The sequence below is a fragment of the Bos indicus x Bos taurus genome, chromosome 27 (assembly GCF_003369695.1).
Source record: "Bos indicus x Bos taurus breed Angus x Brahman F1 hybrid chromosome 27, Bos_hybrid_MaternalHap_v2.0, whole genome shotgun sequence".
Taxonomy (NCBI): domain Eukaryota; kingdom Metazoa; phylum Chordata; class Mammalia; order Artiodactyla; family Bovidae; genus Bos; species Bos indicus x Bos taurus.
The window spans coordinates 39,584,918-40,738,350 of NC_040102.1; the positions used below are offsets into that span (position 1 = coordinate 39,584,918).

At 43.7% G+C, this 1,153,433-nt stretch overlaps 3 protein-coding genes and 1 non-coding gene across 12 annotated transcripts; 3 read left to right on the plus strand and 1 right to left on the minus strand.

The window, feature by feature from the left end:
* The first annotated feature begins 9,305 nt into the window (after window positions 1–9,305).
* TOP2B (DNA topoisomerase II beta) lies at window positions 9,306–71,928 on the plus strand. Of its 4 annotated transcripts, none has more exons than XM_027529799.1 (36): window positions 9,306–9,389; window positions 25,321–25,476; window positions 26,427–26,517; window positions 27,804–27,867; window positions 31,941–32,086; window positions 32,912–33,009; window positions 33,693–33,905; window positions 37,083–37,256; window positions 38,638–38,739; window positions 38,824–38,961; window positions 40,613–40,751; window positions 41,067–41,224; window positions 41,370–41,495; window positions 42,627–42,737; window positions 42,819–42,924; window positions 45,101–45,210; window positions 45,790–45,882; window positions 45,979–46,093; window positions 47,651–47,772; window positions 47,970–48,118; window positions 48,885–49,116; window positions 50,653–50,787; window positions 51,384–51,584; window positions 52,566–52,761; window positions 52,907–52,998; window positions 55,781–55,936; window positions 56,092–56,175; window positions 57,464–57,658; window positions 60,007–60,148; window positions 60,358–60,519; window positions 62,806–63,007; window positions 63,949–64,028; window positions 67,341–67,451; window positions 68,878–68,997; window positions 70,452–70,546; window positions 71,436–71,928. In XM_027529799.1, the coding sequence occupies exons 1-36, from the start codon at window positions 9,324–9,326 to the stop codon at window positions 71,598–71,600; spliced, it is 4,845 nt and encodes a 1,614-aa protein (XP_027385600.1). In that variant the 5' UTR covers window positions 9,306–9,323; the 3' UTR covers window positions 71,601–71,928. The 4 variants fall into 4 exon arrangements, with proteins under 4 accessions (XP_027385600.1, XP_027385599.1, XP_027385601.1 ...); XM_027529798.1 differs by having other exon boundaries at window positions 9,309–9,389; window positions 25,306–25,476; XM_027529800.1 differs by having other exon boundaries at window positions 9,309–9,389; window positions 25,306–25,476; window positions 68,893–68,997; window positions 71,436–71,920.
* Window positions 71,929–71,976: 48 nt separating this feature from the next.
* RARB (retinoic acid receptor beta) lies at window positions 71,977–960,659 on the minus strand. 6 transcript variants are annotated; one of them, XM_027529802.1, is made up of 10 exons: window positions 960,639–960,659; window positions 672,582–672,633; window positions 527,373–527,826; window positions 222,327–222,475; window positions 174,659–174,800; window positions 98,949–99,109; window positions 93,078–93,254; window positions 75,941–76,145; window positions 74,787–74,945; window positions 71,977–73,351 (listed from the first exon to the last, which is right to left on the minus strand). In XM_027529802.1, the coding sequence occupies exons 3-10, from the start codon at window positions 527,548–527,550 to the stop codon at window positions 73,155–73,157; spliced, it is 1,368 nt and encodes a 455-aa protein (XP_027385603.1). In that variant the 5' UTR covers window positions 527,551–527,826; window positions 672,582–672,633; window positions 960,639–960,659; the 3' UTR covers window positions 71,977–73,154. The 6 variants fall into 6 exon arrangements, with proteins under 6 accessions (XP_027385603.1, XP_027385604.1, XP_027385608.1 ...); XM_027529803.1 differs by lacking the exons at window positions 527,373–527,826; window positions 672,582–672,633; window positions 960,639–960,659 and adding an exon at window positions 255,441–256,207; XM_027529807.1 differs by lacking the exons at window positions 527,373–527,826; window positions 672,582–672,633; window positions 960,639–960,659 and adding an exon at window positions 256,135–256,196.
* Window positions 118,439–118,510, plus strand: TRNAG-GCC. The gene has a single exon. It is a non-coding gene; the product is annotated as a tRNA-Gly (tRNA).
* Window positions 960,660–1,063,114: 102,455 nt separating the features above from the next.
* On the plus strand, window positions 1,063,115–1,063,495 carry LOC113884971 (histone H2B type 2-E-like). The gene has a single exon (XM_027530068.1). It carries the CDS (start codon window positions 1,063,115–1,063,117, stop codon window positions 1,063,493–1,063,495), a length of 381 nt encoding a protein of 126 aa, XP_027385869.1.
* The last annotated feature ends 89,938 nt before the right edge of the window (window positions 1,063,496–1,153,433 follow it).

Sequence of the window (1,153,433 nt, forward strand, 5' to 3'; positions counted from 1 at the left end):
TTTATGGCGCATGGCTTCTCATGGCGGTGGGCTTCTCGTTGTGGAGCACGGGCTCAAGTCACTCGGGCTTTGGTAGTTGCGGTACTTGGTCTCGGTAGTTGTGGCTCGTGAGCTTGGTTGCTCCAAGGCATGTGAAATCTTCTGGACCAGGGATCAAACTTGTGCCCCCTGCATTGGCAGGTGGATTCTTATCCACTGGACCACTGGGGAAATCCTATTTGCCTTTTTGTAATTTGTTCTTATCATAGATGGAGTGTCCACAAACAAGTCTTCCCTGGATGACTGAACACTCTTGAGAATTTTTAACACTGCTTAAAGGATCTTTTACTAACTTGGAAGTTCTCCAGCCTGTGAATCCAAGTCCAGCCCCTTGGTACTTCTGTATTTCCCTCCTTACATCTGAAAGTTAACTATTTGAGAGTCTTCTATGATTATAAGACTGGAGTTCTATTATAAGGTTTAAAATCATGTAGATGGAGAGATGTCCCAGGACTCACAGGTCCAAGATCTCAGGTGTTGCTTGATTCTTTGGACTGACTCCAAAAAGCAACTTAGTTTGTAACAAGGTGGGATAAAGCAGAATCAGGCTAGTTTCCAAAAGTGCTCATCAGTCACACAAAGTGTGGATGCTTGTCACCATAGTTCAACAATAAAATGTAACAACTGAAGGGTTTTATCAAGGGCCAGATGTATTCACCAGTATTGCCAGCTTCCTAACACGTTGCCAAATAGGCTCTATTGCCAAGTATGTTAGCCAACTTGGCAGTGTGACCAAAGGGGGTGTGGTTTGAATTTCAGTTCCATCATTTATTCAGCTCTGTGGCTTTCTATGACATTTAATTTCCTCGACCGTGAAATAGGAATGCTAATAATTGCAAGAGTTCCAGAAAAACATCTATTTCTGCTTTAATGACTATGCCAAAGCCTTTGACTGTGTGGATCACAATAAACTGTGGAAAATTCTTCAAGAGATGGGAATACCAGACCACCTGACCTGCCTCTTGCAGGTCAGGAAGCAACAGTTAGAACTGGACATGGAACAACAGACTGGTTCCAAATAGGAAAAGGAGTACGTCAAGGCTGTATATCGTCACCCTGCTTATTTAACTTCTATGCAGAGTACATCATGAGAAACGCTGGGCTGGAAGAAGCACAAGCTGGAATCAAGATTGCTGGGAGAAATATCAATAACCTGAGATACACAGATGACACCACCCTTAAGGCAGAAAGTGAAGAGGAACTAAAAAGCCTCTTGATGAAAGTGAAAGAGGAGAGTGAAAAAGTTGGCTTAAAGCTCAACATTCAGAAAACGAAGATCATGGCATCTGGTCCCATCACTTCATGGGAAATAGATAGGGAAACAGTGTCAGACTTTATTTTTTGGGGCTCCAAAATCACTGCAGATGGTGATTGCAGCCATGAAATTAAAAGATGCTTACTCCTTGGCAGGAAAGTTATGACCAACCTAGATGGCATATTGAAAAGCAGAGACATTACTTTGCCAACAAAGGTTCATCTAGTCAAGGCTATGGTTTTTCCTGTGGTCATGTATGGATGTGAGAGTTGGACTGTGAAGAAGGCTGAGCGCCGAAGAATTGATGCTTTTGAACTGTGGTGTTGGAGAAGACTCTTGAGAGTCCCTTGGACTGCAAGGAGATCCAACCAGTCCATTCTGAAGGAGATCGGCCCTGGGTGTTCTTTGGAAGGAATGATGCTAAAGCTGAAACTCCAGTACTTTGGCCACCTCATGCGAAGAGTTGACTCATTGGAAAAGACTCTGATGCTGGGAGGGATTGGGGGCAGGAGGAGAAGGGGACGACAGAGGATGAGATGGCTGGATGGCATCACTGACTCGATGGACGTGAGTCTGAGTGAACTCCGGGAGTTAGTGATGGACAGGGAGGCCTGGCGTGCTGCGATTCATGGGGTCGCAAAGAGTCGGACACGACTGAGCGACTGAACTGAACTGAATAATTCTTTTTGGGTTGTTGAAAGTTAACTAACGTGTGAAAGTGCTGGCCCAGTACTGTCCTAAACGGATAACAGGGTTCGCCATAGCTGGGGTCTTCCTTCTTCATAAGATGAAGCATGAGCATTGGCTGGGCTGCAGCTGAGCTTCCATAAGCAGAACATACTCACTTTCTCCACTCAGTTTCAGTCAGTCTTCTGCCCCCACCCCCAGCTCTTTTTTCTGGTTCCATAATCTCACTTCTTTCCCTCTTTGACCATCCTGTTTTTCATTCCTAAAGTACAGCAATGCTTTAATCAATATTTTTAGAAAACATTTCTATTTATTTATTTGGCTGCAGTGGGTCTTAGCTGTGGCTCCTGGAATCATCAGTTTTGTTGTGGCATGTGAGATCTCTGGTTGCATCCTGTGAACTCAGAGTTGCTGCATGTGGGGTCTAGTCCCCAGACCAGGGATGGAACCCAGGCCCCCTAACTGATAAAATGTAAGCAACTTTCTCCTCTCTGGTATTCAACCAAGAACACTTAAAGAAACAAGACTTAAGGATCCAGGCCACGTGTCAGCATCATCGTAAGGTGGGTGAGATGTTTTGCTTTGAGGAACTTTTTGATATGCCTCAAATTCATTCCTTGAGAAGTTTTTTATTGAATACCTACCATGTGCCAGGCTTTCTAGGATTGGGTAGCTCTATGTAATGTACCATTTACTGATCAGACTGGTCTTTCAGTTTTTTCGAACAACATTTAACCCAGAAATATATTCCTTAAAGAGTTAGCATTCTTGGGTTTGCTTTGGGATTTTTCCACAGTGAAACAGCACTCTCAAAGTGAAGAAGAAAGCTATTGGACAAAGGTATCAGTTATATAAGATATCTGGGTTAATCTGGGCTTAATTGTTTTAGAAATAGGGAACAGTTGCTTTTTGTTAACTGGTACACTAAACGGTAGAATGTTTTCAAAGTTCTGACTTTTAATTATCACCTTAGGTAACCTATAGGTATCTTTATTGTTCTGTTCCAGAAACCCCTCTAACTTTAGACAATTTTCCATCTTAGATTCTTCTGGTGTAGAAATTTCTTACATTTCCTTGCCCTGACCCCCGGCTGCCCGTGCTACCTCCATTACATTAAAAAAAAATACTATAGGATATTTTAAAATATATCCTATATATTAAAAAATATACTTTAGAACTTGACAACTCCAGCTTTAGAGTTCCTAGCTCTCCTGAAATGCAAATAGTTGATTTGGGAAAGCCACTGCTATCTCATTTCTTTAGATCCAAATCTTAGAAGCTTACTAAGTCACTGAATTTGATTCTCCAGAGGTTTCTAGTGTCAATACAACATAGTGATACACACACTAGGCTCACATCATGCCCTGTGGGTGAAGGTCAGGTGAGTGATGGCTTCCCCAAGATGGAGTGTGGGCTCCCATGGTGGCTCAGTGGTGAAGACTGCCTGCCAAGCAGGAGATGTGGGTTCAGTCCCTGGGTTGGGAAGATCCCCCAGAGAAGGAAGTGGTAACTCACTCCAGTATTCTTGCCTGGGAAATCCTATGGACAGAGGAACCTGGTTGGCTGTAGTCTATGGGGTCGCAAAAGAGTTGGACATGACTTAGCAACTGAATAACAACATAGATGGAGTTTGCTCAGAACAAAATGCTGTTTTGAAAGCCTGAACCTAATGTTATTCCCTTTCAGAGCCCAAGTACAGTCTTTTAAATGATATGCGAATCACATGCTAATTATATTTTTAATATTACACAATTTAGTAGAGTATTTAAGAGGTCTGATCTCTACCATCTAAAATAAGTGAAAATGTCCGTTCTGTCTGTTCAAGTAATTAAAGATGTCTATCACCAGAGGATCAGCATAGCTTGGCTTAGCCAAAACCAATCAAAATAAACTTCTTCAAAGCAAAAGGTCAGACAAAACGAACCTCCCAGAATTATTATAGGTAGAAATCGAAGACCGTTAGCCTTTATCTGTCTTCCCAGTGGTGGTAATACTCAGGAATGTGGTGGTCAGTAATGTCTTCCACCATCTCTAATCACCTGTTATCTTGGGTGCCTAAGTATCTTTTTAAAAATAAAAATATGCTAAGAATGCTTGGAGCAATTAGTCTCAGAATTAATAATCTTATTATAATATTTAGGATAGGAATGCTGAAACACAAATGGCTACACCGCTGGTAGCTTTCTTCCTTAACGTGAGCATATACTTCTCAAGAAATATAACAAAGTAAATTACATTGAAAACAATAGTCATTATCTAGAAAATCATTTATTGAGTATACTGAATTGTTCTTATTCTTTGCCCAGCAACTTTGTATATGCTCTTGGTCTATAAAAGCTAATATGATGAGAGGAAGGGAAGAGGTAAGGTTGCAGACACTGAATTTTGAATTCAAATGTTAACTTCTGTAAATGTCACTGAGTGAAAGATTAGCACCTCTCTCCTCACCTCCCAACTGAACCTCAGTGTTGGAACAAGATATGATTTGAGTGGAAACTCTCTTGAAATTTTGCCACGGATCTCAAAGCATAGTTTTGAGTTACTCTCTTAGTAAAACTATTGTATTTATTGACTAACAAATCTGATGAAAGGTTTGACACATCAGGTAAACTGTTGACAAGCGAATGAATACATATAAATTGTTTTTTTAAAGTTTATCTCAAAATTATCAATATATTACAAAAGGTGTAAACTCAAGGCCAAGACTACATCCTCATAACCTTTTTGAATTACGAGGTACTGAGTAGCTGACATATAATAGGCATTAATTTTTTTTTATTGCTATGATAGGGAAACATAAGATCTAAGACTAAAAATTCTAATCTAGTTAGATTACGGAAGCTACTCAGAAAGCTCGATTAAATAAAGGACTTTATTTTGACAGTTAATGGTTTTGACTTTGATTTGTACAATTTTTCATTTTGTCTAGTGCTAGCTATGAGGTGGAAAGTAAGTCTTTAAATGTAAAACACATGAATAAAAAGTAGTATTACAAATGAGACAAAACTTGACACAGAACCTTTTTAAATTGAAGTGTTGATTTACAATGTTGTTCATTTTTGCCGTACAGCAGTGATATACATATATACATTCTTTTAAATATTCTTTTCCATTATGGTTTATCATAGGATACTGAATATAGTTCTGTGTTATACAGTAGGACCTTGTTTATCCATTCTACATATAACAGCTTATATCTGCTAATCCAACCTCCCATCCCATCACTCGCCAAACCCCCTCCTCCTTGGCCACCACAAGTCTGTTCTCTGTGAGTCTGCTTCTATTTCATAGATAAGCTCATTTGTGTCATTTTAGATTCCACACATAAATGATCCATGATATTTCCCTTTCTCGGTCTGACTTATTTCACTAAATATGACAAGGACCATCAGTGTTGCTGTAAATGGCATTATTTCATTCTTTTTTATGGCTGAGTAATATTCCATTGTATATGTGTACCACATCTTCGGTGGCTCAGATGGTAAAGAATTTGCAGGCAATGTAGGAAACCTGGGTTCAATCTCTGGATTGGGAAGATGCCCTGGAGAATGAAATGACTACCCACTCCTGTATTCTTCCCTGGAGAATTCCATGGACAGAGGAGCCTGGTGGGTTCTGTGACCACAGTCCATGGTGTCACAAACAGAAGGACACAACTGCGCAACTAACACTTTCATTTTTTCACCACGTCTTTATCCTTTCCTTCATCAATGGACATCTAGGGTGTTTCCATGTCTTGGCTACCGTAAATAGTGCTGCTTGAAAATAGGGATGCATGTATCTTTTTGAATTAGTTTTGTCTGGATATATGCCCATGAGTGGACTTCATTGTGGCTCAGCTGGTAAAGAATCTGCCTGCAATGCAGGAGACCTGGGTTCAGTCCCTGGGTTGGGAAAGTCCCCTGGAGAAGGGAAAGTTGTACCACTCCAGTATTCTGGCCTAGAGAATCCCATGGACTGTATAGTCTATGGGGTCACAAAGAGTAAGACTTTCACATTCCCAACAGTGGGATTGCTAAATCATATGGTCATTCTATTTTTAGTTTTTTAAGGAAGCACCATACTGTCCTCCCTAGTGGTTGTACCAATTTACATTCCCACCAACAATGTAAGAGGATTTCCTTTTCTCCACATCCTCTGCAGCATTTGTTGTTTGTAGAGTTTTTTAATGATGGCTATTCTGACCTGTGTGACGTGGTAGCTCGCTGTAGTTTTGATTTGCACTTTTCTAATTATTAGCAATGTCGAGCACTTTTTCATGTGCTTATTGGCCAGTTTTATGTCTTCTTTGGAGAAGTGTCTGCTGAGGTCTTCTGTCCATTTTTAGATTGAGTTTGTTGTTGTTGAGGAATTTGAGCTGTGTTTACCTTTTGGAAATTTAAGCCCTTGTCAGTTTGTTTGCAAATATTTTCTTCCATTTTGTAGGTTGTCTCCAGTTTTGTTCTTGTTTTTCATTGTTTTTATGGTTTCCTTTGCTGTGCAAAAGCTTGTAAGTTTGATTGGGTCTCATTGGCTTATTTTCACTTCTATTGCCTTGGGAGTCTGACCTAAGAAAACATTGGTACCATTTATGTCAGATAATGTTTTGCCTATGATCTCTCATAGAAGCTTTTTAAATATGGCAATTATTGCTCTGATTACTCAGTAAATGGAAGTTATTTGACAAAATCCCAGAAGGGAATGCTGCACTGAAGTTCAGTACAATCACTTTTATCATAAATACATGTTGTTGGCTGCTTGAGTTTAAACAGGTCATTGTGTCTTCAGGAGATGAGAAGCTTGTGATCTAGGTACTTTTTCCCATTTATTGTGAAGATCTGCTTTAAACTGTTGATTTGCATTTCTATTCAACAGCTCCTTTATTTGTCATTTTTAAAGGTAAGTCAGTATTTTCAAGAGAATAATCTTGCTACACTTACTAGAGGGTCTTCATGCTTAGAAGGCTAAAGACCTCAGTACCTCACATATGAAGCAAGTGAAAAGGTGAACATGAATTTCCCTTAACCCATTTGGCTTTTGAATATATGATTTTATTCATTTGAAAATTTGAGATCGAAGAGCTATGAAAACTGACATTTAAGAAAAAGACGGGTATAAATTTTATAGCTTGGCTTCTATTTAATGCATATATCTTTATTTAAAAACCTCAGAGCCCTTAATTATTTACCCCTTTTCAAACCTGTAGAATATATGTGTACTTTGAAGAAGTAAAAACCCAGTAAATACAAGAGCAAAAATCCTCAATTTAAGGAGGTGCAAGCAGAGAGGTCCTTGAAGGTAAAATAACAAGGCAGGGATACTTAGCTGATCAGGTTCAGCCCAGACTAGACCCTGGTCTGATTTACAAGCTGGCACCTCAAGTTCAAGGTAAAGAAAGGCTTCACTGTTCTGGACTAAAGTCCCAGATATGCCAAAATTACATGGTCGCTAGAGAGCTAATTAAGAACAACTATGTTTAAATTATTTCCACCTTTCAGAGTTCTCCACCTCTTTAGATTCTGAAGTCCGTTGAAAGCTGTGACCCGAGACATTTTTGTTTCCCCTCGAGGGGAAACACACAGTTGGAAGTTCACAAACACACCGTTTCGCCACGCAGCAATACGGTTTTCACCTTCTCAAAAAGCTCTCTTGTCCCAGCTATTTGGTGGCACGTCGTGCCCTCAAGTACTCATGTTGGATGATAGTTAGCTCCCTTTTGGCCTGTCTTTCGAGTCAGGTTATAAACGACTTGAAACCAAGGCCCGGGTTTTATCTTGAGCCCGTGGCACAGCCTGGCATGGATTTCTCCCCAAGAGCAGGACCCGAAGTCAAGCCATCTTCGTCGGCCAGGCTGAGGTGCAAGCCATGTGTGGGTGATTTTCTTAGAAAGCTTTAAGGTCAGTGACACGGTTCCTCAGTCGTGTGCTGGGACATTGAAAGGTTAAACGTGCTCCCTCTTAAAGACAGGAGGCGGCTCGGCTGTGGACCGAAGAGGCTCAGAAGTGACAGAGACATGCTCTCATTGTTTGGAGGAGAGGGAAGGTCACCGACGAGGCGAACCCTCACGCCGCCGGGTCTCCTTTCCCTGGAACGTTCTCGGCGCGCCCCTTTATCATCTAAGTTCCTTCAGAGCGGGTTTTTTCCTCCAGACGGACCGGGTCCCTTTTCGGGGGGCGGGGGGGGAGAGAGAGGAGATGGAGGAGGGGCAGGTCTGAGCAGAGGCTCCTCTCACCGCGGCGCTCCCCCGGGGCCTCGGGGCCCCTCCTCGCACCAGCGCTCTGCAACGTCCTGCCGGCGGTCACAAGCGCTCTTTAAAAAATACTTTCCCTCCGGGACGCCCCCGGCTTCTTCCGGCCCCCACCCGCGGTCCCGGGCCGAGGAGCACCCAGCTTCGCCCGCCGGTCTAGAGCAAACAGCTAGCTTGGCGGATTCAAAGCCGAGCCGAGGCCAAGTCGACCCTTATCCTTCGCCGCCCTCAGGTGACCCCTGACAGCAGCCCCTGCGCAGCCTTCAAACGGAAAAACCCCTCAGAGACACCACACCACACACACACACACACACACACATACACACACACACACACACACAACAAAAACCCCAAGTCTTCCCTTCGGTTGCTACCCGCAATGACGTTTCCCCCCCTCGGGTCCCGCCCCTCCGGGGGGGCTTGGAATTTTGGGATAGGCCGAGAGGCTTGGCGACAGGGCCCCGATTGGGCGCCGCGGCGTGAGTGACAGCGGGGCAGGCCGCTCGCCCGCCCTCTCCCCGCCGGCCTTCCCCAGCCCTCCCTGGGTGCGAGTGTGAGTGCGGTGTTATGCCGGACAGGAGGGAGGCGACCGCGGCCGCGGCGGCTCCACTTATTGTCCGTCTCGGCGAGGGGCTGTAAGGAAGTCGGGCTGCTACGCGGCCGACACACGCAGCTTCGGCTTCAGCGGCGACCTCGCTCCAGCTCCCCGAGGGGCGGCCTCCGCGGAGCCCGAGGAGAGACAGGGCGCCGCCGCCGCGTCCGGACGCCCGACTGCCGGCCGCGCTCGCCGCCCGCACTCGGGGCCTCGGCCCAGCGGGGAGGAGGCCGCGCCGCCGCCCACCGCCGGCCTCGGCGCTTCCTGCTCCGGCGCCGCCGCCTCAGGGCCGCGCTAGGCCCGGGCGCCGCGGCCGCGCGCCTCGAGTTTGAGGGCGGCGGGCGGCGCGGCCTCCTCAGCGGGCTCGGCCGGGCGTCCGCCCCGGGCTTGGCGATGGGGCGCGGGGGGCGGCGCCGCTAGGAGCGCGGCGGGCGCGCGGTCGGTGCGGAGCGGAGCGGGGGGCCGGGCGGCCGGCGGGCGGCGGAGCGGCGGCCTCGGGCCCGGAGCGGAGGAGGCGCGCCATGGCCAAGGCGGGCGGCGGCGGCGGCGGCGCGGGAGCTGGCGGCCACGGGGCGCTGACCTGGGTGGTGAGTGGGGCGGCGGGGCGGGCGGGGGTGCGGGTCGCGGCATTGTTCCCCGCCCGCGGCGCCGGGGGCGGCGGGGAGGAGGGTGCCCTCCGGGCCGGAGGAGGGCGGGAGGACAGGAAAACCCGGCCCCCCGGACGCACGCCCCGTCGGGGCGGCTGCCAGCCGAACCCTCCCCCCCGCCCCTTTCTTTCTTCTCTGCCTCGGCGGAGGTTCGAGCGCGCAACGCGCACCTGAAACTTGGGGCGACGAGCCGTCCGTCAGCAGCGCCCGGAGCCCCGTCTCTGCTCCTCCCCGGTGCTGGAGGCCTGGGGGCGAGGGGCGGCAGTGGTGCGTGTGTGTCCGTGTCCTGAGATGTGTCCTGAGAGCCTCCGGAGAGGCTCCCGGCCGCGAGTGTGTGCGCGCGCGCGCGTGTCTGTATTGTAAATGCTGAACCGTGTCTGACGCCCTCCTCTTGGAGGAGAAGGGGTTTGGCCGGGGCACTCGGCTCGGGCCAGTACCTTTCGGTCCCGAGAGGCTCGCCGGGTGGAAAGCGCGTTCGGGATGCCGTCCGCCGCAGTGAATGTTACACTGTAGGGCGTCCATGTGTCACAGCGGGATTATGAAAAGCAGCGCTTACCTGTGTCAGCATCGCAGGCCAGACGGGGTGGGGGCTGCGCGGGGAGTGTTGGAGAGGTGACCCGAGTGGTTCGACCTGGAGTTGAAGGCTTGCGGCGGCGCTCAGTTCCTGCTGGCCAAGTAGTAGAGGAGGGAAGACCTTAGAGGGATCCGATTCCCACGGCGGATCGATAATTCACCCGCATTTCACTTGCTCAGCACCGAGTTCAGACCAGGGTCACTTCCTATACACACACAGCCCAGCTCAGCCAACTGGCTGTGTATCCAGGAGAAAAATAAAAAGCGTTACGTTTTCCCGGGGACTTTTTCGATGGACCTTCCCTTTTCCAAAACACCTAAGGAAATTTTTGTATTGGCGTTTTTTTTTTTTTTTTTTAGAAAGTTCTCCGTTGTTTTTTTTGTTTGTTTGTTTGAGGGTTAGGTGTGGTGAATAGCAGTTTTGCTATATTGACAAGCATTCCTTGTAAAAAGGATGTTACAGGTAACAGGAAACTATATGTTTGCATGCCAACGTGGAGACTGTCATTGCTGGATCTCACCGAATTTTGCATGTTTTACTTCAGTAATGTATAGTATGCATGAGTAGACTAGAGCCAGGAAAGACGAGGTGTTGATAATCAAGTAAGTTAGCCATCCCTGTGAACATGGAAGTTGGGGGCCTTTTACCCTTGTCGCTAAAATCAAACAACTTCTGAAAATAACAAGACTTCTGTGTTGGCCAGATGGTTCTCATTCACTGTTTGGAACTGTTGAGGCCCGATCAGTGTTTCCTCTGAGAACTGCTGATTCTCTGTAATGGTAAATATTTTGTTCCAAGATTGAATTGGTTAGCTTTAACAGTTAAAAGCAGTATTTTGTTTACTGTTAGTTAATTTTGTAGATTATTAAATGACCACTTTTTCTTTCACGCTCAATGGAAAATTTTCATTCGTATAAAAAGTTTGATGAAACTTAGAGGATATCATTCAAAATCAGAAAAATTCATTTGAAACTAAAATTGACTTACTGATTAAATATTTTCTCATTATAAAAACTATTAAGGGAAATAGAGGAAAATTAAAAATCACTCTTTTATTTGTAAATTATATCCTCCTGTTGAATTAGAACTTTATTAAAAAGGTAATCACTCAATAAGTTCACTTTAAGACTTGATGCTTGCTTTAAATTTAAGTTGGGTTATGTGGGCATCTTTATGTCCATAATACACATCACTGACCATAGGCCATAGTTAAATTTTATCAGGGGCAATATAGGGAAGTGGTTGTGAGCATGGACTTTGTCAGATTGAACATGGAGATTTGGATCCCGTCTCTAACAGTCACTGGGACTTTGCAGAAAGGGGTCTAATGTTTCTAAACCTATTTCTTCATCTGTGAAATAAGGTTGCATTGATAATTAAATGAGACAATATATGTAGCACATTGCTGAGCTTAATAAATGTTTGCCTTTGTCAGTGAAGCTCAAGAAGCACACATTAAGAGATGTAAAGTTGCTTTCACACAATATCTTTGAGCCAGAGTGAAAGCATTTTATTCCTTTGCGAGAGTTCAGGGATTTGTTGCAGAGGTCATCTATTTCTGAAGACAGTTAATTGTGCTTGCTTTATTGAAACATGTTATGTTGCTACCTCTTTGTGGGTAATGGGAAGAAATAAAAATGGCGTTAGTCCGTGATACTGTTGTTCTTTTTAGGGAGCTGGGGGTGTGGTAATGCCGAGTGCTGGGATGTGTGCTACCAGGTGGTGTTAACATGGTCACTTCGCCGAAGTTTACGTTCAGTATCTGAAACCACAAAGCACAGTGGTTTAACACTGTTAACTTCTTTTAACAGTGCATTGCGTTTATGTTTGATTTGCAGTATCTTAACAAGATTTTTTTTTAATAAGTGACAAATATAAGTACTATAGTAGAACTATTTTGAGTAAAAATTGACAACAGCTGTGAAGGCTTCTCCGAAGCAAACAGAATTTCTTGAATTAATTTTTAGTTTGTAAAGTTTGATTTGTAGACTAATAATCTATTTCATTCAGTCTTTTATCATGTTTAAATTGTTGCAAAAAATAAATGTATGGAAATATTAGAATACAGTTAATCTCTATATGAATATTCATCTTTTCCAAGTACTACTCTAATTTGGTAGGTTAAAAAAGAACATTATAATGGAAAATATTAGGCCTATACAATTATGATGGCCAGAATGATGCAGAGACTCTATCATCAAGCTTCAGTGGTCATCAGCTCAAGGTCACTCACCTTTCCCTTTCTTATTATTTGCAGCAAAGCAAATCCACTTTATTTGTAAATATTTCAGTATTTCTAAAACGCAAGTTTCTTAAGTATAAAATTACTGTTAACCATGGAGTTTTTTAAAAGTAAAAGTGAATGAAATAGAAAACTTTTTTGACCATGAATATTTCTAGTTTCTAGGAAACAGGACTGTGTATATAAATATTTAAATATTTGTATTAAAAACTTTGCTTTAGTGGCTTATTTTTGCGTCTAAACTCCTCAACCAGACCTTCAAGTCAGTTTTTTATAAACTGTGTTCCAGTTCACATTTATTCCATATTGTCCTCATAGTTAGATTTCCCTCTTCACTTGTCCCCTGGGCATCACGCTTGTTTTTGTCATTTTGTGTTCTTGTCTTCCAACAGGACTGCCTCTTGCTCTTCTTTTTACCAGGCTAAATAACACTTTAAGGCTAGCTCAAAGTCTCACCAAAGTTTTGTTACCCTTATGGATCATAAAACATAAATGTTCTTTTTAATGTAACTTTCACCGTGTGATACCTTTGTTTTAACAATTAGATTATAAGCTCTTAAAGTCAGAGACTATGTATCCTTTATAGAGTTTTAGCAAAAATCTGGATACTTAGTCCAAACTGAGTTATTGTTAACCAATTAGATAGTTGACATACTAACTTCTGAAGTCTTCTGCCCTTAGGAAAAGTGATGAGGTTGCAATGTTCTTTAGATACATTCTCAAGTAACTAATTGCAGTATTTAGAAACAGTTTTTATAGACTGTTTTAACTTTTCTGAATACAAGTGTGTTTACCAGTAGTTTCAGATACATTAAATACTGGTAGCAACAGTTGCATTTTACTAAGTATGTTAAAAAAAAAAGACAAAAACCCTATTCTGTATTTTAAAAAATCTTAATGTAAATAGGACCCAGTTTTAAAGAAGAGGGGAGATCAGTAAAATTATAGCCATTTCCAGAGATGGAAACAGGAGTTTACAGATTAGGTAACAAAATGTGCATTACATGGCTAAGGCAAAAGTGGGATTTAAACCAGCCCTATGGGCTTCAGCTCAGTTGGTAAAGAATCTGCCTGCAATGCAGGAGGCCCTGGTTCAATTCCTGGGTCGGGAATATCTGCTGGAGAAGAGATAGGCTACCCACTCCAGGATTCTTGGGCCTCCCTGGTGGCTCAGCTGATAAAGAATCCGCCCACCATGCAGGAGACCTGGGTTTGATCCCTGGGTTGGGAAGATCCCCTGGAGAAGGGAAAGGCTACCCACTCCAGTATTCTGGCCTGGAGAATTCCATGGACGGAGAAGGCAATGGCACCCCACTCCAGTACTCTTGCCTGGAAAATCCCATGGATGGAGGAGCCTGGTAGGCTGCAGTCCATGGAGTTGCGAAGAGTCAGACATGACTGAGTGACTTCACTTTCACTTTTCACTTTCATGCATTGAAGAAGGAAATGGCAACCCACTCCAGTGTTCTTGCCTGGAGAATCCCAGGGACGGGGGAGCCTGGTGGGCTGCTGTTTCTGGGGTCACACAGAGTCGGACACAACTGAAGCGACTTAGCAGCAGCATACAATCCATGGGGTTGCAAAGAGTCGGACATGACAGCGACTTTCACTTCACTTTCACTTTCACTATGTTCTTAACCATCCTTTACACATTACCCTGCTTAAAAAGTTACAACCAAAGCAATTTGTCTTTGATATGGTGATATCACAAGGTAAAAAGAGAAAAGCCTCCTGAGGAATACGTGTATACTTCTTTCTAATAACCTTTCTTTTACTTTCACATGAAAGACTAGGGAGTATACTTCCTCTTCAAGGTATATGTATTTTGAATAACATTGTAAGATGATGCCTTTTAAGAATATGGGCTACAAAATCATACCACCTGGTTTCATAACTCAGCTTTTTCCATACTAACTTTGTTAGCTTAAATTCTTCAAACCTCAGTTTCCTTGCTATAAAAAGGAAATCATTATTAGTAGTGTCTACTTCCTGGAACTTCTTTGAGGCTTGAGAGTATTCATTTAATTCCTGCAATACTTTGCACACAGTAAACTCTTAGATGAGTGAGTGCCCATGTGTGCGCGTGCACACACATACCCAACACACTTGTATTCCCCTTCTTTATATTAAAAAAAAATCCAGTGATTAGTATTTTCATTTTTGAGTCAGAAAATTTTTGTATTGCAAAATGATCACCACAATGAGTCTAGTTAATATCACCATACATAGTTACATATTGTTTTCCTTGTGATGAAATTTTTAAAACCTACTCTTAACACAGTATTATTAACTGTACAACATGGCACTGATAACTATAGTTGCCTTTCTGTACATTACATCCCAGGACTTCGTTATTTTATAACTGGAAGTTTGTACTTTTTGACCACCTTCACCTATTCCACCCCCCCCCCCCCACCAACTCTGGCAACCACTAATTTGTTCTCTGTATCTATGAATAAACAGATACACATTGGTTTTTTGTTTTGCTTTAGATTCCAAATATAAGTAAGATTGTACAGTATTTTTGTCTTTCTCTCTCTGACTTATTTCACTAAATGCGAATCCACTTTAAATCTACCCATGTTGTTCCAAATGGCAAGATTTCATTCTTTTTTATGACTGAATAATATTCTATTGTATATAAACACCACATTTTCTTTATCCATTCTTTGACTGATGGACATTTATGTTGCTTCCTTGTTTTAGCTTCTGTAAACGATGCTGTAGTGAACCTGGGGGTGCGTATATCTTTTCAGAGTAGTGTTTTCAGTTTCCTCGTGAAATCCCTGGGAGTGGAGTTGCTGGATCATATGGTAATTCTATTTTAAATTTTCTCAGGGACTTTCATACTATTTTAGATAGTGACTACACCAGTGTACAGAATGTACACCAATGTACACAAGGGTTCCTTTTCTCCACATTCTGCCAGCACTTGTTATTTCAATAATAAGCATTCTAACAGGTGTGAAGTGGTATCTCACTGTGCTTTTGATTTGCGTTTCCCTGAGATTAGTGACGCTGAGCACCTTTCATATACCTGTTGGCCATGTGTCGTCTTTGGAAAAATGTCTATTTATGTCTGCTGCCCAGTTTTTAATGAATCTAGTTTTTGCTCTTGAGTTGTATGAATTCTTTATCTATTTTGAATAATGACTTTCTATCAGGTATATGGTTTACAGATATTTTCTCCCATTCGGTAGTTTCCCTTTTAAGTTCGATGGTTTTCCTTTGCTGTGCAGAGCTTTTTAGTTTGTTGTAGTCTTACACGTTTATTTTTGCTTTGGGGGTCAAGTAAAAAAAACCATCGCCAAGACTGATGTCACAGCGTGTACTTCTGGTTTTCTTCTAGGACTTTTATGGTTTCAGGTCTTACATTGAAGTCTTTAATCATCTTGTGTTTTTTTTGTATGGTGTAAGATAGGGGTCCAGTTTCATAGTTTTGCATGTGGCTGTCCTTTTTTTCTCAACACCACTTATTTGCAATTTTATTTTTGGCTGCGCTGGGTCCTCGTTGCTGGGAGCAGGGCCACCTCTCGTTGCTGTGTGGCTTCTCCTTGTGGTGGCCTGTCTTGTGGAGCATGGGCTCTGGGGCGCCTTGGGCTTCAGCAGTTGTGGCTCCCGGGCTCCAGCGCGCAGGCTCAGTAGTTGTGGCTCCCGGGCTTACTTGTTCTGTGGCATGTGGGATCTTCCCAGATCAGGGATCAAACCCTTGTCTCCTGCACTGGCAGGCAGATTCGTTACCACTGAGCCACCAGGGAAGTCCCTCAACACCACTTATTGAAGAGACTGTCCTTTTCCCAGTGTATGTTCTTGCCAACTTTGTCATAAAGTAATTGCCCATATAGGCATGGGTTTATTTCTGGGGTCTGTTCTGTTCCACTGATTTGTCTTTTTTTTTTTTTTTAATGCTATTACCACATTGTTTTTATTACTATATTACTTTGTAAATAGTAATACAGTTAGTTTTTGTTTCTTTTTTTGCCTGCGCCATGGGGTATGTGGGAGTGCAGAGTCATAACCACTGGGCTGCCAGGGAGAAGTGAAAGTTAGTCACTCAGTTCAGTTCAGTTCAGTTCAGTCGCTCAGTCGTGTCCAACTCTTTGCGACCCCATGAATCGCAGCACGCCAGGCCTCCCTGTCCATCACCAACTCCCGGAGTTCACTCAGACTCACGTCCATCAAGTTAGTGATGCCATCCAGCCATCTCCTTCTCTGTCGTCCCCTTCTCTTCCTGCCCCCAATCCCTCCCAGCATCAGAGTCTTTTCCAATGAGTCAACTCTTCGCATGAGGGGGCCAAAGTACTGGAATTTCAGCTTTAGCATCATTCCTTCCAAAGAAATCCCAGGGCTGATCTCCTTCAGAATGGACTGGTTGGATCTCCTTGCAGTCCAAGGGACTCTCAAGAGTCTTCTCCAACACCACAGTTCAAAAGCATCAATTCTTTGGCGCTCAGCCTTCTTCACAGTCCAACTCTCACATCCATACATGACCACAGGAAAAACCATAGCCTTGACTAGACGGACCTTTGTTGGCAAAGTAATGTCTCTGCTTTTGAATATGCTATCTAGGTTGGTCATAACTTTTCTTCCAAGGAGTAAACGTCTTTTAATTTCATGGCTGCAATCACCATCTGCAGTGATTTTGGAGCCCAGAAAAATAAAGTCTGACACTGTTTCCACTGTTTCCCCATCTATTTCCCATGAAGTGATGGGACCGGATGCCATGATCTTCGTTTTCTGAATGTTGAGCTTTAAGCCAACTTTTTCACTCTCCTCTTTCACTTTCATCAAGAGGCTTTTTAGTTCCTTTCACTTTCTGCCATAAGGGTGGTGTCATCTGCATATCTGAGGTTATTGATGTTTCTCCCAGCAATCTTGATTCCAGCTTGTGTTTCTTCCAGTCCAGCGTTTCTCATGATGTATTCTGCATGTAAGTTAAATAAGCAGGGTGACCATATACAGCCTTGACGTACTCCTTTTCCTATTTGGAACCAGTCTGTTGTTCCATGTCCAATTCTAACTGTTGCTTCCTGACCTGCATACAGATTTCTCAAGAGGCAGGTCAGGTGGTCTGGTATTCCCATCTCTTAAAGAATTTTCCACAGTTTATTGTGATCCACACAGTCAAAGGCTTTGGCATAGTCATTAAAGCAGAAATAGATGTTTTTCTGGAACTCTCTTGCTTTTTCCATGATCCAGTGGATGTTGGCAATTTGATCTCTGGTTCCTCTGCCTTTTCTAAAACCAGCTTGAACATCAGGAAGTTCACGGTTCACATATTGCTGAAGCCTGGCTTGGAGAATTTTGAGCATTACTAGCGTGTGAGATGAGTGCAATTGTGAGGTAGTTTAAGCATTCTTTGGCATTGCCTTTCTTCGGAATCAGAATGAAAGCTGACCTTTTCCAGTCCTGTGGCCACTGCTGTTTTCCAAATTTGCTGGCATATTGAGTGCAGCACTTTCACAGCATCATCTTTCAGGATTTGAAATAGGTCAACTGGAATTCCATCAGCTCCACTAGCTTTGTTCGTAGTGATGCTTTCTAAGGCCCACTTGACTTCACATTCCAGGATGTCTGGCTCTAGGTCAGTGATCACACCATCATGATTATCTGGGACGTGAAGATCTTTTTTGTACAGTTCTTCTGTGTATTCTTGCCACCTCTTCTTGATATCTTCTGCTTCTGTTATATCCATATCATTTCTGTCCTTTATCAAGCCCATCATTGCATGAAATGTTCCCTTGGTATCTCTAATTTTCTTGAAGAGATCTCTAGTCTTTCCCATTCTGTTGTTTTCCTGTATTTCTTTGCATTGATTGCTGAGGAAGGCTTTCTTATCTCTTCTTGCTATTCTTTGGAACTCTGCATTCAGATGCTTATATCTTTCCTTTTCCCCTTTGCTTTTCGCTTGTCTTCTTTTCACAGCTATTTGTAAGGCCTCCCCAGACAGCCATTTTGCTTTTTTGCATTTCTTTTCCATGGGGATGGTCTTGATCCCTGTACAATGTAACAAACCTCATTCCATAGTTGATCAGGCATTCTATCTATCAGATCTAGGCCCTTAAATCTATTTCTCACTTCCACTGTATAATCATAAGGGATTTGATTTAGGTCATACCTGAGTGGTCTAGTGGTTTTCCCCACTTTCTTCAATTTAAGTCTGAATTTGGTAATAAGGAGTTCATGATCTGAGCCACAGTCAGGTCCTGGTCTTGTTTTGGTTGACTGTGTAGAGCTTCTCCATCTTTGGCTACAAAGAATATAATCAATCTGATTTCGGTGTTGACCATCTGGTGATGTCCATGTGTAGAGTCTTCTCTTGTGTTGTTGGGAGGGGGTGTTTGCTATGACCAGTGCATTTTCTTGGCAAAACTCTATTAGTCTTTGCCCTGCTTCATCCGTATTCCAAGGCCAAATTTACCTGTTACTCCAGGTGTTTCTTGACTTCCTACTTTTGCATTCAGTCAAGTCCAACTCTTTGCGGCCCCACGGACTGTAGCCCCCCCACCCCGGCTCCTCTGTCCATGGGATTCTCCAGGCAAGAACACTGGAGTGGGTTGCCATTTCCTTCTCCAGGGGATCTTACTGACCCAGGAATCAAACCTGGGTCTCCTACACTGCAGGCAGATTCTTTATCAACGGAGCCACTGGGGAAGCCCCAGGAAGTCCCTATAATAAAGTTTCCAATTTGGGAGTGTGATGCTCCAGCTTTCTCCTTTTTCAAGATTCCTTGGGCGGTTCAGTTATTTGGTTCCATATACATTTTAAGATTGTCTATTCTATTTCTGTGAAAAGTGTTGGAATGTTAATACGAGTTACATTGAATCTGCAAGATTGCCTTGGGAAATTGGACATTTTAGCAATATTAATTCTTCTATTCCATGAACATAGAATTTCTTTCCATTTATTTTTGTCTTTAATTTCTTTAATCAGTGTCTTATAGTTTTCAATATTGAGGTCTTTTACCTCCTTGTTTAAATTTATTCCTAGGTAGGGACTTACCTGGCCATCTAGTGGTTACGACTCCACACTCCCACTGCACGGGGTGTGGGTTCAATCCCTGGTTGGGAAACTAAGATCCTGCATGCTGCACAAAGTATATATGATATATATATATACACACACACTATATTATTATATGTTGTATATTGTATATATTATTATATATTATATATAATATATATATTCCTGGTATTTTAATTTTTGTTGTTGCCATTATAAGTGGGATTGTTTTCTCAATTTCTGACAGTTCACTGTTTACAGAAACACAGTGGATTTTTGATTTTGTATCCAGCAGCTCTCCTAGATTTGTTCATTAGTTCTAATAATTTTATGGTGGAGTCTTTAGGGTTCTCTACATAATATCATTTCCTCTTCAATTAGTGACAGTTTTACTTCTTTCTGACTTGGATTCTTTTTAGAGAAAGTATTTTTTATTTTCACTGTGGACATTTAAGCATTTCTTATGATATTGAAGTATCCCTCATCTTCTGACTTCTCTCCTGTCCCTTGGTTTGGGAGGGCATTTCTGGAGACACATTGTGATTTTTGTTTGTATTAGTGGTGGGTAGATAGCATGGCCCTCTCCGTGGTTATAGGGTGATAAAATGGGTATCACAGCCTGGCAGCCTTGAGGGAGAGGACAGGAGGCAGTGTTGTGAAGCTGTGATGTGGACGCTGAGGGCGTCTGCAGAGGACACAAGAGGCTTGTTGCTACGCTTTTGCTGGTCCGTCTCCTGCTGGCTTGGTGATGGTGAGATTTCTCTGCCTCATGTGAAGGAGTGGCTCAGTTCCTTTTTCGCACCAACTGGCAAACCATCTCCTTTCCCCTCTTTGGCAGCAGTTCTTTCTCCCACAGAAAAACACACTGTGAGTGATTGCCCCAAGTTGCTGTGTATCAGGTGACCACTCTGTAAATGGAAGAATCTTTCTTTTTACAGAATGACCTTGGTACATACTTTCTGAAATTAGGAGTTTATTTTATTGAAAATTTTTCTTTTCTAGTACTTGAGAAATAGTCTTGATAAAGGTTGTATCTTTGATAATTATTAAATCTATATTCTTTTATTAAAAGTCAGCAGTATTACAAAATGCTATAAAATAGATTAATATTTTAAAATAGATTTTTATATATTGACATTTTCATTATAATTTAAAAATTCTCAATGCATTAGTGCATTTCTAACATGGCAGCCAGCTTTTGAACTTTAGAAAAAGTCAGTTATGGCATCCTCATATGTATAAATCACAAATGATTAATCACAAATCAAAATTGTAGATATATGGAGAATGTTTTAACATGGGTTTACTTTGCATTTTCATTGTCTTTAGCTGTATGTGGGAGTGAAAATATTGCCCTCAGTGCTTAGATTCCATTATTTACTGCTATAGTTTGATTTGTCCACACAAAGACAATAAAATTAATTACAGATAAACTTAACTCCTAAGATTTCAATTTTATCAAACCCTAATGAAAGTTTATTCAGAATGCTCTTGGTAGTTGATTATTTTCGAGGGCAACTGTTAATTTTTATTCAGTGTGAAATAGTGCAGTTACTATAGTACAAGATATTATAAAACAAATAATACTTTACATAGTACAAATACTGTGGAGCATACAGGATAAGAAAAGGTTGAATCATTTTTTAATCAGAAGACCCCTTGTTTTCAGTGTTGAAAATAAGCCTAATTGTCTTAGCCTATAGGTATTGAAAGGGCTTCCCAGGTTGCACAGTGATAAAGAACCTGCCTGCCAATGCAGGAAATGTAAGAAACACAGGTTTGATCCCTGGGTCTGGAAGATCCCCTGGAGTAGGAAATGGCAACCCACTCCAGTATTCTTGCCTGGAGAATTCCATGGATAGAGGAGCCCGGTGGGCTACAGTCCATGGGGTTGCAGAGAGTCGGACATGACCGAAGCGACTCTGCATGCATAGGTATCGAATATGTATCATTCTCCTTTTCATGTGTGGGATTGAGAGTAATTTTTATAAACATGTAGATGTGAGCTTGCTGGACTATTTTTGTTGAAGCTAATTTCTTGATCTTTTTTCTGAATATTATCAGCAACAGTGTTTAAACTGAATTTCTACTCAGAGTGACTTTCTTTTTAAGAGCTTGAGATAGTAGTAATAATTACTGTGGGGAAAGTGATCAATGAACTTTTTTCATTTAATTTCTCTGTTCTCAGGCTAAGGATATTGTATTTACATCTGTTTGTTCAAGGGATCAGGTCATCCCATTGAAGGGTATAGAGTTGTCCTCTCTTCCCTTCCCCTCAGATTTTGATTTTTAGTGGCTTGGACAATATTCAAGGGGCAACTTTCTAATAATAAACAGGAGCTGCTAGAGACCATTAATCCAGGCTTCTCTCAGAAAAGCTGATAGACGGCTCAGGGAGAGCCTCCTGGGTTTACTGCCTGGAGTCAGTGAGCAGTGCAGGCTGCTGTTTGTGGAGGGTAGGAAGGTACAGATAGGTCCGACCACAGAGTGGACTCCTGCCAGGACCCCACTGCCGGGACCCCTGGGCTTGCCTGTTCTGGCTTCTCTTACCTTTTTGCCTAGATCCTGGTGAGAAAGTGGGGGCTGCAGAAGCGGTAAGTAGGACAGACAGTGCCTTTAGAAGAAAAAGACACCTTCAGCATTGCTCTCGCTTAACTATGTCTCCATATACATGGATTAATAAGCTTTTAAAGGCTGTAATATATGCTCACTGTAGAAGATTAGAAAATGTGTATCAGGAGAGAAAATGAAAAACTTTTCTACTTCTCATGAGTAATTTTTGTGGATATTCTGTTGGGTGTATTTTATATTTTCCCTAGGCATGTATATATTGTGTGCGATTTTTTTCTGATGAAAATGGACTCACATTTTTTAATATGTTTTTGTAATTTTATTCTCTAAACACTGTAGTTTTATAAAACAATTTCTTTATGGCTGTGAGGGATTTTCTCTAGTTGCTACGAGCGAGGGCTACTCTCTAGCTGTGGTGTGCGAGCTTCTCATGGTGGTAGCTTCTCTGGTTGCAGAGCACAGCCTCTAGGGCGTGAGGGCTCAGGAGTTGTGGCTCGCAGGCTTAGTTGTATTCCGTGGCATGAGGGAGCTTCCCAGACCAGGGATCAAACCCATGTCTCCTGCACTGGCAGGCGAATTCTTAGCCACTGAGCCATCAGGGAAGCCCTAAACAGTATAGTTTTAATAAGCTACTGATTTAAAAAATACTTAATTATGTACAATTTCATATAAAGTTATAGTAAGAGAAATTTATAGGCAATTAAAAGTGTTTACTCAATGAAATAGTCAGGTTTAAAGGTTTACATGAAGTTACGAAATTATTTAAAATCTTCATTGTGAATTGATTTGAAATATCTACAAGCCATCTGTTTTATTGTGATATTCTATAGATACTATGTATTTCTTAAGGCTTTTCACTACTTTAGATAGAATGATACCTTTTTTCCTTTCCTCAGCATCTGTTATTTGATATTAAGGAAGAAATATTTTGGCATAAAATGCTTTAAGTATATCATCACACTTATTTTTTAATATTTATATATTATTCCTCCGGAAAATACAAATAGTAATCTGACAAAGCCGACTGCTTTTTGCATAGTCTCTGACTTTTGAGAGTTTATTCTACCAAAAATGACAACTTTTTGAAATTGATAGGGATCTGGTAGGTGCAGACCAAACATTTGCTATTCTTGTGCACCCACCTGGGAGCAGGAGTGAGGTAGGTTCCCCCTGTCTCCGCACCTGTGCACCCACCTGGGAGCAGGAGTGAGGTAGGTTCCCCCTGTCTCCGCACCTGTGCACCCACCTGGGAGCAGGAGTGAGGTAGGTTCCCCCTGTCTCCACACCTGTGTGCCGCTGTGCGTGCATGCGGAGTTGCTCCAGTCATGTCTGACTCTTGGTGATCCTCTGGGCTGTATCTCAGTGTTATCAGGGCCAAATGCAGAGCCCAGATTAGGTAACTGTGGGCCTTTGTGAGAGTCTAATCTTACAAATGTTTTCTTTGTGGTGGGATTTGTTTTGGAAGAGTAGCCTGAGATAGGAAAGCCTTACTTGCATGGTTATTATGAGTTCCATATAACTTTATGCCAAAATTGCAAACAGTTCTAAGTTAATGGTAAGAGGTTACTGTTATCCACCTTTGAATGCATGGTATTTATTGTTCTTAAGCACTTAAAGAATGTGATCTTAGTAATTATGATATTCTAACTATTCTGAGGATCCATTAATGTAATCAGTTATGTTTTTATTTAACTAATTTCTATGGATTATCTAAAAAAGCGAGGAACATCATTAGAAATTTGGAGACTGACATTTAAAAAATATAGTTCATTTTTCTGGCCCGCTAGTTCATCATCCAACTAACTTGACAGAAACAGAATATGAAGACTAGGAAATAATTATTTTATTATGTCCAAAGCTATTTTTAATTGACTCTGAGCAGTGTTAATGGGTAACTATATAAATCAAAGAATATGTAAGAAAATCTCTTTAATTTTATGTAAAATTTTTGGCAATCAAAGATTATAATTGATGCTTGGATTTCCATAGGTTTTGTTTGTTAAATCCTTGCTAAAGTTTAGTCTACTCAGAGGTCATGTATTTTGATTTTTAAATGTCCATTTGCCGTGCTTTTAAAAGCAATGACTTTGAGGATGGTGGTGTGGATGTGTTCAAGGCTCACAGTGAAGTGGTGTGCTGCTGCTTGCTCGTTGAAATGCACAAACTCTCTCCATCTCCCATTGTCTTCTATTTCATTTCTACTAAAATTCAAAGACCTATGAAAAGATCTCAGTGTGTTTTGTTTGAGTTACTTTGGGACTCAAAAAAAGAAGATAGGCCATCATAATAACTCTCTCTTAGTGAGATATCTAATTTGTCAGCATTAGGGAGTTCCAGAAGTAGAAAGATGTTTTCCTTGCTGCTATTAAAAAAACAGGGAAATGGGCAGCCTGCAGAAATTTTTGTTTGGAATCCTTATCCGCCGTAAGAATTAGAATGACAACTTCTGCCTCCATGGAATTGGCAAAGAGAGTTGCATACACCAACTATATCTGCCCCCTTTACTGTAGTCCTTAGTAGCTTCATGGCGGGAGCTTGTATCTGGGAGCTTTTGGGACCCCTGCTGTCAGTCCGGTTCAGTCCTTGCCAACCTCTAACCTGATAAGAACGGACATTCCTTGGAAAGTTTTTAAAAATTAATTACTTAACTAACTTTGGGCAGTGCTGGGTCGTCACGGTGTGCGTATTGGAGGGCCGGCGCTGCTCTCTAGCGGTACTGCGCGGGCTCCGCACTGCACTGGCTTCTCTTCTGGGGCACTGGGATTAGTTGCTCTGTGGGATGTGGGATCTTCCTGGACCAGGGATTGAACCCGTGTCCCCTGCATTGGCAAGTGAATTCTTAACCACTGGACCACCAGGGAAGTCCTTCTTCCCAGGGAAAGTTTTGACGACAACATTAATCTGGTATCTTATAGAATTGGGAAATATTTATTTCTTGCCTGAATAGTTGTTGGCTGTTCTAGCAGTTCTGGTGTCTGGGTTCAGTCAAAACTGCAGTTTCACACTATATTACAAAAAGAACTAAACTGTCAGTAAATAGACCTGTGTTCTTTCTGTTGTTCAGTCGCTAAGTTACGTGTGACTCTTGGCGACCCCATGGCCTGCAGCGTGCCAGGTCTCCCTGTCCTTCACTGTCCCCCAGAGTTTGCTCACACTCATGTCCATTGAGTCAGTGATTCTGTCCAACCATCTCATTCTTTGTCACCCCCTTCTCCTCCGGCCCTCAATCTTTCCCAGCATCAGCATCTTTTCCAGTGAGTCGACTCTTTGTATCAGATGGCTAAGTATTAGAGCATCACCATCAGTCCTTCTAATGAATATTCAGGGTTGATTTTTTTTTAATAACTTAATAAAAATGAGCCTGAAAGATAGGTTTTCTCTTTAACAACAAAATAATGTCATGTGTCCGTACATTTTAGTTTACCCTTTGGTAGGTTATTTAAATTTGATTTTTTGGTTAATTTTAGACTCTCTTTGATCAGAACAATGCTGCAAAAAAGGAAGAGTCAGAAATTGCAAACAAAAATGATTCTTCAAAGAAGTTGTCCGTCGAGAGAGTGTATCAGAAAAAGACACAACTCGAACATATTCTGCTTCGTCCTGATACGTACATTGGGTCAGTGGAGCCATTGACACAGGTAGTTATTAACTTTTACTGAAATTAGATGTATATCTGTATCTACTGAATAACATTTTTGTGATTATATAAACCATACATGAATACATAACTTCATGTCTGGTAATAACACAAAGTAGGGAGAGCGATCTAAGAGGCAGAAATGTCTCCATTTCCTACTAGAGATTATAAAACTAGGAGATGAAAACTGAGAAGTGTAGAGTGTAGGGAAGTGTATAGTAAAATGGTGCTGTATGAACTTCTTAAAAATTCTTAAGTTCTGGCTGTGGTTTATTTTAATTTATAGAACTTATATGTACACATTGACTATTGTTTAATACTTACTTGGCTTACAGTTAATATCTTATTTGATTCTAGCAGTTTTGGAAAGCAGACACTGTTTTCTCCATTCTAAAAATGAAGATACTGAAGTTTAAATAGATTTCTCTTTTTTTTCAAGTGACTTGCTCAGATCCCTCAACTAGTGAGAGCTGGGATTCATAGCTAGATACCTTTGAGTCTAACATCATGCTGCATTCATGTTGTTTTACTCTGTGCTGCTTATTGATTGGAAAATATAACTCGGGAAGCAAAAGTATAAAGTAAATATGATTTGGTTTTTTTTCCTGTTTTATTGGGTTGGCCAAAAAGTTCGTTTAGGTTTCATAACACCTTGGGTAAAAACCTGAATGAACTTTCTGGCTAGTTCCGTATTTAAATAGTTATTAACAATTTTTGGTGCCTTACATTAGAGCTGACTTTATGAGTAAGAAGACAGACTTAATATAAAACAAACAATTTCTCAATTTATAGGCTTTTAAATTGAATATGGATTCAGTAAGGTTGCTTGTGACTGAAGTAATGTTTTTCTACTTTGAAGACCTAAGTATTTACAGTGTAAATGTCAAATACGGGTTTATGTTTTGTAAAATTTTACTCCATAAATTCTTTTGAATTTTTCTCTCAATCCAGCTCATGTGGGTATATGATGAAGATGTAGGAATGAATTGCAGAGAGGTTACCTTTGTGCCGGGTTTATATAAGATCTTTGATGAAATTTTGGGTGAGTATTTAAGATTTAATGAATTTGTTTCTATTGATATCATTTATAATGTTCCTGTGTATATAAAGCCAAACATAAATTTTAGAGGTATATCTCAGGTTTTTATGTTGAGTATAAATATTCTTCAGAAAATCTATGTTACCTGCTGTAATATGTTCATATTTCTGGACATTATGTCTTTGTGTTTTGGTTTGTTCATCTGTAAAATGCGTGTATTGTATTTGGTCAGTAACCCCAAGGTTAGCGTGTGGTCCTGTGTGTTAGTGTGTGTCCAGGGAGGGCATGTTAAAGTTAGATTCCAGGGCCTCATCCTTGCAGATTCAGTTAGTTTTGGGTGAGACACATAAAATTGTGTTTCTAAACAACACATTAGGTATTTCTGTTGGGCAACCAGGTTTAACAACCCTTGTTCCAAATACCTCTGTGCTTTCCAAATCACATAGTTAATTCAGTCACAATGAAGTGTTGGTGTGTAAGTGACTCCTGGGGAGTACTCAGGCTTTGGGAATGTTTTAGCCACACAGATGCATCAGTGCCGCTGGGTTTCCTGCCAGGGTTGTGTGGGTCTCTCGAAGCTTCTTTCCGTCTATGGGAAAAAGAAAGGAGAGTAAAGCTGGTTACTTAGTTTTGTAAGTTTTGTACTTTTGCTCATCTCACAACTATCTGCCAGTTTTACTTTTAGGTTATACAGTGTTTATCAGGAACATATTCCTTCTGTGATTGAAGTTGAGTTTTACAGCTAGCTTGTGTTCAAATTTTACTGAAGCCATGGTTAATGTATGCAAATATTATCAGTTATAGTTCATAGCATTTAGCATTTTGATTTCTGTGGATGCTAAAGAGTGCCTTTCTAATTCAAAAACAACTGGTTTTAGCTCATTCTGTCTATAAAATCAGTAGTTTATTGAAGGAAATCAAGAGAAAGTAGTTATTTGTTACCAAGATAAAATGTAATTAAACCCGATTTTTAACTTTTAGGCCTGGATAGGGGATTGTAAACTGCAGATGTTTGTTTTTATATATCACAAAATCATTCCCCTACCTACCCCACACCTTGTTTTGTAGAAGACATAATAGTAATTTAGTGTGACATAAAAAAATTTAAGAATATTATTTGGAAAATAAGGTTTTGTAATTGAAGTTACCAGTAGTTATTTTCTTTAACTATTAGCATATGTAAATATTTATATTAAGTAGTGATGCACTTGCAACCATATGTTTGTTTATGTCACGTATGTCTGTTATAACTTTTTATAGATTACTCACCAAAATATTTATTTTTGTAGTTAATGCAGCTGATAATAAACAGAGGGATAAGAACATGACCTGTATTAAAGTTTCTATTGATCCGTAAGTATATTTCAAGTTTAATTTTTTTATGCTAAGCTGTTTTATTCGGATAGTCCCAGCTTACGAACATGTCTCAAATGAATAATTCATACAGTTAGTTTCCTATTGCTCGAGACCCTGTTATTCTTACCTCTTTTAGCCAGAATGCTGTCCTCTTAGTTTCCTCTGTTGTTCAGAGTCTTTTTCTCCAAAGTACTTTCTGATGGGAGCTCTTGGAGACCATTTTTCTCCCTCTCTGGTGCTGTGGATGCTGTTTCAGCTGCTAGAATAATCACTGGGTATTTTTTCCTTTTGCTTTGGTACTCAAGGCCAAGTGCACTATTGGTAGTACTATTCCAGTTATGTTATGGATTAAATGTATTCTTTCATAACGAACATTTAGGCTTTTCCATTATTTATAACGTCATTTGTAAATTGGGAACTGCTGGTAGTATAGAATATGTACCAGGTGTTCAGCTAATCACTGTGGTGATTTTTTTCTTTTTGGAGGACTGAGGGGGGTGTGAAAATAATAAAGTTTTAAGTTCAAAATAGAGTTTTTTACGTTTATGCTATTTTCACCTGTATGCCTTTTATAAGATATTACGTTATATTTATCCCCTGTGATTTCATTAGTAGGTTAGCATGATTTTAAGATTTTTTCCTTAACATGAAAGTTTAATAATTCGGTTACAACTTTATTGTTAATAATCTAATTTCAGAGGGCATGGTTAAGATAAATGATATAAAAATATAATTTATTTTTGGTTATACAATGAAGTTGACTATATCTTATATGAAAATATTACTACATAACTATACCATTGAAGTTCTTGATTTTCTTTTTCTTCCTTATTTTTTACTTGCATCATTTCTATAATGAATACACTACACTGAGAATTTATATGGTAAGATGCATACTTAAAAGTAAGTGGTATGGTATGATGGACACTTAAAGTTACAGCTTACGCAGACATTTAAGGTGGTTTAAGGAGATTTTAGCCGTCAGGATTTCTTTTCTTCCATAGTTAGGAAATTGTCAGTTAAAAATGAGTATGTTTTAGGAGAGTGGTATGGAGTAATAGATGTTGAATGTTTAATATCTTCACGCTTTTTTAAAAATCAAAACTGACTGAAAACTAAGGAAGGCCTTTTTAAAATATACATTCTTGATAAACATGGTTACAGTTATTTGATTCTTTTATCTTAATTGTTTTGGCCAACATTGATCCAGCAATGTGCAGTTAAAAAACAGCTTACATAGAACCCCATTATAGCGAAGTGATTAAGAAGTGAGCTATAAAATAGTTTTGTAGACCAGATAGTGGCTCATAGTGACAAGCTTTATTTATTCCAGATTCTGGATAAAGTAACTCTATGTAACTAGTGCCTTTATTACTGCTCTTCTCTTTTGCATTCTTTTTTAATATCTATATATAGCAGGTTTTATTTTTCTTTGTGCGTGTGTGTTCATGAACTCTTTGTGTAAAAGAGTTGATGGATCAAATGTAGAGTATACGTCGTCTAGCTTAGCTCTTATTATTACTCTTTCAATAGTACTCTGTGATGTGGAGATAAAATTTACGTACAAAGCCATAGTTGTAAAAGACACAGGAATAGGTCAGCAAGGGATGCCGTACAGGATTTGGACAGCAGTTCTAAGAAGCTAGAGAATGTGAAGCAACTTCTTACAGGGGAGTTTAAAACCCATTAAATAGTATAGTGTAATGTTTAGTATTGAAACAGCATACTTGATGGCATCAATTTGATTAAAAACTAACAAATGTGAAAAGTACAATAACCAGAGTTTGAATTATTTCTCTAGCTTAAGTATTCTTATTTATTTAGGGTTGAAATTCTTAAAGCTGTAGCCTTCAAAAAAATGTACACACATATAGAATATACAGTATGTATACATTTAAAAAATTGCTTTCTATATACTATTTTGTACCTTTCTATTTTACATATTGAGGACAGCCTTCCTTATTAACTTAAGTCTACTTAGTTATTTTAACTATCCTTAAGTATTATGTCAATATGCCATAATTAACCTCTTTCCAGGTGATGAATATTGGATATTCAGCTTGTTTTCCAAGTTTCTTTTTAGCTTTAATTATTTTGGAATTTTGTAGCATATTCAAGCACATCATTCTTTTAATACTTCTGTGAAGATTATTGATGGAGCAAAAAATGCAGTTATATAATTCTGAATCATCGTTTAGAGATTATAGAAATAAGTTCCAGACCTCGGAATTGAAATAAACTGAAATTTTTTAATAGAGAGGTGACTTTGATAGAAAGTTTCAGTTTCATACTCATATAGGCTTAAAGAATGTATGAGGTATCTTATTTTTTTGAAACTGTGATGATTATGAATTTACGAAGTGCCTTATTTTAATTATAGCACTATATATACTAAGTAGGATGAAAACATTTTAAGGATTTTTTTCATGAGTATATTGACTTTAGTGTCATTCTGAGATGTTTAAGATCTGTAATTGTCCATCCATTATTTTCTTTGTTTCCTTCAGAATTGTTCTCTATTAGTTTTAAACTCCATGAAGTGTCTTGTGTAAAAAAAAAAAAGATATTTAATAAGTTACAGGTTTTAAACTCAAGCTAGGAACTATTTCAATATTTATAAAATAATGCAATACAGGGCCCCTGTTTTCAAGGCTTCACTCTTGACCTCTGGATATGGGACACGCAAGGTAAAGTACAGTAGCTCATTTGAACTGTTACATACTTAAATATTTAGCTGTATATTCTGTAAAGAGTGTATACCCACACATGAGATAACCTAATTATGTCCTGAGGTCCCTAGTAAATAATTTAGATTTTTTTTTTTTTGGCAAGTTTCAATATAAGGAATGTTGGAAAACATTGTTTTAGGCTGGGAGGACAGAAGTCGTAAATTGATTCTTGAAGTTAAGGTAAAATTTGGCTAGACAGAAGAAAAGGATTTTATAGGCAAAGGAAAGACGATGAAGAAATGAAAGAATTGAGACTGAATATGGACAAGTAATAAAACTGACTTGAAAGAAAATATGATGCATGTTGGAGAATAGTAGTTCAGTTTGACTGCTGGTATGCATAAGGGCCTTGAACATGCAATAGAGGACTGCTAAGCTTGATTTCATAGAAAACATGGAGCTACTGCTGTGTCCTGGTGTAAAAAATAGTGTTATGAAAGCTGTGGTAAGCCCATTATTGTTATGAAGAATATATTTAAAGGGAGTGGCTAGTTCTGTTCTTAGCTGTGTTGCAGTACTCGGTATTTAAGGTGATACTAATTAGACTCATACAGTGGCATTTGGGATGAAGGAAGATTGGATAGTGATGAAGCAAATCTAATAGGACAAACTGAGTTTAAAATATTAAACACATGTCTTAATGATCAGGAGATATGAATAAAAATAACAAAATTTGAGTCCACGTGATTCAGAGAGTTGAACCCATATTGTTAAAAGTGAGGGAAAGAAAAGTTGAGTCTCTGTGATTCGGAGAGTTGAACCTGTATTGTGAAAAGTGAGGGAAAGAAAAGTTGGTTTGCTGATTTGGGGAAAGAAAATGATGTGCTTTTTAGTCTAACAATGATTGCTACAGTATAAATAACCCTCTAACATTTAGATGGAGAGTGGAATATATTTCAGATAGCTTTCCTTTTCTGCCTGCACTCCTCAGCAGTCAGGTGGGAAGTGAAATGGCTATGGCCGCTAGCCCCACAGAGCCTGTGGTTCACAGGGAGACTGGCTCATGGCTCCTATGTATGAAAAGAAAGTGGAATTGATAGCTGGCTTCTTATACAAGCTTCACTGCTTTTACTGTTGAGAAGAGTTTTGTTTTCTTGGGAGATTTTTGCAGTATTACCTGCAGAACTTAGTGACCCTAATTAGAGTTAGGACTCAGGGATGGTAATATGTGTCCTCAGCAAGGGTTTTCTTGAAAGATGAGTGAGTGTCTTCCAATTGATAATGGCTTGCCTTTTGCTTATAATCATTCATGTTTATTCTAGGTCACTTTACTTTTGACGGAAATTAATTGATTTATCTTTAAACTATTTTAAGCTCTAAACTCTGCTTGTTTATTTACAGTGAATCTAACATAATAAGCATTTGGAATAATGGGAAAGGCATTCCAGTAGTAGAACACAAAGTAGAGAAAGTTTATGTTCCTGCATTAATTTTTGGACAGCTTTTAACGTCCAGTAACTATGACGATGATGAGAAAAAAGTAACAGGTAAAGTCTAAATGGCTGATCGGAATTTTTATTGAGAAATACTGGTCTTTTAACATAGAAGTCTATTACTATTTCTATATAAGACATTACAGAAAAGGAAGCTTTTCTAGTTTTGTTGTGAGAAAATCCTTCTTAGAATTAATATCTATAAAAACTATCATGTATTACTGTTGTCTTGATTATAGACACTTAACTTGTAGTACGTTGACTTCTGCTAGAACTCCTGGAACTCTGTCTAACCTGGCTGATAGTTTGGGTTCTGAATTAGAGTACTGATGAAAGTAAGATGCATATGATTTCTGTATGTGTGAATTTGTTTTTACATAAGCACCATGTCTTTTGGTATCAATTACTTTTAAAGTGTTTTCTTTGAGTCAAGGTTGAAAGTCTAGACTCTATAGAGTTGAAAGTGCTTTGACCATAGCCAGTTGTTTTTCTACTTATTTACATTTCCCCAAAGATGATTTTTTTTCCAAAACCAAAGTTCTAGGAAGGTATATAGATTAGAGTTTTGTAATAGAAGTAACTGTGATAGAAAGCTCAGATTCATACTCATATAGACTTACTGGATTGTTTGAAGATACAGTGCTTAATTTTTTAAAAATTGTTATGAAGATAATCTACAAAATATACTATTACTGTATGTGCTAAATCTTAATTGTATGTTTCTTTAAATGAAAAATCTAAATATACTTTGAAATATTCAATCGATTAAAATAATAAGTGGAAACTGTTTTGCAACAGACCTACCCTATGGTAGGTGAGTTAACAAAGTCCCTTTAAAATTGTTTTCATTAAACCTTTCACATTTAATTGTTCTTACAGGTGGTCGCAATGGTTATGGTGCAAAACTTTGTAATATTTTCAGTACAAAGTTTACAGTAGAAACTGCTTGCAAAGAATACAAACATAGTTTTAAGCAGGTATGATAGAAATGTGACGGATTCTTTTTTAAGAGTAATCATGTTTGTGCTTTGCCAAGGTAATACCTCTATAATACCTTAGATACCTATATAAATTATTATTTTAAGCATTAAGCAAGTCATCAGAGTAAAAAGGCTACCGAATGTCTGGGAGATTTTACATAAATCTGTTTTCCTCCTATTCCTTTAAAACAAAATGCTTTATTTGACAGACTTTCCCTTTAGCGTGTGTGAGCAGCAGGGAGGGTCCTGAGCCGTACAGTCTAATTGAAATGCACCCAGTTAGCACGTTTGAAAATTTCCTTGTCGATTGATCATTTATATTTCAAAATTTTATATTTCACTTTTGTAGACCTTTGAAAATTTTGCGTAAGCTAAAATAATTTTGTTAGAAAAGCATTGTACCTTTTTATTTTTGTATAATTCTGTATGGTCATTTGTAGATTTTAAAAGATTTAACGATATATAAAGCTGTTCAGTTGATTTTGCTTATTTTCAGCATGAGGTTGTTATAATAGTTTTATCTAAAATTTCTTCATTTATAGTAATGTTTTAGGGATTGGTTTGTTGTGAAAGTTGGAAAATGGTTCTAGTTGTGGTAAATGAATGTATTTCATTAGCTGAGTCTTTATTATCTAATATAGAAGCACAATATAAATATTTAAATATTTTTTCTCTTAAAGACATGGATGAATAATATGATGAAGACTTCTGAAGCCAAAATTAAACATTTTGATGGTGAAGATTACACATGTATAACATTCCAACCAGATCTGTCCAAATTTAAGATGGAGAAGCTTGACAGGGATATTGTTGCTCTCATGACCAGAAGAGCTTATGATTTGGCTGGTTCCTGCAAGGGAGTCAAGGTCATGTTTAATGGAAAGAAATTGCCCGTAAGTGTCTTCTAAAATAACTCACGCTTTGTTAATTTGTAGACAGCCTGTAGTTAGATCTTGCTTTTTAAATGGTTAATCTCTTTTAACAAGTGTATTTAGATGATTGACATTTAAAGTAATTATTGATACATTTGGATTAAAGCTTACCATCATGTTATATGTTGATTCATTGTGTTTGTTCTTGGTTACTTAGTATCCTTATCTTCCTAGTATCCTGCCTTCTTTGGTTTTAATTCAGCATTTAAAAAAAAAAGATTTCATCTTCTCTATTTACTTATTATGTGTGTGTGCATGTTCTCAGTTGCTCAGCCGTATCTGACTCTTTGAGGCCCCATGGACTGTAGGCCGCCAGGCTCCTCTGTCCATGGGATTTTTCAGGCAAGAATACTGGAGTGGCTTGCCATTTCCTTCTCCAGGGGATCTTCCCAACCCAGGGATTGAATCCACATCTCTTGCATTGATTGGCAGGCAAATTTTTACCACTGTGCCCTCTAAGAATCCTCTTATTATTCTTATTTTTAAAACTTCTTTAGTGATTGCCTTAGGGTTTATAACACCTGTTTGTAAATAATTTGAGTCCACCTTGATTTGTCACTTTGTGTGTAGAGCGAAAACTTTATAACAGTGTATCCCCAGGTCCTCCTTTCTGTCCCTGTGCCCTCTTCATCATACATTTCGCTTTGGCATATTCTCTAAACAACAGAAGAAGAGAGAGAATGAGGAGGAAGAAATATTTGAAAAAGTTGTGGCAGAAATATTCCCACAGTCAAGTTCATTGATTTTTTTTTTTTAACTGTGTCAAGTTTCTGACTTGATGATGTTGCTATTGCTTTAAGCAGTCAGTTATACTTTAGAGCAATAAAAAAATAGAGTTATAGTTTACCTTCTTTTATTCCGTTTCCAGTGCTCTTAATTTCTTGCTGTAGGTCTAAGTTTCTGATCTATTGCATATTCCTTCTGGCTGGAGATTTTTCTTTACCATTTATTTCCTGTGGATACATTTGCTGACAGTAGTTTCCCTCAGTTTATGTTTGTCTGAGAGAATTTTTTCCTTCATTTGAAAGGATACAGAGTTTCACTGAGTATAGAAGTACAGTCAGTAGTTGTTTTTTAGCACTTAAAAATGTTACTTTGTTGTCTTCTTGCTTGCATGGCGTCTGCTGTGACTCATATCCTCCTTCCTCTTTTGGTAAGAGGTTTCTTTTTCCTCTGCCTGCCTTGAAGATTTTCTATTTGTCTTTGTTTTTTGAGTATGAATATATATAGGGTTTTTTGTTGTTGTTGTTGGTTTTTCTTTTTGGTACTTAATTCTGTTTGGTGTCTCCTGAGCTTATTGGATCTGTTGTTTGGTGTCTGTCACTAATTTTGGAAAATTTTTGGCTGTTATTTCTTAACGTGCTGTTCTTCCTTTTCCTTCTGGTAGTCTAATTATGCAGAAATTGTAGGACCCATGCTCTTGGATGTTTTACTCTGCTTTATCCACTCTATTTTCTCTCTTGAGTTTCAGTTTGTTTGATTTCTGTTGCTGTATTTTTAAGTTCATTGACTTTTCCTCTACTGTGTCAAGTTTACTTCTGAGCCTGCCAAAGGCACTCTTTGTATCTTCTGCTTTTCTCAATTTCTAGCATTTGCATTTGATCCATTCTTAAAGGTTCTGTCTCACAAGAGACTTTAACCTGTTAGCCACTGTTGTTGTCGTTCAGGTGCTAAGTTGTGTCTGACTCTTTGTGACTCTATGCACTGCAGCAGCATGCCAGGCTTCCCTGCCCTTCACTGTCTCCCGCACTTTGCTTGACTTGCGTCCATTGAGTCAGATGCCATCCAACCATTTCGTCCTCTGTCCCCTTCCTTCTCCTCTTGCCCTCAGTCTTTCCCCGCATCAGGGTCTTTTCTAATGATTTGGCTCTTTGCATCAGGTAGCCAAAGTCCTATCTGATAGTTAAAACATCTGCGACATATCTAAGTTCTGATGATTCATTTGTCTTTTCAGACTGTTTTCCTCTTGCCTTTTGGCATACCTTGTGAGATTCTGTTGAACACCAGCTATGTTGCATAGCATAGTAAATATGGTGTGAATAGGCTTTAGTATGAGGATTTATGTTAATCTGTACAGGGAATGGGCTGTATTTGCAGGCTGTTGTTCCCGCAGTTACTAGTGTTGAGGTCTGTTGTTGCTGTGGGCACCAGATACTTCAGATTCTTTCTTGTCCTTTCTCTATGCTTTGGGGCTTGCCTTGGACCTGCTGGTCAAGGAGGGTCTCTTGCAGCTCTTCCAGCTGGAAACCACTGTTACAGTTGGAGGCCTGCTAACCTGGGTATAGCTTGTGGGAGACCCCCATGTCTGATTAGTCTCAGGCTTTGGACTGCTCAGGGCCTGTGTCTCGGGGTTTAGCCTTCTCAGGAGTGTCTATGCCTCTGCTTGAGGTGGAGACGTTCCCTTTGTCTTCTGTTTTCCTCTGGTTGCATCAGGTCACACCAGTGCTCTCCTTCTGTGTTCTTCAGGCTCCCTGCCCTGCAGGATAAGCCTTTTTAAGATGTAAATGAGATGGGCATAGGAGGGGTGGGGCGGGCAGAAGTACTTTATCCCAGCTCTGATGGTATTTCACCACTGCTTTCCAGCTGTGTCCTTCCTCCTGTGAAGTAAGCCGTTCTTTTTTTTTCTGATAAGGGTGAAGGGTCTGGGTTGAATTCCTAGTGGCTGCTATTCTCCACCTGGCCCCTTGAGGGTCACTTTTTCTAAATTCTTTCTGATCTACCCTGTGAGGAAAGACCTGCAAAAGACTAGGAACCCCTTCTGACCACAGCCTTCAGGTGCTTCACGCACTCACACTAGTCCACACTTGGCTATAGAAAGAAATTCATCAGAAGCTCTGGTTCCAGGTTCCTATGGGCTTATAGCACACCAAGCAGCTTCTGCCCAGATAAGCAAATGATTTAGGTTCTGTGTCTCCCTACAAACACCTGTCTCTCTTCAGACTTTGGATGTGCAGCTGTCCTGTGATCTCAAGTTTTTGAAGATGCATAGAAAATTTGTTGTTTAACCAGCTGTTTTCTTATAAAGGAGAAGAAAGCTTCTTTGAGCCTTCCCTTCTACATGTCTACACTGGCTGGTGTTCACCTAGCTCAGCTGCCAGTGCCAGAAGAATTGTTCACTGTTTTTTTTCCAAATTTTAGGTAAATGGATTTCGCAGTTATGTAGATCTTTATGTGAAAGACAAATTGGATGAAACGGGAGTGGCTCTAAAAGTTATTCATGAACTTGCAAATGAAAGATGGGACGTTTGTCTCACTTTGAGTGAAAAAGGATTCCAGCAAATCAGCTTTGTAAATAGCATTGCAACAACAAAAGTAAGTACACTAATTCTTTGTTTCCAAGTCAGTTGTAGAACAGTCTTCATTAAAAACAAGATAAAACAACAAATAATACCCCTCCACCCTGCTTTTGTGAAATCAAAATTGACTTATGAAAATAAAAGTATATTTTCTATGAAATCTGTTATAATTTAAGCATCCATTGAGAAATAAATTTACATGATTAGTGCTTATAGTTGAATACATTTGTATTTTATGGAATTTAGAATGATAACAAATTCCTTGTTCTGAGTTTTGAGTGTAAAAGAACAAATAAAAAGAAATGAGTCTGTTTTGGGATCACATCATGAAATACCTTATCTGTGGTTCTAAGGAGTTTGAACCTTTTTTGTAGGCTTTTAAATTTCCAAATCAAATGAAATTCTTCTCATCTATAACCATTTATCCATTGACCATAATGAAATATTGGGCAATATAAGTGTGTATTTTAGAATAAAGCCATGAGCTATCACTTTTGTCAAACTTTGTTCAAGTTTGAACTTACTTTTTATAATCTAGCATCACTTTTTCTAGTCAACAGAAATCCTGTATCAGACTTGATTGCATTTTATTATGTGTAATAGAAACCTAATATGCAGTGGTCTGTAGACATGTGACGGTTTCACTTTCCTCTTCTGGGGACTGATGGCAGGCAGTCTTAGTCTGGTTCTGTGACTTCACAGTGTCAACAGGGACCTGTTCTCTTCCTGGCTTTCTTTCCTGCCTCTCTTAGCATGTGGCTTTCATTTTCATGCCTTTAATACGTCTGCTGCACCCTTCCAAGTCCTAAGGAGAGAATGAAGTGGGACAGATGCATATGTGAAGTGGATCTCTCTGCTTATATCAGGAATGCAGCAGTGTTCCTGGAAACGCGATCCAGTGGACCTCTGCCAGCTTTTCTGGCTAAAACTGGGTCACGTGGCTACCTTTACCTGCAAGGGAGTCTAGATTGGTACATCTTTGTAACTGGACATGTTGCCAGTTAAAAACACAGTTGGATTTGTCCATAATGTGAAGGGGAAGACCACTGTTGATGGCTACCATGGTCCCTGAGTGGCAGTCTTGTGAGTGTCATTGCTACCACCAGGCCAGTGTTCATTCTCACTTCCGTGTCTCATTTTCATTGTTTTCACTTTGTGGGGCATTATATAGAGTTGCTAATTAGCTCTATGGCCAAAAAGACTATGTTTTAAATCTCAACTCTTTCCTTCTGAGACTTATCATATTACCTCTGATATATAGGGTGAGTAATATAGTCATACTAACTTTAAAAAGTTGTGTTGAAGATTAAATGCTCATTCTAGAAAAATATGAATGTTACTGTTTTTGCTGCCTTAATTACAGAAGATTTTGTATTCTTTTGTTCCCCCCTCTTTAGGGTGGACGGCATGTGGATTACGTAGTAGACCAAGTTGTTGGTAAACTGATTGAAGTAGTTAAGAAAAAGAACAAAGCTGGTGTGTCAGTGAAACCATTTCAAGTAAGTGATGTTTTATATATTCTGTTGAATTGTTAAGTAACATCAATTCTGATATTGACCTTTTTTTGGATATGTTTTCAACAGGTAAAAAATCATATATGGGTTTTTATTAACTGCCTTATTGAAAATCCAACTTTTGATTCTCAAACTAAGGAAAACATGACTTTGCAGCCCAAAAGTTTTGGATCCAAATGCCAACTATCAGAAAAATTTTTTAAAGCAGTGAGTAAAACGTATATTACTTTTCAGTGTTTTTTGTTTAATTTAGAGTTGATTAAGTAGTTTTCTTGATTTATTTATTCTAGTTACTTTGATTAGTTTCTTATTTAACTGCAGATACAGGCATACTTATCCTAAAAACTAAAATGCTTGATTCTGAAAACTTCAAAGTTTAGATAGACACTGTTTCATAAAACAGTTGATTATTTTGCCAAACTTTAAAGTAGGGAATCATGTAACTAATTATGTTTTCAGTTTGCATTGGTCTTTAAAAAGCCAGTTTTGCATCTAAAAAATATACAGGTCCTCACAGGACTCCTGTCTTCATCTTTTCCATTCCTTTCAAATTCATCTACTGATTTTGTAGATGTAACTTAAAAAAAAAAATTATGGTAACATATGCCTAACATAAAATTTACCGTATTGTATATATTTTTCTTCATTTTACTTAGCACATATTTATTTAGGCTGCCTTAACCTTTCTGAAACAAGATGATAATATAAATAATAAATCTTAGATTTATAACTGAGCTGTGGCTGCTAATAATTTTTTATAGTCTTTTCTGTATAAGATTTGCCTCAATTCTCCTATTCACCAATGCCACCAAACATATATTAAATGCCTTATGTTTGCCCTGGGAATGTAAAGATGAATAGATTACAGCCCCTCCTCTTTGAAAGTTTATAGTTTTTTGGAGGAATATTATGTAATATTGCAATAGAGATAACATTTATCAAATTTTGGTATTGGAATTTCAAAGGTAGGGTCTAACAAACAAAAACAAAAGTTGATTTTTAGGTTTAGCTAAAGGCCTATAGAATAGTAATTTTGGGTCTGATCATAATGAATTCTGAATACCGATGACCCAATGCTAATCATTTCCCAAATTTCTGCCCTCTTAACAGTTGTTCTTTTTATAAAGTAATTTGATTTTCGTTTTTATACTTTTTCATTTTTGGCAAAGGAAGTTTAGATTTGATAACATAGTTCATTTCTTTTTATATTTGAAACATTCCAGAAAACTCTTTCATACACCTAAAATCAAACTACCCAGGTTGATGAAAAATAAATAACTCAAACTTGGAGATGCTTTACTTTTTCGGGGAGTAAAGTTTGACATCTTATCACCCGTTAACTCACTGCAGAATGACACACAAGTATAATGTTAGAATCCTTATTACCAAGCTCTTTAAAAAATAAGGACTATTCATAAGTTTTTGAGTTTATCCTGATATTCCCTTCATGTTAATATTTTTTTGTCATAGTGAATTCCAGATTCATGTTTTTGTATTGAAGGATATCATAAATGTCAGTGTCTATAATTGCCCAGGTAGTAAATTCATAGGTGGATCAGCCTTTACTGTGTTCATTTTAACAAAACTAACTTGTAACAAAAGCTGTGTATATTTCTTATGGAGTTTATTCTAATAAAATTTTTTTCATATGTGGTAAAGTTGCCTTTTTCTCATGTGTTTACCTTCCAGTCTAATAGGTCATGGTGAATAGCTGCCTGAATTAATTTACTGTAATTAGAATAATTTGACAGCATATATCATTATTATTATCATTTTGCCTTACAACTGCCCAGATTCCAAGTATTACATTAATTTTAGCTAAGTGTGTGAACTTCTTGCTTGCTTCTTTGATTTTTAGGCCTCTAACTGTGGCATTGTAGAAAGTATCCTGAACTGGGTGAAATTTAAGGCTCAGACACAGCTGAACAAGAAGTGTTCATCAGTAAAGTACAGTAAAATCAAAGGTATTCCCAAATTGGATGATGCTAATGATGCTGGTAAGATTCAGTTTTTGTTTGGTTTTTAGATTTTGATTTAAGTTTTTATTCAGTTATAGACGGTTTTAATTTTCCACATATATAGGATTTTATTTTCAGAGGATAAATTTCACTAAAATTGTCACACACATATTACAATTTGGGGGGGATAAAACTTCAATAAAATATACTTCATTTTTACGTTATACTGAGCATAATATAAGATGACTCTTTATAATGTTTTATTATCATTGTGATTGTTAACTTTTTGGTTTCATGTTTTTCATTGGTAAAATTGGGAAATTTGGAGTATATATCATTACTCATTTCTCTTAGGTGGCAAACATTCCCTGGAGTGCACACTGATCCTGACAGAAGGAGACTCTGCCAAGTCCCTGGCCGTGTCTGGATTAGGCGTCATTGGGAGGGACAGATATGGGGTCTTTCCCCTCAGGGGAAAGATTCTTAACGTGCGGGAAGCTTCTCACAAACAGGTGTGTATCTGCATATGTACCCACATGTGTATATGACAGTTTATTACTTTAACTAAAATTGGTGTGTTTTTATGTGTCAATTCTGACTCATCTTTTTTATATTTTGACACTTTAAAATACTTCAATTCTTTTCATTTTTGCACAGATCATGGAAAATGCAGAAATAAACAATATTATTAAAATAGTTGGTCTACAATATAAGAAAAGTTATGATGATGCAGAATCTCTGAAAACTTTACGCTATGGAAAGATTATGATTATGACTGATCAGGTTGGTTAAAAGTTGCCACATAATAAAACATCTCTTTTTCAGAATGTCCTTTGGATATTTGTTTCATGAGATTTGTTCCAAGATAGTAAATTGAAAATGATTATACTTCACAGGGGAAAAATATTGTTTAATGGCAGGGTTTGTGTGAAGTACATTTTACATTATCTAATTTATGGTACCCACCTTTTGGTTAGTTATTTTAAAATGTTTTTAAATTCAGTAAATATGGAAAGAGAACACACGTTGAAGCTTGCCTGTAAACAGGAAGGAAATGGTGAAATTTATAAGCAGGAAAGGTTAATCAATAGGAAAATGGCTGATATTTGTTTATGATAGCATAATTTGGGATGCACAAAAAGCTAGGAGGATTTGAATAGTAAAATGGCAGTAATTAGGCAAGAGCTAGAAAACTGAAGAGTTTCATATGCTTCCCTGGTGGCTCAGATGGTAAAGAATCCACCTGCAGTGTGGGAGACCTGAGTTCAATCCCTGGGTTGGGAATATCCCCTGGGAGACCTTCCAGTATTCCATTCCAGTATTCTTGCCTGGAGAATACCCATGGGCAGAGGAGCCTGGTGGGCTACAGTTCATGGGGTTGCAGAGTTGGACATGACTGAGTGACTAAGCATACACATAAAATTGAAGAGTTTCGTATCCATCCAACTGCTTGTGTCTCATGTACTCTAACTGAAAGCATTTGTAGGTAAATCTTCAACTGAGAAGCTGCTGTGTAATTTTAGGCAGAAATTTATCAGTTTTTATGTTAAGAGAAGACTTGTGAGTACTTGTATTCCATAGATTTCTTCTTTCAGCAAAGTGGCATTATAACTGTGTTTCTTGTATTTCTGTCTTCTAGTGAAATCTGGGAAAACTATAAAAAAAGATAATGGTAGTATGTTTTATAGTGACAGAAAGATTCAGTTTATCACATAGCTATATTCTTTATTTGAATTTTAAGAAAGAAATTCTTTAATCATCCAAAGAATAATGTCTTCTGTTTTATACAGTGCAGTTCTAAAGTTTGAATGGAATTTTGCCTCATTGCTGCATTCATATATTTAAAATTTTGATTATATAAAGTAATTACATTTCATTAAATTATCATGACACTCTTTACTGATACTTATTTAGGATCAAGATGGTTCTCACATAAAAGGCCTGCTTATTAATTTCATCCATCACAATTGGCCATCACTTTTGAAGCATGGTTTTCTTGAAGAGTTCATTACCCCTATTGTAAAGGTACTATTTACATTAATATACTTTTATACAATGGTCTTAAATAGTAGCAGAAAAACTAATTTTTTTTATTATTCATTTAAGGCTAGCAAAAATAAGCAGGAACTTTCCTTCTACAGTATTCCTGAATTTGATGAGTGGAAAAAACATATAGAAAACCAGAAAGCCTGGAAAATAAAATACTACAAAGGTCTGTATTCTAAAACACTTAAATTTTGTGAACTTAACTATTGACATAAATTTCCTGTTAAGAGAGCATTATAAAGTATTTTGAAAGTTTATCTCTTACAGCTTTCAAAAACAACTATCACTGATTTTTAAAGAGTTATTATGGAAAATTTTATGTAAGTAGAGTAGTTTAATGGGTTTCCCATGTACTTAAGTGTCATCATTTCATGAACAATCTTGTTTCATCTGAACTCTTCTCATCACCTCCCCATTAGTTTGAAATATTAGATTGGTGCACAAGTAATTGCAGTTTTCCTTTGCTGAACTTTGTCATTTGATATTGGAATACATTCTTAAATAAATGTGGTTATATTATACATCATTTTACTGTGCATTTCTTGCTATATGTTCTTTTTGTTAATGACTTATTACTTGTTATTATATATTTATTTTGGACTGTGGAAATGTTAGACAAAAAGCAAATTTGAGCAGTTTTCTTATTCAAGTTCAAATGGGTTGTAAAGCAGTGGCGACACCTTGTAACGTCAACAACACATCAGGCCCAGGAACTACTAACAAACATGCAGTGCAGGTGTGGTTCAAGGAGACGAGAGCCTTGACGATGAGGAGCACAGTGGCCGGCCTTCAGAAGGTGACAGTGACCAACTGAGAGTCATCTCTTAAGCTGATTTTCTTACAACTACACAAGAAGTTGCTGAAGAACTCAACATTGACCATTCTATGGTCATTTGGCATTAGAAGCAAATTGGAAAGGTGAACAAAGCTCGATAAGTGCGTGCCTCGTGAGCTGAATAAAAATTTTAAAAATCATCATTTTGAAGTTGTCCTCTCTTGTGCAATGCAATAAGAACTAACCATTTCTTGATCAGGTTGTGACGTGTGATGAAAAGTGGATTTTATATGACAACCAGTGACGATCAGCTCAGCAGTTGGTCTGAGAAGAAGTTTCAAAGCACTTCTCAAAGCCAGACTTGCACCAAAAAAACACATGGTCATTGTTTGGTGGTCTGCTGTCCATTGGATTCATTATAGCTTTCTGAATCCTGGCAAAACCATTACATCTGAGAAGTATGCTCAGCAAATCGATAAGATGCATCAAAAACTGCAATGCCAGCAGCTGGTATTGGTCAACAGAATGGGCCCAGTTCTCCAGGACAGTGCTCAGCCATTGTCACGCAACGAGCGCTTCAAAAGTTGAACAGATTGGGCTATGAAGTTTTACCTCACCCACCACATTCACCCGACTTCTCACCAATTAACCACCACTTTTTCAAGCATCTCGACAACTTTTTGCAGGAAACTGCTTCCACCACAAGCAGGAGGCAGGAAATGCCTCTTCAGAGCTTGTTGATTCCTGAAGCGCCAGTGTTTATGCTACAAGAATAAATGAGCATTTCTTGTTGGCAAAATTGTGTTGATTGTACTGGTTCCTATTTTGATTAATGAAAATGTGTTTGAGCCTAATTATAATGATTTAAAATTCATAGCCTAAAACCTCAATTACTTTTGTACCAACCTAATAACTTCCAGGCATTAATAATATAATTAATTTCTATAATCCTTTAATATGTATTTCTAAAAGGATTTTTTGGTGCCCATCATACCATTATCATACCTTTCTTTAATAACCTTAAATACTCAATCTGTTAAAATTCTCCTGATTATATTAAAAATGTTCATTTATATATGTATATATTTTTGAATCAGGATCCAAACAGAGCCCACACACTGCATTTGGTTGATAGGTCTATTAAATCTTACATTGTTTTTTTGTTTTCCATGTAATTTATTTGTTTAAAAAGTTGGATAGTTTGTCCTGTATCATTTCCTACATTCTGGATTTTGTTAATCATTTCTATAGCTTTTTTTTTTTTTGAGAGAACATTTAATGTCTATTCTAAGTAATTTTCATATATGCAGTATGGTATTATTAACTATAGGCGTTGTGCTGTAATTAGATTCCCCAGAATTTATTCATTTCATAACTGAAAGTTTGTACTTTTGACTGATATCTATTTCCCTTTTCCCCTCAGCCCCTGGTAACCACTATTCTACTCTGTGTTACTATGAGTTTGACTTTTTGTTTTTTTAGATTCCACATATAAGTGAGATCATATAGCATTTGTCTTTTTCTTTCTGTCTGGCTTATTTTTACTTTCATTTTAAAAATTGTGCAGGGTTGGGTACCAGTACAGCTAAGGAAGCCAAGGAATATTTTGCTGATATGGAAAGGCACCGTATCTTATTTAGATATGCTGGTCCTGAAGATGATGCTGCCATTACCTTGGTAACAAAGTTAATTAAGAAATCTCTCTAGACAGAGGGGTGGGGAATGAATTGAGAGTCACATTGACATACATATACTACCATGCGTAAGGTAGCTCACTGCTGTAGAGCACAGGGAGCCCAGTTTGGTGCTCTGTGATGACCAGAGGGGTGGGATGGGGGAGGGAGGGCATATCTGTGTACTTATGGCTGATTCATGCTGTTGTACACCAGAAACCGACAAAGCATTGTAAAGCAATTAAACTCCAATTAAAAATTAAAAAAGAAATCTCTCCCAATGCCCTTTCCCTCTGTCTGCCATCCTTCCCCTCCCAGTCTTGGCTTGCTGTGGGATGTCTCTCTTTAATTCTAAGCCCAGCCTAGTTAATCTTAGTGTCATTCCCCATCACCTCAGATTATGCTCTGCTTTCATAGTTCTTTAATTCAGAGACCTCTATTCAAATGTATTTTTGATAAAAGTGTGTTGGAAAAGACTTTTATAATTTCACAGAAATTAATAATTAGTTATTTGCTTTTATAAATTTTAATTCTATAGTGAAATTAATTTTTTTAATGTATTAAATTATCTGGAATTTTTCAGGCATTCAGTAAGAAGAAGATCGATGACAGAAAAGAATGGTTAACGAACTTTATGGAAGATCGGAGACAGCGTAGGTTACATGGCTTACCAGAGGTTAGTCATAAAGAGCTGTGATCTGGGGGAAGAAAGAGAAAGGCTAAAAATCCATGGAGTAATAATGACATAATTGCTATGTGACTTTTCCCTTAGCAATTCTTATATGGTACAGCAACCAAGCATTTGACTTATAATGATTTTATCAACAAGGAATTGATTCTCTTCTCAAACTCAGACAATGAAAGATCTATACCATCTCTTGTTGATGGTAAGTAGCTTATGTTTAAGACGCTTTTTCATTTTTGAGTGTTATTGAGTGTATTTTAATTTCATGTATTTTAACCCATCCTTATAATAATTTTTAAAATTCTAAAGTTGCTTTTGAGATGTTTTAGAAGTTTTGAAATATTTTATATTCTTTAATTTGAATCTTAAGCCCTTTTTGAGTTTCTAAATATTAATAGCTTGCAAATTTTTAAAGTTTTAGCTCCAAGTTATTGGAGACTTTTTAAAATAAAAAGTAAAATGTGATTTTGATAAGTTCTCCCAGGGACAGAGGAGCCTGTTGGGCTGCCGTCTGTGGGGTCGCACAGAGTTGGACACGACTAACATGACTTAGCAGCAGCAGCAGCAGAGTATTTATCAGACCAAATTTTAAAAGCACCTTTACTCCTCAGTACCCAGAGCCTCCCATCCAAGTACTAACCAGGCCCAACCCTACTTAGTCTTCAAGATCAGACAAGATAAATCTCATTCAAGGTGGTATGGCCCTAGACCTCAGTCCCCAAAATTTAATGCTTTAGCTTATGTAACATGACAAAAAAATTAGACTGCTACTGAGTAGTTGGAGCAGATTTTAGTCTTTTATCTAGAGCGTTTTGATTTTATAACTTTTAAAAATTAGTTCATCTTTATGTCCCTTGGTTTTTCAGCTAAAACAGATGGTTCTATAATCTATCTAGTTCTAGCTTTAGGTCACATCCGGTCTCTGAAGTCTTCGTTAGAAGTTGCAGTCTAATTTGGTCTCAGGTGCTGTCAACTTCTATGCCAGTAGTGTGTGCCTCTTATTTTACTTATGTTAATTTTGCCTGCTCAATTAGGTTATAAAATTCTCAAGAAAAGTGACCATATTTTATTATCCTTTTGCTTTGTGCTCTGGGCCCATGGTAATGATGATAGCTGGTATATACTGAAAAGTTTATTACTGTGCTCCTTGGTCTAGAGCAGGAAAAATGATCAGAAAGCATAGTGCTTTGCTTATATTATCTCATGTAATCCTTATGGTCACCCTGTTAAGGTAATTATTTATGTTACACTGAGAAGACACTGAGACTTTAATGGTTTAGTAAGCTGTAGAAAGTCATGGCTAAGTTGAGAAGAGTATCCAGATTAGTGAGAATCTAAAGCCTGCATTCTTAATTACCAGAACATATCTCTTCTTTATAAGAGCATTCCAGATTTAGGGTATTCTAATAGTTTTTAGGCTATTTGATGACTTGCTGATACTTTCATCACAACCGGCATTTTGGGAATATGAGTGTTTGAAAGCTCCTGTGAAAGGAATTTGGTGCCACCCAGCAGTTCTTTGAGACTAGAAGGGGTCTTTCAATTGGTTCTTCACTTTTAGAATAGCTTCAGATGATATAAAATATGTTAGTAGGTACTCATTTTGTTAGAGTCTCAGCAATTTTAGTGATTTTTAGTAAACAGACTATATCTTTGCCTTTTTCTCTTGAATATATAGAACATTGTTGTCACTAAAAGAAACATTGCAACTCAGTCTTGAGTAATATTTTTAAAAGAGGGTTTTTCTTTTTAAAATCAGGTTTTAAACCAGGTCAACGAAAAGTTTTATTTACCTGTTTCAAGAGGAATGATAAACGTGAAGTGAAAGTTGCGCAGTTGGCTGGATCTGTTGCTGAGATGTCTGCTTATCATCATGGAGAAGTAAGCAAGCATGGAGACTGGAATTAATTGAGAGCTATACTTACTGGCATGAAGAATGATAATAGGATAATTCAGCAAAATCAAGTGTTTTTCCTTTTATGAGGTCTTTGGAAATGTTAAAGAATTGAGGATTTGTGTTTTAATAAAATGAGATTCATGGAGGAACTTTGTGAATGTATTCTGTGTCTGTTGTGCAGCAAGCATTGATGATGACTATTGTGAACTTGGCTCAGAACTTTGTGGGGAGCAACAACATCAACTTGCTTCAGCCTATTGGTCAGTTTGGAACTCGACTTCACGGGGGCAAAGATGCTGCGAGCCCTCGTTATATTTTCACAATGTTGAGGTAATCATTTGAGATATAATGGCATAAGTACTATTGGAAGGTTATTGGAACTAACAAAATGTGTCATAGAAGTGTAGCTATGGAGAGAGAGCCATATTCCCTGGGGGCTCAGATGGTAAAAGCATCTGCCTACAATGTGGGAGACCTGGGTTCAATCCCTGGGTTGGGAAGATCCCCCTGGAGAAGGAAATGGCAACCCACTCCAGTATTCTTGCCTGGAAAATCCCATGGATGGACAGAACAGCCTGATAGGCTACAGTCTATGGGGTTGCAAAGAATCGGACACGACTGAGCGTCTTAACTAACTTAACTATGGAGAGAGAAGCTTGAGTGTTATGTTCAGGGTGAATGTTCCAAAGTATTTGGTCACATCTCGGTTTTTATGAATTATTGGTGAAGCCAGTCCTAATGAATGTAAGGATTTTTCTGATCTAACTATTTAGGCTGAAAGTGGGTTTTGTGGTTTAGTCAGAATAAGAGGAAATCCTTACCAGGTTATATATCAATATGAAGAATTTAGGCAGGTTAGTCAGTAAGTAATCTAAGTAAAACAGGGCTGTTTTATTCTGGCTTTGTGCCTGAGAGAAATACATTTGGTAATACGGTCAAGTAAATTTTATTGTTAAGTTTAAATTAAGTACTTGTAACCAAAAACTTTAAATGCATTATTTTAAAAGATTTCTGACATGTAAAGTAATCACATATAAAGTTTTTTTTTTTTTCAAACTGTGACATTGCTGCACGTTTCTCTTTTTCCTTTCATTAGCACTTTAGCAAGACTGCTTTTTCCTGCTGTGGATGACAACCTGCTTAAATTCCTTTATGATGATAATCAGCGTGTGGAGCCTGAGTGGTATATTCCCATAATTCCAATGGTTTTAATAAATGGTGCTGAGGGCATTGGCACAGGGTGGGCTTGTAAGCTGCCCAACTACGATGCCAGAGAGATTGTGAACAATGTCAGGCGAATGCTCGATGGCCTGGATCCTCATCCCATGGTAATGATGCAGAATTTACTGCTTATATTGGTTTTTTTTTGTATTTAACAAATGATATTGTGTGAACTACAAAGTCAGTAATTTTAGAAAAGTAATGGAACCATTTTCATTTTAGAACGTATTTTAGACAGTAAGGACCTTCTTAGTGTAGAACTTGATGTGTGCTTACAGTAAAAGATAAAGTTTGCAAAAAGCCTGCAGATAAGGCTTATGGGGAGAAACTGTTTATTAAAATTTTAATGTAAAAGTATTTCAGGCTTTTTTCAGACTTTCAAATATCTAAATTATATAAAGAATAAGGCTTATATGATAAAGTTATATGCAACTTTTTATTGTTCTTCAGCAACTAAATCATGTTAGAGAGTCATGAGGATACTTAAAAACACACTGCAGGTATTTTAATATGTCTCCATATTTACTTTTCCCCTTTCCTCACATCATTGATTGTTCAGCTCTTCCCCAACTCCCTCTAAGGAAAACCTCCGACATGCTTTGCCCTCTTCTACATGGTTTAAAATCGTCTAGATTCATAAGCAAAGAGGAAAACATACTCCATGTATATAGAAGCTTAATATTTTTATGTATTTCACTCCAAGTTTTATTTCATTTTTGTATTTAAAAAAATTAGATTGAGTGTGATTTAAAATCTGTTTTTCCTCTAAATAAAGTACTTTAAAATATTTCTAACAGGAGTATCAGATTACTTACAATGATTATTGCATTTTATTTTAATTATTTCAGATATATTGAGTATTAAGTTAATATGTTTCTTACATTTACATATGTGTGTATGTATATATACATGTATATATAATCTTCTATATATGATACTGTGCTAAGTGGTGAGATAAAATATTATGATCCCTGTCTTCAAAAAGTTAATCTTTTGTCGAGGCAGGACGTCTGGGCATGTGGTTCACAGTGACAGAGGACAGTGCTAGTTGCTCAGTGTGCCAGGAGAAATGTGCTCTGCTGTGCACCTGACTGCGTAGTGATAGTAACACATAGGGATCAGAGAAGCGGGGGCGGGGGGGGGGGCGCGGTGCGGGGAGGGCCTTGTCATTTGCCTGAGGGGCTGAGTGAGACTCATATAGTTATATAGGGTGTGAGGGCATGCTGGGTAGAAGACAGTGAGAATATTCAAAATATTCGAGACATATAAGTAGTGATCTGGAAGGCAGATCATTGGCTCTGGACTGCAGAGCTAACATAACATCTGAGGAATCTGAATTTAGAGAATTTTTAATCTACAGGAGAAGGAAGGATTTAGGTAATAGACTGGGGACAAAAAGTAGTATTCTTGGAAGACTAGGAAAGATGACACTAAGGTTTCAAGGTTAGGGAATGCTGGGCCTTTGAGAACAGAAGCTGTGAATTCAAGCCCGAGCGATTGTGTGGAGAGGGCCTGCTGTGGACGAGAGGAATTTGGGTTCATTCGTGTGAACCTGAGCTGGCAAGAGCTCCTGACTGGGGGCCTTCAGAGGTGGCACTCGGTGAGGAGTTGGGCCCATAAGGGATTTTTATTTCTCTCTTCAGCTTCCAAACTACAAAAACTTCAAAGGAACGATCCAAGAACTTGGTCAAAACCAGTATGCAGTCAGTGGTGAGATATTTGTGGTGGATAGAAACACGGTGGAGATTACCGAGCTCCCCGTCAGAACTTGGACACAGGTTGGTACAAGATGCAAGCTGCCTGAGGAGGGCGGTTGCATTAGATAGTGTGTTCTGGTTTGAATGGGATGCCATCTCTGTTTGCCCTGAGTCTATAGAGTGTTTAAACATTCCTGCATGCATTTTTGACACATTCTTATGAATATTCAAATTGTAATTAAAATGTTTTTTAACTTATTTAAATGTAGAATGACTGAAGCTAACTTTTCAAAAGACTGTTATCTTGTTTACACTGAAATGAGTAGAATATGAAATGAGTAAGGAATAATGTTTGGAACCCTTGCAAGTGTGGTCCGTAAATTCACGTCAGTCAGTATAGGCGGGTGTCAAGTCGTCAGTTCTAGCTGATGCCATCCTGTTTGCACTCTCAGCCTCTTTTCACCCTTTGGGCAGATCAGAGCTGTGCCCTTGTCATCTTTCTCCATTAAGATCCCCGCATGTTGCTGACTGCAGTGGCTGGGCCGGAGATGGTGGAGCTGGAGGTTTCCCCTTTTTCTCCCGACTGGAATTGAGAATTTTAAAAGAGTGTGTGACTTGTAGTTTAAGAACATGAATGTGTGTCATGAAAGGATTACTTATTTTTTAATCTTTTGTAGGTATACAAAGAACAGGTTTTAGAACCTATGCTAAATGGAACAGATAAAACACCAGCATTAATTTCTGATTATAAAGAATATCATACTGATACAACTGTGAAATTTGTGGTGAAAATGACTGAAGAGAAGCTAGCACAAGCAGAAGCTGCTGGATTGCACAAAGTTTTTAAACTTCAAACTACTCTTACTTGTAATTCCATGGTACGTGAACTAGATTTACTATGAATTTAACCTTTCTTTTATTTTGTAAGTGGGGTTTTTGCAACCGGCTTCATGACACAAGTGAATGTAGTAAGTCTGAATGCTTCTCCCCTTGTATGTTTGCTAAGGAATCTAGAGATACTTTCCTTTTCCTCTAATATTATCCTCTACTCTTAATCCCAGCTCTGCATTTTGCATCTGGGCTTGAACACACAGGGTACACATACTTAGACACACAGACTTGAAGTTCTGGGTGTGATTATTGCAGGCTTTCTGTGTGCCTTATGTCTGTCTCTATTAGCATTTTAATTATGAAGTACTCATCTTCTTGTAACTATAATCTGCTTTATTAAGCTTATAAATAATTGAGGAAAATAAAAGTGAGTATGTATGATTATTCTCGTTCCATTCCAAATTAGCTTTTAGACTTAAAAAAGAAAAAAAAATCCAGCAATAGCACAATGACTGAGAAAAAGTGCCATGACTGATAGAAAAAGGATAAAAAGGATAGAGAAGTAAGATTTCTCCCTAGGTTGAAGTTTGAGTGAATTATAGCACATTTCAAAAAATCAAAGGAGAGGCAAATGCACATCTGCTGAATATACAGGAAAGAGAGAACTTTAACATTTAAAAACTTACAGATAGAATGTGTTTCTTTTTAGTTTGAAAAAAATATTAGGTGGTTTTATAGCCATAGTTTATATAGTTTTAAATAAGAACCTTATTTTAAGGTCCTATCTTAAAAATTTATTCCAACGTAACATATTTTCATAGTTTTGAGAATTGAAATTTTATCCATTTCTCAAAGTTATCGAAGGAATATTCACAGAAATGTGCTGAATAATTTTGGTTCTGGCTTTTAGGAGTGGTGTGTATTCATGTAAGTGTATTATGGTTATTTTAAATACTGTAGGACATAACACAAGCTAAAAATACCAACACAGATTTATATAATCTTTGAAAATTTTGTATTTTGCATAGGTACTCTTTGATCATATGGGATGTCTGAAGAAGTATGAAACTGTGCAAGATATTTTGAAAGAATTCTTTGATTTACGATTAAGCTATTATGGTTTACGAAAGGAGTGGCTTGTAGGAATGTTGGGAGCAGAATCTACTAAGCTTAATAATCAAGCCCGTTTCATTTTAGAGAAGATACAAGGGAAAATCACTATAGGTAAGATGCAACCTTTAAAAATTTGAACATTAATTAAAATGGAAAAAAAAACTTTATTAATAGAAGACATTTTTATCAGTAGAATATAAACAAATACAAATTGAATCTCTTTTCTTGATCCTAACTTTATTTTTCCCTCACATAGAGAATAGGTCAAAGAAAGATTTGATTCAAATGTTAGTCCAGAGAGGTTATGAATCTGACCCAGTGAAAGCCTGGAAAGAAGCACAAGAAAAGGTAATCATTTGCAGAATGAGACATTCAGAGAAGCTTTTAAAAGCAACTTCCAAAGCGAACCAAAAACCCAACCCCTGAATTTTGAATTTAGTACTGCTAACAGTGCTGAGTGGTGTGTTTGGAGACTGAAGTCTTCTGTTTATCCATGAAACGGATATGGTACAGGAATTGGCAGTGCACACCCACCACAAAGCTCATGGCCAGTGTGGCTCTGCCTGGGCCTCGACTGTGGCTCCAGGTTTGAGGAGGTAGCTCAGTCTCCTCGGCCTTCTTTGTGAGCTGCTGGTAAAGGACGGTGGTGGTGGTGGTGGTGGTGTGTGGTGCAAGTCACTCTGGGAACTGCTCTGGTCGTGCGTAAATGATCCCCCCCGGGCAGTCTGCAGTCACTGTGTGGGGTCACCACTCCCTCGATCTGGCTTTCCTGTACTCTGGGGATATGAGAGATGGAATGGTTAATACTTAGCAGTATTTATCGAGCCCCATGTGTGTGCTCTGATCTTGGCGTAGATCTTTAGCTGGAGATTTTAACCCTGGGACTTCAGATTAAAAGTCTGATGTTTTGTTAATTAAATTATCCATTTTAGATCATAGAGTACTAATACTAATTCAGTGAATGGAATATTGAAACTTTGAGAGTTCTCTCAAAAATTAGCTTCTTGCTGTTGTGGATAATTTAAAGAGGTGATACCACATTGTGATTGAGAACACAAATGTACAAAAAAGAAGAAACTTGGAAATGATTAGTTTTCAGATACTTAATTGAATATTGTATACATATATAATACTGTTTGCATTTTAAATGCAAATGTTTGCATTTTAAAAAATAGTTATGATTATGTGATATAACTTGCACTGAAACATTAAACTTCCCAGCATTTGAGTTCTCAACCATAATGTTTTTCGTATATTTCAAACTACGTAGAAATACTGCTTTCATTTACGTTAAAGTTTTTTCAATTTTGAACTGTCATTAGAATGACATATACTAGAATGAGTAAAACTAAAATGAATTATATATCAATTTACATATTGAGATAATTGAGGGAGGTGGGTAGGACAAAGTGGGAGAGTATTCAAAATTAAGATGCCTTAAGCACTTGCTTTCCTTTCAGTGTGTTTTATTCCATTCTTACACCTCAAGTTATGGTTTATACACTACTTGCCCTTCTGTATCACTGTTGGTTTAAATTATATCTTTAAAAATTTTGCTAGTAAGCTAATGAATTTAATGTTTAGTTTTTAAAAGTGAAAGTGTTTAGGGTTTGAGAATGCCCTTCTGGTGCAAATAGACCTCACGGGTAAAAGCTCATGCTTGGTTTCAGTACTTTCATTGTAACCCTCAAAAATCTCTCAGCATGTTGTTCACTTTGGGGGTTTCAGAAACAGAAGGAGCTGCTCTTACAAGAGTGTCTTGTTACGTAGAGTTGGAGGAGAGAGAATTATAAAGTAGATAATCAGAAGATCAAAAGCATGGTAGAATTGTCACTGGAACTTGAAAAGCGGTGTTTTTTTTTCTTTTTTCCCCTGAAAGTGTCCTTAGTCATCTTCATGTTAACAGTGATACATATACACATTTATGGAGCACTCATTAACAATACTTGGTGTGTCATTAAAACCTAGAGCAAATAGACTTCTGAAGTGTGGGTCTAAATAGGACTTTATGACACCTGACACCCTAATAGTATTTTAATAGTAGTGTAAGAAATTCCATAGCAGCACACTATTTCATGAAGAAATTTTAAAAGCTGTAGATTGTATTAATTTGTCCTAAATTATCTAGATACTTATATAGTCTATCAACTGAACAACAGCATTCCTTACTTGGATAATGTTACTTAGTTGAGTTTATACTTTGAATGCAATGAAGCATCTTTCTTTGTAATTTTTATTTTTATCTCTTCTAAAATAAACTTAAACTTTAATTTTTTTATATATACATTATTTTACTGAAAATTTAAAATTGTAAAACTTTTTTTAAATTGTAAGGCTTTTTTTCTTTTCTTTTTTGATTACTGGAAGTGAACTTTTTGTTTTATGGAGTATCATGGTTAACTCAGTCATTTTTAATGATCTGAGTGCCTTTAACAATTGAGATTCAATTTTATTTTAACAGCTGTTGTTATTTAAAAAATTTTAAAGATGATGTCACTTACAATAAATTCATTGGATTTTGAAATTTAGTATTAGTGTAAGAAGATTGTTTTAATTGTAACTATTTCTGTGAAAAAAAGACCTTATGAATACAAGTTTTGAATAGCCCTTACAATTCTTACTCTAACCTACCAGCTCTTCAACTCTTAAGTGAATTTTTCTTAGTCCTTACTTGAGTGTTCCTGCTTGAGAAAAGAATTCACCCTTAGGGACTGACTATCTTAACATATTTATTATAACCGTAAAACATGTTTTTTTAGGTTTCAAATTGTTTATTCACTCTCCAGTGCAAAGACCTGACAAAGTGCACGATAGAGTGTTACTTCTGCTCTGTCACAGTTAAGATGCGGTGTCTTCTCAAGCTGTTAATTTTTCACCAGATTCCTGAATAGAGGCTGAATATACTATTCCTTTTGATGACATTATTTTGCATTTTTAGAAAATTTAAACTTTTTATAGGAAATATATTTTCATAGATAATCTTGTAGATAATCTAAAATAAACCCACCACCCTGAAGATGTAGCTTTAAGAGTGTAGCATGTGTGGAATTTTAAACTTAGTATTCAGTAAAATTCAACATTGATTTCATATTATACAGGACTTTAATATAAAGTTTATTATTCTTTGCAGGCAGCAGAAGAGGAAGAATCACAAAACCAGCATGATGATAGTTCCTCTGATTCAGGAACTCCTTCAGGCCCTGATTTTAATTATATTTTAAATATGTCTCTATGGTCTCTTACTAAAGAAAAAGTTGAAGAACTGATTAAACAGAGAGATGCAAAAGTATGAACTTCTGTGGGTTAAATAATTTGAAATTATTTCAGTGTTTTCCATATATTTATTTTTCTTTTCCAAAAATAGTTTTATATATCCTTTATCCATTTAAAAATTATACATTTATAACTGAATGTTTAAATCACACTACTTTTTTATTATAGGGGCGAGAGGTCAGTGATCTTAAAAGGAAATCTCCTTCAGATCTTTGGAAAGAAGATTTAGCAGCTTTTGTTGAAGAACTGGATGTAGGTTAAGTCTCCATTAAAATATATTTGAAAGAGTAATGTTTATCAAACAAAATGAAAGTTTTTAAAATTAAATTATCTTAGGATTTCCTTTAACTCTACAAAGGTTAATGTGTTTATAAGCTGCAGAGGATTAAGCTTCTAGCTATATGAAGTCAAAAAACGGTTATGTCTGATGTAGATGAATAAAAGCTATGGAGTGGGATTTTAGAATGAGTTAAATTCTAATACTCTCTACTAATTAAAATTGCTTAACTGACTTCAAATTAGCTTATTGCTTCAATTTTAATGTTTTCCCCCCAAAGAGGTAAGAACAATATATATATGTGATTAAATATAGGTATTTGATTTTTAAAAAGTAGAATGATAGTCTCTTTAGACTTTTAATAGAGAAATTTAAAATTTTTTTAAATTTAGTTTTCTCCAAGTAGAATTCCATTTTTAAAAATAAAAGAAAAAATGTAGAGAAAGATATAAAATACAACTTTTCCTAAAATTGCCTAATTTATTTTTAATTAACTCACTTAAAATCTTAGAATTATATTCAAGTAATATGATAGCAATATGGTAGCAATATGATCATCTAATTTTGAGTAGTACAAGGTAAATTACTATTTATTATTAATCATGATATTACTTATATTTATTGGTTTTAGTTGTTTCATTGATTTATTTTCCACATGCTCTAGTTTTATAACCTAAGTCAGAATTCAAACTCTTAAGAATGAGTGTGGTATATTAGTTGCCTAATACAATTTCTGGAATTTTAATGATCTTTCAAGTATCACAGTATCACGTGTTGCCTTGATTTATACTTTTCTTCTGTTATGAGTTATTTTTTTTTAAATTTGAGACTTTTCCCTGCTGACTTATACATTTAAAAATTAATATCCATTAAGATTGAAGCAAGGTAAAGCAAGAGTAAAGCACGGCGTCATATTTGTTACCAGAATTGCCTTTTTGTACGGTTCGCTAGGCCTCTGATGATACCAGGGCATCAGCGGTCCTGACCCCATCATATGTCATAGGGTTCTAGGGCTGGGCGGGACCACGTAGGCCATTTAGTTACAACCCCTTGTCTTACAAATGAGAAGCTTGTTAGATAGAACTGGGACTATAGCCCAGGCCTTCTGGTTTAGAATTGTTTTTTTCTTAGGTTAGATCACCTGAAAAGAAAGCTCTGTTCCTGACTAAAATGAGCTTTGACTTCTTCTGCAGTCCCAATTATCTTTTCTGATGAGTTGTTTATGCCCCACCTTCCTCCCCATCCTTAATGATTCCTCTCCAGAAAGTGGAAGCGCAGGAACGAGAAGACGTTCTGGCCGGGATGGCCGGAAAAGCAATCAAGGGGAAGGTTGGCAAACCTAAGGTGAAGAAGCTTCAGCTAGAAGAGACGATGCCCTCCCCTTACGGCAGGAGAGTGGTTCCTGAGATCACTGCCATGAAGGCAGATGCCAGCAAGAAGCTGCTGAAGAAGAGAAAGGTAGCACACGGCTCGCGGGTGGGCTCCACCTCAGTAATGATGTTTGTAGGAATCGTAATTTTACTGTTATGAAATCATGCTGTATTTTTTGTTTCAAATGTATTGCTATTTCACTGTGATAGGAAGTCATTTGTTCATGAAAGCAGTTGATCCATACATAGGATGAAGACATTACTCAAGGACCCACATACATGTAAAGAGTGAGACTTGACTTCATCCCATTTCTAAAAAGAAAGAGAAATATTCCACTCAGTATTCTAAATTAAAATCATGGAACAGTAGCAACAACAAGTATAAACCATAAACTTTAGTTCTGTATCATGACCAGTTAAGGAAGTCTTACAGTAGAAAAGGGTCTGTTTGGCTTTTGAAGTAAACTGTCATCTTTTACTATTTGTTTTTACCTTTAGTTAAAAGATCATCAGACACAGCCTCTATCATTGGGTTGATTGATGTTACAGTGGATTTAAAAGCCTCTCGGAGAATGGGGGTCGGTTAGCCAGAGGAAGGAAACATCTCAGAGCTGAGGAAGCAGGAGCCTGATGGTCACAAGGAGAAAGGCTGACTTTTCTGGGCAGGCTGAGTTTAGAAGCAGAGCGTGCCGGGTGAACCTGGGAACTTGGGAGATGAGCCTGGGCACTGGGTGAGGCCGGAGGGCTCTCTGTGCAGAGAGAGAGTGGAGCCCCAGATGGGGCACTGGGCTGCGGGGGAGCCCTCTCCTGCTGTGCTGAGAACCAGGGTCTCACACGCTCACCTGCACACAGAGCTTTCTCTTCTTGGAAATGGCTTCTCTTCTCTCCATTTCACATGGTGTTAGTCAGGATCCGTTCTCAGCACATTTCTCTGCGCCTTTTGTACTCTCCTTGAGTGATTGCATTTGTGCTCAGAGCGTTTATCACTTGATGACTCTTGAATCGATGTCCTGAAGTGGTCATGGTTCCAGGAGAGCTGGACTAACGCAGCCATCAGAATGCACCCAAGCCCCACACACTCAGCATGCCTGACTTAATCCTAGTTTTAAAACTCCCCTCCTGCCTCTGCCTGATCTAGCTTTGGGCATGATCAGCCATCACTAACATAGGCCAGAAGCTGGTGAGTATCTCATTTAATCAGTAACTTAGTCCTACTGACTGACTATAAAAGAGTCCCCAAACCCACGCTTTTATCTTGGTCCCCACTGACACTATCTTGGGATTCAGTATATTTTCTCTGAGGCAGTTTAAGGTGAGCCATGTGGCTCCAGCAATCCTGTCTGTAGTCAGCCAGTCCTGACTCGACCTTCTTCACTTCATTCCTCTGTCTTATCTCTTTCCACCAGGGTGATATTTCCAAAAGACAAGACTGGTTATTCACAGTGACCCCTTGTGTGCAGTGATTCAGCTTCCACCTGGCTGCCCTTACGCTTCCCAGGTGGCACTAGTGGTAAAGAACCCGGCTGCCAATGCAGGGAGACATAAGAGATGCCAGTTCTATCTGTGGGTCAGGAAGCTCCCCTGAAGGAGGGCATAGCGGCCCCCTCCAGTACTCTTGCCTGGAGAATCCCATGGACAGAGGAGCCTGGTGGGCTGCGGTCCATGGGGTCACAGAGAGTCAGACGTGATGGACCTTCCCTCTCAGCTGTCCTTGAGCCAGCAGACCGAGTCACCGTCCTTTCCCTCCTCACTCGCTGGGGGATGTGCCCGAGTCTTCAGTGTCCAGTTCGCTGGTGGATGTGCCCGAGTCTTCAGTATCCAGTTAACTGGTGGATGTGCCCGAGTCTTCAGTGTCCAGTGGAAAGGGCTCCTTTTCCCTATTGTCTGTCCGGCCCTGGGCAGGATTGCTCACGTCTCCTCACAGGTCACTCTGTTCTTTCTCCGTTTCAGGGTCAGGGGACTTTGTCTTATGCTTAGCAGTATATGACATGTCATGTTTTATTCTCATAATAATAATCTAAAGATTATTTTTATTATCTTCAATAATCTGAAGGTTTTTTCCTGGTGGATAGAGGCCTGAGCTCTAGCAATGAATTTTTCAGGTACCTTTTGGTACCTTGTCCTTAACTTTGAGTCTGAAAGTCCCTTGGATAATCAGAAGCTGCCTTCCTATTTCTTACAGTTGGTTTTAAGTAGCTGTCATCTCACAGAATGCACTGATAGATTAGGGTGGTAAGCAGGATCATTTTCCATAGCTGCATAAAAAGCATGGTCTGATCAGTGTCATCTCTTAGGGCCTCAGTAGACCCACGCATTCTTTTTATTCATCTGATACAGAAAAGCTCTCTATTGACTGGAAATGTGCCTCTAAAGTACATATGATATTAATTCGGCTTGTATTTTTACTGATGGTTTGGCTTCCTTTTTAATGTATAGGGCGATCTGGATGCCACAGCAGTCCGAGTGGACTTTGATGAAGAGCTCAGCGGAGCAGCAGTGGAAGGTGGGGAAGAGGCGCCGATCCCGTCAGCTCCTGTACACAGAGGCCCCAAACCCAAAAGGGAGAAAAAAGAGCCTGGTGAGGGATCACTACAGTTTTTTGTTTGTGAGAAAATGTGTATGTTCAGGGCATTAGTAGATTCTTTGTGCTGTTTTTCTGGTAGGTGAAGTAATATCTTCGGTTCTCACAAACATTATAATGAACTTTTCGTTATAATAGTTTTATTTTTACTAATGATATTTAGGTAAGTATTGATACATACCTTATTGTTACTCATTTGTTTTTAGGTACCAGGGTGAGAAAAACACCTACATCATCTGGTAAACCGAGTGCAAAGAAAGTGAAGAAACGGAATCCTTGGTCAGATGATGAATCCAAGTCAGAAAGTGACTTGGAAGAAACAGAACCTGTGGTTATTCCAAGAGACTCTTTACTTAGGAGAGCGGCTGGTATTCTGATATGTTTTATACTTATTTTGTTATTTTTTGTGGTTTGAGAAAGTTAGTATTACTCAGAAGTTGGTACTGTTAGTATCATCAATATTACTGAAGTAGTAAACCATTCGTATTTCAGAAGTTAGTTCACAAAGACCAAAAAGCCTTCTTTATGGAATGATCTTTTCTAGCAAAGTTGGACATACATTTCTCCAAAGTGAAATCTGGAGAAAGTGTTTTCTTACTGACTTTTACGATAAAGTTTGGGTTACATTCTGTCCAGAGTTAGGAGATGTTTGCTAGAAAATGTACCTTGATGTGGGCTCAGCAGTAAAGAATCCACCTGCCAGTGCAAGCAGACACAGGAGACGCGGGCTCGATCCCTGTGTCGGGAAGCTCCCCTGGAGGAGGGCGTGGCATCCCACTCCACTATTCTTGCCTGGAGAATCCCATGGACAGAGGAGCCTGCTGGGTTACAGCCCAAGGGAGTTGCCAAGAGTTGGATGCAGCTGAGTGACAGAGCACACACGTGTGTACCTTGGTGTAGGGCACTAGCAGTGCTGGGTCCACAGGCAGCGTGGGGTCCGTAGGCCGTGCTGCGTTGGTTTCCTTTTGTTGTGTCGTCTGTTTCTTATATCATGAGAAATTTCCCTACTTTATAGTCTGGTTCATATGCACACAGCATTATTTAGATAATTGCAGTGCCAGAGTTTAGGTTGTAGAATCCCATTTTGCTAGTGTATATTAGTATTAAGCATGTGATTTGATCCTTTCTGAATATTTATTAATTTGAAGTCTTCAAATACTTAAAAACTCATGAGTGTCCTATTTTATAGGTTTTTCTCAAATTTTAAGTCCTAATTTACATAAAATGAAAAAACATTCTGATTGTTTTCTTTGGGAGATACTTTTATATCTCAGGCCTTCAATCGCTAAGTAATTGAATTTCTTTTCATAAAGTACATAGGTAGTATAACAGGTAAACATTTTTTTGTTAGACTATAGTTGATTTACAATGTTGCATTAGTTCAGAGGTGAGTTTTAATAGTATATCAAGTTACATGAAAATTAATTTATTAACAGCTTTAAAATTGTATTTAGGCTTTTCCCATACATTTAAAATGAAGTATAAAGTTGCATAGCACCCAAATGACTTTAAACTTTTATTCCGTAGTATATGCTAGAAATTATAGTAAAGCTTATTTGCATTATACCAGTGTGCCCTTCTCCATGAGATCAGATCAGTCACTCAGTTGTGTCCGACTCTTTGCGACCCCATGATCGCAGCACGCCAGGCCTCCCTGTCCATCACCAACTCCCAGAGTTCACTCAGACTCACGTCCATCGAGTCAGTGATGCCATGCAGCCATCTCATCCTCTGTCCATCCCCTTCTCCTCTTGCCCCCAATCCCTCCCAGCATCAGAGTCTTTTCCAATGAGTCAACTCTTCGCATGAGGGGGCCAAAGGATTGGAGTCTCAGCTTTAGCATCATTCCCTCCAAAGAAATCCCAGGGCTGATCTCCTTCAGAATGGACTGGTTGGATCTCCTTGCAGTCCAAGGGACTCTCAAGAGTCTTCTCCAACACCACAGTTCAAAAGCATCAATTCTTCAGCGCTCAGCCTTCTTCACAGTCCGACTCTCACATCCATACATGACCACAGGAAAAACCATAGCCTTGACTAGACGGACCTTTGTTGGCAAAGTAATGTCTCTGCTTTTGAATATGCTATCTAGGTTGGTCATAACTTTCCTGTGGGTGCTTTTTATGTGTTATATTATTTTGCTAATATATTGAGATCTTAACTCTGTTTCTCCTCATTCATCTGAAAAATTACTATTTCTGTTATTTCATGGTAAAACTACTGTGAAGAGAGATGATAGAAGTTTTTATGTAAGAAGTTAAGAGAAGGCACTTTCTAAAGATATACAAGTTGTCCTTTGTAATTGCAGAAATGGGGGAGTCGCATATTAGTAGTCACTTTTACAGTGGCCACGTCTCCTCTCCTCACTGTTTGGAATATCTTTTAAGCATGAAAAGCAGCATCCTGATACGCTCATCAGGGTCATGTTGCATTCTCCGGGCACCTGAGCGTGACCCCAGAGCCTCCTGGGAGTGCAGGCCAGACGTTAGGACCGTCCGCGTAACTGAGGCCAAACTCAGGCACTTTTATTCTCCGATGCTTGTCTTTTTCTCTTGCATGTTTTCGGAGACTGCTAGATTATTTTTCAAGTGTATGGTTTGGAATAATATTTCACTTTGATAAAGCTGGGTTTAAAGTCATTTTTGTTTTTGTCTTAGCTGAACGGCCAAAGTATACATTCGATTTCTCGGAAGAGGAGGAAGATGACGCCGATGATGATGACGACAATAATGACTTAGAGGAGCTGAAGGTCAAAGCATCTCCCATAGCAAATGATGGAGAAGAGGAGTTTGTCCCCTCAGATGGCCTAGATAAAGATGAATACACATTCTCACCAGGCAAATCGAAAGCTGCTCCAGAGTAAGTAACACTGACAAGGTGCAGTCGGGTGTCTTGGCATCTGTCAGATCTCACAGTAAAAGCACCAAGAAACTGTTACAATTCTGGATAAGGCCCTCCCCAGGAAGGAATAAATTGGGTTAATATTGTAGCTGTTTACGTAACTGTTGCTTATAGTTGAGAGCATAGGTTGGCAAATGTTTTCCATAAAAATTTGGAATAGTAAACATTTTAGGCTTTGCAGGCATATGGTCTCTTGAACTACTCAGTGCTGCCACTGTAGCAAAAAAGCAGCCATAAATGGTAGTGAATGGATGCGTGTAGCTGCATTCCAGTAAAATTCCATGTAAAATATTAGGCAGCGGGTGTGGGGGACGTTGCTCTGAACCAAGGGTGTCAAGTTGAGTTATGACGTCGCTAGAATCGGGAGCTTTGCTTTGCCTCCTTCGCTTTGGTCGTGGTTTGGGAGCTTTGCTTTGCTTCCTTTGCTTTGGCCGTGGTTAACTCTTCTTGCGTCTGGTGCGTGGGAGCAGGAACATGTAGGGTATGAAGTTTGTCAACTGCTTCAGATTTTTAAGGAAGTATTTTACCACATGCAGTAAAGTGTGAGAAATCAGATTATTGCCACCTCTGACGGAGACGGACTTTCTTCTTGGATTTTTGCCAATAATTTACTGATGTTAAATTCTGAAGTGGTTCTGTCAACCATAAAACTTAGTGGTATTTTGATTAACTTGGAACTTTTGCTTTTCTGTTAAGTAATTGTTTTGTCTGGAGTCTGTGTATGCACATTAATGCTTATGAGAGAGCAAAAAGGAGCTTGGTTGCCCTGTTTTTACAAAGAGAAACACACGAGAGGGCTAACCTGCTGTGTAATTATAACCCTGTGGTGCGTATTATATGTAAATTCTTAAGGCTGAGATGGTGACTTAAGTGGTGATTGATTTCTTTCTCTTCAATAGAAAGTCTTCCCATGACAAGAAGAGTCAGGATTTTGGGACTCTCTTCTCTTTTCCTTCATACTCTCAGAAGTCAGAAGATGGTATGCTCATTTCATCTTTTCATTGGCTATTTACATATTATTGCTATGGCTTTTTTTATGAGTAGTAAACTTACTTTCTCTTTACATTTTCTTCAGTGTAATAAGGTTTATTTTTTCCTGATGTGATTTCTAACTAAACGGTCAGTATTGGCATTATGGAAGCACTTAGGTGGAGAGGCAGGTGCTGACGTGTTTGTGTGTGTGAGGGGTGAGGAGTGTGAGTGTTTTAAGGAGAAAAAGTATAGACAGAAACGTTGGAAGGCTGAAAATTTTCATGGCAATGAGAGTAGGTTTATGACAGGATTTTTCAAGCTACAAGCCTACCAATATGCCAGTTTTTTACTAAATTCTAGTAGCTATAAGATAAAACCTTTATAGAAGCAAATTTAATCAGTGTGCGTACTTTTTTAAATTGCCTACATTTGTGTGTAGAATTTCTAAGGTCAAAACACATCCAGTTATATTTGAGTTACTATTTTCCATTTTTTGAATACACATCATGTAGCTGGATAAACATGTAGACTGTCATCGTTCAGTTGCTAAGGTGTGTCTGACTCTCTGTGACACCGTGGACTGCAGTGTGCCAGACTTTCCTTCACTATGTCCTGGAGCTTGCTCAAACTCATGTCCATTGAGTCAGTGATGCCATCCAACCATCTCATCCTCTCTTGCCCCCTTCTCCCCCTGCCCTCAGTCTTTCCCAACATCAGGGTCTTTGCCAATGAGTTAGTTCTTCACATCATGTAGCCAAAGTATTGGAGCTTCAGCTTCAGCCCTTCCAATGAATTCCTTTAGGATTGACTGATTTGCTCTCCTTGGTGTCCATGTGACTCTCAAGTCTTCTCCAGCACAACAAGTTGAAAGCATCAATTCTTCCGTGCTCAGCTTTCTTTATGGTCCAAGTCTCACATCCATATGTGACCACTGGAAAAACCATAGTTTGACTATATAGACCTTTGTTGGCAAAGTAATGTCTCTGCTTTTTTATATGCTGCTTAGATTTGTCATAGCTTTCCTTCCAAGGAGCAAGTGCTTTTTTAATTTCATGGCTGCAGTCACCATCCACAGTGATTTCGGAGCCCAAGAAAATAGATGTCTGTTTCCACTTTTCCCCATCTATTTGCCATGAAGTGATGAGACCGGATGCCATGATGTTAATTTTTGGAAAGTTGTTTCATGCCAACTTTTTCCGTCTCCTCTTTCACCCTTACCAAAAGGCTCTTTAGCTCCACTTCACTCTGTCATTAGAGTGGTGTCATCTGCATATCTGAGGTATTGATATTTCTCCCAGCAATCTTGATTCCAGCTTGTGCTTCATCCAGCCCAGCATTTCACATGATATACTCTGCATATAAGTTTAAGCGGGGTAACAATATACAGGATTGACGTACTCATTTCCCAATTTTGAACCAGTTCATTGTTCCATGTCTGGTGCTGACTGTTACTTCTTAACCTGCATACCTGTTTCTCAGGAGACAGGAAAGGTGGTCTGATATTCCCATCTCTTTAAGAATTTTCCAGAGTTTGTTGTGATCCACACAGTCAGAAGGCTTTAGTGTAGTTAATGAAACTGAAGATGTTTTTCTGGAATTCCCTTGCTTTCTCTATGAGCCAACGAACATTGGCAATTTGATCTCTGGTTCCTCTGCCTTTTCTAAATTCAGCTTGTATATCTAGAAGTTCTTGGTTCATATATTGCTGAAGCCTAACTTGACGGACTTTGAGCATAACTTTGTTAGCATGTGAAATGAGTGAAATTGTGTGGTAGTTTGAACTTTCTATGGCACTGCCCTTCTTTGGCATTGAAATGAAAACTGACCTTTTCCAGTTCTGTGGCCACTGCTGAGTTTCCCAAATTTGCTGACATACTGAGTGCAGCACGTTAATGGCATTATCATTTAGGATTTTAAATAGCTCCCCTGGAGTTCCATCACCTCCACTAGCTTTGTTTATAGTAATGCTTCCTAAGGGGCACTTGACTTCACACTCCAGGATGCCTGGTCCTAGGTGAGAGACCACACACCATGGCAGTTATCTGGGTCATTAAGGGTCATTTTTTGTATAGTTCTTCTGTGTATTCTTGCTACCTCTTCTTAGTCTGTTCTGTTAGATCCTTACCGTTTCTGTCCTTTATCATGCCCGTCCTTGTATGGAATGTCCCCTTGATATCTCCAGTTTTCTTGAAGAGATCTCTAGTCTGTTTCACATTCTCTGGTTTTCCTCTCTGTCTTTGCACTGTTCACTTAAGCCTTTCTTAGCTGTCTTTGCTGTTCTCTGGAACTCTTCACTCAGCTGGGTGCCTTTCCCTCTCCCCCTCGCCTTCTGTTTGTGAGGCCTGCTCATCCAGCCACCTGGCTGGATGGTGTTGGTCACTGCCTCCTGTACAGGGCCACAAGCCTCCACGTTCTTCAGGCACTCTACCAGGCCTAAGCCCTTGTGTGTATCTGTCACCTCCTATATAATCGTAAGAGATTAGATTTAGGTCCTACTTGAATGGCCTAGTGGTTTGCCCTGCTTTCTTCAGTTTGAGCCTGAATTTTGCGATAAGGAGCTGATGATCTGAGCCACAGTCAGCTCCAGGTCTTCTTTTTGTGGATGTAGAGCTGCTCCTTCCGTTGCAGAGAGTATCATCAATCTGATTTCAGTACTGACCATCTGGTGATGTCATACATGTAGACAGACATACACAGATCTGGTACATGTTCTAAGGTATGTATAGATAATGCATTTTTGAAAGCCTGTCAGAACAGCCATGTAAAAGCCTCACTCACATCCAAGTTGCCATTTTGAGTACCTTTTTGGTTTGAGGAAAGGAAAGATGGAGGGAAAAACTGACTAAATTGAGTGTAAAAGTAAACTTTTTTTACACTCTTTTTACACTGTAAAAAGAAGGTACCTACTTGCCTTTTAAATTAAACTTTAATGATGTAAAATTGCTGAATGTTGTTATTGATATTCATGACATGATTAGCTGTGTATATACTAAAATAATCACAGTGAGAACTTTTATTAAATACCTCATTTAAAATCAGTATTTTTGAATTGATCAGTTTTAAATGATTAGCATTTGGGAGTATTAAGAATTTTTATTACTCTGTGCATTTCTATGTGGTTTTACAGGGTTAACAGTTTTGAAATACAACACTGTAATATTTTTATTTCCGCTGTTTGTGTATTGTGGACTATATGATCACAAAATAGAAACATATAAAGATTTATTATCTAGCTAGAGATGTCATCAATAAAAATAAAGTTTAACTACTTAGTGTTCCTTATAGAATGTCTTTACTGAAAAAAATAACTAATTTTTAGATTCAGCTAAATTTGACAGTAATGAAGAAGATTCTGCTTCTGTATTTTCACCATCATTTGGTCGGAAGCAAACAGAAAAAGTTCCAAGTAAAACAGTAGCTGCTAAAAAGGGTATGTACTTATTTTTGTTAAGCATCGCATAAACCGTATATAGTTGATTTTAAAGCAAATTTAATACAATTTGAAACTAATTGCACTAGTATTTCAATAGAAATAGCTATAAAGTATAAATGTATATACTGAAAATCCCTCTGGTTTACTTAACTATTGAGGTAATTATTAAAATGTCTGTAAGATCTCATTTTAAAGCTCTTATAAAATAATCCCATGTACTGGTATCAAAAGACAGCTTTCTGGTACAGGTGTCCTGTAGTGAGCTTTTGTCCCTAGCGCAGCTGGTCGTGCTGTGTGGGGCCTGCCTGCACTCATGCCGTGGAGCCTCTGGCCGTTCCTGGGCCCTTTTTTGAGTTGGGTGGCTTCTTTCTTTTCCATAACCTTAGGTTGTTTATCAACCGGCTGATTTGAGTTGAGTCCTGAATCTGTCACTAGCACTAAGGCACACCCCTCGGGGGTCAGTGTTAGTGCTCCGTGTCTACTCACCCAGCAAGTCAGTAAACAGTCTGGAATGCCCCTTTAACATCTGAAAAAGGCGGCACACAGATCACCACTGTAGATACACAGCTATTAGAGGAGCAGAAAAGCAAGGGAAGGCCCTGCTTCCTCTGCATACACGAGGGCCGTGGTGAGAAATCGTTTGGCTAACGGGCCTCTCGCCCACATGCCTTTGTCTGTCTTCACTGGCGGACTCTCCTCCCTGCGGCTGTACCCGCCCCTTCACCAGTGACTGAGGGAAGCTGGTTTGTCTCAGGGCTCTTGCCCTCAGGCTAGCTCACTCTGGTTTCATACCGGCTCTCAGATTTCTCGTGTGGTGAAGCGTTCAGTGATGCCAAGCTCTACACCCGACCCGTTCCCAGCTGCCCTCACACATCGCCTCCCAGACAGCCCTAACTGCAGTGTGCGTGAGGGTCAGGGGGGCTTCTGGGGTGCTCAGACTTCCCTGCAAGCATCTTATCTTGATGGGAACACCTGAGAGCCACCCTGAACACTTGGAGCCATTGCCTCTTCCAGTGATCAGCCGGTTTCCTTCATCAAGCTGTTCACTCCTGTGAAACCTAACAAGTTACGAGTTCAGTGTTAACTTAAGGCCAGCACAGCCAACACCCACCTGCCCCGAGGCTCCGGCTCAGGAGGATCAGGAGTGACCTACTCTCGCCCTCACTCACTCACTTTAATGGCCCTTGTTTAAAACATCACTTGAATTATCAAAAGGCAAGTTACATATAATAAAAAGCATTTTGCCACCTGTGAGCAGTTATTTGCCTTACGCTGGCACCAGATGAGAGAGACCATGGTTACTACGCAGGGCCACTCATTTCCATGTCAGCAGTAAGAAATCCCATCATTATGGGACTCGATTCAGCTTGGGTTGTTGGTAAGTATATTACATTGATCTGTGAAATGGACATTTGCTTAATAGGAAAACCGTCTTTAGATACAGCCTCTAAGCCCAAGAGGGCCCCCAAACAGAAGAAAGTAGAGACTGTGAACTCTGACTCGGATTCTGAATTCGGCGTTCCACAGAAACCAGCTCCGAAAGGTGAGGATCACCTTTGTGTGACGGTCTCGGCACACTCCACGTGCAGAGCCTTCGTTTCTTCTCCTCATGGAGGGTAGAGAGACTGGGTACCTGTTTTAAGTCGCTTTACTCTTCCATAAACAATGTTCTAAGAATCAGTGCTCAATGAGAATCCTCAAATGAGTGGAACTGAACTGAAGGAGGTATATAGCAGTTTGGTCCAGTTTGAGTCTCAATTTCCTGATTTGTGAAACAAAGACCTCTTTTGTAACCAGAGAATGGGTCAAAGACCCCCTGCAGGGGACTCACTGGAAGTCATTCCTTAAAAGGCAGTGAGGGCTCCTCTTAAGGTGTGGGACTCCTTGCAGGAAGCTGGAGCCAGGACTGGCAGGCAGAGCCTCGTCCTCGTCTGGGAGTGGAAACAGCTGCCCTCGGGGCCCCTCCTGGGCACAGCACCAGTTCCTCTCCCCGTGGTCTGCGGGTCTCAGGGGTGCTTTCTATGGAAGACGTGGTTTCTCTAACGGTAGCGGTTCTGTCTTTCACCACCTGATAAGATACTGCCGTCAGCGTGTCTATTTCTTCAAGTGGTGGTTGGGGTAAGGAGATAGAGAGACCTACATGGCCCCAAGGGAGAATGGGGGCAGACGAGAAACAGGGACTTGGGAGGTGGACCTATTCACGTGCATGGCTTCAAACAGTGCCATCTTACTGACTCATATGATCAAATGTGACATCCCAAGGCCACATAGCTATCTTTTCTTACCATACAGTCTAGCCATAGCTCCCGAACTTTAACACATTTAGAGTTGCCATTTAGTTCTATTTTCTATCTCTGGCTTCACTGTAGGAACATTTGATAACCATTCATGTTTTACCTTTTCCCCTTCTTCCTCCAATGAGAATGAGGTAGACAAAAAACCTAGGCTACAGGGGGGTGATTTGAATCTGAGAAGGAATGTGGAGATTTGACAGGTGCTCTCATGACTAATGCTGGGGTGATTTACTTTAGGATTGTGCTGCTTAAAATGGGATATGCACTGGTTGTTACTAGTGTGATAAGTAAAATTTAGAGTAAGCATTTAAACCACATATATTACTTTCCTAGGGATTCATATTATATTTTTAAAAGTACTAGTCTGTGGCAAATTAGGAACTAATTTTTAGTACTACATACCAAGATTTTTGTTTCAGGCCCAGGTACCATGGGATGTGCAGATGTTTTATGTATTAGGGGCTTGGTTATTAAAATCTGTCACTAGGACGTCCCCACTAGTTTAACTGTGTTTGTGAAATACCTTAGGTTCTGGGGTTGGCGTGACTCAAGTGATGCTGACAGACTTTTTCTATGTCAGTCACACTGAGATCAGGGTTGCAGGGCCAGTTGGGCACGCCCAAGAAGGAAAGTGTGTTCTAGTGGTTATCTTTTTATCCTGCACTTAACTTTGGGAGAAATAACTGCTTTGTATCATTTTAAGGTAAAGGCCGAGGGGCAAAGAAAAGGAAAGCATCTGGCTCTGAAAACGAAGGTGATTACAATCCTAGCAGGAAAACCTCCAAACCACCAAGCAAGGTAATAGGAGCATCTTTTAATGTATGGTTTTAAGATGATGTGTAACTGGCTTAGTTTGCTTATTGCTAGAATGTCTCATTACAGCTTTAACCCAGCATCTCTTATCCATAGGGGGCTTGTTTATGGTTAAAAAGTTATCCAGGTATAAAATTTATATAATCAGGACCATCTCTTGGATACAAGTGTTGCATAAAGTAGCCTACTTAAGAGTACTGCACTTCCTCCAGCGGCAGAAGTTACATGCTTCCTTAACTGAAATATTTTCAGATTGAATAAACATTATTTCTTTTTTGCAAATTGATTTGACAAGGACCAATTTGATTTTCTAACTTGAACTCCTTTGTGGATAATTTTCCCAATTAGCCTGATGCTTCTCCAGAAGTACACTATCTCTTTTAGGTAAATTAATAACATCAAATGCCCCCCCTTTTCTGTGTCTTCCTTTTAAAACTTAAAAATACAAACAGATGCTGTTAGCTGTGTGGTGTTCTCTTTACATTGACCCTTTCCACCCAGTCGTCTGCTGGGACTGGGGTCCTTCCTGGTGACCATTCTCTGCATGTTTATAAATACTTACCTTGTGTACAACCTACTGTGAATAGTCTTGTTTTCTTCTCATGAATTGATAGGTACTTAGCAGTAAGTTGAATTTTTACTTTTCTGTGCATAGTTGAGCATAGTTGCTGGGTAACATAAGTTTAGAAAGAAGTAATGGTGTAAGTATTACTATTACAGAGAATTAGGTAATGGGCCTCACACTTCAGTTACTTAGCATTATAGTTCTGATCTTACAAGCACAATTATTTTCAGTATGTCTCAAAATAAGTGAAGGAATAACTAGTCCTTTTCTTTAACTTTGGTGTTTTAACTTTTTTTTTTTAAACCCCAGAAGCCGAAGAAAACCTCTTTTGATGAGGACTCAGATGTGGACCTCTTCCCCTCAGACCTCACCACCGAGCCACCGTCACTGCCGCGGACTGGCCGGGCAAGGAAAGAAGTAAAATATTTTGCAGACTCTGACGAGGAAGATGTCGATTTTGCGATGTTTAATTAAGTGCCCACCGAGCACAGAAACAGTTCTCAGAAGATAACTTGTGTTGTCCTTTTTGTCTTTTCTGTCTCAGACTTTTGTACATCTGGCTTATTTTAATGTGATGATGTAATTGATGGTTTTTTATTATTGTGGTAGGCCTTTTAACATTTTGTTCTTACACATACAGTTTTATGCTCTTTTTTACTCATTGAAATGTCATGTACTGTCTGATTGGCTTGTAGAATTGTTATAGACTTGTGCATTAGCACAGATTTTAATTAATTGTCATGATTGCAGACTACAGACCTGCTTTTTGAAATGAAATTTAAACATTAAAAATGGAACTGTGTTCTCCGTCTCTTTAACTAAAGATGAACGTGCAGTAAAGGCTCCCATACACCTTTAAAATAAATATATTTTATTCTTTGCCAGGAGACTCCATGGAAAAAGGTAAACAGTATATGAACATAGAAAGCACTGTTAAACGATCTCAATGTACAAACAGCCAGTGAGAGCACATCACAGACCTGCTAATATATAAAAAAAAATCCACTAGTGCGTAAATGAGAACTAAGAAGCTGACACTTGTATCTGTTAACCATGCCACCCCACTTCAGAGTGACTGAACCAGGCCCGAGGATGCAGACTCTCTGCCCATGACTTTGGGGGGATCAGCCCCTACCTCTCAGGACACAGAGTTGCCTGGTACAGGTGGCAGACCAGCCCATCGCCATCCCATGAAACCTCCGTAATGGCTCGTGAACAGGTAAACAAAAACCTATTAACACTGGACAGTGCTGCTGCCTTGGAGGCTATCATCACTGTAAAAAATTGTGTAGTTACGTCATTGAACGAGTACTAAACCACTTTTAATTTAAAGTGACATCAACAACTGAACAAATGACGTCTGATAACCGAGCTGGCAGTTACACTGATAGAGAACTCTCTCCTGCTAGTGCAGTGAATCTGTATACATTTACTGGGCGACAGGAAATAAAATACGCGGTTTGAGAGCATCCGAAGAGCAAGGACAAGCGTCTACACTAACCGAATTAGAGCATCTTTAGCCTTATCTCGTCACACTACAATACTCCGCTTCCTTACCTGGATGTCTTGATCTGTGAAAGCAAAACACTTATCCTTTTGACCCTCTCTTAACTGGACACGCATAGTAATCTGCTCCACGACCGCGGGCCTTGGTGACCTGGAGTGTGGGACATGAGAGGAGAGCCGCGGACGCACTGCTGTATGTACAGAGTCTTCGGAAACATGACCCGGGTGAACCGTGTTGACTGGGTCTTTGCCATGCAATCTTGAGTGTTCAAAGAGGAAAATAGAAGCTTTTAACTAGTTTGGGGTTGCATGAAATGGCTGATTTTTAGAATTTAAAAAGTTTGTACTTCTAGGTAAGTTAGACAGTGAGGGGTATATATTGATACATACGAAAACTTATTGGTCCTTCTTGAGTTTTAATATATTTTCAGTCCAAAAACTAAGCAGCAGTAAAAATGTTTCTTGCATTTTAAATCCCAGGAGTGAAGGTTCTGGGGAATGTTGGAGTAGCCAGAACGTGTCTCACTGCAGCAGCGGGGACTGGCCGACGCCGCTGTGCTCCACCGAGCTGGGGGAGACGCTGGGGCTGGGCTCCGCCGTGTGTCCGCCCGAGCTGGGGGTCAAGGGCTCGTGCCCTTCAGAGTTCTCCAGCATTTCCTGAATGAGTGGCGGCATCGAACCAGGGATTTCCATCTTCAAGGTAATTACACGCTCTGCACCTTTTAGAAAGAGAGAACAGAATCCGGTAGACAGGGATACCCGAATCCGCTCTCACCCCCTCATGGTGGGGGAGCTCGGGGCGCCGGGGCCTGCGCTTGGGACGGCGCTGACACCCCTGCTCCCGCCGTGGGCAGCAGCAGAGACGGGAGGACGGGAGATGTGATCGACTCCACCACTCGGCCAGTTCTGGGAAACAGTCCTGGTACGTGTTCACTCAGCATCACTGACAGAGAAGCTCCTGACGCAAGACCAGGAAGTGTCTCTTGAAAAGACCAAAAAGACGGCAGTGCCCCAGGAGAGGCGGAGGACCCGAGGGGCCCCAGGGGACGCCAGTGGCCCCGCCGCTGGCTACCTGCGGCTCCTCAATACTGAAGGGCTTCGCTGGGGGCTCAGGCGACAAAGAATCTGCCTACAACGCAGGAGGCCCGGGTAAAATCCGTCACACTGCCTGCCACTCAGAACACTGCCTCAGTGGCACCGACCACACTGCAAGTGCCCAAGCCCCCCGTGTGGACGACGTGGGTCACAGGACTCCCATCCCGTGAGCACTGCTGGGCGAGCGCAGCAGCGTCACTGCTGTGAGGTCAGAGCCCTCATGACGCCAGTGGTCGGCACTACATGTCCTCCCAGGCCTCTGAGAAGGGGCTCGGGAGCGCAAACTGCCCGTCAAACACGAGTGCTGTGCCTCTAAGCACCTTGAACCGTGACCTGACCCCCTGCTCAGTGGTCCTCGGGGAAGGGGAAGCACCTTGAACCGTGACCTAGCCCCCTGCTCAGCGGTCCTGGGGAAGGGGAAGCCGCGGGTCCGCCCAGGGACGCGGCCCACCTGCCCTCGCGCAGGAGCGCTCTGCTCTGGCCCGCAGCTGGCTTGTGGCTCCACGCACTTCTGTAACTGCCCCAGTGGTCGTGCAAACTGGAAATCACTAGGCAAGAACAGGAACACCTCTCTGGGAAGAAAACTCCCCTTTCTTAGAGGTGCACAAGCAAAGCTGCCTGTGGGGAGAGGGGACACAACGGGCGCCTGGGGCACCGCTGGTTTTCTCTTGAGGTTTGGGTGATCAGGAAAAACTGGCATTAACCGAAGAGTGTGTGGAAAGCTGGAATGACACGTACGCAACGAGAAAATGACAAAGCCAGCCATCCGGGATTCAGTATGTTCTCCTGGAGATGCTTTTTCTAATCTCTTAAGTCGCACGAAACTGTAAAGCTATTCTCATAATCTGCTAAGATCACTGCGTGGGCTAAGGTATGAGGTTTAAGAGGAGGCACCCTACTTCTTTTTGTCAGTGAGAAATGAATTCCAAAATGGTAACAGAAAGGCACCCACTGTCAAACGCCCCGCATTAAAACCCAGGGTTTCTAAAAACGCCACGTGCAGCAGTCAGTCAGGACGGCCAGCCCACCTGGCGGGGGGGTGCGGCGGTGGGGACGCACCTTTCGCGCTGATGCTGCGGAGGTCTGTGATCTTCATCAGGATCTTTGGGAACATGTGAGGCTTGCTGGGCCGTCTCTTTCTGATGTAAATTTTTAGTGCTTCCAGCAGTGGTTCTTGTAGCTTATCTACTTTTGTTGGTTCCTCAAGGTCCTGACGATCTGGATTCCAGAAACAAGGTATTAAATAACTGAGGTCAGGACAGAATGAGCACTGTACTCTGGCGAGTCCTGCCCACGCCCCCGCCTCCTCACATTAATCTTGAGATTCAATCCCATAAACACATTTGAAGGTGTGTGCGGCTGTTCTGGGCTTTCCAGGTCGCTCAGTGGTAAAGCACCCGCCTGCCAATGCAGGAAACACGGGTTCCATCCCTGGGTCGGGAAGATCCCCTGGAGGAGGAATGCAACCCACTCCAGGATTCTTGCCTGGAGAATCCCATGGAGGAGGAGCCTGGCAGGATAGAGTTCAAGGGGTCACAAGAGATGGACGTGACTGAGCACACAGATGCCACTGCTGTGAGCTGTGATACTTGAAAACGACTGCCCTGTTGGTCAAACCACATTTGGAAGGCTGGTGGCTTTTATCCCCAGCAGAGAATTACTTCTCGTGACCAGGAGGTGTCACTACTGAACTGAATTAGAGGAGCCCTGACCCAGATGGTTAAAATGCAGGTAAACCAGCCCCCAGTTAAAGGCAGTAGCTCCTTAACCACCCTGTTTCGGGTTCCTGGGGGGCCAGTGAGGGTGTCACCACCAAACAGAACCTGGCTTCACACCAGCCCTCCAGAGGTGGGGGCCCACGCCGGGACTACAATTCCCAGCCCCCGCCTTGGCAAACAGCACCAGCAGGCTCCCTGACTCATCCTAAGAATGTCCCCAGGCAGTTCACTTTACGATGGTCTGATCCTACCTTTTAAACAGCAGCTGTGGCAATGCAGAAGTAGCATTTTGGTATTTCAGAGCAGGAAAACCCCAAATGCCTTTAACTTATAATACGGAAAAATGCAACGAACTCTAAGCATGCATGCCTGATTTTATCCACATGTCCTTTTCCATGCAAAACAACTCCAAAGTGGAGATGAAGAGTCTCCCATAATTTACAAGTGTGAGCTGCTCTCCACGGACTCTCACGAGGGTGTTCTGGGCGGTGGTACCTCCACAGATCAGGCAGATGGCGCTGAGAAGGCCGGTCTCCGCGTCGTCCATCTCCAGCGGCAGGAGCTGGCCGGCGAAGGTGAACACCAGGTCAGTCAAAGGGCCAAAGCCGGCGTTGTGCATCTGGGTTCGATTCAGGGTCAGGCCGTCCGAAAACGTCATAGTGTCTTGCTCTGGGGTGTACCTGGTGCAGATTCTGAGAATCTGGGAGGAAACCACCACGGCTGGATCATCAACACAGGCCTGGCCTGACAGCCTCCCTGGGGACCCAGGGAGGGAATCCCAGGAAGGTTCCAAGGGCTTTGGGGCGGATGAGCCCCCCACCCCACCCGCCTTGGGTGCCATCGCTGCTCCAGCTCTTCCTCCAAAAGACCACACACGTCAAAACAAGGGCGAAACCTTATTTAGGGAATAATAAATAGGACACAAGAAATTTTGAGAAATATCTGTTTAGGCTAAAAGTGATTCATTTGACTCAAGTAAACATTCACTGAGTACCTACTTATATCCCCGGCACTGCGCCAGGTGCTGGGGATGAAAGAGGAAGAAGAGTCAATTTTTTTTTGAAGAGCTTAGTCTACCAAAAAAAGGCCAAGATTTACACTGTAAGCGCCCAGCGCAAAGCCAGCACTCCACACGCTCTCCGTTTATGCTAGCAGAGGAGCTGGCGGGCTGACGACGCTTCTTACAGACCAGGGGCTCCGGGCTCAGGAAGGCTGGACTGAGCTGGCACCCACCCGGGGGATGCCCCGGGCACCCCCGCCCCGAGACTGTGACCCCAGGCGGCAGGCTGAGCCAGCGAAGGGCTGGGCGCAGCCGGGGGAGCAGGGCAGCCCCACGGTGGGGAGGGGCTCAGCTGGAGGCCTGGCGGGGTCTCCTGGAGAAGCAGCCCTGCTGGCCAAGGTCACTCCACCTCCGGTCAGGGCACCGCGCTGTCTGTGAAGGACTGAACTGCAGTATCTGCCGGAGGCAGGCACCACCGCCACCCCGGCCTGCAGCCACCAGCCAGTCCTGGGGCACGTGGGTCCCGGGCGCTCAGCCTCCGCCCCCAGACCCCCAGCACCCGGTTGCCTCTGGGGAGCTGGCCTCACGCCCCCAGCCGGCGGGGCCCTCTGTGCTGACCGGCTCCCCCGGGAGCGGTGGCCCTGAGTCAGAGCATGGCGCCCCCGTCACACCACCGGAGGGGCTTGCTCAGACGGCGTTCCCACGGAGGCCAGCAGCTGCCCTGCTGTCAGAGCGTGGAGGGGCCCGGACGTCACGAGACGGGCCTTCGCTCCTTAGGAAGCCCCAGGAGACGAGGCGCGGGCTGAGGGCACAAGCCAGGTGGTGCCCGGCAGGAGGGGACCTGCGTCCCTGAGTCCACAGAGGCTCACGGCGTGGGGCCTCTACCCTCGCTTCCGGTGGGACCAACAGGCACCAGATCAGCCTCTGCAGCTTCCTGCACACAAGAGCCCCCCAGGGTCTGCAAGGCGCCCAAGGCTCCCCCGAAACCCACGCTCAGACGCAGCGTCCCGGGCCCGTTCCACCCTGCAGGGCCTCGCTCCTCAGGCCAGACGACAAGCGGTTCTGATGAAGCGATTCCACTCTGTCCTGTGGCCTCTCTCCCCGGAGAGTCCAACACCACTGACCAAGTAGAGCGGGCGTCGGGAGGGGAGAACGCGGGGGCCGGGGGAGGGCGTGGGCCCCGGAGACACAGCCCGGGGCTCCGGCTCGTCCCACGACAGCCCCGGCGGCAGACCCAGCCCTTCTTGGGGTGGGCACCCCTCGTCTGAGAGCCCCTGCGGACCAGTGGCCTGGCGGGGGCGCAGCGCTCACAGGCGGGCGAGGCCGGCCCTCCTCGCGGCAGGGGCTCTGGCCCTCCTCAGGGTGCCAAGCAGGGCCCCGGGCGGGCAGGCGGCCCGTCCGCGCCCCTCCTCCACCCCGCGGGTGGGCAGGGCAGAGCCGCGCGCAGACTCCGGCCGCAGTCGTCCCAGTGCCGCGGGCCCCCAGACCCCGGACTCCACCTTCCCCGGCCCTGCCAGGTGTCCACACCGGCTGTGCCTGGGACCCTCCACGCGGGTCTGCCAGCGGCTGATCCTCTACCTGGGGCTCAACACACCATCGCTGCCTCGGGGAGCAGGGAACACTCGTCCTAAAAACTACCATTTTATACCACTTCACCCCATTGTTTTTGAAACATGAAATAAAACTGTTTAAAAGCTGAGGTGTAACACACGTGGCTGTTTGAATCCACTCTGTGTGGCTCCTCCTCTGGGGAGTGGAACGTGAGCCCGCCTGCAAAGGGGGCGCAGCCCGCGCCCTGCCCCTGAGATGGGGCGCAGGGGACGGCCGGCCTGTGACAAGGCCATGGGAGACGGCTGCCGGGTCCCCAGCAGCCCAGCCCTCTGCTCAGCAGCAGCCGCAGCCTCCGGGCAAGTGTGATGAGCCGGCCTGGAGGTGTCGGCCACCCTGGTCAGGCCTGCAGATGAGGCAGCCCCCCAAGTACCCATGGCCACCCCCCAACCCCTAGAGCCCCGCCATGAGCTCCTGACAGCAGGGGCTGCGCGACGAGACTGTCCTCAGGGGCTCAGTGTGGGCAGCGACACGGGGTCACAGACAACGGACAGCACACACCCAGGGAACACAGTGGGATGCGCCTGCCCCGCGTGAGCGCGCGCGGCCCTCCTGGCCAGACCCCCCAGACCCGGCGGCCTGGACCTGCGCCCCCACAGCTCCCTCCACCCGTCCTGAGCCGCAGGAGGCCTGCCCGGCTTCTCCCTGTGGCGCTGGCTGGCTCGGGGCAGGGGCCATCACTGCCGCGTGACAGTGCGAACCCTTAGATGGGGAATGTCCTGCTGTCCCCTCAGCACCGGGCAACGCAGCCACACAGCAGTGACGAGCGAACATTCACTCACTCATCGAGGAACCTCTCCACCTGCTAACCCCCTGCAAGGGGCGTATGGAATCTGGTGATTTCTAAGTGTTTTGGCAAAGAAAACACCCGTTCCCCATCTCGTTCTCTGCACTGACTGTCTGGCCATCAGGGGCAGGTCCTGACCGGAGCGTCTAACCACGGGGGCTGCGCTGTGACGAGGCTGCCGCGCACAGGAGGGGCCACCCCGGGGGACCTGCTGCGCGGGGCTGCCTGAGAAGGAAACGCAGGGTGGGGAGCCCGGCCCTCCCTGCCCAGCCTGAGGTCAGGCTCAGGAAGCCGCTTTCAGAGCACTCGGGGAGGCACGCCAGGCGAGATTAACAGGCCGCGGCGGGCGCCTGGCGTCGCAGCACCCGGCAGGTACTGAAGGGTCAGCAGGCTGGAGACATGTCCACAGAGCAGAAGGGGCCCGGGCTCACATCCACTCATGAAAGCGCCAGAGTCACAGCTAACTGCGAACAACCAGCAGCTGGAGGACTGGAGCCTCCTGACAGACACACTCCACTTCCAAAGACAAAGCAGCAGCCACAGTGACCAGTGGGAGGGGCGCTTCCACAGAACAAACGAACCCCACACCTTTCTGCGGGAGGGGCACCGACCCACACGCTGGACGACGATGCCACAGAGATTCTCTCACAACAACCAGAGTCCCATGTCCGCTGCCCAGCCCGGGGGTCTGGCGCTGGGAGGAGCCGCCCCCGGAGCATCTGGCTTTGGAGGCCAGCGGGGCTGGATTGCAAGGAGTCCACAGGACTGGGGGGACCAGAGACTCCGCTCGTGGAGGCACACGAGGCGCGCGCGCACTGAGACCCAGCGAAAGCAGACTGCACAGGAGCGGGGCCCAGACCATGGGCTGCTTGAGAGGGTCTCGGGGGCACAAGGACACTGGGGGCAGAGGGACCAGGGACGCCCGTCAGAGCAGACGCCCCCAGAGGCCGCCGTCTGCACTGAGGCCTGGCCTGCCCAGCGGCCGGCGGGTTCCAGTGCGGGGACACCTCAGGCCAAATGATGGGCAAGAGGACAGCCCCACCGGCGGCAGGCTGGTGCTGAGCCCACAGCTGCCTCAAACGCACCCCTTGACATGGTCCTCCCACCACAGGGCCAAGACCCAGCTGTGCCCCCAGCGGGCAGGCTCCAGCCCTTCCCACCAGGAGGGCTGCACAAGTCCCGGAACCAACCTCACCCTCCACGGGGAAGACACCAGAACCCAGAAGAATTACGGTTCTGCCTTGAGGAACGGAGACCACAAACCCAGAAAGTTGGGCAAAAATAAGATGGCAGAGAAATATGTCTCAGACAAAGGAACAAGATGAAACCCCAGAAAAATAACCAAGTGGGGTAGAGAGAGGCAATGTGTCTGAAAAAGAATTCAGAGTAATGGTACTCAAGATGGTCCAAGATCTCAGGAACGGAAGAATAGACCAATAAAATACACAACACGTTTAACAGAGACCTAGAAAATTTAACCAACAAAAAGCTGTACGACACAGTAACTGGAATGAAAAATACACTAGAAGGTCGGACAAAGACAACACAAAGTTACGGGCCAGTACCGATGAACACAGATGCAAAAACCCTCAACAAAATTCTGACAGACAGATTCCAACAACACATTACAAACCTCATACACCATCATCAATTTGGGTTTATCTGAAGGATGCAAGGATTCTATACACAAAATTGATGTGATACACCATAATAACAAATGGAAAGATATGATAATCCCAATAGATGCAGAAAAAGCCTTTGACAAAATTCAGCACACATTTATGATAAAAACTCTTCAAAAAATGGGCACAGAAGGAACCTACCTCAACATAGTAAAGGCCATATATGATAAGCCTACAGCAATCATTATTCTCAATGGTGAAAAACTGAAAGCATTCCCTCTGAGATCAGGAACAACACAAGGTGCACAATCTCACCATTACTTTACATCGTTTTGGGAAGTCCTAGCTTTGGCAGTCAGAGAAGAAAATGAAAGGAATCCAGGTTGGAAAAGAAGAATTAAAGCCTCACTGTTTGCAGAGGACATGACACTGTAGAGAAAACCCTAGAGATGGTATCAGAAAATTACTAGAGCTCATCAGTGAATCTAGCAAAGTTAGAGGATACAAAATCAATACCCAGAAATCACTTGCATTTCTATATACTAACCATGAAAAATCACAGAAATTAAGGAATCAATCCCATTCACCAATGCAACAAAAGGAATTAAATGTCTAGGAATAAACTTACCTAAGGAGACAAAAGAACTGTATACAGAAAGTTATGACACCGATTAAAGAAATCAAAGATGACATACACAGATGGAGAGAGATTCCACATTTCTGGGCTGGAAGAATCAATACTATGAAAATGACTATATTACCAAATGCAATCTACAGATTCAATGTGATGCCTCTCAAATTACCAATGGTATTTTTCAGAGAACCAGAACAAAAATATTTCACAATTTACATGGAAACACAAAAGACCCCGAATAGCCAAACCAATCTTGAGAAAGAAGAATTGAGCTGGAGGAATCAACCTCCCAGAAGTCAGGGACTGACTTCAGACTATACTACAAAGCCACAGTCATCAAGACAGTATGGTACTGGCACAAAAACAGAAATGCAGGCCAATGGAACAAGAGAGAAAACCCAGAAAGGAACCCAGGCACCTATGGGTGCCTTATTTTTGACAAAGGAGGCAAGAATAGACGATATACAAGAGGCAAAGACAGCCTCTTCAATAAGTGGTGGTGGGAAAGCTGGACAGATACACGTAGAAGATGAAACCAGATCACCTCCTAACACCTACAAAAAGACAAACTCAAAATGGATTAAATACCAAATGTAAGAGCAGCAACTACACAACTCTCAGAGCAAAACAGGCAGAACACCTGATGACATAAATCAAGGCAAGGCCCTCTATGACCCACCTCCTAGATTAATAAAAACAAAAGTAAACAAGGGGGGCCTCATTAAGCTTAAAAAGTTTCTGCACAGCAAAGGAAACTATTAACAAGGTGAAAGACAACCCTCAGAAGAGGAAAAATAATAGCAAATGAAGCAACTGACAAAGGATTAATTTCCAAAGTATACAAGCAGCTCATACAACTCAACGCCAGAAAAACAAACAACCCAGTCAAAAAGTGGAAAAAAGACCAAAATACACATTTCTCCAAAGAAGACATCCAGATGGCTAACAAACACGAAAAGTTGCTCAACATCGCTCATTGTTAGAGAAACGCAAATCAAAACTACAATGAGCTATCACCTCACACCAGTCAGAATGGCCCTCATCAAAAAGTCTACAAACAATAAATGCTGAAGAGGGTGTGGAGGAAAGGGAATGCTCTTGCACTGCTGGTGGGAATGTAAATTGATACAGCCACTATGGAAGACGGTATGGAGATTCCTTAAAAAAAACTAAGAATAAAGCCACCATATGACCCAGCAATCCCACTCCCAGGCATATACCCTGAGGAAACCAAAACTGAAAAAGACACATGTGCCCCAATGTTCACCGCAGCTCTATTTACAATACCAAGATCATGGAAACAACCCAGATGTCCATCGACAGGTGAACGGATGAAGACGCTGTGATACGTGTATACAATCAAATGTTACTCAGCCTTAAAAAGGAATGCATTTGAGTCAGTTCTGAGGAGGTGGATGAAAAAGTCAGTTATACAGAATGAAGTCAGTCAGAGAGACAAAAACAAGTATCATATACTAATGCAAATACATGGAATCTACAAAGTTTATACTGATGAAGTTATCTGCAGGACAGCAATGGAAACACAGACACAGAGAAGAGACTTACGGACACGGTAGGGGCAGGAAGGAGAGGGTGGGATGTACGGAGAGAGTAACTGGACACTTACCACATGTAGAACAGCCAGCCAGCGGGGATGTGCTGGATGCCTCAGGGAACGCAAACTGGGGCTCTGTGTCAACCTAGAGGGTGGGATGGGGAGGGATGTGGCAGGGAGGTTTGGTGGGGAGGAGACATATGTACACCTGTGGCTGATTCATGTCGGTGTTTAGCAGAAACCAACACAATTTTATAAAGCAATTAACCTTCAATTAAATAAAACACACTAGAAGGAATAAACAGCAGAATAACTGAGCAGAATGAATAAATAAACTGGAAGACTAAATGTTCAAAATCACTGCCATGGAATAAAGAAAAAGGAATGAGATGAGGACAATCTAAGAGGCCTGGGACAACACTAAATCTGCCAACATTGTCATTATGTGGGGCTCACAAGGAGAGAGGAAAGACCTGAGAAAATATCTGAAGAGGTGATAGCTGAAAAATTTCATAACGCTGGAAAGGAAACAGTCACCCAAGTCCAGGAAGTGCAGCGCCTCAGGCAGGATAAACTCAAGGAGGAACATGCCAAGACACATGGTAATCAAATTGAAAAAACGAAAAGAGAAAATATTAAAAGCAAAAAGGGAAAAGCAATAAAGTAACATACTAGGAAATCTCATAAGGTTATCAGTTTATCTTCAAGGAGAAACTGTGCGGACCAGAAGGGAGTGGATGAGGTATTTAAGGTCACAAAACACAAGAAGCTGCAACCAAAATACTCTACCCAGCAAGACTCTCATTCAGATTTGGCAGAGAAATGAAAAGCTCTGCAGACAAGCAAAACCAGCTTTGTAACAAACGCTAAAGGAACTTCTCTAAGCAGAAAATTAAACACTGCAACTAGAAACATGAAAATTATGAACAGAAAAACTCACCGGCAAAGGCAAGCATACAGGTAGGAAATCACCCCCACACAGAACACGACATCAAAACCAGCAACTGTGAGAGGAGGAGGGAACAAATGCAGGACACTGGAAACGCACCGGAAATTAGAAGACCAGCAACGGAAAACAGCTTGCTTACATACAGACTTCGGTAGCAAAGCATCACGGTAACCACAAACCAGAGCTGTACAATAGATAAACACATACAAAAAAGAAAAAGCAATCCGAACACGACAAGAAAGGCAGTCATCACATCACAAAAGAAGGAACCAAAGAGGTAGGGAAGAAAAAGACATACAAAAACAGATCCGCTCCAGATGGCAGAGTATAAGGACCTGAGCTCATTCCCTTCTCACACCACCACCAAAATCGCAACTGATGAAAAATGATCATCATCAAAAAGCAAAAACCACACTGGAACTATTAAAAAGATACTCCATGCCCAAAGACAAAGAAGCCACAGTGAAAGGGCAGGAGGCAGGAAGCACAATAAAACCAACCCCTTACCCTCCGGGGGGGCAATGCACAGACTGGGAAACAGTCACATTGGAGAAGCTCTCCCCTGGGCATGAGAGGCCCGAGCCCACGCGGGCGTCCCAGCCTGGGGCTCTGGCGATGGGAGGAGGGGCCCCCAGAGAATCCGGCTTTGAGGGAAAGCAGGTGTGACTGCAGGAATTCCACGCAAGTGGGGGAGACAGAGACTCTACTCCTGAAGGGCACATACGAGGACCTGTGTACCCCAGGCCCCGGGGAGAAAGCGGTGGCCTCGTGAGAGGCTGGCACTGCAGGTCTCCTGCGGAGGCTGTGGCGGGTGCAGAGGGCACGTGTCTGAGGCTCACTGCGGAGACAAAGGCAGTGGCAGCAGCAACTCTGGGAAGTGCCCACTGGTGTGATGCCCCCGAAGGCCACTATCAGCCCCATCAAACATCCCGTAGGAGCCCGTGCTGGGTCACCTAAGGCCAAGCAACACGGCATGGGAACACGGCCCGCTCCATCAGCAGACAAGTTTCAGGTCTCCCTGAGCACAGTCCTTCCCGCCAGAGGGATAAGACCGAATTCTGCCTGCCAGTGGAGTCCCATTAGGGAGCCAGGACAAGCCTCCTAGCCTCAGCCACCAGGGAACAGACGACAGAAGCAAGAATGACAATTCTGCAGCCCGTGGAACAGAAAAGACAGTCACAGAAAGCTAAGACAAAATGAGACATCAAAGGAATGTTCCCAAAGGAAGGAAGGAGCTGGAACCCCAGAACAACGACTAACTGAAGCGGTGACAGGCAACCTCCCATAAAAAGAACTCAGAATAATGATAGTGAAGATGACCCACGAGTTCAGAAGAAGAATGGAGGGAATACAGAAAAGGTGCAAGAAGTGTTTAACGAACACCCAGAAGAAATAAAGAGAAAACAAGCAGATAAACAATACCTGGAGCGAAAAATACACTAGAGGGGATCAAACCAGAATAAGCGAGGAGGAAGACCAGATAAAGTGAGCTGGAACACAGAATGCTGGAAATCCCTGCCGTGGAGCAGAATAAGGAAAAGGGAAGGAAGAAAGAGACCTCTGGAACAACACTGAAGGCACCAACATTCGCACGGAGAAGAGAGAATGGACCCGAGAAAGTATCTTAAGATGTGACAGCCGAGAATATCCATAACAGGAGAAAAGAAATACTCAAGTCCACAAAGTACAGAGCGTCCCAGGCAGGATAAACCCAAGGAGAAACATGTCGGGACCCGTAGTAATCAAATTAGCAAAAATCAAAGGCAAAGAAAAAATATTAAAAGCAACAAAGGAACAGTAACAAGTAACACACAAAGGAACTCCCTGAGGGTATCGGCAGATTTCTCAACAGAAACTCTGCAGGCCAGGGGGCGTGGCCAACATTTTCAAAGTGATAAAGGGAAGAACTACAACCAAGAATGACCCACCCAGCAAGGCGCTCATTCACGTCTAAGGGAAAAATCAAGAGTCACAGACAAGTAGAAGCTAAGAGAATTCCGCATTACCAAACCAGCTTTGTAACAAATATGAAGGGAACTTCTCCAAGTGGAAAAGAAAAGGCCAAAACTACAAACAGGGAAATTATGAACGGAAATGCTTACCAGTAAAAGCAAACAGACAGTAAAGGTAGGAAATCACCCCCACACGAAATGACATCAAACCAGGCACCGGGAACCAGGGGAGCAGACACGAGAGACTGCTGACGCATTTGAAATGAAAGGGCCCGTAGCTCAAGAAACACACAAACCTTGTTTCTACAGAAGATGCCACGTCAAACCCTCACAGTGAGGCTTCCCTGGTGGGCCACTGGTTAGGAGTCCATCTCGCAAGGCAGAGGACGCAGTCTGATCCCTGGTGGTGGCCACCCCCCGCAGTGTTCTGGCCTGCAGAATCCCATGGACAGAGGAGCCTGGTGGGCTACAGTCCATGGGGTCGCAGACTGAGTCATGGGGCCATGACTGACTCAGCACAGCACAGGGGAACCAAGATCTCATACGCTGTGGAGCCACTAAGCCCCCGTGATGCAACTACTGAGCACCCGCACCACAAGTACTGAGCCCAAACACCACACGAGTCTGTGGGCCACACGGAGAGAGCCCGCGGGTGCGGCGCACAGCCCCCGTGCTGCAGCTAACCTGTTGCAGCCGAACACGAGAGCCTGCGGGCACAGCGCACAGCCCCCGTGCTGCAGCTAACCCGCTGCAGCCGAACACGAGAGCCCGCGGGCACAGCGCACAGCCCCCGTGCTGCAGCCAACCTGCTGCAGCCGAACACTCAGTTGTCTTTTTTTTTAAAGAGAAACTCGTGGTAATTGCAAACAGAAAAATCTACAACAGATACACGAAAAAGAAAAGGGAATCCAAACACAATGCTAATCATCAATCAAGAGAAGGGGCCTCCCTGCAGGTAGAGTGGTTAAAACCGCCTGCCAAGGCCGGCTCCAGAAGATCCCACACGCTGTGGGCCAACTAAGCCATGCACCACACTGCCAAGTCCACACCCTGGAGCCTGCGAGCCACAACCGCTGACATTGGTGAGCGCCAGTGACCGAAGCCCACCTGCCCGAGAGCCCGTGCTTGGCAGTGAGAGACGCCCGTGCACCGCCACTAGAGAGGGTCCTCGCACGCCTGAACACAGCAGCAGAGACTGAGTGCCGTTCAGCTCGGTCGTTCAGTCGTGTACGACTCTGCGACCCCATGAACCGCAGCATGCCAGGCCTCCCTGTCCATCACCAACTCCCAGAGTTCACCCAAACTCCGGTCCATTGAGTCGGTGATGCCATCCAGCCATCTCATCCTCTGTCGTCCCCTTCTCCTCCTGCCCCCAATCCCTCCCAGCATCAGGGTCTTTTCCAGTGAGTCAGCTCTTAGCATCAGGTGGCCAAAGCACTGGAGCTTCAGCTTCAGCATCAGTCCTTCCAGGGAATATTCAGGACTGATCTCTTTTTGATCCATTTCGGCCAGTCTGTGTCTTTTGGTTGGAGCATTTAATCTACAAGAGACCCACCTCAAATATAGGAAAATGTACTCCATGCAAATAGAAATCAAAAGAAAGCTCAAGGAGCAACACTCCTATCAGACAAACAGACTTTCTTTTCTCAAATGTGCTTCTCGGGCTGCCCCAGCCATCAGCTGTGGCACACGGGCCCGGCAGTTGCGGCCGGCAGGCTCAGGTGCTCTGCAGCACATGGGATCTTAGTTCCCCAACCAGGGAGCGAACCCATGTGCCCTGCACTGCAAGGCGGATTCTTAACCACTGGACTGCCAGGGAAATCCTACAAATAGACTTTAAGATAAAGACTTATAAGAGACAAAAAGAGATACTGTGTAATGATCACAAGGATCAACAAGAAAATATAACTGTAACTATATATCCACCACAGGAGCACATCAATATATTATGCAAATACTAAGAGCCATAAAAGGGAAAACCGACAGTAACTCAGTAATAGTGGGGACTTTAACACCCCAGCTTCATCAACGGACAGATCATCTAACACCAAAATCAACAATGAAACACAGGCTTTAAATGACACATTAAACTAGATGGACTTAATATTCATAGAGCATTTAATCCAGAATCAGCAAACACACATTTTTCCCAAGTGTACAAGGAACATTCTCCAGAACAGATCACACGCTGGGTCACAAAGCAAACCTATGCAAACTCAAGAAAACTGAAAGCATATCAAGCATCTTCTCTGACCACAACTCTATGAGATCAGAAATCAACTACAAGAAAAAAACTGTAAAATGCACAGAAACCTGGAGGCTAAACAATATGTTACTAAACACACAACGGATTGCTGAAGAAATCAAAGAGGAAACCAAAAGATTCCTAGAGATGAGTGAAAATGAAAACATCACAGCCCAGAAAACCTCCGGGATGCAGCAAGAGCAGTTCTAAGAGGAAGTTTACAGCAATACAAACGTACCTCAAGAAACCAACAAAAACCCCCTCAAACAACCCAATCTTATACCTAGAGCAGTTAGACAAAGAACAACAACAAAACCTCAAAGTTTGAAAAAATCATAGAGCAAGAGAGAAAAAATAGAAATGAACAAAAAAACAGCAAAGGTCAATGAAGCCAAAAAGCCATTTCTTTGAGAAGATAAAGAAAACTGATAAACCTTTAGCCACATTCATCCAAAAAAAAGAAGAAATGAAATCAGAAATGAAAAAAGAGAAGGTACAGTGCAGAGAAATACTCGTAAGAGATTATCATCACAAGCAGCTAGACGCCGATAAGACTGACAACCCAGAAGAAACCGACAAACTCCAAGAAGAAAGGAAGACGGAACGAGGTAGGAAGAGAGAGAAAATGTGAACAGACCAATCAGTCAGACGTCCTGAAGCTGAAACTTAACAACTTCCAACAAACAAGAGTCTAGGACCAGATGGCTTCGCAGGCAAATTCTACCAAACATTAGGAGGAAAGTTAATGCCTATCCTTCTGAAGCTCTTCCCCAAAGTTTCAGAGGACAGAACACTGCCCAACTCGCTCCACAAGGCCACCATCACCTTGATACCAAAACCAGGTGTGGTGTCACAGGAAAGGAAAAGCACAGGCTGACAGTCCTGATGAACACAAGATACAAAAATCCTCAACAAAACACCAGCGAACCGAATCCAACAATACATTTAAAGGGTCATACACCATGTCAACGGGGATTTATCAGAGATGTAAGGATTTTTCAATATCTGCAGATGACATGACACTATACACAAAAAGTCCTACGGCAGCTTCCAGAAACCTCCTGGAGCTCATCGATAAACGCAGTGAGGTGCATGTACAAAAGAGATACACAGAAATCTCTTGCGTATTTGCACACTAATACTGAAAGACCGGAAAGAGAAATTAGGGAAACAACCCCATTTAGCCCTGCAACAGAAACAATAAAATGCCTAGGAATAAACCTAGTATCTAAGGAGGCCAAAGACCCATATCCCGATACCCGTAAGACGCTGATGGACAAAAGTGATGATGATACACGGATGGAAAGACATACCACATGCTTGGACTGGAAGAATCAAAACTGTCACAATGAAGCATACTAGTCACGGCAATCCACAGATTCAACACAATCCCTGTGAAATTACCAATAGTATTTTTCACAGAACTAGAATAAAAAAAAATCGCTAAAAATCTGTACAGAAACACACAAAACCCAGAAGCCAAAGCAATCTTGAAAAAGAAAAATGGAGCAGGAAGAATCAGGCCCCTGTCTTCAGACTACACTACAGAACTACAGTCATCAAAAGCAGCATTTTCTGGCACAAAACAGAAATAAAGATGAATGGAACAGAATACAAAGCCCAGACATAAACCACGCCCCGTCACCAATGCATCGATGACAACGGAGACAAGGCTACAGTGCTGGAGAAACAGCCTCTTCAACAAACGGCGCAGAGAAACCTGAACAGTTACATACAAAAAAAAAAAGAAATCAGATCATTCTTTAACACTACACACAAAAATAAGCTCAAAACGGATTAAAGACCTAAATCTGAGACTAGACACTTAAATCTCCTACAGAAAAACACAGACAGAACACTCTCTGATATAAAATGGCAACAGTATCTTTTTTGATCCATCTCCCAGAATAATGGAAATAACAATGAAAATAAACAAATAGCACCTACTCAAAAGCTTCTGCACAGCAAAAGAAACAATAAACAAAATGAAAAGACACCCCACAGGCTGGGAGAAAATATCTGCAAATGATGTGACTGACAAGGGAACAGTCCCTGGAATTTAGCAACAGTTCACGATACTTAACAGTTTCAAAACAAACAACCCACTCAACAAACAGGCAGAAGACCTAAATAGACATCTCTCCAAAGAAGACACACAGATGGCGAGCAGGCACGTGGAATGATGCTTGACACCTGCTAATTATTGAAAAACGCAAAGCAAAGCTACAATGAGATATTAACATCACCTCACACCAACCAGAATGGCTATCATCAAAAAATTCCACAAACAATAAATGCTGGAGAGGGTGCAGAGAGACGGGAACCCTCCTCCACTGTTGGTGGGAATGTAAACTGGTGCACCCACCCTGGAGAACAGTGTGGAAGGTCCTTAAGAAACTAAAAACAGACCTACCATATGATCTAGCAGCCCCATTCCTGAGCGTATATCCAGAGAAAACCATAATTCGAAAAGATACATGCACCCTTATGCTCAAAGCAGCACTGTAACAGCCAAGACATGGGAGCAACCTGTATCCGTTGACAGGTGAATGGATAAAGATGTGGTACATATGTATACAATGGAACACTATTCAGCCATTTAAAAAATAATGCCATTTGCAGGAACATGGATGGACCTAGAGATGATCACACTAAGTGAAATAAGTCAGAGAATGAAAAATGTCACAGGGTATCAGTTAAAAGTGGAATCTAAACTATGATACCAAAGAACTTATTTACAGAACAGAACCAGACTCACAGACTTCGGAGGAAAAAACCTTACAGTTACCATGGGGGGAAGCGGAGGAGAGCGATGAGTGAGGAGTTTGTGTGAACATGTGCACACTACTGTATAGAATCAACAAGGATCTCCTCAGATCCTTGTGTGTAGCAGAGGAAACTCTACTCAGAGTTCTGTAATAACCTATGTGGAAAAAATCTGGGAAAAGAGGAGAGAGACACGTATAGCTGAATCACCTCACTGCGCACCTGAAACGACACAACATTGCAAATCAACTACTGTTGCTCGGTCGCCAAGTCGTGTCCGACTCTGCGACCCCCGGACGGCAGATCCCAGGCTCCTCTGCCCTCAGTGTCTCCTGTCGTTGCTCGAACTCACGTCCATTGAGTTGGTGATGCCATCCAACCATCTATGCTCCATTATAAAATATTTTAAAAGATCTAATAATATGTTTTAGTTAACCCAAGAGACCCAACATACTGTTTTAACATGTTATCAACTTAAAGAATCAGAAAGGAAATATTTCACGTTACTAAGCGCTAAGTCTGAAACCAAGCTTCCTTTATAATCGCAGCTCTCAGACTGGCCGCCTCCATGCAGTCCTGGGAGCACAGCTCGAGACAACGCGTGTGGACGTCTGTGCACACATGCGTCTGAGTGGCTCACAGACACACTGGGCTTACAGGCGACGGTGCTGGTGAGGAGGGCTCGATGGCCAAAGGCAAGGCGCGTACTAAGTGCGGGGACTGAGCCAAGGGTTTGCAGACAAGGACCCTCGGTTCTCTCGACAGCCTCACCGCGGAGGAGTCTCTAAGGACAGAGTTTGAACGGCGCCAGGAGACAGTGGAGGACACAGGGGCCTGGGGTCTGCCATCCAGGGAGTCGCCAGGTCGGACACGACTCAGCGCCTGAGCAACAACAGAGCACAGAGTTCCATCCTCTTCACCCCTCTTCACCGCTTCAAGGCCAGCAGGCTGAGGCCTTTCTCACAGGGAGCCGGGCCTCCGTGCACAGAGCTGCTCCTCGTGGGCTGGGATCCCGTCTCCACCGAGACCCCGCGCAGGAACGCGCCTCCCTGGACGGACCCGTGAGCCCCAAATGGCACCGGGCATCACGGGGGCGGTCCCCGCCAGACGACGCGTGGCCTCAGACCGTGAGCATCCCGTCTGCCCGTCTCCTTTGGCCCTGCTAGAGCTTACCCCCCACCTGCCACACCCCAACACCACGCCGCAACTGAGAGGCCAGGAGAGCGCGATGGAAGACGGCCTGAGTCCGGCCCAGAGCCTGTAGCCGCCAGCAGGCCTCACAGCCTCGTCGCCGCTGGCCGAGCCCCAGGCCAGTCCATGCTCTGCCCAGGACTGCGTGACCCCGTGAAGGCCCTCCCGGGTGACCTCATGCCTGCCTTACACATGGGTAAACTGAGGCCAGGATAGGCCACGGAAAGTGGCTCCCATCCCTCCTGACTCCAAGGAGAAGGGCTGACGCGTGGGCCCCCAGGCAGACAGAGGGAGCGGCACCTGGACAAAAGGGAGGCCTGGAAGCCGGGAGAGCGAAGCCCGGAGGCGCCAGGCCCGCGGGGTCAGGACCCCAGTCCCGGGCTGCCTGGGGGGTTGACGGTCTCCCAGGCCGACACGTTCAGCGCCGGGGTCAGTCCTCCAGACCTGCCCCCAGCACCGGGACCCAGGGGCCCACAGGGCTCCATCCTCGCGTCCACGCCAGAATGCCCCGCTCGTGCCCTAGAGCCTCACCCCGCACTGCCCTCGGAGGCACCAGGAGCTCCCCGGTCCCCTGCCCGGAAGACACTGGTCTCCGCCCACCCGGTCAGGAGAGCTGAGCTTTACCAAGTACAGGCGTGGGCGCGAGACAGGCAGCCCAGCTCAGATGTTTCATTGTCCTGAACGTTTCTAGGGTCATCCAAGACCCTCTGATTTCATAAGAAACATCACACACACTCAAAGGATCCCTGGCCGCCGCAGGTTCCAGAGTAACCATTACCACTCTTGGAGAGATCCGGCTCCCCGAGGAGTCACACACACACTCGTGCATCCTGCACGATTGGACTGAGTCCTCCTCCTCCTGAGAAGGGCTGTGCAGGTGTGTCTAATTACAGTAAGTGGATTTGCTTTGCAGAACTGTTTATACCCGAAGCTAGCCAAGGTGTAACACAAACAAAAATCGATGCTTTCAAAGCACCTTGAAAGCTCATGTCACACTCCCCGCATTCGACTTCCTCCAGAGACCCCGCACACCACGCACCTCCACCGCTTCCCTGCCCAAGGGCGCTGGCCCGGCCAGCGCTGGGCAGAGGATGGGCATGACAGGCCCGCACACCTCCAAGGCCCAGAAGCCACAGTGCGGGGCTGCGGGCCCTTTCCCAGGCCACCCAGAGGGGCCCCCACCCCAGGGGGAGTAGGTGGTGCTGCCCAGCTCTGGGGGAGCCTCTGGCGGTCAGGCAGCGGACCCAGAGCCCCTGGGGGTCCCCTGGGCACCCCAGCCCCTCCTCCCCACTCACCCCGACAGCGGGTGCGGAGCCCACGTACCAGGATGTCGAGGCAGGCGGCCTTCAGCAGGGTGATCTGGTCTGCGATGGTCAGGCCGGTGAAACCTGGCAGGCGTTTGGCAAACTCCACGATCTTAATAATGCACTTGGTGGCCAGCTCACTGAATTTGTCCCAGAGGCCCAGGTCCAGCCGGACTCGATGGTCAGCGCTGGAATTCTAAGGGGGAGAGAAAACGGGTTCAAGGCTAGCTGTGGAAGGCAGGGGGCTGAACCCGGCTTCTTCAGAACATGCGGACGATTCAGTCTTCACCAGGGAGCCTTGGGGCTGGGGGCAGGGGGGTTGTTGGTAGTTGACTTTTTAAAGCTTAGATTCATCTTTTTTAAATGATAACCGAGTAGTGGAAAAGCTCTCTTTAGCAAACACTCCAGCCAGTGAATGAAGGGATGGGAGGCGGCAGCGGCACCGCTTTGTAATCTGATGAACCAACAGCTCCACCTGACCCAGGACAACCGCAGGCACAGGGCCCTTCCTGGGGACACTGAGCCGCTGCATCCAGCCTCGCCTGACCACACCAGGGTTTCATCGTTTAGTCTAAGTGGATTTGCGTTTTGTTTCTATCACCTGCAACAGGAACACGTCTACCTGATGTCGAGTTATGGGTTAAGATGCACTAGGGGTGAGAGTTTCACATTCCCCTCGCAGAGAGGTGTCAGGACCTGGAGAAGGGGTCACGCCCCACGGCCCCCATCACCTCCTGCCTGGACCTCCTCACTCCACCCTGGCCTCCTCACAGCACGTTCTTTAACCAAAGGAATGTGGTTATCCTTTTAAAGCCTAAGTCACAGCGAGTCACGGTGCTGCTCAAAGATGTCTCATCTCACTCAGGCTAGAAGGCAAAGTCTTCCCTGAGGCCTGCAAGGCTGTCTAGCTGACTTGCCTTCCCCAGATCCCTCTGTCCCAGGGAAGACGCACAGTGGGGCCCGGCCTCAGGCTCTCTCCCCAGGCCGCCCCTCCTGCTGGCCTGCACTGCCCTGGGGTGCACCCCTCGCCCCCCAGTTGGGGCACAGCTGGGCTCACCCAGCTGCTCTGTGACAACCCCCGCAGAGGCTGCCTGCGTTTCAGGCCTGCGCTCCCAGCCCTCAGCCCTGACACACCGCCCTGTCCCCAGGGGCCGCACTGCCCGGCGCTCAGCAGGGGCGCTCAAACATCTGAGTGCGTCACTGGGTGAGGAGCTTCCCGAAGTGAGGATGAGGCTGGCCGGGGGGACCTGGCAGGCAGGGAAAGGCAAGGTCGAGGCTGGGGCTTGGGCCCCGGACGCCCTGGGACACACCACCAACCCAGAGTGCTGGCCCCTCAGCTCACCGAGTCTATACACGGGGCTCTGCTTGTGAAGGATGGTTTGGAGCTGCAAGGGAGCCGTGTGTGAGGGGCGCTCAGAGGCCTGATGCAGGCGGAGGCCGCGGTCCCGCTCACCGCCCCCTGTCCCTGCGGATCTGGGGACACAGTGCACACGGGCAATGGGGGCCTCTGCGCCCGTCCCTCGGCGTGCTCGGCGCTCTGTCTGGCCGTGGGAGGGTGACACGGGGGCGGGCCCTCCTCTGGGCTTCCCTGGAGCCAGGCCCCTTCCCAGCGCTGGACGACAAATTCCGTCTAACTCTCAGGAGCTCTCCCCTGGTGGGCAGATCGCCACCCACCTGCAGAGCTAAGGCCCAGCGAGCCTGGACTTTGTCTCCAGGAGCCTGTCTCCTGACTAGAAACCCCGGAGACTGGAAGATGCCAGGCCTCCCCATGGTGAGGGCGTGACGCGCTGTAGCTCCCTGCGGTCCAGAGACTCAGTGAACAAGCAGCCGGCACGTCCGTCCGTAGGAGGACGAGGCTCAGAGACCCCAACGCACATGCTGTGTGGTCCTCAGACCTGGGCGCTTCCGCCAGCCCCGCCACTCTGGGGGGCGGGGGAGAGCCCCCTAGGACGGCTGGCGAGAAGCAAGGGAGATGGGGCAAGATCTCCCTGAAGGCGATGTTTCAGGGGTGCTCCCAGACCCCCTTCTAAGATGCCTGGGCTGGGACAGGAGCCTGGAGGCACCCCTCTGGCCGGCCTGGTGGTTTCAGCAATCAGGGGCCCTGCTGGAGGGCAGGGCATGGCCTCGGGGCACCAGCTGCCGGATGGAGTGTGGCCGCTGCTCCTCCTGGACACCCGAGGTGCTCCGCGGCCCGCGCTCCTTCTCCGAGTGGACTAAGGTCTTCTCACGGAGCCACACTGCTCCCCTCCCCACACCCCCGAGGCCTGGAAGGGCAGCCTGCACTCCTGGGGCCTGCGAGGAGGGAAAAGCCAGGAACAACTGGAGATCACCTCTGTCCGGCGGAGGCCACACACAGTGAGAAAGCCACACAGGTCTGGATGGGGAGCCCTGCGCACCTCGTCTCTGCGCTGCAAAGTCACGAACGCGTCCCTCCTTTAACCTCCTCGGCAGCCCTACGAGGCAGCCCCCACTCTAAGTCCCAAAACACAGCCAAGCGGCTGGGCTCCAGCAGGGCTCCAAGGTCACAGAGCTCCCAAGCAACCCGGGAAAGGCTTGAACCTGGGCCTCAGAGACCCTAAGACCTGGATGCCACGGCGATGCTCAGTAAGGAAGCAGAGTAAACATCCTGGTGCTGGGCTGTTTCCTCTTTGGAGGGCGGGTCATCCACTGCTCTGCCCCCACAAGGACTTCCTCCTCGCTTTGTTTTGGGGGAGGGGTCAGAAGTCTCCCCAAGGAATGCAGCACCAGCCCAGGCCTGGGCGTGGAGAGTGGGGGCCAGCTTCTTGCACTTCCCTCCCATAGCCTCCTGGGCCCTGACTAGGGTCCCAAATCTTCCTGAGTTAGGGAAGAGAAGGAGCCACTTTTTCAGGGATCTGGAGATGGGCAGCTAGCTGCCCTTTTAATTCCTCCCCGCCCACTTCTGCCACAGGCGTCTGACGGGGGTGCCAGCTTGGCAAAGGTGCACGAAGTCCCCTCGCAGTGGGAGCTGTTGCCTGTAGGAAAGTTCTTTATAGAAAGACCTCATCTCAGAACCAAGAAGCTGCAAAGAATGCATCATGCCTGCTGTTATTTACTCCTGCACCTACGTCCAGAAAAGCCTGGAAGTCACTTACAGTAAAAACGGAACTAGATCCTGTGCTCTGGGGCGGCTTCGGCAAGGGATCAGGCCACCCCGAGGTTAGGGCTGCCCCCTGGAGATGGGACTTAACAGCCACATTCCCTGCTGGATCCAAAGAGGCACAAAAAGGGGTGCTGGAGGCTCTCGGGGAAGCCCTGTCTGGGGCCGAGAGCAGACCCTGAGACTAGGAATCAAACACAAGCAGCTCCTTTGAGCAGAAATTCCGGGCAGCATGGGGGAGGGGAGGGCTGTGGGAGGGGGCTCCACCCTGCTGGGGAGCTCGGGGAGCTGGTCATTCTCTGCCATCGGGCGGTAGTTGCTCCCAGGAGTGTCCATCACCTCCCCTCCAACCCCCCGTGTGTACCACACTCACCCCGCAGCCGCACAAAGCCTTGAGGCGGGTGGTGGGCCTGCCGTGTGAGCCACTGTGATGGCGGGTGGGCTGGGCCCGCACAGAGCAGGGCAGCAGCACCCCCCGGCCTGGAAGCAGGTGGATCAGACCTCAGGCCCAAAGAGCATCCCAAAGGAGAGGCTCCCCAGGAGGGAGGTGGGGAAGGGCCCAGAAAGGCCCACCCAAGTCCTGGTGCGCCAACCACAGACAGGACCGTCCTGCGGTGAGGTCTGGTCCCAGGCCACATGCTCTAGAAGGGCAACTGCCATCCGTACTTGTGTGTGCCTTGCCCTCCAGGCCAGAGTGCCGCCACTTTACCTGATGGTCAGGTGAGTCAGGGTCTGCAAGACGGACGAGGCCACCCTAAGACAGCCCTGCCAGCAGAAGAGGGCCGGGGCCCCGACTGTACACAAGGGACCCCTCAACTGTCTCTCACCGCTTGACCTGGCTCAAAAGCTTCCACCTCCAGGAAGCTCTCCCTGCTCTGACTGTCCCTGCTCTGACTGTTCTCTTTTACTCTGTCTTCTGGAGCGAAAGGTCTGATTTAAGAATAACAGCCCCTCTTCCTACAGAGACGCCCAAGGGCTCCTGCCTCCATCCTGCCTGGTCACCTACCCTCCTGAGGTGCAGGGTACTGTCTGGGGTTAAAAGAGCTGCCTTGGAGTCAGACTGCCCGTGTGTAAGGCCACTTGGTATCTATGCGACGTGGGGAAAGAGACTTACTCCTCTGAGACACGGGGCCCTTGTGCCGGCCTCAAGGAGGCCTTGGAAGGAATCAAAGAATTCACAAGGCAGAGACTCGGTATGGCCCTTGGCACAGAGTAAATGCTGAGTATCAGCTATAACAACGATGATGATAACGGTAATAAAGATCCCTAATCACAAACTACGGACTTCTCTGAAACCCAAAATTGAGGCTGAGGGAAGCCAAGTACCGAGCACACAGTCACACTGCTGCCTGGTGGTTAAGCAGGATTTAAACCGTACACACCTGGTTCCCAGTTCAGAGCATCACCCAGGTCTCTGGCCCTGCTTCCCCTCCAGGGCTGACCTCAAACCTCCCAACGCCGCCCATCCTGCATGTGTTCTGGGCCGGATGGTACCCTGAGCTCAAGGGGACTTGTTTACTAGGTCAGCAGTAGGCCAGGCCAGGTCAGTCCCTTCCCAGACGGGCCAGCATCTCTTCTCCCTGACGCCACGGCATGGGGCGCCGGGCCCAGAACGTCATGCTGGGTCTCGCTACTCGAAGTGCATTTGTGGCCTCTGCTCCTCAGGAGTGTGGTCTGCAGCCCAGCGGCACCTGGGAGCCACACCTGCTGAACGAGAACCTGCACTTCAAGGGCCACCAGGTGCTCTGTGAGCTAGCCGCGGGGCAAGCAGGCTCTCGGTTCCTCTTGTTGGCAGGTCCGCCAGGGGACCTGCGTCCAAGTCCAGGGCCAGCTCTTCAGAAGCTGGTGCCACTGACCACACAGCCTGCGGGCGCCTCACTCACTCTTTTTCTGGCTCCGTTATCGCCTCTTATCTCTGTAACCTTTCATGCAATTCTTTTTCTAGAGCATCAGTCATTGAACCAGCAAAACTCTACAACATTTGGAGTTTTTACAAAAGAACCCACATCTTAGGTAGGCAACGTGAACTTAAGAGCCCAGAACGACTTTCTAGTTACACTCACTCGTTTTTGAGGGCTTATTACCTTCTACTCACTAAAATACATTTACACGTCAGTGAACACGACACGTGCAAGCATCAGTTTGAAAATATCCAAATACCTGAAGACATCTCCCCCCGCACATCCAGACCAGCCAACACAGGCCCCTGCCCAGCCTCCCCGCCTCCCCTTCCTCTTGTTTCTGGCCCAGCGAGGTCAATGCACGGGGTGGGGGAGGGGCAGCGGAGGGTCCCTCGGGGCAGCCCCCCTTTGCTTTCCCAGGGACCCTCCACCCTCGTCCTTCGGAGGCCTCGCTCGCCTGGGTGGCCTCTCCCAGCTGGAGAGCCCTGCACTTCATGCCGCTGTCTGCTGAGACGCCCGACTCCTCCTTGGCTCCCCTCGACCCCTCCACCCGGGGGAAGGTCCCCATGAGCAGGAGCCTCGTCTCGGTCACCTGGTGCCGGAGCCGCGCACAGGTCCCACCTGTGCATCATGACTGTAAGGGAGGAAGCACCTACTTGACGCATCCACAGCTGAAACCCCCAGACTAGACTGGGTGGTGAAGAGCCCCCTTACCAAGCTGGGTCCCTCTAGCCCAAGGTCGGCCCGTGGGCGCATGTGTCTGCGCGTCCGTGCTAGTGCGCCTGCGCGGCAGGGCGAGGGCACATGCGTGTATGAGCATATGCGGGAGTCTGTGCGTGCGTGGCGGCGCGGGGTGGGCGGGGCCTCTCACCGTGGTGTACTTGCCCAGCTGGCAGAGCGAGGGGAAGGTTTCCTGGTGAGCCTTGCGGATCTTCTCGGTGAGGTCGTCCAGCTCTGCCGTCATCTCGTAGCTCTCCGTGCACTCCTGCTTCGAAGGCTCCTTCTTCTTCTTGTTTCTGTCATTCCTGACAGCTGCGGACGAGAGAGCAGACAGACAGAGCGGGGTCACCAGAGGCCGGGCTGTGCCGCCGCGTGGTGCCCGGTGTGGGGCCGGGGAAGGCGGTCCGCACAGCACAGCGTCCCCGGAAAACAGGCGGCGGCCGGCGGACAGCGGCGCGCCGGTTCCTGAGGAGAGCTCAGCTCACCCACAAGGGGGGCCTGTTTGTTTGGACGGAACCTCCCGTGTGCACTGGTTCCTCGAAGACTTTCCGGGCACGTTCCCCCCAGTTCGGGAGGGGGTGGCCCGAGGGGCGCGCCAAGAAAACCCCTCTTGCTTGGGACACACATCCCGGAATGGAGCCAGGGATTCCTAGCTAGGCCTTTCGGTTCACTTTTTTTGCTTTTCAGTTTCCTGAATTAACTGGCAGTTTCGAAGAGATTCATCTTCAAGAGGATGGGAGATGGGGTTTTTGTCCCGTCGTGTGTTTCTGCTTCGTTAACTGTCTGTGTTAATCACAGTCCTTTCTGTGACGTTTTTAAAAGTAATAATGCATGTGTCAGGAGCCCTCGGCCTGGGAAGCTGTCCGTTCATTCATCCCTTACCTGCCCTGCAGCCCTTGTCCCCTCGCCTTGTCTGGCAGCGGACCTCATGCAGCACAGCCTTGGCCTCTGCTCTGGGTGGTACCCCTACAGCACAGCCTCTCTGACGGCTCAGAGCCGAGGGCCACTCAGAGCTCTGGCGAGGGTCTCCTGGGGAAGAAAACTGGGACCCAGGGAGGCAGACAGCGGAAACCAGACCATGCAACTCCCCCCATGCTGCCGAGGGACCCAGGGGTGCCAGGCTGGACACCACCTGCTGGATCTGCCGCCACCCTGGCCTGGGAGTCTGTGCTGCAAACGACCCAGGGCATAATCTGATCCCTTCTAAGAGGATTCAGCCTGGACCTCCTTGAAAACCCCCAGGGGATCTGACAGCCAGCAGCTTCCCAAGTTGGCGTCTACACTGTGAGGACCCCAAAGCTGCCTGGGAGCTGAGGGCGGAGTGAAAGCAAGGCACCAGCATAGGGAGAGGAGAAAAGGTGGAAAGAAAGAAATTGGAAGGGCGGCGGGGAGATAGGGAAAAGGGGGGGCGGTGTGGTGGTACTGAAAACCTCAGATCTGTAAGAGCACCTCATGCCTGGAGTTGCGGGAGTACTTCTGAGTGCCTTCAGATCCTACTGGGAGCTGTGTCCACAGTATGCCACTTGATCCCCTGGCCAGGTAGGCAATTTTAAACCCATTTTACAGATGGGGAAACAGAGCCTCAGTGAGTCTAAGGTATGTGCCCATGACTACGCAGCTCGTAAGTCCCTTCTTCTCTATCTGCTTGTTCCTAACAAAATAAACACATTTGAAAAAACTTCTCCAAGCGATTTTCTTTTCCAGGACTCTGAAATGTCACTGTTCTTTGGCTCAGAACGTTTCCAGGTCTAGGACAAGGAAGTGAAGACAATTGGGGTATCTAATCCTCACAGGAAGGCAGACTGTGTGCCCAGACCACTCCCACAGGTGGCAGACACAGGGGAGGAGAGTGTGGTTTAAAGCAGGGAGAGTGCAAAAGTAAAAAACCAATTTGTTTTAAAATTGCATCCCCCTCCCCCCCAAAAAAACAAACCCTTACGAATAAACCTGACCAAGTTGACAAAAGACTTACATGCTAAGAACTATAAAACATTAATAAAGGAAACAGAAGATGATTCAAAGAAATGGAAAGACATCCCATGCTCCTGGATCAGAATTAATATTGTTAAAATGGCTATGCTACCCAAAGCAATCCAGAGACTCAATGTGATCCCCATCAAGTCACCCATGACATTTTTCACAGAATGAAAGCAAATAATCCTAAAATTTATATGGAACCATGGAAGACCCAGAATTGTCAAAGCAATCCTGAGGAAGAACAAAGCAGGAGGCACAGCCCTCCCAGACTGCCGACAGCACTACGAAGCTAGAGCGATCAAAATGGCATGGCACCGGCACAGACAGAGATACAGACCATCAGGACAGGATAGCCAGCACAGAAATAAACACACTCACCTAAACACCACTTGACTCTTCAACAAAGAAGGCAAGAATATACAATGGGGAGAAGACGATCGCTTTTGCAACTCATACTGGAAAAGTTGAGACAGCTGCATGTAAATCAGTGAAGTCAGAACACACCTCACACCACACACAAAAAGAAACTCAACACGGCTTAAAGGCTTAAATGTAAGACATGACACCATAAAGCCAGAAGAGAACATAGCAAAACATTCTCTGACATAAATCACACCTGTGTTTCCTTAGGTCAGTCTCCCAAGGCAATAGAAATAAAAGCAAAAATAAATGGGCTCTAATCAAATTTACAAGCTTTTATACAGCAAAGGAAACCATAAACAAAATGAAAAGACAATCTATGGACTGGGATAAAATATTTGCAAATGATATGACCGACCAACAAGGGCTTCATTTCTAAAATATACAAGCATCTCTAACAATAACAAAAAGGACAGTCTAATCAAAAAATGGGCAGAAGACCTAAATAGACATTTCTTCAAAGAAGAAATACAAATGGCCAACAGGAACAATGAAAAAATGCTCAACATCACGAAGTATTAGAGAAAACGACAATGAGGTGCCCCCTGACACCGGTTAGAATGTCCATTGTCTAAAAGTCTACAAATAACAAATGCTGGAGAGGGTGTGGAGAAAAGGGAACCCCGCTACACTGTTGGTGGGAAAAAAACTGGTGTAGCCACCATGAAAAACAGCATGGAGGTTCTTCAAAAAACAGAATTGCCAAATGATCCAGCAATCCCACTCCTGGGCATATATCTGAAGAAAACTCTACTTCAAAAAGATGAATGCACTCCTGTGTTTGTTGTTGTTTGTTGTTTTAATTGCTAAGTTGTGTTCAACTCTTTTGGGACCCCATGGGCTTGTAGCCTGCCAGGCTCTTCTGTCCATGGGATTTCCCAATCAAGAATACTGGAATGGGTTGCCATTTCCTTCTTTCCTGCTGCTGCTAAGTCGCTTCAGTCATGTCCGACTCTGTGCAACCCCATAGACGGCAGCCCACTAGGCTCCTCTGTCCCTGGGATTCTCCAGGCAAGAATACTGGAGTGGGTTGCCATTTCCTTCTCCAATGCATGAAAATGAAAAGTGAAAGTGAAGTCACTTAGTCGTGCCTGACTCTTGGTGACCCCATGGACTGGAGCCTACCAGGCTCCTCCGTCCATGGGATTTTCCAGGCAAGAGTACTGGAGTGGGGTGCCAATGCCTTCTCCATCCCTTCTTCCCTACCCAGGATCAAACCCACACCTCCTGCATTGGCAGGGGGTTCTTTACCACTGAGACACCCGGGAAGCCCTGCGTTCATACCAGCGCTATTCACAATCGCCAAGACATGGGCTTACCTGGTGACTCAGCTGGTAAAGAATCCACCCGCCATGCGGGAGACCTGGTTTTGATCCCTGGGTTGGAAAGATCCCCTGGAGAAGGGAAAGGCTACCCACTCCAGTATTCTGGCCTGGAGAACTGTACAGTCCATGGGGTCACAAAGAGTTGGACATGACTTAGGGACTTTAACTTTCACTTTTCAAGACATGGAAGCAACCTGAATGACTATCAACAGATGAATGGATAAAGATGTGGTACATACATACAATGGATTACTGCTCAGCCATAAAAAGGAACGAAACCGGGTCATTTGTAGAGAGGTGGATGGACCAAGACATTATCATACTAAGTGAAGGAAGTCAGGTGGAGAAAGACAAACACCGTATGATATCACTTACATGTGGAGTCTAACATATGACACACGAGGCCTTATCTATGCAGCAGAAATGGACCCACAGACATAGAAACAGATCTATGGTTGCTAAGGGGGAAAGGAGGTGGGAGAGGGAAGGATCGGGAGTTTGGGGTTAGTAGATGCAAACTATAATGTATAGGATGGATAAACTCGAGGTCTTACTGTATACACAGGGAACTCTATTCAATATCCTATGATAAAGTATATGGAAAAGAACGTGAAAAAGAAAGTGTATACATACATGTATACCCAAATCAACTTGCTGCACAGCAGAAATTAACACCACCTTATAAATTAACTATACTTCAATAAATTAGAGTAGGGAGAATGCGGAGAAAACAGTCAACACAGGAGAGCCAAGGGTCACCCGGGTTTGAGGGGGAGCCCATGGCCTGAGGTCCTATGTGAACACTGGGCTCCGTGGGCAGGTTGTCGGCATGTGCCCCCTGCCCCCTCCTGGCCCTGCTGAGAACATTCTCCTTCAGCTAACACGAAAGTCCTACCTAAGCAAGATGGTCTTCTGACAGAATGGTCTGGCATGAGAAAAACAGTTTGGTAGGTCCTCAAAAAAAACGCATCCAGCAACTCTACTGCTTGGTGGACATGCCAGAGAACAGAAAATACACGTCTGTGCAAACCTACACCCAAACATTCACAGCAGTGTGATTCTTAACAGCCCAGAAGTGGAAATCACCCACCTGCCCATCCACTGATGAATGGATAAACAAAATTGGTCTGTATACAGTGGAGTATTAACGGGCACAAAAAGGCACAGGATTCAGACACACGTGACAACACGGATGAACGTTGGCAACATGATGCTCAGTGAAAGAAGCGGACCTTCTTTTCTATTCCTGTGGTTCTGATCCTATGGGATGTTTGGAGTAAGCTGATCCATACAAAGCCAGTTGGTGGTTGCCAAAGGCTGGGGTGAGGGTGGGGGGATGGGAAGTGACTGCAGGTGGGCCCAGGGTTTCTTCTGGGGAGATGAAGAAATAGAGGAAAACAACAGAATGGGAAAGACTAGAGATCTCTTCAAGAAAATTAGAGATACCAAGGGAACATTTCATGCAAAGATGGGCTCGATAAAGGACAGAAATGGTATGGACCTAACAGAAGCAGAAGATATTAAGAAGAGGTGGCAAGAATACACAGAAGAACTGTACAAAAAAGATCTTCATGACCCAGATAATCACGATGGTGTGATCACTGACCTACAGCCAGACATCCTTGAATGTGAAGTCAAGTGGGCCTTAGAAAGCATCACTATGAACAGAGCTAGTGGAGGTGATGGAATTCCAGTTGAGCTATTCCAAATCCTGAAAGATGATGCTGTGAAAGTGCTGCACTCAAAATGCCAGCAAATTTGGAAAACTCAGCAGTGGCCACAGGACTGGAAAAGGTCAGTTTTCATTCCAATTCCAAAGAAAGGCAATGCCAAAGAATGCTCAAACTACCGCACAATTGCACTCATCTCACATGCTAGTAAAGTAATGCTCAAACTTCTCCAAGCCAGGCTTCAGCAATACGTGAACTGTGAACTTCCTGATGTTCAAGCTGGTTTTAGAAAAGGCAGAGGAACCAGAGATCAAATTGCCAACATCCACTGGATCATGGAAAAAGAAAGAGAGTTCCAGAAAAACATCTATTTCTGCTTTATTGACTATGCCAAAGCCTTTGACTGTGTGGATCACAATAAACTGTGGAAAATTCTTCAAGAGATGGGAATACCAGACCACCTGATCTGCCTCTTGAGAAATCTGTATTCAGGTCAGGAAGCAACAGTTAGAACTGGACATGGTACAACAGACTGGTTCCAAATAGGAAAAGGAGTTCGTCAAGGCTGTATATGGTCACCCTGCTTATTTGACTTATATGCAGAGTACATCATGAGAAACGCTGGACTGGAAGAAACACAAGCTGGAATCAAGATTGTCAGGAGAAATATCAATAACCTCAGATATGCAGATGACACCACCCTTATGGCAGAAAGTGAAGAGGAACTCAAAAGCCTCTTGATGAAAGTGAAAGTGGAGAGTGAGAAAGTTGGCTTAAAGCTCAACATTCAGAAAACGAAGATCATGGCATCCGGTCCCATCACTTCATGGGAAATAGATAGGGAAACAGTGGAAACAGTGTCAGACTTTATTTTTCTGGGCTCCAAAATCACTGCAGATGGTGACTGCAGCTATGACATTAAAATACGCTTACTCCTTGGAAGGAAAGTTATGTCCAACCTAGATAGCATATTCAAAAGCAGAGAAATTACTTTGCCAACAAAGGTCCATCTAGTCAAGGCTATGGTTTTTCCTGTGGTCATGTATGGATGCGAGAATTGGACTGTGAAGAAGGCTAAGCGCCAAAGAATTGATGCTTTTGAACTGTGGTGTTGGAGAAGACTCTTGAGAGTCCCTTGGACTACAAGGAGATCCAACCAGTCCATTCTGAAGGAGATCAGCTCTGGGATTTCTTTGGAAGGAATGATGCTGAAGCTGAAACTCTAGTCCTTTGGCCACCTGATGCGAAGAACTGACTCATTGGAAAAGACCCTGATGCTGGGAAAGATTGAAGGCGGGAGGAGAAGGGGACGACAGAGGATGAGATGGTTGGATGGCATCACCGATTCAATGGACCTGAGTCTGAGTAAGCTGTGGGAGTTGGTGATGGACAGGGAGGCCTGGCGTGCTGCAGTCCTCGGGGTCACAAAGAGTCGGACACGACTGAGCGACTGAACTGAACTGAAGGCCGTGCAACCACGTGAATGTGTTACAGATCACCGGACTGCACACTTTAAAGCAGGGCCCCCAACCTCCAGATCTAATGCCTGATGATCGAGGCGGAGCTGACGTCACAATAATAGAACAAAGTGCACAATAAACGTAAGGCACGTGAATCCCAAAGCCACCCCAGCCCGCTCTGGTCCGTGAGAAAATCGTCTTCCTCAAAACTGGTCCCTGGTGCCAAAAAGGCTGGGGACTGCTGCTTTAAAATGATGAGTATTACGTGACTTACATCTTAAAACAACAAGAGCCAACAGCAAAAGCCCAAAGCCCACCAGGGCACAGCCGCCCAGCGCTCGGGCCTGCTCTGGCCACGACGGCACCTGGCCCACCTGACTTAGCCACAGCAGCAACACTGCTCACTGACGGCTCAGCGAGAGCCAGACCCTGCCTCAAGGAGCTCAGTAAACTCCACAGCGAACCGGGGTGCTGGGTGTTCTGATTCCGTGTCTACAATCTAGACACTGGAGGCCCCGGGTCACCCTGTATGCAAATCATCAGGATGTGAGCAGAACATACAGAAAAGTAAAGAGGGGCCACGTGCACTGCCCACAGCCCCGAGGCCCAGGCACCATCCACCGTCTCTCCACCCGCGGCCCCCAGAACATGAAGCTCCGAGGAGCAGTCACAGCGCTAGAGGGTCACCTGGGTGGAGGGGGCCAGCCCTGAGCACCTGCTCCCCGCCAGGAAGCAGAGGTGAGGCGGGAAGGGGACCCCGTGAGCTGGGCAGGGAGGCGGTGTTGCTCATTTTGAGGCCAGAGCTCCGCTTGCTGTGCTCAGGGTCCAGGCCTGGGCATGCTCAGTGGCTGGTGGCCAAGGGACCACGGGTTGACCTCCGTTCCCTTCCAGATGGCTTGTGCCCTCCCCAAGCAAAGCCCCCCCCTCCCCATATCGCCATCACCAGAGGACTCCTGGGACTACCGCAGACTTCTCTGCAGCTGCACCACGCAGCCCCCCACCCTGGTGACAATGCCCCTATTACGGAGAGGCTCCTACGGTGATGGACGGGTTTTCTAAACATCGGCTCCAGCAGCTCGCTCTGCTCAATGGTTCTGAAGTGCTGTGGAATGAGACATGGTGTCTGGGCCAGGCGTGCGGATGGCTGCCAAAACCACCAGCAGCGGGGGACGAAGCAGTGCGGAGCTGGGGGCGCTGGCTCCATCCCCCCTCGGGCTCACGTCAGCGGTGGCCGGGCTGCAGCAGAAGCTCTCTCCGCACAGGGCGGCGGTAAGGTCTGGGGTGCTGCAGGGCTGGGATCTGACCGCATCCCCTCCTGGAGTGGCCAGCCCCCCTCACAGCCTCTCTCGTCAGTGGTCACTGGGCGGGAAGGGTGGGTCCCCTAGTCACACAGGAAGAAGGACGGGAGCCCTTCTGTGTGGACACGGTGAACCTGAGCACCCTGGGCCTGTGGGCGGCATCGGGGGTCGGTGGCTACAAGCGGCAGTCAGGCTTTTGAAGGAGCTGGCGGGCAGCGGCACCACATGAGCAGGTGGACCGCTGCTTTGTCCATCCATTCATCCATTTGCCAAATATTATGTGAGTGCCCACCCTGTGCCATCTGCTGGGGGCAGTGAGGTGGGAAGCACACAAGCCCCCTGCTTCCACGGCACTCATTCGTGGTGGGAGACGCACGGTCATCTGGTAACAGCGACAGAGGCAGGGCTGTTGGCATCACTGTCACTACACGTGCTGTCCCTCGAGCGAGAGTTACCACAAGGCTGTGATGTTAGTACAACTTCCACAGCAGCTACGGGCACTCCTGAAGCCCTCTGTTCACATCAGATCACTCAGTTCCACGGCCGCCTGACAGGGAAGTGTCATCATCATGCCCATTTTGCAGATGAGAAAAACGAGGCACAGAAATGTAAATAACCTGCCCCATCCTATACTTGATGTGGAGGGGGTTTGGAATTCAGAAATCCTGGCTCCAGGGCCCTCAGCTGTGTGTGTCACACTCATACGTGATGCTATGATATGGTGAGTGTCATAAAGGAGGCTGCAGGAGCACTGAGTGTTACTGGGTATGTGTGTGTGTGTGTGCATGTGTGTAGGGGGCAGTGTGTGTGTGTGTGTGTGTGTGTGTGTGTGTGTGTGTGTATGGGAGGGAGTGGTGTGTCTGTGTGTGTTTAGGGGGGCAGTGTGTGTACGTGTGCATGTGTGTGTATGAGTGCGTGTATGCGGGGAGTGGTGTGTGTGTATGGGTGTGTATGTGTTTGTGTATGGGAGGGAGTGGTGTGTGTGTATGTGTGTGTTTAGGGGGGCAGTGTGCGTACATGTGCATGTGTGTGTATGAGTGTGTGTATGGGGGGAGTGGTGTGTGTGTATGGGTGTGTATGTGTTTGTGTATGGGAGGGAGTGGTGTGTGTGTATGTGTGTTTAGGGGGGCAGTGTGTGTGTGTGTGCATGTGTGTGTATGCGTGTGTGTGGGGGGGAGTGGTGTGTGTGTGTGTGTGTGTATGGGGGACAGTGTGTGTGTGTGTGTGTGTGTGTGTGTGTGTGTGTGTGTGCATGCATGCACAGGGGGCGGTTGGGGAGGAGGTCCTGGATCAGGCACTGATGCTGGAGAAAGGGGAGAATGAGAGGAGGGAAGGCCGGGCTGGTGGGGGAGACCCATGAGTCTCTGCTCTCCAAGTCTGGGGTGGGGGGCTCAGGCCCACAGGGAGCCTGCGATGTGTGACGTTTGGTCTCTTCTTTCACTCCCACTGCAACTGGCTGGCACATGTGTCAGCCCTGTGACGTGCCAGGGAACAGGCATGGTGCATCCGTCAGAGGGCTGGGGGTGGGGGGCCCCTGCCATCACCTCTGCCTCAGCGCCTCCATCCTGTTGTGGGGGGACAGGCAGTCTCTCGTACGGCCCCCCGCCCCAGGCTGTGAGCCTCTGGAAGGCGAGGGCTGGCGTTTACCTGTCTGTGTGTCTACAGGGCTCGATGCCCGCTCGGTCCACGGTGAAGGGTGAGCGTGGGGTGCATGCGGGCTGTCGGCTGTGAGGACCCAACGGCAGCACACAGAACCTGCCTGAGCCTGCTTCTTCCCCTAATTCAAGGTCTCACCCTTGCCTCCCGGCGCACAGGGCAGTCATGGCCACCCTCGGCCCCAACAGTGCGGCTGATAGAGCAGCGGACGTGCAGAGGGTTGTGAGCGTGATTTACACGCCTGGCAGAGCCTGGCCCCGTGTGGCAAAACGCTTCTTGGACGAAAGGCGCTCCATAAAATATCAAGTATTCTCCTTGTGAGGGCTAAGTGCCACAAATCAGATTCGGTGGCATAAAAGTAACATATTTATGATCCACTATCATATTGCAAATGAAATGAATGTAATAAAAATGTCACTTATACAAATACCTCTGATGTACGGATCTCGACCTATGAATATGAAAACAGACACCCAAGCACTTTTATTTGAATGTCTAATCATGAAAATAAATGAAGTCGTGTTCATTTCAATGTGTGCACTTGTGCATGTATCTGGAATATTGATTCCTAGGCACACAATAAAAATGTAATCCAGGAAACATGCAAAAGGGAAGAGATTTCACTTGGACTCAGGAGAAGATGAAATAACACTTTGCTAGAAATTCTTTGACATCAAAAATAAAATAGGAAAGGAAAATATAATCAACAGTTTCTGTCCATTAAAATCCTCTAGATTCAGTCTAGTGAAGGAGGCATAATGGTCTGTTTATTCTTGTTTGAATATTAAAGTCTGGAGTCCCTTCATCCTGACTCTTAACCTCCTTAACTAACTGCACAAATAACGAGCCTCAGCCGGTGATGACAGCTGTCTGGTGGCCATGAGCAGGGGAGGGTCTGTAACTAACATACCGCTATACTTGACAGAAAACCCCCAAAACATAGTTTCATCTTAGTTTAAAAACCATTTGCTGAACTAATTATGTAGATGAACCACCCATGGACTTGAAGGCAGGTGGATTTGTAACTAACAGGAAATACTCGGAAATACTTCCCCATTATTTCAGGATTTGGGATTCTTTCTCAAGCAATTAACAGAGCAGGTCCCAGTGTGGCCTTGGGCGGGGTTGGGGTGAGAGGAACACATAGCCCCAGGGTCAGGACCCCCTGGGCGGTGGGTACAGCGCCTTTCTCCCAATATTGCAGGCGCCATGGAGGCATGCGTAGAAACTGGAACAAAGACACAGAGAAAGGAGCTTAGAGGATGAGGCTGCGGCTACACTGTCTCGCTGCAAACATGACACGTGCCCTTTGGACCAGTCTGAGGACAGGACGCCCATGAGTGTCTGTTAAATGAATACAGCTCTGGTGGCTTCCCTGGTGGCTCTGTGCTAAGAGCTCAGGCCTGGCATGTGCTTAATCGAGTCTGACTCTCTGCGATCCCAAGGACTGTAGCCCACCAGGCTCCTCTGCCCATGGGATTTTCCAGGCAAAGAAGACTGGAGTGGGTTGCCATTTCCTTCTCCACGGGATCTTCCCGACCCAGGGATTGATTGAACCTGCCTCTCTTGCATCTCCTGCCTTGGCAGGTGGATTCTTTATGGCTGAACCACCAGGAACCTGCGTGTCAATTCAGGAGACACGGGTTCGATCCCTGGGCCGGGAAGATCCCACGTGCCTCAGGGCAACTAACCCTGTGTGTGCAGCGCAACCACGGGGCCTGCACTCTAGAGCCTCTGCTCTGCAACCAGAGAAGGCGCCGCAATTAGACATTCACTCCGCAACTAGGGAGGAGCTCCTGCTCACCGCCAGCTAGAGCAAGCCCGCCCAGCAATGAATACCCTGCACAGCCAGAAGTTACAACAACAACAAACTGAACACAGCCCTGTGCTAGGACCTTGCTTTGAGGGTTTCAAAACGGAGGTCAAAACAGCATCCTCCAGGGGCCGTTCCAGTGAGCCACGAGGCAGCATCCGAGGGCGTTGCAGGCCCTGCACAAGGGCAAAGCCTCAGGAATGGCCGGCGCTCACAGTGACCGGGCATGGAGCATACTTAGAATTTTTGGAGAATATTAAATATGCAGGTCTTGGTGGGGAGGGAGAACAGTCTGGATATAGCATTTGGAGAGTTTAACCGGGATCTACCAGCCTCGCTCAGCTTCTTCAAGTTATCCCAAGGACTTATAGAAAATCCTCGAATAGCTGAATAACAGAAGATCCAAATACTTCTGTTAAAGTGGTACCTTCGCCTAATAAAACTTTCCAAGCGATTTTAAATGCACTTCCCTCTCCCCGGCCGCTTTCAGTCATGCAGCGCTGACGTCTTAAGGGAGCCGTGCTCCTCCCGCCGCACACCCCCAAGCCCTTCCCTGCCGCGTCTGGGCGGGCGGGCGGGCAGCCGGGTGCGGCCGCCTGTCTCTCCGGTGGGCCCAGTGCGGTGGGCACCCTTGCACGCCAGGAGACTGGAGCTTGCTGGCTCTGCTGGAAGGGACAAAGCCTTTCCTCTGGAGAAGAATCTTGGATGAACTACAGCAAATAACCTACATTTAACTCCAGAAACAAACCCTAGTGCTTGACGCATGAAAGACAGCGCTCGGCCAGGAGCAGTGGAGAAAGTGCAGGCGGCCTCTGGGGGGCGCTACCGGGGCCCTCCTCTGCCCCCGCCTCTGGCAGCAAGGGACCTCTCTGCCAGGGTGGCTCCCAAAGCCCTGTCCACTGGAGGCGCTGTTTCCCCTGAGCGCCATCCAGCATCATCAGGGCTGAGATGAAGGATTTTACTGATGCTATTAAATTGGATGCTAGGACTGCCCTGTTGGCGCAGCGGCTGAGGTTCAGTCTCTCTCGGGGAAGATTCCACACGCCGCGGAACCACTAAGACCATGCGCGACACCAACTGAGTTCACGCCCCACAACTACCGAAGCCGTTAGGTCTGGTGCTTTGCAACAAGAGAAGCCGCCGCGCTGAGAAGCATGAGTACTCCAACGAGAGACCAGTCCCCGCTTGCTGCAACTAGGGAAAAACCCACAGTGAAGACCCAGCATGGCCAAAAATAAATAAGTAAAATTATATTTTAAAATGGGATGCTAAAAAATGGACATTGAAGACATTGTGCCTGGCCATCTGCCTTTAAATCAGGAGTAAACTCACACCCACTGCATGATCAACGCACCTCATCTGTTAGAACCTCCAGTTTAGGAAAGGACAGTTCAGCGTCCACTTCCAGGAGCCAGTTTCATGGGCAGGACATGCCTTGCTGTATAAGCAGAAGTTAGCTCTACCGAGCTCAACCTGCCCTCGTCTGTCTGAAAGGCTGCTAAGTGGGTTTTTCTGACTTGGTAAAACTGCAGGGAGTTTGAGAGTCAGGAATCTAGAGTCTTAAAATAAGGACCATGTATCCAGAGTGACAGGACTGAGCAGAAGTGCTGGTACTTCCCTTTAGATTTTTTTTCACGTGAAGACTTTAAGGCAATATCTGATGCTGGGGGGTGGGGGGTGGGGTTAGGAGGCGGGATCTTCAAATAACAAGAAGAAATTTCTCAGCAGACTGTTTCAGAGAAGCCTGTATCCTGCTCTGTGTCCCATACATTCTTCACAGCAAGTTACAGGCTGTCAAATATGAAACGACACTCTCCATGAAGATTTGTATGGAAATAGAAAAGACCTCAAATAGCCAAAGCAATCTTGAGAAAGAAGAATGAAGCTGGAAGAATCAACCTGCCTGACCTCAGGCTGTACTACAAAGCTACAGTAATCAAGGCAGTATGGTACTGGCACAAAAATAGGAATATACATCGGTGGAACAGGGTAGAAAGTTCAGAGGTAAACCCATGAACCCATGGTCACTTATTCTGCGACAAAGGAGGTAAGATTATACAATGGAGAAAAGAAAGTCTCTTCACTAAGTGCTGCTGGGAAAACTGGACAGCTACATATATGAGAATGAAACTAGAGCACTCCCTAACACCATACACAAAAATAAACTCAAAATGGATTAAAGACCTAAATGTAAGCCCACACACTGTAAAATTCTTAGGGGAAAACACAGAACACCGTATGACATAAATCACAGCAAGATCTTTTTTGATGCACCTCCTAGAATATGAAAATAAAAACAAAAATAAACAAATGGGATCTGATTAAACTTAAAAGCTTTTGTACAGCAAAGTAAACCATAAACAAAACAAAAACACAGCCCTCAGAATGGAAGAAAGCACTTATAAATGAAGCAATCAACAAGGGATTAATCTCCAAAATATACAAACAGCTGAGGCAGCTCCATATCAGAAAACACAACTGAATACAAAAAATGGGCATTAGACCTAAACAGATGTTTCTTCAAAGAAAACAAGATGGCCAAAAGGTACACGAAAAGATGGTCAACATCACTAATTACTGAAGAAGTGCAAATCGAAACCACAGTGAGGTACCCCCTCACACCAGTCAGAGTGGCATCATCAAAACGTCTATAAACAATAAATGCTGGAGAGGGTGTGCAGAGAAGGGAACCCTCCTATACTGTTGGTGGGAATATAAATTGCTGCAGCCACTATGGAGAACACCATGGAGGTTCCTTAAAAAACTAAAAATAGAGCTGCCTCATGACCCAGCAATCCCACTCCTGGGCATGTATCCAGAGAAAAGTCTATTTAGAAAAGATACATGCACGCGAATGTTCACTGCAGCACTACTTACAACAGCCAAGACATGAAAGCGACCTGAACTTCCATAGGCAGAGGAATGGATAAAGAAGATGTGGTACATATATAACGGAATACTATTTAGCCCTAAAAAGAACAAAATAATGCCATTTGCAGCAACATGGATGAACCCAGAGATTGTTATACTGAGGTCAGACACAGAAAGATAAATATCATATGACATCGGTCATATATGCCGGAATCTTTTTTTTTTTTTTTTTAAAGTACAAATGAACTTATTTACAAAACAGAAGTAAAGTCATAGTCACAGAAAACAAACTTATGGTTATTTATGTGGATGGAGAGGGGAGGGATAAATTAGGAGACTGGGATTGACATCTACACACTACGATGTATAAAACAGGTAACTAACAAGAATCTGTCGGTTCACACAGGGAACTCTACTGAATGCTCTGTTAGTGGCCTATGTGGAAAAATGTGTATATGCATAGCTGAACCAGGGCTTCCCTGCTGGCTCACTGGTCAACAATCTGCCTGCCAAGTAGGAGACACGAGTTTGACCCCTGCGTCAGGAAGATCCCCTGGAGAAGGAAGTGGCAGCCCACTCCAGGATTCTTGCCTGGGAAATCTCATGGACAGAGGACCTGATGGGCTAGAGTACGTGGAGTCACGAAAGAGTTGGACACGACTGAGAGACTAAACAACAGCAACGGAATCACTCTGCTGTGCACCTGAAATTAACAGAACATTGCAAGTCAACTATACCCCAAGAAATTCTTCTTAAAAAGGATGGTTCTAATGACCAAAAATTTCATTCCTCTGATCCCCTAAACCCAATTCATTTTCAGAAAATAAATTTCCGTTCTTGTTGACATTCTCCTGTTTTCCCTCCTAAAACATTTTATAAAACAGAAACCAGGTCCTTCGCCTGGGGAAAGTGCTGAGATGCAGCCTCAGGGACTGCCCTGCAGGCATGGGACCCCTGACAAGCCCTCAGGGCCAGGGCGGGGGTGCAGCGTGGGAAGGGCAGCGGCCCCACCCTTTGGCTCTCCCCCTGCAGACCCCCTCTGCACCCTGACACCTCAGCGCCTCCATCCAGAGGTGGAGGCTGTTCCCAGCCCCTGCATCTGGGCTGGCCCACAACGCACTCCAACAGAGCCCAGCTGGAGTTGAGCTGCGCCAGCCTCGGCGTGGAGAGCACTGTCACTGCAGGAACAGGCCAGGCCAGCCTGCTTTTGGAGGAGGGACAGCAGCCCAGGCGGGATGTTCCCAGATCAACTGAGAGCCCTGAACCTGGGAGGGTGTTCCAGCAAGACTGGGGGCAGGGGTAAGTTGGGAGACTGGGCTTAACATATACACACTATTATACATAAAATAAATAACGGGTAAGAACCTACTGCATAGCACTGTTTATAATAGCCAGGACATGGAAGCAACCTAGAGGTCCATCCGCAGACAAATGGATAAGAAAGATGTGGTACATATATACAGTGGAGTATTACTCAGCCATTAAAAAGAATACATTTGAATCAGTTCTAATGAGGTGGATGAAACCAGAGCCTATTACACAGAGTAAGTCAGAAAGAAAAACACCAATACAGTATACTAACACATATACATGGAATTTAGAAAGATGGTAACGATGACCCTATATGCGAAACAGCAAAAGAGACACAGATGTATAGAACAGACTTTTGGATTCTGTGGAAGAGGGCAAGGGTGGGATGATTTGGGAGAATGGCAGTGAAACATGTATATTATCATATGTGAAACAGATCGCCAGTCCAGGTTTGATGCATGAGACAGGGTGCTCAGGGCTGGTGCACTGGGATGACTCAGAGGGATGGGATGGGATGGGGAGGGAGGTGGGAGGGGGGTTCAGGACGGGGAACACATGTACATCCATGGAGGATTCGTGTCAATGTATGGCAAAAACCACTACAGTATTGTAAAGCAATTAGCCTTTAAATAAATAAAATAAATTAATTTACAAAACAACAAAAAAAACCCACCACATAGCACAGGGAACTCTACTCAGTCCTCTGTGACAGCCTATATGGGAAAGAATTTAAAAAGAATGGACACGTGTGCACATAATCTGAATCACTTTGCTGTACTAACTATTGTTAGTTTCAACTAACAATGATGAAACACAACATTGTAAATCAACTAGACTCCAACATAAAACAAAAATTAAAAAAACAAACCAAAAAACAAAAAAACCCTTCTTTCCCAAAGGACTTTCTTCCCAAAACACACTGGGGGGATCCGGCCCACGGGGTGAAGTTGGCAGAACCACGCTCTAAAAACATGCCCTTGATTTATAAGAAGTTGTTTGCACGATAAATCCAAATTAGGGAAGAAAGTATTTTTAACAAACAGAAAGGGCTTAACTCCCACTCTCCCACGTTTGTTTTTCCCTTTGATTTCAGTAATCAGGCCACAGGGTGGACATCAACTGCTTTTTCTGCCCTGCACCAAAGCCCCACATCCCCACAGACTCTCTTCTGGAGACCCTCCTTCCCATCTCCCCACCGTCCCTGACTGTGACACACATCCAGGCCCTGGCTGAGAGCTAGAGGTGGACTCTTCCCCTCACCTCACATAGAATAAAAAGCGGGACTTCAGCACAGTGGTAAAGAATCTACCTATCAATGCAGGAGATACGGGTTCAATTCCTGGGTCCAGAAGATCCCCTGGAGGAGGGCAGGGCATGGCTACCCATTCCAGTGTTCTTGCCTGGAAAACCCCATGGACAGAGGAGCCTGGCGTGCTACACTCCATGGGGTCGCAAAGAATCAGACATGACTGAAGCGATGGAGCAGGCACATACACCCCCTCCTCCCCAGACAGCAGCGGGGTCAGTGGAGCAGGAGTGAGGGGCAGGGCAGGGGAAACCCTCCTGGGGAGGGAACACCTGAGCGGAGAGCAGTGAAGTAGGTGGAGAACCTCCCAGGCCTTGGGGAAGGGTGAGCACCCCGGAAGCGGAGAGACTCGGGGGTCTGAAGTCCTCGTGTTCTGGGAGGTGTTCTAGGGATGTGAGGGGGTTCCAACTCTCACAAGGCCTCTGAACAAAGCTTGCAAACCCACCCGGTGCAGTGATGCCCAAGGCCGATGCCTACAAGTGCATCAGGCAGACATGCGCCAAAGGCCTCCAGGCACAGCCCTCGCTGGGGGTGGGAGCCTGGATACACGAGATGCGATTGATCAGTGCAGCACGCTCACTGCTCCACAGTCTCAGGAAGCAACACCTCAGATGATCTTGGAGGCGGGGGTGGGGGGGGTCTCCTCCCAAATCCTTATTCTTCTTTAATTTCTATTCAGAGAGTCTCCAAAGTTGTTGCATTCCCCTCTGCCCTTTTGCAAGATGGCCTATTCAAAAAGGGAGTCTCACAAACAGTGAAACCTAATTCACATGGAGAAGAAGAAGAAAGATGTATCCGGAGATTCTCTAAAGAAAACTGACCTGCACCCTGCCCACCCTTCCTCCAGGGATGCCAAAGAGCACACCTGGGCACCTTCCACAAGGAAGGACGGTGAGACTTGATGGCCAGAAAGGTCGACAGACAGCAGCCAGTAGGGTTCTGTTTTATTTACCCATGTCTTTCCAGAAAAACAAACAAAAAACTGCACAATATGGCCAAAAAATATCCTCTCCCCAGAACTAAAATTTTAAGACATTTAAGCACCATTACTTTTCATCATTGACTCAATGGACACGAATTAGAGCAAACTCTGGGAGACAGTGGAGGACAGAGGAGCCTCCGGTGCTACAGTCCGTGGGGTTGCAGAGTCGGGCCTGACTTAAGAGGCTGAGCAACAACACTTCACATATTTCATAAAATTCACCAAGTAAACGATACTTTGCACATCTTCCTAAGATTTCTGTTTTTCATTTCAAAGCTTCAAAACATAAAATTATACCTCAATGGGCGTGTCATTAATTTCTCCTTTCCTGACAACATGTATTTATATTTAAGTGTATCTATTTTGGAAAGTTTCAAGCATGCTACAAGTAGAGAAAATGGTACCACAAGCCCCCAAGCCACTCAACAGCCGGCTTCAATGATCAACTTCTGGCCAATCTCCTTTCCTCCCGGACTCCTCCCTCCAGAGGATTTTGAAGAAACCCCAAGAGGTCGAGATGTTGCATGCTTTCCTCTGAAAAAGGAAACTCCAACTCCTTTTTTTTTTCATAACTTTTTCCATACCCTTGCTTCATTTTAGCAGAGTGAGGTTTCATCTTTTTCTTACAGATTTTAGAAGGGAGAGAGGTCGAGGGGGAGACTCGACCTGAAACCTGGACCACAAGTGCAAGATGGTGACCTTCCTATACTCAGAGCAGAGCCAGCCATCCTGGAAATGTCCAGAACTCGAGGAGCGGTCACGCTGCCCTCACCAGCCACCGAGACAAGGATGTCCACCACCTCCTCTCCGCGTCCCTTCCGACCAGAGCGAGCAGCATTCCCAGCTCAGCATGCCCCGTGTCTTGAGATGCACACAGCAGAACTCTGCAGGCAGTTAAGGGTGGCCGGACCTTAAGCTGGAGAGGAATGCTGGACTCTATAGTGATATTCTTCTAATTCCACTGGGCCCCCTGTCCGGCCTGTTCCCCCACTTACCCTGGAATCTTCTGACTAAATTTGGGAAACTGCACAATGGTAGGGCCACTCCAGCAAGTGCCATTTTTAATCACACAGATGTTCCATTACCAGGCATCCTGTCCGCAGAGGGGCCTGTGGTCAACCCTGAGGGTCAACCTGACCCTCCTACGCCAGGGCTCTTGGTGATAGCCGTCTTATTTCCAAACTGGGAAAGGCCAGTAAGTTGTGGGACTTCCTTACGATGCATCTGGACTTTTAAAAAAATAGCAAGAATTATGAAACATTAAAAAGTGCCTTGAGCTAACTTCAAAAAGAGCAATGCTGGGACGTCCCTGGGGGTCCAGCGGGTGAGACTCCGAGCTCCAATGCAGGGGACTCAGGTTCCATCCCTGGTCAGGGAACTAGATCCCACGTGTCTCAGCTCAGAGTTCACACACCACAGCTAAAGAACCCACGTGCTGCAATGAAGAACGAAGATTAAATATCCCGTGTGCAGCAGCAAAGACCCAGTGCAGCCAAATACATACATTTATATGTGAAAAGAAGTAAGAGATTTATAATATAAGTAATAGACTTCCCTGCTGGCTCAGACGGTAAAGCGTCTGCCTGCCATGCAGGAGACCCGGGTTCGATCCCTGGGTTGGGAAGATCCCCTGGAGAAGGGAATGGCAACTCACTTAAGTGACTTAGCAGCAGCAACAGCAGCAGCCAGTATTCTAGCCTGGAGAATTCCATGGACAGAGGAGCCTGGTGGGCTACAGTCCATGGGGTCGCAAAGAGTCGGACAAGACTGAGTGGACTTCACGTCACTTCATGTCAATAGATTTATATATAAATATATATATTTAAATATTATAATTTTAAAAATATATATTTATATAATTTAATATATATACTTATATATAATTTAAATATATAATTTAAAAAATATATACTTGTACTTAAATATATATATATATATTTAAAGAGGAATGCTTAAGAATGTGGACTGGACTTCTCCTCTCCGAGAACTCTTGCTGATTCCCATATTTATAATGAGGCGATGGAGGGCCCCTTTGAGAAAGCTAGTAAGAAACACTGCACCTGAGACAGCCGTATGCTGGGACCCCCATAAGGCCTCCCTGCAGCACATTTAAAGGGCTCTCTACCCCGGGAGCATCCCGAGCCCTCCTCTCCCCCTTCATGAGTTCTGAGATCCTGCCCAAGCCATCTAAGCACGTGCACCCGGAAGGCACGAGCCCCACCTCTGCCCCTGACTTCCCACCCCGCGTCAGACGTGCGCCTACCGCCCCCGGACGTCGCTCAGCCCCACCCACCGACCCCCTCCTAAGGGGACCCCTGATGCCCTCACCCGACCCCGCCCTGTGCTGCTGTCAGCTGAGTGACTCCGGACCCTCCGCCTGGCCCGGGCCCCAGTGGGTCCCCCTAATCCCGTGGACCTGCTGAAGTCGGCTCTGTCTGCCTGCATCCTCTCTGTGAGTAACATTTGCAGACAATAGCCCAGCTGTGAACGCTAGGCAAAAATAATAATAAAATAGCAATAAAAGTGTTAGAGCTAAAACAAGCCGTGTCCACAGAGGTGTCCTGACTCATTCTCTCTCGTGGGGCCCCATAAAGCATCCAGGGGAGCGCTCAGGTGACCAAGGTCCTCACTATGGCACTTCATTGGAGGGAGCAACTTGCTGCTCCCAGCACTCTGCTAAGATCCTGTCCCTGCAGGCTTCATGACGATCTTATTTTGCAGGTCATGACCTTCTCAACCCCTTAAGACAGACAAACACACATACACACGCTCACACTCACTTATTCCCTTTCCAGAGGCTCCAGAAAAGTAGAGATGGTGAACTGGCCATTGTCAACCATGCAGACTGCTTTGACTCCCCAGGACCTTAACTGCAAAGGGGCCCCTGGTCTCAACCCACTGTGTTTAAGCGGCACATGTTCTCAGACTAACCTCACCTTGTTTGGGTACTGTGACAGAGGACTCCCTCCCTGTGCCTGGAATGTTTCAAACATGAGGAGGGGACTTTGAACGTGTGTCCTGAATGGAGACCTGGGGGGTGGTTAGAGCTGCCAGGGATCCCCTTACTGATCCCTGGAGTCCCTCTCTGGTGCTCTCCGTCATGACACGGCGGCAAGCGCTGGGTGCGGGAGCTGGTTTACGTCTCGACCCTGGCCCGGGAGCTGAGCGAATCCCAGCAAGGCACCTGGCTTCTCTCCGTGGTAGCTGCTCCGACCAGGAGGGCAAGGTACTAACCCAACACAGGTGCTGAAAAGATCCAGAGCGCGACGAACAGTCACCAACTTTGCGGCTCTCCTTTTCGTGCGTGGCCCCTCATAACAGTTCAGAGCAAGCATCTCCTCCCTGCGGCTGAACCTCCCAGTCCCTGAATTTCCAGTGTGCTCCGTCGTGTCTCCCAGCGGACAGCTGAGTCCCAGGATGTCCTGCTCCAGCTGCCATGGGTGATGTTCTGAGAATGAGGTGCGTAGAGCAAAACCCAACAGCGCTCCAAAACGTGCTCTGCCCAGCCGCAGACAGAGAGCCCCGCGGGCCTCCAGAGTCTGATCCGCCCAAGATCATAGGAGCAGACAGGCTGGCCCGCGGGGAGCCTGTGCCCTCGGTCTCTCGGGCCGGCCGCCCAGCGCATCCCGTGGCGCTGCATCCGGACACCTCGTCTCCGCGAAAGGCGTCTCCGCTGGACCCGCCCGTCGTCGGTCTCTCTCGAGATCTGCAGGAAGCTCCAGCTCTTCCAATGTTCTCAGTCTTCCATGCTCTTCTCCGGGACCAGCTGTAGGTCGGAGGCCTCTCCTTTGAGTCTGTCTGTCTGTCTGTGGGCCTGACAGCCCCACGCGGCCTCCTCTCCCCTGTCCTGGACTCCTTGGCGCCTCAAGGGGGCCCAGCAGGCAGGGGGACCCTCAGAGGGGCCGCTGCTCGCCGGGGGCCCAGGTGACTGCGCAGCACACAGCGGACGGATTCCCCACTCCCAATCTGGACGCCAGTGAGACTTCAACCAGGAGGCCACAGACGGGAAGAGCCCAGCCTCCCTCCTAAAGAGGCGAGCAGGCCTTACCACCAGAGTAAACAGTTAGATGACTACGAGGCTCCAAATGCAGAGTCAAACCTCCTCGAAATGAGATCCCCCGGGGCTCGCCCTGAAATACCCGTAATGTCAGCTGCCGCTTCAGTGGGTATTGGAAAAATATTTAGAACTAAAATATGGTATTTCTCCAGGGGGCGTATATCAAAAACGGGGGGAGAGCAGCAATTACTAGAGGAACTCGATAAATCTCCTGGCTACCTGTCAGTTCTCTCCAGGTGCGCCAATAACATGTACTAGAAGGACTCACATCTTGCTGTTTCCTCCCCCCATTTTTTTTTTTTGTTTGTTTGTTCAAGCCTAGTGAAGCTCCATTCAGATCATGGGCAGGAAAAAAAATACCCTATAAAATGCAGTCAGTGACTTAGAGCGTACACCACATTTAAAGGAATGGGCTTCAGAAATGTAGAAAACAAACTAAGGTTACCAGGTGGAAAGGGGGCAGGATAAAGTGAGGAGATTGAGACTGAGATACACTCACTACTATATATAAAACAGATAACCAATGAGGACCTACTGTACAGCACAGGGAACTCTACTCAATGCCCTAGAATGACCTATATGAAAAGAATCTTAAAAAAAGTGAATATATGCATACATATAATAGATGCACTTTGCTATAGACCTGAAACTAACACAGCATTGTAAATCCACTATATTCCAATAAAAATTAATTTTTAAAAAGTCCATTTACAATTAAGAAATGTTGTCCTACTAAATTAAAAAAATTAACACCAAAAGAATGGACTTAGCTAAGACTTTCCCTCAGTGCTGCTTACAATCCAGGGAATCCGAATGCCAGTCTTCCTGTATTATTCATTCCATAATTGCTGGGTTTTATTAGAAATATGATCTATTATAACCTTGAATAGAGTACATTAAATGACATTGAAAATTAGATTATTCTGATTATTAGAGAAGTGAGAAATGTGCTAAACATTTGTAAGACTGATAATCAATCAGGGTATCCATCTGAGTGTAATAAAAATCAATCTGGAGCCAGTGCGTTTAAATCTAATTTTTTAAGCATGACATTTTCCTCAGAGTTTCTCTCTAAAATGTCACCATCTTCTACAACGGTGATTGATTCTGTCTCTAGGGAGAAGCACTCACTCCAATTACTTCATCCACTGCACACAAACCGCAGTCCACTTACAAAGAGGCCGAATGAATCACAGCAAGAACGATATATTTTGGGGGGCGGGGCACAGATAGATTTATGTCAGTCAGGCTGGAAAATCACCAGTCTTCCTCCGCCAGGTCAGACAGAGAAAATATGCTACTTAGATCTCACGTGGCTCTTTAGTATCTTCCAACAGAAACTAGGAATTTCCATAATGGGTTTTTATTTCAACTGAGATAAAAAAAGAGGAAAACACCGTGGCTTATGTAAAAAACATGATTCTGTTCATGTCTTCTTCAGAGAAAGAAAAAAAGGTATGACTGTTAATTTAGCCTTCCTTCCCCCCAAACTTCCACCCATCTTTTAACCCATTCACCCATCAGCAGACGATTACTGAACTCCAACTGAGGTCACCAGGAGACTGGCCAGCTGGGGACTCTTTCTCTTGAGAATATTTACTTGGTGGAGGAAGGTTAATGATGTGACTTCCAAGGGGGACTTCCTGAGCTGACCCCACATTCTGTACAGGGACCACTAGCCTGGCACCGCCTACCACTAACTCAGCTTGGCCCTCAAGATGGCACATGTGAATACTGACTTTAGAGAATGTTGGTATTTTCCTGGCAATGGGAGGAGAAAGGGGAAGATGACATTTATGGAACCTTTGCCATGAGCAAGAACTTGACATCCATCATTCACTAAATCCTCAGGGGTGGGGCCCCGGGGCTCCTGGCCCTGGGTTTGCTGAGCCGGTGATCGGCAGTGAGCCTTGGCTTTCTCCCTGCCTCCCGTCTCGTCTTCCCAGGAGCGAGGACTTGTCTTAGTGAGTCTGAGGGAAGGCACTGGAAGTTCTCAGCGGCAGCCCTCCCAGGCCTTCTCTGCCTCTGCCCTCCTCCCCCAGAAAAGGGCATCTGGCCTGTTCTCCCTGCTGTGGAAGCTCCCAGGGGTGAGCTTTGTCTGGGGGAGGCCTTTGGGTATCAGTGCTGCCCAGGACAGGGCAAGGAAGCTCACCTAACTCAGGGGTGAAGTCCAGGAAGCCATGAGCCACCAGGGCTGCACATGGCAAGCTGCATCTTCCAATAAGCAAATGACTCCGTAAGTTAATTCACACCCGTTGAAAGGAACATTACACTGCTATCAAAAATCATCTTTTCAAAGGCAATTTAATGACATGGCTAAATATCCACAATGCTGAATTTAGTATCTCCTTAAAAAAAAAAAAAAAAAGAGATCAGAAAAAAATGGAACACACACATATATGCATTGAAAAAAGCAGAATAAAAAAAGTCAAAATATTCATAGGTCTTATATCTGGGACACAAGATTCACTGTGATTTATCTCTCCTATTTTGATAAATTTCAGTACTTTCCAAATCATCTGCAGTGAGCTAATGTTGCTTCAATTATTATTTTTTATGTTCTCATTAATTATCTGTTTTATTCAAAGTATCAGTAGTGTATAGAGGTCCATCCCAACCTTCCAGTTCATCCCAGCTTTCTGCCCTTGGTGTCCATACGTTTGTTCTCTGTGTCTGTGTCTCTATTTCTACCTTGCACATAAGATCATCTGTACCATTTTCCTAGATTCCACATGTAAGTGTTAATATACAATATCTGCTTTTCATTCTGAATGACAGTCCCTAGGTCCATCCATGTCTCCACAAATGACCTAAACAATTTAATTCCTTTTTATGGCTGAGTAATAGTCCATTATATACATGGACCACATCTTCTTTATCCATTCACCTGTCGATGGACATTTAGGCTGCTTCTGTGTCCTGGTTATTGTAAACAGTGCTGCAATGAACGCTGGGGATATATATGTATCTCTTTGAGTCATGGCCATCAACATGGCAAACGACAAATACTGGAGAGGGTGTGGAGAAAAGGGAACCCTCCTACACTGTCAGTGAAAATTGCTCAGTCACATCCACCTCTTTGTGACCCCATGGACTATATAGTCCATGGAATTCTCCAGGCCAGAATACTGGAGTGGGTAGCTGTTCCCTTCTCCAGGGGATCTTCCCAACCCAGGGATTGAACCCAGGTCTCCTACATTGCAGGCAGATTCTTTACCAACTGAGCCACCAGGGAAGCCCAAGAATACTGGAGTGGGTAGTCTATCCCTTCTCCAGCAGATCTTCCTGATCCAAGAAGCAAACGGGGGTCTCTTGCATTGCAGGCAGAGTCTTTACCAGCTGAGCCACAGTGGGCATGTAGATTGGTGCAGCCATCAGGGAGAACAGTATGGAGGTTCCTTAAAAAACTAAAAATAGAGCTACCATATGATCCAGCAATCCCCCTCCTGGGTATACTCTGGAGAAGACCATAATTCAAAAAGACACATGCTTTGAATATTTTTTTTAATGTAGGTTTTTTTTTGGTTTTGTCCTTCAAAGGGAAGTGGCTTTTCTCTAACAGGAAGAAGGTTTTCAGACTGTAAGGTGAGTCTCAGAAACAAGCTGCCGACATGGTGATTTCTGCAGGTACTTTTCAACTGACTCCTGAGGACTCCCACTAACCAGCATCACCTCACTGCTCCCACGTTCCCTTCTGTGGCCCCCTAGGTGCTCCCTGCACCTGCCCTGACCTCTTGATGACATACAGTCTCAATATAACAGCCATCTTGGGCCTACGGAAATCCAACTTCTGCCCTAAACACCCGACACCTTCCCATCAGACCTGCAGTAAGAGCAGGGGCTGGACAGAGTCCCTGGGCCTGTCTCATTCCTTGTCCTGTTTTATGCCTTTTGTTCACAACCGGCTTCCTCCTGGGTCCTCGAACATACTGGGGAATGGTCCACCGCAGGGCCTTTGCACCAGCCCTTCCTTCTGCCTGGAGCCTTTCCTTCCTGCATTCTTTATTCAGATGTCACAGTATAAAGCCTGAAGCCTGCCCTGACTACTTCATTGCAAACTGCAATCCCCTACCCCGTGCCCCCCACAACAGTCCTATTCCATTTCCCTGTTCAGTCTCCTTATTTGTCCTTTTAATTATCTTTCTCCCCCATAAGAAGGAAAATCCCTGGTGGGCAAGGATTTTAGGAATTCTTCACCCCAAACAGCACCCTAAACAAGTCTTTGTTGCTGATGGAGGCTCTGAGAGGGAGGCTGAGTGCTGGGGCGGGCAGGCTCTGCTCCTGGTGGGAGACCTGTGTCAGCGCTGTGCTGGGGTGAGGGGGTGAGGGCACCTGGCCGGCAGGAAGACCCCGGACACGGGGACAAATCGGACAGGGAAGAGGTGCGGTCCCATCAGAGGTTGGGCCTCTCAGGGCCTCTTTAAGAAGACAAAAAGAAGCTCCCTCTGCAGGAAAGTGCAGATGTATGCCCGCCAGGAGACGGAGAACAAGAAAAGTTCCCTAAATGCTCAGACACTAGTTCAGGTGAATTTAATACAACTATGATGGCCGCAGATTCTGCCACAGACTGCTGTTCAGCTTAGGACAAAATCTAAATATTCTAGAGGCCATAAAGGAAAGCGTTTGGCAAGAGAGCAGCTCCTTGGAGACACGCCAAGGAATGTCCATCCTTCACCCAAGCAGCACCTTGGGGATGGTCATGTCAAACAAGCCAGGCAACTTCCTCTGTTTTTTAAGTTCTAGCTACAGTAAAGCAGCTTACAGGAGGGGGAGATGGGAGGGAGGGAAGGGGGGAGGAGGGGAGGGAGGGGGCAGATGTTTTCGTTTTCAACTAGACGTCTTAGGAGTGCAGTGCGACCAACCACGTGAACCAAGTTCCTCCATCTTCCAGGTAACGACTGGGTTTTTGGTTAAACTAGGTTTGGGACAAGAGTCTCCATACAATATGAGAACCTTCACAAAAAGTTACCTTCTTTGGAAAGAAAAGAAAGAGTAGATTTTTGAAAACAGCAACATACGCTCACTGAACACATTTGGAAAGTTATCAAATCTGCAAAGAAGAAAATACAGATTATTATTAATCCATGTCCCAGAGATACACCCTGTTGATGCTTTATTTTTTCCTCTTCCTTTTTATGCATTTATATGTATATTTTTATTACAGATCATAGGCCATCTCAATTTTCCCATCTTGTTTTTCACTTAAACTTAACATTGTGGATATTTCCCCATATCATGAAAAAAATTGCTTTCTCTGTGGCATAATGTTCCTTTCTATAGAACTAAAGAACCTCTTGAAGGTGAGAGAAGAGAGTGGAAGGGCTGGCTTAAAGCTCAACATTCAGAAAACTAAGATCATGGCATCCGGTCCCATCACTTCATAGCAAACAGATGGGGAAACAATGGAAACAGTGACAGACTTTATTTTCTTGGGCTCCAAAATCACTGCAGACAGTGACTGTAGCCATGAAATTAAAAGATGCTTACTCCTTGGAAGAAAAGCCATCACAAACCTAGACAGAGCATTTAGAAACAGAAAAATCACTTTGCCAACAAAGGTCCGTCTAGTCAAAGCTATGGTTTTTCCAGTAGTCATGTATGGGTGTGAAAGTTGGACCATAAAGAAGGCTGAGTGCCAAAGAATTGATGCTTTCCAACTGTGGTGTTGGAGAAGAATCTTGAGAGTCCCTTGGACTGCAACAAGATCCAACCAGTCCATCCTAAAGGAAATCAACCCTGAATATTCACTGGAAGGACTGATGCTGAAGCTGAAGCTCCAATCCTTTGGCCACCTGATGTGAAGAGCTGACTCACTGGAAAAGACCTTGATGCTGGGAAAGATTGAGGGTAGGAGGAGAAGGGGACGACAGAGGACAAGACGGTTGGATGGCATCACTGACTCGATGGTCACGAGTTTGAGAAATCTCCGGGAGATGGTGAAGGACAGGGAAGCGTGGCGTGCTGCAGCCCATGGGGTTGCAAAGAGTTGGACAGGACTGAGCGACTGAACAACAACAACAATTACTCAGCCACAAAAAGGAATGACATTGGATCATTTGTAGAGAGGCATGCATGGACCTAGAGACTTACTTCATAGAGTGAACTAAGTCAGAAAGAGAAAAACAAATATCACATATTAATGCATACATGTGGAATCCAGAAAAAGTGGTACAGATGAACTCATGAGCAGGGCAGGAATAGAGGCGCAGACAGAGACGGGCATGTAGACAGGGAGGGGGTGGAGAGGGTGGGACAAACTCAGAGAGCAGTGACGTATACACTCCCGTGTGGAAACAGACGGCTCGTGGAAGGTGCTGTATGACACCCGGAGCTCAGCTCGCTGCTCCGTGATGGCCGAGAGGGGAGGGCTGGGGCAGGGGGCAGGCCGAGAGGGAGGGGACATATGTACACATACAGCTGACTCACTTGTGTACAGCAGAAACCAACACAACATTGTGAAGCAACTGTACCCCAACACAAATGGAAAGACTGGAGGAGAAACCGCCACCTTCCCCCAAGGACACGGCAGAGACCCTATCTGGTACCCAGCGCTGGACACAGAGGGGCCACGGTGTCTGTGAGGGAAGGGGCCAGACAGCCGTTTGGTGGCCTCCTTGTCTGTTCCCCTCTCTTTCTGTGACCTTACCAGGTCTCCGCCACTGTCCTCGGTGTAGTCCAGGAGACTGGGCCAGACTGGATGAACAGAAGGAAATTTACAGAAGCACCACTACCTTCGATCACTGCAGCCACAATAAGTCGGAATAAGACCAGACTTGGGGCCAATGAAGTGGAAAACACCCGCCTAAGAGGTCCAGGTCTTGGCTGTGTAAGGGGACACGCTCGTGATTCCAGGCGGAGCTCTCCCGTATGACTACCTCTGGGGTCCACCTGTTCACCTGTGAGGTCAAATAGGACTCTCCCGCAAGGTGAGCTCTGGTCGACCCCCAGGCAGAGCTAGACTCGCTCAAATGCCCACCACACATGTGCCAGGCACTGTTCAGGCAGGGGGGAAGATGGCACTGACCCGAATGCCCGAAACCTACACCCCACGCATGTTTCTATTGAAACGAGGTCAGCGTAGAAATGGAAGAAGTGTGGCCAGAGACAGTGGAGAGGACAGTGAGGTTCTCTGCACCACAGGGGTGAGAGAAGGCACGGCTGTGAAGGATGTTCATGAGAGCGGAGGAGCCAGGGCAGGGCTTCGGGGCCACCAGAGGCCAGATTCACGGACCTGTTGACACAGGACAGAGGCCAGCAGGCTGATCTCTGTGGAGAACCGAGAGCAAGTATTTCACGCTTCAGGGGCCACCCAGCCTCTGTCACGGCGACCCATTTCTGTGGTTGATTTTAGAAAATGGCCACAGATCAGCAGCAGAAACGAATGGATGTGGCTTTTCCAATAAAACTTTATTTGTACGTCCAGGTGACCCACTGGGTCTGGCCCACCCGGCTGCAGCTTGCTGACCTCTAAATCAGGTCATTCATCAACCTGAACAAAGTGGTTTTGCTTCCGTCTGCAGGGGGGCTGGGGGAGAGGCTTCCGGAAGTGAGTGGGCCCTGAGTAAGCCAGGCAGCCCCAGGGAGGTGGCTTCCACTAGGCAGGCTGACTGCCTTCTTCCCTCTTTAATCTTCTCTATTATTCCTCTTAATTACAGACGTCAGACTCGCTCATTATCACCTGTGAGACATCGTGGTAATGACTCCCACTCCCTTCCAGCCCGGCCCCCTGAGGCTACTACCCACATATGATGTCTGGCGGGGTTCAAGGATGCGGGGGCCATGCGGTTAGAGGCTGGGGGCTGTCAGATGTCACGAAGGTCACAGCAGAGAGGCCTCCTTGACCGACAGCCCCGAAAGGGAAGGAGGACAAGGGAGGCAGCTAAAACCAATGCACTACCCACCTGGAGATGCCTGGGGACGCTGCCCACCTGGGGAGCTGGCCGAGAAACGCCAGTTCTGGAGTCACAGCTGGCCGGGGCTTTGTTAACAGGCTGACCTTACCCTGAGGAGTGGGCTGGGGAGCTGGGACCCAGACACTGGAGAGATACGACTGCAAACCCAGGAATGGTCTTAGACGGCCTGATGAGAACTACCCTGCATGGTCTGAGAGAGGTGGGCATTTTCCTGTACCCTGGACAGACCACGCAGGGAATGCCAGGGTCGTTTTGGGGGGACTCACCCACTGCAGGGCGGACACTGACTCAACAGAACATGGGGGGTGGGGACCAGCAGGACGGGGAGACTGAGGATGGGGTGTGGAAGGAGATTCAGAAGCAGCACAGAGTCTGGAGCCAAATCCTGGGATGGATTCTCTGTACCCTGGGGAGGCAGAGCTAAGCCCACAGGTGAGCGGCAGACACGTGGGCCTGGCATGAAGAAGGACTTTCTAGCCATCCCTGCTATCCTCCTCCGAGAGGATGCCACCTGCCGTGAGGCGGCCCTCCCACGGAAGACGGGCTGCCCACGGGCAGGTCAACACCAAGGGCGGCCCGGCCCCCAGAGTCTCTCCCAAACCTTGAGCTTCTGTGCAGCTATGATCTTTCAATTGCTTTGGAAAACATAGGAAATGGCCCGTCTGTTGAGGGTCTAAATGACTTTCTGAATGGAGAGAACTCAAACGTTACCAAAGGTTATCTGTTCATAGGTCACCAGGGTTGACGGTCCACAGAGATCCCTCTGTCTCTCAGGCACGGGCATCCCTGGTTGTCCAGTGGTTAGGAGTCCGCCTTGCAGTGCAGGGGACAAGGGTTCGATCCCTGGTTGGGGAAGATCCCCCGTGCCATGGAGCAAGTAAGCCCGTGCACCACAACCACTGAGCCTGCGGCTCTGGAGCCCAGGAACCCCAGATCCTGAGCCCACACGCCCCAGAGCCCATGGTCCACAGCAAGAGAAGCCCCCGCAGCGAGAAGCCTGAGCCACACAACTAGAGAGTGACCCCGCTCTCCGCAACTAGAGACAGTGGACGGGCAGCAAAGAAGAACCGGCACAGCCAGAAATACAGAGAAACCTCAGGCGAGAGCACCTGCAGCTCGGCCGGCTCAGCTGTGTCCGTGATTAGCAGCAGAGGGTTATCTCAGACAGCCGCTGGCTTCAGGTGTGAAGCTAGATGGAGACAGCCCACAGGTGACAGGCTGCTGTCTTTCCCCTCTCCCAGCCTGGGTGTATTTATCTGTAAAAGGCAATCCTGTGTCCCTCACAAAACTGGAAGGAGTACCACATGGGGTGATGGATGCTGTAACAAGTTATTCCTGACCTATCTGCAGGAAAACACCAGCTGTTTGTTTGATTTGCCCGCTTGTAACCCACAAATGACAAATACCGGTATGAAATACAAGACAGATGAGTCGCTAGGAAAATGACACGCCCCTTGGATGTTACGGCAGTATCACACTGCTCAGAGTTTCTCAATTCTGTGCCTCCCTTTTCAAAAAACATTTTATTGAAGGAGAGTCGATTTACAATGTCGCGTGAATTTCCGCAGCACGGCAAAGCGATGCAGTTAACACACGCAGGCCTTGGTTTCCACCTTCTCTTTCCTGTGGTTTATCAGGACATTGAGTGTAGCTTCCTGTGCCACATGGTCCGTTCCTCACTTCTGTACATGCCTATCATTCCCGTCGGGTAACAGCTCATTGCCTGGCTCCGGTCCACGAGCCACATTTTGTGTAATTCTACTCTAAAATCCTGAAAAGTATTATTCTAAAGCAGCATCGCTGTGGTGTGAAGACACTGAAAAAACCACAGTGATGAGACATCTAAAGCCTCGATGGGAAGATACTGGTGTTTAGCGACTGGACGGACCCCGTCCTCTTCTGATAACCAGTCTGGGTTCAGTGATCATTACTGGGTCAGCTGATGGAAATACCAAGGAAACTCTGCAATCACGAGGGGGGTCTGGGCTTCGGTCAGGGGCACACCAGTCTTCCTGGACGTTGGTGCGGCGCCATTGCAATCTCACTTCAAATCCTTTCACAATCAAAGAGCCTGGATAGATTGGGTGTCTGATAAAACAGTTAAAAAGACACCCACATTACCAGGAACCACCATTTTTTAGGAAAAAAAAAGGGGGGGGGGTTTTCCTTGTTGCTTTTCAATCTAAGTGATAACCTAGAAGCCTCTGAAAACTGCCTGAGAACATGCCCAGACACAAGGGACTTTGTTTCTATAAAGCATTGAGGCAGCCGTTTGCAGAGAGTTAACTCGATAAAATAACACTTTCTACTTGGATAAACTGACCTAGATTCTCTGACTTTCATGCAGAAATGAAACCGGCGGGCTGCCATCTCAGGAGCCGCCCGTGACAGCGAAGGGGTGGGAGACCCAGGGCTGGGGGCAAGTCCTGTGCGAAGAACAGCAAGAGGTTTCCTCCTGATGCTGCTTACGACTGTCATCCCCACTTTGTGAGTGGAAGGGATCTGTTGTTCTCAGCTTTGAGGAAGGGCTCTTTAAGTTGAATGCCATCACTGTTGGAGGCTGGGCTGACAGAAGAGGCCTCTTCTTTAAAATGATTTTATTTACTTATTACTTTTGTTTTGGGCTGTGCTGGGCCGTCGTTGCTTTGCCTGGTTTCAGACACTGGGGACTCCTCTCTGGTTGCGGCGTGCAGGTTTCTCCCCGCTGAGACTTCTCTTTTTGTCCAGGAGCTCAAGCTTCAGAGTCGAGGCTACCTGCTCCGGAGCACAGGCTCAGTATTGTGGTGCACGGGCGTGGATGCCCCGTGGCCGGGATCCTCCCGGATCAGGGATCAAACTCACGTCCCCTGCATTGAGAGGCAGAATCTTAACCACTGCCCCATCAGGGAAGTCCAGGAAAGGTCCTCTTGATAAAGGAGCTCAGAAACACACACACACCCCGATGGCCCTCTCGTTCAGGGGCATCTTTGTGCTTTGGCAGCACGAATGAATGAATGAATCAATGAATCAATGAACAAAGAGCACTACAGCCAAACAGCCCCCAAAGAGCCGCGGTGTCTACATCTGTGATACGGGATTATACACCTGCCACATAAAGAACAAACTGACCATCAAATCGGTCCGTGTGCAGTGCTGGGATTGCAGACTCTGACCAAGAGACTCTGGTCGCTCTGCACACTCTCTGCACACTCATGTACACACACACACAGTTCCAGCCCACTCAGAGCCTCATCAAACGCAAGACAAATCCTGACCTGCAGGGGCAGGCGATCTCAGGGGAAGAAGCACACACAGCTGGAATAATTGATGCGAGCCCGCGCTCACATGACTCAGCTTGGCGTTCATGTAAAGCACTCGATGGTGCCTTCCAGATGCTCCTTCCTTTCAGCAGTGCTCTTTCGCAGGCCTCTCTCCTTTCCACCGGGCCAAGCCACACACTCAACGCCCTCTGCCCCTGAGGATTTGGGGTCTCTTCCTAACTGGGGTCCAGGCCACCCCTCCCGGCAGGCTGCAGAGTCAGCGCTTCCCTCTGGGAGCTCCTTGGGGAAGGCTTTGAGGAGTTTTCCCGGGAGTTTGGGAATGCAGTCTCTTTCTCAACTTCTCAAAACTGGATCTGCCATCGTGTTCAGGACAGCGTGGGTTTATTTTCTTTTTCAATCCAACATGTCACTGGAAAACTCCCCAACTTTCTTTCTCTAGGCTCCTAAAGTTCTCGTTTTATGGTAACGCTCTTTCTCTCCCAGCAGCCCCCCAAACACCCACCTCAATGCATCCATGCACCCATCAGTTTCTGAGACATCGTTTCTTCCTGAAACACCCAGCCATATTTGCTCAGAAGAACAACTCATCTGCATTTTATTTTTCACTAAGCGAGGAAGCCTGACAGTTCAGAGGGTAAAGAATCCGCCTGCCATGCAGGGGACACAGGAGATGTGGGTTCGATCCCTGGATCGGGAAGATCCCCTGGAAATGGAGGAAACGGCCACCCACTCCAGTCTTCTGGCCTGAAAACACCCACGGACAGAGAAGCCTGGGGCGCGACAGTGCTTTGGGTCTCCAAAGGGTTGGACATGACTAAACATACGCATCAAGCTGAATTCCCCACACTGGCCAGAGCCCAAAGGTTAAAAAAAAAACCACCACCAAACTTCGACTGTTTTTGTTTTGAAATCTCAAATGTTATTTAGCTTTGCACCCTGCTTTGTGCGGAAGGGCTTGACTTGGAACATTTTTTCGTCCTGTAAATGTCTTGGTTCCATTCTGTCTTTTCCCTGGGCTGTGCAATCAGCCGGTTGTGTGGCTGGAATGAACCGGCGTCACCTCCCATCGGAGCTCTGGGGTGGACGAGGCTGGGTCTGTAAGTGCCCCGGGCATTGACACTGCAGAATTCCTTATTCCAGGAACGCGCACGCGAGCGTCCTGCCAGAGACCCGGCCTCCACAGTCACGGCCGCGGGCCTGCAGAAAAGCCACGGACCCTCTGAAGGGAGAGGGGATGCTTCTCTGCATCTCCGCCCACCCCAACACTCGGGTGAAAGAGCAGGTAGGAAAGAAAGGATGCTTGTGTGTGGTGGGGGGAGGCTGGACGGGGGTCCTGGGCCCCCACCTCCCTCCCCAGGGGCCTCCTGCCTTAAGTGACCCCGGGCCTTCCCCGGTGCCCTCCACGCCTGAAGTGCTTGTACATATGGTGCGTTTCCTTGCCTGGCAACCCAGTGAGAGCAAAACTCCTACCCTCTCCCCTTACAACCAGGACACTGACGCTCGGGAGCTTGCGGGCCCCAGGTCCAGCCACGCTGCCCTCAGCGGACGGGGGACCCCTCTGTCGCCCCAACCGCCCACAGCCAAGCCCACGCTCGGCCATTTCTTCCACGCTCCTGGCCGGCGCACAGAAGAGGTTTAGGCTTCCGACGGACAGCGGGGCCTCCTGAAGGGGGGTCTTTGCAGGACTAACTGGGCACACCCCCCGCCCCCCGGACCCTACCCCAGGGCAGAAGCAGGAACTGCTCCAAGTTTCCGTGCACCAGCTGGCCCTGCGTTCATCTGTCCGTTTAGTTAAAACAACCATCTGTTGGGTGCTAATCCCAAAGCCAACCCGGAAGGACTATACATAAAACACAAATCGAAGCCCAGTAAATGTGTTCGTTTACATTTATTTATTTTTAATATTTTTTGGCCATGCCACACAGCTTGTCGAGCTTTAGTTCCCTGACCAGGGATAGAACCTGGGCCCTCGGCACAGAGACCGCAGAGTCCTAACCACTGGACTGCCAGAGAATTCCCCTGTAATGATTTATTTGAAAAGAAATATGGTCTCTGGGCTTCCCTGGTCGCGCAGTGGTAAAGAATCCGCCTGCCAGTGCAGGAGACGCAGGTTCAATCCCTGGTCCGGGAAGGTCCCACAAGCGGTGGAGTGACAAAGCCCGTGTGGCCACAATTACCGAAGCCTCTGTGCTCTAGAGCCCGTGGTCTGCAACACGAGAAGCCACCACTGTGAGAAGCCCACGCCCCACAGCTAGTCCCTGCTCTCTGCAGCCAGAGAAAAGCCCGCACAATAAAAAAAAAAAAGGCCTCTGGCAAGAAAACGTCATCACCCAAGCCGCTGTGTTCAGCAAACAGTGAGCCACATGGACCCAGGAAAGCCGCCACTGGGGGTTGCTGACACCCACACGCTGAGTGGAAGGGCGAGGGTGGCGTTTCTGCAGGAGCTGTGAAGCAGGGACCTTCTCTGCTTTTACTTCTGGTTTGAATATAAAAGTAAGCTCAGCTCAGTTCAGTTGTGCTGTCGTGTCTGACTCTTTGTGACCCCATGGACTGCAGCACGCCAGGCTTCCCTGTCCATCACCAACTCCCAGAGCTTGCTCAAACTCAGGTCGATCGAGTCACTTAAGTAAGCTTAAGACCCTTAAAAAACAAAAACTAGAGTCACCGAAAGATCCAGCAGTCCCACTTCTGGGCGTGTATCCAGAAGAGACAAAAGCTCTAAGAACAGACACACGCACCGCGGTGTTCACAGAGGCGCTGTTCACGGCAGCCAGAGCGCGAGAGCCACCTGAATGCCCACTGACGGATGAGCGGGTGAAGATGTGGCACACACAGGCGACGGGCTACTCCTCAGCCATTAAAAAGCATGAAATACGGTAGTTCACAGCAACCTGGAGGGACCTCCAGAGTATCGTCCTAAGGGAAGTAGGTCAGATGGAGACAGATACCACGTGATACTGCTTATACGCGGATTCTAAAGAATGATACAAATAAACTTATTTACCAAACAGAAACAGACTCACAGAAACAGAACACAGGCTTACGGTTACCAAAGGAAATGTAGGGAGGGATAAATTGGAAATCTGGCATTAAAATGTACACATTACACTACTATCTATAAATTAGATCTGCAACATGGATCTGCTGTATAACACAGGGAACTATCTGCCATATCTTATAATAACCTGCAATGAAATGAATATATATAAGCATATACATATATAAGTGTATCACTTTTCTGTACCTGAAACACTATAGATCAACTATACTTCAATTTCAAAACGAAGAGAGAAAAACACCCAAGTTTAAGAATCCTGAATCCTCTTCGGATTCAGAAAAGATAACTGAAGACCCAGTATCAATAACAGCACTGCCGATAAAGACTAACAGTTTTGAGTTGTGTACTTATGATGAACCCCGTACACAGAACCAGAGCACTTCATGCAGGTTCCCCCTCACCCTTCTCAATCTTCAAGGTACGTTATTATTTTACTCTAATTTTGCACATGCTCAGATTTCATGGCCAGCAGATAGTGAAGTTGGCTTTCTGCTTCACAGGGACTGAATCTAGCTTTCTGATGACTGGTTCTGAAAGGGTATGCTGAATCATGAATACTGTAAGAAGTTAGAGCTGAGCTGAATGAAACATAATCTGGGGGTTTCTTCAAGTGGCACATGGTGAAAGCATTTTTTCAATTAGGATCAATGGGAGACACAAGGAAGGACCTAACTTTGCTTCCATGGAGGAATTCTGAGAAGCCCCAGAACAGCACTGAAGACTCTGCATCCATGTCAGCACTGGGAGAGAGGAAGCCAGGGTTTAAGATCAATTCAGAAGAGGTAAAGTGCTAGGAAGTAAGGCGTTTCATTTTGCCCAGGAGTTTACATTTCTTTAAATCATGCTCTCAATTACATAACTTAATAAATTTCAAATTAGTTTCTGCTTTTAACTCAAACTTTGTCAATAGTTTTCTTATTCATTTAGAGGTGTCTACTAGAGTCCGACAGGTTACCTTTTGCTCCTTCTATCAGATTATTTTATGATCTCTATCAATGATTGAGCAGAATTGAACCAACAAAGTAGAAACCTAGATATATCATTTGCAAAGGAAGTACTTGCTTTATTTGCTGGCATATAAAATGCAATCACCCCTCTTCTGGCTCACCAATGAAACATATCCAAACACTACCCTGCGTTCCATGTCCTTCTACTTACAGAAAATCAAAAGCACAAGATGTAAAACAAGAAAGTATTCTACCCTCTTGTGAAATCACAAGCCTCAAGCCAGGCAGCACATTAGGGATTGAGTTTGGTCCATTATCTTCATGTTTCAGAGGTACTTTAGTACTATTAAACTCTTTCTGTTATTTCCTGATACCAGTGTAACTATTTAACCTTGAGGGATTTCTTATTTAAGGTTAGTAACCGCAGCCATGAAATTAAAAGACGCTTGCTCCTTGGAAGAAAAGTTATGACCAACCTAGACCGCATATTAAAAAGCAGAGACATTACTTTGCCAACAAAGGTCCATCTAGTCACAGCTATGGTTTTTCCAGTGGTCATGTATGGATGTGAGAGTTGGACTATAAAGAAAGCTGAGCGCCGAAGAATGGATGCTTTTGAACTGTGGTGTTGGAGAAGACTCTTGAGAGTCCCTTGGACTGCAAGGAAATCCAACCAGTCCATCCTAAAGGAAATCAGTCCTGAACGCTCATTGGAAGGACTGATGCTGAAACTGAAACTCCAATACTTTGGCCACCTGATGTGAAGAACTGACTCACTGGAAAAGACCCTGATGCTGGGAAAGATTTAAGCCAGGAGGAGAAGGGGATGACGGAGGATGAGATGGCTGGATGGCATCACCGACTCAATGGACATGAGTTTGAGTGAACTCCGGGAGTTGACGGTGGACAGGGAGGCCTGGCGTGCTGCAGTCCATAGGGTCGCAAAGAATCAGACACGACTGAGCGACTGAACTGAAAACAACTATATATCTAGAACTTGATACATTTGTTGAGTTGTGGTCTACAGCATATTATTTTTACATAAACATAATAATGTTCCCCCTATAAAACAATTATGTTCAATATAAATATATACAGAGCTTTTTGTGAGTGTACATTGACATGGCCTTGACAATCAGTACGTTAGATTTAAAAGTGGAGGTAACCTCGGTAGTACTTTTAGCAAGTGTTATGCTTTAGAAAAGGCAGAGGAACCAGAGATCAAATTCCAGCATCCACTGGATCATGGAAAAAGCAAGAGAGTTCCAGAAAGGCACCTATTTCTGCTTTATTGACTATGCCAAAGCCTTTGACTGTGTGGATCACAAGAAACTGTGGACAATTCTGAAAGAGATGGGAATACCAGACCACCTGATCTGCCTCTTGAGAAATCTGTATGCAGGTCAGGAAGCAACAGTTAGAACTGGACATGGAACAACAGACTGGTTCCAAATAGGAAAAGGAGTTCGTCAAGGCTGTATATTGTCAACCTGTTTATTTAACTTATATGCAGAGTACATCATGAGAAACGCTGGACTGGAAGAAACACAAGCTGGAATCAAGACTGCAGGGAGAAATATCAGTAACCTCAGATATGCAGATGACACCACCCTTATGGCAGAAAGTGAAGAGGAACTCAAAAGCCTCTTGATGAAAGTGAAAGAGGAGAGTGGAAAAGTTGGCTTAAAGCTCAACATTCAGAAAACGAAGATCATGGCATCCGGTCCCATCACTTCATGGGAAATAGATAGGGAAACAGTGGAAACAGTGTCAGACTTTATTTTTCTGGGCTCCAAAATCACTGCAGATGGTGACTGCAGCCATGACATTAAAGGACACTTACTCCTTGGAAGGAAAGTTATGGCCAACCTAGATAGCATATTCAAAAACAGAGACATTACTTTGCCAACAAAGGTTCGTTTAGTCAAGGCTATGGTTTTTCCTGTGGTCATGTATGGATGTGAGAGTTGGACTGTGAAGAAGGCTGAGCACCGAAGAATTGATGCTTTTGAACTGTGGTGTTGGAGAAGACTCCTGAGAGTCCCTTGGACTGCAAGGAGATCCAACCAGTCCATTCTGAAGGAGATCAGTCCTGGGATTGCTTTGGAAGGAATGATGCTAAAGCTGAAACTCCAGTACTTTGGCCACCTCATGCGAAGAGTTGACTCATTGGAAAAGACTCTGATGATGGGAGGGATTGGGGGCAAGAGGAGAAGGGAACGACAGAGGATGAGATGGCTGGATGGCATCACCGACTCGATGGATGTGAGTCTCAGTGAACTCTGGGAGTTGGTGATGGACAGGGAGGCCTGGCGTGCTGCGATTCATGGGATTGCAAAGAGTCGGACACGACTAAACGACTGATCTGATCTGATGCTTTCATACGGAGAAGGCAATGGCACCCCACTCCAGTACTCTTGCCTGGAAAATCCCATGGACAGAGGAGCCTGGTGGGCTGCAGTCCATGGGGTCGCTAAGAGTCAGACACGACTGAGCGACTTCACTTTGACTTTTCACTTTCATGCCTTGGAGAAGGAAATGGCAACCCACTCCAGTGTTCTTGCCTGGAGAATCCCAGGGATGGGAAGCCTGGTGGGCTGCCTTCTATGGGGTTGCACAGAGTCGGACACGACTGAAGCGACTTAGCAGCAGCAGCAGCAGCATGCTTTCATAAAGAATCTCTTTGAATCCTCTAACACTGGTCAACTTAGCGGCACTGATGGGAACGCTGGTCCTATACGATAGGCAGTCGCCGTGACCTCAGTACTGACTGCCACCTAGTGTCAGCATGCCAGAATTGCAAGCATAGACCTCTGGCAGGCCCAGGGCTAGACATGGAGACGCTGGCCTTGAAAGTGAACTCTAAATGTCCTGGAGAGTAAAGCCTCTCTTTGCAAAATACTTAATCACATTCCCCGGGAGGAATTCCCTCATCTTTTGTGGCTCAGTGCCTTGGCCACTTGCCACCAGGAATGAAGGTAAATTCTCACTCTGGAGACAGTTATGGGAAGCCTCTTCGGGCTCCAGCCATTTGGACCATGTTCTTAATTATCTGAGAGCTGGATCTTTAGCTCTTCTTCCTGGATCTTAGCCCAGCAGCATCTACTAACCAAATCAGTTGGTCAAGTGTATTCACATAATATATGGCCGTTTTCAAACATACATTGCTCTTGGGAGGCGAAGTGCTACAAACATAAAATAAACTGTCACCACAGCAACCACCGAAAGCCTCTAAGTACTCCTGCCTCTCTCACTTTAGGGAAACAGTATCATAAATAGAAGAAGCTTCTTTTAAAATAAAAAATACTATTTGTTTTTAAACAGCACCTCTCTCCCCATTACTCACCCCACCTCCCCGCCTCTGCTGTTAACGACATCTGATCTCACATTTAACCAGGAAGAAAATGTAGCCACATGATTTAAAAAGCATGTGTTTATGACTTGCCATGTTTAAGCACTGCTGAATAAATGTATATTGAAAACATATTTCAAACGAGAAGCCATAATAAGGGGTTTGGAGATATTCAATATTACTCTACTAATTCATAGCACACCATAATTATGGAATATGTAGACTTTCTGGATGTAAATTACAATCCACGACTCGGTAAGAGCCCTTTGCTGCTCTCCCCCCCATATGACATTATACTCTCCAGGCAAATTGACACAAAATAGAATAAATTATGTCAAAAAGCTATATAGAACCATTATTTCAGCCTTAAACATTTCATTAAACCTAAACAGCTCAAAATCTCCCCTTCCCCACTCCTACCTCCCAGTCTGTGTTGAATTTAAGCCTAAAGATCTTGAACAACGTAGCTTTTCACATATTTCTGGATGGGAAGATTATTTTTACCAACAGAACTAAATCCGGATTTTTGCTTTGGTCCCTTCGGCAAGACCCTGGGCCGAATGACACCAAGCTCATCTCTGCTTTCCCGAATTGCTACCTGGCAGAAAAGATTCCTCGCATGCAGTTTTTATAATCCATGGGTTAAGAAAGTGGTTTTCTGTTTTTAAACTGTCTGTATCTTTTCCTTTTCTTATAAAAGTCTATAAAAATAGAAAACAGACAGCTGAGTGCCTCTGGTTGAATTAGGGATAGACGGGGGACTTTCCTACAAGGAGCCTTGGGGTTTCTCTGTAAAATCCTCCAGAAAACACGGTGGGAAGTTCCTGAACTTAAAGGGCTCTGTGCAGCGACTCAGGACCATGATGTCATGGCGTTCGGGTTTCCAGATTCCAACGGGAGATGGAGCAGGCAACTGCTGGCCCCCCATGTATATTTCACACACATCCCCTAGGTCTTGACTTCCCCAGTGCATTCCGACCAGAATTCCAGACACCAACACTTGTGTCTCTGCTTCTCAGCTTTCCCTGGGCCTGGAGTGCATGTGTACACAGCTCCAGGGAGTTCAGTTCCCTCGGGGCAGCCCTCGACCACAACCCCACCTTGTTAGGGGCGGCCTCTGAGGCTCAGTTTCCAACCACAGCCCCCAGCCTGGATCCCGCCGGCACATGGGGCCGTGGCCCTGAAGACACACTCGATGCTATTTCCTTCTTCCCCTCCTCCCTCCACTTCCCACCAGTGTTTCCAGGGATTATCTAAGAAAACCAAACAGAAAACCTATAAGCTCTCAAATCAGGGCCTGCCGCTCAAGAGACGCACGTCAGGATCTCTGCACAAACTAAAACTTGAACAAAAGTCCGGTGAGATCCCGAATCCGGGAGGGAGCACTTGCTGTCACTCAAATTTCATCCATCCGTTCTTTCCCATGCGTGGCGGCGTCAGTGACAAGCTGTCACTTGCCGTGGGCACTTGCCACCTACCTCTGCGAGGATTAAATCGTTAGCCGCTGCAGTTGCTGACCTTTGACACCCCTGAAAGGAATTTAGGGTGGACATCAGAAGTGAGCTGGGGTGTCAGGGGGAATGGCAGAACAGGTCTTCAGAGGGTTAGGTATTTTCAGGTGAAGATTTTATGAGCCCATTCTCATATCCCTTCATGTCTACAAAAGCACTAAAGGCCTTCATGGTGACGACAGCTCCTGTGACGACCAAAAATCTGCAAAAACACGTGATTCACTGCACGTCCTCCCCTCTTCACCAAAATCACACGTACCCTGACCTCCCCTCCCCACCCCACGGGTCCCCCGCCTCTGTGGAGCGGCTTCTCAGAGCCATTTGAACGCGGTCTCCTGGGCTGCAGGCCTCGTTTGGGCCCCAAACAAAACTGAACTCACACCTCTCACCATGTGCTTTTTTTTTTTTTAGTTGGTAGTAGGAAGAAGAATGCCCCCACCTCATTTCCCCTAAATGTCTCCAAGCCAATCCCCGCCATGTGTGAAGATGTTGTTATGTGGGTTGGCGTGGGGCGGGGGTGGAAATCAAGGCTGCGCGTCAGTGGACCTTCGAACCCCAAGGCTAGCCTGGGTGGTCCGGGGGCACGGCTGAGAGCCCCAGGGCCCTTAGAAGGAAGGAGACGGGGCAGAAGAGCCAGGACCACAGGGACGACGTGAGAAAGACATGGCCCGCCCTGCTGGCTTTGAAGACGGACAAGGGCCAGGAGTCGGGGTGCAGGCAGCCTCCGGGGCTGGGAGAGACGGGAAAAGGCACTCCCCCCAGACCTGCAGAAGGGGCACGCCCTGACCGCAGCCCAGCAAGACCCTCTCCAGACGTCAGGCCTCAGGACCTTATCTGAGGGGCCTTCCCCCTCCTCTTCCTCCTACGGAACCAGAGAGGATGCCGCATCTCAACAAACTCGCCCCAGTCTTTGTGGAACTTCTTTAGGTGCCAGACCACATGTTGGAACTTAGGCAACTTTCAGTCCAGGGGGAGCCAGAGACAGCCACAGATGCCCAAGATTCTGCAAGGCCAACGCGGGAGGAAGAGGACGGGAGTGGGGACCAGGGCCGAGGACAGGAGAGGCGGGCGGGGCAGGGCCCGAGGGCGCTGCCAGCCACTCCAACAGCCTGACTCTTGTAGCAGTGCCTGCGTGAGCCGTGCGGGCCGACTCTGCGAGCACAGGGGCTGCAGCCCGCCAGGCTCCTCTGTCCACGTGGTTCTCCAGGCAAGAACACGGGAGTGGGTTGCCATGGCCTCCTCCAGGGGACCTTCCTGACCTGAGGATCAAACCCAGGTCTCCTGTGTCTCCTGCACTGCAGGCCTTGAGCCACCTGGAAGCCCAGTTGAGCTCTTATCCAAGGAGAGTGCAAACCACTGAGGGGTTTTAAAAACACTTTTTTTTCAGTAGATGGAGTAATTAAAAAAATAAAACAATTACATATAAAGGATGAAGACATCACAGATTAATAACACACCTGTATGCCTACCACAGCAAGTCCCCTACACGCGAACACAAGAGTGTGTTCCTAAGTCCAATTTTTCTGTAAGTCCACCAAAGTCAGCCTCGGTATGCAACTAACAATTGGCTACACTGTACTGGCTACACCGTGGCTGGTGTACGCTTGCTCCAGGCATCCTGAGCTTGAAATGGAGACACTGCACTGCCGTCCTCTGTACATCACTGTGGGGCACACAGAAGCACAGCCACTCGCAGAGGGTGCTCTCAGTGACGGCGCGCCAGACACGTGAACCATCCTATGTGACTGGACGTGCGAAAGCAGCTTCTCAGCTTTGAAAGCTGGCAGCTCGAAGGTTCGTATGTGGGGGCTTACTATATACATTATGGCAGAAAGTGAAGAGGAACTAAAAAGCCTCTTGATGAAAGTGAAAGTGGAGAGTGAAAAAGTTGGCTTAAAGCTCAACATTCAGAAAACAAAGATCATGGCATCTGGTCCCATCACTTCATGGGAAATAGATGGGTAAACAGTGGAAATAGTGTCAGACTTTATTTTTTGGGCTCCAAAATCACTGCAGATGGTGACTGCAGCCATGACATTAAAAGACACTTACTCCTTGGAAGGAAAGTTATGACCAAGTTAGATAGCATATTCAAAAGCAGAGACATTACTTTGCCAACAAAGGTCCGTCTAGTCAAGGCTGTGGTTTTTCCAGTGGTCACGTATGGATGTGAGAGTTGGACTGTGAAGAAGGCTGAGTGCCGAAGAATTGATGCTTTTGAACTGTGGTGTTGGAGAAGACTCCTGAGAGTCCCTTGGACTGCAAGGAGATCCAACCAGTCCATTCTGAAGGAGATCAGCCCTGGGATTGCTTTGGAAGGAATGATGCTAAAGCTGAAACTCCAGTACTTTGGCCACCTCATGCGAAGAGTTGACTCATTGGAAAAGACTCTGATGATGGGAGGGATTGGGGGCAAGAGGAGAAGGGAACAACAGAGAATGAGATGTCTGGATGGCATCACTGACTCGATGGATGTAAGTCTCAGCGAACTCCAGGAGTTGGTGATAGACAGGGAGGCCTGGTGTGCTTTGATTCATGGGGTCGCAAAGAGTCGGACACGACTGAGCGACTGATCTGATCTGATCTGATATATATATATATACACTCTTCTCTAACAAGCACTTTTACAGTTGAGCTATAATTTACATACTACAGATTTCACCCTTTCACTGTATATAGTTCTATAAGCTTTGACAAACTCGCAGTCATACAAACACCTTCAAGATCATGATACAGAATAGTTATGCCCCCTCCCACAAGTTTCCATCATGTACTTTTAAGTTCAAGGACATCTTGTCTGTCTGGGAGCCTCCGGGGCACCCCTCCCCACCTCCTCATCCTTCAGAAATAACGCTCCTCTAAATTTCATGTTCATCATTTTTCTTGATTTCCTTGCTGTTACTATGTTTCCACCCATATATAAAAGGTGGTTTGTCTTGAATTTTTTGAGATGTATAAAAATGGAAACACTCATATTTTCGGTAAGTGGGGCTAGAACTTGAGAGGCATCCATGTTCTCAGCTAGACAATTTCATCCTCGTGGAGGACTTCAGGGTTTGAATTTCTGCATTCTACTGCTGCTGAAATTTGAATTCTTTGCAGCATTTTGCTATTACTTTTTGATTGAAGAACAACTGACTTATAATATCATGTTAGTTGCAGGTATACTGCAAAACGATCTAGCTATTATATATAAATGCATTTCTTCAGCTTGTCTTCCCTTGTAAGGTATTATAAGATATTGAGGCGAGTTCCTTGGCCTATACAGCAGGATCTTGTTCTTTATCTATTTTATATATAGTAGTGTATGCAGGGTGGCTTCCCTGTTGCTCAGTTGGGAAAGAATCCGCCTGTGATGCAGGAGACCCCAGTTCGATTCCTGGGTTAGGAAGTTCCGCTGGAGAAGGGATAGGTTACCCACTCTAGTATTCTTGGACTTCCCTGGTGGCTCAGATGTGAAGAATCCACCTGCAATGTAGGAGGCCTAGGTTCAACCCCTGGGTTGGGAAGATGCCCTAGAGAAGGGAAAGGATACCCACTCCAGTATTCTGGCCTGGAGAATTCCATGGACTGTATAGTCTGTGGGGTCGCAAAGAGTCGGACACGACTGAGCAATGTTCACTTTCAGTATATACAGGGTGCGTATGTTAACCCCAACCTCTTAAATGATCCCCCCATTTTGCTATTTTGAATACTGTTTTTAAGAATATTCTTGTATACATTTTTGTAGTAGAAAACTATATATATGTGTGTGTGTGTTTTTTCTCTCTCTATACACATACACACTAGGTATTTATAATCACAGAGAGAAAGGGGTAATTGTTGCTCTCAGGTACGCCGTCTGCCATTTAACCAAATATTGCTAAATTCATTTTTAAATGTGTTTACAGCCAATCACTCTCCAATCAGCTGTGAATAATATTCCAATTACCCCACATCGCATTGTCCTGTACAACCATGTTCAGCATAAGAGTCATGATTGACTTTTTTTTGGCTTCAGAAAGACCACGATGACCAAGAGAAGATATGAGGAAAAGGAAAGAACATAAAAGGGACAGAAAACTGCGCCGTGAGGGATCAGATCATTCCTAGTGAGGCAAGCCTTCACTCCAAGAAGAAGGGTGGCCGGCTCCTTAGGGAAGGGTAGGGCCAGGTTATTCCGTGTGGAAAGACCCCTGCCTCCCCTGCAGAGGGGAGAAGAAGGCCCAGGGGTGGAGGGCTCTCCTGGAGGAGGGAGGGGAGATAGGTCTCTGTGATGGACCGGGGTGGCTGGTGTGCGACCACAGGGCAGGGACCAGCCCTCCGCTCCCCTGCTCCCTCTCCAGACAAACCCAGGCTGGAAGGGGCCTGCCCCGCAGGCCATCCACCTGGCTGACTCTGGGCCTGACCCTGGATGGCAATGCACCGGGGCAGAGCGCCCTGACCGGCTCCCTGAGATCCTCGTCCACCAGGCTCCTCCTCCAGGACCTCCCCGTGTGGCTCCAGCCCGTCCCTCTTCCTTGTCCCCATGATCAGCCTCTTCACTTCCTTTCCTCCTGGTGCCAGCTCCCCAGGGAGGACCAGCGAGTCAGACAGTCAGACATCAGTGTTTGGCAAGTACCCTCCTGAGGCTCCTGGCTCAGCCCGTGGGCCCCGCACCTGCAGACCTTGCAGGGAGCGCCTGTCCGCTTCGAGCCGGGAAGATGGAGGGAAGGAAACGACCGCGAGAAATCGGGACAAAGGCTTTCCTTCTGAGGCTCACAGAGCAAGCTGTTTGCTTTTTCTCTTTAGTTCTGTGGAGGCAAAGCTAATGACCTTGCGTTATCTTTGACTCACTCAAGGAGCAATCAATCATCATGTTTTGGTTTGTTCATGGAATGCCAAGAACATCTAGTTACCCTCAAAAAAGCACCCCTTGCCTTGGGACATAAGGGTCTCAAGAGACAGGCTGGGACCCTTTGCTGCAGAGCTGGCACCTGGACAAATGTCTTCTCCAGCGACAAAGCACCGAGAATCTCTAAGGGATCAAAAATAACTGTGAATAAGCAGTCGGGGCAGATTCTGGACAAGATACAGAAAGACCAAAACCCCAGCTGCCACTTCTGAAGAGTCAGGAGCAAAAGCAGGGGACTGCGCCTGCCCCCTGCACTCAGCATCACCAAAGCGGCGGGCAGACCCTAAGACAACCCCCAGCTGGACCCCTGGATCCACCCATATCCTCATCTTCTATAAGGAACCAGCTCGCCCTCTCAGGGAACAAGTGAGCAAGGGAACCTCTTGCTTGTTTTCACTCCAGCAGCGGCCCCAGTAAAGCCTTGTCTGAATTTCTCGCCTGGCCTCTGATCAATTTCAATTGATCCGGGAAGGCCCAGAACCCTGGTAGGTAACAGTACAAGCGTTGTCCTTTGTTCCACTTACCTGTGCTTGGCAGGTGCTGGACTAAATGCTTCCTGTACAGCCTAACCTCTCTCAACACACTACAGAGCTTGCCTGAGCCCCGATATGTACTTGGGGAAACTCCAGTCCATGGATCGCCTGGAGCTGGGGTTGAGCCCACAGATGACCAACTTCAAAGCCCAGCTTCCTTGACCTCCATCCTAAAGGGAGGTGGTTCACCTGTAATACACAGTCATGTTTCACGACCATTTTCAAGGCTTGTCAATGGAAGTCTTCCCAGCAGGTCTTCCTGGGAGGAAATCAAGTTACAGACAAGGGCCTGCCACTGGGTGTGCACGGGCAGGTGCCTCCCGGGGACTCTCCAGAGCCTTTGCCTCACTCAGGGCTGACGCTCGCACAGTCAGGGTTTAGGGCTGAGGTGCAGAACTGTGGCCACAGAGGCCCAGATTTGGGGGGCGGCTAGCTGGTTAGAACAGGCTCCGGACGTTCTTAACTGCACATCTGCGTCTGGGAGGAAATCACTCCTGCTCCACTGATCTGCAGTGACTTCAAGTAAGTGACCTGCCTTCTCTAAGCTTTAGGTCCCCAATCTGTCTATACAAGGGGCTGAGCAGTGTCAGCCTCACAGGGCACTCCTCACGACGAACTGAAATAGCCTATGAGAACATTGCTTCCCAGGTCGCGCTAGCGGTAAAGAATCTGTTTGTCAATGCAGGAGGTGCAAGAGACGTGGGTTCAATCCCTGGGTGGGGAAGATGCCCTGGAGGAGGAAACGGCACCCCACCCAGTCTTCTTGCCTGGAGAATTCCACGGGCAGAGGAGCCTGGCAGGCTACAATCCATGGGGCCGTGAAGAGTCGGACACGACTGAGTGAGCACAGCACATCTGAGAACATCAGCACACGGCCCGGCCCAGGCGAGCCTCCACACCCTGCCTCTGGGGAACCACACACACAGACCACCACCAGTTGTCTGCTTAACCACAACAGGGTTTTCTGCTAAGATCACCGGTAAATGATGTAATTCCTTCACAGCAGTGCTCCATCACTACAGCACAAATGAGGGATCACAGGAGACTGGGGACCCACCTGAGGAAGGAGAGCACTTCTAGGAATCAACTCAGTTATCATCCTGTTAAATGCCGAGACTGGTCTACCAGAACTCTACTGAAGACCAGAGAACCAGCTGCCAACCACCCAGCCCAGACCATCCTTCCATGCACCCGTGTACCTACCTCTCTGCCCATCTGTCCATCCACCCATCTGTCCAGCCCGCCTCCTTCCACCCCACACCCAGCCACCCAGCCACCCAGCCGTGCATCCTCTGAGTCCCTCCAGCACCCCCCACTGCCTTGTAGATGCTGCCAGGTTGGTTCTGTGTGCAATTTACTGATCGAAACCCAAGCCCTTCTCCTTATTTTGCACTGCTGTCTCCACTGCCACCATCTCATTCCAAATCAGCCTCTCACTCCTGTTCATTCCTAACTCTCCATGTTCATTCCTAACTCACTTCTCCACCCACTTCCCCCACAGAAGGCCAAGCAGTCCGTACTTTAAAAAACTGGAAATGTGATCACGCCATTTAATGTTGATCATGTATCAGTGGGAGCTCAGAGCACAGAGAACAAAACCACACTCCCTCGGGGGCACTGCAAGAGCCTGTCAGTCTGTCTCCAGCTTCCTCTCCGATGACCTGCTGGACCACTTCTCCCCTTAATGACTATGCACAGCCCCAGCGGTCATCAGGGCCCCCCCAGCAGACAAATGTATCCCAGCCTAGAGACGATCCCCCATGCTGCTCCCATGGCCTGCACCCCACCCCCCCACCGCCTGCCATATGCAAGGTCACCTCCTTCTCAGACATCACACTTCTCACCGCAGTGTTTTCTCATCAACCGATTCACAATCCCTCACAAGTCCCTTCTCCCATTTATCTTCTATCACAGTTTGATTTTCAACTACGCACGCAGTTTTTGCCACCTAGTTTAAAGTCCACCTGACCTGTAGACGGAAAGCTCAAAGTACACGGACCAGGACTGTCCGTTTCGTCCACCGCTCAACTCTCGGCACGCAGCACAGAGTTTGGCACCTGCCATTCCCCTGCCCGGAACCGTCTCGCCCTGACCCCTCCCTGCCTCACCCTTTACTTCCCTCACATCCCTGCCCAGATGTTCTCTTGCCAGAAGGATGTTTCCAGACCTCCTTTATCAAAGAGCCCCCACCAGCCCTACAACGCTCTGCTGTATGTCTTTTTATTTCAAGTGCTCAGCAGACATCCGTGTCACACAACACAGTCCTGAACAGTGGACCTGCTGATCAATTACATCTGTCTGCCCTCTCCCCCACAAATAATGCTCCATGGTGTTGGGGACCATCTTCAGGGTGGCACTTGGCGCCTGAAACAGCATCTGGCAGATAGCAGGCAGGCAATAAGTATCTGTTGTTGGAAGACCAACTGGTAGGACTTCCCTGGAGGTACGGTGGATAAGAGTCTACCTGTCAACACAGGGGACGCGGGTTCGATCCCTGATCCGAGACGATCCCACGTGCAGCAGGGCAACTGAACCTGCTCACCACCACTGCTGGGCCTGTGCTCTGGAGTCCACGAGCCACAATGACTGAGCCCACGTGCTGCAACTACTGAGGCCCTGCCCCAGGACCCGAGCTCTGCAGGGAGAGCGGCCGCCACGCTGAGAAGTCCACACCCTAGGACCCGAGCTCTGCAGGCAGAGCGGCTGCCACGCCGAGAAGCCCCGGCCCTAGGACCCGAGCTCTGCAGGGAGAGCAGCTGCCACGCTGAGAAGTCCACACCCTAGGACCTGAGCTCTGCAGGCAGAGCGGCCGCCATGCCGAGAAGCCTCTACCCTAGGACCCGAGCTCTGCAGGGAGAGCGGCCACCACGCCAAGAAGTCCACACCCTAGGACTTGAGCTCTGCAGGGAGAGCGGCCGCCACGCCGAGAAGCCCACACCCTAGGACCCGAGCTCTGCAGGGAGAGCGGCCGCCACGCAGAGAAGCCCCTGACCTAGGACCCGAGCTCTGCAGGGAAAGCGGCCGCCACGCGGAGAAGCCCCTGACCTAGGACCCGAGCTCTGCAGGGAAAGCGGCCGCCACGCCGAGAAGCCCCTGACCTAGGACCGGAGCTCTGCAGGGAGAGCGGCCGCCACGCCAAGAAGCCCCTGACCTAGGACCGGAGCTCTGCAGGGAGAGCGGCCACCACGCTGAGAAGCCCATGCACCATAACCAGCAGTGGCCCCTGCTCGCCACCATGAGAGGGAGACAGTGCACAGCAACAAAGACCCAGCACAGCCAAATAAATGAATGAAGAACAGTGTAACACACCAGATCGTAAACACTTGGGAAATACGTGACTATTTCCATGAAGCTGCACTTACTTCACGAGTGACCTCCTGAAGGCATGAATCAGAAACTGCACTTACTGAGGGATCTATGACATCAGTGGGGTAAAATTTCCGACCTCAAGGAGCTTGCTACCGAGGACAGGGGACAGGGCAGCCTGGCTCACCAGTGCTCCAATCTGCACCCTCCTCTCGCCAGTGCCAGCTCTCCACCCCTTCCGTGCTCTGCCCTCCTCTCGCCAGTGCCAGCTCTCCACCCCTTCCGTCCTCTGCCTCTCACCTCAAGATGAAGCCAGACTTCCATTCTGCTGATCTTGCTTTTGCCTTCAAGTGGACATTGGGTGTTTTGCTCCCAGATGAACAGGAGAACTCAGCATCCTGGGAATTTTATCATCAGGATAGAAAGATCTTTAAGTACTATTTTTCCCCCTTTATTTCCCCATCCATTTAGCGCTGCATGTATGTGTGCAAAATGTTGAATAGGTTTGTCAGAACACTTTAGGAAGTTGTGATATAAACTGAAAATTAAAAAAAAAAAAACCTTCCACATCACATATCATTTCTGATTGTATTCCCAGAGTCATAAAAGCAAGTCTTTCCAAAATGGAGAAAGAGACCAAGAGGGAAAAAAAAGCCTTCTTTTGAAGGTGTTTGTTAGCGGGTTTTAATCCTTACTTTTATGAGATGAAAAAGACTTGCACCGCATTCCTTAGGAACCTCCTCTTTATTCCAACCAAGATGAAGACAGTGGTAGAAACTGCAGGCCCGCTGGGTGTTTCAGATCTAACCCTAATTCCAACGGGAACAAGGTTCTAATTATCCTTTGATCTTTTCCTGGCCAACACCTTGACTAAAGAGATCTTAAAAACTACTAATGCACTTTACCTTCTGTGCCATCTGCTTTTTCAAGGAGCTCGTGTAGAATGAGCGTTGATGCTGGGTGCTGTGGTAACGGAAGTAGGTCACCCTGCCTTGGCCATGCATCTGGCTCCAGGAGCACCGTCAGGCGAGCACCCTGGCTCATGCGCCTCTGAAAGCCACGTGCGGGTCAGCTGCACAGAGTGTGGCGGGAAAGGCAGCGGCCGGCTTAGCTGTGACAGCAAGATGCTGCTCAGATGCCTCAAAACACTTCCCTCGACTCTAAGCACTTTCCCTCCTAGCTTCAGTGAGCAACCTCTCCTGTATCGAGGGCACAGCAGCGGAACCCCACAGAAAACTAAATGGGCATCAGCCTCAGGCATTGCCCCTAGGACGGACTGCTAGAACTTTTTAAGAGGCAGTTTTCAAACTGTACTTTATACGGGAATGGGAACGAGAGATTGAGAGATTTCCCCGCTAACTTCTATTGCTACAAATGGCCCATTTTAAAAATTAGGCAATGTCACCAACAGGTCCCAAGGAAGAGAAGAAGAGTTTACAAAAATTGCTGCAGAAGTTTGATGGTTGTTCTTACCCCTTTTAATTCTGAAAGTGTGTGTGAGGGCTGACGCTTCATTCAAACAGGGAAGTGATAGGTAAGCTATTTTCTCATCATTTTCAAAAAGCGCTTGTTACGAGTGTTTTGAGGGAACCGGACAATATGCTGGGGTAGACCCTGACTTCTAGAAGCTCCTAATCTGTCGTTTGTTCAGCTCAGCTGGTGAGAATGCTCTCTAAGGAAACAAGGGCCCTCCGCTCAGAACCAGGATGCCTGAGTGCTATTTCTGACACAACCCTGATTAGCCACCGACACTGGACAAGTCATTTCAGTTCCAGGAATCTTCAATTCCTCAGTCTTTAAACAGGCGCTTTTGGTCTCTCCCCTACTGTTTCACATGAAACTTGCCAAGACCCAACTCCCTGAAGGGGACTGCTCACGTTATACAGGGGTCATTCACTTGACAAAAAACTTACCTAACACCCCATGGACACAGTGATCACCCCACTCTGTATCTGGAAAAAAAGTCTTCTTACGTAGAGGGACTCGACTTATTCTGCAGGAGGCCAGAAACCCAGTAGAAACAAGGGCGGAAATCGTGTCCTGAGGCAGACATCCCCTCAACTTCTCCTATGAAAGAGGCAACACTCTGACAGGTCTGCAGAACCTACCAGAAACCGTCATCAGTACCCGTGTGTTACATGCTGGGAACACTGTCAGCAACTGAAACATTTCCTTGTCTTAGGGATGAGATCTGGTGAACGTGAGAACTTTCCAGACACCACCATGAACATGTAGAACATCGGAACAGAATTCTGATCACATGTTCATGGATCCCTTACTGAACTTTCTGGAAATAAGAAAATAGCTTACCTGTTACTTCCCTGTTTGAATGGACCATCAGCCCTCACACCCGCTTTCAGAATTAAAAGCAAATATGATTTTCAATGACAGGGTCTCACTGGCGCTAATGAAAGGGATGTTGTGACAAGTCTTCTGTCTCAGATCCTGCGATGTCTCGCCATTCACTGCCACCGCCATGCCCTGAATGGGGACTTGGAGGACAGCCAGCCTGGGTCCCTCTGCTCTACAGAGGCTGAGCCAAGAATTCAGGGCCGTACCCCATAACAGTCGACACATCTGAGTCCACTACATGCGTGGCCCCGGGGGCAGTACAGGGCCCCTCAGGATGCAGATGCAGGGGGCGGGCGCTCTGGGAGGACCACAGACCTCCTATGCCCCAGGGCTGAGCTTCCAGATGGGGCGGCGTGGTTGATTCTGGGCCAGAGCTTCCCAGGCCTCTCCACCTCTGCTCCATCCCCCAAAGCGCCCACACTTCCCCGACACCTTCTCCTCCTCTCTTCCCTCTGCCAAGTGATGGGGCCAACCTGCATCACTCTGCAGGATCAGACAGGGATGCAACCTGCCGCCTCTCCCTGGGGACCGCCCTGTGCTCGTGGGTTATAAAGACAAGCTGACTGCGAAGGGAAGAGCCCTTTACATGCGACTGATGTGAAGAGTGGGCGGAGCTTGGGACTCGGGGTGCGGGGATGGGTGTGTCACAGCGACGATCTGCCGGGATCCCTGTGCTCCCCGAATGCTGATTTCTCCCCTGCCACCTACAGCCTGGGGTCGTCGGCCTAGGGGCAGAGCGCACACAAGTCTTCTCGTGGATTTTTACATCTACACACTCCAGGCACCTAGAGACGGAAGAGTTCGTAATTACAACCTCACTTCGCTTGCCTCCCGCGCCAAACAGACAGCTCCTCCCCTCGGCCATGTCTGCTTGGAGTTTTCTGTACATTTGTTTCGGACAAGGCCATTAACCCCCTTTCTGTCTGGGTGTCTCACCTCTCTCACGATGAGACACGTTTCGAGCATGCCGTGATAGGAATGTTCAGAGCATCCCCTGCCAAAAGTAACAGACGAAGCAGAAGCAGAGAGAAAAGTCCATCCCGAAACGGCGTTACATTCCCAAACCACTTTCGCAACTGTTTTCTGTCCGCTCTATCAGGAGCAGAGCGCAGTCCGAATTCAGCTTCACTGTAATCGTGTCCTGGAAGCTAACGTGACCTTCAATGACGGGGGTCTCACTGATGCTAATGAAAGGGATGTTGCGACAAGTCTCCTGTCACAGATCCTGCGATGTCTCGCTACCCATCACCACTGCCATGCCTGTGTGTGGCAGACGTGTGACACCCAGAGAGGGCACATCAGTTGTGCAGGTCACCCCCTGGGAAGGGGCACGGCCAGCCCCCGTCTCACGGTTGGGATTCCGGGTGTGTGAATAGACAGCTACGCTACTCCTCTAGGGAGCCCAGAGGATGCAGACTGCAGGCTCTCTTCTGCACTTGTTCACCATCCAGCAGGGCCAAAGCCCCTGTGGGTCTCATTTCTTGTTTTATCCCTAGACGTCCTAGAAGCCATCAGAGGCACCAGGAATAACAGAGAAGCAGCCATCAGCTCCTTCCAGCAGCGAATAACACAGACCCGCCCCACAGGCAGAAAGCTCTGTGATGAGTTTACCTGGGAGGGTGGTGAGGTTTGGTGCACTCCTCATTTGGTAGAATTGGATTCCAGGAGGAAACGCTAAGAAAGATGGTAGTTATCTTTCAGAGAAGCGAAGTCTGCAAGCTGTTAATAAGTAGGTCAGGGAAGTTCCACTGGGACGGAAATATGCACGCAGGGCATTTCTCCACGGGAGGTGGGCTCTGAACTGTGTGGGTCGGGGAGTGTCCTGGGAGCTGTGATCCTGGAGAACAATAATACCCTGGCCTGGTCTGATGAGGAGAGTCCCAGACAAAGGTTCTTCTGCAGCCTCGGGCTCACGACACTGCTCACAATTATATATATTTTCTCTGTTTCTCCGGCATTGTGATTTGTTAAGTCACTTTCACAGCTTTTTTGTACTCCTGCCATTTTGTTCACAGAAAGGTCAGGAATGAGTATCTTCATGTTCAGTTCAGTCACTCTTCATGTTACAAGATATGAAAACAGCGACACAAAAGTCTTCATGTTACCGGATGAGAAAAATAGAGGCAGCGGTGTTCCTCTGCCTTGAGTGCAGCTGTGAAATGGTCCAGGACACCATGCTGGTTTATTGATGTGTATTTGCTTTAAGTTCCTCTTTGGCAGTTTATAAAAGGTGAAGGAAGGGTGATAAGTTCCTCATGAGTTGAAATAAATGTTAAAGCGTTTCATTCTTTATAATGTATGGGGTTTAATACAACGTGGATGGATGGGGCTTCCCTGGTGGCTCAGTGGTTAAGAATCAGCCTGCCAATGCAGGAGACACCGGTTCGATTCCCGGCCTGGGAGGATCCCACCTGCTGCGGAGCAACTCGGGCCTGTGCGTCACAACTACTCGGCCTGTGCTCCAGAGCTGGCACTCTGCGACAAGAGGAGCCATCACAATGAGAAGCCCACACACCACAACTCGAGCGTGGCCCCCACTCCCCACAGCTAGAGAAAAGCCCACACAGCAACGAAGACCCGGAGTGCCCCAAAATAAATAAATAAAATTATTATTCAGTTCACTTCAGTTCAGTCGCTCAGTCATGTCCGACTCTTTGCGACCCCATGAATCGCAGCACGCTAGGCCTCCCTGTCCATCACCAACTCCTGGACTCACGTTGTTGAGTCAGTGATGCCAACCAGCCATCTCATCCTCTATTATACATATCTAAAACATAAGACCATTCAGACCAAGGGCCATTATCCTGGAACGCTACCCATTCCAACTTTGGTGCCACTGCTTACAACAAATTTCTCTCTCTCCTTCTAGAACTGCTTTCAAAGCCAATTTCTAGCCAAGAAAATCAAGCTACTTTATTATTCACAGTCACTACACTTCCTTTTTATCTAAAAGAGTTGCCAGTTGGATGCTAAAGTTATCTGTGTGTGTTTAAAAAAGTTACATGACTTTAAGGGTTTAGCTGCATTTCAATCCAGAACAAAACACTTTTATTTTTCCTGCACATAACATGAAAGGATTTGAGGGTACTACTGGGGAAGAATCTGTTTATGGATTTTCGATCTGAAGTTGAAATTAGATGTGGTTCTTATTGAACTATCAAGACATGATTGCAAGGCACGTAACTGGTGAGTGGCTTATATGAACTGGGTAGAAATGAAGGTGTGGTCACAAACCGCATGTATGTCTCGCACAGAACTAAGCTCTCGTAACCACTGCTTGAACTACAATAGAAAATTTAAGGAGACGGAATGGATTACGGTAAGGGCTGGCAAACGCCTTCCATAAAGGGCCAGACAGTAAATATTTTAGGCTTCGTGGGCTATACAGTCTCTGTCACAATTACTCAGCTCTGCTGTAGCAGCAAGGGAGCAGCCGTGGGTGATATGTAAATAGATGTGGCCGTGCTCCAATAAAATTTTATTGATAAAAACAGGCAGCGGGCCAGATCTGTCTCACAGGCTTAAGTCTGCTGACCTCTGGACTGTAGCCTATTAAACTGAGGTAAATATGGATGCAGTCCTTAGATATCACGATGTCTAAATACATAGGAATAGATTTGCTTCTCCCTGGGGAAACAGACAAATGCAAAACCGTATTAATATCTATGTTCTCAACCATTTCTATCTATTTACTTAGCCGAAAGTGTTAAGACAATTAGGAAAATGAAAGTTCTACCTTGATCAATTAAGGAATTAACCTTTTTTTTTTTTTTCCAAATCTTTCTTCTTTTATCACACGACTAACAAATGTGTACTGAGGTTAAACAATAAAACTATAGACAAGTTCACACAAGAATATAACAAGAGCTTTTAACATTTTCAGCACTATCTTCCAAACTTTGTTTTTACAAACATGAGACCAAAATGTGCACAGCTTTATTTTATATTTTCTAACTCAACAGATTGAGCTTTTGTTAAATGAAAAAGCAACGTACGCAGCCATAAAAAAGGGGTCATTTGTAGTGGTGTGGATGAACCTAGAGTCTGTCATACAAAATGAAGGAAGTCAGAAAGAGAAAGGAAATATCGTATATTAATGCATGCATGTGGAATCTAGAAAGATGGTACTGATGGGACCTATTTGCAGAGTAAGAATAGAGACAGACGTGGGAGAATGGTGTGGACACAGCGGGGGACAGGGAGGGAGGGCCGAGTCGAGAGAGCCGCGCTGACGTGGGTAACCTCCCAGGCGTGAGCCAGCCGGCCGGCGGGGAGCTGCTCTGCAGCACAGGGAGCTCAGCTGGGCGCTCTGGGCCGCCCTAGGAGGTGGGATGGGGGGTGCGAGGGAGGTTCGAAAGGGAGGGAATGTAAAGACGCAGGGCTGATTCATTTTGTTGTACAACAGAAACTCACACAACATTGTAAAGCAACTATATCCCAGTTAAAAAAAAAAAATGAAGGCCAAAAAATAAAAAAGCAATGTAGTGTCATTAGTGATCATGAAAACACAAACTAAAACCACAGTAAGGTTATCACCTCATACCCAGGAGATGTCTAAAATTAAAAAGACTGAAATAGCTAAGTTCGTTTTCTTTGCTGGGGGGCGAGGTGGGGGGGATAGTTAGGGACTTTGGGGAGGTCATGTCCACACTGCTAGGTTTAAAATGGAAACCCAACAAAAACCTACTGTACAGCACAAGCTGGAGCGACCAGGGAAGCAAAACCGAGGAGATCTCCAGAACTGAAGGAGATTTGAAGGAGAGAGTTTTAAATGATGTAACTTGAAGTGGATCAAGGGGGAGAGTCAACCCTTGTTTGGTGTGAGTCTTTATCGGTGTTCCTTTCAATTTCCGGCCCAGTTATTTCTTCGGGGATCTAGCATCAGAAAGATCCCCTTGCTTTTCTGATGCCTTTTTAATTCCAACTTGGAAAAGAGATGAGATTGAATTACATGAAGGGATGTCCCAAGGAAGAGCAATGAGAAATGTCAAGGACATCCTAAGACGCCTCCCGGGGCTCTCTTTAGAAGGACTCCTGGGAGACGTTCATCTCCAAGTCACTGGAGACTCGGCTGTTTCCATCTCATGGACACCAAGGACCCTGCCCCTGACAGCTTCCTTTTGCACTCCACTAGGGTGACCGGAAGCCTTGTCTAGGCTGCATGAACCTCAGTGTGTTAATCTGACTCTAAGGTTTCTCCTCCTATTTCCCCCTAAGTCAGCTAACCTAGCATTTAAAATATTCTTTCATTTAAAAAACTGGTATATTATTCATTTAACATAAAGTCGACCTTTTAAGGAGTGTGACTTGGTGGTCTCTGAGATATTCACAAAGTTGTCACAGTACCAGCCCTAAGAAGAAACCCGCTGGCTGCCACTCCTGACTCTTCAATCACTTATGCCTCTGGTCACTCCTACCTTCTGTCTCTGTGTTTCCATTTTTAACTAAAAAATGTGTTTTAATTCATATATAGTTGGTTGACAGTGTTGAATTAGTTTCAGGTGGACAGCAAGTGATTCAGTTATACAGATATCTTTTCTTTGCTTCTGTCTCTATGGATTTGCCTATTCTGGACATTTTAAGAGGTGAATTCACACATTATGGAGGCTTTGTGTCTTTCTTCTTTCACTTAACATTTTCAAGGGTCAGCATGCTGTACCATGTATCAATACTTCATTCCTTTTTACGGCTGAATAACATTCCATTGCATGGGGAGACCACTTTTTTTTTGGTCTTGTCTCTTCATCAGTGAGCAGACATTTGTGTTGCTCTCACTTTGGCTCTCTTTAGGAATGCTGCTGCAATGAACAATTCTGTCAAGTTTTTGTGGGGCACGTTTTTCATTTCTCCTGAGTACACATCTGGAATAGAACTGTGACGGGTGATACAGTAACGCTATCTTTAACTTTTCCACAATCGCCAGATTATTTGCCAAAGCAGCTGCCCCACTCTGCAGCCCCACCTGCAGTGTGAGATGGCTCACGTTTTTGCGTAACTTCCCAGCACTTGCTGCCGTGGGTGTGAAATGGGAACTCAGTGACTCTGATGTGCCTTTCCCTGACGACTAATAAACACGCCGAGTGTCATCCTGTGTGCTGACTGGCCATTTATCTGTATGTCCTCTTTGGTGAAATGTCTACTCAAATCCATTGCCTACTTTTTAGAAAGACGTATTTCTTTCTTTGTTTTTGGCTGTGCTGGCTCTCTGTCGCTGGGTGGGCTTTTCTCTGGTTGCAGAGACAGGGGCCGCCCTTCATGGCAGAGCGTGGGCTTCTGTTGGAGCGCAGGCTCAGTAGGCGTGGCTCGTGGGCTCAGCTGCCCCTCAGCACGTGGGGTCTTCCTAGACTAGGGACAGACCTCCTGTCTCCTGCGTGGGCAGGTGGACTCTTTACCACTGAGCCATCAGGGAAGCCCCACTGCTCTCTTTTTAATAGGTTGTCTTTTTACTCTTGAATTGCAATCATTTTTAAAACAATGTTCTTGTAAACTCCCTTGCGTTCTTGAAGATGGCGCTGAGAACTATATCTCTATAAAAAGGGTTGGGGCTTGTTTATATTTGTCTCTTTTGCTGAAATGAAGCTTCATTAGTTTTGATGCTTAAAAGTGATATTCCATATCCTAAATCAAATGCTTAATACACCAACATACCAAATCAAAAATGCTATCTCTTTATAGTTAAATTTCAGAAGCTGAATTAATTGCTCCTATTCTGCTAACTGGTATTAGGAAAGGATTTACCATTTTTAGTATTTCTCCTTTGTCATTAACATATGGTAAACATTTTTTAAAACTAATAAAAAGGACAAAGAAATTAAAATGGACTTTCTGTAAACTCAGAACTTCTTTAAATGTAAACAGCCTCACAAAGAAATGACTCGATAGCTATGGAAAAAAATGCAAGTTGTCTATTCTATCAGCCATATCTTCTTGTTAACTTTTCTAAACCACTCTCAGTGAAAGTCCCATTGGCCTCTAATGGATGATTCAAAATGAAAAGACATCTTTTTTTTTTTTAATTATGGAAAAAAGGGATAGCAGCTTATTATTACACTAGAATATAAACTGGTTCATAAATCCCATTCTGATCACATTACATACCTGAGAGAAATTTACGGACACTATTAGGTGGTAAAGAACCTGCCTACCAACGCAGGAGATGTAAGAGACATGGGTTTGACCACTCAGTCAGGAAGATTTCCTGGAGGAGGAAATGGCAACACATTCCAGTGTTCTTGCCTGGAAAATTTCATGGACAGAGGAGCCTGCTGGGCTATAGGTGTGCACACACACACACACACACACACTGATAATTTACTACTAAAAAATAACAATTCTTCTTGCGCTGTTTATTATTTGATGGCTGAAATAAGTTTTCCAAAACAAGCTGTAAAGGGATCCACGGGCTATTAATCTGCAGTGCGTGGCACCAAAGGGAAAAGCCAGTCAGTTGGGTTGATGAGATTAGAGGTGTGATATAACCATCCTCAGAGAACTCAGAGTAAGTCAGCGTAACACCCCATGTCCGGAGCTCCTGAAGAGTTCAGAGCTGCAACTGAAAAAGGTCCCCAGTTAGAGGAGAAGACAAAAGGCAGAGAGGGCGAAACAGCTCCTGAAGGAATGGTGATGTGTTAAAGGGAGGAGGAGTCATCATCTTCCTTTTTAAAATTGTAGTGGAGGATAACTTATTTCCAGGATTGGCTTTGTGTCCGGTGGACAGCAAAGTGCTTCCGGAAAACGCACACACGTTCATCCTCTTCAGAGTCTCTCCCTGTAGAGGGAATCACGGAACACCGAGCAGTGTCCCTGTGCTGCGCACTGGGTCCTGACTGACTGTCTTGTATACTGTAGTGTGCATACGCTAACCCCAAGCTCCTGCTTGACTCCTCGCACTCACATCTCCCCCCTCGCACTCACGTCTCCCCTTTGGTAACAAGAGTTGGTTTTCAAAATTTGCGAGTCTGTTTCTGTTTTGAAAATAAGTTCACTTCTTTAATTTTTAAAAGTCTAGATTCTACATATGAGTAATATCATATATTACTAGTATGATCATCTCTAGGCCTATCCATGTTGTGGTAAATGGCATTATTTCATTTTAATGGCTGCGTAGTATTCCACTGTATAAATGTACCACATCTTTACCATTCCTCTGTTGAGGGACATACAGGCTGTTTCCACGTCTCAGCTATTGTGAATAATACTTCAGTGAACATTAGGGTATAAGCCTTTCTGGTAAAGGACCACATTTCAATTTGATGGACATAAAATTAAGGAACTCAGAGAGCCACACAAAAGGCACTATTTGCAAAAACAAACTGGGCTTTGTGTTCTGTAGCCCCAGATCCTGTTATCATCCAGGAGACACAGGCATGGTCATCTCCAAGTGTTGGCTCGGCTCCACGAGGTCATGATGTCTCCCTTCCCTGGTCAGGAGCCCACTTGGAGCTGCGTGTTTTCACATCTCTGAGAGCTCCAAGTTCAAGGGGAAGCCACAGCCAAGCTTCCGTTCAAAGTTGCTCAAGGGCTGTGTCCCCACACTTTCAGGACACAATGCGGGAATCCTTCATGCATTATAGTTTGCACTTGATTTTCTGCCTGTCCTCATTAAGTCCCAGAGTGGACAGAGTTTACTCAAAGCAAGTTTTATCTTCTTCTTGGAAGTGCTGTATCATGAGCGCCTCCTAAGTGGGTCCATTTTCAAACACCAGAGAAATCCCTCTGTTCTATTTTAAGATTTAAACAATGTTGCTAAACCAAAACACTGTTTATAAGTCTGACTCAGTGATGCTATCCAACACCACCAGAAGAAACAAGCCAAGACAGGGGGTGGGACTCACATCCTCCAACTTCAGAACGTTTCTGTCCGAAAATCATTTTGAAAACAGGACGATCAGACTTTTTAATCATGGAGGGACATTATATCTGTGAAATGAAGTGTTGAAACAAGTGTGAACTTGGGACAGAAACTTGGGACGCTGTTTCTCTTGAGGAAACAGCGTTCTCTCCTTGGTCTCACCACTAAAAAGACACCTGTCTTCATTAATCGCATTCATCGGCTCAAAGCAACCCTTTGTTTCCCAGTATCAGAGGAAGAAGGATGGGAGGGGATACCCTGACTGTGATAGTTAATGTTCTGCGACGGCAGACTGGTGTGAGTGCGCAGTCCCACTGCAGGAAGGGCAAATTCCAGACTGAGCGGTGTGCGTGGATTTATGGAGCAATTTAGGGAGCCACCCTCCAGAGAACTGCTGCCGCCGAGAAGACACTTAAAGCAGGGCCCCGCTCGGCCGGAACACAGGGGCTGAGCGGGCGAATCTTGGGTTGCTATTTTCAGGGACACATTTGTTTCCAAACAAAGGGCTCTCTGCCAGCTATTTTAGAAGTCCTTGTATATTTACTCAGCCAACGCTCTGCGCTGGGGATTGTCTTTGGGCACTGAGGTTTTATCATCCGTGTCTATTTAAAGCAGGATGAAAAACAGCTCCAGATGAAAACAGAGCATATTTCCAGCCTCGAATGTGAGACGCTTTCTTTTCTTACAGGACTGAGATCTGGCTTCCCTCCCTCTCTCTCTCCGAAACTGCCACCTGTCTTAACCATCTTCGCTGTGTCTTAGTTTAATTGGTGCTGTTTTCTTTTTAGCAGTACATAAAATTATAGTGCACCTTAACAAGTTATAGATTGGATGGAATGTGGTGTCTATGTGTGCGCGGTTCTGAGAGAGAGCAAATCTCCATTAGGACCCACTTACAATCTCTAACTGGTTACACCCACCACGGCACACATCACATCAAGATGTCATGTCATGAAAGGGCCAACAGTCTAGTGTTCATAGGGTGCGAATTAGCGGAGGGAGCGAAACGGAAGGGAGAACAACAGGCTCAATACAGCAATATGTTGATTCCAATCTCTTGGGAAGATCAAAGGTCCTGACTCGGAATCCGCACTTCTGAAGCACCCTCTGCCTGCAACGCATTCCAGAACTCGCTGCTCAGTACAAGGCGCTGGGGACCCAAACAGGAAAGAGATTGCACCTGCCCTCAGGGTGCTCACAGCCCGTGCAGGGAACACCTGCCGCCTGTCTCTCTCACACCCCCCTACCTTCTGAACTCAGAACAAGTCTGACTTTGAAAGTCACTGAACTCAAGTGTCTGTGGCATGTCACACCATGGGGAGGTGAGCGTGCCCACCTGCCTCTGCTGTTGGAGGAGCCTGGGGGCTCACTTAGGGGGGTGGTGGGTTAGGACGAGGGAGAGGAAGGCGGGGGGCAGCTCGGCCTGAGGCAGATCACTCGGGGGTCTTTGGGGAGCAGGATGAGAACCAGAGTGGGCAGGCTGCAGGCCGGGCCGCTGCGTGGACAGTCCCTGATTCACGTGGGGGAGTCCACAGGTGGTGCAGGGTGGTGGTTCCTGGCGTGGGGGCCCCCAGCTCAGTGCCAGCTCTCTGCTTGTGGGGGCTGGGTCTGAGCCCCAAAGACAGATGTCCCACTGAAGGCACCTCTTGTTTTGGGTAAATGGGCTGTTGGACCGGGAGCACCGGCTGTCCTGTAGAGTCACTGAGGACCGTGCTGAGGATCCCATGGGCTGTGCTCCAGGGGCCAGGCAGAGCCTTCATCGTAGCAGGGGCAGCAGGAACAGGGGCTAAGACTTACCAGGAAATGTCTTTAGCCCCTGCCGCAGGTTAATCCATCTGTTCCTCACAGTAGCCGTGAGAGGGAGACACTATGGTTATTTCTCTGTTACAGGCAAAACCGCAGAAGCAGAGGAACCACCTGCCCGAGCGGCGCAGAGCCAAGCAGGAAGGGGCTGAGACCCGAACCCCAGCTGCCTTGGGTCTGCGCCTCCAACCCCACGACACCGCTCTTCGGACGCAGGGACACAGGGCTTCCCCGGTGGTGTGGAGGGTAAGAACCCACCTGCCGATGCAAGGGACGTGGGTTTGGTCCCTGGCATGGGAAGATCCCACGTGTCGAGAAGCAGCTAAGCCCGCGCTCCACAGCTCCTGAAGACCAGGTGCCCGCAAAGCTCTGCTCCACCGCAAGAGAAGCCACCAGCCTGAGACGCCTGCACACCGCACCTGGAGATGGCCCCTGCTCCCGCAAGCAGAGAAAAGCCCACGCAGCAGCAAAGACCCAGCTCAGCCAGAAACAGATAAACAAACATGAGGCAGGGACTCAAGCAAACCGCCCTGGAGGCCTGCCTGGCCTCTCCTGCTCCCGCTGCAGGCAGTCTGGATGTCTGAAAGCCCGCCCCACAGATCCAGGGGTGACCCACCCTTCATGGCACCAGGACAGGACGAACCCAGGAGGCAAGCAAAGCAGGACCCATACCCTCCACATGCGGGCAGCTCGGGGTGGGGAGAGGGCTGGGTGGGGGCAGGCCAGAGGCAGGCCGGGGGGTCCAGACCCCCAGGCGAGGCGCAGGCTCTGGAGAGATGCTGCTCTATTCCTGTCCAGCAACACCTGACCGCTTGGCTCAGAAAACCAGGCTTTTTCCAGCTGCGGTCCTGACTACCTTCAGGTTTTTCACACGCTCACAGGCCAGCAGGCTCTGATGAGTTCCATCCAAACTAATTTTTTGGTGAGACAGATTTTAGAGAATTTTATTTTACTACTGTTAATATAAAGGGGAAAGTAGTAGCAATGGCCATAAATAGGAGATAAGAATAAAAAAATAAGTAAACAGCGTTTTCAGGTCAACTGCCTTTGCTTGTAATCAAGTTTTACTAAATAAAGTTTTACTGGAACAAAGCCAGGCTCCTTCATGAAACTTTCACGGGGCAACAGTAAAGCAGGAGCAACGACACCCAATGGCCTGCAAAGCCTCAAGTAAGTGTTATCTGGCCACCTAAGAAGGTTTGCACACCTCTGAAACAAATACGGTTTCTACCTAAGGACAGGAGTCTGTCCTCTCTGTTAAAAAGAGGGAGCATTGAAGGTTCATGAGGAGTTGATCAAGGAAGTATCAGCATCAACCTGAGACCTTCTCACTGGCAATGAAAAGGCTGAATGAATATTGATGGAAAAGGAAATAACTTTGTCACTGTATGATCTGATTTCCTATATTATGTATTCAGTATTTCCTAAATTATGTCTCACATCACCTTGGGCAGAGTTTACACCAGGGGAAATGCACATTAAACCAGTGCATACGTCAAATCAAATCTTATATGTGAATGACAGAATATGAGACTTGGCAGCAAAGACGGGTGAGGACACGGAAAACCTGGTAACATTAAACTTGCAAGAGAACTTGACTGTCGGCGGCTCAGCTGGTGAAGAATCCGCCTGCAATGCAGGAGATCGAGGTTCGATCCCTGGGTTGGGAAGATGCTCTGGAGGAGGAAGTGGCAACCCACTCCAGTATTCTCACCTGGAGAATCCCAAGGACAAAGAAGCCTGGCGGGCTGTAGTCCATGCGGTCGCAAGAGTCGGACAGGACTGAGCGACTAAGCCACTACCACCGAGCAAAGAGAAGCTTGAGAAGATCTGCGGGACTGGAACGGGACCTGTGGGTTGAAGCCAGCACCATGAGCTGGGCAGGCCTTAGCTTCTCCGCCTCTCAGGACATGGGGGCTGACCCTGTCTTGGGAGGCTCTTGGTAAAGCACTTTGTGCCCGGATCACCCGCATGGCTGATGGCAAAAAGCCGTGCTGATAAACAGCCTGAAGGGTGATAAGGTCTAATTGGGAAAAAGGAGATAATGGGTCCAGGGGAAGGCAGGCACGGAGACCCAAATGAAGGATGCGGAGAGATGGACGGAGCCATGTGGGCGGAAAAGGGGGGATGCCGCGAGGGAGGGGGCCCTGCCTCCCTGGGGACTCGGCTCGGTTCCGCACCACCCGGGCCAGCATCGGCACCCTGAGCTGATGAGCAGGGAGGCCTCCTTTCTAACACTTCAGCTTCCCCCGTGGAGCAGGGCTCCGTGATGCCAGCAGGACCCTGTCTCATTCTCTGCCCTCAGGCATCTCCAGGCAGATGAGCTACCTGCCTCCAAGTTCACAGCAGCCAAGGAAGGCGGACTTTTATTCTAGAAACTTCGTCAGCAAGCTTTTTTCCCTTAACGTGGCGAGGCAACGTGTGGGGCTTCCATCTGCACTGTCCTGCTATACAAACACCTCAACACAGTTCCCCGCCTTCACTTCTGTCCCGAAGGAGGACCAAGGCTGTGCTTATCCAAATCAAAACCAGGGCTTCCCTGGTGGCGCAGGGAAGTGGTTAAGTCATCCAAAGGTTGGTTTTAATGCAGGTTTAACACTAAAGGGGTAATGATGCTAAAGAACCCACCTACCAATGCAGGAGACACGGCTTCGACCTGGTCCGGGAAGATCCCACATGTCACGGAGCAATTAAGCCCGTGCGCCACTACTGCTGAGCCTGCGCTCTAGAGCCCGAGAGCCGCACCTACTGAAGCCGGGACGCCCTAGAGCCCTGCTCCGCCAAGGGGAAGCCACCGCGACGAGAAGCCCGCAGACCACGACTAGAGTAGCCCCTGCCGGCCACAACTGGAGAAAAAGCCCGCGCACGCACGGCATGAAGATGAAGCACAGCCAAAAATAACTAAATAGCATTAAAAAAAAAAAAAACAAAACCAGGTGTGGCAGCAACAGCAGCAGGACAGGACAGAGCCAGTGTCAGCAGCGGAGGGAGACTCCGAGGAACGGGCAGCGCCGACCCGGAACCTGTCGTGCGGCGGGCGGGGTCCCAGGCACGAGACCCACCCCCTGCAAGGCCGCGCACACCGGGGGCCAGCTCGGCCCTGCCCCAGACAGGACGGCTCGCGGGCCCAGCTCAGCCCCCATCGCCGCTCCATGCGCCGAGTGATGGGAGTTTCTTGTTTGTCTAAGGCGAGGCTCTGCGAGGCTGCGGGGAGAGAAGTCTTTCAAGCCCCACGGCGGCACAGACTGCCCGGCCTGCCGGGGCCCAAACGGAATCCCCTGTGGTTTTAGGGTCCTGGGCAGATGCAGGGAAACAGGAGCCTGTGGCCAGTGGAACGGGGCAGCGGGTTTTTACGTCCCAGCTTCCGTGACATTTTTAGATATAAAAAAGTTTCAGTCTTTCCTTAACTTCCCCGGGGAGGTGCTTTGGGGTGATTTGTGTGCGGTGGGGGTGAAGCGAGAAGGCGGGGCTAGAGCTCCATCTCCGCTGAACAGAACAGAACCTCGGAAACGCAGCAACAGGCTAGGGCCCGGCAACACAGGAAGAAATAAACCGTAATTAGAAAGACGTTTGCGTGCCCTGATGATGATTTTTATGTAATTTTCCATGTACATGGGGCAACCTACAATATGAATTTCTTCATAATTAAGCCAGTAAAATTCAGCCGTAGAACCAATGAGCATATCCATATAAATTGTGCACCAAGAAAAGTGATTTTAACCAAGGTTAAGAGCCTTTCATCCAAAAGGTTTGTTTTAACGTAGGTTTAACACTGAAGGGGAAATGATGGAAACAGAAGACAACCAGAGCCTCTCCTGGAAGTGTCTTAAGTGTCCGTACAAAGTCCATTTATTGCATTCAACCCACCCACGGGGACATTCATGTCTAAAGTGTAAATTGGAATTTAGAGACTTTATAAAAAGCTGTTTTTAATCTCAATATGCCCCAAATGAGAAGCTGTCAATGAGTGGTTAGGGACTCTTAAATTCAGAGATTATTCAATCTCTCTATTTTAAAAAAACACTTATGAAACTGTCTTAGGGAAAAAAAGCTGTAAAATAAATACTGAATAGCATTCTCACACAAAATCAAAGATGCGTTTTCCCCACCCCTCAAAGGCATGGACTACATAATATAAGCTCAAAGAAAATGTAAATAGGTTCCTTTGAAAATTACCAGCCAGTGGTTTTAAGAAAGGAAAGAAGAAACAGAAGGGGGCGGTGGCCTCAGGACCTTCCATGACGCTGTTGTGGAGGGCGCCCACCCTAAAGGCCGGAGGCCCACGGAACCTGCCACACAGTGGAGGTACCAGGACCACAAACCCCCCTCATCACAGCTCACGCATCTTCATCCAGGCTCATTCGCATCTTCCATTTGCACCCCCAAGTCCAGCCTGTCCCTGGATCCCCGCCTTTTGTCTGGGAGCAATTTCACCACCAATGAGACAGTTAAAACCCAACATTCAGAAAACTAAGACCATGGCATCCGGTCCCATCACTTCATGGCAAACAGATGGGGAAACAGTGGAAACAGTGTCAGACTTTATTTTATGGGGCTCTAAAATCACTGCAGATGGTGACTGCAGCCATGAAATTAAAAGACACTTATTCCTTGGAAAGAAAGTTATGACCAACCTAGACAGCATATTAAAAAGCAGAGACGTCACTTTGCCAACAAAGGTCCATCTAGTCAAAGGTATGGTTTTTCCAGTAGTCATGTATGAATGTGAGAGTTGGACTATAAAGAAAGCTGAGAGCCGAAGAATGGATGCTTTTGAACTGTGGTGTTGGAGAAGACTCTTGAGAGTCCCTTGCACTGCAAGGAAATCCAACCAGTCCATCCTAAAGGAAATCAGTCCTGAATATTCATTGGAAGGACTGATGTTGAAGCTGAAACTCTAATACTTTGGCCACCTGATGCGAAGAGCTGACTCATTTGCAAAGACCCTGATGCTGGGAAAGACTGAAGGTCAGAGGAGAAGGGGGCGACAGAGGATGGGGTGGTTGGATGGCATCACTGACTCAATGGATATGAGTTTGAGTAAACTCCGGCCGTTTGTGATGGACAGGGAGGTCTGGAGTGCTGTGGTCCACGGGGTCACAAAGAGTCAGACGTGACTGAGTGACTGGACTGAACTGAACTGAGACGGCCTGGGACCTGGGACCCTTTGCTGCTGTGCTTGCCCCTGGACAAACGTCTCTTCCAGCAACAAAATACAAAGAACCCAGCAGGGACTAAAAGCACCTGCATATATGTGAGCGGCTGGGGCAAAGTATGGACAACAAGATATACAGAGAGACCAAAAACCCAACTGCCACTTCTGCGGAGTCGGGAACAGAAGCAGGGAACTGCGCATGCCCCTGCACTCAGCACCACCAAAGGGGCGGGCAGACCCTAAGACAGCCCTCTAGCCTGACCCCTGGACACACACCACCCCCCGCCCCTCTCTAGTTGGTCTTTTGTGTCTGACTCTCTATGACCCCATGGACTGTAGCCCGCCAGGCTCCTCTGTCCATGGGATTCTCCAGGCCAGAATACTGGAGTGGGTTGCCCTGCTCTCCTCCAGGGAATCTTCCCAACTCAGGGACTGAACCCGGGTCTCCTGCACTGCAGGCGGGTTCTTCACAGCTGAGCCACCAGGGAAGCCCAGGACACATCCCCATCCCTCATGTAAGGAACCAGCTGCCCCATCCTGCTCAGGGAGTGAGTGAGCAAGGGAGCCTGTTACTTGTTTTCACTACCCTTTATGAAGCAGGGACCCCAATAAAACCTTGCCTGAATTTCTTGTCTGGCCTCTAATCAATATCTATTGATTGAGGAGGCCAAGAACCCTGGCCAGCATTACCAAGGTTTGGCAAAAGGGAGCCACAGCCTGCCCCCTGCCCATCCATCCCAGTTCCTCCCACCTTCCCTGCGTTTTTCATGCACGGTCACATGCGATGCCTGCTCAGCTCGACGGTCTTCCCCAGTGAACACACTACAAAAACTTTAAATCTGCCAGGGAAGGCGACCAGACAGAGGAAGCTGATGGCAGCAACACCAGTCTCTGAACAGGAGGAAAAGCATCCCTTCTCAGACCATGCCCAGGTGGTCAGTCAGCAGCAAGACTTCGCTCATCTAGGTAGAGAACACAGCCCTGGAGAAGGTGTGTGTCTTGTTCTGGGCCCGGGGCAGAGGGGTGAGTGAGTGACAGTTGAATAGTTTTATCCAGAAAGGCTCTGTGGCTGACAGCTCGCAGAGGCCAGGGCATCTCTCAGTACAGCCACAGTTAAGCCCCTTGACAACCTGACTTCCCTGTGCAAGCATCGTGCTAGCTTCTGGGGCCATAAGGTAAGGAGCACAGGACGCTCGCCTCTCAGGGGTTTATAATCAAGCCGGGAAGCCTCATGGGATAACAAAATAGCCTGTGGTTCCTAGAGGCTTGTACAGAGCCTCCCCCCCCCGGAGCACAGGGGAGAGAACGGAGCGTGCGGGGGGCTTCAGGGAGGAAGCAACATTTCAGCAGGCTTCTGGGGTTCCTCGGATGGGGAAGGGGGTGAAAACCTAACTACAGGGCACAGCCTTTGCAGGAGCTGAGAGCTGTGAGAGGCTTGAGGGCCAGAGGCTCTAGCGCAGCTGGAAGCTAAGTGATTACCCGTCACAGGAGAAAAGCAGGTGGCGGGGAGGGGGCGCGAAGCTGAGGTCGCAGAGCAGCCGGCATGGCTGACCGCTGGGGGAGCCAGGAAGGCAGGAGTACTTCCAGACCAAACCCACCGGACACCTGTTTAGTAAATAAAGCTGCACGGGGACACAACCACACCTTTCTGCTCGTATATTTTCTGTAGCTGTGATTAGGTTTCCCTGGTGGCTCAGCGGCAGAGTCCACCTGCCAATGCCAGAGACAGGGGTTCGATCCCTGGGTCGGGAAGATCCCCTGGAGGAGGAAATGACAACCCATTCCAGTATCCTTGCCTGGGAGATCCCGTGGACAGAGGGGCCTGGCGGGCTACAGTCCACGGGGTTCCAAAGAGTCGGACACGACTGAGTGACTAAATAACAGCAGCAACAGCTGTGTTTGTGCTACAGCGGCAGAGCCGAGGCACTGGGACAGAGATCACACGGCCCACAGAGTCAAAACATTTTCTATTTGACCCTTTTTTCAGTTTTGCTGATCAACGGTTGAAAATGTGAGTTATCACTGGGCTTTCTGTCACTGACCGGAACGCACATTGTCATTTTCCCTTCTGGTCCCTAAGCAGCATGGCTTCAGCCTGCTCCCTCCCCACCACAGAACAAGCTTGTCTGGACCGAATGTCTCATTCTCAGTCCCAAATCTTCTGTCTCCATTTGCTGCTGATCCTTTCCCCCCACCCCTGGTTTTTACTTTAGGGCTTTGCTGCATTGCCTGCCATGGTCACCAGCCTCCCACCCACCTGCAGAAGCTCATCATCACTCAAGCTGGAGTCATGTTACTTCCTTTCCCGCCTCCCCAAGTTCTTCATAAATTTTTGTACTACTTTTCAAATGCGGCTGAAAATCGATTTCTTTTCCCCCTTGCTGTTACTGGTTTCAAATCCTATGCTCTGACAAATAGCCACTCTTCTGCAAAAAAAAAAAAAAAAAAAAAAAAAAAAAACCCAGGTTCCCCTCTTGTACAAAGCTCTTGGAAGATAGAAGGTAAGCCCACCAGCATTCAGGGAACAGGAAAATAAAGAAACAACCTTGCTTTTCTGATGGGACACGCAGAAAAGGCTTTCTCTGTACACCCCCGTATACTTTTAAAACCAAATTTGATCTACAAAAATTAAATTTGCACATGATTTTCCAGGGCGTACATCTCTAATACACAGCAAGGACTGTGACTGCTGTTTTATTAACCACTGGTAATAAAATCCAGAGTTTTCAAAGCTGCTTTTTAGGACACACAGTGTCACTCCCTGGGCCCTAAGCCCAGGGCTGCCTCTTACCCACTGTGTTACGGCGAGTAAATTAACCTCTCTGTGCCTCAACGTCCACATCTTCCTAAAACAGGGGGAGAGAGGAATTGAAACTAACCTATCTTACAGGGTTGCTCTGAGGACCAAATGGGATGACATATTATGAGCAGTTTATGCTGTGCCTGGTACACGGAAAACACCTTGTCTGTGTTAGCGAGCACGATAATGCTGAGGTTTCTCCACCCGCTGCCCCCGATTCAAGAATAAGAACATTCTGGGGACAGTGCCAGAAGACTTGATACTTCATGCTGAACATGAAATCGTTTCTGCCCCCATCTTTCTGGCTCGGGGGGCGGGATCCAGGGATGGACACGGATCCAGAACTAGCCAATCACAGTACTCTGCCCCCGCCCCACCCCCAAGTCCTGCCTTCACCCAGGATCTGGGTCCCTGTGTTTCTGCTGGGTAGGCTATTGGCTGGAGCTGTTGGTTGGCCATCTTTATTAGTCACTTGGAAAAGCTTCCCAGAAACAAAACCAACCCAGTAAAATAACAAAAACAAAACAAAAACCAGCTGGGAGAGATGAAGGGGACAATGAAAATGCCCCTAAAACAAACAGGAGCCTTTGGATCCAGTCATGGTATCCGGAAAGTCCCGTTACATGTGCTGATTTTTGAGCTTATGGCAAGTTTCAGCCGGGTTTTCTGTCCCTTGCATCCAAAGAGTTCTGCAACATCCTGGTGAACTGACAAGACCTACAACTAGACCCGAAGGCCTAGCTCATCTTGGTGCTGCGAAGAAAGCGTGGCAAGGAGAGGTGGCAGCCGTGAACTCTGGGCCTGGCTCTGTCTGCAGCCAGTAGGGGATGGCTGGGAGGACCGTTTCATCTTTCTGGGTCCTGGTATACTTGTGTGTCAAGGGAGAGGGGTGAGTGAAAACCAATCTCTGAGACCCATTTTCAGCTCGACCATCCCAAGAGTCTCTACGATTTCTGGGTTTATTTCAGTTGCGGATACTGTGGTCTAACTGGTTACCGATTCTCTTCTTTTCCTGCTTCCTTCTGTTTCAACTTGTAAAATTTTCTATTAGACTCTCAGTCACTATACTCCAAGTGTTTATTGTCTTCGCCTTCAATTTCCTTCTAAAGAAAATACATTTATTTTTGTATACTCGGGCATAACGACCCCATTTTCTTCCCATTCCTATATTTTTCAAACTAATTAGAGTGATAAGTTCCTTGAGGGTTGAAACTAGAGTTTTCCTGTGGGTGTGAACATTATTATTATTATTTTTTTTAAATTGGCAACTGACCTGCCAGTTTTTACAGAGCAGCAGGATATGGGTTTTAAGTAATGTAAGCAGGAAATGGGTCTCGAGCCCACACAAAATAAAGGCAAAAGTACCGATTTACCCTGAGTCCACAGCTGCCTTACTCATTTATAATTGTAGTCTGAACCAAAATTCCCCCACAGAACTGCAGCGTAACATCCACATCTAAAGAATGTCAGACCAAAAAAGGGAGTTAAGGGGACATCCTGTGGGTCTTGCACACACATAAAAATGATCTGCTTCTTTCAGGGCAATATCACTCTTTTCTCGTCAGTGGTAGGGTTTAGGGCCTGAACTAAGTAAAGATTACTTTCATATCATAACATTCATTGATTTTTCTTTTTTTCATTTGATAGCTCTGAAGTCCAGAGGGGATCAAAGGAACTTGCTGAAATGTGGACTCATCACCTGCAGACGAGCCCCCAGAGGATGCCACCCGCTGGATGCTTCCATCTGGTACCCATGGGGCTGGTGACCCCATGCTTGCTCATCGGGAGCTTAATTATGAATGAGGGCCCAGCCCAAGGGCCTTCATGATGGCCTCTTGGCAGATACCACCAAATGACCTGGAGGCAGAGGTTCCAGGGGCGGTTGGTTCAGCAACTCAGGGATGCCGTCAGGGCCTGAGTTTGTCTGTCTGTCCACTCCTCCATCCACAGAGCCTGCTCTGACCTGTCACTGACCTCCTTCAGGGCTGAGAGGACCTGTGGGCACCTGTCTCCCCGTGCACCTGCGACAGAAGGCAGGACACTTCTAAGCATGAGTCTTTTGTTTTAGTAATTTTATTTTGATAAAATTTCAAATTTGCTGAAAAGTTGCAAGAATGGTACAAGGAGCTCCTTCACGGTGTATCCCTTCACTCAGACTCATAAGGTTTGATATTTTTCACCTCTCTGTTCTTTCTGTCTCATTTCTCTGTCTCACACACATATACCTACATACACACACACACACCCTATCTTTTGAACCATGGAGAGCTAGTTGCAGATACTGAGAGTAAGAACATTCTCTTGTTCATATAACAAAAGCGCAACGATCAAAGTCGGGAAATTTAAAGCGGACTCAATTCTAACCTATGGTCTGTACTCAAATTTCAATAAGCGTCCCAATAATGTCCTTTATGGATAGTTTCCTTCTGCTCCAGCATCTTCAGGATCACTTAGCTGTCGTGTCTCAGTCATTCTGTCTTTCAGAATCTTAGCGTTTTTGAAGAGTACTACTTAGTTTTTTTTTAATTGGGTTATTTGCTTTCTCATCATCGAGTTTTCAAAGGTTTTCTATTTCTACATTTAAGTCCTTATCAGATATGTGATTTGTAAATATTTTCTCCTCACCTGTGGCTTGTCTTGTCATTAGTTTCACAGTGTCTTTGGAACAGCAGACATTTCTGATTTTGATGAAGTCTAATTAACCATTTTTTTTCTTTTATGGATCATGAGCATGAGTCTTGAACTCTTTCTCACTGGGCCAGCCTAGGTTACAAGTTCACCATGAACCAATGATACTGCCTGGAACAGAATATACTGGTGGCTTGAGTCCAGTGAATTGATCCAACCCTGATGTCTTCCCTGAAGTGTAGAAACCCAAGAGGTAGAAAAGCCCATTTAAACCCTGGGCACAGTTAGGAACACGCTGGGCAGGCCACCAAGAAACATCCTCGAGTCACAGCTCCCAGGGGAGAGCTGGGCGGCCAGCTGCACACCCTCAGTGCGGGCCCTCCTGGCTCCAGGGACCTTCTGCACTGGCACTGGGCCGCATGTCCCAGTTCCAAAATCCAAGAGCCTCTGAACAACATGAGTCTTCAAACCCCAATGTCAAACTGTGGCTTTCTGCCCCACACTTGTAGACGGGTGTGTGCGGCTCAGCATCTCCAGAGCCACTTAGACCACCCCACCCAGGGCCCCACGAGATCCCCACGGGATGCAGGGCAGGTGGGCAGATTCCACTGATTGTTCCCCCTGGCACACACCCCTGCCTCTTCCTCACACCCGCCCAAGCCAGGGCATTGGTCTGGCATGTTCCTGCTCTCTTCATTGAAAGCACCAAGGAGAACCCACAAGCAATGATTTTTTGGTGCTGTATTCCCTCTGCCTGCGTTAAAGCACGTCTACTTCAAAGCCCCATAAGTGGATGATTATGGACCACTCATTTTTAATCTATTCACATGTTCTCTTCTGAATTAATCAAGTGTATAATTGGAGGAGGGGGTGGTGGGAAGGAGAAAAGCTGAATCGAGTTTGGAAAAGTGTCAATGTGCCAAATTTCTAAATGTTTCTTCAACAGCAAAAGTTTGGTACTCCCTCCCCTCTGAGAAAGGGTGCATTATTTCTACTGCCTCTGCCTCGTTTTATTCTCATCAGTAGAGGCAGAGCTCTTTATTCCTCCTGTCAAGCCGGAGGAATGGTCTCCATGTGGTTCTAGGACACGCTCGGGTTACCAGCAGAGACACAGAGTCAGTTACGAACTGCTCTGGAATACAAGCACGACACCCAGCTCCTCCCCTTTCACCAAATGCCACTCAAATTTTATCTGAAAACGCCCAGTTTTCTATTTCTATGCCATCTCTGTTGACACCTAACCGTGGCAATAAATCATTAGTGTCATGTCTGAATTCCACATGCTGATGTCCTCCACAACTTGATTTTGGAGGCTGAGTCATCATATTTATAGATAAAGCAAAGAGAAAAAGAATTTTTGAAGCTCCACTTACATTCTTTGGACATCCCCACTTCAAAGCACTTCTGGAGTCGACAGTACTGGCATCGATTCCTGGTGACTTTATTAATAACACAATTCTTATCTCGGTGACAAGTGTAAATCATGTTCTTCTGAATACTTCTGCGGAAAAAGCCCTGCGGGCAAGTGAAAAGAGGAGAAAATTAAGCAAGACTACCGAGCTTCATGAGAAATCAAAGTCAACCTTATCAATGCATTGACTGCTCGTTCTGAGTAATGAAGTGATGGCAGCAGAAAAGTTAACTTATTTAAGCCTTAAAATCCTTGTATCCTTGTGAAATATGATAGTCATATTCATAGTCTCTCCCTCTGCTGCAAAGCAGAAAGTTCCTTTTAATCAAAACTGGACATGACTGTTATTATCTTGCTAAAAGAAAATGAATGCCTTGGGAAGTACAATGCAGAGCTGACGTTCCTCCAGACAGGCTTAACTTCCTAAGTGGTTCCCACGTTGGCCAGAGTGACTTCAGGTGAGTCTACTGTCAAGAAACCCAACAGAAGAAGCATTCAATTTGCAGAAGAAATTATATGCTTCATGAAAGCATTAGGTCTTTTCAAAGGTGTCCTCTCCAATTCCTTTTACATATTTAGCTCATGTAACCATATTTAAAACGTGACTTAACTTACAGCGTGTTTAAGAAAAGTATTAGCCACGGTTGGAAACAAGGCGGAAAAATGACGCTTGGTCATTTAATGGCATATTAGAGTTGTGTTGTCCAAAAAGGTAGCTGTTAATCACGTGTGGTCAATTAAGTCAAAATTGATGAAAATTAAATAAAATTACTATGATAATCTCCACATCCATCCCAGTTCAGTGGCTGAGTAGTATCCCACTGTATACATGGACCATAACTTCTTTATCCGTTCATCTGTCAGCAGACACTTGGGCAGCTTCCATGTCTTGGCTATTGTAATCAGTGCTACAATGAACGTGAGGGGATGTATCCTTTTGAACCATGGTTTTCTCCAGATATACGCCCGGGGTGGGACTGCAGGGTCCTATGGTAGCTCTATTTTTAGTGTAAGGAGCCTCCAGCTGTTCTCCACAGTGGCTGCACCAGTTTGCATTCCCACCAGCACTGGGAGGGCTCCGCCTTTCCTCCACACGGTCTCTGGCATTTCTTGTGTGTAGACTTTTTGATGATGGCCACTATGGCTCTTGTGAGGTGCTACCTCATTGCAGTTTTGGTTTGAATTTCTCTAATAATTAGCGATGTTGAGAGTCTTTATTCACATGCCTCTTGGCCATCGGTATGTTTTCTCTGGAGAAATGTCTACTTAGATCTTTTACCTAGTTTTGATTGGGTTCTTTTTTTCATATTAAGCAGCACAAACTCATTGTCAATTTTGGAGATTAATTCCTTGTGGTTGCTTTGTTTGCAGATATTTTCTCCCATTCTGTGTGTTAAAAATTAAACAAAATTAAAAAATTGACTCCTCACTTGTACTAGCCACATTTCAAACGCTCAGCAGCCACGTATGCGCGGTGCCTACCACGCTGGACAGCGCATGCACAGAATACCGCCGTCCTCGCACAAAGTCTGCATGTGTGGCACTGACTCATAAACTCACCCAGTCATCCAACGGTTTCAGGAAACGTAACTGTAACTTACTGCTTATTATTGACTGCACCCTGACTCTGTAAAGACTGTAGAAGACTGGTAACTTAAGGATCACATTAGTCTGTTACAGATTCCTGTAACAGATTCCAAAGATTCCTGCCCAGCTGAGATATAACCAAAGATGACTGTTGTGTTGCCTTGCAGGCATTGACCAGGTGTGTCTAACCTCGCCATCTTATGCCAGCATTCTTCTTTCCCGTGACTGTATCAGGTACACTGTCTGTCTGTGCAGCTACCTACCGAGGCGTTTGCTCATATCCTTCTTTGAACCAATTTGTCCTCCTCCTCTTTTCCTCATTAATGACAGTAAATCCTCAATATGTGTTTACTGCATATTTGAATAAGTTACTGTTTATTAGGGCTTCCCTGGTGGCTCAGAGGGTAAAGCGTCTGCCTGCAGTGTGGGAGACCCGGGTTCGATCCCTGGGTCGGGAAGATCCCCTGGAGAAGGAAATGGCAACCCACTCCAGTATTCTTGCCTGGAGAATCCCATGGGCAGAGGAGCCTGGCTATAGTCCACAGGGGTCGCAAAGAGTTGGACACGACTGAGCAACTTCACTTTCACTGTTTATTAACTTTTGGGTGTTACAATTTGACCGAAGAAGAAATTTATCTTGATTTTTTGACACTCAGATGAAAAAAATCATACTTTAGGCTCCAGGAGCACAGGGTCCCCGCCTTCCCCTCTCTGCTTACCCATCTTCCCACACAGCTCTGCAGAGAATGGGAAATTGAGTGATGCTTGTTAACACGCAGATGAATGAATAGTGACTGACGAGGAAACCTGCTGTCTTTTTCCTCTTCCAGTCGCCCATCAGTAACCTCTCTGCTGCTAGGGGCAATAAAAGCAAGGAGTTTTACCTTATCAATTGTGATGCAACTTTTACCTACATCAGACACAATTCTCCTGAACCTAAGAAACACGCCACCCAACGTGCTGAACTGCAAATAAGACTCACCATTTGAGTTCACCTTTCCCTGCAGCACACTAACAGCACTCCAGGAGCCAGAACTAAAAACCTTCAAAGCTAAAGCACAGTGGCCAAGAAAGCTCATGTAACACACATCATTTAGGATATGTACGTGGGCACCCTAGGATTTTAATGTCTACATAACATATTTTCACTGGCATGGTTAAACCATAAATGCCTGGAAATCTTGTTTAAGGTTGCAACTCCTGTCACATCCCAGATACACACATTTTTCCAAGAAAACATAGTTTATTTTTGTACCTCTGGAGCTATAAATATGCTCAGAATCTAAAATAACAGGCTATAAATATCCTGCAACTCTAAGAGAATCTGTGCCCTATGGTCACTTCAAATGTATCTTTTCCTGCAGAAAATATTAATACATACAGGACACTTCTGGCTGCCAGATGTACAAACCCTATTTACAAACACTTCTCTGCTCTACTGCCAAGGAACACAGACACTTGGAAGATCCAGTCTCTGCAGGCATGAGGCCAGTGAGGTGTGGACAAAGGTGGCCTCCTCCGTTTATTAAAAACCGAATATTCAGTTCGGCACATTCTTGGCGAGGGAGCATGGAAGAGAGGAAACCAATCTCATGACACCGAGATGGAACAAGAGAGGCTTAAGAACGTTATACATCACTAATTATCCAGGGAGTGAGGTTCAGTGACAGTGATAGCGGTAACTAAATAGGACTTCTTAGTTTTCCAAATCAGAGTTTAGGCTGCATTTCAGAAGGGGAATCTGAGTTTCAGGAAATTATTTCCACCACGACAGGACACTTGCTGGCTAGGACGGATGCTCTCAGGTACTTTTGCACACGGGCTGGGTGAATGGAAATGCCCGTGGCAGCCACAGAGGGGCCTGTCTTGTCCTGATCTCCCTCCCCTGCAGTAGGTACCGTGAGCTGTCCGGTAAACCTCATTTCCACTGCTTGGAGGATCTCATGTGTGCATGCGTGTGGGTGGCACCATAGCCCCGTGCCACCAACATTTTAATCGACCTAATGTTTTTATCTAGGTTGAGACTTCTTTTATTTCTAGCATTATCTAAAATGAAAACCTTTAACCTCTGGCTCAATTCAAAAGCTAGCACTGTCATTAAATAATGAGAGGGATGCTGCTGCTGCTGCTGAGTCACATCAGTCGTGTCCGACTCTGTGCGACCCCATAGATAGCAGCCCACCAGGCTCCCCCGTCCCTGGGATTCTCCAGGCAAGAACACTGGAGTGGGTTGCCATTTCCTTCTCCAATGCATGAAAGTGAAAAGTGAAAGTGAAGTCGCTCAGTTGTGTCCGACCCTCAGTGACCCCATGGACTGCAGCCTTCCAGGCTCCTCCATCCATGGGATTTTCCAGGCAAGAGTGCTGGAGTGGGGTGCCATTAATAAACAGAGTGAAGTCTAGCAGAACAGTAGTCAGGACTTCCCTGGTGGCACAGTGGATAAGATTCCGCCTGCCAGTGCAGGGTACATGGGTTCGATCCCTGCTCTGGGAAGATCCCGCATGCTGCAGAGCAACTATGCCCATGTGCCACAGCTGCTGAGCCTGCGCCGAAAGCCTGTGCTCCTCAACAGCAGCAGCCACTGCAGTGGGAAGCCAGCGCACAGCACTCAAGGGTAGCTCCCTGCTTTCCACAACTAGAGAGAAGCCCACGTAGCAACGAAGACCCAGCACGGCCAAAAATTAAATACATTAATAATAATAAAAAAATAATAATCATAAGTGATTTCACTCTTCCTGGATCCGGGTTGTGCTAAGGACTTGGAGTCCAGCCTCCTCTCTTCTGGCAGAAAAGGGACACAGCAAGACTGAGGACGAGATCAGCCCTACCTTGAGACTTTCCTTCGAGGGACTGAGAGATAATAAACACGTTTCTCACTATGTGACTCAATGAGGTTTAAAGCCAGGAATCTGTCCCACCTAAAATTGAGAGCCTCGTAATTTTGAGAATCAAAAAACTGTAGCCTCTCCCACAAAAAAGCAAAACAAAAAAACTGTAGCCGAAATTTGTCATATGTAAAATGGGCTTTAGAAATATTGAGTTCAAACAGAAACAGACTCATAGACTTTTAAAAGAAACTTATGGTTACCCAAGGGGGAGGGAGGGACAAATGAGGAGTTGGGGATTAACACACACACATGTATAAAATAGATAATCAACAAGGACCTACTCAGAGCACAGAAAACTCTACTCAGTAGTCTGTAGTGACCAGTACGGGAAAAGAATCTGACAAAGAGTGGACACACGTGTGTGTGTAAATTTGTCACTTTGCTATACAGCAGAAACTAACACAACAGTGGGAATCAACTAGATTTCAACATAAAATAAAAGTTAAATTTAAAAATTCTTTAAAAAGTAAAAAGAACAAAACATTTCCATAAAATAGTACCAAATTCAAGTGTGGTAGTTCTTGCAGCCGTAGATGGGTAGACACACACGTCCAGGAGAAGAGGCGGAAAAGCCGAGCAGGTCCAGGTGAAGGACTCCGTCCTCCTCCTCGGAGGTGCGGCCGCAGGGGAGAGGGGAGGCGGGCAGGGCCCTGGAGGGGAAGCTGAGGGGTGGCCTGGGGAGTCCCCGCGGGGAGCTGGGCCCACCCATCCCCTCAGTGAGGGGCTGGTGGCTGAGTCCCGGGACCCTTCCCAGGTGTATGTTTCTGAGATCCCCAGTGGGTCATCACAGCAGGGAGGGGCACGCTGAGACAGCTTGAGGGCGAGGACGAGGGGGCTTCCGGGGGCGCAGCAAACAGTGAGGAGGCGGGGCGTGTGGAGACAAAGGACGGACAGACCTTCCACCTGCAGGGCAACAGCCGCGGCTCCTTCAGACTCACGGACACAGAGGACAGCTCTGTGGCGGCCGAGGTGGAGGAGGGGTAGAGAAGGGATGGCCCCAGAGTCTGGGATTAGCGGCTGCAAACCACTATATGTAAGATGGATGAACAAGAGCCCACAGGATAGCACAGGGAACTATATGGAATACCCTGCGATAAGCCATCACGGAAAAGAGTATGAAAAAGCAAGCAAGTGTGTGTATACCTGGGTCACTGTCGTGCAGAAATTAACACAACATTGTACAGCAAATATACCTCAATAAAATGAATGAGAAAAGCGAAGCCAGAAACAACTACGACTTCTTGGGACTGGCTTTGGGTTTAAAACATATCAACCAGAGGGCTTTCAGATGGCTTCAGCTTTCTCTTGGAGTGGAGACCTCAGCTCACCTCTGTGGGGACCCGGGGCGGGTGTCTGTGGCCAGACTGAGGCTGCAGTGCCAACCCCCGGAACTGGCTCAGTCGCCAGTCACCAGTTAGCCTGAGGACCTGGTTTTCTGCCACGAGGTCAAGAAGGCAGACCTGCATCACAGACTGAGTCAAGTGTTTCCTAATCATGGGTTTTCAGCCTTTCTTACTTCATGCTCTTCTATTCATGCTATCAAAGAACGAGGGTTCAACCAAAAAAAACCCCTCCCAACAATTAGAACTGGACATGGAACAACAGACTGGTTCCAAATAGGAAAAGTACGTCAAGGCTGTATACTGTCACCCTGCTTATTTAACTTATATGCAGAGTACATCATGAGAAACGCTGGACTGGAAGAAGCACAAGCTGGAATCAATATTGCTGGGAGAAATATCAATAGCCTCAGATATGCAGATGATACCACCCTTATGGCAGAAAGTGAAGGAGAACTAAAGAGCCTCTTGATGAAAGTGAAAGAGGAGAGTGAAAAAGTTGGCTTAAAGCTCAACATTCAGAAAACGAAGATCATGGCATCCAGTCCCATCACTTCATAGGAAATAGATGGGGAAACAGTGGAAACAGTGTCAGACTTTATTTTTCTGGGCTCCAAAATCACTGCAGATGGTGACTGCAGCCAGGAAATTAAAAGACGCTTACTCCTTGGAAAGAAAGTTACGACCAACCTAGATAGCATAATCAAAAGCAGAGACATTACTTTGCCAACAAAGGTCCGTCTAATCAAGGCTATGGTTTTTCCAGTGGTCATGTATGGATGTGAGAGTTGGATTGTGAAGAAAGCTGAGCGCCGAAGAATTGATGCTTTTGAACTGTGGTGTTGGAGAAGACTCTTGAGAGTCCCTTGGACTGCAAGGAGATCCAACCAGTCCATTCTGAAGGAGATCAGCCCTGGGTGTTCTTTGGAAGGAATGATGTTAAAGCTGAAACTCCAGTACTTTGGCCACCTCATGCAAAGAGTTGACTCATTGGAAAAGACTCTGATGCTGGGAGGGATTGGGGGCAGGAGGAGAAGGGGACGACAGAGGATGAGATGGCTGGATGGCATCACCAACTCGATGGACCTGAGTTTGAGTGAACTCTGGGAGTTGGTGATGGACAGGGAGGCCTGGCATGCTGCGATTCATGGGTTCGCAAAGAGTTGGACACGACTGAGTGACTGAACTGAACTGATGATAGAGAAGGCCACAGGCCTTGGAGCCATTTGTGAGCCATCTGCTTCATATCTTAGTAATAACCAAGGAACACCCACGTCCTACTCAGATTTCGTTTGTCTTCCTTTGGGGATACAAGGTGCCCTTGTACTAACTGACCTACTATCTACAGGACATAAACAATCATAAATCAGAAGGAAAGGTAACTGTCTCTTGCAAACCTAAATATTTTCCTATACCTAAATACTTAAGATTCCTAATTCCCTTGACGAGCTAGTCAAATGTCCCAAACCTACAAAGGACAAGGAAACAGGAGGCCCATCTCACTCTCTCCTTTATGGTGGTTTAGTTGCTTAGTTGTGTCTGACTCTTGTGACCCTGTGAACTGTGTAGCCCACCAGGCTCCTCTGTCCAGGCAAGAATACTGGAGTGGGTTGCCGTTTCCTCCTCCAGGGGATCTTCCTGACCCAAGAATTGAACCCAGGTCTCCTGCATTACAGGCAGGTTCTTTACCAACTAAGCTACAAAGGAAGTGGCTAAGAATTAGGCTTTACGTACAATTATATATAATGTCTTGTTCCAAAAAACTACTAGAAGTCTTCAATGAATTTGGTAATGTTGCAGGTTACAAAATTAATATACAGAAATCTGCTGCATTTCTATAAACTAACAACAAAAGATCAAAAAGAGAAATTCAAGAAACAATTCTATTTACCATTGCATTAAAAAGAATAAAATACTGAGGAACAAACCTACCTAAGGAAACAAAAGACCTGTACTCTAAAAAGTATAAGATGCTGATGAAAGAAATCAAAGAAGAAACGAGCACATGGAAAGATATACCATGTCTGTGGATTGGAAGAATCAATATTGTTAAAGTGAGTATACTACCCAAGGCAATCTATAGATTCAATGCAATCCCTATTATATTACCAATGACATTTTTCACAGAATTAGAACAAAAAAAAAATCTTAAAATTTATATGGAGTCCCCAAAGACCCAAATAGCCAAAGCAGTCTTGAGAAAGAAAAATGGAGCTGGAGGAATCAGGCTCCCTGACTTCAGACTATACTACAAAGCTGTAGTCATCAAAACAGTATGGTACTGGCACAAAAACAGAAATCAATGGAACAGGATAGAAAACAGAATTAAAACCACGCACCTATGATCAATTAACCTATGACAAAGGAGACAAGACTACACAACGTTCGAAAGAGAGTCTTTTCAAAGAACGGTGCTGGGAATACTGACAGCTACATGTAAAAAAAATGAAATTAGATCATTCTTTAACACCAAACACAAAAGTAAGCTCAAAATGAACTAAAGACCTAAATCTGAGACTGGACACTACAAACTCCTAAAGGAAAACATAGGCAGAACACTCTGACATAAACTGCAGCAATATCTTTTTCATCTCCCAGAATAATGGAAATAAACAAATGGGACCTATTTAAACTCAAAGCTTCTGCACAGCAGAGGATACAATAAACAATAAACCAAAAAGACAACCCACAGATTGGGAAGAAATATTTGCAACTGATGTGACTGACAAGGGATTAGTCTCCAAAATTTACAAACAGCTCATGATGTTTAACAGCACAAAAACCAACAGTTCAATCAACAAGTGGCCAGAAGCCCTAAATAGACATTTCCACAAAGAAGACATACAAATGGCCAAGAGGCATATGAAAAGACGTTCAACCTCACTAATTATAAGAGAAATTCAAGTCAAAACCACAATGAGATATCACCTCATACCAGCCAGAGTGGCTACTATCAAAAAACTCACAAAGAGTAAATGCTGGAGAGGGTGTGGAGAGAGGGGAATCTTCCTACACTGTTGGTGGGAATGTAAATTGGTGTAGCCACAAAGGAGAACATTATGGAAGTCCCTTAAAAAACTAAAAATAGAGTCACCATACGACCCTGCAATCCCACCCCTGGGCATATATCTGGAGAAAATCATGATCCGGAAGGATAAATGCACCCCAATGTTCATCGCAGCACTGTTTATAATAGCCAAGACATGGAAGCAGCCTAGATGTCCATCAACAGAGGAATGGATAAGGACGATGTGGTACATATATACGATGGAATATTACTCAGCCACTAAAAAGAATGAAATATGCCATTTGCAGCAACATGATGGACCTAGAGATAGTCAGACAGAGAAGAAGAAATATTCTATGACGTCCCTTATATGTGGAATCTAAAAATAAATGATACTATGAACTTGCTTACAAAACTGAAGGCGACTCACAGACTTAGAGAACTAACTCACGGCTGCCAGGGGAAGGGACAGCTGGGGAGTCTGGGACGGACGTGTACACACTGCTGTATCTAAAATGGATAACCCTCAGAGACCTACTGTGCAGCACGTGGAACTCACGTGGCAGCCGGGAAGGGAGGGGAGTTTGGAGGAGAATGGATACCTGTATATGGATGTCTGAGTCCCTCCACTGTTCACCTGAAGCTGTCAAAGCACTGTTAATTGGCTAGGCTTCAAAACAAAATAAAAAGGTTTTTTAAAAAAAGAATTAGACTTCACAATATTTTTGCAAAAAACAATGGCCTGTACTTTGTGTAATGAATGATTATATATAATGTCTTATCTTACAGAACGGTTCCCAGTGGGAGCAGGGCTGTGATTTTTGACCCCTAAGCTGAAACTCCAGTACTTTAGCCACCTCATGCGAAGAGCTGACTCATTGGAAAAGACTCTGATGCTGGGAGGGATTGGGGGCAGGAGGAGAAGGGGACGACAGAGGATGAGATGGCTGGATGGCATCACTGACTCGATGGACATGAGTCTGAGTGAACTCTGGGAGTTGGTGATGGACAGGGAGGCCTGGTGTGCTGCAATTCATGGGGTCGCAAAGAGTTGGACACGACTGAGCGACTGAACTGAACTGAAGGGATGTTTTTGTTGTCATAATGTACATGGCTGGCAACTGGTGAATAGACGCTAGAGATGGTGCCACACACCCTATGATGCCCAGGACCCCCTCTGACGATCCTCCCGCTGAAGACTGAATGTATCCCCCAGTAATTCCTTCACTCAAGTCTACCGCTCAGTATGATGGTATCGGGAGGTGGGGCATTTGGGAAGCACTTAGGTCATAAAGGTTTGTTGTTAAGTCACTATGTTGTGTCCAACTTTGTGAACCCAAGGACTGCAGCACACCAGGCTCCTCTGTCCTCTACTATCTTCTGGAGTTTGCTCAAATTCACATCAATTCAGTTGGTGATGCTATCTAACCATCTCATTCTCTGCCGCCCACTTCTCCTTTTGCCTTCAGGCTGAGCACCGAAAAACCGACGCTTTCCAGTAGTGGTGCTGGAGAAGACTCCTGAGAGGCCCTTGGACAGCAAGGAGATCAAACCAGTCAATGCTAAAGGAAATCAACCCTGAACACTGACTGGAAGGCCATAAGGGTAGAACCCTTTAGGAAGACCCCAGAGAGCTAGCCTGCCCTTTCCGCCCCCATGTGAGGGTAAAGGGAAGAGACATTCGTCCCGGAAGCAGGACTTCACAAAACTCTGAATCTGCCAAGAGCCTTGATCTTGGATTTCCCAGCCTCCAGAACTGTGAGAAATAAATGTTTGTTGCTTATAAAACAAAACAAACAAACAAAACTCTGACTTGGTCACTTACTGTCTGTGTGACTCTGCATAAGTTACAGCAAGGCCTCAGTTTCCCCCTCCGTAAAATGGGGATACTGAAAGCGCCTACTTCATAGGCCCACTCGGTGCCTCCGATCAGGAAATGCAAAAAGTCTTGGTACGACGCCCAGCACACAGCAAGGGCCTGATGAATGGCAGCTCTTGTTCCTGGCAAAACCTCTTTTTCCAAAGCTTTCTTCTGGACAGTTTCCAATATATATCTTGTGTTTAAAATAAAGATATCCAAATAGGACAGAATAGCGCTGTGAATTTCTGGACAACACGGGCTACTGTGGGCAGGCAGCCTCGTGACTCCCAAGACCCATTCATAATCCACTCACTCAGGGCCGTTTAACTGGGGTAGAGGTGGTGGGCTCTCCCAGGGCACACCACGATGGCAAACGTGGATACAGACTGCCCTTCTCCAACCTACCAGGAGTGAGAAGTCAAGTGAACCAAGCAGTAGGGAAGCAGAAGAGCCCAGTACAGTGCCTGGCACACAGCGGGCACACACAAATCGAGGGTTTGCGATTGACATCCACACGCTATCGTGTATACAATAGTAACTAGTAAGGCCCTGCTGTACAGCACAGGGGACTCTGCTCAAGACTCTGGAATGGCCTATCTGGGAAAACTCTTTAAAAGAGTGGATCCGTGCATATGTTTAACCGAATCACTTTGCCGGACACCTGCAGCTACCACGACCTTGTAAATCAGCTACAGTCCAATAGAGTTAAAACACTGTGGGTGAGCAGAGGTCGGGGTGAGGAAGGACAGGGAAGGGCCAGCGGTGCAGACTGGCACGGAGGTGAGTGATGGGCGTGTGTGTGCAGCCACAGTGGGGACAGGGAGCTGATGGGCAGACGGGGTCAGGTCAGGAAGGCCAGGCCAGGCACTTGCTGGAAAGGAACTCCCTCTTCTGTGCAGGCGAGGACCAAGGTCAGCAGTGTATTCTGCCAAGCTGGGCACCACTGATTTCATCCTGCATTAATTTAACATATAAAGGAAGCTGAGTGCTGAAGAATTAATGCTTTTGAACTATGGTGTTGGAGAAGACTCTTGAGAGTCCCTTGGACTGCAAGGAGATCCAACCAGTCAATCCTAAAGGAGATCAGTTCTGAATATTCATTGGAAGGACTGATGCTGAAGCTGAAACTCCAATACTTTGGCCACCTGATGTGAAGAGCTGACTCACTGGAAAAGACCCTGATGCTGGGAGAGATTGAGGGCAGGAGGAGAAGGGGACGACAGAGGATGAGGTGGTTGGATAGCATCACCGACTCAACGGACATGAGTTAGAGTGAACTCCAGGAGATGGTGATGGACAGGGAGGCCTGGCTTGCTGCAGTCCCTGGGGTCGCAAAGAGTCGGACATGACTGAGCAACTGAACTGAACTGAAGCAGACCATCGAGCTCTGGGTATCATGGGGCCAGGGGGTGGGAGGGAGCAGGGATGGGGGAGGTGGTTAGTGTTTGGTGGGGGCAGAGTTTCAACCTGGGACAGAAAAATTCAGAAGATGGATGATGGTGAACATTATACAACAGTGTGAATGTACTTAGTGCAGCTGAACTGTACAATCAAATATGGTTAAAATAGTATGTTTTATATTACATGACTTTTACCACAATAAAAAAAAATCATTATTTAAGAATACAAATACCTAAAGCCCTTAGGTTTGAGCAGGAACGTAGGCCAAGAATCTCTGATTTCCTAAATGACAGCACCATCAGCTGACTCCTGCTTAATCCTCAAGATGATTTTAAGAATTCACAATGCAGTGTTTTAGATGGAAGCCGCTTTTTCCGTTTTAGAGCCCCTTTCGTCGGGTTTAACAAGTATAGAAAGTGTCATGATCTCTGGAAGAAAGGCACGAAGTTAAGCCTTTTTTGTTTTTCCGAAAAAAAGGCAACTTGTCCCCAAATTCACCATAAAACACATTGGGCCAGGAGAAGTTCATCCAAAAGATAGCATGGGTGTCACACGTGTTTGCACTGGGCTTCAGCGGAGTTGATTTCTATCCCGTGCAAAGTTCAAAAGGGTGCTTCCTCCTTCCAGAGTGAGGAAAGAGAGAAGTGAGGAGTGTTAGTCATCATTTGTCGCTCTTTAAAAGGAATCGACTGTGATCCCAGCTCGATCCAAGAGTAGCAAGCAGGTGGCTGCCCCAGGTGGGCATCCCCCGGGCCAGTGAGCCTGGCACGGAGACTCGGGCTGGCCAAGCACAGACCTGCAATTCCCATTTCCAGCCAGAAGCAGAGGAGCTGCCAGTGGGAGGTGAGGGTGGAATACTCCCATCGCAGCTACTTTGGGAAACGTGGCTTTCAGACCAGGAAACACGTTGCCTTAAACAAACAAAAAACACCCTCTGGACTGAGTAGAAGTCTATGCGTGACAACGTCTGAGAAGTTATTAATAGCCAGATTTGGGGGGAGAAAGAGAAAAGTGAAGACCTTTTCACCCCACCGAAAGACAATGGTGAGAGGGAGGGAGAAAGTAGAAAAACAGCCCGCTGTTTTGATGACAAACAGAGCGCTTCCTCCCCCGCGGGGAGGCTGGGCACGCAGGGGACTGAGATCACTGGCCGGCCAGGCCGGGGGCCGCTCTGCGCCACCCGAGGAAAACACCGTGGGAGCCACGCTCCACACAAGAACGTCGTGTCATGCCAAGGGGCACGGGCATAGAGCCATTCGTCTTTTTGTTAAAAAATAAAAGCCCCTGCCAGGGCAAGGCACCACTATTGGGAATTCAGCAAAGGTGAACGGGTGTCCACGTGGAGGTGGACAGCCTAGCTCCTAGGAAGCCCCAAGCCCCACGGCGCCACCTGCCTGCTCCTGGGAAAGCGGCCTCTGAGTCCTTCCCCTTGACCACGTCTTTCAGCCCCAACACTCTCCTGCCAACTCCCTCAGACCGGAAGTCTCCTGAACACACTGACTCTTGTCCAGGTTAGAAAGACAAGCCTTTATTTTGGGGGTGAGCACACTGACTCTTGTCCAGGTTAGAAAGACAAGCCTTTATTTTGGGGGTGATGGGCAGACAGGGTCAGGTCAGGAAGGCAGACAGGTAGCCCAAATGGTAAGGAATCTGCCTATAGTGCAGGAGATCTGGGTTCGATCCCTGAGTCAGGAAGATCCCCTGGAGCAGGGCCTGGCAACCCACTCCAGATTCTTGCCTGGAAAATCCCATGGACAGAGGAGCCTGGTGGGCTATACAGTCCATGGAGTTGCAGAGAGTCAGACACAGCTGAGTGACTAACACTTGCTTTATTTGGGAAGATGCCTAGAAAGATGGTTCTTAAGAAGGCAAAGACTACAGATTTAGCAAAAACCTCATCTCTGTGGGAGCCAGTCTTTCCAGAAGAGGGTGATTATGGCCTTTTCCTGGACTTTGTTAGGCGAGCCCCTGAGAGCTCAACCCCTGTTAGACCCAGAGGCCAATGCTCTCAATCCTTCTAATCCCCTGTTAATTAGAACTCCCCAGGAATACCAAGTTTGCAAAGGTGGCCTGGGTTCCTAACTGGAACCTGAACTCACAACACCCAAGATTAAGGTTTCAACTTCTAGAGTCTTCCACATCCCAGGATGGGCACAGAGCCAGTGCATTCAGTCCACAATGCTCTTTATTTTAGAGGAACATGATCTGGGGAAGAAATGCCACTGGGTAAAATGAACTGGTACTAACAAGTAAGAAGAGTTTAATTGATTGGACAAAACGTCTTTCAATTTAGGTGAAAAAAAAGTAGCTTTTTATATTTCCAAAGCATGATCTTGGATAAGAGCTTTTGAAAGTGCTCAGCTGTCATATAGTCTGGTTGATTATTATAAACCCGTGCTACGGGTAGTCAATCTATCAGGTTTGGGGACCAACGATCACAAACAAGATTTGAGGAGGAGAGTTTCCCAAGACAAGTAAACACTACCAGTTAAACCGGCTGTTTTTAGAAGTGTACGCGTGTCCTGGGCGGCCACACAGAGCCCAGCCCTGGAAGGGTCTTGCCTTTGGTTTACTGCTCTGCTGCCACTGTCTGGAACTTCTGGACCATTTTTGAAAGGGAGGTGAGCAGTTTCATTTTGCCTGGGTCCTGCAAACCAAACAGCCAGTCCTGGCCCTAGAATACCATCTCCAGCAAAGGTCTCTGACTTTCTTCCTCTGTGAGGACCTGAAAACCTTCTCCTCTGGATGACCTCAAGGCTAGCTGTAAGACTGCAGATGAGACAGAATTAAGCAGTCCACCACCAGGATGCTTTAGATCTCCTGGGGATGCTTCTGGGCAATTCAATGGCTCCAGAAAGAGCCAGAAGGGAAAACCATTCAGGAGGTATTTGATGTTCTACTTTGGGCTTTATTTCCTGCTTGGATAAGGGACTTTGGGAGGGAGCTGGGAGGGGTAGAAAGAAGACGGAGAACTTTCTCAGAACTGAATAAAAGTTCCTTCCAGATAGCACATATGTTTAGGCGCAGTCTCAGGAGGGAATCTAGAAGCTCATCCATATGCCTCCTGAATGTGCCAACTCCTCCTTGGGAGCCACCAAGAGAAAGAGTGAAGCAGAAAGAAGCTGAAGAATATGAGGCCCTACAGTTACTCTGTTATCCAAAGGATTTCTGTACAGCAGGTTAAGTATTACAAATACAGTATCTTGAGGACCACTTCCCCACTTCGCAAGAATCTGAGTTGAGACAGTAGAAAGAAAAACTGTAAGAGAATAAAAAAAAAAAAAAATTCCTCTAAAATGGATGATTTCACTGGGCTCCACATAGCTTTCTTTAAATCTGGTCTTGAGAATTTACTTTAAACCAACCAAAGACATCTGTTTTCTAGATTACTTGGGTCAGTTATTTTGTGCCCTTCCACCATGAAACCCATAGTTACCGATTTATCATCAGGATTACTCAAAATATAACAGGGCAAGTAGCCAGTGCATTTTAAGTTTTAAAAATCTCAATTCTTTCTCTGAGAAAAACTGCACCAAAATAGGTCCTCGGCCACAGCCCAGGAGTTAGCAGACCCAGCTGCTTTGCACATTAATTACTAAATCTCCTCTGGACCCAAGTTCAAGATCTTCATCTGTCCCGAGGACGGGGGAAAGGTAAGCAGGAGGAGCAGCCAAAATGTGCTTGAAAATACATAAATTCTTCGCAGAGGAGGATGAATTTTTAAATCTCTTTTAGAAGTGTGGTATGCAACAAGCCACCATCAGCAAAGCCAGGACTTGCTCTGTCGTGATATGTGGGCTGGTGACAAGGTACAGCTCCGTGCATCACACCCTTCCAAGGCCTCTCACAGACACCCATAACTAGGAGGTGCCGGTATTGTTTTGTGTCGTGAAGAGGGACCTAAATTAGAACAGAAAAAATAAAAACCTTTGACCAAAATTTCTTGTACTTTTTCCAAGTTGATTTTTGGGGCTAGTCAGGGATCCTCTTGCTGGATTTTTCCACACTTATCATTGTGTGTGTGGTTATGTCCTGAATCTGGCGTGAAAAGGAAGAAGTCATAGAGGATGTGTGGGCAGGAGGGGAAGCAGGCCAGGCCTTCCCATTGAAGTTGGCAAGAGTCTGATGGCTGCAAAATAAGGCATTTACTGGGTGTGACCTTCGGCTTCTCCGCAGCACTGACGCGGCCCTGTCACTGCCACCGTCTCCCAACAGGCAGCTTAAGCCCCAGCTTTCAAAATGGATTCAGTCCTGGTGTGGAACAGCCACGGTGACTCCAGGCTGAGGCCTGCTACGGCACCGTACCCCAAATCCACGCCCTCTGAACATCCAGGTCATCACCGGAATGGTCTAGACCCCTGCCTGTCCCCCAAAGCTGCCCGAGTCCCTTGTCCGGGCCCCCACCCCGAGTGCACGCCTGCTGTCCTCTGAGCCGTCACAGTGCTGTTCCCCGCAACTCAAGATCCCTTCCCTGCCCTTTAGTTCACGACACGGCCCCTCAGAGGGTCAGGCACCAGGGACTCCTCTACGGCCACAGCAGCACACCCTACTGGGACCTCCGCCCCACACTGCAGCGGCGGGTCCTCACGGCATTCCTCAAGTCAGGAAGCCTTTCACGCGGCATCTTAATCATCTCTGTGACGCAGCACGTGCAGCTGCTCGAATCAAAAAGTAACACAGTGCACCCCGTGCTCATAGCAGTCAGACATGGAACAACACGAATGTCCATCGACACAGGAATGTGATACATATACACGGTGGAAGATCACTCAGCCATAAAAAGCATGAAGTAATACCATCTGCAGCCACATCGATGGTCCTGGGGATTATGATACTAACTGAAAAGTCAGACAGAGAAAAACAAATATCATATGATGTCAGGTGTATGTGGAATCTAAAATAGGACACAGATGAACCCGTCCGTGAAACAGACACAGAATCGGGGACACAGAGCAGACCGGTGGCTGCCAAGCGGGATGGGGTGGGGAGCAGTGGAGTGAGAGTTTGGGGTTAGCGGATGTCAACTATTACATACAGGATGGACACTCAGCAAGTCCTGCTGTATAGCACTATATCCAATACCCTGAGATAAACGACATGGCAAAGAATATTAAAAAGAATGCATGTATGTGTATAACTGAATCACTTTGCTGTTCAGCAGAAATTAGCGCAACACTGCAAATCAACTGTACTTCCGCAGAAAGATAGCATGGTGGCAAGTTATTTCGCTTTTTAAATATCATATGGAGATTCCATGTAGAAGCAAATGGAAGGCAAGAAAGCTCAGCATGGAAACTGAAATTCAATAAATATAACCACCAACCAAAATTTTCAAGATTGAGGAAAAAGAGAAAGGAAGTTATATTTTCAGTGTTATTGCTGTTAGTCGCTCAGTGGTGTTCACCTCTTTGCGACCCCGTGGACTGTAGCCCACCAGGCTCCTCTGTCCATGGGATTTCCCAGGCAAGAATACTGGAGTGGGCTGCCGTTTCCTTCTCCAGGGGATCTTCCCAATTCAGGGATCAAACCTGGGTTTCCCACATTGCAGTGAAACTCTAGTATTAGAAATTCAGACAGCAATACCAACTTCGTGATTTATTCCAAACACCTTTTTTCCTTATTCCAAATTAGTAAGAAATCGGCTCAAATTTCACCCTAGCTCCTCTTTCTTGATCTTTAAAATTAAAGTTGTGATATTATGTCAGCACAGTGCCAAGACCTGAGACTGAACAGGTCCCCAGCGCAAAAGGTAAAGTTCTTTGAACAGCATGAACTCGCCTGCAATTAGCACATTACAGCTCCCACCCAAGCACCTCGAGTTATAAAACGCGCTTCTGGAGCTGCAGCTCTTGGAGACCTTGACTTCTGTGCCTTCCATGCCTGTTTTATGAGAGAAGATTTGGCAGAACGCACACAGAGCACGTTCTAAGTGTCACCCTTCTCAGCTTCTCCATTTCATCCTGGCTTTCCGATGATAAAAGGAGGAGCAGCCTTTTGACTACACGGGAGAGGGCGGGAAAACCGGTCCCACCATAAAGGGGGCACCTGCCAGTTCTCAAGTGCTCTCCAGTTTTCAATTAAAGGCAGCTAATGAATGCAGGGAGACACATTTTATTTTTCCTAACAGAGCCCTTATTTTTAAACACGTAGCTTCATTTTCCAAAACTGCTGGCTTTAGACAGAAGAAACACACATCCTGAATGAAAAACTGTTATGTTCTCCTGTTTCCTGTATCAAAGGGACATTTTCCTCCTCTGTGGCTATGTCCCTCTGTGGCTGGGAGGGGGTGTGGCGTCGTCCCTGCAGTCGGAGCCCGCGTTCCCCGCCAGCAGGGCACCCCAGGGGGCTCCAGGGCGCTTCACTCACGTCTGCTCTTTTCAGATGACCATTCCATGGAACTTCCTTTACCCTTCCAGGCTTTTTTTTTTTCCCTTCCCAGGACAAAGTAGATAACTTGGAAGGGTGTGTTTATTTGGAACTCATCTAAAAGAACTTTTCCTTTCTCTTAAGCAGCTGCCTGGACACAGAATTTAGGGAATTATTTTCCTTAGATCAAACAGGACTCAACACTTCCTTGGCCACAGCTGACCTTCTTCTTTGGAACATACACGCTTTCAGGATTGGTATTTTTATCCAGAGTTTTCTCAAATGAATAATTAGGAGATGTCCACAGGCAGGTGTAGGGAAAAAAAAGACCTTGGGCCCCTTAGCCGGTCCAAAAGACCTGGGACCACCACTGAGCGACTTTCCGTGAAAAGTCGAGCAGTTCTGTCTCTCTGGGACCACCCCTGTCACCGGACTTGGGGGATCTGGACTGGGGCGCGGGGTGGGCAGCAGGGGTCAAAGCTGTGGGAGAAATCCACCAGGGCTGGAGAAGCTGCCGTGAGTCACGTGACTCCGGTCAACTGAGATTTAACGTGTCAGTGGAGGCAAGGAGACAAGACAACATGTAGAAATCCCTATTTGTTTTAACGTCATCTTAAGCTTGCTGGGTGCACCCAAAGCCGGACGCATCAGGACTGAGCCTCGCACCTCAGTGGGCATGAGAACAGGACCAGGCAGCAACCTGAAAGAGTCGATGCTGAATTCACCTGTAATTTCAGGTTTCCAAGTGGCTTTTACGAGGTTGCTTATCCCAAGCATCAGAGCGTCAGCTCTTTGAATTTTTAATGTTCATCTGCGCGATGCTCCACCAACACCCCGAACCCAATCATGGCCTCATCTTGTTATCTTAATGGGCTGGGGCGGGAGCGGGAGATAGGGTGTCCTGCCGCCCGTCCGCATTTGGTGGTGTCCTCATTTACAGATCGAGGAAGAAAGTGCCGACCGTGAATTATTTAAAGTCTATTGTATCAGTGTGTGTTCTGTAAGCATTCACTACCGGCAAAGCCGCCCGATTAGTTTTCACTTTTAATTGTGCTGATACCTTATCTGCCTGGTTGAAAGTGGAGAGTGGTACGTGACACCGCCTCGCACGGTGAGCACTGGAGAGGCCACGAGGTCTAGCGTTGAAAGCCACACTCACCCACTCAGTGAAGGTACCTTCAACACGCTGCAAGGATGAGCCATCCGGAGTCACTATTTCCGTCTGTTCTTTAGTCGTAAAGTCATGTCTGACTCTCTGCGACCCCGTGGACGGTAGCCCACCAGACTCCTCTGTCCATGGGATTCTCCAGGCAAGAATACTGGGGTGGGTTTCCATTTCCTTCTCCAGGGGATCTTCCCCAGCCAGGATCAAACCCACCTCTTCTGTTATTGGTTAGGCAGATTCTTTACTGTGGAGCCACAGAGGGAGCCCCATTTTTATCGGTAACATGTGTCTATTACTGTATCAAACACCAATGAGGGCAGGACAGAGCCTGGTTGCTTAAAAAAAGCTCTCAGCTGAGGAAACCAGTGAGGTACCAACCGCAGAAAGGCAGCCGTCCCAGGTAAGCAAGAAGGGGATCACCAGCACCCCCTGCCTCCGCCATCAACCCTCAGGTGTGTCTTAAGACGAGAAGCATCAGAAGACATCACGGCTGGGTATGCTTGCAGACTTTGTCCTAATCCGAAAAAATATTTAGAGCGACGAAAATATATTTAAATGATAAACTTACAAATTGTGACTGGAACTTGAATGAAATAAGACTATTCGTGAGACGCAAGGATTTACGACTCAGAAATTCAAAATTAGAGACTTCCCTGGCGGTCCAGTGGTTAAGACCCTGGGGTGAGGACTCGATCCCTGGTCGGGAGACTAAGATCCCACGTGGCACAGCCAGAAAAAAAAAAAAAAGAAATTCAAAATGAGCCCTAATCCTTCTCCTCAAATGCCCACAGGTACTGGGTATGTCGGTATGTGATCCAAAAGAGTCTCACCGTTATCGAAATGTAAAACATCCCCTCCAGACACAGCAACTCAGGGATTCATGTGGGCGAATCCACAGGTGACCAGAGTAGTTCTGATGCAGTTTACGAAGCCAAAGACTTTTCACAACTCGTTAGCTCTTGTATCCTCAGCACCACATCCAGTGCCCCGGCTGGCTTTTGGGAAGTCTTTGTCCATCTGGATGGGTGGAGGGTCACGTGGGGCAACGACTCAAGTTTGCCAAACTGAGACACGCTGGGGCCTGGGACCCTTGGCTGAAGTGCCTACACCTGGACACACCTCGCCTCCACCCACAAAATACAAAGAAACCATCAGGGCCTAAAAATAACCGCGTGCATGGGCAACTGGGGCAAATCCTGGATAACAGGATACAAAAAAAACAAAAACCCAAATGCCACTTGTGAAGACCTGGGAGCAAAAGCAGGGTATGTCCCCTGCCCCAAAACCACCATGGGGTGAGCAGACCACCTCAGCCACCCCTCCAGTCTGACCCCAGCCACACCCCGACCCTCACCCCGTATAAGGAGCGAGTGGGCAAGGGCACCCGCCACGTGTTCTCACTGCCCCCCTCTGCAACAGGGGCCTCGGTAAAGCTTAGCCCGACTTTCCCATTCTGGCCTGGAGTCAACTTCTACTGATCAAGGAGGACAAGAACGCTGGGCCGTCACAAAACGACTCTGCCGGAGCGGAGGGTTGGCTGAGAGAAAAAGGAGGAAGGCCTTGGGGGGTCTCGGATCTGCCCTGTATGGACGCCAGGAACCCTGGCGGACCGCCGAGCGACTCTTGCAGTTCCGGTGCACACATCTGAAATCACCTCGCCCTGCCCTCCAGCTCTGATGTCTGAGATTTCTGGGAGTCTGAAGGAGAAAACACAGGGTCCCCCCACGTCTCCAGCCTTAAGCTCAGGTTTCTGCCTTTTGTGGGACGGCTCTGCTTTGCTCAGGAGAGAGCTCGAGTCTCCCAAACATGGGTTCTTCCCTTCCCCAAGTCAAAAGCCAGCCAACAAACAACTCCCAGCAAAACAGCCAAGTCCAGAGCAGGATGCAGAGATGAGCTGCGTCACGCGTGGCATCTGTGAGTTTCCTTTGCACACTGTCAAAGGGCATCTGTGGCAACCACTCGGGTGAGAGCCCTAAGTCAGCCCCCCACACAGTCGGTACCCTCCTCGCCTGGCATCCCGACTGGGCATGAGCTTGGGAATGAACTCTTGCCCTTCCCAGCAGCTTCCCGGTCATCACCTCGAGTCAGCCAGCACGCAAGGGGAGCGGCGGGCAGGAATGTTCTGCCTCCGCCCCGAAAGGGAACCGGCAGAGGGAGAGGCTCCTGCCTTCCTTTCCATCTGGTTTCTCCAATAAAATGGAAAAAAAATAAATGGAAATGAAAAGTAGACAATTAAAAAAAATTACACTTAACTTCCTTTTGCTAATGTCTGTAAGATGATTTTTTTTTTTTTTTTTGGCCTGGCAGGAGATTCCAGATGGGCCGTATAATGACTATAATTTAATACAAAAAACCGGAGTTCAAAGCAACACATTTTTCCAAGTCAGAAGGTAGTGGGTTGTCTCACACTGTGTAATGCAAAACACCGGGACGAGTCATAGCGTTTCTGTTCTTATTGCACATTGGCCTTTAAACCTAATCTCGGGGCGGCCAGACCCGAAGCCATCAAACCAGAAGCTGTCGCCCTCCGACATGGGCCGGCACTGGTGCGTGCTTGCCGGAAGGGCCAGAGACCACTCACCACGAAATGTGTTTTCCTCCGGGCTCTCAGGATTTATACCACCAATTAAGGCCATAATGAGTGCCCCAAGTTGACCTCCTAGGAGCAAGAATTAATTAAGCACAGTATTTCTTAGTAAAGAATGACACTTCTCCCAACAAGGAATAGAAGGGAGCCATATTTTCTGATATTACCATGAGTCCATGAACCATCCTTCACAAAAACAGAATAATCCCGAAACATGGCTGAGTTTATGCTTTTAATTTGGTAGTAAAAGAAAACAATCTACTTTTATCCTTATTTGGGGGGGGGGGGCGGGGCAAAAGAATGTTTTGGGCATAGTGTGTGTACGTGAAGCATAAAATTATTTACATTAGTAGTATAAGGTCACTTCTTTTAATTACCAACATCAAGACAAAAGAAGGAAGCCAGGGCTCACATTTCGAATCTCCTTTCCAGCTTTCAAACGTGAAGAGTTGTGTGTTGAAACTATTTGCTCCCTGAAGTTCTTACGCGTCCATAAATTCTGTAATCGAGTTTGTTTTGTTTTTAAAAAAGGTTAAGGCTTTATTTTGGAAACTAACTCTTAGATGGTCTAATCTTGGGGTTGGCAGACTCCTTCCATAAAGGGCCAGATGTAAACCTTTTGGGCTGCGAACCACAGTATCTGTTGTAAAGGCTCAAGCTGGCCGTGGCTGAGTGGAAGCCATGCAGACAATTCATAAATGAGGGAGCATGGCTGTGTTTCGAGAAAACTTACCCATGCACACCGCATCTGAATTTCCTATCATTTTCACGTGTCATGAAGTATTCTTTTATAACTTTTTTTTTTCCAAGCTTTTCAAATGCAAAAACTATTCTTATCTCTGGGCTGTACGAAAAAAGGCAGCCAACCAGATTTAGCCTGTGGGCTGTAGCTTGACAACCTCTGGTCTGAAACGGTCTATTTTTAAGTCATCAGTGAGGCTGGAGAAAACATGATCTCTGTCTCACACACAGACACACATGAACACAGAGTCGCACACAAATCCACCTAACTATCAACATCAGGGTTTTTTAAACCACTGACGTGGTACATGGAAAATGTGATTTCAAGCACGTGTCTTTAGTGCCCTGAACCAGACGCCAAAACAAAAATCTCAGCCTTGAAGAAATATTACGAGGGTGGTAGGAAAAAGAGACCTCCTTCCTCCTATCCTTTCTCATGAAGAAAATCACCACTCTCAACTACGAACCATGCCCTCTACTCCTGTAAGGAGTTAAACGCAGCCCACATGAATCTGGAAATCCCTGAAGCCTACTTGCCAATTAATGTATTTAAAGAGCAGGATTTTTTTTTTTTTTAATTTAGCCCATCCATCACCAACAGAACATTTTGGTTGAAAATATTAGGATTTCCAAATAACTTTATGGCTCTGTAAATTGCCAACATACCATCTGCAATTGAATTAACATTTATAACCAAACTGAAATAATAAATAAAGCAAATTATGCTGCAAATATTCGTGAGTGCCCAATACGCACTCGAGAACGATAATTAGCATTTTATAATCACGCTTCATTTTCTTTATCCAACTCCCTGTCGCATTAATGATAAAATATTTTAAACTGTGCTCTCTCAGCAAATGGCAGCCCAATCTCTAGACTAGCCATTAACTAACGTGGAGAATGAAAACAGTTTGTGCTGCTGACATGATGCATCCAGAGAACTTTTACCATAATCAGTCTCCCTGGCTCTTCTTATCTCTGGGCTTTGCTGTGTCTTTTTCTCCCCATTGCTACCAAAACAAGCCTCAGGAAGGCAATGCTTCCTCTGCACCATCCAAACCTCTGTGAGAGCAGAAGGCACGCTCTTTTGCTAGGAGGAAAGAAAGAAAACAGGATTTAAAAATTTATTCTGCTCTTCTGATCTAGACCACTGAACGGGGTCCAGAGGTCAAGAAGCTCTAAGTCATTCAAACGGAATAACTCTGGTCCTCACATCGCTCTTTCCAAAGTTCTCTCCCTTCAGGATCTGACATCCTCAGCTGTGGTATGGGCAATTTTTTTTTCTAGCTCCAAATAAAAATGAACTTCTTTAAATAAACCAGTAAAGAGAAACTATATACGCATATTTTTTCCCCAAGCAGACTTTCCACCAATTAGTAAAATTTCCCCAAAGTTTCCCATTTTCTTGCTCCAAAATCACTTCTTGAAAATAACTGCGTCCAGATGCCTTCTTGACTCTCTGCTGCCCCGCACCCCTCCGTCCCCCTCAGCAGGCACCTCGGGGATTTCTCGTGGGCTTGCGGCTCTGGGTGCCGCTCCCATGCCTCTCCGGTCCACTGCTGTGCCGGCCACTGCCGGCCACGGGCTGTACATGGCTGTGCAGTCCTTGAAGTGGGGCTGGTCCAAACTGGGGTTGTTTTAAGTGTGACCATAACCTCACGTTCAGAGGACTTCAGTATGAAAACTAATGTAAAGTGTCTCAATGGTTCTATTGAAATATTTTGGATCCAGAATAAGACAGTGTGCATTATTGACATTAACTTTGCTAGATGCTTTTTACTTTTTGAAAACGAGGCTGCCAGTACATGTGAGGTACATGACACATCTAACTCAAGCAGCGGCCAGCACTGTATTCGGATCGAATGGCACTGGTCCAGTCAGTCCTGAATACAACAGTGCCTGGAATCTGCGTACACGCTCTGCTAAGAGCAAAATGATGATTATTAAAATACCTTATCAAATGCTTGTGATCTAAGAAATCCTGCATGAGGCCCAGCAGGCAACTCCAGACATTTCAAAGAGCCGTAAACCTGGTCTCCGCCGTGCAGAATCATATCTATTCTGAGATAAAGGTGTGATGAGCCACATGTCACATGGAGATCTGGGGCAGGTGGAAGTCATTCTGTGGGTTGTAGGCTCAGTGTCCCCACCGGCCCAAGTCCTACAGGGAAGACGAGGGCTTAGCACCCTTAATGGAGAGTCAGTCTAGCGGCTGTGAGCTTGGGTCCTGCTGCAGGCAGGCCTGGGTTCAAGTCCCACCTCTGCCTGTGATTAACTGTGGGGTTGATTCGGGACAAGTAATAACCTTCGTGTACCACGTTTTCCTATCTTACAATGGGGACAGTGACATTTTCCATCTCGTGGGGTTGTTATGAAAAGGAATGAGCTAAGTTATGTTGAAAGTGTAAGTGTTAGTCGCCCAGTCATGTCCCACTCTTTGTGACCCCATCGGCTGTAGCCCGCCAGGCTCCTCTGTCCCCGGGGATTCTCCAGGCCAGAACACTGGAGTGGGTAGCCATTCCCTTCGCCAGGGGATCGTCCCGACCCAGGGATCGAACTCTGGTCTCCTGCATTTCAGGCAGATACTTTACCACCTGAGCCAGACACGGTCACTATGTGGGGAGCTTAAAAGTATGTGTTAAGAGCTTAAACACATTAGGCGCTAGCAGTCCCATCTCACAACACAACTCTAAGCGGCAAGAGGGGCGAGTGAGGCTGAAACAAAAAGTGAGGCGAGGTGAGGGAGAACGCGAGCTGGATGTGGGCAGAGTGGGTGAGAGGAGCCTGAGCAGGACCTCAGGGGTGGCAGGGCCTTTCCCGGCAGCCAGGTCTGCCCCTGGCCACCAAGCCTCAGCAGGGACCACGGCTCACAGGATGCCTCCGCCAGACCCAAGGGCCTATCTGATCCTTTTAACAGCTGATGGATTCCCACTTCTGGTTATAAAAGAAAAGAACATGCTGTGGCTTTCGGACTAGCTTTTCTTTTTTTTTTCCTGCTGTAAAGTTTTTCATGAGACTTTTCATTGCAGAGAAGACATTAAAAAAAAAACTGAATTCGTGTATTCTTGTCCACCCTATCTTCTTAGCATCTAAAGCAGAAGTTGCAAATGACTACTATATACGCTGAACTGAGCCAACAGATATGTTTATTTTGGCTCAGCGGTGGCCAACACAGTCGCTTAAAAACATTTAAATGCACTGGCAACATTTAAAAAGTGGGAGATTTCAATCACAAAAGAGATTGATTTGATGTTTCTACCTAATATTTTCTTGCCTAATCCTCGTCTGATTTGAGCGTGTTTTGTTTTTTTTTTTCTTTCCAGAGCAAAATGTCAGGAGAACCAGAAAAGACCCTGAAAAAGCCACAATCCTCAAGGAATAGAGAGGTTCACTTGAAATACTAGAAAACCTGGCAATGCAAGTCCCACATTCCACTGGGCAGTGACTCAAATGTGGTCCGAGCCCCCTTGCAGGATCCAGGAGTGTGTTGGAAATGCAGAGTCTCAGGGCCACCAAGACCTCCTGAACCTGGGACTTTGGGGCACGACCCTGCAATCTACAGCTTAACAAGCCGTCCTAGTCAGTCGGATCCACACTAAAGCTTGAACACCACTGACAGAGGCTAGCAAGCAATGGGAACATAACCAGTATCTTGATCACACTCCCATCACTCTCTACTGCCCCAAATCAGCCTGCATGACTCACCTGCTTGGCTCTCTGCTACACACCCAGATTCTCAACTCCAGTAGTAAAACTCTAGAAAGAAAAGGTACACACGACTTCTTAACGGGGTTCATTTTTGCAGAAAATGATCTGGCATCCTTTTGCCCTAAAAACTCAAACAGACTGGACTGCGTATTGACTTTTACCTTTAGAATGACGTGCAACATGACCAAAGTGCCTCCTTGCCTTTCAAGGAACAGTGAATCAGAAAATATTAAAGATGAAAGTTAGTGACCTCAATTCCCACCTGAATCTACCCTGGGTCCTGGCACAGGTGGAGAACAAGAGGAAAAGAGAAAGTAAAATCAGCTGGGGTCTCCCCTGCAACTGTGAGCAGTGGTAGCTTCTTTATAAAGCCATGGGAGGGTGGACTGAGTTGAAATGTGTGTTCAGCACAGAGTACGTGCTAGATAAGTGCCTTCCTCCCTAAAGAAACCCTGGGGACACACGACAGTGTATGTTTCCCAAATAACCCTCACACTCAGCGGTTATTATCCTTTTCTAGGAAAGATGAAACTGGGTTTCCGTGGCTCGCCCCAGACAGTGGGCGATGTGACTACCAGGGCCAGAGCAAAGCACCAGCTTAGGCTGAGGGGACGCAGGAGCCACAGGCCTGCCGCCTTCCGTCTCACCAAGACTGAGCTCGCTGGGGAGGGGACAGCTCGCTCTTCTCCAAAGAATACAACCAGCCTTTCGTGCTTCGGGAATATGGTCTGTATGTGGGTCATTAAAGCTCTTTTCCAGCTCCCTGGTCGCTGCACAGCAGATAATGCGTGAAGGGAGATGGAAGAGGAAGCCAGATCAGCCTGTGCCACTTCCATATGGCTTATTAAAAATGTCCGGTAGTGGAGGGCTAGAAACATACAGTGCAATTAACATGGTCTGTGCATTCTGCAGTCGGGGATAGTCCCGCATCCTTTATAGAGACGGCTCAGGTGGTGACCTCAGGAAGCCAAGGAAGGAACCTGAAGACTCCCAGTGCCTCACGACTCTGCTTCACTGAGTCACAGTCAAAGCTACAAAACCACTTCAGCATTCTACATGTTTCCTTAAACCCATGACGTGTGTTAGCTGCTCAGGCATGTCCGACTCTTTGAGATCCCATTGATGGCAGCCTGCCAGGCTCCTCTGTCCATGGGATTCTCCAGGCAAGAATACTGGAGTGGGCAGCCATGCCCTTCACCAAGGGATCTTCCTGACCCCGGGATCGAACCCAGGTCTCCCACATTGCGGGCGGATTCTTCACCAACTGAGCCACCAGGGAAGCCTACGATATCTGAAACTTTAAAAAGTCACTGCAAGTACTCATTTATAAGGACCTGAACAAAATTCAATATCTTTCATGGTTTCGTGTTTCAATTTTAAATAAGGACAAAGTAATACACAGTTTTGGAGGATTTAGTCTAACAGGAAATGTACAAAAGGAAAGTAAGATGTATGGTCAGAGAGGGGTACAGATCACATAGGACTGTGTGCAGCAAAGCTGAGATTTTTAAAAGCAGCCATTTAAAACGCTCATCCCAGAACACGGTGACCACCACCCTAAAACCCGTGAGTGCTCCATGACGGATGCATGAGTAATTTTTAAGTAAATACCCCTGCCTGTTTTCTCACTGCCCTTCCCTTGACACGCTGTACTTTACAAAAATTCATGTCCGAGTTCAAAGAGAAAAAAAAAAAAGACAGCATTTTTTAACCAGCCCAACCTTGGAAATATGTACAGAATTTATGCATGTTTCAAGTGCTCTTTCTCCTTTGCCAGAGGGTGTAATTAAAGGCCCATAGACAACTTCCAAGCTGAGGCCAAGAGATTCTCGGCCGAAGTCAATGGGAGTTCAGCACCCTGACCACGCACGGGAATAGCGTGCCCGAAAAGGAATAAATAACTCTGTTGGCAGGGAGCTCAGGGAAGCACGGGAACATCTCACGTTAGAGCCCTCATTTATAAAAATACAATTCATTCACTGGCCTGGAATCAATAAGACAATCATCGTGCGACCGACAACAGCCTGAGGAGGGCACGGGGCTGAGCGGGCAGCCTTCTTCCAGGAAGCTGGGCTCCCCTGCCTTCTGGTTCACTATTTCCTCTTCTTCTGTCAACAAAGGCATGATCCCCAGCCTCAGTGTGCTTTATTTTCCTCGGTTACCTGTGAAGTGACAGCCCACCCACAGCAGCTTAGAGGCGGGTGGGAGCCGAGTGCCAAGCTGCCCCGGAGCTCAGGAAGTGGGTCCCCTTCAGCGCAAGACCGGCGATGGGGCCCCCGGGGCCCTCCGTCCCTCGCGGCTCCCCGGTGGTCTTCCCAGTCCATGAAGACCCACCCTTTCCTAGGACAGGCTCCCGAGAACACGCCACCTGGCGTCCAACTGGAGACAGAGCTGTGGTTCAAACCAGAGCCCCCGGCAGTGGGCTGCACCGCCCAAGGCCGACCACAGGGTTACCCCCACCCCAGATGCTCTTCTCAGCCGACCTGGCTCTATCCCGACGAGAGGAGGCTCTGCCTTCCCCTGAATCCGGGGCGGGGGTCTGTGACCGTGGTGAGCTGCAGAAATTTGACCGCAGGGACACTCGGGGCTTCCGGACTAGGGAAATAAAAGGCCACACCTCTCGTCTGTAAAGTGGCCTCCCTCATCTTCCGCAGCCCTCGCCTGTGGGCCTCCGAGCCCACGGTGTACTACGTCTGCCGACTCCATGATCAGCATCTTGTGCGGAAGCACAAGCCGCACCAAGTCCCGGTCGGTTCTCTGCCCCCGAGGCCGGCTGAGGCCCTGGTCACCGAGCAGCGCCAACCGCCAGATACAGAACCGAAGCCGCCTCCGAGGGCCGCCACCTCCCAGACCTCAGGCACTGAAGGCGCTGTCTTCTCGGTGGCGGCCCAGACAAACCATCCCAACCACGTCCCGTCTACACTCCTGACCCACGGAACCCAGGAGCAAAGATAAAAAATAAGTAAAATGCTGTTTTACGTCTTTAACACCTGTGACGGTTTGCTACGCAGCACTGGTAACCAGAACACATGGTTTGGACGACTGAGGGTCATTTTAACCCTGTGCAATTTTTTTTTACCACATGCACTTATTTCAGAAACTAAACCCTAAGAAGGAGGGAATCCACTCTCTGCCTCACCTACACACAGTAAATGTGTTATACAAAGCAAGGGCAGCAGTGGGAAAGAACCTGCCCGCCAACACAGGAGACTGAGAGACTCAGGTTCGATCCCTGGGTTGGGAAGATCCTCTGGAGGAGGGCATGACAACCCACTCCAGTATTCTTGCCCGGAGAATCCCAAGGACAGAGGGCCCTGGCAGGCTATGGCCCACGGGGTGGCAAAGAGTCAGACATGACTGCAGTGACTTAGCACACACAACGCAAGGATGGACTGTATCCACTGGAAGTCCTGAATATTCATGGGAAGGACTGAAGCTGAAGCTCCAATACTTTGGCCATCTGATGCGAAGAACTAGCTCATTGGAAAAGACCCTGATGCTGGGAAAGATTGAAGGTGGGAAGAGAAGAGGATGACAGAAGATGAGATGATTGGATGGCATCACTGACTCGATGGACATGAATTTGAGTGAGCTCCAGGAGTTGGTATAGACAGGGAAGCCTGGTGTGCTGCAGTCCATGGGGTTGCAAAGAGTACGACTGAGCGACTGAACTGACTGTATTCATGAATCCTCACTGTGCCCCGTACTCGTTAGTAATCATAGGATTTTTCATAATGAAAGGAAGGCATCTGTTATTTCACTGGTGTATATGATGAATGGGAAATGACCAATATTTGAAATTCAAAACCAGTTCAACGTGAGGCCAAGAAGTGACCTTAATAATTGATAAGAAAACAGTCACCCCCGGCAGACAGCAACTCACCATCTATCTCATCAGGTGGCAAGATGAGCCCAGTGCTGTTCTTACATCATCGGTTCCATGCCAAGAGCAGTGTGGCAGTGAGTGGAGGGGAGAGACAGCGGGACAGTGGGCTGGGCACCCCTGTCGAGTCCTGAGCGCTCAGAGCAGAACACTCCTCCGGAAGATGAAAGCAGAATGGGTCAGGATGCCTGCTGAAGTTGTCCGTCTTCCTCTCCTGTCTGCAGGACACACCCAGCCAATCCTGCCTGAAACATCTTTTCCTCCGTCTGCCCCTTTGGCCCAAGTTATTACACGGCGAGGGGTAACACAACCATAGGGTAAACACTAGCAATTCTCCCAGACTCACAGTAGGACTGCATTTCATTCCCCTGGATGAGGCAGGGCCACACGACCGCTTTGGGCAATGAATCGTGCTATGAGTGGGAGCAGAGAGGTAGGTGGTCTGTGCCCTGCAGAACCTTAGAACCAAGTGGACCCACACTTCTTCCTGACCCCAGGGCCTTAGAACCACATGGACCCACACTTTTTCCTGCCCCCTTCCTTCCCTTCCCTGAAACAGGAGTTACAGAGGTACAAAGTTTCCAAAATGTGTGTAAATCATTTTTTTTCCATCTTATTTACATTACTTTTATATTCCTTTGTAGAACCTTCCGCCTTGATATCCTAAAATAAGTTGCTAAAATCCTTCCAGGTCACTCGTGGTCAGTTTCCCCCTCCGACGCGGGGGTGTGCCTCAAGTCACTGACGCAGCCTACCCCCCTGGGGCGTGACAGCCGCACAGTGAGCTCCTTGGAGGCCACCACTCTCATCTCCCCCCACAGTGCTCTCGTTTCTAACAGTGTGCCTTGCAGACAGCAGCAATATTTCCTTTCTTTTCTCTGTTTAATTTGGTGTACCACGTGGCACGTGGGATCTGAGTTTCCCTGAGCAGCAGCAATGGAACCTGTGACGCTGTGGCGGAGGCTCCGAGTCCTAAGTCCTGGACCGCCAGGGAAGCCCCAGGAACACTATTTCTGAGGCCCAGGGCTGATGAAGAATAGGATGGATGGAAAAGAACCAAGCAGAAAAGAAATACCTGACTAGATTTAATCATTAACTAAAGAACACTCTTTTAGGCTTCTTAAACCACCGGGTCCGTGACGTTAATCCACTGCTAACGTCCCACACACGGGTGCAGGGAGAGCAACGACGTGACTTCATTATTTGGGTTTAAATCCGAATGTATCCAGTGGTGGCGATCTGCCTTTGTAGGCTTTGACATAATTCATAATTCTGTGTAGAACCTACCTGCCACAAATATTTACAGAAATAAATACTGTATCTGCATGTATAATAGATCCATGAGGCTTAAAATTTTGGTCAAGAGAATTAGCACCAAATACTCTTTTAAATAGAACATGGTTCTCACCTAACTCTTATTGAATCAGGGAATAATTTAAGACCAAAAATACCAATGGATGAGGAATTTTACATTTAATTCCATTTCAGGGAAAAATAACCAGAAGCAGTGGGTCAATCTCTCACACCCTTTCCCATAATCTCTGGCATTGCACTCATGCCTGCCACGCTTTTTCTGTTGCCATTCAATGAACAGTACTGAAAGCTGTTCCAGCATTTTAGCATAGTGTTTTTGATGAGAGCGTAAACTTGATATACTTGTATTCAAACGGAAGAGAAGCCATCAAACGCTATCTCGTGGGGTCCTGGGTCCATATGTGGTCTAATTTACGGGACCAACCAGCTGAAGGAGCATCTAATACAGCAGGACATGCCCCTGAAACTGGTAAATATCGCAAATGCCCCCCTCAAAATTCTAAGATTCTGAGACTCATTCTTGACGCTAATCAGGAGTAATGTAAACAAGGACAGCAGCTTTCAAAAGCATTTCTTGGCTGAAAGCGTGTCCGCATTGCCCGAGACCCCAGATACAGCAGACAAATCTGAGGATGAAATACAGAAGCAGGATCCACACTGAAATTCTCATTTCCCTCAGGAGCAGTCAGATGACCCCTGTGGGGTTTGACTAATCAGGATAATTTTCATGATTTGGGGGACTTTCCAGCCCGTATGAATGGCGGTGCTGTGTTACAGAGAATGCTGCTATTTTCAGATTCAAAAGCATGGAGGAGAATTCACGTTGTTTGATCATTCTAGTTTCTCCAAATTTGTTTAACCATGAAAATCCTTTGTAAGACCAAAGTTTTCCCTCCCTCGCTGACCTACCTCAGAGTTTTTCCATCGTTCATTATTTTAAGGCTCACAGACCCTGAGAAGTACATCTAACATGTTCCACTTCAGAGCTGCAGCCAATATAAAGGATTTCCCCCCACCCCCAGGCTTTTTCTGTAAAAAGCCTCCATAGAAACAGAACGGACAGGGTCACTGACGATTTTGCTTTTTCTGATTGGAATATTTACTTTGCAAATCCACTGATCTCTGTTATAAAGGGAGCATTACATGAAATCCTGAGGGAGGAGGGGGGCCCATGATAAAGCCCCGAGGGCTGCCTCGGCAACACTTGAGAACAAGCTAATGAGTTAAATTCACTGTACGCGCCTTCTCGCGTTCTGACACCAGTGAACGGGAAGCAGCCGCCCTGGCAGGCGGGCCACCTTGACCGTGCTGACGAGCCTGTCAACCAGCTCTGCAGAAACAGCTCTACCTTGGACACTCAGGCAGCCAGCACTGTGCTGCTTCTGGAATAAAACAAAACCAACCCAAACAAAAATGCCCCGGGCGATTGTGCCGGCTACAGAACTGGTGCCAGACACCCAGGCAGGCTGCTGCGAGCAGAGGAATGTCATCTTTTCAATGTGGAACAAGGAACAAGGCTCTGATGGGGCCAGGCTGCCAGAACCCAGCCCTCCTCCCCAGACAATGAGAGCCTTGTGCGGGGGAGATGCACGCAGACCTTCATTCCCATTTCTAGATATTTTTCAGGGATGAATTCTAGGGTGCAGAGAACAAACTTCTCCCCATCCTGGCAGAGCTGAGCCATTGGACACAGCTAGCCACCTCTCTGAAGTGGAAAAATACTGAACTAAAGATAAAACAAAGAAAGAAAAAAAAAAGATACAGCTCATGAAAGGCACAGGAGAAATGCCAATTCCAAGGAAACTACTGTCATGAAAGAAACTCAGAGACAAGGAGATATCTAGAAAGATGCGAGATTTTCAGGACATGAGTGTTGTGTTGCACTCGTATAATTCCTGTGCTTAAGGACACGTATTTTTGGTCAACATGAAAACAGAAAACAACTATCTCATCTGTGGCTCTGCGGAAGGGCTAGCGATCTGCTTCCAAAGCTGGAGGAAGAAGTGGCTTTGTCGTCTTAATGGGAGACATATGTCAGTCTCCAGCCGTCTGCCTGCTGGAGGGATTTTTCTGGGGTCGTTCTGGCTACGTGTGATTTCTGTCTTGTGGGCTGATGCTGGGCTAGAGCCCCTGATAAAGGCCTTCCCAGCCTCTCTGTATGTCAAAACAGAAGATACCAGGAAATGAAGATGTTCAGAATTGCAGACTGTGAAAAGACTTTGACACCATCAGGGAAAATTAAGTGAACAACTGTTCAATGTATGCATGCTGGTTTCCACAGTAACCGTGTCAGGAGCAACATCAGATTCTAAATCCGGGACATGCACTGTAGAACCTGGTGCGTTTTCTCACCTGTGAAATGGAAGGAAAAAAAACCTCCTCCACTTACTTCTCTAATTTTTATGAGGAGCAAATAAAACACCTCAGGCGGGGACTCTCAGCTCTCCGCTAAATTCATTATTGCTTTCCTATTGCTGGTGGCTCAGATGGTGAAGAATCTGCCTGCAGTGCAGGAGATCCGGGTTCGATTCCTGGGTCAGAAAGATCCCCTGATGAAGGGAATGGCTACCCACTTGCCTGGAGAACCCCATGGACAGAGGAGCCTGATGGGCTACAGTCCATGGGGTCGCAAAGAGTCAGACGTGACCAAGCGACTAACACTTTCACACCCTCCTATTGCTGACAGCCGGTCGGTCCCCAAGCTCATGGCCAGGCTCCACCTCCCACAGTTGATCTGATGCTAAGACCGGGACCTGGCCTGCTCCGTGCCCCCAGGCCTGGCTTTGCCCACCTCTGCGCTCTCCCTCCAAGTCTCTGGTTAGAACCAGAGGCAGCAAAGGGCCTGGTGGATGCCACACGGGAAGTGGCCTGCCTTCCTAATCTCCGTGCACAAGAGAGCAGGAACCAGCCGGCGACACACGCCCCGAACGGCTACTTGACAAGGAAATTCTGTACCAGAGAGGACACATTTTGGAGGGTTGTTTCTCCCCGCCCCTGCCCGCCTCCCAGCGGCAGCAAAGCTCAGCTGAGTTTAATTGCATAAAGCGAAAGTGCTTCAGAAAAACTTAGAGGCAATACGAATACAAGATAGTTTTCCTGTTTCTGTAATTTAACACAGGTATGCAGGTGAGGGGAAAGGCAACAATCTGGAGAGGGAAGACCAGGGATGCACAGCCCTGCCCTCGGGAAGAGCAGTCCAGGGCTGGCAACACAGACGCGCCCCCGCTACCAAAGGGGAAGTGGGGGCAGAGAAATCAGGAGTTTGGGATTGACACGTACACACTCTTCTCTGTACAAAAGAGTAACCAACAGGGACCTACTGTAGAGCACAGGGACCTCTGCCCGACATTCTAGAATAACCCGTGTGGGAAATGAATCTGAAAAAGAATGGATGTATGCACAAATAGAACCGAATCCCTTCGCTGCACACCGGAAACTAACAGAACACTGTAATTAACCGAACTCCAGTGTAAAATACATTTTAAAAAACGAACCAGGAGTGCCCTTCCAGGTGACGCCATTCCTCATATTCCTTACAGTTCATGCAGGAGAAGGAAATACAGAATTGGAAGCTCCCTATTTAACCTCTCCAGTAAAAGGTCTGGAGAGACGTCTGAACGACTCATCTCCCCAGAGTCACTAACATCATAGCCTCTGATAGTGTAAAAATCTATTTAAACAGAAGTGGTGTTCGGTCATAATTTCTATCACCTCTCAGGAAACCCCAGACGCATGCTTTCATTTCTCTGACAAAAATACAGTCTTCATGTCATTTGGTCAAACTGTAATATATGGTCACAATTCCTTTTACATGATGGTCTCTAGGAATTTTGCATAAGTAACTTAGTTAACCACACACCCCTTCCCCCGGGGTCCCATACTTGCTTTAAGTCAAAAATGGTATTGATTTTTTGCTAATTTTTTTCATTGAAAACTTCCTGAAACACATACACTTGTGGCATCGCTGGGAGCAAGGCATCCCCGAGTCAACAGGTTAATTGCGAACACGGGGGCTTCCTTCTCTGCTGTATGGCAAGGGGGGAAAGCTTTACCAAGAACTAGACTTGAGGCTTATTTAACAAAAACAGCAAATGAGAATGTTCTAGATATTGTTAAACAACAGACAAGCAAAGTAATTTAAACAAGCATTTAATAACTTGTAACCATTAAAAAAATTTACAAACCACTTAAAACTACCAAGTGAAATACACTATTCTCACTCAGCTGACATGACAAAAAAAACAATATAGGATTGCAGGCGAATTCAGAATTCACCCTCCACTTCCTGTTTATTCCTACATCAGACACGGGGAAAAAAAAGACAGGCTTTTCCTGCTCTTTCAATCCAAAATGATTTCTCAATTTAGAACAACATTTGTCCAGCAGAAGAGAAGAAGAAAAGTGTTTTCTCCTGTAGGAACTAAAACTAGCAATAGCCAGATTGTCATTTCATCTGTCGAGATGTTTCTAGATAGAGGCAGATTCTAGACGTCGAGATTTTTATTTTCTTTAAAGCACTAAGAGCTCACAGTGTTTTTAAGTTCTAGTTGCTAATCCTTAAGAGTTTGCTTAAAGATATCAAAAAGAATGTATCTTTTTCAGTGAAGGGTGAACCCTGAAGTGAAAGGCAGAAAGGACTAAGCAAATAAACTGGATTTTAGCCACTCAAGGTTCATCCTGTTAATAAATTTTGTAAAAATGTTTATGAATATATCATCACAAACCCAATATATTCAGATGCAATTCGTTACATAACTAGAATACATATAATGACACCACTTGTGGGCATTACCATGCCATTTAATCTGATTTATTACCTGTCACTTATTACTATATTCATTACTATACAATTAAATATGATTCCTGATTTAAAACACTTCTTCTTTTGGGCCCCACTGTGTGCAGGGCCGCACATGACGCCCTGGTAGTAATGTTCGGATGCAACACCAGCCCTGGCCTTCCTGAGGCTTCTGGTGTGACAGAGGAGGCGGGCAGCAAATACACAAAGTTAATTACATCACTCAGCCACGAAAAGGATGGAAACAATGCCCCATCTGCAGCGACATGGATGGACCTGGAGCTGATCACAGTAAGTGAAGTAGGTCAGACAGAAAAGGACAAATGCCATATGATGCCACTTCTATGTGGAATCTAAACTATGGTACAAGTGAGCTTATTCATAAAACACAGAGATGCAGATCCAGAAAACAGACTTAGGGTAACAAGGGGAAGGGGGAGGGGGAGTCTGGGATCGACATATACAGACCACTACGGAGAAGGCAATGGCACCCACTCCAGTACTCTTGCCTGGAAAATCCCATGGATGGAGGAGCCTGGTGGGCTGCAGTCCATGGGGTCGCTGAGGGTTGGACACAACTGAGCAACTTCACTTTCACTTTTCACTTTCATGCATTGGAGGAGGAAATGGCAACCCACTCCAGTGTTCTTGCCTGGAGAATCCCAGGGACGGGGGAGCCTGGGGGGCTGCCATCTATGGGGTCGCACAGAGTCGGACACGACTGAAGTGACTTAGCAGCAGCACGTGTAAAGCAAGTAAGTAATGAGAAACTACCGTGTAGCGCAGGGAACTGTACCCAACATTCTGTAATAGCCTACATGGGATTGAATCTAAGACAGAGTGGACATTAGTGTACGAACAATGATTCATGCTGCTGCACACCTGAAACTATCACATCATCGTAAACCAACTACACCCAACAAAAAGTAATTAAAAGAAATCAAGTTAGTTACAACTGGGTTAAGGGCTACAAAGGAGAACCACAGAACACGTGACCGAGAAGGGCAGGGCTGTGCTGAGGAGATGGACCGTGGGCCCTTCTGAGCCCCTTTAACGTCTGCTGACCCCAGGATGCCTGCACGCAGCTGTGCAGGACCAACCGGACCCGAAGGGATGTGTGTGCTAAGTCGCTTCACCACGTCTGGCTCTTGTGACGCTATGGACAGTGGTCTACCAGCTCCTCTGTCCATGGGGTTCTCCAGGCAAGAAGACTGCAGTGCGTTGCCAGGCCCTCCTCCAAGGGATCTTCCCGACCCAGGGATCGAACCCGCATCTCTTGCGTCTCCTGCGTGGCAGGCGGGTTCTTTACTGCTAGCACCACGTGGAAGCCCTAACAGAATGGATGCATTTCCACTTTCCCATGTAATTCTCCACGGGCTATTCCAGGTCCTTGCTTTCACATTAGTCTCCAACTTCTGCCTGGGACACCGCTGCCCCTTTCCTCCTCTGGGAAGTGCTCACACAGCCTGTGGTCGCCCCATCTCTTCTCCGAAGCCCTCCTGGGAAGTGCCAGAGGAACGCGGGTCTCCTTCTCTGCACCCAGAGAGCCCCGAGCCCGCACGTGTCACAGCCCGGAAAACACCCAGCTCCCTCCTTGCTGGTGCACTCATCGTCTCGGTCAGGAAATACCTACTCTATGCCTAGTACTGAACTGCCCCGTTCCGGATATGCACTGAACATTGGTAACAAAACCCATTAAACTTTTCACTTCTCTACCTAGAGCCTGTCTCACAGAAGGTGTTTAGTAAATGACTGATCAATGAGAGAATTAGTTCTCCACTCTTGACCAGTTTTATAAAGAAGAGTTCTTTGGATCTATGAGGGGACCTACTTCATGGCTCAAGGACTGAAATAATGAACTTGATGGCAGCTTCATAATGCAGCTTTAGCCGTGACAGTGCAGACATTGTACCGTCTCTCATTGTTCTTGGGACCAGACCCTTACAACAAACCCCTCAGCAGAAGCAACTGTGGAGGACAGGCAAAGCCCGGAACGGTTTCCAAACAGAGCATAATGTTCACGTTTATCGATGTCGATTAAAAACAACAACAACAAACCAATGTCATCTTAAATGGCCCTGGTCAAATAAAATAACTAAGCATGTTTATAATATTTAATAGAAGTTCTAAAATTAAGTGCAGACATCCATCTTCCTGATTGCAAAACTCTGTGTGAAGCACACACTACTTGCTGTCTGCCAGGGGAAAAAACCCAAACCAGTGGAGCGGCCGAAGGCCATTCTGGAGATGAGAGCCTCCTGCTTCAGAGGCGAGGAAAACAAAGGCGGATGAGAAAACGGCTGAAACGAGCCTCGAGGGACCTAGCGGGCTCGCGGAGTTTACCCTCTTCAAGGCTGCTTTAAATAGCAGGCGGCCGGCGTGACCACGATCAGACAGCGCTCTGGGCCTCCTGGAAGCCTCACCCCCGCTCTGCTGGGGCTGGGCGCTGGCCCAGGGATGGGAAGTTTCCACCCATCGAGGGCGAAGCGGAGGGAACACGGACTGAACACCACTTGGGAGGCTGCCCAGGGCGGGGCCCGTCTGTTCACTGCCCCTCCTTGGAGAAGACTGCCTTGTAAGCCCTTTCTTCTTTTACTTCTTAATAAAGTGCCATTTCTTTTATGAGATGACCAAGATGACAGGGTTGTTCTCTTTTGATGTATGCACCCCCCTGTTTTTTTAATTTGTTGCCCCCACGAAACCCCACACTCTGGAACGGAACACAGCACGGCTTCCTATCCTCTGGTTCGATGTGGCTGAGGCAGTCGGGTATTTTCCAAACAGGCGAGGGTTGAGGTCCAGCTGTGTGACCTTGGCCATGTTCCTTAACCTCTCTGAGCCTCAGTTTTCTCCTCTGTTTCCACGGTGGTCATACAGCCCACCTGCCGCAGGGCTCTCATGAGAATTAACCAAAACGGGAGCATAAGATGCTCCCAGGCCTGCTGAAGAGAAGGAGTCCAGCAAACACAGGTTCTTCCCTGCCCTCCACTCACCCTGGACTTGTAGACACCAGGGACCCCCACACCATACAAGCTACGCCTAACAAGAAATCAGTGCACCAACTGGGCTCACTGTCGCAGTATTTGCCCTCTGGCGTAGGATGGGGTTCAAACGTGTGGATTTCACACACCTATTGAAGCCGAGAGAGGTTAAGGGGCACAACAAAGCAAGGAAGAAAGGACCCTAGAGTCCAAGTTCAGTTTCTGACCTAAAATACCATCCCCATTACACAGTTGACTCCTTCTCAACCCCGAGCTCTCACCCGCGTGCATGCTGAGCTGCTTCAGTCGTGTCCAACTCTTTGTGACCCCATGGATTACAGCCTGCCAGGCTCCTCCATCCATGGGATTTTCCAGGCAAGAATACTGGAGTGGATTGCCATTGTCTTCTCCGGGGGATCTTCCCGACCCAGGGATCGAACCCGCGGCTCTCAGGTCTCCTGCGCTGGCAGGCAGATGCTTGACCACTCGGGCCACCTGGGAAGCCCCGATCTTCCGTCGACCCAGGTTCCACTCCACTCATCTTTACCAGACCACGCTTTCTTCCAACTCCAAACTGTCTGCCTGCCTGTGTCCCTGTTCCAGGAGGAACCCGTCTGTCATGCTCACTCTGTATCTGTGGCGCCCAGCACAGCGACTCTGGAATACAGTTTTGGGAGACTAATTCCACACGACACTAGGGCACAATAGAAGGAGGTGTGTGATCACGCATCAGCTCCGGCACCCTCATCTTTTGCTGAGTGAGTGATTTGGCCACTTTTCCCCATAAGGGGTGGTGTCCATCTCTCCATCCGTTGAATGCTGGCATAACCACACTGGGGCAGTGGGAGGGACACTAGCAAATGTGACGTAGCCAGAGGTGTGCACACTGGTGTTGTCTTGTCTTACTGATGGGAGCCTGTCCACACCACATGAAGGAGGGCAGGCTAGGCTCACGGGGGAGGAGCCAGTCAGGCTGTCAAGGTCCTGACCGTGTAGCATCAGCTGGCCCAAGCCAAGCCAGCCTAGACAAGAAGACCTGCAGAGAATCGTAACCAGTTAGAAATGTCTTTTGTTTTAAGGCAAAAGCATTAAGGCTTTTCATTAGGCAGGAGAAGTTAACTGATACAAAAGACCAAGGGACTAGATCTAGTAACAGAATGCCTGCCTGAACAACTACAGGTGGCGGTTCGTAACACTGTACAGGAGGCGGTGACCAAAAGTATCCACGAGAAACGGAAATGCAAGAAGGCAAAGTGGCTGTCTGAGGAGGCCTTACAAATAGCTGAGAAAGAAGAGGAGCGAAAGGCAAAGGAGCAGGGAAAGATCCACCCAAATGAATGCAGAGTTCCAGACAACAGCAAGGAGAGATAAGAAAGCCTTCCTCAGTGAACGATGCAAAAAAATTGAGGAAAACAATAGAATGGGAAAGACTAGAGATCTCTTCAAGAAAACTGGAAATAACAAGGGAAGAGTTCATGCAAAGATGGGCACAATAAAGGACAGGAATGGCAAGGACCTAACAGAAGCAGAAGAAGAGGAGGGAGCAAGAATACACAGAAGAACTACACAAAAAAGGGCCTTAAAGACCCGGATAACCACAGCAGTGTAGTCACTCACCTAGAGTCATACATCCTGGAGTGTGAAGTCAAGTGGGCTTTAGGAAGCACCACTAGGAACAAATCCGGTGGAGGGGATGGAATTCCAGTTGAGCTATGTCAAATCCTAAAAGATGATGCTGTGAAAGTGCTGCACTCGATATGCCAGCAAATTAGGAAAACTCAGCAGTGGCCACAGGACTGGAAAAGGTCAGTTTTCATTCCAATCCCAAAGAAGGGCAGTGCCAATGAATGTTCAAACTACCACACAGTTGCACTCATCTCACACGCTAGCAAAGTAACACTCAAAAACCTTCAAGCTTCACTTCAACACTGTGTGAACTAAGAACTTCCAGATGTACAAGCTGGATTCCGATAAGGCAGAGGAACCAGAGATCAAACTGCCAACAAACGCTGGATCATCAAAAAAGCCAGAGAATTCCAGCAAAACATCTAATTCTGCTTCACTGACTACGCTAAAGCCTTTAACTGTGTAGATCACAACAAACTGTGGAAAATTCTTCAAGAGATGGGAATACCAAACCACCTTACCTGTTTCCTGAGAAACCTGTATGCAGGTTAAGAACCAGTCCTGTTGTTGGACTGGTGCACAACTGGGAAAGGAGTACATCAAGGCTGCATGTTGTCACCCAGCTTATTCAACTTCTCTGCAGAGTACATCACATCATCAGACTGGATGAAGCACAAGCTGGAATCAAGATTGCTGGGAGAAATATCAATATGTAGATGATACCAGTCTAATGGCAGAAAGTGAGAAGGAACTAAAGAGCTTCTTGATAAAGGTGAAAGAGGAGAGTGAAAAGGCTCACTTAAAACTCAGCATTTAATAAATTAGATTATGCCACCTGTCCCTATCCCTTCATGGCAAATAGATAAACAATGGAAACAGTGGCAGACTTTATTTTACTGGGCTCCATAATCACTGTGGATGGTGAGTGCATCCATGAAATCCAGACACTTACTCCTTGAAGAAAAGCTATGACAAACCTAGACAGCATATTAAAAAGCAGAGACATTACTTTGCCGACAAAGGTCTGTATAATCAAAGCTACGGTTTTTCCAGGAGTCATGTACAGATGCTGAGAGTTGGACCATAAAGAAGGCTGAACGCTGAAGAATTGATGCTTTCTAATTGTGGTGCTACAGAAGACTCTTGAGAGTCCCTTGAGACGAGACCAAACCAGTTAATCCCAAAGGAAATCAGCACTGAGTATGCACTGGAAGAACTGATATTGAAGCTGAAGCTCTAATACTTTGATGCACTGATGTGAAGAGCCAACTCATTGGAAAAGACCCTGATGCTGGGAAAGATTGAGGGGAGGAGGAGAAGGGGGCGGCAGAGGATGAGATGGTTGGATGACATCACCGGCTCAATGGACATGACTTTGAGCAAACTCCGAAAGATAGTGAAGGACAGGCAAGCCCACCCTGCTACAGTCCACGGGGTCGTAAAGAGCTGGAGACGACTGAGTGACTGAACAACAACAATAGATTATAAAATATATCCCATAAACGTCTCCAAAGTAAACCAGGTGTTTCTGGAAGTAGCTGACTTATAAGGAAACTGCTCATCTCTGGCTCTGGGTGATAAGGAGGTGGGAGCTGAGTGAGGATGAGGGGTGGAGGAACAGATAGGGAGAGTGGTCCTGAAGCTGTTGCCATGGACACCGGGCAGGCAGGAGAGGGATGCAGCTGTCCTAGCCCCACAGTCCACCAGAGAGAGCTGATGCCACCTATCATGAATGCTTCGGGCCATCAGCTTCTGAGTTTTAGAAACTGGATGGACTTCCCAGGTGGCGCTAGTGGTACAGAACCTGCCTGCCAATGCAGGAGACACAAGAAACAGGGATTCAATCCCTGGGTTGGGAAGATCCCTTGGAGGAGTGCATGGCAACCCACTCCAGTATTCTTGCCTAGAGAATCCCATGGGCAGAGGAGCCTGGTGGGCTGCAGTCCACAGAGTTATAAAGTCAGACACGACTGAGCGACTAAGTACACACACAAGATACGATGTATCACTGTCTACTTTCGCAGAGATCAGAAAACTAGGCCCAAGGGCTAAACATGGTCTGCTGCCTGTTTTTGTAAATAAAGTTTTATTGGAACACAGCCAAGCCTATTCATGTACATACTGTCTGTGGGTCCTTTAACACAACAATGGCCGAGTTGAGTAGCTGTAACAGAAACCATATGGCCTCTGAAGCCTAAAATATTTACTGTCTCCTCTTTACAGAATCAATGTGCCAACCCCTGTCCTAGCATAATCAGTGGAGGTTCCAAGCACTGGCTAGGTCTTAACCTAAGTCTTGAAGGAAAGAGGCAGTGTCTCCTTGTGTACAAGGGAACAGGGAATTTCTGAAAGAACATTACAAGAAAGAATACTAAGATTTTAACCGATGTTACCGTACTGTGTGCAAAAGTCACCGTAATACGTTAACGACAGTACAAAAGAATAACTACGCATATATACCGCTTACGATGTGCCAAGTACATGCTCCATAGTAACTCATTTTACATTCACAACAGTATTACAAGGTGGTGATCTGATTAGCTCTGTTTTTCCAACTGAGAAAAGAGACAGAGAGAATTAAAGATGCTTGCCCAAGGTCAGAAAACTAGAAAACGGCCTAGCTAGGAGTCAAATCCTGGTATTCTCACTGCAGATCCCACACCCTTTGAAAGCTACAAATATGGAAATATAAAATATGATAAAGGTCAAAACTTTACACAAATTCTAGCTATGAGCAACGCAACTGTTTCTTAAAGACAGCTGAAACTCAGCTTTACAACTTTATACTGTTACCCCTTCTCAGCTAACTACGCTGCATGTTCATTTTATGCACCCTTTGTCTCCTGTAAAAATTTGCCAACGCTTAGCTGGAAATCCCCTAAACGGGACATCCCTGTGGGACAGCTAGTGGTTATGTTGCCATGGTGATGCCGCGTCAACCCACAGCTGCTGACCATTCCCAGAGGTAGCCCACGGCCCGCTCATCAGCTTCTGAGACCGATACTGCCACCTGGTCCCTAGGGAGACAGAGGTTCTCTCCCCAAAACAATAGTCAATAAGGTCACCCTGGTCACGTCAGGCAGGAGTCACTGTGGATATTCCTTCTTAAAGATATAAATTGGGTTCTCTTTGGGAATCCTACTTTAGAGCAAGGACTTCCAGTCTAGAGCTGCGATCTTTGATCTCCAGGCAAAGGGTGAGCCCGCTCTTACAGGTCAGCAGGGGGCCAAGGCATCGATCTGCTGGTAGCCCGAAACGGCACCAGGCATGGGGCCCGTTATAAACAACCAGATTGTGGTTTGTTTGAGAAGTTGTTTCTTGACTCATTACCTTATTATTACAAGGGAGAGAGTCCTAATAGTCTTCAATAATATTAACTCTATCAGACTAACAGAGCTTACACCGATAAACGTCTTTTAGAAGGCATTTTAGCAATTTGGTCAAGCCTTAAAAATCTACAGAGCCACTGACCTAGAAATTCCACCTCTACTAATTTATCCTAAGTAAGTTATCAGAGATAAACAAGAGGGCTATTTACCAAAGCATTATTTATAGTAGAGAAACACCAGGAACACCTCAGTTGTACAATAGGGGATTCATTAAATAAATTGTGACGTGCCATAAACCACTACATTAATGGTACAGCCTTATAAACTATGCAGTTGCTTACATTTTGGTCATGAAAGATTATTAAATTTAAAAAGAAAGTCAAAACCAGTGTACAATATAAAATTCTATTCTGGTAAAAATAAATGATAATAATAATGACAATGTGCATATAACTAATAGAAAAACAGGTTTAACAGGGGTTTCTCTCCCAGGGTAGAACACTGGTTATTTTAATGTTTTTTTTTTTTTTTTTTTTTTAAATACAATAAAGTCTGCACTGTACTGGTCATTTTTAAAATGAAAACAAAAGTTATATTTCATTTTTTAGAGATCTATATTTTTTTCTTTGGTGATTACATCATACTTTTGGCTTCTTAAGCTTTTCAGTTCTATGAATTTTGTCACTATATCTTCCCAGCAAGCCAAAATGCAGACCAGTCTTTCTCAGCAACCAGGGGGCAAGGCGGCCCACGCTATCAGAGACCCACCCATAGTCCAAAGCTATGGTGGGCTTAATCCTTAAGCTGGACAACTGGCTGGCCAGCTCACCTGACCTTTTTGGGCTTACTGTTCTTTACTGAAAAGATATACCCCAGCAGGACTCTGAATAGCTTTTCCAAGCTCATCAAAGTTGCTTGTACTGGTCCCGGTCTTGTTTCTGTTGGGGTTTTTCCTAAAAAGAGTCAGAATCCTGTGCAGGAGGTCAGAGAACTAGCTGACTAAGAGCTGATTAAAACAGCTTGTCCTTCAGAGATTGTGAAACAGCTTAACACGTGGGCAGGGCCTGGGATCTGGCAAAAGCAGACACGCTGCTTCATTTATTTTCCCAGGGCAGAAAGGGAGCAGGTGAGTGGAGTTACAACAGCCCTCATGAAGGCTGCTGGACCTAAGATGACAAAGTTTTTTGAAATAAAGGAGTGTCCTTGCATTTAACTTTCAAATGCGCACTAGAAAATGATGTATTTATGCATTGCACAACACACGGACAGAAGGAACTGGGGTTCTGTGAACCTTTCCCAAATCTCAGGGTAAATTTCAGTAGGTTCTGCGAGGGGTTACAGATATTGAGCAGTACTTCGAGGGCACAAAAGCTTCACTTTCCACCCAGCTGCCAGCTGGCCCCCAGGCTCACTGCGTTGCCCACCCTATCTAAGGCTACTGGAGGAAGTGGCCTTACTTTCACGCCAACGTGATCCCAGAGAAAGAGATGTCCCTCAGGCTGTAATGAATTTCCCTAAGTGGGCCTCACCCTGTAAAGAATACATGCTTATTCAAATGACTTGAGAAGGAAGGAAAAGTCACCTAATCTCTTTGCGGGGCTGACGCTTGGGTGTTTGCTCACGCGGCTCTTCTGGCGGCCGGCTGTGGGTGAGTCACAGCTGTGGTGAGGGTCCCGGGTCCCCCTCATCGTGTTCCCAGGCCAGCAGACACACAGCGTGGCAGACGCAACACACAAAGACCCGATCGGTCCTTCCCCTGTGTTCCCACCTCTCATCTTGTCTTCGCCACTCCTTGGGCTGAGAGGTTGAGTTTATGTCCCCACCCCTTGAGTTGATAGGCTGGGCTTCTGACCTGCTCTGGCCAACACCAGAACGTGTCAGGGGCCAGAGCCTGCCACCTCTGGGTCTCTGGAGGCTTTGAACAGCCTGGTGCCCTCTTCTGGAACCCTGCCCGTGGGAATAACTGGGGCCAGCCCATCGGGAAAAGAGGCCCCCATCCCACAATGGACAGCACCCTCAGAAGCAGAGCCAGCCGGCTAACCTGCAGCTGATCCAGTCCACGTGGAGCACGGCCAGGACCACGCGGACCCCCCAGAGGAACTTGGCCGAGAGCACTGGCCCATGAGTTGCAAACCAAAGAAAAGGCTGTGGTCTCAAAGCCACGCCGTTTCAGGATGGTTTGTCACAGACCCCGAGCACACAGTAAGTACCCACCCTCATCAGCCAAAGACAAAATGCCCTGGAACACCCGGGGGGCTGTGGGGTGGGGAGTGGGGGGGGTGGGGGGCTGTAATTTTCCACATTAAACAACACACCTGAACTGCCACCGGCGAGAATAGAAATTAAGCCATGTATCTAGCGAAGGGCTTCAAGACAGACACAAAGCCTTTGAAAGACTGTCTGTGGGTGAGTTGGATCTGCCTATGAAGTCATTCTTTGTTTTTCCTCTCTCTTCAAAAAAAAGTAAGAAGCTCTTTCACTCAATTAAGCCTGTTGGACTCGATTACGACTGTCTAGTTTGATTCAAAGCAGCCATAGAGTCTCTGACACATGTTCAGCCTCCACGACTCCGTAGGCTGGAATTTTAAATCCAGCTCCCCTGAATTTATGACCCACACACAGTAGCGAGTCCCTACAGGCTGAAAATCAAACTGTAATTCAAAGGCCACAGGGCTGAGGAAACAGCCAGAAGATAAATCCCAATTTCAACCTTGGATTCTCTGCAAGTTGATTCAGGGGACTGTCAGTCATATTTAAAAATAAAATAAAACTACAAAGACACCAGACGGCGTGTTCTAAAGAGAAATAGGGTGATGCTTTTCAGGACGCCTTCAAAAGGCTCTTGTTACCTGAAAAGAACTGCTATGGGTTATTTTAAGGGCCCTGGAACATTTGGCTTCCATCAGTCAGCTGGAGAAGTTTCTGCATTTTTAACTAATGAGCTATATAAGGAAGAAATGAAACCATCAAACACAGCCCAGACCACCAGACTGATGGGAGAGGCTGGGATAGATGTCAAGGCGTCCCAGACCTGGAGCTGGCACTCACCTTACACCCCTCGCAGGCGCTGACCCCATAGTGGTACCCGGACGACTTGTCCTGGCAGACGAAACAGGGCTTGTACACGCGGGGCGGCGGAAGCGGAGACGGGGGGCTTGGGACCAGTTCCTCGGAGCTGGTGCTCTGGGTCTCAATCGCTGTGGCAGAGATGCGGAGGGGGAGAAAAGGGAGAAAAGATGTTTCAGTTCATGACTTTCCCCCAGCGGGTTCACAGGCCTCCGTCCCCAGTTCAGCTACAACATTGCCAGGACAGGCCCCCAAGGCCAGCTGTCAGGGTGGGCACTACAGGGGTATCTACCGCTAACGTGGGTCTTTGCAGTTCACAAAGCAATCCTGCGTGTCTCTCTCATTGGCAGAACACTTCCGCACCGGGAGGGAGGTCGTGTTATCACCGATTTAGCCTCAAGAGAAACAGAAACTCAGAGGAGCGCAGTGACTCATTCAAAACCAACAGGGCCGTGGTGGAGCCAGGACACAGTCAGATGTTCACACCGCACACCCAGGGCTCTTTCAACTCTTGTTCCACCAGCTTCCAGTATATTTAACAGTCTCAGGGATGACCTTCTTGACCCTGCAGTAACTTAACCAAAAGTAAGTCTCCTTAGGGCAAAGGAAGAAAATGCCCCAGACAGCCACCCAACAATGGGGAGGGTCTTCAGGGCGGGGCCAGAGCTGAGCATGACGAAGAGCAATGGGGGCGAGATGTTTGCTATTCAGGGTCCCCCTTGGACCAGAAGATCAGCATTGCAACAGAGCTGATTAGAAACTGTGGTCATCAGGGTTCAGCTCAAGCCCATGGGGTCAGTGTGTGCTCAGTCGTGCCCGACTCTTTGCAACCCCCTGGACTGTAGCCCACCAGGCTCCTCTGTCCATGGGGTCTCCCAGGCAAGAATACAGGAGTGGGTCGCCATTTCCTCCTCCAGGGGATCTTCTCAGCCCAGGGATCAAACCTGTATCTCCTGTCTCCTGCACTGGCAGGTGGATTCTTGACCACTGAGCCACCCTGGAGTCAGATTTGCATCTGAACCAAACCGCTGGGTGACTGGACAAGTAATGCTTGAAGAGCACGGCACTGCACTGATAATGGCTCAGACTGATGCTGCTCTTTATTCTAGATTTACCAACAGGGGACCCCCATCTCATTGTCTAACCATCCCAAATCCATGAGAAATACAAACCTGCAGAACTTCAACCCCCAGTATTCTCCCATCCCCACCCCCCAGATTTATGCTCCAAATCAAAGCAAGACGTGGTTCTATTTCTATTACAGGCAAAACTGCTCATAAATGATGATGGAAGTAGGGAAGAGAGTGACTGAAAGTGGTCAAATAACATTCCAGAATCTCCCAAGGTCCAACCACTTTACAACATTCAGTATATTTCTCAGAGTATTAACTCCCAGTCGTTTCACTGTTCGTTATCTCCCAGACCAGCTATTCTACTGACCGGATTGTCTTGTAGCCCAACTTTCAGCAAGTCAAGTCGGCCCTCCTCCCTACAGGTACTGCTCACCCATTCCTGTCCGGGATCCTGGCACCAGGCTAGCCTAGCGATCACGAGCATCTCCCACCTCAGCTGCTGCAGGAGGCTCTGCACTGGCCTCCCGGCCTGCTCTCTTCTAGCCTCGGGTCCATTCTGCAAACACAGTCAGATAGGTGCTCCAGAGTTAAAACCAACCCTCTCCCGAACCTGCCCAAAGCCCTCCAGCAGTCACCGAGGACAGCAAACTCCTTGCTAGGTGTTCAGGAAGGCTACCCCTGATACGGCGCCTTAGTGATGTCATCGGATGCAGTGAGTTTCCTCCTGGACTGACCTCTAAACACTTGGTGTCCGCTCCATCCCTCGAGCAGGCCAAGCTCCGGTGTCAGTTTTACGGGTGTCACACTAAGCATTCTCCATATCTGGAAATTCCGAGACCTTCATATGTCTCATGCCTCTTCTCTCCTACATCTTAGAGCAAATGTCAGCTCCTCACAGATGGCTTTTCTAAATAAGAGGCCCCTTCCCACTCCTGGTCACTGCATCTCATTTTATATTCTATAAAACCCAACTAGTGTCTAAATTTAGAATGTCTGTGCACACCATTTTATATTCTGCCTGTGCTACCCCACAAGCATGGGTCTGGGGAAACCAAGGAACTTAGATGAAATGTTTATAACTCTGCTCCAGGCCCAGAAGAGGTTCTGGCACATCATAGGTGGGTAATCGATAAATATTCAATGAATTAATACAAGAGCTTTCCCAATTTTCCTTCTTTGTCTTCATTCCAAGCCCCAAATGCCCCTCTAAGTTGTTAAATGGTAAAATTAGAAACCAAATAGCTTTCAAATACTCATTTGCTTCCTTTAAAAGTAATTAATTATCCCTTTGGAAGAGAATCAACTATAATTATAGTATTTTCATAATTCAGAAGAATCTTGGAATGAATTCATTAGAGCTGCACAGGCCTAGTAGATAAATCTAGGATAGTCTTTCCTGGGTAGCTTGGCACAATCACAGCACGTGTTGCATAGGAAGGTCCGCATTTAGGATGTCACAAAAGCTCATCAGATCAGCTATCAAGCTACAGATGCAAAAGGATGCCTCACACTAAGCTAATCAGCTTCATTGAAAGCAAATGAGTCAGAACAGCATCAACAAGAAAGCGGTACAAAATGATATACCACTGTTTGCTAAAATCTAGGGAAACAATACAGAATAAGCTGCAAGGATACGAGGAGATTCCCTGGTGGCTCAGTGGCAAAGAATCAACCTGCAACGCAGGAGACGCGGGTCTGATCTCAGGATTAGGAAAGATCCCCTGGAGAAGAAAATGGCAACCCACTCCAGGATTCTTGCCTGGGAAATCCCATGGACAGGGAACTCTGGAGGGGTACAGTCCATGGGGTCACAAAGAATCGCACATGTCTTAGCAACTCAACAACAACAATAAGGATACGACATGGGGAATAGAGGCAATATTTTATAACTATAAATGGAACATAAACTTTAAAAATTGTGAATTACTATAGTGTACATCTGTAACTTATACAATATTGGCCCATGAACTATATTTCAATTTTTAAAAAACCCAAGATGCCGCTACTGCCGTTGTTATTACTGGGTGTCACTGATTCTGAGTTACCCTTGATTATAAAATGCATAGTTATTCTACATTATCATTTAAGAAAGACAGAGTACTGCCAATTAAATTATGATCCAAGAGTGCTTGTGAGAGACAGCCTGATTTCAGAGAAGTTAAAAAATTAAAAGCTTCTGGAGCCCTGGAAAAAAAAAATCTAAGAAAACAAACCCATACAGAATTACCCACAGTCCTTTTACTCGGAGAAAATTATTGTTATCTCGGCATCTGTCCTACAAAACATTTTACCGTGAATGTAAATGTTTTTCATTCATTTTACAAATTTGAATTATACTGTAGATTCTGTTTGCAACTTTGTTTAACTTACTGTGTCATGAGTTTGTTTCCTTGTCAATAAATACTCTTTCCCACAAAACATTCCATCATGATGAGTATCTTTGTAGCTAATCTCAGCACATCTCTGACTATGTCCTTAGGATAAATTCTCAGAAGTAGAATCATTAATTGGAAAGGTATGGTTATTTTGTTATTTCCAGAGGGGCTGTGTCAACTTATACTCCTAGCTATCAATAAACGCCTTCCAGAAGTTTCTGATGGGTTTTATCTGTGTGTCTTTAGTTCCCCTCCAGGGCCCAAGCTGGGTCGTCACAACCACAGTTGGTCCTGAGTTGCCTGCAGGGTGGGGAGAGTGTGTTTTAACGTCCCACTGGCCCGTGTAGAACAGCTAATCTGGCTCAGTTTAGCAAAGTTGTAAATAGAGTCTTGTTAGGGCTGGACTCAGCTGTCAGAGCTGCCTCCTAAATTTTAGAAGTGGGTGTAATTTCCATAAATACGCTGCTTCGAATTCATGTGTTGAGAGCGTCCAGCATCCCTCCCTCCCAAAGAGAGGAAACAACTGCAGGCGATCTAATCCCACGCAACTTTGCCAAAGCACCTGAAAGGGGAGAGGCCTCAAAATCCTGAGACATGTTATAAAACGCCCATAAAAGCCTTTCCAGGGGAGGGGAGTCACTTATAACCAAAGACTGCATCAGAAGACTTTTTCTGAATAGTTGTACAGATGAAAATGTTCTATTTGGAAGCAATCAATAGTGAATGCTGTGGACTTCTAAGGCTGTGGTGATTTCACCCGCAGTGCTATGAACTTTCCCATATTTGTACAACGGATGCTCATGTGCTTAATTGTTTAATTCCCTGAGTGGCTGTAACATGCCAAGCGTATGTTATATGCTACGGACGGTACATGGTGTAATCCCTTAAGTTTGGCCCAATGAAGAGTAAACTAACAATTAGAAATATAATACAGTGGTTCTCAAACTTGGCTGTATATTAGAACTACCTGGGGAGCTTTAAAACTTCCTAATGCTTAGGCTGTATCTATGACCGATTACGCCAGAATGCCTGGGAGTGGGAGCCAGGCATCAGCGCTTTTTAAAAAATATTCCCAGGTGAATCCAAATTGCAGCAGTTTGGGAACCACGGATAAATAACATATCAGAGAGGGCTATATAAGCCTTATTCAGCTCAGAAAAATCATGGGAGTCTTCCAGAGGAGGTGACCAGGCTGTTTGGAAGAAAGAATTGATTTTGTTGTGGTTTGCAATGTGAATCCTACACGTGCCATGCGTGCACCCCACACAAACATAAATAGAAAAGACTTTTATGAAGCAAGAAACAGTGATCTTTGGAAAAAGTTTCCCATCGGTGGTAAAGAATTAATTGACTGTATATAGTCGAACATCCCCTCAAACTGGATAAACGCTGGTCTCTCACTTCTTCCGTGGGAATCTCAGTGGTGCCGTGAGACTGCCAAAGCTGGCTTTAAGCAAACAAGCCATCACGAGCTCCAGAATTACAACGAGGATATGGCATCAATATAAAAGCAGATCTGAACTTCAAGGCACTCTCTGGCTTTTTCGGTAACACAGCAAAAACATAACTTTGGCCAACTTTTATTAGTGCTCCCCTTCCCCGTGATCCCCGTTTATTTCGACCCCAATGAAGACAGTGGGGAACAAGCCAGGTGGGCAGCCCACAGCTCCCTTCAGTTCTGGTGTTTAAGACAGCTACAGAGTGCCTGGCCATTGATCTGCTCCCTGTCATCCTGCTTAAATCAATAATCTATTAGTCCCTTTAAATGAGAGTTAGATTCATCAAATGCCCTTGAGAGGCCTCAAACATTCTGTTCCTTATTCCGAGCAAGCACAATCAGTCTATGGAATGATAAAATTTTTGCTCAAAAACTCTGCAGGCTCAGCAGACAACGTGTCGGGTATTAGCTCATTCAGCGATGTCAGGCAGGCCAAAGAACGCAGTTTTTAGACTTCCCTGGGTGGGGGGGGTGGAGGCTGGTGTCATTCAATAAAACAATGGCACTCCAGCCCTCCTGTGGCAATTTCAGTTTGGGGAAAAGCAGCCTTTGAGGACTCATCCGGACCACTTTTTCTTTATTCCCCTGCTTACCTATTGTCCTGTTCAGTTTTGGCTCAAGGTGGCTGCCTCTCCAACAACAGCAGCCTAACTGCGCGCCAGACCAGCCGTCAGGAAACCGCCAAGCAGGAAGCTCTGTGCTCCGGCGAGTTGGATGTTGGGCTCCACGGGGCCCTGCCCAGAGCAGACTCAGCACCAGAGGTGCTCAGGGGCCTTCTCCAGGCTGCCAAAGGAGACAGCCGATCCATACCTGCACTGACGGAAGCTTCTAGCTCATATGCTAAACCTCTCCGTCCCCGCCACGCAGAGGCGGCTGTCACTCGGGCAAACAAAGCTAGAGGCACCTTCCTTGCAGAAAAGCCATCCAAGTCTTGATTGCCTTCACACTAACTCTCCTCCAGGTGTGTCTGGACCACGATCAGCAGCAGACTTCGCGGGGGGGGGGGCGGGGTGGCGCTGGGGGTGAGGAAGGCTTTTGCTTTAAATGAGTGATTTTCAGACTATCTATGGTAAAGGACTATTTCTTTTTTTTTTTTTTTCATCATAGATTGATAGTAATAAAAGCAAATCTCGAGGGGGAAAAAGATACAAAATGAAATCTCCAGGAAAAAAGGAATTTCAGAAAAGATGCTCAAAACACAAGCTACAAGTTAAAAAGAGGGAAAAAAACGCTTTTCTTCTAGACATAAAATTACTCTGTCAAATTGCTGGACAAATTTCTAAACATCTGCTCTTGCTGCCCCTTTCTTCCAGGACTGGCAAGGGACTGAAGCTGGCACTGTGAGAAGCACAGCTCTGAAGGACTCCAAACTCCGAGGTTGTCTGCAGACAAAACAAAAGCAAACTAAACGAAGTCTCCACCGACCAGATTCTGCACAAAAGCAGAATATCAGCACTCCCAAGTGTCACAGCTTTCTTAAACACTGTCACAACTCTGGAGGTTTAATTTATTCCAAAAAAGGGGGGGGGGGGGGCAAAAAATAAATAAATAAATAATAATGCGATTGCATGTTAAGAGGACTTGGTGCTTATAACTTAACTCACCTGAGAAAACACAGTATAAATGTCCTTGTTGTTACAACACACCTGAGTGTCATTTAAACACACAAAAAGCTTCTAACAATAGCTCCCTTCACAATTCCTAACATGCTTGGCATTCTTCTAAAGGTTAGATTAAGTAGCAGATAACATTTTTAAGAGAAGGCCCAGTATACTGTTTTTCTTTGGTTTTTTTTCTTTGTGAGAATTAATTTACAGCTGGGTAAGCCATGTTGACAGACTTCAGGGTTTTACTTGGGCCTAATTAGACGCGGGCGGGGCAGGCATCCCGCGTCATGAAAGTCTTGCCTTTTTTACTAGAACCTTCGATGATTAAGACAGCATTTTAATGCACTCTCTGGGCAGCCGAGCCTTAAAAGAAAAAGAACGGAGTTGTAAAGCAAAAGGCATTTCCTGCATGGCCCCCGGGGAATTTCGAGCTCCGGGACCCGGTGGGAGGGAGTCGTTTCAGCTAATTAAGGGAGAAGCGCAAAGTGTTGCATTTGGTCAAAACATTCAGTTGGGTTTCATTTTTGTTGGCACCGAAGAGAGCCGGTCTGGATTTTCCCCCCTCCTTTTTCTGTGGATGCACTGCAGGATCGCAAGGCCCACAGCTCACATACATTAGGGAGAAAGTCAAAGGAAACGCCAAAGTTCAACCAAAGTACAAGTAATTAGAACCAGATTCTGCGCTGCGGGCGCGTACGCATGCGCGCGCGCGCACGCGGCCCTTCTATTAAAATAGTCTTTACACGTGAGCGCGGGGGACCTCGCTGCGGCCGCTCATTTAATTTTCCAGTGGGGGTGGGGGCGGGGTCTGCTTTTAATCATCTTTCAGGAAAAGCGGTTTGTTTCCACACTCGGGGGATTTTTCAAATCTGTGAATCGCATTTGAAAATTAGGTGATTGCCAAAGAAAAAAACTCGGGTTTGGAACGGTCTTGCCTCGCTCCTCTGCTGGCTTTGTTATCCCTAAGCAGCTCCGAGATCAGTCCCGGGTCTGGGGAAGGGGAGGGGAGGTCGGGGCGGGGGGGACGCCGGGGCGGGCTCGGGCAGTCTTGACTCAGTAACCTGCCCGTGACCCTGAGGGAGTGTGTGCTTGCCCGGGTCGCCCGGGATGCTAGCCCAGGGCTGGGGCTGGCGCTCTGAGAACCCCTGCTATTCTCACCGCGCGGGCAACAGGTGCTGAGCACAGGCAGGGGACCAGAGCGGCGGGGAGGACTTTGATTTTCAAGCCCTTAAAGGAAGGATGGCCTTCCAAGCTGCGGCCCCTGCCTCGGCACCACCTGGGACCCCGGTGGAAGGCGCGACTCCCGCGCGCCCCGCCAGCCCCGCCCCAGAAGTGCCTGCCGAATCCAAACAGGCATGTTAACAAAAGCCCCAGATAATTCCCAGGCCCAGCAGCAACATCGGAGACACCCGGACATAAAAATGCCTTGTTACTGTCCTAACCTCTCCGGAATCCCAAACAATCTGCTGAGTCAATTTGGCACGGGGACTGTGCCGGCTTCCCCTTTGCTCAGGGCCGCCCCGAACCCTCCCCTCCTTGGGCAGTTAGTACATTATTCAGATCTCCAGGCTGCCAGTGTGTTTATGCTCACCAGAAGCCTGCATCTTCTCCCACGGAATTTTGGCAGTGGGTTTTAGTTGGCGGATGGGGGTCAGAGTTGGAGAGCTGAACTAACAGCACCCACCATTTACTGAGCACATACTAAGCGCCCAGGGCTGCCTCCTAGTCTGAAACTAAGGCAGAACCGCACTGACTCCACCTCCAGCCCCCGGGGAAAGGGAAGGGAGGGCCCCCGAAGTAGGCGCCTTAGCATCTCAGAAATTTAAACACAAAGACTATTAGTTTTACAAGAGATTTAACTGGCTGAATAGATACTCTTTTTTTAAGATTTTTTTTTAAGTGGACCATGTTTAAAGTCTTTATAGAATTTGTTATAATATTGCTTCTGTTTTATGTTTTGGTGTTTTTGAGCAGGAGGCACGTGGGATCTTAGCTCGCGAAGCAGGGATGGAACCCACAGGCCCTGCATTGGAAGGCGAGGTCTTAACCACTGGGCCTCGAGGGAAGTCTCCTTATTACTCTTGTTTCACTCAAACCCACAGCTTTTAAAGGTTTTTAACCCATCTCCTTCCTCTGCTAGGAACATCGCTAGGTGTGATGTGCTAGGGCCTATTTACTGGCATTGGAGAACTGCAGGGTTGGGTACCTCCTTTTCTTTTAATCGATGTTTATAATTTTCCAAACACTGACTTGAATCAAGACATGGTTAAATTTGACAAGATAGTCTAGGCCTTATCGAGAGAGATGGGCGGAGGATCCACTGATGTTCCTGTACTGCAGCTACACCTGCCTGGGCTCTTGGCCAGCAGCAGAAATTATTCCTGGGACTGACTTTTACCATGGGAAGCGCTGTCGTATTTTCCTAAGGGACTATGACACATTCAACACCTACATTTCATTTTTATAATATGCTTTCTTGCTTCAAGGAACATAGTCAAAAATTATCTCCTAGGTTGTTTTAGGTGACGTTTGTAACAGACGATGCTTTAGATCACTATTTTCCAGGACAGACTAAGATAGCTTGTGACAGGTTCAAATAAATTCTCTCTTAAGATCACTTAACGGCCCGACACATCTAACTACTTATTAATGATGTGAGCAGAGAGGCATCAGAAATGGAAGGCGTTAACGCAACAAACGCTAGACCCAGTCTCTGGAGTCCAGTACGGATGAAGCTAATTGCATCGCAAGAGGAAGGTCCCTGAAGAGTTAATCTCCACACCAAATGATTCAGTCTTATATTCTACTTCCAATCAGGATTCCCATAATTCTTAAAAAGCAATTATTACACTAACAAATGACATTCTATTATCTGCTCAAATTTCTTACACCCACAGTGAATTAAAACAAGAGCATTAAAATGTATATCATCTTAGATATACAATTCTTTGCTTATATCCCATAAATATATTTGAAAATCACACTGATACCAGCCTTACAGAAAAGTAATGAGGGGAGGATACTTTAGGGGAATAGTTTTAAAAGAGTACATTTTGTCACATGGAAATTTTTGCCACTCTTCCCAGCTCTGAGTAAGTTCAAGGGTAAAGACACTAGAATGTAGCCAACCCCTCTTTTGCAACAAAGTAATGCTGTACTTACTGGGTCACCATTTGCTGCAAAGAAGTGTCGTTTTGTTATATTTTCTTGTTATTTTACAGGTATACACTCATATTAGTGGCTTCAAAATAACTTAGAAACCAATTCAATCCTCATCATCTGGGTTTTCTTGTTTCCTAAAAAGAACTAAAATGCCCTGAACCTGCTGAAAACCCTTTGAGGAAGTGATGGGAAGGTCATGGGCTTTGCTGCCAGAACCGCCTGGCTGGGATCCCTCTTCTGCCCCTGATTACTTTAGTGGCCAGAGAGTTTTCTTTCCTTCTCTTACCCCAGTGTCCTCTTGGACACTGCAGATAATCCTAAAATTTCTGCTGGTGAAAGAGACAGTATGTTTGCAACTTGCCCAGCACAGTGTTCAGTAAGTGATGGTCAACCCAGACCTCCCCATCCGTCCACTTTTCCCTCCAACTTTTTAAACATTGAACAGTGGATCTTAACTAACACTGATTTTTGCCCCCTAAGAGATAGTTCGGAGAAGGCAATGGCGCCCCAGTCCAGTACTGTTGCCTGGAAAATCCCATGGACAGAGGAGCCTGGTGGGCTGCAGTCCATGGGGTCGCTAAGAGTTGGACACGACTGAGTGACTTCACTTTAACTTTTCACTTTCATGCATTGGAGAAGGAAATGGCAACCCACTCCAGTGTTCTTGCCTGGAGAATCCCAGGGACGGGGGAGCCTGGTGGGCTGCCGTCTATGGGGTCGCACAGAGTCAGACACAACTGAAGCGACTTAGCAGCATCAGCAGCAGCAGCAAGAGATAGTTGGCAAGGTCTGGAGAGATTCTGGCTGCCATAACTGGGGGCAACTACAGGCATTTATTGATCACAGGCCAAGGATGCTACCAAACATCCCACAATGTACCCCAGTGTTCACAGAAGCATTCTTCACGAAAACCAAGAAACGGAAGCAACCTAAATGCCCACAGAGGAATGGATCAAGATGTGGCACATGTATATATATATAATGGAATATTAGTCGGCCATAAAAAATGAAACAGTGCTATTTGCAGCAGGGGGTGCTAGTGGTAAAGAATCCACCTGCCAATGAAGGAGATGTAAGAGATGAGGGTTCAGTCCCAGGGAAAAGTGGACGGATGGGGAGGTCTGGGTTGACCATCACTTACGGAACATTGTGCCAGGCAAGTTGCACACATACTCTCAGGGTTGGGAAGATCCCCCGGAGAAAGGAATGGACACAACTGAAGTGACTTAGTAGGCACACAAGCGGCAATATGATGGAGCTTGGGATTATCATTAGTGAGTGAGGTAAGTCAGAGAAAGACAGGTGCCAGGCAGTGCCGCTTATATGTGGGGCCTAAACGAAGTGGTGCAAGTGACTCTACTTACAAAACAGAGCTAGAATCTCAAACGTGGAAAACAAGACTTAATGGTTACCAAGGAGGAAGGGAGGGAGCTGGGCTACACTGGGAGACTGGGGTGACGTATGCACACCACTATATATAAAATAGATAACCAATAGTTAACACAGGTCACTTCTATGCAAAACTCTGTAATGATCTACATGGGAAAAATCTAAAAAACACATATCCACTTTATATATATATATATATATATATATATATATATATATATATATATATATAAAACTGACTCACTTTGCTGTATACCTGAAACTAACACAAGAGTGTAAATCAACTATACAGGGCTTTCCTGGTGGCCCAGCGGCTGACACTCCAAGCTCCCAATGCAGGGGGCCGGGGTTCGATCCCTGGTCACAGAACTAGATCCCGCATGTGTCAACAAAGATCCTACAGCAGTGCTGCAACTAAGACCCAGAGCAGTCAAATAAATAAGAGCAAATAACAAACATCCCACAGTGCACAGGACACCCCTCCCCCACCCCCCATACAGCGACGAACTGTCTGGTCCAGATTAGAAATAAGCTGAGGTTGAAGAACCCTGCTCAAAGGTAAGGAAACTCCTTGTGGGACGAACTTTAGGACAAAAAAAAAAATAATTTCCTGCAGCCAGGGAGACAGAGGCAGGGGCCCAGTTCCTGACGCTGCCTCTTAGCAGCGTTAACATGTGGAATCTAAAAAAAAAGAAAGAAAGAAAGAAATGGTACAAATGAAGGTCAGGTCAGCTTCCTGGGCCTCAGTTTCCTAATCTGGGAAATGGGGATGACAAGCATGCATAGCACACCGCTGGGCTCACACCAGGTAAACAACAGAACATGACATTTGAGTCTTTGTTGGAGTATCTGGGAGCAGGTAGGCAAGCCATGTCTTAATGTGACCAACACCTTAGACGACAGGAAACTCATCCCGGCAAACAAGTATGATAGGGCGATATTAACAGCGACGCTCACGGAGCACGTACGCAGGGCTAGGCACCACCCCCATCCTGTTGTAAGCGTTTGACATGTATTAATTCATTTGACCCCCATAATGGGTCTATGAGTGAGCTCGTCATTATTTCTAAAAAATACTTCCTGTCAAGACACTGGAGGTGAGGACTAGTGCGGGAACTTGCTCGAGGTCACACAGTAGGGAGCGGATAAGCAGGAATTGGCAGGCACGTGATTTGGGTTCAAGAGAACGGGTGTGACCCCGGTGCGGGGCGAGGACAGGACACTGACATCCTGTCTTGTGATCCTGCAGAGCTTCTTTGGCCGGAGGCTGGCAGAGACCCTGGCAGCAAGTTTGAGACAATACAGACCATGTCAAGCAGACCCACGCCTAAGGACTAAAAGTAAAACTGGAAAACTAAAACAGAAAGAAGCCAAAGGGGGAGCAAGAATGCGCTTGCTCCTTTCCAGTCAAAGCAGTGCGGTAGGAAAGTCCCCTAGAAGCAAACCCTGGGGTCAGGAGGCATGCACAGAGCAGGCGGGAACACCTCCCTCACCTTCCCTGCCGAGAATATACAAGACGAGGCTCCGAGGGCGGGCGACTCTGCGTGCAACTCAGGCCACACGTGGCTCGCCCACCCCCAGCCTGGGGGCTCAGCTGGGGAGGGGAGAGGAGGGATCCCGACCCCTCCCTGGGCGGTTGCTCCCTTTCTTGCCAGTGGACCACTTCCACCTCCTTAGCCAGGATGTATCTGGCACAAGAGGGAAACCAGAGGCTGTGTGATGGCTCTGCTGTCCCTGTCTGCAGGTTCGGGATGCCTTCAGGAGGGGCGGGTCTTCCGGGAAGGCCAGGGCGTAGGGGGCGACCGGAAACACCCACAGAGCTTCTAGTGGAGGAACCCGATGACTGAGCTAGCGAGGGAGATGGTGACACACATCTGCTCCAAGGGACGCATTGGGGGAGATTTCATTTTCAAAGATTCTTATGTTTCTACATGGTGTGTTCAGATTAGAGAGATGCTCTAACATGGCTGATTTTTCTTCTTCCCTAACAGTGATTTCTCACTGCTTCTTCATGTGAGAGGGACAAGGGCGTCAAAGTGCTTTCGTTTGAGTTCTTAAAAAAGAAAATTGCTGGGGCTTCTGCGGTGGTTCAGGGGTTGAGAATCCACCTTGCAACGGAGGCAACATGGGCTCGATCCCTGGTCCAGGAAGATCCCATGTGCAGAGGAGCAAGTAAGCCCACACAGCGCAACTGCTGAGCTGGTGCGCTCTGGAACCCCATGCACCCTGGAACTTCTGCGCTCTGGAAGCCCTTCGCCACGCTCTGGAACCCACGCACTCTGGAACCCCCTCGCCGTGCTCTGGAACCCACGCGCGGCACTCTGGAACCCCTGTGCTCTGGAATCCACTAACCCTAACCCAGCTCTGGAACCCCCGTGCTCTGGAAACCCCGTGCTCTGGAAACCCTGTGCTCTGGAACCCATGTGCCACAGAGAGAGTGCTGTGCTATAAGGAAAGATCCCGCAAAATGTCACGAAGATCCTGACAGCTGAATAAACAAATAAACAGTAAAAAAAAAATAAAAGAAATTGCTAAACAAACTTATGGTCACCAAAGCGGGAAATGTGGTGTGGAGAGATAAATCAGAAGTTTGGGATTAACACACCAACAGTACTGTATGCAGCCCAGGTGGCGCTAGTGGTAAAGAATCCACCTGCCAGTGCAGGAGACAGGAGAGACACGGATTCAGTCCCTGGGCTGGGAAGCTCCCCTGGAGGAGGGCACAGCCACCCACTCCAGTGTTCTTGTCTGGATAATCTCATGGACAGAGGAGCCTGGCGGGCTACAGTCCATAGGAGTGCAAAGAGTCAGACATGACTAAAGTGACTGAGCACACAATTACTGTATATTAAATAGATTACCAACAAGGACCTACTGTAGAGCTCAGGGAACTCTACTCAATATTCTTTAACAACCTATATGGGAAAAGAATCTGAAAAAGAATGGATGTATGTGTAACTGAATCACTTTGCTGTCTATGTGAAACTAACACAACATTGTAAACCAACTATGCTGCGTCTCGTCAGTCGTGTCCGACTCTGTGCGACCCCATGGACGGCAGCCCACCAGGCTCCCCCGTCCCTGGGATTCTCCAGGCAAGAACACTGGAGTGGGTTGCCATTTCCTTCTCCAATGCATGAAAGTAAAAAGTGAAAGTGAAGTTGCTCAGTTGTGTCTGACTCTTAGCGACCCCATGGACTGAAGCCTTCCAGGCTCCTCTGTCCATGGGATTTTCCAGGCAAGAGTACTGGAGTGGGGTGCCAGTGCCTTCTCCGAAATCAACTATACTGCCATATAAAATAAAAAGCAAAGAGAGACCAAAAAAACCCACCTTCACAGAAACACTCAGAATAATGTTTGACCAAGTATCTGGGCACCCCACGGCACCCCAGGCAAGTTGACACATAAAATGAACCACTATGATTTTCTTTTCAAGATGATGAAAGTGTTCTAAAATTAGATAGTGGTGGTAGTTGCACAACTCTGTGAATATATTACAACCCACTAATTGTATACTTTAAAAGCCTGAACTGAATGATATGTAAATTTAATCTCAGTAAAGCTTTTTAAAAAAAGAAGAAGAGATTGCTACGGAAAACTTGAAAAAATAATTCAAAGAAACTTTCACCAGCTGTGAGAAGGCCTCAAGGCTCAGGTCTTTGGGGACATTCCTTTCTTTGGGGAACTTTCCATCTTGACAGACAAGCTGAGGCATGTGGCTAGAAATGTGAACTCTGAAGCCTGCTGGTCTGGGTTCAAGTCCTAATTCTAGCTGTGTGACTTTGGGAAGTTCCTTAATGTCTCTGAGTCTCCACTTGTTGTAAAAACTTCATAGCCCTCACCGGATCACCGTGCACATTCAACGATGAATCACAGTGAAGGACTGGGCCCAGCGCCTGTCCACGGCCCTTCAAGCAGAGTTACCATCGTTCCAGGATCAGGGGCTCGTGCCTGTGCTGATCAACCTCAACAGTCTTCACCTCCCATCACCCTTCTCCACATCACTCGCAAGTCTTGATATGCTAAGAACAAATAGTGCCTGTTAATGCACATCTATGGAATCCAGGAAAATGGTACAGATGAACGTATCCACAGGGCAGGAGAGAGACGCAGACGTCGAGAATGGATGTGTGGATGCAGCGGGGGCAGGAGAGGGTGGGACGGATTCAGAGAGTAGCATCCACATATACACAACCAGGTGTGAAAGAGCTGCGGGAAGCCGCTGTGGAGCAAGGGAGGCTCAGCCCGGTGCGCTGTGACGGCCTGGGGGTGGGATAGGGGAGCAGGCTCCCCGGGGAGGGCATATTTCTTTTATCTATAGAAATATGTATTTGCTGGCCCTGATGCTGGCAAAGATTGAAGGCAAAAGGAGAAGAGGGCGGCAGAGGACGAGATGGCTGGCTGGCATCAGCAACTCCATGGACATGAGTCTGAGCAAGCTCCAGGAGAAAGTGAAGAACAGGGGAGCCTGGAGTGCTGCCATCCACGGGGTGGCAAAGAGTCTGACACGACTGAGCCACTGAACAGCAACAACGATACTTACAGCTGATTTATGCTGTTGTGCAGCTGAAACCAACACAAAGTTGTAAAGCAACTGCTCCAATTAAAACATCAACAGGAGTCTTGATGCTGCCCCTTCCTTCCATCGTCCTGCTCAGAACACTCATCCCTCCTCATGTGGTCCTCCCTAGGCTAAGAGGAGCGGAGCACCGTGCCAGCCTGACCTCCTCACCCTCCCACTCAGGTGTGGCTTCCACCCAGCTCTGCGCATCACCCCAATCCGTGCGCACAGACCCTGGAACAGCTTCCCCAAACGCCTCCTTGCCACGGCGATCTCAATCAGCTTGAGAGCCTTCCACGACTGCTTGAACCGAAAGTTCCAGCACTTTGGATGGGCCACCAGGGGTGGGGGTGTGCAGACGGACGGGACCATGATTACGAGCCAGCAACATCCAAGTGCTGACATGTATTTATTGAGCAACCGGCAAGACCAGACATCGTGCTAAATGCCGGATTAAAAAGAAGTTAGGAGACACTGTTCTTGGCCCACGCAGACGGACAACTAAAAATACCAGACAGCAAAGATGGTCCCCGAGGCTGCCATGGCTGGGCACGTCACCAGCACACAGAGGCTGCAGCTGCCTTGTCTTTGAATGTTCAGTGACTAAAAGTACACAGCAGGTGCCCAATAAAGGTTGGTGGAAAAATGAGCGTAAGAATGAAGTTTGCATAGACATCCTTGCCAAGATATCCTGTGCACTATGGAATACGTGATGGCCATTTCAGCCACTGTCAGCCGCCAGCAGCCCACCTGGTGACACAGGACCCCAGGGGGGTTTTCATCACATTGCCTCCCTTGCTCCCTCGTGGCATAAGTGTACAGAAGAGCAGAGATCAGTATCACTATCAGATTTTTAACCTCCATTATCCACAGAAGGGGGCTTCCCTGAGAGCTCAGTTGGTACAGAATCCACCTGCAATGCAGGAGACCCTGGTGCGATTCCTGGGTCACTAAGATCTGGAAATGGCAGCCCACTGCAGTCTTCTTGCCTGGACAATCCCATGGACAGAGCAGTGTGGTGGGCTACAGTCCATGGGGTCGCACAGAGTCAGATAGGACTGAGTGACTTCACTTCCACTTTCATTCACAGAAGGAAACTGAAGCTTCCAGAAGTTAAATGACTTGGCCAAGATCACAGAGCTGGGGACCAGCTTGGTCCAGAACTGGCTTCCGGAATCCACCTAACATGATTATAACCAAGAAACAAGGCACTCATTTCTAGTCTAACTGTCCCACAATTTTTTTTTTTAATGTTTTAAGACAAGATTAGCAAACTCTTTCTGTAAAGGACTAGACAGTAAGTATCTCAGGCTGTGTGGGACATATGGTCTCTGTCACGGCCACTCAGCTCTGCAGCTTGCTGGGGAGCAGCTGCAGGCAAGTGAGTAAATGAGTGGGGTGGGGCATGTACCAATAAAACTTTATTTACAAAATAGGTTACCGCCCAGATTTGGCTCCTGCTTTAAATAAAATTATTCCTTCCCAGAGTAAATGCACATGTAAATAAAATATATAAAATCCATGCTTTGCTTCTAGAGTAAAGACAGAATATGACAGCCATATGTCACAGAGATGTGGGAAATACTTTAAGGATTCTAGCACTATAGTGTATGCAGTATTTACATACACTATAAATGTGTGAGGTCTGCACATTTCCTTCAAAACTAACCTCATGTATACATTTTTATTAGTTAGGGAGGTCAATATGTCTATCGAAAATACATTTTAAAATTCCTTCCTACATATTCTGTCTATTGGGATTATTTATCATGCCCTGTTCTCTGGCCTAGAGCCAGGCGGAATATGGGAGTTTTAATACCTTTAATCCATTACATGGATTTTTTTTAGAGCTCCATAAGACAAAATAAAACACAGTCTCATGGTCATATATGCAATAAACCTGATATGCCACTTAATATTTCATGGTCCATTTTATATTTCACCTGTGACGGTGTCCAGCTCTGAACGTACAAAATGACATAGTTTCAGCCATCTTTTTGCTCCAGCTTTTTGCTGTTGTTGTTTAGAGAACTGACAATCCATAAACAATAAATTTCACTGTGGACTTTGAGGCGTGATTACTATTTTCCCCCAACACTCTGAATAAGTCCTGACATAAATGGTTGCTGACATATGTCTTCCAGTGCAGGGCACTGTGGATGTATCAGGCCATGTGACTGTGTATTGAAAGAGGTGTGCATTTCTTTCTAGTTAGTACGTAGGTGGTTTCCAAAGAGGGCCTGCCCAGGGACCCACACCTCCAGGGAGCGTCACGTCGCTGGGTGGGCCCTTCCCCTTTAATCTGGGCTGCCACTTTGATTTCTTTTTGATCAAAAGGATATGGCAAGAGTAACACTGTGACACAGGAGGCGAGATCCTGAAAGGCTTCTGTCTGCATCTCCTGGAATGCTCATTCTGGGAGAAGCCACGTGAAGAGCTTAGGGGCCCCACGCTGTGAGGAAGCCCACGTCACAGGAGGCCATGTGAAAAGAGAGGTTCGGACAGCCTCCAGCTGCTCCAGAAGCCTCAGCGGAGGGCCTGGACAGGGCATGGAGAAGCCCACCGCGAGCATCCAGCCTCCTGCGGCCGCAAGAGGGGCCCAGCTCAGCACCACCCGCCTGCAGCCACGGGAAAGCTCCCAAGGGAGACGGAGCCTCGGAAGGGAGTAAGGCGCTGGGTTTTAAGGCACACCTAGCTGAAACTCATTCTACAGTCATCATTAACTAAAGGGGACTTACGTGGAGCCAGGAAGGGCCTGTGGAAAGAGCCCACCTCACTCTTTCAGAATCTGGGAGACAGTAATCTGACATCACGTTCACTGATGCACATCCATTTTCCAGCCAGTTACAACAGCGATGGAGCAATCCATCTAAAAATAAGGAATTAGGGAGTTCCCTGGCGGTCCAGTGGTTAGGACTCCGAGGTCACTGCTGGGGCCCTGGGTTCATTCCTGGCTGGGGAACTGAGACCATACAAGTTATGCGGTGCAGCCAAAATATATATTTTTTAAAAATAAAAATAATTAACTGATAAATTCTGGATAAAAAAGCATGATAATTGCTCAGTTATGAATTCTAAGACTGTGATGATTAAGATAGAATAAGGCTCTTAAAAAGTAAAAAAGAAAAAGTCTACCGTAATGCAATGGGTCTATTCTCCTCCAACCGCTTGTAAAGCTCATTCTTATCCACCTGAGCCCACATGTGAATACCGCCTGCCTGTCACCTGCACACACCCTCTTTTATTTTGAGATGCAGATGTCTGTTTTTTGGGTCGTTATGTTTTTATTTGTTCCTCCAGGGGACAGACCAAATTCTCCTCCCTGCGCTGGACACTGCAATTCAAAATAATAGCAGAAAACTCTGCAGGTGACAGGCCAGAATACTCACTTGATACCCACTAAAGGAGGGTTTAGATCACTTGCTCTCGGTTACCTTTCGTGAAACATCTGTTTCATATGAGCCCGTTAAAAGTGCATACATCTGTAAATGATAAGCCCGTGTGTGCACATAATTTAATGAATTAGGACATAAAAAGGAATTGAACAGTAGGGGCACAGCAATTAGAGTAACTGCCCATTTTGTTAAAAATGTATTGTTTCCAGCTTTCACTTGAAAACCCTTTCATTATCCTGTGGGTTCTGAGACTTGCAACCTCGCTCCGTCCCTCTCCCTGCAAAGACAATGGGGGTTTACTTGGCCGAGTTGGCAGAGGGAAGGAACCCCGACATCACACAATGAGAGAGGGGGGCCGCATCCCGCTCTCTCCTGCCTCATAGATCCAGGTGCCCAAACCCCTCTGTCTGGGGAGTCTCATCTGCAGAATGGAGCCACAACAGAGCCTTTCTCTTCAGGCTGTTGTGAGGATGAGGGGACAGAACTCATTTTACGCTCTTGGCATAATATGCAGGTAACACACACTTCATAAATATTAACTATGATGATGGTGCTTATTTAATAAAAGTCAGTCACAACCTGAAACCATTCGAAGGGGAAAAAAACCTTGGTTCAGAAATTTCTCTTGGCGGGACAGACTTGAGTTACCAAGGGGGAGGGGTGTGGCGAAGGGAAGGATTGGGAGTTTGGAATTAGCAGATGCAAACCACTGTATATATTAATAGAACGGATTAAAAAGCAAGGACCCACTGTTTAGTACAGGGAACTGCATCCAATATCCTGTGATACCGTAAAGGAAGAGAATAGGAAAAAGATACACACACACACACACACACACACACACACACACACACACACACGGCTTCCCAGCCGGCACAGTGGTAAAGAATCCACCTGCCAATGCAGGTAGATTCAGGAGACCCAGGTTTGATCCCTGGGTCAAGAAGATCTCCTGGAGAAGGAAATGGCAGCCCACTCCAGTAGGCTTGCCTGGAGAATCCCATGGACAGAGGAGCCTGGTGGGCTACAGTTCATGGGGTCCCAAAGAGTCAGACATGACTGAGCAACCACACACACACGTCACTCTGCTGTACAGCAGAAATTAATCCAACTGTGTAAATCAACTATATTTCAATAAAAGAAAAATTTTAAACAGCTTTTCTTGATGGTTGACTTGGTCTTCTATTTAATTTCTTCACCCCCTTTCTAGGGATGAACAGAAAAAGGAAGGGAGGCAGGACTGGCAAGGTGAACGGGAAGGACGATCAGAAATTCGGTTCCAGAGACAGCAGAGTGAGTGCCAGAAGCCCACAGAGACACCCCACTCTCATATTTGCAGGCCAGTTTTCCAGCTGACGTGTTTATGAGGGCTTGCCATCACGGCCAACGTGGCTCTCCCAAGTTCTAGACACCCCCTCAAGTTTGCTTCAACCCTCAAATATACAAATAAACGAAAGCAGAGGCCACCTGAGACGTTCTGAGTTTCCAGTTCGTCTTCCCTGAACCGTATTCAGACACCTTCCAAGGACGTCCTGTGCGCCCAGCACCGGGTTACTGAGCAGCGCAGACGCGTGCAGGAGGCGCTCCTGAGAGAGAGCACGCGCTGTCTAGAACACACACCGAGGCTTCCACAGGGCAGAGCACAGTCCACTATTCCTCTCTGCCTCTCTGCAGTTCAACATGCTTAAGCAGAGTTAAAACCGGCTGGAAAAGGCTGGAAGAGACGGTGTCCGTTTGGAACCCACGCCGGCGTGCAGAGCTAGACTAGATTAGAACTCGTCCTCTCCCTCGGCAAGACTGCCGCAAGGAGCAGCACTCAAGCCCAGTCCACAGGGATTCTGGGCAAGTCTTGGTTGAGCTGTGCAAAGTGTGCATTAGCAAAATAAGCGCTAAGTCTTTGGCAAGCCCCAGGAAAAACAGTGCCACCCAGAAGGAAAACAAGTTGAACACTGACTGAAATCACAGCCCTCCAGTATTCTGTTTACATTCTCCTGCAGTCTATTTACGGGCTACATAAAGAGATAATTGGAGCTATTTGAACAGCAATAGAAGAGGTGAATCAAGGCTGAAGGAAAAGGGAAATAAAGAAAAGTACAAATATTGAAAAAATATTAATAGCTGAGTTTATAGGGCTGTGCCATTCAATGCAGCAGCCACTAGCCACATGTGGCTACTGAAAGTTAATTTAACTAAAATTAAATACAATAAAAAATTCAGTTCCTCAGACACACTGGCCACATTTCAGGTGCTCAACAGCCTCACGTGGCCAGTCATCTCTGTGTCAGAAACAGAATTACAGATGGCTCCAATCCTCGCAAAAAATCCTACCGGAGAGACCAGGTAACTGGGACCTTAAGGGGTGATGTGCCTGAACACCTATATCCGCTGACGTAACCATGGTTAACTGAGTGCTGATCAGGCACCACGCTAGCTGTGCTGACAGCCTGCGATGGTACTGGGAAGACAGAGGTAAAGAACACCATATCTGACCTCAAAGACTTCCCAGGTTGCTAAGGGGACACAATCCAGGTGGCTCATTGGTAAAGCATCTGCCTGCCAGTGCAGGAGACCCGGGTTCAATCCTCGGGTCAGGAAGATCCCCTGGAGAAGGAAAGGGGAACCCACTCCAATACTCTTGCCTGGGAAATCCCAGGGACAGAGAAGCCTGGTGGGTTACAGTCCTTAGGGCTGAAAAAAAGAGCTGGGCACGGCTGAGGACTAAACAACAATGACAGAGTTTGCGAGGTAAGCGTCATGGATCCATTGAGCAGACGAAAACGATCGAGGCGACGGCGGAAGCCGTGCAGGAAGAGTGCCCAGCTTCACTGCACCACGGGGGCCACACAGAATGCAGGCAGCATCTACCCACAATGCCCTACATGACCCACGGATAGTCACGTCAACTCACCCGTCTGCCTCCTCAAAATCTGTAATTCAACAATTAGATTTCAAACAAAAGAAACAGGTAGAACACGGTATATAAAAATCCCCAATCAGAACAATATATTGCACTTGAAACATACAGCCACTCCTTCATATCTGTGGGACCCTGGTTCCAGGATCCCTGTGGACACCAAACTCTGTGGATGTTCAAGTCCCTTATAGAAAATGGAATCGAATTTGCATACAACATCCACATCCTCTGTGTACTTTAAATCATCTCTACTTATAGTGCCTAATACAGCATAAGCACAAAGCATATAGTTACAAACATGATGTAAATACTGTGCAAATAGTTGCCAGCTGTGCAGCAAAATCAAGTTTTGCTTTTTGGAACTTTCTGGAATTTTGTGTCCTGAATATTTTCCATCTGAGATTGGCCCAATCAGTCAATGTGGAACCTGCGGATATGAAGAGTGAACTATTTGCAACCACAGAAATAAGGGCATTATGTGAGGCAAACCGCCATAGGGATGATTAATGTAAACTTCATTAAATAGTCACAATTTTCATAGGTTGTTGTTGCTGTTTTGCTAAGTCATGTCTGACTTTTTGTAACCCCATGGACTACAGCACGCCAGGCCTCCCTGTCCTTCGCTATCTCCCAGAGTTTGCTCAAACTCATGTCCATTGAGTGGAAGATGCCATCCAATCATTTCATCCTCTGTCACCCCCTTCTCCTCCTGCCCTTAATCTTTCCCAGCATCAGGGTCGTTTCCAAACTGTCAGTTCTTCACATCAGGTGGCCAAAGTATTGGAGATTTAGCTTCCATAGGTTTGGGACCCTAAAGACAAGCAGATACTGAAAGTAGGTGGCAAAGACCAAAATATAAGTTTTTCAGCATTTCCTAGAAGTTTTTCTTTTCTTTTCAGTAATGGAAGATACAGGAGTGCTGTTTAAGAGGTACCACTGCTGGTGTTCATCTCCAGACGAGGGCTCTGAGCAAGCTAGAAGAACAAGAAAATCTTCTTTCTCATCTCTCACCTCCTTTCAAAGCCTCAGTCCTGACTCAGGCTCCGGTGAGCCACAGAGGGACCAGGTCAGTGCAGACTCCGACAACAGACAGGATGGAAGACAGAAGGATAACGGAGCAAACATCATCCTAGCTTCTTGCACAGTTTAACAGGCTGTGTCTTTTATGAGAGAAATGATGGAATCAGAGGAAATTCTGTGGTCCAGTCCTTCACCTCTCTCCCACCTTTCTCCAAAACCAAAGCACGCCGTGGGCCACACGTGGTGTTATTAGGGCACAAACATTCTGCAGGAACTCCTCACTCCGCTGTCACACTGCTATCAAACTCACTTTCTCTGAGCCTCAATTTTCCTTTCTGTGAAAAGAGGCAAATCATCCCTGCCTCACAAGACTGTCTGTGATAATAACGTAGGGACCATGGTTAGAGGAGGGTCTCGTCAAGTGTTTAACCAGCCTAAAGAAGGAACCAAGAACCTACCGCAGCTCCTCAAGTTCTCTCGGGTTCTAGGGCACGATGTGACGACCGCAGTATAGATTAAATACGGTGGCGTGCTCTCGGACTCCCCCATGGAGAGGTGGCCGCACGGGAGCCGGGCTGGGCCAAGCTGCTCCCCTACCAGCAGGCAGTCCCAGGGACCACGTGCCAGCTTTGCTCCAGCCTTTCCGAGGCCCAGGAGCTTCTAGGCCCCCCTCTCGGGTTATTGCCGACAGCCAGCGTCCACTGCTGGCCCCGGGCACCCAGCCCATGTTAGCCCTGCGGGGTGCAGCCTCAGCGGACATCACCTGGAGCAGAAGATCTGCCCGGCTGAGCCCCGTCCATCCACAAAATATTGAGGTAATATCTGTTAGATCACTAAGTTTAGGGGGGGGCACTTGGTTATACAGCAAGAAAGTCTCAAAAACAATCATAAATAAAAAGTGACACAATAGCCCACACGTGGAAACAGCCTGAACGTCCGTCGACAGATGCATGGATAAAGAAGATGTGGTCCGTATACACAACGGAATCGTCTCAGCCATAAAAAAGAGCGAAACGATGCCATCTGCAGCAACATGCATGGTCCCAGAAATTACCATACCGACTGGAGAAAGACACATATCATATGCTATTACTTATATGTGGAATCTGATTTTTTTAAATGACGTAAATGAACTTATTTACAAAACAGATTCACAGATTTCAAACACAAGACTTAGGGTTACCAAAGGGGAAACTGGGGAGGGGATAAACTCAATAAATTAGGAGTTTGGGATTAACAAACACACGCTATTATAGATGAAATAGATAATCAACAAGGACCCACTGTAGGGCACAGGGAACTCTACTCAATATTCTGTAACAACCTTTATGGGAAAGAGAGTTTGGAAAGGAATGGATACATGCATACGTGTAGCTGATTCACTGTACACCTGATTTTCCGTACACCTGAAGCTATCACAGCCCGGTGAATCAACTACCGTCCAAGAAAACTTTTTTAGAAAGAAGTGATTAAAAAAATATATCTAATCAGACCCAACCCCCTAAAAACATTATTTAACAAACACTCCAGAAACATCCTGTGAGTCTTCAAGAAGCAGGTTCAGAAGGTATGCCCTTATTCCATCGCGGAGTTTAAAACCCTGCTTTGTAAACTGCAGTTAGAACGTACCTACGGTGGCTACACCCAGAAAAACCTCTTGCCTGCCTCTTGTGACAAAAATGTGTAACCTGTGTGATCCCCTCCTTAGGCACGAGCTCTGGTTCTCAGTGGGTTTAGTTCCGTCTGTAATCAAACCCACTTCCAAAGCCCCAAGGAGATCCTGTGTTTGTGTCACCGCGGGGCCGTGTCACCGTGGCGTGTGTACACAAGTCTCTCCCTTACGTGCAGAGTCCAAAGAGCAAGGGAGGCGTGGACTTCACCTTGGGGGTCCCTCCCCTGCCACCGGGACATGTCGGGGGGAGCCTGGCATATGGCAGACACCCAAGAGCTGTTTGTTGAACAGGCCTTTGCAAGATCTAACCCATCCCTGAATGACAGAGCCCTGGGTGAAGTGTACAGTGTCAGCTTCGAGGGTGACCATGCTCAGGGGTAAAAGTCAACTGTCTGCACTCAGTCCCGGGGCTTGGTGAATAGATGCCACTGCATCAAGACCGCAGCGCTGTCCCACTGACATGGCAAGTACTGTCCCCTCGGCAATGGGCCACAGACAGAGGAACCATCTCACGCAGGAAACAGATACCAGCTTGGCTGACACCCTGGCTGTTGGTGAAGGCAGGTGAGTCACAGCCTCGCGCTGAAAGCAGAGGAGGACGACTCAGGGACCTCCGTGTGTCTTCAGGGCAGGGCAGAAGCCTCCTTGACGTTATCTCTAATCTTGCTACAAATCCTGCAATGTCCCATTTCGTGGCTATAGAAATTGATCCTGTGTCCAGACGGGCTATCCCTCAGGCCAGGCGCAGCACAGGGACCGCAGGTGGAGAGATGCTCACGGAGTTATGTATGTGCCGGGCAGGCGGAGAGGCCGCCGTGAAATTCTCGGAGTGAGGACCCCACGGCCCCAGGGCTGAGAGCCAGGAAGTCACTCCGCCCACCTCTCCAGAGCATTCCCCACGCACAGGTGGCAGCGGAACTCCTGGGAGGCTATTTACAACCTGGGCCTTTAGAAACCCCTGGCCCACGCAGCAGAAGACGAGTTTTGCATCCTCCAGCTTTCCCAGCACATCCAAACCCGCTCGCCGCGTCTCCGCTTCCTATTGTTCCCTCTTATAAGCAGGGCCCCAGTGAACAATTAGAGCTTTCAATAAATAATCTCTAAGCACATTCATTTGATTGACTGTTATTTGATACAGCAGTTAGTTTCAATGGGGCAGTTAATATTGATCACATAAAGTACCCCAGACAAACATGAACCAGTTCCAGAACTCCATGGATTATTACCCTTTATCTGCCAGTCATCTGGGTTACTTGTAATGGTCACGGAATTTAAAATCAATAATAACAATTAGTGTTCTGTACACCAAAACGGATGGATCATGGGAAATGGGTTTTCCTAGAAGATCAGAGGTAAAATGGGCCTGTCCCTTGGAAGGCGGCTCTCTGGATTTCCAGTCCACACTTGGCAAGGTACATCCAGCCAAGTCTTCAGCACAGGCAGCAAGCAAGAGAGCACTGGATTTAGGAGATGTGATCATAAAAACGCAGGTGAGACCTCTGACAGTCTTAATCCCAAAGGATGAAGCGTAAAAGATAAAAGTGATCAAAATGAGCACTAACAAACGTAGTAACATTAATGGGACTGGAATATACTTCCTCCGAGAGATGCTTCTAGCTCCTTTTCCCGCTTCTGATTCACAGGCATTAATCATGATTTTTTTTTTTAATAAAATGTCAACAATGGTATTTTAGCTCCACGGCCCCACTACTATAATGTCTGGATAATTAAAATGCAAAGCAACAGAGAAATGTTTCATCGTTAAACTGTAACCAGCACACTATGTGAAATCATCCATCCCAAAGACTTGTTTTTCATCAATTATTTGTTATTTATCTGATGTAAATATAAGAAGGACTAATTAAAATGTATGCCTTTTTATACAGCTTCTTGTCATTAAAGCCAATGAAAGCATTCTGAGGACCATAATGAAATAATTATGTTTGCCTTTAAGAATTCTCTTCAATAACACATGGCAGTACTGAGCTAAATTAAAACATCAGGAACTAAATTTCGCTTGCCTCCATCTCCATTTTAGTTAATTATACCCCCAAGCTTTCCAATAGGCCAGACCCTAACAAATCTTTTGAAGCTGAAACAGCCTTTTTGTAATCACGAACTTAAATGACAAGACAAAGGTACTGTAGCCCCAAAAGCTTTAACATTTTTGAGACAAGGGATTTATTACCCAAGTCTTCATTTGCTCTGAAAATTAGAGAAGTATTAGGATAAATGTGATTCAAATCTTCATTTTCCAGTTAGCTGATGCACTCATCTTATCTGGTCTTATCTGCATCATTTCTACCACAGTATTCCAAATTTAGCTATTTTTTGATAACATTTAATCTGTGACCAATATTAACTGATCAATATCAACAACCACAACAAAAACATTTCACTATATCTGAGTCAAATTAGGAGAATAACTCCTTATTCAATACTAAAACCTAAAAAAAAAAAGAGAGAGCATAATCTTTAACAGTGGACTATGATGGCATGAACTTGAAAAAATCAAATAGGATCCTTTCATTAGAATTTGACCTTCTCCGAACTTCAAACTGCAGACACTAATAAAGGCAAAAAACAGTAAAAAAAAAAAAAAAAAAGGAAAAAAATTTTTTTTCTTTTCTTAAATCGAGTTTAGGAGAAAAGGACGAAGGAAAGAGGAAAGGACAAACTGCCAGGTGGTGTCAGGGCTTTAACCTGCCGTCAGATGCTGCTGATGGGGGTGGGAACTTGGAGTTTAGAAAAGTAAACAGGAGTCCCAGGGATTAACTCTGACAATGTGAATTCCCGCCCATTTGGTTCTACGTGGGGAGTTGGCAGGATTCACGGGGGATAATATTTGGTGCCTGCTGGATAGACCGTCTTAGGAGACATCAGAGGGAGACTGTTCACAGCTGGGAAACAAATATCCAGTACATGACAACCTAAAACTGAGATTATAATCGCAGAGTCTGCTCTTATTAAACCCCCTCCCCAGCAAGCTATTCTTTGTTCTGTTCAGAGAAACCTCCTTTGGGGAAGGAGGGACACTGTCACCCAGGATCAGCCCTGTTCAATTAGCTTCCCGCCCCGCCAAGCTGGCCCTGCTTCACTCCATCAGCCCGGGAGCCTGTGCCCCGACAGAGGAAACGCTCCTCAGGGCGGGGTCACCTCCTGACGTCAGTTCCTGTTATCCCGCCTTATCGTGCTGGGGACCAGGAGTCTTATCTTACTGAAAGGCCCCCCCTCCCGGCTCCCCACCCTGCCAGGCCAGAGAAAAAGCAAGTCAGCGGTTCCATTGCCTGCTGGAATTCCCACCTAAGCAGCTCTGGGAGCTCCAGACAGATAACAGAATACCATACCTGCAAACGCATACTCTACTGCTGCCTGGGTGGAGAGAACTTTTGGCAACTTTTATTTTTTATTCATTAGAACAGGTTGGGATGGGGTGGGAATCATGCTTCTTAATGATGAAGGAAGGAGGCAGGAAGGAAAAGAGGAGCGTCCAGGGCAACATACTGAGTGATGAGGCTGTTATTAGATCTTACAGATGGGCAGGCTATCTCATCTCCTATTTAACAAGAGGTGCTTAGGCCAAGCCACTTACAGACAGGATGCTGATAAATCTGAAACCGGAGTTAACTCTCCTCTCTCCACCGCCTCCAACGTCAACTTTTTAAGAAGAAGCTGGCTAAGAACTGTTACAGCTTTGTACACAGGGATTTAGCGTGTGATTCCACTTCTCCAGCACTCCCAATACACACACGCAGGCACGCACACACACACGAGGCATCAGAACCTCGGTCATAGTACTTAAATCCATATTGCAAGGGACGCCTTCTAGTTACAGATCTATGCTTTGCCACAGAAGGAACTCATGTTCAGAACGACCCAGAAGCACGGGCGATCTGCCGTTATAATGGAGAAATTAAGCTGTGAGTGAAAGCTGCAGTTACACTGACCATAGGATCCAAACAAAGGCTTTCTGTGCCGCTCCTGGGTTCAAGGGGCAGTGTGGGGAGATGTCGTAATGCTGGAATATCTGGCATAGTTCTGTGACTTCTGTGGGAATTGTGGCAAGCGTATTTGAAAGTGGCTTATCCTAGAAAAGCTGAGATGTATGATAGCCATAACTACCCTGTAATTTGAAAGGCAAGATTCCACACTAATATCTTTTAGAAAGATTTTCAGCCAAGATTTTTCTGATTAACTTTCATCAAAAAAACTCCCATTCCTGAAATAACCTATTTAATTGATAGTTAACTGAATTTATATGAGAACATTTAAAGTATAAAACTGTCATTAATGAATAAATTTATTGGCACTTATACGTAACTCAAACCCTATGGAAGATTCTTTTTAAGATGCCCTAAAATGAACACTGAATTGACTATTTCATAAATCCTATTGGACTCGAAGCGTTTTCTGTTTTGCAATGTGCTTTTACATCTTCATCTTCCTCTCAGTAATTTCTTAGTTTAAAAAATCTCCAGCCTTTAAAAAACTGTTTTCATTTTAAAGATTATAAACTCCTTGAGTGCAGAATTTATAATCTTCATCTACAATGTACTTCTCTTCTGAGATCAGCTATTGATTACATTCCACAAGAATGTACAAAGGAGAAAACAGTTAAGATTCTCTTTCCTACTTAGCCATCTCAGGGGCTTAACATGTTGAAGGGAAATTATAAGAACCTGATATCCAGAAGAACTTTCTTTTCTGCTTTAAAGCAAAGTTCATGATGATACTGACTGGTTATACATGGTCAGAGTCAGGCCTCAAAAATGAGGAGAAAAACTTCTGATTCAGGTCACCTAACCTATCAGAAATTGCCATTCTGATCATTTATCTACTAAGAAAAAAAACAAAAAACAGGAAGGCCTGTGTGGGTGTGAGGGCTTCGCATTTGGGCTGCGAAATCCAATGCTGCCTGGCGTTTTCCCATCCATTCCACAGCCCAGGTTTAAGGGACGCGCACGTCTACTTCTGGCATTCCCACCTACTTTTTAGAATCTCCCCTTTTCTGGTAATAACATTTACTTATTCATTTTTCTCCCCAAGTTGCACATCAGTGCCTCCCTACCAGAAGTACCGACTTATCTGGATACTGACAAAATTTTAGTGTTGCTTTCTTCCTACGGGGAAGGAAAACTTAGTGAGTCTTCCAGTTGCTTTCAAACAGACCTAACCTGCACTCTCTGAGATGTAAGCAGAATTCCCTTTTCTTCTCTTTTTTCTGATGGTGTTGGTAACCACTGTCATGTGGCAGAGAAGCAGAAAATTATGTCCTACTTTAGAAAAACAATTAAGCCTTTTCACCGAAATATTTATTCAAAACCCCATTCAATTCATACGGTGGCTGTCAGGCTTTATTTAGTCTCTCTTTCAGAGGGTATCTTTGATTTTGCCACTTTGACCCCAATTTATATCTCACTAGGAGAGGATTTAGATACTGTTTAATACCAAAAATTCAGGTCCGGTAACTTTGGGAAGGGTACTTCTTTCCTTCTTTCATTGTACATTGATAGGTTGTTTTTAAAAACAGGTGATTTCTCCTTGTTGGAAAAAAAAAAATCTTTTTCTCCTTTGTTTTTTGATGTGTTGAGTAGGGAGAAGACAGGGAAAGGGGCCAAGAAGTTGTCACACTCATGATTTCACTGAAAGCAACTGCTATATTTAGACCACAAATATTAGGATTTATCCTATGCCCACTGAGCAATTAATGCTGAAAACATCTGGAGCAGCCTAAACCCAAGATAATCCAGGAGGCATCTGAATAGAAACTTAGTGACTCCCAACACCTCCAGGGGCAGTCTTAAATCGTATTATTCATACCACATGCCCTCAGTAACTCGCTACTCCTGACTTTGAATTTTCAGAAGCAATTCACAGGCCTGAACTCCAACCGACAGCTGGTTGGCATATCACTTTTCCGTCTTTAAAATTAAAAAGGAAAATAAAAAGAATATTCTAACACCTTTTAAGGAATGCTTCTGGTATGGTTTACATTCAAAGGGTTTACTCCAATTACCACACACACACAGACACACACTCACACCATAAAAAAAATAATAATAAAAAGTAGGGATCTCAGAGTAGAAAATAGTTTGGGTTAGAATTTCGTACTATTTTTTCCCCTTCTTGCCCACTGCTTCCTCTCTGTTAAGAGCACAAACAGATCTGCTTCTGGTCAAAACAGTCATTAAGTAAAATGGGAAAGGTTGTGGGGTTTTTTTGTTGTTTGTACTTACACAAACGGAGCCCTAATATGCTTTTACTTCAAAAGCCCTAACTGGCTTTGCCACCCTGAGCCAAACACCGCATGGCAGAGCTTTGTTAGAACTTTTATTTATGCTTAAAAAATGCAATCACTTGAACAACTAAACTGACCCATCAAAAGCCCTCCAACTCTGCAGGGGCATAAGTGATATTTACATTCTATTCATGTAACCTGGAGTGGGGGGTGGGGGGTTGAAACCCTTGTGAAACTGACCACAGCAAGCACTAATTGCCCTGCTTACAAAAATAAAGACACTGAAATTTTTGAAATCCCTTTGTCAGATGCCTTTATTTACTTTTTTGAAGGCAAGTTTCTTTGATTAGCTGAACTTTGCTGTTATCAACACTTCTTGCTTATCGGCTGCCCCTACGTGAATGGCACATTCACCACTCGCTCTCCCCAGATAAGGCAAATCCCTTGTTTAACTTGTTCAAGAACAAACAAAGCTTTTCCCCCAACTCCTGCAACTTAATAGGCACTTTTGGAGGGTTAATTACAAAAGGAAGAATGTCTACTTGTAAAACGTCTATTAGGTCTAATAGCTTGACGCCAGGATCCCAGCATTCTTTTTTCCTTCCTTAAAAAACGTTTCATTAAAACTTTCTCTCACAAGAAGAAGTTTGAGACAGCTCTAGTTCCCTGAGATTCCAAATGAAACTGTTCATACTGTTTTAATTGCTACAGAGGGATCTAAAAGATCCCTTAGTAGGTTGGAAATTTATTTTGTAACAATTTCTTTGAGCTCTTCAGAAAGAAAACAGGAACCAGGAAAGTAAAGCCATTTCAAGAGCAGCTAACTGAGGGCACCTTCGGAAAAAGATATATAGATATATATATATATATTTATTTATTTTACCCTGTTTATGGCTCTACGAAATATTAAGTCAGACAGCCAGACTGTTGGCATCAAATGGTTATTGATTTTTCAGCTAGAAACCTGTTGATTTCCTGGCCCTGGAAGCAAGACTTTATTCTTAAGAAAAAGTTTCAGAAGAGGGCAGTTTAAATCTTGTCATTGTCCTCTCTTCCTCTCCTTTTTCTTCCCTTTCTTTAGATAAGCCATCATGTTATTAGGAAAACTCAATTTCTTCAGTTAAACTTTGACCTCTTTGAAAACAAAGATTTAAAATGTCATTTTCAGGCTAATGCTCCAATGAATTGTCAAATAAAGTACTAAAAACATTTTGATAGATAGCGGAGCCATTTATCTAAATCACTGTCAGGGCAGCAATGCATCCCGCAGGCTCCCACTGCAGACACCCGAAGGTGGGGTTTTCTGGGACTACTGCTCATTTCTCAAGCCTGCAGCCAGGCTACTGTTGACCAGTGCGGGCCTCGGCACCCCGTCAGCATCAGATAACCAAATAGTCAATATTTTTTTAAAAAACTGGGCTACCCCACTTATGTTTCCCTTCCTTTAACCAGCGTCCAGGTTCCCGGCTGAATTGCAAGATATGGAAATAATGGATGGCTCAGCCCAAGGGGTGTTCATTGCCAGTGGTTTTCTAGCAAAACAGCAACTTCTTAGAGCAACAAAGTGACTTGGAAAGGTGGCAGCAGGGTCAATGCTAAGAAATATTGCCTTTCCTCCACAAGGAAAACACTGGAGGCAGCAGCTTTAACTGGTGGTTTGTGAACTTCAGGAGCAGCAGCCACCTCAATTAGGCCAAATTCCTTGCGAGGAAGATGTCATATTTTAATTACTTTGGATTGTTGAAACACGCAAGGGGGGATATATATATATATAGCCACAGTCAATCCAAAGAACAACAAAGTGAAATTTCCCTCTGCATACATCTTAGTAAAAACTGTACAAATGTGTCAAACTGCCTCACTTGAAGAATGTTTCAAAGTCCTGTGGTCACCCTCTACTTTTCCCCTCTCCTCGCGCATTTTTTTTTTTAAACTATTTTCAAGGCACGGTAGGGTTGGAAAGGAGAGGAGCAGGAGTCTGGAGGGGTTGTTTGGGAAGAAAACATCTAACAGGAAATTTTCAGCAGACGGAATCAATATGCACACCAGCATAGCACACCCTTTCAGCATTAAATCATTAAATCCTTTGTCTGGCTAGCAGTGCAGTTTGTTTCCAGTGTCTTTATTGCATGCAAGAGAGACAATTCATTTTTTTTTTTTTCTGGGTAGAAGAAGGGAAAAAATAAACCTACATTGAGCAGTGTGCCGATGCTGCCATTCGGTTTGGGTCAATCCACTGAAGCATGCTTTGAGAGCCTTCTCCTGGAGCATGCAGGAAGACGGGCTCGCAGTGTAGAAATCCAGGATTCGCCCAGGACTCACTGACAGGACATCCATACAGTCAAACATGATCTCCCCTGCACCGAATGTCTGCAAAAGTGCTTATCCTCTAGGTGTGGAGGCAAATGGCATAGAAAAGTCCACCCAACTCCATCAAACTCTGCCCCCTTTTTGGCACGTAGGCTGTTGGTCTTTTTCCCAGCCTCGAATCATGAATTATGACAGACAAGCCAGCTAAAAGCCTGTAATTGATCCAAATGATCATTTACCATTTTCCAGGCTTGCTCGGCCAATCCAGCCGGGGCGGGGGGTTCCCAGAAAGATCCCAAGTTCTCCTTCCAAGCGGACGCCTGCAAAAAGCCTTCGGAATGCGGTGCGGCTCCTACCCGGACGGTGCCCAGACCAGCCCTGCCCGGCTCGCGCGCGTCCTCGGCATCCGCGTCCTCGGGCGGCTCGCGCGGGGACTCTGGTCCCCCCTTTGGCAAAGAATAGACCCTCCTGCCTCTGAACAGCTCACTTCCTACTACTTCTGTCACACAGAATGAAAGATTGAATTGCCTAATATATGCGAGTGAACTTTCGGTGAACCCTTCCCGGGCTGCTAACCTTCAAATGACCCAGCGAGTCTGACATCACCAGCTCCCAGGATTCTCACAGAGCCGAGCACTCCCAGCAGCCCCGCCGCGCGGGCGGCCCGCGGCCCGGGCGCGCGCTCCTCCCGCCCCGCGCCTCCGCTCCGAGCGCGCGGGGCCGGGGCCGGGGGCGCCGGGAGGAGCGCGCGGGGCCCGGGCGGCCACCGGGAGCGCGCGGGGTCGGGGCCCCCGGGAGGAGCGCTCGGAGCCGGAGCCGCGGGGAGGTGCGCGCGCGGAGCGGGAGACACCGGCAGCACGCGGGGCCGCGAGCAGCCGCCGGAACCCGGACGCCGCTCCGGGCCCGCCGCCCGCCGGCTCCCGCCCTTTGCGCCCCGGCTGTCGGGGGCTCCGCTTCGCGCCCCCGCCTCGCCTGCCCCCGGCCCAGCCTTGACATTCCTCGGTGCGCCTGTCTGGTAAACGCCTCGTAACGTGAGTGTTTTTCCACTCCTGCAAAAGCACCGCAAGCCCTAAACTGGAGCACGGAGAGGAGCCGCCCCCTCGGGGAAGCCCGGGTCCAGAAACTTTCCATTTGATAGTCTTTTTCTCTCTATTCCTTGCGGGCCGAAGGGGACTGCATTGGCTCGGAAGTAAAATTCCAGCTTTCTGGATTCATTTCTTAAAAATTATCCTGAGTCTACAGGCAGCATATGAAGGAGTCGAGAAGGAGTTCCTTCCGCCCCAAACACGCGCAATCACGCAGATATGCAGGGTTTCATAAAACACAGTGATCAAGAGTGTGCATGCGGGAGTCAGACTGAACAAGGTTCCAACCCCGCTCAACCTCTGAGCAGCTGTGTGACCTGGGACAAAGATCTCACCTCCCGGGGCCTCAGCTTGCTCATCTGTAAAATGGGAATATAGGACTGCCGATCCCAGTGGGTTGCTGTGAGGCCGAAGAGAAACGGCGCTTGCGCGGCCCACAGCACACATCCCAGGACAGTCAGCTGTGACTCTTCTCAGGGAGGCTCAGGGCTGCCTGAGGCCCACTGCTCAGAATCAGGACTAGAACCAGCTCCCCGGAACCCCAGGCCTGAATGAAAATCACTTTTCTGTTCTGGAATAGCGGGTGGGTGACCCCTCTCACCACACCCGCCACTGCTATACCCCTTCCCCCACTCCCACCACTGCGTAACTCAATGCAGATTTTGAAAACTGATTGTGTCAAAGTTTTCTATTTCCAAGGGCCACCTTTCACCTCTCCTAGCCCCTCCGAACTTGGCTATTTATTAGAAGACAGTCATTTTAAGAAAAAGGATTTTTTTTTTTTTTTTTGACATCTCCCACACCGACCGGAGGAAGGAAAAGCTTTTCAGCCATCACTGAGAAGGACAGACACGGTGTTTACAAATACACCCAAGCAGAGAGCTGTTAAAGGGAGAGCCAGTCCACCCTGCAGCCATTTTGCACAACTTGCTTAAAGGATGCAAGGGGACATCAAAGAAAAGCAGCTCCAGGAGGGATTAAAACACCCTTGGTGATCCAGTGGCCCTCCACTACGGCCTGCGGGTTCGCTCACAAAGCAGGGAGGGCGAGTGGGCGGGCAGGGGGCCGGCTTCCGCGCCCCTCCCAGGGAAGGGCGGCTGCTGTCTCCTTTCTGTGCGCGGGCTGGAATGCGCACTGGCATCCAGGCCTTTAAAAAGCCTGCCGGGTACCCACCCCGTGCTGCTTGGCTAGCACAGTTGTTAAGTGGCACTCATGGCGTAACGTGAAAACTATGCATCGCGCACACTTACCGAGTCAAAGACCCTTTTAGGAAGGTACATTTGAACGGTGTTCAGCCCAGCAAGCTCAGTTCTTGCAACTGAGAAGTCTCGGGTGATAAAAGAGGTACGATTTTGCGCAAACTCCATGCTTGTTATACTCTCTTTTTTATATGGTCATCATTTTGTAACAGAGCTTTATATTTTATTTTATTTTTTATTTTTATTTCTTATATAAGAAATCCTTTAACTACAAAAAAAACACACATTTTAAGCCAGGAGCACAGAGGACTTTACGAAACACTTGGTAACACTCCTGTCATGAAGATAGTTGTAAAGATACACAAAGCACCGCGTCCTGTGCCAGTTGCTAGGTGGTCCACGATTTAGCGACTAAACCACCACCGCCATGAGACTTACAGCTCCAAATGCTGATTTAAGGTCCTTAGAATTCCTTGGAAACTGGACTTATTTTGTACAAGATGGGTGAAAAGTTTTTTCTGGGGCGGGAAGGGGGCGGGGGGGTGCCGGGGACCAGCCCCGGCTGATCCAGGGTATTCGAAGGAGAGACGGCATAGGCGAGGATCAGGATACAATAGCTTCAATTAGATATTAATTAAAGATATAAAGAGTAATAGAATAAGGATAGCTCAGTAGGAAAATTCAGTGGAGAAAAGAGGCTGAGTAGCTTGGTTTACGCGGGGGACCAATAAAACTTCAAGACAAGAAGCTTGCACCACTTACGTAGGCCGCAGGCGTCCTTCCGTTCTCCCGAAGGAGAGGAGACACTGAGGCCTCCCCGGTCGGATCTTAGAAGCCCAGGCATAATTAGTAAGCATGGTGGGTTCCGCGCTCCAGATGGAGACTCAGCCAGAGTGAGAGAGCGACATGGGGAGACCAGTATTTCGAGAAACTGATCCCAATTCTTTATTTTCCATGGTCTACTTTTATACACTGAGATGTTATGCAAAAGTCACGTGGGGTCAGCAGTCCTGACTTTTATCAAAGTCAGGTGCTTCATACAAATGTATACAGAGGTCTTAGGGGTGTTACATCATCTTCTGGCCAGGGGGGCCTGCTGACAATTTACGACCCTCTCCTTGTGACAGCGGTCAGTCAATCAGGACACTTATTTCTCCAGGGCTGATTATTCTCAAAACAGACGCCACCCAAGTAAAGTTACATTCCTACAGGGTGAGGGTGTAGTGGGTTTTAGCTAAGGAAAGAATTTACTTAGCCTAAGGTCTAACGTGATTAATATCAAAGGTTAATACTTATTTCTTCTATATATTCATTAATGTGTGTAAGGGCAGGGGATGTGGAGACTTAGCAACAAACATTGGCTCAACAAATGAAAAACCCTTCACCAATACAATTTCTAATCAGCCCGTTATACTTATACTAATAGTTTTCTAACTTCTCTAAAGAACCCGTTTTTAGAGGGTTTAAAGCATCTTGTGCCTCTCACGGTTGGGAGGCTGTGAGCAATCACATGTGGCCGGACGAGCCTGTCAGGCAGGCTAGAGAACCTTCAGAGGAGTTTGTAGGTTAAAACACTCTTATCACGCCCAGGAATTATTATAAACTGGAGCTCTAAGTTAACTCCTTCTCCAAAAGAGGTGGTGGGGGACAGCCCCCCGTAAAGTCAGAGGTGTAGGTGAGCACAAAGTAGTAAAGTAGGCAGGCTCTGGTTATGGGGGTAGATGCTCGAGGAGTTCCAGGGGGACTCCTGAGGCTCGATCCCGCCTTTGCGTATTTCGAGCCTCCTTCCTCATGACCTTTGTCACGGGCGGAGTACCTCACTCTGGCCCCCAACATCTCCCCCTTTTTTATTTCTTAAAACAACCAGATGCAGCTCAGTCGCGAGCCTCTGAATGCTCTGCCGAAGAATTCTTACAATACAAGGAAGAGTGATTATGAGAAGTAGAATTAGAGACTAGGGATATTAGACAGAATATTTTTTCCAGAAATAAAGTTAGAGAAGGTGTGAAAAAAGTCATTAGCTGCTCCAGTGGCGGTAAAATCCAGTCGAGAGTGTTCCAAGGTCTGTATTTGATTATGAAGTTTCCCTAAGTCCAGGCCAATATCAGAACTGTTCCAAACACCTGAGATATGATTTTCAATCTTTTCCCATTCATAATCTGTCTCGTTTACTTTCAAAGATGTCACGCATATCCACCTGTAATCAGCGTGGCACGTCAAAGCCATCTTCACCTTTAAAGCCTGTAACTCAATCCCAATATGCATAATTGCTTCTTCTAAGGCGTCTACTCTCATCTCTAATTTCCTATCTATAGCTTCCTGAGTTGCTAGAGTTAAAAAGACAATTTTAAACATGGTATCAACATATTGGGCAGTATGCACTTGTTGAGTCAATGATACTGCTGCCACAGTAACAGAAGTAATTGTTGCTATCAAAGCTGATATTCCTAGGATAAGCAAGACCACAAACCGTCGCGATCGCATTAAATCCTGCAGTTGTTGTAACACAGTAAGACCATAGCTATCATATAGGCACCATAAGATAGGATGGGCATTGTAACACCACAAAGGAGCAAACATTACATTGAGGGTTTAAATAAGATGAAAGCATACATTGTTCACAAGTCACTACGTTAGGTCCACCTGAATAATTCATGCCTACATTAAGTTTGTTGGAGTCATTAGTAAAAAGGAAAACATAAGGCGAGTGTGGACAAGCTAAAACAGAATAAGTAGAATTATTTTCTGGTTGGAGTTCACGCTGCAGCAGCCCTGTCAGTCTCGCCGGGATCTCGATGTCTATCTTGTCTCCCCTGCCGGCGGGCTCCTCTTTTGTGATCGAAGCAATGGGGGAACTGGATGTCTGGGGGTCTGCAACATGGCGAATCAACCTGTCCCGGATCTAAATTGGAGAATTTGCATCCTGTGGAAAAATACAAGCACATCCTCGACCGCTAGTTAATAATGGGTCAGGACCCTTCCATTGTCCTGAGAGCAGGTCCTTCCATTTGACCAACGGCTTTGTATTTGTTGTTCCGGGCACCAATGGCGAAGCATTGCAGTAGTTCCGGCCGAATCGGCATTTAAAATATTTATTACAAAAAGAGCAAGTTGCAAGATTTGATGGGGAGAGCTATACTTAAACTCCCCTTCTTTTAATTTTTGAATTTGAAGCTTTAATGTTTGATGTGCTCTTTCCACAATGGCTTGTCCCCGGGGATTATAAGGGATGCCTGTATTGTGTTTAATTTGAAACTGTAAACAAAATTCCTGAAAAGACTTAGAAATGTAAGCAGGAGCATTGTCAGTTTTCAGAGCTTTTGGTAGGCCCAAATATGAAAAACAAGTAAAGAGATGTTGTATAACATCTTTAACTGCCTCTCCGGTATGAGACGTTGCAATAAGGACATGAGAAAAGATATCTATAGTTACATGAACAAAGAAAAGTTTTCCAAATGAAGAGACATGAGTTACATCCATTTACCAGAGTATGTTAGGTTTGAGACCACGAGGGTTAACTCCCGTAGGTAGACTATATTATAAACAGTGGGGCAGTGTAAGCAAGAGCGCACAATCTCCCTAGCAGTTTCTCTGGGAATTTGGAATTGATATCTTAAGGCAGTAGCATATTGATGATGAAGTGAGTGAGAGGCTCTGGCCTCCTCAATCACAGTAGCCACTGCATTTCTGGTTAACAAGTCAGCCAAGTCATTAAAGGCATTTAAAGGGCCAGGCAATCTGGAATGAGCCCGAATGTGTCCAATGAAAAATATTTTATTTCTTTTCCAAATTTGTTGCTGTAAATTACTTAACAAATGAAATATGGTAGTTTTATTTTCAGGCAAAACTGCAGTTTCAATGTGTGGAAACAACCTGACAATATACTGAGAATCAGAATAAAGGTTAAATTCTTCATCTGCAAACATAGCAAAAGCCTCTATGCTGTTTGAAGTTTCCCATGTTTCTAAAACCTTTTGGTGATTTTTAGTAACTATGGAGGCTTTACCGTCTGCTGACCCATCAGTAAAAACTATTTGAGCATTTGGAATAGGAGATTGTCAAACATTAGAAGACCACCAAGTTGTTCCTTATTATATGGAATTACAATTTCTGATGGCTCTTTAACCAAATAATTCAATGCTCCACTTTTTTCCTTTTAATATCAACGTAGCTATCAATCCTGGATAAGAAGCCACTACTTTTTTAGTTTGAGCGGGAAGATGGACCCACTCTAGGGGGCCGTTTTGCTATAAAACCAATTTTTTGTCTGGCTACCCCAATTACACCTATGGGGGTTTTATGGTAAAAGAATTGTCAAGCAGTTGTCAATTTAATTTTTAAAATTTTTAAAATTTACATTTTAACAGCATAAATTTTGGGATATGTTAATTTAGGTCTAATGTTTAGTTTAAGTCTCTATATAAATTTAAATAATAAATGTATAACCTCCTTATCTCATTTTGGTATACAGATATATCTAAATGCAAAATGTATTTATATATGTATTTATACATGGCAACAAGTATAAACTTATTGACATAATATACTTGAATTAATCTTTATAATTAATGTTAATCAATATATATTACAGCAATACAACACGTACACAGCTAATACCAGCCAACACAAACCAATGTACTGTAATAATACATGTCACACATACATAATTATACAGTATATAAAACATATATCATCACAGCACATCAATCCATACCAATTAATATCAGCCACACACATTATATTACCGCAATATATATTTGATTATACAGTACATGTATAATATGCATATATACTATACATATTAATTATATACAAATTAATTAAGTATAGATCTATAAATAGAATTAGGTATACCTCTATTATATTTTATTTATACCCATACCTAATTAGGCGAACTGCAATTAGGCAAATATATTTATATTATGTATTTATAATAATATATATAGTATTATTAATTGTACCGCCTGTTGATAACTAAGAAATTGAGAAAACCCTTCTCTGAGTATCTCCTATTTTAGATAGCACGTCCCTCTCCCATAGGGTAAAGGGGAGCGTAGGAACTACATAGGGTTGGAAAGTTCCACAGGTATCCTCAAACTGCCAATCTAACATTTTTGAACTTTTAACTACTGTGGGGGCTTGAGGGCAAATGAAACAAAATTTGACCCCTGAAATCTATCAGGGCAACTTGCCAATCATCACTATTTTGTAAAAGACTTGCAGTTGATCCTTATTGAATGGAATTACTATATTTGCTACTTCTTTTCTAAAAAGTTCCACACTTCCTTTTTCCTCCTTTTATAATTAATTGTGCCACCAAGCTGGGATAAGATAAAACTATTTTTCTTGGGGTCACTGGTAGATGGAACCAATGGGCCTTTTTGTCACAAGCATCCTGTAGGTGTATGTTTTGTGGCAAGAATAATTTAATCTCATCTTTTGGTAATATTAATCTTAATTAACTGATCTTTTAAAGTCTCATACACTTCAACAAGAGCTAACTCTGTCTCATTAGTCAACTTTCTCTTAGAACTGGAATTAGGATCAATTTTTAAGCAATCAAACAAAGGCTTTAAATCTGTAGTAGTCAGTTTTAAATGTGGGCATATCCAATTAATGTCCCCTAATACTTTTTGGAAATCATTTAAAGTTAGTAAACAATCTCTCCGCAGCTTCAAAGGGGCATTATCAGTTTTTAAAACTTTTGGCACACCTAAATATGAGAAGCAAGTAAAGAGGTGTTGCACAACATCTTTATAAGCTTCTCCAGTTTTTGTTTTGTAACCTAAATCTGGTCTATAGCTTTTTAGATGACAAGTAACCATCTAATCTTTACTTGAATACGTCCAACAACAGGAAACTCACTACTCTTCAAGGTTTTAAACTCTCCCTCATCTTTTTTTTTCTACAGCATTCTCACCCCGCATATCACTTTCTCTAATCCCACCAACTCATTTTTAGTAGTATGTGTGGGCCAGGAACTGGGCCAGTCTTTTCCAGCAATGTTAAGAGACGTCTGTTCTTGTGTCTAATAGCCCTGACATTTTATTTTCTTGAATTAAAAGATCTTTTAAAGGCCTTGGAGCTGTAATTTCCTGCACCCAAAAGGCTAGATCACTAAATCCAAATGTTCTGTGGCTCCTAGCCTGAGAAGTCAAGGTTTTTCTTGTCTGATAATAAGGTAAAAAGCAAAAGCTGTGTTACTCTTTGACCTTTATTAATTTGCACAGTTTTAGTAGGCGGTGAGAACAAAACTTTAATTTCTCAATACAATCAGAATCTACTACACCATGCACCACCGAAATTTTCTTTTTCTTTTTATTCATTTATTTTTTCTTTTTCTTTCTTTCTTTCTTTTTTTTTTTTTTAAGAAAGCGAGCTACGCCCTAGCACAAGTCCTACAATGCCCTCAGGTAGGGGGCCAGCCACTCCCGTTGGAATTGGAGTAACCTCGTCAAGGGTTAATATTGTTGCTAAATCCCCTTACCTTTTGGTTTTTCTCTTAGCCTGGGTGAGACCCCCCTGAGGGGGTTTTCTCCAAGGAGCACGCTCTGCATATTGTGTATGCAGTCTGTTTTAAAAGCTCCAGTGTTTAAAAAACTTTTTATCTTTTTCAGGCTTAGGCAACACTTTGAGAGGCTTTGGGGGCAAAGTGGGGAACTCTTGGGCCCTGGAAGGCGCAAACGGAGGCGGCGGCTATCGCCCCAAATCAGAAAGTGGTGGATAAGTTTTTTTAAAAGTTTGCGCAGAGTGGGAGGTAGCTCGCCAGGGCGTCTGGCCACAGTGTCCTGTAAGTCCTCTCCTCTCCTCTGCTGATTTTTTCTTACTTCTTCTCTTTAAATCTTTCTCAAGTTTTCTTTCCCTCACTCTTTTTTCCTTCCTTTTCTCTTTTCTTTTACTTTCTATCATTTCCTTTTTGTTTCCCTCTTTCATTCTCCCTTCTTCCTTCTTACTACCTTCTCTTTCTTTAGTTTCGTTTCCTTTACCCTCTTTCTCTCTAACTTTTTCTTTCCTCCTCCCTCTCTTTCTCTCTGTATTTCTATTTCTAACTTCCTTTTTTTTTTCTTTTTCTATCTTGCTGCATTCCCTGATTCCTTCCTCCTCCGATCCTCTCTCCTTTTCACTCTTTAGTTCTTTTTCTATCTTTAGATCTTTCTCTATATTCTTTCCTTTTTTCTTTTTCACTTTTTCCTTTTTTCTTTTTATTTTTCTCTCTCTCTTTTTTTTTTTTGCTTGGGTGAAGCCCCCCTGAGGGGGTTTTCTGCAAGGAGTAGGCTCTGTATATTGTGTATTTTTTAAAAGCTCCTTTCTTTAAAAATAAAACTTTTTAATCTTTTTCAACCTTAGGCAATGCTCTGGGAGGCTTTGGATGTAAACTGGGGAATTTTTAGGCCCTGGGAGGTGCAAGCGGAGGTGGAGTAGTCGCCTTAAATCAGAAATTGTTGGATAAATTTTTAAAGGTTTGTATAGAGGGAGAGGGGGCTCGCCAGGGCGCCCGGCCGCAGCGTCCTGTAAGCCCTCTCACTCCTCGGGAGGTAGAGCACAGTGTCCCTCCTCTTCCTTGTCAATGGCAGAAAATATGATCTGCGCAGAAGGTGGAGACCCACTACCATCCACCGCTATAGCCTCTCCCATAGGTCATCCCACAGCCTCATGACGAGGGTCCAGAACATTTTTAATCATATTTATAGGATAAGTGTTCAGTTGTTTTTTTCACCTTCACCCAAGTATCTAAATTAACAGTAGCTTTAACAGTTTCAAGATTACTTGTATAAAGAGTTGCCATTCTTAGTTTCAGTGTTATCCACGTCAGAAAATTAAGTATAGTAAAAGATTTTGCTTTAAGCTATCAAAAGATCAGGCTTTTCTTTGGCCTTTTAACTTCAGAAACCATTTTTTCTCTCTAACTCTAACTCTTTAACACTTTCAACACTTCCCACTCCTACTCGCCCTGTCTATCCTACAGGGGGGTCCGCGGCACCCTGAGTGGGGTCCTATCCGTCCCTAAAATTCAACACTGGGGGAAAGGGTTGGGGACCTACCTTCGAATCGTCCCTGTATCGGGCGCCACCTGCCGGGGACCAGCCCCGGCTGATCCAGGGTATTCGAAGGAGAGACGGCATAGGCGAGGATCAGGATACAATAGCTTCAATTAGATATTAATTAAAGATATAAAGAGTAATAGAATAAGGATAGCTCAGTAGGAAAATTCAGTGGAGAAAAGAGGCTGAGTAGCTTGGTTTACGCGGGGGACCAATAAAACTTCAAGACAAGAAGCTTGCACCACTTACGTAGGCCGCAGGCGTCCTTCCGTTCTCCCGAAGGAGAGGAGACACTGAGGCCTCCCCGGTCGGATCTTAGAAGCCCAGGCATAATTAGTAAGCATGGTGGGTTCCGCGCTCCAGATGGAGACTCAGCCAGAGTGAGAGAGCGACATGGGGAGACCAGTATTTCGAGAAACTGATCCCAATTCTTTATTTTCCATGGTCTACTTTTATACACTGAGATGTTATGCAAAAGTCACGTGGGGTCAGCAGTCCTGACTTTTATCAAAGTCAGGTGCTTCATACAAATGTATACAGAGGTCTTAGGGGTGTTACATCATCTTCTGGCCAGGGGGGCCTGCTGACAATTTACGACCCTCTCCTTGTGACAGCGGTCAGTCAATCAGGACACTTATTTCTCCAGGGCTGATTATTCTCAAAACAGACGCCACCCAAGTAAAGTTACATTCCTACAGGGTGAGGGTGTAGTGGGTTTTAGCTAAGGAAAGAATTTACTTAGCCTAAGGTCTAACGTGATTAATATCAAAGGTTAATACTTATTTCTTCTATATATTCATTAATGTGTGTAAGGGCAGGGGATGTGGAGACTTAGCAACAAACATTGGCTCAACAAATGAAAAACCCTTCACCAATACAATTTCTAATCAGCCCGTTATACTTATACTAATAGTTTTCTAACTTCTCTAAAGAACCCGTTTTTAGAGGGTTTAAAGCATCTTGTGCCTCTCACGGTTGGGAGGCTGTGAGCAATCACATGTGGCCGGACGAGCCTGTCAGGCAGGCTAGAGAACCTTCAGAGGAGTTTGTAGGTTAAAACACTCTTATCACGCCCAGGAATTATTATAAACTGGAGCTCTAAGTTAACTCCTTCTCCAAAAGAGGTGGTGGGGGACAGCCCCCCGTAAAGTCAGAGGTGTAGGTGAGCACAAAGTAGTAAAGTAGGCAGGCTCTGGTTATGGGGGTAGATGCTCGAGGAGTTCCAGGGGGACTCCTGAGGCTCGATCCCGCCTTTGCGTATTTCGAGCCTCCTTCCTCATGACCTTTGTCACGGGCGGAGTACCTCACTCTGGCCCCCAACAGGGGGGGGGGCGGGGCGCGCAGCTATATTTAAAGTCTAGCTGCAAGAGCTAGGTTAGAAGAAATCGCACCACTCCAGGTTTGTGCACAGGTTGCCTATGGCACTTAGCACTTGCTCAGCATCTTTCCAAAGGGTCGGGTGCACGGGTCTCATGTGGTGAACTTGGGGTCAGGGTCCCCCCAGTTCTGTTTATTCTCATTCCTTAAGCTACAGTTTCAGCCTCATCCAGGAAGGGAGGCAACTGTTCCCACATTTCTTTCCTCAATACTCTGTCACGGCACAAAAACAATAGAGATGTGTGTGTGTGTGTGTGTGTGTGTGTGTGTGTGTGTGTGTGTGTTAGGGATTTGGAGATTGGTATTTTCTTTCTTTGTATAAGAAAATTTTATGTTTCTATTCACCTTGGAACCCAGTGTTCTTAACTGTAGAGAAGTAAACTTGAGGCTTGAAATGAATGATCAGTGCTTAAATCTTTGTGCATAGGATATTATGAGTTTTTTGGGTTTTTTTTTAGTGGAACAGTATTCACTAGTCGATCTATCATTTCTCATCCTGAATTGACTAGGTGGATAGAAACTCTTAGAGTTATTATTTAATCCAAGTGTAATTGAAAAAGTAGCCCCTAGATTGAACCATGCATTTCTTATCATTTCTTTGTCAGTAAATATAATTCTTATACTTGTTGAAAATCTGACTTTTCCTTCATATTCTTCTCCTTAAGTAAAATTAAGGAAAGATACACAAATAGCCACAGTTCTTTAAATATATATCTGTGCACCATAAAGATTAATGAACAGGTAGAAGGTGAAAAATGGCCTAGTTAATTTGTGGATAATGAAATTTAAGTTACTGACACCTATTTTAAACATTAACCAAACAGTTACTTGGGAAGAACCCTTTCCCAAACATGCTCTTAGTGAGGCATAAACTCACATTCAGATATGTGTCACAGCCTCTGTGTTCCTTGTGTTTGATCAATGATGAAAGGAACGCTAATAAAAGTATTCCCAACCACAAACAAACACAAAAGCAAAGTTGGAGCCCTAAATTCATTTTGTTTCAGAGTAACTGTGTATTTGTCAGTGTGACACAGCACATTTGAAACCCATAATCATAAAACAAAAATTTATAGCCAGGGTCCAGGGTCTACATCTGTTTCTCTGGTTTCTGTACAGCGATTACCCACTGGACAATCCAGAAAGCAACACCATGAATCATGCCGGGCAAACATGTTCCAACTGGAGAGTCTGGTGAAGAGCGAGGAGGCGTCTCTGCGCACCAGTACTGCAGCCGCCGGGTTCAAAACCGGCCCAGCGCCTCTGATGTCTAAATAGAAGGGTTCCCAGGGGCGCGGGCGTCCGCCCCGCCACCGAGCACGCAGAATGCAGGCGGGCGTGGGGCTGAGCGAGGGCCCGGGACCCATCATTAGAGAGACGCACCTGCCTCCTCCCTGCGTTTCTCTATTGATTTTTACTTTACTTTTTTTTTAACTGTTCATCTCATGTAAACCCCTCTTGCCATAATTCTGCCCCCCAAATAAACGACCAGCACGGAGTGGAGGGGGGGTTTCAGCAGGGCGGCCGGGGCAGGGGGGTGTGTGGCTGGCACAGGGCGTGTGCTGAGCCGGTTCTTGCGGCTCCTGTACCCGCAGCCTTAGCGGCTTTCCGAGCTGGGCGCTGGGGCAGCCCTAACGCCGATCAGCAGAGGAACCCACCCAGGCCTGTCCCTCTGGACCCCGGCTCGGGCACCGGGACTGGCGGTGTCCACGGATCTGAGCCCGGCAGAGGCACGGTACACGCATCCCCAAGATGAACCCCCTCCCCGCAGACACTGGGTCTGCTCAGGGCCCGGGAAACAAGTGTTCTTGCTCAGAAATGTCTCTCCGCCTCCAGGGCTGGCCGCTGCATCCTTCCCTGCATCCTTCCCTGCATTTGGCGCCTCTCTCTGCAGTTTCCGCTTTGTGCAGTTTCCCACCAGTCAGGTACAGACACTGTCCCCCAGGACAGGGGCTCCCCTTCCCTTCCCACACCCGAGGGGCCTGCTCGGCGCTTCCTGCGTTCGCTGTGGTGCTGGTGCCCCCAGTTCCTGCGGTCCCGCCTGGAGACTAAGCTCCCGCCTGGTGAGCCCGCAGGGCCAGCAACGGGCTCAGCCAGTCCTCGGCTCCGGCCACCCTTGCTGGCACTGGCTCATGCCCAGGGGAGCCTACCTGTGGCTATTTCCCCTGGTTTATTGCTTCCCCCCTTTTCATTTGGACCTTTAAAAAAGTAATGCGTTTTCATAAACACTCAGGGTCTAGTCCAGGAGATAAAAAGCGACAATGATGCGTACACCCTCCATGTCTGCATTCACCAAATGCTGAGCCCTGTGCCAGGGGCTGGGCACCTGTCTCTATACCTTCGGGGGCATCGTTTGCTGCTTTTCTGTAACTGTTGATTCAAACAACACACAATGTTCTGTGACATTGTTCTGTTTAGTAATAAGCAGTACACATAGAACTAGCTCATTAAAAACAACAAATAGCTCAATTTTTAAAAAGTCTATTAAAAGAATGGGAAGAAGACCTTAATGGACAGTTTTTTTTTTTTTTCCAAAGAAGACATACAGATGGCAAACAGGCACATGTAAATGTGTTTAACATCACGAATTATTAGAGAAACATAAATCAAAATTACACTATCGCCCACACACCTGTCAGAATGGCTATCATCAAAAAGACTGCAGGTGACCAACGCTGGTGACGATGTGGAGAAAAGGGACCCCTCCTACACTGTTGGTGGGAAACCAGTGTGGAGGGTCCTCGAAAAAGTAAAACCAGAAATACCGTATGATCCAGCGATTTCACACCTGAGTATGTACCCAGAAAAAATGAAAATACTAATTTGAAAAGGAAACATGTGCCCCGGTTTTCATAGCAGCGTTATGATTGCCAAGACATGGAAGTGACCCAAGTGACAGACTAACGGATAAAGAAGATGTGGTACCCAATGAGATAGCATCTCACCAGTCAGAACGGTCGTCATCAAAAAGCCTACAAACGATAAGTGCTGGAGAGGGTGTGGAGAGAAGGGAACCCGCTTGCACTCTTGGTAGGAATGCAAAATGGTACAACCACTATGGAAAGCAGTATGGAGATTCCTTAAAAAACTGGGAACTGCCATATGACCCAGCAATCCTACTGCTGGGCAAACACCCTGAGGAAACCAGAACTGAAAGAGAAACACATGTATCCCAATGGTTATTGCAGCACTGTTTACAATATCTAGGACATGGAAGCAACCTAGATGTCCATCAGCAGATGAATGGATAAGGAAGCTGTGGTACATATATGCAATGGAATATTACTCAGCTATTAAAAAGGAACACATTTGAGTCAGTTCTAATGAGGTGGCTGAACCTGGAGCCTATAATGCAGAGTGAGGTAAGTCAGAGAGAGAAAGTATATATATATGGAATATATATATGAAATTTAGAACGATGGAAATTTAACACATATGGTACCGACATCTTTTAGAAAGATGATCCTACATGCAGGGCAGCAAAGGAGACACAGATGTAAAGAACAGACTTTTGGACTCAGTGGGAGAAGACGAGGCTGGGATGACTTAGAGAACAGCACTGAAACATGTGCATTACCATCTGTGAAATACACGACCAGTGCAAGTTCAATGCAGGAAGCAGGGCACCCAGAGCCGGTGCTCTGGGACAACCCAGAGGGATGGGGTGGGGAGGAAGGTGGGAGGGGGGTTCAGGATGCGGGGGACACATGTATACTGATGGCTGATTCATGTTGATGTATGGAAAAAACCATCACAATATTGTAATTGTCCTCCAATGAAAACAATTAATTAAAAAAAAGATGTCACATATATACACAATGGAATATTACTCAGCCATAAAAAAAGAATTTAATTATGCCATTTGCAACAATTTGGGTGGACCTAGAGAGTATTATGCTTAGTGAAATAAGTCAGAGAAAGATCAATACTCGATGTTACCACTTATTTATGGATTCTAAAAATAAAACAAATGTATACAGCAAAACTGACTCACAAATATAGAGAACAAATTAGTGGTTACAGGGGGCAGGGACAAGCTAGGGGTTGGAGATTAAGAGATATAAACTACTATGTATAAACAGATAAACAACAAGGATATATTGAACAGCGAAGGGATGTGACTTTGTAATAACTTTCGATGGAGAATATCTTCTGAATCACTCTGCTGTACCCTTAAAACTAGCATGATGTCGTGTATTCTTTTACTCGAGCGCACCGCAGCTCATTTCACAGTGCTCAGCGAGCGGCTGTTTGTGTTGTTTCCAGCTTTCCAGTGTTATAAGAAACCCTGTGGGTATGTGAACCAAAACGCCTGCTGAAAAGAGTCTAGTAACAGTGTTGACAGGTTAAATGTGCATTTTAAAATTTGATGGGCACACAAAATAGTACTCCAAAATGGTTATGCCAATATATGCCCCCCCCACCTCATGTTCTAAAACGGAGGGCAGTAAGCCTTCTCTGTATAGGGCCATAGGAAGCGTTCTAGGCTTTGCGGGCTATACAGTGTCGGTTGCAACTGCTCAGTTCTGCCGCTGTAATGTTAAAGGCGCCGTGGACCACACGTAAATGAATCAACATGTGTGTGCTTAATACATTTTATTTACAAAACCCAGCATTCCCCTGGGTTGACCCGTACGCTGCAGTTTGTCTGAAAGTGACAGTGAAAGTCGCTCAGGAGTGTCCGACTCTCTGCTACCCCGTGGAATATACAGTCCATGGAATTCTCCAGGCCAGGATACTGGAGTGGGTAGCCGTTCCCTTCTCCAGGGGATCTTCCAAGCCCAGGATCGAACCCAGGTCTCCTGCTTTGAGGGCGGATTCTTTACCCCCTGAGTCACCGGGGAAGCCCGCAATTTGTCTACTTCTGTTCTAAGCCAATATTCAATTATTTCATCCAATTCTACATTGCTTTGTCTCTATCCCATAAAACTTAACCATATACATTTGAGTTTTCTTAACACTTTAACTTTCCATCTCCTTTAAAAGCTTCACCCAATTTCAACTTGTGTATCATACAAAGAATAATATGGCTCTTTTATTACAGTACTTCATCCAGGGTCATCTTTATTTCTCTCTTGGCTTATCATTTTTCCCCTTTTCTACTTCTTCACCTCCTTCTGTAAAGAGTATGGGATTACATCTCTCCTTCAATGAGCCCAGATGCCACCATACTTCCTTTTTTCCACACTGAATCCTGCTTTAAAGTCAGTGATTTCCATCAACTCCCTCTTCTCCTAACATACGGTGGCAAGTATCCGAAAGATGGAAAAACGTAACAGCGATTCCTGAGAATAAGTGCCCATGGTCCCACCATGCCTCAGCCTGCCTGTATTATTCTTCCCGAATTATCTGTTCTCTCTCTTTTCAACACATCCTCCAAGGAGCGACGGGGAGCTGTCCCACCCAGTTGGCAGAGCACTTAGAAGAATCCAGAGGCTCTTTTGGGGATGGAAAGAATCACAAAGGATTCTCAGAGTGCTTTGGGACTAGAGGATGATGTCAATAGCTGAGATGTCTTTCTTTTGCCTAGTTCAGCACTTAATAATTTTTTTTAGATCACCTGTATGAAAAGAGGCTATCAGTTGGCTCTTAAACCGTGCTGTTTAAAGTAGTGAAAATTCAATACAATGAAAACTTAGTTCCTCAGTCATATTGGCCTCATTTCACGTGGCTAGTGGTTATTATGTCAACCGGACTGCGCAGAGAACAGTTGCGTCATCACAGAAAGTTCTGCTGGACCAGGGTGCTTCAAAAGTGAGCTGAGGGACTTCCCTGGGGGTCCAGTGGCTAAGACTCTGCACTCCCAGTGCAGGGGACCCAGGTTCGATACCTGGCTGGGGAACTGCGTCCTGCATGCCACAAGTAAAAGACCCTGCGAGCTGCAACTAAGACCCGGATCAGCCAAATGAATATATATTTAAAGAGTGATCAGAGAGGCTGTACAGCATGGTGGGTGGGGCTGTGGAGTCCGGACGTGGATTGAGTTTCAACTCCAGCTTCACCTCTTCCCAGCTGTGTGACCCTGACAAGTTACTTCACCCCTGTGTGCCCAGATTACCTCACCTGTAAAATGCAGATATTAACAGCACCTACCTTCAAGAGTTGTGGTAAAGACTGAATGAGGTGATACAAGCAAAAAGCACTTAGAATATGGCCTGAGATATATAATAAATACTTTGAAAAATGTTAGTGGCGTGTCTATAAGGAGAACGCAAGGTCAGGAACACAGAGCTCAAACTCCGTTCAGCTGCCTCTGGTGTCAGGGACACAGCATCTCCTGTCAGCCTGGGAATTTTCAGCCAGGATGCACAGTTCAGGCTGCGGGGTCCAGGCACATGCGATTAGGGCAAATTCCCCAGGGGATTTTGCTACATAGATGCCTGGTTTAAGTTCCTCAGCACTGAAGCATTATTATATACATTACAAAAGGATGCTTTCTTTTCGTCTCCAAAGCAGACACTGAGTCAGGATGGCAATGAAATATTTGACAAGCCCCACCCTGCAGCTCCTTGTGGGAGGCAGAAAATAGATCCCATGGCATGCTGTTTTCTGCAAAGTGGTAGTTAGCCTCAGGAACATAAGGCCAATTATGGTTAATTAAATGGCAAGGATATTGTACAGAATGGAAGATTTGCATTGTCTATCTTATCTTCCCATCCATTCATCCATCCTATCCACCTACTCACTCTTCTGCTGTTCCATCCACCCACCCATCATTACCCATCCACCATCCACCCTCCTTTCTGGTTATCTGTCTCCCACTTGTCCATCTACCCATCTACTCATCCACCTCCCCAACTGTCTCTGAGTCATCCTCTACCCAGGATCCAACTACCAACGGAGATGAAGGGTGTGTGGCTTTTCGGCAGCAAACGTCTAGAGTACAGAGAGGGATAAAAGTAAAGCTTCTCAGATTACGCTTGCATCTTTCTCTAGAATCCCTGAACAAGATTTCACAGTGACACGTGCTGGTAGAAACAGGGCCAAAGCACTGGCCGCTGCTGATTTCCATTAAGGAGGTCTGGTAAATCAGGTTGCTGATGGGGAGCCCTCATCCCTGAGAACGTCGAGGAATTTGAAATGCTAATGAAGCCAAGTTCTATTAGCAACACAAAAGTTTCTGACTCAAAGGCTCCAAAGGAATTTCCATCGGATTCTACAGGGAAAGGGAATGCAAAAGTTGCAAATACATCAGAGAGGCCATTGGGCAGGGAGAGGAGTTTAAATTCATCCTGATGTCTGACCAAGAAAAAGGCAAGTAAAAAGCTCAATGCAATTGACTGGGAATTGAGGTTAACATAAAGCCACAGAGAAACCTCTGGGAAATTAGCTACAGGATATAACGCCACCCCCTCAACCAAGGACTTTGAAAACTCCTGTTTGAGCGGCTATATGTTGGCTTCCAAAATTCACTTTTGACATTTTATCAGTTTGATTTTTTTGTTTTGTTTAGTTTTGAGTTAGAGATGATTCAAAAGAAATTAGCTGGGATTTTTCAGAAGGCAAGAGTTTCAAAATTTAGCATGAACGTATAGGAAGGCCAAAAGGGAAAGAATAGACAGAAATATGAAATATCTCCCCTCTCTGTTTAAGCAAAACACAATAATACAATGTAAGGTCACTACGGTGATTCCAGTAGCATGACCATTCCAGGGCTTCACACCCAAGGCCATGTCAGGCAGACTTCTAGGGCTGGGCTAAGGGAATCGGGCACTTTGCACACTAACGTGTCAGAGCCTCTGCTCTGCTGGGACATTCTACTTCGTCAACACCAAGACCCAGGCCTTCAGAGGATTAGGTATTAAGAGAGATGAGTTTCTAGGAGAGCAAATGGTAAAACAGCCTAGAGTAAGGTCTGGGCTCCGTGTGGAGCAGCTATATGGCTTTGGTAAACTCAGACTTTTCTCTTTTTTTTTTTTTTTAACTTTTTAATTTAGAAAGTTGTTTTAATTGAAGTATAGTGGATTTACAATGTTGTGTTCATTTCTTCTCTACAGCAAAGTGATTCAGTTATGCATGTACGCATTCTTGTTGAAGCTTTCTTTTCCGTGATGGTGTATCATAGGATACTGAACAGAGTTCTCTGTGCTATGCAGAGATAGACCCTGTGGTCTATCCACTCTACACATCTGCCAACCCGACCTCCCACTCCATACCCGTCTCCCTCTCGGCCGCCACCCGTCTACGCTCTACATCCTTCACACGCGCTTTGTTTATTTTGGCTGCGCTGTGTCTGCGCTGGGCTTTTCTCTAGCTGTGAGCGGAGGCTACCCGCTCGTTGCTATCACGGGCTTCTCGTTGCCGTGGCTTCTCTCTTGTCGAAGGGCGTTAGCAGCTGCGGCGTATGGAGTCAGTCGTCGTGCCGCAGGGGCCTATTTGCCTCACAGCCTGTGGAATCCTCCTGGACCAGGGATCGAACGCTGCTTCGATCCTGCATTGGCAGGTGGCTTCTTAACCACTGGGCCACAAGGGAAGTCCTGGTGCACTCCTGAGCATTTTTTAATCTTCAACTACGAGAAGATAATATGTACTTCCAATGGTAGTGCTTATTTCAAGGGAATATAATGTTGAAGAATTAAACTAATGTATGAGAAAGACTTTTCTAAATTTCTGAAGTATTATGCAATGTTGGTCATTGCTGTTCACATATTAGGTACAAACAGACAAAATTTTTTTTTCACCGTCTCTTATAAATTCTGTGGCAAACAGAGGCAAATTAAGAGGCAGCTTAATTCTGGCAAATTAAGAGGCAGCCTCCCTCTTAATTTAAGTTCCCTTTAAAAATCCACGATAATAGATTTTTAGTCAAGCACAGGGCTCCCAGACAGAGAGAACATTTCCTCTCTGCAGCCAGGTGCGGCGATGTGATCATGTTCTCATTGATCAGACGTGCTGTGTGCAACTTCTACGCCACATCCTAAAAAGGTAATTTCTATCTTCTCCCTTTCCTGCCAGCTGAACTGCTCTGGGACCCAGCCTAGTCCACGGGGATTAGGGTAGCAGTCCAGGGAGGGTAAATGCTTATGATGGAGGGACCCCAAGGCCCTGAATGTCCACGGGGAACAGAACTACTCAGACAGCTTGCACCACTTATCTCTAGACAATCACATGAGGGAAATTAATTACATCTTTTGTGTCTGTTTGAAATATGCAGGTAAGACTGCCTAACACCATACTAGCTCAGAGGGTGGCATGGTTCAAGGGCCAAGTCTAGCCTACCAGTGAAACAAAGGCCATCTAAATCCTGCTCATTGAGCAAAATAAAGTTTTATGAGAGCTTAGAATGTTCGCATTTATTTGCTTACATAGTATCTTTGGTGCCTTCAACCAATGACAGAGTTGAGCGATTGCAACAGAAACAGTACGTCCCACTAAGCTGAAAATATTTACCATCTGAACCTTGAGAGAAAAAACTTACTGACGCCTGCTGGAGGCGTTCACCACCAACTCATCTGAATTGGCCTTGAAGATGAAATCTACCTGGAGAAGGAAATGGCAACCCACTCCAGTATTCTTGCCTGGGAAATCCCATGGACAGGGGAGCCTGGCGGGCTACAGTCGCAAAAGGGTCGCAAAAGAGTCGGACACGACTTAGCGGCTAAACTGCCACTGCGTGAAATCTACCAGCAGTCTTGGAACTGCATAATATCGAGAGTTTCTTCAAGACCTAAAATTCTCATTTCAAAGACCTCAAGGATGCTCTGCAGCTATTTTTTTAAGAAACACACTCCTTCAGCATCTTTGAGTTTATTTTGGCTCTGCCAAGATACCCTTTGCTCGGATATTGACAAGACTTATCCCATCCCTTTCTTCACGTCTTTATGAATATATTGCCTTAATGGAGATAGTGATCCTGTTTAAAATAGGACTCTAGGTCATGTCCATCTCTATCTGTTCCTTGAGGCTACCTTTTAAAATCTACAGACACTCACTGCCTGGCATACATTTACTCTTTACTGTGTGTAACCCTGAGGGCAGCGAGGCCACCCAGGTCACTGTGATGACCCCAGTAACCACCGTAAATGACACGCAGCAGTCCGTCAATGAATATCTGTTGAGTAAATTAAAACAGAGCACTTTTGGGGAGATATTGCCATGTACAAACTAGCAGAAATTTAAAATGGGCAGAAAATACAATCCACTGTCTCTAGGCAATTTGAATGGCCTCACTGTACATAAAATAAGAGTAGGACTAGTTATTGAAACACATCATTTTAAAATTGCAATCCATGGCATAAACTTTACGCTTTTAATTCACTGATAAGGGAGTTCAACATATATGCAGACCAGGAGAAACGACAGTCTCTCCAAAAACAGCACAGGGCCAATGAGACATCCACTCCAGAAAGAAGCTAACATCGACCCATACCTGACACCACATACAGAAGCTAACTCAAAACGGGCCAGGGGCCGAAACGTAGAACATAAAAGTATACGCTGTTAGATGGAAAAGAAAAGGAGCTCTCGTGACCTTGCGTTGGGCATGGATTTTTTTAATTGGAATATAATTGCTTTACAATGTGGTGTCAGTTTCTCTATGCAGCAAAGTGACTCAGCCATATGCATACACGTGTCCCCTCCCTCTGGGACCTCCTCCCTGCCCCCATCCCACCCACCCAGGTCATCACCAAGCACAGGCTGGGCCCTCTGTGCATCCCACCCACCCAGGTCATCGCGAGCATGGCTGGGCCCTCTGTGTTGTACAGCAGCTTCCCGCTGGCTGTTTTACACATGATAGGGCACGCGTGTCAATCCCGACCTCCCGCTTTGTCCCCTCCTCTCCTTCCCACCCTGCGTTCATGTCTGTTCTCTACATCTGCATCTCGATTCCTGCTCTGGAAATAGGTCCAGCTGTACCATTTTTCTAGATTCCACATATATGCATTAATATACGATACTTGTTTTTCTCTTTCTGACTTAGATGTGACACCAAAGTATGACACACAAAAATACAAACTGATAAGTTAGGTTTCATCACAACTAAAATCTTCTTTCCTTTGAAAGATCCTACTAAAAGAATGAGAAGATAAACCACACACTAAGGGAAAAAGCATATCACTGAAGATCAATGTGTATCCACCTAAAGAGATGTCAACTTCAAAACCAACAAAGCAAGCACCTGATCCTCACCCCCACTGGGTAAATCACTTGGAAAGAAATGCCACCAAAGGCAAAATATCTTGGCAAACAAACACACGAAAAGATACATAGATACAAAACATGAAAAGAAAATAAGATATCCACAAAAAAAAAAAAAAAAAAGATACACGGCAACATTAGTTATCAGGGAAATGCAAATTAAAGCCACAATGAGAAACCCTGACGCACCACCTACAAGACCCTCTACAATTAAACAAACAAAAACAACAGCAAAGCAAGCGTGTCTGTGGCCAAGGAGAAGCTGGAACTCCACACAACGGCTGGAAGCGCAAGACCATGCAACCTCTTTGAAGAGGGTTTGGAAATTTCTTGAAAAGTTAAGCGTGTACCTACAAAATGGTCTAGCTATTCTACTCATAGGTATTTACTCATTTAATACAAGAAACATTAAAGTATAGTTTTACTCAATAACATGCTTACTCCTTGGAAGGAAAGTTAGGACCAATCTAGATAGCATATTCAAAAGCAGAGACATTACTTTGCCAACAAAGGTCCGTCTAGTCAAGGCTATGGTTTTTCCTGTGGTCATGTATGGATGTGAGAGTTGGACTGTGAAGAAGGCTGAGCGCCAAAGAATTGATGCTTTTGAACTGTGGTGTTGGAGAAGACTCTTGAGAGTCCCTTGGACTGCAAGGAGATCCAACCAGTCCATTCTGAAGGAGATCAGCCCTGGGATTTCTTTGGAAGGAATGATGCTAAAGCTGAAACTCTAGTACTTTGGCCACCTCATGCGAAGAGTTGACTCATTGGAAAAGACTCTGATGCTGGGAGGGACTGGGGGCAGGAGGAGAAGGGGATGACAGAGGATGAGATTGGCTGGATGGCATCACTGACTCGATGGACGTGAGTCTGGGTGAACTCCGGGAATTGGTGATGGACAGGGAGGCCTGGTGTGCTGGGATTCATGGGGTCACAGAGAGTCAGACACGACTGAGCAACTGATCTGATCTGATCTGATGAATGCTCATAGCAGTTTTATTTGTAATAGCCAAAAGTGAAGATAATTCAACCAGTGAACTGATGAACTCGGGTGTATCTATACAATGGAAAGCTCTTGGAAATAAAAAGGAATGAACTACTGGTACATGATATGACAGAAATGAACCTCACAATAACTGTGCTGAGTGAAAGAAGACAAACCCCAGGTGGTATTTAACTTATGGTTCCATTTATGTAAGGAAGTTCTAGGAAATGCAAACTAGCCCCCAGCAGAGGCCGAAGATCCATGGTTGCCCACAGACAAGATCTGGAGGCAGAGGGAGGGGCAAGAAGACAAGATTATAACCGCACATAGAGAAACCCATCTGGGGGCGGTGGGGCTGTGCTATGCTTTGTCACTCAGTCGTGTCCAACTCTTTTCAACCCCATGGACTGTAACCCACCAGGCTCCGTTGTCCCTGGGATTCTCCAGGCAAGAACACTGGAGTGGGTTGCCATTTCCTTCTCCAGGAGATCTTCCCAAACCGGGGATGCAACCCAGGTCTCCTGCACTGCAGGCAGATTTTTTACCATCTGAGCTACCACAGAAGCCCAAGTGTGGTTGTATGTATGTTCATTATTATTCTTCACATTTTGTACTGAGATACACTTGACCTATGTGTGCATGCCTGCTAAGTCGCATCAGTCATATCCGACTCTTTGAGACCCTGTGAACTGTAGCCTGCCAGGCTCCTCTGTCCATGGGATTCTCCAGGCAAGAATACTGGAGTGGGTTGCCATGCCCTCCTCCACGGGATCTTCCCAACCCAGGGATCAAACCCAGTGTCTCATTATGTCTCCTGCATTGGACAGGCAGGTTCTTTACCACTAGGGCCAGCTGAGAAGCCCATAATTGACCTATATTTTATATTAATCTCAGGGATATAACATAATGATTCAGTATTTATATGTATTGCAAAATGATCATTACAATAATAGTTAATAGTCATCATTGGTTACACATTTTTTCTGGTGATGAGAAGTTTTAAATTTTGCCTTTTCATGACCTTCACTCATTTAGTCTGCAGCTCACCACGCCCGCTCTGCCCCGGCCTCTGGCAACCACCAATCTGTTTTCCGTACCTTCGAGTTCGGTGTTGTTTGTTAGATTCCACATGTAAGTGACGTCGTATGATATTTGTCTTTGTCTGCATGACTTGTTTCACTAAGCATAACACCCTCGAGGTCCATCCATGTGGTTGAAAATGGTGGGGTTGCCTTCTTTTTTTGTGGCTAAGTACTAAATATATATCAGTTTAAAAATCAATTCATCTATTGATAGACACTGACTGTTTTCATATCTTAGCTGTTGTATATAAATATGCACTGAACATGGGGATGCAGATATCTTTTCAAGTTAGAGCTTTCATTTTCTTTGAATAATTACCAAGAAGTGGGGTTTCTGGGTCATGCGGTGGTTTTATTTTTAATTCTCTGAGGAACCTCTGCACTGTTTCCCATAGCAGCTGCACCGATTTACATTCCTGTCAACAGTGCCTAAGTGTCCCCTTTGCTCCTCAGCCTCACCAACACTTGCTATTTCCTATCTTTTTGATGACAGCTATTCCAACGGGTGTGAGGTGATGTCATTGCGGTTTTGATTGGTAAGTTCTCTGATGACTAGTGACTTTGAGCTGTTTTTCACGTACCTGTTGGCTATTTATCTGTATGTCATCTTTGGAAAAATATCTATTCAGATCCTCTGTCGACTTTTCAATCAGAATTTTTTTTTTCTGCTGTTGAGTTAAATGTATTTTTAAAATATATTTTGGAATCTAAGCCCTTAGCAGATTTGCAAATATTTTCTCCCCTTCCATAGGTTGCCTTTCCAGGCTGTTGGTGGTTTCCTTCGCTGGGTTCATTGTATTAACCGTGGTGATGCCATCACAGGTGTATACACATGTCAAAACTTAGCCAATTTCACACTCTGTGCAGTTTAATGTATGTCAATTATACCTCAATAGAGCTGTCCTAGAAAACAGTGCTTAATAAAATATTTAACACTCAGTATAGTACAGGCACTGGCCCCTGAGGATAAATCCTGGCCATGCCAGTGTGTTACAGCTGAATACCCAACCAGCCTTGGCTGCAAAGGTGCTCAACCCCATTGGTTTTCTGGGAATGAAATTTAAGACCACAGTGCAATAGCACTTCATGCCTAGCAACATAGCTGAATGAAGCAAACGAGGAATGATACGAAGGGTGTGCAAAGATGTGGAGAAATCTGAATTTTTGTTCACTGCTGGTGGAAACCGACATGTGTACAACTATCTTGGAAAAGTATTTGTCAGTATCTACCGAGGTCTGATATACTTCAACCTCCAGTACAAGGGGATTGTATTCCTATGTACATACTTAATATATGTTCACATAAAAGACATGTGGAAAAAAGGCCATAGCAGCACTAATCATAATAGCCCCATATGAAAAACTAACCAATTATCCATCTGTAGTAGAAGGAATAAATAAAATACGATGCATTCTACCATTGACTACTATTCAGCAGTGAGAATGAATGAACTTTAATCACAGGTAATGGTATGGATGAATACCACAAACCTGATATTGAGGAAAAGAAGCCAGAACCACCCAAAAAAGTACAACTGCATGATGCTGTTTTTATAAAGTTCAAAAATAGACCTAATTAATCTATGCTGTTATGAGTTAGGATACCTGTTACCCTCGGGTCAGGACTAGTGACTAAAAGGAGGCAGTAAGGGCTTTTGATGTTCTGTTTCTTGATCTGCCTGCTGGCAATGTGTGTGCAGTCCATTGCAGGACAATTCCAAACTGTATATTTATGATTTGCATACTTATTTCTATGTATATTTCAATCGTGTTTACTTAAAAATAAAGAATAGATGGATCAGATGGCTGACAGGTTTTTTTAAAACTCCTCTCAGTTGGTCTTTGGGTTGAAAAAGTTTGAGAACAACTACAGCGGTCAACAATCTTGAGAAGGTGAGGTATTCTCAAGCACTGCGGGGAAAGAGGGGTGAGCGTCTGGGAGTCACTGCAGAACCAGCTTTGAATATTTAACTCTAAAATACAAAAAGCATCTTGATGAAACCTCATGTCAGCATCTACATCTCCAGGTCTCTTATTTAACAGCAACATCTGGTGAAGAAACACCAAAGCCTCTAGATATCAGGATATCGTTTTACCTTTTAAATAAATAAGAAACTAAACATAGGAGAAAGAAGAGAATGAGGGACAGAGGACAAAAGAAAAATAAAATAGCCACTTTCCTCTAGATAATAATTCGCTATCAATTCCCAGCAAGAAGCACCTTGACCGCACTGTAGTCGTAGAAGCCAAAGGTGATTAGACAGCTTATAGACTCGTTTCCAGGACCTCCCAGCTCTGTGAGGCCCCATGATGACTGTCCCTCATGCCGCCTACAGTTCCCGGATGACAAGGTTTTAAGCAGGATGGCAATTCACTTGCAGTTGGCCATTTCCCCAAAGCCAGGGGCTTCCACCCTGTCCTCACCCTGGCCCCAGTTCCAGGCCCCCTGCTGCCCTGCCCCTGCTGGCGAGGAGCCTCTCTTGCACTGTCCCTCTTCCCGAGTCACCCGCTGCCTCTCCAGACGTCCCTGCATCTTTTGGACTTGCTAAGGGCTTGGGTTGCTTGGCATTTCCTCTCTGGATGCCAGGGGTTACCATCCTGGTTACCAGTCAATTCTCCTGTTGGGTACTAGCTCATCAGGACACAGGGGTGCGGGCCAGGCTCCGAAGGACATTCCTGGTGTTGATTTAGAGTTCTGGGAGGTACTATTCCTAGGCCGCCTTGTGAGTCTTTAAGACATACTTTGGTTGCCTCTCTGACTGAGGGCACTCCTGGCATTTAGTGGGTGGTGCCAGAGACGTCTGTGGTTCTGTACAATGAAGAACTACTCACGTCTCACGTGACTCTGGAGGGCAGGTAATCCACGTAGGAACGTAACCTGAACCTAGAAACAAATTCCTTCCTGACAAACACACAAACTATTTTTTTTACATGGTTTTAATATGCAAAAAAAATCCTGGGTCTTCCAAGGTGCAGCAGTCCCGTGGATTGAGGGGAGAGGGTGTTTTACACTGTGAGGAATTTTACGGAGAGTTGCTTCAGAACGTCACATTGATCACCAAAGCTCACCTTGATCAGCCTGCATTGTAGCTCCGGCTTTCTCTGTAGTTCTACATAAAGGTATGAACAGTATCTTGTTTTTTCTTCCAGTGAGACACGCCCAAATATTTACATATTAAAATATAGTCATCTATTATAAATAGATTCCATTTTTAAAATATTATTATTGGGATATTATGTTGATTTTTTTAAAAAAGTGTTGCACACATTATACATATATATGCACACATGTGTTTATATGCACATATATACACACACACACACATATGTGCGTGCATGCTGTCACTTCAGTCCTGTCTGACTCTGTGTGACACCATGGACTGTAGCCCGCCAGGCTCCTCTGACCTTGGGATTCTCCGGGCAGGAATATTGGAGTGGGTTGCCATGCTCTCCTCCAGGGGATCTTCCCGACCCAGGGATAGAAACCATGTCTCCCGCTTTGCAGGCGGACTCTTTACTGCTGCATCACCAGCGGGGACACAGGGAGTCGCTTTGCAGTACACTCGAAAGTAACACAATATTGTAAATTAACTATCCTTCCATAAAAAGTAAATATAAGTAAAAAAAATAAAAATAAAAATTTTAAAAAGTGCTGCACAGGTAGACAGTATCTATGGATTTCATTCCAGAATGGAATAGGATGTTTCCTAAACTGTCTAGTATATGATGGAGATACTGAGCCTCAGAAGGCTGGGATCCACTGATTTATAAAAACAGCTCCAGTTTCTCTGAAGATTTTTCAAATGCTTTTTGTAAGATCTCTACTTTTTATGCCAAATATCACTGACCTTTGCCCAGTGTTGCGTTGGTAAATATTTAACAAGTGGGTCTCATGGGGGAGAAGTCCTGGTTCACAGTATTTGCCGATTTCCTTGCTGTAAACACGCTGTGGGCAAGTTCAAGAGTCATCTAACGTGGCATCACTGAGCCTGGAGCTGGGCAGAGATGACAAACGCTAGCCCCTCTAACTCACGCAGGTCAGGGGACCCGAGGTCATCAGTTTTCTGCTTAGACATTGCCCCAACTTTTTCTAGTTTTCTCTACCAGGACTCAGGGGAGCAAAAAGTAAATCAAGCAAAAAATAAATAAAAGAAATAAGTCACAACTTTATATGGGTAACAAAGATACCACAAGGCTCAGGTTCAAAGGAAATGCAGACAAGCATGAATGAGAGAGTTCTGTATACAGTCAGCTGATGTCAATTAAGATTCTAGGCTAAAAAGAACTGCCTTGTTCAGAGGAGAGCCAGAGGATGTGGCAATATGTTTCCAGTCCTTACTCTGCCACCGGTTGGAGAGAAAACTCTAAAGACAGATTTGTGAAACTGTTAAAGGGCAATCCTGGGATAGGACCTTTTGCTTAGCCAGGCTGTGGAACTCCAAGGGCTGCAGACTGGCCCGCCTTGGTGGTATTTTGGCTTAGAGCGTCGGGTAACCCACGGCCAGCTTCTCTGCTGTCAGTCATTTTCAAGACTGGGGGATCCACATGGTGTGTTTGGCCAGAGTACAAAATCTCATCAAGAGGAATGGTGGATGAATTATCAGCTGAGAGGAAGGGTGAAAACAGGAACTGCATTGGTATAAATGACATTGGTCAAACAGGAAAAAGTCATCAAGATCTGTAGCAATGGGAATCTGTCTGATGTAAATACACACATCTGATTTTCAATTTGTCTAGGACCAAAATTAGCCACATTTTCTTTTTCTTCTTTACTTTTTTGACCTCACCGAGTGGCTTGTGGGATCACAGTTCCCCAACCAGGGATCAAACCTGGGCTCTCTGCAAGTGAAATTGCCTAGTCCTAACCACTGGATTGCCAGGGAGGTCCCAAAATTAACCATTTTTTCATTGTTTCTGCAAACCCCCATAAAGAACACTGAAGGACTCCTGGGATATGAATGTAAGGCCCTGCTGTAAAAAAAGGCACGAAAGGACCTGCCATACCCCCAGGGATATTAACAGTGGAATTTCTGGAGAGCAGACAGGAGGGAATTGCTGAGCTGGCTTGGATGGACCCCAGGTTCTGCCGGTCACTTTAAATTTTGCATATGATTAGAGGGGATACCACGAGGGTCCTTTGCAATAAAGAAAGCCAAGTTTGGTACCGCTTACTCTCTGCACCCCGCTTTAGTGTCTTCAGGTCTTCAGAAATGGGAAGTATAGTCCCACACCTGGAGATGCCAGTGACCAGTGTTACTCTGCGACGTTGCAGTCCCTGTGAATCCCTAATATTCCAGTTGTTCAGAGAAGATCCGTCTATCCCATGACACTGCAGAGTTAACACAACATTGAATAAAGTCTTGAGTTTATGATGAATGTGTTCCAGACACACACAAGTTTACGGTGACTGTCAACCAAGAAAATGTGCAACCCCAGCAGATAATGGCATATGGTGTGTGATCTGACGAGGCGGAGCAGGTTCCAAGCAGATGCTTAATGACAAAAGCAAAGTCAGTTGTACGTCTCTTGGGAAAACAACCAGAAAATAAAGGTGAAAGAAGTTTTCTTGGTGTGTCAGTAGAAGAAATTCATGAGCTATACATTTTCTTCCAGCGTCAAGGAACAGGGACAGACAGCTCACAGCGGTGGGCTTAGGCCGCTGCGGTCAGAGGTCACACGTCGTCAGACAGCATCACCAAGGCCCTGCAGCTTTGGGGTCCGTCTGTGCAAACTGGGAGTGTCAAAAATTAAACAGCCCTCAATAAGAGCCAGTGGGAAGTCGGTGGATGAATCCAATTTAAGGGCAGAGTTGCGGTTGCTGCTGTTGTAATGCTTTATATGCTGTGATGGCATTTGCTTTGCTTGCTGCCTGGGGCTGGGCAGATCACCCCCTAACAGTTCTTTAATGGAACCTCTGGCAGCGCTGGAGATACTGCAAGAGCCCTAATGCCAGCTTGCTGTGGCAGGCGTAGGGGGTGTAGGTGCAGGCGTAGGACACCAACTGGGCCCTGCCCAGATGGTCACGTGTTGCCAAGGAGCCAAGGCGTGAGTGATGGAGCGAGTCCTGCGTAGTTGGTGGAAGATGCCACGTGCTGTGCTGGCGTCTTACATTGGGTTCCCACAAAAACAGACGCTGAGAGAAGGTTCTAGACACGTGTGTGTAGGGGGCATCTCAGGAAGCAGTGTGGCAGGTGGGCAGTGAGGAACAGGCTTGGAGGCCCTCACCGAGACAGGCCGCCGCGGGCAGGCGGAGGTCAGTCCTTCCACAGCCCTGGGGCGGGGAGTGCTGAGAGGCCTGAGAGTTACTCATCCTCCCCAAAGCACACGGAGGCTCAGGGATTAATCTCCCAGCTTCCCACTGGCTCTTATTGGGGTCTGTTTAATTTTTTTTTTTTGACACTTCCAGTTTGCAAGGCTTGAGAGCCGAGGATGTTCCCAGGCCAGGAAACAAGCCTCCAGGCAGAGAGCTGCAGGTATTCACACGGCACCTTCAGTTCTTACAGAGCGTGGTGAAGGGTGTGAGTGGGGCTGACAGTCTCCTGTAAGCGTGCGTGTGTGTGTGTGGTGCACATGCACGCAAGCACGGACATAAAATAAGAGGGACCTTGAAGAAAGAGACTAAGATGGGCATAAAGAGGGGCAAGGTCCCAGCTAGCGGGTGGCGGAGCGTCAAAGGCGCAGAAAGAGGAAGGGCAGAGCAGAGTCAGGGATGCTCACGACGACTGTGCCTTTCACCCAGGACATGCCATCCCCACACAGCCCTTTGGACACATTATAAACTGTCTCTCCAGCGACATTCAACTTAAGTATCGTTACTCTCCTATGACAGATTCCGGGAGACCGAACTTCGGTTAACATGTCTCAGAGGCCGGTGAGCAGTTCTTATCCAAATCTGCATCGCAGGCCTAGAGTGTTCCGCACACCTGTGCTGGCCTCATCCTGCTCCGCTCTGGATAAAGGCATTTCTGCACGTGCCTCAGGTCTCTGTCCACACAGGAGGCCAGGCGGGAGCAGGGCTTCTGTCCTAAGCATCTTGTATCCCACATCACCAAGCTGGTGCCTGGTACACAGCCGGTTTTTTTTTTTTAATTGGATTTTAGTTGCTTTGAATGTTGTGCTAGTTTCTGCTGTATAACAATGTGAATCAGCTAATATATAATATGTAAACATTATATTAATATAATGTATATTAATTATTAATATCATCAACATTATTAATAATTAACATAATTAAATATATAAAATTATATATATTATATAATTATATATAAATAATATATATTTTATAATATATGTAATATAATATATAAAATAATATATAATATATTAAATATATAAATAATATATATAATTACATAATATATAAATAATTAATATAATTAATTATATAATATAATTAATAATTCATGCAATCAATAATATTATTATATTGTTAATATAATTAATATTAATAATATATTAATAATAATATGAATGTATAATAATATACAATATAATCAGCCTCCCTCTTGAGCCTCCCTCCCCATCCCGCCCTCTGTCTCACAGCTGCTAGTGTATTTATGTCAGACCTCATCTCCCAGTTCATCCCACCCTCCTCTCTCCTCTGTGTCCACACATCCACCCCCTACATCTGCGTCTCCATTTCCGCCCTGCAAATAGGTTCATCTGTACCGTGTTTATAGATTCCACATACATGCGTTAGTGTATGATATTTGCTCTTCTCTTTCTGACCTACTTCACTCTGAGGTATGACAGACTCTAGGCCTGTTCACATCTCTACACATGACTCCGTTTTGTTCCTTTTAATGACTGAATAATATTCCCTTGTGTGTATGTACCACATCTTATTTATCCATTCCTCTGTTGATGGGCATTGAGGTTGCTTGAACAGTATGGAGGTTCCTTGAAAAACTAAAAATAGAGCTTCCGTAATGACCCAGCAATCCCATCACTGAGCGTATACCCTGAGAAAAACCACAATTCTGAAAGACACAGGTATCCCGATGTTCATGGCAGCACTGTTTACAACAGCCAGGACAGCAATTCTTAGAACACGTTTGTGAGCGTAATGTGGTTGCCATTTCATCTCAGATCACTGATCAAGTAGATTACTGGCCAATCTTGTGGCTCAAAAGGAAAACCTTTAAATGACTTTCGTGAGTTTGACTAGGTGCCAGGTCTCTGCTCCAGCCTCAGGAGCCACGGATGGTTAACGTACAGCCGTGGGCCCTGAGGGCTCAGGGCTCATGGAGAAGGCAGAGAAGCGAATCTAGGCTCACCACTCGGATGAGCAAGTGCCTTTCGGGCAGGTCTGCAGTCTACCTTACGAGATTTAGGATGATGCTTTTTGCACTTTTTTCTCCAGTCCTATAGAATCACTTTTCTTTCCTACAGATGGAAAAAGTGCAATAATGTTGGCAGGGCATGAGACCTGTTGGGATCCCTGACAAACTGTTGGGGGTAAGTTATGTCTCTTTTCAGAAGCAATCACCAGCGGGAGGGGTGAAGTAGACCCAGAGAGGGTGAAGGTCTTCCAGGCCAGAGACACCGAAAACTTCCCTTGTTTCATGTCACTCTCACTGTCACTATGCTCTCATTAGGTCGTGTCCGACTCTTTGTGACCCCGTGGACTGTGGCCCACCAGGCTCCTCTGTCCACGGGATTCTCCAGGCAAGAATACCGGAGTGGGTTGTCGTGCCCTCCTCCAGGGGATATTCCTGACCCAGGGATCGAGCCAGAGTCTCCTACATTGGCAGGTGGACTCTTGACCACTGAGCCACCATGGGAGCCCCAACTATAACAGTGATCTACCATCAAAGAAGGTCTTTCTCTGTAGACAGCGCTGGGAATACAGAGGCCACGCCTAACTGGTCACGTCCACTTCCCCGTCCCATCTCTGACCCCGACTCTGGGGACCTTGTCAACAGTAGGTGCTCAGAAAATGCCTGCTGAGAATGAACGGGAGAGCCTGTGAAGAGTAGTTATGCTTCCTTTCTCTCCACGGGCCAAATCGCCAGTCCTCAGAACCATATCCTTCCAAACACTGGAGGGTATCAAGGCAGTTGCCTGGTCTTTGGTCTCATAGGCAGTAGTAACTCTTGGGAAAAACACAAACTGTGCTCCCGGTTCATATTTTTACTAGAAAGCAATCTTTTTCTTTTTTTCTTTTAAATCTTACTTCTTTTTTTTTTAATTTTTTTTAAATTTTATTTTATTTTTAAACTTTACATAATTGTATTAGTTTTGCCAAATATCAAAATGAATCCGTCACAGGTATACATGTAAATCTTACTTCTTAATGTATCATAATAAGCAAGTGAATTTGGCTGGCATGTGGAGGGGATATTGAAAAGCACTCATTTTTCTTTGATTTTGCAAGACCTGGTTTAATTCATATCTGGGGCGGGTGAGGAGCAGGTTGTGAAAGCACTTCTGCTCAGGAACCTAACCTGTGATAGACAGGTAATGTATTCGTTTACAATATAACGGGATAACCAGGGATTCGAAGGCTCTAGTTGTGTCCCTCAGCGGTGATACAGTTTTACATTTGGCTCAAGCAACTGTTGAATATCAAGTGGTGCTGAGTTCCTCCAAAGCCCTTCATGACCCCTTGGAAGGAGTTTCACCACAGTCTCAGAAGAAATCCAAGTCGTGAAAAGCACTCATTTTTTAAGAGCATGCAAATAAACCAACAGTGAAGAGAGGGAAAAAAACAAACAAACCTCACAGAGCTCCATGAACTTAGAAGGGGATAAGCGTTCACAAGTCAACTTTCTACCGAGGAGCGCAGAAGAAGAAGGACTGCTCGGGAGGGCGGAAAACACCCTAGAATCCAACGACACATGGACAGATATCGCTTCTCGCTGCTTTCCTCAAATCAGAATCAAGCAGTGGAAACATTTTCCAAATCAGGTTTTGACAGTTCAGGACTGGGCTCTTCCCTGTCTTGTCAGCAGTCTCTGACAGGCTCCAGGTGGGCCCTGTCCGGGGTGGGGAAAGAGGAAACTCCTGAAATATTCACTACAAAGTGATTAGGGAGGTTTTGCCCTTCAACCATAAGCTTCTGGGGCAGAACTATTTAAAGGTTTTTTTTTTTTTTAGAAAAAGGAATTCACAGCTTGTAAAACTTGGCATCTTAAAAAAAAAAATGATGGCTAATTTCATAAAAGAAATGGAAACAAATTGCTAAATATCAGCACTCAAATGTCAAGACAGGATTTTCCAGGAAAATATCAGACTGCTCCAAAGGCTGAAAAAGTTATTAGGATGGCAGTCTTGTTTGGGACACAGTCTCTCCTTACTTCAGAGCAAATTTTAAAAAATAATAAAATCACAGAGCCGATGTTTTCATTTTTGTTCTGGTTCTAAAGTTAAGCCAGGGTAACTTGATCTAGCCGGATCTGCCTGGTTTACTCCGGTTTAAAGGCAAAGTTGAGGTCAAGTTGAACAATAGTGCCTCATTCTCCAGCCTCAATCACATGAACTCAATGATGCTTCACATGGTTTTACTTCTAAACCATGAACAAATCAAGTGTTGAATGAAACTGGCTTTGAGCAGTTGGGTTTTAGCCAACTTGGGATCCAAATTATGTTCTTCAAACTGTAGTGATGTCTTCCATCGATTTGGAAAATTCATGGCTTTGTTTTTTTTGTCTTTAAAATTTCTCCTGTTCCGTTCTCTTCTCTCCCACTGGGAGTCCAAATATCTACGTTACAACTTTTCAGTACGTCTCCTATGTCTCTTTCCTATGTTTTCTACCCAATGAAGCCTTTTTCCTGTTTTAGTGTGAATATTTTCCCTGTCCTATCTGATAGCCATTTATCCTTTAGTCATGCCCAGGATGCTATTCAACTTATCTGTTGAGATTTTCATCTTTTTTAAAAAAGTTATTGGTGTATGGTTGATTTACAGTATTGTAGATCTTCATTCCAGCAAGTATATTTTTCATTGCAAAATTTTTATTTGATTCTTTTTGAATAGAGTCGAGTTTTCTGGTGAAATTCTCCTACCATTTATTTCTTGACTACGCTAATGATATTTTTTAAAAGATAAAGATTGTATTTGTCTTTAGAGATAAGCACAGGGACATCACGGGTGGTCCAGTGGCTAAGACTTCATGTTGTCAGTGGAGGGGGCCTAGGTTTGATCCCTGGTCAGGGAACGAGATCCCACATGTTTAAAAGATCCTACGTGCTGCAACTGAGCCCCAGCACAGCCAAAATAAAGAAAGAAATAAAAGTAAATATCAAAACAGAAGGTAAGTCAATATCTGGATCATCTATGGGTCTGTTTCTGTTGTCTGTTTCTTCTTGGTTCTATCTCTTAGTTCTTTATTAAGTGTTGATGGGGTGAAGACCATCGGGTAAGAAAACTTTAGAGGCTCTGGATGGTGTTATCTTCCTTTAGCAAGACAGTCGTCTCTGAAGGTCAATGTAAATCCTGATATCTAGAGCAGGGGGTGTTTCCTCAGTCTAGCCATACGCTCAGCTGAGCTGAGAGCAAGTTGTACCTTTTTCTCAGGTTGGGTCTATTTTGGATTCGCCCACCCCTAGGCGGTTACTTTCTAGAGGCCCCAAGAAGAGCTTGGGATGTTTATAAGAGCGCCTTCCCAGTATTCTCATTTTTGCTTTTCCAGCACCGTGAGGTTCTGAAAACCACACTCTGCTTTTGAGCAGTTTTCCCTGTGCCTGGGGCCTTAACCTCCTGATTTATGCAGCTGTTGTTGTTGTTCAGTCGCTAAGTCACGTCCAACTCTTTGGGATCCCATGGACTACAGGTTTCCCTGTGCTTAACTGTCTCCCGGAGTTTGCTCAAATTCATGTCCATTGAGTTGGTAATGTTATCCAACCATCTCATCCTCTGTTGCTCTCTTCTCCTCCTGCCTTCAGTCTTTCCCAGTATTGGGGTCTTTTCCAATGAGTCGCTCTTTGCATCAGGTGGGCAAAATATTGGAGCTTCAGCTTTAGCATCAGTCTTTCTAGTGAATATTCAGGGTTGATTTCCTTTAGGATGGACTGGTTTGATCTCCAGCAGTCCAAGCAACTCTCAAGAGTCTTCTCTGATACCACAGTTCAGAAATATCAATTCTTTGGTGCTCAGATTTCTTAATGGTTCAACTCTCACATCCATACATGATTACTGGAAAAACCATAGCTTTGACTAGATGGACCTTTGTCGGCAAAGTGATGGCTCTGCTTTTTAATATACTGTCTAGGATGGTCATAGCTTTTCTTTCAAGGAGTCTTTTAATTTCATGGCTGCAGTCACCATCCACAGTGATTTTGGAGCCCAAGAAAATAACATGTCTTGCTGTTTCCACTTTTTCCCCATTTATTTGCCATGAAGTGATGGGACCAGATGCCATGATCTTAGTTTTTGAATGTTGAGCTTTAAGCCAGCTTTTTCACTCTCATCTTTCACCCTCATCAAGAGTCTCTTTAGTCCCTCCTCACTTTCTGCCATTAGAGTGGTATATCTGATGTAGCTTTACCATATAGATGTTATCTGCATATCTGAGTAAGAATGAAAACTTACTGAAGGAGAAAGAGCTTGGGGCCTTCCTTTCACAGACGGCCTGACCCCTCAAGTCTTAGATGCCTTGGCAGCTCTCTGATGCCTTCAGATAAAATTTTAATTTTCTCTGGCCTTTCTACTTGTTCTTCCTGGGATCATTGGTTTGGCTAAAAACTGCTTTGTTAGAGCCAGGAGTAGAAGTAATGAATAGCTATGGTTTTGCAAAAGCAAAATCCCAAACAGAAAGCTATAAAAAACTCAACTGGGAAAATTCATTCCATGTACCAGGAAATATTCCTGGACTGGGCTTTTTAAATGAATGAGACAATATCCTGATCCTGGGGGGCATTCACATCCTATCAGGACTTTTCTAAGGTGAACTTGATTCCATTCTATTTTGTTCTTTTTCACTCGTTATTAGTATTTAACTCAAGGTGTATAATAAATATTGGCTAAAAGACTCAGGCAAATATTAAGATCTTCTTTCTCTGAGACCTTGGGCTACTTACCAGCACCTCTCAGATCCTGAGGTGGTTAATAATGGGGCCCTTTACTCCCTGCCCACACCAGACTGGGAGCTCCCTTGAAGAGAAGAACTAGGTTTGATACTTAGGCTAGAACCTCCATATCACCCAGCATATATTTTTGGCTTTTTTCACTACAATCACTCACTTAATGGGCAAACTGTATTTCCAGTGTGTCTTGGGATTGTGTGTGTGTGTGTGTGTGTGTGTGTGTTTTGACTGTGCCTCTTGGCTTGCAGGGTCTTAGTTCCCAGACCAGGGATTGAATCCAGGCTCCCAGTCCTAACCCTGGACTGCCAGGGAATTCTCACTTCAGTGTATTTTGTATGGGAAAGAATGGGATAAGGCAGTGACTCTCTTTAATGATGGGGGAAGAGTACAGAAGCTGTGCTCTAGTTCTTGTCTATGCAGGATCAGTAATGATTTCAGCCCATCTCCATAATGAGTAGCATTTATTAATGGCTTCCCAGTATGCTTGGCATTATCCTAAGCATGTTATACCTATCATCTCATTCAATCTTCTGGACAATCCTAAGAGTTTTTATTATTATGCCCATTTTGCAAACCAAGAAACAGAGGCAGAGACTGGCCAAGTTACAAACTCAACCCTAAGGATCACTCGTCTGCAAATGGCAGCTGAGACCTTAACTCGAGATCCATTCATGGTGGTGGACCCTTGTCCAAACCTGAGGAATTCCTGGCGAAGGACCCCAGACGGTGGCGGAGAGTCGATGGGGAATTTGCTGATTATATACAACAGTCTGTGCCTGAGACACAAACCTTGCGTTTCCTTGTGGTTCCGTTTACCGTTTTTCTTCATCCCATTTCTAGCTTGTTTTACTCATTCATTTAGAACTGAGTGTCGCTACAGCAGCTACGCTGGCGTAAGCAGCCAGGGGCCTCTGTTTTTCCTGGCACGAGTGGTTGGAGGTGGGCAGTCGCGTTCCACACAGTGGCTCCCTAATGCCCTGAGGGTTCTGGTGCTTTCTGTGTGTCCATTCTGTTAATGAAATATGTAACTTCCATTCTCACGCTGGCAAGCTTGCTACTCCCGCTTCAGCACTGTGTGTATTTCAGACAAGAAGGGGAAGGATAAAGGGATCCGATAAAGAATCAAGCTCACAATTCTGTTCCTAATTAAATAGCTTTCCCAACCCTCCTACACTGCTGGTGGGGATGGATACTGGTTCAGCCCCCTCCTGGGCATATATGCAGACAAAATGCTAATTAAAAAAGATACACACACTCCTGCATCCATAGCAGCACTGTTCACAACAGCCAAAACGAGAAACAGTCTAAACGTCCATCGATAGCTAAATGGATACAGATGTGGCGCATAGACACAGTGCAATACTGCCCAACCCTAAAAGAGAATGGACTAATGCCGTCTGTAGCAACAAGGATGCAACTAGAGATTATCACACCGTGAAGTAAGTCAGACGAAGACAGATACCACATGACATCACTTATATGCGGAACCTAAGATATGATGCAGATGAACTTATCCATGACACAGACACAGACTCAGGGGCAGAGAGGACAGACGGGGTCGCCAAGGGGAGGGGCGGGGGAAGGGATGGAGTGAAGTTGAGGTCAGCAGATTTGAGCTGCTGTATATCAAATGCATAAACAACAAGGACCTACTGTGTAGTACAGGGAACTTATGTTCAATCTCCTGGGATAAACCCTAATGGAAAAGAATATAAAAAGGAATGTATGTATGTGTATAACTGAGTCACTTTTGGGGCTTCCCAGGTGGCGCAGTGGTAAAGAATCCGCCTGCTAATGCAGGAGACGCAAGAGATGTGGGTTCGATCCGTGGGTCAGGAAGATCCCTTGGAGTAGGAAATGGCAACCCATTCCAATATTCTAGCCTGGAAAATTCCACAGACAGAGGAGCCTGGTCGGCTACAGCCCACAGGGTCACAAAGCGTCAGGCACAACTGAGCAACTGAGCACACGCGAGTCACTTTGCTGTACAGCAAAGAAGGGCACAACACTAAATCAACTCTACTTTAATAAAAAAAAAAACACAACCAGCTGTCCCAGAAGCCCCATAAGGGATTCTCTTTTCAACCAGCTGACCAGGACCTGGCCCCACGGCCACCCCTAGTGTAAGGAGTCTGGAAGGTGGGTACATTGTTACAATGAAGAACATCAAGATTCTTTTAGTAAGGAAGAAAAAACAAGAGCAACCTACAATACCTGCGCTAGTTACAAGAGTTTTAACTGAGGGCAGAGGAGAGAGCTCCATCGAGGACCGGCCAGCCCAGGAGGCCAGATTGCTCAGTGAGCATCACAGTGACACGTGGAGCTCAAGAAAGAAATCCACATCCTCCTGGGCCGGACCCCGGAGCTACCTTCTGGTAAGTGATCTGTTGTGCAACCATGATGCTGTGCTGAGACGAGCACTGCATTTAGGCGCAGAGGAACACCCTGACGTTGCCACAAATGACCTGGGGGACCTTGGGCAATGTATTTTCACAGTCCTTATCAGTAAAACGGTCCTACCCACTCCACAGAATTGGGAAGGTCAGAATAACCAACGTGGAAAAGTTTTATCATCTACTGACACACACGTTTCACTTGGATTTAAATGACATTGGTATTTCTAGTAGTCACGTATGGATGTGAGAGCTGGACGATAAAGAAGGCTGAGCACTGAAAAATTGATGCTGTTGAACTGTGGTGTTTGAGAGACTCTTGAGAGTCCCTTGGACTGCATGGAGATTCAACCAGTCCATCCTAAAGGAAATCAGTCTTGAATATTCTTTGGAAGGACTGATGCTGAAGCTGAAGCTCCAATACTTTGGCCACCTGATTTGAAGAACTGACTCATTGGAAAAGACCCTGATGCTGGGAGAGATTGAAGGCAGGAGGAGAAGGAGATGACAGAGGATGAGATGGTTGGATGGTATCACCGACTTAATGGACATGAGTTTGAGCAAGCTCTGGGAGTTGGTGATGGACAGGGAAGCCTGGCATGCTGCAGTCCATGGGGTCGCAGATTTGGACACGACTGAGCGACTGAACAACAACAATAGCAACTTAGGACATTTAAAAATTAGAAATGGAGAAGTATAAAAAGGAACTAGGTAATTATTTTCATAAATGTTTAAGAAAGTGAAAGTGAAGTCACCCAGTTGTGTCTGACTCTTTGAGACCCCATGTACTATAGCCTACCAGGCTCCTCTGTCTATGGGATTTTCCAGGCAAGAGTACTGGAGTGGGGTGCCATTTCCTTCTCCAGGGGATCGGATCTTCCTGACCCAGGGATCAAACCCGGGTCCCCCCACATCGTAGGCAGATGCTTTACCTTCTGAGTCATCAGGGAAGTCGTAAATGTTTAAAAGTCCATCTAAAATTACTTAGGTGTATAAATTTATAACACTTTAACATTTTGTAAATATAAGGAATATACTGATGTAAATAATTCTATAATATTATAACATATACATACACATATGTATGCAGTTGTTTGTTAATGAGATTTTATGATATCCTTGTAATGGAATGTGGCAAATTTACAACATTCAGTCTTAGTACTTAGGCATCTAGAAGCTCCCTGATTGCTTAATCTACTTCTTGCATTTATCCCATATTGGGGAGAAAAGAGGGCTTGGAATTATCAGTGTATCTCAACATTAAAACTGTCATCTCTTCCCCTGGAAATATGGAAACAGTGCTGTGTTTTCCAAGATCTATGCCAGCAATATTTCAAAATATGATTAACAGTGCCAATACCTTGTGAAGTCAGGCACATCTTTTCTTGTTTTGTCGTAGCGGTGCCGTCTATCTCTGTGAAAGCTGATATATTAAATAGCTTTTTAAAAGCCTTATTGTGGCCTTTCTCTCCCCTTGGTATAGGAGTGTAACTTTTATAGATAATAATGGGAGTTATGCTGGAGCATCTGGGGGTTATGTGGCTTCTGTAGTTAATGGTGATGGGCCAGGCTGGAAGCCACGGCTCAGAGTTCCGGATCCCGTCTCATTTATTTAAGCTTTTGGGGGATGGCTGTTTCCTTTCAGCTGGCACCCAAACTTGGAACTTTTCTACCTTTTATTCTGGCAGAAATCCAGTACATGGACACATAAATTAAGTGAGATGGAATGGCATCAAATTTCATAGAAAACTGTATGACATCCAAAATCTAGCATTAGGAGAATTTTCACCCCAAAGATTTACCTTGATAGAAACCTGAATTTCGGTTAACTCAAACCGAGGCTCTGTAACAACCTAGATGGGTGGGAAGGGGTGGGAGGTGGGAGGGAGGCTCAAGAGGGCGGGGACACATGTATACCTGTGGCTGATTCATACTGATATATAGCAGAAACCAATACAATATTGCAAAGCAATTATCCTACAATCAAAAATAATTTTTAAAAAGAGTATATGAAAATTACGACATTCAGTTAAAGGTTATATACATCAGCTGTTGAGAACTAGATAGGAAATAGATTTATCCTAATTTTAAAAAGCCTGCTTAATTTTTTTTATAGGGTATTATTTTATTTTTTAAATTAATTAATTAATTTTAATTGGAGGCTAATTACAATATTGTGGTGGTTTTTGCCATATACTGACATGAATCACCCATGGGTGTACATGTGTCCCCCGGTCCCGAACCCCCCTCCCATCTCCCTCCCCATCCCATCCCTCTGAGTTGTTCCAGTACACCGAAGCCTGCTTGTTTTTAAAAATCACACAACTTTTGAGCTGGAAAAGAGCTATGTAATGGACTCATTTTATAGATGTGAAAAGTGAGGACCAATGAGGTTAGACTGTTCACCCAAAGTCAGTTAATCCTAACCCCTGACCGTGGATATAGAAAATATTAAGATAATGAGACACTTGATTGCTCAACAAATATAAATGCCTCTTTGGGACAGAATGGATATTCAATGGATACTTTTAGAATAAATTTAACTCTGAAGGGTCATTACAAAGAATGGAGTGAACTTAAAACAGTTATTGAAATTATTCATATTGTACTGTACTAGGAAGAGTCAAACTCAGGCAGTCAATAGGGTTGGTGGGCTGTCCACTCAGCACATAATAAGAGTTGAGCAAACATTTGATGACTGAAGGGAGTGTGTTAAACATTTACCATACGTGTCATGAATAAAAAGAACTGAACAAACATTTGTCAGCTGAAGGAGGCGTGTTAAAAGTTTACCATACATGTAATGAAATATCCCCAAACAGTCATTTTTAACCTAGGTCATTTTTCCCTTTGATGCTGACTTTTATTATTCTGGAGCCCAAACCTGATACATATGATATGGTTATTCTGTTTGGAGTAGACTTCCACTCCATATTGAAAACCTGGGCTAGTTTTTGAAGAGGAAAAACGAATGTGTCTGCTAATAGTCACACGGGGACTGCTGGTGTGTTCACACTCCCAGGCTCTTTTCCCCAACACACAAGCCTGGACCATTTGAGGCCATCTCCCCTCCCCAGCCTCGCTTCCCCGCGTCGGACACAAGCAGCGAAGTCCCTCCCGCGTCGCCCCTTCACGTCTGTCCTGGGCTCTCTGGGCGTGCTTTCCTGCCCCCTTCACTCCCCTTCCCACCCAGTTTGCCTTCTTTCAACACTCAGGTGCTGCTGCTCAGCACAGAGAACTATAGTCAGCATCCTATGGTAGAGGCTTCCCTGGCGGGCCAGTGGTTAAGAATCCACCTGCCAGGCCAGGGACCATGGCTCTGATCCCTGGTCCAGGAAGATCCCACATGCCGCAGAGCAACGAAGCTTGTGTGCCACAACTACTCAGCCAGGAGCCTGCGAGCTGCAACCACCGAGCCCATGTGCCTAGAGCCACACTCTGCAACAAGAGGAGCCACCACAATGAGGAGCCTCCAAGGGCAACAAAGAGTAGTCCCTGCTCGCCGCAGCTAGAGGAAGCCCACGCACAGCCACAGAGACCCAGCACCGCCCAAAATGCATAACAGTAAACAGATAAAAAACATTCTGCTAAAACAATGCTCTGTGATACATCACAAGGGAAAATAACATGAAAAAGAATGCATATACATATATATGTGTAACAATGGCTGCTGTGTAGTGGATATTAATACAGCATTGTAAGTCAATAAAAATATATATATTGACGTATGTATACCCAAATATATCCCCCTTTCTATACCTCAATAAAAAAATATATTGATAAAAAATTTAATTGTACACATGATAAAAATTGTACAGTCGATAAAAAATTGTATAATTGTACAATTGATAAAAACTTGTACAATTGATAAAAATTTTAACTGTACAATTTAAATGGGTGAATTCTTTGGCATATGAATTATATATCAATAAAGATTTTATTTTAAGCAAAAAAAAAAGAAAAAGACTCAAATACTTAGCATCTTCTCCTTTAGGTCTTGACAGCCTCCCAAGGCTCCTCTCTGGGCCCCACGCAACCCATGCATAACTACTGTTGATCAAGTTAATGCAGACAGCAGGACCCACAGAATGGGGGCCACCCCTGTGGACTGGCCACGTCACGAGTCTAAACCTAAGTCGGCCTGTGCTCAGGGGAAACGCCTGCCAAACGAGCCCAACACACCCCAGTCACAGCTCAGCATTAGGTGGCTCACCTCATCCTAGAAGACAGGACCCAGCAGCCTGCCGGGGAGAGTCCAACCTACTTGCACGTTGCCTCTCTAAGTCCAGATAAAACTTCTTGCCCCAGATCCCTCGGGAACGATGCTACGCCGCTCATGAGGCCTGAACCTGAACCCCTCTCCCCAGCCCCAATCCACGGACCGTTTTCCTTTTAACAGGTGACATCACATCTGTTCCTAAATCTTACTAATTTTGTCACTAGGCACTATTATTTCAATTATTTCTATAGGGACCATCTTCTCCATTAAACTGTGATTCTGAGAGAGCAGATGCCTTGCATTCTATTTATTCCTTTGCCCACAGCAAGGAAGCCCTACTGAAGACAGAGTGGGTGGACGGTAGACATGTGTGAGAGGAATGACGAGAAACGTCACCTCCTCGCCCTGTGCCCTGGTCCTCCATCTCCGCGCAAGCACAGCAGGGCTGGCAGGCATCACCCTTACGCCCCGGGGCCGGTTCTATCACAGGCACCCTTTTACCAAAGGGGGAACCGACACTTAGGAGATGGTTACTGACTTTCTCCAAGTCACACAGCGAGGTTGGGTGGTTGTGCGGTGGAAACACTCGGGGAAGAAATGTGAAGCAAGTGGCAGAAGCCATGGCGGTTAACAAAAGCAGTCTGAGCCAAGGACATCACTGAAGGAGCCACACGACACAGGATGCAAGCGTGTCACTGTGCAAAACGGGAAGGCAGGGCGGCCGGACTTGAGCCGGCGCCCGGTCAGCTCTGAAAGCTGGGGTTTCATCAGGAGGATGTCTGGATGGAGCACTTCTGCCAGCCCCCAGGGGCCTTTCCAGGGGCGCTCCACAGGCGAGTGGGTCCTTCTGCTAACCCGAGGCTGGCAGGCTGCACCCCACGCGCCAGTGCCTGGCTCCCCACATTCTATGAAGATATTTCACGCCCTTCCCTTCCCTTTCTTGCAACATGTTCCTGTCCCCCAGTTTACTCCGAAGCCTACTGTGTTTCCATTTGCCAAAATACATCAGTGGCATTTTCTACCACTAAATCAAAGATCTTTCTCCTCTTCCACCTTCAAAGAGAAACCTGCTAATATTCAAAACATTCCCCAGATTTTTTTTTAATGTCTAGAAATTCACATGACAAAGGAAGTAGGGAAAAAAAAAAAAACGCTCCCCACCTATCTCCTGCGTTTGTGAATATTTACAACGCCATCATTGTTTATGTTGAGTTCTATTCATTTTCGTCAGCTGGCTTCCTTTGCGCAGTTTAACTACTTTCTCATCTTGCCAAGCTCTCTGAGAATTGTCACAACGGTTAATGGGAAATGCTGTATCAAATACTATTTAATTTTAAGGCATTTCTGCCTGTTAATTTATTACCAACTGCAAATTTCATTTTGCCAGGGCAGAAAAACAATTTGTTTGTTTTATGTTGAAAATGGTTGTTCAAATAAAATCTGATGGTACACTTATCAAGCCCTCTTATCTTTCATTAAACTAATGCTTCTGAGCATAATTAAGAAGGGGCTAGAAAACTAAGTATATTGTAATGCTCTGATATTAAGGAAGACATATCAAAATAAATTTGCAGTCATATCATTACATCAATCTCTACTCTGACTGCAGTAGTATTATAACCATAATTAATTAGCTATGGTACAAATTACCAATAAATCTTTAGAAATTAAATGCCTAATTTTTCAAAACCATATGTCTTTGTAAATTGATTATTTAGAATTTAGAGGCTTTTTAATTAGGAAGAAATTTATGCAATGCTGTATGTAATAATTAGGAATCAGCTTTTCTGCAATACTCTCGAACATCAGCAAAAAATGAAATCTTGGGAAAATAGTCTGGGTTAATTATAGTATTTCACTGTCAAAAATCAACATGGAGGTAAAATTTAGAGGTTAATGTGGCCTTTCCATTTCTTTAACTTCCACCTAGCCTCTGTTCTCAGAGCTGGAATCATTAACGGAATCCAAAAATCAATGAGGTGGGGGGGAATCTCCCCAGTGATTTATGCCTCTAAGAAAGTTTTCATTTTATCCAATAGTTTCAGCAAACCTCATCAATCCAGGTTAAACATTTAACACTCTTTTTCTCTATTCCCTAAGGATAAAGCAGGGCTATTTCTGCGCCTGGCCATCATTTTGGGTAAGTGATTATTTTGACATAAGACACAAAAGCTGCTTTGTCAGGAGGGTGGGGACAGCGTTGGGGTCTAACAAAGGCATTGCTGAAGTGTGACCTCATTAAGTGTGTGGGCAAGAGACCCACGGGCCAGGAGGAAGACCCAGCGCTGAGCCCCTGCCCTCCCTGGGCTGCTGCAGCGGGCGTCAAAGCCACAGCCTTCCTGTGTCCAGGAGGCTGGCTGGGGGGTGCCTGGGGCCACGCCTGGTTCCTGCCACACTGGGCCCTGGTGGGGCAGCGTGTCTAGGAGGTGCCACGACAAGAGGGCAATCCTCCAAACACCAGATGGTTGCCTACACCACCCAGAAACCAATGGTTTTTCCCTTCTGGAGTCACCTCCTGCCTCTGCAGCTCTGGGTGCAGTCCAGCTGATGTGTTTCTCATCTGTGGGTGCCACAGGGATGAGGCCGCCCGGAGCAGGGGGCGATTTTGCTCATCAAAGTGCTTTTCCTTGTGTCTTCCTTTGGAATCCATCTTCCTCAATAAAGAGTTGGACCCTGCGTTCTCCCGAAGCCAGTGTCTCCTCGTCTGCCCAGGAAACAGAATTATCCTTCCCCGCAGGCTCCCAAAGGAGGGAAGCTACAGTTCTCTGCCATGGGGGGTATGGGGGGGTGTTCTGTTGTGTATCCCCAGGCCCCTTCTGCACCAGAAGGTCTCCTGGCAAATCTATCACAGCTCCTGAGCGCGTGACTCCAGGGTGACGGTCACTCACGGCCGCATTTGTGGGAACTGGTCTCTAACGATCGCTCGTTGGAGAAAGGGAGGAGCGACAGCCCCTCTGATCGCTGTTGCTGGCGGATCGAGATGAAGCTTCATGTATGGGGGAAAAACTGCTGACGCCTACAGGACGAAATTTCAGACTCTGACAGCTGCTAGGTAAGTAAATGACAATCATTTTATTCTGGGTAGATGCAACACAGCACATCTTGCACATCTCGCAGAAGGAGTGGGGGGCCCGCGGGCGGTGACATCCCCGGGGCTGTCAGAAGGGTGTTCGGAAGGGTTCCCTGCAAGGAGGAGGCGCGGGCGGCCCCTCAGGGTCCCCTCACCACAGCCCAGCTCCACCTGAGTGCACGCGGAGGGCGCGAGCCCCCTCTAAAGGAGACGGAGAAAAGGGCTCTGCGTTCCCAGTTCAGCAGGAAGATACCACACGTGGACTCTGAGAAAGCCCCACGTGAAAGACCAAGTAAAAGTGAAAGTGCTCGTCGCTCAGTCGTGTCCGACTCTCTGTGACCCCGTGGACTGCAGCCCGCCAGGCTCCTCTGTCCATGGGATTCTCCAGGCAAGAATCCTGGAGTGGGCTGCCATTTCCTCCTCCAGGGGATTCTTCCTGACTCCGGGATTGAACTTGTGTCTCTTTTGTCTCCTGCGTTGGCAGGCGGATTCTTTACCACTAGCGCCACCTGGGAAGCCCAGCCGATGCCCCGTCCAGATCACAGTCGGGCTCTTGGGTGGTGGGAGGAGCAGGCAGAGGACAGGAAGAGGGGAGGGCTGGGCCCAACACATGGGTCCTGTGCTGCCGGGAAACCCATGGGCACGGAACCTCGGTGGGGAGGTTCAAGAAATGTGTATCCTCTGTGTCACGGCGGGTTGGCTGCAGGCTGACCAAGGCAGCTGACGGTCTGCTCTGCACTGCAGGCGGGCTGAGCCTGGCTCCCCGTGGTGGGCGAACTCCAGGCCTGTTCTGCCTCATTCTGGAGTCCAGGCCCAAGGGGCAGCTCTTCCCAGGGCAGTGACAGAGGTTCGAGGGGACGCATGCTGAATTCTAGACTGTTCCACCTGGCTGAGCGTGAAGTCCAGGGCTGGGCAAGGGTCCCTGCCTCTGGTGGGAAGGGTGGCCAACAGGCATGGGTACAGGGCGAGGGGTGAGGACCAGGTCAACGATCCCAACAACGCCCCCAACTTCTGTCCTCTGCCCAAATCTTCCTTCCAGCCCATGACCCCAGCGATTTTTCAGGGAGGGCGAGGTCACTTCCTGAAGAAGGGATAGCGGCTAGGCAGGTAAAACCAGTGATGCCCACCCATTCTCCTGGGTATGCTGTGACGTCCACGTGGGCAGCAGACGGGGCTTGCTGACCCGACTCCAGGGGCCCCGTCTAACACGGCACTGGGCAGGCAGACGGCAGTTGAAAACGATCTGTCGAATCGAATCCAAGTGATCTGGGGGTTGGAGAGAGGGCAGACATCCAAATCACCTCCTCTAGGAACTCGAAATCTCGTTAGGGAGCCCGCGGGTCACGTGAGTAACTGCAGGAAGTGGAAGGGAGTTTGGGCTCCTCTGGTTCAGACCACGTGCTCTGGGCACGATGTGGGGAGGGGAGTCCCAGCGGGGTGTGCTTGGGACGTGTCGCCGAGGCAGGTGGCACGCGGGCAGAGCTGATGGGGTGGGAAGCAGGGTGGTGAGTCTCCTCAGGCCAGCCTGTGTGTGCCCAGGCCGATGGCTGGTGCCCAGTTCCTGCCGTGTCCATCTCAGGGGGAGGCGGCAGCCTGCAGTCCCCAACGTGAGGTTGATGAACCCCCAAAGGTATCCAGCTGGAAGGCAACTGATTCAGATGCAGGAACCTCATCTGCCAGCTTTCCACTGTCTCGCTGAGTGACTGACGCTTCATTCAGCGGCTCCGTGAATGTGAATCTATTAGTACAGAGGTGGAGGAGCCTGGCTCGCTACCTTCACATCTTTGGCAAATGGAGAAGTCGGAACAAGGATTCCGATATAAAGGGACCCGTCTGCACCTGATGACAGAGACGGGATTTCTGTGTTCCCAGGGCAGCATGTGTACGGGGTGCCTGGTGATCCACAAAGCCGAGAAGGGGATACGCATGGGGGCCAGGGAGTGTGTCTTAATCCAAGTCCAAGTATCTGTGAGGGTCACAGGTACCATACATGACCTCCTGTGTTGGTCACTCAGTCGTGTCTGAGTCTTTGCAACCCTATGGACTGCAGCCCACCAGGCTCCCCTGTCCATGGGGCTCTCCAGGGAAGAATACTGCAGTGGGCAGCCCTTCTCTTCTCCAGGCACATGCCCTCCTAGTAAAGGTTTATGACATGTAAGACATCGCGGAGCAGAGATGCTGTGCAGGGTGTCACAATCCGCATCGAGGGCACCTCGCAATATTTATTTATTTATTTTTTACTATCAGCAGATGCAGGGGAGGGGTGCACTTAAGTGGGAAAACAATTTATTTCTTATTACCCCTTCTGAGCTTTCTAAGTGAAAGGAATTTGGCTGGTTGGTCTTCTCCCTTTAAAGGCATAATGGGAGCTTCCTTAGTGGCTTAGTGGTAAAGAATCCACCTGCTGATGCAGGAGACACGGGTTCGACCCCTCATCCAGAAATAGCCCACGTGGCTGTGGAGCGACTATGCCCGAGCCCCACAACTACTGAGCCTGTGCTCTAGGGCCAGGGGGTCTCGACCACGGAAGCCCCTGCGCCTAGAGCCCGTGCTTTGCAATGAGCAGCCCGCTTGCTGCAACTGGAGGAAAGCCCACGCAGCAACGGAGACCCAGCAAAGCCAATACCTCAACAAAAAGGCAAACGAAAGGGGAGAGGACACAGACAGGTGACGTCAGGTGAGACACGCTGGTGTGAGCACCTCACGCACCAGCCCCTCCTGCGGGGTGAGCGCCCGGCAACGAGAGAACCATCTCAGGGGAGGAGGAACGTTAGCCTCGTCCTGGAGAGAGGGGAGCCAGCCCTGTGTGGAGACTGTGATTGCAGGGCCAGGGGTCTGAGGCTTTAAAGAAAAAAAAGCCACCTGCAGAGCAGGTTCCTCCCCCGATCTCTAGCACCTCGTCGCCAGACGACCGTGGAGGACCCTCAGCACCCCTGCCTCCTTGCCCCCACCGACGGGAGTTGAGATTCAGTTTGTAATTCTTCACACAAGGCTCTGCCCACACCGAAGACAAAAACCTTCCATTGCTGGTCCATCCCCCGACTCTCACCCCACCCAGTTGGTTCACAGGAAATAACAACAATAAATAAAGCTTGTGCTTGGAGAGTGAGACCCTGTGCTGACTTTTCAAAACACAATCAGACAATTTAACAATTGCCGGGCGGTGATGGGGGTGTACAAACCCCCAGTCCTTCTAGCTAGACATGGTGCATATTTGGGGGGAAACTGGATTCTGCTTGTTTGTTTTGAGAGGTTGCAGGGATGGAGATTTTGTTGTTGTTTTGCTTTAAATGATTTATGATGTATTTATTTATTATTATTATTTTTTTAGGTTCTCACTAGATATCTGTTTTATATAGTAGTGTCTACATGTCCATCGCAACCTCCCAGTTCATCCACTCTTTTCTTCCCCACTTGGTGGCCGTAAGTTTGTCCTCTCTCTACATCTGTATCTGTATTTCTGCTTTGCCAAAAGTTCATCTGGACCATTAAATGATGTTTTTGGAGAATCTGTCCTAACAGCCAACAAAAAAATGATCTTATAAAACTGTGTGGTCTAATAGGGTAGCAACCACTAGAGACGATTTTAAACATTTATATTAATAAAGATGAAATAAAATTAAACATTTGGTACCTCCTCTACCATATCGGGTAGTACAGACACAAAACGTCTCCATCAGCTCAAGGTGGTTGGAGCCGTGGAACATGCTGCTTTTAGCTAATGGCTGTCACCCTCTCGTGTGGCCGGGCTCCCGGTCCTCCGGAGTTGAGGTCTGGGAAAATCAGTGGAGAAGGGCAGTGGCTATCAGCTCAGGTGCTGTCAAGTCTAGTAATCAAATCACCTTTCCATTTTGTAGGTCCTGTGGAAGTCCCACGTCCTCCCCACGCTGAAGACCCCCTGTCTGTGCCACGTCCGGAGTTGGCCGAGAGGAACCACATGCGGAAGGAGAAAACGCCTGGATGCGATCAGAGGACTTGGGCTCTCATCTCAGCTCGAAGACTAACTTTGTGCCTTTCGTTTTGCTGTTTTCCTCTCTGAACCTCAGTTTCATCATCTATGAGACCAAGACAACCAAACCGACGTGGTTGGTTAGGTGAGTACGAAGACATAACCTCCTCCCTTAACACAGACGTTGGTACTTGCATGGCGACCACGTCGGAGCACGTCTTCAGGAATGACGGCTCTAAGGTCGTCATGTAGACAGTGAGGCTTCTACCTGGGCATTCTCTCTCTCTGGCTCTTCTCTGAGGACTTTTGGAAAATGCCTGTGGGAGAAGGTTCTCGCCTCTGCTGTCTCTGTAGGGTGCCTCCAGTAGCAGTGATCGGAGGTGTTTTCCTTTTGCAATCAACAAGAGGGGTGTGCCCGCCCTCTCCCATATGCAACAGAGAGGCTCACAGGTCCAGGCGGGGCCCCTGGGGCTTGACAGGACCGCGAACACGGGGGTCACACTAGGGGCGTGGCCGTCTGGTCCACATCCCAGCAGTGCTCCTTCGCCAGCCACCAAGGGGCTCCAGAAGGAAAACACGGGACATGCCCTAAGGTAGCAACGTCAGAAGGTCCCAGACACACCCACAGACGACAAGGTAAACATTCAGTGGAGGGCACTGTCTGTGAATTGCCGGGTGACTTGGTTGTTTCAGGAGGCGAAGGGCACTAGTGCTGAAGACTGAGAAAAGAGGCTGGAGCTGCAGCCAGGAAATCTGCCAGACTCAGCAGTCACTAACTACACCCCCAATGAATGGAAGATGTGCGTGTTCTTCATTTCAGTGAAGACCGCCCAAGACCGTTAAAGGAACCAGAGGAACTCATCAGGATTAGGAGACCCCCTAATCCTAATCTCCTAATTAGGAGACAAGAGTACAGGAGTGCAAACCCTGCACACACCCCAATCCTTGCCAGCAGCTCCACCCCTGAACCATTCTATGAATTCACCCGTTCCCCCAGGATGGGACCACGGGCAGGAGCCCGCCGTGTCCCCCCATTTGCCTAGCAAAGCAATAAATCTATCCTTTTCTACTTAAAAAAAAAAATGTCTGGACCAACTAGTCTTGCTTCCCTGTGATGGTGAAGGACTTCTCTTTGTTTTGATCTGTCTTCATCTACTATACAGTCTTGGATTCCTACTCTTTGAACCAAAATAAACAAGCAATTCCCCGCCCTGCCCCTGGGGCCCATGGAAGAGGCGATGCTGATATTCCTCCGGGAGACTATCGCTGCCCTGCAGCCACGGCTTGCTCCCCACTCGGGTTGCTCCAAAGAGCACGACCCTGAACCATACAGAGGTTCACCGTGTTGCTGGTGGGGGTGGCGGCTGGGGTGGGGGCTAAGGAAGAGGCAGCTCTCTTCTGTATTCTGGACACAACCTTCAAGTAGAGAGCGTATCCACCGTAGGGTCATGGCTGTCAAGCTTCAGCATCACCAGTATCTCCTGAAGGGCTTGTCAACACCTGAGTGGCCTGGCCCCACTCGCAGAGACTCTGATGAGTCGGCTGGGGCGGGTCTGAGGTGGGGTGGGTTGGATCTGCAGCCCTAACTGGTTCCTAGATGCTGCTGCTTCTGGTCCAAAGGGCTCAACTCTGATAATCACGACTTCCAAGGCTTCTCAAACTGGAGCACAGAGGGACTCAGGCTAGAGGAGGCGTATTTCCCCAAATGCATGTTTTCTTGTGTCTGATACCAACTCACGTGACAGGCAAACCATAATAGTTAACACTTGGCTAATAGTTAATCCATAGCTTTTCTGTGTTATGGGCACAATTCTAAGTGCTTAACTGTATTGAAAGTGAAAGTTAGTTGCATAGTCGTGTCTGACTCTTTGTGATCCCATGGACTGTAGCCCGCCAGGGTCCTCTGTCCATGGGGATTCTCCAGGCAAGAGTACTGGAGTGGGTTGCCATTCCCTTCTCCAGCGGATCCCGACCCCGGGATTGAACTGAGGTCTCTTGCATTGCAGGCAGATTCTTTACCAACTGAGCTACTAGGGAAGCCCTGTTAAATGAGTTAACTGTATTAACTCACTTAATTCTCATGAAAATTATATAAGAGGGTAGTATATGATCTTACCTCTTTGGCAAATGTAGCCCAGAGAAGTCACTTTCCTAAGATCCCACACCTAAGGGGAGACGTAGAACTGGGGTCTGAACACAGGAATCCCAACTGCGTCTCCCTCCCACCGTCTCCCTTAAATGGCAACGTTCCTTTAAGAGGGGGCTTGGGATGATCCCTGCATACAAAGCGCCCAGCCTCAAGACTGTCAGATGGTAGCCTCCGTAAAGTTTATTTTTATATCTCATAACTGCAGCAGAGCACAGCTTCTCATTTGCTGATACCCTGACATTTTGGGAGCATCCTTGATGTAATAATTAGTTCACAAGTGATGGAGAATGATTTGATGAATAGAAAAATGGAACCTCTGGTGAAGGAAGAGAAGTAATAAACAGGAAAGAGAAAATAATAAAGCAAGAGGAAGAAGGGTACAAATAACCAGATGGAAAAGTTGAGGGACAGCAGACATGGGAAATCGGGATTCTACAGGAGAAGCTGTCTTGTGAATTAAACATGCATGATAGAAAAGCTAAAGGGTGCAGCTGTCACACTGAGCGGAGAGAAGTTTAGAAGCTCAGAGCAAATCCAGTCAGGACAGAACACAGGAAAGAAGGGGGGTGGGGAGGGGACAAGCGAGGCCATAAATTGGGGTTTGGACTCCTGTTATAATTGGGCATTTAAGCTATGTCAACATTCTTCCTCATCCTCTATGTATTTTGCAATCTTTTAAACACAGGAAACGCCATTTGATTTTGTCCCCACGCTGCGCCACTCAAGTCCTGGTTGCTTGCTTATTTTTTCTGTGCAAAAGAAGTTTCACGAAAGGTTGGCATATGGAATAAATCTTTTAGAGGAAAGAGAGGGGAAAATAATTCAACGGGAAGGAAGGATTCATTATGACAGGGTCCAGGTCAGGGAAATGACCACATAGCTGCATTCCTGAGAGCAAAGGCCTGCGAGAAACTAAACCTGCAAGGAGGCTGCTTGCTCTGCCCTGGGATCGAGCTGGGGTCGCTCCAGAGGCCAGTCTCAGAGCCTTAGACTCTGAATGTTCTGTTTTAGATTAGAGCTGGGTTCACCCAAGGGGTACAGCTTGGGGAAGGGTACGGACGAGGTCAGCTCTCGTCTGAGGCCTGCATCCTGCACGGGAACATCCCCACCCCGGAGGCGGTCTAGAAGGTGGCTGTTCCGTTCCGTGGGCAAAGACGGGGGTTGGGAGGGGAGGGGACGAGCGTTGCCTTCTGATTCACCTCTTGCCCATGAGTTGTCAGAGTCTTCTCTCTACGTTTATCTTTTGGAGTAACAGGAAACTCCTGAATTTTAAAATGGAATGCTTGCAAAATTTATCTTTCCTCCAAAACTAGCTCCTATCCAGTTCAAGATTAATTTTCCAGCCCTGCAACTTACAAAGTCACTTTTCCTGTGAAGTCTTTCAGCATCTGCCCTCCGGGGCTCCATGCCCCTTCTCCCCAGCTCCCTCCATCTTGGAGGAGGGTTGTCTGTGAGGCCATAGCACTGTACTTCCTTGAATCCAAGACACGAGCATGAGAACCAGGCATCGTTATCTCATGCGCCACTGAAGGAAAAGAGTGCCGTTCACGCTGCACCGCTGGCTGTGGGATGTCCCTCTAATCCAGAGATGTTACCAAGTTAAATAAACACTCTGGCCATGGGAGTGGCATCGCCTCGGTCGAGGGCAAGCTCTTGGCTAGCAGCCACTGCGCCTTGTTTCCTGCTCTCTTAGGCCACCCTAAGGCAGAGCACAGCTTTGTGTATTTCCCAGGCTAGCTTGCTAACAATTGTGACTGAATTGAGAGGAAGAGAGACAGAGAAGAGAGAGTTTGACCATGTGTCCGCACAGCTAGCATCTTTATGCGTTTCTATAAAATTGCATACCCTTTCCATCCTTAAGTCTTCCCAAGAAATTCAAGAACCAGGCAGGTACTGCATTTTCCCGGTCTTACCACTGACCTGCCTGAAACTCAGGGATGTGATCTTTCAGGCCCCTGGGCACATCATCAGGAAGGGTGGAAACTAGAACCTTGATCTAGGCCTCCTTGGCAATGCTTTCCATGTTCAGGAAACAGTAGAAAGCACAGCGATCCCTCACTTCCCATCCTGGCTCCCGAGGAAAACCCTGTCTTCGCTCAGAGAAGGGGGGAAGCTCTGTGGCCCCGCGGGCTCTGGGGTGAGGAGTCTATTTTATCTCCGTGGCAGCTCCCTGTCAGTGCCTGGTGCTGGCAGCTGCTGGGGGAGTTTGCACACACGGAGGCCATCCAAAGAGACCATTAAATGGGAGTGAAGTAACACGGGAGCGACAGGTCAGTAAGTCCCCAACAACTTGTGCTGCCTTCGAGGGCCAGGCTATGCTGAGCGTTGTGTTTACACAAAATCCATTTTACAAGCCACCTTAAATAATTAGGGAAGACGCCATCATACAGCGGACACTCTGCATTCGCGTAATAACCTCAGCGCTCATCTCATTGATCGCTTTTGTCTGATAGCACACGTGGACCGCTTTCTCCCGAGCAGCTATCTCCTCTGATAGCTTCTTTATGAGATGCTGAAAAGCCACCTTATGAGGAACTAAGATACACATTCTTATCAGGATTGTACAGAGTAAAGACCCTGAAGTTATCTGTTAGCAATTAAGTTACCTATTCTTAGGCTTCCCTGGTGGCTCAGACGGTAACACGTCTGTCTGCAATGCTGGAGACCCGGGTTCGATTCCTGGGTTGGGAAGATCCCCTGGAGAAGGGAATGGCAACCCACTCCAGTATTCTGGCCTGGAGAATTCCATGGACAGAGGAGCCTGTTAGGCTACAGTCCATGTGATTGCAAAGAGTCGGATACGACCGAGCAATTTCTTCCTTTCCTTTAATTCTCTGATCTCAAGAACTTAAAATATTTGGGGGGTGGACACATAAATCAGGGGCAGGTATCATAAACACTAATCATAGAAGTTGGAAGGAAAATAAAAACTGTCTACACTGGGTTCATGACAACAGCAGAGAAAGAATATTTGGATTAATGTGTATTTTCCATTAACCTAGCTTTCCAGGACATAAGCATGTTTCCTCCAAGCAAAATGGATCTTTAGTGAAAGTCACTCAGTGTGTCTGACTCTTTGCCACCCCATGGACTGGTCAGTCCATGGAATTCTCCAGGAAAGAATACTGGAGTGAGTAGCCTATCCCTTCTCCAGTGGATCATCCCGACCCAGGAATTGAACTGGGGTTTCTTGCATTGAAGGTGGATTCTTTACCAATTGTGCTATCAGGGAAGCCCAAGAATACTGGAGTGGGCAGCCTTTCCCTTCTCTAGCAGATATTCTTGACCCAGGAATCAAAACAGGGTCTCCTGTATTGCAGGTGGATTCTTTACCAACTGAGCTATCAGGGAAGCCCAAATGAAAATGAAAAGCCCAAATATAATGGATCTTTGGTTGACGTCAAATACCCATTAATCATGCTTTGCAGGGGTTCATGGGGGACAGGTTTCTTTAGGGACTCAAGTCCAGAGACACTGCATGGCTTCCTGCAGGTAGCAGGGAGCTGCTCTGGCTTGTGATGGAGATGCTGTAAATCTGCATCTGCCCTGGGACGCCGCGGGTCCCATCTGCTCCTGCGAGTGCCTCCATAAACGCAGTCTGGGCCGTTGTGTCCGTAAAGTGCCCCTGTGCGTGCGTGCCGGCACCTCGTGCTAATGCAATGTGGCGGTTTTGCAACTTCCAGTAAGGTTTGTTTTCATTGTCGCTGTTAAGATACCGTTCTTTGCAGCTGTCTCTCTTCTGCAAAGATGAAAAGCATGACTTTGATGGCTGACACGAAAGCTGACACGTTTTTGCTTCTCACCTGAACTGCCACATTTTGCTCCCTATGTCTAGTGTGTTTAACAACAACAGCAAACCTGTGACCATAGAGACGCAGATGGACCTGGAGAGAGCGTCATGAAGAGTGAAGTCACAAAGAGAAAAAGAAATATCGTATTTTAATGCATGTATGTGGGATCTAGAAAAGTGGTACAGATGAACCTATTTGCAAAGTGGAAGTAGAAATAGAGACGTAGCGAACAAATGGATGGATGCTAAGGGGAAGGGGGAGTGGGGGGTATTGGGAGACCGGAATGACCTATGCACACTATTGATTGGTGGTGTTCGATTGCTAAGTCGTATCCGACTCTTTGTGACTGACTGTAGCCCGCCAGGCTCCTCCATGGGGTTTTCCAGGCAGGAACACTGGAGTGGGTTGCCATTTCCTCCTACAGGGGATCTTCTGAATCTAAGGGATAGAACCCACATCTCCCGTGTTTCCTGCATTAGCAGGTGAATTATTTACCACTGAGCCACTATGCATGAAAGAGACAACTAATGAGAACCTCTGAGCCTGGGTCTCCTGCACTGCGGGCGGATTCTTTGCCATCCAAGCTCCCAGGGAAGCCCTTCAGTGAGAACGTGCTGTGCAGCAGAAGGAGCTCTGCCACATGCTCTGTGCTGAACGAAGAAGCAGGAAGCTCAGAAAGGAGGTAGAGGTATATGTGCGGCGGGCTCACTCTGCTGTGCAGCAGAAATCAACACAACAGTGTAAAGCATCTATATTCCAATAAAAGGTAATTAAGAAAACCCCATGCCCAGGAAGAGGTGGCAGGAAAAGACAACAATCTCAGATTAAGGCGTGGGCTCTGGCCGTCACTTGGCTACGGAAGAGCCGTGAGACTGAACCCCTGCGTGGCTCCTCCCCACGTGTAACCCAGGCATGCTGAGAAAGTGAAAAGGTCCCTGCCGGTCCTACGGTGTAGGTTCTAAATTTAGCCACACTCCTCTCACAGGTGATTCTAACCGTGCTTGAATTTTCTTTTCTAGGGAACGTGACCCAATTTGGAAATTCTGTCTCCTCCCTTTCCCTTTACAATCCCAACTAAAACCTTTACAGAAACCAGCCCAGCGAGTTTCAGTTATCATCAATCACCTATTTTAATAAAACTACATACTATATAAAAGATGACTTAATTAACTCTGGCTGGTAATTTTTATCTGCTTAAGGAACCTTATTTCCTATTACCATACTGTAAATAAAAAATAGAAAAGCAATTTCTATTAAGAGATATCTGTCCTACACAAGGCCATCGCATGCCTAGCAGGTAAGAGTGCTTCTGTTCTGTTGGGACTGTTGATCTGACCCCTACACAAGGCCATCTGCACATTTCTCCCCTGTCTGCCTTGCAGAGGATAAAGCAGTGCACCGCTCTGAACACTATTGTGTCCAGTCCCCTTTTCAGTATGGTTGGTATTTAGTCTAATGAGGAAAGCAAAGAAAGGGCCATTAAAGTCCAGGAATACCTGTGCTTTTAGTGCTGATAAGCTCAATTGCATGGGGCATGTCTGAGCGGAATCTTTCCTTCACACAATGTACTATTTGTCCAAACATCTGTAGGTCCCATTATTTCTCTTCAAGCCAGGGAGCGCAAAAGCCAAAGCCAGACGGGTTATTCATCACTTAGGATTTCTCAAGCAACACTGAAAAAAAAAAGAGCTAACATAATGGATTGAAAAAAGATTACACAGAAGAAACACAAGGCATTTTTCGTGATTGTGAAATGAGCCCACCCGGGTACTACAGGGTATGCTGGGTGGGCTCGGGGGGCCACGGGAAGTTGAAAACAGGACCCATGCCTAAGGAACTACACCCTGGTAGCTCTCATTTCCTTTGGAAGGAAATGGAAGTTCAGATGCACAGGTCTTTGATATTTGTGTTGGAGTCGCTTCCACCAGGCATGTGGGAACCCACATGGATACAGTGAGTCCAGCAGTCCTCGGGACAGACTGACATCATCGCACACAGGTAGACCTGGGTCGGGGGTGGGGGAATCCGTGTCTGTTAATGTCGAGTGAAAAGAAAGGTCGTGGTCTGTGGCTGTCCACAGCTGTTGAGGTGAAGGGGGATAGCCCAGGCAGGTGCACCTTCACGCATCTGTCAGCAAAAGCCTGTCCAGAGGAGAGAGCCCACCATTAGGAACAGCAGGTGCACTGCTGAGCCTCCCAGGAGGACTTCTGTTTCAGGGCAAGACGTGGATCACAAGGTGATACAAAGACATGGTTACAGATTCCGCATCTAAAACTATGATACAAATGAAGGTACTTACAAAGCAGAAGCAGGCTCATAGGCTTAGAAAACAAATTTATGGTTACCAAAGTGGAAAGTTGGAGGGGGATAGGATAAACTAGGAGTTTGGGATTAACATATACACATGACTATATATAAAGTAAAGTACATTTTAAAATGGGGCTTCCCTGATGGCTCAGACGGTGGAGTATCCGCCTGCAATGCAGGAGACCCAGGTTCAATCCCTGGGTCAGGAAGATGCCCTGGAGAAGAGAATGGATACCCACTCCAGTATTCTCCAGTATGGCTGGAGAATTCCATACACAGAGGAGCCTCGCGGGCTACACAGTCTGTGGAGTTGCAGAGAGTCAGACACAACTGAGCGACTAACACTTTCACTCATACACAAAATAAATAATCAATAAGGATCTATTGTTTAGCACAGGGAACTCTACTCAATATTCTGCAATAACCTAAATGGGAAAAAAATCTGAAGAAGAAGAGATACGTGCATATGTATAACGGAATCCCTTGGCTGTGCACTTGAAACTCACACAACATTGTAAATCACCTAGACTTCAACAAAAGAAAAGAAAAAGACGGATGTATCTGGGGCCATACGGGTTGGTAATCACTCACAGAGGCAAAATTTCTTGTTCTTCAGTATCTTTGTACACTAACAAAACACAACATTTTGAGACAAATTGGAGTTGTGTCTTGTTGGACTATCCGCAGCCCACAAGCTTTCATGGAACCCCTACCATGATTCTGGGTGGTCAACAGGGAGACACCAACAGGTAAGACCTCCAAAATGAGGTGAGAAAAACGCGATTTGATGTGGTTGATTCTACACAAGTCATAATAGCTTGTCTTGGCAGTTTTCTGAACAATACGTTAGATCTGCTGTAAAATAAAGGTGAGGTTTTAAGGGCTTTGCATGGATTAGCAACCTTGCTCCCCATTCACCCCGGAGAGGCAGAGCTAACACCCGCATTCCACAGGCGAGGAAATGGAACCACGGGGGAGCTCTGTAATGTTCCTCAGGGCCATGTGGCTGGTAAATGGTTGGTGGAAACTGAACCCTGGGAGTCTAACTTGGGAGTCCATTCTTTTAATCAGTCTCACTCCAAAAAATAGCCAACCCTCTACCCCAGCCCTGACGGTATGGCTCAATGATTGAGGCTGATCGCAAATAGGACTTCGATTTTGATCATGGTGCGTGTGTCCCAGTGTATGTGTGTATGTTCATAGAGACTTTAGAGGCAGCTATCGTGTGGCTCAGCAGGAAAGAATCACCCTGCCAGTGCAGGTAACAAGAAGCCTGGGTTCCATCCCTGGGTCGGGAAGACCCCCTGGAGGAGGAAATGACCACCCACTCCAGTATTCTTGCCTGGAAGGCTCTGTGGACAGAGGAACCTGGTGGGCCACAGTCCATGGGGTCGCAAACACACAACTTAGTGACTGAGCGTGCACGCATGCATAAGGAACTGTACAGATTCTCAGATTCGCTCACCCAGTAGGTGGTGATCACCTGTAACTGAAGGGTAACAGAAGGTAGGCCTCCACGGGATCTAAGTTTGCATCCAACAAACGGATTCATCAATAACTCAAAAGTGTAAGATGGTGCTTCTTGAGACCTAAACAATTAGTCATAAGACCCAAAGGACCCAAGTAACTGATCACCTTGCCTGACTCAATAATAAGCATATTTCCAAGTAAGGGGGTCATCATTGGTATTAATACAACAAGAGCCTTTAGGATGGGAAAACTCACATTTAAGGATCAAAGGCTGTGATGTTGCCCACAACATGCATGGTTCTCTAGATGGAAAATAGATCATCATTATGGGGTAATTCGACTCTACTTCATGATTCCTGAGAAGGCGCTGGCTCACCTACTATGCGTGGGACCCTATATTTACTGTTCTGTTTGAAGCTAATGATTTTTTTTCTGAGGTGGAATACGCTGATGGAGGCTCATTTTCCAGGCTTTATTTCCTTTTTGGCAGATACCCTGTAACAGTTTTGGTGCCTAGCACCCTGGAGTAATGATTTTTCATTGTTTTTTTGACAACTTGGTTTATGTCTCTCTTGCTTTAAGTTTTCAGGCAAGTCTATTCTCAGCCTGGAAGAGCAGGTCCTAAATCAAAAGTATGGGTTTCAGGAAAGATACTGGGGGAAAAAAGAAGTAGCATAAAATAATCTTTGAGTCTTCCCTGTGAACCTTTTTCTGGGTGTGGCTCTGTAGTTCTTTCCCAGGCAAATCAAGGTTAGAAGAGCTCCGTGGAGCTAAATTTCTGCTAAAGTCACTGATATCCGAGGCGCAACATCTTGTGCAAACTAAAGAGAGGACGTGTCCTACCGGTTAGGCTGGACCCATTCAGGCCAGAGATGGGGCCGGGGGGTGGGCTCCAGCTGTCCCTGTAGACCTGCTCCCCACTCCTCTACTTGCCCCAGAAGCCTGCCGCGCCCGAACCTCGGGGTCACCGCGCGGTGTTAGGGAGGCCCCGCCTCTGCGGCCTTCTCTGCTTCAGGATGCCTCTGCATCTCTGCCAGAGCTCTCCTTCCCCTGCCCACACCTTGAGAGTCACCACACCTAGACAGGCTCTTCCCTTCTGGGAACTCAGCCCGTGCCCAGTCCTGTCCTGGGAGCCCCGCCCCTGAGACTCGCCCACCTGTTCCCAGGCCTCAGCATTGGCTTCCTGATTCCAGCTGGGCCTTGGGGCTCGGGTGCGCCCAGCACGTGGGGTACTGAGCTCTGCGGGTGCTCCCGGGCCCCCAGCCTTCCTCTGCCCAGGGCTCTGAAGGCTTTAGCAGGATCCCCATGTGAACTGAACTTTGCCCGCGGCTCCAAACTTCAAAACGGTACCTAAGGCCTTAATGTAATCACGAGTGTCCTTTTTTTTGTAATTTAATTTGTCATTTAAGTGATAGGAGCAGAGGAAAGAGCTAGGATCTCTCAGTACTAATGATTGTTTATTCGGGCCTCTGGGAGCTGTTTGCACTCCGTGTGTCTAGCATAACCAGAGCAGGGTCTTTCCTGCCCTTGTGACGTCCTTCGCTGTTTTTCTGGGCCCTCCTTCCTCACTGGGTGCTCTTTCTCCATCTCTTGGGTTGCCTTCTCTTCTGGGAGCCCCCCAGCGTGTGGACCCCTCGCTCGGCCCGGGCCCCCTCCTGCCCTCCGCGCCCCTGTTCCCTCCCCTCTGCTCCTGCTTTCTCCACCCCGCCCCCTCCCCTTCCCTCCTTCAGAAATCTCATCTTGACCGTGGCTCTCAAAACCACCTGCATGCCCACGACTCAAAAGCAGTGCCTCTAGCGTGACCTCTGTCCTGGGCTCCAGACTTGCACCACTGATGGCCTGCCTGCCTTCTTCCCTTCGTGGAGATCTTCGAGAGATTTCAGTGGACACACCACCTCAGAACACACGTTCCCTTCCCCACTCTGCCCCCGACCCACTCCTGCTCCTGCGTCTTTCTCCACATCAGTAAAAGATGCCATGAGTCACCAGTTGTTCAGGCCACAGAGGAGAAGGACATGGCAACCCACTCCAGTATTCTTGCCTGGAGAATCCTGTGGACAGAGGAGCCTGGTGGGCTGCTGTCCATGGGGTCACACAGAGTCGGACATGACTGAAATGACTTAGCATGCATGCATGCATTGGAGAAGGAAATGGCAACCCACTCCAATGTTCTTGCCTGGAGAATCCCAGGGATGGAGGAGCCTGGTGGGCTGCCACCTATGGGGTTGCACAGGGTTGGACACAATTGAAGCGACTTAGCAGCAGCAGCAGCAAGCCACAGACCTTCTCTGATTTTTCTCTTTCCCCTGCACGCTCACTTCTGATGCGTCAGTAACTTCTATGATTCCACCTCCGATACACATTCCAAATTCACTCATCTCTCTCCCTGCTCTTACAGACGGCCGTGTGCTCTGGCCTGGAGCACAGCACAGCCCTCCCACTGGCCTCCTGCCTTCCACTACCAACTCTCCTACCAAATGTTCCCCTCAAAGTAGCCAGAGAGGGATCCGTTGCCATTTAGCCCAGTGCTCCTCATCTGGGGGTGATTTCGTGCCCCAGGGGACAGCTGGCAATGTCTGGAGCCAGTTTTGGGGTCACAACTGAGGAGAGTGAGTGCCAGTCGGGAATGCGGCTAAACCTCTTCCTAAGCACAGGGCAGCCCCCAGACAAGGAAGGGGCAGCCCCAGATGGCAACAGTGCTCGGGCCGAGAAACCCTGATTTAAATGCACAGGGATCAAGCAGGAGCCTGCTTATATTTACAATTCATACTTTAAAATATTTTATTGGAGTGTAGTTGGTTTACAAGGCTGTGTTAGTTTCAGGTGTACTGCAAAGTGATTCAGTTCTACATACATTCATTTTTTTTCAAATTTTTTCCTCAAATAAGTTATCAGAATACCGTGTAGAGTTCTCTGTGCTCAACAAGTAAGTCCTTGTTGGTAATCTATCTTTTTTCCTTTACATTTTTAAATTGACGTAGAGTTGATTTGCAATGTCGTGTTAATTGCTGCTGTATAGCGGTGACTCAGTTACACATATATATCCTTTTTTGCTTTCTCTCTCGTTACAGTTTATCACAGGGTATTGAATGCAGTTCCATGTGCTATCCAGCAGGTCCTCGCTGTCCGTCTATTTCCTATATAACAGCTTGCATCCGCTGAGTCCAGACTCCCAATCCTTCCCTCCCCCACTGCCCTCGCCCTTGACAATCACCACTCTGATCTCTGGGTCTGTGATGCTCTTCCTGTTTTATAGATAGGTTCATTTGGTAATGACACTTGCAACTGATTTCATACGGTATTTGCCTTTCTCTTTCTGCCCTACTTCACCAGTATGACACTCTCTGGGTCCACCCATGTGCTGCAAATGGCATTATTTCCTTCTCCTTGATGGCCGAGTAGTGCTCCGTTGTGTATATGCACCACTTCTTTATCCGTTCGCCTGTCAATGGACACTGAGGCTGCCTCCGTGTCTTGGCTATAATGACTAGTGCTGCCGTGAACTCAGGGGTGATGTGTCCTTTGAATTAGGAGTCTGTCTGGATGTACGCCCAGGAGTGGGACTGCTGGACCGTGCGGGAGCTCTATTTTTAGTTTTTTGAGGAACCTCCATACAGCTCTCTATGGTGGTTGCGCCAGTTTACATTCCCATCAGCACTGCTGCTGCTGCTGCTGCTGCTAAGTCACTTCAGTCATGTCCAACTCTGTGCGACCCCAGAGACGGCAGCCCACCAGGCTCCCCCATCCCTGGGATTCTCCAGGCAAGAACATTGGAGTGGGTTGCCATTTCCTTCTCCAATGCATGAAAGTGAAAAGTGAAAGTGAAGTCGCTCAGTCGTGTCCAACTCTTAGCGACCCCATGGACTGCAGCCTACCAGGCTCCTCAGTCCATGGGATTTTCCAGGCAAGAGTACTGGAGTGGGGTGCCATCGCCTTCTCCCCCACCTGCACTAGGAAGGTTCTTTTTTCTTCACGTGCTCTCTAGCATAAGATCCATACATTTTGCTTCAACCTCTAAGGCCTGAAATGATGGTTCCTCTAAGCTCCTTGGGTATCAGCCATCCCCTTGGTCCCCTTTCTCACCATCCCTCTGACATGCCACGCCTGTTCCTCATGTTACCGACAGTAGCTGTGGGCCCAAGATACCTACCACTCAGCATCTCCCAGGGCTCAGTGTCAAATGCCTTCCTTAGTGAAGGCCTTCCCTGATCACCCAGCTTCAAATACCCCTGGTAGACTTTCTTTCACACCATCATATTTTCTTTTCTTTTTGTATTGTCACCTTGCTATCTTCTGGTTTACATATTGTTTACATACTGATTGTCAGCTCATGAGAGCCAGGAATATTTTCCCCCTTTCTCTGCAAGGCCACAGTAAATGTTCAATAAATAACTGTTGAATGAGTTAGCTTTACAGTAAGGGTTCACTGGCTTTGTTTTTGAGTGACCTAATAAGGAATGCTTTCTTGCAAGAATGATTTTTGTTCTAGGACCAACGTTTGTTCCAAAACCACTTGATAAGCACCTCCCATAGGATAGAACACCTCCCCTCCACCTGCCGTCTTTTCTGTACTGATTTTTTTTAGCAGAGGTATTCATTTGTCCATCATTTCAATAGGCAGCATGTCAGAAACCAAGGATGGAGCCTTGTTGTTAACCATGACCAAGGAACATCTCCAGTCCTTGAGAAACCTTCAGACTTGACTTGTCAGCACCACCTTCCAAGAAACCAAATATGATGACATTCCTTCTCTATGATGTGCCCGTCAGCATTAGGGTGGATTAGATGGTATCCCTCGAACCACAATGCACCTTCCAAAAAAGGATTTGTCCACATCCTAACCCTAAGAGAAGGAAATGGCAACCCACTCCAGTATTCTTGCCTGGAAAATCCCATGGATGGTAGAACCTGGTAGGCTACAGTCCATGGGGTCGCAAAGAGTGGAACACGACTGAGCAACTTCACTTTCACTTTCAACCCTAAGAACCCGTGAATGTGAGCTCACAGTGAGTCCCCTTCATACAAATGAGTTCTGTTCTGAGAGCATGTTTGAAAGTCCAATTTGTTCATAAGTCCAACAAAGTCAGCCTACGTACCCAACTAACAAGATCTATATAGCACTATACTGTAACAGGTTATAATATTTTTCACACAAATAATACATAAGAAGCAAACACAAGACAAAAAGGAAACACTTTTAATCTTATGTACAGTACCTTGAAAAGTACAGTAGCAAGTACAGTAGCCAGCGCTTCTTAGCAATAACAGCGACATTCATCATTGCTTTTATGTTTGCTTCCAGGCATCTGGGCTTGGAATAAACGTACTGTGCTCTATACAGTAAAGTGCACAAAAGCACAGGGGCTCGCAAAGGACGCAGGCACGTGACAATGTATGCCAGACATATAAACTAACTTAGGGAACTCGACACACGTTCGCATCTTTGAAAGATCACCACTTGAAGGTCCATACGTAGGGGACTCGCTGTACTTGGGAAAAGGGGGCTTTATAGGTGCCATTAAGTGAAGGGTGTCCAGGTGTGATCGTCCTGGGCTAGCCAGCTGGGCCCTAATTCCAGGGACTCGGTGTCCTTACGAGAGGCACGCAGGGGAGAGGAGCAGCCGGGGAAGATGGGGCAGAGTGGGAACTGGGTGGCTACAAGCCACGAAGCGCCTGGAGCACCAGCAAATGGAAGAGGCAAGGATGGGTCCTCCCGGGGCTCCCAGAGGGACCTCAGCCCTACTAGCCTTCAGGTCTGCGTGGGAATACACTTCTGCTGCTTCAAGCCATCAAATTGCTGGTAAAATACTGTGGCGGCACAGGAAACCAACTCGAGTGCCCATGCGGTCCACAGCGAGCCCCTCCCTGTGCCAGCCACGCCCTCCTGGCATCAGCCTCGGCCTGCCTTCCCGTCCCGTCTCTGGGATCCGTACCTGCTTTCTGCACGCCACACTTTCCACACAGCCACGCGCGAGTCCAGTGGGATAATTCGTCTTCTCCAAAAGCTCACTCGGCTTTGATGCCTCCACTGCTCCTCCATCCACTTCCCGTCCCAGCGAAGCTGAAACCTCCTGCCTGTCCTTCGAGGCCTGATTTCTAGGTCCCTGGTTTCTCACCCCCACTTATGGCACCTCTGCAGGCACGTCCCCACCTCATGGTGTCAGTCACCCCTATGGAGTCGCTGCAGGTTGCAGTGTGTCTCTTCACCGTTTAACACTGACTGTTGCGCTGCTGTGTTCCGACGATGAGGAGTTTTACCAGTAAAGACTTTATGAATACAGTGCGTTGAAAAGGAACACTGTTGGGCTTCCCTGGTGGCTCAGTGGTAGAGGATCCACCTGCCAATGCAGGGGACGTGGGTTCGATCCCTGGCCTGGAAAGATCCCGCATGCTGTGGAGCAATGAAGCCCGTGCGCCACAGCTGCAGAGTCTGTGCTCTAGAGCCCGGGGGCCTCAGCTACTGAGCCCCCCGGGCTCTAGAGCCCGTGCTCTGCGACAAGACAAGCCCTGCACCTCAACTAGAGAAAGTCCCTGTAGCAGTGAAGACCCAGCATAGCCAGAGACAATAGATACCCAAAAATCATACTAAAAAGAGCACTGTCGACAGCACTAACGTGTCGCTTTCGCCGCTCCTTGCAGCCGCGGTGCAGCAGGACCGCTGGGCCATATTCAATTTCACAGAAACACTGCCAAGGGCTCTCTCACCACAGGGCTCGTTGGCTGTGCCTGCTTTATCCTTTTGAACTGAGTTGTCCATGGAGTGAAAACACCACGAGGACCAGCACCTCTTCTGTTCTGGTTTCAGAACAGCCCAGGCTCCTAGAACAGTGGCTGGTATGCAGTGGGCATTCAACAAACATCTGCAGAACGGATTTCAGTTTCCCCCATTTCATAGAGTGCAAGCTCCTCTGGGCAGAATTGACTAATTCCTTCCTGCATCCCTGATCCCTACAAGGATCTCACACAAATCAGATGCTCAAAAGTTCTTGTTTGTTGTTGAGTTAACGAGAGTGCATTCTCAGCACAATGCCTCCGTGTCCTGCACTTCCCTTCTCGGAGATGACCGTCGGTGTCCTAAGTGTCGATACCTAAAGAGCGGGCACTGTCTTCTCGATCTACTCCCCTGCCCAACTGAAAACGTTACCGTTGGCGATTTCACAACCTAGTCATTGTGTAATCACATGCTTCCTTTAGAGGAGAAAACCAGAGTGTGCTGTGGCCCAGTTTCCCCACCTGTATTTCCACAGCCATGCTGTGGATAGTCACTGGCACAGCGGGGAGTTACGCAAAGAGGTCCGAGCGATCTGCTATAATCTGTAGGTAGGAACAGAGGGCCGAGTGATCTGCTATAATCTGTAGGTAGGAACAGAGGGCCGAGTGATCTGCTATAATCTGTGGGTAGGAACAGAGGGCCGAGCGATCTGCTATAATCTGTGGGTAGGAACAGAGGGCCGAGCGATCTGCTATAATCTGTAGGTAGGAACAGAGGGCCGAGTGATCTGCTATAATCTATAGGTAGGAACAGAGGGCCGAGTGATCTGCTATAATCTGTAGGTAGGAACAGAGGGCCGAGTGATCTGCTATAATCTGTAGGTAGGAACAGAGGGCCGAGTGATCTGCTATAATCTGTAGGTAGGAACAGAGGGCCGAGTGATCTGCTATAATCTGTAGGTAGGAACAGAGGGCCGAGCGATCTGCTATAATCTGTAGGTAGGAACAGAGGTCCACATGATCCGTTATAATCTGTAGGCAGGAACAGAGGCCAGGGCATGGAAATGAACAAGGGGACTCCTGACAGACCCCTGGGCCGGCATCCTCTAACAGTAGGCAGAGTTCATCTAAAATGTCATGAACACACCTTGGGAATCTGCTTGCAATTAGGAGATAATGCACTGTACGTGTCTAGGCCGCTCAGGCAACAGAACCACGAGTGGCTTGTGATGACGAGGATTTTCGATGAAAACACATGCAATTCCTGATAAGCGCATGCCCACCTCTTGCGTTTGTGTGGAGACATTTTTTGTTCTTGAACGATACCAAAGAGAGTGTGTATGTATATTTAAACAATGTATTACCACAAGCATCTTTGATCTTGTCTATGTAAGTGTGTATTATGTATGCATAATTTACATCTTAATAATGCCACGTATGAATGATAAATACTAAATTTAAAATAAGGTGGTAGAACTATTCATTACCAACTTTGTTGCCAAATGCATGGTTTAGAGAATTCTTTAGTTTCTCTAAAAGGCCAGAGGAAATTTCTCAACTGCTAGTCTAGAAGTTCCCAGATCTTCACATTTCAAAGAATGATTAAAAGAGCAAACCTATAAACAAATTTAGGGTCTGCTACAGCTTGCCAACTGTTTTTTTTCTGCCAAGGAAGGCCATTCAGAAAGAAAAACAACTGTTATTTACTGCCATCACGTCATAAAAGGAAAGATCTTTATGGCCTCCACAGCCCCCAAAAGGTCAGAAGATTATTCTCAAGAATCAGGGGAAGTCTTTTAGATTGCAGAAAGTAGATTTATAAAAAAAAAATTTAGGTTTACAAAAAGATTTCCTTATATTTTCTCATTTCACAGAGGAACACCAGAAACTTGATGGCCTATGAACCCTAGTGCAGGAACCCATATTGGGAAACCACCTTCCCAGCTTGGCTTCCTCAAGACTCCCTTGATTCTTCTGGAATTTTCCTATGAAATCCAAGAGAGCCACAGTTCAGCTCCGCATGGAGGGTAACACAATTCTAGCAGCATTTACTGAGAGCCAACTGTGCACTCAGACTTGAGGGAGGTGCTTTGCCAAAGGACACAGAAGGGAGACGCTGTCCTGTGAGTAAATGTGCATTCAGGGGAGGAGTTACAGGCAAAACCCAGAACATGAGAAAGAAATTCTTACGACAACATTGACAGATGCCATTACACCGGGTGTCAAAGGAGACTGCACAAATGCTACCAGGGCTGGAAACTTCTGCACAAATAATGCTCTCTGCCAATGTTGAAAACCCAATTTTCAAGTCAACATTAATACGTATGTCTGTTGCTTGCTTTTCCAGTTGGTTATTCCAGTTTGAGGAAATGTTGGAGAATTCTTAGAGCTTTAGTTTCACATGTTTACAATGGAATACTACTCAGTTATAAGAAGTAACAATGCTGGATCATTTGGAGAGACGTGGATGGACCTAGAGTCTGTCATACAGAGTGATGTAAGTCAGAAAGAGGAAAACAAATGATCGATGTTGTTACTCAGTCACTAAGCCGTGTCCAGCTCTGCGACCCCATAGACTGCAGCACACCAAGCTCCCCTGTCCTTCACTGTCTCCCAGAATTTGCTCAAACTCATGTCCACTGAGTATGTGATACCATCTAACCATCTCATCCTCTGTCGTCCCCTTCTCCTCTTGCCCTCAATCTTTCCCATCATCAGGGTCTTTTCCAATGAATTGGCTCTTCACATCAAGTGGCTAAAGTATTGGAGCCTCAGCTTCAGCATCAGTCCTTCCAATGAGTATTCAGGATTGATTTCCTTTAGGATGGACTGGCTTGATCTTTTTGCTGTCCAAGGGACTCTCAATTCTTCTCTAGAAACATATTTCAGAAGCATCAATTTTTCGGCGCCCAGACTTCTTTATGGTCCAACTCTCACATCTCACTGGGAAAACCATAGCTTTGACTAGACGGACCTTTGTTGGTAAAGTGAAGTCTCTGCTTTTTAATAAGATGTCTAGGTTGGTCATAGTTTTCCCTCCAAGGAGTAAGTGGCTTTTACTTTCATGGCCGCAGTCACCATCTGCAGTGATTTTGGAGCCCAAGGAAAGAAAATTTGCCCCTGTTTCCACCTCATGCATACATGTAGGATCTAGAAATATGGCGCAGATGGACCTGTTTGTAGGACAGGAATGGAGATGCAGACCTAGGATGGATGTGTGGTTGCGGAGGAGGCGGGGAAGAGGTGTGGGATGAAGTGGGAGACTGGGATTACACACATACTCTGCAGGTGTAAAATAGTGAGCTGGAAGCTGCAGTGTAGCACAGGAGCCCAGCCCGGCGTTCTGTGATCCCCTACTGGGGCGGGGGGTGGGAGACCCCAGAAGGAGGAGACATATGTATACATTTAGCTGATTCATCTCATGATACACCAGAAACCAACACAACATTATAAAGCAACTATATTCCAATTAAAAAAAGTAGAAACAACTCCACTCTGGAGATTCAGGCCTACACAACACAGCCCGTAGTCATCCCCCACGAGTCTCCTGCTTTATTATCCACCTAAGATACGTGACTCCCAGGGAGCCTCTGACACAGGCCGCCCACTCCCGCCTCTGAGCCTTCACCTCCGCTCTTCTTTCTGAAGACATGGCTCCTTCAGCTTGGCTTCCTGGATGGGTCTCAGGATGCGTGTGTGCCTCCCAGAAGTGAGGGCAGAACTTTGTGTACATTTGCAGGTGTGTCTCATTCTGGGAAGAGGGTCACAGGATTCAGCAGACTTAGCGAGGGGGCTGTGAGTCAAGGTTGCTTAAAAACCACTCACTCTCCTGTTCCCCCTGGAATAACCCTCGCTTCCCCATGAATCCACTTATCCACTTATTGACACATGTTTACGAAGTGCCCATTGTGTGCCGGGCACTGTTGTGGGCACTTGGGGAACAGCAGGGGCGCCACCCCTCGGAACTCTGGGAACTGGGCCATCCAGCAGCAGGGCAGAGGCGTTAAACCACACAAGAAGCAAAAACTGGCAACGTGAATTACACGGTATGCCAGAAGACCAGTCCTGTGCAAAAACAGCGCCTGTGAGGAGAATCTGAAGCGCTGCAGGGGCAGCACCACCACAACCCTCTCTTTTCGTGAAACTGCCCAACTTTCCTGGGGTGCCTGGTCTACGCCACCACTGTGCCCTCACCATGCTGTCCCCTTATCTGGATTAACTGTTGACCCTTCCTTCACTGAACTGTGAAAGCTGACGGGCTTCCCTGGTGGACTAGTGGTTAAGAATCCACCAGCCAGTGCAGGAGACCAGGGTTTGATCCCTGGTCCAGGAAGACATTGCCCCATGCCTCGGAGCAACATAAGCCCGTACGCACAGCTACTGAGTCTGTGCTCCAGAATCTAGGAGCCGGAACTACTGAGCCCATGCTCTGCAAGTGCTGAAGCCCGAGTACCCCAGAGCCTGTGCTCCTCAACAAGAGAAACCGCTGCAGTGAGAAGCCTGAGCACCGCAACCCAGAGGAGGCCCTGCTTGCTGCAACTAGAGAAATCCCTGTGCAGCAGCAGAGACCCAGGGTGGCCAAAGGAAATGAAACAGAGAGAACTTGACGAAATGTAAGGCGCTTTCTCTGTCTCACTCAGTTCTAGCCACTCTAATTCTTTCTCTCAGTCCTCATCCACCTCACAGTTTCTTATGCGACATGTACTACATTGTCCTGAATAACTTACATAAAGTAATAAACCAACCCTGGAGTTACAAAAAACAAAAGAGCTAGTAGGGAGAAACTCCGTTTAAATTGTTGTTTAGTCGCTAAATTGTGTCCAACCCTTTGTGACCCCATGGGCTGCAGCACGCCAGGCTCCTCTGTCCTCCACTGTCTCCTGGAGTTTTGCTCAAATTCATGTCCACTGAGTCGGTGATGCCATTCAACCATCTCATCCTCTGTCTTCCCCTTCTCCTCCTGCCTTCACTCTTTCTGCATCAGGGTCTTTTCAAATGAGTCAGCTCTTTGCATCAGGTGGCCAAACTATTAGAGTTTCAGCTTCAACATCAGTCCTTCCAAAGAACACCCAGGACTGATATCCTTTAGGAAGGACTGGTTGGATCTCCTTGCAGTCCAAGGGACTCTCAAGAGTCTTCTCTAACACCACAGTTCAAAAGCATCAATTCTTTGGTGCTCAGCTTTCTTTATAGTCCAGCTCTCACACCCATTCATGACTACTGGAAAAACCATAGCCTTGACTAGACAGACCTTTGACAGCAAACTGACTACATGGGATCTTTGTAGGCATTTTTAACTCAAATGGTCAAATAGGCTGTGTTAGGAAGATGACGCCTGAGCCAGTTGTTGAAGATGGTTAAGGAGCGGTCTACATGGATGCCTGGGAGAAAAGCCTTCCAGATTGAGGGAAAGACTGAACAAAGGCCCTGACGTGAGAGTCTGCCCTGTGGAAAAGAGCAACAGCCAGGGGCCGAGGAGCTGAGGCGAAATCATGGAGCGAGAGGAGGAGGCTGGGGGGCTTTGCCCACTGCATGGACTCAGAGACGTGGGCACACAGGAGGATTCTCAGGAGGGCATGGTGGCTCTGGAGCTTGTCCTGGTGGGAACAGTGCATGGTGTGGGGAGGATGGGGCAAGGCCAGCCGTCCAAGCGCACAGCAGTGGCGCGGCTCGAGATGGGGTGCGGAAGCTGTCCCACTCTGGGCGGACCGGAGGCGCTGCTGATAGGCTTCCCTCTCGGAACTGGGGCAGTGTGAGAGAGAAAGACAAGAGGCAGGGACGATACCGCGATCTGTGGCCGGGGCGACTGAAGGGTTGTCCCACCAGGATGGGGAAGGCTGGGGGGCAGAGGCCTTGGGGGCAGGCTGGGAATTCGGCTTTGGCCACGCTGATTTAGATTCCAAGTGGCGCTGTCTAGCTGGCAGCTGCAGGAGTCAGGGGCTCCAGGGGAAAGTTCAGCTGGGGATAAGCGTCTGGGAGCCATCAATTACAGATCCCTGGGAAAGCCGTCCCACCAGCCCTCAGGCCTTCCAGGTCCCCTAAAACATTCAACTCTACTTCCCTAGTGGCAAGTTTTCCACTGCTCATCACACTGTAGTTTTCTACACATTTTCCTCATTCTCTTTACTGGACAATAAAGTTCTCCAGTTGCATCCTATCTAACATTGTATCTCTTGTTTCACCTTGAAAATATATTGGTTTAAGCGCCTCTTCATTAGGTGTTCATATTTCAATAGTCAGGACCTTGCAGATGGATTGGACACAATCATTTTGATTTCTTTTTCTCCCTACTCATCAACATTTGCCACCAAATCCAGGCTCTATTCTCATTTTCTTGTGAATGTAAATTATATCAAACCAGTTTTCTCTTTAGAATGGATTATTTTAAAAAATAGACATAGGAAAAGATGCCCAACATCATGAATCAGGGAAATGAAAATCAACACCACAACGAGACATCACCTCACCCCTGTCAGAAATGGCTATGGTTAAAAAGACAAGAAATATCAAATGCTGGCGAGGAGGAGGAGAAAAGGAAACTCTCGTGCACCAACAGGGCAACGTCCTCTGGTGCAATGGGAGTATAAATTGGTGTAGCCACCGTGGAAAACGGGATGGAGATTTTTCAAAGAAATTAAAACGAGGGCTAGCATATGATCCAGTTTTTCCACTCCTGTGTATTTACCCAAAGAAAATGAGACTACCACTTAAAAAAGACTGACTCCTACGTTCAGCACGTGATTTGTAATGACTACGATACAGAAAGGACCTCAGTGCTTACAGATGGATGAACGGATGAAGGTGACGCGCCATACATGCAGACAATGGAGCATTACTCAGCCGCTGGAGAGAAGGAAACCTTTCACCATTTGTAACAATATGGATGGCACAGTGGTAAAGAATCTACCTGCCAATGCAGGAGACACAGGTTCATCCCTGGGTTGGAAAGATCCCCTGGAGTAGGAAATGGCAACCCGCTCCAGTATTCTTGCCTGCAAAACCCCACGGACAGAGGAGCCTGGGGGCTACAGTCCCTGGGGTCGCAAAGAGTCGGACACGACTGAACACACACACACACACAACATGGATAGTCCTTGAGGGAACTATGCTAAGTGAAATAAGTCAGAAAATGACAAATAGTGTACGATTTTACTTCTATGTGGAATCTGAAAAAACACATCTAAAAAAATGAAAAACTAAACCAAACTAAAACTCATAGATACAAAGAACAGGATGGTGCTTGCCAGAGGGGAAGTGGGGCGGGTGGGCACAATGAGTAAAGGGGATCAAGAGGTAAAAACCTTTGCTTATAAAATGAAAAAGTTTATAGAACAGGGATGGAGCTTACAGCATAAGGACTACAGTAACTAGTACTGCAGCACACACTTGAAAGTTGTCGGGAGAGGAAATCCCAAAGTCACTTCACGCGGTGACAGAGAGTAGCTAGACTTACTGTGGCGATCCCTGCACAACGTTTATCAACATCGAATCATTATGTTGCACCTGAAACCAATATAATATCATCTACGTCAATTAGACCTCAATAAAAAACTCGCTGTGAATATTCACTGGGAACAAAGCAGAAAAAGATGTCAAAAGGCAAAATGCAAACTTAAAAACTTCTCCTCTTGTAGTTTCCCTGAAAATTAGCTTTTGTATTCTGCTTAGCTCAGGAAAGGCAACGGGAACCCACTCCAGTACGCTTGCCTGGAAAATCCCGTGGACGGAGGAACCTGGTGGGCTGCCATCTATGGGGTCGCACAGAGTTGGACACGACTGAAGCGACTTAGCAGCAGCAGCAGCAGCAGCATTCTGCTTAGCTGGGTGCAGTTATTAACAGGAAGCTCTGTGGGTCTCAAGTTTCTCAAGCAAAAGATAAAGAAACTGGGTTAAACAATTCTAAAATTCTTCAAATGCTTCCCTTTGAAAGACTTGGAATGGCTCTGTTTAATCACTAACATTTCTGGAGACCCAGCATCTGTTCTGCTTAAAACTACATGTGATCGGAATAAATATTAAGGAGAAATAAATCTTGCAGTCAGTAATCTTTACTACAACTCCTTTCTATTAAATTGCAAATAGAGAATATATGTATATATTTCAAATTAAAGGACATTTCCAAGAATGATCTTGACCATTTTCTATGTCAGGATTGATTAAAAGGAGTCTTTTTCTGAGTTCCTGCTTATCATTTTTTCCTAATTGACATTAGCTAAGTCTGTTATAGATGCATTTCATAAAAAAGAGACCTAATCACAAGGCAAGCGAAAGCACTCTCTGTGTTCTGGAGTGGGTGTGTTTCATGAGACTCTAGGATACAATCTGCATGACTAAACTGAATCTTGTGATTCCTACATTAGAACTATTTTAGCTATTTATGAGGTTGAAACGTATGGTGTCCACAATATCTTGCTTTCTTTTTTGTTCACGTCTACTGACAGAGACTTATTTTTCACCATGAGCATTAATGGGGACTCATAAGTGGTACCTGTGGAAAGCATGGTAGTTGCAATAAAAAGGTCAGATCAGGCTCAGGGTTTGGAAGTCAACCACAGGTGGAGGGGGATTAAAAAAAAAACAAACAAAACCCTGGCCAGCCAAAGAAACCCCTGTCAACAAGAGGCTAAGTGGCTTTGATTGACTTGACTTGTTGTGTGACTAAGGGATTAAAACACAGAGAGTCCATCAGATTATCTCAGATCTGAAAGCCCTTGGAGCATGAGGAGGCCAGCTAAGGAAAACCTTGCTCCCAGAAGAGATAGATGGCAAAGATAAAAAACTCCAAAACCCGAGAAGCAGAGCAACAAAAGCCCACCACCACCAACTGGTGCAATGGCAGCAATCAGCTGCTCAGGCTCCATCCTGCTTGGATACAACGGTATTAACTCCAATATTACCCTTCTTACACAGATTTGCTTTAAGAATACATATGTAGCAATTTGTCCCTGTCAGGCGGTCTTCTAAAAGCTTTCATGTTCCTGTAAACCCTGTGAGGTAAGCGGTGTTGGTATTTCCAACTCTCCAGGTGAGGACCGTAGACACAGAGGCTCTATAATTTGCCCGAAGTTGAACAGCTTGTGAGTGGCAGAGCTGGGGTTCAAACTCAGACCTTCTGAATCCGGAATGTATGCTCTTGGTCACTGTGCTGTTTTGGAAGGAGATGGAAAAAAAAGGCACTGCAGATGAATTTATGTGATTCAAAACGCCTACTTTTCTCATTTCATGAAACTCTAGGGAGCTCCTTCACCGTGCTATAGCTGGGTAGCAGCAAAGCACAGGCTGTCTTTTTAAGTATTAAAAAGTCTTTTAAGCATCTCCACGTTCCCTAAGTGTGTGCGACTCTGTTACCAAATAAATCACACCCAACAAAGGCAGAACAAAATACCTTGGCCATTTAACTTGGAAAAAGGCAGCTGGGATGGATGGTTGAGTTTACACTCGGTGTCTGAGAGGCAGGCATTGAGGAGAAACCAGCAGGTTTGGTTACCAGGTCTACAGTACCCGGTGAGGACTAATGACCTGGTCCTGCCTGGACCCCGGCAAGGTTTTCCATGGCTTATGATGAGCCCTTTTCTCCTTTGTACAAAATGATATAAAATGAAATAAATTAATAGCTTATACTTCCAGGTCCAAGAGGATGTTGATATAAGTTTTAGAAATGAGAGGCACAGACCACCCCCAAGAGGAAATTCCAGACAGGAAAAACATACTATCAGGGTCCACATGATCATAACCTGATTCAGCATCCTTTAAAACCACAGTCTCCTCCAGGATTTTCCTGATTACTGTCTTCAGAAGCATGAAACAGTTCCACGGGATTTTCCTGATTACTGAATGCCAAAGCACGAGAAAGTTCCGTGAGTCACACGATAGGCTTGTCTAACTTGAAGTCGACTGCCAGGCAGTTGGAGGGTTACATTTTTACGACTGCTACATAGCAGTTCTGGGAAAAGTGAAATATGTTAGTCGTAAGAAGCACATTCTTTAAGTAGGCTAGAATCTTCCTGATGCTGCTCTTAACCTTTTTGGGGGAGGGTAGAAGTGGGAAGGATCATGGATCCTTTAAAAATATTTGGGGAAAGCTGGGGAGCATGAATGCACACCCCAGAAAAATGCATGGGCATATTGCCATAGTATACTGCATTTTATTTCAGAGAGTGTATAAACCTCCTATCTCCCTCTCCTTAGAAACCACGCTATACATTCGGGTCCTAAAGGAATTTCACAGACAGCTTAGGATGCTAGCTTAAGACGCTGCTTGAGGCTAGAATAGAACTGCTTGAAGGCTGGGCTTACTGCTGCAACTGCGTCAAGACCAATGTGCTTAGCTCTGGTGACTCTCTGCTCTCCCCAAAGCCGCCTGGGACAGGAAACAAGGACACACCCGGCTACATGGCTAAGAGTTATCAGATAGGCAAGGGATAATCTGAGTTTTGGTTTCAATCATTCTTTTCCTCGCAAACACCACTGAATCTGCTTGGGGTAAGACAAAAAAAATAAACAAAAATCTCAGCAGTCATTTTTCTTCAGAGACTATGAACCTTACTGTTAAGTTTAATGAGTTAAGGGGAAATCAGTTTCCAGTGAAAACGAACCGGAATCAGATAAAATGGGACAAAAAGAAAAGAAAGGCCTTTTTTTTTTAAAAAAAAGGCAGGCATCCCCATCAATAGAGCCAAGCACAGGAAGCAGATGTAAAGTGTCCAGGGCAACGTTTCACCCTCCGCCCACTCATTCTTGATTTATTCATAAATCAACTGAAGTATGTTCCCACTGAGACTCCGCGGTGTGGCAGAGTCCACGGCATGGGGGTGCTCCGCTGACCCGACAGCCCCTCCCGGCAGGGATGGTGATGAGCTGCAGGAGCTCAGAGTCAGGCGTCCCTGCGGCTGGTATCACCTGCGTCCTTGTGGGTCAGGGAAAGAGGCAAGCAAGCCCAAGAGGTCCACGCTCTCCGGGCCTGTGTGATGATGAGAGCGACGGGGACGGGCCACGCCCAAAAGGCAGGAGGGGCCTCCGCGTTAACATCTGCGTTCTATCGCTGAGTAGGAGAGAGTTCACAGCTGCAGCGAGGTACCACCCCACCCCAATCAGAGTGGCCACCACCTGACAGTCTCCAGGTAACAGATGCTGAAGAAGGTGAGGAGAGGAGGGAGCCCTCCTACACGGCTGGTGGGAATGGAATTTTGTGCACCGGCGATGGAGAACAGTACGGAGGTTCCTCAAAAAGCGAAACGTAGAGCTACCGTGTGAGCCAGGAATCCCACTCCTGGGCATATAGGAAAGTGGGCAGAGACAGAATCCTAACTCAAAAAGATACACGCACCCCTCTGTTCAAAGCAGCACTAGTCATACTAGCCAAGACATGGGAACAATCCAGGTGTCCGTTGACGATGACTGGATAAAGAAGATGTGGTACATACATAGGATGGGACGCTACTCAGCCATAATGAAGAATGAAACAGTGCCATCTGTAGCGACATGGACGGACCTGGAGACTGTCATACCAAGTCGGAAAGAGAAAGACAAATGTCATATGATGTCCCTTCTGTGTGGAATCTAAAAATATGACGCAGATGAGCTTGTCCATGAAACAGAAACAGCCTCCCCCAGACACAGACAGCAGGCTTGCAGTTGCAAAGGGGATGGGTTTGGGGGAGGGAAGGACTGGGGGTCTGGGATTAGATGATGCAAACTGGTGTAAAGAGGATGGATAAACGACACAGTCCCACTGTATAGCACAGGGAACTATATTCAATATCCTGAGATAAACCATGAAGATAAGTATATAAAAAGAATGCATAATATGTGTGTGATAATGGAATCACTTTTCTGTGCAGCAGCAATGAGCACAACACTGTGAGCCAACTGTAGCTCAACAAAACAGATCTGAGCTCCGACTACCTCGTGTGGTATGGCACACGGCGAGTGTGAGGTTAGCTCTGCGCTGGGCAGGGGAAAGCGCTGCTTCTCACTTGGTTGCTCACTGGCTCCATAACAGGCAAGGTGATCGCGATCATTCCTATCATGCAGGTGGAAAAACTCAGTCTCAAAGAAGGTAAGTGAATGTCCAAAGGTAGCGCAGTTCACACCTGCAGATGCTTGTCTAGAATCCAAGACTTTTCAGCCCTCAGTCCAGTTTTCTTCCCGTGACAGGCCATCAGGGAGGTGGGACGTGATGACTGATTTTAATAGATGTCTGAGATGGAGCCAGTGAACCACAGAAGATGAGACTCTGTGAAGCTGGACTTAGTTCTGTTTGAGAGCTGCTTAATAATCTTGTCCTGCTGACATTAAATGAGCAGTAAGCTAAATCGTTACTGAACTGGAACCTGGTGGGAGAGAAAGAAAACGATAGTAAAGGAAAACACTGTTGCTTAGAAACTGGGACAGGTTAAACCTTCGGAGAGGTTAAATTGGGACAGGCTAAATCTGCCTGCAATGCAGGAGACCCCAGTTTGATTCCTGGGTCAAGAAGAGCTGCTGGAGAAGGGATAGGCTACCCACTCCAGCATTCTTGGGCTTCCCTTGTGGCTCAGCTGGTAAAGAATTGATCTGCAATGTGGGAGACCTGGGTTTGAGCCCTGGGTTGGGAAGATCCCGTGGAGAAGGGAAAGGCTTCCCACTCCAGTATTCTGGCCTGGAGAATTCCATGGACTGTATAGTCCATGGGGTCGCAAAGAGTCGGACATGACTGAGAGACTCACTTTCTTGCCTTAGAAAATCAGACGCGATCAATGCTATAGACATATTTGCTCGCCAAAGGTGAGGCGAGAAGATACATAACAGGTGGTTATAATCCAGTAGAGTTCCGTCGTCAAGGCTTCACAGCCGTTGCCAAATTTAGGAGACTCTGGGACTATTCTAGTTTCAGAGAGCCAGGGACATGCTCACATCAGGAGAGACAGAGATTCAGACAGAGAGAGAGAAAGGCAGCTGGTTCCCAAGGGGACAGGGGCTCCCAGTTTCTTACCCTGAGGCCCAGCCACGCCCATGGCCTTGCCTTGGTTTGCTTCTAGGAGCAAGACTGGACCACTGCATTGCCAAACGCCAGCTTTACAAACTCAAGGCTGTTTTTGGATAAGGGTTGGAGGGGTGTTTGCAAACAGGGTGCAGACTCTAGAGGACTCCAATGTTCTCTTAGTTGCATTTAAAACACACACTGCGTTCTAGGAACTCGAGGCCTAGAGTCTGAAAGGCCTCGGAAAACTCTGATCATGCTATAGCAGGTCCAAGGAACTTGGTTAAGGTCATCACACTCAGAAACAACTCTCACAGTGGTGCTTGAAGAACATAAGAACATCTCAGCCAGAGGTCCCCCTTTGCAGCCAGACTGGGCTGAGGCCCCTGTGGAGAAAGGCATCACAGGGGCAGGGTTGGGTGGGGGCCGGAACGAGAGAAAGCAAAAAGATGGGCAAGAAAACCCCCAGGACGCGGCCCAGGAGGAACACGTACAGTGCTTTTTCAAAGAGATTTCTTAACCTTGTTGGAAAGCACACAGGTGCCTCTGGGTTGAGAAAAGGGTTGCAAAGTGTAGTGCTCCCGAGTGCTCCTCCTGCAACACTCCACTCAGGCAGGCACGCAAGGCTGGGAGAAGGGATTCAGGAGAAGATCCTTTGTGGGTGAGAATTAGCTGGGGCATCCCGATGACAGGCCACCAAACGACAGGTCTAGGTGACCTGTAACCAAATCTGATTCAAGCACAGAAAATTCATTAAGGAAATCGGGTTTTCCCCCCGCCTCTGGTCGATAAACAATCCAAAGAGCAGATATACAGGAGGATGAACACCAGTGAGGATTCTAATCTCTAGGACTACGTTTTCAAGGTGATACTTGAGGAAAAAAGCCAAGAAAGGAAAAAATATACAGATCGGTAGAAAGCAGAAATGGAGAGAGAAAAGAAGAAAGAAAGATAAGAAGGAAGACAGCAAGCACTTCTCGACATCCTAGTGAAAGGCAGAACGGAATGAAAAGCTATCTGGTTAAGCCTCTATTTAGGAATGAACAGCTCATGCTCACTAACCAGTTCCAGCAAGGGGGAGAGGATATCTGAGGTTTAATTGGAAATAATCTAGCATTGCACAGAAGCTGGTCCTTAAAACTAAGGCATCCGATAAAGCCGGGTTCACGTTACTCCCACCTCTGTATTTGGAAACAGGAGCACAAAGCCTAATCGGCCAAATAAAGGAGCTGAAGGCTCCACAGAAAACCCTCTAAGCCTGGGATTGATGTCCACTGACACCATGGACAATGACACCATGGGAACCAGCAGAGGAGAAGCAGCAATTATGACAAAGGGGTGCCCAGCCCAGGCCCTGCAGAGGAGACCCCAACACAGCCACAGCCCCGCGTCAGGACGATGTACTTGGGAGTTGCCATGTCTGCCTCGGAGAAACAGTCTCAACATGACATTTCTATTTTCGTCTCCTTCAGTAAGTGTTTTTGCAGAACGTCTCTACGCCAGGCTTTACTGTCAGTGCTGGGCATGCAGCAGAGAGCATGGGGGCTGAGTGACGTTCCCTGCGCGTTTTACACTCGATGAATATCTGCCTTGCGGGGGGACATGCCATAAGCAGGGAAACACTACTTAACACAGTGTCAGGGAGTGGGGAGTGCTCAGAAGGAGGAAAAATTGAGCAGGGTGGGGGAGAGAGTGTGAACAGAGGAATGTTTCAGCAGGAAGGGAAGCAGAGATGCCAGTACGGAGGTTCCTTAAAAAAAATTTAAAAACAGCACTACCATATGATCCAACAATCCCACTACTGGGATCCAGAGAAAACTGCAATTCAAAAAGATACATTCACCCAAATGTTCCTTGTAGCACTACTTACAATAGCCAGGACATGGAAACAATTTAAATTTTGTCCATCGACAGATGAATGACTAAAGAAGATGTGGTGTATATATACAGTGGAATATTCAGTTCAGTTCAGTTCAGTTGCTCATTCGTGTCTGACTCTTTACGACCCCATGAATCACAGCACGCCAGGCCTCCCTGTCCATCACCAACTCCTGGAGTTCATTCAGACTCACGTCCATCGAGTCAGTGATGCCATCCAGCCATCTCATCCTCTGTCGTCCCCTCTCCTCCTGCCCCCAATCCCTCCCAGCATCAGAGTCTTTTCCAATGAGTCAACTCTTCGCATGAGGTGGCCAAAGTACTGGAGTTTCAGCTTTAGCATCATTCCTTCCAAAGAAATCCCAGGGCTGATCTCCTTCAGAATGGACTGGTTGGACCTCCTTGCAGTCCAAGGGACTTTTAAGAGTCTTCTCCAACACCACAGCTCAAAAGCATCGATTCTTCGGCGCTCAGTTCACTCAGCCACAAAAAGGAACGCAACGGTGCCATTTGCAGCAACCTGGGTGGAACTGGAGACGCTCATACTAAGTGATTCAGACAAAGACAAATACCATGTGATATCACTTATATGCAGAATCTAAAAAAATACAAATGAACTCATTTACAAAACAGAAACAGGGTCACCGACATAGAAAACAAACTTACGGTTATTAAAGGGGGGAGGGAGGGGGAGGGAATTTGGGTTGACAGATATACACTGCTACATACAAAAACCCAGAAGGACCTACTGTACGGCACGAGGGACTCCGCCCAATATTCTGTAACAACCTAAAAGTGAAAAGAACCTGAAAAAGAACAGATGCGTGTATGTGTATTACTGGATCACTCTGCCGCACCTGGAGCTAGCACAGCATTGTTAATCATTATCCTCCAGTGTAAAATACAAAGTTAAAAAAAAAAAAAAAACAGGTGCCCTGCAGCAGATATGCATGTTGATGTTCTGAAAATTCTGGGTCAGATACAGTCATAGCCATTGCTGTGTGTCGGGAGGCTCTAAGTCCTTCCTGAGACGGACCCAGTGCCCCAGGGATCAGCCTCTCCGTGGTGCGGGGCTGTGACTGAGGTGGACTCTGGCTTTGGCGGCCCCGCACTTGCTGGGGTTGATGCCCCGTGTAGACGGTATTCTGGAGTGTGGGCTGGGCCTGGGACTCCGTTTAACCTGAGTACTTTGTTAAAAAGATACTTACTCATTTGTCTGCATGAGGTCTTCATTGCACATGAGTGATCTTCGCTCTAGGTGTGGCTTGTGGGCTTTGTGGCACTCACTAGAGGCACATGGGATCTTAGTTCTCCAACCAGGGGTTGAACTCTCATCCCCTGCATTGGAAGGCAGATTCTTAACCTCTGGACCACCAGGGAGGTCCCTAACCTGAACCCTTGAAGGCCTGGGAGTTGCTGGTTTTACACATTTTGGCCCTATATCCTGAGCCAACCTGCTATGAGAAGCTCAATCTAGCCTCATGGGGAGACCCAGAGAGGACAACCCAGACCCCCAAGTACACTTTCCTTCTCCAGCCTGGGAAGCTCAGCTGAGCTCATGCAGAGCAGGGAGAGCCGCTCTGAGGCGGGAGGTAGATGGGCTCCAGGCTGAGCAGCTGGAGTCTGTTCCCTGTGGGCAGACACTCCAAGATGAGACAATTCAGTTCAGTTGCTCAGTCGTGACCGACTCTGTGACCCCATGGACTGCAGCACACCAGGCCTCCCTGTCCATCATCAACTCCCAGAGTCCACCCAAACTCATGTCCATTGAGTTGGTGATGCCTTCGAACCATCTCATCCTCTATCCCCTTCTCCTCCTGCTCTCAATCTTTCCCAGCATCAGGGTCTTTTCAAATGAGTCAGCTCTTCGTATCAGGCGGCCAAAGTATTGGAGTTTCAGCTTCAGCCTCAGTCCTTCCAATGAATAATCAGGACTGATTTCCAGAGGGGGATAATAGGAAGAGCTGAGTCCTGCTTGGATAAAAGATCAAGAGTCCATGGAATTCTCATTCTTGAGGTCAAGGAGACCGCCCCAATTACACATGCGCAGAAAGGCTCCTTGGGGGTCAAAAGGGAGGGGGCACCATCCCATAAAGGGTGCTGTCAACCTTCCCATAGCCCTCTGCACTGGACCCCATCTCGGCTAAAATACGCACATGCCAGTTGGAGAGGGACCTAGAACAGGTGGAAAAAGAAGTGAGACAACTGGCCAAAGGTAAGCAAAGACTAGAAGAACTGTCCTATGTAAGAGATTTAAGTCATCTCTTTACCACCTTCCTCTCCATTAGGGAAGACGCCCACACCGTTTCTCACCGGGTGGGCATCTCTGCCTCCCTTCTGGTCTGAAATAAATGACAGGCTTCCTTCTGTGTGCTCTCCCACATGTGCTGTGTCTCTACTAATAACCTTTGTACCTGTTTTTACAGCAGTAGGAGTGTCTGCCTCTTGGAACATTCTTAATTTTGAACGGAGGTAAGAGCCCATTCTGCTTCTAGCCTCTAGCCCCTGGTGGTCTGGAGGCTAGGACTCCTGGTTTTCATCCAGGCCGCCCAATCCCTAGGCAGGAGCCTAAGATCCTGCTTCAGAACCTCTCCTTTTCACCCATATCAGTTCCACCCAAAGCTGTGCTCGGTGTAGAATTAGGGGCAAAGAAATAAAACAGCTGATGCTTTAAGCCACTGAACTTTGAGGGTGGGTTCGTTATTCAGCAACAGTTAACCGGAACACTGACTTCCAGTTTCAGATCCTAACATGGTAACATCTGAAGCACAATTTTGGTTGGAGAATTTGTGGCGGGGCGACGGTTTTAGATTTTTCTTGGTTTTGCTGTCCGTGCCTTTGATTTTAAAATTCCTCCTCATTTGAGAATATGAATTATTGGATCTCAAACAGGGGAAAAATATGTTCTGACCTAAGGCTTAAAAATAGAGATGTCTGCTATTAGGAAGACAAGAGTACGTTTTTGCTGACCTATTCATCTCACGAGGGCCAAACGTAACGTCCTGCCATAATTCTGTAGGTAGGAAGCTGAACTGGAGTTGACCTCGGTTAGCATTTCCCAACTCGAGGAACAATACCCCGCCCTGGAATTCCTGACAACACTATCAACCTCAGACAGCGGCCAGTTTCTGGCTGTTCGCGGAGAGTGCTGGCAACAAAGTCTTGTCCAAACAGGGGACAAATCTGCCTAGCTTTATGCAAAGGAAAAGGAAAAGCGAGGCCATTAATTCAGCCTGGGGAAACGTGCTGAGGCCGTGCATTTACCGGGTGGCGACTGTCAGCTTCGTCCTGGGGGAGGACGTGCCGTCCTTTCCCCGTTCTCCGGCCCTTTCCGCTGCGGTCGTGGGGGGCCCGCAGGGGCAGACAGGGCGTGGGTGGGTGGAGACTGAGGGCGTGAACGGGCGTTATAAACCAGAGCAGAGCGGGAGCATCACTTCTGGAAGGCACTGACTTTACCCGCATTGGTGTCACATGTATCAAAGGTCATGAGAGGATAGAACCAAGGGGTCACCGGGATGACTGATGGTAGGGGTTCTCAAAGCATGGTCCCCAGACCACAGCATCAGCATCAAGGGCGGGGGGTGTGTTAGAGATGCAGTCTTCGGCTGTGCCCCCGATCGGCTGAATCGGAGCCCCTGGGAGGGGGCCCAGTATGTAGCAAGACTGCTAGCTGATTTTTGATGCTCCCTCAGGTACTGAAATTCTGGAAGAAAATCTAAAACTTCTATTTATTTCTGTTTGTAACTTAAAGAGGAAATACACAAAGTGCTATTAAAATTTACATGTAGTAGAGCCTCCTGATCTCATTTGATTCTGAAGTCTTGTGTCCTACGTGATAAGAGATTTTCCACAACGCAAAGGTTTTGTGATTATTATCTCTGATCCTTCATTAACTGTTAACTTCATTAACAGGTATGTTAACATTCACATAACATAACAGTTATGTTAACTTCATTAACATAACTCCATCAACATTATTCTGATCCTTCAGTTTATTTAAAAATATTACTCTTTACTTATGCCCATTGGTGCATTTACAAATTATATTGCTGCTGTTGTTTAGTCGCTAAGTCTTGTCTCTTTTGGTGACCCCATGGACTGTAGCCTGCCAGGCTCCTCTGTCCATGGGACTTTCCAGGCAAGAAGACTGGAGTGGGTTGCCATTTCCTTCTCCAGGGGATCTTCCCAAACGAGGGATTGAAGCCGGGTCTCCTGTATCTCCTGTGCTGGCAGGCAGATTCTTTACCACTGTGCCCTCCGGGAAGTCCAGCAAGTGCACAGGTATGCACCACAAATTCTGGATATAGTCTAGCCAAGTTATGTTTTTTATCCAAGGTAAGCAGAAAACATCAAGTAGAACAGAAACAGTTTGGGAGTGGTGACACAGGAGTATCACCTTAGCCTTCTCCCAGATGCCAGTGAGCCTTGTGAAGTGAAGTGAAAGTCGCTGGGTCATGTCTGTTTGCGACCCCATGGACTCTACAGTCTATGGGATTCTCCAGGCCAGAATACTGGAGTGGGTAGCTGTTCCCTTCTCCAGGGGATCTTCCCAACCCAGGGACTGAACCCAGGTCTCCCACATTGCAGGCGGAGTCTTTACCAGCTGAGCCACCAGGGAAGCCCTGTAGGGGGCCTCCAACAGCCTTGTCCAAACAGCTGTGCCAAAACTTCCTGTTGCTGGAGCTGCAGCCAGTCACTTCGAGTTTCCTGCCAGGCTGGTGGGGGACAACGGGGGAGAGTCTGCAGTGGCTGTGGAGGTGGGGAGCGGTGTCCACACTGGCCACGGGATGAAGTCTCCAGGGCGAAACTGCCAGAGACTGGTGAGCTTCTCTGAGACATACAGGAAACGGCAAGTAGAGATTAAAGGCAGTAAATTCAATAAAAATGCTAATTCATTTAGCCATCAATTTTTAATCATTTGACCATCTCATTAATGAATCAATTAGTTTTGTTTGGACTGTGGCTCCTTCCTGAAAGCATTTGGGGCTGACGACAACAAAAGACGCAAATAATCCTAAGAGTTATTAAAAATCAGTCAGAAGAAATGTTGGCTTTCTCTCCGCTCCCTGTCTCAAGAGCATCCAGGCAACCCGGAGAGGATGCTGCCCTTAGGAACAGTCTAGTGTGGCACACATTAAACAAATTACAAAAGGAGTTTAGCGACAAGGCCATATTAAAAAATAAATGGAAATGGTATGGAAGTTTCACCCAAGCAGGGAATCAGGCTGAGAGGCCTGGTGGAGCGAGGCCTCCGGTGCCCTTGCTTTGGCCGCCGGGTGACCAGACTGTCCCCGACTGACCTAGCAGCTGACCACCAAGGGATGGGGAAATTCCACTGACATCAGAGGAAACACTCCTCAGAGCCCATCCCAAAGGGCAGGCGCATAGAGTCACAAGCTAGCTGAATGGTGGTTAGCTCTGGAGAAGTTCGTTACACACCAAACGCTAACCGATACATCTTGCCTCTTGAACAGCACAGGTCTGAGCTACACGGGTCCACGTACGCAGATTTCTTTCAATGAACACGTACTCCAGGGCTGCAGGTCTGCAGCTGGTTGAATCCCAAGATGCAGATGGGTGGCTGCAGAGAGCGCTGGCTGTAAAGTTATATGTGGATTTTCAACTATTCAGGGCTTGGCACCCCTAACCCCTGGCGTTGCCCAAACGTCAACTGTACTTCATTTCACACATAATCACCTCTTGAGCAACAAATACTTATTTGCTCCAATCTGTAGCTTGGCCACATGGAAAAATCTTTTTAAGCTTTCCCTGAGTCTGTTTAAATTTCATCCTTGATGAATTTCATGTAGCTTAACACCATCAGCCATTGTACGTAACATCCACGGGGGAAAATAAAATACGACAAATTTCCGCTTAGCCTTCTCAGCTGCTTCTTTTTCACGACAAAACCAAAACCAAAATATACTCCAGAGTCCAGTAAAGTGGGCTCCTACAGCTCTGGACAAAGAGCTTTGGTGAGTTGTATGGTTTTTTTTAATACTTCTGGGGGTATTAATACTATTGAGTTTGGGTTGAGAACATTTTTTTTTTCCTCTCTCTCTTTGGAAGCTTAAGTCAGGGGCAAACATTGCTGATCAACACAGATACTTTTTACAAGGTGGTAAATCAAACAATCCAACTTCAGTGTGTCTGCTCTCCCATACAAAGATGTTTATAAACCGAAAGAACAAGCATAAAGGGAGAAAGAAAGAAACTGCTTAAGAACACAAACGCACATTCTAACCTACAAACACAAGCATGCCAAATATTTTTAAGAGAGCGTTCACGAGAATGACAAGCAATTTAAGCTTAAGCCCTAAAAGCTTTCTCCTCTCTCTGGCTCCCACATGTATATAAAAGGTTTAAATGAGCAAGGAAAACATGTTGGGATTAGGATTTGATTCCAAAGAGCTTTTATAGTCATATAGAATGACCAGGAGTTACACTAGCTTCAAAAGACACACCAAACAAAAACTGATTTTTATCAAATGGCATTAATACTTTACGGACCAAAGTTGTTTTCACAACGTATTTACATAATAAGGCGCTTGCCAAGCTGTGTAAATGTTTATGGCGTTAGGATTCCCATCTTAAAGCTTTCAAATTCAGTCAAAGCGAAAACCGCATGCTTGTTTATTTGAACTGTAAAATCTGTAACTAGATATCACCCCCAAACACTTCTGAAACGCGAATGGTGGGCCCAGTTCTGATTCAGTTCGCTCCTTTGCCGGTCACACGCCCCATGCTGGGTACAGCAGACCCGTTTTGATAAGCTACTTCATCCCTTTGTTAATCGACCCAATCACACGTAAGTCTCGATTGATTCGTTAATGCGAACGCTTGCCTGAGATGCTCAGAGCTTCAGGCTGAAATTAAGAAGCATAACTGCTTTTTTTCCCACAAAGTGCCAAGTCTTTGCATAAATGTTATCTCACTCTTCTTGAAATAAAAGTTCTCTACCAACTTGAGCTTCTAGCTCACTTTGGATGTAATTTTATGAAAGAAAGAAGGAAGGGTTTACTTCTCCCGTTACCTCTGAGGCAATCAGTTTTGAAAAGTGATCCGAGTCGGTCAGAGGAAGTTTCTGGAATATAATACCAGGCTCCTGATTCTTAGCTTTAAGCTGAGAAGTTTTAAACTTTGCCAGCCTGCACTCTTTGGTCTCCATGCTAAGCCACAAGTTTAGAGACTGCTGTGGCGGACGCGAAACCCAAGCTTTCCTCTCATAACTGCTGGCTCTCTCTCTCCGCATGTTTTCCATTTTATGAATCACCTTCTTCTGTCTTTTTAGTCCTTCCTCACTGTGTGTTCCCTTTGAAGCCTTATTACGTGAAGCAGCAGTCCCCAGACTTTGCCATGAGAGAGAAGACAGTTGGGTAAACATCACCGCATGAGTTTTTCCTCCCTGGAACCCGTTTTGGCGTGTGCTGTTCAGTGGAGCTGTGAGGAGCTGCGGACCAGGTACCGCTCAGAAGACACAGCTGCACCAAGCAGCGACCGCTCAGCCCAGGGCCTCCTAAGCTCTTTATGCAAAGAGCTGGGCTCCGGGTGTCTGCCTGAAACTAGGAGAGTGTTGCAATCAACTAGACTTTAAAAAACAGAAAACTGGAGTGGGAACGTTTCTTTTTCAAAGTTCAAAATATTCCTTTCTTGAATACAAGTTTTCTTCAGAATGTTTCCTAACTCACTTTTGTCTTCTATTCAAACTGTAGGAACTGACCCTCGGGATGAAAACGCAGAGATGAGGGGGAACAGGGAATGAATCTCCTCTTCCGGAGTTTCATTACCCGCTCCGACCCCCACCGGCCCCCCGCCCCCGCCCCGACTCTCTGTCTCTTTCACAATTACACGTACTTTAGAGACTGAAGAGGAGAAGGCGGCGCGTGTTCGGTTGGGAAGGTGTTGACTGAGAATGCCCTGCACACAGGGCCCTCTGCCAGGTCAGGGAATCCGACCGCAAGGGGACGTGGGTCTCACCCCCAAGTTGTCACAGCCCAGTAGCGGAAAACTAGGTGGAGAGAAGGAGGTCAGCGCGAACAGTTTGCAGGAGAGTCTTTGCCTTCTCGCAGGACCTTCTAATCTGTATCTGAAATTCTCCCTTTGTAGTCACCCCCTCATTCCAAGAGGCAAACTGTAAATGGGAGGCCGCCAGGCACCCTTGGTACCTTGAAGGTGGGTCTTCCCTCCTCTGAAATCACGAGCCCTCTTCGTTGCCCTCACTGCGACACGGACCGGACTCCCCATCAACCTTTCAGTGCTGCAGTCTCTACCCCCTCAGATTCATTTATTTACTTGGGACTTCAGAGGCCCAGCTGTGGTAGCCAACGTGTCCTTTTCGGCCCTCACTTCATCAGAACAGAGAAGGCTCGCCGCCAGGGCAGAAGGCTGCATCCTCAGGAAGGATGAGGTCGCCAGCAGAGAAGAGAGACCCTGGGTACAGAGACCGGCTCTTCTGCTCATCAGTGAGTCTGCGTGCAGGCGTTCTGCTCGTGTCGGATTCAGCCGGGGGAAGGATGCCTGTGCCTCACTGCCTCTCCCTTTCACGGTGAAAGCAAAGCTCTTCCAGAACCCCCGTCTTAGCAGATCTCACTCTACCCCACTGACAGAGCTGTGCCGAGTGGCTGTGACACAGGCCGAGAAAGCGAGGCCCAGTGGCTCTGGCGGGAGTCCCCGAGGAGTCGCTGCTTCAGCATCACCCCTAGCTCAGCCTCCAGACGTTCTGACATGGCTGAGATCCAAGTTCCTTTGCTGGTAAAGAGCTAAGATGCTGAGGTCCTGCAGGAAGTGTGCACCAGACACGTGCCCACCGCACAGACTCTCAGTCCTCCCTTCCCTCCTCTTCCCACCGCAGCTGATCTCATCGTTTTCTTTTTTCTCTTTGGCTGCACCACGTGGCATGCAGGATCTTAGTTGCCCAATCAGGGATTGGACCTGCGCCCCCTGCCAGGGATGCACCAAGTCCTCACCTCTGGACCATCAGGGAAGTCCCCCTTTTTTCCCCAGGCTTCACTTTCTTGAATTGAACCAGAGAAGCAACCCAAGACCACCTGAAAAACATCTGATGCTTGTGGAAACTACAACTCTACTTGATTATCTACTTTGCTTATTACTTGATAATAGTCGTGGGTTGATTCATTCATTCACTCAGTAGATATTTACTGAGGTTCTACGATGTACCAGGCTTTGTAACAGGTGCTAGGATACAGCGGTGAATGAGACACACACGGTTTCTTTTTCTAGGAGGTTTGGTTTTCAGTGGAAGATGAATATCATGCATTTAGTTGTAATTGTAATAAATACTATGGAGGGAAAACACACAGGGAGACGAGGACGTTAGAAGGTGGCCGTGTGGTGTGAGGAGCGGCGAGGAGCTTCCCCAAGCAACACTGAAACCTCGGCTTCTACTTTGGCTCTACGGCTTCTGGGTTAGAGAGCTCTGCTCTGAGGGTTGCCCTGTGCATTGCAGGGGGCGTTGTGCGGAATCTCCAGCCTCTTCCCACTAAATGCCGAGAGCCCTCCCCTCCCAGCTGTGACAACCGAAAATAGCTCTAGACATTGACAAATATTCCCTGGGGGGCAAAACTGTCCTCGGTTCAGAACCCCTGACTTAAACAAAGACTTGAAAGATGAAGAGGGGATTCCGTCACACCCAAAGGGAGAGGCTCACCTTTTACCAAAGGCCTTGGTAAGGTTTTAAACCCTCTTGTTAATTCAAAAGCCTATAAAAATCACTTCTTCTAGAAGTGTTTGTTGAATAATTGCAAAATAGGTGCTAAATTCCCTCTGGTTAGTACCCTGAATAAATGGTATGCCTCATGCCTTTTTTATCTTTTTTTACAAAAAATTTTACATTGGAGCATAGTTGATTGACAGTGTTGTGTTAGTTTCGGGTATACAGAAAAGTGATTCAGTTATACATATACACATATCCATTCTTTTTCAGCTTCTTTTCCCGTATACATTATCACAGAACACCGAGTAGAGCTCCCTGTGCTAGGTGCTTGCTGCTTATCTACCTTATAAACGCTGTTGTTGTTTAGTCTTAGGTAATGTCTGACTCTTTTGTGACCCCATGGACTGTAGCCCCCCAGGCTCCTCCATCCATGGGATTCTTCACGGCAAGAATACCAGAGCGGGTAGCCATTTCCTTCTCCAGGGGATCTTCCCAGCCCAGGGATGCAACCCGCGTGTCTTTCATCGGCAGGCAGGTTCTTTACCACTGAACCGCTGGAGAGTAGTGTGTATATATCAACCCCAAACTCCCTCACCGTCCCTTCCTCCTATGCTGTCCTCTTGGTAACCACAAGTTTATTATCTCACTTATGGTATTTTCTGGGCTTCCCTCATAGCTCAGTCGGTAAAGAATCTGCCTGCAATGCAGGAGCCCCCGGTTCGATTCCTGAGTCAGGAAGATCTGCTGGAGAAGGGATAGGCTACCCATTCCAGTATTCTTGGGCTTCCCTGATGGCTCAGCTGGTAAAGAATCTGCCTGCAATGTGGGAGACCTGGGTTCGATCCCAGTGTTGGGAAGATCCCCTGGAGAAGGGAAAGATTACCCACTCCAGGGTTCTGGCCTGGAGAATTTCATGGACTCTATAGTCCACGGGGTCACGGGGTCGCCAAGAGTCGGAAACGACTGAGCGACCTTTACTTCACTTTGTGACCTTTTCTACTCGCTGTCTCACCACCTGCAGGGTGCCACGGGGTCTGGAAGCCCAGATGGCAATACTTCACTCTTCTGCAGGTTGAAGGTGGCCTGGGGGACTTCGTGCATGTCCACCTCCACGTCCTGACTGCACGGTGCCCTGTGCATCGCCTCCTTCCTCCTGATGTGTCCATACGCCGGCGTCGGGGGCCTGCTTCATGCGGAGCTCTGTCCTAGAGGCTGCAGTGGAATGCGGATGGAGCTGTGCTCCTCAGGAACTCTCTGCTGCTCAGTCAGGGGCAGCAGCAGCCGAGCTGCAGAGGCAGCCTACCAGTGTGCACGCGGGCACTTTCTGTGAATGAAAGCGGATTGAGGAGCCAGGGCAAGGCCCATCTGGTTTGCGATCCAGTGCCGATGATGGTGCAGATTGGCCGCTGGTCCCTCTGACAGCGAATGATGAAGACAATGACTCCGCACTCACTCGTACAACCTGCAGCTGAAACGGCCACCCCGCTGAGGCTCAGATCTCCCTAATTATTCCCCGAATCCATTGAAACGTGGTTTTCACTTGCTTCAAGCTCTGCTGATGGTTTCCCCAAAGTGAGATCTCTCCTCAAATCCTCTGCTAGGCTGTGACCTACTGCTTCCTTCTTGTCGCTTCTCTGGAAGACAGAGCTTGCCCCTAAAATCCTCTTGTCCATCGTCTGTCTGGCTAAGTCAACTGCCAATGACAGCAAAACTGAAGGGAAGGAAAGCATTTCTTTCCTGCTTTGCGGAGCCAGATACTTTAGGTGGAAAACAGAGTAACCCTGTGCTCACTAAGTCCTGTTTGCTTTGGTCAGAACCACACAATGACTCACATGTCCAGGCTGCATATAAATAAAAGCCAGAGGCATAAAAACTGATAACAACATATATTTCTTTTTTTTTCTCTAAGAGAGAGAGCTTGATGGTGGTGGCTCCTTCCTCATGTGCGGAAAATGAAACTGAGATTTTAAAGAAAATAGGGCTTGGTTATCAACTTAAGTAAATGCTGAATAAATATTTGGCTAAAACCTATTGTTCTTATTCCAAGTTTGTCAGTTGTCCCAATAATACCCTTGATAGCATTACAGAAATTGAAGTGTAATTGACTTGCAATGTTGTGTTGGTTTGGGTGTGCAGAAAGTGACTGAGTTATACATATATATATGTACATATACTTTTTTTTTTTCAGATTCTTTTCCATTATAGGTTATTACAAGATAGTGATCCTTTACAGAATTTTAAAACTTCTGTTGTGGAGTCTAAAAGTCAAAACTATATAAAAAGTCACACTTAGAGGGGCGTCTCTCCCTCGCCTCCGTGGTCCCTGCTTCCTCACCCCTGTAGCTATCCGACTTAGCTGTTTTCTTCTTTATTCTTTTCTTTTTTGTGGGAGGAGAGAGAAATAAGCAGAGGATTGTATGCTTCCTTATTTCCCCTTTTATGTTACATAAAAACTAGCATACTATATATGCTAAAATAAAAAAAATAATAAGAAAACAGGGCTCAGCGTGGAGAGGTGGTTAGCTCTAGAATTTGGTAACCTATGGTCAATGGGCTGAAGGTCGTCTTCTTCACGAGCCGGTGCAGGGCCCTGAAACGCATGCGCAAGCCTTATAAGCTCACGGTCATCGGCACCGTGGGGTGCTGAATAGTTTTATTTCTGAGAAAGTGTCTAAATCACAGTACAGAAACCGCAGCTAGAGTTAGGAGACTCGCGCGGATTGTGCGGAAACTGCCGCGGATGAAGACTAGCAGGCTGCGCGGTGCTGCAGCGCGTCTCCTTAGCTGGACCATCCTGGAAGCCCCTGGAAGAGCACCGCTGTGGAGCCCGGGACTGGAGGACGGCGGACTCACGTCCCAGCTGTCGGCCGTGCAGAGCTGGGTATCCCCCCGCACTTGTGGGTGTGCGCGTTCAAACCAGAACTCCCTTTTTTGGGGGAAAAGCTCTCAGATTAGGCAAAGGGTGTGAGGCTTTTTTCGGCAGGGCAAGACAGTGGAAATAGATCCTGGGGCCTTCTCCTTTAGGAAGCTTCAAGAGAGTGTGATATGTTAACCTTATGTGAGTTCCATTTCAGCTATGAAAGTCTGTGGAAATTTCAAATCAAAGTTTCATTGCTCTTACAGTCTCAGGCAGCCTGCTATTTAAGAATACATCATCTGGAACGTAAGGGCGCTGTTTCTCGGAACAGACCTGTTTTGGAAGACTCCCTGCGGTGTCAGGAAGGACTGTGCAGTGTCGGGATCTTGGGAAGGGCTGGTGAGGGGTTCTGGGGGGACAACCCAGATGACCCTGGGGTGGTGGGGAGGGTTTCGGAATACTGGACTCTTGAAGGACGTGGTTCAGGTCCACTTACACATGGCTTTTTCTCAATAGCAAATAAGACAGAATTATGTGGTCTGCAGTTAGTTGAATCCACAGATGTGGAACCTCTGATACTAAATTAAATGATGATTTTCAACTGCATGGAGTAAAAGGCCCCAAGCTCCCCCATTGTTCCAAGGTCAACTGTATTTCACCATTTTAATAACCAGTATAGCAGTACAGGTACAAACTGCTGAATATCAACTTTACTTTTATGAATAAAATTAAATGAACGAAAAGATGAATGACTTATTCACAACGAAGAATCAGGTTGTCCTGAGTTCTCCAGAAATCCACAAAAGCTTCTTTAGGTGAACCCTGTCTTTTCCTAAGAAGTTTTCTCTGGATAAAAGGTGTCTGAAAAACTCAAAGACCGGCAGCTGCCTTCTGGCCGTATGTCAAAGTAACCGGAGAGGGTAAATGATTCCAGCTGAAGACATCAATAATTGACAGCAGGTAATTCAGGACATTGATTCCCCAACCGCCTGTCTACAAAGGTGGTGAAGAGAATGTCTCTCTGTTTTTCTTCACCCATTCAATTTAGACACGAGCCCACCTCCAAATAGTCCCATACATTCCAATCACGAAAAACAAACAGTGTGACAATAGCCAGGGGCCCTCAGACCAGAGCATCTCTCTGGTAAACAGCCTCCAGCGGCCATCTCCAGCTCTCCCAGGGAGTGCCAGCTGCAAAAAAGGCTGAAATTCAAAGTTGGGTGGGTCTAGAAATTACGGGTTATATCATCTCTGTGACCCAAATGCAGCACCCGGGCCCCATAAAAGAAAACTTTCATATTTTGATACATTGCTTGCTAAGTCGCTTCAGTCATGTCCGACTCTGTGCGACCCCATAGACGGCAGCCCACCAGGCTCCCCTGTCCCTGGGATTCTCCAGGCAAGAACACTGGAGTGGGTTGCCATTTCCTTCTCCAGGAATGTATGTATTTTGATACATACATTCCTTAATTCTGTGTGTATCTGTGTGTGTGTGCACGCTCAGTAATAGCGATTTCACTCTAAGGCCAATGATTCAGTGCAATATATGAATTATTTAATTATTATTAAATAATTATTATTAGAGGCATTAATTATTTTTAGAGGTAACATAATTTTCTGATGTAATTTTCTTGAACTTTCAATTATTATCTCTAGGTAAACCTGATGATGTTAAATTCTTTCATTTATTTATTCAGCCAATATTTACTGAGTCTCCATGCTGCATCATCTACACTTTTAGGCTCTGGGGATGTAGAAGGAAAGAGAGCAAATAAGAAATTTCTACTCATGGAAGTTATCTTCTAGAGGGAAAAAACCAGATAAATAAATAAACATTAAATATTTGTCTTACAATTTCAGGGAATAGTAAGTACTCTAAAGAAAAATTAAGCAGGAAAGTGGTGGGTGGGTGGCCAGGGAATGCCTTTGTAAGGAGATGACCTCCGAACAAGTGAGGGGAGAGATGTGTAAATATTTGACAGAAGACCATTCCAGGCAGAGAGGGCAATCAAAGCAAGAGCCTTGGGGTGGGCACGATCCTGGTGTGTTCCTGGCACATCAAGATGCCCAGGGAGAAAATACTTGCAAATGATGCAGCTGACAAGGAATTAATCTGCAAAGTTTACAAACAGGTCGTGCGGCTCAATATCAAGATAGCAAACAACCCAATTAAAAATGGGCAGAAGACCTAAATAGATATTGCTCCAAAAAAACATACAAATGGCCAACAGGCATATGAAAAGATGCTCATCATCACTAATTGTTCAGTTCAGTTGCTCAGTCGTGTCCGACTCTTTACGACTCCACAGACTGCAGCACGCCAGGCCTCCCTGTCCATCACCAGCTCCCAGGGCTTACTCAAACTCATGTCCATCAAGTCGGTGATGCCATCCAACCATCTCATCCTCTGTTGTCCCTTTCTCCTCCTGCCTTCAATCTTTCCCAGCATCAGGGTCTTTTCCAAGGAGTCAGTTCCTCGAATCATGTGGCCAAAGTATTGGAGTTTCAGCTTCAGCATCAGTCCTTCCAATGAACACCCAGGAATGATTTCCTTTAGGATGGACTGGTTGGATCTCCTTGCAGTCCAAGGGACTCTCAAGAGTCTTCTCCAACACCACAGTTCAAAAGCATCAATTCTTTGGCGCTCAGCTTTCTTTATAGTCCATACATGACTACTGAAAAAACCATAGCTTTGACTAGATGGACCTTTGTTGGCAAAGTAATGTCTCTGCTTTTGAATATGCTGTCTAGGTTGGTCATAGCTTTTCTTCCAAGAAGCAAGCGTCTTTTAATTTCATGGCTGCAGTCACCATCTGCAGTGATTTTGGAGCTCAAGAAAGTAAAGTCTCTCACTGTTTCCACTGTTCTCCCATCTATTTGCCATGAAGTGATGGGACTGGATGCCATGATCTTAGTTTTCTGAATGTTGAGTTTTAAGCCAAAATTTTCACTCTCCTCTTTACTTTCATCAAGAGGCTATTTAGTTCTTTTTTGCTTTTTGCCATAAGGGTGGTGTCATCTGCATATCTGAGGTTATTGATATTTTTCCTGGCAATCTTGATTCCAGCTTGTGCTTCATCCGGCATGGTATTTGGCATGATGTACTCTGCATATAGCTTCCCTGGTGGCTCAGACGATAAAGTGTCTGTCTACAATGTGAGAGACCTGGGTTCGATCCCTGGGTTGGGAAGATTCCCTGGAGAAGGAAATGGCAACCCACTCCAGTACTCTTGCCTTGAAAATCCCATGAATGGAGGAGCTTGGTGCAGGCTACTATCCATGGGGTCGCAAAGAGTTGGGCACGACTGAGCAACTTCACTTTCACTTTAATTCTGCATATAAGTTAAATAAGCAGGGTGACAATATATAGCCTTGACGTACTCCTTTTCCAATTTGGGACCAGTCTGTTGTCCCATGTCCAGTTTTAACTGTTGCTTCTTGAACTGCATACAGATTTCTCAGGAGGAACGTAAGGTGGTCTGGTATTCCCATCTCTTGAAGAATGTTCCACAGTTTGTTGTGATACACACAGTCAAGGCTTTGGCATAGTCAATAAAGCAGAAATAGATGTTTTTCTGGAACTCTCTTGCTTTTTTGATGATCCAGTGGATGTTGGAAATTTGATCTCTGGTTCCTCTGCCTTTTCTAAAACCAGCTTGAACATCTGGAAGTTCACAGTTCATGTACTGTTAAAGCCTGGCTTGGAGAATTTTGAGCATTATTTTGCTAGTGTTTTGAAGTGAGTGCAATTATTCAGTAGTTTGAGCATTCTTTGGCATTGCCTTTCTTTGGGATTGTAATGAAAACTGACCTTTTCCAGTCCTGTGGCCACTGCTGAGTCTTCCAAATTTGCTGACAATATGGAGTGAAGCACTTTCACAGCATCATCTTTTAGGATTTGAAATAGCTGAACTAGAATTTCATCACCTCCACTAACTTTGTTCATAGTGATGCTTCCTAAGGCCCACATTCCCGGATGTCTGGCTCTAGGTGAGTGATCACACCATTGTGGTTATCTGGGTCATGAAGATCTGTTTTGTATCATTCTTTTGTATTCTTGCCCCCTCTTCTTAATATCTTCTGCTTCTGTTAGGTCCATACCACTTCTGTCCTTTATTGTGCCCATTTGGCAACCCACTCCAGTGTTCTTGCCTGGAGAATCCCAGGGATGGGGGAGCCTGGTGGGCTGTCGTCTCTGGGGTCGCACAGAGTTGGACACGACTGAAGCAACTTAGCAGCAGCGTGCATGAAATGTTCCCTTGGTATCTCTCATTTTCTTGAAGAGCTCTCTAGTCTTTCCCATTCTATTGTTTTCTTCTATTTCTTTGCACCGGTCACTGAGGAAGGTTTTCTTGTCTCTCCTTCCTGTTCTTTGGAACTCTAATCATTAGAGAAATGCAAATCAAAACTATTATGAGGTATCATTGCACACCAGTCAGAATGGCCATCACCAAACATGTCTACAGTGCTGGAGAAGATGTGGAGAAAAGGGAACCCTTCTACGCTATTGATAGGAATATAAATTGGTGCAGCCAATCTGGAGAACAGTATGGAGGTCCTTGGAAAACTTAAAAATAGAGCTACCGTATGATCCAGCACTCCCATTCCTGGGTATATATCCAGAGAAAAGCATGGTGTGAAGAGGTGCATGCACCTCAGGGTTCACTGCAGCACCGTTTACAACAGCCAAGACATGGAAGGAACCTAAATGCCCATGGAGAGATGAATGGATAAAGATGTGGTTCATGCATACAATGGGATGTTGCTCAGCCATTAAAAAGGAAGATACAATGCCATTTGCAGGAACATGGATGGACCTGGAGATTATTATACTAAGGGAAATAAGCCAGAGAGAAAGTCAAATACCATATGATATCACTTATATGTGGACTAAAAAAAGACGATACAAATGAACTTATTTGCCAAACAGAAACAGACTCACAGATAATAGAAGATAAACTTATGGTTGCCAAAAGGGAAAGGTGAGAAGGAGGGATAAGTTAGGAGTTTGAGACTATGATACTAGGTATAAGATAGATGACCAACTACATTAAACCCTATAGCACAAGGAACTCTACTCAATATTCTGTAATAATGTAAGTGGGAAAAGAATTAGAAAAAGAATGGATGTATGTATATGTATAATGGAATCACTTTGAGGTACACTTTAACACAACATTGTAAATCAACTATACTTCAATATAAAATAAAAAGCAAAAAATTTAAAGGTGCCACGTGTCTGGAGTGGCCTTAACGAGTGTGTAGTATAGGAGAGGGGGCTAATGTCATTCCCGATAAAGCCTCTCAAGGCTCAGCCTTCTGACAGATGGAAGGAACTTTTCAAATCAATGCTGTAAGTTCTCTCTGAAGAACTGAATGCTTCCTAAAATAGCTACAGTGGTGGTGATGAGGAGACGGAATCAGGCAGTCAGGTTCCAAAAAAAAAATTTTATTGTTGTTGGTACCTGGAATGGTTTCCCTCGTGATTTTACAGCAAACATCTTCTAATTCTTCCCTTTCTTTGTGGGGGAAAGGAGGGACAGGATGGTGGCTTAGTGGCTGACATATCTAGACTGAAGGGAAAGGGGAAGTTGTTCAGTCGTGTCCGACTCTTCGAGACCCCATGGGCTACAGCCTACCAGGCTCCTCCGTCTGTGGGATTTTCCAGGCAAGAGTACTGGAGTGGGGTGCCATCTAGACTAAGGCTAAATACAAAACAGGAGAAAGTGTGCATTTCTAATTTTTAAAATTATTTAGCAAATGGCCCCAGGGCTCTCTCTTCTCACACACTGTCACCACTCAGGGACACCCACTGCAACACCCTGGGGCCTGACAGTTTCTCCAGCAGAATTCAGTTCCCACAAGGGCAGAGGTTTGTTCATGGCATTGATGGTGCTTTGCCAATAGTCCCTGAATACCTGGATACGCTGCATCCGGGTTCCTCTGCTTCCTTGCCCTTTCTGTCTCCTCCCGTAGTCACAGGGCAGGACAGCAGGCAGAGACGAGCACTGCAGCACGCTCTGATCTCCCAGTCCAGCCCCTCATCCTGAACTCAACGTGCTTCGGGCCGTTCCATGGGAAGCCCCCTCCTCCTGGTATTGCTCAGCCCCTCCACCTTTCAGGTCATGACATTAAATTGAAGAGCAGTTCAGGGGAGCTCTAGGGATGAGAGGGGGGCTTGTTTGTCCAAATGGTGCTTGTCACTGTGGAGGATTTGTTCTAAGGGTCCCAAACTGGTGGGAGCATCACTCTTCCTGTCTTCAAAGCTGGGCTGCTCACGAGCACTTAACATCAGAAAAGAGCCGGGCCAGGCGCTAGTGCCGAGACAGGCTGGCTCCTGGAATCCTTTGCCTTGGTGCTTGCACCTGGACTCACCTCTCCTCCAGCAACAAAACGCAAAGAAACCACAAGGGACTAAAGTAACTGCGCATCAGGGGCAGGTTCTGGACGAATCTGCCAGAACTGCCGCTTCTGAAGAGCCAGGAGCAAAAGCAGGCACTGCCCTGCCCCCTGCACTCAGAACCCGCAAAGGGGCGGGCAGGCCGCCTGAGGCCCTCCAGCCCGAGCCCTGGACACACCGCAGCCTCACTCCATATAGGGAACTGAGCCCGCTCCCCTTGGGGAGCGACCAAGTGGACCTGTTGCTCCCCCTACCCCAGTGCTCCACCCTGCCAGCAGAGGCCCCAGTAAAGCCTTGCCTGAGTTTCTTGCCTGGCCTCTGATCAATTTCTATTGATTAAGGAGGTCAAGAACCCTGGTCAGTAACAGTGTTACAGAGAGGTCTAATGGCTGGTTCTTTCCTACAAGAGGTTTAAAATCTACTGAGGAAAATGGTAACAATAGGATACTATTAAACTAAATTCTAAATGAATAAAATAAATTTAATTACCGAAGTGCAGGGCATGTACAATGGTATTGGAAAATAAGTACTCACATGTTTTTGGAATCAAATTTGTGTTATTTATCTTGAGGTTATTACTACTTATGTTTAAATCACATATACTTTTTCTCATGATAAAATAATAGACTTCCTAAAAAAAAAATACAAAGAAGAGAGAAGGACTAAGGAAGGAAATGAAAACTATTCATAATCTTTGAACCCAGAAAGACCTCTGTTAACATTTCGGCTTATTTCCTTCCAGTTGTCTTTTTTCTTTTTTTTTTTCTTCTTACATAGATAAGATCATATGGAATGTGTAATTTTATTTCCTATTTTCCTCTTAAGATCAAAGCATGCTTTGCATGTTTTAAAAGCCTTTGGTGATTGGCTAAATAATAATCAAGCAAATGGCTTATTAATTAGACTGATTATGTGTAGCATATCCCTACACACTGCAACAAGATTTCCATACTTGGATGCTTCCCGGTGTCTGTCATGCCCTGCTTGGGTCTGTTCTCTGGTCTGACAGGTGACAAAGCACCAGCTCAAGGAGAGGACACAGCAGAGAGCGCAGAGGGGGCGCCCCCAGAGGCAGAAGGCCAGATGCGCCTGTTTGCCCTTGCAAGAAGTGCCCGCGCGTGCTCCTGGCTGGCTGGCCGAGTTCTCTGCTGTCCAGCAGGGCTCCCCTCAGGAAGTAAACTCTCAGTGGCCTTTTGCTCGACAGCTGGAAGATGGGTGCCTATGGTCAGCAGTTCCCCTGGAACAGAGACCTCAAGAGGCGATGGCACAGACGGAACCAGTGGGGCCAAGAGAAGGTAATGCAACGCCAAGCCCGGCCTGATGTGCAGAAGGCGGGAAGAAGCCAAGCAGAGACTCGCCACCCGGTGCTCTCGGGGAGTCTGTCAAACGGCGGGCCTCTTTTGCAAAGCTCTTCTGTCCAAAATCAGGGCCCTGTAACTAATTATATTTCACAGTTGTTTCCATTGGGGATTTTTTTTTTTTTTAATCTATGGCTTTGTTTCCTAAGCATTTCGGACACCTCTTTAGCAGGCCCGCTGACTGCTTCATGACGTGTGTATCAGCTGAAATACAGTGGAGGTTGTTTCATCCTCAGTCATGTCCAACTCTGTGACCTCATGGACTGTAGCCCGCCAGGCTCCTCTGTCCATGGGATTCTCCAGGCAAGAACACTGGAGTGGGTTGCCATTCCCTTCTCCAGGGGATCTTTCCGACCCAGGGATTGAACCCATGTCTCTTTGGCAGGTGGATTCTTTACCACTGAACCACGAGGGAAGCCCCCCAATACAGTGGTAACTGCTGCTTATCCAGTATTGAATACGTGCGAGGCATCCACCTGGCTTACTCTCCCAGCACAGCTACCCCGTGTGTGTGTTCTAATGCCATCCCCACGCCATGGCACGAGAGGCTGCCCAGGCCCAGCACTCGCCGGGGTGAAGGGTGCGCCTCCCCACTCTGCTCTCACAGCGCCAGGGCCCTGTCCTGTCCATCACTAAGGACCTCCTCAAGAAACACGGTTGTGTCTTCTCTTCACACCCTCCGCCACTCACACTGATTTGAACAGAGAAGCTGAGCAGCAAGTAACGTTGACTTGAATGGAGTCAACCCGTGTGGGCGACCCTCCTTTCCGTTTCCTTTTAATTCCTTTGCCAAAGTAACACACACCATCAGGAAAAATAAAATAACGACAACAGAACCCTGACAATTAAACACCGCTCCCCAGTGCACGCCCCTAACCTCCACCTCCTTTTGAATCTGCTTTAGCAATTTGTTCTGGACTCCAGTTTCCCAAATTTCCGGTATTTCTCAGTATATTTATTTTCTGTTTTGCATGTGGACATCCTTTATGAGGTATGAGGATCTAGCTTTTACATCATTCTCTTTCTCACTCCATTGAAGAATATATATTTCTAATGATCTATAATTCTTAATAAGATTTTGTTAAATCAACAGTCTTTTAAGTACGGTCTATTATTTACTAAAGAGCCAAATAGTATGCTTTATTTTTCATTTCTTATACAAATGACCTCATAATTGCTTCTTTTATTAAATTTGCTTTGCTTTTCATGTGTCTATCGTTAATTTTCTTTCCACTGCTGCGTTATAAGTTCCAGTAGTCAAATAGAACAGATAATGTATCAGTTCTCCCCTCCAACTCTTGGAGAACTCCTTCTCAGAGCCCTTCATCTCCTTGCTTTAGTTTGAGCTCCTCTCTCTCCAGGCTGGTGGCGTAGTTTGTCATCTGGGACTTCACCTTTCCCATCGTCTGGCTGTTGCTTTACATTTCTGATTTCCTGTGTTGGATCCTCTATTTCACGGGTCCTTTCTACTTCAGAGTAGGATCAGATTAGGAAAGCAAGCAGAAAAAAGAGAAATATTCTGAGACTGTATCTGAAGATGCTTTATTCTGTGTTCATACAGGATTAAAAGTTTAGGCAAGTGTAAAATTCTAGCTTGAAAACCTTTTCCTCTCAGAATTACAAAAATACTGCGTTTATGTTTCTCTCTCTTCTAACTGTGAGTATTAAAAACTCTGACATCGCTTTGATTCCAGTTACTTGAGTATGACTTGCTTTCCTTTTTGGAACGCTTTCTGAGTCTGTTATTTTGAAATATCCCAGTACTGTTCCTTGATGTGGATCTTAACTTACTGATTTTTCAGTAACTGTATTTAAGCGTGTGTTGTGCCCTTTCATTCTGGAACTTTGGGTCCTGCAGATCCTGGAAACTTCTTTTTTGGAATTTTCAAAAGTTCCTCCCATCCATTTTGTCTTTTCTCTCTTTCCAGAATTATGGATAGTCAGATGTTAAACCTTCTGTGTTGATCTAAATCTTTTTTTTTCTTCCTCTCATTTTACAATCCCTTTGCCTTTTTATTCTACATTTTGGGCAAGTTTTTTGATATTCTCATTTAGTTACCTATTAAATATTTTCATTTCTATAAAAAGATGTTGATTGCCACTTTTCAGATTGTCTCAGAGTATCAGGAGAGGCTCAGGGGTTGGCAACGTAAGTTACAGATCTACTAAGGAGATACTGAAAGAAGATTAAGCTCACAAATGAAGCTAGTCTGTTGAAAAATAGTTGGACTTGTCAGGCTGAAGTCAGGAAATCATTTTTTTTAATACCATAGTCTGTCAACCATATTATCTTGAATATTTTCTTCCTCCCCTTGAAAGAAACTTGGACCACTTCCAGGTATTAAAAATAGTCTCATTAGACAATTGTCTCAGGAGACAACTGGGGACATCTTGTCCGTCTGGGGTCCCTTCCAGGATGATGCCATTTCCGGTCCTTTCCATCGTTTCCACGTGCGACCACGCGAAGCACAAGGCTTGTTCAGCCCCCAGTGGGATGCGGCAGGCTCTCACCGCAGCCTTTCCAGCCTGCTCTCCTGCGAGGGGAGTTAGGCACCAATCATGCTGTCCCTTTGAATTTCATGGAGACATACGGCAACATCTTTCAGTGTTTTTTCAAAAGTGAATCTCCTTTCCCTGGGGGAAATGAGCGGTGAAAAAGCACTGCTGCTGCTGCTAAGTCGCTTCAGTCGTGTCCGACTCTGTGTGACCCCATAGACGGCAGCCCACCAGGCTCCCTCGTCCCTGGGATTCTCCAGGCAAGAACACTGGAGTGGGTTGCCATTTCCTTCTCCAATGCATGAAAGTGAAAAGTGAAAGTGAAGTCGCTCAGTCGCGTCCAACCCTCAGCGACCCCATGGACTGCAGCCTACCAGGCTCCTCTGTCCATGGGATTTTCCAGGCAAGAGTACTGGAGTGGGGTGCCATTGCCTTCTCCGAAGCACTGGTACCTCCTTTAAAAGCAGCTCTCAGCATTGCGCTCCCTCCAGAAAGCTCACCTTCTCTCACATATGCTTAAGGTGGGTGATGACAAGGGATGAAAGTCCATCTCGTGTTCTTGCGTGGACCAAACAGGTTATCTGGAATCTGTTCTTGGAACTAGGTCAAAACTGAGACCACAAGAAAATTTGCATTTAACATCTTGTTTCACTTTAGCAATTTTATTATTTCCAAGAGTTCCTTTTGTTTCTTATTTTCAGTTCTATGCCCTTTATTAACATACCATTTCTTCAGATTTATCTGAGACCACGAATTAGTCATTTTCTTCCATTTCCTTTATTATCTCTGTTTTCTTTAGGTTCCTCTTTTCTTTGTTTACTTTTGCTTTGTTCTCTTATTTTACATCGGAAGCATTGCTCCTACGCTTGGTAATTTTTGACAGTGGGCTGACATTTAAGAGTTAGGGACTAGGGTCTGAGCAGTGTTTTAGAACAGAGATAAATGTACAGTTAAATTTATATTTAACTAAAATTTCTCTTGAGCTTTGGGATCATACACTAACTTTAATTTTTAAATCTTATCATCACATTTTTGGTCATATCTTGTGTGTGTGTGTGTGTGTTTTCTATAGTTTTCTTCTTAGTGTGGGCCTGGAGGTCCAGCATCTTTATGTGTGACACTTCATTTTCCAGGACAGTGGGTGTTCTGAAGAGTTTCCAGAATAGAGCTCTCCAGTTTTGGGCAAAAGGTTTTATTTAAAAATGCACAAAATACAATGGATCAGCCAAAGGTACAGCCTCTGCTTGCCCCATATACTCCTTGTAAACACACATGGTCATAGTTCTTATTTGGGGGGATAGTGAATATGTTGGAAAAAATCTTGGGTATTCACAGATTGAATAACTAGCAGAACTGATAGTCACTCCAAGATTGCTTATGCTGAACACGAACGTGAGGACACAAACGGCCTAATTCATCTGTTGGGTCAAGGTGGCGCACCAAGTCACACCGTGACTGACGGCTGTCAAGGAGGCAATCCCCTCCCGTCGCCCCGGTCCTGCGCACCGGAAGTCTGCCTCCCTTCCCCTAGCGCTGGGTCCTGAGCCGTCCTGCCTCCCTTCCCCATGGCGCTGGACTGGCCCTGTGATGCTCTGGTGAGCGGCAGGTGGTGACGGTGGGGCTGGGAGGTCGCCGGGTCCAGGCCTCCAGGGCCCGAGTGTCTGCTGTGCCGCCCGCAGTGGCGGGGAGCCTGTGCGCCCTGCTGGGAGAGGCTGCATACGGCGCCCCAGGGGCCGAGCCCGCAGAGGCGGAGGGGAGGACCCCCTGCAACCCTAGTCACAGCAACGACCGCACCGGACAAGCTGTACCTGCCGAGTTGCCCCTGAAGGTCTGACCCACAGCATGGTGAACAGTATAATGGTTTGCGTTTTAAACCACTGCATTTGGGAGTGGTTCTGTATCTCTGTTGGACTGTGAAGTTGGACTGTGAAGAAGGCTAAGCGCCGAAGAATTGATGGTTTTGAACTGTGGTGTTGGAGAAGACTCTTGAGAGTCCCTTGGACTGCAAGGAGATCCAACCAGTCCATTCTAAAGGAGATCAGTCCTGGGTGTTCATTGGAAGGAATGATGCTAAAGCTGAAACTCCAGTCCTTTGGCCACCTCATGCGAAGAGTTGACTCATTGGAAAAGACTCTGATGCTGGGAGGGATTGGGGGCAGGAGGAAAAGGGGACGACAGAGGATGAGATGGCTGGACGGCATCACTGACTCGATGGACGTGAGTCTGAGTGAACTCTGGGAGTTGGTGATGGACAGGGAAGCCTGGCGTGCTGAGATTCATGGGGTCTCAAAGAGTCGGACACGACTGAGCGACTGATCTAATCTGATCTGATCTGTATCTCTGGATACCTGGGAATCACTCACTTCAGGAGAATGGTTCAGAGCAGGGGTTCTTAACTCATACAGCGTTTTGGTGTTTCCTTCCGTGTGTCAAAGGACAGAGTCCGCAGCTTTCACCTGATTCTTAAAAACGTCTGTCTCCATAATGACCAAGAACCATTGATCTATGAGTTAGACACAGGACCAACACACCTTTTAGTTTTTGTTTATAAAAATAATACACGCTTTTACTATTATAAAAAATAAGATAGAAGATTAAGTAAAAGATTGTCCCGAAGGCACGGGGAGAATCTTGGTGTGTACCTCCCAGGGCACACAAATCTTAAGAATCTATCTGGAGAAAATTTAAATGGTATATGTATGCTTATATATCTTGAGATGTGTATCTTGTGTGTGTGTATCTTGAGGTGTGTGCATATTCATATATGAATCAATTACCTTGCTCAGTTAAAAACTCAGGACTTTGAAATGGGTATTGTTTGTCCTTTGACTTTTGATGAGAGCCTAGTTCTGTTTTGCAGTCAGATGTATCAATATCTTACATTTTCAGATATCCTGCTTTTCATGTCACTCTTAGAAAGGGCCTCCCTTCTTTAGCATACCACACACTCAGGATTTCTCTTACAACTTTGTGGTAGCAACTCCCCACACCTCCCATTGCAATCATTTATTCCTCTATCCTTCTCAGAATTTTCAAAATTTTTGGTGGAAGAAGTAGGAGGAAGCATGCTTTATTTTCTCCCCGACATTTATTAAACGGTACACCTGGATTTCCCTGGTGGTCCAGTGGAGAAGAATCCACCTGCCAATGCAGGGACACAGGTTCCAGCCCTGGTTCAGGAACATTCCATATGCCAGGCAGCACCTGAGCCCCTGTCCCACGAGCACAGAAGCCCCCTGGCCCTACAGCCCACGCTCTGCAAGGAGAGAGGCCACCACGATGAGACGCCCGTGTGCCGAACTAGAGAGCGCCTCTGCTCGTTGCAACTAGAGAGAAGCCCAGCACAGCCAAGAATAAATGAATAACTGAAAAACAAAAAAGCACACCTTTCCACCACTCACGTGAAGGCCACCATATCCGCCCTTCCCTGGGTACGCTGGTTGCCCTCTGGACCAAATGCTGCCCCGCCCGTCTTGCTACTCCTCTCTCTCTGTTTTCACTGCTGTTGCTTATAAAGAATTTTATTATAGGGAAAGGAGGTCTTCTCTTCCTTGTCTCCTTTTTCAAATATCTTTCCCCCTTTTAATTTTTTGGGATGAACTTAAGAATCACTATATTACGTTCGCATCCATCCTCCGACAGCCTGCTTCCAGAAATCCCTCAAACATCTTTTTTACTTCAGAAGTCATCCCACTGAACTCATAGCTCATCCTGTGGGGAAGTTACAACTTCGTAACGCTGCTCTCTCCTACCCTCAAATGAGGTATCTTTGTGGCTGTTCAAGAAGCACAGTGACTGATGGGCACATTTAAATATTTTTCTTGACTTGTCCCTGTTGAGCTTATCTCTGGAGAAGGCAATGGCACCCCACTTCAGCACTCTTGCCTGGAAAATCCCATGGGCGGAGGAGCCTGGTAGGCTGCAGTCCATGGGGTCGCTAAGAGTCGGACAAGACTCAGCGACTTCACTTTCACTTTTCACTTTTCACTTTCTTGCATTGGAGAAGGAAATGGCAACCCACTCCAGTTTTCTTGCCTGGAGAATCCCATGGACGGGGGAGCCTCATGGGCTGCCGTCTATGGGGTCGCACAGAGTCGGACACGACTGAAGCAACTTAGCAGCAACAGCAGCAGTTGAGCCTATCTCTAGATATTATTGCTTTTTTGGTTAAAAAGATAGTATAAAATACAAATAGTTGGTTAACTCTGGCTTGTAGGAAGCAAATACATGACTGCAGTATGCAAGTAAACTCTTGATTTTCCTCAAGATGTTTCAAAGTCACCTTAGTCAAGTTCTCAAGGTCTCCGTGTCACACACACAACTTCAGACCCGTCCTGTCTGGCTCAGGGATAACTGCCCTTGACCACCTTGGTGGTTTCCCAACTCGTCCCAGTTTTGAAGCACCCAGAACAGGAAGGTCTGCCTGCTAAACTGAGGCTGATTTCCACAAAGAGGGCAACACTCAGAAGAACACGGCTCCCAGAGAGAAAGCCTAGGCTCCTTTGAGGGGCTTATACAGCTTATAATTTTACGGAGGATGTAGAGAAAAAATACTTTTAACGTATCAATGCTAGTGAATGCCTCAGAATTTCCCAGGTACAAGTCTCTGTTCCGTGAATCAAAGTGTGTTGAAGGGATTAAGTGATGAATATTGAGGCTTTACCTAGGATTTTACTAGATGCTTCAAGATTGAAAGAAGAAACAGTTGGATGAATTCACTGGGAAAGAAGCCAAATAATATTTCTGGTAAAAATACGTATGTAAATCCTAGGTTTCAGAAAAAGCTTCTTTAAGCACTTTTTTTTTTGAGAGATATGCTAACATCAGCAATCCCACCTGTGGCCCCACATACATGAAAGCCTGGATTCTAAATACTGCTTTGGTGCTAGAAGACCTAAAAATCTGGAATAAATCAGGTAGGTATTTGACATGATGGACAATTAGAGACACAAGGAGAAGGGGGTGCCACAGTATGGGGAGAAGGCAGACGGGGAGCTGTGCTGGGACCCTGGGTAGGGGCTTGAACGGGCGAGGGAGTCAGAGTCAGAACACCCTTCAGTGGCCAAGCTTTAGCCTCTGCGTTTGGGCCCTTGGGAAGCTTCTCTCCTGTCGTCATAACACTGTGGGGATCAGTTTCTAGGGATTCAAACTGAAGCTGCTCTGAGACCATAATGTAAAGAAAACAAAGTCTCATGGGGCAATGGTAAGACCTTATGAACCATCTCTTTTTAAGGTTTGTTTGTTTGTTTGTTTTTGATATGGACCATTTTTAAAGTCTTTGTTGAATTCGTCACTATATTGCTTCTGCTTTATGTTCCGGTTTTTTGGCCACGAGGCAGGTGGGATCTTAGATCCCCAATCAGGGACCGAACCTGCACCCCTTGCGCTGGCAGGCAAAGTCTTAACCATTGGATCACCAGGGAGTCCCCAACTTCAATAATTTACTACAATATTTTGAGGGAAAATAGTGAAGTCATGAAGACAACAGAAGAGACCCTAATATTCTTTATGAAAACATCCTGACCATCTTTGACAGCTGCATAGGATTTATTGTGCAAAGGAATTCTAAATTTTAGGAACTGGAGGGGGGAGCAGGTTATAGAGGTCAGGGAACCTCTGGGGGTCAGCACCCCTTGCCTTGGTCTCTTCCAGATTGATGTATCAAGAGATCCAAAAGCAACATACCCATTAGCAAAAAGTGACGGTCCTTATCACTTTCATTTTCAGTTGCTGATTACAGAGAAAATTTCCACACTGTTCCAGAAATAGTCTGATTTTTTTCAACAAACCTTTGACCTCCCAAATTAAGTTAGGATATGAAGATGTCTCTAGTGACTTTCTGCAGTGAATAATTCCAAGCTATGTCACCTTTTCAAAACAACAATAATTTTTAAAACATGGCCCGAGAGTGTATCCTGCATAAATAAGTGTCTGAAACCCACACAGTGCAGAATCCACAGTAAACATGAGTTTCTGTCCTGGAATGTACGTCTCCTCCCCTCCAACACAGCGTTCACTTGGTGGGCAGATAGCTTTCTCATCACGACCCACGCCTTTCAGGCAGCAGTGAGATCTGCTGTTGAGGAGAAAGAAAACCAAACCGCCACGTACGCACAGAGTGATGTTGAACTGGGTTCTCAGGTCTGTAGGGGCAACGCCTCCAGTCACGGCTTGTGTGCAGCGTGCCCACTCCTCAGTTTTGGACGGCCACTGAGTTTGCCTGGGCTGACAGCTGGGGAACAGGTGTAGAGGCAGATGTGCAGAGGGGATACAGGGTGATGAGTTCATGAGAGTCCCGCACGAATTATGTGATGCATAATTCAGGTCCCTTCTCCCCTAAGGACGGCAGGGCCTCTCCACAGGAGAAAAACCAGTTATCCTCCCTACGAATGGGACGGATGCTACTAAGGTAGTTCCGTGAGGATTTAGTGACGAGGTGGGAATTACTTATGTCATCAAACCATATCCCAGGAGGACCGTGGATCACAGGATTGCAGGCGTGAGAGGGTCAGAAAACACTCATGTCAAGGCTCTATTCCTCGGGGCACCCCACTTTGGAAGACAGGATGGCGGCATTAATATAAACCTGTCAGCTGTCACAGAGGATGCTCCGTTCATCTCCCAGACCTGAAAACTCAAGTATGTTGACCCATTAGATCGTTAGAAACTGTTTCATATTGTAGTTCATAAAAATTAACAGCTAAACCAGACCTTCTTAATTCTGCTTTGTTATTCAGTAATCAACACAGACACAGAAGCAACTACACTCCAATAAAAATTAATAGACAACACACAAACAAAAAAACCCCACAATGATAACATCCAAAGCAGGATTAGGTAAAAAAAAAAAAAATTAGATATTTGTATCACTGCCTGTATAACATAATTGATGTGATTTCTAAGGAGAAATATCAATAACCTCAGATATGCAGATGACATCACCCTTATGGCAGAAAGTAAAGAAGAACTAAAGAGCCTCTTGATGAAAGTGAAAGAGGAGAGTGAAAAAGTTGGCTTAAAGCTCAACATTCAGAAAACTAAGACCATGGCATCTGGTCCCATCACTTCATGGCAGATACATGGGGAAACAGTGGAAACAGTGTCAGACTTTATTTTTCTGGACTCCAAAATCACTGTAGATGGTGACTGCAGCCATGAAATTAAAAGACACTTACTCCTTGGAAGGAAAGTTATGACCAACCTAGACAGCAGATTAAAAAGCAGAGACATTACTTTGCCAACAAAGGTCCGTCTAGTCAAGGGTATGGTTTTTCCAGTGGTCATGTATGGATGTGAGAGTTGGACTATAAAGAAAGCTGAGCACCAAAGAATTGATGCTTTTGAACTGTGGTATTGGAAAAGACTCTTGAGAGTCCCTTGGACTGCAAGGAGATCCAACCAGTCCATCCTAAAGGAGATCAGTCCTGGGTGTTCATTGGAAGGACTGATTTTGAAGCTGAAACTCCAATACTTTGGCCACCTGATGCAAAGAGTTGACTCGTTTGAAAAGATCCTGATGCTGGGAGGGATTGGGGGCAGGAGGAAAAGGGGATGACAGAGGATGAGATGGTTGGATGGCATCACTGACTCATGGACATGGGTTTGGGTGGACTCCGGGAGTTGGTGATGGACAGGGAGGCCTGGCGTGCTGCGGTTCATGGGGTCGCAAAGAGTCAGACACGACTGAACGACTGAACTGAACTAAGCACAATATAGTAATATATATCATAAGTCTAAAAATACCATGTTTTATGATCCAGGAATTTGTACTATAGAGAACTATCTTAAAGAAAAAAAATAAAGATTAGGACAAGTATATATATATAAACAAACACAGAGTTCAGGGCAAAGACACGTCGTGAGTTACTGCAAGCGCTGGGCCCTGAGAGAGTTAAAATATTGCTGGCGAGTGGACACAGAAAGAAAAGGACATCACGGACATTGCCTGAGGATGATGCTGAAAAAAAATCAAAACCTTCCTGAAATTCCCATGTCTAGTAGGTCAAGAGCCTCTCCAGGTGATAATGTTGAAACGTGGGGGCCACTTACAATTCTGCTAAGCGCTGTGAGAATTGCCACGTGCTTGGATGGAAATCACCCTTTCAGGAAGACGGGAGAACTCTACATTTTCTCCTAAAAAGCCCCTTCTTTCATAAGGACTTGAGCAGGCCCCTGTCATCCTTCTAGATAATGGATTACCTATACATACATTTTCAAGTGTAATGACACTTTTGCTTATTAAAGACCTCTCAGCTGAAGGGGCAGAATATTATGAACTGGCCGAGCCATTCATTTTCCTGAATATGTTATTCAGTATTTTATGCTAAACCAGCAATACACCATCCATTTCAGTACAATGATCCTTATGTTCAATAAAACTGAAGTGTCGCATCATAAATCATTAGAGTCATTTATTTTACATTAGACACATTAGCCACTATATTCCATAATCTATTACAATAAGGTGGATTTAAATGTACCCCAAGGAACTGCAATAATAACTCGGGAACCAAATATAGCAATTTATGGATAAAATATGCTTAACCTAAAACTGCACTAGCTATTGTGAAGCCTGTGAACTCGGAATGGAATTGAGCGCTGATGGGGACTGAACCCAGTGGCACATAAAGAGGGAAGAGAGGGGCAAAGAAATGGCAGACTTCGCTCGAATTTTCTGTTCATTAGGTTAAAAAATGTTAAAGACTGATAATGTCATGATCTGGAGAGGGAAACTTTGCTGTGGGAAGGTGTGCGCACGTGAAACCTTTTCTCGGAGATGCGCGTTCCAGACCTCAGGATGGCCATTCAACAGGGCGCCTCCTGCTCCCCACGTGTGGCGCCTGAAAAGCCCCATGGGTTCAGACTTCTTCTAATTACAAAGTTGTGAAAATGCAGACAGAGGTTGGACAGGGCGAAGAAAAAGTGTCACAGAAGTGCCAGAAGAATGTGCTTTGTTTGTTTTACATTTTGGCCTTGTTATGCTGCGTGTGGGATCTTAGTGCCCCGAGCAGGGATTGAACCTGTGCTCCACGCAGTGGAAGCATGGAGTCTTAACCACTAGACCGCCAGGGAAGTGCCAGAATGTCTGTGTATCAGAGAACTGTCTAAAACCATCCTGAAGTTGGCAGGAGGCATCCTCTTACTTACAACTGAGAGGATGATTACACATTCTTATTGATGAATGAAAAGCTCCCCCCACTGATCTCTGTTAGATGAAGTTTTATTGGCCTACTCCATTTTCTGGGAGGCATCTAAAAGCAATACAGCTGTGTTCTGCAGTTCAGATTCTTTGCTCACTTGGTGGCCCTCCATTCAGTCATTGATAGTGGGGTCTTGTTGGTGATTACCGGCGGTCGATTACTAGCCCTGCTGTGGACGCTGCGGGACACTTCTCGTGGCAATCTCAAGTCTACTGACCAAGAAAAGGAGGGGGGGTTTTCATATTCCCTGAAACGAAGTCATTGCTGTGTTCAATCCAAGACAGCATGGCTCAGAATTGCCAAGGTCAGTTGTTCCTCAGGCAGGTAGAGAACAGACCAAGTTTCTCCTGGGAGCTCAGTCACCTCTTTTCGCACCCTACCTCCTTCCCTTCCTGTCAGTCTTCCTCCCCGCTTCCATCATCCAGCTATCCACTCCCCAGCCAGCGACCCAGCATCCCCAAGTCGGACCCGAGGGGAGCCCCAAGGACAAGCCAGAGCAGCTGCCCTTGTAACAAGTTAGGTTCTATGATGACCTTATTCCTTTTACCTAGGCAAACAGCTTGTGATTCGTACATCGTTTCTAATAGTCAAACTGGAGAAGGAAGTGACAACGCACTCCAGTATTCTGCCTGGAAAATCCCCTGGACAGAGGAGCCTGTGGGCTCCAGTCCATGGAGTCACAAAAGAGCTGGACGCCTCTTAGTGAGTAAGCGAACAACAGTCATCAAACACTTATGGTTGGCTTTGTGTTTTCCCTCAGTCAGTATTTATGGAGTTGTAAATGGATACATCAGGAAGATTCTGAGGGGAGAGAGAGGACCTTGTTTACCTAAGTCACTTGATGTGAATTATTTATTCTCTCATTTCTTCATCTGAACAAGGAGCAGGTAAGCAGGCAGTTTTTAGGATCTCTTCTCCGAATCTGGACTTCCCTGGTGGCTCAGACGGTAAAGCGTCTGCCGGCAGTTGCAATGCAGGAGGCCTGGGTTTGATCCCTGGGTCAGGAAGATCCCCTGGAGAAGGCAATGGCACCCCACTCCAGTACTCTCCAGTACTCTTGCCTGGAGAATCCCATGGATGCAGGAGCCTGGTAGGCTACAGTCCATGGGGTTGCAGAGTTGGACACGACTGAGTGACTTCACTTTCACTCCAAATCTAGGATTTGATAATTTTTGCGGTTCCTTAGTGTAACCTGTTTCATTTATGAAAATGTCTCCAATATAAAAATCACCAAAATAAAGCATCATTGTCCTCTTTGTCAGTCCTATTTGCTGTAGCAAATGTCATCATTGTCCTATTCGTTGGTCCTCCGCAATGCCCCTGATACTTCTTGGCCTTTTCTTTTTACCATTTATACTAACACATTTGCTATTCTCCCCTCGACCTGCAGTCCAGTTTATGGTCTTGAAGAGTTACCACCGTCTGACTACGGTGCTGACACCCAGCTTGCTGTCAGCGCTGTGTCAATCCTCTCCCAGTCTCCGTGCCGTCTTGGTTTCCCTCTTCTCTTGGTAGATCTGAATTATACATTCTCTCCCCCAGGCAAGTTATTCCAAATGAAATAAAATTTCACTTCTTGTTCCTAGTTCTAATCCCACTAGATTTTCTGGCATTTTTATAACTATTACATACATTATATAATGTACTTCAAGGGAGTTCGGGATGATGTGCACCCATAATTAAGGCTTTCTCTTAATAGAATGTGTCACCCTTCATGTGTCTGCAATTGTGGAGAAAAAAAATGACACTCTCTAAGTAGACAGGATAGAAATTATGTAAATAAGTAAAAAAGACATATGGATATAATGCCCCTCAAATTAAACTGTGGGCTCAGCCTGGTGCCACGTATAAAAAGTTTACTGAAGACAATAGGGATCTTTGATACATAACCTTCAGGCTAAATTCAGAAACATATAAAAACATCTAAGCATATTTCACAGAGCAGAAAAAGAGATGGTTCAGGGTCCAGTTAGAAAAAACAACCCCATTTTCGGTGATCCAGTAGAATGCATTTAATACAGCAACTAGTCACGAATGTCTTGTAAGAGCTGGAAATTGAAAACGATGCTGTGGGCCTTCCCTGGTGGCCCAGTGGCTCAGACTCTGCACGTCCGATGTGGGCAGTGCAGGCTTGACCCTGCTGGGCGAACTAAGATTCTACCTGCCACTCAGCGTGGCCAAAAAATTGATGAAATTTAAAAATAATGGACAGTAAAAGAAAGAGGCAAGAAAGGGATGCTGATGGAACTTAACACACGCAGGAAGCTGGAGGGATAAAGGGAAGAGATGGGGGGAACAAAGGCTGAGAGGCCCCCCACCCCCACTGCCTTGATAGAACCTCCTTTTGAGCAAACCAGGCTGGAAGGAGCGGGTTGAGAGGGAAGACAGTGAGGCCGAGGCTGAGGGCCTCTCACCATGAAGACCCCTGACAAGGCCCTAGTACCTTGTGTACGACGGTGCTGCGTAAGCAATTTGAAAAACATATGGTTGTGGCTGCTTTCTCCTTGTATTCTCTACGTGTATCTTCTGGGTCACACTTCCTCGGCGGCATTCAGACGGCCGGGGCATATTCAGGGGCTGGCTGGGGGAAGGTGATTTAGCTGGCACCTAGTGGCGGTGCATGTGGGTCACATTTATCCCTGAGATAAATGAAGGAAGAGTCTGCTTGTTGCCATGGGATTGAGGGCTGCCAACACCACTTAGTCTGTAGACTTGCCGCAGACATCAGACTGTCCCACGCCCCTAAGAATTTCCCACACCTGACCTGCATTTCACATGTCCTGTCAGACATCCGGATCGGGGGAAACAGTGCTTCCTGGAGTCAGAAGAGCCCAGCATGACTGCCCACTGCGCCATTTCACCTGGCTTTCACCTCAGATGCCTTAACATGAGGACATGATGCCACACCGTCTTGTTCCAACATAAGAAGTGCAAATTACCTTAAAAATCTCACAACTCTGCTGTGAAAGCAAGTTGCTAGAGGCTGGCCCACAGTTGGCAACGATCCAAAAATTCTACATAAAATTTTTAACATTAACAGTGAGTTGATAATGGAAACTCTTCCATCAATATATTGTCAATGATAAAAAAGTGAATTCCAGTCAGCATCCTGAGGAAAGACTGAATGGTAGTTCTGCTTTTCCCTACAGAAAATTATTGTCATCGGAAGAGGCGATCTGAGAGGATAAACTCAAAAATTCTAGAGAACAGTAGGAGAGACATCTGCCGCAGTCCAATAAAATACCATCTTACGTTTCCAGCTTGTATTTTTTATTTGTCCTTTTATTTTTTCACTCTAGGTAATATTTTTAAGATTTGTAATTTGTTGTGGTTTATCTCATTAAAAATTTCCTTTCACACATAATTTTATATTTGTAATTTGAATTATGTTTTGTAAAAGAGGGCCCCCCACTTGCATGAACGGTAGGCCCTACTACCTTGCTGACACAGGAGCTCGGGAAGGGTGCAGTGTGGAGGCTGCCAGGGGCAGCTCCGGGTAGACAGGGAGAGCTGGTGGGGAGTGGAGGCCCGAGAAGCAAAGGACAAATACTGCAGAATCTAGAGCACGTCACGGTTTTCCTGGGAGGGCCTGAGAACAGGGCTTGCGAGTCAGGCAACCAGTGGCAACGGCTCCCACGTCGCGAGGGGCTGGGAGGGCCCAGACGCTTCCTCTCTGGGCACAGACACCGCCGACATGCTGACTCCTTCCTCTGCCATGGCTGTGCCCACAGATGCAGCACAGCTCTTGCAAGGCAAACCATGCCCACGTGTGCTCCTGTGGGTGACCAGCTGTCAAACCCAAGCCCGCTGCATCCCCCTCTGACTGGAGGAGCCAGGGTCACTCGGTGGTGCCCTAGGTGCTAGGAGGCTTGGAAAACGTGTGAATCCCCGTAAGGTGGGCACTTCCAAAGAAAGAAAGAATGGTGAAAGAAAAAATAAAAGTCACAAATATCCAATGTTCACAGCAGCACTATTTATAATAGCCAGGAAATGGAAACAGCTTAAATGTCCATAGGCAGAGATGAAAGGATAAAGAGGATGTGGTAGATTTATATACAGTGGAATATTACTCAGCCATAAAAAGGATGAGATTGTGCCCTTTACAGTAACATGGATGGACCTAGAGGTTATCAGACTAAGTAAAGCCAGAGAAGGACAAATACCATGTGGTGTGGCCTATACACGGAGTCCAGAAAAATGATACGAATGAACTTATTTACAGAACAGAAACAGACTCACAGACATTGAAGCAAACTTACGGTTACCAAGGGGAAAAGTAGGGGCGGGGAAGGTAAATTAGGAGTTTGGGGCCAGCAGATACATACCACTACGCATAAAAGAAACAGCAAGGACCTACTGTAGAGCACAGGGAGCTATATTCAGTATCTTGTAATAACCCATAATGCAAAAGAATCTGGAAAAGAATACAGAAATACTCTGTATACTAAAAAAAAAAGAATAAAAATAGAAAAAAAAGAAAGAAAGAAAAATGTCTTGAGTAAAGGAAAGAAAACACCCCAAATCCTCACTACAGAGCCACCACTATCATCCCGATTTTAGAGAATGCTACTGGAAATGGAAGCCTCGAGAGTGAAAGTGAAATAGCTTGAAACTGATAGAGCCCAGAGCCCCCCTCCAGACCTTATGGCACAAGTTCAAATGCCTGCAGAATCCAACGGCTGACGCAGATGAGCGGGAAAAAGATAACAGCACAGGTGTGGAAATACCAACTGGTTCCTGGTCTTCAGGGCTGCGGACAGATGGGGGTGGCAAGGACTGCGGCAAACTGGAGAGCTCGTGTCTATCGAGGGGTCACTGCTCCAACGCTCCTGCAGGTTGTAGCCATGTGGGCACACTGGTAAGGGGAACCAGACATGCTGATTTTAAGAGAGACGAGAAATGTAGGTTTCATTGTGAATTGTTTTGATTCTGACTTATCCAAAAATGGATAAAACTTTGCTAGCATTTTTGGGCCACAATTGTGCCAAGTCATCTGCTAGTAGGTTATGATCTTATTTGCCATATTTGTTCTAAAGTGAACCCTTGGCCACTAAACCACATGGCCACACCTGTCATAAGTGGATTGCATTTTATAAACCCGCTGTTAACTCCTAGGCTTTGCTTCTTGACCAGCCCAGAATTCGGACAGAGTTTCTGAAGGCCTGACTTTATTGCTTATTAGCTGTGTAATCTTGAGTGAATCCTCTAACTTCTCATCTGTCAAATGAACATTAAAAAAAGCAAAACAAAACAGCCTGCCGACCTCCCAGGGTTGTTGTGGGAATCAAATAAAATACTGGGTCTGGATATGTTTTGAAAACTATCAAGATCTACAGAAAAGTCAGTGCATTATTTTTAATGATAACCTTAACTTCCCGAAAGGTAATTAGCCCAAATTCCCCCTTTCCATTTATAGAAATAACACACTAATTTTTCTTCCGTCTCTGACTCCCCGCCGCCCTCCTTGGCATTTCAAAATGATTGCCTGGGATTCGGTATGTTCATTAGCCACTTCCCCTCGTACCACAGGAAACGACTCATCTGCCCCCAAATACCTTCCATTTTGAACACAGCATTTATTTTTTTCCTCCCATCTTCATACTTTTTTCTTTTTAACCAAGTACAACATTAAGGGGTTTGCTTTCACATGAATTTTCTGCAGAGACTCACTTGAACAGGAGCGGAGGCACTTAGGAGGTCAGCTGGGAGGCAGAGCAGGGGCAGCCTGAGTGTGCGTCTACATCCCCCAGTGTCAGTCCCTGTGGTTTTCGAGAGTTTATGTCTTGAGCCTGAACTGTCTGTGTACCATATGTGCCCTGGGGTAAGCCATTCTCACTGAAACGCAAAATAAACCCACCACTTAGATGAAGGATGGAGCCCATTTGCCAGTGGTGTTCCTTTCCATACTTTCTTTCTCCAAATGTCTTTTTTTTTCTTCATGGAAAGGCATTTTATTTTACATACAGCAATGTGTACATGTCAATCCCAAACTCCCAATCTGTCCCACCCCTCAACTCTTCCGCTCTTGGTAATCATAGGTTAGTTCTCTAAATTGGTGAGTCTGTTTCTGTTTTTTAAATAAGTATGTTTGTCCCATTTTTCTTTAGTTTCTGTATATAAGTGATATCATATGAGATTTGTCTTTGTCTGACTTACTACACTTAGTATGATAATCACCAGATTCATCCATGTTGTTGCAAATGGCATTATTTCATTCTATTTTAATGGCTAAGTAATATTCCATTGTATGTACTAAATCTTTACACTTTCATCATGGACATTTAGATTGTTTCTATGCCTTGGCTACTGTAAGCAGTGCTGCTATGAACATTGGGGTGCATGCATACTTTGAAACATGATTTTCTCCAGATATATGCCCAAAAGTGGGATTGCTGGATCATATGGCAACTATGGAAAAGGTCAGTTTTCATTCCAATCCCAAAGAAAGGCAACGACAAAGAATGTTCAAGCAGGTGCACTCATTTCACGTGCTAGCAAGATTATGCTCAAAATCCTTCAAGCTAGACTTCAGCAGTACGTGAGCTAAGAATATCCAGATGTACAAGCTGGGTTTAGAAAAGCCAGAGAGAAACTAAAGATCAAATTGCCAACATCTGTTGGATCATAGAAAAAGCAAGAGGACTCCAGAAAAACATCTACCTCTGCTTCACTGACTATTCTAAAGCCTTTGACTGAATCACAACAAATGGTGGAAAATTCTTAAAGAGATGGGAATGCCAGACCACCTTACCTGTCTCCTGAGAAACCTGATGTGAGTCAAGGGGCAACAGTTAGAACCAGACATGGAAAAAATGATTGGTCCAAATCAGGAAGGAGTACAAGGCTGTACATTGTCACCCTGCTAATTTCACTTATATACAGAATACATCATGCAAAATGCCAGGCTGGATGAATCACAAGCTGGAATCAAGATTGCCAGGAGAAATATAAACAACCTCAGTTATGCAGATGATGCCACTCTAACGGCAGAAGGTTCAGAGGAACTAAAGAGCCTCTTGAGGAAGGTGAAAGAGAAGAGTGAAAAAGCTGGCTTAAAACTCAACATTCAAAAAAATTAGATCTTGACATCCAGTATCAACACTTGAAATAGAGAAGTAAAAAGTGAAAGCAATGACAGATTTTACTTTCTTGGGCTCCAAAATCACTGTGGACAGTGACTGCAGCCATGAAATTAAAAGATTCTTGCTCCTTGGATGGAAAACTATGACAAATCTAGACAACATATTAAAAAGCAGAGACATCACTTTGCTGACAAAGATCCATCTAGTCAAAGCTATGGTTTTTCCAGTAGTCATGTATGGATATGAGAGTTGGACCTTAAAGAAGGCTGAGCACCAAAGAATTGATGCTTTCAAACTGTGGTGTTGGAGAAGACTCTTGAAAGTCCCTTGGACAGGAAAGAGATCAAACCAGTCAATCTTAAAGGAAATCAACCCTAAATATTCATTGGGAGGACTGATGCTAAAGCTGAACCTCCAGTACTTTGGCCACCTGCTATGAAGAGCTGACTCACTGGAAAAGACCCTGATGAAAAGACTGAAGGCAAAAGGAGAAAGGGTCAGGAGAGAATGAGATGGCTAGATACCATCACTAACTTAATGGACATGAATTTGAGCGAAGTCTGTGGGACAGTGGAGGACAGAGGAACCTGGCATGTTGCAGTCTATGGGTTTGCAAAGAGTTGAACAAGACTTAGTGACTGAAAAATAACAACAACAACAATGGCAACTATATTTTTAGTTTTTTTTTTTTTAAGGATGCTTCATACTGTTCTCCACAGTGGCTGCACCAAAATACATTCCCACCATGTCTTGTTAGAGTGTGGGGACAGCCTAAAGCCTCCCCGTGTCTCCCTGTGGACGCCTTCAAATGACCCACTTACAGTGATGTGGAATATCTGCCATCAACACAAGGAGTGTCCAGGGAGGAGCACCTACATCTGTAATTTGAAAATTTTGTATCTATTGTTAATTACATGAAAATTAAATGAACGGAATGTCTGTGATAAAAGGAAAAGTCCCTGAGAGGCAAAGCTCTTTTTCTTAGCTATGGAAGACCTTTTTGATTGAAAAGAAAACGAAAAAAATCTTTTACTGCACATCTAGACAGTCTGGATGGCTGGTATTCTGTCTTTCGAAATCCTATCAGTGGAGCTTTCTACGCACGGCCCCCACGGCGCTGGCTGCGATGTGGTCCTCACTCCCGTCCTCTGTTCTCATCCGGTGGGACCCCAGCCTGCCGCCACAGTCCATCATGGCCTCTCTCCTTGCCTTCCGGGAGGTGGGTCTCTCTGAATGACAAGTCTCTCCCTGACACCGTGCACTTACCTGGAATCTACAGTCCTTCTAAGTTGGACGTAGGTTAGTGCCCTCCATGAAGCCCTCCTTGGTTACCCTCAACCCCACCTCGCTTCCCCTGACTCTGACTTACAATTTAGTACAGTAAGTTCGTCACATAGATGCACTGTGTCTAGATGTGGGCCCTCTGCAGACCTGTCCCCTGCCCCGGCCCACCCCTGCCCCTTGTTTTTTGCCCTCATTGTGATAATTTCCTTCAGTGGACTTTTTGTTTTTGTTTTTTAACACAAAAGCCACATAACACATAACCAGCGTTTTTTCCCACTCTGGATTAGTCTCTCAGAACACTGGGGATGTGCCATGGGGCTGACTGCACCCTGACATGAGTCATTCAAACACTTTTGGGGCCTCTCTGACTCTCAGAGTAACAAATTAAATATTAACGCAAAACAAATCAGAGGGGTTTAAAGAGAAAAAGAGGTTAAAAGAAAAATAACATAACATGTACTAGCATTAATGAAAACATTACCTATGTTTATTAAGCATTTATTAACTCTGCTCTGGACATTTTGAACATTTCACTCCCACAACTCTCCAATGAATCAGTCGCTACCATCATGTCCATTTAAAGAATGCCTATCTGCTACTCTTATCTGTCTACCTGAACTTGCAATTCAGGGCCATTTTGTATGCTTCTCCTCTAAGATCCAGAGTGTCTGGTTGAAGGCAGCACTTGGCTCAGAATAGGAACTCAGCAAAAAATTGATTTACCTACAAATTCTTGCCTTGCGGGGTGGGGTTGGGGGGAGTTTCACCACAAAATGTAATTTGCTGCATCGCCAGGCTTCTGGAGCTTTAGAATTCCAGAGGAAAATCTTTCAAGGAGACACAGGTGCTCAGAAATGGAACACTGCCTTGGGAAGTGATGAGGAGTCTGTTTCCTGAAGTTTTCAAGTAGAGAATGGACAACGATTGGTATGAATGGCATGGAATGGAGTTAAGCATGAGTGGAGAGCGGGAAAGTAAATAGAGACACAGACAGAGCGGTCAGCCCCGAGACACGCAGCAGGAAAAGCAGCAAGCCAACACTCGAGTCCTGGCGCTCGCCACCAAGCCCCAAGACACGCAGCAGGAAAAGCAGCAAGCCAACACTCGAGTCCTGGCACCCGCCACCACCTGCATGGTGTCCGATGTTCTCAGTGGTCATCACACATCTCAGGACACTCAGCCTGAAAGTGTAGCCTCTGCCTGCCACAGTGTATTTGGAAGAGTCCAGGCCTGGGGTGGCCGTTACTTTAAACGTCAAAGCCTCTGTTTTCACGAGGGCAGAGACTTTTGTTTTGTTCACTGGGATAGCCCGAGTGCTTTCACATAGTGGTTACTAAACAAAGACCTGACGGAGCCTGAGTGAATAAGCACCTAAAATATGTGACTCGATGGACATGAACTTGGGCAAACGCCGGGAGATGGTGAGGGACAGGGAGGCCTGGTGTGCTGCTGTCCACGGGATCGTGAAGAGTCAGACACGACTTGGCGATTGACCAACAACAAGTCAGACAGGCCAGGCTGCGTGGCAAAAGCAACCCCCAAATCTCAGCCACTTAGAGAAACAAGGACTGTTTCTCACCCAGACTCCATGTCCACCCCAACTTAGTAGGGATCTCCTCCCTGTTCTGGGACCCAGATTCGTACAACAGCCACCAACGTGAATGCTTCTGGTCAGCGTGCCAGAGAGAGAGAGGCCCCAGCATTTTGAGTCGGCAGTTACAAGTGCAGTCTGAAAGTGACACACAGCATTTGTGTGTTCACGATTCATTGGCCAGGTTTCCTCCTATGGTCTGCTTGGTAGGAAGCCACCGAGGTGCGGTGTCTTTGGTACTGGCCACTTTCCTTCCATTAGAAGTAGACAAAGTACTGATAGGTGGGAGAAGAGTAAATAGTTCAGAAGAAGCCATGTTTCACATTGGCTTTATTTTTAATTGGAGAATAATTGCTTTACAATAATGTGTTGGTTTCTGCCATATATCAACATGAATCAGCCATAGGTATAATATGTCCCCTACCTTTTGAATGTCCCTCCTGCCACCCACTCTAATCAGATTCAATGCAATCCCTATCAAACTACCAATTGTACTTTTCATAGAATTGGAACAAAAAATGTCACAATTTGTACGGAAACACAAAAGACCTCAAATAGCCAAAACAATCTTGAGAAAGAGGAATGGAACTGGAGGAATCAACCTTCCTAAGTTTAGAATATACTACAAAGCTACGGCCATCAAGACAGTGTGGAACCGGCACAGAAACAGGAAGATAAACCAATAGAACAAGATAGAAAACCCAGAGATAAACCCAGGCCCCAGTGGGCACCTTATGTTTGACATAGGAGGCAAGAGTATACAATGGAGAAAAGATAATCTCTTCAATAAGTGGTGCTGGGAAAATTGGACAGCTATGTGTAAAAGAAAGAAATTATAATTCTTCCTAATATCATAATCAAAAATAAAATGGATTAAAGACCTAAATATAAGACCAGAAACTATAAAATTCTTAGAGGAAAACATAGGCAGACCACACTTTGCCACAAATCACGGCAAGATCCTCTATGATTCACCACCTAGAGTAACGGAAATAAAAACAAAAATAAACAAATGGGACCTAATTAAACTTGAAAACTTTTTCACAGTGAAGAAAACTACACAGGTGAAAAGACAGCTCTCAGAATGGGAGAAAATAATAGCAAATGAAACAAATGACAAAGGATTAATCTCCAAATTATATAAGGAGTTGGATTTTCACTTAATACAAAGAGGGATTCCTAATAGAACTATCAAAAATACAAAACAGCATGTCTGGGGATTTGAGAGTTTTCCCAACACTGGAAATGGTTTTGAGGGTAATCAAACATCAGTCAGATGGGACGTAGGATGAGGTGATCTCAAAGATCCCACATCATGTAAGAAGCCATGATTTTAAATCCATGATTTAACCTGCTCTTCAGTTCACTGCACAGAGTGCAGGTGTGACGAGCAACTGTACCTAGTCTTGGCCACCCGTGAAGAAGATTTTAGAGAAACACAGTTCCACAGGCCAGGGATTAACAGTGTTTTCTTTTTCCTGGGAAGGACATGATAGAAAATACTTCAAGGCTTTGTTGGCCATGTGGTCTGTATGGCAACTAAACTCTGCTGTTGTAAGAGCCATACTGCTGCTGCTGCTGCTAAGTCGCTTCAGTCGTGTCCGACTCTGTGTGACCCCATGGGCGGCAGCCCACCAGGCTCCCCCATCCTTGGGATTCTCCAGGCAAGAACGCTGGAGTGGGTTGCCATTTCCTTCTCCAATGCAGGAAAGTGAAAAGTGAAAGTGAAGTTGCTCAGTCATGTCCGACTCTTAGCGACCCCATGGACTGCAGCCCACTAGGCTCCTCCATCCCTGGGATTTTCCAGGCAAGAGTACTGGAGTGGGGTGCCATTGCCTTCTCCGTGTAAGAGCCATAGACAGTATGTAAACATATGGACATGGTTGTGTTACAATAAAACTTTATTTAGAAAAGCAGGCGTCAGGTTGGAGTTGGTTTGTGGCACTTGCCAACGCCCTGCTGTGGATGCTAAGCAGGATTCTAGTTAGAGGAGCTGCTTGTCCAAGAAATCTACACTGCGTGATCATCCTCCTCCTAGCAATAAAGACTAAAAAGTTAGAGAATGAGGTTATCTTTGTCCGAAGACAAGGAAACCCAATAGTCCCTTGCTTACTAAGAGGTAGAGAGCTCTGAAGAAGGTACATGTGTTTGTGATAATGGCTTGAAAACACAGAATACAGAAAGAGGAGATGGGTTTTTACATGTTTAAGATGTTTAAATGGGTTTTTAGATGCAAAAAGATGGTTTTGCTTGACTTTGGAACCTGGCTTACAGTGCATCGTAAGAAAACAAAATTGCAACCAGAGATGCTGTGCAGGCTTTGGCGTGTTGGCCCAGAACTTCTGAGATCAGTGGTAACTATGCAAAAAAATTGGGACTGTGCCAGGAACTTTGCTGTTGCTATCTCTAAGTCGTGTCCGACTCTTTTGTGAACCCATGGACTGTAGCCTGCCAGGCTCGTCTGTCCATGGCATTTCCCAGGCAAGAATACTGGGTTGCCATTTCTTTCTCCAGGGCCAGGAATTTATGTAGATATATTTTAATTCTTAACAATCAATAGGTACCATCGGTGTTTTCTAGACCATGATGAGATCAGATGTTGGTCTCTGGCCCTCACAGGACATGAAGGAATGTGTCTTACCGCTGGGCAGCCACCCTGAATGGTTGCACAGTGAAAGTGATCCATCCATGGCCCTCACTCAGGATGAGGCCAAGCCAGGCGGGCAATTAACATAGACACATGGTTTTACATGTGAACTAGCAAAAATGTTCAACCCATCCCACTATCAGCCTGCTTAAGCAGGCATTATTATAATGGTATGCAAATTGAAGAAACGGCAGACATTCTCTCCAACTATGTTTTCATTAAAGATTCAGCTTTTTTTTCCCCCAGCAGAATAATAGTAAATGACATGCGAACTTCATATGAACTATGGGTCATGAAAGGATTTAGTATTGGCATTTTTAATCTAAAAAGTCTGGTGCCAGAAAATCAATATGTTTCAGTTGCAGCATTCGAATGCAATTTTCCTCACGTAACAGGGTTTCTTTCTTCCCTTCTTTCTTTTTCTCAGTCTTTTTTTTTTTTTTAAGAATGAATAATTCCTGGTTTTTCTATGAAACAAGCTGCCGTCTTATAAGGTAATGACATCAATAACACATTACGTGTAAACAGAAAATGAACAAAAAATCATTCAAGGCCCTTTTGAAACTGGAGCGCTTTTCATCAGCACTATTACAGGTTCCATTCACATTATCGGATTGAACCGTCCTGCATAACCGAGGTGCTGACAAGTCCTGATTACCCAATAAGTCCTGGATCCCTTTCAGGCAGGTTCACGCAGAGGACAGGGATACCAGGCCTCGCTGGGGGGCAGCCGCCTCGCCACAGAGACCCGATCGGGAAACCCAACGCCTGCTCGCTCGCTCCCCCCTGTTAAAACCCAGGGGCTGCACCTCCTGGAGTGTTCCAGTGGTTTCAGATAACAACCGAACGACACAGCAGGGAGGGGCCCGGCTGAGCCTAACCCCTTTCCCCAAATGCAGCCACGCTCCAGGCAGGCTACCCAGGTGTCACTCACGTAGCAGGATCAACGGAAGAGCTTGTGCTCTCGGGACAAGACAGGGACTGGGGGTGGGGGGTGGGTGGGTGAGTCACCCGAAACATGGAACTGTTTCAAGAAAACCACCACCAGCCTTCCGTTTCCAACTCTGCGGTGATCCTCCTCCGAAATGCCCGAGACCCTTCCCCGTCCGTGCTGTTACATCCTTGGGGGACACTGTCCTCTTTCTGAGTGAATGCTGGTTGAAGCCCAAGCTGTCTGTGCAGGACTTCTTGCTCCTGATGGGGTAGGGAGCATGTGGACACTTCTGGCTGGCCAGGGCCGTGACGCAAGCCAGCGGCCTGCCAGCCTGCCTGGTGTCTGCGGTCCAGGGCACCCCTTTCCAAAGGCCCAGAGTCACCAGGCGGGCAGGACCCCGGCGCCTCTTCTCCAGATGACTGTTCAACCCTTTCCTAGGAACTGCAGCCCGTGGCTTGGGGTGCAGCTTTGAGAACCCGCCAAGCCAACCTAAAACAGCTTTTACACAAACAAACTACGGCTTTGCCTTCGGGTGGTATATCACCATATATTTGACGTAATCTTCGGCTTGGGAGAGATCATATTTTTAAAACAAATTTCTTGGCTCCCAACTTGGCTCGGGGGCATTGCTGTCTGAAGGATTGGGCTTCTCTAATTAAATCAGGCTCCAGTCTTTTTCTCCTTCCTTAAACCTTTTCCACCTACAGTTAAAGTCACACACTGATGCATGGGAACATAAGGAAACAAGCAGCCCTGGGCTCCTCACTGAGACAGTCGAAATGACAGCACAGGACTGATGGTGCGCCTGCAGCACAGCTCAGCGTGGCCTCTGGCTCGAGTGGGAGCTGTGGTCCAGAGGGAGGGCTGGGTTCAAATCCCAGCTGGTGTTTCAGGGGAGCATCTCCTGACCTCTTTGTGCCTCTGCTTCTTGACGTGTAAACCATGGAAAAGGCTTAGAGCAGTGCCCCAGGTAAACACTGCTACTATTAGCATGAACAGCTGAACTCCACGAAGAAAGTCTGAATCACTCGTGTATCTTGGTAGATCTTGGGGAACTTTGAATTTCACCCTAAGTGTGATGGGAGTCATTGGAGGGCTCTGAATAGGGGAGGAACATGCCTGGCGTTACAGCCTCAAGGGTCGCTCAGGAAACCAGCCTGAAAGGGCAAGAGTGGAAGCAGGAAGACTTATTGTGTGATTATTACAACAGCCGATGGTGTCTTGTGCTTGAGCAGATGGGAAGCCGTGGGGAGACTGTGGAGGACTTCCAAGATGGAGCCCATAGCTGCAAATCAAAACCGCAGTGAGGTATCACCGCTTTCAGAATGGCCACCATAAAAAGTCTACAAATAATAGATGCGAGTGAAAATGTGGAGAAAGGGGGACCCTCATACACTGTTGGGAACGTGAATTGATGCACCCACTGTAGAAAACAGTATGGAGGTCCCCCCCAAAACTAAAAACAGAACCACCACAGGATTCAGTAATCTCACCTCGGATATACATTTAAAGAACACAGAAACGCTGAATCGAAAACATATATGCACCCCAGTGTTCATAATATTATTTACAATAGCCAAGATATGGAAGCAACGTAAGTGTTCATCAACAGATAAAGAAGATGTGCTACATATATGCAATGGAATATTACTCAGCCACAGGGAAGAATGAAGTTCTGCCATTTGCAGTAACAGGATGGACCTAAATATTGTTGTGCTTAATGTGATACATTAGGAAAAAAACAAATACTAGATATTATGACTTACATGTGGGATCTTAAAAGTAAAACAAATGAATATAACAAAACAGAAATAGGCTAACACATATAGAGATCAAACTAGTAATTACTAATGGGGAGAACAAAGTGGGGTGGGGCAAGATAGAAGCATGGGATGAAGAGATATAAACTACTGTGTACAAAATAGATGAGGAACAAGGATATATTGTATAGCACAGGAAAAAGCCAATATTTTATAATAACTTAAAAGGAATATAATCTATACAAATATTGAATCACTGTTATACACGTAAAACTAAATAATATTGTAAATCAACTATACTTCAACTATATATATATATATCTTCTTAGAACAATCAAAACAAACTTAAAGCAATAGATCTCAAACCCTGCTGCATATTAGAATCACCCCAGGAGAGGAGAACACAAAAACTGCAACTAGCTGTCGAACAATCATCCACAGGAAGACACTGGAACCCACCGAAAAAAAGATACCCCTCCAAAGACAAAGAAGAAGTCACGGTGTGATGGTAGGAGGGGCACAATCATGATAAAATCAAACCCCATACCTGCCAGGTGGGCAACCCACAGACCAGAGAACAATAACACCAAAGATGTTCTCCCACTGCTGTGAAGGTTCTGAACCACACGTCAGGCTTCCCAGCCTGGGGATCTGACAAAGGGACTGGGAATCCCCAGGGAATCTGGCCTTGAGGGCCAGTGGGATTTGATTATAGGACTTCCACAGGACTGGGGGAAACAGAGACCCCAGTGTTGAAGGGCACAAACCCCTGCACACGCTAAGACCCAAAGGAAAGGAGCAGTGACCCTACAGGTGACTGAACCAGAACCACCTGCTAGTATTGGAGGGCCTCCTGAGAGGCGCGGGTCGGCAGGGGCTCCCCACAGGGACAGGGCACTGGAAGGCCCCTCTTGGTGTAAACCCTCTTAGAGGTAGCCATCAACCCCACCATAGAGGCCGCAGACCCCAGGGCTGGGTTGCCTCAGGTCAAATGACTAGCAGGGAGGGGGTGCAACCCCACTCATCAGCAGAAAAGTGTATTATAGCTTTACTGAGCAAGGTCCTACTCACCAGAGCAAGACCCAGTTTTTCCCACCACCAGTCCCTCCCACCGGGAAGCTTACTCAAGACTCTTAGCCTCCTCCATCAGAGGGCAGACAGAAGAAGCGAGAAGAATCACAGTGCCACAATAGCTAGAAGAAAAGCCACAGTAATAGAATGCTAATCAGGATGAAAAAGCGAAAGTTATGTCCCAGATGAAGGCACAAGGTAGAACCCCAGAAACACAACGAAATAAAGTGGAGATAGGCAACATTCCAGAAAAGAATTCAGAATAATGATAGTGAATATGATGCAGGATCTCAGAAAAAGAATGGAGAAGATGCAAGAGATGTTTACCAAAGACCTAGAAGAACTAAAGAACAAACAGAGATGAACAATACACTAGAAGGGATCAGTAGCAGGATAACTGAGGTAGAAGAACAGGGAAGTGACCTGGAAGACAGACTGGTGGAAATCATTGCTGCAAAACAGAATATAGAAAAAAGAATGAAAACAAATGAAGACAGCCAAAGAGACCTCCAGGACAACATTAGACGCACCTACATTCACACGATACGGCTCTCAGAAGGAGACGAGAGAGAGAAAGGACCCGAGAAAATATTTGAATAGATAATAGCTGGAAAATTCCCTGACATGGGAAAGGAAATAGTCAATCAAGTCGAGGAGGTGCAGATAGACTGCAGAAAGATGCAGTCTCAGGCAGGATAAACCCAAGGAGGAACACACTGGGACACATGTTAAACAAACTGCCAAGAATTAAAGACAAAGATAAAATACTAAAAGCAACAAGAGAGACAAATAACATACAAGGGAACTCCCATCAGGCTATCAGCTGATTTCTCAACAGAAACTCTACAAGCCAGAAGGAATGGCACAATAAATTTAAAGTAATGAAAGGGAAGAACCTACGACCAAGAGTACTCTACCCAGACTCTACCCAAGACTCTCATGCAGATTTGGCGGAGAAATCAAAAGCTTTCCAGACAAACAAAAGTTAAGAGAATTCAGCACCACCAAACCAGCTTTACAACAAATGCTAAAGGAACTTCTCTAGGCAGGATACACAAGAGAAGGAAAAGACCTATAGACTCACCCCAGGAGAGTTTAATGATCCTGACACCCAAGCCTCATCCCAGATCAATGAAGTCAGGATCTCTGGGGGAAGGATTCAGGCACCACTAGTTTTTAAAGCTTCCTGGTAATTCCAGTGTGCAGCTAAGCCTGTGAACCAGCGCTTAGAGCAGACTTGCATCTTACTCAATGCTTAAATTCTACATGTGAGGCAAAAACTGAACAGGAAAAATTACTCTTGATACATCCTTTAATTGCTCACGAAGTTAAAGTGGCTTTGTGTCTGCATCCCTGAATGGTTGATATCAAGTGTAGATGCTGGTGCACTGAGAAATGTAGAGCATATAGTAAGTGGTACATATGCAATGTAGAGTTTTGCTGTATGAGTTATACAACCAAAAGCACACTCTGAGTTGCAGCCAGATGACCAACATGCACAGAAGATGAGCCCCACCATCTACAGGTGGAGTTAAATCAGTGTTCATATCTTTATATTTTGGATGGTTCAATGCTAATTCTGAGATCTGAGAGTTTTCATAACATATATCTGGTAGTATTTTTACAACTTCCCTGATGTTCACAAAAGGAAGTGGCCTCTTAAGTGATGCCCAGAACGTGGCTGAACCTAAAACCCAGGTGTCCGGACTCTGAGAGTATTATGTGGCAGAAATAAGCGTGGCAGGTTGTCTGGGCCTCCCAAACCCCGGCCACACATGACTTTCCCCCCTCACTTTCACGGCTTCCTAGCAAAGCTGCCTCATCCACTTCCGTTGGTTTCCTCTTCCCTGACATCCAGTGTCTGTTCCATGCTCACACCTTCGTTTAAGCTTTTCCTCGTGCTTGAGTGTCCTTTAAATCCTCTCCACTTGATCCCAAAGCAGTCACCTCTGTGTTCCGTCTGTCGTAACTACAGAGCTCTAGCACTGCCCCTTAGGCCGCCTGCAACCACCTCTTGCTTCCTTGCTCAGCCTAGCTCTCATCTTTGCTCTTCTGGATGTTTTCTTTGAGCTTGATCAATTCCAGCTGATGAGTCCATCTTTGGAATAATCTTAGCCTCTCTCTTTCCTTCTCTCATTCCCAACATCTAATTCTTCCACAAGTCCTATGGGTGCCATCCTTTTTGTTTTTCTTTTAAATTGAAGGATAGGTAATGTTATATTAGTTTCACTAGGGATTCAACATTTTTATAGATTATACTCCATTTAAAGCCATTGTGAAATATTGGCTATATTCCCTGGGCTGTACAATACAGTAAGTGGCTTATTTATTTTCTCCTTAATAGTAGGCACCTCTTAATTTCATACATCTATCTTGCCCCTCCCTGACTCCCTCTCCCTACTAGTAACCGCTAGTTTGTCCTCTGCATCTGTGAGTTTGTTTCTGCTCTGTTATATTCATTCATTTCATTTTTAAGGTTTCACATATAAATAATAACATTCAGTATTTTCCTTTCTCCGTCTGACATATTTTACTAAACATAATACCTTTGAGGTCTACTCATGTTGCTGCAAATGGCACAATTTCATTCTTTCTTACAGCTGAGTAATTGTCCTATATACACACATACACACACACACACACACACACACACAGACACACACACCACATCTTTTGTATCCGTTCCTCTGTTGATGGACACTTAGGTTGCTTCCATGTCTTGGTGATTGTGAACAATGCTGCTGTGAACATTAGGGCACACGTGTCTTTTTGTACCAGTGTTTTTGTGTTCTTCACATGTGTACCCAGGAGAGGGACTGCTGGATATATGGTAGCTCTATTTTTAGTTTTTTTGAGAAACCTCCATCCTGTTCTCCACAGTGGCTGCACCCGTTTCTATTCCCACCAACAGTACAGAAGGGTTCCTTTTTCTCCATTTCCACAACGATATTTGTTATTTGCTGTTTTTTTGACGATAGACAGGTGGGAGGTGATGTGTGACTGTGCGTTTGATTCGCGTTTCTCTGACGATCAGCGACACAGAGGCCTCTTTTCATACGCCTGTTGGCCATCTGCATGTCCTCTTTGGGAAAACGTCCATTCAGGACTTCTGCCCACTGTTTAATTGGGTTGTTTGTTTTTTTAAATATTGAGTTGTATGGACTGTTTATATATTTTGTATGTTAACTAAACCCTTATCGGTCATATCATTCGCAACTATCCTCTCCTGTTCAGTAGGTTGTCTTTTTGGTTCTTTGATGATTTCCTTTGCCGTGCAAAAGCTTTTAAGTTTAACTAGGCCCTATTTGTTTATTTTTGCTTTTATTTCCTTTCCTTTAGGAGACAGGTCCAAAAAATATTGCAAAACAGGGTATTTTGTCTTTAATGTTAGCCAAGGGAAGGTGTGCTTGTACCAATACTATTGCTGTCAGAGGAGTTAAATGTGTCTTCTGTCAGGTCTCCAGGTGCCTGTGGTGGAGGAGAGATGGACGGGGAGGGATCACCATGTCTCTGGTTTTTGTAAACTGTGGAGCTGCTCGGTGTCCTTTTCCATACCAGGTACCCCCGAGCCCCCGGACCGTCTTGGCCATGACCTGGCAGTAGACATAAGTCTTGTTAAACCAGTGGGCCACCCACGGTCACAATTTATCCTTGAATCCTGGACACTGAAGTCTGCAATTAAGGAAAAACCAAGACCAAACAAAACAAAATAAAAACATTCTGCCAGCCTGGCAGTGGCTCTGTAGGGCTCAAACGCAGCTCCACTGAAAGTCTGCCAGTGATTGCGGGAAGTTGTTAGTGTATCTGAGTTCCCCAAAGAGGGAAACCTGAGCGCCCAAACAGCCGCTTACGGGGGGAGAGACGATGAATGCCACCGTCTGTACTTGATGAGGCTTCGGCCATGAGGTGGGAGCCTGTGCTGTCTGCCCAGCCGAGGTCATGGGGGATGAGAGAGAAAACCAGAAGGCAGGACTCTGGCCTTCCTGGGGGCGCCCACTTGTCCGGGGCTTTGGTTTACTTACTATTTGGTTCAGCACAAAAAACTAAGGGAAGTTCAGCTTTGCTATCACTGTCAACGATCATATTTTAGCTCAGTTGTAGTTATTTCTGAACAGAAAGGTCTGTGACAAATTTAGTCTGCAAGGGCTCACTGTAGTTTTTTCATGAAAAATTTTATTGAAGTATAATTGATTTACAGTATTGTGTTAATTTCTTCTGTATAGCAAAGCGACTCGGTTATACATGCATTCTTTTTCATATTCTCTTCCATGATGGTTTATCACAGGTTATTGAATGTAGGTCCCTGTGCTGTACAGCTGGACCCTGTTTATCCATCTCATATATAATGGTTTGGATCTGCTAACCCCAAACTCCCGATCCGTCCCTCTCTGACCTCCACTCCCTGCTGCTGCTGCTGCTAAGTCGCTTCAGTCGTGTCCGACTCTGTGCGACCCCACAGACGGCACCCCACCAGGCTCCCCTGTCCCTGGGATTCTCCAGGCAAGAACACTGGAGTGGGTTGCCATTTCCTCCTCCAATGCATGAAAGTGAAAAGTGAAAGTGAAGTCCCTCAGTCGTGTCCGACTCTTAGTGACCCCATGGACTGCAGCCCACCAGGCTCCTCCATCCATGGGATTTTCCAGGCAACAGTGCTGGAGCGGGGTGCCATCGCCTTCTCTGTCCACTCCCCTAGATAGACACAAATCTGTTCTCTGTCTCTGTGAGTCTGTTTCTGCTTCATAGACACGTTCATTCGTGTCGTATTTTACATTCCACACATAAGTGCTATCATTTGCTGTCTGTCCTTCTCTGTCTGACTTACGTCACTTAGTATGACCAGCTCTAGGTCCGTCCATGTTGCTGCAAATGGGATTATTTCACTCTTTCTAATGCCTGAGTATTGAGAGCACTTTGAAGAAACAGATTGAAGGGGGTCGGCAAACTCTTGAGGATAAAATCCGTGTCAGTGCTTTTGCTTCCTGAGCCAGCATCTCTCTGAGCTCAGTTCTTCTCACGTGCAATAGCTCCCAAGGTTCTTTCGAGTGTACTAGGCTCTGGGGACGGAATGCGGTGTGTGCCAGGGGGCTGCGTGTGGAAGGGACCGAGGGAAAGAACACGTGCTCTGATGGGCGTGGAGGGTGGAGACATCCTAAGGAGGACATCCAGCCTGCTGTTCAGATTATCTTTCAGGCCAGCCTCCTAGAACCTGAGGATGAAGGATGCAGAAAAAAAAAAGCTGAACAAGCTATTAATATTTGTCTCTCTCTCACATACACACGCTTTGTGACTAGAGAACAGTGTCTTAAACCCAAACCCCACAAGTGGGGGATGAGAGGAATTATTCTCACAGGACCTGGTGTGACCTCTGCCCAGCTGTGGTGACAACTCTTTTTTTTTTGTTGTTCTAATAGTTTGAGATACAATTCACATAACATAGAGCTCACCCTTTTAAGGTATACAATTCAGTGCTTGTAAGTATCTCCCAAGGTTGTGCAGCTATCACAATGATCTAATTTTAAACTTTATCCCCACCCCCGAAAGAAAACTCAGATCCATTAACAGTAACTCCCTATTTTGCGCGGTCACAGCCCCTGGCAATCACTCATCTACTTTCTGTCACATCAGCCTATTTTGGGCACGTCATCTAAATGGGATCATACAACATGTGGCCTTCTGGGACTGGCTACTTCCCCTTAATGTTTTTGAGGTTCTTCTGCGGTACCATGTGTCAGTACTTTATTTTGCTATGGGGGAATAATTTTCCATTTTATGTTTATCCATTTGTTCATATTCATTTATCCATCTGCAAGTGATAAACATTTGGGTGGCTTCCACTTTCTGGCGCTCATGAATAAAGCTCTGTGGACTTTCATGTTCAAGCTTTTATGTGAACGTATCTTCAATTCTCTTGACCATGTCTTAGGAGTGGAATTCCTGGTTCCTATGCTTCCTCTAGGCTTAACCTTGTGACAACTGCCAGACTATTTTCCCCAAAACTATTGCAACCATCTAAAATTCCCACTGGAATATGTAAGAGTCTCAGTGTCTCCGCATCTTTGCTCACACGGTTATTGTCTGACTTTCTGGTTTTAGCCATCTTAGTGAGTGTGGAATAGTATTTCATTGTGATTATAACTCACTGCCCTTTATTCAGCTTGGCTTTTCTGTGAACTTCATCTGAGAACCCATGTCCTAAAGAATGCATGGCTACTACTTCTTTTCTTTATCATGCTATTTTCTCTTTTTGTGCCCTATATCAGATGGATGTTGGAAGTTCTGGATCCGTCCTTAGATTAACTTTTTAAAGTTAACTTAAAATAAATTATCATTGTTTATCTTCCAGTTCATGGATTTAGTCTTCTCCTGAGTCCAGTATCCTCTTCAGCTTCTTTGTTGTTTTTAATTTTGGTAATAATACAGTTCATTTCTAAGATCTCTGAGTTTTAAAACTTCTGTTCTTTTTAAAATATAACCTATTCCGGTTTTAGTGATGGGATTTCCTCCTTTGGCTCTCTGAGGTTATTAAGTTTGTTGTTTTAATTTTTAAAATTATTTGAACATTTCTATGTCATCTGGTATTAGTTCCTTCACTTTCTGAGCATGAAGCTTCCTTCCTGTGAAGTTGGTCTTGCTCAGGTACTGGGGGGCCTCCTAGTTTTGTGCTCAACTTCCTCAAGGGGACTCTGCTAGCAGGTCCTGCTCTTAGGATCCGGTGGTCAGGAGGCCTTGCTGGTTTTTAGGAGGTGCTGAGCTACTTCCAGCTTCATGCAGGTGGTGCAAATATGCCTACCTTCTGCTAAAAACATGAGATCTTGTCTGCTTCATCTACTTCTGTTTGGTGGAAAACACACCCTCTTCACATTTTGTTGTGAGCATGGATATGTAGCTGTTATTTACAGCTCTTGTTTCTTCATTTTGAGTAGAAGTGTGTCAGGAGTTGGCATTTGCACGTGTTACGACTACCATCTACAACTGAAATGCAGCAGAGCTTCAGAAACTTCAGGATTCAAAATCTCAGCAGGACTTAAGGCCCTGGTCTTGCTGAGGAGGAAAATGATGCTCAAGCTCCTGTCCCCAGGAGGCTCTTGCAGTGGCCACCGCCATTGTCCCTACTGCCAGTGGCCTCAACCACGGTGGAGGTGGCACCAATACCAGATCAGAGAAGGTATCTTTGGCACAGGTGCTGGCACCATGGGCATCAGCACTGGGATCATGGAGGTGGAGAAAGACTCTGTGCAGGTGGAGCCTCAGAAACAAGAGGCTCAGCCATGACCTAAGGGTTCAGCCAGAAGAGAAGGAAAACGACCCTCACGGGCAAAGTTGGGGAGTGTGACACATCCATGGGAGATACCAGGCAATTGTCATGTGTGTGAAGCTGGGGACTTCTTAAAATAGTTGGCATTAAAGAGGAGGACTAGAATCCTATAAAGGAGATTGACATCAGAGAAATCTTGGTAGGTGGAGCCTGTGGAAATCTGAGGATTAAAAGAGATGCTGTACATAACAATTGCCTAAGGTATATACCAAGGGGAAAGTGGGGGGAGGGGCAAATTAGGAGTTAGGGATTAAGATACACATTACTATACATAAAATAGGTGGGCAACTAAGCCCTGCTGTACAGCACCGGGAGCCCTGCTCAGTATTCTGTGACGTCCTACTGGGTGAAGAATCTGAAGAGGGAGGAATAGATGTATGTGCATCACGGAATCACTTTGCTGCACACCTGAAACTAACACAGCACTGTAAATCAGCTATACACCAGTTAACAAAAGTTGCCGAACACAGAGTCACTCATGTAAAAGACCGTCCTATGGTCCTTGAATACATAAGTGAAAATATGAAGACCAGCTAGCGTGGTCTTCATGCCCAGGTCTCTGTACCCGTCACCAAGGTGACGTCCAGTCACCAAGGGGACGTCATGTCCACCCTCACAGGCCAGGGGCTTCCCCAGCAATCACTGTGTTCCCTCCTTTTTCAAGCCTTTATGACCCTGTTGTAGAAAACTTTGGCTCCCCTGATTCTTCTGAGATCTACCCTCCATCTACAGGATGTTTGTATCACAAGGCTTCCTGAGCGAGCCTGGAAGGACCTCAGACTCAGTAGTCATAGTCCTTCTAGAACCTGGAGCTCTGAGACGCGGGCGGCTCTGCTAATGGTCGACCAGGAGGCCGGGTGGGAGGAGGCGCCTGCCTGCACATGTCGCTTCCGCGGCCCGTGGAAAGCGGCGCGTCTCTCGGCGCACGCGCGCCCTCCTGCCGCCTCAAAAGCAGAGAAGTCCGGGAGTTGGGCCCAGTGGACAGCACCCGAGTCCCTTTTCCACACCGAGGGGCACGTGTTTGTGCTGACCAAATGATCATGCGAGGACATTTCCTAGAAAACATCTGTGGTCACGTGAGAGTGTTTACCAGACGACCCTGCGGCAGTGCTGACGGGAGCTCGGCTTAAATTTGGAGCCACGCTCGACTTCAGGCACCCTCCTTTCCTCCTCAGCCACGTCCCACCAAGGCAGAAGCTCTGACTATGAAGCCTGCTGACGTGAACGGAGTCTGGTGTTGAAATCGAAGCAAATGAACTAAAAATCGATTTGATGTATATGTAATGCCATGCACAGTTGTAATTATGTTGCATGGCAATTAGACACAGAGGCAAACTCTTCAGGGGGATTCGTTCAATTATTATGACTTTCCACAGTCAGTTGGAGCTGGGGGCAAATGATTCTCAAAAAGGAGAGAGAAAGGAATGAATATTTCCTAGTCTTGAGAATGCTAAACAAAGTCTCTTAACATGATTCTTGTGCCATGAGCCCTGCAGTTGGCTTGAAGGCTTGGGAACCACTTCTCAGATTAGGGTTTCATAAGATAAACTACACAGTATTTAAACCACATAGTATTATAATGGAAACCAACTTTATTAAAAGACAGTCAAAATAGACATTTAAAAATTTGATATAATTGTTATATATCACATATAAAATTGTGATATAATCTTCCTCTTTATGAAGTCATTAAATAGCATATTACTAGTAGGGCTTAACAGTTAGCATCACTTTGAAATAGTGATGAGCATGAGTGATATTTTGAGGTACTACAATAATTTAAATGTGATATGAAAAAAATTACAGGTGCTGCTGGTACTATTGTACTTGGCTACCTCCATTAGTAATCCTAAATTTCAGTTAGGAATGAATGATAATGAAGATACCATTTCCCTCCCGCCACCAATGGGTGCTGTGAATCTGTGTTGAGCAGACTTGGGCTTCCCTGGTGGTCCGGTGGTTAACAGTCTGCCTGCCAATGCAGCAGACCTGGGTTTGATTCCTGGTCCAGGAGGATTCCACACGCCATGGAGCAGCCAGGCTGCTGAGCCACAACTATGAGCTCACAGCCTAGGGCCTGTGCTCCGCTCCAAGAGAAGCCACTGGGACGAGAAGCCACTGGGACGAGAAGCCCGCGCACGCACCCTGCAGCTAGAGAAACACCTGCTCAGCAAGGAGGACCCGGCACAGCCAAACGTAAAACTACATGAATAAAAAAGAAGTCCCTCCTGAAGGGAGAGGTCAAAAGCAATTAACCATCATTCTCCAGGAAATGCTCATAAATGTTGTTTGTTATAGAAACGAAAGTTGCAGGAATAATGACAACTGTTTTCATGTCACCTAAAACTGAGATAATACAGTAATTATGTTAGAACAAGTCACTCAATGCCATTCTCCAGGATCCTGTTTTATAACTGCACGAGTCCACGGTGTCCCTGATGTAACTGGCGCTGCACTTGTGCAGACCGGGCAGCCGTGCCGTGAGGCCTCACAGGGCTGCAACATCGGCCATCACTCAGATGCTCGAGCTCCCTCCTGACGTGTGGAATCAGGACTGTTCTCTTTTGTCTGAATAAACCCCTGGCAGTTCTTGGATGATTTGGGGAGGGTTGGAGAGGCCCCTGAATGAGGATGTCCACAGCAGTTACTGGAAAGCCCAATGGAATTCTCCAGTTTTCATCCCTGAGCCCTCCCAGGGAAGCTGGGAAGTTCTGTTCCTCCTTGGAAACTGCAGACCCCAGGCATCCAGCCTCTGGGCCACCCAAGTCCAAGACAGGTGAGGAAGGTTGTGGATATTCCCAGTGTGTGTCATACCTGCGGCAGGAAGTTAGAGACCAGTCTAAACTCACCCCGACCACATCACTGGCTTAAGATATGATTCTCAAACAGACACACAACGAGTTGTTGAGTTAAAAGCTAGGGCTTTATCACTGTGTCTCAGCTGAGTTTATAAGCATCCTCTAGGAAAAGATGTGGTAGCAACTCTTAATAAAATTATATGAATGTTTACATAATCAAATTGTCCTCTTGTAAGCTGGACAAATAAACACTACTGCCCCCTCCATTCAAGCCTCCGCTTTGAAGAAAGAACGCGTGCTTAGCTGTCCTTTGTCCTCTATTACAAAAGAAAAGCCCCTTTCTCTGGAGTATCTGAATCATCCACTGGCAGTTGCTCAAGGTAAACAGAGTAAATTAATGTTTCTCATATGTACATATACACAACACATAAGCAAATGCTTGCCTCACCAGGCATTAAAGCAGCTGAACCCATCCGTCATAATAAAAAGCCACTAAAGAAGTGGAAATGCTAGAACAACATCAAAAAATTCTGAAAACAACCTCCTGGATAAAGATAAATGTTCTTTCAGTGATTCATCTTATCTAATTAATCCCATGCATGAGACTAGACTGAGGGATGAGGGGAAAAAAAAAACTGGATCGACTCTTGCCTTTAAAAGGGACAAAACAAGAAGAAAAAGATAATATAATATTTTATAGTTCTGATATCTTAAAGGAAAGGAAAAAAAAACTCACAAAGATCTTCTTTTTCCTGCACACGATTATCTTCTCCTCATGAATTAGTTTTTCGATAAAAGCTGCTTCAGATTACAAGAAAACAAACACACCATGATTCTTGTGAGTTCATATTGTATTACATCTCTGCAGAGAAGGCAGGAAAGCCTTTGACCAGTCTAAATCCAAAATAAAATTAAAAGTAAACTGCAAGTTGGGAAAAAGAAAGGTGGCTTCTGGATTCTCTGTTTTTTTTCAACTCTGCGATGTCAGGGATAGGAAGGTTTGTGGGGTTACATGAATTGATTATAAACTCCTTTCTTTCTCTAGGATATTATGTTTCAGCTCTTGGTCTCATTATTCTGCTGGTGGGGAACCTAGGCCTTAATTCCCCTACTTTACCCTAAGCTGCTAAGTCGCTTCAGTTGTATCCGACTCTGTGCAACCCCATAGACGGCAGCCCACCAGGCTCCCCCGTCCCTGGGATTCTCCAGGCAAGAACACTGGAGTGGGTTGCCATTTCCTTCTCCAATGCATGAAAGTGAAAAGTCAAAGTGAAGTTGTTCAGTCGTGTCTGACTCTTCACTACCCCATGGACTGCAGCCTATCAGCCTCCTCCGTCCATGGGATTTTCCAGGCAAGAGTACTGGAGGGGTGCCATCGCCTTCTCCAACTTTACCCTAAACCAGTTATCATTTTTAACTATTTGAGAATATGTAGGAAGCAATGGACTCTCTCCTAAGACAGACGCACCCAGACGTGGACCATTGTGCCTGCCATCACAGAGGGCACGGGTGTCTATAGTCTCCACACACAGAACACTTAGAGGTCCAGAGAAGTCAGAGGAAAGGCCTGGCTCTTTAGCCATATACTTTACCATCCACTTAACTCTTTCTGTAGACCATAGACACTTGGGGAAGGAGAGCTTTGCACCAAATGCAAAGTCTCCAAGAATCATCTTGGTCCATGGCCTCAGGGACCTTCCATGATATTGAAGGAACGTCTCCTAGTCCCTGTGAAACATCCTCTCCAGACCAGCTGGGAAGTAAAGCATGCTGTGAAAGCCATACTGAGATGGCTGGTTCATTTGACCAACTCTGGACTGAGGCAAAAAACAAGTCTTAGGACTTCCAAGTTACAACCAGTAATAACGACATGGGGTCAAGCAGGAGATCCACCCAGAGGATCCTTGAATTAAGCAGAAAACAATTTGGACAGAAAGCAGTTTACACCCCAGGTAGAAAAAGCACCCCCCCCAGTGATCCTGATCATTCCTATCATTCTCTTCCTTGAATAATTTACTAAACCTTTACCACCAAATAGTTAAAATAATTGAACGAAGAATTTTGCTTATTCACTACCTGCCAGATAACCATGCTAAGCACTTTCACATTCAAATTCAACTCATTTTAAAAAACATGCCAATGTCAAGTTGTTGTTTAGTCACTAAGTCGTGTCTGACTCTTTTGCAGCCCCGTGGACTGTAGCCCGCCAGGCTCCTCTGTCCATGGGATTTCCCAGGCAAGAATACTGGAGTGGGTTGTCATTTCCTTCTCCAGGGGATCTTCCTGACCCAGGGATTGAACTTGTGTCTCCTGCGTTGGCAGGCAGGTTCTCTACCACTGAGCCAGCAGGGAAGCCCATCAACATCAAGAGGGAGGTACAATTAAAATCAGGATTTTGTAGATGATGACACAGAGACAAAGGGACATAATTTGCCTGAGGTCTCCAAGCCAGAAGATTGTGAAGTTACCTGCTGTCTGCTTTTTTCATGGATATGGTCATCTCAATTTTCCTTGAAGCAGTAGCTTTCAGCAAAACCCTCATTCCCAGCTTCCTTGGGACAGAAAGAGTCTTTCTGGAACATTCCAGGACTGCTTGCCCTTCAGTTTTTCTGCTGTGGGTGAGAGGATTTTTATTTATGGACATTTCCTGATGTGTTTATCTTCTAATATTTTCCTAAGTATCTTCTTTCAAGGTTCGACTTGAGTTTTGCCTCTTCTGGTATCTGACTGTGCCAGCATTTATTATATTATGTTAGATTATACATCCTTGAATGTACTTTTCTCGGACAGTCAATAGTCATGGATTCAGTTCTCCAAAGAAGACAGACAGACGGCCAAAAGGCGCACTAAAAGATGCTCAGTATCATTAATTATTAAGAGATGCAAATCAAAACCACAGTGAGGTATCACTTCACACTGGTCAGAATGGCCATCACCAAAATGTCTACAAACAATAAATGCTGGAGATAAGGGAGCCCTCCTGCACTGTTGTTTAGAATGTAAACTGGTGCAGCCATCATGGAGAACAGTATGGAGGTTCCTTAAAAACTTAAAAAGAGAGTTACCATATGATCCAGCAATCCCACTCCTGGGCATACATCAGATGAAACTCTACTGAGAAAGGATACATTGACCCCAATATTCATTGCGGCTCTATTTACAATAGCCAAGACACGAAATTAACCTAAGTGTCCACTTGCAGAAGAATGAAAAAGGTGTGGTACAAGTGCATAATGGAATATTACACAGTCACCATAGGAGTGAAACAATGCCATTTGCAGCGACATGGGCAGACCTAGAGATTGTCACACCAAGTGAATTAAGTCTGAAAGAGAAAGTAAAATATCATACGATATCGCTTACACGTGGAAGGTAAAATATACAACTGAACTTATTTACAAACCACAAAGCGATTCACAGATGTAGAAACAAACTTATGGTTACCAAAGGGGAAAAGGGAGGGAAGGATAAATGAGGAGGTTAGGCCTGACATATACACACCACGATATATGGCATAGATAACCAGCAAGGACCTATTGTATAGCAGAGGGAACGCTACTCAATATTTTGTAATTATCTTTAATGGAAAAGAATTGGAAAAAGAATATACATATAAACACATATCTATATCTATATCATATATATATCTATGTGCTTGTGTGCATACTCAGTTATGTCTGACTCACTGCGACCCCATGGACTGTGTAGCCCACCAGGCTTCACTGTCTATGGAATTTTCCAGGCAAGAATACTGGAGTTCAGTTCAGTTCAGTCGCTCAGTCATGTCTGACTCTTTGCGACCCCATGAATTGCAGCACGCCAGGCCTCCCTGTCCATCACCAACTCCCAGAGTTCACTCAAATTCACGTCCATTGAGTTGGTGATGCCATCCAGCCATCTCATCCTCTGTCGTCCCCTTCTCTTCCTGCCCCCAATCCCTCCCAGCATCAGAGTCTTTTCCAATGAGTCAACTCTTCGCATGAGGTGGCCAAAGTATTGGAGTTTCAGCTTTAGCATCATTCCTTCCAATGAACACCCGGGACTGATTTCCTTCAGAATGGACTGGTTGGATCTCCTTGCAGTCCAAGGGACTCTCAAGAGTCTTCTCCAACACCACAGTTCAAAAGCATTGATTCTTCAGTGCTCAGCTTTCTTCACAGTCCAACTCTCACATCCATACATGACCACAGGAAAAACCATAGCCATGACTAGATGAACCTTTGTTGGCAAAGTAATGTCTCTGCTTTTGAATATGCTATCTAGTTCGGTCATAACTTTCCTTCCAAGGAGTAAGTGTCTTTTAATTTCATGGCTGCAGTCACCATCTGCAGTGATTTTGGAGCCCCCAAAAATAAAGTCTGACACTGTTTCCACTGTTTCCCCATCTATTTCCCATGAAGTGATGGGACTGGATGCCATGATCTTCATTTTCTGAATGTTGAGCTTTAAGCCAACTTTTTCACTCTCCTCTTTCACTTTCATCAAGAGGCTTTTTAGTTCCTCTTCACTTTCTGTGATAAGGGTGGTGTCATCTGCATATCTGAGGTTATTGATATTTCTCCTGGAAATCTTGATTCCAGCTTGTGCTTCTTCCACAAGCGACCCCAGCCTGAGGTCAGGGGCGGTGGCTGAGAGGAGCAACCCCATGTCCAAGGAGTGGTGGCTGTGTGGGCACAGGAGGGCGGAGAGGAGCTACTCCACATTCAAGGACAGGAGGGGCGGCTGTGAGGAGATACCCCTCATACAAGGTAAGGAGCAGTGGCTGCGCTTTGCTGGAGCAGCCATGAAGAGATACCCCACGTCCAAGGTAAGAGAAACCCAAGTAAGACGGTAGGGGTTGTGAGAGGGCATCAGAGGGCAGACACACTGAAACCATAATCACAGAAAACTAGCCAATCTGATCACACGGACCACAGCCTTGTCTAACTCAATGAAACGAAGCCATGCCCTGTGGGACCACCCAAGACGGGAGGGTCATGGTGGAGAGGGCTGACAGAATGTGGTCCACTGGAGAAGGGAATGGCAAACCACTTCAGTATTCTTGCCTTGAGAACCCCATGAACAGTATGAAAAGGCAAAATGATAGGACACTGAAAGAGAAACTCCCCAGGTCAGTAGGTGCCCAATATGCTACTGGAGATTAGTGGAGAAATAACTCCAGAAAGAATGAAAGGATGGAGCCAAAGCAAAAACAATACCCAGCCATGGATGTGACTGGTGACAGAAGCAAGGTCCGATGCTGTAAAGAACACTGGAGTGGGTTGCCATTTCCTCCTCCAGGGGATCTTCCCAATCCAGGGATTGAACCCATGTCTCTGCATTGGCAGGAGGATTCTCTACCACTGCGCCACCTGGGAAGCCTTGTATATCAATATATCTCTGAGTCATTTTGCTATACACCTGAAACTAACATAAATCAGCTATACTCTAATAAAAAAAGTGTGCTGGGTCAAGAAAAATAAAAACAGCTCTGGACATTTATTGAATTGGCCAACGAGACAGTCTTTTAAGAAGCACCTAAGATATGAGACAAAGTGCCCCTCTCCAGATCCTCCACACACGCCTGCTCTGCCTCCTGATACGTCTGAATCCTCCAGTACTGCTGGGGAGGATGGAAAGCAGAGTCATGGAAGTTGTTCTCAGCGAGCCCCTTCCTGCTTCTGATGATCCTCCTCACAGATACCGTGGATCTGACATCAGCAGTGGTACCTTAGTCAACATGGAGGCAGAAGAAGTCCCATTTTTATAATCCTGCTCTAGCAATACAAGCAGGCCACTGAGATGTCAAAACTTTAGGCAGGGCCCGAGAAAAATTAACCAATTACAACTTAGGAGAACATAGCCCTAAATGGAAATTAAAATGAAAAGTTCTGTAAGATTGGAACTCTCCTCAATCCTACTTCACAATGAGAAGAGTGAGGAATAGAGAGAAGCTAAATTGCCCAACACCACATAGCAAGTATAGCCAGGATTTGAACCCAAGGGTTGCAGAGCTCTGGGTCCTAACCACCACATTGGCCACGCTGCCTCTAGCATAAGGGTTACGTGGTCAGTGGTAACATAGATCTACTGCTTAGGGTTACATATGGTCCTTCAGGGACAATGAGCAGATTAAGAATGTCTTTGGAGGAAAACACATAGCAATGCTTTCCGGTGCCCGTGAGGTTACTGCAGGGGACTGCTGACGCAGCGCTGGGCGGGCTGGGCCTTGGTTACTGACCTCTATGCCCTGGAAGCCTGTGAGAAAGAACAGAGCAGGGTCAGGGTGCAGGATGAATCTGGCAGATACTCTGCAAAGACTGTGAAGTTTTTTTTTTCCCTCTTTTTATAGGTGCAAGAGGGAAAAGACTGGGGAAGGCAGAATACATGGCCAACTGGCTTCCGGAAGTTTCTACCAGCAGGGGCAGGTTTGGGGAGAACCCTCTGCCTTAGGGCCTTCTCCTGGGTGACTGAGCCTCCTTTGGGGTTCGGCTTCCGCCATCTGCCTCAGGCCCAAGGCTTTGCAGTAGCCCCCAATCCCCCCACCCCCAGGTGTTCCTTTAGCTTCCTGTGGAAGCTGACATCTGGGCTGCACCACCTCTGAGATTCCTCTTTCAGCTTTTCCATCAGCTACACAACCAGATCCCTATATTAAATTGCTTCTGTGAGAAATAACTGGATTGGTATGTGTTTGTCTTTACTCGACGCCAACTGATGGATAGATGGAGTGAATTCAAGACTAACACGCGGCTCTTCCCTGCTGGTCCAGGGCTTAAGAAGCCCTGCTCCCAGTGCACGGGGCATGGGTTTGATCTTGATCGCCGGCCAGGGAACTAAGATCTCACATGCTACATGGTACAGCAAAAAAAAAGAAAAAGAAAGAAAAAAAAAAAAAAGACGAGCACTTGCTTAAGGCCACACAGGAAGCACCAGAGTTAAGTTCCTGGGGTCCAAATGTCTCTCTCCGAAACCTAAACCTTTTGCATTAGAAATCTTCCTCCTCAGTGAGGACCCAAAGTTTAAAATTTAACTCTTAACTAATGACAAAATAAGCAAAATATATTTTTAAAAAGATCTCAGTCTTCAGTTTTTTACTTATTTTATTTACATTGAAATAATCTTTATTAGTTTGGCCTTTTAAATATGTTTATTATTGTACATAAGTTTACAATTTTTATGTACTCAAACTTATCAGTATGTGCCTTTATGGCTTCTGTGTCTTATGGCATGCTTACAGTTTTTAAACTCTGCTGATTCTTCCAGCAATCTCCATCCACTCAAGAAACTCTTACAGACGCAGGGCTCTTTCCTGGCAGGCTGGCTGCGTCTTCCATGGTGGATTCTTTGGTCAGTGCCTCGTCTTGCCTCCTCTGAATTAGCTGTCTCTTGACACTTGTGCCAAAGCCGAGGAGACTCACTGCACGGGACAGAGTTCTTTGAACAAATGATGGGCATCAGCATGGAGCCCTGGTTGCCACTCCTGGCTCTGACACCTGTGGAACTGGGCCCCCAGTTCTGGCCCAGATTGCAAAAATTACGCCCAGGCTGTGGTCCTGTGTGACTGGCAAGGGTTGTGGGGGGAACCGGTTCTTCCCTTTGGTAGTGGAGAACAGATTGGAGGACATGTGCGAGCACGTGAGTGCACACGCACACCCACACATACACTTCAGCCACAACTCCCGAGTCTGAGATGTTTTCATCCAATAGGACTGTGAACAGAGGTGAACATACCAGGTGATGATGGCTTTAGGCTAATGGGATGAGTTACTGCCATAGACACAAGTTGCTGTCTCTCTCCGATTTTCTTAATGGAGTAACTGTAGCCTTGGGAAAGTGATGGTCTTTTTATCTGGAGCTCTGCAAAGCGTCATCTAACTTGGAAAATGTGTCACTGTGCGTTGAGTAACATGCATTTCTCCTGCCAACAGTACCCACACAGCGACATGAATCACAGCAGAAATACCAGAAATGTTAGGGCTTACGATAGGGCAGACTCTGTTTCACGTGGTTTATTTTGACATGCTGACCCTCTTAGCAGCGCGATGAGGCGGGTACTCGGCAGCTTAATTTTCCGGTGAGGAAACTGGCAGGAGGAGGGAAGTCACCCGTCTGGAGCGACGGAGCCAGTGAGAGGCAGACGTAGCGTTTGCACCCTGATAGATCACTGCCTTTGCTCACCAGTCTGACTACTGTGCTGGGTCTCCGAGGTTTGTCTCGACTTGGATAGAGGCATGCGGTGGAGAATCACACGTGGCCATCTGACTGCTCAGCGAGGGTCATCAGTACCTTTTGGCTCCATGTGACTCTCAGGCCAAGTCCCTTGACTGACCGTGTAGCATCGTTTTCTGCTCTTGGGGCCCCTCACACGCTGTGCTTACTTTGCCTTACATTGTGGGGGCCTTTCAGGTTCTCGGACCCTGAAGGTATTTTTAGGGCAGTGCTGAGGCTAAAGCTATTTCTCAGTGACCTGCCCTGAGTGCCAGGAGACCACTTCTCACAACCCAGCACTACCACTAAGAAAAAGGCACATGTTCACACACGCACATTTTGAAACCAACCCTTCATCTGCCTCTTGCCCGTGGGGACAGCTGACCATATCAAAGGGAAGTGAGTGTCTGCAGAGAGTCTGGTTTCTGAGGACTTTGGTTTCTCAGGATTTGAGAAAGCTAAGAAGGGAGGGATTAGTCTCAATCTTCTCCTGCCTGACTCCATCTGTGATGCGAAGCTTTTCAGAGCAATGCCAGCTCCCTCTTGTTTAGAAGGACTTTTTCATCTCATAATCTACTATAAAAACTACTATAAAAATCTTTTGGATTTTCCCCATCTCCTCTCCCTCCCTCCCTCCAAGGAAGACAGGGCCTGGAGTTTGGCTGCTCTCTTAAGAGAAAGTGTTCACGGACTTGGTGAAGTGACCTAGTCCTCCGTGGGGAGGGCCTGGCGAGTCCCTACTTTGCCCTTATAATCCATGACACTGGGGGCACTGACCCAGGGTGGACATTCCTGGGATCTACTTCCAAATTCCACTTTGGTGGGATGGAGTGTATGAGGGCTAACTCTCCAGCTGGTGGCCCTTGCCTAACTTCACGAAGAGGGGTGAAGACCATCTCGTTCATTAACCAAATTCTCCTATGAAGGACAAGACGCCAACTTCCCTCATCAGCCATCCCTGAGGCTGAGTATTCCTCAGGCAAAGAGCAGGGAATCTGAGAAGCAATGAATCTCTATCAGGGTTTGGTGAAACAGTGCGAGGATGGCCTGCTCCTGCTTCTCACATATGAGACATGAAGTTGTATCAAATCGGTAAAATTTTAATGAGAGGAACTTCATAAGAGGGGGAAAGTTAAAGTCCCAGGTTAAAGATTAATATTCCAAGTTCAGAACAAAAGGATGCTCTTTTGTGGCTCTGTGCTTACGCCTCTGAATGTAGACATTGTTCTGAGATCCATTTTTCCTTTGCCAGATCTTTAAAGGGTAATAAATTAGCCTGTGGACAGCCATACAAGCTGCTACTAGATGTGAATGTGAATGCGTCTGAAGAAAAGGCTGACTTTCAATCAAAGTCCATTGAAAGAATGGTTGGATTTTCTAAAGAAGCATGTTGTGCCTATTAACCAACTTACAAAAGGGGCCATTTCCTTGATTTATGTTTGGTTGCTATAGCGATCCTGTAGCCCAAACTGGCAGGTGAAGCTCCTCTCCAACCATCTCAGAGGTTTTTCTTAGTCACCCTCGGAGGCCCAACACAGCCCCGTGGGTAAGAGGCAGTGTGCAAACAAGCTGTGTGTGTTAAAAAAAAAAAAATCAAACATCTGGCTCAAGCGTTTTCACACATCTCTCTTAAATGATGACTTCTCTGCAAGACTTTGGGGGCAAGCCTCTTTACAGCCCTTACAAACGTGAGGACAAAGGAAAGTTCATTGTCTTACTGGGGACCCTTGAAGGCTGGTTTCTGTAAGTGCAGCTTAGTGCTTTACAGGATTCACAGCGCTCAGTGTCAACGCTACCTCTTCAAAGGTGGCTGTGCCTTCATGGTGCCATGGCCGAGACACAGGCGCGCCTCCGCGTGTGCAGCTCTTTGCTGACCAGCATCACTGCATGCTCATCCTGGAGGGATCTGAAGGCTAACCTTGCCTCGATTCTGTTTCCCAGCGGGGAAAAGAGGGGTGGTCGAGGGTGGTCTGGGCCACAGCAGAGCTGTCTCAGCCAAGTCTCTCACCATCATCCCTGACCTCATGAGTGAGCAGTAGGAAATCCCTGGGTCAGAGAGGGGAGAGGCCTTGGATACTGATGCCTGGTAATGTCACACGTAATTCTCAAGGAAAACATTATCACTGGGTCAAAGACAGAACAGGAATTATGTCCTGGGGGAGAGAGAGAGAGAAGAGGGCAAGGCAAGGAGAAACAGCACTGAGCGGGAAGCGGGGGACACGCTTCACTGTCGGCGGCTCTTAGAGACGGATCAGCTTCCTAGAGAGAGGTCAGCGCAGCCTGAGAGGCCGGTATCGACTGATAACGCACTGCCTTTTCCAAGGAGGCAGAGCGCACGGGTCGGGCACATCTGACCCTGAACCGAAACCACGTGCCCACTTGCAGCCTCCTGGGTCAGACAGCTCCTTGTGAAGTCTTCCGAGTGTCTGGGGGAGCCCGGGACGGAACCTTCTTCCCTGGTCTCCAGGTGTGTGGCCTGTGTCCTTCAACATAGTGTAAGTCAGCTCAGGCTGCTAACAAAATGCGCAGACTGGGTGGCTCAAACAGCTGGGAGTCCAAGATCGAGGTGCTGGCATGCCATTTCTAAGGCCCATCCCCTTGTTCATCGATGGCCTCTTCTCTGGGTATACTGACGTGGCCTCCTCCGTGAGTGTGTGTGAGTGTGCGTGTGTGTTCTAATCAATCTCATCAAGGACACCAGGCCCACTCCCAGTGACTTCACCTCTCTCTCTTCCTCTCTTTTTAAAAAGATGCATTTATTTTTGGCCATGCTGGGTCTCCGTTGCTGTGCGGGCTTTTTCTCTAGCTGTGGTGAGTGGGGGCTGCTCTCTGGCTGTGGGGCGTGGGCTTCTCACTGCAGGGGCTTCTCCTGGTGTGGAGCACAGGCTCTGGGTGCATGGACTTCACTAGCTGCAGTGCACAGGATCAGTTGCTCTACGGCATGTGGGATCTTCCGGGCCCAGGGATCGAACTGGTGTCCCTCCCATTGCAAGGCGAATTCTTAACCACTGGACCACCAGGGAAGCCCAGCCCTGCTGATCTCTTTAAAGACCCTCTCTCCAAAGACAGTCCCATGTCTAGGGTCTTGGGTATCCGAATACTTGGGTATTCGACTTCGACACCTGAGTCGCGAGCAGACACGATCCAGCACATAAAACTCACAGGTCAGGAGGTTTGTATTGGAACAGTCCAACCCTCCAGCAGCCTGAAAAAGAAGAGCCTGCTCTGCAGAAGGCTCTCTCCAATCCCCCAAACCCAGGCCCTGGAGGGAATTTCCACAGGCCCCACCAGTACCTGCCAGAGCCTTTTCCTGACTTCCAGTAAAGCCAGGATTTCGTCATAGCTCAGAGCTGTGGTGACAGCCTTTCAGCCAGGAATTCCTGGTAGCCTCATTCCCCACAAGGTCTTGGAGTCGTTTGGCTAAGAACTGTTTGCTAGTGGCTGAAAAATGAATCCTCTGGTTCCATTCCAAAAATAATTTATGGCTTATTCCATCGCTCTCTGTACTTCCAAGAAACTGAAGGGAATGGCCCAGAGAGGAAAAAAAAATCCTGTTCCTCTCTCCTACTCCTTTATTATGCTATAAACATTTGTTAATAGAGCAATTATCTTTTGAGCTGTAAAGGCTAAGTAAGTCTGAGGAAGAGGGGGTGAAGGAGAGGTGCAATTCTTCAAGCTTAATGAAGTCAAGTGAGATTATTTCAAGTGGATGTGAGTTATGGTGAACAGAGTCCCTTTTTTTTTTTTTTTTTTGCTGAAGTTCAGTAAATGATGACATACCATCCTGTTGATCTAAACCTCCTTGCAGCTCAGCTTGGTCAGCCTGCACACACAAATACACAGTAAGGACATCTGTGGCCAGCCTTGGGCTTTCACCAAGGTAAGTCTTTGTGGTTGAGAGGTGTCTGTGGCCACAGGGACGTGGATCTGCTGTCTCTGATAATCCGTAGTTCATAGAGCTATCTTCACTGAGCATTTGCCCAAGGTCCTCTGTTGTGTCCAGTACTTTATATGCTTATTTCAACCTCCAGTATCCCTGTGAGAAAAACCTTACTTGTCATTTTTGGTGAATGAAGAAGCAGGCTCAGACATGCAGAGGAACCTCCTAGGATCCCATGGCGAGGGGAAGATGGAGCTGGTATTTGGATTTAGCCTCTGCTCTGGACCTGGGCTCTGACGTACCCGGGCGCGTCTGAGCAGGCTCCCCTGAGGGTTCATGTGCTTGGACACCAGGCAGACGGCCTCAGGGTGGAACTGAGTCAGCAGTTTGGCTCATGAAAGTATTATCCCAGGACTTCAGGCCTCTGAATCTAGGTGAAGCTCCCCTGGTGGCTCAGTGGTGAAGAATCTGCCTGCAATGCAGGAAATGCAGGTTTGATCCCTGGGTTGAGAAGATCCCCTGGAGAAGGAAATGGCAACCCCCTCCAGTATTCTTGCCTGGGAAATCCCATGGACGAGGAGCCTGGCGGGCTACAGTCCACGGGGTTGCAAAAGAGTCAGACACGACTGAGTGCCTAAATATCCACACAAGAACAGAGAATGAAGAATGAGAGAGTCTGGTCCTCTGCCTTCTGAAAAGTGGTCATCACATGGGACCTTGAGTGAAGGGGACAGGTGGGCTAAATTTCAATGGCTCAAATCTCTACAGTGACAGTTGAAAGCAGAAGTTTAATCTTTCGGGAGAAAGCACAGCTCCCAAGCAGGACAAATTCTGTGTAAAGGTGGAGGCTCCGGATGACTGTCTTTCACTGTCTCTGTTGAGGGCTTTCTGCTGACGGTCCAGAATGGAGGTACCTCCAGGCGAGAAGGGCAGCCTGTGGCCCGGTAATCACTGACCGAATGGGTGCCACCTGGGGTGGAGGCCCTCACACACAGACTGGCCCAGTCCTCCCCTAGGCTCCTGTGCTGAATGAACAGAACCGGGACTTGATGTCAAGTGGCTGCAGAAATATTGAGAATATTTTGCACCAAAGATAACAGCATAGCGACTGTATCCTGTCTGCTTCCATTAGCTTAGCGAGTCCTCCGGGAATCCCCAGCACCAGTTCAACGAGCCTAGGCCGGGAAGTAGTGACTGGCTGCTCCAGAGTCTGTTGGAACTCAGATCTGAAGTCTCTCTAGATCATTTGCTTTGCTGCTATTTGTTTTTATATCCCAGAACATCTAAACTGTTTCTCTTCTTCCTCTCCAACTTGGAGCTACAGTAAAAACATAACCGATGGCTAGATATGGTCCCTTGTGGGACTCTTCCCTCTAACTGTGTTAGAGTGTTTGCAGCTTGCATTTCCTTGACAATGTTTTACTATCTTTTGCCACTTACCTTTATCGTTAAATTTGCTACTGTGAGCTGGATAAACACACTATTTAATTTTTATTAAATATGAATCTTATTTTTTAAAAGCCACTAGCTTTGTGGCCAATTTGTGAAAAGTTTCTTCCCCTTTCCCCCTTTCATACACGTTGAGTGTATGAATCTATGAACCTACAGGTGCTGCCTGAATGTTTGGGGTCACAGCTGATCTGCTTTCATTGAGCTCTACGCGAAGATGGGGAAGAACAAACGGAAGGGAAACAGCTTCTCCATGAACTACAGTCATTTTTCACAATGTCTATTTGCATCCTTCCTGAATTTAGTTTTCAAAAGAAACTAATGAGTGAAAACATGAAATCCGGAGGACATTACATACGTGCGGAACACCCTGTTATTTACAAACTGCTTTCCATGTATGTCACCAATTGACAAAGGGGAGGATCCTTTAAAAATTTTGAACTCATGTAGAAGGAGCTGGAATTTGCAAAGTGACTCCTGATGCTGGGGAGGGCTGCTGGCCTGATATTAAGAGAGGCTGAGGGGTCTATCTGTGTGTGCACCAGGATGGATGAAAGCATTTCCCATCCACGCTTCCCTTTTCTGCCCTGCTAATGACCTCAGCCCTGGCCTGAGGGACCAACATCCCTTAGAATGAGAGGTTATTTAGTTTTGATATGAGTGCAACATTGGGCATCTCTGCAGAGAAATTGCTTACTCTAAAAATTTAGCTTCTTTCTTTTTCTTGTAAGTGGAAACATAGGAAGAAATGTGGTTTGGAAAAAAGAGTATATGGAAAAAACGAAGCCGTGCCAGGAATGAGCTTTGGGTGGAGGAAAGAAGATGGATTTTGTGTTGGCTGGAAGAGAAGACGGTCAGGATCTATAGGAGAGAAACTTGGGTGCCCAACTTTGCTCAAGGTGATGTGCGTGAGGCCTGTGTCGCTGGGAGCAGGTGACTGGATTTAGGGGGGACACAGCACAAACGGGAAAAGGGCCACACAGTGGGAAACGGACAGCCTCTCAGTCCAGTGCTCTGAGTCCGGCGGGAAGAAAGTCTTCATTGTCCAAGTGTCTTTACTTCTCTGATCTCTCCTCAACCAAGAAAGCGTCACAAGTGATAGGATTTTTTCCCTGTGTGGCCATTATATATAGTTTCTTATAAATACATTTAAGGAAAGGTGTAGGGGTATTTAAAGAGACGCAGCGGAAGAGTAACATTCCAGGTTCCTTTGAGTCTCGTTCACTCCTCGGTGCAACGTGGAAACACCCTTGTAGGGCTGCCATGAACACGAAGGAGCTCTGTCCATTCTCAGGCGCCACTACAGCCTCCAGTTAGGTGTGAGTGAAGACGAAGCAAACTTGCAGGGAGCTAAGAGTCACAGAGAAAGCTCGTTAGGGAGTTGGGTTTGGAGGGTGAGAGGGACAGAGTGAGGCGGTGGGGCTTGCAGCTCAGGCAGTGGGGGCGCTCGAAGCTTCTGCACGGGGTGAGTCACGGTGAAAGAGATGGTTGCGGAAAATTAGTCCCGCGATGGGGTACAGGACACGCGGGGGAGGAAAGAGGCTGGAGAGGAGAAGCATGAAGCCGTTACTGCGCAAGTGCTGGGCGGCTGGCAGGAGAGAAGCACAGAGAATCCAGTGCTGTGCTCCAGAAAGGTCGCAGGAGCAGAGTCAGGAGTTCACAACGAGTTGAATGGTGATGGGCAGCTGGAGAAGAGCACTTGGTGGAGACAGGGTTAAAGGAACAAACGCAGGGAGGGCAGAAAAAGTGGGTTTTAAACATACTTTTCATCTTGTGTGTGTGGACACCATGTCATGGAGTCTGGCCAAGCATGTGCAGAGATGCTTGTGTGTGGGGATGGGTGATAACACACGGCTGGAGAAGGAAGGAAGGGCAAGACCAGTCTTGAGCTCCACTGTCTAAGACAGAATTTGGAATCTATAATCTGGCTGCTGTCTTTGGCTCTGCCACTGACTCCGGGCAAGTCGTCACCCTCTTTAAGCCTCAAGGCATCATCTGCAAGATGGAGAGAGTCATGATCCCTTTGCATTGCCTCCAAAATTCATCACGTCACCTGAGAAGTCTCTCCCCAAATGCAGCCCGCCGCACCTCCCTGGAGTACAGCACCATCCACACCCCTCTGAGTGATGCAGGGAGCATCTTACGTAGTCTCCTGGGACCAGCTCAGGTTCCCCTCCAGTTTTCTACTCTGTAGTCACAGCAACATTTCCACAGTGCCCATCTGATCCCATTGCCATCAAATGCCCTCCTGAAATGGCTCCTGGCATGTTTCCCACAAACCCCTCCACAGCCTGGTCCCCAGGGCCGTGGCCCACCGATCTTTCCTCCTGGCTCTGGAGGCATCGACAACTGGCCTCCCCAGCACATGCCTCTGTCTACCCTGTTCACTTTGTGGGAACCCTTCTCCCGGCCTCACTTGTTGCTTAGCCCGCCCTTCAGTATTCACCACGCGGCTTCCTCTGGGGAGGCCGCTCTGACCACACCCTGATGCAGGTCAAGTGCCTTTGTCAGGATTACTCACGTCCCTTGGGACACATCTCAGCTTCTAAGCAGAGCTTCATGGCTGTGGTCTCTGGGGCTGCTGTCACCTTTAACCTGGCAGCACAGTCAGTACCTCTGGGATCAGGAGGGGACCGTGATGAAGACAGGACTCTGTGGGCACGGGGCCCCTCTCTCGCAGAGAGGCTCTAAGGACGTCGGTAAATGTAATTTGTGAGTGAAGGTGTGAGTCATCATTCTGAATTTTACTGAAGGCTCCCTACATGGTTTTATTAAGCATATTGAGGGACTTCCCAGGTGGCTCAGTGGAAAAAAAAAAAAATTTGCCTGCCAATGCAGGAGACACAGGAGATGCAGGTTGGATCCCTGGGTCGGAAAGATCCCCTGGAGAAATGGCAACCCCCTCCAGTATTCTGGCCTGGAGAATCCCACGGACAGAGGAGCCTGGTGGGCTACAGTCCGTGGATTGCAAGGAGACTCACGGTGCCAGACACAACTTAGCAACTGAACAACAAGAACAAGAACAGCAAAAAGGACCTTGAGCCCCTCCTCAACTTCCCACCTTCCAGGGGTCGGCAGAGCGCTGAGTGTCCATATTTTAGAATTCTGCCTCTCTTGTTCTATTATCTATTGCTGGGTAAAAAATTCCTCCCAGCTTAATGGCTTAAAGGAACAACATTTATAATCTCCCAGCTTCTTTTGGGCAGGAGTCTGGGCGCCGCTCAGCTGGGTGCTCTACTTCAGGGTCTCTTACCGGCTGCAACCAAGGCACTGGCTGGGCTACAGTCATCTTAGGCCCGGCTGGGCAAGGTCCACTTTCGAGTCCGTGTCTCTTTTCTGCAGAATTCAGTTCCTCCTGAAGTGTTAGAAGGACGGCCTCAGTTCCTAAATGAATACCGGATGAAGGACACCCTCAGTGTGCTGCCACGTAGGCCCTACCCGTGTGGGGGCTTGCTCTGTTGAGACAAGTGTGATGCCAAAGAAGAAGGGAGAGACAGAGGGATGGCCAGGAAGAGAGAGCGAGCCAGGGCCTCCATAACTTTTATCTGGGAAATGACCTCGTGTCCTTTTGGCCATGTGCTGTTTGAAGTCACCGGGACCACTGTGCTCACACAAGAGGAGGAGGTGAAGAAAAGAGCAAAGACCAGGAGGTGGGGGTCATGGAGAGTCATTTAGGGTGCTGGGGCCCCCCTCATATGAATGCCCAGAGCTGTTCCTTTGCAACCAAACGCCATCCTGTCCAACTGGACCTAGTGCACACATTGGAAATGCTTGTGGTTGCTCGATGATGGACTAATCCTGCTCGGAACAGCAGCCAACCCCCCACCCCACCCTGCAGATGACCCTATTGATCCACAGCTTAAAATTTCTCTCTTTCTTCACTAGGTGTGTCAGGGAAAGAAACAGTCATTTTGACCCAGCGGGGTCACACTTAATCCATTTCCATTAAATAAATATTCACAGACTCCAGCAAGCCACCTCAAAGGTGTCAGGTATTACGCTTTAATTTCAGCAATTATGTGGCCTCCTGTCAGACGGATATGACACCAGGGATACAGAGGGGCCTAAGAATTTCTACCTGGGGTCAGGCCCCAAACAGACGGAAGTCACTCAGTGCTGGCCGGGGGCTTGTAACAAAGAACCCGCCATTCTCTGGCTCTGATGGGTTTCAGAAGGCTAGCTCTGTTTCCGGTCTGGAAGGTGGAAGGGACGCAGAGGCTGACCTCGGGTGGCAGGAAGGGTGTCCAAAGACGTGCCCTGTGCGGTGGGTGAGCCTTCCCAGTCCCGCAGCAGCACAGGATCCTGAGCCAGGGGTGCGGCTTCCATGCGGTGCCCCCCTCCCCATCAGGAACCCCTCCAGCTTCCTCTCCACCAGCTCCTCCAGCCGCGCCCCACGCACCCAATTCAGTCACCAAACACCATCCGTATTCCAGGTATGGATGTGGGCCCTGGAGCCCCACAATCAAGAGACTCAGAACCTTGTCCGTGGCTTTGGTGGTGTAGAGGGAATTGGAAATGCTGGAGCTGAGAATTTTAAAGCTGGCAGCTGGGGTAAGCCTCATGGAAAAAGTGACGTTTGAAGAAGTAGCTGAAGGAAGAGGGGGTTGGCCATGTGGGAGCTGTGTGAAGAACATTCTAGACAGAGAGGCTGGTCAGGGCAGAGCCTGTCGGTGGGTGTGTGACTGGGAGCAGGAAGGAGTCCAGAGCAGCTAAAGGCAGCCAAGGACACAGAGGGTCGAGTGAGACGAAGCCCGATCTGGACCCTAATTCCCTGCGTTAAATCCCTTCCCGCTGGAAACCACTGGGATGACCTCTCTCTCCTCTGCTACTTAAGTGATAGATGTGGACCCTTGGCACAATTTTATTCTAACATTTATCCATTCATACTGACATTATATTTGCACCCCCTTCAAAGCTGGGGCCTCATGATCTCTGTACCCTGAACACCTATCCCGGGCCCTTACAGATCAGGCCCTTCACACAGAATGCTGAACACAACACGAACCGGCTATTTCCGAACCACTGCCTCTTCCAGACAGGAGACCCCTCTGTGGGAAGACGTAGCCTCCCACACGGCTGGACATGTGGAGGAATAAAGCTCTTTCTCATGGAAGGGATACATTTAGTATTCTAATGAAGTAATTATAAAAGTAAGTAATTACTGAAATAGCCACATCAACTCCCAGTCATTAAAATCCTCCTAAACAGAGCCGGCGTGATGGCTGAGGCTATTAGAAACCTTGGCAACCACCCAAGGCCGACAATAGCTTCTAATTAATTGATCTCACCTCTAATCTGCTATTGTGAGCCCAGCGCCATCATCTGTTTGGCCTACAGATCCTATTGCTCCTTCCTTTTGATTGTATTTGTTCCTGCACCCCTTCTATCTCTTTCAATTAAGCACAGGTTAAGTGGTTCACCCGCAAGAGAATACGAGATAATGGTACCAATCAAAGTAATCTCTTTAATTTGCTAAATGGATTACAGGGAAACCCCAGCCAAAGTGAAGTCATAGCCAGTGGCCTTCCCTTGAACTACACATGAAGAGTATCTAATCATTAACCCACCATAAGCCAAACTTGATTGAGGAATAAACGTCTGCAAAGGTGGCAGGTAGAAGCAGTTTTCAACAGAAGAGATGGCTCTCCGAGACTAAACTGTTTCCATGGTGAAACATCCCCACTGGCTTGTTCCCCAGATTTCTCGCTCCCCTGACCTTACCGTTGCAATGCACTTCCTCCCCACACTCCAGTCAAGAGACTCGATTTATAATCTCTTTGAGGACTTGCTCTGGCTAGATTTCATTTTTCTTATTTGTACTATAAATGCAAATGCAGTCTCATAGGCGTGAGGACTCTGACTTTTGCTGACTCTGAGAAAAAACATATATTGAAGAGTAAACAAGTTTGTCCCCAAGCTGGTAAGTAATTTTCCCTCTTTTTGTTCTCTCTGTTACAACACACACACACATACACCTCAGAGATCCAGGTGGGAAAGAAGATAGAACGATGCCATACCACTAGGATTCTTGGCATTGCGCATGTCCTTGGCTTGTTAAGCTAGCAAACAAGCAAGAAAAGAATGCTAAATTTGGCCATTTCCCAGAAGAAGAAGAGCAAGAGGTAACAGTAAGAATAAAATGGAAGGTGGAAAAGTACAAGATAAAACTCTCTAAGACTGAAGTACCCAAATTGTGACGTGAAAAGTTCAATCAATATTGATACAGCCTCTATGTCTTCAAGACTTCCAGCTTCCTGGGGTCATCATTTTTTTTCAACATCCAAGTACAATGGCTCAGCCCCCTTAGCCTATGCTCTGCACTAAGTCTCATGGCCTTCCCAACACCTCCATGCATTCCTGAGGAGGCTTATGTCCGGACTACTTCCACTAAGATCTTCTCAACTCATCTCTCAAACTTCTCTTCCTGTCTTGCCTCCTGGGGCATTTGACACCCGCCCCTGCCCCCATCCTTTTCTCCCGTCTTTAGACCAAAGACTGACCTAACTTCTCTTCCTCCACTTCCTACAGGACCTCTGGCACAGCACGTGTAATCTGATCTTAGTGGGCTTCTGGGCAAAATCGTCCTGAGAAGCACTGCAACACAGAGTGGGAGAGGGGTGCCTGGTCGGGAACGCCAGCGATCCCCAGCACTCCAGCACTCCCACCCAGAGAACTGACCACTGGCCGCGTTTCCTCATGGGCTCTGTCCGTCCACCCCTGTTTCAGAGCCACGCTAGTTTCTCCCATCTCCTCCCTCCTGGTCCCAACCTTCCTCTCCAGGTGCTGGGAAGAGAAGCCTCTTCCGTAGGTCAGTGATAGTCTGCCTTTTCTCCAGGTTTGCTCTGGGATCTATCTTGGCGTGGACAAAAGAGTCTTTCACGCCTTGTCTCCATCGGAACGCCCGCCACTGTCCACAAGCAATTCAATTCCTAGAGCGGACTACTAAAACTGTGGCTGGACTGGAAAGGAAGTCCTTTCAGCACCAGTCTGTATAAGATGCAGGGGTGGGTGCAGGAGGGAGCCAGGCCACGGGGTGAGGGACACGCTCTGCTTTCGGGGCATCTGTGGTCAGGCGGGGACATTGAGTGTCCGCGCCCGAGGAGTGCGGGGAGCGGGAGAAAGCCGAACGGCAGGAGGCCCGGGTCTGGCCTCCCTACTTGACAACACAGGACACACAGACAGGACAGACAGCCTCTCTGAGTTTCAGTTTTAAGTCAAACAGGGACACAAACACCCCCTTCCCTGCCTCATTCCCAGAGTGGCTGTGAGGACTGAAGGGAATGATGAGTGTAGGAGAGCTGTGGAAACCATAAAGCCTCACATGAGTGTGCCTTCCCACTGGAGCACAGTCTTTCGGGGTTCAGATGTTAAAAGGTTGGTGTTGTGTTTGGTGGGACTAAAAGAAACTAAATGCTCAGTGAATCAAGGATCATCCCAGTGAAACCCCAGCCACGTCCTGCACACTCCCCCCAACTCTACACAAGCATTCTTAGCCCTCACACACGGTCCCCTTTAGCGTTTCTGATTGAGAACGTCTCTCATGCTCACAAGACCAGGTTCACATATAATCTGCTAAATGCACGCATCTCCTTTGTGACTGGCCTGAAATTTTGCTCCCTCTCTTTCCCCTAATTCTGAGTAAGCTGTATCTTGGTTTCTACCTTGTTTATCTGACCCACTCAGTATCTCTTTGATACAGGGTGTTATGACCTAGTGGGTTTCAGCTGTGTTAGAAATAAAATCTACAGATCAACAGATATTCAGCAGTGCCGCCAGGTAGAGACATTGGTGCACTTGTGTACACTGGCCTGAAAGTTGACAGCTGTTGCTGTGGACCTTACATGAGGGTTTGGAAGGCCTGACAGTGGTGAGAGAATGCTTCAAGAAAGATGCTGGACTTTTGCATGGGTACGGCGTAAACAGTAGATTGAAGTCGCCCTGGAAGCGGCAACTCTCATATTTGCATCACATTTAAAGTTTGCAAAAGATTCTCATACATAATCTCATGTAACTGTTACAATAAACCTGGGAGATTGATACCACTGACTTCACCTCCTGCTGCTAAGTCGCTTCAGTCGTGTCTGACTCTGTGCGACCCCATAGACGGCAGCCCGCCAGGCTCCCCCGTCCCTGGGATTTTCCAGGCAAGAACACTGGAGTGGGTTACCATTTCCTTCTCCAATGCAGGAAAGTGAAAAGTAAAAGTGAAGTCGCTCAGTCGTGTCCGACTCTTAGCAAACCCATGGACTGCAGTCTACCAGCTCCTCCATCCATGGGATTTTCCAGGCAAGAGTACTGGAGTGGGTTGCCATTTCCTTCTCCAACGCATGAAAGTGAAAAGTGAAAGCAAAGTCGCTCAGTCGTGTCTGACCCTCAGCGACCCCATGGACTGCAGCCTTCCAGGCTCCTCCGTCCATGGGATTTTCCAGGCAAGAGTACTGGAGTGGGGTGCCATTTCCTTCTCCAATGCATGAAAGTGAAAAGTGAAAGCAAAGTCGCTCAGTCGTGTCTGACCCTCAGCAACCCCATGGACTGCAGCCTTCCAGGCTCCTCTGTCCATGGGATTTTCCAGACAAGAGTACTTCATCTCCTAGCTCTAATTAAACAGAGACTTGGAAAGGTAACCTCACAGAAATGTGTATACTGCTGCTGCTGCTGCTAAGTCGTTTCAGTCATGTCTGACTCTGTGTGACCCCATAGACGGCAGCCCACCAGGCTCCCCCGTCCCTGGGATTCTCCAGGCAAGAACACTGGAGTGGGTTGCCATTTCCTTCTCCAATGCATGAAAGTGAAAAGTGAAAGTGAAGTCGCTCAGTCGTGGACTCTTCGCGACCCCATGGACTGCAGTCCACCAGGCTCCTCCATCCATGGGATTTTCCAGGCAAGAGTACTGGAGTGGGGTGCCATTGCCTTCTCCAAATGTGTATACACGTGCCCCCAAAGGCATGGACAAGATGGGTAGAGCTACAATGTTCATGATGGCTCTAAAGTGGATACAACCTACATGTCCATCCTCAGGGTGAAGAAACGCATAGGTAACGCTGTATCCACACAGCAATGAGAAGAAACCAACTGCAACCAACTGCACGAAAAAGACGATTCTCTTAAAGATCACAAGTGCGAAAGAGGGCAGACACAAGAGAGGGGTATACTGAGTATCCCACTGGGCTTCCAGTGTGGCGCTAGTGGTAAAGAACACACCTGTCAATGCAGGAGACATAAGAGATGAGGGTTTGATCCCTGGGTTGGGAGGATCCCCTGGAGAAGGAAATGACAATCCACTCCAGTATTCTTGCCTGGAGAATCCCATGGACAGAGGAGCCTGGAGAGCTACAGTCCATAGGGTTGCAAAAGGTTGGACACAATTGAAGTGACTTAGCATGCACGCAAGCATAAAAAGTCGGCTGTCATAAGTCAGACAGTGCATATGCTTGGGGCAGGGTGGGGACAGAAAAGGAGAATGGAGGGGCCTTTGGAGGCATGTGTTCTGTTTCCTGATCCAGTTTCTGGTTACTTTGGAGGCGAACCCTGACTCACAAACTGTTCTTGAGGGCGGCTGCTTTTGGTGATCTGGAGAAAACCCAGCGGTCAGGAACTCTTCTTGTGTGTTTCTGATACAGAGATTCCAAACGCATCTTTTCCCTTTACATCTCCTTTCTCCTGCAAGGGAGAAGCTCTTCCTATTCGTGACACTGGGGCTCTCTGAAGAGTGGAGTAGGGTGGCTTTGGGGTGGCCGGGAATGTCCTGGACCCCATGCCCAGGCTGCTTTGCCACGTGGCCCAACGGCTCCAGTCTGCCCACCCTCCACCTACACCAGCCTCATAGTGCAGTGGGCTGAGTCTTTGGTACCTGCCTGGAATTCTTCCTCACCAGCTCCACCTTGAATTCTGCCTTGTAGGTATTCAGCTAACTTCTGGAAGCTACCTGGGAACACATAGACATAGGCTTTGCTGTTGGTACTATTACTGGCCTTGAATAGAGATACCCTTTATCTACTCTTTCAACTATGCAAATATTTCACTGATTCGGTCATTCATTTTTTCCCTCTCCTTTTTTAAAAGACTTATTTATTTAACGAATTGTATTTTTTGCTGCACTGGGTATTCATTGCTGTGCGTGGGCTTTCTCTAGTTGCAGCAAGTGGGGGGCTACTCTCCATTGCAATGCAAGGCCTTCTTGCTGTGGTGGCTTCTCTCACTGCAGGGCACAGGTTCTAGGCATATGGGCTTCAGTAACTGAGGCTCCCGGGCTTAGTTGCTCTGTGGCATGTGGGATCTTCCTGGATCAGGGATTGAACCTGTGTCCCCTGCATTGGCAGGTGGATTCTTAACCACTAGACCACCAGGGAAGACCTTTCCCTCTCTTCTTTTCTCCTTTCCTGTCCAAATTATTACCAACCAGAAAAGATAACCAGCGCTGGATCTAAGACACAAATGTCCAGTTTATGAAATGTCTATGATACAAACTGCAATTCAGATACAATGTACTGGTCAAGTTCCCTTGACCTTCAGACCTTCAACCAATCACATGGGGAGAGGAGATTAATGTGGTAAAACTGGGTCTTCATGTAGCCACTGGACTGGCTGTCAAGGACCCTGCTCTATTCTAGGTATCTGCAAGTGGGCTTTGAGCTGGCTTTGTTTTCCCTGGGCCTTTTCCACACTGACTGTTCTATCATCATTTCTGTGATCACTCTTTGAAATTAGAGGTGCAATGACACTGTCTCTTTTGCCCCAAACTTTACAGGTGGCAGCAAATGGTCTGGGACTTACTTTGACTAGTTCCATACTTGCTAATACTGGGCTGGATGAAGCACAAGCTGGAATCAGGATTGCCGGGAGAAATACCAATAACCTCTGACATGCAGATGACACTGCCCTTATGGCAGAAAGTGAAGAGGAACTAAAGAGCCTCTTGATGAAAGTCAAAGAGAAGAGTGAAACAGTTGGCTTAAAAATCAACATTCAGAAAACTAAGATCATGGCATCTGGTCCCATCACTTCATGGGAAATAGATGGGGAAACAGTGACAGACTTTATTTTTGGGCTCCAAAATCACTGCAGATGATAACTGCAGCCATGAAATTAAAAGATACTTGCTCCTTGGAAGGAAAGTTATGACCAACCTAGACAGCATATTAAAAAGCAGAGACATTACTTTGTCAACAAAGGTCCATCTGGTCAAAGCTATGGTTTTCCCAGTAGTCATGTATGAATGTGAGAGCTGGACTATAAAGAAAGCTGAGCACTGAAGAATTGATGCTTTTGAACTGTGGTGTTGGAGAAGACTCTTGAGAGTGCCTTGGACTGCAAGGAGATCCAATCAGTCCATCCTAAAAGAAATCAGTCCTGAATATTCATTGGAAGGACTGATGTTGAAGCTGAAACTCCAATAATTTGGTCACCTGATGCAAAGAATTGACTCATTTGAAAAGACCCTGATGCTGGGAAAGATTGAAGGCGGGAGGAGAAGGGGACGACAGAGAATAAGATGGTTGGATGGCATCACTGATTCAATGGACATGAGTTTGAGTAAACTCCAGGAGTTGGTGATGGACAGGGAGGCCTGGCATGCTGCAGTCCATGGGGTCGCAAAGAGTCAGACACGACTGTGTGACTGAACTGAACCGACATCTGCTAATACAGGAAAACTGAGGTGTGGAACGAGTCTGACGACATCCCTCCTGTTGTGTTTCACTTCATCTGGTTTCTTTTACTCCTGTTCCAGGCTTCCCAGGTGGTGCTAGTGGTAAAGAACAAATGTAGGAGACCTAAGAGACGTGGTTTTGATCCCTGGGTCAGGAAGATGCCATGGAGGAAGGCATGGCAATCCACTCCAGTACTTTTGTCTGGAGAATCCCAAGGAGAGAGGAGCCTGGCGGGCTATAGTCCACAGAGTCGCATAGAGTCAGACATGACTGAAGCGACTTAGCATGCACACATGCATGCATGCATGCACTCCCATTCCACAGATTACCAATTTACTTACTGAGTTTTTATGAGGTACCTGTATTTTAAGGCTTTTCCATGAATTATCTCATTTAATCTTTACATCAACCCCATGATGTAAACTTCTCATTATAATCCTCACTTTATAGAAGGGAAGCTGAATGACCCAGGAATGCCCTAGTTTCACGCAAGACCCTCGTGTGTGACTCTGACTTTGTTGCCCAGTTTAGGACAATTTCATTCAATTGGACAAACATGATGATGCTAGAGCTCGGCACTGGGAGATTCAGTCACGAACATGAGCTTCATCATCATCCTCCTGGGGCTTCTAGGTGATAAGGCACAAAACTATTGAACAGACATGATCTTACAAAGTGGGCAGAGCATTGGGTCCTCTTGTGGCTGACATATAAAGGGGGAGCTTCTGGATGTTACAGGCAACAAGTCAGGTGCTAAAGAATCCAAAACTGAATGAGTTAGGACTCTGAACTCTTAAGGGCATGGCATAGAGAGCCTGTGAACGCAAAGGTGCAGTTTTTTAAAAGCCTAAAGACCAGGCCTCTCTATGGATCACTATGACACAGATCTTACTGGGGTCCAGGCTTTTCGTTTAGGTGGGAAAGGTGAGGGGTTGTTCAGCTCTCCATGTGATTCTAGCATGCGTCTGTAGCTGGAGACCACACTGGACCTAGTCACTCAGTTGCCCGCTGCGGGCAGTGAAGGAGCGCGTGAGAGCATGGAGCCACAGAAAGCTTTAGTCCTATTTTAAAAAACACATCTAAACTCCCAAGATAAAGCTGCCCCAGCTAATCATCCTTAGATGAAACATGGGGTTGAACGTTGGCTCTCACCTTCTCCTGCCTTGCCTGCCTGGCACGGTCAGTGTGGTGGCAGGACGCTTCCCCAGCCCTGTACTATGGGGCTGCGTCATGGACCTGCTTTGGCCAGTGGAATGTGGGGAGAAGTGACTGTCCACTCGTCCCCAGGACTCGGCCTTAGGACACCTGTAATGGTCCTTCTTGTCCCTCCTGTACTTCTGCCACCACCGTGGAAAGAGTGTGTAAAGAGGCAACTGCTGGCCCATGAGGAGCAAAGGGGAGCCCAACCTGCACCCAGGGCCCAGCCCTGATCCCACCATGCCCTGACAGGCCCTGCAGAGGCTGGACCGCTGCAGAAAGCATCCTGTTGTTTTACACCACTGAGAAATGAGGGTCGCCAGTTTCACAGCATTATTATAGCAAATACACACCAGGCTTGGCTTAGTTTCCATCTTCAGTCGGTCGGGCCCAGAAATTTGTCCTAATTTCCCCATTGTCATAGCATCCCTGGGAAAGAGAAGCCTTCCTGGGTCACCCTGTGTGAAGGGGCATCCTTCACAAAGTGAGGAAAGTCACTCCTCACTTTTCCTTACCACACAGAGACCCATTTTACACGTGATGTATTTATTTACTCCCTGTCTCTCCCCTGCCTCCCTGAATGTGTTCAGCCAATATTACTTTGTAGGGTGAGTGACTGAGTGACTAGGTCCAGCATGGTCCCCAGCTACAGACACATGCTAGAATCACCTGTAGAGCTGAACAACACCTCACCTTTCCCATCTAAACTAAAAGCCTGGATCCCAGTAAGACCTGGGTCATATTGATCCATAAAGAGGCCTGGTCGTTAGGCTTTTTAAAAAAACTGCCTGGTTAATTTCCACATGTAGCAAAGGTTGAGAACCCCTGAGCCATGGGGTGTGGAGGCTGAACTCAGAGATAGCGTTCTAAAGGCAACACCTGATCAGAATCCTCCAAGGTGAGCTGGATAAGCCTGGTGATGAGGGTGTGAAGCGGTCCGGTAGGGTAGCCTATAGCCATCTGCCACATGTGAGGACTTGAAAGGGGTCTGGCCCAAATGAGGATGTCTTATAAGTGCAAAGTACACACCGGATTTTGAAGACTTAGTCTGAAAAAGGGAATGTAGATGATTTCATTCATGATTTTTATATGGCTATGTGTTGAAATAGTATTTCGAGTATGCTGGGTCAAATAAGATATATTGTTGAAATGATTTTTTCCTGCTTCTAACTTTTTAGCATGGTGATGAGAACATTGAACCATACCTCAGTAGCACAGGGTCTACCAGGCAGCTCTGGGTTGCAGGGTCTTCCAGACCAATGAAACGTGACCAAAGCCGAGACAGAGAAACGTTAGGGTGTGGAGGGTGAGCTGGAACACACAGCTTGCTGGGGCTCGTGGAGAGGGCAGGGAGGGGATTCACCAAGGGTGGCCCAGAGGCAGGAATGCCAGTGCTTAGGCCTGCAGTCACCTCCTGGAAGTGCTTGAGAAAGGTCTTTCTTAAAGCAGGACATTCAGAGGCAGAGTGTAAGGGGAGATGGGCAGATACTAAGGAAGTGAAATATTTGTAATAGGGGAGTGAAGAGCGGCTGGCAACTGCTCTCCTATTCTGAGGTACTTACAGGTTGATTCATGGGCAATTTGAAGCCATGAGCAGTTACGGTGATGAAACATATAGACCGAATGATTGCCCATTCCTTATCTTTGCCGGTGAGCCCGTGCTCCCCTCTGCCTGCCGTCACACACACTGTCACCTTGAGAAGTGCGATCCCATCACTGTCTGTGACGGGATGAGCTGGGAGACGTCACTTCTAACAGCCCATGAGAGATGGGCCCATTCAAAGATGCATTAGGCGGCCTCTAAGAAGCCAGCCTGCTTTGGCAATTGCAAGAAGGAAGAAACTCAAGTCAGAACCAGATCAGAACGTCAAGTAAATAGAACTTTCACCTCAGGGCCCACTGGGTGATGATTTTGAAGGCCAGTTGTGAAAACTGTTGGAGAAGGAAATGAAATGATTGCACAAATGAGGAGCTGGAAAGACTTGGGGTGTAAAAAGTCATGCACAATCATTGAGACCAACCAGAGCCCTTTGCTAGGTACCCAAACATCAGTGATCATTCTGCAATTGATACAAAACATGGATCCACAAAGAAGCCTCAGAAGCCTCTGCTGGATTCTACACAGCAAATGGGACTGCTCCACGGTGGTGGCCTGTCCCCCCAGTAGCTGAGGCCTCAGGGGGTTGTCTGGGTAAGCTCAGGGCTACCTGAGGCTTATATGGCATCAGCTTATAGTGGATATAAAATGCATAGGAACTAATACGGATGCCAACAGAGAAAAGATTTCTTCCCATAGTTTTAATATGAAGAGCTTTATTTGATCAGATTGAATAGAAACTGGTATTTTATAGACTGATAAATCTGGGTGTGAAGTAGATCACCCCTCTTATTGAACAGGGGAAGATCCCGAGGCCCATCCAGGGTCCACAGCCAGTCAGAAGGGGGGCTGGAAGCCGAGCCTGGCCTCCTGTGTCTCTGCTTGGTGATCTGTGAATGACCCAGGGGTTGAGATGTTTAGGACTAAAGGTACTTGAGGTGGTAGGAACAGGTCTCAGGGCCGTGGTTCTTCACCCAGGTTGTGATCTTGAATAGGCGAATCAGAGTCATTGATGCTCTCAGGGGATGGGATGTGCAGATCTAGAAGCTTTCCAGGTGATTCCAACCGTGGTTGAGAATTGCTGCCTGATAGAATATTTGAGTGATCTTAGAGAGAACCCAGTTTTCAAAGGCAGAGCATCACCTGCCAGAGATGACTGCCGTGTCCACCTAGAGGCCTCTCTCATAGAGGAGAAGGAGATTAAATTAGCAACATTATTGTGACCTCAAGACATTTTCATTAATCAGACAGACACCAGTGAGTTGCAAAGTCACCTTACTGCCCAGTGAAGGAGATCACCACACACCTTACCGGTCCTGACCAGCTGATGCCAGCTTTGTTTCAGTTGGTGCAATAGTGGATTCTCCTGCCAACCTCTCCATGGCACACAACCCAAGACGGATAAGTCTTTGAAGCAAGCCTAGAACTGTCCACGGAATTTTCTGCAAAGGTGCAATGTTCCAAGTCTGCACTAACACATCGCCACCAGTCACGTGTGGCTACTGAGTATTCAAAACGTTGCAAATAAAACCAAGAAACTGAATTTTAACTCTTATTTCCCTTTATTTCACATTTTGATTTGTCACACACAGCTAGTGACTACTGGATCCGATAATGAAAAGAAGGTCTCAGGACTGTACCAACCAGGTAGGTGATGGAAAATTTGTAGATGACAAAGGTAAATATTTTAATTTTAAAATGTTTTGTGGCTTATTTGTTCTATACATGTCATTAGTTTGCTTAGCAAGCTAAGATGGGACATTAAAAAAAAAAAAAACCTTAGCAGACAGTGGTTTGTGACAATAAGGCACAGGGAATACTGATTGAAAAAAATGCTTTGTGTATTTGGTATTCCTTTATAAGAAAGATTTACTGAATTGTGTGAGGAAATTCTTGCCTGGGCACGTTGAAATATATGATGAGAAGAGTTTGAGGAAGAACTAGGATCTCAGAGCAACGGTCTTGCTCTCAGTTGCTTGAAAGAATCATATTGTAGGAATGATGGAGCTATTGCTTCATCTAATGACAACCTTTCTGTGGAAACTCTTCCAAAAGCAAGTCACTTGAATGCCAATATCAACTTATTCTCCCAGAGACACAAAAAGCACCAAATTCTCCTAAAACAGAGCGGGCCACTGGCCAAAGAACATGACTAAACTTTTCCAATCACGTCTTTCAATGCAGGAAGCAGACAGTCTCTGAGGCTGTGCATTTGCGATGAGATTCTTGGGATGTTGGTATGCTTATCCTATATGACATTCCAACAGTTAGTTATTTTTGGTTAGCACTTCAATTTTCATGTGAAAAACCATATCATGCCCATAGAAACGCAAACCCCTGCCATCTCTATCATGATATTTTATCTCCTTCCTAGATGCTCGACAGTGTTCCTCAATTTACCCTGATAAAAATGAAAAGATCATAAACTTAAATCAATCCTTCAGCCTTGGTTGCCATATCTCTACTGATTTCACTTTATAAACTGTAGATTAGAGGTTATGAGAGACCCCCTGATTCTTTGCCAGCCCAAGTATGAGCATTACTTTTTTTTTTTTTTACCCTTTCTACCCCATTTATCCTTTTTTAAAAAAATTATTTTTACTTGGAGGATCATTGCTTTACAATACTGTATTGGTTTCTGCCATACACCAACATGATATAAAACAGGTAGCTAGTGGGAATTTGCTGTTTGACACAGGGAGCTCAAACCTAAGGCAGCCTGGAGCGGTGGGATGGGGTGAGAGGTGGGAGGCAGGTTCAAGAATAGTACTTTTATCTTGCTGAAAAGTGGGATCGGGGATTCATTTGTGGAGGGGAAGAAGATCTTGTCAAGGGGTGGATGGATGTAGAGGTCCTGACGCTGAACTTGCCAGTAATGTAGCCTTGGGTACTATGTCACTAACTTTTCTGAGACCCACTTTTCTCAGGAATAAGAGCAATAGTGCCTCAAGCGGGGCCGCGAGGACATCACAAGGGGTACCTGCTCGTAGGCTCTGTAAGCTGAAGTGCCACCCAGGTGTGAAGGACCAGGGAGCGGCAGCACGCTGGCTCCTTCCCAGTGAGACCTGCGTATACTCTCTGACATCACAAGGGGTACCTGCTCGTATGCTCTGTAAACTGGACGTGCACCCAGGTGTGAGGACCAGGGAGGGGCAGCACGCTGGCTCCTTCCCAGTGAGACCTGCGTATACTCTCTGACATCACAAGGGGTACCTGCTCGTATGCTCTGTAAGCTGGACGTGCACCCAGGTGTGAAGGACCAGGGAGGGCAGCACGCTGGCTCCTTCCCAGTGAGACCTGCGTATACTCTCTGTGTTTCAGTGATGGACATTTTGGCTTGTTTCCGCCTTTCGGCTGGCGTGAAGAATGCTGCTATGAACGTGTGTACACATGACTGTCTGTGCCCTGCCTTCAATCCCTTGGCTTTGTGCTCCACAGTGGAGTCGCCGATCCTGCAGTATTTCTATTTTTGATGTTTTGAGGTGCCGTTGCACTGTTTTCCACAGCAGCTGACCACCTAACAGTCCCACTGGCAAGGTGCAAAGACCCCAATTTCTCTACCTCCTTACAAGTGCTGGCTTTCTGTTGTTTGTTTTTGGATAACAGCCATTCTACTGGGTATGAAGGGGTATCTCACTTTGGCTTTGTTCTGCATTTCCCTAATGATCTGCGATGTCGAACACATTTTTATATACTTGTTGCCATTTGTGTATTTTCTTTGCAGAAATTTTTATTCAAGTTCTTTGCCCATTTAAACATGACTTTCTTAATGTCAATAAGAACTTACCTATTTTGCTAACAAATGCTTTAGGATCTAACAACAAAGTCATAATATCCTTAAAAGTAACTGTTAAATGAATCTACATGGTTATCATTATCACTCTCATTTTAATAACTTACCTTTCTTGCTGCTATTTAATTAGAATGATTGAATACTAGCCTTGTTGCAGGCACTGTGCTAATTAATGTGCATTTATTGACTGAGTGAGTCTTCATACCTACCCTGCGAAGCAGGTCTTGTTAGTGTTCATCTTTTACAGCTGGGGAAACTGGGGCTTAATGGTGCTAACTAGCTTGCCCAAGGGCCATGCAATTATTAAGTGGTAGAAGTGCGATTTGAACCCAGGAAGTCAGACCCAAAGTCTCTGTTCTCAGCAACCTGTGTTACTGACTCTCAGTGATGGTGGCTGGTCAACGATCCACTGATGAACCTCACAGGACATCCGTCTTAGAGGAACCGCAGTAAGGGACTATTGCTCACGGGCCTTCATTTCAGAACAGATTCCTGGACTCATCTCTGGGACTATGCTGTGTTCTTCTGAAGTGATCCAGCAATATGACTATGGCGTGCTATTAATAGCCCGAAGATGAGATATATTTTGAATATACCTGAAAAATTATATCCTGTAGCACCATACTGTCTTGGCTTGACAATTTACTTTGAGGGAACAAGATAAGTCATAACCACTTTTGGTGTTCAGCCTCCTTCCATCCTACTGGAGGAGAATATTTGCATCTCACCCATTTACTCCACAAATCTTTACTGAGGGCGTCTCATGTGTGCAGTACTGTTCTAGACTCCAGGTACTATACAAACAGACACAGATTTTCTCTTACTGGTGGTAAGGTGGGTATGATGGGCAGAGAAGGTGCAATTACATAAAGATTTATACATCAAGTGATGGTGGGGACCAGGAAGAAAAATAAAGCAAGTGAGAGGAGAGAGAGGTTCTAAGATCTGAGAGGGTCCAACATTTTAGACAGGGATGTCAGGAAAGGCTTCCACGGTGGGATGATGTTTAAGAGAGACTGGAAGGATGTGAGAAAATGAACAATTGGTAAAGAGCATCTCAGACAAAGGGAACAAGCAGTGCAAAGGCCCTGAGGCAAGATGACATCAACGAGGATGGAGAGGTGAGTGGAACAGAATGAAAGGTGGTTAAAAGTCATTAACTCTGCTGTTCCTTGAATTCTCCATGGTAACACTCCATTGGAATTTATCAAATGGCAATGATCCAGCTGGGGAATATACCATATCTAAGATCCGAGTTAGGAAAATAACACAGAAATGACAGATTTGCTTTTGAAGAGCACATAGTACCTGGATTACTCTTCTCTTTCCTGGGGGATTGTGAATCAGAAGTGTTACGAACAAAAAAGAATGCCCCAGGCTGTAAAGCACTTCCTAGGCATTTGCCTGCACAGGTATATACCCAACAGAACATTAAGATTCATCTCTTTTACACCAAATGATGAACCCTTCAATGTTGGACACATTTGCTTTTTCTAAAAACCATTGATGGTCACCAAATCCTCTCTAATGGAGAAGGGGAAAATAAATCCACAAATGATAAAAGATTAAAAGAGGAGCAGGATTCATGTGTGGGAGCTCACCTGTGTAGACTTTTTTGTTGTAAAATTTTGTTAAAAATTTTTACAGTCCAGTTATATGTTCCAAGAAATCTGACATTAGAATTACAGATAATTTAGGAAAAATTAAACCTTTCTAGAATTTGACAAAAAACTTTTGAGAAATTATTGAAACTAAGAAAAATATATGTTTCAGCATTATATGTATACATTTCAACATATGTATACAAAAAGTCCAATTTTCTGTATTGGATTTCAATAGTTAATTCTGAACATCTCAACCCACAAACACTGGAAAATGAGAGTACTTAATTCTATGCCATTATTATATATAATAGTCTGATTTTTAATGTATATTTAACCAGATGCTGGAGTAACCACAAATTATAGCTTTTCAGTTCCTACAGAATGAACTCCCACCCACACAACTCCCAAATGTGAATCACAGTATTTCAGAATAATACTCAAACATTAAAAATCTCATTTCAAAAGGAGTTTTTCATGTTTTCCACAGAATAAAAATAACCTCAGTCAAGTGTGAAAAAGGTAAGGGTTCTGTCGGAGTCTAGCCTCCAAACTCCACTGTCAAGCATGACATTTTATTCCTCAGAACAAGAGGGAACTGAAGAAGAGGTAGTAAAATGAAGACAGATCAAAGAAGCAGGCAGGAGAGTTAGGAAACAGTTGTGTACACACTGTTAAAGGGCTCCCCTGGTAGCTCAGAGGGTAAAGAGTCTGCCCACGATGCGGGAGACCTGGGTTCGATCCCCAGGTTGGGAAGATCCCCTGGAGAAGGAAATAACAACCCACTCCAATACTCTTGCCTGGAAAAATTCTTACCTGGACTGATGTTGAAGCTGAAACTCTAACACTTTGGCCAACTGATGTGAAGAACTGACTTACTGGAAAAGATCCTGATGCTGGGAAAGACTGAAGGCAGGAAGAGAAGGGGATGACAGAGGATGAGATAGTTGGATGGCAACACTGACTCAATGGACATGAGTTTGAGTAAACTCCCAGAGTTGGTGATGGACAGGGAAGCCTGGCCTGCTGCAGTCCATGGGGTGGCAAAGAGTCGGACATGACTGAGCAACTGAACTGATTATATAAAACAGATAAATAACAGAGACCTACTGTATAGCAGAGGGAACTCTACTGAATACTCTGTAATGACCTATAGGGAAAAGAATCTCAAAAACAGTGGATATGTCACACTGCTCTACAGCGGAAGCTAACACGACATTGTAAATCAGCTACGCTCCAATGAAAACTTTGAAAAATGAAAATTCTCAGATTCTCAAAAAAGAAAAACTAGTAAATAAAAAGTAAAAACAAGCAAATCATCTCCGAAGAGAATGAAGAGCAGCAGTGGAGGTGGCGGAGAGGAATCGTGGAGGCCAGGGTGGGAGGCCCAGCCACTGTATGGCCGCTAAGGAGAGGATTTCGCGCTGACGGGCGAGAAGGCTGGGCTGCCGCTGTCTCCCCGCTGCCTACTGCACCAGAGCCGCCCCGCATGACTGACGCACTGTCAGCTAAGTCAGACGCAGGTGCTTACCAACACTGATCCAGGTCAAACCGGCACTCCGTCTTGACGTGGGGGAAGGGGAGAAGGCCAGTTTCCACCGTAATTACGTGCTTTCTGTGATGCTTAAAATGTCTAAGAATTAATACACATGTCAGCTTCCCATTAGACATTTTTTCCCCTCGGATTGCACTGGAATAAAGCAATATGTAATTCTGGTGAGTTCATCGTCATTAAGTTACTCAGTCGGCTCTCACAGACGGTTTGCGGAGGCCGGGCACGGAAGACCAACATGAAGGCTGAATCCACAAGGCACCGTCCCGGCTTCGGCAAGAAGTCCTGCCTCAGCCACGCTGCCGCGTGAGGAACGGGGGAGGCTCCCGCCCACCACGCCCGCGGGGTGGACGCCAGACGGCTTCCCTCTCCCCGAGGGCTCGCCAGGCCGTCCTGAGGGGACGCTGTTCCCGCCAGGCCCTCCACGCTTTCTCCTCCCCTTCCTCCGAGCACACGAGGTTCCTGTTCAACATGAGCTTTGAGTTAGTGCAGTAAATCGTTAGCTTTCTAAACAAAGTTGTTTGCCACGGTACAGAACCACCGTCTAATACAATCGTACGCAAACCACCAGATCCACGTCGCTGGCGTCGCTGCCGCTACCCGACTGCAGGGGTAAGCAGGAGCTGCCGGGAAACGCGCCGATTCTCTTCTGCCGCAAAACAAGCTCCCGATACCCCTCGCCTCCGAGGGCTTATAGAGAAATGAGCGTGTCAGAGCGAAACGCCTTCCAGGGCTCCCCCTTCAGAAGTGCGGAGAAGACACAGAATGTGCTGACGAGAGGAGGCGACGGCGTGTCCCCCAGAGGCCGCATCAAGAGCGGACGCTGTGAACAACCGCAGATTCAATGTGCGCCTTCTCCCGTCTGTCCTCCCTGCTCTCTGGCCTTCTCCTGGGACAAAACGATCACGCGTGGACTCACGGTTAGGCCCAAGGATTTCCCCAAGGACCAAGGTGACTCTGAAAGATAATACACGGCTGGCTTTTTACACTTGAGGCCCACAGTGCAGAGGTCTGAGAAGTTGCCCGCCTGAAAAATCTCGGATGCAGCCAGCTGATTCATTCAGTGTATTTCTGAAACCCGTGAGGCTAAAGGCTGTTGAGTTTCATGAGAAATAAACAAAATTTCACGTTAACAATAGCGACCTCCCATTCATGTAGACTGACCACAGAAGGGATTGTCTGGGTTGGCAGAATAGAGTGAGTAGCCCAGAGTTACTGTATACCAAGCTGGCTGATAACAGGCAAGTTACTTAATGTCTCATGCCTCAGTTTCCACATTCATGAAATGGGCAATAGAAATTGTACCTGCATCAGAGGATCATTGTAAAAATTAAATGAATCAACAGATGAAAAGCACTAAGAACAATGTCCAATATATAATAAACAGTAAATGTTGGTATAGCAGTAAGAGGAATGTAATTTTTATTAACATTGCATATTGGTTGACCAGTTTTCATAGAAATGGAATTATTAACATGAATAACTCTAATTACTGGACACAGGTTAATCCCTCTTCTGTGCTGATCCTTTAAAGGGAATCTAGGTTATCACTAGGTGCTTGAGTCTTCCAAAATGTTTACTGAGGATCTGTTATTTTTTCTTAATATAGGGATCAAAAATGAACAGATCTTAAAGAAGGTCAAAGTCAGGAAGAATGACAAATATACAAATACAACAACAAGGTATAAATGTATCAAATCAACACATTGTACACCTGAAATTTACACAATGTTACGTGTCAATGACATCTCAGAAACACAAAACCAAAACCAAAATGCTATGATGGTATTTCCTGCACGGAATGATTGAGGTAAGCACAGAGTTCTGCAGGAACATGGAAATGGGCATTGTGGTAGGCAGAATGACAGCCTGTCCAAAGAAGTCCAGGTTCTAACCCTCAGAACCTATAAATAGGCTTTATGTATATATAGAGGAGGAAGTAAAGTTGCTAAACAGCTGACCTTAAAATAAGGGGATTATTTTGAGTCCAAAGTGAACAGAAGGTCCTTAAGCATGGGAGAGGGAAGCTGCAGAGTAGGTCAAAGAGACGTGATGGGAGGAGAAATCAACCAGCCATTGCTGGGTTTGAAGCTGGGGGAAGGGACCACGAGCCAAGGAATGCAGCTGCCCTGCAGTGCCTGAAAAAAGCAAGGAAAGAGATCCGATCTGAAGCCTACAGAAACGGACGAGCTCTCTCGAAGTTTCTGACTTAATCCATGAGACCCATGTCAGACTCCAGACCTACAGAGCCGTAAGAGTGCACTGCTTTACAGCACTAGATTTGTGGTACTTTGTTGAAAAACTGATACAGAGGTAGAATCCAACTTGTAGTTGAAAAGAGAGGGGTGATGGACACAGGAAGCTTCTGAGAGGGGTCACGGCTGGGCCGAGTGTTAGAGGGTGACCAGTGGCTACCTATAGGGAGGGCAGTCTGGGCACCTTGGATGAAGTCTAGTTTCATTGATCCAGTGAGCAAAACCCAAGGAGTGGAATGTTTGAAAATGACACTGGATTGGTAGTTTAGCTTACATAACAGGGAGTCATCCTTAGTTTATGAGAGGGGGACTTACAGGGGCTTCAATCCAGGAAAGGGTGGTGTTAGTTGCTCAGTCCTGTCCAACTCTTTGTGATCCCATGGACAGTAGCCCGCCAGGCTCCTCTGCTCATGGAATTCTCCAGGCAAGACTACTGGAGTCAGTAGCCATTCTCTTCTCCAGGCGATCTTCTTGACCCAGGGATTGAACCAGCGTTTCCTGCACTGAAGGCATATTCTCCACTGTCTGAGCCACCAGGGAAGCTCAATCCAGGAAATAAGAGGGTCATGTTGTGTTTCAGAAACATTGTTGGCATAGCAAGATGGAGGATGAACTTGAAGAGGGCAGGTCAAGTGAAAGGAGACCAGGTAAGAGGTCCAAGTGAGAAGTGATGGAGTCAGAAGTATGGCAGTGGGCGTCAGAAGAGAAAATACAGATTTGGGAAACATTGGCCAGCAGATTTGGCAGGCACTGCTGATGGTTTGTGTTTGAGGCGTTAGGATTAAGATGGAATCCAGAGCTGCCTCTCCATTCCCAGCTTGGGTGATGGGAGAAAAAGGTGCCCTTATGTGGCAGAGGAGCAGAAGGAAGAGGAGCTGATTTAGAGGGAAGATGATGAGATTGTTTTTGAAAGGCCTAGGACCACTAGAAAGCTGAGTGCCGAAGAACTGATGCTTTTGAACTATGGTGTTGGAGAAGACTCTTGAGAGTCCCCTGGACTGCAAGGAGATCCAACCAGTCCATCCTAAAGGAGATCAGTCCTGGGTGTTCATTGGAAGGACTGATGCTGAAGCTGAAACTCCAATCCTTTGGCCACCTAATGTGAAGAACTGACTCATTTGAAAAGACCCTGATGCTGGGAAAGATTGAAGGCGGGAGGAGAAGGGGACGACAAAGGATGAGATGGTTGGATGGCGTCACCGACTCGATGGACATAAGTTTGAGCAAGCTCTGGGAATTGGTGATGGACAGGGAGGCCTGGTGTGCTGCAGTCCATGGGGTCACAAAGAGTCAGATATGACTGAGCAACTGAACTGAACTGAACTGAGGACCACTAGACTGAGACACACAGTGGACAGCCAAATGGGTGTGCCTGAAACCTACATGGGGGCACAGACCACTGAGATGGGCTTGACATCTGGAATGAGGACTTGCCATCAGCATACGGGGGATAATTTGAATAGAATGATTGGATGACATCACTCATGAGAAGAATGAGAAGAACAGTGGGCTGTGGACAAGACCCTGGGGGACCAGAGCATGTAAGAGGTCCATGAAAAAGATGGAGGAGAAATGAGCAGGAAGCAGCCTGGAGAACTAGCACATGTGGTGTCCCAGGAGCGCCAAGGGAATAGAGGGTTTCATGAAGGGAAGGTGGCATAGAGGCAAACGGAGCAGGCTTTAGGAAAGTAACGACTGGATGGTGGTGGTCATGTTCATTAACATCATCAAATTATAAGGACAAGAGCAACCAGCACTTCTTGAGCATTCATTGAGTCCAGTACAATGATTTATTTAACTAATACATATATGACACAAACTTCCTACCAGAAACTTCTCTAAGTGCTTTGTAAGTTTTAACTCATTTAGTTCCTATAACAACCCTATGAGGAAGACACTATTATTAATCCCATTTTATAGATAAAGAATTGATGCTTTTGAACTATGGTGTTGGAGAAGACTCTTGAGAGCCCCTTGGACTGCAAGGAGATCCAACCAGTCCATCCTAAAGGAAATCAACCCTGAATGAAGATTCATTGGAAAGACTGATGCTGAAGCTCTAATACCTTGACCACCTGATTCAAAGAGCCAACTCATTGGAAAAGACCCTGATGCTGGGAAAGATTGAAGGTGGGAGGAGAAGGGGATGACAGAGGATGAGATGGTTGGATGGCATCACTGACTCAATGAACATGAGTTTGAGTAGGCTCCAGGAGTTGGTAATGGACAGGGAGGCCTGGTGTGCTGCAGTCCATGGGGTCGCAAAGAGTCGGACACGACTAAGCGACTGAACTGAACAGATAAAGAAATAGAAACACAGAGAGGTTACTTTGACCTAAAATTACTCACTAAGTGACAGTCAGGACTCTAAAGCTCTGCTGTCTCTTTCTCACTTGATTTTCACTACTCATCAGTCAACGAGTAGGTCCCACCATCATCCTAATTGAATAGATCAAGGAGACAAGGATTAGCAAAGTCAACTAAATTGCTCAAAGTCAGCCAGCCATGGTGGGGCCTGGACAGGTAAGATCAGGCTGAATGATGGACCTACACAGCGAAACCAATCAGCCCCTGTGTGACTGGAAGGAGACGACTCTAGATGATCTCAGAAGACATAAGCTCCCCTTTCTGCTGGGTGGCAGATGAGGTGAGGGTCTGACCCAAGCCAATCTAGGATTAAGCTGGGCTGAGGACAGGTGGCCTTTTTAAAGACTTGGTTCCATTCTGGTTTATTCTTATCCCTTGGATGTGGCCTCCTGGCTTCTGGTTGAGAGCCTAGTGGGGTCTCTGTCTCCTATGGGATTGTGGGAGATTCTGTCCCACCCTTCGGAAGCCTGTTCTCTCTCCTTGTAAAGGAGTGTGAACAAGTCCAAACACAATAAACTTTGTGGTTTAAATGGTACATGGTATAAACAGTAGGCAAATGTCAGGCACACACCTCCTTTATATTAGGATTCCTTATTGGCTTAGAACACACAGGTTCCAAAAACACATATATACGAGACACACCTCTATGTTGATTGTAGCTCTATTCCAATAGCCAAAACACGGAAACAACATACGTGTCCATCAACAGAGGAATGGTAAAGAAGATGCGGTACACATAAACAATACTCAGCAATAACAAAGAACGTATAATGCCATTTTCAGCAACACGAGAGGACCCAGAGATTGTCGTACTAAGCAAGTCAGAAAAAGACAAATGTCATATGACATCAGTTATATGTGGGATTTAAAATATGCCACAAATGAACCCATCTGTGAGACAGAAACAGACCTGCAGACATAGAGGACAGACCGGCAGTTGCCAGAGGGAAGGGGGTCGGGGAGGAATGGAGTGGGAGATTGGGGCTTGCAGATGTGAGTCTTTGTATAAAGAACGGAGAAACAACAAGGTCCTCCTGTGTAGTACAGGAAACTATATTCAATATCCTGTGATAAATGACAATGAAAACAATAGAGAAGAAGAATGTATATATATGCGTGTGTGTATATATACGTATGTATATCTGAATCACATCGTACAGTACTAGTTAACACAACATTGTAAATCAATTATACTTCAATTAAAAAAATTAAAAATACGAAACTACATATCTATGTATTACTTATTCTACACAAAATAATCCTGCAGCTTTCTTCTCTGTGAAACAAGGCTTGAAAAGCCCTGGTGTTCGTGCATTTGCTGTTTTCCATCCAGGCCGGAAAGAACGCAGTTGGGGTCCCCTATCTCAGGGAACTCTGACCACGGACTATCAGAGGCTGATCTCAGTCAGTACAAACAACAAACAAAACCACAGCTCAGCTGGGCCTTGAGCCCAAGAAAACCAGCCACACACGAACTCGCACCATGGGGGAAGGAGAAAGGGGGAAAACGTTCTAAAAACAAACCCAGGAGAGAAAAAGGCAGGCTGAGAAGCTGGCTCCACACGGACTGGCTCCCACATGGGTGTGTGGGAGACAAAGCCTGAGAAAGAAAAGCTTCCCTTGACTTGCCAGGAAAGGAGCCCCAATCTCCTGACTTGACTGGAAAACACTGACAAAGGCCAAGAGCTCTGAGTCTCCTGAGAAGGGAGATGGCTTTAATTCATGCAGCAACACAGGTTTGGTTTGAAAGGAAAAAAAGTCAAAACTGGTTGAACACCCTCTGTGTTCTTTATATGGAGAAGTCATCCTAAGTGAAGCATTTATTAGAAAGTGTATGAGTGAGTTAAGATAACAACAGCTGCTGTAACAAGTAAACCTGAAGCCTCAATTGGCTCCACATGGAGTGGGAGTGTAATACAAATGCAGAACGGACTGAATGAGCTTCAAGAGCAGACCCTTGAATTGTGCTTTGATGGAAAAGGCTGAGTTTTCCAAACTGAGACACTAGGGTGTTAGTTGGGGTGGCATTAGGGTAATTATGGTAATTGTTATTAGCGAATGGGACTGGGAGATAGAGGGAGCTAAGAGATTCAGGAAGGAAAGAGGGGCCTGGGGAAGACAGAAGGAAGAGGGATGGATGAAGAGAAGTGGAAGGGAAGGGAGGGTCTGGGAGGACCCCATGCACGGGGGGAGGAAGCACCTGGGTGAAAGTGGAGGTAATGAGTGCATCCCTGGCACCAGAGCCTTCAGTTTAGGCATCTCTAATGAGCAGAGCTCCTGATGAAGCCAATTTCCTACCTGGGCAACTTGAGAAGTTCTCAAGGTCTTCTCAATATTCAGCCAAACATGCCTCACCTTGGGTCCAGCCCTTCTGCCCTGGTTTCTACTCTCTTAGATACGCAGGTCAAGCATAATCACTTTTCCACAGATCAACCTTTCCAGAACCTCAAGTCAGTTTTTGTGGTGTCTCCTCTTCTCCAGGATGAAGGCCCTCTTCATATGTGTTTTCCTGAGAGGATGGTTTTAACCACTTCTTCACCGTCATCCTATTCCTCGGGCTGGACACATTCCAGTCTGTGAACTTTTCAGTGGAAATGTGGTCCCCAGACAAAACAGGCTATTCCAAGCGTGGTTCCCAGCCCCAACTTTGACAGGCTATTCCAAGCGTGGTTCCCAGCCCCATCTTTGATCTGCACTGGAGCTTCAGATGAAGTTCCCAAGCAGACATACTTCATGGCTGAGTCACGCTCAGCTTCCTGTCAGCCACCACAAGGGCTGCTGCTAAGCTCATTCCCAATTCCTCTTAGGGGCAGATGTTTTTTTTGAACGTGAGTGTATAATTTTTCTTTGATCAATTTATGTTTCCCTTGGTAAGATTTGGTCCATTTTTCCAGGCTGTCAAGAGCCTTTGGAATAGTTTTATGATGTCTTGGACAATTATTACAAGCATGAAGCCAAAGTCCTCCTCCAAGTTCTTGATCATGGTGTACAATGAGACAAAGTTAAGATAGAACTCCATAAATTGCCACACAAGACCTCTCAGGATTAGGCTGTGCCACTATTTACATTCCAGGATATTCTTAGCATTCTCCACATTTTCATATCTTCCATGCCAATATCCAGGTCCATCGGAAAACTCCAGAGGAAGCCAAATTAGTTGAGTTCCCCTTTCTCTTTTCTGCTCCACTGATGATGTATTCAGAATTTTATTTCTGATACACTCCTGTCCTTTTTGAAAAGACTGTCCTTTGTATTGTTGTTGGTAAATTTCAACTAATGTTTGCTCAAATATTTAAAGATTCTGAAGTCGTGGTTCTGTGTCTGATTATGAGCTACTTGGCAGTACGGTGTTTTGTTTTTTTTCTGTGTAAATTTTAAGACAACGTAGATCCCCTTGATGGGGTCCACCAATCAATTTCTTAATTCCTTTCATTCCTCCTTAATGATTAGACAAGTTTTCCTCATTGTTGGTCTTGCATTCAAGGAGACTGTTTCAGTAAGAGTGGAACAACAAAGTGAGATTGATTTTCTTGACTGAGAAAAGATAGATGAGCAAAGTTAACACCACATTTTGTAGACTGTGCATGGATGTATATGTTCCTTCACATTTCCCAACTAGACTGGCATTTCCTTGATGGCAGGAGGGACCATATAGAAAAATTCACCTTTAAGAAATCTCACTGAAAATTCAGTAAATCTTATGAGAGTGAAAGTTAAAGTCACTTGGTCGTCTCTGACTCTTTGTGACTCCATGGACTATACAGTCCATAGAATTCTCTAGGCCAGAGAACTGGAGGGGGTAGCCTTTTCCTTCTCCAGGGGATCTTCCCAACCCAGGGATTGAACCCAGGTCTCCCGCATTGCAGGCGGATTCTTTACCAGCTGAGCCACCAGGGAAGCCCAAGAATATTGGAGTGGATAGCCTATCCCTTGTCCAGCGGATCTTCCCAACCCAAGAATCGAACCAGGGTCTCCTGCTTTGCAGGCAGATTCTTTACCAACTGAGCTATCAAGGAAGCCTTAGATCTTATGAAACAAATGTTATAAACTAATTTACAAACAAATGCACAGTGGCCTTTACTTGCCCAGCACACCAAAGGTATAAAATAATCATTTAAAATTTATTTTTGTCAATAGATATATATTTAAAAGACCAGGTTCTGGTTGTCTTTGGACTTTAGCAGCTCAACTAATGAATAAAATTGTGTTGCATGAACCACTCTAGTATGATATAAAATTTATCTGCAATCAGAATTTGTAATTACATTTTTTCTACCCATATTATCAGCTCTGTGAGAGCCCTAAATGGCAAGCACTGACTCTTGTTCATCAAGATAAAATGTTAGCTTTTAGTTTTTCACTTACAAGGTGCATAATGATTAAGGATTCTGGTTGCCAAGGGTGAGATGCTGCTTTAAACTTGCAGTTCAATTGTTTTGTGAATTTGTAATTGCACCCTTTCTGAGGGATGAGGAAGGCAGAGGAGGAAATTCACAAAAGTGACACAAAGCAGATAATAACAGACCCCATGAAGAATTCATAATGATGTTTAAGGTGTGAGGGAAAGAAGTTGTTTTAGTCACAAAGGATGATCTCTGATCGCGGCTAGCTACCACAGAGATGGCTCCAGATTTCAGGGTGCACACTGCGTTCTGACAACAAGTTAAAGTCCAGGTCCTGATCTCCAGAGTAATTCATATTTTTCTTGATCCACTGTGTCTGCAAAGGTAGGGGTGAAGGTGTTTAAGAAAACTCACCAGGCACTCACTTGATGCCGCGTCTGGTGACAGAAATCAGAGAGTGTTACCTCAAAGTTAGGTCCAAATTTAAGAAGGTCAGCAAACTTGACCTCTTGACCAATATGGACGGCAGCCCCTGGTACGATCAAGAGTGAACGTAAAGGGTGCTAGGTTGAGAATGTTGTTGAGAATGTGCTAGGAATCAAGTACGGTGCTGGATTTTCCTTGAAAGTTCCAGGTTAACCAGTTGAAGTCGTGACTTACAATATGTCAGATTTACAGACGAGAGCGCCAAGCATGATAGAAACATACAGACTGCCCGAGGTCACAAAGTCAGACTAGAATCTCTCTGAACACCATCACACTGTCATACCTCCTCCCATCTCACGTTTTTGTATTTCCCTCCCCTCACCCAGCCATCCAGTGGCCGAGCCACTTGGCCATCCAGGGTCCCCTCCCCCTCCCTCACGTACCCTGCTCCACCGAGGTTTTGCCTTGAAAGTAAGCATTTTAAGCACGTTTTCCACGCCCCTTTTTCAGGCGGTGCATTTCAGGAAAGCTGTCAGAGGAGAAGTCAGTTGGCTGCTAACGTTAGTCCTTAGGATGGCGTTATCCCAGGGTGATGATCCGCGATCACTTTCTCAGCTTTGAAGCCAGAAGTAGGATGTCGTCAGTTCATTCAGACACGATCAGGCTGTGGGTGACTGACTAGTGCTCACCAGACTTCCAGAAAAGCGTTACTAACACAGATGCTGCCTGTGTCCAGAGCTGTTAACCTTGTTCTTCACGGAACTGCTTCTCAGTACAGGGTACCAGAGAAATCAGAGGAGGAGGGAGTACTCCTGAAGTCTATCATCCAGGCTGTAGAAAGCCCTGCAGAAAGTGATGAACTCTCTTCATTCCACAGTAACTGTGTATCTTTAAAAAAAATTAGGTTTGGTGCACAAGGCTGTGCTAGGTTCAGGCGTATAGCACAGTGAATCATATACATGCTTTTTAGACTATTTTCCATTATAGGTTATTACAAGATACTGATATACTGATTATAGTCCCTTGCGCTATAGAGTAGGTCCTTTTAGTTTATTTTATATATAATAGTATATACCTGCTCGGAGAAGGCAAAGGCATCCCACTCCAGTACTCTTGCCTGGAAAATCCCATGGATGGAGGAGCCTGGTGGGCCACAGTCCATGGGGTCGCTAGGAGTTGGACAAGACTCAGCGACTTCACTTTCACTTTTCGCTTTCCTGCATTGGAGAAGGCAATGGCAACCCACTCCAGTGTTCTTGCCTGGAGAATCCCAGGGACGGGGGAGCCTCATGGGCTGCCGTCTGTGGGGTCGCACAGAGTCGGACATGACTGAAGCGACTTAGCTGCAGCGGCAGCAGCAGTATATACCTGCTAATCCTAAACTCCTAATTTATCCCTCCTCCTACTTCACCCTTTTAACCAACAGTTCATTTTCAATGTCCGTGAGTCTATTTTGAAAATAAGTACACTTGTATCATTCTTTAGATTCCACATATAAGTGAATCCACATATTTGTCTTTATCTAATTTACTTCATTTAGTATCATAACCTGTAGGTCCATCCATGTTACTGCAAATGGCATTATTTCTTCTTTATATGGCTGAGCAATATTCCATCGTATACATGTACCACCTCTTCTTCACCCATTCATCAGTCAGTGAACGATTAGGCTGCTTCCATGTCTTGCTACTGTGAACAGTGCTGCTAGAAACACAGGAGTGCGTGTACTTTTCTGAGTCATGGCTTTCTCTGGCTATGTGCCCAGGAGTAGGATTACTGGATCATACAAATGGTTGTCTGAGGAGGCCTTACAAATACCTGAGAAAAGAAGAAAAGCAAAAGGCAAAGGAGAAAAGGAAAGATATACCCATCTGAATGCAGAGTTCCAAAGGACAGCAAGGAGAGATAAGAAAGCCTTCCTCGGTGATCAATGCAAAGAAATAGAGGAAAACAATAGAATGGGAAAGATAGCGATCTCTTCAAGAAAATGAGAGATACCAAGGGACCATTTCATGCAAAGATGGGCTCAATAAAGGACAGAAATGGTATGGACCTAACAGAAGCAGAAGATGTTAAGAAGAGGTGGCAAGAATGCACAGAAGAACTGTACAAAAAAGATCTTCACGACCCAGAGACTCACAATGGTTAGATAACCACTTAGAACCAGGCATCTTGAAGTGGGAAGTCAAGTGGGCCTTAAGAAGCATCACTATGAACAAAGCTAGTGGAGGGGACAGAATTCCAGTTGAGCTATTTCAAATCCTAAAAGATGATGCTGTGAAAGTGCTGCACTCAATATGCTAGCAAATTTGGAAATTTTCAAATTTCCACACTACTGGAAAAAAGTCAGGTTTCATTGCAATATCAAAGAAAGGCAATGCCAAAGAATGTTCAAACTATTGCACAATTGCACTCATTTCACTTGTGAGCAAAGTAATGCTCAAAATTCTTCAAGCTAGGCTTCAACAGTACTTGAACCAAGAACTTCCAGATGTTCAAACTGGATTTAGAAAAGGCAGAGGAACCAGAGATCAAATTGCCAACGTCTATTGGATCACAGAAAAAAAAAACAAGAGAATTCCAGGAATACATCTACTTCTGCTTTATTGACTACACTAAAGCCTTTGACTGTGTGGATCACAACAAACCATGGAAAATTCTTAAAGTGATGGGAATACCAGACCACCTTACCTGCCTCCTGAGAAATCTGTATGCAGGTCAAGAAGCAACAGTTAGAACTGGACATAGAACAACAGACTGGTTCCAAATTGAGAAAGGAGTACGTCAAGGCTGTATATTGCCACCCTGCTTACATAACTTATATGCAAAGTACATCATGAGAAATGCCAGGCTGAATGAAGAACAAGCTGGAATCAAGATTGCCAGAGAAATATCAATAACCTCAGATATGCAGATGACACCACCCTTATGGCAGAAAGTGAAGAGGAACTAAAGAATCTCTTTATGAAGGTGAGAGAGGTGAGTGAAAAAGCTGACTTAAAACTCAATATTCCAAAAACTAAGATCATGGCATCTGGTCCCATTACTTCATGGCAAATAGAAGGGGAAAAGGTGGAAATAGCACAGACTTTATTTTCTTGGCTCCAAAATCATTGCAGATGGTGATTGCAGCCACGAAATTAAAAGACACTTGCTCCTTGGAAGAAAAGCTATGATCAACCTAGACAGGGTATTAAAAAGCAGAGACATTACTTTGCCAACAAGGTCCGTCTAGTCAAAGCTATGATTTGCCAGGAGTCAGTATAGATGTTAGAGTTGGACCATATAGAAAGCTGAGTGTTGAAGAACTGGTACTTTTGAACTGTGGTTTTGGAGAAGACTCTTGAGAATCCTTTGGACTGCAAGGAGATCAAACCAGTCAATCCTAAAGGAAATAAGTCCTAAATATTCATAGGAAGGACTGGTGCACTGGAAGAAGCAGAATACAGAGTGACTGCTAATGGGTACCAAGTTTTTTTGGGGTGATGAAAAATGTCCTGGAACTAGATATTGGTGATGGTTGTGCAAGTCTGTGGATACAATAAAACCCACCATATAGTATACTTAAAAGGTATGTTATGTGAGTTATATCTCAAAAAAGCTGTTATTTTATATTTTTGTTTATCTATTTTTTTTTTTTTTTGGCAGTGCTACATGGCTTGCAGGATCTCAGAATCTTAGTTCCCTGACCAGGGATTGAACCTGTGCCCTTGACAGTCAAAGCACAGAGTTCTAATCCCTGGGCTGTCAGGGAATTCCCAAAGCTGTTTTTTAAAAAGAGTTTATCTGAGTTACTGACCAAAAGATTATACATGACTGTATTTTTGGAATATAATTTTTAAGCAAAGATTGCCAACCTATGTGAAACAACTGTTTAAACACTTTCCTTGACTGTACTATAGGAAAATGCCATGTTGTATCTGAAATGCTGAAGTGGAAAGATGAAAATAACTGACAAAATGGAAATAAACAGAATATTTATTAAGATAATATTCTGGTTACTTTAAAGTCATTTTATAATACTGTTTTTGGAAGCTACCCTGAGAGACTAATAAATTACATCAACTTATTATGAGGTCATTTAAATTCTTTAGTAACCAAATTCTCTAAATGGATTGCCCAAAGTATTGCTGAAGATTGTTCAATTTAGAGTCCTGCTGTTGTGAAGTATTATTTCAGAAAAGCTTTTAACTGTTAAAGGAAATCTTTTCAGATAAAAAGAGAATCTTATTAAATGGAAAGATAGCAATTATGATAATAGCCTAAGATAGTCTCTTTCAAGCAATACCAAAAGTACAGAAAAATATCACATGTGGAAGGAGTCGGATTCGTTCAAGAGTAGAAGCCTAATAGGTTGTGTTTAGAGGAGCGTCAGGTGGAGAAAAAGAAGGATAAGACAGCACACGATTATCAAATAAATGTTATCTCTCAGGTTTTAAATGAAAATTAGAACATTAAAAAGCATATTAACTATAAGGATTGATAGATCTTCCAGATAAATAACAATATGTAAATTAAAAACACTTTTTAAAATTAAAAAATTTAAATTAAATAGCCCTTTTTATTTGATATATTATGTGAAGATGAATTCTGGCCTTTCTTACACCCTCTGCTAAGTCGCTTCAGTTGTGTCTGACTCTGTGCGACCCCATAGACGGCTCCTCTGTCCCTGGGATTCTCCAGGCAAGAATACTGGAGTGGGTTGCCATTTCCTTCTCCAATGCATGAAAGTGAAATGTGAAAGTGAAGTGGCTCAGTCGTGCCCGACTCTTAGCGACCCCATGAACTGTAGCCTACAGGCTCCTCTGTCCATGGGATTTTCCAGGCAAGAGTACTGGAGTGGGGTGCCGTTATACCCTCTACCAAATACTAAATCCCACATGAAATGCCACTTCATGGAAACAGCAGCAAAAAAGTGTTGATGGAAGAGTCAGCATTTACTTTCCCTGTTATACATATTTATTGTTAAGAGTTTGTGGCACTAGCTCTTCTGAGTTAATTACAGTGCACCGTGAAGGGAAGGTTTTCTCTTGTTCTTCCCTCCCTTTTCCTCTTGTTTCTTTCCTTCTTCCTTCCCTCCTTCACTGGCTCTAACACCCCACCCTTTCCTTCCGTTCTCTTTTATTAGGAACATATAGTCATTTAGATAATGTTCGTGTTTTTTGCTTCAAGGGTTCAGTAGCTTTTAGAAGAAGTCAGTGAAACAAATATTTGGCCAGAGACATGTCAAGCAAGCAATTATCCATCTGTTATTTTGAGGTAACAATAAAAAGGATAGCACTGTCTTTGAAATTATCTTGAGCTTAAGCACTGTTGAGTAAAATAAGGAAGGAGCTCACCCAGCCAGCACATTGATTGTTCCTATTTACTGCTGAATTCCACTGTGCCTTGGCACAATTAGTACCTGTTGACTGAGACTAGAGAGCTCTTCAAGAATATTAGAGATACCAAGGGAACATTTCATGCAAAGATGGGCACAATAAAAGACAGAAATGATATGGACCTAACAGAAACACAACATATTAAAAAGAGGTGGCAAGAATACACAGAAGAACTATATTAGAAAGGTCTTAATGACCCAGGTAACCACCATGGTATGATCACTCACCTAGAGCTAGACACCCTGGACTGTGAAGTCAACTGTGCCTTAGGACGCATCACTACAAACAAAGCTAGTGGAGGTGATGGATTTCCAGCTGAGTTATTTAAAATCCTAAAAAATGATCCTATGAAAGTGCTGCACTCAATATGCCAGCAAATTTGGAAAACTCAGCAATGGCCACAGGACTGGAAAAGATTTGTTTTCATTCCAACCCCAAAGAAAGGCAACACCAAAGAATGCTCAATTGCACTCATCTCACACGCTAGCACCATAATGCTCAAAATTCCCCAAGCTAGGCTTCAACAGTATGTGAATCGTGAAATTCCAGATGTTCAAGCTGGATTTAGAAAAGGCAGAGGAACCAGAGATCAAATTGCCAACATCTGCTGGATCACTGAAAAAGCAAGAGAGTTCCAGAAAAACATCTACTTCTGCTTTATTAACTACACCAAAGGCCTTGACTGTGTGGATCACAACAAACTGTGGAAAATTCTTAAAGAGATGGGAATACCAGACCACCTGACCTGCCTTATGTGAAACCTGTATGCAGGTCAAGAGGCAACAGTTAGAACTGGACATGGAAGAACAGACCGGTTCCAAATCAGGAAAGGAGTACAACGAGGCTGTATATTGCCACCCTGCTTATTTAACTTATATGCAGAGTACATCATGCGAAATGCTGGACTGGATGAAGCACAAGCTAGAATTAAGATTGCCGGGAGAAGTATCAATAACCTCAGATATACAGATGACACCACCCTTATGGCAGAAAGTGAAGAAGAACTAAAGAGCCTCTTGATGAAAGTGAAAGAGAAAAGAGTAAAAGTTGGCTTAAAGCTCAACATTCAGAAAACTAAGATCATGGCATCCGGTCCCATCATTTCATGGCAAACAGATGGGGAAACAGTGGAAACAGCAACAGACTTTATTTTGGAGGGCTCCAAAATCACTGCAGATGGTGACTGCAGCCATGAAATTAAAAGATGCTTGCTCCTTGGAAGAAATGTTATGACCAACGTAGACAGCATATTAAAAAGCAGAGACATTATTTTATCAACAAAGGTCCATCTAGTCAAAGCTATGGTTTTTCCAGTGGTCATGCATGCATGTGAGAGTTGGACTATAAAGAAAGCCGAGTATTGAAGAATTGATATTTTTGAACTGTGGTGTTGGAGAAGACTCTTGAGAGTCCCTTGCACAGCAAAGATATCAAACTAATCCATCCTAAAGGAGATCAGTCCTGAATATTCATTGGAAGGACTGATGCTGAAGCTGAAACTCTGATACTCTGGCTACCTGATGTGAAGAACTGACTCATTTGAGAAGACCCCGATGCTGGGAAAGACTGAAGGCAGGAGGAGAAGGGGACGACAGAGGATGAGACGGTTGGATGGCATCACCGACTCAATGGAGATGAGCTTGAGTAAACTCTGGAAGTTGGTGATGGACAAGGAGGCCTGGCATGCTGCAGTCCATGGGGTCGCGAAGAGTCGGACATGACTGAGTGACTGAACTGAACGGGACTGAATGAGTCTAGAGGGGCATATAGCTACATATATAAGGCCAATCCTTTATATAATTAGATAACTACATCATGAAAGAGGTCAGAAATAGAATATTTCTGAAGATTACACAAAGAAGATATCTAGAAAGGCCAAAGAAGATAGAGTAAAAAACCAAGATCCCCTGAAGAGTTCACATGGACTCTTTTCTCAGGCTACTTGAGATTGATGATCTTACAGGTTATCTAGAGATGCTTAATTCGTGACCTCAGAGTTAAACTCACTGTGAAAACCCCAAGTGATGAATGTTTCTTGTATCTGTTGGGGTTTCCCAGGTGGTGCTAGTGGTAAAGAACCCACCTGCCAATGCAGGAGAGCTAAGAGATGCAGGTTCCATCCCTGGGTCAGGAAAGTCCCCTGGAGAAGGACACGGAAACCCACTGCAGTGTTCTTGCCTGGAGAACCCCATGGACAGAGGAGCCTGGTGGGCTGCAGTCTGTGGGGCTGCACAGAGTTGGACACAACTGAAGTGATTTAACACGCGTTCACATTGTGGGGAAAATAATGGAATTTCTATTTCCATCTTGCACAAATAAAAAAGTGCGTAATAGTCAAAGAAGAGCTTTTGTAACCAAACATTTCCAGCGCACATGCATACTGGTGTGTGTGTTTCTTCACTGAGCCCTATGTCTTGTAACCTTACCTGAAAGCTATAATAAGTAACAGGAAAGTGGTTAACTGCACGAAACAACACATTTGCTTATTACATCTACAGAACATTTTGTCTGCGATCTAAGTGAGTAAAAATCACGATGACTATTACAGACACAGAGGAAAAAGGCAGTTGAACTTTAATTGTATTGAAGAATGAATGCTCTTCACCTTTGCTGGGGTTCCGAAGACATACCCAACCTCTTTAGGTGAGGAGAAAGACGCTGCTTTTGGAGCTCAGTGTATAAAATCACTTCAAATGTCTCTAAACTTCTGAATCGACTGTTACGCTAAGCCCAACTTCCAGAACGTTCTCTGGTCTCCTGTATAAAATTTTGCTTGTAATATGTGACAGTGAGATTGCACAGTACTTGCCCTTGGTCTGCCTGAGCCTCTGTTTCTACATTTCACAGTGAGAGAGTCCAGACAGAACACAGTAGCTATCCCGAGGACCTGAAAAGTACACTCTGTCAGCAGAGAGTGAAGACTGAAACCTGAGGAGTGGCCAGCACCACTGCATCTGCTGGTGGGGACTTAATGGCTTAACATTTGCAAAACTAAGCCATAGCATGAGGACCCAATATTGACAGACGCCCTCTTTCTGACCTGAAAAAGGGGCTCATCTGAGCTAGAAGCTGCAGGAAGGATACTTGGGGAGTTTATCTTTCCCTCAGCCAGACCTGCCCTGTGGACAGTCCCAGCCCTGAAGCTGTACTGATGTTGTGGGGGCTTCACAGCAGCCACAGAGGTCTGGGTACACAGGACTTCAAGAAGAAAAACGTTCTCTCTGGCCAGGAGGAACCAGAAAAAGAGGTCACTGTGGTCCAAAGCATGTGGGCAGGATTCCTGTAACTTCTTCCTCCCTCCCTTCTCTTGCGGATTCAGCCCAAGGGCAGATGGAGTCACTCAGAAGTGTGCAAGATTTTAGAGGGAGAAACACATCCTCCTGGTCAGAGGAACCAGAAGAGGAACCTGGTCCTTCTGGAACCAGGAAGGGTCGGAAAATCTCAGGGGAGAGAAGACTGAGAAGGAGATTTAATTCTATATTATAAACAGATGCAAGCCCCAGGCACATCCCTAAGCCAAGCAGACATGGAATTGGGTACAAAGGACAGGTTAAGAGCATGCTCCTTCCAAATATGGCACCTCACCGTGTTGAATATTTTAACCTGAAGGAATTTGAGAATTGGCACATTGAAGAAGGGCACTCTGATTTTCTTTCGTCCCTGAAGAAGGTCATAGAAAGTACTCGAAGGACTCTGACCCCTTCCTCCTCCCCTGAAGCAGATCATAACACCCTGTTATGAGAGGCGTCCTCTCTACATCTGAAGGGAGGGAGCATCCTCATCTCTGGAGATGGAGGGATGCAGAGGACAGTCCAGGTGAGCAGGCCTTGGTAAGCCCCCCCCGTTTACCGTGCTTAGCTCAACCCTGTTGCCCTGTCATGCTTTCCCATGACTTTCCCTGATAGCTCACCTGGTAAAGAATCCGCCTGCAATGCAGGAGATCCTGGTTTGATTCCTAGGTTGGGAAGATCCCCTGGAGAAGGGAAAGGCTACCCACCCGCTCCAGTATTCTGGCCTGGAGAATTCCATGGACTATACAGGGTCGCAAAGAGTCAGACACGAATCACTTCCATTTTTCATCAAACCTAGTACAAAAAGACTCAGATTTAAACATTTATTCAGGGATTACTTTTCTTATGAAGGGCCCTGTGCCATGTAAAACTTAATTCAAAATGAATGTTTATGTTTGTCTCTTGTTAAACTGTCTTTGGTCAGTTTAGTTATCATGGTCCAGCCAGAGAAGCTAGGAGGGTAGGAGGAAAAAGGATTTTTTTCTCCCCCACTACACACAGAAAGAGATAGTAAAGATAAGAGCAGAATAGGATGAAATTCAAAATGAAAATCTTCAGAGGAAATTAATAAAAACAAAAGCAAGTTCTTTGAAAGGATTAATAAAAGAGATAAGTATCCAGTCAGACTAAGCAACAAAAAGAAGAAATATAAATTACCAATTAAGAATGAGAGAGGGGATATTACATTGATCCTATAGACCCACACTCAAAACTGAGAAGAAATGTACCAATTGCTTTAAAGACAAACATCAAAACTTACTCAAGCAGAAATAATTAGGCTAGATAGCCTACAGATATTAAAAAATTGAACTTATAATTTAAAAACTTTCTAACAAAGAAAATTCCAAACCCAGATGGCTTCCCTGGTGAATTCTAACAAATACTTAAGAAAGAAATAATAACAACCTGACAAAATCTCTTCCAGAAAGTTGAAGAGGAAGTAACATTTTCCAACTCATATTATAAAACCAGAATTACCCAGATAGTGAAACCAGACAAAGATATTACAAGAAAACTATAGATGGATATCCCTTATGAACAGGTCTGAAAATCCTCAACAAAATATTAGCACATTTGATATACAAAAATATAAAAAGAATAATACATCACAACAGAGTGGGGTTTATCCTGGGAAACAAGGCTGGCTCAACATTCAAAATCAATCTAATCGTGGTATTAACAGGTTAAAGAAAGAAATGTGATTTTCTTAATATATAAAGAAAAATCATTTGACAAAATTCAGCACCCATTCATAAAAACATTCTCAGCAAATCAGGAATAAAATAATGCCCTTATCCTGATAAAAGGTACCTAAAAAACTTATGTTATATTTTTTATAATATATTTATTTATATATATTTATTTATAATATATTATATTTTAGAATGAAAGACTTAATGCTTTCTTCCTAAAACTGGAACTGGGACAGGTATGTCTGTTTTCACTATTTTCATTCAACATTGTTCTGGAAGTCCTCCTAGTCAATACAATAAAGCAAGTAAAAGAAATACAGGGCATACAGATTAGAAGGGAAGAAATAAAACTGTCTTTGTTCACAGAAGAGATGCCTGTCTACATGAAAAATCTCACAGATTTTATAAACATGCACACATGCACACCCACCTTTTAGAACTGATAAGTGATATTCGTACGATCACAGGATAGAAGGCCAACACACATAAAATAATCAATTGTATTCCTATATTTAGGAATTAAAATTTTACTAAGTACCATATATGTTAGCATCAATAAATACTTAGACATAAATCTAAAAAATACTGGCAGAATGTTTATGCTGAAAATTATGAGATACTGGTCAAAAACTTCAAAGAAAACCTAAATAAATCAAGAGATATACTATGTTCATGAATGAGAAGACTTGATATTGTCAAGATGCCAATACTTCCCATATAGGTTCGATGGAATCACACTGAGAATAATTTTGTACACACCAAGAAGCTGATTCTAATACTTCTTTGGAAATGTCAAAGGCACTAAAACTGCCAAAATGATTTCTGAAAAAGAACAAAATTGGAGCAACCACACTATCAACTTCCCAGATTTATGATAAATCTATAGAAACACACACTGTGGTATTGGTAAAAGGGTAAGATTGGCGGAAAAGAATAGAGTTCAAGAGGAGAGCCACATAATATGGTCAATTAATTTTCAAAGTAGTTAAATGAAGAATTAACAGTCTCTTTGTGATTCTACAGACTGTAGCTTCCAAGGCTCCTCTGTTCATGGAATTCTCCAGGCAAGAATACTGGAGTGGGTAGCCATTCCCTTCTCCAGGGGATCTTCCTGATCCAGGGATCGAACCCAGGTATCCTGCATTGCAAGCAGATTCTTTACCATCTGAGCCACCAGGAAAGCCCATATTTTTTTTTTTTTAACAAAGGTGGTTACCTGAAGAATTGACAGTCTTTACAACAAATCGTTCATGGGAACAAGGTCATCAATATGCAAAAGAAAAATAAATCTTAAACAATAACTCATAGATTTAAGATTTAAGAAAGTTGTTGACTTTTAGAAATTATAGAAGAAAATCTATGGAACCTTTGTTGGGAAATGAGACTTTGGATATGGTACCAAAAAGGAAAAAAATTGGATAAATTGGGCTTCATCAAAATTAAGATTTTTTTCTCTGTGAAAGACAGTGTTAAGAGAAAGAAAAGAACCAAAGACTGGAAGGAAATACTTGCAAATCATATCTCCAACAAAGGCTTTATAAGCAGAATACGCAAAGAACTTCTAAAATTCAACAATAAGAGAGCAAGCAACCCAATTAAAAAGTGCACGAAAAGTTGAAATAATCCTTCAAAGAAGATATACGGATGATAAGTAAATGCATGAAAAGATGCTCAATTTCCCTAGTCATTTGGGAAATGCAAACTTAGACCACAACTGATAATCCTACACGCTGGACAGATAACATATTTTTTTAAGAGCCATTACCAAGTGTTGATAAAAGATAGGGCATACGGAACTCTCACATATTGATAGCTACCGTTATAGCTTTGACTTCTCAGAGGAACACCCCAAAAGGTCTAGGGCACTGATTGCCTTCTAAGTGCTGCTTGGTTGATAGGCAAGATTAAAGATCTACAAGGACTTTTGGGTTTGACCTCAGATGAGCTGGAAGAGAGACTCAGTACTTCAAAAGACTTTGTCGTTGGTGATTCTGAACTGTAAGGATCTATGTGCATGTAAGTCAAACAAGCTAACTTTAAGTCTTCTATTTTCTGACAAAAGGAGCCATTGTTTTGCTCTCCTATATACCCATGAACCGTCTTTCAGTTCAGCACGTGGCAAGTACTGAGCTCTTACTTTCCAATGTCTCCCTGGAATGACCCCTAAAATGTTAACAGCAAAGTGTCAATATTTTCTTGGATACAGGGTGTTAAATATTTGTTCATATGAGTGGGTATTGCTAGGAGCTGAGAGCAGCTTCTGTATTTATATAAGACTTTCTCATTTTAGGGGTTTAGATGCAAGGGTTTTGGAGACAGCATAGTTCCTGTTCAGTGCGGTGATTGCCTGCTGTGGTATAACGAAAAAAACCAGAGAGTCTTATAGAAGTAGCTAGATCGGTATGGTCTAATATGGTAGCTCCATGTTGCCACTTTGGAGAAGGAAATGGCAACCCACTACAGTGTTGTTCCCTGGAGAATTCCATGGGCAGAGGATCTGGCGGGCTACAGCCCATGGGGTTGCAAAGAGTCGGACACGACTGAGCAACTCACACATACAATGTGGCTACTTAAATTTAAGTAAAATTTAAAATTCATTTTCTTATCACATTAATGATAAGATAATCTATAATGATAATTATTGTTAGACGCTAACCACAAGGCAAAAATAACTAAGGAATTTAATTTTTCTTTGAAATAGCCTACTCCAGGGTTGAATAACTATTTATTTTGGTGAAGAGGGCATTATTTTGACTTCTTCCTATCAGCCTATCTCCCTGAGATTTGGGGCTTACTGGGAGGAGGGACAGTGCCACATTTTTATTTATAATTCCATGGAATGGGAAGGAGAACTGGAACACCATTTCTCTTCCTTTCTATGTACTTGTGTGTTCCCAGGGTATGAAAAGGCACGAGGTGTGCTGGGTCTTGGGCAAAATAAAGTGCTATAAGCTTACTGTTTTTGATAATTATAAAATCTTGTTAGGAAGCCAAAGCATTTTAAGGCGAGTGCTTGTATGTAAGAGAAAACGGCAGAGGAAATGTAGAAGAGGGGAGGGGTGTTATCAGGGGTTCCGAGGCTTCAGGATAAGCACACTTTATCCATTATTTGTTTTTATTCCTTTGGTGTCACTAGGCACCATCATTCATAATATATTTACTCAAGACCCTTCCCTACTCCAGAAATACAGTTTACAATGCAAGTCTTTGATGATCTGAAAAACTATAGTCCACTTCATTACAGACCGTACTTAAAGAGAGGATGAACTTCAGCTGGGGTGACCTGTCACACCCAACTCATCCATTACATCTCTTGTCACAACTGTTTACTTTTTCACACTGTGCTGGAGCCATTAAGGAGGAGCACTAAGGTAGGATTGGCTACATGCAGCTCTCCTCTTGACCTGCCAGAGAATTAATCTTGAATGCTCAGTTTAATGCTTTCGAACAATGACTGCTGGATGGGGGTTGGGGAATGTCTGTTGCATTTTTTTTTAATGCACCCATTTAAAACACAGAACTTAATTTCACTGACACATACATCTATCACTTTATCTTTGATAGGAAAATAGTAGCTAAAGGCCCACACATCTCTTTACCATTATACAATATAGCTGGTGACTATTGGGGTAGGAGCTTGTTTACATATTAAGGTGGACACGTTTCAGTAAAAGACATTAATTTGTAGACAGTCATTGCAAATAATGGTAATTTATGGGGAATTATAATTTTCTATGGGTTTGAGATTTGAGAGAGGATTTTAAAACTTTATGACATTTATCAATATCAATTTAGGAGTCTTTGCATTTTGTACACTTTTAAGAAGTCACGTGAAACTCCTATAGAAAAAATGAAGTAAAGATATGCGTATCCTTTTTCCTGAAATTCATGGAAATGAACAAAAGGAGTAAAAACAATAGGGTACAAATTAGAGCTCGTAATTAGAAAATGATTGTGACAACAAACCACAAACTATGAAGATAGTTCACCTAACACAGTGACATTTGTTCCAAATTAAGTAAAAAAAGAAAGCTAACAGATCCTTGCAAACTTCTCTAGCAGGACATTCATTTTTCTGAAGGTGATTTAATGGTAATAGTTCCTTCCCTAGAAGAGTGAGGACTGAGTTAGTAGACAGGGCATCAAGGACCAAGAAACCTTCTTGCAGACTTCTGGATCGTCTGTAATACTCGGATACTTATTGCAGGTGAGACCAACAGAGAAGACAGGAGGAAAAATGGAGAGAAACAGATTGGAACATGGTGAGGAAACATCACTGTGAATCACCCTAATGTCTGCCTCAGTGATTTGCTGTTGTTGAAGAGAAACATTCCTCTAGAGCAGAAGGGCTGTTAATGAGAGAGTGTTCCTGCTACCCTCACTCCCTACATGTGTGCTTTACTTACACTAGTGGTGAGCACACACTCACACACAGATGACAGGTACCCAACAAGCATCCAGCACGTGGCATCTGTATGTGGACACCACGACCCTCTCCCATCTCCCCCACAAAAGGCCAAGAAGGTACATGAGGCGCACGTACAATCCATTTCAGGGCTTTGGCAACAAGGAAGGCTATGAATAGACCTCAATACTCTTTAAAAAAAAAAAAGGAAGGATCCATGGAATCTTCGGCAGGTGGTAAGAATACCAAAGGATCAATATAAGAGATGAAAAAGGAGATAATTAAAGAGATAAAAGGCAATCTGGCCAAGCTTTGAAAGAAATTAAAGAAAGCAATAAACCATTAACAAGTAAAAGGAAACCATCAGAAGAAGCTAGCAGTACTTAGGTGTCTTGTATAAGTAGAATCAAGCTGTATTTGCCTGCACCTAATGTGTACTGGAAAGCAGTTTTAAGGTTAGCTTAGCATGTGTCCCACAAACAGATGTTGCCCTCTTTCTCCACTCCTCACCGTGCTGTGCGACAGGCTCTCATTAGTTATGTGTTTATACTTAGTGTATACACGCCAATCCCAGCCTCCTAACTGATCCCACCCTCTACCCTCTTCCCTCTCGTTCTCTACGTCCATGTCTCTATTTCTGCTTTGCAACTAGGTTAATCTGTACTGTTTTCTAGAGTCCACATACATGCGTTAATATATGTAGAGTCAGAATGTACATTGGTAGGTGCCAGGGGGTTGGGCATTAGTGTTTAACGGGGACAGGGTCTCAGTTGAGGAAGGTGAAAAATTCCAGAGATGGATGATGGTGAGAGTTGCAGGACAAGGTGAAGGTACTTGCTGCTGCTGATGCTGCTAAGTCGCTTCAGTCGTGTCCGACTCTGTGCGACCCCATGGACTGTAGCCCACCAGGCTCCTCCACCCATGGGATTTTCCAGGCAAGAGTACTGGAGTGGGGTGCCACTGCCTTCTCCAGGGCATGAAAGTGAAAAGTGAAAGTGAAGTCGTTCAGTCGTGTCTGACTTCTAGTGACCCCATGGACTGTAGCCTACCAGGCTCCTCCATCCATGGGATTTTCCAGGCAAGAGTACTGGAGTGGTTACCTATGGTTAAAACAGTATGTTGTTACACTATGTGACTTTTACCACAATAGAAAAAAACACACAAATGGCTAGAAGTAGAATGGATACTGCTAAAAAAGAGGCAGTCACCTGGTGGATAGCCATAAGAAAATAACAAATAGGTGCTCTTTGAACGCTGCAGGGCTGAGGACACAGACCCCTGCACAGTGACAAGTTTACATGGAACTTCTGACTCCCTCAAAACCTAGCTACCAATAGCATACTGTTGACTGGAAGCCTTGCCAATAACATAAACAGTTGATTAGCACATATTTTGTATGTTACATGGATTATATACTATATTTTTCTAATAAAGTAAGCCGGAGGAAAGAAAGTATTAAGAAAACTATAAGGAAGAGAAAATACATTCACAGAACTGTACTGTATTTATTGATACCTTAAATTTAAGTCATCTGTTTGCCAGATGAATCATCTGCCTGTTATTATCTATATCAATATTGTCTTACATGATACAAAACACCATAGTGCTATATGTATTACTAACACTAGACACCAAAAATGAAAAGATAATGTGAAACACAGATTCATATTCTTTATGGTAGACTGATTCATGCATTAACAAAGCAGCAGCCATACAGTCTTTGTGGTAGCTTTGGGCAATGGATAAGCTTGCTTCATGACAGCCTACTCTGTACACTATAGATGAACCATTATAAAATTTTTACAGCACACAGTATTGTAGTCATAATACAGCATTGGAAACATTGTTACATTGAAAAAAATCCAGTTCCCTGTGATGAGAAGCTGGTACACAGTTTCTCCAGTTAGAAAAGCGAGCCTCTGTATAGTAACACTGTATGGTAAGGTAATTCTTTGAAAGTAAAGATATAAAACAGTAAGAAAGCAAACACACTGTTACTCTTATATTAAATATCACTCACCATAAGCCTATGTGAAGTGAAAGTGGAAGTCACGCAGTCGTGTCCGACTCTTTGTGACCCCATGGACTCTACAGTCCATGGAATTTTCCAGGCCAGAATACTGGAGTGGGCAGTCTTTCCCTTCTCCAGGGGATCTTCCCAACCCAGGGATCGAACCCAGGTCTCCCGCATTGTGGGCAGATTCTTTACCCACTGAGCCACAAGGACAGGCTATTCACTTCAACAAAAGCCTTGCACATGAAATTCTACGCCTTGAACACTTAGGTGATGACGATGATGGCGCAAGGATGCCTCATCTAGTTCTTGTCCTACAGTTAATAGATTTCACACGAAGATACGCACACACCTACACAACAGGTAAGTTTATTAACTGTAGGGCATGACGACTACTGACAGTTCATTCCATGGAGCTGTTCACCGTCAAGTTCTTCATCCTCGTGTTCACACGGAGTAGGCTGAGGAAGAGGAGAGCTGGTCTTGCTCTCTCGGGAGTGGCAGGCACAGAAAGGGCAAAGAGGGAAGAGAGGAAGAGAGCAGGCACCCTCAGCGGACGTTACAGTTAGAGCCATTTCTCTCGGACTCCTTTTGCTTTTTCATTTCTCTAAAAATGTGTCTGCATGGTGCCCATCCTTCTTCCACCATTTGCTTTAGTTTCACGGCTTGTATCTTAGAAGGGTCCATGTCATAAAGCCAGAAGCAGTCTTGAATAATCATAGCCCTTCTGCCATCTGGCTCTCTGGTACTGCTTCTTCCTTATCGTCTGGCGCTGGGTAGGAAGCACTCATCCCTGCCAGGTCATCTGCTGCTAATTCCTCTCCTGTGGTGTCTGTCGGCTCTTGAATTTCTCCAAGATCCATACCTTGAAACTCTAGCCGTTCCCTCCCCGCCAACCTCCACTCCCACCCGGTCCCACCTTCTTTGCCATATCCACCATCTCTTTCATGATTTCCTTGATGGGCTCTGTCGTAAATCCTGTGAAGTCATGCACAGCATCTGGACACGGTTTTCTCCAGCAGGAATTTACTGTTTGGGGCTTGATGGCGTCACAGCTTTTATGGGAACAACAGTGGCATCTTGGATGATGTAGCTCCCAGACTTTCAAGAGATTCTCTTTGTTGGCTTCTCTTGCGTAGAGTTGACAAGCCTTTCCGTAGAATACAGAGTGTAATGAGTCTGAATGGTCCTTCTGATCCGCTGACCTGGAGGCTGAATTAGAGGTGCTGTGTCTGGGGGCAAGCAGACCACTTTGATGCCTTCAGCGTCGAACTCCCAGTGTTTGGGTGGCCAGAGAGACTGTCCAATATAACAGAACTTTAAAAGGCAGTCGTCTATGGGTAAGGTACTTTCTGACTTCAGGGACAAGGCCTCGGTGGAACTAATCCTGGAAAAGTGTTCTTGTTGTCTAGGCCTTCTTGTTGAGCAGCTCAAAGACCGGCAGACGCGCTTTGTCTTTTCCTTTCATGTCTTGGGTCATTAGAGATGAGGGCAGCACCAGTCATGATCTCAACTGCCTTTCACAACAGAATAGAGCTAGCTGACCCCTCCAGCCTCAAGCCCTGGTGCTCAGTTCTCTTCCTTACTCGTGAATATCCTATGTGGCCTCCCCGCCCCCCTCCAGAATAGCACACTTAGATTTCCATTAAAAACCTGTTTTGACAGCTATCCTTCACCTTAGCGATTTTCCTGCTGGAGACTGGGAACTGCCTCTTCTTGGTGGGCAGAAACTCCTTCTCCTGTTATCTTGACACTTTTACTGCCAAATCTGTTTTGAAAATTATTAAACCATCCTGTGCTGGGCTTCAGTTCTCCAGCTTTAGATCTTTCCTTTTGCTTTAGGTTGCCATATGATCTGATTTTTCTTGAAATCATAGTAGAATCTAAGGTTATGTCTCACTTACAGCAATCCTGTACCCACATACAAGCTGCACTTTCCACATGCGATCAAAAAGTATTTCACAAGAAGTGTGAGGTTTTCGTGCCTGCTGGTGTATCTGTGGTGATGGCTTCACAAATTTCCTTTTTTCTTTTACAGTGGTTCTTATACTGGATTCATTTATCTGGAAATGGTGGCAACCGCAGCTGCAACCCTCAGCTACAGCACGCACCAAACAGTTCAATATTTTCTCATTATGTCATGACTCTTCTCCGCTTCCTGGGAGTACTTCCAGCATCACTCGAGGCACTGTGTGGGCCTTGTGGTGTTATTTATGGCTTACAGTATTGCACTGAAAAAATATGGGAGGACCACGAGAGGTCACTTTTGCTTCAAGAGATACACACTTTCCTGGAGAGATGAGCCTCTCCTGTGGAGAGGATGAATGTTACATGGTCACTGGCAATGCCGAGCTCACCACGATAGCAGCAGGCGGTGGCTCCGAAGCTATTACAGTGGTAGACGATGTACCACGGTTAATTCTATGCAGTTTGCTTTAATAGTGCATCTTTACATTTGTTTACATTTTTCTTGACTGTGAATGGCATCATACATGTGCATAAGTTTTGATATATTTTTTTGTGATAGATTTGTGTATATTCTATGGTAACAGATAATAATAATAAAAAAAAAGATTAGTAATCTAAATAGTGGGTTGGCCAAAAGGTTGTTTGGGTTTTTCTGTAAGATATTGGCCAACCCAATACACTTTATGTATTCATTACATAGCCTAACTTTTTCTTAATTTTTTGGCTAACTAGGCTATGCAGTTGGCTTACAAGTTCTTTTCAAATTGTCATAAGTGTCCAAAAAATATTTAACTGTATTTATTGAAAAAAAATTCATACATAAGTGGACCCATGCAATTCAAACCTGTGCTACCCAAGGGTCAACTCTAAACGCAAAGGAAAATGAAAAATCAACGAGAGTTATCTTAGATATGGAACACTAGAGTATCCTTAAAACTGAGAATGAACTGAACAAATGAGCAATCAAAAAAAACCAAAAAGCAAAAAACAACTCTCAAAGACATAATAGAAGAAAAATTTCCCACGAGAAAGGAAGTTCTAGATCCACAGGCATAGCAGTTTTTTCATACAAACAATTATGGAATTCTCAGTAACATGACATATTCTGGTGAGGTTTTCAAACCTCAAGGATAGAGAAGCAAACCTGGGGGTGTTGAGACAATGTATTAAATCACCTACAAGACATAAAACCAGGCAGCCGCAGACCTGTCCACACAGATGCTCCCAGAGGGCACGGAAGCAGTCTACTGGTGTTTAAAAGAAAAACACAACTAACATGCCTATCCTAGAGCTCAGTCACTTGTGAAGACACAGGAAGTCATTCTAAACAAAAAAGAACTACAGGAGGAGTCCAGTTGGTAAAGGAATGTCGTCCATCAAATAAGGAGTGAAGAGGACGTGCAACTCAGGAAGAGGAAAGAAGAGACCGAGGGGCGGTCTGCCCGAACAGACGGCATGTGAAGTTAGAAGAAGCGTAACGGTACACCGTATGGACATTATGATAACAGAGAGAAGGCAGATGCTGCAAACATTTACCATGCAAATCCAACAATACTGCGAACAAAACGTGGTTGTGATGGGAATGGGAGGAAACACAAGTGAGCCACTTTCTTCACCTTCCGCGCAAGGTTCAAAGATGACTTCCTGAGGGTATCTCTGCATAAGAGCCTGGGGGGCAGAGTTGGACCTCAAACGTAGTTTACAGTCAGCCCTCACACCCACAGCGCCTCTGCAGGCACCGATTCAACCCACTGCAGGCTCTGCCGTACTGTAGTCTTTCTGTTGAAGAACATCCACCTGTAAGTGGACCTTGCAGCCCAAGCCCAGGTTGTTGAAAGGTCAACAGTATTCGCATGTGTGAAGTGAGAGAGACAGTCATAAAGGTGTATGTGTAATATGATCCTAATTGTGAACTTTGGTGGGTGGGGAGTAGGACTGACAAGAAAAGAACTTTTGATTATCCCTTGTGAACACTATGGAATTTCTGCAGTGCTTTTATAATTAGTACCAAATAAAATTCTGCTTTTGAATGGATAAATGTATCTTCCATGCTCAGTGAAACTGTCAAGCTGATGATCTGAGCTATTTTATTGCATAACTTACTCTTCTGAAAACATTTCCTCTCTTTAAATTTCCAGGTGAAACATGCAGACTTGTATTTATTTCTTTCAACTCTTTAATTTTTATAGTTTCAGCACATATATATTCCTGACCAGTGAGCTCATGAACCTAGCAAATGACCATCTTTTTAAAGTCACATACGTGCTGTCTTAGTTCTATGACTCTCTTTAAGCAGTATCTTTACAGTGTGCAAACATCAGCTTCTGGCGTAAAAGCAAACGCTTGAAAAAGTTAAGTAGACTATTTGGACTCATCAAGGAAAGCAAAGCACCAAATCAAATCAATCAGTAATAATCCCCCTAAGGTTGAATAGGGGCTTTCACACACAGGTCTCTTATAGTGTGACAGGTCTGACTCGTGGGAGATAGCGTGGAGTTTAGTCTTCCAGAAGGGCAATTAGGGATAACTGTGGGTCCTTCCGAAACTCCTATGCTCGGTATTCCTGACCCTATCACATCCTTGTCAGTTTCAAATGTGTCCCTTTGTGTTTGACTCACAGAGCAGAGTGACAGGTGGGGGCACGGAGCTCGGGGTAACCTGCCAGAGAAGTGAGGGCAGACGCAGTGTTTGACTGGATACCACCAGCAATCCAGACAGCAGACAACCTGCCTAGAGACAAGCAGAATGAAAAATCAAGTCCGCTTCCCTCAGCAGATGTTGCTGCTGTTCGCCTGTCATATACACAGTCTAGATAATACCGAAACATAAGGATTGGCAGGTGTTCAGGTTTTCTCTCAAGAAAACAAGAACACTTGTGTAGAGAGCTCCATAAATGCTTGGGAAATTCATCATAAAGCTGATTTTATTTCCCTTTCAAAAGAGATTGACCATAGTTTTTTGTTTTTTTTTTTTTTTCCTAAGAGAAATATTGTAATGGGACTATTTGGGGGAAAAACTAAATTATCCTGAGCCCAGAGCAACTTTCCTGCTATTTAAAAGTCATTGTGGTCCAGCTCCATTGTTTAATAAAGGCTCTTGTACTTCCATCACCTAAAGTAAACTTTGATACTGTAGTAGAAGTGCCTAATTTTTACAGAGTAAACATGAAGCTTAACTGAAGATATCTGTACACTGGTTACCTAAGGGAACTGGGAAAACACAACATTAAAAACAAATCTGATGGCAAAACTTTTAGAAAAGTGAACGTCCTTCCCTTGTGCATCGTATAAAACTGATGATCCTATGAGCCATTTCCCCAGAAAGGCTATAGTTGTCTTGATTGATTAAATTATCCTACAGACATTTAAACCACAAGGGAACTGAACAGTACTCTCATTATATATTTCCTGGCTTTATGGCTAATCAGTGAACCTTCTTCTGGAAGATGACCAAAGAAAATCTGCGCCACAAAAATCTGTGTCAGGTGCTGGGTTGTTCAAATCTTTTTTTTTTTTTGAAGTCCAATAAAAAATATCATCACACTATTGAAAAAATTAAGATCATCTACTGATTAGAAATGACAGTTTGGTGTGGTTGTCCTCATGACAAGTGTGTATGTATCTATGCCTATGTCACCTATGTTGAACTGTCCTGTTGCGTGTAAAATTCTTTCTTATGTTTATTTGAACACTATAACATAAAGTTCCAGGTATTTTTTTTTTTTTAAGTACCAATGTCCCATTTTGAGACTTCAATGTTTTTGTTATGGCATATTAGTTACTGGAAATTTAAGGATTCCAGAAAGTATGGCATCTTAAATGATGCTGAGTTCCACCTGTTTGGTGCTGAAATATGACCGAGTCATCTTGGCCTACGGATGTATATCTCCTTTTGGAAGGATTTATGTCCTTCCAAAACGGGCTCACAGAGAAGACACTCTGCTTACTGCCCTTTTCACACAGTTCCTTGGCAGTTTCAGGAATTATTTTCATCCTGCTAACCTACTAACATGCTTCTCCTCACATAAAATCTAACACTCAAGCCTCCTCCTCTTGAAGTCTTAATTCCCTCCCCATACTGAGATCCTCTGTTCTTCCCCTTGCCATACAGAGTATTTACTCATCCCTGTGTTATATAACTTTAGCACTTAGCAAGCACTTGATAAATAATTTTTGCATTAATGGATATGGATAAGCAGAGCAGGCAGAGTTTTATCCAGTTGCAAGCGGACGTCTAAAGCCTTAGGTAACACTTTGCAGGATTTATAAAACCAACACAATTCTGTTGAATCTTAACGGTTCATTAGATCTGTAAAATTCAGGATATTTCAGAGGCCTGCATCTGAACGTTTTTTAATTAGCTGAATCTAAATCCTTTTGAATGTTAAAGTTTCTAGATAAGGTATATGACAAGAGCCAAAATTAATCTATTATAATTTCAGATGAACATTCTACCTGAAAACCAAATTTCTGGAATATTTAGTGATTTGACATGGAGAATAAATCTTAAAGACCAAATAAATGTTTAGTTTAAGGCATATAGTTAATAGATTTTGCTTCCTGCTAAGAGCTCTGGTTAAGTTGAGGTTCAATCTGCTCCAGTACAGAATTTTGCCTTTTGCTTTATTTGCTTTGACGTAAATTCTAATCTAAGCTATGTAGTTTCTCCTTGTGAAAGTTTTTGCCCTTAACATGCTCCAATACCACTCAAAATAATAAAGGCTGCAAACTACCAATTCTCCTGAGTAAAGCTTGAATATGAACAAGTAAGCAAATGGAAAGATCTCTCTATTGCTTTCAGTTCTATTCTGGAAACTAATTGCTTGCTGATTGGAATTAATAGGCTGTTAACACATTTATTTTCGAATGTACAACACTTGCCACCAAACGCTGTGTAAACTGGGGCAGCTCACTTTAGAGAGTCAGTTTTAATGAGGACATTAGACTAAAGCACCTTCAAGTGTTAACATTCCCTGGTGCTCTGTTTACAGGTGTATCATTCCTTGGTTACACTTCTATTTGATTAGGAAAATTCTTGGAACTGAAGACAGTGTGTGCTTCAGAAAATTGCTAAATGTTTAGAAATACTTTAAGGGCAAATAAAAGGACAGGGCAGAGTCAATGCATTCAGTTGATTATCTCAGAGCTGGGAGTTCAGGATAAAATACACAGAATGACAAACGTTTTAAAAATGCACAGGTGATAGGACCAAAAATGAGTTCATAAAGAAATGGAAATACGTCCAGAACACCCAGTTACTTTAAAAGCATTTCTCTGATAGTGAATATAACTTTCTCCTTTGTGTTTGATGGTTCGTGGTCCTGAAGGACTGCTCTCTTCATGTGATATGCTGGGGTTGGATAAGCATCTACTAATGTCTTAATCTTCTTATCTAACAGTGATTTATGAAGCAGCCAGGAAAGCAGGCTTGGGGCTGGATCCTGCAGACAGAGCTGGGGAACATGGTGCTACCACTTGGTTTCCAAGCTCCCCACTGTAAAGTATTAAAGCACATGTTGGAATTGAACACATTTGGCTCTCTCTTCAGTCAAGACAACACATCGCCACCTCTATGCGTCTTATTAAATTCATATGAATATTCTTTCTTGCAACTGCTTTTAATATGCTTCAAATTTTCTTATGAAAACAAATCCTAGTGAAATAGTACTCAGTAGTAAAAATGAAAAAAAAATTATGATACAAACAACAGCACAGAGTGCAATAAAAGAAGTCAAAGACAAAAGACAGTATGTATATTTGATTTGTATGGAATTCTAGCAAAGGGAACTTAATAGTCAAAGAAAGATCAGTGGTTGCCTATGTGGGGTGTTGGGAGAGGGGACCCACTGCACAGGACCATGGGAGGCTTTTCAGCATGAGAAAACTCTTCAGGGACTTGCCTGGTGGTCCAGCGGCTAAGACTCTCTGCTTCCACTGCAGAGAGCGTGGGTTCAATCCCTGGTCGCAGAACTAAGATCCTGGATGCCACGTGTTGTAGCCAATACAAAACCAACTAAAAAAAAAAACCAACAAACCCCAAACCCTTCAATGTCTTGATTGTAGTGGTAGCCACATTGATTATGTACAGATACAAAAATACATCACAATGTATACTTAAAAAGGGTAAATTTTATTGATTGCAAATTTTATCACTCATGAAACTAAAAAAAAATCATAAATTGCTACCCGACCCTTTGAAAAGTGTTCAGAGGAGAGAAGTGATTTTAGAGGAAAATAGAAAGAAATCCTCCCATCCATTCCCATAGGTTTTCTACCTCTATATCCAAAGAAAATTACATACTTGTACCACATTAGCTTTCACAGAAAATGCCTTAAATGGATATATTTTAATTATAATACATCCTGACTTTATCAAAGGATGAGAACAAGAAATCACTATGAAGAATTTTCAGTGATATTGCCATTAAAGGCAAAGTTGATTATGTTCTTTAACATTCTTTAGGTATGTATCCTAAAGAATGTATCAATAACCTCAGATATGCAGATGACACCACCCTTATGGCAGAAAGTGAAGAGGAACTCAAAAGCCTCTTGATGAAACTGAAAGTGGAGAGTGAAAAAGTTGGCTTAAAGCTCAACATTCAGAAAACGAAGATCATGGCATTCGGTCCCATCACTTCACGGGAAATAGATGGGGAAACAGTGGAAACAGTGTCAGACTTTATTTTTTTGGGCTCCAAAATCACTGCAGATGGTGACTGCAGCCATGAAATTAAAAGACGCTTATGCCTTGGAAGGAAAGTTATGACCAAGCTAGATAGCATATTCAAAAGCAGAGACATTACTTTGCCAACAAAGGTTCGTCTAGTCAAGGCTATGGTTTTTCCTGTGGTCATGTATGGATGTGAGAGTTGGACTGTGAAGAAGGCTGAGTGCTGAATTGATGCTTTTGAACTGTGGTGTTGGAGAAGACTCTTGAGAGTCCCTTGGACTGCAAGGAGATCCAACCAGTCCATTCTGAAGAAGATCAGCCCTGGGATTTCTTTGGAAAGAATGATGCTGAAGCTGAAACTCCAGTATTTTGGCCACCTCATGCGAAGAGTTGACTCATTGGAAAAGACTCTGATGCTGGGAGGGATTGGGGGCAGGAGGAGAAGGGGACGGCAGAGGATGAGATGGCTGGATGGCATCACTGACTTGATGGATGTGAGTCTGGGTGAACTCCGGGAGTTGGTGATGGACAGGGAGGCCTGGTGTGCTGCGATTCATGGGGTCGCAGAGTCGGACACGACTGAGTGACTGAACTGAACTGAGGTATGTATCCAAATTAAAAAAATTTTTTTAATTTAATATTACAAAGTTTTGAAACAAAATGTTTTTCATTATTTCAAACCATCATCCCTTTTTGATTTTGTTGCCAGTTTGCACAGAGATAAATATAAAACTCAATTGCACTGGGTATGTTAGCCTTCTCCTTCATGGATCACAGCCTTGTCACGGCGAAAGGGCTTGTGTAACTCAATAAACTTATGAATCAAGCTGTGCAGGGCCACCCAAGATGGATGGGTCATAGTGAAGAGCGCTGACAAAATGTGGTCTACTGGAGGAGGATACAGTAGCCTACCCCTGAATCCTTGCCTTGAGAACCCCATGAACAGTATGAAAAGGCAAAAAGATATGACACCAGAAGATGGGTCCCCCCAGGTCGCTAGGTGTCCAATATGCTACTGTGGGAGGGAGAGGGAAATTACTAACAGCTCCAGAAAGAATAAAGAGGTTAGGTCAAGCAGAAACGGCACTCAGTTGTGGATGTGTCTGATCGTGAAAGTAAAGTCTGATGCTGCAAAGAACAGTATTGCACAGGAACCTGGAATGTTAGGTCCATGAATCAAGGTAAATTGGAAGGGGGTCAAGCAGGAGATGGCAAGAGTGAATATCAACATCTTAGGCATCAGTGAACTAAAATGAACAAGAATGGGTGAATTTAATTCAGATGACAAATATATCTACTACTGTGAGAAAGAATCCCTTAAAAGAAATGGAGTAGCCCTCATAGTCAACAAAAGAGTCAGTAATGCAGTACTTGGGTACAGTCTGAAAAACAATAGAATGATCTTGGTTTGTTTCCAAGGCAAACCACTAAACATCACAGTAATCCAACTCTACACCCCAACCACTGATGCCGAAGAAGCTGAAGTTGACCAGTTCTATGAAGACCTACAAGACCTTCTAGAACTAACTGAAAAAAGATGTCCTTTTCATTATAGGGGACTGGAATGCAAAAGTAGGAAGTCAAGAGATACTTGGAATAACAAGCAAGCTTGGCCTTGGAGTAAAAATGAAGCAGAGAAAAGGCCAACAGAATTTTGTCAAAAGAACAAGCTGGTCATAGCAAACACCCTTTTCCAAAAACACAAGAGATGACTCCACATAAGGACATCACCAGATGGTCAATACAGAAATCAAGTTGATTATATTCTTTGCAGCCAAAGATGGAGAAGCTCTATAGAGCCAGTTAAAACAAGACTGGGAGCTGACTGTGTTCAGATTATGAGCTCATTATTGTAAAATTTGGCCTTAAATTGAAGAAAATGGGGGAAAACCACTAGATCATTCATGTATGACCTAAATCAAATCCCTTACAATTATACAGTGGAGGTGACAGATAGATTAAAGGGATTATGTCTGGTAGACAGAGTGCTGGAAGAACTATGGACAGAGGTTCATAACACTGGACAGGAGGCAGTGACCAAAACCATCCCAAGAAAAAAGAAATGCAAGAAGGCAAAGTCATTGTCTGAGGAGGAATAGCAGGGGAAAGAAGATAAATGAAAGGCAAAGAAATACTCAGTTGAATGCAGAGTTCCAAAGGATAGCAAGGAGAGATAAGAAAGCCTTCTTAAATGAACGGTGCAAAAAAGTAGAGAAAAACAATAGAATGGGAAAGACTAGAGATCTCTTTAAGAAAATTGGAGAGATCAAGGGAAGATTTCATGCAAGGATGAGCATGATAAAGGATAGAAACAGTATAGATCTAACAGAAGCAGAAGAGATTAAGATGAAGTGGCAAGAATACACAGAAGAACTATATAAGAAAATTCTAATGACTCATAACCACAATGGTTTGGTCACTCATCTAGAGGTAGACATCCTGGAGTGTGAAGTCAAGTGGACCTTAGGAAGCGTTACTATGAATAAAGCTAGTGGAAGTGATGAAATTCCAGCTGAGCTATTTCAAATCCTAAAAGACCTATTGAGTGCAGCACTTTCACAGTGCTGCACTCAATAGGTCAGCAAATTTGAAAACTCAGTAGTGGCAACTGTACTGGAAAAGGTCAGTTTTCATTCCAATTCCAAAGAAGGCCAATGCAAAGAATGTTCAAACTAACATACAGTCACACTCATTTCACATGCCAGCAAGGTTATCCTCAAAATCCTAGGTTTCAACAGTATGCGAACTGTGAACTTCCAGATATTCAAGATGGATTTAGAAAAGGCAGAGGAACCAGAGATCAAATTGCCAACACTCATTGGATCATGGACAAAGCATGGGATTTTCACAAAAACATCTACTTCTGCTTCACTGACTATGATGAAGCCTTTGACTGTGTGGATCATAACAAACTGTGGAAAATTCTTAAAGAGATGGGAGTACCAGACCACTTTACATGTCTCCTGAGAAACCTTTATTTGGGTCAAGACACAACAGTTAGAACTAGACATGGAACAATGGACTGGTTCAAAATTGGGAAAGGAGTTCAACAAGGCTGTGTATTGTCACCCTGCTTATTTAAGTTACATGCAGAGTATATCATGTGAAATGCTGGGCTGGATGAATCACAAGCTGGAATCAAGATGTTGGGAGAAACATCAACAGCTTCACATATACAGATAACACCACTCTACTGGCAGAAAGTGAAGAGGAACTAAAGAATCTCTTGATGAGGGTGAAAGAGCAGAGTGAAAAAACTGGCTTGAAATTCAACAATCGTAAAACAAAGTCATGGCATCCAGTCCCATCACTTTATGACAAATAGAAGGGGAAAAACTGGAAGCAGTGGAGATTTTATTTTCTTGGGCTCCAAAATCACTGCAGATGGTGACTGCAGTCATGAAATTAAAAGATGCTTGTGTTTTGGGAGGAAAGCTATGACAAACCTAGACAGTGTATTAAGAAGCAGAGATGTCACTTTGCTGACAAAGGTCCATTTAGTCAAAGCTATCATCTTTCTAGCAGTCATGTATGGATGTGAGAGTTGGACCATAAAAAACGTTGAGCGCCAAAGAACTGATGCTTTCAAATTGTGGTGTTGGGACTCTTGAGAGTCCCTTGGACTGCAAGGAGGTCAAACCTGCCAATCCTAAAGGAAACCAATCCTGAATATTCATCGGAAGGAATGTTGATGAAGTTGAACCTCCAATACTTTGGCCACGGATGTGAAGAGCCAATTCACTGGAAAAGACCATTTCCTGGGAAGGACTGAAGGCAATTGAAGGGGCGGCAGAGGATGAGATGGTTAGATAGCATCATTGACTCAACAGACATGAATTTGTGCAAACTCTGGGAGATGGAGAACAGAGGAGCCTGGAGTGCTGCAGTCCATGGGATCAGAGGGTCAGACACGGCTCATTGACTAGACAACAAGTGTTAGCCTTGATGTGTATTTCTTTTTGGTAGAGAATCTTTTACTTTCTTTACGGAGGTATGATTGGCATTATGTAAGTTTAAGGTGAAAATATACTGATTTGCTAAGATTATATTGCAGTGTGGTTGCCTTATAGCAATAGTTGACACCTTTCATCATATAATTATCATTTCTCCTAGTGCTGAAAACAATTAAGACTTAGTCTCTTAGCAGCTTTAAAGTTTATAGTACATTTTGTTGTCTGTACTTCCTGTGCTGAGTATCAGGTCTTCCTGACTTATTTACCTCCTAGTTGTAAAACCTTGATCTTTAGTATCATTATCTCTTACTTTTTAAAAAAAAACTGAAGTGGCATCATTGAATAAGTCTTTAAAAAAAACGTATCCAGGGCTCCCGTGGCGGCTCAGTGTAAAGAATCCATCTGCTAATGCGGGAAGACACGGATTTGATCCCTGCTCCTGCAGAGCAACTAAGCCTGGAGCCCCAGCTACTGAGCCTGTGCTCTAGAGCCCGGAGCCCCAGCTACTGAGCCTGCGAGCCGTAACACGCAAGCCTGCAGGCCCTAGAGCCCCTCCTCTGCAGCAACAGAGGCCACAGCACTGAGAAACTCTCGCACCGTAACAAGGAGTAGCCCCCACTGGCCACACCTAGAGAGAAGCCCAGGCAGCAAAGCCCCAGCACAGCCTAAAATAAATAAATAAGTAAGTAAATAAAAATACTTTGAAAAGTATCCACTTTACAATTATGTAAGGCATGAATCACATAGAAACTCAGAAGTTTTGACATCAGCTACGGAACTAAAGGTTGTTGAGGGGTTCCTCTTCAGGAAAGAACCAAGTGGGCCAATTATACAGTCAAAGGAATGAAAGTCAGATATCTGTGGGCAGGTAAAGGACTCTGAGTGAGTCAGAGAGGAAAAATCAGAACAGCCTGGGGACAGATGGGCATTGGTTTGGATAACTTAAATGCAGCTCAACTTCAAAGGGGGGGAAAAAAAGGTAGGGAGATCCCATTCCAGAGAACTTTTTGGAGCCTGGACCGCAGTCAGCCTCCATCTGCCCCGGGATGCTTTCTGCATGGGCAGGCCTGCCTGAGGAGTAAGGACACACTAGTGGGATTCACCCTGGTGATGAATGGCACTAATGCATCATCAGGATGACAGGCCACACTGGTGATGTCTTGCCAAGGAGCTTAATGAGAGCAATAGCTCATTCTGATTATTCTCCCATGAAAGGAGGGCTCTGTCTTCAGAAGAACTCATCTACAAGTCGACTCTGTTTAATTACAGGATACAACACACACTAATAGTAATGTTAAGATGTTCTTTGGCACCAAGGTTTTGGCACTGATAAAACTAAAATTTATGACTCTACTCTGTACACTTGGAAACATTCACACAGTGTGCATAGTCTTGAAATGAGAAGCGGGGTACCCTGGAATCCACTTGGTTTCTAGCTAGGCTGGAAAACTGAATTTCTACTGTAGATCTCTCAATAGATGCTTCAAAGATACAGATTTATGTACTTTTGTCAATCAAGCTGTCCTGGAAGTTGCATTTGATTTACAAGGATGAGGGAGGGAGGAGAAGTACTGTGACTTTCCTTGGTGACAGGCAGAAACTGTTTATTATACAAATTGAATCTTCACAATGACATCACTTTCACACGGACTGCACCTAACAATAAACCCACCAACGTCTTCAGCTTGAGTGGAATTTCGATAGCACCACTGTCAGCCTAAGAAAGCAATAAAGCACGACGAAAAAGAAGAAGAGGAGGATTATTAAACTTCTAATAACAACCACTATCATTTTCAACCTGCCTATTTTGTATCAGGTAAGCTATTGGGTGTTTCTCAGGTGTTCCCTCTAATCTTTACAGCAAGGAAGGTCACAGGATCACTTCCACTTTACAGATAAAGAGACTGAGGGTCTGCGAGTTTACATATCTCCCCTAAGGTCTAGTAAAGAGATGGCTCAGAATCTGACTGGGTCTGAACCATCCACTGTACAAAAGCTCAGTCCCTGAGAAGATACTGTTTGGGGCCAGAAAAGAGGAGTTGCTTATACATAGTTGGAAATAGTTTTTAAGACAAAGACCATGATACTTCTGATCCCAGATCACACTTGTTAAGTGGAAAATGGACAAAATAAATGGAAGAGGTATAGAAATGGGTCAGCTAAGGGCTGGCTATAGGAAATGGGTTTGTCTGCTTGCATAAACAATGGCTTCAGAAACAGAACAGCACTGTTCAAATACACAAGAAGCAGCCACCTGGAAGGGCTAGCTGCTTTATCCTCTGTCCTCTCAGCGCTCAGGAACAGGGACAAGTAGGAGAGTGGACAGGGAGGCAGATTTCAGTGTGAGAAGGACTTTATAGTGGTCGGATCTATCAGATGGGAACCCATCTGCGCCCAAGTATCAACCTCCTCCCCAACCCAAAGAGCCCAGGGCAAATCCTGCAGACCCTGGGAGGTTACTGTGAGTATGGGATGCAGTTGATGAGATTTCCCTTTTCAGTCCAGACACCACGGTCCAGATTTCATGGTCTAGACACCACGGAAATTTAAAACCCCAGTGATAGAATAGTCATCAATCCCTTAAATAAAAGCATCGGGGCTGGGGGACGTGTTCGAAAAGTCAGAATTATTCAGAGTTTAGAAAGGCTATTTAGAACATCTGCCATTTGTGATGCAAGATCCCCAATGTTGTTTGGGGCCACACTCCATAACCAAATGCATAAATACTCCTGCCTTTGCTCCAAAATTCCACTGAACAGTCAGAAGACTCTAGCCTCACATTGGTTTGGTCAGGCTATGTTTGAGTTTTAGGTAAGAGTTTGCTGTCAAGTGAATTACGAAAAATGTTTTAGATTCTGGAAATCTGGGGGTTTGGAACTGGTAGATAAGAGGTGGAACTATGATAACTGCTGTGTACTGAGTGCCGCCTAGATGGCAGGTATTGTACCTTTAACAGCACAACAACTCTGCAAGAGGGATTTAGTGGACTTGTATTTTGTAGATGGAGAAACTAAGGATCAGATACACCAAGTGACCTTGCTAAGGTCACCCAATAAATGCAGAGCTTGGAAATAAACTTCTGCCTATGTGACTAGAAAGCAGGGCTGAAGGATGCAGCCTTTAAGACTTCATGGGTCTAGACAGCAAGCTCCTCCTCAACTTGAACCCAAGGATATATTTGAATTTGGTGAAATTCTAATTTATTTTCACATTTTTCCTATCCCTTCTGAGGTCTAAATATCACTAAAGGATCCAAGAAAAAAGTTAAAAAGCTATTAACACATCTGGTCCCATCACTCCATGGTAAATACATGGAGAAAAAATGGAAACAGTGGCAGACTTTATTTTCTTGGGCTCCAAAATCACCGCAGATGGTGACTGCAGCCATGAAATTAAAAGACGCTTGCTCCTTGGAAGAAAAGCTATGGCCAACCTAGACAGTATATTAAAAAGCAGAGACATTACTTTGTTAACAAAGGTCCATCTAGTCAAAGCTATGGTTTTTTCAGTAATCATGTATGGATGTGAGAGTTGGACTATAAAGGAAGCTGAGTGCTGAAGAATTGATGCTTTTGAATTGTGGTGTTGGAGAAAACTCTTGAGAGTGCCTGGACTGCAAGGAGATCCAATCAGTCCATCCTAAAGGAAATCACTCCTGAATATTCATTGGAAGGACTGATCCTGAAGCTGAAGCTCCAATACTTTGGCCACCTGATGTGAAGAACTGACTCATCGGAAAAGACCCTGATGCTGGGAAAGATTGAAGGCAGGAGGAGAAGGAGATGACAGAAGATGAGATGGTTGGATGGCATCACTGACTTGATGGACATGAGTTTGAGCAAACTCTAGGAGATAGTGAAGGACAGGGAGACCTGGCGTGCTGCAGTCCCTGGGGTTGCAGAGAGTTGGACATGACTGAGCGACTGAACTGAACAGGTGGGGTGATTCCTGGATTTACAAGTTATGATGTTATGAAAACACAGGACTTGAACCCTAAGGACATTTCCCATGCATTCAACATGTGGACGGAGCACTAGAAAGGTGCTTTTAACAATATTCTAAAATAGGTTTGAGTGAGACTGATTCACAAAGAATTCATCAGCTTTATATGCAGCATAATGAGCCAGACATGCCTGTAAGCGTGGCAACCCACTCCAGTACTCTTGCCTGGAAAATCCCAAGGACGGAGGAGCCTGGTAGGCTACAGTCCATGGGGTTGCAGAGTTGGACTCGATTGAGCAACTTCACTTCACTTCAATGGAAGTGTGGGTCGACAGTGGCCTCTGAGGGGTCAGGGGCGCTGGCAGCAGCAGTCCTGGGAAGCTCGGCCTGTTGGGTGAGTCAGCTTGGAGGAGTCACCATTAGCCCTACCCTAGAGACTGCAAACTCCAGGCCTGGGCCGCCTGAGGCCAAACACCTACAGGGCGGGAGCACAGCCCTGCCCATCAGCAGAAAATTGGATTAAAGATTTACTGAGCATGGCCCTGCCACCAGAGCAAGACCCAGTTTTCCCCACAGCCAGTCCCTCCCATCAGGAAGCTTGCACAAGCCTCTAAGGTACAGCAACACTTGAAATGTGGCACTTTGATAACAAAGATCCTGGCTTCCTAAAAAAGCATTTGGCAATGATCTCTGAAGGGGCTTCCCAGATGGCTCAGTGGTAAAGAATCCTCCTGCCAAAGCAGGAGACGCGGGTTCAATCTCTGTGTTGGGAGATCCCTTGGAGAAGGGAATGGCAATCCACTCCAGTATTCTTGCCTGAAAACTATCCCATGAGCAGAGGAGCCTGGTGGGCTACAGTCCATGGGGTCACAAAGAGTTGGACAGGACTAAGCATGAGCGCTGAGCGATGCTCTACAAACCCTGTTGGAAGTAAGGTACAGTGTACTGCAAGGACAGAGGGAGTTCCCTCAGTCAGACTGCGAAACCCTGCAAGTCACGTGGCTCCCTTTTGTCCTGACTGCTAGGAAGCTTAGGGGATTTTCATGTTTGCAGTTCCTTCCAATTTTTCTTGCCTTCATTATCTGGTTGCTGTTCATGTGTCCCTGTTTGTTTGATTCTATTATATCTGTGTCTTGTATCAGACACTTCAAAAATTTCTGGGGGCGGGGGTGGGGAGTGGAGTATAAATCACAACAAAAAGAATAGAATTGCAAACCTGTTGAGAGTTTGTGTATTTCTGTGTATATGAAGTGGAAAAACAAAACCTAAAGAATAATAATGTCTCACACTAGTCACTGTTGTGTACTCTTGCAAGGGCTGTTTATTCATCTCACTTGACCTGCATCCATGATCCCATTAGATAGACAAGACTATGAATGACCATCTCCACCTAAGAGATGACTGTCCAACATCACATAAGGAATAAATGGTGGAGTAAGCTTTTGAAACTGGGCCTTTTAACCTCAAGATGAGTTTTCTTTTTTTTTTAACTTTATTTTATTTTTAAACTTTACATAATTGTATTAGTTTTGCCAAATATCAAAATGAATCCATCACAGGTATACATGTGCTCCCCATCCTGAACCCTCCTCCCTCCTCCCTCCCCAGAGTTTTCTTTCTCATATGCAGTGCTTTCTTCAAAAAGAATCACAATAGTGATCAAAAGACTTTTGATAACTGTTACACATTGGTTAGAAATACAGTGGCTCAGCACTGCAAAATGAATTCTTCTATACAGAGAAATTGCTCTGTTTCTCTAAATGGAAGACAACTGTCTATTAGTTGGTGTCTGCTGAACCATGCAGTTAGGGAAACACAGCTGTCAGGCTGACGGGTCGAACCAGAGTTACTGTGCAGGAATCCGAAGGCAGTTTAATTACAATATTTAATCAATGACTGTACATTGAGGGTTTTATGAAACATGCTAAGTGGTGGATTTCTTGTTATGTAAGGTGATATAGATGCCTTTTTAAAGAAAATCCTATATCCCTATTCAAAATTGTTCATAGAAAAACAAAATGAATTCAAATCAATATTTTTTCAAAAGTCTTAACTCTAAGCATAGTAACTATAGTCTTAAGATGAGGTCTATGTGCTACATTATATAGATTTACTTGTATTTTGATCCTAGATTATTTTTTTCCATTTCAAGGCTCACACTCGACTCTCTTTGTATGAATGTAAAAGCCTTGGATGAGCAGGTCGGAGTCTGCATTTCAGAATCACTCAGGAGTACAGCTTTTGACAAGACTTCTTGAATCCTTAAAGTTGTGGGTTATCATCCAACTCAACTGTCCAGATAATACTGTTTTCAAGAACAAAAACATGCTTTATTTAAAGATTCTGATAAGAGGGGTTTTGGGTGTGTGTGAGGCGAGGGCAACATGCCACTGATGGGCAAGTGCGATCCAGCAACCAAGCAGCAAGCCGCTGTAGATCCCTGTCTAGGCACCAAGGGATGCATTAGGTGTTGCAGAGCAAATTGTTGATTTTATATCCCAAGCAACACAGCAGTGTTACTTTGTTAAGACAAAGTGCAAGGACAAAATGGCTCAGGCCCAACAGCCCCGAGCTGTTAAATGCTTCATTCTCCAACTCTGCCTGGACCCTTTCTTCTTCTTATAACAGAAGGTGAATGTGAGAAGGCGGCTTGAGCCCTCAGTCTTTACTACAACGCGATGCATGGAGACACACTGATTTTTTAACCTAGAGGCCATTGTTTTCCCATCTCCTTTCAGGAGAGAGGATCGTCAGAAGTCGATCTTAACAGTAAACATGAGACGTAAACATCACATGTACACGTGTGCGCGCGCGCATAGATGTATAAATTGTTCTTCCGCGTGACTACAAGCACCTTGAGGGCGTTTTGTTTCCTGCAGCCGGGGCGCAGTGCTTAACGCACGGTGGATGCTGACAAAGCGCTGAGACCCATGAGTAGGGTACACGATGGGCTGGCTGGAAGGGAAAAGGGACAGGATGCAAGTGCCTGCGTCAGCTGGGGCCTCCACAAGGGCAGCGAGGTGCATGTGAAGGCAGGGACTCATCGTCCCCGGGCATGAGTGGAGGCCAGGCTGGGGTGGCAGGAGGATCACTGGGTGAGGGGTGAGGCCAGCTGAGTGGTAGTTCTGCCCCAGCAGCTCCGAGAACCTGCGTCACCTCTCTGAGCTCAGGTGTGTGTTTTATCAAATGCGAGTGGAAGTGTGTCCCCAGTCCTCCTTCAGGTCAGAGGCAAGCGTGCACTTGACCGTCTCTGCACAGATGCAGTCAAACCGACCGCGACGTCAGGACTTTGCGGACGACTTCCCGCATCTCCTATGATCAAACATCTAAGTGTTGATGGAGTTTTGCGTCTCTGTGGGAGAACGTCCCAGAATTCTCCTTTCCTGCCGGTGGGCACAGGTCCTCCAGCCTGGCCACACCACTGGTGGATCTACATAGCTGCATCTGGTGTTGGCTACAGCTTTCACAGAGAGAGTTTCTTTCTCTGAAAATGAATGATGATTTTGGAGCTGTCTGAGCTACACAGGTGAAAAGAAACAATTGGGGGGAAATGGAGAATAGCATCCTGGGTGTTTACACAGATCTTGTGGGGGTAACAAAAAAGCAACATGAGAGGTGGTGTGTGTGTGTGTGTGTGTGTGTGTGTGTGTGTGTGTGTGTGTTGGAGCAGTGCAGGCAGGGCTCACAACTGTCACAGCATTTCTGAAATGAAACCAGAGAAAACTGCCCTCCCTAAACGTTGGAGTCCTTCCAGCTATATAAAAGTGGTGGTGTCTGTTTTATTCCTGGGGGGCCCACCATGCTGTAGCTAAGACCATCCTTTTCAAAAGCTGGAGAAGCCGGTTTGTGTGTTAATAAAAAACTTCTAGGAATGACCAGTTAACTTTCCTTAGAAACATAAACGGGACTTCCCTGGCGGCACAGTGGGTAAGAACCCGCCTGCCTATGCAGGAGACGTGGGTTTGCTCCCCGATCTGAGAAGACCCCACGTGCTGCAGGGCAACTAAGCCTGTGCTCCTTAACAAGAGGAGCCACCGCACTGCAAAGCCCGCAGACCGCAACCAGAGAGAAGCCCCCACTCACCACAGTGGGGGGGAGCCCGCAGGCAGCGATGAGGACCCAGAGCAGCCACAAATAAATAATTTTAAAAATTAAAAAAATATGTATATAGGCACTGAGAATCAGTGGCTGTTTCCAAGACGAGAAGAGAGAGGATGAGGTAGGATACGTCTCTTGATGGAGAATGCATCGCCACCTGAGAGGACGTCTGTCTCCAAACAGCCGCATCTGAATGTGATTACGCCTCTGGACCCAACACCCAGCTTGCGGGACACGCAGAGGCCACGCTCAGGATGCGCATGGTGGGGTGCACCAGCGAACACAGCTCGAGGCAAACTCGGTCAGAGGTGACCTGCTTTCTCCAAAGAAGTATCAGTGGCGTAACAGTGAGATGAAGGGACAAAATTATGGAGGAAAAGAGATCTCGGTGATACTAAAGATAAAAACAGACAATGTAATGCTAGTGTTTGGACGAAAAAGCTATAAAGAAAAGTAAAAGTTGGTTACTATAAAAGTCAGGGTGGTGGTTCCTCCTGTGGGTAGGGGGAGAGGGCTGTGTTGGGAAGAGACAGATGGAGGGCTTCCAGGTGCTTAGAAAGTCTGCCTTGTTTTATAGGTGGTGGTTACAAGGGTGTCCACCTTTATTAACTACGCTATACGTTTATGTTATCAAATCTTTCACAGTTACAGGCTTTTATATAACCATATATGAATATGTATGTATATGTGTGTAAGTGTATATATATGTGTAGTGTATATGTGTGTATGTATGTGTGTGTATATGTATGTTTGTTGCACATATGCATTTATATGCATGTGTATGTATATGTCCATACATGTGTATGTGTATCTGTGTGCATGTGTTTATATGTGTGTACCTGTATGCATGTTGTGTACATGTATGTGCACATGTATATGTATGTGAGTATGTATAGATGTATATGTATGTTTGTTGCATGCATGCATTTATATGCACATGTATATATATCCATACTTGTGTGCATGTGTATATATGCGCATGTACGTATGTGTGTGTGTGTTTGAATGCATGTTGTATATATATATATGTGTGCGTGTGTGTGCATGCATGTGTGTGTCTGTGATTGCTCCTCTCCCACTCGCTTCAAGTGCACATTCTCATGTGGTCCATTAGGGCTCTGAGCTCTGAGAGAGGCCCTGTCTCTGAATGTGAAATGCACTTCTGTTGAAGAATTCCTTTAAAAACCTGGCTTATTGAAAACGAAAATTCCAAGGTTCTATCCTCATTATAAACTGAGAATTCCAGTTTGGTTTGATAAATACTAGAGTCTTATACGAAAGTATGTTGGGAATTACTCCCTTAAATTGTGGAATGATTTCATGAGCAGCACAGTCCATAGTCCAGGGCTGGCCTCTCTTCACTCAGAATTTCCTTTCCAGAGCCTGGAAGTCAGAGGTAATGTGATGAACCAGAGACCGGGAAGCGCTGGCTTCAAATCCCAGCCCAAGAAACCGTTCTCCTTAGCACCCTTCGGCATGCTGTCTCCCCCTCCACGCCTGCTGCGGCCCCAGCGGGCCGGGTGTCCGACTACACTACTAAGTTATGTTCTCCTCCATTTCTCTCTTCATTAAAGTGCCGTATGCAGAACGGCTACAGTCTGTCAATCCCTCTCATAGACGTGCTTTCATTTTCATGCTTTCTTTAAAAATTACATTCATGATTTAGATTTAATTGCTTAGTCTACAAAGGCATTTAATCTCAATCTGTGGTTTTCAACCTTGGCTGCAGAACCCTTTCAGATACATTGCAGCTGGGACTCCATCCTAAACCAAACGAAACAGACACGCAGGTGCGCGAGCCTGGGTCTCTACAAGTTCGGGTGAGCGCGGTCGGCCCCACTGGATAGGTTTTCCTTTGCAGATTCCCACTGGGTGTTCACTGCAAGTGTGTTCTGACCACATTCTCGCCCTCCCCACTCACTCCTTTTGTACTTGTGTCTGGTTTACATGCAGTCCAGGGGGAAGCCCCACCAACCTCCCTGAGTGAAGAGCGGGTAAGGAAAGGGAACTGGTGGAAGTCGGAGCTCTACCACGTGCAGCCCACTGCCCGGCACTGGGACAGGTCCTTTAGCCTCTGTGTGGCTCAGCAGGTAAAGAATCCACCTGCAATGCTGGAGACCTGGGTTCGATCCCTGTGTTGGGATGATCCCCTGGAGAAGGGAAAGGCTCCCCACTCCAGGATTCTGGCCTGGAGAATTCCATGGACTGTATAGTCTATGGGGTTGCAAAGAGTCGGACACGACTGAGCGACTTGCACTTTGCATACAGAAAATGAGAAGAGCCATGTGATCCTTTCAAAGTCACTGCGCAGATTCTCGGCACAGAGACTGAGGGGGAACCTGGCCTGCAGTTGGCACACAGAACCTGGGACTCTGACTCCCGCGGCCCCTCTGGAGCAGGTGACCGTGGCCAGACCCTCGGGGGCTCTGCAGGGCTGTCAGGGGCACATTGTGACACTGTCCACGTGCTCAGGAGTCTTCCACCATGCACGTCTTCTGAAGCCACATCGTTCAGAAACGTGCATGGCTTACACAAAGATTTGTATCACCTGAATGCATTTAAATTCACATCTGCTGCTGCTGCTAAGTCGCTTCAGTCGTGTCCGACTCTGTGTGACCCCATAGACGGCAGCCCACCAGGCTCCCCCATCCCTGGGATTCTCCAGGCAAGAACACTGGAGTGGGTTGCCATTTCCTTCTCCAATGCAGGAAAGTGAAAAGTAAAAGTGAAGTCACTCAGTCGTGTCCGACACTTAGCGAACCCATGGACTGCAGCCCACCAGGCTCCTCTGTCCATGGGATCTTCCAGGCAAGAGCACTGGAGTGGGGTGCTATTGTCTTCTCTGAATTCACATCTAGTTACACATTATTTTAAATGGGAAAAGAATAGAAGCCACTGATACCCATCACCTCAGTTACAGTCTCCTTGTGTGTGACTGATGCACATGTCATAAGCGCCCGTCCTCTTTTGAGTTAGCGAGGAGCTCGTGTTAGCAAGGGCCCTTCCTGGCAGGAGATGCTTCAACACAGCCTGTTTGCTCCTCTCCATCAACCCCCCAAGGAGCCCTCCTTTTGCCTGGCCTGGGCTCTGTCCCTGAGGTCAACAAAAGCTCTGCCAGTGCAAAGAGCAAGAAGGCAAAGAAACGAGGCTCGGGCCTCGTCAGAGAGCTTCCCCCCAGGTCATGGCCCGAGCCTTCAGGCCTGAGCTCCAGACTTCTGAACTTCTGCTATCCTGGGAGAACTCACACTTGACATTTAACCTCAAAGTCTTCTATCCTGACATGAAAATTATATCTGAGACATTGCAACTTCGGGCTTCCCTGGTGCCTCACACGGTAAAGAATCTGCCTGCAATGCAGGAGACTGAGTTTGATCTCTGGGTGGAGAAGATCCTCTGGAGAAAGGAATGGCTACCCACTCCAGTATTCTTGCCTGGAGAATCCCATGGACAGAGGAGTCCGGTGCGCTACAGTCCATGTGATCGCTAAGAGTCTGACATGTGGAGTAACTAACACTTTCACTTTTCATTGCAACATCAAAGAAATACACGAAACACCCCATATGCATAGTTTTGGTGAACTGGTGCCTCCGAATTATTCAACAGCCACAATTTTTGCTAGTATTTCTGTGGTCTGATAACCCAACAGTCTTGAAACAGCACACAAGTCATTAATGCATTCACCAAAGAATGAATCATATAGGGCAATGAGGAGTTGGAAAAAGGACTTTCTCTAAAAGAGAAGTTTATCAGTATCGAGGAGGAGACGTGAAAAGTGCTGGTGATGTTATCCAAGGTGTCCTCACTCTCCATTTTAACAGGAGTGATTGACCGTGGTCTGACAGTCTTGGTGAGTCAAGGTCTCAGTATTTAAAGTTCCTCGGCGCTGCTCTGCCCTGTCCGGCATTGCTCACGAGCTGACGAGACTCCGGTCTAACGTTGTGTTCCTAAATGCTATGCCAGCGTTCATGACAGCTGCCATGTGCACGCCTGTCTTTAGCGGGACTGACTTTTAATCTGCTGTTTAAAAACAGCAGTGAGCTTCAGGAAACTGTTTGGTAGAAAATATTGAAGCCGGATGTCCTCAGACCCTGTGACCCAGTGTTTTCACTTGTGGGGCACACTCAGTGGAAATGTGCAAGTAAGGTCCCCAAAACACACACATTAGGGAGTTCACAGCCACCAATGCACAATAGTCCAAAACTGGAGACTTTCCAAAGGCCCATCGACACTGTGCTATGCTTAGTCCATTAGTGGGCGACTCTGGAGATCCCCTGGATTGGAGCCCGCCAGGCTCCTCTGTCCATGGGGATTCTCCAGGCAAGAATACTGGAGCAGATCCATGAAATGTGGTATATATTGACAAACTGAGCTATCAGGGGAGCCCTTGGAATACCATACAGAAATGAAAAAGAGCCGCCAGCAGCTCCATGGGACAATATGGATGGCCCACAAACATACTGAGTCAAGGCAGCCAGACACGAAGAACCCAGACTGCGTGATGAAGCATGCAGAGTGCAAGAACAGCCCCGCAAACCTCCTCCAGGGGAAGTCAGGACGGCGTGACCCTGCAGGGCAGTGATAGAGGTGGGAAGGAGAGAGGGTCGGGGTGCAGGTCACCCTGCTCTCACCTGGGTTCTGGGAATTCACTGAACGTCTACTTAGAGAATAGATAACTTTCTGTTCATGTATCATGCTTCCATAGAAAGTTAGAAATTAAAAGCTGCTGTGTGCAAGGAAAAGCAAAGGATTCAATTTAAAGTAAGATTATGTGAACTGTGGGGAAAGCCTGTGAGGTTCGCTTATGAGCCGAGAACAAGCAGATGAGCTATTATGATGCTTGGGGATCTCCCTTAACTCTTTCCTGTGCTCTAGTCCGGGCTTCTCAGTAAATAATCTCTGGTAATTAAGACTTTACAGAGCTCTGCCTGGAGTTTCCGTAGTTAGATGGTTTTGGTGATTCAGTTCATATGAATATGGACTTCAAGCTAATAATCAGAAGTTCTCAACCTATTTTTTCTTCCATACTCATAAAAAGCGGGAAACAAAATAAGTGGCACATTCACGGAAATAGCACCAGAGAAACAGTGTCAGACTTTATTTTTTGGGGCTCCAAAATCACTGCAGATGGTGACTGCAGCCATGAAACTAAAAGACGCTTACTCCTTGGAAGGAAAGTTATGACCAACCTAGACAGCATATTGAAAAGCAGAGACATTACTTTGCCAACAAAGGTCCGTCTAGTCAAGGCTATGGTTTTTCCAGTGGCCTTGTATGGATGTGAGAGTTGGACTGTGAAGAAGGCTGAGCACTGAAGAATTGATGCTTTTGAACTGTGGTGTTGGAGAAGACTCTTGAGAGTCCTTTGGACTGCAAGGAGATCCAACCAGGCCATTCTGAAGGAGATCAGTCCTGAATATTCACTGGAAGGACTGATGCTGAAGCTGAAGCTCCAATACTTTGGCCACCTGGTGCGAAGAGCTGACTCATTGGAAAAGACTCTGATGCTGGGAGGGATTGGGGGCAAGAGGAGAAGGGGAGGACAGAGGATGAGCTGGTTGGATGGCATCACCTACTCGATGGACATGAGTTTGAATAAGCTCTGGGAGTTGGTGATGGACCGGGAAGCCTGGTGTGCCGCAGTCCATGGGCTCACAGAGTGGGCCATGACTGAGCGACTGAACTGAACTGAACTTGACAAAACAAATTGAAATTTAGAGGCCCTGATGTGCCTCTTTTCCTTCTGATAGACCTCATGTTCCTGGCAAATGAGAGTATTTTATGGGGGAAATAGGCAGTATACTAAAAAATAAGAGAAATAGGGGGAAAAAAAAAGAAAATATAGTTTGTATATACTTTGCAATTGTTTAAATCCCAGATCTGCAAATTATGGCCTCTGGGGCAAATTTGGCCACCACCTGTTTTTATAAATACTTTTATTGGAACACAGCCATGCTCATTCATTTATGGGTTGTTTATGACCACTTTTCTGCTACAATGACAGAGCTGAATAGTTGCAACAGAGCCCGTATGATACCCAAAGCCAAAACTATTTTCTACCTGGCCTTTCACAGAAAAAGTTTGCCAACCTCTGGTTTAAATGACAATATTTACATTTCAAATTTCAAATTTGAGCTATGTGGAAATGAGCCAGGCAGAAATTCTATCCCTGGATGTTTGCACTCATGCTATGGAAAAATACATCTACGTTTCCCTATGTGTTATTGATCGTTATTAATACATGTCCATTAGACCATATGTGTTTCTATAATAGATTGCAAAGCACACTACATGTAGGGCAGCGTGCCTTCCACTGCTTTTGAAATTAATCACCAAGGTGCTGTGATGATATATATTCAGAAATTCCTCTTTGTCATGTTTTCTTAAAAATGGCTCAAATGTATGCTAACCAAGATGAAGGCTTCTCAGAATTCCTCCCCTCTGCTTAGTTCTCACTCTGTTGACAAGGCAGCTGTAGGGTCCTGTCCCATTTCATGTTTCACATTGAAATAAAATAATATAGTCTAGCTCCTTGAACATGTCTTCAGTTCAGTTCAGTTCAGTCGCTCAGTTGTCTCCGACTCTTTGTGATCTCATGGACTGCAGCACGTCGGGCCTCCCCATCCATCACCAACTCCCAGAGCTTGTCTTGGTCCTTGGTCATAGGGCCATATCCTCAGGACCAATAAAATCAATGCTTTGATGAATAAGATGAACATTTGCTGAGAGTTTATTTTCTCCCAGGCCTGGCTCTGATTGCTCTACATTTATTAACTAAATTAATCCTTACAACTGTTTCAGAGGAGTAAGGTTATCTCCACTTTGACAAAATGAGAAAATTGTAGTGCAGAAAGGGAATTTACCCAAAAGCACACATAGGGGTCGGGACCAGAAACTGAATTTACATCAATATTTTTAAATAGTATGTATTGAGTGGCCTTTTATGTGATGGATCTAGAGCAGAGTCTGCAAAACTTTTTAAAATAAAGGGCCAGGCAGTAAATATTTTTGGCTTTGTGAATTAGACAAGGTCTCTTTACAACTTCTGGCCTTGTAGTAAGACAGCATGACTGCTTTTGTGGACAATACATACGCAAATGGGCATGGCTGTACTCCGACAAAATCACATTCACAAAAGCAGGCAACAGACTAGATTTTCCCAGAACTGTAATTTGCCAAGCCTTGGTCTAGACAAAACTACGAACCTGCAAGTGGTATTATGTTGTGTACTTATCCCTGTGTGGGTGTTGGGTGGGAATGAGGAAAGTCGTGAGCATAATTCTCTCTAGAATCAACCAACACACAAATCTTATCTGTCAACTGGGATCTAAGTCTATTATGATCCAGCCCCAACTGATAACCTGGGAGGTTAGAGAGCACATTCTGAAACCTCATCTCTACAAAGCACAACCAGCCCTGGAGGGAAATGTTGGGAAAATACACTCGACAAATGTTGGGTTCATTTCAGAAGCATGAGGACTCTGATATGTCATAAATGGGATTATCCAATTCACCTTATTTATTACCGAGTTTCTACTTTTTAACTTTGAAATCAAAGTGGACTGCAGGAAGATGGCAGATGTGAACTTTGCAGCTGTCTTATTGGTCACAGGACAGGGCGGATGGGTGTATGAGGCCCAAAAGACGTTCTGAAGACAGACAGTCTTCCAACGCAGGGAGAGAGAGAGAGGCTGCTTTCGGTTTTGAATAGGGCTGCATTGTGCATCTGAGAACTCAGTTGTTTTTAGATTTCCAATGGGATGTGATGGGGAATGGGAGAGCCAGGGATGCAGGTGAGAAACAAAACCCCAGGTCTGCTTTGCACAGTTGCTCATGCTCCCTGCAGAAGGGGCCCAGCTGAAGGGGTGAAGAGAGGCAGAATCACACATTCAGAACTGTGCATCCCCGGATCTGCCTGCCTCTGGGGCGTCTGCTTTTCCAATTCTCACCCACACACCCTGTGGTTTATACATGGCCCTGCAAGAAATGGACTTTGGCATATCTCTGGGCTAATTACGACTGCACAGATGTGAAGTATGGTCTCATCTTAGCCCACATGATGATGGATCCTCATTCCATCTATATATGTGCCTGTTAGGGATTGACTTCCAAGTGTCCTCCACACCCACCCACGGCATGACTTTGTAGCCAAGGAAGGCACTGGTTAAAACCAAGAGAGGTTAAATGAAATGATGGTAACGCTCGAAACACCAAAGGGAGGAGTCAACAACCTCCTTTGGTCTCCAGCAACCATCGTGTAACTACCCCAGTCTGCTGCTTGCAGATGGAGCTCTGGCTGACTGACAAGGGGGCAGGAGGAGAAGCTGAGTTTAAACTAAACTGGTCTGTTGACGCACATATATTTGTGGCCACTTGTCACAATGATGATGAGAACAGGTGAAACGTCCTCAGCCTCCTGTTTCCCTTTTAAATTAAAGCCTCTTCTCAACATAGGGAGCTATAGTCACGTCTGTTTTCAAACATTAGACTGAACCCAGGACACTAAGCTGGTTCCGTACTGTGTGTGGAAACACTTTTCCAAGGGAAGAGCTCCTCGATTAGAGGAAGGACCTTTTCATGAACTCCAGGGACAATAACGTACTTGGGGGCTTCGCAGGAGGATGACTGCCCTATGTTCTGGTCACCTTCTCCTGCTCGTTGAGAGAAGGTACAGGTTAAACTGCTTGGGGGGAGGGAGGAGGGAGGAGGGTTCAGGATGGGGAACACATGTATACCTGTGGCGGATTTATTTTGATGTATGGCAAAACCAATTCAATATTGTAAAGTTAAAAAAAAAACAAACAGCTTGGGGAATTGGCAGCCAAATCTGAAGGGCCCAAGGTGATCCCCCAGCTTTGTCTGAGGAAAAGAAGATAAAAGTGTCAGGTCAAAGAGCTTTTGAGGACAAAAGAAGCACAAAACAACTAAAAAGAATGGGAGGGAATAATTGTTTCAAAGACAGAATGGCGCTGTGCATACAGCAAAGGAAGCCAACAAAATGAAAGGCAGCCTAGGAAGGGGGAGAAAGTATTTCATTCATACCTCTGATCAGGGACTAATATCCAAAATGTATAAAGAACTCATGCAACTAAAAGCAGTTCAATTAAACAGTAGGCAGGGGATCTGAACAGACATTTCTTCAAAGAAGACACACAGATGGACAACAGGCATGTGGAAACATGCTCAGCATCACTAACCACCAGAGAAATGCAGATCAGAACCACAGTGAGATAGCACCTCACACCCATCAGCATGGCCAGCACCAAAAGGACAAAAGTCTTGGGAGGATATGGAGAAAAGGGAAACTTGTGCACCGCTGGTGGGAATGTAAATTGGTGCAGCCATGTGGAAAACAGTGTGGAGTATTCCACACCTGGGTATTTATCCAAAGGAAACAAAATCACTTACTTGAAAAGATATCTGCACCCCCGTGTTCACTGAAGCATTACTTACAATAGCCGAGACATGGAAACAATCTGTGTTCATCAATGGATAAGAGATGTGGTACATATACAAAATGGAATAAAATTCAGCACTAGGAAAGAAGGAATTCCTGCCATTTGCAAAAACATAAATAGAATGTGAGGGTATTATGCTACATGAAATAAATCAAATACTGTGTGATTCCACTTGTATGTGAAATCTAAAAAAAAACAAAAATCCAAAACTCATAGAAACAAAGAACAGAATGATAATTGCGAGAGGCAGGAGGTGGGTGAAATGGGTGAAGATGGTCAAAAGATACAAACCTGTGGTTATAAACAATTCCTAGGGATATGTTAGCGTTATTGTTGATGTTTAGTCACTAAATCGTGTCCAACTCTTTTTCAACCCCATGGACTGTAGACCACCGGACTCCTCTGTCCGTGGGATTTCCTAGGTAAGAATACTGGAGTGGGCCATGTCCTTCTCCAGGGGATCTTCCCAACTCAGGGATCGAACTTGTGTCTCCTGCATTGCAGGTGGATTCTTTACTGCTGAGCCACCTGGGAAGCCATGGTGACTATTAAAAAAGGACAAAATAGTGCTGGTATTTAGGATAAGACTACATCATAGATGGGGGAGGCTCATAAGGTGGGCATTATGTGTATAATTTTTAAATATAGGAAAAAAATGCAAAGTGAGAGCAAAAGACTTGCCTGAAGCATCAACAGTAGAGATCTAACTAAATTACTGGAATAAAGCTCAGCAATCAGAATTGGACTGCCAATATGTGAATGAGCCTTCTGATGGCTCCTGATCTCCAAAGGAAATTTATTCTGATACTGTGATAATTCAAAATGTCAGAATAGTAGAGTAGGAGCTTTCTCCTATTCTAGAATTAGCTTCCTCTAATAAGAACACAAATCTTTAGATTCTTAGGATCTAATTCAAAACTATAAAACACCCATGCCCTCCCTGTGAAGGATCTGGATTGCATTCATTCATTTATTCAAGAAATATTGATTGAGCACCTCACAGCTGTTTTAAGGGCTTGGAGTGCCTCTGGGAATAAAACAGATGAAAATCCTTCTCTTTTAGTTTTCATTCCAGCAAAGAAGGAGAGACAAAACAAATAAGTAAATGATTTAGTATATTAAAATGTTTATGTAGTATAGAAAAAATGAAGCAGGAGGAAAGAGGAATATTGCCATTTTTATTTATTTTTGTTAGGTAATTTGACTAGTTATTACTTGTCAAAAATGAATAGTTGCTTTTCTATGTGTTTGATACGTGCTTTTGCCTAGTATTATGCAGAACGTGTAAAAAGAACATCAATTCAGGAAAGAGGAGCAAGGAAAGGTGAATACACGCCCCACACCTGCTGTGTCTCTTTGGGCAAAGCATGTGACCACTACAGTCTCAAGCACCTCATCGGTAGGATAAGGGCACTGAACTTGTTAACTGATTTCCAAAGGCTCCTTCTCATCTTAACCTCACGATTTTGTGATTCTAAAAATGAAACCTTACTGTGTTCTGAGAGGAATCAGCAATCATGAAAAGAAAGGTATTGGGAACGAATCCTTCTCCTGAAATTTACAATCCGCTTTGACTTGCCTGAGACATTTTTAGTGCAGGAACTGACCATGCCACAAGCCTGGGACTGACCACTGCAAAGTCACTAAACGCTGAATCCAACACCCAAGGTTGGCCTGCTGCTGCTGCTGCTGCTAAGTCACTTCAGTCGTGTCCAACTCTGTGCGACCCCATAGACGGCAGCCCACCAGGCTCCCCCGTCCCTGGGATTCTCCAGGCAAGAACACTGGAGTGGGTTGCCATTTCCTTCTCCAATGCATGAAAGTGAAAAGAGAAAGTGAAGTCGCTCAGTCGTGGTGAGTGTAAATGTGGGTGAGGAGAGGCAGAGGGTCTGGGGATGCTCCTGGAAGCTGAGAGACATGACGGAGCATCCACAGCATAGGACCGAGGTGGCGGTACTCAGCCGTGCGTAATGTTTTCAGGAAGAATAATCGAAATCAGCATAGGACCGAGGTGGCGGTACTCAGCCAAGCGTAATGTTTTCAGGAAGAATAATCGAGATCAGCATAGGACCGAGGTGGCGGTACTCAGCCAGCGTAATGTTTTCAGGAAGAATAATTGAGATCAGCATAGGACCGATGTGGCGGTACTCAGCCTAGCATTATGTTTTCAGGAAGAATAATCGAGATCAGCATAGGACCGAGGTGGCAGTACTCAGCCTAGCATTATGTTTTCAGGAAGAATAATCGAGATCAGCATAGGACCGAGGTGGCGGTACTCAGCCTAGCATAATGTTTTCAGGAAGAATAATCGAGATCAGCATAGGACCGAGGTGGCAGTACTCAGCCTAGCGTAATGTTTTCAGGAAGAATAATTGAGATCATTCCAGGGTACTTCCAATCTACAATAAATCCCAGCACAATTTCTACGTGTCTCACTGAGCTATTGTGTGGCATCCAAACAGCACTCACTTGGTCATTTTCTTTCCTTTAAATGGCTTCTTAAGCACACAGGAAGCTTGAAAAGAAAAGTTATCTGCAGTGGGTAGATAACAAACTTTGGAGCTCTAAGCTGGAACTATATCCCCAGGCGAATGACCCCATTATTCTCTGACCAACCAGTGACATCTTCAAGGTAGAGCATCAGCAATTTACATTTTTAATCATCTGAACATTAAAATATGACCTAAATAATTTAGGTGTAAAAATTTGAGGGAGCAATAGAGACTTCCTCTTCAGAATTAGAAGTTTCACATGGAGAAAGCTTAAAATATTAACTTAATAAGGAAATGATGCCAGCTATCTAAACTCTAGAGGGAGGTCTTAATACCAACTGCATGGGCAAACAGACCCAGGGATGGAATATTTCCAGGGCTGCTAAACTGATGTTGCACAAGCATTTAGCTACAGTATTAAGGTCTATAATATAGATATTTGAGCAATGAGATATGCTAGAAAAGGCACCTGAGGGTAAGTAGTATCTATTTTGTTTTAATAGTATTTGTGTTGAGTTGATTTTTCATCTTACAAGGAAATATCACTGTGACATTTCTCTGATGTTTGAAAGGTTAGCTGGCCATGAATTAGTATGTACTGTAGCAGATGCTGTCACTGGGGGAGATGAGCCCGCATTCCCTGGGCACTGATCTTCTCAGAGCATCCTAACTGCCAGTTCTTTCATCTCTTTTCAGGAGGGCTTTCTTTGGGCACCGGAGCCCACTCTCATTGTCGTGTGGCAGCAGAAAGTGCTGAAACTCAGCATCCTTCCTGGAGAACCTCAGTCAGTGGGTTGCTGGATAAACAGCCAAACTCTGTGCACCTTGGGTGGGATAACAGTAGCTCAGTGTGGGTTCCACACTGTCTCCCTTTGGGACCGAGTGTCAGTCGCCCATATGGTTCTTTGTGTGATGCTATATACTTCGCTTTTTTCTCTTACATGTCTTGCTCCACACCTCCTTTTAAAACAATTTGCATTCAACTCTTTGTTGCAGAGTCTATTTCTAAGGAACCCTAACCAAGAAAATGATAGATGCATCTGAAACATTTATCTTTTTTTCTGGTCTGTAATAGGGCCCCTTGAGTGATACAATAACAGGAAGGCATATGAATGTCCCACTTAAATGTCAAGCACAGAATAGAATATTTCATCATTTTATATACAGATACAAGAGATTTTGAACATGAAATTCTATCAGTGGTACACCGGATAGCCTACTCTACAGCTAGAGGCTGACCATGATGAACAGTTTTTAAATGACTTGAAGCAAAGAAGGGAACCATGCAGCATACCCCAACAACCTTGTCTGCATCAGCTCACTAACCAAACAACTGATTTAAAAGAGGCACAAACACCAAGTCTAGGAAATTAACAGATCATATATAATTCAGAGATATTTGGCTTTGGGTATGTTACGGAAGTTGTGTACATTCTGATATTATATCACTATGTTTTATCAAAACACTATTGTTTTTCCTTGAAATATGTGATTATATCCACAAAATTTCCACATTTAATTTACAAAAAATTTTTTCGTTTATTTTTAAAGTTTTTCCCCACCATACAAAGACATCAACAATATTACCATGTGTACAGCTCATCCCAGTGGCTCATTTACTCTGAAACAGGCAGTCTGGACCGCTTGTCTCCCTCACCCTTTCACCTGTTCCCGGATCTCCCTCCCCTCTGGCAGCCCCTGTTGTTCTCTGTATCTATTCACCTGTCCCGGATCTCTGTCCCCCTGGCAGCCCCTGTTGTTCTCCCTCACCCTTTCACCTGTTCCCGCATCTCCGTCCCTCTGGCAGCCCCTGTTGTTCTCTGTATCTATTCACCTGTTCCCGCATCTCTGTCCCCCGGCAGCCCCTGTTGTTCTCTGTATCTATTCACCTGTTCCCGCATCTCCGTCCCCCTGGCAGCCCCTGTTGTTCTCTGTATCTATTCACCTGTTCCCGCATCTCCGTCCCTCTGGCAGCCCCTGTTGTTCTCTGTATCTATTCACCTGTTCCCGCATCTCCGTCCCTCTGGCAGCCCCTGTTGTTCTCTGTATCTATTCACCTGTTCCCGCATCTCCGTCCCCCTGGCAGCCCCTGTTGTTCTCTGTATCTATTCACCTTTTCCCGCATCTCCGTCCCTCTGACAGCCCCTGTTGTTCTCCCTCACCCTTTCACCTGTTCCTGCATCTCCGTCCCCCTGGCAGCCCCTGTTGTTCTCTGTATCTATTCACCTGTTCCCGCATCTCCGTCCCTCTGGCAGCCCCTGTTGTTCTCTGTATGTACAGTCTGTTTCTGTTTTGCCACCGTTGTTCACGTGTTTTGTTTTTTTTAGATTCCACATACATATAAGTGAAATCATACGACGTTTGTATCCTCTGACTTATTTCGTTTGCATAAGGTTCACCCATATTTTCCTTTTTACTGGCTGAGTAATATTCCATCACCAGTTGCTTCTATATCCTGGCTCTTGTAAATAATGCTGCAATGAAAACAGGGGCACATGTATCTTTTCAGACTAGTGTTCTGCATTTCCTTCAGAAAAATACCCAGAAGTGAAATTCCTGGGTAATATGGTAGTTCTATTTTTGGTTTTATAAGGAACTTCCATACAATTCTCCACAGTGGCTGTGCCAATTTACATTTCCAACAACAGCGTAGGAGAGTTCTTTCTTCTCCACATGCTTGCCAGCACTTCTATTTGCCGTCTTTCTGATAATAGCTATTCTCACAGGCGTGATGTGATGTCTCATGTAGCTTTGATTCACATTTCCCTGACGATTAGCAATGTGGAGCATTTTTTATTTTTTATTTTTTTATTTTCTTAAATTCGTTCCAGCCACCCGGCGTCCCCAGCCAGCTCCGCGCACCCGCACCGGCTTCCGCCGCCGCCGCTGCCGCCAAAGAAGCAGCTCCGCGCACGGTTTAATCGCTCCACAGGCTCGGACACAAAATGGCGGCTGCGCGGTGCAGTGCGCCTGCGTCCTGTGGAGCATTTTTTAAACTCCATACAGAAGTTGGCCATCTGTATGACTTCACTGGAAAATGTCTACTCAGGTCGTCTGCCCATGTTTTTAACCAGATTGTTTTTTGATATTGAGTTGTATAAGTTCTTTGAAAATTTTGGATATTAATCTCTTATCAGCTATATCAATTGCAAATATCTTCTCCCATTCAGTTAGGTGGACTTCTCATATTGTTGATGATTTCCTTTGTTGTGTAAAAAGCTTTACAGTTTAAGCTAGCTCCATTTGTTTATTTCTGTTTTTGCTTTCCTCATTTGAGGAAACATACCAAAAAATATATTGCTGAGACCAATGTCAAAAAGTATATAAGTTTTACATATAAAAGTGTATGTTTTTACTTCTACAAGTTTTATGGTTTCAGGCCTTATATTTAAGTCTTTAATCCATTTTTAGATTAATTTTATAAATGGTGTGAGAAAATAGTCCCAACTGATAATTTTGCCTGTAGTTGTCAAGTTTTTCCAACACCGCTTATTGAAGAGACTGTCTTTTCCCCACTCTATATTCTTGCCTCTTTTGTTATAGAATAATTGACAATATGCACACGGGTTTATTTTTGAGCTCTCTATTCTGTTCCATTGATCTATGCGTCTGTTTTCAGTCCAGGACCACACTATTTTGATTATTGCAGCTCTGCTTGTTTGAAATCAGGGAGTGTGATACCTCGAGCTTTGTTCTTTCTCAAGATTGTTTTTGCTATTTGGGGTCTTTGTATTTCCATATACATTTTAGAATTATTTGTTCTGGTTGCATTAAAAATGCCATTCACATTTTGATAAAAGTTACATTGAATCTGTGGATTGCATTAGGTAGTATGATCATTTAAACAATATTAATTCTTCCAATTCATGAACACTGTATATCTTTCCATCTGTTTGTGGTATCTTCAATTTCTTTCATCAGTGTCTAATAGTTTTGAGTACAAGTCTTTTACTTCCTTAGATTTATTCCTGGCTATTTTATTCTTTTTAATGCAATGGTAAATGTGATTGCTTTCTTAATTTCTTTTTCTGATAGTTCATTGTTACTGTATAGAAATGCAACAGATTTCTGTATATTTTGTATCCTACAACTAAAAAAATCCATTGATGAGCTCTAGTAGTTTTTTGGCGGCATTTTAGGAGTTTCTATGTATAGTACTTTGTATCTGCAAATAGTTGGTTTTACTTATTTCTTTCCAATTCAGATGCCTATGTTTTTCTTGTCTTATTTCTATAGATAGAGCTTCCGGTACTACGCTGAATAAAAGTGGTGAGGGTGTACATCCTTCTCTTGTTTCTGATCTTAGATGAAAGGTTTTCAGTTTTTCACCATTGAGGATGATGTTAGCTGTGGGCTTCTCCTATATGTTCTTTATTATGTTGAGATATGTTCCCTCTATACTCACTTCATTGAAAGTTTTATCATAACTTTATTAAGGGATGTTGAATGTTGTCAAAGTTTTTTCTGCATCTTTTGAGACAATCATATGATTTTCATTCCCTGATTTGTTGAAGTGACGTGTCATATTTATTTGTGGATAACGAATCACCCTTTCATCTGCAGGGTAGAGCCCACTTGATTACCACGCACGATTCTTTTAACATGTTGTCAAACTCAGTCGGCTAATATGTTGTCGAGAATCTTTGCATCTATGTTCATTAGGGATATTGGCCTGTAATTTTCCTCTTTTTGTGGTGAATGTGTCTTGTTTTGGTATCAGGATTATGCTAACCTTGTAGAATGAATTTGGAAGCATTTCTTCCTCTTTGGTTTTCTTTGAAAAGTTTGGGAAGGCTAGATGTTAACTCTTCTTTAAATGCTTTGTAGAACTTTACTGTGAAGCTATCTGGTGCTGGATTTGTTGGGAGGTTTTTTTTTTTTTTAACTGATTTAAATTTATTACTAGAAATCACCCATCCTGTTATCTGTTTCTTCCTGATTGAACCTTGAGAGACTATACATTTCTAGGAATTTATCCATTTCTTCTAGGTTGTCCATTTTATTGATATATAATTGTTCATAGTTATCTCTTATGACACTTTGTATTTCTGTGATATTGGTTGTTAACTTTTCTTTTTTCATGTTTGATTTTATTTGGACATTCTTCTCTCATCCATTTTTGCAATGATCCTGCCTGAGGGTTTGTTGATTTTGTTTATCTTTTCAAATAACCAGCTCTTAGTTGATCTTTTAAATTATTTACTTAGTCTGCTGCTGCTGCTGCTAAGTCGCTTCAGTCGTGTCCGACTCTGTGCGACCCCAGAGACAGCAGCCCACCAGGCTCCCCCGTCCCTGGGATTCTCCAGGCAAGAACACTGGAGTGGGCTGCCATTTCCTTCTCCAATGCCTGAAAGTGAAAAGTGAAAGTGAAGTCGCTCAGGTTGTCTACTTGAAAGTTATACAGTCTGACCCCATGGACTGCAGTCTACCAGGCTCCTCGGTCCATGGGATTTTCCAGGCAAGAGAACTGGAGTGGGGTGCCGTTGCCTTCTCCAGTGGGGTGCCATTGCCTTTGTCACTTATTTCTGCTCTGATTTTTACGATTTACTTCCTTCTACTAACTTTGCATTTTGTTCTTTTTTTTCTCCTTTAGGTGTAAGTTTAGGTTGTTCATTTGAGATTTTTCTAGCTTCCTTGAATCACTGTAAACTTCCCACTTAGAACAGCTTTTCTGGGTCCTACGGATTTTGAATCCGTTTGTCTCCAGGTATTTTTTAAAGTTTCTTCTTAATTTCTTCACCGACCCATTGCTTGTTTAGTACCATGCTGTTTACCTTCCCGGTGTTTGTGATTTTAGCAGTTTTTTTTTTTTTTTTTCTTGTAGTTGATTTCTAGTCTCATAGTGTTGTGGTCATAAAAGATGCTTGATGTGATTTTCATTTCAAATTTAATGAGACATCTAGCATGTGATCTATCCAGGAGAATATTCCCATGTGCACTAGAAAAGAATGTGTATTCTGTTGCATTGGGATGGAATGTTCTACATATGTCCGTTAAGTTCATATGGTCTAACATTTTAAGTATAAGCCCCATGTTTCCTTATTGATTTTCTATCTGGATGTCTATTGATGTAAATGGGGTTTTTAAGGTTCCCTACTATTAATGTCTTGCTTCTCCCTTTATATGTTAATATTTGCTTTATATATTCAGGTTGAGTGCATATGTTGAGTGCGTATATATTTATAATTGTTTTATCTTCATCTTGGATTGATCCCTTTATCATTATGCATTGCCTTTGTCTGTTGTTACTTTTGTTTTAAAGTCTATTTTGTCTGATATAAGTATTGTCTTTCCAGCTTTCTTTTGATTTTCATTTGCATGGAGTGTTTTTCCATTACCTCACTTTTACTCTGTGTCTTTGGATCTGAAGTGAGTCTCCTGTAGGAAGTATATATGTGTGTGTGTGTGTGTGTGTGTGTGTGTGTATGGGTCTTGTCTTTTAATCCATTCATCCACTCTGTGTCTTTTGATTGGAGCAATTAGTTTATTTATATTTTAAGTAACCATTGATAGATATGCATTGATTGTCATTTTAGCAATTGTTTTCTTGCTTTTATAGTTCTTTTTTTCCTTTCTTCTTCTTTTGCTCTCTTCCCTTTTGATTTGATGACTACCTTTACTCTTCTTTTAAAATTCTCTTTGGTCTCTGTATGTATTATAGATTTTTGGTTTGCGGTTACCATGATGTTTATATTATATGTACATGGAGAAGGAAATGGCAACCCACTCCAGTGTTCTTGCCTGGAGAATCCCACGGACGGAGAAGCCTGGTAGGCTGCAGTCCATGGGGTCACACAGAGTCGGACACGACTGAAGTGACTTAGCAGCAGCAGCAGCAGCATATATATACAAAAGATTATTTCAAGTTGATAATATCTTAAGCTCAAAAGCATTCTAACAACCATGCATTTTCACACCTTCCTCTAATTTCTATTTTTAACATCATATTTTATATCACTTTGTTTTTGTAACCCTTACTATTTATGGTGAAAATAGATGATTTTTGACTTTTGTCTTTTAAGCTTCCTACTATTTTTATAAGTGTTTGATCTAATAGCTTTATTGTATATTTTCCTTTCCCAATGAGATTTTTTCTTTCATCATTTTGACATTTCTTTTCTGTGTGGAGAAGTTCCATTAACGTTTCTTGTAAAGCAGGTTTAGCAGTGCACACTAAGTTGCTTCAGTTGTGTCCAACTCTTTGCGACACTATGGATGGCAGCCTGCCAGGCTCCTCTGTCCTTGGGAATTTTCAGGCAAGAATACTGGAGTGTGTTGCTTTCTCCTTCTCCAGGGGATCTTCTCGACTCAGGGATCAAACCCCATCTCCTGTGTCTCCGGCATTGCAGGTGGATTCTTTCCAGCTGAGGCAGTTTAGTGGTGCTGACCTCTTAAATTTGTTTGTAAAACTCTTTATCTCACCTTCAAAGCTGAGTCATAGCCTTGTTGGATATTCTTGATGTAGGTTATTTTTAGCACCTCAAATAAAATGCCACTCTCTTCTGGACTGCAAAGTTTCTGCTGAAAAGTCAGCTGATAATCTTAATAACAGAGTTTCCTTGTATAACACTAATTGCTTTTCACTTGCTGCTTTTAATATTCTCTTTTTACCTTTAATTTTTGTCATTTTAATTACAATGTGGAGCCTCCTTGATGACTCAGAGAGTAAAGAATCTGCTTGCAATACGGGAGACCTGGGTTTTATCCCTGGGTCGGGAAGATCCCCTGGAGAAGGGAATGGCTAGACCCTCCAATATTCTTGCCTGGAGAATTTCCAGGACAGAGGAACCTGGCAGGCTACAGTCCATGGGGTCACAAAGAGTTGGATACGACTGAGTGCTTAACACTTTGGTGTGGGCCTCTTTAGGTTGATCCTTATTGAGACTCTGTGCTTCCTGGACCTGGATGTCTGTTTCCTTTCCCACGTTAGGGACGTTTGCAGTTATTATTTCAAGTGAATTCTCTTCCACCTTTTCTCTCTCTTCTCCTGGGATTCCTATAATGTAAAAACTAGTATTCTTGATGTTGTCTCTTTAACTATCCTCATTTAATTTTTTTTTTTCCTGTTCAGTGTGGGTGATTTTCCCTGCTGCCTTCCAGTGCACGGCTGTGTTCCTCTGTGTCTCTAATCTACCATTGCTACCCTCTAGCGTGCTTTTCGGAGAAGGCAATGGCACCCCACTCCAGTACTCTTGCCTGGAAAATCCCATGGACGGAGGAGCCTGATGGGCTGCAGTCCACGGCGTCACTAACAGTCAGACACGACTGAGCCACTTCACTTTCACTTTTCACTTTCACGCATTGGAGAAGGAAATGACAACCCACTCCAGTGTTCTTGCCTGGAGAATCCCAGGGACGGGGAGCCTGGTGGGCTGCTGTCTCTGGGGTCGCGCAGAGTTGGACACGACTGAAGCGACTTAGCAGCAGCAGCAGCGTACTTTTCTTTTCAGTTATCGTGTTCTATAGCTTTGTTTGGTTCGTCTTTATATCTTTCAACTCTTTTATAAACTTCTTACAATGTTCATTCATCCTTCTCCCAAGTTTCTTGAACATTTTTATGATCACTGACTTGGAATCATTATTGGATATAGATTGCTTATCTCTACTTCACTTAGTTCTTCTTCTGGGGTTTTATTTTATTCTTAATTTGGACCATATTCTTTTCTTGCCTCATTTTACCTCTGTGTTTTTCTTTTTTTTTTTTTCATTTCTATGTATTAGGTAGATTGTTACACTTCCCAATGTGAGAGAGGTTGCCTTTTGTTGGGGATGCCCTATGGGCCCCAGAAGTTCAGTCGACTCTCATCACCGAGCCTATATGGTCTAGGAGATGCCCCTGTGCAGGCTGCGTGGATCCTTGTGTTGTGGTGGGGCTGACTACTGTGGGCATGTGGTAGGCAGGTCTGTCCCTTAGCCTGTCTGGTTGCCCAGCTCTGACTTGTACAGAAGCTGTGGCAGGTAGAGCCTTGTCCTGGGTCTGATGCCAACCCACTGGTTACTGGGATCAGTGCTCGGGTGGCTAACTGGGGAACTAGGAGCTTATGGCTGATGCCAGCCCACTGGTGGGTAGGGCTGAGTCACAGTGTGGCTGGCCACTGGGGTGTGAGTGTCCAGAGACTGATGTTGACTGGCTGGTGGGTGGGTAAGTTTGTAAGTTAGAGGAAGGGTCCCAAAATGAAGCTTACCAGCACCAATATCCTTGTATGGTAGAAGGAGCTCCTAAAAATGGCTGCCATCTGTATCTATGTCACCAGCTGGAGTCCCTCCTGCTGTTTGCGTCTCTGGGAAGCTCTCCAAGATCAGCAGTGGGTCTGATCCAGGATCCGTTCAAATTTCTGCCTCTGTGCTGGGATGCAGAGCCCATGAGGCTTTGCATATGCCCTTTTAAGACGGGAATCTGCCTCCCACAGTCCCAGCGCTTTCTTGTACTCAAACCCACTAGCCTTCAAAGCCTTCAAAGCCAGAGCGTCCAAGGATTTGTCTTCCCAGTGCAGACCCCCACACTGGGCCGCCCACCTCGGGGCTCAGACCGCTCGCTCCTTGGAGAGAATCCCTGAAATTATCATTGCCCTCCTTTTCATGGGTTCCCCACCTGAGGTATGAGTCCTGACAGTGCTGTGTCTTTGCTCCCATGTCCAGCTTGTTGTGGTTCTTTCTTTACATCTGTAATTGTTGAAATTTCTTCTCCTGGTCTTCAGGTTGCTCTTATCTGTAGCTGCTCTGTAAACAGTTGTAGTTTTGGTGTGCCTGGGAGGTGAGCTCAGAGTCTTCCTTGCTGCCATCTTGGCTGCTTATACCACATATAATTTTGATTTAGATTTAACACTCCATTTTTTTTTCATCCTGGGGATGAAACTATAATTTCAAATAAGTCAATTTTATAATACACTCTACTAAACTGAAATTCACTGTCAAGTTAAATTTTTAATGCACCTTTGTTCCATAAAATCCATTTTAAATTCACTGATCCTTATAACACGCTAAGAAAATGCTTGGGAATTTAGCAAAGTTGAAGAGAATAGTAATAGAAATGAAATTTGATGGATTTATTTGGGATAAATTCAGAAACTGCATATGATATCAAGACTTACCAAGCTAATACCACAAGTATTCTCTTAAATGTTTTGAATCATATTAAGAAATATTACTTTAGCATGTTACTACTAAAACCCACATAACCAAACCCAATGACATTAATATCTGTTCTCTTAGTTCATGATAACTATAAGAAAGCTTTTTAAATTGAGCATATAAGACGCTATATATTTTTAAGTGATCTGATTTCAATAATAAAGCCTCTGTTGGTGAGGAATCAGTATAATTCAAAGAAATAAATATCTGCAAGTAAAACTATGGAAAAAATTCACATTATCAAGACCTATCGGGAGAATAGTCAAAAGTTTGTATGATATAATTTCCTTGGAGCCATACAGACTTTGTATCAAGAAATACCTCCTGTCTTCCAAATACTGACTGATACCCAAAATACTCTTTTAGAGTCACATTTTAATCTCTTTTATTTAAAACTTTTTCTGTTAAAATAAAATATCCACAGGAAGTATAAGATAGTAAGTTCATTAAGAGATAGTAATTAATGATTAATCATATTAGTATCCTTTTCCACCCTACATTTCCAAACACACCTTAATGAGAAGAAGAGAGTCAGGAGAAAAGACCGTACTAAGTGTTCAAAGAGGCCCAGACCAGCGACCATGGGAACTATTTGATGCTGTTGGTCCGCAGCATCCTGTAGTCTCATCTTAACACACAAATGCTTTCATTTCAGCTGCACAGGCAAACGATCATTTTATGAATTGGTTAATCATAGGGCTTCCCGGTGGCTCAGCTGGTAAAGAACCTGCCTGCCAACGCAGGAGATGTAAGAGACGCAGATTCGATCCCTGGGTTGGGAAGATACCCACGAAAGGAAATGGTAATCCTCTCCAGTATTTTTGCCTGGAAAATTCCATGGACAGAGGAGTCTCGTGGGTTACCATCTGCGGGGCTGCAAAGAGTTAGACACGACTGAGTGTGCATTGGGCTGCATGCATCCACATACACACACACACACATAGATACTTTAAAATACTTTCCCATACATATTTTAATACTGAGTACACTTTCATAGTGGGTAAACATGTCATATATAAAATGTACACTCTGAACATGTTTATATAGTCTCCTCCTTCCCCCCTTTTCCTTTCCCATCTGATCATTTTCTTTCTTACTCTGAAAAGCGATAATATACATATATAACTGAAAGAAAATTAGAAAGGAAACTCTCAAAATATCTCCCTATAAAACATATCACAACAGCTGTTAGCAAAAGAATATATTCCAAAGTAGCAGAAACAGATAAGAGGAACAAACACTAAAATGATGAACAATGAAATTTGATTATTTCTACTCTTTTTTATGACAAATTTATTGCTGAGAATGAAATGCTGACAAGCAATTACAATTGAGTTAATTGAAACATATAAAACAATAAAAAACACAATCAGATCATGGTTTGATGGAAGAGAAAAGTGATTTCTGAACTTTTTAGAGTCTTAATGTTTTAATGTTCCTATCTTTTTACTCCAGAGGAAACAGATTTATTTTTTGCTTTAGAGTTCAATTTTAAAAGACTTCTTTCTATTGGGTTGGCCAAAAAATTTGTATGGATTTTTCTGTAAGAGGTTATGGAAAAACATGGATGAAATTTTTTGCCAGCCCAATACATTGGAACAATCTTTGACGTATCTGAACACTCAAGGGAAGCTGGCTTCCATTCTATGGGAAATTTTCTTTGAATTAGGAAGAATGTAAAATCAAGGGTTTGGGAGAAGTTGGAATGAATGTGGACAATAGAGTCATACAACTAAGCCAAAAGGGTCAAGGTTAAAACGGGGTTACGGAAACAAGCGCTGTAATGTTTTCCCACTGTTTAGAATGTGAGGCCCTGCTCCTGCCATTCAAGGTTTTCTTTTGCATATTTATTCAGGTATATGGTGAATGAAGTTTTCTATATCACCTTTTTCATCTACATGGCCTGAAGCAACATTTATTAAAAGCCTGTTTCTAAAATGGAAGTTTCACAAGATACTGACTCTTTGTTTTATCAAAAATGTATATGCTAAGTACCAAAATCACTGCAGATGGTGATTGCAGCCATGAAATTAAAAGACACTTACTCCTTGGAAGGAAAGTTATGACCAACCTAGATAGCATATTCAAAAGCAGAGACACTACTTTGCCAACAAAGGTCCATCTAGTCAAGGCTATGGTTTTTCCTGTGGTCATGTATGGATGTGAGAGTTGGACTATAATGAAAGCTGAGTGCCGAAGAATTGATGCTTTTGAACTGTGGTGTTGGAGAAGACTCTTGAGAGTCCCTTGGACTGCAAGGAGATCCAACCAGTCCATTCTAAAGGAGATCAGTCCTGGGTGTTCTTTGGAAGGACTGATGCTAAAGCTGAAACTCCAGTCCTTTGGCCACCTCATGCGAAGAGTTGACTCATTGGAAAAGACTCTGATGCTGGGAGGGATTGGGGGCAGGAGGAAAAGGGGACGACAGAAGATGAGATGGCTGCATGGCATCACCAACTCGATGGACGTGAGTCTGAGTGAATTCCGGGAGCTGGTGATGGACAGGGAGGCCTGGCGTGCTGCAATTCATGGGGTCCCAAAGAGTCGGACACGACTGAGTGACTGAACTGAACTGCAGAAGAGTGCCTAACACACAGCAGGTGCTCAGTAAATATCTGTCTACAAAGTGCCCGGCAACCAGTCCATCATCTGCTCTCTACACTCACTAAGATCAGGTCTAGAGACACAGTGGGGGTTACTGGCATTTGGAGCACAAAGATTACGTGTGTGTGTGTTTGTGTATGTGTGTGTGTGTGTGTGCGTGCGTGTGTGTGTGTGTGTGCGTGCGTGTGTGTGTGTGTGTGTGTGCGTGTGTGTGTGTGGTACAGGACTGTCTGGTGCAATATGGATGCTGAACATTCTTGACTGGCAACCATTAGTAGCCAGTGGCAGCCCTCAGTTGTAAACAACAAGCAAAAAAATTCCTACATATTTCCAGATGCTTTCTGGGGAACAGTTAGCTCTACCCACAAGTTGAGAGCCAGTGATAAAAAACAATGGGCAATGCTACATCACTAAAAAGCCTAATAAGTCCATTTTAAAAATTACTAATTCTTACTATAGGCATATGAAAAGTTTACTTTTAGGGTCTATGTAATATTTCATTGAGTAGATACATCTCATTTCCAATAATTTCTCTTTCATTAAGCAAGAACAATATTTATATTGTATTCAGACCTTTGAAGCTCATATTCATTTGGACCTAACTCTGCCTAGAAGTGTTATATTAACTGAGCAGACTAGAATATCAAGTTTCAATTACTTTTGTGAAAAGCAAATTTTCAATTATAATTATATCCTTTAGTCTACCTGTAAATACAGATTAACTATGGATTAATTCTCTTCCTTAACTTCAAAAAAGGAAAAAATTGGATTGAGAATGGTTGTTAGTGCAGTATTTTTGCACATCTCATTTCATTCTTCAAAATTTACCCAAAGAAAGTAATTTTTTTTAATGGGGAAAAATTCCTTGAATGTAAAAGTTGTTTACTGTTTTCTCTACTGGTACAAAATATAGGAACCAGCTGCATGTATTTAATGGTTTACCTCTACTTTTGAAATATTACACAGAAATTAAAATAATTATGAAGAATATATTATAATAGTAAAAGAAAAAAATCTTGTAAAAAGGATGTTAAGTGCTTTATATGAGATAAATAAAGTGAACCAAATAAATATATATGTATATATACACACACACACACATAAATATATATGTATATACAGACACACATAAATATATATGTATATACACAAACATAAATATATATGTATATATTCAGTTCAGTTCAGTTGCTCAGTCATGTCCGACTCTTTGTGATCCCATGAATCGCAGCACCCCAGGCCTCCCTGTCCATCACCAACTCCCGGAGTTCACTGAGACTCACGTCCATCGAGTCAGTGATGCCATCCAGCCATCTCATCCTCTGTCGTCCCCTTCTCCTCCTGCCCCCAATCCGTCCCAGCATCAGAGACTTTTCCAATGATATAAACACACATAAATATATATGTGTATATACACACACACAAATATATATGTATATAAACACACATAAATATATATGTATACACACATATATGTATACACACATAAATATACATACACACATAAATATACATACATATACATAAATATATATGTATACACACATATATGTATACACACATAAATATACATACACACATAAATATACATACATATACATAAATATATATGTATACACACATAAATATACATACACACATAAATATATATGTATACACACATAAATATACATACATATACATAAATATATATGTATACACACATAAATATACATACACACATAAATATATATGTATACACACATAAATATACATACATATACATAAATATATATGTATACACACACATAAATATACATACACACACATAAATATATGTGTACACACACACACACTGGAACGCTACTCAGCCATAAAAGAATGACATAATGCCATTTGCAGCAACATGGATGGATCTAGAGATACCAAGTGAAGCTGGAGAAGGACAGATATCACACAACATCACTCATGAATGGGATCTAAATTATGACACAAATGAGCCTAGCTGTGGGACAGAAACGGAATCGCCGACATAGAGAACAAGACTGGCGCTTGCCCAGGGGGGAGAGGCCTGGGGGAGGGGTGGGTCTGGAGGCTGGGCTCAGTGGGTGTAAGCTGTTATGTACAGAACGGATAAACAACTTTACAGCATAGTTCCTGTGTGTATAGGACAGGAGCTATAGTCAACATCCTGTGATAAGCCATAAGGAGAACAATATTCAAATATATATATATATACACACATACGTATGACTTGAATGACTCTGCTGTACAGCAGTAATTAACACAACAGTGTAAATCAACCATACTTCAATTAAAAAATCCTTTTAGTTTTATGACACAATGATATAAAATTATGTATATATAGCAACCAATACCAAATTAAATGTGAGGAAAATAACTACAGCTAAAGTTTCTAGAATTATGTTTTAGATAAATTAGATTATGATACATACTGAGGTATCAATATTGGGACATTTATGAACTATTTTTATTCTGTAAATGTACTCACTAAAATAAATTGCAGGCTATTGTATCTAGTAATAAACATGAAAAAATAATCTAAGCCATAATAGTTAGTATCTAATTATCTTCATTGTAAAATTAGTCCCTAAAAACACAACTAACTCTACAGTGATTGACCAACAGATTTTTAAAGTTACATTGATTCCTACCAATCAAAACCCTGTAAAAAAAGTTGCAGAAAAATCTGGAGAATAATTAGCTTATACGGATCCCCAAGACACTACAGCACTTCCTTTGTTTGATCTATAAATTATTTAAGTATGAGAGGTTATTCAGTTGTACCTAAAGAATCCTCTTTCTTATCTTCAAAAAAGGGCAAAATTGGATTGAGATTGGTGTTAATGCAGAACTTTTCACATCTCATTTGATTCTTGAAAGGTTATCCAAAGAAAGTTTTTTTTTTTTTTTTTAATGGAAAATATTCCTGGGATGTAAAAGCTGTTTATTACTTTCTGCACTGGTACAAAAATTAGAAACCACCTACATGTATATAATGGCTTACCTCTATCTTTAAAATATTATACAGAAATTAAAATGATAATTGGGGCTTCCCTGGTGGCTCAATAGGTAAAGAATCTGCCTGTAATGCAGGAGACCCAGGTTCGATCCCTGGGTCAGGAAAATCCCCTGGAGAAGGAAATGGCAACCCACTCCAGTATTCTGGCCTGGAGAATCCCATGGACAGAGGAGGATATCCTGTGCTATAGCACAGGATCTTGAGTCAGACGTGACTCAGTGACTAAACCACCACCACCAAAATGATAACTATGAGCATATTATATATATATAATATTATAATAGGAAAAGAAAAAATTCTTGTAAAAAGGATTTTAAGTGCTTTATAATAATGAAAAACTTTTTTGATTCCTGTTCTGATATTTACCAAGTCATTGGGAAAAAATACTGCCTTTATGTTCTGTGAGCATAAAAGAGATGAAAAACAATGTAAATACTAAATTTGGAGCCTTCAAACTTGCTGTCATTGCTACTCTTCTAGAATAACTGCTGTGACTCTGTATTATGTCAACACTCAATCTCTTTCCGTAATAGACTTCACATTCTCCCCCGCCCCACCTTCTTCTCTTCCCCCTTCCTTGCCTGCTTTATATTAAAGGAAAACCTACATGTCAGCAAATTCACGGGATTCCTTGACCATGCAATCAGAGACAACACGGGCAACCTTTCCCCCAAAGAGTTAATTTGTCATCAAAGCACACTACTGTGCCTTGTCACCCTGCATTATAGATATTTTAATCTCCACCGAGAGACTGTAATTTAGGGGCACAGAATTCCTGGTTCAGAAGGTACCCTTTCAAGTCCTTGCATAGACGGCATGAACTGAGTCAAAGTCTCTTCCCAGCCCAAGTTACTTAGTGACTGCCCAGCTTTAGTTACGGTAACACGACCCAGCAAAGTGGGTTAAAAGTTCAATATGTATCTTTTCATTTATTCCCCTCATGTGCTTCAGAATAAAAATTTATAGTCATACGTTTTTGGATTCTTTTTTTATTCAACAAAATTAGTGAGGATCTCCTTGGTGAAAAGCATTAGCATAAGTGAAGTTGTCAGCAATGTAGGACTTAACCTCAACAAGTGGACAGTTTCATGGGAGGGATACTTATTTAAACCACTGACCACATTATAAGGGCGAACAACCAAAATTCTTCATTAGAGACCTACAATTCATGTGGTGAGAGTCCAGAGGAAGTAAAGATGAAATCTGAGCAGAATATTCATTGAAACAGGGGAGTACTATCCCATGAGTAAGATCTGGGTATTTACACCACTCTGGCGTCAGCATGTTGAGTGACAGAGTCTATATGAGAAACAAGATTGGGGCTGTTAAAGCTCTCCCCTTTGACTTCTTCACTGGACTAAAATGTCTGCTTAACATATGAGAGAGAAATAAAAGTTATGCTAGGGTGTCTCATACATGCTCACAACCTCCCAGTAACGTCGCGCTACAGAATTCTCGTCTACTTCCAGCTCAGATATGAGGACTGGAGAGAAGAGAGGAAGATGGATGAGGACTCCAACACAAGTCCATGCAAACCAACCAGTTGTCTCCATGGAATTAATTGACTCTGATTCAATTTATCACGTTTCTGAACCGGATGATTTTTTTTTTTTTTTTGATGGCACATCTGGCAACATCATAAAAACTCCAAGTCCCAAGTGATTAGACAGGAATTACTTTTGCACATTATTTATGACTAGTACTGATGTGAGCTCATTCTGAGTAGCAAGTGACAGAACTAGCCAAGGACAAATTGAAAAAAAAAAAGACCTGGGGGTGGGAAGAAGGTCCTTTCACTTCAAGATCCTTTCAGAAAGGGCCACCATTTATCATTTGAAACTAGAAAACTGCTGTCATTAACAGATTGGAATTAATTAAGCATACCTCAAGGAATCGCCTGGCAGTCTCTTTTTCATCTGCCTGTTAAAGAAACACATTCTTTAGTTAAGAAGTTGAAGCTTTCCATGGAAAAAATGTGACCCACCCCGACCTCAGAGAGAACCTGCCAGTTAAACATCTCCTGCTGTGCTATGTGGGGCTTCCCAGGTGGCTCAGTGTAAAGAATCGCCTGCAACGCAGGAGAAGTGGGTTCCATCGTCGGCTTGGGAAGATCCCCTGGAGAAGAAAATGGCACACCTCTCCAGTATTCTTTCCTGGAGAATCCCCTGGACAGAGGAGCCTGGGGTTGCAAAGAGTCGGACCTGACTGAGCATGCACACACGCTGTGCCATATAATGCAAGAGCCACAAGAAGATTAGGAAACACTTCATATTTCCTGCTCCCAAAAAACCACCACCACTGACATTTTGTCCCAAATATCAGTACCTTGATGACCTCAAGAAAAGAAGGCAACATCATTTGGAAACATAGCGCATCTTCTCCCATTATGTTTTTGTTGGATGTGTGGGTCAGCGGGATGGTACTGGGAGGGGAAAGCAGAAGGGTATAGGAGCATATGTACTAATTATCCCTTCCTTCATCCAAAGCAAATGAATCCAACGGAGGGAAATGCAACCTTGAAGCCATCTGCTTCTGCTGAGGTAGCTTTCCTTCCATGATAAAGAGTCTCTTACATATTATTGAGGGCTTCCCTGGTAGCTCAGCTTTACCAGTAAAGAATCCGCCAGCAATGCAGGAGACCCCAGTTCATTTCATGGGTCAGGAAGATTCCCTGGGGAAGGGATAGGCTACCCACCCAGTATTCATGGGCTTCTCTGGTGGCTCAGAGAGTAAAGAATCCGCCTGCAATGCGGGAGACATCGTTTTGATCCCTGGGTCGGGAAGATTCCTCTGGAGGAATTCATGTATGTCCTATGTATGCAGCCCACTCCAGTATTCTTGCCTGGAGAATCCCCATGGACAGAGGAGCCTGGAGGGCTACGCTGCACGGGGTCGCAAAGAGTCGGCCACAACTGAGCAGCTAAGCACAGCACACGTATTATTTATCATTTCCGCTTTTTCTTCACCTTCTTCATATTCCTCCTCTTCCTCAAACCCCTTGCCCCCTTATCAGTCAACTGACTGAAGCTTTGGGAAAAACTGAGTCTGATCCAGGATCTGGGCAAAGGACCTTCCACGTGGGCTTCGATTCAGTCCACATGCTGGCCATGCTTCCAGGCAGGTAAGATGGGCAGAGCCTCACCAAGAGAAGATGAGAGGAGGTGGTTTTAGCCCGGGGTCACTGGCTGGGTCCCCATGGAGGTTTTTTTCTGGCTCCAAAACCCACACTTTTAAATACGCTGTTCTACACTTTTCCGTAACTTGGTGACTGTTGGAACCGACTCAGAATTGTTCTGTGAGGGAAAGTCCTGCTCCTTTGACTCCGTAGGTCCTTGTCAGGAGAGTATAACCTCAGATTCATGGCTTCTCACGGCTGACAAAAGTCTTTGGCTAAAGAAAACAGTTTTTATGGAGAATTGCCTGAAGGCTATGAAGGCCTTTTTTTTTTTTGGTCTTGACACACTCATATTTATTTTTGGATTAAGTTCAGATTGCAAGAGAGCTATATGTACCTGGAGACTTTGCTTGGGATCCCCACAGGGACCCGCCTTCACGGACTGAACCCTGGAATGATTAATTTGGCCTGCATTGAGAGATGTTATTAAAAACACAAACTCATGAACAGAGTCAGATTTACCGTGTTGTCGGCCTGCCCTTGGCGATACAGTTGTACGTGTTCTCTGGGGGGCTAGATGGTTCTGTGTTATGAAGCCTGTCGTCCACGTGACTCTGTGGACCCTCTTCTTGGGACAGGACTTCACATCATCCGAGCGACACTGAGGACCTACCTTGGGGGATGCCCTTCCTTGCCCTGGCCTCATACTGGTTTCAACCCACTTCCCCGCACTTATTTTCTCTTTCCCCAGCGTTCTTTTGTTGTTTTGCTGTTGTTTTAGTTGCTAACTTGTCTGACTCTTTTGTGGACTGTAGCCCGCCAGGCTCCTCTGTCCATGGGGTTTCCCAGGCAAGAATACTGGCGTGGGTTGCCATTTCCTTCTCCAGGGGATCTTCCTGACCCAGAGATCAAATCCACATCTCCAGAATTGGCAGATAGAATACTTACCACTGAGCCACCTAGGAAGCCCTTCCCCAGATGTCCTCCTTTACAATTCTAAAAAGTTGAATTATGAATTTTTTGTAAGTTATAAAATTTATTTTCCTCAATGACGTAGGACATACATAAATCTGTTAGTTAAAAAATACCTCCATTTGCTATGGAAAAAATAACCAAATCTATACAGTTTCTTACTTAGGCGGTAATTATGATTTTACAGACAGTAAGATTGATAACAATTATTATCTGTCTGGTGTCTATGAAAAGAAAAGTGTTATTAGGAGTGGGGCATGGATGGAGCATGTGGATATAGTACGAAAAAGCTTTGAAGAACCTGATAGAATAACTTTCCTACTCCAAAGTATCTCCTCAGAAATGCTACCACTCACTGTTGAGTCAGGACCTTAAATGAAAAGTTAGCATTTCAAAAGGCAAATGTCCCTGGAAGGGTTAATTCCTTGAAAACAGAATCGGGCCTGAAAACCTTTAATGCAACCCTCAGCTCTGGGAAGACAAGGATGCTAATTTATGCAGGGCATTTGTTTCAGTTGAGCACAACTGAATTAGCTCAGTAGAAGGTCTCCTTTCCTTCGTTTCAATTAATCCCACAAGTTGCCATTTAGCCTCGGTCCCCAACCTTTTCGGCACCACGGACGGGTTTCACAGAAGACAGTTTTTCCGTGGCCCTGGGTGAGAGCTGATGGTTTTGGAATGATTCGAGCACATGACCTTTATCGTACACGTTATTTCTATTATTATTGCATCAGCTCCACCTCAGATCAAGTATTAGATCCCAGAGGTTGGGGGCCCTTGATTGATTTAATGTACTCATTCATACGGTTAAAATTTAGGGAGCGCTTACTATGAATTAAGGACTAAGCAGCAAGGGTAGAACGGTCAGCGAGACAGAAATCACCCAGAATAAAGAATAAAGTTAAAGAAAACGTCACAGATAATCCCATGACCAGCAATAAGTATTATAAATAAGCTCCCCAGGCTTTGTCCTCAACCCACATAGACACCCCTAAACATATATACTTGGTAAAAAGTAGAAGCATATGAAGTATTCTTAATATTTAAAACAAGTCTATTAAGTGTATAACTTGTCTTCCCCACTAAATATTTTCATGTCAATATATTAATTTCTCCATCGACATTTAAGAGTTGCTTATTCATTTCATTCTCTCTATATTTTACTAAATCGCTTTTTATTAGCCAGGAAGATTGTTGCTAGTTTTTTTTTTTTTTTTAATTATAAACAAGTCTATGCTAATATCTGTGTTCTCTCAAGCACACTAAAACATTTATTTCTTATGAATAAATTCATAGCAGCCAAAATGCAAAGCCATTGGTATGAATATTTTAAGGCCTTTGTCATTTACGGCAAAATTATTCCATAGAAAGGATATATCAATTTTCATTCTCACCATCAACGCTATATATATTTCTCTATAGCCTGGGTAACAATGGGAATCTTTCTTTTTAAATCTCTGCCTTCTTATAACAAGAGATATAATTTTAATTTGCATTTCTTTAAAAATTTGCATTTGAACAATTACTTTGAAGGCTGAAAATTTTAAAATGTTATTATTGGCTATTTTTCTTTCTTGGTAACGTGTGAATTTTCTGCTCAAGGCTTTTGCCGTTTTCCTTCACGTTTCCTTTCTCCTGTTTCTAACACATTAAGGATACAGTCATAGTTTTTATCTTTTTAATGTACACTTAATAACCACAAAAAGTAACCCGTATGTGTATGGGATAAAGCATATTAGTAACACGGATATTTAGGGGTTAGAGCTCTATCACTCCCACTGCGTCTAGCACATACACTTTCCCTTCCCATTTAACACCAGGAGATATCTGTAATCTGGAATTTGGTCTTTATTATTCTCCTGACTTTTTAATGCACAGTTTTATTACAAACATATCATTTTTTTCTAAACAATATTTATTTTAGATTTATAAAAATAGCATGCTCTATGTAGCCTTAAAGAATCTGCTCTTCTTGTCAATATTATGACTCTACTGTCTATATGTGCTTTTGCCTATAACTTCATTTTCACTGATGAAAAAAATTGACTTTAGGGAATATGTATTTGTCTGTTCATAGATATTTGGATGGTATTCAATTTTTACAATTTAGGAACAGTGTTACTATGACCATTCTTAAACATGAATCCTGGCATTTCTATTACAGAGCTTCTCCTATGACCTACAGACAAATTGCTTGGTCATAGGAAATCTGAATATTACATTTTATAGGATAGTGCTAAGCTATTTTCTGTATAAGGCTGTATATTGTCACCCTGCTTATTTAACTTCTATGCAGAGTACATCATGAGAAACGCTGGGCTGGAAGAACCACAAGCTGGAATCAAGAGTGCCGGGAGAAATATCAATAACCTCAGATATGCAGATGACACCACCCTTATGGCAGAAAGTGAAGAAGAACTAAAGACTCTCACCAGCCATGTATTTCAGAATATGTTGATCAACATTCTACCCAACACCTGGTACTGTCGCCACACTTCTTAATTTTTCAGCCTAATGGATAAAAAAGGACATTGCAAGATGGTCTTGACTTGCATTTCCTTAATCACCAATGTGTGGTTGATATGGGACATCAGAGTTATTTTTTTAGTAAACTGAAGTCTACTGACTATGTCTGGTTTGGATTATTTGTCTCTTCCTTCTGATGTACAAGGTCTTTCCCTTTCCTCTGTATATTCTGTCTGCCCAGCAACTGGAGTGCAGTTGGACTGATGCTGGTGTCTGCCCAGCAACTGGAGTGCAGTTGGACTGATGCGACCCCAGCAACAAGCCTTGTCTGTTCCTTTCCTCCACAGCACTTCTCTGCTTGCCCATTTCTGGACACACATCTCTTGCTTTCTATTCTCAAAAACTTTGACAAGTACTAAAGAGATGTTAACCTTTGCAGCAATATTTATTTAATGTATATTTACTTAAACCTATCAGGGGATTCAGAATAGAACGAGACAGTATTAATAGTGGCACATGCATATTTTGATTTGTGACTTGGTTTTGGTTTTTCGAATAAAATTTCTTGTGAAGAAGAAATGAAAGACAAATCCTGAAACTGCCTCCAGGGTGTCAAAGCAGGTGGTGGGTGGGGGGCGGGTGGGTGGTCAGGGATGGTGTGAAGTCCCGTCATGCCTCACAGATTGCCATCAGAACCCACGGAAATCCCTGGTTTGCCAAATATTCCATCCAGCCATTCTGATAAAAGAGGTTTACTAAGCATGGGAAGGGCTTCCCACGTGTCTCAGTGATAAAGACCCCTCCCTGCCACTGCAGGAGATGTGGGTTTGATCCCTGGGTTGGGAAGATCCCCTGGAGAAGGAAATGCAACCCACTCCAGTATTCTTGCCCGGAGAATCCCATGGACAGAGGAGCCTGGCGGGCTACAGTCTGTGGGGTCGCAAAGAGTCAGACTGGACTTGGGGACTAAACAACAATGGTCAAGCATGGGGACAGTGACTGTCTTTTCAAGCACGTGGCCATCATCGCGTGCTGCTTGTGTAAACGTCAAGACTAATGTCCTCCTTTAGGTATCATGTTGAGTTGGTGAACTTCATAATCATTAAGCAAGTAACATCAGAGAAATTTGATATTAATAGAAGGAAAACCATCATGGTTGAGAAATGAACGTTATTGCAAACATCACAGAAATTAAATCAAACATTATTAGAGACTGTTTATAGAGACAGAGTGACCTGCAGAGCCTGCAACCCTCGGAGGAGAGGAGGGCTCTGCCTTCGCTTGGGTCCCCTGACTCTGAAGGGAGCGTGTCTGTGATAGACAGTCTCAGATACACGTGTTTCTCAAATGTGGACTCTGTGTGATAAACACACATTACTCTGCAGGCCATTGTTACTCATGAAAAAAGAGTCATTTCTAATACCCAAACTTGAGACCAGGATCTCCTGGAGAATTCTGAAATTTAAAGGAAAATCTTGGCAAGATGTAAACTCTGGGAAGTGAAAACTTCCTTATGCCTAATATAGACTTTAAAGAATATGGAAAATACATGTGCGTCCAAGAACAGCCTTTACACTTAGGAAGCCATGCTCAGAAAACACAGTTGATGGAATGCCGGTCTTGGGGCACCAGAGAGCTTTGCTTATGAGTGGACTGATTCTGCCAGCGGAGGGCAGGTAAGGATGATGATTGTTACTATTTACTGAGTTCCTGCTATTCTAGGACTGTTGTAAGTAGTTTACATGGATCAGAGGATGACAATCTCATCATAGCCCTTTAAAACAACCATTATTAATATGATTTTACAGACCAGGAAGCTGAAACACAGGTTAAAAAAACTTTTTGAGGACACAGATGGGGTCTGGAAATAGCAGACTCTCTTGTCTGCCATCCTGTAGACAAGATGTACCTCTTGTACATCTCCTGTGCCATCTGTACCATCTCCCCCAATGATCTGCACTGATCCATTTTTAATTCAACAAGATGAACTTTCCCTAATCTGTGCTTCTGTCTTGACTCTTGCCCCTACAGGAGAGGGGCAGTCTCTTAAAGGTACTGCTCGCAGTGAGGCATGGGATTCAGCACTACATAACGGCTACATGACTTACCGCTGTCATCAGTACCCACAAGACACAATCCTTGTCCCCAAAATGCCCCCAAACTTTTATTTTATCTAGACAGTTGTCAAGCTTATGGGCACTGGGCAAAATATCTTTACATTAAATTAAAAGATTGCATTCTCACTGGAAAATGGTCATTCCCAGCAAATACTACAATGATTTTTTTTGTTTTTAGATTTTGACAACAAATTGAAACAAAAAAACCCTCTATCTGTACAAGTTTTATACTATTAAATTTGACTCATGATACAAAAGACAGAGACCCAGGTAACCACTTTACTGAAGGCAAAGTTAACCAGGGAAGAGTTTGGTGAGGCTTGGAATCCTTACATGTGATGTAAGTAAAGCTTACATGTGATGTAACTTTCAGATCAGAGATCAGATCAGATCAGTCGCTCAGTCGTGTCCGACTCTTTGTGACCCCATGAATTGCAGCACGCCAGGCCTCCCTGTCCATCACCAACTCCCAGAGTTCACTCAGACTCAAGTCCATCGAGTCAGTGATGCCATCCAGCCATCTCATCCTCTGTCGTCCCCTTCTCCTCCTGCCCCCAATCCCTCCCAGCATCAGAGTCTTTTCCAATGAGTCAACTCTTCGCATGAGGTGGCCAAAGTACTGGAGTTTCCGCTTTAGCATCATTCCTTCCAAAGAAATCCCAGGGCTGATCTCCTTCAGAATGGACTGGTTGGATCTCCTTGCAGTCCAAGGGACTCTCAAGAGTCTTCTCCAACACCACAGTTCAAAAGCATCAATTCTTCAGCGCTCAGCCTTCTTCTGTAGGTTGTCTCAAACAATTTTAAAAGATTTTTGGCATGTATCAGTTGATGAAGCTAAAATAAGATAAGAAGCTGAAAGAATCTCAGATGTGGAGAACAAACAGAGGTAGAAGTATAGAAGACAGAGCTGGGACAAAACCAGCTTTCAGCAAAAAGAATGTGTCATTGAAGGAAGGGTGCCGGGGCTGGAGGGGGAGTTGCTCAGATTTTCCTGTTCGAAGAGGGAGAAGCCACTAAGAATTCTGGAAGGTTAGACAAAGTCACTTAAATTTATAGCTCACAAATCCTGAAGAGAGACTGCCAGGGGCAGCAACGTGATGCTTAAGATACTAAAGAGCCGCTGATGATGAGGAGGATAAGATCACTGCCCCCATACTCTCCCAGTGACTGGACCTGAAATACGGACTTGAAATAAGAATGACTCTTCTGGAGAATCTCACAGGCTCTGACATGACAGTGATGGGGAACCCGGCAGAACTTTGAGGGTAAGCCTTTAAAACTAAGAAGAGCAAGACGGATGTTAAAGAAGGCACATGGAGGTTATAGGAGGGGGTGGGAGTTTAATGTATAAGGAAGAGACCAAGAGAGAGCAAAAGAGGCGTAGAGAAATTCATTCAAAACACGGGAAACACTGTGGCTCCTGGCCGTGGACTTGTAGCTGCCAGAGCCAAGAGAGTCTGGCTACGATGGAAAAAAAACCCTCCCCTAAAATATCACTCATCAGTTCAAGCCAACAGAGTCACATCATGCAGAAGAAGAAAGTCACTGTGAGAACAAAATTATGTGAAAATAGCTGGATTACTAGATTTTTTTGGGGGGGAGATAAAAGGCGTAGTTTTTCCTTCTTCAGTGGTAGGAAGGTACAGTTACAGTAACAACACGCCACAAGCAGTTCTGGAGGCCAGAAGTCCAAAATCAAGGTGCCAGCAGGGTCTCTCCCTCCTGAAGTCTGTGGTGGGGCTCTGCCATGCATTTCCCCTAATTCTGATAGCTTACTGGCAATCTTTTTTTTTTTTTTTTAGTTGAAAAAAAGATAAGTCAACTTTATTGCTTAGTAGTTTGGAGTTCTGGTTTCTTTATATCTTGGGTTTGCAATAAGTGGAAAATATAAAGTTTCCTTGGGGTCCAGAGAGACTTACACAGGTGGTGGGGAAGATCCCCTGGAGAAGAGCATGACAACCCACTCCAATATTCCTGCCTGGAGAATCACATGGACAGAGGAGCCTGGCAGGCTACAGTCCCCAGGGTCATAAGGAGTTGGACATGACTGAAGCAACTCTCACTTAGATAACGTCCAATAAACATTATTTTGCAAAATTCTGAGGGGTAATAGATTTCAGGTTGATAAAATTCAATTGTTGCAAAAAAAAAAAAAAAAGACCATAATGAATTTAAAAATAGGCTTTCACTATGTTTAGTTAGCAATTCTATCTCTCTTTTAGGGCTTCCCTGGTGGTTCAGATGGTAAAGAATCTGCCTGGAATGCAGAAGACCTGGGTTCGATCCCTGGGTTCAGTTCCTGGGTTGGGAAGATTCCCTGGAGAAGAAAATGGCAACCCACTCCAGTATTCTTGCCTGGAGAATCCCATGGACAGAGGAGCCTGGTGGGCTACAGTCCATGGGGTCTCAAAGAGTAATCAATGAAAATTATATGGAATAAAAATCTCTGTAGAGAAATAGGAACAGGACTTCCCTGGTGGCCCAGTGGTTGAGAATCCACCTCCCAATGCAGGTGACGTGGGTTTGATCCCTGGTGCTGGGAAGACTCCACACACAGAGAAGCGAGGAAGCCCATGTGCCACAACGACTGAGCCCACGCTCCAGAGCAAGAAAAGTCACTGCCGTGAGAAGCACGTCCACGGCAGCAATGAGTGGCCCCTGCTCAGCGCAACTAGACAAAGTTCATTCATAGCGACGAAGACCCAATACAGACAAAAAAAAATAACTATTTTAAAGAGAAATAGGACTATATGTTATTTTCTGAGCCTAGAAACAGAGGTTATTTTGCACAAGTTTGTGAGTTGGCTACATGTGGCACACTCAAGTCTCCTATTGTGCTACCTCTCCAGATGGCCCATTTGTCTATTTTAAAAATATTTAGGTGGCTATATTTCAGTCATGTAGTGTGGTAGAAAGAACAAAACACTCTCCTCTACATGTAGAAGTTATAATCCAAAGAGACAGCTAAACCGTTCAAGCAACAGCCACATTTGAACTGCAAAATTAGAAATACGACTGTTTTAAAAAGGAAAGATCCACTGTGTGCTAGGTTACAGCAGGGAAATTTGATTTCTTCATGGAGCTAGAAGAAAGGCAATGGAAGGAATGTGCTCCTTGGGCTGAAATGCAAAGGCACTGATGTCTCTGATGTTCCTTCTCTTGTGGCCGCATGACCCCAAAATTCACAGTCTCCTCCCTGCATCTCTGCCTCTGGGTCCACATTTCCCATCATTACAAGGACGCTGGCGTACTGGACCAGAACCCACCCTAATGACTTCATTTTAACTCGATCATCTGAGAAGATCCTACTTCTCAGTAAAGTTATATCCATTTCATAGATCCTGGAGGTAAGGAGTTCAACATCTCTTGGGGAGACATAATTCAACCTCTAACAGTCTTGTACGTTTTTCCTAGTAAACCCTAGGATGACATCTCATTGGAAGTAGAACCTGACAGGACACATGAATAAGAACCGATCGCTCTGATGGGTTTCCCAGAAAAGCCTCAGACAGACTTAGAGGTGCCAACTGCAGCACTTAACCCACGTGTGTTAAGTAAATACGAGAAGAGTGAACTCGTGCGTAATGATACATTTGGTTCCCTTCTGTACACCTTAGAGAGTCTGATTACATATCAGGACCTGGAGGCAAGGGCTGGATGGGTCCTTGCCAACCCCACGTGCCATCCAAGATGGGAAACTTAAAGCACCTTCCTCCTTTCCCTGGATCTTCTGCCATGGCTTTTCCTAGTGCCGACTCACCGTCCCATGCCCGGCACAGTCACAGGATTTGGTTTTGCAAACCTTTTCCTGTCCATTTCACTTCTAAAGTTTCTTCTGCTCCTCTCAACAGCTAGAGCGTTTATTTTAAGCAGTTTATTTGACACTGTTATTTTTTCACTGAATCATTCCAGCATCCCTTCACCTATCCTTTCATTCCAATAATCTTCAACATTTTAGATGCAATGCTTCTTTTAGTAACATATGTCATAATACCTGCTTTACTATATCAACATGAGAACTATAGATAATATAGCCCACTTGCATATGTAATTTGAAAGAAGATAATATGATGCCCTGACTGCAATATCAAGAGTGAATTAAAAGAAGATCACTTATGATAAAATAATAGTTACTTCAGTGTGTAAAAATGCTCGAGCATAAAGAAATGGTAAGATGCTTGTCCCTCTAGGCAGAGCTGCAATGGATGTTTTAACTCCAAATGCAAGTTGACAGAAATGTGTGGTATTGGTGAACAAAATACCACGAACAACACTGCCATCAGTGACACGATTTCCTGAAAAGGTGAATGACTCTTAGAAACACTCTGAAAAAAAAAAAAACCCTCAAAAAATGAAGATGAACCTCCTCTCGGTTTACACAGCAGCAGGAGACCCCGATTCGATTCCTGGGTCGGGAGGATCTGCTGGAGATGGGATACGCTACCCACTCCAGTATTCTTCTGCTTCCCTGGTGGCTCAGCTGGTAAAGAATTCACCTGCCATGCGGGAGACCTGGGTTTGATCCCTGGGTTGGGCAGATCCCCTGGAGAAGGGACAGGCTACCCACTCCAGGATTCTGGCCTGGAGAATTCCAGGGGCTATACAGTCCATGGGGTGGCAGAGTCAGACACGACCGAATGACTTTCACTTTCACTATAGACACAATAAAAGCATACAATATTTTACCATTATACTTAAAGTAGAATTACAGTTTCGCTTCAGTTAATCATAATTTCTTTGGGGGAGGGCTTTTGGTATGACTAGTGGAGACACTGGGACGCCGTGAGATATCAGGGAATTCTATCACGCGCAGTGCAGCCCTGAGCCCGTGTCCATCAAATGCTCATAGTTCTGCCAATCACTGTGACATCCAGAAGCACATCCACAAATTTCCAAAACCCTCTGCCAGACAGAACCATCGATTCGCTCACTCCATACACTCTGAAAGAGCTTCAGCAGGACCAGGTGTTCAGGTTAACAGACGCAGGGAGGAGGAAAAGCAATGAAATCAACTAGACCGCAGAATAGGACCCTTATGATAAATAAAATGCACACAGTAGGTACACAGGTGAAGGGGGATGTTACAGGCTTTAAAAAATCAAGGTCTTTGAAGGCAAAGAGCAGTCAGAGTTTTAGATCTAAATGAGTCTTGGTGACCATGACTTCCCAATAGGAGTGTAAGACAGTGTTCTAAAAACCTTTGCCCCACCTCAATATCCATTGCCATCAGGAGGTGTGACAACGAGGCTGACTTTGGTCACAGCAGGGGGAGTTCAAACCTGGTCCCACTGTTTTTGGCTGGGGCAACTTTAGGAAAGTTGGTCACCTCAGTCTTTATTTTTTAATTCTTTCCAGGTGGCAGACAGAGGTAACACATGGAGCGCACTGAATAGATGGCAGCTACTTTTAGCATCATTCTTACAGCAAAGTGGAAAACAAGCGAGCGGATGGTACCGCCTGTCTGGCACCGTTGGAGGGTCTGGTGGCCTCAAGCTCTCGGCGGTGGCCTGCAGCTCAGACGGGCTGCCAGAGTCTGTCTCTGTCTTTCCCCCGTCTCTCTCTCTCCTTTCCTCCTTCCTTGCCTCCCTCCCTCCCTCCCTATCTCCCGCCTTTCCTCCCCATCTTTCTTGCTTAAATTTTCAAGAATCATTCTCATGTTAGAGAGAACTGAAGCAGAAAAACTGAGAAGCAAAACAAAACAGGGAATTATGTCAATCCGACGACATGGCGCGAACCCCCAGAGCTGCTGTGGGAGGGCTGAGCTGCACCCTGAAGACAGCTTGGAAGGCAGCCCCTGGTGGCATGCTACTTGCCCTCAAGCCCAGCTACATGGATGCGTATGGAGGCTAACCTCCCACCACTCAAGGTCATCCGAATGGGTTTTTCATCATTAGAAGCAAAATAACCCATCTGAAATGTATAGGAGTTGTAGATCAATGGACTCATCAAGACAGAGATTTGGAACCCATGGGAGCTCTCGTATCTCACGGCCGACTCAGCCAACTCAGAACTGCTGTGGTTCCAGTTTTCAGAGGTTCGATTTTCATGAGTTCAAAAATACTCTTTTTAAATGTCTATTTAGGGAACTTCCCTGGTGGTCGAGGAGCTAAGACTCCGAGCTCCCAATTCAGGGAGCCCAGTTTGATCCCTGGTCAGGGAACTAGACCCCACATGCTGCAAGCAAAGATCCCGCCGTGATGGAGACCAAATTTCCTGTGTGCTGCAACAAAGACCCAGTGCAGCCAAATAAATGCATATTAAAAAAAAGTCTGTTTAATTTATTTGATAAATCTAAAGGAATTCTAATATAAATTCAAAAATACCCCTTTCTTTTCCTCCATTCGTGGCCTCTTTTTGGTCTATTTTTTTTTTTTTTTCTCCAAACATCCTCTTCTTGGAGATAATCAAAGGAATAAGCTTAGAGGAAAATTCATTCCTGCTTTTATGATCACCTCCGTGGACTGAAAGCCTATTTCTATTCAAAAACATACTTCAAGAGTTGAGATTCTCCTTTGGGCATCGTAGTTAATTTGATGAAATTGAACAATAATCTTTTTGTTTCTAATTCATGTTCACATATTCCTGATCCCCCTGGGGTAAAGTTCGACAAACAGCTCCTCGTTAGAACTATTCAGAGGATTCCACGTTCACTCACTCAGAGTCTGGGGAAATGGTACAGACATCGAGGAGATGGCACAAAGATCCCTTTATTATTGGGGAAAAGAGGCATCTCACTGAAGCAATCAATGCCTCCTCCTCTGTAAGGGACGGCCTCTGATATGATATGCACAAGGCCCTAGGCTGGGCCTGATACGAAAACTGTTCAATCATGCCAAAAGCTTAAACTCTATCCAAAACATGCAGGTGAAAGCCTTTGACATCTCTCAGCCTTAGAAATTCAGAGATACACAACCACCATCAGCAGATGAAATGGGCAAAAATTACTACTGTAACAGCTGTAACACTGGTACACCTACTCAAATTCCTCGCAAGTTTTGTTTAAATGTATTTTACTTTATTTTTATTTGGCTTGAAAATCATGAAGGCTACATACCTATGAACCATACTATTACATGCGACATACACACTAAATGCCAGCAATATATTAAGTCCCAGACACATTAAAATTAGATGCGATCCAGTGGGGTCCAGTGGGGTCACTGTGTCTGTTTAAGGACAAATATCACTTGCAGGAGGAAGAAGATAAGACTACAGAGCCAAGGATGATGGATAATACAAGTCAATGAGTTGGTTCTAGTTATCATCAATCTGCATGTATTTGAAACAGGATCAACACCTCCGGGCCCATTGTTCTTCACGTGCAATAAGAAATTCCAATCTGGCCGCACACCCTGCGTTAGACAAGCTGGGTAAACAAGGCTCCTCTGGGTTGCAGACAAGCGATAGAAATAAGACCCATTTTATGTCCCGTCATCGTTAATTCTGAGATTCACGGTCTACCTCTCCAGAGGGTTGGTTTTTTTTTTTTTTAAAGCAAACACCGAATTTTGTGATTTTTGACAGCACTTTCTGATCAGTAAAGAAGCGGGGGAAACAACCCTCATTTTAAGATGCTGGCGTTAAATGGAGATCACTTTGAGAGAGGCTCCGAAGCCAAAACTCTTAATATTTTCCAGCTTACCACAACCTATAAAAAAGCACATGTGCGGCCATAAAACAGAACAAGCAGCCATGAAAGGAACATAAAGAGAGGCAGACGGACAGTGGGCCAGCGCTCACAGAGAGCCCTGGAACATTAAATTCTGAGTGTCCCTGGCACAGTGTATTGGGCTTTCCTCCCGTTGGAAGCCTTGCTTGCTGGGGACGACGCGCTTGCTGCTCACAGCAGAGAGCTGAGTGGAGACATCGCACTGACTCCCTGCCTGTGGGCCCACCCTCAACCCCTCACTGATGAAAAAGGACAGCCCTCCCAGGGAAGTTGCTGAAACTGAAGAGGCTGTGAGGTCCTTCATCCCCAGGGGCTCTGTGAACCGTCCTGGGAAAGAGACACCCACAGTGCAGCAGGGGATAATCCGAGGCCTTCAGCAGCTCTCACTGCCCAGCACATCGGGAAGCACAAGCACTCTGGAGCCTCAAGATCTGGGCTTGGAATTTGGCCCCAACATTAACTAGCTGTGTAAGCGCTTTACTTTCTCTAAGCCTCATAGTCTTCATCTGTAAAATGGGACTGTGGCTCATGGCCTGGCAGCAATATTAGGGATCTATTTTAAAAGTTTAAGAATGACATGCCTTAAATAAACGCTCAGTGGATTATCTAGGAGATGCTCAATACAGGGTAGGTTGTTCTTACTACTTATTTTAACTCTCTCTTTTATGTATTTCCTCATTTCTAAGCTTATAGAGACTCAGTGAAGTAAGAATTAAGTCATAAAGCAAAGACGAGGACATCACATGTGGAAGATGCCTTAAGTTCACTTCTCTCCTGCAAATATATATATATTTTCCTTTTCGTCGGAAGGTTCTGGGGAAGAGAATTTCTGAAAGATGGCCACGAGATTCCCTCTGAGTTGTGCGTGGTCACAAATGGTCATCCCAGTAGCCAGAGGCTCCACCACTGGCACAAACCAAGGACAGACGGGCTGCTCGCCTGAAAACAGTGTGGAGGCCAGGAGAAAATCTGAGCAGTGACACAGAGGGCCATCTCCTCCTGGTGTTGAAAGGGTCCTGGAGAGGCTCTGATTTCACCCCTTTATAGTACAGCTCTCCTTTGTAATTTATACTCCGTCTGTATCCTGAAAAGATCGAATGTGACTTTTATAAAAGACTATCCTTTAAATAAAAATATTTTCTAGTTTATGGAAGAGAAGCTTGGGAAGGCTGAATGACAATAAAGGAGATGTTGGGTCAGGGACTTTCTCATATGTGGGAATGGGAACCTGTGTCCCCTAGGAAGACAGAGATCCAGTTCTGGCCTAGGAACCCCAGGCTGGAGAGTTACGGCGGAGGCAAGAGTGAGGAACAGGGGTAACATCAGTAGCTGCTACGGAAACTGTCCTCACTTGCTCTTGAAGTAGGAAGTTCTCCAGCTATATATAACATGGTGCTGAAAGAAGCTTGTTACAAGGCAGGAGAATTTATGTTCTGCTTGAGCTGCAGAGTCGAGGTGTGTACGGATTATGACAGCAGCGCCAGCAGGGCCCATCATGCAGGGACAGGACCCCGTGATGGAGTCAGCACTACCGCGTTTGCTCCCTGAGTGTCCCATGGCAGCCAGCTTCTCACCAAGCGTGTGTTTTGCTACTTATCAAGACTTTATGAAATGTGCCTACCTAACTGACCTCAGTATATAAATAAAACTTCAAGTTTAATTTTAGCAAGAAACAGTTTGTGTGTAATTTTTTTTTTAACCTGACCCTTGTTTCCTGGTCTTTCTAAACCACAGGCTTTAACAAAGACAACTTCCTCTCAGAGGGCCAACTAACAGACCACATGGTAAGAGTGCCTTCTTTTAATGTTCTTCTTCTGAGCAGCTTTCATGTATTTCATCTACTACAAGAAGTAATTAAATCCGGTATTAGCCAGAGTGTGAAGCAAGCCAGCTTTGGCGTTTCAGGCCTGACCTTTCTGAACCTCGTCCTTTTTCTGCCCCTTCTCCGGACACCATTGAGTGACATCTTCCAAGATGCAATCATTCAGCACCCTCTCACCCATGTCCTCAGAAAAAACTAATTATTCATCCTCTTTTGTTGAACTGCAAACACTCTTCTTCTGAAAGCTGAATTATATGAAATCAATATTGACGAGCTTTGAAGTGGAAAACCAGGAGTTGCCTGATGAGTCAACTTAGTATTGATGGCATCTTGTGCTTTTTCAGTAATTGTGAAATGAAAAGAAGAGCCTTGTGTTTACAGGTGATCTTGGGTACAATCTAGCCCAGCTTGTTCAGGGTCTAAGGAATTAGAGAAGCTAACAGTTCCTGTTAGACACAGAGCATGACTAGATGTGGGATGAGTTGATTCCTATCCCAGTGTTCTTATCTCCATAACAGGGGCCAGCAAACTTCTGTAAAAAGCGAGATAGCGGATATTTTAGGATAAGTGGGCTATATGGCTTCTATCATTGTAACATGAAAGGAACGATAGATAATATGGGGCTTCCCTGGTGGCTCAGAGGGTAAAGAATCTGCCTGCAATGGGAGACCCGAGTTTGATCCCTGGGTAGGGAAATACTCTGAAGAAGGGAATGGCAACCCACTCCAGTGTTCTTGCCTGGAGAATTCCATGGACAGAGGAGCCTGGTGGGTTATAGTCCACGGGGCTGCAGGACACATCTGAGCGACTAACATTTTCACTTTCATAGACAATATGTAAACAGATGAGTGTGGCTGTGTTCCAATAAAACTTTATTTACAAAAACAGGTGGTGGACTGGCTTTGCCCTGCAGGCTGCAGTGTGCCAAGTGCTGCTCTGTAGAATTCTAAAAATATCTGCAAACAGATGGGTGAGGGATTTGTATGTTGAGAGCCTGTTCGAGTGTTCGGGGATGCTCATCCAGCATAAAGATCTCATTGTCCTTCCATTTACTCTGCTCTGCATTCTCCTTACAATCAGCAGCCAAAGAAGGCCAACATTGCTGGCACGTGCTGGTGGGTGTATCGGGGCTGCAGCCGCCCACCTAGGAGTTGTTTTCCACCTGCAAGATTAGATCACCCAGGATGGCACTAAAACTCGTAACTCCAAGGAGTCTTAACTCCTTGGCTACATCTACAAAATATACTTCTGATCTAAGGAAAGGAATGTGTTAGAATGTGTTGTCCATCAGGCTGGCTGTGCTACACAATTAGCTCCTAAGGGAAATTTTAATAGCTTTAACAGTCATTTAGTCAGGCCCCTTCCTGTGTTCATTGAAAGTAACCTCATTATGCCATTTGCATGTTGGTTGAACAGGGTTTGAACTGGCACCTGGGTCAGCTAGATAGTTCGAATATACCTTTTTTTCCCATCTCTCTTGATAGCCAAGAAGGTATTCTGGCTGCATCTACTTTCAATTTCAACTTAAGAAGCATGAGAAAATGCTATTATGCAACTTAAAAGACTTTATTGGTCACATGCTTAGGCCAGAAATCCAAAACACAGAAGAGAATTACCATCAGGTCATGCATTCCAAGAAGGAAAATAGATCAGTAAATATCAGGCACGATAGTAGAGTGATTGCAGCCAACATTCCTGCAGTGAGAGTCTGTTCATCTGTCCATCCATTCATCCATCTACCCATCCATTCAAGCATCCATCCATCCATCTATCCAAATACCCAGGCATCCAGAAATCCCTCTCCTGTGAACTTTGAAGGCACCATACTAAGAGTTGAGGGGTCCCAGTGAGGTGGGGCAACCTTCCTGTTCCCAGTGAGCTCAGGAGGGAGAAACTAAGCAGCAAAGACCACCATGTAGCAGATAAATAGGTAAATAAAAATAAATATTAAAATAATTAAAATAAAACTTGCAGCTATAGGAAATGTAATATAAAAATTAATAGTATCACACACACACAGAAAAATGAAAGGAGTAATTTAAAGGAGATACTTCTAAGAACAAATATTTGGAACAACACCCAAAAAGCAGCAAAATATGAAATAACCAGCAGGCAGAGCTCTGAAGAGCTCCTGCCGAGCTATGAACCTGAAAGAACTTAGAGAAGATGCTGCAGATGCCTGATGCAGCGCTGTTGAACCCATATGCCTTTTACCTCCCGGTGCCAAACCAGGAAAACCGTTTCCAAAAGGTGGAAGAGCTCGCTGGTTACCACAGCCTGCCTTCAAACAGGCAGAACTATTGTTCTTTAAATCACATAATACGGATGCTTTCTATGAATGAGTCACATCAGTTTTTAAGAATTCTAAATTGAACTACTTTTATCTTAAAATACTGTAAACCCAACATTTTAGAGAAGATTGGAGGTAAGAAGTGGCTCAAAGACCCAAAAGTGATCAAGGACATTTAAAAAGCTCATGGGGTATGAACTGGTAGCCAAGATCCCTGGGAAGCTGAAAACAATGACAGGTTTTATCTGTACCCAGGAAATGAGTAAGATTCAAAGGAAGATCTCACGACCCAAATCAATGCTAAAATCAGGATTATCGTCAGTGATTTTTATGGCATCATCTAATTCATTGCTCATGTCGTTTATCAAATGACCAATTTCTTCAGGTATATTGATCACATCTTTGATCAACATTTCTGTTTACAATTTACCCAATAGAACTAAATACCAATGAGGTTTTGAACGGACCAAATTTTAAGATTCACCATTTATCTGGTTTCAAGTCACCTTTCTGCTGATAGAACCAAAGGTACAGTTCTAGATCCAGAGGAACCGGCACCCAACGAAATGAGAACGCAGCCTGGATATGAACCACCCTGCTTTCAATCAACCAAGAGAAAAGAGAGAAGACTGCAGCGGTACTTACTTGCAGGTGAGGGGGTGCTGCACCCGCTCGGAGGCGGCGGGCCGTGGAGGCCGTGGAGCGGGGGCAGGGGAAGTCCGCCGATGACGGGCGGGAAGAGCAGCGGGTAGGGCGCGGCGGGATAGTGAGCCATGTGGCCGCTCACCGCCGGGACGTGGCACGCGGGGCTTCTGGTCGTCATGTTCCGCCTTCACTGGATGAGAGGCGCTCGGAGGCAGGGACGCATCACTCCAGGCCTGGCACCAAAGTGGGGTACGTCAGTTCGGAGCGAGAGTGGAATCTGAGCTGTGATCTGGGCCAAAGTCAAGAAGGTTCAGCAGATGACCTTGCTTCCTTCCAGCACGGTTTCTCTGCCCCTCATTTTGCCGCGCTGATGACAGGAAGGATGGCTCTTCGTTCAGCTTCTCAGCTGAAGGCTGGCAAATGCTATCACTTAAAAAGTCCAGAGCTGCTAATCCTGTAAGGAAAAAAAAAAAAGTATACCACACAGGTCAAAAGTATTTGCTTCTTTATTGTTATTACATGAAAAATCTCTACTATTAATCTGGGACTCCTAATTCCCAGTTGTTCCCCTATACTCACTACCTTAATTTTCTTAAATTCTCAAATTCTAATGTAGAATAAAACTTCTACACAATTTCAAACTAACCCTTACTGTCTGATATTAAATAATCCCCCTCACCTAACCCTATCTTTCCCCATATTCCTCCCCACCCCCACTTCACTTCACTTTTCTCCAGGATACTTAAGCAGCTCCATCCATTATGTGGGGGAGTGTTTGTTTATATCTCCTCCATTAGAATGCATTCACTAGGAGGGCAGAGTTTTTCTCCGTTTTGTTAAAAGCTATGCTTTAAGCTGCCATAAGAGTTACCTAACACGCAATAGACTCTCAAAGAGTATTTGTTGACTGACTGACTGAATGAATTTTGTTTCTTACTTCTTTTAGATAAATTTATTGTTTAATGTTGTTCTGATCTGTGTGCTTTCAAGACCTTCGACTTCCAACTTTGGATTTTACGTAGCCATTTGGAATGACCTACTCAGCAAGATAAATATCATGGCGAGGGAAAATTATAACCTAGCAAAAGTACGGAAGAGACACAACCATTAAAGATCCGTGAAATAGTTTGATATCAGTTCCTCACTGTAAACTTTCCTGTAAGAGCGCCATCCGTCCATTGGTCTGCACAACCATCAAATCCATTTGTCCGCGTTCACTCCTCCATCCATCCATCCAGTCCTCACTTGCCATTTTGTGCCAGTTGCCAGTGGAGGCACTAGAGTGCACAGCATGATCAAGTGCTCCTGCACTTCTAGTTCTCATGAAGTTTCTAATTTTAACAGCTCCTAACTGAGGTCGTAATGCTAAGGGCATTCAATCGCCCTGTTCCCCATGAAGGACCCTCCAAGGACACACAGCACTCAGAATTCCTTGATAGAGAAATAGATTCTAGGGTGGGCTGACAGTGGACTTCATAGGCTCCCTTGGGCCCTAATGACCAGTATTCGCTAAAATTCCCAAACTCCTGTGCCCTGTGAATGGCAAGCCCTGAAGGTCAACCATCTGGCATGAAATAAGAACAGGATCTCAAGGCCAGCACAGAGTGGTGGCGAAGAGCATGATCTCAGAGCAAGACCGCCAAGGCGCCAGTCATGGCTCTGTCCCCTTGGACAATTATCTTGCCCATCAATAGGTCAGTTTTTATTGTAAAATGGGGGTAATAGCAGAATTGGCTTCAGAGGAGTGTTGTGAGGATGAAATGAAGTAATGAGGTAATTCCAAAAGAAAACCAGTTCCTGGTGCAGTGAACACCAGGTAAATGATAAACTTCTGGCAATGTTTGCCTTTCTCGTCTGTGTCACCATCAAATAATACGATTCTGAGAACAAGCTTGCTGGAATGAACTGTGGCTTTGAGGTTAGGGCAGGGAGGAGACCATATCACAATGTTACCCAGGACCCTATGGGCCTTCCCAGGACAGACCTCTCCCCCATATCCTCTGCTACAGCTCCTCTCTAAGGTACCTGGATAATAGTATCTCATGCATATTTCCCGAGTTTTTCAGATACCAAAGTGAAGTGAAAGTTGCTCAGTCATGCCCGTCTTTTTGCAACCCCATGGACTTACGCAGTCCATGAAATTCTCCAGGCCAGAACACTGGAGTGGGTAGCCTTTCTCTTCTCCAGGGCATCTTCCCAACCCAGGGATCAAACCCAGGTCACTGCAGGCGGATTCTTTACCAACTGAGCCATCAGGAAAGCATGGACATCTGAGCTGAGCCATCAGCTATCAAGAAAGCCTAGATGCTAAAACTATCACCAAAGGGAAGAAATGAACTACCTGATGATCATGAGCACGTAGCCCCCAGACCTGCTGACTCCCAAAGACTGATCATCAACCAATCAGGGAATTGTGGTTGAGCTGATCACATACCCTGAGACATCCCTTCCTCTCCTGGCCTTTAAAAATGCTTTGCTGAAATCTTCTGAGGAGTTCAGGGTGTTTGGGGCAAGAGTCATATGTTTTCCTTGCTCAATCCTGCAGTAAACCTGTCTCTGCTCCAAACTTCAGGTTTGCTTGGCTTCACTATGCATCAGACACATGAACTTAGGTTCAGTAACAACATAAGTCCTGAGCAAAGAACATTAGGACTAAAATTTCAGTCATGGAAGTAAGGGAGTAAAGGCGAAATGTGAGGAAAGCTGAGAACAAAGACTCATAAGGCTTACTTACTGACTTCCCAGGTTGGTTTCTGCACACCCTGAAATGTTTTGATCTATAATAACTTCCATTTATCTGTTGACCACATGTCAGGCGCTCCACTTATGAGCTGTAAGTTCTAGCCCATAGAACAGCCCTAGGAGGCAGTTGTTATGACCCATATTTTCCAGATAAGAAAACTAAGTCTCAGCGAGTTCAGATGACTTCGCCCGAAGGTCACAGAACCAGCCTGTGGCTGATAGAGATTCTGCACCCAGATCTGCGGGTTCAACCCTCTCTGCAGTTTCTCCTCAGCCATTCTGTGCTTTCTTATACTGAGTGCCTGCGCTGTGCTAATTGCCCCTACAGAACAAAAAGTCCACGTGCAGCTGCGATGGGAGCGGCTGTCCTCACTCAGATGACCTTCTCTCTGGGGCCTTCATCCCTGGACTGTTAACATGAAACATGAACATCATCCCCAGGGAGACCACGGGGGCCCAGGCTCCCCCGGGGCTCCCCTGAGCCTTGCAAAGGAGATGATATCCCTGGCTGACTTATGCCACACACTAAACTCCAAAAGTGATGTCCCCCCAAATATCGATATCCTCTTCAAACACAAAATGCAGCTTGTCTCTCTGATGAAGAGAAAGTTAATGGACTATGGGAGGTGAAAGTTTTCAGTGCTTTCTCTTCTAAAAATTACAGACCATCTAATACACTGAAGACTTTATTTTGTAGTTTGTAGTAAATTAATTAGAAAACAAACAATGCCATTTAGTATTTGCTGCATTTCCACTCAATTTGACTTTTAAATCACACACACAAAGCCCAGCATTGGTACAAATGGTCTTTTCTATCTGCATTAAACAAACTACATCATTAACTGGTGAAGCTGACAGTTAGCAAACCCACCCATGCAGGGCGCAGTTCTTAGATTTTTAAAGCTATTTGTTTGTTTTTACCAACGGGGGACTATTTCTATTTTTAACAATCCTTCATTTCTCGTTGCTTTCAAACACCGCAGATTTTCAGCTCCCTGTCTCTCTGGTTGAAAGGTCTGTTATTATGCCTCAGATCTTCTAGAAAAAAACCAATGAAAAACAAAAAACTACTTATACTGATACTAGGAAAAAGAAAAAAAAATCAATGTGCCAGGAAAATCCTGTTATGTTGGTGGAAAATTGTCTGAACAGTCACTGGGTCTGTGCTCACATATGTGACTGATTAAGGCTATTCCTGGAAGCAGAGAATTTCCTTTGTTTCAGGGTGTTAGGAAAAAAGATGGTCATTGGTATTAGCAGTGCTTTCTTTCTTCATGCTTGATTTAAGTTTGGGCTCATTGGGTTTTTTTTTCCCCTCACCACCTGAGGCAAAGCAAACAGGAGCTGAGGTGGCAGAGGGGAAGGAAGTGGGGACCGGGTCAGGGGGTCTTGGATCTAAAACCTATGAGAATCTTCGGCTGTCAGTTTCATCATCCGTGAAAGGGGTCAAGAGAAGAGAGGTAGGTTCTATTAATAAAGCTTCCTAAATTGTATTGTCCAGAAAGCAAGTGTTTTACACAAAGATTTTTTAAAAATGAAACAAAAAAGGTGAAAATAACATACTAGAGGAGAAAATTAAAAAGAAAGGACTTTAAAATAACTGCTTGCATTGTCAATGCTGGGATGCAATAATCTACCCCTGATACATAGTGGGATGGGAGGAGGCAGCACCCACCAGCCACTGGGAGGATATATGCCAGGGGGAGGCAGGGGTCTTGGGAACAGTTAACATTTATGTCTGTATCTGTGAGAGATTATTATTAACACAGCACACTGCATTTTCTTCAGTTGAACTTGCCCATGTTTTTGTTCAATAAAAAAGTTTTTTTTAAAAATTACATTTTAATCATGTCTTGTCACACAATTTACTGGAGGTTGCTTTTGTATGCATTTAAACCTAAATTAGTATGGAAGCCTCCAGGTTTGTATTTCTAAACATTTAAATATTAATCTATATAAACATGACACTTACATATGATCTTTTAAAAAAAATCACATAGTTCCTTTAGCATAGTGTAGTTCTCAAAGCAGAGTTCCTGAAGGAGCACATACATAGTATCTGGAAACTTACTGAAAATGTAGCTTTTCCAGGCTCCACCCAAGATCTACAGACTCAGAAAGGCTGAGTGGGCCAAGCAATCTGTATCTTAAGAAACCCTCCAGATGATTCCGAGGCAGCTAAAATGTGAGGACGCTGATCGAGAAAGGAGGTTGGCAAATTTCTTGTGTAAAGAAAGTAAGCATTTAGATGGCAGGCCATATATAGTCTCTGCCACAGTTACTCAACCCTGCTTTTGTACAAACTCTGCACGAAAGCAGCCACAGACAATCCATAAACAGACGGGTGTGGCTTTGTTCCCATAAATTATTATTTACAAAACAGTCTGCTGAATTTGGCCCGTAGACCACGGCTTGCGGACTCCTGCTTCAGATGAACAAAAAACGTGAGCGCTGCCATAATGGACATGCCTTGTGGGACTAGGTCAGATGCCTCCTTTGCCGTTCTTTCAGTCACTAAGTTGTTTCCGACTCTTGCAACCCCCATGGGATTTCCCAGGCAAGACTACTGGAGTGGGCTGACATTTCCTTCTCCAGGGGATCTTCCCGACCCAGGGATCGAACCCGTGTCTCCTGCATTGCAGGCATTTTCTTTATCACTGAGCCATCAATGCCAATGAGCGCAAATGCCTTCTACTAATAAATAAATAAAGAAAGGAATTTGACCTGTCTTAGCCAAGTACCTACAGGCATATTGAATAATTTAAAATGCTAGTTAAGGCATTGATGACTTTGTATGCACTTTTTTGAGGACTCCAAGTTGAAGTCAGAACTCTTAGTAGAGTCCACAGAAGCCAAACACTTTAGCGTGTGGTGAGAGGTGTTAATTTTACGCACTACTGCTTTCAAGGGTAATCTACACAACAAAACAGGCAAGACTTTTGGAGAAAACATATCTATTTCCTCCTACTGAAATTCAAAATATAAAGTTCATACATATAAAATATAAAAAATATAGGCAGAAGTGAACATAAGATAGATTTTTAAATTACTTGTGATAACACAGAACTCTCCTGTATTTCTTCAGCTGATATAGAGTTTCTTGTGGGGGAAATTTTTGCATTCACAGACACAACATGCATATTGCTTCTTTTCTCACTATGTTTTGGCTCAAATCTCCCTATTTATTTAAAACATTGGTTCCAGGTAATGCCACTTAAAATTTCTCAAAGACATTTGGCCAAGTACCTGTTTTCAGCAAAAATGCTAAACTCAGCACAAACACTGTGAGTTGCTTTGCGGCTCGTCTTGATAGAAAAGAAACACGGCTGTAAAGAACTCAGCTTTACATGCCTGGTAGTTTTTCAGTCCTTCTGATGTCTGTCATCTTCAGCAAAAATATTACTGATGAAATTACGTTCAGCTTAACCCAAAGGGAAGCCACAGTGAATAACTTGAATGTGGCCAAAAAAAAAAAAACACAACGTATTTCTTTCATCCTTTTAATTGTGTCTAGGAAGGAAAAATATGGAAGAGAGTCATTCAGAGGGAACAGCGCAGTTGAAGGAGGCCCTGAGAACACCCATTGAGCAGCGAGTGAGATCTGAATCCCTCTTTGCTCCAGGAGGTGCTCATTTGGCACCTCAAAGTCTGTTTTTAAAAGCATATACAAAATGTCCCTGTGTTCCCTTTTAGGGCACGTTTATAAGATTCCATCTGCTAAGGAAATATGACTTTCAGAAAATAATAGGCAGAAATATGTTAGAATGTATAAAACTCTAAGATTTTAATCTCATAAATTACGAGAACAGGAATGTAAATATAAGTTTTGGGGCATCAACACTCTACCCAAAGCTGTTACATACACTTCTGAAGAGACAGCTTTCACCAAAGATTATTTCCACACAGATTCCAAAAACATAAGGTAAAATATGTATAGGCCGAAACGTCTGTGGGATGACTGCTTGTTTTTCAGAAAAGTGGCAGCAAGCTACTCCGTGCACAAAGGTTTCCGTGCTTGGTGTCATGGAATTCTGCCAGACCAAGCCGAACGGCTGGACTCGGGTTTGGTTCTCAAGGGATACTCAGCCACAGATTCTCAAGGGAAGGTAACATATATGTGGTCTGCCTAATGGGACCACAGATTCTCAAGGGAAGGTAACATATATGTGGTCTGCCTAATGGGACCACAGATTGTCAAGGGAAGGTAACATATATGTAGTCTGCCTAATGGGACCACAGATTCTCAAGGGAAGGTAACATATATGTGGTCTGCCTAATGGGAGCCTCTACAGGGGAGGGTGACTCACACGTCCTGTTAGAGGGCTAGCACTGGTTGGTTTTCAATTCTCAGCACACCAAGAACGACGCAGAGAGATGACTGGCACGGAAAGGGGAAGGAAAATCACAGAGAAAAGCAGAAAATGTGATTTCATGTTGGCAGAAACCATGAGGCCAGAGAAGCCACGAGCCAGGAAGAAATGTGAGGCAGAGAGGAACACAGGAGGAAAATACTGGTAACAACAGAGATAAAAGGAAATACAATAGCTATAATTGTACTTCTAAAGTTATCTTTTTAAAAACTGATGACAGTATATTGCTTTCAGATGCACAGTGCAGTCATTTGATATTTTCATATATTATACTCCATACAAAGTCGTTGTAAGATACTGACCACATTCCCTCTACTCTACCTTACAGCCTATAACTTATTTATTTTTATATTTAGTAGTTTGTGCCTATTAGTCCTCTTCCTCTATTTTGCCCCTCTGTGCAACCCGCTCCCTTCCGGTGACCACTGGTCTCTTCTCTGTACCTTTCAGTCTATTTCTGTTTGGTTACACTTGTTCATTGTTATATATTTTAGAGTCCACATAGAAGTGCAAACATACAGCATCTGTTCGCCTTTGTCCACTTTATTTCACCAGATATGATATCCTCCAGGAATATCCACGTTGTTGCAGATGGAAAAATTCCTTTCTTTTTATGATTAATATTCCATTTATATATATGTATATTCCCTTATATATATGCATATGTATATATATGTGTGTGTGTGTGTGTGTGTGTGTATATACGTCACATCTTTATCCATTCATCTGTTGATGGATACTTAGTTGCTTCCTATATCTTGGCTACTGTACACAATGCTGCTGTGAACACCGGGTACATGTGTCCTTCTGAATTACAGTCTTTGTTTTCTTTGAATAAACTGGCATTGCTGGATCATGTGGTGTTTCCAGTTTTAATTTTTGAGGCACTTACACTGTTTGCTGTCGTGTTTATGCCAGTCTACCTTCATACCAACAGAGCATAAAGTTCCCTCTCCTCACAACACTTGTTATTTCTTATCTTTTTAGTAACAGCCGTTCTTGTAGGTGTGAGGTGGTATCTCACTGTGGTTTTGATTTGCATTTCCTGGATGATTAGTGATAGTGAGAATTTTTTCACATGTCTGTTGGCCATTTGTATGTCATCTTTGGGAAAACGCCTATTCAGATATTCTGCCCATTTTAAAATTGGATTGTTTGGCTTTTTGGTACTGAGTTTTTTGAGTTCTTTATATGTTTGGATATGAACCCCTCGTTTGCAAATATTTTCCCCATTCCCTAGGTTGACTTTTCATTTTGTTGATGGTTTCCTTTGCTGTTTGAAGCTTGCTTAGGTTCCATGTGCTCCTGTTTGCTTTTGTTCCCCTTGCCTGAGGAAGACCAGGATCAAAGAGTGTACTGCCTGTGTTTTCTTCTAGGAGTTTAATTGTTTCGGGTATTACATTTAGGTCTTTATTTCATTTTGAATTTACTTCTGTAATATACTGTGTGAGAAAATGTTCTAGTTTTATTCTTTTACATAAGCTGTCCAGTCTTTCCAACACCACTTACTGAAGAGACTGTCTTCTACTTATTGCATATTCTTGCCTTCTTTGCTGTAGGTTAAATGACCATATGCATGGGTTTTGTTCATGGGCTCTGTCTTCTGTCCCATTGATCTGTGTATCTGTGTTTGTGCCAGTACCATGCTGTTTTGATTATGGTAGCTTTGTTTTATAGTCTGAAGTTAGGGAGTATGATACCTTCAGCTATGTTCTTTTCTTCTCAGGATTATTTTGGCTATTCAGTGTCTTTTGTGGTTCCATACAAGTTTTATGTTTATTTGTTCAATATACTTTAATGTAATATATACCATATATTACAAACCCACAGCTAATATACTACTCCATGGTGGAAAGCTGAAAGCCTTTCTTCTAAAATCAGGAATAAGACAAGGACATCAATACTTTTATTCAATATATTATTAAAAAATCCTAGCCACAGAAATTAGATAAGAAAAAGAAAAGGCATACAAATTGGAAGAAAGAAGTAAAATCATTTATAGATGACATGATACTATGTATAGAAAACTCTAAGTGAAAGTAAAACTGGAGGTCCCTCAGTCGTGTCCGACTCTCTGTGACCCCATGGACTCTACAGTCCATGGAATTCTCCAGGCAGGAATACTGGAGTGGGTAGCCTTTCCCTTCTCCAGGGGATCTTCCCAACCCAGGGATTGAACCCAGGTCTCCCACATTGTAGGCAGATTCTTTACCAGTTGAGCCACAAGGTACACCCTTAGAAAACTCTAAACACTGCACCAGAAAACTAGTAGAACTCATAAATGAATTAAGTAAAATTGTACAAGATTAATGTACAGAAATCTGTTGCACTTCTATACACTAACAATGAATTATCAGAAAGAGAAATCAAGACAATAATCTCACTGACAATTGAATCAAGAAGAATAGGATACTTGGGACAGATTTAACCAAGGATGTGAAAGGCCTAATCTCTGAAATCTATAAGACATTGAGGAAGGAAACTAAAAATGATACAAATAAATGGAAAGATATCCTGTGTTCATGCACTGGAAGAAATGATATTGTTAAAATGTCCATACTACCCAAAGCAGTCTACAAATTTAATGAAATTCTTATCAAAAATAGTCATGACATTTTCCATAGAAATAAGGTTACCCCTAGTGCTAAGAACATCATTCCAATGTGAATTATATCTTAATAGTTAAAAAAGAGAAATAGGTACATCAACCAACCAACCAACCAATGCAGACAGACTCGGTCCACACAGGTTCTGCTGACAGATGCCCAAGGTCTGAGCCCACCTGCATGTCTGATTTCCTGGCCTCTGTCCCTGGACACAGGTCTAGCCTCCCCAGGGCACCTTGCAGTCACTTCTCTTGGAAGGGTCTCATCTCTGGGGGCCTCTGTCAGTATCAAGTCTGGGTCCTGAGCACTCCCAGGCTTTGGATTCTTGTCCTCTATTCATATTTAGGAGACTTCTTTCTCTCCTTCTTTGATTCTTATGCATTTTCTTAAAATCTTAATTCAGTAGTTTAAATATTCTTATCTATTTTTATTCCTCCCTGGTAGGGATTTTGTTAATAAATTTACATTTGCTACTTAAAATATTCAACATTTTGAAAAAAAAAAAAGAAGTGACCAAGATATTTATACACACAAAGTTAGCTCTGCAAAGAGGCACGCACAAGACTGTGTACTGGGAAAAGTGGACAGGCAGAGGGATGGAAGAGGCTGACATTTTTGAGCTGGGGGATCGTGAAGAAAGTCTGGAGAAGAGGGAGTGTCTCTGACTTGCAGTCCCGCCGTGAAGAGGAGGATGCCTCCGTCGGTTTCAGAGGTATGCAGAAAGAACATACCATAGTCTGGTAGTGAATAAACAACAGAAATGTGCTTATCACAATTCTGGAGGCTGGAGAGTCAAGGTGCCTACATGGTCCTGTTGTGTGGAGGGCCCTCATCTCCCTGGTGCGTAGCCCGTGCCTCCTTGCTGAGTTGTCACACGGTTGGGGCGGTAAGCTGCATCTCTGGGATCTCTGTTATAATCTCAACCATGAGAGCTCTGCCCTCGCATTCGCATCACCCCCAAAAGACTCCACCTCTGAATGCCATTGCCTCAGGGGTAGGAATTTCAGCATGCAGATTTGAGGGGTACTCAACCATTCAGACCATAGAAGACATGGACTTCTGCTCTGTAGAACAGCTGCCTTGAGCCAGCTATGGGGGGCTGAATAATGGCCCCCAAAGGTATCTGCCCTAACCCTGGAACTTGGGAATATTATCTTACGTGGCAAAAGGGACTTTGCAGATGTAAACTAAAAAAGAAAAAGATCACACACACACACAAAAGAATATGTATATGTTAATTGTGTCACTTTGCTGTACAGGAGAAATTAACACAGCATTGCAAATCAACTATACTTCAATAAAATTAAACAAATAACAATTTTTTTTAAAGTAAGGATCTTGAAATGAGATGATTATTCTAGATTTTCTGGTAGCCCAATGTAATCAGAAGGTTAGGAGGAAGGCAATGGGAGATTTAATGACACAAGAGGCGCAGGGATGACACGATGATACAAGCAGAATTGGAGTGACTTGCTAGAAAAGCAGAAGGAGGGGCCCAAAGCCAAGGAAAACAGGCTGCCACTGGAAGCAGAAAAAGGCAGGAAAACTGATTCTCTTCTCAGATCCTCCAGAGGGACTGTTCATACCTTGATTTTAGCCCAGAGAGACTGATTTCGCATTTGTGACCTGCCGAGGTGTAAGCGGATATTTGAGGGCGGCTTTCAAAACCACTGGGTTTGTGGTCATTTGCTGTAGTGACAATAGGAAATGAACACATCAGCCCGCTCTGAGCCTGAGAATACCTGGTCAGGAACACAAACCGTAAACTCTAACGTCTCCCCACCCTGGAGTCAGAGCCAATCTGTCAGCTGTCTCAGAACAGAATTTCCCCATGGGGGAAAAGCCCAATATCTGGTCTTTGGGAAGTAAACGTGAAGATGCTCACCACTGGCTACTGAAATGTCCTACAACATGGAAGTAGAGAGGATGCCCAGCCATGCCAGTTCTAGAGAAGACGGAGCTTTGGAAGAGGCCAGGGGTCACAGCCAGGTCAAAAGAAGAGGCAAAGGGACTTCCCTGGTGGCCCAGTGGTAAGGGCTCCACACTTTCACTGCAGGGGGTACGGGTTTGATCCCAAAATCCGGCTAGCTGCAGAGCACAGCACAGCCAAAAAGGAAAATGGAAAAGAAAAAAAAAAAAAAAAAACCACCTAGAAAATGCAAGAGTGTGCAGTATCTTTGTTAAGACTGTACAGCCACTCCCAAACACCTGTTTAAAATGTTTATTGACTATTTTGCCTTTCTGCCACGGAAATCACGCATGGTCACTTATTTACCTGCAGCCTCAGAGCACCCGTGAAAGTGACCACAATCTGCACATATGCAATAGAGCTATTCGGCCTGAAATGGACAGAATGGAGACAAATAAAGGAAGGAATAAGACAACTTATGCGTGCATGTGTCTTTAGAGAGTGTCCGGAACAAAAATAGAGAATTTCAGTGTTTTATTTAAAAATTATTTTTGGCTTACTTTTTTTTAACAACAGTTTCCATGATTATCTTAATTACTCTAACTATGGCTCTCAAGAGACTTGGGAATAGAAGAAAGAAAAGGTAGCAACCTATTTCTTACAAATAAAGATGTGTGAAATATCCTTTATTCTTTCTGAGAAAAAAAAAGATACTACCTAGAAAAATAAAATACTTAACCTCATTTGAACACTGAAGTTTGATCTTCCCCATTAGGGAATAGCTTATTTCCTTTGTAAGTCTTCCCAAGGCTTTCTTCTTCCAAACTTTGGCAGTTTTCTTGCACAGCCCCCAGTTCCATGCCCCTCTGACTCTGCCTCTCCACCCCATTTGTCAGAAAAACCCTTAAGAGCTGCTTGGCAGACAAAAAAACAAGTCCTGAAACAGCTTTGCTTATGTCATCTGAATGGAATCATGTATGCAATGTGGATAAAACATAAAGCCAGCATAAGAAAGCTACCAGAGGGTACCAGAGGCACTTTTCCTTTGAGGTAGTTCCAATAAGTGATTCAGCAATTTATTCAGATCATGCTTCTGTTCTATGTCCGTGAGTCCATTTGCATTTTTCTGTACATACAATACACACTGTTATATGTAAAATACATAACCAACAAAGTCCTACTGTATAGCAGAGGGAACTGTCTCAATATTTCGTAATATTCCATTAGGGCAAAGAACAGGAAAACAAGTACTTGCATGTGTATGTGTATATTTATCTATATTTATACACCTATATACCTGGAAAGGCCTGGCATGCTGCAATTCATGGGGTCGCAAAGAGTCGGACACGACTGAGCGACTGAACTGAACTGAACACGATATTGTAAATCAACTATATGTCAATTTAAAAATTTATTCTGTTATTTTCCAAGATATGTTTGGAATACTTTTGGGAGAGAACACCCCTAGAAGCAGGGTGGCAGAGACGCTGCTGTGCCCTTGCCAAATTCCGTTTACTTTTCCTTCTGGTCCCACAAGCAGTCAGTCTTTCCTAACGTCCCCTGCAGTTTCCTGGGGGTGCGACACTGAGCTCTGGCCGGTGACGTGTGGGCAGACGTGACGTGTGCCATCTCTGGGGCTGGTCCCCAAACCTCCTCCTTGCTCTCTCTTCTCTCACTGCTGGCTGGACACAGAAAAAACTCCGACAACCTAGGAGACAGCAGAGCCACGGCATGGCAGGAGCCTGGTCCTGGCCTGTTGATCTCATCGGACTGTGACAATAGTAAGAAATGAAATGGTAGCGTATTAAGGCACAGGCGTTTGGAATGTATGTGATAACTAAACTAACAGTTATTGATTACATGAAAATAATCACTTCATGACTTTATATTTACACTTCCATTATTGATTTCCAAATTTTCCCTCCCCATGTTGACTCGACTTTCTTCTGAAATTATATTTTTAAAGCAATCTCTCCTAAAGGATGAAGAATAGCCACCTTCCTAAATAAACTAATATCCAGACAAAATCACAATTCAAAAAGATACATTCACCCTTACGTTCACAGCATCGCTTTTCACAATAGTCAGAACCTGCAAGCAACCTAAATGTCCATCGACAGAGGAATGGATAAGAAGATATGGCCCATAGATACAATGGAATGTGGTCCACTGGAGAAGGGAATGGCAAACCACTTCAGTATTCTTGCCTTGAGAACCCCATGAACAGTATGAAAAGGCAAAATGATAGGACACTGAAAGAGAAACTCCCCAGGTCAGTAGGTGCCCAGTATGCTACTGGAGATCAGTGGAGAAATAACTCCAGAAAGAATGAAGAGTTGGAGCCAAAGCAAAAAGAATACCCAGCTGTGGATGTGACTGGTGACAGAAGCAAGGTCCGATGCTGTAAAGAGCAATATTGCATAGGAACCTGGGATGTCAGGTCCATGAATCAAGGCAAATTGGAAGTGGTCAAACAAGAGATGGCAAGAGTGAATGTCGACATTCTAGGAATCAGCGAATTCAAATGGACTGGAATGGGTGAATTTAACTCAGATGACCATTATATCTACTACTGTGGGCAGGAATCCCTCAGAAGAAATGGAGTAGCCATCATGGTCAACAAAAGAGTCCGAAATGCAGTCCTTGGATGCAATCTCAAAAGCGACAGAATCATCTCTGTTCGTTTCCAAGGCAAACCATTCAAGTAATGGTAGTAATCCAAGTCTATGCCCCAACCAGTAACGCTGAAGAAGTGAAGTTGAACGGTTCTATGAAGACCTACAAAACCTTTTAGAACTAACACCCAAAAAAGATGTCCTTTTCATTATAGGGGACTGGAATGCAAAAGTAGGAAGTCAAGAAACACCTGGAGTAACAGGCAAATTTGGCCTTGGAATACAGAATGAAGCAGGGCAAAGACTAATAGAGTTTTGCCAAGAAAATGCACTGGTCATAACAAACACCCTCTTCCAACAACACAAGAGAAGATTCTATACATGGACATCACCGGATGGTCAACACTGAAATCAGATTGATTATATTCTTTGCAGCCAAAGATGGAGAAGCTCTATACAGTCAGCAAAAACAAGACCAGGAGCTGACTGTGGCTCAGACCATGAACTCCTTATTGCCAAATTCAGACTTAAATTGAAGAAAGTAGGGAAAACCACTAGACCATTCAGGTATGACCTAAATCAAATCCCTTACGATTACACAGTGGAAGTGAGAGATAGATTTAAGGGCCTAGATCTGATAGATAGAATGCCTGATCAACTATGGAATGAGGTTCGTGACATTGTACAGGAGACAGGGATCAAGACCATTCCCATAGAAAAGAAATGCAAAAAAGCAAAATGGCTGTCTGGGGAGGCCTTACAAATAGCTGTGAAAAGAAGAGAAGCGAAAAGCAAAGGAGAAAAGGAAAGATATAAGCATCTGAATGCAGAGTTCCAAAGAATAGCAAGAAGAGATAAAGCCTTCTTCAGCGATCAATGCAAAGAAATAGAAGGAAACAACAGAATGGGAAAGACTAGGGATCTCTTCAAGAAAATCAGAGATACCAAAGAACATTTCATGCAAAGATGAGCTCAATAAAGGACAGAAACGGTATGGACCTATCAGAAGCAGAAGATATTAAGAAGAGATGGCAAGAATACACAGAAGAACTGTACAAAAAAGATCTTCACGACTCAGATAATCACAATGGTGTGATCACTGACTTAGAGCCAACATCCTGGAATGTGAAGTCAAATGGGCCTTAGAAAGCATCACTACGAACAAAGCTAATGGAGGTGATGGAATTCCAGTTGAGCTGTTCCAAATCCTGAAAGATGATGCTGTGAAAGTGCTGCACCTCAATATGCCAGCAAATTTGGAAAACTCAGCAGTGGCCACAGGACTGGAAAAAGTCAGTTTTCATTACAATCCCAAAGAAAGGCAATGCCAAAGAATGTTCAAACTACTGCACAATTGCACTCATCTCACACGCTAGTAAAGTAATGCTCAAAATTCTCCAAGCCAGGCTTCAGCAGTATGTGAACCATGAACTTCCTGATGTTCAAGCTGGTTTTAGAAGCAGCAGAGGAACCAGAGATCAAATTGCCAACATCCGCTGGATCATGGAAAAAGCAAGAGAGTTCCAGAAAAATATCTATTTCTGCTTTATTGACTATGCCAAAGCAAAGCCTTTGACTGTGTGGATCACAATAAACTGTGGAAAATTCTGAAAGAGATGGGAATACCAGACCACCTGATCTGCCTCTTGAGAAATTTGTATGCAGGTCAGGAAGCAACAGTTAGAACTGGACATGGAACAACAGACTGGTTCCAAATAGGAAAAGGAGTTCATCAAGGCTGTATATTGTCACCCTGCTTATTTAACTTCTATGCAGAGTACATCATGAGAAACGCTGGATTGGAAGAAACACAAGCTGGAATCAAGACTGCTGGGAGAAATATCAATAATCTCAGATATGCAGATGACACCACCCTTATGGCAGAAAGTGAAGAGGAACTCAAAAGCCTGTTGATGAAACTGAAAGTGGAGAGTGAGAAAGTTGGCTTAAAGCTTAACATTCAGAAAACGAAGATCATGGCATCTGGTCCCACCACTTCATGGGAAACAGATGGGGAAACAGTGGAAACAGTGTCAGACTTTATTTTTCTGGGCTCCAAAATCACTACAGATGGTGACTGCAGCCAGGAAATTAAAAGACGCTTACTCCTTGGAAGGAAAGTTATGACCAACCTAGATAGCATATTGAAAAGCAGAAACATTACTTTGCCAACAAAGGTCCGGCTAGTCAAGGCTATGGTTTTTCCTGTGGTCATGTATGGATGTGAGAGTTGAACTGTGAAGAAGGCTGAGTGCTGAAGAATTGCTGGTTTGAACTGTGGTGTTGGAGAAGACTCTTGAGAGTCCCTTGGACTGTAAGGAGATCCTACCAGTCCATTCTGAAGGAGATCAGCCCTGGGATTTCTTTGGAAGGAATGATGCTAAAGCTGAAACTCCAGTACTTTAGCCACCTCATGCGAAGAGTTGACTCATTGGAAAAGACTGATGCTGGGAGGGATTGGGGGCAGGAGGAGAAGGGGACGACAGAGGATGAGATGGCTGGATGGCATCACTGACTCGATGGACTTGAGTCTGAGTGAACTCCGGGAGTTGGTGATGGACAGGGAGGCCTGGCATGCTGCGATTCATGGGGTCGCAAAGAGTCAGACAAGACTGAGCGACTGAACTGATCTGATCTGATCTCTGATCTGATGGGTACTTAGCCATATATAGAGTGAAAGAATGCCATCTGCAGCAAATGCACAGACTTGGAGATGATCATACTGAGTGAAGTAAGTCAGACAGAGAAGACAAGCACCACATGATATCACTTCTGTGTAGAATCTAAAATAGGACACAAATGAACCTGTCTATCAAACAGAAACAGAGTCGTGGTCACAGAGAACAGACTGGGGGTCACCAAGGGGGGCAGAGCTGGAGGGGTCAGGGACTGGGCGCTGGGGTCAGCAGGTGTCAGCTACTGGATGCAGAGCGGATACACAGCAAGGTCCTAGCATAGAGCACAGAGATCTGTATTCAGTATCCCACAAAAAAGCATAATGGAAGGATTACCAAAAAATCAATATATATACATATATATATATGCATAACTGAATCACTTTGGTGTGCAGCAGAAATTAACACAACACTAAATTAACTATACTTCAATAAATAAACTAGGCAGTTACAACAAGAATCCAAAGACACTTTGATCATGAGTAGCACTGTTAGAGTAAAGTCTACATCTTCTCAAAGAAGCATCTTTGAAACCAGTAACACATTTTAATATATAACAGAGTTTATAAGGGATTCTGATATAGTAAGAATTGAGCCATGGCATTGTTATAAAAGGATATTTTTAAACAATTGCCATTTTAATAATCACATCATTCTAATTATGAAGCATGACTTGGTTTTACATATAATACAAAGTGGTGGTGTGATCTCCCAGGTGAAGTTATGGTAGCCCACTCCTCAGGACAGAGTTAGGAGAAGGGGAGTTTGTACGAAAATATAGCAGTATTATCTTGCTAGTTTGGCTGGTAATGCATGAACTGTAACGTTTCTTAGCTGTTTTTCTGTTTGGGGAGGAAACTGTGTATTTAAATATCACATGATGGGGGAAAATGCCATCATGTGATACTAAATCCTGCTAAAAAAATTGTTAAAATTGTTAAATTCTTTTGAAATAAAAAAATCCACATTTTGGAAAATTTTTAATTCAGAATGTGTCTAATTATAGATATTGTAAATCAATGAGAATCTGCGGCCTCAGCTCCAGCATGTGTAATTAAAACCGGAAGGTTCACTGCTTTATGAATTCACACCTTGAAAACAAACAGGTGAGTCTTAATCCAGGAAACAAATGATGATAAAGCTAATGTATTGGGTTGGCCTAAGTGTTCACGTGGCTTCTTCTGTAGGATGGCCCTAGTAGCGCTTAGTCATCTATTAGCTTCATTTGAAATGGCTTTGTTAGATTATACTGTGACAGCTGTCATATCAGCATGCATTAAAAAAAAAATAACATCAAATTTGGTGAAGTTTTGGGTAGCCATTTTGATATTGAAGACGAAAGAAAAAAGCAACCTTTCTGGCATATTATGCTTTATTATTTTAAGAAAGGTAAAAATGCAACTGAAATGCCAAAAAAGATTAGTGCAGTGTATGGAGAAGGTGCTGAGGCTGATCAACATGTCAAAACTGGTTTGCGACGTTTCGTGCTGGAGGTATCTTGCTGGATGATGCTCCATGGTCAGGTAGACCAGCTAAGGTTGACAGTGATCAAATCAAGGTATTGAGACCAATCAGTATTATACCATGTGGGAGATAGCTGACATATTCAAAATATCCAAATTAAGCTTTGAAAGTCATTTGCACCACCTTGGTTATGTTCATTGTTTTGTTGTTTGGATGTCTCATAAGTTAAGCAAAAGAAACCTTCTTGACCTATTTCTGCATGTGATTCTTTACTTAAACACAACGAAAATGTTCCATTTTAAAAACAAATTGTGATGGGAGATGAAGAATGGAGACTGTGCAATAATATAGGATGGAAGAGGTCATGGGGCAAGTGGAATGAACTTCCAACAGCCACACCATGGGCTGGTCTTCATCCAAAGAAGGGGACATTGTATGTGTGGTGAGATTGGAAGGGAGTCCTCTGTTATGAGCTCCTTCCAGGAAGCCAAATGATGAATTCCAACAAGTACAACTCCCAGTTAGGCTAACCCAAAGCAGTCAGGCAGTCCGTTCAGCCTCTCAGTCATGTCCAAAGTTTGTGACCCCACGGACTGCAGCACACCAGGCTTCCCTGCCCATCACTAATGCCTGAGCTTGCTCAGACTCATGTTCATCAAGTCGGTGATGCCATCCAGTCATCCCATCCTCTGTTGTTCCCTTCTCCTCCCACCTTCAATCTTTCCCAGCATCAGGGTCTTTTCAAATGAGTCAGTTCTTCACATCAGGTGGCCAAGGGGTTGAAGCTTCAGCTTCAGCATCAGTCCTTCCAACGAATATTCAGGACTGATCTTTAGGATGGACTGGTTTGATCTCCTTGCAGTCCAAGACATTCTCAAGAGTTTTTTCCAACACCACAGTTCAAAAGCATCAATTCTTCAGCATTCAGCTTTCTTTATGGTCCAGCTCTCACATCCATACATGCCTACTGGAAAAACCATAGCTTTGACTAGAAGGACCTTTGTCGGTAAAGTAATGTCTCTGCTTTTTAATATGCTGTCTAGGTTTGTCATAGCTTTTCTTCCAAGGAGCGTCTTTTAATTCATGGCTGCAGTCACCATCTGCAGTGATTTTGGAGTCCAAGGAAATAAAATCTGTCACTGTTTACATTGTTTCCCATGAAAATATTCGCCATGAAGTGATGGGACTGGATGCCATGATCTTCCTTTTTTGAATGTTGGGTTTTAAGCCAGCTTTTTCACTCTCCTCTTTCACTTTGATCAAAAGGCTCTTTAGTTCCTCTTTGCTTTCTGCCGCAAGGGTGTTAAATCATAAACCCATTAGGATTAGACAGTAGAAGTGACAAATAGATCCAAGGGATTAGATCTGACAGACAGAGTGCCTGAGGAACTATGGACAGAGTTTTATAACACTGGTGCAGGAGGCTGTGATCAAAACCATCCCCAAGAAAAAGAAATGCAAAAAGGCAAAGTGGTTGTCTCAGGTCTGACAAACAGCTCAGAAAAGAAGGGAAACAAAAGGCAAAGGGAAAAAGGAAAGATACACCCATCTGAATGCAGAATTCCAAAGAATAGCAAGGAGAGATATGAAAGACTTCCTCAGTGATCAGGCAAAGAAATAGAGGAAAACAACTGAATGGGCAAGACTGGAGATCTCTTCAAGAAAATTAGAGATACCAAGGGAGCAATCCATGCAAAGATGGGCACAATAAAGGTCAGAAACGGTGTGGACCTAACAGAAGCAGAAGCTATTAAGAAGAGGTGGCAGGAATACACAGAAGAACTGTACAAAAAAGATCTTCATGACCCAGATAACCACGATGCTGTGATCATTTACCTAGAGCCATACATCCTGGAATGAGAAGCCAAATGGGCCTTAGGAAGCATCACTACGAACAAATTTAGTGGAGGTGATGGAATTCCAGCTGAGTTATTTCAAATGCTAAAAGATGATGCTGTGGAAGTGGTGCACTCAATATGCCAGTAAATTTGGAAAACTCAGCAGCGGCCACAGGACTGGAAAAGGTCCATTTTCATTCCAATCCCAAAGAAAGGCAATGCCAAAGAATGCTCAAACTACTGTGCAATTGTACTCATCTCTCACGCTAGCAATGTAATGCTCAAAATTCTCCAAGCCAGGCTCCAACAGTATGTGAATTGAGAACTTCCAGATCTTCAAGCTCCATTTAGAAAAGGCAGAGGAACCAGAGATCAAATTGCCAACACCTGTCGGATCATAGAAAAAGCAAGAGAATTCTAGAAAACCATCTACTTCTGCTTTATTGACTATGCCAAAGCCTTTGACTGTGTGGATCACAACAAACTGTGGGAAATTCTTAAAGAGATGGGAATACCAGACTACTTTACCTGCCTCCTGAGAAATCTGAATGTAGGTCAAGAAGCAATAGTTAGAACTGGACGGTTTGAAATTGGGAAAGGATTACGTCCAGGCTATATGTTGTCACTTTGTTTAACTTATATGCAGAGTACATCATCAGAAACACTGGGCTGGATGGAGCACAAGCTGGGATCAAGATTGCTGGGAGAAGTAGCAATAACCTCAGATATGCTGATGATACCACCCTTATGGCAGAAAGTGAAGAGGATCTAAAGAGCCTCTTGATGAAGGTGAGAGAGGAGAGGGATAAAGGTGAAAGCAGTATTCACTGTAAAGCATCCAGAATTAGTCAGCAAAAAGCACACACGCTTCATGAGGATAATACAAGATTGCATATTTTTTAACGACCAGGCAAAAACTGTTAGTGTTCGGTTGGGAAGTTCTGATTCACCCACTATATCCCCAGATATTGCGCCTTCGGATGTCCATTTATTTTGGCCTTTATAAATTTATCTCAATGGAAAAAATTTCAATTTCCTGGAAGACAGTAAAAGGCACCTGGAACAGCTATTTGCTCAAAAAGATAAAAAGTTTTGGGAAGATGGAAGTATGAAGCTTTTGAAAAAATGGCAGAAGGTAGTGGGACAAAATGGTGATGCATCGTTCAATAAAGTTCTTGGTGAAAGCGAAAAATGTGTCTTTTTATTTTTACTGAATAAACTGAAGGAGCTCTTTGGCCAATCCATTAAAAAGCAAAGAGTGAAGTCTGAATGTCACAGACTCTCAGTTTCCTGATTTACAGCATGGGGACAATAACCAGACTTAATTCACAAATCTGTGACAAGGAATAAATGAGTCGATGTATGTAAAGTTCTTAAAACTGTGTCACCTAGGAAGCATTAATTATTCTTAATACTGTTCAGACCATGAAAGTGCCTGATAGCTTTGAGCATATTCGATCAATTGATTAAGCCAGAACAGAACACCACCTACTGTTTCCTCGTACTTATTTTTAGCAAATCATCTTTTCTTCTATGCTGTTTATCCATCTATCTAAGCGTATCAGATGTATGTTTAAATACATAAATATACATTCTTTTTTAAAAGTTAAATTTCTTAAAAGTCAATTTAGGAAATTTCTTAGGGAAATGACAGATGTATGAAAACGGTCCTTATTTCCTACTCACTGATTTTACAAGCTCCTGCCGCAGTCTATAGACAGGCTGGCTCCAGCTTTTCTGTGGCCCAGCCAGCCAGGGCTTAAGCTGGAAGGCCTGCCACATTCTTAACTATTGTGTCAGTCCAGCAATCTGTGAGAGACAGCACCTCCTTTACCCCTGTTCTCGTTAAGACTCATCCTGTTTTTCTATCGCTTAAACTCTATTTTCAGGAGCAAAAAAAAAAAAAGTCAGCTTAAAAATTCCTCTGGGCCAAAACACAGCCTTGGGCATCTTATGCTAAAAAGGACTGGCAAAATCTGGCCGAGGCAGTTTTTGAATCTGTTGGAGGGATGAGAGCATCTCCATTTAGATTGTGTGCGTTTTTGTAACTGTTTAATTCTCTCTTTGTGGACAAGCACTTAAAAATCAAAATGAAAAATTAATGAAAACTCCAAATGCCTTTTTTTTCCCAGTTGGTGCAAGAATCTGTGTAATTGGAGGGAGTCACTTAAAACGAAGGAAAATGAACAGTGAGAAAGCTCTCACTGGTGATGTGAGTGAACGGCTGCATCTCCATGACATTTTACTGCATCCACTCAAACAGACGGGATTCCAGGGCTAACTGGCCTCCGTTGAGATGAATGAGATTCCACGACTATTAGCACATTGGCATAGAAATGGGCCAGATTCAGTTGCAGAGGCATTCTTACAGGAACAAAGAACATCACAAAGCTATCCTGTCTCCAGCGCCCATCAATACAGATCCATTTGTTACAGAATCCCATTCATTCAAGCTCAGGCTACATTCAATATCATATGACACTCTTCTTTGGGCGCTGCATGGAAATCCCGAGGATCTGATCAGCTATTAACCACTACTGATGCTGATGTGGCGGGTTTGGCTACAGAAGACCAAACAGCAGTCTCACAAGTGGTGATATGAGTCAGAAAAAAAAGAAGCACCAGGCGAAAATCAAACACGCAGAGAAAAAGCCGATTCATGGATAAGCAAATTCACTAAGGCCTCCTGGGTTGGCAAAGGTCACCCAAGACATTGAAATTCAATGAAGGGGGTTTTAAGTTAAGGAAAACAGGCAAGCACCAGGGAACCGGCATGTAAAAAGGCTGGGGACCCAGGCCCTCTTTCCTATAGAAAGGAGCCAGCATGGGGCATTCCTTGCAGATGGACTGGGCTAGCACACAGCCTGCAGAGCACATCTGGCACACAGGTGTATGGCCTGGGATCCTTCAGCCAGACATCAACGGTCCTGTGCGGAGAGCCCTCCTGCTATTTGGGGTGGAAAGCGAGAGAAAATTATAGCCGAAATATGCTTATGTTTTCCAAGAAAAAAAAAGTGTATGGGTTCTTGCCAAAACAGTCTTCCTCTAGCAGATTATATTTTTAATCCACCTACTTAATTAACTAGCTCCTTGGCGGGTCAAATGATGTTAGTGAGTTAGAGTAATATTGCCACTGGAGCGGCCATTTAATTCTGGCAACTCTAAAGCAAATTATTCCATAAATGGAGAGTTTATTCAATTGTGTTCAGTTCCAATTCAATTCTGAGCCCCTTCTATGACCAAAGCACTGAGCTGGGCCTGTTGGGGAACAGAGGGAGGGAGGGACCATCCCTGCCCACAACCTGACAAGGGAATGGTGACTGCTAAGTGAATTATATCAATATGATGCAAATCAAGTGCATGCGTGGGGGCGGTGGGAGTGGAAGGGAAGAAGCCCGTCAAAGGAGGGAGGGGCTGCCCCACGTGTAGGAAAGCCGAGAAGATTCGATGGAGTGGAGACTGTGGAAGGTGAACACTGAAAGACACAAGAAGGAATTCAGCAGATAGAGATGCGGAGAGTAAAGATAGTGTAGATAGGATATAAAATGTATTTTGTAGAAAGAATCCAGTGATAAACATCTAAACTAGAAGATGGCAGTTAGAATGGGTAGAAGGGTAGTGAATGCAAGAACGATATAATTTAACAAGTGACTGGAAGACTTGGGCAATTTCATGAATGACTGGGCTTCCTAGGTGGCGCTAGTGGTAAGAACCCACCTGCCAATGCAGAAGACCTAAGAGATGCGTGTTTGATCCCTGGGTCAGGAAGATCCCCTGGAAGACGGCAAGGCAACCCACTCCAGTATCCTTGCCTGGAGAAGCCCATGGACAGAGAAGCCTGGAGGTTACAGGGCATAGGATTCCCAAGAGGTGGACACGACTAGAGAGACAGCACGCATGCACGCACGTGAATGATTGCTGTGTGATGGGTTTTACGCTGGGGTGCTAGGATATGAAAAGGCACACTCAGGCCACACGTATTCCCAAAGCGGATCACAGCCTAGAGGGGACTATCGCAACCCACTGGAGTCTGTGTCGTCCTCCAACAGAGGCATGTGCCTCACGTCATGGGAACACGGAGGAGGGCACCCAAAGCACCGCAGGGCTGGCGGGGGAAGGGCTACAGCTGAGCTGGAGCAGGCCCCTGCACAGAATAGGGGACTGCAGCGTGTCAGCCAGAGCATCGTGTCATCCGGTCAGATGGGCCTGAAAAGGAGGGAACTCGATGGAGGCCCTGGACACATCGCTATGGAGACTGGACGCTTCTCCCAAGGCAAATGGCCAGCGAGCCTTCAGTAGGTTTGAAGAAGGGGAGAGACATCAGTCTTTGACACTGGTGTCAAAGACTGAAGGCTGGACAACTGGACAAGAGACGATGGCCATGGTCACCCTGAGACATGGTCCATGGCCATGGGAAACCCAAAGGCTATTAATGCAGCAGAACGGATAGAATAAGACCTGGCTTGGACACAGGGCATTAAAGACAGTAAAGAATCAAGGTCAACTCTAGAATTCTGGTTTCAGAAACGAAGGGGCTGATGGTGCCCTTCATCAAGACGGGGACAGAGCAGGAGCAACAGGTTTCAAGGAGGAGGGACGCAGCTTTGGGTGAGTTAATCCAAAGTAGCACATACCAGGTGAGATGTTCGTGAGATGTTTAAACAAGTCAAATGCCATAGAAAATGGAGTAAAATAAGGTATCTCTAATTGTGCACCCCAACATGGCTGGCCCCTTAAAAATCAGTATGAGCATAGAACAGAGTAATTTAGAACGAATGTAATCAAAGGGAAAGGTATACAAAGATAAACCGGCCAATGCAAAAGGCTTTCCTGTAGTGTGGCTTCTCTACATTCTCTTAGCCCTTTACAGACACAGTCCTGGGAAGGCTCACTGAACATCGCAGGTTCTGAGCTCTGATTTGCTGAGCTCTCTGATTGTAAGACCTTAGTGAGTAACTGCGATGCAATTGTAACAGCGTACAATACTGGGAAAGATAAGGGGTCTCAAGGCAGACACAGACTTGTGCCTAACGCCCCAGACGTGATCCACGCGGTCGATGTGACACAGATGCAAGTAACCAGAACGCACGATGGAACCTGCCTGGTGATGAGCAGAGTGCCGTGGCAGTTTAGAGCAAGGTGGGCATGAGAAAGGTCAAAGTGAACAATGCGTGACAATGCTGAGCTGGTCCTATTCGATTTTTGGTATGTTTTTTTCCATTGCGGAGTTTTTGCATTAATTTTGATTTTTTTTTAAGATAAATTCTGCATTAAAAGTATCAGTTTGGTTGCTGAGTTTTCTGGTGCCCCTTTAGACTGTGTGCCTGAGGGGAGCACCCTTCTTGCCCCATTTCAACACTGAGTCACCAATTATCCGTAATTCAGACAAAGGATACAAACAGCCAGGAGTCATCAAGGCCAAATCATGACTTCCCCTTCCTAAAATAACTCCAGTTTTGAAGTATTTTTCATCCCTTTCATGAATAGAGCTGCCTCCTCAAAACAGTTCAACCAACAGCTATAAGCAGGGCTTTCCTTTTGGGCAAATCCTCCACGGCGAATCACCAGGAGAAAGATGACATTAGTAAGTAACCGAGACTTCACGTTTTGCTTCTTCTAAGGGTCATTTCCAATTTAACATAAGTACGTATTTTGATTTCCCTCAAAACTATTTCTTCCCTCCAACCGCTAACAGATCTTTGCATTTCAGAACCCAACAAAAATATTCTGAATAAAGAAACTTGGAGTATGCTGACTCCTCCATGGGACCCAGCTCCCTGGGGAGAGGGATGCTTCCCACAGGTGCTCTGCTCTCTCTGCAGTGCTCAGGTCTGGGTGGTCAGGCCGTAGCTGGTACTTAACACATGCTCACCAAAGGTTCTTAACAAGTACACTTATCAAAGCAAGTTATTTAATAGAAGATATTCACATTGTTTAATTACAGCCATATATGTATTCTCATTACTGTTTTATATCAGCCTGATGCCCAGAGAAATTAAAGGCATGACTTTTCAACCTTAACCGTATTGAATTGTCACCTTCTGACCAGTTAGAACTATGCATGGAACAATAGACTGGTTCCAAATAGGAAAAGGAGGACGTCAAGGCTGTATATTGTCACCCTGCTTACTTAACTTCTATGCAGAGTACATCATGAGAAACGCTGGACTGGAAGAAACACAAGCTGGAATCAAGATTGCTGGGAGAAATACCAATAACCTCAGATATGCAGATGACACCACCCTTATGGCAGAAAGTGAAGAGGAACTCAAAAGCCTCTTGATGAAAGTGAAAGAGGAGAGTGAGAAAGTTGGCTTAAAGCTCAACATTCAGAAAATGAAGATCATGGCATCTGGTCCCATCACTTCATGGGATATAGATGGGGAAACAGTGGAAACAGTGACAGACTTTATTTTTGGGGGCTCCAAAATCACTGCAGATGGTGATTGCAACCATGAAATTAAAAGACGCTTACTCCTGGGAAGGAAAGTTATGACCAACCTAGATAGCATATTGAAAATAGAGACATTACTTTGTCAACAAAGGTCCGGCTAGTCAAGGCTATGGTTTTTCCAGTGGTCATGTATGGATGTGAGTTGGACTGTGAAGAAAGCTGAGTGCCGAAGAATTGATGCTTTTGAACTGTGGTGTTGGAGAAGACTCTTGCAAGTCCCTTGGACTGCAAGGAGATCCAACCAGTCCATTCTGAAGGACATCAGTCCTGAGTGTTCATTGGAAGGAATGATGCTGAAGCTGAAACTCCAATATTTTGGCCACCTCATGAGAAGAGTTGACTCATTGGAAAAGACCCTGATGCTGGGAGGGATTGGGGGCAGGAGGAAAAGGGGACAACAGAGGATGAGATGGCTGGATGGCATTACCGACTTGATAGACGTGAGTTTGGGTGAACTCTGGGAGTTGGTGATGGACAGGGAGGCCTGGCGTGCTGTGATTCATGGGGTTCATGAGCAAAGAGTCGGACATGACTGAGTGACACTTAACTGACCAGTCCTTTGGTGAAAGCAGAAGTTGTACAAATGGATTTGAATTCAGGTTACTTTATACTCAGTGAAGAACTCATCTCTGTGTGCTCTTAGTAGGGACTGAAATTTAGAGCCACATTTTGGAGGACAGACTGGGATATTTCTTTTTTGAACTGATATCTTTTTCTTTATTGGCGTACAGTTGATTTTCAGTGTTTGGTTGGTTTCAGGTGTACAATGAAGTGATTCGGTTATAGCTATACATATATAAGTGTGTGTGTGTACGCATATTCTTTTTCAGATTCTTTTCCCTTACAGGTTATTACAAAATATTGAGCATAGCTCCCTGTGCTATAAAATAGATCTTTGTTGATTATCTATTTTATATATAGTAGTGTGTTTATGTTAGTCCCGGTGTTCGTGGTATTTTGAGGACAAACCTGATTTGGAAACGCCTCGTTAAGAGCCTGGGAACGAGGTGCACAAAGCAAGCCCCTCTCTGTGCCTCTGTGTGTGCAGAATTGCTGAGCACACTTCCTAGCGAAGGGTAACTCAGGATACCTCTCCTCTACTGAATACTCCCATACGTGACCCCCCATGTCTGTCATTTGGATGGTCTGGATTATGAGTGCAGGAATGGAGAATTCCCTGAAAGCAGGAATGATGGCACCCATTCATAGATTAAAAACCCTTCTGTGCTTTTCCCCTGGGGAACGTCAATTCTCCTTTTGCCTCAGATGGTTTGCCCATGTATTTAAAAAGGCTTTAAGATATACTTGGGAAGTGCCATCAAGCTAGTGAACCTATCTGACCTTGTTCGGTTTATGAATTCTTATGAGCACATAGGTCAAAGTGTTACTGCCCTAAGTAACATTTTAAATGATTTTTAATGTACTCTCATAAAAAGTTAGCTGCTAAGACACAAATCTGTGGACTCCATAATATAAGAACTATCTAGAGCCTTTGAATATTACAACTAGTTTTAATGTACTAGACGCGTTGGTATTACTGTGTGTGCAAGTGTGTCTGTGAGCACACATATTATATATTATACACACAGGTACCAAATGAAAAATACATGTAGAGTTTCAGGAAACAGCATATTTGTTTCCTTCCCTAGGTGTAGTAGTTAGTTCTAATAAACTATAGTTTACTTCTTCTCACTTTTACTTCCATTTAAAGAGAAAGCCCATAATTATTTTCCCCTCTGTTCTTTTATCTTCGCAACAGAGTAAAACATCTCTGGACATAAGAGGAACAAAAGGTACCAATTTCTAACCTGCTTCATAGCATAACAGTTTGGACTGGGTCTAGTGCGGAAAAGGGTAAGATCTTTAACTAAATTATCCTAAAGTAAAAAGTCTTTCGCACATAAATATGTTAATCAGGTTTAGTGCAGAGAAGGGTGAGATCTTTAACTGAATTATCCTAAAGTAAAAAAGCATGTGAGTTGAAAGCACGGCGGTTTAAAATCAGAGGGAAAACCAACTCTATAGATATCCACACATCTAGAGAGTATTTAAACTATTTCACTTTATAAAATTCAGTGGGGAATGTGATTTCTGGTGTTCTGGCTTATAGAATCACTTGGGAATGAATAATTCATAGGCTTTTTACCAAGTCTCAAGTGTAAATCAGTCAAATATAGCAACATGATATTCGTGCTGAATTTCTAAGTACTTAAAAACATTTAGATGGAAACTTCTTTTCAAGAGAGAGGGAGGAAGAATGTCACTTTCCCTCTGCTCGTGGGGCTCAGGCATATTCGCGTTACGTCTTCTGAAAAATCTATACAAAGCGATTTAAGGCAACACTAAACCAGTTAGGTTGCAGAAGTGAAGAAAAGGGAAGCAACAGAAAACTTTCTCACTGTTATGTTCTCTCTATTAACATACTGATGTGAAACTAAACAGAAAAAGCAATCTAATAACAAACATTCCTTTGAGACAGGCTCAGGGAGCAAAAGGACATCCACTTATTGTTCCGCCCATCCGATTGGTCCATATATGGAAATAAAGGTACAATAGACGGAAACAGGAAACAGACTGGCACATCTGTAGTATCTTATTAGCTGTTAATGGATATCTGAGAAGAACACGCATATAATGCTGAATCGTCCGGACCAATCTCCGAAGCAATTACTCTTAATTAGCGTGTTCTGTTTATAGATTCAACTTAGTGTACCCTTATGTATCAAAGAGATGAGAGCAGCTGCACAAAAAGAAACGAGGCTCTTAAAGGAAAAGTGTTCCAAGATGTTGGGAGATTTCTTTTTGGTGACATGAAACCATTTCCATTCTCTCTCTGGCAGAAGGGGGTTTTCTCCTCTGTGAATGATTAAAGGTTCAGGATGAGGATCATGTGTATACCTGCGGCAGATTCATGTTGATATATGGCAAAACCAATACAATATTGTAAAGTTGAAAATAAAAAAAAATAAATAAAAGGTAGGAAAGAAACTTCCAAAGCTATTCTTGTCATTTCCTTAGGAAAATGTAAAGAAAACTGGTCAGAACAAAATAACTGTGCAGGACAAAAATGCTCCCTGAAGCTGTAACTTTAAACACTTCCAGGGGGCTCCATCCATCCTCCCCTGGCCAACCCCATGAGTGCTTCAGAGCAGTGGCACCTGCATTTGCTGTCTGCCAAATTGGAAGCAGTGGGGCGAACTCGGTGATGTGACCAGCTGTATCGCCATAAAAGAGAAAACACAAAATGGTCTTTCCAGGCCCATCTAGTCAAAAGAGATCTGAATATATTCACCGAGCTTCTGAGCCAATCACCCACTCTCTGTAAATGCAAAGATCTTGTATAGATCAGTCACCTACCCAAAACATACCATTTACTGGACTTTACAAAAAAAAAATAAATTCCTCTGGGGTAGTGGATGTTAAATTCACACAATCCGACGCCCACGTCAACAGTTCTCGGGATATCTTTCTCAGAGCCACCACGGGGGTACTGCCTCTGTTGTGACTGGAAGGCTTGGCTCTTTAAGCACTGCTGATTATCTCTGCAACATACTGTTCTGCTCTCTTGAAAGTCAGAGAAGTTCTCTCCTGTCTTATGGAGCTCTGTTTTGAAAGATCATTTTGAATGCACACTTGGTACACTCATGTTTAACCTGTGACCATTCTCTCAAATGACTGTGCTCTGTGCAGACATAACAAAACTGGGCTGGATTTCTTCAGAGGGGCAAGAAGGGACTTCTTACTTGTCTGGGATTTACCACTGTTCACGATAGGCATGACTTCTGTGCATCTGCCTTTCTGAGTGCCTAGGAGTTTGCATATAAGCCCCTCCCTACATAAGGCAAGAAAAACGGAAGAACTGGCCATTCCCACTGTTTCCATGCCCAAAGCACAGGGCGAATGGAGCCCTCCCCCAGGGCTCCACTGGAACGCAGTGCTGCAAACAAGGGCTGTTCTCCCCAGGGAGGGGGGTCCTTTGCTTCCAGAAATCTGCTCCAGACACGCTCTTCTGTCTGTTGGTTGAATCAGCCCCTGTTTTATTGTGCCATGCATTAGATTTTTCAGGTTTAAAGTTTAAGATTCTTGGCAAAGAATCTGTTCTGATGTTCATGAATATAGGTAATGTTATTAAAATTTCATTCACTTAAAAAAAAGCATTCTTCTTAATGTATCTTGCTGTTGTTGTTCAGTTGCTAAGTTATATCCAACTCTTTGCAACCCCATGGGCTGCAGTGCACCAGGCTTTCCTGTCCTTCACGATCTTGCGGATTTTGCTCAAACTCATGACCATTGAGCTGGTGATACTATCCAACCATCTCATCCTCTGTCTCATCCAACCATCTCATCCTCTGTCATCCCCTTCTCCCCCTGTCAACTATACTTCAATGTAAAAAATACAGACAATTTTGTGTATCTCTCTATATTTTTAAAATTGCAGTATAGTTGATTTATAATGCTGTGTTAGTTTCAGGTGTACAGCAATGTGATTCAGATATATATTTATATTTGAAATAAAAAAATTCTTAAAAAAATTCTTCTCCATTTATTAGTGTGTATCTATTAATCCCAAACTCCTAATTTATCCTGCCCACCTTCCCCTTTGGTACTATATCTGTTTTCTATGTCTGTGAATCTGTTTCTGTTTCATAACTAAGTTCTTTTGTATCATTTGTTTAGATAGCACATGTAAGTGACATCATATGATATTTGTCTTGCTCTGTTTTACTTCACTTAAAGTGATAATGTCTAGGTCCATCCATGTTGCTTCAAATAACAATACTGCAGTCTTTTTATGGCTGAGTAATATTCCATTATCTATTTATCTATCTGTCTATATATATATGCTGCTGCCGCTAAGTCGCTTCAGTCATGTCCAACTCTGTGCGACCCCGTAGACGGCAGCCCACCAGGCTCCCCCATCCCTGGGATTCTCCAGGCAAGAACACTGGAGTGGGTTGCCATTTCCTTCTCCAATGCATGAAAGTGAAAAGTGAAAGTGAAGTCGCTCAGTTGTGTCCGACTCCTAGCGACCCCATGGACTGCAGCCCACCAGGCTCCTCCGCCCATGGGATTTTCCAGGCAAGAGCACTGGAGTGGGGTGCCATTGCCTTCTCCGATTCTCTATGCTACATCTTCTTTATCCAGTCACCTGTTGATGGACATTTAAGTTACTTCTATGTCTTGGATACTATAAACAGTGCTTTTGGGTGTATACATTTTTTCAAATTAGAGCTTTTGTCTTTTCCAGATATATACCCAGGGATTGCTGGGTCATATGGCAACTCTATCTTCAGTCTGTTAAGAAACCTCTGTACCATTTTCCATAGTGCAGCAATGGTTTTGACCTTATCTTTTGAGGTGTATGACAGAGTCATAGGCAAGGAGTGACCTACACAAATGGAGGCTTTCTTCACTGGAAGGAGAGAGACATGTCGCACGGTACACGCATTCATTCATATGCAGTAAAACTGCATGGTCTGTGGATGTGGGGCAAGTGGGACATGGAGACGATCCACTGAAATACCAGATGGCGATTGCCTCCTCCCTGTCTGAGCTTGCGCTCCAGCAGCAGCATGAAAGGGGCCCTGATATGAGGGTCTTCAGTCAGCCTCTCCCCCACGTAGTTCTCATGCTGTGCACACCACCCACTTAAGCAGGAAACCGAAATGACCCGGAGAAGTTACTTGTCCATAGTCACACTTTCTGATAAAACTGTGATGGGCATGTGTGCTGTTCAGTATTACTGTCTGGGTCATACATCCACATACATGTGTTACTGCATGGGACTGTAGCTACCACATGGACAGTCCTCCGTATGGGTTTTGATGTTCTAGGTTACTTCTGACAGTACTCATATGTCAGTAGAGGCATTTGTCATGGACTTGAGAATCTATTTCCAATGGAAGATTCACCATAAGGCCACAATTTACAATTCTTAAAGACTAAACCATCCTTCCCGCACTCCTGTCTCCCTCCTCCCTTCCAAATGTCAATGGATGCTAATTCATTTTTCTTTCCCACTTAGGGTGAAGTTCAGAGAGAGGCACTGGGATGTCCATGTAACTAGGTGGTTTTCAGTCCATTTCCATAGCATATCAAAATAAAACTAATTCTTTATTCCTATCTTGTGTCTTTCTACTGCTCCGCAGTTGTGAAGACAGCCCAGACACAGGGAGAAATGTTTAAAGCAAGCTGAGATGATGGACATAAAATGCAAAAGGAAACAGCTCCCAGGCCCTTACATTCAGAGGCCGAGCTGTGCAGGGGGAGACATCCAAGCTGTGGCTTTCCAAGGGGAAGGGGATGTTCAGCAACTACTCACCAGGTTAAAGGATCTGTGTTGGCATTCCTTCATGCAGTAACTTAACCCTTTCAGTAACCCTGAGAGCCAGGGAATTGTTATCCATACTTCACACAAGAGGAAACCAGGAGACAGAGACAATTAGGTAATACACTCAAGTCCGCAAAGGCGGAAAGTTTTTAAACTGGGTCTGATTTCGCATGTCCCACTGTACCAGCTACTTCATTAAAGAAGAGCCATAGTTACTGGATAGGAAGTAGTAATCATCTGGTAACAATAGGAATGGTCTTTGTAAGTCAAACTAAAAGAAGATCCAGAAAAATTAGGAGCTCAGAAAATAAGAACAGATGAATGTGGGTATGTTGAATTACAAGGGTAAAAACTAAATGGAGGTTTGGGGAGTTTATATGAAAGACCTAATAAATATTAGTGGTTAAAGCATTATCAGGATGTTTCAAAAATTATCAGGAGTAAGACAGTCGTGTTATATTGAGTAAATACATATGGGTGATACAACAAAAGAAAAAGGCCCAGAACCGAGAGCTATGCGGTCTTGGAAGAGCCATCTCTCCCCACCCAGTCTCACTGGTTCAGTGCGGTCTACTGACTCCATGATTTTGGAACACATCAAGGTTACCATTTGTAAAAGCATTTAAAAACTATTTTCATAAAGTAGCTGCCACATGAGTTGACAATTACATTTTCTTTTAAAACTTCTGCCCATGATTAGTGGAAGGAGTCCTATCTCTGACTAGTGGATAGAACAGCGTGTGCTTTTAAAACTTGTCAGAAAAGGGCCTTTCTGGCTGGCTGGCTCATTCATAAGGCTTACATCACTCTATTAGGGCATTAATGTCTCTGAACCATCACCTCCTCTGTTACAGAGAGAAGTGTAGCTTACATACCGTAGTTAGGAATTCTTTTGCTTGCATGTAACAGAACTGCTGAGTGGTTGAGCAGTAAAAGTATTTGAGTATATCACACAAACCAGCAAGCCAGAAAAGGAGTGTGGTTTAAAGGAACCAACAAGGAACTCTGTTCTCCTGATCTTCTTTCTACCTCCATTAGCATGTTGGCTTTCTGCCTCCTGGTAACAGATGTGCTCCACAGTTAGTGCAGGAAGAAGGGCAAGAGGCTCTGAAAGGGTACATGTACCTCTTGCCAGGACAAATGCTCAGATCTCAACGGCCAGAGACGTCCATGACCAGCTCATGCTGTAGGGTCAGGTAGGAAAGTGAGCAGCTTTCCTAGCTTCTTTAGTGAAGTCAATAGTGGAGAAATCAGTAGGGTTGACACGGCTCTTGGCAGCACCTGCCTCACTGATGTACTGACTGGGAAAAAGGATTTTGACCCAGAAGTAACTCCTTTGTCAGTGACTACCCCAGAAATGGACTTCCCTGGTGGCTCAGACAGTAAAGCGTCTGTCTACAATGCGGGAGACCCGCGTTTGATCCCTGGGTTGGGAAGATCCCTTGGAGAAGGAAATGGCAATCCACTCCAGTACTATTGCCTGGAAAATCCCATGGACAGAGGAGCCTGGTAGGCTGCAGTCCATAAGGTTGTAAAGAGTCAGACACGACTGAGTGACTTCACATTCACATTCACCCCAGAAATGTGGCCACGGCCCATTAGAACAACAGGCTGCCCTGCATCGCATCTCCTGGTCTAGGTTCTGAGAAGAAGCTGAAGATCAAGCATTACTTAATGGAAGAAAAGAAAAGGGAGGGTGAGTTTCCTAAAGTCACCTAAAGATGAGAATCTCTTGGAGTACTTGTTAAAAACACAGATTCCTGGGCTTCAATCCAGAATCAAATCAGAATTTGCAGGCAGAGGTCTGGAAATCTGCTTTCTCTTACTAACAAGTGCTCCAATAAAATTTATCATCAGTGGACCTCACCCTGGCTGTGCAGTAGAACCATCTGGAGAGCCTGTGTAAAACACCAATGGCTGGAGCCTCAGCATCAACCAGAAGAGCAGAGCGTGCAGTCCAGCATTTGTTTTTAAACGTCTCTGGCAATTCTGCTGTAGCAGGTCTGACAAAGTCACGGGCTCTGGCATGGAAGCCGGTGTGGAAGTTGTAGCAGCTTAGAGAATGACTTGATTCAGCCAAAGGCACTCTGGGGCTCAAGCAATACCCTACAGGACAAATTCCATGTTCTGCCTGCTTTGTAAATAAAGTTTTATTAGAACATGCACATGCCAATTCTTTACCGATTCTCTGCAGCTGCCCTCTGCCCCACCTACCACATCAGAGCTGGATAACTGCAATAACAATCACTGTGGTCCACAAGGCCCATATGTTCACTCTCTGTCTCATTACAGAGTTTACCAGTCTGAACTCACCAAACATCTGGATCAAGGATAGTTAACGAATTACAGCCATGGCAGTAAGCCTGGGTTACATGCGGGACACGGTTCTGTGTGCCCTACACCTACTACCATGACTCTCATTTTACCAAAAAGAAAACTGAGGGCCTGAGAGGTAGAGGAACGTATCTACGCTTCCAGCGCCAGCAAAGGATGAGGCCGGGATTTGAACGCAGGCTGTGTGTGACCCCAGGTCCTCAGACGACCATTTTAATCAGTACATCTCTTAGGCATGACTTCTGTGGCAAGATACAGGAAGAGTAATGGTGAGTCAGGGCTTCTCAGGTGGCGCCAGTGATCCGTCCTGCAATGGAGGAGACATAAGAGATGCAGGTTCTATCCCTGGGTTGGGAAGATCCCCTGGAGGAGGGCATGGCATCCCACTCCAGTATTCTTGCCTGGAGAATCCCATGGACAGGGAGCGTGGCGGCCTACAGTCCATGGGGTCGAAAAGAGTCGGTCATGACTGAAGTGACTGCACAGGCACACATGCAGTGATAAGTCAAGAGGACACACAGGCATCTAAGAATCCAAGCCCCTAGTCTGGTCCCTTGAGCCTCATGTCCACGGGAGCAGTCAGACTGGAAAGGATTCATTCTTTTGTCGAACTTAAAAAATGGTGAGTGCTGAACTGTCCAATTCCTTTTTCTTTTTGAAATGCACCCTGTTCAGTATGAGAAACTCTCTAAGCTGGAGTCCTAAGCATTGCTCAAGGCTCCCAGACATATGGCATGATGATCACTTCCTTGGCTGCATTAAGCCTCACACCCTTAATTTGTTCTGTGATATATTCAATATGTTCCTCGTTTCCACAGGGTCAGCAGGATGGACAGTTTGCTGGTAAAGATTGGACATTACTCTGGAATCCCTGTTTGCGGCTGTTTGTCAGAGGATCAGTGGAGCAGGCGGAAGAGAGGAACGCTGTAGCCATTAAATGTGAAGGGACAAAGACAATGCAGTGGCTGGTGAGACAAAAATAGCCATTTTATTGTCAATATTTTGCTTTACAGGGAGCCAATAAAGCAAGGGAAACATATACATTACATGCTGAGATAAGCCAGCCCACACCAAGGCCTCGGGGGGAGCCTGTGGATCACCTGCAGGGACCGCAGACCCACCGCCATCAGAGGCAAGGACCACACCACAGAGGTCTCTGGTCCTCCAATCGCTCTGCGTTCTCGGATGTCACAGCCTTGCTGCTAGGCACGCTGTACACCAAAGTGCTCATCAGACCAGTTACATGCAGGGCAAGAAGCGTGCCGATGGCGCTGCCCTCCCAGGCCCCTCCAGGGACCTCAGTGCCGCTCCCTGACCTGCGCGGCCCTGAGAGGCCTGGGCACACTGGCTGTGCTGGCCGTCTCCTGTTCTGGCGTCACTGTCACCAGTTCTCACCAGGCACCGAGAGGACAAGGCAAGAACTGAAAGAGGCCCATCAATTGTCCCATCCCTTAAAGCAGACTCTTTAGCCTCCGGCAGGATGCCAGATTGCTTGAAGAGTGTTCAGTGTAGTCAATGAAACTTTTTTTATTTGGTCTTGCTATGTAACTTCTATGCAGAGTACATCATGAGAAACGCTGGGCTGGAAGAAGCACGAGCTGGAATCAGGATTTCTGGGAGAAATATCAATAACCTCAGATATGCAGATGACACCAACCTTATGGCAGAAAGTGAAGAGGAACTCAAAAGCCTCTTGATGAAAGTGAAAGTGGAGAGTGAAAAAGTTGGCTTAAAGCTCAATATTCAGAAAACGAAGATCACGGCATCTGGTCCCATCACTTCATGGGATATAGATGGGGAAACAGTGGAAACAGTGTCAGACTTTATTTTTCTGGGCTCCAAAATCACTGCAGATGGTGACTGCAGCCATGAAATTAAAAGACGCTTACTCCTTGGAAGGAAAGTTATGACCAACCTAGATAGCATAATCAAAAGCGGAGACATTACTTTGCCAACAAAGGTCCATCTAGTCAAGGCTATGGTTTTTCCAGTGGTCATATATGGATGTGAGAGTTGGACTGTGAAGAAGGCTGAGTGCCAAAGAAATGATGGTTTTGAACTGTGGTGTTGGAGAAAACTCTTGAGAGTCCCTTGGACTGCAAGGAGATCCAACCAGTCCATTCTGAAGGAGATCAGTCCTGGGTGTTCTTTGGAAGGAATGATGCTAAAGCTGAAAGTCCAGTACTTTGACCACCTGATGCGAAGAGTTGACTCATTGGAAAAGACTCTGGTGCTGGGAGGGATTGGGGGCAGGAGGAGAAGGGGACGACAGAGGATGAGATGGCTGGATGGCATCACCGACTCAATGGACGTGAGTTTGAGTGAACTCTGGGCGTTGGTGATGGACAGGGAGGCCTGGTGTGCTGCGATTCATGGGGTCCCAAAGAATCAGGCATGACTGAGCAACTGAACTGAACTGAACTGATGTCTCATTGCTGCTTTTTATATTAGAATGTTTAATGCTGATTTGATCTGAATTCTCTTGTTGTTTAAATTGGGGTATAGTTTCTTTACAGTGCTGTGTTAGTCTCTGCGGTACAAGGCAGTGAATCAGCTATGTGTATCCACGTACCCCCTCCCTCTTGGACTTCCTCCCGCTGCCCCATCCCACCCCCTAGGCCCTCACAGAGGGTTGCGCTGAGCCCCGTGTGCTATACAGCAGCTTCCCATTCGCTGTCTGTTTTACGTGTGGCAGTGCACATGCCTCCATCCCAGTCTCCCAATTCACCCCCCTTGCCAGGTCCACACATCTGATCCGAATTCTTAGCCAGGAAGTCTGGTCTCAGGTTCACGCTGACCCTCTGCTCCTTGTTCCCCACTCCGTACTTTGGGAATTGCTTTCCTTGTAATGCTCTGCCTTGGCCCCACTTTAGAACCTCCGTCTGCGGGGCTCCTCTCTGTCAAGATTCTAGGAAAAGACTGTCGCCTCTCTTCACCCACACCCTCCCAGGGAGAGGCTGTCACTCACCTGAATGGTTTCCTAGTGACGTCACAAACGCAGATTATAAGCAAGGACCTAAGGTGGTTCAGTGCTGCCAATGCTGGACACATGGCTTCAGTCCCTGGGCTGGGAAGATGCCCTGGAGGAGGAAATGGCAACCCACTCCAGTATTCTTGCCTGGGAGATGTCATGGACAGAGGAGCCTGGGGGGCTACAGTCCTTAGGGTTGCAAAGAGTCGGACATGATTTAGCAGCTAAATAACAACAAAGGCTTTAGAGCCACTGCTGCAATCTAGAAAGTGCAGGTTGGGATGATGGACGCTGGAGAGAAGAGGAGGTGTTTATCGTAGTACCACAGAGCCTCAGAGAGGCAAAGAAACGCATAGAATGCTCCTCTGGGAGAAAATAATAGCAAATGAAGCAACTGACAAACAACTAATCTCAAAAATATACAAGCAACTCCTACAGCTCAACTCCAGAAAAATAAACGACCCAATCAAAAAATGGGCCAAAGAACTAAATAGACATTTCTCCAAAGAAGACATACAGATGGCTAACAAACACATGAAAAGATGCTCAACACCACTCATTATCAGAGAAATGCAAATCAAAACCACTATGAGGTACCATTTCACGCCAGTCAGAATGGCTACGATCCAAAAGTCTACAAGCAATAAATGCTGGAGAGGGTTGTGGAGAAAAGGGAACCCTCTTACACTGTTGGTGGGAATGCAAACTAGTACAGCCACTATGGAGAACAGTGTGGAGATTCCTTAAAAAACTGGAAATAGAACTGCCTTATGATCCAGCAATCCCACTGCTGGGCATACACACCGAGGAAACCAGAAGGGAAAGAGACACGTGTACCCCAATGTTCATCGCAGCACTGTTTATAATAGCCAGGACATGGAAGCAACCTAGATGTCCATCAGCAGATGAGTGGATAAGAAATTGTGGTACATATACACAATGGAGTATTACTCAGCCATTAAAAAGAATACATTTGAATCAGTTCTAACGAGGTGGATGAAACTGGAGCCTATTATACAGAGTGAAGTAAGCCAGAAAGAAAAACACCAATACAGTATACTAACGCATATATATGGAATTTAGAAAGATGGTAACAATAACCCTGTGTACGAGACAGCAAAAGAGACACTGATGTATAGATCAGTCTTATGGACTCTGTGGGAGAGGGAGAGGGTGGGAAGATTTGGGAGAATGGCATTGAAACATGTATAATATCATGTATGAAACGAGTCGCCAGTCCAGGTTCTACGCACGATACTGGATGCTTGGAGTTGGTGCACTGGGACGACCCAGAGGGATGGTATGGGGAGGGAGGAGGGAGGAGGGTTCAGGATGGGGAACACATATATACCTGTGGCGGATTCATTTCGATATTTGGCAAAACTAATACAATATTGTAAAGTTTAAAACTAAAATTTAAAAAAAAAAAAAAAACAAGAAAAAAAAAGAATTCTCCTCTTCAGAGGGTGCGTTCAAATCTTGCTCTATATTTGGCAGACTCCCTTTCCCAGCCAAACGGAACCACCAAACCGGGCTACTAGATGCTTTCCAAACAGCCCCCTCGGCCTTCTTGCCAGCTGACTCCAGCTTGCCTCGTTTCTTCCATCTTAAAACCCTTTCCAATTTCTGTTGGTCGAAATCCTAACACCTCATTCAATTCCAACTTCAAATGGCACTTTCTTTAAGAAACTTTTTACTGATTCAGAACCTATACTCTATTGGGTCTGTACCATTTTTAAGTTCCTTGACATATTTTGCTTTATATTGTGTGCTCCCCCAGATAAGGAAATGGCAACCCAACATATTTTGCTTTACCTTGGCTTTCCAGAAATTTCCATCAAAGTCACCTCTGCAAATTATCTAATCCTTGAGACCAGAATCCTTGCAGAAGTAGTTGTTCAACAAATTTTGCAGAATGCGTAGACTGTGGGTTGTCAGTGACAGGTGATTCCACCTAAGTAGATAGATAAAGAGGAAGAAAAATGTATTTCTTCAATAGAAATGTCCACTTTGGGACCTTCGGCTGCTGTAAGGTTGTGAACATCTTTCACAGCAGGTGAGCTGGTGGACCTCTCCCATTCGGAGCTGGAGGGAAAGGAAAGGGGCGCCCGGCACTGACTGCTGCTCTTAGGCACGGCACCCTTTTACCCTCAGCACCAGACTGTGTGCCCAGCATCTCACGCACATCACCTCAACCCTCACGATAGCCCATTTAACAAGTCAGGAAATTGAGGTCCCGAGGAAGTCGAGCTACACGCGTAAAATCACACAGTTCCAAGGGCCAGGGCAGCTGTCATCCCAGGCAGCCTGCTCCCAAAAACAGAGTGTGCGTGGGCAACCACTGAGTTATCCTGCTTTGGGGCTGAGAGTGGGACAGCTCTGGGTCGCTTGTTTCAGAGTTATAATGGAGAGATGGAAGGGATCCAGCAAGGCTAACAAGGCATTCTGTGGGCAGCCCTGTGCCAAGGAGGAGGGCCAGGGAGCACGATGCCCTGGTGAGGATGGCAGAACAGCTAGGTGACCAGCTCTACCCCGAGCTTCTGTGACACACACACCTTTGGGAGTCTGGCCAAAGGAGGCTGTGTTATGATGGATATGGATTAGATTAGGTGGCCTTGCTCTAAATCCAAAGACATGGGCCAAACAAAGTTACTCAGCTTGCCTAAGTTGCATACTGGAGGGGTTTGTCAACACTAAAGAAGAAAGGGCAGAGAAAGGATAAATCTCGCCGAGATTTACCCAGGAAATCCACCGCACCCCCCCTTCTCTCATCGCCTCTCACCGTCGGAGAAGCCCAGACGCTGTCTCCTTCACTTTGCCTCACTGCGTCAACAGCTGCTAGCTAAATTATAACGTCAAGACACGGCGAGGTGAGAGGAGAGACTGGGTCCAAGTGCAGACTTCAGAAGGGCAAGATGAGCATGGATTCACTGGCAAGAGAATTCACTGCTATCAGTGGATGCTCCAGGCTGACTTCTAGTCAGGACAAACGGCCTCAGCTGAAAGCTCAACTCATCTGCCTGCACCAGCTATCAACTCCTTCTTTCAGAAACTGTCCAGAAGATTTATATCACTGGTATGGCATTTAAAAAACCATGTGTGTTTCATTTGTGTATCATCTCTGAGGTGTACCTGCCTGTGTAGCAAAGACCAAGACGTGGAGAGAGTTGTTGTTCTGTCTACTTCACATCTACAGTTCCGCAGTGGACCCACTTTCTGCCTCCTCTTGACTACTGTTTCGAGTTAGTGCGCAGACCACCAGAGGTGGGCTGCAGCCCTCTGGTGGGCTCTCAGGCTCTACTAGTGGTCCTGGGGGCTTTCTGCGAGGTGGCATTCCCTCTTCGAAAGGCAGATATGGCATCTGTCTGTTAACCCTAAATTACCTTTCTCCACAGCTGATGATGGTGGCAAGTGGCCATGTACTCAGACATGCCATTGATGAGCTTAAAATAAATACCGGCAGTGATATCCTGCATTGGAAGAAACTTCTAATGGGAGAGGGAAGGGCAGAGAGATTGTAGCATCTCCTCAAGTACTACTGTGAAGGATAAGACAGCTGCAGGGCAGGGCTTCTCAACCTGTGTGCATAGTCGCTCAGTCGAGTCCAACTCTTTGCAACCCCATGGACTGTAGCCTCCAGGCTCTTCTGTCCATGGGATTTTCAAGGCAAGAATACTGGAGTGGGTTGCCATTTCCTTCTCCAAACTTGAAGATCTTGCTAAAGTTCAGATTCTGATGCAAGAGCTCTGGAGCCAATGATCCTGCGTTCCCATCAAGCTCCCAGGTGAGGCTAACGCTGCTGGTCTTCAGACGACACTTAGGGTAATAGGGCTAAAAGGAGTCTATATTTGGTCATCATCAGAAGTATTAGCATTCCCAATGCTCAGTCTTACAACCCACAAATCTGTCACACACGCACACACTGCACTCACCTGATTTTCATGGCACTCTGCTAAAAATCTGGATTTATTAAACTGATTTTATAACTCTGAAAACAGAACTCATTTCATGGATGGACCCTAGCTATTATCATACTAAGCTAAGTAAGTCAGACAGAGAAAGACAAATATCATATATCACTTATATGTGGAATCTAATTAAAAATGATACAAATGAACCTATTTACAAAAGAGAAGCAGACAGATAGCAAAAGCAAACTTATGGTTACAAAAGGAGAAATGTGGTGGGGGGGGATAAGTCAGGAGTTTGGATTAACATATACATACACTACTATATATACAGTATGGATTAACATATACATTATTATATATACAGTAGATGACCAACAAGGACCTAGTGTATAGCACAAGAAGCTCTACTCAATATTCTGTAATAACCGACATGAGAAAAGACTCTGGAAAGAATGGGTATACATATACATATGTATATGTGTGTGTGTGTATATATGTTTAACTGAATTATTTTGCTGTACACCCAAAACTAACACAACATTGTAAATCAGCTATACTCCAGTAAAATTAAAAAAAAAAAAAAAAGAATTCACTAGAGGATTCCTAGAAGCAGGGCTCTCCCCTACTAGCAAAAATAATGTTTTTGAAAGCTGTACTTTGCATATAGCAGTACAGGAAACCATTTATGATAAAACTGGTAAACACCTAAATTGGGATATGGGGCAAAGAAGTTAACGCCACAGGACTGAAATGAAAGCCCTTGGACTCTCCATTTGAATGGCTAAATCTGTCACAGTCCTCAGGCTTTTAGCTACTCGCAAAAGATGGGCAGCAGGATTTCAACGGATGCTACCCCTCCAAGGAGTCTCTGAAATTGGCAGATCATTTCACCTATGGGCGGCCACCTGGGAAGTGAATGAATTGGGTCAGTACAAATAGGTCAGATGCTTGTTAGAAAACCACTAGCGATATAATGTTAACCTTAAAAAGAAGCCAGAGAAACTTAGAGTGGATTTTAGTTCTGCCATCCTTACACATTTAGTATATTAAATTCAGATACTGGCAGAATATATATTTGTCAGTGTCAAAAAGTTATCCAGGGAAAGGCAAACATGTTTTGAGAGCTCTCATCAGTTTCCTGGTACTAAAAATTTTATCCCACAATATTTTTGAACCCTCTCTTAAAGAACCATATCTTATAGAGGATTATACGCTAAAAGACAAAATTTTCAAGTGTAGGATTCTCATTAATTAGTAATTCTCATACTAAGTCAAGTTAAGGTTGAAAGTGGCTCCTTTGTTTTGCTTATATATGTGGACTCAGTTAAAAATAGTGATCTATGCAGAAACATCACCATATTGACAATTTTTCAACAGGTAGTAACTATAATAATAATCTTGAACATGTACTTTGATTTTCTTTTCTCTGAAACCAGAACTGTTTTTCAATGTCCTTTCATGCTCAAGTCTATCAAGAATCAGGATTCACATTGCTAATTAGAACATTGGGCTTAACGTTTAAGTAGAAAGAGTTAAGATGTAATGGACATTGAATATTTATCTGTTTTCCTTCATCCTGTTTACCTTGGTTCCACAGCTGATGGACCAGACTGAGTGAGTAGTCTTATTTGAACCAATGATCAGTCTAGAAACTAGAAAAACTTCCGTGTTTTAAAGAAGTTTGTGGGGCTTCCCTGGTGGCTCAGTGGTAAAGACTCTACCTGCCAATGTAGGAGACAGGAGTTTGATCCCTGGCCCGGGAAGATCCCACATGGTGTGGAGCAAGTAAGCCCGTGGGCCACAACTATTGAGCCTGTGCTCTGGAGCCTGGGAATTGCAACTGCTAAAGCCCGTGTGCCCTGGAGACCGTGCTCCGCAACAAGAGAAGCTGAAGCAACGAGAACCTGGGCCCTGCAACTGGAGAATAGGCCCTGCTCCTCATAACTGGAAAAGCCCATGCACAGCAACGAAGATCCGGGGCAGCCAACAATAAAATATATCAAAACAAATCTCAATTACGGTGCTGCTTTCCCAGGGCTGTATCATAGCCTGGGGGCAAGGGAGAAGCAGCTAGCTTTCAGTCATTTCTTCACGGATGTGTCTACTTTCATCTCCCCACCAGTGTAATCTGAGCACACCCCAACAGTCCCCAGTCACCCCTGACTCTGGGCCACACCAGATGTTGCTTGAAAGGCAGGCCTGTAGCCCCCTGAAGACTGGAATTCCCTCTAACCCTAAGGTCTATCATCTGAAGGCAAAACACTGCCTTCTTGACTGATCAGGCAGCCTTTTATCTCTCGATCGCCTGACCACGCGCCTCCTGGATGAGATCTTAGATTTGATCTTAACTGAAAAGGATGTTTTGAGTACCTTTACTCTTATATAGACAATGGCTATTTCTCTAGTCTTTCAAAAGCAGATGCTTCTTTTTAACTCAACTAACCCTTGTCTTGGGGGGTCTTACAAAACGGTTCTGCCTCTCAGTCATGGCTGAGGGCTGAAAAGACGGGTGATTGGGGATTAGAAGGGAAGATTCTTTGGCCAACATGCTTTAAAAAAAGAAATGCCAGTAGGACCTCCACTTGAGGACGTGGCTTCTTATCACATGGTCTTTAAAGGACAATAAACAAAGCTGCAGTTGGCACACACAGGTCTGGTAAATCATACTCTAAGGTATTCATTTCTGCTGGAAACATGCAATCACAGTAAAATTCAACAAGAATATGTTTACAGCCTATAAAGCTCTTCAAACTTCAACATCCACATGCAAAAGAAAAAAAAAGATTTCTACCAAATGTCTTTGTTTCCTTCATATCTGACCAAACTGACTTTGCTTCTTTTTGGCTGTCACAACAAAATATAGATGGAACCAAAACTCAAGCCTTACGGTATGTGTCACCCGTATTTCTGAATTTCAGCATTACCAAGCTTTTTAAAGGCATGGAGAAGGGGACAGAAGTCATACTTCTTTATTGAAATCCTATTTCACTGTTGAAACAGAAAACGTATCTTAAAATATCAAACTTTATCCTATGTGAGAAATGAGAAATTATAAGCATTCCAGTTGCGTTCAAAATTCCTTGAATTTTAAGTTCTTAAAGCTTGTTTTCTTTGGCTGTATAGCCCATTCTTTTAAACACTACTCAGTTACAATGAAGTATTCTTTTAAATAATAGAAATATTTAGTGTCTGGGCTAAATAGGGCTTTCAGTCTATATTAAAAGGCCTGAGACTAATATATGTTCATGCGAAAGCAACGTCTGAGCACCTCAGTGATTACAGAGTTTGACGTCCATCTGCTCTTTCCTGGTTAACACTTTTTCCCTTTTTCAACACCTTGGGTGCAACGAAATTTCTGGCTCTTTTTGTGCTCTTGACAAATCTGCTTGGTATTGAATATCATTAATGATGTCAACCCAAACTAACTCACCCAATGCATATCTCTCTACCTCCAAACTGAACTATGTGCTAAGGATACCACCAATCATTGCCCCAGTATTCCCTGAACCCAAATTCATGCCTATGGAGGCCCTCTCTCTTCATCCTAAATGCTCCCTCCCTGCATCACTGAAATCCTGCCCCATCACATCTATTAAAGTATCATCTTGCCCAGTTCAGGTCACTGCCCATCATATGTGCTATTAACTGGAGGCAGGAGACACATACTACATTCAGCTTTGTGCTACTTCTTCTGCTGTGGCCCTCTGTGGCTATTTCAATCATTGTCACTTAATTAGTCATGCATTATATTTCCATGCAGTAATCTAATAATCTAGAAAGCCAGCTATTTATGAAACAAACCAATCCACCACGTGCTATGGGCTGTGTCTTCCAAAATATAATGTGGATACCCCAGTTGAGGTTAAACACTGAGCACAGTCTTCACAATTAAGTCATAAACTCATTCAAAGAGGGACCACATGTGAATTTTTATACAGCCACCTCTTAACTGAAAACTAAGGAAACTTAATCATTTATAGAAGCATGAATAAAGACAACAGCTTATCAACTTGTGTCTTGGTCCTAGCTTTCCATAAGGATTAATTCTGTAGTTCAATCGGCCCTTGCTGTATTCAATACAGCCTCCAATAAGCCTTTTGGAAAAAGCTTCCTGTCACAACACATACTGTGACGTTCTCTGGAGTCTGTCTTAAATTGAGCTTTTCCCCTTGTAAGTGGCCTGAGATTGATATGTCCTTATAGCTCTCCTGTCTCCTTTTTTTCTGTTTTATTTTATTTTTATTTGTGCTTCATACACTCTCTGTCTCAAAAAAAAAAAAAAAAATGATGTAATGTAGTATTTGCCTTTTAAAAAAGTCTTTGCTCTCTTTTTCCTGTCATTTACCTGTACCATCTCCCTGACATCAGTGTAGTTTGATTTTCCTGACTGTCTTATCTCATGCACAGTTGTCTAGGTGAGAGTTGCAGTGTAGCTCAGCATATCCTCAGTGTTGACATCACTAAGAATCATCTGCAGCTCAGGCTAATATTTGCCATTTTAGGTTTTCCTACTTACTTCTGGTTTCTCAGCTAGTGAATGGAGTTTATTTTTTTCTAAAACTCACATGTCTGGATATGTGGGATTGTGTCTGCAATTCCCAAGGAAACAGAAATGACATGAAGAAGGAGGCTTTAGAACTGTGTTGTCCAATATGGTAGTCACAAACCATAGGTATCTATTTAAATTAAAATTAATTAGAGTTAAAAATTCAGTTCTCCAGTTGCACTGCCTATGCTGTGAGTGCTCAACAACACACCGTATCAGATAGTGCAAAGATAATTTTCATCGTGACAGCTTTGCTAGACAATGCTGCTTTAGAGGATTAGGAAACTCATGCTTCCAGATCCATAAAACTTAGACTATTAATAGGAAAACAATGATGGACTCGGTAGGACATTTCTCATGCCCGCCCTGAATTTTCACTATCTTCTTTTTAAGTCATAGCATCCTGGCGTGCTGCAGTCCTTGGGGTCACAAAGAGTTGGACACAACTGAGCAACTGAACTGAACTTATCCTAAAGTAGAGTTTAATCTTCCTATAATATCTTTAAAGTTCATAGGATGAAAATTCACTTACAGGAGAAAATCTGTGTAACAGCAAGAAAGCTTCAGATGTGAGAATGGTTTTATGATTCAGACTCAGGAAAGGGCAGTGATGATTAAGGCTAAATCCATCCCTAGCTACACTCTGATACTTCTATGATGACTATAATAACTTTTAAAAAAAGCATAAATCCAGTAAAAAGGAATCACTCAATTCGAATCCAATGTGGATCCAAAGCCTTCTTTCCCCTTCAAGTATCAATAGAATGTTCTGTCATTGGGAAGAACAAATAATCAAATTTTCACAGAAATAAAATTTTTCGTGGACAAAGAGTAACCACATGTAGGGTCACATTATCATCCTAGCTAATACCTGTGAGTGCCAGCTGCCTGCACTTTACATGTTATTAGCTCATTTAATTCTTAAACAAAACTTTTAAGAAGGTACTTGGATTTTTCTTGAAGACAAGAGGGACAGAAAAGCCAACTCAGGAAGTAACCCAGGTGACAGCTCATAAATAGTCAAACCCATACTGACACCAGGCAGGCTGACCCAGAATCCGCGTCTTCACCGTGTACCAATGGAGTCTAGGAACCACAAATGAACATTTGCATTTTTGACCAGTTAAAAGATCCACAGTATATGCTTCTAAATTCTATTAAAATGTCATTTAATAATTCTTTATTGGCTCAGAAAAAAGTTCAGATGCTACCAGATCTCCTGATTTTTATTATGAGCAACACTTTTCACTGAACTAATGATTCATACAGTGCTGGTAACCAAAGACGTTCAGTAAATCAATCGTTGGACAACTGGTTTACTCCTCTATTTTTTTTTTTTTTTTTACTCCTCTATTTTTGCAAGTAGACAGAAAATATGAAAATAAAGAGTAAAAAGCAGGATTGACAGGAATCGCTGCAAGGAAGGAATGCTCTCTTAAATTATGGCAAAATGTCTTTTTTTTTTTTCCTTTTAAACAAAAACAGTACTCCCCGGGAAATCTCAGTTTTTGTTTTTGTTCAACTGGGACTGTAATATTTAATTAACTTCACAGCTGGATCAACATATTGATGACATTTTATATTCATTTTTCTTAAATGTTTCAGTGTAAATGATCTCTCCCCCAGCCCCTCCCCTGTTCCTCCCGATTCTCTCTTTCTTTCTCTCTCTCTCTCTCTCACACATTTTTTTTTCATCAGAGCTGATCAGCTTTTTATTTGGAAATGTGTGTGTGCATGTGTATCTTTATCAAAAAATCTCTTTATCACATCTTCATGATATCTTTCTTAAAAGACTTCTGTATATAAAAGAAAAAAAAACTATGAATTATATATAGTTATAGAAAACAAGATCTTTAAAAATGGGCATAATTTTTTTTTAAAAAGGCAAACTTTTAAATGTAGAGCGATTTTTCTGGATAACTTAAGAGACTTATTGGAGACCTGGGATTTATTCTCAGCTCTGCCTTAAACCACAGAGGCTGTAAACTAGGTGTCACTGATACTAAACCACATACTTTTTCCTTTTCCATTATTTCTGCTTGCATTCCTGTCCTCCAAGTGATTCTGTGAGGTGACTATCATTGCCTATATGCACCTCAAAACTTTCAGAGTGAGTGCCAGAAGCCTGGAAAAAATCCTGACATCAGAAGTGTAGCCTCTCTGAGATATGCTCCATTGCTACTGAGTTTTGGTTTGTTTGTTTAATCTCATGGTGGGTAAACCCGGGAACCCTGGTGCTTGTTAGCAGAGGGCATTGTCTAGCTATATGCTGTTAAACTTTTTTTTTTTAAATTACAGGCTAAAATCACTGATTAAGATAGACACAAAATTCTCCACAAAATACTAGTAAACTCAATTCAACAATACATGAAAAGGATTTACATCATGATCAAGTGGGATTTATCTTAAGGATGTAGGAGTTTTCAATATGTGCAAATTAATCAATGTAATATATCACATTAACAAACATATGAATAAAAATCATATGATCATGTCAATCAACATGGTTGAGAAGACTCTTGAGAGTCCCTTGGACTGCAAGGAGATCAAACCAGTCAATCCTGAAGGAAATCAGTCATGAATATTCATTGGAAGGACTGATGCTGAAGCTGACACTTCAATACTTTGGCCACCTGATGTGAAGAGCTAACTCATTTGAAAAGACCCTGATGCTGGGAAAGGTTGAAGGCAGGAGGAGAAGGGGAAGACAGAGGATGAGATGGTTGGATGGCATCACTGACTTTATGGACTTGAGTTTGAGCAAGCTCTGGGAGTTGGTGATGGACATGGAAGCTTGGAGTGCTGCAGTCCATGGGGTTGCAAATAATCAGACATGACTGAGCGACTGAACTGATGTCAATTCAACACCCATTTATGATTTTAAAAAAAGACTCCCCAGAAAATGGGGATACAGGAAACATGCTGTGTGCTAAGTTGCTTCAGTCACGTCTGACTCTTTGTGGCCCTATGGCGCACTAGACCCCTCTGACCATGGGATTCTCCAGGCAAAAATACTGGAATGGGTTGCTATTCCTTTCTTCAGGGGACCTTCCCAACCCAGGGATCTAACCCACATTTCCTGCAGCTCCTACACTGCAGGCAGATTCTATACCACTGAGACACTGGGGAAGCCCCAGAGGAAACATACTTCAACATAATAAAGGGCATATATGACAAACCCACAACTAACAGCATTCTCAGTGGTAGAAAAGCTGAAAGCATGTCCTCTAAGAGCAGGAACAAGACAAGGATGCCCACTCTTGCCACTTTTATTCAACACAACAATCAGAAAAACAGGAAGTACAAATTGGAAAAGAAAAGTAAAATAGTCACTCAGATAACATGATATTATACATAGAAAATCCTAAAGATGCTACCAGTAAGCTACTAGAGCTCATCCATGAACTTGGTAAAGTTGCAGGATACAAAATTAATATAGAGAAATCTGTTGAATTTATTTACACTAAGTAGCAGAAAGAGAAATTAAGGAAACAATCCCATTTACCATTAAATCAAAAGAATAAAGTGCCTCGGAGTAAACCTATCTAAGGAAGCAAAAGACCTGTACTCCAAAACTATAAGACACCGATGAAAGAAACCGGAGACGACACACCAGCAGACAGAAAGATAGACCATGTTCTTAGGTTGGAAGAATCAATACTGTTAACATGAGCACAGCATCCAAGGCAATTTACAGATTTAAGACAATCTGCAGGTTCAGTGCAGTCCCTATCAAAAAACACCAATGGCATTTTTTTTCACAGAACTAGAACAAATAATTTTAAAATTTGTATGGCAACACAAAAGACCTGGTATGGCCAAAACGATACTGAGAAAGAAAAATGGAGCTGGAGGAACCGCATTCCCTCTTTCAGACTATCCTACAAAGCTGTGGAACGGCACTGGCACAAAAACAGGTACACAGATCAGTGGAACAGAAGAGAGAGCCTCCCAAACCCCTCACACTTATATGCAATTAACACACAGCAGAGGAGGCAAGAACATAAAATGGATAAAGACAGTCTCTTCAATAAGTGGTGCTGGGAAAACTGGACAGCTATAAATTAGAAGATTCTCTAACACCATATGTAAAAATAAACTCAAAATGAGTTAAAGACCTAAATGTAAGACTGCAGACTATAAAACTCCTAGAGGAAAACATAGACAGGACAGTCTTTTTACATAAATCACAGCAATTTTTTTCTTTTGAATTTGTCTCCTGAGTAATTGAAATAAAAGCAAAAATAAACAAATGGGACCGTATTAAACTGAAAAGCTTTTGCACAACAGAGGAAACCATGGACAAAACACAAAGATAATCTACTGACTGGAAGAAAATATTTACAAATGACGTGACCAATAAGGGGTTAATATTTGCATTGTTGTTGATGCTCTTGGGGAGACAAATGGTGATTCTGAGTTGAAAAGTGATTGGGAAGTGCTATTCTTAAGTGTGGAGATGTTCAGAAACATTTAGATCAATTTATTCCACTGATTCTTTCCCCTTTACATGTGGTTAAAAGTGATATAAGAATCTATGTCTAAATTAAGTCTAAAAGAACTCTTTCAATAAATTAAAAGTTCTAAATAAGAAAGCATAGCACCATAATTTAATTGCCAGTGTTTTTTCTTAGGTACATAGAACAATGACATGTCTTTCTGTGACATCATCTTAGATTTGATGAAATAACCATAATATAGTGGCTTAGAACACCAGACAAAACTGAAGTAAGTACTCAGCATTCTACTTATTACCAGAGAGTCTTTGGGTGAATTTCTTTACATCCCTGACTTTTAATTTCATCATCTGTCATACGAGAATTATAAAACTCCTGTCAAGTATTTTTGCAAGGATGAAATGGAATAATGTAAGTACAGCGCCTGAGCACACTGCCCAGCACACTATAACTGAAGTGAAGTGAAAGTCCTTCAGTCGTGTCTGACTCTGCGACCCCATGGACTGTCCAAGGAACTCTCCAGGCCAGAATACTGGAGTGGGCAGCCTTTCCCTTCTCCAGGGGACCTTCCCAACCCAGGGGTTGAACCCAGGTCTCCCACATTGCAGGCGGATTCTTTACCAGCTGAGCCACCAGGGAAGCCCATATATAAGGACACTATCAATGCTAGCTTCTATTATTATTATATGTGTTAATATGGGCAAGTCGCGTATTTCTTGAATGATGAGTTTTCTTAATTGTCAAGTTGAGTCTAAAATTTCCCGCCTGATCCCTTAGGACTGCTGTGACGTTCAAATGCAGTAATACGAAAACACGACATGGTGAACTGCTACACAAATGTGCTATTACTGTTTATAATTACAGTAACTGGTGCTATTAAACAACAAGGATACTGTCTCCCACGGTTAAGAGCATCTTGGTACAGAAAGGATTTGTCACCTGGGTTCTAGGAGAGTTTGAAAGAAGAAAGAGACAGACGCCTTTTCTGGAGAGTGAAAGAGGAGAATCTGCATTGGGCCGTCTTTAAGGTTCCTTCCACAGGCAGGGTTTTGTTGTTTTTCCAATTGAGCACCAGTAGGGTTTAATGTGTTGGGACAATGTGATGAGTCAGAATGGAGGGCTGTGTCAAATGGAGGAACACGCACCACAGACATCCCTTGGTGTGCACAGGGGATCTGCTCCAGGACCCTCGGGGACACAGAATCTCTGAAGCTCAAGTCCCTTACGTAAAATGGCATGATGTGTGCTGACAATCGACACATCCTCCATAGAATTGGAATCATCTCTAGATTACTTACAGTACCTAGTACAATGTAAGTGCTGTGTAAATAGTTGCTGGTGCAATGTAAATTCAGGTTTTGCTTTCTGGAACTTTCTGGATTTTTTCCCCAAATATTTTTGATTGAGTTTGGTGGAACCTCCAGATGCAGGACCCAAGATGCTGACTGTACTTGCCTTTTGGTGGGACCCCTCCTTTAGACCCCTTTCTTTTCCCTTTATTGGCTTCAATCCCCCTCTTCTCCAAACTCACCATCTTTTCACCCTAATCCCGCATCCTATTTTTTCTCCTCAAAGTCCACAATTTCCTCTGGCTTTCCTTCTCCCCAGAATATCTAGTGCTGGTAATGGTGAGAAACTTCTCAGCTTGATATTTTGTTTCCTTTAATTTCGGGGAGTGTATGGGAGTTGGGGGGAGAAGAAGTGATGATTTTGGCACCAAACCTCAAATTAGAATTGTTAATGTTTTGGGGCCTCATATTCTCTCCCAACGGCTATCCTGGCAAATGGCTCAACGCTCTGTCCCCCGTGAAATGTTTCTTATGGTGAATAGGATCCATCATAGACTTGTGATTCCTGAAATCTAAAGCCTTTGCAAATATATTTTTTTCTTAGCAGATGAGGAACTTTGAAAAATTATAGCATGCCAGACGGGTTTAAACAATTCATCTGGGATGTTGAAGCTAATTAGACATGCAACATAAACACTGCCATGATAAAAACGTACAGAAAAGGCATTTCACAAACAATATGACTATAAAATCCTACATCTGATCGAAAATGTTTAAAAAGAAACAACTCTGTGCCAAGAGTTTTTTTCCAAGGTCCATTATTTTCAGTGTGATATCTGCAGAAGGAGCCAAGTTACTGAAGAGCTTGATGTTGAAGAGTGAAGGATTCAAGCTAAACACAAAATGATTAGGAACCCAGGAGGAAGGCATGGTTCTTGTTGTCCTTGGAGCTAAGCTTGTGAACTTTTCTCGAAACTTGGCTGTTTCTATAGGCACCTCACCTTGAAGAACTCTGGGGTCTAATTTCTGTGCATGTCCTAAGACCTCAGCTGACTTTCCCTTCAGGCTCCCTTTTCAGAGGACAAAGATGTTGAATTCACATAAATCAGTGGAGATATTTGAAAGAATTAATGATAAATATCTTGAAGTCCATTGGGACACACTGTTTTGGTCTATGAAGTAGAAGAAGGGATGGGAATTTTTTCATTTAAAATTTACAGATCAAGCAGATTCTACACATAAAGATAGCACTGTGAGAGACAAGAACATGGGTGAAATAGGACTTTGGCTTCTTAGAATTACTCCAAGAAAGTCAAGGAATTTATAAGTGGTTACTAAAATAGATGATGACATTCAGCGTTGATATTGTATATATCCATTTTACAGTAAAATCACAGTAAAATGCCCACCCCACTCCAACCCCCACCGCCTACTTACTGTTCGCTTGTTTTTTTTTAAATATATGAAGGCTTAATAGGAGTTGGTGAAGGACAGGGAAGCCTGGCATGCTGCAGTCCATGGAGTCGCAAAGAGTCAAACACGACTGAGCTACTGAACTGAACTGAATAGGAGATATAATACCAGGGCAGCAAGAGTAAGAGAGAAAAAATGTAACGAGGCAAGCAGGAAGGAAAATAAATGCAAGGTGGTCCATTGCTTTTATTAAAAACAAAATCACATCGTGCTCAGTCTTGTTGGAAAAGTCGCTCAGGAACACAGCACCTTAGAACAATTCTTTACCCTCTGGTTGTCAAGATTAGTCACAGAGGTTTTTATTTTACCAAAGACAGCACATTTTCTAGTGGGAGTTTAGTTAAAAGTGTTCTGGGAAAGCTGCCTGTTACAGGCAGTATTTTAGCTGAGCCATAGAAGGTCAGCAGGGCTTTGGCAGGTTCTGCTGGAGGGAGGCATTCCAAGACAGGGCAAGTGCTTGCAAAGACTGAGCTGCTGGGGCAGAGCTGCTTTGCTGACCCCACTACAGGAGGACAGAATGGGCCAGATGGTCAGTGGGCCTGCCCCGGTCTGTTAGTCCTGTGCTGTCTGTTAGTCCTCTGCTGTACTTTCTAGACACAAAGAGCATTTTGCCTACAGATTCCCATAGAACGGTGCTCAAGTCTCAACAAGTTCTTTACCAGAGTCTTCCTGCAGACGTTCTAAGCTGGGTTTTTCAAATCTAAAAGATTTGCTTGTGAGAGTTCTGCAGAGGAAAGGCCACAGAAAAAAGAGCTTCCAAGAAAAAAAACTATGTAAAGATCAATTTTTAATGGGCAGGAAATACTAAAAAACAACTTTTAATCACTTTCTTTCTCTATCACTCTGCACCAGAGTGTGTAGTTAACACCAGAAATGGTGACAAATGATGACTAATCCATTTAAGAAAATAGAAAATTCAAACAAAAGTAAAAAGCTAATTTGATTTCATTTTTTCTTTTAATCAATCTCCTAAAACTTGAAAATAATTTATAATAGTTATTAATTCAGTTATCTATCATGTATGTACTAAATAACAACTATATGCTAAGGGTAAGTCTTAGCTCTGGTCTGTTATTTGCAATTAAATATTTTCTGGCCTATAAGCTGGACAAACTGAAGGGTTAAAGTGAGAGTGATTTTTAAATGCAAAGACCAGGACTATTGAATCTACTTCACCTGCAGCTTGAGATCAGTTCTTTTAATACAAATAGAACTTACATAATCTGATTCTGAATATGCCTATTACATATTCATATTCCAGACTTTGTTTTAAACAAAGATTGGAAATCCTTAAACCATTTCTCCATGAAAAGACACACTCTACTTATGCATTAAAATATATACAGAAGATGATATTTTTATAAACATCTATCTTTGTCCAAAAACTTAAAAATGGAAATCAGAGGTTTTAATATTTACACACAGGAAAAAAATTGATTTAAAATGTAAAATAATCAGTATAATCCTTTTTCACTAAACCTGTCTGCTGTTTTTAATAGTTTGTTACTCACAACCTATAAAAGAGCAAGAAATACATCTAGTACAATACTGAAAGAAGGGAGAAACAGATTCACAAAAAGGCCAGACTTTAATGCACTGGATTTCCACGGTAAATGAAATAGCATCTTTCTGCACATGTTGTCGCATCCGTGTTTTAATCTGCGTTGGCCCTTCTCACCCTCTTCTCTACGTCTTCTACGTTCTCCTTTGTACCCCATCAATCGCTTTGCCTCCTCCGCTTATTTCTTTATATCTGGCTTCTTGCTAACTAATTCTTTCAGCAGATTCTAAACTACAGGTTCTTCTTACTAACATTTTTTCAGCAGATTACCTCATCTGTTGAATTTTCAATTATTAATATTTTTAATCTGACATTTTCCCCATAAATCTCTCTGAAAGTTTCCTCAAGTCCCTTATTCTGTTTTCAGGGACAGACCTAGAAATTCTCCAAGCATATTTAGCTGCTTTCAATGACAGGATTGTTCCAGGTGTTTACTCCACCAGGGCTGCCATTTACAGCCCATTCCATGTAAAATTATACCCTGAATCAGTGCTCCTGGAAACCATTTGCATAGATAAAATGTAAATGGTCATGCCGTTTACATGGACGGCAAAACAAAGGCTGCAAGTGCACAGTCCCCAGAAACTTAAGCCTAGATATTTTACATAGATGATTTGAAAATGTCTTCACAACAGATTCTTATTTTCATCTAACAGGTGAGAGTAAGGAGGCTCAGAAAGGTTCGGGCACTTTCTCAGAGTCATGTCACTAGGAAGCATGGAGCCCATGATTTGAAAGCTGACTCTGTGGATTCCAAAGTGCACTGTCTTTGCACTTCCTACCATGGACTCAAGGGGAGGGATGAAACACCCGCAGGTCCCCTGGCCACCGCAGCCTGGCTGACCATTTAGCAAAGGTTTGCTCTACGACCCCGAACAGCGCACCTAGAGCTCCTCAGCACAAATGCATTATTCAGAATGGAGAGCCCTCATTAGAAGCATTGTTCTTATGTAAATTCCCTCAAACGATGCCTTTTTTCAACTCATTTGAGTTTATGGAAATAAAAGTTAATGATGTCACTAAAACTCAGCACAGAAATTAACTACTCTTTATAAAAAATATTTTAAAGCCGTTAAATTAAATGTGGTCATTTCTGTCACTCCTAGAACATGAGAGAAAGGTAATTTCTAATAGCATCGAGTATTAAATTGAAAAATGGAGAACATTTTAATCAAAGATTTTGAGGTTGTCTTCCTTCCTTCCCTCCTTCCTTCCTTCTAACCCCAACCACCCATTAAATGCCAGGACTTCAAGAAGCTTCTATTCTAGCCTGGTGGCATGAAGCCAAAAAATAAACAAGTGAACAGATGCAAAAACAAACAAAAAAGATGCTTTCAGAGGGTAACAAAAATCAGGCAGGCAGATAATATAGAAGGATGGGGGCACAGCTGATTTAAATAGGGTCTTGAGGTTCTGCCACTCCCAGGAGATGACCTGAAGGATGAGAAGCTACCAGCAGCAGCCAGAGCAAAAGAAGGCAGGTGGGCTGGAGTGAGGCTCCCTGGGGAGAGGGGCCTGAAGGAGGAGGGGAGGGTGCAGGCTCAGATCAGGCTCTTGTTGGCCATGGTCACGGATTGGGAGCAGATGGGAAGCTACTGGAGGATTTAAAGCAGGGCGGCACCTCGTTTGATGTCTACTCTTGGACAATCGCTTGGTGCTGAGGGGCAAGGGGAGAAGCAGGGTGGTGAGTGAGGGCATTCTTAAGAGCTGGGGCGAGTGGCACTAAAGGGTCCGATGGGGCTTGCACGGTGGAGGTGGAGAGCTGGGGTGTATCTGAGGGTGCAGCTGGCAGGATTACGGATGCACTGAAGGACACAGCACTGACCAGGATGCAGGCTTTGCCTTGCCTTCTAAAGTGCCGTCAGGACTAATTCTCTGAAGAAAGAAGCAAGAGCTGAGTAACTCAGCTAAGAGACCTTGACAAGCTATCCAAAAGACGAGAAAGGAAACACAAAGCTATGTTCCAATGACCAATGACAGAGTTTACCTTTCAGGAGAGCTGCTCATCACTTATGGTTACCAAAAGTGCAGTCTGGGGCAGCAGCACTGAGTTACCCAGTTAGAAATGCACAGCCTGCATCCCCGCTCCAGACCCGCTGCATCATCTCTGTAACAGAATCTTCTAGGTAACAAGACCCCCAGGGGGACTGGTTCCTACAAGAAGGCTGCAGATGCAGTGGCGAGACAGGTTCTGGCCTACTGGAGTCTGCAAACAAGCAGGGCCCTCCAAGGCCTCCTCAGGACAGACCCTCCCCAGGGCAGACCCTCCCCCATACACTCTGCTGGAGCTCCTCTCTGAGACATGTGGCCCGCAGTATCGGATGCACAATTCCTGAGTGGTTTTACAGATGCTAAAACCCCACCAAACATTCATTAACTACTTGATGACCTGCAGCACACAGCCCCCTGCAGCCTGAGGACTAATGATGTCGACTCCCATGACATCACTCTGTTACCTCACCATCAACAAATCAGACAACTGTGCTTGAGCTTGTCATATCCCTGTGACACACCTCCCTCACCCGGCCTTTAAAAATGCTTTCCTGGAATCTGTCGGGGAGTTCGGGTATTTTGAGCACGAGCTGCTTGGACGCCTTGTCTGGGGCCCTGATAAAGGCTACACTTTCCTTCACTATGACTGCTGTTCAGTAGATCGTTTTACTGTGCTTCGCTGAGCACATCTAGGTTTGGTCCAGTGAAAAGGTCACTCCTTCATTGTAAGAAATAAACAAAGGTCCCATGCTTATTTAGTATTAGCAACCTTGAAAAATAGAAATTGCCTTCACTGGTATAACAACAAAAAATACCAAATGAAACATAAAACCAGCTTCTGTAAGCTTGCTTCAAATCACCCTAGTTACCAGACTCCCTTCCCTTTGCAATGGTCTTATTTTTTCGTCATTTTAGTGATTGCACACATGAGAATGGAAATCTGCACAAATCTGGTTAGCAGACTTCAGGGCCTTGTGGTCAGGATACTGCTCTCCAGTTATATTTTAAAGGAAACATTACTTTCTTCAATTATAAATAGAGGTCACTGCAATTTTCTGTGCAGACTCCTAAATGTTTTATGATGTTTTTAATGAAAAAAAGGCAAAGAAGCCAATGCTTCAATATATCACACACACAACAGCGGCAAAACATTATAATAAAAATCTATGTACTCAACTACATTTTCAACCAGCAGTGAATCTACCAAGAATGGAACCATTTATATAGAGCTCATTTCTTCCTTGAGTTCAGAGGAGCCACACTCAAATGCACTTCCCTCAAAATCTGGGTTTCCTTCCTGAAGATGTCACCTAAAAACTGAATGCAAAAGCCATCTGTTTAAAAACGAAATCAAGATGTTTTGCAGAAGCGGTGCTGATACCTCTGTACTGACTTGCACAAAAGGTATTAATCAAAGTTTGGAGAGAATCAAAGTTCAACTCAAGTCAGCAAGTATTGCCTGAACGCCAGTAACAATTAGGTGTGCTTGAATTATGTGCGTACAGAGCTACTGAAGATTGCTGATTGAGAAGTTTGATGATTTTAAAGACAAGAGGAGAGATACTCCTTAAAACTTAAAATGCTCACAACTAGGGAGATTTAATCCCTCTCTGGAGTATTAAATTTATTGTGTCTTCTTTCCCCTTTCTTTTTAAATGTCTGAGTCTAGTGATACTGCCAGATACTTCCCCCGCTCAGATGGATCTCTCCTCCAGCCAAGTCAAATGTGAACTTTCCTTTTCACATAACTTGGTCCTTTCCTTTCACTGCACCAGTACATGCTCTCATTTTTGTATGTAGCTTTGTCTTCGCTCTGTCTTTCCATCAGGTCAGTTCTCATGAGAACAGAGAAGTGATCATGAAAAGATGGGCACAATAAAGGACAGGAATGGTATGGACCTAATAGAAGCAGAAAATATTAAGAGATGGCAAGAATACACAGAAGAGCTGTACAAAAAAGATCTTCACGACCAAGATAATCACAGTGTGATCACTCACCTAGAGCCAGACATCCTGGAATCTGAAGTCAAGTGGGCCTTAGAAAGCATCACTACGAACAAAGCTAGTGGAGGTGATGAAATTCCAGTTGAGCTATTTCAAATCCTAAAAGATGATGCTGTGAAAGTGTTGCACTCAATATGTTAGCAAATTTGGAAAACTCAGCAGTGGCCACAGGACTAGAAAAAGTCGGTTTTCATTCCAAACCCAAAGAAAGGCAGTGCCAAAGAATGTTCAAACTAACACACAATTGCACTCATATCACATGCTAGCAAAGTAATGCTCAAAATTCTCCAAGCCAGGCTCCAATAGTACATGAAGCAAAAACTCCCAGATGTTCAAGGTGGATTTAGAAAAGGCTGAGGAACCAGAGATCAAACTGCCAACATCTGTCAGATCATAGAAAAAGCAAGAGAATTCCAGAAAAACATTTACTTCTGCTTCATTGACTATGCTAAAACCTTTGAGTGTGTGGATCACTACAAACTGTGGAAAATTCTTCAAAAGATGAGAATACCAGACCACCTTACCTGCATCCAGAGAAACCCGTATGGAGGTCAAGAAGCAACAGTTAGAACCCGACATGGAACAACGGACTGGTTCAAAACTGGGGAAGGAATATGTCAAGGCTGTATACTGTCACCCTACTTATATAACTTATATGCAAAATACATCATGCGAAATGCCAGGCTAGATGAAGCACAAGATGGAATCAAGATTGCTGGGAGAAATATTGTAACCTCAGATATGAAGATGACATCACCCTTATGGCAGAAAGCAAAGAAGAACTAAAGAGCCTCTTGAGGAAAGTGAAACGGGAAAGTGAAAAAGTTGGCTTAAAATTCAACATTCAAAAAACTAAAGACGGCTTCACAGGAGAATTCTATCAAACACTTAGACAAGAGCTAATGCCTATCCTTTTAAAACTCTTTCAAAAAACTGCAGAGGAAGAAACACTTTCACACTCATTCTATGAGGCCACCGTCACCCTGATACCAAAACCAAAAAAAATAACACAAAAAAATAAAACTACAGGCTGATATCACTGATGAATATAGATGCAAAAATTCTCAACAAAATTTTAGCAAACAGAATTCAGCAATACATAAAAAAGCTCATACACCATGACAAGTTGGGTTTATTCCAGGGATACAAGGATTCTTCAATATATGCACATCAATCAATGTGATATACCATATTAACAAATTGAAAGATATAAACCATTTAATAATCTCAATAGATGCAGAAAAATCCTTTGACAAAATTCAGCACCCATTTATGATTAAAACTCTTCAAAAAATGGGCATAGAAGGAACCTACCTCAACATAGTAAAGGCCATATATGATAAGCAAACATTATTCTCAATGGTGAAAAACAAAAGCATTCCCACTAAGATCAGGAACAAGGCAAGGGTGTCCACTTTCACCACTATTACTCTACATGGTTCTGGAAGTCCTATCTTCAGCAATCAGATAAGGCAAAGAAATAAAAGGAATCCAGATCAGAAAAGAAGAAGTAAAGGTCTCACTGTTTGCAGATGACATGATACTGTACATAGAAAACCCTAAAGATAGCATGGGAAAATTACTAGAGCTAATCAGTGAATTTAACAAAGTTGCAAGATACAAAATCAATACACAGAAATCACTTTCATTTCTATATGGTAACAGTGAAAAATCAGAATGAGAAATTAAGGAATCAATCCCATTCACCATTGGAACAAAAAGAATTCAATATCTAGGAATAACCAGTAACACTGAAGAAGCTGAAGTTGAAAGGTTCTATGAAGACCTACAAGACCTTTTAGAACTAACACCCCAAAAGATGTCCTTTTCATTATAGGGGACTGGAATGCAAAAGTAGGAAGTCAAGAAACACCTGGAGTAAAAGGCAAATTTGGCCTTGGAATATGGAATGAAGCAGGGCAAAGGCTAATAGAGTTTTGCCAAGAGAACGCACTGGTCATAGCAAACACCCTCTTCCAACAACACAAGAAAAGACTCTACACATGGACATCACCAGATGGTCAACACCGAAATCAGATTGATTATATTCTTTGCAGCCAAAGATGGAGAAGCTCTATATAGTCAGCAAAAACAAGACCGGGAGCTGACTGTGGCTCAGATCATGAACTACTTATTGCCAAATTCAGGCTTAAATTGAAGAACGTAGGGAAAACCACTAGACCATTCAGGTATGACCTAAATCAAATCCCTTACGATTATACAGTGGAAGTGAGAAATAGATTTAAGGGACTAGATCTGATAGATAGAGTGCCTGATGAGCTATGGAATGAGGTTCGTGACATTGTACAGGAGACAGGGATCAAGACCATCCCCATAGAAAAGAAAAGCAAAAAAGCAAAATGGCTGTCTGGGGAGGCCTTACAAAAAGCTGTGAAAAGAAGAGAAGTGAAAAGCAAAGGAGAAAAGGAAAGACATAAGCATCTGAATGCAGAGTTCCAAAGAATAGCAAGAAGAGACAAGAAAGCTTTCTTCAGCAATCAATGCAAAGAAATAGAGGAAAACAACAGAATGGGAAAGACTAGAGATCTCTTCAAGAAAATTAGAGATACCAAGGGAACATTTCATGGAAAGATGGGCTCGATAAAGGACAGAAATGGTATGGACCTAACAAGCAGAAGATATTAAGAAGAGATGGCAAGAATACACAGAAGAACTGTACAAAAAAGATCTTCACGACCCAGATAATCACGATGGTGTGATCACTGACCTAGACCCAGACATCCTGGAATGTGAAGTCAAGTGGGCCTTAGAAAGCAACACTATGAACAAAGCTAGTGGAGGTGATGGAATTCCAGTTGAGCTATTTCAAATCCTGAAAGATGATGCTGTGAAAGTGCTGCACTCAATATGCCAGCAAATTTGGAAAACTTAGCAGTGGCCACAGGACTAGAAAAGGTCAATGTTCATTCCAATCCCAAAGAAAGACAATGCCAAAGAATGCTCAAACTACCGCACAATTGCACTCATCTCACATGCTAGTAAAGTAATGCTCAAAATTCTCCAAGCCAGGCTTCAGCAATACGTGAACCGTGAACTTCAGGCTGGTTTTAGAAGTGGCAGAGGAACCAGAGATCAAATTGCCAACATCCGCTGGATCATGGAAAAAGCAAGAGAGTTCCAGAAAAACATCTATTTCTGCTTTATTGACTATGCCAAAGCCTTTGACTGTGTGGATCAAGGTCCATCTATTCAAGGCTATGGTTTTTCCAGTGGTCATGTATGGGTGTGAGAGTTGGACTATGAAGAAAGCTGAGTGCCAAAGAATTGATGCTTTTGAACTGTGGTGCTGGAGAAGACTCTTGAGAGTCCCTTGAACTGCAAGGTGATCCAACCAGTCCATTCTAAAGGAGATCAGTCCTAGGTGTTCTTTGGAAGGAATGATATTAAAGCTGAAATTCCAGTACTTTGGCCACCTCATGCGAAGAGTTGACTCAGATGCTGGGAGGGATTGGGGGCAGGAGGAGAAGGGGATGACAGAGGATGAGATGGCTGGATGGCACCTCTGACTCGATGGATGTGAATTTGAGTGAACTCTGGGAGTTGGTAATGGACAGGGAAGCCTGGCGTGCTGCAATTCATGGGGTTGCAAAGAGTCGAACACGACTGAGTGACTGAACTGAACTGAAGGAGACAAAAGAACTGTACACAGAAAATTATAAGACACTAATGAAAGAAATCAAAGATGACATAAACAGATGGAGAGATATTCCATGTTCCTGCGTAGGAAGAATCAATATTGTGAAAATGACTATATTACCAAATGCAATCTACAGATTCAATGTGATCACTATCAAATTACCATTGGCATTTTCACAGAAATAGAACAAAAAATTTCACGATTCATATGGAACCACAAAAGACACAGAATAGCCAAAGCAGTCTTGCAAAAGAAGACTGGATCTGGAGGAATCAACCTTCCTGTCTGTATTACAAAGACAAGTATGTCATCAAGACAGTATGGTGCTGGCACAAAAACAGAAATACAGACCAATGGAACAAGATAGAAAGCCCAGAAATAAACCCATGCATCTATGGTACCTTATTTTTGACAAAGGAGGTAAGAATATACAATGGAACAAAGATAGCCTCTTCAATAAATGGTGCTGGGGAGACCGGACAACTACATGTAAAAGAATGAAATTAGAACACTTCCTAACACCATACACAAAGATAAACTCAAAATGGATTAAAGACCTAAATTTAAGACCAGAAACTATAAAACTCTTAGAAGAAAACATAGGCAGAACACTTGATGACATAAATCAAAGAAAGATCCTCTATGACCCTCCTACCTCCTAGAGTAATGGAAACAAAAACAAAAGTAAACAAGTGGGACCTGATTAAACTTAAAAGCTTTTGCACAGCAAAGGAAACTATAAGCAAGGTGAAAAGACAACCTCAGAATGGGAGAAAATAATAGGAAATGAAACAACTGAGAGAGGATCAATTTCCAAAATACACAAGCAGCTCATACAACTCAATACCAGAAAAACAAAAAACCCAGTCCAAAAGTGAGAAAAAGACCTGAACAGACATCTCTCCAAAGAAGACATACAGATGGCTAACAAACACATGAAAAGATGCTCAACATCGCTCATTATTAGAGAAATGCAAATCAAAACCACAATGAGATTTCATTTCATACTAGTCAGAATGGCCATCATCAAAAAGTCTACAAACAATAAATGCTGGAGAGGGTATGGAGAAAAGGGAACACTTTTGCACTGTTGGTGGGAATGTAAATTGATACAGCCACTATGAAAGACAGTATGGAGATTCCTTAAAAAAATAGGAATAAAACCACCGTATGACCCAGAAATCCCACTCCTAGGCATATACTGGAGAAGGCAATGACACCCCACTCCAGTGTTCTTGCCTGGAGAATCCCAGGGACGGGGGAGCCTGGTAGGCCGCAGTCCATGGGGTCACGAAGAGTCAGACACGACTGAGTGACTTCACTTTCCCTTTTCACTTTCCTGCATTGGAGAAGGAAATGGCAACCCACTCCAGTGTTCTTGCCTGGAGAATCCCAGGGACGGGGGAGCCTGGTGGGCTGCTGTCTATGGAGTCGCACAGAGTCGGACACGACTGATGCGACTTAGCAGCAGCAGCAGCAGCAGGCATATACCCTGAGGAAACCAAAATTGAAAAGGACACATGTAACCCATTGGTCACTGCAGCACTATTTACAATAGCTAGAACATGGGAGCAACCCAGATGTCCATTGACTGATGAATGGATAAAGATGTTGTATATATACACCATGGAATATTACTCAGCCATAGAAAGGAACACATTTGAGTCAGTTCTGATGAGGTGGATGAATCTAGAACCTATTATAGAGAGTGATAATGCCACTCACTAACTGAAGGTAGAAATTTTTAAAATTCAGTTTATTTAATTTAGTATATGTGAAAAGCAGAACTGAAGGAACATAAAAGGATCTTTTGTGTTTTTGATTTTTGTTTTGCTTTGTTGGAACTCTACTATAAGGAGTACATAGCTGGTGTATCTAAGCTTTCTTTAATGAAAGTTAAAAAAAATTTTTTTATTTCTCTGAACTCTTTAATAGAGCAATTAATTAGAACTAATGCCATTAACAAACCAAGGGAAATAAACTGAATTATTTCATTCCTTTTTTTAAAAAAAGAGAAAGATAAATATCATATTCTAACACAGATATACATAATCTAGAAAAATAGTACTGAAGAATTTATTTACAGGGCAGCAGTGGAGAAACAGTTACATAGAATAGACTTATGGACATGGGGAGAGGGGAGGAGAAGGTGAGATGTATGGAAAGAGTAACATGGAAACTTACATTACCATATGTAAAATAGATAGCCAATGGGGATTTGCTGTATGGCTCAGGAAACCCTATAGGGGCTCTGTATCAACCTGGAGGGGTGAGATGGGGAGGGAGGTTCAAAAGTGAGGGGATATATGGGACCTATGGCTGATTCATGTTGAGGTTTGACAGAAAACAATAAAATTCTAGAAAGCAATTATCCTTCAAAAAAAAAAAAAAAAATCGAAGATCATGGCATCCTGTCCCATCTCTTCATGGAAAATAGATGGGGAAACAATGGAAACAGTGACAGACTTTATTTTCTTGGGCTCCAAAATCACTGCAGATAGTGACTGCAGCCCGAAAATTAAAAGCACTTGCTCTTTGAAAGAAAAGCAATGACAAACCTAGACAGTGTATTAAAAAACAGAGACATTACTTTGCTGGCAAACGTCCATCTAGACAAAGCGATGGTTTTTACAATAGTCATGTATAGGTGTGAGAGTCAGACCATAAAGAAGGCTGAAAACTGAAGAATTGGTGCTTTGAATTGTGGTGTTGGAGAAGACTCTTGAGAGTCCACTGGCCTGCAAGGAGATCAAACCAGTCAATCCTAAAGGAAATCAGTCCTGAATATTTATTAGAAGGCCTGATGCTGAAGCTGAAACTCCAATATTTTCACCACCTGATGCGAAGAACTGACTCATTGGAAAAGACCCTCATGCTGGGAAAGACTGAAGGCAGGAGGAGAAGGGGACGACAGAGGATGAGATGGTTGGTGGCATCACTGACTCAATGGACATGAGTTTGGGCAAACTCCGGGAGATGGTGAAGGACAGGGAAGCCTGGTGTGCTGCGGTTCATGGGGTCACAAAGCGTCAGACACAACTGAAGGACGGAACAACAGCAACATGAGAACAGGGGTTGGTTTGACATGCGCTCCAGTGCATATAAACTGCCCAGTGGAGCAGCTTCAGGCAAACAATAAGTATTTGTTGAATGAATGCATGGGTGCTGACAAACTCAAACTCTCTTCTCTGCTCCACTAATTATCTCCTGCTTGTTTCAGATGCCCTGATTAAAACTCATCTTTCTTTAAGTTTCTAATTCATCTGCCTATGCACTTAAAATGCTATGTTGCTGGGTAGAGTCTAGAAGAGTCTAGACAAAGAGTCTTCTCTGTCTAGAAGAGAACAATACAGCTGTGCTAATCTCCAACAATCCTGGAATATTAGAACGTTTTTATTGGTTTAATTTCTGATTTTTCTCACTTAAATCTACATGTGGAAGCCAGCTGTAAGCAACATTACCTTACTCATCCAAGGATTTTCATCAGGTACTAAAAGCTAAATAATCAAGGCCAACTTGTAAGTCATTAGTACCAAAATTTCTGTTAAAATCATTTGCTGTTGACTATATTATCCAAATGAATGATAAATTTCAAAGAACCAATCCAAAAAGATCAATATACTTACTACATACATAAGGAACACAGACACAAGTGACCCAGTGGGATGTCCCCAGCTTTACCTGGACCACAGGACTGCTGCATCCAGGCTGAACATACACAGGAGGCAGATAAAACTGCTGCTGCTGCTAAGTCACTTCAGTCGTGTCCAACTCTGTGCGACCCCATAGATGGCAGCCCACCAGGCTCCCCCATCCCTGGGATTCTCCAGGCAAGAACACTGGAGTGGGTTGCCATTTCCTTCTCCAATGCATGAAAGTGAAAAGGGAAAGTGAAGTCGCTCAGTTGTGTCCGACTCCTAGCGACCCCATGGACTGCAGCCTACCAGGCTCCTCCATCCATGGGATTTGCCAGGCAAGAGTACTGGAGTGGGGTGCCATTGCCTTCTCCGGAGATAAAACTGAGGGACCTCAAATAAGGAGCATCCATCAAGTGGGAAGAGGAAGTAAATACCTCAACCTAAACTTGTCTCCAGGCCAAAACCTCTGAGCTGCATTTTGGTGCATATGCATGTCAGACTCACAGGGAATAAGACAGGGCACTTAGGAGAAATATTTAGAAAAATTTCTAGAAAAGTCCATTTTGCTTCCGAGAGGAATGTGCATTCCATTCTCAGTAGTCAGGTCAGTTGCTCAGTCATGTCTGACTCTTTGCAACCCCATAGACTGCAGCATACCAGGCTTCCCTATCCATCACCAAATCCTAGAGCTTACTCAAATTTCTGTCCATCTAGTTGGTGATGCCATCCAACCATCTCATTCTCTGTCATCCCCTTCTCCTCCTGCCTTCAGTCTTTCCCAGCATAGGGGTCTTTTCCAGTGAGTCAGTTCTTTGCAGCAGGTTGCCAAAATATTGGAGTTTCAGTGTCAGCCACGGTCCTTCCAATGAATATTCAGGACTGATTTCCTTTAGGATGGACAGGTTGATCTCCTTGCTGTCCAGTGGACTCTCAAGAGTCTTCTCCAACACCACACTTCAAAAGCACCAATTCTTTGGCACTCAGCTTTCTTCATAGTCCAACTCTCATATCCATACATGGGTACTGGAAAAAGCATAGCTTTGACTAGACGGACCTTTGTTGGAAAGTAATGGCCCTGCTTTTTAATACGCTGTCTAGGTTGGCCATAAATTTTTTTTTCCAAGGAGCAAGCATCTTTTAATTTCATGGCTGCAGTCACTATCTGCAGTGATTTTGGAGCCCCCCCCCCCCAAATAACTGTCACTGCTTCCATTGTTTCCCCATCTATTTGCCATGAAGTGACGGGACTGCATGCCATGATCTTAGTTTTCTGAATGTTGATTTTTAAGCCAACTTTTTCACTCTCCTCTTTCACTTTCATCAAGAGGCTTTTTAGTTCTTTGCTTTCTGCCATAAGGGCGGTGTAATCTGCATATCTGAGGCTACTGATATTTCTCCCAGCAATCCTGATTCCAGCTTGTGCTTCATCTAGCCCAGCATTTCTCATGATATACTCTGAATATAAGTTAAATAAGCAGGGTGACGATAAACAGCCTGACGTACTCCTTTCTTGATTTGGAATCAGTCTGTTGTTCCACGTTGGGTTCTAATTGTTGCTTCTTGACCTGCATACAAATTTCTCAGGTAAAGTGGTCTGGTATTTCCATCTCTTTAAGAATTTTCCACAATTTGTCATGATCCACTCAACATTCAGAAAACGAAGATCATGGCATCAGGTCTCATCACTTCATGGGAAATAGATGGGGAAACAGTGGAAACAGTGTCAGACTTTATTTTTCTGGGCTCCAAAATCACTGCAGATGGTGACTGCAGCCATGAAATTAAAAGACGCTTACTCCTTGGAAGGAAAGTTATGATCAACCTAGATAGCATATTCAAAAGCAGAGACATTACTTTGCCAACAAAGGTCCATCTAGTCAAGGCTATGGTTTTTCCTGTGGTCATGTATGGATGTGAGAGTTGGACTGTGAAGAAGGCTGAGCGCCAAAGTGTTGATGCTTTTGAACTGTGGTGTTGGAGAAGACTCTTGCGAGTCCCTTGGAGTGCAAGGAGATCCAATCAGTCCATTCTGAAGGAGATCAGCCCTGGGATTTCTTTGGAAGGAATGATGCTAAAGCTGAAACTCCAGTACTTTGGCCACCGAATGTGAAGAGTTGACTCATTGTAAAAGACTCTGATGCTAGGAGGGATTGGGGCAAGATGAGAGGGGGATGACAGAGGATGAGATGGCTGGATGGCATCACTGAATTGATGGACGTGAGTCTGAGTGAACTCCAGGAGTTGGTGATGGACAGGGAGGCCTGGTGTGCTGTGATTCATGGGGTTGCAAAGAGTCAGACACAACTGAGCAACTGAACTGAACTGAACTGGCACAGTCTAAGGTTTTGGCGTCGTCAATAAAGCAGAAGTAGATGTTCCTCTGGAACTCTCTTGCTTTTTCAATGATCCAGTGGATGTTGGCAATTTGATCTCTTGTTCCATCAGAACAAGACCCAGTTTCCCCCACAGTCAGTCTCTCCCATCAGGAAGCTTCCATAACCCTCCTATCCTTCTCCATCAGAGGGCAGAAAGAATGAAAACCACAATCACAGAAAACTAACCAATTTGATTACATGGACCACAGACTTGTCTAACTCAATCAATGAAACTATGAGCCATGCCACGTAGGGCCACCCAAGATGGACAGATCATGGTGGAGAGTTCTGACAAAATGTGGTCCACTGGAGAAGGGAATGGCAAACCACTTCAGTATTCTTGCCTTGAGAACTCCATGAACAGTATGAAAAGGCAAAGTGATAGGACACTAAAAGGGGAACTCCCTGGGTCAGTAGGTGCCCAATATGCTACTGGAGATCAGTGGAGAAATAACTCCAGAAAGAATGAAGGGATGGAGCCAAAGCAAAAACAATACCCGGTTGTGGATATGACTGGTGGTAGAAGTAAAGTCCGATGATACAAAGAGCAATATTGCATAGGAACCTGGAATGGTAGGTCCATGAATCAAGGCAAATTGGAAGTGGTCAAACAAGAGATGGCAAGAGTGAATGTCGACATTCTAGGAATCAGCGAACTAAAATGGACTGGAATGGGTGAATTTAACTCAGGTGACCATTATATCTACTACTGTGGGCAGGAATCCCTTAGAAGAAATGGAGTAGCCATCATAGTCAACAAAAGAGTCTGAAATGCAGTACTTGGAGGCAATCTCAAAAATGACAGAATGATCTCTGTTCATTTCTAAGGCAAACCATTCAGTATCACAGTAATCCAAGTCTATGCCCCGCAAAGGGATGCTGAAGAAGCTGAAGTTGAATGGTTCTATGAAGACCTATAAGACCTTCTAGAACTAACACCCAAAAAAGATGTCCTTTTCATTATAGGGGATGGGAATGCAAAAGTAGGAAGTCAAGAGATACCTAGAGTAACAAGCAAATGTGGCCTTGGAATACAGAATGAAGCAGGGCAAAGGCTAATAGAGTTTTGCTAAGAGAACCCACTGGTCATATCAAACTCCCTCTTCTAACAACTCAAGAGAAGACTCTACACATGGACATCACCAGATGGTCAATACCAAAATCAGATTGATTATATTCTTTGCAGCCAAAGATGGAGAAGCTCTATACAGTCAGCAAAAAACCAGGAGCTGACTGTGGCTCAGATCATGAACTCCTTATTCTCAGGCTCAGACTTAAATTGAAGAATGCAGGGAAAAGCACTAGACCATTCAGGTATGACCTAAATCAAATCCCTTATGATTATACAGTGGAAGTGAGAAATAGATTTAAGCGACTAGATCTTAAGGCACTAGAGTGCCTGATGAACTATGGACGGAGGTTCATGACATTGTACAGGGTTAGGGTTAAGACTATCCCCAAGAAAAAAAAAAGGCAAAAAGGCAAAATGGTTGTCCAAGGAGGCCTTACAAATAGCTGATAAAAGAAAAGATGCAAATGGCAAAGGAGAAAAGGAAAGATATACCCATTTGAATGCAGAGTTCCAAAGAATAGCAAGGAGAGATAAGAAAGCCTTCCTCAGTTATCAGGCAAAGAAATAGAGGGAAACAATAGAATGGGAAAGACTAGAGATCTCTTCAAGAAAGTTAGAGATACCAAGGGAACATTTCATGCAAAGATGGGCTCGATAAGGGACAGAAATGGTATGTACCTAACAGAAGCAGAAGATATTAAGAAGAGGTGGTAGGAATACACAGAAGAACTATAGCAAAAAGATCTTTATGACCCAGATAACCACAATGGTGTGATCACTTGCCTAGAGCCAGACATCCTGGAATGTGAAGTCAAGTGGGCCTTAGGAAGCATAACTACAAACAAAGCTAGCAGAGGTGATGGAATTTCAGTTGAACTATTTCAAATCCTAAAAAATGATGCTGTGAAAGTGCTACACTCAATATGCCAGCAAATTTGGAAAACTTAGCAGTGGCCACAGGACTGGAAAAGGTCAGTTTTCATTCCAAGCCCAAAGAAAGGCAATGCCAAAGAATGCTCAAACTACTGCACAATTGCACTCATCTCACATGCTAGCAAAGTAATGCTCAAAATTCTCCAAGCCAGGCTTCAACAGTACGTGAACCGTGAACTACCAGATGTTCAAGCTAGATTTTAAAAAGGCAGATGAACCAGAGATCAAATTGCCAACATCAGTTCCCAGTACAGGATGAAATATCTATTAACTTGCTAAATACCTTTTTTCTTTTAAAAGAAATAAAGGTCATTAGAGAAGATTTGGGAAGTAGAGAAATAAAGGGTACCACTCACAGTTGCTAATACCACCAGAATCAAAGATTAACTAATAATGGTAAAATGGGGCAAAAAAGTGTTCGTCTTCATCAGTTTCACACACTTGCCTGCCAAGACTATGGGAAAGAGCTTAGTGTATTGATTTAAAGAGGTGAGGGGGGACTGAATGTGTTTAGGATAACAAGGAAATCTTAATTATCGTTACTTATATTCCTTAGTTTTACATACATTTTACTGCGAGATAGCCTGAAGTCTTGGTGCTGGGGGCTCTTTTGCTCCTTCAAGTGTCATTTCTCAGGGAGATTGTAATGGACTTGCCCCTTAACATTTACTCCACTCCTCCCTGTTTGATTTTTGGTCACCTAGTTTGAGGATTTAACCTCTACTAAATGGTAGTGGGCTTCCCCGGTGGTGCTAGTGGTAAAGAACCTAGCTGCCAGTGCAGGAGACATAGAGATGCCAGTTCCATCTCTGGGTCAGGAAGATCCCCTGGAGGAGGGCGTGGCAACCTGCTCCAGTATTCTTGCCTGGAGAATCCCATGGACAGAGGAGCCTGGCGGGCTACAGTCCACAGCGTCGCACAGAGTTGGACACAACTGATGTGACTTAGCATGCAGGCAAGCACAAAGGGAACGTATATTTGGATTATTCAAGTTATCCTTGGTGCTGATTGGTTCATCCCTGAGATGTCTGGCCAAGAAGACACGAGAAGATGTTTGCTATCAGCTTTTTGGAAAGTTCTGGAGGCAGTCCCAGGAAGCACACGTCACACACAGTCCTGTAAAGAAGCAGACTTAAAACTAAATCACTATCAGCCATGGTAGAGGACAGAGATGTAAAATGAATCCTGGACAACAAGGTTAAATAGGTGGATTTACAAACACCGAGCCTGTGCCTGTTAAGTGAAACTGAAAGTGTCAGTCGCTCAGTCATGTCCGACTGTCTGTGACATCACGGGCTGTAGCCCGCCAGGCTCTTGCCTGGGAATTCTCTAGGCAAGAACACTGGAGTGGGCTGCCATTTCCTTCTCCAGAGGATCTTCCCAACCCAGGGATTGAACCCATGTCTCTTGCATCTCCTGCAATGCAGGCGGATTCTTTACTGTCTGAGCCACTAGGGAAGCCCAAGGAGTTGGCTAACAGATCCAGAACAGTGGTGGGCTTTGGCTCGCTCTTTGCTAGTTTTTATGAGATATTATAAGAAACATGAGCAGAGAGGAAGTGCTGGTTTGCAAGCAGAGACAGGAGAGACTGAAGCTGGTCCAGCAGTGGGGTGCTGGCTGAACTCACATGACCAGGAAGGGGTCCCTCCTCAGCCTGATGTTTCACATGGTCTCAGGAGAGCCACCATTCACATGAAAGAGACACGGCAGAGCAAGGAGACAAAGACAGAAGGACGTCAAGGGGGTGGGCCTGTGTGCCGTCAGGAGCGTGGGAAGTGGCTGGACTTGAACAGATAAGAAGCCTACTGTGATTCCGAGGAAATGATGTCGCCAGAGAAGCCACATCACTAGCCTGCAAAGTACACCTGTGACGATTCAAGCCCTAAGTGGACTCACCAGCCCACCTGCAAGCGATGCTTGCAGAAACTGGACTGTGAAACGGATGTGCCGAAGTGTACCTTAGGTAACGCAACAGAGGATGACAGGGAAGGATGACCTGTCAAAGGATGGAGCTAGAAGACACAGGAGACAGTGTGCAAGAGAGTTTTACCCAGAAAGCAGAAGTAGGCCAATCTAGGAACTCCTCCTGCCAGCCACCCCCTGCCAGACCAAAGGTTACTCCAAAGTGCCCTTGCAGGAGAGTTCCATTACTGCTATGGACCAGTTCTTCCTCTGTCTAAAAGACACTGGGCCATTTGTAGAGAGGTGGATGGACCTCGAGTCTGTTACACAGAGCGAAGACAGAGAAAAACAAACACCGTATACTAACATGTATATGTGGAATCTAGAAAAATGGTACTGATGAAGCTATTCGCAGGGAAGGAATGGAGACGCAGATGGAGAGCATGGACTTGTGGACTCAGTGGGGAAGGGGGAGGAGGGGGACAAATTGAGAGCGTAGTCCTGACATATACACACCACCATGTGTGAAACAGACAGCTAGAGGGAAGCTCTGTACAGCACATGGAGCTCAGCCTGGCGCTCTGTGATGAGCCAGAGGGGAGGGAGGCTCAGGAGGGAGGGGGAGTGTGTATGCAGAGAGCGGATTCACTGCACTGTAGAGCAGGAACACAGCACTGTAAAGCAAATAGACTCCAGTGTTTTGAAAAGGCAATCTTTAAACGCAGCTATATCGTACTTGAGTTCCCATGTGGTGTGTGAAGGTGTCGCGTGTGTGTTTTAGGTGGGGTGGTATACCTGACTTGTCTTTTGTTACATAGCTGTGCAGACCAGGAGGAGCTATTCCATCCCTAATGGAAATAACTGAGGATCCGCAGATGGATCGAACCCTGGAGCAGGAAAGGGTTCGGTGTGTCTTGCTTCTTCCTTGGGGGAAGTTGGGGATGGTCTTTAAGCGGCCAGAGGGTAGACAGTACGGAGACTCAGCTGTCCACCACACTCATCCTCTCCTCCTCTGCAGCTGTCTGCACCATGACTGGCTAGCCACGCTACACTTCCTAGCCACAGTCGCCAGAACTTATGGCCATTTAACTAAGGTCTTGCTGACAGAACATGAGTCAAGTGAGTTAAGAGTACCAGGTAGGGACCTTGGAGAGCAAGGTTTCCCCCTCCCGTCTCTCCTGCCTCCTGCCATAAGCTTGAGCACAGACACACCTGCCTGGCAAGTTAAAGCCAGCAGTTAAAGCCAGCTTTACCTTGAACCAAGCTCCTGCATGCAAGAAGGCCCAGGGCAGGGGTTCCCCAATTTCCTCCTTGTTTCACAGTGCCCATTCCGGGGGGAAAAAAGTATCTAATGATTCCATTTCCAAGTGGTTAGGTTAAAAAAAGTTACAAATGTAGGTCCTGAGAGTAGTCTGGTAGTGCCATTTGAAAAAAATACTACATAAAAAGTTGAGAGAGAAATATTCTTACATAATCATCACTGCTTACTAATGAGATTTGTGCATCTGTTGAGCTTTGCACAACTTCTCAAACGCCCCCAACTTTATTTCCTCTGCAGTGTTGATTTGGGCACAATATTTGCTTTTGAAAATTACAAGTCCTGAAAACCCAGCTTCACACAAAGAAATGACATCACTGAAAGGAAGGTAGTGTAAGATCTAATGTTGAAAGTGATCTATCTCATGTGCGTTTTGGGTTACTTTGTTGCAACAATTAGCACTGCCCTAACGAATACATTAACTAAACTCTTGGATGTCCTTCAAAGAAATGTGAGGAACTATCGTGCTGAGTTAGAATGAGTGGGTTTCCCCTGCTCGCTATTGTTGAGCTGACAAGTATGAGCAGGAGCGTGGAAGAACTGGATCAGTACTCTTGGGATATAACCTTCCAATGAGCAATGAACCTCTCAGAGAGCCTCCGAGCAACTTCAGTGCTATCATCCTTGGTTCCCCTCTCAAAGGACAATTCTGGAATGTTCAATAGAGAAATCTTGAAGAACGAGTAGAAATTGGATAAACACAAATTATTCTGACTAGCTTATTAATTCAGAAAATATGTACCAAGCACTTACTGGGTATGCGTTACTGCTGGATGTTAAATAAAACATATACAGTACCACTCCATGTGGAATATATTCTTTGCAAACTATTCTTAGGAAAAAGAAATCCACATTCCTTATTGCTTTGACAGACTGAATTCTGATACTTTGTTGAGCCAAAAATCCAGTGTCCACTCTGTGTAATGTCACTGCCTGAGAAACAAAAGGTTAGCTTGGTGTGCTCAGGTATTTTTCCCATGGATCACATTCACTGACTACCTCGACTAGCTAGTTTGTACATCACCTAACAGTGTTCTACTTTGAAGTTGAGTCAAAGGAGCTGTTCTTTAAATAAACTTAAATATGAACCTCGTGCTTCTGAGAGCTGAAAGGGCATTAAGCCAAGACCTTCCTTGCCTCCCTGACTTACTCTCAGGAGTTTTCAGCCGCCCTTTGCTTCCTATCTTCTGCAAGCTGAAATGGTTAGCTGTGATCCCAGCATGCCATGGCTAAAAGTTCTCCCTTCTGCACCTGGAGAATCCCATGGATGGAGGAGCCTGGTGGGCTACAGTTCATGGGGTTGCAAAGAGTCGGACACGACTGAGCGACTTCCCTTCCGCACGTGGGGAACTCTGACCTGTCCTTCAAGCCTAAGTTGAACGTTGCCTTTTTGGCCCAGTCTTCCACACTGTCTCCGAGGAGTGAGGATCCCTCCCTCCTCTAAGTTCTCTCAGCACTTTATGAATAAGCCCATGAATTTCTATATGCACACTTCTGTTACAGTACTTCTCAAATTACATACTCCTTTTTGGCTGGTGTATTTATTTGGATTAGGGGTTGGTTTATTTCAATTACGGGGCTTCCCTTGTAGCTCAGTTGGGAAAGAATCTGCCTGTAATGGAGGACACCTGGGTTTGATTCTGCATTGGGAAGATCCCCTGGAGAAGGAAATGGCAACCCACTCCACTGTTCTTGCCTGGAGAATCCCATGGACAGAAGAACCTGGCAGACTACAGTCTACGGGGTTGCAAGAGTCGGGCATGACTGAGTGACTAAGCACACACACAGGGGTTGGTCAGTTTTTTCTGCAAAGGGCCTGATAATAACAATTTTAGACTTCATGACCTATAGGATCTCTGCTGCAACTACTGAACTCTGTCATTGCCAAGGGAAAAATGGCATCCAGAGATTACATGCAAAGGATGGGCATGGCAGGTGTCAGTAAAACTCCTGCTGGAGGGCAGGTATGGTCAAAGGAAGAATCTAAGTCTTCAAGACAGGAAGGCCTATATTGCTTATAAAGTTTCCTAGGTCATTCATCTTCAGTAAATATGCATGGAATATGCTCCATGGCCATTTTCCAAAATCCTGTGGGGCTATCTGAACAATAGGATCCATTTTTGACTGGAAAAGTTTGGCCAGAGCTTTCGCTTACAATATATAGCTCACATCCAATAGAATGTGAGTAAGCCACAATGTTTAAGACATCACACTCAACTGGACACACAGACGCATGGTCTTTGGCCTCTAATATTGAGCCATACAATGTCTTATATTTCAATTGGTTGGTAATCTTCTAAAACAGACATCTGAAAATTTTAAAAAGTCTGTGTTCCCTGCTTTTCTTGCCAAATTGGAAAACATGGTCCTCATCCATCAAACTTCCATCATGGTGACAGTCAGCTGGATGCAAACAGTAGCTGCCTTTAAAGGAGTAAGTAAGCGCCAGTTTTCCCCAGCCACTGCTACTCTCTATCACTCCCCAACTATGTGTCATTACCACTGATCACCTAACATCTGTCCAACCTCTTTCTTTTCTGTCATCCTGTGAGTCTGTAACTCTTCATACAGTTATTAAGAATTCCTGGGTGACCTGAGACCACAAGTTTTCAGTTTTTCTTGCACCCATTAAGTTTTATTCCTTTCCTGTATGCCCAAGGTAAGCACACCAGTTTGTGATAAATCCATTTTGTATCTGCGTGCCTTGATGTTGGGAGGGAGGGACCTGAGATTCTCTACTTATGCTCTTCTCATCAAAACATCACTTCTCCTTTCCTTGTTTCCTCTCCTTTTCACTTCTCCTCTCCTCTAGTCCTTGTTCCACCTTCTGAGTGTCCATCTATCTAATCTTATTTATCTATTTAGATTCTTCTTTTTAAAAATGCAAACACTCACTTTTCAGTGATAAAATACAGGCACCAGCTCGTATGCATCTTGAGCTCTAGTAGAGAGTCCATCTGAATGTTATAGTAGCCACTTGCTAACCTGAATGAATAAGCAATTATCCGAATACGAAGGCAAAACTCGCTTGCTATTGGCAGGGAGGTTTGTGTTCCCGTGAGGGGTGCCTCACTCGTGGAGCTGGGCTGAGTCATACCTGTCTGCTGGTCTGCCTTCAATCATGTAGCCTGAACTGTGACAGGGATGTTCTGGGTTAGAGCATCTAGTTCAACTAAGACTAGTAATACCAGCCAACATTTACTGAGTACTCTCTGTATCCAAGACTCTGCTAAGACCGCTTACAAATACACAATGTTTACTCATAAGACATCCACGGAACATCCACTATTATTACATTCATTTTATGAGGAAACTGTGATATAAACAAGTAGTTTGCCCAGGTCAAACGGAAGATCATGAATCTGAGCCCAGGAAGTGTGATTACAAAGCATGTTCTCTTGACCACTGACCCCTAGGACCCCTCCCTGACTCCTGATAGATGACCACACAGAAGAACCAAGCCTCTATCCAAACAAGTTCAGACCCAAGGCATTGCCAGTGGTCTACTAATTTAGCAATCATACTGCAGTCTAGCTGTAACAATGCTACATTCCAGAACTACCCATATTCTTGTTTAGTAATGAAAAAAATAATGCAGATTTACTGTTCCTAGGCTTAGAGAAGCTGGGATATTGGTAAGAATTTTAATGAAAACTTAAAAAATTGCATTATGTTTTTTTCAGTGTACACTGGGAATGACACTGCTCAAGCTTGATATTCTCTCGATACTCTGTTTGCTGAAATTTTTATTTTTTTATGACCAAAGTGGGCATTTGGTTACAGCTGCTTTAAAATTTTTCTGAGATAAAGATTAAAGTTGTACCTTAAAACAGGGAACTCTGGGACCTCCATTTCCCATCTGTCTGTGTTATAATGGACTTGGAATGACTTTCTGGGGAGGATCTTTCGTTGCCTGGGACTATTCCTATGGCTTATTGCTAAGCAAAACAAGGTACCCTTCTACTGAGGCATAGCTCATTCTTAAAAACCCTGGCTTCACAGGAGGCTATTAATTCCACCTCAAGCTTGGCTGAAAAAGCACATGGCTTTGCACTTCTGGATAAAACGGAGCAGCTGTTCTCTATGTATTTTTTCCAGGAATATAACTTTAAACTCATTATTAATCCAGCAACATCTTTTTAAAAGTTGGCTGAGAGAAGAAGTACGTATGGAGTATTTTCCCAAATCTATGTCTAGAGTTCAGAAACAGTGAAGAAATTAGGTTATTTCCTAGCTGACATCCAAAATATTCAGAATGTGCATATATCCATTCTTTAAAAAAAAAAAAAAAAGCTCAGGGACTTCACAAACACAAAGCAAGAAAAAAACAGTTCACATTCGATCCTGGGGTGGATGGTGGACCATCAGAAACTGACAATTGGCTACAGGAGGTCAAATCTGCTGGAAACACAGCCTCGTTTCAGAGTTGATTTTCAGTGAATTTTGACAGCACAGTATAAATGCCATGGTCTATACTGAGGGATTGTCAGGGAAGAGCTGATGAAGGTTATCACTATGTTCCAATAAGGATGTTGTTCACAACATCACATTGTGTCTTTCTAGAAAGACTCACTGGAGAAATTTCTTGACTTCCGGTTTAAGATGGCCGAGTAGAAGGACGTGTTCTCATCTACCAGAACACCAAAACTGCAACTAGCTGTTGAACAACCATTGACAGGAGGATGCTGTAACTTGCCAGAAAAAGATACCCCGTGTCCAAAGACAAAGAAGAAGCCACAATGAGATGATAGGAGGGGTGAAATCATGATAAAAACAAATCCCATACCTGCTGGGTGGGTGACCCACAAACTGGCGAACAATACCAAAGAGGTTCTCCCACTGTTGTGAAGGTTTTGAGCCCCAAGTCAGGGTTCCCAACCTGGGGATCAGGCAAAGGGACTGGGACTTCACAGGGAATCTGACCTTGAAGGTAAGTGGGATTTGATTACAAGACTTCCACAGAACTATGGGAAACAGAGACTCAACTCTTGGAGGGCACAGACAAAATCTTGTGTGCACCAAGACCGAGGGGAAAGGACAGTGACCCCACAGGAGACTGAACCAGACCTGCCAGCTATTGTTGGAGGGTCTTCTGTGGGGTAGCAGTGGCTCACTGCAGGGATAGGGGCATTGGCAGCAGCAGTCCTGAAAGATGCCCTTTGGAGGTTTGCTTGAAGGTCACTGCTAACTCTATGATAGAGCCTGCAGACCCCAGGGATGGGTTGCCTCAGGCCAAACAACTAACAGAGAGGGAGTGCACCACCATCCATCAGCTGATAATTGCATTAAAGCTTTATCCAGCAAGGCCCTGTCCCCCCAGAGCAAGATCCCATTTTCCCCACCAAGTTCCTCCCATCAGGAAGCTTACACAAGCCTCTTAGCCTCCTCCATCAAAGGGCAGACAGAAGAAGCAAGAAGAACCATAGTCCCACAGCAGCTAGACTAAAACCCACATTACAGAAAACTAATAAGGGTGAAAAAGCAGAGAATTATATCCCAGGTGAAGGGACAAGATAAAATCCCAGAAAAACAACTAAATGAAGTGATGATAGGCAACCTTCCAGAAGAATTCAGAATAATTATAGTGAAGATGATCCAGGATCTTGGAAACAGAATTGAGAAGATGCAAGAAATGTTTACCAAAGATCTAGAAAACTAAAGAACAAACAGAGATGAAAAATACACTGGAAGGAATCAATAGCCGAATAAGTGAGGCAGAAGAACGGATAAGTGACCTGGAAGACAGAATGGTGGAAATGATTGTTACAGAGCAGAATATAGAGAAATTTATCTCTGATCTCAGTATCAGACAGGAAGGGGCTTCTCCAAGAAACTGGCTTCATTTCACTGATGAACCCTACAAATCATGTTTGCCCCTTCTCTTGGATGCTAAAAAGCTCTGCATCAAATGTGTGGGCCTTCTCTCCAAAGGTCAGGCTTCAGTGCTTGTCTTATCCCCAACACTGTCTCAGTCTTCCATGATCATTTGTACTTATCCTCATCTATTTTACTTTCTCTGTTATACTGATCAGAGTTTAGTAACATATAGAAGTAAGACTTTTTTTGACTGAGTAGAAATAAGCAGTTCCTTCTGTTCATGTCTTTTCTCCTGCAGGGACTGGTTCTGTTGATGGCCCTTGTTTCTCAAACTAAGACCCTGATGGTCATCTTTGACTCTTCCTTATCCTTCTCACCCACACTTGATTCTGCTTCAGATTCATCCACTTATAACTCTACTGATGCTACCTCAGTCAAGGCCAACAGCTGTCTTCTGGACCACCATAGTAACTGAACTGGTTTTCCTTCCTTTGTCTAATCCATCCCCTTATCCAACCTATTCTCTGGGCATCAGCTATGCTGGAAAATCTGGCATGGTTTCCCTTTGGAAACCTTATGATATGGTCCAAATTTCCTAGAAGACTTTTCAAGTCCCTGGAAGATCTAGAACGAACACTTTTTGATCTGACCCAAGGAGCATCTTTGGCTTTCTCAAAAGTACAGTCCCTGTCCCTCTGTGTTTTGGACATTTGCCGATGGCTTCCTCTTCCTGGGACACTATTCCATACTCTGGCTCTTTTATTCACCTATTAATTTAAATGGTTTTTCTTTTTGGCAGGCATTCCTCACATCTTAGATTGGTTTACCCACTCCTGTTACATGCCCCCAGAAGCAGTTATTATTTGGCAAGAACAGATTACTGTGTCTGATCAGAGTTACTGATTTGATTGTCTGTTTTCCCTGCCACACAACAGATCAGGGATGCATTTTTGCTCACTTCTCCAGCCCTAGTGCCTGCAACATTATAGAAATGTAACAAACATCAATTGAATGAGATAAATCACCACCACACACTCACTCTAAAACACCAGAAATTAGGAACAGCTGATACAAGATTCAAGGGGAGGACCCACAAATTTAAAGAAATAACCTGCAAAGTGGCTCTCATTTTTGTGTAAAAAAATGTCATTACATTTGCTAACTCTCTTTCTATTTTACAATATTTTCACCTTAAAATAGAGGAGAACTCACATAAGCATATTGTTTCTGGGTTCATTCCTTACTCAGTTGCCAGAAATCACTACATTTAAATCAATAGGTGAATAAAAGAGAGCCAGAGTATGGAATAAGAGTGTCCCAGCAAGAGGAAGCCATGGGCAAATGTCCAAGACACAGAGGGACAGGGACTATACTTTTGAGGAAGCCGAAGATGCCAGAAATGCATCAGTAAAAGACAAAGTTAATCTCCAGGGGTCTTGCCACTTGTCAAGGGATACTTGGTTGGTTAGACATAAAGGGAGGTTTTGGCTGTCTATGTGGGAAAGACAGAGAAGGGGGATGATTGTGATGAGATTTAAAGACTTCATGCACTTGCCAAGATCACTGGTCACCTCACTCCCCTTGTAAGGTCAGTGCAATGCAACCAACTCATGGCATCCGTGGTTTCTACCTTTTTGGTGAAAATAAATTCTGCTGTTACATTTTCTACAAATACTACAAGGCAAGATAGTCAATAAAACATCAGAAACTTCTATGCTTGGGCTGAAAGTATACGAGCAGATCTGGATCTAGGATGGACCAACAGACAGGTTGCTTCACTCCTTTTATTTCCTGTGTCCTTGACTCCTGCTAATTCATAAATTCTAATGAGATGTTCCTATCTAATGTACATGAGGAGCATGAAGGTTATGGCTTTCATGAAATTCAAACAAAATGATTACTCTTACTTCTGCTAAACAAACATTTAAACTAAAAAATGCCTATAGAATATTTCCAACCAATGAAAATTCTCAGTTTCAGTTAAGTCTTGAACAAGGCAGTATTTCAGGCACTGACTCTTGGCACAGTTGAAAATCCTCATATATTTGTAGTTGGCCCTTCATACTCAAGGATCTTCTGTACTTCAGGCTTGACATTTGCAGATTCAACAAACCACACACCACTTAGGATCACAGGATTTACTTCTGAAAAAAAATTCCACATGTGAGTGGACCCATGTATTTCAAACCTGTGTTGTTCAAGGGTCCACTGTACTTGTGAATGGAGAGGGGATTTCTGAATGGTACTGGATTTCTCAGATTCAGCTACATCTCAGGCCCTGGGTTCTATGAGCTGCTCTGTGCTCTTATATAGTGACAACTGTTACCTGCAACCAAGGGAATCTGGAAGAGTAAGGCAAATCAACTCAGTCAAATTCAAACACATGAATGGACTGAGATATGAGGCTGTTACAGAGAAAGGAAAGGGAACCCTTCTTGAAATAATCTCTGTGGGAGAGAAGCAGGTACCCCTTGAAGAGAAATAAAATCTACCTTCCAAAATGAAAAACTGAAGAATACAATCATGATTAGAAATGTTGACTTCCGCACATAGGTTCAGCTCAATTAAGTAATCATCTTTACATATACACATACATACACACTCACCAAGGTTTTCTCTGCCCCTTTCTAACTGCTAAATTTTATGGACTTAAAATGCCATTAATAGTAAAGCACACTTTATATAAACAGTAAATTAAAAAAAAACAGCAAAGAACACTGATAACAAAAACAAAGAAACACTGCCAATTAAACAGTGGTACAAGGCTTTCTTATCATTTTTTTTTATTTTCTACTTCTTGAAATGGCTTCTTTTAGATTTAGGTAGACAGATTTCTAGCACTTATCATTTCATCTGAGCTAAATGCATTGATTTACTTTTTCCTGAAACATCTTAACCCTATACCCGAAGGGCGGTGGCCAAGAGGAGTTACCCCAAGTCCGAGGTCAGGGGCAGCAGCCTAGAGTGCCAGGCTGCGACAGCACAGGAACAGCCAAGAAGAGCTACCCAAGTCTGAGGTCAGGGGCAGTGGCCAGGAGATGCTACCCTAAGCCCCTACACCTGAGCCCAGGGGCAGTGGCTGGGAGGACCAACCCCACGTCCAAGGAGTGGTGGCTGTGTGGGCACAGGAGGGCCTAGAGGAGCTATCCCATGCTGAAGGTCAGGAAGGGTGGCAGTGAGGAGATACCCCTCATCCAAGGTAAGGAGCAGTGGTTGTGCTTTTCTGGAGCAGCCGTGAAGAGATACCCCACGCCCAAGGTAAGACAAACCTAAATGAGATGGTAGATGTTGCAAGAGCGCATCAGAGGGCAGATTCACTGAAACCATACTGACAGAAAACTAGTCAATCTAATCACACTAGGACCACAGCCTTGTCTAACTCAATGAAACTAAGCCATGCCCAAGACGGGCGGGTCATGGTGGAGAGATCTGATAGAATGTGGTCCCCCGGAGAAGGGAATGGCAAACCACTTGAATATTCTTGCCTTGAGAACCCATGAAGAGTATGAAAAGGCAAAATGAGAGGATACTGAAAGAGGAACTCCCCAGGTCAATAGGTGCCCAATATGCTACTGGAGATCAGTAGAGAAATAACTCCATAAAGAAAGAAGGGATGGAGCCAAAGCAAAAACAATACCAAGCTGTGGATGTGACTGGTGATAGAAGCAAGGTCTGATGCTGTAAAGAGCAATATTACATAGGAACCTGGAATGTCAGGTCCATGAATCAAGGCAAATTGGAAGTGGTCAAACAAGAGATGGCAAGAGTGAATGTCGACATTCTAGGAATCAGTGAACTAAAATGGACTGGAATGGGTGAATTTAACGCAGATGACCAAACTCAGCAGTGGCCACAGGACTGGAAAAGGTCAGTTTTCATTCTGATCCCAAAGAAAGGCAATGACAAAGAATGCTCAAACTACCACACAATTGCACTCATCTCACATGCTAGTAAAGTAATGCTCAAAATTCTCCAAGACAGGCTTCAGCAACATGTGAACCGTGAACTTCCTGTTGTTCAAGCTGGTTTTAGAAAAGGCAGAGGAACCAGAGATCAAATTCCCAACATCCACTGGATTGTGGAAAAAGCAAGAGAGTTCCAGAAAAACATCTATTTCTGCTTTATTGACTATGCCAAAGCCTTTGACTGTGTGGATCACAATAAACTGTGGAAAATTCTGAAAGAGATGGGAATACCAGACCACCTGATCTGCCTCTTGAGAAATTTGTATGCAGGTCAGGAAGCAACAGTTAGAACTGGACATGGAACAACAGACTGATTCCAAATAGGAAAAGGAGTACGTCAAGCCTGTATATTGTCACTCTGCTTATTTAACTTATATGCAGAGTACATCATGAGAAACGCTGGACTGCAAGAAACACAAGCTGGAATCAAGATTGCCGGGAGAAATATCAATAATCTCAGATATGCAGATGACACCACCTTATGGCAGAAAGTGAAGAGGAACTAAAAAGCCTGTTGATGAAACTGAAAGTGGAGAGTGAAAAAGTTGGCTTAAAGCTCAACATTTGAAAACAAAGATCATGGCATCCAGTCCCATCACTTCATGGGAAATAGATGGGGAAACAGTGGAAATAGTGTCAGACTTTATTTTTCTGGGCTCCAAAATCACTGCAGATGGTGACTGCAGCCATGAAATTAAAAGACGCTTACTCCTTGGAAGGAAAGTTATGACCAACCTAGATAGCATAATCAAAAGCAGAGACATTACTTTGCCAACAAAGGTCCGTCTAGTCAAGGCTATGGTTTTTCCTGTGGTCATGTATGGATGTGAGAGTTGGACTGTGAAGAAGGCTGAGCGCCAAAGTGTTGATGCTTTTGAACTGTGGTGTTGGAGAAGACTCTTGTGAGTCCCTTGGACTGCAAGGAGATCCAACCAGTCCATTCTGAAGGAGATCAGCCCTGGGATTTCTTTGGAAGGAATGACGCTAAAGCTGAAACTCCAGTACTGTGGCCACCTCATGCGAAGAGTTGACTCATTGGAAAAGACTCTGATGCTGGGAGGGATTGGGGGCAGGAGGAGAAGGGGACGACAGAGGATGAGATGGCTGGATGGCATCACTAACTTGATGGACATGAGTCTGAGTGAACTCTGGGAGTTGGTGATGGACAGGGAGGCCTGGCGTGCTGCAATTCATGGGGTCACAAAGAGTCGGACAGAACTGAGCGACTGAACTGAAGTGAACTGAACTCAGATGACCATTATATCTACTACTGCTGGCAGGAATCCCTCAGAAGAAATGGAGTAGCCATCATGGTCAACAAAAGAGTCCGAAATGCAGTCCTTGGATGCAATCTCAAAAGCGACAGAATCATCTCTGTTCGTTTCCAAGGCAAACCATTCAATATCACAGTAATCCAAGTCTATGCCCCAACCAGTAACGCTGAAGAAGCCAAAGTTGAACAGTTCTATGAAGACCTACAAGACCTTTTAGAACTAACACCCAAAAAAGATGTCTTTTTCATTATAGGGGACTGGAATGCAAAAGTAGGAAGTCAAGAAACACCTGGAGTAACAGGCAAATTTGGTCTTGGAATATGGAACAAAGCAGGGCAAAGACTAATAGAGTTTTGCCAAGAAAATGCACTGGTCATAGCAAACACTCTCTTCCAACAACACCAGAGAAGACTCTACACATGGACATCACCAGATGGTCAACACTGAAATCAGATTGATTATATTCTTTGCAGCCAAAGATGGAGAAGCTCTATACAGTCAGCAAAAACAAGACCAGGAGCTGACTGTGGCTCAGACCATGAACTCCTTATTACCAAATAAAGACTTAAACTGAAGAAAGTAGGGAAAAGCACTAGACCACTCAGGTATGACCTAAATCAAATCCCTTATGATTATACAGTGGAAGTGAGAAATAGATTTAAGGGCCTAGATCTGATAGATAGAGTGCCTGATGAACTATGGAATGAGGTTCGTGACATTGTACAGGAGACAGGGATCAAGACCATCCCCATGGAAAAGAAATGCAAAAAAGCAAAATGGCTGTCTGGGGAGGTCTTACAAAAAGCTGTGAAAAGAAGAGAAGCGAAAAGCAAAAGGAGAAAAGGAAAGACATAAGCATTTGAATGCAGAGTTCCAAAGAATAGCAAGAAGAGATAAGAAAGCCTTCCTCAGCGATCAATGTAAAGAAATATAGGAAAACAACAGAATGGGAAAGACTAGAGATCTCTTCAAGAAAATTAGAGATACCAAGGGAACATTTCATGGAAAGATGGGCTCGATAAAGGACAGAAATGGTATGGACCTAACAGAAGCAGAAGATATTAAGAAGAGGTGGCAAGAATACACAGAAGAACTGTACAAAAAAGATCTTCATGACCCAGATATTCACGATGGTGTGATCACTGACCTAGAGCCAGACATCCTGGAATGTGAAGTCAAGTGGGCCTTAGAAAGCATCACTACGAACAAAGCTAGTGGAGGTGATGAAATTCCAGTGGAGCTATTTCAAATCCTGTAAGATGATGTTGTGAAAGTGCTGCACTCAATATGCCAGTGAATTTGGAAACCTCAGCAGTGGCTACAGGACTGTAAAAGGTCAGTTTTCATTCTGATCCCAAAGAAAGGCAATGACAAAGAATGCTCAAACTACCACACAATTGCACTCATCTCACATGCTAGTAAAGTAATGCTCAAAATTCTCCAAGACAGGCCTTAGCAACATGTGAACCGTGAACTTCCTGTTGTTCAAGCTGGTTTTAGAAAAGGCAGAGGAACCAGAGATCAAATTCCCAACATCCGCTGGATCGTGGAAAAAGCAAGAGAGTTCCAGAAAAACATCTATTTCTGCTTTTTGACTATGCCAAAGCCTTTGACTGTGTGGATCACAATAAACTGTGGAAAATTCTGAAAGAGATGGGAATACCAGACCACCTGACCTGCCTGTTGAGAAACCTGTATGCAGGTCAGGAAGCAACAGTTAGAACTGGACATGGAACAACAGACTGGTTCCAAATAGGAAAAGGAGTACGTCAAGGCTGTTTATTGTCACCCTGCTTATTTAACTTCTATGCAGAGAACATCATGAGAAACGCTGGACTGGAAGAAACACAAGCTGGAATCAAGATTGCCGGGAGAAATATCAATAATCTCAGATATGCAGATGACACCACCCTTATGGCAGAAAGTGAAGAGGAACTAAAAAGCCTGTTGATGAAACTGAAAGTGGAGAGTGAAAAAGTTGGCTTAAAGCTCAACATTCAGAAAACTAAGATCATGGCATCCGGTCCCATTGCTTCATGGGAAATAGATGGGGAAACAGTGGAAACAGTGTCAAACTTTATTTTTCTGGGCTCCAAAATCACTACAGATGGTGACTGAAGCCATGAAATTAAAAGACGCTTACTCCTTGGAAGGAAAGTTGTGACCAACCTAGATAGCATATTCAAAAGCAGAGACATTACTTTGCCAACCAAGGTCCATCTAGTCAAGGCTATGGTTTTTCCTGTGGTCATGCATGGATGTGAGAGTTGGACTGTGAAGAAGGCTGAACGCCAAAGAGTTGATGCTTTTGAACTGTGGTATTGGAGAAGACTCTTGAGAGTCCTTTGGGCTGCAAGGAGATCCAACTAGTCCATTCTGAAGGAGATCAGCCCTGGGATTTCTTTGGAGGGAATGATGTTGAAGCTGAAACTCCAGTACTTTGGCCACCTCATGCGAAGAGTTGACTCAGTGGAAAAGACTCTGATGTTTGGAGGGATTGGGGTCAGGAGGAGAAGGGGACGACAGAGGATGAGATGGCTGGATGGCATCACTGACTCGATGGACGTGAGTCTGGGTAAACTCCGGAAGTTGGTGATGGACAGGGAGGCCTGGTGTGCTGTGATTCATGGGGTCACAAAGAGTTGGACACGACTGAGCAACTGAAGTAAAGTGAAAACATCTTTACAGAGTATAGCCCTTTCACATCACTTTTCTTTCTTTTTCTTTTTTTCACATCACTTTTCAATTCAGTCTTCCATAGGTATGTGTTTAATTAAAAAAGGGAGTGAGAAGTGTTTCTTAAAAGAGTGCTCTACCATCTCTAAGCTGCCAACCATCACTTGTCAAGTTTTCATGCTAAAGCTTTCTTCACCAGAAGGTGTCAACAGAACATGGTCAGACAATAACCTAACCCTCCTTTCTCAAGTGCTCCTTAAATGGTCCTTTAAATGTCAAGAAGTTACGGTTACCCAGTCATGCAACTGGGAATAGCAACCATGTCCACATGTGCAAAGAATGACAATTTATGCCATTGCTGTTGTGCACAGTGGTTCCAAGATAACATAAATCATAAGCAGTGACCTGATTTTAGCGATACAAAAATGTGTGTTGGAAGGAAGTATACTTTAGAATCAGTGAACTACAACTGATGCTCACCCCAGGATACAAAGTGAAATTCCTGCAAGACAGGTTTGACGACTTTTACTTACACAAAAACAAGTGTTTTAACTCAAGAAACTTTATTTTCAAACTAGTTAAAACTCTCCATTACTTGCAATTAGAGTAGTTCAGAGAGAGAATAGTCAATCTAAAGAAACATTATTTCAACCGGCTGGCTTGGGCATGTGGTTCTACTTTACTAAAAGGACTTTTACCACATGCTTCCTGATCCAGAGGAGGTAGGGTTTCGTGAAGGGTAACATCTCCCATTTCTCCTGCTCTGCAGAGATGGAAAGGGTGGTCTGGAATAGATCTGAAACCCAACAGGCTCACACGTATCCTTGCTTCACCTCCCGCCCCACGCCCGCCGACCCTGCCTGGCAAATAATGATGCCACAAGCTGCATTCATGTGAAATAACTAAGAAACAAACTAGTTCAGGAGATGTGCAGGCTGACAAAATATTTTTTATATAACATCTTTAAACCTCGCAAACTTTTGGGGTTAAGCCACCAACCTTTTCACGCTTAAAGTCTGGAATGATCCTGAAAATTTCTCCTGCCTTCCAGGGAAGCTAGGGTGTTGCCAGTGCAACCAAACGACCCTGTTCTCCACTCAATGCCTTTCTTCCTGGCTGGTGGCCGCCCGTTGTTGCTAGGGAAGGTTTGGACCAGCGTTTGACGACGTGTTCAGGCACGTTCAGGGTGGTAAGGCCTAAGACCAGCTTATCATCCTTCAAGATTCTTTCCTAAATCTATTGTCCGCTTCCAAGCTGGGTGGCAAGACTGTCTGTGAAACCCTGCATCAGCCTCTGCTAAAAAGTTTCCAAAGACCTGACTAGCACTGGTGGAGAGCATCAGAATTTGATGAAGTTAATACTCTGGAGAATTAAGTGGCAGCTCAACTACTGACAGGAAGTTGTACAGAAAAGAATAATAATGCAAGTTATTCTCATTCTACCAAATAAAGCAATTCTCTTTTTTTCTTAGGCCTTGACTAAGGAAGAGGACTTTATTCTTCAAATAAGAAAACAAACGAGCCCAAAATATTTCCACTCTGCATTTATTGTTAAATTAAGAAAGGCTTGGTCTTAGGGTTGTCAAAATAAACAGGATATGAAAATTTATAGACTTTTAGGAAATTCACAGTGATGCTGAAATGTACTGTACCCAGTAGTAATTTAATTTCCTTGTCAGTCTTTCCCAAGAGAAACTGGGAACAGAATGTACCCAAGTCCAAGAAGAAACCCTGAAGAGACTGCTGGAAAGAAGCTAGTTGCTCATTGCAACCGATCCAGTTCCGATAATACAAATACAAAGGGGCAAAAGCAACAGAATTCTCTGCGAGAAAGGAACAAGAAGAAAAAGATCAGAACAAAAATAAACCAAACGGCAGATCAACTCACGATGTGATATGTTTTACAATAAATGGCAAATCAGGACAATACCACAAAGGGAAAAAAAATAAAAGACTAAAACTAGCCTTCAGTGATGCTGAAGATCTATCAAGAACAGCACAAAAAAATACATATTTACTGGATAAAAGGAAAACTACCCCAGTAATCAGAAAAAATTGAGGACATACCTAAGAAAGACCACGGAAGACATTACAACCCTTCTGAATCATATACTGTTAGGCTGGCATGACTCTGCATAAAAAATAATATGTTGAATATTAATTTCCTATACACTAGGACTGAGCTTCCCAGGTGGCTCTGTGGTTAAGAATCTGCCTGCCCATGCAGGAGATGTGGTTTGATTCCTAGATCGGGAAGATCCGCTGGAGAAGGAAATGGCAACTGCTCCAGTTGTTTTGCCTGGGAAATTCCCTGGATGGCTACAGTCCACGGGGGTCACAAAAGAGTCAGACACAGCTGAGCAACTGAGCACGCACACCAGGGTTAGAAAAACCATTACTTTTTATAAGAAAATGTTATTTTGAATACTCCATAATATAGTTAGGAAAACTAGTGTATAATGCAAGGAAATGTCTTTTTAAAAATTTTTATATCAAATTTTAAATGAAAGGTCAAGTTATAAGGTTTTGAGAAATTTTCGTTTAGTGTTGTGGCGTAAGTGTTCCAGTAGATTATATTTTAAAATAGGATGGTTAGTTGAAGCTGATGTTGGAAAAGTATAAACATCATTAAAACGCTTTTAGGTCAATATGTCTTCTACGTCAGTGACCCTCAAATCTTTTCATGCATGTGGATCACCTGAGGACCATGTAACGCATAGTGTGACTCAGTAGGTCTAAACCGAGGCCCGAGAATCCTTTAATGAGCTCCCAAGGGCTGCTGCTGCCCTACTGCGTGTGCCTCATGATCTGAGCAGCACGGTTCCCGGTGGCCTCTGTTTCTGGTGGGGTCTTTCACTTTCGATATGTGTGCTGGAAGGATGATCAACTTCTAGCTCAGAACCATGTCTGGTCTCAAATTATGGATTTGGGTTTAAGATGACCTTGTCCAAGTAACTGTTAAAGTCTGTAAGAACCTGCTCTCTCTTTTATTTAAAGTCGTCATTATAATGAAAAAACTATTTTGCTGTAGCTTAGGTTACAAATGAAAATACAGACTTCTGGAAAAACATAAATACAGTATACTAATGCATATATATGGAATTTAGAAAGATGGTAACAATAACCCGGTGTACGAGACAGCAAAAGAGACACTGATGTATAGAACAGTCTTATGGACTCTGTGGGAGAGGGAGAGGGTGGGAAGATTTGGGAGAATGGCATTGAAACATGTAAAATATCATGTAGGAAACGAGCTGCCAGTCCAGGTTCGATGCACGATACTGGATGCTTGGGGCTAGTGCACTGGGACGACCCAGAGGGATGGTATGGGGAGGGAGGAGGGAGGAGGGTTCAGGATGGGGAACACATGTATACCTGTGGCGGATTCATTTTGATATTTGGCAAAACTAACACAATTATGTAAAGTTTAAAAATAAAATAAAATTAAAAAAAAAAAAAAAGAAAATACAGACTTCTGTCCCAAGGAGTTTATATTACTAACGGCTGCTGCTGCTAAGTCGCTTCAGTCGTGTCCGACTCTGTGTGACCCCATAGACAGCAGCCCACCAGGCTCCCCAGTCCCTGGGATTCTCCAGGCAAGAACACTGGAGTGGGTTGCCATTTCCTTCTCCAATGCATGAAAGTGAAAAGTGAAAGTGAAGTTGCTCAGTCGTGTCTGACTCATAGCGACCCCATGGACTGCAGGCTACCAGCTCCTCCGCCCATGGGATTTTCCAGGCAAGAGTACTGGAGTGGGGTGCCATTGCCTTTTCTAATATTTCTAACTGGGTGTGGCTATAAATGGGACATTCCAGGACAGACACCAAAGCAGGGGCATATCTTCAAATCACATCTAAATCAAAGGTTTAATCCATTTTCTAAGCGAAAGAAAAATAAATATCCAATATAAAATTTGATGGAAATTGAGATGACTTAGTCAGGAAATTTAAATGTTAATGTATATTCTATATTGTCAGTTTCCTTTTGGACAATTCTTACGAAAGGGCATGGCAGGTCAGAAATGATGGAAAAGCAGCTTTCAGGTTGCAGGGGAGACAGAACTTCTATGAGCCCAATGACAAACAGGGCTGTCCGTGTCAAGAGCATTCTTGGCTGTTTAAACAGGTGCTGACGAACAGTGGTCAGGGAAATACGAGGAAAAGCTACAAGGAGGTATCATCTCACACCTGTCAGAATGGCAATTATCAAAAAATAAAAGTGTTGGGAAGGATGCGGACTGTTGTGGGAATGTAAGTTGGTGTAGGCATTGTGGAAACCAGTACAGGGGGCCTCAGGGCAGGGAAAACACTAAAAATGAAACCACCATGTGATCCAAGAATCCTCCTGAGTCTATATTTAAAAGAGATGAAACCAGCACCTTGAACAGCCATCTGCATTATCTTCATCAGCATTGTTCCCAACAGTTAAGATAAGGCAACAACTGAAGTGTCCATGAACGATGAGTAGATAAAGAAATCATGAGATGTATGTGTATACATAATAGACTATTATTCAGCCTCTAAAAAGGAGGTCCTGCCTTTAGCAATATCCTGGATGAGCCAGGGGACATTATGCTAAGTGACATCTGCCATATAGAAGGCCCGCCATGGCAAGGTGCTGCTGACGTGCGGAATCTAAACATGTTCAGTGCAGAGAGGCGGAGAGTGGAGCGGAAGTTACCGGGGTGGCTGGTGGGGTGGGGAGATGCAGATAAAAGGGCACCAAGTGAGACTCCCTACAGGACAAATGAGCCAGAGATCTAACCTGCAGCGTGACAGCGAAAGTGAATGACAGGGCATTGATACTGGGAACCTGCCAAGAACAGATTCAGATGCACTCGCCACACTCAACTATGTGAGGAGATGACACAGGTAATCAGCTGGACGGTAACAGTTCACTTTGTATGTGCACATTAAATAATCCTGTTGTACGCCTTAAATATACACAGTTTTTTTAAGTGGTGGAGAACTCAAGAATGACTGTTAGTTAATACCAACTAAAATTAAACATAGACTCAGAAAATAATTGAGGGCACTTCCTAAGATTATGCAACTCTTTCCTCCAAAAGCTTTATAAAAATATATGCCAGTGAATACAATCAAAACAGTGTTAGCATTGATTCCTTGCATCTGCGAAAACAAGATGCATTTGTTAGGAATTCTAGATTTCCTTGCTGCTGAGGCCCTACAAGCATTTAACTGGTAAGAAAATAATCCTGCCAAGCCTTAGAAAGACACAAGAGGCTGGAGAGCCAAGATGTTAGAAATATCCCCATTCCCACTGTTCTCCTTTCTGTCAAACTCATAAAAATGTACATAATCCGTGCACATTCGCAAAAGTACACTGTGTTTATGTCAAAGTAAACCTGAATGTGAAGCTTTTGGTGTCTTTCACACAATGCATTCTATTGTTTCTTGGAGAAAAAAGGATGAGATCTTTTGATACCTGGTGTATGCTGAGATTATTCAACTTGAGTTGGGGAATTAAGAACAGGTTCGTACTACTTAGGCTTGATCAGTTTAAACTGCTACACTATACAAAATACTCCTTCCTGAGATTCTGAAATTTAATATCTTTTAAAATGGGAAAAACCAAAAATGATTTCTCTTCTAGATTAAGATATAATTACAGGGAACATGTGTATATCTGTGGCGGATTCATGTTGATATATGGCAAAACCAATACAATATTGTAAAGTTAAAATAAAAAGATATAATTACAGCCTTCTGAGGCCGCAGCTAAATGACTAAGCCAATTTACTGGCTTATCTTTCCTTTTCACCATGTCATTTCATTCTCTTATTAGAAGAAGTCTTAATATTTAAAACAAAATTTGCTCTACATGAAGCAACTGGTGCTTTTAAAACATTTCCGAAAGGTAGCTGTAGTACAGAGAATTAAAGTATCTGAATCTAAGTCCTTGGCTCTTTCACTAACTCTGTGATTTCAAGTATATGGCAACCCTCTCTAGTATTCTTGCCTGGAAAATCCCATGGACAGAGGACCCTGGTGGGCTACAATCCATGGGGTCACAAAGAGTTGGACATGAGTAAAGTGACTTAGTGGCTTCTCTTTCTTAGTGGTAAAGAACCCACTTGCCAATGCAGGAGATATAAAAGACGTGGGTTTGATCCCTGGTTGGGAAGATCCCCTGGAGTAGGGAATGGCAACCCACTCCAGTATTCCTGCCTGGAGAATCCCCTTGGACAGAGAAGCCTGGTGGGCTACAGTCCAGGGATTTGCAAAGAGCCAGACATGACTGAAATGACTTACTCTCATATACACACAAAGCAACATAAGTTTGAGTTTCTTCTTTTGTAAAGCTTCTCAAAGACATGAAGGAAGGATTAGATAAGATAGCATATACTCATGCCCTTTGAAAACTCTAGAATGCTATGTTAGCTTTATGTTATTTTAGGTAGTGGCAGCAGCAACCATAAAAACAGCCATAAAGTAAAACACGCTGACATATACTCAGCCTAGACGTGCTAATCTGTCAGTTTATGGGCCTAGCCGTCCCCAGACCCCGTTTTTAGGGGGTTGTTTCTGGCACCATTCCTGGCATGAACCTCTGAATTGGTCAGGAGACAGAAACAGTACCAGGCAGGATTTAATCTCAAGAATTATTAACCAGATATTGGAGATCGGAAAAGACAAAAATGGAATACACGTAAGGTAATAAATTGCAGGAAGCAGCTCTTCGCAACAAGTTGGGGAAAAAGAAAGAGAAGAGACTGGAACTTCCACAGCTTAAGGCTCAAAGGAGGGACCAGACGTTGGAGAGGACTCCACCTGGTGTGCGCTAGTGGCTCTGAAACTGGTTCTGGGCCTGTTGGAAGAACTACCATCTGGAATCAACATAACCACTGAAGCTAACTGTCACTGCCTGGGTGCAGGGCGTGGGTACAGGAGTGGGAGTTCCGGCCGTGCAAACCCACTGCTTCTTCCTTGTCCTACTTTTCAAGCACCCTTGAGCATTTCTGTGGGAGGCAAACGGGGATCCAGCTGGATGTGACCGAGTGTGGTTGTATCATCTCAGGGAAGCATCACAGAGCAGAGAGGAGAAGGGTACACTTGACCCCAAGAAACCGTATTTTAATAACCAGTATATCCAGCTTTCAAATACATTTGCTTTCTGGGAGAGTGTTTCAAAAGATGATTCAATTTTAGCATTTTCATACGGGGCATGCGTTCACCAGTTAACCACAGTTCCTACCACTTCCCATTATCACATTTGTGTTTTATTCCTTCAGATCACAATTCTAAGAACCACTGATTCTTCTAAAGATGCTGTGGTACATGCTTCAAATAATATATTCTCCTCAAGAAATAAAGCTGAGAAGCACAAAAACTCATGCTTTGTAAAAGTTAAAGTAGCTCAGCCATGTCCAACTCTTGAGACCCCATGGACTGCAGCCTGCCAGGCTCCTCTGTACATGGGATTCTCCAGGCAAGAATACTGGAGTGGGTAACCATTCCCTTCTCCAGGGGATCCTCCCAACCCAGGAGTAGAACCCAAGTCCCTTGAATTGGAGGCAGATTCCTAACCATCTGAGCTACCAGGGAAGCTCCCATGCTTTAGGAGGTGTTGCAATTCAAAGGATGCAAAAGTTGGGTAGAGTAACATCTTAGTATCCATACTCAGTGGAAATGTCATCAGTATTGTGATATTCCTAATATACTCAAATATGTATTTACATAGTTTAAATTACTATACTACAGTAATAGTATCTTATTATTATTAGGTTACTGCCCCTGAAAAAGGGCATGGCAACCCACTCCAGTATTCTTGCCTGGAGAATCCCATGGACAGAGGAGCCTGGTGGGCTACAGTCCACGGGGTCGCAGAAAGTCAGACATGACTGAGCGACTTTCCTCACACTCACTCACACACTACTGTACCTACCAGCTGAATGCTTATCACACAGCAAACACGGAATAAGGTGATTCACGTATCTTACATTACTGTTCATTTACTATCTTCCAGGTCTATTAGCATGCTCATTTTACAGAAGCAATGCCACTTCAAAAGGTTAAGCCTCGTAGCCAAGATTCTACCATTGGTGTGTCAATGCAGGGCTAGAACTTAGTCTGGAAGACTCCAGAGCACAAGTTGTCAGCTTTACATTTCCCTGTTTCCATATAAAGATTAACTTCGTATGGAGGGGTCCACTTATAAACTTGCAGAGAATATCTGCCAAAGTAAAAAGATACAAAAATACTTGCTAACACAGTGAGGCTAATTTTCAAATGATAGCAGTTTTCTCAAAGTAAGTTTAAAGCTTTATCCGGACTTCCCTGGAGGTCCAGTGGTTAGGACTCCATGCTTTTAAGGCAGGAGTCAAGGGTTAGATTTCTGTTTGGGTGTTTGTGGAACTGGATCTCAAGCTGCACAGTGTGGCCTAAATAAATAAATAAATAAAATGTAGCTTTATTCTAAATAAAATTTAAAGTCAATTCACATATAGTTTTAATTTTAAATTTTTGCACAATTCGAACATTGTAAGAACTACAGAGAAGGAAAAAATGGCTACAGAATTGGCAAAATGAATGTCACAATATTCCTGTACCAAAAAATACTGAGCAGAGACTGGTATCCATCTATTAAAATCCACTCTGTCCCTCTTCCTGGACACTTAATTAGATGACATTACCCAGGCACCCTTGCAGGTAGGTGTGGCCACATGATGAGTCCTAGCCAGTCGGATTGCAAGTGGCTGCTGTGTGGTCCTTTCTGATCTGGCCCATAATAAATAGCCTCCCACCATCATGCCTTCATCTCTTTCCTCTCTCTCCGTGTGGATGCAGATGACACTGGGACTCTAGGAAATGGAAGAAACTCAAGTCAGGATGCCTGGATAGGTAGATCATCTCATGGTGACCTCCACCCCTATTCTGGACTTTTTCTGTGTGTGAGAAAGAAATTTCTGCTATTTTATATTTCATTCTACTGCTTAATTTCTTAATTAACATAGGCATCATTTTAATAACTACATTGATAATATTAAAAATAATGCCGAACCCCGTTAAATGTTCTTACAATTCAGATTAGATTAGAAGGAGAAAACTAGAAAGGAAGATTTATCTGTAAATAAGATCCCTGATAGAAGCAAGAACTGATAGCTGATAGCTTGATGGCAAAGGAAGAGACAGAAAGCACACAGAAACCATTTAAGAAAAAAAGGCAGTTTGGGGCCATCTGGTGCAGGGCCGAATCTCCACGAGTCTGTAAAGCCTTGAGGCCGTCAGCACAATAGTTCCTTTCAGGAGCTGATGCGTATAATGACGACTAACATAGCAAAAAGTTAAGCCACATTCCCTAAGTTCTGTTTATAAAGCAGAAGTGTGTTACAATATGCCTGTATTAGCTGACATGGTCCACATTTTAAAAAATCCTGCTACTTAAGGGATGCGCTTTAGCTAGCTGGAAAATGTACCTATGGAACAGCAAGTTTCTAAATGGTGGTACATTACTGTGCATTTATTTATCTGAGAAAGCATCCTTTGAAATATCACAACTATAAATCCTGGAGGGAACTCAGATGGGGTTAGATCTGATACAAAGCAGACGGTAACAAATAGCCTCCTTTTAAATGCATTCCCAGTTCATGGGCAAGAATCCGTTCTGAGTTGAGTCACTCCCACACCGTGTTGGTTATCTTTCCACTGCTGTCTTCCTGGGGCATCCGGTGTGAACCATGTGTCTGAGCTGTGCGGTTTTCCTGCTGAGATGAGCGAGAGCTGTGCCACCAAGTATTACTGCGCGATGCGCCCGCGGGCTACATTTAGACGACACTGGGTTTCTATACCTGGTAACCCATGGGCTACATTTAGATGACACTGGATTCCTATACTTGGGAAATACATAGTTTAACTTTCCTCTTTTGTTAAAATCCATAATGCATGGAAAAGAAGTTATAGTTCATGATACCGACTTGTACAGTGGGTATTATTTGCTTTATAAGAGCAACGCTTATACCACCAGATATGCATTTAATGAATATCCAGCCTACGAAAAAAAGAGGCTGACAAGTAACAACACTGGGAATGGGAAACAATCCCAGGGGCAAGGCAGATAATAGAAACTTCTTTTTCTACCTACAAAGGAAATTTCAGGAGAGTACAGAAATTCGGTGCTCAAGCGCTTTCAGTCTTCCCCTCCAAGTGCATGGAGGCTTATAAAGAGCTGAATCCATTATTCACAAGATAAAGGCCAAACAAGGAGCGGAGACCATTATATCAGAAGCAGTGCAGTCTTACTTGGCAAAACGTATGACTGATCTCCTTTACGGCACCACAAATCTCTTGTTTTGTTTTGTTTTTTCCACATGGATACACTAAACAGCTGTCATTTCTTTTTATACCTGTTATGAATTTTTAAAAAGTGCTATCAAAGCACTTGTTTTAGTGTCTTTTTACTGTCTTTTCCTTTTTTTTCCCCTTTTACAGTAGGCCTCAGAGAAGCCTGAGGGCATGCCCTAAAGCTCATTAAAGCAGGAGGAATAATGTCCAGCCGCACGTCGGTTCTCTGTGGGGACCTGGGAAGTTTGCTATGTGGAGTAAACTGTAGGGAGCCAAACTAAAAATTCTTTAATGCCGAAGATAATATAATTATGAAAGTATTTTACCTCTAGAATTAAAATGGTCGAATTAGAACGACTTGCCCTTCAACAAGAGTTTTTAAAATATTTAACTTTTTGCTAGACCACAGAGAAGTGCACAAATTCTAAGTGTGCTACTCATTAAATTTTTACCAAACATGTGTGTGACCAGCATTCAGATTAAGAAGCAGAACATGACTCACAAATAGAAGCTGCCTCTGAATCTTTCCCTCCATCCCCCAGGGAAATTCCTCCTGATCTTTGCAGTACTAGAGACGATCTCTGCATCTGACCATCTACACACCGGAAGCTGGACACCCTATAACAGACGTGAGGCTCAGCCGCCGAGCACGCGGTTGTAACCTTGTCCATTCCCACTGATGCATGACATCTAACTGTTGGTACACACCATCCATTCCGATAGGGTTAGACTTCTGGGTATTCTCCATTTGTGAGCTCTTGGGAATAGCATTAGGATCAGCTTGTTGTCCACGTGTTTTGGTGAACATATGCTACTGCTTTTTATCAGGCTTATGCTGAGGCATGGAACCAGTACGTTACAACAGCGTGTTCAGATGTAGCAGATCTAACAGTTTTCCAAAGTGGCTGCACCGTGTTATACTCCACCAGCAGTGTTTTGGGGGGCTGGGTGCTCCGGACAGTCATGGAAATGAGGTGACATCTGTGTTTCACGTTATGTTGAGTTTAGTTTAGTAGTTGTGTGGTATATTCATGCAATGATTTAAATTTGCCTTTTCCTGCAGATTAACTAATGATGTCAAACAGAATGAGACGTTCTGATATATTTTTAAATGAGTATGTATTTCACAGAGTTCTGAGACAGTGGAGGGTCTCAAAGATGACCATCCGGGGAGAGAAGGTGTGTGGCACACCTGCCCACATGGGGCCCCCCACAGCACCCCTGCCTGCACCTCTGGAGGAGAACACTACAAAGTGATCGCGGGACCTGGACTCAGCCTCTGAATCTTTCCCAGTACAATTCACCACGCATCTCCGTGCAAACGGAATAAACTCACCAGAGGCATCCTACTGACCAGACGAAATTTATCAAAAACGGAAAGGCAGAATTGTGGAAAAGGCTACTGAAGACGGCCCTGGGTTTAATTTCAGATCTGCCATTCATCATGGGAGAAGAACAGGGACCCAGTCACGATACTGACTTAATCAGGTAGCTTGATTAGCTTTATAGAGGCAAAGTTTGTAGAGCATCAATATTTGATTCACTGAACTGAGTGACACTGGCAAGTTACTTCACTCTCAGTTGTGTCTGATTCTTTGCAACGCCATGGACTGTAGCCCGCCAGGCTCCTCTGTTCATGGGATTTTCCAGGCAAGAATGCTGGAGTGGGTTGCTACTTCCTTCTCCAGGGATCTTCCCGACCCAGGGATCGAACCTGTGTCTTCTGCATTGCAGGCAGATCCTTTCCCACTGCACCCCCTGGATTAACCAAAAACTATGTGCGTATTTGCAGTTCTATTCTCCTACCTTTGTTTAAGGACAGCTTTCTTTCTCCTGGGGACAGATCTCTCACCACTTCTGCAAATCTATCTGCTCTTGAACTCGTATGCTTCTTAAACACCTGCTGAAGATGGCAGAATTTTAGACCAACTAGGAGCCTGGTGGGCTACAATCCATGGGGTTGCAAAGAGTCAGACACGACTGAGCGACTTCTTGTGTGTGTGTGTGTGTGTGTGAGAGTCATTAGGAGAACAAGGTCTGGACAAAGATGATGTGGTACATATACATAATGGAATATTACTCAGCATGAAAAGAGAACAAAATAATGCCTTTTGCAGCAACATGGATGGACCTGGAGGCCGTCGGACTAAGTGAAGTCAGATAAAGACAAGTGCCATCTGATGTCACTTAAAGTGGAATCTAAAATATGACAAAAACAGACTACAAAACAGAAACAAACTCACAGACATAGAGAACGGACTTGTGACTGTCAAAGGGGCGGGGGGCTAAGGGAGCTGTGGATCGGGAGTTTGGGGTCAGCAGAGGCAAACTATATTATACATAGAGTGGAGAAACAGCAAGTTTCTGCTGTAGAGCACAGGGACCTATACTCAGTATCCTATGATAAGCCATAATGGAAAAGCATACAGAAGGAGACTGTAAGTATATATCTGTATAACTGAATCACTTTGCTGTCCAGTAGGAATTGGCACAACGTTGCATATCAATTGTACTTCAATAAAAGAAGGGGGGTAGCATTGTCTTTCTCAACACCTGCCTAAAGCAAGACACATCTGAGCCATCTAGGTCATCACCTAAAACCTCGGAAAAAGAAGCAGGGTTGTCTAGTGATGGAATTATGAGAAGGAGCGAGGCCATTTCCCCAACATCTGTGATGGCGCGTATCACCTCTGCTGTTTGGGACGCACTCATTCATTTATGCCACGCTTAGCAAATCTCAAAATGTTTCATGAACAACAATGAGGTCAACCGCTGGCCAAGAGGGACAAAGATGCTCCTGCCCAAAGAAAACTACAGAAGCAGTCAGACTCTCGGCAGCTCCTTTTAGCTACCTTTGCATGGTTCCAAAGTCCTCAGCCTGCCCTCAGGGGCAGGTGGAGGATTTTCTCCCTGTTTTCTACTCATCCCCAGATGAAGCTTCTTCCTTCTCTATTCACAAATCAATACTTCACACAAGCTCATGGTGGCTTAATTGCAATTCTGAAATCCAAATGACTCTGAATACCAAAATTCCTCTTCCATAACTCATTTAGCAGCAATACCTTATCTGGTCCAAAATTATTTCAAGGCTGAAAACTTTCCTGAGGTTTTATCATCTTAGCTTAGTTTGTGCAGACATTTACGTGTTTTGTTGCAGAGGTGTCGATGTGTTTGCTTAGGAAGTGCTGGCGCAAACTGAGTTGAGAGTGGTACTAATTCATGGCATCTATGTATGCCCTCTTTCAAAATCTGATGACTTTAAAATATTGACATAACTCTGTCCCCAAGATGTTGCATAAAGGAACTGGACTAGGGTTACAGCAGATCTCGCTCTCAAATTCCAGTCCTCTGAGTATTTACCCTTTAATCTGAATTATTTAAGAGACGCAAATCAAACCAAAGAGACACGGATTTTTACCTAAAAGAGCAGCCAAAATATAAACAGTTGAAAGTACCCACGGTGGAAGAAGATACAGGGAAGAAGGGACCACCATGCACTACTGGTGGGAATGCAAATTGGTATAAATGTCCTTAGAGGCCATGTGCCATTTTCTCAGAGATTTTAAAACCCTTGTGGACTCTGACCCAGCAATCCTCCTGCACAGTATGCTGTGGAAAGAGTCAGAACAGTGTGCCAAGGACATGCCACACTGAGTGGAAAATACAAAATGAAGGTTGATTGACAAGAGACTGACTAAGTAAATTGTGGTATAAGCACACAAAAAAGCACTGTGGTGTTAGAGAAGACTCTTCAGAGTCCCTTGGACAGAAGGAGATCAAACCAGTCAATCCTAAAGGAAATCAACCCTGAATATTCATTGCAAGGACTGATGCGGAAGCTCCAATACTTTGAGTCAGCGAAGAGCTGCCTCATTGGAAAAGACCCTGATGCTGGGAAAGACTGAAGGCAAAAGAAGAGGGCAGCAGAGGATGAGATCGTTAAGTAGCATCACCAACTCAGTGGACATGGATTTGAGCAAGCTGCAGAACACAGTGAAGGACAGGGGAGCCTGGCGTGCTGCAGTCCACGAGGTTGCAAAGAGTCAGACACGACTAAGCGACTGAACACCACCACAAAATAATACAGTGAGGCCTTTGAGAAAGTGGGAATCAGGTAGACCTAGATGTAACAATATAAAAAGATAAGTATTTATGTGAAACAAGTAATTTGCTGAAGAGCATACATATTAGAGATGTACATATGATATTATACATAATACGGTTTTTATAATTTCTAAGGATATACTTATACTCTAGATAAGAACATTTTTTCCCTGACACACACTTTTATGGAAAACAGCCGCTGGTGATGGCTGGGGTTGAGCACGGGGAGTGCGGCTTTCAGGTTTCGCTGTGTGTGTTTAACTTAGTTCTCCTTCCGGTGTGCATGTTCTGCTCTTCTCATTGGCCCCCAGGAAGCTTGTGGAGTCCTTGCAGGGGCAGTTACAGTGCCGGACATTGAGCATCTTTCCTGAGACTAGAAGTGCCATGAAGGGAAGCCTCCAGCCACCAAAGACCCCTACGACTTTCTGGTTAAACTTGACCTCCACTGACTCTTTACAGACCTAATAAAAATAAACTCCTAACGTGACGTCATGGAGTCCGAGAGATGCCTTCTGCCAAGTAAAGCCAATAATCAGCTACAGCTGCCTCTTCAGTGTGTCCTATATGAAATATATTAGGTGTAATTTTTCCTTTCTGATCCGACGGGCATGGTCTCTGCTTCCGGTCTGAGTGTGGTGCTAACAGCCAACAGGAGTCAGTGATGGGTGGACGACACCGCATCTCAACCCGAGGGTAACAATCCCAGGTCCTCCACTTCCCATTCCCCACCCTACCCAGCAGATGAGCTGGCTTACATCACCTGTGGGTTGTCCTCTCCAATACTTCCTGAGTGGTGAGCAGAATCTCCTCATTTTATTACAAACACTAATCACAGGATGAGAATTTCTATGGACACCTTCAGATCCACTCCAAAGATGTAACTCTGCTCTAAACTTATCAGGTATTGTGATGGGATTAGAAAGAAGATAGGAAAGAGCAGAGGCACTTTTCATTGCCAAGACTTACAGACTATGTTTAATCCACTCATTCTGCCTGGTAAAAATATGCAGAAGAATATAAAACAATTTGATTGGCCAAGCTATTAGTGGGTAGGTATATTCTTTAAGAATCAGGTACCTGGTTACCCTACAGCTTTATATTTTGGGTGTAAGTCTTCTTTGCTTTTCCTAAACCATTTATTTTCCAATATGAAAAAAAAAAAACCAAAAACTAAGTACACTCTATCCTTTGCTAAATCTTAATATGTGGGACACTTTGTTTCCTGACCTTTGCTAGGCTGATTCCTTCTTGCTGTTTGGATGATAGATTAAATATTATCCAGATTCACTTTTCCAGTCAAGCACCAGCACATTCAACTTCCCTTTATATCACTTTTCATCATTTATTTCCTTTATTTTTGGTTTATTCCCCATCCCCTAGAATGCAGAAACAGAAATGTTGTCTGCTCAGATAGTCAGTATGTTCTGGCACATGGTGAGTGTCTGGCGACCACTGGATGGAGAATGAGTGAATGAACGAACACTTCAGGTCACCTCTCATCCCCTAGAAGGGTAGCCAGATGCTTTGTTGGTGAAAAAGGCAAAGCAGTTTCGTGTTGTAGGGCAAAGGCCAGTGAAACCAGGAAATGATATTTTAAACTGAATAAAGAGTGAAGGCTAAGGAGCCAAGGAGCTTTCTTCCTATGGAAAAGCACATCCTAACAGCCTCCTTGGAAGGAAAGTTATGACCAACCTAGACAGCATATTCAAAAGCAGAGACATTACTTTGCCAACAAAGGTCCATCTAGTCAAGGCTATGGTTTTTCCAGTGTCATGTATGGATGTGAGAGTTGGACTGTGAAGAAAGCTGAGCGCCGAAGAATTGATGCTTTTGAACTGTGGTGTTGGAGAAGACTCTTGAGAGTCCCTTGGACTGCAAGGAGATCCAACCAGTCCATTCTGAAGGAGATCAGCCCTGGGTGTTCATTGGAAGGACTGATGCTGAAGCTGAAACTCCAATACTTTGGCCACCTCATGCGAAGAGTTGACTCATTGGAAAAGACTCTGATGCTGGGAGGGATTGGGGGCAGGGGGAGAAGGGGACAACAGAGGATGAGATGGCTGGATGGCATCACCGACTCGATGGACATGAGTTTAGGTAAACTCTGGGAGTTGGTGATGGACAGGGAGGCCTGGCATGCTGCGATTCATGGGATTGCAAAGAGTTGGACATGACTGAGCAACTGAACTGAACTGAACAGCCTCCAATGTCTTCCCACACCTTCTCTTCCTCTTGGAGTTGGGAGACTACTCTTGCAAACAGAGGAGAGTTGATGTAAATAAGAGGTATGCCACGGTCTCCAGAAGTACTTCTGGGAAGACACACCATGTTCAAATCTGTCGATGAGCACTGAGTGCTGGAGAACTGAAATAAAGACAGCAAATGCCCAAATGTGGGACTCCAATGTTCTTCCCAGACTAGACTCATCCAAATAAAACCTTTACACAAATGTTTACCCATCATCTACTGGATAATCAAAGTTTTTCTTTTCTTTTTAAATCTGAAACTGCTCATGAGAAAGTTAGAGGAAAATTGACAGTAATGGAAACATGTTGCTGCTGCTGCTGTTGCTGCTGCTAAGTCACTTCAGTCGTGTCCAACTCTGTGCAACCCCAGAGATGGCAGCCCACCAGGCTCCACCATCCCTGGGATTCTCCAGGCAAGAACACTGGGGTGGGTTGCCATTTCCTTCTCCAATGCATGAAAGTGAAAAGTGAAAGTGAAGTCACCCAGTCGTGTCTGGCTCTTTGCGACCCCGTGGACTGAAGCCCACCAGGCTCCTCTGTCCATGGGATTTTCCAGGCAAGAGTACTGGAGCGGGTTGCCATTGCCTTCTCTGGAAACATGTTAACAGCATAGTAATATCTAAGAAGATATAATTTTATTCAATAATACATATGCATCTTAATCTTGGTATTTTTCAGATGAACTGTTTCCCCTGCTAAGTTTTTCTTTTCTTTCTAAGACATTATAAAGGAACACTTCACTCAGCCTGTTCATACCCTGTTAGGTTAATGTATTTCCTTTGAAAGCTTGTCTTTGGCAGTCTAGCCCTCGCTTTTACCCAACATCACAACAAGAAACTTAGTGTCTGCAGTAGGTCGATGTCTTCCCCGAACCAAGGCTGAACAGGTGATAATGACCTTGACCAAGGGTGCAGCAAAGGTGACCGAGGTAGAGGCAATTTCACTTGGTGTCCCTGACAACTGAACCGTTTTTTTTTTTTTTTTTTTTCTTTTTAAGCCAAGGGTCTTGAGGAGTGTCTACCTGTTCTGAGGCTGTCTTTCTTTTTGCACAAGCGGGCTCATGTCACAAGGACCACCTAATCACTGTGCCTGCACAGTCATTCTTGCACAGCTCCCCTCGAGCTGGACACACAGCCAAGCATGGAGGCTGCGGCAGCGAATGGACCTCAGCCACTGCTTACACGGGGGCTGACATTCTAGTAACTCAAAGCAGAGATGCTAACAGGCTTGTAGCTTCTGAAATGTCTTGGAGGAAAAGATTTTTAAAAATTCCTCAAGCAATGAGCCTAATAAAATGAAGGTTTACAACTTAAGTTGGATGCAGGGGTTAGGTCATTGGTGTTGAGGAGGATAAAACTTTTAACAGGAGGCATTAATGGAGTCATTAAAAATTAGATTTATCCAGGCTAACGACAACAACAAAAATAATAAATACATGCTAAATGATCAGCAAACTTTTTCCATCAAGAAAATGATAGTAAATATTTTCAGCTCTGTGGGTCAGACAGTCTCTGTAGCAACTTCCATGTGGCACCAAAATAGCCTTGGCTGTTGTTTAGTTGCTAAGTCATCTCTGACTCTTTTGCGACCCCATGGACTGTAGCCCTCCAGGCTCCTCTGTCCATGGGATTTCCCAGACAAGAACAGTGGAGTGGGCTGCCATTTCCTTCTCCAGGGGATCTTCCCCACCCAGGGATCCAACCGTGTCTCTTGCATTGCAGACAGATTCTTTTCTGCTGAGCTACCTGGGAAGCCCCAGCCACAGACCAAGTGAAAAGACATTCCCAGGACTGTGTCCCGATAAAACTTGACTCAGGAGACCAGTGGGAAGCCCGGGTCTGGCGCACAGCTATTTTGCCAATTCTGACCCAGGTTCATCTTTTCCCAGGAATCCTTTCCAATGAAGAAGCTGAGCCTCTACTGCGTGAGATCTTCTGCCTGAGGTACACAGGTAGGATTATGTAACTCACCCGCATCCTTCAGCTCATCTAGTTGGTGACTAGATGAGATAAACATGAAGAAAAACTAACTTGAGGGAGACTGTGTGTTGGAGGTCTCTGACTTCAAAGGTTAAGTCCTATGGTTTGGGTGACTAGTTGTGAATAAAAGAAGGTGATCAGTGAGAGGTGGAGGAGTTCTGGAAATCTTCCTGGAGAAGGTGGGCTGGAAGGATTTCTGCCCTGGAAGCCCTACTCTCTCTTCCCCTACCTGTCTTACCTGTCTGCAAATACCTGTCACTGCTCAGGTCTCCCCTCCAGCTTCCCCTCCTACAGGAAGCCTCCCCAGATACCTCAGGAACACTCAGGCCCTCCCTCTGGAAGGATCCCATGGACCCTGGTGAAAGCTTTTCTGCATGCACACTGTATACTTTTATGCACGCGTATTATACTTATTATTAAAAGGAGAACCAACAGACAAAAATCAGCCGTACTTCCTTGGTTCCACGGAGTGGTTATTTCCATGTCGAAATCTCCAAAGGGCTATGAGCAACCCAAGAGCAGGGACTACTGTTTCATCCCTGTGGAGTTAACCCAGGCTTGACACGCAGCGAATACTCAAAACTCATGAGTTTATGAGTAGGGGTAAGATTTGGAGGAGCATAAATGTGGGAAAATACACTCCCCAGAAGGGGAAGCATCTACAAGCTGAGCTTGGGTGTGAAGCTGAGCCTAAAAGGGGAGAACCCTGAAGAGGGGGGCACAGAGGGAGTGGAGCTTGGCTGGCGGGGGGGAAGGGGGATGGGGGTTATCCTGGGGGGTTCCCTGGAGGGGCCAGGAGTGAGCCGGCACTGTCCTCCATCAAGTAACTTGCTTTCATGCAGAGTTGAACACTACTTTTGACTGCAGATATTTTCATATAAAACTTTAGTGAAATCGATGCTCCTGTTGAAGTCATTCTACTATCTTACAAAAACATTCAAGTAACACCCTGCATGTTTTCCTGTTACTCTCTTTTTAAAATTTTTTCTAGCTTTACTGAGATATAATTGACATACACCACTGTGTATGTTTAAGGTACACTGAGTGTTGATTTGATACATTCTTATGTTGCAAAATGATTATATCATATTAAACAGTACAGGCTTCCACCTGCATCCCATCACGTAATTATCACTTCTTTTTTGTGTGAGAACATTTAAGGTCTACTCTGTTAGCAGCGTCAAATATTGGATTGGCCAAAAAGTTCCTTCAGGTTTTTAAGTAAAAATAAAAGACACATTTTTCATTTCCACTGAGAATTTTATTGGACCATGCATTCACTGTTTGGCTCCATGACATTCTGCCATTGCTCAGGCAACTTCATACTTCCGCCTTCCCAAAACATTTTATGTTTTTGAGCAAAGAACTGCTCCAGGTGCCTCTTACTGTCTTCCAGGGCGTTGAAACCGTTTCCATTGAGAGAACGTCGTAGAGACCGAAAGGAAAGGACATCTGAAGGTGCAGCGTCTGGTGAACGAGGCGGATGAACCAGAGCTTCGCAGCCGAGTTGCACCGTCGTCAGAGAAACCTGCAGCCTGTGTCGTCCTGACAGGAGGTGATGCGTTTTCTGTCGGCTCCTTCCGGACGCTTTCGTCGAATGCTGCTTTCAGTCGTCTAATTGGGAGCAGTATTTTTGGGAATTAATCATCTGTTTTTCTGGAAGGAGCTCATAATAGAGGACTCCCTTCCAATCCCACCATACACACAACGTCACCTTCTTTGGATGAAGACCGGCCTCTGGTTAGTGGTGGTTCATTTCATTTGCTCCATGATCTCTTCCATCCCACTTTCTTGCACAGTCTCCACTTTTCATCGACCGTCACAATTTGTTTTAAAAATGGAAGGTTTCCCTCATGTTTAAGTAAAGAATTGCATGTGGAAATACAATCAAGGTTTTATTCACTTAACTTATGTGGAATCCAAACATCAAAGCGATTAACGCACCAACTTGGTGGAAATGATTTTCGATACTTGATTTGGACATTTTGAGTATGTTGGCTATCTCCCAAGTGGCGTAATGTTGATTGTTCTCAATTACTGTCTTGATTTGATCACTATCAACTTCAAATTGTCTACCCGACCAGGAAGCATGGTCCAGGGAGAAATCTCCAGCAGAAAACTTTGCAAACTAGTTTTGATATGTTCGATCAGTCACAGCACCTTCGCCATACACTGGAGAAATCTTTTTTTTTTTTTTTTGGTGTTTCAGTTGCGTTTTTACTTTTCTTGAAATAATAGAGCATACTATACCCCAAATGTTGCTTTTACTCTTCCATCTTGAAAATTGAAGTGGCTACACAAAATTCACCAATTTTGATTTTTTTTTTAATGCATGCCTATATGACAGCTGTCACAAAACAATCTAACAAAGTTGTTTCGAATGAAGTTAAAGATGACTAGGCAATATGAGAGCCATCTTACAGAAAAACTGAACAAATGTTTTGGCCAATCCAATATATAACACAGTATTATTAACTATTTACTCTCTTGTTTAGTACCTGGGGATATACTTAGGCTGTATTTCTATTTTATCCTATCTTCTTTTTCTTTCGTCTTGTTCAGTGTCTCTGGTTTAAACTGTGGAGGGTGGTCTTTGACAAATAGAACAAACACGGAAATATGATGTGGACAGAGTCCTCACTGCCTTGTCTCTGGTGGCTTGCTCTTCCTCTATCTTTCAGACCACTTGCACCTGTTCAGTTAAATCACTCCAAAGAACTGGAAGAAACAACTCACACAGCAAGGTCGCTGAAATGTGGTGAGACGGAGCTCTTATTCTCTGCTGCTAGTCATAAAGGCTTGTCTGTGTCTCCTTATTCAGTTCCAGGGGCTAGGGAAGACTTTATCTGAGAGGTTTCAGGTAACGTGAAATAAAACATCGCTTCATATCTCATCTCACTTCTTAGCTGAAACAGTAACCAAGCCGTTTTCCTTCCGAGGGGTCTATTTTCTTTTGCCAACGTCTTCTCTGTGAATAGATTCGTCTTCCCAGGGTCTTCAACTGTTGGATAATCAAGAGGCAGGGTCACCCCTAGATTAATCATCTTGAGATACTAGGAGGTGAAACACCCACCCAGCCCAGGTAAAAACAGTTAAGCTGCCCTTCTCCCCACCCTCTCTGCCTCCTTCCCTCAGCATTTTCGCTACATTTTAGACATAGGTTCTTCATGATGTGTTAGAAACAGAAAAAGGCAAATGAGGTCCAAATCAAAACTCAAAGGCATTGATTGGCTGAAAATAGTACAACTAAAAATAAATAACTAAATAATACACAGGGGAATGTTTTGCACATATTAATATTTTAAAGCATCTTAGGATTGGTAACTAATGACTAATGTCAAACAGCTGGATCTTTTGAATCTGTGCAATAAATTTAGATATGATTTCCTTTAATTCTTCCAAAGGTACCCAGTCTTGCATGAATATGTCCAGCTCTTCCTCCCATCCTGGGGCTACAAAGAGTCCTCATTTTAAACAATTATATCCCATTAACACCTCTCTCACCCCGACATGCCGAACTCTTAATTCTTTCACAAACCATTGTCCAAAGAACCAATAAAACAGAACTCAAGCAGATACTAAGCCAGAGGGAAATACTTGAAAAATATGACAAAAACCAGCCACACTGAATGAACATGCAACAAAGGGCATTAGGGAAATAGGCTAACATACTGAGTTACTTAAAATTATAATGTTGAAGAAAATAATTGCGGAGGCAGGGAAATGACGCCAATTAAGAGGCCCAGTAATGGGCAGGAGGCAGGGGAGAAGTCACTTTGCTGACCGTGACCCAGCCCTACCCTTCTCAGGCAGGCAGGGAGCGCCTGCTTTCTGCCATCAGCACAGAGCTTTGGGGAAGATGTAGATTTCAACTGCTCTGAGATTTTCCCCGTTAAGAATACATCCCCGCTGACTTCAAAGCACAGGAAGGAAGGGCCACAAATGACTGAAGTCAGATGACAGTACTTACTGCTTTCATTTTTTCTCCAGAGGACAATTTCTTCCTTTTCGTTTTTTCACTTTTTGATGGTGCAGTACTCTGGCCACCCCCAGAAAGATTCCAAAATCCTCCCTCGGTTCTTTATTCCTGCGGCTGGCAACCTACACTACCAGGAAATCCATCTTTAATACAAATCTGAATGCCTTGTACTGTCATTTGGGTTTAAATATATTTCCCCTGAGCTCTGGCCTCAGTAAAAATAGCAGACAGCTGGTCAGCATGCTCCACACCATAAACCTGTTGGGAGGAAGTACGGCCAAGGGGGTGGTTGGCTTGCATCAAAAACACTCGGAAAGCTTGTTAAAACACAGATTCTTGGACTCCACCCTCAGAGTTTCTGATATACACGTCTGGTATGGAATCCAAAATTTGCATTTTAATAACTTTCAAGTGGTACTGACGCTGCCGGTGCAAGGACCACACTTTCAGAACCATTGCTGCACACCAATCTCAAACCTGCTGTCGCAAAAGCTATTGACAGGGGTCCCCAAACTCTACTGTATGCCAGAATCACCTAAAGAGCTTCGGAAATTCCAAGCCATTGTATACCAAGTGAAGCAGAATGTCAGCGCAGGCATCCATATTTTTCAAAGCCAGGCATTGGGACTTTTCAGGGAGTTCCAGGCTCCTGCAACACACAGCCACGATTGGGATGAGGCCTGGAGACCTGCGAAGGACCAGAGGCCAGGAGGCGGGGGAAGAGCAGCCCTTGATCTTGGGACGATCCTCCTATTTCCCTAGTCTGTCTTTTCTCATCGGTCCGACAACATGACGAGCCCTTTAGTTTCCTCTCAAGCGTTAGTAGCAAGAGAAGCACACTGAGCAAGTAAGAAGTTTTGGAACTTGGGGTGCAAGGGAGGCAGTGCTGCCAAGGGTAAGATGCAGAGACTCTGCGGTCGGGGAGGCCTTGGTCCGCATCCTGACTCTCACCAGCTCTGTGCCCCGAGCAAGTTCACTAACTGCTCTGTGTTGCTCTTTCCTCCTTTGTAAGGAGAGAATGACATTACCTTGCTCATGGAATTTCTCCAGAGCAATTTTGCCTTTTGCCCAGAATGAAGTGGGAGCTCCGGAAATGACTGTTCTTTGACGGTTATCCAAACAACCTGGGCTTCCCAGGTGGCGCTAGTGGTAAAGAATCCGCCTGCCGACGCAACCTGAGACTCAAGAGATGTGGGTTCCATCCCTGGGTCGGGAAGGTCCCCTGGAGCAGGAAATGGCACCCCACTCCAGTAGTCCTGCCTGGAAAACCCCATGGACAGAGGAACCTGGCGGGCTACAGTCCATGGGATTGCAAAGTGTCAGACACGACTGAGCGCACACAGCAGATACATACTGCACATGCCATTATCCCTAGATATGGAACAGGCAGCCTTTGGGGAAGAATTTCAAACAGAGGTTAGTGAAATGAACAGTGGAAAGGCTGAAAAACAGCACGAAATAGCCCATAAGCAGACAACCGACAGTATGGGTGTGTGAAGATTCAACTGGATTTAAGTCACTCAGTGAGTGGATCTTAAGGCATCAGGTCTTCAGAATTACAGAGTTCCACCTTCTTTCCCTCCTGCTTTCAGACAAGATCATTTACCAGCAGGTATGCTCCTCAGACACTTCATGTACTCAAGGTAAGTCTGAACTTGCAGTACTTTCAGATCCTGTGTCTGGCATATTATTTCATGCATGTAAGTTTTTCTCCTAGACTAGATAGTAAGACCTTGAATTTCATGAATTCATGTTTCCCTAGAGCACCCATGGCCTGAAAATTCTGGGTGCTTAATAGCCGTCAATTTCTCATCTATTTCCACAAGCCCCTTTACATTTATCTTCCATACAGCTTCCAGAATAATCTTTCAAACATCCAAACACCTTCCCTCTACATAGAAGTCTTTCGAGGTTCCCCACTGCTCCGAGGGGCCGGCTCACTCTCCTTAGCCAGTTTATAAGGCTCTTGGTGATCTGGCCTCTGCTGACTTTCCCCAGCTTGGCGGGGGAAACAGACAGGGCTTTGGTGTCGTGGAGATCTGGACTTGAAACCCAGCCCAGCCTGTAACAAGCTGTGCATCTGCCCAGGAGTTCCATAATCTCCCTGAACCACAGTTTCTTTATTTGCAAAATGGGAAAATGCTAACTCCTTTCAGGTTTGTTGTAAAACTAGAATTAATTAGCATGAAATGCCTGGCATATGAGGGACTTTTTTTTTCTTTAAGTAACTGTGAGCTGCATTTGCTGGTCCTCTCACATGTAGTGCCTGCCCCCGGAACCGTGAGCTCCCTCTGACACGATGCTAGGTCATGTCTCCACACCTCTGAACAGGTCCCTTCCTACCTCATCAGTGCGGGAGCCTCTCACCCAGCCCACAGCTGCAAAGCCACTCCCTCCCCTGAGGGCCACTGCCGATTGTTTAAAGCACTCAATCGCGGTCGAGGTTTACATGTCTCTCTCAAGCCAGGTACTGAGTAAAGATCAGGGACCATCTGCGCAGTTGTATGGCCAGGCTTCCCTGTCCTGCTGAAGTCCATGGGGTTGCAAAGAGCTGGACACGACTGAGCGACTGAACTGAACGGCAGAAATTAACACAACACTGTAAAGCAATTATCCTCCAATTAAAAAGAAAAAAATCTGAGAGAATAGCATTGAAACATGTATATTATCATACGTGAACTAGATTGCTGGTCCAGGTTCGATGCATGAGACCGGGTGCTTGCGGCTGGTGCACTGGGATGACCCTGAGGGATGGGGATGGGGAGGGAGGTGGGAGGGGGTTCAGGATGGGGGACACATGTGCACCCATGGCTGATTCATGTCAATGTATGGCAAAACCCACTACAATATTGTAAAGTAATTAGCCTCCAATTAAAATAAATTTAAAAAAAGAAAAATATGTTCTCACACACACTCATGCAAAAGATCAGGGACCTTCCACACTTACTTAGCAGGGCAGGTGACTGGTGTGGAATGGGTAACTGATGTCAGGTAAGGGCCCCTCTCCTCTCGCTCCCGTCCCCGTGTCCTGCGCGGGTTCACAGACAGCCTGCTTGACTGTAGCTCATGGCGGGGGGCGTCCTGCGCCGCTGCTGCCCACAGCCCAGGACACTGACGTCCGGGGGTGCTTTCTTGGAATAAGGACACGCGGGCCCCCCTCAGCCTGCACGCGTCACAGACTGCATGTAAACAAGAGCCTCAGGTGGCGTGGATGCACACTGGAGTTTGAGAAGAACTGCTCTGAACACACCTGCACCCCCACCAGAACCATAGGGCGGGCACTGGGCGAGAAGGAGAGTGAGCGGAATCGCTCATCGCGTGTGAGCAAGCAGGAGGCCTGTGCCCTGAAGACACTTGAGTCCCAGGATAAGGCTGGGCATGGGAAGAGTCCAGGTTCCAGTCTGTCTCTCTAACACCGTGGTGATGAATTACAAGCTCTGTGTTCACAGCAGGTCCTGAGAAGGATCACTCCTGACTTCCGCCAATAAAAATTAAACAACAGCAACAAACAATCCCAACCCAGTTACTTGAGTAGAAGGAGAAAAACCAGAGCTTTAAGTAGCGCCATATCACATAGCTAAAAACAAAACAACTGAAAGCTAATAGAAAAGGAAGCCAAAATCATGTGGAAGAGCCTGTCCACTGCGAGCAAGAGAGTTCTCGTTCAGAGCAGGGTGACATACTTTTTAGACACATATTTTATCATAAATATTAAGACATTCAGAGAATTTCTGCACAATTGTAAACTCTGTTTTGCATTCTTTTCTGAAAAAAAAAAAAAAGTAGGAAGCCCATGATCTGAGTCAAAGATTTCAATTTCCAGGTAACAGCCTGTTCTTACTGGTGAGGGGTAGGCTAGAGAGCTCAGAGGTTGCGTCTCTTCCCCACATACAGGGCAATGTGGTTTTAGAAACAGCATCAAAAGTAAAACGGCAGACAACTAGTCTTCACTTCAACGTTCTCTGAATTCTCAGGGAACGCCTGCTTACAAATTAGCGGCATAGAGACACTTTATTTGGGAACAGAGCCTCTTTTTTTTTTTTTTTTTTAATAGAGGATCTTGGGCAAAGAACTGAACAAACAAAACATCCTACATGAAACAAAAAGAAAATGGCATTTGGAGTATTTGCTTTGCGATCCTGCTCTCAAAAGAGTTCAGACATCACCACAGTTTGCAACCTTTTCGGCTGGATACTTTTTTTCTGGCCACTTAACAGATGGGAAAGATTCTGTGAACTTTTAAAAGCAACAGGCAGGACTGCCTCCTCTCTCTTAAGTGCCTAGTCAGCAGATTCCAGGAGCCTGGCTGTTAAAGCACTTGTTTCCACTTTTCCCCAATCCCAGAAAGATGCCTCTTAAGCTATAGTGAGGCAGGGCATAGCCATTCAATTATCCAAATACTAGAAGTCCGTAAAAGAACATCGGGCTGCAATTGGTTTCTTAATTTGAGTGAAACAGCATGCTCAAACACATCCCCAGATCCTGCAAATAAATCTCCATGCAGCATCTTTTGATTCAACCTCATTGCAGGACGCATTTTTATCAATTTTGACAAAACTTGCAGAATATGCAGACCATACCAATATGATCACAGTATCACAGAGGGAAAAATAAACCCCAAATTAAACCTTTTTCCATGGCTTTTTCCATGCTATTGAGAATAGCAACAACAGATTCTATTTTTTGCCTTTTTTTCTGTACAGATGTTCAGATTTCAATTTCCAGGATGCCTTTAAATGTATTCAACTCTTTTAATGTGACGCATGCCTTTTAGTGCCCGCTTTCCAAATATTCCAGTCCTCCTTTGCTCTGGGCGTTCTGTCTATGACTGCTCAGAGAGTATCTGAGAGAAAAAAAAAAGCCTAACCAAACTAAAACCAACTAAACGATAATTGCAAAGTCTATAAAATTTATATCTACCCTGTGTGAAGCAGATGGTGGATTCTGTAGTAGGCATAAAGCCACGAGCTGTCCAGCTCAAGGTCTGGTTTGGGATCACTTCTGTGCTGGAAAAGAAAGGCTCGTCACAGTTTCTGGACACTTCTCCTGCTCTCCAAAGACTTACCTGTGCTTGGAAAGAGGACTGGAACTTGAGAATTCATTTTCCTAAGGAAACCATAAAATCCGTGGACACACTGAGTTCCGCTTCCAGCCTTTGCCATCAGGAGACTGTGCACGCTCAGAGCTCAGGAAGCATCCAGAAGGCACCCATGTGCCTTCAGTGCTGTATGTCTAGCAAAAAACGGCCTCTCGCTCACTCTCACAGTGCTCTTTATTGCGGTTGGCATGGACTTGCCCAGGGGACTGACTTGTTGTTCCACGAAGGTCCTTAAATGGCATTACCGATGAAGCATGTCATCCAAGCCTCAGGATCAAATGGCAGCTACTGCCAGGGATGGTGGTAGAAAAGCCCATCCCCCAGTTAAACACTGCACGCTGGGCTACGACTGGTCATTACGTCCTTTACCCCGCTTCAGCTTTTCCGGAACACAGCCGATAGGCTTCATATTTTATTTTAATAATATGTATGTAGTATTCTTGAGATCGTGGATTATTTTAGACATTTTTTGAAGGAAATCGTCTCTTTCCCCTACGTGAAAAATGGAGTGTGAGTTTGAACAAGAGATGCGTGCTCTGATACACCATAGAGCAATTACTCTTTTAAGTTCATATTGGCTGTTTCTGAAATTCTTCTCTGCTGATGGCTACAATGTTACACTCTATTTGGGGGCCATTTCTGTTTCCTCAGTACCATGAATGTTTTATTTCGGCCTAATTTAACCTGTTCATACACCAAGCGAGATGAGATTCATTAACTCTGTATTAAGGAGCTATGCTTCCAAAGTCTAAAAAATCTTATCGCCCAGGGACAGAACATCCTCACTCTATGACAACGTTAGACAACAGGAAGGTGGGCGAATGGAAACGTCCAGAATGATATGCTGTCTTAAAATTAGAACACTTGTAAAGACAAATGAACTTATTTACAAAAGAGAAAGGGAGTCACAGATGTAGAAAACCAACTGTGGTTACCCAGGGAGAGGAGGGCTAGGGATGAGCTGGGAGACTGGGCTGACATACGTACGCACTGCTGCGCACAAAGTAGCTTGTTAACAGGACCTACTGTACGGCACACGCAACTCTACGGAGTGCTCTGTGATGGCCTCTGCGGGAAGGTAGTCTAAAAAGGAGTGCACATATGTATATGCATAACTGATTCACTTTGTTGTACACTAGAAATAAATACAACATTTTAAATCAACTATATTTCATTTAAAATTAAAAAAAAATATTGAAAAAAAACCACTTGTACAAAACAAGTAAATTTTGGTTTTGAAATGCAGAGTTGTTAAAACTAAGATCAAATATCAGAAGTTTGGAGAGGTTTAACATCCCCTATTGGAGTCTTTCTTCAGATATTTTTCCCAAGAAAGAACTAAAAACGCTGCAGTGCAGGCTTCTTATCTGTATACGGGTTTTATCTCCAAGTTCTTTGTGTGATAAGCAAAGGTCCCAAGTTGTTTCCGATGATAACCTATTGCATAATTTGTCTCCCATCCCCGTCAAGGAAATAGATTTTTAATTCTTCACAGTTGTCCCATGTCTGTGTTATTTTGTGCTTTCATTCAGATTAACTATGGATTTAAATTACAGCTGTCATTTTGTTAATGAATATTTTTCTGATAAGCCGTATCAGAATGATATGGATTGAAGTCACTGATACAGCTCACGTATGGTCAATGGTACGGGACTGTTCTCCAAGATCCACTGATTCCTGTGTCCCTGCACGGGGCTCTGCGTACCAACATCTGGGGAATGTCTTTCTATTCATTTCAAAGGATTCTGATTTAACAAGGAATACAATCTGTGAAAAGCACTACTTCCATTTTGACTTCACTGTCATTCACATGGGAACTATTTATCAGTTCAGACCCCTTTAAAGAGGAAGAAATGAATTGTTCTTGCCTTTTCTTCCAAGGAGAGAATTAATATTGCTGAATTTCACTGAGATAAAACAATGCAAAACAAAGCAAATTACTTCAAATAATGCCTATATCAATAGGTGCATGAAAAAACACGCTGTGACATGCTTGCTTCGGACCATTTTCAACGCCACTTCAATGTAAGAGCTGTTTACTTAGTAAACATAGTAATTGATATTAAGCAATATTAATATTTCAACACAGCTCTTGTCATAGTTCGGGATGTTTTTGTAGGATATGATCCAGTTCTCCTCAGCTTACAATTCTCTTTGATTTTCTTTGTTACTTCCTTTATTTTTCCTTGATGGATTAACATTCTCAATCATGAAAACACTTTGTGTAAATAAATCACCTAAAATTTACTGCATCTAGTGATGTGCTACTCTAATATTAGAAGTATAATTCGTTGGTAAAAGTGTGTATGTCATTTTTTTCTCAGTAGGCTATTGAAATATCCTGATATATCCTTAGCTGGCAAGGTAATTTTTATGGAGAAAAACCAAAATAAACTGAAAATAAATTACAGAGTCTGATATTTTCACAACGAATATGAAACAATAATGGCTTACTCTCAAGGATTGGTTCTTTCCAATCCTTGAGAAGAATCTCAAATTACTTTCAGAAACTTGGTATCAATTTTTGCATTCTGAAGAAATGTGCAGTTTAGAAAGTTTCACTGACCCTTTTTGAATCAGTAAACCTAAAGGGTGAGGAAGGAACACAGCCTTAAATTCAGCAAGTTCTAGAATGACAGGTCCTGCAAGCTATGAGGCTGTCAAAAACAGAACAGAACAAAAACATCTGTATTTTTTTTCCTTTTCCATTGTTAGAAAAAAGACCGTGCCACTTAAAAGAGCTTCCAAAAACTCTGCAGTCAATGACTAAGCAACTTGTCAGGGGCTCTGAAGAGGCTTCTCAATATTAATAATCTAAGTACTAATATCAAATTTCACTTTTGGAGTAGCAAGTATATCTGGTTCACGAGATAGCTTGGTTTTCTTTATAAATGCCCCACAATGAATACATCAGCTTTAACATTTAGGCTTTTGATAAGCCATCTTGAGGTGGTCTGACTTTTGTTTTCTTTCCTTTCACAAACACACTCCTCACCATGATGAATGGCCTCCCATTGGGTATATGGAAAATTTCCCAGCCCTGTTCCCTTGAGAATGTGCCACTACATGGATTTCTGGGCAAAGGAAGATTAAAAGAGGAGGAGCATGAGCTATGGTCCCCTTACCCCACAGCCATCAATTATTTCCAGTTATAAATCAAAGTTTTCAGCCCAAACAAAGACCTGTGTGGCAAGCAAACAAGGGCGTTCACGGCAAATTGTTTTGAAGCCGAATAAAACTCTTGACGGAAAACAATGGGGTCAGCAAAGCCACTGTCAATATCACTCTAAAGTTTAGCTGATTTATGAAGAATTAGATATGGTGCATCAAGTCTCAGGAGGACTGATTGAGAGAACAGGAAGGAGAAGTGTGAATACACTTCTGTACACTGATATAAAACGAAACAGAGCTCTTCCTTCGTCACAAAAAGTTTAACCCAATGTGTTTATCCTCATGAATGTGACCCCTTGCCTGAGAGCCCTACTCTGAAACCTCTAATTATCAAACATGCCCTCCCTGCTTATTTTTGGTTTCTGCAGAAGCAAAACTATTGGCATTTCCACCACTCATATGAACCATGGCAGCAGGCTCATACCTTCCTTTCTATTTTGATCTTACACTTGGAAGAATGTAATTTAAATAGTTTCACATACTGTTTATATGCCCCACATAAAAATCTATTGTACATGGTGAAACAGGAAAATATTGACTTTTGTGAGAACAAATAGAAATACCATCGGGAGGCAAAGCTAGCTCAGAAGGCATGAAATTAAATAAATAATGCTCTTGTTTTCCAGGTTTTTTTTTTTCTTTTGAGATATAACAATGGCACCCCACTCCAGTATTCTCGCCTGGAGAATCCCATGGACGGAGGAGCCTGGCGGGCTATATCCGCGGGGTCGCAAAGAGTTGGACATGACTGAGCGACAAGAAAAAGGAAAAAAGAAAAAAAAAAAACATTTGTTAAGAGCTTTCTCTTTTAGAGCCAGAAATTGCTCACACCTGGAAAGCAGGTGTGTACATGGGTGAGAGAATGAATAATAATTCTAATAACAATTGGCATTACTATTATAATATTTGGGCTTCCCTGATAGCTCAGTTGGTAAGAATCCACCTGCAATACAGGAGACCCTGGTGTGATTCCTGGGTTGGGAAGATCCAATGGAGAAGGGATAGGCTACCCACTCCAGTGTTCTTGGGCTTCCCTGGTGGCTCAGCTGGTAAAGAATCCACCCGCAATATGGGAGATGTGGGTTTGATCCCTGGGTTGGGAAGATACCCTGGAGAAGGGAAAGGCTACCCACTCTAGTGCTGTGGCCTGGAGAATGCCATGGACTGTATAGTCCATGGGGTCACAAAGAGTTGCACATGACTGAGCGACCTTCAGTTACATTATAATATTTACTGAGTGTTTACTATGTGCCAGGTATTCACAACGTAAAGCAAGGTGTGTGCATTATCTCATTTATTCTCCAAAGCAAACCTATGAAGCATTCACTATTATCCTTTCCATTTATTTGATGGAAGAAGAATCTGATGCATTGAGAAGCCAGCCAGCCCAAGGCTGCATGGTTAGGAAGTCACACAAGTAAGACATCATGGGTCCTGGCTTTGAACCCAGTAAGTATGATTATATGAGTGTGTGATCTTAACTACCACATCTAAATTCATATTTGGCAGAAAAATATGTATCTTCCTTAAATCTCTCAAAAATTGATTCAAAATCTTCATATGGTCCACAATGTCTCATTTGCCCCCCTGATCTTAACCTTAGCAAGTTGTGAAAATCAACCTAAATGACACAGTGTACAAATAGGGGAAGGAACTCTTCTAAAATGCATGGACCATCTAAGGTTATCTGATCCACTGTCACTCTGTTTAATAACAGAACTTCTTGCTGCAGACTGCCCAGTCCATGTTCTTCTGGTAGGAGCTGGACAAGTGATGAGTATATGATTCATGTCTAAGTTGACTCCATCATTCCCACAGCGATGTGGGCCACTTCTGGGTCCAGACCAGTAAGAGGTGAATGGCCCTCTGTTACTTTCTCTTCCACCAAGACCTGAGTATGGTAAACCCATGCTGACCACGCTGCCTCATCAAAGGAGCAGAGGGCGGCAAAGCCTCAGGATGGAAGGAGCCCGTCCCCAAGTCATCATACGGAGGAGAGCAGCCTAAACACCCACAGCAGGTTGTTTTATAAACAAGAAATAAGCCTCTCCTATTTTAAGCACTATAGATTTGGGTCCGTTTGTTACAGCAGTTTAGTTTATCCAAATTCATGCAAAAAAAAAAAAAATACAAATTCAGCTATACTTTCAGTTTACAAGATTTCATTAGACTAGTCAAAATGAAGAGGATGGGAAGGACTCTGGAAGAAATATGGACAATTCTGGAGGCTCTGGGTCAGGAACAAGTAAGACAGAAAGCCGAGTATGAAGCCAAGAATTTCTAATTTCATCATTTGGGAGAAACTGGGCCTTGACCAAGACTAAGAAATTAGATTTTTAAAATTGAGAGTGTTTATCTTCAGTTTTGTGTTCAGGAAAGGATAAAGGAAATGAACTAAATGGGCCAAGTCATTAAAAAAATGTGGGAGAGGGCAGAAAAGAGGCTAGAACAGGAAAACCTATAGGGAAGGAGAAGGGTAGACGGTAGAAATGCGAGAGCAGCAAAACAAACCAGCCAAATCCCCAACGACCTCCCCAAACATACTTCTTGCCAAAATCTAGAACGTTCGCAAAGAACAATTTATTCAGATTCTTCCCATTCTGTGATGTGATGGATAAAAGTACATTCATCATTTTTAAAAAAAGAATAAAATTTGGGAACTTCCCTGGTGCTTTTTGCTCCGGTGTTTAAGACTACGAGCGTCCATTGGAGGGGGCGTGGGTTCAGTCCCTGCTCAGGGAACTAAGATCCCACACGCTGCTGCATGGCACAGCCTAAATGAATATGTAAAATAAAATTTGAAACCAAGTTAACCGGAGAACAATTATCTCATGCTTCTCTGTAGGATGCCTGATCATTCTGTTTTCCATGGCTGTTGCTACATTTTTAAAAGAATTTCTGCTTTACTTTCACACTACAAATAGATGACCTTGTTGCCTGCCAAAGAATAAATTCCAATTGATAAAATAATCTGGTTTGTTTGAACCTCAGGTGGCACATCTATAGTCACATCTATGTTGGTATTCTGCTTTTAGAATAATGCATGACTTACAACATCTTCAAAATAATAGATTCTATTAATTTGTAGCTTATACAACTAAAAGCACTAGAAGGTCTGCCTGGTGATTTTATGTGGAAAGCACAGTACACAAATGATTTCTTGTTTGTGTTGATTCTTACATAAAAATGTACTTTAAGATTCAGTGAAGTGGTGGGGGAAAATGTTAGCATTTAGGAAATTACATTGATTTATGGAGGGATCTATACAAGTTGGCAAATGCTTGTTTTAAAAAAGTACTCAGATTTGACTTCAAAATCTAATTAAAATGCTAGATTAAAATAAATATACATATTAAAAATAGAAATAAAATTAAAAGATCTGGAAATAAAGGTTTAAAAACACCAAACAGATGGAATATAAAAAGGGGGGAATATAAGAGCAATACAATTAAAGCCCGAGGAAATAATATCAAAAATATCCCTTTGCATTTTCTGATGAATCCTAAAAGAACAGCTTACACATCTCTTTTTAAACAGTATTTCATAAACCCATCCCCAAATGCCAATAATTTTCTAGTCATAAAAAAGTCTGAAACAGTTTGTTCTCTATAGGAAGATTAATTATTGAGTCATTAGCCAAATGCTATTTTCATCCAGAGGGTGTAACTCACTGGGCCTGGCAGAGAGTAGCTGCTGACAGTGGGGAGATGAATGGAGCTTCCAAAGGTAACACAGCCCTGGCAGGAATTTCAGCTCCACTCAAAGTGGACAGACTTCGCTGAAGAGCCAGGAAATTCAGGTGAAACTTCATAAACATTAAGCCTTAGAAGTAATGGTAACTCTAGGCCAATAATCAGAGCCATGTTAGGCTCTGATTATAATGAGACTCCAGCTACTTAAAAGCCAACTAGCGCAAAACACAGGCATCTTTAAAGGATGATGATTTAAACCATATCTCAATGGTATAGACTCTCAACAATGCAGAATTTACCGTGTCTAGCATACATGCAGTAATTAATAGACAATAAAGGAAGCAGGAAAAAAGTAAACATGAGAGATAAAGTACAGAAACCCAGACATGACACAGATGTTAGAATGAGCAAATACGGGTTTTTAAATGGATTATAATTAAACTGATTTAAATAAAAGATGGACATAATGAGTGAACAAGAGGCAAATCACAACAGAGAAATGCAAACTATAAAAGAACCAAATAGAAATTCCACAATTTAAGAACTGTGTCTGAGGGGGGAAAATTTCACTGATGACATCAATAGCAAATTGGAAATGGCAAAAGAAAAGACCAGTTAACTTCAAGAAAGATCAATAGAAGGTGTCTAAAAGTGAAGCTCAGAGAAGATTAAAAGATAAAAATGAATAGACAGTGATCTATGGGACAACATAAAATGGTTTTCATACACATAACTAAAGTCCCTAAAAGAAAAAAAAAAGAGATGAATTTTGGCAAAAGAAATATATTTGAACAAAAGTGTCCATATTATTATTCCAAAATATTTTTTTTAACAATCAAAACCCCAGGACCTTAATGAATTTCACACAAAATAATTATAAGAAAAAACAAACATTAAGCAAATCATATTAAAAATGTTGAAAACAGAAGATAAAGAGAAATGTTTTAAAAGCGGCCACAAGGTAAAAGACACGTCACGAACAGAAAAACAATAGTAAGAGTAACCGCTGTGTTTATCAGAACCAATGCCGGTCAGAAAGCAATGGAATCATTGCTGTAAAGCACTGAAGTCAAAAAACAAAATGAGACATCTTGCAAGCTGTAATTCTGCATCCGAAAAAAAAAATATTCTCCAGAAACAAAGGCAGTACAAAACCATTTTCAGATTAACAGAAGTCTCAAGGCTTTAGTACTAGAGGACTTGCATTATAATAAATGTCACAGAAAGTTCTTCAGGTTGAAGTAAAACACTGTGAGGGAGAAATTCAAGTCTGTATTAAGAAATGAAGAGCCCTTGGAAGGATGAATGTGTGGTAAATCTAAATAATCTTTCTTCTTAATTTGTTAAGAGATAAATGATTGTTTAAAGAAAACTAACTTGTGCTTTAGCGTTCACAGAGTATAAAAATATGAGAGAAGCAACACAGAGGACAGGAGGATGAAAGCAGAAAGATACATACAATTTTTAACATTACACTTGAAGAGATCTGACATTAAGTCAAAGAAGACTAGGATGAGTTAAAGACACACATATTTCTAAAACAAATACAAACATAAGAAGAGAAAAGCTATGACCAAAGCATATTAAAAAGCAGAAACATTACTTTGCCAACAAAGGTCCATCTAGTCAAAGCTATGGTTTTTCCAGTAGTCATGTATGGATGTGAGAGTTGGACCATAAAGAAAGCTGAACACTGAAGCATTGATGCTTTTGAACTGTGGTGTTGGAGAAGACTCTTGAGAGTCCCTTGGACTGCGAGGACTTCAAACCAGTCAATCCTCAAGGAAATCAGTCCTGAATATTCACTGGAAGGACTGATGCTGAAGCTGAAACTCCAATACTTTGGCCACCTGATGCGAAGAGCTGACTCATTTGAAAAGACCCTGATGCTGGGAATGATTGAAGGCAGGAGAAGGGACACCAGAGGATGAGACGGTTGGATGGCCTCACTGACTCGATGGACATGAGTTTGAGTAGCTCCGGGTGTTGGTGATGGAATGAAGAAGGCTTCATCAATTAGTCAACATCTCCCATTTTGGGGAGTTGAGTTCTGCAGAAGAGCTCAGATATTATTCTGTGTGTCCCCTCGGGGGGGAAGAAGTAGCCCGCTCCAAGGCTGCACTACTGTCTCTTGACCCCTCCTCTCCTGCCTCCTCATCCCCTCCCTTGCCTGACTAGTAACTGTTTGAACCTTCCTTTTGGGACTCAAGGAAGGACAGGGAGGCTGAAGTCTATTCTCTACGGACAAGAAACAAGGGACACAGGAAGTCTTCCATGCCTGGGAGCCCCACAGGGTCCTGCTCAGTTTCAAAAGCCCCCAGGATGCCGTGCAGAGGCCGCAGACTAAAACACATCCAACCATTCAGCGAAAGAGGCCTATTTATTTCTCTTAAAGCCTTGGGCTGAGGAGAAGGCTCCTAGTTGAATGCGCATCTCGGCACTGACTGTAGTCCTCTCCAGAGACTCCAGAGGCTGGCAGAGGACACCTGGATCTTCACTCTCTGCCTCCCTTCAGAAAGGAACTGGCCCACAGGTCCAGTGCCTTAGCTTTTGCAGCTTCTACTCGTGGGACTCCCTCCTCCCTTATCATCTGGCTCTGGTGCCCTGTGGGGCTTGTGTCTGTGGGTTCTACAAAACTGTAAACAAATGGAGAAAGAATTCCTGACCACCATCCTCTAGGGCGCACTGTAGAGACCTCAGATAGAAAGGCCTGAAAAAAAGGCCTATTTGCTTTTTTAAAAGCAATGTCCTGCTTAAAGCTGTGTCCTGGAGGCACATGTTTCCAATTTAACAAACATCTAGGGGCCGATTTACAATCCTTTTCAGAGATGGGGGATGCCAGCTGGCACCATCTTCTCGTTTACCCTCTGCTGCATTTACTCAGACTGCCATCGTTTCTGAGAAAGGAGCTCCTGCACATATCTGGTGCCCAAGCTTCTGTGGCTGATGCCCAGAGGACGTATCCCTTGAAAGCCTGGCTTTGGTGACCACTGGGCTTGTATTCACAAGTAACAAAGAGATCCAGTTCTTAATTTACTGTGTCCCTAGGCTCAAGCTGCTGATTGACATTCTCTGCTTTGGGACATTGACAGGTGTTGGCGCCTGTCAGTGGCATATCTTCAACTACTAGGAGAGCCAGGAAGAACAAAGACGGCTGCTTGGACAATCACAAAGGTTTCAAACAAAACGAAGAGTTAAGGCAGGGTTGTATGTAAGTCTTATCTCCTACATGAGACTACTCCTTAAAGACCGGGAGAGGTGGCTGGTTTATCTAATACACAGAAATCAACACAAGAGAGTTAAGAAAAATAATGAGACAGATGAATATGTTCCAAACAAAAGAACAAGATCTCAGAAAAGAACCTTAATAAAATGAAGATAAGTGATTTACCTAATAAAGAGTTCAAAACAACAATCATAAAGATTCTCACCAAGGTCAGGAGAACAAGGCATGAACCAAGTGAAAATTTTATCTACCAATATAGAAAATGGAAGAATGCACCAAACAGAAATCACACAACTGGAGAATACAGTAACTGAACTGAAATGTTCAAGAAAGGGGGTCAACAGCAAACCAGATGAGGCGGAAGAAAGGATCGACCAATCAGAGAAGCAAAAAAAAAAAAAGACCCAACAATATATTGTCTGTAAGAGACTCACTTTAGCTTTAAGGAAACACACAGATTGACAGTAACAGGTTAAAAAAAGATACTCCATACAAACGGAAACCAAAAATAGCTGAGGCAGGAATACTTATATCAGATAAAATATACTTTAAGACAAAGATTGTATTAATAATACAAAACAAAGTAATTAGATTATGGTAATAGGGTCAACCCAACAAGAGAACATAACACTTGTAAAAATATTTATGCACTCGATATAGGAACACTTCAACATTAAACAAAGTAAATATTAACAGATCTAAAGGGAAAAATAAATGGTAATACAATAATAGTAAAGAACCTCAGTACCCTACTTTTAATAATGGGTAGATCATATGGAAAAACATAAGGAAACATTAGACTTAAATGACACATTTGGCCAAATGGACTTAACATTTATAGAACGTTCCATCCAAAAGCAATGAATACACATTCTTCTTAAGCATATACAGACTTAAGTCCATATATAGTCTAGGATAGATCATATGTTAGTCCACAAGACAACTCTAAATAAATTTAAGAAGACTGAAATCATATCAAGTGCACTTTCCAACCACAAGGACATGACACTAGAAATCTACTATTAGAAGAAAACTGGAAAATTCACAATATGTAGAGATTAAACAACATATTGATGATACTGAACAATCAGTGGGTCAAAGAAGAAATAAAAATATTTTAAATATCTTGAGACAAATAAAAATGGAAATACAACATATCAAAACTTATGAGTTACAGCAAAATCAGTTCAATGAGGGAAACGCATAGTGATAAATGCCTACAATAAGAAACAACTTCATACCTCACGGAACTAGAAGAGAAGAACAAACTCCAAAGTTAGCCCAAAGATGGAAATAACAAATATTAGAACAGAAATAAATGAAATAGAGATTAGGATGACAATGAAAAATGTCAAACTAAGAGCTAGTTTTCTTAAAATATAAGACAAATCTTTAGCTAGACTCAAACCATGCAAAAAATGAGATAGGACTCAAATATAATCAGAAATGTAAGAAATGTTACAACTGATACCACAGAAATACAAAGGACCATAAGACACTTCTAGGAACAATTATACACCAACAAGGTTTTCTTGAAAATTCTACCCTCCAGACCTCTGTCTCATGAGGAGCACACAAGGAGAAGAAGGTAACTCGATGTTCGTCAAAGTAGATTGAGAATCTCTTGTTCTTCTACATTCAATTGATTTAAGGAAAGACTGTGTTTGGAGAACACTTTGTTTTATTTATTTATTTATTATTATTATTTTTTTATTTTTAAACTTTACAATATTGTATTAGTTTTGCCAAATATCGAAATGAATCCGCCACAGGTATACATGTGTTCCCCATCCTTTATTTAAAATAAGAAAACAACTTTAAAAGTTTTTATGTTTTGCAAGATTTCCTCAAAATTTTTAATACACACAGGTTCAGCATGACCCTTCAGAATGGGACTACAGAGAAAACTTTTTAAACCTACTTGAGCTGGGAGTCATTTATTCAGCCTGAGATTTATTCTGAAAATCTCAGAAATGAGAAGTTCCATGGAACACACACTTTATGCATTCTAGGACTGAATAAAGCCTGGTGATCACTGGACTGCTCAAGGGGAAAAACGACATGTGGGCAAATTCATGTCTAAAATAGTTAGAGACCTCTAGTAATTGCCATTTTATATATTATATATGTATATATAAGCATTATACATATAATTGCCATTATATATAAATAGTAAATAAACATGAATATAAATGTATAAGGCATGTGTAGTATATATATATAATATATAAAGGATACATAATATTCCCAAATTTACAAAAATAACTGCTTTTGTATATACTGCTGAGTGTTGGATTTATGAGCTTGTTAATTTAACTGACTAAACAACTAAAAAATTTAACTGAGGTTTAAATCCTTCAATAGACTGTTGCATCCTAACAAAATTTGTTAAGAAAACAAAGCAAAAAACTATATCTGAATTAAATTTTAAAAACCGAGCTTGATGACCAGATGCTGACTCTGACTCTTCTAGCACCATCTTTCACACATCTAAAGGCACCATCTACTTTGGTTTGTCGGTCTACACACTGAAGTGTTGAGAGGTAATTTATCAATTTGTTGATTGTTCATGGTTATCAGTCAGCAGATGGGCCTGAAATTATCGTTTTACAGACCAATTCTTCAATAGGAAGTTTTCATATCCATACTTTCTCACCCCTGCCAAATCATTCCAAAACAGTACATGGATATATCAGGGGACTCATAACAAATGTCAAAGTCGTTTGTTTTTCCAGTTTTTATCTGAGGACAATTCCATCACTAAATGATCTTCACCCTCTGTTCCCATCCTCTCTATGGATAATAAGAGCGTTCTTAACAATTAGCAGAGTTCCAGTAAAAATATTTTCCCCTAGCTAAACTGTAGTAATGGCCAAGAGAAATCGGGACAAACATTTTTTTACCTGCTTTACTAAGTGCACATCCAAGTACGGACATGCAGGATGCCTGCTCAGGCATGCCCCGGGCTCAGCATCCATCTTCCTGTTCCTTTACCACTTCCAGACTGACAGCTAAATTACTGCACAGAAATCGTTTCTGTGGGCTGTAACCATAATGCTGCCACTGAAACTAGTTTGTTGGCTAAAGGATAAACACAGATTGAAGGACAATTTTCATTAACAGAGAAACATGGCTTATAGGAGAGGAGAGCTGATCTGCATGGGAAAGTAAGCTTTAGCAACTTAGAAGAAAACATGAGAAGACACTCTCTAATTGAGTTGTAATTTTCCTGTCAACTGGCAGGCAGTAGCTGAATTCTTGGGAGAAGCCCGCATCGGTAGCTGAGGCTGTCTAACATGCTTTCTGTTGCCCAGTGGTTAATAACTGAGGAAATTTTTACCTGTAAATAGAACTGAACTTAATGAAAGAGGAAGTCAAAACTATTTCCAAATGAAACGGACGTAATATTTTCAGGAAAATGAACCTTCTTTGCTGAAGCATCATCAAGGATTTAAAACTAGGACTGAGAAATACGGGGAAAAATCAATCCATGTTTAGTGAATTATTTGAAAAATATGTATAAGCAATTGCATTCCATATATATAAGATAGGATTCTGAATTCAATGATTGTAGAGCTTAAATTAAGCAGAGTAAAGACATGCAAATATATAGTAGGTTACAAGTGTCTACTTCATCTCCAACTGTCAGTATACATAATAGGTCTTTAATATATACTGAATAAATTATTGAAGCAATATTTCTTATTTATGAGAAAAGTAGTAAGAACCATAAAAAAGTTCTAGGTATGAGTAGTGGGCTTCAAAGAGTGAGGTTTATTTTGGTTGGAAGAGTCAAAGATCAGTTCAGTTCAGTTCAGTCATTCAGTCGTGTCCAACACTTGGTGACCCCGTGGACTGCAGCATACAAGGCCTTCCTGTCCATCACCAACTCCCAGAGCTTGCTCAAACTCATGTCCATCAAGCCACTGATGCCATCCAACCATCTCATCCTCTGTCATCCCCTTCTCCTCCTGCCTTCAATCTTTCCCAGCATCAAGGTCTTTTCCACTTGAGTCAGTTCTTCACATCAGGTGCCAAAGTATTGGAGTTTCAGCTTCACCGTCAGTCCTTCCAATGAATATTCAGGACTGAGTTCCTTTAGGATGGACTGGTTGGATCTCCTTGCAGTCCAAGGGACTCTCAAGAGTCTCCTCCAGCACCACAGTTCAAAAGCATCAATTCTTCAGCGTTCAGCTTTCTTTATAGTCCAACTCTCACATCCATACATGACCACAGGAAAAACCATAGCCTTGACTAGACGGACCTTTGTTGGCAAAGTAATATCTCTGCTTCTTAATATGCTGTCTAGGTTGGTCATAGATTTTCTTCCAAGGAGCAAGTATCTTTTAATCTCATGGCTGCAGTCACCATCTGCAGTGATTTTGGAGCCCCCCAAAATAAAGTCTGACACTGTTTCCACTGTTTCCCCATCTATTTGCCATGAAATGATGGGACTGGATGCCAAATCTTAGTTTTGTGAATGTTGAGTTTTAAGCCAGCTTTTTCACTCTCCTCTTTCACTTTCATGAAGAGGCTGTTTAGTTCTTCTTCACTTTCTGCCATAAGGGTGGTGTCATCTGTGTATCTGAGGTTATTGATATTTCTCCCATCAATCTTGATTCCAGTTCATGCTTCATCCAGCCCAGTATTTTGCATGATGTACTCTGCATATAAGTTAAATAAGCAGGGTGACAATATACAGCCTTGACGTACTCCTTTTCCTATTTGGAATCAGTCTGTTGTTTTATGTCCAGTTCTGACTGTTGCTTCTTGACCTGCATACAGATTTCTCGGGAGACAGGTAAGGTGGTCTGGTATTCCCATCTCTTTAAGACTTTTCCACAGTTTGCTGTGACCCACACAGTCAGATGCTTTGGTGTTATCAATAAAGCAGAAGTAAATGTTTTTCTGGAACTCTTTTGTTTTTTCGATGATCCAACAGATGTTGGCAATTTGATCTCTGGTTCCTCTGCCTTTTCTAAATCCAGCTTGAACATCTGGAAGTTCACAGTTCATGTACTGTTGAAGCCTGACTTGGAGAATTTTGAGCATTACTTTGTTAGCATGTGAGATGAGTGCAAATGTGTGATATTTAGAACATTCTTTGGCATTGCCTTTCTTTGGGATTAGAATGAAAACTGACCTTTTCTAGTCCTGTGGCCACTGCTGAGTTTTCCAAATTTGCTGACATATTGAGTGAAGCACTTTCAGAGCATCAGCTTTTAGGATTTGAAATAGCTCAACTGGAATTCCATCAACTCCACTAGCTTTGTTTGTAGTGAAGCTTCCTAAGGCCCACTTGACTTCACATTCCAGGATGTCTAGCTCTAGGTGAGTGATCACACCATCGTGATTATCTGGGTTATGAAGATCTTTTTTGTACAGTTCTTCTGTGTATTCTTGCCACCTCTTCTTAATATCTTCTGTTTGTGTTAGGTCCATACCATTTCTGTCCTTTATTGTGCCCATCTTTTCATGAAATGTTCCCTTGGTATCTCTAGTTTTCTTGAAGAGATCTCTAGTCTTTCCCATTCTGTTGTTTTCCTCTATTTCTTTACATTGATCACTGAGGAAGGCTTTCTTATCTCTCCTTGCTGTTCTTTTGAACTCTGCACTCAAATGGGTATATCTTTCCTTTTCTCCTTTGCCTTTAGCTTCTCTTCTTTTCTCAGCTATTTGTAAGGCCTCTTCAGAGTCAAAGATGATATTATAGAAATGCAGCATGAAGAGAGAAGTGGAGAATTCCTAGGGTGAATAGGAAATAGCAGCGGTATTCTTAATTGTCAGTGGCTACAGTCCAGGCTGAAATAAACACACTGTTTGAATTGTTGATTTTCAGTATCTTAATGGAAAGCAAATGTTGTGCACAGCTACCTCTGCAACTGCAAACCAAATCAGGTCACATTGTGACTCAGTAAATGATCATGGACCAAACTCTTTCTTTTCAAAATGTCAGATAAACCTTCAGAGAGAGGACTGTATTAGCAATATTGCAAATTGAAAATAGATATTTTTATTAGATCCCCAGGTTTAGGTCAGAACTGGCATTAGCTAGGACTAATAATTTAATCCTAGACTTGACTCAGTGACTGGCTTATTTCCTGGTACATAGTAGGTATGTAAGATATATTTGTTGAATATATGAATATCAAAAGTCAAGATTTTGTCATGTACTGAGTAATAGATTATTTTATAGAATAGGCTCCCGGTATCATCTCTAGTTTTACTCTCAACTTAAAACTTGAAAATCCAAACACTCCATAAATGATAGGAACATCTAATTCACAATGTAGTTGATGAGGAAAATCACACTTGTTTCCTACTTTTTACTCCATATGTTGAAGGCTTCTAACTTTCCAAGGTCACTCAGAGGCATCCTTATTTTAGCCAGGCTACTTGTCTGTTTTCAGCATCGACTATTCCTCTTGGATTTTCACTTGAATTTTCACTAACATTATTTACTGCAAAGTAAATTGCAGCATGGTCTTCCAAAGTATCTTTGTGAAGCACTCACAGCGAGGGGCTCCAATGGTCAGAGGAGGTCACAAAATTCTTTGTACCCTGAGCTTACTCTTGGAGGTTCACTTTGTAAGTAAAAACACGTAAGCTTCTGAGAAGCGTTGTGGTAAAGAAGCCAAATTAACTGTTTAACTCAGTGTTTTTCAAACTGTTACGGCCATGGAACCCATTCTGAACGGCTCTCACTCTCTTTCAGAACTAGCTAGTGTTGAGGTGCAACGTTGGGACAGGATCCTAAGGTAGATGTTACAAGCTGCTGACTCGTGTGGTCTTTTATCCTTGAGTGATGGCACACACTGAGAGGGGAGAGAGATGTCAGCACATCTGGAAACACCGGGACCACATCCTCTTCGGCGTCCACCCCCCACCCCTGTTCTGTGGGCATCGCTTCTCTGATTCACTGTGGCACTGGCATCCCATCTTCCTCCCAGACCATTTCAGGCATGTACATTACTTGTCTGGTTCTTGTAGCTATTTGACTTTGGAATTCTTGCCCTGGGATATCTTAATCATTCAGTTATTCCTAGGACTCTTAGAGGAGAAAGGAATGTTTGTATTCAAATACAAAAGAAGAGAGAGAGAGAGGAGTTATTATAAGACGATCCCCCTTTAAGCTACTAGCAATAATCTCTACATCTGCTGAACTTCAAGGAAATGATTAGAAGAATCCTGTGTCAGCGTCTTGGCCTCCTAATGGCACTTGCCACAGTTTTTTGCATCTGTAAATCTATGATCCTCAAAGTAATATGGGAATCCTGAGAGGTTACAAAACATCACCATGAAGTGTTTCACCTGTGCTATCCAGAAATGGATCTGTATTTCTGGAGGGAATCAATCCTTATTTCATTTCAGGTCTTTTTAGGCTCATACTCCAATGACTGGCTGCTCTGCTGGTCACATTTCTGGACTGAACTTTCACATTTACCAACAAATAGCCCTGGATCTCGTCTTCCCTGGCGGCTCAGATGGTGAAGAATCTGCCTGCAATGCAGCAGACCCAGGTTTGATCCCTGGGTCAGGAAGATCCCCTGGAGAAGGAAATGGTAACCTACTCCAGTATTCTTTCCTGGAGAATCCCATGAACAGAGGAGCCTGGTGGGCTACAGTCCATGGGGTCACGAAGAGTCAGACATGCCTGAGCGATTACGCACACACATGCACACACACACATACACACACGCACAGCACTGGGTCCAGACAGCAAGCAGATCACTTTCCAAAGGAAGCTCTTGGCTCTCCAGAATGGGCCCTTATTTCCCCTTTCCCAAGCATCATCCTTATTCTCTGGTGGTAATATGCTCAACTTCACAGTGTGTAATTAAAAATGTCTTAGTAACTGAAAATAATTTATTTTTTCTAAATTTTAAAACTTAACATATTTTAGTCTGCAAAATTTTTGAGGCCATGGTGTGGGGATTGGGAAAGATGAGAAAACCCCAAGGGGCATTTGGTGCATAACCATGATACAGCCTTCCAGCGGAGAAAGCCAACACAGAAACAAGACTTTTTCAAGAAGAGAGCATTGGCAGGGCAAAGGCGAGAGCGAGCCTGCTCTGTCTGCCCCACTTGTGTGCTCCAAGTAGCGTGTGCCTCTCGTAGCACGACTGCCTTAAAATCAGGTAGAGTCCAACAGCACTTGAGACATCAAGCTGGGAAGGTGTTTTGTTTTGTTTTGTTTTGTTTTGCTTCGTTTTTACCAAAATGTCCAACATATACTTTCTTTTCCGTCACCTTATGCCAAAGACTATATTTCAGTAATGCCTCTCTTTATACTATAAGATCAGGTTTTCTTTCCTAAATACTTTCCAATTTTCAATTTCTGCGTTTTTAATGGTGTCAGATGTCAGCATCTCATAAATCCTTATTGTCATCCTTCTAAGTGAACTGATTGTATCGTCAACCAACAGTGTTGTAACCTGGGGGTCTGGACCAGAAGTGAAAGAATTAAGGCTGCAGGGATGGAGTTTCCTGTTTCTGTTTTCTTCCCTAAGCAGAAGCAGTTTGGAGCAGGAACACTGCACATACTGCTCACTCGGGACAGGCAGCTATTTGGCTTATGTTTGCCCGGGTGTGGAGAAAAAGGCACATCGCTGGACTTTCTTTCAACAGATTCTCCAATCACCATATCCAAAGTAGTGGGCTATATATTTTTCATTTTATAGCCTAAATATATTGTTTGTGACTATCAAAAGCCAGGAACACCCTGTTTTCCCTGAGTTCATTCAAGCTCTGGGTTTGAAATGCCTGCTGATTGCTCTGAACCATTCATTCTACACATATTTAAGGAGCCTCTCCTAATAGGCTGACGATTCTCTGGGAGTACTACAGAAATAGCAGTGAAAAGATGAAACTCTGGCCTACCTGGAGCTTATTTTCAATTGGTCATAATTCCTACATATTAGTGGCTCCATTTTGTACCTGTTTGTATCAACAGGATGCAAGACTTGGAGGAAACATGGTGGGCCCAGTCTGGAAAATGTCAAGCCTGCAGCCCAGGGCTAGGGAAAACCTTAAGAGAAATTCATTCTCTTACACTCTGACTGCCAGTGGCCCCCGCGGCTTGCACCTTCCCCAAACTACCTCAACGAGGCAGCGGAGACGAGTTCTAGTATACTAGACCTGCTAAAGTAGGAACAGGCTACGGATGGAGCTCCTTGGATCTCCTTCTCCAGCCAAAACAACTCAAGCCCACAGCGGTTAAAAACACAAAACCTTCCTCCCATGCCTGTGAGGATTCAATGAACGTCTAGTACTCAGAATTATGCCTGGCAAACATCTTTGTGCTACTATTATTTACCACTATTCTATCCTCCTGTTCTATAAATGTAAGTCCTACTGGTTTCATTTTTTCATAAATTCCTATTTTAAATACTGATCTTTATTTATGTATTTGGCTGCACCAGGTCTCAGTGGCAGCATGCAGGACCTTCAATCTCCGCTGTTGCACACAGGATCCTTAGTCGCAGCCTGTGACCAAGGATTGAACCCAGATGCCCTGCATTGGGAGCCCAGAGTCTTAGCCACTGGACCACCAGGGAAATACCCTAAAATTTTTATATAATTGCATCTCTATCTAAAAATCAGTAATAATGGCATACTGTTGTATTTAGGTACTTTGAAGTACCTGGAGGTTGGGGGCGGGGGGTGTCTTACTCTGATAATCTCATGTAACTCAAACAGCAACTACCGTCTTGATACCAAGGATTTTCAGTTAAGTGTGTATTGAATTGAATTAGAAATGTGTCTTTAAGTCTATTCAGTGAAGACAAACATCTCTTGTAGTCACTGTTAAGGGTTAAATGTGTCCCTGCCCCTCACCCACACAGAAAAGAAGCTATATTGAAGTCTTAATTCCTGAATGTGACCTTATTTGGAAATAGGGTCACGGCAGATGCAATTAGTGAAGGTCACGGAGGAGTAGGATGGGCCCTAATCCAATATGCCTGGAGTCCGGCAAGAAGCCCTGTGAAGACAGAGACTGGGCAGGAGGCTGGATGCCGGTCAAGGCAGAGGCTGGACTCAGGGAGCTGCAAGCCAGGAATGGCAAAGATTGCCGGCAAAGGGCCGGAAGCCAGGGGGAGGCAGGGGAGAGGTCTTCCCTCCAGGTTTCAGCACAGCCCTGCGGACCTCCTGGTTTAGATGTCTGGCCTCCAGAACGGTGAGGTGACATGTTCCCCTTGTTTGTGAAACTTCATTACAGCAGCTCTAGAAAGAAGACTGAAGTCACACCTCTGCCTCCCTGACACGTTCAGATCAGTAACTGGGCGGCATGAACCTCACCACCACAAAACACACTATGTCTTGTGTAACTCAGTATTCACACGAAGAATGTGTGCGTGTGTACGCGTGTGTGGGCTCAGTGGCTTGAATAGTGTCTGCCTCTTTGCAAACCTATGGACTGTAGCCCGCCAGGCTCCTCTGTCCATGGGATTCTCCAGGCAAGAATACTGGAGTGGGTTTCCATGCCCTCTCCAGGGGATCTTCCCAACCCACAGATAGAACCCGGGTCTCTGGCCGTGCAGTTGGATTCTTTATCCTCTGAGCTACCAGGGAGGCCACAGGAGACTTGGGGAGAGTTTCGAGGAAGACTTTAGAAGGGAGATTAGCCTAAGAAGTTTCCAGGATTCTCTTGATGCCCTAAGAACTCTATTCAATGTGAAACCATTCCTAGCTTGGATGGAAAGATGCAGCCAATAAATCTGGTACAAAATATACCAGTTAATTCAACAAAACGTCAAACTGTCTGAGAAAGCCCTTAGAAAAGCTTTATTTTCTGAGTCACCAGGGAACTGACCGATAGAAGGAAAGCTCATGAAAATGAGATTTTCTCTAACTTCTGCCTACAGTGAATAAATCAATGGTATTTTCAAGTTCCCTCAATACCAATGAGTTTGTCTCATAAGCAGGTAAGTATTTACAGATTCTTAAAAACACAACTCTCCAGTTTTTTTCTTTTTCTTCCCCTTCCGATTTCAGCCTAATTTCTTCTCTCCTGTCTCTCTACCATTTCTTTCCTTTTTCCCTCACCCTCCTTCTGCTATTCTTCGCTAAGCTATAGGAGGAAAAATTTGTCTTACAACTGCTATCTCCTACCTCTTAGCTTCTGAAAGCTTTGATGAGTGTGGGGGGTCTTCACTTTATTTTTTTAAGATTTAGTCTCCCTGCCCTGAACTGGATTTAGGGTAATTGTGTATCTACTTGAGGGCTGAATGCAATCTCTAGCCTTTTTCATAAAGTTTATGGCCCTGGTGCCCCTTTAAAAGTCTCCTGTGGCTGACTGATGGGCTCATTTCTGATACTAACTATAAAGGATTGGCCATCTTGAAGATCAGCCGCTCCTCCCCGGAGCATCTCAGCGGGGAAGGGCAGCCGCCTTACGGACAAGGCCCGTGTTATGGATGGTGCTTCCAGCCTCGAGCAGGTTCATCCTTCAGCAGTCCAGGCTCTGCCCTGCACCGAAGGACTGCTCCACGGGGCACGTGAGCTCAGCCACGTCCTTTAGCTAACAGGCGTCAGAGGACCGAGACATCATCAGCGGTGGGAGGGATAACGTGACAGCTAACACCCCAATTCCCAACTTGTGTTCATTTTCTCTTGGCGTCGTTAGTCTAAAGAGAGGTCGGCACACCCACAGAGCCTTCATCGTTCAAGAATTCGAGCCTTTTGATTTAATCTAATTTTTCTCAGATTTTACCCATTAAGAACGTGTTCTCAGTTTTCATGTCAATCTGCCTTTTCTCCTCAAGCTGTCTTTCAAAAATATCTTCGTGGGACAAACAGTGTGATGAGTGAGTCTCCCCTACTCCTACCACTTGTATGTTCTGGGTCAAAATGGCACTTGAATTCCCAGGGAAGCATAAAAATGGGAGAGGAGATGGCTGGAGGTGGGGAGAGAAGGTGGAAAGGAGAGTGAGTGAGACAGAGAGACAGGGAGGCAGAGAGAAGGAGGCAGGGAGAGGAGAGGGGAGAGAGAGAGCGCGGACTGGAGGCTGAGGAAGGCAGGAGAGGAGGGATTTTAGGAGGGTTACCATTTAAGTTTTAACTGAAGATTTAATTCCCTGCAGGAAGGGGAGTTAATTTGCCCTTGTTAAAAACCAAGATATGAAAGATGCCACCCAAGAGTGGTTGGTGACCACCGGGCAGCCTAGCAGGTATGATGAGCAGCCGAAGGGAGGAGTCAGAGACCAGTGCACACACAGGGGGTGGGGGGGATCACATGTGTGGGGAGAAAGGGTGATCCTCCATTCAAATATTCACTGAAGGTTTTACATGGCGGGCATGACACTGAGACTCGGATTATCAGAGCTCAAAGACAAGCTTTGGCTGTGAGATAGCCAACGCGCATAAGGAACCCACACTTTAAGCAATGGAAACACCAGCAGTATAACCAAACCATTACACCCAAACACTAAAAGTCACAAAAGGCATTTAGAGATGCTGCCAGCACCGCGCACCCACCCCTGCCTGGTTTCCACATCACGAAACAGCAAGAACAGAAAGCCAAGACCAAAAAGTCAGCGTCACCAGTAACCTCCACGCTGCTAAATGCAGGGAGTATCTCTCAGACCTTATTGTAAGCAAATACCACCTGACCCAATGGACTGTTTCCTCCATCTCGGAATGTTCCCTTCTTGGGTTTTACCGCATACCGCATTCTGTGGTTTTCCAACTACTTCTCTGTTTCTTTCACTGTTTTGCAAGGTCATCTCGTCTTGGCAACCGTAAAGTGTGGTGATTTCTCCAAGGTTTGGTCCTGTGCTTACTCTCCTTGGGACTCTCTGAGGCAGCTCTGTCTTCAGCGACCGCCCGTGTACCGATAACTCTCCGATGAGCCTCCAGGCAGACTTCTCCCTCCGTACCTGCTGTGGGATGCTCTCCCAGGTGCTGAGGGTTAGCTGCACCCTTTTCTGGGCACTTCCTTAGTAACCCTGTGCTTTCCTGTATCTGCCAGTTAGAACCTGTGTGATATTCAGCTGTGTGTCTTCAGTGTTTGGCAAGGTGTTTGGCACGTGGTCAGGGCTCGCGGTTTGTTCAGCTGTGGACTGGAATTCGGGGCAGGGCTTGGGGGCAGAAGGCATGGCATCACTGCACATACTGGGGCGCGGCTGGGTGAGTCTGCCTTGGCAGATGAGCCAAGGTAGTTGACTATGAGAACAACTTTTCAGATGATAATGCCTTCATGATTGTAATTATGTAAGCTTATGTAAGAAGACAGAAAGTATACATGGGATTTAACATGGATGATTTCTATTTTGTCTGTTACTTTTGTATTATCAGAGTTGTCTACAATGCATATAAACAATTTTATAGTTTTTTACATTTAATTTTTTCTGACGTCTGCTCTATGTATTGATAGGCTGAAAAAGAAAAGCCTGTGTGTGTTAGACACACAGACAAAGAGTTAGGTAGTGAAATGAAAAAGAGGAATGTGAATTCCTACCAGAAATTCTAGGAGTTGGAATCCCAGGAGTTAGAACTCTTTTTCGTTCAGTAAAAGTATTACCCAAATTCTTCACTAAGTAGCCCAAATTGCCTTTGTTGCTAAGTGACTTTTAGGGAGAAAAAGGGCAAAGAGAAATTATTTACTCAAATGGCCTGTCACTCCTGATTTTCAAGAATTAAACACAAACAAGTATTTTTAGATAATAAATTTGATAGTAACATATGCTCTCTGGAATTATAACTCAGACTACAGTCTTTACTGATGAGATCTAGACACTGACATCCTAGTCAAGCCATCCAAGCCATCAAAATAAGCAGCCCCTTATGAAAATGAAAATTGAATATTACGTTGGAGAAATTGAAAGCATGTTTTATCAAAGGCAATTTGTCTGTTATCTGACAGCCTTGGAAAACAATGGGAAAATTACATCTCTCACATTAAAATGAAAAGGCAGCAGCTTCTTTCAACATTACAGTAATAAAGGATCCTTGGGTCATTTAAAAAAAAACAACAACTGTTTATTCTATATGCAGGCACCATCTGATTTCTTTCTTGTGTTCTCCTGGAAGGTGGGGGGTGGGAAGAGCCTGTTTCTGAACTAGTTAATGGATCAGAGAAGAAAGGACTGCCAATTTCTTCCTTTTAAAAAATTATTCCTTTATTGGTAAAAAAAAAAAAAAAAAGTGATTCTTTTTTTTAAATCAGGGTAGATTTTATTTATTTATTTTAAACTTTTAATTTTGCACTGGAATATAGCTGATCAATAATGTTGTGATAGTTTCTGGTGAACAATAAAGGGACTCAGTCATACGTATACACGTATCCCTTCTCCCCCAAAAAGCCCTCCCATCCAAATTGCCACATAAGAGCTCCCTGTGCTAGACAGTAGGCCCTCATCGGTCATTCATTTCAAATACAGCCGAGCCAGTGGGTCTTGATGCCTCCCCGCCCTGCGTGTTTGGTCCCTGTGAGCTGCATTCCTGCAGGGAGCCCGCATCTTAGGTTCTCAGTGAGGGTGTGTGTGTCAGTCGCTCAGTCGTGCCCGACTCTTTGCAACCCCGTGGACTGTAGCCCGCCAGTCTCCTCTGTCCATGGGATTCTCCAGGCAAGAATACTGGAGTGAGTGGCCGTTTCCTCCTCCAGGGAATCCTCCAGACCCAAGGATCAAGCCCATGTCTCTTACATTTTCTGCACTGCAGGTGGGTTCTTTACCACTAGCGCGACCTGGGAAGCCCAAACTGAGGCTCCTCCAACTCAGAGACGCTGCCAAGTAGTGCCTGATGAACATTCATTTGAGGGACTTTCAGTCTCTGCCCACTGTTCCAAGGACAGCAGCCTTGAGCTCTGTTCATGGTTCGGGCGGAACAATCATGCTCATGTCTTTATCTTGGTTATGCTTTAAGTGATCAGGAGTATAACAGAAACTTTTAACCCAATATGTGCTCATGTAGTAGAAATATTCTATACTGCTCGAGTCAGTTGAATACTACTGACTACTACTTGTAGCCAAGGCCGCTTGCATACTGTGAAGATTTGCTTATTTTAGTGCAGCCGGTTAACATCATTTTCTGAATATTAAAATACATTCAGTTTTCTTTTCAAATGAACCATCTAGAGGAAAAGCATAGTTATTAACCCAATAACTAGTTCTTTAATGTCAATATTTCAGAGAGCTCAAATTTCGCTAAAGCACTCTATGATGTATGACAACCCACTTCAGTATTTTTGCCTGGAAAACCCTGTGTATAGAGGAGCCTGCTGGGCTACAAGTTCATGGGGTTGCAAAGAGTTGGATGCAACTGAGCAACTGAGCAAATGAACAGAGATGAAATTGATGTAAATTGAGTGAATCTTAGATTCCCTGCAAGGGTTTTAGTAACTAAAATAATTCTATAAAGACTTCAAAATAATATAAGCATGACTCTGGAAACTGGAGGAAAAAAAGTAACTCTAAAATGGTGCCTAAAATCAAGTGTTCAGTTCCGTTCAGTCACTCAGTCATGTCCAACTCTTTGTGACCCCATGGACTGCAGCACGCCAGGCCTCCTTGTCCATCACCAACTCCTGGAGTTTATTTAAACTCATGTCCATTGAGTTGGTGATGCCATCCAACCATCTCATCCTCTGTTGCCCCTTTCTCCTTCCACCTTCAGTCTTTCCCAATATCAGGGTCTTTTCAAATGAGTCCAGCTCTTCGCATCAGATGGCCAAAGCACTGGAGTTTCAGCTTCAGCATCACTCCTTCCACTGAATATTCAGGACTGTGTACCTAACCAATTTATGCTTTTCTTACATTCTTCAACTAAATTAACCTTATTGATTGTGATGCTTGACCACTACCTTTAACTCAGAGCTTCAGTGGATGAAACATTTGACTTCTTAGTTCTGGGAAGGCTGATCCATGTATAATGGTTCTGCAATTCAATTTGTGGACCTTCCTTGGGGAAGAAACATGCAGAGCTCTGACACTCTCTAGCTATGTGGTCTCAGAAACTCAGTTTCCTGAAATACAATTTGGGAAAACAATGCTTTCTTCCAGTACAAGAAATCCTAATATTTAACAGTGTTAGTTCCCTTCTTAAAGGAAAGCCCCCATTTTAGGTTTGCACTGGGTAAAGTTACCTTCTTTGATAGATGCTACATTTTCCACCCTCTTGGAACAACCAGCTCCATGAGTCACAAATATACTGTAAGTACATTTCAGTGAACACTAAAAGCAGGACCCCTTTTTTCGGATAGCCTGCAACTGTATGTGGGAAAAAAAAAACTAAAAATAATGCCATTTTTGATTGCTGATGTCATAGACATTGGCAAGAATATTGAAGCTGTACATCAAAAAGATATTTTGGGGATAAGTCAGTGTAAGAATAAAATAGAGCTGTGGAGCTCTCGTGAAATTGAGAGATCTCTTTTGTATCAAAGTATATTTATGAGATAATATTTCAACAGAAATGGAGAAAAAATGGAAATCCATTGCCATTATATTACTATTGTGTTGAAATGGCAATCTTATAATGAAATCTAAAATTCCAGCTCTCATATCCTAAAGTGGATGCCTGCTTGCTTTAATCTTGGTTATCGTTATATTGCTAAAGCAATCACTGAAATTAGCTTTGGCAGTTACAAAAAGGCAAGATAGGTCTCCTCTTCCCTACTCCCTTTTCACAATCCCCACCCTCTAGCTCAAGGGTGCCCTTGACAACAAAAGTTCAAGAACACCCAACTGCAACTGAGCACTTGCTCATCACATTTTTCGCTAACTGGGTCTTGTAAGTCACAGAGGCGTCACTCACTGCGGTCCCGCTCACCCGGAGCACGCTCTCGAGGCCTCTTAGTTGGGTGGATTGAACAGAGTGGCCACTGCTTCTCTTATCTGGAAACCCTGTGCAAGGCTCCAACCTCGCAAGGGTCTTTGATTCTTTACTTGTAGAACTGTGTCTTCAACTAGGGGAGCTACAGATAGCTTTTAGCTCCAATATTTTACAACTATTATTGTCATTAAGTTTTTTCTTAAAATTTTGTTATATTCAGATTCCATGAGCATGAATTTTGCCTTGTTGGCAAGCAACTTGCTTTCTTTATGCATTATTTTTATTTAAGTCAGCACACTTTTTTGTGTATTTGTTTTTTACCTGAATGTGCTTAAGATGGGCAAGTTGGAATACTCCTATAAGCAATAAATCAGCTTCACTTATCTTAAATAGAAGTGTAAACTCCAAAAATAAAAAGGATGGCAACCCCCTCCTCCCCTCCGCCACCAAACCCAGCGTAACTGAGTCCTGGTCAGACGCTATGGCCTAAGGACAGCTCTGAGTCTCAGGACTAAGGTCTTTGCTAAAAAGAGTGAGAGAGATGGAATGCCATTACACAGCCATTCTTCCCAAGAGAATCAGACGTTTTAGAAGAGATGCGAAAGAAGAATACAATGATTTCCTCACTGTGGGATTTACTGAGTAAGGTCACTGTTGGGACCACAACTGGGGTAGACCCCACTGCTGGGAAAACGTCTCCGATTATTAAAAGGGTGTGCTACGTTTCAGACTCAGCTGCCCAACTAGGTTGGGAAAATTCTTCAATTGTCAAAATATCTTGACTATACTCACATACTTATCCTCAAAAATGAACATTGTATCAACATGAATGACATAACTAATTTTTCCCTAAATTGTATGCCATAGTTATTATTAGGAACACTTAATCAGTACAAAATCCTCTGTTCTCCAGAATATAAACTGCAACAATAAATTAACAGAATTATTCCAGTTTACTTCTAAATTTGAAAAAAATGAACTACTTCTGAGTTAAGAAAAAGCAACAACAATACTAAACAGAAGGAAAGTTATATTCAATCTTAAAGTATTCAACTGAATGAAACAATACCAGCAGAGAAAAAAACAAATTTATCAAGTCATAAAAAATACATTAATTCAAAATGAATTAGAAAAAGCAATATAGTTATTTGGAACTGCTATAGAAATTCTGTCTTAAAATAACCAATTCAACTTACCCAATAGGTTCCCTTGAAGATAAATTAAAATATGATTATAATATGAGAAATTTATAGTTAAGTAGCATTACATTAATTCCTTATTTTTCCTAGTACACTCTAATATGTTTTTCTTTCCTATTCTTTGTACATACTTATCTTCCCAATAAAAAATAATGAATAATGAAGGAAATGATGGGCAAATGAAATTTTATTTTCACTATAATTAGATTTCCCCTCTAAAAAATCTTCCATCTCCTTAAATCACTATGAATTAAACTATAGTGTTTCCTTTATTGCAAAATTCCATGCGAAGCATGTTAATCCTTCCTCAGGAAATCTCAGGATCATTCTGGTATAGTCATGTTTACCCAAACTTCGCCAACAGTCTGAGAACACGGTTTCTAAAGGGATCTACATGGGACAAGACTTGGACAGGCTGAGACACCAGTAAATTTGGGCAATTTTTCCTTGCCCAAGTGCTTCACCTACATGAGTACAAAAGTCCTGCATTAATCCCCTCCCTGGGGGGAAGAGAACTTTCTCATGTACTAACCACTGAGTTACATAAATTCATTTAGTTTTCAAAATAACCCTACAATCTCGGCATTAGTAAACCTGCTTTACTCAAGAGGTCAAGGAGCCCACCTGGCTCGTCCGAGATCACATCTAATGGTGAACACTCAGAGTAGTTCCCTCCTCTCTACACGCAGGATATTCATCACGCTTCCTTCTCAACCATCACAGTTTTCTAAAATAACTTTTTTCTTTCTGTAGTGTAGGAGTTACAAAACTATAACCTGTAGCACAAACGTTTCTTGCTTCTTGTCTTTATAAATGAAGTTCTATTGGAACAAAGTCACACACATGTGTTCACGTAATGTCTGTGCCTGCTTTTTCAGCAGAACAGCGAAGCTGGGCAGTTGCGACAGAGGCTTGGGTCTAAAATGCTGAGCATGTGAGCTTTTCCAAAAAAGGTTTGCCAGCCTCTGCTCTACTGCATCTCCATGTTAGCTGAGAGAAAAGAAGACTATCTAGACAAGATATATGTAAACGAACAGTTTGTAGAATAATTTTTATACATAGTATAACACTGTTTTTTGAACAAATGTTAACATTTGCTTCTATGTATATATATAAAAATACTTGCGAAGTTCATATGCCAAATGGTGGTTATATTTGAGGCATCAGATTATTATAAGGAAACTTTCATGATGCTTTAAATATCTAAATTACTTCAATACTTAATAATTTACTAATTGCTTAGTTGAATTTATTTCTTCTTTCTTTACTCACCAGGTGCTGGTCCTCAGACAAGTCTCTTCATCTCTGCTGGACTCTGTTTTATCTGTAAAATGAGGAGCTGGGTTAGACAATCTTTCCAATTCCTTTTAATTCTAACACCCCACCACTGTATGTAGCACAGCCACTCAATTTCTTAGTATCATTTACTTTTAGTAACTACCAACCAGGGAAAGATGTCTACAGGGAGCCTACAAATTAAAATTTCTCCACTTGTCATTTTTATTAGGAATAATCTTCATAGATAACTCACTTTTCTATTGGTTCACTAGAATCTCTTACAGGAGAATAACCAGAGGAATTCTAAGATACCATCATATTTCTATCAGTTCAGTTCAGTTCAGTTCAGTTCAGTCGCTCAGTCGTGTCTGACTCTTTGCGACCCCATGAATTGCAGCACGCCAGGCCTCCCTGTCCATCACCAACTCCCAGAGTTCACCCAGACTCACGTCCATCGAGTCAGTGATGCCATCCAGCCATCTCATCCTCTGTCGTCCCCTTCTCCTCCTGCCCCCAATCCCTCCCAGCATCAGAGTCTTTTCCAATGAGTCAACTCTTCACATGAGGTGGCCAAAGTACTGGAGTTTCAGCTTTAGCATCATTCCTTCCAAAGAAATCCCAGGGCTGAACTCCTTTAGAATGGACTGGTTGGATCTCCTTGCAGTCCAAGGGACTCTCAAGAGTCTTCTCCAACACCACAGTTCAAAAGCATCAATTCTTTGACGCTCAGCCTTCTTCACAGTCCAACTCTCGTATCCATACATGACCACTGGAAAAACTGTAGCCTTGACTAGACGGACCTTTGTTGGCAAAGTAATGTCTCTGCTTTTGAATATGCTATCTAGGTTGGTCATAACTTTCCTTCCAAGGAGTAAGCGTCTTTTAATTTCATGGCTGCAGTCACCATCTGTAGTGATTTTGGAGCCCCAAAAAATAAAGTCTGACACTGTTTCCACTGTTTCCCCATCTGTTTCCCATGAAGTGATGGGACCGGATGCCATGATCTTTGTTTTCTGAATGTTGAGCTTTAAGCCAACTTTTTCACTCTCCACTTTCACTTTCATCAAGAGGCTTTTGAGTTCCTCTTCACTTTCTGCCATAAGGGTGGTATCATCTGCATATCTGAGGTTACTGATATTTCTCCCGGCAATTTTGATTCCAGCTTGTGCTTTTTCCAGTCCAGCGTTTCTCATGATGTACTCTGCATAGAAGTTAAACAAACAGGCTGACAATATACAGCCTTGACGCACTCCTTTTCCTATTTGGAACCAGTCTGTTGTTCCATGTCCAGTTCTAACTGTTGCTTCCTGACCTGCATACAGATTTCTCAAGAGGCAGGTCAGGTGGTCTGGTATTCCCATCTCTTTCAGAATTTTCCACAGTTTATTGTGATCCACACAGTCAAAGGCTTTGGCATAGTCAATAAAGCAGAACTAGATGTTTTTCTGGAACTCTCTTGCTTTTTCCATGATCCAGCGGATGTTGGCAATTTGATCTCTGGTTCCTCTGCCTTTTCTAAATCCAGCTTGAACATCAGGAAGTCCATGGTTCACGTATTGCTGAAGCCTGGCTTGGAGAATTTTGAGCATTACTTTACTAGCATGTGAGATGAGTGCAATTGTGCAGTAGTTTGAGCATTCTTTGGATTGCCTTTCTTTGGGATTGGAATGAAAACTGACCTTTTCAAGTCCTGTGGCCACTGCTGAGTTTTCCAAATTTGCTGGCATATTGAGTGAATCACTTTCACAGCATCATCTTTCAGGATTTGAAATAGCTCAACTGGAATTCCATCAACTCCACTAGCTTTTTTCGTAGTGATGCTTTCTAAGGCCCACTTGACTTCACATTCCAGGATGTCTGGCTCTAGGTGAGTGATCACACCATCGTGATTATCTGGGTTGTGAAGATCTTTTTTGTACAGTTCTTCTGTGTATTCTTGCCACCTCTTCTTAATATCTTCTGCTTGTGTTAGGTCCATACCATTTCTGTCCTTTATCAAGCCCATCTTTGCATGAAATGTTCCCTTGGTATCTTTAATTTTCTTGAAGAGATCTCTAGTCTTTCCCATTCTGTTGTTTTCCTCTATTTCTTTGCATTGATTGCTGAGGAAGGCTTTCTTATCTCTTTCTTGCTATTCTTTGGAACTCTGCAAATTAATTTTTCATTAGAGACTTTAGCCAACTGTGAATCTGGGGAACAAATGCTCTCTAACCCAATTTCAAGTTTGTTTTCTCTAAATGGGATCTTTTTTGGTTCCCACTCTATGACTTATGTTTGCATTTGTAACTTCTTAACTTGCTTTTGTAAGAACATGATATGAACTTTGTCCTCAGAAGTTCCCATTTCCTCTAAATTTGATTTTGTTTTTAGTTTTATTTTGAAAACAACATTACAAATCTGAAAATATTATTAAATATATATTCCAATTTTACATCAAATATAAAGTACCGAATACATTCTCATAGTCATTTTGTGACTGTTGAAATGGTGAAAGTTAAAATCAAAGCAAGTACCCAGTACAAGTGACCTATGGAGACGGTGGACAAGTTCCCACTCGATGGAGGCAGACGTCAGTATGGTCTTCTGGGGGATAGTTTCAATCATTTATCTAAAACTTCAGGAGTTTAACCAGAAACTTCACTTTTAGGGGTGTACCGTAAGCAAATAATGAATAATGAGGAAAAGACAGGCATCCCACTTTTTATAAATTTATAAAAAACTAGAAAACAAATGTAAGTAAGCAGTGACTTGCTTAAACAATGTAATTAAGTACTATGCACCTATTAAAGTTATAACGCAAAAACAATGTAAAAGATCATGGGGAAAGGTTTGCTCTAAAAAGTAGAAAATAGTTGTAAAATAATGCATGTAGTAGGATTCTATTTCTTATAAAAAGGCATAAATGTAAAGATTTGTATGTATATCAGAAAGCAACTGGGAGGCTTCCAGTCAAAGTGTCAATGCTGGCTACCACTTGGTGAAAGAATTATAGTAAATTTTTGCATCTTTCATTAAATTTTCAATTTTTCTGCATTGACTACATATTATATTATCACAAGAATTATTTAGGAGCAGCAAATTATAGTTACAAAAATAACTTTAAAGTCTCTAGATTATGCCTACCCATATGATCAGGCTTTTATGGAATCAATCATGTCAGTGATGCAGGAAGCATATCATTTTAACTGAATCTAAGTAAACAGTTTTTATCTAGTGTACAATCAAGTGCTGATTTTTAAAACTTGTATTGAGGAAAATTAAAATGAGCAATAAAGAAATAAGATAAACAGATCATATATCCCTTCATGCCCCTCTCATTCTCTTTCTTAGGAGAAGTAGGTCTTTAATTTCCAAGCTCTTTTTTAAATAAGCTGTAATAAGAGTACTTACTTGCTTTTTATACTTGGTGTTGATGTGCCTACCCGTTCAATCGCAAGCTCCGTGAGATCAGGTGTCATATCTTTTTGCTTCATTTACCACAGATCTCATTAAAGAGTTCAATGAGACTAGGTAAAAGAGCAAGACTACTAAAGCTTTGTAACAAAACCACAAGCTATCAGACTGGGTAGTTGATTCCTGTAACCTATACTGACCCAAGGCTAGCAAAATGTTCCGAGAGCTTAACCTCTTGGAACTTACAGAACCCAATCACATCAAAGTAGAGTGTGCTGTATCAACCTCCAGTATTTATGGAAGCCAAGGCCATCAATCTTGATGATCTAGGGCAAGTTAATTTTCTCTACCTGCGCTGCCCAGTATTTAATTTTATGCCTTTAAAAGATTACATCTGATAAATCATCCATAATCAAAACTTTGAACTCCAAATATAATTAACCAGATGACACTCCAGTACCGTTTAGGTGAAGTTAAAGTGCAGGAAATTTACATTGTGAATGTTGCAACCTGATCTGAGTGGAAGTGCAAGATTAGACACTGGTCAGCCACATCCAGAGAGGAGGGTCTACTTCAGGAAACGTGTGTGTGTGTACGTGTATGTGTGTGTGTGTGTGTGTGTGTGTGAAAGTCACTCAGTCGTGTCCGACTCTTTGCGACCCCATGAACTATAAAGTCCCTGGAATCCTCCAGGCCAGAATACTGGAGTGGGTAGCCTTTCCCTTCTCCAGGGGATCTTCCCAACCCAGGGATTGAACCCAGGTCTCCTGCACTGCAGGCAGATTCTTTACCAGCTGAGCCACCAGGGAAACATGTGTGTGTGCACGCGTGTGTGCACGCGTGTGTGCACTCGTGTGCACACACACAATGCAGAACTCTGTCTTTACATCACCCATAAAGACAGGCTTCTAAAGCCAATTAATAATATAAGCTACATGTTTTTCCAACAACTCTATATGAATCATTTTTATCTAAGCAATAATTCAAATTCATTGATTTTCTAAAGGACTTTATCAAACTCTGAATATATTGTTGTTATTAAAAATATTCTATTTCTTTAAAAATAATGGATAGTTGAGCTCTCTTCATCATTTGGACTCATCTTCATCCAGTAAGTCAGAATGAATAAAAGTTGATCATCTTCTTAAAATATAAAAGTAACCACAAATGCAGTTTAAAAGCCAAGAAACTGAAACAAAAGAAATTCTTCTCATTTTCTTCTTTGAAGCTGTTCTCAATACCATAGGATCCTTGAATGAGGAAGCGTTTCTTTTGCCAAGTCTTCAGAGCAAAAATTAAAATGGAAAGTTACTCGACTATCTGGTAAATTTCAGTCAATAAGGAAAGCCAACCTAGGTTAATTGAGGCTTGATTTTAAGTACCAATTTTTGCTTATGGGTTTTCTAAGAGGTTAGGGATTTAAAATTCAGTCTCTAGAGTAGGCATTTCTGTTTTAAATTAGAGGTGGGGAAAGTAACTAGGGTATCAAAACCCGACTCCCATTCACAAATGTAATTTGAAAAATTTTGGAGATAACTCTGAGTCCCCTAACAATGGAGTATCTTACTTTAAGTCATAATCGGTACACAGGAGTGCATATTGTGAAAGATCCCTTAAATACCTATTCCCCACTGGTTTATAACTGCCAGTGGGGCTGGTTTGCATGTTGAATGCAACAAGCATGGACGTTTCTGGCAGAAAGTCTTATAAAGTTAAATGTAGCAGTGGGACCGTTCCGACTCAGCCCATAAACCGCAAGGTTAGAAGCTAACATCTCAATGATCCGCCTGATCATCGATGGTGAATCACTGTGGAAACTGCAGAGATGTCCTGCTACTGGGGCTAAACGCTGGGGAGTGCCACCATGAAATACTGCTTTGTGGACATGTGACAATGAAGGCTCATATACTTGCTCCACATTCAATCCATTTACATGGAATTTAGCAGGTTACTGCTCATTAAGGAGATGTTCCCCTTAGGATTCTGAGAGTGGGGCACAAGAAGAATTGCACTGACACAGTATTTTATTTTATATTTAAAAAAGTGTATTTTTTTTAGTCACTAAAGAATTCTATCCTGCCAAAATGCTCGTGGTAAAGCCCTGAGCCAAGAGAAGGGATGAATTTATGTTCCCTGAGATGCACACAAGTATTTAAAAAGTCATCAGGTGGTAGACAGATACTAAAAATTTCATTACAATATAACCTGTTACTACAAATAGCATTATTTCTCTCTTTTTTATGGCTGAATAAACAACACGGATGGATCTACAGACTGTCATAGTGATGTAAGTTTGACAGAGAAGGACAGACATCATATGGTATCACTTATATGTGGAATCGAAAAAGAAATCTGTACAAATGAACTTATTTACAAAACAGAAATAGAATCACAGATGTAGAAAGCAATATTATTGGTACTGGGGGAAAGAGGAGAGGGATAAATTTGGAGATCTGGATTAACATATACACCCTACCATATATAGATAATCAGTAACTAATAAGGACTACTGTACAGCACAGAGAACTCTCCTCAATACTCTGTAATGGCTTGTATAGGAAAAGAATTTTAAAAAGAGGGGATACGTGTATATGTATAACTGATTCACTTTGCTATACACCCAAAACTAATATAACATTGTAAGTCAACTGTGCTCCAATAAAAATTAAAAAAAACAACAAATAACTTGCTACTAAGAGCATCTATTGTTCTGAGAGTCTCAACTCTTTTAATTTTAAAGTTGTTTATTATTTTAACTGAAGGATAATTGCTTTAAAGAATTGTGTTGGTTTCTACCATCCATCAACATGAATCAGCCATAGGTACACATCTGTCCCCTCATGAACCTCCCTGCCACCTTCCTCCCCATCCCACCCCTCTAGGCTGTTACAGAGACCCGTTTGAGTTCCCTGAGTCAAACAGCAATTCCCAGAGCCCCAACTTTTAGAGAGGGGGTAAAAGTCTTGTGGGTTCAACATCGTTCTCCCTTTATCCCTGCTTTCTAGTAATATATTTTGGAAAGTTTTCTATCAATGTGCATATTTGTGCACATATTAAGGTCCTTTGTTTTAGACATTCAGTACTACAAACTGATGAGCTACGGGTCAGACTGTTTCCACAGATACGTGTGTGTATATATACACATACAACTTTTTATTTTGTATTGGTTGCTTTAGTTGCTAAGTTGTGTCTGACTCTTGTGATCCCATGGACTGTAGCCCGCCAGGCTCCTCTGTCCATGGGATTTTCCAGGCAAGAATACTGGAGTGGATTGCCATTTCCATCTCCAGGGGATCTTCCCAACCCAGGAATCGAACCCAGGTCTCCTGCATTGCAGGCAGAATCTCTACCGACTGAGCCATGAGGGAAGCCCTGATGGGGTACAGCCAGTTAACAACACTGTGTTAGCTCCAGGTGGACATCAAAGGGATTGAGCCATACATATACATGTATCCATTCTCTGCCAAACACCCCTTCCATCCAGGGTACACATGACTATATTTAAAATGGATAACCTGCAAGGGCCTGCCATACAGCACAGGGAACTCCGCTCAGTGTTACGTACACAGGTATGTTTTTGAGCCACTTCTCTTTAAGGCTGAATTTCAGTGCTTTTAGATGGGTCTATTTCTTTGGCTTTTGAGGGACCCCCCGCCGCCCCGCCCCACTGTCTACACCAGCCTGTGGAAGCCTTGTCCCTCTGACATTGTCTTCCCCGTCTCCCGAGGTTTCTTTTCCTTACTCAGGAACGAGCCTGGCTTGTGTCAGTCTTCTGCCACCAGCCTGTTGCCAGCAGGAAATGAATCTCTTGGCCCCTTTGAAACCTCTTTCTGCACTTTGGGCTCTGAATCAAGAGAACTGCCACCAGCTGGGCCTGTTTCCCAGGATGGTGATGGTGAATTATTTACTGTCATCTTGGACTGATGCTATTAAACCTTCTTCCCACAGCACTCTGAATACTGGACATTGCACTGCCCACAACGCTCCCGAGGTCCCTTTCCTAGCTTTGCACACACCAGCTCCCCAGGTGTGTTTATTCCAAACAGTTGGCACCTGCAACTCTCAGTGGGCGGATCATCAGATCCAGGAGCGATGAGCATGCTGCAGTGACGCTGAGGGGAGTCCTGTTAGTCCCACAACTCCCCAGCAGGCTAGGGCCCCGGTGATTCTCCCGTGCATCTGTCTTGATCCCACCCCTCTGTCAGTCTCCTCTTTCCAGTCCCACCTCTCCGCATCTCTTCCTCTGACTTTCCCCTAATCCTCACTGTAAGCTCTGCTTCCAGGAAATCGACTTAAGAACTCACTTCCCAAATGGGAAATGACTCTTCTAGAGACCCTGTTATGGAGAAGGCAATGGCACCCCACTCCAGTACTCTTGCCTGGAAAATCCCATGGATGGAGGAGCCTGGTGGGCTGCACTCCATGGGGTCGCTAAGAGTTGGACATGACTGAGCGACTTCCCTTTCACTTTTCACTTTCCTGCATTGGAGAAGGAAATGGCAACCCACTCCAGTGTTCTTGCCTGGAGAATCCCAGGGATGAGGGAGCCTGGTGGGCTTCTGTCTATGGGGTCGCACAGAGTCAGACATGACTGAAGCGACTTAGCAGCAGCAGCAGCAGCAGAGATTCTGTTGGTGTTGGGTGTTGTCCATCACCTGAGTTGGTGATGGACAGGGAAGCCTGGCGTGCTGCAGTCCATGGGGTCTCAAAGAGTCGGGCACGAATGAGCACCTGAACTGAGAGATTCTGCAGCATTTCCATAAAACAAAGGCGCTCAAGTTGGAACTTGCATGAGTTATAATCTATGTACTATCTCTGTACATACAATGCACTTTCCATTCTGAAGGGCCCTCAGTACATAAATCAGTTTCCACAGAGATGCTTGAGGCTGACAGCAGAATCATTCATCAGACGCACACCTAGCACTTGGCGACAGGTAGTCCATGGTGGTGTCAAGTTTGCAATAATGGGCAAAAATTCCTGCTGCTGTCAAGGAACTATGGGACACCTTACCGGTTCTTTTTTTTTTAAATTTACCAAAGGACAGCATTAATTTACAAACTGAGATCTCAAGTCTCAATATGGCTGTGAATTTTAAATTCGGAATCCTATTTCTGAAACTTTGACTTTTAATCTGTTACTCTTGAGAACTGCTTTTTGGCAAAAGCAGAATGAATAAGCACAAACGATGCAGAGGAGCAGGTTCAGAGACTGGTGCTATGATTTTCTAATACATGAAGTAGTTAAAGACTGATGAGACGGTACATTATATCTGCATGGTAATTTAGTTCAGAAGTTCACAATTATTTTATTTTCAATATTAATTGCTTTTGTCTCTCAATAAATGACTCTGTAGGAAGTGGAATTCAATTTCATTCATTTTCAATAATCGAGATTGCTTTGAACCAGCTCAATAACTCTCACTCTTGGCCTCCGATGTATTGCTGGTCGTAGCACATAAATAATCTTAGTTTTCTTTTTAGATTCCTAAGCAGAGCTGGCCTTTGGCAAAAGAGCTAAGGAGATACAATTTTCTGTCCAAGGCCCTCCAGCATTCACACACCCCCTGATTTTCGCTTTCTCATCTCGTGGTCACCCCTGCCTGCTGTCTCCCACCAAGGGCAAGTGGTAGGAGACAGTGGGATCTCAAGCCCCTCTCCTCTGCTGACCCGGCGCCTCTGTCTGAGGTGCTCTGTGCCCACAACCCAAATACACCGGGAAGTGAGCCGGCGGGGCAGGTCAAAGTCCCTCATCTCCTGCTGCTCTGCCCAGGGTGGAAAGGAGCCCATGGGAGCTCCTCTGAGCCTCCTCATCTCCTGCAGCCCTTCCCGCAGGCTCAGAGGTTTTCACAGGCCTGTCTCCTCCACTAGACAACTGCTTCCTGGGGTTATAAAGCACAGGCCATTTATCTACATCAACCATGTAATGCTTAGCTACGATCCTTGTCAAAAATAGTCTGAATTCAGAGGAAGACAAATATCATATGATACCACTTACATGTGGTATCTTTAAAAAAATGATACATATGGACTTATTTACAAAAGAGAAACAGACCCACGGAGACCAAATCTGTGGTCACCAGAGGGGAATGGTGGAGTCGGGGGTCAGACTGGGTGTTTGGGATTGACAGGTGCACATAACTGTACATAAAGCAGATAATCAGCAAGGACCTGCTGTAGAGCACAGGGGACTCAGTACTCTATACTAACCTAAATGCAAAAAGAATCTGAAAACAAGAGACACATGTATAACTGAATCACTTTGCTGTACACCTGAAGCTAACACAACTTTGCTAATCAACCATATTCCGTATATAAAATACAAGTTTAGAAAGGAATGTACATATAACTGAGTCACTTTGCACCACAGGAGAATTGAACACATTAAATCAGTCACACTTCAATTAAAAAATTAAAATTGGAAAAAACAAAGCTTTAACTTGTGCTAAAAAAAGAATAAATAAACTAATGGATGGGTTAAGGGGTGCTGGTCTGTATTTTACCCCCATGAAGCTGCTTTTGCTTCTCCAGCACAGGCTTCACTCACTCACCGCAGAGTCTTTGTTTACCCACAGACCCCAGCCTCGCTCAGGCCGTGCTGGTTCCGCATCCTAGTGGACTCCCGCCCAGTCCCTATTAGACTGAGGGCCCTTCTGAGGCAAGGAGCTCAAGTGTTTCTGTGGGATTAATGGGGTCAATGTGTCCTGTGACTCTATCAGCTCTCGTTTTCAAAATGTGTATCCCAAAAGATGATTCCAGGCAGGGTGCTTCACGGACAAGAGCAGAACAAAAACACAGGAAAAGCAACACCACTTTTACACTTGATAGTGTTCTAAGTGCTTTACAAAAGTTGACTCACCGAGTTCCCACAACCCTTTGCCGTGGGCAGGATCACTAACTCACTTTATCCATGACAAGACAGGCACCAGGAAATTAAGTGGCTTACCTCGATTAACTGACGATCTCCCTTATAAAAGCATGGCAATGGTGTTGGAGCTACTAAAAGGGATAGCTCACGATGAGAGGGACCATCAGCCCAGTGTAAACTAAACTAACATATCACTATTGCACTTGATTCATCTTATTTTTAATTGGACTATAATGGCTTTCCAACGTTGTGTTAGTTTCTGCCATACAACAATGTGAATCAGCAACAATTATACATGGCATCCAGTCCCAACCCTTCGGGGTAAATAGATGGGGAAACCAAGGAAACAGTGACAGGCTTTATTTTTTTTGGCTCCAAAATCACTGCAGATGGTAACTACAGCCATGAAATTAAAAGACACTCCTTGGAAGAAGATATGAGCAACCTGGACAGCATATTAAAAAGCAGAGACATTACTTTCCTGACAAAGGTCTGTCTAGTCAAAGCTATGGTTTTTCCAATAGTCATGTACGGATGTGAGAGTCGGACTATAAAGAAAACTGAGCACTGAAGAACAGATGCTTTTGAACTGTGGTGTTGGAGAAGACTCCTGAGAGTCCCTTGGACTGCAAGGAGATCCAACCAGTCCATCCTAAAGGAAATCAGTCATGAATATTCATTGGAAGGACTGATGCCGAAGCTCCAATACTTTGGCCATCTGATGTGAAGAACTGCCTTCTTGGAAAAGACCCTGATGCTGGGATAGATTGAGGGCAGGAGAAGGGGACAACAGAGGATAAGACGGTTGGATGGCATCACCAACTCCATGGAGATGAGTGTGACCAAGTTCCAGGAGTTGGTGATGGACAGGGAGGCCTGGCGTGCTGCAGTCCTGCAGTGGGGTCGCAAATAGTAAGACATGACTGAGTGACTGAACTCAACTGAATATATGCATATGTGTGTATATATATATATATATATATGTACGTGTGTGTGTGTATATATATATATATTGGCTTCCAGCTGGTAAAGAATCCACCTGCAATGCAGGAGGCCCTGGTTTGATTCCTGGTTCTGGAAGTTCCTCTGAAGAAGGGTTAGGCTACCCACTCCAGTATTCTTGGGCTTCCCCGGTGGCTCAGGTGGTGAAGAATGTGCCTGCAATGTGAGAGACCTGGGTTAGGAAGATCCCCTGGAGGAGGGAAGGCAACCCACTCCAGTATTCTTGCCTGGAGTATCCCATGGACAGAGGAGCCTGATGGGCCTCAGTCAGTGGGGTTGCAGAGTCAGACATGATTGAGTGACTAAGCGCACGTGCGCATGCGCGCACACACACACACACACACACACACACACACACACACACATCTCTGTACCCTCTTGAATATCACTTCTTTTGTTGTAAAGTTTTAAACTTGAGGGGAGGGGTCAGTTGTGTTAAACAGAGGATTTAGTGACTCCCTAATTCTCATTGCAGGCTGTCTCTTCTGGACCTGATGTTCATTTCTTCCATTATATCCACATTTCCAGTGTTCTCTTGGACATCTCCAGGGTTTGATAACTCAGACTCATTATGTCCACAAACAACTCACTGCTGACCAGTTTTTGCATCTAATCACTTTGCCAGTTGTGTGAGTGGAATGTTAATCTGGTTATCTGGATTTGAATCACTGACCCAGTCATCCTGGAGTGTGTTTTGCATCCCTTTCCTCACATTTGTTCCATCTGTCCACATTCAGTGTTCATAAGCCAGTTTTAGATTTTTTCCTTCCTCTTATTCCTGCAATCATAGCATCCCATCTTCATCAGTTCAGTTCAGTCGCTCAGTCATGTCCAATTCTCTGTGACCCCATGGACTGCAGCACGCCAGGCTTCCCTGTCTATCACCAACTCCCCGAGCTTGCTCAAATTCATGTCCATTGAGTCGGTGATGCCATCCAACCATCTCATCCTCTGTTGCTCCCTTCTCCTCCTGCCTCCAGTCTTTCCCAGCATCCGGGTCTTTCCCAATGAGTCAGTTCTTTGCATCAGGTAGCCAAAGTATTGGAGTTTCAGCCCATCTTCATGCCCTACCTTTATGTCCATTCTGTCCTGAAATGTTTTGCCTATGGTTGCCTGGTTTTCTTCCCAAAGAGCAGCTCTACTGTAGCATCTCACTCCAAGGTTTGTAGCAGCTCTCCATGCTCTACCAAAGCCCACACAGCTTCTCCCACCTGCAGTCAAGGCTGTTGCTGGTTGGTGGAGACACGTAACACTCATTCTCCACATCAGATTTCCATAGAAGGGATGTTCCTTCCAGTCTGGTCCTTCTTTTTCAAGAGAGTGTAACATTAAAGAGAACATTCATTTCTGCCAAGTCTGGTAAGACTAAGGTTCAGATCGTTGTCCACCTGGGATACAGGTGAGCTTTGGTTAATTTCTTTTATGAGAGGCCCCTGGTGCCCTGTCTTCCACCGCTTCCACCCCGTCATCTAGAGGCTCGTGGTTGTCTGCATGCTCTGTAGACAAATATATGCAAAATTTAGGAAACCTGACTAGCTTCCTATTCCAAACTATATCCCAAGTGCCAGCTTTACTGGCAATTCTGCTTGTAATTTAATCTGTGTCTGATTCCTGCTTCTTTATTTCAAAATGCTTGAAACTCATAGGTGGAAGAATGTGGATAATGTGCTTCAAAAACTCTAATAAAGGCCCTCTGTAACTTGGCATCAATGTATCTCAGCTCTCTTAACCAACTCTCAAAACACTGACCTGAAGGTTCTCACCTAAGTTCATTCACTATTTGGTGTCCTCGAAGGGTATCAAGTCTTCCCCATGCCCTTATGTCACTGTGCTTCCTGCCTCTTCAGAGAACACACTTCTCACCATTTTTTTTTTTGCCCCCAAAATCCTATGTTTCAGGATCTTTTTAAGATGTTACTTCCTTCAAGCATAAGAGTAGTTTCTCATCTGCATGAATTCTTAGCTCACTCATGTTCTCTTTCATGAGTTAGTTCACCTTATTTGTACTTTTGTCTCACTGTCTTTTTCTTAACTACAATCTCTTTGACGTATCTGTTGTCTGATGATGCAAAGTTCCTAGTGAATTAATAGTAGTATCCTCAAAAATATCAATTGAATTGAGTATGTGGTCTCATTTTTAAATAGATAAGTGACAAAACAAAGCTCTAATAGCAGGAGATTTTCTTCCTGTACTAATTCAAACATTTACGACCTGATATTTTGCAAATACTCTTCTCCTCTCCGGAGAAGGCAATGGCACCCCACTCCAGTACTCTTGCCTGGAAAATCCCATGGACAGAGGAGCATGGTAGGCTGTGGTCCATGGGATCGCTAGGAGTCAGACATGACTGAGAGACTTCACTTTCACTTTTCACTTTCATGCATTGGAGAAGGAAATGGCAGCCCACTCCAGTGTTCTCGCTTGGAGAATCCCAGGGATGGGGGAGCCTGGTTGGCTGCGGTCTCTGGGGTCGCACAGAGTCGGACACGACTGAAGTGACTTAGCAGCAGCAGCAGCAGCAGCAGCAGCTTCTCCTCTCATGCTTCTCACTTTTTCATGCACTTAAGATTTAAAGAGGCTGAGAACTACTTTGTTTTCTAGGTACAAAGCATCTTTAGACAGTTCTTCAAAAGTATTTGTAAGCTCCCTTTTTTCTTTCTTTATCGCCCTCAGGCTAAGACCTGTCTTATTGCTGCAAAAACTCCCTCTCTCCTACACTTACAAATAGAATGTTCACAAGCACAATTATACCTTTCTATTCCTCCTCTCTACATGTACTTTATCTTATTTCTTAATATCTGTGACAAGTAGTTTAAACTCTGCTCTATCTCAACACCTGCTTTTCCTTTGCAATGATTAAACATTTTCACTTAAAATTCTACCTCTGCCTTTTCTGTGGCCCCATCTAGAAAGCCCTATTCTACCTTTTTTTAAACACAGCATATCAAAGATACACATTTATCTCCACTTCCTCCCTAAAGGCATAAATCCACAAAGTTAAAGAGAAAGGGAGAGGAGACGACAGCAGATGAAAGACATCAAGGAAATTTTAGTAGCTGGAAAGCATACGGGAAATTTCACAGAGCAGAGAGATTTAAAACATTAAACTGTAGCTTGAGTCAAAGAGGAGTGGATGGTCACAAGAACCAAGTCAGTTTATATGACAGAAGGAAACATCAACATAAAATATGGCATTTTTGTCTAAGAGCAATGTTCATACAATTATATGTGCAATATTGAATATTCATTGAATTAAAATTGTTAGAACGTTATTGGAAAATGTGGGTGGGATCCAAGCACATGAGTGTAATATCCAGTGTATCCAGTGTTAGCCACTCAGTTGTGTCTGACTCTTTGCGACCCCATGGACTATAGCCCACCAGGCTCCTCTGTCCATGGAATTCTCCAGGCCATCCTTCTTCAGGGGATCTTCCCAACCCAGGAATCAAACCCAGGTCTCCTGCATAGGAGGCAGATTCTTTACTGTCTGAGCCACTGGGGAAGACCTAGTGAGTATAATATGAAAGAATTAAATTTTGATCTTCTGTAATTGGATGAGAGTAAATCGTTTCTACAGTATAATAATCACAGACAGTATGAACAACAGGTAGATTAGAAATGTTAGAGAGAGTCAAAGACAATTGCTGAAAAGTTGAAAACAGTTGCCGCAAGTCAGCAGGAATCACTGCTGGAAAACGGTGGAGCAGGGCACTGCTGTTTTGTTGGAAAGACACAGAACTACATGGCTTCTTAAACTGAATGCATGTAATACTTTCTGTCTAAAAAGAAACCTCTTCACCCAAGTGTCACAGGACATCTTTTTAATATTTCTGAAAACATAAGTCTTTTGAGAAGTAAAGCTTCATTTGAAAAGCATCAGCTTAAAGGACAAAAAACAAATGCTGGAGAGGCTATGGAGAAAAGGGAACCCTCTTACACTCTTGGTGGGAATGTAAATTTGTGCGGCTACTATGGATAACAGTATTTAGGTTACTCAAAAAAAGTAAAAGTAGAGCTGCATATGATCCAACAATCCGTCTCTTGAGCATCAGTCAGTTCAGTCACTCAGTCATGTCCGACTTTTTGCGACCCCATGAATCACAGCACGCCAGCCTCCCTGTCCATCACCAACTCCTGGAGTTTACCCAAACTCATGTCCATCGAGTCGGTGATGCCATCCAGCCATCTCATCCTCTGTCGTCCCCTTCTCCTCCTGCCCCCAATCCCTTTCAGCATCAGAGTCTTTTCCAGTGAGTCAACTCTTCGCATGAGGTGGCCAAAGTACTGGAGTTTCAGCTTCAGCATCAGTCCTTCCAATGAACACCCAGGACTGATCTCCTTTAGGATGGACTGGTTGGATCTCCTTGCAGTCTAGGGGACTCTCAAGAGTCTCCTTTAACACCATAGTTCAAAAGCATCAATTCTTTGGGGCTCAGGTTTCTTTATAGTCCAACTCTCACATCCATACATGACCACTGGAAAAACTATAGCCTTGACTAGATGGACCTTTGTTGGCAAAGTAATGTCTCTGCTTTTGAATATGCTATGTAGGTTGGTCATAACTTTCCTTCCAAGGAGTAAGCGTCTTTTAATTTCATGGCTGCAATCACCATCTGCAGTGATTTTGGAGCCCCCCAAAATGAAGTCTGATACTGTTTCCACTGTTTCCCCATCTTTCCCATGAAGTGATGGGACTAGATGTCATGATTTTAGTTTTCTGATTGTTGAGCTTTAAGCCAACTTTTTCACTCTCTTCTTTCACTTTCATCTAGAGGCTTTTTATTTCCTCTTCACTTTCTGCCATAAGGGTGGTGTCATCTGCATATCTGAGGTTATTGATATTTCTCCCGGCAATCTTGATTCCAGCTTGTGCTTCTTCCAGCCTAGTATTTCTCATGATGTACTCTGCATAGAAGTTAAATAAGCAGGGTGACAATATACAGCCTTGATGTACTCCTTTTCCTATTTGGAACCAGTCTGTTGTTCCATGTCCAGTTCTAACTGTTGCTTCCTGACCTGCATATAGGTTTCTCAAGAGGCAGGTCAGGTGGTCTGGTATTCCCATCTCTTTCAGAATTTTCCACAGTTTATTGTGATCCACACAGTCAAAGGCTTTGGCATAGTAAATAAATCTTGAGCATATACCTAGACAAAACTATATATAATTTAAAAAGACACACCCATCCCTATGTTCATAGAAGCACTATTTACAATAGCCAGGACATGGAAGCAACTTAAATATCAATTAACAGATGAATAGATAAAGATGCAGTACATACATGCAATAGAATATCACTCAGCTATAAAAAAGAATGAAATAATGCCCTTTGCAGCAGCATGGAGAGACCTAGAGATTATCATACTAAGCAAAGTCAGAAAAAGAAAGACAAATACCTTGTGACATCACTTATCACGTGGAATCTAAAATACAAATGGACTTATCTATGGAACAGAAGCAGACTCCCAGACATAAAGAACATAGAGACTTGTGGTTGCCAAGGGGGTGGGGGATGACAGAAGAATGGATTGGGAGTTTGGGATAAGTAGATTAAACTATTATATTCAGTTCAGTTGGTCAGTCGTGTCCGACTTTTTGCGACCCCATGAACCACAGCACACCAGGCCTCCCTGTCCATCACCAACTCCCCGAGGTTACTCAAACTCATATCCATTGAGTCGGTGATGCCATCCAACCATCTCATCCTCCATCGTCCCCTTCTCTTCCTGCCCTAAATCTTTCCCAGCATCAGGGTCTTTTCAAATGTGTCAGCTCTTCACATCAGGTGGCCAAAGTATTGGAGTTTCAGCTTCAGCATCAGTCCTTCCAAAGAAATCCCAGGGTTGATCTCCTTCAGAATGGACTGGTTGGATCTCCTTGCAGTCCAAGGGACTCTCAAGAGTCTTCCCCAACACCACAGTTCAAAAGCATCAATTCTTTGGTGCTCAGCTTTCTTTATAGTCCAACTCTCACATCCATACATGACCACTGGAAAAACCATAGCCTTGACTAGACAGAGAGTAGATAAACAACAAAGTCCTGCTGTTTAGCACAGGGAACTCTATTCAACATCATCTGATAAACCATAGTGGAAAAGAATATGAAAAAGAATGTATTATATATATTACTGAATCACTTTGCTGAACACCAGAAACTAACACAACATCACAAATCAACTATACTTCCAAAAAGATTTAAAAAAAAATTAGCTCAAGGGTCTTATATTTGGGATTGATCCTTCTGTTAAATAGTGACCATTTTAGATGACTTTGGTAGTCAAGGTCATGAAATGTGTCTCAGGTGCCCAAAGAAGTCTAGCCCTGCAGTGGTGAGCATGCTACTCGCTGGCCGCTTTCCCCAGCCACCGTCTGGAGGGAGCGGGGCAGAGCTTTCCAGGTTTGATTCTTGCACAGCCAGCCCGTCATTCCATCTGAGTGTTGTCACATGGAACCCCACGAGTCTAGGAACTTGACACACTTACGGCCTAAAACACGCGTTTCCACCTTTCTGAAATTCCCTCCGTCCCCTCCTTTGGGCTTCGCAGATGGCACAGTGGTAAAGAATCTGTCTGCCAATGAAGGCAAGAGACGCGGGTTCAATCCCTGGGTCAGGAAGATCCCCTGGAGGAGGAACTGACAACCCACTCCACTATTCTTGCCTGGAAAATCCCATGGACAGAGGAGCCTGGCGGGTTGCAGTTCATGGCGTCTCAAGGAGTTGGACATGACTGAGCAACTGAGCACAACAGCACAATGCACTTTTCTACCTTTCTGAGATTCCTGTCCTCACCTGCTTAGAAGGCTCGTAGTTATCTTTGAAAATTCAGAGTAAATATTTTCTCCTCCATGAAGCTTTCCTTCCCCAAATAGTTACTGGTGTCTTCTTCCTGTTTGCTTGATTCTGTTACTCACATGGCACTCACAATCAGTTACCTCAATTCATGTCTTCCCTTTACCAGACTTTGAGCTCTTTGAGAGAGAACTGTATCTTATTTATTCACAGTGGTAAAAAAATATTTATCAAATGAATAGATTCAGGAAACTAGGCAGCTCCTATCAAATACCTGAAATGTTTGTTAATTCTACAGGAAATCACCCGGAGCCCACCATCTGCTTATGTCTCCAAGTCCAATCCTTGTGAAGATGCTGAGCTAAAATCACATCCGTAACTCTCAGCACTACATTAAAGCACAGATAGATGTCACAGAGCTAAGTGTTCAGATATGCCCTCTTGCTTTTAGGAACCTCACAGCCTGTCCCAGAAAGTCTGCCGACTTTTCCACGACGAGCATCTCAATCAGAAAATGAGTGGCCAGAATGATGGAAATTAGCAAGTAGAAAATTGCTAGTCTGGATTGTACATATTCCAAAGTCAATGCTGAAATTTTTGAAACTCTAAATCAATATTTGGTGGATCTCTAACAATTCACCAACTCAATGGACATGAGTTTGAGCAAACTCCAGGAGACAGTGAATGACAAGGAAGCCTGGCCTGCTGTAGTCCATGTGGTCACAAAGAGACGGACGTGACTGAGCAACTGAATGGAACTGACAATTCTTGGTCAAATCACATGAATGCTCAGTCAGTAGTGGAAGCAGACAAAATATGTCTAGAACTGGCAGAGAAATCTGTCTCTGATGAGCCTCAGCCTGCCCTTCCAAACCTGGTTCCTTCCTTCCAGTTCCTGGGATGTCAGTCCTCTACAGGCACCTGTAAAGAGCCCCACTACTTATTTTGAGCTACTTCACCGAGGCGTGACCCAGAGGACTTCTCCAAATCAGCTGGTTTTATTTCTGTACCATGGACACTTATATCACTGCTGAACTAAAGAGAGAAGTGAATGTAATTTCTTTCTCTGCTGATAAATCTTTTTCATCCCCTGAAACTATAGGAGCATCACTGGATAAAGCAAAACCATCAGATAAAGGGTAAAGAAATCTAAGAGTTAGTGTTTTGCACCAGAGCATCCACTAGTTTTCTACCACCAAAAAGATTAATCAACACACGCAGAATGTCTCAGAAAAAAGAAGTCTAAAAATTGTAGATACAACTATAAGCATTTTTTTAAACCTTAGTGAACATGCACAAGCAAACCTTGGACAGTGAAATAAGTCCTTGGGTATCATAATACATTGCTCCAAAATGGCAGCATTGTCTTTTTACTAAATGCATTAACAGGGGAAACTTGGCTGCCTTTAAATGGTGTATCCTATATAGGGGGTCATGGTGCTGCTTTGTACAAAGTCCTCTGCAAGGCAGATTTATTCAGATGAACCATGTGGGAAACACAGCCTGGTAATTTAGATGCCAAGATTACCAAGTTAGTGCGTTTTAATCCAGTGGTTTTCACTGTGTGGACAAGATTCACACAAAGTGAAGAGATGAAATGAACAATAATACTGCTAATCTATGCAATCAGGACAACCTGCGCGATTCAGTTCAGAAATGCTGGTAGGCCGCAGCATAGTACAGTGGGAGGGCAGGGGCTGGAGCCCAAAGGGCCTCAGTTCTTCGAGCCTTTCAGTTTATTTATCTGTAGAAACAGGGAAAACACAAGGCCCGCTGGAAGAGAGCCCCCAGCACAAGCTTAATAAACGCTTGGGACTGCTCCCGGACACGACCCTTCATCCTATTCTATCCACGCACACATGGCCTCCACTTACGAAACACGATTTCCCTTAATGTTTATGGCGTCCTGTCTAGTAGGTGTGGAGCCTGTGTGAATCTTTTAAACACTCCCTTTTCTTCTTCCACAAGGTTCTTTTACATAAACATTTTTTCAATGAACCCTCCCCCCGTCAAGCCTTTCCTTGTGGATTGTGCCCCCGACCTAATTACATAAGTACCTGATGGGCTGGAACGCTTCCAAAAGTGCCTCTTAGGAAAAACAATCTGAAGGGTTTTCTTCCCCTTCTTCTGTAATTACATAATTGCTCAGCTGACTAATGTGAGTCACCCTGTGCCATTCGAATCTCCCAGGCACAAAATAGTTTTATTATTTTCCTTGGAACTACCTAATTACCCAATGGGTAGCAATAACTCCAGGGCTCTTTTCAGTACGTAATCGGTAAAACTCAAGGCTGAAATTCCCCTAGAAGTCTTTAAAAAGGGAGAAGAGTATAGGATGATGCTATCATTCGCCACACATGGCATTGGGGTGCTGGGGACCAGGGTGGTCTGATGATGTACCACAAATAATCCTGGGGCAGGGGGAAACTCTTCAGACTCTGGGCATGGAATAAGTTAATGAGGCAGATTCTTCCTGCTGGGTTTGAGGGAATATGTGTTCCTGACACAGAACAGCAATGGCTGGGAACACATCTCATCATTAAAAAAGAATTTAGCATGCATTCCTGATACGTATGTATTTACTTATAAATTATATGGATTTCCCTGGCGGCTCAGATGGTAAAGCGTCTGCCTACAATGCGGGAGACCCAGGTTCAATCCCTGGGTTGGGAAGATCTCCTGGAGAAGGAAATGGCAACCCACTCCACTATGCCTACCTGGAAAATCCCATGGATGGAGGAGCCTTGGAGGCCACAGTCCATGGGGTTGCAAAGAGTCGGACACAACAGAGCGACTTCAATTTCACTAATAAATTATATGCATCTGCTCTTGTTGACCCATGTGCTAACTATTATTGAAGCTTAATATTTTGATACAACCTAAATGATAATACAAATTGTGATATTTTTCCACATCCCAGTGGAGGGTTAGTGTACCCTGCAGTGGAGGGTTGGAAAATACTGCCTTCCTGAATACCAAAGTCTTCAATATGTTCTAGAATTGGCTTATGATTGGTGTGTAGTTAGTCTCTATTCACTTAAGGAATAGATTAGCAGACTGCCTACATTGATTCTTTCCTCCTGTTTCATAAGGGATGTGAAAAAAACTCAGACAAGCCCGTGAGAACATCAGGCTGCCCCTGGATATTTCCTAGGAGATGCCTGGAAACCAGCAAATGTCGGTCTTCTCTCCATGCTGTGTCCAATCCTCTTCCCCTAACTTCCCACCCACCCCCAGGAGCGGTGGATTTATGACAGCCTTTTTCTGGTCTGGGGTCCAAACGGCTGGGCAGCCTACATGATTTACAGACCTAACATGTTGGCCTATGCCTCGGATATGATAGATTTCTAACAAAAAGAAACACATATTTATCCAAGCTATTGAACTGCTGGGTCTAATCAATATTAATGTTGATCAAGCCATTTTCCAATGTATCATAAAATACTAGGGCATGTTCATAATTCAACCATATTTAGAATTTTGTCCTCTATAGTTCATATTTGGAGGTCATTTTAAGAAAAAGTCTTCATCAAATGTTATTTTAGGACTAATAATACAAATACAGACCCTAGAAATCTTCTGAAGCTCCAGGAATATAGCTGAACATGGTAATGTGCTTGTAATTTACTTTAGTAATCATGGATGCAAGTCTATGGCAATGAATTTTATATTCCAGAGATTCACAGTTTCCATTTTTTAGAAACAGTTTTGCAGGTTTTGGAAAAAATAAATTAAAAAACTGTTCAGTCAAGTCTTATTCTTCTGGTAGATAAACCAAATCATACAGTGTAGTAGAAGTAGCTTCACTGAAGTCGTTTTGACAGCTGAACACAAGCAGAGGCCCCAAACAATGAACACACAGAAACAGTACACTTCCCTGAGGGAGGCAGCTCCGGCTGTGAGGATCTGGAAGGAAGCCAGCAGGCTCGTGTACGAACTTAAACCACTTAGATTACACAGTTACCACACCTTCTCCTTTGGAAACGCCTCCTGATCTATACCTCCCGGTCCATCGTGGACACTCATCTCCCTTCACTCTGTTAACTAGATGAGAGAATAAAAGAGGGTTTCCTGGCATATCTATAAATGTACATTTCACTCTCTTTTCCCAGCTTGGAGGTGGTTTAAAAATGTGCTTTTCTCAGCCACCATCAGGAAACCTGCTTTGGTAAGGAGGCTCACTCTGGGCTTATCCTGGCTTTTGGACCAATCATTTTCTAGAAACACACATGACATGCTTCCGCCTCTCTTCTCAGACCTCTCGGTACCACCAGACTAGACTTCACCAACTTCTGAACTTTGTCACTGGGTATAGTAAGTTCTCCAACTAGAACAAAAATGCTGGAAGGATGTTGATTATAAAGTTGGCGACTCCCCTTCAAGCTGTGAACTGTCAGCTGCAAATAGGGCACTCACTGAGAATAATGGAGATGAATAAAGAAAGCGAGGGCAGCCCAAGTGTTCACCAACAGATGGACAGATAAGGAAGACATGATACGTAAACACAATGGAATATTACTCAGCCATGAAAAGGAAAAGCAGTGCCATTTGCAGCAACATGGACGGACCAAGAAATTACCACACTAAGTGCAGTAAGTCAGAGAGAGAAGCACAAATATCATACAATATCACTTACGTGAGTGAAAGTCCTCAGTCATGTCCAGCTCTTTGTGACCCCAGGGACTATACAGTCCATGGAATTCTCCAGGCTAGAGAGAATACTGGAGTGGGTAGCATTTCCCTACCTTGTTAAACATTTGTTAATCACTGCAGATGGTGACTGCAGCCATGAAATTAAAAGACGCTTACTCCTTGGAAGGAAAGTTAATGACCAACCTAGATAGCATATTCAAAAGCAGAGACATTACTTTGCCAACAAAGGTCTGTCTAGTCAAGGCTATGGTTTTTCCTGTGGTCATGTATGGATGTGAGAGTTGGACTATGAAGAAGGCTGAGCGCCAAAGAATTGATGCTTTTGAACTGTGGTGTTGGAGAAGACTCTTGAGAGTCCCTTGGACTGCAAGGAGATCCAACCAGTCCATTCTGAAGGAGATCAGTCCTGGGATTTCTTTGGAAGGAATGATGCTAAAGCTCAAACTCCAGTGCTTTGGCCACCTCATGTGAAGAGTTGACTCATTGGAAAAGTCTCTGATGCTGGGAGGGATTGGGGGCAGGAGGATCTCTGGGTCAGAAAGAATCCCCTGGAGCAGGAAATGGCAACCCACTCCAGTGTTCCTGCCTGGAGAATTCCATGGGCAGTGAACCTTGGTGAGCTACAGTCCATGGGGCTGCAAAGAGCTGGACACATCTGAGTGCACACACACACACACACACACACACACACACAAGGATCATGTGGAGCCCTAGAGTCTACGAAAAGAGGCTTTCTTCCTTCTTCCTCTCTACCCGCCCACCATCATTCTAATATATGCTAATGACGGGTCTCTATACATGTGGTAGAAAACCAGCACTGAAGATGCTGCAGTGGGCAGATGTAACATAGCTCCTGCCTGACGCAAAGCTTCACACAAGTCCAGTTTTCCAAGTTTTGCCCAACTGTGGGATAAGATATTCATGTAAGAATCACACAGGCGTTGAAACTGCAACTGTCATTCATCCTTAGTCTATCTTTCTCCCCTCCCAGGTTTATTGAAACATAAACTTGCATTTATTTAGGTTGCACATTGTGAACTTTAATGTGTATAAAATGATTTAATATACATACATAGTGGAACCAAAGAGCCTTTAGATGAGGGTGAAGGTGGAGAGTGAAAAAAAGCTGGCTTAAAACTGAACATTCAAAAAAACTAAGATCATGGCATCCATCCCATCACTTCGTGTAACATACAAGGGGGAAGGTGGAAACAGTGACATACTTTACCTCTTAGGGCTCTAAAACCACTGCGGACAGTGACTGAGTCGTGAAATGAAAAGATGCTTGCTCCTTGGAAGGAAAGCTATGACAAACCTAGACAGCATATGAAAAAGCAGAGACATCACTTTGCCCACAAAGGTCCATATAGTCAAAGCTCTGTTTTTTTCCAGTAGTCATGTATGGATGTGAGAGTTGGATCATAAAGAAAGCTGAGTGCCACAGAATTGATGCTTTTGAGCTGTGTATTTAGAGAAGACTCTTGAGGGTCCCTTGGACTGCAAGGAGATCAAATCAGTCTATCCTAAAGGAAATCAGTCCTGAATGTTCATTGGAAGGACTGATGTTGAAACTGAAGCTTCAATACTTTGGCCACCTGATGCAAAGAGCCAACTCATTGGAAAAGACCCTGATGCTGGGAAAGATTGAAGGCAGGAGGAGAAGGGGATGACAGAGGATGAGATGGTGTTAACAACTCAATGGACATAAATTTGAGTAAGCTCCAGGAGATAGGGAAGGATGGTGAAGCCTGGCAGGCTACAGTCCATGGGATGGCAAAGTGTTGGACATGACTTAGCAATTAAACAACAAACAACAACATACAGTGTGAAATGATGACCACCTTTAAGGGACTTCATCACTTCACATAGCTATTGTGTGTGTGTGTGTATAGAACATTAAGATTTGCCCTCTCAGCAAACCTCGAGTGTCGGTTTGGTGTTCACTATAGTCATCACGCTCTGCATTAGATCTATAGTCACCATGCTCTACATTAGATCTATAGTCACCACGCTCTACGTTAGATCCCAGAACTTACTCGTGATAGGAAGTTTGGGCCATTTGACCAGCATGTCCCCATTCCCTGCCCCTCATCCCCAGGCAATGACGGATCTATGCTCGGCTTCTGTAAGTTCAACTCTTCTGGATTCCACATCTAAGTGAGATTGTAACTGTCACGCGTCCTTGAAGGGGAGGTGGAGAGGGCTGTAGGCATTAAACAGAAGACTCTGGGTCCAAGAAAAAGGAAGGGCCCATTAAAAGTTAACTGAAAGAGCTTTGCTGCTTAAAATTCTTCCCTGAACTCCTTTACTTTTTGTTGATTCATTTTCATTTACTTTAGAGGACTTCACTGGACAGAAAATTTTTTAAAAGATGTGGGAAAGCCTGAGAGGTCTGCAGAGCCTCAGGCCCTGGTTGGGATGAATTTTGCTCCAAATCCTGACACACACACATGGTTTCTATTAAAACCACCAAGAAGTACTTCTGAACAGCATCAAGAACACGTTTCCTCAGCGAGCCACAAAAGAAAGCACTATTAATTCTCACCAATATTCACAAAATGATTGCCTTTTATTGCATATGTCTAACCTTTTGCCACAGTCTTGAGGTTTCCTATACTTTTCTGACCTGTGGGCGAACCTCTTTGCATCTTATGAAGCAGGCTGAGTGGTCATAAAAACATTCAAGGCTGCCTTAGTTATAAAGTCTAATCTGTTATGCAGAGAGAAATCATATTGATGCAATTATAAGTAGTTTTTTTTTTCTTTTTTTTTTTTAGAAAAGGAAAGATCAGCAGTGCCTACTTTTCCTTCCCTCTCTCTGAACTTCATGGTAGGAATAAACTTTCTTTCTGGGCAAAGGCATTCCTTCTGAATCTATTAATACATCACTAAAAAGTTTCTTGTTTTTCCTCCTTTCTCCCTTTGCTTCTCTGTTTCTCCCTCCTCCCTTCCTTCCTGTCTTCTTTCTCTCCCTCCTCTCTTTCTTCCTTTCCACTTCCAAGTTCTGATGGAAGTTTTTTTTTTTTTTCCTAGTTATTTGAAAAAAAAAAAAAAAAACAACAACTCATTGCATTTTACATCTACTCTGACCATTCTCAAGTTACAAGCCTCTGAAGTGTGCTTGGCCTGCTGCTGGGTGTATTTATTACTGATAATAAATGAGTTGCTGGTGTGAGAATGCAAATTTTATGTGGTCCATGTATAAATGAGCCCGTTATGAATGAGCAGATACACGTCTTATGTGACTGCTAAATAACGATGCCGTAGAAATACAGCTTGTGAATTCAACATTAAAGAAAGAAATGGATCCGGATAATGTTAGAACAAGTATTAGTCAGAACATGGTTTTAGTGAGTTAAGGTCATAAAAAGAGGACAAAGAAAACGTCTGGTGTCTGGGTCTTAGAAAGAGACCGGGAAGCTTAGGCTGACCAGGACCGCTCTACCCTCACCTCATTACAGTAGGAAGACACATCTCATTCACAAAATTGCTCTTATGTTTTCAACATCTCCATCTGTGCGGATGGTATTCGATGAGGACGTCTGAAGTTGTGTCTACAGATAGCCACAAAACATGACGTCAGAGCTGAGAAAGTGGCGTCAGGGGACAGCGGCATGCCAGAGGAGGAGCCTGACGTAACCGTGCGGCTCACGTCTGGTGGGGGAACGGGGCAGTAAAGACAGCACCCGCAGCGTGACAATCCTGGCAGGGCGCACTCGGTGGCCGCCAAGGGGCACAACCAGAGTTCTCTAAAGTGACGCCTCCCTACCAAGCTGTCTCAGCCAATCAGAAATCTGGATGTCAACCTAAAGTCATTTCTCTAGTCTGAGCACCGAGAGCAGCTTCAGATGATACAAGGGCGGGCTCAGAGCAACTGGCAGAGGGGAGAGTCCAGGGCAGACAGACACTGAGGCACCCGGCAAAGCAAAGGATGGCGGGGTCAGAAACTCCCGAGTGTCAGAACGCTGGTCCAGTCTAGAGTGGACAGGAACTACTTAATTTTGATCTGAACACAGTTTCAGAATTTCATCTAAATCCCTAATGCCTTCACTAAATATCATAGTATCATCTTTCTCTAATCCGCAGATCTGTTAGTAAAGAGGTTGGGCGTGGGAGAGTTTCTTTAGCCATGCAATGCTTTTAAAATATCAGAAACCACTGCCAAAGCTTAAAATTCAGATTGTGCCTAAACAGCTACATATCTGAGTTCCTGCTTTTTGAAAAATGGTAAGGTCTGGAAACGTTCCCATATTAGCATCACTCAGCAGGAACACAGCAGCGTTCAGCCTCCCTCCAAAACGGAGCCGTATCATCCACTTCACCATAGTCTCTTCCATTCCTGAGGTCATCACACCTTGGGGATGGGGAAGTGGCCTCACAGACTTTAGACACCTTACCTTTGGAGGCAGCTGCTGTGTAAATTTCAGGCTTTACTAGCACCACGAATTCAGACAGTCCAGGCCTCCCAGTGTCTCGTCTCCTTTGTTCCCTGGAGGCTTCATTATTTCCTCTACGGTACTCCACTCCTTATTGGCAGTTCCAACACCATCCTCAGCTATTTATACATTTATTAATTTAACTGATATTCACCTATTCTTTTATACTGATTGGGAGTTCTTTTATACTGACTAATGATATATAAGGTGCAATCACTGTTCTCAAGAGCCCATAATCTAAAAGAGGGGTTCAGAGTTGAGAGTGGCAGAGATTTAAATAACTCTTAGCTGTACACTGTTGGTGGGAGTGTAAGTGTGCACAGACAGTGTGGAAAACAGCACGGAGATTCTGCAAAAGCTAAAAACGGAACTACCATATGATACAGTAATCCCACTCCTGGGCATGGATCTGGAGAAAACTATAATTTGAAAAGATACATGCACCCTTATGTTCATAACAGCACAATTTGCAATAGCTAAGACATAGAGACAACCAAAATGAGTCAATGAATGGATAAAGCAGATGCGGTATATAACACACACACGAGCACACACAATAGAATATTATTCAGCCATCAAAAAATGAAGTATCTAGAGATTATCATACTAAGTGGAGTAAATCAGCCAGAAAAAGACAAATATCACATGATGTCACTTACATGTCGAATCTAAAATATGACACAAATAAACTGATCTATGAAACTAAAACAGTCTCACAAATACGGAGAACAGAATTTCAGTTGTCAGTGGCCGGTGGGGGAAGGAAGGATTGGGAGTTTGGGCTTAGCAGACGCAACTACTAACATACAGGATGGATAAGCAACAAGGTCCTGCTATATAGCACAGAACTATTTTCAATACTCTGTGGCAAACCATAATAGAAAATAATATTAAAAAGAAGAATATATATATGTACACACACACATTCTTTTTACTTTGCCATACAGAAGAAATTAACACAATGTTGTAAATTAACTATGCTTCAATAACAAAAAAAATTCTCAGCTGGAGGGCGATGTGTAAGACCATATGTCTTGATCTTCTGCATTTTGTAGGACAAGGTTGAGAGCTTTTATTTGCCCTGTGTCCTCTCTGTCAATCACGTTCTGTTTCTTTTTTCCCTCTTTAGGGATATAGGGCAGGGTATCTGAGCTGGGCAGGGTATCTGAGCTGAGCAGGGGAGTGGAGAACAGAATATGTGTTTGAGAGTCAGACTCACGGACTTTTCTCTGTGTTAATACACACTCTTAAGGATGGTATAAAAGGATTTAAATATTTAAATGCTAAATGTCAATCTTGGAAAAATCTTGTGGAGGAAAAGTTTCAGTAGAAAAATTAATCCAGTGGGTAGTTTTGGACTGGCTTCCTTGGTGGCTCAGCGGTAAAGAACCTGCCTGCCAGTGCAGGAAATGCAGGTCCAATCCCCAGGAAGATCCCCTGCAGAAGGGAATGGCAACCCACTCCAGTATTCTTGCCTGGAAAATCCCATGGACAGAGGAGCCTGGTGGGCTACAGTCCATGGGGTCGCAAAAGAATCAGACGCAATTTAGCAACTAAATAGCAACCCAGCAACAACAAATGGCATTTCTCAGGCCTTCAAGATTAGCAACAGCCAGATCTCAATCTCAGATTTAAATATCCCCAGGTAGTTTTTTGTCTTTAATTCTCTGATAGAAATATACACTATTTAATAATCCCATTGCCCCACCTCATCCTCTAACTCCTTTTATTAAATGAATTCAGCACATTTGAGCTCATTCCCTATGCCAAGCACTGCTCTGGATGCTGGAGACACAACACGACCTGAACAGGGGAACTAGCATTTCAGTCTTGAGTAACCTCTGAACCCCGTCCAGGCTCACAGCGCACTAGGCAGGCCTGGGACCCTCAGCCCGTTTACCTCCCAGGAATAACGGAGCTATCAAGTGAGACAGCAACCAGGAAAAATGCTGTGTGACATCAAAGGGTCTTATAAATTTGGTTGCAAATTCTAACATGTCAATGATGGATTCAGCTCATCATGTAAAAGAAACCAGAGTAATTGATTCCATCCTGCGGTGAACCACACGGCACTGACACTGGCTTCATCTGAACCCAAACCTGGGGAAAATCTGTTGAAGGAATGGTGACAATATTTAAAAAGTCACGCAGAGAACTGAAGATGTCTCAACTGCATCCCCCAGAACATTCAAATGGAATTGTTTGCTTTCCCAGAGTTTCACTTCTTTGGTACTTCCATTTTGTCTCCTTTGACAGAATTCTTTTCCCTGCTTCCGCAACATTTCAGACCAGAAAATAAACCTGTACCTGCAGCCCACATTTCCATAAATGCCCCTGGCCTGGCCAGCAGGGCTCACTTTCAGGACATCAAGGGAAGTCACCATTAAGTGAACTTTCTCCAGTTAACATCTTTCTCCTTTCTGAGCCAAGTAAAAACGTTCTGCGAGCAGCTGTCTCTCTTTCGCTTTCTATCAAAATCTGCAAGGCTGACTTCCATCCGCTAAAAGTGATGTATAACTGAGCTGCCGAGTGGCCACTTCTCATTTTCTGCAAGAAGTCTGCAATGCTTCTCCACTTCCGGGCTTCTCCAAAGACATCCTTATGTCCACACGTGACACTTTCATGACACTTTCTTTCAGACTGAGGGACTCCCGACAGGAACAGGACTTGAGGAGCCAGTCACCTATGGCCCAAAGGGACTCCCGACAGGAACAAGACTTGAGAAGCCAGTCACCTATGGCCCAAAGTTCTGCCTCCAGATTAACCATAAGGACAGAAGTCAAACAATCAGCTTCTTATCCTTAGGTCTCAGTTTTCACCCCTCAACGGTCTCCTAGCTTTCAATAGCATTCAGTATTTAAAAACTTTGTAACAGTATCATCCACAGTTATTTAATGTCCATGTCCACCTAAAATATAAGCTCCAAAATCATATTTGTCTCTTTATGACTATCCTCATCGCCTGATATAATAATTTCCACATTGGAGGCACTTATATATATTTGCTGAATTAAAAAAATATATAAAATAGAGACAATTAATAACAGCTGAATCTCAGATTTAAATATCCCCAGTAGCTTTTGTTTGTTTTTAAATAGCAATAATCCCACTGCCCACCACCTCATTCTCTAACCTCTTTTATTAAATAAACTCAACAGGTATGTATTGGGTTCATTGTCCATGCAAAGCAATGAACTGCCCTGAATGTCATTTGGACTGCACTCCCTCTGGACAGGCTTACACGGGACAAAATATTTTTCATCAACAGCATCAAAAGGCTTCGCTGACTTCCCCACCACTGTCTTACTGAACTTACAGCCCACGTGCCACTGAGGTTTGGTCTCGTCTCCAGCCATCGGTGCTGCAACAGGACTCCACAGTCCCGGGTCTCCCTCCACCCTGCCTCCCAGCTCGGTCTCGCGGTGCACCCTTTCCACTGAGTGCAGAGAGCATGCAATCTGATAGGTGAGCGCATAAGCTTCCCTGAGATGTATCGCTGTCAAGCCTCTACAGACAAGAGGAAAGAGAAGCGAAACAGAAACTAGGAATCACGGCCCCAAATGATGTCAGCAGATAACTTCAGAGTTTACCTTCCTATTAGTTCTGAACCTGGCAGGCAAAGTAGCCGCTCTTTGTCTTACAGGTCAAATCGCAAACCTGAAATCAGGGAAAAAAGGCGAAGCAAGTCTCTAATAGAACATTTTTCATCCTATGGTCTCAGAGATTAGATTTTTTTTCCTATTTTTACGTAAAACAACAGAGGTTTATGCCTCCCTGTCTTTCCAAATCATACCTAGAGGCTGGCAATATGGCTCCAGTCGGTAGTTAATAAATCTCAAGTAATGTATCGATCACTCTTCATGCTTTTTTCTATTGTTCTTAAAACATAGGAACTGTCTCATTATGTTAAGAATAAAAGGACAAGTTTCCACACTTAAATGCCAAGCAAGGAAAGAAATCCCTGGGAAGCTAATAATGAAACAAAGGTGGTTTTCTTCAGCAGAACTGTGTGCACTAAATTGCACTTTTATGTGATTTTTAAGGCAATTTGCCACTTTCCTGGCACCACTTCATCACTTTCCTTCAGCAACAAAAAGAAAAAGGAGGGCCACAACGACCTATATATTACAGCTCTAACAATGCCCAGGGCTGGTCGCTCCCAGTGCGTGTCTCATTTAATAATGGACATTTCATTTTCTTATCCAAGTTGGAGAAACTGGAAGGTACATTCTCACTACCCTAAGGATTTTCACTCTTCCTCCCAGTTTGTCCATCAGAGAATCTTCATCTTTGCACGTAGTGAACAGCTGTATTCCATTGCTTCATTGCCTATGATGGTGTATACATTATACACAACTCCATTTGATACAGAACATGGATCAAATTCCCTCATTACAAAAATGGGGAAACTGGGGCCCGGTGACTTGCCTTCAACCATGCAGACTATTAGCACTACAAGATTCAACAGCTCTTAAAGTGGATTATACAGTTAGTAGCTGAGTGAAACTAGAGAGGTTTATACCCAATCTGAGCCTGGTTTTTCCCATATCTAAATGGGACAACGCCTACCTGACTGGCTTGTGGCTTCCCAGCTCCAGGGCCTTGCGATGGAAAGCCCTCCATGCCCACCCTGGAGGCCCCTCCTCACCTCCCCTTGGACTTCGCTGCCTCGTGTTAATTTCACATCTCCCCAGCATGCCTTAGCTGCTCCTCCCCGCTCCCTTCGGTCCACAGGCACTCAGGACACCCCGTACTTGCTTCCATTGTAATTTAGTCACCACAGCAAGTAAACGGTAATTAAACAGCATGTGGGAAATTTGCTATGCAATGTTTTTCTACTCCACTCGATTATATGCTGTATGAAGGTAGTGAGTCATGAGTCAGTCTCCACCTCTGGCCACGCTCATGCTATCAGCTAGCCCACAGCAAGTGCACTGGAAGTATTTGTGAAATGAACATCAAAATACAAATCCCATAAATTAAAGTCAGTGTTCATGCTTCGTCTCAGGCCCTCTGGTTGTTGAGCCAAGTGACACATACATAGCTCTTTGCACTTCTCCCAGGCCAGTCCAATCCTCTCTTTAAAAATGACTTACTTCACGGTTTCTGTGTATTGATAGCAGCTTCCTGGTGTCTGACATTTTCTCTCTCATTTCGGTGAGTAAAACAATTGAGGAAAAGTCAGTTCTGTGTTTAGCTCTTTTGGCAAAACAAACGTCCCTCTTCCCTTCTCCCCCCACCCAGCATTTGCCCTGAATTTGACTTCACCACAGTCTACATTAAGAACAACAGCTAAACCCTCTTTGAAACTTTATTCACCATGGCCAACAGGAAAAAAAAAAAAAAAAAAGAGCTGGTGAAATTCCTTTAAAACGCGCCTTAATCTAGCTGGAATGCCATAAATTGCTTCCAGATGTGCACGATACAAAAGTCAATCAAAGCTATTTATACTGACACTCTACAGTCCAAACAATCTGAAGCCAAATGCCATGTCTCCGATTCAACAAAGCTATAAATGTCAGTTTTGTTGAATTTGGAGAGGTGTTGAAGAGTTCATGCAAGTTTGAGTTCTTGACTCATAGAGCCAGCAGTAATTTTGAAAGGGGATGGGGGGAACAAAGCCATGACACGCACAAACTTTTGTAAATCCCCGTCTTCACGGAGTGTACCTGACACTTCTCATATATGACCTTGAAAGTCCCACCGGTCTGAAGACAATACTCGGTTTTATAAAACAGAAAAATGTAGCTCTTGGATGAGATGCCAAGAAACCTGAGGAATCTGGCCAGACCCCCCTCACCCCACCCTGAACACAAATAAGCACACTCGGGAGTCGGCTGGCTGCGTGGCCTGTACTGATGCCTTTCTGACACCCTCATAATCCCAACATTCTCACAACAGCCTCCACACAAAGGCAGTTCACGTTGTGGGTAACACACACAGGCACCAGCGTGAGTGTAGTGCCTGAGGTCCAGGCCACTGTCTGAGGGGCTGTCACTTAGACACCATCCCTGTCTCTCCTCACATGAAATGCAATTCCAGGCTTTCTATCTTGTTAAGCACTACAACCTCAGTGTCCCGTGCACAGTAAGCCCCAAATAAATAATGGTGAGGGAATGCATACTTAAAGGAAAAGAAACCTATGAGTCTAGTAATTTCTTTTCAGGGATACACAGTGCATCCCATACATACAAACAAGTTCTGTTTCATGAGTTCAGTTTGTTCTTAAATCCAACAAAGTTAGCTTAGTTACCCAACTAACATAATCGGCTGTATAATACTGTACTGTATTAAGTTTATAATACTTTTTGCATAAGTCATACATAAGAAACAAACACAAAAGATGAACATTTTTCATCTTAGAGTACAGTACCTTGCAAAGTACAGTAGTATAGCAAAGCAGCTGGCATCCAGGGGCTGGCACTGGGTGAACGGGCAAGAGGAGACAGGGGAGGCCGGAGATGGCAGAGCTGAAGGGGCATCAGCAATAGGAGGTGGGGGGCCCGCTGCAATCTCATTCGTGCCTGATAGTGACGGAATGCATGTTCACATCTTTGAAAGTTTGCAACTTAAAGCTCATGTTCAGAGGACTTACTGTGCTTGGAACAAGTGAATTCCGAATAGAAACTCCAGACACTTACACAGTCGACGGAAACAGCCTGGGCTTTAGGCCCCCAGACTTGGTGCTTCAAATTCTGCCCATGGACCAAGGAGTGGCATGGCTTCCTCTGGGAGGTCTCTGGACCTCAGTTCCCTCCTCGGGGTTGGGGGGACGGGACGTCTGTCTCCCCCAGGCCTGCCAGGGTGCTGTTGCCCTTCCATGCCAGGCCTCTGGAGTTCTCTCCATTCTTCTGTTCCCATGGCTGGCATCTGCAGTGCTTGAAAAACTAAAGGAGCCAGAAGCAGCTCAAATTTGGAACCAGAAATAATACAGAATTCCAAAGTGAATGCTAGCCAGTTTTCACCCAGACTGCCACAGCACCTGGGTAGAATCCACGAGCTGCGTGCACTTCCCCGCAGTTGCACCTGTGATGGGCTGGGTGAAGAGCCATGTGACAGCACGCACTGCCTTCTGGGAAGTTCCTGAAGGATAACCACCTCGGCTGCTACAGCCACTGCCTGTCTCTGTAAATATGTTCTGTTATAGCATGCTGTACCCATTACTTTATTTACCTATTGTCTGGCTACTTTCACATTACAGGGCAGAGCGGAGCTGCCGCAACAGAGACCATAGGCCCTACAAAGCTGAAATTAAACTTTCTACAATCTGGCTCTTTCCTGCTGACTCTCTTTATGAACCTCGGCTCTCAAGTTGGATTCTGTTTTCTGGTACCCAGAGGATGGCACATCACTTCCTTTCACTTAATTCAGGGAAGGTCCTTAACTCCCTTAATCTCAGTTTTTCATTCATAAGGTGGAAATAATAGCTACCTTGTATGGCTGAAAAGATTACATGAAAAAAAAAATTAGGTGTTGAAGCAGTTAGCACAGTGCCTGGCACCTAAGAGTTATTAATTCAACTGTAGCAGCTTCATCATTGCCGCCCATCAATATTTTTTGACTTACAAGACATATCATGTCATGTGTGAGTGATACATGGCAAAGGGGAGCAGGTTTCATGTGGAGACAATCAGAGCAGTGGGGGCTGTGGCCATAGGAGAGCCCTTTGTCTAAAAGGGTCAGTGTCCCCTGAGCTCCGGCCACAGATGGCAGGTAAGAGTGTCAGATCAGGTTTTCCAGGTTTTAAGAATTTCTAAGGGACACTGGAGATTGAGATACTTATGCAAAAGCTTCTTTTTTGCTTTTTTTTTGGGGGGGGTGCATTGTGTGGCATGGGCTTCCCAGAGGGTGCTAGTGGTTAAGAATCCGCCTCCAATGCAGGACACCGGGGTTTGATCCCTGGGTTGGGAAGATCCCCTGGAAGAGGGTGTGCCAACCCACTCTAGTGGCCTGGAGAATCCCACAGACAGAGACAGAGGGGCCTGGCGGGCTACAGTCCATGGGGTCGCAAAGAATCGGACACAACTTAAGTGGCTTAGCACGCATGCACGCACGGTATGTGACATGCAGGAAGTTAGTTCTCCAACCAGGGATCACACCTGTGTGTCTTGCAATGGCAGTGCAGAGTCGTGATCACTGGACCGCCAGAGAAGTCCCGAAAGCTTCCATTCTTAAACACTGTTAACTGGCTAACAATGGTTAAAATCACTCTGTAAGTCTAAAACAACACCCATAATCTTGTTTTCGCTTTTATTATTGATGTTTGACTTGGTAAAAAGAGAAGGAGGAAAGGGGAAGGCCTGTGTACTCAGGGTAGAAGATGGTCCATGCTGTGTCAGAGTGGACCTGGAATACCTTGGTTCTGCCACTAAAAACCATTTGGGTGAAGGTTTGCTCTTTGGGCATCTACTTCTGTGATAGCAAACAAAAACGTGCGCCCATCTTGCTCTGCCTAGAGAAACCACGGTGCGTACTTTCTAGTCACACCCTCTCAAGCATTTATTTCACAGCCACTATGTGAAATGCTACACACCACAACGCTCTGGTCCTCCTGACATACACCTAAGGGATGTGAGATACACGCCAGCGTCCACTCTTAGCCCCCATGGTAAGCAAGGGAGCAGAGGCTCAGAAACACCCTCAGGGCAACACTCATTGTGCTGAGGTGACTGCATCTCACAGCCTCAGAACAACTTGAAAATTTTCACAGTCCATCATCAGGAGACCTAGATTTTAGCAACATTTAAATCGTCTACTCTTCACTTGCTTATGAGATGAGGGCTGGGAGAGACCTCCACGTACATACATTTTCAGCGATATGAGATAGAATGCTTAAGCTAACAGTGGCTGTGGAGAGACCTCCATGTACATACATTTTCAGCGATATGAGATAGAATGCTTAAGCTAACAGTGGCTGTGGAGAGGCCTCCATGTACATACATTTTCAGCGATATGAGATAGAATGCTTAAGCTAACAGGGGCTGTGGAGAGACCTCCATGTACATACATTTTCAGCGATATGAGATAGAATGCTTAAGCTAACAGGGGCTGTGGAGAGACCTCCATGTACATACATTTTCAGCGATATGAGATAGAATGCTTAAGCTAACAGTGGCTGTGGAGAGACCTCCATGTACATACATTTTCAGCGATATGAGATAGAATGCTTAAGCTAACAGGGGCTGTGGAACTTTGTATTGAGGCCACTTCTAAGCTGAGGTTTGCTCCCCAGAACCCCCTTCTCTGAACGGGCTCACGTCACAGCAGGTCAAGAGCGGTCTGCCTGAGACCTGGAAGCACTGGTCTTCGGTTTCTCACCGCCTTTGTTTATTCTGATTTGTTCATCCCCCTATTCACATCCAGCTCTCGCTGACCACTGATCTGGCCGTCCAGCAACATCCTCAGGCTCCTGGTCGGTGCCTGGCAGTGTATCCACCAGGGGTAGCTGCATAGACACGGCCTTCCTCAGCTCCGCCAGCGCCCTCCACCCGCTTTGCAGCCCCATCTTGCGGGCTGGGGGGGCCTGGGTCTCAGATTTACTGATTGGTGATTTCTCTGATTCTCCCTTTCAGACGTTGACTTCCCAGCTCCTCATGCAGTTGAGTAAGATCTGAGTCCTTTGCTGTGCACAAGCCTTTAAGTGTAATTAGGTCCCATTAGGTTATTTTTATTTTCAGTACTCTAAGAGATGGGGGTTCTAGAGTAATGTTTGCTATGATTCATGTCAAAGAACGTTCTGCCTATGTTTTCCTCTAAGAGTTTTATAGCATCTAGCCTTACATTTACAGCAATCCTACTCTGGGGCGTATACCCAGAGAAAACCATAATTCCAAAAGATATGTGCATCCCACTGTTCACTGGAGCACTATTTACAATAGTCAGTACATGTAAGCAACCTAAATGTCCATCCACAGAAGAATGCATAAACGGATTGGGGCTGATGTATACCCACTACCAAGTATAAAATGGGTAACTAATGAGGACCTACCATGTAGCACAGAGAACTCTGCTCAGCGTTCTCTGGTGACCTAAATGGGAAGGAAATCTGAAAAAGAGGGGACAGATGTACACATCTAGCTGTATTCACTGCATGACGTAATGCGTTCTCCTATGACTGATAATTGCGTTGTTAACCACAACATAACTTTGCCCTTTTATCTTTGTTAAATTTTGTGAGAGATTTGTAGGATGAATTCACAGAAGCTGAGTTGCTAGAACAAAGGGAGGATTCGGTTGCAATCCCTGCCCCCGGGAACCGCACCTGCCTGGCGCCCCCCTGCGGAAACACCCTCCACTGATCTCTTAACAATTTATGCTCCCATCCAGAGTGTATAAAAGTGCCTGTTTCCCGTACATCCTGACCCGTGCGATACTGATCAAGCTTTTCTACCTCTGCCCATCTGATTGGGGAATAACAGCATCTCAATGTTGTTTAAAGTCGACATGGCTCTAGTGAACGCGCAGTAGTGCCTGGAGTTCACACCTCTGCTTCCCTTCACTGCCACATAATCAATCAATAAACCAGTCTCACCCTGGGATGGATTAACTTTATAAAGCAATAAGGGAGCCTTAGCATTTATGTAGCACTTCAACTGATGACTAGAACTGGCTTCAAGGGGGGAAAAAGGATTGCAGCTAATTATCTTAGCCCACAGGGACATTAGCTTTTACTGTCTTTGTTTTCCCACTCTTGCCTCAGGTAAGCGGAAGGTGTGGACAGGCGGGCTCTAATATGCAGACTTTGGGTTAATGAGGATAAATAGTGAGCTCACTGATTGCCGACATCTTTTACAATGCAGTTTCAGTGGAGGCTACTGTTGCCAATGCTGGCTAATGTTGGTAACAGGAAAAAAAAAACAAAACAATTAGTGAATTCTAGCCCTATTAATAGTTTCTTGGGAAAGAAAATGATTCTGTCTTAATTGGTACTCTGCCTTGATTACAGGGTTAGTAGATAGATGGGTGCGGACGTTTAGGGCAAAAAAAAAAATCCTTCTAATGGCTTTAATCAGGACAAAATCTCCCAGGAATAATAAATTATCAGCTATAACAATAGAATGTTAAGAAAAGTAAAGTTTATTAATTCTCTTACTGCATTTTTTCCTGATATTATTTATGGCAGCCTTAGTTTTCTTGGTTTTAGTGCCTGAGCCCTGGTATTAATCCCCTAAAACTGGAGTGAGAGCTTGGTACATGTATATAAAGACATGGAATTATTTACAAATGCCCTTTTCAGTTGTTCTTACTTCATTTGGGGTAAGATGAAAAGTTGGAAGTTGTCAGGTATGGCTGAGGGAAACAAGTCTGCCCGGGGGCAGTTGCCTTCTGGGGCTGGACCCCAAGTGTTTGCTACATAGTAAGGGCAGATGGAAGCGGGTCCCTCAGTTAAGAGAAAGCTGAGGGTCAAAAGGGAACGGACAGCAATGAACCTACTTAGTTTCCACTACCTTCTCTTGCGGAGAAGGCAATGGCAACCCACTCCAGTACTCTTGCCTGGAGAATCCCATAGACAGAGGAGCCTGGCGGGCTACAGTCGATGGAGTCACAAAGAGTCAGACACGACTGAGCGACTCACACTTTTAACTTTCACAGGTTCTCTCTGCTCTCCTATCTCCTCCCTACCTTCTCCCCACCCCAGGGTAAAAGATGTCAGCAAAATGTCTATACTCTGGGCAGCGGGAGGGGAGGGAGCATCGTCACATGTTTTCATTAAAACAACCGTCTCTCTTCCCTTGGGAACCTAGGACATGCCTCCGAGCTAGGAAGAAGACCAGGAAACCAGCTCTGGGCTTACCCACGCGTCTCTTTATCCTGACAGCTGCACTTGGAGGGCAGACCTGCGCGCGTCCAGTGGCTCTCAACCCGGGGGTGGGGGCGGGAAAGCAACTCTAGCCGCCAGGGGACATCCGGCAATATCTGGGCACACTTTACGTGTCCCCACCTGGCGTGACCGGCACCTCCTGAGGTCAGGATTGCCGGTAAACACCCTATAACGCACAGCACAGCCCTGCACAAAAAGCAGCATCGTGTCCAACTCAAAGCGCAGAATCCAGAAACCCTCAACAGCATCTCAGAGCAACGGTTTCCCCTTCCTGTAATCGGAGCAGACTGGAAAAAGTCCAGAATAACTAATCTCGAGATGAGACTACCCAGAGACTGATTTTCTGCTATTGGTGTCTGTTGACGGGGGAGAGAGTGTATTTTTGTTTGTTTTTAAGTTAACCCAACAAATATTTGTGTATCTAAAATAGGATTTTAGGGACAGACATCTGATAAACTCAGGAGTGCTCTAGAACACGACATGGTGAACACCAGCTCTTTAGCTGGGCCTGATTTCTCCACAGCGTTTCCAGGAAGCTATAGGACTTCCTCAAAAGTACAAAATAAACCCCAAATGTTCCCTTAGACACTCCAACCGCAGAAAGCTGAACTTTCCTAGGCCTCCATGTATTTGTTTTAATACTGCTCAGAGGAGGCATACGATAACATGAGTTACATTCACTAAATTAAACTTTGAGACTGTTTCCCTCCCTCAAAAACTGGTTAAACACCTTTGACATTATTGTGACCCAAAGGCCCCAGATAGCAAGTTTTTAACCAAAGCCAAATCTATGGGAAAATATGGAATTAAATATTGATATATCCAGTCCTCTTTATTTGATTATAAATTTCAGAATCACATCCTCAAGCTAACTTAATGGTCACAGAAAAAGGCAGAAGAAATTACTCTAGGGTGATGATTTAGAGAATAATACAAAGTAATCTTCAGCTAACATCACTAGCTTTAATGTGTGTAGGGGCTGAATATAAAGTACAAGTTGGACAATGCAATATTTTTCCTCTCCCTGATCTTTCTCAATCTCACACAGGCTCCAGCGGAAGATAATAATTATTTCCCAGTAACATAATAATAGAAAAGGTATTGACCAGCGATACAATCTACTTGATCACCCTGCGTGACTCCATTCTTAGCACCGAAAGCTCAATTTGATGGCAGGAGATATCTGTCTCTCAAAGGAATAAAGGGCTTTCTAGCTACACTATAACTGAAGGCTGTGATTTGTCTTGCCTGACACCATATTCTACGTGTCCCCAAATTCATAAGCCATGCATCGTACATCATCAAGCAGATATTTTCACTCTGGTGTGATTTCTTGAATCTAGTGTTCTATGGCAGCTAAATGCTGCTAAAGGATTTCAGCCTTCTACTCTATTCCATGTTGATTTCCTTTTCCCATTTGGATGAAATAGTAGCAGGACCTTATTGCCCATTCCTGAGATGAAGAGCAGACAGCAGTGCCATGTGGGATTTACTCTGCTTTATGGACCCAGTGCTCTCTGAGGATTATCTTTAGCACACAAAGTGTCCTGGGGTGCTGAACCGTGCTGCAGGGTCTGGGGAAGTGGTTGAGAAATGGGTCAGAATCACACAGAGAAAAGGAAACTCCCCACCGGCCATATATTTTTAAAAGCTAAGAAGGCTCATCAACAAAGACCAAAGAAAAGGCTCCCGTGGGCCATTTATCCATAAATGGAACCTGGAAATACTTTCCGCTTGGAGTTTATCCCCAGGTCCCTAGTTTTTGAAGCAGTTATGCAAATCAGAGTTGGGCTAAACTCAAAGACCAATTCATTTAATTTATTTCTTACCGTTGGAGTGTACCTTTTTTTGCCAGAGGCTCCTGCTTTCTAAGAAAAAGAAACACATAGTCCTTTGCCTTTCGGGTTCCACAGCACCCACCTATGGTTTTATGAAGATCAGAGGGATATTAGATGGAAAGGCCTGGAGGACAGACCAGCACTGTCTGTGAGCAGGCCTTCACCAAAGTGCGTTGCTCTCCGTAAAACGCCCTCTTTACAAGAACAGAATCTGACAGTGCCCAAACCAGCTCCACCTGATTAAAAAGGTCCTAGGGTGAAGTTGAGGGGCTTCCCTGGTGGCTCAGCTGGTAAAGAACCCACCTGCCAATGCAGGAGAAACAAGAGACAAGGGTTCGATCCCTGAGTTGGGAAGATCCCCTGGAGAAGGAAATGGCAACCCACTCCAGTATTCTCGCCTGGAAAATCCCACGGACAGAGGAACCCGGTGGGCTACCATCCATGGGGTCACAGAGTCAGACACGACTGACCACACACACAAAGTGAAGTTGAAGGGAGATGACCCTCAATGGCAGCTCGGATTTTACCAGAAAACCTGGCCAAGGATGTGCCTTTCTGTACTTCAGGGAATGAGAAGTAACCTCATCCCTGCGATGCTGGTGAGAACAGGTCTGGGTGCCCCGTACCAGCGCCAGCCAGGGGCTAGAGCCGGGAGAGGTAAGGATGGGCCAATGAGGGGAGAGGTGAGCCCTCCCGTGTGAAAGGGCTGTCCTCTTAACCCAGCTTCCCTCTCCCCCAGTGGCATTCTAACACACCTGCCCACAGAATCATTCCTCCTCACTGCTCCTCCTTCCTCTTCTAAATCCACGCTGTCTCCCACACTGATGTTTTACCAGGATAATGGTTTCCTCTCCCAATCTCAGTGCAGCAAGCCAAGCACAGTATTTTAAATTAACTTTGGCAATAATGGTCCTTGTTGCTGATTCCCATACCTCAAGTTCTTAATAAAACAGGTCTGAGTGAGATCCAGGGATTGGCATTCCCAGCAAGTTCTCAAGTGACACTCATACTGTGAGTTCAGGGACCTCACTTTAAGCATCCCCAGCCTACAACCCAGGGCTCTGTGACAACCTAGAGGGGTGGGGAGGGGGAGGGGAAGGGGCTTCAGGAGGGAGGGGACATGTGGTACGTGTGGCTGATTCAGGCTGTGGCAGAATCCAACGTAATATTGTAATTATCCTCCAATTAAAAAAAGAAAAGAGATGACCTTTTGCCACCTAAAGAGATGAAAAATGTGATGGAAAAAGGAGAAAATCTGACTCCCTACAGTGACCGATAATAGAGCACGCCGTCAGTGAACCTGTATCAGAGTCTCTCAGAAGGCTTATCACAACCCCGAAGCGGCTCCTCCTTCTCACAGACCCTCATTCACCAGGTCTGAAGGCCGAGGAATCTGAATTTCCAACCAGGGTCAGGAGATGCTGACGTTGCTGGCCCAGGGATGACACTTGGAGAAGCACTGGGGTAAGAATCCCATCACAAAATGAAGGAGGTGAAGTGACCAACATATTGTAAGTAGATTATCTTTATTTCTAGTCAACATGCGGTTAGTTACAAGACAGGTCTGAAATGGTTATGGAGGCATATATGCAGGAGAGTTTGAAAAATCCATGAGCTGATGAGGATCTCTGTTTTTTTTCAGAGACGGTCTTAAGTGCACAAAACCTTCATTTTGCTTTAAAACAACCTTTTCAAGAGTACAGCAACGAGGCACCCTACTGTGATGTAGTCAAAACATAAAGTATATATTGAGGCTTAACTGCTGAACTGAAAGTAAAACCCCTCTGAGGCTGCCTGCGTCTCTGATACAGTTCACATAACTTCTCTTCTAAGCCAGATGCACTTTTAAATGGGTTACTTGTAATTGCCTCTGAGGGTTGTAAAGAAATATAAGAGATATTTGAAAAACATCTTTCTGTTAAGAAAAACTTGCTAATTATTATCAACAATAGAAGTATGTTCTTTCTTTCCAGGAAAGGTATCTTCTGGGGTGATTGTATTACATGTTAAGAGATAGATACATACTTGAGCTTGGGACTGTTTTTTTGATTGCCTTACAGCAACTCAGACATTGAAGGGACTTGACAATTATATAGTAAGGGATAAAATTCCCAATTTTAGAGTTGAGAGTCTCCTGAGAAGTCATCTGGAGGGAGATGTATTTTAGAGAGGTGAAAACTGAGCCTCGGAAAATCCCCATGTTAACAGGCTCGTTTGGGTGGGGTTAGGAAGGGAACCGAGGTCACTGGACCATGTTTCCCACCCCCTCCAGCTGGCTCTTCCATATTCCTCACTAATCCAACACCACCTAACCTAGCTCTCCCTTCAAACTTCTTCCAAAGTTTTCTATTTGTTCATTTTGAATTTTTCCTGCTTATTTTAACCCATACTCTGCAAGTCATCATGTCCAGTAGACGCTCCCTTTATAATTTCAGAGTAAGCTGTCTTACTCTCCCATTCCTAGTGACAGAATTCTGCTTAAGTGCTACAGGACTCAGTGGTGTACTGGAGGTGGTTGACACTGGCTCTTGAGACCCATTGTTAAATTTTCAGCAATTTGCTGAATTGTTAAACACACACAGCCATTGGTAAAAATTAAATTACATAAACTTGTACACAGGAAATGATATTACCAGCAAAGATAATAAAAGACTAAAATTCCATCTCATCCTATTTTTTTTTTTACCTCATTCACTGTTATTTTCACTATCATTTATAGTTTGGAGGTTATTCATGTCTAATGGATACAGATGGTGGCACTGCCATAGAATGATGTGTTATCCATATTGGCCCAAGTCTGTGTTCAATAACGTCATGTTCGTAACCTGAAGTCAGACATGATAGGTATATTTACAACATAGAAATTGGGCAGATGATACAATTAAGGATTTTTCTCCATAGAAAGATGTTTATTAAAAATTTTTGAGCTCACTACTTTTCATGGGCTGAACTGAGCTCCCTTCAGCTCCAAATGGAGGTCCCAGTCCCAGGACCTCAGGATGTGACTGTATTTGGAAATGGACCATTAAAGAGATGATATACAGCTTTTTGTAAAAACTCATATTTGTGTGCCTAATCCAATCTGACTGGTGCTCTTATAAGAGGAAATTTGGATACATAAAAGGACACCAGGGACATTCACATAAGAAAAAGCCACATGAACACACAGCAAGAAGGCAGCTGTCTACAGGCTAAGGTAGGCGGTCTCAGAAGAAACCAAACCAGCCATTACCTGGATACTGGACTTCTAACCTCTCAGACTGTAAGGAAACTTCTGTTGTTTAAGCCACACAGTCTGGCATTTGTTACAGTCTCCTGAGCAAACTCATTCAGCATGTATTTGGACCTGCTCACATTGTTGTTCAGTCATTAAGCTGTGTCCGACTCTTTGCAACCCCGTGGACTGCAGCACACCAGGCCTCCCTGTCCTTCACTATATCCCAGAGTGTGCTCAGACTCATGTCCATTGAGCTGATGACGCCATCCAACCATCTTATTCTTTGCTGCTCTTCTCCTCCTGCCCTCAATCTTTCCCAGCATCAGGATCTTTTCCAACGAGTTGACTCTCTGCATCAGGTGGCCAAAGTACTGGAGCTTCAGCTTCAGTGTCAGTCCTTCCAATGAATATTCAGGACTGATTTCCTTTAGGATTCAGTGGTTGGATCTCCTGGTAGTCCAAGGGACTCTCAAGAGTCTTCTCCAACACCACAGTTCAAAAGCATCAATTCTTCGGCGTTCAGCCTTCTTTATGGTACAAATCTCACAACCATACATGACTACTGGAAAAAAACCATAGCTTTGATTATACAAACCTTTGTTGGCAAAGTGATGTCTCTGCTTTTCACTACACTATCTTGGTTTGTCATATGTTTTCTTCCAAGGAGCAAGTGTCTTTTAATTTCATGGCTGAGGTCACTGTCCACAGTAATTTTGAAGCCCAAGAAAATAAAATCTGCCACTGTTTCCATTTTCCTCCATCTATTTGTCATGAAGTGATGTGACCAGATGCCATGATCTTAGTATTTTGAATGTTGAGTTTTAAGCCAGTTTTTTAACTCTCCTCTTTCACCTTCAATCAAGAGGCTCTGCAGGTCCTCTTTGCTATGCAGAAGTCCAGGTATCTCAGAAAGCCCACCGATTTAAAGAAATTTATCATGGAGTAGGCAGTGGGGATCAGTTCAGTTCAGTCGCTCAGTCGTGTCTGACTCTTTGAGACCCCATGGACTGCAGCATATCAGGCCTCCCTGTCCATCGCCAACTCCTGGAGTTTACTCAAACTCATGTCCATTGAGTCGGTGATGCCATCCAACCATCTCATCTTCTGTCATCCCCATCTCCTCCTGCCTTCAATCTTCCTCAGCACCAAGATCTTTTCCAGTGAGTCAGTTCTTCACATCAGGTGACCAAAGGATTGGAGTTTCAGCTTCAACATCAGTCCTTCCAATGAATATTCAGGACTGATTTCCTTTAGGATGGACTGGCTGGATCTCCTTGCAGTCCAAGGGACTCTCAAGAGTCTTCTCCAACACCACAATTCAAAAGCATCAATTCTACAGCACTCAGCTTTCTTTATAGGCTAGCTCTCACATCCATACATGACTATTGGAAACACCATAACTTTGACTAAATGGACCTTTGTTGGCAAAGTAATGTCTCTGCTTTTTAATATGATGTCTAGGTTGGTCATAACTTTTCTTCCAAGGAGCAAGTGTCTTTTAATTTCATGGCTGCAGTCACCATCCTCAGTGATTTCGGAGCCCAAGAAAATAAAGTCTATCATGATTTCCACTGATTCCCCATCGATTTGCCATGAAGTGATAGGACCAGATGCCATGATCTTAGTTTTCTGAATGCTGAGCTTTAAACCAACTTTTTCACTCTCCTCTTTCACTTTCATCAAGAGGCTCTTTAGTTCTTCTTCACTTTCTGCCATTCAGTTCAGTTCAGTTCAGTCACTCAGTCGTGTCCAACTCTTTGCAACCCCATGAATCGCAGCATGCCAGGCCTCCCTGTCCATCAACCAACTCCCAGAGTTCACTCAGACTCACATCCATCAAGTCGGTGATGCCATCCAGTCATCTCATCCTCTGTAGTCCCCTTCTCCTCCTGCCCCTAATCCCTCCCAGCATCAGAGTCTTCTTCGATGAGTCAACTCTTCACATGAGGTGGCCAAAGTATTGGAGTTTCAGTTTTAGCATCATTCCTTCCAAAGAACACCCAGGACTGATCTCCTTTAGAATGGACTGGTTGGATCTCCTTGCAGTCCAAGGGACTCGCAAGAGTCTTCTCCAACACCACAGTTCAAAAGCATCAACTCTTTGATGCTCAGCCTTCTTCACAGTCCAACTCTCACATCCATACATGACCACTGGAAAAACCATAGCCTTGACTAGATGGACCTTTGTTGGCAAAGTAATGTCTCTGCTTTTGAATATGCTATCTAGGTTGGTCATAACTTTCCTTCCAAGGAGTAAGCGTCTTTTAATTTCATGGCTGCAATCACCATCTGCAGTGATTTTGGAGCCCAAAAAAAATAAAGTCTGACACTGTTTCCACTCTTTCCCCATCTATTTCCCATGAAGTGATGGGACCAACTTAAAGTTGAACTTTAAGCCAACTTTTTCACTCTCCTCTTTCACTCTCATCAAGAGGCTTTTTGGTTCCTCTTCTTTCTGCCATAAGGGTGGTGTCATCTGCATATCTGAGGTTATTGATATTTCTCCTGGCAATCTTGATTTCAGCTTGTGCTTCTTCCAGCCCAGCGTTTCTCATGATGTACTCTGCATATAAGTTAAATAAGCAGAGTAACAATATACAGCCTTGATGTACTCCTTTTCTTATTTGGAACCAGTCTGTTGTTCCATGTCCAATTCTAACTGTTGCTTCCTGATCTGCAAACAGATTTCTCAAGAGGCAGGTCAGATGGTCTGGTATTCCCATCTCTTTAAGAATTTTCCAGAGTTTGTTGTGATCCACACGATTAAAGGCTTTGACATAGTCAATAAGGCAGAAGTATATATTTTTCTGGAACTCTCTTGCTTTTTCAATGATCCAACAGATGTTGGCAATTTGATCTCTGGTTCCTCTGCCTTTTCTAAATCAAGTGTGAACATCTGGAAGTCCATGATTCACATACTGTTGAAGCCTGGCTTGGAGAATTTTGAGCATTACTTTACTAGCGTGTGAGATGAGTGCAATTGTGTGGTAGTTTGAGCATTCTTTGGCATTACTTTTCTTTGGGATGGGATGAAAACTGACCTTTTCCAGTGCTGTCGCCACCCACGATAACTTAAATCTCACTTTGTGTTATTCTGTTTCACGTAACTTGCACATCAGTTCTGACAATGCAGACTATCATTCTCAATAGTTTGAAATTGCAAACTATTAGGTTGAACTGTAGGAAACTGCTGATATTTGGCCACTCCTTGAGCTATAAAAATAGCAATGTCCTAAAGTTCCATTTTATAGAATTTGACTGTGTAGCTTAGGAACTGATTTCAGATTTTTTATTCTTAAACCTAGGTTCACATGGCCCACAGACAAGTGTTTGTTTGCAGTTCAAATTAACTCCCAACATTCAAAAGCTGAGCAATGGCCTAAGAACTTTGAGATTCTGGGTTCCTGGTTGCATGGATGGTCAGGCAACACTGCACCCATGCCCTAATGGCAACTATTACCCACAGTCGAACACAGCCTCCAGATTGTTCCACAGCCTTGCACAAGCATGTTGCTTACTGTGATATCTGCCTGGTCTTAGGCATATGTGTGTGGGTAACTCTGAAACATACAATTCCTAATCTGACTTTCTACTTCTTTTTGGCCAGTTCACATCTCTTCTACCAATTGAGTATATACAAAATGAGATAATGAGTCCTCTAGGGTCAAGAGTAAAGCACAGAAAAGTAAGCTTCCCAGGGCCCAGAAGGACACTATAGGGTCAAGTGTGATGTGATACAAATGTTCCATCATATCTGTGCACAAGTCAAAAGGAGAAAGTCTCTGACATCCCAAACCAACTGGAACCAAAGTTATTAATCACATAATGTGCTGACAACTCCCATGAGTATTTGTTATCATCTGAATACCATCAAATGGCACTTAAAGTTCATCTTCCCCTTCATGGATCACAGCCTTGTAGTGGTGAAAGGTCTTGGGTAATTCAATGAAGCTATGAGCCATGCCTCACATGGCAAACCCAGATAGATAGGTCAAGTGGAGAGGTCTGACACAAAACTTGGTCTACTGGAGGAAGAGATAACAGTCCACTCCAGAATTCTTGCCACGAAAACCCTATAAATAGTATGAAAAGACAAAAAGACATGACCCAGAGGATAAGGCCTCCAGGTTGAAAGTTGTCCAATATGCTACTGGGGAGGAGCAGAGAAATAGCTCTAGAAAGAACGAAGAGGCTGGACCAAAGCAGAAATGATGCTCACCTGTGGATGTGTCTAGCGGTGATGTAAAGAACAATATTGCATAGGAACCTGGAATGTTAGGTCAACGAACCAAGGTAAACTGGACATGGTCAAGAAGGAGACGGTGAGAGTAAACGTCAGCATCTTAGGAATCATGAATGAAAATGGACAGGACTGGAAAATTTAACTCAGATGGCCATTATATATACTACTGTGGGCAAAAATCCCTTTGAAGAAATGGAGTAGCCCTCATAGTCAACAAAAGAGTAAGAAATGCAGTACTTGGGTGCAATCTCAAAAATGACAGACTGATGTTAGTTCATTTCCAAGGCAAGCCATTCAACATCACAGTAATCCAAGCCTATGCCCCAACCACTAATGCCAAAGAAGGTGAACTCGAATAGTTCTATGAAGATCTACAAGACCTTCTAGAACTAGCACCAAAAACGAGATGCCCTTTTCATCACAGGGGACTAGTGTAAGTCACTCCGTTTTGTCCAACTTTTTGTGACCGCATGGACTACCATCCATGGAATTCTCCAGGCCAGAATATTGGAGTGAGTAGCCTTTCCCTTCTCCAGGGGATCTTCCTGACCCAGGGATCGAACCCAGGTCTCCTGCATTGCAGGCAGATTATTTAACAGCTGAGCCACAAGAGAAGCCCAGGAATACTAGAGTGGGTAGCCTATCCCTTCTGTGGATCTTCCTGACCCAGGAATTGAACTGGGGTCTCCTGCATTGCAGGCAATTCTTTACCAAGTGAGTTTCAGGGAAGCCCATCACGGGGGACTAGAATGCAAAAATAGGAAGTCAAGAGATACCTGCAGTAACAGGCAAGTTTGGCTTTAGAGTACAAAATGAAGCAGGGAAAAGGCTAGCAGAGTTTTGTTAAGAGAACACACTGGTCATAGCAAACACTGTCTTCCAATAACACAAGAGAGGACTCTATACATGGCCATCACCAGGTAGTCAATACTGAAATCAGATTGATTATGTTCTTTGCAGTTGAGGACAGAGAAGCTCTATATAGTCAGCAAAAACAAGACCTGGAGCCAATTGCAGTTCAGATCATGAGCTCCTTATTACAACATTCAGGTTTAAATTAAAGAAAGCAGGGAAAACCACTAGCCCATTCAGTATGACCTAAATCAAACTCCTTGTGATTATACAGAAGAAGTGATGAATAGATCCAAGGGATTAGATCTGGTGGAGAGTGCCTGAAGAACTACAGATGGAGGATAATAACATTGCACAGGAGGCAGAGATCAAAACAATCCCAAAGAAGAGGAAATGCAAGTAGGCAAAGTGGTTGTCTGAGGGGTCTTTGCACAGCTGAGGAAAGAAGAGAAGCAAAAAGCAAGGGAGAAAGGGAAAGACATACCTAACTTAATGCAGAGTTCTAGAAAATAGCAAGGAGAGAAAAGAAGGCCTTCTTCAATGAAAAATGAAAAGAAATAGAGGAAAATAATAGAATGGGAAAGACTGGAGATCTTTTGATGAAAGTGGAGATATAAAGGGAACACTTCACGCAAGGATGAACACACTAAAGGACAGAAGCAGAAAGGACCTAACAGAAGCAGAAGAGATTAAGAAGAGGTGGGAAGACTATACAGAAGAACTATAAAAAAAAGTTCTTAGTGACTGGGATAACCATGATGGTGTGGTCACTCACCTAGAGCCAGACATCCTTGAGTATGAAGTCAAGGGAGCCTTAGGAAGCATTGCCATGAACAAGCAAGTACAGGGGATGAAATTCTAGCTGAGTTTTCAAATCTTAAAAGATGATGCTGTTAAAGTTCTACACTCAGTAGGTCAGCAAATTTGGAAAACTCAGCAGTGGTCACTGGATTGGAAAAGGTCAGTATTCATTCCAATCCCAAAGAAGACCAATGTAAAAAAATGTTCAAACTACCATACTACTGCACGCATCTCACAGGCTAGGAAGGTTATGCTTAAAATCCTTCAAGCTAGGCTTCAGCAGTCTGTGAACTGAGAACTTTCAGATATATAAGCTGAATTTAGAAAAGGCAGAGGAACCAGGGATCAAATTTGCCAACAGTCATTGGATCATGGAGAAAGCAAGGGTTTTAATTTCACAAAAACATCTACTTCTGTTTCAGTGACTATGCTAAAGCCTTTGACTGTGTGGATCACAACAAACTGTGGAAAATTCTTAAAGAGATGTGGATACCAGACCACCTTACCTGTCTCCTGAGAAACCTGTATGCAAGTCAAGAAACCACAGTTAGAGTTGGACATGAAGCAATGGACTGGTTCAAAATTGGGAAAGAGTATGTCAAGGCTTTATATTGTCACTCTGCTTATTTAATTTATATGAATACATTCTGTGAAATTCCAGGCTGGCTGAATCAAAAGCTGGAATCAAGATCGCTGGGAGAAATATCAACAACCTCAGATATGCAGATAATATCACTCTAATGGCATAAAGTGAGGAAGAGCTAAGAGCCTCTTGATGAGTGTGAAAGAGGAGAGTGAAAAAGCTGGCTTAAAACTCAACATTCAAAATACTAAGATCATGGAATCCAGTCCCTTCACTTCATGGCAAATAGAGGGATAAAAAGTGGAAATAGTAACAGATTTTATTCTCTTGAACTTCAAAATCACTGTGGACAGTGACTGCAGCCATGAAATTAAAAGACACTTGCCCTTTCGAAGAAAAGCTATGACAAACTTAGACAGTGTATTAAAAAACAGAGACATCACTTTGCCAGCAAAAGTCCATATAGTCAAACTTAAGGTTTTTCCAGTAGTCAGGTATGGATGTGAGATTTGGACCATAAAGAAGGTTTGAACCAAAGAGCTGATGCTTTCAAACTGTTGTGCTGGGGGAGACTCTCGAGAGTCCCTTGGACAGCATGGAGATCAAACCACTCAATTGTAAATTGAGCATGCTCATAAACCACTCAATCGAAACCAACCCTGAATATTCATCAGAAGAACTGATCCTGAAGCTGAAGCTCCAATACTAAGGCCGCCTTATGTGAAGAGGTGACTCATTGGGAAAGACTCTGATGCTGGGAAACACTGAGAACATGAGGAGAAGAGGGTGACAGAGGATGAGATGGTTGGATGGCATCATCGACTCAATGGACATGAGTTTAAGCAAGTGTTGGGATACAGTCAGGGACATGGAAGCCTGGTGTACTGCAGTCCACGGAGTTGCAAAGAGCTGGACATGACTTAGCAACTAAACAACAGCAAGAAAAGTTCATCTTGGAATTGCCATATAAATGAAAATGTCAAAATTATGATATTTCAGAAGGACATGTCAAAATTACTATATTTCATAAGGACAACCTTTATTTGTCAAAATTATTATATTTCAGAAGGACAGTCTTTATTCATATGATGCTTAGAAATTTTATGGGCAGATATGGTTTTCTATAACCAATTTTTATTTTCTTTAATCTCAAGATTTCATTTAATTTCTTATCTTGCTGCAGCTAAATTCAGTCTAATGGCTTTTTATCCTACTATGTTATTCCTGACGCTTAAGGCCTAGTTCAGGCTGCTTTATTGACAAGAGGCCTAAGAGAATTTTCTTATCTGCAAAGAAGATAAATAAAAACTGATCTCAAAGCACAATGTGTTGCTTAATTAATGTTTATGATAGTCTTTATAATTCCTCTCTAATGTTATTCCTTTTAATCATGTCAGTTTATATGGATTTAAAAGTAAAACACAATGCATCCCCATAGTCTCAGTGTTAGAACAACTCAAGTCAGAAATTTTTCCAAAGTATTCTTTGATAGTTTTTTTGACTAACCCCAATAAATGTGTGTGTGCTCAGTTGTGTCCAACTCTTGGCGACCCAGGAAGAATACTGGAGTGGGTTGCCAGGGATCTTTCTGACCCAGGGATTGAACTGGAGTCTCCTGCGTCTCCTGAATCGGCAGGCAGATTCTTTACCACTGAGCCACCTGGGAAGCCCAGTCAATAAATATTATTAACTAAACTGTTGCATTTTGGCCGCATCTACTAAATCACATGAACATTTCAAAAACTAATTTAAAAAAAAACACAGAAGTATCTAGTTTTTCCGGGGGTTACCATGAAAAAAATCTACTTAACTCTCACACATTTCTATATGCTTTAATTATCCTACTTTTCTAATTTGTGAGTAAGGAATCGGCTGTTGTGGAGGGCTCACTGGAGAGCATGTTATTACAGTTGATTAATAATGAAAAATTCAGACATTAGAGCTTAATGGTCCTTAAGGATTATCTAAGGCCAATTCCTTCATTTCACTGACATAGAAACCAATGTCTAGAGAGAAGTAATGAATTGTTCACGAGTTCATGGTAAACTCTGGTCTGTGATAATGCCACACTCATATGTGTGCAAGTATGCAGTCACACTCACATCCCCTCCATTCCTCAATCTACATCTAAAGAGATTTCTGCATATCACTGTTTAATGTCCTCTAAATTAATTTCCCAGATCATTATGTTGTCATGTTAATGACTATTTAGATAGCTCGTCTAATCTACTGAGGTTTCACTAGAGAAGCTCACATAAATAACTCCCACTCAATTCTTTCACAGTTGTATGTAAACATCAATGTACTACATTTCTGTATTCCATACTCCCATGACTAATCCCAGTGGCAGAGTCATCGCAAGTCCCTAGTGCTAGTGAGCCAGAGCCGGCAAATGGACTCTAGTTTGACTGGTAGGCACACAAACCCAGATTCGAGCTTCCTTTGTTACACAGCTGTGTCACCTACATTTCCTTTATATGAGAGGAGACCTTGGCTGCGTTGGTATTTTCTGTAAGTGCCCATAGACACACACTGAGCTATGAGCCCTAAAAAAGGGCAAAGCCAGTTATGATTTCAACTTCAGTAAATGAAGGAAAGACAACAGAGCCCATCATTTTAACTGTGTTGGTCAATCTACTCAAGCGCTTGGGAATTATAAAATAGGTTTCTTGATTAACTAGATCAAGGCGAAGATTGGTCACACTGAAACAGACTGTAATCTATGGTTCTGAAGAATAGGTTACATATTCCAAAAGGTCTGGGATTGTGACGAACATCAGGCTCAGACTAACGACAAAGTCACAGGAAGAAGCCTCCTGCCTGGAGACCTGGTGCTGTCCTCTGGGTTTCTGTACTAACTCTCTCTGCATATCCACTTCCTCTCTCCATCCATCGGCCCCTCTAATTTGTTTTCCATGAAGCAGCTATACTGATCAGAGTCAAACGTAATTATTTCCTCTGTTTAGAGTCTTATGAGGATTTCTGTTGTGCTGAGTAGAAAGATAAACCTCCAAGGTTCCGCCCCACCAGATGCCCCAGACACAGCCATCCACATCCACCCGACTGCCTCAGCTCCAGCCACACCTGCTCCCTTCCCCAGCTCTTGACTACGCTGCCTCCTGCCACAGGATCTGTGCACAGGGCCATTCTCCGTCCATGGAATCTGCTCCCCTCCTACCTTAATGAACCGCAGCACATCATTTCAAGTCTCAGCTCTGTTGTCAGTTCTTCAGGGGAGCCATTCCTGCCCTGCCTTTTTAGAAATGCCATCAAAACGACAACGTGACCCTGTTGACAATACCAAGGGCTGTAAGGATGTGCAGGGACTGGAACTCTTGTACATTGCTCTTAGAAATGCAAAACGGCACAGCCATTTCGGAAAAGAGTTTGACCCTCCTACTAGCAATGAACATAGACACCCTTTGATCCAACAATTCCATTTCTGCCAATCTCATATACCCACTAAAAGTGAGTATTTTCATTAAAACATATGGACTAGAACATTTATAGAAGCACTATTGATATATAAGTATGAATGAAGTTTAAATTTGTACCATTTCTCAGTTTTTAAATAAGCTTGTACTATTCTGCTACCAAAGGATGAAAATTAAAAATAGATGCTACATGGACTTCCCTGATGGCTCACTGGTTAAGACTCTGAGCTCCCAGGGCAAGACAGCTAAGAGCCTACATGCTGTGCAGTGCAGCCAATTAATCAATAAAACTTAAAAAAAAAAAAAAACAGACAAAAATTAGAAACAACCCCCATTGCCTATTAATAGCAAAAGGAATAAATTGAAGTCTACACACAGAATGGGATACTATAAAATTCATGCATAACAATAGAGATGAATCTAACAAAGGTAATGTTGAATAAAGTAAGTTGATACTAAAAACCTCAAAACAAACAACACTGTTCCTTTTACATAAAGCTCACAAATAGAGAAGTACGCCATGCTTCACAGATCAGGACACTGGTCACCCTTAGGGTAAATGGTGACAAAGGAGGCACAAGGGGGCCTTTTGAGATGGCTGGTTATTTTCCCCTTCTCTGTGAACACTCACTGAGGTGAACATCTATGCTTTGTTCACTTTTCTACGTGTATAGTTCAGTTCAGTTCCGCCACTCAGTCGTGTCCGACTCTTTGCGACCCCGTGAATCGCAGCACGCCAGGCCTCCCTGTCCATCACCAACTCCCACATCGATAAAAAACACAAAAGTCTCATTTAGGTTCTGGAAATAACAAATACTTACTCATTGTAGCACCTGTCTCTCAAAATGTTACCCTTGAGTTGGGTCGCTATCTGATCAATGCTTCTGTTGCCCTTGAGTTTTTTCTGAAGCTCCATGAGTTTTTAATAATCATTCATTACTCTCCAGTGCCTAACTCATTATTTATCAAATATCTGATAAATGAAGGACAAGTGCAGGAATGCACATTTTCACAAATAGATGCCAATCGCTGATTATTTGCGCATCCAGTCCTGCTTCAGGAATTCAAACCGCGAAGCCGGGCAGCCCGGGGCCCGGAGCCAGCACTCAGCTTGCACCACCAGCACCTGTTTGGCTGAGGCAGGGAGAGACTGTCTCTGTCTGGCTGACAGCTCTTTCTCTGGAACTTAGCACAGTGTTTGGAACATGACAGGTTCTCGGCTCTGTGCTTTGCTAAGTGAATGGAAGGCTGAATGCACATTAGATTGGATTACATATCTTTCCAGTGTACGACACCCTCACGTGAATGAAAAACAAGATGAACCAATCTGTTTTGCTTCTCTCATCCTGGTCGCAACAGCTTGGGTGTATAAGCTCATTTCTAAACTCTTACGATCACAACCCTGCCAGACTCTGGCTCCTAACTTCTCCTGTCTCTTGGGCTCAGATCCTGTAGGACCTGGTTGTTCTGGTCAGCCTACAGCTTGTGAAGTAGGTTCTTGGCTGACTTATAAGAAAACACCTTAGAGTGCTTATGGAGAAATAGGTAATAAACTATGGCTTCCAAATGACAAGATTGTAAATAAATCAAGCTTCTACTTTCTTGGTCGAAAAATGTTCTCAACTAACTTGAACATAGAAACTTTTAGGAGAGCAGATCAAGTGATTAAATAGAGATCAAGGATATTTAATTTCTTACTTTAAAATGTAAAATTATATTAGTAAAACAGGTTGTGCTAGTGGTAAAGAACCTGCCTGCCAATGCAGGAGACATAAGAGATGCAGGTTCAATCCCTGGGTCGGGAAGGTCCCCTGGAGAAGGAAATGGCAACTCACTCCAGTATCCTTGCCTGGAGAATCCCATGGACAGAGGAGCCTGGTGGGCTACAGTCCAGGGGATCGCAAGAGTCAGACACGACTTAGCGATACAGCACACACACACTTTCAGAAACACTACTCCCTCACTGTTTCAAACAATGTTAGGAAAACTCCACACGCATCTTTTAAATCTGCCTTCACTATCAAGAGAGTCATAGTTTAAGATTTTTCCAGTGCATAATTTCATTTTCATCTGAGATACTGACTTTTTGAGTCCATGTAAAATGATTCCAGTTGGAAAGTTTAAGTCAAGCCTTAAGCACTCATTTGTACAACCCTGGGATTCGTTACTTATTTATTTGTCCTGTAAGTGTCTGTGATCACAGCACAAGAACTTGCTCTGCCGCTTCTGAGTTATTGTTTTTCAGTTGCTAAGTCGTGTCTGACTCTTTGCAACGTTATGGACGGTAGCCCACCAGGCTCCTCTGTCCATGGGTTTTCCAGGCAAGAATACTGGAGTGGGCTGCCATTTCCTCCTCCAGGGGATCTTCCCGACCCAGCAATCCCACCCATGTCTCCTGCATTGGCAAGCAGACTCTTTAATGCTGAGCCACCAGGGAAGCCCGAGTGGTCTTCAAAAGCCTCTCAGCTAATGGAATCCACCCTCATTTTAAGTTTGCCTACCTTTGAAAGAAATGATTCTTTTCACATGGCCGCTACAGATATTCAAAACCAGTAACGATGGAGGATATATTGTGCTAACCTGTTTTAACCAAACAGTTCTTGGTTGTTCAAAGTAAGGGGTCAGTGACGCTGTCTCTGAGATGAGATGCTTTACAAAGACTAGAGTATAATTCACACCTTTTATTCTGAGGGCTTGTCTTGAGTAAAATTTCTATCTTATGTTCAGTCAAGTATACACATAACATGCTCTGTGGAGGCTGGAAAAAATGGTCTGTTCCCCAGGGTATAGCAGGTGAGAGGTGGACTGAGAAATGGGTAAACAGCTTCTCTGGAGAAGCTTTCTCAGAATTTGCAGTGACCTGGAGGCTCTCTGCTTCCCAGGTAGCGCAGTGGTGAACTCACCTGCCAATGCAGCAGACTCAGGAGATGTGAGTGTGATCCTTGGGTTGGGAAGATCCCCTGAAGGAGGAAATGGCAACCCTCTCCAGGATTCCAACCTGGAAAATCCCATGCACAATGGAACCTGGCAGGCTAAGGTCCATGGGATTGCAAAGAGCCAGACATGACTGAGCACACACGCACGGAGTCTCTCTAATCTCCAAGTCCTAACCCTGTGTTCGTTCTGCCCTGCTGCCTGTGATGCAAGGTTCCTCATGGAAGACTTCACAACTCAGAGCCAAACCTCAGCCAAACCATTTGGCCTGGGCCGACCTGAGCTGGACAGGGCTGCTCTCCAAAGTCTCCTATCATTTTCCATGAGTAGCTGGCTGGGTATCTTTCTAAGAAGCAAGGGAATAACTGTGCTCTGTCTCAGCTTCCTCCACCCCAGCCCCTCCCCTGCAGCAAAACAGAATGGAAATGAACAGCCTGTCTATCTTTTGAGCTAGTTACAAGGTTTGGCTATTGTCTCTGCTCCTTCTAAGAGGTACAGATAAAAAAAAAGTCTGATATTCACATTCACTGCACATTATGTATTAATGCAAATTAAGCTTTCTGAACCTTGAGCTATAAAGAATTATTTTTAGAAGCTTCTAAACCTATGAAGAGAAAAGTGATGGAGATCTGGCATCACTGGCATCCTCCTATATACAAACTGGATTTCACGTGCCAATCCCTACCCAGCACATCAACAACTGTTGTTGGTGTACTACAGCTCACTCTGTTTTCCTTCATTCTTTTGGGCACATCTAACAATCATGCTAAGCCTCTTGATGAAAGTAGAGAGTGAAAATGTTGGCTAAAAGCTCAATATTCAGAAAACTAAGATCATGGCATCTGGTCCCATCACTTCATGGCAAATAGATGGGGAAACAGTGGAAACAGTGAGAGACTTTACTTTCTTGAGCTCCAAAATGACTGCAGATGGTGACTGCAGCCATGAAATTAAAAGACGCTTACTCCTTGGAAGGAAAGTTATGACCAACCTAGATAGCATATTCAAAAGCAGAGACATTACTTTGCCAACAAAGGTCCGTCTAGTCAAGGCTATGGCTTTTCCAGTGGTCATGTATGGATGTGAGAGTTGGACTGTGAGGAAAGCTGAGCACCAAAGAATTGATGCTTTTGAACTGTGGTGTTGGAGAAGACTCTTGAGAGTCCCTTGGACTGCAAGGAGATCTAACCAGTCCATTCTAAAGGAGATCAGTCCTGGGTGTTCATTGGAAAGACTGATACTGAAGCTGAAACTCCAATACTTTGGCCACCTCATGTGAAGAGTTGACTCATTGGAAAAGACTCTGATGCTGGGAGGGATTGGGGGCAGGAGGAGAAGGGGACGACAGAGGATGAGATGACTGGATGGCATCACCGACTTGATGGACATGAGTTTGCGTGAACTCCAGGAGTTGGTGATGGACAGGGAGGCCTGACATGCTGTGATTCATGGGGTTGCAAAGAGTCGAACACGACTGAGCGACTGAACTGAACTGAGCAATCATGCTGGGCTTTCCTGGTGGCTCAGTGGTAAAGAATCCACCTGCCAATGCAGAAGACATGGGTTCGATCCCTGGGTTAGCAAGATTCCCCTGGAGAAGGAAATGGCAACCTGCTCTAATATTCTTGCCTGGGAAAATCTCATGGACAGAGGAGCCTGGTGAGCTACAGTCCATAGGGTCGCAAAAGAGTTGGACTCGACTTAGCGACTAAACAACAACAATCATGCTGGCTTTTTTTGCCTTATTTTTATTTCTTGAATTTCTGTTACACTCAAATACAGTTCTAAATCTGAGTCAACATTTTTAGGGAATTTTTAAAAATAACAATCATTCAACAATACCAGGCATAAAATTCCCTCTGCTCAGTACAGCCCAGTGGATCCTACAGTGAAATGTTCAAATGAGGTGCGACATGGGAATCCAGAGGCTATAATGAAAAAGTGATTCCCTGAGAGTCATCTCTTAGTTGAAGGCATTTAATTTTCAAAGGAGCTCAGTATTTGAACAAGTTCTGTTTTTCCTTCTTTTTACGGTTTCAATGAGCTGTACTTTTATGCCAATCATAAAAGAGAACATGTTTAATTTAAAGTCTTTAGGTATTTTAATGGTTTTGTGCATCAGTCCCTGAGCTAGGATGGCAAGGGGGAAGTGGCTGAAAGCAAAGCATTTAAAAGTATGTGCCCCCACTTGCAGCGCTGGCAAACGTCTCTTACAGCATCAATCACCAAGAAAACTTGCTATTTTCAGATAACTTAAGGGAGTAGAACTCAAGAGCTGGAAGGAGTCACGAGGTTTTACTTATTAGCAAACTTCAGCCTGGGTGGGACAGGTACTTACCCGAGGTGAGTGAGTCATGACTCAAAGCCAGAATTTCTAACATTTCTGACTTCACTCACACTGGCTTTTATAACTTCATGGAATAACACCATCTGAACTTCTTAAATGAATGGGATTTGTGCATATGTCTAGCTTTAAGATAAAGGAGTGAATGTCCTAATAATGACCTATCCACAGTGACACCTTCAAAAACAGAACCAGTGTGATAAAGGAGGTGCCCTTCAGTTATCAAGACTTTGAGGCATATTGTCAAGATACTAAAATTTCTGGCAACTTTATAAAATAATCTTTAATCTCTTTAACAAGTGGTGCTGGGAAATCTGGTCAACCACTTGTAAAAGAATGAAACTAGACCACTTTCTAACACCATACACAAAAATAAACTCAAAATGGATTAAAGATCTCAACGTAAGACCAGAAACTATAAAACTCCTAGAGGAGAACATAGGCAAAACACTCTCCGACATACATCACAGCAGGATCCTCTATGACCCACCTCCCAGAATATTGGAAATAAAAGCAAAAATAAACAAATGGGACCTAATTAAACTTAAAAGCTTCTGCACATCAAAGGAAACTATTAGCAAGGTGAAAAGACAGCCTTCAGAATGGGAGAAAATAATAGCAAATGAAGCAACGGACAAACAACTAATCTCAAAAATATACAAGCAACTCCTACAGCTCAACTCCAGAAAAATAAATGACCCAATCACAAAATGGGCCAAAGAACTAAATAGACATTTCTCCAAAGAAGACATACAGATGGCTAACAAACACATGAAAAGATGCTCAACATCACTCATTATCAGAGAAATGCAAATCAAAACCACTATGAGGTACCATTTCACACCAGTCAGAATGGCTGCGATCCAAAAGTCTACAAGCAATAAATGCTGGAGAGGGTGTGGAGAAAAGGGAACCCTCTTACACTGTTGGTGGGAATGCAAACTAGTACAGCCACTATGGAGAACAGTGTGGAGATTCCTTAATAAACTGGAAATAGAACTGCCTTATGATCCAGCAATCCCACTGCTGGGCATACACACCGAGGAAACCAGAAGGGAAAGAGACACGTGTACCCACAATGTTCATCGCAGCACTGTTTATAATAGCCAGGACATGGAAGCAACCTAGATGTCCATCAGCAGATGAATGGATAAGAAAGCTGTGGTACATATACACAATGGAGTATTACTCAGCCATTAAAAAGAATACATTTGAATCCATTCTAATGAGGTGGATGAAACTGGAGCCTATTATACAGAGTGAAGTAAGCCAGAAGGAAAAACACCAATACAGTATACTAACACATATATATGGAATTTAGAAAGATCGTAACGATAACCTGGTGTACGAGATAGCAAAAAGACACTGATGTATAGAACAGTCTTATGGACTCTGTGGGAGAGGGAGAGGGTGGGAAGATTTGGGAGAATGGCATTGAAACATGTAAAATATCATGTATGAAACGAGATGCCAGTCCAGGTTCAATGCACGATACTGGATGCTTGGGACTAGTGCACTGGGACGACCCAGAGGGATGGTATGGGGAGGGAGGAGGGAGGAGGGTTCAGGATGGGGAACACATGTATACCTGTGGCAGATTCATTTTGATATTTGTCAAAACTAATACAATTATGTAAAGTTTAAAAATAAAATAAAATTTAAAAAAATAAATAAAATTCAGAAAAGAGAAAATAGAAGAAAAAGGAAAACTCCACAGAACTGCAAAAGCCCAATTTAGAGGCAGATATTTATGACTACAATAAAAAATGTGACTGAGGAAAAAGAAAAAAAAAAAAGCTCAAAAGCTTAATTGGATTTCTTAGTGCCAATAAAATTGACATCTACAACAGAGGGAGGGAAAAGGAAAAAAAGAAAAAAGAAAAAAAATCCAGAAGAATCTACAGAACAAGTCAAAAAATAAGAATAATTAATGTTTTTCTTGAGAAAAAAAAAAATACTCTTTCTAAACTGACTTATCTTTCTTCCACCAACTGCCATATTTGATTCCGTCTATGATTACCAGTTCAACAACTGGAATTCCAGGTTGGGAGAAACCAGAATGGGAAAAATGACTATACTTTTTGTAACAATGCAGTTTCCTATCTATAATGGCCTACAGGTTCAGGAAATATGATTTGACTGTATTTGTTCTACTAAAAAACAACTGTGCTCATGGCAATTATGCCATCCATCCAGTTAGGCACTAGAAAACAGGTCTAATAAAATTTAAAATCTACCTACACATTAAGGGTTGAGATTATTCTTTGTGACCCATCCTTTAACAAGGTAATGATTGGCCCTGATTTGGAGGCAGAACCTTCTATTCTACCTTAACAAACAAAGAACCACAGTTGACACTATTTTTTTTTTCTTTGACATCATCTTTGTTTATTGACAGTATGAAAAAGGATGTTTATTGACAGTATGAAAAAGCTGTCTTTCTGTTTCCATCTTATCTCCTGTTGTATAGATATTCATCTTTAAATAGAAAGGTGCTTGGTTAAAGAGCTGAATTCAAGATGGTTATTAAGTACACTGCTTTCCTAGAATATTATACAAAAAATGCTTCAGATAAGCCAGTGCTCTAGGGGAAGTCTGACCTGCAGATTCCTTCTAAATTTTATATTTGAATTAATATTGATGGTAGATTTATCAAAATGGCAGAATTTTTCTTTCCTTTATTTTCCCCTAGTGAACGACTTGTATAAACTTTGGGAACACAAAGTGTAGGCCGTGTGGGGTCTATGCAGAAAGAACTTTTTATTAATAGTCCAGAAGAGAAATTAATCACATCTGAAGTTAACTTTCATTTTAGAGTTTTGAGAGCTAGACCTTGAAATAATAAAAACAAAACGGTCAACTGGTAAGCAACAGGACCAGCATCCAAATGTGGATGTGGTACACTGTGTTTTCCAATGATGGTGGTCGTTACATCCATCACCCCGTGTGATCTTCTGCTCTGCGACCTGCCACTCACCAGCAAATTGTGAAGTCTAACTCTCCTCTCTACGAACCTGGCAGGCTTTAGTGACTCACTTGTAACCAATACAATGTGTGGAAAGTGATGCTGTGTGGCTTCTAAGGTTAGGTCAGAGAACCTTGCAACCTCTGCCTTGGTCTTTTGAAAGGGATGCTCAGGATTCAGGGATGTTAAGGATATCATGAGATAATATAAATAAAATACTAGTGCTTGGCTAGTCATAATCAGCATTTATCACACATCAATGTCACTAAGAAGAGTCAGGAGTGGCAAGAATAGTTCCAACAAGGAAATTTAGGATATAGGTTAAATGCCAGGAGGGAGAAGGAGTTCAAGAAAGGGAGGCAAAGGAGAAGCAGGGAGAGGGAAGAGAAGCACAGAGAGAAGGAGGGGGAAGGAACAGGAGGAGGCAAAGCGTGGCACAGGAATATTCATATACATAAGATTGAAGGGTTACAAAACTAACCATCATTCGAGAGAGAGTAGAGACAGCAACTTACTGAAGATACTTGCTGGAATGGAAACTGATTGCAAACTGGAAACAACCCAGTGTGGAAAAAAAAAAATCATATAGAGTATGATGCTAGCCCATTCTTTTTTTTTTTATATACTGTGAATCTTTTTTTTTTTTTTTTATACTGTGAATTTTTTTTTTTTGGTTGTTTTTTTTTTTAATTTTATTTTATTTTTAAACTTTACAAATTGTATTAGTTTTGCCAAATATCAAAATGAATCCACCACAGGTATATGTGTGTTCCCCATCCTGAACCCTCCTCCCTCCTCCCTTCCCATACCCTCCCTCTGGGTCATCCCAGCGCACCAGCCCCAAGCATCCAGTATCATGCATCGAACCTGGACTGGCCACTCGTTTCATACATGATATTATACATGTTTCAATGCCATTCTCCCAAATCTTCCCACCCTCTCCCTCTGCAACAGAGTCCTTAAGACTGTTCTATATATCAGTGTCTCTTTTGCTGTCTCGTACACAGGGTTATTGTTACCATCTTTCTAAATTCCATATATATGCGTTAGTATACTGTATTGGTGTTTTTCTTTCTGGCTTACTTCACTCTGTACAATAGGCTCCAGTTTCATCCACCTCATTAGGACTGATTCAAATGTATTCTTTTTAATGGCTGAGTAATACTCCATTGTGTATATGTACCACACCAAAGGGTTGTAGTAAGACAAAGATGGCCTCTGATTGTGGCCAGCAAAGATAACATTCACCTTTATTCCAACCCTCACAATTATTTAGACAGCCTGTGGAATTTCTCATCTCTTACGATGGTGTTGGAGCAGAAGAAAAACTTCTTTGTGTCTAAGAAGAGTACAGAAATAGCAGAGGGAGCTACCAGATCTTGAGGACACTGAGACGGGAGAGGAACGATTTAGCACCAGCCAATGAGCACCATGGCTGACGTCCAGGTAGACTGAATGATGAGCATCTCAAAGGATGTGAGTGTAGGCAATTGTTATTGGAGTCCCACCTTTGACTCCTGTGCACTATGCCCCTGAAGCTTGGTAAGCTCTGAAGAAAAGAAATATAATATTGACTGTGATTAAATTTCTGGCACCCTGGTGGAATGGGATTGGAGAGGTCATTGCAATAGAAATTAAGTACCGCCCCCCCCCCCCCCCCCCAGTAAGTACTTCTTTCCAGGTGGCACCATGGTAAAGAATGTGCCTGCCAATGCAGGAGGCGCAGGAGACTCAGGTCCGATCCCTGGATCAGGAAGATCAGGAGGGAGGAAATGGCAACCCACTCCAGTATTCTTATCTGGAGAATCCCATGGACAGAGGATGGGGGTTCTTCATGGGTTTGCAAAGAATTGGACATGACTGAGTAACTGAGCATGCACTCTTTCCCCCAAAATAAAGCTGCATTTTCAGCACACCCAAGACTATGGTCATATAATTGTGGTCAATACACTAACTTTCTTCTGAGCACAACCTTGCAGAATAAATGCTGGTTTTGCTAATGTTCTAGTTAGAGTATTTCATGGTAGGTGATTGAAAACTTCACTCCTGGTATCTGTGAATATTCCAAACCAGTGGTTCTCAACCTAGGATTGATTTCTCTCTCCCATCTTGCTCCAGGAGAAATTGGTTAAAGTCCAGAGAATTGGTTGACACAATGGGAGGGGGAGGGTGCTGCTGGCATCTAGTGGGCCAAAGGTCAAAGATGATACTTAACCTCCAACACTCCTCAGGACAGCCTCCCATAATGAAGAATTCTCCAGTCTAAAGTGTCAGTACCACTGAGGTTGAGAAACACTGCTTAACGCTAATGCCCCAGTGGCACCCCTTGGATACGACTAATACAAGAGAGACTTATGTGCACAAATAAAAACATCCATGCAATTGCTTCATCCCAGACTTCCACTTCATTTCTTTCATATTCAAACGTGTAAATACATGTGCTCTACACATTACTTAACAATGCTAGCATTTCCAAACACTGTTACAAACTACAAATCCATGACTCCTACCTCACCTAGACTGAACTTGCCCTCATTCACCTCCAAGCACTTCTCCATTCATTCATTTAACCAACATATAACACACCTCTATTTTCTTTCTTTTTAAATTTATTTTTATTTGGTGGATACTTGCTTCACGATATTATGCTGGCTCCTTCCCTGCAACAACATGACTCAGCCGTAAACATACAGAGGTCCTCTTCCTCTCGAGCTGCCTTTCCTCCCACCCATCCCTCCCATCTAGGTCACTACGGAGCACCCAGCTGAGCTCCCTGTGTTATACAGCACCCTTCCATTAGCCATCTATTTTACATATGGTAATGTATATGTTTAACGCTATTCTCTCAGTTCTTCCCAACCTCTCCTTCCCTTGCTGTGCCCAAAGTCTGTTCTCTATGAAAGTCTCCTAAGTAGATCACTGAAGAAATGAATACATTCCAAGTTTCAATAGAAGGCCTTTCCATAAACAGAGTTAAAGTAAAATCTGAAAGAATAATCCATTAGGACCACTTGAGCTGTGGTGGGAGAGCAAACGTGGGGAAGGGGGCTTTACTTACAAGGAGTCAGCCTTAGGCTGGTCATCAGCTGTAATATTTATAATCTGCTATTTGTTACTCCATGTGCTGGTCCACTGGCTTCCTGAAATGCCTTGAGTTCATATTCATGCGCATTTAGTCCAACGTGAAGTCTATTTCATCTACGACCAGAAATAGAAAACACCTTCCTTCTTGAAATAACTAAGAATGTACAAAGGAATAAATGGCTTTTAAAAATTTATACTCTATCAAGAGGAAAGTTATAGAAACCAGGCTCATTTTGTTGGTAATGTCTAAAGATTACAGTAGATGAATTCTTCATATCAGTAGAATTATCAACAAATCTTATTAAGAAATCTTCCATATGCCTGGTTCGGGAAAAGAAAAAAAAAAAAACAAAAATTCTTAGACATATGAGGAAAGGTGTCAACCAGCTCTTCTACTCCGAAGACAAAAAGATTCAGTTTATTTCACAGTTGCTTTAACAAGTTGTAAAGATAATATTCTCTCTCCATGAAAGATACAGTTTCTGGAAAATACAAAGTATTTCTCACACCTCTCCATGAAACACACTGTAAAATGATAAGAAATGTAGAATGAACTTAAAATATATGAATATTAAATCTCTTGTGCTTAACACATTCCAACCCATAAGCATTTTTCACTCCCTCCTGTGCTTTTTCATTTAATGGGAGTTATTTTGATAGTATTAATGGGTATTTTTGAGGTAAAGTCCCATCATCACATATATGGTTTTTCTTTTTCTTTTCTGATTTTTGCTGCAGAACTGCAACTCTTTAGCATGCTATGTATAGGAAGCCATCTGCTTATATATATATATATTCTCAAAGCCAGATTTTCAAGACAACAGAATACAAAATGTGGAAAGGTCCTGATTATAAGCTCTTAAAATCTGTTTGTATATAAACAAAGCTCTTTCCCTGAATGTGTCACACTCACAGAGAAATGTAAAAAGGAAGGAGAAGTGGTCTTATTCTTTAGGTACTCCATAAATACACGTGGAAACAGCAGTATAGACAAAATAAGGCAAATATAAAGTGGATGGGCAGGCGAACATCTGAGGGTTTTGCCTCATAATTATCCCTATATTAATATCCTAGTTCCCCTTGGGGCCACAGAGCCCCCACTCCCAGTCCACATGTTTCTAGTGTGGTTAATCTTACTCCCGTCTCCATGAATGTGTGGAAGGAAATTCTAGCATGATCCTAAAACAAAGAAATCTGTGATGGTCAGGGCGGGGGGTGGTTGGGGAGTAAAAGGTAGAGTTTTAGAATGTGTTCACACTTAAATTGTTATCAACATAAAATAAACTGATACATTTTTATATGTAAGCCTCATGGTAACCAAAAAGCAAAAACCTATAGTACATACACAAAAGAAAAGCAGAAGGGAGTCTAAACATAATAAAGACAGACATCAAACCACAAAGGAACAGAGCAAGAGAAGAAAGGAACAGAGAGGAAGCACAAAACAACCCACCAGCCATTAAAACAGCAATAGTATAAGCATCAATTACTTTACATGGAAACAAATAATTCCTTCAATCAAAGGACTCAGTGTCTAAATGGATTATAAAGCAAGACCATCTATGTGCAGACTACAGGAGATTCACTTCAGATGTAAGGATACACACAGACTGAAAGTGAAGAGATGAAAAAAGATGTTCTGTGCAAATGGAACCGAAAGAAAGCTGAGGCAGTTATACTCATATCAGACGAAATAGACTTTAAGATAAGACTATATAAAGCAAATACTAACAGACCCAAGGAGAGAGATATACAGAAATACAGTAATAGTAGGGGAATTTAATATGTCACTTACATTAATGGATAGATCATTCAAAATGAAATTAACAATGAAGCTTCTACCTTAGAAGGCATATTATATTAGATAATACACACACACACACACACACACACACACACACATGCGTGTGTGCATGTTTAGCTGGAGAAGGAAACGGCAACCCACTCCAGTGTTCTTGCCTAGAGAATCCCAGGGATGGCGGAGCCTGGTGGGCTGCCATCTATGGGGTTGCACAGAGTCGGACACGACTGAGGTGACTTAGCAGCAGCAGCAGCAGCAGTGCATGCTTAGCAGCTTCAGTTGTGTCTGACTCTTTGCAACCCTATGGACTGTAACCTACCAGGTTCCTCTGTCCATGGGATTCTCCAGGCAACAGGCAAGAATACTGAAGTGGTTTGCCATGCCCTCCTCCAGGGGATCTTTCCAACCCAGGGACTGAACTTGAGCCCGCTGCTTCACAGTGGAAACCTACTGAGCCACCTGGGAAGCCTATATACATACACACACACACACACACACACACACATACACACACACACATATACATACACACACACATGTATACACACACACAATTATATCATATACCTGATGAACACAGATGTAAAAATCCTCATCAAAATGTAACCACACTGAATTCAGTAACGTATTAAAATGATCACATATCATGATCAAGTGGAATTTATTTCTGGGATGCAAGGATGGTTCAACATCTGCAAATCAATCAACATGATACACCATATTAACAAAATTTAGGATAAAATTATAGGATCTCAACAAAAGCAATTTGATAAAATTCAGGATACATTTATGACAAAATCTCTCAGCAAACTAAGTATAGAAGGAATACGTCTCAATGTAATAAAGGCGATATATAACAAGCCCTCAGCTAACATTACTCAGAGGGAAAAAACTTTCAGCTTCTCCTCATTAAGATCAGGAAGAAGAAAATGATGTCCCAGTTGCCACTTCTATTCACTGTATCTCTGCAAGTCTGAGTCAGAGCAATAAGGTAGAAAAAGAAATAAAAGCTATCCAAGTCAGAAAGGAAAAAGTAAAACTGCCCGTATTTGAGGGTGTGTGTGTGTGTCTGTGGTGCGTGGTGTGTGTGTGTGTGTACACCTGCAGTCATTTCTGACTCTTTATTAACCCATGGGCTGTAGCCCGCCAGGCTCCTCTGTCCATGGGAGTTTCCAGGCAAGAATATTGGAGTGGGTTGCCATGCCCTCCTGCAGGCGATCTTCCTGACCCAGGGATCAAACCTGCAGCCCCTGTATCTCCTGCATTGGCAGGGAGATTCTTTTGCCACTGTGCCACCTGGGAAGCCCGATTTGAGGATGACATAATTTTATATACAGAAAACCCTAAAGATGCTACCCAAAAATATTAGAGCTAATAAACATATTCATTGTTTGCAGGATACAAAATCAATACATAAACATATGTTGCATTCAAAAAACAACTATGATTTGGGAGAATGGCATTGAAACATGTAAAATATCATGTATGAAACAAGATGCCAGTCCAGGTTCAATGCACGATACTGGATGCTTGGGGCTAGTGCACTGGGACGACCCAGAGGGATGGTATGGGGAGAGAGGAGGGAGGAGGGTTCAGGATGGGGAGCACATGTATACCTGTGATGGATTCATTTTGATATTTGGCAAAACTAATACAATTATGTAAAGTTTAAAAATAAAATAAAAAAAAAACAACTATGAGACAAAGAACTTAAAAAATTCCATTTATACTTGTATCAAAGAGAATAAAACGACTAAGAATAAATTTTTCCAAAGAGGTGAAAGATCATTACACTGAAAACTATAAAACACTGATGAAAGAAATTGAACAAAACACAAATAAATGGAAAGATACTCTGTGCTCATAGACTAGAAGAACTGTTAAAATATCTACGCTGCCCAAAGCAATCTGCACGGGCAATGCAATCACTATAAAAATTACAGCAGCAGTCTTCACAGAAATAGAACTAACAATGCTAAAATTTGTGTGGAATCACAAAAGACCCTGAATAGTCAAAGCAATATTGAGAAAGAAAAGACCTAGAGCCATTACACTCTCTAATATCAAACTATATTACAAGTTACAATAGGAATACAAAAAATTATGGTATTGGCAAAAAACAGATACACAGATAAACGGAACAGAATATAAAATCCAGAAATAAACCTACATATAGATAATTAAGAGGCAAGAATATAGGACAGGGAAAGCAGTTTCCTTCAGTGGTGCTGGGAAAACTGGACAGCCACATGTGAAAGAATGAAACTGAACCCCTATCTAACCCCATACAAAAAATTAACTCAAAATGGATTAAAGAGTTGAATGTAAGATTTGATAACATAAAAGTCCTAGAAGAAAACTAGGCAGTAAATTTCTTGATATTGGTTTTGGCATCGAACTTTTGGATCTGACTCCAAAAGCGAAAATAAACAAATGAAACTATAGTAAACTAAAAAGTTTCTGCACAGCAATAGAATTCATCAAGAAAGTGGAAAGACAACCTACTGAATGGAAGAAAATATTTGCAAATCATACGTCTGATAATGAGTTGATATAAAACCACATAAGGAAGCTACAGAACTCAACAGCAAGGAAATGATCCAATTAAAAATGGGCAGAGGATTGGACAGGCATTTTTCCAAAGAAGACATAGAGATGGCCAACTGATACACGAAAAGATGCTTGATGTCACGAATCATTAGAGACATGCAAGTCAAAACCGCAGTGAGGTATTACCTCATGTCTTTTATGATGGCTACTTTCCAAAAGATAAGGATAAGTGTAGGCAAGGATGTGGAGAAACGTGAGCCCTGTGCACTGTCGGTGGGATGGAAACTGCCACAACCACTACGGAAACCAATTAAAATAGGACTACCGCATGACCCGCCAATTTTATTTCTGGGTATTATCTGAAGAAAATGAAAACACTAATTCAAAAAGATATGTGCACCCCTGTGTCCATGGCAACATTGTTTACGATAGCCAAGATACAGAAACAACCTAGGTGACCTTTAATGAATAAAGGCATAAAGAAGATGTAGAAGGTATACACACCCACAACAGAAAATTACTCAGCCATGAAGAACAGACTCCTGACATCTGTGACAAGACGGATGTACCTTGAGGGCCTTGTGCTAGTAAATAAGCCAGACAGAGAAAAGCAAAGACGCATGATTTTACCTATACGTAGACTCTTAAAAACGGAATAAAGCAAAAACAAGCAAAAAATGTCAAGCTCATAGAGAGGACAGACTGGTGGCTCCCAGAGGAAGGAGAGTGGAGTCCAAAGGAACACACTTCCCCTTAGAGTGTAAATACACCACGCAGATGTGACAGACAGCATGCTGACTATAGGAATAATACTCGATCAAATATTTGGAAGTTGCTAAAATGTCCATCGTTAGAGAGTTCTTTCTCTTTATACAAAAAAAAAAAAAAAAAACACACAACAAACCAAGACTGTACCTGTTTGGTGATGATGGTAACTAGATCTATTGTGGAAATGACTTCACAGTGTATACAAATGCTGAATCATTATGCTGACCACCTGAAACTAACATGCTATATGTCAATTATACCCAAGAGTTTTTTAAAAATAAAAAATTACAAGACTCTTCCAATCTTCTATTAATGAATGACAAACGACCCCACAACTTAGTAGCATAAAGTGATAACTATCAGTTGCAAATCTGTGGATCAGGAATCTGGGCAAGGCTCACTGGGGTTGGACCATCTCCACCGCATGTGGCATTGGCTGGACTTACTTACTCAGCTGCACGCTGGCGTCTGGCTCAACTGGCCACTGTCATAACTGGCCCTTCATGCTGGCTGGATCTTCCCTGGAACTGCACTATTCACATTTCCTCAGCCTCCAGGGCCTCTCCTTCTGGGTGGCCTCTCTTTCCACAAGGGCAGCCTTAATTTCCTGACTTGAAGATCCATGGAAGAAAAATGAATGACAGCAGAAAATCTTACGACTCTTGAGAACTGGGCTCAGAACTGGCACAGCCAAACTCTGGAACATCCTATTGGTCCAAACAATGAAATGATTTGCCCCGTCTTCAGGAATGGGGAAAGAGAACCCATGCATCAGTGAAAGAAGAGACGGTTTGTTACTATAGTTATATAATGATACAGCACCAAAGATGCACTGGCATGAAAAGATACCTTTGGCAGGTAGGGGTAGCATGCCATATGAAGATCTAAGCTATACAGCCTACACAGCAACTGGGAAAAAAGTGTTCTGCTTCTGCTTGAAGTGATAAGGGCATAAATTATGTCTATGCCATCCTGTCACGTGAGTAGGGACCTGCCTGAAAGTGGAGAGAATCCACAGGTGAGAGAGGCATAATGTTCTAACAATAACATTTAAACATCTAAAGAAGACCATTCCTGACTCTAACACTATCCTGGACTTCCTAATTTTGGGGGTCAAAAAATTCTCTTTTAAGTTTTAATTGTGTTATTGCTTGTAGTGGGAATGATCCTGTTTAACACAGATGGTTCTGTCCATGCAGAGAGGAAGAACTAACTCAGCTCCCCCTCCCACATAAAAGAGAAAGCTATTTGATAAGCAATCAGTCCCTCTTTTTTTCAGCCCTTACTTCTCCATCTTTCTGAGGAACTATGGATGGAGGGTCATGACATTGTACAGGAGGCAGGAATCAAGACCATCCCCGAGAAAAAGAAGTGCAAAAAGGCAAAATGGTTGTCTGAGGAGGACTTACAAATACCTGAGAAAAGAAGGGAAGCTAAAGGCAAAGGAGAAAAGGAAAAATATACCTATTTGAATGCAGAGTTCTAAAGAATAGAAAGGAGAGATAAGAAAGCCTTCCTCAGAGACTGATGCAAAGAAATAGAGAAAAACAATAGAAAGGGAAAGACTAGAGATCTCTTCAAGAAAATTAGAGATACCAAGGGAACATTTCATGCAAAGACAGGCACAACAAAGGACAAAAATGGTATGGACCCAAAAGAAGCAGAAAATATTAAGAAGAAGTGACAAGAATACACAGAAGAACTATGTAAAAAAGATCTCCTGACCCAGATAACCATGATGGTGTAATCACTGACCTAGAGCCAGACATCCTGGAATGCAAAGTCAAGTGGGCCCTACAAAGCATCACTATGAACAAAGCTAGTGGAGGTGATGGAATTCCAGTTGAGCTATTTCAAATCCTAAAAGATGATGCTGTGAAAGTGCTGCACTCAATATGCCAGCAAATTTGGAAAACTCAGCAGTGGCCACAGGACTTAAAAAGGGCAGTTTTCATTCCAAGCCCAAAGAAAGGCAATGCCAAAGAATGCTCAAACTACCACACAATTGTACTCATCTCACACGCTAGCAAAGTAATGCTCAAAATTCTAAAGCCAGGCTTCAGCAATATGTGAACTGTGAACTTCCAGATGTTCAAGCTAGATTTAGAAAAGGCAGAGGAACCAGAGACCAAATTGCCAATATCTGTTGGATTATCAATAAAGCAAGACAGTTCCAGAAAAACATCTACTTCAGCTTTATTGGTTGTGTCAAAGCCTTTGACTGTGTGGATCACAGCAAACTGTGGATAATTCTTAAAGAGATAAGAATACCAGACCACCTGACCTGCCTCCTGAGAAATGTGTATGCAGGTCAAGAAGAAACAGTTAGAATTGGACATGGAACAATAGACTGGTTCCAAATTGGGAAAGAAGTACATCAAGGCTGTATATTGTCACCCTGCTTATTTAACTTATATGCAGAGTACATCATGCGGAATGCCGGGCTGGATGAAGCACAAGCTGGAATCAAGATTGCTGGGAGAAATATCAATAACCTCAGATATGCAGATGATACCACCTTTATGGCAGAAAGTGAAGAAGAACTAAAGAGCCTCTTGATGAAAATGAAAGAGGGGAGTGAAAAAGTTGGCTTAAAACTCAACATTCAGAAAACTAAGATTATGGCATCAGGTCCCATCCCTTCATGGCAAATCGATGAGTAAACGGTGGAAACAGTGACAGACTTTATTTTCTTGGGCTCTAAAATTGCTGCAGATGGTGACTGCAGCCATGAAATTAAAAGACACTGTTTCTTGGAAGAAAGGTTATGACCAACCTAGACAGCATATTAAAAAGCAGAGACATTACTTTGCCAACAAACATCCATCTAGTCAAAGCTATGGTGTTTCCAATAGTCATGTATGGATGTGAGAGTTGGACTACAAAGAAAGCTGAACACCAAAGAATTGATGCTTTTGAACCATGGTGTTGGAGAAGACTCTTGAGAGTCCCTTGGACTGCATGGAGATCCAACCCAAAGGATCAAGTCAAGTCAATCCCAAAGGAAATTAGTCCTGAGTATTCATTGGAAGGACTGATGCTGAAGCTAAAAGTCTAATGCTTTGGCCACTGGATGCGAAGAACTGACTCATTGGAAAAGACCCTGATGGTGGGTAAGATTGAAGGCAGGAGGAGAAGGGGATGACAGAGGATGAGATGGTTGGATGGCATCACTGACTCGATGGACATGAGTTTGAGTAAGCTCTGGGAGGTGGTGATGGACATGGAAGCCTGGCATGCTGCAGTCCATTGGGTCGCAGAGAGTCAGACACAACTGACCGAACTGAACTGATTTCTCTATCAGCACCATTCAGCAAAACTATTTTCAGGCTCTGGGTTATACTGTGCTTTATTCTCCTACTACAACTGGTTGAGGGTTTGTTGACCTATGAGGGGAGGGTAAATATGGTTATGGAGCCAAGTCAGAGCCTAGGGATTATGAATCAGCCCCAAGCATGAAGGCCTTTGTGGCAAGGTGAGGAAAGAAACATGAAAACTATGACAAAGTCAGAAGACGAGAGGGTCAGGAATAAGGAGGAAAATAGAACACACGAGGACAATAGCTCAAAATGAATTCAGTGAAATAAAAAGCAGGTTCTAGAGACAGATGTCACAGCAGCAGATGAAGTGGAGTGATGTGCCTGCTAGGTCACAGGAACCACAGAGGAACAAGTGCCTATTTCCTCTGGGCCATTTCAGGAGCCGAAATCAGTTCCCACGTTGATCTAAGGATGTGAGACAGTTCTGAGATTCTTAAGCAGAATTAAATTCTGATCTTCATGTCAAACTTTTTCTTAAACTCTGACTTGGTTTCAGATCTAATGTAACCACTCGGTCCTCACATAAGAGAATGCTGTTTGCAACGAGGTGCCTAAGTCTTTGTTGACACATGTGGACTAGGACCTGAGTGGAACTAATCAGGTTTGCAGTAACAGAAGAGTCTGAACAGATATTATTTGCTGAGATCTCTTACACACCCAGTTGTCCTTCCTCCCTACACATCAATTATTTTATGTGTTCAATCTACGTGGGATTTGACCTGTGGAAGGCATAGAGATCTATAAATCAAATAATAACAGTACCCATTATTGCTTAGGAATCCTAACTACATACCAGAAACCATACCAGTTTGATCAATGGAACTGGTCATTATCACCATTTATCAGGAATGCTGATTATATTGTTCATGTACATTTTTGTTCATTCGAAAAACAGAATAATCAAATTATTCTGATGAGAAAGCAGGGCTTGCAAAACTCATATGTGACAAAACAGACTTCAAAACAAAGGCTATTAAGAAAGATAAAGAAGGACACTATATAATCATAAAAGCATCACTACAAGATGAGGATTTTACCTGCCTCAACATATATGCACTCAGTACAGGAGCACACAGATAGATACAACAAATAATAACAGATACAAAGGGAGAAACTGATAGGAATATAATAACAGTAGGAGGCTTTAATACCCCACTGTACAAATAACGTATAAATGGACAGATCTTCAAAACAGAAAATAAGGCAACAAAGATTCTAAATGATGCAGTAGAACAGTTAGACTTAACTGATATCTTCAGGATATTACATCCAAAAAAAGCAGAAAACACATTCTTTTCAACTGCACGTGGGTCATCGTCTAGGACTGACCACATCCTAGGGCACAAAACAAGCCCCAACAAATTTAAGAGTATAGGAATTATTTCAAGTATCTTTTCTGATCATAATGGCATGAACCTCGGAATCCATCAACCACAGGAAAAAAAAAAAAACACACATTGACCTGGAGACTAAAAACCACTACTAAAAAACCAATGGGTCAAAAAAGAAATCAAAGAGGAAATTAATCAACTGATTCCATTACCCGAGCATGAACATCATACATTATTTGTACAGATTACTTCTCCTCTAGAAATATGATAAAGTATCTCATTTTTCCTACAACCCAAGGAAAAAGAAATCTGAATCACCTCAAACAACAGTTGGAAGTTCATTCATTAGAAAGTCAAAATATGTCAATGTGTGGAAACAATGATACACGACCTTTTCCTCTTCAGGCCTTTTATGTGTAATAAGACAATTAAAATCGAAATCAGTATATCATTCAAGTTTCTAACATGTGGATGAGAGGGGAAAACAGTCCATGCAATGCGGAGGCCTCCATATTGCACATTTCTGAAGCTGGCTGATTATCTAAATTCATGTGGAGCTTGTTAAAAATACTCATTTTGCTGCCCTTCTCAAGACCTCATGAATCAAAACATGTGGGTCCAAGGAATAGTTTTTTTAAACACTTCCCAGGTGATTTAGCTTGTCAGCTAGATTTGTGAACCACTTTCTTATCCATAAGAAACAAACCGCCTTAAAAATCAAAGTAGATTTCCTACATATTAATAATCTTTTAGGATGTTAATATCAGCTTGGAATATTTAACATATGTGTCAAGGCATTTTTGAAGTGCCTTCGACTTCCTGTTCAGTGTTTAGCTGGGCTGATATAGTCCAGAGCCAGAAGACAGGCAGACGTTTACTCTGCTCAAGTTGGAAACTAAATGAAGCTTAATTATGACTTTCTCCACTGATGTTAAATTTACATGGTATATTGGAATTGTTTGTCACCATCTCACCGTGGGAGACTTCCAGGGAAGCTTGGGTTATTTCAGTCCTCCCTGCCCTCTTAGCTTTGTAGCTTCCTGTGTCCTTTGCTTGAAATGAATGACCTTCTCTCTCCCCTAAATGGCACATCTTTTCTCTAGTGCTGGATCAAGACTCAGCTCTCCTACCAACACCATGCCTCAGTGACTACATTTTAAGTTGAATTCATATTGCTGTTTACACTTGGCCTCAGTAGCCTCCGATTCCTAGATATGCAGCTGGTCTTCCACGTGGACTATAAAGTACGCCGAGGACACACCTGCTTCTCTGACGTTGCACCCAGGCTCTTCTTACGGCACAGAGCCGCTGTAAGACAGAGGCCTGCTGCAGAGAAGGCAGTGGCAGCCCACTCCAGTTCTCTTGCCTGGAGAACCCCATGGACGGAGGAGCCTGGTGTCCACGTTGGAGGCTGCAGTCCACATTGTCGCACAGAGTTGAACACGACTGACTCGACTTAGCAGCAGCAGAGGCCTGCCGAGTAAGCAGATGGATGGAAGAATAACTGGGATCTTAACAGCACAACTGTGTTTTCAGTAAGCTCTACAGTTTCACTGGTCAATCTAAGGCCAAGTTAAAGTCATACACTTGACTTCTCGGAGCCTCAGTTTCTTCATCTAAAAACCATACAAAGAAGAAGGACAAGATAATTTCTAAGGCCCTTCTAGTCTAAGATCAACAAAATGGATCTAAAACCTGAGCGAAAAATCACCCAATGTTTTGCTTTCCTGATAAAAACATGTTTTAAATTCACATCAATTTTTTGAAAATGTCAATGGTATATACACATGGCCCACTCCCTCGCCTCCTCAGCATTTGTTCAAGCATTACCTTCTCAGAGGGTCTTCTCTGACCACTGCACCTAGACCTGCAGCCTGTTGGCAACGTTCCCCCTTCCTTCCTTGTTTTCTTCATAGCACCGTCACCACCTGATACTCTACTTGTTTCTGATGCTTAGTACTTCTCTCTCTTCATTAAGTTCCATGAAAGCAGAGATTTCTGACACTTATTTCTATACCCCTAGTGCCTAGCCATTCTTGCCTGGAGAATCCCAGGGACGGGGGAGCCTGGTGGGCTGCCGTCTATGGGGTTGCACAGAGTCAGACACGACTGAAGTGATTTAGCAGCAGCAGCAGTGCTTAGCCAAGCATATCACAGGCATTCAATAGATACCTGTTGAATGAAAGGCTCAACCAAAAGTAACAGGATAGCCACAAATCAACTTGATTCAATCCAAGAAACACAGAGAATCACAATTTTAAACAGGTGTGATGCATGCTGGACATCGAGGAGGATGTGATAGATGGAGGAGGAAATGATACAAAGCCTGGCTCCTGACATCACACGCCAAGAAAATCAGAAGTCTGGTAAGTGAGATGCTTAGAAAGAGAGTAACACGAGACAGAATTGCAAAAATATCAAACAGAACCACATTCAGGATCTTGTACGAGTTTAAAGGAAGGAGGGATTCAACCGTAACCAGAGGAGGATCAGGGAAGGTTTGTGATGACCCTGGAAGAACTCTGGGCAAATCACAAAATCTCCCGAGCATCCCCTTCACTCTTCTAGAAGAAAAAAACACCATCAGCTTTCTCACAGGGATGCTGTGAGCATTTGGTGAGCACACCTACCTCAGTGCCACCAGATGGAAGGTTCCCTGTCAGCTGAACCTGAATCCCTACTATAATGTGTTGCTCTGAAAACAAAGGTGCCAGTGATGGAAAAAGGTTTAAAAGTGGAAATATTAAGTTTCAAAATTAAAAATCTGCATGCCAAGTAAAGGATCATACTTTCCAAGGTTGACATATTTACATATCAGGTTTATTATATAATTGCACAGGTTTTTTTTTTTTTTAATCTTGTGTAAGCACATCAATAAAATTGACTGTCACAGCAATTCTTTAAAATCACATTTAAGTAATCAAAAATTCTTATTATTTGTGCCAGTTTAAACAGGACAGACAAAGAAATGTTTAAGTTTAGGAAATCACTGTAGGAGAGGCTGAGATCCAGAGTCTGATGAAGCAAGAATGTAAAATCCATCAGATGTGTGAGACTTGAAGTTTTCTTTAGCCCCTCCGTCCTTCGGCCCTTAGCATCAGAACCCTATCTAACAAGAGGAAGAAAGGGAAACCTCTACCTGGGCTAAAGTTATAAAGAACGATTTTCCAAAGGGTCATGACCTGGCACTTTGGACTGGCAGAAGGTAAGAGGGGCTACTTGAATCAGACAGCCTGGCTTTTTTAAAATAAGAAACAGCTTTGACGTCAGTGCTGTCCCTGAACTGAACTGCTTGAAGGTTCAGTTAAATTATCCCTTCCTTCCTGCTCGTCCCCCTTCCCCAGCTTCCCCTAACCTTGACAGCATGGTCACGTTGCCCTGACCTTCCCAGATGGAACATGGCCAACCAGCATAGTTGCCACCGCCCTTCTGCGTCTTCTGGAACCAGGCTTATCCCAGCTCAAGATGCCGGAGTTGGCAAGAGCGTGGGAAGAAAAGGTTGGCCGCAGTGGGGCCAGGCTTGGGACTCCATGGGGATTCACGTAGTCAGGCTTGAACACTTCTGGAGGGCCCCTGGCAATGAACCCATGAAAAGTGTGAATGGAGACGTTCCTCCTGCCAGTCAAGAGATTCCCATTTCTAAAAGGGACTCCCATTCAAATCCTAGAGATCTGAAAATAACTCTCTGATGTTAGAGCTGCTTGCTAGAGCCTCAGTGTTTGAATTTTTGTTCTGATAATTACTTACATTGGTTTGTGAGGAGGATTGCAGGGTGAGAGAAGAAAGACTTAAGGGCACAATTGTTTGAAGTAGGATTGTGGATGTTGTACATGATTGGGATATTCTCAGTGTAAAAAACATGAGATATATGATTATTGTAAGAGCAAAGTGATCCATGAGCTCAATCACAAAAGATAAATATCTTCTGTCCATCTTCCCACCTCTCACTCCCAGAGCCATGGTCTTTCTCTTCTCAGCGTCCTAGAACTTTAGAGATAATTTTGTACTTAGATGAATACATCCAAAGTTAAGGGATTCGCTCAAGGACACTGCTCAATGCTGTCAAAGCCTACATTTGGTCTCCTGAGCCTTGTATCAAGGCCTTCTTAACAGTCACATTGCTTCTTTGGGCAAGTAGATTTCATTTAACTCTGAAACAAATTCAAGACTACTAAAATATAAGATCTTTAGGAAAAAAAAACAAGAGGATACTATTTGTTACAATTAGGATTCAACAGTAATATTATCTTTCACTAGTAAAAGTTCACTATAATGGAAACCTGAAATTGATAAATAAAAACAAATTTGAAAAGCATATAAAGGAGAAATACAATTATTCACATCACCAAACCGTTTACCATTGGCAACATTAAATTGGGACTGGCCACATCAAACGCCCTGAGGATCAGGCTGGTAGAACATGCATGAATCAGACAGTTTAGAGAGATAGATTGGATGCTTCCGGAAATGGTGGACTTACATGGCATTAGAGAATTACCAAGGCTCCAGTATTGGAGCTCAGCTGGTAAAGAATCCTCCTGCAATGCGGGAGACCTGGGTTCAATCCCTGGGTTGGGAAGATTCCCTGGAGAAGGGAAAGGCTGCCCATTCCAGTATTCTGACCTGGAGAATTCCATGGACTACGTAGTCCATGGGGTCGCAAAGAGTCAGACATGACTGAGTGACTTTCACTTTCACTTTAAGGCAGCCAGAACCTGAGAAACCAAGAAGGGACCAGACAGAGGCAAACTAATTCTGCACCGATTTCCCCTGCAAAGCATTCGAAGACTCTTAAGCAGTACCCTTGAGGAGCTGAAAAGATTAGCAGAATGCAGCTACCCATAGACATGACTTGAAGAGATCTATCACCATCTTCACAAGACTGAATCAGAGTTCAGAGCTGCCTAAACAGCTAGGACCTGGGAGACCAAGCTCCTATGGCAAGGCAAGTAAAGAACCGGTGGTGAAATATCTCAGGTGGTGGTGATTTACAGGGAAGAAGAACTGGAAAGCCTCAGGGAGGCTCGAGATGGCCTTCTACCCTAAAGTAACACAGTTAGAGGGGATGAGAGGGTTCACTGCAAGCTCTGAGATGTGCACAGTCCACCCAAAGGAATCCGAATTCACACTTCTTAAAAACTCTGTACAAGCTGAACAAAACCTTGATGAGCCGCATTTTAGCCCATAGGCCAGGGTTTCTGTGTGTAGATGACCTCTTATGAGAGCTACAAATATGTATCAATGGATGAGGCTTCAAGATTCAACTAGAACAAGACTCAGAGCATTTCGTACATCAAAAGCTGTGCTAAGGCCCAGCAGTGAATTACTCAGAGCTAGGGGGCCTCTGGGTGGTGTACACACCGCGGAGACAGAAGGCAGAGGATAAAGGATTCTCCAAGGAAGTGAAAAACCACAGACTGATGAGGGTCTGCTCTGCAATTCTTTTGATTTTTTTTTCCTATGTTTAAAAATTTTCATAGTAAAATGTTGGGAAAAAAATAATTCACTGCCAACAAGAGATGAAACAAACTAACAATGCTTCCCTTTTCAAGAGAAAGATTTGAAACTCTCAGGGGTGTGTGCAGTGACGTTACTAAAAAAGAATGGTTTTCTTTAGTTATCTGTTTTATACACAGTCGTGTATATATGTCAATCCCAATCTCCCAATTCATCCCACCCCCCTTTCCCTGCTTGGAGTCCATACATTTGTTTTCTCTGTCCGTATCTCTATATGGGCCATACAAATAGGCTCATCTGTACCATTTTTCTAGATTCCACATATGTGCATTAATATGTGATACTTGTTTTCCTTTTTCTGACTTACTTTTATCTGTATGACAGTCTCTAGGTCTCAGGTGGTGGGTAGGAAGAAGGTACAATTTATTTTCAAGTTAATCTTAAGAATGCATTCCAGGGACTTCCTTGGCAGTCCAGCAATTAAAATTTCACCTTCCAATACAGGGGGTGTGGCTTCAATCCCTCGTCAGGGAGATAAGTTCTGACATGCCTGGTGGCCAAAAACCAAAACCAAAAAACAGAAGTGATATTGTGACAAATCCCATGAAGACTTTAAACATGGTCCACATAAAAATAGCTTTTAAAAATGCATTCCCATATACATTAGGTGTAAATATTGTCTGATTTCACTTATACAAGGTACCAAGACTAGTTAAATTCATAGAGTCAGAAAATGTGCTGGAAGATGCCTGGGACTGTAGGAAGGGGGAATGTGGAGCTGGGTGAGCAGGACAGAGCTTCAGCTCAGGAAGGTGAAAAGTTCGGGAGATGACGACGGTGAGGGGTGCACAATGATGTGAGTGTCTTTCGTGCCCCTGAACTGCACAGTTAAATATGGTGAACACAGTGTGTTTTATATTATATGACTTTTACCACAATAAAAAATATTTTAAAAATATGGTTTAAATTCTCCTAGTAATTGTTTTCTCTCGAAGCTACTTATTAAATTTGTTCCTGTCTAGAACACTCTTCACAACAGATACGGACTCCAATCCTACCTCCACTAACTGTACTTGCTAAGCAGCCACGGGCAAGAAGCTGAAATGAGCCTCAGATGGAGCCTTCTCCATGTAGACAATCATAAAACTATGCTGTATGGCAGCTGGAGGCACAAATGAAATAACACGCATAAGGAGTCCCGCACCATGTTTGGAAATAAGAAACACAAAATAAAAGTGACTCATAATAATTTTTTAAAAGGAGGTATGCAAAAGCCTTTTACATAGCATTTTAACAAATCCAAAGGAGACAGGCACAGACCAACCGGCACAGCACAACCACTCCTAAGGTGCCCTGGACGCACGGAGGGCATGAACTCAAACTACGGCCTTGCAATCCCATCTCCAGACCGCTCTCTAGCACGAAGAGACGACCTGTGCAGACCACACAGCATCCCAGAGCCTAAGGGGTTAGAATCAGAGATGAAGTTAGAGCATCTCTGAGCCCTAAACCCTCCTGCGTTTGTTTTCTAACAAAGGCACGTACTGCTTTCGGAAAAAACTAGCAGTGTGGTTTTGGTAACTCGCGCTGTGTCCCACATTGAGAGCAGCACCCTTATTAATCGGGAGACCCTGGGTGACTTCCATTAGTGGCGTAAGATCAAAGGGCAAGCGGTGCAATTTCCTTTGCCTGCCTCTCTATGGCAATAGAAGATTCAGGTCCCATGCCCTTTTGCTTTAGTGCAGGTTTCTTAAGCATTATTGCATTTGTGTTACATCTTTAGAGCTTGGCAGATGCTAAAAGTTTAGCGTATAAATCAAACTCCAGGTTGAGAGTCACAGTCTTTTCAGGATTCTTTATACTATTCATATTCCTTCTTATTCAGAAGACATGGAAAATCAAAATCCATAAATACTCTGGATTATTACCAGATACTACATTAGAGGACATTGAATCCCTGACCTTTCCCTTCCACATAAGGAGTTCTAGGACATAAAAATATTTGGTTTTATTGAAAAAAAGGTTCTGACTATCTACTGAATTTATAAACCAAGCAAGTATATCAAACAGCAAAATTCAAAACAGAACTCCAAGGTGTGATCCCTGCCTCTAGAGTAAGAGTGGTCTCAACTAAAGGAACACAGAGAAGAATAAAAATCCATATTCAAGGCCTATCAATTTTTAGCTCATTGCCTGAGATTAGGCCTTCTGTATTAGGCCTTCTGGAACTGGCCTTGATTAAACCAGAGGCAGTCAAACATTGAATCATTTTTTATGCTTCCTTCTTTCTATCTCGTGATTTTTTTTTTTAAAGATTTTTTTTTAAGCAGCTTCAGGTTCACAGAAAAATTAAGAACGTACAGAGATTGTCCATACACCTCCGGTCCCTACACCTGCACAGCCTCCCCTACAATCAGCACGCCCCACCAGATGGTACGTTTGTTACAACTGGTGAGCCTACATAGCACATTATCATCACCAGACTCTACAGTTTACATCAGGCTCACTCTGGGTGCTGTGTATTCTGTGGGTTGGTACAGATAAACAGCGCTGCATAGGGCTGCACAGAGCCGGACATGACTGAAGCAACTTAGCTTTCATGCGTTCATCATTATAGTCTCGCACAGAGTATTTTCACCGCCCTAAAAATCCTCAGTGTTCCTCCTTTTTATTCCGACTCCACTGTCACGCTCAACCCTCTATCAACTGCTGCTGTTTCTTACTGTCTCCATAGTTGGCCTTCCCCAGAGCGTCTTATTGTGTATATATGTATGTATGTAGTGCTTTCAAGGGCTTCCCTGGTGGCTCAGACAACAAAGAATCCACCTGCAACACAGGAGACCCAGGTTCGATCCCTGGTTTGGGAAGACCCCCTGGAGAAGGAAATGGCTACCCAGTCCAGTATTTTTGCCTGGGAGATCCCATGGACAGTGAAGCCTGGTGGGCTGCAGTCCATGGGGTCACACAGATTGGACAGGACTGAGCACGCACACACACACAAGCATGTAGAAATCCCACTAGGGGATTAGGACAAAAAAGACATTTTAAGGAACATGGGAGACTGAGGTAAGCTCATGACCACTCGAGGAAAGGATCCAGCAACCTAGCAATAAGCTACTGGAGAAGGCAGTGGCACCCCACTCCAGTACTCTTGCCTGGAAAATCCCACGGGTGGAGGAGCCTGGTAGGCTGCAGTCCATGGGGTCGCAAAGAGTTGGACACGACTGAGAGACTTCACTTTCATGCACTGGAGAAGGAAATGGAAACCCACTCCAGTGTTCTTGCTTGGTGAATCCCAGGGATCGGGGAGCCTGGTGGGGTGCCGTCTATGGGGTCGCATGGAGTCGGACACGACTGAAGTGACTTAGCAGCAGCGGCAATAATCCACACTACCTTTGTGGCTTAGATGTTAAAGAAGCCTGTAGTGCAGGAGACCTGGGTTTGATTCCTGGGTCGGGAAGATCCTCTGGAGAAGGGAATGGCAACCCACTCCAGTATTGTCGCCTGGAGAAGTCCATGGACAGAGGAGCCTGGCGGGCCGCAGTCCACGGGGTCACAAAGAGTCTGACATGACTGAGTAACTAACACACACACTTTGCAGGAAGAGCAGACGTATCTACGTGCCAGGCACACTCAAGCCACAAGTCTTGATAGTAAAAACACAGGAGAGTAGACATGGGGTCTGAATCTTGTGACATGAAGTCAGAGAGTTAACAGTCCCTGAAGAGCAGCATTTCTGCATGTCGTGGCCACGACAGAAATATAGGCGAAGGGGACAGTGTACCAAATCCTGAGATGAATCACCACATTTTAGTGTGTGTGACCGCCCTTCTGCTAACAGACATATGATTTAAATGGTGCAATGGCGCCCCACTCCAGGGGGGTCTTGCCTGGGGAATCCCATGGACAAAGGAGCCTGGTGGGCTGCAGTCCATGGGGTGGCTGAGAGTTGGACACGGCTGAGCGACTTCACTTTCACTTTTCACTCTCATTCATTGGAGAAGGAAATGGCAGCCCCCTCCAGTGTTCTTGCCTGGAGAATCCCAGGGACGGGGGAGCCTGGTGGGCTGCCGTCTATGGGGTAGCACAGAGTCGGACACGACTGAAGCAACTTAGCAGCAGCAGCAGCATGACAGTCCTGGTTAGATCAAACAGGACAGAGGAGGAGATAACGATGTAAGTCTTGACATATACCCCCAAATGAGGAAGAAGGTGGTCTTCTTCCCTCTCCACTTGTCTTTGATTATAAAAATGTAGCCCTCTGTGTTCTCAGGGCTATGCTCCCTTGTCTGCCGGCTTGTATCTCTCCCAAAGTGTCCTATGCTAATAAACCCACACTTTGCCTGCTGCTTTGCTGAAATTCTTTCTTCTTGAGACTAAAGGATCTGAGCTTCAGTAAGTCCTGAAACTAGGTGAGTAGTTTCAATCAAAAGCCAGTGGGTTCAAGTCCCAAATCAGAAGTGCTTTCAACTCCCAGCCCATGGGGTCAAGCCCCAGTCTGAGTGTTGGCTGGGTTTGAGTACCACCCGAGAAAAAGTGTGGTTTCGGTGGGACTGCCATCCTACTGAATGTTCTAGGAGCAAGGAAGCCAGTGTGGCTGTGGTATACAGAAAGGGGAAGAGAGAGGGGACGACCAGGAGCTGATAGTGGCTATGGTATACAGAAAGGGGGAAAGAGAGAGGGGACGACCAGGAGCTGATAGTGGGCCTTTCAGAACCTTCACTTTATGCTGAAAGAAATGGGAAACTATTGAGAAGTTTTCAACAGAGAAAGAACACAATCTGGATTATGTATTTCAAAAGGCTGCCCTGATGGCTAGGTAGAGAATGGACTACAGGGACCATAGTGGTGAGCCCCCCAGATGGCCCCAGTATCCCCCTTTTCAAGTATATACAGCCAGCCCCTCTTATCCACGGGTTTTGCACCTGTGGAGCCAACTGCCCAGTGGTCACATTGCTCCAGAGAGGTGGAGGGCCATTTTATGGACGAGATTTGAGCATCTGCAGATTTTGGAATGGGGAGGGGGTCCTGGAACCAGTCCCCCCAGTGGAGACTCAGGGTTGACTGCACTCGCTCTCTGTGGTCCCCTCCCGCCATGAAGTGGGCTGATGCATGTACACCGTGGGATGTTTTGGAGGTGATGGTGTGTGACCTCCGAGGCTAGGTCATAAAGGACACAGTGGCTCCAGCTGAGCCACTCCTGAATTCCTGACCCACAGAGATAGTGAGATGATAGATGTCTGTTTTAAAGCACTAAGTTTGGGGATGAGGTGTCACAGAGTAACAGATTACTGACACAGCAAGGGTGGAAGCAGGGGGACAGGAGGCTGTCTTGGTGATGCAGGACACCCAGAGTTCTGGGCCACCTGGTAGCAACAGAGAAGGGAGAAGTGGTTTGATGTGGAATATATTAGGAAAGTAAAGCCAACAGAATTTGCTTAGAGATTTGATATGGAGTACAAGAGAAAAAGAAAGGAACCTGTGGATGCCCTGAAGATTTTTGAATGATTAGCAGAATGGAATTTCCATTGCCTGAGTAGGGAAAGAGTGGAGAAGGAGACTTCAAAACAATCAAGTGTACAGATTTGATCTATCACTGTTCACAGTCACAGTGATAGCTATATTTTGTAAAACTCTAAAAATATATCACCTAGTAGCTGATTTCACATCTCATAAATATCATAAAGCTGCAACCTGACTTCAACACTTTGGTGGTCTCCTTCCTCATACATCAAAATCTGTGAAAGGCCCACTGTTGGGAGTCAGTGGAGGCTGGACCATGGCATGCGGATTTGAATGTCATATTACGAAATGATAATGCTATGTTTTCACTAAATTCCATGACATCATTTCTGTTTTAGGGCATACAGAAAGGAATACACCTCCAGGGTCTCACAGTGTTAGGTTGGGTAAATCACTGCATTCTGGCCAATAAGATATGACTGTGAAGGATGCAGTCAGACATGACTCTGAACTCAGAATGATCATGCTCACACTTCACGCTCTCTTTCCTCCTTACTGCTGTGATGTGTTAAAACAGTAGCATCGTAAGATGGAGGGAGCTGGGATCCCTGAAGCTCCATGTGGAGAAATGTGCATTAGACTTTGTGTGAGAAAGAGGACTTTCTTAGGCTTAGCCACTGACATTTGAGGTTTAATCTGTCATCATAGCAAAACACATCCCATACTATCAGGCATGATTGCCAAGCTCTGATGAGGTCACTCTTTTTAAGGCTAATTTTGTGGCCAAAAGATAGCCTGAAGCTGCTGCCACACCATACACTCTATAAACTGTATTGTTCCAGGAGTACAGATCCCATGAGTGAAAACAGAACGTAGCTTTCATGAGCCTTTTCTTTGGCTTTTATCCATTCATCCTTCCTTATCTCTCCCCAGACAAGGAGTGGACCTTTACTCCCTTATCCTATAAACTTTGGTTAAAAAATACTTTTATTCTAGTGAAGATCATATTTTATTGTAACTGATTATGAGTTCCTTAAAGGTAGGACTATGTCTTCATTTTCTACTTCTACCAGTGTCTAACACACAGAGAGTACGAAATAAATGCTGGATACTTTCATGAATATTTGTATTGTATCCATTAAAACATTTAGCTATACGATTTCTTTCATAATATATGAAATATCTAAGGAGCTGACAAACACATATACCAGAGCTAGTACATACCTGACTGAAACAGAGACAAGAGGGAAGACTGCCTCGTCACTACCAGTGTTCCTTTTGGTTTCACAAGAGACTTCGTTTTGTAATTTCAGTGCCATAGTAATAACTTGCCTTTGGTCTCAGGTACGCCCTGATACGTGAAGCCTTCCCTGCCAAGCTGGTCTGACTATATCACATGTCTGTTCTGCTTTTCCTTCCTGGAAGAAACACCCTGCAATTATTCCTAATGAACTTCATTTCAATAGTATGTTTTTTTTAATTTTTCTTGTATTACAGTCTTTTATCCTTAGAAGAATAATTCAGTTGTACAACAAAGAGGAACAAAGCTAAGCAAAGGCTGTGAGGTTGAGTGTGGCCATCAAAGCATTATAGAAAAATCAGAAATGACAGAATGTCCAAGAACTGAATAGTTAAATTACATACAGCATTTAAAAATACTGCAAAGCCAGTAAATCTATGGATCTTCTATCACTCTGAAGTGATCATAGTATAATCATAGTGAATACTTAAATAACATTAACAGTCACCAGGTACTTTCCAAATGTGTGTGTACACACATACATATTAAATTGATCTTCCCAACAGGTGTGGGAATGATATTCACATTATCCCCATATTAGAAATAAAACAAGGCATTAAGAGGTTAAGTTACTTGTCCAACAGTCAGGTGATATATTGTGGAACCAGTGTGCAAAATAAAAATGCAGGACACAACTCTCAATCATTCTGCTTATCTTATATATTACAAAACACAGTAGAATTTTGTCTCTAATGTGTATATATGATACACGCATACATATGTATAGTTATTTTATGTCTGTGTACATGTACATGTTTAGATTTACATATATTTGCATTTATATGTGGCATAAGAAAAGTTGATGGGAAATATGCCAAAATATTAAGTGACTTTCAACTTTTTTACATTTTAAAGATATACTATTTTCTGCATCTCTCTGTGAAACTGAGCCTTGTCATCATGAAATGTTTGCTCACTGTAGTAGTGCATCTATCTTTTTACTTTTAGTAAATTCCACATCGGCAGGGGCCGGGTCTGAACAGCGCCCAGGGTGTGGCTCCGTGGTGCTCATGAGCTGGTTCCTTCTTCCTCCGCGGGTTCCACCTTTGTTTCAGGTACCACTCTAAGTGCAGCAGGGACAGTGAGCAAACATTTCATGATGACAAGGCTCAGTTTCGCAGAGAGATGCAGATTATCCTGCCTGGCCACAATTACTGCCAGGAGAGGGTGTCCAATACATGTTGGGTGAAGGCTAACAGGCAAGAAGCAGATTCTATATTTCAACTTGAGAAGCCAGAGGTTAAACAAAGTTCCCTCCGTAAATGCACTGCTCATGAATCTAATGTATGGATTGCAGTCATAAAATCCAGGGAATACACTTTCATGATCGAAAGAGTAAAAATGGGATTCGAGATAGAAAAAAATTGTTCAGATGAGTTGCATTTACCACAGATGAGATGGAGTAATATTTTCCAGTTTCTCAGGTCATACATTCTGAACTGATTTCAAGCAAGTTTGGGTATACGTAAGCGGAGACACAATGCTAAGAGCTGATCTTCCTGCTTATTCTGAGGAGGTCGAGCCTGCTGTCAGTCATGGAGGTGTTCACCATCCATCATCAATATGTGAAAGAGATAACTCCCATCAAGCTTATTTGATAGGTTTTGAGCACAAGCTGGAATCAAGATTGCCGGGAGAAATATTAATAACCTCAGATATGCAGATGACACCACCCTTATGGCAGAAAGTAAAGAGGAACTAAAAAGCCTCTTGATGAAAGTGAAAGAGGAGAGTGAAAAAGTTGGCTTAAAGCTCAACATTCAGAAAACTAAAATCAAGGCATCTGGTCCCATCACTTCATGGCAAATAGATGGGGAAACAGTGGAAACAGTGTCAGACTTTATTTTTCTGGGCTCCAAAATCACTGCAGATGGTGATTACAGCCATGAAATTAAGAGACGCTTACTCCTTGGAAGGTAAGTTATGACCAACCTAGATAGCATATTGAAAAGCAGAGACATTACTTTGCCAACAAAGGTCCGTCTAGACAAGGCTATGGTTTTTCCAGTGGTCACGAATGGATGTGAGAGTTGGACTGTGAAGAAATCTGAGCGCTGAAGAATTGATGCTTTTGAACTGTGGTGTTGGAGAAGACTCATGAAGTCCCTTGGACTGCAAGGAGATCCACCCAGGCCATTCTAAAGGAGACCAGTCCTGGGTGTTCTTTGAAAGGACTGATGCTAAAGCTGAAACTCCAATATTTTGGCCACCTCATGTGAAGAGTTGACTCATTGGAAAAGACCCTGATGTTGGGAGGGATTGGGAGCAGGAGGAGAAGGGGAACGACAGAAGATGAGATGGCTGGATGGCATCACCGATTCGATGGACATGGGTTTGGATAAACTCTGGGAGTTGGTGATGGACAGGGAGGCCTGGCGTGCTGTGATTCATGGGGTCTCAAAGAGTTGGACACGACTGAACGACTGAACTGAACTGAGGGCATATCAAAACCTCTTATGAGGTTTTGTTCTTCATAGTAGCTGTATCAATTTATATTCCTACCAAAAGTGGAAGAGGGTTCCCTTTCTCCACACCATGGACCCAGCAATCCCACTACTGAGCATATACCTGGAGAAAACCATAATTCAAAAAGATACATGCACTCCAGTGTTCACTGCAGCACCATTTACAATAGACAGGACGTGGAAGCAACCTAAATGTCCATTGACAGATGAATGGATAAAGAGGATGTGGTACATATATACAATGGAATATCACTCAGCCATAAAAAAGAGTGAAACTGGGTCATTTGTAGAGATGTAGATGGATCTAGAAATTGTCATAGAGAGTAAAGTAAGTCAGAAAGAGAAAAACAAGTATCATATATTAATGCGTATATGTGGAATCTAGAAAAATGATACAGACGAACCTATTTTAAGGGCAGGAATACAGACGCAAATGTGGGGAATGGACGTGTGGACAGGGGGGCACGGGTGGGATGAACTGAGAGACTGGGAGTGACATTTGTGCACACCCCCGTGTAAAACAGACAGCTAGGGGGACCTGCCGCATCGCACAGGGCTATCATGGGCGCTCTCTGATGACCTGGGGGGATGGGGGGCGGTGGGGGGGAGGCTGGAGAGGGAGGGATGAACGCTGCTGCACACGGCTGATCCACTGTACTGTACAGTAGAGACTAGCACAACACTGTAAAGCAACTAACTATACCCCAATTTAAAAAAAAATTTAATTAAAAAACCTTTTGTGAAAGACACTGGCTCCTTTGAACAAATGAGAAGCTTAGGTGGAATGGCTTCATATCCTTGAAACGTGGCCACCGCTAAAATGTTCTAATGCTCAGCAACTGCTTTTCTTTAGAAATAAAAGCCACAGCTGGCTTTATATTACATACTTTGATTAGAAACATGCTACGACTTGCCTCTATTTGTTTATTTTCAGCAGTGTTAGCAGAAAACCTGTCATCTACTTCTGATGATGAATGGGACTCTCCCTCCTTGCCTGCCCACTCTCACAAAGTTCTAAATGTTGGACAAAGCATCACACGGCACTGTTACCGAAAATGCAGCTGTTTCCAAGCACCCATTTTTTAAATTAATGGTTCAAGACTTTGGGGGGAGCCACTCAACCAAATCCTCATTTCAAGTCTATCAGCTTCTATGTGAAAACTACATGTGGCTGAAACAATTTCTCTTCTCTTTAAAACAGACTTAATTTTTACAAGTACTTTCAATAAACAAACAGATATACTTTATAGTCAGTGCTCTACACCCGCAATTCTTCCATATCTGAGCTTCCTCAGTATTTGCGGTTCCAGATCCATGAGTTCAACCAATGCAGGAGCGTGTAGCACATACTATTGAAAGGTATCTGCATACAAGAGGACCCATGCAAATGCAAACAAGTGGGTTGTTCAAGGGTTGACCATGTATAAAATCTATAACCCTCGTATACTATTCTAAAGTTGTGCAAACTGGAGCATTTATGAGAACAGAACTTTGCATTCCCACCAGCAATGAGAGCGTTCCTATTATCCCTCATTCTCGCCAGCATCTAGTATCGTTAGTATTTTGACTTTTCAATATTCTAACAGGTTTGCTGTGGTATTGCACTATCGTTATAATCCGCATTTCCTGATGACATACGATGTGCAGTTTTCTCATATGCTTATTTGTCATCTTTGTATATTCTTTGGTGAACTGTTAAGGTCTTTAGCCAATTTTTATAAATAATAGAGTTTGTTTTCTTACTGTTCAGTTTTAAGTGTCCTTTTTATATTTTTGACTTCCCTGGTGGCTCAGACAGTAAAGTGTCTCTCTACAATGTGGGAGACCTGGGTTTGATCCCTGGGTCAGGAAGTTCCCTGGAGAAGGAAATGGCAACCCACTCCAGTACTCTTGCCTAGAAAATCCCGTGGATGGAGGCGCCTGGTGTCCATGGGTCTGCAAAGAGTCGGACTTGACTGAGCAACTTCACTTTCACTTTTATATTTGAATTACAATCCTTTATCACACGTGTCTTTTGCAAATATTTTCTTCCAGTCTGTGGCTTGTCTATTCATTCAATTATTTCTCTCAGAGTTGAAAATTTTAATAAATCCAGGAGTACATAATAAATTATATTCATCTGTTGAAAAACAAAAAGATTTTCTTAAAAAAACCAGGGGAAGTTTGATTTTAAAACTCAGCCTTGCAGGTCAAGAGAGAACTTACTTCCATAATGGGAAAAAAGAAAAAAAAAGTAAGCCACATAAAAGAAACTGCAAAAGAGGAGAATTTTTCTCTGTAAGTAAGAAAGCCATAGTAAGTAAGAAAATCACCATGGTCCACAATTAATTGAATCCATAGAGGTATCTGGGTAATTCCCATGGTATTGTTGGACATGACTCTTTCTTATTTTCCCCTAAATTTGCAATGTCTATAAAATAATTATATTACTTTTACGCAGCTTAGATGGGGCTGGTCTAAAATTTACATTCTAGAAATAATCAAAGCACCAGCACCTTAAATTTACGAAATGATGAGACTCCCTAAGTCACTGCACCCATGTGAAAGCAGGAAATTTTGTAGTGGACATCTGTTGTTTTGACTTCTCAGCACCCTGCCTCTCTTCTGGAAATGTAACACCTTTTTCCTTGTATAAATTGCCCATCTGTCATTCTAGCATTTGAAGCGTGATCTCCATTGCCACTAACTGGAGGTATGACCCTGACTGGCCGATATAACTCTTTCCCCTAGTCATAGACCTCAGGGGTGAGTTCAAGATTCAAGCAGAGCAGAGCTAGTCAAAATATTTTCTTGGATGGATGTGGCTGTTGAGGGGAAAGGGGTCTGCATCTCTCTCTTTTTCTTACATCCAAGGCTGTAAAGGAGTAATCCTGGAGCTTTCTGGGGCCACCTTTGTTACTTGGGAGGAGAATTTTTCTGAAATTAAAATTCACACAACATATGCAAAAAGACGGAGAGAGATAAAGAGCAAATTGCCATGACTGGAGACCTATCTACTTCTTCAGAGCTTAACTAGGAGCTAAAAAAGTCCATTGAGCTTCAGCAAGTCTAAGCTGTGTTTTGAGTTCATGCAACCAAAAGAGTCTTGAATATGAGCAGCCTTGTCTTGCCATTTTCTTGTTGGTCCTTGATTTGCACACACCAATCCAAGAAATACCAATCTGTCTCTTTTTTTCAAGTAGCACATTCTATTTTTTCTAAGCTTAGAAATAACTGGAGAGTGGACTATCCAAACAATGAATTAGGATGCACGCTACCATGAGTCTTGGGAAAGTGGTTTGAATGAAAATATTTAGTTACAGGACAAATTTGAAAATGTCAGGCAGCTGGGAGAAAGCAAGAGCAAGAAAAAATCAGAACAGACTTTGCTAGACTGGTGATTTATATAAATGGTGGTGACATTTTTTATGAGTGTGTTTTTGCAAGCCAGGCATGTGGTAACTAGTTTCATCCTTACAAAAATCCAATGAGAACGTTCGTCTTTTTGGATCAGTTTAACAGATGAGGAAATCAAGACTCGAAAGTGTCAAGGCTTGAACTGAAACCCAAATCAGTCTCTGCCTTTGAAAGCCAGTGCCCCTTCCCCACCAGCTCCCAGGACTGAGGGCAAAGGCGTGGAATCCACTAGTGAGTTTCTGATTGTTCTTGCAGATTTAGGACAGCTTCACATTCTTCCACAATGGAATCTTGTCAGTTCTCTTCATTGTTTCATCTTAGATATAAGTTCTCAAGAGCTCAGGCACAGAATGCTCAAAAGCAGGCAAAGATAAGCAGACCTTTGTTTATTTGGAGGAAGCATGTTGACCTCAGAGAAATGTTATTTTTTTAATTTGTTTTTCTTCTCTGTCTGGGTCTGACCAATTGATGTCGTCAGACACTGACTCTAAACGAGTTGAAGCAGACATGTACAAAAGCACATACTGTGGGCTCTGATGCCTCATAGCACCATGCTCACGGGATTGGGGGCCAGACACAATGAGAAACTACCTTCATTGCTATCCCAAAAGCCACTTGAAGATTTCTCCTTCAACTTGACATGCACACCAGCAGGATCTGATGCCTCACGGGAATAAATGACTTCCGCAAAGGGCAGACATGCAGTAAATTTGTACAGCATGACTGGCTATATACTCAAGATTATACAGTCATACACATATCTCTAACTGCATATCATGAGATGAACATTCAGCAAATACAGATGAGGACTTGTGTCTTTAATATAGTATATCATTCTATGTCACATTAGAGGATATTTATTTATCAGTACAACAGAAAAAGAGGATATAAAGAAACTAGTCACATAGGAAAATGCATGGAACACTTGAGTTCATCTGAGAAAGATTCCACTCCTCCAGGGGTTATATACAAATTGTTTAACCTCTTTGAATCCAAGTTTCTCACTTATAACGTAAACATACTCCTTCACAGGTGCCCTCTAGAATGTAATGAAGTCAGACGTGTGGAAGTGCCTAGCAGACTATCAGCTTGTAGTACATGTGCATAAATATTACTTTTCAAGGATATGGTATGGAATTGATATCAAACAAGTTATTTAGAAACATTAAAACGACAGGCACAGGAATTGGAATTTTTGTAAAGAATATTGGGATTTAAATAAGTTTAAGTAGATATGTGCAAACAAGTTGAGTTTCTAAGAAGTATATAAAAAGGAACCCCCTCAAAGACAGAAGTAAAGGAGGAATGTAAAAATAGAGACATCATCTCCAGAAGACTGTAGAAACGTAACAGATATTGCTGCACTAGATGTAAATCCTTAGGATAAGAGGCAAGGAACAGACATGTGGCTGAAGGTCCATTAAAGTCTAGGCTTTCAATTAGCTTGTCCTGGACACTAAAAGGAATACTATAAAAACTCCACTTTTGCTTTTATTTACTTTATTATTATTATTATTTTTTGATGTGGGCCATTTTTAGTCTTTATTGAATCTGTTAAAATACTGCTTCTGTTCTATTTTGGCAGCAGGCATGTGGGATCTCAGCTCCCCAATGAGGGATCAAACCCGCAAAGTCTTAACCACTGTACCACCAGGGAAGTCCCATAAAAACTCCATGCTTAAATGCAGCAGCAAGGAAAGTCACTTTCAGTCAAAGGTCTCAGAAACAAAAAAACATCTTGAAGGAAAAATGCAAATAACCATAATTGTGCGACGGACATATTGTGCATGTGGTGTAAGATTCAATATTAACCAAATAACCATAAGAACTTCTCTAGAAGTCAAATTCCTAGGGCCCCAGAGTACATAGGACTCCATTTTGTTAAATGAAGAATCAACTGAATGAAACCACAGAGAGAATTAGTGTTCATCAAACTAAAATTATCTGTGAGCATTTTTAAGAATGCTTATAATTCTTGAAAGGCTGAAAATGAAGGTAAAAACCATTCTCAAAGAACAAATAACTAAGAAAAAAATACACCTGTTTGAAAAGAAAGGAAAACTTCTAAAATTAAAGGTGCGCATGAAAACCAAAAGGATGTTTAGTTAACTACTCATGTTGTATAAAATATACCCATTCATTGATAAAGATTAATAGAACTTAGAACTTACATGTACTTATTAGCGCACGTTCACAGTGAGAATGAGGAGGATTTTAACAACTCAAAAACTTAGATGCCGTGCATATATGTAGAACATTATATCAATATACTTAGAAAAATCTACATTTTACATGTGTACACAGACTATTTAAAAATTTTACACTGAATAGTTTGCTAAGTTCCCACAATTACCCATATATGAAGAATATATAGTCCAACAAATTTAGCACTCAATTCAAAGTGCAATGTTATTAGAAATAAATATCAAAAAGAGCAAAAATATCCTTATGTTTAAACACTTTAAGATACAGTTAACTTTTTTATTTGCAAATGATGTAAATGACAGGGGCATAATTCCAAAAATATATGAACCATGCATGCAAGTCACCACCACCAACAAAAATAAACAAACCAACTGAAGAATGGGCAGAAGACCTGAATAAACCTTTCTCTAGAAAGAAATATAGATGGCCAGTAGAGACATGAAAAGATGCTCAACATCACTAATTATTAGAGAAATGCAAATCAAAATTACAGTGAGGTATCACATCACACCAGTCAGGATGGCCATGATTAAAACACCTACAAATAATAAGTGCTGGAGAAGGCATGGAGAGAAGGGAACCCTCCCACACTGTTGGTGGGAGTGTAAATTGCTGCAGCCACTATGGAAAACAGTATGGAGGTTCCTCAGAAAACTAAAAATAGAACTACCATATGATCCAACAAGCCCACTCTTGGGCACGTATCCAGACAAAACTATAAATTGAAAAGCTATATGTACCCCAATGTCCACAGCAGCACTGTTCACAATAACCAGCTCATGGGAACAACCGAAACGTCCATCAGCAGAGGAACAGGTGAGGAAGATGCAGCACATATTAACACATGCAGGGGGATGCTGCTGCTGCTGCTGCTGCCAAGTCGCTTCGGTCGTGCCCGACTCTTAGCCACCCCATGGACTGCAGTCACCAGGCTCCTCCATCCCTGGGATTTTTCAGGCAAGAGTACTGGAGTGGGGTGACATCACCTGCTCTGACAATGGAATACTAGTTACCCATAAAAAAGAATGAAATAATGCCACGGGCAGCAACGTGGATGCAACTAGAGATTACCAGGCTCAGTGAAATAAGTCAAAACAAGACAAATACCACAGGGTATCACTTACATGTGGAATCTAAAGTATGACCAAAAAAAACCTATTTGAAATAAACTCGTGGACAGAGAGAATAGACCAGTGGTTGCCAAGGGGGTGAGGGTTAGAGGAGGGATGGAGTGGGATATGTGGGTTAGCAGATATAAGCTTTTATGTATGTTGCTGCTGAGTCACTTCAGTCATGTCCAACTCTATGCGACCCCATAGATGGCAGCCCTCCAGGCTCCCCTGTCCCTGGGATTCTCCAGGCAAGAACACTGGAGTGGGTTGCCATTTCCTTCTCCAATGCATGAAAGTGAAAAGTGAAAGTGAAGTCGCTCAGTCGCGTCCGACCCTCAGCGACCCCATGGACTGCAGCCTACGAGGCTCCTCCGTCCATGGGATTTTCCAGGCAAGAGTACTGGAGTGGGGTGCCATTGCCTTCTCCAAAGCTTTTATGTATCAGATCAGATCAGATCAGTCGCTCAGTCGTGTCTGACTCTTTGCGACCCCATGAATCGCAGCACGCCAGGCCTCCCTGTCCATCACCAACTCCCAGAGTTCACTGAGACTCACTGAGATTCACTGAGACTCACTGAGACATCACGTCAGTGATGCCATCCAGCCATCCAGCTTTTACGTATAGAATGGATAAATAACAAGGTCCTGCTATACAGCACAGAGAATTATATTCAATATCCTAAGATTAAACCATAATGGAAAATAATATTAAAACAGAAGGTATATATGAATAATTAAATCACTTTGCTACACAGCAGAATACGACAGTGTAAATCAGCTATACGTCAGTTAAAAAAAAGTGATTAAACAAAGGAAAAACAATGCCTAAAAGTAAAAAAAAAAGTTATATTTTATAGACCAATGCATCATTCTAGAAATTTCATCTAAGTAAGAATGAAAAATACTACATGTGATAATTCACAGGTATTCAGAGGGAAATTTGCAGCTTCAGGTGTATACAATAGTAATAAACACTGAAAAATCAATGAGCTTGTTTTTCAACTCAGAAATTTAGGGAAAAGAAACAATGGAATAAATTAAAGAAAATGAAAAGAATACAGACATAAGCAGAAATTAATAGAAAAATAGGAAAAAAGGTGTACAACAGAACTGTGTAGGTCCAATCCATTCATGGGGGCTCCACCCTCATGACCTAATTGGCTTCCAAAGGGCTCCATTTCTAATCTGCTCACGCTGAGGGTTAGGATTGCATCATGTAAATTTAGGGGGTGCGGCACAAACATTGAGTCTATGACAGTATCATTGTCAGTTCAAAAACTCAAGAAAATTTGCAGACAGACTGTTAGAAATAAGATAATTCAGCAAGGCTGCTGATTACAAGACCATCATAAATCCCCAAACACCAGACACTTTCAATTAGAAAATATAACATTTTAAGTATCCCTATTTACAACAGCAACAAGAACCGTGAAGCATTTAGAAATCCATCTAACAAAATACCCACGACCCCCAACGAGCAAGTTATGAAAGTCTGCTAAACGACATAAAAACTTCCTAAGTAAATAGAAAAGATATACTATGTCATAGATGAAAGGATTTGATATTTAAAGATATCAATTTATTTTAAATTGGTCTATAATTCAATGTGGTTACAAACCAAAATCCTATCAGCTATATCTTGGGTGCTTGTCAAATTAATTTGGAATTCATATGAAACTCTTCACATATAAAAGTTAAGTAAAACTTTGGAAATGAGTTAATAGTAAAGTTGCTCTTGTTGTTCACTTGCTAAGTCATGTTAGACTGCAACTCTATGGACTGCAGCAAGCCAGGCTTCCCTATCCTTCACTATCTCTTGGAGTTTGCTAATAGTAAAGTGGCTAACACAATATTACAAATCAATTACATTTCAATTAAAAAATAGTTAATAGCAAAGTGTTGCTAAACTGAACAGAGAGCAACATCAATGTAAAGTTAATAAAACTTAAGACAGAGTGGTGGCACTGATAGAAAGCTACACAAATAGATATAACTGAGCCAAATCTCAGAGGCAGAGAAGTCTCACCTATGTATTTAAACTTGGCTTATGCTTGCATAAAGATAGCAATCAAATTCCTCTCCAATATCATATTTGAAAAAGCCAATGGATTAAAATAATTATAAAAACAAAAGTTTACAATTTCAGAAGTATAACTAAGTACATTTATGATGTTGGACTAAGTAAGATTTTTTTTAAACAGGATATAAAAACTTCAACTATATTGAAATGCAAAACTTGTATATGAATAAGCAACATAATAAATGTTGGAAATCAAACTGTGGATTGGCAGCTGTATTTGCTTTACATATAATTCATAAAGCATTAATATTGAACACAATAGTAAAATAACTAATGCTTAAATAAAAAATAATAATAAAATAAAAAGTGGTATAACCTGAATGGTTAATAAATATATGATGAAATGATGGTCAGCCATACTGATAGTCAGCAAAATAACTATTAAAAATCAAGGAGCGATATTTCAAATCCATCAAGCAATCATTAAAATGTTAATATTTTGCAGTATCAAGAACTGGTGAGGATGTAGGGAAGTGGGAACTCTAATAGCGCTAGGGGACTATTGACACTGAAAGTGAAAGTGATTTTGCGACCCCACGGAACAGTCCATGGAGTTCTCCAGGCCAGAATACTGGAGTGGGTAGCCTTTCCCTTCTCCAGTGGATCTTCCCAACCCAAGGATCGAACTCAGGTCTCCCACATTGCAGGCAGGCTCTTTACCAGCGGAGCCACCAGGGAAGCCCAAGAATACTGGAATGGGTAGCCTATCCCTTTCTCCAGGGGATCTTCCTGACCCAGGAATCGAATTGGGGTCTCCTGCATTGCAGGCAGGTTCTTTACCACCTGAACTCTGAGCAAGTTCTACCTGAGAAGATGAGTGTTTTCCTGCCACACAACTATCCGTGCTTCGACACGCTCGCCTGGAGGCGCCCTGGACGCGGGGATGTTGTTTAGCAGGCATCGACCCCTGCTGCTCAGAATCCTAATCTCATGGGCTGGTGCTCATGCTGCACAGATTGCTAAATAGTTAGAATATTACAATTAGATAGCAGTTAAACTGATTTACAATATCTGCACCTAACAATAATCTAATATTGCTAAGTATATAACACAAAATTTTAAAAAATCAAGTTGTAAAAGGCAAGTACAGTGTGATTGTATTAAGGTAAAACAACCAAACAGAAAGACCAGAACTACAAAATGTTTAAGGAAACAAGCAAATATGACCAAAACCCAAACACAAGAACACATGAGCCAGAAGTACACTTGCCTACCTCACAGTTGTGATGAGCTGCCTGTGGAACAAGGGAAGGTACAGGGCTGAACAAGTTATCAACTGCATGTGGAATGTTTAATTTCAGTGTTTTCAATGAACATTCATAAAGTCTGATAGAAAGGAACATGATGTTACATTTTTATTCATGTTTTCTAGTATATTTGAAACATTTTATTATTCGAGAAAAAAACATAGTAAACATTAAAAAAAAAAAAGTGACAACCCAAGAAGTGATTTATTTTTTACCTTGAATGAAAGAGATCTGCTTGAGGGCCTCAAAGGATGGGCTCAAAGGATAATTGATCTTATTTTTGAAATCTGTTTTATTGAAGTATAGTTGATTTACAACATTGCATTAGTTTCTGCTGTACAGCAAAGTGATTCAGTTAAACACACGTGTGTGTGTGCATGTGTGTGTGTGTATTTTATATTCTTTCCCATGATGGTTCATCATAGGGTATTGAATATAGTTCCCTGTGCTATCTGGTAGGGCCTTGTTGTTTATCCATTCTATTTATAAAATAGTTTGCATCTGCTAAAAGGGATGCCAGCTTTTAAATTCGATCATCCCATATGGTAAACCAGTAGTCATATTAATCACAGCCTTAAAATACACGGTAACCGTGGACAATCCCAAGACATGAGTGATCCAGAAAGCAGTGGCATATGTGAAATGCCTTGGTTAAAGGTTTCCTTTGGAACAATTACATCCAGCATCTCAAACAAGTTCGTTCCAAAACAGAGACAAGTTCTCTAATATTTACTGTGAAATGTTCCAATTAAAACTAAGAGTGATATTTAGGGGGAAATGCAGCAAAAGTTCTTACTGATAAAAGCAGAGAAGTAAGGGCTGTGGTTTTTTTGCTGGTGCTGTTTGTATTTGGTTTTGGTGTTTTATGTTTGAGTATGTGTGTTGTGTGTTTTATGTTTCAGTGTGTGTGTGTGTGCCCGTGTGTGTGTGTAAGAGAGAGAGACCTTTGGGTCTGCATGTGTTGGGGGCGGGAGAGCCCAGATTAGGGGCAGGAAGACAGAGCCCTGTGGCTAAAATTCAAATCTATTCCCTCACTTTCAACTTACCCACTTAAAAGTATTTGAAGCCAAATTTGAAAATTCTCCCTCATTTTCCACCAGACCTAAATGATCTCCGCATGTATTTTTCTTTCAAAACCTGGTTTTTCTTTAGCTGTGCTGTACGTTCCCTCAGGAGGGATATACGTCTCTTGTCTTAAAAACGGAATGCATTTCTCGCGTGGCCCCAAGGCAAGTGAGTAGTGTGACGGTTTTGCATCAGAGCAGCTCTCTCCTCGTTGCTCGGTCCCCCCCGCAGTGTGTATTTAAGAGCAGGGCTGCATCTGCCCCTGGGATTCACCGTTTTTCACACCGCCTCTTTCTCCTTCTGAAGCCCTTTCTTCCTTGCTGGTGCCGTTTTCACAGCCACTAAATGACTGTACTGTTACACTTCCATCCCGGGGTGAGTCTTTACCTTGAAATGTCTTAATAAAAAAGGAGGGAGGGGGCCTAAAGGTCCAGAGGCGGCTTTTGAGGTACATGTGGCTGCCCCATAGAAACAGCAGGTGACGAAGGTCTATCTTTAAAACAAATTCTTCTGAGTTTTGCGCTATGAATGTATGTTCGACTCGTCGCCCAAAGATTTAGCAAATAACTCCCTGAAGGCTAATAAAATGGCAGAACTAGAAGCTGTGGGATTATAGGGAAGTTTTCTTGGGAGAGAGACATCTCGTTTTCAAACCTGCATTTTTCTGAACGAGGATCAGATTTCTGAAAACGGAAAGATGACCCCGGTTGACTTCTGAATGTTCTAGAGCTATGAGGTTTCGATAGGCTACTTTCGGTTCCTTCCGCCAGACGAGACAGAGCACAGAGCCCTCAGAGGGAAAGCCGTTGAGGTTTGCTCCTCCGCTCTTTGGGCAGAAGGGGTGGGCGTTCGGGGCACAGCTCTGAGGAGGCCCAGGACAGGGCTGCCATGCGACCACCGCGCTGGTTGCCGGTGAAGTCTCCGTACTGCTCAGCTCTCTGAAACAACATCTGCTACTTGAACCATAAAACACACACTGCAATCTTCCAGAAATTAACTACCAATTGTTTTCATTCTCTTGTTTAATGATCTTTTTGAATCAATTAGAACAAAAAATACCATTATGCAAGCAGAATCCAGAGAAGACAAATTAAATTTCAGCAATACAGCATTAACTACTATTAATATTTCTTTAACTAAAGCCACAAAAATCATTTGGAGATTAATCCCAAAGTAATCAGCAAATGGCCAAGACTCATTTTGGGGAAAAAAGTAAAACTCTGGCCAAAAAAAAAAAAAAACACTGGAGAACCTGATTTTTTTAAATATCTCAAAAATAATTTTTATATTCTGTATCTTTGATCTTTATTTTCATGATAAAATTTTTTCTTGAAGAAGAGGCGGTACAAGTTGGACACATGGTTAGCTGTATTGAATAACTACACATACAATATATTTGGCATTTTTACTACACTGAAAATATTTATTATAATCGAACATGTTCTGTATCGTTTTAAAGTTCTGCGTTATTCACCTCTGTATTTTCAGCCCCAACAAGAAGCAGGAACACCCAGACGTTTAGTGAATATTTCCTGAGTCAGTGAACTCTGCACCGTGTTCAGAGGCACACAATTTACAGTTTAGCACTTAAAATCAGCTTGTCACCGCTCTAGGTGATCTTACCCAGGGTTCTTAGAGTTATATTCAAATATTCCAAGGCTGTGGCGAAAGCGTGCTCATATTTAATCCCATGAATATTTTATGGGATATTTAATGTGGACACAGATGAGCGCCAAGTCTCTGCTGTCAGTCTATTGTCTTCCGCTTTGCACCCGCTGCCCCTTCAGCGAGCGCTGGCTCTGTCTGCGGCCCACTGCCACGCGCACAGGCTCCTGGCGCCAGCGTGGCAGCAGACACTGGCCTCAGCGCTGTGACATATCTATTTAATTAACACAGCTGTTGTAGCTACTGTGCGAAGTACAAAAGGGTGGAACAAGGCATGGTTATAAAATGGGAAAAAATGAACAAAATTTCTGGGAACAAAAGGCCCATGCATCTCCCCTTTCTCCAAAAGGCAAACCTTAACTCTCCATATTTTACCAGCCTAGAGGTTCAAACCAAAGGGCACTTTGCCATGCATTTTGTGATTTTTTTGAATCATGAGCCTTGTTTAAATTTTTCCCCTAGAAAAACATGTAAGATAAAATTGCCCTGTGTAAAATTACTCATCAACTGAGCAAAGGTTTGTCTGTTGTTTGTTTATCCCTTCAGATTTAATAGAGGAGTCACATCAACTGTCTCCTTAGCTTCATCCAAATATAATATTGTTCAGCTGGGAAATATTCACATCAAAAATAACCATGAGCAAAATGTGATGGTGCTGAGGGAAACATGGTAACCCATTGTGTTTCAAAGGTCTCAAGATGTTCACGTGCAATTTCAATGCCCCAGTAAATTCCATGGTGAGGAAGCTCAATTCTTAGGATCTGTTACAACATGCAATAATCCATAGTAACTGCTAAGTTAGAATGTGAATAACATATTAACTGCTAATATTTGGGGAGGAAAAAAAAACACAAAAACAAACACAAAAACCCTAATCATTTCCCAACACCAGTGGTGTTGGTAACTAACTGGATAGGACCATCTACAGCATGACGGAGAAGAAAGAATCAAGTATCTATTTAAGGCACTGGCAGAATTAGCAAATGAGATGACCCTTGAATTGTAGAAGTCAAGCTCTCCACCTTACAGATGAGAACACAGCCTGAGAAAGCAGAAGTGACTTGCCCAGGTGGTTAGCCGAAGAGTTCAGATTAGAACGGGCTATAGGTTGTTCTTTGTGAACTCACATTTACTGAGCTGAAGGTGTTCTGCGAATTTTTAAAAACCTGCTCCCCCCAATACACATGTTACTTCCTTTCCTTTCTCTTGTATTTTCCTCAAAATATTCCCAGCACCTAATACAACGCTTTTCACTAGTATGTACGAAATAAATATCGGCTGAATGAATGAAAGACAAATGAGTGAACTGCTGCAATCGTATTTCTATACTATATATGATTGCTTTACGCTTGTTTCCAGACTGTTATCACTTTACATTCATTAACATTTCCACCTGTTCTTTGCTATTTTGGTCACTTTTACAGCGCAATGAATACCATTTGTCTGGTTTATTTCTTCCCTTTTGCTTGGCTTAGCTTAAATTTTCAGGAAAAGAATTACCAGATCAATAAGAATGCACATGGTAATGATTCTAGATTATATGGCCAAATTGCTTTCCCAAATAATTTTATTAATCTGTAATGATACTAACAGAGTAGTGGCAGAATGATTTCATCACAACCTAAATTGGAGTTAGAATCATGAGAAATGAAAACTAAGTAAAAATTAATTGGAAATTACTTGTGCTTTTCATTTGGTTTATTTTATTGCATTGTCTATTTCTATGTGTCTTTTTTTTCTGTAATTGCATTTATCCTGTTTTGAGCTATATTTCATGCTCCTTAGTATCTTATGTGAAGACTTAGGTGAAGACCTCCCTCCTCCCCATATTTTATAAGATAGTCACTTTCTTCCACACTTAGGATTGAGCCATGAGGGGGAGGTCACAGAGAAGAAGCAGGATAGACTGAAGGTAGACTTTAAAAAAAATTGTATAAAATATCCTGAAGTGAGAGTCCCAGAAAATATAATCTATCTACAAACATAAGTTTAAAAATCAATAATAATTCTCTAACAGTAATGTAAAGGATAAGCAAAAGTAAATGATGAAGACGTAATACATGTTTTCACATGGAAGTACTGAGACACAACTTCACTAGATGCCATAACAAGGCAGGCAGATGTGTGCGCTGATATGCAACATCATCGGGAACACGACAGCTACAAATCCTGACGAGCACCTGTGTGTTTATTGGCAACTGAAATGCCAGCAGGGGCGTTACTATCGGCGATGTGTGCAAATTTACAAACAAAGAAAAATTCTTTCAATTTGTTTGGTTGTCACATTTTTGGACAACTGAATCTAGATACTTAATATATATGTGAGTGCGTGTGTGTGTGTGTGTGTGTGTGTGTGTGTAAGAACGTTATAATGTAGGCTCAGATAATTTTAAGCAGGCTTCTTATGACAATTTCTGGAAGGACATTTGAAGGTCATGCAGACACAGGAGGTGTATATTGCAGGATAAGATTCTCATGCTTTGAAAGATGTTCAGTATCCCTGGATTAAATGCTCACAGAGTCCCCCAAACATCATGGTATCCCAACCACAAAATACCCACAACGCATTTCTAACCCTTCCCACTCCCCAGGATGGTGTAACTACTATTGAGAACCTCAGACAGAGAAGAAGCTGGGGCTGGGCAGAGGGAGGGAGTTTTAAAAAAACAAACAGCCACTGCTACAACTCCAGGGAATGATAGGAAAAGATATTAAAGTGCTAAAGCTCTCTTCTATTCTTTTTTTTTTTTTTTTGCCCAGAAGAGAAAGTACTACATAAATGGAAAGGAAAGTCAAAGACAGAGGGACCCAGTGGACCCAGGACTCTGAGAGGAGGTGGGCCCCCGGACTGCCCCATCCCAACCCTGCGTGGACGAGGACAACCTGAAGCAATGAGCACCTCGGGGTGGGCAGGCAGAGGAAACGCTGGGCTGAGCTCTCCTGGCCAGCTGGGGTTCCCCTGTGGCTTGGAAGAGAAGCTGAGAGGGTGCACAGGTTGGGGAACAGAAGGATTAGCCTAGCAGGAGTGACCATGCGGAGGACAGAGCGGCCCTGGGCAGATGGTCCAGCCCGGTTCATCTCAGGGAGGTTATGAGACCCAGCAGCAGAAGCGGGGCCAGGTTAGCAGAGAGAGTTGCTGGGCCCCGACCAAGCTGAGGGAGTGCCGGGCCGCCAGGCCCACCAGCTGTAGCTGCCGTCTGGGCACACGGACCAGCAGGGCCCGTAGTGACTGGGCAGCCACAAGACACCCCTGCAGTGGAGGCCAGCTCTGGCCAGAGAACAGCACGGGGGGCTGAAGGCAGAGCCCAGACCCCTACTGCTGCCCAGCATCTCAGGTCCCACCGGCCAGACTGCTCCCCAGGCAGGCAGAGCCCGTCTCAGCGAGTTTAGGAGCCTCAGGACAGAAATATAAAATCTCTCGACATTCTTACCTAAAGAAGTTCAGTTTATCTCCTCCTTCACAAAAACACTCAAAAATCTATTGAAGTAAGACAAATTTGCTGAGTAGAATGCAGTTAAGTACTTAAATCCATCCTCTCCCCCATCCTCTCAGATGGGGGGTTGGGGGAAACATAAGATCAAACAACAGGAAAATTAAACCTACACATCCTCTTTGTACATGTCAGCGTGTCATGAGCAAACTTCCATCTCACGAAATCATCTAGCTAGAATTTAATTCAATAATTCTTCACTAGAACCTTAGCTCCACGAAGGCAAGGATTTTATCTGATTATATCCCCAACACCAAGAACAAAATCTGGCATGTAGTCAGTGCTCAAACAATTATTGAATATATGTTAATTTTAATAATAATTATAATAATAGCAACTCTCATCTACTGAGCAACTCACATTAAGGATGTAGAATTAGAATGATCTCTTACCATGAAACCTAGGTTTTAAGTTCAATAGTTCAACTGATATTTATCAGATTCTAACCCAAAGTCCTTAAGCTACCCACTATGGGTAGAGTACCAGCGCATCCTTGACTCATTTCAGAAATGCATTTCAATTCAAGTGATTAATTAAAATTAAATAGAATTTAAGATGCGTTTCCTGAGTCACACTAGCCCCATGCTAAGGGGCCATTCAATAGCCGTCCATGACTGGGCCTCCCAGACTGGGCAGGGAGCTTAGGAAAACACATGAACAGCGCAGAGCATTCCCATCAGTGTTTCACTCTACAGGACGGTGCTGGCTAGAGTGTTGTCAGTTTTTAGCTGTCTCTAAGGAGGACCTCTCCAAAGCTTGCTCCTCTTCAAAATATTGATGGCTGGTTGAGAGAGTGTTCCTCGAACATCTTTCAGTGTCTGAGAAAAGCTGTAAGGTTTACATTTGCTGACACGTATTTGCGGGCTCCCCAGGTGATGCTAGTGGTAAAGAACCTGCCTGCCAATGCAGGAGACCAAGAGACCTGGGTTTGATCCCTGGGTTGGGACGATCCCCTGGAGGAGGGCATGGCAACCCACTCTAGTATTCTTGCCTGGAGAATCCCATGGGCAGAGGAGCCTGGCAGGACACAGTCCATAGGGTTGCAAAGAGTCGGACATGACTGAAGTGACTCAGCACAGCACATTTTTGCAACTTCTGATGCATGTCTTTCTACAGGAAGACCTAGGGATACTGTGCAGTTGTTCTTGCATATATAAACTTAGATGAATAAAGAGCCTAATGATTGTACAGAGCCTTATTGGGAGGGAACACGGTTATTTAATGGGATGATGAAAGTGATGGTGAATAAAATAAGGAGATTTCGTCATCTTTCCTCCAGAGCCTGTGCTGAGTCAGGTCAAGTCACTCCATCCAGCCCATCACATACGGTGATGTCCACAGAACAGGGCACAAGGAAGTGATATAAAAAACAAATGCATTGGACAGCAACTGTGCTAAATTCCTACTCTCCATGTGGACTTCTCTCCAAACGCAAGACTTCTCAAAGTTAATATTTTTTCATGATATTGAAAATACATCAATGTTTGACATGAAATCATGAAAATATTTTTGATCCTCTGGATATAGAAGCTTTCTGGGATAAAGTAATATATTCTGTACACCAAACAGTCAAATTGTACCAAGCCCAAGTTACACGGTTTTAAAAGCTCATGAAAAGTCAGAAGATTAATATCCTTACTTCTCCATTTATGCCCTGCTCTGATGTCCACCTCCCTCATCAATATCTCCCTAGATAGCTATGTGCTACCGATTTACAAAGACAGCTTTCTAAACAGCACTTAAATTTAAAAAAATATATATGTTTTAGCACTTAAAGAGTAAGCTTTAATTATCTATAAATATCACTAAAAAGAAACACTTCACAATATCAGATGCATAAGGAACTACTAAATTAGTATATTTCTGATGTAAAACACAAATGTTATTCTAAATCTATTATTAGAATTATATGTGTGTTCAAAACCTAAGGCTCCTTCTCATCTAAATCAAGATTTCGCTTCTCACCTTTTTGTTGTCAAAGAAAGGCAGGCTCGAGTCCAGACAAGCTCCCTTCCCTTCCACTGCCCCAAAGTGAAGATGAAATGACTAAACTCCTGACTTCAGTTTCCTCATCTGTGGGATTAGAATTGTATCTCCCTCAGAGATTTGTCGGGAAGAACAAATGACATCATGCATGAAGATGACTGCCGTGGTGCTTAGCATATCATAAGCTCTCAGAAGTGCTACCATTTATACATGATCTCATCTGCTGATACGACCCTCACGTTACCGAGGACAGCACGGCTGTGAGCTGCCCGAACAAGAGCAGCAGGAGTCAAAGAAACACACTTGGTATCAGAGGCGTGGGTTCAAATCCCAGCTTAGCCTGGTAGAATACAGAAAGCAAAAAATCAGGCAAATTCCTCAGTTTCTGCGCTGAGTCCCAGTTTCCTGCTGTGTCACTTAGTTTAACGAATGGTTAGCTCACAGGATTTTTAATAAGATTCAATCACCATCATCGAGAAAGCAATTAGCTGTTAAGTGAGAGAAGGGCAGTTCTCATGCATATCTTTAAAAGGGAGGCATTCACTAGAGAAAATGGTTTGCATGTCCAGGAGAAAGTGATTCGGTTGACATTAAAGTCACGAAACTACTGAGAAGTGTTTCTATGCTGACATGGATACAAACAGGTGAGTGGCAGTCTTGACGGGACCATCTGAAATATGAGCTTGTGAACTAAAATCGTTCCATGATAAAGCATGTATGGGCAATGAGGAAAATACAGACTGCGTGTTACACAACAGTCTGTTTTCCCAACTTGAAGGACTATCCTTTAAACCCCTCTACTCCAGCACTAAAAGAGATGCCTTTCTTACAGGTGTTACAGTAGATGGTGACAAAGAAGTTGTGTGTGTGTGTGTGTGTGTTTAAAGACTTCGCCAGAATTTATTTTAATCAGAAACTGTGTTGCTTGAACGCTTTTATTTAAATTTACTGGTCTGTGAAATTCAAACCTCCAGCCAAATATGCCATTATCAATAGCCATTTTCAAATATAAAAGACATACAGGATGACGAAATGGAATCACTAGAAAGAAAACAGAATCATCTTCCTGCTTGGTTATCTTAAGTGTTTATGAATGACACCACACTCCCAAAGGAAACAGAGGTAGTGGGGTTAATTACAGTTCGCACCATCACCAACAATTGTTTGAAACTTAGAAAATAGCTCCAGGAGTTGGTGATGGACAGGGAGGCCTGGTGTGCTGCAGTCCATGGGGTCGCAAAGAGTCGGACACAACTGAGTGACTGAACCGACTAGAAAATAGACATTCTTTTCTCTCTGTTAATTGCTTGAAAGAGTTAGAATTCCTTTTAGGTCAAAGGTCCATTAACTATGGTCACCGACCAAAGCTGACTCACTGTTATTTTGGTAAATAAAGTTTTATTGGAAAAGAGCTACACCTATTTACCTTTGTCTGTGGCTATTTTTGCTACAAAAGCAGATTTGAGTAGCTGCCAGAGACCTTATATGCTACAACCCTTGGACTTCTTGCTCTCTGGCCCTTTGTGGAAACAATTTGCTATCTTCTGTTTGGGGTAATAGTTTTATCTTTTCCTTTAAAATCAGGTCATAGTATACAACGTCCTGTCCAATATGAGATTTAGTGAAAGGTTTGAACACTGTGTGGTAGACGGCTCTTCAGCTACATATAAGCTTTGCTTGGGAAGCAAATGCATTGCTAAAACTATATTTAACAATGAAAACGTCATGCTCTAAATGGACACAGCGCTCTCCAAGGAAACATCCCCACGTCTCCTATTACCCAAAGCTCTGAAGCAGAACTGTGTGCCTCATCAGAGTCATCGGGAATTACAGAGGGCTTAGTGAGAAAACAGTAATTGAAACTCAACCCACTTTCTCTTCTTCTTCTTAAAACAAAATTAGCTGGGAATTTGATGTATTGAGAAAACCATAATGAGTATCTATGCTCTGGAATGGTGAAATGAAACAGCACATAAATATAAAAGAGCTGGGAAAATGTATACACGATTGTAGAGATTGGCTGTTGCATCTGAAAGGTGGATACACTACAGAAAACCCGTGGCTGGTGCAGATGGATTTCTGGCTTTTGTATGATGAAAGTCTCACTTCTCGAGGAGATGCTGTGACTGAGATTATTATTACTGCATAACGAAACAGCAGCAGCAGAGGCGCTGAGGTTGTTCCATATCGCCCCTTGCAGACAACATTCAGGGGGCGCTTACTGTGTGTTGAGCACTATATGAAGCTTTGAATTTAATCTTCACAACAGTTCTGTAGGATAGGTACTCTTCAGCACATTCTTTTTATAGAAGGGAAATTAAGGGTGCAAAGGAAATAAACATGCAAAAAATGTGACACCTATTTTTATATCTGTATAATATTTATATGTATAAAAAGACAGGTTGACACAACTTCAAAAGACTTATATTTATCATGTATACATTATTTTCTATATCATGCAAAATGAATACTGTATGAAAATTACAAACCATTTGTTCTCTCCTTGTGTCTAAGCAGGTAATTTATTGATTATAGGAAGCCTAATTTATTTTCCCAGTAGCCAAATATAGTTAAAATAACTGCAAACTTGCTTTGGCCAGTTGTTCAATAGTAATTGTGAGGCAGGATTTAAAATGTGCTTGCACGCTGGCACCTGCCCTCGTTTGCTGTTTGTGAGAATCAGCCCAGGCTTAGCCTGTGGGTGGATGGAAAACATGTCACCCAGGCCGAAGCCAACAGGCAGCCAGTCACTGGAGATCTGAGTGAGGCCCTAACCAGCCCTGCCCACCACTCCCCACCTGTTAGCTGACCACAGGAGGAGGCAGCCCATATAAAACCAGCCAAATTCAACCCAGCCCAGAAGAACTCGTCCAGCAGAACCATGAGCTAAAAGAACTGTTGTTAGTTGAATTTATTATTCTAAGGTGGTTTATTGCATAGCAAAGTTAACTGATTCTTTACCCCAAAAAACAAAGTACATTATTTTTGTCACAAGAATAATGAGAACTATAGTCTTAGCAAAAGAATGAAGACCTTACTACCCACTCATTCCTGGGAACATTGCTTCAGGGAACCTTTTTAATCTGATTTATGAGGTTGGTATAAAGACAACTAGTCAAATTGGACAATGTGGCAGATGGTATTGGATTTATACATATTTATGGAGCACATAGTTTAATTGTCTACTTTGCTGTCCATCTTTTTGCCTCTCAAATAGATGATTATTTATAATAATTGTGAAATTTTAACAGGCTGACCCTCGAAACCTAGTTTCTTCCTTTGGATGTGCTAGGGGAAAAAAAAAAAAAAAAACACCAACCCAAAACCAAACCAAACAAAAAAGGCCACCAAAGCTCCAAAGAGCTATTCTAATTGTTTTACAGTTTCATTAGCAAACATCCTGTCTTCTTATGCTTGCTTCCGGAAATTCTAATGATAATAGTGTTTGTTGCTACTGCTTAATTCCCCCTCAGGGTGTCTGCCTTTTACAGTTACAATTACAATTGGAAAGTCGTTCAACCACATGTTCACATCAATTTACCCATTAATTTATTTGACCTGTTAATCCATTCTCGCCCGGTAATCCATTAAACTGCTTAAAATAATATTTGCAGTCTCTGGAGTGGGATGCCTTTGGGTCAAAGATGATGAACTCAAATTATTAATGATGACGCTATTTTATTCATTTTGGAAACTTTGATAGTGCCATAAAGCAAACTGTGAAAGCCTGCTTAATTACATGACTGCAGAGGAGCACATAATGGCCAGCGATAGGGCAATAACTCACTCCTAGGCTGCTACTATCACTCAGCCGGCTCCTTCCGTACCCAGGAAAATATGCCGAAAGACACACGTATGTCGGGGAAACCCTATCCTTGCCGCCTTCAGAGACAAGTGGGAAGGGACTGGATTCTGCCTTTAAAAGAGGACCACGGGAGGAGTTGAGACAAATTTACAAAGCTGCTACTTAAAAATCAAAGCAAGAAGGACATCAAACACTGTTCCCATGTCTTGCTACAGGAAACCTAGGGGCTCAAGCTGACCCAGGAAGCCTTGAGGGATGATCCAACCTCTACCCCAAGGTCTTAACATGCTTAGATCTTAGAGGACAGAGACAGATACTTAAGGGAATGAACCCGAAAGAAAGGTGGATGGGCATGGAGGCAGCCATGAAGGACCAGAGGGTTTATACCCGCCAGTAGGGGCAGCCACCACGCAGTTCTGGCCACTGCTATGGAGGATCACGAGCACAGTCCCTTCCGATTTTTCCAGATAATGTGGAAATCCATGACTGCACAATATGAAAATCCATACATGCAAAACCATTTCCTTCTGAAGTAAAAATCTGCAACTAACTCAAAATTTTAAAACTATACAAAGCACATAAACTGCATCAGTGGATGCATTCTTGAAGAAAAGTAGCTTGTCTGTCACTTCCATGATAGAATACATTCATGAGCAAAGTATGGAAGAATGAAAAAGTACAGGGAATTCAGAGAAGAGTGTGGGTCAAAAGAGTTGAAAGGGGCAAGGTGTGATCAATTAATGTAACAACCATCTGAACTATATAAACACATTAAGATTATCTAAGGAATATTTTAAGCATTTATAACCAAAACAGTAAAAGCTGAGCTTGAATCTTGTTGCTATTGTTCTTTAAAATGACTTAGCTCTGACTTTAGCCGTCCCTAGCCTGTTAAACATCTGCGCAGTATCTTTCCTGCTCTGCTTTCTGTTAGGGACTTCAGAGAGAGACGAGGTGACGAGCGTAAACCCAGGTCAGACGCGGAGGATGGTAAGGTGACCCCTGACATTCCTGTGCTTAATCAGACCAAGGCGTGTGCTAAGAAAAACACACACTGAGGTGTGGAAACCATAAAATATCACCAGGGAAATGAGAGTGGAGTTGGTTAGAAATGCAAGCCACCTCCGACACTGTTTCCGGGATAGCAGGAGACACACATGAATAGAAATCCCCAAGTCTCGAACCAGCACCCACTCCCTTTTGTCATTTCCCCAAAGTGTCTCTCCTAAGGGTCAGACACTGCCTCCTGTCTCCCCACCTCAGCCACCTTGCGTCTCACTCCTGGGTGACCCGAGTCTCCCCTCCTCCAGTGTTCCCCAACTCGATCAAAGACATTCACTCGTCCCTTGCAATTAAGTATTAAAAATGCTGTAGGTCAGTGCTAAGGAAAAATACTCAAATGACATTGTAAAACAACAAAGGAAGTGTTCCCAGGAGCAGATGTCACCCCAGCTGTATTTTCCACCGCCTTGAGTAAGTTTCCCAAGGAGGAGATGTCACCCCAGCTGTATTTTCCACCGCCTTGAGTAAGTTTCCCAACTCACCCACCATAATGAAGCCAACCAGCCCTAAGTATCCTTCAATGATAAGTGGCACGTTTTGTTTTTTTTTTTTTTTTGTAATGCAAAGCTAAGATATGCACTAAGAGAGCAATACTAATACCATGTTACTTTTCTTCAGGGCTTTGCGACTACAGATTGTTTCACAGTTATCTCCCTTAATCTTCACAAGAGGATTATAACGTGATATTATTATTGGTGGGAGGTAGAGTAAGGAAGCCGGAACTCAACTAGCATGGCAATTCAATAAAAGCTACAGAATCAGATAACTGCCACAGTAACAAAAGGATTTACTGAGGTTTTACTATGTAGCAGGCACCTTCTCAGATTTGACATGTATTATTTCAATTAACTCTTACAACCCAGTAAGGCAGGTACTGAATGTTCTTTTTCTTTTTTTTTTTTTTTCACAGTGGACACAGATGAGGCACAGAGAAGAAAAGTAACCAGTCAAGGTCATCCAGGGACCTTAGGGCAGTGCTGGGATTCAAGTGGACCGTGTGACCCAGAGCCGAACCTCCTCACGGCCATAAAATACTGCCAGTCCACAGCGCAGACTCTGGTTCCCTGATTTCAAGTCTGTCCTTTTAATTCCACCCCAGCTGTTTCACTCACAAACCCGAAAGACAAAACCTGTTGCTTTTCCCGTAGGTTAAGAGAGGGTAGGCCACTAGCCTTCCTCAGAAAATCTCTCTCGCTTTAAACATTATGAAATTGTGTTATGCTTTGGCATGGCCATTCTACTCCAGGATTTGGAATTTCTATATTTATTTTTATACTCTCCTGGGTACTCCAAATTGGCAAATACCTAACAAAAATATATTCAATAATAGAAAGTGGAAAAACGAGGGGTGCACAGATATTGGTGTTATGAGACCTGCACCCTCACTGGAGATGAGTCTAGTCAACGTGCCCACGAGAGATCCAGCAGCCAACGTGGAAAGGAGGATAATTCATCACACGAGATCCAGTTCTGTCTTTCGAGTCCAAGGACTTCACCTTCACAGTACCTTCCTTGGCAACATTTCCTATCACACCAAACAGTTCAGAAGCGAGAGCAGTACACAGGAGCACCTGCCCATGCTGTTAGCAAGGAAAGTCCTCGCAGCCTCCCCACCGGGCAAAGGGTGCCTGAAGCACCTGCCGCCACAGCGCTCTCTTGAGCACCAAGGCAGCACGTTACTCCTGAGGACTTCAGGGATGATGTTCAGGCTGCCTGGCAGAGAGAAGATTCTAGAGTGTTTCTCTACACATCTCCACATTTGCAAAGAAGAATTCACCAGATTAGTCAATGACCACTCCCAGCTTCACCAGCTTGTGGGCACCATCTCATGGGGAGGGCACACACGGGCACTGGTGTACCCACACGCATCACTTTATCAACAAGCCTCAATGTATCCACATACATGAGTGTATCCACATGATGTTCCCACACACATCAGTGTATTCACAAGCCTCAATGTATCCACACCCCTCAGCGTATCCACATACATTAAGGTATCGACATGCCTCCATGTAGCCACATGCGTCAATGTAACCCACACATATCAATGTAATCCACACCCATCAATGTATCCACAGGCATCAATGTATCCACACACATCAATGTATCCACCTGCCTCGATGTAGCCACACCCATCAATGTAATCCACACCCATCAATGTAATCCACACCCATCAAGGTATCCACATGCCTCAGTGTATCCATACACCATCCACATCAACTCTCTCTCATGTGTTCAGAATACCTGTGTGCCCAGCAATGGCAAGCCACTCCAGTGTTCTTGCCTGGAGAATCCCAGGGAGAGGCTAGTGGGCTGCTGTCTACGGGGTAGCACAGAGTAGGACACGACTGAAGCAACTTAGCAGCAGCAGCCCTCACCAGTCTTGGGTGCCCTTTCAGAATCTAAACTTTTCTAAATGTTAAAAAGGACTAGAATGTAAAAGGGGGATCAGAGAGCAATTGTCTGATAAACGAGGTTCTCTGGCAGCCAGGAACCAAAAGCAAGGTTCAAGAACAATTGCCAGAGATAAGCAAATTTGGAAAACTCAGCAGTGGCCACAGGACTAGAAAAGGTCAGTTTTCATTCCAATCCCAAAGAAAGGCAATGCCAAAGAATGCTCAAACTACTGCACAATTGCACTCATCTAACACACTAGTAAAGTAATGCTCAAAATTCTCCAAGCCAGGCTTCAGCAATATGTGAACAACTTCCAGATGTTCAAGCTGGTTTTAGAAAAGGCAGAGGAACCAGAGATCAAATTGCCAACATCCGCTGGATCATGGAAAAAGCAAGAGAGTTCCAGAAAAACATCTATTTCTGCTTTATTGACTATGCCAAAGCCTTTGACTGTGTGGATCACAATAAACTGTGGAAAATTCTGAAAGAGATGGAAATACCAGGCCATCTGACCTGTCTCTTGAGAAACCTGTATGCAGGTCAAGAGCAACAGTTAGAACTGGACATGGAACAACAAACTGGTTCCAAATAGGAAAAGGAGTACATCAAGGCTGTATATTATCACCCTGCTTATTTAACTTATATGCAGAGTATATCATGAGAAACACTGGGCTGGAAGAAGCACAAGCTGGAATCAAGATTGCCGGGAGAAATATCAACAACCTCAGATATGCAGACGACACCACCCTGATGGCAGAAAGTGAAGAGGAACTAAAAACCTCTTGATGAAAGTGAAGGAGGAGAGTGAAAAAGTTGGCTTAAAGCTCAACATTCAGAAAACGAAGATCATGGCATCTGGTCCCATCACTTCATGGCAAATAGATGGGGAAACAGTGGAAACAGTGTCAGACTTTATTTTTGTGGGCTCCAAAATCACTGCAGATGGTGATTGCAGCCATGAAATTAAAAGACACTTACTCCTTGGAAGGAAAGTTGTGACCAACCTAGACAGCATATTTAAAAGCAGAGATATTACTTTGCCAACAAAGGTCCGTCTAGTCAAGGCTATGGTTTTTCCAGGGCTCATGTATGGATGTGAGAGTTGGACTGTGAAGAAAGCTGAGCGCCGAAGAATTGATGCTTTTGAACTGTGGTGTTGGAGAAGACTCTTGAGAGTCCCTTGGACTGCAAGGAGATCCAACCAGTCCATCCTAAAGGAGATCAGTCCTGGGTGTTCATTGGAAAGACTGATGTTGAAGCTGAAATGTTAATACCTTGGCCACCTCATGGGAAGAGTTGACTCACTGGAAAAAACCCTAATGCTGGGAAGGATTGGGGGCAGGAGGAGAGAGGACGACAGAGGATGAGATGGCTGGATGGCATCACCAATTTAATGGACATGGGTTTGGGTAGACTCCAGGAGTAGGTGATGGACAGGGAGGCCTGGAGTGCTGCGATTCATGGGGTCTCAAAGAGTTGGACATGACTGAGTGACTGAACTGAACTGAAATACCAGTGGTATCCTGAAGTCAATGTCTCATGGCGAATATGCAGAGAAAGGGTCTTCCCAGGTAGCACTAGTGGTGAAGAACCTGCCAGTGCAGGAGACTTAAAAGACGCAGATTTGACCCCTGGGTTGGGGAAGATCCCCTGGAGAAGGGAATGGCAACCCTCTCCAATATTCTTGCCTGGAAAATTCCATGGACAGAGGTCCATGGGGTCACAATGAGTTGGACACGACTGAAGTGACTTCTCGTGCAAAGAATTTTAGCAGTGAACACAGTCTTTTGATTCTATTTTATTTGTAAATTTCTTTAAAATATCAATCACTCTTGGCACAGTCTTTATCTAACCAAATAAGTAGAAAACATTCCCCCAATTCTAATCTTACTTTTTGTTTTTTTTTAACAAACAAAGGAGGCCAATTTTACTCTATGGAATATATGCAGGGGAAAAGAAAACCCTGCAAAAATGTTTTGCAGTTGAGTAGAAACTCAATTTGAAAGGACTTTGGTAAAAAAGGAGGAGGGAAAAAACACTAAAAGGAAAATGTTAAAATATTAAAAGAGATTTTCCTGCTCCCTTTTGTTCTATTCGGACATCATTTGTCAGGTATGGAAGCCCTCTGCTGGTCAAGACTGTATACAAGGCCATTTACTAGAACTCTGGAAACGCCTTTTTAAAGAGAAAGTGAAGATTTTCTTCCCCCCTCCAAAATTGCAGCTGGACTTGTCTCTGAAATCTCTTTTAAAGATTAATTAAATATTGATTGAGCATCAATCAGTTCTTTTCTGGAAAAAAAAAAAGAAGTCATTTATTATAGATTCCTAATGTTGCCAGGTACACGTTTATAACAGAGACTGGGAATGGCCCTGTGGGTGGGGACCCCACCCACGCCGACCAACTCTCACCACTTGGTGTTAGGAAATGTTTGTCATCCCTGTGGCTGGTGAGCTTTGGCCAGGTGTCTTGAATTCTCCAAGGCAACTATGTTTTCAGGATTTGGAGGATTTAGTTATAAAAGTTATTCTGCTTCCTGAATTTGGTTCATTAAGCAAATAATAGTCATAGTGTAATGGAAAATAATCTCATTGTCAGAGGAGGCTAAAGTCAGGCCAAAGCAGGCACGAGAAGGCAAACAAGACCAAGAAGCTATGACTGTGGCCACACAGAGGGGGAGCCATTAGGCCCTGAGGTTTTGGATACGGCGCAGCTGACCAAGGACAAAAACAGATGAGTTCCCAGTGCTTTGCCCCTGTGAGAGCCTCCTTAATTAAGTCATTGGCATTTGTATTAATGTGCTTCTTTGCTTCATGTTGCAAAAGAACTCCATTTCAAACAGCCAAGGGGTCACGGCGAGAGCCACCAGGCCTTGTGGAATAAGACACAACTTGCCTTTGTTAGAAAAACGATAACAATGGAAAGTAAAATATTTCAGGTACCTATAAGAGAAATTCACAGGCTGTTAAAAAGCATGGTTCATTAGCAGGTACATATTACTTAGCAGAACAAGAAAGGATAAATGGCGAAGGCTGTAGAGCTCCACAGCCAGGCTGAGGGGATGAAATTACAACTGCAAGGTACTTAAGCTTCTGTGAATCTGTTTCTCACATTATAAGGAAGCTATGAGAATTAATGAGTTAACACATGTAAAAGGCTCAGAAGAGTGCCTTTCACATGACTGCAATCGTGTATAACATTTAGCACCATGGGAGATGGTGGCTTTGAACCAGAGGTGATTTTTGTCCCCAGCAGACATTTGCAACGTCCAGAGACATCTTTGATTATCGTGACTGGGGGGTGCTACTGATATCTGGAGAGTAGACACCCGGAGTGTTGTTAAATGTCGTACAATACACAGGACAGCCCCCCAACGATAAACAGTTATCTGGCCCCAAATGTTGATGGTGCCAAGGTCAGGAAACACTAACAGAAAGATATGATATAAGCGACTCCACACAGGAATTAATGCCATTTTCAGCAACGTAGATGGACCTAGAGATTACCATACTAGGTAACATAAGTCAGAGAAAGACAAATATTATATATCACTTCTATGTGGAAACTAAAATTACACAAATGAACTTATTTACAAAACAGAAATAGACTCACAGATACAGAAAACAAACTTATAGTTACCAAGGGGGAAAAGAGGGGAGGGATAAATTTGGGATTAATATATACATACTACTGTATCTTCCCTGGTGGCTCAGATGGTAAGGCATCTGCTTGCAGTGCAGGGGACCAGAGTTCTATCCCTGGGTCAGGAAGATCCCCTGGAGAAGGGAATAGCTACCCAATACAGTATCCTTGCCTGCAGAATCCCATGGACAGAGGAGCCTGGTGGGCTACAGTCCATGGGGTCACAAAGAGTCAGACACGACTGAATGACTAACATACACACACACAAACATATATGAAATGGATATAACAAGGACCTACTGTATAGCCCAAGGAACTTTATCCAATATTCCATAATGACCTATAATGGAAAAGATCTGAAAAAGAATAGACATATAAATATATGTGTAACTGAATCACTTGTTGTACACCTGAGACACTGTAAGTCATCTATGTGCTGTGCTCGGTTGCTCAGTTGTGTCTGACTCTGTGACCTCAGGGGCTGTAGCCCACCGGGCTCCTCTGTCCATGGGGACTCTCCAGGCGAGAATACCGGAATGGGTCGCCGTGCCCTCTGCCACAGGATCTTTCCAACCCAGGGATCGAACCCACGTGTCCTGCATTGCAGGTGGATTCTTTACCATCTGAGTCACCAGGGAACTATACGTTAATAAAAAAAATTTTTAAAAGACTCTGCATGCAACACAAACCCTGTTGTATGTCTCTTTCTCATATAAACATACACTTAACATTGTTTTTGTAAACATTATGAAGTGCACAGTGTCCTGAAGCCTAGATCAGGTAGCTCTAATCTGACGGGATCCACTGTGGGCTTTGCTGGTGGTCGGATGGCTGCTGGGAGCCCATTTCCTGGCCATCCTGTCATCCGTGTTCTGCACTGGTCCCTCCTTTCCAGCTCTCCGAGACCTCTGGAACATCTGAAGGACTCGGGCCCTACCTCCTCCTCCTCACAGTTTGGCAAGCTTCACTGACTCCCTCTTGCCAAATGCCCTGAGAAGTCCTAGATGACGCATCTTACAGAAATGAGTTATTACGTTTATTAGTAGAGGGCTGCTTAACATTAAAAAATTAACCCACTTTTACAAACTCTCTTAGATACAGAAAATGGCCAATTGTAGTGTGATTTATCAAGTTCATCAGTTAATATCCACAAAGCTGAGTGATGAAACCCTGAGTCTTAGGACAATTTCAGTGGGAACGTGGTTCTTTCCAAGTTATTCATAGCACAATATTTGCACAAAATTTATTTCTGGTTTGGAAAAAGAGGGAAAATTAGAGCTGTTTTATAACTATCCTAGCAGGGTGCCTTGCACAGTAGATGCTCAATAAATATTTACTTATTGAACAGCAATCCTAAGCTCTGATTTATCATTAACATCTATAATAGCAGAGCAGCTTACAAACACGGAATAAAACTGTTTCACAGTTTCAAAAATGCTTTCTAAGTTCCCCCCTCATTTAATAGTTTTAACAAGACATATTGCGTTGACTAAGTGACAAATAAGGACAGAGCATGTGAGAGAAGCTAAGTTCTACCCTTCCCTGCAGACTCCACCACTTGCTGCTGTCAGGATGCCAGAAGCCATTCTTTCCCGTTTCGCCTCTTCTGCTCAGCGTTCCAATACCACCAACACATCTGATGCTGATGTCAAGAACCCTTCTCCTATAACCATATTTTATTCCATGTTTTAGGAAAAAGTGAACATTGAGTCAGATTGATAAGAATTTTATACTGTTAACCTCCAAATATGTAGAAATGAAAAGTGTTATGTGACACAGCAATGTGAAAAAATAAATTGAAAGCCCTTATTCTCAGCGGGAAGTTGCAATTTTCTATTCTTTTCTACAGTCTATGGTTATAGCTACAGTGTCAAAAACTGTTTCATCCACAGCATTTTATATTGGGTTTGTTTCAATAAAGAGCAAGAGCTTGCATTTTCAAATTTAGTGTCCCTAGAAGGATGCCACAGTTTTCCACCTCATCCCCTCTGACTTGCTCTGCACCTAAGCCCAAATGTGTGGATGAAAAGAGCATGGGGTTCACAATATGTGCACACACACACACACACACACACACACAATCTGATGGGACGTCTGATCAGTTGAAAAGAAAGAATGGAGCTCTTCACGGATAGGGAGAAAATCTTTTCAGTGGCACTTTTGTGTGTGGAACTCACACGATTTTTCCTGGGACCACACCTCAACATTTACAAACGCCATTGTGACGCTTAACTTACTCTAGCAGATCCTGAGTGTGTGTGAGTCACTTAGTCGTGTCTGACTCTTTGTGACCCCATGGACTGTAGGTTGTCAGGCTCCTCTGACCATGGAATTCTCCAGGCAAGAATACTGGAGTGGGTTGCTATTCCCTTCTCCAAGGGATCTTCCTGACCCAGGGATTGAACCCAGGTCTCCCACATTGTAGGCAGATGCTTTACCCTCTGAGCCACCAGGGAAGCCCAGTAAGACTGATATGTTCCTATTAACAGAATAGGTCAATGCCCTAAGAGTCATCTTAATAACATTTTGAAGGCAACCTTCACATAGGAAAAGATTTGTGCACTAAAAATTTCAGTGAAAGTACTAGATGAATTTTCCTCCCTCAAAATAGGGAGCCCAAATGCCATTATAGGGCTTCCCTGGTGACTCAGTGGGAAAGAATCTGCCTGACAATGTAGAAGATGCGGGTTCAATCCCTGGGTCAGGAAGATCCCCTGGAGAAGGAAATGGAAACCCACTCCAGTATTCAGTTCAGTTCAGTTCAGTCACTCAGTCGTGTCCGACTCTTTGCAACCCCATGAATCACAGCACGCCAGGCCTCCCTGTCCATCACCAACTCCCGGAGTTCACTCAGACTCACGTCCATCGAGTCAGTGATGCCATCCAGCCATCTCATCCTCTGTCGTCCCCTTCTCCTCCTGTCCCCAATCCCTCCCAGCATCAGTCTTTTCCAATGAGTCAACTCTTCGCATGAGTTGGCCAAAGTACTGGAGTTTCAGCTTTAGCATCATTCCTTCCAAAGAAATCCCAGGGCTGATCTCCTTCAGAATGGACTGGTTGGATCTCCATGCAGTCCAAGGGACTCTCAAGAGTCTTCTCCACAGTATTTTTGCCTGGGAAATCCCATGGACAGAGGAGTCGGGCAGACTACAGAGCCAGACACGACTTGGCAACTAAATACCAATGTCACTGTAACTACTGGCAAGTATTCAGGTGCAGAGGAACCTTAAAGAGGAAAACAGAGTATGATGAAAGAGAGGAAACAGTCTCCACATGCTCCGTACCGCCCTTTTCCTGCTGTGACCCATTGAGCGTGTAGAGTGGACACTCTGATTTGGGGTTCAGCCACTGTCTTGGGGCCTAAGGATAGACTATGACCCAAACCCCAAATCTGATTATCAACTGCTGAATTTGGCTAAGTCTTCTAAATTATCTGAAAATTCACTTTTTTCAACTGTAGAAGTAAAGATAATAGTGCTGGTTTTACAGGCTTTGCGGGGATGAGACAATACAAATGAAGGGCTTGGATAGAAAAGGAAGAAAATACTATCATTTGCAGCAACATGGAGGACTGAGAGACTGTCACACTGGGTGAAATAATTCAGAGAGAGAAAGGCAAATGTGATTGCTTAGATGTGGAATCTAAAACAATGGTACAAATGAATTTATCTACAAAACAGAAATAGAGACACAGGTATAGAAAACAAGCTTATGGTTACTCAGCGGGAAAGAGGGAGGGATTAATCGGGAGATTGGGACTGACATACACACACTACCATTCGTAAGATCAATGACGAGTAAGGACCTGCTGCATAGCCAAGGGAATGCTCAAGACTCTGTAATTACCTAGATGGCAGAAGAGTCTAAAAAAGACTGGATACGTAAGCATGTTAAACAGATTCTCTTTTCTGTACACCTGCAACTAATACAACATTGCAAATCAACACACCCCAATAAAAAATTTTAAAAATAAAAATAAAACAAACAAGGCTTGGGACACAGTGGTGCACTCTCCTCTCTGCTTTGGCCCCCTTGCTCCTTGCTCCTTATGTCCCTTTTTCTGATGGGAAAACCCACAGCGCTCACTGTCAAATGCTCTCTGTTTCCCGTTTTAACCACAGTCACCTTTTTGACTTAAAGTACTCCTAGAAAGGACATGAAAAAGCTCCAGTGCAAAACCCAGTGTCAGTCTACGGCCGCGACTGTCTGTGCATCACGGCCCAACGGCCTTATCTCAGCAAGCAGTAAAAACACATTGCTAAAACACCCTCAACTTTATGAAACCAAGACTCTGGAAATCCTCTTAACTGAGACACATACTGGGTGTCTTTTCAGATCGGCAGTCTCCATGAGGCTTACCCACTCCCGTGTCATGCATAGGTCCCCGAGTGTGGTCATTCTAGAAGAAATGCCAGGAAAACTTGCAACCAATGAAAAAGAAAAAGAAAACCTAAAAGGAGCAGCATGCATTTCTAAATATTAGAATGTGAGAGAACTTTAATGACTCTTTGTTTAATTAAATTGCCTTTAGCGTTGCTTCAGTAGATGTCTGGAGACCAAATAACTAATTAAGAACAGAAAGAACAATTTTTTTCCATGCCTTTACTAGAGGACATATAAGAATGAGCTGTGAGTAAGTTAATAATTCTCAAGTTGACTGAGTGCTTCCTGAAGGTTGAGGAAAACTTCTAACTGGCTGGGAAGGCCTCTTCCTACTCTGTGTGTTTTTAATGAGTCTAACACCTGATACGGAGAAGGCGATGGCACCCCACTCCAGTACTCTTGCCTGGAAAATCCCATGGATGGAGGAGCCTGGTGGGCTGCAGTCCATGGGGTCGCGAAGAGTCCACAACTGAGCGACTTCACTTTCACTTTTCACTTTCATGCATTGGAGAAGGAAATGGCAACCCACTCCAGTGTTCTTGCCTGGAGAATCCCAGGGACAGGGGAGCCTGGTGGGCTGCCGTCTATGGGGTCAGACACGACTGAAGCGACTTAGCAACAGCAGCAGCAGCAGCACCTGATACAGTTTACCGTGAACATCAGAGGTCAAAAATTTGACTATCAAAAACTTAGGAGTCAGAGCTGCCATAGTCCTCCTGGTGGCGTGCTGAAGTTGGCAGAAAATTACGTAAACTTACAATAAAATTGTATTAACACAAAGGTAATAAGTTCTCAAAACTCACCACATGCTAACCTTTAGATTACATTTTACTATTTTCTTGTGTTTATTTATATCTATTTTAACCATATGGTGTGAACTTACATGATGGCATAAAGACTCCTATGGTTATGCTGGAGACATGAGTCACGTTTTGCCCACCTACTTGCTCTTTCTAAGGCAGTCTGTTCTGCCCACATTGGGGGTGGCCTACTGGTAACTGGACTCTCCCCCAGATCACTGACTGAGCCTTAGACAGGCGCCTGACACAAGGGTGCCAACCCACTGAGGGCCTCGGCCCTGAGTCACGCTAGTGGCCCAGCACGAGAGGGTCCTGGAGCCCAAAACTGTCTGCAGCTTCATACTCCCTGAGCCTGCAACGCACAGTGGCTCTTTTTCTGGGGCGTCTGCCCCCCTAATTTCCCCACACATACTCCTATGACTAAATACCTTGATCTGATATAGAGTGGCTTTCCTTTTCATACAGCCAGATACAAACTGAGGCAGTGACTATAAAGATTTCAGGGGAATAGCAAAAGCAATCCTGAGAAAGAAAAATGGTACTGGAGGAGTCAGACCCCTTGACTTCACACTATATTACAAAGCTACAGTAATCAAAACAGTATGGCACTGACATAGGAACAGACATATAGATCAATGGAACAAGACAGAAACCCCAGAAACAAACCCACACCTATGGTCAATTAACCTTTGACAAAGAAGGCAAGAATACACTCTGAAAAGACAGTCTCTTCAATAAAAGGTGCTGGGAAAACTGGACAGCTATATGTAAAAGAATGAAATTGGAACATTATCTAACATCATATACAAAAATAAACTGAAAATGGATCAAAGACCTAAATGTAAGGCTGGACACTATAAAGCTCTCAGAAGAAATCAGGCAGAACATTTTTTGACATAAATCATAGGAATATCATTTTGGATCCACCTTCTAAAGTAATGGAAATAAAAGCAAAACTAAACAAATGGACCTAATCAAACTTAAAAGATTTTGCACAGCAAAGGAAACCATAAACAGAAAATAAGCTACAACCCACAGAATGGGAGAAAATATTTACAAATGAAGCTGCTGATAAGGGATTAATTCTTCAAAAATATATAAACAGCCCATGCAGTTCTCTGTCAAAAAATCAAACCAATAAAAATGTGCATTAGACCTAAATAGATATTTCTCCAAAGAAGATATACAGATGGTTAAGAGGCATATGAAAAGATGCTCAACATCACTAATTATTAGAGAAATGCAAATCAAAATACAAAGAGGTGTGGTATGGCTTGGAAGGAAAGTTATGACCAACCTAGATAGCATATTCAAAAGCAGAGACATTACTTTGCCAACAAAGGTCCGTCTAGTCAAGGCTATGGTTTTTCCAGTGGTCATATATGGATGTGAGAGTTGGACTGTGAAGAAACCTGAGTGCCGAAGAATTGATGCTTTTGAACTGTGGTGTTGGAGAAGACTCTTGAGAGTCCCTTGGACTGCAAGGAGTTCCAGTCAGTCCATTCTAAAGGAGATCAGCCCTGGGTGTTCTTTGGAAGGAATGATGCTAAAGCTGAAACTCCAGTACTTTGGCCACCTCATGTGAAGAGTTGACTCATTGGAAAAGACTCTGATGCTGGGAGGGCTTGGGGGCAGGAGGAAAAGGGGACGACAGAGGATGAGATGGCTGGATGGCATCACAGACTCGATGGACGTGAGTCTGAGTGAACTCCGGGAGTTGGTGATGGACAGGGAGGCCTGGCGTGCCGCGATTCATGGGGTCACAAAGAGTCGGACACGACTGAGCGACTGAACTGAACTGAACTGATGGCCTCACACCAGTTAAAATGGCCATCATCAAAAAGTCTACAAACAAGAAATGCTAAAGAGCATGTGGAGAGAATAGGGAACTCTCCTATGGTGGGAATGTACAGCCACTATAAAGAAGAGTAGATAGGTTCCTTAAAAAAAAAAACAAAAATAGATCTACATATGATCCAGTAATTCAACTTCTGGGTGCATATACCAGAGAAAAACATAATTTGAAAAGATATTTGCACTCTGGTGTTCACTGCAGCACTATTTAAAATAGTCAAGAGATGGAAACAACCTAAATCTCCACTGACAGAGGGATGAATATAAAGATGTGGTAAATGTGTGTGTGTGTGCGTGTGTACGTATGCATATATACAATGGAACGCTACTCGACAATACAAAAACTATGTTAATGCCATTTGCAGCAACACAAATGGACCTCGAGGTCATCACACTAAGTCAGAGAGAGAAAAACATCATATGATATCATTCACATGTGTAATCTAATCTTTAAAAAATAATGCAAATGAACTTGTTTATAACAAACTTACAGTTACCAAAGTGGAAACATTCAGGGGCTGGGGGGACTAATTAGGAGTTTGGGATTAACATATACACACCATAGATATAAAAAACGGGCAAACAACAAGGGCCTACTGTAACCAGGGAACCACACTCAATATTCCGTAGTGACCTAGATGGGAAAAGAGCCTGAAGAAGGATGAATATATGTGTGTGTCTACTGGAATCCCTGTGCCATACACCTGAAACCACTACAACATTGTAAATCACCTGTAATAAAAGTTTAAAATTAAATTTGAAAAAATATTTTTTGGGGAAATAGACCTAACAGAATCATTCAGAGAGTAAATTTTTAAATTACATTAAATTATAGAGTGAACCAAATATGGAATTATTTTGATAGATTGCTCTTTCTGCAGGGCATAGAAGGAAAACTAACTACACTTCTGAGAACTCCAAGCACTTAATTAACCTGATCAAAAAGTAATTTGTATCTTATGCTTTATTCGACTCAAGAATTATTACTTTATAATTAAAAGCCAAATTTCCCTGTTGTTAAGAGCTAAAAGCACTATGTATAACATTCTCATCTGTTAAAAGGCTAAAAAACATAAGAGCACTTTCTGGACCTGTATTAAGTGCCAAGCCCTGTTCAAGACATCATAAATCAAGAGGAAAGGATAATCCTGACCTTGCCATTATTTCCCTTCTAATTGGAGATAAAGACATGTATGTAGACGACCATATTTCTGGAAAAGTCTGAATGTCTTGATATATATGGAACCACAGAGCAGGCAGGCAAGCGGGCAGGGAAGGTCCATGGGGTGGGGGTCCTCAGAGGAACATTTCACGGCAGAGGCGATGCTTGAGCTGTCTTTTACTAAAGAGTTACTGGGGATGAAGGACATGTCCAGCCATGGAAAGGGTCATGGGATGACAGGGAAAATAGTTTGGGTTGAGTGGAACAGGATTCCACGAGAGCAAGGAAAATCTAAGGAAGATGAAGCACCTTGCCTAACATTCACAGGGATCTCACATTTATCCTGAGGGTGTGAAAACAGAAGGAAGGACAGATTTGTTTGAGATCATTCTTACCTTCTGGAAGGTGACTGGAAGGAGCCAGGCCAGCTTTAGAGAATCCCTGATAACTATAACCCGGTAAGAGACAACCTCAAGAGATAACTGGGTCCAGAGTAAGGCAGTGGAGGCAGAAATTGTGAAGACACAGATGAGACATTCAGAAGATAGAACAGGCAGCATCTGGTGATGTATTAAATACACAAGGTACAAAAGAAAATTATGTTAAATATGATTTCTACATTTCTGTCTTTGGCAACTGAGGGAAAGAGGATGCTATTTTCTGAGAAATGGGGTTTATACTGGTTTCTAGGAGTGTTTACTGCCAGCCACGGGCAACTCAGGGACAGAAGAGTAGACAGGGAGGAGAGGAAGGAGGACCTGGGCTCTGCTTCAGCCCTGTTCAGTTTTGTTTCCTAAAAGAGTGGCTTTGGGAAAACCAATCACCCATGGGGTGGAAATGTTGATTATGAATAACATTTCTGGTAAAAAAAAAATGTGGTCTCAAGAGCAGGGTTAAGGTTGAATTATCTAAATTGTCTTTGGATATAAGCACATCAGTTTATACATGCTTTAACTTATCCATACCAATTACTACGATTTCACTTTGCTCAGGCAACGGGTGAATCAGTTGGGCTATGTCCATAAAACTGATGTGAAATTCCTAACATGAAGAAATGAAGGTATAATACAAAAAACTCTTGGGGGGGTATATCTCCGTGTACAAAATAGGCCACATTTGAACAAATTATCTGGAAAATTCTAGCAAGTAGCAAATCGGTTTGCTTGAAAGTGCCAAGGTGTGAGGTTAGCCTCTAGCTTCACAATATCTGGATAATAACTGTTTCTCTCATTCTATGAGCGACCATAGCTTTCCTCAGAACCAGCCGTTTTCCTCTTCACAGCTGTGATGAGTACACTGGACCTCCCTCTTGGCGTTTGCGCACTCTCAGCAGAGTGGTGAAGCAAACTAGGGGAGCGTTTGAGGTGTTCTCTCTGGGTGCATGGGCTTCCCAGGTGGCTCAGTGGTAAAGAAATCACCTGCCCAGCAGGAGATGCGGGCTGGATCCCGGGGTCAGGAAGATCCCCCGGAAAAGGAAATGGCAATCCACTCCAGTATTCTTGCCTGGAGAACCCCATGGGACAGAGGAGCCTGGTGGCTACGGTCCAGGGGTCTCAGAGCAAGACATGACTTAGTGACTAAACAACAACCCCGGTTCCACAGACGGACAACTTTGATGGACCTGTTTTCAACCAAAGTTTCTTTAATAATATTTTTAAAACAATGGAAGAGGGTCTGGCTTTAGACTTCTTAAGGAGGGACAAATAACATGTTTGTGTTCCCAGGGCCTTGAGTCCCCTTCCTATTTTAATAGGGAAGAACAAACCTGACCCTGTATTAGTTCTGCTTCTTTTATAATATGCTAACCTTTGTATTCTATTGGTTTTCTTCAATTTAAGAATGTTGCCTGAAATATACAGGAGAGCCCATTCTCAAGGCTCTGAACACACTTTTCCATTTATATAGAGATATAAGGTTGCAGACCAGAGAACAACATCTGTCTTGTTGGAGGTTTACAGGAATGTCCTGACCTGCCTTATGTGGACAGGGGCAAGAACAAAGGATTCCTGCACCAAGAAGTTTGCAACAATCCCCGTCTGTCTCTCACCTTGCATTTAAAAACAGTTTGCTGAAACCCTTCGAGGAATTCGGGCTTGGGGGGTCAGGCACAAACCGTCTGTTTCCTGGCATCGTTCTGCAATAAGCCTTTCTCTGCCCCCAACTCGGACAGTGCGGCTTGTTTGGTGTCACTGTGTGTTGGGGCCACAAATTTGCATTCAGTAACGCTCTGATTCAGGGTCCCTAGAACACGACCCAACACCTCCCAAGCTGCTCTGCTCTGCATATGAGATCGTGTGGACTTCCGTGCTGGCTTCTAGAGTGCTCTGTCTACAGACTCCTCTGTAGGAGAGGCCCTCACCATGCCTGCTGCCTTAAGTCCCCTGTTGACCATCACTCCTCCTCCACAGGGCGGCCAGCATCTAATAGCCTACTGATATGGGGGAGGAAGACCAGCCCTTTCGCCTCAATTCTGGACAGTTCAAGAGAACCATCTCAATGGCATAACCCATCGAGGGTTTGACTGAGAACCATATCAGCTATTGCAACTGTATTGAATTCTTTTTCCCATCTGATCCAGCTTTCCCCATTTTCTCACAGGTATGGATCTGAAGGGCACTTTGCAATAAGATTCCTGTGTGCAAATATCCAGCTAATAGCCTGTTTCCTGGGGAAGTAAACTAAGTCTACTTTCAAAACGTTGTATAACTTGTAACCGTGATCAGCCGCTGTAATGTTAAGATCATTAACATTAATTGATCAGCCTTCATCAGAATTGAGACTGAGTTACAGACATTTTCACGCATGTGGCACCAGTTAATCACTTTTGACAAACATTTATCCTGTCTGTCTGTCCTTTTCTGGGTACATGTGCAACCCAACAACTGCAACTGATTTTACAACAAACAGCTTGGAGCCAGATTTTCAGACTCTGATTTCAGAGCTGGACGGAATTAGCTTGCACTTCAGCAACCTTTGGATTTCCCTGGTGGCTGAGATGGTAAAGAATGTGCCTGCAATGAAGGAGACCTGGGTTCAATTCCTGGGTTGGGAAGATACCTGAAGTAGGAAATGGCAACTCACTCCAGTATTCTTGCCTGGAGAATCCCACGGACAGAGGAGCCTGGAGGGCTACAGTACATGGGGTTGCAAAGAGTTGGACAAGACTGAGCGACTAACACTTCAGCAACGTTCAGCTTGTTGAAAACCAGGCTCAGGAACTCCAGACCATTAAGATATGAGTGCTAACTCTTCTTCATAGTAGGGTGGTTAGAAAAAAGGCTCAGTCACAAATCCAAAAAACCAACAGTTCCTGTCTGAGTGCCTTCTGTGCATCAAGCCCTCTACATTTTTCTCATTTGCTCAGGGCAACAGACTTACAATGAAAACACTGTTATCTTCACTTGACAGATGAGAAGGCTGAGATCCAGAGGTGTTTCTAATTATCGTCTTCATGGTCCTCCCTCTTCCTTCATCTTCAGAAGAAATATGAGTCTCGGTCTTTTATTCCTTCCTTTGTTTGCCACTTTCCCCCGACTTAAGAAGGGCCCCGAGTTCTCCTCTGTTAGCAGTAACGACTCTCCGTTCTCTCTCACACACCCTTTCTGTAACGGGGTGGACCAGGAAAGTCACTTGATGATATGCGGACATCTCCATCTAGAGTCTTGGAGCTGTCACAGTTACAAAACTTTGAGTGAATCACAACCTCTCTGCACCCCATTTTTAATCTGCAAAATGAAGGAACTGAATTTGTTCCATGACCTTCTAAAGTGGCCCCAAAAAGCACATCTCAACTTCTGATTTCTTCATGATTTTCTGTGGTTTCCAGCACAGTTTAGGACTCAGTTGCTATTTAATGGCCCATAAAATAGGGTCTGATTTTTCAGGCTGACAGAGGTAACACTGCAGAGGAAATAATAGCTCTGAGCCCACATGTGAACTTACTTATTCTACAAAGTCCTCTCTGGGATCCACACCAGTGGGATATGCCATGTTTTAAGGTGAGCTTCAAGATCTCATCTCATTATTGTTTTATAAAATGCATAGATCTGTCTGCTGAAATTGTCCATGGCCATTTTAAAAATCGAGTGGAGTCAATGTGTTCGCATATCTGGAATTAGAAAAATATACACAGGTGTCCATGGAAAGAACAGAGACAGAAAGCAGAGAGGCACGAAAGCCTGGGGGCACAGAGATGGGATAAAGAAGGAAAGGAAGGGATGAACGAGTCAGAAGTGAACAGAGACAGAAAGCAGAGAGGCACGAAAGCCTGGGGCACAGAGATGGGATAAAGAAGGAAAGGAAGGGATGAACGAGTCAGAAGTAAGGAGCAAGAGGGAGTTCCCTGGTGGTCCTGTGCTTTAGACCCAGCCTCCCCAATCCAGGGGGCATGAGTTTGATCCCTGGTCAGAAAACTAAGATCTGATATGCTGTGAAGTGTATAAAAAGTAAAAAAAAAAAAAAAAAGAAGAAGAAGAAGAAAAAAAGGAAAAAAACTGGTCTGAATACAAAAAAAAAAGAGACAAAATAGGAAAAAATGAAGTCCTAATGTATTGTGAAATAAAGAAAGCTGAATGGTCAGCTGTCTTTGCCTTTGCTCCCAGCACTGGGAGTGCATTTAACCTCTGAGGAAAGTTAATCTCCTTGAGGAGAAGTCAAGCAAGAATCAAATGGGCGGAACCCATCATGAATGTGATAATAAGAAAAAAGCTTTGGAAAAGTAGCGGAATGCATATAGAGTGGGAGTAAAGCAAGAGGGTTCTATTTTTGATTTTGACAGAAGAATTGTTTTTCAAAAAAAAAAAACTTCTGTAATTTCCTAGGCACAAAGGGCTCTTCTGACAGACGGGATCATCTATCTACTATCTCTTCAGTGTCTGTCTATCATCTAGCTATCCATCATCCAGTTATCTCCATGGCAACAGCTACCACTGCTTGGAGGTGTTTTGACACCCCAGAACGTAGCTTCCAGAGCAAGGATCTGTCACCTGGGGTGAGCACCATGCAGAGGGAGTGTTCTGGGTCCCTTTCTTAAATGCACTGGCATTTTCAAGGTTGTGTTTCCCAAAGAATGCACTGCTTGAGCATTGCCAAGTGAGGCCCTGGCCCTTTAAAGCAATTGTTACTGAGATGTTTCCCCTTGTTTTAGAAAATAAATCAGGTATAGCTTGCTTCTGCAGGTTTGGCTTCCTCATTTTCTCTCCCCTTTTTGCTTTTCTCCTTTTGAATATGCATTTCTTCCTCCCACCGTGCCTGCTGGCAAACTTCCAAGGATTTTTATCAAATGTTCTGGGGAGTGAATTACTCATTTTAGGTTATTTAAATGAAAGAGATGCATAATACCACTTTACATTCAAATTTCATGAAACTCTGCCCATGACCTCTTTCTATCTACTTGCATCCACGTGCTCTCAGACCCCAGCTCACCCTTTCTACGAACATCTCCCTGAAGGGGCTCCACCTGCAGTCCACTTGACACTACACGATCAAAAAGATGTTTTGGGCCACAATTTGTAGTTTCAATATTATATATTCTTTCATAATTAATGTGCACTGTGAGCTACACCATGTCTCTAAATTACACAGCTTCTGATGCAAAAAAAAAAAATAGTTTTACTGTGGGCCTTTGTTACCTTTCAACAGAATTTAATGAGTTGCACAGACAATTTAGAGAAATTGAGGACTGGGTTTAATGTCTTTGTAATGAACCCATCAGGGAGAGGGGGGAGAAAGAGACCAAGAGGAGATAATGGGAGAGGGAACAGTTTCAGAAACAGGTATGCAGAGCAGTCTTTCCCAGCCATTCACTGGTTTAATTAACGTTTATTGAGTACCTACTGTGCCAGGCACTGGGCTGGAAGCATGGAGAGCTCAGGACCTCACGGTCTTGCCCTATGGGACTTAGCAGGGAGGCTTTCTACTCAGAGAGCTTAGCAGGGCAGGGGTGGGATGGTAAGTGCTTAGGATTGGTGGTAGGGGAGGAGAGATGCATTTTGGAAAAGGAAAACCTAAAAAAGCATTTTAGAGAGGTTCAAAGACAAGCTTAAAAATCTCAGGAAATGTGTGTGCATTTCATTCTGTAAAGCTGGGGGAAAGTGAAAGCGAACTCATTCAGTCGTGTCTGACTCTTTGTGACCCATGGACTGTAGCCGGTCAGGCTCCTCCGTTCATGGGATTTTCCAGGCAAGAATACTGGACTGGGTTTCCATTTCCTTCTCCAGGGGATCTTCTGACCCGGGGATCGAACCCGAGTCTCCCTCATTACAGGCAGACTCTTTACCATCTGAGCCACCAGGGAATCCCAAACAGTTAGGGGAAAACTCATCCAAATAATACATAATGAAAACATTATTTATAACACATTGCCCTAATCATTTTTAGAAGACTTTTTATAAGGACCATCCTTTTTAAAGTCTTTATTGAATTGCTTCTGTTTTATGCTTTGGTTTCTTGGCCCAGAGGCGTGTGGCCAAGGCACATGTGCGCCCACTGTCTTGGAAGGCCGAGTCCTAACCACTAGGTCATCAGGAAAGTCCCCTAATCATTGTTTAAAGCACTGAAAGAAGCACACGCTAGTTTTTAATAAAGGAAGCTTATGGAAAAGGCTGAATGACTTGTTTCTATCTAGCTAAACTAAAGAGAAAATATTCTGAAAATCACCCCAAAATACAAGGCCAACTTCAATGACTGCCTACAGCAAGAGTATTACCATGTTTCCCGTATTCCAAATTTTCAAAATTAATTCTCTCTAGGAAACCAAACACGAGTCAAATTCCTCTTGGCTAAGGTTAAATGATACATCGTTTGTCCTGAATATTTTCACAAACATGAAACAGAGGAGCGAATGCCTGAAGGAAGAGAATCACTCCTCTGGCATCTTCTGCTCTTTGTGGGGGTTGCTGGCATCCGTTTCTTATAGACTAGATGATTTTCATTCTCTCAAACATCCAAACAAGTCCCTTGGGCCAGACTGAAGGCAGGTGTTTCAGAGTGAATGTACAGAGATGGTCCTCTTGTAGGGGATAAGAAGAAGGTACTGACCCTGTTTACTGTGGGGCCCAAAACTTTGTTGTTGGGAACACTGATTTCACAAAACTTCCACAGGCATTTTAATTCCCACAAGACCCAAATAACATCATTGTCTATCTCGGGTGTCCAATGACTCCTAAGCCTTGCACACGTGGCCACGTCTCTGACATTACCCCCTCATCACTTGTGTGCAGGCTCCCCTGACGCCCTCCCAGTCCCCCAGGACACTATGTCCCTCTACCCTGCCTGGATCCTCCTTCCTGCGGCTCCTCCTGAAGAAGTGGCTGGCACCAAGAACTTGAGGCTGGGTGGGGATGTGTCATGAGCCAGGACCGGCCCTCACTGAGTGGTACAGAGGACACCTGTTCTCCTCCCCCTCTCCTGCTCCTTGGACTCCATGTCTCACATGGTTCCTCCGGCTGTCTTAACTCTGTCATGACACAGTCACCTTAGAGGTCACCAAAAAGGTGCTGCTTTCGAGACACTAGCTCTGCAGAGAGCAACTCTCCCCTGGACCTCCACTGGGGGGTCCGCTCTCCACCCTCAGGTCCTGCGGGTCCCTGACTCTCCCCGTCCTGCCGCTGGGCTCTGTGTCCTTCCACTTGGCTACACGGCCCCTCAAGCACCCAGCATGCCGTGCAGAAGCTGCTGGGACCTTCCAGGAGACTGGTCATTCGCAAACGAAAGTGCACATCAGAATCGCCTGGAAGGCTTGGCCACCTCCCCGGGCCCCTTACACACGGACTGATTCAGGATGGGGACCGGGAATGGCACCAGGAGCATCTGCACTTCTAACAAGTTTCTGACTCATGCTGATGCTGAGGATCCAGGGACCATACTTGAAAACCACGCTGATTTCTTTGCATAATGGAGCTTGTGTGCACAAGCTCTCTTTTATATAATACGATTCTTTTTCTTTTCTTCCTCTTGCCTAATTGCCTACTCCTTTCCATTTATATTTTCCTTTTTCGGCTTCCTCCACTCCTGTATGCACCTTGGGTCTTCCAGTGACGCTGCTGGGCCTTTTTAGCTCTGCTCACAGCAAACAGGACACAGTGGTCCCCATCTCTGGCCCCATTATGTTCGCCTCTAAAATATCAGATGTAGTTGTGCATTCTGCCAGGCAAACTAATCTGTGATATTTCAAATGTATTTCACGGACCAGAATAAACTGGCATATTTGAGCAAAGCCGTGTTCCAGCTATATTAGAGTATAAAAACTGGCATGAAAATCAGGTCTCATGTAAACAGGAGATTATTATTACTTAGAATCCTATAATGTGCCCATCATATGGATCTCTAGGGCATCTGCAAACCCATTTTTACATAATTATGTGAAGAACATGTATTTTATATGAGATGGTGAAATTAAATACAAAATAGGGCATTTTGAAATGGCTGTAATGTTTTAAATGAAGAAATGAAACTGTTTCGAGACATATGTAGGAGAGAAAATTTATAGACAGCAGTTTTTAAGAGGCTCTATTAATTCCAAAGAAAACACAGGATGAAAATGAAATACGCAAAGAATAAAATAAGAGGTCTCCCATAAAAATCAGGCTATGTGATTCAAGTGGTTCGTCTGCCTCCTAACAATGTGAATCTTACAAAGCGATGCTCACCCGCATTAGCATTTCAACGGCACATCACTTGTGTTACACACTGTTGGACTGCTGAGATCAGCCCCTTCCCTCTGCCCTCCCATCTTGAGAGGCTCCCAAAGCAGGGAGGATGTGACTGGCTGGTGAATCTCCTATCTACACCTGTGCCAACCAAGTCTGGTATTTTCTAACTAGTTGCTGGATATTGGTGGAAAAATTAAAGACACAAATCAAATTCATCTCGTATCTATTCCATTCAGGAAGCATCCGATTTATAAAGCAGCTTTTGGAATTACAGACTTCTTTATTCCATCCCAGAATGTCCCACACAGAGGCTATTCCCAACAATGCTTACACAGGTCTAAACAATTTTTAGATCAGATGGAAATATTCAAGAAACATATATTATCATTTTCAAATTTGATAGCAATATTTTGCTTTTATTTTCATGTAACATGTCCTTGTGAAAAATGAAAAAGTGTTAGTCACTCAGTCATGTCTGACTCTTTGTGAACCCATGAACCATAGCCCGCCAGGCTCCTCTGTCCATGGGATTCTCCAGGCAAGAATACTGGAGTGGGTTGCCATTCCCTTCTCCAGAGGATCTTCCCAACCCAGGGATGGAACCCAGGTCTCCTGCACTGCAGGCAGATTCTTTACTGCTAAGCCAGACAGCACGGTCCTTATGTAAGCATAAAAAATGCATGAAACTGTTCTATACAAACAACTTCATAAATTGCTATTAGTTACTTTGACACTTTGCCTTTCACCCAGTTAGAGCCTCACCTGTGCTGTGCACCTTCTTCTTAGCAGGTGAGTGGGAGGTCCACCCTGTGCACAATCTGTTCTAGGGGAGAAAGAGAATTACATTTTCCCCATATCCTAGAGGAAGTTCTTCGGGTGTGCTCAGTGACAGCTCCCTTAAGTGGTGCCCTCTGCAGCCTGGCTTTGGGAGAATGCTGACTGTCCCCTCTCAAGGACCGAGCAGCTGGGGGTCAACATCAGCTCCAGTGGGAGCAGCTGTGTTGCTTTGACACCGAGGAGCTGCAGATCCGAGGCCAGATGGAGGCCTCCCGAGTTTGTGGGTGGCTGTGCCATGAGCCAAGCAGTAAGGTGGGCTGGGAAGATCGCAATCTTTTGGCAGCACCAGGGCGCATCCCTTGGCTTTGCTCTATGAACCGAGGGCAGCTAAGAGTGCTTTCCACCTGGGACCAGGTAAAGGAGATGATCAGACGGGCGACACGGACGGAGCGTTGAACAACACTGAGACGCAGCACGGGAGCTCTTTTGCCTCTTGAGTGTCCTTCAGCCTTGATTACACAAACAGAAGAGAAGCTCCAGAGGTTTCCCAGCATAAGATCAAGGGAGCCAATGGCAAGGACGGGAATAAACGCACGTCTTCTCAGCTTCTTCTCATCCACAGTCCCCGTGGTTGACTGTCCACATCCTGCAGAGGAGGATGCTGCTCATCTGGAATGCAGGAGCTGGGACTGGAACCCAGAATTCTGCTGTTGTCTGCATTTCTTCCTCCATCTACCTCTGACTCCCCTTCTACCTGTCACAGTCTGTGTGCAGGCTGGAAAATAATTTCCGGACACGAGGCAGAATGAGAGGAGAAGAGAGTTTATTAGAGCAGGAGATGCTGTTAGAATAGCGGGCAGGTTCAAGGGAGAGCCGATGCTTTCGTGGTGGGCTACTAGCCAATTTTTAGAGCTTCAGAACAAAGAAAATTCCTGCTGGAAGGATGGTATTAGGTGGTGGCTTAGGGTGCTATAGGGTGGGTCATAGGGTGGGTATTTTTACCTAATATGGTGTCAGGGTACTGGCTGGTTTAGGTCAGGGGGAGCTCACGGCAAGAGTTGCCATGGGGCTTGGTCAGTTCCGGAGATGATCTTGGTATAGGGTTGTGTGTCTGTGGCCTCGGGACAAGGCCTTACACCTGTGACCTTGGTGTGTGGACTGAAACGTCTGCTTCTGTAACTGATGCTACTCCAATGAGCGCATGGAAATTTAAGTCCTGAGGATGCCACTGCTTCCTCCTCACAGACCTCTTCAACCATCTCTAATGATCTGGGCACCACTCCTCCGGTCCGCTGGCCTGAGACACGAGCACTGAGTTGTGGAGCAAAGAGGAAGCTGAGGAGACATCCATGTGTGTGACTCACATAGCCACCTTTTGAAAAAATGTTGTAACCTTACTGCTGTGGTTAAGGACTAGGCTTTACTAGGGTAATGAAACCAACCAAGCTACTCAGACCCCACCTGACTCAATGGACTGCAGGTTATCTGTATATCTGAGCCTCCTTTGCAGCCACGGAGGAGACCATAAATAAAGATGCGCATGTTTCCATGCAGGAGGAGCTGTCCATTTCTAGCCTGGGGCTCCCTTAGACTGACTTCATAATTTACATATGTTCTATTTCTCAGCATGAAGCGACAATTTTCTTCAAACATAAAATGTCCAAGATTCAATCAAATGAATTATCCTCCCAATATCCTGATCCACTCAGTCTTTTTACTTTATTTTTTTGCTACAAAATATGCATCTGAAACACAAATTAGCACTATGGGACTGGTCAGCAGAGGCATTAAGGAGGAAGTTACACAGGTTTGTATATGGCTTTCCTCGGTACATTAATATTTTTCAGTCAGTTACAGCAGTTGAACTCAAGATATTACAGTACAGGGAGCTGTGGGAGAATGCCGTACTAGACACAATTCACCCAGGCCCCTCAGCTCAGACTGGCCGTGTGCTTTGTCTTGGAAAGACTAACCATGCGGGTCTCCCCACTTAACCTGAGCTCTGTAACTCAACAGCCTGAGCCTTAGTATCAAGTAACTCTCACTTTTCTTCATAGCAACATCTTGTATGGACAGCACTCCTTTATGAGGAATCAGGCATGTCTTTTCAATGGCCCTCAATTCAGTTCAGTTCAGTCGCTCAGTCGTGTCCGACTCTTTGCGACCCCATGAATCGCAGCACGCCAGGCCTCCCTGTCCATCACCAACTTCCGGAGTTCACTCAGACTCACGTCCATTGAGTCAGTGATGCCATCCAGCCATCTCATCCTCTGTCGTCCCCTTCTCTTCCTGCCCCTAATCCTTCCCAGCATCAGAGTCTTTTCCAATGAGTCAACTCTTCGCATGAAGTGGCCAAAGTACTGGAGTTTCAGCTTTAGCATCATTCCTTCCAAAGAAATCCCAGGGCTGATCTCCTTCAGAATGGACTGGTTGGATCTCCTCACAGTCCAGGGGACTCTCAAGAGTCTTCTCCAACACCACAGTTCAAAAGCATCAGTTCTTCGGCACTCAGCTTTCTTCACAGTCCAACTCTCACATCCATACATGACCAATGGAAAAACCATAGCCTTGACTAGACGGACCTTTGTTGGCAAAGTAATGTCTCTGCTTTTGAATATGCTATCTAGGTTGGTCATAACTTTCCTTCCAAGGAGTAAGCGTCTTTTAATTTCATGGCTGCAGTCACCATCTGCAGTGATTTTGGAGCCCAGAAAAATAAAGTCTGACAAGGTTTCCACTGTTTCCCCATCTATTTGCCATGAAGTGATGGGACCAGATGTCATGATCTTCGTTTTCTGAATGTTGAGTTTTAAGACAACTTTTTCACTCTCCTCCTTCACTTTCATCAAGAGGCTTTTTAGTTCCTCTTCACTTTCTGCCATAAGGGTGGTGTCTTCTGCATATCTGAGGTTATCGATATTTCTCCCGGCAATCTTGATTCCAGCGTGTGCTTCTTCCAGCCCAGCGTTTCTCATGATGTTCTCTTCAATGGCACTAGTAACTTCAAGTAGGCATTTCCAGCTGAGATTACAAAGCCGCGTATCTTCTGCGATGTCTGTTCTAACACTGTCTCCCATGAGCCTTGCCATCACCCATGTCATTTTTCAGAACCCCAGGTTTTTCCAAGACTGCATATACTGTGCTATAGCAGAAACATCTGAAATCTAGCTAGCTTGGTAACTTCATCTGAAACAAAGAATGCAGAATGCAGAACTTTGTTGAAAAGGAGGTTACCAAGCTAACTGGTACTCTTGACTACCCACTGTCTCTCCCCCAGCTTCCCACACCCTCTCAGTTTCTATAGATTTGGTTGTTAATTGTCACTCTGAACGGGCTGAGTTTTAGTAAAAATAAGGTTGAACTGATAAAAATATTGTCCACGACCCACACAACCACTTGAACCACTGCTGCTGTTCAGTTGCTAAGTCAGGACGCGCTCTTTCGACCCCGTGGGCTGCGCACAGCAGGACTGCCTTTCACTCATCTCCCAGAGTTTGCTCAGATTCATGTCCATTGAGTCAGGGATGCCATCGAATTGCCTCATCCTCTGCCATCCACTTCTCCTTTTGCCCTCAGTCTTTCCCAGCATCAGGTGGCCAAAGTGTTGAAGCTTCAGCATCAGTCCTTCTAATGAATGTCCAGGGTTGACTTCCTTTAAGATTGACTGGTTTGATCTCATTACAGTACGAGGGACGCTCAAGAGTCTTCTCTAACACCACAATTTCAAAGCACCAATTCTTTGGCACTCAGCCTTCTTTACGGTCCAACTCTCACATCCATACATGAGTATTGGAAAAACCATAGCTTTGTCTATATGTACCTTTGTCAGCAAAGTGAAGTCTCTGCTTCTTAATAATACACTTTCTAGGTTTGTCATAGTTTCCTTCCAAGGAGCAAGCTTCTCCTAATTTCACTTCTCCAGTCACCATATGCAGTGATTTTGGAGCCCAAGAAAATAAAATCTGCCACTGTTTCTACTTTTTCCCCTTCTATTTGCCATAAAGTGATTGGAACAGATGATATGATCTTAGTTTTTTGAATATTGAATTTTAAGCCAACTTTTTCACTCTCCTCTTTCACCTCATCAAGAAGCTCTTTAGCTCCTCTTTACTTTCTGCCATTAGAGTGGTGTCACCTGCATATTTGAGGCTGTTGATATTTCTCCTGGCAATCTTGATTCCAGCTTGTGATTCATCCGGCCCAGTATTTCACATGATGTATTCTGCCAAAAAGTTAAATAAGCAGGGTGACATTGAATTACTCTTTTCCCAATTTGGAACCAGTATGTTGTTCCATGTCTGGTTCTAACTGTTGCTTCTTGACTTCCAAACAGGTTTCTCAGGAGACAGGTAGGGTCTGGTAATCCCATCTCTTGTAGAATTTTCCAGTTTGTTGTGATCCACACAGTCAAAGGCTTTGGCATAGTCAATAAAGTAGTACATGTTTTTCTGGAATTCCCTTTCTTTCTCTACAGCCCAAAGAATGTTGGCAATTTGACCTCTGGTTCCTCTGTTAACTTCTTGGTTCATGTACTGCTGAACCCTGCTTGAAGGGTTTTGAGCATTACTTTGCTAGTGTGTGAGATGAGTGCAATTGTGCAGTAGTATGGACATTCGTTGGCATTGCCTTTCTTGGGGACTGGAATGAAACCTGACCTTTTCTAGTCCTGTGGCCACTGCTGAGTTTTCTGAATTTGTTGGCATATTGAGCTCAGCATTTTAACAGGATCATCTTTTAGAATTTGAAATAGCTCAGCTAGAATTCCATCACATCCACTAACTTTGTTCATAGTAATGCTTCCTAAGGCCCACTTGACTTTACACCCCAGGACCTCTGACTCTAGGTGAATGACCATGCCACCGTGATTATCTAGGTCATTAAGACTTTTCTTATATACTTCTGTGCATTCTTGCCACCTCTTCTTAATCTCTTCTGCTTCTCTTAGGGCCATAACATTTCTGTCCTTTATCATGCCCATCCTTGCATGAAATGTTCCCTTGATATCTCCAATTTGCTTGAAGAGATTTCTAGTCTTTCCCATTCTATTGTTTTTCTCTTGTAATTCTATTGAATTATAAGTATGCTTAAATAAACATTTTGAGATTTTTGGCATAACTTGAGGCATTATTGGGCTTCCGTTGTGGCTCAGTTGGTGAAGAATCCGCTTGTGATGCAGGAGACCTGGTTTCGATCCCTGGGTTGGGAAGATCCCCCAGAGAAGGGAAAAGGCTACGCACGCCAGTATTCTGGCCTGGAGGCATTACAGTCTGGGTTTATATGGAGAACAGTGGCAGATAAACTTCCAGGTATGAATTAGTGTCCACTTACAAGCAGAATATTAACTCCTATGAACTGGTCCCATTGCTCACTATCCCTAAGCCCCATGGATGCCTTGCTGACTTCAGAGAGAAGTAACACCAAATGGAATTACGGCATCAAGGAGGACAAGAGATAACCTTGTTCGGATTTGCAGTTCAGTGGCCGGAGGCCCACACATAAAGATACGACAGTGGCCGAACATGCCGAGGGAATGTCCTTTCACTTTCTGGCAAAAGAGAGTCATGAAGAATAAGATTCTGGAAATACACTGGTTCAAAGAAGCCGTATTTCTTTGGTGCAGTAGTAATTGGGAACACAAGCATGCACTGAAAAACCACGTGGCTCAGCAAAGCTACATCGGGGGCTGTTGCTTGTGTCAAGAGTAATAGCTGGGCCGCACAAGATGCTGGCCAACACTGCTCCAAACTCCCACCGTCACCAGTTATGTTCCATGGATACAAGCGCGTGTGCGTGCGCGGGCGGACACACACACACACAGACACACACAAGCGTTATACTGCTCTAGTTTCAGTTTTATCCCTGGGGCTCATATGATGCCCACAGGCTCATGTAGAGACTCACACCTCAAAGAGTATACAGATTCCTTTGAGAAGGAAAAAATCTGAAAAGACCCCCAAAAATATTATGCCCCCCCAATCTTCATAGATTCAGTTTATTATTACGTATATATGCACAAACATGAACATGAATTCCTTATGTCTGCAGAGCTCTATACCCATAAACAAAATAAGGTTATAAAGAAAAAATACGTAAGATTACAAAAGAAATTAAAAACCACCTCTCTTCGATATAATGGTTAATATTAGTTTATTGAAACCATACCCGTTCCCTGTGTGAACACGGCCTGCCTGCCTGGTCAGGCGCAGCTTCTACGGCATTGGCACTTCACCATTGCTTTCTGCTCTGTAGAAACTAATTTCTTCCTCTCTAGTTCTGAATTTAAACCACTCCACAACCCTTTATGTTGTGGAAACCTCACTGGCAGACACACATTATTATCTCCATATTTCGTCTGCCTCTGTTGCTCCCTGAAGAATGTCCTACAATTATAGTAATGCTGGTGGCACCAACATGACAGTAAAACACCGTCACAGCATGGTCATCCAGATGATCAAGTGCACTCAGGTCCATTCTACTTGGATCACCACTGCGATAAGAAACACACAGAACACCTCACCCGAGGAAACAAACACCAACCCTCAAGAATATACTCAAGAGATGTGGATGTGAGAACAATGAACTCAGCAAGTTCAGTTCAGTCGCTCAGTCGTGTCCGACTCTTTGCGACCCCATGAATCACAGCACGCCAGGCCTCCCTGTTCATCACCAACTCCTGGAGTTCACCCAGACTCACGTCCATCGAGTCAGTGATGCCATCCAGCCATCTCATCCTCTGTCATCCCCTTCTCCTCCTGCCCCCAATCCCCCCCAGCATCAGAGTCTTTTCCAATGAGTCAACTCTTCGCATGAGGTGAACTCAGCAAAGAGGTATCTAAAAGGCAGAATCCATACCCTACAGATGGACACAGGTCACTCAAATGTTTTTACATTCAAATTCCACCTCTACTGCTTTTATTTTTGTGATTTAGGCAAGCCATTTAAACTTTATTAAGCTTCCCTGGTGGCTCTGACAGAAAAGAATCCCCCACAATGCAGGGTTGGATCCCTGGGTCAGGAAGATCCCCTGGAGAAGGAAATGGCTACCCACTCTAGCATTCTTGCCTGGAAAATCCCATGGTCAGAGGAGCCTGGTGGGCTATAGTCTGTGGGGTCACAAAGAGTTGGACACGAATGAGTAACTAACAGTTTTAATCTTTTTTAGCCTCAGTTTCCTCATCTGCAAAGCCATGAGAGTAGCACCCTTCTAAGAACATAGCAGTGTGGATTAAAAATAAGATGATATGAGATGATGCTGGCCAAATATTTAGTACAGTAAGTCTTCAATGCATGTTAGCTATTTCTATGGTTTCAGCAATACTCATTCAATAAATATTGGTTGTGTGTCAAGCACTGGACTTTATGTTGGGGGCTAAGAAAGAAAAGGGAGAGTTGACGTCCTCAAGGGGATCAAAGTCTGTAGAAAACATGTGAGAAGACAGGACCGTGGGACATGAATGTCATGCTAAAGGGATGCTGTAAGTGTGCTTACTGATTGGGGATTGGTTGCCCATCAGCTGCTTTCTTGCCAATTTTAAATCATAATCTCAAGAAGTCTGTAAGGAAAAGAGATAAGGATATAAATGAGGTTTACCACAGCCATTGTTGACACATTTGAAACTTCATGATTTCCAGGAAAAGAGGGTGAGCTGAAGTCCCCTCCTGACATGACTTAGAACCTGAACGCTCCCCACGCATACATGCTAAGTCACTTCAATTGTGTCCGACTCTGCAACCCTATGGACTGTAGCCTGCCAGGCTCCTCTGTCCAAGGGATTCTCTAGGCAAGAATACTAGAGTTGCCATGCCCTTCTCCAGGGGATCTTCCCCACATAAGGATCAAACCCATGTCTCTTAAGTCTCCTGCATTGGCAGGTTCTTTACCACTAGCGTCACTTGGGGAGCCCCCTGAAGTTTCCCAGACCTCTATAATCAATGCATGCCTGGCACTAGCTTATTTAATTGTCATACACAAGGAGAAAACATACATCACAATTTTGCAATTCAATTTCTGCTTTGAATCAGAGCCATTCTTTTTCTCTCTCACTTGAATTTTGAAAATTAAAATTCAGGAGTGTTGGATATCGACGTGAAATGTCCTTCTAGAAAGTCCCCAGCCTCAGTGCCATAATGACATCAGCAACTGGCCCCAGTGAATGCTAAAGTCTCAAACTCACAGCACGACTGCAGATTCTAATCTCTGATACTCTGTCATTCCACTCTGCTTACTCAGAAAACGGATCCATCTGTAGGTGCAAAATGCAAATTTCAGAGAAATGGCACCTTAAACTATTCTGACATAATGTTCCATCGGCAGTCCTTATAGTTAGACAAATAAAGACAATGAGGAGCCGCGCAGACCTGGTAACATCTGCTCAAAACCTGCGCCCGCGTTTCCTCGCCTCTGCTTGCACTGACTCAAGCTAGAATTCATTTAGGTAATTCCTTAAGCTCGGAACGCTTAGCGTGTCACATTTCCACCAAGTCTCATTTATATAATTAGTGCTAACATATGGCCCACAATCAACACTGGAGATTTGGAATCATTTTTAGCATGCCGTTAGACCTGAAGGGGTATGGATTCAATATGGAGGGAAGAGAATTAGGCATGCAAATTCCATTTGCGATAACAAGAGCGTAGCAATGGAAATTTACCCCCAAAAGGTTCGGCTGCTAATCACATCGCAAGCAGAAAGAATTACATTCTTAATAACCTTCACCAAGTGCAATAAAAGGAAATAGAAGTTTGTTTTATGGCATGCTTTTGGTTACTATTGCTCCCCCTAAACTCAGAAGTATTTTACAAACCAATGCTACCAACTAAGATCACCTCAACAGAATTCGCCCTTGCACAGTCTGCTTTCGGTATCTGAATCAAGACACCCTCTCTGCATTATTCAGTTAGAGTTCATATCCAACCCTGCATGATCTATAGAGATCATTCTTTTCCTGTATTGAACTCAATGGTCTTCCTATTCAGGTGTCATTGGTTCTTATTCTAAAACTTGGCAGCAGAAATTGACTCTTATTCCCTTAATTTTTTTAATAGTTAAAAAGCTCTGAGATGATGGGGATTCAAGAAAAAGTATGGATAATTGGTGTAGCCAGGTTTGGGATTCCCTGGTGGCTCAGATGGTAAAGCGTCTGCCTGCAATGCAGGAGACCCAGGTTCCATCCCCGGGTCGGGAATATCCCCTGGAGAAGGAAATGGAACCCACTCCAGTACTCTTGCCTAGAAAATTCCATGGATGGAGGAGCCTGGTGGGTTACAGTCCATGGGGTCACAGAGTCGGACACGACTGAGCGACTTCACTATGTAAAAGTGTGGATAATTGGCGTAGCCAGGTTCTAGCAGCTTCATAAACCAAAAATTGAATCCCTAAGTTAATGGGAGAATTTCCCTAAACCAACACATCTTACTTTTTCTCATAAATCAATACCACTATGCTCTTGGTAATAATACCTACTTTGGGCCAGGCAATATAGTGTAAAGAATGTAATAGCACTCTCACAGAACTCCTAAAGTTGAGATTATCTTGATTTCACAGATGAGTAAATGAAGGTCACTTGATATAAGGCCCGTCAAATAGTAATGGCAGAGAACTCTGCAGCCTGTGTGTGTGTGTGTTTCTTAAATTGGAGAATAATCACTTTACAATATTGTGTTGGTTTCTGCCAAAAAACATGAATCGACCTTCAATATACATACATCCCCTCCCTCTTGAACCTCTTTCCCACCTCCTACCCCATCCCCCTCCTCTAGAGCATTAGGTTTGAGCTCCCTGCATCATAAGGCAAATTCCCACTGGCTATCCATTTTACATATGGTAAAGTATATGTTTCAATGCTATTCTCCTAATTTGCCCCACTCTCTAATTCCCCAACTGTATCCACAAATCTGTTCTCTCTGTTTGCATCTCCATTGCTGCCTTGCAAATAGGCTCATTAGTACCATCCTTCTAAATATATATATATATACACACACACACACACGGACAGACATATTAATATATTTGTTTTTCTCTTTCTGACTCACTTCACTCTGTATAATAGGCTCTAGGTTTGTACACCTCATTAGAACTGATTCAAATGTGTTCCTTTTTATGGCTGAGTAAAATTCTGTTGTATATACGTACCACAACTTATTTATCCATTCATCTGTCAATGGACAGCTAGGTTGCTTCCATATCATAGCTACCGTAAATAGTGTGCAGAACATGTTTTTAATGACTGTGCTATTCTGCTCCCAAGTTCTTAATTCAAGTACACCTTTGCCTCCATGGCAAACTAGACATCAAGTCTTGTTGACTCTGAACATCAGAATTACTCAAATCTGTTCATTCCAAGTAACTTCATTAGATTAGGGCCTCATTACCTTAAATACAAATTGGAATAAACAAACCCAAAGTCCATTTCAAATTTAAAGTCTCATGCATCTGTTTGTTGCTTTCTAAGTGGTTTCTTCTCAACAACTATGAACACAGCTACAAAACCATGTGGCTTATTATTGCTTCTCAATGCCTCATGCAACAGTGGCCCTGGGGAAGAGTTAAAGCAGGTGAATATCCAGATGAAACCTTAGTTCAGTCTCATTCTTACCATCAAACAGCTGTGTGAGCTGGAATAAATCACTTAACATGTCCAAACGTACATGGAAATGTCTATAAAATGAGGATATAGGACCAAAAACATCAAAGAAGCCTTCCATATCAGTATGACCAAACCATTCCCATCCTGCACAATCTTTGTCTTCCCTTTAGGAAAAAATTTATACCCTTCAGCCTGGGATCCTGAGTAGTTGCACTTCCTTCTCATGGGAATGTCTGATGAGACACAAAGAACCACAAATGTAAAACTTGCAATTGCTCCCAGACGTTGGGCCTCCCACACGTACACCGGGCAGCTGCGTGTGTGCACGCATACACACTCAGTTGCATCCGACTCTTTGAGACCCCATGCTCCTCCATCCACAGAATTCTCCAGGCAAGAATACTGGAGTGGGTTGCCATTTCCTCCTCCAGGGGATCCTCCCAATCCAGGGATCGAACCTGTGTCTCCTGTATTGGCAGGAGGATTCTCTACCACCAAGTCACCTGGAAGTCCTCAAACTGGGTATCTACCTAATATAAATGGCAGTCTCCTTAGCTTTAAAAGGAGTTTGATTCAAGATTCTCACATGGTCTAAGAATGACATGCTGGGTAATCCATGGGAAAATGAAGCAAAAATAAGAACAATACATAAGGCTGTATTTATTCAGTGCAAAGGGATTTCTTTCACTCTATGATTGTGTCTTAGTTTTTTGCATTTAAAATCGCTGAAGAAACAATAAGTTTTTTTAAAAAATATCATTTGACATAATAAAAAACTGTCAGTCCTAAGTTAGTCCAGTATCTCCAGGAATGCCCTGGAATGGTCCATTTCCCCAACAATCACTTAGTCTACTCTTCTGTTTATGGTGACTTCCCCATATAGGGTACCATATAGGATACTGTATGTTTCACCTAGGATATTCTTGTCTTTCTCCAGGCTCTATTAGCTCAGGAGTTAACACCCTTTAAATTCATCCCCATTCTAAAGTATCAGCAATGAAAACAACACACACACACACACACACACACACACATTTTTTTTAACAAGGTGTTACTAAAAGAAGGAGATTCCATTACAACATGGAAGGTGAGAATTCTACCACTTAACGTCCTGGCTCCATTATAGCATGGGATGATAAGCAAATTAAAAATTAATGTTGCTTGCTTTTGTTTTTACAAGTCCTTTGGGAAACTCTATCTCAGATAATCCCTCACTGTCCATCTTCTCTCCCTGGGTTCCAGTCCTCATTTTCTCCCTAAATTCCTACAATTCTCATGAAGAACATAACAGATGAGGAAATTCAACGCTCCAAGAGGTTAACTAAGTAGCTAGAGTTGACAGAGTCAGTAAGGGACAGACTCAGACCCCAAAGCCAGAGACTCGTCATTGCACAGCCTACTCAGTCTGCAGACCCCATCACTGTCGAGGGGTAGAATGAAATCCTGGGGTCCCTGCCTTTCACCCAGCATGTGGTAAGTTACACTGGATGGCTATACCGGGAACTCAAGTGGGCAGGAACTCAATTTGGGCCAGCTAAGGGAGGGTGCTTACAGAATATTGCTACAGAGATGCAAGATAAGGGGAAAAACCATAGGAAAGGAATTAGATGGAAAAGAAATCTGAGTTGCTAGTTAAAAGGCAGTTAGTGATTACTTTGCAAACTGATATAAGATCCTTCCGATCCCCCCATCTGATTGCAAAATGCAACAGGAAATGGGATTAACTGAGATCTTTAAACACAAGACAGAGCTCCTCCTTCCCCACACTGAGTCTCCGCCCCACACCGCCAACATCGCAGACCTGGGTCTCAGTCCTGAGAGGGTTTTGAGTCAGTGAAGCAACTCCCACCCATGGATGTGCTCCTATTATTTCCACGGCTGAATAGAAGGGGCTATTTGATATTAAATTGGCAAATGAAACCCCTTTGTACTATGAAAACTTGAACCCACAAGCCACACCTTTGACTACAGACACAGACCTCACCACCATTTAAAGGAGACATGTTTACATCCCTGCCAATCAGGGCTTTTCAACCAAAGTCAGCGGAAAAGACTTTCAGGGCTCACTTTAACCCGACACTGCCATCCACAAAGCTCATTTACATAACAAAATTAAAGTGTCCTGAAATGAGTAAGAACATTGTTTCGATGAGAAGCATAAAATGTATCTAAAATGAGTGACATTTGCTTATAAGGACAAGCAGGGCACAGAGCTGTCACTGGCCGGCGCAGACTGCAGGGTGTGTCGGTTACTCCTCAGTCACGTCCGCGTGTATGCGCGTATCATCCTGAGACCACATGTGTTCATGTATGATTACATACAGGCATTTGTGTGGTACATGCTCAAATATGTTAACAAATTAACTTCTGGGATTAGCAGAGTTAACTTTTTTAGCTGTGCAAAGAATAGGCTCATCAGCTGTGATGGTTTCACAGAAGAATTTAAGTTCTAAATATCATTATCAGAACAGTTAATCTGAAACTAAAAAGTGCTACATATGATCTTGGAAAACTGAATTGGTAGGGTCTATCAAAACTGGACACTGATGAAACTCTTGATGAGAATATTTTGGAAGAAATCTGCTTTTCTCTGACCTGACAAATATTTTTTATGGCAAAAGGTAAAAAGAGCCTGGCTTTATTATAATACAAAAGGGAATGAGGACATGAACTTACCATTTAAGGCCGTTTGTATTTGTCATCTCTGTAAAACTATACAACAGACAGTTTTTCTGAAAGTTAAATATGGAATGAACATATGATCCAGCAATTCCATTTCTATGTGTATGCCCAAAAGAATTGAAGGCAGGGACTCAAACAGACACTTGTATATCAGCAGTCACTGCAGCATTATTATAATACCCAAGAAGTGGAGACAAACCAAATGTCCGTCAACAGATAAATGGATAAACAAAATGTGACATATACAAACAATGAAATATTATGCATCCTGAAAAAAGAAATGGGATTCTGATACACGGTACAACATGAGTGAGCCCTGAAAATAATACGCTGAGTGAAATAAACAGACACAAAAGAACAAAATATGGTATGATTCAACTTGTATGCAGTACTGAGAACAGGCAACTCCACAGAGGAATAAAGTAGAATGTGGGTTACCCGGCCGTGCGGAAAGATGAGTGGGAGCATTATTATAGGACTGGCGCGGAATTTGTCTGGGATTATCAAAAAGTTCTGGAAATGGACAGGGTAGTGGTTGCACAATATTGTGATACACTTAATGTCATCAACTGTACATCTTACATGGTTTACATGGTAAATTTTATGTTCATTTTATCACAATGAATATATATATATATATATATATATATATGTAATCTTTCTGGGTTCACAGTTATTAAAGCTTAGCATCACAAGGCAGTGATTCTGTCTATAAATTATTATTTATTTTTAACTGGAGAGAAACAGAGTATCTGCTGGGCTGAAAAAAAAAATCAATGGGGGAAATCAAAAGGTGTGTTGTTCCCTAAAATATGAGCCTGGAACATAGAAGTCCTCGGGACCTAAAAGGAAAATACACCATTCTCTAACAAATCCCACGGAACAGTGAAGACCCCAGGGCCAGAGTAGAAATTTTGAAAAGCAGGAGGAAAGTGGGTTGTATTAATAGATATAAAAGTGCCAACATGATGCTTCTGAACTATAGAAACATCAGTTTCATATGGTCCAAATTAAACCTGGAAGGCTACCTTGCCTCTCTCCTTACCCTTGTCATAACATTGACCCAGCCAAAGTTAATCTGATCACCTCTCAAGTCGTCTCTCTCTCCCTCCAAAAAATCACCTCTAACCAGCACATCATTGACTGTGCAGGGGTGTGGGCGTGAGGAGACAGGTGAGGGGAGAGGGGTAAACTCCATCTACCTGGGGGCCAGGCAGTAATGCACCAGATCCCATTGGTCATCAGTAAGTACGGCCACTCTGTCATCTCCGGTCACCCCCAGGTTTAGTCTGGAGAATACAGATGCGGTGTTGCCAGTCTTCTGATTTTCCTAAAGAAGCTAGACATCTGGATTGCAATGAAAATCTGTTAAGTTTTAAAACGTTGGATCAATTTTTAAAAACACAATGCATGCCAAATGAAACATCTGTAGACCTAACTCTGTCCACGCAGCTGCCAGTGCTGTATACAGAGGACCCAATGCGGTGGGCAGCTGCCCGGACAGACGTGCTGATGCAGTCCCTGAGCAGTGCAGAGCGTCCTTCCTGCTGAAACCACAGAGGAAGGAGAGTCTTTCCCACCCCCCACGTTACCTGCCCTCCTCCCCTCTTCTTCACACCCTTTCCTTGATCTGGGTCTGAGGATTTTCCTTGGGCTCTTGGAATGGAAACGAGCTCCACATCCTTTGGAGTAACATGTGCATTTGGGTAGGGAGGCGTTGCTGGGAAACAGTGGTAAGGATGGGAAACGAGATGTTCTCCACCCACCCTTGCACTTAGGGCAAGTTCTGGCAGCTGGGTGGGCTCTTCAGGTGAGAGTTGCCTGTGTTAACAGGCCCGCCTCAGCACTGTACACAGAGGCGGCGTCACATCAATGTACAGCAAGTCCTCTCTGTACGAGCCTTCACGTTGTGAACTTTCAAAGATGCAAACCTGCACGCGCAGGTCCAATCGTGCAAGCTGATTTACGAGGCTGGCACACATGCTCACGTGCGTGCATCCTCTACAAGCGGTTGCACTTTTGTGTACTTTATTGCAGCTGGCGGGCTAGAGTCCATGGAGCCACAAAATGTCAAACAAGACTTAGCCACTGAGCACACACACACTGCACAGAGTACAGAGTAGCACGGAATCCTCACTTCAATCCCAGGATGTCCAGAAGTAAGTGTGAGAGTAGCGACATACAGCCGATTGTATTAGTTCAGTACCTAGGCTAACTTTGTTGGACTTACGAACCAATTGGACTTTCAAACATGCTCTCAGAATGTAACTCATTTGTATTTAAAGGGACTTACTGTATTGAATCAAACTGAGTGGCAACTAGTTGTTTCTGGCACAGAATGAAGAATTGTTACAGAGAAAGATAAAGGGACAGAAATAAAGAAAGGAAGGAAGACAAGGGTTTATTTTTTATTTTCATGTATCTGTTTTACTCATTATTAAAAATCAGGCATGCCTCAAATGAGACAATTACTTTTTGAAGTCACATCCTTAAATTATACAAAAAGATGAGTCTTACATTCTTTTACACACAATAGTCAAGAAAGATTTAATTTTACTTCTCATGACAGCTTCAGCAGCCATAGAAGACTAGCACTGAAGATTTACCCAGACTCCTTGTAGATGTTTAACCCAGGGATGGCCTTTTCCCTTGGAATTTTGGCAAAGAACACCCTACATACTCCACAGTATTTAATTAACCAGAGACCATTCTCAAGTACACTTAATTATAGGTCAGTATTCCGACTATATAAATCATGGAAAAGGAAAGGAAATGACACAAAAGCCCTAGACTAATATAATTTATAGCTATCTGAACTAACACAAGGGAAGAATGGTACTGTGCTATAATTAAAGATTAGCTTAGTGCCAAAAATCATAATTTTCTGCCTGGCTTTAAAAGCAAATGTCATGTTAATGATAGTTAACTTCTGATTACGCAAGGATGATTATATATAGTTTGTGGATTATCTATGCCCTCATTTTCTTTCCCTCCTCCTCATGTTGCTTTATTGCTAATTAATCCCTCTATCAGAATTCTTATTAAGGAAAGGAAGAGAAGTCGAAAATCAAATTAGTCCTTTGGGCTGATTGTTAGCTGCCTCAGATAAGAGTCTTGGTTAAGCTGATGGGAAAAAACAATGCCTTTCTGGACTTGCTCTTTATACTGTAGTGCTTCCTGACCTTCTAACTAAGATCATCTGAAGCTGAGCTTCCTGAAGCGCTAAAGTATCATATTATACATAACAGTCCTGGAGCTATTTTTATTTTGTTGTGTGACCTGTGGTCCCAACACATAAAATTCAGCAAATGTCTTCATTCAATATATTAATACGTAAGACAAATAGAATCTCAGGAATAGCTCTGTACCCCAATCACCATCACACATCTCAGAATTATGATGCTAAATAAGAAGTACTTAAGACTGCACCATATCCCTATCCCACACCAACATGGACAGGGAGATACAATTACAAAATGAAAACACATTTAGAAGTGCAATTCTAGAATATAATTTTGAGACTCTGGGAAGATTTTCTTAATGGTACCTTTGGCCCTTTAGCAACTATGATGTTTCCAAATAGTTAAGCTTCAGAAGACATTCAGATCCTCTCAAATAGGTATTCAATTTGTATATCCTCCTAAAATACCATGAACAAAATTCACCTACTCTGTGCCAATTTGTCAGTGGCGAAATCAAGAGAAGATTAACATGGAGTAGAAATGATGTACAACCAGACAGGGCTCTCTGCCAGTGGGCCTGTGGGAAAAATCACCCTGCAGGCGGCCGTGCTATATCAGAGTCATCCCATAAGAAGTGAAAGACAATCTAATTTCTGAATCTAAACAAGATCTCCTCCTCCTGCCAGGCCTGCTTGAGGACATCCCACCCATCTCCCACAGGAGAGGACCATAGGAGCCTGACCATAGGAGATGGCAGTGTGGGCCACATCCTGGGCACTGGGAAAATTCAGCACAAACCTGGTCCTTTCCCACTATCTGCCCACAGCGTTGGAGGTGTCAATGTTTCTGCACACTAACAACAGACTTTTACACTCACTTCTGTGAAATCAGAGGAGACTGTAATTGTAGGGACTGAACACTAAGGAAGGCTGGGAGGGGCGCAGAGCCAGGACAGGGTCAGCTCCAGGCTCTCATGCTGCCAGGGGCTCGTCTGGGGCTTTCTTAAAGCATGGCGAGTGCGTTTGTTTGCTTTGGAGGTACATACGGCATCTACCGCTTTCCAGAGGGCGAAGGAACGCAGTGCGGCTCTCCTTTGGTACCTCTTGGAGCTCAGTGAGACGTGGGTATATAGAATGACATAATGCCTTTGTTCTATACCTAAATGTAACAAAGCAATCTGACTTCTGCTTAAAACCTGCAACAGAGTATGAAAGTGCATTATGGATTAAATTAGCCAGCTACAGCCCATTACTGCACTTTATGAAGAAAATGACAAAACATTAATAAACAGCCGCCTTTCAAAAATACCCACCTCTGGAAAACATAAGTTAATGCAATCACAGTCCAAAAGGAATGTAAACCAATATTATAATACCACATGATATGGTTCGTTAAACACTTCAAGTCTTTAGGGTGCTTTTCGGAATTGCAAAATATTTCTGTCATCTCCCCACTGTAATTTGGTACTCCAAAATACCATTAACTTTTAAATGTACCAATTTGCTTTTTGCTGCTTGATAAATCTTATTTGTCATTCACAGGCTCTAAATTCATTTTATGCTTTATGATAGCTCACGTAAAAACTTTTTCCAGTGCAGCAAATTCCTCAATAAAAAAGCCTGAAAATGAAATGGCATTTGATTCTAAAGGCACAGGAGAACAGCCGGCCGTTTTCTCCTTTGACATTAAAATGGATAAAATTATTTATGGTAGGAAATTTATTTATATTTTGATTACAGAAGCAACCAACACACTTATTAAAACTCAGCTTAGCTAGCGCATAAGAGGTGTGAGATGATTAGCTTCATGCATTAGACTACAAAAAGACAGAAGTTTCTATTAAAAGAGACTTCAGGCTTATTCATCTACAGTTTATAGACCAACACCAAACCCAACTTAATAAAAAGTAAGAAATTCAGAGCATATGGTAGGTTTCCCTCAACAGACATGCCAGAAAGAAAGACAAAAGCAGTTTAAATCTTCAAAGTCATCTAAACAATATGTTAAAAAGAGCCATTCTTACCAGAAAGATCTTCCAGATTATCTCTGGGTTACAGTGATTCAGGCCAAGATGTGCCCATAACTTTTCCACCCTCAGCCAGAATGGTAGGCGAGCAGTTAACAGACTAGCAACCATTAACGCGCGGCACCTGACTTTTCACACCGAGAGCCGCAGTGAAATGGCTTCGCCTTTTCCCTGGCCTGGCTAGCGAGGGCCAACGGCACAGCTGGATTTCACAAGTCACGACCAACACAAAAACGCAGACAATACCTTTTGGCAAAATAACAATTGAAATCGCTCGATTATTTATCATTATGTCCTTCAAAGGGAGCTTCACTGAGAAGCTGAGACGTCTCTTAACAAAACAAAAACGTCTTCTCTGAAGGTTCCAAGGATACTGAAAAACCTTTCTTTTTTTTTTTTAATATATATGTAGTTTCTTACCTTATTAGAAAATACAGAGAAATACGTTTATGTGTACTGGAGTTTAGAACGCCAATATTTTGTTTTCTAATGTTTTCTTTGATGCTCTCTTACCAGATTACATCTTTATACACTACAACACAGAAATAAAGGGGTTGTGAGAAAAACGATCATTAAAAAACTATGCATATTTTTCAGGTACAGTGTTTGAAACTTTGTTAGATGGGCCACTGTTGAAACAGCAAGGCTGCTCATCTTCTTGCTCTTGGGAAGCTCCGCTGTAGGTGCACGCGCCAGCTGTGGGCCCAGTCTGCTCTAACCACCACTCCACACTGCTGCTGCTGCTGCAAGAGGCAAAACTCCACTCAGTGACAAGACTGAAAAGACAGCGGCCCTGACGACCCAACAGCACCACCAAGTTTGAATACCTGACCTTATTTAAACTGGCTTCTGAAAAATCCTTTACCAGAGTATGAAGCATCATTTAAGGACTTTCTTTTAAGGCTTAGGAAAAAAACATGCAAACCAGTCTTTCCCAATACATTCATATTTTAAACACTATTTTCATGAAGATGTAAAGGACTGTAAAGAAAATCTGCAGTGAAATACCACTGTCGTTGGTCTTTTTCCTCAATCAAATATCTCTACTTCAACAAGCTGAAAAGACGTACATATTCTACCCTTGCTTGGTGAAAAACAGACTCACATACAAGGAAACAACCTGAAATTGTTTATCTGTTCAAGTATGCACCCTCTTTCTTCCTGAAAATTATTTTTCCATTATTTATGATAAGGGGGATTATTATGACTTCACACTGAAATGTCACAAATCTGAGTCATACTTTATTTCAATTTTTTAAGAAAGAAGATAGATTTCTTCACCTACTTAAATGATTTCTCTAGTTCTCTCATTTAAGGATATTTTATTAGTAAACGAATTACATAGGCTTCCCCTCTTCCATAATGGTTAATTACTTTTTCTAAGAAGGGAGAGAAATAAAAGTGAAAGAAAGATGGACGTGGAAGAAAGAACTCCATGAGTTCTGTCAGTCAGTGGCAGCTTTCCCAGCTGAAGTAGCAATACATTATTATATGATATGATCCTGCTGGGTGTTTCTTGGGTTTAATTAATAAATACTATTTTTCTGGGCATACATCAAAACCTCCAACAAACAATCTCTCTGAATACATATTGAGTACAATATTATTTGTCCCCATATTATTTTCTTTAAATACCAAAAATATCAAAGCAGATTAATTTGATAAATTCAGCCCATGATAAACACAGAAAAGGCTTTGAGGTTTCTGGAAAATGGCCAGAGATATATTGAACATACAGATACATCTATCCTCCTCTTTTTATTTCTGTGCTCATTCATGTTCAACTCTTTGGGACCCCATGGACTGTAGCCCGCCAGGCTCCTCTGTCCATTGGATTTTTCAGGCAATACTGGAGTGGGTTGCCATTTCCTACTCTAGGGGATCATCCCAACCCTGGGATTGAGCCCGCATCTCCTGCAGGTGGATTCCTTACCACTGCACTGCCTGGGAAGCCCAGATATGTATCTATGAATATGTGTAAAAGACGTGCGCCTATGTACACACTTAGAACAAATTAAAATGCGTGTTTAATGAGCTCTTTAGAGTTGCCGTCAAATATGAACTTGATGGCAATTAAAATGATAAAGCGAAAGTGTTGGTTACTCAGCCGTGTCTGACTCTTTGCAACCCCATGGACTGCAGCCCTCCGGGCTCCTCTGTCCATGGGATTTCCCAGGCAAGAATACTGGAGTTTCCCCCTCCAGGGGATCTTCCTGACCCAGGGACTGAACTTGAGTCTCCTGCATTGCAGGCAAATTCTTTACCATCTGAGACACCAGGGAAGCCCAGAAAATGATAAAATAAAACACATATAAGTGCCTTCAACGACTCCAGCCCGTGGAAGTCACTACACAGTGAGATGACTGCCCCGGTGGGCCCGGGTCTTGCATGCCGGTTCTGATGCTGCAGCGCTGGGGGTGGAGGAGAGGTTCACCCAGTTTGAGGACTGTGACTTCTTGAGACCTGTTGGGAGTCACTGCCTTCCTTTCCTTTCTCTCTGCTTGATTATAGATCAGGAAGTGCCTTTAATCCCCTTGGGTGAGAAGGCCAAATTTCTTTCTCATCAGAGTATATGGTTCATGAAATAGGTAAAAATAATATTTTTTTCTGTCCAGCAGCCTCCAAAATTTGGGAATTTTTATTTATTGTGGATCTCAAAAGTATCCAAAGATATAGCTCAACATTCAGTTAAAATCACTGCAATTTTTCTACCAAATAGTTTTGTGGAAGGAGATTTAAATTTAAAAACGTAAGTCCAGAAACCAACTGAATGGTCAAAGCTCTCCAAACAACAAATGGAAAGACAGAGCCAGACTGGATATTCTCTGGCCTCATGATACCAAAAATAAGTGCCTGACTTAGTCAACAAATTCTTAATGAGCCTCTACTGGTTACCAGAAGGCTGCCCTGTACCGTTGCACCAGTGTGCTCTGCCCAAATCCCAGGTCACCACTGACATTGTAGACTACAGGAATACCATAAATTAAGAAAAGTCTTAAATGACAATGCCAAGAAGGGTAAGGTTTTTCCTTATGTGGTTAGAAGGTGGGGAAATTTTCAAGCAGGAAAGAAGAGAAATAATTGGCTCAAAATATATGCATAAAGCATTCTTATTAATCGTGAGAATCAGTGGCTGTTCCCAAATTATCTTCAACTCAGTGAAGCACAGTCAAGAGATTAAAAGCATGAACTGTGAAGCTGGACTGTCTAGGTCAGAATCCCAGCTCCTCTAACTTACAAGTTGTGTGATCTTGAGTAAATTACTTAACACGTTGGTATTTCTTCACCTTTAATGGGGATGCATATCTCACACAGTTGATTTAAGGATTAGGTAGTTAATATTTGCAAAGCATTTAGAACAATGTCTGGCAGAGAGTAGGCAGTGGATAAACGTTTGATAGAGAAATAAGTACTAACTGAACTCCTATCATGTACCAGGCATTCAGGATGTATGGATGAAAAAGACAAAGAACCACCTGCTCTGATGAAATTTACAGCAAAGCAATATTCAAGGCTCCACGAAATGGCGTTCATTGGTTTTCTTTGATGTGTGTGAATTAAAATTACTTCGGTTTGGGGAATTTCGTTGAGAATTTTAAGACCATTAAGTACAACCGTATTTTGCAATTCCAGCAGGACTCATAGACACTAAGTTAATGGTGGTAAAGCTTCTGCCCCTGATGCATCCCACCCCCTCTCATTCAGAATCGTCAACGGGCAAGACCCCCGGCACACGGCCCTCGAAGGAGAACTCTGTGCACTCTGCTTAAATGCAGACAGCTGTTGTGTTATAATTTTACTTTATACTTGCTCCTGTCATTAATTGTGTTTTAATAGACCTGTTTCTGTTTTCAATGTGTTAGAATATTCTTTGACAGTATGACCTATAAAAGAGGAAAATAAAAAACTGTCGCTTTTTTCATTCAAATTAAAATATTCTCTATCAAGATAGAGTCTAGAATATGTCAATATCTCTTTTTAAATACTCTAGACTCGTAACTTATTGAGCTATCATGCTGTGCTAGATTATTATTCATTAGAAATGAAAAAAGTGAGAACAGCCTATTAAAATAGGTAGAATGAGCTATACATTATTCTTCATAATGATTAAGAAACACTGTTTATAGTCAATTCATAATTATTGGTTTTCAGAATTTTTAAGAAAGTATTCCTAAAGGAATCAATCAAAAGAAGCAGCATTCCCCTCGGTAGCAGCACTGTCCAGGCGTTATAGGCAGGCACACTGATGATGTGAACATTAGTATTGGGTAGAGTCTGGAAGGGAGAAGGCAATGGCACCCCACTCCAGTATTCTTGCCTGGAAAATCCCATGGATGGAGGAACCTGGTAGGCTGCAGTCCATGGGGTCGCTAAGAGTCAGACACGACTGAGCGACTTCACTTTCACTTTCCACTTTCATGCATTGGAGAAGGAAATGGCAACCCACTCCAGTGTTCTTGCCTGGAGAATCCCATGGACGGAGAAGCCTGGTAGGCTGCAGTCCATGGGGTTGCACAGAGTCGGACATGACTGAAGCGACTTAGCAGCAGCAGCAGAGTCTGGAAGCTTGGGTTCTTCTAGGAGTGCTAAGAAGCAGAGCAAAGAGGAGGAATAATAAGAGAAAAAGGGGGAAAGTTGAACAATCTAGCCGCCAGAAATGAGCCATAAATTACCGTGTTTTTTTTAACCCTACATTGTCAAAATCTAGCATGGTGTTTATAATCATGTAAAGGGAATTCGAAAATTATTTGGGAAATGAATGAATAATGACCAGTGTTTTGCTGGCTTTTTTGTCTAAAATCATGTTTTTCAAATCATAGAATAAAACTGCTCTTCTTTGCTCTTTCATAAGTGATAGTTGTAAAGCGTCCTATTATAAGCTACAGCTCAGGACATTTTTCCCCTTAACATGCATTTTTATTGAATATCACCAGTCACTTTTCTGCTTACTCTCAGAGCATGGTGAGATCTTCCTATAATTTATCCATGAGAAGAGCGAGCGCAATGTGCCGACGCAGAGATTCACTATGCACTCTGCCTTCCAGCTCATTTATCGCGATACTCTGTGAGGCCACGCCCAGGCTCGCCTGCTCAGACTCCATCAGTGGCCTGTTGGCCCCACTCTTTTGCTCTTGGAATATTCAAAAAAAAAATCTATTTATAGATGTGTTTGTTAATTAAATTCAATGTTTTATTTTGAGATAATATTGTAAATTTGAGTTAATAGTAGTTGGTTAAATATTCATATCATTGCTTTTATACCATGTCTTTTCTAAAGCTCTTTTTTTCTAAACAAAACAGGCGCTGTTTACAATAAAGACCAGGAGAAAACACGATCAATGTATTAATAGTGTGATTGCTTCTGGGCTGTAAGAGTCTTTTTTTTGTTGTTTCAGGTTTTGCTGTATCTGGATACTGAACTGCACGAACAGTGCTCAGTCCTGTCTGATTCTGTATGACCCCATGGCCTTTAGCCTGCCAGGCCCTTCTGTCCACGGAATTTCCAGGTAAGAATATTGGGGTGGCTTGCCATTTCTCCTCCAGAAGATCTTCCTGACCCAGACGAATTCTTTACCACTGCGCCACCTGAGAAGTAGAACATAGCTTTCTAAAAACAAACTTTCTAGGAATTACTAATGCAAAATAAAGAGGATTTATTAAACCAGATTATTCAGAAACACTGCATGTGGTCTAAGAAATAAGAAGAGAGGACCTCTAAACGGAAGAAAAACACTCCTATAATCGAAGGGGGAGTCTGAGAGAGAACTTGGAGACTGAGAATTTGAATTAACCCCAGCTCTCTATCTGTGGAGGAACAGGTAGAACTTGGCCTCATGACCATATGCAAAAACCCTAACATCCCCAACATTTTTCTGAGAAAGAAACAACACTGAAAAACCAGAAGCACAAAGCAAGAACTTTCTTTCAGTGACTGAGTGTAAATTAAAAATGATGACGACTTTGGGAAGAGAAGGATCACTTAGCTGAAGAAAAAAAATCCTTTAAAATTGAAAAAATTCTTTTAAGTACAAAAAATTTCAAGAGTTAAGAATTGGCTGTCACCCTCAGGTCTTTCTACCTTTCTGTCAGATGACACATTGCGAGAGGTGTTGAAGTGCAGTCACTTAACACACAGGTTAAACCTTGGTTCAAACATGGATTATAACCAAGGTGTGTAACAGACGGACCAAAGCATTTGATCTTTTGAACCCGTCCACTCAGACCACGAATACTTCTGTAAGGGGTTAATTAACCCCTTCGTTTATAACACGGTATAAGCAATGCTTTCCAAGCCTCAGATTCCTTTGTATGTTTCTAGGTTCTGGCCATACACCTTCAGCTGTTATCAGAACTACCACAGACACTCAAGTGTTTAAGACCTGGTAAATAAGCACATATTACACAGAGTTTTCAACCCTATACCTCCCCAACCAAAGACAAAGATCACGGCACTGAATTCCATGGCTGTGTAGAAGCCACATGGCCTCTACAAGTAACACAGTACGTAAACACAGGTTCAGTACATGCAATTTTGTGTTATCCTTAGGGACAGTGGAGTATATAGCTTACCTGGGAACTTGGAATAAGATAAGTGATTCTTATACAGTGATAAATAAACATCATGCTAACTAAGCTCCTTGGTGGAAATTTCCAGGTTTTATTTTTTCCTACACAGATGAGAGTCTAGTTAAATGTCAGAGTCATTGAATGAGGTGTTTGATTTGGTACTATAAGGACAAAAATGGCTCTACAAGACTAACTTGAGGAGGAGGGCAGTTAGGTTGAGAGCATCACTGGACCGATCTATCCGGCTGGCACACAAACGGGAGGATGACTGGGGAGCGTTCTTCTCATCTTTACGTGTCTTGTGTGACTCTTTAAATTAATGGAACCAACCCTCAGTGACTCTTGTTTGGAAGTCCAGCTGAGTGATGGCAAGAAAATATAAGACTGGCCCCTTCACTTTATTTCTTAAGCCAAGCGCATTTGGCATGAGAACAGGGTGGTGATGGGAGTAACATATTAAGCCTCATTGGGGTAATTTATCCTGATCTACCCATAAACTACCTGAGCAGTATCATTTGTTCTTACAGCAGTCTAGAATATAGCACCCAGGGGCACTGGTTGTCAAAAGCACACTTTATTCTTTCTTATGCTTGCTCTGTTCTCTTTTCCATCCTGATAGATCCAAAACCAAACTCTGTCTTCTTACCACACAAATAGCTCTCAATCTCTCTTTTTTGGCAAACCCACCTTCTCCATCAGCCTCAAACACTTGACCGTCATCACTGTATCATCCTTCTTGTCCTGGGGACCTGCTTGCATTTTCAGTGTTATTTCAGCACCGTGCATAGATAATTGCTCTTTTCCTTAATTCAGATATATTTGTGGGCCAGTATGATTAGCAACTAAACAACAACAACAGCAATCTCTCCAGCTGAACCTGTATTTGAGGGCAAAGACTGTGGCATTCATATTTGAAGCAGCATTGAATTGAGCAATGAGCTGCTGGAAGACAATGCTTTGGTTCCTATCACTTTAGGGTAAACTGTACCCCAGAATGGGCTTCAGGCCCTATTGGTGACGAACCCTCCTGCCAAGGCAGGAGAAGTAAGAGACACGGGTTCAATCTGGGTAGGAAGATCCCCTGGAGGAGGGCATGGCAACCCACTCCAGTATTCGTGTCTGGAGAATCCCACGGACAGAGGAGCCATGTGGCTTACAGTCCATGGGGTCACAAAGAGTTGGACAAGATTGAAGTGACTTAGCACATACACACTGCATTCTGGTTTAACAATCCAATCATCCTCCTCTTCCCCTAATTCCTACTGCTTCTGCTTCATTCTCTGTGTTCAAAGACTCAACATTTTTGGAAAACTATAGTACATGAAGTGCCAAGACATGTCTTCCTGGGGATAACTTGCTGCATTGCCAGAAGAGTGGAAGGGACTTTCAAAACTATAGGCCATCCTGAGATTACCTCTAAAAGGAGGTATCAATGACAAACACAGCAGAGTATTAGCAATCTGTAAACCTGCTGCTGCTAAGTCGCTTCAGTCGTGTCCAACTGTGTGTGACCCCAGAGACGGCAGCCCACCAGGCTTCCCCATCCCTGGGATTCTCCAGGCAAGAACACTGGAGTGGGTTGCCATTTCCTTCTCCAATGCATGAAACTGAAAAGTGAAAGTGAAGTTGCTCAGTCGTGTCCAACTCTTAACGACCCCATGTACTGCAGCCTTCCAGGCTCCTCCATCCATGGGATTCTCCAGGCAAGAACACTGGAGTGGGGTGCCATCGCCTTCTCCGATCTGTAAACCTAGTTATGGGCAAGTGGAGTCTGTCATATTTTCTGTGCTTTTGTAGGATTACTAACATTTTTACAATTGAAATAGATTAAAAATGAATAAGTGAGAAGAATACATCCTTGCATTTAGCAAGTATTTGAATGCCTTGGGGACTGCAGGCAGAGCATAAGGCTGTAGGGATATAATGTTTGTTTCACTAATACAATGCTTCTCAGAGGCCTGGGGAAAGACCGGCAGGAATAACAAGATTAAACTCTTGTTACCAGGTACTGCTCTGTGGGACAATGATGAGGGGCAAGAGCGTGGGGGAGGTTGCTGGTGTTCAGCCCAAGGAAAGGTGAGAAGTGATTACAGTCTTTATCAGTTCAGTTCAGTTCAGTCGCTCAGTCTTTATAGAGAATGTTAATTAAAAAAAAAAACAAAAAACAAATCTTGTCTGCATTCTATTATATTCCAAGCTTCAGCAATTCTAAATAATCTCTGATAGAACACTCCTTGCCACGGTCTGTTCTCCTCAGTCCATCACAGCTCTGTGCAATTCTTTTCTAAATACCCAGAAAGCCATACTCGAGGTGCCCCGTCAAGCAGCAGCATCCACCGCCGTGGGTCCTGCACACAGAGAATTCACCTCCACCAGCACTTTGCACGCGCCAGCACACACGACCGACTCCTTTACTCTTCACCTCATTCCTGGACTTCCCAGGTGGCACTGAGGGTAAAGAACCCACCTGCCAATGCAGGAGATCATGGGTTCCATCCCGGGTTAGGAAGATCCTCTCGAGAAAGGGATGGCTACCCACTCCAGTATCCTTGCCTGGAGACTCCCACACGCAGAGGAGCCTGGCGGGCCACAGTCCAAAGGGCAGCAAGGAGCCGGACACGAGTGAAGCGACCTAGTGTGCACACACATCCCTGGGGAAAGGAACCTTCTCTGCGACAAGTTAAGATGCTGACCTGAATCACACCTAGTTGCTACTGAGAGGTTGGGATCCCAGGTCCCGCAAATGCGTCTTATAAATCGCGATGCTATGATCCCCCAGAAATCTAGGACTGGGGCTAAAACACAGGCACGCTCAAGTGGTAAACACCTGTGACAACACTGGGCTTCACACCGAGTTGTCATCTGGTTTTATATGTTGATGGAGCAAAAATATTCAGACGGGTGCTGCCCAGTACAATAACCGCCAGCCACATGCATGTCAGATGATAATTAAATTGCCATTTTAACATGCCCTTAAAATCCTCAGTCATACTGGTCACATTTCCCGTGTTCGGTTGCCATACATGGCCAGTGTCCTGGACCGTGCAGATGTCGGTCAGTTTTGTTATCATGGAAAGTTCCACTGGACTCTCCTGTTCTGGAGTCTAAGGCTTCCTCAACCATGGTTCCCTCAGCTGAGCCAAAGGATGCAGAAATCCACCTGAAACATTATTTTCACAATTTTCTCAAAGACGGTATAAAGTCGTTACCATCCTAGATTCACTGCATTTCAGATGCAATGCCCTGAGAACGTCTAGGTTCTTAGGTCATGGGGTTTCTTTCTTCCCAGGGTCTCCTGTTGAAAAGGACTGATTCTGAATGCCTGCAAAAATGAGAGCTTGTGACTAGAGACTGTGATTACTGGATGCTGACAGGTGGGGTCTAGATGTGGCTGGTCATCAGATCTTGCACTTGAACAAGTCATACAGCCTCAGTCGCTATTATATAAAATGATACAATTTGGCATGTTGATTTCAAAGATCTCATTCTGTTGAAATTTTTAAAAATCTACAAACACAGAAACCATGCTCCTCGCCTCCTTCCATGACAAATAGACTGTAAATGCTTTTAAGAAAGACTAAAATCACCACAACACATGAATAGCATTACCTACGTATTTCCTCACACTGCCAGTTTTTAAGCTTTGTTAGCTTGTAAAGAACCCACCTGCCAAGCAGGAGATGCAGGAGACTTGTGTTTGATCCCTGGGTCAGCAAGATCCCCTGGAGGAGGGCATGGCAACCCACTCCAGTATTCTTGCCTGGAGAATCCCATGGACAGAGAAGCCTGGTGGGCTACAGTCCATGGGGTCGCAAAGAGTCAGGTACAACTAGCAACTAAATCATACCACCACAGCTAGTAAACTTTAGGTCTGTTCAGTCCCTTTTGTTTTCTCAAGACTTCTCAATAACTCCATGTGATGTGGCCAGACCTTTTCAGGATTATAGTCTCCTTTAAGGTAACTCCTACACCTTACCCTAAGCAAAGGGTCTCTAAGGTTACTTCTAAGTCTACTAGGGTTTATTCTTATACTTTTGCTCAGTATTTCAAAAAGCCTACTGTCAGAACTTAGAGTCTTAGACTCTACATGCTGCAGATTCAAAATAGAAAAAGAAAAAAGAAAAAATGAATGCCTATATAAGGTTTTAAAATAACGATTCTATAATTATTGGTAGATCTCAATGGATTTAGTACATCACTAATTATACTGCATTACTGTCAAATGAATTCTTTTAGCATGATTAATGTTATTATGCCAAATCCCAAATTAATTCACAATGAGTATCTTAAAGTCTCAGCAATGCTTTAAAAGGAGGGGAAAAAAAAAAAAGATGACAAATTAAACTGGGCCATTATAGTGAAATAGAGAGAGGTCTGCTATCTAAGCACTTCAAATATATCACCAGATGAACCTATATATTTATGACGCACCCTTCTGATCTTAGTTCAGTTTTTCAGTAGATTTCCCAGCTGGGAAAATAACGTGCTAAATGAACAGCTCAAATACTCCGTGTCTTGACCTTTTACCCTTGTCTGAACATTTCTATTGTTTGTGTGTCTTTTGTTGCAACCTGCCACAAGTCAACGTCTGGAAGTCAGCAGGATATAAATAAAGAACCCCAGAACAAAGAGAAAGTATAGTCTCTTTGCAGTTGAATTCTTAACGTATAATTACTCAGTTATTTTTCTGACACATTTAGCCTTGTCCAGTTGCCCCAAGATCTGGGTATCTCTAGCCAAGCTGACCCACGGAGACCCTGAGGGTTTACACTCATAGACACCCCCAACCCCTTTCAGGAGGAGATTCTCAGAGAAGCTGGAAGCAGCCAGCTGCATCACTGAGCACTCAGTCTTTCTTTCTGAAGGGGGGCTGTATTTCAAATGTGACCCACCCTCTGTACATCCTCTCCCAACATCCATGCTGCTGCTAAGTCGCTTCAGTTGTGTCTGACTCTGTGCGACCCCATAGACGGCAGCCCACCAGGCTCCCCCATCCCTGGGATTCTCCAGGCAAGAACACTGGAGTGGGTTGCCATTTCCTTCTCCAATGCATGAAAGTGAAAAGTGAAAGTGAAGTCCTTCAGTCGTGTCCGACTCTTAGCGACCCCATGGACTGCAGCCTACCAGGCTCCTCCGTCCGTGGGATTTTCCAGGCAAGAGTACTGGAGTGGGGTGCCATTGCCTTCTCCATCCCAACATCCATGCGGCAGCCTAATTTAGAGGTTAAGAGAGTAGACTGAAGTAGGCATGGGCTTCCCTGGTGGTTCAGATGGTAAAGAATCTGCCTGCAATGCAGGAGACCCAGGTTCAATCCCTGAGTCTGGAAGATGCCCTGGAGAAGGGAATGGCAACCGACTCCAGTATTTCTGCCTGGAAAATTCCATGGACAGAGGAGCCTGGTGGGCTGCAGTCGATAAGGTCACAAAGAGTCGGCCACGACTGAGCAACTAACACTTTCACTTTTCGGAGGTAGGCAGCTTGCCTGTATGTCTCGGGTCTCCCAAGCTGAGTGTGACTTTGGACAAAATGTTTCTATCAAACTCAGTATCCTCACCTATGAAATGGGAATGATAAATATCTCCTATAAATATGTACACAACAGGACTGTTGTGAAAATGGAAGGGTTTAATAATTCTTGACACAGTACTTAGAAAAGTATAAGTGCCTGATACAAGTTGGCTTTATTATTATCTGTTCCCTGCAGATGAAGCATACAGTTAGCAACAAAAACCCAATATTTTCCACCATGATCAGCACTCATTCCCCTAAGATGAAGTACCGTGTTAAGCACTTGCAACCATTCATATAAACACATGGGTCTTCATTTCCTAGACTTACACCTACAGCAATGGCAGAATAAGGATTTGAACCAAGGTTGTTGAGCTCTAGAGCCTACGTTCTTAATCTGACAGAGAAGTTCTTTTAAAACTGTTTTCCTTTAATAAAGAAGGATCCCAGTATGTACAACAAGGAATTCAGCTGCATCACCTGAGCCCAGAGATACATACCGTCTGATAATAGACCCATGAGGGAAGAAAGAACGCCGGGCAGCTAACAGAGAACTGCATCCAATCTGAAATCTCCAGGTCAGCCAACGCCTCAGTCGCTACCAGACTGAGGGCATCAGACCTGTATCATTTCTTAGAACTGTCGGATAGCCTAAGAATTGCTGCACTGGGTCACTAATTGCAGAGTTGTTCTTCACAGATTAATTCTGTTCCTGCTATTTTTACTTCTTGGTCTAGGTTCAGAAATATTTCCGTGAGTCTCAGCATCAGAAAAAGTCAAATTCATAAGCCATAATAGCCCACGCTTAAACTCCTTTCAAACGTATCTGTGTGGTGTTCTTAGTGAAGTGAGGGTGGCTGAGAGTGAGGATGAACTGGGGCTGGGGGGCGTCATTGAAGAAATGAGGACTGGTGCAGTTATTCAGCGAAAGATGATACAGTCTGCATCAGACTGTGTAGAAGGGGAGTGAACTGGCGATGAGGGTCAAGGATTTGAACAACAGCTGCAGGGAACTCCTTGATGATTGGGTGCTGGGAGGAAACAAGATTGAGTTGAACACAAAGTAGGAAACTCACTGGTAAAGACAGGCACGTGGTCAGCAGGACCAGAGATGCCGTGTTGACACTGGCCACCTAAATGCTGTTGTCATGGCTCCAGAGTCTGGGACTGGGTTGAACTTAAGTCAGGTTGGAAAGATAGAGGAAAGGGTGGTACAGCCTTCAGGGAGCAGAAGGATGCAGAAAAATTCATTATACTGGGGAAGCCAGCATTTTCTCCATTGGCTTGGCACTGACTATAGAATACACGTATGTATGTATTCAGTGCTGGGTGCCCAACAGAATCTCAGTGCCCGTATTTGAAATGAAACAATGAACTTAAAGAACAGATAGGCTCATGGGCTACATTCACAAATTGCTAGGACTGTTCAGTGTTTTAAAAATTGAAAACAGTCTTCCAGCATTTACTCACTGGGAGACTTTACCTGGAAACCTGGATTTACCATCTGCTAAGCACTTAGTTGATGGTAAGTAGTATGTGCTCCCCATAGAACACACAGGAGCCCTTCTGACTGTTTCCACCTGCTTGGGTTTGCAGGCATCTGTACTGGTAAACCTTGACCTAGAGGTGTAGTTGCAGTCTCTAACAGAATTAGAGACTCGAGAGGGAAGGCAGTGTCATAGAAGGCTTAAGAGAGCTACTTGAGAGGGAAAGGGACTTTGCTTTGCCACTCAAATCGTATCACCTAAGCAGAAGCGACTGTCTCTGCTTCCTTTGGGGAGGTGCTATCAATGCAGCCCTGTTCAAAGAGGACTAGCAAAGGTGAGCGAGACTGATGCGAAATGATCCACACGGCCACAGGCCGGTAGCAGGCTGCGGAGCAGAGCTTATGGCCCATGGAGGTGAAGACAGATGGAAACAGCTGTGACTGAATCAGAAGTAAGATTCAACACAATGGACTGGACAGAAAACGGAATCGGGGGTCAGGAAATGAAAGCTCCTGCCCGGTGCAGCTGCCAACAAGCATTGTGACAGGCCCACGGTCATACCACTCTTTCCTAGTTCTTGAATTAGTTTCATAAGGTCATGGAAACGAACCCTGAAGCTGAAATGTGTGAGAGACCTGGAAGATCAGAGTGACAATGGGAATGAGGAAGATGGCCATTTTCAATACAATATTTAGGCTTGTCGATTCCAACTTTTCCAATTTTAAATCTCTATCTTTCCTGAGTTGGTTGTAAGGCTTTCTATCATACATGTAAGAAATTTCTGCTCCACACATTAACAGATTAATAGATTTCTTTTGGACTGTGATCTTCATTTAGGGTGGGGGGACTGTTTAAGGACCTCGGCACATTCTTGATTTGTATGTAAATGATGCTGCTAATTGCCAAGTTGAGAGAAGCCCCAGCAGGACCCCTTCATGGAAACACTTGGTTAACAGCTACTTCACATGGTTAGTGTTCTTGAAAAGTAATAAAATTGCTTTTTATTTTCAAATAATCTTAAATTCAGTCTCTTCAGTTTGGATGACTGGCATTCGCCCAAATTCTGTGAACAGAAATTTAATTCTTATCTTCTCCTTAACACCTGCTGACCTCCCAGCAGACTTGAACAATACCCTATTTTCCTTGAGAGGATTAGCTCTCAAATGATGTCAACCAAAAATTACATAATGAGAAACAAGCCTATAGGTGTCTAACAAAGTCATCACCAAATGCACATGTGGAAACTGCCACATTTTACTCTGTAGGCAAAGACCTCAGGCCCTCTTTGAGCTACAGCAGACTTCTCGTGTCAAGGCAGACCACAGCTCATCGGCACTACAGACAGCTACAGCCGAGGAGAACCAGGAAGCTGCTAGGGATGGCACCCTGAGAAGTCTGCGAGGAGAAACTAAAGGCACATGGCCAGCAGGGAGACAGGGTAAGACTGGAAGTCGAATGAGGACCTAGAAAAGCATATACCACCCGGACTCTTTCAGGAAGGTTATTGACAAAGCCCAATACCAAATCTTGGGAGCAAATAACTTTCATTTCATTCAAGATTAAGATCTTTGAGCCAAAAGAAACAGCGAAAATGTATTCAATTCCCCCACATCATCATCATCATCATGGTAACAAGAGTTCACATTTGTGGAGCTCTCAGTGTGCTAAATGCTGTGCTAACGCACTGTATGGCTTCCCTGGCAGATCCACCTGCCAACGCAAGAGACCTGTCTTCAGTCCTGGGTTGGGATGATCCTCCAGAGAAGGAAATAGCAACCCACTTCAGTATTCTTGCCTGGGAAATCCCGTGGACAGAGGAGCTTGGTGGGCTGCAGTCCACAGGGTCACAAAGAGTTGGACACGACTTAGCATTTAAAATAACAATACAACAACAAAGCAGTTTATCTCATTTAGAGCTTTTAACCTAAGTAAGAGGCAGACACGACTGCTATCCTGTATCATAGAGGAGTAACATAAATCATAGACAGGTTAACTTCTGGAAGCACACAGTAAGGGTGAAGGAAATAATATCCCAGCTTCTGCTCTCAGAGCCACCAACCCCTACTATCATTTCACTGCCAAGAGAACCCCATCTTCTGAGCTCCACTAGTCTTCATGTTTCATAACTCTGCTTAATACATCTGAGATACTAACACACATTCCTCCATTGTAAGTGTAAAATTTAGTGATTTTTCAGTGAATTTATAGAAGTGTGCAGTCCTGTTCACAATCTAGCTTGAAAACATCTCTCTCACCCCTAAAAGAGCCCTCTTGTTCACTGGAAGCCCCTACTTGTTTCTTCTTAGGCAGTGTTTACCTAATTTCTCTCTATATAAACTTGCCTTTTCTGGACAATTGCTACAAATGAACATGTAGAGGACAAGGTCTTTTGGTAACTGGCTTCATGCACTTAGTAAAATGTTTAGGAGGCTCAACCAGGTCACAGCACACATCAGTGGTTTGTTCCTTTCTACTGCGGAATCGCGTTCCATTGTATGAACATACCATGCTTTGTTTAGCCCTTCACCAACTGGACATTTGGGTTCTTTCTGGTTTTTGTGACCATGAATAATGGAACTCTGAGCATTCCTTTTAAAATCTTTACAATCATACCTCGTTTTATTGTGCTTCCTTTTATTTGCACATTACAGGTAATGTGCTCTTTATAAACTGAGGGTTTGTGGAAACCTGGTAACCAGCAAGTCTACTGGCACCACTTTTTTTAATTGCATTTGCTCATTTTGTGTCTCTGTGTCATATTTTGTAAATCTTGAAATATTACAAGCATTTCTATGATTATTATATTTGTTATGGTGATCTGTGATCTCTGAAGTTACTAGTGTTCCAGAGTTCTTGCCTGGAGAATCCCAGGGATGGGGGAGCCTGGTGGGCCGCCTCTATGGGGTCGCACAGAGTCGGACACAACTGAAGCGACTTAGTAGCAGCAGCAGGCCAAAAAGAACTGATATTCTGGGTCAGTTCAATATTTGTGTTGGGGTGCCATGATCTGCACCCATGTAAAATGGCAAACTTAGTTGATAAATTTGTGTGTTCTGATGGCTCCACTGACAAGCTGTTCCCCACCTCTCTCCCTCTCCTTGGGCATTCCTATTCCCTGAGACACAATAATATTGAAATTAGGCCTCATCCGACAATGGCCTCTAAGTGTTGGAAGTGAAAGAAAAGTCACACATCTCTCACTTTCAATCAAAAGACAGAAAAGATTAAGCTTAGTGAGGAACACATGTCAAAAGCTGAGATAGGCTGAAACCTAGGCCTCCTGCAACAAATAGCCGAGCTGTGAATGCAAAGGAAAACTTCTTCGAGGAAATGAAAAGTGCTACTCCAGCGAACATAAATGATAAAAAAGTGAAATAGCCTTATGGCTGAAATGGAGTACGTTTTATTGGTCTGGAGAGAAGATTAAACCAGCTGCCCCATTCCTGTAAACCACAGCCTAATACAGAGAAAGGCCCTAACTCTCTTGAATTCTATGAAGGTTGAGAAAGGTGAGGAAGTTGCAGAAGAAAAGTTTAAAGCTAGGAGAGGTTGGTTCGTGAGGCCGAAGGAAAGAAGCCATCTCCATACATAAAAGTACAACATGAAGCAGCAAGCTCTGATGTAGAACAGCAAATGATCCAAAAGACCCAGCAGAGACAATCCATGCAGGCAGCTAAACTAAAGAATAGATTTCCAACATAGATGAAACAGCCTTATATTGGAATAAGATACCATCGTGGACTTCCATAGCTAGAGAGGAGAAGTCAAAGCTTCAAAGGACAGGCTGACTCTCCTGTTCAGGGTGAATGCAGCTGATGACTAAGCTGAAGCCAGTGCTCACTTACCATTCTGAAGTCCTGGGCCCCTTAGAAATGATGCTAAACCTACTCTGTCTACGATCCAGAAATGGAACAACAAAGCTTGATGACAGCAGATCTGTTTGTAACACGATTTATTTTCATAGTTTATAAGTTCCAGCCCACTGCTGAGACCCACTGCTCAGAAAAAAAAAAAAAGAAAAAAAAAGATTCTTTTCAAAATATGACTGCTGATTGAGTCACCCAAGAGCTCTGAGGAAGATGTACAAGGAAATTCATGTTGTTCTCATGTCTGCTGACACAATGTCCATTCTGTAGCCTGTGGATCAAACAGTAATTTTGACTTTCAAGCCATGATGTTTAAGAGATACATTTCATTAGGCTGTAGGTACCATGGATAGTGATTCCTCTGATGGACCTAGAAAACTGAAAAACTTTTGTAAAGGATTCACCATTCTAGAGGCTATTAAGAACTTTTGTGATTCATGGGAAGAGGTCAAAACATCAATGTGAACAGGGGTTTGGAAGTTGATTCCAATCTTTATGGATAACTTTGAGGGGTTCAAGACTACAGTGGAGGAAGTAATTGTTGATATACTGAAAATTGCGAAACAAAAACAAAAAAACTCCAAAAACCTAAAGGTAGAAGTGGAGTCTAAAGATGGAACTGAACTGCTGCAATCTCATGAGAAAACTGTTAATGAATGAGGAGACGCTTCTTGCTGCTACTGCTGCTAAGTCGCTTCAGTCATGTCCGACTCTGTGTGACCCCATAGATGGTGGCCCACAAGGCTCCCCCGTCCCTGGGATTCTCCAGGCAAGAACACTGGAGTGGGTTGCCATTTCCTTCTCCAATGCATGAAAGGGAAAAGTGAAAGTGAAGTCGCTCAGTCGTGTCCGACTCTTCGCGACTCCATGGTCTGCAGCCCACCAGGCTCCTCCATTCATGGGATTTTCCAGGCAAGAGTACTGGAGTGGGGTGCCATTGCCTTCTGCATAGACGCTTCTTACAGAGAAGCAAAGAAAGTGGTTTCTTGATATGGAATCTACTCCTGGTGAAGACGCTGTGAAGACTGTTGAAATACTAACAAAGGACTTAGAATATTACATAAACTTAGTTGATAAAGCAGCAGCAGAATCTGAGAGAAATGATTTCAACTTTAAAAGAAATTCTACTCAGGGTAAAATGCTACCAAACAGTATTGCATGCTACAGAGAGCTCAATCTTGAAAGAAGAATCAATGAGGCAAAATTCACTGCTGTCTTATTTTAAGAAACTGCCACAGCCACTTCAGCTTTCAGCAACCACCACCCTGATCAGTTAGCAGCCACCAACATCAAGGCAAGACCCTTCACCAGCACTGCTGGGGGTATGTAAGTTGGTGCAGCCACTGCGGAGAACAGTATGGATATTCCTCAAAAAACTAAAAATAGAGTTGCCATATGATCTACTTCTGTGTATATATCCAAGGGAAAAAACATTAATTCAAAAGATACACTCAGCCCAACGTTCAGAGCGGCTTTATCTACCATAGCCAAGACGTGGAAATAGCCTAAATGTCCACTGACAGATGAACGGATAAAGAAGATGTGGTACACGGATAAAATGGAATATTGCTCAACCAGAAAAAAGAACGAAAGTGCCATTTACAGCAACACGGGTGCAAATAACCACATGAAGTAAGTTAGAAAGCAAATGCTATGTGATATCTACGTGTAATCTAAAATGCAACACAAACGAGCCTATCTGAAACAGAAACAGAAGCATGGGCGTGGAGAATAGACTTCTGGTTGCCAGAGGCAAGAGGGACGGATGGGGTGGGAGGCTGGGCCACGGAACAGATAGACAACAAGGTCCTATTGTACAGCACGGGGAACTATATTCAGTTTCTTGTGATAAACCATAATAGAAAAGAATATTTAAAAAGAAGGCATGTATATGTATAACTAAATCACCTTGCTGCAGAGCATAAATTAACAGCACTCTAAATCAACTATAATTCAATAAACAAAAAATATTGGGGAAAAAAAGCTCTTTCATGAAAAATAATTTTGGGCCTCTATTCTCTAGTCAGACACTTCTCTGATGGATCAGGTGTGATTCTGAGGACCATGACCTTTGGTCTAGAGGTGGCCTGCCCAATGTGACAGTCACCAGTCACATGTGCTACGGAGATGCACTCTGAGTGTAAAGTGCTCACTGATGTTAAAGACGGTACAGCCACAGTCAAACAGGTCAGTTATTTTAAACCATTTTTTGCACATTGGAACATTTTTGGATTTACTAAAGTTAAATAAAATTAATAAAATTTCACCTGTGTCTTTATTTTCCTCAATGTGACTATCAGAAAACCTAAAAATCATATATTTGACAGGCATCCCATTTCCATCAGACAGCATGGATCTAGGGCATTGTCAAGGAAGGCCTTCCTTTCAAAAGGGCTTGTTCTTGTTCTTGCTTAGTTCACCTTGACCATTTCTCAACTGAGTCAACAAGGTATTCAAAGAAGTTCTGGTACATATGTGTAATGGAATATTACTCGGGCACTAAAAGGAATGAAACTGGGTCATTTGGAGTGATGTGGATGAACCTAGAGCCTGTCCTCCAGAGTGAAGAAAGAAAGAAAAAAGCAAATATCATATATTACCATACATACATATATATATATGGAATCTGGAAAAATGGTACTGGTGTATCGATTTGCAGGGCAGGAAGAGACACAGCTGTAGAGAATGCACTCATGCACACAGCAGGGGAAGGACGGGGATAAACTGTGGGCCCTGACGTATATGCACGATCATGTGTAGACCAGATAGCCCGCAGGAAGCTGCTGTGAACAGGGAGCTCAGCTTCGTGCTCTGTGATGACCTAGAGGGTGGATGCGGAGCGGTGGGAGGCTCAGGAGGAAGAGGGTAAATCCGTTATGGCTGGTTTCCTTTGTTATACAGCAGAAACCAGGCTTCCAGGGTGGCTCCGCAGTAAAGAATCTGCCTGCAATGCACAAGACGCAGGAGAGGCTGCAGGTTCGATCCCTGAGCTGGGAAGATCCCCTGGAAGAGGGCACAGCAACCCACTCCAGTATTCACGTGTGCAGAATCCATGGTCAGAGGAGCCTGGCAGGCTACAGTCCATAGGGTCGCACAGAGTTGGAAACGCCTCAAGCCACAGAGCATGTGTGCACGGCAGAAACCAGCACAATATTTTAAAGGAATTATCCTCCAATTAAAAAAAAAATACATATATAGAAAAAAAATGTTTCTTATAGAAGGCTTTTTTCCTCCTGCACTAAGCACAGTTTTACATGGTCACTTGCGTCTTTCAATTCCAATTTTTAAAGCCAAACAGTGTGGATCCCCATGTGCTACATGTGGTATATGGGCCTCCTGTGCAAAGCCAAGGTACGATAAGCACTTCCACAGACAGAAAAAGCCTAAAGTGCCACAGAGACAGAGCAGAGTAAAGCATATTTGTAACGTGGTGGTTAGGACTGGCAGCAGCATCTCTGTTAGTACAGAGATGACCACATCATCCTGACCAACACCTTTATACACATAATGTGTGAGACGCTGCACGGCCAAATTGAGAGGCTTACTTGCCTCTCCTTGTAATAACGTGAGGCCCATCTGAGAAGGCGTAATACCTGTCCTGCCCTTCCTCCACTAATCCTGGGGCATCACCTCCCACCTTGAAAAGCTTTGAAGCTTCAGTGAGTGGCGATATGCCAGGAATCCAAGAGCACCCCACTGCCCCATCACTGAGATGCCACAGGAAAGCCCTAGAAAGTGTGATTGCTCAGGAAACGAGTACAGGTTCAGATCCTTCCTGTGCTATTAAAGGATGCTAGTAGCTTAGTACATGCATGTTAACTAGCTTAGCACAGGGATGTTAACTACTTAGTAGCTTAGTAAGTGTAGCTTACAGCCCATTCCCTGCCGCTGACCCTGAGTGATAACACGCCAGGGCCTACAGAGGCGGCGGGGACAGGACCGAAAGGATGGCACCTCTGGCCCCTCTCTCACACCGAGTGCCTGCTGCCCTGCATCACACAGGCCGTGTGTGCCCGGCACTGCCCTGGCCATTCCCGTCTTCTCCCTGTGACTGATTTGTACATATTCCCACTGCACATAAATAGACAAGCTGGCTTTACAAAGAGCTTTACAGAACTGGTTCAATTTCCAAAATTAACTATTCTACTGCTAAGACATAGTGAGTAAACCCAGAATGTTAGTAGGTAGTGATAAAGTGCTATGTTAGACTGGACATTCAGTGTTCTCATGTTAACTTCTGGGCTTATTTATATATATTTGCAACTACTGACCCAATCATTCAAATTAATCTTGATACTTCTCCAAACAAGTTGAAAATATGGGACCATAAAGATCAACATCTATGAGGGGCTCATGAACAAACCCAGATGGTGAATCATTTTAATTTAAAACATGATTATATTTTGACAGGAGGAATTACTGGCATATTGTTGTCCACTAATTGTGATAGACAATGGTAGAAAGTTACTTTCTATAAATACTATTTCCTAATACAGTATATTTCATTCAATTTCCACCTTGCTGTTCTAGAAAGAAATTAAAGCATAAATTTGTTCCGACAGTATATTTTTCAGGCTTCCCATGAGATAAAGAGACATGCATTAACTGAATTTCTGTACTCACTATTATAGGTGATCTCTGATTTAAGAAAAAAAGACTTTATACATTTGCTACATCCCTACAGAGTTGTTTATAAATTGAAGTAAATACCAGAGGAAAAACTCTCTGTTAAGCAAAGAACAGCTACATTAAATGTGAACTGTCATTTCAGATACTCATGGGTCATCATTTCTTGAAATAAGAAAAGACCTTCCTATATGGGATCATTTTCCCATCTTCCAATCTCTTCCTGGAGTTGAGAAATTTAGTCAACTACTCTTTGAAAACCTATTTTTCTTGAGGGCAGGAGGTAGAAAAACATCACACAAATTATGATCAGATTCAAGTTCTTTTTAACCACTGAATCTAGGGGGTAGGTGCAGAAAATACTCGCGGAATATTAACTTTAGAAAGGAAGTCAGACGCAACTTAGTTTAATCGCATAGAAAGATTTTCTCTTCTTGCAAGAAGTGGTGGCGTCTTCCCTTTAAACACTGCTGATTGCAGCACTCATTGCCCTGTGCCCTGGTTCTATTTTTACCTGTTTCTATCACCGTTATAAGATTCTCCCTGTTAAGCTGAACTGTGTCTTCCTGTAACTCTGTTTCTGGCCTCCCTGCAGGCCGCCCATAGCAAGCCTCGTTCATCCTATTACCTGACAAACACAGTGTTTAAAGGCAGCAAATATGAAGTGCCACTTGTTGAGCTTTTACTGTGTACGGGGAACCACGTTAAGTATGTTACATGCATTATTAATTTATTCTTCATATCAATACAAAGACATAGGTGCATAAACTCTCCTTTTCAGTTCAGTTCAGTCACTCAGTCGTGTCCGACTCTTTGCAACCCCATGAACCACAGCACGCCAGGCCTCCCTGTCCATCACCAACTCCCGGAGTTCACACAGACTCACGTCCATCGAGTCAGTGATGCCATCCAGCCATCTCATCCTCTGTCGTCCCCTTCTCCTCCTGCCCCCAATCCCTCCCAGCATCAGTCTTTTCCAATGAGTCAACTCTTCGCATGAGGCGGCCAAAGTACTGGAGTTTCAGCTTTAGCATCATTCCTTCCAAAGAAATCCCAGGGCTGATCTCCTTCAGAATGGACTGGTTGGATGTCCTTGCAGTCCAAGGGACTCTCAGAGTCTTCTCCAACACCACAGTTCAAAAGCATCAATTCTTCGGTGCTCAGCCTTCTTCACAGTCCAACTCTCACATCCATACATGAATGCTGGAAAAACCATAGCCTTGACTAGATGAACCTTTGTTGGCAAAGTAATGTCTCTGCTTCTGAATATGCCCAGTTCTAACTGTTGCTTCCTGACCTGCATACAGATTTCTCAAGAGGCAGGTCAGGTGGTCTGGTATTCCCATCTCTTTCAGAATTTTCCACAGTTTGGGGAACAAATGGAGGAAGGGTGAGCGTCTCTGTCCTGCTGGAGAAACCTAGACACAAGGTGGGATCTGAACCCTGGTGCCTGAAGCCGATGCCTGGGGCCCGGGGCCCTGCTACAGCTCCGTGTGTCCTCCCTATCAGAGCCCCGCCCACTCTGAAATTTCTAGCAACTCTCTTTCTTCCACTAGGATATGGAAGCACAACACAAGACGGGGAAAGGGCAAGTAAGTAAAACTTGTCTGCAGAACAGTGCACGAGCAGACGTCACCAAACACGGTGCTAAGACTCCGTGTCCACGCTTTTCAGCATTCCGAAACACTGTCTAGGTCTGCAGCCCTGAGATTCTTTAAAGCAACATACGCTCCATATTCCATCCATCCGAAGACTGAAGGCTTCTTATACCAGCAGGTTATAGGCCTTGTAGGGGGTTATCACAGGAGGCTTTCGCAGTGGAATGAGAGATATGAACTCTCTTCCCACGAAAGCGAGTGAAAGTGAAGTCTCTCAGTCGTGTCCCACTCTTTGCAACCCCATGGGCTGTAGCCTACTAGGCTCCTCTGTCCGAGGGATTTTCCAGGCAAGAATGCTGGAGTGGGGTGCCATTTCCTTCTCCAGGGGATCTTCCCAACCCAGGGATCGAACCCAGGTCTCCCACATTGTAGGCAGATGCTTTACCATCTGAGCTACTAGGGAAGTCACCACCATAGTTTGGTGGAAAATACACTTCAAAGACACACATTTTAACCTTCCATTGGTACATGCGTAGATCCTCTACCGCCATTCAAGGAGGAAACATAGTATCCAGGTTTACCCAATTTTTTACAGTGCTAAGTTGATACTACTCTACAGAAAATAAACAAAAGGTAAAAACTGAATAACTCTTTGACATCAGGTAACACTAATGCTTAATCCCAATCCATAGAACTATACTTCCTAGCCTCTTTCTCCAAATATGCATCAGAAATTGGTTGTTTTTAGAGTTGTCTTTCAGACACACAGCTCATTCAAGGATTAGCATTCCCAAAGTAATTCTCAGAAGTTTCTACCTCTCTTTTTTACGTTATCTCTGTAAGAAGTCCTTGTCTATATTTTGTACAAGTTCTTTTCTTTTACAGTCGAGCCAAACAATCCCACCCATGTCACTTACTGAGAGACCTGCTCATTTATTTCTTAAGAATTCTAATTCTCTTACACAGTATATTGCAGCTGTGAACAAAGCCAAATAAATTTCCTCTGAGAGAAAATATGGTTTTATCCTAGAGATACTTTTAATTATTAAGCAGTCCAACTTAATTCATCATTAGCACCCATAATGAAAGGCAATAAGGCAATTTAGAAGGCATGGAGCAGAGGTGCTATAAAATGAAATAGAAAGTCACAACATTTATCACAGCTTGCCAGAGAGCAATTTATTCTGCTGGGAGCAGTAGTTTTAGATGTAAAACTTGAGCTATTAAAGAACTTAATGTCCACCCTGTGGTAGATAGAAACTGGCCAGCTTTTCACAGAATGTAGTTCCTTTTCCTTTCGGACACAATTAGACTATATTCCTCGTGCTTAAAAGTAGCCAGATGAGTGAGTTCTGGCCCGTGGAAAGGAACAGCCATTTAGAGCTCTGCACATAAAATCCTCCTCATGAAACTCTCCAGTGTTTCTGCTTCCGGTTGGCTGACGTGGAGATGACCCCCAGGGAAACATGAGACCCATTTATCGAAATTTTAAGGTTTCAAAATGAAAAGAAATAAAAGCTTTAAATTCAAGCTTGGAGAAGTTGCCAGATCAGGAGCCCTCAAGGCTGACTGCTGAGTGACCTAAAAAGCTTGTTTACATGAGATCTGAGGGGTCTGAGTTGTATCTGTTATAGCGGCTAGCATCATTTGAACGAACATAGCTCCCCTTTATGGAGAAGGAAGTGGCAACCCATCCAGTGTTCTTGCCTGGGGAATCCTGTGGACAGGGGAGCCTGGTGGGGTGCCTCTATGGGGTCGCACAGAGCCGGACACGACTGAAGCGACTTAGCAGCAGCAGCTCCCCTTTATAAGTACATATATCATGGGCCCTGAGAAATCACAAAGCTTATTCATATTTACTCTATTTTTATATTTACCATTTACATATCATTTGGTTATTCTTGTGCTTATCTTTCAATGAGATGTTGCTAAGGAGTTTCATTATTAGAGGGTTTGGAGTAAAATGGTAAGACATTCATGTTAGAAAGACTAGACCTAAGAGGGAAACTATAAAACTTACTTGAAAGGCTTTGAAGGTTACATAGAAAGACCAACAATTTAACTTTATTTGCCAGCACTTTAGGCTTAGGTAGAACAATATTTAAGATAAGACATTCAATATTTAGTTTTTTAAAAAACGAAAATAGCATAAAAAAGTAGAACAGGAAGTGTTATAGAGCTAAGCCTGCTCTGGTTCAAATCCTGGGTGGCCAAAAGTGGAGATAGGAAGACGCATATTTACATTTTTTTGCGTGAAAATTAAACCTTCAAGAACCTAGGGCAAAGCAGTGTTCCCATAATCGCTAGACTAGAATGATTAAAAGTGATACTCCTTTTTATTTTGAGACATATATATATATATATATATAGTTCAGGGAAAAATATGCTGAATGTAGACACTTGGTAGAGAATACACACGCAGACACACACACACACGCATATTCATTACTTGCTCAGCAAGTACAGGCGTCCGTGCAAACACGCAGCATCTGCATCACTAAAGCCCTTATGCTCTGCAAAATCACACACGAAAATCGGAGGCAACAGAACGAAAATAGGTCAGGGCAGACCGTTCTAAATGTATGCACCTTGTGATCAGAGTAGAAACAAAAATATTGAGCCTAACAAATACTCTGGCAAAATCAAAACACATGATGAACACTTAGTAAATAAAACTACAGCATACAGAAAGACTAACTTACAAACAAAAGGTAGGAATAGCCTGATGGGAGTAGTGTACAGAAGAGGTTAGGACTTAGTTGTGTTACTGAATTTGGCAGTGACACGGATGGATCTAGAGATGATCAGACCAAGCTAAGTAAGTCGGACAGAGACAAATATCACGTGGTACTTCATACGTGGACTCTAAAATAGGACACAAATGCACCTCTCGGTGAAACAGACTCACAAACATAGAAATCAGGGTTCTGCCAAGGCAGGGGGAGGGAAGGAAGAGGAGTTTGGTATTAGCAGAAGCAAACTATTAAACATATGGTGGATAAACAGCAAGGTCTTATTGTATAACCATAGGGAACTATATTGACTATCTCGTATGAAAAAGAATACACTCATATATGTATAGCTGGGTCACTTTGCTGTGCAGAAGAAATTAACACACCAATGCAAATCAACTATACTTCAACAAATTTTTAAAAATTGGGTCTTAGGGAGAAGGTAAAAATACAAAAAGATGCTAGCATAATAAATGCTTTCCAGACGAAACACATAGATACACAGAGTCAAGAGGACAAATGTAGAAACTGGCCCGTACACATAATCCCAAGTCCACATAGCTTATTGCATTCAGCTGTGTTAGCTTCGAGTATATAGCAAAATGATCCCTACATAAATACATATTCATGTGCATATACACACACACATATATTCTCTTTTTCAGATTCTTTCCCATTATAGGTTATTACAAGACCCTGAGCAGAGTGCCCTGTGCTATGCAGAAGGTTCTTGCTGCTGTTTACCTATTTTATATATAGTGACATGTATTTGGGGTCCTGACTCTTTGAGACCCCATAGACTGTAGCCCTCCAGGCTCCTCTATCCATGGAATTCTCCAGGCAAGAATACTGGAGTGGGTTGCCATTCCCTTCCCCAGGGGATCTTGCTGACCCAGGAAGTGAACCCAAATCTCCTGCATTGCAGACAGATTCTTTAACATCTGAGCCTCGAGGGAAGCCCAATACATAGTGATGTGTATACATTAATGACAGACTCCTAACTTACCACTCCCCCCACCCATGATTGCATGTTTTGACATCATTTGACTTAACAGTTGTGTGTGTGCTAATATGTATTACAGAAACATGCAGCGTAACAGAACAGAGTAGGGGCTCGACAAATATCTGTTGAATGAATAAATGGGTAAGAAAGTGTCAAATAGTTCTATGGGGGGAAAGACAGGCAAATAATAGAGAATGGAGTGTAACATTTGTAGCATACTTTCTTAGGTCCAAGTCTACAACTTTTTGGCATTTAAGGTCTTGGGGACTTTTTTCTTTCCTCCTTTAATACTTCATCATTATGATAACTTGTTTCCCAGGGTTATCATGAAGAGTAGGAAGGACATTTTTTGTAAAAATGCTTCGAAATTTTAAATGGGCTCTAACAAATGACTGTAATAAATATTGTCAGTAGCATGCTTTCTGTTGAAGTCCTCAGCATGTAAGCACTTCCTGGATAAATTAGGATTCAGCTAGCTCGTGATGAAGAATTGCATGTGGACAGTCAAGGAATGTTGACAGCAGAGTGTGGGTCGAGGTACAACAGACGGAAAAAAGAGATCTACATTTTGCTCAAACATTAGTGAGTCAACTGCTGCTGCTGCTGCCAAGTCGCTTCAGTCGTGTCTGACTCTGTGCGACCCCATAGACGGCAGCCCACCAGGCTCCCCCGTCCCTGGGATTCTCCAGGCAAGAACACTGGAGTGGGTTGCCATTTCCTTCTCCAATGCATGAAAGTGAAAAGTGAAAGGGAAGTCACTCAGTCGTATCCGACTCCTAGCGACCCCATGGACTGCAGCCCACCAGGCTCCTCCATCCATGGGATTTTCCAGGCAAGAGTACTGGAGTGGGGTGCCATCGCCTTCTCACTAGATGGGCTTAATACTGATAGCTCATAGGACTAGAAAGGTAAGATGCTGCTAGTCTAGGAAGAGCCAGAACATGCCAATGCATTCTCCTTTTTCATTTTTTCTCTGTATCTCCTCCACATTGTGAGCTAACTTTCATGCTAGCCAAAAATCACATAAGTGATTATTTCTCAAGAACTATGGGATTTTAGAGCTAGAAAAGACTTTATGTTTATCTAGTCAAGTTATCCTCCTGCCACTAAGGTCCTTGATTTGACCTTATTTCTGTTCTTCAAGAAAGCATTTCGAAACCAAAGCAGCTAAATTTTGTTCATTATGTTGCACTAAGCTGCATCCACATATTGGTCTTATCAAAGAGAAGATCCAAATTGTTAAGGTTCTTGCTTCATTGATTTTCCTTGACTGAAGCCATGCATGCATCGGCTTTCAATATGCAGAGCATATGGTGACTGCAATCTCTTCTGGTATGGATTTTGCTGCTACATATTTTAAAGAAAAGAGATGTTTTCCAAAAAAAAAAGTAACACTAATATATATAGCTATGTATGTTACAGAGGTTATCTTTAACTTTAGACAGCATTTTAAAGAAATAATTTAAGGGAGTAAATACATTAATTATCAATTACTCTGGTGATAAAAATCCAAGTATAACCCACCAAATACCTGAGCAAGAATCAGTATCTTATCTCCAAGTTAACCATCATCCAAAGACTTGGAATATGCTGCTAAACGGCACAGGGCTTATACACAGTCCAAGTTCCACAAAAGAAATTCCATTTAAACCCCAAGTTTTCTGGGAGGTTGATGAAGATATGAGACCTCCTTCCCCAGTTCTAAACCACAGTCAGGATTAGAACAGCATGGAGATCAGTTCCAAAGTGTGTTCCTTGGATCACGCATCCTTAAGGCTTAGAAATATAGAGGGATGATTTCCAAGGGGGCTCTTGGACTACTTGTCCCCAAGACAGTGATACAGAAAATATACATTTCATATCATTGTTAAAAAATTCTGGAAAACATGCTTTCTGAATTCCTCTATTGGCAATGTGCAAAGTTTATTTGCATATAAACAGCATGAAGAGTACTGCTGAAAACAACTATGCTTAGCTTTATTCCAGACAGTGTTTAACCCTATATTTACCCAAAGAAACCTTCTTTTCAAATACAGCTTCTCTATCCCAGCAAAGCTAAGTGTTAGTCACTCAGTCGTGTGTGACTCTTTGTGATCCCATGGATTATAGGCCACCAGGCTTCTCTGTCCCTGGAATTCTGCTGGCAAGAATACTGGAGTAGGTGGACATTTCCTTTTCCAGGGGATCTTCTGACCCAGGGATTGAACCTGGGTCTCCCACACTGCAGGCAGATTCTTTACCATCCGAGCCACTAGGCAAATATGCCACAAGGAAAAAACATGTTCAAAGCCTCTGTTTATTTAGGAAAGAAGCACATTTCTTAAGTTGACTCTATGCATCACCCTGTATCCTTACTGCCCCTCTAGTCATGCTCAAAGCCATGCTTCTGCTCAGCTTCTCTTGCCCAGTGTACTAAATCCAATGCACGTTTTTGATCCAGTTTGACTTTTTAGCACTCTCAGCAACATGTAGCAGATATACCTATTGCTTCCTTTACAAAACTTTCATTATCTTGGCTTCTCCTCGTATCCCTTTATGTTTTCCCCAGCAGTCTTCTTAAAGCCAAGGCTCTTTTCTAGTCTGCAACCACCAGGAGTGGGACCCGAACCAGAAGCAGCATCCCAACAGAGCGGGCTGTCAGAAATGCAGACGCTAAGCCCTCACATCCGGAGAAGGAAATGGCACCCCACTCCAGTACTTTTGCCTGGAAAATCCCATGGATGGAGGAGACTTGTAGGCTGCAGTCCATGGGGTCACTAAGAGTCAGACACAACTGAGCGACTCCACCTTCATGCATTGGAAAAGGAAATGGAAACCCACTCCAGTGTTCTTGAGAATCCCAGGAACGGGGGAGCCTGGTGGGCTGCTGTCTTGGGGTCACACAGAGTCGGACACAACTGAAGCAACTTAGCAGCAGCAGCAGCCCTCACATCAGACCTACTGCGTCAGATGTCTAGGGTAGAGCCTGGAAACTTGGTGACAAGCCCTCCAGGCGATCCTGACACCAGTTTTGAGAACTACTCCTCTACCCCTTAACTATCCTGATTCTTCAGGGGGCTGACCAATGGCCCTTTTCTCCTGGATTCAAATACCATCAACACATTAGTGGCCAGGGTAACACTTATTGTATGGTGGGTGCTCCGTAAATATTGGGTGACTAAACACACACGTGATTCCTAGACAGTCTGTATCTCCACCAACCTCCAAATATTTTGGCTGGATATCTACATTCAATGGTCTTTTGGTCTCTCAGACTCACCATTTACAAAACTGCCCTCTTTCTCTTCCTTCCCTGACTCAACAATAATAATTAACATGAAATAGGATGGCTATGCTCCGAGGCCCATGTGAGTTCTTCAGTCCTGTTCACACCACCTGTGATGTGTCCGTGATCAGTGCAGCAGCATAGATAAGGTCTCTTGAGGATCAGAGTCAACGTCGCCAAGATCACAAGCTTAGGAAGGGTGAACTCCCATACACACTCAAGGATCTTGGATCCAACAATCTGAACCGCACTACCGTGCATGGCACACCAACCTGGTCATCTGTTATACCACTTTTGCCCAAAATCTACAACACATTCTAGATGTCCCTTCTGACATCAAATGTCCCTGCGTTTTTACCTCCAATCAATCTAAACACTAGTACTAGCTCATTCTTCTCTAAACCCACTTTCATAACTGTACCCCATAACTCCAGTTTCTCTCCCTGGAATCTGACAAAATGCTCCCTGTCAGATCCCCTACCCCTAATCCCTGCACCGCTGCCCATCTACCGGCCTACTGACTTGCCTGGTGACTCTGGGATGTGTTCAATCACATGGCAAGCTTCCTCACACACAAATAGGGCTGCAATACCCTCCTTCATCTCATCCCTGAGAACACGATCAACCTTATCACAGCCAATAAAATCAGGTCCTGACGACTTCTCGTGAGCTTTCTGTCCCTCTTCATCATTTACCACTCTTCTCTTCCAACTTCACCTACTGGTTATACCAGACTCCTTTCAGTTCTTTGAAAAAGTGAAAGTCACTCAGTTGTGTCTGACTCTTTGTGACTCCATGGACTGTAGCCCGCCAGGCTCTTCTGTCCATGGGATTCTCCAGGCAAGAATACTGGAGTGGGTTGCCATTTTCTTCTCCAGGGGATCTTCCCGACCCAGGGATCGAACCCAGGTCTCCCATATTGCAGGTGGACTCTTTACTGACAGCCTCCAGGGAAGCTCCTTTCAAATCTTTAAACACAGTGCTTTCTAGGATTTTGCACTTATTCTCAATTACCATCTCTCCCTCCCTCTACCTGGCAATTCTCACACTCAGGTGTCCATGGCCTCCTCCCTGCCTAGATTAGATCCTCATTCAATAGGCTGTCTCTACACTCATTCCTTCAGTATAACTTTTTGTTGAGATGTATGTATTCTTTGAGAGGGACTGAGGGCTTCTTTCTATATCCCAGGACTCAGCTCCATGCCTTAAGCAAAGTAAGGTGAAGAAAAAAAGTCACCAGAACATCTTGTCCAGTGCAGACCAGGATGCCAAGCAGTTAAGACACCAAGCCTGAAGCGCTTTGACAGGTGAAATACAACTGCGGTAAAACAGCCCCAAGAGCATCTGCAACAGGAAAGCTACCCCAGTGGGAAGAACAGATGTTACTCAAATTCATATGAAAAGTCTGGTGGAGGCAGCCTTGGCTGGTGCCACTGCTCAGAGATGCTTTCAAGGATCCAGGCTCTAGCAAGGTCTATGATTTACCATCCTTGCAGTCTCACAAAAAGAGGATTGCTGCTTCTCCAGCTTTCAAGCGGGAGGAAGGAAAGAAGGGCAAAGGATAAGATGTTTGCCAGCTCAAACTCATTTTTCTTTTTAATTGGAAAAAAGAAGCTTGTCCAAAAGCCCCACCCCAGTCGTCTCTCCCAGTGGTCCACTGGCCATAACTATGCCACTCAGGTCCCCAGATAGCAGGGGGCTTCGGGCAGAGGTGGGTCCGCCTACCATGGCTGCGTACCATCACCATCATCAGTGGGGCAGAAAGATGGACCGAGTGAGAACAGATATGGTCAGAGGCATAAAGTAAGCAGAGAGGCGTTCACATTGTGCTAAACCAGCCTCAGACAGTGATAAAGACAAGAAGAGATACAATTGGATTTGTATCTTAGAAAACTCAACTGTACTACCATTCTGATCACATCAGAAACTACCAAGCTGGCAACTGCCAAGGGCCCAAGGTTAGGAAGAGATAGCTTTTCACACTACCAGTGGTGAAATGAATAAATCAGAGTCACCGTTCTTTAAGTTAGTACTATGATAGAGGCTTCAGTTAAAATCAAAAAAAAAAAAAGTATAAAGGGAAACATGGCTTAAGAAAATTGACTGAAGCCAAGAAAGAATGAGACTTGACTCCAGAAGTTCAGAAAGCAGTGCAAACTGGAGCAGCGTACCCCTGTGCGCCAGGTGCTCTCACCCATTCTGGGAGCCACAGGGCCACCTCGCAGACCTCGGGCGACAAGGACCGTCGCTGGGCTGGGCCCCACGCCGTGTGCAGCCTTCCTTAGACGGCACGGGCGTCTGAGCGCTTCTCCAGCCTTCCTCCCTCTGTCTTTCCCCGAGGATCAGCCTGGCCTCCTCGCAGGCTCTGCCCTCTTGGTTTTCCCAAGCTCCCACCCCCATTGCCTCTCACAGGCATTTCTTCCAACACCACCTTTGCACGTTCAGTGTCATCCTGACGTCTGCTTCTCAGAAGGCTCCGAAGAACACACACGTGGCATCATCTGATCCTCAGGCAGCCCTGGGAGGCCAGTGCCATCTGTACTTCAGAGAAGAGGAAAGACAAAGAACTTGCTCACCCACAGGCCGGCGTTTGCTTAGTAAGGGCCAGGGAAAAGCACCCAACTGCTTTCATTATTTTTTTTAAAGTAACATTGATTTTTCTCCACTGTAAGGAAAAAGACAGAGTCCCCGAACACACATGGAAACCAAGGCCAACTCCACAATCAGACTGCAACCGTGCCCTGGGGGAGAAGGGACAGGGCAGTACCATCCCTGCAGCAACACTCTTCTTCCGGGACTTGTGACTTTGGTACCAGAGAGCCTGTAAAACGTGACACCTCCCGAAAACCAACTGACACTGTAGCAGTTAAATGTTTGATCTTTCCAATTAATCTGGAAAGCTCCTTGTAAAATGGATGGTTCCTCCATTTTACCAGCCACAAAACATAGATGTTTCTCAAAATAGGCTCCCTTGACTGGCACTGAGCTGAAAATTCACCAGGAACACAATGTCTTCCACTTGAGGATCAAGGTTCTGAACAGAGATTTACTGGAGAATTCTCTCATCTGTAGAGCTGCATTGTTAACATTTTATTAGTATATTGACTTTTTATCCCCAAGTGTTTGTCATTATTGGTAATGTTCATGGTTACTAAATCCAATGCCATTTTTCCTCTTTATTTTTCTCTTGTTTACAAGCAAACTCAGCTTGGAGAGGGATCAGAAGAATCTGAACCTTTACCTCCAGCCCAGGGCTCAGTCACAGGGCAAATCCCTCTGGTCAACCAGGGCATTTCTGGGCCTCAGTGAACCCTTCTGAAATGTCTGATTACATCACCTGTCCAGAATGTCCGAAGGATTTTAAACAAAGACGAAGCATATATACAGTTTTGTGTGTGTGTGTGCACACGCATGTGTACTTGGTCACTCATTTGTGTCTGTCTCTTTGCGACCACATGGACTGTAGCCCGCCAGGCTCCTCTGTCCATGGGCTTCTCCAGCCAAGAATACTGGAGGGGGTTGCCATTTCCTCCTCCAGGGGATCTTCCTGACCCAGGGATCAAACCTGCATCTCCTGTGTCTCCTGCATTGGCCGGCAGATTCTTTACCACACAGCCACCTGTTCCAGCTGACCCTGGAACAAATCAGGGATGAAAGAGTCCACCCAGACTCAGTCAAGAATGCCAGTTTATACGGCACGTCAACTCATTCATCTGCACAAAACACCAAGTTTTTGAGAGAAGCTCTGGTCATTGGACCAAGGGTCATTCCCGCAACCCTTGTCTTAATACGTTTTAATGTTTGTGGTTTCATGCTACTTCTCCATCACAGTGCATCGTTTTCATTTTTATTTCCTATGGTCCAAAGGCTGTCCTACTACGAGAAATAAAAATTCTTTTGGATTGAATTATCATTATGGTTTTATCCTATTTTTAATTAAATATTAAAATTCTTCTAGCTATTATACATATGGAGAAATTGTATTAAAACTTTATTTTAATGAGATGGAGATTTTTAGTCAACCTTGGAAGCATCTCAAATGGTTTTTCTGAGACTTATCAAATGACTATGAATTATGTATCTTACTCCTTTGTTTAGGGGTACCTCACTTTTATCCATATACTTTGAAAGTTTTGAAAAATGTAAGTATTAACTGAAAAACACCTTTTCCAATATAGAGATTATAAAATACTTTGATCTTATCATGTGCTTTGTACTTGTGCTAAAACCTTGAAACTACAGGTTTAGTGCGTATAATTTATGTAAACTATCTACTATATAAAAAGGCTGGCAAAGTCATTGTCAAACCAGTCAGCCAAATAAGACTGATTTCTTCATTGTTCATTTCAAACAACATGTCAAGAAACATCTCTCACATGACGATAACCCTTCTATTTCTGAGAGAGAGGCAGCCAGGCAGGCGGGTGAGTTCAGTCTTCTTGGACGTGCTGGGGGGTGAAAATGGGACATAGTAGAACTGTCTCATCCTTCTCATTTGACTCTAAGTTCTATTTAAATTCAGACATTCTCAACACAAACCCATTTACCCATCAGATTGTCAACAGATTATGTCGAAATCTCAAAGTTCCACCAACGAGTCTTGGAAGACTCAGGAGGGTGGGATGTGTTCCTTCCTTTTGTAAAGCAGGAAAAGGTAGGAAAGAACTGGTTTCAACTAAGGGTGGATGTGAGGTTAGAAAGCAACTCCCTGGAAACTCATCCTCTTTCTGCGCCATTCATTCACCTTGAGAGGGTTTACAGGTTAGGTAGAGAGACACAGCCCACACATAAAACCTAACAAAATGACAGAGATGTGTCATGGAAGCAGGGCTCATAGTCTCTGGGGAGCAGTAAATCTGGTCAAATCCTAGATCCATTACTTCCCCTGTGAGTTCCCAAGTAGGACCTTGGACAAGGTATGCAGCCTTCTTGAATCCGAGGAAGAGCATCAGTCTCATAAAAATAGTTAGCAGGTCAGATGAAAACACATGTATAAACACTTAGCACCTGGAACAGTAAATGTTCCACAAAATATTGACAGATGGACTGGTAAAGAAAATGTGGCACATACACACAATGGAATATTACTCTGCCGTAGAAAGGAACAAGATTGGGTCATTTGCAGTGATGTGAATGAACCTAGAGTCTGTAATACAGAATGAAGTCAGTCATAAAGAGGAAAACAAATGTCATATGTTAACACATATAGATGGAATCTAGAAAAATGGTACTGACGAAGCTATCCGCAGGGCAGGGATGGAGACACAGATGCAGAGAACAGGCTTGTGGACCCAGCGGGGAAGGGGAGGGCAGGACAAACTGTGAGATTAGGACTGACATATATACGCCAGCATGTGTAAAACAGAGCTAGTGGAACCCGGCCGCAGGGCACGCGGAGCTCAGCTCACTACTGTGTGATGCCTTAGAGGTGGGGTATGGAGGCAGGCTTACAACATGTACAGGGGATACATGTATACTTTAGCTGATCTGCTTTGCAGAACAGAAACTAACACAGCATTATAAAGCAATTATACTCCACTGTAAAAAATCAAAATAAAAATCTCACAAAGACAGTGAGCAGGTGAGATGATTATATACATACATTATATATATGGAGAAGGAAATGGCAACCCACTCCAGTACTCTTGCCTGGAAACTCCCATGGACAGAAGAGCCTGGTACACTGTAGTCCATGGAGTCGCCAAGAGTCAGACATGACTGAGTGACTTCACTTTCACTTTTCACTTTCCTGCATTGGAGAAGGAAATGGCAACCCACTTCAGTATTCTTGCCTGGAGAATCCCAGGGACAGGGGAGCCTGGTGGGCTGCCGTCTATGGGGTCGCACAGAGTTGGCCACGACTGAATCGACTTAGCAGCAGCAGCATATTATATATAAACACTTAGCACCTAGTATAGTAAATGCTCAACAAAATATCACTTATGTACATATAAATGCCTAATGAGTGTATGATTAAAAATGCTTCTAAAGAAGTAGAAAATAGGAGAGGAATTGCTTCCTCCTACTAACAGTCAGATTTCCTGGTGGCTCAGACATAAAGCATCTGCCTGCAATGCGGGAGACACGGGTTCGATTCCTGGGTTGGGAAGATCCCCTGGAGAAGGAAATGGCAATCCACTCCAGCACTCTTGCCTGGAAAATCCCACGGATGGAGGAGCCTGATAGGCTACAGTCCACGGGGTCGCAGAGAGTCGGACACGACTGAGCGACTTCACTTTCACTCACTTCACTGACAGTCAGAAGAGGGTCCCCAAAGGAAAGTGATTCAGGCATCACCAGAAGATGCAGATACAGCAGGAGGAGGGGACAGCGATGCTGGGCCGGTGTTTGATGTCTTCTGTGTAAGGTCTTAAGAACTGGTTACCACAGGCTTTGGCGACACGATGCTTTTTTTTAATCTCCATAACTGTGGATTTTGTTCTCATTATGTTATTTTTCTTTCAGATAGGCAAGTGAGTGAGCAAAAGTCACTCTCTCATGTCCAACTCTTTGAGACCCCATGTGCTATACAGTCCATGGATTCTCCAGGCCAGAATCCTGGAGTGGGGAGCCTTTCCCTTCTCCAGGGGATCTTCCCCACCCAGGGATCAAAACCCCTGCACTGCAGGTAGATTCTTTACCAACTGTGCTATCTGGGAGGCCAGATACAGGCTGCATGATAATGCACTATTTCCCTATTCTTTTTATTTCCGTTGAAGATATTCTCAGTTTAATTGGTTTGTGTCCACCCATCGTGTTCCTGGGCTCATGTAATGTTCCATCACACACAGGCAACTCTCACTCCCAGCTTCCCAGGAGAGGGCACGGCCTTGAGATTGCTCTGCCACTGACTCTGCAGCCACGGGGAGATCCTCTTCTTCCCCTTTTCATGCTGTCCGCCGTCAATCCACACCAAGATTTTTATCAGTTTACACTGAATCTTATCCCTAACTAATATATTTGTTGTTTGCTCACTGAGTCATGACTGACTCTTTTGCAACTCCATGGACTGTAGCCCGCCAGGCTCCTCTGTCCATGGGTTTCTCCAGGCAAGAATACTGGAGCGGGTTGCCATTTCTTTCTCCAGAGGAATCTTCCCCACCCAGGGATGGAACCCCCGTCTCCTACTTTGCAGGCAGATTCTTTACCATTGAGCCACCAGGGAAGCCCAACTAAGATATTTAACAGAACATAAATTCCTGCTGGTAGAGGGAAGAAAGCAAAAGATAAAATGAGTATTTTAAGTCTTGGATTATCTGAAATCTATCATGTTGTCTTCCAATATTGGATAATTGAACCTTGTACATATGTATTCCAAATTACGTAAATAGGTTATTATTTAAAGACTCAAGCTGTATTATTTACTGCCTTGCACGCCTTTCTGTTACACGCATCCAACTTCCCCTATAATTTTATTGCACCAGCACTGTCACGGTATGACTGTTCAAACTGCATGTGCTACTTTACTCAAATTAGACCCACTTAGCAACATTTTAAGAACTAAAATTGTGCCGAAATGCATTTACATCAGCCCTCTCATCCCGTCTTTAGAGAAACAGGCAAACAACTGTATTGTGCCAATTTTCAAAAAACATTTTTTAAAGCAAGCTTTGGCAAATTAGATAATTATTAAGCAAAACAATACGGGGCTCAACATGATGCATTAACAGCTTCTAATGTTATTGAACGGAACGACAAGAGAGGCAGTTTGTTCTTACTCACTTGGCAGACAATTATTCTTTGCTCCAGCAATACTTCATGTGCATACTTCCAAGGAAGACTCATGAATGCAAAGGTTCATTAAGGGAATGAGAGAATCGATTGTAAAATGGAAAAGGCCGGGTGAGGTCATATTTCAAAGAGATGAATATGGTACACTCCATTATGTTGTAATCAGCCCCTCTCTTTCATGCCACAAACTGCCATAGTTTATCCTAATTTTTAAAAAAGGAAAAACAATTCCTGCAGCCTTCGGACCACCTTCATCCTAAAGCCAGGGAAAGAGTCACTCATGCTGCAGGCATTTTCCATTTCCCGTGGTCTTTGGAGTCCACCAAACCAATGTGCCTGACCATTTTTCTCCTTAATAAGAAAAACATTCAAATGCTACTATTATTGCTGCCCTGGCAAACCACACTTAATAGATGGTACTTGCCCTGTACATGACACTTACAACATCAATCAAGAGTGAATTTTATTTCAATTTATTATGGTTGCTGTCCAAATGAAAAAATGCTTATATCGTAAAAATGTCTTGCAATATAAATGTGCTAATGATGTAATCACAGATTTCAGACCAAAAAAAAAAATCCTGATTTGGGTTAAACATTTGCACATCCTTCCTCCTAAATTTTTCATTGAAGTTAAACATAACAAAATAATGGAACCATTAAGAGGTGATGTGGGTACAAAGCAGAAGTCACATGTTAAATATTTTATGTCTTTATGAGGGAGCTTTATTATATTTTCCTTCTTTAAGAAGGGAGTTGATACTTCCAAATGATCTGCGATAAATGACTTTAATTTCACTTTCATTTAAGGCTCATCTGCAATTTTTTTTTTTACCCCTTGAAACGACCATTTATCAGGGAGCAACACTATCCAGCCTATTAGCCTGGAATTTATCCTTGGCCACAGCTGTTGGCTGTGGGAAGCTCCTCTGGGTCCTACTTGGGTCCTACTAGGCTCCTGTCCCAGTGAGGGGGGAGAGGCAGATGTCAAGTGATGCTTCTCACCAATGCCAAAGAAAACCATTCAACGTTCTGCCTCTCACATGACTGCCAGGGACTGGATCTTCTACAAACAGCCCAGCAGATTTCTCAACAAGCTAGAAGATTTGGGAAATAAAGTACCTGTTCTGTACTGCAGAATCTCCTCCTCCAGTGGTTCTCCACTCTAAGCTCCTGGAGAGCGTGCTACTCTTTCTGCTCCAGAGGTAAAGCCGACTTCACGGACCTTGGTGCTATGGTTCGGCACAGGGCTCTTGTTTGGTGTAAGGCTCTGCTGTTTTTGTCTTGAAATTTTAAACAGCTTTTGAACTAGGGGTTCTATATTTTCATTTTTCAATGAATCCTACAAAATTACCAAATCAGTAACTGGTCCTGACAGAAGCTCAGGGATAGAGCAGGTGAACTGATATTTCATTTTTTTTTTTTAATTTGGAGTTTAGTTGCTTTACAATATTGTATTTGTTTCTCAGTGCAGTGAAGTGAAGCGGCAGTAAGTATACATATATTCCTCTCCCTCGTGGACCTTCCTCCCGCCACCCCCCATCCCACCCCTCAGCACCGAGCTGAACTCCCTGTGCTGCACAGCAGCTTGCACTAGCTGCGTGTTTTACACTGGGGGTGTATTTGCATCGACCCCGATCTCCCAACGCTTCCCCTCATCCCATGTCCACGTATCTGTGCTCTGCATCTGCTTCTCTATCCCTGCCCTGCAAACAGGCCAAGATCCCAGGCGAGTCCCATCTAGAGACTACACTTGGAGAACCACTGCTAAGTCAGACTGCTAAATATCTGATTTTTCAGGCCACCTCAATAAAGAGGTGGCCACAAAACATAATTTTGGCCAATTCTGAATAGAATTCTACTAAGGAGAGCCTCCCTTCCTGAGCCCACATAACTCTTCCTCCCCTCCCCACTCCAAAAAAAAAAAAAAGATTCTCCACTGTTCCCCCTGCCCTTCTTGCCTGGAATGCAGTGCAGAGCCTGGCAACACAGCAGCCATCTTGCAACAAGAGTTAAAGGCTGAACATGTTGCAGCAGATTTCTGCCCTAGGAGAAGGAGGAATTCCTAGGAAACAGAGCTGACCAGAGAAAGAACCATGTGTACTACAATTATTATATAAAATTGGAAAGTATTAAAAAAGAGCTCAGCCCAAACCCTCACCAGACAAAAGACCATTAGCACTCATGCACTGTGGCTTCTGATATGTTTGTTCTATACAGAGAGTTATTTTTGGACATTGCTGTGATAATACTATGTAATCATACTGTATATTAGATTTTGTATCTCAGTGTAATCACAAAAATAGTAATTACCAAGGCTGCTGTCTAATTGTACTTATCATGCTCATGGTAAAAATGCTCTGAAAATGTTTGTGCTTCACAGTTTGCAAGGCTGTTTCACAAGCATTTTCTCCCTTGCTGGCAACAATCCGATGAGTTGGGTATGAAAGGAAGCAAGACCCCAGGGCAGCAATGAAGAGCAATCAGAGCTGCAGACACGTCTGAGGGTGCCCAGCTAACAGAGCAGGGACCAAACTCTTGGCCTGACTCCTAACCCCACGCCTGTCCACTCCAAGGGGAGAATCACCTTTTTCAAGGTCATACATTGCCAAATAAACCACAAGGCCTAAAGTCTTCACTTCCTCAATTTATCCAGTGAAGGAAGTCATGCTAACTTTCCATTTTCTCCTACTTCTAAGAGATACCTCTGGGAAAAGAAGTTCCATAAGGGGTATGTTCTGGAAGCCTGAATTCTACAAGTTTCTTCTTGTCAATTCATAAAGCAAAGTTTCTTAAAAGCCCTGCAGTTATTTTCAAGTTTTGTTTAAACCAAAATTTGTCAAAGTTGTTTGACCATAGAAGACTGTCTTTAAGGAAAATTTCATCAGAATTTCTCAGAACATCATGTTCTACAGAACACACTGTGATATTCTCTGGATTGGGGTCCCTTCTGGTTTTAAGATTTTATTGAGTAAAAGAAATGGAAGACCTAGAAAAGAAATGACAAGCACATCTAGTTATCATGTATCAGATTTGTACCCAAAGGCATTTGATCAAAATAAATATAAGGAATAGTTTTTAAATATAGTTTTTATACTTTTAATATACTTTTATACTATATAGCTGTGGCATTGGCAAGGATTAAGATAGCTGGTCACTTCATGAAATGAAATTCATGTGTCATGAAATTTTTATGAAAATAAAAATGGGGTGTTAAAACCAGGAGCACTCTTCCCATTTACAAAAGCATAATTCAGACAAAAGAAATTTCTTTTGAAAAATGTCAGTATCAAGAACTACACGTTACCCCAAATTAATAGCCTAACTTGAGTTGCAGAAATCACCCTGAGCATTTTACTCCATATATTTATTTTACTATTAGGTTTTTCAACAAAGTTCACTTTGGGAACATTTAATTGAGTTAAACAGCTATGCCTAAGGTTAGAAATTATGAAATGATGGATATGAACAACTACCCCAAATGGCAAATGCTCTGCTTTATGAAGGAGGAGAGACAGGGCATGATGCTGGCTTTACCCGTTTATTTAATTATCAGCCGTCTAATTTAGACATAAGTGTCAGAGACAGACGTCAGGGAGACCAAACCAGACAGCCTCTAACTCCCAGCCGTTTCCTACGAGCTCAACTTACAGACAATGGCTTTCCATTCAGACAAACGGAGATGTACTCCTTTCCTGGAAGTCTGGCCAGTGGCTGGATGTGAAGGGCTAACTTCCGGGCAAGTTCAAAGAGAACATTATTTTTCGAGATCCGTTTCCATAAGAGCTCACATTTTGGTATGAGAAATATCTAAAACAGAGGTTTACTTTTTCACTATAGGAGTAAATCCTAGCCCATTCTAAATTCATCAGTCTAGATTATTCAAACAAGTCTAGATTATTCTAGCAAGCTTTGGAGAAATCCTGAGACAAGCAGTGGGGGAGAGTATGGGCTATACTCTTTACAGTCCTTCTTACTGTAGTGAAATATGCATACCGAATTCATAATGTTACTGATTTTTGAGCCTATAGTCCAGTGATGTTAAGTATATTCACAACGCTGGACAATCATCACTACTATCAGCAGAACTTCATCACACTAAACTGAGACGCTACCCGTTCAAGTACTACCCCCATTTGCCCCTCCCTCAGCTCTGGTAACCACTATTCTACTCTCTTGTCTTCTTGAATTGACTATCTTAGGAACTTCACTTAAGTGGAATCATGCAAAATGTGTCCTCTCGATTCTGGCTTATTTCACTTAGGATAATGTCCTCAAGGTGCATCCGTGTTGTAGCATGTTACAGAATTTCATGTCCCTTACACATAACAGAAAGATATTCCAGTGTGTGTGTATATGTATGTGTGTATGTGTGTCTATATATATATATATATATATATATGATACAATTTGTTTAGCCATTCATCCATCCGTGGATATTTTCATTGTTTCCACCTTTTGGCCACCGTGAATATTGCTGTTATGAACAAGTATCTGTTCAAGTCCTTGACTTCAATTATTTAGGCCATATAACAAGGAGCTGAAATGCAGGATCACATGTGAATTCTACTCTTTATTTTTTTTTTTTTTGCAAAACTACCACACTGTCTTCTCTGCAGATGCAGTTTTGTGTTTCCATCAACGGCACACAAGGATTCCAATTTCTCTGCATTCTCACCAAGTTCACCAAAACTTGTAACTTTCTATCCATTTTACAATTGCCATCCTAAAGGGTTCACTGTTTTCTTTAAAAGATCAACTGTAGGGAGCAAGTGGGAGAGAGATCCTTGGTATATGGAAAAGACAGAAATGTGTGTCAGTCTATGAGAGAATTTTAAACATTAACACTTAGATAAATAAGCCTTTTATAATCTAGAGTACTGGTTCTCAAAGTGTGGTCTGTGGATCCATGTTCTAGGGCTCTACCCCAGACCTACTGAATCCGCATCTCTGGGGGTGGAACCCAGCAGGCTGCATGGGCCATCCAGGTGATTCTGATGTGCAGAGAAGTTTGAAAACCACTAATCCAGAGATCAAGACTGTTGAGAAACAGCCTGTGAAAGACGCAATCCCACATCTAATTGGGAGCAGCCTACAATCTAAACAGACTGATGAAATCAATTTTATGCCACCTATTCCATGAATTAGCTGTGCAGTACGAGTCCACAAGATTCCGAGCTTCAGTTCCTTTATCATAAATGGCTGAGTATACCATCCAGTAATTTCACTAATGGTCAAAACCATAATTCAAAGGGAACCCTCTTACACTGTTGGTGGGAATGCAAACTAGTACAGCCACTATAGAGAACAGTGTGGAGATTCCTTAAAAAACTGGAAATAGAACTGCCTTATGACCCAGCAATCCCACTGCTGGGCATACACACTGAGGAAACCAGAAGGGAAAGAGACACGTGTACCCCAATGTTCATCACAGCACTGTTTATAATAGCCAGGACATGGAAGCAACCTAGATGTCCCTCAGCAGATGAATGGATAAGAAAGCTGTGGTACATATACACAATGGAGTATTACTCAGCCATTAAAAAGAATACATTTGAATCAGTTCTAATGAGGTGGATGAAATTGGAGCCGATTATATAGAGTGAAGTAAGCCAGAAAGAAAAACACCAATACAGTATACTAAGGCATATATATGAAATTTAAAAAGATGGTAATGATAACCCTGTATGCAAGACAGCAAAAGAGACACAGATGTATAGAACAGTCTTTTTGACTCTGTGGGAGAGTGGGGGTGGGATGATTTGGGAGAATGGCATTGAAACATGTATAATATCATACAAGAAACGAATCACCAGTCCAGGTTTGAAGCAGGATACAGGAAGCTTGGGGCTGGTGCACTGGGATGACCCAGAGGGATGGTACGGGGAGGGAGGTAGGAGTGGGGTTTAGGATTGGGAACATGTGTATACCCATGGCAGATTCATGTTGATGTATGGCAAAACCAATACAATATTGTAAAGTAATTAGCCTTTAATTAAAATAAATAAATTTAATTAAAAAAAAAGATACATGCACCCCTATATTCACTGCAGCACTATTTACAATAGCCAAGACATGGAAACAACTCAAATGTCAGTCAACAGATAAATGGATAGAGAAGATATGCTATTAGCTTGGTGCAAATGTAATCACAGTTTCAGATCATGAATTTTAAATCTTTATAAGTAGGCTCAAACACATCATTATTAATCAAACAGGAACCATAACCATCAACACATTTTGCCAATGAGAAATAAGTTGGTGTATTCCTAAAGCATAAAAATCCACGCTTCAAGATTCGAACGACTCTTGGAAAGCATTTTCTGCCTTCTGCTGGTATGGAAGCGTTTTCTCTGCAAAAAATTGTCCAGATACTTGAAGAAGTGGTTGCTGGTTGTGAGAGGTCAGGTGAATACGGCAGATGAGGCAAAACTTTGTAGCCCAATTCGTTCAACTTTTGAAGCAATGGCGGTGTGATGTATGGTCGGTGTCGTCTTGGAGAAGAATCGGGCCCTCTCTGTTGGCCAGTGCTGGCTGCAGGTGTTGGCAGTTTTCGGTGCGTCTCATCGATTTCCTGAGCATACCTCTTAGATGGAGTGGTTTTGCTGGGATTCAAAAAGCTGTAGTGGACCAGACGGGCAGCAGACCACAAGTGACCTTGACCTTTTCCTGGTGCAAGTTTGGCTTTGGGAAGTGCTTTCAAGCTTCTTCTCGGTCATCACCAGTTGTTGTATAAAATCTACTTTTTACCGTATGTCACAATCTGATCAAGAAATGGTTCATTGTTGTTGCACGGAATAAGAGCAGATGACACTTCAAAACAACAATATTTTGATTTTTGGCCAGCTCACGAGGCACCCACTTATCAAGCTTTTTTACCTCTCAAATTTGCTTCAAGTGCGGAATGGCCGTAGAATGGCTGACACTGAATTCTTCAGCAACTTCTCATGTAGTTGTAAGAGGATCAGCTTTGATGATTGTTCTCAATTGGCCATTGTCACCTTCCGATGGGCGGCCACTACACTCCTCATCTTCAAGGCTCCCGTCTGCTTTGCAAAACTTCTTGAAGCACATCAGCAATTCCTGGGCCAAATACATTGTTGTTGTGAGTTGTCTCCACTACTTTATGACCCATTTTGAAATCAAATAAGAAAATTGCTTGAATTTGCTTTTTATCTAATATTATTTCCATAGTCCAAAATACATATAAAATAAATAGCAAGCAATGTCATTAGCAAAAAAACATAATGTGAGAAATGTGCATGAAAATAATGTATATACAACATAACCACATTTATTTAAGAATGTATTCTAATATCAAATGGCAAAGTTCAACAATGCAAAACCTCAATTACTTTCGCACCAATCTAATACACACACACACAGAGAGGAATATTATTCAGTCACAAAAAAGAATGAAATAATATCACTTGTAGTAACATGGATGGATCTGAAGATTACCATATAAAGTGAAGTAGGTCAGACAAAGAAGGACAAATATATGATATTACTTACGTGTGGAATCTAAAACACAACACAAATGAACATAAGCACAAGAGAGAGACTCACAGACATACAGGACAGACTTGTGGTGGCCGAGGGGGAGGGAGAGGGATGGGCTGGGAGCTTAGGGTTCACAGGTACCAACTAGCATTTATGGAGTAGATAAACAGCAAGGTCGTACTGTAGAGTCAGGGATCTATATCCAATCCTGTGATAAACCATAATGGAAAAGAACATGAAAGATAGCACATATGTGTATAACCAAGTCACTGCTACACAGCAGAAATTAACACAACATTGTAAATCAGTTATACTTCAATATTTTTTTAATTGAAAAAAAAATGGTTGAGTAAATCAAATAATTCTTTGCATTCACAACACGGCTAACTCTGTGGTGCAGGAGGCCTAGCTTTCAGCCTGTCTCGGCTTTCAGCATGCCTTCCTCACTGAGCTTAATCATCTCTAGCTTACTGATACAATTCAGATTACAGGTAGAGGCATGTAAGTCATCCTTCCACTTGAACACTTAGAGGCCATTGTCAGGTTATTAACTGGCCTGATTTCAATACTGCTGTGTCTCAGGGAATAGGGAGGCCGAAGGGAGAGAGAGATGTGGGAACAGCTGGTCCACGGAAGAATCCGAACACATACACCATTTGTCCATTAAGTTCACCGTCTTGTACGAGTGTGGCTCGTGATACCCCAAACAGTTACGATGGAAACGTCAAAGATCACAGATCACTATAACAAATACAATAATTACGAAAAAATTTGAAAGTATCACAAGAATAACCAAAATATGGCAGAGAGACATGAAATGAGTAAATACTGTTAGAAAAATGGTGCTGATGCAGAGTTGCCTCAACCTTCAATTTGTGAAAGATACAACACCTGCAAAGCACAATAAAGAAGGCTATGTCTGCGCATCTCTCTGGTGGAACAGAAAGGAAGACAAGCCTGTCTCCACGTGTTCTTCAGCTCAGTTTAAATGACAGTCCTTTGAGAAGCCTCACCCCATACTCTTAGCTCAAATCTTGGCTATGCTGCTGCTGCTGCTGCTAAGTCGCTTCAGTCGTGTCCGACTCTGTGCGACCCCATAGACGGCAGCCCACCAGGCTCCCCCATCCCTGGGATTCTCCAGGAAAGAACACTGGAGTGGGTTGCCATTTCCTTCTCCAATGCATGAAAGTGAAAGGTGAAAGTGACGTTGCTCAGTCGTGCCCGACTCTTAGCGACCCCACGGACTGGAACCCACCAGGCTCCTCCATCCATGGGATTTTCCAGGCAAGAGTACCGGAGTGGGGTGCCATTGCCTTCTCCGAATCTTGGCTATACTTTGCACCATTTTGGTTTGTTCTCATTGGCCACTGGTGTCCATAATGGCCAAGTGCTGCATCTTCCTTACCTTCGTTTCTCTGGCATTTAACACATACTTAATATATTGTGGTTACTCTAGAAATGTGCTAGATAATTGATTCACCTTCTTACTGATAAAATTTATCATTGCTAGTCAAAAGCAGGCTGACTAGCTAAGTCACAGAACTTTCTGAGTCATCATCACTGAAAAGCACAGGCTCACATTAAGCAGACTAAAGCTACCGCTGTGCTTGTCCTTTTGAAGTCACTGGCTTATTTGAAAAACAAATGGAAGTGTTATAAACATTCTTCCTAGAAAATGCACAGGACTATGTGCATAAAAAGCAATTTTTTGTATGCAAGTATTTTTTATTTCATTAGGAGAAGATACTTGCAGTAAAAAGCCCTATTGTATTCATCTCTACATCTTATAATACCTTGCACAGAGTGCGTGGTCAAAAGAGTAAAGATACGAATAACACCTTGAACATTTAGATGAATAGTAGGCAATCCATTCTAAATATTCCTTTTATTCTCTGTTTTCAGATTGGGTTTACTTGACAAATCTGGGCAACCATACATAAATATTGTCCTATTGAGACAAAATCTCTCCCAGGGACCACCCTGATGTTTGTCAAGGTCAAGACAGCAAATGAATTCACATCATTCAGGTGCAAATTAATTCCATGTGGTTGATGAAAAACATTTGTAAAGTTGTCTTTAAGAAGCATCTCACTATTGGAGCTCAAAGGTCCCCCTTTAGGCAGATACGGAAGGGACTCTGGCTTGATAGCTAAACGCCACCCTGGCACTACACATTTGTGTGGTACAGGAAACACAGAACTCTCTGGAATCAGCTACTCTGCACGTGGCCACTCTGCAGACTTGGAGGACAGCATCCTCCAGGCAATCGTCCCAAGATCACTTTCAGCGTTGTATCCTGGAGAAGGCTTCCGATCTCTAACATCTGACTCCACCTAACATTACATTATCAACTGAATTTAACATCATGCTTTATGTGTGCATTGTTTATATTTCTTTAATGGCACATATTACACATGAATATATGCTGGAGAAAAAAAATACAAAGGAGAAAAAAAATACACAGGTAACTAATGCTCCTTTCCTTTTATAGATAAGAAAGCACTTTCAGGAATTTTCTTGGTAAATCTTTGGAGAAGTCATAATCCCTTGACTTGACCAGGGGTGAGGGAGGTCACCGATTCCTTTGAGAAGGAAATGAAAGTGTCCTGGTTATTTTCTCTGGAAAATGTTTACTGAAAAGTTCACAAAAAGCACACATTTTACCTATTGGTTTATGTCACAAAATTTAAACCACAGTATATGCTGAAAAGTATCTTAAGTCTCAGTCAATCTAGCCTCCTCCATCAGTCCCCTCTATTTGGCTGGTGAAGGGAAACCATTGAGCAGTTTATAGTATCATTTGCATAAACCCTGATGGAGTGTATTCAGCTCCGCTTTATAACGAGGTACCACCTCTCAGAGCATCCTCAGCCTTCCACCTCCAGCCTGTTTTCTCCCTGGGACAGCAACAGATGCAGGATTAGGGAAAGCTACCCACAGCCCTCTTTTTTCCTAAGCCTAACCTTTTCTTTTTTCCCGTTGCTGTGTGCTGATGGCTGAACCCACCGTCTGTCTGCACACAAGCTCTTACTCCCTCAGAGCCTCAGCTGTGCTGCCACTGGGCTTGGACCAGCCTTCTGGGCAGCTCTCCGCCTCTTCATGCCCGTGATCCCCGCTGGCAGGCTCTCAGCCACCCTCTCACCTCCTTCTACAGATGCATGTCCAGAGTCAAGCGTGACTCGGGAGTCTCAGCCCCGGAGGCGTGCACCCAGCTGTGAGCAGCCTGGACGGTGGTGCTCCCCACCATCCTCTGTAGGCCAACAGGTGAAAGCTCTGGCTCTGTCTTTACTTCTCCCTTCACCTTCTCTAAAACGTTTGATTCTTTTTCCCCACTTCTCATAGGCCAGAAAACGGTTAGATTTTTCTTTAGTACCCCTGTGTCTGTTCGTGTTGCTTTTTTTTCACTATTAATGCCAATATTTAACTATCCATAAAGAGAAATTCTGATAAAGTCAATGATGGTTAGCATTAACTACCTGCTTACAGGAATAGGGATGGGTAAGGAGTGGGTAGCATTTGCTAGATGTTTATGATCCACTGAGAAATGCATATAAAGCACTTATGATAGTGATAGGTTGCTGCAGAGCCGTGAAAGATGCTGGGATTCCTGGCCTCTGGAGGAGAGGAATCCAAGCCAGGACCAGTGAGGAGGCTTAATCACTCAGAACTTTTGTGTGACAAAGTTTTATTGAAGTACAAAAGAGATAGAGAAAGCTTCTGACATAGACATCAGAAGGGGGCAGAAAGAGTGCCACCCCGCAGTTTTTAGCAAGCTGTTTCATGTCTGGTAGGAAGCTATTAATCAGATAAGAGAGACTCCGCAAGGCTGAGGTGAGTTTCACCAGGCCCCTCTCCCACAGTGCGCATCTTTGAGATAGGATGGCAAGAGGTATGTCATCCCCCAGCCATGAAACAATTGGTATCAGTGCTGGTTTGCTGGGCTATTATCAGCCCAAGGTCTCAGAAAAGAAGAAAAAGTTAGTCTTAGGTGGAATCATTTTGAAAAAAAGGCAAATTCCAAACCAAATACATAGTTTCATTCACATAGCTTAAGAAAAATATTTCCATAAGAAAAACACATTGGTTAGCTCAAGGTTTGAGAAAAGTTAAGTTCAGCAGAAACCAGGTGTCGTCATGGCAACACAGAATTTTAAGAGAAACCTTTTAATTTTGTATAGAGAAGGAAAAAAACCTGACACTTGTAGCTTGCTTCCTCCTACCGCTTAAGGGAGAGAGAAAAAACGTCTGACACTTGCAGCCTATTTCCTCCGACTGGAGACCCCTGGCCTTCCTGCCTGTTACCCTCTCAATAGTATCTCATAATACCCACAACTAGCCTCTAAGTAAGCGTGGTGGGGGGTGGCTTCCCAGTGGTGCTAGTGGTAAAGAATCCACCTGCCAGTGCAGGAGATGCAAGAGACATAGGTTCGATCCCTGGGTCAGCAAGATCCCTTGGAGAAGGAAATGGTAACCCACTCCAGTATTCGTACTAAAGAAATACCATGAACAGAGAAACCTGGCGGGATACAGTCCATGGGGTTGCAAAGAATCAGATAGGACTGAGCCACTCAGCACAGACACATAATCTATAAGGGAGGTGATGTTACTCTTCTCACTCAGGAAATGGGAAAACCGAAGCACAACCAGGCTAAGCACCGCACCAAGGCCACTCAGCCAGAAAGCAGACAGATGAGATTCAAGTGCAGGCTGTCTGAGCCCCGGAACCCACGCTGTGAATGAATACACACCAGGGATCACCTCTAGCCTGACTGAAATGCAGCCTTGCTTTGAGGATAACCAGGTAAAATGCCATGCAACATCACTGAAAATTAAAACATACAGTCCTTGGTAGGATTACTTTTTTTCCTCTAGTACTTCATTTGCTTAAAATAAAAATTTATGGGTTATATTGGTCACAATGTTGCAGACAGATTTAAATACACTTAGCTTTTCCACATACATTTTAACCTTAGTGCTACTTTACTTACAAGGGTTAAGCCATCGTTTACTGAGGCTGCTGACGGATATCCATCTCAAAACACCCCTTGTTATCCCCATTTTACAGGTGAAGAGATGGAGGCTCCACAGGGCCCAGTAATGTGTCTAAGGTCACACAGTAGGTAAGTGAACCCAAACCCAAGCTACATCTGTCAGACTCCAGAGCCCCCAGCACGCGTCGGACAGTAGTGATGAGCTGTGTAGAAGCACCTACGCAAACAACCGGACTTTTCAATAACGAGCAACTCTGCCCAGCAACCTATACGCAGGTGCAGTGAGTACACAGCATCGCCTCCAGAGTCATCTGGACCACACCCCACCCCACTGCGGGGATCACAGAGACCGAAACTCACAGGTGTATATGCCTCTGGCCACCCTTCTTGCAGGACGGGACACGTGGGTCACTGGGAGGAGAGGAAGCCATGTAGACTGGCCCACTCTCACCAGAAGTGCTGACCGCACCTCCTGGTACAAAGCAAGAGCAGCCACGCTGGGGCTTCTTCCGCTCACCATCCTCCAGGGGTCGACGCTAGCGCTCTCCAGCATCACTTTCGGTTTGGACAAGGAAGGTGGCCAGCCCCGTGAGTTAAGAAAGACTGGAAAAGCCCCAGGTAACAAGGACCACCTGACAAAACGAAACGAGTGCGCTTGATCTGAGTTCAGGAACAGGCACCAGGGATGCCCATGTGCAGAAGGGTCCCAAGGTGGGTAACTGGTGACTCGACCTGTCCCAGCCAGCGCTGGTTTCTCTGAAGCGGACTGGAGGGCTCCTGTGGGCTGCTCACAAGTCCAAGAATCCCGTCACCATTCTGTCTCTCTCTGCTTGGGTGGGGGGCCTTGGGTGAGGCTTCATGAACCTCCACCAAGGGCATATCCTGGCATCAGCCCAGAACAGCAGTTTCCTGGTGATCTGGAGAGCTCCCCAGGGATGCCTCATGCCTTTAGCCCTCGCCCAGCAGGAAGTCTGAAAACTCCTCCTTTGGGGATGAGAGGAGAAAAGAGAAGACCCTGCCACCCACTAAAGTGCCCAAGAAGTCGGGAACAAACAGAGCTAAGCTGCTCCCACCCAGAGGTCTCCCCTCTAACCTCGTGTGGGATATTCCAACTGTGGAGGGGCTATTTCAAACGCAGGCCATGACAAATTCAAGGGGAACCCCCAGTTATATCAGAGCCCATGCCCTTTGGATGCCTCCCGTTTGAGTCTTTTGAGGAATCCATTAACCGTTTGGTGCTGGTTCCGAATTTCCTGAACCAGAACTCTTACCAGGCTCAAATCTTGTGGCCTCTGGATGCCTACAGATCACTCCAACCACCTCACTGCTAGTTGGAAACAAATCCCTACACCTTGAAAGTAGAGCATCTAAGATAAGGGAACCAAATGTCCTCCATACAGAAGGACAGCCCGTTAGCATGCATCCCGGCAGAACTGGCAGTTTGAGGGGTATCACTCCCTGACCCCAAAACATGTAACCTTCCTTTGTAACACACACCAGCCCTAAGAGATGAGAGAGTTGGCCCATCAATTGGTCTCTAAGTTTTGTTGCTTCTGATTGCCTTGCTCTGCATGCAGTAACCCCAAGTGATAAGTTAAAGTCAAGTGCGTTTAGACTCCTGCCTGGTAGACCTACCCCCCAGGCACAAGAGAAGGAACATCTGAGCCCCCTTGAAATGGAACAACTCAAGCAAGCACCCCCGCCCCCAGGTGGGAAGAAACCTTAAGAGCCTCACAGAAAATGGGAACAGGTGCTGCCCACCCACACTCCTGGTTGGCCCTGTCTCCACTTGGAACAGGAGGCCAGCTGATCCTAAAACTCTGAAAACTGGCAGCCGCAAGCTCAGCTCACTCCTGAGCGGGACAGAGCACACCTGGTGACTGACCACCCGTCTGCCCGAAGCTTCAAGCGCCACTCCATGGGGACATCACATTCGAGGGCAGAGGCCCCGAGCCCCAGCTGCAAGACGCCACCTGGGGCAACGACCCCTGGACTACCTGTGCAAAACCCCTCTCTGACCTGAAACTCCTCTTCCAAAAAACCACCACCACATGACAGGGGACATGCAGGCCATGCTGGTGACCCTGGGCAGCAGGGCAGCCCTACCTGCAGGAAAAAGACCGAGAAGCCTTCACTTTTAGGAAAAAATCTAACACATGGCTGTCTCTTGCTAACACTGGGTCCACACATCCTAAGTCATCTGCAGACCTTCCTCTCTAAAACTTCAACGGGTGGGCACTCAGGGCCCCAGTGCTGAGGCCTGGTAACAAACACACACGTCTGATTGCAGACGGGGGGAGCTCCGCTGGTCTCCAGGTGGTTAGGATGCCAACTCCCAGCTCCCTAAAACCACGGGACACTGTTTGGAAGATGGACCTTCGACCCTCAAGAATGAGGAGTTGGATGAAAAACACAGGAGTTTTTTTTCAATGGCAAAGCCCATTCACAGTTCAGAGAGACGCGGGTAATACAGTAAAGTCTAATCTTTCTCCTCCTTGGTGCGGAGTCTACTTGCAGTTGTTGACAGGAGGCTGAGGGCAGAGGCCTTGCCCAGGGCCCTTCTGAGCAGAGTCCTGGGTGTGAAATAGCCGCGCGGACACCTCAGCTCCGGACACTCAATGCAAGATGACGGCAGCGGGGCCAAGGATACAGACCCCGCAAGGCCTCGCGAGAACTCCGGCCGCGGCCCCGCTGACGGGCCCTGTAAGGTAGCCCCACCTGTGGCCTGCTTGGGAGACGCTGTGCTCGAGAGCAAGACTGCCGCCTCTGCAGGCCCAGAGAGAAGAGCACAGCTTCCCCTTTGCTTCTGGTAAAGAGAAAGTGGGTCTTGAGTTTCCTGGAATTCTCCCTTCTCCCTTTAACTGTGAGAGACGAAACTAAGGAACTTCACCGTCAGCCATGGTCAGGGACTGACAAGTGAGAAACGCCTGCAGGCTCAGGCTCAGCACCAAACAGAAGAGGGAAAAGTCACCAGCCCTCTCCTGCAACCGCTGTGGCCAGCGCCCGGGAGGCAAGTGCTGTTACCCCGGTGCTATTACACCTAGGGAGAGCGATGACGATCTAAATGTCTGCCAAGAGAGGAATGGATAAAGGTGTGGTGTGTATATATATATAAATATATATATATATATATATATATATTGTGTGTGTGTGTGTGTTCAGTCATTGACTTGTGTCTGACCCTTTGCAACCCCATGAACTGCAGCCAGCCAGGCTCCTCTGTCCAAGGAATTTTCCAGGGAAGAATACTGGAGTGGGTTGCCATTTCCTATGCCATTGTGTGTGTGTGTGTGTGTGTACAGACACATACAATGCAATACTACTCAGCCGTAAAAAGAATGAGATAATGCCATTTGCAGCAACATGGATGGACCTAGAGATTATTATTTTAAGTGAAGGAAGTCAGAAAGAGAAATACAAATATCACATGATATCATTTATATGTGGAAACTAAAAAAAAAACCACGATACAAATGAACTTATTTACACAACAGAAACAGACTCACAGACTTAGAAAACAAACTCATGGCTACCAAGGGAGGAAGCGGGGGATGGGGCAGGGAGGGATAAATTAGGAGCTTAGGATTACTATATACACACTACTATGTATAAGATAGATAATCAACAAGGACCTACTATAAGCACAGGGAACTCTACTCAAAATTCTGTAATAACCTATGGGGAAAATAATCTGAAAAAGAATATATATATATGCACATATGTGTGTGTGTGTGTTGATGTATAACTGAATCACTTTGCTATATACCTTAAACTTAACATGACATTGTAAATTAACTATATTTCAATAAAAATTTTTTAAAGATACTAAGTGCAACACATCAAAAGAAAAAAGAGTGATGACCTCTCAGGAATGAAAAGAGTGCATCCAGGTCAAGACAAGGAGAGGTGAAGCAAGCGTAGTCACACGTGGGTTGCCTGAACTGTACACCATTTTCATCTGGTCATGCAGAGTTGTTGCGAACAGAGTCACAGTATGTTCTACTGTTCACACAATAACTTTGAATGGGCTACACAAACACTTACTATTAAAGATTTTTTCATGACAATCCAAGAAATGTTGAGTTCAGATTCTTCTTTTCTTATGTTCTTATTTAGTCTGAAGCTAACTGCTTTGAATAATCTCCCCAGATTCTCAACAATCCTATTAATAATATGAAACTTTTCTTATTTCCAGAATCCACTTCTATCTTGGACCACATGTTTTAAAAAACTGCAAAAATTAGAATTTGTATCTTTATTGCATATACCTTTAAAATGTGTATGTGCAGATGCAGAAACTTGTATCCATAATTTCATCAATATAAAAATGTACTTGGAAATAATAAAATTATGATTTACACCTGTTATTTCTCGAGCTGATTTTCACCACTTTAACAAAGTAATTAAAAAAATGTAAACACTGTAGTAATTGGAGGTTGAAAAGCATGAGTTTTTCAAAACATGATTTTTACAAAAAAACTTGACTGTCTCTCCTGCTTTGGTTCATCAAAGTAAACCCTATATGTGAATGCATGAGGTTGGCTCTCTTATCAGTGAATTTCAACCGTCCAGGAAGAAGGACTCAAAGGAAGCAAAACTACTAAAAGAGATGACAATGGTTCGTGGCAAGAGCGTGCACATCAGCAGTGAAGGGAAAAAGGAAAAACAAGGGAAAAGCCAGCAGCCCGAGGGTCCCGAGCACCCACACTCTGTGGGTGGACTCTGTACAGTGAGCTGTCACGGAACGCTGCCCACGGTTGTCACATCTTGTCCTCAGCAGATCATCCCCTTGTCTATTTGCAAAATTCTCAATAATTCCATTATCCAATTAGAGAAGGAAATAAACAGTATCGTCCAGAGGAAATTAGTCAGACATTTCCTGTTTTCCAGCTCAATAAGATCCAGGACTGTCAGCTGTAAAGTGAGGTGAAATTACTACAAAGGGAAGGAGTTGAACCACAGGCCTGAAGCAAGGTTTCTGTACACACCCTACAAAGCAGGTTAAACTACAAAAGCTGAAACAAGAATATGGGCACCTTCTACCTCTCTTATTCTACAATTCTTCTCTCCTCTGTGTAAACACCAGACTGCTTTATACCCATCAACCAAAAGCCCTTCTATGTCCATCTTTATAAATCCCTGGTAGTTCAACTGGTAAAGAATCCACCTTCAATGCAGGAGACACGGATTCGATTCCTGGGTCAGGAAGATCCTCTGGAGAAGGGACAGGCTGCCCACTCCAGTATTCTTGGGCTTCCCTGCTGGCTCAGCTGGTAAAGAATCTGCCTGCAATGTAGGAGACCTGGAGTTGATCCCTAGGTTGGGAAGATCCCCAGGAGAAGGCAACAGGTACCCGATCCAGCATTCTGGCCTGGAGAATCCCATGGACTATATAGTCCACAGGGTTGCAATTAGTCAGATACGACAGAGAGGCTTTCACTTTTCATTTTATAAATACTACTAACATCTACTGAGCACATTCTACATGCCAGAGATACCACCAGAGACATCACAGTTCCCCAACTATGTTTGGATTCAGTTCAGCTCAGTCGCTCAGTCGTGTCCGACTCTTTGCGACCCCATGAATAGCAGCACGCCAGGCCTCCCTGTCCATCACCAACACCCAGAGTTCACCCAAACTCATGTCCATCTAGTCGGTGATGCCATCCAGCTATCTCATCCTCTGTCGTCCCCTTCTCCTCCTGACCCCAATCCCTCCCAGCATCAGAGTCTTTTCCAGTGAGTCAACTCCTTGCATGAGGTGGCCAAGGTATTGGAGTTTCAGCTTTAGCATCAGTCTTTCCAATGAACACCCAGGACTGATCTCCTTTAGGATGGACTTGTTGGATCTCCTTGAAGTCCAAGGGACTCTCAAGAGTCTTCTCCAATACCACAGTTCAAAAGCATCAATTCTTCAGCACTCAGCTTTCTTCACAGTCCAACTCTCACATCCATACATGACCACTGGAAAAACCATAGCCTTGACTAGATGGACCTTTGTTGGCAAAGTAATGTTTCTGCTTTCTAATATGCTATCTAGGTTGGTTATAACTTTCCTTCCAAGGAGTAAGCATCTTTTAATTTCATGGCTGCAGTCACCATCTGCAGTAATTTTGGAGCCCAAAAAATAAAGTGTGACACTGTTTCCACTGTTTACCCATCTATTTCCCATGAAGTGATGGGACCAGATGCCATGATCTTCGTTTTCTGAACGTTGAGCTTTAAGCCAACTTCTTCACTCTCCTCCTTCACCTTCATCAAGAGGCTTTTTAGTTCCTCTTCACTTTCTGCCATAAGGGTGGTGTCTTCTGCATATCTGAGGTTATTGATATTTCTCCTGGCAATCTTGATTTCAGCTTGTGCTTCTTCCCGCCCAGCGTTTCTCATAATGTACTCTGCATTTAAGTTAAATGAGCAGGGTGACAATACACAGCCTTGACGTACTCTTTTTCCTATTTGGAACCAGTCTGTTGTTCCATGTCCAGTTCTAAGGGGTTAGATCCAGCTTCCTGGATCCATGTCCAGCTTCCTGGGTTAGATCCTACTATTTACTATACTAAATTAGATTGCCAGCACTTAAATCCAGCTTTGGCTGATCACAGGGCCTTGGCTTGTAGCCACCATGCATGATGTTTGGTGGAAAAAAAGTAAGCTTGGGACTGCTGGGTTCAAATTCCAGCTGTACCACTAGTACCTTTGTGAGTTACTTTCCTTTTCTGTCCTTGTTTCTCATCGGGTTCTGGTGAGTGTTTATCAAATTAATATATGTGAAATATTTGCTTAGCAAGTGCTGAAAACTACCCGGTGTTTGCTATTACCGTTCCCCTTACTGTTGCTGTTCAGTAACTAAGTTGTGTCTGACTCTTGGTGGCCCCGTGAACTGCAGCATGCCTGTCCTTCACCATCTGCTGGGATTTGTAACTGACAGTCTTCCATAGGAAACCTGGATCTGCAGGTATTTGGAGTACACCAATTTTCATGCCTTCATAGCATTAATTTGAAGAAGCAGGAAGGAGCCTATGGTTCTTATGTGAGGAACACTTTTCAAGCCATAAATACTATATTTTGTGTAAAATGTGAATCTCAAATAAGTATTTGTAGCTATGAAATTAACCAGTTTATAAGAAAAACTCCCAAATGGAGAGAGAATACTTCAGAAGTAATTAGAAACCTCTTGTGAGAACTTGGACATATATGGAGGAAAGAAACCTACAACAACATGGACATATCCATATACATAGGACATAAAGAAAAAAATTTATATTTAAAATATATATTTATTTAACAAATAGGGTGCCTATTTAATAAATTTAACAAATAGGGTGCCTCCTTTATTGTATTGCCTTTTATAGGCAGATATCTTTAGCCTTTATATATGGATGAGGCTGCCCTAAGGGAAGCAAGTTTCATGTAAAGATCCTTTCATCTGGGAGGTCACAGGAAGCTCCCACGAGTCCCTCTTCTCAATTAAGGATCAGGTGAGCCCAGCTCAACTAAATAACCATCCATGGGGTGCACCATGCTAGGAGCACTCCAAGGAGATGAGTAACTTGGTCCCTCAGGCAAGGGATGAGCAGTGTAATTAGAGAAGCCAGATGTACCCACGCCACAAATGGAGGACAATAAAGACAGGGATATTTCAGTGCCCAAATTTGGTGTGCAGACAAGAAGTCCCACCAGAGGCTAAGACAGGGTTGCCCAATCTTAGCTATGGCTAACAGGAAAGGTTTCGCAGGGAACATGGGACTTGACCGTGAAGAAAATAAGTTTTTGGCTTGATAAAAGTCAGCAGTAACCATAGAGTTTTGAATCTATGTCAGCAAAGGAGAATAAAATTACAAAGTTAAGATCCCCTAAATCACTCTATAAAGTACATTTTAATATAGAAAATACAAATACAGAGGACAGTTTTATAGCACTGCTTAATATCTATCTATATAGCTCAAATTGCTTAGATTACAGGCATGTATGATGCAACTTCACTGTAAAGAATTTAAGATGGGTTGTTTGCAACATTATTCTGACTTCTCTAAAGTCCAAGCAGAAGATCATTCAAGGGACTGCAGACTTTCTTCAAAGAGATTTTTTTCTTTATGTCCCAAGGTCTGCTATCTATCTATACCTTAATTTTGTGTCTTACCCAATTCTAGTTTAGTGGTCCTAACACTAGGTCCTACCACCCAAAATTAGGATCCTCAGGTTTTTTCTCAGCTCATTCTTGACCAAAACTGGGATTCATTCTGATGTCAGTGATTTAGACCTACGTTAAGCCTTGCAAGACTGCATGCATTCCAGAAGCAATTCTAGGATAAGATCTTTAAAACAACTTGCATTGGAATGCACAACTCTCCATGGAATATCTTCATTTAAAATTCAGAACCACACATGCTCAGGTAAAAACAACATTAAATTCCTATGGTCCAACCACAATTCTGATCCTCAAAACCCACTAGGATGACCTTGATCAAATCCCTCCCAGTCTTATTTGGGCAACTCCATTCTCAAAGGCAGGCATCTCATTTGATCCATACCAAGTTCCTTATATTTCTTCCTCATCAAGCAATCCAACGTCTGTTTGTCCCTCTCTCGTGGATCCTGCTTTAATTCTTTCAGGCCAGCATTCAAAGTCTTCTTTTTTAAAATTAGGATGTCCACACAGCCTGCTTCACTTAGTACAGTCCTTGTATGTGATGAGTGTCCCCACTTAATCTTTATTACTGCTGTGTTGTTGTTTAGTCCCTAAGCCGAGTCTGACTCTTTTGTGACCCCATGGGCTGTAGCCCACAGGCTCCTCTGTTCATGGGATTCCCCAGGCAAGAATAGTGGAGTGGACTGCCATTTCCTTCTCCAGGGGATCTTCTCAACCCTGGGATTGAACCAACATTTCCTGCATTGGCAGGCAGATTCTTTACTGCTGAGCCACCAGGAAAGCCCAATCATTATGACTCCCTCCCTTTTATTCTCAAAGGTGCCCCCCCCTGGAAAATAAACTATATGGCCATTCTAATATAAAAGATCTTGACCTGGTAGACAACCGGAGTCTAAGTCTTCTTTCCTCCCAGCTAAACTTTTCCCGATCCTTCAGTGATACACCTGATGTAACAAGGGCTGTAATCTTCCTGTTTTTCTCTTCCCACAGCAGTTGGCCTCTTTGTAGGTTTGGGGAAAAGAGGACAGATCCCAAGTTCCCTGTACTCTGTAAATGTGTTGTTTCCCATTGACAGTCACTTAACGTCTTGTATTTAGCTTGTAATATTTGCTTTCTCATGAATAGTAGCTTCCATTTCTGAGTATTTTTGCAGTGATTTTTTGGACCTCATCTACTCTTCAAAATGAGGTTCCCACAAGGACTTAGCCTGTCACTGAGGTCAAAATCAATGCTAGACCCTACTCAATGGTATATAACCATCTACTTGAGTAACTTCACAAGGGGGCTTCATAAAGAAATATAGAAATAAAAATGAAAGCACAATCGACTGAGAGTCGGAATGCAATTCATCATGAAACGCGAGGAAGCAGCACTAAACCAGGAAACCCAAGCCCACGTCTACCCTCACTGTGTTGCTGTGATGTCATTGTTAGAGACCATCCCGGGGCGGGGTGGGGGGTGGGCGGCCTGGAAACTTGGAAGAGTTTGGGGACAGTCTTTTGAAAGTCACGCCCTTGGTATTTCCACCCTTGCCCATGTATGACTTTAAAAGTGCACGCCTTCCCTGAAACTAGTCCTTCACAAGATGTGCCCTGAGTAGAGCCCTGATCATATTCCAGCCTGAAGGAGAGCAAGGCACTGCCCTTCCAACCTCCTTTCCTAGAGAAGCAACACAGTCTCGGGGACACACTTTCCTTTCAGCCAGACCCCATCCGTGGCATTCACAGGACACTGGCACTAACATTTAATAGAGCTTTTGGGCATAAAGCACTGCTATGGACACCTGCTAGAGAGCTTTATTTTCCTTAAAAGTGCTGTTACATTTTTCTGCAGTGTTTTATGTGACTTGCTGGAAATGATTATTGTATTGCATTAAACACAACCAAATCATTGGTGCCAGGCAACTAAAAAAAACACTATGTGACCAGACACTTGTCACCTATTTAGAAGAGAGAAGCAAATCTAACAGGACACAAAACTACCTCGTTTTGCTGGTCAGGATAATAAAAATTAAATAGCCACATAGGGCCTGAAATGGGAAATTTGACATGATGACACACAGATACAAATGAAATGTAAAAATACTAGCAAGTTACACAAAAATTATTGATTTTTTCCCCCTCTGATTACAATCTCAGTGATCTGAGTATATTAGGTGCTTGTTTGCTTGTGATGTGTTTTATTAATGCTCTGAATCTGACACCCAATTTGGAAATCAATGTTTATTTCATCATTTTTCTCTGAGGGGTTCTATTATTTACAATTGATTTAACAGGAATGAAAGGCTTACCATTAACAAGACTCAGTGGCTGACACTTCGCAGATGAAATATTGAAATTCAAAAAGTGAATTAACCATTGCCAAGACTGATGGTTTGATAATGTTTTGCACCAAATCTGATGTATTTATAATTAGAATGTCAACACAATAGTGCTCCTGCTTTGCCCTTTCTTGACTCCTTCACTTTAAAATATTTAAAAGTTTGTTTGTTTCATGGACCATCATTCCTTTGAGTTAAAGTGCTCCTTCAGTACTCTTAAAAACAACAACAACAGCAACAACAAATTAAGACTGTGGAAAGCCTAGCTTCAAAAATGTCTAAGGAAATATGTATCTTTCACTCCTGATATCAGAGGAACAAGGCATATAAAATGATATAATTATTAGGGTCAATATGACTATAAAATGAAACTTACTTTTGGAAAAATATAAATTAAAGGGATAGTTTGAGATTTACATGTACACATTGCTATATTTAAAATGTATAATCAACAAGGAATTACTGTATAGCACAGGGAATTCTGCTCAATATTATGTAACAATCTAAATGGGAAAAGAATTTGAAAAATAGACATGCATAGGAATAACTAAATCACTTTGCTGTTTACCTAAAACGATCACAACCTTGTTAATCAACTATGCTCCAGTTTACAATAAAAAGCTTTTTAAAATGTTTAAAAAAAATGACTTCAGTTGCAATTTTTAAAAATTCAGATTCAATTGACTGGCTTAAATAAGGAGATTTACAAAATCTAAGCTAAAATAACCAAGAATCCTGGGGTTAGTTCCGAGGGCTGGGTGGTCTGCGGTGCCACGGTATCATAAGGACCCACGGTTTTACTCTCATCCCATTCTGAACACTCAATTTCAGCTCCTCTCAGGAAACATCACCCACCTCAACACTGTCTGTCAGCCAAGAACACGATCTGTCCTTGTGTTCTCAGAACCCAGCAACCCTTTCCAGACATCGTCAGCAGTGAAGTCTCTCAGGTCGAACTGATCGGAATTCATCACGTGTGCATTTGTCAGCTCAGCACTGGGAGGAGACTGGGATTGCCAATATGGGTTAAACACGCGTTAGTGGGGAGCAGTGTGGCGTGCTGAACAATATGGTCATTCAGCCAAAGAGCATATGTGGAGAATGAGACATGGAATATTTTCAAGCAGGTCTTTATCTTATAGGCAGCAGATAATAAGGTCTCCCCCTGCCCCCCAGGAAATCTTATCAGTTCAAAAGAAACCACAAGAATTGACACCATGAACTCCCCAATACATAGACGTGTGTAGTTCCTCTTGCAGCTGTGGTTCTCAACCAGGTTGGTTTTGCACCCTACCCTCAGTTCCAGGGAACCCTTGGCAATGTCCGCAGGTACTTCTGGTTATCACAACTGGAGAATACTATTGGCATTTGAGGGATGGAGGCCAAGGATTTTGCTCAACATCCTACAAAACACAGCACAGCACCTAACAACAAAGAACTATATGGCCTGGTGGGCTACCATCTATGGGGTCACCCACTCACCCTTTCAGAGCCCCTAGTCAACTTGTTCCCTACTCCAACTCTTAAAGCATCAACCAGGGCTTTTACCATGTATGCTAGGAAAGCATTTAAAAATGGAAAATAGAGAAGAAAGCAAAGAAAGAGATAGACCCAAATGGGCAACATGAAGGAACTATGTCAAGCAGGAAAAACAAAATTTTGAAAACAAAATCCAGCTATGTGCTATTTATGAGGGACACACAGAAAGCAGAGAGACATTTTTAAATGATGGGGAAGACATACCAGGAAATGGCCACCAAAAAGAAAACTGGCCTGGCTATATTAATAGAGACAAAAGGAGACAAGGACAAACGTCTGACTGCAGGAGTTATTATGCAATGATGAAAGACTTCATTCACCAGGACAAAATAACAGCTCTAAACATGCATGCAGCTAACTACATAGCCTCAAAGCACTCCTTTTGTGCCTTTCTTGACCGCTCTCATTTGGAAACCTTGCACATACACTACTTTTATTTTCCTTTTGTGTCAGCGGGGGCTATCTAGGTGGTAAATTGAGCCATTTTCCCTCTCATTCTGAAGGTGTGTCTGTGTTGTAAAAATACCTACTCTACGATATATTTTGAAAATTAAATAAATAAAAAGAAAAATCTGATCGTATCTTTAAAAGCTGATTAGAGAGTCCGCATGCCTCTTGGAAGCTTGTAGAAAGGTAGATTTCCTGTTAACAGGCGTTCAGTCATCACTGTCTATAAGTCTTTTTTCAACCCTAGGTACACGGCATCTCGGCTTCAGTCTCCTGGGCTTGTTGGATCAATACCTTTACAAGTGAACCTTTAGGATTCTGTGGAGGAGGCTGAAGTCATTGTAACTATTTCTTTTACAGACTTTCAATAAATCTTCCTATTTTCAGCCACATCTGCCCTCCACTTTTTAAAGGTTGCTGGAATTTTCTAAGTCTTTCTAGAATTTTAGAAAGATTATGTGAATTCATATATTTAAAAAGTTACTTTCTTTGGAAAAAAAATGACTACATCATATAAAATTTATTATGACTAATTTCAGATGTTGCAAGGAAATGTATCAGAACTTTTCAGTTTAGTGTATTTATCCTTTTATGAGATAAATGGTTACAAGAGGGTTGCTAAGAATCACTGTGCAGCTAAGAATTGTTTCCATTTCAGTGGAAACAAACAGCTTTCAAGAAATTGTGTAGGTGTCACTTTTACATAGCACATCTAACCATTAAATTAAACATTCTTCCAATTCAGGGCACTGCTAGTAAAAATTAGAGGAAATCCACACAATAGAACAGACGGACCTACACTTAGGTGAGACATACGCTGTCATTCCAATTTGTACTGTTGGCTCTCAGGCCTAAACATTCTTATTAATATTCCAAGGGAGCCTCAGGGTTAATAAAATTACATATCTCTTGCTACTTACTATTTATGATAAATTTATGTAAATTTTGTTCCTGAATATGCTTATGCCTGGGAATGAGACTATATATTTTAATTCATTAACACATAGCAATAAATGCTTGATAAGTAAAATACCACTGTCTAAATTTCATTTTTATAATTGGCACTGTTTCTATTCATGAGAATCTGTTATTTTCTCGGATGTTTTGGTGTAATATAACATGGCTAGTTTTTTGTTTCTCAAAGCTAAAAATTCCAAGCAATGAATATACTGTGGACCCTTAAAGATACACATTTTAAATTGCAATAGAATTAAGATTTTGGTTTATACTACATGAGATTTTTGAGAAATAAGACTTGTATAGTTCAGGAGAGCTTTGGTACATTATGGGTTAAAAATTAAATGTTAAATGCTTGCTAAGTAATATATTCACATACTCAAACATCTCAGACTTGATTAATGTTAGATATACTTCATAACTCTGAGCTGTTTGTGGTTCTCTCCTGCCTGCACACCATTCACACCATTACTGTCATTTATTTTTATTGGAATATAACTCATAATAATTGAATTAAATAAATTAGAATGAAGGTGAAGTCTTCCTTATAGGAAAAAATCTGAATTACTAAAATGGAAAAAAGTCACCATTAAGCAAACACTCTCACAATGAGTGTTTTCAGGCAAGATCCATCGGTGGATGCTAGAATCAGTGGTTGATAGTTGGAGGAGAAGCAGGATATTTGCATAGTCCAAGCCACTCATTAATCACCGAGTGGAAAGTGTAACTTTATAGTGGAATAGCGCAGCGGACACCACCCTAACCGAGCGCTCCAAGCCAACGTCATCATCATCAGACGGGGGAGCCTGCTGGGCTGCAGTCCACGGGGTCGCACAGAGTCGGACACGACTGAAGCGACTTAGCAGCAGCAGCAGCAGCAGCGCAGCGGACACCACCCTAACCGAGTGCTCCGAGCTAACGTCATCAGCATCATCAGTAATAAAAGACACATCGGCATCGAGCGCCCCTACGTGATGCACTACGCGAGGCACCTCGGTTCTGTGGTACGCTAGTGAAAATATGCAATCTCAACACAATCTCACATCGTCAGCTGCAAACCGAAGGATGTTCTAAAAAAGACCCGATTAAAATACTATATTTAATAGTGTCAAGGGAAGATTGAGAAACTGTCACAGTGTGGGGGGAAGCTAACATGTCAGTGGAATTGTGATCGTGATCCTGGGATGCGCTCTGGAACCCCAAAAGGACAACTGATGGAGTCTGACTAAGATCTGGAATTTAGTTAACTGTATCACTTAATGTTACTTTCTTGGTTTTGGTAATTCTGCTTTGTTTATGTAAGATATTAGCATCAGGGCAAGTTGTGTAAAGATTTTATGGGAACTGGCTGAAATATCTTGGCAACCTTTCCATAAATAGAAAATTCCCAGGTTTGGGGCTGATTGTTTTAAGGAACAAAGTCACCAACAGCAGAAACCAAGAAGTCATGTGTGGAGCAGCTCTGGTGGGTGTGCGGCAGAGAGACAGATCTCGGTCTTAGACTTATTAGACTTAAGATATCTGCAATGTGGGTACAGAAGGGATAGTTGCAGTTGGATATCCAAGTTTTGTAGAGGAAACCGGGCAGAAAATATAAATTTGGAGATGTAGTCATACAAACCCAGATATCACCCAGAAAATAAACGTCGAAAAGAACAGAGTTCTGGTGCCCGCAGATATACAGAGATCTCCTTGTTCCATACAAGCATCTGAAATGGAGCAAGGAGAAGACCCAGGACAGAAGGGATGGGAAGGGGAGCCTAAAAGCCAAACGAGAGAAGTGTATCAAGACAGAGGCATGAACAACTGAAAAGAGGCCAATAGATAAGACAAAGGGCCCATGCAAACTGATCATTCAGTTCAACACCAAAAGATTTAAAGAGAAAACTATGATATTGACTTCACTTCAGTTCAGTTCAGTCGCTCAGTTGTGTCTAACTCTTGGTGACCCCATGAATCGCAGCACGCCAGGCCTCCCTGTCCATCACCAACTCCCGAAGTTCACTCAAACCCACGTCCATCGAGTCAGTGATGCCATCCAGCCATCTCATCCTCTGTTGTCCCCTTCTCCTCCTGCCCCCAATCCCTCCCAGCATCAGATATTGTCTTAACAGATGATTTAAAAAAAGAAACACTGAATAAAAATCAGCTACTGTGGTAAGAATTCTTAGAAAATTAAGACTATAAGTAAATTTCCTTAACCTAGTAACGTGCTGCTATACAAAAACTTCTAACTAATGGATAAAAACTATTTCCTTAAAAGTTAGAAACCAAGACAACCGAGAGTTGGCCGCCATCACAAGCTCTTATAAAAATGCTACTAGAGGTCCTACTGCAATAAGATGCACTTATCTACACTTTACCTCCTTCAACATACTCATATGGGGCACCATGGTGGGGGAAGAACAAGAATCACGTATCATATGACCCCAAAGAAGCCGCAAATATTAAAACTAATATGAGCTCCTAATGTTCTCTGGATATAAAAAAATCAATTATATTTATAGTCTATGAACAAGCAGAAAATGAGGTTTTTTAAAAAGCTGTCATTAAAATATTAATAAAAATAATGTATTCACAATACTCCAAGCAGAATTTATGTCACTTCCATGAGGAAGAATATAAAAGTTTTTGAAATACATTAAGAAGTCAAATAAATGAGTCATACCAGTATTCATGAGTTATGTCTGCCAAGATTGATCCATATAGGCAAAACTCTTCCAACCAAAATCCCTATGGAATTTTTCATAGACCTTGATTAGCTACTTCAGAAAATTATAAGGAAAGCAACTGAAGAGGAGGCAAAATATTTCTAAAGAAGTACAAAGTAGAAAAAAGTAATGGTAGCAGGCTTAACCTACAAGAAACCAAGACTCAGTGTAAAGAATTGTAATTTAAAAAGCAGTATTAATAAACAGTAAACTTATAAACAATGAGACAGAGCAGGGATTCAGAAAGACACACACATGGAAATTCTATTTATGACAGAAAAGATCTTTACAATTGAAATAAGGATAGACTGTGAAATAAACAATGTTGGAACAAATAGTTTCCATATCAGGGGAAAAAAATGGATCCTTACCTCACACCAGTTATAGAAATCAACTCCAAATGAATGATGTGAAAGGCAAACTTAATATATTTATAAGAAAATAAAAGCAACTACTTAATATTTGTATTTCTTTGATATATGTTATAAAATAAAATGAAATTAGAATGCATTAAAATTGATAAGCTGTGTTCACCAAAAGACACCACAAAGAGTAAGATATGCTTAAATCTGGGAGTATATATTTATAAAACACATCATTAATAAGGAATTAGTCTCCAGGATATATAAAGAACTTGTAGAAATCACTAGAATAGATCACAGATGTTTCATAAAAGGTAAAACACAATATTCATTGCACATGAAAAGATACACAACCTCATCAGTAAAATAGGTAAATGCCAGAAAAAACTGTGAGATACTTTTCCAAACCAAGCAAGTGCAGTAAAATAAAGTTTAGTAATACTGAGTGTTGGTGAATATTTAAAACACCTGCAATGCTCACATACATAATATATTATTTTGATATACACACAAATGACAGCATCATAAACAAGAAATAATTGACATACAGCTCGGGGAATGCCAAGGCTCTAATAGAAAAAAGAGGCAGAGATGGTATAAAGGTGAACCAGGGGCTTCAAAGGTAACGACAACATTCTGTTTCTTATACTGAGTGTGGGAGATGGAGGTTTTGTTTATATATTATTATATATTTTGCAATTTGATTGTTTTTATTATTGATTAATCTCATTTTATTATTTTATTTTGTTTTTCATTATATTATTTATCTTCATATTTTGTCATTCATTGTGTTTTTATATTTCTATAGTAAAGAAATATTTATTTGAACTTGTTATTTTGTGTATTATTTTCAAATATTTTATTCATTTTATCATGTTATATATATATTCTTCCATATGTATTAAGCTTTGTGGCTATAAATTGCCCTGAAGAGTAAACAGTGGAAATTTAACCCACAAAGCAGAATGAAAATCTCATATAAAACTCTTCATTATCTCAAAGCAGTTAAAGAACAGATGACCGCTCTGAACCAAGAATACAAAGATGGAATGCAAGATTTCAAAAAAACATAAAGCAACAGAAAGAAATGAAAATTTAGCTAGCCTGGCTCTGAAAAGAATGGAAATGAAAGACAAAACTATTTACAGAAATGAAGTCACACTAAATCAACAGTCAGGCAGAATAAAAAGTAGCCTGCAACCTGAAAATCAGGCTGAGAAAAACGGAGCAAAATGAAACCGAGGTATTAAAATGGAGAGAAGGATTACTGATGTCTAAGTCAGACGGAGGTTATACAACAAGTACATACATTATATCCTTAATAAAGCAAGGAATACTCAAAGAAGTTTTTCTCTGAAATGAGGGAAGTCTGAACCAAGAAATGAAAAGGGTATAATGAAGTATAAGGAATGGGGTACAGGGCAATGGTACAAAGTAAATAAACAACACTAAGGCAAACCTTGGTAAGGCCAACAGTCTTCAAAGACAAAACAAAAAACAGACAGGCAACCACAGGGATGAATAAAAAGCCAAATATATCCTGTGTTGGAAACTGAACACTGCAGCGATGACCATTCTCCCCGAACCAAAATTATGTAATTCAAATTTGATTCAGATTTTCAAATGAAGAAAAAAATAGTCAGGTGTGAGTAGCCAGGAAAATGCTGAAACCAACAAAAAGTAATAAGAGAGACTAAGACTTCCAATTATTAACTATTATTATGAAGTTATACAAATTAATGGCTTTCCCTGCTGGCTCAGACAGCAAAGAATCTGCCTTTAATGCAGGAGATATGGGTACGATTCTTGGTTGGGAAGATTCTCCGGAGAAGGGAATGGCTACCCACTCCAGTATTCTTGCTAGGAGAATTCCATGGATAGAGGAGCCTGGAGTGCTACAGTCCATGGTGTCATAAAGAGTTGGACACGACTGAGTGACTCACAATAGAATGGGAAAAACTAGAGATCTCTTCAAGAAAATTAGAGATACCAAGGGAATATTTCATGCAAAGATGGGCATAATAAACAACAGAAATGGTATGAAGCAGAAGATATTAAGAAAAGGTGGCAAGAATACACAAAATAACTATACAAAAAAAGATCTTCTTGACCCAGATAATCATGATGGTGTGATCACTCACCTAAAGTCAGACATCCTGGAATGCAAAGTCAAGTGGGCCTTAGGAAGCATCACTATGAACAAAGCTACTGGAGCTGATGGAATTCCAGTTGAGTTATTTCAAATCCTAAAAGATGATGCTGTGAAAGTGATGCACTCCATATGCCAGCAAATTTGGAAAACTCAGCAGTGAGTGACCACAAGACTGGAAAAGGTCAATTTTCATTCCAATCCCAAAGGCAATCCCAAAGAATGTTCAAACTACCGCACAATTGCACTCATCTCTCACGCTAGCAAAGTAATGCTCAAAATTCTCCAAGCCAGGCTTCAACAGTACATGAACCGTGAACTTCCAGATGTTCAAGCTGGAGTTAGAAAAGGCAGAGGAACCAGAGATCAAACTGCCAACATCCACTGGATCATTGAAAAAGCAAGACGTTCCAGAAAAACATCTGCTTCTGCTTTATTGACTATGCCAAAGTCTTTGACTGTGTGGATCACAACAAACTGGAAAATTCTTCAAGAGATGGGGATACCAGAGCACCTCACCTGCCTCCTGAGAAATCTGTATTCTCAGGAGAAGAAGTAACAGTTAGAACTGGAACTGGAACAACAGACTGGTTCCAAATTGGGAAAGGAGTAAATCAGTGCTGTATATTGTCACCCTGCTTATTTAACTTCTATGCAGAGTACGTTATATGAAACGCTGGGCTGGGTGAAGCACAAGCTGAAATCAAGATTGCTGGGAGAAATATCAATAACCTCAGATACGCAGATGACACCACCCTTACGGCAGAAAGCGAAGAAGAACTAAAGAGCCTCTTGATGAAAGTGAAAGAGGAGAGTGAAAAAGTTGGCTTAAAGCTCAACATTCAGAAAATGAAGATCATGGCATCTGGTACCACCACTTCATGGGAAATAGATGGGGAAACAGTGGAAATAGTGGCTGACTTTATTTTGGGGGGCTCCAAAATCACTGCAGATGGTGACTGCAGCCATGAAATTAAAAGACCCTTACTCCTTGGAAGGAAAGTTATGACCAACCTAGATAGCATATTTAAAAGCAGAGATATTATTTTGCCAACAAAGGTCCATCTAGTCAAGGCTATGGTTTTTCCAGTGGTCATGTATGGATGTGAGAGTTGGACTGTGAAGAAAGCTGAACACCGAAGAATTGATGCTTTTGAACTGTGGTGCTGGAGGAGACTCTTGAGAGTCCCTTGGACTGCAAGGAGATCCAACCAGTCCATCCTAAAGGAGATCAGTCCTGGGTGTTCATTGGAAGCCTTGATGCTAAAGCTGCAGCTCCAATACTTTGGCCACCTGATGTGAAGAAATACACATTTGAAAAGACCCTGATGCTGGGAAAGACTGAAGGCAGGAGAAGGGGAAAACAGGATGAGATGGTTGGATGGCATCACTGACTTGATGGACAAGAGCAAGCTCCGAGAGTTGGTGATAGACAAGGAAGCCTGGTGTGCTGCAGTCCATGGGGTCACAAGGAGTCAGATATGACTGAGCAACTGAACTGAAAACACACACACAGACACAAACACAGTAATTAATGAAATAGTAGACACACCTATGGAACCAGAGAAACCAGAAACAGACACAGTTGAGACACAACCTTCAATGTAAAATAAGAAATTTTACAGAACTAGATGGCAGAGGAATAGCTGGACGTGGAGTTCATCTCTCTCCACGGATACATTAGGAATACTCCCTCTGACACAAAAAGTGCAAGCAGAACAGCAGCTGAGAGCAGACAGGCGTGCCTGACCAGCGGAAAAGAATACATAGAACCACGAAAACTCGGCAGGACGAAGAAACTTGGGGGAAAGCAGGAGTGTTCGTAGGACTGACCTGCCCTCGGCGGGTGGGGGAACTGAAGCAGGGGTCTGATCCCCACATTGGGGCAATTGTCTGAGTCAGAGAAGAAACATTTGAGGCTGAGAGTGAAACAGCTGATCTGTGGCGGCCTAAACAGAATGAGAAAGAGACAGTCCTTGCCGAAGCCATACATACCCCAGATAGGGATGCAGGCCCCCCTGAAAGATGTAGCAGCTGGAAGCTGGAGTTTAGGGATTGTGGAGCAATCCCAGGGCGAGGGCTGTTATTGACTGTGGAGAGATGGATCGAGGGGATGTGAGGGAGGAGACTGAGGTGGGAAATGCCTGTGGAGGAAAGCCAGGCAGCCATGGAAGCAAGGCGATACTGCTGAGTCACATGTAGGGGGTGGAGCCATCACCATAGCCTCTCTCCACACATGCCGGCATCGGCAGCTGAACAATAGAGGCTGGCCCATCAAATGCTTGAGGCACTGAATTACAGAGCAGGACCCCACCCATGATGCTCCTTTAAGTGCCTGACTTAACGATCTACAGAGTAGAGCCCTAGCCAAGGGGGCCCCCTCTGTGCCTGATGCCCCCAACAACAGAGAAGGATCCCAGGCAAGGGAGGCCTCTAAGTGCCTGAACGGGCAGAGCTACAGAGAAGACTGGCCAAAAAGGCCTTCTGATCGCCAGCTACGAGAGGCTCGAAAAAAGACTGCTGCTGCTGCTGCTAAGTCGCGTCGGTCGTGTCCGACTCTGTGCGACCCCACAGACTGCAGCCCACCAGGCTCCGCCGTCCCTGGGATTCTTCAGGCAAGAGCACTGGAGTGGGTTGCCGTTTCCTTCTCCAGTGCATGAAGGTGAAAAGTGAAAGTGAAGTCGCTCAGTCGTGTCCGACTCCCAGCGACCCCATGGACTGCAGCCTACCAGGCTCCTCCGTCCATGGGATTTTCCAGGCACCAGTACTAAAGTGGGGTGTCATTGCCTTCTCCTCGAAAGAAGACTGAGAGGGCCATAACTGCTGAGTGGAGGCAGTCCATGTTCCTGCACACTTGATGCCGCCAGGGTCCCCATAAGACAAGCAGTTGCACCACCTTCACGCTCACCCCTCACTGGGGCAGAGCTGCCACGGCAAAAGAAGTCTCGTGTCTATGCACGCAGGGTGGCTCTGGTAGTGTCCAACTCTTTGTGCTCCTGTAGACTGTGGCCTGCCAGGCTTCTCTGTCAGAGAGGGGGTTCTCCAGGCAAGAATACTGGAGCATATTGGCCAATACTGGTTGCTGTACCCTTCTAGAGCAGAGTATTTCCTGCTGTCCTGGCTGCCAACCCCCCTGAGTGCCTGGTGCTGCCAGAACCCCTGCGCCCCAAGCAGCTGCACCACCTCCACACCTGGCCCTCACTGGGTGAACCCAAGTCCTCCAGGGCAGCCCGGGCAGCAAAGCCCAGTGGACGACCCACTGCAGAGATGGAAAGAAAACCAGAATTGAAACCCAAGGGCAGTGTGGCTAAGGAAGAAGACCCAAAACCTTCCCATCAGCTGTATAAGCTGCAGATTAAATCCACAGGATCAACTAGCCAGACTGTGTCTATCGAATATGTAAAAGGTCATTGAGAGCTCCCACAAAAGAAAACGCACTAGCTCTGATAGTTGTGGACACTGGAGGCAAGAAACATAGGAGAAGGACCAGACTCGAATCTGAGCTGCCGCACAGCAGGTCCAGAGACCAGCAGTATTGCAGGGCGTCCAGGGAGGTGAGGTCGACTGACTCCCAGCGAGGGAAAGGACTCTGGCAGCAGGGACTCAAGAAAAAACTTATTATTCTTATGTTTTGACTTTTTCTGTAGATTCTTCTGGATTTTTTTCTTTTTTCCTCCCCCCATTGTAGTTGTCAATTTTCTTTTCTTTCTTTCCCTTCCTCTCAATATATTTGTTAGTTTTATTTTCATTGCTTTATTCCCCAGTTGGCACCTTGTTTGAGTTTTGTTTTCCAGTTTGTGCTTTAGTTTTGTTCTGGTAAATATAATTTTTGGCTTCCTTTGTTCGCTGGGTCAATCTATTGTACGTTACTTTTGTTGGGCTGTTTTGATTTTGCTTATGGGTGTATATGCATAGGTGTGTATTCAGTCACACTTTTTACTGTTGTTATAAACCTCTGCCTCTACGTTGGGCTTTTGCGGTTCTGTGGAGTTTTCCTTTTTATTATTCCCTCTTTTCTTTCTTCTTCCATTTTTTTCTTTTCTCTTTTTTATAATTTTAATTTTTTAAACCTATTATATTTTTTCTACATTTATTCTTTTGTTTGCCTTCCCTAATGTTCTTTTCCACTAATGCAGCTAATCATTAGTGTATATAAATCTTCATCTACCTCTATTTAACTTTGCATATCTGTTCTTTCTTTCCTTTCCTCTCAGTATTTTGTTAGTTTTCTTTTCATTGCTTTAGTCCCCAGTTGGCACCTTGCTTTAGTTTTGTTTTCCAGTCTGTGCTTTAGTTAGTTTTGTTCTGGTAGGTATACTTTTTGGTTTCCTCTATTTGCTGGATCAATCTATTGTACTTTATTTTTTGTACTGTTTTGATTTTGCCTATGGGTGTATATGTTTATGTGCATATTTGGGCACACGTTTTCTTGTAGTTATAAAACTCTGCCTCTGCACTGGGCTTTTGCAGTTCTGTGGAGTTTTCCTTTTTTCCATTTTTTTTTCTTTTCTCTTTTTTATAATTTTAATTTTTTAAACCTATTATATTTTTCTACATTTATTCCTTTGTTTGCCTTCCCTACTGTTCTTTTCCCCTTGCAGTTAATCTTTAATGTACATAAATCTTCATCTACCTCTATTTAACTTTGCATATCTATTCTTTCTTTCTTTCCTTTCTTTTCAACATATCTGTTAGTTTTGTTTTCATTGTTTTATTCCCCACTTGGCACCTTGCTCTAGTTTTGTTTTCAACTGGTAAATATAATTTTTGATTTCCTTTGTTTGCTGGGTCAATCCACTGTATTTTTGTTGGACTGTTTTGACTTCGCTCGTGTGTGTCTGTGTGTGTGTGTGTGTGTGTAGATTCCATTATTTTACTCATTATTTGCCTGATTTTGTGACTGTCATTTGTCTGGGGTTCATCTTTGGCTTCGCATTTCTGAATATTTGTTTTAATCTCACTTAATGCCATAACAAGCCACTTGTGGAATCCTCATTCCTGACCAGAGATCAAGCCCTGAGCCTTTGGAGTGGGAGCACTGACTCCAGCACCCTAGACTACCATAGAACTAACCCTAGGGGGTATCAAACAGTGAGATCTCACACAAAGGAAACCACTGGAACACAAACACTGAATACCCAGCACCACCCAGCCACCAGTGGCACTCTGCAGGACGCAAATACAAACCCAGTCATCAGCAGGCAGGATGACCACCTCACTCAGCCTTGCCCATCAGAGGAAAAACAAACAAACAAAAACTCAGCACAAATCTCACCTTATACGAAGCTTACACAAACCACTAGACCAACCTTAGGAGGGCAGCAACCAAAAGGAAGAAAGAATTCAACCTTGAAGCCTGGGAAAAGAAGACTTCAAACACAATAAGTTAAAAAAAAAAATAATGAGAAGGCAGAGAAATACTACACAAATGAAGGAAGAAACTAGTAACACAGAAGTTCAAATAAATGAAGAGGAAATAGGCAAGCTACCGGAAAAAGAATTCAGAATAATGATAGTGAAGATAATCAGAAACCTTGAAAACAAAATGGAGAAAATGCAAGAATCAATTAACAAAGACCTAGAAAAATTAGAGAATAAACATACGGAGACAAACAACACAATTACTGAAATTAAAAATACTCTAGAAGGAATCAATAGCAGACTATCTGAAGCAGAAGAACGAATCAGTGAGCTGGAAGACAAAGTGGTGGAAATAATTTCTGAAGAGCAGAATAAAGTAAAAAGAATGGAAAAAACTGGTGATAGTCTCAGAGACTTCTGGGACAATATCAAATGCACCAACATTCAAATTATAGGGGTCCCAGAAGAAGAAGAGAAAAAGAAAGAGTATGAGAAAATTTTGGAAGAGATTATAGTTGAAAATTTCCAATTTTCCTGATATGGAAAAGGAAATAGTCAATCAAGTCCAAGAGGCACAAAGAGTCCCATACAGGATAAACCCAAGGAGAAACACACCAAGACATACTATTCAAATTAACAAAGACTAAACACAAAGAAAGAATAATATAAGCAGCAAGGGAGAAGCAACAAGAAACATACTAGGGAAACCCCATCTGCTTAACGGCTGATCTTTCAGCAGAAACTCTGCAGGCCAGAAGGGAATGGCAGGATATTTTTAAAGTCCTGAAAGGGAAAAATCTACAACCAAGATTACTGTACATGGCAAGGATCTCATTAAAAATTGATGGAGAAATAAACTTCAGAAAGGCAGAAGTTAAGAGAATTCATTACCACCAAACCAGCTTTACAACAAATGTTAAAGGGACTTATATAGTCAAGAAATACAAGAGAAGGAAAAAGAGCTATAAAATCAACCCCAAACAAGAAAATGGCAACCAAAAGGAATTTATATATATATATATATAATTAGTTTAAATATAAATGGATTAAGTGCTCCAACCAAAAGACACTGACTGGCTGAATGGATACAAAAACAAGACCCATATATATGCTGTCTATAAGAAACCCACTTCAGACCTAAAGACACATATAGACTGAAAGTGAGAGAATGGAAAAATATATTCTATGCAAATGGGAAGCAAAAAAAAGCTGGAGTAGCAATCCCCATACCAGATAAAATACATGTTAAGGCATATAAATAGACTTTAATATAAATAAAGAAGATTACAAGAGATAATGAAGGACACTACATAATGATCATGGGATCAATCCAAGAGGAAGACATAACAATTGTAAATATCTATGCACCCAACACAGGAGCACCTCAATACATAAGACAAACACTAACAGATGTAAAAGGAGAAACTGACAGTAACACAATAATAGTGGGAGACTTTAACACCCACTCACACCAATGGACAGATCATCAACACAGAAAATTAATAAGGAAACACAAGTCTTAAATGATACATTACATGAGAAGGATCTCATTGCTCCTTCAGGACATTCCATCCAAATGCAGAATACACCTTTTTCTCAAGTGCATATGGAACATTCTCCAGGACAGGAACATTTTCCACTTTCCAACATTCACCAAGCTCACATCTTGGGTCACAAATCAAACCTCAGTAAATTTAAGAAAATTGAAATTATATCAAGTATCTTCTCTGATCACAATACTATGAGATTAGATATCAATTACAGGAAAAAAAAAACTGTGAGAAACATAAACACATGGAGATTAAACAACACGTTTCCTAATAACCAACAGGTTACTGAAGAAATCAAAAGGGAAATCAAACAATGTCTAGAAACAAATGACAATGAAAACATGACAACTCAAAACCTATGGGATGCAGCAAAAGCAGGTCTAAGAGGGAAGTTTATAACAATACAATCCTACTCAAGAAACAAGAAAAACACTGAATAGACAGCCTAACTTTACACCTAAAAAAACTGGAAAAAGAAGAAGAACAGCAACAACAAAAATTAGAATGAAAGAAATCATAAAGATTCGAGCTGAAATAAATGAAAAAGAAATGAACAAAACAATAATAAAGATTAATAAAACTAAAAGCTGGTTGTTTGAGTAGATAAACAAAATTGACAAACCTTTAGCCAGACTCATAAAGAAAAAAAGAGAAGAATCAAATCAACAAAATTAGAAATGAAAAAGGAGAGGTTACAACAGACAATGCAGAAATACAAAGGATTATAAGAGACTATTATGAACAATTATATGGCAATAAAATGGATAACCTGAAAGAAATGGACGGATTCTTAGAAAAGTTCAATCTTCCAAGACTGAACCAGGAAGAAGTAGAAATTACAAACAACCAATTACAAGCACTGAAATTGAAGTTGTGATCAAAAATCTCCCAGAAAAATAAAAACCCATGGCCAGATGGCTTCACAGGTAAAATCTATCAAACATTTAGAGATCTAATGCCTACCCTTCTAAAGCTCTTTCAAAAAATTGCAGAGCAAGGAACACTTCCAAACTCATTCTATGAGGCCACCATCACCCTGATACCAAAACCAGACAAATACAACACAAAAAAGGAAAACTACAGGCCAATATCACTGATGAACATAGATGCAAAAATTCTCAACAAAATTTTGCAAACAGAATTCAGCAACACATCAAAAAGCTCATACACTGCCATCAAATTGGGTTTATTCCAGGGATACAAGGATTCTTCAATACATGGAAATCAATCAATGTGATATACCATATTAACAAATTGAAAGATAAAAACCATATGATAATCTCAATAGATTCAGAAAAAGCCTTTGACAAAATTCAGCCCCCATTTATGATTAAAAATCTCCAAAAAATGGGCATAGAAGGAACCTACCTCAACATAGTAAAGGTCATATATGACAAGCCTACCGAAAACATTATTCTCAGTGGTGAAAAAATGAAAGCATTTCCCCATTAGATCAGGAACAAAACAAGGGTGTCCACTTTCACCAATATTATTCAACATAGTTCTGGAATCTACAGAATCCTAGCTACAGCAATCGGAGAAGAAAAAGAAATAAAAGGAATCCAGATTGGAGAAGTAAAGCTCCCACTGTTTGCAGATGACATGATACTGTACACAGAAAACCCTAAAGATAGTATCAAAAAATTAGTAGAGCTAATCACTGAAATTAGCAAAGATGCAGGATACAAAATCAATACCCAGAAATTACTTACATTTCTATATACTAACAATGAAAAATCAGAAAGAGAAATTAAGGAATCAGTCCCATTCACCAACAAAAATAATAAAATATCTAGGAATAAACTTACCTAAGGAGACGAACCATACACAGAAAATTATAAGACAGTGATGAAAGAAATCAAAGACAACATAAACAGATGGAGAGATATTACACTTCCTGGGTAGGAAGAATCAATATTGTGAAAGTGACTATACTACCAAATGTAATCTACAGATTCAATGCGATCCCTATCAAATTACCAGCGGCACTTTTCACAGAACCAGAACAAAAAATTTCACAATTCATATGGAAACACAAAAGACCCCAAATAGCCAGAGCAGTCTTGAGAAAGAAGAATGGAGCTGGAGGAATCCACCTTCCTGACTTCAGATTATACTACAAAGCCACAGTCATCAAGACAGTATGGTACTGGCACAAAAACAGAAATGCAGACCAATGGAACAAGACAGAAAACCCAGAAAGGAACCCAGGCACCTATGGGTACCTTATTTTTGATGAAGGAGGCAAGAATAGATGATATACAAGAGGCAAAGACAGCCTCTTCAATAAGCGGTGGTGGGAAAGCTGGACAGATACATGCAGAAGAATGAAACGAGAACACTTCCTAACACAATACACAAAGATAAACTCAAAATGGATTAAAGACCAAATGTAAGACCAGAAACTATAAAACTCTCAGAGGAAAACAGAAGCAGAACACAGAAGAACACAGAAGCAGAAGCAGATGACATAAATCAAGGCAAGATCCTCTATGACCCACCTCCTAGAGTAATGGAAATGACAAGGAAACAAGTGGGACCTGATTAAAATTAGACCCAGTGATTGAATCCAGGTCTCCTGCACTGCAGACAGATTCTTTATCACCTGAGCCTCCAGGGAAGCCTTGTATAATGGCAAAGAAGAAATAAAATAAGTACTTCCATTCACCAGTGAGAGCAATGCAAATTTATCTACCTTATCTGGAAAATATTTTATCAGTGTGAAAGAAGCTCCTTTTTTGACTTAGGGATCCAGTGGTTCCATTTCTATGAAGCCATCCTAAAGGAACCATCAATATAAACACAACTATGATTATGTTTAATAAAAATATAACAGTTTTATGCCCACAAAAAGGAATGGTTAGAATATTATGCAGACATTTTTTAAAAAAATCAGAATTTCAAAGAATACTCAATGATGGGAAACATTCTTGCTTAGAGAATTGCTGATTTAAGTATGATTCTAATTTAGAAGAAGAAATACATTAACAAGTATGTGTACATTTTAGAGGAGAAGGCAATGGCACCCCACTCCAGTACTCTGTCTGGAAAATCCCATGGATGAAGGAGCCTGGTAGGCTGCAGTCCATGGGGCGCTAAGAGTCGGACATGACTGGGCGAATGTTTTGTGAGTGATTTGTCTTCTCCTTTATACTTTTTCTCTATCTTTCAAATTTTTAACAGTTGGACATGTTATAATTATTTAATCAAAAAGACATAGTTTCTTTAGGTAGATATATTCCTAAGTATTTTATTCTTTCCATTGCAATGGTGAATGGAATTGTTTCCTTAATTTCTCTTTCTGTTTTCTCATTATTAGTGTATAGGAATGCAAGGGATTTCTGTGTGTTGATTTTATATCCTGCAACTTTACTATAATCTTTGATTAGTTCTAGTAATTTTCTGGTGGAGTCTTTAGGGTTTTCTATGTAGAGGATCATGTCATCTGCAAATAGTGAGAGTTTTACTTCTTCTTTTCCAATTTGGATTCCTTTTATTTCTTTTTCTGCTCTGATTGCTGTGGCCAAAACTTCCAAAACTATGTTGAATAGTAATGGTGAAAGTGGGCACCCTTGTCTTGTTCCTGACTCTAGAGGAAATGCTTTCAATTTTTCACCATTAAGGATAATGTTTGCTGTGGGTTTGTCATATATAGCTTTTATTATGTTGAGGTATGTTCCTTCTATTCCTGCTTTCTGGAGAATTTTTATCATAAATGGATGTTGAATTTTGTCAAAGGCTTTCTCTGCATCTATTGAGATAATCATATGGTTTTTATTTTTCAATTTGTTAATGTGGTGTATTACATTGATTGATTAGCGGATATTGAAGAATCCTTGCATCCCTGGAATAAAGCCCACTTGGTCATGGTGTATGATCTTTTTAATGTGTTGTTGAATTCTGATTGCTAGAATTTTGTTAAGGATTTTTGCATCTATGTTCATCAGTGATATTGGCCTGTAGTTTTCTTTTTTTGTGGGATCTTTGTCAGGTTTTGGTATTAGGGTGATGGTGGCCTCATAGAATGAGTTTGGAAGTTTACCTTCCTCTGCAATTTTCTGGAAGAGTTTGAGCAGGATAGGTGTTAGCTCTTCTCTAAATTTTTGGTAGAATTCAGCTGTGAAGCCGTCTGGACCTGGGCTTTTGTTTGCTGGAAGATTTTTGATTACAGTTTCAATTTCCGTGCTTGTGATGGGTCTGTTAAGATTTTCTATTTCTTCCTGGTCGAGTTTTGGAAAGTTGTACTTTTCTAAGAATTTGTCCATTTCTTCCACGTTGTCCATTTTATTGGCATATATTATCAGAGAAATGCAAATCAAAACCACTATGAGGTACCATTTCACTCCAGTCAGAATGGCTGCGATCCAAAAGTCTACAAGCAATAAATGCTGGAGAGGGTGTGGAGAAAAGGGAACCCTCTTACACTGTTGGTGGGAATGCAAACTAGTACAGCCACTATGGAGAACAGTGTGGAGATTCCTTAAAAAACTGGAAAAAGAACTGCCTTATGATCCAGCAATCCCACTGCTGGGCATACACACTGAGGAAACCAGAAGGGAAAGAGACACGTGTACCCCAATGTTCATCACAGCACTGTTTATAATAGCCAGGACATGGAAGCAACCTAGATGCCCATCAGCAGATGAATGGATAAGAAAGCAGTGGTACATATACACAATGGAGTATTACTCAGCCATTAAAAAGAATACATTTGAATCAGTTCTAAGGAGGTGGATGAAACTGGAACCTATTATACAGAGTGAAGTAAGCCAGAAAGAAAAACACCAATACAGTATACTAACGCATATATATGGAATTTAGAAAGATGGTAACAATAACCCTGTGTACGAGACAGCAAAAGAGACACTGATGTATAGATCAGTCTTATGGACTCTGTGGGAGAGGGAGAGGGTGGGGAGATTTGGGAGAATGGCATTGAAACATGTGTAATATCATGTATGAGATGAGTCGCCAGTCCAGGTTCGATGCACGATGCTGGATGCTTGGGGCTGGTGCACTGGGACGACCCAGAGGGAGGGTATGGGGAGGGAGGAGGGAGGAGGGTTCAGGATGGGGAACACAGGTATACCTGTGGTGGATTCATTTCGATATTTGGCAAAACTAATACAATATTGTAAAGTTTAAAAATAAAATAAAATAAAAGAAATAAAGGGTAAATTCAACTCTCTAAGGATCATGAAACATGATTTTAATTGGTTTAAGTAACTTTCATATTTGTGCAAAAGCCAAGTATTCTAAACTTGAAATTTTTTGTACTTTGTGCCCCTATTCTCTGATATATCAAAATATTGCACAGAAATGATAAAATTTGTCAGACTTATAAAATAGCCTAGGAAGCAATACTGTATAAAAAAATCTCACATATGCAAATAATTGCTAAATTTTTCACTTTTTTACATTAAATGTAAAACATTTAAAATAATATCTACATAAGTGAAAAAGGGGCCATACCTTATTTAAGAATCATTCAGTCTCTTGAAAAAATGGAAAAATATTATAGCATGGAGTGCTGATTTCTTGCTTCATAGAAGTGAAAAGTAGCCACAATGGAGTTAACATAGGAAGTATTTTAATAATGATTGACTTGTTAAAAGCCTTATTAGCGTTGCTTAAAAATGGATTAAATTAAGTTTAGCATCATTTGTTATAGATGCGTTTCTGAAGTGACTTCTGTTCTTGTTGTGTATTAAATTAATTCTTTTGATCTCAAAGACCTAGATTTTCCACATCTAGACAGTATCATCTGGCTATCTCTTAGAAGAGGCTAATACCCACATGTCACACATGCATTTTATACTATTTCAGTGAGTCACCATTGAAAAGACTGGATTTTGAGTGCTAACTCATTTCAACAAAATTATGGTGGTCTGATAGTTCTTACAATACAGATATTTAGCCCCATTTTCTCTACAACCATCCAGAGATAGGGGATTACATTTTCCTCAGTAGGAATGAATCGTCTCAAACACCAATCACTTTAACAGGCACCTGCAAGTAATCTCAAAGTTGAGTCCTCTGATCTCAGTGGGAATCATTATTTGACACGACCTGGAAATCTGCCTCGTGGTAGAGCTGATTTTAATGGCACTCAATGGAAATGTCCCAAGTCTCTGCTCATTCATCTGGTCTTTTTGTAGATTTTCCTTGAGAGAATTCCCAGTTGATTTTTCAACTTAATGAACCATTAAAGACATAACAGGACCTGAACACTGTGAGCAGACATCTGAAAAGGACCCTGAGGTCCAGTTCTGAGTTGCAGGGACACTGAGCCAGCTCCCCTTATGCTAAGGAGGGGAGCACACCTCAAATCATCTTCCAGTGGGACCACTGGCCTCACCTCATCACAACCCCTTCCCCACACACAGAGGGATACGCAGCTTCCCTGGGGCTTTATGGTTTCCAGGCATTGGGAAGCTGGCTTTCCAAGACCATTCTGAACAGCTGCTACCCCCAAGTCAGGTCTGCCTGGTCAGCTTGTGCGATGACCCCCCGACTGAGAAGTCTGCTCATCAGCTTCCCCCGGGAAAGGAAGCACAACAGGGAAGAACATTCTGCGTCTGGAGCAGAACTGTGACCCACAGCACCTCGGGGTGGGTGAGGGAGGTCGGGGTCCCACGTGCCCCTCCTCTTGTTCTCCCTTTCACCACAAGCCAATGTGGGGGACACGGTGGGATTCATCTTGAAACACGGTGCAGCACAGGAGGCAGCTCACGAGGGCCTTGCCTGGCATTGCCGTGTGTCATGAGCTGCTTTCCACATACACTCGTCAGTTTGATGGTTTACGAGGTGGCCACACTGAAGTGGGTTTTAAAGGATGAATAGGAGCTGGGGATAGAGCAGATGTGAGGCATGGATTTGAAAGTAGGAAGAGTGAGTCATTCAGAGGAAAATTTCATATAAAAGCCTAATGAACAAAACAGTTCGGTGAGTGCCTGGACTTACAGGCAACTGAGCATTGATAAAAGGTGAAATACGAGAAAGTAGCAGGAGATGACAAGAGGAGCAGTGGGTGGGGATCTGGTGGGAAGGGCCTCGAGCATCAGCACAGAAGTAAGGTTTCATCCTGGGAGACAGTGTTCTTCAGACTGGGGGCTACTAACCACCTAAGGACCCAGAATCCTTGTGGCACTTAGAACCAATATTTTCCTTTTGATTGTATTGGTGACAAATTACATCCTCTAGAAAGAGTTTAAGGAGGGGGAAAGAGGCAAACTTAATACTTGTATGGCAATTTAGGCCCCAAATCGTCATATGATGCTATAAAAATGAAGGTTTCACAGGAGTTTGAAAAAGAGACGCGTGCTAGAACCTGCCTCAGGCAACAGAATCAAGCCAAGCTCACAAGAACCTCGCTAGAAGGCAAACCAACACCAATTTATGGAGCAAGAGACAATTCAATATTCAGTAAAAACCATGTGTCGTGGCAATTTCATGTTAACTTAGATTTTATTGGAATTAGTTTTGCATTCACTCTGGTTTGGTTTTAGAGTTTTGCACAGGAGAATACATCTGGGCTTACAATTGTATGTATTAAGGTAATATACTATAACATCCACCAGGGCGGGGGTAGCAGGGAGAGCCTCACATAGCATCAAATTCTAATTCTACTACCTTCCTGCTGTATGGCGCTGCCACTGAAACTCGGTCTGCTCGTCCACGTCCCTAACATGCCAGGTCACCGTGCGGACTGAGTGAGTTCGTGCTGAAGTGTTTGGCACAAAACAGAAATAGCTCACACGATGCTGTGTGGCTGTTGTCCTTTTCCTGGGACCCGTAACTTACTCAAGCTGGTGAAGGGCATCTGTAGGCAGGTGAACGACCCCACGAAGTTGTCATGTTGTAGATAGATATGGGTATTACTGAAAAATCTTTCTGTCGAAACGATTTGATGAAATCTCTTTTCATGACTTTCAATGGAGAGGAGAGATTTACTATCTCTGTAAGAGACCGAAGAGGGAACGGCAGTGACTGGGAGCACAAAGGGCAGTTCCTGGACCAGCACTGCTGTGGACGTGTCAGAAACACCAATTCTCAGGCCCCTGAACCCCAAACTCTGGGTGTAGGAGCCAGCACTGCGTTTTTACGAGCCCCTCATAATGCTGCAGCTACTGGACAAGAGTAGGTAAATGCTGGTAAAGGGTCAGATAGCAAATATTTCAGGTTTTGCAGGCCACATGCGCGTGTGCGCGCTGAGTTCTCTCTCTTAGTCTCCTGCATTGAAGGCGGGGTCTTCACCACTAGCGCCACCTGTGAAGCCCCTTGCAGGCTGCTGCTGCTAAATCCTTCAGTCATGTCCGACTCTGTGCGACCCCATAGACGGCAGCCCACCAGGCTCCCCTGTCCCTGGGATTCTCCAGGCAAGAACACTGGAGTGGGTTGCCATTTCCTTCTCCAGTGCATGAAAGTGAAAAATGAAAGTGAAGTTGCTCAGTCTTGTCTGACTCTTTTCGACCCCATGGACTGCAGCCCACCAGGCTCCTCCATCCATGGGATTTTCCAGGCAAGAGTGCTGGAGTGGGGTGCCACTGCCTTCTCCCCTTGCAGGCTACATGGTGCCTTTTAAAACACATTTCAAAAGAGCATGGGGGTATTCCAATAAATCTTCATTTCTAAAACCCTGTGCCTGCTGAATTTGGCCAACTGGCCTTAGTTTGTGGACCCCCTTGCAAGACACTGAGGGCAGCGGCTGAGACAGTAAATGAGAAGGAACACTGCTGAAGGGTAAGCTAAGTCTGGGTTTGAGACGGTAGTGGTGAGGAGTAACCACCAATGTGCAGCTGAATATCTGGTCTGGAGTTTAAAGGAAACAGCTTGAAGATACAGATTTAAAAGACAGGGTGGGGCCTTCCCCGATGGTCCAGTGGGGAGGTGGCACCAGGAATCTGCCTTGAAATGCAACGGACGCAGGTTTGATTCCTGGTCCAGGAAGATTCCACACGCGGCAGGGCAACGAAGCCCATGCGCTACAACTACTGAGGCCCTGAGCCACAACTACAGAAGCCTGTGCGCCTGGAGCCTGTGCAAGGAGAGAAGCCACTGCCAGGAGAGACCGGCACAGAGCAACAAGGAGCAGCCCCTTCTCAGCAACGAGAGAAAGCCCGGATGCAGCCACGAAGATCTAGTGCCGCCAAAAACCTAATAAATAAACAGGTATTTTAAAAAAGAGACTGGGTGGGGCACTTATTTAAAAGGTGGGTGCAAAGGACAACTGCCCCCGAAGCACATGGGCAGATGCCACAGACGGCCTCCAGAGGACCTCCATCCCCGACAGGAGGAAGAGAAAGCCCCAGGAAGGAGGGGGGCCTGATGTCAGAGGAGGTGGCGGTGCTAGGTGGTCCCAGCCTCTCCAGCAGCGCGAACATTTCGCAGCGGCCGTCGTGCCTGTGGGCATCGCCTGTGTGCTCACAGGGGCATGCGGAGGATGGGGGAGCGGTGAATAACTGCAGTGACCGCGGTGAAATTCACAGGGGCATGCGGAGGATGGGGGAGCGGTGAATAACTGCAGTGACCGCGGTGAAATTCACAGGGGCATGCGGAGGATGGGGGAGCGGTGAATAACTGCAGTGACCGCGGTGAAAGGAGGAGAGGACAGCAAATGGATGGAATGTGCTCACCTTCCTAAGAGAGGGCAAAAAAATCCAGGAGCAGAGACGAACGGAAGAGAACAGGAGAGAGAGGAGCACTTGAAGGTCGAGGTCCCAGAGGAAGGGGGAGCGTGGCCCCAGGAGCCTGGGGGAGGGGCGGCTGAAACAGGAAGGGGGCACCCCTCGCCCACACCTCCAGGGAGGACGGAGACAGAGGTCTCGGGATGGGCAACACGTTCAGCCTCTTTATTTTTGATAACTTCAATTTCATCAACAAGTTCGGTTTGGTTCAGTTGCTCAGTCGTGTCGGACTCTTTGCGACCGCATGGACTGCAGCACACCAGGCGTCCGTGTCCATCACCAACTCCCTGAGTGTACTCAAACTCATGTCCATTGAGTTGGTGATGCCATCCAACCATCTTATCCTCTGTCGTCCCCTTCTCCTCCCGCCTTCAACCTTTCCCAGAATCAGGGTCTTATCAAATGAGTCACTTCTTCGCATCAGGTGGCCAAAGGATTGGAGCATCAGCTTCAGCATCAGTCCTTTCAATGAATATTCAGGACTAATTTCCTTTAGGATGGACTGGTTGGATCTCCTTGCAGTCCAAGGAACTCTCCAGAGTCTTCTGCAACACCACAGTTTAAAAGCATCAATTTTTTGACTTTCTTTATAGTTTATCAACAAAGTGGGAAGTAAAGCTATCAAGTAGGATTAGAAAGGTATTCTATGTCTGTGGGTCTATCTCTGTTACCAAAGGGGGAGGGGGGGATAAACTGAAAATTTGGAATGAACAGATACACACTACAATATATGGATAGATAAACAACAAGAACCTACTATATAGCACAGGGAACTACGTTCAATATTCTATAATAACCTATATGGGAAAAGAATATAAGAAAGAATATATACATATACATACAGACACATGCATACATACATACATATACATATATGTATTGTAACTGAATCACTTTGATGTACACCTGAAACCTACACAACATTGTAAATCAACTACACTTCAAAAAAGAAAAAGCTGCCGTTCTTTAAAAATGAATCAAACTTTTTGCCAATTCAGAGTGTTTCCCCCCATTAGTGGGAATTAGTGGTGCTCCCTAATGACACTGGATTCATGAACGGGTGAAGCGCAGGGAGATTCTGCCCCCTCATTTCTATTCCAGCTTTCACTTCTGAATGCTTTCTTTCACCTAACCCAAGTTACGCTGACATGATCTTTGACTTCCCACCGAGAAGCGTTCATTTTAACTGGCAGGCAAATGATATTACACTCTAAAGGCCCATCATGCTAAATGACCATTAAACCACTCCACTTAAGAACTGCCTCTCAAGACGGACGCCAAGCGCTTCACACAGTATCACTACTTAACGCTCAGCATTTTATAGACAGGGAAATGTCATCAAAGATCTCAATGAGTTCCTCTGGTTGTAAACAAAACATCTGTGGCTGGTTAGCTGAGTCAGTTCATCCGTGAAGTGAAATGACCAAAGCCTTAGGTGGGAACCCTGTAAAGCTCTCTTCATATGGCTCTATTGAGGTATTTACTGCAGCCCCCCTGAAATGAGACGCCCCACGAAGGAGGCTCAGATTCAGAGAGGGTGTGGTGGCCACCGCCCCATCCACCAGCCTCCTCTCTCCTTATTCAGCGCGGCCCTTCCTGTGTGGGAGGCTCTTCTCCTTCCCAGACACGCTGCCTCTGTTCCTTTCCCCAACTTCCTCCTCCCACCAGGGTTATTCTGTTGCCATGCGATCCTTCTCCGCTGCGTCCTTTGAACTCCAGTCTCACCTAGTAGCTTTCTCAGCTCATTCCAGCCTTTATGAGTCTCCCTAGAGCTCAATGCACACCCTCAGAAACTCTGTTCCATGGTTTGCGCTCACCCACCCAGTCGTGTCCGTGCTCTTTGCTCATATGTGTGTACCCTGCAGTGTCCAGAGCCTGTCATGACCTGTGGTATCACAGCTTCGAGGCAGAAGTAGACAAGCAAATCAAGATGCCTTTATTAAGCCAGATGCTAAGGAGACTTGCAAAAATGTAGGAAAATGCTATACTTCTTACTAGTCATTTTGCCTGTCGTTTTTCATACAAAATTTTATTTGTGGTACCATATAATAGGCTTATATTCTAAATAAAGCAACAATCACATGTCTCTAACATGTGCCTTTGGTTTCTAATATGGTAAATCTCAGCAGCTTAACGCTCATGCAAAAGAGGGCTTCTCTGATAGCTCAGTTGGTAAAGAATCTGCCTGCAATGCAGATTCGATTCCTGGCGTGGGAAGATCCGCTGGAGAAGAGATAGGCTACCCACTCCAGTATTCTGGCCTGGAGAATTCCATGGACTGTATAGTCCGTGGGGTCGCAAAGACTCGGACATGACTGAGCGACTTTCACTTCTTCATGCAAAAGAACTCTGTAATAACTTTTAAGAGTTCTTGGATGAAAATATTTGGGAATCACTGTGCTGTGCTGTGCTTAGTCACTCAGTCGTGTCTGACCCCTTGTGACCCTATGAACTGTAGCCCACCAGGCTCCTCTGTCCATGGAATTCTCCAGGCAAGAGTACTGGAGTGGGTTGCCATTTCCTTCCCCATGGAAATCACTTCTCTGTATCAATAAGGATATGAGATAAACACTTGTCAAAAGTAAGAAATAAATTTAACTGTGAAATCTGGATAAGACATGAAAAGTACATCCACAGCAGAGTATGACTCTGTCTTTTATTGACATCTGGAACACTGAGCATTTCCCAAAGGATGGCAATAAGGTCCAGAGAACCCAACCCCTTTCTCATCCACCCCCACCACCTGTTCCTCCCCCAGGTTAGGGGCGGCAGGGACCAGGAAGGGGACCGGGGTCACGTGGTGACCTCTGCTCCAGCAGCTCACTTCAGGGGTGGAGACTCTACACAGCTCCCTTATAATCTCACGCAGATTACTTTCTAAGGCTGTAATAACAAAATAATAGAGAAGACTTGGAACAATTTTAAGGAAACATTATTTAAGTGTTGCTTGAAATTATTTCTTTCATAAAGAATTATTTTTCCAATAATCATGCCCCCGACTTATTTGTGTATTCATATAGGTGTGTGTAGAGAATAAGGGGTGGAGAGGCACATGGATTTGTTCGTATCTTACACTTGGGTTTGCCGACACCAGGGCATATCCATGTTCAAACGGTCCTCGCCAAATGTTTGCAATGAAATCCTTTAATCAAAGAAAAGTGGTAGAGGCAGAATATAAAGAGCCTCCTGCCACGTAATTTGCTGAAGAGCAGACACCAAGTTTACAACTTCCTCCTGTGTGTGTGTTAGTTGCTCAGTCCTGTCCGACTCTTTGCGACCCCATGGACTGTAGGCCACCAGGCTCCTCTGTCCATGGGATTCTCCAGGCGAGAACACTGCAGTGGGTTGCCATGCCCTCCTCCAGGGGATCTTCCCAATCCAGGGATCGAACCCACATCTCTTACCTCTCCTGCACTGACAGCCGGGTTTTTTTACCATTAGTGCCACCTGAGAAGCCCACAACTCCCTCAAGTCCTGCTAACTAGTTAACGAGCTCAAAAAGACTGCAAAAGGGTGGAAACCGGTAAAAAGCCACTGGCTGCAAAGGAGATGGCCCAGGTGTGCACAATGGGTCCTGGACACAGAACAAGCAGGCAGGGGCACATGCTGGGCATCGGCGTATCTGACACCCCTTCCTTCTGCAGGCGCAGTGACGATGTGCAGTTTGACCTCGGAGGCACTCACTCCCCTGATGGAGCCCAGCTGCCTTTGAGAGGCCATTGCTGTAACACGAGCAGCATAGGACGTCTCTGCCACGCTCCTGAGTACAAGCTCAGTGGAGATTCTCAGGAGAACTTGTCTGGGTTCTTATCCAAACTGTTATCACCCAGGCCAACTTCAGAGCTCTATGCATTTGTTTTTGTTTGCATTCCTAACCTTTGAGCTGGGAAAAAAGGAAAAAGAGAGACAGACAGAGAAGGAAGGAAGACAAGAGGGAAGGAGGGAGGGAGAAGGGAAGGAGGCAGAAGTATTTTATGACAACAGAAAACAGACTTCAGATTTCAGTGTCCATAAACAAAACGTCACTGGAACAGGACACATTCACTTACATGTTGTCTCATGCTGATTTGCTTCTACAGCAGCAGACCTGAGCATGACAGAGACCACACGACCCGCACAGCCTGAAATATTTACTACCTAGTCCTTTACAGGTCACAGCACTGGTGATGGCAAACACCCTCTTCCAACAACACAAGAGAGGACTCCACATGGACATCACCAGACGGCCAACACTGAAATCAGATTGATTGTATTCTTGCAGCCAAAGATGGAGAAGCTCTATACAGTCATGCAAAAACAAGACCAGGAGCTGACTGTGGCTCAGAGCATGAACTCCTTATTGCCAGATTCAGACTTAAATTGAAGAAAGTAGGGAAAACCACTAGACCATTTAGTTCAGTTCAGTTCAGTTGCTCAGTCGTGTCCAACTCTTTGTGACCCAATGAACCGCAGCACGCCAGGCCTCCCTGTCCATTACCAATTCCCGGAGTCCACCCAAACCCATGTCCATGGAGTCGGTGATGCCATCCAAGCATCTCATCCTCTGTCGTCCCCTTCTCCTCCCACCTTCAATCTTTCCCAGCATCAGGGTCTTTTCAAATGAGTCAGCTCTCGCATCATGTGGCCAAAGTATTGGACTTTCAGCCTCAACATCAGTCCTTCCAATGAATACCCAGGACTGATCTCCTTTAGGATGGACTGGCTGGATCTCCTTGCAGTCCACGGGAATCTCAAGAGTCTTCTCCAACACCACAGTTTAAAAGCATCAATTCTTCAGCGTTCAGCTTTCTTTATAGTCCAACTCTCACATCCATACATGACCACTGGAAAAATCATAGCCTTGACTAGACAGACCTTTGTTGGCAAAGTAATGTCTCTGCTTTTTAATATGCTGTCTAGCCTTTCAAGGAGTAAGCATCTTTTAATTTCACTGCTGCAATCGCCATCTGCAGTGATTTTGGAGCCCAGAAAAATAAAGCCAGCCACTGTTTCCACTGTTTCCCCATCTATCTGCCATGCAGTGATGGGACCGGATGCCATGATCTTAGTTTTCTGAATGTTGAGCTTTAAGCCAACTTTTTCACTCTCCTCTTTCACTTTCATCAAGAGGCTCTTTAGTTCTTCTTCACTTTCTGCCATAAGGGTGGTGTCATCTGCATATCTAGACCATTCATTTATGACCTAAATCAAATCCCTTACAATTATAGAGTGGACGTGAGAAATAGATTCAAGGCACTCTGATAGAGTGCCTAAAGAATATGGACAGAGGTTTGTGACGTTGTACAGGAGGCAGTGATCAAGACCATCCTCAAGAAAAAGAAATGCAAAAAGGCAAAATGGCTGTCTGAGGAGGCCTTACAAATAGCTGAGAAAAGAAGAGAAGTGAAAGGCAAAGGAGAAAAGGAAAGATATACCCATTGGAATGCAGAGTTCCAAAGAATAGCAAGGAAAGATAAGAAAGCCTTCCTCAGTGATCAACGCAAAGAAATAGAGGGAAACATTAGAATGGGAAAGACTAGAGATCTCTTCAAGAAAATTAGAGATACCAAGGGAACATTTCATGCAAAGATGGGCACAATAAAGGCCAGAAATGGTATGGACCTAACAGAAGCAGAAGATATTAAGGAAAGGTGGCAAGAATACACAGAAGAACTGTAAAAAAAAGATCTTAATGACCCAGATAACCATGATGGTGTGATTACCTGCCTAGAGCCAGAAATCCTGGAGTCTGAAGTCAAGTGGGCCTTAGAAAGCATCACTACCAAAAACCTAGTGGAGGTGATGGAATTCCAGCTGAGCTATTTCAAATCCTAAAAGATAATGCTGTGAAAGTGCTTCAGTTAATATGCCAGCAAATTTGGAAAACTCAGCAGTGGCCACAGGACTGGAAAAGGTCAGTTTTCATTCCAATCCCAAAGAAAGGCAATGCCAAAGAATGCTCAAAGTACTGCACAATGCACTCATCTTACATACCAGCAAAGTAATGCTCAGAATTCTCCAAATGAGGCTCCAACGGTATGTAAACTGAGAACTTCCAGACGTTCAAGCTGGATTTAGAAAAGGCAGAGGGATGAGAGATCAAATTGCCAACATCTGTTAGATCATAGCAAAAGCAAGAGAGTTCCGGAAAAACATCTAATTTTGCTTTATTGACCACGCCAAAGCCTTTGCATGTGTGGATCACAACAAACTGTGGAAAATTCTTCAAGAGTTGGGGATACCAGACCACCTTACCAGCCTCGTGAGAAATGTGTATGCAGGTCAAGAAGCAACAATTAGAACCAGACAATGAACAATGGACTGGTTCCAAATTGGGAAAGGAGTATGACAAGGCTGTCACCCTGCTTATTTAACTTCTATGCAGTGTACATCATGCAAAATGCTGGACTGGATGAAACAAAAGCTGGAATCAAGATTGCAGGGAGAAATATCAATAACCTCAGATATGCAGATGACACCACCCTTATGGCAGAAAGTGAAGAGGAACTGAAGAACCTCTTGATCAAAGTGAAAGAGGAGAGATTGAAAACATTGGCTTAAAGCGCAACATTCAGAAAACATAGACCATGGCATCCAGTCCCATCACTTCATGGCAAATAGACAGGGAAACAACGCAGTGACAGACTTTATTTTCTTGGGCTCCAAAATCACTGAAAATGGTGACTTCAGCCATGAAATTAAAAGGCACTTGCTCCTTGGAAGAAAAACTATGACCAACCTAGACAGCATATGAAAAAGCAGAGGCATTACTTTGCTGACAAAGGTCCATCTAGTCAAGGCTATGGTGTTTCCAGTGGTCATGTATGAATGTGAGAATTGGGCCATAAAGAAAGCTGAGTACTGAAGAAGTGATGATTTTGAACCATGGTGTTGGAGAAGACCCTTGAGAGTCCCTTGGACTGAAAGGAGATCCAACCAGTCCATCCTAAAGGAAATTAGTCTTGAGTGTTCATTGGAATGACTGATGCTGAAGCAGAAACTGCAATACTCTGACCACCTCATGCAAAGAGTTGACTCATTGGAAAAGACCCTGATGCTGGGAAAGATTGAAGGCCGGAGGAGAAGAGAATGACAGAGGATGAGATGGTTGGATGGTATCACCGACTCAATGGACAAGAGCAAGCTCCACAAGTTGGTGATGGACAGGGAAGCCTGGCATGCTGCAGTTCATGGGGTGGCAAAGAGTTGGACACGACTGAGTGACTGAACTGAAGCCCTTTACAGAAAAAGTTAGCAAACATCTGATCTAAGCACCTGAGGTCTGTATCCCCAGGACAAAACACATAAAATTCATGTTTTTGATTTTAATATCTGTACGTTTTTCACCTTGGGAAAATTTAATGATATGGCAAAGCATGCTGATATTAGTTGAGTTTAAGATTTTGTAAACTTGAAAGATTCAGAATTCTGAATTCCACTTAGAATACCCAGAATACAGTGGTTAGGGACCAAATTCCTCTAACATGAGGACCTTCTAGAACCTTCCATTTGCCTTCTGGGTGAAGAAATGACAGTATTCCTGAAGTCCTCCCAGTGTTTAACTACAGTAAGTCCCCTACATACAAATGAGTTCCCTTCCAAGAGCGAGTTTGTAAGTCCAATTAGTTCGTAAGTCCAACAAAGCCAGCCTAGGCACCCAGCTAACACAGTGGCTACACACCACCGCTTTTACGCTTGCTTCCGGACATCCTGGGCTTGAAGTAAAGACACTGGACTACCGTGCTGTACATAGGATTGTAAAGTACACAAAAGCACAGCCACGCATCGAGGATGTGTGCACATGGCAGTGCACACCAGAGGCACGAACTCACTCGTGTGATGGGTGTGCAAATGAGCACTCGTGTCTTTGAAAGTTTGCAACTTTAACGCTCATGTGTAGGGGACTTGAAGAGAAACTAAGTTTGTATTTATGATGCTATTGGCATCCTGCAATAACAAATAACTACTTCATGTAGTTAGTCTTAAGCAGCACCATGCAGATAAAGAAATTAAATTTGATTATTCAGAGTTTTTGCCTACTTCTTCACAATACCTTCTTTCCATTCTTCTTGTTGTTCAGTCCCTAAGTCATGTCCAACTCTTTGCGATCCCATGAACTGCAGCACGCCAGGCCTCCCTGTCCATCACCAACTCCCGGAGTTCACCCAAACTCATGTCCATTGAGTTGGTGATGCCATCCAACCATCTCATTCTCTATCACCCCCTTCTCCTCCTGCCCTTAAACTTTCCTAGTATCCGGGCCTTTTAAAAAGAGTTGGCTCTTTGCATCAGGTGGCCCTAAGTACTGGAGCTTCAGTTTCAGCATCAGTCCTTCCAATGAATATTCAGGGTTGATTTCCTCTAGGATTGACTGGTTTGACTCCTTGCTGCCCAAGAGGCTCTCAAGAGTCTTCTCCAACACCACAGTTCAAAAGCATCAATTTTTCAGTGCTTGGCCTTCTTTATGGTCCAACTCTCACATCCTGGAAAAAAACATAGCTTTGAATAGACGGACCTTTGTCAGCAAAGTGATGTCTCTGCTTTTTAATATGCTGTCTAGTTTTGTCATAGCTTTTCTTCCAAGGAGAAAGTGCCTTTCAATTTCATGGTTGCATGATGTGGATGTTTACCCTTCTCACAATGAAGAGGAACAAACATGTTCCTTTGCTAAATCTGAAACCACATGGAAACAGCTCTGCTAAGGCTGTGGCCATGAAGAGGGAGGAGACAGAGCGATGGGCTGCATGTCTCCTGCAAGAAGCTTTCCGTGAACCAGTGTGAGCGATGGCTCTCGGGCGGGCAAAAGGTCTCCCACTAGGACAGACCTTGACCTGAGAGCACAGAAGTCCTGCAGAAGACTGGATAGAAGTCCTGCTATTATCCAGATCATAAAGATTCAAAAGAAGAAAAGGAGACGTGTTGTGATCTTTTGGGGTTCTTTGCTTTTTTGCACAAGAAAAAAGTCCTAAGATCTACTGAGAAATATCTGTAATCACTGCCTCACCATCTTAGGGAACCTTGACAATGCCTTCCCATTCTTGCTTTTCCTAAAATACTGAGAAATATCTGCAATCACTGCCTCGCCATCTTAGGGAACCTTGACAGTGCCTTCCCATCCTGGCTTTACCTAAAAAAAAAAAAAAAAAACAATCCTAGGTTCCATATTGCCTTTCATTCTAAGAACAGAATTCTGTTCTTCTGGTAGAAGAGCCAAACAGCTTTCTCTCCGAGATACTCTCCGTGTGAGGTTTAATGATCACAAGTGGACATTCCTGAAATCCAGTGGCATTAGTCCAGAGAAAAGCAATGAGGGCTGCCAGACTTAACAGATGGAAACACAGGACACCCAGTTAAATCTGGATCTTGGATAAATAAACAAAATATTTTCAGCATAACTATCTCCCCAAATATAAGTATATCCGAAATGAGGCAGGGGCTATGTGGTGGTGTGGTGCTCAGGCGTGTCCGACTCTCTGCGACCCCATGGACCGAAGCCCACCAGGCTCCTCAGTCCATGGACTTTTCTGGGCAAGAATACTGGAGTGGGTTGCCGTTTCCTCCTCCAGGGGATCTTTCTGACCCAGGGATCGAACCTGTGTCTCCTGCATCTCCTGCATTGGTAGGCACATTCTCTCCAGCTGAGCCACCAGGGAAGTCCATGCATGGTCTATGTAAGACAAAAAGTATATTTGTTGATTATCTGAAATTCAAATTTAACTGGGCATTCTGTATTTTTCCTGACAATCCAAGGACAACTTTAATTGAAAATGCTTCTTGGTGGACAAGTAGTGGGGAAAGTTTGGTGACTATGTTGAAGCTACTGCTGGACGGTGACCAAGTTCGATTCAGACCAGACCCAGACACCTTGAATCTTCATTCCTCCAATCTGCGAAGCATGAGGAGGGGTATGTAAACATTTCTTGGGTCTGCACTGAGAAGTAATTAAAAGTAATGACAGTCAGTTATAAGATAAACCTCCTTGATTTTTGACTACCTTAAATTGCTTGCATCCATATCTTACTGATTAATGTAATTAATTTGCAATACTTAGGTGAACTGAGTGGACAAAACTGTTTGGGTGCTTTCCGTTTCATTATTGGCCATCATCATGAACTGTTATGATGAACGTCAGCAACTAAATAATGAGAAGGCATTTTCTCTTCGGGCATGATGTGTTTCCTCAACCTAATAAATCAGTATAAAACTTTACCTTGATACTCACCCATCTCATCATTTCAATGTCAGAGAAAAAAAAAAAAAAAAAAGGGAAAGGGATTTACACCAAGTAATCCAATTGCTTTCTCCAGACACAGGCTCCTAAGTGTTGCCCCAGACCATGTCTGACCTCTTGAACTCACAGAGGGGAAATTAAGGCAGACAAACCTGGCCGTGGTTTAAACCACGGTCATGTCACGATGTGCTAAGATTTAATCTCTGAGGTTCCCTAAGGCAAATAAGGTTGAGCAAAATAACCAAGCAAAATAACATGTTGAAGAATGGTCTATTTTCAAAGGCTGAAAATGGCCCTAAACACTGAGCATTTAGAAAGAAGAAGCTACAGAAGCTCAGAGTTCTCATATTCCGTGACCAAAGCACAAGGACATTTGTCATCATCAGAGAGAAGCGAATTCAATGTAAAAACAAACAAAAAACTTAGATAACTAAGTACAAGGAATATTTTGTCTTGGATGACTTTAAACAACTTCAAAAACACCATGGTGGGCATAAAGCCTTATTTACCTCAGAGTTACTTTCACAGAATGGATAGAGAAGTGTTTCTTTTTCTTCATATTATTGATTAGCTTGAGCGAACCACAAAAGGAAAAGGAATTAGTTCCCTCTGAGTGGTCTCCTGAATGTTCAACCCAAAGAGCCCCACAGTGAAGTTAAAAGCCCCTCAGTGTAATTCCTTGAGCATCTCATAGTAGGTCTAGCAGCTGGTCTCCCATTGGGAATGCCTTTGGAACCTCATGTATTCATTTTCACACCTGGAAAATCCCACTGTTAGGGCATTTCGAGTAATTAAGTAGGGACCAGGATACAAATAAATATATGAAAAGAATGAAGAGTCTTAGTATATTGTATGTACTCAAGAACTATTTGATGGACAGAAGCTCTAAATAGATATCTCTCCAAAGAAGACACACAAATGACCAAAAAGCACATGAAAAAGTGCTCGGCATCGCTAATTATCAGAAAAATGCGAATCAAAACTTTCTTGAGTTATTACCTCACACTGCTTAGAATGACCAATATCAAGAAGTATGCAAACAATAAATGCTGGAGAAGATGTAAGAAAAGGGAACCCCCTACAGTGTTGGTGGGAATGTAAATTGGTGCAGCCTCTATGGAGAACAGTATGGAGATTTTTTAAAAACTAAGCCTAGAGCTACTACATGGTCCAACAATCCCACTCCTGGGCGTACATCCACAGAAAACCATAATCTGAAATCCACTCCTGGGCGTACATCCAGAGAAAACCATAATCTGAAATCCACTCCTGGGCGTACATCCAGAGGAAACCATAATCTGAAATCCACTCCTGGGCATACGTCCAGAGAAAACCATAATCTGAAATCCACTCCTGGGCATACGTCCAGAGAAAAGCATAATCTGAAAGGATACAAACACCCCAATATCCACTGAAGCAATATTTCAACAGCCAAGACACGGAAGCAACCCAAATGTCCATCGACAGGGGAGTGGACAAAGAAGATGTGGTACATATAACATACAATGGAGTACTACTCAGATATAAAAAGAGCAAAATAATGCCATTTGCAGGAATGGGGGTACATCTAGACATCATTATACTAAGTGAAGTAAGTTAGCCAGAAAGTGACAAATGTAATATGTTATCACTCACATGCAGAATCTAAAAAAAGATACAAATTACCTTATTTACAAAAAGGAAGCAGAGTTACAGACATCAAAAAGAAACACGTGGTTACCAAAGGGGAAACGTGGTGGCTGGGAGAGATTAGGACACGAACACTACTATTTATAAAAATATAAAACAGAAACCCAGGGAGGCTCTACTGCACACCACAGGGAACTCTACGCAACAGTCTGTAATACATATATGAGAAGAGTCTACAAAAGAATAAATTTATGTATATGGCATATGGGGGCTTCCCTGGTGGCTCAGCGGTAAAGCATCTGCCTGCCAATGCAGGAGATGCAGATTCAATCCCTGGGTCAGGAAGATCCCCTGGAGAAGTAAATGCAACTCACCCCAGTATTCTTGCCTGGGAAATCAAAGGACAGAGAAGCCTTACAGCAGACAGTCCACGGGGTCACAGTGAGTTGGACCCAACTTAGCAACTAAACAACAACAATACGTACGTGGATAACTGAATCACTTGGCTGTACACTTGAAACTAATACAACATTGAAAATCAACTATACTTTAATAAAATTAAAATATTAACAAAAAAATAAAAATAAAAACCAAGAAAACACACACACATACACATACACAAGAACTGATTGGGAGAAAAGTGTTGGAAGTTCAGATTACCAGTCTCCAGAACAGAGATGCTCTGAATTTCTCTGGGCTTAGTTTTGTTTTATTTACAATGCATGTTATATGTATTGATCATGTACTATGAGCAATGCGATGTGCTAAGCATGAAAAGTTCAATAATATAAGTGTACTCTATCCTTTCTTAAAGGTTTACCATCAGTTGACTATGCCATTTTTCAGAGCAGATCTATAAGGGACAAGTACTCTTCCTGCTTTATAGAAGGAAAGCTGAAGTCAAGAAGACCACAGAACATACTAAAAACACTAGCCAGTGCGTTCAGAAATCAAGTCCAGAAACAGGTAAGTTCATTCATTCACTCATTTCTTATTACTCTCATATTTCCCCAACTACTTTCTTTCCTCTTTGACCCCACTACCCTAGGCTGCTTACTGTCCCCTGAGCCTCCCACACACACGTATCAGCTGCCCAGAGACCTTGGCTGTTTTCCATTTGCCTGAAGGGTTTTTCCCATCATCGCTGGGTGCACTTATTCATTTCCTTCAAGTATCACCTTCTCAGCGAGACCTTTCACAACCGTATTATTTTAAATGATACCCTTCCCCTCCCCCAGAACACCCTGGCCGCCTGCCTTCTTTCCTGTCCTTCCAAAGCATGGCATGGCATGGATAAAGTGAAGACACTCCATCTTCACAAGCGTCAGGTGCAGCACACCAATCTCTCTGAGTGGTTCGGGTATGTGTATACATGTAATTGTTTCCTGCCTGTGTCCCCAGGTAGTTCTCAAAATTAGCAGCATCAGCATCACCAGAAGGATTTTGTTTTTAAAGAATTTTTTAAAAATTAATTGTTTTTTACAATTTTTGGCCATGTCACATGGCATGTGGGATCTCAGCTCCCCGGCAAGGGACTGAACTCAAGCTCCCTGCACTGGAAGAATGAGTCTTCACCACTGGACCACCGGGGAAATCCAGAAGGATGTTATAGAACACAGATTGCTCATTCCCGCCCCAGACATCTGATAGAAGGGATGCCAACAGTTCAGGTCAGCCCACCATTTGAATAGCCTTGCCCTAACAACTGCTTCCCACCTGGGGTGCTCCTGGAATCAGGGAACTGCTATCACCATCTAGAGATGTTTTTATAGTCAGAAGTGAGGTAAGGGAGCTACTTAGCATCTTGCATGCTAAAGAGCCTATCACTTACCAGACGGCCACCAAAACATAGAATTATCCACCCCCAAGTATCAAAAAAAAAAAAAAAAAAAAGAGAGAGAGAGAGAGAGAGACATCACTTCGCTGGCAAAGGTTGGCATAGTTAAAGCTATAGTTTTTCCAGTAGTCAAGTACAGATGTGAGAGCTGGTCAATAAAGAAGGCTGAGCGCCAAAGAATTGATGCTTTCAAACTGTGGTGTTAGAGAAGACTCTTGAGAGTCCCTTAGACAGCAAGGAGATCAAACCAGTCCATCCTAAAGGAAATCAACTCTGAATATTCACTGGAAGGACTGATGCTGAAGCTCCAATACTTTGGCCCCCTGATGTGAAGAACTGACTCATTGGAAAAGACCCTGATGCTGGCAAAGATTGAAGGCAGGAGGAGAAGGGAATGACAGAGGATGAGATGGTTGGATGGCATCACCGATTTGATGGACATAAGTTTGAGTAAACTCCAGGAGATACTGAAGGACAGGGAAGCCTGGCGTACTGCAGTCCGTGGGGTCACAAAGAATTGGACATGACTGAGTGCCTGAACAGCAACAGCAAAGTATCAGTGGTGCCGAGACTGAGAAACCGTTCACAAGATCAATATATCAGTACCTAGAAAGGTTGTTAAAATCTATACTGTGGGACTGCACCCCCAAAGTTTCTGACTTTTAAGTAGGTCCAGGGACTAAAAATGTTCTACTAACTACTCAAGTAATGGAGATGCCGTTGGCCTAGGGCCTGCTCTTGGAGAAGAATTTAGTGCAGGAAGGCTCCACCAAGCAGGGATCTTGGTCTCTTTCACTCACTGCTGTTACCCTAGCAACAGAGGGTGGCAGAGTGCAATCACTCAAATTTCTCACTTTTTAGTAACAGAACTCTCTTATCCTAGCTCCCAACAAAGTGACTCTAATACCAGTGGCCCTCGTCATAGACACCGAGCAGCCAGAGTTTTTTTGTCTGTTTGTCATCGTTTTGGAAGCGACGTTGAGATCCCTTTTCTCCCCAGTGACCTCTCAGCTCTTCAAAGAAGCCTGGTGGCAGTGCCTGCGTGAGCCCAGGCGCTCCTAACTGTCCACTAAGAGGGTGTGCAGGTTACGTCTCCACAGCAAGAGCCTGCATAAAATCAGCCACGTGCAAGTCCTGATATTTGCTATTTATTTATGTATGATGGAACAATACGGTCCTATAACCACTGTCAAGCAATTCCTGTGGTCAAAAAGTAAGGCCAGAGAATTCACACCCACCCACACACGCACACACAGGGCCTGTGTAAACACACAGGGACTTCTTCCCCGGTGGTTCAGCGGCTGTGGCTCCGCACTCCCAACACAGGGCCCTGGATAAGTAACTAGATCCCACATGCCGCACCTAACGGGCCTGCGTGCTGCAGTGAAGAGTAGGTGCAGCCTAAACAAGTAACCTTTTAAAAATCCCACACATCCACTTAGTTCTCAAATCTGATGCTTGAGTGAGTTTCCCAGCATTTTAACATATGGGGTTTGGGGTGTCTTTTCGAATATACTTTAGCGTCTACAACCTCATCTGTGGCAGTAGCTCTAAGAGAGTATCTTCCAGGCACTGGCTGCTATCTCTCCTTACATCATTTTCTGGGGGAATATTACGTTCAGCTCCTTCTAACCTGTGCCCAGGACTAGCAGTGGACCTATCGATCTCCATAATTCAAACATGTCTAATATCTTAGGTTCAATTGCCCCACTGAAGACAGGCATTTGATGAAGACCTGGTGAATGGGAGGTTTAATGGCTAACGTGAAGACACTCCATCTTACAAATCTCTTTTCACTCACGTGGACTCATCAGCCAGTGCTATTGATTTGCATTTACCAACTGAGCTTTCTATTGTTTTTGGATGTTAGTATCCTCAGCCAATGCCTGCAGGCTGTTAGTTTCAGGGTGAAGCTTGCCCACTGAATTGAGAAAGCGGAAACATCCATGATGGCTAAGAGAATCCAACATATATCAGAAAAGAAACAGTATTTCATTGATTGTCTTTATCTTACAGTGATGAGAATCAACATAGAAATAATAAAAATATTTTTAAATGAACACAGTTCACTGTTCTGAAAAATAGCATTACTGAGTTGTCATTTACGGGCTGTATTCATGTGCCTGATGCACGGTGAGGCCAAACAAACGGACACGTCTGAGTGTGGAGCAGAGAAAGGTTTATTGTTGGGCAGAGCAAAGAATGCTGGCGGCTCACGCTGAAAAGACCCAAACTCCCCAACGGTTATCAAGGAAGGGCAAATTTGGAGGGGAGGGCTGCCGAGTGTCTGACCTTCCTCTGACTGGTTGGTGGGGAGGTAACAGGGTGAGGTTCCAGGATCTCAATCATCAGCCTTCTGGGTCCAGCCAGTTCTGAGTTCACATACTGTGTTCAGTCCCAAGTCACCATCCTTCATCTGGGTGGGGGCCTTATTCCTCCAGAAGAACTCAGAGATCTGTGTGAGACTGTTCAGTGTACATCCCTTGAGGAGGAACGAGGACTCTGCCTTATCACTGCACTCAGTTCAGTTCAGTCGCTCAGTTGTGTCCGACTCTTTGTGACCCCATGGACTGCAGCACACTAGGCCTCCTTGTCCATCACCAACTACAGGAGATTACTCAAACTCATGTCCATCGAGTTGGTGATGCCATCCAACCATCTCATCCTCTGCCTTCCCCTTCTCCTTCTGCCTTCAATCATTCCCAGCATCAGGGTTTTTTCCAATGAGTCGACTCTCAAAGTATTGCAGCTTCAGCTTCAGCATCAGTCTTTACAATGAATATTCAGGGTTGACTTCCTTTAGGATTGGCTAGTTTGACCTTCTTTCAGTCCAAGGGACTCTCAAAAGTCTTCTCCAACACCACAGTTCAAAAGCATCAATTCTTCTGTGCTCAGCATTCTTTATGGTCCACTGGAAAAACCATAGCTTTGACTAGACGGACCTTTGTCAGCAAAGTACTGTCTCTGCTTTTTAATATGCTGTCTAGGTTGGTCATAGCTTTTCTTCCAAGGAGTAAGCGTCTTTTAATTTCATGGCTGCAGTCACCATCTGCAGTGATTTTGGAGCCCAAGAAAATAAAGTCTGTCACTGCTTCCATTGTTTCCCCACCTATTTGCCATGAAGTGATGGGACTGGATGCCATGATCTTAGTTTTTTGAATGCTGAGTTTTAAGCCAGCTTTTCCATTCTCCTCTTTCACTTTCAGCAAGAGGCTCTTTGGTTCTTCACTTTCTGCCATAAGGGTGGTGTCATCTGCATATCGGAGGTTACTGATAATTTTCCTGACAATCTTGATTCCAGTTTGTGCTTTATCCAGCCCGGCATTTCACATGATGTACTCTGCATAGAAGTTAAATAAGCCAGGTGACAATATACAGCCTTGATGTACTCCTTTCTCAATTTGGAACCAGTCCATTGTTCATTGTCTGGTTCTAACTGTTGCTTCTTGACCTGCACACAAATTTCTCAGGAGGCAGGTAAGGTGATCTGGTATTCCCATCTCTTGAAGAATGTTCCAGTTTGTTGCGATCCACACCATCAAAGGCTAGTGTAGTCAATAAAGCAGAAGTAGATGTTTTTCTGGAATTCTCTTGCTTTTTCTATGATCTAATGGATGTTGGCAATTTGATTGCTGGTTCCTCTGCCTTTTCCAAATCCAGCTTGAACATCTGGAATTTTCAGTTCATGCACCGTTGAAGCCTGGCTTGGAGAATTGTGAGCATTACTTTGCTAGCGTGTGAGATGAGTGCAAATGTGCAGAAGCTTGAGCATTCTTTGGCACTGCCTTTCTTTGGGGTTGGAATGGAAACTGACCTTTTCCCGTCCTGTGGCCACCGCTGAGTTTTCCAAATTTGCTGGCATATTGAGTGCAGCACTTTCACAGCAGCATCTTTCAGGATTTGAACTAGCTCAGCTGGAATATCAGTGCACCATTGCTTCTTAACTCTCTTTCCTTTGTTTCTGCATTCCCTAATTAGCAGCTGTCTGAATCTGTCACTTGGAATTTAGGGAAGGTCTCCAAACAAAAACCAGGGGACAGGGAAACACTTCTGTCACTGGGAGGGCCCTGTAGGGTCCAGCTCTGTTTCAATCCCTTCTTTTCTTTGAAACTCCTCCATCTTGAGGGGGAACAGACGTGGAACAAGAAAGGGAATAAAGTTTTAGATACAGGAGACTCCATTTCAAATTCACCTGTAAAAGTGTACAAAGCAATGATTTGGGGTAAAAAACATATAAATGGAAGGAAACTATTTGTGGTCTTTTGTGCCTGGCTCCTTTTCCCTAGAACAGTGTTTTTGAAGTTCATCTGTGCTGTAGCATATATCAGTACTTCATTCAATCTTGTTGCCAAACAATATTCAGCGTCTAGAATATACCGTGGCTGTTGTTCAGTTGCTCAGTCATGGCCAGTTCTGTGATATCGTGGTCTGTAGCCTGCTGGGCTCCTCTGGCCATGGAATTTCCCACGCAAGAATGTTGGAGCGGGTTGCCATTTTCTTCTCCAGGGGATCTTCCCGACCCAGGGATGGAATCCACGCCTCCTACATCTGCAGGCGGATTCTTTACCACTGAGCCACCACGGAAGCCCCATCTAGGTATACTGCAATTTGCTTATTCAGTCACTAGTTGATGGACTTTTGTTTTGGCTGCTAGGAGAAATGCTGCTATGAATATTTGTGTACAAGTGTTTATGGGGACATATTTTCATTTCCCTTGGGCAGATACCTATAAATAGAATTTCTGGGTCATATGGTGTACCTATCTTTAACATTTTAAGAGAATGCCAAACTGGTTTTTAAAGTGCTTTTATATTAAAATCTCATGAGCAGTGTCTGTGGTTCCACTTTTCCCACACGCTCTCTAATACTTGCCCAACTCCAGTTCACTCTAAATGTTGAAATAAGAATGATTTCAAATGCACCTAACATTTTACTGAGAGACTAGTTTATGCAATGTTCTCTAAATAATTTGGGTTGGCCAAAAAGTTCATTTGGTTAAGGAATACATTGTTCAAGAAACGTCTTAGTGGAAATGAAAAACGTGGTCTTTTATTTTTACCTAAAACGGAACAAACTTTTTGGCCAATCCAATTATTACTGTTAAACTATCACTGACACAATAAGATATTAGCAAGGGTTTACAGGCAAATAAAGGAGGCTCAGAAAAGTTCAACAGTTGCCCATGGCACCCCAGCAAGCAGGTGGCAGGATCTGAATTCAGTGACAGATGCGTATGACACAAAACTTGACTATAAGAGTTATTCACACAGAAGTTAAGTTTGAAATATAATGTGGCCAAGACACTGCTGTTAACGTCACTAAAGAGAGGACTCAACAAACAGTAAGTTAACTCTTCCTAATAACTATGGATTTTCCTTTTTACGTTTTTATCAGAGTAGAGTTGACTTACATGTTGCGTTAGTTTCAGGTGTACAGCAAAGTAACTCAGTTACATGCATAGGCATGTATGTTACAGTTACACACATGCATGTATGTTACAGTTACACACATGCATGTATGTTACAGTTACATACATGCATGTATAATGACTACAGATTTTCTTTTGAAGAAATTATGCTGAAATTCTAGAGAACAATCTCACCTCAAAATTCTCTCTTCACACGTCAAATCCCACAGCTGTAGTTTTGATTCAGGATTTAACTAGCAAGTTATTTATGACAATCAAAACTCAGATGAAACACACTTCATAGCAATGAAATTGCTGGATGGTTTTTATTAACTGTACTGAATCATTTGCTACTATCTAAAGATGGGGATTCTGACAACTGCTGTTCATGTTTGAGTGCTCAAAAAACAATGACTGCAGTTTCTGAAGTCCTGCCTGTGATGGCAGAGCGCTGCTGTCTCGGCCGACTCCCACAGCATCACAGACAGGCTGCTGGCAGAAGGGGAGCCCCAAAGCCACGGTGTGGAACTGCTCCCGTTCAACGCCTCCCACCCTTCTGCAGCTACCCCACGCGACCTACCCACTCTGCTGTCACCAGTCACGAATCCATCTGATCTGTTCACTGTCATTCAAAAGGCCTCTGTGTTGTCTCAAAGCCCAGTTCATCTCTGCCCTGGAGATGCTCTGAACTAGAAATGCCCAACATTTCAGAACAGGTACTTTTATTCCCCTGGGATTTATTATTTGGTCTGTTTGACCCACGTGGTTTGCAAACGAATGCCTGTTTCCCTCTTTTGTGTCAGAATATCTGATGATGTACATCATTGCTACTCAAAGTATGGCCCCTAGATCGACAACATCAGCATCCCTGGGGAACCTGTTAGAAATGCAAAGTTTCAAGCTTCATCCCTAATTGGTCAGATTCTGCCATTCACCCATCTGCCCAGGTTGATTCCTATTTGCTAGATCTTTTACTGTAGCTAGTGTGGACTTTCAGGTCTAATCCACAGACCCAGAACCTCACCTGACCCTGAAAGTCTGGCCCTAGCAGGAGTAACAGCAGAAGCTTTTCCTCCTCTCTGCACAGGTTTCTGCCCTCTGCCTGCAAACATTTAAAGTCACTATTTTAAACAACATGAATCTCTTGACCCCGCCGCCTCTGTGAGAAGAGCTCATTATTGCTCACACTGACGTGCTTCCTCTCTCCGCAGCGGTGCTAAGCAACCGCATCCCGGTTTGCCTCTGTGACTTCTTGGCCAAGGAAATGGAAGCAAAGGCCATGCGTGTCGTTTCTAGGCCGAAGCTCTCAAAGTCAGCCGTGCCCGGCCCTCCCCATCCTCACCACCACAAGACCAACAACGGCCCAGACAGAGGAGGTTCTGTCGACCTGAGTCCAGAGAGAAGACAGTGCAGAGCAAACCGAGGGTGACCTGCGGAGGGCAAGTAGATGAGCTGCTGAAAGCCACAGGGACGCGGGCTCCGTCTGTTACAGCGTCCTTCAGCATACGCTGACTGACACGCACCGAAGCCCTATTTTGTTTCCCCTTTTTACATTTAAAGAAAAAATAGGGAAGAGTATATCTAAAGACATAAATACTATTGAAAGGCACACTTATATCTCAATTTTCTAGTGTTTACAGTGTCCCCTTCTCCACCTCTGCCAAGTTTTTTTTTAGAGTTATCATTATTCTAATTTCCAGATTCCTCCCAGGCTACACAATAGTTTTTATTTTTTTCTTTACAACAGCAATCAGCAGATTAATTCTGTACAAGTAGATAGAAAGCATTTGGGGCTATATAGACCAAATAGTCTCCTTCAGAATTAATCAACTCTACCATGGTAGCATGAATGCACTCTTAGAAACTATATAACTGAAAGGGTGCAGCTCTGTTCCAATAAAACTTTCCTGATCCAAAGTTCAAAACTTAGGGGAAAACTTACTTGTTCCACACTTTAACCCCTCTAAACCAAGCCAGGCACTAAGTACTCACAGAACCACCTGAAAGGGGAGTAGGTATCTTTCAGCATAAACCTATAATTTTATAGATAAAGAAATTATTACCAAAATAAATTAAAAAGTCATGTCAAAAACAAAACTGTAGTTAATGCTATGCACATTGAAATATTAAGGGAGAGATGTACTTATGTCTTCAATTTACTCTGTTTTTTAAAAAAATATTTATTTATTGTGGTTGCACCATGCCTTAGGTGTGGCAGGAGGGACCTTAGAGCTTTGCTGAGGAATGCAAACTCTTAGTTGTGGCATGAGGGATTTAATTCCCTGACTCAGGATTGAACCTGGGCCCCATGTGCTGCGAGTGCAGAGTCTTAGCCACTAGACCATCAGGAAAGTCACGCTTCAGTATACTTTGAAACACATAAAACAATAAGATGGATTGATGAATGGGTAAAGGGATAGATGGATACACAGATCCGTGAAAAATCAAGGATAGTAAAATGTTAGGATATGGATGGTGGATATATGGATAGTCACTGTGAAAATCCTTTAACCTTTCTGTCTATTTGAAATTTTTTTTCATAATAAAATACTGGAGGGGTGAGAATGCTGAAGCTAAAGTTTACAGGCCTCGGGTAGAATCAATTGATTTGTGAAATATAATTCTACTTGATAAATATCCCATGGAGAGTTATCAAACAGTTTAAAAAACTGATATAAGTTGGCCTTGAGACATCAGCTCAAATACTTCCACGTTTATTCAAAAACTACTTGGACTCTCATTATATGGCAGGTAGTGGGGCACAACGGTGAAAAGACAGAGGTGGAATCTGCAGTTTAACAGGAAAGAAAAGGGCTTCCCAGGTCGTGCGGTGACAAGGAATCTGCCTGCCAAGGCAGGAGACACAAGAGATGTGGGTCCAGTCTCTGGTTGGGAAGATCCCCTGGAGCTGGAAATAGCAACCCACTCCAATATTCTTGCCTGGAAAATTCCGTGGACAGAGGAGCCTTGCAGGCTACAGTCCAGAGTCACAAAGAGTTGGATACAACTGAGCCCACATGCACAGGAATGCAGGAAAGAAAAACCAGCCCATCCCTGGTGGGTCTGAAGCTCTCTACCACCATTAAGTGCTTCATGTTTATCATTTGTGATAAAGAGCCTCCTTTCTCTGGGAGCCTGCAAGACCCCTGAAACACAGGGATTCGTGCATGGAGGTTAGTCCCTTCTACATGGTATCCAACAAAGCTCGCTCTCGTGTTTGTTCATAAAGAGGGCTCTGGATACTGGTAATAAGAAGGTGGTGCCAAGGAGATGATGTGTCTTCATTCGTATGAAAGGCAGACCTCTACCATCACACCTCCAGCAGTTGTGCAATGGCTGAAGCAAATCCTTTTACCCCTCTGCGAGGGCAGAGTCAATGAATTCTTGTCCTTCCATAGACTAAGAAAAGCCAGCAATCAAGAGAATGGTCATATACAAATACCTTATGATAATCACATATGTGGAGTTTAAAATACAACAGAAATGAACTTATCTATGAAAGAGAAACAGACTCACAAACATAGAGAACAAACTTGTGGGAGTCGAGGGGGCAGGGTTCGGGGAGGGGTGGATTGGGAGTCTGGGGTTACTGGATGCAGACTAACACATATGGGGTGGATAAACAAGGCTCTACTCTTTAGCACAGGGACCAAACTCAGTGTCCTGTGAGAAACATTACGTAAAAGAATATGAAAGAGAATATATATATATATGTGTGTGTATAATTGAACCACTTTGCTATACAGCAGAAATTAACACATTATAAATCAACTGGAGAAGGCAATGGCACCCCACTCCAGTACTCTTGCCTGGCAAAGCCCATGGATGGAGGAGCCTGGTAGGCTGCAGTCCATGGGGTCGCTAAGAGTCGGACACGACTGAGCGTCTTCACTTTCACTTTTCACTTTCATGCATTGGAGAAGGAAATGGCAACCCACTCCAGTGTTCTTGCCTGGAGAATCCCAGGGATGGGGGAGCCTGGTGGGCTGCCATCTATGGGGTCGCACAGAGTCGGACACAACTGGAGCGACTTAGCAGCAGCAGCATAAATCAACTACACGTCAATAAAATGTTTTAAAAGAAACAAGAGCATGGTCCTATAACGACCCATTATTCATACAGTTAATCATGATTCATACGGTTCATATTTGTGAACCTGTAAAAGAGACTACAATTTGTAACCCCACATCAATACCTACGGCACTTTTGCAGTTACTGGTGAACGTGCCCAAAGCTGTGAAACGTGCGAGTCGCCCTGTGCACCTATCACTGGAGGGTGAGCCGTCTTATTTCAGCTCTCACGTGGTAAACGGATGTCTACTTTGTGGCTTTTTTTAGTGCCGCAATTTTCACATGTGTGTGCTTTTTGTCGATGAGGCTGTTTAAAATGGCTCCCAAGCATAGCACCGCCGTGCTGTCTAGGGGTCTGAAATGCAAGCAGGCTGTGCTCACCTTGTGGAGCAAACACGCATGTTAGACAAGCTGCCTCCAGGCCCGGGGTGGGAGCTTCGGGCCCTGAAGCCGCTGTTAGTGAGTCAAGGACATAAATTAAATAAGGTCTCTTTAAACACAAACACACGCAACACAAGGTCATGCGTTAATCACTTGAGAAAAATGTTGTGACCATCAGACCAGGAACCTGACCCTAGACAACCCCTAGGGCCAACTGTTCAGTTTTTGCTAACTCCAGAGCTGGAGGTGTCTTTATAGACAATAACTATGGCAACCCACTCCGGTACTCTTGCCTGGAAAATCCCATGGACGGAGAAGCCTGGTAGCCTGAAGTCCATGGGGTCGCTAAGAGTCCAGCATGACTGAGCAACTTCACTTTCACTTTTCACTTTCATGCACTGGAGAAGGAAATGGCAACCCACTCCAGTGTTCTTGCCTGGAGAATCCCAGGGACAGAGGAGCCTAGTGGGCTGCCGTCTGTGGGGTCGCACAGAGTCAGACACGACTGAAGCGACTTGGCAGCAGCAGCAGCAGCACAAACAGTGAGGATTAGCTCTGCATGCAGACAACTTTATACACTATTAGAAAATCCTACGACCGGCAGCCTCTTGAGAGAGATAAGTAAGCCCGGCCACAGACAGAACCACCCTCTCTCTGTCCACGAGCAGCAAAGGCACGCAGCCTGGAAGACTGACCACGGTGGGGTGTCAGCAGGATGAGACAGACGTCGCAAGGCAACAGAGCTCAGGGCATGACTGTGTCGTGCGGGGAGGAAGGAGAAACCACATCCTCAACACCAAACAAATTGCTTCTTGTGCTTTGGGTGGTCACAACATGCAAACACAATTTATGATGATCTTAAAGGTCACACTAAAGCTTGACTTTTTTTTAAGTAACTCATTAGGACACCCTGAAGTAAAAGACAATCAATCATGGAAACAGATGGGCTACAGAACGTGCTGCTGTGTTGCAATTAGTAAAGGAGGATGTGGATAAAGCAAAACTCATTAGGCTGAAAAGCAGAAACACTGCAAAAAGCAAAAGACCCTGTAAAGACCACAGCTGTAAACTCAAGGACAAATGTACCATTTGCCAGGCGGAGACAAGACTGAAAATGACAGATATGCCATCCCGGGTCATTTGCAGACGCTCAGCCCAAACAAGGAAAAGTATTAAGTTGTACTCAAACATGAACCGAGATCAATAGACTTGAGAGTGTTCTTTTCATGGGTCAACAGCAGTCACCTGTCCTTGTAAATAATAATTTTTTAAAAAGTGTAGTTGGATTCGATGGGGGAAAGATCCACAGCCCAGAATTGTATGATTTGTTAACATTCTGTGTGTGTGTGTGTGCTTGGTTGCAAGTCGTGTCCAACTCTTTGCAACCCCATAGACTAGGGCTCGCCAGGCTCCTCTGCCTATGGGATTCTCCAGGCAAGAATAATGGAGTGGGTTGCCATTTCTTTCTCCAGGGCATCTTCTCAACCCGGGGATTGAACCCAGGTCTCCTGCATTAGCAGGCGGACTCTTTACACTGAGTCACCAGGGAAGCCCACTAATATTCTATAATTGTAGGCGAAATACACAATCCGATAGCCTTGGTGGTTGTTTAGTTGCTAAGTCATGTGTGACTCTTTGCAACCCCATGGACTGTAGCCTGCTGGGTTCCTCTGTCCATGGGATTTCTGAGGCAAGAATACTGCAATTTCTCCTCCAGGGGATCTTCCTGACCCAGGAACCAAACCCAGGTCTCACGTGTCTCCTACATTCCCAGGTGGGTTTTTTTTTTTTTTTTTTAACCACTGAGCCACCATGAAAGCCCCTAATGCCTTGGAGACGGCCCTAAAATTCTCTCTGAATTTGTTAAGGCCAACCAGCCCACCTGCAGTGTGAGTGGCTATGGGACACCCTGATTGATCTGCACATAGGCCAGCTTGGAGCCCCAAGGCCGACACACTGCCTTGGTACCCAAGTGTGGTTCAAAGATCAGCACTGGAATGTCATCTAAGGACTTGTTGGAAATGCAGATTCCCTGGCTCCAACCTGGGAGTACCAAATCAGAGCTTGCATTTTCACAAGACCCCCTAGTGATTCACACTTTGCAGCTGTACCTGAAATAGCTTGCAATTAGGGTGATGGGCTGTCCTTGGTGACACCAGACCTTGGTATCAGCACTGCAAGTCCCGTGCTGTGAAAAACCGCTCCGGCTCAGGCAAACCTGGACATCCTATTTATCCCAACACCACAACCAAAGAAAGCTCTCGACGGGAATATCTGAGCCTCACAGCCACTCAGGAATTGTTGTACCATGAAACAATTTCCCAGGCTTTATTTTGGACACACAATTAGTTTTGCATGGTCCTCATATAAGGAAAGGGCCTCCCTGGTGGCTAAGCGGTAAAGAATCTGCTAGTCCAGGAGACACAGGTTTGATCCCTGGGTTGGGAAGATCCCCTGGAGAAGGGTGTGGCAACCCACTCCAGTATTCTTGCCTGGAGAATCCCATGGACAGAGGAGCCTGGTGGGCTACAGTCCAAGGGGTTGCCAAGAGTCAGACACGACTGAGCGACTCTGCAGGCACATAAGGAACGCAGAACAGCCACTGGAGGATGCACACGTAAAGCTAAGCCCTTGAAGAGCCATCTTCCTCCATCCCATCCTTTCATGCCAGGACATAACAGCCCAGGGAATCCAGTTTGAGCAGAAAGAGACCAGGAGATGTGCTCTGGGAGCCCAGAACCATTCTTTATGTTGGTTACATCCTCCGCAGAATTTTCAAACCCAGTCCACTACTCTAGTGCAATGGTTCTCAAACTTCTGCCCTGTCAGAATTACTTCCAGGAGTCTTACACAGAAACTGCTGGGTTCTGGCCTCCAGCTCCCAGACTGAGGAGGTCTGGTGTATGTCAGGGTTGGGGGAAGGGAGAGTGGGGGGGTAGGGAGAGTGGGGGAGTAGGGAGAGTGGGGGGTAGGGGGAATGGGGGGGTAGGGAGAGTGGGGGGGAGGGAGAGTGGGGGGATACTCTGCATTCCTAGCATCTTCCCAGGTGGTACAGAGGCTGAATCGCTGAGATCACATCTAGCGAATCACTCGTCTAGAATCCCAGCTTCTCTATTCTGGGGCAAAGGGCTGCCTTTAACCCAGGTTCAGTTCCTGGGTTGGGAAGATCACCTGGAGAAGGGAATGGCTATCCACTCCAGTATTCTTGCCTGGAGAATTCCAAGGGCAGAGGAGCCCGGTGGGCTACAGTCCATGGGGTTGCAGAGTTGGACACAACTGAGCGACTCACACACACACACACACACACACACACTTTCTCCAGAATACAAAACAAAACAGCAACAATGAAGCAATGCATTATTTTGCTACTCAAAGTGTGGTCCCAGCCCAGCAGCACCCAAATCACAAGGGAGCCTGTTAGCCATGCAGAATCTCTGGCCCCACCGGGACCTGCTGAGTTAGGATCTGTATTTCACCAAGGTCCCCAGGCGACTGGCTTACAAAGAGCATGGCACATCTGCATCCTGTGCATAGCTGCAACTGCTTTATCTCCTCAGAACCAGTACTGCTGTGCTTCTCTTCCATTTATGTGTATATGTATGTATGTATGTATGCGTGCATGCATGTATGCATACTTTAACCATAGCAGAAGAAAGCTTGTTTTCTTACACCCACACAGACTCATTGCTCAGAATGGATAAAACACGTTACCTCCAACACCAAGAGAGCTCTATGGAGGCTGGTAGAGGAGCATTTGCTCTGACTTCGGGCACATAAAGTCTCTGGTCTCTCCAGGGAAGCAGTCACCCAAAGGAAGCCCCCCACCACCCATCAAGGACAGCTGGGCAGAGCCAGTGTGCATAGCCAGAGCTCAGAATCCCTGCCCTTTGAAGGAGCCCCTGTACCTTCTGAATGAGAGGCGGCATTTATCAGCTGTGCTCCTGGGAAAGTTAGATTCCAACCTATTGAACCTACTGAAATCATTTCCCTTCTGCAGAGAGATAACACTGCCCTCAGATTTTCTACCTTCACTCCACTCTTCCAGTAACAGAAAGCCACCCGCTTTGTAATTTCTTCTTTGGAGCCCCTGAACTAAATACCAATCCTCCTAGCATTAAAGAAAAGTAATAGTCAATATTTATGAAGCATAGGAGTTATGTTCCAGATATTATACTAGAAACTTAACATCCATTATCTTATGTACTGCAAACATCAACCCAGGAGGTAGCTACGATGATTAGTCCCATTTTACAGATTAGGGAATTTGAGACACAGAGTGGCTGATTCACTTGTCCAAAGTCATCCAGCAGATTCCAGAGCCAGCATACCAATTAAAAAAAATTTTAAAACATCGCTTTTGTCCTATATGTTCAGGCTAGCTCTTTAAGAACTGTAATCACAGAAAGGATACGGCAGGCAGATTCCTGCTGTACCAGATAGTGTACCTTTTAACTGTGTGTGTCTCAGGTTCTGTCTGCGGTGGGCAGGGTCAGAAGAAGCACTATGTCTCTCACTGAGCAATTGTATGAGTCTCTGCTTCCACCAAGGAAACTGCAAAAGCACAGGACGAAGACGATGACCCCAAATAATTTACTGTCTAAACATCCTTCTGAAATACAGGAAACTGAGACTGGCTTAATTGTTGGCAACCGCCAAAGTGAGGAGCGCCAAGGTTCTATTCTTGTTCTTCAGGTGGGTGGAGGGGGGCTGTTCCCTGAAAAGAGCTGCCTCTCAAGAGGAGGAGGGAAGGTCGAGCCTCTCCAAGGAGTTGCAGGAAAAAAAGGAACAGGGCGGCTCCCATGCGGACAGCAGCAAGGATGGGTCCCCAGGCCTCGCACCCAGCTGGGCTGCAGGTCCCAGCTCCTTTGTGGTTAAACTTGACCACGCGATTCAGCTTTGGACAGTGGAAGGGGAGCAGGAAGCATGCGTGCCTCCTCCGGCTTCACCCCATAAACACCTCCCCGCCTCCATGGGCTCTCTCCTGTCCGGAGTAACCTAGGAAAGCACGAGTGGAAAACAGCAGATGGCAGCATCCCGGGGCTCTGAGGGACGGGCTGGAGTGATCCTTCGCACTGCCGCCCACCCAGTCCAAGCCCGTCCTCAGTACAGTGCCACCTACATTTTACACCAAGTTTAACTTCATGGAAGTCACTGAAATGGCGGCATTTGTCTGCTACCGCAGCTGGTATTAGGCAAACTATCTTACAGACGGATCAATGTCCCCTTTACCCCCCAAATCTGCTGCGTGCTAATGTCGCTCAGCTTGTTACAAGTTCCCGTGAATAATGGAGAAGGAAATGGCAACCCACTCCAGTATTCTGGCCTGGAGAATCCCATGGACAGAGGAGCCTGGCAGGCCATGGTCCATAGGACTGCAGAGAGTCGGACATGACTGAAGCGACTAAGCATGCCCGTGAATACAGATTCCATCCAGAAAGAAGAAGCATCCTTCGAAGAACTAGGGGAGATTCTACTTTGTGTGTTCATCTGGCTGTTTTCTTCTAAGTCCCATCCAGAGATTTGCCAATGATAAATGAGAGTTTTGAATGAAGGATAGAAGACCAGGAAGAGATGGTACAGCAAGGATGAGGAGAAGTCTGCTGAAGAGGAAGACGCTGGTCATCGTGAGTTCAGCAGATTCCCAAGCCTACAGCAGCAGCAGGAAGTGAAGTGGGGTGGTTCCAAAAACAAGTACCTTGACCTGACAGAGTCGCCAAGACTGGCCTAAGGAGCTGGGGAAAGGGGAGTGCTAAGAACACTAACCCGCTGGGGAGGCAGATTATGGACCTCTGCGGTACAGGGGCCTCGGAGTAAACCTCACTGAAATACACTCTGGTACAGACTGATTAGGGGCTTCCCAGGTGGCACTAGTAGTAAAGAGCCTGCCTGCCAACGCAGGAGACAAAACAGACTCTGGTTCGATCCCTGGATCGGGAAGATCCCCTGGAGGAGGAAATGGCAACCCACTCCAGGATCGGTGCATAGAGAAGGGCGTGGACAGAGGAGCCTGCAGGGCTGCAGGCCGTGGAGTCCCAGAGAGTCACACAGCTGAGCGACTAACACACGCGAACACACACATGGACTGAGAAAGCTTGGCTTAGGCATGTTTATACAGATTAGGGAAGTGACAGATCTGATCTGCCCTAGATCATGCAACACAACTCACTGCCCAGACCTTCAGGAGCCCAGTTTCCTGCTTCTCCCAGCACCCAAGGCAGCCAGCTCTGTCCCCGACCTCATCGGCCTTGGGGCACCGTCAGCTCCCCAGTCCCCTTGTCGCAACCATGCCCTGTGCCAGCCTGTGAACCAGCAACTTGGAAATTTAACACCAATACAGAAGAGAGTTGAGACGCAGGCCAGCCGGTCGCAGATGTGCAAAAATATGACGCCGGTACGCTGGACCGAGCACATTCCTCTGTCCCCTCTGAACCAGAAAGACAATCACGGAAAGAAAACTGCTCCCCAAGCACGGACGCACCCGCCTCTGCCAGGCAGGGCACGGGAGGAAGCGAGGGCTCTCCCGGCCGTGGTGCCGGCTGCACACAGCTGACAGGCTCCCCCGAGCTCCACACACTTCCAGGCAGGAGCAGCCGTGGGCAAGGCTCTGCCCCCGGCAGGCCCGTCCGCGCCTCGGGCAGTGACCTCCCGCGCAGGGATCGCTCTCCAGACCCCTGGAGGGCTGCTGTGAGTCCGCGGAACTCACGGGCGAGTCGGCCTGTTGGCTGCTCAGTTTCACTCAATAAACATTTATTGAGGGTCCCCTCGAGCCAGGCCCAAAGCTGGGGGCTGTTCCCTGGACGAGCAGGGTGACGGGCTGTAGCCCTCACCCCCAAGCTCAGCTGTCCATCCCCCCAACACCACCCCAGCAAGCGGCGAGGAGACACGGAAGAGACCCCCACAACGCAGAGCACAAGGAACCGACAAGGTCGGGAGAGAACCCACAGCGCCCTCCAAACTCGATGCGCACACACGGTCACGTGGCCCAGAGGCAGCTTCTGACCGCGCAGGTCTGGGGTGGGGCCCGAGACTGCATTTCTCACCAACTCCCAGGAGAGGCTGCTGCCGCCCACTGAGGACCCGACCTGGAGGAGCGCAGGGCTTACCTGGTCTTCAGGCTGATCTGAGCGAGCGGGCTACTGTGTGGGCAGGTAGGAGGGACACATCTGATTTAAATCTGAGCACCCATCAAAGTGAGTGCATGGAGCTCACGCTACATGATGAGTCTGTAACGTGCCAGCTGCTTGGCCGACCTAAATTCCACACATCCCTGTGGGTGGGCACCAGGTGAGAACGCATAAACCCAGAGTAACACAGTCACCTGTCTGCGGCCCACAGCGAGTTGGTAGTAAGGGTAAGGTGGGAAATGAAGTCTGGACATCTTTTAAAATCTACCTCTCACCAAATACCAACTCCCCAACACTGCCCCCTCATCCATTTAGGCTGACCTCTGTCTGGAAATAGATTGTTTGAAGTCCACCGATTCTGAAATGGAGTTGCCTTTCAGGTGGCCCTCGAAACCTAGTGAAACATGGGCCCTCTGCTCGCCAGCACCGCCCAACTAATCCAACTCTGTTTTTAAACCACAACTATCATTAAAACCTTGAGGTGGGTGTTCAAGAACACCATCACCACATTGGTAGACTTCCTCCTTCTGGCAACAACCTGACCGCACCGAACAGGTATCAGAATCTGGAAGGGAATGGACTTTTTGTCACGTCAGAGCAAAATGATAACAATAAAGGCCAAGGGTGAAATTCCTTCCAGCATAAAAAGAAATACCGCGAGGACTGTTTACCAGGCCCCCTTCAGCACGGCCCAGCGGTCTCTAGAGAATGGACACTCGAGGATTGCTATGGCAGCCCAGGCAAGTATTCAAAATATATTGGGTTTCATGCTTAAAGAATTATGTTTATTGTTTTCCCTAATCAATTTTACCTCACAAAATAAAGAGTGATAGATCACTCTTAAATTCTTGGAAGAAAGGAATGTCAGAAACCTTACAAATCAAGCGTGTGTTAAAGCAAATGGACACAGCATGGCTTCCTACCGGGAAAGAGGACGTATGGCCCTCTGTGTAAGCCCTCTGGAGATCGTGACCTCAGAAAGCACCCATGATTTCTCGAGAGAACTATTACTTAACAAAATCTCCACAATGGCCATGAATAAGAGCCTGCCAAAGAATATAAATAGAAAAGGATTTAATATAGATCCCATAGTCGGGAGATTATTAGCCAAGGGAGTCTGGTGCTAATAAGATCACTCTCAACTCCCAAATCTCATTCCTCACAAAACAATATTCATATTGCTAACTCTTCTAGGGAGAGACGATCGTCCTCTATAATCTGCAGCCCAACTGGCATTTCTTCTTCTATAAGGGAAATAACTCAAAATGATAAAAGAATTCCACTTTGAAGTGGTTCTTAATATGCTGATCTAACTATAGCTTTGAATTTATAATGGAATAATTTCTGTGTTTTATATATAAGTACAATGAATCTCTGATAAGAACTAAAAATGAAAATGACCTGAATTATTTCCCATCATAAGCTTATTTCCATAACTGTAGTCAGTCTTGGGAGGTTTTCAATCTTTTCCCTCCCGACTTCATTCTGTCACTTTCAGGAATGTTCCTCAATAGAAAATCGAACCAACAGAAATGGAAAATTCTTAATGCATCATTAGGCCTTTGGAGCACGAAAATAGACAACATCAGTTAAAAACAAGGGCCCAGGAATATATTTTCTGTCTCCTAATTATTAAAACTCAAAAAAGCCATTTTTCAATAAGCTCCTTCATGTTTAATTGTAGTAGGTCTATACAATAATAGAAAAGGCAATGGATAGAAAGCTAAAAAAATGTGCATTAATAAATAAAAGTTAAATAATTTCTAAAATGTCGATATTTCAATTATTTCTAAACCCATTGCAATCCGTTATCATTAATAGCTATAAAATTCCTATTTATAATTATAAAATGTCTGCTAATGATCTCATTGAGAGTAAATTATTTTATTAGTTGTTCTTCATTATATTATAAAAGATTATTAGTAATAGAACCATGTAATTAACTTGCCTGCTGTTGGTCTGATTATTCTACTCATCTAAAAAGTGAGTATGCAATAGCATTCAATTTTGATTTAAGGGGTTACTATAAATTTAACTTGTTTTCTTTGAAATCTAGTTCTAAGCTTGACCTTACTAAAATACTTTATGGTATTTCACAAGTCATCAAAACTGAAACACACCTTCTGGAATATCTTTAAGTAAGGATTTTCTGACTCACAATAGCAGTTTAGAAGGTTATGGTAACCCTGATCTAAGCAACAGCTCTGACCAATTACAAACTCATGGCCATGTGCTTTGGCATCTAGGGCTATGGCAGGTAAATTTCATTTTTTTTTTATAATTGTATTTTAAATCTTATGTAACATTTTTAGAAAGATGACCTTAGGTAGGGAAGCTGGGAAAACTCCATTGAATATATAACTTAAAGTTCAAGAAAGCAAATAGACAAACATTTGGTTTTAGTTGTTTTTCGTCTTTGAGAGCATCTCCTGGATACTAACCTCCAGCAAAAACACCGTAACATATTTCATTCGAAGTGTCTTCCTAGAATCTGCCCCACTGCTCTCCAAAATACTTAGCGAGAATTTGAATCACCCTGCGTATCACAAGGCATTGCAATGTTTATCTTCGGAGCTAGAGCCTGGCTCCCCAGAGGTCAGGCACTGTGTCATTGGTTTTTGTGTGTTTTTATCCTGGACACCTAGTGTAGCTGAAACAGGATAGATGTGCAATAAGTATTCATTAAGTGATTCAGTAGTGACTGAGTGAATGGGTGTCACCTTCACATTCGTGCTTCAAGTCATTTTCAAATTTTGCTTTTCTCTTACTCATGCTAGCCCAGCAGGTATACTAGCAAATGGTAACCATTTGGATTCCTAATCCATAAATGGTATTTATATATGTTGCCTCCAGCAATCCCTTCAAGCCCACCATGAGTAAGATATCTTCATTTTCTATTTCATACAGAAGGCTCAGACAGTGTGCGTCTTTACCATGTTCCTAGGAGAGGCTGGTGTATCGTAAAAGCAGTGCGTGGGTCCAGATCTTTGGGCACAAATTTGAAAATGTTGCTATGAAACCACAGCAATATTCCATGCTGGGAATTTCTAGGAAAGAGGAAAGCCTCAACTAAGCCAGCAACAGGCTCAGAAGAGATGATGCTTCCACCCAGGGTCTGCTTCATTTAGCAAGGGGCAGATAAACCCTGGCCCCCTATGGGAAGTTACACCTTCTGTCATTTTTAAATCCACAGCATGAGAATTTATCAGATCAGATCAGATCAGTCGCTCAGTCATGTCCGACTCTTTGTGACCCCATGAACCACAACACGCCAGACCTCCCTGTCCATCACCAACTCCCAGAGTTCACTCAGACTCACATCCATCGAGTCAGTGATGCCATCCAGCCATCTCATCCTCTGTCATCACCTTCTCCTCCTGCCCCCAATGCCTCCCAGCATCAGAGTCTTTTCCAGTGAGTCAACTCTTCGCATGAGGTGGCCAAAGTACTGGAGTTTCAGCTTTAGCATCATTCCTTCCAATGAACACCCAGGACTGATCTCCTTTAGAATGGACTGGTTGGATCTCCTTGCAGTCCAATGGACTCTCAAGAGTCTACTCCAACACCACAGTTCAAAAGCATCAATTCTTCGGTGCTCAGCCTTCTTCACAGTCCAACTCTCACATCCATACATGACCACAGGAAAAACCATAGCCTTGACTAGATGAACCTTTGTTGGCAAAGTAATGTCTCTGCTTTTCAATATGCTATCTAGGTTGGTCATAACTTTCCTTCCAAGGAGTAAGCGTCTTTTAATTTCATGGCTGCAGTCACCATCTGCAGTGATTTTGGAGCCCAGAAAAATAAAGTCTGACACTGTTTCCACTGTTTCCCCATCTATTTCCCATGAAATGGTGGGACCGGATGCCATGATCTTCATTTTCTGAATGTTGAGCTTTAAGCCAACTTTTTCACTCTCCACTTTCATCAAGAGGCTTTTGAGTTCCTCTTCACTTTCTGCCATAAGGGTGGTGTCGTCTGCATATGTGAGAATTGATAGTGGTTGATAAAATCCTGGGTATTCCAATCTAGAATCATGTAAGAAGAACCCAGTTGCTTTAAGCCCATCAGTCCACTTAATCTTCGCAACCACCTCTGAGTTAGGTGTTAATGATCCCATTTTACAGCTGAGAAAACAGTCTCAGAGAAGAGAAATAACCTTGCCAACGGTCACACAGCTGGCGGGTGACAGAGCCTTAATTCAGAGCTCTATTTGTTTGACTCAGAGCTGTTCTGTCAACTATCCCACCATCCTTTTACCCATTTCCACCCAATAGGAGATAAGTATTAGAAACCTTATGAAGCTCAAACTCAACCAGTAGAAGGGAATTTCTGTGCCTTCTCACACACTTCATTGTAAAATAAACTGTCCCTTTAAATCGGTGTTTTTAAAGAACATTCTCCCAATTTCTGAAAACAAAAGTCATTTTCTGCAAATTGGGACCCACGCTTGGATTATCCCAACTGTTCTTCACATTCTTTCAAGTTCAGTGTATAATTCATTACACTTTTCCCTGGTACCTTTTGCTTGTAGAAACCTGAGGAGTATCACCCAGGAAAATGTGGCATTCTAAACACTTCTGTAAGGTTCAATCCTCAGGAAATAGCATTAGAGCTTTACTTCCTTCGTTTTACAAACAAAACCAAAGTGGACAACCAAGGCTCACTCTCGCATCTGGAAGCCAAAGACAAACACTTCTTAGTTCTATACTGGAGTATCTGACATCTTTGTCCACACCAATTCCTAAATTGAGTATTTTGTATCACATTTAAAACCTTTTCTTACTCAAACATGCACCTTACTCACTATGAGTAAAACTATACCTTGCGAACTGGCAGCCAGAAAGCCAAGTTTAGGCACCCAATATGTTAGTTTGGGTGCTATTATTTTAAATTTTGATTTAGTTGGCATTGAAAAAAACAACAACAACAACTCTGGAGATTTTACACAGATTTCCAGACTCCCAGAAAAATTCAGATTTCTAAGCCATCATTTCATGTCTTACATTTGTCATTAAGAGGCTGAAATTGCTCCAGAGCACAGCAAGTACCTGGAGCTGGGTGGCCATCTCTGAGTTCTCAGCCACGTGTCCTGCTAATCCCCTTCTAATCCAGGTGTATTCCACCACAGGACAAAAGTGTTTCTTTTGTTTACTTAAGCTTGCTTTTCAGAGTTCATGTCTCAATACTAAAAAAGCAAGGTTTGTTTTGTTGTTTGAACACCAAGAGCGTCTTTAATCTGCAGTGGTTTGGGTACAAGATATACCAAGAGAACACCACTTCCTCCTTCACAAAAAGGGTATAGGTTTCAAATCCATCTACTTGGCAGGTCATCTGATCTGTCTCAGTTGACAAGGATATTCCCAAGATAGACAAAATTTTAGGCCTCCATATCGTCTGCTCTCTGATATCTCTCCTGTGAATGTGTTACCTTACTAGGGAAAAGGAACTTCACAGAAATTTAGATTACTGTATAGCACAGGGAACTATATTCAATTTCTTGTAATAACCTATAATGGAAAAGTGAAAGAGTTGCTCAGTCGTGTCCAACTCTGTGTGACCCATGGACGGTAGCCCACCAGGCTCCTCTGTCCATGGAATTCTTCAGGCAAGAATACAGGAACAGGTTGCCATTCTCTTCTCCAGGGAATAGTCCCAACCCAGGGACTGAACCCAGGTCTCCCTCATTGCAGGCAGATTCTTCACCATCTGAGCTACCAGGGAAGCCCAAGAATACTGGAGTGGGTAGCCTATCCCTTCTCCAGGGGATCTTCCCAACCCAGGGGTTGAACCCAAGTCTCCTGCATCATAGGCAGATTCTTTATGGTCTGAGCAACCAGGGGAACCCATAATGGAAAAGAATCTGAAAAATTATATATATAATATAGATATACATGTATAACTAAATCACTTTGTTATATTCTGAAACTAACACAACATTGTAAACTAACTAAACTTCAATTTTCAAAAATTGAAAAGGAAAAAAAGATTACTCATCAGCTGACCTTAAAATAGTGAGATTATCCTGGATTACCTGGGTGGGCCCAGTCACAGGAGCCCTTAGGGAGCAGGAGGGAGGAGCTGCATATGTCAGAGAGATTTGATGAATGAGGAGGACTGAGCTCACTGGTGCTAGTTTGGAAGATGGAAGGGTCCCCAGGCCAAGAAATGCCTCTGGAAGTTGAGAGCGATCCCCAGCTGACAGCCAATGAGGAGGTGAGGACCTCAGTTCCACAACCACATGGAACTGAATTTTCCCATCAGTGTCAATGAGCCTGGAAGCAAATTCTTTCCCAGAACTTCCAGATAAATCTCAGGCTGGCCATCCCTTGATTCTGGCCTTGGGAGAAACCCTAAGCAGAGTACCCAACCAGGTCTGCCTGGACTCCTCACCTACAGAAGCTATGAGATAATAAATGTGTAATGTTTTAAGCCACCAAGTTTGTGTCACCTTATTAAAGGTGGTGATTGAAAATGAATCCAGGCCCCACGGTCACCTGTGACCCCACCTGGTTGCATCAGAAATGCTCTGAATGTTTCATCCATAGCAATCATCATTTCTCTGATGTTAATCGTTCACTTTGTCATTAATTATGCATGTTTCTAAGCCAATCCTATTGATTCAGAACCTGTATTTGTGTTCTATCACTGCCGTAATGAATTAACACCAACAAGAAAATAAAGGGGCTAAAAGTGGTGCTGAGAAAATTAAGTAATGAAAAACCACATGGACATTGAAGCTCTTTCAATTTAAATTTTTCAGAACGATCTCTTTTAACTATAATGTATTGATGTGTGAAGGCAGGAAAAAGCTCTTTGCGCCATGTCTGACTTCTTCATTAGATGTGTGAAGGCAGGAAAAAGCTCTTTGCGCCATGTCTGACTTCTTCATTAAACTCTTTTCCAAAAGAACACTACAGTTACCATTGTGCCCATGAAACACTGGCTACGGTTTTAAAATTCAGTGCAGAGTAGATTCACAGAAACCACCACTCTGGGACCTTCTTTTGTCAAACTCTTTGTTTTTCAAATAATACTTATAGAGTAGTCTTAATAACTAGTGGGAAAATCTTAAGGAAGACAAGGCAATACAGTCAGACTGTATGAGACGGTTTAAACTGTACTCATCATTGCATTCAGTACCAGCACAGGAGAGAGGGGGACAGAGTGTAAAACCAGGAAGGTGTGGGATCTACAATTAAACCTCTCCTCTCACACCTCCAAGCTGAAGTTTTCTTCATAGGATGGACTGTTCCCTGACATTATCATTTTGTCTACTGAGTTGTAATGTATTTCTCCAAATAGATGTCAGTCACAAGAAGCCAGTGACTGCTCATTCACTGAAGCTCAGACACCCTTTAGACTGGTGCCTGGTACACAGCCAGTTCTCCGTAAATACTTGTTAAATGAATGAACAAATTGATGATGCAAGCTCTCGATTACCAACCAACTGTTCTGACAGTGCTGAAGAAGACTCTTGGGAGTCCCTGGGACAGCAAGGAGATCCAACCAGTCCATCCGAAAGGAAACCAGTCCTGAATATTCATTGGAAGGACTGATGTTGAAGCTGAAGCTCCAATACTTTGGCCATGTGGTACAAAGAACCAACTCGTTGGAAAAGACCCTGATGCTGGGAAAGACTGAAGGCAGGAGGAGAAGGGGACGACAGAGGATGAGATGGTTGGATGGCATCACCAATTCAATGGACATGAATTTGAGTGAGCTCCGGGAGTTGGTGAAGACAGGGAAGCCTGGCGTGCTGCGGTCCATGGTGTCGCAGTCAGACACGACTGAGCGACTGAGCAAGAAGTTCTAACAGCCCACCTTTACCTTCCTTCCTCCACTAAGTTGTTCCCACGCCTTTTGTTTCTAACGTTAGCTTCACTACTGTCACCACTGAAACAGCAAGTCTCTTCTTTTTTATTTGTCCAAAAGACATTATTGAGCACCTTCAACATCCCCTGTTCCCTCAAAAGTCATTCATGTATTCAACAAGGAGTCCAGTGGATGAGGTCACAGGGTAACCAAGGGCAGAGCACGCACACAGAGCCTCCTAGGCCCCTGCAAGGTCTTGGGTTTTTAGTAAGAGTGAGAAGCTGGACGCTGTAGGCAACCCCTCACTAAGTGTCTTATTCTGATGACAGGAAGTCCCCTACATAGGAACCTTCAAGTGGGGAACTTTCAAGGACATGAAGGCGCGTGCCATCAGCATCAGGCAGGAGTGAGCCTGCAGCCTGCCCTCCATCTCCTGTTGCTGATGGTCCTTCAGCGCTGCCATCTCCCGCCTTGTCCACTTGATGCCAGCCCCTGGATGCCAGCTGTTGTACTCTTCTACTCTACCTTTCAAGGCACTCCACTGTAAGATTTAAAATGTTTCATTTTTTGTGTTTGTTTTTTATGTACGTATTATTTATGGAAAAGTATTATAAACCTATTACAGCACAGTACTATATAGCTGATGGTGTTAGTTGGTACCTTTGTCAGACTTACTAACAAATTGGATTTACAAACGCTTTCTCAGAATGGAACACGTTTGTATGTAGGAGGCTCAGTGTAACATTTGAATGAGGACTATCTTATGAGGCCGAGGGCTTCCCTGGTGGCTCAGCTGGTAAAGAATCTGCCTGCAATGCGGGAGACCTGGGTTCGATCCCTGGGTTGGGAAGATCCCCTGGAGAAGGGAATGGCAACCCACTCCAGTATTCTGGCCTGGAGAATTCTATGCACTGTATAGTCCATGGGGTCGCAAAGAGTCGGACATGACTGAGCGACTTTCCCTTATGAGGCAGAGGTAGAAACAAGGTCACCAGTCAGCGAGCTCTAGAAAGACTCCTGTGTTCTGACTGCCCACTTCCTCAGATACTTCAAGCTAGGCTCTGAAGCGGATTCCGTCAGAGCGCAAGGCTCATCCTGGAGGTCCTCATAAGGCCCTGACCGCCTACTACTGCCTCCTTCACGCTCAGCCCTGCTCTCACACAGCAGTCACGGCCTCCCGGGCGCTGACTCTGCAAAGGATCAGAGATCACCTCCGCTTGCGGAAGGTGGGGCTCCCATCGCACTGGTTCCTCGGCCAAGGCTCACTTCACCCACACGAGGCCGAGGTGCTCCTTCTCTGCTCAAACCCAGGTTTGTACCATTCGTTCTCACTGAAGACAAACTATAGCATGTCTCTTTCCAGAGTTAAAAAGCACATTGATTTAGAGAGGCCGACGACCAAGAAGGCCCTTATGTCCCTCAAGGCTTTCCCAAAGCTATGAGGCTTGGCTCAGTCCCACCTGAAAGCCCCTCTCGTTTTCAGGCTTCCCAGGAGCCACACCGGAGAGAGAGGACCATGACGAGCAGTCCTCACCGGGCTTTCCCGTAAGGCTCGCGCACTAGGCTGGACCCAGTTGGCCTCTTCTACGAGCTGAGCCCACAGGTCAAAATGAATGCCATTCTGTGCCCCCCCCCAACCCCTGCTGAGCCCACAGGTCAAAATGAATGCCATTCCGTGCCCCCCCCAACCCCTGCTGAGCCCACAGGTCAAAATGAATGCCATTCCGTGCCCCCTCACCCCACCCCTGCTGAGCCCACAGGTCAAAATGAATGCCATTCCGTGCCCCCACCCACCCCTGCTGAGCCCACAGGTCAAAATGAATGCCATTCCGTGCCCCCCCACCCCACCCCTGCCCCCCATCATTTCTCTGAAGTGTTATTAGAGCAGACACTGTGGCTTCAGGGCATTCCTACAGCTTGTCATCAGTAGGACGTCATCAGAGACACAGAATATGGGTGTCCCGGCAGGATGGAGGGGCACCGCAGCTAAGAAGACCTGAGCTGCCACTCCCGAACTTTGAGTCCTGCAACCTCTCCTCAAGTAATGTAACCTTGCTTGGGCTGTTTCCTCACCTCTAATACGGGCTCACTGGGAGTGAAGAATAACTAACACACGTATTAAGCATTTAGCGCAGACTCTGTCACACAGCAAGGACTCCATACATATTGCTACTGCTACTGCTGCTGCTGCTAAGTCACCTCAGTCGTGTCCGACTCTGTGCGACCCCATAGACGGCAGCCCACCAGGCTCCCCCGTCCCTGGGATTCTCTAGGCAAGAACACTGGAGTGGGTTGCCATTTCCTTCTCCAATGCATAGAAGTGAAAAGTGAAAGTGAAGTCGCTCAGTCGTGTCTGACTCTTTGCGACCCCATAGACTGCAGCCCACCAGGCTCCTCCATCCATGGGATTTTCCAGGCAAGAGTACTGGAGTGGGGTGCCATTGCCTTCTCCGCCATACATATTAGTTATTATCATTTAAACCATTATTCAAGTTGTCATCATCACTGCAAAGATGGACACAAACAGAGCCTGAGCTCAAGAAGCAGGGAGGGGCCCCCTTATGTCACCTGGTGGCAAAGACTCCTCTTGGAAAAAGGTCATTTTACAGCATGGTAGTATGGATCCAGTTTCTTCCATTTCTTCTATGTTTCTTAGCTGATACAGGGAAAACTGACGCAAGAATTTTAAGGTTCTTGAGACAAGCTCCAAGTGATGGATGCAAAGACCAGCAAACACAAAAGGCAGGAGCTGTGTTGTAGATTCAGTCCTGTGATGGTGGTAACAACTGGGCAAAAGCTCATGTAGTTATTTCCATTTTGTTTTTGCTATATTCCCTGGTGGCTCAGGTGGTAAAGAATCTGCCTGTAATGTAGGAGACCTGGGTTTGATCCCTGGGTCGAGAAGATCCCCTGGAGCAGGAAATGGCAACCCACTCCAATATCCTTGCCTGGAGAATTCCATAAACAGAGAAGCCTGGCAGGCACAGTCCATGGGGTTGCAAAGAATCAGACACAACTAAGCGACTAAGCACACACAAGAAAGATGAAGGAAGACAGTAAGAATAATGAGGGACAGAAGAAAGGGAAAAAGACACTGATGCTGAAAGCCTAGCTTCTCTGTGCACTGGTGCCGGATCGAATGTTGGAGACTAAGTTTTGGGTTAAGTAGAAAAGGATAGCCTTATTACTCTGCCAGGCAAAGGGGGACATAGCAGGGTCATGTCCTCAAAGACATGCGTCCCAGCTTAGGGAAGATACTGAGACGTCTTATATAACGGTTCAAAGAGGACACGATCAGCTCGGTGACGTTCTTCTGATGGGTTGGTGGTAAGCAGGGGTCAGCATCATCGACTTTCAGGTCCGACTGGTCTGGAATCTACATGCTTGTGGCCAGCACAACATCATTAATCATAAACTTCTCCCACCTGGAGGGGATTTCAGTATCTGCAAAATAACTCAAAGATATTGCTGTGTGTGTCCTGTGGGGAAACAGGACCCTGTTGCAAGGCTGCATGACTGTCTCTTGGCTGTTCCTCCCTTGTCTCTGCGTCCCCCTCCCTCCCCTAATTAACAACTGCTTGAATCTGCCCATTGGAACTCAGGGAAGGTCATGGAGGCTGAATGAAGGCTGTTTACTGTGATCAAAGAGATGGGGGACAAAGAGAGGCCTTGTGCCCAGGAGCCCCACGGGCCCTGCTCGGTATCAAAAGGAAAGGAATAAGAGAAGCTGAAGAAACAAAAAGGAAGCCCTGAAGAAAGCAGAGAAAGGAACTAAACAGTGGAAGAGCAGGAAGAGGAAGAAAGAACAAGACAGGGAGAAAGGAGGATCACCAAGAGGCTGTAGCCTCTGTCACCCAAGGGAAAGGCTGGGACCAGACCAGCAGATTCCAGGGAACACTCACAATGCAACCAGCTCTCGTGTCTCTGCCTCTTTTGTGAATGAAAATGCCTCTCTTTAGAAGTGAAGCTTAGACTATTCTTGATCTTTGCGTTCCAATTACGTTACCAAGACTTGTTTACACGGTTATGGACTTCACTGCTACCTCCTGGAAGTAAAACCTTGTTAACTCTCAAATGCGGTGACTGCACAGTAATGTAGACTCAAGGATGCTCACTGGGCTAAGAATGCAACTTCCCAACCGAAAGAGGGGCAACTGGAGAGCCCAACAGTCCACTTACTCCAGTTATTTTGCTTTCGGTTTCTAGCATTTGTCAAAAATTCTGTATGTCAACATTTACATGCTCGATACTCATTCTCCTAATTATACTCCTGTATTAGCCTTTGTATTCTGTTGGCCATGAGAAAAAACAGACCATTCAAAAGGACAACTACTTAAACTTTCTTTTGTTGTGGAACTTCATCTGGATATGGGATGGAGACATAAGAAGGGGGCCCAGGATGTAGCCACAGGTTGGAAAAATGATCCAACCTGCATTTAGAGACAAGGCAGGAAGAGCCAGCTGATAAATAAGAAGTCTAATGAGGAAAACTGGAGACGGACAGTGTCACAGAAGCCACTAAAGTCACTGATGCCAAGAGAAAATAGCTTATGAATTAAAAGGGACCAGTCAACTCTTTCAAATGTGCCGAGAAGTTGAAGAAGTATGTGGCTCCCTGGATCTGACCACACAGAGGTCACTGCTAATCTCACAGATGTTGTTTCCGTAGGTGGTGGGGGCAAAAGCCACGTGGGTGTGGGGTGAACAACATGGAGAGAGGGTGTGAAGACTTGGCATCGCCAGGAACACGGCAGCAGCTGGAGCAGAGAAATGACGTGAGAGATGCCGAGAAGTACAGGCTCCAAGGTTGTTTTCTGTTTTTAAGACGGAAAACATTAAAATATGTTGACATGTCATCTTCAGGACTCTGTGATTCAGAGATGTATTATTTCCCCCATTGACCAGATAAGAAAACTGATGCTCAGAAAGGTTAAAAATTGGATCAAGGTCTCACAGCCGGCAAGAGGCAGAACTAAAAGTTGAACCCAATCTGTCTTATTCCAAAGTCCTAGACAAACTTCCATGGATGGCATTTTATTACATTTATTGCATAACTGTCTTCCTCACCTTCTAAGTACAGGGACTGAATCTACGTCATCTTTGAATTCCTAGCACTGAGCACAGTCTCTCATAGCTAATAATGGGTACTTAGTAAATATATGTCACAGCAGTGAATGCATTAACCAGAAGTCAGATTTTAGCCTTTAAAACAAAGAAAAATAGAGAACTTCCATATAGAACAATGACATAAAAAACAATACAAATACAGAGAGATTGGCCAGTATTTTAAATCTTTGGAATATGAAAGTGATAACAGGAATAGTGACCTTCTTTAAGGACGAGCATAATAATTAACCCTGTATTGAAAATGTACTTGTTCACACAACTGCGTTTCCCACATTTGTAACCAGCAACACTATAAGAACACACCCTGGTCTTATACAGTCACCACCTCCACTATAATGCACAGCTTGCTCGTCACTTATTCTTTCTTCCCCCCTGCACTTAAAATACATACAAGGCTCCTATTTCCATACAGAATCCATTCTCAGGTGATACTGATTTCATTGTGCCGTTCCACATGAGACTATGTATTTGTATAGGAAGGAAAAGGTGCATTCAATCATCATGATGATATTTTGTGTGCTGGCAAGAATAAATGCATTTTTTTAAAACATTCATGGGATCAACTGATTTCCCTAACCACACACGTTCTGCTCAGCTCCTCGGCTGGCATGTTACTTCACAACCCTCTTAATACAGTTATTAGTTGTTCCCTTTGCCATATGAATAAGACAATTTTAGCAAAGATCCTAAGGTTAAAGTAATTAGTAGTTCTAAAATCTGTGACTTCTGATGTTTGTCTTAAAATGTTATTAACTTAAAATTCTGCTGAAAGGATTTTGTTTTGAGCTTCCTCCAAAAAAAACTCTTCCTTCATTTCAGAAAATTTACCCTTTGAAAGTTTGAATAGCAAAAAAAAAAAAAAAAAAAGTTTTTTAGGTTAACAAAAATTACTTCATGATGTAAGATAGAATACTTCAATTTGGTTTGTTAAGATTAGCTAGGAAAGAAGTTTAGGATTTGCCTATAGACTAATTACATATAGAGTTAAAAAGTACTTGAACCAAGTTAAATAAATTACGAATGCCTAAAGTAGGCTAAATTTCATTCTGATTATTTCCAGAAGGCTTCTAATCCCACAAAGTTTTTAAAAATCTTTTTTGTGCTTAATGTAAGAATTACCTACCATCCCCTCCCCTCCCCTCCCTCCCGGTCTATCTAAAAGCATCAAGTATTTTTTTTCCTAAAAGGGATATACTATACAATTTAGCTATTCATTTATGCAAATGATGGTAAACAGAATTATAAAGACAGATAATAAACAGCAAATGAGGTTATTTTGTTTCACGTTTTATGTTGTCAGAGTTCTGAGCATGGTTTAGTGTTTTCTATTCATGACTTTATATTACCAAATTACTCCCTGATGGTGTCTCAGATGTGCTTTTGTCTGCAAATGAGAAGGAATAAAATACCAGGACATTAACGTTAAATTACAATCGTTAATGGCGTAAATACGAAAATAATTACTGCATCATACCATCAATTGTTATGTGTTCATTACTGAAGTTCTTGTAAAGCCTTCATTTTCTTGTTACAATTATTTTTTCCTTTATTTTTGTCTGGCTATTTTATAGTCCTGACAGTACTTTAGCAACATTCAGCAGTTACACAAGCCATTTAATCCTGCTCAAAGCTTCATTTAAACTTAATTTTAGCTGCATTTTATTTGTGTATATATGCCTTTTACTTCTTTCTGACAGTGAAAAGGTACTTCTGCAGTAGGTATTGGAAAGACTTGTCAAAGGCGATTGTCTAAAACAAGCAATAAACTTGGGAGGTCTCAGACTCACTTGAACACTGGTCGCTGAAATACCTTTATTAATCAAACTTACTGCGTCCCCATCCTCTAAAATTTTAGTTCAACAGCCCGCCCCGCTTCTCTCCTTAAAGTGAACCTGTTTTACAGCTAATCACGCGAGATGGTTTTAAACCTTTGCTCTCCTTCCCCCTGAGGGGTTCTGTCTCCTCCGCCCCATCTCACCTTTTCTTCGCACCTCATCCCTCTGCTACCAATGCTGTCTCTCTGGCTGGCAGGAAAGGGGGCCCAAACACACACTCACACGCTCACACATACACACCCCTCCCCGCCCAGGCGCCTCGCCCTTGGAGGGTCGTCCGAGTGCACTCTTTGTCTGCTCCACTCCGTGACCGTCACCTCGCCTGTCACCCGCCAGCCTCAGGCGAGGAGTGGCAGGAAAACTCGCACCGTGGTCTGGAGCTGGAAGGCGGACGAGGGGCGCGGGGCGGGAGGGAGGAGGGTCCGAGGGCGGTCCAGCATCCCTGGCCGCTGCACGTGCGCGCGCGCGGTGGAGCACACACACGCACAGACACACACGCGCGCGCGCGCGCGCGAGCACACACCCCCAAGAAGTCTTCTGTCACCTGTTCGCTTTCCAACCCAGCTCTAGCACCGGGTAAAACTTACCCGTTTCCCTTCTCCACCTCCACCTCTGGGAGTTGAGTCCGAGGAGGCATCCTTACAATTTTCCAAACTATGTTCAAAGAGAAAAGTGTACACTGGGCACTATATATATATATATATTATATATATATATATAATATGTATTTATACCTCCGTCTTCCTCTCGTTCGCCCTTTCTGCACTCACACCAGCCTTGCCCTGCCTCTGAGCGAACACCACAAGCCTCCCACCTCCGCTGGCAGTCCAGGCTTAGAGCCTCTGCCCTTCACTCGGGAAGGGTCTCTTCACCAGGGACCTCAGTCCCCAGAGACCCTCTGCCCGGCGCCAAGCCCCGAGCACTGTCTCCACCTCATGCCATGTGCAGCCGGGCGCTCCCGGCTCCCGAGCACTAGCCGAAGCTTCAAACTTTTTCTCGCCTTTCCTCCGGCCTCAAATCACGCGCATCCGGGGGGCGGGGGGGTGTGTCTAACACCCGTGAGCCCAGAGCCCAGGGGGACCCACGAAAACCGCCGGCCGCGTTGTCGAGGTGACCAGCCCTAGGGACCCTGCCAGACCCAGCAGGGACGAGAAGGGAGCCAGCAGGTGCAACTTGCCAGCGGACCCCGGGTTCACGCCCTGGGGGACCGGGAGTCCGGCCTGGTGAGAACAAAGCTGGAGTCCGGGGAGACTGTCGGACGGGAAGCGACGAGACAATAGCAATACGGGGAACTTAAAGAGTAGGACCGCTGGGTAAAGTTGTCTCCGAGTCTGGACGTCTCGGGCTGGCCGCAGGCTCGCGCCGCAGACCCCGAGCCCCCCGCCCCGCCCCGGCGCGGAACAAGCAAACCCCCGGCTCCGCCGCGAGTCCCTGGATGCTCCGCAAACGCCCTGGGCGCCCAGACCCAGTCTGCGGGCCGGACGCTCCGGGGCTGAGCACTGCCGGGCAGGAAGACCTGCCAACGCGCTCTCCCGGCTTTACCTGTCGGCGGGCTGCCCGGGAGCCCGCGGCGCGCCACCCGCCGGCCGTGCCCTCGGCCCCTGCAGCCGCCGCGGAGCGCAGACAGCGCGAGCCCAGCGCGCCGCGCCCCGCCCCCAGCGCCAGGCTCCGCCCCGACCACGCCCTCGACCACGCCCCGGGCGCCGGACCACCCCCCCACCCCGACCCCGACCCTGACCCCCACCAAGCGCCAGGCCCCGCCCCCGACCGCGCCCGGACTCCAGGCCCCGCCCCGACCCCGACCCCCGTCCCCGGGCACCAGGCCCCACCCCCGATCGTGGCCCAGGCGCTAGGCCCCGCCCCGGCTCTGACCCCGCCCCTCCACGCCGGCCGACCCCCGCGCTGAGCCACGCGAGCCCAGCGCAGGCTTGCACGCGAGCAGTTGCGACCCCTGCGGCTGCTCTCTGGCTGCAGAGCCTGCTGCCTCCACCGCCGCGTGGCCGCTGCTGCTGCTGCCGCTGCATGCCTTAGGCCAGGACGCCCCGAATTGTCAAGGGGTACCCCCGACAAAGGGAATGATGGCAGATCACCCTTAGAACACGGTGGAAGGGCCACGCGCTTGAGGAGCATCTGAGGAGCTTGGTGGAAATGCACGTTTCTGAGCCCCACCCCAGATCTACTGAGGCAGAATCTCCGAAGACAAGGCCTGGCCCTGTTTGACCAGCTCTCGGTGATCCCAAGCCCTTTAAGGTGGAGAAGCACTAAGAACTAAGGGGCTGCTCAGATGGAGGCCTAAGACCCCGAAACCCACCCGTACGGAGGGTCTAACTTGTCAGTGTTTGCAAAGCCGGGGAGAGTACGTCGTCTGTGCCCTGGATGCCATTCATCTTGCTTTATTGACTGCGAAGTCTTTAAAGATAAACCGAGGAGGGAGCACATTTACTTGGGATCTGACAGCTCTAATGAGCTCAAGGAAGAATTATGTAAACATTATTAAGTGTAATAAACACGTGTCGGCATCAGGCAATCTTCTCCAGAGAAGAGTTGGCAAAAGCCTGCCAGAACCAACGTTTTATTCATAATGTCTTTTTAACTTTATGTTGCCTGTGTAATAGGCCTTGGGCTTTGCTGTTGCCCAGACGGAAAATCATTACCCCAGTAATGGATGAGCAAGTTCAAAAGGAGAGCCACTGGGACGCTGAGCACTTCCAGTCCTGAGGGCTGTGTATCAGAGATGGGAGACCATCCCCTACCCACGTAGCCATTTCACCTAAACAGCTCTAGTCCAGTCTTTTTGTTTCAACTTCCCCAGACATTTCTTGCCTCAAACTCTAAGCACCAAGTGGAAGTCACCTCACTGTTTTATTGGAAGTGAGCACCCCCCACCCCTTTTCTGTTCTTTCCAGCCCCAGGTATCATGAAACACCAGAGGAACTGGTGATTGTTTGCCAGAGGAGAACGTGAGGGGCTGCCTCGGCAGCCACTGCTCCAGAAATTGAATCTGGCTTTGTGTCCTTATTTTGGGTAGATTTGGAATCTGGAAGTCTGGTCCTCAAGGAAGCCTTGTCAGCGGTATCCAGAGCAAAGGGACCTTTAAGAGCCTTTTACTCTGCCCCCTTCATGTTCTTTTATCCAAAAACAACCAACCAAACAAAAGACAGCCTGTGTTCAGCACTAATAACATTACCATTTTAAGCAATGAAAGGGGAGTGCATTATTAAAAGAATTATTAATAGTCCATTAAAGAATCCAAGGCTTCCCTGGTGGATCGGTGGTAAAGAATCCTGCCAATGCAGCAGTTGCGGCTTTGATTCCTTGTCCAGGAAGATCTCACTTGCCCTGGAGCAACCAAGCCCGCATGCCCAATCACTGAGCCTGTGCCCTAGATCCCGGGAACCACAGCTATTGAGCCCACGTGCTTCATCTACTGACGGCCACGTGCCCTACAGCCTGTGCTCCGCAACAAGAAAAGCCCCTGCGATGAGAAACCTGCGCACTGCGACAAAAAGTAGTTCTCACATGCGGCAACTAGAGGAAAGCCCGCGCAGCAATGAAGACCCCGCAGTCAAAAATGCATAAATCACTAAAAGGATCCAAAACAGTTTCGCTTTTCCCCCCAAATTCTAAGAGTGATATGAGAGAAAGGATTAGTAGTCCGGCATCACAGGGCTTGTTCTAGATGAAAGATGGAAGGAAAAAGGAAGAAAGGAGAGAGGAGGAAAAGAGGAGAGGGAGGGAGGGAAGGAACTTTGCTCCTCGGGCCTTGGAAACTAATGGAAAAGAAAAGCGGAAAGAGATGACAGGGTAAAGATGGGGGGAACTCCAAGTCCGAGTCTCCAGAGAAACAAATCCAGAAGGAGGTGCATAAGGCACAGAGACAGATACATATGAATGTACAGAATAACATGGACCTCAGGTACTGGTTCACACCATTCTGGAAGCCGAGAAGTGCCACCATCTCCTGTCTGCCAGCCAGTGGCCAAGGAGAGCCGGTGCTGTAGTTCAAACGCCTGGGGGCTGGACCATTGATGGCATGGATTCTACCCAGAGTCTGGAGGCCTAAGCACTAGGAGCCTGGGGTCAGGAAAACACAGAAGTCGCAGCTCAGGCACTCAGGCAAAGAGAGGAAAAATTCTTCATTCTTCCCCGTTTTTATTCTACTCAGGCTCTCAAAGGCTTGGCTGATTGCTACTCATGTTGCGGAGGGCGATGGACTTAACTCAGTCCTCCAATTCAAATGCTACCTTCTTCTAGAAACACAGACACACCCAGAAGTCATGTCTAATCAGAAATCTGGGCAACCAGGGAGCTGGTGAAATTGACTCATGAAACTGTCACAAGGGCAACGATGGCAGAGCTCCATTCTTACCCACGACCACGTCAGGTTCCCCACGAGCAGGCCCTGAGTGAGAAATTATGGGCCAGCGATTTATTAAGAAAGTGCTCCCAGTGGAAGCCACTAAGGGAACTGGGATGAGAAGGGTAGGGAAGAGAAGAAAGCCCCACAGGTCCAGAAGTCCCACGGTGAGTTGGGATTGGCCTCATCCTGCAGGGAAGCTCACTGCAGAGCTTCTCAGTTCACTCAGGAAGCAAACTGAGTTAAGAAAGCTGGACATTCATATTCCTTCGCTGGACAGTTTACTGGTTAACAAACTCCCAAGGGGAATAAACTCCTTGGCCCTTGGGTGGGCTCCAGTAGTTTGAGGGCAGTCTTTCAAAGAGAAGTCAATGGTACTAGCTCTTGAAACCAATGAAACTCAGAACTTTGGAGGAGGCAGGATGTCCCACAAAAAAACAGTAGGAAAGATTTGAGAGTGTCTGAGCTGAGGACTGACTTTGTTCAATATGTGAGTTTTCACCAGTCATGAGCTGAGTAGCTGAACCACCCCCGCCCTCACTCCCCACCGGGGGTCCACACTAAGAACAGGAGGCTCACTGGTGAGCCCCCATGAGCTGTGCTATGGGGCCGCGTGGTAGGGACCTGGAGGCTGTGGAATCACATCTGGGAGCTGAGCTGAGGGTGGCTTGGCAGCGTCCTCATGACAGTGTCGCCTGGGAGGACAATGAGCGATGACTAGCTCACACTGGCCAGAGAAGCAGGGCAACCCACCAGAGGCAGTGACATAGCCAGTCTGCCCTCCCTCCTTGCCTCCCCGCCCAGCACCTAAGAGCAGAGAAAAGGAAAAGAGATATCCCCCAAACCAAACATTGATTCCCGTCGAATTCTGGAAGCTGCTTTGAAAAAAGAAATAGACACAAGCTACAGCCTCTCCCAATTAAGACTCCTTTGGTCGCAAGACAGGCCTGGGATCAGAGAGAGAGCTCTGAATTGGAGAAGAGACTAGAAGTTGAAACTGGACGGGTTTCTAAGAAGTGAAAGTGAAGAACTGAACTGACCCAGAAGATCTGGAATATGCCCAGGGTCTTATAAAGTGTTCTTCTTCCTGGTCAGAAGAGGGGTTTGACATACACATTTGGGGCCAGTGGTTTGAGAAAAATATAATAATTTCTTGTGTATGCTTCCATTTGTACAATAAATTGGTTATATTTGGAATTGTTTACATGTCCTGCTGCCTCCTGTGATGTGTCCTCAGTAACTTCCTGTACCTTAGGGGAGCCTCCACACCAGTGTTTATGGAGATGGCCGTGGCCTGGCAAGGCTAGTGCTCTGCCTGAGGACACGTCCTGCCCACTTACCACGTGCCCTGAAATGCTGGGAACATTAGCAGGGCAAGGTGCAAAGGAAAAGCGACAGTAGACTACGCATGGCCCGACACCATGTACTAGCCCAGTTCTTCTGCTTTCTCTTAAGGAAAATTACTCGTTAGAAATATGCAGAGGATGGGCTCCTCTCCTTTCCATTTTTCACTAAAAATCTGTATAAATACTTCGATTTATTTTGGTTGGAATATTTGGCCCTGGTTGTGCGCCCTTGGGAAACTGTTCTGGGTATCAAGTGGAAATTGATTTGGATGAGAATCTGATAGGCAGGAAGTTAGCTGAGAGCAACAAGAGGCAGCCCCTTCAGCTCACTCTCCAATAGCCGCCTAATCCCACCAAGCAGTTTACCAGACCCACCTCTAAAGCCCCCACCAGTCCTCCAAAAATAGTCAGGGGGCCGGAAAAACCCCCAGCCGCCTGGCAGGGCTTTCTTACTCCAGCACACGTGCGCACCTCACACCATCCTGTACTAAAGTGACCGTTGCCAGTGGACTCATTCACTGCTCCTAATTGTTCCATGAATACACACATCTAATTACAACAGACCAAATGATGGGAAAGACATGCATGGCAGAGCATCTTGTTCTGTAACCTGCAGCTGTCAATCAACGAGCCCCCTGGATCATCCAAATGACCCTGCCTTCAGAGCTCTGCATCCCGGTCCTCCAGGGCCATTTGCCTCTCGCGGCATGGCCCGCCTCTGCCTTGAGGTGTTCTCTCTGCTCTTTATGTGTGCTCACTCAGTTGTGTCCAGTGACCTGTTCTTTCCTTCTTTCCTTATTGTTAATAAACCTCCTTGCCATGGGTAAGACCTTAGATTCTTCTTTGCATCCTCACCAAGAGCAGAGGCCCACAGGAGGAAGAGTCCCTAGACTCTCCTTCCACTAACAAATGCCATTTTTTCCATCATGCACATGGCAAGAGCCCACTGTGGATTTTCACCCGTGTTTGGAATGCTCTGTGTAGTCCCAACTAAAAAGCCCAGCTCGAGTTTTCTTTCCCTTCCCCCTTCCTCTCTTGAGTTCCCTGACCTGCCTTCTCATCCAACTCTATTCCCACTCCTCACTTGCTCTGTTTCCCACTTGGACCACGTCTGTAAGATATGATGATACATAGTACTTTCTGTGCTGTAACAGAGCGTGATAAATATGATTCATTAAACACGGCGTACATCAATATCAGGTCAGGGTAGAAAATATAGAGTATAATGAATGGTCTACAGTTTGAGATTCAAGAAAGTGCAGTGGTCCCATGGAGGTTTTTAGTGGCATCATCAATCATGGACATAAAAGCAGAGTGGTGTGTGGTGTTACTAGAATGCCATGGAGACAGGCTTTCTCCTCTCCCCCTTGGTCCCTCACTAACCCTCACCTGCTCGACTTAACGATGCTAAGAGCAATCCACTACCTGTGAGTAACTTACAAGTTACCCTTCCCCCCCATTGGAATAACTTTTTACAGCATAGGTTAGCTAAATAAAGCTTTCCAAGAACAAATTAATAAGCTGCCAAAGTTTATTCACGAACCACAACCTTAGACTCTAACAACTCAGAAGGGAGTTGAGTTACTAATCTCCCAAAGATTAGAATTATTTTGGAAAATATCACAAGATCTATTAACAGCTCACACTGCCCACTTGAAAGAAAAAATTTCTTTCCTGATAGTTCAAAGTATTTCTTAAAGACTCCATTTTTAGGGAACTAATAATAGTGGTTGGGAAGACCTGTGAATTCTTTGAGAAAAATAAGGAATTATGAATAGTCAACTAGGTCTCTAACACAACCAACTTAAGGAAATTTGTATGCATAAAGTTTCTTGTTGAAATTAGCTCAATTGAATCGTTTTTAAAGAGCAACCGTGAGCTGCCTGCAATGCAAGTCACTTTTTTTTTTTTTCAGTCTGCAAATGAGCAATATAAAATTCATTCCAAGAAATATTTGCTGAGTGCCTACTATGTGCAGTGCAATATGCCAGGTATTTTAAGGAGTTTAGAAATAAATCCTTCTCTCAAAAACTTAATGCCTATTTTCCTTCTTATAAAATAGTATTACAGTAAAAAATTATGAAAGGAAAAGGAAGGCAATGCATGATCCCATCTTCCTAATAACAATCACTTTACTTTAACTTTTACTTCATACCTACACATACCAGAGTCTAACACCATCTTACATTCATGGCCCAAGTCACACTGTGATAGAGGATGAGATGGTTGGTTGGCATCACCGACAAGACAGACATGAGTTTGAGTAGGCTCCGGGAGCTGGTGATGGACAGGGAAGCCTGGCACGCTGTAGTCCATGGGGTCGCAGAGAGTTGGACCCGACTGACCAACTGAACTGAAATGAATGGAGTCACACTGGAGGCAGTTTTCTGTGGTACCGAACAATCTTCAATAATGGTTCAGTAGTTTAGAGTGCAGATTCTGCCAGTTGCCTTTTTTTTTTTTTTTTTTTTTTGCCAAATTTGACAAGCTGACCCTAAAATTAATAGGAAAATGCAAAGGACCCAGAATAATTAACACAATTTAAACAAGAAAAAAAAGTTAGGTGAATTATACCAAAACTTACTACAAATCTACAATAATTAAGAGTATGTAGTACTAGCAGAAGGATGTACATATATATTAATGGTTCAGAAAAAAATAGTCCAGTAATAAATTCATACATTCATGTTCAACTGATTTTTGACAAGAGTTCTAAGGCCATTCTGGAGAAGGAAATGGCAACCCGCTCCAGTGTTCTTGCCTGGAGAATCCCAGGGATGGAGGAGCCTGGTGGGCTGCCGTCTATGGGGTCGCACAGAGTTGGACACGACTGAAGCGACTTAGCAGCAGCAGCAGCAGCTAAGGTCATTCAATGGGGGAAAAATATAACTCACTTTCAACAAATGATATTCTGACAACTAGATAGCCATATGCAAAAGAATGAAGTTGGAGTCCTACCACATTCTACATACAAAATTAACTCAAAATGGATCAAAGATTTAAATACCAGAGCAAAAGCGATAGAACTGTTAGAATAAAACACAGAAGTAACTGGTTTTGGCTTTGGATTAGGCAGTGGTTTCCTAACGTGACACTAAAAGAACAAGTGACAAAAGAATGAAGAGGTAAATTGGATGTCGTCAAATGGAATCCTTCTGTGGTGTATTTACGGACTGAGGACGGCCGGTTCTCAACAGGTCAGAATGTCATTGACCTGGACAACCAGCAACACTTGGGCTGTTCTTTACTCAGTCTGTATACTGTGGCCAATTCTTTGCTTTGTTTATTTTTTATTAAATTTTATTGTTCTTGATGAAGGTGAAAGGGGAGAGTGAAAAAGCTGGCTTAAAGCTCAACGTTCAAAAAACAAAGATCATGGCATCCAGTCCCTTCACTTCATGCCAGATAGACGGGGAAGCAATGGAGACAGTGCCAGACTGTTTTCTTGTGCTTCAAAATCACTGTGAATGGTGATTGCAGCCGTGAAATTAAAAGACGCTTGCTTGCTCCTTGGAAGAAAAAGCTATGACAAACCTAGACAGCATATTAAAAAGCAGAGACATTACTTTGCCAACAGAGTCCATATATTCAAAGCTTTAGTTTTCCCAGTAGTCATCTATGGATGTGAGAGTTGGACTATAAAGAAAGCTGAGCGCCAAAGAATTGATGCTTTCTAATTGTGTGTTGGAGAAGACTCTTAAGAGTCTCTTGGACAGCAAGGAGGTCAAACCAGTCCACCCTAAAGGAAATCAACCCTTAATATTCATTGGAAGGAATGATGCTGAAATTCCAATACTTTGGCCACCTGATGCAAAGAACTGACTCATTAGAAAAGACCCTGATGTTAGGAAAGGTTGAAGACAGGAGGAGAAGGGGATGACAGAAGATGAGATGGTTGGATGGCATCACTGACTCATGATGGACATGAGTTTGAGCAAGCTCCAGGATTTGGTGATGGACAGGGAAGCCTGGTGTGCTGCAGTCCATGGCGTCACAAAGAGCTGGACACGACTGGGTGACTGAACTGAACTGATGGTTACTTCACCACACTGCATTAGTCTCTGTGCAGCAAAGTGAACCAGTCGCTCTTCCTTGGGTTCCCTTCTCAGTGAGGTCACCACTGATCACTGACGAGCACACCCTCCCCTCTCTGTGCTACACCGCAGGCTCTCATCAGTTGTTTTATACATACTCGTGTGGTTTGCCAATCCCAGTCCCCCGATTCATCCCACCCTCCTTCCTCCCTTGGTAACCACAAGTGGTTCTCTGTGTCTGTGACTCTGTTTCTGAACACAAATATGTTCATCTGTACTGTTTTTCTAGATTCAACATATAAACAATATACAATATTTGCTTTTCTCTTTCTGATTATTTCACTCTGCACGACAATCTCTAGATCCATCCACATCTCTGTAAATGGCACATTTCATTCTTTTTTATAGCTGAGTAATACACACACACACACACACACACACATATTCACACCATACCTTCTTTATTCATTCTCTGTCAATGGATATTTAGGTTGCTTCTGTGTCCTGGCTATTGTAAATGATGCTATAGTAAACATCAGCGTGCATACATCCTTTTGAATTATTATTTTTCCCTTGACATGTGACTAGGAGTAGGATTCCTGGGTCATATGGTAGCTCTATTTGTAGTTTTTCAAGAAACTTCCATACTGTTCTCCATAGTGGCTGAATCAATTTACATTCCCACCAATAGTGTAAGAGGATTCCCTTTTGTCTATACCCTCTCCAGCATCTATTGTTTGTAAATTTTTGATGACAGCCATTCTGACTGGCACAGGGTGATATTTCATTGCACTTTTGATTTGCATTTAATTAGTGATGCTGAGCATTTTTTCATGTGTTTTTTTTTGGCCATCTCTATATCTTTGGAGAAATGTCTATTTAGTTCTCCTATCCATTTTTTTGATTAGGTTGCCTTTTTTTTTTTTTTTATATTGAGCTACAAGAGCTGCTTGTATGTTTTGGAGATTAATCCCTTGTTGGTTGCTTCATTTGCAAATATTTTCTCCCATTCTGAGAGCTGTCTTTTCATTTTGATTACAGTTTCCTTTGATCAAAACTGCATCAAAGTATCAAAACTGTGTGTTTTATTTTTGTTTCTATCTTCATTGCTGTAGGTGGTGAATTGAAAAAGATCTTGCTGTGATTTATGTCAGAGAGTATTCTGCCTATATTTTCCTCTAAGAGTTTTATAGTATCCAGCCTTACATTTAGATCTTCAGTCCATTTTGAGTTTATTTTTGTGTATAGTGTTAGGGAGTGTTCCAATTTCACTTTTTTTACATATAGCTGTCCACTTTTCCTAGCATCACTTTCTGAAGAGCCTGTCCATTCTACATTGAATATTCTTGCACTCTTTGTCACAGATTAGGCGACAGTAGGTTCACGGGGGTATCTCTGGACTTTTGACCTGTTCTGTTGATCCATATTGCTGTTTTTGTGCCAGTACCATACCGTTTTGATGGCTGTAGCTGTGCAGTACAGTCTGAAGCCAGGGAGCCTGGTTCCTCCAGCTCCATTCTTCCTTCTCAAGATTGTTTCCCCTATTTGGGGTCTTTTGTGTTTCCATACAAAGTATAACATTTGGCTCTATGAAAAAATGCCCTTGATATGGCTTGCATTGAATATGTACATTGCTTTTGATAATGTAGTCACTTTCACAATATTGCTTCTATTCTTTCAATCCAAGGACATGGTATATCTCTCCATCGTTAATGTCATCGCTGATTTTTTCAACAGTATCTTATAGTTTTCTGAGTATGTCTTTTGCCTCCTTCAGTAGATTTATTCCTAGGTATTTTATTCCTTTTGATGCAATGGTCAGTGGGATCTCCATAATCTCTCTTTCTGCTCTTTCCTTGTTAGTGTATAGGAATGCAAGAGACTTCTGTGTATTCACTTTGCATCCTGCAACTTTAGCAAACTCACTGATGACCTCTAGCAGTTTTCTGTAGCATGCTTGGGATTTTGTATATATAGCCTTGGGTAATCAGCAAACAGTGACAGTTTTACTTCTTTTCCAATTTGAACGTTTTTATCTCTTTTTATTCTGATAGCATGCCTAGGACTTCCAAACCTATGCTGAATAAACGTGGTGAAAGTGGACATCTTTGTCTTGTTTCTGATCTTAGAGGAGATGCTTTCAGCTTTTCACCATTGAGCATGATGTTAGATGTAGAATTGTTGTATATGGCCTCTATTATATTGAGGTGTGTGTGTGTTAGTTGCTCAGTCATGTCTGACTCTTTGCGACCCCATGGATTGCAGCTCACCAGGCTCCTCTGTCCATGGGATTGTCCAGGCAAGCGTACTGGAGTGGACTGCCATTCCCTTCTCCATTTATTGAGGTACGTTGTTTTAGAATAGGCTGTTAGAGCAGTTTTATGTTCACAGTGTAACTGAGCAGAGACATGGAGGTTTCCCATATACTTTTGCCCCCACATACGCACGGCCTCCCCCACTATCAAAATCCCCCACTAATGTGGCACATTTGTTACAACTGATGAACCTATGTTGAGACCTCATAATTACCCAAGTACATACTTAATGTTAGGGTTTACACTGGCTGCCATACATTCAATGGGTTTGGACAAATGTATAATAATCCACATTCACCATTATAATAGGTTCACTGTCCTGAAGAATCTTTGTGCTCCCTCCTGCCCCTGTAACCCTTGGAAACCAGTGATCCTTTCATTGTCTCTACAGTTGTGCCTTTTCCAGAATGTCATAGAGTTAGGATCATACAATATGTAGCATTTTCAGATTGGTTTCTTTCACTTAGTAGTATGCATTTAAGTTTCTTCCATGACTTTTTATGACTTGATCGCTCATTCTTTTAGCACTAAATGCTATTTTATTGTTTGAATGGACCATGGACTATTCACCCATTCACCTACTGAGAGACATCTTGGTTGCTTCCAAGTTTTGGCAGTTATGAAATATAACTCCTCTAAATGACCCCATTCAGGTTTTTGTGTGGACTAAATTTTCAACTTTTTTAGGTAAATACCAAGCAGCAAGTCTTCCCTGGCGGCTGTTGGTAAAGAATTCGCCCGCAATGCAGGAGATCTGGATTCCATCCCTGGGTTGGGAAGACCTCCTGGAGGAGGGCAAGGCAACCCACTCCAGTATGCCTGGAGAATCCCCAAGGACAGAGGAGCTTGGTGGGCTTCAGTCCATGAGGTCACAAACAGTTGGACATGACTGAGCGACTAAGCACAGAACAGCCCCAAGGAGCAAGATTGCTGGGTCATATCCTATGAGTGTGCTTTGTTTTGTAATAAACCTCCAAACTATCTCCTAAAGTAGCTGCATCACCTTGTATTCCCACAAGCAATAAAGGAATGTTCTGTGTGCACCACGTCCTTGCCAGGGTTTGGTACTGTCAATGTTTCAGACTTGGGGAATTCTAACAGGTGTGTAGAGGTGTCCTGTCTTTGTATTAATTTGCATTTCCCTGATGCCATGAGATGAGGAACATTTTTTCATATGCTCGTTTGCCATCTGTATATCTTCTTTGGTGAGGTATCTGCTCAGATCTTTTGCTCATTCTTAATTAGGTCTTTCATTTTCTTCTTATTGAGTTTTAAGTGTTCTTTTTTATATATCAGATGTGTCTCTTGAAAATGTTTCTTTTGGTCTGTGCCTTATCTGTTGATTCTCTGGACAGTGTATTTTACAGAGCAAAGTTTTTTCAGCATTTCTTTTTTGGGTGATGAAAATGTTCTTAAATTAGGTAGTGATGATCGTTGACATACAATATGTCACTTCTGTGATGAGGTTTCTGTCTTGCGCTCTCTTTTTTCTGTGCTGGAAGTAGTTGCCCTGTCATGAGCAGCCTGTGGTGAGGAGCTGAGGCCAGCCTATACTACCTGAGTACACTTGGGAAAGGACTCTCTGGTCCCGGGCCTCTTGAGATCACTGTGGCTTTCGCTGCAACCTGAACCAGAACCACCCGTATTCCCTGGCTTCTTGACCCTCAGAAATGATAAGAGATAATAAATATTCATTATTTTCAGCTGTTAAGTTTTGCAGTAATTTGTTAATTTTGGAGCAATCCTGCAGTTGATAAATAATATAGTCCACTTATTGAACTAAGTTTGACCACTTTCCATAAGTTCACTTTTAAGTGACTTTAATACTAATTTCAAATCCTGATAAATATTTAAGGAAGATCTTTAAAGGCAAAAATATCCTTGGAATCTGGTATTTCTCTAATTTGAAGAACAAGCTTTCCTGGTGGCTCAGACCTTAAAGAATCTGTCTGCAATGCAGGAGACCCAGGTTCGATCCCTGAGTGGGGAAGATCCCCTGGAAAAGGAAATGGCAACCCACTCCAGTGTTTTTGCCTGGAGAATTCCATGGTCAGAGGAGCCTGGCGGCCTGCAGTCCATGGGGTCTCAAAGAGTCAGACATGACTGAGCAACTAACACTTTCACTTTTTGAGAACATATAAAATTATGATGATTTTTATATTCATCATATTAGTCATTGTTTTTATACATTATTATTTGTTATATCTGTCTCTATTTGCATTGGAGGTAGCTTACAGCAGAATGCATAGAGATAAATAGACAAAGAATTACTGTTAAAATAGAAATATAGTATCAAAATTAGGTGAAAGCAGAGAAAGCTAATATTGTTGTGGTTATTAAGCCACAAAGTTAGTTTTGAGATTTTGAGAGGACCTAAAGGGAGAGATCCCTATAAGCTGAATAAAGCATACGCTTTCTAAGCAATATTAGTTTGGTGCAAAAGTAACTGTGGTTTTGCATTGTTGAAATTTTCTATTTGATATTGGAATACATTCTGAATATATGTGGTTATGTTATACATCATTTTAATGCACATCTCATACTTTATGTTTTTTTTTGCTTATGATTTATTACTTGTTTATTTTATATTTATTTTAGACTATGGAAATTATGTTAGACAAAAAGCAAATTCTTATTTTCTTATTTGAGTTAAAAATGGGTTGCAAAGCAGCAGAGACAACTGCAATGTCAACAACGCATTTGGCCCAGGAACAGCTAATGAATGTATAGTGAGTGCAGTGGTGGTTCAAGAAGTTTTGCAAAGGAGGCGAGAGTCTTAAAGATGAGGAGCTTAGTGGCCAGCCATTGGAAGGTGACAACGACCAATTGAGAGGATCATTGAAGCTGATCCTCTTACAACTACGTGGGAAGTTGCCAAAGAACTCAACATCCACTCTTCTGTGCATGTTTGGCATTTGAAGCAAATCAGAAAGGTGAACAAACCTTGAGAAGTGGGTGCCTCATGAGCTGACTGAAAATCAGAACATCGTCATGTTGAAGTGTCATCTTCTCTTATTGTATACAACAGTGAACCATTTTTCATTCAGGTTGTGATGAGCAACGGAAAGTAGATTGTATATGGCAACTGGCGGTGACCAGCTCAGTGGATGGGCTAAGAGGCTCCAGAGCACTTCCATAGCCAGTCAGTTCAGTCAGTCAGTTCAGTCGCTCAGTCGTGTCTGACTCTTTGCGACCCCATGAATTGCAGCACGCCAGGCCTCCCTGTCCATCACCAAATCCCAGAGTTCACTCAAACTCATGTCCATCGATTTGGTGATGCCATCCAGACATCTCATCCTCTGTCGTCCCCTTCTCCTCCTGCCCCCAATCCCTCCCAGCATCAGACTCTTTTCCAGTGAGTCAGCTCTTCACATGAGGTGGCCAAAGTATTGGAGTTTCAGCTTTAGCATCAGTCCTTCCAAAGAACACCCAGGACTGATCTCCTTTAGAATGGACTGGTTGGATCTCCTTGCAGTCCAAGGGACTCTCAAGAGTCTTTTCCAACACCACAGCTCAAAGGCATCAATTCTTCGGCGCTCAGCTTTCTTCACAGTCCAACTCTCACATCCATACATGACCACCGGAAAAACCACAGCCAAACTTGTACCAAAATAAACTTGTCACTGTTTGGTGATCTACTGCCGGCCTGATCCACTACAGCTTTCTGAATCCTGCTGAAACCATTCCATCTGAGAAGTCTGCTCAGCAAATCGATGAGATGCACTGAAAACTGCAATGCCTCAGCCAGCACAGTCAACAGAACAGGTCCGGCTCTTCTCTGCGACGACACCCAACCACACACTGCACAATCAATGCTTCAAAAGTTGAACGAATTGAGTCTCAAAATTTTGCCTCATCCACCATAGTAACCTGACCTCTTGCCAACCAGCTACCACTTCTTCAAGCATCTCAACAACTTTTTGCAGGGAAAACTCCCCCACAACCAGCAGGAGGCAGAAAATGCTTTCCAAGAATTCATCGAATCCCAAAGCACAGGTTTTTATGCTACAAGAATAAACCAACTTACTTCTTGTTGGCAAAACTGCATTGATTGTAATGGTTCCTATTTGGTTAATAAAGATGTGTTTGAGCCAGTTATAATGATTGAAAATGCATGGTCCCAAACCATAATTATGTTTGCAGCAAACTAATACAAATATTTTCCTGGTACTAAGCTCTAAAAGCAACTTATCTCTGGGTTCTTAGCAAGGAAATAGTAAATATTTACTAGACTGTGTTTTTCATATTAGCTTTATAGATAATAAAGGAACAATTTTTCCTTACTGTCCTTATATTAACTATCAATGAAAACTGAGGGCATAATATTGATTTGGGACTAGCCTTTTTCTTTTTGCTTTATAGGATCTTAAACAAGCAGTGAAATAATTAGACTTGCTGATTAAATAGCAGTTTCATTGTTACTCTTTTTATTTTTATCATTGTACTGTAGTTATGAAGGAGATTATTTTTAGGAAATACCTGCTGTGTATTTGGGGATAGAGGAGGATTAAGTGTGTACCTTACTCATTCAGATGTTTATATGTGTATGTCTGAATGTGTGTGCATGTGTATGTGTGTATAAAATGATAAAGCAAAAATAGTGAAATATTAACTGTTGGAGAATCTGAGTATATATAGGAAATTTTACATAAATCTAAAATTATTTCTTCATGATTAGAAAATCAGGAAAATCCTATTCAGGCATTTTTTTTTCCAGCAAATTTCCAGGGGTGATAACATTTATTACCTGTCTGACAGCGTCTTTTTGTTGACCTTTACCATAAACAACAGTCTAACCAGGAATAAATGATTCGGAATGAAGAGTGTTTCCCCTAAAGAGTATGTAGGTGTTTCCCAAGTCCTTTTTAGCATTGGGATTATGATATAAGCTGATTGTGTTTCCTCTTTGGGTGATATGGTATCTACATACTGGTGATTTAATTCTTGAAATTAAAGAGATACATTAGGAAATGTTTGATTAGAGGCCATTTTCAGTAATGCGTTGATTACTACTCTAAGAGTGCTTTCATCCAAGGCTCAACATTTGCAGGGAAATTTTCTACTTTTTAATGTGGAGCAGAAAACATTCATAACTCTTCCCCCTACCTAACAGAACCTCCGTGTTACTCGGCTGTCTGCACGTCTTCCTGCAGCCATGTTTACGGAAAGAAAGAGGGTGAATGTAATTGGTCGAGTCACTCATGGGGCCCTTTACCTACTTTGGGAGCATGAGGATAGCATGCAATTCAGTCAGCGAGTCACGAGGAAACGTCTGTGTGTGTGTGTGTGTGTGTGTGTGTGTGTGTGCACAAAAGTTCTCTACTAATAAAAAGAGGGATACACAGCTTGTTCTTTTCTGGTGGATCACCATCCTACAACAACCAGACAGCATGACATGATGAAGAGTGGGGCGTGGAGTGATGAAAGCAATCCCGATGACCCTGCTGGGTCTCTCAGTTATTTCGTTAGAGCCATCTTATTTTAAGGCTTCTTGTTTTATAAGATAATTCAATTCCATTATTTTGAGTTGTTTCATTCTACTTAGGCAAAAGTATTACATTTTCATGCTATTTTATCTATTCTCTTTTTTTTTCTGTTTCTAATCTTTTATATAGAATCTTCTGGATATGTTTAAATTTTTTATTATGAAAGATGACACATTTTCAGAAAATGACACAAAATGTGAAATATAGAGTAAAACGAGGAAAACACTACTATAAATACTCCTCTGGTCAAGAAAGAAAACAGGAACTTGTATGGCTCAATATAAAAGACCCTGCAACAATCTGATTGAAAAGTGGACAGAGGACCTGAATAGATATTTTTATTATATTGTTTTTGTTGTTTGAAGCACTGTGTGGCCTGTGGGATCTCAGTTTGAACCCTGGCCATGGCAGTGAAGCCTGGAATCCAACCCCTAGGCCACCAGGGAACTCCCCGAATAGATGTTTTTTAGAGAAGTACAGAATGCCAACAGGCATATGAAAATATGCTCAACATCACTAATCAACAACAGAAAAATGGAAATTAATGCCATAATCATATATTACCTCACAACTCAGAAAGGCTTTTACAAAAAAGCAAGAAAGAACCAGTGTCAGTGAGTACGTGGAGAAAGGGGAACCCAGCATACTGTACTGCTGCTGTTGTTCAGTCGTTCAGTTGTGTCCGACTCTCTGCAACCCCAGGAGCTGTAGCACACCAGGCTTCTCTGTCCATCGCTCTCTCTCTGAGTTTGCTCAGACTCATGTCCTTTGAGTCGGTGATGCCATCCAACCATCTCATCCTCTGTTGTCCCCTTCTCCTCTTGCCCTCAATTTTCCTCAGCATCAGGGTCTTTTCCAATGAGTCAGCTCTTCACATCAGGTGGCCAAAGTATTGGAGCTTCAGCTTCAGCATCAGTCCTTCCTATGAACATCCAGGACTGATCTCCTTTAGGATGGACTGGTTGGATCTCCTTGCAGTCCAAGGGACTCTCAGGAGTCTTTGCCAACACCACAGCTCAAAAGCATCAGTGTTTGGTGCTCAGCCTTGTTTATGGTCCAACTGACATCCGTACATGACTACTGGAAAAGCCATAGCTTTGACCACATGAACCTTTGTCAGCAAAGTGAGGTCTCTGCTTTTTAATATGCTCTCTAGGTTTGCCATAGCTAATATTCTAAAAAGCAAGCATCTTTTAATTTCGTGGCTGCAGTCACCATCTGCATCGATTTTGGAGTAAAAGAAAACGAAATCTGACACTATTCACAAGAAAATGAAATCTGACAGTGTTTCCACATTTCCCCCATCTAGTTGCCATGAAGTTATAAGAACAGATGCCATGATCTTAGATTTTTGAATGTTGAGTTTTAAGCCACCTTTTTCACTCTCCTTTTTCACCTTTATTAAGGCTCTTCAGTTCCTCTTCACTTTCTGCTGTTAAAGTGGTATCATCTGCATATCTGAGGTTGTTGATATTTCTCCAGGCAATCTCAATTCTAGCTTGTGATTCATTCAGCCCTACATTTCACATGATGTACTCTGCATATAAGTTAAATAAGAAGAGTTACAATATACAGCTTTGAAGTACTCCTTTCCCAATTTTGAACCAATCCATTGTTCCATGTCCAGTTCTAACTCCTGCTTCTTGTCCTGCATACAGATTTCTAAAGAGACAGTTAAGTATGCTATGATGGGATGTAAACTGGTGCAGACACCATGCAAAAGAGAACTGGAGGTTCCTCAAAAAGTTAAAAATAGAACTACCATGTGACCCAGCAATTCCACTTCTGGATATTTATCCAAGGAAAATAAAAACACTAATTTAAAAAGGTGATCACCCTTACATTCATTGCATCATTGTGTACAAAAGCTAAGGTATGGAAGCAACCTAAGTGTCCATTAACAGATGAATGGATAAAGAAATTGTGGTATATAGAGAATGGAATATTACTCAGCCTTGAAAATAAGGAATTCCTGCCATTTGCCAAAACACAGATCTAGAAGACAGGCTAAATGAAATGTCAGACAGAAAAAGACAAATTTCACATGGTTTCACTTACATTTGGAATTGGAACAGGAAAAAAAATGAACAAGCAAAACAAAAGAGAAACAGATCTATAGACACAGAGAACAAATAGGTGGTTGCCAGAGGGGAGGTGCGTAGAAGACTGAGCTAAACAGGTGGAGAAGAAAGAGGTCCAAACTTCCAGTTACAAAACACACGAGTCATAGGGAGGTGATATACAGCATAAGGAACATATTCAATAGTACTGTAGAAACTTTGTATGCTGACAGATGGTTACTAGACTTACCATGGTGATCATGTCATGGTTTATTTGAGATCTAGTCACCATGCTGTATACCTGAAACTAACATAATATTTTACACCAACTATACTTCAATTAAAAAAAGAAAGAAAACATGCCCAGCTGCCCAGCCACCTCCACCTACCACTCTCCACTACAGCTCTTGTCCTTCCCCTGGGAAGTACCCATTCTCCTGATTTTCACAATAGTCTTTTTTTTTTTTTTTTGTTCTTCTTATCTACAATTTTTCCAGGGCTTTCCAGGTGGCTCAGTGGCAAAGAATTCATCTGCCAATGCAGGAGATGTGGGTTCAATCCCTCCCTGGACCAGGAAGATCCCCTGGAGATGAGAATGGAAATCCACTCCAGTATTCTTGCCTGGGAAACCCCATGGACAGAGGAGCCTGGTGGGCTGCAGTCCATGGGGTTGCAAAGAGTCGGACATGACTGAGCATGCACACATTATTTTTCTATTCACACATGCATTCTTAAACAATGCAGTTGATTTAACGCTTCTGAATTTTATCTGATTATAAAAATGCATGTATTATTTTAAGACTACATTTTTACCTCATATCATGTTTGTGAGATTTATCCACATTATTTTGAATAGCTGCAATTATTTTTTTCATTTGTTTTCAGTATAGCATTTAATGTATAGAAATAACACAATTCTCTTTTCGGTTATGCTGGCTAATGGATTGTTCCTAAGTTTTGCCTACTGCAGGCAGTGCTGCTATGACTATTGTATACAGCTATCCTCATGTTAATATCCCACCACTGTTCCCAGGCCATGCACTTTACGTGGATTTGCACGGTTGTCAGATAAACTGTGTTACAGTTAATTTGGCTAGAAAAACGATCAATTACTTTTCATATGATTATACCAATGTACATTCTCTGATTAAACATATGAGAGTTTTCTGCTTCTTCAGATCTTTGCCAACATTATGTACTATTAAACTTTAAAGGATTTTTGCCAATTTGTTGGGCAGGCAATGATACCTTATTGTAGTTTCACTGTGCATTTTCCTGGTTATTTATGGAAATGTTTAAAACATGGAACTTTTCATCAGTTTATTGGTCTAATGTATTTCCCTGTTTGTTAAATGCCTATCTTAGTCCCTATGTTTCATTGAGGCATTTATTAAAGGAGATTCTGATTTAAAAATCTTAACACTGACAACATAGAGCCTTTAAAAGGACTTGGTGATGTTAAAATGAATATCACTCATCATTCCCAATGCACTTAAAAAGCATTTGTTGCAGACCTCGAGTCCCTTTTAACGTCTCAGTGACAAACCAAGCCAATAATAAATTGTGAATACGGGAGGAAAATTAATACACTTAAATTCATTAATGTGTCTGCATCTGGAAGATGAATTGTGTAAAGCTCTTAGCAACAATCTGTAAAATATATTGTAAATACTTTCAAAATCTCTCCTCGGGGTGTTCTGACTGAAATTTTAGTTTAAATATCTGAGGTACCGCATTCTGTCTCTTCGGCACTGGGTTACATTTTTAGGAGACTCTTACTATATTATGGAAATAAAAAGGCTTAATGGACTACCATTCATTGAGTTATTTCTCCACTGAGAGTAAAGGTCCTGGTGGAAACTGGTTTGGTAAGTTGAACTCTGTCTTTAAGAGACAAAGGTCTCTACCTGAATTAAGCATGATTTGTAGACTCTAAGTAGAGGTGATTTGATGAAATAAAGAAATAATTGAGTTCTTCTTCCCTAAAGAAAGATTATATATTTTAAAATATAATGCTTAATTTGGAACATAAATATATAGAATCCCCATGACCAATTTCTGTCTTTGAATGTGTATAAATATAAAACATTACTCCTAATCAAATTTTTAAGAAATTTATAATTAATCTACTTTTATTAAAATATATTTAATCCATGTTATATAAAACTTCTAAAGAATTTCTCTGTTTTGATAAGTTTGGGAAGATCCCCTGGAGGAGGGCATGGCAACCCACCTCAGTATTCTTGCCTGGAGAATCCCCATGGACAGAGGGGCCTGGGGGGCTACAGCCCATGGGGTCACAAAGCGTCGGACATGGCAGAGGTGACTTAGCACACACAGCACGTTTAGTAATAGGGGCTGTTAGGTTTTGTTTCTTTGGAGAGTTATTTAAAACATCCTAACGTGCTAGCTGATTTTACTGTTAAGACCAGAAAAGTTATAGAAAACTGGTTTAAAATATCTATTTGGGAGGGAGCGATAAATTGGGAGACTGGGATTGGCATATATACACTGCTGTATATAAAATAGATAACTAATAGGAACGTACTGTATAGGACAGGGATGTTGCTCAAAACTCTGTAATGATTCACATGGGAAATAAACCTTAAAAAGAGTGGATATATGTATATGTATAACTGATCCACTTTGTTGTACAGCAGAAACTAACACAACATTGTAAATCAACTCTACTCCAGTAAAATTAAGTAAAAATAGATAACTATTTGAAAACAACATTTACAAAAAAATTTTCTTTTCTTTGGCCACGCTGCATGGCAAGTAGGATCTTAGCTCCTCAGCCAGGGATTGAACTCGCACCCCCAACAGTGGGAGGAGGGGCACACATCTGAACACTGGGCCACCAGGCAAGTCCCAGAAAACAACTTCAGCTTTTAATCATGACAAAGTAACTCGTAACAGACATGCCCTTTTCCCAGAAAGAAGTGTAAGGTTGGAAAATATATGAAGCCATTGTTTCAGAAGTTAAGCGGTAAGACTGTGATCCTTGAAAGAAGAGAAAGCTAAGGCATGAGCTAGATCGCGATCACGCCACAATCACTTAGCTCTCCCAAAGGCAGGGAAGCAGGGCTGACAGGAGGGTCATCTCACTGACCCAGAGAAGAGACTGGACTCCACCCGGGCTGCTGAGATGTCTGCAACTGATCAGGCATGTCACCTGAGAAACTGTGCCGAGGGCTGACCAGCAGTGTGTGAGGATGCGCAGAGAGTGCTTAGCCAAGGCCGGGCTGCACCTGTGCAGAGGCTCCACGGGCCTAGCAGAGATGGTCCTTTCAGGGCTGAGAGCTAGACAGTAAAACTAGAGGGTGCAGAGCACTGGAATTCCTTGGAATCCTAATCCACTCCAACTGAAGAGACCTAACTTCTTCAGTTGGGACTTCCCAGAAATGGTACCTTAAGCATAAAGACCATGGTCTAGAGTGAGGACATGCCCTTGAATGAAATTTAAAATTAAATATAAATAAAACTTTAATAAGAAATAAATCAAGCCTAATAAGAACCAAAGTATCCACCAGTGATTTATCTGTCAGCCATAAAAAAAGTCAACATTGTTTAAGGGAAACAGCATAATTCAGGCTTCCTTTATTTTATGATTCATAATGACCACTGTATGACCAAAACTTACTAGAAGTAAGAAATAAAAAAATGTGTGATTCATATTTGAGGCAAAAAGCAGTCTATATAAGTCAATACCAAATATCCAGATGTCAAAATTATCTGACAGGGACTTTAAAGCAGGCTTTATAAATATTTTAAAGGACAACACAGTCATGATGAATGAGCAGACAGGAAAGCTCAGAATAGGAATGGAAACTATAAAAATGAACCAAATGGAAGTTGTAGAATTGAAAAGTATAATATTTGAAAAAAAAATCACTTGCTAGCCTTAATCATAGATTGGCAACCTAAAAAAGATCATTAAATTCAATGAAATACCAGTATGCAATTATGCAGTTTGAAGAACAAAAGAAAATAAGTTAGAAAAAAATGAATAGTTTAGGACCTATGGAATAATATCAAAAGTTATGATACAACATAACTGGAGTTTTTGAAGAAGAAAGAGGAAAAGTTAGAAAACAAGAGGAGGAAGAGGAGAGAGTATAATGGCAGTAAAAATATTAAAGAACAAAATCCTTCTCAGAGGTAGTAAAGCAATCATAAAATGCATATGGAACCACAAAATAACTTGAATAGCTAAAGCAAGTCTGAGAAAGAAGAACAAAGCCGGAGGCATCGCACTTCCTGATTTCAACATTTATTACACATCTATAGTAATCAAAGCTATATACTAGTATGCTACTGGCAGAGAAACAGACATACATATCAAAGGAACACAGTAGAGAGCCTAGAAATAAACTCAGGTATACACGGTCAACTGATATTGGACAAGGGAACTGAGAATAGTTTCTTGAATATTGTTGTGAAAATTGTAGAAACACAAGCAAAAGAATGAAACCGAGATCCTCCCATATACGGCTCAGAAAAATTAACTCAAAATGGATTAAAGGCCAAAAGGTATTAAAGACCCAAAACCATAAACTCCTAGAAAACATATGGCAAAAGCTCTTTGACATTGACATTGGTCTTGACAATGATTTTTTGGAAATGGCACCAAAGTATAAGCAACGAAAGCAAAAATAACAAGTAGGACTACATCAAACTAAAAAGCTTCTAAAAAAAAAAAAGACTAAAAATCTTCTGCACAGGAAAAGTAGCAGTCAATAAAACGAAAAGATAACCTATGGAATGAGAGAAAATACTTGCAAACCGTCTATCTGATAAGGATTTGATATTCAAAATATACAAGGAATTCATACAATTGACTAACAAAAAACCCCCAAATAATCCAAATTAAAATTGGATGGAGGACTTGAATATACATTTTTCCAATGAAGATATAAAAATGGCCAGTAGGCATGAGAAGATGATCTAATGATCAAGGAAACGCATATCAAAACCACATGCAATGTTACCTCATACCTGTTAGAATGACTATTGCCAAAAAAACAAGAAATAACAAATAATGGTGAGGAAGTGGAGAAAAGGCAATGTTCCTACACTGTTTGTGAGAATGTAAACTGGTGGAGCCACTGCAGAAACCAGTATGAAGGCTCCTCAAGAAATTAAAAATAGAACTACCATATAATCCAACAATCCCACATCTGAGTATACTATATATTCAAAGGAAATAAAATCACTTTCTTAAAGAAATACTTCCCTTCCATTTTCATTGCAGCATTATTCACAATAGCTAAAGCATGGAAACGACCCGAATGTCCACCAAAAGATGAACAGATAAAAATATGCGAGATATATGTATATAGTTCTAACTCATTGATTCTATATATAGGGTGAAATCCAATACAAAGAATAGAGTATTATTGAGCCGTGAAAAAACCTTGACTTTTGTCACAACTTGGATGAACCTTGAAGGTGTTACGCTAACTGGAAGAAGTCAGACAGAGAAAGAGAAATATTCAATGTTTTTACTTAAATGTGGAATCCACAAACGTCCGATTCACATAAATAGAGAATAAAAAGGTGGAACCCAGGGCCTAGGAGTTGGGGGAGACAGGGAGGTGTTGATCAAAGAGTACAAAGTTCCGGATATAAGGTGAATAAGCTCTGGGAATCTAATGTTCAGCATGGTGACTATAGTGAACAAAACTCTTACACACTCGGAAGACATAAAAGAACAGATACTAAGTGTTATCGCCACGCACACATCATCATTACATGTGAGGTGACGAATGTGCTAACTAACCTTATTGTGTTCAGCGTTTTGCAATATACAGGCGCCTCAAATCATCATGTCTTAAACTTCCATACGGTATATGGCAATTTTATCTCAATAATGCCAGGGGCAAAAATATTGCGAAGCCAGCCTAACAATCTGTGTCTTGGTCTTCCTATGTGTTACCACCTTCCAGATTTAGTCAGGGGTTAACTTTACTTCATACTTGTCAGACTGAAGATGACTTCAAGATCAAAGGCTCCTGCTGTGAAATACTGAAAGGCTGATTTCACGGCTTCACCTGTAAAATGTTGAAACATTGAAAATCTTTCAGATAGAAGCCGTGGAGAACAATTCTAACAAGCCTTTGGTAAAGAAAAGCTATTTTGCCATTTAGTGACAGTTCAGTGATTTAAATATGAGTGCAAGTAAGCAGCAGAGAGAAGGAAAGGGACGCAGAAAACAGAGAGAGAAACGAAGGTCAGGTTAAAAGAAAATTAAGACAGTGTCTGATTTAAACACTATGCTGGAACTCAGGGCTCCTGAACAAAATAAGTCAAGAAACTTTGAGGCTGTCAGGATATAGCAAATGATGTAAGTACTAAAACGGAGATGACATAATTTTACCAAACCAGATTTTCATGGAATAACAGGCAGTCTTTTGAATTATAATGCTCTATATTTAATGATTTTCCTTGGCATATAGAAAAAATCAATATTCATTTATTCTCTTCAAAAAATGCTTAAGGAGCAGTTCCTAGAACTGCTTACTAGGTGTGGTAGACAAGATAAGGAGAAGGAAACCAGCTATTACAGAGCTTTCCCAGTGCTTCAGGCAGCATACTAGACTCACATTTTTCCATCTGTTATTTTATTTTTCCCTCATGAAATGATAAGTTAGGTATAAATATGCATCTCTGTCTTTGGGAGCTTTGAAAATACTCGGGGGTTGGGGCTGGGGTCAGCACTGAAAAGGCTAAAAAAATCAGCAATAGATAAAGTATATAAAGTGCTTTTATTTTTCAGGTATTTACATTATTTTTATGTTTTGATTCATTTAATCCTCAAAACAACTCTATGAATAGATAACTATTTTAGGCATCTTAAAGAAGAGAGATGAAGGAAGTCAAAGGGCATACAACAGTCTAGCTAGGATTCTAGTCCAGGCTGTGGGTCTGTAGGCTATGCCCTTAACTGTGACTTTTATTGTCTCTTTTTCTTTTCATGAACAAACATAAGTCATCGGTGGAAGTGTTGTTACCACTGGGGCATGAGTGACTGTTGCCTTTGCAATAACAGCAACAGCCACAGAAATATTTATAGAGCACTTACTTCGTATCAAGTCTTAAGTGAAGCACTTTACATGATTTTTACCATTTAATAGAGCTCAATATTTTTTTTTAATTAAAGGAAATGAAAGTATGTGACAAGAAGAAGTGCTGTAAGGCAACATAGGAGGAGAAATTAACATAGTCTAAAAGGAAGGTGGAAGGTAGGGAGTGATTTTTACAGCTAAGGTGGAATTTATTCTCAATCCAAAGGACTATACAGAGAAGACAAATTAGGATTCGTTAAGCACTTTATGCTAGACTTTATAAGCATGATCTCATTCAGTGTTATGAAACATTATTATCTTCATTTATAGATGAGGGATTTGAGGTCCAGCCAAGTTAAATAACTTGTCCAGGGTCCAGAGACTGGGACGGTAATCAGGATCAAGTCTGGTCTATGTGACTTCAAGTTCCCAGCATTCTACTGCTCAGAAGCAATGGATTGACTAAAAAGTCACAAAGGCCTAGATGGGACCAGGGCTTCCCTGGTGGCTCAAATAGTAAAGAATCTTCCTGCAAAGTGGGACACCTGGGTTCAATCCCTGGGTTGGGAAGATCCCCTGGAGAAGGGAACACCTACCCACTCCTGTACTCTTGACTGGAGAATTGCATGGATGGAGGAGCCTGGTGGGCTATAGTCCATGGGGTCGAAAAGGGTCGGCCACGACTGAGCAACTTTCACTTTCGGAGGGGACCTAGGGACAGAGATGTGACCAGGTGAGAGTTCAAGAGACGCCTGATCCCGTGTGCATGGGTGTCTCATAAAGGGGAGCACACGTAGTAAGGAAAACAGAGGCAGTGTGTGGCCGGCCAGGCTTTAGAGTTTAAATGTCTTATTCCGGATGTTCCAGGGCCTCTGAAATTCTGGAGCAGGAATATAGTGTGATGAATATGATATTTTAGAGTGATGTAAGAAAGCAATTCTACAGCTGGGAATATACTTTTAAAAACTGGCCACTGAGCATTTATGAAGATGCTCATTGAAGAGTGGTTTGTAACATTACGAACGGGAAACAATATGAATGTGAGTTCATATGAGATAGTTACCTAAATACAGCACCTTAGGTGCTGGAACGCTGTTTAGTCACTGAAAACAATGAGGTTCATCAATACACATTAACAGAAAAAATCCCAAATAATGTTATTAAGTAAAACAAAACAAAAAGCAAGGCTCCCAACACACACCTAGTGTGCTATAGTTCGAATAAAGAGAAAGATATATATATATATACGAGGAGAGTGTGGGTGCAAATGTGTTTATATACAAATACATTGCATGAATATGAAAATCTAGAAACACAGGTAAACTGTTCATTGTGTTTACTTTGACATAGAAATACTGAGAATAGGGGCTTCTAATTTAAGAAATCTGCCTCTTCTCCAAGTCACAAAGATTTTCTCCCAAATTGTCTTTAAACAATTGAAGTATTTCTTATTTTACTTTTAAATTAACTCATATGTTATTTATTATCATATAATGGTAGCAAGTCAAAATTCCATTTATATGGATAACTATGTTTGGGGATATTATAAATTATTATTATTCAAAACCTCTACTGAATTTTAACTTTTAAAAGAATTTCTTGAATCTTTGTTTTATTTTCTCTAAGCCCTCTCTTCACTTTTAAAGATAATGGTATTCTTGTTCTACAGATGCACTACTTTCTTAAATCTTCTTGGAGAATATGAACGGAATTATAAAATTGCTTTCTGTGGTCAGGTTGCCAGTCTCTTTATTCTGGTCTTTTCTCTTGCACAGTGCAGGCTTTCCTCACATTTTCTGTGGCCTGGGGTATCCAGTCTTGGATGGAAGACTGGTTGGCCGCTGTGTGGACCAGAGCAGGGCTTGTCAATGGCAGGCTTCTCAGAGAACAGGTGAGGAGACACCTCACCTATGACCGGTGCCCACTCCACAGGCCAGTGCTGTATTTAGCGAGTCTGCTGTAGGATTCCGTACCTCTTTGGAGCACCCTGGTGTATACGCGAGGCCGAGGTTTCCTCTGCTCACATCCATGTGCCGTCACCCTTGAGTTTGCTTATGGTGAGTCTGGACGTGTGGGCTTCATTCCCTCCCTCTCCTTTTAACCTTTATTTATTTGGCTGCTCCGGGTCTCAGTTGCAGCAGGCAAGTTCTTCGATCATCATTGCAGGGTGTGGGATCTAGTTTGACTAAGGATCAAACTTGGGACTCCTGCCTTGGGAGCCAGGAAGCCTATATTGGGAGCTGCTGAACCACTGGGGAAGTCCCACTCCAGCATCTTTGAACTACAGAAATATACAAGCCTTTTATCTACGATGGCATTCCTCCTATCCTCTGTGCTCTTGTGAGTTTATCTCAGTTTTATACCTTTCCTATAACTTTAATATAAAGGGATAGGAAGAAAACGGACTTTCTAATGAATCACTCTTTACCTTGGAGTCCAAGAACTAATTTTTAGGCAAAAAAAAAAAGTTGGGTGTCACCTTAGATAGGATTTTTATGCATTGACGAGAAGCACTGAGGAGAAAATATTATAAAGGTTTTTTTTAATTAAGGGACTGGAGCAAAAGAGAACATGTCATATATACATTACTATATTTAAAATAGATAATGAATAAGGACCTACTGTATAACACAGGGAACTCTCCGGAATATTATGTAACGATCTAAATGGGAAAAGAATTTGAAAAAGAATTGGTACATGTATATGTATAACCGAGTCACTTTGCTGTGTGCCTGAAACGAGATGACACCCAACTTTTTTTTTTTTTTTTTGCTTAAAAATTAGTTCTTGGACTCCAAGGTAAAGAGTGATTCATTAGAAAGTCCATTGTTAATCAACTACTTTCCAGTATAAAATAAAAGAGAGAGAAACATCATTGCATTGGGAATGTCATTGGAAACCCATGGGAGAAGACTTTGCATTGATAGGACAAAGACCCCAACTGCAAGTGTGTGAGCAGTTAATAGTGTCCACCCACAGGTGGAACTTGAAACTCTCATGCTTGTCCCTAAATATCAGCCATCACCCTCTATTGAAAACCTGACTTCAGACCACTGTCTTTGAACCATTTCTGGTCATTACCTCTTGAGACCTCCCAGATATTGATCTTCAGTTCATTCTTCTATTTTATTTTTGCTCAGCATACAAACAGATCGTATTTCCAGGTCCTATTCTGTCCGGAGCTGCATTAGGGAAATCCTGTTTGATGCAGCCCAGGACTCACCATCTTTGCCTTCTTCTGCAGTTTCCCACCACACGCAAGCTAACCGGGACAGCACTGTTCTCCATCTTGCTCTGAGAGGACTGAGGAAAGAGTGAAGCAGTGGAGAAAGAGAATATAGAGCCACAGCTGCCAGAGGCCTAGTGTGACTATAAAGGGCCCTGATGCACACACTGCTGTATTTAAAGCACCCACTGTGTGGTACTTGGAGCTCTGCTCTACGTTACCAGGCAGCCTGGATGGGAGGGGACTTTGGGGGGAGAATGGGTACATGTATGTGTGGCTGAGTCCCTTTGCTGTCCACCTGAGATCATCACAACATTGTTAGTCAGCTCCACTCCAATACAACATAAAAAGGTAAAAAAGGGCATTGAGAGGGTCCGGTATTTCTTCCCTCTCTTAGCTAACACAATTAGCACTAAGTAAGCAGAACTGGCGGAGAAGGCAATGGCACCCCACTCCAGTACTCTTGCCTGGAAAAGCCCATGGATGGAGGAGCCTGGAAGGCTGCAGTCCATGGGGTCACTGAGGGTCGGACACGTCTGAGTGACTTGACTTTCACTTTTCACTTTCATGCATTGGAGAAGGAAATGGAAACCCACTCCAGTGTTCTTGCCTGGAGAATCCCAGGGACGGGGGAGCCTGGTGGGCTGCTGTCTCTGGGGTTGCACAGAGTCAGACACGACTGAAGCGACTTAGCAGCAGCAGCAAGCAGAACTGGGCTGAGTAGCTCATCTCCTAGCTCTGCAGCACTTAACGCTCCACCTAAATCACCCTCTCTACACATCTAGGAGGCAGGCAGTGGTAAACGCTCCTCGTCAAGGATCCTAAAAAGGCAGAACTTAGACTCTCCAATTTACTGCTGTTACCGCATACATTCCGACCCTCCCTTTTCCCAACAGTGTTAAATACAACCATTGCTCCCTTTGCATGCACTTCTTCCACAGATATTTATGCGGGACCTTAGGAGCCAACCACGCTGCGGGCATTGAATAAAACACTGCCTTCTGAAAGTTACGTTGTGTGACATATGCAACACCCAAGAAGCAACTTACGAAAACATTATTTAAATTCTTCTACTTCAGAGGGAAAGGGATTCCTTGATCCCTGGACGGAAAAGAATTTGTAAAGGCGTAAGTGCCTCCTGCTCACAATGACACATCTGGGCTCTCCAAGCAAAGCCGCCGTGGCCAGTAACTTGGGTCAAGCAGAGACAGCAGCCCTGCTTATGTGGGCACCAGACCTGTGTCTACAAGCTCCAACCTTCGGGGGTGTTTGCGGTGTTTGTTGGTGAATCCACTCATTCACATCTGTGCAGTGGGTGTCCACGTGCGAGAACAAAGTGGGGTCACGCAGGTAGAGCAGCTAAGCCCATGGCCTGGTTCCCCACATGGCCCATTCTGCAGCTAATGTTGGAGAATGTGATTCAAATTGACTGTAAGACCAGAAAGAACAGCCAAAATAAATGGTTTTTCCTTTTATTATTCCACAAAAGCTTATTTTTTTTTCTCTTCCCTGCAACCTTACAAAGATTATGTATGATCCAGTAACGGCACAGAATAAACATACCCTATACTGTGCAAATGAAATAAAAATTGCTCAACACACCCGTTGCTCTCATATTACATGTCGTACAAATTTCCTACTCCTTGAAAGTGTCCATACCTAAAGAGAACCAGTTCAATGTAACCAGAATAGACTTTTACAATAAATACCTTTCCCTCCATATTGTTTTAATTTGTGCCAGTCATAACGTACCCTAACATAATTAACTCATAAAATAGAGTGACTGTTCAAATGACACCAGCTAACTTTTATCTTTACTTGTATTGGCTTTCAAACATATGAAACCATAAATCAAAAATAATGGAGTTATCTTACTAAAACCCAATGTCACTCTGTTCATTTGGTTCCCAATCACGGCAAAAATAAATAAGAAGATGGGAGGAAGATGAATCAGATCTATACAGTGTGGGGCATTCACTTTTTCCATTTGTCTTACTCTGTCAGCTACAAAAATGTTCCTTTTAAATTGTAAAGAGGAATATCTATCAATATAATCTTGGAGGCAACTAGAAACAAAGTTAATCAACTGAGAACAAGGGTGACTAACAAACTCCAATGAGAATTAAGAAGCTGTTCAAGAAGCAGAATAAACGTTGACGTATTGCTTGAAAATACGACTACGGTTTCCCTGAAAACTCTATTCATACCATGCTCTTTAGATGTCTGGATTTTGGCAGTTGCTCCCAGAAATGGAGTGAAGGTAATCACACAAGTATAATATATTAATTCTGTCACCCGTGGTGCAGGGGCAAGCAGGGCTGATGGGGGACCGGCACAACACGGGGAGCAAACAAGAGAACAAGAAACAGGAGTGAAGGCAAGCATCAAGGGTGTATTCTCGAATTTCTCTCTGCTTGCTGGTACACAGCCATCTGCTTCCCATCTACAGGGAATGAATAGTGCAATTAGAGTGGGAATTAGCATGTGCTCTGATATGATCATGGGAAAACAAGCTTCCTGCTATCTTAGAATGTGGAAGGGTGGGAATCTTTTCTATCATGGCATGTCCAGAAGCATTGAATCATATCTGAAGATACCTGGTAGGTCTATATGAGGTTCAGCGATAAATAAAAGAAACCTTGGACTGGTGTACACTTGGTGTCAGACCGTGTGGAATGGGATTCCATAAACATGCCAGGCCAATAACAGAGACACTGTGGAACCTGAAAAAAAAAAAAGCAAAATGAAGAAAAACTTTGGTAGAATGGCTCAATCAAAAGGCCAAGAAACAGTTTACAAGGGAGCAATGATTTCATGGGCATGTGATACTGTAACACCCACCCCATCAGCTCTCCTCCCCTCCCAGAATATAGGCATGTGCTCTGAGCGGGAGAGGGATGAGGCATAAAGCATCCTTTCTCAAGCTCTAGGGAACCAACTGCACTCTTATGAAAATGCAGATTCTGATCCCATAGTCCAGGGTGGGTAGGTGGGCCTGAGACTCAGCACTTTCACTTCTCCCAGATAATGACTGTGCTGCCACCACACAGGCTCCACTTTGAGTGGCCAGGGTCAACAACATCGCTGGGTCACCTAGGATAAAGCTTTACTCTGTGAAACGCTGTTCATAACAATAACCTGGTGTACGAGACAGCAAAAGAGACACTGATGTATAGAACAGTCTTATGGACTCTGTGGGAGAGGGAGAGGGTGGGAAGATTTGGGAGAATGGCATTGAAACATGTAAAATATCATGTAGGAAACAAGTTGCCAGTCCAGGTTCGATGCACGATGCTGGATGCTTGGGGCTGGTGCACTGGGAAGGCCCAGAGGGAAGGTATGGGGAGGAAGGAGGGAGGAGGGTTCGGGATGGGGAACACATGTATACCTGTGATGGATTCATTTTGATATTTGGCAAAACTAATACAATTATGTAAAGTTTAAAAATAAAATTAGAAAAAAAAAGAAATAAAGTGTGATCATATAAACAAACAAACAAAAAAAGCAGAAGGGGCTTTTCTTGGTCTGAAGGGGAGAAGACCAGCCACGACCACCAATACAGAGGATGACAGTGGTGCCAGGGCAGCCAGGAGACTTGAAGGGTAGCTCACTGACCATCTGGAGGAAGCAAAACGAGGATGTGTTCACGGCTTGGTACAAGACTGACCTGAGCTGGCATCCTGAGTCTGCCATCTTCCCAGCTACGTACTCTTAGCTCAACACCTCTGGGTCAGTTTCCTCATCTCTACAACGTGGGGAACAATTGTAGCTACTTTAAAAGACGTATTGCCATGAACTTCCCTCTTAGCACTGCTTTTACTGAATCCCATAGGTTTGGGTTTGTCTTGTTTTCATTATCAGTTGTTTAGGCGTATATTTTTATTTCCTTTTTGATTTATTCAGCAATCTGTTGATTATTTAGAAGCAAGTTGTTTAGCCTCCATATGTTTGTGTTTTTTGTAGTTTCCTTTTTTTTTTTTTTTTTCCTGTAGCTGATATCTAATCTTACAGTATCATGGTCAGAAAAGACGCTTGAAAAGATTTCAATTTTTTAAAATTTACCACCGCTAGATTTGTGGCCCAGGATGTAATCTGTCCTGGAGAATGTTCCATGTGTACTTGAGAAAAAGGTGAAGTCCATTGTATTGGGGTGAATGCCTGGAGAATCCCAGGGACGGGGGAGTCTGGTGGGCTGCCATCCATGGGGTCGCACAGAGTCAGACACGACTGAAGCGACTTAGCGATCGAGCGAGCAAGCCCTGCAGATATCAATTAGGTTTAACTGGTTCAATGTATCATTTAAAGATGTGTTTCCTTGTGAATTTTCTGTCTGGATGATCTGCCCATTGGTACGAGTGGGCTATTAAAGTTCCCCACTATTATTGTGTTACTGTCAATTTCCTTTTTAATACTTGTTAGCATTTGCCTTATGTATTGCGGTGCTCCTATGTTGGGTGCATACATATTTATAATTGTTACATCATCTTGGATCAACCCCTTGATCATTATGTAGTGTGCTTCTTTGTCTCTTATAACAGTCTTTATTTTAAAGTCTATTTTATCTGATATGAGTATTGCTACTTTTGGTCTCTATTTGCACGAAATATCTTTTTCCAGCCCCTCACTTTAGTCTGTACATGTCCCTAGGTTTGAGGTGGGTCTCTTGTAGACAATATATATAGGGGTCTTATTTTTGTATCCACTCAGCCAGTCTTTGTCTTTTGGTTTGAGCATTTAACCCATTTACATTTAAGGTAATTATTGTTTAATGTAATCCCATCACCATTTACTTTACTGTTTTGGGTTCATTTTTATAAATGTTTTCTGTGTTTTCTGTCTAGAGAAGATCTTTTAGCATTTGTTGAAGAGCCGCTTTGGTGGTGCTGAATTCTCTCAGCTTTTGCTTGTCTTTAAAGCTTTTGATTTCTGCTTCAAATCTGAATGAGATCCTTGCTGGGTATAGTAATCTGGGTTGTAGATTTCTCTCTTTCATCACTTTAAGTATATCCTGCCATTCCCTTCTGGCCTGCAGAGTTTCTGTTGAAAGATCAGCTGTTATCCTTATGAGGATCCCCTTGTATGTTATTTTCTGCTTTTCCCTTGCTGCTTTTAATATTTGCTCTCTGTGTTTAATTTTCGTTGGTTTGATTAATATATGTCTTGGTGTGTCTCACCTTGGGTTTACCCTGTTTGGAACTCTCTGGGCTTCGTGGATTTCTTATTTATTTATATTTATTTGGCTGCACCACATACCAGGATTTTTAATCTTCGTTGCAGCATGCGGGTTCTTTAGTTGCACAATCTCTGTCTTTAATTGTGGCATGCGGAATCTTGAGTTGCGGAATCTTGAGTTGCAGCCTCTGAACGTCTTAGTTGTGGCATGTGGGATCTAGTTCCCTGACCGGAACAAAGCTTGGGTCCCCTACACTGGGCGCACAGAGTCTCAGCCACTGAACCACCAAGGAAGTTCTCAAATGTAAGCTTTTAATGGTCGTTGGGAGGATTAAATGAGATGATGTGGGTATAATCCCGGTCCTACTTAGTACATAAGAAGTGTAGATATTGGTTATTTGCTCTTAGACTCTCAGCTCCATCTCCGACTTTCCTGCCTCAAAGCCATGTGACCTGGACTCCCTTGCCACATAGTCTCTGATTAGCCCCTGTTAACCACTGGGAGGTCCTGGTGGAGTCAAAGGCAGTGGAAAAGATGATACATTTTCCTTCCTCTGCTTCTGTCTCTGGAAGTGGTGGGGGCAGAATCCCAAAGGCCTCAGAAACGTGGGCTCCTGGACTCTGACTGCAGCAGCGGGGACGGAGGCAAGCAGGTGTAGGGACTGCCGGGTTCTGCACGAGTGGTCTGGTTATGCCAGCTGTGGCAGCACAAACGAATTATGGGCTCTAGAAGCACAGCTGCAGTTCCAGCAGCTTCAGCAAGACTGGGCTCCAAGGGCTCCTGCAGAGTCTGCAGGAGTGTAGGCGCTCGGCTTCCCACGGAGCAACGTAGTGGTGGTTTGATATCAGCCGTGTTCCCAGAGACACCCCAGCACCTCAGCAGCACAGCCCACGTGGACTCCACACAACACCGCTGTTCCTTCTTACCCTGCAGCTCTAGGGGGCCACTAATCTAGACCTCAGCTCCTCTCAGTTGTCTCTGAGTATCACTTCATCCTCTTTCTGCTTGATTCCCTGGTCTTTCCAACACTTTTATAAACAAATCCCTTGGTTAAATTCTGTTTGAAATAACTAGAGTCATTTCCATCTTCCTAACTAAACTGGCAAATATCATTATTATTACTGACAGTTCCAATTTTTTTAGGCTAGGAACAAGCTGAGCAAGGCAAGCAGCAGTGACCACCGGATCTGTGTCCACAGGAGGCTGCACATGAAACCATATTTTTGTCCTTTCCCCCTTAGTAACCCTCTGGTAAAAGCCATACATATGTAGATATAGTTGTAGGACTTCTGCTTATAATGGCATTTTGACATCAAACATATGATATCACATCTAAAATTAAAAAAATAGGAAGATTGAGAAATAGAGTTGAGGCATTGTTCCATAAAACTTAATGAAAAAATGATAAAAAAAAGAATTTTTAATAAAGGAAATTTGAGAACTATTCAGGAGGTCAAACAGCTAAATAATAAGAGTTTCAGGAAAAGAGAAGATGAAAACAAAGGGGAGGAAGTTATACAGAAAAAATAGAAGGCATATTTGCAGATCTGAAGGACAGGAATTTCCACTTTGTAAGAATTCCTTGAGAGTCCAGATAAATGAAGAATCATACAAACAATACCAAGGCGCATAATCATTTTATTGCAGAAAATACGCATAAAGAGAAGATTCTGAAATCTTCCAGAAAGAGAATATATTACAAACAGAAGAGGCGGTATGATTATTATAATATTGACCTTCTCAAGAGCAACACAGGAAACTGAAACCCAGTGGTGCAATATATCCCAAAATTGAAGGGAAATAATTTTGAAAATTACTATAATTTTACCTAATTATTGTATATAATATAATATTTATCACTTAATGCAGATAGCTAAATTATAAATCTAGTGTGAAGGCTCTTTTTTGACATATGGGATCAAAAGAAATAACTGTTCCTTCTGTGGATCCTTCCTAGAAAACTACTAGATTGTACTCCAATAAGTCAAAAGAGTGAAACGAGAGAAAAAATATAAGATCTAGGAGAAAATATATAATCTCACTTTGCATTTTCCAGAGTCTTACTCTGAGACATATGTCTCAACACTGGTAGGGCAGTGTAGGGAGTGAGCAGGGAGGGGAAATCAACAAATAAGGGTATATTATCAAGCAAGGCACCACTGCAGGCAACCAGAGGTTGATCCTGTTTGGGAAATTCTGGGATACACTGTAAATCATAGGCTCAGAGTTTTCTCACTTGAAGGATGATGAAGAGAGTTTCCAACTTCTAACCTGCTTATGTGAGTGGGCAAAGCAAGCCCTGGACGACCGTCTCCAGGACAGAAATGCAGGTGCTGGCAGTCGGCAGCTGGACTGCTGTGTACATGAGGGCCAGGAGGGCCCGCGGTGACACACACCAACCCCGCTCATTCACTGGGAAGAACTGGCCACGTGGCTCCATCTGGAAGTAAAGGGGCTGCGACAGGCAGTCCCTGACTGGGAGGCCTTTCCTGACAGCTTTCTATCAGCAGTCCCCAACCTGTTTGGCACCAAGGACCAGTGTCGTGGAGAACGGTTTTCCATGGGCTGGGATGGGCGGTGGTTCAGGGTGATTCAAGCGCGTTATACGTACTGTGCACGTTACTTCCGATCTCATCTCATCTAATACTGCCACCGATCTGACGGGAGGAACCAGCCCGTGGCCTGCAGACTGGGGACAATGGGAAGGGGTGGGTGGAGAGAATGTAAATCATTGGTAAACATCTCTCTCTAAGGCCTGGCACAGGAGTGAGGGATGGAGTTAGCGGAGGCTCTCACCCCCTGAGAGCCACTAAAAGAACAAATGCTGCTGGGAGGTTGGCGATGTTGTCCTTGCTTTTCTTTTTCTTCTTCTAAATCGATTCTGTTCCGTCAGAAGATGTAACTAATGGCACAGCACTCCTTATCAGACTGAATGCTAGTTAGCCCCAAGAGTGGTGCTTGTGAATCTCAGAAACCCATTCAACTCAACAAATCTTTATTGAGTCCTTTCCAGGCTGCAGACCCTGGAAACTATAAATAGAACACTGTAATCTCCTAAATTCTAAATTCTGGAAACTGACACTACCAAGTGGTGTCTGACACCATAACCATAGCGTATCATCTTCACAGGTTTCAGTACATCTTTTCTGATATAAGTGATGACTAATGATCTAAAGTGATAAGTGCTAGTCACTCCAACTCTTAATGATTCTTCCAATGTCAGCAAAGCTCCTGAAGTTGTCTAAAGCAGGAAATCCACTCATCTGCCCACATCCAGATCAAATTTCATCCTTTGAGTGAACCTGCTCCCGGAAATTCCAAATGCAATTATTGACTCCTTTCTGTTTTCACGGTACCCTGTAAAGAATATAGAAAAGGAGTTCTGGATTCTACTTTAGTTATAATTTTGCTTCAAATTTACTCCAGAAAAATGCAAGCTTCTCCAAGACAGCAACTTAATGGTTCTTCATTGTATTCCAAGCACCTAGCATAAAATGTCCACAGATGTGCTCTCATATGAACTTATGAATGATTGAAGTAGGACACCAGGACACCAGTGTTTCCAATTTTTATAACATCTGGAATCAACTAGTGAGCACTGTTAGAGATTCACCTACATCTCAGGGCTAGGGGTTTTCTTAGAACATGTTATATATTTAGATGTCTTCCATTGGTACCTCTAAAGAACACCCTTTGTAAGCCATTTTTCTTGGTTGTTAGCACCATTCATCGATGGATATTTGTCGATAATTGATGATGAATGATAGATGATGGATAATAACGATGATGATTATATGGGGCCCTTTTGATTTAGCAATCTAGCCAGTGTGTACAGAAAACCTACTCAATAAAAGTCAGTTATTTTGTAGAAAAAGTACAGGCTCCCATACTGGAGATTCTGGGTCCTTATCCAGCTCCACCACCGAGTGGTTATCTGACCTTGGCAAACTATTTAACTCCCTTCAGCCTCTCATCTTCTTCCACAGAATGCAGAGATCGATACCACTATGGGACGTGCAAAGCTGTAAATATGTCTAACTACGCAGAAGCTGCTCAAATGTGTTTAGATTTTGCACAGAGAGTGAAGCCAAGAAATATCTGATGAGATTTCTCCTAAGCAGCTTATAGTTCTGCTATAAATCAACATGAAAAAGACAAATAGCCCTTTAGATAATCTGCAAAGGGCATGAGCATTCAGCTTGTAGAAAAAGAAATATGAGTGACCAAAATCATACCAAAAAGACACACAATCACACTTAAAATTTTAGAATCCAAAAATGTTTTTTAAAAATTGAAGTGTGTGATAACTTATATGAGAAAAGAATCTGAAAATTATGTATCCATATCCGAAGTCAGGGGCAGAAGCCCGGAGGACCTCATGCCCGAAAGGCGGTGGCCAAGAGGAGTTACCCCACGTCCGAGGTCAGGGGCAGCGGCTGAGAGTACCAGACTGCGACGGCGCAGGAACGGCCGAGAGGAGTTACCCCGCATCCGAGGTCAGGGGTGGCGGCTGGGAGGAGCTACCCCATGCCCCTAAGCCTGAGGCCAAGGGAGGCAGCGGGGAGGAGCAACCCCACGACCGAGGCCAGGGGCGGTGGCCGGGAGGACCAACCCCACGTCCAAGGAGCCCTGGCTGCATGGGCACAGGACAGCCTAGAGGAGCTATCCCACAGTGAAGGTCAGGAAGGGCGGTGATGAGGAGATACCCCTCATCCAAGGTAAGGAGCAATGGCTGCGCTTTGCTGGAGCAGCCGTGAAGAGATACCCCACACCCAAGGTAAGAGAAACCCAAGTAAGACAGTAGGTGTTGCAAGAGGGCATCAGAGGGCAAACACATTGAAATCATACTCACAGAAAACTAGTCAATCTAATCACACTAGGACCACAGCCTTGTCTAACTCAATGAAACTAAGCCATGCCCGTGGGGCAACCCAAGATGGGCGGGTCATGGTGGAGAGATTTGACAAAATGTGGTCCACTGGAGAAGGGAATGGCAAACCACTTCAGTATTCTTGTCTTGAGAACCCCATGAACAGTATGAAAAGGCAAAATGATAGGATACTGAAAGAGAAACTCCCCAAGTCAGTAGGTGCCCAATATGCTACTGGAGATTAGTGGAGAAATAACTCCAGAAAGAATGAAGGGATGGAGCCAAAGCAAAAACAATACCCAGCTGTGGATGTGACTGGTGATAGAAGCAAGGTCCGATGCTGTAAAGAGCAATATTGCATAGGAACATGGAATGTCAGGTCCGTGAATCAAGGCAAATTGGAAGCGGTCAAACAAGAGATGGCAAGAGTGAATGTCGATATTCTAGGAATCAGTGAAGTGAAATGGACTGGAATGGGTGAATTTAACTCAGATGACCATTATATCTACTACTGCGGGCAGGAATCTCTCAGCAGAAATGGAATAGCCATCATGGTCAACAAAAGAGTCCGAAATGCAGTACTTGGATGCAATCTCAAAAACGACAGAATGATCTCTGTTCATTTCCAAGGCAAACCATTCAATATCACAGTAATCCAAGTCTATGCCCCAACCGGTAAAGCTGAAGAAGCTGAAGTTGAACGGTTCTATGAAGACCTACAAGACCTTTTAGAACTGACACCCAAAAAAGATGCCCTTTTCATTATAGAGAACTGGAATGCAAAAGTAGGAAGTCAAGAAACACCTGGAGTAACAGGTAAATTTGGCCTTGGAATACGGAATGAAGCAGGGCAAAGACTAATAGAGTTTTGCCAAGAAAATGCACTGATCATAACAAACACCCTCTTCCAATAACACAAGAGAAGACTCTACACATGGACATCACCAGATGGTCAAAACCAAAATCAGATTGATTATATTCTTTGCAGCCAAAGATGGATAAGCTCTATACAGTCATCAAAAACAAGACCAGGAGCTGACTGTGGCTCAGACCATAAACTCCTTATTGCCAAATTCAGACTTAAATTGAAGAAAGTAGGGAAAACCACTAAACCATTCAGGTATGACCTAAATCAAATCCCTTATGATTATACAGTGGAAGTGAGAAATAGATTTAAGGGCCTAGATCTGATAGATAGAGTGCCTGATGAACTATGGAATGAGGTTCATGACATTATACAGGAGACAGGGATCAACCATTCCCATAGAAAAGAAATGCAAAAAAGCAAAATGGCTGTCTGGGGAGGCCTTACAAATAGCTGTGAAAAGAAGAGAAGTGAAAAGCAAAGGAGAAAAGGAAAGATATAAATATCTGAAAGCAGAGTTCCAAAGAATAGCAAGAAGAGATAAGAAAGCCTTCTTCAGCAATCAATGCAAAGAAATAGAGGAAAAAACAGAATGGGAAAGACTAGGGATCTCTTCAAGAAAATCAGAGATACCAAAGGAACACTTAATGCAAAGATGAGCTCGATAAAGGACAGAAATGGTATGGACCTAACAGAAGCAGAAGATATTAAGAAGACATGGCAAGAATACACAGAAGAACTGTACAAAAAAGATCTTCATGACCCAGATAATCACGATGGTGTGATCATTCACCTAGAGCCAGACATCCTGGAATGTGAAGTCAAATGGGACTTAGAAAGCATCACTACGAAAAAAGCTAGTGGAGGTGATGGAATTCCAGTTGAGCTATTCCAAATCCTGAAAGATGATGCTGTGAAAGTGCTGCACTCAATATGCCAGCAAATCTGGAAAACTCAGCAGTGGCCACAGGACTGGAAAAGGTCAGTTTTCATTCCAATCCCAAAGAAAGGCAATGCCAAAGAATGCTCAAACTACAGCACAATTGCAATCATATCAAACGTTAGTAAAGTAATGCTCAAAATTCTCCAAGCCAGGCTTCAGCAATATGTGAACCGTGAACTTCCTGATGTTCAAGCTGGTTTTAGAAAAGGCAGAGGAACCAGAGATCAAATTGCCAACATCCGCTGGATATCGAAAAAGCAAGAGAGTTCCAGAAAAACATCTATTTCTGCTTTATTGACTATGCCAAAGCCTTTGACTGTGTGGATCACAATAAACTGTGGAAAATTCTGAAAGAGATGAGAATACCAGACCACCTGATCTGCCTCTTGAGAAATTTGTATGCAGGTCAGGAAGCAACAGTTAGAACTGGACATGGAACAACAGACCGGTTCCAAATAGGAAAAGGAGTTCGTCAAGGCTGCATATTCTCACCCTGTTTATTTAACTTATATGCAGAGTACATCATGAGAAATGCTGGACTGGAAGAAACACAAGCTGGAATCAAGATTGCCGGGAGAAATATTAATAACCTCAGATATGCAGATGACACCACCCTTATGGCAGAAAGGGAAGAGGAACTCAAAAGCCTCTTGATGAAAGTGAAAGTGGAGAGTGAACAAGTTGGCTTAAAGCTCAACATTCAGAAAATGAAGATCATGGCATCTGGTCCCACCACTTCATGGGAAATAGATGGGGAAACAGTGTCAGACTTTATTTTCTGGGCTCCAAAATCACTACAGATGGTGACTGCAGCCATGAAATTAAAAGACGCTTACTCCTTGGAAGGAAAGTTATGACCAACCTAGATAGCATATTCAAAAGCAGAAACATTACTTTGCCAACAAAGGTTCGTCTAGTCAAGGCTATGGTTTTTCCTGTGGTCATGTATGGATGTGAGAGTTGGACTGTGAAGAAGGCTGAGCGCCGAAGAATTGATGCTTTTGAACTGTGGTGTTGGAGAAGACTCTTGAGAGTCCCTTGGACTGCAAGGAGATCCAACCAGTCCATTCTAAAGGAGATCAGCCCTGGGATTTCTTTGGAAGGACTGATGCTAAAGCTGAAACTCCAGTACTTTGGCCACCTCATGGGAAGAGTTGACTCATTGGAAAAGACTCTGATGCTGGGAGGGATTGGGGGCAGGAGGAGAAGGGGATGACAGAGGATGAGATGGCTGGATGGCATCACTGACTTGATGGACGTGAGTCTGAGTGAACTCCGGGAGTTGGTGATGGACAGGGAGACCTAGTGTGCTGTGATTCATGGGGTCGCAAAGAGTCGGACACGACTGAGCGACTGATCTGGTCTGATATGTAGTTGATTCACTTTGCTGTACACCTGAAAGTAATACAACATTGTAAATCAACTACACTCCAATAAAATTTTAAAAATAAAATCAAAGTATCATTAATTTACAATGCTTCAGGTAATGAAATTTATTTTTCACTGAGAAGAGTGAAAAAGAATTAACACTTTTGAAAAACCTAAGTGTCCATGAAGATGTGAAGAAGAAAGCATGTTTAAATACTATAGAAAGAAATAATTTGAAGGAAAAATTAGTACAGCTGCCAAAGCACCAAAGTTTTTAAAAGTGCCTTTGATATATTACCCTATGGAGATACTCAGAAGAAATGACATATATACAAGATGATTCCTGATATCATTCATAACAAACCCTACAAGCAACTTAAATGCCTTACCAACAAGGGGTAACTTAAATGAATAATGATTCTTGTAAGCAATGAACTATGCTCTTTAGACATTAAAAACAGTCAGGTTTTTCCTGCCTGCATGCATAGGTTTATGGCAACACCAACTGCTGACTCTGAACTCAGCATTTCAGGGTCTTAACATAATGACGGAGAGGGCAATGGCACCCCACTCCAGTACTCTTGCCTGGAAAATCCCATGGAAGGAGGAGCCTGGTAGGCTGCAGTCCATGGGGTCGCTAAGAGTCGACACAACTGAGCAACTTCCCTTTCACTTTTCACTTTGATGCACTGGAAAAGGAAATGGCAACCCACTCCAGTGTTCTTGCCTGGAGAATCCCAGGGATGAGGAATCCTGATGGGCTGCCGTCTATGGGGTAGCACAGAGTCGGACACGACTGAAGTGACTTAACAGTAGCAGTAGCAGCAGTAACATAATGAAATTCATTTCTTGCTCATGTTATTGCCCCGTGCCAGTGTTCTGGTCAGGGTCAAGGTAAGGAGGCTGGGAGAGGACTGTTCCTTGCATTCTTTCAGACGTCCAGAGCGATAGAGGCTCTGCTGTTTTCAACACCTGGCTTTCCTTGTCACCTTGGTCATCAACATCCAGGCAGCAGATAGAACGTGGGGAGAGGAGTGTGCATGGATATTTCTATGGACTAGATATGGGGGAGGCATACATTTCTCCCACTCCCATACAAGGCCTAGGTAGAACTCAATTGGCCACACCTAACTGTGTGAGTACTGTCAGTGTGGTCTGACTATGAACCCAGAAAGGAGGGGAGATGGGTTGGTGATGGAGACCATCCCAAGACCTGGCGTGACACTATCATGCAGTCAGCTTTTGACACAGAGAGTTAAGAGGGAAATGCAGTGTACAGAGCAGCCTACGTGCTTACGTCTGTATACACACCATGAGTGTGTGTATGTGTGTGTACACATTCCATTTCTTTAGATTTTTAAATATACTTCTAGAAAAGCATATGCTGATATGTGTATTTTGTTTTTCTGAATGAACCATCAAGGAAATCAGTGCTTATTTTGGTGGGAGATGAAAGCTGTAGTGAGGAAAGCGGCTTGACTCTACGCCTTTCTTTCCGGCTAAGTTTTCTTAAAAACAATGTGTTCGTGATTTGGACTTTTAAAAATTACTTTCAGCATTGATGCAAATATCCAATTGCAGATTTGTTACGATTTTATAGGTCTTAGTTAGAACATGATACAGTGATAAACCAAACCCAGGTAATTGAATGAAAGTCGCTCATTCGTGTCCGACTCTTTTTGACCCCATGGACAGTAGCCCGTCAGGCTCCTCTGTCCATGGGGATTCTCCACCACAATATTAAAGTAATTAGCCTACAATTATAATAAATTAATTAAAAATAAATGAAGATTTAAAGATTGGGGGGAAAAAAGAAAAAAAAGAAGAATACTGGAGTGGGTTGCCATTTCCTTCTCCAGGGGGATCTCCCTGACCCAGGGATTGAACCCAGGTCTTCTGCATTGGCAGGTGGATACTTTACCACCTGAGCCACCAGGGAAGCCCATGGACAGTGCTGCTTCGATGTGGAATGAATTAAGAATGAATTAATGAGAAAACTATATAAATGATATAAGGCAACACAAATTCAACTAAGGGAAGAAACAGGAGGTGCTGGAGTTGTCCTGAGTGCCTTCTCGAAGGATACAGAATATTGGGTCATGAAGTACACTTTAATTTGTAACCACTTTTACATCAATACTAGAGCAGAGTAGTGAACAGCAAGAATGTTCAAATCTTAGAAGAGTAGGCAAAAGCAAAAAGTACAAGCAGGCTTCTGTATTGCCAGAACTTCTTGTGTTCAAGTTTAAATTGGCCGTTACTTGGTTTCCTCTTCCACAGATTTTAGAACATTACATGCTGCTGTGTTTTATTTATTTTTTTGGACCTCGATACAACCATGATTTTTCATTCTTGTTCTGTTTTCTGGGCACCTGCTCATTTGTAATTTCTCAGCATCCCTAGGGCCTCCACATCCTCTTGCAAGACTCCCCGTCTTTATGGGCACCATCTTTCTGTACCCCATTAACAAGAAAGGCTTTGGGACCTTCACTGCCTTCTCGTACCTCCAACCCTCTGCTTGTAATCATGGGAGTAATGCAATTTTACTGATGGAGGTATATTTTCCTTCTCTCCAGAAACCTTTGTTTTGTGCACCATACTTAAAAAAATATGTACAGAGTTATGACTATTGTATTTTATCAGCCAGAAGAGAGGACAGTATATGAGGAGGAATGGGTGGCTTATAAAAGATATTATACTGCTCTCTGCTTTTGCTCTATATCCTGCAGGTAAACTGACTGATATTTTAATTTCCTCAGACGCTTTTGAAAGCTTTCTAAATGAATGTTCTGAAGAAAATATATAACTTTGGTTATCATACTTTATGGTTATTACTGTGTACACATTAAACGTGAATTAATGCAATAAAACAGTGCATTTCACATAAAAATACTATGAATTTCACTGCTGCCACTGACACAGCACATGTATCAATGTAATTATGGGATACAAATCTTTGCCAAGAGAGGAAGTAACACTTATTTGATATTCACTTATAGTGAGAATTCAAAATAAATTTGAATTTTGATATCACTTTGAAATCGTACTCATACCTGATCTATTCCTCTTGCCTGAGGTTCCTTTGAGGAAATTAGCATTTGCTTTGGACTTAGGTTTAAATCCATAACAGATGCTGGCATTGGAGATATTGAACGGGCTTCTCCCAGGTGGCGCTCGTGGTAAAGAACCCGCCTGCCAATGCAGGGGACATAGGAGACATGGGTTCGATCCCTGGGTGGGGAAGACCCACTGGAGGAGGGCATGGTGGCCCATTCCAGCATTCTTGCCTGGTGAATCCCCATAGACAGAGGAGCCTGGTGGTCTATAGTCCAGAGTCATATAGACAGACACGACTGAAGCAACTTAGCACATGTACCAATGAAATTCACTTGTCACTAAACACAGATGAATAACTCTCAACTTTGAAATTAAAAGAGATTCTGCCGTCTTCTTCAAATATCATCAATTTTAACAAAGTATTTCAAAGTCTTATACTAGACAGATAAAATATCATATATACTGTATCTAGTGATTCAGTTCTGGAGAAGGCAATGGCACCCGACTCCAGTACTCTTGCCTGGAAAATCCCATGGATGGAGGAGCCTGGAAGGCTGCAGTCCATGGGGTCGCTAAGAGTCAGATATGACTGAGCAACTTTACTTTCACTGTTCACTTTCATGCATTGCAGAAGGAAATGGCAACCCACTCCAGTGTCCAGTGTTCTTGCCTGGAGAATCCCAGGGATGGGGGAGCCTGGTGGGCTGCCGCCTATGGGGTCGCACAGAGTCAGACGCGACTGAAGCAACTTAGCAGCAGCAGTGATTCAGTTCAGTTCAGTCGCTCAGTCATGTCTGACTCTTTGCGACCCCATGAGCTGCAGCCCGCCAGGCCTCTCTGTTCATCACCAGCTCCCGGAGTTCACCCAAACTCATGTCCATCGAATCGGTGATGCCATCCAGCCATCTCATCCTCTGTCATCCCCTTCTCCTCCTGCCCCCAATCCCTCCCAACATAAGGATCTTTTCCAATGAGTCAACTCTTCCCATGAGATGGCCAAAGTATTGGAGTTTCAGCTTCAGCATCAGTCCTTCCAATGAACACCCAGGACTGATCTCATTTACGATGGACTGGTTTGATCTTCTTGCAGTCCAAGGGACTTGAAAGAGTCTTCTCCAACACCACAGTTCAAAAGCATCAATTCTTCGGTGCTCAGCCTTCTTCACAGTCCAACTCTCACATCCATACATGACCACTGGAAAAACCATAGCCTTCACTAGATGGACCTTTGTTGGCAAAGTAATGTCTCTGCTTTTGAATATGCTATCTAGGTTGGTCATAACTTTCCTTCCAAGGAGTAAGCGTCTTTTAATTTCATGGCTGCAATCACCATCTGCAGTGATTTTGGAGCCCCCCAAAATAAAGTTTGACAAGGTTTCTACTGTTTCCCCATCTATTTCCCATGAAGTGATGGGACCAGATGCCATGATCTTCTTTTTCTGAATGTTGAGCTTTAAGCCAACTTTTTCACTCTCCACTTTCACTTTCATCAAGAGGCTTTTTAGTTCCTCTTTACTTTCTGCCATAAGGGTGGTGCCATCTGCATATCTGAGGTTACTGATATTTCTCCTGGCAATCTTGATTCCAGCTTGTGCTTCCTCCAGCCCTGCGTTTCTCATGATGTACTTTGCATATAAATTAAATAAGCAGGGTGACAATATACAGCCTTGACGTACTCCTTTTCCTATTTGGAACCAGTCTGTTGTTCCATGTCCAGTTCTAACTGTTGCTTCCTGACCTGCGTATAGGTTTCTCAAGAGGCAGGTCAGGTGTTCTGGTATTCTCATCTCTTTCAGAATTTTCCACAGTTTATTGTGATCCACATGGGCAAAGGCTTTGGCATAGTCAATAAAGCAGAAATAGATGTTGTTCTGGAACTCTCTTCCTTTTTCCATGATCCAGCGGATGTTGGCAATTTGATCTCTGGTTCCTCTGCTTTTCCTAAAACCAGCTTGAACATCTGAAAGTTCACAGTTCACGTATTGTTGAAGCCTGGCTTGGAGAATTTTGAGCATTACTTTACTAGCGTGTGAGATGAGTGCAATTGTGCAGTAGTTTGAGCATTCTTTGGCATTGCCTTTCTTTGGGATTGGAATGAAAACTGACCTTTTCCAGTCCTGTGGCCACTGCTGAGTTTTCCAGATTTGCTGGCATATTGAGTGCAGCACTTCCGCAGCATCATCTTTCAGGATTTGAAATAGCTCAACTGGAATTCCATCACCTCCACTAGCTTTGTTCGTAGTGATGCTTTCTAAGGCCCACTTGACTTCACATTCCAGGATGGCTATAGGTGAGTGATCACACCATCGTGATTATCTGGGTCATGAAGATCTTTTTTGTACAGTTCTTCTGTGTGTTCTTGCCATCTCTTCTTAATATCTTCTGCTTCTGTTAGGTCCATACCATTTCTGTCCTTTATAGAGCCCATCTTTGCATGAAGTGTTCGCTTGGTATCTCTAATTTTCTTGAAGAGATCTCTAGTCTTTCCCATTCTGTTGTTTTCCTGTATTTCTTTGCATTGATCGCTGAGGAAGGCTTTCTCTCCTTGCTATTCTTTGGAACTGTGCATTCAAATGGCTATATCTTTCCTTTTCTCCTTTGCTTTTTACTTCTCTCATTTTCCCACTGTGTCCACAAATCCATTCTCTACATCTGAGTCTCTATTCCTGCCCTGCAAGTAGGTTTATCAGCACCATTTGTTTTCTAGATTCCATATATGGAATTAACATATACTTGCTTTTTCTCTTTCTGACTTACTTCACTCTGTATGAAGGACTCTGTGTTCATCCACCTCAGATCAACTAATTCACACTTGTTCCCTTTTATGGCTGAGTGATATTCTAATAAGGGACTTATTATTCTATATTCTAATAAAGTGGACCCGGACCCTGATCTACGGATGGGCCTGAACCCATGTGTTATAAGGGGGTGTCTTCTGAGAAAGAATTTTGTTCTCTAATAAGTGAAGGGTTACATGAAGAGAAGGGCTCTTTGCAACACAGTTGCAATACTCTTTGCAATACAGTGCTCTTTGCAGAACAGTCCTGTGGCTGGCCTGTGATTCTGTGTCAAGAGGACTGTGGTGTTCGAAGCTGCTGTGGCCACCTTAAAACTGTGTTAGAAAGACAAAGAGACCTCTGCCTAGCACCTTGACATTTTGAGTTTAGAATTAGCCTGCAGCTGCTGGTGGCCCCTGGATTTTTAGTACATGAGAAAAAGTACGACTCTTCCTATACGTTACTGGTGGCTTTGTTTTTCTGTGATTTTTTGTTATTTGAGTGGCTATTTGAAGTTTACAATCATTTCCATAAGTTGAAACCAGTCATGAGGGTTGTGGTATTTTTTCAGCCATGTTCAGATGAGCCAGTTTAGTGTGAGGAAGTATGGATTCCACACAGGCCAGGGTTTTACCATATTAGCATAATAACGGAAAAAGGGAACAAGAGAGCTCCAGTGTTTGAGACATGATTACAAACAGCGCTGCGATGAGCATTGGGGTACACGTGTCTCTTTCCCTTCTGGTTTCCTCAGTGTGTATGCCCAGCAGTGGGATTGCTGGGTCATAAGGCACTTCTATTTCCAGTTTTTTAAGGAATCTCCACACTGTTCTCCATAGTGGCTGTACTAGTTTGCATTCCCACCAACAGTGTAAGAGGCACAGCACTGTTTATAATAGCCAGGACATGGAAGCAACCTAGACGCCCATCAGCAGATGAATGGATAAGAAAGCTGTGGTACATACACACAACGGAGTGTTACTCAGCCATTAAAAAGAATACATTTGAATCAGTTCTAATGAGGTGGATGAAACTGGAGCCTATTATACAGAGTGAAGTAAGCCAGAAAGAAAAACACCAATACAGTATAGTAACACATATTTATGGAATTTAGAAAGATGGTAACAATAACCCCATATGCAAGACAGCAAAAGAGACACAGATGTATAGAACAGTATTTTGGACTCTGTGAGAGAGGGAGAGGGTGGGATGATTTGGGGGAATGTCATGGAAACATGTATAATATCATATAAGAAACGAATCGCCAGTCCAGGTTCGATATAGGATCCTTGGGGCTGGTGCACTGGGTTGACCCAGAGGGATGGTATGGGGAGGGAAGTGGGAAGGAGGTTCAGGATTGGGAACATGTGTACGCCCGTGGCGGATTCATGTTGATGTATGGCAGAACCAATACAATATTGTAACGTAATTAGCCTCCAATTAAAATAAATAAATATAAATTTAAAAAAAGACATGATTACAATGAGAGAACGGTTAATGTTACACAGGACCTAGATAATTTCAATCAGTTTCACAATCTATATTGACAGAATAGAGAATAACAGAAAAAAATAATATATTACAGAAAGTGCCAAGTAGTTTGATACCTAATATAGAACCATGAGATGCAAAACAATATTTTGGATTCTAATTGAACTACAAAATTTTCAAAACTAGAACTGTCCATAACAATCAAAACTTAATCTAAATGCAAATTCATATTGCAAATTATTTTCAATACAGAGGGGTGAAACGACTGACTTATTGGGAAATTTTGCATTAAGGAGACAAGACTCTATTTTAATTTATCTCTGTCTGATAGTCCTTGTAGAATATGAGCTCTCACAGTTCTTCACTCAAATCCAATTTTATCGGAGAAATAAGCTAGATTGTATGTAAAGTAGAACTTACAAAAATGTAAGATTTTGCTCAGGGACGATACACTGAAACTGTTTACCTTTCAACTTAATTTCTATCGCAATAACCCCTTTTATTTGATATACTTCTGACATTCTTAGATTCATATTTAAAGATCACCTAAAATTTTTTTATCATTTCATAAAAAACTGCTTACAGATGATTTTAATAAATCAACATCTGGGAAGCCCCTGATTTTAATAAAGATGATACCATATCATCCAGAGGCCCATGGGAAGACATAATTTCATATGACCCCATGCAACCACTCTTTTCTATTTTAAAACTTTTTATCACTCTAAAGCCAGATGCAAATTTCATTATTATTTCTGACATTGGCCACAAACACTAAAATTTACCTTTCCAGTGGTTAAAAACTCCACTCAAGGTTATTATATCTCTACTGGAGATACCTCTATAAAGATAAAACTCGGATAGGAATGTTCACATATACTAGGAGACAGAAGAATAAATACCATGAACCTTATCTTTTCTATTTGTACAAGCAGCAGAAAATATTTGACAACAAACATTCTTATTTCCATTTGTCACACAATGCCTTTAACAACATATCATCAGCTCATATACCAAGAGGTTGCCATTGATGTTATGTGTCAGGAAGATGCTTTTCTGATGACCTTTAAATAGCACAATCCCAAGTGATGATGCGGAATGACTTCCTTTTATCCTAAGACCTCCTTTAAAAAATTCAAAAGCTCTGGGGTATGTCATCAGGTCAATGATGCAGTGGTATATCTTTTGCAAGATGTTAGAAGAAGGAAAGGCTGTTAAACCTTGAATGTCAATCGTTACCGTTTACCACACTATTTTTACCTTGTGTATTGGTGACATTTTTCATCTAAAGAGGACAAAGGACTTTGTATAAGACAGTACCCAGAGCTCCCGATATTCTAAACAGTTGAAAGGTGGGCGTGGAAGGGGGCGGGCAGCTGCACAACAATAGAAAAATTTTGTAAAGCAAATCTCCCTTATGATGAGGGTGAGGAGGATAAATTTGAAACTAGGCTGTTCCATCCACCAGCTGCCACAGTTCAAGGGTAAGTTTGGTAAGACACTTACCAAACCCACTTGGACAGACCAGTGGGGCCTCCACTCCCAACAGGAACCTAGTGCTGAGCCAGCTGTCAGTATGTGAAAGGGAACGTCTCCTCTATTTCATTTTTGTAAGCCAGATCCACGGGGTAATCAGTTCAGTTTAGTTCAGTCGCTCAGTCATGTCCAACTCTTTGCGACCCTATGAACCACGACAGGCCAGGCTTCCCTGTCCATCACCAAATCCCAGAGTTTACTCAAACTCTTGTCCATCGAGTTGGTGATTCCATCCAGCCATCTAATCCTCTGTCATCCCCTCTTCCTCCTGCCCGCAATCCCTCCCAGCATCACAATCTTTTCCAATGAGTCAACTCTTCGCATGAGGTGACCAAAGTACTGGAGTTTCAGCTTTAGCATCATTCCTTCCAAAGAAATCCCAGGGCTGATCTCCTTCAGAACAGACTGGTTGGATCTCCTTACAGTCCAAGGGACTCTCAAGAGTCTTCTCCAACACCACAGTTCAAAAGCATCAATTCTTAGGCGCTCAGCCTTCTTCACAGTCCAACCCTTACATCCATACATGACCACAGGAAAAACCATAGCCTTGACTAGACCAACCTTTGTTGGCAAAGTAATGTCTCTGCTTTTTAATATGTTATCTAGGTTGGTCATAACTTTCCTTCCAAGGAGTAAGTGTCTTTTAATTTCATGGCTGCAGTCACCATCTGCAGTGTCTTTGGAGCCCCCCAAAATAGAAGAGGCCAATTTTCTTTCTTCTATAATTCCTATTTATTGTGGCATATCTAATAACATGGATAAAATTACTTCCCAGAATTATTCTTGGGAAAAATACTGTGTGTATTTGGAAAAAGATGCTTTATTAAATTAAAGTCGAGGAAAGATCCAAAAGGCATACTAGGGGCAATACATGTCAACAAAATATCTTAAATATCTTCTAAGAAGTAGGGAGAGGAAAATACAATTAAGGAGCATTTTTTTTTCCTTAACTCTATTGCTCACTTTATTTCAAACTTAAGAATTCGGTTTAGCATGAAATAAAGGCAATTAACTCAACAAAGTACTAGGATAGCTCTTTGTTAAAAACATTTTTTTTAATGAAAGTAAAATCAGCCTGTTGATAGTACCATTTCCAAAGGTCAGGCACAGATTCTGAAAGTTAACAGCATTTTCTTCTTTTTTAAAATAGCTTCCATTATGTGAAAGACCTTCTAATAAATTTAATGAACAGAAGCTTTTTATTGCTCTACATTCTATATTTAGGAAATGTTGTTTATATTCTTATGTGCCTTTTTTTTTTTTTTTTTGCTAAGGGGCATTCTGCTCCTTGAGCACAGTGGTCAGTGGGACTTAACACATCTGAGAGCAGAGCAGAATTGTTCCACCAAATAGGGAATAGCCTAACATTTAAAGAATACATTTATTCATTTGGCTGTTCTGGGTCTTAGTTGCTGTATATGGAACCTAGTTCCCAAAACAGGGATTGAACCAAGGTCCCCTGCATTGGGAGCACAGAGTCTTAGCCGCTGGATCACCAGGGAAGTGCCTTAAGGTTGTTTTTAAGAAGTGCAGGAAACAGGAGGAACCGTGAAGACAGCCTCTAATCCGTCTCATGGATGTATGAAGACTTGGAGCAACGTAGTATAAATACAGCTGTGATGTGCAAGGAAACCCTCTCTTCCTCCCCCGTGAAACCAACATAAACTTTAACAATACTCAATAGTAACTTTGATGTGATGGCTCATCCAAGACAATGTGCATAAAAGTGGGTGCAAGGCAAAATCAGAGGAACTGCAACCTTTGACATCTCTTTGGATAAAGACAGGTATTCATTTCTTCAAGGACTTTCTCTCTGCTTTCCTGTGCCAAAGAAAAGTGTCAGTTAGCCTTACTTTGTCTTGTCTGGAGCAATGGAATATATCTTACAACCTTTAACGTTTGAAGGGCAAAAGAAGAACTCTTACCTGTGGGCAAACCTTGGTTTAAAAAAAAATTGCCAGTAGCACTAAGCTTCTAGCTCTGTAGAAGCTAGTCATTCAACAGCTGAAAATTCTACTTTCCCAGTCTGAATCTAATTTTAGAAACTATCTTGAAAGAGTCAACAAACATCTAGTTTCCACTTGGAATGCAGAAATCTGGGGAGAGGGGTACTCCCAAGCTTTGAGCACAATAATGAAGACAAACCAGACAAGCTGCAGGTTGGCGACTTTCCTTGAACACATCAGAAAGCAGACACTGCTAGAAACCAATCAGCTAAAATCTAAGGACACAGATGCCTGTAGGAAGAGATGGGACTTGCACACTCGCTCACCTGCAGCAGATGCAGCCTGACACGGTAAGAATAGTTAATAAACTGGTGGAGGCTGAATAGGGGCTGGTGAGAGATTGCGGAGCCATTGAGGACATAGGAAGTTTCAAGCTTCCTTTTCAAGCTCTCCGCCACAGACTCCATCATGCGCTCAGAAAAATGACCAGTGGGAGTCCCAACAAAGTGTCCTTCACGGTGCAGGCTGAGGATCATCAAATAGCATCACTGCAGAAGTTCACATCTAACCCCAAATCTTCTCCCTGTCTCTCCTACAGGGTGGTGGGGTGGGGGGAGGAATAAGTCGATAACCTCTGTAGTGAAGGACACTCAACACTTTCACCCTGAGGGCAGGGCTCTAAGCCTATTGCAGCCCGGGAAGGGGGAAGGGAAAGATAAAACCTCTCTCCTTGGGGAAGGACGAGGAACGTGTGCTGGACGCAGGACTACAGCTGAGGGATGGAGGGGAGCACGGGGAGAGTCAAAGCCGAGAGCAAGAGACACAGGCCCTGCCTCGGACTGACACGGGGTCAGAGCACCAGACTGATGTGCATAGATGGATAACGTTACATATACGAGTATAACTGTATCACTTTGCTGTACTGTAGAAATTAACATAACACTGTAAATGAACTGCACTTCAATAAAATATATAATCAAAAAATAGGACAGGGAATTCAAGAAGTGTGGAATGATATCAAATAGTTCAATAATCGAACAAATTTAAGGCAGAGATAATGGAGCTTTTTTTTTTTTTTTTTTAAATAGTGGCTTTGGAAATTCCCTGTGAGTCCAGTGGTTAGGACTCAGCACTTTTTGACAGCTAAGGACCCAGGTTCAATCCCTAGTCAGGGAACTAGGGTCTCACAGGATGCATGGTACAACCAATAAATAAATGAATAAATTTAAATAATGGCCTATAAACATTCTAGAATAACTGAGACTAAGACACAGATCAAGGAGGATTAGAGAATTTCAAGCAAAATAAATACGTAAAAATCACATGTAAGAATATTTGTCAAACTTCTGAAGACAAAAGATAAAGAGAAGAACTTGATATAGCCTTGGGGGGAAATTACACATAAAGACCACAGATGGGGATTCAGAAAACCATGCAAACCAAAACATAACAGAGGGGTATTTTTAGGGTACTGAAAAAATGGTTTATTTACTAAGAAAAAAGTTTACACAGGATCTATATGCAGTGAAAAAATATTTTTAATGAAGTAGAAAAGAAATGAAGGAGAAATACTTTCTCAGACAAACAAATACTGAAAGAATTCATTAATAACAAACTTACACTAAAAGAAATGATAAAGGAGAAGCTTTAGTTAGAAGAAATATGAAGTCAAATAGAAATCTGGATCTATGTAAAGAAACAAATAGAACTAGAACTGGAATAAATGAAAGTAAAATACAATTTTTTTAATTATTTTTGATGATCTAAAAGATAAATATCACTTAGAGCAAAAATGGTGGCATTGTGCTGTATGTTGGCAGCAAAGATTAAACTGCACGACATCAACAAGTCAAAGTGTGAGAAAGAGGAATTGAGAGTCTGCTGTTTAAGTTTCTTAAAGTCCTTAACTAAATATTAACGTCCTTAACTAAATATTAGTAGTGCTATTTGATGGTAGACTCTGATTAAAGTTATATCCTATAAACTCTACGGCAACCACTAAAAGATTTTAAAAAGAGGTATAAATAATAAGTCAAGATTTGGAATAACATACAATAATAATAAATGTTTAATTAGCCAAGAATGGGAAGAAAAATAGAGGAGAATAGCAGATGGACCAAACTGATAGCAAATATCAAGAAGATATGTTTTAACTTGATAATATCAATGATTACAGTAAATATGATTGGTTTGAACATATAAATTAAGAGGTTGTCAGACTGGGTTAAAAGGAAAGTTCCAACTATATGCTGTCTGCAAGTAACTCACTTTAAATATAAAAATATAAATAGGTTAAAAGTAAAACAATGAGGAAAGATAAACAACGCAGACACTAATCAAATGAAAATTGAAGTGGCTGTGTTAGTATCAAACAAACTGTACTCCAAAATCCAGGACAACCATTAAGTATTATAAAAAGGTCAATTTTCTATGAAACATACAATTCTATATTAGCGCATGCAACAGAGTTTCAACTAACAACAGTTTCCAATGTATGAAGCAAAAACATGTAGATTTGAAACTACAAAGACACAAACTCACAATAATAATTAGAAACAGTAACCCTCAGTAATTGACAGAACAAGTAGACAGAAAATCACTAAAATGTGTAAGAACTGAGTAAGTCTAGAAGTCAATTTGATCTAATTGATATTTATAGAACACTGAAGCCAACAATAGCAGACTGTATATTATTGTCAAGTATGCATGAACCATTCATCAAGATAGACCATATTTTATGTCTTAAGAAATTTAAAGGGAATCATGCAATACTAAGTTCTTAGATAATAATGCAATTATACTATAAATCAGTAACAGAAAGATATCTGGAAAATCCTTATATATATGTAAAAATTTAACAAAGACATTTCTTCATAACCCATAAGTCAAATATGGTATTTTATGAAAATTGAAAATACCTTTAACTTATGGAAAATAAATATTAAATATATCAAATCTTACTTTATAAAAATAAAGTAGTGCTTAGAGAGAACTTTATAGTGTAAATTTTTATATTAAAAGAGAATAAATGTCACAAATAAGTAATCTTCCTCTTCAAGAGACTAGGAAATGAAGATTAAATTAAACCCAAGCAAGCAAACAGAAGGAAATGATAAAAAGCAGAAATCAGTGAAACTGGAGATAGAAAAGCAATAGAGAAAATCAGTGAAACTGTACATTGTTTCTTTTTTTAAAAAAAATCAATAAAATTAATAAATCTCTAGCCAGACTAACCAAGAAACTGAGAGAAGAAACAAACTGGGATGACCCAGAGGGAGGGTATGGGGAGGGAGGAGGGAGGAGGGTTCAGGATGGGGAGCACGGGTATACCTGTGGTGGATTCATTTTGATGTTTGGCAAAACTAATACAATATTGTAAAGTTTAAAAATAAAATAAAATTTAAAAAAGAAAAAAAAGAGAAAAAAAAAGAAAGATGAAAAGAATATTATACAGATCTCACAGGGTTATTAAAAGAATGATATTGGACGACTGTAAACAATAAACAACTCTATGCTCATAAATTCAAAAACTTAGATGAAATGAGCCCATTATTGGAAAGACACAAAATGTCAATATTTGCTCAAGAAATAAGTAGATAACTGGAATAGCCCATACCTATAAAAATATTAAATTCATATTTTTAAACCTTTCAACAAAGAAACTCTTTGTGGCAGATGAGTTCTAGCAGAACTTTAAGAAAAATTATTGCAATTCTGCAAAATCTCTTCTAGAAAATAGTAAGGAAGCCAACACTTCCAAACTCATTTTATGGGGTCAGTATCTCTGGTGGCTCAGACAGTAAAGAATCCACCTGCAATGCAGAAGACCCAGATTCAATCTCTGGGTCGGGAAGACCCTCTGGAGAAGGAAATGACCCACTCCAGTATTCTTGCCTGGAGAATTCAATAGACAGAGAAGCCTAGCGGGTAATAGTCCACAGTGTCGCAGAGTCGGACACAACTGAGCAACAAACACACACACACACACACACACACAGACACATCATCATCCCATCATCCTAAAACTGGCAAAGTCAGTATAAGAAGAGAAAACTAAGAGGAACTGAATTCTTCATGCACAAGGAGACAAAAATCTATAAAATATTATCTGATCAAATCCAACAAACTATGAACATGATAATATATATCTAACAATTGAGTTTATCCCAAGAATGCAAGGCTGCTTCCATATTCAAAAGCAAAGTAATTTACCTTATTAACAGACTACAGAAAAAAATACAAATGATTATCTCAATTGATGTAGAAAGAGCATTGGATATGTTTCAACATTAATGCAGGATAACAACTTACAGGAGACAAGGAGTAGAAGGAATCCCTTAATCTGATAAAACCTATAACTAACCTCGTTTAGTAAAACAGTGTATGCTTCTCCCTATGGCAGTTGAGAAGACATGGACGCTCCCTCTCATCACTTTTTCAACACCTTACTGGAAGAACAAGGCAGTGCAGGAAGAGAAGAAAAAGGGTCTGGGGGCATAATAACAGAAAAAGAAATAACAAAACTATCTCTGCTTGCAGGCAACGTGACTGGTCACACAGAAAATTCCAACAAAGTCACACAACTAGAAATAGTGATTAAGCTTGACACAAATGCAGGATTCAAGATCAATAGGTTGTTAAAAGAAAGAAAAAAAATCCACTTTGGTTGTCAAAGCCTAGTATGCCATTGATAATTTGAGGTTAGGGCCAACAGTGCTGTGAGGGGCGCATATGGTAAAGAGGTTTCTGTTTGTTTTATGTTTTACTTTGTTTTGCTTTTTGCCTGAACAGTTGGAAGGATGGGGTTGTCAATTATAGGCAATGGAGAAAAGGAGATGTTTGGTTTGGGGACATGACAACTTCAAGGATGTCTATTAGACATTAGACAAGATCTAAAGGTTAGGAGACACACACACACACACGCACACACGCACACACACACACACACAGCCTGCACAGCATCAGCAAATGACTGGTATATAAGAAAACCAGAACCAGGTGAAGTCATGCAGAAGAGAAGAATACATGAGGAGGAAGTGGGCTGGAGGTGACCCTGACCTGTGCCAGCCTTTGGAGAAGGAGCCCTTTTATGAATATTCCGTGAGTGCTCATCAAAGAATGCACATCCTCTTTTCATTGTGCACGTTTCTGCTGGTTAACGTCTGCTGGCCTGATCTCTCAGCTTCTTGAACGTGTCAAAATTTCCAGAGTAAATTTTTTTATTTCTTTGCTTCTCTCAGTAATTCTATCATTTGCTGTTTTCTCGGGTAGACTTCATCTTTTAGAAATAGCTTTAGATTTACAGGACAATGGATAAAGCAGTGCTCATACACCTCCACACATGGCCTCCCCTGTAATATGGTATGTTTGTTACTGTTAATGAGACAATACTGCTACATCATTATTAACCAAATAGTACATTCAGCTTTCCTTAGTTTTTACCTGTGGTCTTTTTTTTTTTTCTGTTTCGGGATGTCATCCAGGACACCATAATGCATTTATTCTCTTATCTCTTTAGGCACCTCTAGACTGTGACAGTTTCCCCGACTTGCCTTGTTTTTGACAATGTTGGGAGTTTTGAGGAGTAAGTGGACAGATGCATTATATGGTGTCCGCTTATTGGAATTTGCCGCGTTATTCAGGGCTTATGCGTATTATGGGGTACAGCGACACTTCCATCATTTCATATCAACACCATTCCTAAGTGTCGACAGTGACCACGATCACTGGCTGAAGCTGTGTTTGCTGGGTTTCCCCACCACAGAGGTATCTTTGCCAGCTTTTTCCATACTTTACTCTTTGGAAGGAAGTCAATAAAGGCAGCTCACATTTAAGGAGTGGGGCATCATGGTCTTCCTTTAATGCAGAATCTCCACATAAAATTAATTGTTCATTTATGTTGTCACATATTGCAGAAGATTCTTTTCTAAGGTTGAATAACATTCCGTTGTGTGTATAAAGCATTTTCTTTACCCGTTCACCCGTCGTTAGCTGTCTGGGTTGTTCTCATATCTTGGCTATTATGAATAACGCTGCAATGAACGTACTGGTGCAGGCACGTTTTCAAGACTCTAATTTCAGTTCTTTTGGATAAATACTTAGGACTGGAATTGCTGAATTAATGTGGTGGCTCTATTTTTAATTTTTTTGGGGGGAAACTTCTATATTCTTATCCATATCAGCTGTTCCGTTTTACATGCCCACCAGGAGTGTCCAAGTGTTCCTTGGTTTCCACATCCTCATGAATGCTTACCTTTTGTTGTTTTTAATAATAGCCATCTTAACATGCGTCAGGTGATATTTCATCACGGTTGTGACTTGCATTTCCTGATGATTAGTGACGCTGAATATTTTTTCATGAACATATTGGCCATTTGTATGTGTCCCTTAGAGAAGCATATGTTCAAGTCCTTTGCATATTGAAAGAATGAGGTTGTTAATATTCTTCCCTGGAGTTGTGGGAGGACGTTAAGTGACTTTCTGATAGGTTGCTCTTGTGGTTTTCCACTCACCAGGTCGGGCTAGCTCTTTGCAACCCCACGGACTGCAGCACGCCAGGCCTCCCTTGCCCCTCACCATCTCCTGGAGTTTGCTCAAGCTCATGCCCGTCGAATTGGTGATGTCATCAAACCATCTCATCCTCTGTCATTCTGTTCTCCTTCTGCCCTCAATCTTTCCCAGCATCAGTCTTTTCCAATGAGTTGGCTGTTGGCATCAGGTGGCCAAAATATTGGAGCTTCGGCAATGAGTATATATATACTCATATATATATATATAATAATATATATATATACTATATATAATACTCATACTTCCAATGAGTATTTAGGATTGATTTCCTTGAGGTTGGATCTCCTTCCAGTCCAAGGGACTCTCAAGAGTCTCCTCCAGCACCACAGTTCAAAAGCATCAATTCTTCGGCGCTCTGCCTTCTTTATGATCCAGCTCTCACATCTGTATATGACTACTGAAAGGACCATAGCTTTGACTATACGGACTTTTGTCAGCAAAGTGATGTCTTTGCTTTTTAATACACTGTCTAGATTTGTCATGGCTTTCCTTCCAAGAAACAATCATCTTCTAATTTCATGGCTGCAGTCACCATCTGCAGTGATTTTCGAGCCAAAGAAAAGGAAATCTGTCACTACTTCCAACTTTTCACCTTCTATGTGCCATGAAGTGATGGAACTGGATGCCATGATCTTCATTATTTTTAATATCGAGTTTTAAGCCAGCTCTTTCACTCTCCTCCTTCACCCTCATCAAGAGGCTCTTTAGTTCCTTTTAGCTTTCTGCTATGAGAGTGGTGTCCTCTGCACATCTGAGGTTGTTGATATTTATCCCAGCAATCTTGACTCCAGCTTGTAACTCATCCAGCCTGGCATTTTGCATGATGTGCTCTGCATGGAAGTTAAATAAACAGGGTAACAATAAACAGCCTTTTCGTACTCCTTTCCCAATTTTGAACCAGTCAGTTGTTCCAGAAAATGTTCTAATGGTTGTTTCTTGACCCACATGCAGGTTTCTCAGAAGACAGTCTGGCATTCCTATCTCTTCAAGAGTTTTAAACAGTTGGTATGATCCACACAGTCAAAGGCTTTAGCATAATCAATGAAACAGATGTTTTTCTGGAATTCCTTTTCTTTCTCTATGATGCATTTAATGTTAGCAATTTGAATTCTGGTTTCTCTGCCTTTTCTAAACCCAGCTTATACATCTGGAAGTTCTCAATTCAAGTACTGCTGAAGCCCAGCTGGAAGGATTTTGGGCATAATCTTACTAGCATGGGAAGTGAGCTCAATTGTCCAGTAGTTTGAACATTCTTTGGTACTGCCCTTCTTGGGAATTGGATGAATACTGACCTTTTCCAGTCCTGTGGCCATTCTGAGTTTTCCAAATTTGCTGACATGTTGAGTGTAGCACTTTAATAGCATCATCTTTTAGGATTTTAAATAGCCTGCTTTCTGATTGTTGTTGTTATTCAGTCAAGCCGTGTCCAGCTCTTTGCAACTCCATGGACTGCAGCATGCCAGGACTCTCTGCCCCTCACCATCTCCTGGAGTTTTCCCAAGTTCATGTCCATTGAATTGGTGATGACATCAAACCATCTCATCCTCTGTCACCTTATTCTCCTTCTGCCTTCAATCTTTCCCAGCATAAGGGTCTTTTCCAATGAGTTGACTGTTGGCATCAGGTGGCCAAAATATTGCAACTTTAACTCCAGCATCAGTCCTTCCAATGAGTATTTAGAGTTGATTTCCTTGAGGATTGACTAGCTTGGCCTCCTTGCAGTCCAAGGAACTCTCAAGAATCTTCTCCAGCACCACAGTTCAAAAGCATCGATTCTTTGCTGTCTGCCTTCTTTATGGTCCAGCTCTCACATCCATACATGACCACCGGAAAGACCATAGCTTTGATGATATAGACCTTTGTTGGCAGAGTGATGTCTTTGCTTTTTAATACACTGTCTAGGTTTGTCATCTGCCTGCAATGCAGGAGACCTGGGTTCGATTGCTAGGTTGGGAAGATCCCCTGGAGAAGGGAAAGCCTACCCACTCCAGTATTCTGACCTGGAGAATTCCATGGACTGTACAGTCCATGGGGTCACAAAGAGTCAGACACGACTGAGTGACTTTCACTCACTAGATTTGTCATAAGGGATTTGATTTAGGTCATACCTGAATGCTCCAAGAGTGCCTTGGACTGCAAGGAGATCCAACCAGTCTAACCTAAAAGAAAGCAGTCCTGAATATTCACTGGAAGGACTGATGCTGAAGCTGAAACTCCAATACTTTGGCCACTTGATGTGAAGAACTGACTCATTGGAAAAGACCCTGATGCTGGGAAAGATTGAAGGCAGGAGGAGAAGGGGATGACAGAGGATGAGATGATTGGATGGCATCACCAACTTGATGGACATGAGTTTGAGTAAGCTCTGGGAGTTGGTGATGGACAGGGAGGCCTGGCATGCTGCAGTCCATGGGGACACAAAGAGTTGGACACAACTGAGCAACTGAACTGAACTAGGTTTGTCATAGCTTTCCTTCCAGAAGCAATTTTGCAAATATTTTCTGCCATCCAGTGGCTTTCCCTTTCACTCTGTTGATTGCTGTCTTTGCTGAGCAAAATTGTAGTTTGTTGAAGTCCCATTTGCCTATTTTTGCTTCTGTTGCCCACACTTTTGATATTGTAGTCATCAATATGTCATCAAAACCAATATCATGAAATTTTTCTCTTGCTATATTCTACAAGTTTTAGTTCAAGTCTCATGTTTAAGTTTTAAGACTATTTTGAGTTGATTTTGTGTAGTTTGAGGCAAAGTGTCCAATTTCATTCTTTTGCCTGTGGATATCCAGTTTTCTCAGCATTGTTTATTAAAGAGACTAACCTTGCCCCAGTGTGATTATTGATACCAGTTGTAGCTTTTTTCTCTTAATATCCCTCTTTTATTTATATGATTTTACTCTTGATTTCTATATTGTCTGATATTAAAATTGCTATGCCAGTTTCTTTTAGATTCATCTTTATCTATCTGAATCCTCTAGCATGTTGTTTCCAAACCTTCTGAATATTATTGTTTAAATATGCCTCTTATGGGCAACATATTGGTAAATCTCTTTAATGTAGTCTGAAAACTTCTCTCTTTAAATAGTGGGTTGAAACTTCACATTCATGATAATTATATTCATAATAATTTGATATGGTGGGACATTTTTTACATTCTATATAATTTTTTTCTATTTACCATGGTTTCTTGTTTCTTCATCTTTGTATTTAAATGATAAATCGTCTGGTCATAAACTCTCAGATAAAGTATTGCTCCTTTGCCATTCTGGTAAGTTAATTCTATTGGCTTTTTTATCATCCAGTAGTTGCCACAGAGCACTTGCTGTTAGTGTGACTTTGTTCCTTGCAGATATTGTGCACCTGACCTCTCTCTCTCAGTTATTTTTAGTAACATTGCAGCCCTATGGACTGAAGCCCATCAGGCTTCTCTGTCCGTGGGATTTCCCTGGCAAGAGTATGGGAGGGGCTGCCACTTCCTCCTCCAGGGCACATTCACGACCCACAGACCAAACCCATGTCTCTCACGCCTCCTGCCTGGCAGGTGCGCTCTTCACCACTAGGACCACCTAGGAAGCCCTTCCTAATGTTATAATGGGCCTTATCGTTTTGTTTGCTTCTTTTTTTAACTGAAGTATATAGTTGACTTAAAACTCAGAAAAAGCATTCAGAAAACTAAGATCACGGGATCCGGTCACATCACTTCATGGAAAATAGATGGGGAAACAATGGAAACAGTGAGAGACTTTATATTTTGGCTCCAAAATTATTGCAGATGGTGACTGCAGCCATGAAATTAAAAGACGCTTGCTCCTTGGAAGAAAAGCTATGATCACCCTAGATAGCATATTAAAAAAGCAGAGACATTACTTTGCCAACAAAAGTCCATCTAGTCAAAGCTACGGTTTTTCCAGTAGTCATGTATGGATGTGAGAGTTGGAATATAAAGAAAGCTGAACACTGAAGAATTGATGCTTTTGAACTGTGGTGTTGGAGAAGACTCTTGAGAGTCCCTTGGACTGCAAGGAGATCCAACTAGTCTACCCTGAAGGAAATCAATCCTGAATATTCATTGGAAGGACTGATGCTGAAGCTGAAACTCCAATACTTTGGCCACCTGATGCAAAGAACTGACTCCTTGGAAAAGACCCTGATTCTGGGAAAGATTGAAGGTGGGAGGAGAAGGAGACGACAGAGTAAGCTGGGGGAGTTGGTGATGGACAGGGAGGTCTGGTGTGCTACAGTCCATGGGGTCCCAAAGAGTCAGCCATGACTGAGCAACTGAGCTGACTGATACAGTTTACTGACAATGTTGTATTTTGCTTGTTTTTTTAATTGTTCCCATGGGTTCTATTAATTTCTGCCCAGCATCTTTCTTCACATTTTGGAAATGTTTAGTAATTTTTTTCATACATTTCTCCTCCTTTATTTTTTCTCTATTTTGGGATCTCGTTTACAATCAGTTTGGCTTTTTATAGTTCTCTTTCTTCGTTTTGTTCTGAATGCAGTTTTGACCTAACATTTCAGGTCAGTAACCCTTTCTTTGACTAGTCTTTTAAATTTACCTCCTCCACTGGGGTCAACAATTTCATGTTTTCAGTTGGTTCTTCTCTGCCTAATTTTTGTTTCATGTTTCCAGTATCCTCTCATATTTTTTGAGTTAGTTATTATATTTGCTCTAAGCTCTTGCTTTGTCTGTTCCTTGTTTTATCTTTTCTGGTTTGTTCCATGTATCACCTTTATGGTGCTGTGTTCCTCAAACATCTCAGTCACCCCTGTGAGTGTAGATCCCATGTAGTATTTATGACTTGGCTAGAGATGTATACCTGTGTGGGGACTGAAGTCCCGGCTTCGAGCTCCGACTTAGAGGGTCTCGTCCTGACCTCCGTCGCTGAGAGTTAGGAGGTTGCATCTTGGGTCTGGAAGGGAGTTTCTGGTGGAGTTTGGGAAAGCAGAAAATTTTTCTGTCTGGAGCATAATAAGCCTACCCATCCTACTGATAGATTTTCTATGCAATCATTAACTTGGTGCTTCTCATAAATGTTTTAAGCTCTGTCAATTCTCTTTTGCTGCTTTACAAACCACAGCACAGTGGTTTAAAACAGCAATTCATTAATAAGCATTACAATTCTGTGTGCTGACTTGTCTCAGCCAGGAAGCCGTCATGAATTTGCAATCAGATGCAGGCTGCTCGGGAGTAGAGGGCTGATCAGACTGGGTAGCCTTATGGTTCCCTCACGTGGCTGGCCCTGGCTGTTGGCTACAGGCTGAGGTTATCAACCAGCCGCTGCCATGAGACTCTATGTGCTTTGGATTTCTCAGAGAATGAGGACGAGGTTCTGAGAGGAAGTGTTTCAAGGGTCAGTTTTCCCAGGGGCCCAGGAGGAAGCTAACAGGCTTTCTACGGTGTCACATGGGCAGTCCCAGACTGCCACGCCCATTGCATTCAACTGGCCAAGCGAAGGGTATACCCAAGTCCAGCCACGCTTCAAGAGGAAGAGCAGGCTGCACAGCGGGTGAAGGCAGGCATGGTAGGGACCTGCCTGGGACTACTTCCACGCACACCTCCCTTTGGAATCGCATCCCTGCTCTCTGACATACGTCAACATGGAATAATTGTCTCTGTGACCTCCATAAATAAAAACTACTGACGACTGCTTTTTCCTAGCAAAGGAAATGATGCCTTCATCCGTCAGTTTTATTTTGTGTTATTAAAAATAAAAATCACCATTATGTCAGTAGGGTATCTTGTACACACTTTATCTTGGAGCACTGCATTCTATACTGTGTGTGTGTGTGAGCTTACACACATGGTCCCTCCTTTCTCTCATCACACACACATACACACACACACTCTCTTCCTTCCTCTCTCTCTCTCTTTCTCTCTCACTATGCGAATATCCTAGAATTAGTAGACATTTTAATTTCAGCCTGTTAGAAGTGTCTAGCTGTAAAGCTACTTATGCTAACAAGCCATTTATCTTCATAAGTCAGTTACAATTTAAAGAAAACACTTGCTTCTCAATCATAGGCATCTATCATCTGGAAGTAAATGTCTCATTCAATTATACTGCATCATGCCAAATAAAATTCCCAGGAACCCAAAGTATGGTGAGCTTAAGAAAAAAGGGGAAAAAGCTTAAGCCATGAGAAATACTATAAATTGACTTTAAATTCCTTGTTTGGTTAAGAGTTGATACAGTTTGTGGTAGTTTCAGTGAAGTAGAAACATTTGCCTCTGTATTAAGATATAAAATTCTAATCCTTAACGTATGCTTCTCTTTCCTAACAGTGTGGACTTACTCTTTGTCTTGTGGTTTCCACTGTCATAGGTGCTTCTATATGTTAAATCATAAAACACATAGATACTATGCCTAGGTCATTCTGCATGTCCTCTTACATGAGAGGCATAAATTCAAATTGAAAGATTCATACTAAAATAATACAAACAGAGAGTATAGCCAACATAGTCAAGGATTTCAGCAAAAGTCAATTTTGAAAAAGAAATGATATGAAAAGAATTTACAAAGTATAAGTACAAGCTACCAAGGAACATAGGAAAAATGTTCAGTTCAAACTTATGCAAAAATGCAGATGAAAACAAAAACAGGCTACATTTCCCATGACAAACTATCATATTTTAGTTCAATAGTATCAAATGTTCAGTTTACAGGAACAATTAGCCCAAAACTGAGAATCTGGGATTGTTCCTCAAAGTTAAAATATACATATGGCAAAATTTCACATTTTGCAATTTGGAGATACTCTATTTAAACAGGGGGAAAAATAGCAGCTGAAAGAATGCCTGAAAGCAGACAACCAAAAAACCAAAGTGAAGTTAGAAATTATCTTCTGTTTTTCCTAAAGCATGCTGCTATTGTTCTCAAAATTGGCCTTCTAGTTTGAGAAGAGGACAGTAAATAAAATCATTATTATTGTTTACTTAGTAAATAAGGTAATGTTTGAATAGCTACGACTTAGAACAGCAGACTCTTCCTGGAGGACCAGAAAGCAAATGTTTTAGTCTTTAAGGGCCACTCTACTGCAAGTGCTCAAATGTTGCTGTGTACGGAAAGCAGCGTATACAGCAGGGACCTGGACGGGTGTGTCGGTCTTCCGGTAAAACCTGACTTACAGAGCAGCCTGCAGGCTACACTTGACCTGCGGGGTGTAGTTTTCTGACCTCTGCCTTGGAATATACTTACACATTGTCCCCTAATCTTAGCATATAGTGTATTTCTATTGATTCATCTGAGGAAGGAACTAGGAAAGTTGGAGATGAGGGGAAATTTGGAGATCAGACTAAACCAAACATAAGCAAAGAAAGAATAGCAATCTAACAGAATAACGTGCAAGTTTAGTATCCTGTTTTCCAACTTAAAAGTATCTAAACACTCAGCATAAACCAAGGGAAGAAACTTACTTTCAGTGGTAATTACACTCATTTCCTTCAGAAATGTTTTAGTCAGGAATGAGACCCTCAAATCTCTATCAGTCAAGCAGTTGAGTATAGAGTTTGAACAGAAACAAAACACCCAGGTCAACTCAAAACTCCCAATTCATCTCACTCCCCCCAACTCCCCGCTTCCTCCTTGGTTTCCACACATTTTTTTCTCTACATTGGTGTCTCTGTTTCTACTTTGTAAATAAGATGATCTCGACCAATTTTTTCAGATTCCACATGTGTGTGTTAATATGGGAGATAGAGACTGACATCTATCTATCTATCTATATGCACTGTATATAAAATACATACAATATGTATAAAATAGATAACCAATGAGAACCTACTGTATAGCACAGGATACTCTACTCAGTGCTTTGTGGTGATCTAAACGGGAAGGAAATCCAAAACAAGAGGGGAGATTTGTGTATACGTACAGCTGATTCACTTTGCTGTACAGTAGAAACTGACACAACTTTTTAAAACAATTACACTCCAATAAAAATTAAAACAAAAATACCCAAATCAGGGGGCTTCCCAAGTGGCACAGGGGTAAATAACCCACCTGCCAATGCAGGAGATGCAAGAGATGTGGGTTTGACCTCTGGGTCCGCAAGATGCCCTGGAATAGCAAATGGCAACAAACTCCAGTGTTCTTGCCTGGAAGATTGCATGGACAGGGGAGCCTGGCAGGCTGCAGTCCATAGGGTCACAAAGAGTCAGATGCAGCTGAGCAAACACACACACACACACACACACACACCCTCAGGTCAGGGGTGGGCAATCGCAGTGAAGAGCAATCGGAGTAGGCAACCTCATAACATTTCTTGAAAACGAAAACATGGAAGTTTAAAATAGAGTGCTGGAGAAGAAGCATTTAAGTATCAATGGTGTGATCCTCTCTGAAGTTCACCGTCTGTGTGAATCACCTTCATGGACGTGGGGGAAGCCCGCCCTCTGCTAGCAAAGCTGTGGTTTGGGCGAGCGCTCTTCCTCTGCCCCGCCCCCACCGCAGCGCCTCCTTCCCTTTTCCCTCCTGAAGCCCCCTGACCGCCCGCCACCTGCTTTGGGGATGACGATGAAGGCGATGGGAGCACCCCAATCAGAAGTCCCTGAGCGGGGAGTGCGTCCTTGGTTATTTAACCGTGATGGGTATTTCTGAGAAGGTCATCGTTTCTTTCCATCGCGATGAGTGATCGACTCAACAAGGAGTTCCTATTGCACCAAACACTTTCAAAGATGATTCATGTTAATGGCATGTCTCGGGGGATTGATGCTAAATAGAAGCTACAACTAAAGCTTAAAAAATGATTTAGCAATATGAAATCCCACAGACCACGGCGCACGTAGGCACAGTTGATGGTAAACATCAAAGAATAAATACAACTAAAAGTCATAAAACTGGATAGACAATAAATCTGACAGTTCAAGACCTTTTGGGGCTTGAATCATAAAAAATAAAATGACTTACTCGGGCATTCCTAGCTTTATTTATTTTTTTGCCAGGCATCTTTTACAGGGCAGGGAACTAAAGGCAGCATCATATTTCTGACGTGTTAGTGTGGTTTACAAGGTGGTTGCCTCACAAAATAAAATCAAATGGACATATTGAAGAAACACCCTCCTTTTGTCCATAATATTGATCACGCCTTGAGGGGGGAGGTTATTGGGAATTTATCCAGGAAAATCAGACTTGAAGCTTTTATAATCTTCCCAAGGCAGCCACCAAAGTGTAGCAGAAAAGAGAGCTGATGTGCCTAACTCACTTTAGTTTTTTAAAGAATCTCCCTATAGTCCTTTTATTTTTTTGAGGGGGTTATAATTAGGCTTTTAGAATCTTTTATTTTATTAAAGAGGAAAAGAACTATCATGTTTTAGATGACCTGAATGCAGGGAGAAAAGAAAGATACCAACATAACATATTAAATGGAAGAAAATATGAATTCGAAAATTGTTTTTCTTTCAATACAAAATGCTTCCTTTGAAAAGCTTCTTTTAATAGATATAAAATAGAGATCATCCTAAATATATATTTAAATAAATGAAAAAGAGAGAAGTAAGTGGATTTATAGTTCTCTTTAGCCACAAAACTTGCATTCTATTTAACTATGAGTTCATAATTCAAACAATATTCAGACATCTTTTGAAGGCATTGTGTTCAGACTCCTGCAGCATTTAACAAAGAACAAGACAAGGTTCCATCCTCAAGCTTTTGTCTAGAAAGCTCCTCAACTGAAAGACTAAATCTCTACTGAGTAAGGGAAAATGACCTTGCTGTCTCTTTCTCCTGTCTCTTGCAGCTTGTCCTACACAACTCTTAATGAGCTCACGCACACTCTCATTTTCACATGTCTTGCCCTCATTTCCCTTTGAGACATTAAAATCTTTATTGATGTATTCCAGAAGTACTAGCTGCCTATTTTGTGTCAGAATCTGTTCAAAAATGACCAAGACAGACATGCTCCTGCCCCTACAGAATTTGCAATTAAGGAGGATATCGGGACTTCCCTGGTGCTGTGGTATTTAAGACTCTGCACTCCCCATGCAGGGCCACAGGCTCGAACCCTGGTCGGGGAACTAAGACCTCACAAGCTACATGATGTGGTCCCCAAAGATATTAGATAATTATACAATGAACCAGCTAATTAATTTTATCTATAGGAAAGACAATGATAGGCGTTGCCTGGGAGATTAATCTTATAAATGCTCCTCCTGCCCACATTGTTTGAGACATTCATCTATAAAGGCAGTAAATAAAGCTGGTGGTTATTTGACAAAACGGATGTTAGGGTTTTTCTTAGGATGCATAGTCTAGACCATGTACTTTCAGTGGAGGCCCCCATGGGGGTGAAAGCTAGTTTTAATGCAGATGAAAAAAATCTTACTCTTATAAAGTATAAATCACAGAAACAGATACAGCACATAACTAGATGCAAGTGTATCTGAGATATTAAAATTTTATTGGGGAACACTTAGAAGGGCTCTTTGGGAGGGCCCACCAAAAGAGATATCCAAACATATATGCTCACGACAGATTCAGGACTGCTGATAATTCTTGTCACTTTGTGAATTAAAGATGGAGCCTTTAACTAGCAGGTAGCCTATCTACCTGCTAAGAGGTAGTATACCAGCCTAAGAGACCAGCACCTTGAGCTTGGGCTTTCCAGCCTCCAGAACTATGAGAAAATAAATTTCAGTTTAAGTCACCCAGTCTGAGGGATGTCTTGTGGCTGCCCAAGAAGATAAATTCTCTAAGATCATAGATTTTACTTTTTACATTTTATTTACTTATTTACGTGGCTGCTCTGGGTCTTTGGAATGCATGGGATCTTCGATCATCATCGCAATATGTGGGGACTAGTTCCCCGACCAGGAACCAGACCCGGGCCTCTGCACTGGGGAGCGCAGATTCTTAGCCACTGGGTCGCCAGAGAAGTCTCTGTTCAGAGTTTAAGTGGAAAGAAGCTTATCAGTGATCATTTCCACCATGTCCATTCTCCTCCTCTTACGCAGTAATGGAATTCAGAGCTAGGCACTTGGCCACCCAGATAAAAAGTGCATTGCCCAGCCTCCCTTGCAGATATGACCATGATATAAATTTGAGCTTGCATGACTTGAATGGGGGCAAACATCCGCCCACAAGTTTGTAGCCTTTAGGAGAAGAGCATGACTTCTGTGTCCACATCCCCCTGCCTGAAGGTTGGAATGCAGAAGTTCTAAAGAGCTGGACCATGAAAGATAAGTCCTCACGGAAAATGGCAGAGTAATGAGCCCCTTTGTACATGGGAGCTACCTAACCAGCTCAGACCTCTGCTTGAGTGAAGAAGAATTCAGAAATATGCATTTTAAAAAGCAGCCCAGGGACCATATGCTGAGAAATAGAGCCGTAGGAGATGGAAAGCCCTGGAGGCAAGTTAATTACATTATTCTTATACTTGAGTAAGGAATTATGTTTTTTCCCTCATTGGTAAATTTGGTTCCATTTTACAGAAACCAAACTGATATTTTCACTAATTCAGATAGTCACTGATTTCAGGGATCATGAAAGGGTATCTGTACCAGACCAGAGGACAAATATTTCAGGTTTTAGGAGCTATGCATTTCCTGTCCCCGCTGTGTCATTATGTAGAGCGTGGAAGCGGCCATAGGCTGCTGTACATAAATGGGCAGCAAGGCCGTATTCTAATAAAATTTATTCATAAAATTAAGTGGCAGGCAGGCAGGATTTGGCTCCTGAACTGTAGTTGCCAATCCTAATTTATTGTAGCTAACTCCTTTATCTTACGGGTGACGAAACTAATACATGCAGAGTTCAAACTGTGATCACACACAGCAAAGTCAACACAAATACCAAGCTAGTTCCCTGCATTCCCAGGTCAGATGTCTGTCCGTCTATCTCGTTCTCTGTTCCAGGAGCTCACAGGGGTCTCTGCACCAGCTCATTGTAAAGGGAGTCTTACTCCTCTTTAAAATTTTCCTACATCATTTTCTCTCTGACTCTACTATCTTCATTGCGTTTTTCTTTTCCTGTTTATTCCCTTTTCATTCTAAAAATGTGTTTTTTATTATGTGCACATTTGCCCTGCCCTTATGGGTCACTTGTATTGCATATTAGACATTAAATTTTATTAGCCAAACATACCCAAACATTGATCTTTACTCCTATCAATGGCCTCAGCTTTCTTAAGAAGCAAGATTCTTAAGAAATTACGTCAAGTTATAAATGACTTCATTTATAACTACTATAAAGGCATAACTTTGTTCCTAAGAACAAAAGAAAACTGCTGTGTGTGTGCAATCCTAAGTGGAAACGAAACCACTGTGTTTTCTCCTGGCTCATGAACTAAAATTATTTGACTGTGATGACAGACTTCCTGAGCTGTTACCCGCTCAGGCATCTGAGGTTTAAAAAAAAAGTGTGATTTCTTGTAACAGGGACACAGTTTCCACTTTTTACAAAACAATATAATCGACCTTGACCATTATATACAATCCCTCCTTGAACTTAAGACAGGAAAGGATTTATCTCTAACCAATGAATACCGTTTTCGTAAACAATGCAAAATGTTTAATCCAACATAATTTCTGTTTTTCTCTATGTTACCAGGAGATTGAAAGCTGCTCAAACCTTGTCTCTCCTAATTAGGTATCTAAGTCCCCAGGTAACAGTGACATCCTTTCAGCTGGTTTTATTCTCTATATAAGCCATTTTATTGCTCCACTGTGTTTGGTATTGCTAATTCAGACCATTACACTCTGGAGTTGCTGGGATCTACATCAGTTGTCGAGATGGCAACATGAAGTAGCTGTTGGATGATCCACAGGAGGGTCACACATGCACTGCAACACTCAACAAAGGTCATTTCAGGACTGCCCTTCAGCTTCCCCTGATCCTCACAAGAGAACGGGCAAGTCAGGAGAGACAGATGAGGGCAAAGGAGCCAAGTAAAGAAAGAAGCAGATCCCTTCACGTGCAATGGCCCCAGACCCAGGCCCTCCTTTCTGCCCTTGCACCCCGCAAACATCTCCTCCCAGCCCCAAGGAGTGCCCAAGGCTGTCCGGACCAGCCGGCTTTCTCAAGCAGCAAAGGTCTCTACCCCCTCTCCTGGGAAGCACCGCCTTAGCCCCCCAACCTGAGACACGACGTCCTGTCCTGTAAGGAATAGCTTACACGCCCCTTCCTCTGATAGTCTCCCTACGGACCCAGGACCACAGCCAGGACGTTTTCCTTTCTGTTCTGTGGTTCCTGCTCATTCTTGCCACAAAGCACTTTCACAGTATCATAATTCTGGGTTTTCAGGCCTTCCCTATTAAGCTAGAAATTGCTTAAAGATCTGCCTTGTTATTGACTCATTTTTCTCTGTGTATATAATTTGAGTCCTAAAAAAAAGTTTTGAGTGACTCAACGAGTAAACAAATAGCATGACATGTGTTCATCGTGTGTCTGATGGCTGATGGCCTGTAGTCACACTCGAGGGTCAAATTACAGGCAAATTCTGCCCACCTGGTCCCTCAGTCCTGTACAGTCACGAGTATAATAACAACTTAGTAAACTTGTGCACCCGGCTCTTGGTCGGTATTCAGGCCTCTGCTTGAAAAAACAGTGCCTCTAATTTATGAACTGCCACTCTGAACTAACTCCTATTTCAGTTCAAATGGCTCAATGGTTATTTGAATAGCTCTATAAGGGTTTAAGCCTTTTTAAAAATGATGCGGTATCTCATAAAACGATGGCTGATATGGTTATAAATTTCAGGAATGAGACCTCGGCTCTTTGTGCAACCACATTTGGGTTCAGGGAACATCCCAGCCAGGGCGTCTCATTCCTTGGAAAGGGTGGAGGCCCCCACTCTACGCTAATTATGAGGCCACATCAGAACCTCCTCCTCTGATCATGAAAGCCTTGGCTGCCTTTGAATAAGGCACTTCAAAGTCTCTTTTTCATAAGATTTTTGGAATCTCAGTTCATTGAGACAAGCCTGACATGCTTGTGCATTTGTCATACTTTCTGGAAGCCCGTCTCCAGTCCTGGACCTAGCATAGGCTGAAAGCTCTTCCTGATAACACTTTCTTGGCGTGGGGGGATACAGCAGGCAAAGTAAGGAAAACTCACTCCTTTTGGTCCAGGGATTTTAAATGTGTAGTATTTCCTGGTGCCAGAAGGAAAGGATTGTGCCCATCCGAGTGGCTTCTCTGGGCAACAAGGTGTGTGTGTGGGCTCAGCTGCTCACTCACGTCACTCTCTGTGACCCTGTGGACTGCAGCCCACCAGGCTCCTCTGTCCATCGGATTCTCCGGGCAAGAATGTTGGAGTAGGTGTCCATGCCCTCCTCCAGGGGATCTTCCCAACCCAGGAATCGAACCCAGATGTCCTGTGTCTCCTGCACTGCAGGCAGATTCTTAACCACTGAGCCACCAAGGAAGCCCACGCAGCAGAGTATCAGACGGCAAATAAGGAGCCAGCAGGTGGACGAATGGCAGTGTCCTGGCAGGAAACACTAGGGTATCAGAGAAGGACTTAGTGAAGATTTAAAATTTACAAAGGTAAAATCGGATTTAGGGAAATAGTTGGGATGGCATGGTACCCCATGACTACCTACAGAGAAGGAGCCATTAGCTTCTCATGCCTGAAGGAAAGGGAGGTGCTCCAGAAACCCAGAGAAGTGAGCAAATGGAGCTGACCACACCACAGGAGCTGTGGCCTTTCCCTGAGGGCCGTAAGCATCCCCCCCTCAGCAAGGAGGCAGGTAGGGAAGTGAGTGCTCCGGCCTCTCTCCCTCCTCATCCTGCAGAATCCCACCCGTGTTTCCCGTGACCTGAACTTACAGCCAGAAGGTCAGGGAGCCCATGGTGCTACCCACGAACATCAGCCCTGTGGGCTGCAACGCAGGCTGGAGGAGGCAGAGATTGTCCTCATGGAGCATGCAAAGGGTTACAAACAGGACTGAAGTGAGCACACAACGGCGGAATTTGCTTTGCTCCTGCTGCAGGAAGAACCAGAAGTTTTATTGGAAATAAAGATTTTCTGACCATAAAGAATCCAGTGAGCGATACCTTCTCTGCTTTAAGTTCTATTAAGGTTTTGAAAATCTAAACCCTTGACAGTAGTTAGATGATGCAAATAATTTTCCTTTAAAGTGACATGCTGAAAGGTCGCGATATTAAATTCCGAACTTGACATCCAGGAATGGACAGAGTCACTTAATGCCAATTACTCAAATACAATTTTTTAAATGTACACAAAACAACGATGGCTTCTCTCCCTCATAAACATCCAGATGCGGTCATTGTGGGGACTGCTGATCTCAGGACCAACTCCAGCACAAACAAGAATGAACACCTACATGGTGAGACTCAACCAAGAAGACTCTCCAGTGCCATTGTTACCAGTCTTCCCCAAAGCCGGCCACTCTCAGCTGGGATTCTGTCATCACAGAACCACACTTTTGCTTCATATATCCTGGGTTTGCTGGTAACCTTCTTAAAATGCATGTACTCCTATGACAAATCTTTACCACATGTGAGACAGTGAGTCCCAACAGTAAAGTAGATGGCATTTCTAATAATATTTTAAGTTACTTTTCTATGTTTCATGGTCATATTTACTTCTGTAATACACTTGCAAGTCTACTACAATTTACCAGTTTAATTTATGATTTTAAGTTACTTTTCTATGTTTCATGGTCATATTTACTTCTGTAATACACTTGCAAGTCTACTACAATTTACCAGTTTAATTTATGTTTTCCAAGTAATGCATTTTTCTAGTTTTATCAAGTAGCTTAAGACATTTATGGGTTACACTAAATTTAAGCAACACAATAAATCCTTTATTAAAAAATGCATGCACTCCTAAATTAGTATCAGATTAGTTACTGACACACTGAGTCAAGGAGTGACAGTAGTAGGAATTAGTTACTATCCCCAATCACCCCAGCTAGCTGTAGTGTTAAACAGAGTGAGGTGGATTTGCTCTCACTGTCTAAGGAAGACGGGCTTAGATGAGATGTCACCAGATGGTAAGGCAGGAAGACAGTGTCTGGATAGCGAAGGGACCCCAGGCAGTAATTGGGAATCAGGGTCAGAGCAACAGTAGAGAAAGGATGCAAAGAGGAAGAAGAGTATCACATTGATCAAGACACTGCATTTGTTCACGTCACTGATTTTGTGCAAGGCATCATGCTGCGCTGCCTACATGTGTTGTCTCAGAAATTTTTATATCAACCCTGTGACGGGGGCCCCCATTTTTTCAGATGAGAAACAGTGAGGTTTAAGGAGACTCTGTGATCTGCCCAAGGCCACAGAGACAGTCAATGAAGAGACAGAGTGAAGATTCTGAATCCTCTGCCTCATCTCCTCTGAGATATGCTCGCCTCCATTCTTGCCTTCTCTGCCAGAGATTTAAAGAAGGATGAATTGGAACTGGCAGTGGGTTCAAAAAAGAACTAGAAATGGCCTGAGTGCAAAATGCATGCACACTGTCCCCCCCAGAGAGAGATTCAGTGATCAGTTTGCTGTTCATATGCTTTTATCAAACGCCTCCTCTAGCCTGGGCTTATACTAAGTTTAGGGGCTTCAAAGGTGAAGAGGTGTTTCCCTACTTCATAAACTAGGAATGTGATTAAAACTGTTTCAAGAGTGTCCTGAGAACACAATCCAGAGTTGGTGAGGCTGTTACAGACCAGAGAGAAAGACTTCAGGTCAGTATTTGGTGCTGGTGGTGGTGGTGGGAGAAGATGAGGCAGATAAGGAAGCACGTATATTAATTAGCATAAGCTAAGCTCTGCTGCAGTAACAACAAATCCCAGTGGGTTTACAAGAAAAGGTTTATTTTTCACTAATTCAGAGTCCACTGTGGGTCTGGATGACTCTCTAGGAAAGCCATTCTCTAAATGATGACTCAAAGATCTCACGGCAACTCTCTTTGGGGGGAACAAAAAAATGTTCATTATCCCAACACAAGTCCTCTTTGTCCATCCCCAGAGCAGAGGGCAAGTGCAACGAGGAAAATACAAGGGATTTTTTTACTGACTTGGCCTGGAAATGAGATGCATCACTTCTAGTAGTATTGCATTGGCCAGAAGTCTGCACACAGTCCCACACACCTACAAGGGCGAGGAGAAGAGAGCCCTGCGTTGGGGTTCCCTAGTAATGTCTGCTGACGTGCTCGTCAGCAAACACACACTGGACGCCCGTGGTGACACGGTGCCGTGCTGCGCAGCAGTGATTGTTTGTGATATCTCTGATTGTGATGTGGAACGGAAACCAAGTAGAAAGCAGACCAGGTTCTAAAAGAGAGGCATGAATACGGCCCAGCCTAGTCGTCTTCATCCCAGCTAGACAGCAGGGCTCTTCTTGAGAACTGGCTCTTGTGACCAAAATACAGGGCGGGAGGGACCTTCACTTGGCCTCCTGGCTACCGTCAGGCATCTGCAGGCCCTCCCTTGGCAGCAATGCTCTTTATCTCCAAGGGAAGCATTTTCAAAGATGGTTTAGCTTAGGTCAAATTGCAGAGAGAAAAAAAAAAAACTCCCAAAGTCGCAATTCACAAATCAGACACATGCAAGACTTAAACACACTAAAATTAGTCAATACAGTAAGGCTACTCTGAAATTATGGTTAAATCGCCTGAAAAGAAACATGCTTGGAACTGAGGGTAGAAATCGAGAATTTGGAAAATTAAACTCATTACTCCATATACTTCTGTTATGACTCAATTCTTTTTCATTGCCCTTCTTTGAACCTTTTCTGTGTCTGTTGTGCTCCTGAGATGAGTAATGGAATTTAATTTTAGGTTCTTTTCTTCCCGTTGCAGGTGTTATTTGGCCTTGCCCAGAGCAGCAGGACACTTAACCATCTACACAGAGAGGCTTAGACAATACTCAAGGAAACATTTCTTCCCAGCAGACTGAGGCAGAGCTGTTCCGAGGAAGAATAGTGAAGAATTTGGAATATTGAGAGTGGGATGAAACGACCCAGGAGCAAAAGACCAGGAGGCAAACGTGGGGAGGGAAGAGTGTTCAGCGAGGAGCCTGGGGACTGGGTCCAAGTCCCAGCCGCTCTGCAGAGTCACTGCTTGTGGCAGATGCTGTGATGTGCTCCCTGGATCCTCCCTGGAGGACCGAAGGGCTCATCTCCCCTGCTGCTGGGATTAATCCCAGGAGAGCATCTCAGTGTTGACCTGTTCAAGGACTTTCTCTATGGAAGAGCGCAGCTTCACCTGGCGAAGTCCACGTTCAGTGACTGGTCAGTGAGGAAGCTGGCCAGCCCTCCCCCATCACAGCCTGCTACTGTGAGAAACACACTTGCTTCCCCCCCAACAGAAGGGCACAGCTATAAATTACTGTGTGCTGCTACATGCCAGTTGCTCTGCCTTCTGATCTTACTTAAGCCTCAGGCCAGCTGTCACACTTCCAGTAAGATCTTCCCTGAAAATTTTGATTCTAAACCTCTCTTGGGCCGTCTGATGGTCCAACAGGACTGGGCCTGTGTTTCCTCCTGAAAACCGAACTCTGAAGCTGAGGAGTGACTGCTCCCTTTAAATTAACTCTTTTTTAAAAAGTCTCTAGTTTTTCTATATCCTTACAGTTTGTTCTATCCCATTTCTAGCAGGCAAGTGTTAAAATCTCCTGCAATGATTGTAATATTTTTTATTTTCTCCATAAAACCATGTCAGTGTTTGTTTTATATATATTTAAGGCTGTGTTTTTAGGTTCATATACCTGGCTGTAATACATTCTTGGTGAATTGCTCTTTTTATTATGATTTAGTGTCCATTTTTGTTCCTAGAAATTGTTTTGCTTTAAAATCTATTTTTGGCTGAGTTAGTGCCGCTGCATTGGTGCTCCTTCCATTTTTACTTGCCTGAGAGATTCTTTTCTGTTCGCTCATTTTCCTTAACCCTCCCCTGCATTCCAATCTTGACTCCTCCCTGACTAACAGTTTTGAAAAATCTCTCACCTGCTCAAAAGAACCAGCTCATAACACCCGCATCTGGGGCTATCTGGGGCTACCGTCTGAGGATGACTGGGAATTCTGAAGATCCCGTTAGCAGGTAGTCTGGAAAGGCCCAAGGGGAAAGGATGAATCTGAGTACCAGCTTTTCAAGTTATTTGTCTTCATTTTGTCTTAAATTTTCTCTTAAAAAATATTTATCTGTCATTATGACGCATGGAATTTGAAGGTGCTTTTGGCTATTTTTTAAGGCATGAATCTACTGTTAGGGAAATTTAAATGAAGGAAATCTTGTTCGCGCTTAAGAAGCAGGAAAGAAGGCCTCCGACCTGCTTCTGATCTACCTGGACACTGCTGGGATTCCATGCCTGCCTGTAGGAGGCACTTTAAATAAGAAAGGGAGTGGATCTGGGAATCTCTTAGGCCCCTGAGGGCCTGGCCTGCCCCTCGGAGCCTAAGAAGTCTTATGGCTCACAGGGTGAAACAAGCCGCATTGCAAAAGTTAAACCAGAGCTGCATTTGGCATCCAAACTGAAAATGATATTAGCCTGTGGCCTGGGATTATAAGTGGGAGCTCCCAGGGCTGCACCTTGAAGTTCACCCTTGGGTGGATGCACCACCCAGGACCTCCTCCCAACTGGGACTCCAGATTGCTGTTAACAAGGGACTTCCCAGTGCTGTTCAAGTCTGGATGGAGGTGTTGGCCCAATTTGGGGATGTGTAAATTGTTACTTCTCTCTATTGTTTCTATTTCTTTTCTCTAAATGTATATTGAAAGTAAGTCAAATAATCTACAGAAAACTGAAATTGCTTATTTGTGTGTAACGAGCGGTTTCTTTTGTTGATTAATCCTTCTAAGCTAAAAAATGAAAGTAAAACTTTTGACAAGAAATCTACAAAACACAGACTGAACATCCAGGCTATGTGATTAAAAAATTGAAACAAATAAATATAGAGAGCTCCTAGTTCTGTGAGGGGAAAATGAGGCCTAAGACCCTTCCTCAGCAAAACCAGGGAGGCTGTGTTCCCAGCACACAGATTCCACGAACAGCACTTCTATGGTCCTCCATCCATCGCTGGGGAGCAGGCACCAGAATGCAAGCATCAATCCCAGGGGCATAATAAAATCCAAGGACAAACATCTTGAAATATATTGTGTATTATCGGCTTAGGGGCCATGTAAGCCTATTGGATGATGATATGTTTAGCGTCAGTGGTGTATCGCAGAGAGTTCATTGGCATCATTAATATGTCATTTTATTAATTAATGATGCAATGGTATTAGAGAAAGAGAGAGAAAGCAGAGACAACGGTAAAGAAAAAAGCTGACGGATAGGAAAAAAACCAATTACCATGAAGTTGAAAAATGTGCAAGTTTGAGAGCTTAAGTTTAAACAATACTTCTATACACTGAAAATCAGCTGGCCCTGCTAGGTCCATTCAAATTTCCCTAATCTAACCACCTCAATTTATTGTTCACTAATTAGATAGAATTGCTGTTGAGAACAGAGAAATCACCAGCCCGTAATTACTTCATTGTAAAACGCAATGCACATCCAAACACTGACACATACTGTAAAAACCATAGCACAATAAATAGAATGCTGTTTTCCAACAATAACCCGGCAGTGAATTCTGCTAGTGTATTTCTTCGTGAAACATGTTTATGTGATAGTCTTCCAATTTTATGGCGGAAGTTTATCACCATAAGGTGCATTTCATGACAGCCGAATAACTGCATTCAGTTAGGCTTGCCACCGTGTGCCGTCCGTATCAAGACACATGCTGATTGTATCAAACACTGTTGGCTGTCTTAGTGCCACAAACAGAAAAGATGATTAGGCTGTGCTCTGTAGATACGAGGCAATATTACTCACGTTGCAGGAAACTGAAGGTCAAGGTTGTCTAACAACATTAGAAAGATTGGGTGTTGAAAGCTTCTTAATGCCGTGATGACTCACTAATGGGCCCATGACAGGTTCACCTTAATGTGTGGACGATTCTTTACGTAAACGAACAGGATAAAGGTGTACATGCATGAAGTCGCCGAGTGCTGCTGGGGGGGATATGGGTCATTAATTTATCTTTTAAAAAATAAATCAAAGCATGCTTACAATGCACTTATTTATCTTAGAGGGTTGCACTAGAGGACAGGACATCTAAAATTGTGCCTCTGTCTGGAATGGAAGCACCGCGTGATGACACGGGCAGATGAGTGAGCCCTGCACCTTGGCGTTCACCCGTGTTTCTGGTTTCAGCACAGGCACCGTTGACCTTTACTCTCATCTAGTAGGTCCTGCAAAGCATGTCCTCATCAGGGCACACAGTCTCTAAAGTAGCAAAGATTATTAGCAAATTAATCAAGTTTGAAATGTATTTGCATGCTACTGTCAAATATCTGTTAAAGTCTGATCCCAGTTCTGCAATTGATACAAAATGGATGACTGTAGACGTTTAAATTCTCAACTTACTGTTTTGAGATTTGATATCACAGATGTGATATTGTTTCGGTTTTATAGTTCTTTTATAGTGTTATGTAGATCAAAAGAAAAGAAAATAAAGATTTATTAGGATGATTTTTACTATAGCCTATTTTCTCAATTCTCCCTATACATCCACCTACTCATGAACTAACTTAAAACATCATAACATTGTGATTTCAATAATTTATCAGAGCAGAGCACCATTAATTTAGAAAATTAAGCAACTATCCAGATTAAATTCAACCAGGGATTCAATGTAATTGGGTTGTCTGTTGACATAGCAGTTATGTCATCAGGGATTTTATTGGATTTCAAACACTAGAGGTTAGTTTGGAGAAGCAGAGTCACGGATACAGAGAGCAAACTATTGAGTAGCAGTGAGGAGAGGGAATGGGGAAAGGGCAGGACGGGGAGGAGGATCGAGAGGCACAGACTACTGCATATAAAGTAAGTAAGATACAAGGAAACACTGGGCAGCACAGGGAATATAGTCACTATTTTATGATAACTTTGAATGCAGCATAATCTATAAAAACTTTGTACACTTAAAACCAATATAATATTGTAAAGCAACATTATTAACAAAAATAAAAGTTTGGTGTACTTAACAACACACATGTGTTTGTCATTTAATCACAGCACTGTGAAGGATATTTGAAAACCTCTAATCCACTGTCTTTTCTAGCGTGAGCTGTAAGGGTCCTGGGAAAGCCTGTTTCCAACAGTTGAATAGGCAAGCGAGAGGCACCCTGACCTCTGATTCGGACACGATGGGTGCTGGATAAAGGTCCAGCTGAAAGATGCAGCAAAATGCTCGGATTAGCCAGGAGGAGCGGGAAGTTCAGTATCTGCACTCGGAGGTCGTCAGAAACAGTGTCTTGGGAGAGTTCAGAGAGAAACGATAAAGGGACCTGACAACTGGGAAGTGCTGGGGAAGGAGGACGCAGTCGCAGTTCCAGGCTCCTGACCGGCCACCGTCACTGCAGGCTGCTTTGTGTGCTGAGGCCTCAGGCAGTGCTGCAGGTAGGCAGGGAGAAGCCACCGGCAGGGACAGGCTGCGTGGGATGGTCCCACGGACGGGATGGGGCTGGACAAGGACGTGCATCCCTGCAGGGGGCTGGCCTGGGGAGGCTGGGCTGGGGAAGAAGACTGTGGAAGGGAGCCAAGGAGACCATTTCTGTTCCACAGAGAAAAGAAAGGGAGGGACGTGAAAGGCAGAGTAAGGCTGTGCTTTCCCAGGTAAGAGCTACATACACCAAAGCTCAAGGAATGGATTGCGGGCACAGCTCAGAATCGGGGGTCTGTGTTAGAGAACACTCCCTTTCCTCCAGAGTCTGATCCAGGGGCTCCTGGAGTGGGCTGTTTGGATGAACTGAATCAGTTAGCTGAACATTTGTAGTGAATCAGGCAAGCTATTTATTTCAGTTGTTTTTAACAGCCTAAACTGCCCCAACCATGTCATGATTAAATAAATCTTTGCCTATCTCACCATTATGCCAAATACAATGAATCAAATCAACACAAAAACAGTAATAGTCAGGACAATAAAAATGCAACATGTTCATCATATTTGGGTATTATAGGGTCTTTCAGAACAGATAAGCTGAGACTTGAAAAAAAAAAATTTATTCTGAACTTTGTGTGGGTTGAGTTGTCTCATTACTTAAAGATTAGAAATGCCTGGTTTAACCCCAGACCTCAACAAGTTATCTCTTTATTAAATGATGCTAGCGTAGTAGCTGAGCTTTTTATATGTCCAAAATAAATGTAAACTTTACTTTGAGAGGAGCAGTACTTTAGCTAGTCCCTAGAAAATAAATCTTTAGTTCATGGACTCACAGTCCCTAAAGCTTCAATTAAGAAGTATAATGTAACTGCTCTCTGGGTGATATCACTCTACATTTTTAGGGAGTATAGCAGTCTAATCTAGGAATGATACAATTTAAAATAAATAGTTCACATAGCTCTAGGGCTGGAGTCAGGAAACTTCTCCTGGAAAGGGCCAAAGAGTTAGGATGAGACTTTATGGGAGAACCTGTATTGTAGCTGCTCTGCTGTTTGGGCAGCCATAGATGATATGTGATGATTTGTAAATGCATGAGTGTGACTGTGTCCTAATACAATTTTATTTATTAATACATGATCAACAAAAGTTTTTTAAAATGTAGTTCAAAAAATGTTTCTCACAAGCTTAAATAGATACATTTAGTCCAGAGCAAATGAATGGATAAAGAAGAGGTGATACATGTATACAATGGCATACTACTCAGCCACGAAAAAGAATGAAATGATTCCATTTGTAGCAACATGGATGAAGCTAAAGATCGTCATACTAAGTGAAGTAAATCAGATAGAGGAAGACAAATAGCATATGATAGCACTTACATGCAGAATCTAAAATATGATACTATGAACTTATTTACAAAGCAGAAATGGACTCACATACACAGAAAATAAACTCACGGTTCCCCAAGGGGAAAGCGGGTAGGGAAGGGATGAATTAAGAGTTTGGGATTAGCAGATATACACTACTATGCATAAAATAAACAACAAAACAACAAGGACCTACTGTACAGCATAGGAGAATATATTTAATATCCTGTAGCAAATCATACTGGCAACTGAGGATGAGCATAGGAATAAATCATAATGGAAAGGACATGAAAAAGAATGTACATACACAAGATATATTATAGAATGTATATTTAATATACTTACAAGTATCACTGAATCACTTTGTTGTATGCCAGAAACTAACACAACATTGTAAATCAACTGTACTTCAGTTAAAAACACCCATCACTGTACGTGGCACACTGCAAAAAGCAAGCATGTCAGTCACTCAGTCGAGTCTGATTCTTTGTGGCCCCACTGACTGTAGCCCACCAGGCTCCTCTGTCCATGGGATTCTCCAGGCAAGAACACTGGAGTGGGCAGCCATTCTCTTCTCCAGGGGCTTTTCCCAACCCAGGGATTGAACCTGGGTCTCCCACATTGCAGGCAGATTCTTTCCTGTCTGAGCCACCAGGAAAGCCCCTGGCACATTATAAGTACCCAGTAAGTATTTATTATTATTGTGGAGAAAAGATACATTTAAATTCATGTTTTCTGTATCAACTAGACTTTTCATTGCTGAGTGTAGCATATGCTTTTCCAGTGGGGTTTGTCAATGCAGATATTTATCTAATACGATGTAGATTTCTCTGTCTACTCATGCCTCCATGATTAAAAATGCCCATATTTGCATATATGCTCAGTGAAGTGGCTAGAGTTTGACTTGGGAAAAAGAAATGACTGGATAGTTGAGAAACTAGTTACTTGCCCCAGCCACCACCAGCCATTACCCACACTGCAACAGGAGCAAGACTTCATCAGTCCTGTCTCTAAAATTCCCGGTCAGAAGTGTCAAAACCATGAACATATTGGCTGACCCTAGCTTCTTGGTATAAAATTGAAACATGCTTATTAATTTCATATATCTTTTATTCATTTTTGACCACCTACTGTCTTTTGGAATTTCAATTTCCTCGTTTGTAAAATCACAATTCTTTGGAGTCTGATATTTTATCAATTTTGTTAATAATTTTTGGTAGTAAGGCTCTCTCAAACATTTAAACATGGGAATAGAGTTGTGACAATAAATACAACAGATTGTTTTATTAAACACTTATTCCCACCTTAACAAGCTTTGGGTCATTAGCTTATATACAAAGATGGATGATTTTCCACCTTGCCTTAGTGAAATAAGTCCAGAGCTATGGACTAAAATTTCCCAAAATATGAGAATTCTTCGTAAAATGCTGGGGTGGGGGGGGATTATGTGTGCAGAGAAGAGGGGGTGAAATCATACCTACAGTCTGGGCAATAAATACAACAGACACGTTTCACTTCTGATAAATGCTTATTTGAAGGAGAAAAAAGAAAGAAAAACAGGGAGGGAGGGAGTAAGGAAGGGAACAGAAGGAAAAAGAGGCAGAAAGAGACAGGAGACCTCAAAATGAACGACAGCAAACCATCTAAGAGCTTGCCATCTGTCAAGGGCAACACAGGCACTGAACTTGAACGTGTGCTCCAAGAGGCCACTGCCCATTGACACAGGCCGGGCAATTTGACCCTAAGTGTTCTCATTAGCACCCAAGTATCCATCACGTCTCGGACTGTGTCAGAAGCTCCCAAAGAATTCTGCACTTCAGCTCTGTGGCCCCTGTGAATTCAAGGCGGGGGAGGGGGGTTTCCTGCCTCTTCTGTCATTAACGTTAGCAGCTCGCAATCATCGTGCCTGGAAAACAGGCCTAAAACACAACGGGAAGAAGGCTACTGTTCCCAGTCAGATTTCCTCTTCCTGTGCACTGGTTCTTCCTACAGTCGAGGCAATGCTTACCAGAGCCGGAACGGAGACGGTCACTCCCAGGCCAACAAGCTAGAGGATGGACACAGAGGTGAGTGGCCCCAGTCGTTCTGGCCTGAGCCGCCTCTGCTGGCTGACTCCCTGTGCATGGAAGAGCTCAGCCAAGATCAACAAAACAGGAGCTACCGATGCCTGCAGTGGGGCCAAAGGGGCCACCCAGCAGGCTCACGGATTTTCCGTCAGTGCATAGGATTGGAGCTGCCAAGTTTTGTAATTTGTTACTCACCGTCACTGTGGCCATTGATAACTGATACACTGCCTGTTAATGCTCTCGTGGTACTGTCAACCAGGGTTTTTATATAACTCTTAAATTGAATCTTGGTACTTTATACAATAGTTGTAACAATACCTTGTAATTCTTGAATGCTTTCTATGTGCTAGACACAGTATTTTTCATTCATTCATTCATTCATTCATTCAACAAATATATACTTACACCACTATGCATTGAATGCTAAGCCCTGTGTTACATGTTAGAGATGCAGTCATGGAAGAATGGACAGAGATCCAGCCATTGTAAGCTTCGTCTTACAGTGCAAAGACTTTATAAGTCCTATAAAGGAAAAGTCCCAGTCTGGTTGGGGAAAATGTGCGTCAAGTATCTTGCAAATGTATAAAAGCTATGATAAGGGCTAGGAAGGAAAATTATAGAGAGCTGGTCAAGCTTAGAAATGATGTTTATTTAGCCTGGATGTCAAGAAAGGATGATTTCCTGAAAAAGCAGCATTTGAGGGGGAATGGGGTAGAGTGTTGCAGGCAGATGAATCGTACATGCAAAGGCCTGGAGGCAGGAGGAAGCAGGGCTCAGTCACAGCCCCTAGGGCTGGCACAGTTAGCCTGTGTATGGGGGTGTGGGTGGGTGGGCAGGAGCTGGCATGAGCCCTTGCAAGACTTCTTGGTGTTTATTCTCATGCAATAGAGCCCTTGAAGGGGTTTCTCATTCAATACTCCTATGCCCCTAGCAAGGAAGAAATTTTATTATGTCTGTTTTACAGATGAGGAAACCGAGACTTAAGAAAGCTAAGGAACTCAGCTAAATCCATCCCGGTCAGAGCCAGCGCTCGATCTCAGCCACCCGTCTCCTTTCCTGACACTTTTGTTAACATCTTGAGGGCAAGCTGTCCTTAAGAGGCCAGTTAGACGAACAGCAGAGGCCTCAGAGTTGGGCAGACCTGGGTTCAAAGGATGACCTTGCCAGTAGGTAACCATGAATGAACAATTCAGTTTTCCTAAACCTCTGTGATCTCATTTTTTCAAGTTCAAAAAGGGATAATGACTTCTCTTTTGAGGCAAGGACATAAGACCTGTAACTAGAGGACTTAGGAAAGAGTGGATTCCATAAATGCTGGTTCCTATTATGATCACCAGAGATCCAGCAATAGATGTGGCTCTAACGTCTGCTTATTACCATTATCAACACAAGGCAACCAGCCTCATGACACTCATAAGTCCAAGGACGACCCTGACAGTGAACTTCATGGGGGAGTAAATGGCTCAGTTAGCAAGAAGTCTTGCTAATTTCCCCAACCACATCCAAGCCTTGCTCATTTTGCTGTCCACATCCCAAAGTACTAAGGACTTGGGCCTCTGGTCTTAACGGTCTACCCACACAGCCCATCATCTGCCCCCTCAATATCCTCTGATGCAGAGCGTGGTCCAGGGGCCCCTTCAAAGCTGCCCTCCCAGGAAGGGCTTCACTCTCAAGGTGACTGCAGGAAAATGCAAGCCTCTGACCTTCTCGGCTATTGTTTGTGTCTCTACACGTCTTGCTTTCTAACCACTGTCTCTCTGCCTTGGTTTGAAAAGCCTAAGTTTACTTTCTGTGTAATGCCATTGGGAAAAGCAGATTAGACAGTAGGAGATATACTTCCCCCAGGAATGTTTACTAACTGACCCACAGGTTGAAAAACCAACATCAAGAGGTTGAAATCAATGTAAAAGCCTCCTGCACCCCGAACACAGTGTTGGGTCCACAGAGGGGGCTCTGTGAGGGAATGCTGAGTGCACGCTGCCTTTGGAGGTCTGCAGGGGATAACGAATGGTGAGGAACAGCCTCTGGATTCATGTAGAGACCACCTTCTTGTGAGCTGTGTGACCTTGGACAAGTTACTAAACCCCTCTGAGCCCGCTTGTCTGTAAAATGAGCTTCTGTAAGGAGCAAGCGAGGTCGTGTATGTAACGTCCTTAGCAGAGTGTCTGGACTCTGTGTGGCCTCCACACACACCACAGTTACTGTTACTGTGATGCTGTCCAGGCCCCCAGCAGTCAGTGTGTTTATTTATCTACTCAGGAGGGGGAATGCAGCATAGAGCAAAGAAATAGTCAATTAATATTAAAAAGGGCTTCCTTTCTGCACCCCCTGGCCCCCTGCCCCAGCCACTGCTTCATGGGTCCTCTCCTCAACCCACAACAGGCCCTTGAAGACACACAAATCCTTTCACTACTTTTTCCAAGGGTGGATCAAAAAAGAAGAAGAAAAAAAAAAAGCAACTGAAGTTCTCTACAGTAAAATTCATCGTATGCCAAAAATATTAGGAAGAAACTATGAAATTGCTATTTTTGTAGGTCAATATTTGACTGTTTCCGAGCTAATAAAAATAATCCAAAGAAACCCCATGGCTAACCAGACTAGGACAGTAAAGGCAAGTCAGTAAAAGCTTGTTATGTTTTAAATTATTTGTTTGTTATAATATTCCTCTTTCACGAATTCCTTTTGTATTAACCGTGAACTAATGGCCTGGATTCCCCTAACACCCACTGCCTCCCACAGGGCGGGCTCACACCAGCTGTCCGGTTTCCTATATCGCTACAGTCCTTCCTGTGGGGGTGGGGGCTGGAGAGAGCCCTCCGCAGGCAGCCCCCTGCCTCCAAACACAAGCCATCCCTGATGCATCCCCAGAGGTCCGCACGTGGTCTCCCTTGCTTGGAGGACTCCTCCCAGGGACCCACTAGCCACGCGGGCCACGGGGTGCGTTCGGATTCCTCCTCCATCACAACGTGACATTCACAGTCATTCTCACAGCCTTCATCTAGACCCAGGAACCGACTCCACCACTTTTCAGTGCTGGGACCCTCAGTCAGTGGAGAACCCCAGGGAGCCTCAGGTCCCCAGCTGGGAAGCTGGGACCATGGCACCCACTGCACTCCAGCCTTACAGAGCTGGGATAAGGCTCAGATCCCATCTAATATGCAAAACGTTTAGAAAAGCTGTCACTGACTTCAGGCTCTATTACAAAGCCACAGTTATCAAGACAGTATGGTACTGGCACAAGGACAGAAATATTGATCAATGGAACAAAATAGAAAGCCCAGAGATAAATCCACACACATATGGACACCTTATCTTTGAGAAAGGAAGCAAGAATATACAGTGGATTAAAGAAAATCTCTTTAACAAGTGGTGCTGGGAAAACTGGTCAACCACTTGTAAAAGAATGAAACTAGAACACTTTCTAACACCATACACAAAAATAAACTCAAAATGGATTAAAGATCTCAACATAAGACCAGAAACTATAAAACTCCTAGAGGAGAACATAGGCAAAACACTCTCCGACATACATCACAGCAGGATCCTCTATGACCCACCTCCCAGAATATTGGAAATAAAAGCAAAAATAAACAAATTGGACCTAATTAAACTTAAAAGCTTCTGCACAACAAAGGAAACTATTAGCAAGGTGAAAAGGCAGCCTTCAGAATGGGAGAAAATAATAGCAAATGAAGCCACTGACAAACAACTAATCTCAAAAATATACAAGCAACTCCTACAGCTCAACTCCAGAAAAATAAATGACCCAATCAAAAAATGGGCCAAAGAACTAAACAGACATTTCTCCAAAGAAGACATACAGATGGCTAACAAACACATGAAAAGATGCTCAACATCACTCATTATCAGAGAAATGCAAATCAAAACCACTATGAGGTACCATTTCACACCAGTCAGAATGGCTGCGATCCAAAAGTCTACAAGCAATAAATGCTGGAGAGGGTGTGGAGAAAAGGGAACCCTCTTACACTGTTGGTGGGAATGCAAACTAGTACAGCCACTATGGAGAACAGTGTGGAGATTCCTTAAAAAACTGGAAATAGAACTGTGTTATGATCCAGCAATCCCACTGCTGGGCATACACACTGAGGAAACCAGAAGGGAAAGAGACACGTGTACCCCAATGTTCATCACAGCACTGTTTATAATAGCCAGGACATGGAAGCAACCTAGATGTCCATCAGCAGATGAATGGATAAGAAAGCAGTGGTACATATACACAATGGAGTATTATTCAGCCATTAAAAAGAATACATTTGAATCAGTTCTAATGAGATGGATGAAACTGGAGCCTATTATACAGAGTGAAGTAAGCCAGAAGGAAAAACACCAATACAGTATACTAACGCATATATATGGAATTTAGAAAGATGGTAACAATAACCCTGTGTACGAGACGGCAAAAGAGACACTGATGTATAGAACAGTCTTATGGACTCTGTGGGAGAGGGAGAGGGTGGGGAGATTTGGGAGAATGGCATTGAAACATGTATAATATGTATGCAACGAGTTGCCAGTCCAGGTTCGATGCACGATACTGGATGCTTGGGGCTGGTGCACTGGGACGACCCAGAGGGAGGATATGGGGAGGGAGGAGGGAGGAGGGTTCAGGATGGGGAACACAGGTATACCTGTGGCGGATTCATTTTGATATTTGGCAAAACTAATACAATATTGTAAAGTTTAAAAATAAAATAAAATTTAAAAAAAAAAAAAGAAAAGCTGTCACTGCCCTTCAAGTTCACTATCACCCATACCTGGACAACTAATTGATGCTTCTGAACTGTGGTGTTGGAGAAGACTCTTGTGAGACCCTTGGACTGCAAGGAGATCCAACAAGTCCATCCTAAAGGAAATCAGTCCTGAATACTCACTGGAAGGACTGATGCTGAAGCTGAAGCTCCAATACTTTGGCCACCTGATGTGAAGAACCGACTCAATGGAAAAGCCCCCGATGCTGGGAAAGATTGAAGGCAGGAGGAGAAGGGGACGATAGAGGATGAGATGGTTGGACGGCATCACCACCTCAAAGGACGTAAGTCTGAGCAAGCTCCTGGAGTTAGCAGCGATGGACAGGGAGGCCTGGCGAGCTGCAGTCCGTGGGGTTGCAAAAAGTCGGACATGACTGAGCGACGGTACTGACTGACGGACAAGTAAATAACATACTAGGAAAAACTCACTTACATTAGCTTTGAAACCTAGTTTATTTTGAGCATGCCCATGTAAAAGTCCTGAGAGTGGGAAGCACATGAGCCCTGGGACAAGACCAGAAGGCAGAGTAGTACACACTCAGTGGTTCCAGGTGCTACTCAGGCCCTGAGACTCAGGATGCCACAGGTAAGGTTAGAGAAGGGTCTTCAGGGCACCTGGCAGACCCCATCCAGACCCCCTCAGAAATGGAAGCAGGCTCTTCTCTCCAGCGCTCTGCCTGCTCCAGACCAGTGGGTGCAAGCACTGGCTGCCAATGCTGATTCCACCTCAAGAACTTTATGGCTCTGGACAGCTACTCATCTGCGCCTGGCAGTCCTCACCCATTAAATGAGAGTCAGAACAGTATCTACCACACACGCTTGATGTGAGAACTCAGCAAGTTTCCAATCTATATTGAGGGCCTGGGATACATGTTAAGTGTAAGATATTTTTACTTGGGGAGAGGGGCACCCAGGGACGGAAGGATGAGGAAGACTATTTGAGCCTAGGTCCAATCCAGGTTTTCCATCCAGTGTTGCCAACAATTAGGTTGATCTGGATTCCTGGCCCCTGCCTCTCTTTCTTACATGGTTAAGAGTACCATCGTTTAAGAGGACCATGCATGATTGACAGTTCCTTTATGCCACATCACAGGCCACTTGTAAAGCTTCATTTTGCCTCCTCTCCAATCCCACTCCCACTGTGTACATGGGCGACCGCCAATCCTCAGAAGCGCCCACAACACAGAAACACCACCCATGAGCCTGACACTCTAGAGGCAGAGAAGTTTCAGGAACAGAGGGAAATAGCAGATCATCTTCCAGAGAAGAAGACTCAGCAGAGAAACACAAGTTTTCCCAGGTCATGAGTGACCAGTGAAATGGGAATCACGGCTGTGGTCCATCCCCACCAAGCCAGGCCACTAGGCATTGTGGGAAACTCTCCACCTGATGGGAGGGGCGCGCCATGCCTCAGCGTGAGCCATCCCTCTTCCAACGATTGCTGCAGGATGGTAGTCTTCAGGGTCTACGACTTGCCATAGTCTTACAGGTGTTGAATGTTGAAAGGGGCAGGAGGAGACCCTAATTTAGTCATGTGAAGCAAGGAGGGGAGAAGGGGCATGGGTGGAAAGAAAAAAGGACAGGCATCCTTCCCTTGTTTGAAACAACAGCTACAAGCCTAGGCGGTGAGAGAGACCTCGCAGAGGCAGTGTGGGGAGGAAGGCAGGTCACACAGGGGTCTTCTCTCCAGGAAATAACCTTCAGTGGCACTTTTCTAATATGGAGGATAATGAACAACACTGTTGATCCAATTTGCTCTTTTTCTCAGAATGGAACTTACCCCTGTGCTGTCAGCTCTCTGGATTTATTGATACTATAGGGAGTCTGGAGAAATACAGACATTACTTTGGCTTTAGGGCTCTTTGTTTCAAAAGAAATGTTTGAATTGTCCTATTTGACAAAAATAAAAGGCAAAAAATTGAAAATAGTCCCGGCAGTCAGAATGGCTATTCCTTACACTGAAAGAAAGAAAAGGAAAGATGAAGGAGACAATAAAATGGGTTTTACTCAATGGTTTTTCAATTAATGATACAGAACATGAGTGATTTTGCTGGGGAAATTGTCATATAATAAAAGAAAAAACCCACACCTAAATAATGGAACAATATTTGTTATTAGCTTGATAGCTTTGCCCTGCAAATATTGTTAGAGCAGCTGGCCAGAGTATTACTGGAATGTTTAAAATATATCCATCCTTACCACTGATAGTACAGAACAACTCAGGTCAGGACCCATTACTGAATACACCTAATATTGTTTTCTAAATTTTCAACACCTATTCAAATAGAAGCCTGAAAAGAAAAATTGCCTCTCACGCCAAAGCTTTAAAACACACAAAAAGGCACCATATTGCCACTTTAGGGACACATTTGTTCCCTGCTGTTGCTATTTTATATGTCATTCCAGTCCTGCAGTTATAGCTATAAAGCAAATCTTCGCTTTTTCCGGAGAGGAATAAGAGCTGCCTGAAGGGAAACAAGAATGAGAGGCATCCTTAAAGTGACTGATTTACAATTGGCGAGGAGATACAATATGAAAATGACAGCTTTCTCATGGTGATCCTGGAAGCCTCGGCTCTTACTCCAAAAGTACCCCCCAGGGGCCCCCTGTTGGCACAAGAGCGAGGTTATCATGAAGGGGCCATTGGGTTTTCAGAAGACCTGGGGAAAAGGTGAGCTGTGTGCGGTGTGTGTGAGCTTCTGTGGTTAGTGTGCCTGAACACGCGTGTGTGTGCTGTGTTTGGACTCTAATTAGCAGGTGATGTGTAGAGGGGGGTGAGGGGAGGGGTTCTGTCAGGGTTAGCTAGAGCTGGCAGGAAACTGAGAGAAGTCAGCACATGCCCAAGCTCATTACGCCCGAGGTGGTCCGGTCGAAACATAAACACGGAATCCAGATACCTGGAGTTCCTGCCCCTCTCCTGACAGGGACATATGCTGTACCCTTGGGCAAGGCCCCTGACTGTACTCTAACTCTAGCTTAGCATCTGTAATAAGGAAAGTAACACCCATCAGAGAGGAATGTTGTGAAAATGGAAATCTGTATTACCAAGGGCATGGGGAACATAGGTGAAAGGGTGGAATCAGGTCAGAGTCTTTGCCCGCTGACCACTCACACGGAGCTCATGTGCAGTTCCCAGGGCTTTAACCTCCTCTTTACGGCCTTCCCAAACACCACTCTGCTGTATGGCCACGTGAAAAGACTCTGATTCCTCTCTCACAGGGGAGGTTCACACAGCTGGTGTGATGCCGGCCTCACGGCGGGCCCATGACCGTCACCTCCTTGCGTTCTCCCATCCCGTTCCCTCCAACACTGAATGGCCTCCAAGTTGAGGTCACAGAAGGCAGTGACTGGAGTTTCCACTTGGGTCTCTTGGATGGCTCAGTCCGAGGAAGTCGGCTGGTTAGAATACTTACGAAGCCCGGGGAGAGGCCCGTGTGGACAGGAACCAACTTGCCAACACCAACATGCCAGCAACATCAGTGAACTTCTCGGGAAGAGTATCCTTGAGTCACAGTCAGATTTCAGGCAACAAAGCCACAGGCAACATCTGACTGCAGCTTCCTGAGAAAGCTGACCTAGACCTGCCAACCAAGAGACTCCTAAATGCCTGGCTCACAGAAAACACAAAATAACAAATTGCTCTTCTTGTCCTAAGAAGAGCACTAAATTATGATGCTATTTGTTACACATGAAAAGGGTAACTAATACACCTACAGTAGACTGGGTTGGGGGAATCTTTGGCCATTCTGTTGAAGAATCTACCTTCAACCTGACATCTCTGAGAGACTGGTTAGACCAGATATTGTGAATGCTCTCAGGAGGCTGTGACTCTACCAATTATTCACTCAATTATAGACCCACTTACCTGTAATGCACCAAATATTTACTAAGCATCTGCTGTATCCTAGACTCTGCAATACATACTAGGAGAACAGGAGGCAAGGAAACATATTCCCTTAAGAGCTCTCATCTAGAGAACTGGTGCAGACAGATACATAAACAGACAATCACAACGCCTCACAGCAAAAATCCCATTATGATGGGGAATTACACAGAGGAAATGGTGGGAGCCCTCGCTTGAGGGAGAAGCTAACTCAATCTCGAAGAAGCAGGAAGGACTGCTCTGAGTGAGGGACATTTAAGGATGCTCCCAAAGGTCAGGTAGAGGTTATCAAACTGAAGCAGAGAAAAGTCAGGAGGCCCTTCAGCAGGAAGAGGGAACAGGAGGTGCAGAGAGTGTGTTACTCAGAGGCCCCCACACCCAGAGAGAAAGGGAGATTCCCCCTTGATTTCCACCTTACGTGAACGGCCCTTTTCTAACATAATTACCTTTTTTCCTATAAAGTCAAAGAACTTCTAACTACACAAACTCTAAGAAAAGCAAGGAAACAAAAGCCTTGGTGTCTGTATTCAGACATGTTCAGATGTGTTTAAATTTCCCCCCAGGTCTTCCCCTCCTCTGAAACCCACATGCTCTTCATTCCCTTTCACAGGACTGCTGAGAAGCATTTACACCCCAGGAGAAGTGCTCTCCGACTGGTCGTTAATTAAATAATAAGTTCTTTCAAGGTGATGTGTTGCCTCCTCCAAGAGGCCAATCAGAGCCTTTCAAAGAGACTCATGACGCCTCATTCTTGACGCTAGCGTAGAACCCGGCAGACCCAACCGTCGTTCATCAGTGTATCTGCTCTTTCCCTGTTCAGACTAAAAATCCCTCTACTATTGCAGGGACTGGAGTTCTCACAGAAGGTCCCCAGGTATGACACCAGCCCCTTCACTTCCTCTCACACTACCCTGGTCTTCTCGTTACGTTCTTTCTTAAAATTTATTTTACTGAAGTATAGTTGATTTAAACATTGCATTAATTTCTACCATACAGAAGTGAATCACGTGTACATACATACGTTCATTTCCATCTTCTTTTCCTTTATGGTTTGTTACAGGGTATTGAATACGCTTCCCTGTTCTATACAATAGGACCTCGCTATTTATTCGCCCTGCAGATAATAGTTTACATCCACTGACCCCAACCTCCTAGTCCGTCTCTCCCCACCCCACTCCCCGTGGCAACTGCAACTGATTCCCTGTGCCTGAGTTTGCTTTTTGTTCCACAGACAAGTTCACTTGCGTCATAGTTTAGATTCCACATAGAGGTGCTGTCATACAGTACTCTCTTTCTCTTTCTGACTGGTTTCACTTAGAATGATAATCCCTAGGTCCATCCATGTCACTGCAAATGGCCTGACTTCATTGTTTTGTGGATGGGAAGGATGGGAAGTATTGTATCGCGTGCGTGCACCACAGCTTCTTGATCCACTCACCTGCTGACGGACATTTAGACTGTTTCCACGTCTTGGCTATTGTGGACAGTGCTGCTACAATGAACAAAGGCATGCGTGGGTCTCATCAAATCACTTTCCTCCTGGTATACACCCAGGAGCGGAGCTGCTGGGCCATGTGGTAGCTCTATTTCTGAGGACCTATTTTTATCATGGGAGAAGGCAATGGCACCCCACTCCAGTGCTCTTGCCTGGAAAATCCCATGGATGGAGAAGCCTGATAGGCTGCAGTCCATGGGGTTGCTAGGAGTCGGACACGACTGAGCGACTTCACTTTCACTTTTCACTTTTATGCATTGGAGAAGGAAATGGCAACCCACTCCACTGTTCTTGCCTGGGGAATCCCAGGGATGGGGGAGCCTGGTGGCCTGCCATCTATGGGGTCACACAGAGTCAGACACGACTGAAGCGACTTAGCAGCAGCAGCATTTTTATCATATGAGTTCTAATGTTACAGTAGTTTCTTGAGGACCCTCCATACTCCTTTCCACAGTGGCTGTACTAATGCTTTCTATGTTTGTATAGCATTGTATATACTTTCATCAAATGAAAGTATTCATATGGAAAATTTCTAAAGAGATGAGAATGTCAGACTACCTGTCCTGTTTGATGAGAAACCTGTGTGTCAGTCAAGAAGCAACAGTTAGAACCAGAGAAGGAACAACTGGTTCTACATTGGGAAGGAGTGTGTCAGGGCTGTGTATCATCATCCCGCTGCTTTAACTCACATGCAGGAGACATCGTGGGAAATGCAGGGCTGGATGAAGCATGTGCCGGAATCAAGATTGACGGGGAAAATACCAACAATCTCAGATATGCAGATGACACCACTCTAATGGCAGAAAGTGAAGAGGAACTAAAGGGTCTTTTAATGGGTGAAAGAAGAGAGTGAAAAAGCTGGATTAAAACTCAACATTCAAAAACCTACAATCATGGCATCTGGTCCCATCACTTCATGGCAAATAGAAGGGGAAACAGTGGAAGCAGTGACATATTTTATTTTGGGGGGCTCCAAAATCTCTGCAGATGGTAACTGCAGTCATGAAATTAAAAGACATTTGCGCCTCAGAAGGAAAGCTATGAAAAACCTAGATAGCATATTAAAAAGTGGAGATAGCACTTTGCCAACAAAGGTCTTTCTAGTCAAAGCTATGGTTTTTCCAATAGTCATGTTTGGATGTGAGAGTTGGACTGTGAGTCCCAAAGAATTGATGCTTTCAAACTGTGATGCTAGAGAAGACTCTTGAAAGTCCCTTTGATTGCAAGGAGATCAAACCAGTCACTCCTAAAGGAAATCACCCTGAATATTGACTGGAAGGACTGGTGCTGGAGCTGAAGCTCCAAAACTATCACCACCTGATGAGGAGGGCTGACTCGTTGGAGAAGACTCTGATGCTGGGAAACATCGAAGGAAAAAGAGGGCTGACTCGTTGGAGAAGACTCTGACGCTGGGAAACATCGAAGGAAAAAAGAGAAGGGAAGTACAGAAGATAAGGTGGTTGGATGGCATCACCAGCACGAGTCTGAGCCAACTCTAGGAGATAGTGAAGGACAGGGAAGCCTGGCGTACTGCAGTCCATGGGCTTGCAAAGAGTAGGACAGGAATTAGCGACTGAACAAGAACAAAAACAATTCATGTGCTAAGGGCTTTCCAGGCGGTGCTAAAAGAACCAGTTTGCCAAAACAGGAGATGTGAGAGACACAGGCATCTCTTACAGGTTCAATCCCTGGGCCGGGAGGATCCCTTGGAGAAGGACATGGCATCCCACTCCAGTATTCTTGCCTGGAGAATCCCTATGGTAAGGGAAGCCTGGCATACTGCAGTCCATGGGGTTGCAGAGTCAGGCAGGACTTAGTTACTGAACAACAACAATAAAAACAAAACATGTATGTACATTTATTATTATCTTTTGCTTCATTTGTTCAATATTTCTCACCCCTATCTGCCCCATGCATAGTAATGTAGCTATGTGATAATTTCCCACCATATATAAAGCCTGCCATAGTGCTTGGCAATTAGTTGTCCTCAAAAAATATATCTGAAATAAAGAAAAATACAACTTAGTGCTTGCTACTGAATGAAAATTCACCCATTCTATTATATCTACTACTGTGGGCAGGAATCCCTTAGAAGAAATGGAGTAGCCATCATGGTCAACAAAAGAGTCTGAAATGCAGTACTTGGATGCAATCTCAAAAACGACAGAATGATTTCCGTTCATTTCAAAGACAAACCACGCAATATCACGGTAATCCAAGCCTATGCCCCAACCAGTAACGCTGAAAAAGCTGAACGGTTCTATGAAGACCTAAAAGACCTTTTAGAACTAATACCCAAAAAAGATTCCTTTTCATTATAGGGGACTGGAATGCAAAAGTAGGAAGTCAAGAAACACCTGGAGTAACAGGCAAATTTGGCCTTGGAGTATGGAATGAAGCAGTGCAAAGGCTAATAGAGTTTTGCCAAGAGAATGCACTGGTCATAGCAAACACCCTCTTCCAACAACACAAGAGAAGACTCTACACATGGACATCACCAGATGGTCAACACCGAAATCAGATTGATTATATTCTTTGCAGCCAACGAAGGAGAAGCTCTATACAGTCAGCAAAAACAAGACCAGGAGCTGACTGTGGCTCAGATCATGAACTCCTTATTGCCAAATTAAGACTGAAATTGAAGAACGTAGGGAAAACCACTAGACCATTCAGGTATGACCTAAATCAAATCCTTTATGATTACACAGTGGAAGTGAGAAATAGATTTAAGGGACTAGATCTGATAGATAGAGTGCCTGATGAACTATGGACGGAGGTTTGTGACATTGTACAGGACACAGGGATCAAGACCATCCCCAAGAAAAAGAAATGCAAAAAGGCAAAATGGCTCTCTAAAGAGGCCTTATAAATAGCTGTGAAAAGAAGACAAGCAAAAATCAAAGGGGAAAAGGAAAGATATAAGCATCTGAATGCAGAGTTCCAAAGAATAGCAAGAGAGATAAGAAAGCCTTCCTCAGTGATCAATGCAAAGAAACAGAGGAAAACAGAATGGGAAAGACTAGAGATCTCTTCAAGAAAATTAGAGATACCAAGGGAACATTTCATGCAAAGATGGGCTCGATAAAGGACAGAAATGGTATGGACCTAACAGAAGCAGAAGATATTAAGAAGAGGTGGCAAGAATACACTGAAGAACTGTATAAAAAAGATCTTCATGACCCAGAGAATCACAATGGTGTGATCACTCACCTACAGCCAGACATCCTGGATTGTAAAGTCAACTGGGCCTTAGAAATTATCACTACGAACAAAGCTAGTGGAGGTGATGGAATTCCAGTTGAGCTCTTTCAAATCCTGAAAGATGATGCTGTGAAAGTGCTGCACTCAATATGCCAGCAAATTTGGAAAACTCAGCAGTGGCCACAGGACTGGAAAAGGTCAGTTTTCATTCCAATCCCAAAGAAAGGCAATGCCAAAGAATGCTCAAACTACCACACAATTGCACTCATCTCACACACTAGTAAAGTAATGCTCAAGATTCTCCAAGCCAGGCTTCAGCAATATGTGAACCCTGAACTTCCAGATGTTCAAGCTGGTTTTAGAAAAGGCAGAGGAACCAGAGATCAAATTGCCAAAATCAGCTAGATCATCGAAAAAGGAAGAGAGTTCCAGAAAAACATCTATTTCTGCTTTATTGACTATGCCAAAGCCTTTGACTGTGTGGATCACAATAAACTGTGGAAAATTCTGAAAGAGATGAGAATACCAGACCACCTGACCTGCCTCTTGAGAAACCTATATGCAGGTCAGGAAGCAACAGTTAGAACTGGACATGGAACAACAGACTGGTTCCAAATAGGAAAAGGAGTACGTCAAGGCTGTATATTGCCACCCTGCTTATTTAACTTATATGCAGAGTACATCATGAGAAACGCTGGGCTGGAAGAAGCATAAGCTGGAATCAAGATTGCTGGGAGAAATATCAATAACCTCAGATATGCAGATGACACCACCCTTAAGGCAGAAAGTGAAGAGGAACTAAAAAGCCTCTTGATGAAGGTGAAAGAGGAGAGTGAAAAAGTTGGCTTAAAGCTCAACATTCAGAAAACTAAGATCATGGCATCCGGTCCCATCACTTCATGGCAAATAAATGGGAAAACAGTGGAAACAGTGTCAGACTTTATTTTTCTGGGCTCCAAAATCACTGCAGATGGTGACTGCAGCCATGAAATTAGAAGGCGTTTACTCCTTGGAAGGAAAGTTATGACCAACCCAGATAGCATATTAAAAAGCAGAGATATTACTTTGCCAAAAAAGGTCCATCTAGTCAAGGCTGTGGTTTTTCCAGTGGTCACATATGGATGTGAGAGTTGGACTGTGAAGAAAGCTGAGCACCAAAGAATTGATGCTTTTGAACTGTGGTGTTGGAGAAGACTCCTGAGAGTCCCTTGGACTGCAAGGAGATCCAACCAGTCCATCCTAAAGGAGATCGGTCCTGGGTGTTCATTGGAAGGACTGATGCTGAAGCTTAAACTCCAATACTTTGGCCACCTCATGGGAAGAGTTGACTCATTGGAAAAGACCCTGATGCTGGGAGGGATTGGGGGCAGGAGGAGAAGGGGATGACAGAGGATGAGATGGCTGGATGGCATCACCAACTCGATGGACATGAGTTTGGGTAAACTACTGAGGCTGGTGATGGACAGGGACGCCTGGCATGCTGCGATTCATGGGGCCGCTAAGAGTCAGACATGACTGAGCAACTGAACTGAACTGATTGAATGAAAAAAATCAATCTAGTTGTGCATTTTTGTGCCTTTATGAATCTTTGTTCTGGCTTTCTTAGAAAACTGATCTCAAATGCCAAAAGCAGGGATGCCATTTCTCAGTGACATATAGTGAGTTTTAACTTGGTTGAACAAATTTGTTTTTAATAGGCTTATTACCTACTACCCTATTTTGGGGGAAAATAATTCAGAATCTCATAAACATGGAAAGCCAAAAGTCTGTATTTTCCCATGACTTAGAAAATTAGATGTAATTATATATTTTAGTAATCAATTGCTGTGTGAATGCTATATTAACACTTAACAAGATTGCATGAACTGGCAAGTAAGATAACAAAATACCCCAGCGCATGTAGCAGCCACTGTGTTTTCACACCGTGTCTAATGAATGTAAATAATGCCTTTGACACAAATCTAATGCTGTTAGCCTTGGATTTCTTTCTGCAAACTGGGGGTGTCAAAGCAAAGCTGCAGGTTGTTTTCTTAAGAAGAAGAAGGAATGTGTTTATTTGTGACTAGCAGCAAAATGGCAGGGGCCTGAGCAGACATCACCTCTTCCCACTGCTGACTGGCAGGTGGAGGTGAGAAAACAAACTGCAAGCCTTCCCTTCTGGGGGCGCTGGGAGGGGCCAGGGACAAAGAGGCAGCAGCTTGTGTCAGAGCTGGGGAGAAATGAGCCTCCCAGAACAGAGGGTGAAATACTGGTCTTTAGCCTCACGGAACCCAACTCCAGTGCAATTGGCAATTCTTACAAGAGGAGAGCAATGGAGAAGTGAGAGGAGCTTCAGCCTTGACCCGGAGGGAGCCCTCCTCCTGCCTCTCTGGGCAGCTACACCAATGCCACAGCTAAATGGGCAATGCGTGGCTGAAACTCAGAGGACACCCAGATATGCCAGGGCTGGGTCAGTGGAAACCTGAACACTGGTTTTCCTAAGGTCTGCCTCAAAGAAGAAATTCGCACCTGGGGTCACTCTAATGTCCGGTAGAAAGGCTGATATGGAGAGATTTGCTTACGTATTTTAATAAATCACACATGTCCCTTTTTAAAAATAGCCCTGTACAAAGAAAAGTCATGTTTTGATTCAGAGTTATAGTCAAGTTATAAGATACAATAAAGTGAAAGTGAGGTCACTCAGTCGTGTCCGACTCTTTGTGACCCCATGGACTGTAGCCCACAAGCTCCTCCATCCATGGGATTCTCCAGCCAAGAATATTGGAGTAGGCTGCCATTTCCTTCTTCAGGGGATCTTCTGGATCCAGGAATCGAACCCAGGTTTCCCGCATTGCAGGAAGATGCTTTAACCTCCGAGCCACCAGGGCAACAGCCGAATTGATTGGAAATTTGGTTTTATAATTATAAGATAAGGGTGCTAAGAACTAAATTATAATCCTGTAATGTTACAAAAAGATAAAAAAGAAAGCCTGAAATTGGATGGCAACACTGCGAGTCACAGCTGGTATAAACAATGGGGGGTGGGTGGGGAAGAACTGCCCACCTTACATGCCAGCGTGACCACTAGATGCCCTGGAGAGAGTCCGGATGGTGTGCGGAATGCAGACAAATCTCTGTCTGATTTGAAGAGTCCTTGAGTTTTAAACCTTTTTCTCATCTCCTTATAAACACAACCTGTTAATTAGTTTATGGCATGGAGGATGGCCAAGATGTCCTCTGCAACAGGCATTTTCCAACTTTAGGAGTGTCACAGCTTTCAAAGACAATACCAGTTTCCAGCGGAAGGCTTCCATCATCGTACATTTTGGTTCTTCACTATTTAGCTTACAGCAATTTTATGTGTCAACTTGGTAGACTATGGTACCCTCCCAGTAAAGCACCAGTCTAGGTATTACTGGAAAAGTGTATTTTTTAGAGGTAATGAACATTTTGGAGAAGGAAATGGCTACCCACTCCAGTATTCTTGCCTGGAGAATTCCGTGGACAGAGGAGCCTTGTGGGCTACAGTCCATGGGGTCGCGAAGAGTTGGACATGACTGAGCAACTGACACACAATGAACATTTAAATTAGTGGCTTTTAAGTAGAGCTTCCCTGGTGGCTCAAAGAATCTGCCTGCAATGCAGGAGACCTGGGCTCCACCCATGGGTTGGGAAGATCCCCTGGAGTAGGACATAGCAACCCACTCCAGTATTCTCGCCAGGAAAATCCCATGGACAGAGAAGCCTTGCAGGCTACAGTCCATGGGTTCACAAAAGAGTCAGACATGACTGAAGCGACTTAGCACAGCACATAAGCCACAACAGCAAAAGCTCCTGCTATGGAAGGAATTCTGCCTTTAAACTGCCATTGGAGTCAAGACTACAGCAGCAACTCCTGCTGGGATTCCCAGCTTGCCAGGATTTCAGACTTGCCATCTCCTATAACCATATGAGGGCTTCCCAGGTGGCACTAGGGATAGAGAACCCGCCTGCCGATGCAGGAGACGCAAGAGATGCGGGTTTGATCCCTGGGTCTGGGAGATCCCCTGAAGGAGGGCATGGCAACCACTCCAGTATTCTTGCCTAGGAAATCCCATGGACAGAGGAGCCTGGTGGGCTACAGTCCATAGAGTCTCAAAGGGTCAGACACGACTGAACGACTCAGCACAGCACATAATCATGTAAGCCAATTATTTAATTATTTTATATCTATGAGAGAGAGGGGGAGAGGAAGAGAGAGGAAGTCTGTTGGGAAGAAAGTCTCTTGAGTTGTTTGTTTTCATTGTACTTTGCTTTTATTTCAACATAACATGCAGTTTAAAAAATTAACATGATTTATTAGCATTTTCAAGATCTTTCTGTGTTGTTGGATATTGTCATTACAAACATGCCTGAACCGGCTAAATCTGCTCCTGCCCCTAAAAAGGGCTCTAAAAAAGCTGTGACCAAGGCCCAGAAGAAGGACGGCAAGAAGCGCAAGCGCAGCTGCAAGGAGAGCTACTCCGTGTATGTGTACAAGGTGCTAAAGCAAGTCCATCTGGACACCGGCATCTCCTCCAAGGCCATGGGAATCACGAACTCCTTCGTCAATGACATTTTCGAGCGCATCGCTGGCGAGGCATCGCGCCTGGCGCATTACAACAAGCGCTCGACTATCACATCCAGGGAGATCCAGACCGCCATGCGCTTGCTGCTACCTGGGGAGCTGGCCAAGCACACCATGTCCGAGGGCACTAAGGCTGTCACCAAGTATACCAGCTCCAAGTAAATATGATATGCCTAGCCACTGTTAACGGAGAAGGCAATGGCACCCCACTCCAGAACTCTTGCCTGGAAAATCCCATGGACGGAGGGCCTGGTGGGCTGTAGTCCATGGGGTCGCTAAGAGTCTGACACGACTGAGCGACTTCACTTTCACTTTTCACAAAGCTTACAAAGAAAAAAGACACTAAAAGAAGGGATTTAGTTCAGATTTAAGACATAGCTCTAATTACATACTTACAATAAATCCATTTCCAAATGTTCTGTTTGAACCAAAATTTAAGATTGCATTTGGTAGATATTTGTATCTGCTGTTTTTGCAAGATTTTTTATATAATCTCTGATCCACCCCCAGTTTACTCAAAGTTCTATCTCTCTGAAGATCCTTGACTAATGCACTTACTAACCTTGTATTCACTTCAGCTAATTAATTTTCAGCCTTTCTAAAGGTAGGTTTTCTAAATAATTTGGATAAATGGAGTTCTTCTCAAAAGGTGGCAACTGAAGTGCCACATGGATATTGGTGCATCCTTTGCCAAACCTAAGTCTGAGATTCAGTGACCTAAAATTGATGGAATTTCCTTTGTAGTTTGAACAGTTTTTTCTGATGGATTCAAATTAATATCAAGCAAAGTTCATTTGATTTGTTCTGCTCTTAACCAAATTTCATAAACTGAGATGAATATAAGAGCCTGGAACTTAAGTGACCTAATGAAGTACATCATTTAGCAAAGAAATGCATTTTGTTTTGTTTTTTTTTTCTCACTTGAGTGCATTCACATACGTATACATATTTGAAACTAGGAAATTCCCTTTAAGCCAGGAGAACAATTTAAAAATTTGTCTTTAAAAAATTGGTTCAATCTACCCCTCAAAACAGCAGAGTCTGTTATATCTGTGGGGCCTGTAAGAGTATTTTGACAGGTGAGATATCAAAGTTTGGTCTGTTTTTCTCTTCAACTCTAATGTGACTTATACAATCTCAAGCAGTGCTCATAGACTTGTGGATCATGAACTACCTGTATCGGAAACATGAAGATGCTTTTTTAAGATGAAAGTTGTGATGATGGGACCCATGAATCTGCATTTTCTAAAAGTGGCCCCAGTGACTCAATGTACACCAAAGTCTGAAGACAGCTAAGCTAGAGAGAATATTTGGGCTAATTATTTTTGTAGAATAGGGATATTTCTTTAATCCACTATCTAGTGAACTAGATAAGATCTCTTGGGGTTGAAATGGTGTAGAAATCCTCTCTGAAACAAACGCCTCATTGTGGTGATAGCGAGAGGACCAGAAGGTACGTGGGAAGATATTCAACACCTGGAATCATCAGAGAGACACAAGTCAAACCACAATGAGGTGTCACCTTATACTCGTGAGAATGGCTGTCACCAAAAAGGACACAGATCACATATGCTGGCCAAGATGTGGAGCATAGGGGACCCTCGTACCCTGTTGGTGAGAACGCAAACTGGCACAGCCACTGTGGAAAACAGTATGGAGGTTTCTCAAAAAACTTACAGTGGAACTACCTAATGCCCCAGCAGTTCCACTCCTGGGCATACATATGAAAAAGACAAACACACTAATTCTAAAGATACACACACCCCCAGTGTTCATGGCAGTACTATTCACAATTGCTGAGATATGGAAGCAACCTAAATGTCCACCCAAAGATGAATGGATAAAGAAGACGTATATTATATATACATGACACACACATGGAATACTACTCAGCATAAAAGAACGAAAGTTTGCCATCCGCAACAACACGGGTGGGACTGGAGGGCATTATACCAAGTGAAAGGAGTCGGTGGAGAAAGACAAATACCGTACGACTTCACTTATATACGGCATCCAAAAAATACAGCACACCTATGAATACAACGAAAAAGAAACACAGATAAAGGGAGCAAACTAGTGGTTGCCAGCTGGGACAGGGGAGTGGGAGGGGTACACATATTGGGTATAAAACAGGCTACAAGGATGTATTGTTCAGCATGGGGAATATAGTCAATATTCTGTAATAACTAAAAATGGAAAGCCACCCTTAAAAATTGTATAATCAGTCAGTTCCAATATAGTTCAGAAATCCGAAGAACTGCAGGGTTTGTTGTGGAAATTCTAATGAAAATTTTTTGGAAATTCCAGTATTTAGAATTTCTTTGACTCATGTGCTGAATAAAATTCTTTCTTCAGCTCACAGAGCCTGGTCTTTGGAAAATACAAACAGAAGCTCTATCAATGAAAAGAGAAAGTGTGGTCCTCAAAGAGAACCAGATATAAAAATCAGAGATAATATACAAACACACAATTTCTTACAAACCAATAAAATACCCTAATTTCAATAAAAATAAAAGTTAATTAATAATAAACCAAAATAGATTTTCATCCTTATACAATGGTCCTGAAAATGACACAGTAGTTGCATATCTGGAAAAATGACAGTTTAATAAAACTAGAAAAAAAATGCTGCTTATACATCAGAGTTGAGTGTTATGTAGTGAAGATTATCAAGAGATTTTTCGTTGAAACAAAGGGGCAGCTAGGCATGCAAATGTTTTGTGGGAGTAACACGGTTATTCATTGTGTGCCTCCTCCTTGGTGTCAGACGCCTAAAGAAAACTGGCCCCGCCCACCATGTGCCAGTGCTAATCATTCCAAGAGCGTCAAGGAGATCCTGTGTGCTTGGACAACTGCCACATCTCTTCCTTACAAAGTCCCTTTCTCCAGGCCCCAGGTCTCTAACAGGAAAGGGACCTCAAAGTCCTCTTTCTCCCACTGAGTGCTTGAATTCCTTGTGCAACAACATCTCCACCAAGTGGTTGTCTAACCCATGTCCTAAAGCTGCCTGTTCACATGCCTCCATCACAGGATTTCAGTAATCCAACCCCCCTCCTTTCTTGTATCCCTGAAAGACATATGAAGGTGAATGTGGACATTCTGTTTACACAGATCCACACTAGAAGACCACGTTATCTGAACTACCTATATTGCAGATGGCTTTGGTGAAAATTTCAGTTACCAATCTTGAAACGACTCTGGATATGCTTGAACACATCATGTACAGTTCTGGCTATTTGGAGTGGTAGATTGCCCCCCAAGTATGAAGTCATGGGTTTGACTATTTTCTACATATTTTAGTAAACACAAGTGTATAAAAAATTAAAAAATAAGCTATGTAGCATCTAAAATATCCTGTAGCCCACACTTGGGTACCACTGGTCTAATCTATCCTCAAGCACTCATGATATACAGCACAGTTTTGTTACTATGTTAACCTGAGGGTCTGGGTCTGTACTCTTAATTCTGCTTACAACGCACTAGGGCTGAGTTCACGTCCAGACCTGAGGCTGACATTCTGGTGCTAATGCAGGGCCTCTCTCCAGCCCAACAGCCCTTTTCTACAGAGCATCTTACCTCCTGAATCTCTTGAGTCATAAAGAGATGACATCTCCTCCCCAGGCCTGTTTGGGAGAGCTCCACCCTCATTTTGAAGGCTCTCTCCTCCAGAACCCAGCTGTTTCTTATGAAGAACATGGGCTCTCTCTGCTCTCTGGGATGGGAACTTTCAGCTCCTCACCCATCACAAGGGAAAAGATGGAGAAACATGACTGGAATTGCTACACAGAGGGACTACCGCTGAGCTTTTCTGTTTACCCCTGAGGCTGCACAGTCACACTGCTTGGATGTGAGTAGAGGTTCAGCATCCCTTTAATACCCGTGACCCTTCCACACAGTCAAGGCATGAAGGATAAGAAAAGCAAAATCTTCCAAATATTTTCCAGGCTTGATATTAGAGTCATGAACTTCTCAGTGATTATTATGTCTAACTGAGGTTATTGGTTAAAGTGGTAGCCGCCAACTTAAACTCAGACCTCTCCTTAAAGTGTTTCCACTATTAGTAAGATCCCTTTATTGAGTAATTCTGCTGGGGTGGTATCTTGGTCTGCTTGGGCTACTGTACAGAATACTATAGACGGAATGGATTTTTAACAACAGACAAGGACTTCTCACAGTGCTGGAGGCTGGGAAGTCCGGGCTGGAGGCATCAGCAGATTCGGTGGTTGGTGAGAGCCCGTTTGCTCACCGATGGCCCTCTCTTTTCTCTAACCTCATGAAGTGGAAAGGGCTAGGGAGCTTTCCGGGGTCTCTTTCACAAGGGCACTAACCCCTCTACAAGGGCTCTGTCTTCATGACCTAATCACCTCCCAAAGGTCCTATCTCCAAATGCCATCAGTCTGAGGGCTAGATTTCCAAATCTGGAAGGACACACGTAATCAACATAGAGCAAGAAACCCTCTACCAAGATTGCTTCTATGGCGAAACAAGTATTTTTCATCACCAGGCAACATTTGTTAAGTGCCTATTGTATACACATTACAGCAATGGCAGTTGCTCCTCTGGGAAAACCAAAGCAGATAGAGCTTGGAGAAAATGTTTACACCCAAATTATCTGGGGGGGATTGGCTGCTCCTTCAGGCATCTAAAGAGAGTGGAAAGACCCAGAATACTAGAGACAGAAGAATCTGGGACTCAGGGTGAGGGGGGTGCAGAACTCTAAGCAGGGCAGAGTGGAGGGCAGCAAGAAAAATAGAAGGTAGGGGTCACACGCATTCTCTGCAGGGTGGCCACTCATAATCAGAACCTTCCCCAAAGTGATGTGTGTATTTTCCTGAAACTCATGAAACACCTGTTATAAATGGATCTCCTAAGGAAATAATTGGCTTTTCCAGGTGGCTCACTGGTAAAGAATCCACCGGCTGATGCTGCTGTTTCGATCCTTGGTTGTGAAGATCCCCTGGAGGAGGAAATGGCAACTCATTCCAGTATGCTTGCCTGGGAAGAATCCCATGGACAGAGGAGGCTGGCTGGCTACAGTCCATGGAGTCAGAAAGAGTCAGACATGACTGAGGGACGGAGCGCGCACACAAGGAAACTATCAGAGCCTCTGAGTTAAAAGCACCCGCAGTGATACGGGGTGAAATACAGACAAGACTTACAGGCTTAGAGGCCAGAGACAGAAGTTGACCTAGGGACTGCAAATCGGTTCTTGCCTTAAAAGAGCTTAAAATCCAGCGAAGGGGAAGGGTGTATACTCACGAACATAAGATATAATGTGATATATAATGCCAAAAACACAACAGTGAAATTATAGGTGTTCAGTGATACTCAGAGAGGAGGGTCTCTGGGGCTGAATGGTGAGGGAAAAGCACCATGATGAAGCACCTGAGCTGGCTTTAGGGTTAATTTCTTACTTTGGAAATCAAGGTCTACACCATAATGGATTGGTAGACTGGGGAAAGGGCTTAAAGTATTTAATAGAGTGAATTCTTTGTCTAGAATTATTTCGGTTAAATCATTTCTGTGACTGTGATTTGATTACTTTTTAATATTCATTTATTTATAGTTGATTGATGATTGCCTTACAATATTGGTTTGATTTCTGCCATACATCAACAGGAAAGAACCGTAGGTGTTGGGAAGATCTATACGTTCATCACAAACACGAAGACATGAATCTACAAGGACGTTTCAAAAAGGGAATTCTCCAGCAGGAGAAATATTTCCATTTCTCGAGGCTTTCAATACATCAAATACATCAAAAAACTTGGAGAAATGCCCTATTAGATAAAATAATACAGCCCCTGGTGGTATATGTTAACTGCTTACACTTTATAAATTACTGCTTTTACTATAACATACAAATAGGAATAGTTTGTTGTTTCTAGTGCTTAAAAGGTATATTTTCATTTTATCCCCAACAGTTCCAAAAAGGTGCATGTTATTATTCTCCCTATCCTCCCGATAAAGATGAAAATGCTGTCACAGAAAGACTGCATGTGGCCGAAAGTTACACGTCACTGAGAGGAGGCCCAGAACTGGAAAGCGGCAGCCTGACTCTAAAACCCACACTTTCAACTACTAAGCCACAAAATCGCCTATCTGTATATCCTTATTTGGAGAGAGTATCAAAGCTTAAATTTAAGCTCTCTCAGGAGATGAAGCCACCGCCCCACCACGCCCCATCACTCTTTGTGATAGGCTTTGAAGACGCATGCGCGCTCAGTCATGCACCGACCTCCCCACCATTCCCCGTCACTCTTTGTGATAGGCTTTGAAGACGCATGCGCGCTCAGTCATGCACCGACCTCCCCACCATTCCCCGTCACTCTTTGTGATAGGCTTTGAAGACGCATGCGCGCTCAGTCATGCACCGACCTCCCCACCATTCCCCGTCACTCTTTGTGATAGGCTTTGAAGACGCATGCGCGCTCAGTCGTGCACCGCCCCACCATTCCCACTCTTCGTGATAGGCTTTGAAGACGCATGCGCGCTCAGTTGTGGCCCCATGCACTGCAGCTACCAGGCTCCTCTGTCCACGGGAATTCTCAGGCAAGAATACTGGAGTTGGTTGCCACTTCCCTCTCTAAGAGATCTTCCAGACCCAGGGACCAAACTGGTGTCTCCTGTATTGGCAGGCAGATTCTTTACCACTGAGCCACCTGTGAAGCCCCAGGCTTTGAAGAGACACACAAGCAAACAACTTAATATGTGCACATGTCTGCAAGAATCACATTCTTAGAGTCAGGAAGACAAGGAGTTAGGGACCACCCCTGGAGGCAGAGAAGCATCAGAAGAACAGCTTCTCACATCCAGAGAGCAGCAGAGTGTGCCTAAACTTCCTTCCCTGACCTTCCCTTCTCAGGCAGCAACTCCTACAGCCACACAAGCATGGAATGAAATTATACCAACTAATTGTGTTCTGCAACTCGGCATAGGTTACTGCAAGTACAAAGGGACAACTCTCCTGATAATTAAGTCTCGAAATTAACTCCCCATCCAGAAAATGAACAAACATTTATCTCCTACTGAGATTATTTTAGTCTGGCTGCTGATTCAACAAAATTAGCAGAGATTAATTGACATTCTTAAGAAAGTGGGAGAGGGAGGTGGAAATGCCTCCTTGGAAAAGGAGGCAAATTTAGGTCATGGTTTGACATCTCAACCAAGTGAGCCAAAATATGGTTTATTTATGTCTGTTAACTCCCAATTGCTTAGCCTCTGACCTTGGCACGACAGTCTTAGAATCAGGAAACCTGGGTTGCATCCAGTTTCTGCCACTTAATAGTGTCATGACCCTGAAAAGGGCATTTGACCCCTATGAGTTTCATTTTTCTCATCATTAAAATGGGGATCCCATGCCAACCTCCCTGTATTGGGAGTGGTGTCCCCATGGATATAATATGTGCAGAAGCCCCGTGGGGACTCCATAGGCCACAGATGATGTAACCTTGTTTATTCCATCATTAATATGAACAGGGCCAACCATTACTCCATTACTAATATTTCTTCCATCTGAATAATTCAATTCAGATGACAAATTTTACAAAGAGCTCAAGCCAAGATCTAAGGATCAGAGTCACTTGGTTCTTATTGCCACTGTACTTCTGAGCCAAAATTATTAGAACTGAAGTTTCTACTCTTAGAACGAACTCTCTGGCCTTCTATTATCTAGATGAAAATGAGCTTCCTAATTCAGACACTGAATTCATTCCCTGAAAGTTCCTTTATAGCTGATGAATATAAATATTTATGTGCGTGTGTCTATGACATTAATGCCATAGCAAGAATCAATATACAGTTTTTGAATTAGAAACAGTTTTCTATAATCCTATGCTGTCACTCCAATAATTATTTTACAAACCATGTGTTTACATATAAACAGTGTTAGTCACTCAGTCCAACTCTTTGTGACCCCACGGCCTGTAGCTCGCCAGGCTCCTCTGTCCATGGATTTATGCAGGCGAGAATACTGGTGTAGATTGCCATTCCCTTTTCCAGGGAATTTTTCTGACCCAGAGATTGAGTTCAGGTCTCCTGCATTGCAGGCATATTCCTTATCATCTGAGCCACCAGGGAAGCCATGAACAACCACTTTATACATAAATAGTGATCATCTAGTTTAATTACAACTTGGGGTTCTATTTGTGTATGTAACACTATATTATACGTATTTTCTGGTAAAATTTCTCCCAATAAAATTTAGTAATGGTCATGTATAAAGCAACAAGTAGATTAACCAGTTTTGGAATACTTAAGATACTTTCTTCTTCTAGGGTATTATTTTGAGAACCTGCTGTTGTTCAGTTGCAAAGTTGTGCCCGACTCTTTGTGATCCCATGGATTGTAGCACACCAGGCTCCTCTGTCCACCACTATCTTCTGGAGTTTGCCCAAACTCAAGTCCATTGAGTTGGTGATGCTATCCAGACATCTCATCCTTTGCTGCCCTCCTTTCTTCAATTTAAATCTGAATTTTGCAATAAGGAGCTCATGATCTGAGCCACAGTCAGCTCCCAGTCTTGTTTTTGCTGACTGTATAGAGCTTCTCCATCTTCAGCTGCAAAGAATGTAATCAATCTGATTTCAGTATGAACCATCTGGTGATCTCCATGTGTAGATTCTTCTTTTGTTTTGTTAGAAGAGGGTGTTTGCTATGACCAGTGTGTTCTCCTGACAAAACTACGTCAGCCTTTGCCCTGCTTCATTTTGTACTCCAAGGAGAAACTTGTCTGTTACTCCAGGTATCTCTTGACTACCTACTGTTGCATTCCAATCCCCTATGATGTAAAGGACATATTTGGTTTTGTGGGAGGGGGGGCTGTTAGTTCTAGAAAGTGTTATAGGTCTTCATAGAACCAGTCAGTTTCAGCTTCTTCAGCATCAGTGGTTAGGGCATGCTGCTGCTGCTGCTGCTAAGTCGCTTCAGTCGTGTCCGACTCTGTGTGACCCCATAGACGGCAGCCCACTAAGCTCCTCTGTCCCTGGGATTCTCCAGGCAAGAATACTGGAGTGGGTTGCCATTTCCTTCTCCAATGCATGAAAGTGAAAAGTGAAAGTGAAGTCGCTCAGTCGTGCCTGACTCTTAGTGACCCCATGGACTGGAGCCTACGAGGCTCCTCCATCCATGGGATTTTCCAGGCAAGAGTACTGGAGTGGGGTGCCATTGCCTTCTCCGGTTAGGGCATAGACTTGGATTACTGTGATATTGAATGGTTTGCCTTGGAAATGAACTGAGATCTTTCTGTCATTTTTGAGACTGTACCCAAGTACTGCATTTTGGACTCTTCTGTTGACTATCAGGGCTACTCCATTTCTTCTAAAGGATTCTTGCCTATAGTAGTAGATGTAAAGGTTGTCTGAATTAAATTCGCCCATTCCCATCTGTTTTAGTTCACAGATTCCTAAGACTTCAGTGTCTACTCTTGCCATCTCCTGCTTGCCCATGTCCAGGTTACCTTGACTCAGGGACCTAACACTCCAGATTACTGTGCAGTACTGTTCTCTACAGTGTTGGACTTGGATTTCACCAGCAGACACATCCACAGCTGAGTGTCATTCCCCTTTGGCCCAGCCACTTCATTTTTACTGGTATGAGTGTGTGCTCAGTCACTCAGTGGTGTCTGACCCCATAGACTGTAGCCTGCCAGGCTCCTCTGTTCATGGAATTTTCCAGATAAGAATACTGGAGTGAGTTGTCATTTCCTATTCAAGGGGATCTTCCTGACCCAAGTTTTGATCCCTCATTTCTTCCATCTCCTACATTTGCAGGTGGATTCTTTACCACTGTGCTAGATGGGAAGCCCCATTCTTACTGGATTTGATAGTAATTGCCCTTTACTCTTTCCCAGTAGCACACTGGACACCTTCCAAACTGGAAGACCCATCTTCTGGTGTCATATTTCTTTGCCTTTTCATACTGTCTATGGGGTTCTCCATAGAACCATATGTTCTCCATACATATGGTCATGTATGGCAGAAAGTGAAGAGGAACTAAAAAGCCTCTTGATGAAAGTGAAAGTGGAGAGTGAAAAAGTTGGCTTAAAGCTCAACATTCAGAAAACAAAGATCATGGCACCCGATCCCATCACTTCATGGGAAACAGATGGGGAAACAGTGGAAACAGTGTCACACTTTATTTTTCTGGGCTCCAAAATCACTGCAGATGGTGACTGCAGCCATGAAATTAAAAGACGCTTACTCCTTGGAAGGAAAGTTACGACCAACCTAGGTAGCATATTGAAAAGCAGAGACATTACTTTGCTTAGTTCACAAAGGACCTTAGTTCAACAAAGGTCCGTCTAGTCAAGGCTACGGTTTTTCTTGTGGTCATGTATGGATGTGAGAGTTGGACTGTGAAGAAAGCTGAGTGCCGAAGAATTGATGCGTTTGAACTGTGGTGTTGGAGAAGACTCTTGAGAGTCCCTTGGACTGCAAGGAGATCCAACCAGTGCATTCTGAAGGAGATCAGCCCTGGGATTTCTTTGGAAGGAATGATGCTAAAGCTGAAACTCCAGTACTTTGGCCACCTCATGTGAAGAGTTGACTCATTGGGAAAGACTCTGATGCTGGGAGGGATTGGGGGCAGGAGGAAAAGGGGACAACAGAGGATGAGATGGCTGGATGGCATCACTGACTTGATGGACGTGAGTCTGAGTGAACTCTGGGAGTTGGTGATAGACAGGGAGGCCTGGCGTGCTGCGATTCATGGGGTCGCAAAGAGTTGGACATGACTGAGCGACTGAACTGAACTGAACTGAACTGATGGGGCTCTCCAGGCAAGAATACTGGAGAGGGTTGCCAGTTCCTCCTCCAGTGGACCACATTTTGTCAGAACTCCTCACCATGACCCATCTGTCTTGGCTGACCCTGCATGGCATGGCTCATAGCTTCAATGAGTTACACAAGCCCCTTCGCCACGACCAGGCTGTGATCCATGAAAGGGAATTTTGAGAAATAGAGCAACACTAACAGTAATGATGACAGTGATAACAGCATCTCACAGAGCTGCCCTATATGCTTGTGTGGGTCAGATGTGGAACGGCGCGAAAGGCCACCACTGACACTTCTAATCACCGTAGGTTTACCCTTCCTGTGCCAGCATTACAACAGAGCGCAGGCAAGTCTCAGCATGTGGACTGGCTTTCTCTGACTCGGGCTGATGGCAAGCTGCCCCTACGTACAAAATCGGCACCGTGTGCCACGCTCTGTGCAACAAGCTTTCCCTGAATTACCTCATGCGACCCTCTCCACTGTCTTATGAACGTGGACTTTATTATTGCCAACCAGGTGTCACAAGCACTGAAACCTTAGTTCACTCAGCAAGCAGCAGGGTGAGAGTCAATTTCAGCACTTTCTGATTCCAGGGTCTACATCCACCCAAATGTTAAACGTTCTGTTCTACTTCATTGCCCTGAATATCGATGATACCTGCATAGTCAAATGTTATCTACAAGCCGCCAGTGATTTTCTTCTCTGAGATTCTTTCCTCAAAGGTAGAATTACAGGGTCAAAGAGTAGATCCATTTTAGGGGTCATATGACTCTACTTCGTCCTTGACAATGTAGCTAAATTCTGCTGTATCTTTTCGCCCTTCATTCAGAAAGTGTTGACTGAGCCCCTGCCACACTGCAGGCTCTGTTCTGGGATTTGGAGAAGGAACGCTGGGTAGGCAGACCACTTTCTTGTCTTGAAGCAGCTGGAAATGAAGCGGAAAGCTGACAAACCCACCTTGTGTGCTATGGCTCTTATTTCTGTTTCCTATTTTGACCTGCAAATGTGTGAACTTTACCCTGTAGATTTACACTTTGAGTAAATGGAAATGGTGAGTGTGGATCCCCATGAACTCGAGTGACTGGTGCTCTGGTGTGTGTGCAGGAGACGGGAAATTGAAGCAGGAAAGGCCAAAGGTTGTTCAGAATTATTTCCACCTTCCAAACACTCATACAGAACTTTGTTTCTACATCATCATGATTTACGATTTAGCTACTTGTAGGAGTGTCATATCTAGAATTCTTTCATGCAGCATGTGAAACTTTAAAAAATACAGTTTTTTGTGGACACTCAACAGATCTGTTAAATGAATGAAAACACTACATGAATGACCAGTGGTATCAAAGAACTAAATAAAATGGAATAATTAGTAATTTATTCTACACACACACACACACACACACACACACCGCACACACCATTTATTGGGTACCCACGTCTTTGTTTTAAAGACAGCCTCAGAGATTGTGACTCTACACATACAATTGAGTGTACCAAGTAGGCAATGATTTGTAATACTCTTTTTCACTGTTTCCACATCTCGCCTGATTATAAAATCAGTGTTGGAAAAAAGTCATTCTCAGGTTCCTTCTCATAGTACCTGATCTAGTTGGACTACTACTACTACTACTAAGTCGCTTCAGTCGTGTCCGACTCTGTGCGACCCCATAGACAGCAGCCCACCAGGCTCCGCCGTCCCCGGGATTCTCCAGGCAAGAACACTGGAGTGGGTTGCCATGTCCTTCTCCAATGCATGAAAGTGAAAAGTGAAAGTGAAGTCACTTAGTCGTGTCCGACTCTTAGCAACCCCATGGACTGCAGCCTACCAGTCTCCTCCATCCATGGGATTTTCCATGCAAGAGTACTGGAGTGGGGTGCCATTGCCTTCTCCGAGTTGGACTAGGAATCTATTTTGTTCAAAACAATTTGCAGATGAATTTTATAATCAGGAAAAAAAAATTAAACACGACTCTTAAAAGAAGTGAGACATGTCAGAATTTGCAACTGATTAAAAATATGAAGAGCAGAGAGCTCTGAATAGATGAGCAATCTCTACTATCTTCCTTAGTGGGCTGTCAGTCCTGGAGATCACCTACGTGCCTCTTAGAGATTGATCGGACACTACATTGTTATGTTGCCACCCTTAGCTTTGAAAATGGGTTCACAATGTGTCAGTATATAGAAGTAATCATTTAAGTTGCCTAACAAGGTCACGGTGATATACGATATACTATAATTAGCTTAGCATAAGGGGTTGCCATATTAGAAAATGCTCTCCTGAAAGTGGAATTTGAATTAAATGATACCCAAGCTATGAGAGGGGACATCTTGCTTGTTTCAAGCAATCGTGTCCTGAGCTGTACATACACAATTGTACTCATAAACATACAAATGCCAATAAAACTCTGTAAACCACAGCAATTTAATTTCTATGTATAATCCAGCAGAAGGTCTCTACATGTCCTAGAAAGCAAGAATGCACACACACAAGAATGCTCATAGCTGCCATATTCCTCACAGCCCCAAGCCAAAATCAAAGCAAAAGTCCATCCACTATAAACAGTGGACTAAATTGGAGTATATTCATGAAGGGAATATTTTAAAGCAATGAAAATATTAATAAACAAAGTATTGCTATAAACAACAACATATGAGGGAATCTCACACACATAAAATTTGTGCAAAAGAAGCCAGACAGAAGAGAGGACATGCTGCACAATTTCATTATATGAAGCAGGAGCCCAGGCTACTAATCTACAGAGTTAGGTGGTAGGCAGAGCGGTTGTCTGGGGAGGCTGCTCACTGGGAGCAGATGCTCGGGGGCTTCTAGCTGCAGTTCCTGAGCTAGTGCTGGTCGCATGGGTGATTTTGTGAAAATATGTTGAGTTGTACACTATAACTTGAGCACATTTCTGAATGTATGCCATAGACTAATGTGCCATTTACTTTCAGGAAGAAAAAATATGATTATGTTTTTCCCTCAATTTTGTGGGGCAGGTGGATTTTTGCTGGTTATCTTCACTGATACACAGTCTCCCATCCTACAAGGAAGAGCTGCAGAGATTCCATACAGGAAACGTGTGGCGATGTTCGGTGCAAAGATTATGCCTTTTATCTACTTTCAGTCTGTTATTTACTCTGAATGTGTTTTCCAATAATGGCCCCACATTTGTGCTGATTCATCCTCCTGACCCTGCCAGATCCCCTGGAAGCAGACAAGGCAGAGAGAAGAAGCCATAACTAATTTAGGTCAGTAATTCTAATGAAGTCTGGGGAAGAAAAAAAAGACACACCAGGGCTGGCTTCTCGGTCAGCCCCACCCAGGGCAGCCGTCCTGAACAGCCATTCTGTGGCAGTCTCACTATGGCTGGGGTAACAGGCCTCTGAGTCCAGAGAAGGACTGTGAATGATGACCCGGAAGCTGGCGCAGGGATCCAGCCGAGCGGCGTGCAAGAGGTGATTACTGGAAAACGGCCTGCAGAGCAAACGACGTGGCTGTCCCTGGTCCCCATCAGTTCTTCTCTGCTGTTTTGGGTACCTCTGCCCCCAGCCCTTTCCTCTGCTCTCCCATCCAACACTGAGCTTCTGCAGTTCATCCTCAGATGACCTGGGGGCCCCTAGAGCTGCTCCCCCAGCTTGTAGAGAGCTGGAAATCTGGAATGTCCATCCCGGCGGGGACAGCCCCAGACCCCAGCCTCTGCTCAGGAGCGCCCCAGACAAGACTCGAGCAGGGTGAAAGGAGGCGGACACAAGTTAGGAAGCGTTGAGACACTCGGTCCTGAAAATAATCAGGATGTCCTGCAGTGTTTTTAGAAATCAGGGAGAATGTAAAAATCCACGAGTCAAAAGAACAAAGTTGTACATAGAGACAGGCTCACCTGCTGCCTATTTTTCCCCTTGCCTCACCCGCCTGAGCGGTTCCACACACGCTCCTGAGGTGTAACGCGAGCCGGCACTCCCCGCTAGATGTGCTCCCCTCTTTGGGGGACAAGGTCTGATCTGGGGTTTTCTTTTGCCTCACGGAACTTAAACCCTTCCCGGCCCATAATCATGTTTTCAAACAGCTCCATCTGGTTTCCAAAGGGTCCTCTCCGGGAAGTGTGGCCGCCCCGGACACCTCCCAGGACACCTCCCGGAGGCCTCCCAGGCCTGGCCCCTCTCAGCCCTTCCCGGTCAGTGTGCTGATCCACCAGGACTACTTGTCACTGTCGTACTTTTTGTGGTCTTTCTTTCTTCTGGTGATAATTGTAGCTCATTATCCTTCTTTTCTCTTTTACACAGTGGGACCCAACGTGAGGGAAAGTTTCTGTGGAAAGTGGTATTTAGTTTCCTATCCCCCAGGTAATACATTAAAGTTTTTGACTATATTAAAGTCTTTGTGTGGATCACAACAAACTGGAAAACTCTTAAAAGAGATGGGACTACCAGACAACCTGACCTGCCTCCTGAGAAACCTGTATGCAGGCCAAGAAGCAGCAGTTAGAACCAGACATGGAACAATGGACTGGATCAAAATCGGAAAAGGGCACATCAAGGCTGTATATTGTCACCCTGCTTATTTAACTTATATGCAGAGTACATCATGAGAAACGCTGGGCTGGAAGAAGCTCAAGCTGGAATCAAGATTGGCGGGAGAAATATCAATAACCTCAGATATGCAGATGACACCACCCTTATGGCAGAAAGGGAAGAGCAGCTAAAAAGCCTCTTGATGAAAGTGAAAGTGGAGAGTGAAAAAGCTGGCTTAAAACTCAACATTCAAAAACCAAAGATCACAACGGAAAGAGATACAGACTTAACTTTCTTGGGATTCAAAATCACTGTGGACAGTGACTGCAGCCATGAAATTAATAGATGCTTGCTTCTTGGAAGAAAAGCTATGACCAACCTAGACAGTGTACTAAAAAGCAGAGACATTACTTTGCCAACAAAGGTCCATCTAGTCAAAGCTCTGGTTTTTCCAGTAGTCATGTATGGATGTGAGAGTTGGACCATAAAGAAGACTGAGAGCTGAAGAACTGGCACTTTCAAATTGTGGTGTTAGAGAAGTCTCTTGAGAGTCCCTTGGATAGCAAGGAGATCCAACCAGTCCATCCTTAAGGAAATCAACCCTGAATATTCATTGGAAGGACTGATGCTGAAGCTGAAGTTCCAATACTCTGGCCACCTGATGTGAAGAACTGACTCACTGGAAAAGACCCTGATGCTGGGAAAGATTGAGGGCAGGAGGAGAAGGGGACGACAGAGGATGAGCTGGCTGGATGGCATCACCAACCGACTCAATGGACATGAGTTTGAGCAAACTCCGGAGGTAGTAAAGGACAAGGCAGATTGCAGTCCGTGGGGTCATGAAGGGTCGGACACGCCTGAGCGACTGAACAACAAAATCCCCAGGTAATGTGAAGTTTGTTCTGCGAAAGGCATTGGACTTGTGTAATCTTACTTTTATTGTCGATCAGTGTAACCGTGAGGATGTTTGGAGATATTTGGATTTACTCAGTTGCTATTATTTTGGGCCCCAAGAGCTTTTCTGCCTCCACGTTCTGACCTCTTACAGAGGGTCTGGAGAATGCAGAGGCCCCACCCTGCAGCTGCCCCATCTCACCTTTTCCCTGAGCATGCTCTCCTGTCCCCAGGCTGACAACACCAGTAGTAGAAAACAGGCGAAGAAGAGCAGATAGACCTTCATATTCCAAACATTACACAGAAAATAATAACCCTCCTTGAAAACACTGCACAATTCATTACAATTCATGACGCTCTGCTATGAAAATCAAAACCCCATCATGCCGAAGCCCTAACTACACATGTAAACAACTGCAGACTCTAAGTGAAGTTTAATGTCAGATTCTTGCTTTTAAATTTATTTCATCACTTGCTCTATGGTAGCAAATGAAATGCTGGGACACCGGAGGGAGAAGGGACGCTGGTTCGTGAGGTTCGTAACGTACATGTCAGATGCCATCTCCTGGCGAGAGTGCGCCTGTACCTCTGAGCCACAGATGCCTTTTATCTCTAATAGTGTGCTGGAACAGGCTGTGATAACGGTATCTGCCCCATTTATTTGTAGAAAACGTAATTTAAAAGTCGTCCAGGTGTCTCTGTGGTAAAGAATCCGCCTGCCAATGCAGGAGACGTGAGTTCAATCCCTGCGTCTGGAAGAGCCCATGGAGGAGGAAACAGCACCCCGCTACAGTATTCTTGCCTGGAAATCCCATGGACAGAGGAGCTACATACAGTACATGGAGTCACAAAAGAGTTGGACATGACTTAGTGACTGAGCACGTTATTGAATCGGTGTCAAATAGATGTCTTCCAAATAAGCTCTGTGAGTATATGGATGTCAGTTTGCTGGATTTGATAGTATACTATGTAATATATGCTATGTTATCATTGGCAGAAGCTGAGTAACAGGTGTAAATGCCTCTATATACTTATCTTTGCAATGACCCATGTAACTATGTCTCAAAAACGCATGTTAAACATTTGAATAGCAACAACAAAAAAGGTTTCTTCTAGTTCTCCAGGAAAAGCTTTTGGTTTGAAATCTAGGACAATGCCCATTACCTGAGCTATAAGAGACAGGTTGTGCAGATACATTCCCCAGCAACCTCAGTTCCCTGGCAGACAATGTCATCTATAAATGCCCTGTAAACAGAGCAAGGCTGCATGCACTTTGAGAACCAATCTGCCCTGATACCTACTGCTACCCAAACGGCTGCCTCAGTGCTTCAGCTGACAATCGCCCAGGAACCCCGTGTCTAAAATCTTCCTGAGCATATCTCAGGAACGGTGCAAAACTGCTTGGCTGTGCGTGACAGGCTGAGTAAAAGCCCCCTAAGCTATCAAGTTTTAACTCTCAGGAAGAAAGGGGGTCTTTGCAGATGTAAGTACAGGGGAGTGGGTAGATTATCCTGGATTTTCCATGTGGGCCCTAAATGCAATCGCAAGTGTGCTTAGAAGAGAGCGACTGGTACAGGTTCCGTACAGACACACTCAGAGGAGAGGGCGATGGCAGGACAGAGCTGCCCTTGAAGACTTGAGGGGTGCGGCTGCGAGTGGAGGAAGGCTGGCAGTGACCAGAGGCTGGAAGAGGTATAGGTGTCCACAGGATGCCTCAATCTCAGCCCAGTAATAAGGATTGGGGAATTCCGGCCTGAAGAACTGGGAAAAGACACGTTTTTGTTGTTTTAAACCACCACCTTTGTGAGAACGTGTCATAGAGGTCACAGGACACTAATACAGCAGGACAGGGGGTAGTTTGCGGCAGCCGCCCTCATGCTAAAAGTGAGCGGGGGCCTCTGGACGCTGCAGATGCAGCACCTGACACGGAGTCAAGGGGCTTCCCTGCTTGTTGCTCTCTGAGGTCTCTATCGACAGAGATAACGGCATATTACCAAATCCTGCTTCTGTGTAACTGCTGTGCTTGGTAGGGGGGAAAAAGGAGTCTTCTAAAAGCAAGTGTTCTTTTTTAAGTCTCATATTGCAACAGGCACATTCAAATGCTGATCAAAGTCCATCATTTTGTTCTATGATACCCTGTGTATATAGTCTAATTAGTTCCAAACTGTCCTCCCTTTGGCTCATTATGTTGTAACTCAAAATGTGATTTGTAGTTGAGCACGGCTGTCATCACTTGGGAATGGGTAGAAATGCAGAGTTTCAGGCCTCACCCAGACTTGCTGAATCCGAAACTGTGCTTTGAGAAGACCCTGGGTGATAGCACTGTGCACGTTAAGAGTCTGAGAATCTGCTCCAGGACTCAGAAAATCAGTACCATCTTACAATGACCTCACACAGCTAGTTCAGTTCAGTTCAGTTCAGTTCAGTCACTCAGTCGTGTCCGACTCTTTACGACCCCATGAATCACAGCACCCCAGGCCTCCCTGTCCATCACCAACTCCCAGAGTTCACTCAGACTCACGTCCATCAAGTCAGTGATGCCATCCAGCCATCTCATCCTCTGTTGTCCCCTTCTCCTCCTGCCCCCAATCCCTCCCAGCATCAGACTCTTTTCCAATGAGTCAACTCTTCACATCAGGGGGCCAAAGTACTGGAGTTTTCAGCTTTAGCATCATTCCTTCTAAAGAAATCCCAGGGCTGATCTCCTTCAGAATGGACTGGTTGGATCTCCGTGCAGTCCAAGGGACTCTCAAGAGTCTTCTCCAACACCACAGTTCAAAAGCATCAATTCTTCGGCGTTCAGCCTTCTTCACAGTCCAACTCTCACATCCATACGTGATCACTGGAAAACCATAGCCTTGACTAGACGGACCTTTGTTGGCAAAGTAATGTCTCTGCTTTTCAATATGCTATCTAGGTTGGTCATAACTTTCCTTCCAAGGAGTAAGCGCCTTCTAATTTCATGGCTGCAGTCACCATCTGCAGTGATTTTGGAGCCCAGAAAATAAAGTCTGACACTGTTTCCACTGTTTTCCCATTTATTTGCCATGAAGTGATGGGACCAGATGCCATGATCTTTGTTTTCTGAATGTTGAGCTTTAAGCCAACTTTTTCACTCTCCACTTTCACTTTCATCAAGAGGCTTTTGAGTGCCTCTTCACTTTCTGCCATAAGGGTGGTGTCATCTGCATATCTGAGGTTCATGATATTTCTCCTGGCAATCTTGATTCCAGCTTGTGTTTCCTCCAGCCCAGCATTTCTCATGATGTACTCTGCATAGAAGTTAAATAAGCAGGGTGACAATATACAGCCTTGACGTACTCCTATTCCTATTTGGAACCAGTCTGTTGTTCCATGTCCAGTTCTAACTGTTGCTTCCTGACCTGCATATAGGTTTCTCAAGAGGCAGGTCAGGTGGTCTGGTATTCCCATCTCTTTCAGAATTTTCCACAGTTTATTGTGATCCACACAGTCAAAGGCTTTGGCATAGTCAATAAAGCAGAAATAGATGTTTTTCTGGAACTCTCTTGCTTTTTCGATATCCAGCGGATGTTGGCAATTTGATGTCTGGTTCCTCTGCCTTTTCTAGAACCAGCTTGAACATCTGGAAGTTCACGGTTCACGTATTGCTGAAGCCTGGCTTGGAGAATTTTGAGCATTACTTTACTAGCATGTGAGATGAGTGCAATTGTGCGGTAGTTTGAGCATTCTTTGGCATTGCCTTTCTTTGGGATTGGAATGAAAACTGACCTTTTCCAGTCCTGTGGCCACTGCTGAGTTTTCCAAATATGCTGGCATATGGAGTGCAGCACTTTCACAGCATCATCTTTCAGGATTTGAAATAGCTCCACTGGAATTCCATCACCTCCACTAGCTTTGTTCATAGTGATGCTTTGTAAGGCCCACTTGACTTCACATTCCAGGATGTCTGGCTCTAGGTCAGTGATCACGCCATCGTGATGATCTGGGTCGTGAAGCTCTTCTTTGTACAGCACTTCTTGCCAATGTTTTAAAACACCTTGCCACATGTGTGGCTACAGCATCTCCTTCTTCATTGGCTGGAACATAATACATCCCACTAAATAACATTGTAAACAAGTAGTTTCTTTAAGAAATAAAGACTATATCTTCCCCCTACATTTGCTAGAACACAGCTTTTATTTGGGGCTCCCTGACTGCCAGGCTTCCTGTTTTTTCTTAGAGCGGTGTTATTCTGGGCCCAGCTGGGAAGAGCAAGCTCAGCTCTGCTGGGTTTTTCCTTTCCTATTGTCGCTTACTTAGAAGTCAACAGTCTCTGCCTCCTTTGGTGCCCGGTTTGAGAGCTACGTGGGTGTTCCCTGGGCTTATAATTGCACAGAGCTTTTCGGGAGCAGTCATGTTTCCATAGTTCCCATTGCTGTTTGTCTGCCTCTCCATAACCAATGTTTTCGATCTCGGGGAGGCTCGGGAGGCCAACGCGCTCCTCCTGGCCCCCTAGTTGACAGCAGCGACACACTCAGATCTGATTCCACAAAACCACACAGTGCTCTTCTCCCCATGTTACCCTGATTCTTTGGTTTGTATTGTTTAGAGTTTGCCTGTTTTGTCAGTATTAAAGCAAAAGAGCTGATGCTTTTGAACTGTGGTGTTGGAGAAGACTCTTGAGAGTCCCTGGGACTGCAAGGAGATCAAACCAGTCCATCCTAAAGGAAATCAGTCCTGAATATTCATTAGAAGGACTGATGCTGAAGCTGAAACTCCAATACTTTGGCCACCTGATGCGAAGAGCTGACTCATTTGAGAAGACTCTGATGCTGGGAAAGATTGAAGGCAGGAGGAGAAGGGGATGACAGAAGATGAGATGGTTGGATAGCATCACCGACTCGATGGACATGAGTTTGAGTGAGCTCTGGGAGTTGGTGGTGGACAGGGAAGCCTGGTGTGCAGCAGCCCATGGGGGTCGCAAAGAGTTGGACACAACTGAGTGACTGAACTGAAGGCAAAAGTTTGACCCAGACTTTAAGGTATTCTAGCCTAAACTGCGTTGACATGAAAGAGGCATTCTTGAAGCTAATACATGTGGACACACTAATTTTTTTTCCTATTTGTTTTTAGAGAAAATAATTCTCTGGTCTGTATTTGTCCACAAGAATATCGTCAGTGACCACCAAGATAGAAGGAACCAAAAGAATAGCTAATTGTTCAGAGAAAATCTCTTTACTAATGATATTAAATAAAAGAAATACAGACCTCACATCAAACTGACTTAAATTATAGTTCTTTCCTTTGGAGTAAGTTCTCCTGAGGCTACAGACTATGCCATCAAACCCCAAAACAGCAAATAATCCAGGAAGTCTCTGGGCAGGAGGATAAATATGAGCCAGTCAAGTTTAATTCCCCTCTCTTGGCGAGAAAAAGCAGTAGAGAAAAAATCGGAATGGATTCAAATGCTGCCCATTTTTCAAACCAAATATTTATTTAAAATAATCATATGGCCAAAACTCCCCTTTTTGTTTTTTTTTTTTTTTTTTACTGATTTCATATTTGTCTCTGCTTTCTCTTTCCTCCTGGGCAAACTACAAAATGAATGGCTATGATTTTAAATAGAATAAAGTGACTTTAAATGGAAACTATACAGCAAAGTCAGATTTATTTCAATGGGACAATCTCATGCGAGCAAATGAGGGCATTATTTTTGCTCAAAGGGAAGATTTCCTAGACACCAACACCTCTGAAGTTGCTATTTCCAATGAGCATTGCTCCTATTATTATGATATTTCATAATATATACTGCCAGACACCAATTCTAACTCAAAATTAGGATAGATTCTATTATTCAGATGGTAATCAGCCATCATAAAAGTGAAAATGCCTTATTGTTGCAGATGAGTATTGTGTTCAAAACAACACACGAAGTGAAGGATGATGTCTAAAAAGTTTGAGTATTTACAGAAAACTGTTAAAAAACCCTGGGGCAAATTCTACAGGACCCAGTTGAGATAAGAAGGAAAAAAATTATCAATGTGACCTTGTCCAGGTGGGAAAACCTTGGGTCAAGCAACCTTTCTGAGACTCTGTTTATTGCAGCATGAAAGTGTATTTTTATCCGCATGCCGGACGGAGTGCTTGAGCAGATGAAATGAGATTCCCCCAGATCAAGCACCCCGTCCTTTGGCCACAGGAGTTCAGTTCCTTGCTTGTTTGGTGTTCTTGTTGTCAGCAACTATAGGTTAAGAGCTTTCCTTTTAGTGGGAAAATTATATACCAATATTAAAAATAATTCTCCATAACCTGCTTCATTTCTATCCCCAAAATATCCACACACAATCCCAGTCCCCTAGGGGCCAGAGCAAATGTTTGCTTGAGTGTGACCGAGATTATGTCCTTTTCTCAACACTCTTACTCAGTTTTGCCCCACTGAGCACCCTGATTCTTCTGGTCCCCATCTCTGAAGGGGAAATCTCTATTTAGCCTGAAACAGAGAGACCTGAGGTTCTGGTCTTGACCAGGTCACAGGGGGTGACAGATAGCCTCACCCAGTGACAGGGTCTTCTGCGTGAGTTCCCACAGGAAACCTGAGCATCTCCAAGACCTACCAACAGTTTGCACTCCTTGTCAACGGGGGCAGTGAAGAGCAGGTCACAACATCTTCTTCTGAGTTGAGTCAGTAAATGGAAATCAATGACTCATACAAATAATTTGCAGCTATAATTTCTTGTAGTTTTCATTATTTAGATCTTAAGTATCTTTAGAAACTTAAGTATCTTTAGAAGCTATAATTATATACTGACTCAAAGTAGTAGCAACAGAAATATTATATACTGTTCCCAAGCAATGTATGTCATCCTATGCCAATAGTTTGATCAGCCCACAGATGTGATATACACATCAGTACACTCGGATTTTTTTTAAGAATTATTGGACTTGTGCATGTTACTTGACTTTTTTTGGGATTTTCACTTGAAAACCAAGAATAATAATATCTTCTTTACAGGACTCTTGAGAAGACTGAAATGAGAAATAAAGGGAGAAAGAGGGAAGTAAAGGGACTCATACATAGTGGTAGGTCCCCACCTCATGGCTCGACCCTTGGGTCTGGAAGGTGTCGTGGAGAAGGACATGACAACCCACTCCAGTACTCTTGCCTGAAAAATTCCATGGCCAGAGGAGCCTGGCCGGCTGTAGTCTATGGGGCTGCAAAGAGTCAAAATGACTGAGCATGCACACAGGCATACATCATGGTTCTCGAGTATTACTTCCCATTTATTCCCAGTTAACAAATATTCACTGAGTGACTATCATGCATTAGTTCAGGTTTTGGGTTACTAGGGCCAAGAGAGGGCTTCCCTTACAGTAGCGCACGTGTGCTCAGTCGCTAAGTTGTACTGAACTCTGAGACTCCATGGACTGTAGCCCGCCAGGCTCCTCTGTCCATGGGATTTCCCAAGCAAGAATACTGGAGTGGGTTGTCATTTCTTCCTCCAGGGGATCTTCCCAACCCAGGGATTGAACTCATGTCTCCTGCATTGGCCAGTGGATTCTCTACCACCTAACCACCTGGGAAGCCCAGTTGACAGTGGTAGAGTCTAACAGATGAATAAATACACACGGTAATTTCAGACAATGATAAGACCTGTAAAGTAGTGACTGTATCAGCTATTACTATGTAGTAAAGTATCCTAAAATTCAGTAACTTGAAACAATCAGCATTTATTGCTGCTATATATCACCTAGGTGACTCTCCTGGACTCAGTCAGCTTCACTTCTTTATCAGTGGTCAGCTTCACGTTGGGTCAATGACTCTGCTAATCTTGACTTGAGTCTTTAACGTGTATGATGATCAGCTGAACTGTGCTGAGGGACCTGGGTTCTCCCCCGCGTGAACCATCACCCTCCAGAAGGCCATGCCTGCTCTCATGTCACTGTGGTTTCATCCTATTGGCCAGATCAAAGTGACAAGACCCCACCTCTTGATGGGAGGAGCTCTTAAGGGGAATGCATACAGACAGGGATGAAAAATTACTGCTATTTTTGAAAGCAGTCTATTCTAGTGCCACTTTAAGGACAGCAGTCAGAGAAACCTCTTCAAGTAGCCAAGTTATTCTTTGAGTTAAGAATAACCTGGTTAGCATTACCCTGATACTAAAGCCAGATGAGGACATTACAAGAAAAGAAAATGATAGACCATTATCCCTGATCAATACAGATGTAAAATCATCAACAAACTCACAGCAAATTGAATCCAAGGATGTTTCAGAAGGATTATACACCATGACCAAGTAGGGTTTATCCTTGGAATGCAAAGATGGTTCAACATATACAACTCAATAAATCTGAGGCACCACATTAATAGAATGAAAAATAAAATTCACATGATCATCTCAATAGATGTAAAAAATGCATTTGACAAAATACAACTACCTTACATGGTAATAACCCTCAACAGTTTGGAGTAGAAGAAATATACATCAACATAATAAAGGTCACAGAGGACGTGCCTACAGCTAACAACACACTCAGTAAAAAATTGGAACTTTTCTAATATCAGGATGAAGAACTCAAGAGAAGAAGTGGAAGAGCTAAAGATCTAAGATTATAGGATCCACAGCTGAGTTGATCCTTTGGTCAAGATCAAAAGCAATGTTGCTGCTTCCACACAGAACCCCTATCTTGTAGATCCTCCCCATCTCTCAAAATCTACACAGGCATTCAAGGTTTGATTTCCAGATGTCATTTGTTATTGCAGAAAACATTAAATATTTCTAAAGTAGATCACTTCCATCCCTTCTCCAAATACCATGGAGTCTTTCATTCTAGGCCAGGATTGTTGAATTTTCCTAAATAGTTTCATTTGATTATGTTTTGCTTGTTTGTTTTATCCTCACAAAAATTTTCCTTCCAGTGACTCAAAGTATAGAAAAGTCTTAACTCAAGGCTCAATGAAAATAGAAAAAGAAACTGTAAGAGGTAGAAGGACAGGTCAAAGCAAAGCAAGATTTTGGCCCACCTCCCCATAACATCCCCATGGTCAATAGTATCATAGTTGCTTTAATGTAAAAGAAATGGAGTGTCTAAGCTAGGAGAAAGCTTGGTTTCCAACATGTTCTGCAATCTGAAACAGTCCAGCATCCTTCTAACAAATCCAAATTTCTTGTTTAAATTTCTATAAGCCACTTTAAGTTGGATTCTATAACTTGTGACAGAATTCTGGAAGCATGGATTTTTCTGAAGCATGGGTTGCTGGGGCACAATGGTTTCAGTTCTCCCGACTCATCTAAAGCTTGTACTTCTAAGATCCACCGAAGTGTGGCCCTCCTTGCCCTTGCCTCCTCCCTCCCTGTCTTCCCACCTGCCCGGGCTTAAGCTCGCCAGCAAGGTCCTCACGCTCCCTCCCCAGCTCTGCCTGGATTTCCTCCAGCCCAATTCCCTGTTCCTTGAGCCAGCTCCTGGGTTTATGATTATCCACTCTAGGTCCCATCCACATAGGTAAGAGTCTTGACTAAACTCGTTATCCAGGAAATCTTATGTTTTTTGTTTAGAAATAAATCTTACTTGCTTATTTATTTAAATGTTTGTTTTATTTAATAACCAAAGTAAATCTTATTTTATTAACATTCAAAATAAGATTTATTTTGGTTGTTCAGTTATAATGGTGTTCCTAAAATTCGTATTTTGGGGGAGTTATCAGTTTTCCTGTGTCTCTTGTGTATACATGTTATTAAACTTTTGTTTGACTTCCTCTTGTTAAGCAATGTTTTTCACATAGTGTCTCCAAAATGAATACTCAGGCCAAGAATATTCTACTCTGCTGGTAGGCTTTCAAAATTGCAGCAGAATGTTTCAGCTGCCCACTTTCTCTCTTTTGACTTCTATAGCCCTTGAGTTGGGCTAAAGATATCTAATCTTTACTGGTCTTATACAAGATGAAAAAATTTAGACTCAGGCAGCCAATGGACACAGACCTGGAGGAATCTGCCTCTTTTCTCTCACTAACTCCTCCCATTCTTCTGGAAGTTCCGTGTAGATGCTGCCTCCCCTGGGAAGCTTCTTCCTGCCTCAAGACTGTTACTCCTGCCCTGCTGTTGTTCCCATAGCAACTTCATCTGATCCTAGTATGAACTGCTCAACAGCAATAAAATCACTTCTTTAATTTCTGTATGTTCTCCTCTCTCTGCTACACCCTAAGCTTCTTGAGGACACAGTTACTATTTCCCTGCTAACTTTGACAGTCCCCTATCTGTTGTTCAGTTCAGTTCAGTTGCTTAGTTGTGCTCAACTCCTTGCGACCCCATGAACCGCAGCATGCCAGGCCTCCCTGTCCATCACCAACTTCCGGAGTCCACCCAAACCCACGTTCATTGAGTTGGTGATGCCATTTAACCATCTCATCCTCTATCGTCCCCTTCTCCTCCTGCCCTCAATCTTTCCCAGCATCAGCATCTTTTCAAATGAGTCAGCTCTTTGCATCAGGTGGCCAAAGTATTGGAGTTTCAGCATCAACATCAGACCTTCCAATGAACACCCAGGACTGATCTCCTTTAGGATGGACTGGTTGGATCTTCTTTCGGTCCAAGGGACTCTCAAGAGTCTTCTCCAACACCACAGTTCAAAAGCAGCAATTCTTCAGTGCTCAGCTTTCTTTATAGTCCAACTCTCATATCCATACATGACCACTGGAAAAACCATAGCCTTTCCTAAATGGACCTTTGTTGACAAAGTAATGTCTCTGCTTTTCAATTTGCTATCTAGGTTGGTCATAACTTTCCTTCCAAGGAGTAAGCATCTTTTAATTTCATGGCTGCAATCACCATCTGCAGTGATTTTGCTGCTGCTGCTACTGCTAAGTCCCTTCAGTCATGTCCAACTCTGCACAACCCCAGAGATGGCAGCCCACCAGGCACAAAGTCAGCCACTGTTTCCTTTCTATGTGCCATGAAGTGATGGGACCAGATGCCATGATCTTTGTTTTCTGAATGTTGAGCTTTAAGCCAACTTTTTCACTCTCCACTTTCACTTTCATCAAGAGGCTTTTGAGTGCCTCTTCACTTTCTGCCATAAGGGTGGTATCATCTGCATATCTGAGGTTATTGAAATTTCTCCCAGCAATCTTGATTCCAGCTTGTGCTTCATCCAGCCCAGTGTTTCTCATGATGTACTCTGCATAGAAGTTAAATAAGCAGGGTGACAATATACAGCCTTGATGCACTCCTTTTCCTATTTGGAACCAGTCTGTTGTTCCATGTCCAGTTCTAACTGTTGCTTCCTGACCTGCATACAGGTTTCTCAAGAGGCAGGTTAGGTGGTCTGGTATTCCCATCTCTTTCAGAATTTTCCAGTTGTTGTGATCCACACAGGCAAAGGCTTTGGCATAGTCAATAAAGCAGAAATAGATGTTTTTCTGGAACTCTCTTGCTTTTTCAATGATCCAGCAGATATTGGCAATTTGATCTCTGGTTCCTCTGCCTTTTCTAAAACCAGCTTGAACATCTGGAAGTTCACGGTTCACGTATTGCTGAAGCCTGGCTTGGAGAATTTTGAGCATTACTTTACTAGCGTGTGAGATGCGTGCAATTGTGCAGTAGTTTGAGCATTCTTTGGCATTGCCTTTCTTTGGGATTGGAATGAAAACTGACCTTTTCCAGTCCTGTGGCCACTGCTGAGTTTTCCAAATATGCTGGCATATTGAGTGCAGCACTTTCACAGCATCATCTTTCAGGATTTGAAATAGCTCCACTGGAATTCCATCACCTCCACTAGCTTTTTTTGTAGCGATGCTTCCTAAGGCCCACTTGACTTCACATTCCAGGATGTCTGGCTCTAGGTGAGTGTGAGTGATCACACCATTGTGATTCTCTGGGTCGTGAAGATCTTTTTTATACAGTTCTTCAGTGTATTCTTGCCACCTCTTCTTAATATTTTCTGCTTTTGTTAGGTCCATACCATTTCTGTCATTTATTGTGCCCATCTTTGAATGAAATGTTCCCTTGGTATCTCTAACTTTCTTGAAGAGATCTCTAGTCTTTCCCATTCTGTTGTTTTCCTTTATTTCTTTGCGTTGATCGCTGAGGAAGGCTTTTTAATCTCTCCTTGCTATTCTTTGGAACTCTGCATTCAGATGGCTATATCTTTCTTTTCCTCCTTTGCTTTTGGCTTCTCTTCTTTTCACAGCTATTTGTAAGGCCTCCTCAGACAGCCATTTTGCTTTTTTGCATTTATTTTTCTTGGGGATGGTCTTGACTCCTGTCTCCTATACAATATCACAAACCTCTGTCCATAGTTCATCAGGCACTCTGTCTATCAGATCTAGTCCCTTAAATCTATTTCTCACTTCCACTATAGTCATAAGGGATTTGATTTAGGTCATACCTGAATGGTCTAGTGGTTTTCCCCACTTTCTTCAATTTATGTGTTGTAGGTATTCAAAAATATTTATTGAGCATTGTAGAGACATAAAATTTATCAAGTTCTCTGTGTTAGGGAGTATGATAAGCATTAGGTAGAGCTTGTTTTTGCCTACCCAGCATCCATTTCCCCCTTCTGGTAAATTCACCCTGGGATTCCTTTGGTAAAATAATTTCTCCCACACTTTTGATTAGTGTGCTTTGAATAAGGCAGAATCCACTGTAGGCTCTGAGGAGCAACATATGAACCAAGACTGGTATTTTAAGCATCTTTGACCAAGATTCAGTATAAATTTTCTGCCCAGCTCTAATTAATAAAATGGTTCTCTCATGAAGTATTGAAGTGAGCAATAAGAATTCTCAAAGGGGGTTTTCAACAAAAGGCCTTTACATTTCTGCCCAAAGAGAACTGTCACATAGCCTGAGTCCAGAAATCCTCTGTGGGATGTTTATCAGCCAAATTTTCTAAAAGCCTGCTGGCACACCAGGCCAGTTGTAAAGCGCCATCCTTCTGACCACAGTGAGTGGTTTGGGAATGGAAATGAGACCCGAGGCTGAGAACTTAGTTGGGACTCTTGGCAAAAAGACCCCTCTTCCCACAGAGTTGACTAAGCCTGGAGCTGCCGCTGGCCATCCTTGAGAGGAGGTGGCCTGGGAACTGGAGTGAAAAAGCAGACTGGGAGGAGAAAGAGCTTGATGAAACCCTTTGAGCACCTGGATCTGTGTTTGAAGTGAGACTGATCTTAGACTTGTTAAAACCTCTTTTTTTCGTTAAGCCAGTGTGCTTTCAGTTTCTGTTATTTTCAACCGGAAAGTCTTAACAAATGCCATGTGCAGAGTCATGGTGAGCATCTTCAGACAGCTGTTGCTAACGTTCTGGTTTAGAGGCTTAGCAACTGGTACCCAGGGACTGATTGCCACTATGTGACCTCTCCCAAGGTCACAGCCCAAGGTCACACAAGTCGTAAGTGACAGAATCAAGAACTACAACATGGTTCATCATGGCTACAAATGTCAAGTTTTAACCACTGCACACACTGCCACCCACATGGCAGGGGGCGGGGGGAATAAAACAGAAAGGCCAGCAAAACCATGAAAATGGTCAGAACACACAGCTTACTAAGAGAACTCACTCTCTGGATCCACACGGTCCATATGCAAGCTGCAGTCGGATGGAGAAGGGGAAGGCTGGGGGGTCTGGCATGTTTCCTTGCTTGTAGAAGAACATGTCACAGGCATTCACTGATAGCGAAACTTGAATTTTTACTTACCATGGCCCAGCGCCCTTCTTGGTAACTTTTTGTCCTTCTTGAGATTTCACAGAAGAGTTTCTGTGAAATACTCTCCAACTATTTCTGGGAGACTTTTAGACATTCTATTCTTATCCAATTGTATCATATGTCATGAGGAGGCCTAGAAAAGGAAAATGAATTGGCTGTTGCAGGCCACACCAGGAAGGTTAAAAAGGGGCCAGGTCTGGAATTCTCCACCCTCCCTGTTTCCAATATGGTTCAGAATCAGAATAGCCATGATTAAAAAATTCTACAAACAATAAATGCTGAGAAAGGTATAGAGAGAAGGGAACCCTCATGCCCTGTTGGTGGGAGTGTAAATTGATATAGCCACTATGGAACACAGTATGGAGGTTCCTTAAAAAACTAAAAATAGAGCTGCCATAAAGTGAAGTCGCTCAGTTGTGTCGGACTCTTCGAGACCCCGTGGACTGTAGCCTATCAGACTCCTCCGTCCATGGAATCTTCCAGGCAAGAGTACTGGAGTGGGTTACCATTTCCTTCTCCAGGGATCTTCTTGACTCAGGGATCAAACCTGGGTCTCCTGCAGTGCAGGCAAACGCTTTACCACGTGAGCCACCAGGGAAGCCCCCAGTAATACAGCAATCCCACTACTGGGCATAAGTCCAGAGGAAACCAGAATTCAAAAAGATACACCCACCCCAATATTCACAGCATCATTATTTACAATAGTCAGGACGTGGAAGCAACCTAAATGTCTACCAACAGAGGAATGGATAAAGAAGATGTAGTACATATGTTTAATGGAATGTTACTCAGCCATAAAAAGGAACAAAATTGGGCCATTTGTAGTGACATAGATGGATCTATAGAGTGTCATAGGGCAGAAAGAGAAAACTGGAATCTAGAAAAATGGTAGAGATGATCTTATTTGCAAAGCAGAAATAGAGACACACATGTCGAGAACAAGCACACAGACACCAAGGGGAAAGGGGAAGTGGGAGGAGCTGGGAGACTGGGGCTGACACAGACAGACTGCTGCTCCTTGGAAGAAAAGCTACGACCAGCCCAGACAGCATATTCAAAAGTGCTCCTTGGAAGAAAAGCTACGACCAACCCAGACAGCATATTCAAAAGCAGAGACGTTACTTTGCCAACAAAGGTCCGTCTAGTCAAGGCTATGGTTTTTCCAGTGGTCATGTGTGGATGTGAGAGTTAGATTCTAAAGAAAGCTGAGTGCCAAAGATTTGATGCTTTTGAACTGTGGTGTGGGAGAAGACTCTTGAGAGTCCCTTGGACTGCAAGGAGACCCAACCAGTCCATTCTAAAGGAAATCAGTCCTGAATATTCATTGGAAGAACTGATGCTGAAGCTGAAACTCTGATACTTCGGCCACCTGATGTGAAGAACTGACTCATTTGAAAACACCCTGATGCTGGGAAAGATTGAAGGTGGGAGGAGAAGGGGATGACAGAGCATGAGATGGCTGGATGGCATCACTGAGTCGATGGACATGGGTTTGGGTAAACTCCAGGAGTTGGTGATGGACAGGGAGGCCTGGTGTGCTGCAGTCCATGGGTCGCAAAGAGTCGGACACAACTGAGTGACTGAACTAAACTGAACTCTTCCTGTGGATAAACTAGACAACCAATGAGAACCTGCTGTATCTTACAGGAATGCTACTCAATGCATTGTGGTGACCTGAATGGAAGGAAAGCCCACAATGGAGGGGATATATGTATACAGATGACTGATTCATTTTGCTGTACAGTAGAGACTAACACAACACTGGAAAGTGACTATACTACAATATAAATTAATTTTAAAAAGGGTTCCTGTTGGATTGGCTGGTTCTGGTTGCACTGACGGAGGATTTAAGGAAGCTCTACCATCGAGGCGTGGGAGAACCCCTCACCGAGGCAGAGGCGCCAGGCACACTGGTCTCTCCACCTTGTGCCCTGCTCCTCCCAGTGCAGCTCCTAACATGCTCTTTGATGAGACCGTTGGCATAAACTTAACTGCCATCAAGGTCATTGGTTTCCAAACCGTAAAGACAAGGCGTCCGAGAAATCTGTCTGTGGGCTTGGGGACCCGGGGGATGGGGGAAAGCAGGTCGACACGGGAGGGCCTAGCTGGTTTGGTCCTTCATTTGGCCCCGAGGCGTCCAATCCACTTCCCACGAGGCACCACGGTATAGAGTGGATCATATTTACACACTGGTGTCTGTCAGGCTTAGGTGCAAACGCTTGCTGTGTGATCCTGGGCAAGTTATTTCATGTCTCTGAGCCTCAATTTGCTGAAGCGTAAGATGAAGTAATAAAAGCACCTGCCTCAGAGTACTGTTGCAAGGAGTAAATAATTTTCCGACACATAGTAAGGACTCAATACAGATTAGCCATTGTTAGTGTGTGTGTGTCTCCTGCAATACATGTTGACTGACAGGTAACAAAAGGAGTATCTGAGTTATTGATACCCAAGAGACCATTGTTCCCTGAGATGTCTGAAATTTTAGTAACACTCTGTATCTTTACCTTGTTTGTTAGGGACTTTTCCTCTGTAGAGCCAGTCTCTAAGATCCCTCAATAATTTATTTTGTGTTTACTTTTCCCTTTATTTACTGAGAAAGCACACAATAATTGCAGTGACCACTTAAATGCAAATGTGTTTACATGTGGAACTGGCCACAATATACATGAATGCTAGTTAGACATTACTATTTCTGTCTGCCTTCCTCCATTCTGCCCAAATTTTAAACCTCACCTATGTTCTTCTGGACATTTGTTATATGCTAATCTTGCTTGTTGGAGAAGGCAATGGCACCCCACTCCAGTACTCTTGCCTGGAAAATCCCATGGATGGAGGAGCCTGGTAGGTAGGCTACAGTCCATGGGGTCGCTAAGAGTCGGACACGACTGAGCGACTTCACTTTCACTTTTCACTTTCATGCATTGGAGAAGGAAATGGCAACCCACTCCAGTGTTCTTGCCTGGAGAATCCCAGGGACAGGGGAGCCTGTTGGGCTGCCGTCTTTGGGGTCGCACAGAGTCCGACATGACTGAAGCAACTTAGCAGCAGCAGCAGTAGCAATCTTGGTTGTGAATCTTTAAATTACTCCTCTGTACCTAAGATGGTGGAATTTTCAGGAAGACCCTCCTACCCCAATGCCAGCTCCATCCTTTGTGTGATATCGTGATTAATAATATCTGATCTCTATCCCATTTCGAGAGAGATGAAGCTGTCTTCTGTTATGCTAAAGAGGTGACTTTTAGACCATGCCTAAGATTTGGAACTGATTGCCAGGGGAACCAACCATGTGATTGGAGGATTGGGACTTTTAGTTCTGCCCTCTGAAAGGGGATGTGGGTTGAGGTTGACTTCATCGCCAGTGACCAATGGTAAACCGATTGTGCCTAGGTAACGAGGCCTCCATAGAAAACCAAAGGGAAGGGGACCAGAGGGCTTCCAGGTGAGCAAACATGTGGGGGTCATGCGAGAGTCGTGCCCTTGGAGAGAGCAGGGGACTCTGAACCCTCTCCACACACTTCACCATATGCATCTCTTCCATCTGGCTATTTCTGAGTTATGCTCTTATCAGCTCAGTTCAGTCTAGTCACTCAGTCATGTCTGACTCTTTGTGACCCCATGGACTGCAGCGCACCAGGCCTCCCTGTCCATCACCAACTCCAAGAGCTTACTCAAACTTATGTCCGTGGAGTCGGTGATGCCATCCAGCCATCTCATCCTCTGTCGTCCCCTTCTCCTCCTGCCTTCAGTCTTTCCCAGCATCAGGGTCTTTTCAAATGAGTCAGCTCTTCGCATCAGGTGGCCAAAGTATTGGAGTTTCACTTCAACATCAGTCCTTCCAATGAATTTTCAGGACTGATTTCCTTCAGGATGGACTGGTTGGATCTCCTTGCAGTCCAAGGGACTCTCAAGAGTTTTCTCCAACACCACAGTTCTAAAGCATCAATTCTTCAGCACTCATCTTAAACTGCTAATCTAGTGAGCAAAATATTTCTCTGAGTTACGCGAGCCACTCCGGAAAATTAAAGGAACCGAAACAACAGGTGTAGCTGGTCTGTCAGAAACCCAGGTGGCCTGGGCCTCCAGCTGTCGTCTGAGGTGGGCTGGGCTGGGGCAGTCTTGTAGGGCTGACGGCTCAGTCTGTGGGCTTCAATGTGGGCTCCAGTTAGACCGTGTCAGTATGAGCTGAATTGCAGGACACCCAGCCAGTATCCAAGAAAGACTTGTTGGCATGGGAAACCCACCACCCCTCCATCAAAACTGGGTACAGAATCTTTTACTTTAGTAATTTGTCTTAATACAAATACCCTAGCAGCAGGTAATACCACCTTCAGGCATCACTGCTTTGGTGCAAATAATAGGCTACACAGAATCTAAAAAGGTCTTTTGACTCACTGGTCTTACAAGTTTGCTTAAGACCATGAGATATCACTGAAAATTCTATAAAGCAGAAAATAAATAACCTCAAATAGCAAGCTAGAACTTCCAAAGATACATTCCTGGCCCTGGTTATGTATGAGCAATTTTATTTAAATGATATTGAGGCTTCCAGAAAATGATGATGGAGTTTAAGTCCCTTCAAACACTAAGAAATGCTGGTGATATACAGCTTCATTCTCCCTACCCATCATTTTCACTCCCCTTTGCTGATGACTTTTGTAGGTTGTAAATGTCTCTTCCATATTTTTGATCCTGTAGCATAAAGTCCTTCTCTTGTGACAGCCGCATGCAAGTTATTCTCTTAAAAGCTTGTACAATTTCATTAGAACTAGAAAGGGCTTTTGGAATGTTACCAACCTGGCAGCATTCATCTGGCAATAGACCTTGGCCTTAATAGGACAGGATTGGATTGAATTAAAAGACGAAAACTTCTAAGTGAATGACCCAAAACTTTTGGAGGGGATAGCAAAAGTGCTGGTTAAACTGAAGCAGATGCCTGTGGGTCCAGGCAGGTGAAAGGTCCTTTTACTCTGTTCACTTTTTTTTTTTAAAGTAAATGCCGTTTATTGGATTTCTTAGCTGTGTGTGTGTGTGTGTGTGTGTGTGTGTGTTTAAGAAATATTTATTTTTGGCTGTGCTGGGTCTTCATTTCTGTGCTCGAGCTTCCTCCAGTTGTGGAGAACAGGGGCTGCTCTCTACTGGTGGAGGGTGGGCTTCTCATTGCAGTGGCTCCTCTCATTGGGGGCACGGGCTTTAGGGGCACATGGGCTCAGGAGGCGCAGCTCTCGGGTTCCAGGGCACAGGCGCAGTAGTCGTGGGGCACAGGCTGAGATGCCCCGTGGATGTGGGATTCTCCCAGATCAAGCATTGAACCCGCGTCTCCTGCATTGGCAGGTGGACTCTTTACCACTGAGCCACCAGGGAAGCCCCACTCTATGCACTTTTATTTGTACATTACTTATTTCAGTGGAAGCCTCATCAAATGTCTTCTTGAAAGGGTTATTACTTGACTTCAGAAATGTCAAAATTGTCATCCAGCCCTCTTGCTCAAAAGAATGATAATGTTGCCTGCTTTTTAATTTTAAAATGCTTTCTTTATCTTACACGGTTAAAACTCAGAGTGTTTTCTGCGTGATACTTGCTGAGCCCTGAGCGCAGTGATCCTCAGCTGGGGGCACTTTGCCCTACAGGACAACTGGAAACATCTCTGGTTCTCATAACCGGGGGTGGGTTCTCTTGGCATCTGCTGGGTAGAGGCTAGTTCAGTTCAGTCCCTCAGTCGTGTCCGACTCTGTGACCCCATGAACCGCAGCACGCCAGGCCTCCCTGTCCATCACCAACTCCCGGAGTCCACCCAGACCTAAGGATGCTGCTAAACACTCTTCCCAGGACATATCCTAACAGAGAACTGTCTGGCCCAAAGTCCGGCAGTGCTGAGGTTAGGAAACTCTGGTGTGGAGCCTGTAGGCTCCCAAAGGTACAAGAGCCTATTCTGGTCTTGGAGTTCCTTAGGATCAACTTGAGTAAGACAGTCCTCTCAAGGCATGATGCTTGTAGGCGAGCTGTGGAAGCAGTCTCTTACGCTACATTTGTCTGTCCCAGTGGATTGCAAACCCCTTGAGGCGGGACCGTCTTTACTATTTCTTTGTCAGAGGTGGTGGTTAGTTAGCTGTTTTCTAGCCTTGGGGGAGACCTGAACAGTAAGGATGTAATTAACTCTCAAATGCTCAGCACGATAAGGAGAAGCAGAAGATCCAAAATCACAATCGAAAATAATAGTCAAAGTGTGCTCAGGTTTTATGTTAATGTAAGTAAAGTCCTATTCAGTAATTTTAAAAGTACTTACCACTCTAATATGCTCATAAAGTAAAGGTAATCAGTAGCCTTAACAAGTAAGAAACACTAGGAATTCCCTGGTGGTCCAGTGGTTAGGACCACACTCTCAGTGCTGGAGGGCCCAGGTTTAATCCCTGGTTGGGGAACTAAGTTCCCACAAGCCTCACAGCCAAAAAAAAAAAAAAAAAAAGAAGAGAAAGAAAGAAACACTAAATATAAATTACTTGGTAAAAAAACATTGCCCTAAGTTTACTGAATATTAAAATAATACAGTATCCCCTACTTTTTAGGTGGCCATATCAACCTCGTTCCACACCCAGACATTAAAAAAGAAGCACGAAGAAGTCAGCAACACAGTCTCGAGTATTCGTTCCTTTCCTTCCTCACCTAATCCCTCCACTGCCTGATGCAGCCGTAGCTCTGATGGTACAGGAATGTATACTTCTCTGCATTCCTCCTTCCCTTCTCTACGCGGCCAGCCTCTGCTCTGGTTTCAGGAGAAGCTATAAGCAAAAACAGAAGTGGTACTCTGCCTGATTGTAGAGCTGAAGGCGTATCCCCAAATTACGGTGCCTACCTTGGGCATTGATTATTCTGAATTAATTGGTATTTTGCAACATGGGATTTTTATTTCTTGTTGATTTGTAATACTAATGTTCCCCAGGGGACTTGCCTACCTAAAGATAAAACTTATATTCTTCTTTTACTAAACCTTTTTATTTTGTATTGGAGTATAGCCTATTAACAATGTTGTGAGAGTTTCAGGTGGACAGCAAAGGGACTCAGCCATGCATATACATGGATCCATTCTCTCCCCAAAACTTATGTTAAATTACAAACATATACACCTTCCCTATATCATCAAAACATGATATCTGTTGTCTTTGGGACAAAATTAATTTTTATGTAAAAAAAAATATAGATATATAAACAGCTGAGAATAAGCTATTAAATCCTGAGAAAAGCATCCTGAAAGCACTTATTAAGGAAATTTCCTTTAAAAAATTCAATAAACTAAGTTAGGTCCATATTTGTCCGCATGATTTAAAACTAAAGCAGTAGGATGATACAAAATAAAATAAAACACTGCCCCACAGTTCCACAGTTCTGTGAATCTCTCTGTGGTTGCTTTGTACAATAATACCACCATGAGCCTCCTGGAGCTGCAGTCAGGGCCTGCTGTTGGCTTATTTACCCCTGACCAGAAATGGAAATATTACATTGAGGTAAGATAACACTGTCTTATGAAGAGGAGATAACATATCAGATGCTCCCTAAAAAAGAGTAGAATTCCTCCGATCTGAGAAGCTTTCTCCTGGTTATAAGAATGAGTTAAATAACAAAAGCACTGTCCAAATCCAGTCTCAAATCACATCTGTTTAATCTCCCAGTAATGACTTTCGGTAACCTATCCCACTCCGTATAAAGATTCCCAAGAGAACTCAGAATTTTATAATCACATGGAAAATGTCCAATGGGAAGATGATTGTTTGTGAAGAAGACGGGAAATCCCTTTAAGAGAATTAAAACTATGCATAAAAATAGACATTATAGTCACTCAGTTTAAAATGCTTGGGAACATTAACTTTTGCAGATAAAATTAAGAAACTGAACTTCATACCAACTCAAACTTTAACATTTTAAATAATTTTATAATAAAAGAACATAGCTTTAAAGTAAAATTTCAGGGCTATGAACCAAATATGTAATTTCTTATAGTGGAAGTTCAGAGGAAAGGAGAGAGAATGGAACAAAAAATATATATAACTGAAAAGCCAGTGAAAAATGTTTTCAAATTGGTGAAACACATAAATATATGGATTCAAGAAGTTCAGGAAAGCCAAACAAGATAAATACAAAGAAAATCACCACGGTACATCTTGGTCAAATTGTTAAATTCTAAAAAGAAAAGAAAAATCTTAAAACCATAGAAAAGTGACATCACATATAATAGTTAAAAATGTTGCTGCTTTTTCATCAAACACAATTAGAGTCAGAAGAAATCAAACTTTAGGAGCTAAAATAAAAGATAAACTATCAAACCAGAATCTTATATTCAGGAAAAATATCCTTCAAAAATTAATGTAAAATAATGATATTTCCAGACAAAAGAAAAGATTTTATCACCAGCAGACCTGACTGTACTACAATAAAGGGTAAAACAATTTCTTCAGGCTGAACAAATGATATCAATAGGAATGCTAACTGTCAGAAAAGAAAGAAGAACTCTGGAAATAGTAAATGTAATGAGTAGTTTTTTAAAAACAATTCCCCCTTGATAACTTTAACTACAACAGGGAGTCCTGGCATGCTGCAGACCGTGGGGCTGTGAGGATCAGACACGACCTGGGGACTGAACAACAACGGCAGTTTAAAGCCACAGTTATCTATACAGTGGGCTTCGAGTGTAATGTGATGTGGTACATACGAAAAACACACAACAAGTGATTGGAAAGGGATAAATGGACATAAAGCTTTTGGCATTTTACATAAAAAACTGGTACCACATCAACCCTAGATTGTCTGGGTCAAGTTAAAGCTGTTTATTCTGATCTCTACAATGACCAACAAAATAAAATTCAGATGTAGTTTAAAAATCAATGACTAAATTAAAGGAGAATAATAAAAATGTTCAATCAATCCAAATGAAAGCTCCAGGAGAAACAGAAAAAAAAAAAAGAAAAAAAAGACGGAGGAGATAAATGAAAGTTAAACTATAAAATGATAGACTTAAATTTAAACATGATAATAATTAGCTTTAAATATCAATGAAATAAACACTAAAGGAAAAAATTTCAAATGAATTTAAAAAGCATGACCAAACTCTGTACCTCCTACAAATGGGAAGTAAATAGATGGAGAAATGTGCACCTTGAAAACAGTAAATTTAAGAAGACTGGAGTGATGGTGTTAATATCAGATAAACTTTTGCAGAGAAAAGAAATAATGATAAATGGGTCAATTTATCAAAAAGACAAAACAATTTTAAATATGCATGTCCCCAATAGCATAGCATCAAAATCCATGAAGAAAAACTGATAGAAACAAAATAAGAAGTAAACAATTCCATCATTATAATTGGAGATTATAACACCTCTTCTCAGAAACCAATAGAACAATTAGATAAAAACATCACAAAATATTTAGATCTGAACGTTACTAACCACTTTGTCCTAACTGTGTTGATAGAACACTAAATCCCAAAACTGTAGAAGTCATACTTTCTTTACAAATATACACGGTGTATTTCCCAAGAGAGACCACCTTCTAGACCACTATATAAACTCAATACATTTCAAAGGGCTAAAATCACAAGAGCTATGTTTTTTTGACAATAACATTAAACTAGAAATGAATGACATAAGATAGAGAGAAAAATCCCAAATATTTGAAAACTAAACCACAAGTTTCTAAATAATCTTTGGGTCAAGGGAAAAAATACAATGGAAATTAAAAATATTCTAAGTTAACTGCAATTAAAATTGTTGTTGTTTAGTCGCTAAGCCATGTGTGACTCCCCACAATCCCCGGACTGTAGCCCGCCAGGCTCCTTTGTCCACAGGATTTCCTAGACAAGAACACTGGAGTGGGTTGCAATTTCCTTCTCCAGGGGGATCTTCCTGGATCAGGGATTGAACCCATGTCTCCTACATTTGCAGGCGAATTCTTTGCCACTGAGCCACCAAGGAAGCCCTATGATTAAAGTACCACATACCGAACATGAGGAACACATTTTCAGTGCTTAGAGGGACATTTTGAGCAGTAAATGTTTGTATTTGAAATGAAGGCAGATCTAAATTCAAGGATGTGAAGTGCTACGTTACGAAGCTAGGAAAAAGAAGAGCAGAGTGAACCTAAGGTAGGAGGGGGAAATACTTTTAAAAAAATAACAGAATTAATGAAATAGAAAACAGAAAAATAGTGGGAAAATTAGCAAAGTCACATGTTGCTACCTCAAAAAGATGAAAAAAACTTAATAAACCCCTGCCTAGAAATAAAGAGAACACAAGTTACCACCATCAGGAATGAAAGCAATTTGCTTATTAAAAAGTAAAAGAGTGAGGACATAAAGTATGATGAATGGACTTCTAATCGCTCTCAGAGTTTGAAACCCTGAAAACATGATGAGCTAGGGCTGCCGTAGCAAAATACCATAGACTGTAGACCTGGTGGCTCAGACAGAAATGTGTTTTCTCACCGTTCTGGAGGCTGGAAGTCTGAGATCAGGTTACCAGCATGGTTGGGTGCTGGTGAAAATGGTTTTCCTGGCTTGCAGACAGCTGTCTTTTTGCTGTGTGCTCACATGGGCTTTCCTGAGTGTGTGCTCTTGGGTGGAGGGGGTGGAGTGGGTGGAGAGGTCTCTTTCTTTCTCTTCTTATAAGGCCACCAATCCTATGGGGTTAGGACCCCACCCTTATGACTTCATTATCCAATGCCTGTTCAAGGTGGTAGTTCCAGAGGCAGTCACACCAGGGCTTAGGGCTTCAGCAGATGAACTTTGAAGGGGTCACATTCATTCCATTATAGAGGGGACAGGTTGAAGGTTAACATTCTCAGGAAATAGATTCTGATATGGTACATGAGACATTTCTTAGGGATGCCCTTGGGGTCCATGGCTGTGAGCAGGCAAACAAACGGGGTTGTGTGGAAGAGTTGGACTATATTGCAGTCCCAACAAAGGCCCCCCGCTGACCTCATGGGGAGCTCTGGAACTGGATGGCCCTTCAGAATTGCTCCCGGTTAGGACAAGAGATAGTTTACACACAATATGATGAAAGGCCTTTCTTCTAGGACGTTGACTGGTCATTGATTGTGGGCTCACTCAGGCAAGGTGACTCTCTTCAGCAGAGACAATTCCTAACACAGGTGATGGATGACAACCTTCCCAATGGCCGGGTGAATAAATCATTTAGTCCTGATGGAGGAATGTGAGGCACACATTATGCTTCAGCAGGGTTGTACCTGGGAAAAGTGGACTGCACACCCTTCTCTCGGTGACACGCCCTCAGCCTAGCACACTCGAAAGTTCCAGTGCAACAAGGTTGTTCTAACCAAGGATACAAACGCAACTGCACAAGGCTCACCAAGGCTGACGTGTATAGTTTCTATACTAATTAATTCATTTGCAAAGACCTACATATCTGTCAAGAAAATGGGTGGGTTGCCAATCTATAGCCAGATATTTCTCGCTTGGCATGGGAAGAGGAAAAACCAGCAGTCATATAATTTGGATGCTGAATGGCATCAGACCCTGATAACCCAGTGTCCACAGAGGAGAACAGACTCAGATCCGCACCAGGTCTGTGCTGCAATAAGAGAGCCATGTTTGCCATGTTATGGAGCCGTTAAATTTCTTTCTCCTCTATTTTAGGCTTTCTCACTTCCTCCTACTTGTCTGCAGTAATTAAAGTAAAAATATTCCATGACCTGACCCTGAGGGACACTCAACACGCTGTTCCCCTGAAGAAACCAAACCAAATGATGAAACCAGCAAAGCAGAAACAAATGATTTCCTTTCCCCCTTAGGGTACCAGGAAGCCCTTGCTCTGGACTTGCGAGCATTTCAGTTCCCAGGGCTCTTTCATGCTCCCTGCTAAAATCTAGAGCATCACTGTTTTTCTGCTAGCACCACAAAGTGGAGTCAGAATTAGATGCTGTAATTATATATTATCAGCAGTCTGTCCAAATGAATCATGCATGTCATAAACAGAATAAAATTATTCATAAAGGACACAAAGAACCGTGTACAACATGTGTACAAAGTATGTTTAGGGGAAATGAATAGTTTCAAGGGGTGAATGTGGTGATATTTTTATTTCTAAAACTAACTCATTGCTTGCCAAGTTCAGGACTATGCTTTAAAATAACATTTTTTTTTTTTGGTTCATGTAAAAACATGGATAAATTTCATCTGCATGTTGAGCTAAACACAAAATAGAACATACTGTATTATTCCATTCTATGAAATGTAAAATCTGACAAAATTCTTTGATGGAAATTGAGGCTAAAATAGTGACTATTTGTGACTGGAGATATTAACAGGGAAGGGGGAACAGGATCGAGCCATCCATGGTACAGGGAATGAATGGTCACAAGATGAATTAGAAACAGATGCATCACGCTATGAACTTAAGTGCACCTACGAGCTGTGCGCTTCCTGCTGTATAACACAGGGAGCTCAACTCAGCGCTCTGTGAGGACAGAGGAGGAGAGACGGGGTGGGGTGGGGTGGGAGGGGATATACCTACACTTACGGCTGAATCACGTTGCTGGATGGCAGAAACTAACACAACGTTGTAAAGCCATTATCCTCCACTTAAAAACGAATTTTAAAAAAAGAATTGTGCACTTTTATTGTGGATAAGCTATACCTCGAAAGGAAGTAAAAGTGAATGAAAGGTTTAATCTATTCTTGTGCGTCATGAATAGTTTACAAATTTAAAGGAGATAGCAAGCTCTATGTAAAATTAAGGGTAAATGCTTGTATTGGTTTCATAACAACCACAGAGCCCTAGAATCAGAGAATCCGGATTCTCTAGATTATCCACCAGGTGACCGGTGTAGGCTGACTTCCCAGGACGTGGTAGCATTTTGCTGTAACTTGTTTGAAAATTCACAGTTATCATCTTCAATTTACAGTTAAAAAAAAAAAAAAAAAAAGATCTCTGCTGTCGCGGCTACTGATTCACAAGGATCCTGCCACCAACTAGGTCAGTGACCTCACTCCACAGTGGTACGGCCCCGGGGTTGTGCGGGAACAGAGGGCCACCCGAACTCTCACATTCATGTGACAATGTGCTTAGAGGGATACCTTACAGAAAAGCAGCAGCCACACCATGGCAGCAGATGCTCTGATAACGGGTTTGTGCCAAGTGGGAGGAGGTAGAAGAGAAAGGCTGAGGGGAAGGAGAGTCCCACTGTGCTTTAAAAGGCAGACATGGAAGTTACAGCTGCGATTACTGTGGGTTTAGGAGATGGAAGTATTTGGGGGACTTCCCTGGTGGTGCAGTGGGTAAGAATCTGCCTGCCAGTGCAGGGGACGCGGGTTCTGATCTGATGCAGGCAGATTCCACATGTTGGGGGCAACTCAGCCCAAGTGCCGAAACTACTGAAGCCCGTGTGCCCACTGCCCGTGCTCAGCAACGGGAGGAGCCACTGCAGTGAGGAGCCTGCACAAAGCAGTGAAGACCTGGCACAGCCAGAAAGAAAGAAAGAAAGATGGTTTTTAAAAAGATGCATTTTTATCACTAACGTCAGCTCGCCCCAGATCCCTCACCAACTTTTAACAAGGATCCTGTTCAATCGCCCTACAGAATTTTCTCTGGGCACAGTTCCGGGCTGGGTAATCCTCACCTGGGATTTCTCACATGACAGCAGCAAATGACTTTTGAAACGGTGGTCTTCTCAGGGCCCCAGCAGACTGGACACCCAAGAAGGAGCACCTGCAGGGCTGGCAGTTTCTGCTGCTGCCGGCTGGGGCTGACCCGGGTCAGCCTCGGGGCCTCCGCGGCCTCTCCAGTACAGCGGCCTCAGCATCCTTACTGTCATGGCAGCTGACTCTCACAAGCCTCCTCTGGGTTTCCAGATCTAGGGCCGTGCTGTGCTGTGCCGAGTCGCTTCAGTCCTGTCCAGTTCTTTGCAATCCTATGGACTGTAGCCCACCAGGCTCCTCTGCCCATGGGATGCTCCAGCAAAGATTACTGGAGTGGGTTGCCATTTCCTCCTCCAGGGGATCGTCCCAACCCACGGATCAAACCTGCATCTCAAGTCTCCTGCACTGGCAGGCAGGATTTTTACCACTATCGCCACCTGGAAAAACTCCAGTCCTTTGGCCACCGGATGTGAAGACCTGACTCATTGGAAGAGAGCCTGATGCTGGGAAAGATTGAAGGCGGGAAAAGAAGGGGACAACAGAGGATGAGATGGTTGGAGGGCATCACCGACTCGATGGACATGAGTTCGAGCAATGGACAGGGAGGCCTGGCGTGCTGCTGTCCACGGAGTCACAGAGAGTCAGACACGACTGAGCGACTGAACTGCGGGCAATAAAACCCAACTGTCCATAACTGGGAAATGACTCTGATTGTTTAATAAGGGGACTAGGGGAGTGCGATGGAATGGGGGCAATATGCCGTTTTGCATCAAGCGCAGAGGACAGGCTGCAGCACGAAGCAGGGGGTATTCTACAGAAAGCACAGTGCGACCTACCCCCTCTAAGGTGCCGAAGAACCCGAACCAGGAAGCACAAGATTCATATTCATATTAGGCAGAAAAATAGATAGCTAAGCTCCTTTGTTTGACTGGAAAGTCTTTTACGTGTCAATAAAATGCTGGTTTGTCAACATTATGTGGCAGGTAGGCCCATAAAGAACAGTTGTGGAAAGTCTTTGCACATTTAGGTGAAAATAAAACTGCTGAACAAAAGCTACCTTGTACATAGGTCTAAACTTGAATAGCTAGAGGGAGTTTTATATGAGCCTTTTTAGTGACACGCACTGAGAACACACCTATCTCTGGTTCAGTGCTTACTGAAGAGCCAGGAGTTTTTACGAGCAAATGTATTTGACTGAACTCTGTGTATTTTCTAAAGCATTGCTTTCTACTTTCAACTGCATTAAATTCATATGTAAAAGCCCAAAAAACAAGTCGGTGAAAAAGTGGACAAGTCATTTAATGTCTTACTTTTTAAAACATTATCTTTGTCCACCGTGTCAAAAATGCATGTGGAAACCAAGGGCTTTCATAAGCTTTGGTGAAAGAAGAACTCACAGCTTCAATCTGTCCCTGATCTTAATCCAAATCCCAGAGACTTGGAAAACCCTCATTTGACATTATTTTAAGACATCAGATGAAAAAGGCAATCTTAAAATAAAAAGTTAGAAATATATAAAAATAACCTGTATACAAGAGCCCCCTTTATCCACAGAGACGGACCACTCTGAGGACCTCAGAGTCAGGCATGTGCCCTTCCCAGCTCCTGGCCATGGGTCTCCCCAAGCACCCTGCCCACCACATGCTCCAGAAGGGGGCTGCCACATTTGGGGGATTCACCAGGTAGGTGGCTGGGATCTCTGCATCTAGTGGTGCGTTCACAAAGATGAAGAAGGTGTTCAATCCCAGAGTCACCCCTTAGAGGAGAGTTTCTGCCACCTTCCCGGCCTGCCGATGCTGTATCTTAGGGAACCAGTTTATAAATCACAGCCAGACGTGTGCACCCAAGCAGTTTCATGAGAAATGGGCCAATTTTAGAAGCTGACTTTGTGCCCCTGTAGATGATGAAATTAACACTGTTGATTGTGTCTGAAATCCCTTTAACGCTGTGAAGGGCAGTGGGCCCAGAAACAGAGACCGCAGACCTGGAGCCTCTCTTTCCTTAGTTTTTAATGCCTGCATCCTCAGTCATGTCCAACTTTTTCCAACCCCATGGACTACAGCCCGCCAGGTTCCTCGGTCCATGGAATTTTCCAGGCAAGAATAGTGGAGTGGGTTGCCATTTCCTACTCCATTCTTAGCTCTTATCTTTGGCAAATCAAGACACTTTTGTCTCTGTTTCTTGTCCTAGAACTAGATTTTTTTTTCTAGTTCTAAAATTATATGATGGTCAGCCTTTGACTGTGTGGATCACAATAAACTGTGGAAAATTCTGAAAGAGATGGGAATACCAGAACACCTGATCTGCCTCTTGAGAAATTTGTATGCAGGTCAGGAAGCAACAGTTAGAACTGGACATGGAACAACAGACTGGTTCCAAATAGGAAAAGGAGTACGTCAAGGCTGTATATTGTCACCCTGTTTATTTAATTTATATGCAGAGTACATCATGAGAAACGCTGGACTGGAAGAAACACAGCTGGAATCAAGATTGCCGGGAGAAATATCAATAACCTCAGATATGCAGATGACACCACCCTTATGGCAGAAAGTGAAGAGGAACTAAAAAGCCTCTTGATGAAAGTGAAAGTGGAGAGTGAAAAAGTTGGCTTAAAGCTCAACATTCAGAAAATGAAGATCATGGCATCCGGTCCCAACACTTCATGGGAAATAGATGGGGCAACAGTGGAAACAGTGTCAGACTTTATTTTTTGGGGCTCCAAAATCACTACAGATGGTGACTGCAGCCATGAAATTAAAAGACACTTACTCCTTGGAAGGAAAGTTATGACCAACCTAGATAGCATATTGAAAAGCAGAGACATTACTTTGCCAACAAAGGTTCGTCTAGTCAAGGCTATGGTTTTTCCTGTGGTCATGTATGGATGTGAGAATTGGACTGTGAAGAAGGCTGAGCGCCGAAGAATTGATGCTTTTGAACTGTGGTGTTGGAGAAGACTCTTGAGAGTCCCTTGGACTGCAAGGAGATCCAACCAGTCCATTCTAAAGGAGATCAGCCCTGGGATTTCTTTGAAAGGAATGATGCTAAAGCTGAAACTCCAGTACTTTGGCCACCTCATGTGAAGAGTTGACTCATTGGAAAAGACCCTGATGCTGGGAGGGATTGGGGGCAGGAGGAGAAGGGGACGATAGAGGATGAGATGGATGGATGGCATCATTGACTCGATGGACGTGAGTCTGGGTGAACTCCAGGAGTTGGTGATGGACAGGGAGGCCTGGAGTGCTGCGATTCATGGGGTCACAAAGAGTCGGACACCACTGAGCGACTGATCTGATCTGATCTGATCTGAAGAAGGAGAAAAACAATCGGTTGACTCTCCACCTGAAGAAACAGCTTCTGCTTAAGAAGCTAGAAGCTTTGGAATAAGGCACTACAAAAACATATTGCCCAATAGCACAGAAAGGACAGTGGTAGCAATTATTCCAATGCCACCAAGGACGTGAGTATGCTGCATTTTTTTTATTCCATCTACACCAAGTAGGACTGAGAAAATGAATTGGAAATTCAGAGTGGGTAAAAATAACACACATAAGGTAAAACTAACAATTTTCAAGCGTTCTGTATTCCTTGTCTTCTTTAATGAACAAATTTTTAGTTTTATTTTAGCAGACATAGTTTTCAAGCATTTCCACAAATTTTTCACTAACAATAACGGTATTTTTAAATGTCTGTTTTCAACTAAGGCTTTTTAAATTAATTTTCAAGCCTTTAGTAGTCATTGTCGCCTTTAATCAACAAATCACGCTCAGGTTTCTCGTGTGTACTGGTTGCTGTTTTGTGTTGAGAAAAAGCAGGAGTTAATTACATGTTGACATTCAGTAAATCAAAATGTTCAGTTAACTCTTCCAAGGCGTGCCTTTTACTTTCCTATTCATTTTTTAAATTGCTGCTTTCACTTGAAGATAGGATTCAATAACAGGGGGTCTCTTTTGGCCTTGGTAAATGTACACACTCACTTGTTTCTTTAGGTCTCAGCGGGTCCCAGTTGCAGCACGAGGGCTCTGCGGTCCCCACCGCTGCATGCAGGGTCTTTAGCCGTGGCGTTCAGGCTCTTGGTTGCAGCAAGTGGGATCTAGTTCTCTGACCAGGGATTGAACCAGGGGGCCCTGCACTGGGAGAGCAGAGGCTTGGCCACTGGACCGCCAGGGAAGTTCCTCCTTGGGCCTTCCATTCATTATTTATAATTTGGTATTTGACTTTTCTATGACAAAGTCTTCCTCCACTGCTCTGCGACTTGGCCTGAGTTCAAGTGGCAGTGTAATCGCCTGATCAGAGTTTCAGGAGGAAGAGAGAGGACCCTTCTCTGGACCCCCTGGGCTTCCCTGGTGACTCAGACGGTAAAGAATCTGCCTGTAATGCAGGAGACCTAGGTTCGACCCCTGTTTGGGAAGATCCCCTGGAGAAGGGAATGGCAACCCACTTCAGTATTCTGGCCTGGAGAATCCCATGGACAGAGCAAAGAGTTGGATACAACTGAGAGACTAACATTTTTCACTGGGATCCCTAAGGCTGAAGCTCTAGAGATACAGCCTGTTTCAGGGAAGCTGGCGGCTACAGGAGCAGGCCAACGGTTGCCAGATTTTCTTATTTCTTCAGAGAAGGTAGAGATCTGGAGTTTTACATAAAATCTCAATGGCTGGTGGAAGGGCAATTTAAAAAAATCAGAGTATTTGAGATACAGGTTTAATTTAATTTTTAACAATATAAGTGAGCCTGAATTCATTACATTAATTCCAGGTGTGACAATGGTAATGACCTAATGATACTAGAGAATTAGCCACAAGCTTCAGTGGAGAGTATTCATGTCAAAACGCAATTTTAAGCAGTATTTTCTTCTTTCAATACCTGATTCCAGAGCAACTAGTGATTCCTATGTTTAAATAAATATCCAGCTTCATAGAATTGCAGGTCCTGACTTTCTCTTCTGTTTAAATCAAAGATTTGTACACATTCACATTTATGTTATTTAACAACGTCACAGAATTAGCTCAAATTTTAGAAGCAAACCAGTTAGCACAAAGGAGACTCTCTGGTGTATAAAAATAATCATAAGCTGTCACTCTGACCTGGAACACCAAACAAAAATTTCCAAATTTCTTGAGAGTCTGACTTGATGATTTGAGTAGTAAAGACCTGGAACACGAAACAAACGCAGCGGGAACGACAGCTGGGGTCCGGGACCCTTGCAGGGACCTGTGTGGAGCTCACCACCAGGTGGCAGGAGAGGAGAGGGAATCGCAGGCTCGGGCCGACGCTCCGCTTCCAAGCCAGAGGGAGACGATTTTTATAATCTGCTAAGACGTCAGTCCGCGTAGTCTTTCCTCCCTCCTGCCTGCCAGGCGTATGCGGCCCCCAAAGTTAAGTCAAGGCTCAGGGCCTCCTGCAAAAACCTCGGCGGTGGACACAGGACGCCCCTCTTCCTGAGCTGTCCGTGGGAAACAGACGCCAGGAGGCGCCACCCCCGCGGTCCCGGTCCAGCTGCACCCTCAGGAGGCGGCCTAGGTTTCCGGGGCGTTTCTTTTTAAAGCAAAGGGATCCAGTCCGACATGACGTTTAAGAGGTTATCATTTTAAAGTGGGGGAGTCTTTTAATACCTTTGCCCCCTCCTTTAAAGCAATATTTCCCCAGGCCTGGGCTGCCAAGCAAGCGGCATGAACCAGTGGTGATCACGCAGGCTTCCACGCCGGCCACCTCCGGGTGCCTCAGAACACAGCGTGCACGGGGCTCCCCAGGAGCTGGGCTCAGCTGCCCTTTCCGGCGGAACGCAGGCCAGCAGCTTTAGTGAGCCAGATTCTCCGAAAGGCTTTCAGACAGCCCCACACTGCTATTCCTTTACAACTGACCTTGGGATTTTTTTTTTTCCTCCAAAAATCATGGTGTGTGTGTGCGCGCGCGTGGGTGCGTGCATGATACATACATGACATTGATTTAGAACATCAGAGTGAGTTCTTTACCCCTTTCTTTGCTGAGAGCAGATTAAAGCTGATTACTGAAATCCTGTGCCTCAACTGTGTCCTCTACAAGGTGGAGCTGACCATCATTTCTGCCCTTAAAGTTATGGCGAACATGGATGGGACTCCCCGGGGGCCCAGTGGATAAGAAGCTGCCTTGCCATGCAGGGGACAAAGGAGCAATCACGGGTCTGAGAAGATCCCACATGGCACAGGGCAGCCAAGTCCATGAGCCACAACCACTGAAGCCTAGAGCTGTGCTCCCCAAAAGAGAAGCCACAGAAGTGAGAAACAGGCCCCGCTCCCCAAACAGCGAGCATCCCCACCTCATGCACCCAGAGAAAGCCCCCACACAGCAACAAGACCCAGGGCAGCCGAAAATAAATAATAAATAGCTTTTTAAAAAGTCACAGTGAGCAGGGCCATCCAAAGACATTCCTAGCCATCAGCCCTTTGGCAGTCTTACCTTAGGAAAGAGTAAGCATATTTTTCAAAGCCCTAAAACTCATTAAATATAAGAAATCATTTAAAACTATTTAATAAGGTTTATAATTTTATTGTCAAAATGATTACTATTCATTTCAGCTGTTCAGTTTTTCTTCTGTGCTTTTGAGCCAGTATATTTCTGCCAAGACTCAATCACTTTTACAATTTGCTGCAAAGCCATAGGCTCTAGACATCACTCCTACAGAGGTAATGGACAATACATCTCTCACTGTGAGGTTCAAAGAGACAGTCCACATGAGGTGATTCAAACTGTGCAGACCCATTGAAAACACTTGACGAGTGTCAGCCGGGCCTGTTGATCATCTTGACTGCGTGTCCTCTGAGGCTATCCCGACTCACAGGCGGAGACCAGCCAGCACCGGAGTGCTGACTGCCGGCCACGGCTCTCATATGGCGTGTCTGAGCCACCCCGCAGGTTTACATCCTGAGGTCCGGGCCGCTTGCCTCTCTGCCAGCCTGTCTGGGCGGGGGAGGGACTAGGCGCTGGTGTTTTTACCACTCCCCAGGTGATTCCAGTGTGCACAGCTGACACGTCTGAGTCAAACAGAGGTGAGTGTTCTTCACGTGCCTCTGCCATCATGAATTAATCTCTTTACAGAATTTTTGAGATGGTCGGATGGCATCACTGACTCGATGGAACTGGGTTTGAGCAAGCTCTGGGAGGTGGTGATGGACAGGGAAGCCTGGCGTGCTGCAGTCCATGGGGTCACAAAGAGTTAGACACGACTGAGAGACTTCACTTTCACTTTCACTATATATAAAAGTGATAAACAAAGGTCTGCTGTATAGCTCAGGGAACTATACTCAATATTTCATAGTCACCTACAATGGAGAAGAATCTGAAAAAGTATATATAAAATCCAGGTCAGGAAGATCCCGCGGAGAAGGGCATGACAACCCACTCCAGTATTCCTCCCTGGAGAACCCCATGGACGGAGGAGCCTGGCGGGATACAGGCCGTGGGGTCACAGAGAGCCGGACACGACAGAAGCAACTGAGGACACGCACAGCAGTCTGCTGTGCACCTGAAGAGAACATAACATTGTAAATTAACGATACTTCAATTAGAGTTTTAAAAAATCTACGTGCTCAGGGTGCAGTCAGACTCTGGACAGATAGTATCATCACAATTGTCTTTCCCCATAGATTCGTTAAAGTCTCCCGATCCGTATTCTCTTCTCTCAAGAGCTGAAGCTGTGGTGAGTTGAGTCAGAAGTTCTCCTCCCTCCATAATCGTTTGATTCTTTGATCCTTCCACAAGACTCTTTAAAAACCTCTCTCTGATCGTTCGTTAGAATCAGGGCTCATGGCAGCTCCCTGGACCTCCTTAAACCTACCCCTCTCTCCTTCCTAAGAGTGATACACCCCTCAAAGGCGTTCCCAGATCCCACTGCGGGGAGGGAGGGCTCTCTGGGCTCCTGGGGGGCGGGCACGCGCGCCCCAACGTCCGCTCCAGCACCACTTCTTGTGCTCTGTTTGCTCTACACACAGCAGCTCCCCTGCCCTTGGCTTCGCGTTAGGACGGCAGAAGCTTTGGGCTTTGACTAGGATGTCAGGAGCTTTAAAAGGTTCCCCAAGTGTTTCTAGTGTGGAGCAAAACTTAAGAACCCCTGGTCTAGAGAGAAACACGCGTGACAAGGTGATTCCCATGCCTGCAGACTCGTCGGTCTGCAGGCCCAACTGCCTAGCTCTTTGCTGCCCTCTGCTGGCCTCTGTCAGCCTCACCTGCCACAGCACCCCCTGCTTTAAAAGAGCTTAGAAAAGTAGGTTGCGGGTATCCAAGAAATCCACGTTTGAAGTCCTAATCTCTAGCATCTCAGATGTTTTGAGACCGTGTCCTTAATGAGGGAATTAAATTAAAATGAGGTCATCAGAGGAAGCCCTGATCCATCTGACTCACGTCCTTATAGAAAGAGGGCATGTGGACACAGGCGTGTCCACAGGGAAGATGGTGTGAACACACAGGGAGAAGGCGGCCGTGTACCGACCGTGGAGCGAGGTCTGGACAGACCCTCTGCACGGGGTCCTCAGGAGGACCCAGCCTTGCGGACCCTTGATCTCAGACCCCTCCAGAGCCGGGAGTACCTTTCTGTACAGAGCACCGAGTCAGCAGTCTTCCTGACAGCACCCTGGCGAACACCAGTTGATGCCCCAGGGTTCAGAGCCGAGCCTGACCAATGTCAAGCTTTTGCTGAGTCAGCCACACCACACGCATAATCCTTTAGACTATACACTGTTTTACATAAGCTAGTACTGTGGGTGAGCGTGAAGCCTTGTGTCCTTACTTTTATTTCTCATATAATTCCTTTCTGCACCTCAAGGTGGAATTGCCTTTATATAGTACATACTTTCCACTGTATCTTTATATGTATACATTTTAAATGCTGGGGTTTTCTTTCTGGCTGTGTCACAGAATTTCCCTTTCAAAGCTTGAACTTCTGCACCCCTCAGGTTCAATTCAATCTAAAATTGTTTTCATTTATCTTCCTGAGACCCCTGTTTTCACCTCTATTATTTGATTTCCCTTCCATGGTCACAGTTTCAATAGTTCTTCCCTATTCATGAGAATTCCGAATAACTACCTGTTTTTCATATTAAGAAACAGATAAGCATGTTCCACTTAACTTTTTTCCAATAAACAACTAGATAATTCAAGTTGCTCATGTTAGCCAAGGCTGTGCTTAGCTAGTAACCTCACAAGGTTAAGATAAGGATAACGAGTCATCCATTTTTTTGCTAACTTAAAAACATGCCTTTTCTTCCTTCTTGTATAATAAGCTCCTTGTTGATTTCCACTCTAAGGAATCAATGAAACCCCTATCCACCCTTCAATCTTTTTCACCTTTGTGTATAGAATAACACCTATGTCTTTCTGTATGTCACTTCCTTCTACTTAACCCCTCTCTGGTTCACTGACTTGTGTTTTGAAAAGCTTATATTAATGCGTCTTTGGCATTTTGAGGCCAGCAAGCAGGATTTACAGATCATATTCCTGTTGCATCATCAGGATGAAAATGCCACAAACGTTTCCTGACCCCCACAGCGCACCTGAGGTTTCCTAAGACTCCAGACACCGAGACAGTCTCTGTGAATGATGTCACCGGGCAGCCACAGGACAAACCTCAGTCTCCACCTCGGAGGAGCAGCTGTCTAGAGGCGCCTCCTCTACGCAACCGAGCAGGCCTTTCCACGGGCTCTGCAGTGAGCTGGGTCCGGGGTTCCTCTGGAGGTGCAGCTGGTACTGCACACACGTGTGGGTTCAGAATGCCCAACCCTCGGAGATGGCGCTTAAAGTGGTATTTGGGATTAACGGATACATACTTTTTATAAAATAGATAACCAACAAGGAACTACCATACAGCACAGGGAACTCTACTCAGTATCTTGTAACAATCTATAAGGGCAAATGGGCTTCCCAAGTGGTGGCGCTAGGGGTAAAGAATCTGCCTGCAACGCAAGAGACCCAGGTTGGATCCCTGGGTCAGGAAGATCCTCTGGGGAAGGAAACAGCAACCCCCTCCAGTATTCTTGCCTGGAGAATCCCATGGACAGAGGAGCCTTGCGGGCGACGGTCCAGGGGGTCATGAAGAGCGCACACGACTGAGCGACTGTGCCCTAAGTAAATCTGAATCACTTCGCTATACACCAGAAGCTAACACAACTGAGAAGCAACTCCACTCCAATTAAAAAAGGAAAAGAGTGCGCCTGTAGGTTCCTTGGTGTCGAATGCAAGCCTCCTGGTTAGAAGAAACAGAAAATGACCTTGGATGATGTAAACAGAAAAACAGTCCATTGAAAAGATATTAGGGAACTTCCAGGATTACCATGCAGGCCAGGGAACCGAGCTCAGAAAGTGGCAGGAAACGCGGGCCAGCTGGCAGTGGGCACACCACACCTTGGCACGGCCCCTGTCTGGAAGGGGTCGCTTCACCTCAGAATTGAACAGTGTGGCTGCCTCTGGGTGCTGCTCAGCTGCAAAACTGCTTCTTCACCGACTTGAATCCAGACCAAGCAAGTGTGACAGGCCACACCAAAGCCAGGTGCTTGCCTCTCGGTGGCCACGAATGCTGTACAACAGAGCACCGAACCTTTTCAAATCCTAAATAGAAACAGAATCTGCTTCCCATCAGGACTCATACAAAGAGACTTGCCAAATATAGAAGCAGGGGTTGAGGTGCCAGGTAGCTGAGAGCAGAGGTGGCCTGCATGGCCCTCTTCTTCAGCAGCTCAATACTCTGCTTCCCAAACTGGATCTGGGTTTTGTAACTGGAGAGATGGCTGAGCTCCATCTCCAAAGGTTCTGACCATCACAGGAAGACCCTGGGTACCACGCTCACTCCTCCAGCTCCCATTATGTAGGAGCAGCCCTGTATCTCCTTGATAATCAGTATTAATTATCAAAGCCAACACTGCAACCAACTTTGACCTGTTCACTCAAAAGTCACAGAAGCCGCAATAGCCAGGTGGGCAGCCTCAGTTTACAATTCAAGGGAAGTGTTTGGTATAGAAGCTTTCATTTCTAAAGCATTAAAACATCTAAACTGGCAGATCTTAGAGAAATAGGGAAAGAAAGCACATCTCTTCCAATGGATTCATTAGGAAAAACTGATAAACCCACCCCCTCTTCCATCACTTCTGTTGTATGGGTTCTTGAGCCCATATGCAGGCTATGAAAAATCTCTGCATTCTATATAGGTCAGCCACACATACCTATCTTACAAGACAGCACACAAATCCAATAGTGTGTGGCCTTCTGGTTGCTGCCATTAACAGTTCTCAGCAGACCATGCTATCATTCCGTTAAGGGCACATTTTCTATACGGAAAAAACTGTGCATGATCAGACCAGTGATTCTGACACCCAGCAACTCACTGCTTTTCTCCTCTCGCTATAAGCAATTCACACAATATCACGAGGGTGCACGGCATTCAGGAAGTCCTTGGACAGTTAGTGCTGGGGGTGGCGGGGGCTGGGGGGGAGACTGCATCCACCTACTCCACGACACAAAAGGCTCCACAGTAGACACTGCAGCATGTAGAACCCACAGCGAGGGGCTTCCCTGCTGGCCCGGTGGTTAAGAAGCTGCCTTGCAATGCCAGGGACACCGGTTCGATCCCTGGTCCAGGAAGATCCCACATGCCAGGAACAGCTAAGCCCGTGTGCCACAGCTACTGACTCTGTGTGCCCTAGAGCCTGTGCCCCCCTCCAAGGGAAGCCAGCGTGATGAGATGCCCACGCACTGCAAGGAAGGGAGCCCCGGCTGGCCACAGCTAGAGAAAGCCCATGCAAAGCAATGAAGCCCCAGCTCAGCCAAAACATTAAATGGATAAACCAATCTCAGACACACACAACAGTGAAAGGCCAGAGGCAACACTGGGGCTGAACATTCTTGAGTCTGTGGGAGTCACAATCTAAGAACACAAATAAAACTGTATATATTCAGATAGAAGGGGAGCTAGGTCCAGAGGTTTGGAGTACGTGGAATGTGCTTAAGGTGGTTTGATGTTTCTCTTCTTGTTTTCCCCCAAGGTGGGATTCAGAAACATGCAACCCATCTGTTCACTTATTCATCCACTCATCACTCATGAACGGCGAAGCATGTATCAAACCAGCCATCGTACAGGTAGGGAGGAGCTCAGAGAGGGTTTCAGGGTAGAGAGGACAGCGTGCGGGAGGTCAGCCCACCGTGAGGAACTGAATTGTCAGGCGCGAATGAAATGGCCTGGAGAGAAGATCCAGGTGAGAAAAGGAGACACTCTAGTTTCAGACTTTGAGAAAATCCAACAGTTCATGAGATAAACAGAGCTCTGCTGTCTTCCATGTCCCCAGAAAACATCTAAACTAAATATAGCTGATGAACATGGAAAATAGACTGCAAAATGGAAAATATGACACTAATTGAAGGATCAATGTAGAAATGTGGCATGTGTGCACGTGCACACACACACACAGACACACACACACACACGCACATTGCTAAAATAATTCTGGGTGCCTCCAGTACTACCCAAGGAGAGTCAGTCAGTTTTGCAAGCAATTTGGAAAACACTTTTGCTCACATGGTGCACTTTACAATATTTGATAGAAACGATGGGTAAGGCTTCTAACCGTGTTTTCTGTAACACTAGAGCCAGAAGGGTGACGACGCAAAGATGGGTTTGAAGAGGAGAAGAGACGCACTCCTCCTTTGACGCTGGAGGGACAAAAGGCGGAATACACGTGTCTAGAAGAGTGTGTAGCCCTGGGGCAGACAGGGGAGGGAGCCCACACACGAGGAGCCCACACACAGCTAGTAAGTCCTGATGCACAAGATGGGCGTTGGTTGAATTAGGGGCTTAAGAGGAATGAGGAAATTGTGTTCTTTGCTAATTAAGCGAACAGACAATTGGCAGAGAATAAATAAGGAGTCAGACAGGTGCCGATGAGGTTTCTGTTCAAGTAAGTGGCCGTGGATTTTTAAATAGGGTTGTTTTATACAAATCCAGGGCTTCCCTGCTGGCTCAGATGGTCAAGAATCTGCCTGCAATGCGGGAGATCCGGGTTCAGTCCCTGGGTCAGGTAAATCTCCTGGAGAAGGTAATGGCAACCCACTCCTGTATTCTTGCCTGGAGAATCCCAAGGACAGAGGAGCCTGGCGGGTTATAGTCCATGGGTTTGCAAAGCATCAGACATAACTGAGAGACTTGGAGAGACAGAAAGAGAGGTACAAATTTAAAACTGCCTTAATAACTTTAGTAGTATCTTGAAATTGGTAATTGACACCCAAGCAATCAGCTGTTTCCATTTTTTTAAACAGGAAACTGAGAATTTGGTGACTCACAGATGACATTTCTGAATCGCCAAAATCTTACTTTGGAGCCAGTTGTTCTGATGATGAAGACACTCCTTATTTTTCCCCCCACCAAACTAAAGTAATGAATGTGCTATTTCATTGATCCTCTAAGTAAGTCATAGAGAGCCAGGCAGAGGCTGGGAAAGCTCCCCCCAAAAAGTCTTTGATATGAAGGATATCCACCCGTTAGAACGGGTCAGATTCAGTAGCCAGGAAGAAACACTCAAGACCTTGCCCTTCCAGATAATTAAATCATTGGCCTTCTCACTGTCTATCTGGAGGAAACTTAGCCTCCGCCCTGATTTTATAGGAACACGTGTGAGAGAGGCTAAACACTTACTTAAGTTCTGTCTTCTGTTGTGAACAATAACTTCATGCACTTTGTGTGTGTGTTTCTTTTATAAAATAATTTTGCCAAGTAGTGCACTGGGAGTACATTTTCTTTCTTAAAGAGAAAGGTTCATTGTTTATTGTGTCTGAAACACATTTTTTTGCCACATTTTTTTCATTTCCTTAATTGTTCTTGACTTGCAGGCTAAGTTCCAACCCCTCTGTAACATGCTTCTTAATAAAATTGTCTGTACAATTAAAAAAAAAAAAGAAAAGCTAAGACTGCCAACAACTGTTTCACCCCTTTAGTGTCTTGTCTATGGAGCTGACTCTGGGGGTCTCCACTCCCTCGCGCCCCAGCAGCCACACTTCCCGGCTCTGGAGGGTGTGTTGTGTTCAGTTATGTCCGACTCTTTCCGACTCCATGGACCATGGCCGACCAGGCTCCTCTGTCCTTGGAATTTTTCCAGGCAAGAATACTGGAGCAGGTTGCCACTTCCTTCTTCAGGGGATCTTCCCGCCCCTGGAGTCAAACCAGCATCTCCTGCATCTCCTAACACTGCATGTGGATTCTTTACCCACTAGCATCACCTGGGAAGGTCTGAACTAACCACAGAGGTTTAATCAACAGCCAGATTCTGTTACAGCCCACCAGGGGCATCTTCCCATTCTCCAAGAAGGTTAATGAAGTCAAAGCGAAGAGAAAATAATGATCTGAGTGTGATGAACGGGTAAGAAAAAGACCCAGCCTCCATCTGCATCGCATGCCTTTTTCCAGGTAACACGGACTTCTTCCTGTGGGCCTAAATACCACCCTAGCTTCTCTTGAAACTGGATTCCCTTTTTCTAAAGAAACGTTACTGGATCCCAGAGACACAGGAACATTTTTCAGGATATCAGTGCTGTCCATTTTTGCCAAATACACATTAAACAAGCAGTGATGAGCCCATTTTTTGAGTGATTTGAGTGCTATTTTGAGAATGGTAAATAAAAATTCCCTTTTCCAGATATGCATTTCTCCAAAAAGCTTTAGAGGAAATTATTGAATTATATCAGTACATCGTATTTTCTACACAATCTTCTAGCCAGCCTCTCCATTAGGGAAATCAACTTGAAAGCCAATGAAATATTTCAGTGAGATAGGAGAGTTTTAATATCAGCTAATGAAATGAATTTCTCAACTCATCTATTTATTTTCTGAGGGCACCTAACAAAACAGGCTTTCAAAAAATTTAATATGTTGTCTTTGTTTTATTAAATCAACTCTGAGATGTTGCCCAAAAGCATTCTGGAAGAGTAATGCAGCTCTGCCCTCTAAATTCTGCCGTGTAACCCAACTGAGTCCGCTGTTCAAGACTCATCAGAACGCAGCAGCCTCATTAAGATGCGTGTGAAATCTTAGGGGAAATGGCATATTGCATGCTTTTCACTTTAGTACTGATTTGCTGTCAGTTAAGCTTTATGCTCTTGGTTTCCCTTTTTGAATTGATAAGTGTTCACATCTTGTCCGTGCGCCACTCTTAGCAAACTGGCTACTGCCGTGTGTTTTTTTAAATTTCATAAAGAAAAAGTCTGGGACTTCCTGCTCACTGCCGCACTCTGTCTCCAGTAACGTTGTTCTTGACTTTTTAAAATAGAATTGTTGCATGTTTGTGTGCCATGAGGTTAAGTCATTCAGTCGTGTTCAACTCTCTGTGACCCCATGGTCTGTAGCCCACCACGTTCCTCTGTCCATGGGATTCTCCAGGCAAGAGTACTGGAGTGGCTTGCCATGTCTGGCCCCAGGGGATCTTCCCAACCCAGGGATCAAACCAGGTCTCTTAATGTCTCCTACATTGGCAGGCAGGTTCTTTACCACTAGCATCACCTGGGAAGCCCTGTTATATGTGTATTGTTTATTTTATATTTTTATTGTCGTTTAGAAAACAGCATGCAATACTTACGAATGAAAGTTAAGAACAGGTAAGCTAGTTACTGGGAGAAGGCAATGGCACCCCACTCCAGTACTGTTGCCCGGAAAATCCCATGGATGGAGGAGCCTTGTAGGCTGCAGTCCACGGGGTCGCTAAGAGTCAGACACGACTGAGCAACTTCACTTTCACTTTCCACTTTCATTAATTGGAGAAGAAAATGGCAACCCATTCCAGTGTTCTTGCCTGGAGAATCCCATGGATGGAGAAGCCTGGTAGGCTGCAGTCCATGGGGTCGCACAGAGTCGGACACGACTGAAGTGACTTAGCAGCAGCAAGCTAGTTACTAATAAAATTACTATATTCTGTCCCCACATTTCTTCTCATATCTTTCAAATGTGTCTGTCGTCCTCTTTCCCTCTGGCCATAACCAGCATTCTCTCTGGCCCCGTCTCCTGAATTCTGGATTACTAGAACTGCCTTGTGGGGACACAGCGCTGCCCTACCTAGATCCCTGTGGCGCTTCCCATTTTGTGTGTCCTCCAGCATCTTCGTGTTTTCTTGAGACTGCAGTAGTGTGCTGTCTTCAGAGGGCTGCCCTGGCCTGCTGAAGCTGTGTCACCCACAAACGAGGAGAGCTGGCAGTGTCCGGGGGGCTACATCTTCCTGGGGAGGACCCACAGCTGGTGGGATGACTGGCTAGCAGGGGCGTGAGGGCCCAGATGCTTGACTCAGAGGCTGATCACAGACCACAGTAGAGCTTGGTCAAATACCAAAGTAGCTCTCAAAGCTCCCATTGGGGTCAGACTGCACCGGGGACTCTGCCTGAGAATGCACCCTCTCAGGGCTCCTTCCCCTCCTGTCTTGCTTCCCCCACTTCCTTACAGGTCTCCTCAGGCAGCAATGCTGTCACAAATAATTGATACAAAGTCCTCACCTTCCAGTTAGCTTCTGGGGTCCAGACCTAAGATAGAAGTAGCGTTTTGCAGCAAACTGCCCTTTGCAAGAAACCCCTCTTGTCTTGTCACTTGAGCAAAGCTATAGTGTAACTAGCTTTTAAATCAGGTGCCTGCACTCGTCTCCAGCCCTAGCACAGCTTTCAAAACTTTTTGCTCACACAATATCTTGCCTAACCTGTTGGTTCTTTCTGTAGATCAAAGCAGTAGAAATAAAGAACAAGTAATTAAGAGATTAATTAGAATTAATTATAACTCAACATTCAGAAAACTAAGATCATGGCATCTGGCCCCATCACTTCAGGGCAAATAGATGGGGAAACAGTGGAAAGGGTAGCAGACTTTATTTTCTTGGGCTCCAAAATCACTGCAGATGGTGACTACAGCCATGAAATTAAAAGACGTTTGCTCCTTGGAAGAAAAGCTATGACCAACCTACACAGCATATTAAAAAGCAGAGACATTACTTTGCTGACAAAGATCCATCTAGTCAAAGCTATGGTTTTTCCAGTAGTCATGTATGGATGTGAGAGTTGAACTATAAAGAAAGCTGAATGCCGAAGAATTGATGCTTTTGAACTGTGGTGTTGGAGAAGACTCCTGAGAGTCCCTTGGACTGCAAGGAGATCCAACCAGTCCATCCTAAAGGAAATCAGTCCTGAATATTCATTGGAAGGACTGATGCTGAAGCTGAAACTCCAATACTTTGGTCATCTGCTGTGAAGAACTGACTCATCTGAAAAGACCCTGATGCTGGGAAAGATTGATGGTGAGAGGAGAAGGGGACACCAGAGGATGAGATGCTTGGATGGCATCACTGACTGGATGGACATGAGTTTGAGTAAACTCTGGGAATTGGTGATGGATAGGGAGGCCTGGCGTGCTGCAGTCCATGGGTTTGCAAAGAGTCGGACATGACTGAGAAACTGAACTGAACTAAGAGATGACCAGATCTCTTCTCTAATTTCCTCTTCATAATCTCACCAACAAACTGTGGACTAGACAGCATCTAAAGAAAGAGCACAAGTCAGCATGCAGTGGGGCCTGGAGACGACTCTGACCCCCATCTCAGTGGTTCCCTGCGATTATTTCCCTTATTCCCTTTAAAACTTGTCATGGCCAAGCAGAATCATCAGAGTTGGTCTTTGGGGACAGGAGTCTGCCTTCTCCCCAGACTGCTGTGTTTTGAATTAAAAGCAACATATTTTTCTGTTTTTACCAACACCTGCCTCTCAGGCATTGATTTTCAAGTATTTCCTGAGTCTGGTAACAGAAACAGTCTCCAGAGGTGGCTGTCTCTCTAGCGTTGCCCTCACGTGCTCTTGTTCACTCTGTAACAAGAGCAGCCCTTCAGAAATGCAGCGGGTCCAGCAGGCCTTTCAGAAACGTCCCCCTACTCTTAGGGCCATGCTGCCGCCTTAGCAGGGGGCTCACACTCCTAGACCTTGCCCTGCACAGCCCTTCGCCCCCGTCTCCTCCCGCCTCTTAGTTCCAGCCCCTCCAGCTCTCCTGCTCTGGCCCTTCCTTGGCTGTTCCCTCTCCTTGGATCAGTCCTGCCCTCCCCAGCCTGGCCCTGTCCTCCTCTGACCAGGTGAGTGCTCCCAGCCTCAGAGAGCTGGACACGCCTGAGTCTGCGCCTGCTCCCCTGTCGGCCTCCTGGGCTTGAGTGCCAGCTCTGTGTGCGGCTGGGCTGTGGCTGCCCCCAGGACCTCTGCAGCATGTGGCACAGAGGTGGTGCTGGGTGAGAATGTGCTGAGTGAGTGCCTGCAGTGGCAGATTAAAAGGCAGGCTGACTCAGCATTCGCGTGGAGAGCCGATCAATACAGGACGCTCAGAACCTAGCAAGAAGGAGAGAGTCTCGTTGGCCAGAATCCCCTTAGGAAGAACATTGTGTGTGCCTGGGAGAGGTTCCCGGGTAAGCAGCTTGTTGCCTGCTGAGATCCGTAAGGATCAGACTCTGTCAGCAGCGGGCGAGCCCACATGGCTTTCCTGAGACAGTGGGTCTTGGGAAGGGCAAGTGGTTGGTACAAGTTTGCAGTCAGAGCTGAAAGGCTGGGGTCAGCAGAAGATATCAAGAGGCAGCCTCTAGGGGGGCTTCCTCTGCCCTCTCTCTTTTTTCTCTCATTTGTTGTTGCTGTTTAGTCACTAAGTCGTGTCTTACTCTGCGACCCCGTGGGCTGTATCCTGCCAGGCTCCTCTGTCCATGGGATTTCCCAGGCAAGAATACTGGAGTGCGTTGCCGTTTCCTTCTCCAGACAATGTTTTTTCTCATAGCTTTTAATAAAAGTTCCCCAAATAAGGAGCATTCATTTGCAAATGAAGCATCAAAATCATTAGCCTATCCAGGGATCCTACAATCTCCTTTTAGATCTGAATAAACAAGTATATATTTTTTCCCTAAAATGAAACAGAAAGCCTTTTCCATAACAAATTCTAGTCCTCATTGTAATTCAGATCCTCAGTCTTCATTTCTATTTTTGGTGTCACCATCAAAATGATGCTCCGTGATGATAGGACAGCAGCAGCAACCTCAAAGAATTTTTAGCAGGGAGGAAATGTAAAAGAGATAATCCAACAATAATTCAAAAGGTGGGAACCATCTCCCATTCACTCTCAGAACCGGCTGGAGAAGAGATGGTAGAGGTTTCAGAGGACTACAGTTTCACAAACTGATAAACAAACCGACCCATTTCCCGCTCGATTACTCTTAATTCATTCCTGACAACCTTGCCATTAAGTGAAAAGCTGTTAAATTTTAATAGAAGGAAAGCAGAATATGTTCCATTACAGGCTAAGATAACCTAGTAATTTTATAGATGCAATGAAAACAAGTGAATTTAGGTTAAAAATAATGTAAGTAAGTTGTACATTTTGAGTAAAAAGAGTGATCCGACTAAAGTTTATCATGCTCTTTCTTTTTTTGACAACACTTTCTTCATTAATTTTTTAACTTTTTTCTTGCTATAAATTATCTTGAACTTAAGAGTAATGTTCTATCACAGACAATTACCTTTACAGACAAATGTAAGCTAAACACAAGAGAGCCCTCAAAACACGGGGAAACAGCCATCAAGTGGCAGAGAGATGATCCCCAATCAGCCTTCCGCTTGGCATGTAAATACAGATTAAGATATTGGCCAGCATCCAAAGACTGGACATAGTTCAAATTGCTTAATCTGGCAGTTCCTGACTTGAAATTGTTCAGTCAAGAAAACTGGTGAGATTTCTTCACCAGAAAATCTAACATTACAATATTACTTCTTATATGTATTTAGTGTGGTCTTGGATGAAAACAATTCACCAAAAAAAAAAAGAAGTACTCGTTGTTCAAAGAGTAGCGCTATAGACTGAACACTTGTAAACGCCCCAAGTCAGTTGCAGCCCTGACCCCCCAATCTAATGGTATTCGGAGGTAAGCCCTTTGGGAGGTAGATTGAGGGGGGTCATGAGGATGTGGCCCCCACAACGGGATCAGTGCTTTCATAAGAAGAGGAAGAGATTCCAGACCTTCTAGTCCTCTCTCTCCACCACTGGCACCTTGACCTTGGACTTTCCATCTTCTCTTCCCAGAGAAATAAAAGTTGTTGTGTACATCACCCAGGCTGCTGCATTGTTACAACAGCCGAACAGATTAAGACAAGGACTGTAGCTCTTCAAGCGCTATTACAGTAGACGTCATCAACTGAGTCTTTGTGTGACATGAATCTGAAACACGCAGCTCACTTTCTTTTTTCTGTTTTCTTGGCAGTGAAGAATTCTGACTTCAGACTACACTACAAAACTATCGTAATCAAAACAAAGATACGAATATACTTCAATGGAACAAGACAGAAAGTTCAGAGATAAACCCATGCACCTATGGTCACCTAATCTATGACAAAGGAGAAAAGACAGGCTCTTCAATAAGCAGTGCTTGGAAAACTGGACAGCTACATGTAAAAAAACTGAAACTAGAACTTTCTCTAATGCCATACACAAAAATAAACTCAAAATGGATTAAACACCCAAATGTAAGACCAGATTCTATAAAACTCCTAGAGGAAAACATAGGCAAAATACTCCCTGACATAAATTGCAGCGAGATCTTTTGATCCACCTCCTAGAGGAAGGAAAATAAAAACAAAAACAATTTGGCTTAATTAAACTTAAAGCTTTTGCACAGCAAAGGGAAACATAAACAAAAAGACAACCCACAGAAAGGGAGAAAATAATCTGCAAATGAACCAACTGACAAGGGATTAATTGCCAAAATATCCAACAGCTCATGCAGGTCAATATAAAAAAAAAAAAAAATCAAAACAACCTAACCAAAAAATGGATGGAAGATCTAATTAGACATTTCTCCAAAGAAGGCATACAGACAACCTCAAAATCATGAAAAGACTCTCAGCATCACTAATTATTAGAGAAGACCAGATTGAAACTGCTGCTGCTGCTGCTGCTGCTGCTGCTGCTAAGTCGCTTCAGTCGTGTCTGATTCTGTGTGACCCCAAAGACAGCATGAGGTTATTACCTCACACTGGTCAGAATGGCCATCATTTAAAAAATCTACAAATAATAAATGTTGGAGATGATGTGGAGAAAAGGAAACCCACCTGCAATGTTGGTGGAAATGTAAACTGCTGCGGCTACTATGGAGAACAATCTGGAGGTTCCATAAAAAACTGAAAATAGAGCTACCATATGATCCATCGGTCCCACTCCTAAGCACGTATCAGGAGAAAACCATAATTTGAAATGATGCATGCACCCCAGTGTTCACTGTAGCACTATTTACAACACTCAAGACACAGAAGCTGTGTGTCCGTCAGCTGATAAAAGGATAGAAACGTGATACATATGCACAGTATAGTTCAGCCATTAAAATGAATGAAGTAATGCCATCTGTAGTGACGAGGACGAACCTAGAAATTACCATAAGGAGGGAATTAAGTCAGACAGAGAAAGACACCCAGTTTGCTTGCCATTCCCCTTCCCCTCTCGAGGTTTTCCTTGGAGGTGTTGACTGTGAGATGGCCTGGCAGAAAGATGGAAGGGAATTCCCTATTGACTTACAAAAAACTCTCTGGTAACAAATTTGATGTGTCTCATTGTTTTCAGTGATTACAGTTGTTTACTTTCTATTATTGGGTTTCAACGTGTGCGTGCTAAGTCGCTTCAGTCGTGGCCGACTCTTTGTGACCCCATGGACTGTAGCCCAGCAGGCAAGAATACTGGAGTGGGTCACCATAACCTCCTCCAGGGGGTCTTCCCAACCCTGGGATAGAACCCCTGTCTCTTTATGTCTCCTGCATTGGCAGGCAGGTTCTTTGCCACTAACATCACCTGGGAACCCCACTGGGTGTCAATACTAAACACCACTAGTCTGTGGAAGTTACTCACGTCCATCAAAAGTGAAATTTCAGAATATCAGTCCAAAGTTCCATTTCTCTGTGGCCTGAACCATCTAAGCAAAGGATCTACCTGTACAGCAAACAGCCCTGGAAGCTAGAGATGATAATACATTCCTCTGGAGAGACCTGGAGACACCCTAAGACAGAAAAGACTGATTGTTACTCTTTCCTCTCTGGAGAGATTTGCTTATATTCCCAGGGGTTGAGTAAGCTTTCTCTCTAAACGGAAAGATGGGCAGATGTGCCGGCAGCCCCATAAAAGCTTCAAGTCTCCTAATTTCAGGCTCTTCTGGAGATCCGCGCCTGACAAGCACTGCGTTGTCTTGCGGAAATCAGGGCAGAGACATGGGAAAGGCTGCTGGGTCAGTGGGTGTCTCGGGCTGACTGACCTGAGCGTGTGGTCTCCTCGGCAGCAAAAGTACACAAAAGCATGTGGAGCTAATTTGTTTGCAGTTAGGGCAACATCTCAGACGTTCCACAGTATCTGATTTACCACCCAGTGTGAAAAAGTCTAGGAAAGTGATTAGGCGTCATTCTGACACATTCTCCCACAAACACAGCTCTGGGATATGATATGGACTATAGTGAAATATACTCTTAATTTTAAAATAACATCTTGTATTGAGAAAAATGTGTTTCCCTGGTGGCTCAGTGATAAAGAACCTGACTGACAAGGCAAGAGAAGCGGGTTTGATCCCTGGGTTTGAAAGATCCCCTGGAAAAGGAAATGGCAGCCCATTCCAAGTATTCTTGCCTGGGGAATCCCATGGACAGAGGAGCCTGGTGGGCTACAGTCCATGGGTTTGCAAAGAGTCCTACATGACTTAGTGGCTAAACAACAATAAATGAGAAAAATATAGCATCAAATATCACCAAGAGTTTATTCAAGACTTTTTTTAAAATGGAAACTGGCCAATTTAGCTTTAGCGTCATTTTATATAGTCTTAGTTCAGGATTTCTTGACTGATGCAGACTAATGATATGATTTATCTTTTCTAATGATCATTTGGTAAGATGTTATCTCTTTACCTATTTCCTTTTGTTTGCAAGAACAAAAATCTTACGTTTCAAACTCCAAGCGTTTGGCAAGTATTTATATGAATCTATTTCAACAAGGAAATGATGCTCTGATTCAAGTGATATTCTAAATCCCTAAAGTAGGTTTGCCCTTTGTGGACGACGGTGTTTATTGCTCACAGCCACGCACCACTTTTATGCTGACGGAGCGGGTGGAGAATTCTTGATCCTGGGAAGCGAAGCCTCTCCCAACCTCTGGGGACAAAACCAGAGATGATGATTCCTCTTTGCCAGTGATGGGCTGGAGAGACAAGTGATCCACTTCTGGCTAAAGAGATGTAAGGAAAAGTTTACTGGGAAGAGGCATGCAATTCCAAACCGAGTGAAAAGAGCCAGCCTTCTCAGGAGAAGGCCTTTTGTGCTTTTGATCATCCTTTGGAATATGGACTTGAGGCTGTGTTTGTCACAGCCACGTGTGGACAAGTGTTCAGCATGTGAGAGCAGAGTGTTAGGAAGAGCTGAGCTCCCGAGAGCCCTGTGCAGTGGCTGAGCCAATCGAAACAACCCTTACCAACCAGCTTCTCACTCTACAGAAAATATAAACTTTTGCTTATTGAAACCACCCCCCAAATCAGAGTTTCTGATTAGCAACTGAACATGTTCATAATTGATATGCAAAGAGGGCTTATGGACAAGATATTTTGGTAAGAAAATAACCCAGTAAGTAATTTACTTTCTAACTCAGCATTTTCATTTTAAAGTATTATATCAGTATAAAATAGTTTGTAATATTGAATTTTTTTTAACACAAATCTGACACAAAGACACATTTAACTGTTCTTTTGTTGCAGGGTTATCACTAATGAATCTAAAACTTGGCTTTTCAACCATGTGGGTACATTTTATAAATAAGATTCCTATGCCAATTTTCCTTCAGATGCAGGAATAATATTGTTCCTTTACATAGTCTTCATTGTCTAGTGGTATTTGGAATAAACAGATCAACCTGCTTCACTAAATAATTAATGAGTTCTAAAAGAAATATAGTTTAAAAAAAAAACTAGTAATTTACCAAGGCCACTTGCTCTGAGCAAGACAGAGCCTCAGTTTTTGTTTTTCTGAAAAATATAACAAAATAAAATTTTAAATCTTCCTATTGCAGACAGCTGCCACCACCAATCAAATCTGGCACATACTATAAAACACGTATAACCTCCATCCCGTGGTTTGGAAGTTAATACAAACTGGATTATTTACCTTCACTTTAGTCAATTAGCAGTTAATTTAAGCATGAGCCTTTTATTTCCCTTATGATCTCCAGGTAAAAAAGTAAAATAAGGCCACTACTGCTAACAACTCATTGATGTCACAATCACACTGATTCTATGACCACATAACAGAAAAAGCTTTCCATAACACCATTAATTTACAAGCTGAATAATAAGTTTGCTACTTAATGTCTTTTGCTGTAACAACTGCAAATAATTAACTGAAGATGCAAATAATTTCAATTGACTTATTATTTATATATTTGAATGTATATGTATTCATGCCTTCCCAGGTGGCGCTAGTGGTCAAGAACTCGCCTGCCACTGTAGGAGACATAAGAGACACAGGTTTGATCCCTAGGTCAGGAAGATCCCTTGGAGGAGGGCATGCCAACCCACTCGAGTGTTCCTTCCTAGAGAACTCCGTGGACAGAGGAACCTGATGGGCCACAGTCTCTAGGACTGCACAGAGTTGGACATCACTGAAGCAACTTAACACGTAAGCATTCATACACATATATGTATGTATGTGATCTTCATATACAAATGTATATTATACATATACATTTTTCAAGCTCCTGAATAGCTCAGAGGAAAGGAAGATAAAAGAAAAAAAAAGTCTTTTCAGCCAAAATTTAGAAACTGGCAATCAAATGTGGAACTGATCAGTGCACAAGGATGCAGGGGCATGAATGTCAACTTTGCAGTTGGATTTGAGACCTAAGTTATGATATTTAACTTTATGGAGTTACCATGAGGTTTAAGCAACATCATGTTAGCTGCCAGAACATGATAGACCCTCAGTAAAGGCTGGTTCCCTTTTCTTTCTATTAGAACCAGACTGTAAACTCTTAAGGGCAGCAATTATTCCCTGACATCTCTATATCCACAGACTTCAGCATACATACAAAACAGATGTTCACAGTTAATAAAACTAATGGTCCATCAGCCACTTTGAAAGGGCAAGCGTGCCATGACTGGCCGGCAGTACCCGTGATGGACAGACTTCCCTCTCGGCAGGCTTTGAAGCGTGCCTCTCGGGCACCTCCAGACTATGACACACGGAAGGAGACGGAATGAAACGCCCACCCATGATGAAGACCATTGGGGTGGCCGCAGCGTCAGCTCTGGCAGCAATGTTCTATACGCCAACTCCCAGAATCCAGCTCATTTTCAGACCTCAAGGTGAAATTTTGCCTGGAGTTGAATAAACATAAATAACTCCTCTGAGGATTTAAAAAAAAAAAATTCTATATACAAATTCAAGAAATGGTCTGGTACATTTTTTCTTCAGAATTGCTCTGAATGATGCAAATGCTATTAAAAGAAAGAAGTAGAGACAGTGATTTCTCATTTGACTGTAGAAGCAACCTCATGAAGGAAAATGCTTTATTCTTTGACTTGGATGCCAAACACAGTATAAATACCTGTCCCAACCTATAAAAGAGTGAGGAGTCAGGAGATTCTAAGCCTCTGCAGCACAACTTTGAGAGGAAAGGAGAGAGAATCTGAATCCTTCAGATCTTTTGGATCTGGGTCATTCATTTCATCTACCTTCATATTCTGTCTATGCTTCTCTGTGTGTGTGTGTGTGTGTGTGTGTGTGTGTGTGTATGCGTGTGTAATCTTAACTGCTATAATCACGGCAGCGACCTCTGCCATAGCCCTGGATGAAGGCTGGGGGCTAGACAGACAGCAGTCTGCCTGCCTTGGTCTCTTTTCAGCAAAGCTGCTGGGAACTAATCAGCTTGCCAAAGGCTCCCTCAGTATGGACATGAGTGTTATCCCTTGTCACCTCTAATATTTTTAGTGACTCATATCTGAAATTACATCAAAGGCCTGACCCATTTACCTCTGGTGCATTGCTGGCAGCTGAGACTTGATAGAAAACTCGAAGCTTTGGCTTTATTGCAGTGGGCTGATGATCACGATTATGTAAAAGTCACGATGCAAACGATATTAAATATTGTCTTAGAATGAAGGAAAGTATATAGGGCACATTGTGATTATAATAACTGTATTGTGATGTATCAGGAAAAAAAATTACTGCCAATAGAGGAAATATTTTATAAGTACTTTTTAAAATATTGAACATTAGATTTGCAAGCATTTTCATTTCTGGAAGGATATTGGATTAGATATCTAAAATGTTCTTTTACTAAAGAACTAAAATGTGGGGGGAAAAGAAGTTCAAGCCTTCTAGGACTGCCCTGGTGGTACATAGACGGAATCCACCCGCCAATCTGGGGGACATGGGCTGGATCCCTTGTCCAGGAAGATTCCACAAGCAGCCCAGCAGCTGAGCCCACATGCACGACCACTGACGCCTGCCGTCTCCAGGGTCCCCACATGTCAACCACTGAACCCCTGTGCTGCAACTACTGAAGCCCGCAAGCCCTCGAGCCATCGAACTGCAACCACTGAAGCCTGTGTACCTAGAGCCCGTGCTCAGCAAGAAGAGAAGCCTTCACAGTGAGAAGCACACGCGCCACACCTAGGGAAGAGCCCCTGCTCCCCGTAACTAGAGACAAGTCAGAGCATGGCAACGAAGACCCAGTGCAGCCATAAGTTAATCAATTAATTAAAAAAATTTAAGCTTTCTAAATATGTCGTGGAACTAGCAAAATAAATAAATAAAAAGGAATCCACAAAGCAAAAGCAGAAATTGGGGAAATCAGTGGTATGGGTGGTTAAGTAAGCACCCAGGTCTGCTACTGACCTTGGGGATCTGGTGTTTCCTGAGGACACAGGAGCCTGAGGCATAAGCAAGGATCTCAAAGGGCTCATGTCAGTGAGAAACACATCTGCAACACGGAGGCGGTGGCAAGGACGCTCGCCCAGCTCCTCCTGGCCCCCCGGAAAAGTCTTCCCTGAGGATTAGTAACACGCCAGCCAGGTGTGGACCCAGACCTGTGGGGCCCCAAGCTTTAGTGACTTATAGGAGGAGGCCTCTTTAACAAAAAGATCACAAGATTATAAAAGTAAGGTTAAATATTCAAAACCTCTACTGAGGATAAGAAACCACGACAAAATATAAACTTTCAAAAAGTGGCAACTATCACAAAGATCAGAGAAATCCAAGACCTCCCTGGTGGTCCAGCGGTTAAGAAGCCACCTTCCAACGAAGAGACGCGGGCTCCATCGCCTACTCAGGGAGCCAAGACCCCACATGTCTCTGGACAACTGCGCCCAGGGCCCACAGTGAGAGAGGAGCCCATGCGCAGCAACGGAGAGCCTGCACATTGCGACTAAGACCCGGCACAGCCAAAAATAAATATTTTAGAAAAGAAAATCCAGAAACATATCAGATGTTCTATTGAATAATTGCTTAACACATCACTTTAAATGTTATTTTCTGACAGGTTTTTGGCAGCAAATATCTTGATCTCTTTATACGACAAAAGTTTTGTCTTATCAATTCTATTCAGAGAATAAAAGGATAATTTAGTGTTTTCCAGCATGTTTGATCAAAAACAAAGTTTTTAAAATTAATGCTCTAGAAAGTGTCTTCTGTTTCATAATTTGTCATTGATAACATGGAAATTTTTAAGATCATTGTCAAGTATGGGAAAGCCTCTCTTGTGTCTTTGTTTGTGAGGTGGAAGTTTACAGGGCATTTTACATTTTCATATGCAGTGACCAACCTTAGACATTCTTTGAATTGATGAGGATCATTAAGAAGTTTGTCAGCTCAGGTATTACACTGACATATTATGAGCTTTATGTTTTCACCTTCAGTGTTAATATCTCCTGTCCAAACAGCAAGGAGCTTAAAATTTTTCCCAATCTGTTTATATGTCTCATTTCTTCCACCTTTCATCAGTTAGATAATAAAACAACTTAAGATTCTATTCTCAACTTCTTTTTGAAATTTACTTGTGCCCCTTAACGAAGTACTGCTACTGTTACTGCTACTGCTTAGCAGTAGCTAAGCGACTGCTAAGTCGCTTCAGTCATGTCCGACTGCGCGACCCCATAGATGGCAGCCCACCAGGCTCTGCCATCCCTGGGATTCTCCAGGCAAGAACACTGGAGTGGGTTGCCATTTCCTTCTCCAATGCATGAAAGTGAAAAGCGAAAGTGAAGTCACTCGGTCGTGTCTGACTCTTCGCGACCCCCTGAACTGCAGCCTACCAGGCTCCACCGTCCATGGGATTTTCCAGGCAAGAGTACTGGAGTGGGGTGCCATTGCCTTCAAGTACTACCTTGGGTTTAAGGGCTTCCCAGATAGCTCAGTGGTAAAGAACATGCCTGTCAACTCAGGAGATATAGATTGGATCCCTGGGTTGCGAAGATCCTCTGGAGAAGGAAATGGCAACCTGCATCAGTATTCTTGTCTGGGAGATAACCATTGACAGAGGAGCCCCGAGGGCTACCGTCCACGGAGTCGCAGAGAGTCAGACACGGCTTAGAAACTAAAAACAAGAACAACTTTGGGTGTGATAGATTTCTTTTTTTTAATTGTTACAATTTACTTCTTGATGTCAAGACAATTTCTTTTGATTTCTTTGCTCATCTTTCTTACTTTTGTTCAAATTTAATTTTCTAATCTGAATTCTATCTCACGTCTTTAGGAAATAAATTTAAAGATGACAAAACAAATCTAACTAGAAGCCCGTAATTAATGACCTATTTTTAAGCATTTCAAAATGTCTTCTCAAATGGCAGTGAAAATGTTAGGTTCTCAATTCACTTCTTACTCAGATCCCAAAAAAGCCTGAGGCTACACCATCACCAGTACAAAGGGAAGTGCGACAGGTAAGAAGTTGAAAGGCAGAGCGACAGCAGTTCGCAGTGACTTCCGTTTGAACAGCAGTTTGACAACACTGATACAACGTACGCCCGTGATCACCGTGCACGGTCTCCTCCTGAGTTTGGAGGAATGCTGGGCAGGCGAGAAGCACCACGGGAGACTGTAACTAAGCTTCATTATTTTTCAGGAAAATCCACTTTCTGGGCCAACGTCTTAGCCACTGAAAGCTGGGCTTCCTGCTACATGTGAAGTACAAAAACGCTCAAGTGCAAATTTAAAGTGGTCCCCAAGTGGTCACGCCCCCCAGGCAGCTGGAAAGAGGCTTAAAGAAATTTCAGAAGTGTATCACAGAGAGACTAAGAGAAGAAAAATACGAAAAGTTGTGAGGTGCAGAGGCTTCACTGAGAAGGGATACGTATGTTGAATAAATATTCCAGAATAGATTACAGAGAGAAGGTTGAAGAAGCACTACTGAAGACAGGATGGCTGAGAACGTTCCAGACTTGCTGGTAGGCAAAAGTCCTCATACTTAGAAAGTCCAATAAATCCCAGAGAGAACACAAAAGAACATGTGAGTAGACAGAGCAGAGTCAAGCTATAAAACAGACATGAAAACAAAGTCAGAGAAAGAAGAAGGTTACCTAAAAAAAGAGCGGTAAGTACCCTGATGGCCGAGTTATCAATTAGAACAATAAAAATCAGAAAAAAAAGTGAAACTACATCTTACAAATCTTGTGAAAAATACCTATCAACTTAAATTTAAATACCCAAGGAAATTACCTTTCAAAAATGATGATGAAATAAAAATACTTTAGACAAATAAAAACTGTGAGTTTACCACTTATAGCAGTAAGCCTCACTAAAGTAGACTATCTAAAGCATGTAGTTCAGGGAATTTGCTGGCAGTTCAGTGGTTCACTTCAGTTCAGTCACTCAGTCATGTCCGACTCTTTGCAACCCCATGAATCACAGCACGCCAGGCCTCCCTCTCCATCACCAACTCCCGGAGTTCACTCAGACTCAAGTCCATTGAATCAGTGATGCCATCCAGCCATCTCATCCTCTGTCATCCCCTTCTCCTCCTGCCCCCAATCCCTCCCAGCATCAGAGTCTTTTCCAATGAGTCAACTCTTCACATGAGGTGGCCAAAGGACTGGAGTTTGAGCTTTAGCATCATTCCTTCCAAAGAAATCCCAGGGCTGATCTCCTTCAGAATGGACTGGTTGGATCTCCTTGCAGTCCAAGGGACTCTCAAGAGTCTTCTCCAACACCACAGTTCAAAAGCATCAATTCTTCGGTGCTCAGCCTTCTTCACAGTCCAATTCTCACATCCATACATGACCATAGCCTTGACTAGACGGACCTTTGTTGGCAAAGTAATGTCTCTGCTTTTGAATACACTATCTAGGTTGGTCATAACTTTCCTTCCAAGGAGTAAGCGTCTTTTAATTTCATGGCTGCAGTCACCATCTGCAGTGATTTTGGAGCCCCAAAAAATAAAGTCTGACACTGTTTCCACTGTTTCTCCATCTATTTCCCATGAAGTGATGGGACTGGATGCCATGATCTTTGTTTTCTGAATGTTGAGCTTTAAGCCAACTTTTTCACTCTCGATTTTCACTTTCATCAAGAGGCTTTTGAGTTCCTCTTCACTTTCTGCCATCAGGGTGGTGTCATCTGCATATCTGAGGTTATTGATATTTCTCCCGCCAATCTTCATTCCAGCTTGTGTTTCTTTTGATGTTCTTTTGATGTACATTTCTCATGATGTACTCTGCATATAAGTTAAATAAGCAGGGTGACAATATACAGCCTTGACGTACTCCTTTTCCTATTTGTAACCAGTCTGTTGTTCCATGTCCAGTTCTAACTGTTGCTTCCTGACCTGCATACAGATTTCTCAAGAGGCAGGTCAGGTGGTCTGGTATTTCCATCTCTTGAAGAATTTTCCAGTTTATTGTGATCCACACAGTTCAGTGGTTAGGACTCTGCAGTTTCACTACAGGGGCACAGGTTCAACCTCTGGTCATGAAGTAAGATCCCACATCCCGCATGCTATATGGTGTGACTAAAAAAATGTATGTAAGTCAGGCCTAAAGAAAATTATGTTTGCAACTGTTCTAACTGCAAGAAATAGTAGGAAAATGTATCAGAAAATATGTGGGTAAGTGAAACAAGCATTGATGTATGAAATACTGATGGTAATAATGATAATGAGTAATTATTTGTGAGGTAAAATAAAAGCAAGATAAAATTAAAATAGTAGAACACAATAGCATTTAAATTGGTGGATGGTGTTTAAAATGTACTAAGTTCCCTCCCTCCATTTTCAGTAGGAGGCAAAAATATTACCAACTGACTTGACCAGGCACACACATTATACAGGGTGGGCTTTCCTGGTAGCTAAGCTGGTAAAGAATCCACCTGCAATGCAGGAGACCCAGGTTCAATTCCTGGGTCAGGGAAGATCCCATGGACAAGAGATAGGCTATCCACTCCAGTATTCTTGGGCTTCCCTTGTGGCTCAGAAGATAAAGAATCTGCCTTCAATGCAGGAGACCTGGGTTTGATCCCTGGGTTGAAAGGTCCCCCGGAGGAGGGCATGGCAACCCACTCCAGTATTCCTCCCTGGGGAGTCCCCACGGACAGAGGTGCCTGGCAGGCTACAGTCCACAGGATCACAAAGAGTTGGACACAACTGAGCAGCTAAGTGCTGCATAATATAGCACATTATGCAGGGTAAACACTAAAAAGCGGATGCAGAACACATAATTTCCAAAATAAGAAGGGGGGGAAATGCACTAAAAAAGAGAAACATTCAAAAGGGAAAAACACAAGGATAAACCAAACAAATAGAAAGTATAGATGAAATAGTAAAAATAGCAACAGAAGCCAACATGAACGCTTACACTCAGGGAAAGCTGACTAGACACTCCGTTTAATCCGTTAGACTGGATTAAAACGTCAGATCTAGCTATTTGTTGCTGGGGACACGTGCAATATATCAAGCCACAGAAAAACCTGAAGAACAAGGGTGGGAGAGTTATAAGGCAACTGATGACCAACACAAATGAAACATTTAAGACAAATGATATACATTCAGTTTTTTATCAGATTGAAAAAAAATGCTCTGAAGTATTTATTCAAAATGTTTGCCTCAAAATCATTTTCTAATTGACAGAGTTAGAAGAAACTGGAAAATGCTATTATATGGTATTGTTTAGCATAACTCTCTGTAATTAATAGATTAAAAGAAAGATAGTCATTGAGGATATACATTTGAAATATCTAGTTTCAAATTATTTTATAATGTAAGGAGAAAAACTTCTATATCCATGAAACACTTTGGTGTTTTCACAACAATTGGGCAGTAAAATCCTTTTAAAACACACATAAAACATTTACAAAAATTGACCACAGAGTAAGCCATATAGAAGCTGTCAATATATTTTAGAATACTGGTATCAAACATACCAGGGCTTCCCAGGTGGCGCTAGTGGTCAAGAACCTGCCTGCCAATTCAGGAGACATAAGAGATCAGAGTTTGCTAGCTGGAAGCTTACTTTCATACCCAATATGAATATATATACCTACAATATGTATATATAACCTGAATGTATTACTGATACATAGAAGATGTCTAGAAAACTGAGAAAAAGGCAGAATAGTCAAATAGAGAAAGCGTTTCCAAATATCGCATAAAGATATGAAAAAAAAAAGTTCTTAAAAGCAACGCATTTAAAGCCACGGTTAAAAATCAAGTTCTACCCAACAGAATGCCTAAAATTATAGAGAAAGCAACATCAAATGTTGTCAAGAAAATGGAGCAGCTAGACTTTTCAGATCCTACAGTAGGAAGTACATTAGTACAACCACTATAAAAAACTGCTCGGCAGTGTCTACAAAAGTTAATTGCATTTATAACCCATGATTTAGCAATTTCATCAAAAGATAGAAACAAAAAAACAAAAAAGAAAAACAATTTAAATGCCAATAATAATATTAACAACAATGCTAACAGAATGGATAAATAAATTGCAGTCCTTCATACAGTAGAACACAGCAATGAAAAAGAGTGAACTCTTCCTACATGCTGAGTCTCATGACAGAAAAGTGCCTGAGAGAAGTGAGGCATAAAGAGCGCTGGGTGACACCACTCACAGTAACGGGGCTCCAAATAAGTTTCAAATCTATGATGTTGAATTCAAAGCCGTCTTTATTTTTAAGGAGACTGGGAATAATGACTAGAAGGTGGCATCGGGTGTCGCCAGGGGTATTGCTAATGTTCTACTTCTTGATCTGACTCGTGGTTCCATGAATCTGGTGCCTCTATGAAAAATTCACAGAACTCACTTAAAATGTATGTACTCTTCTTTTTAAACGTTACCTTTCAACAACAAAAAAAATATTATTAAAAAGCTAAATTTGAGATGGTGATGATCAACAAATACTAACATAAAAGGAGCAGAAACTTTCAGATATAGACTGTCCCAGGAAGGATATCAGAAAACACAAACCATGCAGGGCACCAGATGCCTGGAAACGAGGAACTTATCAGAAATGAGGGTTAGGAACCAAGAACAGGTGAAGCCAGGAAAGAAAGCCAAGATAACAGACCGGGAAGAGGTGAAACCAGAAGACCCCTGAACGACAGTGGCTGAAACATGAGCTCAGAAGCTGAGAGGTATTTAAAGATGGAGGAAGTGGTACCCAGGTGAGCATTCAAGACAGGCGCTACTGAGCAAGGAGACCATCTGAAGAGGTGACTTGTTTAACTTTTTATCCCAATCATTTTTTTGTCTTACAGTCTTGGTTCTCAAGTGACACAGGGCACCTGGCAATCTTAGATTATAGAACTTAACTTCTATTTGACAATTCTAAAAGGATTTCCAATACTTTGGCCACCTGAGGCGAAGAGTTGACTCATTGGAAAAGACTCTGATGCTGGGAGGGATTGGGGGCAGGAGAAGAAGGGGACGACAGAGGATGAGATGGCTGGATGGATAGCATCACCAACTCGACAGATGTGAGTCTGAGTGAACTCCAGGAGTTGGTGATGGACAGGGAGGCCTGGCGTGCTGCAGTCCATGGGGTCACAAAGGGTCGGACATGACTGAGCGACTGAACTGAGCTGAACTGAAAAGGACTTCAGTGGAGGAGGGGGAAGGGAGTTCTCACTATGTCATATACTAAGTATTCAGATCCACCCTTTCTCCATCTCCCTTTGGTCTTTGAAAAACCAAGAATGCTTATAATGCAATAATGAAATAAAAATAAAGTCCTTCATCAAGGGAAAAAAGAGAGAGAGACCAGAGTTCGACCCCTGTGTCAGGGAGATCCCCTGGAGGAAGGCACGGCAACCCACTCCAGTACTCGTGCCTGAAGACTCCCATGGACACAGGAGCCTGGCAGGTTAGGGCCCATAAGGTCACACAGAGCAGGACACGACTGAAGTGCCTTAGCACACACGCATACCAAACACACCACATTCACAATACAATGAAGTTAGAAATCAGAAGCAAACATGTAACTGGGAAAGATTCCATTAATCTGAAAATTAAGCATATACATTTCTAAATACTAAGAAACCCAGGACACATAGACAAGTGTGAATGAAAATTAGAATATATTTAGAACTTAATAATCATGAAAATGTTGCTGATATTTGTATAATAAAATTTATGTCATACAGCCAAAGTGGTAGAGGGAAATTATAGTCTTAAATGATTATTAATGAAGAGTAAAAAGACTGAACATTAAGGATCTGATAACTGACCTACAAAGTTGGATGGAAAAGCAGAATAAATACAAAGTAGGGAGAATATAATAAAACAACGAAGACTACAGATTTTAGATGCCAGAATGATGTACTAATTCATTTAAAGTAATTCTTTTCCTGTAGAAAAATTCAGATACTAGATAAATTATTTTTAAAAATTATTTCAAAAGCATTAAATTCCTAAAGGAACTAATTATAAATTACTAGGCCAAGAGTCAAGAGAGACTGGAAATGGGTAAAGGTTAGCTTGGGATTTGAAGTCACTTTTGTCATGAGGACTACTCATCTACAAGAGCTTCTTAGGATTAGTTGGATAAAGTCAAAGTCCAGGGCTTACTGAAAATGCGGAGCCTGCTAAATTACCCTATGGTTGCACTCAGCACACTGAACCCTAGAAGTTAGAGTGAGCTGGAATTAGGCCAGTTCTCACAAGGGCTGCAGTCATTCTTTGCATTATTTCATTGGCCTGGAAAATATTAAGACCTGAAAATGGATTAGATTTTCTCAGATTGCTAGTGCCTACAAATATTATGAAAAATCTCAGAGGAAGAAAATATCTTCTTTAGCCTAAAATCATTTCCACAGATAATAAAGCACAATACTCAGCTCAAAATGATAGATACACAGGCATATTAAACAATAAATGTTAAAATAGATGGCAAGGTAATAGTTGAGAACTCTTCAAAAATTTTGAAAGATGCCAAGTATACTGGTTCAAGGATACCGACAGGTCACAAGTAGAATACACTGAAAGAAAAAAGTCCACACTTGGAAACATCATATCAAAACTCCAGCAAGTTCAAAGATAAAAATAAGAAAAACCATGCTGAAACAAAAGCCAATTTACCTTCCAAAAAATAGTGGTTAGAGTGATAGGAATAATAGAAAATAGTAGGGTAATAATCAGTGTGCCTACCTTCACCAAATCTGTTAATCAAGGAATTTAACCCAGCAAAAATATCCTGCAATATTTGAGGTAAAATTCTTAGAAATTAAATCAAACAAAAACTATGTGAATTTACTGTCAGGAGACCAATGAAGAATTGATGCTTTCAAAATGTGGTGTTGGAGAAGATTCTTGAGAGTCCCTTGGACTGCACAGAGATCAAACCGGTCCATCCTAAATAATATCAGCTTTGAATATTCAATGAAAGGACTGTTACTGAAGTTGAAGCTCCAATACTTTGGCCACCTGATACAAAGAGCCAACTCACTGGTAAAGACCCTGATGCTGGAAAAGACTGAAGCAAAAGGAGAAGAGGGTGGCAAAGGATGAGATGGTTGGATGGTATTACCGACATGAATCTGAGGAAGCTCCAGGAGATGATGGAGGACAGAGCAGCCTGGCGTGCTGCAGTTTACGAGGTCACTAAAAATGATGCTGTGAAAGTGCTGCACTCAATATGCCAGCTGATTTGGAAAACTCAGCAGAGGCCACATGACTGGAAAATGTCCATTTTCATTCCAATCCCAAAGAATGGAAATGCCAAAGAATGCCCAAACTACTGCACAATTGCACTTATTTCACACGCTACTACAGTAATGCTCAAAATTCTCCAAGCCAGGCTTCAGCAATATATGAACCGTGAAATTTCAGATGTTCAAGCTGGTTTTAGAAAAGGCAGAGGAACCAGAGATCAAATTGCCAACATCCACTGGATCATCAAAAAAGCAAGAGAGTTCAAGAAAAACATCTATTTCTGCTTTATTGAGTATGCCAAAGCCTTTGACTGTGTGGATCACAATAAACTCTGGGAAATTCTGAAAGAGATGGGAATACCAGACCACCTGACCTGCCTCTTGAAAAACCTGTACGCAGGTCAGGAAGCAACAGTTAGAACTGGACATGGAACAACAGACTGGTTCCAAATAGGAAAAGCAGTATGTCAAGGCTATATATTGTCACCCCGCTTACTTAACTTCTATGCAGAGTACATCATGAGAAATGCTGGGCTGGAAGAAGCACAAGCTGGAATCAAGATTGCCGGGAGAAATATCAATAACCTCATATATGCAGATGATACCACCCTTATGGCAGAAAGTGAAGAGGAACTAAAAAGCCTCTTGATGAAAGTGAAAGTGGAGAGTGAAAAAGTTGGCTTAAAGCTCAACATTCAGAAAATGAAGATCATGGCATCTGGTACCACCACTTCATGGGAAATAGATGGGGAAACAGTGGAAACAGTGTCAGACTTTATTTTGGGAGGCTCCAAAATCACTGCAGATGGTGATTGCAGCCATGAAATTAAAAGATGCTTACTCCTTGGAAGAAAAGTTATGACCAACTTAGATAGCATATTGAAAAGCAGAGACATTACTTTGCCAACAAAGGTCTGTCTAGTCAAGGCTATGGTTTTTCCAGTGGTCATGTATGGATGTGAGAGTTGGACTGTGAAGAAGGCTGAACGCCGAAGCATTGATGCTTTTGAACTGTGGTGTTGGAGAAGACTCTTGAGAGTCCATTGGACTGCAAGGAGATCCAACCAGTCCATTCTAAAGGAGATCAGTCCTGGGTGTTCATTGGAAGGAATGATGCTAAAGCTGAAACTCCAGTACTTTGGCCACCTCATGGGAAGAGTTGACTCATTGGAAAAGACTCTGATGCTGGGAGGAATTGGGGGCAGGAGGAGAAGGGGATGACAGAGGATGAGATTGTTGGATGGCATCACCGACTTGATGCACATGAGTTTGGGTGAACTCTGGGAGTTGGTGATGGACAGGAGGCCTGGTGTGCTGCAATTCATGGGGTCGCAAAAAGTTGGACATGACTGAGGGACTGAACTGAACTGAAGAGTTGCACACAACTTAGCAACTAAATAACAAGACCAACACTAATGAATAAAGAAGGTGTATTACTCAGCCATTAAAAAGAATACATTTGAATTAGTTCTAATGAGGTGGATGAAATTGGAGCCGATTATACAGAGTGAAGTAAGACAGAAAGAAAAACACCAATACAGTATACTAACTGCCAAGGTCCAGCCCCGGCTGATCCAGGGTATTCAAAGGATAGATGGTGTGGGCGACTATTTAAATATTCATCAAAGATATAAAGAGTAATAGAATGAGGATAGCTCAGTAGGAAAATTCAGTGGAGAAAAGAGGCTGAGTAGCTTGGTTTACGCGGAAAATCAATATAACCCGTGACACCAAGTTAGCTCTGACCACGGAGGCCGCAGGCGCCCTCTCGAATAGCGGAAGGTGCCCCGCCTTAGACACCTTCTCGAGTGGGTCTTAGAAGCCCAGGCAAATAAATGGTCGCATAGGACCTTCGCGCTCCAAATGGAGACTCAGCTGGAAATTGAGGAAAAGAATGACATGGGGAGACCAAGCGTTGGTGAGCAAGGCCCGTAGCTTTATTTTCAACAGGGGCTTTTATACCCTAAGTTACACATAGAGGATAATAGGGGATGCAAAGTCAGCAGTCTTTGATCCTTATCAAAAACCAGGGTTTCTTTCCTGCAAATTTATCGTATACAAATGGTTTAGGTGATTTACATCATCATCTGGCCAGAAGGCCTATTAACATTTTATGACTCTTGGCAAAGGTTTGTCAACTGTAAGACTTATTTTCTCTAAGAGTAATTATTTTAAGGTTTGGCGCCATCTTCCGAAGGTGCTAGATAAAACTGCATTCCTATAGGGCAGAGGTGCAGTGGGTTTACAACAAAGGAAAGAATGTATTACCTTAAGGGTCTAAAGTTGCTAACACCAAGGCCACTACTTATCTTTTCTACATACCAACTATATTAATTAATACACATTCAAGGATACAGTACAGGGGATGTGGAAACTTGGCAGCAAGCATTGGCTCATCAATGAAATCTTTTACTAGTTTTATTCTAACCGTTTCTAACTCTCTGAGAGGCTCTAAGCTATTTGAATATCTTAAGCTTCCCGTGCCTTTCAGGCTGGGAGACTGTAAACAATCGTATGCATAGCTGTAGGAGTCCGGGTAAACTTGTCAGGCGAGTTAGAGAGTTATCTGAGGGGTTTGGGTTTAAACACTCCTAATGCCCGGGAACTTTATTAATTGGAGTTGTAAGTTAACTCTTTGTCAGAGAGAGCGAGATGGTGGTGGGGGACAGCCCCCAGTAAAGTCAGAGGTGAGAGCACAAAGCAATAAAGTAGGCAGACTCTGGTTTTTTTGTGGGGTAGATGCTCGAGAATATCCAGGGGGACTCCTGAGGCTCTATCCTGCCTTTGCGTATGCCGAGCCTCCTTCCTCATGACCTTTGTCACGAGTGGAGTGCCTCTTGCCGGCTCCCAGCACTAACGCATATATATGGAATTTAGAAAGATGGTAACGATAACCCTGTATGCGAGACAGCAAAAGAGACACAGATGTATAGAATAGCCTTTTGGACTCTGTAGGAGAGGGTGGGATGATTTGGGAGAATGGCACTGAAACATGTATAATATCATATATGAAACAAATCGCCAGTCCAGGTTCAATGCAGGATACAAGATGCTTGGGGCTGGTGCACTGGGATGACCCAGAGGGATGGTACAGGGAGGAAGGTGGGAGGTGGGTTCAGGATCGGGAAAACGTGTACACCCGTGGCAGATTCATGTTGATGTATGGCAAAACCAATACAATATTGTAAAGTAATTAGCCTCCAAATAAAATAAATAAATTTTAAAAAAAACCAGAAGGTGAAAAAAGCTGAAAAATTAAAAATAAAAATAGAAAGCAGAAGGAAATATTAATATAGATTAAAGATAGGTGATACAGGGAGGAACAAAGATTCAAAAATTGGTGAATATATCAATAAACCATATAAAATGTGATGATGTTAATAGTAATAAGAATGGGGCTTGTCCAAAATATAGAAAGAATTAAAAATACACAAAAATAACAGCATGTAAGCCAGGAGAAAGAAAAATGAAATTAAAGAATTCCAAGGTCTTTCTATTGTCTGAAGAACAAATTAACCATGTGTTGATTAATAAAGGGTGCAGGTTTTATTTATTTTTTTTTTTTGAGTAACTACTGAAAGAATGAGAAAATGTTTAATTTCCAAATTAATAAAGGGGAAAGTAGAAAAAATTAAAAATTACCAATCCAAAAGAACAGGGAAAGGCAAAATGTAAATTAAAACAAAAACATAGAACAAGTGTGACAATAGAAAGCAAATAGTAACACAGTTGATATTAACCCAATACTTCACTAATTACATCATAAGGAGTATAGACAAAATCTGTTACACTTGTGTGTGTTTGTGTGTGTGTGTGTGTCACTCAGTAGCATTATTTGAGATGCCTAAAATGTAAAGATTCATAAAGGTTAAAAGTAAAACAAAGGAAAAAGATCAGATCAGATCAGATCAGTTGCTCAGTAGTGTCCGACTCTTTGCGACCCCATGAATCGCAGCACGCCAGGCCTCCCTGTCCATCACCAACTCCCACAGTTCACTCAGACTCACGTCCATCGAGTCAGTGATGCCATCCAGCCATCTCATCCTCTGTCGTCCCTTTCTCCTCTTGCCCCCAATCCCTCCAAGCATCAGAGTCTTTTCCAATGAGTCAACTCTTCGCATGAGGTGCCCAAAGTACTGGAGTTTCAGCTTTAGCATCATTCCTTCCAAAGAAATCCCAGGGCTGATCTCCTTCAGAATGGACTGGTTGGATCTCCTTGCAGGCCAAGGGACTCTCAAGAGTCTTCTCCAGCACCATAGTTCTAAAGCATCAATTCTTCGGCGCTCAGCCTTCTTCACAGTCCAACTCTCACATCTATACATGATCATAGCCTTGACTAGATGGACCTTTATTGGCAAAGTAATGTCTCTGCTTTTGAATATACTATTCTAGGTTGGTCATAACTTTCCTTCCAAGGAGTAAGCGTCTTTGAATTTCATGGCTGCAGTCACCATCTGCAGTGATTTTGGAGCCCAGAAAAATAAAGTGTGACACTGTTTCCACTGTTTCCCCATCTATTTCCCATGAAGTGATGGGACCGGATGCCATGATCTTCGTTTTCTGAATGTTGAGCTTTAAGCGACCACCACACACACAACAAGCAAGCACAACAACCCTAGGTCCCTAACGTCTGTACCAGAAAATGCTGCCAAACACCGGAGGGGGAAATCATATTCATCCCAGAGACTAGAAAGAGAGGGAATGATATTCACCAATTCATTTTTTTTTAATTTTTTAACTTTACAATATTGTATTGGTTTTGCCATATATCAACATGAATCCGCCACAGGTATACACGTGTTCCCCATCCTGAACCCTCCTCCCTCCTCCCTCCCCGTACCATCCCTCTGGGAAAAGATGCTCAACATCACTCATTATCAGAGAAATGCAAACCAATTCATTTTATGATGTAGCAAAATCTTGAAACCCAAACCCCACATAGAATGAGAAAGGAAAATCACAGACCAATCTCATCCACAACCATAAGGGCAAAACCTCCAGGCTCAATGACAGTTAACAGAATCCATCAATATATGAAAAACATAAACTATCATGACCACGTTGAGTTCATTTCAGATACACAAAGTTATTTTAATAACAGAGTATCCATGTGCAGCTTAATACATTAACTTGATACTTTACATTAATAACAAAGTCTTGAAAAAACAAATATATGATTATCTCAACAGATACCAAAAAAGTATTTGATAAAATATAATATCCATTTATGAAAAATGTGTTAAGCAGTTGGAGAATGTAATAAAATTTCTGTAATATGATAAAAGGTAGTTATTCCTCCTCCCAAAATAAACCCTATAGCTGTGGATAAATAAGATTTGGTACCTATATAAATCGTTGTTATTCAGTCACTAAGTCGTGTCTGACCCTTTGTGACCCAATGGACTACAGCATGCCAGGCTTCCCTATCCTTCAATATCTCCCTGAGTTTGCTCAAACGCATGTCAGGAATCCCATCCAACCACCTCATCCTCTGTCACCCCCTTCTCCTCCAGCCCTCAGTCTTTCCCAGAATCAGGGTCTTTTCCAATGAGTAGTCTCTTTTCATCAGATGGGCAAAGTATTTACCTTCAGCTTCAGCATCAGTCCTTCCAATGACTACTCAGGACTGATTTCCTTCAGGATTGCCTGGTTGGATCTCCTTGCAGTCCAGGGGACTCTCAAGAGTCTTCTCCAGCACCACAGTGTGAAAGCATCAGTTCTTTTGCATCCACCCTTCTTTACGGTCCAGCTCTCACACGTGTACATGATACTGGAAAAGCCATAAGACCATACGGGCCTTTGTCACATAGTGATCTCTTTGCTTTTTAATACACTGTCTAGATCTGTCATATGTTTATCATACATAATTTACTGGAATATTACTCAGCCATAAAAAAGAATGAAATACTGCCATTTGCAGCAACAGTATGGACCTAGAGATTATCATAGTAAGTGAAGTGGGACAAAGATAAATATATGATTTACTTACATGTGGAATATAAAAAAATGATATAAATGAACTTATTTACAAAGCTGAAACAGACTCATAGACCTAGAAAACAAATTCATGGTCATCCACGGGGAAATGTTGGGGAGAGGCTTAAATAAGAAGTTTGGGACTAAGATAAACACACGACTATATACAAAATAGACAATCAACAAGCACCTACTACAGAGCACAGGCAACTCTTCTCAACAATCTGTATAATCTCCATAGGAAAATTATCTGGAAAAATATATATATAACTGAATCACTTTGCTGTACACCTGAAACTAACACAATATTGTAAATCAACTATACTCCAATATAAATTTTTAAAAAACCCTATAGCTAACATCGTAAAGTTGAAAGGCTTTTCTCTGAAACAGGAAGCACAGCAAGAACTGAAACAGAGCAGGCCCTGTGGTCCTTGCCGACTCCCCGCCTCCCGTGCCCTCTACCAGAGTTACAGGTAGAGGTAACTCTGATTAAATAAGTTTAATCAGAACAGTGAGAACATGCAGAAACAAAGGAAGACTGTCAAAGGAGACCAAACAATGGTAATGTAGTCATTAAGCAGAGAGCCATCGGTAATATTCTGGGCCACCTCCTGTGAGCTGTCCTATAGATACTAAAATCCCCACCAGGTAGAAGAAGTTAACTCCATGATGCATAGACTGTAGCCATGACATAATAAGCTTCCACAGTTCTGAGAACTGATCTCAAAGAAATGGAAATAACCCAATCCTGGAACTGAAGATTAATTGTACCTAAAACAATCAAAATGACATTAGTCAGACCACCGATGACCAATTTCAAGATGATCAGAGCTGACTGTGCTGTTTCTTCAGGTAGCCCCCTCCCTCAGCTTATAAAAGCTCTTGCCCACTGATTGTCAGTGAGGGGAGTCGGCCTTTGGACAGTTTTCAGCTTCTGAAATAAGGCAAACTTTCCTTTCCACTGGGCTTCCCTGGTGGCTCAGTTGGTAAAGAATCCACCTGCAATGCAGGAGACCCAGGCTTGATCCCTGGGTCAGGAAGATCTCCTGGAGAAGGAAATGGCTACCCCCTCCAGTATTCTTGCCTGGAGAATTCTGTGGACAGAAGAGCCTGGTGGGCTACTGTCCATGAGGTCGCAAAGAGTCGGACATACTGAGTGACTAACATTTTCCTTTCCACCAATCCAGCCTGTTTATTGGCTTTTGAGCTGTGAGCAGCCAGATCCCATCTTTCAGTAACAGACTGACTCCTTCTCTTCAACTGTGCAGTGGCAGTGGCCAAACTGAAGTCAAGACACAACAGCAACACAACAGATTAAAGAATTAGGAAATAAGAAACAAAACTGGTGTTGTTTATTAATTAATAACATGATGGGTACAAAGACTACCCAAAAGGATCTACAGACAATGTATTTAATATTAACATTACTAAGGGAGTTTAGCAAAGCTTCTTGCCAAATCAATATATAAAAATCAACTGCATTTATATGGCATCAAATACAGAACCAAACTTTTAAAAATATTTGTAGTAGGTCTAAACCACATAATACATAGTTTTAACCTATTCACATGTGTAGCTTTGATAAAAATTGAGAACAAATCAACTAAATCATCACTCTAAAAAGATGCTAAAAATTTATTTTTACTGTTGTCATGTGTTTCTCTTCAACAAAAGAAGAAATCCATCACCTATGAAGTGCTTACCCCCCGATGCTCTGCTAAGCACTTTGCTTCATTTACGTACTTCTCAAAACAACGTCATAGACGCATCATCCTTGTGGGTAGGTTAGGAAATGTCACTACAGTGTGGGAATCTTGACTGGAACTCAAGTCTTTCTGACTTCAAAGCCCACACTCTTCACACTTTATTTTTTCTTAGTAATCTATTTAAGAATGTACAGTTTTCATTTATGTAAATACTCAGAGTCACGCAGAATATCTTTTTGACATTTTAACATGATTTTGCAAAACCAAGATCATTTCCAATCTAAATGAATACCATATTTAAAGAAAATGACAATGTATCAGGAAATAAAATTTTATTCTGACATTTGTTGCCAGCTAACCAATATTTTTCCCCAGAAATTATGGTGAGGCCTTCATAGTTTAGTCTTTATTATAAAGTTACTTAGTATTTAATTAAAAATGTGTTCATAATACTCTGTACAAAGATATCTAGGCAGGAGGTAAGGACAGACACACGGCTCTAAGCACTAATGCCAGCAGAGCATCACTGCCCTGCCTTTTCTACAGACCTTCAGGTTTACCGGGGCGTCCCTGGTGGCTCAGTTGGTAAAGAGTCTGCCTGCAACGCAGGAGACCACCTGCAATACAAGAGACCCGGGTTCAATCCCTGGATCAGGAAGATCCCCCGGGGAAGGAAATGGCAACCCACTCCCAGTCTCTTGCCCAGGAAATCTCAAGGACAGTGGTGCCTGGTGGGCTACAGTCCATGAGGTCACAAAAGAGTTGGACACGGCTTAGCAATCAACTTCACAAATAACCCTCTACGTCTATGTATGAGGCCCTAATTCAATCATTCATTCATTTAACATGTTTTTATCAGTGATCCAGTCACTGAACTGTGCTCTGGAGATGAAATTGTGGACAAAGAGACCAGGTCTCCACCCTTACCCTAGTAGGGTCTCATGCAGCTGAAAAGGCCACCAAATCTGAGTGTGGCAGGATTTCCAAAGCCACAGACGTCATTCTTTACAGCGCTTTCTGGATGTGCAACACCTCTCTCACCAACCGGTCAGTGGATGCTGGTACAAATCCTGTTATGTTTTCCAGTTTGGAGTGAAAATTCATCATTAGAAGAATGAACCACGGCTCAACCAACGGATCCTCTGCTTAATCAGAACTAAATGTAAAGTAACTAAAAGGGTTATCGTATCCCCTAAGGGAAAGAGTTACAACAATCACTGTTTCAGACTTCTATTGGTTCCTGCCTGAATATTACCTAAGGAAACCTATAGAATCATAAAGTAGAGCTCATGTTCACATTTCAGTCATTTTTTGTTAAATAACAAGAGAGTGTTAACAAGAAGTACGTTTGAACTGTAAACAAATTCTGAGTTCTAGTCAATGAAAAGGATGCAGAAGTATTTCAAGAGAAGTGCATTGAGGCATCTCAACTTACTTGGAACTACATCAAAAAATACGATGCACTGATGGATGGATGGAGGCTTGGATAAATAGATACATGATAAGGTAAGTATTGAGTTGGTCAAAAAGTTCATTTGGTTATTTTGTAAAAATGGTTCTAGTAGTGCTTAGTTGTCTTTAACTTCATTTGAAACAATTTTCTTAGATTGTGTTTTGATAGCTATCATATCAGCACACATTTTAGAAAAACATAGAAATTGGTGGATTATTGTGTAACCATTTTAATATTGAAGATGGAAGGAAAAAAGCAACAGTTTTGGCATATTATGCTTTATTGTTTCAAGAAAGGTAAAACCCCAACTGAAATGCAAAGGAAGATTTGTGCAGTGTATGGAGAAGTTGCTGTGACTGATCAAAAGTGTCAACAATGGTTTGCTAAGTTTTGTGCTGGAGATTTCTCACTGGACAATGCTCCACAGTCTGGTTGACAAGTGGAAGTTGATAGCGATTAAATCAAGACATTAATTGAGAACAATCAATGTTATACCACTTGAAGATAGCTGACATACTCAAAATATCCAAATCAAGCTTTGAAAATCATTTGCATCAGCTTGGCATGTTAATTGCTTTGATGTTTGGGTCCCACATAAGTTAAGCAAAAAAACCCTCTTGACTGTATTTCCACTTGATTCTCTACTGAAACATAATGAAAACATTCAGTTTTTAAAAGAAATTGTAATGGGAAATAAAAGTGGACACTGTACCATCATGTGGAATGGAAGAGATCATGGGGCAACTGATGTGGTTGGCCATTGCCAACCACATCAAAGGTCAATCTATCCAAAGAAGGCGATGTTGTGTATATGGTGGGTTTGAAATGGAGTCCTCGATTTCTTGTTCCTTCCAGAAAATCAAACAAGGAATTCCAAGAAGTACTGCTCCTAATTAGACCAACTGAAAGCAATATTCAATGAAAAGTGTCCGGAATTAGTCAAGAGAAAATGTATAAGCTTCCTTCAGGATAACCCAAGACCACATGTTTATTTGATGACCATGCAAAAACAGTTAGAGCTTTGCTGGGAAGTTCTGATTCATCTGCCGTATTCACCAGACTGTACACCTTTGGATTTCAATTTATTTTGGTCTTTACAAATCTCTTTTAATGGAGAAAATTTCAATTCCCTGGAAGACTGTAAAAGGCACCTGGAACAATTCTTTGCTCAAAAAGATAAAACATTTTGGGAAGATGGGATTATGAAGTTGCCTAAAAAATGGCAAGAAGAAGTGGAACAAAATGCTGAACATGTTGTTCAATAAAGTTCTTTGTGAAAATGAAAAACATTTCATTTATTTTTACTTGAAAACTGAAGAAAGACCACTCTAATATATTAAATTATT

Coding starts and splice junctions, on each gene's coding strand:
- LOC113884971 (XM_027530068.1), top strand. CDS start 1,063,115: ATGCCTGAACCGGCTAAATCTGCTCCTGCCCCTAAAAAGGGCTCTAAA.
- TOP2B (XM_027529798.1), top strand. CDS start 9,324: ATGGCCAAGGCGGGCGGCGGCGGCGGCGGCGCGGGAGCTGGCGGCCAC. Junction 51,585..52,565: donor CTCTTACTTGTAATTCCATG/GTACGTGAACTA, acceptor TATTTTGCATAG/GTACTCTTTGATCATATGGG. Junction 68,998..70,451: donor ACAGAAACCAGCTCCGAAAG/GTGAGGATCACC, acceptor TATCATTTTAAG/GTAAAGGCCGAGGGGCAAAG.
- RARB (XM_027529802.1), bottom strand. CDS start 527,550: ATGACGACCAGAAGCCCCGCGTGCCACGTCCCGGCGGTGAGCGGCCAC. Junction 222,476..527,372: donor CAGCACCCCCTCACCTGCAA/GTAAGTACCGCT, acceptor TCTCTGCCACAG/CGATTGAGACCCAGAGCACC. Junction 76,146..93,077: donor CCGCCTGCCTCGACATCCTG/GTACGTGGGCTC, acceptor GTTTCCTCCCAG/ATTCTCAGAATCTGCACCAG.